Source organism: Cutaneotrichosporon oleaginosum (assembly GCF_008065305.1).
Source record: "Cutaneotrichosporon oleaginosum strain ATCC 20508 chromosome Unknown ATCC20508_contig07, whole genome shotgun sequence".
NCBI classification, from domain to species: Eukaryota; Fungi; Basidiomycota; class Tremellomycetes; order Trichosporonales; family Trichosporonaceae; genus Cutaneotrichosporon; species Cutaneotrichosporon oleaginosum.
Genome location: NW_027072176.1, coordinates 1 through 947,013, shown reverse-complemented (window position 1 = coordinate 947,013; position 947,013 = coordinate 1). Strand labels below are relative to the sequence as shown.

The following is a 947,013-nucleotide window of genomic DNA, read 5'->3' as shown; positions in this document are numbered from 1 at the left end:
CCGAGGATTGTTTTCATAAAGATAAAGAGAGCAACGAGTGCAGCAAGGAGAAGATGGATGAAGCCGGGAGGAGCGCCGCTATCAACACTGGGGAGGGAGAGCTGATGAAAAGACAAAGGTTGGTGTACTTGTGGCGGCTGTGAAGGAGTAGAAGAACCGATGACGTTAAAGTGGGGCAGGTCCCGACAAGGAGGGCAAGTAACGGTTATCTGGTGCTGACAGCGTGGGGCAGCTTTACTTTGAAGGGTTGAGAGTGTGAGACTTGCCGGCTGAATGAGTGTGTGATGGTCGATGGGCACGCGATGGGACACACTGACATGGGCCAGATTAACAGAATCGTATGTTGCTCCCATCTTTTGCATCTTTTGAGTGTCTGCTAGCTGCGGACATATAGTGAATAGCAGAATAGCCAACGCCCGAGCCCAGAAGGCCAGAAGGCCAGAAGGCAAGTAAAGAAGCAGCAGCAGGAGCTATTTATGGTCGGCGGATGCCCCTCCCCCCTCGCATGCGCTCGCAATGGATGGGGCCGATCGGGACGGCATTTGACAGATGAGGGCGCATGGCGTGACGATCACTCCCCCTGCCCCACGCTGCGCACTTACCCTTGGAAGCAAGTGCCTGGGCCGGACGGCTGGACGCGTCATAATGGCACTTGGGTATGCCAGGGAATGGGAGACGCGCCGGGGCCAGGGTGTCTCAGGGGCCGGATGAAGCTAAGACCGCCGAGGAGCCCTATTTAGAACTGACCAAACTGGGGTGCGAGCGGCATGGCTGGGCGTCTGCGCGCGTCCACGGAAGGGGGCAGCTCGCGTCAACTCGGACGCCTCAGGGGCATAAGGGAGATGCCGGGCCGAGAGAGTTTGGATCTGATACAAACAGGCAATACAAGTTGGATGGACGAGCGAGATTTGGGGTGGGGGGCAAAGGAAGGGTGGTGTTTGTACACAGACACTAATCGTCGCTCTCTCTCCCCCCCCCTTGATCCTCGTCCTTGTTGTCTTCTCGCTTTGCTTTCATCCACAACACTCTCTCTCTCTCTCTCTCTCTCTCTCGCATCTCGCACCTCTCACAGATCACCAGATCACAGACTCCCTCCACCCTCCTTTCCACTCACCCTCCTTGACTCTCTACTCTTCGCCTTCTCCTCTATTCCATCTCTTTCATCTCGTTCATCTCTTGTCATCCTCCGTCCTCGTCTCCCTTTTGTCTGTGCGTGTGCCATTCTTTCATGCTGCTCCGACTTGCACTGCCCCGCCCTCTCGGACTATGCTAACCTCCAGTCATCACTCAAACTCACAAACATCACCATGCTCTTCTCCCTCACCCCCTTCCTTCTCCTCGCCGCGGCGTCGCAGGTCGTCGCCGCCCCTCACATTCACAAACGCGACCATTCCCGCCTTGCCAAGCGCAACTTTGGCCGCGTCACCTTTTTCCGTTCCACCGACTCTGACCCAAACCTCGCCTGCCAAGGATACTACTACTCGTGAGTGCCCACACGTTGCTATCCCCATCCGGGGAGGCTAGCGCTGGCTGGTTGAGGCGCCAGAGCCCAAACTCACACCCAGCGACGAATCCTTCCCCCTTGTCGCCCTTTCCACCTCTGGCGACTTCTCAAACGACAAGTGTGGTCAGTGGATCACCGTGACCTACAACGGCCGCACCGTCTCTGCCCAGGTTCAGGACGCATGCGCCACCTGCTCAAACGGTCAGATCGACCTGTCGCCTGGCGCAATGCGCCAGCTCGACCCAGACTATGAGCGCACGGGCCAGTTCAATGCCGAGTGGAGCTTTGGTGGAGGCGGCGGCGGCGGCAACAACGAAGAGCCCAAGACGACAACCAAGGAGGAACCCAAGACCACTTGGACCCCCCCTCCCCCCGAGCCCACCACTACCACGCCGTCGCCCAAGCCGACCCCAACTCCCACGCCAACCCCCACCCCGGACACTTCCTCCACCTCGAGCCTCACCTCGGGCACACCCAGCTCGCTCTCTCCCAGCTCGTCGCTCCTCTCGTCGGCCTCGCTCAACTCGACTACTTCGCTCAACGCGACCTCGTCCCTCAACGCTACCTCGAGCCTCAACCAGACCTCGTCCGCGCTCCCCTCGGCCTCGCGCAACGCTACCGCCTCCATCGCTGCAGGCAGCGACCACGTTGTCGCTGGTCAGGGCGACGTCGAGGACGGCGCTCTCTCGGGCGTCGGCAACCTCGTCGTCAGCATTGGCCGCCTTATTGTCCTCGCCGTCGGCGGCAACTAGTCTTTCGTTTTTATATTTCATGCAGGTGTAATGGGTTTGGTGGTTTGAGGGTGTGAGCGGCAGGCTCGAGAGCCGGACAGGCTCAAGGATCCAGAGCCATCAGCGGTCGCGCTATAGCGCGGGTATGGTCAGGGCTGAGCCGGTCTGTTCTAATCACGGCCCACCCCAAACCGGCCCTGGCGCGCCTGGCGGCTGGTCCTCCCGCGATCCACCATGGCCACCATCAGGATGATGCGTGGCTCGAGAAAGGGGCTTCTCGCCTTGCTTCTACCGAATCTGCTCTCTTCACCGTCTACTTAGCTACTTCGCTTCTTTCTCCTGTCCGACTCGTGTCATGTCCGACGCCCTGTCTGCTTTGGCCGCAAGCATCAACAATCGCTCCCCGCCTCCCATCCCCACTGACATCCACTCCTCGAATTAAAAACAGTACTTGAAAGTGATGGTTACTCAATGGCTTGATGAGAAGGAGGGAGACTTCATCCCCTTGCATCCCAGGCTCCACAAGGATGCCGTCAACTCCCTATTGTCGCTCCTGGCCGCCGACACCGACACCAACCGGATTGTTTGTCTTGTCAGACCTGAGGTGTGCTTCAGTCTCGTCGCGACTGATGACATGCGAAGGGGTCATCGCTCATGTTTTGGGTGGACACTTGCAATGAAATGATCCACGTGGGGCAGATCACCGTTGAACATTCGACCTGGTCCACGTGGGGCAGCCATCATGCACCCTCACCGGCCTCACCATGCTCACCACAGAGCATGAACAAATACATGTGTCGTTATACTGGACAACTTCTGACTCTCTGTCTCTATGCTCGGCCCCCGTTCTAGAGCTCCCCCGACGCCTTGACGGTGCGCAAGAACCACCACGTCAGGCCCGCGATGCCGCCGAGCGTCGCGAGTCCGCGGATGATGATGGCCACCACAAGCGCATGCCGCACCGCCTGATAGAATGTGCTCAGCGCCGCGCCCGACCAATTGGTACGCCGATCCGCCGCCCGGTCCGGCCCGTGCACGCTCTCCTCCCAGCTCCGCACGACTTGGCGGTAGCGCCGGCCAAAGACCCAGATCCAGAAGTTGACGTCCGGGTATGAGAAGCGTGGGAAAACGGCGCTGGGGTTAGCGTCGGTCTGGGGGCAGGGTGGGGGTGGGGGCGTGGGGTGAGGCAATGGAGTTAGGGAGGACGTTGACTAGGCGCAGCAGCTCGCCCGATCGCCCATCCCTTCAATTACACGGCTACTCACGTTACTCCGGGGCCGACGCCGCGGCGTCGCTTCTCGATAATCTGCACGCTCAGCTTGCTCTTGGGCTTGCTGTGAGAGTCCGCCATGGCCGTCGTGGTGCGCGCGCCAGGCGTGCTCGCGTCGCTGCTGAACCACTGCTGGTCGAATGTCGAGTTGACTGTCACGGGTGTGCGTGGGCCAAAAATGGTCGAGCGCGTCGGTGAGCTGCTGGTCGAGTTTGAGCGGAAGCGACTCGATGTCGGCGTCCCGGGCGTAAGGAGGCGCGCATTGCTTTCCTGGTTGGGGCAATGGGCGACGAGATCAAGGCTCATGCCGAGACTGAGGCCCCAGAGGCGCAGGAGGCGCTTCCCGCTCGAAGCGTCATACCATGTCCCGCTCCCGCCCTCAGGCGGCTCCTCGAACTCCATGCTCATATCGAAGCCTTCGGCAACAAAGTCGGGCTCGTCCGGCAGCAGAATACATCCGAACTGCATCTTGCCGACCAGCCCGCGCAGCGCCCACCGCACAAGCTGGTTCCGGGGAGACAGGCGCGTGCTGATGTCGATGTCGATGTAAGACCACTGCCCTGCGTCGAATGGTGGGGTGAGAGATGACATGGGGATCCAGTGCACTGTCGAGACCTCGGACGCTTGAAGTTCGGGCGTGGGCGAGAATGGCGAGGTTTGGAGGAACACTGGGGGTTAGCTGAATGCCAAGAAATGGGGTGCCTTTGTTGACAAGAAGACAACTCGAATAACAGCCTGCACCATGACGCCAGAGAGCGCCTTGTAGCCACTTGACGACAATCGGCTGCCACGGCACGATGTATAGGCGCCAGGGGCGGCACAACCGGGGGGGAATCAAGCTGCAAATCACACTCACCGAATGGAGACAGAATCATGAGAAGACGTTTGCCGAGCGACGTCGTGATTTCGCGCTCGTCAAGCCGCCCAACCTGAACAAAGTTGGACTCTGCGAGGTCGATGCCGATCTCCTCCCACGTTTCACGGAGAGCGGTGTAGACCGCGCTGTCATCGGAGGGCTCCTGCCGCCCACCGGGGAAAGCGATATGGCTACTCCATCGACTGCCGCCACCGCCCGCGGGTGCGCGCCGGATAAAAAGAAGCTCCGGCACCGTGTCGGGGTGGTTGACCCAATCTGGCGTCAGGGGACGGCGGGCGTGGGTACAACGGTGGTGCGGTTGACTCACCCAGCCGCAAGAAATCGTCAAACTGCATGCCGACGCCAAACTCCTCCTGCGGCACGACGGGTCCCGCATACCCATTGGGCACAGCGCCCTCGAAGACGAGGCCGGGCGCCGGCTTCATCCGAATGATGAGAGCGACGGAGGCGCGACGGGGCTGCGTGGGCGGCGAGAGGATGAGGCGCGGCGGTGTCAGCCGCAGGCTCTGAATGAGCGCGAGCACGTTTTGTGCTGGCACTGTGTCTGGTGTGAGTGGGCTGCCAGGGAGGAGGGTGAGGCGACGGAGCAGGGTGCGAGCGGCGAGGACGGGGGTAGGGGTGAGCCCGAAGGTCGGAGTGGGGGTTGGGGCCGACTTGGAGGTGGGAAGGGAGCGATCCAGGCCGTACGGCGTGGTAGGAGGAGCGGGCGCGAGAGTCATGGTGAATGGAGTTGGGGGCGACGTACCGGACATGGTGGCGGGTGGAGTGTTATCAGCGTGCCTTGATGTTTGGGTGATGGGTGATGGGTGAAAGGCGCGCGCTGTTGGGGGCAGGAGAAGCCAGTCTCGAGAAGCAAGGACGAATGATTGTGCGAGGCAAGGACGAGTGCAGATGGGGAGTCGAGAGGACCGAGTGGCGAGGGGAGGAGGGCGACGACGACGATGACGAGTGAATGAGTAACGAGATGAGAAAGAGAAGAGCACTGAGCGCGTTGCGATTTCTTTGGGGATGCAGGAATGTCGGCAACACTGGCCCGGACCTTGCCCACGTGGTATTTACATAATCCCGTCCTAGACGCAGGCTCGGTGACAAACCCCTCGGTCCCACCCGCCTCCTCCTCTCTCCCACTCGCATAAGCTCAGAGTGCCCACCGCGTCAGTTTCTGCACCTAGTCACATGCGTATGTGTTCGGTCGTCCGCGAAGCGATTCTGTGGATCCGTGGCCACTCGCTGCGTTGGGGACGTGGGGCCCTCGGGCTCGCGTGACATGACCAAGTTTCATGCTTCCACCCTCACGAGCTCCAGCTCCAGTGATCGGGGCCTGTGACGTCGTGGCGTGGGGCGGTGTAAGCGAGGCGCCACCCATATTGTGATAACGTCCTCGAGTCATCTATATGTGTCTGCATACGGTATGTACAACTTATGCTAGCCCCCGATTCCGAACATGCGCGAGCGGCGGCGCGTCCCCGGCGGGTCGCGCACGCGGACATGCCACCCGGGCTCGGAGACGGTGGTCATCTTGGGGAGGGAGTCCTGGGCGACAGGCTGGGGCTTGGTCTCCGCGCTGTCTTCGCCAACGGCGCGGAGCACAACAGCGGTCGCGCGGTGCACGGGCACAATTTCGGCCGTGTGGATCTCCCGTATGTGCTCTGCCATGGCGCTCGCGACGTGCCTCTCGTCGGCCGGGAGGAGCGTGACAGGCGCGCGCCCGACGCCCACGCCCGTCCCGCTCTCAGCGGGCGTCTCGCGCACCTGCTGCTGCTGCACGGCGGCCGCGATCGCGTGCTGGATCTCCCCATCGCGCTCGAGCACGGGCGGAATCGCGCTGCCCCGCCACGCACTCGCGCTCGCGCTCGTCCGCGCTGGCGTACTCGGCAGCGGAGACGCGGGGGATGCAGGCGGCGTCGTCGGCTCGGTCCAACCGCGATCCGTGTCGTTCAGCTCCTCTAGGTCGAGCGCGGAAAGGCGGCCCTCTACTTCCAGCACTGTCGCGAGCTGCGACGCGTGCCGCATGCGTCCTGCCTGCCCTCCCTGGCCTGCCTGTACTGTCGGGGACATGGGCGTGGCGGGTGGTGTGGGTGGTTCCGCGACCTACGAGAATGATACAGCGCCGCGGTGGTATGCGAAGTCGCGCTGGATCGGGGCCTGGGGCATGGGCGTGGCGGGCGGCGTGGCGGGTTCGGCGCGCGAGGGGGCTGCTGGCGTGGAGGAAGAGGTTGGGTCCGAGGCCTCCGTGGCAGGGTTGGCGGACTCGGACGGATCGGATGGCTCAGAGGACGGCGTGAAGACGGCTTGAGATAGCGCAAGCGCGTGGTCCATCTCTAGGATGGGAGTGAGCTGGTCCACCGCCCGCCGCGGCTCAGTCTCGGGTGCGAACGGCGTCGCGGGCGGCGTGGAGGGCAGGCGCTCGGGCGTGCTCGTGCCGGTCAGAGCGCGCTCGGGGTCCGCCTCTGCGAGACCCGCAGTCGCGGGCGCCGGATGCGCGGGCCCCGGGGCGTCACGTACTATCCTGGTCGGCGGCGTCTCAGCGAGGATCTCAGCCAGGTCCATCAGTCCGCGCTGCGAGATCGGCGAGGGCGGCTCGCTCTCCTCGTGCAGTGCTGGCAGGGCCTTGGCGGCCTCGGCGAGCGTCGTGAGCTCTTTCTCCTTCTTCTTCTTCTTGGGCGGCGCGAGGAGCTGGATTTTATAGTGGGGTCCGTGTCGACCGCTTTCAGCCTGACCCCCCGTCCCCGCCCCCGCCCCTGCTCGACCGCGCGCAGGCTCGGCGTACGCGGGGTGCCCGGCGTAAGTGCTCGAACTCGGGTCTTGAATGTGCACGTGTTCGTGATGCGAGTGCTCCCACAGCCGGCCAAAGAGGGAGCGCCGCTTGTCCTTGGTGGTGTCTGTGATCAGCCCAGTGTCCTTGGCCCGACGGGACCCACCCGACGCCGTGTGCGACTTGGCGCGCCCCTCGCCACCACCCTCCTGCTCCTTCCGCTCGCCTCGAGCCGACACTGCGTCAGCCTCGCCGCACGCATCAGAACGTACGTGTCCCATCGCTGGCTGAGCGTCGCGGTCGCTCCGCCGAGTCTACGCCCTTTCCTTTGCGGTTCTTGCGTGGGATGAGCCCGAAGAGCATAGTGGTGAATGGGCGCTGTGAAGAGACGTGGATCGTGATGCTGTGATGGCGACCTGGGCCATGCGGCCGCGTGGCGGGCATGGTCTGGTCAGTGCGCGGCCGTTCTCTTCTCATCGGCTCATGCAGCGTGTGGTTACGAGCCGTGCACCGACTGTTGCTGGGCAAATGTTTGCACAGTAGTATCTACTTGGGAATGCTGGTGGTCTCGATGGCGCTACGCCACAATCGGGGGCTGACTACGACCAGGCTCGTCTTAAGGTCGGATCAAGGCGACTCAGACGATCCAAGTAGAAGCGACGTAGTGGCCACAGGCAAAGAGATCGCCAGGAGTCTCTTCAGAGATAGTACACGATACTGCTGCCGTGAGTTTGTCCAGCACCGTGAAACCGTTAGTGGCACATTATCAGTGCCAAGGCTGCGCCGACTCGTGTGAGTAGACCCGCCTGGGCTTTATCGGCATTGTTACAACTTCTGCATTCCAACCAGCCACCTAGGACTTTGCAGCCGCCGACGCCATAAGTACCTGTCTCACAATTTCGCCCCAGTCGCCGTCCAGTTGCATGTCCACACCCGTGCTGTCTGTCCGCGCGCACTGTGCGTTGCCGCACTCGCACTCGGTAGGGCGAACAAGCGCCTTCTCCGCTGGGCCCTCGAGCGGGGTGCCAAAGGTTTCGAGTGCATACTGCTTGGCGCCGACCTCGGCGCGGTACTGAGCCTTAGTGAGGAGGCGGATGCGACCGGCGACCTGCTCGACCGTGCGCTCGTCTACGCCCGGCGCTGTGACGTTCCAGCAAGTGCAGATGGCCGCGACGAGAAGGTGGTGCAGGCTCGCCAGGCGTTTCGCGGGGCACGGCTCCTTGGCTGGGTCGCGCGTCGTCCGCATCAGCCGGCGGGGGAGGTCTTCCAGGCCCACGATGGTGTATTTCGCCCGGTTGAGGGACGCGATCATGAGGCACATGGGCACCAGGAAGGGCTGGGTGCTGTCGTCGGGCGAGGGCGTGCTGGCCGAGCTGGAGGCTGGCGTGGATTCGCTGATCTTGCCGCTGTCCGGACGGAATATGATCACGCACTCGCCCCCACGTTGGATCGAGGCAAAAGTGAGGTCGTCCAGATCAAGGCAACGTGGGCGAGAGTACGGGGTCTCGCTTACGCAGGCCTCACTCCATGGAATTACCATGACTTGTCGTTTGGTCGCGCCCCGCATGGATACTAGTGCCTCGGGCAGCGACTTGCTAATCGGGGCGGGACACACGTCGACCTGCGTCTCGGCCGCGAGTGCACCGTAGTTCCACCCGTAGCGGCGCGTCATCTTGACGCTGGAGACGAGCTGCCGTGTGATGGTAGGAGGCAGTACGACTGTGTTGCTCGGATAGTCGACCGTGCGGATATGCTTGAAAGCGCGGGACATGCGAGGGCGAGGCGCGCTGGGCGAGTAGTCCATCGGAAGAACGGGGAGGCGGTGGCCTTGAGGGGAGACGAGGACGGCGAGGTCGAGCCCATGGGCGTCCTTTCCGGGACACTTGCGTCTGACCTCGACGTGAGAGAAAAGGATTTTGTCGGCGGCGTCGCGCGTGTCACGGCTTACGAGACGCAGGCGAAGGAGAGTGCCACGGGACGCATGGGAGGCAATCATGCCAAACACTCCGGGGTACCATCGAGGATCAAGAGAGGGCCTGGTGATGGCGACGGGGGATGCGGAGGGTTCTGGCTCAGCGGGGTGGAGTCTGGTATCGGGAGGCAGGCGTCGGCGCTTCGGTGCGACCGAGGGTAGGCGCTCGCCGGGGGGAGGGTGATACCATGGGCAACCTGGGCAAGTGGCGGAGTGTTCAGTGGGCTTGTAGAAGTAGGGGAAGGGGTAGGGAAACGGGTAGGAGTCGTCGGGGGGAGGCGAGTGAGGACCACGGCGGCGTACGCGGCGTTTCTCGACGATCTTGACGGGGTTGGGGGTGTGAATCATGACGGAGCCGGTGGTGGGTGGGAGTTGACGTTGGAGTAGGCCCTTCAGCGGCGACAGTGAGCGCTGGCGATGAGGTCGTGTGTTTTGTCGTTGCCGGCGTGCCCGACAAGAGTGAAAGAGCTGAGAGAGACAGAGAGACAGAGAAAGAGATGAGCAAGAGTAAGAGAAAAGTGGGCAGTTTGGGGAAGACGAGTGCCGAGGGAGAGATGTGAAGAAGATGTGTCGGTTGATTTATGAATGGCGCTTTACGTGGACAACCTCCACGTCTGGTGAGATCCCCAACGTCTCTTGGCGTCACTCGAGTTGCTTAGCTTGCCTCCTCAAGCTCCTCGGCTCCTCGCCCGCAGCCACCCACAGCCACAGCCACAACCCAGATCACGCGCGCACTCATGTGCTTCTGGACGGATCTATGGGGCTATCCATCTGGATCTACTCTTCGTGCGCGGCCGGTTCAACCGTGTTCCGGCGGCCTCTCGGTGCCACAGGTCGCGACTTTTGTAGATTGGCGAGACTCATTTAGGGGCTCCGAGGCATGCTCGTGCATGCTACATGATGCCGGGCGCCAGCTGGCAGCTTGGCATTGGTCGATTGAGCCGCGGCATAACGTCTTTGTGTGATGGGGGACGCTGCAGCCATTGTGGGCAAGACGACCCCGAGGCATGCTTTTGAAACCCCGCGGGGCCGCTGCCAATCACAACCAGGGTGAGGGGCGAGAGGCTGCGCGCGTCAAGGTTCATCAACAGAGAAAGCTTGGGCAGCGTGCCTTGGGAAGCTGGGAGGCATGGGGAGCTGGGGCGATGGTGATGACGGAGTTTGCGATAACGCGGATGTTGGAAACGGGGGCCGGATGTGGTAGAGCGCGTAAGATGTCGATTGTCATCGGAACGAGCAGAGACGAGGTGGGACCTGCCGCGCCTCGATCCGGTACCCCGGGCAACGGCTATCAGCCCTCTTCTGCCCTCTCACATCACTGATCACTGCCCATCACCTGACTCATTCTGCTCGCCATGCATGGAACCAAGGACGTCAGTACATACCGCAAGCACGAGCTTTCAGTCTCTGCGGCGTGTGGGTGGGCTAGCCCACGTTTCTGTGTGGCCCCGGAGTCTCGGCGTTCAAACATCCGACGTCACTACTTGAATAGCCGTACACTGTCCGTGCGCCCTCCCCGGCATGCCCGGCCCACTCTCTCCACTCCCGATCACCCATGGCCGTGTTGAGTCCCACGCCTTGCTGGCTGCTCACTGGCAATCTGGCTTTGCTCACGCATCTAAACACTCACACCCACTACAATGCCAGACGGAGCCAGCGGCACGAGCCCGCGCCTTCCGCCGTTCGCGGCCGCGCAGTCACTCAACACCAAGTTCATCCCGTCCGTGCTCATCGTCGGCGCGGGAATCGGCGGGATCACGCTTGCGCTTGATCTTGATGAGGCTGGTCTGACTAACTGGATCGTGAGCGATTCCAAGCTGCCCAGGCTCACGGCAGATGGTCGACCGAGAAGATGATATGGGTGGGACATGGCTCGTCAACCGCTACCCTGGGTGCCGGTGCGATGTCGCCGCCGTCGCGTATAGCCACTCGCGCTTCCAGAACAGCCAGTGGACTGAGACGCATCCGGACCACCGCGAGATCCAGCGTTGTGAGTGAGACCTTGTTGCTTCTCCTATGTCCCTCCACAGCCCACGCTGACACCAGACTGGGCAGACATTGTACGCACACAAGGCCTGACGAACCGGCTGCGCCTGCAGCACAACTACGTCAAGGCCGAGTGGGACGCAGATGCAAACGTATACCACGTCACACTGCGCGACCTCGTGAACGACACCGACGTAGTGTACACATGCAACGTGCTGGTGTGCGCGACCGGCGCATTCAGCGAGCCGAACCGCATCGCGTTGCCCGGAGAGGACGAGTTCACAGGTGAGGTCGTACACGCTGCACGCTGGCCGCGGGACATGACCCCTGCAAGCTTGCGGGGCAAAAACGTCGTCGTCGTCGGCAACGGATGCTCGGGCGTCCAAATTGTCGGCACGCTCGGCCTCGACCCCGACATCAAGCTCACGGCGCTCGCGCGCGGCCAGCAGTGGTTCATGCCGTCGTCAACCGGCGGCATCGCCGCCGCACGTAACAGTGCGCCGAACAGCGAGCGCCTGCGTGCCATTCGTGCACGCTGGCCCCTTCTCCAGCGACTGCACCGCTGGATATTCCTCGCCCTCGCCGACCGCCGTTTCTACTACCAGTGGACGCGCGAAGGTGCGAGTGCCCGTAAGCAGCTGGAGCGCGATCTCGGTGCGTGGATGGTCGCTCGCGCCCCAGAGAACCTCAAGGACAAGATCGTCCCAGACTTCCCGTTCCAGGCCAAGCGGTACATCTTTGAAGACGGCTACTTTGCCGCTATCAACCAGCCCCAGAACCGTGCCGTTTACGGCCGCATCGCGGGCCTCACGCACAACGCCGTGCGAACCGACGACGGCGAGGAAATCCCCGCTGACGTCGTCGTCCTCTCTACCGGATACGCGGCCGACCACATCGACATGCAGGTCGATGGCGAGAGCGATAGCACGCGCAACTATGCCGGCAAGGGTGATTTGGTGTATTATCATGGGGTGAGTACTTGGACAAGGTGGCACGTGCGCCGAGATAAGTATACGGCTACGCAGTGGCCCCGCAGCGGTGTACGAGTTCAATCACTTGTACGATGCCTCGAGAAGACTTCGACCATGAGGACCCCCGCTCACACCAGATCGCCCTCCCAGGCATGCCAAACTACTACACGATGATGGGCAACAACTTCCTCGTCAACCACTCGTCCGTGACCGAAGTGCTCGAGATTCAGGCTGCGTACATCACGCAGGTCGTGCAGGCGATGCGAGACAACGGCATCGCCAAGCTCGAGGTGAAAAAGGCGGCCGCGCAGGCCTACGACGACCGTATCGCCGCGCGCCTCGAGCAGACGACCTGGCCGCGCGTAAACAATTACTGGCGCAAGGGGGGCACGGGGCGCATCTTCACGCACTACCCTGGCCCCATTGCCCGGCAGTGGTGGGATAACGCGTGGCCTGTGTGGGCCGATTATGTGGGTGGGGAGAAGCTCGCGCGTCGCCAGAAGATCCGCAAACTGATATTCCTTCTGGTACTGCTCGTCGGGGGCGGCATGGCGGCGGTAAAGGCCTGGGCGTCGGGGGTGCCGCGGCGCATCATGCAGAACGCGTTTGCGCGTGGTGACGCCTTCTCCCAGAGGCTGATTGCGCTCGTAGAGTCGATCCCGCAGCGGCTTCGTATCCAGTAGAGTCATTTTGTACGTTGTATTGTAGAAATGAAGTTAGCTGTTCTTGTTTGGAGGTCTAACCAGGGTGCGTGTGAATCCGAACAAAGGCTGGTGGTACAACAGAGACTGTCATGACAATACTACGACAAACCAGGCGCTTCAATCACCAGGGGTACTTGGAAGAGCCGTGGGTGGGGAATAGGTGCTGCGGAGATCACGCGTCTGCAGAAGGCTATGCGGTCCGCTTGCTTCCGGCCACGCGGCACGAGTCCTCTAATGGCATGCGAGGCCGCGCGCGCCTGTGCTCGAGACGAACGCACTGCTGTCAGCTCTATACGTGACACCTTGTGGCTTCACAGGCGGCAGGGGAGCGGGCGCGACGCTACCATCCCCATCCCGTGTTCTCCATCTTGTCCTCGACAGCAGTCTCGCATCAGGACTTACCTGATATCCATCTCGTCCTCATACACATAGTGCCCGAGGAACGCTCCGACAACAATCGCCGTGCAGAGGTAGACGTTATACGTCATAGCGACAAGCATGAGCTGGCGTTAGATACGACTGCACCGCAGCGGGCGACTCACGAAGTACGCGATGGCGACCGACACCGCATACATTCCCGCGCGCGACGCGCGCACCGAGGATGGGAGACGGACGCTGGCGTCAGTCATGCCATTCGATGCTTCTTGATCTGTGTGTCAGAAGAACGACTCACATGCCAACCTTGGCCGCGCTCTGCTCGTCCACAGCCGCGTAGCCCGTCATGGGCGTCGCGGCAAGCGTGCTCGCCACGGCGCGCTCGTAGCGCCTGCTGCGAGCGAGGAGGGCCGCGTATGCCACTGAGATGCCGACGATGATCGCGCTGGGGTCAGCGGGGAGGTTGGAGCAGGAGTAGGGAGGGTGGGAAGGGGGAAGGGACGAGAGAGGACGCAACGTCGAGGACTGGGATCTGGGACGGGAAGTGTTGAGGAAGAGAGACGAAAAAGAGAGTGCGAGACTCACCACGACGCAAGCATGGTCATCCATCCACTGACGTGCCAGGAGCGGAAGACGACACAAGTGTCGGCAACCTGGGCATTCCAGAGCATGTTCATCTGGTATCAGCGGGGTTGCGGCCGCATTTCACCGAGCACTTGGGCATGTCCATGTCGGGCATGTGACCGCCGTGGCCGTGGTCGCCGTGATCCATAATGCGCGGGGGGTTAGGAAAGAGAGTGAGAGAGGAGAGTAGAGATCGTGAGTGAGGGGACGGGAGGATGCAAGATGAGACACGGACATTCCCGCCTCTCCTGAGCCTGATGCAGATCGCCCAATCCTGAGGGTCGTCCCCGGTGAAACGATCAACGATTGACCAAAAGTTGCGTCTCAGGACACCCCCATAGCTTCGATATCCAACCCTTTCGTGCTACGGCTTCATCGGCGCCGCAGCTTGAAGCAAATGACCGTATATCCACTGACGACCTCTAGGTTACATGGGGCTCTATCACAACTACAATTGGGCTGCAATGCTACTCCGCTCCACGGTCAAACGCCTACCGCGGAGGGGCGATGAAGTCCTCCGCGAATTCCTTCTCGCCAACCTCCGCGCGGTACTCTGCAAGCGAGATAAACCTCACCCGCTTCTTGAGGCGCTGGTACTGCTCAAACGTGTGGTCGCGCGGTAGGATGCGCTGGTACAGCTCGTACTCGAGCTGGGGCCGGGGAATGGGATCGCGTGTCTCAAAGCCGAGCACAGTGGCCGGCACGGTATCGGTGCCGACAATGGTGTAGTGCACGCGGCTGGATGTGATGATCTCCTCTGCTACAAGGTTGAGCACGCCGACAGACTCGGCAAGCGCGAGGTCATGGAAGCTCGAAGCAGTGACGACCGATGGGAAGTGCAGGATGATGACAGCACGGCGCACGCTGTCGGATAGACATAGGGAGCGGAACACGCTGCGGTAGCGTAGGTGCGAGTTTCGCGGGCACGAGATGTTGAAAACACGATCGCGCACGCCATCGGGAGTCTGGGGGACTCCGGTCAACACTTGAGTGTTGATAAGTGTAAGCGTCACGTACTTTATGCACGATATTGGGTGGCGCCACTGGCTGCCTGGATACGTGTCGCGCACCGTGTGCACTTGCAGGTACGGAGCGAGGAGACCGATGTTGACACTGCCCAACTCCTCAGTACCGATGGTGATGTCGCCCAAGTTGCTCGCAAACGTCAGTGTGCGCGTGTGCCGCAGGATTGCTGGGTTGACGTAGGCGCGCCCAGTGTCCCATGCGTCCCACGCGTCGTAGCTCTGCGGTGGAAGACCAGGAATACGTCGCTTGCCCTCCGCGGACAGATGAAGGCACAACTTTTCCTCTATAGCTATGCTGGTCAGCACAATCGACAACGCCATCTCGCGGTCTAGTCGCGCCTTGATCTGCCGGCAGAGGAGGCGACACATGATGCGCGTTTCGTGATTCGCAAAGTGGAAAATGCGGTGAATGATGTCTGAGTTGGCAGGATACGATACTGGCGACGGAATGATAAGGAGGTCCGCGTCGATGGCTGCTTTGGCCGCATGACACAATGTCCTGCACACTCGGCGGGTTCCGCGGTCCGCCATGCAGAGTATGCGATTTATAACCTTCTTGTGGGCGTGGTAGGCAAGGGCTGTGGGAGATGGGAGGCCGGTGGGAGGTGCGAAACACTGGCCGTACTCGAACTGGAAGCGCGACGGAGCCCACTCCACCTCCAGCTGCACACCGCCTGCCCAGCAGGTTTCCACAGGAATGTAATCCTCATCTTCGTCCGAGCTCGACAAACTGCCGAGCCCCGCGGTGGGTGTCGTGTCGCGCGAGCTCTCAGCGCTCTCGACCTCGGAACGCAAGACGGAGACCGTAGACCCTACCCTGCCAAACCTGGAGAGTGGATGACAGGGGGCCTTCGATTGCGCGACGGCCGTGTAAGACATGGCTGCAGGTGGGAGGTGATGACAGCGACAGAGAAGGTGGGTCGACAAGATTTGTGACAACGGTGGTAACAGCGCGGGGGACCACGAAGGCGAGGGACGGCGACGCAAGCGCTGGCCTTGAAGGGGCTGCGGAGGGCAAAGCAGCTGGGAATGGTGGGCTGCAGCGGGCAAAAGAGCAGGCAGGGAGGTCAATCGCTCGTGGGTTCGTGGGAGGGAGGATGACGACTGACGAAATGTCGGGACGGAAGATGAAGTGGGGGGAGGGAAGGGGGTTCTCGACTGACGAAGCTTGTCGGCGATCACCACTGCGTTATGTGCTGAAGCGGCGGTGAAGGACTGTCACGAGCAAGTCAAGATCGGAGGAGAGTAGGTGAACACAAGAAGTGACGGCTTGACTGTATATGAGACAAAGCAGAATGATCGGGTGGCGTTGTTTGCCGCAGTGTGGCCAAACGCCGCACTGATGGGCAAAGATCTCATGTTGTGATTGTGATTCAGTCGTGTTGCACGCTGCACGTTGGTGCACAGACTAGGAGGCTGCGCCCCATCACTCCCCTCCCCCACCCACTGCGATCGCCATCTTCGACTCCATCGTACGAGTCAGACTGATGGGCTGCTCGATATCGAGGCCCAGTCGCCAGCGGAGCCTTGATCGACATTCCTTCCGCCCTATCCTTCCTCCCCAGCGGCCGATGCCAGATACTCGTTTGAGGCGGAGCCGGTCCGCCGCAATCATCACGCGCCGTAGCGGAGGATGTCATCGCGAGTATACCTGCTGTCAGCGCATACACTGGGGTCCTTACGTGGAGTCGGGGCGGGGTATCAATCACCCATCTCTTTTGCCCATTGCCCCTCGCCAATAGACTTGCGGTACGCGTCGAGTGCGACAAATTGCACGGCGTCGACGGCGGCGTGTGCGTCCGTCATGCTCCAGTTAGGGAACGCTGCGTCGATCTTGGCGTTTCGATCCGCGTTGTCGACGAGGCGATGGAGCTCAGCGCGGGCTTGTCGCTCTCCAGTTTTGGCGTCTATGCTGCCCGGATATGCGTGGGCGACGTCCACGAACGTGATCTGGAGGTGCGGAAGGTGGTGGACGAGTACCTCGCCCATGTCGGTCAGGAGGCCGAGTGGCCCCACCTCTTCTTCGTCGACATGCCCGCCGGCACCTGTACGGGCACAGATAATCACTAGGACGCGTGTTCCAAGTGGGATGCCAAGCAGCGCACTGACGCCCAGGCGCCAACACGCGCGCGGTGTGCAGTCAACCAGGAGCACCAGCCTAACAGGGCAGTCGGAGTCATCCCCGACTTCAGGCAAAGGCAGCGACGGGTGACTCCCACAGTCCACGGCGGATCTCACAACAGTAGTAGGGGCCGATGCGTAGACGAACGGCGCAATGTCCGCTGCGTCTTCTTCCCCGGCTGCTGTAAATACGATCACCTCGAGACAGGAGAGGAGAGAGGTGAACTCGCCCACGCCGTCCGGCACGACTGTGCCCACGAGTTCCAGCACACGAACCGCGCGCAGTGCCTCTTCCCAGCTACCATACCGTTCTGCAGTCATGGTCCGCTCGGCCGCGCGGTTGGCGGCACGCTCTACCCAAAGGCCGAGATGTGCGACATAGCGTCCCATGTCATCGTGCCAAGTGCGGAGGAGGGGTGGGCGGCCGAGAGGGGAGGAAAGAGCATACTCCCAGAACTCGGGGTCAGACCATGGGTTTGTGGCGGACGTCACCCGGATGTGGTACATGAGACGGGCATCGGCGCGCGTGCAGAAGTCGCGACTGCAGCGTCGGAGAGTGAGGAGTGCGGCACTCTCAGCATGGGCAAAGACGAGGTCGACAAGATGTGGGAAGTGGGCGGCATCGAGCATCTTGTTTCTTTGAAACGGCCTGTCGAGCAAGTGGAGTGACGAATACGAGAGAATGGTTTGGTAGATGTCAGTGGAGGCGGCGCGGCGCTGCGGTAGGAGGGCGAGCTGCGGTTGAAACCACGCCGCAGCTGATAGTGCCCAAGATGATGGTGATGTTATTGATGTTGTCGGTGCGGCATCCGGCGCATTGCTTCCCTGTGCGTGACCATGAAGAGACGGGCGACGGAGTGCAATGCAATGGCGAGGTCTTGATCGAGAGGCCTTGTGGGGCTGCGTCTCCAGTTGTCGGAGAAATATCGGATCTTTCTCACGTGTCTCGGTAATTTGATTCCGCCTCGATCAGTGCGCGCGCCATGACATGTCGAGCCGACAATCCATGCTGCAGTCCATCAACCATCATCTATCGCGTCGACACCGCATCTTCAGTCTCCGCCTCAGGTCGTTCCACCATGGCGTCAAAGGCTGGAAAGGCTCAGATGGAGCTCAATCCCCGCGGCATCCCTCGCGCGCCCTTCGTCGTGCGTCGTTGGACAGTTCCCGCCTTCCTCTCGTTGCATTGCTGAACCCAGGACAATGTCGAGGAATATGTCGGCGGCAAGGATGCGGAGATCGACGGCGTGATCAAGAAGTTCCAAGAGACATCGGCGTAAGCGCTCCGAACAACGTAGGCTAACGACAGGAAGTACCGCTACATGGAGCTGAATCTGCAGCAGCGGCGCAAAGCGTTGCTGGCGAAGATTCCCGATATGGAGCAGACGCTGTCGGTTGTCAACTTCCTGGCGGCGCGGCGACGAAAGGCGCTCGGGGAGGAGGAGGAGGAGGAGAAGGGCGATGGTAGCGATCTGGAGGACGACGACATCGACGCGCTGCTCGATGGCGAGGACGAGGATGACAAGGAGAAGCCCCTGACGACACTGTTCGAGCTCAACGACACGCTGTACGCCGAGGCGCAGGTGCAGGAGACGGGCGAGGTTGGGTTGTGGCTGGGAGTGAGTAGTCTCGGTGTCTGGGAAGGTTGAGTGGTAGAACAGGTGGCGCGGCGGCGAGACAGTGCATCAATCGTGGCTAACTGCAGGCAAACACTATGCTCATGTACCCCCTTGGGGAGGCGGCCGAGCTGCTGAGTAGCAAGCTGTCAGGCGCGAAGAAGAACCTTGCCGAGGTTGTCGAGGACCTCGAGTGGATTCGCGAACAAGTCACCGTCATGGAGGTCAACTTTGCGCGTGTGCACAATGTGAGTCTGCAATCACGGGGGCAAGCGCGATGTGGGCCAAGTGCTGCGTTTCTGGAGCGAAACGCGCATTAAGAATGGCAGTGACACAGCATTCGACTTTACCATGCCGGAGAGCACAGCGACTTGGTTCGAGGGTGCTTCGGTTGGCAGGGGCGGACACGGAAGTTGCGCGCTAACACACAGTGGGACGTCAAGCGCCGCCGCGACCGCAAGACGACGGAGTCGCACCTGAGGACGAAGGGAGACGATAGCGATGACGAAAAGTAAAGCATAGACTTGCATGCGATACCCAACATTCTAGCTCTAAGTCAAACGTGCCTAGTATAGACTGTGCAGCCCGGGGGAGGGGGGGGGGGGATGTCCTAATTGGCGCGGGATGCGCACACATGAGTCTCCGCCCATGCCGCTCAACAGCCCTTGCCTTGTCGCGCAGATCCCTTGAGTCGTCGGTCCCGCACCTACATCCATGTGCACCCAGCTGACCCGCTCACCTGGCCAGCTGGCCTCCTGGCCTTTGTTAAACTGGGTGCCGTACGTACTGTGCTGACGACTGTCGCTGCCAGCAACTCTACTGCACATGCTACACATACATCTGCTCGAAGAAGATGCTCCTCCCCGGATCCCTGGGCTGCTTTTTCCACATCTACTGCCGTCTACGGCGCTTGTGCTGTGCTTTACGAGAACTTACTTCAGTTAGGGTTCGTTACCACCTCGTAGCGGGTCTGGACAGCCTTGATTCCTTTTGAAGGCTCGACCAATGGAGCCCGAGCTGTTTGTCAGCCTAGCACTGCCGGCATAGGACTCACACGAAAGGCGACGGCCTGGTTCTCCTTTGCCTTCTTAAGAGCAGCGGAAAAGTACCTGCTCATAACAGCGGGGCTGATTGTCGTGGCGAGAGACTCATCCAGCGGGGTGAGGTACTCGAGTCCGGCAGCCGTCGACAAAACCGTCGACGAGGGCGAGTCTAAGAGACTGGAAGATACATACGTTGGTCGTTACTGAATGACGACGGCGCTATATATACTATGAGCCGTAAGGATGTATCGTATCGTGCGGAAGTACTGACACTGAGTCACATGATGGGCTGGTTCTGCATGCACGTGACGTTGGGCGTAGACCATGTGTGGGTCACGTGGTCGATGTTGCTGGCGCCGAAGGTGGCGCCACGACATAACCTCGCTGTCCAGCATATCCAGCATGTTCAGCATGACAGAAGTGACGAGCCTAACAATCGCTGACGATCTGACAAAACTGACACCTCACTTTCTGATGGCACTGCTGCGACCATCTGGTGTATTCAATCGACGCCTGTATGTCCATCAGCCATCACTGCTTACGAACGGATGAACACTAAAGCAACTGGGCTGATACCAACATAATTAGGACGCCCTGCAGCCTACATATTATAAACATGCGTGTGCTCCGCACTTCGCACTTTGGAAGCCGTCCTTTTGGTGTCGTTTAGCCGAGCAGGGTTGGTCGGTGGCCGGTGCCTTGCCGTTTTGCGTACTTTTCTTATGAACCCTCCAGGCAATGACCACATCCCGGAAATCCCCCACATCGGCGTACTTAATCATTGCTCCTTGATTCGCTCCTCTTTGGAGCCCGGGATGTCTGCGGCGGGATCGAAGGCACGGCGCAACCGACCGCGCCTTCATACCGACCGGGGTTGCCACCCAGGAGGTATTCAATGTGATGGTACTTGTTCCCATTACGCACGGCACTAGCCAAATCCGATTGGCCGAGGTTGATGAGCTCTTGAGCAAGATATTCCTCTCGCGGAGAGAGTTCGTTGCACCGACTGTCGCGAGCCCTCGGCTGATGGATGTTGTCGCCGTCATAGATCCAGGTCGGGATGTTAAAGGTCTCAGCAAAAGGTAGCGTCCTCGCGCTTCACTGTCAGTGTGTGGCGAGCACAGAGAAAGTTCTACGAACTGCCCAGCAATTCTACCATCCTTCTTGATGGAATTTGCCCGTAATGGTCATCCCCGTGACGAAGAAAGGTTGGCTGCTCGGCATTCATATCCTTGTCCCCTTTAATGATGTCTCGGGCTTCCAGGTACATGATGTATGCCCAGACGGGATCGGCCTCTTCACGAATGCGATTGTATGACCAGCGCGCGTCCCAGCGGTGCTTTTTCTGGTGGACGAGTCACATGAGATGATCCAGCCGAGCCAGCTTGCTCTCGCCCGAGGTGCGATACGTTTGAAGCTGAGCAGTGCGATAGTGGAAGAAGTAGCGAGTTTCCAAGGACCCGACGACGATGTCCTGGTTTGCGTCTAAGTGCAGACTGCCGATGCGTCCGAAGGACCTTGCCGATAGCTCAACCATCATCTTTGCGACGTCCTGGAAAGACTTTTGGCAAGTCGTGTCTTCCAGGAGGGAATCTGGGACGAAGCCTTGAATGCGTTCAACGAAAAAATGGTAAGCATTTGTGGCTGCAAGGTGTAAGTGACAGCCGATGTTCCAACTTACGATTGACATCCGGCCCAATGAACACGCGTGGCACAAAGGTGGGCGCAAGCTGATTCGCTACGATGCTCGTAGCGAGATCAGTCGAGGTGAGATCGTGATGTGCGGACCCCGAGGGTGAAAAGGTCTCACAACAGAATTCGAACAAGCCACTGGACGCCGTCCTCGAAGGTGAGAGGGGCGTTGAGACGGTATGAGCCACACCACTGTCGCAGTCGTCGCAAATGCCACAGTCCAGCCATCGGCTACATTTTGCGGGGCTGTAGTTGAGCATTAGGGCGCAGATGCAGGGAGAAAGCTAGGTACTCCATTAATATAACATGGAAATAAAACATGTACGCAGGGCAGAATCGCGGCGACTACAACGGTTCGATGCGGCGAGACGTCCACGCCTCTCCCAACAAACGCTCCAGCCACATTTCCTCACTCTCGAGTGCGCGGTCATAATCCGGCTCCCCCCGGCACACTGAAACTCGAAATTATAGAGGGTGAGCTGAGGGCGGTCCGAGGGTAGCGGCTCGACCTCGTCATTCTCGTACATCTCCGGCTGTCGCAGGCACCGGGTTGCTATGCTCCATGTATCGCGATACATATGCACACCACCCCAGCTGCGTGCAGTTTCGCGTACGAACAGGCCATCTCGGAACTGAAGATCAGTTTGATCGACAATACAGCGGTTCACAAAAAGTCAGTGAAGCTCTCCCAATGGTTTGGGTTCTCTTTGGTCGCATCGGCTAGTGTACGACCAACATTCTCAAGAACGAGGGCGTAGATGACGTATGTGTCGTATCGCCGCTTATGCTCCCTCTGTAGATGTTGAAACAGTGAGGGACTGTCGTTGCGCCACCGTCGGCGCCAGCAACATCGACCATGTGACCCACATGCGGTCCATGCCGAAAGTCACCTGCATGCGGAACCACTTCATCATGTGACTCATCCTTGGTACTTTTGAAAGATGATACATCCATATGGCACATAGTATATATATCGCCATTGTTACTCAGTAACGACCAATGTATGTATCTTCCAGTCTTCTAGACTTGCCCTGTCAGCAGGATAATTGACGTCTGCTGGACTTCAGTACTCACCCCACTGGGTGTAGTCTCTCCCCACAACAGGGACGAGGGTACCTTGCACAGGCGCGAGTTGAGCGTATACACGTGCTTCCTGGAGGATAACTGTCAGGCCCTGCGCCGTTTGGAAAGGCAGAGGCTGGGGAGTGGTTGAGCACAAAGGTGTCTGTACACCGGATGTTGCTGCACCACCCCGATGACTCGAAGTTGACAACTGTGATAGACGTGCAATAAGACTATGATACTATGAGGGGGTAAGAATACGACAAGTATCAAGAGTTGGGGGAAAAGATCCTAGACGTCACCGTATGTGTGACAATGCGATGTGAGCGGTACCGACATGGGTATCGATCGGTACCCACGCCGTTATGCATTGGGGAGCGTCTTGCGATTGGGATGCATGGTTATCGTGTGGTGGATGCCACGTGGTCAACACATGTAGTCGGCGCTCAGTGATCATTGTCGTTCAGATCGTCACATGTCCATACTCTCAAGATCCCACAATGGGGGACGCTAGCACCATCTGTGACGCTTTCGCGACCATCCGCAATGGTTTTGACGCTCTCAGCAAATGTACTCCCAACCCTGCCATCCTCGACATGCCAGTGCCACCTGATGACACCTCCACCTGGGGTCGCGCCCTCTTTGGCGGCATATTCACCATCAACGACACCTGTCATAGTCTCAAGACAGACATTGCGGCCCTCAAGACAGATGTCACGGGCTTGAAGGCTCAAGTCGCTCAGGTCGAGCTGCAGACCATGCAACAACTGATCGATACCTTCTACAAGTGAGTATCCATAGATAGACTTAGCAGCTGTCATGGCCCGGTCCACCGACCCATGACCTCCAGCGGAGATCCCTGTATGTCCGTCACCGTACACACGGAGATCACCCATATCTCCTTTACCTCCACTCCCCCGCTCGACCGATACTCGCCCGACCACCCCGCTCGGAAGCGGGTCGACCTACGTCGACCCTCGTCGGACATATGGTCCACCTCGTCTGTCGACCAACCGGCTGACCGCCTCGGTCGACTCCTCGACCTTGCGACAACCGCCGGTCGACCTACTCGGCCGACCAATCGGGCCCCCTCCTATAGTTGCCTATATAAGACTTGTAGCCCGACCGGTCGCCCGTGTCGATTCTGTTATCCTTGTGATTCCACTGTTCTTCCGAGGGTTGTCCGAATAGCAGCATCGGTCAACCCCCGTGCGTTCTCCCCCTAACTCCGCCTCCGCTTCCCGTTCGGACTTCGTACTTCGCCGGTCCCGTCACCCCGTACGACGGGCCCTTACAGCAGCTGACTCTCAGGCGTGAGCTGATTACTGCGCGGATTTACAATGCGTCAGGTAAAGTTGTCATGGCCCGGACCTGAGATCTAGCTTAGGTAGAACTGCTGTTAGGGCTGATAGCCCTAATATTGTACCTTTTAGTGATACGGTCTAAAGCGTTCAATTCCGTTTCTCACAAGAGTCAGTGATTCCCCTCTGACTCCTATCCCAACTCCTTGTCAGGCCCTGCGCCGTTCAGAAAGGCAGAGGCTGGGGAGTGGTTGAGCACAAAGGTGTCTGCACACCGGATGCTGCTCCACCACCCCAATGACTCGAAGTTGACAACTGTGATAAGCTTGCAATAAAACTATGATACTATGAAGGGGTGAGAATATGACAAGTATCAAGAGTTGAGGGAAAAGATCCTAGACGTTGCCGTATATGTGACGATGCGATGTGAGTGGTACTGACATAGGTACTGATCGGTACTGACACCATTATGAGTTGTGGAGTGTTCTGCGATCGGGGTGCGTGGTTATCGCGTGGTGGTTGCCACGTGGTTGACACGTGTAATCGGTGCTCAGTAGTCGTTGTCGTTCGGATCGTCACACTTGAGGTGGACGGACGACATGTCTGGGTGAGCGAACTGCAGCGAAGTGGCTACTACGTCGTTGTCCGCATTCGTCAAGGAGATGAGGAGAAGAAGAGGAAGGTCAAGTGCAAGACACAGCGGAGGTTGTGTTGTTGAGTCATTTCTACCACACGTGATCCACCCCGTGCCATTCACTCTCTACCATTCAGCCACTGCGGACTCCCAGATCTCTTGGTACACCCTGTTCACCCCGTAAACACATGATAGACTCGCCGAGTAGCAAACTTGACGAGCTGGTCTCAGTTCAGCCTCGGTGTACAGTACAACATGTACCATGCATCTCTCTAGACACATGTCGATCTAGTTGGTCTCCCACACGTTCTCGAGGAACGTGACAAAGTTGGCCGCTACCTCCGGTTCCGTCCAGCTACCTGCGGCTCCGCCGCCGGAGCGCTGTGCGCCTGTCTGCGTCGCCTCGAACTGGCGCTTGAGCCGCTGCATCTCACTTAGAGTCGGCTTGTGACCCGGCAAGTGGAGGACGAGGCCCTGCCGCGCCGGAGGCGACGGAATGGGAAATGTCGGCGTCTGCCCACCCGCGAGGTGCGCAAGAAGAGCGCTTACTATTGTGCTCGTAGTTCTCGTCAACGTCTGGAGCGTCCCCGGTGGCGGTGCGCTGCGCTGATTGACGGCCTGGTTCGGCGGGCGCTTCTCACCAGTCCGGATAGCGCGCCATATGTCCTCGGCGGGCAGCTCCTCGTCCCATGAGACAGTGAAAAGCGGCGAGTCCCATCGCACCATCGAGTTGGGCTCCTCATACCGCTGGATCAGGTTGTCAAATCTGCTCGTCAGCGCTGTTCCCCTTTGATGCTGTGCCGGAGATCCGCCTCGACACCTCTCCTTCTTACCGGCATTCGAGCTAGATGGCATCACTTCGCCACTGTAAGGGGCAACGCGGGCACAGCGCATGTGGCACAGCTCATTGTTCCTCGACATTTTGTCAGGCAGCGGCCCATTATGCAGAGTCCAACGCGATGTCGGGTCACCCGTGGGTGCGGCCGCCACCGCATTGTCAGAGCCGCGCGAGCAAACACAGTGACTGAGAAAAAGGGGCAGAACGTCGATGCCTGCTTACTTCGTGCTCACAGCAGCCAAACTCACGTTGAGTCCGTGTAGCGCTCTCCCTCTGGGCGTGCGGCATGCCATTCAGCGCATTTGTTGGGCGGTGCAGCTACCCGAATCGTGGCAACGCGGACTCCGGCCTCCCGTGCCGCGCAATAGAGCTGATACCTAAACCCTTTGATGTAGTTTGCGCTATCGAGGATCGTAATGCTATCAGGGCGAAGGGCACGGGTTGCGGCTGTGAAGAGGGCCGCGCGGGCTGGCTTCTCGGTCTTGCTGTCTGCGATGCGGGAGGCATGGAGGATTTGAGGTGGAGGGCAGGTGGAGGTCACAAAAGTGGAGGTAGGCGGTGGTGGGGGAGGGACGAGCGTCCAGCGGCCAACAGTTGAGCAATGCGGTGAGGAAATCGCGCGGCGAGTGTTATGATATGTAGATGGAGAGCATGAAGAGCGCGTCAGCATACAGAGAACCATAGTTGTGAAGTGACTCACCATCGTACGCGCTCCTAGACACGTGACACGCAGCGTCGTCAACGAGGACAACATCAAACTTCGGCCCTTGGTAGTCCGGAGCGTCTATGCGCTCCTGGAGGTAGTCGCGGAGCTGTTGGGCGCGCGTCGACTTGCCCGAGCAGGGAAACCCCGAGACGGTGATGAGAGCCATGAATGCGGTGAGGAGATTGCGGAGAAGAGTGGACTGTGGACGGTGGTTGGTTGGAGTGATGACGCTCACTTTGCCACAGGGCCGCGTCTCGTCTCTTTTCGGCCTTCCCGCGCTTGCTCCCTCCACATCCACCCCCCCGTCACCCCTTCAACTCGTTGCCTCCATCACCATCCACCATCACACTTCATCCGTGCAGCCGCTCACCTCGCCCAGGCCTACTCTGGGTCCACCTCTGTCCTCCCCCCATCTCCTTCGCGCCGCGCGCGTGCGCTGATACTCTCCGCGCGCGCGCCGAAGACTTCCCTGTTCCACGCCCCACACCCCCGCCCACCCCGGCTCATTCCATCCAAGCCATCTCCACCGCTCCCCACCCCCAATCCGACTATCCTCGCCATGTCGCGGAAGCGCGACTCGACCTTAGGGAGCCTATCCTCGGCGGCTACCGACTCTCTGGCAATTGCCAAAGAAGTCGTCCTGACACCTTTTGCGTCTGAGCACCGCCGCACCGAGAGCACCCGCATACTTGCCGACCGTGAGCACTTCCGGCACGCATGAGCTTCTTTCCAATCGATTTCTGACTACAGTTGCTCCGTCGCTCATGCACCCCAAGTTCACGAGCAGAGCCGGCACCCCGGTCGGCATCAGTCGCCCACATCGCCCCTCCCTCCTGAGACTTCCGACCACTGTCCCCGGCGTCGGCAGATTAGGGCAGGACCCGCCCTCCGCGACTTCCCTTGCGATCCTCGAGAACGCTGAGGTGCTCGCTCAGCTGTCATTGGATAGAGGCGAATCTGCGAGCGAGGTCTCCCTTATTCGCGGCTTCCGGGCAACGATCCCGTCCTCTGAGTTGAGCAAGCAACGCCGTCGGACGCAACGCGGTGAGCTCGTCGACACGGACCTTGGCGGCGACCGACTGGGTCTTCGTCGGCTGGGTGAGCGGGCGCGCGGCCTTCTTACAGAGGGTGAGCATAGCGATGGTGAGCGCGAGGACAAGCCTGGGCGCAAGACACGCCGCAGGCGCAAGCAAAGCCGAGCCTCGCGCGAGGCACTCCTCGCGTCCAATCTCCATCTCGAGGACCTACTCAAGCACGCCGACGAGATCGCGCAGGACAAGGACAATCTACGTGTGCGGCAGAGCCTTGTCAATGCCGAGATTGCCCAGGTCACTGCCAAAATCGGCACGCTCGAGGAGATTCGCCGCCGCCTGCAGAAGAGCTTGCTCAAGCTACAGGAGGAGAGCCTCGAGCTCGACGACGAGCTCGAGGGCGTGCAGGAAATGATGGCGTCGCCGAGCGTCACTTCTGCAGCTGGTACCAAGGCGCTGCCTCCTACGACGGCTCCGCCCGTCAAGAGCTCGCGGCGGCGAAAGGGGCCCGCATTCTTGCCCTCTGAGCATGACGAGCTGCCATCGGGAGTCGCATTCATGGTGAGTGCGCCGAAAGAGCCGGCTAGGAAAGAGTTAGCGTGGCTCCGCCCACCTCTTTCACGGAAAGAGAGCTGCTGCCCACTCCGTCGTCGAGAGGGCGTCTCAGACGCCCGAGCCACCTGCAATGTTGCTCGAGCTAAGAGCTGTGTGTGGCTTGGCTTGGGGGTCATTGCCTTGTGATTTTGAGGGCGGTAGGACACATCAGGCGCCTTTTCGGCTGCTGTTCTCCCTTTGCCTTGCTTCTCCCGACAGCGCCCTCAGTCGGCCTCGTCCACGCATCATCGGCCCTTCATCGTGCAACGCTAACTCCAGTCACTCCAAGGTCACACTGGCCCCATCACCGCTCTCGATTTCAACGAGCCCTACGGCATGCTTGTGACAGCAGGACAGGACGACATCGTCAAGGTCTGGGACTTGTGCGACGGCGAGACAGTCGGCGAGTTGCGAGGACACAAGGGCTGCGTTAAGACGGTGCAAGTGGAGGATACACTCTGCCTCACTGGAGGAGCGGATGGGAACGTCAAGATGTGGGACTTGCGCCTCGTCGAAGACTACGAAGACAAGCTGCGCGAACAGTCGGAGAAGGCGCGGCGTGATCCGCTGTCGAGCATTGCCGAGCAGAACGAAGGCGGCGGCGAGGACGAGGAAGAGCCACCGAAGGAGGATCCAGGGCCGTGCGTCCGCACTCTCGAGGGGCATAGCAAGGCGATTACGGCCATGTACTACGAGGCGGGGACTCTCGTGACCGGCTCGTCGGACAAGACCTTGCGACAGTGGGACGTATCGACCGGGCAGTGCGTCCAGACGATGGACATCCTTTGGGCTATCAGCAACCCGCCAGTAGTGCCGCTGTCGCCGCGCAAGAAGGCCAGACCGGGCTTGTCGCACCGATCGTCTACATCTTTCGGCTCGGTGCAGTACGACGACATACTCCCCTCCCCCGGAGGCGTGCCCAACCCGAACGCAGCGCAGCAGCAGCTCCTAGCCGCCGTCACGGGGCAGTTTGCCGTCCCCACCCCGCCGTTCGCGGACGGCACCTGGGACATGTACCAGGACTTTGTTGGAGGCGTACAGTTCTGGGGTTACGCTCTGGCGAGCGGGTCTGGGGACGGTGCCGTGCGCATGTGGGACATGCGGACAGGCCAGGCCCACAGGACACTCACCGGTCACACCGCGCCTGTGACGTGCATCCAATTCGACGAGCACAACATCGTTTCAGGCTCGCTCGACAAGACCGTCCGCGTAAGTTACGACCCTCGATTGTGCTGACAGGCAGATATGGGACATGCGGATGGGTGCCGTGTCCGAGCTACACAAGTACGAGTACCCCGTCACGGCGGTGCAGTTCGACAGCCGCAAGGTGGTTGCGGCCGTGGGCGAGAACGGCGTTGAGGTGTACAACCGCACCACCGCCGAGCATTCACGTCTCGTTGTTAACGGGCACACCAAACCAGCTGAACGCCTGCGCTTCATGGACAAGTACCTCGTATCCGGTGGACGCGACGGTTGTGCGAAGGTATGGGCCATGTAGCGCCACTTGCATGCACATCATTCAACGGCGGTGGCGACAATTCGCTTTCACTGAACGGATGGCTGCCGGGGTCAAGAATATCAGTGTGTGACTGGACAGCAGAGGAATGAGCTGTCTTCGGCGTAGATCTCATCATACGTGACTCAGGCCTCGGCCTCTCATACATTGCCAGTCTCACCCTCTCCAGCTGACGCATGTCGCACCGAACTTGTCACACACGCTTGGCGAATTCCTCCAGTTGAGCGCGCAGCGAGCGGCCCTTGCCGAGGTGATTCTGGATCTGCTTGGCCGTAAGCCCAGTCTGAGGTGAGCGCTAGCAGGTCGGCCTGACCACAACCCACCTCAGCCTGCGTCGCCGCAATGTTGCTCCCCATGACAGAGGCGATGCCGCGCTCAATGACCATCTCGACGAGGCGCTGCCGCCCTTCACCATTCGCCGCGGGCTTGGGGGCGCGGGGCCTGCGGTTGGGTTTGGCCTCCACGGCGGGCTCCGCTCAGGACTGGGGCGCGTGTAGGGCGTCGAGGTCGTCGGCTCGCGCTTGATTGCTGGCATGGTGAAGTGGGAGGTGGTGAGATGAGCGGGTGAAGAAGGGAACGAGAGGAAGAGCGGCATCACGATGAGGGTGTGAGCGATGAGGGCGAGAGTGCAGACCGAGGTTGGGGCGCAAGAGGTGGGCGCCCTTCTGAGTTGGCTCGCCCCGCGCATGTCAGGTCTTCACAAATCAGTTTCGCCCGTCGCTGCCCCCATGCTTCTTTCGCTCTCATCAGCATCCAATGCACCTGGTCCCCACCACTACCCTGGCGCCTGGTACAAGCTTCACTCCCAGCAAGCCGCGTCAGTAAAAGTCAACTGCACCGCGCCTTGGCGCGACGTCCCAAGGTCACTTGTCTCCAGGGACCCAACCTCTCGATATTGGAAAGCTAGTCTGCTCAAGTTCAACTTGCAATCAACATGTTGAGGTTCCTTCGCTGTCAGCTGGGTTGAAGCCTCGCAGGCACAATGGTCGAGGCCGTGGTCCACGCCGAGTGAGCGATCTATACCGGTGTATGACCTCCGGAGCTCGCCTCCACCTTGGCCTGGGACTCGACGACTGCGGCCTCGAGCGGATCGCGTTTCAAAAAGGCAGGCGTCAAGGACGATGATGATTTACGTGAGGCCTTGTGGTGCTTCCGACTTCACCCCTCTGGACCAGCACACCGGAAGGTCGGCTCAGTCAATCTGCTCAGACCGCAGCCCATAGTGAAGCTGGAAGCTGCGCCCAGCGAGCGCTAATGGTCAGTGTAAGGGAGACGAGGGACGGAATCGTTGCCGAAAGTCTTGGTGCCGCCGGTTTCAGACCGCAAGTCCGGGGAGTCCATTCCCTGTTCGCCCATTCGTCACTCCTCACAGATCTCATGCCACGACGCAGCATTCCTCGTCTTTCACACGCGGCACTCCTCGGATTCACTCGGCTTGCAAAGCATCATAAAGGCACAGTAGGGAAGCCTGCTGGTTCCACGCTCAACGATCTGCGATTATGTCAAGGGCGTCTGCCCGTCAATGTGGCGCATGTCAATGTGGCGCAGATCAATGTGGCACACACGGGACCAAAATGATGAGATCCTCCATTCCAAGGTCATTACAACGCCATGATTAGTGGGAGTGTCAAGCTGTTGCAGTAACAAAAAAGGTAGTAGATAAGCTAGGCGTGAGTACGACTCATGCTTCCTCATGCCTCGATCGTCCTGTCGTAACCCAAAGCAGTTAGCGATGGGGGAGTTATGATGCCTGCATGTCGTCATCATTTGGGCGTTGTGCCAGTGGCTCACGGGTGTCGGATACTCACTCGTTCATCTTGTCTCGCTTCACACTCCTCACTGATCCATCTCTCTCTCCAACTTGACCGATGGCACCTTGGTCCAGCAAGAAGCCGGCCGAAGCAAAGAAGGACCCTTCCCTGGGTGCTCCGCACCCCAACTTACCCCCGAGTCATGCCCAATCCGGCTGGGCGGCCAAAGCACTCCATTTGAGTGATGAGCTCGGCGGCAAGCTCAACGAGTTCACTGCGAATAAGTGGGGCATTGAGTCGTTCTGGCCTACGAGCGGCGACTTTCCCCGCGAGCTGGAGAAAGCCGCGCGCATCTTGAAGGCCTTTACCCGTATGTGGCGCCCGATGGAGACCAAGGCCCCTTCATGAAGACTAACACTAGTCCCCGACGCAGACCCCGCCGGGCCTTCTCCCGAGGCGAAAGGGTCCACCGCAGCCCTCCGCATCCCGCCTTCGCTCATCGCCCACGCCCGCGGCCTCGCCATCTACTCGTGCTTCCGCACAGGCTGGGCTCCTGTAGGCGGCGGCATGGGATCGGGAGTGGTGGTCGCGCGCCTGGCGGACGGCTCATGGTCGGCACCCGCGGCGATCTGCCCGACGGCCGTGGGCGCGGGGGTGAGAAGCGACCGGTAATCGGCTAACGACAGATGCAGATCGGACTGGACGTGTACAACGCCGTCTTAGTCATTCGGAGCGAGAAGGCCCTCGCCCAATTTGGCGGACACCGCGTGGCGCTCGGTGGCGAAATCTCGGTCGCTGCTGGCCCCTATGGTGGGGGAAAGGGCGTAGACAAGGGCCTCAGCCTTGACACAGGCCCCGAGGTGTACGCGTACATGCACAGCCGCGGGGCGTATTTCGGCCTCGAAGTGGTCGGCACTGTCTTCGTGAGCCGCGCCGACGAGAACGCCGCCATGTACCACTGGCCTGGAATCAAGGCGAGCGACATTGTGGGTGACATCGTTAACGAGGGCACACTTACAGCAGCTCGGGGGCAAGGTCCCTGTGCCCGCAGAGGCCTCAAGCTTGATGCAAACCCTCCGCGCGGCCGAGACGGGCGTGGCGCAGTGTCCCAACGTGGCTGTATATGGCCCAGGTTTCGGTGGCGAAGGGGCCCATGGGAGCCAGCACTCCCCCAGCGCATACGATTACGACACTAAGCTGGTACCACGCACCCTAGTTGGCTGGGATGCATCCCGAGAGAATGCCGTTGGCAGTTCCAGCACCGTTCGACCAGCCCTCTCGCATCTGGATGTCCATTCTCCCGTACCCCGCGGGAAGGGAGGCTCTCCATCGCGCACTTCGCCGGGGGGAACGCGTTTCGTGCCGCCTCTCCCGCAACGCGGCCAGTCGCCTCTTCAGGCTGATACCAAAACCGACGCTCCTCCCCCGTACTCGCCGTCGGGCTGAGTTGTCACCACCACCTACGAGTCTGATATGGCATCGAGATTATCCAGTGGCTAGAAGCAGAATGTCTGTCGTGAGATGAAATGTTCAGTATTGATCTCCGCGCCAGTGTGTCGGTCATGAGAGCCGCCAGCGCTAGACCGCCCTCGTGATTCTTAACAGAACCCTTTCAAGATCAGCGCTAGGCGTGAACTGATAATCCTACAACTGCTTGCGCTCGCCGAGTTCGCAATATCAGTTGCGTCCCTGCGACGTCTAAAGCGGTAAGTCGTGACCCGTGACTGATAAGTTGGAGGTGAGCTGAATACATGCTACTCATTCGTGCCTCAGCTCCTTGTAGCAAATCCTCTCGTGCCGGCGCTGCGCGGTAAACAGACATGCTGAATGCTCGTCGCCTCAGAGCTTAGCTGCGGTGTCCCGTTGGCGGCGGGTGGCAAGACGCCGACCCGATGTCGCGCGGGCAACATCGCGCGCTCGCTAACCCATTGAGCAATCCTTTGCCGAGGGTGTCGAACGCCAGTGCTTGCGCCAGCGACGCCTCAGTCCGGAATCCTCGCGGACATTGACGGCCTGCCTTGAGGACAGCACATCTGAAGTCCGAGGGAGTTCTGTCACCGACATTGTGCTTGGAATGTCGTGGGCCAATGCTGCCGTTGTACTACGCAATGTAGGCGTAGCAGATCCCTTTGCCGGGCAAACGTCCTTTGGCTCCGCGCCGTCGCCTTACCATCACTATTTCCGGGTGTCCCTCAGTATGGCCACCGACGGCGAGCATTGTGTGCTGCAAGAGAGGCGTCTGCGAATCGCAATGATTTGAACACGTAGGCCACAGCACTGGCCGACGGCTTTAGGTGTGCATGAGTTTGACCTGGAGTGACGCTGATGAGGGGGTGGGATGAGTGACCCGAGGTTGATGAAGGGAGCCGGGCTGGCAAATCGTCCGGTATTCTGGTAGCTGTGTTATCCACGTCCATTTGCTGGGATGGGCTGTTGTCGTTCACCACTGTGGCTGGAACTACGTCCAAGCTGTCAGGATCTGGCATAGCCGTGTCGATGTCCATCCTAATGTCGCCATTGTAGTCGACCGTCTCGTTTGCCTGGGAGTGTAACCCCTCTTGTGTCCCAAACTCGAACTGCACACCCTGGTGGGAATACATCGAGTGCGTATTGGAGGCGACTGCTACATGGTCAGAGTGATACTTGCTCGGACTCACTGTGCTGCGACTCTGGCGGAGCCTTGCTCACGATGCGTGACCTGACCATCGAGTCTCGTCCCACATGTTCCATCGGGTGTACGTCCTCTGTGCGACCCCGAGTGGTATAGCAGTCATTGCTGTCGTGATGGTGCTGATAATGACGATAGTAATCGGGGTCGCGAGTGCCGTGGCCAAGCAGATTGGCATTGCTGTCGGCGACTTGATTGTTGTTGACGCGGCGGCCTCCCAATACCTCGTTCGCGTTCGGGACCGAGAGGCAGGTCGCGATGTGCGCCAGCTGGTCGAGAGACGTATTCATCGATGGAGATGCGTTCGTCGGAGTGGGGAAGTGATGCGACGATATGAGGTCGCGATGATGGGAAGAGGAGGCGACAAAGCAAGACAGATGAGCATCGTGATTGTGAACTGGGACCACCTCAACACCGACGGAATCAAATGTGTCCCCTTTCAAAAAGGCTGGACAGTGCTTGTTGAGACGCAATGTCACTATCGCTGCTCTCGTCCGCGTCCTCGGCCGGTGTACGGGGCAGCGCTGCCTTCGTAGCGGCACGTACATCGCTATAGTCCTTAATTGATTGCATGCATGCATGCTGTACAGAGAAAGGATACTGGTGTATTGACTGAGCTTTGAAGAAGTGATCTCATGCAATCTTCATGGACTGTACCGCAATGTGGGATCGAATTTCACTGCTGTTAGCTTCGCCACAGCGCAGTGCCTCACAAGCATCACTGGCGATAGCGTGCAGCATGTCCACAATGTTCCTCGCGGAGGACACGTCGTCTTCACGTCCCGTCTTGCCACTCTCGTCGCCGCCCTTGCTGCCGCTCTTGTCCCCGCCCCCTTCGCTACTCTCATCGCTACTCTCGTCGCCGCCCTCATCACCGCCCTCGCCATCCCTCTCCGATCGAAGTTTTTGGGCTGCCGCGACCAGTGTCTTGAGATGCTCATGGACAGCCTCCACCAAGACCTTCTCCCGTTCCGCGGACCCAGATGGGGCTTTGCGAAGGGAAAACGACGCAGCTCGTTTTCCGTTCTCAAAGCCGAGTTGAGCGAGGTGGGCGTCGGCCCCGTAGCCTGCAAACGGCATCCATTCGGGAAAGCCCAGCGTGTCAGATGAAGGGTTCACTTGCAGTTTCTCGAGGTCGCGCAAGAGCGAGGTGGTGCGCGTGATGTCCCTCTCGAGAGTTTGGGCCAAGGCGCGAGGGGCACACTTGTGGTGTGCCAGCGGACTGAGCAAGTGGGCCGAGAGGGGTATTTCACGCGGGGTCGAGCCTGCGGAGTCGGCATGCGGGGCGGGAGGGTTCACGAAGTCGGCACGCGAGGTGAGCCAGGTCGGCTATGTGCGCTCCCCATCAAACGCAAATCCAATGTTAAGAGGGGGGATGGCGGGGCCATCGTCTGTCTCCTGCAGACGTAACGAGTTCAAGTACACGTTCTGAGAGGTGGCTGCCGGGCTGCTCGAGGACGAGCCGGCCACCCATCGCGAGTTTGTCTTGAGCTGGCGGTTCTGAGTACTGCTGCGCTGGAGGCCCATGTCAGACCCGCGGCTTTTGCGGCGCTGTTCCTGCTTTGCTCGCGCAGCCCGGGCCTTGTGCACACGCTTCAGAGCGATGTCCGTAGACTGGGCACCGGACCATTGTGTGCCATTGAAGATCCCAGTCCCTTCGAGGTCGGCGATAAATCTCTCTTGCTCTCAGCTGATTCACACGTCCTTCTTCAACTCACGCTTTACCTCGCATACCTCGGCGTCCTCGCCCAGCCGCCGTGCAACAGTCAACACGCGCTCCAGAGAGGCGATATGTTGCATTTGCAAGTCAATGAGCTCTTCGACCGTCTCTCCATCGGGAATTTCAAGGCTGTGTCCAAGCACAAGTGGCAGCGGCCAGTCTCTGCGATGTTGGGCGAGGGCGGTCGCCAACGACGTGATGTGGTAGCGCAGGTGGCCGAGGAGGGTATACAGCGACTTCGCCTCGCCCTTCGCAGCTTCGGTGCGCACTTGTTTTAACGACGGAAAGGGCTGCGGCGAGCTCGTAGTCTGCCTCCTTGATCGTGTAGGCTCGCTTTGGCTTTGGTCAATCGCCACCAAGCGGTGCTGTAGACAGTCGTCTACCAAAGCAGCGAGAGGCAGGATTGTCCGCTCCAGATGGCCAATGGCTGTGTGTAGCCTTGCTGCAGTGTCATTGGGGTAGAGGATATACAGCCTCGGCGGGTAAATTGGGCTGACGGACGCGAGGCCCGCGAAGACATGGAAGATGGCACCCAAGTGCAGGGCGTACTGAGCACCGTTAGCGCGCCGCCGGAGCGAGGCTGCCTGAAGGTGAAGACGATTGCACAAGCGCAAGTGAAGTAGTGAGACTCACGTAGCGACCGAATTGCGCGTAGGCTTTGCATGTGCGAGCCGCCTTTGTTTCGTGCAACACTTTGCGAACGAGGGCTGCTGTTGGGTCTGCTTGGTGTGTCAAGTCTGTTGCGTCGGACGGACATGGCGAGCCCGTGGTGCTGGAAGATGTAGAGGGCGACAGGGTGCCCAGGTTGTCATGCCTGATACGATTGCTGGACGATGGAGTCATGTAGTAGTCGTGGGATGTTGCAACAGCTGCCCAACCTCAACGACTGCTGAGAGCATTTGGTCGCGGCGTCTCGGCTCAACAACCAACCTTGGTTGCGTCATTGGCCCAATCAGCGTCCGCCCACCACAACACATTATTCGTTCGGTCTCCACTTTCCACCCACCTGCCTATCTCTCTCGCCGTTCATTATGTCTACTCAAGACCATGCGCCAAATGTCAAGCCCGACACAGTAGCCCTTGGGGAGGCCGTATGTAAACAGGACAGCGAGCGACGATCTCTCACACATAGTATTACACGCTGTTGCGCAATGTCTCGCGCATCTCCGACGAACTTGCTAGCGCGGCTGGTGTCACCTCGACCACTTCGACGGTGCAGCGTGGCATCAAACGCGCACGGAGTGCCGACAGTCAGAAGCGCAGCGTGACGCCGGCCAGCTCGACTCCCAACAATGTGGCTCCCGTGCAGCATTGGCGGCGTGACCTCCCACTGGGAGCACAGGACGCACTGGAGGCAGCATTGGAGAGGGCGCAGACAAGCCTTGCCGGCGATTTGCGGCTGGACAACCTCCTGCCAGCCATGCTGGCCCTCGAAGCAGCATTGGATCGTGCACAAGGAAGTCCTCGTGCAATTCGGAGAGCCCAGGACAAGCTTGGTGCAGCGGTTGATGAGCTCGAGCGTATGAGGGCTGGTGGCAGTTGAGAAGATCCATCAGCCCTTTGGAGGGCAGGCGAGTGCGATAGCAGTCCAGCCGGTGTCAGGCTGGGCGTCGCTGCAGAAGGTTGAGAGAAGTATGCCGCTGCGCACCTAGACACTTGGCTCGGTGTATATTATAAGCTGGTTGTATATGCAACAAAGGTTATCGCCGCGGGGGAGTCTACTACAGCTACATGTAGCGCACAGCCGAGATGCAGCGCTTCTCCCTACACGACTAGCGGATCGCTTTAGACACCGGGACGACGAGGATAAGACGAGTGGGCTGAACAGAGCGCGGCATATCATCGCACGGCCTTACGTGGATGACAGCCGCGGGAGCTTACTCAACTTGGCGGCGACTGCGGGGTTCCAACCAGCTGGCCGGGGGCGAGTGTCGTTCTCTGCAGGGTCTGGGCTGGAAGGTACAGCAAAGGTAACTTTGTGTTTGTTCGGCCTGGTCGGCTTCATCAGTAGAGATGACGGCACCGTGGTAGAGGCAGGGGCTGAGGCTGCGGTTGCGGTAGGGGGAGATATTGGGGTCGGGGTGGTGGTTGCGGCAGAGACGGAGGAGGCTGTGACAGTGGGTGTGGCAAAGATTCGGTTAGGGGTCCTGGTTGTCGTAGAGACGGGAGCTGTATCCGGGACTGCAGGAGGCGGCGTGGGTGTGGGCTCTGGACTTGGGGACAGCGGCGGCAATGTGCTCAACATGGCAGCAATTGTAGAGTTCCATCCTGCCGGCCGCGCGGGAGATCTTGGCCTTAGGTTGGCAGGCAGGGCACCACCATATTTCGCGGCCTCGCCGTTGGGTTCAGTCGTCGACATGCTCGCTGGCACCAATGCGACTGAGGAACCCTGGATTGACCACTGCTCCGTTGAGCTGTCAGGCCCATGGCGTTCCGTGTCGCTCATCGCTGGGGTTGTGGGCAGGTCGGGTGAGAGGCAGTCAGTATCGCTCATCGCTGGGATATCGAAAAATTCTGACGAAGGGGATTCGATGCCGGTTGTCGTTGGGAAGCAGGGCGAAGGGCATTCCGTGCCCATCCTTGAGGTCGCCGGGAGGCCAGGCGATGGGCGCTCTGAGCTCGTTGACATGTTAGCATGTGAGGTCTCCGTGACTCTCGTCGCTTGTGCTGTCGCATCGCCCGAGGGCTGTTGTTCCGTGGCGCTCATCGCTGAAGCCGGTGGGACGCCCTCATGAGAGGGTCCTGCGACACTCGTCACTGGCGCCGTAGGGATGCCAATCGCTGATGGAGGAAGACTGTCTGCGACGGCACCGGTTTGCATCGCAGCTCCGTTTGGCTGAGGTGTGATGGGGGATGCCCACGTTGGCGGGGGCGGCGGAGTGTCTCTCCTCTCCGTGGGCATCTGGCCTCCTTGGCGCTGAAATAGGATGCCGCAGAGAGCGTAGAGGGCGGGCGGCAAGTCTTCAAGCCAATATTCAAACTGGCTTGCCCCACTGAGCATGTTGCTCATGTAGGTGACTGTCCACATGGACACACAGTTCTTGAGCGTGCGCCAGACTTTGTCACGAGCGCAATCGGCACAAGTCTCGTCGGCACAAGTCTCGTCGCAATCAAGATCGGCGCTGAGGAAGACGGCATCAAAGTGTCGCATCATCCACGTCAATGTGAGGAGCATGCTGCCAGCCTAAGAGAGGTCAGCGATCAGCAAGGAAGGCTGGCTTGGGACTTGCCAGATCGCGTGAACGACGCAGCTGCTTGATAGCGTGGTGTCCTGCGTCGCGGCCTGGTGTGGTATCGAAAGTGACCCGGGTGTCGGCAAGAGGAGAGTGGACAGCGTCGGCCCATTTTGAGTAAGACTGCTCGAAAAGAGCGAGATAGTAGTTGGCTTCGTTGAAAGGGACATTGGAATCTTGTGAGGCTAGAGGGTGATCGCGATGAGGTGTGTGGTAGGAGGGAGCGGTGTATTGGAACATGGCGATTGGTGATCTCAGTGTCTCAGTCGGAGACAGCGGATGACTAGCATGCGACGACGACGCGACGACCTTGAGGCGGCGAGGGGGATGACGGAATGGACGCAGCGAGCACAGTGGATGATCAGCCTCCACTTGCATTTCAGAATGAGGTGTAGTTTCAAAAAGAGGGGTAATCACTTGGAATGGAGTTTGTGTCAATGTCCGGGATTGGCTCTGATTGATGGATGAATCAAGAGAAGAGAACGCCCGTATGCCGGAACGCCGATGAAAAAGGGTTTGGATGGAATATAACCGTATAGCCCGCTATAGGGCGATACGGGGGTGACATGACAAGGCAAAGACGATTAGGATAGCTAGGCTAATGGACAAGTAGCTACCGCTATTGCTCCATGCTCTATGCACACGGCGACGGAAACAACACACCCATCTGATGACCACCCACGCACCACCTTTTTGAGTTGGCTTATTGGGATTGTCGTGACCAACGCGGCCCTCGCCTTTCCCCTTCAATCCTGCAATGGCGCAGCTTCCGAGCATCCAACCATGCCAGCTATGCCAGCCAGTCTCCACCCGATCAGTTCAATCCCACAAATGCATCTCCTCTCGTCGTTCATTCTCTCATCACCACCACCACCACCACCCCTCCTCGCCACCACTCCACCTCTCCACGCTGCATCATCATCACTATCCATCCATCCATCTCACCACCCCTAATATCCCACTCTACCGCGTCGCACTTCACATACCCACCTTTGCTTGTGCTGTATTAGACGCGCCTCCTACCTTCTCTCACTCTCACACGCTCAGATAGTCACAATCGCACTCCAACTTGCTCTTGCTCTCGCCCTCGCTCTCGTCTTCTCGCCCTCATCCTCTCTCACTTGCGCCAGGCCTAGCCGGCTAGCTGGCAGGCTGGCCTCACCACTACCACCACCACCACCTTGCTCTCTTCAATTCGACCCTTTGTCTTGTATCACTCTCTTCCTTTCCTTTCAATCGTACCTCAACGTCCCCCCACCCCGCCAGGCGACGAGCTATCATGGTCGACTATGAGCGCGTGCAGACACGCAGAGCTCACCCCTCTACAAGCACCAGCCCAAGTCGTTCATCTCTTCGCATCAGAAACGACATGGACCGCAGCGTACGTCACCCCGCAACAATGTCACTGACCTCGCCGCAGCTTTCTCCCCCGCCCCATCCGGCACCTTCCTCGCGCATGGCATTGTCTGCCCTCGTCAACTCTCCTCCACCAAACTCACCTCCACGCCCCGCCCCTCCACCTAGACAACAACAGCATGAGCCTGTGAGATCCTCGTCAGCACAGTACGCCTACAACTCGTTGTCGTCCTACGATGCCCCTTATGGGTCTCATTCGAGGTCGGATTACTTTGTTCCCCCCGACGTCGGACGTAGCTATCTCCGCCCTGAAGTCAAGGCTCATGGCCGCGCGACTTTCGAGCGCTCTGCCTCTTACGACCGTCGCCCATCTTATGAACAAGCCATCCCCATCGATCGCGGCGGCTATGACGACGACTACGACGACCGCGGGCTGCACTCTCGCCATTCACACGACAGTCGCGCTGGGCCATCGGGTTACGGTTATCGCTCGCCCTCCCCTATTCTACACGCTGCCCCTGCCTTCCAGCCGTACGAGCCCACTTTCCGCTCCGCGCACGACTCACGCGTCGCGTCCCCTGGCGCAAGCTCCAGTATCGGCTCGGAGAGAGGTATGTCTGCAGAGCCGCCCCACATCTTGCAGGATATGGAGCCTCCACCTGTGACGCGCAAGGGCGCTTGGCGGCCAGACGACAGCCTAAACGCCAACGAAGAGGTTTGGCAAGAGCACCTTCGCCAGTTCCAGCAGCGACGCGAGTACGAGGCGGCCACCATCCTCACCTGGACTCCAGAGATGGGCACTGGCAAGCCTGAGCCACCTGTCAAGGTGCCCGTCAAGCGTCGCGGCTGGCCCAAGGATCATCCTACCCGCATCGCTCAACGCGAGGCGAAGGAACGAGCCATAGCCGCTGGAATACCGCTGCCGAAGAAGAAGTACAATCGCAAGCCGAAGCCCTCTGTGGCAGCTAGCGCCGCGATTGACGATGAACTCCTCGGCCTCGCGGAGGGCGACGACGCAAAGCCGAGCAGTCCGATGCCTGCCTCATCTGTCGTCGATGATGATGGCGAGATGACGATCTCGGACCCCACAGGCATCATTCTGCCATGCGGTTTGACGCGCGCCGAAGTCATGACCAAGGTCGAAGCCGGCGACATGCGCGGTCTAACCGAGGACGACGTCAAACAGGTCCAGGACGAGATGTGGCTCAGAAAGAGCGGCCCGCCCCAGCTGCGCAAGGATGGAACGTTGCGCAAGAAGCCAGGCCCCGCAAAGGGCTGGAAAGCGATGCGCAAGATGAGGGAGCAAGCCGCACGTGGGGACGATGACGACAGCGACGCGGCGTCTGTGCTAAACGGCGAAGCCGAAGCCGACATTGCCGCGCTCCTCGACGACGATGGCCCGAAGCGCAAACCTACCAAACGGCGGAAGAAGGACGCCGACGTCAAGCCCGAATTGGACGACGACGTGCGCTCGCGCCTTGGCGAGGAGGAGGATGAGTTGCTCCCATCAGACGCCGAGAACGGTGACTCTCACGCGGCCGCTAAGCCCAAGAAGAGGTCTGGCAAAACCAAGGAGCCAGGCGTCGGCAAGGGCAATTGGACCCGTCCTAACAAGGAGAACAAGCAACACAGCAAGAAAGGCGAGAGCGCCGCATTGCAAACGGCGCTGGAGGCCGTCGTTGACACTGACGCCGAGGCTGCGGAGGTCATCGAAGCTTCACCACAGCGCCCCTCCCAGCACCAGCCCAACACCTATGATCCGCGCGGCGTCTCCGAATCCGAGGCCCGCGTCCGTCTAGAGCTTGTCAATGAGCTACAGCGGCAAGCGTGGACCTCCATCTGCCGTGACGTCCCCAAGGTAGTCACCTTCATGACGCCAATGCTGACTGTTTAGGTCTATCGGGTCAACCAGGCTTACGACAACGTCGTGAAGCAGAACATGCTGCGGACTGCGCAGGCTTGTCAGCGTAACGCGTTCGGTCAGCGCAACCTCAAGACGCATCGCACCAAGATGAACAAGGAGGCGACCGCCAAGGCCAAGAAGGTTATGCGCGAGATGCTCGTGTATTGGAAGAAGAATGAAAAGGACGAGCTGGCCGCGCGGAAGCGCGCCGAGAAGGAACAGCTGGAGAAGGCCAAGGCCGAGGAGGAGGCGCGCGAGGCCAAGCGCCAATCTCGCAAGCTCAACTTCCTACTCACACAGACCGAGCTCTACTCCCACTTTATCGGCAAGAAGATCAAGACTCACGAGGCCGAAGACATGGGCGACGGCGGCGAGAAGCCTGTTGCGCCTGTCGCCCCTCAGGGTGCCGAATTAGAGTTGGACGAGAGCGGCGAGCCGCTCCGGGAGCTCAACTACGATGAAGACGACGACGAAAACATGCGCCGGCACGCCGCTCGCAGCGCGCAGGAGCACATCAAGGCAGCCAAGGACAAGGCAGCAGCGTTCGACCAGAGCCGTGGCCCGGCAAACGGTCAGCTGGCTGACCTGGACATGGACGGCGACGAGCTCAACTTCCAGAACCCGACCATGGGCGAAGATCAAATCACGATCACGCAACCCAAAATGCTCATGGCGCAGCTCAAGGAGTATCAGCTCAAGGGTCTTACCTGGCTTGGAAACCTTTACGAGCAGGGCATCAACGGCATCCTCGCCGATGAGATGGGTCTCGGCAAGACAATCCAATCCATTTCGCTGCTGGCCTATCTCGCCGAGGTGCATGGGATCTGGGGGCCCTTCCTCGTTATCGCTCCCGCGTCTACGCTCCATAACTGGCAACAGGAACTAGCCCGCTTTGTGCCACGTCTCAAGACCATCCCGTACTGGGGAGCCCCAAAGGACCGTGAGACCCTCCGCCGCATCTGGAACCGCAAGAACCAGACGTTTACAGAGGATTCGCCGTTCCACATTGTTGTGACCAGTTACCAGCTGGCCGTGCAGGACGAGAAGTATTTCCACATGATGCGCTGGCAATACATGATTCTCGACGAGGCACAGGCAATCAAAAGCTCGTCGTCCGCGCGGTGGAAGTCGCTTTTGTCGTTCAATTGCCGCAATCGTTTGCTTCTGACTGGTACCCCCCATCCAGAACTCGATGCACGGTGAGTGTGACATTGATCGACCGCCAAACTGACCTCAGAATTATGGGCTCTGCTCCACTTCATCATGCCTTCTCTATTCGACTCGCACGACGAATTCTCCTCTTGGTTCAGCCGAGATATCGAGTCTGCCGCGAGCGGTGACAATGCATCTCTCAAGCCGGAGCAGCTCAAGCGTCTCCACATGATCCTCAAGCCGTTTATGCTGCGCCGGGTCAAGAAACACGTGCAGAAGGAGCTTGGAGACAAGATTGAGATCGACGTCCTCGTCGACTTGAGCCAGCGGCAGCGGGAACTGTATCGCGCGCTGCGCAAGCGCGTGCCTATCGGCGAGCTCATCGCACAGGCCAATAACTCGAACGATTCGGCAAGCACCAAGCACCTCATGAACCTGGTAATGCAATTCCGCAAAGTGTGCAGCCATCCCGACTTGTTCGAGCGCCAGGACGTCATGTCGCCTGTCGCGTTCGGTACATTCAGTCACAGCGGCAACCTGGCACGCGAGGTCGATCTCTACTGCCCGCACTCTATCCGCAACCCGATCGAGGTCGAGCTGCCCCGCTTGATTTGGGACGAAGGCAAGCTCGATGTGCCAAGTGAGGCTAGCAAGGCTGGCAACGAGTCACACGTGCTGCACAACCTGATGAACATCTGGAAGACCGACTGGATCAACGAATCGTTGAAGGGGAACGATTCAGAATTTGCGTTCCTCCGCGTGGCGGGAGTGTCTCCTGCCGAGGCAAGTCGACAAGCGAGAAGTCATCCGCTCGTGATGATGCTCGACGGCGTTTCAGCTTCTCGCGGGGTCATTGTTCGTGGTCCTTTTGCGTCTGATCGTGACTTCGCAGCCTCCTCGGACAAGCGGTTCATGTCGATGGCGCCGAGGATACCGAACGCCGCCCTCGACGATTCACAACTGCCCGCTCTCCGAGACATCTCCCGCCAAGTCTGGAATCAGTCGTTCCTCTCTCGTGCCGAAGCACGGTTGCCTTCAGACCGCGTCGTTGCGCCGGCTATCGTGCCCACTGTATCGAACCGTCGCTCGTATGTCAACATGCAGGAACGGCTCGCCGAGGACCCCATCGCCCGTGCAGCACTTTACGGCGTCGCCGACAGCGAGCGCGATAACGCACAAGCTGTGCGCGACCTGCACGCGATTGTTCCCGGCGTGCCACCCCAGGGTCTCCTCGGCGCGGCCTATGCCGATCAGCGTCCCGTCTCGACACTCCGTTTCCCATCAATGAAGCGATTTATTGTCGACTCGGCTAAACTTGCCCGCCTTGATGACCTTCTTCGAGAGCTCAAGGAGGGTGGCCACCGCGTCCTCCTCTACTTCCAGATGACGAGGACACTTGACTTGGTCCAGGAGTTCCTCATCTCAAGGCGACACAAGTACCTGAGGCTGGATGGTTCGACACCCATCGGCGAGCGCCGCGACATGGTCACGGCATGGCAGACTAACCCTGACATCTTTGTCTTTTGCCTGAGCACACGCGCCGGCGGTCTGGGTATCAATCTGACAGCCGCAGACACGTGTATCTTGTAAGACTGATTGAAATGACCCTGCTGACGCCAGCTTTGAGCATGACTGGAACCCCAGTAACGATGCCCAGGCGATGGACCGAGCCCATCGTGTTGGTCAGACTAAACAAGTCACGGTGTACCGCCTCATTGCGCGCGGCACGATTGACGAGCGCATCGTGCAGCTGTCGCGGGCGAAGAAGGATGTTCAGGACATTGTTGTGGGCAACAAGGGCATTGCGGATATGGCCAAGCCGACCGAAATCGCCTCGCTGTTCATGGACGACGAGGAGCTCGCCGAGTCGGTGGCCAAGCGCAAGCAAGCAGAGGCGCACGGATATACGGCGCCTGCGTTTGGACAGGAGCGCAAGAGTGCATTTGGCGACAATCTGCGCATCGACGAGGATGAAGGCGACGACTTTTTCTCGGCCAAGCGCCAGGTGGCCAACGACGATGACGACGAGGCGCCGAGTGGCGCGCGCACGCCAGTGCCGACCAAGAAGCGCAAGAAGGACGCGGCCAAGCCGCGCGCAAAGAAGGTCAAGATTGCTCTGGGACCGGACGGTCTCCCCATTTAGCCTCCGCCCCCTGCTTGTTCTGCGTATCACACATGTTGTTATACCCCGCATATGATCCTGTAGATGCATGTCACGTCATGGGGACCAGTCGCAGTCTGACGTTGGCGCCTTATCTGAGTGTTTTCCGGGGTCGCGGCTGCGGGTCGCGGTCGCGGTCGCAGTGAAGCGGCGCTGCCTCATAACCACACATCTCGAACGAACGTGTCGAACCAGAGATGCAGCACATCACCCGGCGTCGAAGATCCGACTGCCGGCGTAGCCAATGGCAGTCTGAGCAAGCGCCTTATCTGAACCACCCATGCAAGACTGGGTCCGGCAACTATGTCGGCGACCGGCTTATTAGCCTCTGGCTGAAACAGGCCATGCTGAGAGTGACAATGCGGGCGACGCGCGCCCCTTCTGTACGCATCGCCAGCTCGCCAGATCGCCAGATCACGAGAGCACAACCGATGAATGCCAGGGCACAGGGCTGGATGCCTGGTCGGTTCCCGCGGCGCCGCCAGCCAGCGGCCATTGCAGTGGCGTACTGAATTGTGAATGGGTTGTGTTGTGTGTCTGCGGGAGGCTCACGAGCCATAACTCGACCTGGATCTTGTGAGGACTCGACGGGCACCGCGTGCGTACGGTCAGACATGCCGCGTCCTCCTCACTTCTTCCCTCGGCTCTTCCAAACGAGGCTCATCAGCGTCCTCGCGCCCGCATGCAAGTTGTCTCGGCTATGGTGACATTTGTATGGTGACATAGCACCTCTGTGAATACTACAATGGGACTCTATGTAATCGCCAGTCTTTGACGGGAAGCGTCTCTTGGACAGGTCGACCTGCCAGCTTGCATGCCCTCGGCCTGCTTTGACTGTGGTCGTGCAACATTTCACGCCAGACACTGCCCCGACCAACACCTTCGTCACTAGGACTCTTTTGCTCCACGTGATCCCGAGATCCTCCTTGGCCATCACGCACAGTTGGTCGCTCATGACCCCGCTCACGCGGCGCGCGGCTCAAGCCCAGAGGGCGAGCGGGCGCGCGGCGGAGGCTGGGGGCCGGCTCTACCATGTACAGTGAGGTTCCAGAGGCCGCGAGGGCACGCCAAAGCTCCAAAGCCAGCTCAGAGAGGCATGGGCCGCGACAGAGTCACAGCACTCATATCACACTCGCAACAAGTCTCAACAGAACCAAAAGGGACTCACAAAAGGCCAGGGCCGGCGCGCGGCGCCGCACGAGGTCGGACCCTATACACACACGATCAACGAGGTCGATCGGATTGGAGGTTGTGGGTTGTCCAAGGTTGGGTGAAGAGTGGTTGGATGTACGGGTGTCTTTTGATTGTTTTCGTCTACTTCTGATCGTCTCATCATCGTCTAGCTGCCTCGATTGCACACTAGATGTCGACCGCCGCCTCACGCGTCGCCCACGCCCACTCATTGGCGCCCAATCCCGACCCGTTGAGAGCCGAGATTGAAGGGCCTCCGGCCTGCTCGGGCTGCTTGGCCTCGAGCTCGGCAAGGAGGTCATCGAGACCCCTCATTTCCGAGTCGTCGAATGCGGCCGCCTCAGTAACCTCGAACCAAGCGCCCGGCGCCGAGCCGCCCACTTGGAGCGAGAGGTTGGATGCGCCATTGGCCTCGAAGAGGGACGCGCCCGCGGGGAGGCCGAGGTCCAGCCCCGAAGCCGAGCCAGCTCGACGATCACCCGCGCCACGACTGACAGACGCCGCTGGGTGGCCGGCGAGTCCAAGTTGATTGTCACAAAGTCCCTCGCCCGCTGCAGGGCCACGCTGCGCCTCTGTGAAGAGACATCAGACGGGGTCGCCACCGCTGCTGGGTGGCGAGCGAGGGGAGTAGACAGGTCAACATAGGACTGGCTGGCGTCGCCATTGGCGGTCGCCGGAGTGTGGGTGGACGAGTAGTGGTGAGTAGCGTCGAGGTGGCTTTCGAGGTGAAGGGGCGAGGCGACCTGGTGGTGGGGCTCAGAGGCGTAAAGGGGCGGCGAGAGCGTGGCCTCCATGCCGGGATGGGACGGAGGCTGGTGCAGAGCAAAGGCCGGGGGAAGGAAGGGCGCGGGGGTGGCATTGCCGGTGGGGCAGGACGAAAAGATGCTTGAAGCCTGGCGGACAAGGTTCTCGAGCATGTTGACGCGCCAACGCAGCTGCTCGTTCTGAAGGTAGAGCTGTGCGGGGTTGCTGGGAGCCATGGTCATGGGCGACTGCATGAGGTCCTGTGGCGGGGCGGGAGCCGGGGTGGCAGGCGCGGGAGCCTCAATGTTGGGGATGTCGGTAAGGACATCGGCAGGAGGAGGCAGGACGGTTGCGAGGGAAACACCACAGCCTGCTTTGACAATCTCGGACGGGATGCCAAGGTCGCTGGCAAGGGATAGGACGCTGTGCGCAGGTGAAGACTCGCGCGTCTTGCTGGGCGTTGAAGGGGCGCTACCTGATCGAAGGGCTCGGTTTTCGGCCTCGAGCTCGACGACACGAGCCTCGAGCCAAGCCAGGTGAGCCTTGCGCTGGTTACGACTGCGCTGGGCCGACTCGCGATTCCGAAGAGTCTGGGTATGTAAGCTTCGGCCGAAAGGATATGGGAGAGTAGTGGACCAGAGGTTAAAACTCACCCTGGCTTCGCGGCGCGCCTTCTTTGCAAGCTCTGCCTCGGTCATCTCATGGTCTGCAGGGTCAAGCTCCTTGAGCTCTTCGTCCTCCTCGTGGTCATCGTCGGCTGGGATGGAGCGAGCGCGCTTTGATGGTGGTGGGGATGAAGCGGAAGCGGAAGCAGAACGCTTTGACGATGACGCGGCGTTTGATGCGCCTTGGGTGGTGGTGGTGGCGGCGGTCATTGAGGTGGAGCAGTGGGGGGAGATGGGGTATGTGATGATGATGGAAGAGGGTATCTTAATGGAGATGGGAAGATGGAGATGGTGCAGACGATGGAGTGACGATGGTGACGATGGGGACGATGTCGACGTGGCAGTGTCAAATGGAGAGGACGAGTGTTGGAGGGGTATAACAAGAAAGAGAAAGAGAAGGAGAAAGAGAGATGAGGAAGGAGGCAGTGCAATGGGGGGGGGGGGGCGGGCGATCGAGTGGGATGTGCGTGTGCGTGGGAGACGAGTGAGCGAGCGCGAGGAAGGTGGGTTAAGTAGTATGTCGACGTGGAACCAGTCCATGCAGTCCAAAGAGCGGTGTGAATGAACCGCTCTGGCCGCCGCCTCAGCCGCCTCCCTCTCTCGATCTCCCCTTCCCTTTCTTTTACCCCTGCGCCACATGTCCCCTCCTCATGCCTCCCTCCCCATAGCACACATATTCTCAGGGTCACAAGTCCAGACAAGACCGTTTTCACTCCTCCCTCAACCCTGTTGTACCCTGAGTGCTGTGACGTTCCGTTGCAAGGTCGAGTTTGAGATCCGACCGCATCCCACCTTGGCCCTTGGGCGATATTATTTAGCAATTAGCACTGCAATACTACTGCGATATGCAGTGCTATTACTGCGATTACTGCTGAGCATGCTGAGCCGTTTGCTCATGACCACCTCTTGTGCTCTAGTCGTAAAGTCGAGGCTCTCCTCCGCCTCCGCCTCGGCGCCTACACACCGCTATTGGTACCATGCACCACGCGTCTATGTATGTACAATTGCACTCCCTCTTTAGTGACACTCGTATCATAGGCCCAAGCTTAGGTAAGATTGCATTCACTTTCCTCCTCCCACAACCAACTGATCGCTCGGCGCCCTCCTCCATCCCCCAGCCAGCGCCACTCGCAGCGAGCAGCTAGCTGGGCGGAGCTGGGCGCAGCTGGGCGGGCTGGGGCGTCGAGGGCGTGCGTGTAATGATGATGACATCTTGCCAGTGACCCTAGACCACAAGCACGCCCATGCTCCAACGCTCCGGCGCATCCAGCACCCAAGACACGAAACTGACCTATGATACAGCCTACTCATAGTCCCTCGCCAGGACAAAAGTTAATCAGATAATGACCCATGGCCGAAGCCGCGAGACCCAAGACATCCGTGAATCGCCCATGCATTGACCAGTCTCTTTGGAGCACCAAGCTTTTGGCGGTGGCGCGAGCCCGAGCTTTTACCCGGCCGGGCCCGATACAATAGGCGGCGCGATTTGATTCGACAAGTTGGTGGTGCGAGTCCGTGACAATCGACAATTGATCGCGGGGGCGTGGTGGGCGGGAGACTATGGGTGGGGTGGGCGATACATCTCCCCGTTCCCGGTTGCGATGGATGAGGCAGGATCCGTGCGGGTGTGTGGTCGAATAGGCGCACAGGTACATGGCGCTGTACTGCGATGTGAGGCTGTTGCGAGATACCTCGCTGCTCGCTGGATCGCTGAATCGCTGCATCGTTGGATCGCTGGATCACCGGCCGCCAGTACCGCCAGGCGCCAGGCCAACAGGCCATGCATCCAGCATCCAGGCCGGACGAGCTGGGGCGCTTTGGGCACGTATGCACAGATATACAGATATACAGATATACAGATATACAGATACAGCTCACAGATATAGATGCGCCATCGCGACACCGCCACAACATTCTCGCGATCTTGCAATCTTGCATGTTGCAATCACCCGTTGATGCGCGTACGCGCGTCGCTGCGCCGCAGTCTCCGCGCGGTCCCCGCCCAATGGCCGATTACCGATTAGAATGGCATGGTCGTGCAGCTTGCAGCTAGCCAGCGCGTTCCAGCACCGGGCGGAACAGGCATGCACGGATCGCACGGAGGCCTCATGGCCGCATACCGTCTCTCCAGCTCTCCAACCTCCAAACCCACACGATCGGCGGACGGAGACGAGGGATCAAAGGCTCTTGCGTTCAGAGATCAGAGATCAGCTAGATCAGAGACACGCGAAACGACCTCGTGCGGTATCCCATAATCCATCGCATTCCATCACTTTCCGACGGCCCACGGCCGATCGCCATGTCCGATGAGCCAACCGCGCAGCTGCGGCCTGTCCCTCGTCCCTCGTCGCGCCGTCGCACCTCTCTCGATCCGACGATCACTCCGGCATGTGCAGCATGTGCATGCGTCACCCTCACATCACTTGCATTCGCACCACTCTCGCCCCTCTTGGCCTCTCGACGGTGTCATTGCTGCCGGCAACGCTGAAACGAGGGGATTTGCGGGAACCCCATGGCCGGCCGAAGCCCGAGCTAGCCAGCTGTCACCGAAGCGAAGGCACCCCGCGTACCCACGTCAAGCGGGTGAAAGGGCAGGAATCAGAGTTTGGCATAGCGATGATGCATGAACGGCCGAGGGGTGGTGACGCAGCCAAGCGTACTCGTAATGGGGCGGTCGGGGCGCGGGGCGCGGGGCGGCCGATGCGCGATGCGGGCCTGCGGGCCGGCTCCCGATCTCCCGACGCCCCCGAACCCCTTTCGTAGCTCGTTGCTATGATTGCGGATCGTGCGGATCAGGTCCATCCGCCAATCCGTCACCCGAGGCTGGCACCCGTCACCCGTGACGGATCACCAGCTCGCACTAGCGTGCGAGGTAATTATAGGTGTCTATTGTACAGCATGTACAGAGCACACGCCACCGCCCGCGCCGCCCGCGCCGCGCCGCTCGTGTCGCTCGACGCTCGCGTACGCTCGCTTTGGCTTCTGCCTCGCACGTGGCCCGGGAAACGAGAGGACGCGATGTACGCGACCGAAACTGCGGCCTGCGCAGATCCCGGAACTAACTGGCCGCCCTAGCCGCCCTGTCGCCCCGTTTCACACAACATGCTAGACATGAGCAGCTGGCGCCAGCAGCACGCAGGCTCTGAATCCACTCGAGATACTCGGTATGATCCCACCACATACATATGCTTCCGTTCGTTGTGTAACAGCGCACGCCCTCGCGCCCTCACAGCGCACAAAGTTGGGGGGAGACACGCCGGCTGCGCAGAGGTAGGCAGTATCCAGACCCCATCTGATCATTCCGTGATAATCGTTTCGCGCGATCGCGCCTCCCACAGGCGACAAGGCCACAAGGCCACAAGGCCACCAGTACGCAAGTGAACAGAGTGATCAGCGCCGCGGTATAGGGCTGTGGGCGCTCGACCGGCGCGAAGGCCGCACCTCTCGCATTTCGCAGGCTAATCGCGGATCGCGGATCAATCGCTGGCCGTGGATCAGCGCACAACTTCGACGAGTGTCGCGATTGGTGCATTTGATGTCGCGAGGGGGATCACGTGGGCCACGTGCTTCACGTGGAGTTACGATTGTTGACTCATCTTGCGTCACATCGTTATGGCTCTATGGCTGCCATCGCTCGTTGCGCTCATTGCTAGCACTGCTGCAACCCGTAGGCTGCCGCACATGTCGCACATTTCTTCACTGGCTTGTCCATCCTTCCTCTCCTCTCCCAATCTTTCGATCTCTCAACTAATCAACTACTCAAAAATCGCAACCCCCTGCTCCACTGAGTACATTATACAGCATGGCCGATAGAGCGACAATCCCAGCCTCTCGACCTCCCCCCGATCCCGCCTCGAGGCTTCAAGAATTCTTCGACATCCTTAACGCCCATCGCCTTCCTCCTGTAATTTTCAGTACCGCAACCAGCCCGCCACGATGAGCATATCCGGTGAGTAATGTGCACGCGGTTCCGCTGAAGACGCCAGCAAGAAAATCGCGGCCGCGTATGATGCGGTTCTCGCCGCGGGCGTGGACCAGGGTGACCATGAGTGGCGGCATATCCTCTCCGCCAGGAGCTTGCTTCGGGCAACCTGAAGATCGTCCTCCTCGACCTCGACCGCTCAAGCCCTTTCGACGGCACGGCCGCAGAGCGCGTCTCATTCCGAGAGTCTCTGCTCGCACAGCTTTTCGATGAGCCTCTCGAGTAACCCCATGACTGCCCCCTCGCCGCCTTGCCATCATGGCAGTGTGTGCACTCATCCACAGTAATGTGTTGTATTCTCGCCGCCGCGCAACCTCCACGCATAACAATGCGGAAGCCTGTATGAAACGAGTATTGTGTACCGCAACTGTGCGATGTCTATCAAGGTTCGGATCAGAAAGGGAGGTGTTGAAGTGTCCCGAGTCAGATTGACCACCTGCGTTCCCTTTGTGGCGGATTCACTGCAAGCCTACTGCAGTTGTTCAATCAGACTCAGCAACGTTATTTCCAAGCCGGGTGAATCGACCCTCACTAATGAGCGCCGCGCATGATCATGCGGTATTGAGGGGGAGGAGTGGCGGAAGGCACCCAAGGCTGTTTCCTATGTCAACGAGTGCGCGGTGAACGTTCGACTGCTGCCACTTATGCCACTACAACTTCCCAACGGCACGTTTCGGGCCAAAATGCCATCGTGCGGGGTGTAAAGCGTGATCTCCCTTTTGGCTGGGGCGCAGCGACCTGGGCACCGCCCTCACTGTCTTGGTCAGAATCTCAGAGGTGACGCATGGAGGTGGCACATGGAGTGGTGGAGGGGAGTAGCAGCGCCGAGCCCGCGAGCTGCAAGGCGGTGACTCCCCACCACGGCGGCAAACGTCCGCGGGGAAGGATACCCCATGAATGGGTCTTCATGAGCATTCCACGAGCATGCACGCCTATGCTCGCTGGAGCGCCGACCAGGGCGGCCACTGTCGGGACGACCGCGTTCGTGTCAGCGCCGTCACGCTTGTCAGGGAATCACCGATAGGTGCGGGCAGGCGGGCAAAACAGGGGTACGCTATTGGATACTCGGATCAATGTCGGCAATCATGCCCGTTATCAACTCCACGCCACCTCGAAAGCATTGGCAAGCTGCTGGTTACATGTGCCAGGACCGAGGAGATGGAGGGGAGGCGGTCCCCACAAGAACATACGGAGATTAGCGTCGTCGATCCTTCGCTCGTCCCCGTGCATTCCGAGCTGGCGTGTTCGCCTGCGCCTCGCCTTGGCATAGTAGGAGGGAGTTTAGGGAAGATGATTTCACGCGCGCGTCCGCTCGCAGAGCGTGCTGGCAATCTGGCCTCCGAGACATCCCTTGTCAAGAGCTTGGTGGCTCTCTGTTTAGTTGAGTACGATTGCATGTAGTGAATACGAGTGTATGACATCAAGTTCGTGCAGGTCGGTTTTGCGCCGTGCAGTCCGTGCGCATGCGCACAGCCTGAGTGCTCAAGCTCGCGCAAGCTACAGTGCTTCTCTGTGCTCGGAACCAGTCAAACATCACACTTCCTGCAGCGTATACACTGGCTCGGCTGTAGGTGGTTTAGATACAAATGGCATGTACAGTATTCGGCCTCTCACTGCGGAAGGTGACACGCTGTCACCCACGCCACGACCACTTTGGCCACAGTGGCTCTTCCTTCTTATGGTCGAGATTCGGTTCAATAGCACTCCATGGGAGCACTCCTAGAGGCGGCGCATGCGGGGCGGTAGGCTGAGGCGGCCGCACAGGCGGTGGCGTAGGCCGGGGGGCCGGGACAAGTGAGGGGAAACTCGCGAGGGGGAATCTCTGGCCTGCTGCAAGCGGATGCTGAGGAGGAGGTCGCAAGTGTGAAGGAGCCACAGGCAAGTGGGGATGAGCTGGAAAGCCAGCTCTGCGCATCATGGGCGTCACGTCGAAACCCTGACTCAGCGCTGTCGTTGCTGCGGGCTCACATGCTCCAACAGCTCGATGTGGGCGGCTGCGAGCGAGAACGCGTCCTCGAGAACGGTGCGGGCAGAGCTGTGTGCAGTCTGAAGAAAGATGACAGTGCCTGCGTCGGTGCGCAGAGGAGGATAGAGGGCGAGGAGGGTGTGCAACGCGGCGGCTTTGACGGTGCGCACAACGAGTGGGTCGCCACCATTGTGCACCTGAGGGGAGAGGCCTTGGGACGCTAGTTCAGCAAAGAGGGCGGACTGGAAGTGGTTGAGCGACATTTTGGAGGATGGGAGAATGTAAGGGGAGAGCGCGTGGTAGGGCGAAATCGGGATGGGTGATACCAGAGGTCCCAGCGCAAAGGCTCAAGCGTGTGGAGGTGGTGGAGGTGGATCAGCACTCAAAGCTGGCGTCCAGGCTAGCTTGCAAGGACAGCCTATCCTTGTCTCATTCTCACCACTGCCCACTGGGTTCCTGCCATATACCTATAAGGGGAACCAGACACACATGAACGAAAACGGCTGCTGTTCGGCCCAGCCCTTGCCCTCACAGCAATTTGGGGCTGCTGACAAGGTCGACAGTGGCTTTGAGTCACTGTACTCGTGTTCGCACCTGCGTACATGTTAACTTGGCGCAGATGAGCGTCAACCACCCCTACCCAAAGAGCAGAAGGGAGCCTCGCTCCTTGTGCCACGCAGCTTTGCTGTTCGCTCTGCGCATCCTGATCACCCACCGGTTTCGAGACACCGCTAGCTCCCCTCTGTGACAGCAAGGGAAAAAAAGATTGACATGTGAAGTGCTATGATCAGGATGCTGATTGAGCTGCTGTCACGCCTCCTATATTATTATGAGCGGCCCAGGATTGGGGGCTCGATGTCATGCCGAGGAGAGGCCCAAGGTCAGGGGCTCAAGTCCAGCAGGGCAAGCTCTGAGTTATGCTATTGGTAGAAAAGGTTGACAGATGAACCAATCATCATGGTACACCTATGAGGACAAGAACTTGTATACATGATGGTATGTCTGGATACATGCGGGACTGAAGCAGGGCGAGGAAGATCAGTGTCACAATAACGGAATGTCTGTAGATGACATATTTTGCAGTACGTTGTGAAAATTGCTCATTGCCTGCCAATTGACAGCCTTTCTGCAACTTACTCACCATAGTACTCACGCTCCCCGCTTTGCAAGCCCCATCGTGACCCCTCTCCCCTCCTGGGCTTCCCCCAGCCTCCCCACAGAGGAGACAATTTTACTTTCGGGACTGACAGCCTGTTCTCAAGATATCATCTCGCAACTCCAACAATCCACGACGCCGAGGCTGCCCACGGCGCCACCAACCCGCCGAGGACATCGACTGCCGCCACAATGCTGACGCTGGCGATAAGGATTTGGTGTTCACTCCAGAGGCATGGATGACCTTGGAAGGCGGATTCGGCCTCTTGAGGGTGGCACACGAAGACCCTAGTGACTTCCACATCGTCATCCCGGTCTTACATGTGCAGCTCGCCGATGCAATGAGCAAGGCAAAGGGGAGCAGCACACAGAGCACCATGGCAACAAGGACCATGGGGCAACGTATGCTGCGGACCATCCGGTACTTGCTACAAGGCATCCCCGGCGACGGCCACTTCGCAGAGGAAGGTGCTCGACTCACTGGGGATCACTTGCTGCAAGCATATCCGTCGCTGATGGACGAGGTCGAGCTTCTTTCAACAGGCCTAATTGATCATAATTGAGGCGCTCGACCGGCAGTCGACGTTGGAATTGGCGCGGCATGTGGCAACCGCGGGCAACTCTTCGCGGGCTATGTCCGTCATCGTGAAAGATATATCAGCGTGGAAGGACGAACCGATCCATGTGCATGAAGCGGTGTCCATGTAGTGGCTTTTCCAGCTGTCGAAACTTGCAGCTGAATCGCCATTTCGCCAGGTCAATCCCAAGCGTCCGCGCCAGCTTGCTATGTGGGACGACTTGCAGATCTCTCCGGCTCCAACGCAAAGATTAGGGCCGGCACAGGAAAAGGCAAAGGAGCACGAGGAGGCGAAAGCGCAGGAACAAGCGCAGGGGCAAGTGGTGGGACAGGCGCAGGTGCAGTCGCAGCAGGCGGCGATCGAAGGGCCCATCGCTTTTTGATCGAGACCAATGTGTACCATCACGCTGTTCCCAAGAAGGGCTCGCCGACAATGACTTTGACCTCGTGAGCTACCTCCGCGAGGAGGCGACAAAGCGCCCCCTAAAATTCTTCGTCCCTCATGAAGTGAAAGTAGACGCTGCCAAAAGCAACATTACGAAGTCGCTCACCTAAACAGCTATCCTGGACTTCTACTAGTGCACAATTTGTGCTGTGTGGACTGCCAGCGAAATTATGAAGCCACATGCGAGCTCAACATTGAGGCAATAGGTCTCGGGAGGCCGGTTGTCACAACATAACAACTCATACAACATATACATACAAGTCATTATCATGACACTGATTCTCCTCGCCCCCCTACAGTTCCGCACCATATCCAGATGGACCACTTTGTATCTATAACCTCTACTTCACAGACATACTGTAACGATTGTTTCGTCTGTATGTAAATCCTACTGATAGCATGACTCGGAGCTTGCCCCACCAGACTTGAGCCCCCAATATTGGGCCTCTTTTGAGGTGTGACACTAGTCATGGAGGCTGCTGGCCTTGGTCTAGAATCCTTTCAAGCCATGCAGCAGCGACTGAATGCCACTTCAACTCACCTGCACAGCTACGACCAGTGGGGATTACCTATCCCGGACCTTGTCACAGCTCAGGAGCTTGAAGCAAAGTGGCACTCACCTGCCTTGATCATAAATTACTACAAGTTGAGCATTATGCTCCTTAACAGTGTGGTATACGTCTTCAACGACAAGGCAAAGGCGACAGAACTCATCGCTGAAGCAGTTCGACACCACTCGGGGTCAAACTGGACCCCAACTACCTCACAGTACCTGTTGTTCAATCAGCAGTATGGATGGACCCCATCTAGGTGAGGAGAAGCCAGTGACGTAGTTGACAGTCTGTGAGAGCATGATTTATGCCTCTTCTCAAGGCGCTCGTGGTGGACTGTGCAATGCTTGTTTCATCATTCACCAGAATGTCTATCGCCATCTCGACAAGCCTGGTCTCGAGTGTGGTGACGGAGGCGGGCCGCCGGCGACCACGCGCCCCCTAAAATTCTTCGTCCGTCATGAAGTCTCACGAGAGTGAGGCCGTGGTACCTTTCCCTGCAGCTTGGGAAGTTTGTGGACAGCGAGTGTGAGTCCCAGGGTATCCAGCGTCAACCGGACGGCATTGATGACGTGGCCAACGTGAAGGGGAGTACCGACAGCTCCGTAGGCGGTGCCACCCGTGCTGGCGATACCAACATTCGTCAGGAGCTCAGCCAATGCGACTTACCCGTCGCGATTCTCACTGGAGACATGTATGTGGCAAAGATATGGGGTGGAGAGAACGCTACGGCTCGCTACACCCCCCATCCCCCTTCCCGTGGGGTAGGCGACCCACGCAGGGAGGAAGATGGACTCTTCAAGATGTCCCGAAGTTGCTCAACTATCGTCAACTCCTTCGGGTCAATGAACTCGACATAATGGAGGAGCCACACTCGGAGATATCGGCGTCACCCCGTGTTGCCTCTTCGTTCTCCTTCTGCTTCCTCACATCCTTCATCTCATCACGTACGCGACCATTGCCACAGCACCTAGCGTGCTTAAGATTATGCCGGTTCCAGTCACAACGTCCTCGATCCCCTTCAACCACGGTGTTCACTCGACGACATACCTACCCGCATCTCCAGCCGTCTCCCACGACACTGCTGAGCTGGTCTCCTCTGGTCATCTCTTCAGCCTCGACGCTGTGCCGGAACAGTGAGTACCCAACCCATCAATCCCTCTATCCTCCCCCTGCCATGTCCATTTTTGATACGTACAGCCTCCCTCAATCCGTCCAAGTATACCTGGCGCTCGTTGGCTGTTCCGAGGTCACAATCCCCCCTGGGCTCTCTCCCTCCCCTTACCGCCCGCCTGCAGCCTCTGTCTTGTCCAGAGCCTCGTTATGCACCTCTGAGCGCATGTGCCATGGCCTCGCTATCCTGCGTGAACAGCGCCGACTTGGTCATGGGTGAGTCGAGTGGCTTAAGCCGCGCCGTTAATCCCAGCCTTTTTTACGACGCGTTCTCGGCAAGCGACCTCTTGAAACGACCTCTGTATCCTTTTGTTCCCTGCGGCCTCCTGGACGACGACATCTCGGGAACGGTTGACGAAGTCACGCGTGTTTGGATGGTTGCTCCCCTTGGCAGCTCCATGGTCGCCGTGAGTCAGCAGCACCTGGTACCCAGCCAGCTTACACCAGACGAACCTCATTCTCCCTGTTCCTCCCGGGTGGGACCGCGCGCCGCCTTCCTTGTACCCTGCCGTCATCTCGTGGCTCTACTCTCGCTGCTTCCCGATTTGCACATTTATGAACGAACCGCGCTACGAGTCAGATGAGGAGGGCTACTTCCTCTTCGACAAGCCAGTCGACATCGACCAGTTTACTGATGACTGGATCCTTTGCGAGAGTGCCCACCAGCTTCATGATCTGGTTTTCAGGGGTAGGGTGAGGACCTTGTGGCGCCCGCACACCGTAACTTGCAAGGCAGACGACCAGTGGGCTCTGGACTCGCCCGACGCGCCAAGAGGAGGAGCGGGCGCGCGAGAGACGGATGTATTCATGCTCTCACTCAAGGCCGACATGAGGCGCGTTTGGTGGCCCGCACATCCTTACGATCCTCCGCCAACCCTCCAGTACATAAACAATTCCGACTCCCTCTAACGTGTCGCGCCACCCCCAAATAGACATGATCATTGTCCACCTACTTCTCAACTTGGTCAAAATTGAGCCCGATGACCTGGCCCCTCCACCGTACGCTTCCTAGCTTTCGTTGTTCATTTTGTACGTCACTGTATGTAGAGCCAGAAGATGTAATATTACATCGGCTTGGGTGGCTCTGTCGTCTTGATCGTCCACCGCACCGCTTCATTCGCCATAGGTGGCCTGCCGTGAGCTGTGGTCAGCTCACATAGTTCCTGTATCTGTTCATGTGGCCTACTCCGACTTTTGTATGGCCTAATACATGGCGCTAATCACTCACTCGTCGCATCCAACCACCCATTCCATTCTCATCACGATCTATGCTCTCCTCGCATTCCCATATGCTTTCGTGCTGTACTCTTTCCCCGGCATGGCCATTAACCAATGCCAATCTGACAGCTCCGACGAATCCGCTGACACGGGAAGAAACCCCACTGACAGCAGTACGAGTTCGCCACCCACTTCCCGTTTCCTCGCCCCTCGTCCAGCTCCCCTCGTCTAATGGCCGCGAGGATGGAGCCATGGCGGCCACTCGTCACGGAGACTGAGTACTCGCGATCCTCACCAACGGGCTCTGTTATCCTCCGGCACTTCATTCCCCCGTGTGTAGATCTTGCTGGCCGGCAGATCCGCTGGTCCGGCATGCCTGGCACGAAATGATCCGCAGATCACCTCTCTCGATCACGCCGACGCACGCCGACGCGCGCCAACGCCCTGTCTCGATCGTCTCTTACACAATACGCACGACTCCGCCTCCTCCGTGCCATCCAGCCCAAAGGCAAACAAGGTTGCGGCGGCGTCCTGTCCACTAACAGCACTAACAGCCCCTCTCATGACTGACAGTCTCCATTCGCCATCATATACGCCCTCCGCCTTCGGCCTCAGCTTATGACCTGCCTCGCCCGATCCCATGATCGGGTGACTCACGTCCAAGCGGTGGCTGCGTCGATCCTCTCACGTCCCTCGATCCCTCGCGGTCCGATAAGTGCGGCCGTCGTCGCCGTCTATCATTTGCGCAACCTCCTCGCCTCTTCCTCGTCATCACTCGTCACTCCCACCTCACCACCTACCTCGACCCACCGCCATGCTCCCTCCACGCCCCCTCGCCCGCCTTTGGCGTCGCCTCCTGGCCTGGGTCCGCGACGCGCCAGGTGAGTCATCACGTCCCACGCACGCCTACTCACCCAGTGCCGTCGCGCGAGGGCGAGCCCAAGCGGGAGGACGGGCCTATCCCCATCCCGCCCACACTGCTCATTGAGCACATCGCGACGCCGGCCGAACTAGCTGCGTACGCCAATGAAGTCCGCAACCGTGGTCGTGAGGATGAGGAAGACGAAGACGAGGACGAAGAACACGGCCTCACCAATCGCGCCATGCACGAACGCACCGAGAAGGAGGCACGGCCGTCCGAGTCGCTCGAGCATGCGCGTGGACCGCGCCCGCCACCGAGAAACAAGTCGTCGCGTGCACTGCGTGTGTCGCTGTAGCTGAGGGTAGGTCCGGGCGGCGGTCCGTGCGCCGCCGAAAGTGATTTGGTAATCCGGGAGATGTGTTGTAGGCGTTGAGAGTGGAGGTTGATGAAAGCTGTGACAACTTTCCCGCCAGCAGGCGAGGCAAGGCAAGGCAGTGAGTGGCTGGGCTCACCATTCGGTCCCAGAGTACCTTTGGACGCTCGCATTGTGGTGTTGGGCATAGGTCTCTCTCCGGATAATGGACCCCGGAAGGAGCTTGGATCGCGCGGTTGTCTTCTCGTAGGGTGGCTTTAGGAGACTGGACGACTCACGTCCTTGCCACTTCAATAATCCGCCAGTCCATCAACCGCCTGGCCAACGTGCCAATACAACGAAGCTCATGATATGACAGCCGAGTCCAATGCGCCTGCGGCCTGTTGTACACCCCCATACACTGGAGGTCGCACAAATTCGAGCCGGTAGCCTGCTGCTCCGCTATCATCGGCGGGCCAGGACCACGCCACTAGCGCGACGCCGCTTGCGCAGGCACGGCACTGCTGCCAGCGAGGCTGCAGCGGCTGCACACGCCGTCATGAGACGGCTTAGCGCTGGCCGACGGCCGTCGATCTACAATGATACCACTCTCTGCGACCATCTGGCGCCTCTCCCTACCACCTAGCCCCCGCCATGCTGCTCGACACCATCTCCGCTTCCATCTCGTTATTCTATCCAAACCCCCCGCCGGCCTCCGCGCCCCCCACGCTCTCCCTCGACTTTCACGCCTACCCGCACCTCCTGGACGCGATCATCGCACACGCAGACAAGCCGACCCGCCTTGCCCTCCGCGCGACCTCACACGATATCTGCGACCGCATCGACGCCCTGCTCTTCCGGCATGTTGCCTACCGCATCCGGCGGCCGGACCCGCCAGTGCTCGCCTCACCAACATCCGGCAAACCGTGGTTCTCGCTGGACCGCGTAACCTCGGGGATCTTGCGCGCCCGCGACATCCGCGGGGCGCCCATCCTCGCGCCCGAACGCGCCCTCCGCCTCACCCGTACGCTGGACCTTTACGCGCCCGCGCTGCGCCCGCTCGCCGCGCGCGTACGCCATCTGCGCCGCTTCAGCGCCGAGTTCGACCCGCCAGTCGGCGCAGACGTTCTTGTCGACCACATCCACCTGCCCCCGCTGCGGATGTACGGCGTCTACCTCCCCGTTGGGAGCGAGGGGCACGCGCACGTCGGCGCGCGCCGCCACGTCCTGCTCGTCGAGTATGCGGCCCAATACGGGTCTGAGCGGCTGCACGACGGCACGCTCGTGCTGCCCCACCTTGCCGATCTGACCGTCTTCATCCTCCGCCCCGTGCGCGAGTGGGCCGGCGGCCCCCCCGCCGCCTCGCCGGATGCGTCGTTTTTCGGAACTCTCGTGCGCTCCGCGGCGAGGCATCGCGCGCTCGCTATCGTCGGCGTTGAGGAGACGGCCGGGGAGATCCTCGGCCTCGGCGGCGTGGGCAACGAGGTGCTGCCATTCGAAATCGCTGTGCACGCACTGTATGCCGCTGCAAAGCGCATCGTCAGGGAAACGCCGGGGGCGACACTTAGGAGCTGCGTGTTCCTCACGCACGCGCAATACCGCTCCAAAGTGGGGCGAGAGGCATATGAGCTCGAGACAGAACGCTGGTGGGTGTCGTCCGAGGACATCCAAGAGGCGGAGGCGGAGCACGACCCCTTTCTCCTCCATCCCTCCCTCTTTGCTGTTTCATAGTCTGCACGGAGCAGCGCAATACTGCTGCGGTAGTCAGCCCCGTCTATCAGCGGGATGGACATGCATCTGCACTAGCGCTGTGCGGCAGAAGCGGATGGTGATGGCGGACGTGCAACAGATGACCCAATGGAGGTTGTTGCCACAACATGGCGCGTCGTGCCTTGCTGGACGACAAGGCCGCCATGGCATACAAGTTTACCGTCACCGCAGGCCTCATATCTGCCTCGCATGACCTGTAGCGCATCTGTAGGACCTACTCTTGGCGCACACAAGCGATGTCTACATATATGGTAGTATCTAATCTTGCGGACGTGCGGCGATTTGGGTGAGTGCCGGGGCGGAGAGCGCCGATGTCCGAGTTCCCGGGGATAGCCCGGCTATCCTGCCCCACGCCCACCAGATGTCGACGGCCGTGCGGTGTGTCGCCGCGTCGGGATCTCGGCCGGGACTGGGTGGGGAGCCGGTTATCCCTTCACAGCTGGACCGTCGGCGCCGAGATTTCCGCGAGCTGCATGACATCGAGTTCCGCACTGCGGCTCCTCTCCTCGCTCTCGGTTACTCTAAAAGGCTCACCTCCGTTCTCCTCCTCAACTGCACACCCTACATACTCTCATCTCGTACACAACCTCGATAATGGCGAACCGCATCAACACCATCGGCGGCCACCTCGGTCCCTCGACCGGCAACTCGCGCGTCGACCGCCTCACTGCCAAGCACGCCGATGACATCGTCGTGACATGCGCGAAGCGTACTGCCCTCGGCAAGGCGCGCAAGGGCGGCTTCTCAAAGTGCTCTTCCGACGAGCTCCTCATCGCGACTCTCAAGGCCGCGAAGAAGGACATTGGCATCGACCCCGCCCTCGTCGAGGACATTGTCATCGGCACTGTGCTGACCCCTGGCGCACCATACGCAGGGCGTGCGGCGTCGCTCACTGCTGGGTTCCGTGAGTCGTCCGACAAGCTCGTCCCCTACCCCCCCCTCCCTTTTCACTGCGCAGCCCTAACATGCAGCCGAGACCACTCCCGTGCAGATCATCAACCGCTTTTGCTCATCCGGCCTGATGGCGGTACAGGCGATCGCGAACGAGATCCGGAACGGGGAGATTGACATCGGCCTCGCAGTCGGGTTTGAGCACATGACCTCGAACCCGGACGACGGTGCGCCCAAGCTCGCGGCCGAGACGATGGCGCTGCCGATGGGCCAGGACTGTGCCAAGCCCATGGGTTGGACGTCTGAGCAGGTGGCTGGCGAGTTCAACATCTCGCGCGAGGACATGGACGCGTGGGCCGCGCAGTCGCACAACCGCGCCGAGGCGGCGCAGAAGGCGGGCGTGTTCGCCGACGAGATCGCTCCCGTAACCATCAATGGTGCGGTTGTCGACACGGATGACGGGATCCGGCCGGGCACGACGCCCGAGAAGCTCGCCAAGCTGCGCGGCGCGTTCGCTCAGTGGCCTCCATCGCAGACCACAGGCGGCAACGCGTCTCAGATCACCGACGGTGGCGCCTACGTCCTCCTCATGACCCGGCGGCGGGCTGAGGAGCTCGGCTTGCCGATTCTGGCCAAGCACGTCGCAACGACCTCGATCGGCCTCGCGCCTCGCATCATGGGCATTGGGCCCTCCATCGCCATCCCTGCCATCCTCAAGCGCACAGGGCTGACGGTCGACGACGTCGACATGTTCGAGATCAATGAAGCCTTCTCCTCCATGATGGTTTACTGTGTTAAGAAGCTTGGCCTTGACCCTGCCAAGGTCAACGTCAACGGCGGCGCCATCGCGTTCGGGCATCCCCTCGGGTGCACGGGTGCGCGCCAAGTCGCGACGGGTCTCAACGCCATCAAGCGCACACACGGCAAGATCCTCGTTACTTCCATGTGCATCGGTCTCGGCATGGGCGCCGCCGCCGTGTGGGTCAACGAGCAGGAGTAGATGTATGTAAGCAGTCGGCGATGAATTGCATGGGTTGTAACGGTGATAGTGGTTCGCTGACGGTCTAACTCCTCACGTGACGCCAGCAAGCTGAGAGAAACATCTTTCTGTTGCACTTTCACTTCAATCTGGTGCTAACACCCACCGTTGTTCTGACCACATCATGTGCCAATTCGAACTGAAACACTATGTACAACCGAAGCGCCGGCTTCACACGCCATCCAGCGGCGACCTGCAAGACGCCGCCGTCGTATTTGTATTTCTTGTCGTCCTTGATCCGGCAAGTCGCTGGAATGCTTCTTGGCAGGCTGGCAGCCTGCCAGCCGTCGCGATCCCCTCTGCCTCTTCGGACGGCATTGAGCGCCACCGACGCCATACTGCCAAACACGCCATCTCCTCGCGGACAGCCGCGCCAGCAGTCCAGGCTTGACTTGCGACTCGCCCGCTCGCACCGATCGCCGCCCACATAAGCGCAACCGCTTCTCACCTCTTTTGATCATCCGCTACTCACTCATGACGATCGTGCAGCCTCACCCGCCCACCACATCTCCTGCGCCCAAAGGCGCGTGCAGGCCCGCCCTCGACCCGGCGGTGTGCACGCTCGACACGAAGGCGCACCCGGCGATCCTCAAGCGCCTGATCGCGCTCTCTCCGCACGCGGGTAAGCTCGCGTTCCGCGCCGCGTCGCGCACCTCACGCGACCTCGCGGACGCGGCGCTCTTCGCGCACGCCGTCATAGTCCAGTGGGGCAGTGCGGGGTGCTACGCGAAGCCGCCGACATCGCTATTCGCGCTCCTCTCCCCCGCCGGCGATGTGCTGCCCGGCAAGCCGCTGGCGGCAAACAATGCGGCGTGGGCACGCCGCCTCGCCCACACCCGCGTGCTGGACAGCACGGTCCGCCTTCCGAGCTTCCAGTGGGAGACGGTCGTGCACGCCTGGCCGCAGGACTTGGGCCGGCCGCGCGTGCTGCGCCGCCTCGTCGCCGGCGGCCTGTGGCGCGGCGCGCCACCCACCGTCGTCGACCTTGTCGTCCTCTCGCCCCTCTCCCTCGCATCGTCTCTCGGCCAAGACATGCTCACCGCTGCACTCACCGCCTCGCCCCGCAAGCACGTCATCAACGTCCTCGTCGACGCGAGCTACCGCGGCGCATTCTTCCCCACCGGCTCGGCCGGCGAGGCATGCCGTAACACCGCCGTCCTCATCTTTGCTCCCCTGCCGCACGGCGCCCTCCGCCGGCATCTCACCTACCCCGGCGACGACACGCCGGTGCCCTCGCGCATTATGAACCTCACAAGCGCGACTGAGGACATCTTCGACTCGCTCGCCGCCATCGTTTCTTCCGGCGTATACACCTCGTATCTGTTTGTGGGGCTGCACGAGCTCGACCCACAGCTTCTCGGGCTCGGCGGGGGCGGGGGCGGGGGCGACGGAGGCCTCGAGCTTTTTGCTGGCGTACTCAAGTCCCGCATCCTCGACGTTGTGCGCGAACGACATAGCCGCTCGTCTGCGCTTGGACTCGCGCATGTCTCTGCGGCCTCACTCGAGAACTCGCTCGCCCTGCTCTCACACGCCGAGTATCGCGCCGCTGTCGGCGATGGGACTTACACGATTGAGACGTGGCCCCAGGCCCCGGCGCCCTGGTGGGTAGCGTGAGCGGCGTAGGTTGTGAGTTCCGCCGGGGAGTCAAAAGGTGTGTACGGTCGAGGTCCATCTGAGGCTCGTATGTCGGTAGTCGGAAGTTCGCGGGAAGTGCAGTCAAAGAGGAAGAGGAAGAAATGTACTGTATGGTGCGATGGTGAGCGTTAGCTGCAGAAGTGGACCGGGGAGTCGACTGATAATCTGCTTTGGTCTGTCCAGCTTAAGAGGATACGCCTGGAGCTAATCCGGAGCGCGTGCCACTCGCTGTCGTCAGAAAGTCGTCTTGCATCACTTTGACGAAACTGGAAACTCGCGAGGCAGGCCTATGCATGTGTCGCCCTCCCCGACTATCAAGTGCTACAGCTAAAAGCACAACAGGAGTAAACATTTACTGCACGACGCACTCGCCCTTCTTGTCTCCGCGCACCGAGCGGCGCTTGCCCGGGTTCTCTACCGGTGGCGGCATCTTGCGCTCACGGTCGTCAGGCTCATCCACGCGGATCACCGGGCGATCATACGTCGCGTCTTCGTCGATCCGCAGCAGCGATGTCGACGGGTTCGGATGGCGCGGGCCCGTGCCCGTGCCCGTCTCGTCCGAATGATCGCTCACGCGCGACCGTAGCGACGCCGGCTCCTGACCTGGCGAGAGGTGGCCCGGCGTGCTTCCCCCACTGGAGTAGCGGTTGCGCGACTCTGAGAGCGACGTGTTGGAGGGGACGGCGAGCGAGCTCTTGCTCTTGTTTCGTGAAAAGAGGCGCGCCGGGAGTGAGGAGATGCCCAGTCCCTTGGGCTCATAGGGCGAGTTGGTGCCCGACGAGGGTACACTCCAGTCCTGGTGGTGCGCAAGAAGGGCAAGCTGCTCACGCACATCACACTTCGGGTGCGCGCGTTCTGAGCACTTTGCATGCGTGATGAGACCGCAAGTCTGACACAGAAGTGCTTGCTTCTTGAGCGCCTGAAGGCAGACGTGGCAGGTGATGGGCTTGGCGAACGATGTCTTGACCAGCGCATGCGCCTTGCCGCCCGACACAGACACCTCCGGGCTACTCTCCCGCTCGTCCTTGTGATGTACGACGTGCGAGTGAAGGCTGATCATGCTCATCTGTGCCAAGTGTGCCGTGTCGCCGAGGTCGATCATCGAAGCGGAGGCTGACCTCGCTCCGGCCTGCGATGCCTGCGAAAACACACGCTGCGCCTCGATCCGGTGATGCGCAGGCTCTTGGCTCAATCTGCGCAAGAATGGCAGCGAGTCCTGTGGTCGGGCGAGCAGGTCGCCTCGCCCAGCGCGAACCCATTCGTGCTCAAACAGCATCGCGGCTGTTGGTCGCAGCGCAGGCTCTTTGACAAAGCAGAGCTTGAGGAAATCCTGCAATTCGGAGGACGTCTCAGGCATCGGCGGCATTGGGTCCTCGACGATGCGGAACAGCACGGTCATACTGTTGGGCACGTCCGAGTACGGTGGCTTGCCAGTGATGAGCTCGATGATTGTGCAACCCAGGGACCAAATGTCCGACGCGGGCGATGCGCCCGAGAGCTTGATAACTTCAGGCGCCATCCAGTTCGGTGTACCGGCAATCTCGTTCTTGAGAACCGTCCGCCCGATGCTGGCACGTTCTGCAAAGTTCTCCACCGCGCGCATGTTAAGCGACACTCCAAAGTCAGACAATTTGATGTTGCCATTCTTCGTCGAGAGGATGTTTGCCGCCTTGAGGTCGCAGTGCACGACGCCCTGCGAGTGTAGATAATGTAGACCCTCGAGGATCTTGGCGACGTACGACGCAACGAGGCGCTCGTTGAACTTGCCGAAAGCCTTGAGGGTCTGGCCAAGGGAGCCATTCTCCACAAACTCGAGCACAATGTTGAGGAACTGGTCGTCGCGCGACATGCCCTCGTACTTGACAATGCCGGGGTGCGAAAGGCGCTGAAGTACTTCGACCTCTCGCATAACGTCGCGCACCTCCTTCTCCTTCACGCCCGAGAGACGAATTCTCTTGATGGCGACCATCTGGCCCGTTGAGAGGTTCAGTGAACGGTACACCGATCCAAACTGACCGCGCCCGATGCAGTTGCCAAGCTGGTATCGCACGCTCTCATGACCCTCCGAGTTGGTGAACTCTAGGATCTGGAGCGAGCCATGCACCATGCTGTCGCGTTCGCGATCGCGGCTAAGTGTCGACGTGCGCCGGCTAGGGAGATTCACCATCGACTGGTTGCGCATATTCATGATGCGGCCAGCGGGCGGCCCTTGGCCAACGCAGTCGGCAGAGCGTCGACGCTCCTCCTTGGTCATGATGCGCGACACGCCAAACTCAGACCCAGCGTCCATGAGAGCTTGGGGCGACTGAACGATCCCGCCATTCATCGAAAGGCTGGGGGAAGCGGGAGACTGCGGGCGCTTTGGCACATAGATTTTGCCAGTGACACTGGACCGACGAATGCGGGGCCGAGGAGGTAGCTCGCTCATCGGTCGCAGCGGCATTTGCGCGCTCTCCTCGTCCATGCGCTGCTCCAGCTCGATGCTTTGGGCGCGCGCGCCACGCGATACGGGGCGCAACCGCGGGCTGTCGGACCGTCGTGGGTTGAGAGGGGGGCGAGAAGAACCCTCGAGAGCAGCCAGTGACTGCGACAACGCAAAGCCGCGAGCGTCGTCCTGAATATGATTTGAGAGGGACAGGTCTTCTGTACTGGAGAGAAGGGTGCCAATGATCTTGCGTCTCGCCTCCTGCAGAGTGTGCTCAGATAGGTTACGCGCCTCGGGCGAGTTGCACGACGGCGACGACTCGGGTGGGGACGACGCATCGATGATAGTTGGCTCGTCCAAAGGATGGTGGAAGTCTTCGCCAATGATAGTTGGCACAGGCCCGTTAAAGCCATTCGCGCTCATACTGGAGCGCGAGTATGATGAGGGGACGTGGGAACTGGCACTGACGAGGCTGGGTGTGCGCTCACGCTCTTGCAACTGGCCACGCTCGTGTGACGAACGCTCATGCGGCATGCGCTCGCTGACGCCGTGAGGCGGGCTTCTTTCCTGCAACGGCGTGAGGTACGACGACGAATGCGCGGACGAGATACTGCTGTTCCACTCGTGCCCAGAGACACGTGGGGAGCTCGAGTCCGATGCGAACGAGACCTGCGCGCGGTTAGCTGCGCGCATCAGCTGGGGCCGCGCTGTCGACGCCACAGCCACGGGTGCCGGCATAGGGGTGGTAATAGTGGGGATGGGTTGCCCATTGGAAGATAGGCCGGTGGCACTGTTTGAGAACGTGGGCACCGGCGGAGCGCCAGCAGAGGTAACGCGGACTGGCGACAAGGGAGGGGTGACCGTCGAGGAGACCTTTCGCACGATACTGGGAGCTCGCGCGGCCTCTTTGTGGACGGTTGAGGTGGACGAGGTAGCGGCGCTGCTAATGCTGTTCTCCCTCTGGAGTCGAGCTAGCAGGTCACTCGAGCTGCTGCGAAGCGGGCGGTCTCCCAGCGTCCGCGGCGCGACCATTGTAACGCCAGACGATCTCTGCGAAGGCGACGTGGAGGATGCTCCCGAGAGACTTGGTGACTTTGGCATTGGGGTGGATAGCGACGTCTCCGACTGAGTCGACGTCCGGAGCCCAATACGCACGCGCGGGACGTTTGTGGGAGCTGCCATCTGCGCCAGAACGAGGACAGTACGAGCTACCAAGGCCAGGCCCTCGGACGAGTTCTCGTCGAGATCGCTGATCTCAAACATCTCGCTCTCGGGCACGCCGACTTCGCGGCACGCCGTGAGGAAACGGTTCAGGTTGGCCTTGATGCGCGTCTCGTCTTTGGGGACCTTGACGCGCTGAATGCGCGACGGCTGCGACGAGAAAAGTCTGTTGAAGAGGAAGCAAAAGACAATGCCGTCGGCAAGGGCGCTTACAAACACCTTGCGCTCGCGCGCCTTTGCGGTGGCAGTAATGTTGCAGGCCCTCAGCTTGGCTTCCTGCACCTCGAGGGGTACGTCGGATGCGGTATCGTTCAGCAGATCGGCTGCAGCCTCCGACCATGAACTGCCCCATGTTCTCTCCATCCGCTGTAACATGGTAAGGCGATCTTCGGTGATCCGTCTGATCTCCAAATTACGCTCCGACTTTTGGAAATTGGCGTTCCGCAAGGCCGGCACAATGAGGTTGATAATGTAGGTTGCGGCAAACCGCAGGTGATAGTGATCCTTGGAAAGCAGCTGGTTACGACCATTATCTGGAAGCACGAGCGATGTCTGCGACAGGCTCAGGCTGGCTTTCGAGGCGTTGTAGGGGTGAGTGCTCGCGTAGCCCAGACCAAGATTTGTACGCGAAGCGTTGTGGTGTAGACTCGTCCTTGAGCTATTGTGCAAGCTGGTTCGTGAGAGGTTGTGGAGACTGCTGCGCGAGCGGATCAGACTTGTTTGTGACAAACTCATCCCGAGAGGGGGTGGCGCACAGTGCATGTTACTCATGCTCGCGGAATGCCCGTACCTGTACACGCTATTGTAGAGCGCGTTGGGAGGACCGCGCGCCGGCAGTGTGTCACTGATGCGGGTAGCCGAGTGTGACGGTGCGCGTGACAGTTGGCGTCCGTGTCCGGCACCATGTGATGGCAAACGCGGGACTGCACGAGGGGTTGTAATGTCAAGCGCCTCGCAGCTTGGGCATGCAAACGTGGGCGTGGCGGGGGATGTTGGTGCAGACTTGGCCGCCGCTGTTGCGGCAGCCGCGATTGAGGGAGGTTGCGGTAGTTGCTCATCTTCCTCCTCATCCTGCGGCTTGACAACTGGAGCGGTGACGGAGCGATGTCTGGACTGAAAGAGCATGCCAAGCGAAACTCTCCCGCGCTTTTTGCCAGTCGTCTCAGCTCCGGTCTCCTCGACTGCTGCAGCTTTACTGCGCTGCTGCTGTGCGCGCTTTGCGGCACCCAGATCTGGTGTGCTGCGCGAGCCGAGGTGCAAGTTTCCGAGGTGCCCCAGGTGCTTGCGTGTTCGCGGGAGCGGGGGCGGAGACTCGGGCACGTCGAGGCGAACACGTGATGAAGATGCGAAAGCCTTGAATGAACCGCGACGAGAGTTTGGGCGCGACCCTGGGCGCGAGGATTGCCGTTCGATTTCGATGGGGGGGTTGGGAGATACAGGTGACTCGGGCCCCGCAGATCGCAAGGCGGATGGCAGGCCTTGCCCGAGCGCGCGCACGGCCTCTGTTGGAGACTTGGAGTCGTGATTAAAGAGATTCCTGAATCTTGACCGAGCCGACTGGTGGTGTTGCTGCTGCTGCTGCTGCTGCTGCTGCTGCTGCTGCTGCTGCTGCTGCTGCTGCTGCTGCTGCTGCGGCGGCGGCGGCGGCGGCAATTCAGATGGGGACAGCTGGGGTGGCAGAGGTGATGGTTCTGCGGAGAAAGGAGGAGAAGAGAGTTGAAGGGGTGCTGGTTCCGGTGTGCGGTCTCGTCGCTGAAAGAGCTTCCGACGACGTGGGGGCACAGGCGGTGGCTGGGTGGGCACTTGCGCGGACGCCTGTGCCCCTTGTGGAGCCGCCGCCGCCGGCTGTGGCACAGCCGCCCGGTCGGCTGGCGACATGGGGAACCGTGGTCCCCGCGGTGGGTCTGGCGTATAGACGCTGTGAGAGGACAGAAGATATGAGGTGCGTCGAGTGGTTGTTGGCGACTAGATGCAAGCCTCAAATATTGGTAATGATGTGACGGCAGAGGAGGAACGGGCTGGCATCGAGCGTCGGAATGAGCGATCGGTAACAGCCATCTACGTAGCTCGGTGTCTGTGCGCGATCAGTGTGCGTCGGGACTCGACGCCGCGTGAGGCGACTCACTTGATGCGCGTGGTTGTCTTATCTATGCGACAGTAAGTCGAGGGCGCGTGGTATGCGAAAAGGGGCTACTGCTATGTCAACGTCAGGCGGGGAGGAGCCCGGTCTGCGGGAAAGTGGAATGACGGCGACGACGGCGTGTGCGACCGACACGAGAGCATGCGCAGAGAGCGGAGAGTCGCGAAGAGAGGAGGCTACTCGTGCTTGTCAACGCCCCCAGTGGCCGGTGACTGATTGAGCCAGCAGTGTGGCAAGGTGGAGTTTGGGCGCGCAAACAGTGTAACCGACCCCTGGCGGGCCTGCCGGGACCTCGTTGAGCTGGTGCAGGATACAGAGCAGCGGAGAGGCTTGCAGGAGGGATTGTTGATGCGGGAGCGCGCTAGCCAAATTGACTGTGTGTGTGTGCGCGGGCGCGCGCGCGCGCGCTCCCCTGCGGTCCGAAGGACATGTGACTGGGTGACTGATTTGGGGAATGAGGAGCAAGACTTACTGCTTGTATTTGAAGGTTGTGGTTGGGGACGGGGGGGTGCGCCGAGGGTGAGGTGGGAGGTGGGAGGTGGAAGAGGTGAGAGGTGAGGGGACAGGAGACCGAGATGGCGAGTGAGTGTTGTGGGCTGCAGAAAGTTGAAGCGGCGGTGAGTCGAAGAAGGTGAGGGAGGTGGGAGTGACAGGAAAGTGAGAGTGGATGGGGTGATTGGGAGCGATGAGGAGGAGGAGGAGGAGGAGGAGGAGGAGATGAGTGATGAGGAGAGGGGGAGGAGATGGAGATGGAGATGGAGATGAGAAGAGAGAGAGAAAGAGAGAAAGATGATGATGGAGAGATGAGTGGATGAAGAGAGAGTGAGAGAGAGAGAGATCGAGTGGAGGAAGGAGGAAGGAGGAGGGAGGAGGGAGCCGAGGGGAGGCCAGGCGGAAGAAGGGAGGCCTAAGGGAGGGAGGGAGGGAGGGAGGGAGGGGAGGGGTGTGTCGGTCGGGGCCTGGCTGCGTCTGTTAATACACAGTCTGCACAAATGTATTACACAAAGTCTAGTCTGTTCTTCGTCGTCTTGTCCTTGTTCTTCTTTTGGCTACTGTACAATTCGCGCTACAATCTGCATGCATGTGGGAGTGGCTGTGGCAGAAGAGACACAGAAGAATAGACGAGCACAAAGCATTTGTGGGTGACTTTGGAAGACGGGAACGGCCCAAAAGGGTAACCAACCAAGGGACAAATGGAGCAGGGTCAAGTCAAGTCGTCGTCGTCAAGGAGTGTCGTTCTGTTCATCTGAAACATTCCTCTTCTTCTTCTTCTTCAGTAGTAGTAGTAGTAGTAATGGAGCATCTGTACAGGTTATCGATGTACAGTACAGTACATACACTTGCACTCGCTGTCTCACTGGTGTCTCTCCGACATGCCGAGCAGGCAGCAGGCATCAGGCATCAGGCAGAAGACAGCGATCTTTGCCAGGAACGACAAGGCACATTTCAGTTGATGGCCCCTAAAGTCTGCTGGAGGCGAGTCTCATCCAATTCAATCATTAGGCATTCATTAGAACTTGATTAGGTCTGGTCTGCCACTGAATTATGCAGCTGTCCATCCACTCACTGTCTACTTTGAGCAGGTCCGCCTCCTCCCTCTTCCAGATGTCTTGCGACTCTGCACCTCTACTACGCGTCCAGCGGCTCCATCTCCCGCAGCCCCGCAGCCCCGAGCCGAGCAATGAACGCCGCCCCCGCGGACGATCCCGCGCCTGTCCATCGAAATGGTGGCGTCCGGGGAGGTGGTTCCGCACTCGGCACGCGTGAATTGGGTCTTTGTCAGGGGCCACCACTTGCTCACCTCATCATCACCTGCACCAACAAAAGCGTGGCGCGTGGCGTCCGCCGTCTCCGATCTGCCGAGAGTCCACAAGGCCCTCCTCATTCATACTCATCGTAGGCTGCAGCGACAGCTAATAAAGCCATCATCGACGTATCCTCGATCGCTATCGCTATCGCTATCACTATCACTATCACTATCACTATCACTAGGCGTCACGCATCACGCTCTTCTTTTCGTTCGACGTCTTCTGCCATCTGCTGTCACGCCGTGCGTACGTCTTGTCACGAGCAGTCAAAAGTGAAATCTTATCTCGTGCACGTGGAATCATAGATAAGATCGGGGCGGCGGTGGTAAAAGGCCGGAGAGGAGAGTGCTCCAGGCGCATGGTGGCGCATGGCATGGCATGCATAGCTTGTGCAAGTTGCGAATCACATTACGCATCACTCTTCTCACACCTCCGCACATTGCACACACGTCTCAACACCCAAAGTCATCATTAAGCGTCCCCTTTCCCATCAGATACGCCCTCCCAACCAGCTGCGCGCGCCCATCCACCAGCGAACAACGCATGCTCCCACCCCGCGCGCTGAGCTGCACTGCGTCCAGCACCACCGTGCTGGGCTTGACGCTCGCCGGCCGCTCGTCGTCGGGATCACGCACCAGCCGCTCGATCGTCGACCGGCCCCCGCCATTCGCCGACAGGTAGTACCCCCGTCAGCACGGCGTGGGCTGACCCCGTCTGCCGTTAGCAGCCAGCAACGTGACACACACACTCACAATCGTGTCTTCGTCCAGACCCATCGACGGGATAAAGACCCGGCTCCGGATCTCCACCATGCCCTCTTTGACGCGCACAGCTTGTGTCAGGATTGTGACCGTGTAGTGGGCGCCCTGGAGTCAGTCATTCGTTCACACCTCCTCCCCTCCATCTCCTCTCCTTTACCTGCCCTCGCCTCCTCAACCGTGTCCTCCTCCCCCCCCCCCCCCCCCCTTTCGCCACTCACCAATGCCTTGGGATCCACCCGCAACCCCGCCAAATCCGTCTCCGGATCAAGTTGCACGACCGCACTCTTCCCTCCCCAATCATACTTGGCCACGCGCACCACATCCGACGCCTCGAGCCCCGTCGCCACCGTGAGGTCCTTGCGCAGATCCTGCCTTTCGTCCGGGGACACTGTCGCCGGCGTGATCGGCATCGAGATCCCGATCCGCCCGCCCTCCTCCTTGGTAGCCACAATCTCCCCGCTCCCCGCATGCTCGAACGCGATCCGCTCAGCTCCATGCAGCGGCAAAAGCACGTGTGCGGCCGCACACGTCCCGTGTCCGCACAGCGGCAGTTCCTATCGTCAGCGCGCGCGGCTCCATCGACCACGCACCCCCGCTTTGGTGAACCATCGGATGGCGTATTTCGGCGTTTTGGGCTTACCCCCGCTCGAGCTTTCGCCCTCGTTCTTCATAGGGGATACGAAGACCGTCGCGGGCCACGCAAAGTCGCCAGCGACAGCTTGGAGGTAGGTCTCGTCCGTCCAGCGCGCGTCGTCGTGGGGCACAACGACCACGGCGGCCTGCGAGCCCGAGTGCGGCGAGTTGGCGAACGCGTTTACGGCGTAGAATTCGAGGCCCATTGTGGAGGGAGAGGGGAGGCTGGGAATGGTAGAAGGAGTGAGAATGGAGATACGAGGATGGAGCGACTAGTTGATGTATGTCATGTATGTCGTCATTGCCCTCCACCCCCAGATGGCCCGTGGTCCAGCATCTCGTGGCTCTGCTTCCGCGACAGTCGGAGATTGGGACGTCTCCGCTGGCTGCTCAATGAACGCCGTTCTCTGATCGGAAACGCCGTGGTCAGGCGCTCTCCCGCTTCCAGCCTCGGTCTCGTCCCGCCCACGGGGTCCACACCGACTCACGGCCGCCGGTTGCACGCCGACGGCCATTTCACCCCGGTCGGTGTCGACGCGGAACCAAACTTGCTGCGAGCCGACGCGACTCACGTCTCCGACGGGACCCCCACGTGGCACGCGTGGCATCACCAGTTTCCGACGGAAGATCGACGTCCGTTGGTAATCTCCCTCCGGCTGATCCGCGGCTGACGAGAGATTTGACCCCCGAGACCAATGACGGTCCGCAGCATCCCGCAGCTTCACGCATTGCCGGCGGGCGACAGTCGCTCCATGCATGCATATAAACCGACGCTGTCTCACTGACACACACTCTCCCACAACACAGAACATGACCGTCGAAGCGCTCCAGAACATTGTCGTCATCGGCGGTGAGTCGTTGCTGTGTGTGGGCACAGCTGATCCCAGCGTCCGGCGCCGGCCACAGCCTCGTCAACGAGCTTGCCGGGAAGCTGCCGGAGACGCACCGCATCCTCCTCATCGAGCGCAACGAGTTCGTCGTCCACATGCCGACGATTGTCCGTGCCGCCGTCGTCCCAGGTGAGTTAACCCGCGGGTGTGGATTGTGGAGCGATTTTCCGTCCATCCCTCCCTTTAATCTGGTGGCGAGCGCTCGCATCCTCGCGCGCGGGCATGCGCATACTGCCCGCCTCTATGCTTAGTGCTCCGTGCTGCGTGCTCAATGCTTTGGGCGCAAGTGGGCGAGGATACTGACACCAGGCTGGGAGGACAAGAACCTCCTCGCGCGTATCACGCAGGACACAATCTTCCCCGCGGGCTCGCGCCACCGCGTGCTGACGAACACGGTGACGGCGCTCTCGCCGTCCTCGCGCACGCTCACGCTCGCGCACCCCTTCGAAGGCTCGACCGAGCTGAGCTACGACCGCGTAGTCGTCGCCACGGGTGCGGCGCAGGCGCTGCCTATGCGCCCCGCCCCCGGCTCCTCGCTGGACGAGTACAAGGCCGTGCTGCGGCGCATGCAGGCCGACATCAAAGCCGCGACATCGGTGCTCATCGTCGGCGGGGGCACGGTCGGCGTCGAAGTCGCGGGCGAGATCACGGCCGCTTACCCCGGGAAAAAGGTGACGATCGTGCATGGCGAACCGGCGCTCCTGCACGCCGGCGAGCGGCGCAAGGAGCAGCCCGACCCGAAAGAATACGTCGCCCCGCCGACGGCGCCGCGCCTCAGCGCCAGCCTCGAGGACCAGCTGAAGAAGCGCGGCGTCGAGCTCGTGTACGAGGACCGCGTCGACGCCGGTGCGGACGGCAAGGAGCTGCACACCGGCCCGCTGGGCCAGCTCACGCGCCTGCCCCTCGCGTCCGGCGGCTCCGTCGAGGCCGACTACGTGTTCCTCTCGATCGGGAACGCGCCGAACTCGTCCCTCGTCGCCGACGTCGACCCTAGCGCCGTCACGCGCTCGGGCCACATCGCCGTCGACGCCCACTTCCACATCCTCTCGTCCAAGCTCGAGAACGCGTACGCGCTCGGCGACGTCGCGAGCGTGCCGGGGTGGAAGACACTCGTGAACGCCATCGCCGAGGGCCCGGCCCTCGCCAAAATCATCGACGCCGAGATCCGCGGCAAAACGCCTGCAGCATACTCGGTCCCAGCCAGCAGCTATAGCTCGCTCGTCACGCTGGGGCCCGGCGGCGGCGCGGGCGTCATCGCCCTCCCCTTCATCGGCGAGGTGGGCGCACCAGGCTTCGTGTCGTCGATGAAGAACGCAGACTTCTTCGCCAGCAGGGCTTTCTACTCGCGCTTCCGCGGCGCCGAGTCGGTGCCCACTACCCTCTAGGCAGTCGGCCGAACCCACCTGTTATCGCCTCCCGCTTGTCTCGTCTCTAGATTTCCTTTCTTCCCGTAATTGGTGTGATATCACACCCGGAAATGCCAGTTGTCATTTGTTTGTGCCGCAGCACGGGGATGACGCCTGTTGGCTGAGGTGAATCTGGGCCAGACCCGCGCTATCGTCCATTCCTGCCAAGCTTTGTTCTGGAGATTACACCCTACGATTCCTCCGCTCCGTTCCTTCCGCGCCAGTCTCTGGCAAGTCTCCAGCGACGGGGCCGCACCCAGCTCGAGCACGGCTGGACTAAATGACGTCCGCACGATCTCCGCCGATAAGCCACCGTCCGAGCCGGAATCCCACCGTGCGCGAGTGCCGAGACTTCGGCAGCGCAACTCGCACGGGCCGGGGCCCACGGTGCCTGACGTTACTCTGGATCAGCGTGGGTGTGGGGGTCAGCTGATCTCACTGCCCACTGCACTCTGCATTCCATCGCGTCCGCCCGATGCTGCCCACTTCCCACCTCTCTTGCATGCCTGCGCGCTGGAGGCTCGACGCCTCGGCGCTCCGCTCATCATCCTGTTCCTCACGTCTCCTGCTATCCGTTGACGGCCGTTGAGAACCGATCCCACTGCTCCACCTTGCCATCTCCCACCCTCGCTGGCAATCTCCCACTATCGCCCGCCCCCGCCGTCCTCCGCTACGGCACACGTCGGCGAGCGTCGGAAACGGCGACTAGCTGGGGTATAAGAGCGCGCGCGCTCCCACCCCACTCCCCACAGCGCCTCGGTGCACCACACCTCTCCTCTCACTTGCACACCATGCCCGAATACGACGTCATCATCGTGGGAGCCGGCATCGCCGGCTCGACCCTCGCGGCCATGCTGGCGCCGCACGCCTCTTTGGCGCTCATCGACCGCGACATCGCCGCGATCCCCGGCTCGACGGGACACGCGCCGGGCGTCGTCGCGCAGATCAACAGCATCCCCGCGCTGGCGGAGCTCGCGCGCCGCTCCGTCGCATACTACTCGCGCATCCCCGGCGGCTTTGACGCGGTCGGCGGGCTCGAAGTCGCGCTCGGCGCCGGCGAGACGCCACAGACGCTCGAGGCGCGCGCGGCGCTCGCGCACTCGCTCGGCCTCGCGGCCGAAGTGTTGTCGCAGGAACAGGCGGCGTCGCTCGCGCCCGCCTTCGTGCGCGACGACGCCGCCGGCGCCGTCCACTTCCCCAACGACGGGCTGTGCAACGCCAAAGGCGTGACGCGCGCCAACGTCCTCAAAGCCAAGACGCACGGCGCGACCCTCCTCGACGGCAACGTCACGACAATCGCCAACGCCTCCGGGTGGCAGGTGAGCGTGGAGGCCGCGCTGGCGGACGGCGCCCCGCCGCCCGCGTGCAGCGAAAGCGGGTGGCGCGTAACCGTCATGACGGCCGCGGGCACGCGCACGCTCACCGCCGCCCACGTCGTCGTGTGTACTGGCGCATGGGCAGGGCAGCTGCTGCCCAGCCTCGATGCGGCGGCAGTCGCCGTCGCCCACCCGTACGCGTTTAGCGAGCGGCGCGCGCGCCGCCCCCCGCCCCCGCGCAGCGACCTCCTCCGCAAGCCCGGCTCGCTCGCCCCCTTCGTCCGCTTCCCCGGCCAGACGGTGTATGCGCGCGACCACGGCGAGCGCGACGGGCTCGGCTCGTACGCCCACCCGCCGGTGCACGTCAAGGCGTCGGCGCTGCGGTCGCAGGGCTCGGGCGTCGCGGCGTGGGAGACGCGCTTCGACGGGTGGATGGACAACAGCGCCAGCGTCCTCCCCGACGAGACGGCGCGGACGTTCCACGGCCCACGCGTCGTCATCCCACGCTCGACGAAGGGCGACGGGTGGAGCGTCCTCGAGAGCCACGATGTGCCGCACGCCTTCGCGGGCCTCATGACTATGACGCCCGACGGCATGCCCTTGTGCGGGCGCATGCGCGACGGCGCCGGCGGCACGCTTTGGGCCCTCGTAGGGACGTGGGTTACGCATGCGGCGGGAAGCGCCGGCGTGCTCGCACCACAGATCCTCGCCGCGCTCGGAAAGAAGACACTTAGGGCCGACGACGCGTGGCTCCGCGCCGCCCTTGACCCACACCGCTTCGACGGGATGGCCGACGCAGAGCGCGAGAAGCACTGTCTCGACAAGTATGCCGATATTTGGAACCGCAAGGAGCAGTGCATTGTCGTTGCGAGCCGGCCGCGCACCACCGCAAAGATGTAGAGTTGTTTTCGTTTTGCATAGCACAGTTGTAGGGGTAGTCGGGTTTGTAGGGGTTACGGATATTGCAGGGATGTTATGTGGTACTGGCTTGATGATCAATGGGCGAACGGGGCTGAGATGGCCAACCAAAGATGAGTAGCGATGGAGTCGCCACGGCCAGCATACGCCGCAAGAAAGCTACACGTCGCATCTCATTACACAGATCCAACTTCGTTCGCGGTCGGTCGTTTCCTCACCTCTCATGGCCGATCTCCCTCCTTCTGACGCCCACAATCAGGCGCTTGCCCACTCGACGGCATCGTTCCGATGCTTGTGCTTGTTTCCCCGGCTGTTGCGATACGCGTCCTCTACTCCGCCACCTACAATCGCACTGATATCAGCCTCTCTCGATTCTCTGGCGCCGCCTCGCCGCCACCCACATCCACTACAGCCCAACAGGCAGAAGTAATACCCACACTGCAACGAGGTATATAAGGAACGCCCAGAACAGGGTTCCCCAGAAGCGGCGGCGCGTGCGGCTCAGCGCGGCATAGTACTCGGGCGAATGGGCGACAAGGATGAGCACACCTTCCTCAGTCTGCCGCGGCGTGCGTTGCGGGTGGTGGTGCGGCCCGGCGTGGTGAGGATGCGGGTGCTTAGCACTCGATGGCATGGGGGGCTGTGTGGAGGGACCGGAGGGGCCAGCGGATGGCCCGGGCTGGGCGGTGTCTGGCATGAGTCAAGGCCGGAGATGAGTGGTGGGTGAGTGACCTCGCCTGCACGGAGGAAGAACTCGTAACTCACACGGTGGTGGCTGCGAGTCTGCGTTGACGAGCGTACCCTCCGGCTGGTTATCAGCCGTGCTCCTCGCTGCAGCGGCGTATGATCCCTTGTTGTTCTTGCTGTCGGCCATGGCGGTTGAGAGGTAGATAGTAACGATGACGAGTTGATCTTTCTCGGTGTACAGATCAGGCTGTGCATGCCGAGGTGGGTGGCAAATTGGTTCCGCAACATACGTCATGGGGCGGATGCATATGCGGGACTTTGGTCGCCACAAAACGAAGATGACTCTTGAAAGATGCTCCAGATCAAACACCATCTTCTCGGCGCGAACTAGAGGCGAGCGATATAGCGATGGCGGACGAGGCCAACATGTCGACATCATGTTGATTCCGACGCGGCGTTGTCTGACCACATGCTATCACACGTTTGCCAAGAATGCCAACACGCTGCAATCGACGCTCGACATTGAGCACATGGGTGAGGTACTCTGACCGCTCGACAGCTCCGCCGTTTGCCCGGGAGGCCCGGCAGGCCCGCAAGCATGCCAAGCAATCTGCAGCCTGATCATCGTGGTGACATCAGGGCTCTTTCAGTTGCACGTCCCCGTGACGCGAGCTATTGAATGCAAGTCCGACACGAAGCTCACCAAGTGACATTCATCACTCATTCCGGTGATGACGTTCGCCAACTCGACCTCCCTGCCAGGCTTGACTTTTCCGAGACATCGGCATTACCATCATTAGCTCACTTGAAACGCATTACAACTGGATTGATCAATTCACTTCGATCGCCGCAAGTTAATCAACTTCTATTGAACCAGCGGCTTGGCTCATTGTACAATTTGTTGCCGGACTCACCACAATTCACCGCTCAAGGGTGGTTTCGCCGCGCAGAAATCACCGCACCTCACCCCAGCGCACGAAGCCAACAAGTCGCCGCAAGTCAGCTTACACTAGCAGGATGCCGCAGACACCGCAGAGGCCAGCCAGATTGTTTGTGGCGGCAGAACTGGCGGGGAATGTGGTGAGCACTCTGTCCGGCCAGGCCAGCTACGCGGAGATTGCGAAGATCTGCAAACATGAATTATGGGATGCGTTGGCCTCGGATGGTAGATAAGAAGGCGCCCGCAGCATCACATCAGCCATTCTCGCACTCCCACTTACACACACAACACGTACACCCACACATTGCGCGCATCAGTCACCTCAACTTTGTCAATCACCTCTGCATCCGTCGCCCCGTCTCATCTCTCAACCACACCGCCACACTCAACACCCATGGCCGCGCCACACTCATCACCCACGGCAGCCATGTCGTCACCAACAAACATCAAGGCCGAGCTTGACGTCGAGGCCGTGCAGCCTGGCCCCTCCCGCCCTTCCCACACCACTTCCACTTCCACCACGCCTACCCTCTTCCGCTCCCCTTCCACCCTCTATCGTGAGCGTGGAACCGTTCCTGTCGAGCTCGTCAACGCGGTGCTAGAGAAGGGCGACGCATTCGAGATTGTCTTTGACGGCCCCAATGATCCTCGAAACGCACAGAACTGGAGGTGAGAGACCCACGCAACCTCGCACCTTCCCTCCTCCGTCCCAGCTAACTCCAGCTTTGGCAAGAAGATCTTCCAGACCTCCCTCATGACCGCTGCCACTCTATGGGCCGGCATTGGCTCTGCGGTCATCTCTGGTGCGGCCACCTCGTTCCGAGCACACTTCGGCGTATCCGCAGTCGTCGCCGAGCTTGCAAATGGCATGTTTATCCTCGGCTTCGCACTCGGCCCCCAGGTCTTCGGCCCCCTCTCCGAGGTCCTCGGCCGCAAGTGGCCCCTTACTCTCGGACTTTTCCTCGGCACCATGTTCAGCATCATGACCGCCGGCGCCGGCAACCTCGGCACTGTTATCGTCGGCCGCTTCCTCGGTGGCTTGTTTGGCGCCTCACCGTACGCTATCGGCGGCGGCTGGTTCCACGACGTCTACGACCCCATCCACGTGCAGGCGGGCGTGGCCTTCTTCGCTGCCGCCACCGCGGGAGGACCCGCCCTCGGCCCCATCATTGGCGCCGGGCTCGCCTCCACCAGCGCGAATTACGGCTGGCGTTGGGCCGAATGGTTCATGGCTGCTTTCGGACTGCTCGTCACCTTCCTCCTCGCCGTCTTTATGGAAGAGGCGTACGCTCCCTCCATCCTCAAACAAGAGGCCATGCGGCGCCGCCGTGAGACCAAGGTCTGGGCGTACCACTCTGAGCTCGACACAGTCAACATCACACCCAGTGACATCCTCCTCCGCTACGTCCTCCGCCCCGTCCGCATGCTCTTTACTGAACCCCTTCTCTTCGTCATCAGCATGTACATGAGCTTTGTCTACGCCCTGCTTTACATGCTCATGGCGGCCCTCCCAGTTATCTTTGGCGAGTACCGTGGCATGGGTCCTTTCGTCGAGAACACTCCCCTCTTCTCCGTCTTCGTTGGTATCGTGTGCGGCGGCGCGCTTATCATCCTCGACATGCAGCGCTACAAGGGCCGCCTGGCCGCCACAGGCGCCGAGGCCCTGCCCGAGGAGCGCTTCGTGCCCATGGGTCTCGGCGCACTCTTGCTCCCCATCGGCCTGTTCTGGTTCGCCTTCACCGGTCCCGCACAGGTGTCTTCCCCCTGGCCCTCGATCATCGCCCTCGGCTTCAGCATGTGCGGCATGGTGCTCATCTTCGAGTGCGGCATCATTGTCATCATCGACAACTACGGCTCGTTTGCCAACTCCGCCATCGCCGCCAACACACTCACCCGGAGTATCTTTGGCGGCTCGTTCCCCCTTTTCACTGCTGGAATGGTCCACAACCTCGGACTTGAGGGGACGTGGAGCATGGCCCTGCTTGCGTTCATCGCGGTGGCATTGGCGCCGATTCCCCTCATTTTCTACCACATCGCGCCCAGGCTTCGCGCCATGAGCAAGTTCAACCCCGGCCTCTAGACCTTATAATTGACAGTGCTACAGTGACCTTTCATATATTAGCTCACAATGTTCGAGCGCGAGATGCGACTTCATGTCCTGCAAATAGTCTTCGTGCCTTCTGAACCTTTTGCTAGAGGCGACGGTCTACATGCTTTCAGACGCCTACATACATGTAAGAAATTAAGGAGCCAGAAATGACCCCGCTTCCATTGAGACGCCGTCTTAGGACTCCTTTACCCTGTAGTCAGCGCGACCAAGCAAGTCATTCACCATCGTCACTTTCATTACGTGCGTCGTTTTTGCCGTACTGGGGGTTGCTCGTATCGTCTCTTTTGTAATCACACAAGTCGTGTTCAACCATCTCATAGTCGTCATCTGAAGGCGTATGGTGCGCCCGCGAAGGGTCGCCCTCGAACTCGAGAGCAGGGCTCTCAGCGTTACCTTTGTAAGCGCCGCTGCCCTTGTCCATCTTCACGCCGTCGTCTTCTTCTTCGAACTCCGAGTCGGAGATGACGATGACTTCGCGAGAGACAGAAACCACGACCACATCATCCTCTGTATCTGACACCTCAATGACTTCGTGTGCGGGGTTAGGGACCCACATAACGAAATCGTCCTCGTCGTCATCGTCATCGTCGTCGTCTCCCTCATCATCGTCGTCAGAGTCCTCGTCTTCAGACAGTTCCTGAACATGCACGCCGCGTGCTGCCGCCTTCGCGAAGTGCTGAGAATTAGCCCGCTGAACTTTTCCCTTCCTTCGCGTCATCCTTGAACGCCACCAACCACTCAATAAACTCACATCGGCGCGCTCGTTCCGCACGTCTCCAGAGTGCCCCTTGACGTGCACTACGGTGATTTGACACTTCAGATGCTTTCGGGCTGTTGCGAGCCGTCTGAGAAGGCCGACAGTGGTCGGGTCAACGGACCCCTTGCGCTTCTTCCACTTGCGTCTGTGATACTCGCCACACTGTCTGAAGTCTGGGATGAGCGAGAGACGCGGCCGTAGGGCTTACAGTGGATCGCGGATTTCGAGTCTGTCCGAACTTCGAGGCCAACACGAGGCTCTGGATGGAGTTCGATTGCGCGGATCACCGCCTATCGTCAGCGTGCGCCTCAAGCTGTGACGAAAAGGAAGTAAGTGTCGTTGTGTCCCAAATCGAAAAATGTCATTCGGAAATGGACAAATTTGAACCCGCGCCCTGGCACGGCCAGAGGTCACTCACATAGAACTCAGCCTGATGCACTTGAACGACGTTTGGCGGTGGACGCTCTCCGCAGAGCATGTTGCTCGCGCGCGAGTTTTCCTTGTCTCCCCAGAAGAGGCCGATGCCCACCTTGCGGCCTGGACGATGATGGAGCTGCGACGCGTCGGTGTACACGACGACGCCTTTCCCGTTGACGAGGAATCCCTCGCGTTTGAGGCTTGCGAGGCGCTCGTTAAGGCGCGAGCGCTCAGCCGAGGTCGGCATAAAGAATGGAGGAGTAGGTGAAGGAGAGAAGGATGATGATGAGACAGTCGTCTCGCCGGAAGTGCTGCAGTGTTGTTGTGCGAGTGAAAGTGGAGGTGGAGGTAGTGGCGGTCTGTGTGGCACTCAGTGGGTGACTCAACCTCAACGCCCTGCACCTGAGGAAATTACTGTAGCAGTCACACGGTCCCACACCGTGGTGGAAAGGAGCAGAGCTCCAATTCTGCAAGTAGCAGATGCATCCGGCAGAGCACGCTACCTTCTGCCGCGATCCGTGTCGACCAATGTCGTCCCCGCCCCCTCTAATTGTCTATGTACATGGAGCGCTCCGCGTCGCTCCCAAACGGCCCGTACCGGCCGAAGGCATCGGCGATGCGCCCGACGACGCGCATCTCGTAGTCGGCCGAGATCTCCTCCACGCCGTCCACAGGCACGGTCGTTTGCGTCCTGACGTGGACAGGACACGCCCCAAAGCGGAGCAGAGCGCGCGCAAGCTGCGCGGGATGCGGCACCGACGCGCGCACATAACCCCAGTCGTCGCCGCCGGCCTCGTACGCTGCCCATTCGGGCAGGTGGATTGCCAGCGTGAGGCGGAGGTCGGCGAGCGCGAGCTCGGGCGGCGCGACCTTGGGCGGTGCGGCGCTCGGCTCAGCGGGCCACACGCCAAAGTCGGGGTCGAGGATCGAGGGCGGGCGGCACTCGCTCATCGGTCTCGCAGGGGGGCGAACAGTTTCAGTGTCGCGCCTCGCTGGTTCCGAGTCTACGCGCGGCCGCGGATCTTTGTCGAGTTTCTTGAACCCCTTGGCCAACGCGCCGAGGCCTTTGAAAAGGCCGCTGACGGGACGCGAAACGCGCTCGCGCACTCTCAGAGGTTCTTTGGCCTCCTCAATGGTCGGCGACGGCGGCTCTTCCGACACGATGGGAACGGTGACGGCGGGAGTAGTCGTGGCAGGGGTCATCGCCATGGCCGCGTTATCGAGGCGGACACGAGTCGAGAAATGCTCTTCGGCTCTGGGCGGAGCGGGCACGAAGAGCGCGAGGTGGAGCGTCTTGAGTGCGCCAAACGCACTCCAGTCGACGGTGTCGAAGAACTCGACAGGTGTAATAGCGGGGTCCGTGAGGTCGACCGCGAGACGCAGCGCCTCGATCGCCCCCGCGCCGGACGCAAAGGCCGCGAATTCACCCAGCGAGATCGGCGAGGTCTGCGAAAGAAGGAGACGGGGCGGATAGGGGTATCCGTCCTGCGCGCGGCGCGCGAGAATGCTGAGCCACGCGCGCGCGCTGTGGCTCTCGTCAGTTGCAAGGCTGTGGATAGCACGGCAGAGCACAGGGGGCACCGATGCGTTCTTCTGGCCCTCGGCGAAGCGCTGTGCGCCGGCACGTGGCATGCCCCCGAATTCGAGGGCGTAGCTGACCCGCGCGTCTTGGCTGCGTGGGAGGCACGGCTCGAACGGATTTATGGTGTAGAAAATCCCGTCGCCACGCATGGGGAGGCGGCGTGTAACACGGATGTTGAGCGGGCCGCAGTCGGTCGGGCGTGCCATCTCAACTTTTCCGCAGGCAATGGTGTCCAGATTCGGGAATGTCTCGAAATGCTCGAAAAAGCCTGGTCCGCGGCACGCGACAACGCAGCCGGTGAGGTCTAACTTGTGCACGGATGCGCGGTACACGCTCATGCGGTGCTAAAATAAGCGAGGAATAGCGAGAAACTCACAGTTGGAACCGGCAAATTGAGTGGGAGACGGCAGTACAAGGCGTCGGCGTAAAGAACCTCAACGACGGCGCAGAATGCCGCCCGGTTCACGCACATGAGGCGCGAGAGCACCGGTGGCGAATGCGGCTCGTGCCGCCGATCTTTGACGAGAATGTCAACGACGCGCTTACGGACATGCTCAAGACGCCACACGCGCGAACCCAGCGAGAAAACAGAGAGGGGCGTGCGGGTCCGCGGCGGCGTCTCCGGCGGCGTGAGTGGGGCGTTGGGCTCGGACGCGTTAGCGCTCGACTCTGAGTTTTGTTGCGGAGAGGTCGAGGCGGACACGGAGCGTGCCGAGGGAGCAATCTTTGACGAGGGTGCGCGAAGGGATGTGCTCGAGTTCTGGGCGCGTGGGCGGGGCGAAGGCGGAGCAGCGTTGTGCCGGAGCGAGGCAGTGGATGGCTGCTTGCTGACGGCTGGGGTGAGGGGCGAATCCGTCCGCGGAAGACGGAGTGACGTCGCCGATGCCTGCTTGAGAGGTTTTGGGGACTCGGTGCGCGGAATGCGCAGTGACGCGGTAGAGGGCTGCTTGCTGGGCGCGGGTGTAGGGATGGGAGGCTCGGGGACGCGCAACGATGCTGTCGATCCCTGCTTGCCCAGACCACTCTGATTCGGTGCGAGCGACGATCGGGAAGTCTGGTTCACAAGAGGCGCCGGAGGGAGTCTCTGCTTCAAAGTCGGAGAGGGACTGATAGGTTGAACTTCGCTGACAGGCACCCGGCCGGTGGTCGGAGCGAGTGCGCTGGGGGCAGAAGAGCTCTTGGAGGGTAGTGGAGGGAGAGGGGGGTGGGCTGCATTGCGCAGAGATGTGGCCGAAGGCGGAGCACGGACAGTCCGGAGGGGCGAGGACTCGGCAGTAGCGCTGCGAAGAGATGTAGCGGACGCCTTCTGCTGGACTGCGGAGGGAGATGGGGCCTGCGGGAGATGGTCAGGCGTTGGAGCTGCCTCTCCGCGTTTCTCGTGAGACGCTGTGCCCACGCGCTTGCTAGCAACGACCGGCTTGGGTGGGCTTTGCGGCGGCGAGGGTAGCCCCGGGGCAGAGGTGGCACCTACCGTATCCCGCGATGGGGAGCGCCGCGGTCGTGGAGGTGTCGTCGGCGCTACCTCTTCCAGTCCCCGCGCAACCGGGGGCGTAGATACGGGGGTCGCGTACGCGGACGGCTGGTGCGGAATCGGGATCGGCTCCTCGCCAAACTGGTGCGCTCTCCCCGCTCTGGGCTGCACGGCATCGCTATGCGGCTGCGGCGTCACGGGCACTCCAGCGCCGGGAGGCAGGCCCGGCGCCTCGTGTCCCGCGTCGCTTCTAACGACTCTTCCCGGCTGTGGCCCGAATGCTGCCGCGGGGTTGTACCGCACCGAAGCGGCGCGCGCCGGCGCCGCCTTGCTCGGCCCAAATGCCGCCGCGAGGTTGTATCGCGCCGGGCGGTCGGCTGTCGCTGACGTGCGCTGCCCGAAAGCTGCGGAGCGGTCGTACGTCTGCGGCGGGGGTTGGCGGGGCGCGAAGCCCGAGCGGTCGTATAGCGAGGCCGGAGTGGCTGGGCTGGGCATGGACGGGAGGGAGAGCGTCGCGGGCTCGGCGCCGGGCGGGAGTGTCTTGCTTGTCGTCGACACTGTGCGGGGTGGCGGTGAGACGGGTGCGGATGGCACGACCATTCCGGGCTGAGGACGAGGGGCGCGCGGGGTTGAGTGCGGCTCGAGGGCGACAGTTTGGAGGGGCGGTCGGCGATCCGGGGGCGGGTGATGGAGCTCGCGTTGCGGGGCTGCGGGAGCGCCGAGCGGAGCTTGCAGCGGAGCGTCGTGGCGCTGTTGCGACGGCGGATGTGATGGCGATGGGTGTGGGGGGAGTCCGTGGAGCACGGGCTCACGACCGGGCGGGGGCGTTAGGACCCCGGCGTTGACTGGCGAAATCTGCCGCCGGAGCGTGTGCCGCGCTTGCGACGCAGGCGATGGCGACTCGGGGTAGCGATACGGCGGCGGAAGCTGTGCGGCGTGTTGCGGCTCTGGCTGCCACACAGGCTGGGTGTGGTCGGCGTGAGGTGGCCGCGGAGGCCGGGGTTGGTATAGGGCCTGTGTGGTCGACTGTGCGCCGGGAGGCAGCCCCGCGCGCGGCTGTGGCTGTGGCGGACTACTATGCGGGTGAGGCTGGCACTGCGGCTGCGGCTGCTGGGGAAGAGACTGGAACTGCTGGGGAGGAGCAGGGTAGAAGTGCGGCTGCTGGACGTCTCGAGTCGCGTTTTGAGAAACTGAGTGGGCCGAGAAGGCAGGATGCGGTGGAGAGATAGAGGGAGAGATGTCTCGGCGCAAGATCGAGATGGGTTTGCTGCTGCTCCGCGGGGGCAGAGGGCTGTGGGGGCCGTGATGCTGTACAGACATTGGATGACGAGCGGACGACCAGCGCCAAGAGGAGATCGAGGAGATTTGCAGAGAGGGAGATGAGGAGGAATGGCAGCCTGAGAAAAGAGGGTGGGGCGGGCCGGGGCGAGTGGCGCGCGGCGTATGCACGGACCAGCGTGACGTGACATGAGGGGCTGGCGGCCTGTGCAGGTGGGGGACGCGCGCCGAGATGCGGGAGCGCGTCAGAGAGCGGAGTGCTGAAGTCAGTGGTAAGCCTCCAGTCAGGTGAAGTGGCAGACGTCAGTGGGATGTGGCGATACGCGTGATATTGAGGAATGTGGGATAGGAATGCTGTTCGCTGATGCGAGATCTCCGTTGGCTGCGAGTTTAGCAGGAGCGGATTTCGATGATGGGCCGCGAAATATTTCGGGCGCACTGGTTCGTGCCGAGCCGGCGAGCCGGCGATGCCCGCCCATCACTGCGTCGCGCTCCAAGCTCGATCTGATCAGGCGGGTCTTTACGAATTGGCGGGGATCGAGATCAGGTTGTCAGCATTGAGATCAGATGGTCAGTGCGGTGAGTGTAGATCTGAATCAGACCAGTGAGGTCAGATGTTACACTGTCTAGATAATACAACATCGTCGTCCACATCGTCGTCACCAGCCTTACGATGCTGATCCCGGCGCCTTGGCCGGGGGCGAGTTGGAGCGAGAGTCGAGCGGCGCGTCCGCCGGCACCGGCATCTGCACGAACGTGATCGTCGAGAACTGATGTCAGGTTTGCACACCGCTCAGGCTCACCATATCGCACCAGTCGCGCACGAGGTCCGAGTCCGTCCCCGGCGTGCTGGCCTGCCCGCAGAGTGCGCACGCAATGTGGAACACCTTCGCGCGCACGCTCTCGCCGTTGCTCGCGAGGTCCTCGACGGGGATGCTCATGAGGAGGTTGTGGATCTCGCGGGCGATCGCTTCGCGCTCGCGTGCCAGTTGGTCCTCATTCACGTTGAGGGCCGAGCGCAGGTCGTACAGCGCGAATTTGACGATCGCGACCGTGATGAGGATGTTGGCGCGCTGCGTCGCAAACACTTGCCGGTTCGCCTCGAGGGGCACGCTAGGCGGATCCTGGATGGCCAGTGGCAGGTCGCCGAGGAGCGCATGCACTCTTTCCTCCGCCGCGACAGTCCAGTCAGTCGAGATAGTCTGGAGGTCACTCAGGATGCAGCGGTGATGGAAGAAGCACTCGGAGAGGATGCGGAAGAGCTTGGAGACGGCGACGAAGCCCGCCAGCAGCGAAGTCTTGCTTGCCGGCTGAGGGAACATGCCTTGTGAGGTGATGAACTCGTCGTCGATAGCCTCCGGGTATGAACACAGGCCCTGGAAGTCGTTGATAAGCATAGGATTTCCGGGTATCGCGCGGGTCCTTATGTCAGCTGCGTTGCGGACACGTGCAAACTCACTTATCACTCGCGTAGAGTTGCCAGAAGACGCGGCGGCGGAGCTGAACCTCGATGTGGTCCAGGCCAAGGGCAGCGGTCTTGGCGTCGGAGTGGAGGCCGAGACAAAAAGCGAGCTGCACGGCCAGGCCAAGTCGCGCAGCCGCCGTATGTGTGAGTCCGATGGAGAGGAGGTAGAAGTTGTCAAAGATGATGATGCAGATCTGAGTGAGGGTTACCTGGCCGGTGTAGGTGCGTTGCAGGAGCTGGGAGGTGCGGTGGCAGCGTCTCTGGAGGCGCTTGAGGCCCTCGACGTCGAACTGCTCCGTCGTGAGGCGCGACGTGGGCAGCTGCGAAATGGTGAACGCAACAATGGAGAGGAGGAGTGCGCGGAAATCTGTATCGCGCAGGTCGAGGCGCGTCGCGAGATTCTCGCTGAACGTAGGCCGATGCACGAGCGGAAGCAGCGGCCACTGGTGCTGCAGGTAGAGGGAGATGTAGTGCGAGATGTTCGCCCACGAGGTAACGTCTTCGAGCTGCGGCTCGCGCGGTCGTTGCGTGTGGTGGGCGACGACCTCGGGGCTCTCGAGCGAGAGCAGATGTGCCTGCTCCGAGGGGAACTGGGCCGTGCCGGGCCCCGAAAAGGTGTCGAAGCCGAAGTCGAGGGACCCGAAGACGCTCAGTCCGTCCACGGCCATGCTGTCGAGCCAGGACAGCCCGCCGTGGTCGTGGTTACTTCTCACGCCGGACGGCGCAAGGGACGAGAATGGGCTCCGGGACGCACTGCCGCTCGAGGTGTAGTCGTCGATCGGTGGGCCTGTTCTGGAGGGATATGGCGAGTAGGAGGGCCGGGAGGAGGACTCGGCGGGGGATGCCGGCTTCACGCTCTCCTGCATTGCCTTGATCTGCATCGCAAAGCTGGGTGAGCTGCGTCGTTGGGTGGGCTCACGCATTCTTCCTCCCTGGTTTTTTCTTGACGTAGTCGTAAGTGCATGCTATCTGGAGGTTGCTGCAGCCGACGCATTGACCATTACCTTCGACGCATTTGATCTGACATCAGCAAAAGCTGGGGAAACATGGAGCTGGGCGCAGTGGTGACATTGCAGGAGCGAGCGGGTGACTTACTTTGCGCTTCCGGCAGTTGTCGCAGGTGCGCGATGCCCTGGGCTGGCTCGTGGACGATGCACTTGACATGTTCGTGCCACGACCCGCGCCGCAAGGCGATGCTTGTGGATGAGAGATGGAAGTGGTGAGATGAAAGTGGGAGTTACCAAGTGGAGGTGGGAACGGGGGATACGCGGGGGATTATACCGGAACTGGCCGGTGCGGCCGGTCGTCCGCGCTGTTTGATGGCGCTCACGCGAGACCAAGGTATAACCTAGGTAGAAAGCTCGGCCGGCTCTGCAGACAAGAGGAGATGCACATGATGCGCGCGCAACAGAGTGTAGGCTGACCATGCGGTGCGCATGTTTGCACATCGTGGTGACTTGATGAGTGGGAGCTCCATTACTGCGCCATGACATGCCTACGCCAGACCGTCAGTGGCTGTCGAGGTCCTGACCGTGCGGCGGTATGTCCGTCTGTGTCGCTGAACGGTGGGGCTGTTCTCTGGGCGAGAGGAGGAGGTGCGGAAGGGAATAAGAGTGGGGGAGCGCACAGTACAGAGCAGGATTCTACAAGAGCGGAGGGCCGCCAGCAGTGATGTCAGCAGTTGCATTGCACCAGGCAACAGCATACCAGGCGGGCGGGAATGAGATCGCGCAAATCGACCTCGATCACATTCGACATCGAAATGCACTCTCCGCCGCCGTACTCTCCACGGGCAACGCATCGAGCAGCAAAAGCGTACGATCGCCGGGAATCGAACCCGAGGCAGGGGTAGGTTCCAGACCTGGATGAGCAGGAGGCTGGGAAACCCCTATGTTACCATTACACCACAATCGTTGCTGATTGCGCTGTTTCCTGCCCGTCCGGCCCGCCCTTGTCTGCCAGCGCGCGTCTGCGGTTGGTCGATGCACCAGGATCACACCGAACCGCGATGCGTCAGGAGGCCAGGAGGTGGGCAGGGTCGACGTGGGACAGGGCTGGGTGTCGGTGGAGGTTCAGCGATCGGGAATAGGAAGAGCCGGTGGTCGGCGTCGGAAGCATTTTGTGAGAGGTTAATATCCCGATTAAAGCGCCGAGCGCCGGCGAGCTGACATTCTGTGGCATCATAACAAGACATCTCTACCATAGACAAACTGACTCCATCTGTCCGCTCAGTACCCGTCGGTGGTGAGGTGGCGGACGGCTCCCAAGGGAGACTGGTTGAGGTCGCCCTTGCCGCTCAAGTCCTCCGCCTCGATATCCTCTGCGCGGTGGATGGTCGGGTTCTTCTGGAAGCCATAGCGGTGTGGGCCGTCGAAGAGGGCGGCGATCTCCTCGAGCGAGAGCGGGCCGTCGGGGCCGCGCGTCTCGATGACGAAAAGGTAGCAGTACACGACCGTGAAAGCGAGGAACACGCAGAACACGATGTAGTACTTCCAGTCGAGGGCGTCCATGGCGATCGGGTTGACGTACTGGTTGAAGACGAGAGATGCATTGACACACATCTGCATGGCCATGAGGCCCTTGGCGCGCACGCGGAACGGGAGGACCTCGACGGTGTACGAGACGAGGAGCGGGCTCATGGCGATGTCGTAGAATGCGTAGAAGATGAAGATGAAGGCGATGACGCCGTTACCTGCGCTCTTGTTCGCGTTGAGCGCGACGCACTCGCGCGAGTCGCCGTTGTGCTCCATCAGACAGACGGGGTCGAAGGCCGTCGCGCTCTGACGGTACACGGCAGAGCAGATCGTCCATGCGATAAAGGAGAACATCATACCGATAGTCGAGGTGAGGAAGAGGAAGCGGCGGCCGAGCCGGTCGACAGTCATGGCACCGACGATGGCCCAGAAAAAGTTGTAGACCTGGAGCACGCCGTTGATGAGCGTCTGGTGGCCGGAAGACGTGATGCCGATGCCCTTGAGCACGATCGTGAGGTAGTACGACACGAGGCCGTTGCCCGACCACTGGGAGAAGAAGGCGATGGCGAGGACGATGCGCATGCGGCGCAGGTTGCCGGGGGTGGTGAAGAGCTCCTTCCACGATGAGGATCTAGCGGCTTCCTGCTCGATGCGGATCATCTCGCGGATCTCTTCGACCTCGTAGTCGATGAGGGGGTCGTTGACATCGCCGCCGCAGTGGACTTTGGTAATGATGTCGCGCGCCGGCTCAACCTTGCCCTTGGAGATGAGCCAGCGCGGGGACTCGGGGATGCAGAAGATGAAGAAGAGCTGGAGCACAGACGGCAGGCCCTGGAGCACGGAGGGGATGCGCCACGACCACGTGTTGTCGATGCGGAATGTGCCACTGGGTGTTAGCGCGGGTGGGTGGCGAGGGATGTGGCGGAAAGGGATCTCACAATGTCGTCCACGCGGCAATGATCGAACCGAGGTACCATGTCGCGTTGTACAGCGACGTAATGGGGGCGCGGTGGGTGGGGAATGCAAGCTCTGTGATGAGGAGAGGCGAGGCGAGGCCGGCCCAGGAGAGACCGAAACCGATGAGGCCGCGCGAGAAGATGAACATGCCGACGTTTTGCGACGCGGTCTGGATCGCCGTCGCGAGCACCATAAGTGCTGCGCCGAGGAAAATGGTCCAGCGCCGGCCGAGGTGGTCGGCGAGGTACGGGGCGAAGGGGAGACCGACGATGCCGCCGATTGACTGGATGGCGTTGTACACGCCAAAGAGGGTGGGGTTGCGCTCCGGGTGGTTGAAGTACGATTTCCACGTGTCGAGGGCTTGCAACCCGTTCATCATACTGCCGTCGTACCCGTTAGTCATGGAGGTGATGAGCACGAGAGACTGTCGTGAGCGAAGCTCGGGGTTGGTGAAGGGTGAGGAACGCACCAGCATAATGTTGAGCTTGAGGTAGAAACCGCGGTACCAGCGAGTGTCGCGGCCCGCGAGCAGGCCCGCGAGCTCGTTGGAGACGCCTCCTCCGCCAGCAGCAGCGACGACGCCCATGATGAGGTAGTGAAATGAGGTGAGGTGGTAGTGGTGAGGTAGTGGAGGGAGTGGAGGTGATCGGCGGTGGCAGTGTTGGGGTGACTTATATTCTCTCGCTCGGCCGATCAGCCTCAACAGCCTCAACAGCCAGCTTCCCCACATGCCGCGCGGGGCCAAGGTAGCGAACGGGGGCGCCGTCGGCCCCTCGTGCGCCGCGCTAAGCCGTGCCCGGTGCCCTCGTGCCCGCGTGCCCCCGCCCTCGTGTGGTCGTCTGCGCCGAAATTCGCCCGCGCTAGCCTCCGTGCACCGCCCTGGGAACTGACCGGCGCGATCACGGGTGTTCGCGGGGGTTTCCGATCTATATGCGGAGAAAGATGGGGCATGGTTTGTAGCTTGCGGCGTGTGGCTTGTGGGAGCGTGGGACTGGGCCGAGGGTGGGCCGTAGATTGAGAACCGTGGCGGGACAACGGACGAGCGCGACGTCACGGAGGCCGGGGATGCGCCCGGGATGGCTCGGAGGAACGCGTCACGAGCTGTTTCGTCTAGCGAGCATGCGGCATGGCTTTGGCCAGATAGCGCCCTGCGCATGTTCATCCGGGCTCACTGGAGCAGCTCGAGCTCAAGCTGGAACGGCTGGAACGGCTGGAACAATGCCAAAGCTAATAACACAGGCACCGAGAATGCCCCGATTGCCGCGAGAACTCGCCGCGTATCCACCATCGTGTCTTCGGCGATGGCCATTCCACTCGGCGCTGCTCACCTGAGCGTGCAGCTCATCAGAGTGTTCGAACTCGCCTGGCGGTGATCTCACCGATTGTGCGAGCTCAAAGTGATCGTGAGCAGGAGCGCCTGAGACGGCGGCATTCCGGAGTACTCCCTCCTGGAGGGGACAACGCCCAGCAACTCTCCGACTACTCCCCGCACTCCTGCTTCCATGCTCGGAGGGCGCTGGAGTGGAGCGCGTGCTCCGCGTCGGGACATTGCATATGGACTCAGAGAGACTCGGGCCATTCTCCGGCCCATTTCTGTGCCCGTGCGCTTGGTTAGCGAGAGGGCGCGTGACGTAGCGGGGTCGCGGAGCTGGCGTCGTCAATATCTGATCCGTAGGTGCTGGCTATAAACCGGAGGACGTGACTTCGAGCTCGGTCGAAACTTGCCTGGAGGCCCACTCGATCTGGGCAAAGGCCCCCGTCTCACGCGGGCATCCTCGTGTACATGCTTCTGATCTAGCTATGAGCCCGGGAGGTAGAGAGCTTGACAGCATAAACACAGGCCATTCGCAGCCTGAATTTGTCTTCATAGGCCTCGGGCGAGCGGCGCCGCCGCCGCCGCACCGCTCGCGGCGCTCGGCAGCTCCTCGCTGACCAACACGCCTCCGGTGCGCATCCCCCGCCTCGCATTGAGCGAGTACAGCAGCCCGAGGGCGTACAGCTTGCTCTGGAAATACACGACGGCGATCGTGACCGGCGAGGTGGTTTTCACGACTGCGCGTCAGCCTCAGCCTCAGCGGTACGGGACACACGGAACGCAGCGAGGTACACCACCGCGCTGAGCGTCGCGGGGATTTGCGCTTCGAGCGTGAGGCGGACAAGGCGGGAGATGAGCTGGTGTGAGCGGTGGCGAGGGGATGGCGTACGCGGTTGGTGGTGCGCCATGCTGTGCGCGAGGCCAGGAGGCCGCGGAGGATCGCGGCGGTGAGGAGCGCGTCGGTCGCGGTGGAGAAGGAGAGCCAGGCGGCGGTTGCTGGTGTGAGCTGGTGGTGTCAAGTCGCACACTCGCACGCGGAGCTATCGCTGAGTCTTATGTGCGCATGCAATCGTACTCTGCCCTACAATCATGGGCGGGACTCACGGATGTAGACGAATTTCGCGTCGCGCGCCGACGAGAGGGACGCGAAGATGATCTTGATCGCGAGGGCGCAAGCTAGCCTAGATAAGCAGATGGCGGGGGTACGCACGAGCCACACATCAGGAGCTGGGATCAGTTCGGCCCGGAGAGCGGACGTACCACGGAGGTAACAACCAAAAGCCAGCTTCGCCCGTTGAGCAAAAACGCGCGGTGCGTGAAGAACGACTGCGTGAAGAGCGCGGTCGCGCCTGCATCAGCCGCGCCGCGGGGCACATACAATCGAGGAGGGGAAACCAGGACCTGCATCAGCCATGCCGTGCGCGCACACACCCCGGCGTCGCCTCAAAGAAGGGCTGGTACGTCCCGTACCCGTATGCAAACTGCGTCAGTCTTGACGTGGGGGCAGCGCACGCGATGGCTCGCCAGCCACCACTGGTATCCTGCGTCAGCGCAGCTGGGAAGAGGGGAACGTACCACTCGCAGCGAAAGTGCCGGCACACGCGCCGGCGACGCACACGCGCGCCCACGGCGTGTCGGGGTGCTGGATGTAGGCGAGGAGGAGCATGAGGAGCACACCGCTGCGTAAGCGCCACGAGGGGGGCGTACAGAAGGTATGTGTCCATCAGGAGGCCGGTGAGCATGCATGCGAGCGAAAAGGTCTGGGGTCAGCGCCGCCGGGAAGGCGGCGGGAGCCCGAGGTCACTTTGTGCGGAGCGAAGATGGCGGTTGCTTCGGCTTCGGAGGGGAAAGGGAGGACGCCGGCGCGCATGGTGGCGGATTGGGAGAGTAGCGGGGTGAAGGGGGGGGGGGGGGGGGGAAGGGGGGAGGGAGGGAGAGGGATAGGTAAGTCCGGTGAGATAGGCGATGATATTGTACGTACTCTGCATGCTCCAGAAGTCTGGAGCTAGGCGTTGCCAAGCGGCTGTTATCATGGGCGAGCTCGCCCGCTGAGTGGCATGATACGATCGCGGAGCGCCGCATTCACACTGGGCGCCGTGTGTTGGGCGCAAAAATCAGGTGATTCTGTGGTATTTGTGTGAGTTTTGGGAGTTTTCGTTGAATAAATCGAGGGCTCGGGTTGGTGCGAGGGTGCGGAACAGAAAATGCTCCTTCGCCCTCGCTTAAGCCCTCTGATTCTCTCACAGGCCGCAGGGGACGCCTGAGTTACAGCTCGCCCACCGCCTTGACGGCCGAGTTGAGGGGCAGGTGGCGGAGCTCGGGCGGAGATGCCGTTGTCGCCTGAATCTTTGGAAGTGGTCATGTGCACGGCTCACGGCATTCCCGTCACTGCCCGATAAGTGTTGGTTGGTTAAGTGACCGTGGAGCGTGGAGAACAAATATGCTGAGGGCGGAGCGAACCGTGCTAAGCGACAAGTCGAATGGTGCTGTCGAGCTGCTTCATCGAGTTTGCCAGAAACCCTTTGCTGACACACTCCCCCGTTCGAACACCGAACAACACTCGCAGAATCTTGGCATTACAATGTCTACCAAAAGGCCAAGAATGGGATATATGCAATGTCAGTCGTATAAAATGAAGGCAGATGGGAAGACGCCAACGGAAGATGGTAATCGATCGACGGGTAGTGTTCTTGCCACATGGGTATGAGTGTGGGTGAAAAATCGGTCGGGCGCAGCTCAAGTAGACATCGACTTGTGCGACTGGAACAGCTGAGGCGGGGTGGGCGACGGCGCAGGGGTGGTCTGATAATAGGAAGGGGCCGACTCGCGGCGAGGGGGTGCGACAATGCCCATGTTCATGGCGGGCGTGGTGCCGCTTGCGCCGGCACCGGCATTGGTGTTGGCGTTGACGCCCGAACCGACAACAGCGTAGTCACGCAGGCCGGCAGAGGGCATGGCGTAGTCGAGCTGGGGCTGTATGTAGTAGTTGTAGTAGCCTCCGAAACCCGGATTGGGCGTAGGACGGACGGGCGTCGCGGTCTTGGGGCGGGCGCGGGCGTCGTGGGTCTGGTAAGGCGTTAGATAATGATTGTTCGAGAGAAGAGACCGAGGTGGGGGAATGGGGGAGGTGCGGAAGGCCAAAAACTAAGACGAAATTACTTACACGCTCGTGACGACGGAGGTTGGAGCTGACCGAAAAGCGGCGGCCACATCCCTCGCGGAGACACTGATAGGCTAGGGTAAGCGCCGCGGGGGCGATGCTCACGTTTGGCACCGGTGTGCACCGACATGTGCGTGTTGAGCGAGCTGGGGCGATTGAAGCGCTTGTCACACACGGGGCTGTGTATCAGCTTGTTCGGTCGAGTCACGAGAAGGAGGGCGATCCGTGCGCATGGGGTGCACATCACTCATGCGAAGTTGCAGTGTCCACGACAGTCAGCAACGAGAAGAATTCAGCTGGCTCCTCCCACATTGAGTGGCCTAAGTAAAACTGCAAATGTACGCAATGGTGCACGATTCTGTCACCGAGGACTTACCAGACGTGGCGGCGCTGCTTTTGAATCTCAGCCTGGCGGCGCTTCTCCTCGTTCTGCAGATGCTGCTGAGGCATGGTTGGGTACGAGGGCGTGCTCCAGTACTGGTACTGGGGGGTGGAGTGGGCGGCGTGAGCGGAATGGCTGAAATGAGGCTGATACTGCTGTCCGGTGGCCGAGGAATGCTGCTGGTGCTGATGCTGGGGCTGATGCTGGGGCTGATGTTGGGCCTGCTGGTGTTGCTGGTGCTGCTGGTGTTGCTGATGCTGCTGCTGGTGGGCTACGTGCGTCGTGTGTGTGGCGTGCCACTCTTCAGAATTACGATAAGGCACGTAGAAAACGTCGCGAGCCTGGCGAGGCTCTGACCAAGCCGAGGGAGAATTATGCTCGACCTTGATGTGCGGCACGTTTGTCTCGTTGTTGAAGGGAAACGAGGACGCGTAAGCGGGTGCGCTGTTCGGAAGGGGGATCTCCCAGGCTGTGGTGCTCGGAGTAGGGGGCGGGGCGGGGGTGGTGGGAGAGCGGTGGCTTGTAGGTGAGCGACCGTCGTGTGACTCGCTGTGAAGAGGGGAGGGGGGATGGGGGAAACGGGCGTCGAGGGAGACGGTGGTCATCCTTTTGAGAGGGAGGGGAGGGGAATGGGAGGATGGGAGATGTGAGGATGGGATGATGGGTCAGTGTGATGTGCGGTTGTGGAGAGCGACGGGATGTGAGATTTGCGGGTCTGGGGGTGTTGGGAGCGTCGGAGTGGGAGAGAATTGCGAGATGGGGAGAGTTGAGGATGGAAGCTGCGCTGGGTTATAAGAACGAGGGGGGGGGGGGGGGGGGGGGGGGGCGATGAAGGGGGGGGGGGAGGAGGGGCTGTTGAAGAGAGAGAGAGAGAGATTGTTGTGCTCGATGAGAGAAAACAGAGATCGAGAGGGTAAGTGAGAGCGCCAGAGTAGGAGAGGAGAGTGAGCCGAGAAAGAAGCGCGGTAGAGAAAGGAGGGAGAGGGAGGGGGGATGAGTGATGTGTGATGAGAGGAGGAGGAGAGTAGATAGAAGCAAGGCGTTGACGACGACGACGACGACGACGACCAAGACGACGAGGAGAGAGAGAGAGAGAGAGAGAGAGAGAAAGCGACGATACGAGTCGAGGAGAGTAAGAGAGGGGCGCAGGTTTGGCTCTTGTGCGCCTTCCCCCCCCCCCTCCTTTCCCTCCTTTCTTTCTTCTCCACTCTCTCTTCTCTACTCGTCCTCTGCTCAACGCCCGCCTCGCCTTTCAAGGTGGTCAACAACAACAAACAGAAGCGCGAAGCTTATCCTGGTGGTTCTTCTTCTCGCTCCACGCCACGGTCTATCTCTCTGTTGTTTTCGAGCTGCACCTGCCACCACCCAGGCCGCCAGAGGCCCCGAGGGCGTCTCGAGTCTCGACATGTGCGAGCAGAGGAAAAAAGAAGATCACAAGATCTATTTGAAGATCACAAGATTTGCAGTCAGCCTTCTTTCTCCTACTGCTCCTCTCGGCGACGAGGCGCGAGGGGGGGCATGGCCGGCATGCCAAAAACAAAGGCATGGGGCAATCGCCGGCGTGTCCCCGGGCGCAATGACGACGTCGTCACGGCAAACAACGCTGCGCAGATCAGTCTGCTCTCTTCGCACTCCCCCTTCTCACTTCGCACTTGCTCTTCTTTTCTCCTCAGACAGACACGCCTTCTGCCACCGAATCTACCGTCGGCGTCGGCCAAGCCTGCACGCTTCAGTCGACAACCCGACAACACGACGGGCATCACTTCCGTAGGCTAGAAATTCCACAACTCTCCTTGCACTGCCGCGTGTCGCACCCCCGACCGACGATCCGACCAGCACGGCGTGACACCGATCCCCTCGGCGCCTCGGCCGCTCGCGCTCGATCTGCTCGTGTCAGGAATGCCGCGCGCCGCACGTGGACCCGCGGATCCCGATGGCGATGTCGGGTTTCGACTCCGAGGGGACGCGCGCGGCGCCACAGACCGAAGACCGAGGTGTGGAGTGCTCGTGGTATTGTGGCGATTTTGCAGGGGCGGGGTAGGTCATGGGCCAATTTGTCGTGCTGGCAGCTGACGGCTACAGTGTCGTCCTTTAATGCTACAATTTCCGGCAGCACACCCCTCGATCTCTGATCGCTTTGATCGATGCATTTCCCCCGCTGAGCCGAGCTGCGCGACGCGGCTTGATCGAGCTGTTGCAGACGTGCTGCGGCAGTATTTGAGGCACGCGTCGCACGCGCTCAGCTGCAATCTAGCCCATCCCCGCCATCCGGCCATCCGGGCCCATCTTTAATTTCGGTGAGCGCAGCAACAGTCTCCGCGCTCCTCTCAATTGGTGGTCACGTCGAGCTCAAGCCAGCCTTTGCGGTTCCAAGTCGGCATGCTGGCCTAGAATGCTCAGTATTAGGCCACTGAACAGCAGAAGGGACCAATGAGTAGTTCCACATATCCCATTGCCTCCAGCCGTGCCAATGCAGCAGTAATCATGTGGGTGACATGCCACTGGAATCTACCACGTGGACAAGTGGACACAGTGATACCGATATACCGGGATGCGGAAAGCGGGAATGCGGGAATGCGGGAATGCCCCCCTTCCACACATTCCAGAGCTTGATGCACTCGTGTCGTGTCCCCGTGCTCCCGCGTCCTCGCGCTATTGTCTACTTGTGTCATTTTGTGTGGTCGAGTGGCAAGTGGGGTATACAGAGGATGCGAGGCCCGACACGGCGTTGGAAAGCTGCACCGCGCCACGCTGGCTATCTGTCGCAGCACGCATAGAGGCACATGATCCACACATGGTTTACGCCGAATGATCATGTGCATGCAGAACCAGTTCATCTCGTGATTCATCGTACTTCCGCATGTTACAATACATGCACACTGCCCATAGTATATACAGCACTGTTGTTACCCAGCAACGATCAACATATCTTCCAGTCTCGTAGACTCACCTGTCCTCCACAATGACAACGACTGCTGGACGCAATGTGAGCGTGTGTACTGACAAAGGAGGGTACATGAGGTCGGACTGCTTGAGCGAGCATGGACGAGTCTTGACGAGCCGTATGTGAGAGTGCGGCCATGATCTGGAAGAAATGACAGTGGATATGTACAAGGAAGATGTACGTGCAGTACAATGCAGATCAAGAGATTGCTACTGAGTACAGAGGGAGGAGCTCCCCTTATAAGGCTCCGGACAATCCTCGTGTCTCACGTCCGGTGCGAGCTGTACGGGAACAAGCTACAGCAGAAACGCCCACACGTCCGAGCCCGCATCGGGGGGCTGCAAGGGTGTCCCGGCGCTAAGGGATGGGAGAGGGGGGTGGGCAGAGTGGAGTGGAGTGGAGTCGCGGAAGGGTGCCACCGGTGGCGCCAAAGAGTAAGACGGCGCATGTGAGTGATCGTGATCGCAGACTGCTGACAGCAGTCTGTCACGCCTAGGAGAGGCCCAAGATTGGGGGCTCGAGTCTGGCGGGGCAAGGTCTGAGTCATGTTATCAGCAGGATAGGTATACAGACGAAACAATTGTCATTGTGACGATCCGACCAACAACGACCACAGAGCACCGACTACACGTGTTGACCATGTGGCATCCACCAAGCGATAACTATGCATCACGATCACAGGACACTCCACAGTTCATTACAGGTCTGTACTGATCAGTACCTATGTCGATACCGTTCACATCGCATCGTCACATACTTAGCGTTGCCTAGGATCTTTTCCCCCTAACTCTTGATGCTATGTCGTATTCTCACCCTGTCATAGTATTATAGTCCTTATTGCACGTCTATCACAGTTATTGACTTCAAGTCAACAGGGTGGTGGAGCGGCATCCGGTGTACGGACACCTTTGTGCTCAACCACTCCCTAGCCTCCGCCTTTCCGAACGGCACAGGGCCTGACAGTTATGGTATGTCTATGAAGTAGAGGTATTATATATGGGTTGGTTCGTCTGAATAATATGCGGAACCGTCGTACGGCGAGGAGGAGGCTCAGTATCACGACAATGACATGTATTTAGATGTGACGTATTGGTGACATGTCGTGACACAGTCACATATCCTGTTCATAATTCCGCGGCGGCTGAGAAATGAAAACCGTCCATGCAGCAACTCGATGCAAAGATTTGATCCAAATTGCGCTGGCGGGCGTGCGTCTCAGCTCTCATGCAGGACCAGCTTTGTGCATTACGGGTGTCTATTTGAAGGAGATATTCAGTCGACAATCAGATTGAAATTGAGCGAAGTGGAGGTGCAGCCTGCTGGACGCGGGAGGGCATCAAATGGGGGGACCATTTATTCTGCATTGGGTCGAGAAACACAAACACTACACAGCAACACGATGTTCTGTACTCGTACGACTCTGCTCTCTTTCTACCATCACCAAACGTTCCAATGGCGACATCCTCAGCATCAGCACCATCCCGTCCAGTCCTGTCACAAAAGCTGCAGACCATGTTCGATGAGGCGGTCTGTGAAGACGACGGATTGCTTTTCCCAGAGTATATGTCTTCCTTCCCACGTGCGGAGTGGACCGGTTCAAGCTTGCCTGGGCCCTTCTTTGAACCGACAGGAGAAGAAGATCGCAAAGTCGTCTATGCCGCTCGCAAGTGCAGCAAGAAATGGTCTCAAGCTTTGGACACTGGAGAACTCGGTGATCTGAGCCTGGGCGACTTTGCGCTCGCCGTGTTCGACAAGGTAGACCAATTGTAAGTGTCCATATCTCGGTCAGCACTGCAGCTGACAATGCTGCAGGAATAGTCATCTTCGCGCCGACCGTTCAGATACGGGTCTAGTCTACGTCACGCCCGAGGTATGGCTGGAGACGATCAATCTTCTTATCGACTACGCTCTCAGCTTGGTAAGTGACATCGCCCTGTCTGTCGTCTTCCAGCTTTTCATTTCGCCCTCCTGCCAGCTCCTTGAGCTCTAACACCAGTGCTTTTACATTTTGGAGGACGCGTTTCCCGACTCGCCGCTCGTCGACGCCTGCGACGACCCCGACACCATTGTCCCCTTCGTATACAGCGCCATGGCCCTGCAGTGGGAATGGGATTTCGACAGCTGGGGCGAGGATCCGCCCAAGGCTGACCCATACAACACCGCATTCGTCGACAAATATATTCCCGACCCCGCGAGTCTTCCACCATGTCCGAGCACCAAGGCGAATCTCCTGAACCCAGACGCACCGCCCCACATCATTTGGAGGCGTTGGGATGGTGAGGAGGTCCCGTGGCCCAAGGATGTGGCTATCCACTTCCGCGGCGACCCCGAGTCTTACACCGAGGCCCAATGCAACGCCAAGTTTCACAACGCTTGCGACCCTGTGTCATCGTGCTCCCCGTTGCACTCGTCGCCGTCAATCACCTCATCCGTTGGAGAGACCTCGGCGTCTCCATCCACCGATCGCCCTCCGCCGCCGGCAAATACGCCTATCAAGCCTCGTTATGAATTGTGATCGATAAACCCGACCTTGACGGAAGGAATTCTCAACCTTCCTCTGTCTTTCCGGACATACCTCACGCCAACTCAAAACTCATTCACGGGATCCTGTTATCACCGACGCCCCCGTGCTCGAGAGGAGCTCCGTTGCCGCGCATCTGTCGAATCCACCATCCTGGGGCTCCACGCCCTGAGTAGACCTCGCGCGTCTTTCGACAAAGACATCTTCCAAACTCTGGCGATGCTGCATTGTTACTCCACCGGCGAAAGCAAGGCCTTTGTTGATACATTCGATCGATTGCATATCCGCGCGAGCACACGGGAACGGCATCACGTAGGGAGAGTTGCATGATCATCGTCCGGCCCGTGTAAATCCCCCTAGCTTGGGGCACACGAAAATAACCAACTCCAGTACCAACTTGATTGTGGCCAAGATGCCATCATGTGCTGCCGCCGGCATCCTACACCTCATAACCCACACTTCAAAACATGTGCACGTGACGCATGTGCCACTTCCACAAGCTGCCACAACCACTCATGACCCTAAGCCCCTGAGGCCCTAAGGTCCGGGCCTGCCGAAAGAATTGACGTCACAACACGTGTCCTCCGCAGCCCCTCCACTCTCCCACGCGTCTCTCCGCAGTCCCGGCCTCCAGCCTCTAACAGACGCGCAAGATGTCATCTGCGTCCAAACTCTTGACACCGCCCATATCCAGCATGTTCATACCCCTCCGCGGTTGGCGTGCCGTGCGTGCGCTCCCATGCGCCTCACGAGCATATCTCGCTCGCGGCCTCGCGACGGTCCGCGACACCCCGCCGGCCGAGACCAAGCCGTGAGTCACCCCGCTGCCCCGCTGACCTCAGGCCGACGGGTACGTCGCCCTCCCGCGCAAACTAACCCCAGCCGTCGTGATGATGAACATGGGCGGCCCCTCGACGCTAGACGAGGTCCACTCGTTCCTCTCGAACCTCTTTCACGACAGCGACCTGATCCCGCTCCCGATGCAGAAGCTGCTGGCGCCGCTAATCGCCAAGCGGCGCACGCCCAAGATCGAAGAGCAGTACCGGGAGATTGGAGGCGGCTCGCCCATTCTCCGCTGGACGCGCGCGCAAGGCGAGGGCATGGCTGCGCTCCTCGACGAGCTGAACCCCGAGAGCGCGCCGCACAAAGCCTACGTCGCGTTCCGGTATGCGGCGCCGCTGACGGGCGACGCGATCGCGGAGATGCGCGCGGACGGCGTCACCCGCGCCATTGCGTTTACACAGTACCCGCAGTACTCGTGCTCGACCACCGGGTCGAGCCTTAACGAGCTGTACCGCGTCGCGAAGCAGGAGGGGTGGGGCGCAAACGGCGAGGTCACGTGGAGCGTGATTGACCGCTGGCCGGCGCACCCGGGGCTCGTCAAGGCGTTCGCGGCGAATATCCGCCAGGCGCTCGACAAGTATCCCGCGGAAAGACGAGATGGGGTTGTGCTGTTGTTTTCGGCACACTCGCTGCCTCTGGAGATTGTCAAGTGAGTGATATTTTTGCTCGTGGTAGCGCCGCACCTGGTTGGCGGCGCTCCGCTCTGTCGCAGCTCACCCCACGGCTTAACCACTAACGCCAGCCGTGGCGACACATACACCCCCGAAGTCGCCGCGACAGTACACGCCGTAATGCAGGAGCTGAACTTTTCGAACCCGTGAGTCTCCATTCCATCTCTCCTCCCTGTCCCCCCCCCCCCCCCCCCCCTCCTCCACCTTCCCCCTCTATATCCTCCTCCCTGTCCGCCCTCCCTCTCCCTCCCTCCTGCCCCTCTAATATCCCCCCCCTCACACCAGCTACCGCCTGACCTGGCAATCCAAAGTCGGCCCGAAGGCATGGCAAGGCCCGCAAACCGCGGCCATGGTGGAGGGCCTCGCGAAACGCGGCCGCACCGACATCTGCCTCGTACCGATCGCATTCACGAGCGACCACATCGAGACGCTGTTCGAGCTCGACCTCGAGCTGGGCGAGGAGGCCGCCGCGCTCGGCGTGACGCTCACGCGCGCGCCGAGCCTCAACGACTCGCCGATCTTCATCCGCGCGCTCGCGGACATCGTGAGCGCGCACATGCGCGACTTTGACGCCGGCAAGGTCGGCAGCGCGAGCACCCAGCTCATGCTCCGCTGTCCAGAGTGTACGTCGCCCAAGTGCGCGCGGACGAAGCGGTGGGTCGCGCAAGGCGGGCGCGAGGCCGAGGCGTAGTAATAGAGATGCATCACTGCACGGTGCGAGTGTTGGTGGTTGATTTGCGCATGGCATGTGGTAGCGCAGCGCGCTGTCCGCCACCTGTCTCCACCATCTGACCTTGCCGCCCACCCCACATATCACCTCACTCCTTATCAACTTATCAACGGAGACATCCCTCCGATCAGCTTATCTCGGTCAGTCACCGAGAACCCCAACTCATGGAGGCGTCACTCGCGCCACCGCCCCACCAAGAGGCTGCCACGCACCTTCCCACGCCGACAGGCCCGTAAAACAACACCATTGACACTGAAAACAGTCACAAACGTCATAATCCCCTCCACCTCCCCCCTCAAGCATGCGATGATGATGCAGAAACAGAGTAATTACACTTTGTAGATTTTGTGGTACATGTTGGCAGTTGCTTGGACTTGGATGGCAGCAGGGACAGACTCGCGTGACTGAGGATGAGATGATGACTCGTGACTTGGACGAGAGATGGATCAAGGGCGTGGACAGATGTGGGCATGGGCGGGGACGCGGGGCGGTGTGGGCATAGAAAGGTATTGTAAGAACTGCGACTGGGCCGATGCCCATCCACAGCCACCCCTCACCTCACTTAACCCAACGACGCGCCACGACGGTGCTGCCGCGCGGGAGGGCGTGGGCGCGCCGCTTCGTCTTGCGACCCATACCACAACGCGCCAAGCAGATCCTTCGCCGTGTTGGCAATATTGGTCGCGCGACCGATGAGCGTCGACCCATCGTCTTCGTCGACGCCGTCAGACGGCTGCGACAACTCGCCGCGCGCATCGCCCAGGGTCGCCTGGGGAGAAGCGGAGGCGGGCGAGTCGACGAGATTCGGGCGCTCGCCGCTAGGGCCAGCAACAACGCCGACGCCAGCGCCGCCAACAGGCTCAGGTCCTAATCCAGTCGGTCGAGTCGAGGTGTGGGGGAGGGATGCGGGCGAGGTGTCCTTTAACGGCCGAAACACAATCTACTACTGTCAGTCAGTCCAATCGCCTGTCCGGGTCTTGCTTACCTGCGGCGACGAATGCGGGGTGGGAGTCGAGGAGCGGTCCGGAGACGCGTCCACGTCCATAGGCTCGTGCTGAACCTTGTCGACCTGCTGCGAGCGCGGCGCAGTCGTCTTCGAGTTGCCAGCGTCGACAGGGGAGCGAGACACGGAGCCCACAGACGATGCCGACGAGGTTGACGAGCCGCGAGGCACGGGATACCTGTCCCACTGAGACGAGCCACCCTGCCCCCGCGAGGTTGAGCGCCCGCGCCGACCGCCATCTTCAGAAGTCGTCGTCGTCGTAGTCGGGGCTGCGGGCGATCCTATAGCCAGCTGAGCGTTTTCGTATGTGCCGTACATGCCGCCAATACCCGTGGCAACCGAGGGGTTGTAGTTGAAGTGGGCCGGGGGCGAGACGGGCTCGGGTGCTTGCTGCGACGTGACCGGAGCGGCACGAACCTTGAGAATACCCCTGCTGGGCGGCTGGGGCGACGAGGCGCCGATGGGAATAGCAGCGTTGAGCGACGAGGAAGACGACGAAGTGGAAACGCTGCTGGGAGGAACGTCAACCGTCTGGGCCTGGCGCCACCTGGGCTGAGCAGGTGGGGTCTGAACAGCCGGAGCGCGGCCGTATGAGCCGGTACGAGGGCTCGAGCCAAGGAGGTCGGGAGGACCGCCAAAGTAGTCAGAGCCAGAGCTGTCATAGTGGTCATCGTCAAAGGCAGAGTGCCATGGGCGGCTGCCGACCTGGCCGAGAGGCGACTGGGCGCCAAAGGACGAGGGGGCGATGACTGGGGCAATGTCCTCTTCCTGAGGCATGTACTCGACGGGGGGGCGGTGTACAGTCTGGGGCACGGATGGGTTGTTGGCATAAGAGCCAGCCGTCTTGAGCACAGTCGGGGCTATCTTCTTGATGGTCATCGAGCTGTGGCTTTGAGTCGATGAGATCGACGAAGAGCGGCGCCCGCTGGAATATCGCGAGTTGCTGGGGCGCATCTTGATCGCATCGTCGTCTTTCAAGTCTTCGTCCATCATGGCAGAGGATTGCTGGTGCCCAAGGCCCATAGAAGACGGCTGGCCAATGACAATAAAAGGAGGCTGGCTGAGGTTGGGCTCGTCGAGAGCGATGCACTGCTCAACAAAGGTGTTGAAGGTGATCTTTCGACGGTTATTATTCTCCGGCGATGCCTCCTTTGAGCGATTGTTGATGCTCGAGCCGGCACGGACAGAACCGGTGCGCCCCAGAGCACCACCGCGTCTGCGAGCGGGCATCGAGTTGCTGCGATGAAGGTTGCTCTCTGACTTTGTGTGGATGAGGCCAATGCGTGTGGGGACAGTGGGCTCATCCTCGTCAATGGCGTCCGAGTCGTCGAGATCGGGAGAAGTGGGGCCTGGGAGGGAGAGAAGCTCGCTCAATGTCCTGTGCTTGAGAATACCAGGTTTGCCGTGGTTGTTTGGCAGGTCGATGCCAACGCGGTCCTCGGTGGAGGAGATTCGGAGGGGACGAACGGGCTCGACCTTTGCGGTATGCAATGGACCATAAAGCCAGGTGACGTCCGAGTCCTTGAGCCTGTTACGAGTTAGTCATCGTACGTGCGTGGCATGGGATGCGTGTTGATGAGTGGAGTGACAGTGGCTGAGAGATGATGATCGGGGATGGACGGGCGGAAGAGGGCGGAGGTGGCAACGGCTATTCCTCCGGCGCGCTGTGTAACGCACGTTTTCCGGTCCAGCGTTGACGCCATCCACCAACCATCCATCAAAAGCAATGCAACGATGCAGTAATGTAGCACGCAGCAAGCGTTCATGCACCATTCACCACCATGCGCACCACGGGCGGGAGGGGGTGGGAGGATGGATCAACTCACCAATTGAGTGTCTCTGGGGAAATTGTGCGCAGCTTGTTACGCTGCTTGTTCCATGTCCTCCAGCTTGCATTCTCGAGACGGACACCGTTTGCAATTTCGTGCTTGTGGCGGGTCATGTTGCGCCAAGAGGCCCAAACATCTTCCTCTGTCCAGTTATGGGAGAGGTAGTCGACGCAAATGGAAGGGAGACGGTCTTGAATGTCCTCTACCGAGGGAGCGGCACCCGAGTCGCTTGGAAGGGATGTCTGGGGGATGTGTCAGCACGAGGTCAGGTGGTTATGAGAGACGCTTGGTCGGAATGGAGGGCATGGACGGGGCATGGTGGCCAAAACGGGGTGTATTGATGACTCACAATTGAGGGGATTATCTGAGCCATGGTGGACTGTTATGGCGTGGGGGGGTATGAGGGGGGGGGGGTGGATGTTGATGATGGATGATGTTGGTAGAAGTTACAAGGAGTGGGTGAGTGACCTCGGGGTAGTTGGATGGTGGGGGAGGAGTGAGGAGTGAGGAGGTTGATGGAAACGGATCTCTCGAGGTGGTTGGTGGTGGTTGGTGGTGGATGGGTGGATGTGCGGGGCAAGGGTGTGGAGTCGGGGGTGGGGCGGTCCTAGTGCAAGGGGGGGGGCAAGGGGTTGGTGGAGGAGGGAGGGGGAGGGGATGGTTGTTGAAGTGATGCTAGTAGATGACGAAGAGAGGGGTATTGATGATGAGGAGAGGTTAGAGTAAGAGGATGATTGAGAGAGAGAGAGAGAGACGACGATGAGGACGACGAGGACGAGGACGAGGAGATGGATGTTGTTGGAGGAAGGTGCGAGGGGGGGAGGATGACTGAGGAGAGTGACCCCTCTCTCAGGTCAGGGCTTCTCCACCCAGTGAATAAATGGAGGGGGCCGAATAATTATAAGCTCTACGGTGGCAGGGTGGCAGGGGGGGGGGGCCTAAAGAGGGCCACAGAGCGGCCTTGATGAGTCCGACCTCCTTCTCCAACACAACTTGACTGATCCCTCCACTTGGCCTCCTCATTCTTCTGTCTACGCATCCCCTCGCCCCTGCTCCGAGCTCTCCGCATCTCCGCATCTCCCCTCTCTCTCTCTGTCTCTCTCTCTCTCTCTCTATCGCTATCGCTGTCGTCCTGTTTGGCATTTTGGGCAATGGGCGCGCGCCATATACCCCACACGATATGGGCGCACATTCACGACGGGTATCACCCCGGTATTCCGACTGATCTCCGCAGGCGGCGACCACACCACTAACTACTACTGCTCCAATCTCCCTGTGCCCGCTGCCCACAACTCACGTCGCCATCTCCGACACCCCAGCTCAAGCTTGGCATTCACAAGCTCTGACCGGACCATCGGCATTGTCGGTGCCCTTTCTCTCCTAGCCCCTGATCCATAGATCGGATCGCAGCAACGCGATATTTTCCGATGGCCGGGTAGACACGGGTGTATATCCGGCTGTCCACGCCCACGTGCTTTGTGCAATGTTTGTACTGCGCCTCGAACAAAATGGTTGAATTGCTGCTACAGTAGTTCTTGCCGTGCGGCTCTCGCGCTCTCACGGCTTGCCCAACTTTCGCATGCGCATCGTTCAATTGTGGGACTTGTATTACATTCACGCGTGGTCAAAGGGCTAGCATGGCCGGCTTGTTCGCAGCCCGGAAAAGCCTCGGACGGGCAGAAAGCTAATCTTGCCGCCGGTATCGATGGCCAATGGCGCCGCATGCGCCGCGTGGCATGTATTCATGCGAGTGTTACGACCAGCAGCATTTGTGGCGCACCAGCATGCAAGCACGCTTGTGCCGCTTGCTGCCTGCCTGCACACCATGCAGACCAGCCATCTCAGCCCGCATCACCTCCGCTCCATCCACGCCACTCTCGCCGCCTGCTACTCTGCTCTGCCACTCTGCCCCCGCTGCCCCGTTGCCACTCCGCCACCCAGCCCAAAAGCCAAAAGTACATCATTAGGCAGCACCCTACATAATCACACAGTCGTCCTTGTCCCCGCCCATGCGGTCCACGAGGCCGCCGGCGTCGCGCGTGCGCCCCCCCATCTGCCGCCCCTGCAGGTCGACAACCAGCACGCCCGAATTATGCGGGTCGATCTCGGCAGAGAGGTTGTATCTGGCGTGAGCGTGCCCCGCCCGCCACTCACTTGTCCATCATCTCGGCGACAGCAGGCTTGATCTTGGCCTGCCGGTTCACAGAGTGGTTCCCCTTGCCCGTGATGATGCGCAGCTCGTCGAGCCCCGCGCGCTGCCCGCCGGATATGGCCTTCTCGACCTGCTCCAGCGCTTCGCGGACGTACAGGCCGTGCAGGTCGATCGTGCCGCGCGGCTGGTCTTTGTTGTTTTCTGGCGTCAGGGGGGGTGGGGGGGGGGGGGGGGGGTGAAGTGGGGCGCAGAGTCTGCCATCTGCCCTTTGCCAATGCCGAGCGGCAGGCCCTACCAAACTGCAGACCCACGCATCGATGCGACGATGTGACGATGGCTGCGCCCCCGGCCTCGTTGCACTCACCCCGGAAAATCCACTCGGCCGCCTGGTCGTCCAGCTGGTCCTGCTTGGCTTGGTGCCGCTTGCCCTCTTGGCTCAGGTCGTGCGCGCGCCCCCCGTCGCCGGATCTGTACGCGGCTTGGGAATCGGCGAAGCATCTGTGTGAGCGCTGATCCGATTTCCGTGCATCTCTCCGATCTCGTCCTCTCCGCGCCTCGTCATGTTCTCTCTTTTCCGTTCTTCCTCTTTTCTCATCTCGGCACTCTCCCCCTCTCCCACTCTCCCCCTCTCCCCCTCTCCCCCTCTCCCCCTCTCCCCCTCTCCCCCTCTCCCCCTCTCCCCCTCTCCCCCTCTCCCCCTCTCCCCCTCTCCCCCTCTCCCCCTCTCCCCCTCTCCCCCTCTCCCCCTCTCCCCCTCTCCCCCTCTCCCCCTCTCCCCCTCTCCCCCTCTCCCCCTCTCCGTCGCACTCCCGCCAACTCACTTGTGCGCCAAATCACCCTCGCGCCGCGCCTCATTCCGCCACGATCGGTACTGCTGGTCGCTCCCGGCCCCCTCCCCGCTCGTCCACCCCTGCTGCTGTTGTTGCTGTTGCTGGTGGCTCTGCGGGGGATACTGGTGTCCTTGGCCTCCTTGCTGCCCCCACGCGCCCTGGCCTTGGCCGGGATATCCCTGCTGCCCATGCTGCTGTTGCTGCTGCTGCCCATGCTGCTGGTGGCCTTGCTGCTTGCCGCCGCAGAACACCTGCAGCAGCTGCAGGAAGAGGTTGAGGATTGCGCCCATCGAGGTGGAGAGTGTCGAGTTTACGTTCTTGTTGACAAAGTGGCCCGGTTCCTGAGACGGTTCGATGGGTGATCGGCCCTGGTCTGGTCCACGTCATTTTCGTGTTGCTGTGCAGGAGAATGAGGAGCGAGCGTGATCTCGTCAATGCATGAACAACGCCGGCCAGCGGAGTGGCGGTCACCACAAGGTCGTGGGTGATCGTCGAGTTCGGACTGAGCATCGAAAGATGGCGCAGGCGATCTGGTGAGTCACCGTCAGCCTCATCTGTATCGCCAGAGTGGGGCAGCGGGCAGGTGGGATGGCGAAATGGACGACTTGGTCTCTCGATCTCCTCTCCATCTGGGTCGCGCCAAAGACGGCCCGTGACGGCCTCAGTCATCAGTGTCCGATAACCCATACAGATGCTAGTATGTACAACGCTACAATCAAGCCTATGATCCCCCACCCTACCTCCCCAACAACGCGCGCCACGTACTCCGCGTGCGCTCCGCATGCGGCGCCTTGCTCAGCCGCACCTCGGCGCCCGCATACGCGGCCAACAACGCCGCCCACGCCTCCTCCCCTACCTCCGGCGTTCCCGCACATATCTGGCGTCAGCTCTCTCCTCCTTGCCCTGCTCACATCATACCACACATCCAGCAGCGGCAGGCCCGGACACGAGGTGACGAGCGCCCACCCCCGCTCGAGCGGGGACAGGGGCACGCCCTCGGCCTCGAGGCGCGACACGAGCTTCTCGAAGAGCGCGAGGTGGCGCGCGAGCGCCGCCGGCTTGTGCTGCCCCGGCGGGAGGCGGAGGAGGCGGAGCGCGCTGCGGATGTTCTGTGCGCGGCGGGGGAGCGGGCACGCGCCCCGCGGCGTGTAGGCTGGTAGCGAGGCGGGCGGCTCGTCGTATGCCGGGGGCAGGCCGAGGTCGAGGTGAGCGTCGAGGTCGGGGTCGAGCAGACTCCGCCTCGGACTTGGACTCGGGCTCGGGGTCGGGCTCCGAGTCACGCTTGGACTCGGACTCGAGCTAGCGCTCAATAGTGGTAGTGGTAGGCTCTGTGGTCGTGACATGGTGGCGAGACGTCGCTCGCGCGCCACCTATATGCTCGCTCGCTGGGCTGCGATCGCACGTGATGCGTGTGGGGGAATGGCTTGGCTCGGCGATGGCTTGGCCGTGGTCAGGTGTTCTCTTCGGCGTCCGGAGCGGGGTGCGTGCGTGTACTTGTGCGTGTACTTGTGCGTGTACTTGTGCGTGTGTTTGTGCGTGTGCGTGCAGAGCAGAGGACATGCAAACCAGCGGCTGGGAATATATGGCTGGCGCAGTGGACGACCCGGTCCGCCGCGCCGAAAAGACCGCACCGTGCGGAACGCAGGTACGCGGAGGACGGAGGACACCGGTTCCTCGGGTGAACCGACGTGGGCAGCGCACGCCACCGCGATTCGCAATTGTATGTCAGTGAGCGTTCGATTCGAGCGGCCCACCGCCGACGCCTGGCCTGCGGCCTGCGGCCCGCGACCTGGCCTGCGCCGCCAAGGCAGGGCTCCAATGTCGGGTCCGAGCGCCCCAGATTGCTGGTGAATTCGCATCAGCAAGATCTGGTGTATGGGTGTATTGTAATATTGTGATACAATTGCATCCGGGTACGTCAGCCGGTACCGCGGAGGGTGGGGGAGGGCGGGCAATGCGCGTGCCCGCCGTCTTGCAGCTTGCTTGTTGTCGAGGCCAGACGGCGCGGCCAAGCTGACAAGCAACAAGCTGACAAAGTGACGAAATGGTCAGCTGATAAGCACTGCGCTTTGTTCAAGCCTCTGGGAATCTCGTTGCGGAATGCGCAGGAATGTGGAAGACACTCGAGCCCTTCCACCCACTCCCCGCAATGCATATGCACATACAGCTACAGCTACATCTAATCGGCGAGCACGCCCGCGAGCTGGTTGCGCGCCTGCGGCTTGTTCGCGACAAAGGTCTTGAGTGGCGCCTTGAGGGCGGGCTTGCGCTCGACGACGTCGCGGATCTGCTCGAGTGGCATTTGGAGCAGTGTGCCGAACGACGCCTGCCCCAACATGCCGACCAGGAGCACGAAGCCGTCCCACAGCTTGGGCATCTCCCAGATACGCTTCGCGACGAGCTTGGCGAGCACGTTGTTCGCGATGAACGGCACGAGCGACTTGTACGTCCGCATGGCTTGGATGACGGTGCGCACGAAACACACCGGCAGCGGCGCCGTTTGGTCCACGATGCGCTGCATCGCGTTTGCGAGCACGTCGGAGCGGAACACCGTCGTCATGCTGAAGCAGATGCCGATCGCGTCCATCGTCGGCTTGACCCCCGCCTTTTCGCCGTACAGCGTCACGAGGAGGTCGGCGGGCGTCATCTTCTGCAGCGCGCTCGCAAAGGCCGTGCGCACGACGTCGCGCGAGTCGGGCTGCGCGAGGAGAGAGACGATGCGCGGAATTTGCGCATCGATCTCTGCCTTGTCCAGCTCCCCGATGACGGGGATCACGAAGCGCGGGTCGAGCTCGCGCTCGCCCAGCAGGCTGCGGATGACCGAGACGAGCACGCCCGAGGAACCCTCCGCACTGAGCGTCTTGACGACGCGCAGCGCGAGCGGCTCGGCGCCAGGCGGGAACGCCTTGAGGATCTCGAGCAGCTTCTTGCTCGGGCCCAGCGACTTGATGAGCGGCGCAAGGAGCTCCTCGACCTTGGTCTGGATAGGTGGTGGGATCTTGGGGTAGATGGAGAAGATGGCGTCCAGGAGCTCCGGGTCGCGACGTGAAAGCGCAAATGCCAACTCGACGTGTTGTGAAACAGTGTCCTCGTCCACCGGCCCAAGGTACTTGGTGTCGATCGTCTCGCCAATGTCCCCATCTTCCATTGACTGGTCGCCATCCGCATCCACGGCTGGCTGTTCTGCATCGTCTCCATTCGCGGGCTTTTCCCCACCCGCGGGCTCGCCCTCCTCCACAGCCGCATTCAACTCCGCCGCCTCCTTCTTGACAGCAAGGTGGGCGCGTACCGCTAGCCTTCGCAGCACGCCGAGCGCAAAAGAAATGACACTGGGCGACATGGGCGAGTTCGGCACCCACCGCCGCACCGTCGTAATGGCCATGACGCGCACCTTGCGCTCGGGATGCGTGCACAGCTGCAGCAGCGTCTGCAGTGCGCGCGGGCGCACTGGGGGCCGGTGCTCGGCGAGCTCGCGCAGCGACAAAAAGCCCACGATCATGCGGTCCGGGTCCTCGCACAGCGGCTCGAGCATGTCGATAGCTGCCTCGGGCAGCTCGGGCAGGCCGACGAGGAAGCGCGCGAGGCTTTGGTCCTTGGCGTCCAGTGTGGGGATGTAGGCCGTGAGGATGGCCAGCAGGCCCGCTTCGTACTGGTTCTTCTCGGAGCGCCGCTTTGCAAGCCACTCTTCGTTGAGCCACACCGTCGCGAACTTTGCGCGCGCGCCAAAGTCCCGGGCGACGAACTCGCCGATCAGCCGCCGCTTGTCATCGCCGCCACGCGACGATATCCGTGCCAACAACAGCATCCACATCTCCTTCGGCTGCACGGCGGTGCGCGGCGCGTCGCTGATCTTGAGGTCGGCCAGGTGCGACAGGTCAGACCCTGTATCCCAGATACGTTGTACTGCCGAGTCTGCGATTTCGGTCTTTTCATCCAATGGCAAGGGTTCGGGTGGTGGCAGGCGGAAGTCGGTGATTGTCACTTGCTCTTCGAGCTCGCCTTCCAATGGCTCCATCAGCAGCTCGTCGTCATCCAAGTCCATGTCGAGCGGGTTGAGCACGAGGTCTTCCTCCACCTTGACCTCCTCGCCCAACAGACACGGCGCGAGCACGGGCACGGCGTCTGGGTCGTTTTCCTGTATCGCTTGCCGAGCATTGTCGAATGCGCGCGCCAACATCTCGTCCGAGATCATCTCGAGCCCGCGCATCACGACCTCAATCACAGGCTCGAGCGCAAACTGCGACACGTCGACCATGACGCGGCCCTTGCCGTCGCCGGAGCCCGGGCGGACGTCGTGGCGCGCGCGTTTGGCCGTGCTCGACTCGGCGTCGGCTTCGAGCGGGTGCTTGCCTGTTGCGAGATTGGCGCGCCGTTGCCGCCGCTCCTCCATGTCCGCGGCATACGCGAGCTCCATCCGCTGCTTCTGCCGTATGAGAGCATCGTGAAGCTGCGCGGAGAATCCCACAAGGGGTGGATGCCTGCTGTCAGCACGTAATTGTTGCGCATATCAAGGCCGTACTTTGCGATATGGGCCATTACCGCGCGCAGGGTCTTCTCGACCGCACGGATCTGCATGGGAGGCCGCCGCGCGGCCTCCATCGCGCTGGGTGTCCACGACGCCATAGACTGGATGATTAAGGGTGCGAGAGCTGGCCGCGTTTTAGCCAGTGGTGGGAATGTATTAATGATGGGGTGGAGGATCGCGGGATCGTCAGTCGAATACAGCTGTGTCATAAGCTGCGTGCGGAGCATCGTTGTCTCCTGCTCGAGCTGCTGCGCATTGAGCGCCGAGCCGGGCTGGACGAGGGCCACGCTAACGTCGACTGTAGTCGCACGCAACTGCCGTCAACTTTGGGGCGCGGCTGCGACATACCCGTGGATCAGAGCTCGGCGCCCGCGTGCCGACAAGCAACACCTTTTGCACAAACTTCCACGCCGCAGCCTTGACGCCCGCGCTCTGCGGCTGCGCACCAGTGTCGAGGACGAGGGAGATAATGCGCGCCTTGGACGCCTCGAACACGCCGTGCAGCTGGCGACCCGCCGTGCCCGCCGTCGCAATGTACCTGAACACCATGGGATACACGGTCGCGAAGATGGGAATGGTCGCGCGTATCGTCGCCACCGAGCCCGTGTTGAGCAGGCGGTTAAGGTATTCGAGTGACTCGCGCGCAACGTCCATCTTGATCTCGGCGCGCAGGCCGGCGCGGCCAACAGTCAGCGCTAGCATGTCGAGCGTCCATGCGCGCAGGAGGGAGTCGGGGCCGTCAACGACCATCGGCAGCAGCTTGGTGCAGAGGTCGGGCAGCTTCTCGGGATGTTCCTCGAAGCGGCTGCCAGCGGCGAGGAGCTTGTTCGCCTGGTCGGGTGTCTCGGACTCGGCCGTCAACGCCTCGGCGAGCGCCTGTAGGGGATCCGTCGGGGCGGTGGGCCCGACGGACGCGGACGGGTAGAGCTCTGGCTCCTCGTCGGCGTAGAGCGACATGGGTGTATTGGGCGGAGTGTGATGTGGACGGCTGAGCGGGATGTTGGACTTCTTGTCTCTTGTGCATCATTCAACATCGCGTGCAGGCCTAAGTGGAGGTGGAAGATTTAGGCTTGTTGGTATTTAAGGCGCCTATTCCACAGAGTATTTCCGTGGCTCCATGTTCGTATATCCGAAGTGCGGAGGTGGTGGTATGTAGAATAACTCGGATGGCGTAAGCGTCCTCATGTCGAGTAGCGTGCAAAGCGTAATATCATCGGGGTGACCACCTGCAGGACACTCGCAGCCAGCACTCCCAGCTGACACCAACATCCAGCACGCAGTCCCAATCATGTGTATCTGTGAGCACGTAACATCGTACCCCACGGTTGGATTCATCCATCCTCTACAGCACATGAACTGCGTGAATTACTATTTGGCAAAGCATGAAGCCATACTTTACAAACATCTCATAGCAGCCCCTACTTCATGGCAGACTTTCCGACGTTCCAAATCCCCTTGGCGGTGTACTTGACGGCGGTCCCTGCGGCCTTGGCGGCACCGTTGCCCACACTAGTCAGCGCCTGCGGTCAGCCCGACCTCTTTCAACCCCACCTTATCGCGCTTTCCGGCGTCGTTAACGCTATCCCACCCCTCATTGAGCTTCTCGCTGGCAGTCTGCATCATAGCATTCGCGGCCTTGGTCTGGCGGGCCGCCCACGCGCCCCAGCTGTTGTCGTCCGGGTCGGGCTCGTCGTCTTCGGGGTCCGAGGTGCGCGGCCCACGGCGCGGCGGAGGCGCAACAGGCTCGAACATCGGATCGCCGGGCTTGCGCTCCGACGGCGGGATGTAGCGTCCTCGCCGGGGCCGCTCAGGCAACCTGTCGTCGTCGTGTGATCCCCTGGGCTTGTCTGGCGTGGGCGAGTTCGAGCTCGAAGTACGGGAGTGCGCTGGCTCAGTCTTCTCTTTACCCCCGAGCCACGAGCTCCAGCTATTCCCGCGCTTCGGCTGGTCCGCTACTGCGGCAACAGGGTCTGCGCTGTAGCTCCGCTGCCCAGCATACCGCTCCGCGAAGCGAGAGCTGGCGTCGCGCGTGCGTGAGTGGCCTGCGTCGGTTGCCCCTGAGGCCACATTCTGCTGGTGCAATGCGGAAGCGTACGGCCCGCTTGAAGCGTACGGGTTTGCGCTTGTTGATCCGGATGGGCTTGCGGGGGGGGGCGGGTCGACGTAGGAGGTCGAGTTCTCGCGTGCGCCCGACCACTTGGTGCGTGGGCCTTGCCAGCCTTGGCTGGGTGCAGAGTTCTTTGCGCGGCGCAAATCGCGCAAGGAGTTTGAGTCGGGCATGCTGGAAGGGGGTGATGAGAGAAAGAGGCGGTGACAAAGACCGGTGTGAGAGTCGAGTTTCGGGTGGTGGAGGTTGGAGCAATGACGCAGTCGATCGGCGGTCGGCGGGTGTACTCAGTGCGCTCTGTCTAGGGCTTGTCGGCGATGGCAATGGGAGAGTGACAGAGGTGAGCAGACGAGAGGAGTCGACTGAGGATGCAAAGTAGCGACGGGAAAGAGCAGTGTGATGGATGGATGGATATACAGTACTCACTCGGTCGCCAAGCATCCCCCCCCCGCCTTCGCCGCCCAACCTCCACCCGCCGTGCCTGTCTCCCCCGCGCCGGCTGCCGGCGTGTGCCGCCAATTACCCTCCCAGCCAAGCCAAGCATCGACCTCCATCTCTGTCTCCATCTCTTTCACTCACTCTCTTTCAACCATGTCGCGAGAAGACGACGAGGCGACAGTCGACACGCTCCTGCGACACACATCCCCTCCGGCCCCTGCGACCACCCCTGGGCCGTCGGAACCAGCGGGGCGTGCTGCCCAAGCGCCGCAGTCACGGACAGGCTTGGCTGAGGGCGCCGAGGTGCCCCCGTCGGCGCGGGAAGGGAGCCGTCTAGCGCCACCGTCACTATTGCAACCGGCCTCTCTCCCCGAACCTTCTACTATGCCCGGCGAGCCCGATGATTTGGCTGGCCGCGATCTGAACTCGAACCTCGAGGAGCAACGTCGCGAACGGGCGGAGCGGCTTCGTGCCGCCGAGGAAGCGCAGGACGTGCTTGCGCCTGAGGCTGTACAATCTGACAGCGTGGAAGCGAGCTCTGCGTCCGCTTTGCAGAGTGACATGGAAACAAACGCGGTAGAGGAAGGGCGCGCCTCATCGGCACGGGCGGAGAACAAGCCCGAGATGGCCGACGGCCTTGAGGGCTTGCGTCGGCGACGCCCCGAGGGCGCAGAAGCTCGGCCGCCGGAAAGTACAACGACGGCCACCGATTTTCCCCATCCCGCAGTGGAGAGCGTCAAGCGAGAAGCAGCTCGGTCTGCGTCGGGCACCACTACACCCGCCGGAGACGAGCAGCAGTGCCGCATCTGCTTTGGAGGACGGGAGGAGGAAATGGAGCTGGGCCGCTTGATATCCCCATGTCTATGCGCCGGGAGCATGCGGGTGAGTGCTGCCATCGTGCGGGCTGACTCCAGTATGTTCACGTCAAGTGCATCAACCAGTGGCGCGGGACGGGCGCGAATGCCAAGACGTTCATGGGTGAGTGACCGCCTCGTCGGCTGCACTGTGCTGGAGCTTAGCTTGCTAAGACCAGAATGCCCGCAGTGTCATCACCAGTATTCTATCCGGCGCACGCTCGTGTCAGGACTCGCCACGTCCAAGCCGATCTTGCTCCTCGTCACCACCATCCTCTTCCTCTTCATCACCTTCATTAGTGGACATGTGTTGCTACGCTACCTCGTCGTGGCGGCTGAGGTCGCCGCCGAAGCTGAAAAAGCAAGCACTGCTGTTCGTGAAGCAGACACGAAAGTGGGCGGCATGACGCGGCACGGCGATGTGTGGGAGAGCGAGGACGGGAGCGTGATCATCGCGGCGCCGGGCCTGACGCTGATCTACGACGTGATCGTGGAAGCCGTCGACATCTTCCTCGATCTAGCGGCCGCCGCGTACGACATGTGGCCGCGCTCCGGCCGGAGCTTCCACACGCGCGCGTCGCGCCTCGCGCTCTCTGCGGTGATCCGTCTCATCCTCGGCCTGAGCGTGTTGGGCTCGCTCTCCTTCCTGTCCCTCCTGGCCTCGCTGTCGCTCTTCGCCCCCCTCCAGCTCGCATACACCATCTTCGGGACCGGCGTCTTCCGCGGGCCGCTGGACAACCTCCGGCGGCGCGCGCCAAACGCCGACGGCATCCTCGTCATCATCGCCGTCGCGATCGGCGTCGCCAACTCCGTCGTGAGCGTGTACGACGTCGTCCGCGCCGTCGCGCGCAAGCTGCTTTCGTATGTCGAGACGCAGATCCTCGAGGTGAATCCTGAACAGGCGCGCCTCGCGCGCGAAGCCGCCGCGCGCCAGCCGCACTGGTTCGACGAGTGGGTCGCCCAGCGCCGCTGGCGCCGCCTCGCGGGCTGGTACGAGGTGTTTGTGCGGTTGTGGGAGTGGGTCAAGGACCGGTGGCGTGCGGGCGTGGCGGCCGTCAAGGCGAGCGTTGAGGCGCGGGTGCATGCTGCTGAGCGTGCGAGAGGGGGCGCCGAGGACGTGCTTGTGGGGTAGTTCATACGAGTTCGCGGAACATGCATGGGCATAGGACGTAGTGGTCGAGCGTTTGATGGCAGCCTAATTTCCAGTGCTCAATTCGGTCTCGATCACACGCCATCTGGATCAACAACTGACCCATGCTGCCAACACACTTGCCAACATGTCAAGACACCATCTCATCCATCTCATCACGTGCACCCACCACATGACCATCTCGTAATGTGGCGCATTTCGCCGTGCGCGATTCGCCGCCAGCCGCCACGGCACCAAAACACCATTCATGTCCAGGGCGGGAGCGCGACTGTCTTTCTGCCATCTCCGGCTCATGGGCGTGGGGAGGATAAAAACATGCAGCGCATCTCTCTCTCTCCCATCTCCTTTCTCATCTGCGTCTTCGTGCGTCCCCCTTGCACTCTCTACTCTCCCCACTCTCCATGCTGACCCCCAGCTCGGCCTAGCCCTCCTAGCCCTCCTCCTACCGTTCCAACCCAACCTCTTCGCCTCTTCGCCTCGTCTCCACACCACAATGGCACCAGCAGCAACCACCTCCGCCGCCGCGGACCCCTACGCCTGCGCGTCCTACCCGTCGCTGGACGGCGCGACGTCGGCGCCGCCCGCATACTGGCCTGCAGACCGCAACGCGACCGCCGGCCAGCGCGCATGCACCGCCTTCCCAAACTACTACATGGTGCAGTGCTGCGGCTCGGCTTCGGCCGGCGCGGGCAGCGCAAGCGCCGTGGTGCGCGAGCCCAAGTGTGGTTGGGAAGTGTGTATTTCCTCCACGACGGACGCGCAGTGGGAGGCGTGCTTTAAGGCGCTCGATGCGCAGCGGGGCAACGTCTCGGATAAGGGGTATACGTACAAGTGTGCGAGTGGGGAGAAGAAGAAGGAGGAGGAGAAGATGAGCGGCGCGCGCCGCGCCGTCGTCGGCGCCGCGGTTGTTGTTGCGGCCTGTATGGCGCTCGCGCTTTAGTTTAAACTCGACGGGTTCTTGTTGTTATGGTTATTTGTTTGTTGGATCCAGACGTGGGGCGCATTGATCTCGTCGAGTGGCAGGCGCACCGACCCGCTGCTTGTTCTCGTCAACACTTCCATATCATGGCACTACTAATACACGCAGTACACGGGAGATATCTGTACAACGCTCGACAGTCCCTGACAAATTAGGCCATCGCACTGGGCTGCTCAAGACTCTCGCGCCGGTGCTCCTCGGCAGCGCTCACAAGCGCCTCAATCCCCAGGAGCTGGCTACCAGAAGGTCCCGCCCAACGCTTGCTCGGAGGCGCAAGCGGACGCGGCTCCCGCGATCCTTCACGCGACGACCGGAACGACGACAGCGGCGGCAGGTTGAAGCCGTCGCGCTTGTGGTGCTCTTCCCGCTCCCGTTCCATCGACCCCGCGCTGCCGATCGACCCAAGCGCGCGATGGCCACGCCTAGGCGACTGCGACCGGCCCCGGCGCGGCGACTCGTTCCGGTCCCGAGGGCGCAACGGCGGCAGCACCGGGAACCGGCTGAACATGGGCTCCGAGGGCGTCACGACAGCCTGCGAGGCAGCCGACGACGCCGAGCTCTCGGGCTGATGCGGCGACGACGCATGCTGCGGACCCTCCGCGACTGTGCGGCCGCGGTTGACCGGCTGCGGCGAGGCCGACTTGGGGCTCCGGTCCTCGAGGTTGGGGAAGATGCCACGCTTGAGCGTCTCGCGTCTCTCCCAGCCCCACTCGCGGTAAAGCTCGTTCCACCAGAGGTTGAGACGCTCCTCCAGGATCTGCTGCGACGACGTGGGCGAGGTCGCGTGCAGGTGGTCCATCCAGCACGTCACGATCATGATCGGGAAGAACACTGGGGTTAGTGGGGTGCGAGGGAACGGGTGGCAGAGAGTCCACTTACTGAGAGGACCCTCGCGGCCACGCTCGCCAAGAGCGTCGATCAGAACGGTGAGGTTGTCGACCGCCGAACCCTGCCGCTGGACGGCAGTAGGAGAGCCGCCCTGCTTGGACTGCAGATAAAACATGCCGCACTCGGCGACCGCGTGCATGTACGCAAACGCCCACCCGCTGAACGCGACGGCCGCGACGGGGCTTTTGATCTTGGGCATCATGAGCGGCAGGTTGACCTCGTCAAAGCGAAGGTTGCGAGGAAGGTCCGTCGCCCAAGCCTTGAGAGCCGTCTCAAAGCTGTGTCCAAACATGGGGTTCGCACCGCCCGAGTTGACAAATGTCATAATGTTTGCAAAGATGATGAGGATGCGCACAATGTGGCCAAGCTCGCCGACCTGCCCCTCCTCGCTGTGCCAGTTGCCGCTGCCCACAGTGATGGTATCACGGCGTCCAGGCTCGCGACCATTTGCGGCCATGCCACCAAAGCGCTGCCAGTACATCTCTGCGCCAGGCAGCGGGATATGCGCAATCTCCGGGTCCGACAGCCGTCGGGGATGACCCGAGGCCACCGCGCAGATATCTTGCAGGACAATAAGCCACAGAGTGCGGTTACGAATCTCGGCCATGGTGAAAAACTCGGACGTGTTCAGATTGAGGCGGGGCGACGGCGGGTGAAGTTGACCATTCGTACCGGGGCGCATGACGGCAACGGCAACATCGAGGTAGTAGAAGCCCAAGCGAGCCTCGCGGTTCGAGTTGTAGAGCATGCTAAGCAAGACGCAAGACTGCACAAACTCCGTCTCTTCCCAGGTACCCTGATCCATCTTGCGCTCCTCGTCAGACCACCGCTGGCGGACCTCAATGACATGGTCAAGGTTGGCGCGGCAACGGTCGGCGAAAACAAGACCGCGCTTGTGGGTAGGGGTGTCTGGTGGGTACGCCTTGACGAACGCGGGGTTGTCGCACAGTCTTGCGCCCAGGGCGTACAACGCGTCGAGGAGGAAAGGCTGGACGCGATTGAGGTACCAGCGATGGTGGAAAGTTGGGGCATGGAACATGCACGCATACGCCGGAGTGCGCCGAAAGGCAATGTCAAGCAACTCGGTCTGCAGAGCCGGATCACGTTCGACAACCTCAATTGGACCAAAGGGTGCGGAACGATGCTCACCTGACGTGCGCCACTCGCGCATGTCGGTGCCCGCCGCCGCGGCTTCGTGGTAGTCACGACGCCATCCTTCAGGGCTTCCGCCATTGGTTGCGGCACTGGGCCGGTCCAGGTACGCGGCGGCGGCGGCGGCGGCGGCGGGTTTGCCGTTGTCTTCACTTGAACGCTTGTTTAGGGGTGTAGCCGACGAGTCACGAGTGCGGGGTGGCGGAATCTGCTCACCCTGCGCATTGAGGTAGATGCACGGGCGGGCCGAGAACTCGCAGTTTGAGCAGGGGGCAAAGCCATCGCAGCGACGCTTGTTCTTGTGGCAAGCGCTGCACGCCTTTGCGAGACGTTTCCTCTTTCTGCCCTTGGTAGTGAGCTCTTCCTTGTCGAGATCGGGCTTGGGACGAGGGGCGGAGAGAGGAGCAACATCGCCTACGACGCCGACGCCATACATTGTCTGCCCGTAGGCAATCGAGCTTGGGTTGCGGACGATAGCGGGTCGAACAGGAGTGTGAGAAAGTGGGCTAGGCTGCCTGACAGCGGCGTCTGCCTTGGCTGCGTCGAGGGCTTTAGGATTGGGCGAGCGAGTACGGGGTTGAAGGGGAGGTGGCGGCCTCAGACCGCCGCCATCCCGCTGTTCACCACGCGCCGTGGTGAGATCCTCGTTGGCCATGAGGGGGGGGTGGTGGATCGAAAGCTGATGGCCAAGCTATTAACGCGCTATGCGGGTGGCAATCTGTAGTCGCGTGTGGTGGGTGTGTTCGAATAAAACGGGGGGCGAAGAGTGGGAAAAGCGGGAGCGGGGGGTGGATCGTTGAATGGAGGTGATAAGGGATTGGGATGAATGAGACGAGTCCGAGAGCGAGGGAGAGGGGGGAGAGAGTGCGGGGGATGTGGGGGCCGTAGCCGAGAAGGAGGGATTGAGCGCAGGGGGAGGGGGATGGCGAGGATGAGGACGATGAGAGTCGTGTTGTCGGGGGAAATGAGACGGCGACGCCGGAGTGAGGAATGACAAGCAGGGGACGTGCCCACAATGGGGTGGGATGTGGATGTGGCCGATGAGTGCCGATTTCCACACAGAGAGTCCGAGTGCGGGGGCGGGGCGGGCGGCGAGGAGGAGAGGACGAGCGTGCGTGCGTGCGTGCAACAGAGAGAGAGAGGAGGACCGAGAGCGTAGGAGTCAGTGTTTTGGGACACAATAAAAGCGTTGCGGTGGTGGCGCGTGCGGCAGTGGGTTAAGGGCAGGTGATATCGGGCCCAGTTGTATCCGAAAGGTATCGAGTGCCGACCGGGAGAGGGTGCGGAGGGGTGCAAGGGGGAGGTAACAACGTCGATGGCGGTGATGGCGGCGATGGCGGCAATGGGGAGTAGAGGAGCAGAGAGAGTCAAGTGTCAGCGTAGATGCAGCGCAAGATGAGGGAGAGATAAAAGACGCACCTATTGTTATTGAACTGGGGTGAGTCGCGAGTACGCTGGCAGCGGTCGCGTGATGAGAGGGCAAGTGGAGAGAGCGAGGACCGCGACAAGCGTGAGGAGCGTGAGGACGACGACGAGAGCGTCACGAGGAGAGAGAGGGAGCGGGGAGAAAGGACAAGCGCAGCGCTTCAGGTGGCTTCAGATGGCGACAGTGCACTGCGCGGCGCACGGGTGGCGTTTGAAGAGGGAATGTCGAGATTGTGGTGGTGTCGGGCCTTGCCTGCCGGGGGGCCAGTGTGGGAATGGGCGACGTCGGAGTCAACCACAGCGAGGGGGATGGAAGAGATGGTGGCAAGAGAGCAAGAGATGGCGAGGAGAGAGGAGAGGAGCAACGAGCAAGAAGGGAGATGAAGAGAAGAGACGAGACAAGACGCGAAGGCAACGACCAAGACGCGGAGAGCGATCGCCTGAGTGGCGTAGACCATTAGGAAATTGCTATTAGAACATTACAATCCATTACAAATCGGCTACACAGTGGGGCCCTCGTTGCCGGCGGTTCCCCATTCAGAATTCTTCCATCCTTGGCTCTCTCCCTCCGGCCGGTCTATCTCCTCACGTCTCTCCGACATCCCATGTGCTCTCTGTTGTTTCTCGTCGCCGGGGCTCGGCGGGGCGACTTGGAGCACTCGCAGAAGCACAGACATGCAAAAGCATGTAACAAATTTATTCTGGCGTATTATGCTGGGGTGTGGGGCGGCGGGATCGAGGCCGAACGCCGGTCACTCGCTCCAATATTGGCTTGAGCGAGATCGCATCCCAGCTGGCAGCTGGCCACCTGGCAGCTGGCCACGGCCTCGCCATCCAGGCTGACTGCCGCCGGGCAGAGGTGGCACGGGAGAGGAACGACTAGGCCAATAAGAAGACACGTCGAGATCCTGGCCACCACTGCCGCCGGCCGATGGTCGGGCGGAATGAAGGGGTTGTGATTGCTTTCCGAACCGCGAGCCGGTCCATGCCCGCGGCTATGTTGGGTTGGCCATGTTCTGGCCACGCCTGCTGCGACGCCGGTGGGCAGCGGAATTGCAGTCGACTGAGGTCAGCGGGTCAGCCAACGGGCGACCCGACATGACTCGGCTCCAGCGTGCCGGCTTTTCTTACGCCTCAGCCTCAGCCTCAGCTTCAGCCTCCGAGCATGGTCATGGGCTGGCGACTACCGCCGGCGCCGCGGTCTCCGTGCTTTGGCCTGCTGCATGCCCCCCCATCTCGCCTGCATCTCGGCTCGAGGAGCAGGTCCAAGCGTACGAGTCACCGTCCGGCCTCGAGCCAGATCTCTCTTCTCCAACGATGCCATCTCGACGCCTCGACGCCTCGCTGCCTCGTTGCCTCGCTGCCTCTGCCACTCGCACAGACCCGCTCGCCCGCCATCGCTCGGGTTTTGCCGTGTCTTGTTTTACGCGAAGCCGCCGGGCACTGACCCACCTGAAGTGCCTGAGGCCCGGCCCTGAGCTCCCCCGCCGGCAGTGTCCAGGAATCCAGGGTGCCTCGGGGGACGCCGACGTGCCTCGATCACGGGGGCAGCTTTGCGCTGCTCTTGGTGGTGGGCGGGGGTTGAAGAGGGGTGGGCGGCGGCGGAGGGTGGGCGACGGGGCAGAGGGCCGAGGGCCGAGGGCGGAGGGCGGAGGGCCTTTTCGTTCTTCTCGGTCTGTCGCGCGTCGATGCATGTGTCCAAGGCCGCGGAGACCCCACACTCCGCCACTGCCGCCCGCATTAATCCGACACCCCTGAGCGTGCCTCTCGATTTCGCCGAGCCGACCATGCCGCCGGCTGAGGCTGCCGCCGAGCGGCGATCGCACGCAAGTGGCGAGGCGAGACGAGGCGGAGGTGGCTAGGTCGCGAGGTCGCGAGGTCGCGAGGTGGTTAGGTGGCGAGAGCGCGCAAGTGAGCGCTGGCACTGCCGCATCGGCACGGCGCCACACGATCAAGCTCCACACCTCCAGCCCGCAACGGATCCACCGTCAGCTGCCCACGTCACCGGCGGCCACGGCCGCAGCACGTACGATGTAGGTCCTTCATCGCGTGGTGGGTGCGTGGCGTGGTGGCAAATGCCAGCGTCGGTGGCGGTCATCGGTGTGGTGATGGAGCGCAAGTCGTTTTGGCATTGTGGCATCGTCACCGCGGAGTGTCACTGAAGCAGGCTGTGCACGCCATGTGCCTCCAGTGCGGCAGGTCATGGGCCATGCAGGCGTGCATGCAATCTGTTCCGGCCTCTCTTCCCTGCCGATGGGGTAGGTTCGGAGCGTATTGTTAAGGACCATAGAAGTCGATCCCGGGTGCCAGATCTGTAGCTTAGACTGCAGGCTCGGATGGGGTTGCTGGTGAGCTGATCATGTGCGATCCGTGTGCAGGTGTGCAGGTGAACAGCGTGGCTAGCTCACCACGGCCGCCAGGAAGGGGTGTGCACCAAACCACGTAGCTGTCTGGCAAACTGGTGGCGAAACCACGGCGCGGATTAGAGGCTTGGCTCGTGGAGCACCAGGCGGGACCTCTTGATCACCAGGCGGTGTCAGGCAATCCAGTAGCGAGTGGACCGCAGAAGGTCGGTGGGCGGAGCACCGCCTGGCCGCTCTCAGCACCAAGCCGTGTCTGGAAACTCGGTGCGGATCGATAGCGTCCGTACGGGTCAGCGGGCTGTATGGCGGTGTCAGCAGTTCGCTCACGTGTACCGCAGCATGTGTCACTGCTCTGCGCGTCTGTTACATGGAGGATTAGCTCGTGGGTGGGTTAGTGGGCCAGCGTAGGCAAGCGCTACCGAAACGCTCGCACTCGATCAACTTCCATCGCCGGTGTGCTGGTGACAACTCTGTTCAAATCAATATGTCTCTGCGACCACTGCCTGTGGCCAAGCCACCACTCCGTATTGGGCGCGAACACGTGCCATTGCCTGGCCGGGTGGCATCAGCACATCAGTCTGCGTCAGCTGAATCCCCCTGGCCCTCCCCCTCGGCCCCACTCGGCCAGTCCCGTCAGCCACCCGCCACCACCACCCGCGGCGACAAATCCTACATTCTACATTACTACTACGCCTCGACCTTCTTGAGGTTGGGGTGCAGCTTGGGCTCGACGGAGAGGACGCGGTCCACGACCTTCTGGAGTGCCGCCCCGCGGTTCTTCTTCATCGAGTCCTCGACCTCGGCGAGCTGCTTCTTCGTCGACTCGTCGATTGTCGACTGCGACGTCGACTTGTGCGATGTGTGCTGTGGTCCGAAGTAAGAGAGGGTGATTCGGGACGCGGGGAAGAATGGTCATACGATGTTCGTCGAGTAGAGCGTCAGCATCGAGCCACCGCCTCACCACGCCACCCACCTCCGACTCAAACTTGTTGAACTCGGCCTCCTTCTGCGCCTTGTACTCTTCGATCTCCTTGGCCGCCTCCGTCCGCGCGTCCTTGAGCTTCTGCACGCGGTCTGGGGTTAGCGGGAGTGTGGGGGACGGGGAGGATAGCGTGGGTGGGCCAGCGCATGGACACCGCCCGGCGTCCTAGCTCCAGCACAATCTGGGCCGACCGCCTCGCACATGTCCGCGACCCGCACCGCGAACGCGAACCGCCAGCCCCCCTCCCTCACCAATACCCACACTGGCGCGCCTTGGTCACGACCTTGCTGGCCTCCTTCTCGGCCTCGAGCAGCGTCTGGATTCCCTGCGAGTTGGCGGCCTGGCGTCAGCTACCTCACGGCGTGGGCGGGGCGGCAGCGGGCAGCTCACCATGGTGGATGGGGAGATGTCAACAGCGGTGTGGTGACGAGTGACGCACCGTCAGGGTGTGGAACGGCGGAAGAAATGACACGTCATAGTGTCGCCCCCCGCATGCCCCCACTCGTCCACTCCCGCTGCCCACAACCATGCATCAACGTCGTCAACGTCGTGCATCGGATCGTGTACTGTACGCTAACATGGAGGGAGTAGGGCGACATATGTGCCATGACTGTCTACTGGAACAACACAGCTCCCCTCAAGTCCGACAACCTTGCCATGGCATCTTCCAAATCGACATACATGCCGCCTTCTACTACTCTGACGGCACGGTGGTGGGCCGCGGCGCCCAGTCGCCGAAGATGAGGGCGGCAAACGCCTCAAACTCGGGCAGGGCGAGGAGGGCCTCGACCCCGCCGTCGGGGATGCCCTCCCACACGCCGCGCGACCAGCGGTTGAGCTCGGGCAGGATGTCCGCGAGGCGGCGGCGGCCGCTGCCGTCCGGGTTGCGGAGCGCGTCGGTGAGCGACGCGAGCATGGCGCTCACGCCCGTGTCGAGGAGGGCGCGCGCGTCGGGCGACGACACGTGCTCGCGCGTCTGCGCCAGTAGGGACGCGAGGTGCACCGCGCCGCTGGGGATGTCGGCCGGCGTGGCCGGCAGCGGGCAGTCGTGCAGCGGCGGCAGCGGCGTGGGCGGCATCAGCACGGGCGTGAAGTCGAAGAGGGCGCGCTTGCCGTGCGCGTGGCCCGCTGCGTCCAGGTGCTCGGCGGCGTCCGTCTCCACTTGCGCACGGACTTCTTTTACGAGCGCGGGCCACGTTTCGGCCGTCAGCTCGCGCTTCAAGCCCAGCCCGCCAAAGACGCGGTCTACGGCGCCCTCGACGCGGTCAGAGACCGTGCGCCAGCCCTCGTTCAGCAGCCACCACGAGTACGTCAGGAAGAGGCGTTCGGCGTCCGAGTTGCCCGCGTCCCGCTCGGCCTCGAGGGACAGCGCGAGGTCGTCTTGCAGCGGCAGTGCCGGCGTCGACCACGGGAGGTAAGAGCGGAGCGCACTGGTGTCAGGCTTGAGAGTACGAGGTACGTACTCAGGCACATAGTTGTCAGGCGACAGATACGACAACCACGACTTGGGCGTGTACATGGCCTTGAGCGCGGCCTTCTCGGCCGCCTCGCGCTCGCGCGCGCGGTGCGCAGCCTGCACATCCTGGAGGTACCGCGTGCGGGAGAGGATGGTGAGCTGGGACGAGGTCAGGAGGTAGATGAGCGGGACGAGGTATGCAGTGGCGAAGGCACGGGTGAGGCCTGGATGTCAGCGGCGTTGCTGCCTCAACCTACTTTGAACCTTTAGGTCGCGCCACAGCTGCTTCTTGCTCCGCGGGTCCTGGGGCGGCGATGGCTCGGGCTCGTTGAGGCGCTGGGGCGGGCTAGCTTCGAGCGTGGACAGCTGGCTCTGGGGCGAGGGCACAACGGAGGACGTGTCGGTGGGCGGCAGCGAGATGGCCTGCGAGATGGTCGAGGAAGTGAGCTGGTGTGAGCTTCGGGCCTGGACAACTTAGGATGGCGTTTGCCACGGGACGCAGCGACTTTGACCACGCCTCTGCTTACTCACCAGCTCGTCATCGCTGCCGCGCGTAAACTCGCTCGCCCAACTCTCGGCAGTCATAGCGACCTCGGTCGCGTCCGTGGCGTCCGTCGCATCCGTGCTCTCGCTGACGACACTCGCGAGGCTCTCGGCAAGCGTACCCGGCGCGGGCGCGCGGCGGGCGGATCTCTCCGCAGTGCCCCCGTCCGTCGAGTATCCGGTCGCCTCGTCATGCTCGTGCTCGCGCGCCGCGCCGAGGAGGAGCGAGTCGGCCGGCGTGCTCGCGGGCGTGGGCTCGGTCGTGCCCGTGTCCGCCGGCGAGCCGAGCGCGCCCACGCCGCCGTCGCTGTCGTCCTGCGTGACTGGGAACGACGCCGCCGCGGGCGCGGATTTCGCCTGCAGCGCCTGGCTCGTCGTCTCGACGGGGTAGGCGGCGAAGAGCGCCGGCTCGAGGTTCGGGAGGAGCGCGTAGAGCGTGAAGCTGATGGTTGAGAGGAGCGAGGTGAAGTGGGCTTTGAGGCTGGGGTTAGGGGGAAGTTGCGGGGTGGGGGAGAAAGGGGGGAGGGGGAATCTCATCGCCCTCTCGCAACTTCTCGCTCGTCTCTGTATTCTGCTCTCTCATTCCCCTCTGTCGCGCTCATCTCTGTACCCTCTCGTCCCTCCTCTCGTGTCCACCTCTGTGCCCTCTCGCTGAAGCAACTCGCAACTCACGTCTCGCGCTCCCGCCGCTCCCGCATAGCGCGTACGCGGGCATCGCGCATCCGCGCGCCGAGGTATCCGAAGAGGAAGTAGAGCGTGCCGACCGCGCCGCTCATGAAGAGCATGCGGCGCACGCGGCGCTGCCAGGGGTTCGCTGGCATGGTGGTGAACGAGTGTTGGATGAGATGTGGAGTGGGTGAAAGTAGGTCGAATGCGACAGAGGACCGGCTAGGTATCGCCGCTTGCCGGCCGGCTTGCGATGAATTAGCGGGGCTATTTCTACCGCCGTCGTCATCGGCCCAGACACGACTAGCAGAATACTCGGACATGCATGGGCCGAGCCCGACTAACATAGGTATAGAGGCATACATGCCGATGCCGACGGCCCCAGCGGCCATTAGATACTCGTACACTCTTCTAGTCCTCCCCCTCGTGGAAAGGCCAGGCGACAGCAAGGCGCGGCGGTGCGCCGTCCACCTTGCCGATACCGCCCTCGGACCACCACTCGTCGTACTCCTTCTGCGCATCCTCCAGTTCCGCAAGCATCCTAATCGCGTAGGCATGCAGGCGCACCGGATATCCCGGGTCGCGGTCGCGCGCCGTCATCTTGGGCGTCGAGTGCCCGTACGCCTCGAGCGCCTTCTCCGTGCTTGGCGGGAGCAGGGAGGAGCGCTTCGAGAACGAATGGCTCATGTGCGGACTGGTCGCGCCACGCGGGCTGGGCGGCTGCGAGTTGCGCCGCGGCGACGTCGGGTTGCTCGCCTCGAAAGTGTCACTCAGTGGTGACGCCGTAGGCAGCTCAAACTCAAAGGCGAACTGTGCCTTGGCGTCCTGGATCGCCCGCAGGTGTGGCTTCGGCCCACCCTCAGTCGAGATGTTGGGGGGTGGCGACTTGCGCGCGCCCCGAACGATAAAGTTTGATGGAGACGAAGGAGAGGTCGGTGAGTTCGCACCTCCCCCTCCCATGCCCACCTCGGGTGGCATCAAGCTCGGACCTAGCGTAGATCGCGGCGAGCTCCCCGCATCCGCCTTCCGCACACCTGGCGGCGCAGGGATGTTCTTCTGCGCCGGAAGCGAGCTGCTGGACGCAGTGTGGGGCGAGCCGCTCCCGTTGGATCCGGTGGACGCTGTGGAAAGTCTCGGCGACCTGACCACAGGCGAGGTGTCGGGCATGCTCGGCGAAGAAGGCGGCTTGGGCGAAGGGACCTTTGGCTTCTTCTGGATTCCGAGAGTCCGCTTCCACCACTTGCTCTTCGACTTGCCCTCGTCCTCCTCCTTGGCCAAGAGTCTTTCGGCACGAGTCGGCGCCTGCGGCGAGTCAGTCACCATTGTTATAGTGGAACGACTGCGCGGCAGGCCCGGTGTCGTCGGGGTTCTAGGCGGCAAGGACGCGTTGTCGAGGATCTCGGGCGACTGCTGTGGCTCGAGCTCGTCGTAGCGCTTCTTGATACGATCGAGGCGCTGCTGGAGGAGGCGGACCGACTGGATCTCCACCTCGTACGAGGCGGGGTCGTCCTTCGTCGAATGCAAGTGACCGAGTCGGAATACTACCAAGCGCAACACGTAGCTGCGCACCGACTGCGACCAGAAGAGGAGCAGGCGCTCAAACAACTTCTTGTCGAGCAGGATGTCCATGCACAGCTCGCGCCGGTCTTCTGGCCGCGCGGTGAGGATCTCCCAGTGAGTGAACACGAAGGCGATAACCTTGACAAGCGTGAGCGCGTGCTCGGCCTCGTTGAGAGCGAGGCGGAACAGGCCGATAAGGTACGGCACGTCCAGCGGCGAGTGGACGTCGCCCCACTGAATTGGGTCGACGAGGCCGTCGAGCAGATCGAAGAGGCAGAACACACCCTTGGGCGCGTACAAACTTGTTTTGGAAATGAGGTTCTTGGTCCACAGGTCGACCATTTCGCCCCACAGCTGCGAGCCCTCGCACTGTATGACCATGTTATCGCGGGTTGGCACATTGATCGGCGCGGATGCGAACATCCACAATGTCTCAACGAGGCGGCGATTGGCCGTCTCCAGCACCGCGGGCTTCTGGCTACCTCGGAAGCCCGCAGACTCGGTCGCGTCAAAGTGCTGCGTCGACGACGACGTAGTGACCGCGTTAACGGAGCCGAGGATGTACGAGTGGCACTTGATCGAGAAGATGGTCGCGAGGTGGGCGTAACCGGGTGCGCGGAGTAGCACACTGGCCGGGATCGGCCGCCGCTGTTGTTGGTAGTACAGTATGGCTGGCGCGAGGTACAGCGCGAGTTGCTTGTGGTACGCTCTGTAGAACGCGGGGAAGAGTTCGGAGTCGTCCGACTGCCATCGACGCAGCCAGTTTCCGGGTTGGAAGTGAAACGCCTCCTTCTCAGCTGCCGAGTCAAAGTCTGGGTCGAGCGTGAGCAGGCGGCGAGTGTACGACTGCGAGTCGTCAAAACAAAGACCCTGCAGGTGTGCCGGGTAGACGGGCTGCGCCTCCGGCGGGACCTTTCGCCCAAGCAGGACGGGACGCGTGAAGCGCATGAGCGCGCCTCGCGGCGGCTGCAACACGCCCACTAGCTGCCCACCCACGTGCGGGATGCGGAAGAACGCGAATGCCTGGGGTTAGGTCTGAGCGAGAGAATACAACTCACCAAGAAACGGCCGCTGAACAGCAACGTGTTATGGAATACGCCCTTGGCGCCGAGCTTGTCCATGACAAAGTTCATGACGCGCATCATGAGGTGGAGGAACGCATCCTGGTGCGAAGGCGAGGATTCGAGCGCCTCCGCGGCGAGGCACTGGCTCTCAAGCACGGCCGCGAGGCCCTCCAAGCAAGCGCCGCGCTCGTTGGCCGGCTGCTCAACACGTAGCTCGAACAGGAGCGAGTCAGCCCAGTCGAAACACACCTCGCGAAGGTCGCGATACGCTGCCTCCTCATGACGGGAATAGCAGCGCCGGTCGACTTCCTGGACAAGCATCAAGAGCTTGTTGCGAATGATGCCAGAGCGTTCAGGCCCGCTGCCGGTCTGCGTCGGGTAGCGGAAGTTGTCGAGGGCACGGATGAGGTCTTGGGTCAGGTCGCGAATCGACAGCTTGGGGTCAGGCAGGACAGGCTTTGCGTCCGCGAGCAGTGTTCTATGCGTTGGGCGGCAGCGGAATGGCGCCTTGGACGGCGGGATCTGCTCCGGCTCCTTGGGCTCCTCGAGCTCGCGCGGTGGCCTGGCGGGGTTGTCGTGGATGAGACGAGCCCTCGACTTCTTAGGCGCCGCCTCCGGCTCGGGCGCGCGCACAGGCGCTCGCTCCGGCGTGCGGGGTTCCGCCTTGGGCAGTGCCTTCTCCACCAGCATTAGGGCAGACGTGCTTGGCGTTGGAGTCGGCGTGGGCGTCTCAGCCTTGGGTGTGGGTACTTCGGAGGGCGAGACTGCAGACCCGGTCTCAGCTCGTGGCGTCTCCAAGTCCACCATCCTGGTCGGGGTAGCTTGGGAGGAAGATGATGGAGTCGCATTCACTTCAGTCGAGTATGGGCGATCGTACGCCAGCAGGCTCTTGCCCAAGCTCGTTTCCGGTACTTCGAGCGAGATTGGCGGGTCGAGGGAAGTCCGCTGCACCTTGCCGTCGCCGCCCGTCGCGAGGAACGCCGAATGCGCATCCTCTGGCGTCCGAGGCGGCGAGGGCGAGCTCGTCTCGTTCGTGCTGCTCCCGCCGGACGGCGTGCGTGAGTGGTCAAACGACGAGCCGTGAGTTGAGAGCGAGTCGGTATCCTGCGATGTGCCTGTCCCGGTCGTGCCGGCCGACTTGCCAGACAGCCCCGAGTGGGTCGTGCCTCTGCTCGTGGTATTGGCGTCCGGCGATGCCCTAGTGGTCGTCAATTTGGGTGCCGAAGCAGAGCTCGTGGAGGTTGCGAATAGTTTGTTGCCCGTCCACGGCTTGTCAAAGTCGAGCGGCTGCCACACATCGTCGCCACCGGCCGCAGCTGCGTCAAACGACTTGGATCTGCGTCTCTCGGCACGGGCAGTCTTCGACGCCGGCGATGCTAAGAGCGTGCCGCTCGCGGAGCGCGAGCGAGACCCAGGTGTGCCGGGCTGGCTGCCACGGGGCGATGAGCCCTTCGGAGATGACGAGCTTGCCCCGAAGCCATCAAAGGAGAAGTCGAGCGCGAGGTCGAGCTCGGGTAGTTGCAACAGATGCAGCGAACTCGAGGACTTGAGCGCGGGTTTCCACTCCTGAGCGTCCTCCGCCAAGCTGTCGTAAGACGACCGCCCCTCCTCGTCCGCGAGTTGGCGCACTGTGGACGTAGATCCAGTGTCCGAGCCTGCAGGGCTGGTGGCGCTGTTGGCGGCGTCAGAGATCGTGTCCTTGGACGCGCCCCGCGGTGGTAGCTTCGAATACCGCAATGGGTCAATCTGTGAGGCAGACAGGCCCCCACCCGACTTTGCAGATGGAGGCGAAAGCGTTGCCCCTGCCGCGGCAGGCAGTCGTGCGCCTTTGGCCTCAGTCGGTGAAGGCGGCGCAACGCGTCTAGCAGCCTTGGGCGATGGCAGCTTAGGCGAGAACTTGGACAACACGGGCGATGACGGCTTCTTTGCATTCCCTGCTGGCTTCGATGATGGGCCCGAATCCGACGGCGGCAATTGCGGGAGGTCGCGGTCGCTCGTTGTGGACTTCTTCTTCCCTCTAATCGAAGAGTCGCCAGAGCTCGAGGTTATTGACGGCGCCTGGCGCTCGTGAAGCGACGAACGCTGGCCGTCTGGCTGATATGGCGCCGAGACAGATATCGGTGTCGATGTGCCGCTCGAGACATTTGGCTTTGGTCGCACCAAGTCGCCAAGCGCGAAGCTCGTCCTGGGCAAATTGGGCGTTTCGGGCGGTGGTTCCTTTGGCTTGCTGCGGAACAGATTGCGGAGAGCACCAGAGCTCTTCTTGAGCGTGATTGCTGGCCCCTTCCGGTTGTCGCTGTCGACGCCTAATGCTCTCTGGGCTGCGGCTTTTGCGTCTTTAGCATCTCTTTCCCGCGACGCTCTTTCGGAATCAGGCCGGAACATGCCCAACAGTTCGGCTGATGGGCGCCGAAGCAGATCCGACGACTTGCGCGTCTTGATGGTGGGCTGGGTAGGCGCTGTGACGTTGCGTGGGCGAGGATTGTCATCGCCTCCCGCTCTTCGCGCAGCATTCTCAGAGTTCGGCGTCCTCCTTCCGTCGCTCATGCCCGAGGCCGTCCTCCGTTGTTCTGGAACTGTTCGCAGATAGTCTACCGACTGTATGGAGCTGGGCGGCTGCATGGGGTCAGTAACAGAGCGCTGGTGGTGGTAGTGTGGGATGGAGGGTTGTTTCGAAGTCTCGCCCGTCTCGACGCGTGAGGGCACCTTCTTCTTGGTAGGAGGATCGCGACTTGTGGTCTGTGATTGGGACGGGGGAGGGGGAGCGTTACGTCGTGGTTGAAAGTTGCTGACAATGTCTCCAAAGTCATCGTACCGTCCCCCCTTGCCGCTGTTGCTCGGACCGGCGTTGCTACGATCCGTGCGTATGGGCGCAGGGACGTTGCCGTTCTTGCCCTTCTTTGCGGCTTTCAACGACGACGACTCGGATCCCGAGGCCAGCACGCCTGGCGGCGCTGGTAACGCGCCCTGGGCCATCGCGGGTAATGGTTTGGGTGGGTCGGCGCGTACTTTGTCCGTAGAGTCGTCCGAGGAGCCGTCGTCGACGCGTCGGGCGTTGTTGCCAGAGGATGTAGCGGGGCCGCGGCGCGATGTGGATGCAGAGGACGACGTGGACGCGAGGCTCGAGATGGTGCCAGTGTTGGACGCGTTCTCTGTGCGCGTAGTAGCACCAGACGCCGACGGGCCAACGCTCCACGTGCCAAAACTGGGGAGGGGCGAGACGGGCGAGCTGGAGAGAGTAGGGGAGGATGCTGACGCTGAAGCAGTGGATGCAGTTGATGGGGTGGGGTTGTGCACTGGACCTGCTCGTGATTGCGAGGTCACTTGACGCGTCGAAGAGCCTGAGCCTGCCGAGGACGCGATGGGCAAGTTTGCGTAAAGATTATACGAGTATTGCGGCGTCGCGTTTGTGGGCGAAGGTGGTTGCTGTGTGTTAGTCTTTGCGTGTGGAGTGGGGAGAGGTGCGTGATGCGGGGAAAGCTGCGCGCCATCTGGTGACCCAACCGTGCACGACGGAGAGACGGGGTGGGAGCAGGGGCTGGAGCATGTTTGGGAGAGAGGCGCGACAGCGACAGCGGCGAGACCGGAGAGGATGAGGTGACGCGCGGTTGGACAATGTTGGTCTCGGTGTCCTGACCTCGACGCGTGACCTACTTCGTCGTTCATGAGACCGAGGATGCCTACGCCGCCGCCTAGCTCTACGGGTGCGCCGCCGCTAAGAATGCGGCGTGAAGAGCGGGAGCCTGGACGCGCGGCGGTGCTGCCGCTTGGATTGCGGCGGCGTGGCGCGTCCATGGCAAGGCGGAGGAGGTGTGGAGAGTGGAGGGGGAGGGTGGGAGGAGGAGGAGGGGAAGAGTCGCACGGGCCACGCGAGCGGATCGCGTCGCGAGGAAGCTTGGCGCGAGGAGGGGGGGAGGGAGGCGACAGCGATGGCGACGGCGATGGCGAGGGGGAGACGGAGGGGGACAAGGATAAGAGGATTGATGATGAGGACGAGAGAGAAAGAGAGAGGAGAGTGGAAAGAGTAGCGTGGAGGAGAGAGCCAGGGAAGGTGACAAGTCTAAGGGATCCTCGCCCCTTCACTGTACGTGACTCTTTTCCCTCACCCCACGCGCCGCCGACTTGTACGGTGGAGGTTGAGACTCTTCACAACAACAACAATCACTTGCAGCGGCGTCTACTCGCTCTCGCACTCGACAGCCAACAGCCATGCAAGAGCCACAGAGAAAACAACAATGCAGAGGCAGTAGCAGCCAGCCAGCCAGCCATCTGCACTGCCTCAGCAACTGTGTCGCTGTTGGCTGCGCTTGTTTTTGGCCCACCCCAATTGCCCAGCGACCAGATCCCAGAAGATGCCAGTTCACAGATCAACACCCAGCACCCAACTGACCGTATGTGTTCCGTCTCGAGTCGTGCTGGTCGTGATGGCGAGGATGGCTGATACGGGGATGCGGGGATGCGGGGATGCGGGGCCAAGGACGAGGGAGGAGGGAGCGGGTTTGGCGGGAGGAATAGACTTGGGATCTGGCGGGCACGGGATGGAGCTGGTAACCGGAGGAGTACAGCCGGTGGAGTCGGACGAGTCGGACGAGTCGGAGGATGGGTGATGGAGAGTAAGTAGTGCGCGTACCAGTGCGCGTGCGAGTTGCGCGATCGCAAGATTAGGAGGCGTCGGCTAGCGTGGATGGATGGACGCGAGAGGGGCGCGTGTATCGGAGAGCGGGCTTGAGCGCGGTGTCGAGTGGCGTGTGCGAGTGAGCGAGTGAGCTGCAGTAGTGGGAGTGGGGGAGAGGGAGAGGGGGAGAGAGAGAGAGCAAGGCGAGTACGACGTCGAGAGCAAGTAGCTTGGCTGCATTGGCTGGAAACGAAACCTTGTCCTTGTTTCCCGTTCCTCGTTGACAGCTCTTCTCAGCTCCTCAGCGTCATCACTGTGGGAAGACGGCGCCATGCTCCCTCTCGACTCTCGAGAGCAGCATGCATTGCAGCAGAGGCGTCGGACCGCATGGACCGAATGCATTCACAGCGGGAGGCACAGATTACAGCATCGGGTCGCCATGAAACGCCGCGGGCCGCGAGCCTCCCTGGCGTCTACATAAGTCTATGTACAGTACGACCCTCGGTTTCTGGCAAAGTCGCCGCCTCATGGTCTTGCAGTGATCTTGTCGAGTTGTCGAGTGCTCGACGCTTGTCCCAAGTCTTTGAGATGAGGCTTCGAGAGGTGAGATACGATGACGCTGACGTTTATGACAAGACATGGCAGGTCGCGCGCGCTCTGTACGACTTACCCTGTACACTCTGAATTGGTGGCGTTGGTCGCGATGCGATGCGATGCTCCCCTCCGAGCCTCAGTCAACCTCAAAAGGCCTCGAGAGATCTCGAGAGCCTCGACGCCCTCAGCTCGATGCCAAGCCGGATGCATCAACTCATCCATGCTCAAACTTGACACACGCAAACAAACAGAGAATCAGGAACACACTGCAGGGGATCCTCCGAGGGATCAACGCACGTCATGACGATCCCCTCTCATCCCATCCGTGCATCAAAACATCCTCTCGGCGCTGACAACTCTCAGCTCAATCAATACCCATAGCCCTCCTCTGATCCCACAGATCAGATACTGCTGTACTGTAGGAGAATTAGGCCGGCACAACAGGCACAACAGAGCAGAGATGCATCCCCCTCGTCCCCTAGTGTCTAGACGCGTCTCCTGCGCGCCCTCTACAGTGGTGTCATGTCGCAGATTCTACTGAACCAAACCGCCTACATGAACTTGGCGAAGAGCCCGTCCTTCTTCCGCCGCGCGTCCCGCGGCGCGTGGTCGGCCTGCAAATTGACGAGCGACTGCAGCGACCGGAGCACCTGGCGTCAGCAATTGCCCAAGGTTGATTCCAGCTGTGCGTCTCGGACGCGCCATTACGTTGCGCACGTAACGACCTCGTATCATGACATGTTCGAAGACTTTAGGCCGACGCATTCTCTTGCCCCCCCCCCCCCCCCCCCTACCCTCAACTCACCTGCTCAAGCTTGTCCCGCCGCTCCTGCAGCTCGAGGTGCTGCCGGATCTTGGGGTTTTCCAGCGCAAACTTCTTGATCTCGTCCCGGTCCAGGTCGTACAGGATCCGCGAGTCGATCTCGCGCGGGAACTGATAGAAGAACTGCTCGAGAAGCTCAATATTGATAAACATCGTTGACGTGTACGCCAGCTTCTCGGCCACGACGGCCAAGAACGTCTCGGGGCAGAACGCCGCCTGCTCGGGCCCCCCGCGGCACCGCTTGCTCCGGATCGCCTGCTGGCGGAGCTGGGGTTAGCTGGCTCCCGGCTCCACCAAAAACTTACCTTCAGCAGCGCAAGGCGGTTCTGGAGCAGCAGGGCATTTCGCCCGTCGATGAGCTGTGCTGGCGAGTACTTGTACGCGTCGACTTGCGGCGCGCTGTCGTCCTCCCCCTCGCCCTCGCTGCCAGCGCTGCGCAGCCTATTCTTCGCCGTCCACTTCTCCAGCTCGTCCACGTGCTTGACGAGCGCGTTGAGACGGCGCGAGCCGCCCAGCCGCGAGCGGATCTCGTTCAACTTGGCGTCGCACAGCACCATCTCCTCCTGGAACTTGCGGTCGGCCCGCGCCCGCCCGTTCTCCCACTCGCGCTCGTCCACCTCCACCTCGTACTTGTACGGCTTGATGCAGTTCTCGACCTGGTCGGCCGTGATGCCCATGCGGTCGCGGAGGAGGGCATGTGAAAAGTCGACGATGCGCTCGCTCGCCGACGGGTGGAAAGAGAACGGCTCGCCCGTCGCAATGCTGTCTATGAGGCCCCGCAGGCCATCGGCAACGAGTCCTGTCGAGTCACGCCCCACACCGCTCTTGGTCAACAGGCTCGACGCCGTGTCCAGCTTGTACTTCCAGTACTGCTCGAGATCGTCCTGGTTGGCGAGGCGGCGGTCGTCGCCAAGGCGCGTCAACTCAGTCGCACGCGCCTCGTCGTTGAAGTACAGCTGCTCAAGGATGTCCATGACCTTCTCGTCCAACATCGCCGTGAGCTTTGCTCGCACAGCCGGCTTGTTGAATTGCTTCGTGTACTCCTTGAAGCGCGCCTTGAGTGCGTCAGTCGTTTCAGCGACATATGACTCGGCCGTGATCCGCTGGTCGTTGTACTGGACCTGGCTGTTAGCTCGACAGACTCTCCTCGACTCACCTTGAACTGGTAGTTCGCCTCCTCAAGCTCAAGCTGCACCGCGTTCGTGATCCCGTGCAGACTGCCTGCCATGCTTGTCTCGAGAACGTCCATGAGTTGCCTCCTCAGTGTGTCGGTACCAGTGAGGAGTTTGCCCTCGCCACGTCCTCGTACATTGTAATACCGCGCGTTTTCACCGCCAAACACCTCCTCCTCCCGCTTCAGCACGGCGTTCGTGACACGCGGCTGCGAGCGTAGGGAAGAGAAGACACCAGATGTTGGTGGAGCCTTACATACGACGCCCACGTATCCCAGGTGGAGGGGATACTTGTCGCCGCGGATGATGGACGCGCCCTGCTGCGGCGTCACGAGATCCATCTTCGTGACAACGCCAATGGTACGGTTGCCCAAGGGGTCCACGCGACGCGAGGCGCGAAGTGCAGGTGAGTTGGCCAAGTCGACGTCCGCGGCACACACCGCGAGGATGATATTCGGCTCGCGGATGTACTTGTCGCACAGCTCCGAGATGCTCTCCTTCAGCGAGTCAGGCTGGTCCAGGCTCGAAATCTGCACGTAGCCCGGCAGGTCGATGAGCGTGAGGTCTGGAACGTGCGGCGAGTGGATATTCAGGTGGATCGGCTTGTCGGACACGCACTCCTCGGCAGGAACGGCCAGGTTGAGGTCGGTGAGAGTTTTCTGGATCGTCGAGAAATTTGTCACCTTTCCGAGGTGCGGCATGTCTGGGAACTCGCCGTACTCGGCAGGCTGATTCGAGCCAGGCTTGGCAGGCGTGTGGATAAGAGTGAGCTCGATGGGCCGGCGAGTCACCATGTTGTCACCTCTGGATGTCAGCACGATGGCACGCAGGTGGTCGATTGCGACCTGCACTCACTTCGGCAGGAACTCGTGGCCGACAATAGCTTCGAGCACGGAACTCTTTCCAGAGCTTTGTGAACCAATTACGACAATAGAAGGCAGCTTGAGCGCGTCACTCTGGTCAACGCTCAGGAGAACCTGCCTGATCTCGATAAGCTTGCGGGTCAGCTGAAGGAGCTGGTGCTCCTTCGCTGTCCCTTCCGGCTCCTCATCGCCTTCGTGTGCGACTGCCGCCGCTGCAAGCGCAGCTGCTGCTTCAGCACCTCCTCCACTACCACCTCCGCCGCTGCCGCCTCCTTCAGGCTCCTCCTTCGCAGCCGAAGTCGTAACCGTTGCTGTCTTGTCTTCCTCCTTGCTCTTGAATTGGGAGGAGAAGGCATCCCACCACTCCCCTGCCCCACGCTGGAAGGCCTCTATCCGCCCTGTCGCCTCCTCCACTGCCCCCCGCGCGCCGCTCCCTACTCCCTCTCCAAGCGCGCCAAGCGCGCCGCTGCCTACTTCGTAGGCGGCGCCGAGTGCGCCCGCCGTCGTGCCGTAAGCGTTCGACAGGGTGTCCTTGACATTGCCCAGCACCTCGTTGGTCGCATTCCGCACGCCTGGGGTCAGGTCTATCTACATCGCGGCGCACCTTCGAGCTTGTAGTTTGCGTACCCGAATCCGCCGGCACCAACGGCCATTCCGTACAGCGGCACACGGAATGCGCGGGCCATCAGGCGCGGAATCGTGCCGAAGGAGATTGCCCGGACGTGCATCGAGCGGGAGGGAATCGTTACCCTTCCTGCTGAGGTGACGAACGGAGAGGGTGCAGACGGGTGGTAGCGCAACGCCAGAGGCCGCGGAGTGCCGAGCGCCCGCGGGCGGAGGGCGGGGACTCGGCGAAGCATCGTGTGGAGCCGGTTATCGGATATGTACAATTGCAGCCGGCTTTTCTATTGTGGTGATCTCTACGGAGGAGCCGTGAGAGCGTTGTCGCCGTTGAAAAGGAGATGTTGAGATGGATGAGAGATGAGAAAGCGGAGCGAGTTGAACGTCATGGCCCGCCGATCTGCCGGAGGCTGGTAAGCGGGTGGCAACTTCGGCACGGGACTAATGCCACGTGGGAGATCGTCATCCATCCCAAAAGTCTGAATACGTTCTTCTTGTCAATCGTCTATTGCCCTCCATCAATGAGTCGCCTCCAGTCTCTATCCACGCCGTCGCGGCGGTCTCGGGTGTCGCCGTCTCCCTCGCCCGCGCCCTCTTCTCCTCGCCCCCCAACGGAGACTACCAATCACCGATACCTTCGCCTCGTCCTTTCAGAGGTTAAGACAGTCCTCGCAACATGGGACGACATCATCCTCCAAGACGGCTTGAGGGCTGGCAAGGCGTGCATTGATGAGGCCACGGAGATGGAGTAAGCAAAGTGACACAGGTGCGAGCGACGGCTGACAAAAGTAACATCCTCACAATGCCCGATGGGCCCGAGCGCCCGCGTGTTGCACCGCATCTGGTCGCACTCGGTGATGCGCGTGCCGCCCTCCGTGCAAGCCTCTCCAAGCTCGTAAGCGGCCATGAAGCTGCAGCAGCTGACAACAGGATAAGCTACTGATGAAGCTCTCCAAGCTCATCGAACAGGCCGAGACGCTCTTCCTTGATGCGTACGCGAAACAGCAGGCCTCCGGGCCCATGTGGCTGTCCTGGACGCTGGAAGACTTTGTCGACTCCATCCCTCCTCTCCTTTCTTCCCATCACAGCGAGCTGCTGGAGCTTACCGCGCTCGCCAATACCCTCCTGGACCCCAGCACGAAGTTCGGGGCGGCGCGAGCCGCTCTCGAGAGGTGGCGTGATCTCGGACGTGGCGGGGAGCGCTGGTGCGAGGCGCGAGAGTGGGAGGAGATGGTGGACCTCGAAATCGGCAATGGGGATGGAGAGGAAGGGAAGGAGGACAGGCGGCGCAAGAAGCGCTGATGTGGAACGCCTCACCACGTGCCGCCGTCATGCCAAGGCGGCCAGTTGGAGTGATGGGATGATGCGCGTCGTTGACCGTGCGCGGTATGCACGGCAATGCGATGCGGAATAGCGGTGACGGCCAACGACAGCAAACGCTTGCGCCGTTGTTGTGCCCTCTTCTCAGCCGCTGTGCGCATTCAACAGTGGTGAACGGGTGTCTGTCCATCTGTGTCGCTAGTGACATGCCTCGCGCCACAGGCCTTCATGTTGGACTCAGATCCACACTATTCAATCCTCCGCCTACAAAAGCTCGCAACTCTGCATCTGTGTTTGTCTTGCTGCTCTGACTTCAACTACTCATCGCCACTATGGGTGCCAAACAGTCCGTCCCAGTCGAGGACGAGTCGTATGGCATCGCCGAGATGTTTGATGCTCCCGTGAGTCCCCAGCTCTTTCATCAAGTCACCTTTTGACGGCAGAACAAGCGCAGTACCCCGTTCTTGGGTCGGATTGCCGACAAGCTTCCCTTAACGCGCCGTTTCGCAACTCGTCGTTATCCCACCACCACACGGCACGCTGGCCTTGATTCGCTCGACAGCATCGGTGAGATGCGCTCTGCCTTGTCAGCCATGGGCGGATGGAACGAGCACCATGAGCGCGAAGTGATCCGTCCTACCGGGAGAGCGAGGCAGCTACAGCGCCAGCGACAACGTCGCCAACAACGGAAGGCAGGCGAGTGCAGCGAAGAGCGCAAGCGGGCGGACAGCCGCAGGCGACGCCGGCTTACAATGTCTACGCTAGAGGAGACGAGTGACGAGGGACTGCAGGGATTCGAATCCTCGTCGGATTCTTGCAGCTCCCCGGTCTCTTCCTCATCTCATGCGTGTGTCCACGTGCCTCTGCCATCGTCGTCCATGGCCCCACTCCCCGACTCTGCCCTCAAGGCAGCCTTTCCGACTTTTGTGATCGAGGTCGCCCGATCTCACGTCGTAGTTTCCTCGTCCCCCGACCAGCATACTCCACTGCGCTGGATGCCGCGCACAAGCATCTAGGACCGAAGGCGGCTTCTTACTGCTCGAGAGCTCGAGTATGTCGATGCGATTGTGGCACACATGAACAGCATGAGCTCTGAAGACTACCGACCTGAGTGGGATCTAGGTGGCGACACCGGGCAGAATATCGGAGGGCAGGTGGCATTCCATGAACAACACTTCTCCCGCCGCAACCACGCTGCCAGTGTTTCTTGCCCTAACATCATCATATAGAGCATTTCAACCCCGACATAATTTTCCGTGTAAATCACTCGAAGCTGTAGCGCGATGCACCCGATGCGAGAAGTATGCCATGCAGTTGTGCTCTATCATCTAATCTGTCCCCATCCATCGGCGGAACCACCACCGCGGCCCGCCACCCAAGATATCGTGCCAGAGGGTATTGGTCAGCGCGCCACGCAAGAAGTCGAGCCGCACGTCTGGATCCTCGCCCCTCCCAATACGCGCCATCTGCCACTCATGCCACACGGTAGACACGCCAGCGCCGACGAGCTTGATCCCATCATCTCGCCGCGCCACGACGCCATTCCGTTCCCTCCCTGGCCTCGAACTCTTGCCGCCTCCCAAAAGGCGGCGATAGAACTCGCTGCCCGGAATACTGTATGGTGCGACGCGCGCCTTCTCGGGCCCCAGCGCGCGGTTGAGGAGCACGCGCACCGGTAATTCGGGGAAGAGTGCAGCCGGGCGGCCGATGCCCGCGAGATCTGCCGCGCGCGAGCGGATGCAGCGCGCAATCAAGCTGCGGTCGTGCAGGCCGCCCGTGAGCATAATTGCCGGGCCCTCGGGCGCGGGCGGGAGGGTAGGGAGGAGGGCGCGGGTGAAGTGGGCGAAGAGGGCTTCGCGGCCCATTTCCGCGAAGGCCGGGTTGCCGTACGTGCCGCCCGAGACCTCGAAGATGTCGACGAGGCGCCAGGATACGATTTCGCGAATGACCGCGGCCGCGGCGTCTTCGTCCAGGCCGCCAGAGACGAAGTCGGAGCAGTTGATCTTGAGGGCCTTGACAAAGCGGCGCTCCGTGGCGGCGTGGATGCCCGTCAAGATCAGCCAGAGGAGGTGTAGGCGCACGGGGATGCGCTCGGGCACGCCGGGAAGCGGGCGCGGATGGGGGTTGGTCTGCGTCAGTACACGGCAAAGATCGGCTTACTAGTGGAGAGAGGTACTCGGCAAGGAGGTACCCGTGCGCGGCGTGTACTTGTACACCGCCCCAGCCGGCGTCTTCTACGGCGGTGGCGGCATCGACGAACTTGCCGGCAATCTCACACCACTCGGCCGGGTTGGTGACAGCGCGTGCTGCGACAGGCCACAGCGTCCGCTCGATCACCCACGCCATCAGCCCGCGCCCTACGGATGGGCGGCCGGAGGTCGGTCCGACCGAGGGCACCCACGGCGCACGCGTGAGGCTGTACGTCGCGGAAGACTGCATCCCGGCGTGGTTTAGCTGCACTAATGTCAAGGGTTTTGGCTCGGGCGCGTCGGCGAGCAGGCTCTCATGCAACTCGTGGAAGAGGGGCACCGTATGCGGCGAGTCGTATATCCGCAGGTCGTGCGGGGTCGCGGGCTGCGCGGCGTCCACTTGGACGTTGCCTGCGGTCAGCGGTGTCCTCCGGCTGAAATACGGTGCACGGACGGTCATGACCGGGGAACATGACGGCGCGGCCAACGTTGCCCGGCTCCACAATTTCGGCTGGACATACCCGTCAACACCACACCCCATCCGCCGCGTCCCCATCGCCGATACAGACGCCGATGTCGCCGCCCGGGCAGACCGCCGGCGAGTCCCTCCTCCATCGCCGCCTGTGGTCAGCTCCTCCAGGCAAACCGCGTACCTTCACAAGACGGTTGTGGATGACGACACCATTGGGGAGGGTGACGGGGGAGGAGAGGAGGTCGATATCGTCTGTGGGATATTCGTCGTTCATGAGCGCAGTCCGAGAGAGTGTAGAGGAGATGGTCAAGAGCAAGATGTAGAACCTGTAGAGATGCGCGAGAGGAGAAGTAATATACTGACCGCCTTGCACGCGCCGTGCCCGACGATCAAGGCACCCACAACAAATACCCACGTGGCGCATATCACATCCCCCCGCTTTAGGCTCTGTTGACCTGATCACTGCTCGTTAATCCACCTCGCTCTCATTCACTCTTCCCCACCATCTGGCCGGCACCATGGACGTCGACGAAGACGACACGCTCGGCTCGGCGTTTGGCCTGGGCTCCGTCCTCGCCGAGGCCGGTGTCGATGAGGCTGCCCTCAACGCCTTCCTCGAGCGCACGGAGGGCAAGAACTCGCGTGCCCTCGAGACGGCCATTCAGCAGGGCGACGAGAAGTACATGGACGACGTGAGCGATGATGAGCTCCCCGATGAGAGCGCAGAAGATCGCGCCGCGCGCGCGCGCGAGCAGGCTGCGATCAGGGCGAACGAGGAGCGATGGGCGCGACGTGCCGCTGCAGAGCTGGCGGGGGTCGGGGCGGGACCGAGCGACAAGGAGAAGCGAAGGAAACGGCAGGCCGAGCGTGCGGCTGCTGAGAAAGACGTTGTGCGCGCAGTTTGGCCCGACTTCAGGCAGGGGACGGTGCTCAAGATGTCCGAGGTGTTCTATGAGACACCGGCGGCGCGAGGGGCGATGGCAGCGGCTCTCAAGAAGAAGAAGCGACGGTTGCTGGATGGGTTGCCTCACGAGACTTGTGAGCCTCCTCGCCAAGGTCAAGCTGACGCCAGTTATGGTCACGGTTGAGCCTCAGAAGGAGCGCCCGCCCACCATGAGCTTCCTTCTGCCAAACCTCCCACCATTGCCGGTGCACAACCCGTCAGAAGCCAGCTACCTTACGCCTGTAGGACAGTTGTTTGACCAGCAATGGGTCAAAGAGGCGCGCGAAAGGAGACGGAAAGATATGACACGCCCTCCACGAGGTGTGCGTTTCGACGACAACGTTGAAATTCTGGAGGAAAAGCCGCTTGACCTCGCCGACTGGGAGAGGGATATTGTCATGTGTGGCCTGTGAGCGGCCTTCATTTGACGCTCGCTGACATCAGTGACCTTGCTATGACGGCGCACGATCCGCTGCAGCTCCGCAACGAGCACCTTGAGAAGAGTGATTGGATTGCAGATGTCATCTGGGATGCCCGCCGCGCATCACCTGACCTCATCGACGTGCACAGCGACGACGAGGAGACGGTGGCGATTAGGGAAAAGGAGACACCCATGACCGCCGCTCAGAGCAAGCTTGACCCGTTCAATCTGTCCAACGACCATCTGTATGAGCACAACCGCGCCTCGCGATTCCGTATTCGCCAGACTTTCGGCGCCATCGAGGTATTCCACAGCCAACCGGCCAAGATCTTGCAGATGCCGTATTACAAGACGACTCTGGACAAGAACGAGGCGCGCATGTGGCACCGCACACCGCTTCAGTTCCCGACCGGGGTGTGGAACTCGTTCTCTAAGCTTAAGGCGAACCATAATACCCAGCGTAAAAGTCGCTTGATGGCTGATCCGAGCGAGCGGTTCAAAACGACCAAGGACCTCAGCCTGACAGAGAAGGGTCCATTTGTACTCCTCGAGTTCTCCGAGGAGTATCCTCCTATAATGAGCGGGTACGGAATGGGCACGACCATCGTCAATTACTACCGCAAGAAGGATGACAAGGATGACACCGTGCCCAAGCTCGACCTGGGGCAACCGAGCATCCTGAACGTCGGCGACACGGAGCCATTCCTCCTCAGCTACGTCGACCCCGGGAAGGTCACGCAGATCATCCACAACAATCTCATCCGCGCCCCCATCTGGAAGCACACCCACGAGTCTACCGACTTCCTCGTCATCCGGTGAGCTTGTCAGAGCATATCGAGATCTAACGCTAGGCAAACGATAAACAATCACACGACGTACCATATTCGCGAGATCAAGGACCTCTTCGTCGTCGGACAGACAGTGCCGCACGAATCCGAGGTGCCCGGTCCACACGCGCGGAAGAATACCAACACCGCCAAGCTGCGACTGATGATATTCGCCTGGATCTTGATCAAGAAGAACAAGGAGCCCCAGCATCAAAGGGTCAAGCTCTCGCGGCTGCAGAAATATTTCCCGGACCAAACCGAGCTGCAGATGCGCCAGCGCCTCAAGATCAAGGGTAACGAGTTCCTCGAGTACGACAAGGAGGCGGGCTTCCACTCGGGCTTCTGGAAGCTGAACCCGAACTACGACTTCCCCACCGAGCGCAAGGAAGTCGAGGCACTCGTCACACCCGAGATGGCGTCGCTTTACGAGGCAATGCAGGTCGGCGCGCAGCACCTCCGTGATGCTGGCTACACTAAGACGGCAGAGGGAAACGCAGACGACGAGTTTGGCGATGGCACTGAAGCGGGTCTGGATGTGGAGCAGCGTCTTGCGGTCTGGAGCACGACGCTCAACTACAAGAAGGCCGAGGCGCAGAAGGCGTGGCTGCAGGTGCACGGTGATGGCGACCCGACAGGCCGAGGTGAGGGCTTCTCGTTCCTCAAGACGAACATGAAGAACTACTTCTTGCGCAAGGGCGAGACCGAGGAGGGTCGCCGCCTCGAGGCAGAGGCCAAGGCCGGCGGCGGGCCGGTCAAGATCTCCAATGCGGAGCAGAATCGCATCTACGAGGAAGAGAAACGCAAGGTCTGGGATTTGCAGTGGAAGGCGCTCAGCAATCCCGTCCCGCCCGCGCTCGACCTGGATTTGACAGCGGAGACGGTTGAGCCGAACCAGGCAATGGGCCCGCGCTTCCCCAAGGCCGAGCGCGCATTTTCGCGCAGCGGCAGCACGTTCGAATCGCCAATGGACGACCCGCGGTCCCCGTCCGCGTTCTCCTTCGACGGCGAGAGTCAGTTCACAGGCAACGACCGGGGCGCACACAAGGTGCTGCGGATCAAGCGCATCGTGCGAGGCAAGCAAACGGTGGAGATTGTGCGCGACCAAGCCGTCATCCAGTCGTACCTCCGTCGCGTAGAGGAGCGCAAGCTCGCACAATACACCGACGAGCTGGAGCACCTCGCGCCGACAGGCAATGCGGAGGAGGACGAGCTCAAGATCCAGGCGATCCGGGCCGAGGTGCTGCGCCTCAAGAAGAACCAGGTGCGGCGACAGCAGCGCAAGAAGTACCAGGGCAAGGGCGAGCTGCCCGAGGTCGCGGAGGGCGAGGGCAAGCGCCGCTGCGGCGCGTGCGGCGCGTACGGGCACACCAAGGCGAACCGGAACTGTCCCAAGTTCAACGCTAAGCAGGCCGACTCGTCGGGGACGACGCCTGTCGCGGGCCCCACGCCGTACGGGTACGGGGCGCAGATGGATGCGTATGCCCCTGCGACACCGGACGCGCCCAGCCCCGCGCCGATGAAGATCAAGTTGGCGCTGGGTGGGCCGCGCTGAGCCGAGCGCGAGCGCGCGCGAGAGAGAGCGGGCGGGAGGACATGCGTAGAGAAGTACAAACACCACATTATTGTATAACACCAACAGTCACACATTCCACGAGCGGGATGATGAAAGATGTAGCCATGTACAGCAAGTCAGCCGCGTGTGTACAGGTCGTTTCGCACCTCGTTCGGCATACGCTGATCTGTCTGTGATGTAGTCTAACCTCCCGATCGGGGCGAGACGACAGCAGGAGGGGGGCCGCTACCAGTCTCCAAAGCATGTGGCGTGTGGCCAGATCTGCAAAGCTCGCCGTCAGCAGTTGCCGTCGACCGCTGATGAAGGCTGTCTCCTCTCCACCACTCCGTGTCTTGACCACCTGACCAGGAGTCTAGCAACAGACGCGTACAAGTGTGACAATTAAGATGCATGCTCGCGCCCTCGTGCCGAGGAGGGCGCGTGCGACCTAGAGGAACATTAGACAGTGTCTGCACATGACGGGTAGTATGACTGGAGACAAGACGCTTAGAAAGCGGCGACGGCGGCGGCGGCGAGGAGGAGGCCAGCGGCGCTGAACGAGGCTGAGATCCCGGCACCCGAGCCGGCGGTGGGGACGGCGCTGGCAGGCGTCGAAGCGTTAGCGGCGGCGGCTGAGCCCGAGCCGGAGGCGGAGGCGTTTGCCGAGCCCGTCTGAGGTCAGCGACAGTGCTTGCTCAGCGCAGTGAGGTTCACTTACGGGTGCAGGGGCCGAGGTGAGGGGACCCGAGGGGGCAAAGGTCGCGTTGAGGACGCCAGAGGGATAGGCGACGGTGGTGGGGACAGGGAACTCGCCCGAGAACGACTTGGGGAACTGGTCCTCGACACACTCCTGGGCGAGCGACTGCTGCGCCTTGTTGAGGAGGTCGATTTCGAACTGGATCACGCCGGCGCCGGGGCCCTCGACGAGCGTGCAGTTGATACAGACCTGGAGGTCGGTGAGGAGGGTGCCCTGGGCGTCAGTGGGGGGTTACAGAGTTGCCAGAACGAGGGAGCGAGGGAAGGGCTCTTAGCGAAAGGCCAGGGCGTAAGTAGTCGCCGTCAGTGGTCTTTGGCGACCCAACTGGATGCTCCAGTAGGCTGGCTATATACGCCCGTTTGATCTCGTCTCGCTGTTTAGCAGGTAACTCACGTTGCACGCGCCGGCGCAGATCTCAGCGCCGGGGTTGCCGGGGCAGGTGGTGAACAGGTCCTTGTAGTATTTGCAAGGGGCGTCGCACGCGGGGGGGATCAGGTGCATGGGAAGAGCCTCGGTGTGGTGCTGGCGCTTGGCAAGAGCAGCGACAGCGCGCTCCGAGGGGGAGGCGAAGACGACTGGGGTGAGCGGGGGGTGGGGGGGAGGAAGTGGGGGGAAGGGGAAGAAGCAGGAGGCAAGATATCTGGCAGTGAACGAGAGGGAAAGTCGAGGTCGGGTCTGAAGCCAGTGGAGACAATGACGGGGACGGTATGGACAGACGTGTTGGACGCGTCTGCCGTCCTAACTCTCCAATCTACTGATCGACAAAGCCGTCGGAAGGATGTGACGCACGCAGCCGCGACATTGGCGAGGACGGCGCGCCCGCGAGGGCGGAGGACGCACCAGAAGCAGCGAATAGGGCGGCGAAGAGACGCATAGTGAGTGTGGGACGGAGGCGGCAGAGAGGATGAGAGAAAGCAAGAAGAGATAGAGATGGGAGAACGGAGAAGGGTGCTGCATGAGAAGTAAGTGGGAGCTAGTGAGTGGGGTGAGTTGGGTGCGAGGAGCGGGCGTGTGCGAGGGAGAATTGACGCGTTGCTTGGCAGGGAGGAGACGCGCTCGGACGCGTCGAGTTGTGTCAGTCGACCGAGGAGCGGAGGAGGAGAGCAGCAGCTTCTGTAATAGATCAGATGCCAAGGCCGCTCGGGCGCCACCAGGAGAGAGTTGGACGCCACAGGGTCGAGAGAATGGACGATGGTGAGCACGGTGGATTGGACGGCGAGCGACGGAATAGCCTCGGCAATTTGATTCCGTTGGTCGGTCATGCCCGGTCATGCCTCGACTGTTTCAGAGCTTGCCAATGCCACAACATACATCCAGGATATACAAAAGATACACGCAAGTCACGAGCAGATGTCTTGTCAGTCACAGTCTACTCGGCGTCGCCTCGGCGCTGCGCTGCTACATGCGCCGCCCGCTCCGGCTGCTGCGGTCAGTGTACCCTTGTCCGCATGCGCCTACGCACGTCGCAGCCACGGCCGTAGCCGCGGAAGCCGCACTGTAGGCGCTGATTCGGGTCTGTCTTCTTCCCCTTGTAACTCCAGCGCCGGCGCTTCTTGCCCTCCCTCTCCTTGCACCCCCCCGTCTTCTTCTCCCCCTTGGAGGTCTTGGAGGAACAGCGCTTGCCCGCGCTGCGGGCTCCGGCGACAGCACCGCCGAGTAGCTCGGTGCTGACAGCTCTGGCCTTGTCGACGGCGAGTTGCCCGCGAGTCAATGCGACATCGAGGCCACGGCGCGCTTGCATGATGCCGCGCCATCCGCGGGCCTGGAGCTGGCGCACTCTGTCCGCAGCCTGTACGCAGCGTCTGTCCGAGCACACACGCTCACGGGTGGCCCTGTAAAGATCGGACATTGTATGCGACGTCTCTATCGCGCTCTCAACGACAGCGCGGACCGCGGGTGACTTGACAAGCGCTTTGAGTAATTCGCGCTGATACTTGACTTCTAGCTCGATTTCACTGCGAAGCCACTGGCCGGCGTGATTCGTCATGTCTACAACCAGTTTCGCCATCCAACGGGTGTAGACGTCAATGGCGATGAGACCGTCGACGACATAGGCGGTCAAGGAGGCGGCCCGTGGGCAAATGCACTGCGCTGGAGGGCACTGACACGTCTTGCGTCTGAACTGGGGCACGACCGACAAGGAGTTGGCCACAGTCGTCGCAATGAGATCAGTTGAGCTCTCACCGCTCTTGCGCAACTTGCTCCAGACGTAGGAGTACTCGGAGGGCGCTGTGGGCGCCTCGGTGGGGATTTCCTTCGGCGCGACTGCGCTCGATGTCGTGAGAGCCGCAAGAGTGTCCTTGACGATCTGCAGATCTGCAGTACCGAGCGCCCAATGACTGCCAGAGGCTGGGGGAGGGGGGGGAGGCTGCGATGTTGGGGTTGAGCTCGTTCCCCACTTATGTGACAGCATCGTAATGACATCAAAGGGCGAAAGTTCGAAGTGCGTCAGTATAAGCAGCAGCATCCCGATTAGGACGGGTAGGACAGGCCTGGTGTTAACCAATGCTCTGAGAAGGGTCCACCTACCATCGCTTTCCCTCAGCACCGGGAGGGTGAGCAAGAAAGGGATTGCCCGGTGCTGTCTTCTTCTTAGCGTCAGGTGGGGGCATTGCGAGCGCAATTGGTGCTGCGGCCTCTGTCTCAACAAGCGGGGATTCATCTTGCTCGATGAATGAATCAGCGGTGCGGCGAGGGATTGCGCGAATGTTTGGGAAGCTATGAACAGGTGTGTTGTTCGTAATGGTCCCAGTGGTTGTTAGGCTTGCATTCGAGCTGGTGGGATCGGGGAAGATCCACGAGTTCTTAAACTCGAAGGCATTCGAGGCCGCAGGAGTGTCGTCATCGGCGTACAGCGAGTCCTCGATGTCGAGCTCAGTCCTGGTCTTTTGAAACTCGGGCCAAGCTGGCTCCTCGTCGTCCTCATCCTCGTCCTCGCTAGCGCTCACATCGCTCGGCTCGCGGCTGGACACAGCCAGGTCCGAGAGTATGCTTGACCCGAGTGCCGAGGCGGTAGAAGCAGCAGCGCTTGCGGCATCGGCATTGTCAACATTGAGCCACCCCTCGTCGTCCAAGTCGGACGAGTTGATAGAGAGGTCGTCATCGTGGTCCTCCTCCTCGATGGGCGCAGCGGTAAGATCGGGCGAGGGAGGCTCGTCAATCTCTACGGTTGGGAGGCGCGTCATTGAGCTTGGCCGGTCAGCGACCCATTCGCGACAGTACTCCGACATGAGGGGGGCGGTGTTGGGTGAGGCTTCGGAACAGGGCGAGGGTGGCGTTCAGGTAGGGCAGAGAAGTACGCCCGGGATATGTTCAGAAGGGGCAAGCTAATGGCTGACGAGGGGTAGAGGAGCGATGCGGTGGGGTGGAAGGGGGGAGAGTGGGTATATACTGAAGACTGGGGATGCGTGGAAGTGGTGCAGAAGAGGAGCTGATGGGAGTTGGAGACGACAGGGACGAGGATGGAGTGCTCGCTAGTCAAGCCCCGGTGCGGAATGGGGCGGGGTGTGAGAGCAGTGGCCGTGGCCTCCAGTGTAATGTGCAAGCTTGGGAGGACTGGAAGCTTGAGAAGGAGGTAGTTGGTAGAGGATAGACAGAAAGAGAGAGAGAGAGAGAGAGAGAGAGAGAGAGAGAGAGAGAAGAGAAAGAGATTGAATGGAGAGGGGGGGTAGGTGGCGGAGGGGGAGCGGAGGCAACGTACCTGTCTGTGTAGGATGTCTATGACCGCACTGCAGCTGCGGCGGCGGCGGAGGCAACTGTGGCAGTCGAGAGTCTAGTCAACCGATCGGATTCAGGTGCAGGAGACAGAAGCCAGAAGCGTGCAGACAATGTAGTGCGCCGAGGCTGATGGTTCGCGGGTGAGTGAATCTAGCGCGCAGGGTGGTGGCGAATAGTGTCCGGGGTGAGGTGACAGCTCTACCTTCTGGTCGTTACGTGGAGCACCGAGGGATGAGGGAGGGGGGGGGGGTAGGTAGGGAGAAGTAGGTGCGAGTGAGAAGAGATGAGGAGCAGGAGACGTGGAGAGGAGGGGAGGAGGGGAGGAGGGGAGGAGAGACGTGGACGAGACGGGGTGGGTGTCAGCACATGATGAGAGCAGAGATGGTCATGCGGGGGCGTACCTGGGGTGTGAGGGAGAGATGTGTTCTTTTGATTCTGACAGGGCTAGAAATGTGGTGGAAGATGTGGATGATGTTGAAGAGATGATGATGAGGAGCGAGCAAGAGAGAGAAAGAGTAGATGAGTAAGAGACGAAGACGCAAGCGTGGAGGAGATGGAGCGAGCAAGGCGAGGAAGGCAGCAGCTGCTCGAGGCAGACGAGGTCACCTGGGGCTGTCGGTGGCAAATGCGTGCCTCCTCCTCCTGGGCGGAATGTATCCGGATCCCTTATCTCTCTTTCCAGCAGTCTCCCCCACTCCCACCTCTTCAAGCTCTTCTACTGTACTCTTTCCATCTCCATTATTATATTCATCTACTCGCCCATCAACCGTCTACCACCTCCACCTCCTCTCCATCTTACACCACCTCCATCCTCTTCCAATCAATCGCCTCTCCCTTCTCCTCCATGGCGACATTGGCCATATCGTCAGGGCCGGCAGTCACGATCCGGGGCCCAAACTAGCCCCTGATCATGTGCGCCGGGACCGCAGCGGCGCAATCGCAGGCTCAAGCGTCTCCTTCAGCCCTCCCATCGCAGGCCGCCCAGTGTCTCCGCCTGCAGAGCGATACAGCGTCCGCTCGTCCTCTTCTGGCGGCGGCGCCACGTCAAACAGAGAAATGCCATCCTGCTGTTAGCGACCAAATCAACTTGACGTCCGATGGGGCACTCGTACTCACGGTCTCCACAACGCCCCATACTCCCGATGGCTGCGTAAGCTTACTCAAAGCATGTCACTCACTGAAGAACGGCTCTTCAGCACCTCCACGAGAACTCGCAGACCTGGTCCAGATGTTGCGCGCTCGCGCTCCCCCTCGTCAGCGAACCCAAAGACACGACCCGTATCTTGCAGGAGCAGCTCGGTATCGACGGTGAAGGTTAACGTGACACCTAAAGCGGGCTTGACGGTAGTTGTGGAGAACGTGGAGCGAGGGTTTGAGGGAATGCTCGATGAGGCCGAGTTGACGACCTGTGAGTGTCAGGCAAGGACATGGTGGCACACACGATAGTCATCATTCCCTTCGAGTGAGTCAGTTCCGCCACCTCCTCCATCCCGACGACCATAGCTGCATGTCCTTGTGTCAGTTTCCGATGCAGTCTAGGACTCACCTTGCGCGGTAGTACTCATCAGCGCGTCCCGGAGCAGACTCGCGACGTTGTCGATGACAAGCACGCGCACCGCGGGGTCATCCCTCACGCGCGCCAGCTCATCGAAGAGGTCGGGTTCAAGTCGAAACACTCTAGACACCGTGAGACGCTCGAGCACCGATCCCTGCCGTTAGCGAGTTCGCCCAGCATCCCACCTCTGCGCCGAGAGCTGTCGCAACAGCCTTGGCGCGCGCGGCATTGAACGCGCCTTCCGTGTCGACCCAGTGCGCCGTTGCATCCGGCTCGGCGATAAGCGTGCGCAGTGCAGCATGCAGTGCGAACAGCTGGTGTCAGTCCTGCGGTATTCGCAGCTCACGCTCTTGCCCACGCCCTTCCCGCCTGCAATTTCCATGACTCCGCTGGCTGAAGGAAGGACGCCAGCTAACACGCCGATTCCGTGCCACGATCTCTGGCGCATCCCAGCGCCAGAAGCCACGGGCACGCGCTCGAGACAGTGTTGGAGAAGCATGTCGAGTGCTGCATCGATGCGCGCGTCGCGACGCGCGGCGGCAAAGCTGCCCTCTGCTTGCTCGCCCAAGGCTGCGACCAGTATCGAGTGGAGCGTGGCGCGTGGGGTCAGGATCACGGCCTCGGTCGTGCGAACCTGTGGGTCTGAGGTCAGATTGTAGATTGTCGAGCGTCGGCGCGTAAGTCGTCGTGTGCGAACCTAGCAAGGGTACTAGAGCTGCTGCTTCTGGTGAAAGAGAGGAGGCAAGCCGTTTGAGGAGCATAGTGCAGTTGATGGATTGATAGAGTTAGAGTGGGTAACGAGGTAAGGCCGAGCGTTGGGTGATTGGCGAAGAGCGTCAACAAAAGTGGACGACCTCCACTCAAACTCACATCGCCCGTTGTCCATCGCATCCCGCGACTGATCTCATCTCCTCCTCCTCGTGACATTTCCATCCATAGCCCACTCCATTCAACTACTCATTACCAAAACAACCTCCTCTGCGAGCACTCCTACGCGACCTCGGAGTTTGACTCTCGACCTCATCACCACCTCCGTCGCCTTCCCGCCTCAGCGCCTCCTCCCTCCTCTTCGTCCATATCCTCCCCCCTCACACTTCCCGCCATGAACCGCAAATACGACACGTTTGTCCCCTCAGCCCTCCCCTCCGCCTCCCTCGGCCGCCGCCGCCCACCAATCGGCGAGCGCACCTTCGGGCACGAGGAGGGCGACGACCTCGACAAAGCGTACCACGAATGGAACGTCCGCATCGACAAGGAGGTCAAGGCTGTCGTCGACGGTCTGGGGGACCTGGTGCGCCTCGCCGATGTGAGTGACTTTTGGTATTGATTCTTGGGGTGGCCCTCCTCCCCATGATGTAGACACTGACGCCAGCTCGGCACCCCCGCGCAGGGAGCACACACGCTCACAGCACTCCATCTCAAGCTGAAGACAGCCTCGCTTATCCGCGCCTCGCAGCAGCTGCGGGATACGGCGCACGAGCTCAGCCTCGCGCTCGCGCTCGGCGACGACGTGGGCGCCGCGGTGCGGCGCGACGAAGAGGTGGGCGCGCTGCGCGCCGAGGTCGAGCGGCTGCGCGGGGAGATCGCGCGCGAGGTCGGCCAGCGCGCTGGCGGCGACGGGCTGGACGAGGCGGACGAGGCGGAAGATGCGTTGGAAGTAGGGAACGGAGAAGGAATGGGCAAGGACGGCGAGAAGGAAGAGAAGCCCGGCGCAGCGATGGAAGTCGACGAGGACGACGAGGACGAGTTCGAGGAGGTCTAGTGCTCGGCCTGCCGTCTCTCCGCATCATGTACAAGTAATACCCCGCATCTCCAGTACCATGCATATCTGAGTCGACGCATGGTTGAGTGCATCGAGTGGTCGGGTATGCGGCTCAGGAGAGAGAACAAAAGAAATCTGACGTAGCCTGGCGTCTCCGATTCGACAGCGACTTTGACCCCACACCACTCGTGCACTGTCTCCTCTGCACCAGCGCGCATGCTGCACGCTGCCTGCTGCGCGCTACTCGTGCCCACACTCCTCCCCTCTGCCCGCTCGCTGATTCCATGCATATTTCCTTGAATCCCTTACTCCTTGGGGCCAGCGGGGACGTTGACCTCGGGGTTGAAGAAGAGCGCCTGCATGCCCCAGGGGAAGGGCTTGTTGCTGCTGTCAGCGGTGTTCTCTCGATGGTCTTGCAGAGGGAGGGGGGTGGAGCGAGGAGCGCGAGGCGCGAGGCGCTGGCAGGCATGGGCCTTGCGCAGGACATGGCGCGCTCGGTCCGCCCACTCGGGACGGGCCGGTCTCATTGATGGCTGTGACGGCGGCAGACGCCCCGCATGGCTGACTCGTCGCGGCGTTGGAGGAGACGGGACGGAGAGGAGAGAACATCGTCCTTCCTCCGGCCCATTGACTGGGCCTCTCCGTCGCTCGCCTCGTCATCTGCACCACTCCGCCGTGCTGGCCCCGCGCCCTGCTCTATCCACTCCCCTCCTCCGCAAAGCGCTCAGGCGCATGCCGCGCATGCTCACCGGATGTTGAGGTACTCGTAGTCGGGGCGGACGGGGAGCTCGCCGCCGTTCTCGTGCTTCAGGTGCTCGATGTGGTCGTGGTGCTCCTTCTCGAGCTTCCAGGTCCAGGCAGAGCCGAGGATGGTCACGGGGATGCAGACGAAGAACGAGACGTTGCGCCAGAGCTTGGTGGTGCCTGCGGTCAGCGGTTTGTGAGGTGTCGGGGTGGGGCAGGGGAGCTCGGCGGATATGGCGAGCGCGGGCTCTGCGAGCGCGGGCTCTGCGCCCCTCGCGATCGGCCGTGTGCTCGCTCGCGGCGCAAGCGGAGCACCTGGCGCGCGGTGGCAGACGCTAGACGCTACACGAGCGACTAGCCGAGCCCCCCAACCCCGGAGCGTACACACCCTTGGCGTGCTCCTTGACGGCGGCGCGCTGAGCAAGGAACTCGTTGCCGGCCTCGGCGGAGGCAGTGGAGTAGTAACGGCCGGCGCGGGCGAGGGTGGTGGCGGAGCGGCGGGCGAGCATGGTTGGTTCTTTGGAGAGTGGTGAGGTAGCGAGATCCGACGACGAGCACGATCCAACGAGTGGCCTCCTACTGGCCTGGCGTATCTCCCACGCCCAGGGCGAGAGCTCACCGTACGCTACCCTCACCGGAGGGACTCGGCCACCCAAGAGCCGCGGGGTTTAGTGTCAGTGGCACATGCCACGTGGATAATGAGCGACTCTTTATCAGGTACCTCACTTAAACGCCGCCACGTCCCAGGCAGAGAGTTCCACGCCGTCGCGGCGAGGGAAGGTCGCGTTTCAAGACGATTACTACCCCCAATTACTCTCCTCACTCAACTCGTTCACCTCGTCGTCGTAGTCGTCGTCGTCGTCGTCTCACTGCCGTCACCCTCCCTTCTTACCTCTCCCTTGCTCTCTCTCCCCTCCGTCGTCCCCCACCCGCCCGCCTGGAACCATGGCGCCAGGCATCTCCTACGATGACTCGGGGTCGCTCGCCTCCTACTTCGGCGTCACCTGCCTCGCCATGATCCTTATCCCTGTGACATTCACCACACTGAGACCAGCGCCCAAAGGTATGTCCACAGCGAGCTGGCCCGCTAGAATACATGAGATGCTGACGCCGCCCGTTCCATCTTCAATGTGCACTTCTGCCTGCATCTCTCGCATTCCTCCAGACCCCCACAAGTCATTGTGCGACTGCAATGAATGTCGTGCAAACAACAAGCGCAAGGCCGCGCTCAAGTCGGCGAGCCGCGGCCGCAAGCTTGCCCGCTATATGGTTCCCCTCGTCCTTGGCTGGGCGGCGCTCTTGTATCTCGCATACGGGATATACAAGGCCCCTCCACTCGAAACCACCATCTACGACCCCTTTGAGATCCTGGGCATCCGCACATCAGCAAGCGACAAGGAGATCAAGAAGCACTACAAGAAGCTGTCACTGCAATAGTATGTCCAAAGAGATTGACTGTGCTCACTCAAGCCACCCGGACAAGGTCAAACTTGGCCCCAACCAGACGTATGACGAGATCGAGAACAAGTTCGTAGACCTCACCAAGGCCTACAAGGCCCTCACCGACGAGGCGACTGTCGAAAACCTCCGCAAGTACGGCAACCCAGATGGGCCGCAGCAGCGCGAGGACAAGATTGCCATCCCCAAGTGGGTGGTCGAGGGCAAGAGCTCAATTTGGGTTTTGCTTGCGTATGGCGTTGTTCTCGGTGGTGGCATTCCATTCGTCGTCGGCCGCTGGTGGTTCCGCCAGCGCAAGTTGACGCGCGACGGCGTCCTCAACTCGACTGCCGAGAACATCTTCCACAAGCTGCGCTCTGACACGGATTTCCTCTCCCTCATCGCTCTCCTGTCTTCCTCGGACGAGTTCCAGACAATCCTGGCCCCTCGCCGCAAGCTGAGCAAGAAGGACCGCAAGGAGCGGCAGGCACGCGTTGAGGCACTGGAGCAGGAGCTTGACGCAAAGCGTGCTGACCTTCTCATCAATGAAAATCCCATGATGAAGAAGGACTCGCGCGTTATTGTCACGACTGCCACCGCGCGACGCGCCCGTGCGCTCCTCTGGGCCCATCTCCTCCGCCACGACCTTCCCAAGGATCTCGCTGCGGAGCAGCTCGAGGTTCTCCGCGCCCTCCCTCCGCTTCTGCAGGCTATTGCCAACATCGCCCTTGGCCACAACTGGCTCAAGACCTCGCTGCTGTGCCAGCAGCTCCAGTCTGCGCTTGTCCAGGCAATTCCCATCGGCGGCTCCCCGCTTGCCCAGCTTCCCGGGATCTCGCTCCAGAGCGGGCTCGAGCTTGAGATTACCACTGGCGCCGAGGGCCGCAAGTGGCTGGAGAAGTGGGTCGCCATCAACGATGAGAAGTACCCGGAAGCCAACGCGGTTGCCCGCAACTTTCCCCGTTTGGAGGTGACCGACGTGGAGTTCAAGGGTGAGCTTAATTTGGGTCCAAAGCTGACATTAGTGACTGGCGAAAAGGTCGTTACGCCCAGTTCCATTGTGCAGCTTGCGTTCAAGGCGCGTTGGGTGCACCCCAAGGATCCCAAGGAGGTGTCGAACGGGAGTGCGCGCGCCGACTCGGTCGAAGCGGTTGAGAAGGAGGTGTTGAAGGAGACCAAGGAGGAGAAGAAGGACTACCCTCCAACAGGGTATGCGCACGCGCCACGCTGGCCCGCAAACCGGTCCCCGGCGTTCTTTGCGCTAATGGGTGACTCGAAGCTGGACAAGGTGATTGTGCAGCCTTCGCGTGTCGCAGATATCCCCTTCGACCAGGCGCGCGAGTACTCGCTGCAGTTCCAGGCGCCCCCACAGCCGAATCTGTACAGCTTTGTGCTGCACTTGACCTCGGACACGTATGTCGGCGCCGACATCGCACGCCCAATCATGCTCAAGGTTGAGCCTGCGCCGCCTGAGAGCGATGGAGATGACGACATTAGCGAGCCAGAGGAGGACAGCATCGCGGGCCAGATGGCCATGATGTGTGGTGAAAAGGTCAAGCCGTCTGCGGTGCACGAGGAGAGCGAGTACGAGACGGACACCAGCAGCGATGAGGAAGGGCCACGCCGTGGGCGGGCCATCAACGAGGACACGGATAGCGATAGCGACTAGTAGATGTGCATTTGCATCGTTACCCGCGCGATGATACCATTGCATTGTGAGGGGGAGATGAGCTAGCGAGGGAGTAGCTGAAGAGCTTTGGTCGCCTAACGAGGCATACGTACGGGTCGCCAGTTAGCCAGCGGTGGCCATTCTGTGGCTGCGGCACGCACACTGCGTTATTCAGTCTCCGCAGTGAACAGCATGCGCAAGCAAGCGCGGCGCACATGCTCGTGATGATGACGCTTGTCAATTGTCAGCTTGTCAGTCAACGTGTTGCATGCATAGCTTATCGCAGCGACCCGCAGCGCATGCATCTGCCTGCGACGACGTCGTCTGGCAAAAGGCAATGAGTATTAAGGGTGTTGATGCGGTGCGCGCTGCGTCCCTGTCGATCGGATCGACAAGCGTCATCACTCAACTCTACATAAACACTCCCATCTCCATCTCCATCTCCATCGCTCTCATGTCAACTCACCTCAACCACCCCCACACCCTCTCCCTCGACCTCGCCATGGCCGAGCCCGTCCTCACCGTCCGCAACCCCGACCCCTCCCCGCCTCCCAGTCCTCCACACCACCCTGGCGTCATCCGCGCCCACTCCATCGAACCCGAACTCGCATCCACGCCGCCTCCAGCCTCCCCGCCCCTCCCCCTCTCGCCTGCTCCTCATACTCTTCCACCACCATCGCACCCCGGCCGCCGCGCCCCCCGTTCCCCCGCCTCGGCAGAACATCCCCGCCGCCTCCCCCCTCCAGCCGACCCATCAAAGCCCGCGCCGCCCCTACCCTCTCCCCGCCCGCGCCTCCTCACCCCAGACCCCTCTACGCTTCCACCCTCCCCCTCCCCCTCCGTCTCGACGCCCGCCTCCCTCCAACCCCCCTCAGAGGATAGCTACCTCCGCGATCCCCACCGCTTGATCGCGTACATCGTCCCCTTCCCGGCGCCGGCCGACGGCCCGCCCCCGCCCACCCGCTTTCTGGTGTATACACCCCCGCCGCCCCCGCTCCTCGCCGTCGCGGACGGCAAGGAGAGCAAGGCGCACAAGGTCCAGCGCAAGTGGCAGGAGGAGGTGCGCGCCGCCCACGAGAGTAACCACAAAGTGCTGAGTTGGGGCGGTATCCGCGCCAAGGTTACGCGCGGCGTGGACTGGGCTGTGGGGCAGGTCACGACGGCGGACCTCGACTTTCTCGTGCGCGTGCCCAAGGACGGGGAGGTGCACCATGTGCGCGGGCGGGCGGCGAGCTCGGTGGAGGCGGGTAGAGGCGCGGCGAAGGAGGCCGTGGTCCCGGCGGCTGAAGCCGGCGTGAATGTCCAGGCGAGCGCGAGCCCGCCTGACGACACGGCGGAATGTACGACGGCGGCAACGCCGGAAACTGCCACTGCGCACACAACAGAAGCCGAGGCAGCGCAGGACCGCCAGGGCGAAGCAGACGTGGCGCCCCCTGTCTACACTCCAGTCGACGAACCCGGCCCCGAATCCGCCTCAGGCTGTAGGCAACCCACCCCCCCAGCCCTCCCAGCCCGCCGCTCAGGCGACGCAGCTCGCCCCCCTCCCCGCCGGCAAGACACGCTCACCATACCGCTCCCGCACGACGAAGACCCCGCGGCGCCCGAGTCGGCCGCCCCGACCCAAGCTACGGTCAAGCTCAACGAAATGGTGCTCATCTACCCGCCCTCTCTCGGCCTGACGGAAGAAGAGCTCAAGACCGAGTTCGTCAACAGCCTGCTGCGGACCAAGTCCAAGGCGCAACGCGACACGGTCATCGCGACCGGCCTGCTGCCCATCACCTTCGCGATCGACTGGGCGCTCATGTTCGTGGGCTGGGTGTTTGGTGGCGCGCTCGAAGTCGACGCGGTGTGGCTCGCCTCGTCCTTCCGCGGCGCCAAAACCGCGCGGTCCGTCACCAAACGCCTCACGAGCTCAGACGCCGACCTCAAGCTGACGTTCAAGCCGAGCCACCGCGCGGATCTGCTGCAAGCGTATCTGCAGCAGCGGTGCGCGGAGGCCGACCCCCGCTTCCCAAGCGTCAAGATGGCGCCGAGCAGTTACGACGTGCTCGACTCGATCGGGTGGGAGGCCGCGGGCAAGTATGACGCGCACAATTGGGAGGATGAGAGATGGGAGCGGCGGCAGGTCGAGACGGACCTCGCGACGACGATGGGCAAGGCCGCGGGCGCATGGAGAAAGTGGTGCGACCGGTACGAGAAGAACCCGGAGAAAGCGATGAAGCGGTAACTGTCCCGCGAGACTCAGCGACACGTTCATGATGCACGAAAAAGCCACGATCAATAGATGTAGATGTGATGGATGACATGCATTTCAGCCTCGGCCATGACGTCGCAGACGCGACGGAGGGAATCGACATGCATTTTTCAGGCACGCCCTCAAAAGTCGGCCATCATCTTACTCGACCTCCTTCTGCTCGCTCACTCCTCGTCCACAATGTCCCGCCCCGGCATCGCGCGCCTGCGCACCCTTGCACGGCGGTGCTACGCGACGCCCGCAGCCGCGGTCACGCAGCCCACATTTCCAGGGATCACGAATCCGAAGCCGCCGACGACGGGGCAGCCGCTGGCGCGCAGCCACGCGCACCTCGTGCGCGCCGGCGAGCTCACCCCTGGCATCAGCGCGGCCGAGTACGAGAGCCGGCGGCGGCGGCTCATGGAGTCGCTGCCGGCCGGGAGCGTGGTCGTGTGCATGGGCGGGACGGTGCGGCTGGTGTCGCAGCGTAAGTGAAAACAGAAGGGGGGGCTGACGGCAGAGATCTTGTGAGCCGTGCGCGAATATAGCTGACCCGCAGCTACAGGTTCAGGCAAGGTGAGATGCGCGTCGGCGGCGCTGATCCCAGCGACGGACTTTTGGTACCTCACTGGCTTTGACGAGCCGGACGCGGTCGCCGTGTTGGGTACGTTGGCCGGCATGCTCACTCGGCGCGTGCTCTGGGCTCGCCATGCGCTGGCGCTCACTCCGCGCGCCCCGCAGCCCCGCTCACCCCAGTCTCCAAACCCTCCTCGCCCCGGGGATACGAGTACGTGCTCTTCGTGCCCCCGCGCACGCCGCACGCGCTGCAATGGGAAGGCGACTGCGCGGGGGTTGACGGCGCCGTGTCCGTCTTTGGCGCCGACGAAGCCTTCGCGAACACGGAGCTCCCCTCGCGCCTGCCGGCGCTCCTCTCGCACGCGGCGGAAGTATACGCGTCCCTCCCGCCGTCGCCGTCGCCATCCGCGTCGTCGCAGCCGCACCCGCCCCCCTCCCGCCGCCGATCCTCCCTCCTCAAGCTGTTCCACCGGGACGCGCCCGCCGGCGCATTCAACTGGAAGAGCTTCGACAACGACCCGCCGCACCTCGTGCTGAGCGCGGCGCTGGCCAGCGACGCCGCCAAGCCGCTCGCCCGCGTCGTGGAGCATCTGCGGATACGCAAGAGCCCCGCCGAGCTCGCGCTCATGGCGCGCGCGGGCGAGATCTCGGCGCGCGCACACTGCCAAGTCATGCGCTTCGCGCGTGCCGGCGGCACCGAAGCAAACCTCCAAGCCACGTTCGAGTACCATTGCGCGCTGGGCGGGAGCGAGCGCCCCGCTTACGTGCCGGTCGTGGCGAGCGGGGCGAATGCCCTCGTCATCCACTATACGCGGAACGACTGCGTGCTGGGCCAAGACGACGTATGTTGTGCCGCGACCGCGCTGACTCCAGATGGTGCTGATCGACGCGGGCGGCGAGTACCACATGTACGCGAGCGACATCACGCGCACGTTTCCCGTCGCGGGGCGCTTCTCGCCCGCCCAGCGCGACTTGTACACCGCCGTGCTGAACGTGCAAAAGGATCTCGTGGCGCGCTGCAAGCCCGGCGAGGCGAATCTCAACGAGCTGCATCGCGAGAGTGAGTCCCGTCCCCCGGCATCGCTGACGCAGGCTGCGTGGCGCTCGGCCGCGAACTGAAGCAGATCGGGTTCAACCTCTCACCCGGGGACGTCGAGCGCACGCTCTACCCCCACTTCCTCAGCCACCACGTCGGCTCGGACCTGCACGACTGCCCCAGCGCCGAGCGCGGCGTCATCCTCTCCGAGGGGCATGTGGTGACCATCGAGCCGGGGGTGTATGTCCCCCGCGACCCGCGCTTCCCGAAGGCGTTCCACGGCCTCGGCGTGCGCATAGAAGACGAGGTGGCCGTGACGAAGGACGGGCCGTGGGTGCTCACGCCCGCGCCGAAGGAGGTCGCCGAGGTCGAGGCCGCGTGTCAGGCATAGACATGTATTGCATTGCATAAGTGTTGGGCGTGCCGCGCCGAAGAGACGAGGACGTAGGTGTTACTATCCCATGCGGTCGCGCGATCGCGGTCGATCGCTATGTGAGGTACACCGCGCGCCGTCCGTCTCGGATTGTGTAGAATCGAGGAGCGACGGTGATCCGGACTTGCGGGGTGTATGGGCCCATGTGAGCATCCACAAGATTAGACCTGGACCACCGAGGTGTACACGTCTCCCCATCGCGACACGTACGCAGTTCGCGAGGTACTATCTTGCCGCTTGGTGCTATCTCCAGACACATCTCCTAGCGATCGCCCCGCTCCAGACTGACATCTACCAGCGGCCTTGTCCACCACCGTCTGCATCCGACAATCTCCACCCACTCACAGCGAGCGATGCATACGCAGCGGCATCCGCAATTCGGGTCGGGATGTGCACCTGTATCTGTGCATCTGGTGGCGCAGTAGCGGGGTTGAGTTCCCGTTACCCCGAAGACCGGCAGGCCATGTCGAGTGCTGGGTGGGCGGTCCAAGTTATATAATCATTGATGCTGTGATGATGGAGCGCCACTCTCTCCTCAGCGATGATCGCCAAATACAGTACCACCGAAACGATCCGCGGCAGGGCGCAGGGCGCAGGGCCTGGGGCGCAGGGGATAAGCGGGGCGCAAGAGCCACAGTGCGAATCCACGCGGAATTGCCCGGCACTGATCCGACCCGATCACCGAGATCTCCTAGCACTCCTCTCATCTGCCTCCCGCCCAGCCTGGTCTTTCTGGATGGCTTGGCAAGCTGACCGAGGTCATTTGGGCATTTGGGCCCAGAACTACTCTGGAGCATAAGGCAGGTAACCTGGGCTGCACGGTATGCGCCAAGCTCGGCCGGTGCATCCGGTGACCGCGGGATGTTGTCTGCCCCGCGCACCCCGGACCACCCCACACTGCTCCTCCCGCATGCATGTGTTCATCTTGTCGTTCGCTACGACTCCCTTGCGACGGGATTCGGTCAGCGGGGTTGCGGGGCCCGGCGCGGGGGCGAATCAGCGCGAGCTCAATGCCTCGACACGATCGTGGCGTCACGCGGACGCATGCATGAGCGAGCCTGGGCGAGAGCGAGAAAGTACTAAAGCACTAAAGCCTGCCTTATGAGGTTCCAGACACCCGCATCACAACACAACAATGGCCGACGTCGAGAAGCAGATGCCCGTGCCCAGCCTCGAGAAGGGCGAGGTCGACCACCGCGAGTTCGACGAGTCGCGCGACGACTGGCACGGCGATATCGACCATGGTTTCGACCCGGCATTCGTCAAGCACACGCGCAGGAAGATTGACTGGCGGGTGAGTTGGCTGCTGGCACATGACTGGACGCAGCAGCTAACGCCTAGCTCATTCCTGTCCTCGGTGCAGTCTACTCCATCTCACTCATCGACCGCAACAACCTCTCGTTTGCTCGCGCGGCCAACAACCTCCAGATGATGAAGGACCTTCAAATGACCACAGCCAACAACGGCTACGGTGAGTTTTCCATTTCCGGTGATGGTGGGCGGCCAGGCGGGCGCCGTGGGTGCGGCGTGGCGTGGCGTGGCGGGTTGCCAGTGGCCTGGTGGTGGCGGGTGGTTGGTGGCGGGTGGCAGGTGATGTGGCGGCGAGGTGGCGAAAGCGGCGGGGCCCGCCCTGGATGTTGAGGTGTTCCTGGCTTATGTCACAAAATCCAACTTTATTCCTGAGACACCGACATGCTAACTAGCAGGTATCGCGTCCCTCGTCTTCTTCATCCCCTACATTCTGCTCGAGGTGCCCTCGCAGATGGGTCTGCGCAAGTACGGCGTGCGGCACTGGCTCGGTGCCGCCGTTGTTGCGTGGGGCATCGTAACGATCGGCATGGGCTTTGTCAAGAACCGCCACGGCCTCGCGGGCCTGCGCGCCCTCCTCGGTGTTTTCGAGGCCGTCCTCTTCCCCGGTGGCTCGTTCCTCATTTCCTGCTGGTACCCGCGCCACGAGATGGCGCAGCGCATGTCATGGTTCTACTCGACCTCGATCGCCGTCACGGGCTTTGCCGCCATCCTCTCGTGGTGCATGTCCCACCTCGACCTCAAGGGCGGGCTGCGCGGCTGGTCGTGGATCTTTGTCATCTGGGGTCTCGTCACCGTCGTCGTCGGCGCCGTCGCATGGGTCTTCCTCGTCGACTTCCCCGACAAGGCAACATTTATCACCGAGGAGCAGCGCCACTGGGTCAAGACCCGCATCAACCGCGACCGTGGCGACGCCGTCGCCGACAAGATCACCTGGCCCAAGTTCTTCCGCTATGCCGGCGACCTCAAGATCTGGCTCTTCGCCTACATCTTCATGGGCACGACCCTCGGCGCGTACCAGATCGCCTTCTTCCTCCCCGCCATCCTCGCCAGCATGGGCTTCACCAACATGGAGATCCAGCTCCTCGTGTGTCCCGTGTACGTGTGGGCCGTCGTGCCGGCCATGATTTCGGCGCGCCTCTCCGACCGCTTCCGCGTCCGCGGGCCCGTCCTGCTCGCCAACAACGTGTGTCTCGTCATCGGCGCCACGATCTTCTGGAAGCTCCCCCTCACGCAGAAGGGTGCGCGCCTCTTCGGCGTCTTCCTCGCGTTCGGCGGCATCACCGCCCTCATCCCCATGATCGTGTCGTGGAGCCAGACGAGCGTGCGCCGCCAGTCCAAGCGTGGCTTCTCGTCGGCCCTCGTCGTCGCGTTTGGCGGCGTTGGCGGCATTCTCGCGTCCGTCGCGTTCATGGAGCGCGAGGCCAAGGCCGGATACCCTACGGGCATGACGCTCTCCATCGCCCTCCAGTCGTCCAACGTCGTCGGCATCCTCGGCCTCATGGCCTGGTTCAAGTACCAGAACGGCCGCGCCGACCGTGGTGTCGTTGTGCTCGAGGAGTCGGAGAGCTTCCGTTACCAGCTCTAAGGCCCCGTTTTGGGCGGAGTGTACGCTGAGGGGACGAAGTTGGGTCGTCGATTGTAGAGCAGGCGGATGTGTAGGCGCTCAGGGTGTGGCAGAGTATAGCCTCGGGTAATGGGTTGTCTTGGTGTGGCGGTGGCACATTATTGTGGGATAGTTGTTGATAGCATCGTCTGAAGCATGAATGATACTGGGATAAATGCGAGGTGGAGCACACCATGATGTTGACCCATTACTGGCCACGCCAACACTAGCACTCCAAAAAGCGGACTGTCACCGCGCACTGGACGCATAACAATCCCGCAGTCCACCTCCGCACATTCTGCATCCACCTACGCTCCTATCCTCCTCCTCCTCAGCCCAATGGCTACTTGAACTCAATCTCCCACTCTACCGGCATGTCCTTAGGGCACCCATCCGTAGGGATCTTGAACTTGAAACCACCGCGTCCACTGAGCCCCGCAAGCTCACCAGTCCCCGTACCCTCGACGATGGTGTTCTCCGCCTCGCTCCATCCATCGAGCACCTTGCCAATGCACTGCACGGCAAACGTCCCCTTCTTGCCGAGCACGGTGCCCTCGAAGGTCGCGACGCCGGCTGGGGTCAGCGAGTCGGGTGATTAGTGCGCACCAAACGTCCAGTCCTCGGGCTGCTTGCCCTCCGCGACGGGGGTGTTGTAGGCCGCCCTGGGGTCAGTTGGGCTCCATGTGAAGAGCAGTGGCGGGGAAAAGAGGAGATGAAAACAGTAGGAGAGAAGGAGCATGGGATGGAAGCCGCTCACATCACATAGCACCCCACGCTCACACCCTCCATGTCGCCCTTGTACGTCGACTCCATCGTCATGGTCGTGAGCTGCGGCGTCTTGAAGTTGGGCGCCTCGACCTTGGCGTCCTGGAACCACGTGTCGTTCGTGATCGTCGTGACCTTCTGCATGATGTGGAGTAGTAGTGTTTGGGGGGTGGGTAAGTGGTAGCTGGGTGGGCGGAGAGAGGGGGTGAGCTCGCGCATTCATATAGCGCGTGCACTCCGCACCTCGCTCCGCGCAACGCACAGCGCCAAGCGCTTCCACGTCCACTCACCCGGTGTCAGCGCGTGCCTGCTTGTTTGCGTGAGGTTGACGGTGCTAACGAGGCGAGCGGAACCGAGGAATGTGGATCTGCTCCGTTCCTCATCTGGGTCAGTCACTTTTGGTTATCTGATCCGCCGGCCATATTTCGCAATTATTGACAGTCGATGCATGCGACTACCCTACGCTCTAAAGACGCGCGTTCGTTCGCTACCGACCCAGGGAGTCGATTATCTGCCTCTCAGAATGTACAGACACGAAGTCATACAGGAGTTACAGGCAGCTGCAATGATGTGACAGGGGAGCACCCCACCCTCCTACCATCCTTTGTTGCGTGAGGTGCGCGGTGCGAGCGCGCGCGGCGTCGAAGTGGCGTCTGGGTCAAACGAGCCTTCTGATATGGTCGGCAGCTCTGTCATCTCCGTGATTGCTGTCAGCCCCTCCAAGTCTGAGCCAGAGTGCTCGTCCGCATCCGTGTGCGACTCAGTGTCCTCCAACAGCTGTGCGTGGCTGGGAAGCTCGGGCACATGCGGCTCTTCTGGTGCGAAAGGTGAGGTAAGATGTCCGTTTAGATCTGTGGCATGGTCCGTAGTGAGCACAAAGGGGGATGAAGACGCGCGAGAATGACTCTCATTAGGTTCTGGCGGAGGAGTCAGGTGTGATGTGTTCTGCCGAGGAACGACATCTTTGGGATTGCTGTCACAAGAGCGTTGGTCATGTCTCGCTTGCGGATCAGGACGGTGGTGAAAGAGGTTGATGTCCGGGCCTTGAGGCACAGCACAAGGGGGCGCATGTGTGTCTTGGGTAGGTTTCTTGGTAATCTTCACGAGGCCAGGTGCAATACGCTGGCTCAATCTCTCGAGGCTGACGTCGATGCGCTCCATGCGGCGCTCGAAGCGAGCAATCCACCTTTTTTTGGGTTCAGTTGGGTGTAGTGGCATCTGCTCGTCCGTCGCACGGTCAGCTGCAACATTTGGGCTTGGATTGTGTGCGTGTGTTGTAGGCTGGTGAGAAGTACTAGCCAGTGAGCTCGACTGCGTGCCGCAGAGCGGAGCGGAGTCAAGCGGGCCAGAGCGAATTGTCGCAGCGTCTCCCCACCCGATGGCGAGAGATGGGCCAGGGCTGGTGTCATCCTTGAATAAGCCGCGGACAGACGCGCGGAAACTGCCCTTCCTTTTAGCCTGGTGCGTGTCGTCCAATATCGCCGCCGGCGTGTAGATGGCCGCTGCGGCAGGTGCGACATGTCGTTGCGCGGCTTGCTCGTCGGCTGCTGCCATCCACTCCCTCGGCACCAGGGAGCGATGTTTGTGCTTCGCGCCTGTCCAGTTCTCCAAGTCTTGTGTGTTGTTCGGCATCCTTTCCGCCGACACGCTGGCGCGTGTCTCACTGGGATGTGCTTCTCCTACAACCCTCTCAGCCTGGGCGTGCCCTGTCTCAGCAAGGATATTCTGCCATGCCGCTCGGAGAGGGGTAGGAATACGCCTGCCTTGTGTGCTCTTGGCGGGCACGGGAGTTGCCGTCATTTCGGAAGGGATGGAGATTTCCGGGGCGGGGGGCGAGGGTGGGAGGGGCATGTGGGCCGGTTCGCTCACCATGCGCGCCGTGGTCGACTGCTGGTGGCTAGGCGGGTCGCTCACGACACGGGGCGCCGGCAGCGGCGCAGCGCGCGAACGGAGGACGCCACGCACGAGATACTCCTGCGCCGAGGTGGTCGGGGTCGTGGGTGAGGCGAGGCCCAGGGCTGTGAGGTTCATGTCCTCCGACTCCAACGAAGTGGAGACGTCTGGCTGAAACAGTTGCGTCATGAGGTAGGCGGTGGGTTGCGTGTCGACCGTTAGCGTGGTGTGGTATGCTCCACGCAGGACTCCGCGCGGCAACGGGGTATCGTGCTCGTGCTCCCTAGAGGCCTCCCGAGAGTTCGTCGCTCTGGGCATCACCTCAGACGTCGAGGAGCCGGGAGGCGTCGGTGGTGGGGCCTCAGACTGGTGAGCCCGCGCATTACCCGCAGCCTGTTGGCGCGCCTGAAAGGCCAAGCTATTACCATACGTGACGTCTCGAAGATCCAGCTCACTGCCTAGCACGCCGCCTCCGGAGGCTTCGGTTTTGGTGGGCCAGGTCGGCTTGTCCTTCGGTGACTTCCCTGAGCTGTAGACACGCCAAGGAAGCTTCTCAGAGAAGTCGATACCCTCCACACCGAAAATCGATGCCCGGAACTTGTTGCGCTCCCAGAACGCCATCTCCTCGTTGCTCATCGCAGTTCCAGCGCTCACGAGCTCGCTAACTCGTCTGCGGAAAGTCATAGGCCGGGTGGCTCCCCAGTCTAGGTCGATGGAAACAGTGTCGAGGTCCACGCCGTCGGCTGCGGCGCGAGCTTCAACCTTAGCGACGACAGCAGCGAGCTGCTCTGGCGGCCAGGTATCGTCGAGTGACGTGTTGGCTTCAGCCCCGAGACTGACCGCTGTTATAGTTGAGAAGGCGGTTTGGGCGCACCTCGACTCGCAATCTGTGAGTGAATCGTTGAGGGACTCCTTAGCCTTGATCAGGTTCTCCGCCGTGGATGCGGAGTCCTGTGGGACGATATCAGCATCCTGGGGGGCCACATGGGTCAAGGTCGACGTGGGGTCGCACTTGGCGGTATTCTTGACGTTACTGGTGGCGCCTACATTCTCAGTGCTATCCTCCTCAAGTCTGATGGCAGGCTCCTGTCTCGCCAGACTCTTTCTCAGCGTCCGGCTGATCGCGCGGGTAGTGCCCGAGCCTTTGGAAACGATAGAGGAGAAGGAAATCTTGCGTTCGCGGACAGCAGGCTGAGCTCTCTGGTCTGTTTGTGTGCCGCGAATGAATGATTTGCGGAAGGGCTGCCATTTCCCCGCTTGGCCGTCCAGGACGGTTTCGTTTGCCTCCTGATTACTGGTTGGCTGAGTTGCGCCTGGTTGGAGGGCTACATTCTGAAGGTTCTCGCCATTGTGGTGCTCGTGATTTCCGCAGTCTTTGGACTGGCCGTTCTCATTGTCAACGGCGTCTTCCTGCGAAATGGCCTTCGGCGTCTGTAGCTCAGGGAATGGCAGGGCTCCGGAGCGCGACACTCCAGAGCCATGCGATATGGCGTTGCGACGCTGGCGTGGTACAATGTGGTTGGGCTCGTGAGCTGTATCACTGGTTGACTGGACCACAGCCGCGATGTGAAGGTTGCGGGTGGGTTGGCACGTCAGCGCGTCCGCGGCGTCCCTCGCGAGAGCTTGAGGTGGATTTTGATCGCGGTATGTCAGGCCGATGCTAAGCTTCTTGACAAGCCCGCGGCGCGAGGAGCGGCGTGGGCGGGGAGGAGGGGATGTTGTTACTTTATCAGCTGGCACGACCCTCTGGGAGAAGGTATGTCCCCGCTCTTCAGCAGAGCTGCCGGTGCCAGGCTTGAGAGAACTGGAGGCAGTCTTGGACTGATGTCAGCGGGATCCTAGACCTTGGGGCTCACGGGAATGAGCGACTTGAGTGAGGGTACACGTCCTCCCTCACGCTGAGCTGGCTCGAGCTTGGGTGTTGTTGCCGTGGCGTGATCTTTCGCAGGGTCGTGTTGCTCAGGCTCGGGGCCCGTCTGCTTGAACTGGCGTTGCTGGGCTCCCTGCCCTTCCGAGTGCGAGGACGGCTGGATGTGCTGTCTATTGCGAACGTAACCCTCAGCAAGGTCAAACATCAGGTCAACGCTGCCTCGGGTTTTGGGGGGACGCGGTGGCGGCGCTTGTTCAGCAAAGCTGACCTGCGGCGAGCGCTGGATCAAGTTGCGCATGCCAGATACGCGGCGCACGCGGTTCATGGGTGGCATGTTGTTGGGGGCAGGAAGATTCGACCTGCTTGTGGTGCCAGCGGACGGCGTGCTGTCGCGAGTGGTTGCCGAGGAGTTGTTGGGATACATGACTTTGAAGGGGGCTGGAGGTCCCCTGCTATTTGGGATCACTGGTGTCAGTTGATGGGTGCGAGGAGCAGGGGGCGAGAGTGAGCAGTGGAGGAGGAGGGGATGGGCGACCGAGCGAGTATTGCGACGGTGAGGTGCTAAGATAGGGTGACTGGCAGATTGCTCGAGAAGAGCGCAGTGAGTAAGGAGTAGGTTGTCAGTAGGTGAGATGCAAGTTGCACAGTGATTGTGGAAGGGTGAGAGATGCGAGTGACAAGGAAGGTGCGAGGTGTGGTGGAGAGACGAGGGGCAGAGCGGGGCGACGAAAGAACTTACTGGTTTGGCGCGCTATCGGTGAGAGCCAGTGCGGTAGGGGAGGAGTGGAGGAAGAGGCGGCGGTAAAAGGGAGCGACGAGGACGGTTGCAAAGTTGGTGGGGATGGTGGAAGACATGGATCAGGCCGAGGCGCATTTTATAACGCAATGTAGGGGGTGCCGGGGCGCGGACAAGTGAGCAGTGAGAAGGGTGCGCTGAGAGCAAAGTGGTGCAGTGAGGCCGCGTGTGATGGTGCGAGGCCAGTCCAGTTTGCCGACATCGTGAGCGGGCAGTGTGTAACGGCTCGAATGAGGCTAACCCAACAACAAAGGATGAGTTCGGGTTAGCTTTGTTCATGATGCCCGGCGTGCACGGGCGGGGTACTGATGTGATTAATCGTATCGCCTCCGTGCGGGGCATTTACTGGCCCGGCGAGCTATGCATTGTGATTGTCTAGGCGAGTCGTGTCGGGCTTAGCTGTTTCGATGGCTCTAGGTAAGATGCGATGCAGAGTCGTGCCATTACACCTTCAGCGCCTCCATTTCGGCGCGCTCGCGCCTGTCTGCGCGGTCGAAGTAAATGTTCTGCAGGAATGTGAAGGTCATGCTGCACGTCCAGTACCAGACGACGGCCTGAGGTCAGCGGATCACGGATCGCGGCCTTGCAATGCAAAGTGGGCTCTGAGACACTGATGGGTACGTCGCGGCGGTCCAACTCAGACAAAGACCATCAGAGGTGAATGGTACAGCCCGTCATCAACAAGTCTCGCCAGTTCCTCCGAGCTCATCGGCACTCGCGCGTATCACTCGCTCTCACAGGCCCAGCTTAAACTTACCGCAGGCATCTGAAGCCCCACAACAATGACGAGGAAGCTCGCGCCGCGCAATGTTGTCGTGAGTGCCTTCTGAACCCACTCGCGGTTTTGTGGCAGCAGTCGTGCGGCCCAGTGCGTCTCTTCAACCATGTCGCTTGCCTTGGGTCCCTTGACCTTCGTCGCACGCATTGGCTGGAGGGTTGGCTTCGGCGCGCCTGGAATCTGCGCCACCGCACGGGGCTTGGCCGCTACTCGTCGCTTGCCAAAGTGCTGGGGGCCAGTATGCTTGTCCTCTTGGGCAGGCGTGGTAGAGAACTTTCGTGTTTGCTTCCAGGGGGGTGTCGTGGACGGTGGAGGAGAGGGACGAGTGGAGGGAGAAGAGGAGGGAGTGGAGGGTGGAGGGGTGGAGGAAGGTGGTGATGAAGATGGGGCCTCAGCAGCCGCCGCTGCCTCCTTACGCGCATCGTAGCGCACGCTGGCGTTCTCCGCGTTTCCGAATCCCAGTAGACCCGCAACCATCGGCAGGATCCACTGCTTGTCCGGGAGACCCATGTGCTCGACCCAAAGGAAGGACTGGGCAGCGAGCTCCGGATATGTTGTGACAGCTTGCCGGATCGTCATACTCATCACTATGAACAAGGGGACGGAGACGGCGAGTGGAACGAGCATGGTGGTCGTGGGGTGCGTACCGTGCTTCTTGTGAAGGGCGGCTTGGCGAGTAGCGAGCTGATATCAGTAAATGCGAGCGGAAGGTGGCAGAAGATGAAGGCCGCCCGTCAATGCTTCCCCGCGCGCGCACTCACCTCGGCCTTGAGTCGTTCCCGGTACTTTTCATATGTGAGCCCCTCGCGTTTGCTCTGTACTGCCATCTGCACAGCCAGCTCGTCGTTGATCCGCTTCATCTCGGGCACGACGAACTTGCGTGCACGCCACACGCGCCGCCGCTGCCACAGCTGCAGGGGGAAAGTGATGCCGAGGCGTACTGTCAGGGCGAGGCCGACAATGGAGGCCCAAAGCGGCACGGGAGATGCGGCGAGGAGGCCTGGTAAAGGCGTCGACCCGACGGCTTCGGAGAGGGCGGTGAGTGTCGAGGTGAAGAAGGTGCGGTGGGTGGTGGAGGGGCGGGATGGGAGAGAGCGGACAACGTGAGACGGATGTGGTCTCCTAGCAAAGGTTGATAAACCGCGCAAGCCTAGACCGCCTGGAGTGGCGAGCAGAGGCCGCAGCGACATTGTTGTTAACAGATGAGTAGACACGAGCAGAGATGGATGGATGAAGGAGGTGGTGTACTTTGGCTGAATTTCCATTTCCGACCTCCACTGTCATCTCCAGCTGGGCCAGCTCTTCCTGCCCCACTTTGGATTCCAGCCCACTTGGATTGAGTGATCGGCAAATACCACGTGCCGGACCTCCACCGACCTCCACTCTTCGGACCGAGCGAGATTGGGAGAGCGGGCAGGTGATCAACCCTTCGGTGAATCGGTTTCCGCCCCTCCCTCGTCGTCCCCATCTCAATCGTCATCCTCCTCCTCGACTCTCTCCCAGGTCCCCCGTGCCGAACTCTACTGCCGAGCTCCCCCCCCTCGCCACCACTTCCTCATTTATCATGTACGCCATTCGCGCGGCATCCAGCCCACTCCGACGCGTCATGACTCCCCACTCGCCCATCGCACGCGCCCTGGCCACCAGCGCCAGTCAATCAAACCTCGCCCCTCCAAATGGTTCTACAGACGGAGCTGCCACACCCCGCGCTGCTGCCCGCAAGCAGCTCCTCACCCTCGGCGAGATCGACCGTCTTCTCACCCATGTCTCCCGTGAGTTGCTCCATCATCACAGAGCATGTACAGCCTGCATCGCACCAATTGCAATTCTCCGCCCGGCCGTGCACCATCCGTGCGGAATGCGACTACCCTCTGAGACTCGTCCATCCACACCGCACGCCCTCCCAGCCACTGATGTCCAGAGCACTCGCCCAAGACCCAGAGTGACACCCCGATGGTCATGCGCGCGCACCCTGTGCCGTGGATGAACGCGGGGTGCGGTGCACCAGAACTCGAGCCTCCCGCACAGGAACGCGCGAAGAAGTACCCACCTCTCACTGAGGAGCAGAAGGAGGCCCTCGTCAAGCCCAAGCCTATGAGCGCGAGCTTCACCTCGTTTGACCTCCCCCTCGCCTCTGACCCCCGCCTGTACGACCTCTACGTCAACTTCTCCGGTGGCTTCCGTGAGTTGATGCCAACGAGATCAGAGATGGGAATGGTTTGTCACCCCGTCATTTGCCGATCGCCGATTGGTCAGGGCTCACATCTCGTACAGGTATGGGCAAGTTGCTCGAGAACCTCGACTCGCTCGCTGGCGCCGTAGCATACCGGCACTGTCTGCCCGTCGTAATCGCGGCCGATGGGCGTGCGACCGAGAACTTCCACACCGAGGCCGCCAAGGCCGGCCTGTACATTGCCACGGCGAGCGCGGACCGTCTTGACATGTTCGGCGTCCTGAACCATGAGAATGTTCGGTGAGACACGACTAGATCACCGCCGTCATAGCTCACACGCAGTGACCTCCGCTTCTCAGGCTTTGTCACCTGGACGGGTAACTCGTCGATGGAGGTGTTCGTCAAGATGGAGGGCACGCGCCCCGGCTCTGACGAGAGCGACACGCTCATGCTTGGCCGTTTCGCCATGGTCGCGCGCGACGCCCACACAGGCAAGGCGCGCAAGGTGCCGCAGCTGGTCATCGAGACGCCTGAGGAACAGACGCTGTGGAACTTTGGGCAGGAGCACAAGGACCACCGCGTTGCGCTGGCCAAGCGCACGCTGGACAAGGCGCCGCCCGACGCGCGCGAGTCGGCCGAGCTGCACGAGCTGATGCGCTCCATCCGTGACTCGAAGGACAACACGCTCGACGGCGAGATCATGGTCCCGATGGCCAAGACGGTCAACGAGAGCGTGCAGCTCATGTTCCCGCAGGAGCGCAACCTGCACGGCAAGGTGTTTGGTGGCTTCCTCATGCGCCAGGCGTATGAGCTGTGCTTTACGACGGCCGCGACGTTCGCGCACACCCCGCTCCGCTTCCAGTCGCTTGACCAGATTGTGTTCCGTCTCCCCGTGCCTATCGGCGCCATTGTCCGCCTCACGTCCAAGGTGCTCAAGACGACCAAGCCGACTGAGGAGCAGGACGGCGAAGCCAAGGCCCACATCATGGTCAAGGCCGAGGTGCAAGATGTCAAGACTGGCGTACGTTAGAATGTGGGACTTTAGCTGACGCGCAGGAGCGCCAAGAGACCAACACGTTCTACTTCACAATGAAGAAACCCGACGGCAAGCCGATCGGACGCGCCGTCGTGCCCTCGACGTACTACGAAACGATGCAATACCTCGAGGGCAGCCGTCGCCTCGAAGTCGGCGACGAAGTGCGTAAGCTTTACATGGCGCGTACGCCCAAGCACGAGTAGGCGTGACCCGGACGGACGCGGTGCCTGTGCCGGTCTCGCGAGTGAACTTGGAGGGAGGGCTGCAGGACATGAGCTGTACCAGTACGCAGAAGCAATTTAGAGCATGTGTCGAGGCAGTGGCAAGCAATGCATGGATCTTTGTCTGGGGGCTGAGTAGGCCGTCGAGGAGCGCACGAGTGATAGACAAGGAGTGGATGGATTGTGCGAGGTGGCGGACGAGGTGCGAGAGGAGAGGAGAGTCGTGCCTGGACCGATGGATGGCGCCTCTCAATCTCCCGCCAGCACTGCCTCGTGCTCGACTCTCCATGCCTTTGACCTCGTCTCTCATCTCTCATCTTATCGTCTTGTTCATCCTCTCCCTCCTCCTCCTCGTCATCCTCCTCCCCGCTCCGACATCGCCTTACACAGGCATACGCACCCGCACACACCCTCACCCCGCGCTCTCCGCGGCGCGCCCCAGCTCTCCGGTCCGCCGCACCTCCACTCCACCCCGCGCCACCCAACAATCTCCACCTCCTTTCAACCACTCCCCCCTCCCTCACGCCTCCCCTCTCTCCTCTCCTCTACCATCTTGGCCTCGGGCTGCTCACCACGTTCTGTTGAACGATGACGGCCGTGTCGCCCAAGCCGTCGTCCCCCGGCACACCGATCGTAGACTGGGATGAGGCCCAGGTCAACGCGTACTTTGTCAGCTTGGGACTCAAGCAGTATGAGAGTGTAATTTACGGTGAGTTGGCCCTGCGCGAGCGACGGGCTGGCCAAGCACATCTAGACACCGACGCGCCATTGAGAACTGCAGCAGGGAGCATGATGCGCCGGGTCGCACCCATGCGTCATCGCCGCCCCGAACGAACACCTTCACTCAAATGTCACCCCCGCACCTCTGCCTCACTTAGCTCGCGCGAACATTGCTAACCCCAGAACATGGTATCACTGGCGAGGTGCTGTGCGCTCTCGATAACGAAACGCTCGTCGACCTTGGTATGATGTCACTTGGGCACCGGCTCAACGTCTTGCGCGCTGTCTTTGAGCTCAAGAAGGAGCAAGGCGTAGAGATAGGCGAAGACGACTGGCGGCCACAAGGTGTGTTCGCGGAGAACCACGCTGACGGGCAGAAGAAGTAGCGCTTGAGGCGATGGAGACGGCTGCTACGATCGACCGGATGTGGAGCCTTGTGTTGGATCAACGTGAGTCGCGTCGGGCCCGCGCACCCCACCCGCCTCTCGCGCATTCTCCCGCATTCTGGCACCCATATCGTGCGCGGCGCTTCTTGTTGTGCACATCTACACTCGAACTGCCACTCACACCCAGAGGAACGCCTGCAGTCTCTGGAGAAGGAGCAGATACGATTAATGCGCGCCCTGACAGAAAATGGCATACAACTCCCTCCACCCCCACCAACTCTTGTCGAAGTGTCCGGCACACCAACAGCCGGTATGGGCGCCTACTTTGGCTCGCCACCACCAACGTCACACGGCAAGCTTCAGACAAGTAAGCCGCCTCTCGCCAGACTCGCAAGCGGGACAGTCGTGCGGTCTGGGTCTAGATCACAGCGCAATGACGGCGCGTCAACAGCACCATTACCCTCCAGCCCTACACCTCCGGTGGAACCAGCACCTGCGCCCTCGGGCGGATCATCGCACGGCGCGCGCGACGCGGCCCACTCGGCAGCCAGGAGTTTCCGCGTTACAATGGAGGATCCGTGCTGGAAGGTGCTTCCTGCAGCGCTCAAGAAGTACAAGATCAACGATGACTGGAAGATGTACGCGCTCTTCATCTGCTATGGCAACACGGGTGAGTGCAGCTGTCAGATGCTTAGCTGACCCGCAGAGAGATGTCTGAGTTATGACGAGAAGCCGTTGTTGCTGTTCCAAAAGCTCAAGGAGGGCGGGCAGCGACCAGTGTTCATGCTGCGGCACATTGTAAGTGCGTCCTGAGTCGGCGCTGATGGATCAGCGCGACATCAAGTCGCCTATCGCTGTCGCACAGCAGAAGCAGGCGATCAAGCTCGGACTCCCGGCCAACTCGACTGCAAATCTCTTGCCCCAGCTTGACGCACCATCACCGTCACCCACGAAGGCGACCAGATCTCCAGGAGCCGCAAAGAGCGAATCTGGGGGGCGGACGCCGGGGGATGGGACATTCCCAGAATTGCCATCACCTGGTATGCGCGACCCCGACGCTGCGACCATTGCATCCAAGGATTTCAAGGAGAATAGCTCTGCTAGCTCCAGTATACAACCGCGCACACCAGTCACTGGTACGCTCATGGACAAGGACGGCAAGGTGCACAAGGTCACATACGCGATCAGCATCTATCCGTATATCGCAGACCGACAGGACGAGTTCGATGTCGCTGTCGGCGCTGCCTTCGTGGTCATGTCCAAGGCCAAGGGGTGGTGGTTCGTTCTCAAGGACACGGAGGGGAGAGGCAACATCAGTTCGGAGACGACCAAAAGCGCCTGGGTCCCCGCCGGCTGCCTACTAGAACTCACAGCGCCGATCGCGAGCATTTCACCACAATCGCCAGGCAGCATTCCAGGGCGTGCACCCATCCCGCCTGCCAACATTATGAGCTCGAGCTATCCGGGCGTGGTGCTTATGAACCACACGAGCAAAGACACGCACGAGCTCACGATCAAGGAGGGCGAGAAGGTGCGCGTGTACAAGAAGTACTGCCACTGGAGTTATTCGTAAGTGTGTACAGCAAGTCAATGCTGACGACAGAATCAAGGAGGACACGGGCGAGCGTGGCTGGGTGCCCGCATGGTTTGTTGGCAAGCTCACGGGCGCGGGCGAGCGAGAGGCGGCCGCGCCCTCGGCGAGTGGGAGCGCCCCCGTCGCCGGTGCAGGCGCAGGCGGAAGTGGCGAGGCACCGCCGCCATACCAAAAGAGCAAGGAGGAGGGCGAGAAGAAGGACAAGGACGAGCAGCAGGGCGGCGTTTAATTCATGTATGTGACGTGCGCGCAGTACGGGGAGTGGCACCGCTCTTGGTCCCACGCTTGTTATTATATGTCTAGGTGCTGTGAAAAAAAGAAGCAAGCCCTCCACAAGCCTCCATCACCGTCGGCATCGCGCCCGCGCACGCATGCGCCAGCGCAACCGCCACGTCCCCGCAGCAGGGCAGCATGGCGCCCATGGCTTCGCACCAGCAATAGGGGTCGTACACCGTCGGATAGCAGATAATGGGGTCGCAGACGGCGGGGGAGGGGGATGTGTGGGTGACGGGAGCGGGGAGGAGAGGGCGCGTGTCGTCAGAAGAGGGGGGAGGAGAGGGGGTCATGCGGTATTGTGGAGGCTGCGGTGAGCGAGGAGCGCCAAAAGCAGGGCATATAACTTGTCATGAGATGATGCTCACCGGCTCCTCCGTGATTGGGAAAGCATCGTCGCCGGATAGTCGCGGCATTGCGATGTGATGTGTGGTGGCAAGCCGGTCTTCAATTTACATTATGAAGTGAGGAGGTGTCTGTGATACGAGTGGGTTGACCTGGCCGGTGTCGCTGTGCAAAGGTCTTTGCAGTGACAGTCAGGCCGTCCGCTGCCGTCTCAACAGCGTCCCAATCTTATCGTTTTGTCGACACAGCGATTCCTGTCAGATGCTGACGGGAGATGGGGATGTGGCGGTTTCAGCCCGGAACGAGCGCCCACAACCCGTTGATCGGCGGTCTGGAGGTAGTCACATGACATCATCGGCGCAGTCATGTCGATCTTTCGAACGCCCATCTCATCACCTCATCCACTATGTCGCTCAAGCTCTCCGCGCACGGCGTGACTGTCTCCGGCGCCGTCTTCCACGCCGTCGGCGAGCCGACGCAGCAGCCGCAAGACGGCGCGGCTCCGGCGCCGGCGCCATCCTCCCTCCCGCTGCCCGTCGCCAACGGTGCTGTCGACCTCTCGCAGCTCGGCCCGCGCGGCGGCGAGCCGCAGCTCGAGCTCGCCCTCTCCGGCCCGGCGGGGCACGGGACCGCGACCGTGCCCCTCTCCGCACCGCCGGGCGACCGCAGCCGCGGGTGGGCGCAGCTCGTGTGCTCCGCGCCCAATGTGCTCGCGTACGTCCTCTTCGGCGAGCGCGAAGACACCGCCGTGCTCATCGCCTATCCCGGCCCACAGGACTTTATGGGTGCCTTGCCGGACGAGTGGAGCTTCGGAGACGTTACCATGTGCGGGACGCACGAGAGCTCGGCCCAGACGGGCATGTTCATTTCCAAGTGCCAAGACCGCGATATTGCTACGCAACTGGCTGAGGGCGTGCGCGTGCTGGATGTCCGTATGCGCTTGAACGCCAACACGGGCGAGCTTGAGAGTGAGTGCTCCTTCGTAATTACCCTGCCCTTTCGAGCCTTCACCTCCTACGGCGGCTCACGTCATCCACCCCTCGTCATTAACCCCAGCCTACCACGGCATCCGCCCACAATACTCGACGCTCAAAGTATACCTCGACGCGATCGATGCGTTCCTCGCCGCGCACCCGCGCGAGGCGATCATGATCTCGCTCAAGGAAGAGACGCCGCCGGACCACCCCGACTTCTCCAAGGCCGTGTACGACCTGCTGCAGACGTACGGCCCGCGCTTCGTGTACACCGAGCACGTGGCGACGCTGGGCGAGCTGCGCGGCAAAGCGCAGCTCATGACGCGCTTCGGGCGCAAAGACAATGCGCCGTGGGCCGAGGGCCTGGGCTTCCACCCCTCCCGGTGGCCCGACAGCGCGCGTGACGGCTTCGAGTGCGACTGCCACGGCACGCCCATCCGCATTTCGGACTGGTACGGGCTCGACAGCGCGCTCGATATCCCGCTAAAGGCACAGGCGGTGTGCGAGTTCCTCGCGCACACGACGGCGTGTGCGCCCGGCAGCCAGATTTCGCTCGCGTTCACGAGCGCAGCGCGCTTCCCCACCGCCACGCCGCAGTGGGTCGCCAAGGGCGTGGGCGCGCCCACGTTCGGCCTCGGCATACATGGCGTCAATGCGCGCGTCGTGCACTGGCTCCTCCAGCAGGCTGTGATGGGCAAGCGGCCGCGCGCAATCGTTATGGCTGACTTCTACGAGTATACCGGCTCGGGAGAGGCGGGGCTCGGGTCCCTCCTCGGCGCCATGAACTATGTCAAGTAGGCGCTTGCGGCGTGTGGCATCGTAAAGTGTAGCAGGAATGAAACATGAAGGAAGAGTGGATGTGGAGGGTGTGATTGAGGGTTACTCTGGCGCATCAACAACATATTAGTGATGGGGCATGTACACCGAGCAAAGGGGCATCTCCTTTCTCCAGCAACATGCCCAGCCTTGACCACATCACCTGAGAACCCGGAAGTGCGCACACCGCGCCGTCTAGCCACCCCCCACGCCCCCGCCCCATCTCGCTCATCCCAGCGCGCTTCTATTCATGCATGTCTTACGACACAACGACTAGCTTAGTGCGCCTTGGCAGCAAGGAGCTTCTCGGCGTACGGGTTCTTGGGGTCCTTGAGGGCCTCGGGGCCTGGTGTTAGCGTGTGTGGGTCGCGAAGCGATCGCGCGGAAGTGGGGCAAGCGGTGCGCCCAAGCCTGAGCCCGAGCTCGAGTGCGAGTCCGCGCCCGAGCCGAGCGCACCGCACTCATCACACCGCATTACGCACTGGCGACAGCCATGTCCTGGAGCTTCCAGACGCCGGCGATGGTCACGACCGACGCGAACATGAAGGGCGCGAGGGGCTTGAGGATCTGTTGGGCGAAGAGAGGGCAACAGGATTCGCGATGATCGAGCGGCGCGGATACGTCGAGCGAACGGGCGGACGAGGGAGCGGGAGACGAACGAGCGTAGAGTCGAGGGAGAGAAGGGAGAGCCGAAGGGGCGGAGGGATGGAGGATGCAGACAACAGCGCGATCCACAAAGGAAGATGGTTAGCACATGTAGATTACTCGCGCGCGCGACATACGGGAGTGGGCCAAGCGCGGAGACCGAACATTCTGTCGTCAGCGTTGCGCATGGCTTTGCGTGGCGTGGCGCGGCCATACTCACTTTGATGAATAGACGGTGGGATGGACGATGAGCAGCGTGTATCGGACAGCGAGCAAGGCCACCCATCGGCTGGCGGCCCCAGAGCCCCAGCCAGCGAGTACCGGAGGAGGACGGAACCCGGGGTTAAAACTCCGGAGGGTGAGTGTGGCACTCGTGGCAAGCACGTGGGGCCTCCACCCAACAGGTCCACTGATCCACTGGTACAGGTACATGTCTGTGCTACTCTATCAACTGCGGTCCGTGTGCTCGCGACCGCGTCGGCCATACGCATATAGCGCTCACGCTGCCGTTCCTCTCCGTGTTTTGCTGCTCACGCCATACACTGTCACAACAACCTCCCCCACCCCCAGTTTGCCGTGTACCAGCTCGCGACGCGGCTGCGCCGGCGCGAGCGCTTGGATGACACGAGCGGCGTATATGTCCCCCAGAGCTCGGGGTAGGCTGCAGGCACGCCGGTGGAGAGGATGATCTCGCGTGGGTAGTGGAGGAGGCCGGTGGACTCGTAGGATGTTGGTCTGCGGTGAGTGGGGAGGTGAGGATGGTGTGGCAGCGCCGATTGAGAGCAACCTGCCGAGTCGGGAGTCGGGAGGAGGAGAAAGGAAGGAAGGACGGACAATGCAACTCACTCCGGCGCGTGCTCTTCAAAGACTGACGCGAGACTGGAGCGGCTCGAGGCGAGGGAGGCGATGTTATGTTTCCGGCTGTGGGAGAGAGGGGGCATGATGGGAAGTGGGGGTGGCCGATTCGGCGCGCTCGGCGAGGTGGAGAGGTCGATGGCGAGTGATGATGCGTTGGCTGATGAGGGATGTCGCCTAGGAGGAAGGGTTCTGAAGGAGGTTGAGCGGGTAGATGATGGGCGAGAAGGGGCGTCACGGGTAGAAATGCGAGGGAGGCTGAGGCGACGACGACGACGACGACGACGGTGACGATGAGAGGGCGATGAGTAATGCGGCGATGCGGCGATGCGCGATGCGCAACGCTCGACGCCGCGGTGATCGAGAGCCAAGACACAAGACGGCGTTGCGTTTATCGCGTCTGTGCGCTCCTCTGCATGCTGTCTCCCCCATGCTACGCACTCGATCCATGACTAATCACCCAATGCTACACTGAATATACAACTCGACTAGACTTTGCGCACACGCAGCACCAGGATATTCATCTCTCCCGTGCCCAGGCGGCGCGGTGGCACCCCCAGGTTCTTGTACACGGCCCGCAGCACGCCGCTGTGTGCCGTCATCGAGATGTCTGCTGTCAGCTCTCCAGCCGTCACTGCTGATGACTCCGCCTCTCGCTCGACTCACAGACATCATCTCCCGCGCTGTCCATGATGATCCGCAGACCCTCGCACGCGCGCGCGACCATCTCCTCCTCCGTCTCCCGCCCTGTCGGGTGCCACACCGTGTCCTTGTCCGGCATGGTGTCAGGCCACACGAACGATGGGAACAGCTTCATCAACTCGCTCTTGCTCAGCCGTTCGTCGCAGCGGTGCACATGGAGGTGCTCGCGGATTTCCTGCCGTCAGCCGTCCGCCACACTCATTACCTTCGGGATTCGCTCACCTCAACCACTTCAGCGCGCACACCGTGACCCAGGTCCTTGCTGCGAATCAGGATGCCCTGCGCATGTAGATCATTCTCGCCCTTCCCGTAGAGCCATCCCCATGTCAAGCCGACCGTCTCCCCCGGCCGCCGCATTGGCGACGTGTACCAGCGCGTGGGGAGGGGCATGCCCGCCGCGCTCTCCCGCCGCAGCGCGTGCGCGAGGTTGGTCGCCTGCTCGCGCCCCACGCCCGTGAGCTCGGGGTCCGTGATCGGGTGCCGCAAGTGGACCTGGCATTAGCGAGGCTCGAGACCCCGGAGCCCCGAACCAGGTGCGGAACTCACCTCATCCGTGTCGGGCATGCCGAACCGGCGCCAGAGGATGTTGTGTTCCGCTGCGATCAGTAAGTACCGTAAGCGGCTCACCTTCCCCGTGCCGCGCCGTGTACATGACCTTGATGCGCTCGCCGGGCCCACACGATCGTTGCAGCTCTGGCGTCAGTGCAGTCATGTAGAATAGACGGGGCTGGCGCCGGTACGCGACCCCGCTATCCACTCACCATCGACACGTTGGCGGAACTCGTGCCATCCTGAACAGGCTAGTCCGAAGCGCGCCTCGATCTGCTGTCAGCTCACGCGATCGCGGAATGCGGCATGCCACGCTACCGAACAATCTCGGCGCGCGCTCCGGCGCTCTCGTAGCAGCTCTCGGGCGCTCATTCAACACCTCAGCAGTGTGAGGTGATCGGATGGGAAGCGGAGATGTCTGGTGGCCTTGGCGAACGTTCCTTGCCGTCACATCCCCCGCCCCCTTCGCCCCGCCCTTCCTTCGCCCAGCGGACCGCAGGGAGAGCCGCGGCAGCTACCACTCACATCTGCGTCCCATGTTGTGAGATTGAAGAGGTCGGGAATGTACTCGTACGCATAGGACATGGCGACGAGTGAGCTGGGGAGGGGGGGAGAGAGGAAAGAGGAGGAGGGAGGAGAGATTGTGTGAAGAGTGCGGGAGAGTACCGGAAGGCGCGGAAGGGCTCATCTGCATTGCCCGGTGGGCGGACATTGTGGAGGGCTGTGCCTGGCATCATGCCGAGTATCAGAGCGTCCACCGTCGGCCTTGCTCGGATATCCTTGCTTTACTGCAAACTCGCGCCGCTCGTGCTTCTCTGCACGCGCCTCGATGCATTCTACTATACAACATCTCCGATGGATAGGCGATCACATTGGGCTTGGGACGCCTTCGCTCCCTCTGCGTGGGCAGAAAGAACAATGATCCCTTCCCTTCTCCCTGCCTCTCTCTCCGCTACACTCAGATGACAGTTCGCACTCTGCACTCCAGCTCGCAGCGCCTGCGCTCACTCAACGACTAGACTTCTGGCCCTTTAGCTGGCGCGCAAAGCGGTTAAACTTCTTATTGTCTTGCTGGATCCGCGCAATGTACCCCGTCTCGCCCGAGCGGTGCGTGAGCCGGCTCTCGGGCGCGACCGTGTACTGCACATCACGGACGTTGGGCAAGCGCGCGCCCTTGCGATCCCGGTTCTCGACGAGTGCCTCAGCGACGTTGAAGCGCTGTACCTTGGACTTGGTCTTCGACTTAAGCCGGGGGCGGCTCTCGCGCGGCTCCCCGTCCTCGTCGTAGTCATCGTACTCGGGCACCTCGATGTCCTCGGCGGTCTGGATGTAGCGGCTGCGGAAGTCGGCGGGGCGCTTGATGATTGGGCGCGACCAGGTCTGCACCAGAGCCTCGGCCGCACGGTTGATGGATGGCGTCACGCGCTTCGTCTTAGTGTAGAAGAGCACGACGGGGCCGAGACCGGCCTCGCGAATCGTCGCCGTGTCCAAGTCCATCTTAGGAAGAACCTCGAAGACAGCCTTCTGGATGCCCACGGCGGGAAGCGACTTGTCGGGCAGTGGCTCGAGCCACATCTTGACAGCCTTGAGAACCTCGTTGTCAATAATCGACGACCACAGCGTTGTGCTGATATCAGTGCCATGCACGGGGTAAGGCGACTCACTTCTGCAGTGCACCCACGACCTCGTCCAACATTGCCAACTTGCTCGTGGCTGGCATCTTCTTCATGTTGGCTTTCTGGTCCGCCTCGGCAGCCGTGTACATGCGGTCGCGCAAACGGATGCAAACGTCATCGTGGTAACCCTCGACAATCTGTCATTAGTTTCCCTATTTGACAAGTTGGACTCACGTCGATATCATCCCCCTTCTTCTTGCGGCGCGGTGCGCGATTCGTTTTACCCACGGCATCAATTCGCTCCTCAAGCGCCTGACGCCGGCGCGTTGCCTCATCCAGCTGAGGCTCCTCCTGCTGCTCCTCCTCCTCTTCCTCGGCGGCTGCACGCGCGCGGCGCTCCGCTCGGGCGTCCTTCTTCTGCTTCTTCCTTCGCTGTCGCTCCTCGTCGCCACCGCCCTCGTCATCCCCGCTCCCGCGGCGCTTCTTGAAGGACGGAATACGGGCCGCGCTGCTCTCGGTTGCAGGGACATAGTCGCCTCCACCCTCGCCTTCGCCTTCCCCCTCGCCCTCGCCTTCACCCTCGTCCGCGCCTCCTTCTGCGACCTCGCTGCCTTGCGCCGTATTGACGTTGCTGTTGGCCGCGGTTACATCATCATCTGAGCCAAACATGTTGTCCATGTTCGGCACAGGCTCGCCTTCCTCTGGGCCTGGCGACTGAGCACCGATGGACGGAGCACCAGGGGATGGGGCGGCGGCCATGGCTGGAGAAGGAGCGCCTGGAGAAGGCGCTGCAGCAGGGCTCTTTGGAGCTGCAGTGGAGTCCTCTGGGGGTGGGGACGAGCTCATGATGGAGAGAAGAGGTGGATGGAGTGTTGTTGAGAGAGGATGAATTGGGAGTTCGAGTGCTTTGGTAGCCTATATTTGTCTCCGTCAGACCATGTGAGTGTCGTGTGGAAATTGATCCCGCCGGAACCGGGCCGTTGTGGGTGAGGCTGGCCCTGAACGCCGTCGTACGGTCCACCGCGATCCAACCGATCCACCGTGGCTCCTCCTCGTCTCCGCTCTGCTCTGAGACATCCCATTCTTTCTCATCTCTCTCCCATTCACGACCTCGTCTCCCTCCTCTCCCTTCGCATCCAGTTCCATTTTCTGTTCATTCTTGTCGCTTTCTCCCCCCCTCTCTCTCCCGCCCACCTCCTCCCACCTCCAAATTCAATCCCGCACCATGGGCGCTCTCCAGTTCCTCATCATGGGTAAGCGAGCATCTTGACGCGACGCACGCGTCAAGCACTCACACTTCAGGCGTAACTCACCCGGGTGAGCTTCGTTCCATGATCGGGTACAAGATCTGGCGCGACAACCGCGACATCACCGACCCCAAGGAGTTTGCCGACACGGGTTATGACCGCGAGTCAATGAAGCGCTGCTGGGACCTCCTCGACCAGACTTCGCGCTCCTTCTCTATGGTAATTAAGGAGCTCGAGGGCGAACTGGCACGCGTTGTCTGCCTCTTCTACCTCGTCCTCCGCGCGCTCGACACGGTCGAGGACGACATGACCGTGCCCAACTCGGTCAAGCTCCCCCTCCTCCGTGACTTCCACCTCAAGCTTCACGAGCCGGGTTGGACCTTTAACGGGTCCGGCCCGAATGAGAAGGACCGCGCCGTTCTCGTCGAGTTCGACGTGATCCAGAAGGAGTTTGCCCTCCTCGACCAGAAATACCAGCAGGTCATTGGCGATGTCGCGCGCAAAATGGGCAAGGGGATGGCCGACTTTGCCGCACTCGCAACCCCAGAACTGCCCGTCGCTGAGGTCAACTCCATCGCCGACTACGACCTCTACTGCCACTACGTCGCCGGCCTTGTCGGCGAGGGTCTGTCTGGTCTCTTCTCGAGCTCTGGCAAGGAGCGCTCTTTCCTCAAGGACCAGCTCACGCTGTCCAACTCGATGGGCCTGTTGCTCCAGAAGACGAACATTTACCGTGACATCAAGGAGGATGTCGACGAGGGCCGAGGATTCTGGCCCCGCGCCATCTGGGGCAAGTACGGCTTCAACTCCATGAAGGAGTTGACAGACGAGTCGCGCTACCGTGACGCGCAGTGGGCGGCCAACGAGATGGTGCTTGACGCCCTGCGCCACTCTTGCGACGCCCTCGACTATCTCACCCTTCTCAAGAACCAGAGCGTGTTCAACTTTGTGGCAATCCCCGCCGTCATGGCAATGGCGACTCTCGAGCGTTGCTTCATGAACCCATTGATTTTGAAGCAGAACGTCAAGATTCGCAAGGGTGAGGCTGTTCAGATCATTCTGCGCTCGACGAACCCCCGTGATGTCGCCTTCATGTTCCGTGACTACGCCCGCAAAATCCACGCCAAGGTTCCGAAGGATGAGCCCAACATGCTGCGCTTCTCGATTTCGTGCGCCCGAATCGAGCAGTGGTGCGAGCACCACTACCCGTCCTTCCTCACGATTCAGCAGGGCGCCGACGGCAAGGCGACAACTGGCATTGACCCGATGAGCACGGATGCGCGCGCGCCGCTCTACTTGGATCTCGTCAAGCAGGCGCGCGAGGCGGCCGAGGCGGAGAGGCGGGAAAAGTTCATGGACGACCTGCGTGCACGCGGCATCATCAAGCCTGCGGTGCCCGAGACTGAGGAGGAGAAGCGCGAGCGTGAGGAGCGCCGTCTCAAGATGGAGAACGAGCCATTCCCGTGGGTCATGGTGATCGGATGCGTTGGCGCCCTGCTGGCTGTCATGGTCGGCATGGGGTATGGCATCATCTACCTCGTCATGAAGTACGCGGACGTAGGTGTATTGCGAAGACGGAGCTGACGGCCGCAGTAAAATGGATCATACGGATCGCTTTGGGAAGGATCGGAGGCTCGGAGGGCGCAGAGGAGTAATATCACCACAGTATTCGATTGTCGGGTTGTCGGGCGGCGGTGGACTGGACGGTAGCCGCGCCGTTCTCGGTCGCCACAACATTATGTATGCTCATACCCAGCGCAGTCATCAGCGGCGAGCATGGCCGGGGTCATGGAGATGCCCTCCCGCGACACCTGGGAGCGCGGGTGACGATGCGGTTGACGTCAGTTAGGACGTCCGGACCGAGCAGAGAGTTGGTGAGACGGATGCTGTTGGTGGATCGGTGGAGGAGGGCGAGGGACATCCTTCTCTCAGCGACTCTCCAACATCTGACTAGTGATCTTCTTCATCTTACTCATCTTCTCGTTCTTCTCTTTCCTCACCCTCCCTCTCCCTCACCCTCTCCCTCCTCCTCACCATCTTCTCACCGTTGCTCATCGCATCTGCACACCCACGATCTCTTGACTCACTGATCCTCAGTCCCACTGCCCGTCTACACACCTTCCTTACCATGTCCGAGACGCGCCTCGGCCCCTTCTTCTTTACCTACCGTCCTGACGGCGAGGACGAAGCTGTCACTGTCCCAGGCTACTTCATCCCGATTCAATGGCCGCCGGACAATCCCTGGCGCGCAGCACCGCACTCGGCATTCGTGTACACCGAGTTTACACAGCCTATCCGTCCCCTGTGGAGCGTTCCCGCCGACACGCAGCCATGGAACGCGCCCTCGCCAACGTCTTCGTCGTCCTCTCTCTCTATGAGCCTGCCTTGGCCAGGCCAGCACTCACGCAGCTCTCTTTCCCCAACCCCATCCTCGTCAACTCCTCCCTCGCCAATCCCACCCTCGTCATCCTCATCCTCCTCAACCCAAGTCTCGCTAACCCGGCCCCAGTCGAGTCCAAGGGCGCCTTCCTCGGTATATACGACGGCGGTATCGTCACTGGACTCAGCGTCTTTCTTCGGGTCAGAGGGAGGTGAAGAGGCTTGGCTTCAGCCCACCCCGCGAGCATTGTCGCCCCATCAGGTTTCTTTCCCACCTGTGCCTCCAAGCTCGCGTCGACCATCGTCCCCTTACGATGATGTCTCCAGCGAATCTGGTCGGCAGGCTCCCTATCACGTTGTGCCGGAAATCGCCATCACTTCAGCTAGCAACTCGACCCATTCCCTCTCCACCTCTTCGCTGCGCCGACTACACCACCTCGGCAGTAGCTCTGGCCCAAATAGCCTTTTCGTGCATCATGTGGCGCCACCACGCCCTCCGCTTTCGACGCCACCCCCCGCTCCCACGATCTCCCCTGTCCAGGTCCCCGACAGAAAGCTCAGTGAGAGGCGGCGTGAGCACGTCAAGCCGCACGAGCGCAAGTCGATCCCAACTGAGTGGATCCTATCACCACGTCCAGTGTCGCCGCTATCGCCGATCCATTTAATGGATGTCGATGAGGCACCCGAGTCGCCTCCTTTTGTTCCAAGCCGCCCATCTAGCGCGGCGTCCTCGAGTGGCGAGTAAGTGCGAGTGAGCTTCCACTGCTGACGGAAGGTCTGCTGTTGGTCTTCGTCGCCGGCCTGTCCAGATCTTGCGGCCAGATCGGCCGGATACCTACCTTCCCTCCTCCCCGGGCAAGGAGCTCATATCCCCCGCGGTGACAAAGGCGAAGTCGATGAGCTCACTGCAGATTCAGACAAATGGGTGAGTTGAGCGGGGCGTGCAGCTCATACTCTGTACTTTGCTTATTCCAGCCAAAGCGGAGTCCACAACTTGCCCGCCCTAGGAAGCTATCAAGTTTCGGCACCTCATTCAAACACTCACCGCTCACAGAATCCAACCAGTAGGTCTTGCGCGCCGTGGCCAGAGCCAAGTAGGGAGCCCTTGCACTGTCGGCCACTCTCGCTGTGGGTCGCGAAGGTGGATTTGAACTCACACCAGCTTATCGGATGGCGGTGGGACCACCCCATCTTCCGGGCCTGTACGCTCGCGGCAACCCAAGAATCTTTGCAGAATGGTGGATCGTGTGCCGCTTACTTTGTTGCCAGAAAGCTCCGACCCACGCAAGCGCCGACTCAAATCGCTGGACGACATTGTCGCCGAGGGATGGAGCATGACATCTCCCTCCAACAGTGTGTCCACCGACCCGAGGTCGACGCACTCTATGAGCCAGTCAGGGTGTGTTGCAACCACTTTCAGACCTCACATCTAACACTAGCTCGAGCTCCGAAGTCGAGCTTGGAATTACAGCCAAAAGGAGATTGGCCAACTCAAATCCGCCTGGGTATAACATGATTCCGGCAATTCCGTCTCGGTGAGTTTTGTGTTGGCCGTCCTCATGTTGATCTTCAAGTCTTCTTGCGGAGCACGCTCGTCAGAGGCGCGCAGAGGCGCAGTCGGCGCAATCTATAGAAATGACGAGTTCCTCCAACCTCAACGTTTCCACCCTCGCAGAGATGTTGCAGAAATCGCTCACGATATCTGAACCAGAGGATGGGCACACTTTCCAATCAAACAGCAGCGAGCTGGAGTTTGACCTCGACTTTGAACTCGACGGCGACACTATGTGGTCGGACGAGGGCGTAATTGGAGACGGAAGCTTCCGTGACTACCGCGGCCACCAATGTACACTCGTGTGCCAGCGTCTCCTTGAGCCCAGTGGTTCGAAGGCCCGATGCACGGCTAGCGCGAACAGTGAGCCCGGGGACCAGAACGAGATGGGCGATGCACACTCGTCCCACATACTCGACATCGATCGTGCGTTCCGCCGCAGTCGTTCTTTCACCCTGGCCCCTCAAGGGTACGTTCACGTCGACGATGCGGCACGCATCAGCGACCAATCTTCGAGCAATTTTTCCACAGCCTCCTCCTCTGACTCCTGGTGCGTCTCCGGCCCGAGGGCGGACGGTGGAGGCGGTGGCAGTGATCACAACCACCACGAGGGCTCGATCAACCGGTTAATCGGGCCGGGTTGGAGTCCACATGCGTCGCCAGGCTCATGCAGCTCCAGCCCGCGCTGGGCCCCGGACCCATATGAGTGCGGTCTGCCATTGGCGACTATTACGGAGGCAAGCGAAGAGGACTCGCCCACGCCTCAGACGCGATTCTGGTCCACGCGCGAGTATCTGTCTTCGGTAGCATCGGCGCACAAAGACCAGCGCTGATCCGCAAGACGGCAACCGAGTGGGAGCCGAGTGTTGGTTCAGTACATACTTGTCAAGGTTTGCCTGTCATAACATTGTAGAGGCGCTGTTCCTGGGTATCTGTTGAATATCACAGTCGCGGCCGTGTCAATACCGTGGTCTGTAACGGTAAATCAATGACATTAGTGTTTGACTCTTGACGATCTCGCAACGCAACGCGTACACACAAAGATGAATCCATCCCAGAGCCCAACCATACAACAACTACTCGATCGTGAGGCGGTGCTGGAGCTTGAAGTTCTGCTCCGTCGTCTGCCCGAGACCCATCTCGTCGCTGGGCGTGTGTCTGTGGCCTTTGCGCCGCCATCCAGTCGCGCGCTTGAGACCCTTGCCAAAGTTGCGCCAGACAATGATGCCGAAGACGATGCAGAGCACAATCATGGCGAGCGCGAGGACGGAGAAAATCGTGAGCGACTTTTGCACGCCTTCGTACTCTATCGGTCTAGTCCAGATACGGACCATCTTGAAGATGAAGTACGCCATGCCACCGTGCATGCCGACGAGGAAGAGGGCCATGAGCCACGCGAGTTCCCAGCGGCCTGCGACGGCGCCGAGCGCGAGCCACACAAGCGAGAGCGGAAGCATGATGATCGTAATGTACTTTTCGGGGTCGTCGCCGCGGAGCACCATGAATATGAACTGGGGTTAGCCCGCGCAACCGGGAAAGACAAACTTGGACGCCGAAGCCGAGGAAGAAGAAGAACGTGAAGCAGAGAATACACTCGAAGATCTGGTACTGGCGGTAATAGCGCCGAATGCGGAGGTCTGCGCCGAGGAAGCGGTAGATGCGCCAGCCGAACTCCTTCCAGATGAACCAGGCGAGGATGACAATGGCGATTTCCGCGGCGGCGATAACGGCGATGACTAGGCCGGAGAGAATCTTGGTTGGCAGCGAGAAGATCTTGTTGTCCGTGTGTGCGTTGCCGTCCGTCTTCTCGCCCAGCACCTCGGCAATCTCACCGACCTGGATGGCGGCGTAGATGAGGAGCAGGCAGTTGAAGATGGCCAGGCCGACGATTTGGATCGTGTTGCGGTAGAACACGGCCCAGAGTGTGAGGGTCATTTGGATTATGCTGGCGGTCAGTAGGGGAATCGATGTGACCTTCAAACACCACTCCACTCACTGCGCAATGATGAACACGACGAGGAAGATACGCAGCCGGCGGCCGTTCGCCCACCCCGAGTCGTCCGAGATCTCCTGGTCATACCGCCACAGCAAGTTTGCTTGGATGGCGATGTCGATGACGGCCTCGAGGAATGTGACGATGATAAGCGCGCGGATAGCGGCGTTGTTGGGCCACAGTCTGTCGAGCCACTTGTTGGCGGGCTGTGGCGGCGCGTAAGTGTTCAGAGTGGGAGCGACGGCTTTCTCCTCCTTCTCGTCGGGCGGCTCTGAGACAATGCTCAAGCGCCCGTCCGGGGGCAGGGGAGATAACCCGTCGGAAGAGGGGATCCTCGGCTCCATCGGGTGTCGCGAGGGTTGCCTCGAGGGTCCGCTGGCGGCATTGGAGAAGCTGGCATTGGAGGGCTGACGCGAGGGGTAGCTCGGCGCCGACGAGGACGGCTGTCTTGATGGCTGATAGCCAGGCTGGTAGTGAACAGAACCGCTGGAGTCGTTGGTGTCAAATGGAGGTCGGCTCGAGCTCGGGGAGGTGGGTCCGTGCGCTGGTCGGGCGCCTGTGAATTGGCTCGTGTACGTTCTTGGAGGGTACGTGAGACCGACGCTTGTCGGAGAGGGCGACGAGGAGGAGGTACGGCTCGGCGGCTGCTCGGGAGATGCCTAGGGTTAGATGTATTTTGGGGTGTCGAGGAGGAGTGGGAACGGAGCAGGCGCGTGGAACGTGACAACAAAGGTGGGGGCGTAGTAGGAGAGGTGCCAAGACGGAGTGAGACATACCGGAATGGGCGCGGGGCCGGGGCCAAGAATGTTCTCCATGCCAGGCGCGCCCGGCGACGTGACGCGTGGTATGTTGGGCAGAGCTCGGAACGCGCGACCGGTTGAACTTGTCGGGGAGGTGGTGGGGCTTGTTGGGGAGCGCGCGTCGGGGGAGGTGGGGGAGGTGGACATGTTGTCCGGTTTCGAGGCGACGGCGTCGACAAGGTAGTCGTAGTCGGAGAGGGTGAAGCGATGTTCTTTGGAGGGGGAGGACATTTTGATGGCGGGGGAGGAGTGGGGGGAGGATGTGGTGATGGGGTGATGGTAGATTGAAGATGGAGAACTGGAGGGAGGAGGATGGTGCGAAGCGGTGGTGGGTGAGAGATCTGGATAAAGAGTGGTGCGCCGCTCGGGCCTTGGTAGGAGGAGGGATGGGGGAGTCTTGAGCGGCCAGCGCTGCAAAGAAAGCGAGTGTGAGAGTGTGAGAGTGCGAGAGGATGAGAGGATGAATAGATGTGATGATGATTAGAGTAGTAGTAAAGAGAAGTGGATGAAGACGAGACAAGTGGAGAGGATGTTGATTGTTGGGTGGCGGCGGTGGATGAGCGTGGCGGTGCACCACCATTCCTAGATCCCTCTTTTCTAAACTCGGCCAACACTCCACGCTCCACGCTTCCCGCTTCTGTAGCCACCTCTGATTACTGTGGTTCTCAGTTAGACTCTGATGCATCTCCAACGCGCAACCATCACGGCCCCAGGCACATGCATCACGGCATCCCCCATCCATGTGATTACTGTAAGCGCATGTGGGGTTGTTTACGCGCCCTCCCCCGCCGCGCCTACCGCCGCCCTCGTCTCTCCTGTATTCCCCACACGCCCCTCCAATATCGTCTTGGGCCATGCGTCTGGGTCGTGCATGTCGGCCCAAGAGTCATCGTACTCTTCTCCACTCGACTCAGTCCAGCCCCAACGCATCTCGGCTTCCGACCAGACTTCCACAACGCGTACTTTGCCAAAGCCCAGCCGCTCGAAGAGAGATATGCTAGCAGTGTTTGCGGTGCCGATGCGCGCAATGAAGTGCCGGGGGGAGAGGGGGAGGTGGTGGACTGCGTAGGTAATGCTGGAGTCAGCGCCGTAGCGAGCGGAGCCAAGCAGGGTTGCACATCGCAGGAAAAGTAGAGCGACCGCAGTCCTCGCCAAGCGCCGAGCCCAGCTTGGCCTTAAGACAAGACAGCACGAGTCCGACGTACAACAGACTCAGCGCCTCAACAGCGATCCCCTTACGCCTGAACTCGGGTTCTGGGGTAAGCGGGAGATCTGTGACTCTGCTCACCTGCTATCATGATCTCGCACTCGGCGTCGTCGCTGCCCTCAGGCTTGAAGAGGTTGACGTCGCCAACCATCTGACATCCCTGGACCTGCTCCCATGTAAGCAAAGGATGGGACGACGCTGGGAAGTCATCCGGGCGTGCGAGGACGATGAACGTGAGCTCTGGCGTGAGCGGAGCGACAGGCGAGCACCGAGGACGTTGGAGCGTCACACATCACATAGGGTGAGAATCGAAAAGCGGAGGGAAAGTGGGAGAGAGGAGCAAGCCATGGATACGCGTAGAAAGCGCAATCTGAACGCGACCTGGAATCCAGACTCACTGTCCTCGTCCACCTGCCACTTCTCTGCCGTCAGCAGGTGCTATAGTCCGAGCTCACGCTGCATTTCATATTCTTCCTCGAGCGAAAGCGGCTCGCTCGCCGTGAGCTCAAGAAGCTCCGGCGACTTCATCCACTCGTGGTATTTCTATCGTTAATCGCTTTACTTGCGCGTCTGCGCACTACGTTCCCGAAGGATGCAGCGAACAAGGGAGGAGGGGACGCACCGGCACATGCTCTTTTCTGACATTAGCCTCTGCAGCCTTGACCAGTCACACGCGCCCATCTGCTCTCTTGCTCACCGGTAGGGCACGAGGATGCAGCGGTCGCCGCAGATGTAGGTGTGCTCGTTGAGGCGCATGTTGTTGACGCCAAGTGATCGATGGGGCGGAACCGCAGAAATCGTTGTTTATCCGGCGATCAGCCGTCCAGCGTCATCAATTACATCAATTAGAATTCCTATTCCTAGCGTTCATTAGAAAAGTCCGGCATGCACTAAAAGTGGGGCAGATGGCGGGGGTGCGGGGGCGGGCGAGATAAACGACGGTCCAGTCCGGCACCTCCGGAGATTTAGCCGAGCCCCGTGGGCCCCACAGCGCCCATGCTCCGGGCCGAGCTACATACCACAGAGTGCCGAAGCCTCATCCTCATCCTCGTCCTCCTCGTCTGGACTTTCTCATCCTTACATCCCACAATGCTCCCCACCACCGCGCTCCTCTCCCGCGCCAACACGCTCGGCTGGATCGGCCTCGGCGCCATGGGCGGCCCCATGGCCACCAACCTTTACACGAAGGCGTGGGCGCTCGCCGGCACGCGCAAGTGCGAGGAGATGCCGGAGATGGTCATCTGCGAGCCGAACGATGCGAACGCGGCGGCCTTTGTCAACAACGTTAAAGAGCAGAGCGGAGAGGCGGCTGCGCAGCGTGTTCGCCGTGTGTCCAAGCCCAGCGAGTGAGTCGACATGTCATGCCGTGTCACGTGTGCGCGGCTGCTCATTAAACCGATGGTAAAAGCTCACACGCAGAGTTGCAAAGGAGGCCGCCCGCGTCTTCACCATGCTGCCCTCCACGCCCCAGGTCGAGGCCGTGTACCTCGGCGAGAGCGGTTTGCTCAAGGGCCTCGGGGACGCCCAGAGCTCCGGCTCGCTCAGCGACCACATCAAGGCCAACCCGTGGCTGCTGGGCGCATCTGCCGAGCCTGCGGGCACGACTACGGCGTCCACCCTGCTCGTGGACCACACTACGCTCGACCCCACCGCCGCGAAGCGCATCGCGGACGACGTGCACGCCCAGACGAACAACAGCGTGCACATGATTGACGGGCCGGTGTCTGGTGGTGAGTGAGGGGATCTAGAGCAGGGGCGAAGGGGTACCGTGGGCGGGGGACAGGGAGTCAATATGGTTGGAAAAGCTCACACCAGGTGTCGCCGGCGCCAAGGCCGGCACCCTCACCATCATGTTCGGCTCGGCGAACGAGACCGCGTCCGACCTCGCGCGCGGCCTTCTGCAGTTCATGTCTCGGGAGGGCGGCGTCGTCCCATGTGGTGGCAGTGGCGCCGGCGTCGGCGTCAAGGTCTGCAACAACCTCGTGCTGGCCATCAACCAGATCGGGCTGGCCGAGGGCCTCGCGCTCGGCCACGCGCTCAAGATCGACCCGCTGCTGCTGCACGACATCTTCAACACGTCGTCCGCGCAGAGCTGGAGCTCCAAGGTCAACTCGCCGCTGCCCGAGGTCGCGGGCTCGCCGGGCTCGCGCGGCTACAACGGCGGCTTCCTCAGCAAGCTGATGCTCAAGGACGTCGGGCTTGCGCTGAGCGCCGCGCACGCACACTCGCTGCCGACGCCCCTGACGTGGGCTGCGTCCAGCGTGTACGAGGCTGTCGGGAAGGAGGGCGACGGCGCCATGGCTAACCAGGACTTCTCGGTGGTCTACAAGTGGCTCTTGGACAAGCAGGCGCAGGGCGTCGAGGTTGGGTGGAAGAACGGCGGCCCCGGCGACAAGAAGTAGGCGCAAGATATAGATGTCACTGTGGATGATCAGGACGGGCGTCGTGGGGGTGTGGCTGAGCATCGTGGTGTCACACGTCAAGTGTGTGTTGACTCACCAACTGACCATGAATGACGGCCATCCGAGTGGATATCTGGCATGTAGCTCTCCTTGCAATGCTGCGCAAGCAGACCGGGGCCGATTCGAGCATTGAGCGGTTGCATCGTTGCGTCCTTCACTCAGCTACTCATGCTCTCATCCAGGCTACGTGCTACCACGTTTACCGACAAGCCAACTGCCAATTCTAGCACGACTGCTAGGACTGCTAGTAACTCTGTTGTTAAGCGCCCGATATATAGTGTCCAAGTGATCCCAGTGACCTGTGACGAATGCTAAGAGAAGTCAGGTGTGTTGTCTGCTTAGCTGCTTCCTTGGTCTATCGCGATCCCATTGCCCTCCCTTCACGCTCTTCACGCCATGCGCAAGTCCAATCTGTAACTTGCTGGCTCACTTTCCGGGTCGAACAGAGTGCGCTCACTGCATTACTGCCCCACTTTCTGAAAATGAACAGAGTGCGCTTCCCAAGTTGCTGCCCCACTTTCTCAAGGCTGCCAGGAGTCCGCGGAAGCAAATCTGTCCGAAACACGCTTTGCTGATCTTGACATGGGCACTTCGTTTGCCGCAATCATCACTTCCTCTCTCTCTCAGACATCTCGAGCCATCTCAATCCCGATCCTCGAGCGCGCGCGTGTCCCCCCTCCCCCGTCATCACTTGATCACCAGCCAAAGTCAAAGAATCACGAGTACGTTATCCGAGAGAGCAAGCGCAAGCAATCATTGGGAGCACCCCCACACACCTTCACCTCACACCTCCCCCTGTCACCATGCCACGCTCTCCATCACCCTACCGCCGCCGAAGATCTCCTTCCCCCCGGTATCGTGGTGGTGGCAGCGTGGGTGATCGATACCGCGGAGACGACTGGGATGACCGCGACCGCGACCGCGACCGAGATCGGGATCGGGATCGTGACCGTGACCACCACTACCGTCCCGACGGACCCCGGCGACGCAAGCGCGGCGGGCGCCGGGAAAAGGAGAGGCGCGCCGCAGCAGCCATTGAGGACGAGTGGGGGGCCTACAATCGCCGACGCCACGACCGGGAGCGCAGCAGCTCCGTCCCGACACCGAGCAGAGCCGGCAGTCCCGAGGAAGGGCAGATTACATCTCCTTCGCCTCGACGGGATCGCAGCCGCAGTCCGCGCCGTGAACGGGAGCGCACTCGCTCACCATCTCCCCGCCGTGACCGTGACCGTGGGTGGCGCGAGCGCGAACGCGACCGCTCGCCGCGGCGCGGATTCCAGGACAAGTTCGCCGACAGGTATCGGGGCGACGACGCAGAGGAAGACGATACCCGGGATCGTGAGCGTGATCGCGACCGCGGTGGAAGGAGGCGGTGGGGTCGCTCTCGCTCTGCAAGTCCGCGCCGACGGTCGCACAGTGTTTCATCCCACGACTCGCGTCGCTCCATGCCCAAATCCGGAGACAACTCACCGCGCCCGACCTCTTCCTCGGCGCCGCGGCGCCCACCGACCGGACCCCGCGCGTATGGACCCGGCGCTCGCGGCCCGCCAGCCGGGTACGGCGGGCCGATCGAGGCTGTTCGTCCACCATGGGCTGCACGCCCACCTGTGCCTCCCGGAGCGCCTACAGCCCCCGCGGCGCTCCTCGTTCCTCCTGCTCCGGTTCCGGCTCCCGTGCCTGTGCCCGTGCAGGAGGATCCCGAGGCGGCTGCGCGCGCCGAGCTCCCGGCACTCACCGTCTCGTTTGTCGGCGCATGGGAGGCCGAGCTAGCCGCGCACTACAAAACTATGGCTGCCGCGCAGGCTGCTACAAACCGTGCACTCGCTGCGCAGCGCGTCGCGGCGGCTGTTTTGGCGGACGCGGAGGCCGAGATGGCCGCCGCTGCGGAGCGACACAAGGTCTGTGAGGAGCAGTTGGGCGCGTCCATTAACGCCATCATCGGCGTGCAGTAGGTGTAGAGCAGAGCAGATCAGCCGGACAGATATATGTGCGGGGGATTGTAAATGTAGAGGTCCTCACCTATTATGGCGTCTCATCGCTGTATTTGTAATGTAACGTGTGCGTAAGTTTCATGGAGCGCTGATTGGACCGTGCGTCAACCTTCGACTCTTGCGCTATAGATACAGTGTAGCATTGCGTATGATGTATGCTCAGACTCTCGCTAAACCTGTGTCGACGTCGCCTCAAAGTACGCCTCGTACTCGTCAGGCGTCATGAGCTCCTCGTCGGCCTCCGTGACATCGCTTATCTTCATCGGCTTGCCTGCGACCATGATCATGACGTCGGCTGCGCCGCTGGGCGTAGCCACAGCGCTCGTGTCCGGCGCCGGCGTGCTTTCCGTAGTGTCAATCGTGTCGTCGAGCATGGCCTCCTCCTCATCCATGCGGTCATAGTACGCGCTGAGGTCGTCGACCTTGGGCCCATCCTCGCGCGGCCCCGCCGCCGCCTCTGCCGCTGCGGCAGCCTTGGCCTGCGCCGCCGCCTCTTTGTTGCCCTCGGCCGTCATCTCGCCCGTAACCGTACTTTGTGTGTGCCAGATTGCCAGCGCCTCGTGCGCCTTCTTCTTCTCCTCTTTGGGCGCGTTATCGACGCCAAACACGACATCGACGCGCCGGATCTCGGCACCCTCGGCCTCGGTCGGCGCAGCGTCCGACGCGACGTTCTGCGCGATCCACGCCAAAATGTTGACGGTAGGTAGCCGCGCGCCCTCGATACTTTTGAGCGCATCACGGATCGGCGCGGTCGCGACGTTGAACCGCTGCATCCGGTCCTGGCTCGCATTCTCGTCGCCGTGCATCGCAGGGTCGTCCTCGATGAGCTCGGCCCCGTCGGCTTCGCACAGGAAGGCATTGGCGCGCGAATCAAAGAGGTGCGCCAAGTCCAGCGGGTCGTACACTTTGTGGCACAATGGGCAGAGGTACCCGCGTTTGCCGACCTCGCTTGTCATCTTCGCGTCGATCGCCTTGCGCATCATCGCGATGCGATATTTCACCACGTCCGAGAACTCGCGGTAGTCCAGATACCAGTAGATGACGTCGCGCGTGCGGCTCATCATGCCTGGCGGCACGCCCGCAACGGTGCCGCCGTTCGCGATGGCGCGTTGTTGGAACGAGTTGAGCGCCGCTTTTTCTTTGTTCACATAGCTGGCGTAAGCGCGAGTGTGGGGAGCGAGGAGAGGGGATGATCGAGGCGAAATACGTTCGCCGATGACCAGAAGGCGTCGATGGAGGAAGGTGACGAGATGGAGACTCACCGCTTGACTAGTCGATGTGTGTAGAGCATACCGATGTACTTGCGCACATCGTTGACACCGACGCCGAGGATCTCGCTAAGTTTCTTCTCCGTAATCCTAGAGTCAGTCTACATCTAAACTAGTATGTCGCATCGCATCTCTCTCTGCCCCTCATCTAGGCGGGCCGATCCTCCATGGCACTCACACACTCTCCTCGACCAGAATCCACAGGAGGATACGGTAGGGCTCATCGTAGAAGCTGTAGCCGACTTTGAACACGAGGTCCTGGCAGCGGCGGGCGATCTCGTCCTGCGTGAGGTCCGCCATGCTGCTGGGCGTGAAATGGTGAAGGAGAGAGAGAGAGTATTGGGAGAGCGGAATCGTTCAGCGATGACAACTGGATGGGAGGTGAGACCGTTCGGAAACAGGAATCACGTGATATGAAAGTGGGGCAGGCGATATTGTCGCATGACGCAACTTGGTCCGTTGATGATCGTCACCACTCCATGTCTCTCACGCGACGCGTACTCCGCCTTCGTCCTCTTCACCATCACGTCCAACTCAGAACCATGTCGCACAAGCCCGAGATCATCTCCACCGAAACGTATGAGACGGACGCCAAATGGCTCCGCCTCCAGCGCATCAAGTATCGCGACCAGGAGGGCAAGGAAGTAGGCCACTGGATTCCAACGGAGAGGAAGGAGGGCTAACCCTAGCGCTTCTGGGAAGTCGCAAACCGGTCGACACGCAAAGGCGCCGTGGACAGCGTGCATATCCTCGCACTTATCAAGCAAGAGGGCGAGCGCGGGGTCGTTCTGATCGAGCAGTACCGCCCACCGGTAGAAGCGACAGTCGTCGGTGCGTATCTGTAGAAAGTGACGTAATTTCGTCAAACTCGATTGAAGACTCGAACACAGCTGACAGCAGAGTTCCCTGCCGGTCTTCTAGACGAGGGCGAGGATCCTGCCACCACCGCGCTGCGCGAGCTGCACGAGGAGACGGGGTATCAGGGCGACGGTGTGAGCGTTGTTTCTGTGTCGCCAGTGATGGTGAAGGACCCAGGGTATGTCTTCCCCTTCTTCATGAGAGTGACACTCGGCTGATCCCAGCATGACCGGCGCCAACATGCACCTTGTCACAGTGCAGATCGAGCTCCCGCCTGACGCGCCTCCTCCGCAACCCAAGCTGGACGATGGGGAGCACATCGTGAAGCGGACTGTGCCGCTCAAGGAGCTCAACGCCGTGCTGAAAGGTGAGTCTGACAGGTTGAAGCTACAGATTCTGTGGGGCAGTGCTAATGCAGACTACGAGAAGCGCGGTTTCGCGATCGACGCGCTCGTACAGAGTGTAGCGACGGGGTTGGGCTTGGCGGAGTGATGTCTCAGTCAGATTAGGAGGCGGTTATTGTGTTGGAGCGGAGTTGGGACTACGGAATGTGGACTTCACAGTATGGGAGAGTGAATTGCGCCGAGCTATCATGTTTCAGTCCAAACGCTCGGCGTGGGGGTTGTGTGCGCGTTGAACAAATCGAGGTCGCCCTCGCGAGGAGGGAGGATGAAGAAGAGCAGGCGGATGAACTGTTATGAATCTTGCGGGTATGAGTGAGACAGGTCAATGTGCAGGTGTTCAGAATGACATCGGCCCGGTACCGGACCGATATATAACGTCACAACAATCACAAGCCAGATATCACGCCGACCCCGTACGATCCTCGATCTCGAGCCTGTCCTCTCAATTGTCTCACTCCGCTTTCTCTGTCAACCATGTCCACCCTACGTGTCATCTCCCGCTCCCCCGTCGCCCGCCGTGCTTTGTCGGTCTCGGCGGCCTCGCGGAAGAGCAACACGCCCGGCGTCCCACCCCAGAAGATCCTGGACGAGTATGACGAGCACCGCGTTGAGAGGACGCCCGAGGCCGCGTCCATGGGAGACCACACGTTCAAGCAGCCCAAGGTAAGTTGTGCAGAGCATAATCCCGCGTGTGCAACGCCTATATGGCTGTGATGCCGCCACGGAGCTCTCTCACGGCACTCTGGCGTCCCGCGTCCGCTATTCGGTGTTGGGCGCGCCGCGAGCGGGGTGGGGGAGGCCCGAGGCGGAGAGTCTTATCTCGCTACGGCCGCGGGCACGTCACTGCGCATGGTCCGGACGAGCGAGAATGCCGAGTCGGAATTGGGGGCGCAGCGACGGGGGACACTATCTTGCGCCGCCCGCCATCACGCTCGAAGGCGTTGTGTGCCGTGCGCCTTGCTCACCGCTGTGCGGAACGCCTCGCACGCCTTCATGACTGGCTGTCATTGTCCGTCATCAACCCGCGCGTCGCACATGCGACACTCCTCCCCCTTCCCCCTAGTCCTGCGACGCTGCGCGGCATCCCCTGCCTTCCGCACCTCCCCCATTTGTCTTGTGTTCCACATCCCGATTCCGCACCACTCTCCCCACCCACCCCACTCCGCTCCCGCACCAAGCTGACGGCAGTCCCTACCGCCCGGCGACGTGGGGCACGACGTCCTCCGCGACGTCGGCCGTCACTCGAAGCGCACCCTCTCGTCATTTAGCGTCGAGGGCAAAGTCTGTGTTGTAACTGGTGCCGCGCGCGGCTTGGGCAACATGATGGCTCGCACTCTGGTAGAGTCGGGCGCAACTCAGCTCGCTATCCTGGATCTCAACGCGCAAGATGCGCAGAAGGCAGCGGACGAGCTCATCGCCTGGTTTGTGGCGGAAGGCGAGGCGGAGGATGGCGAGGTTGACGCTGTCGGTCTCGGCTGTGACGTCTCTGACGAGGCGAGCGTGCAAAGGGCGTTCCAGCAGCTGAAGGAGCGTTTCGGACGCGTAGACATCCTCGTTACGGCTGCAGACATCGTTGAGAACTTTCCCGCAGGCGAGTACCCCACCGAGCGTGTGAAGAAGCTGCTCGATATCAACGTCATGGGGACATGGTTCTGCGCACGAGAAGCCGCCAAGCTCATGCCTGACGGCGGCAGCCAGGTGCTCATTGGCAGCATGAGCGGGAGTATCGTCAACGTACCGCAGCCGCAGACGCCGTACAACTTTTCGAGTGAGTCTATCTAGCCGATAGACGATAGCGTGCTCGGCTTCAGCTCGGTCGCCGGACAACACCGAGCGACACGCGTCCGCTGTTTGGGCGCCGAGCACCCAAGAAGCACACTGACGTACAGAGGCCGCCGTTCGCCAGATGGCGCGCTCGCTAGCCGTCGAGTGGGCGCAGCAGCGCATTCGAGTCAACTGCATCTCGTACGTCCTGCTTCGGCGCCGCTAATCCCAGCCCCGGGTACATGCTTACGGCGCTCACCAAGGCAATCCTCGATAAAGACCCCGTATTGCGCGACACGTGGGTGAGCAAGATCCCGCAGGTGAGTTGCAAGGCATAAGGCATACAGGGGCGCGAACTCGATCGCCGAGGGCGTGGGGATGGGAGTCGTGTGTCGGAGCCAGTGCCGCCATCGGACACCACGGTGCCGCGACAAGCTGTCGACCATGGTGCTGCTTGCCAGTGACAAACGTGTCCACGGTTGGCGCACAAGCTGTGCCAGCCCATCCCCCACTTTCCCCAGCTTCCAGAGGCCCTTCCATGCTCGGCATTCGCAATTGAGGGGGGCGCGCCCCCGTCGTATTTCCGCTGTATGTTGGGAGCAGGCGCAGGGCAGACGTACAGCGGTTAGACGGGGGCGTAGCGCCGTAGACGAGCAGCTGACGGCAGGGTCGGATGGGCGACCCGTCTGATCTCAAGGGCGCGGTAGTCTACCTTGCCAGCGACGCCTCAAAGTATACGACGGGGTCGGAGCTTGTCGTCGATGGCGGCTACACCTGTTTGTAGACACCTATTCGCGGATCACGCTGTGCGCCCTCGTACATACGTACATACGTGCCCATCGCGCTGCGCAGCCGGCAGGCCGGCAGTGCCGTTGTATCTACGCATGGCATGGAGATGGACATTTGCCTTGTGCCGTTGCAGAAGGAATGAGATCGGGCCCGTCCGAAGAGCTCGCCCGCGGCCGGTACCCACCACACCTACATACCACTCCTCTGGAACCCGTACAGAGGAGTTCGCGGATTATGGTGCTGCGCGCTACGCTGCTGCGCTGCTGCGTGCTACAAGCATCACACGCCTCCGCTAAAGAAACGTGTGCACCGCGCACCCCGAGCCGCGATCATGAGATTGTCGCGTTGCTGCGTTTTGCAGTTTCGGGACGCTATGACTTGGAAGCTGGCAATCATCGGTAATAGGAGAGGATTAGCACTGCTGGGTGGCACGGATGGGTGGCGAGGGATACAGCCGTCTACGGAGGCTAGGAGGAGGAGGTGAGAGGACACACACGGGCGCAAGGATGGGGCTCGGTGCTAGCTTGGAGGGTGGGGGCGGCGATGATGGTGAGACGGAGAGATGGAGAGATGAACGTGTCGTCTCATCGAGGGCGAGGGGGTACGAGGGGATGATAATGCGACTGAGTGCCACTCAGGCACGGCGGTATGCCGATATACAGAGTACGCCACTCGACCCGTTTCGCCCACTTTGGAGACACGAAACACGCACTGCAACTCGATCTCTCAATCTTGCTATAACTCTTTCAACTCTTGACCATCTCTTGATCTCTTCGTCGCCCTCTCTCTCTCTCTCTCCTCTCTATCCTCCCCTCGCTTCTCACTCTCTTTCCCCCTCATCCACCTATCTCTCCCTCTGTCACCCTCACACCTCCCTTGCTCACCCCAACCTTCATCATGGCTCAGATTCACGCCAAGCCCTTTCGTCTAGCCCTGCTCCAGCTCGCAGGTCTCTCGGCCAACAAGGCGAGCAACATCGCCGTCGCGCGCAAGGCAGTCGCCGCTGCCGCTGCGAGCGTGCCCAAGCCCGACCTCATCGTACTGCCCGAGATTTGGAACAGCCCCTACGCCGTCACCGCCTTCCGCGAGTATTCTGAGCGTGTTCCCTCGGTCAATGACGGAAAAGAGGTCGCTGGCGCCGAGGGCGAGACTGTCGCCGCCATGCGCGAGATGGCACGCGCGGCCGGCACATACCTGATCGGCGGTGAGTTCATGGCGGAATTACGAGGAAGAAGAAGTGTCCAAGTCCCACAGGCCGCAGGCCGTCGCCCGTCGACCCGCGGCGCGCAGCGCTGATCGCAGGCTCTATTCCCGAGCACGAACCCGAAAGCGACGCCATCTACAACACGCTTACCGTGTACGACCCGCAGGGCCGCATGGTTGCCAAGCACCGCAAGGTGCACCTGTTCGACATTGACATCCCGGGCCGCCAGACATTCAAGGTGAGTCAGGCGTCGCCATCCTTTCCGGAATGCCGAAGAGGGGAACGCGGCTTGATCGTCGGATCTGACATGCAGGAGAGTGACACGCTCACAGGTGGCACCACGCTCAACTCTTTCGAGACGCCGTTTGGCAAGATTGGAGTTGGCATCTGTTACGACATTGTAAGCCGAGTGAAGGCGAGCAGACGGTTGACGCCAGCGTTTCCCCGAGATGGCAATGATCGCCGCCCGCCAAGGTACGCACACCCACTGCACAATCACACTGTTGGAGCTGACCACAGGCTGCGTGGCCATGATTTACCCCGCCGCGTTCAACACCACTACCGGGCCCATGCACTGGACCTTGCTCCAGAGGTCACGGCAAGTCGCTTGAGCGCCTCACACTAACCGCAGAGCCAACGACAACCAGATCTACGTCGCGATGTGCTCGCCCGCACGCCACCCGGACGCCGCTTATCAGGCTGTGAGTGTAGCCGGAGGAGGATCAGAGCGGTGCTGACAGCAGTACGGTCACTCATCGATTGTCGACCCCGTTGGCAACGTGATCGCCGAGGCGGACGAGCACGAGGCTATCGTGTACGCCGACATTGACACGGACATGCTGGCCACGACGCGCCGCAACCTTCCGGTGACGGTGCAGCGGCGGTTCGACGTGTACCCGGACGTTTCAAAGTAGGGCGCGGCGCTGCGCGGGCGCAGTGGCGTATAGCAATGTGCGCGTAGACGGGTGTGTCTGTCTGTGTTCTGTTTGTCTGTGGTCTGCATGAATACCAAGTACTTGCATTTTATTTAGGATGGGCTATTGATAAGAAGTATTTGAAGTTGAAGTTGAAATCTGAATCTGGTCCCGCACCCAGAAAATCGTGGCGAAAAAGTGGAGGTGGCCACGACCCCACCAGGAGCAGAGCAATCAATCTTGCCACCTTGGGCCGCCAACTAGCTCGCTCCCTTGTCTCCTCCAACTCTCCATCTCATCGTCATCAAAAGCCGCCACCTCGCGGCATCCCCCTCTCCACTCTCTCTCTTCCCCTCTCTCTCCCCCGCTCCCCCTCGTCCAGCATGTCGTCCCAGGAGGAGACCGATCACGCCATCGAGGTGCGTCTCCCCATCCCGCCTCCGCGCCTCCCCTCTCGGGCTGGAACAAGCTGACCTCAGATCTGGCGCTACCGCAAGTTGCTGCAGATGCTCGCGGCATCGCGCGGCGCCGGTACCTCGTGTATTACCCTCATTCTGCCGCCCCGCTCGCAGATCTCGCAGGCCGCAAACATGCTCACGACCGAGTACGGCACTGCGTCCAACATCAAGTCGCGCGTGAATCGGTGAGTCAAGTGGCGGAATCGAAGTGCATGAGATGCGTTAGAGGCGTAGCCGCGCGTCATCACCAGTCCTGGTGGTTGGTAAGGCGAAGTCTTCTCATCCAACTCAAACGACCGGATTCGGAGACTGGCAGTGGTTGCGTCAAGCCGTACCGAGTCTTGGTGGCGATTCGATGTCAGGCAGCCGCGCCCGCGGCGGGAGAGGACTTGTTCCTTCCTACTGCTCACACTCCACGACTTGCCTCACAACACTCTGCTGACACCAGGTTGTCCGTTCTCTCCGCCATCACCTCGACTCAGCAGAAGCTGAAGAACTACTCGCGCGTTCCCGACAACGGTCTCTGTGTCTTCGTCGGCACGGTTCTCAACGATGAGGGCAAGGAGAGGAAGATTTCGTTCGCGCTCGAGCCGTTCAAGCCCATCAACACGTCGCTGTACATGTGTGACTCGCGTTTCCACGTCGAAGCACTGGAGACGTTGCTCGAGACGGACTCGAAGTGGGGCTTTATCATTATGGACGGTAACGGGTCGCTCTTCGGCACCCTGTCGGGCAACACGCGTGAGATTCTCTACAAGTTCAGCGTCGACCTGCCCAAGAAGCACGGCCGTGGTGGTCAGTCCGCGCTGCGTTTCTCGCGTCTGCGTGAGGAAGCGCGTCGCAACTATGTGCGCAAGGTCGCCGAGTTGGCCGTCCAGCACTTCATCACCGCCGACAAGGTAAACGTCTCGGGCCTTGTGTTGGCAGGTTCGGCCGAGCTCAAGACCGACCTGTCCAGCTCGGACCTGTTTGACGGGCGTCTCCTCGCCAAGGTCGTCAAGGTTGTTGACGTGTCGTACGGTGGCGAGAACGGCTTCAACCAGGCCATCGAATTGGCTGCGGACTCGCTTGCCAATGTCAAGTTTGTGCAGGAGAAGAAGCTCATCCAGAAGTACTTTGACGAGATCGCCCTCGACACGGGCAAGTACTGCTTTGGCATCAGCGACACGCTCAAAGCGCTAGACATGGGTGCCGTCGAGACCTTGATCGTCTGGGAGGGTCTCGAAACTGTCCGCAACGTGCTCCGCAACGCGGCCGGCGAAGAGGTCATCGTCTTCTCCAACCCCAAGGACACGGACCGCGAACAGTTCATCGACAAAGCGACCGGCACGGAGATGGAGGTCGCGGCCGAGGCCAAGCCGCTCCTCGAGTGGTTCGCGGAGGAGTACAAGAACTTTGGTGCCACGCTCGAGTTCGTGACCAACAAGTCGCAGGAGGGCTCGCAGTTCGTCAAGGGCTTTGGCGGTATCGGTGGTCTGCTCCGCTACAAGGTCGCGTTTGAGGACCTGGGCGACTTTGACGACGACGACGACGAGTTCTACGGCTCGGACGAGGACTCGGACATCTAAACATGGCCCGATGGCGCGCCGCGTGCCGGCACGAGGCCGCCATCGGCCCCCCGGCACCGCGCGCGCGTGCGCGTGCGTGGTGAGCTACCCGCCGGCTAAATGTAGGCCGTGCACCATCTTTGGTCATGTTGTTCACTTCGTAAGCAATGCATAGATATCTGTAGTCTGTGGGGTTGCAGGGATGGCTCGCGGCATGCGTGGTAGTTTAAAGCATCGTCCACCCGAGTGACCAGCCGCTGCTTGCGTGCACTGGAAACCTGACGCATACAGGTAGAGAGTAGAGCAAGATCGTGCACCAGCACAGCACATGATGGATGATTACTATCAAAGCAAAAACACAAGCAAAAACAAAAGATATGATAGAGTACCCTGACATCTGAAGGCGGTAGTGTAGAGCCAGCGACATCGTGGTGCTCGTGTGCAAGCACAGAGGAGGCACCGGGCGAGGAAAAATTGCTAGAGAAGTAAGCCCCGTAGGGCTGTAATGCTTCTCACAGCATTAAGAACAGATACTACACATGATCTTAGCCAATATGGCCAGAGAGGATGCTTCCGGGTTGGGCTGCGATGTAGTCGTCCATACACTAATGTGGGTGGAGTTATCTTTGGGGGTTGTATTGCCGCACATGTGGCGACGGAGTTCTCTCTCACTCTCCGCTCAGCTCTCCTCTCCTTCTCGCCACCCAACGTCAGTTCACAACACTACTCTACCCACTCCGTCACCATGTCGGAACGCAAGGTGTTGAACGTGAGTAACTCTATCTCCAGCACAGCAATCAAACCGGAGACAGCGCTGATGCCGTCTCGCTCCTCGTTGCCATGCAATTCGTCCTTCCAACGCCTGCTTGATACACTCAGAAATAGTACGTTACTCACCACCTTCCCTCCCTCCAGCGCGTGCCCACCCAACTCACACCAGCTTCCCACCGGACTTTGATCCGTCCAAGATCAAGCGCCGCAAGGGCTTGAAGAAGCAAAATGGATCCCAGATGACTGTCCGTCTGATGTCGCCGTACTCGATGCGCTGCTCAAAGTGCGGCGAGTACATCTGTGAGTAGATATATCATGATGACGCAGTTGCGGATTCGAGCTGACCCCGCAGACAAGGGCAAGAAGTTCAACGCGCGCAAGGAGACCGCCGTTGGGGAGGAGTACCTGGGCATCAAGGTGTTCCGCTTCTACATTGTGAGTAGTGCCGCTATGAGACCATGCACTGACGATAGAAATGCCCAGTATGCTCCTCAGAGATCACCTTTAAGACCGATCCTAGGCAAGGCGACTTTGTGCCCGAGCATGGCGCCACTCGTAACTTTGAGAACTGGAAGGAGACAGACCCAAACAACCAGGCCGGTCTGTTGCCATCTGCTGAGGCCGATGAAGATTACGACAGCGATGGTAACCCAACAGCAGAGAAAGTTGAGCGCGATGCCATGGCAGACCTGGAGCGTAGCCAGGAGCAATCACGCCGCGAGATGGAGATCATGGACGAGCTCGCCGACTTGCGGCAACGAAACGCGCGTCTCGAGACCAGCGCCCGCGCCGACGACCCCGAGTCGCTCCTTGCGGCGCTTCACGCCGAGCGGGAGAACGCCGAAGAAGCAGCGCGAAGGCAAGCCGAGGAGGAGGAGGACAACGCCATGGTCGCCAAGTTCTTCACCAAGCTGCCGCCACCAGGCGCCAAGGTCGACGCGGTACCAGGAGCCGACGCGTCCGACGAGGAAGGGGAAGGCAGCGCGTCTCCCGCGCCCGCGCCCACCCCCGCACCGCTCATCATCAAGCGCACCGCCCCCGTCGTGAAGGGCGAGCCGACAGTCTCGTCCCTACTCGCTGCCAAGGGCAAGGTGCTCGACGGCGGCGTAGCACCACCCAAGCCCGCCGCAAAGCGGAAGCGCGGCGATCTGCAGAAGATGCTCGGAATCAAGGGCAAGAAGCCCAAGGCGTAGTGTGGTAGTCACGTGTATTCATAGGTCCCATCCCATAGCATGAACGTGTTGTTGGCATGATTTGAACTTCGTGGGGCGATACGGCCAGCCTCATTGTTGGCATTGAGGATTGTAGGTTGCATGTGCATCCGTCTGGCTGGTGTGGCTCTTGGATCTTGGCGAGTCTGTACGTCTGTACGTCCGTGCCCATGCGGTGGAGGTCGGCCACAATTGAATTGTCTTTCGAGTCACGTGATACTCTCCCACGGTGTAGTTCCGTTTGGCCTCAGCCTTGTTCGCGGGCCGGTCGTCACCCCCCCCCCCCCCCTTGCCCCTTCCTTCCCCAGTTCCCCGTCTCTTCGTCTCTTCTCTCCATCCACTATCCTCATCAGCTCACCTCCTCCTCCTCCTCCTCTCTATTCTCTTCATCCTCTCTCCCCGCTCTCCGTAACACACTCTTCAGTCACGCAGACCAACCTCTCTGCACTCTGCTCGCTCTGATAGCTCTCCTCAACACCATAGCACTGGGCTTGGCGCCTACAAACCTCCACCCCCCTCCACCCGATCCCCACCCATCCCCTCCCATCACCATCCACTGCTCTACCACCCCCAACCACCCTCGCCATGTCTAACCCGCCACCATCCGGGTCAGGCGCGTGGGCCAAGGCCGATCCGGCAGCGTATCGGCCGCTCAACGTGCGCGATGCGCTGAGCTATCTTGATCAAGTCAAGGTGAGTGGCTTGGCTTTTGACGGCGAAGGGCAGGGCGAGTTGGGAAGCATCCACCCGGGCTTTCACGACCTTCACATATTCGCGCCTCTGCGAAACAAGGCGAGCCATACGAGTAGCAGTGGACAGGCTTGTAATCATTGCCCGCTTGGGGAGCAAGATCACCCCTCGCATCACTCTTCACCGCCCCCGACGCGCCTCCACTCGCCCATAAAGCCTTGCCCCAGCTCCTCCCCACTAGCATGCTGACATCCACAGATCCAATTCGCAGACCAGCCAGAGGTTTACAACCGCTTTCTGGACGTGATGAAGGAGTTTAAAGGCCAGGTGTGAGTACCTGGATGCGTGTTGGCGGCTAGGCGCGGGCGGGTTTTGCCCGCTGAGCCGCCGACAAGTGTGTGGTGGAGGGTGGAGGCTGACTGCAGGATTGATACACCTGGCGTCATCGACCGGGTGTCAACGCTCTTCCGCGGGCATCCATCACTCATTCAAGGTTTCAACACCTTCCTGCCTCCCGGCTACAGAATCGAGTGCTTTGGCCCCGAGGGCGATGCCCACGGTGTCATCACCGTCACAACCCCCACCGGCACCGTCTCCCAGGTGCCGGGTGGCGGTGGCCTCGCCGCCGCCATGGAGCGCAACGAGCGCGAGCGCGAGATGGCCCACCTCGCTGCCCAGCAGTCCGAGCGCGAGATGCCTGGTCACCCTGGGTACAGTGGTGCTCCGCCTCCCCAGCCGCACCCGTACGGCCGCGAGGCCCCTCGCGCCGAGCCCCTCGTTTCGCGCGCTCAGCCTCCCCTGCCGCCCCAGCCTGCGGCGGCTCCGCGTCCACCTCCCCCATCTTCGGTGCCAATGCCCCCGCAGCACCCAATGCCTGCCTCCGGACCCTCCACCCCAGGCGCGGGTCCGTACCAGCCCGGCCAGCCGCAGCAGTCCGCCGCACAGCAGCAGCGCGGCACGCCCATGCTCGAGTTCAACCATGCCATCTCGTTCGTGAACAAGATCAAGAACCGCTTCAACTCTGAGCCTGAGACATACAAGAACTTCCTCGAGATCTTGCAGACGTATCACCGCGATCAGCGCATCGAGGAGGTGAGCAAGGGACGCCGAACCGGCGATAACAGCCAGGTGTACGAGCAGGTCATCGAGCTGTTCAAGAACGCCCCAGACCTGTTGGCCGAGTTCAAGCAGTTTCTTCCCGAGAGTGGCGGCGGGCTAGGCTTCGGCTCGTTCGTGCAGGCTGCGGCTGGCTCAACAGCTCCCACCGCTGGCCAGAAGCGTAAAGATACCAAAGACCCCGCGGCTACCAAGAAGCGCCGCCAGGACAAGGCAGCGGCTCAGAAGGTGTGTTAGACCCTAAGAAGACGCGGCTGACATGCAGAAGAAGAAGGAGGCGTCGCCGGAGGCCGACGAGCCCACCGTCGGCTCACAGGCGCTGCAGACCCTCGCGTCGCCGGAGGAGGTTGCCTTCTTCGACAAGGTGAAGAAGTATATCGACGACAAGGTTACGTACCACGAGTTCCTCAAGCTCCTGAACCTTTTCACGCAGGACATTGTCGACGCAAAGACACTGCTCGAGCGCGCCAAGCTCTTCATCGGCGACGCTGGTGACATCTGGACCTCCTTCAAGAAGATGGTTGGAGCCGACGACGTTGGAAACAGCAACATCAACCACGCGACTCAAGCCCAGGGAGGTTTCGGCTTTGGCGGCATGGTCAACATTGACAACCGCATGTCTGAGAACACGCCAATGCTTGAGCGCGTCAAGCCCGACTTTTCGACCTCACGTGCTAAAGCCTACGGTCCGAGCTATCGCAAGCTTCCCACGACTGAGATCAACCTGAATTGCACTGGCCGCGATGCCATGTGCTGGGAGGTGCTCAACGACGAGTGGGCGTCGCACCCGACGTGGGCGGCCGAAGATGCTGCGCCGTTCCTGGCGCACCGCAAGAACGCGTACGAGGAGGCTCTTCACAAGTCGGAGGAGGAGCGTCACGAGTACGACTTCCACATCGAGGCCAACCTGCGCACGATTGCGCTGCTTGAGCCTCTCTACAACAAGATTCAGAGCATGGACGAGGAGGAGCGTCGTCACTTCAACCTCAAGTCGGGCCTCGGCGGACACAGCAGATCAATCTACCAGCGTATCCTCAAGAAGGTCTACGGCAAGGAGCTTGGCCCGGACATTATCAAGGCGCTGCACGAAAACCCAGTTATAGCTCTTCCTATCGTGCTCGAGCGCCTCAAGGCTAAGGATGACGAGTGGAAGAAGGCTCAGCGCGAGTGGAATCGTGTCTGGCGTGAGCAGGACGCCAAGAACTTCTACAAGGCGCTTGATCACCAGGGCGTTACTTTCAAGTCGCAGGACAAGAAGACCATTGCGCCCAAGACGATCATTGCCGAGATCGAGGCACGCCGCCGCGAACAGGTCAACGCCCGCAACGCGATGGCGCAGCCCGGAGCGCAGCCGCGGCCACGCCACCAGTATGCGTTTGAGTTCAAGGACGTCGAAGTGCTCAAGGACGCACTCAAGCTTGTGTTCGGTTTCCTCGACCGCATGGCCACGATCAACCAGAATGACAAGGAGCGCATCGAGCAGCAGCTCCGTGACTTCATCCCAACCTTCTTCATGTTTGACAAGGAAGAGTTTGACGACTTTGGCGATGCCGCCGACTCGGACGAGAGCTCTGAATCCGACGGCGACCAGGGCATGGGCGAGGACAATGGGCGGACGAGGAAGGGCCAGCCTTCGTTGCGTCAGAAGCTGCTCAAGGAGGCTGCCGCCAAGAATCGCGAGGACACTGGCACGCCCGCTCCGGGCGACGCACAAAGCGACGGCACCGACAACGCCGACATGGCCGTTGACGACGAGGACAAGGTGTCTGAGGACCCGACATGGGCACCATTCCTCGAGTCGGAGGAGCAGGCTAACCTGGACGCGGGCCCGCAGCCTAAGCGCCAGCGCGCAGCGAACTTTTTCGCGAACAACCACTTCTTCATCCTCGTTCGGCTCATCCAGATTCTCTACTCGCGCCTTCTGCTGTGCAAGACGATTGCTGCCGATCTTGCTGCGCAGAAGAAGCAGCCCATCAACCCGGAGGCCATCAAGCTTGGCCTCGCCGAGCCTGAGACGCAGAACCTTGGTGTGGAGAACGGCGAGAACCCAGCTCGCCACTACTACGACCACCTGCTTGCTCTGTGCGAGCGGCTGTTCGACCAGGATATCGACCAGGCGACTTTCGAGGAGACATTGCGCCTCATGTTTAGCAACAAGGCGTACATCATGTTCACGGTCGACCGGCTAGTCAGTGCAATTGTCAAGCAGACGCAGCAGATTGTTGGCGACAACAAGAGCCAGGAGCTGCTCAAGCTTCTCGTTGCGGACAGGCGACACGAGCGCACCACTACTCGTCAGCAGGTGGCGTACCGGATGAAGGCTGAGAGCGTTCTCGGTCCTGAGGAGACCCGGGAGAACATGTACCGCATCGAGTATGTGCCGCGCACCGAAACGGTGGCGGTGCAGCTCATCAAGACCGAGGATCTGACGGTGGACGCCAAGAACGCCGTCGAGTCGTGGAACTTCTACATGTCGTCTTATCCCCTTATCTACCCGACCGAGGGACTTCCTCACCGCGTCGAGCAGCCGTTCCTCAAGCGTACGCTGCAGGATCTGCCAGCGGATGGGACGGTGTTCTCCGAAAGCTCTGGGCTCAAGTTCCGCGTCGCGCTTGGCAACTACCGCCTGTTCTATGTGCCCGGTACGGAAGACTACTTCCACCGTGCGAGCGGTGAGGAGGAGGAGCCGAACCATGATGCCGCCAAGAAGCGCCTCGACGAGTGGGTGCAGAGCAAGCTTGACGAGCCTGAGGACGAGGAGGAGGCTGAGCCGGCGGACGTTGCTGCTGCTGCTGCCGCCCCCGCTGCCCAGGTGACGGATGAGTAGACATGGATCCCCGCGCTGTTGTATTATGTCTCCTGTCATATCTTCTGTCATATACCCATATGTCCAGTTATGGTGCAAAGAGCGGAGGAGAGATGGGCGTTTATGAGTGGGAGAACCGAGAGGAGTGAGCTTGTGTTGTATCAGCTTGGGCGGTCGGTGACTGAGCAAGTAAGTGGCTGCGGACTGCGATGAGAGATTCGGCCACGTCGACGGCGGTGCGGCGGCGGCGGTGCCAAGGGAGATGGGCAGAAGCAGACTGCAAGCTGCATGCTGCATGCTTGGTGCGAGGTCGGGTTGTATCGCGCCATAACACGTGCAGAGTGATCGAGTGAGTCGGTACCTGGTGAATGGAGCGGAACAGTCGAGGGACTGTGAGATCCAGCGGAGGGCCGAGACCGCGGCGGAACCCAATTGCCCAGTCGCTCAGTGTTGACACCACGACTAATAACAGCTGCCGCCTCTTTGTCAGTCACCTCGGTCTCGCCACAATTCACAATTCATAACATCTTCCATCTTCTCATTGTCATCATCTTCTCTCCCCTTCAGCGATACACATCCACTCCCCTCTCCCTTCGGACTGCTTCTTGCCATCCGATCTCCAACTCCGCAGCGGCACTCCGTCTCCTCCCCTCCTGTCTTGGCACCAGATCGCCACCCTTCAACTCGAGCACGGTCCCATATCTAGGCCGCTCGCACCTTGCTCGCTTCCCCGGCTTTCTCCATCGCTCAACTTGTCATCCCGATCCCGCTTCCGCATCCCCCACTAGACCGCCTTTACTACATTCGACACTGCTTCCTTCCCCCCACTCTTCTCCACTTCACCCATCCCCCACTTATCAAGCCTCCCTGTCCTCTTACGTCCCCCCCCGCCATGCCCCTCGCGCTCAAGCTCGGCGGGCACAAGCGCACCAAGTCGTCCGCGCCCGACACGCCGACCTCGAACGGAAGCTCCACCCCCAATGGTGTCCATGTGCCATCTGACATGAACGGCGACGCGCCTCGCTCGCCGCGCATAGTCGTCACCGAGCAGCCGCCTTCGATCCTGAAGGCGCACACGCCATCCGTCTCCTCGGACTCGTCCGCCTCCATGTTCACCAAGAAGCGAATGAGCCTTAGCGATATGCGCGGCCTCAGCATAGGACGTACGGAGACCACCGATAGCCGGTGGAGCGCCGATGAGCGCGAGTCGTCCTCTCCCAGTAGCAGCGGATCAGGCATGTGCCCGCTCCCCGAGAGCAGCCAGAAGGCGCCTTTCCCCTTCTTCAGCATGACGCTCTCCGGTACGGCGACGCTCTCATTCATCGCGTTGCCTGTCCACCTCCGCCCCGCCGTTATCGCCGGCGTGCGGAAGGCCTGGAAGCACGGTATCCGCAGCATGGACAGTGTCGAGTACGCCCCAGAGCTCATGGAGTTCCACAAGAGGAAGGGGTGCGACGGCGGTGTCTGGGAGCTCACCTTGAAGGTGAGCCTGCACAACGGACACGCTGACTCCAGGGCGACGCATGGAATCCCCGCTCAGAGGACAAGGTGTCGTGAGTACGCCGATGCCGATCGCCGAGCTTGGCGCTTCCGTTTCTGGGCGCCAAGCCCAACGTGGCCCCGCTTCACCTCCCCACCACCCCCGCCTTCCTCCCTGTCACGCACGCCGCTGCATTCCCTGCGTTCCGCTGACACCAGTTCCAAGCGCATCATTCTCTACCTCCTCATCGAGTTTGCAAAGCATGGCTATCAGCTCTCGACGAGCTACCGCATGAGCGCCAAGGGTGAGTGTGATCTCGCGCTATCTGGTGTGTGCTGGGGCGCCCCTGGACATACTGTATCGCAGGCACTGCCCCTCTTTGTCGGTGTGTCGAGTCAATCGCCACGCATTGGGGCAATGGTGACGGGAGGTGGGGCGAACGCCGCCAAGTTCTTGGCACCCCGACAGGTGCCATTATCTCTACTACTCCTCCTTCCCTCAACACTTGGCGGATCGCGCGGCTAACCCCAGATTCGGGCAAAGACACACTCGTCTTCAGCTCATGTGACCCGGACCCGGACCCCGTCTTCTTCGCGGTGGCGTTCTACTCGCACGACCGCATCTGGATCATCGACGCCGAGGCCGACGTCGGCCAGGCTCTGGAGGAGGGCATCAAGGCGACGTGGGTGGACGGCGTCAAGGCTGCGCGCGTGCGCCAGCGCCATTGCCGCGAAATCAAGCTGGCCGGTACGCCCTGGGTCGCGCACAGCAAGAGCGCGCTGATCAGCGCCCGCGTCATCCACCTCACCATCATGAAGTACGTGACGCACAAGAGCATGGGGTACGAGCTGGCGGGCAACGTCAACATGGCCGACCTCGAGACGGGCGAGCTGCCCGTGTCGTTCTACCGCAAGACGGGCGCGGGCGAGTGGGGCACGTTTGACGCGCTCCCGGCGCCAACTCCGGTCAGTGAGGCGGCGCGGCGGAGCATGACGGTCGGTGTTTAGGGTGCGGATAGGTGTATGTACATTACCACGATAGACGGTGCATGACAGCGGGGTGTACGGCGACAAGGGGCTTTTCATATGTCTTGTCAAGAATCAGTGCGGGTTGCTTGGATGGCGCTGAGCAAAACTGTGAGGCAGCAGCGTTGTTCAAATTGAGATATGACCGGTCTCGCCTTTGAGGGATACGAGTTTACACGAACCTGCACAATTGTTTAACAATCGTACGGTCCCGTACTCTACCACAGAGCGGTTCACGATGTCATCTGCACAGTGCTGTGAGCGTCCCTCACATCGCCCCGGCAGTACCCTCATTGACATCACAGGTCGCCACAACAACATCCTTGTCACCGTGGGAAACTGAGCTGCCAACTCGGGCTCTTCCGTTCAAGCGGCTGGCCCGGGTCGAACCCAACACCAACAAAATGACATGTATCGTACAACTAAAAGAGTCTGGTCTACATCGTCCGTGATCATCGTCTCCCGCTCCCTACAGATCGTGACTGATACTCCCCACCACTACTGCCGCAGCGCTTCGGGATGACACCCGCATCTAACCTGACCCTCTAGCGCGCCCTCGAGCGTCTCGACTAGCCGGCCCACGACTTCGTCGCCGTACGCAGCCCGGCGCACCGCGTCGCCGTTCCGTTCGCGGAACCGCATCCAGCTGGGCAAGAGCTCATGCACGACGAACTGGAGAAAGCTGACGCTCGCGACATCAGCGGAGTGGCCTGGCGCAATGTGCGGCAGCACGTGGGCCGCGAGCATGTCGTCGAGGGCAGTGGAGAGGGCGTCGAGCGCCTGATGCTTCTTTTCCCCTTGTGCCCCGCTGCCACTTCCTGCGGCAGGGATGTGATTGGCGACCGGTTCGTCGGCGAGCGCGCGGAACCGCCGGTAGTTGGGCGTGACTTCGTTTACGAGGTACGCGTGCAGCGTATTGGGCTGGATCTCGCGGTCGCGCTCGGCATCGGCGAGCGTGAAGGGCGTCGCGTAGGGCGTCGCGATCCATGTGTCGAGGAGGCCGTCGAGCGTCGCCTCCTTGGGTCTCTCAAGCACGCGCACGGCCGCATCCAGCTCGCCGTGCCACTTCCTCACAGACGCCGCCCAGTCCGCGTACGCGGAGAGACTCGCCGCCATCGCTTCTGGCGTCCACCCTGCGTTGGTCGCGACCGGGAAGAGGGCGGGCAAGGATGCGACGAGGGAGGTGAGCTGCTTCTTAATGCGGGTGGGGGCGGGGAGGTGGCGCGGCTTTGGGCGGGGGAATGCGAGAGATGCAGAGGGAGGATGGGTCGGAAGGAAGGAATTGGGCGCGCGGTGAAGTCACAGGGGATGGCCAGATCCGGTCATGTAGATGCGTCAGCTCTAGCCCAAGCATGCGGCTTCAGCTTACCTGCTGCTTGCTTGGTAATGATGAGGGGCCCGCCATAGTCATTGCCTGGGGCGGGGCGGAAGGAGGTTGCGGTGGGACAACAGGTGCCGGTTGAGGCGGGGCTGGTGCCGGAGGTGGGGGAACGGGGAGGACAGGCGGAGCGGGGGGCACTTTTGAGCGCGGCTTCTTTGCCGGCTTTGGTTTGTCTGGTCCTTTGGTTGTTGCCTTGCGGCGTGGCATCATGGGGAGGGGTGGATGAGTAGGATGAGTAGAGATGAATGGGAGAATGGATAAGGAAGCGATGAGTTATGACAAGATGAGGGATGGAGAAAAGGGAGGAGAGAGAAAGAGAGAGAGCGAGGAAGGGATGGAGGGAGCGACGACGACGACGAGAGGATGAGTGACGACGACCAACCCTCCCTCGGGCCCCCCCAAATCTCCCACATCAGGCGTCCGTGCACACACCACACACACGACTCTCTCTCTCTCGCTCGCTCACTGTTCTTTTATTCTTGTTCCTCCGCTCCATCTTCACGACAACTTGGTAATCCCATGCATCCCCTCTCGCTCCGCAAGCAGTCTCAACCCATTTTGAACGCTATTTGCACAAATATAACACGTCAAGCCGCCACAGCCACGCTCAAATGTTGCGTGTGTCCCTCTCGTGCCCTCGTGCTCAACACGCGATTGCCGGATCTTTCTACAGCGAGTCCAGAGCTCTCCCCGCGCTCGCTTGTCCCCCGCCTAACACCTCGCTACCCCACGACCTCGGTCACGACGTCGACATACACGCTGACGCGGTTGTCCATGATGTCGCCGATTGTCTGTCCTCGCGTTGGTGGCAGTGCGGCAATGTCGAACTGCCCGAACGTCGCGGAACGAGGTGTAGACGGTCTACGCGGCTCAGAGGGACCGCTGATACGAGCTCCGGCTCTCGGGAGGGGCGGTAGTCTTGCACTGGCCGGGGTGCCGATGAACTTGGCTACAAGTGGGTTCACCCTGGTCTCAGCTTTCGGTTTTCTCGGCTCCTGCCTCCCATCCCCACTCACACATTCGGACTCGTGAGCGTCATAAAGTGCCCCACGTTATCGATCATGTGCACCTGTGCTCTCGTCGTGCGGTGTAAGGCGTTGAACTTGAAAGCCCACAGCTGTGCGTCCTCGGTGAATGTCGGCTCCTCCGTCGCCGCGGCCTGCAGTATCAAGACCGGCGCGCTAATGCGCGCCATCTCCTCCGTGCTCTGCGGTCGCCGCGTCGTCACAGGCTCCCAGACATAAAACGCTGCGTCCGCCGCCTCCTCAGCCGACGCTGCCAGCCGCTCCCGTGCTGCGAGCATGTATTCGTCCCTGATTTCGCGAATTGCTGGGGCGAGCGCCCCACTGCCGGCGTCATACGCGAACGTTGCCCGCGTGATGGCGTCGAGCGTGTCCGCGTCGCCGTACCGGGTGGCGGCGACGAGCGCCTGGGGTCAGCCCAAGCACAATACCGACGACATCTCGCCTACTCGCGAGCAATGACCGAAGCAGAATACCTGCGCCCAGCGCCCTCCCCCACCCACTCACCTCGCGGCACTCCGCATATCCCATCATCGTGTCCTCGTTGTCCTGGTTCGGCGGCAGTGAAATGAGTGTTAGTGTCTTGACCTTGTCGGCGTATGCGGAGGCGAGGTTGGCTGCGACAACGGCGCCGAATGCGACACCGACAACATGTGCCGTGCGGATGCCGAGGCGTTCCTGCCGTCAGCCCAAGTTCGCTTACTCGCAATGTTGCGTGACGGGAGGGGCGCGGGGAGAACTACAGCGAAGGTGACGCTTCTCCGGCTCGAGTCCGGCCTTCCCGGCCTTCACCGTCTTCTCCAACGCCCATCTCTCACGCCCGTCCACCATATCCGACACCCCCGTTGTCACGCACCATCCCCGCCGAAATGTCGTCGGCGACGCTCCACGCATCGTAGGACTTCGGTCTCTCGCCGACATGCGTGAGCCCATGTCCCCGCATGTCAAAGGCGACGAGGTTGTACCCTTCAGTGAAGAGCGGGTCCTCCATTTGGGGGTAACTGGTGTCAGCTAGATGTCCACTGTGCCGCCGCATGGGTCGCTTAGCTGTGGCCCCTGCACAACCCAATCTCGAAGTCGGCGTCGACTTCTGGGGACCGCCAGCCAGAGCCGGCCGCCCATTGAACACGCTCGGCGCACAGCAGGCGATGCAGGTTCACTCAGTTGCTCCAGTCTGCTGGCTGTCCGCGAGCGGCCGCGACATTCGGTTGGCTTACAAGAAGAAAGAGTCAAGCCAAGTTGGGTGGCAGAATACAATGCTTGGAAGGCCATAGTCGACCTTGTTCGCCATCGGGTTACTTGGTGTCGAGATGCGGGCGTGCAGTTCCACGCCGGAGGGGAGGGGGACAACGACCATGTCGGTGGGCGGCGGGCGGGGCATGCGACAGCTCATGGCGTTATAAGGCCGCTGGGTGTCAGAGAGGGGAAGAGGATCGTAGATGGGGGCCTGCTGATCGGCGGGGCGTCGTTCGTTCTCGATGTCCGGTGTCCGGGGTCTGGCGTATGGTGTGCGATGTGCGACGTCGTCAAGCGGGCGTTGAGAAGAAGATGGATGGGGAGAGAAAGGGAGGAGAGAGCGGGGGAGGGGGATGTTGGTGGTTCCGATAAGTCCACCTTGAATCTTGAATTCATCCTCGCCAAGACCTTCCCAGCGGCGGGCGAGCGAGACCTCCCATCCCCCCGCTGCATGGCTTGAGCACAGTCCGAGCGAGATGGCAAGAGCAATGTGCGGCGCCACGCCATGCACGCCATACACGCCACTGCCCCTGGCGCCACATCTCGTGCGCGGGCGGTGCGCACGAGGACCGAGCGCAGCGTACATTCCGCGCCGCCATGTCGTCCTCGCCCGACGCCCGTCCCTCGGCGGGCACGTGCCCGTCGTCCTCCCTGCAGTCTGACGGTGCCTGGATGAAGACAATGGAGCGGGGCAGGGCGGGCGAGGGCGGAGAAGGGAGAAAGAAGAAGAGGAGGAGGAGAGGGAGGGGCACCAATGAGGCTGCGCTGGTGGCGGTCGGAGGGCGGAGGGCCGGAAGAAAGGGCATGTCGAGCGGGGACAGGCGGGTGAGACAAGCGGAGACGGAGGGCCTAGGCGGCAGGCGATGAGACGACGAGGGTTCGTCTCCTGCCTCTCCCCGACGTCGACCCCGGTAAGAACAACGCGTCAGCCGGACTACGTGACGCTTTCCCCCTACCCCTTGGCCCTCGACCAACTCGCATGCACTCGGAGCTCGGAGCACAGTCTCCGAGCTCCCGGGGACGTAGCGTCGATCTATGTGATCTGCTTGCCGTCGATCTTGATGCTTGTCAGTGGCGTACGTACATGTGCAGTACGGGTGCCGGATGGCGCTGGGTGTGCTCGGCCGTCGTCCCTCGTCTCTCGTCCGCGATCATCCGTCATCGCCGCGCACGCACATCTGCCACCACGTCACTCTCGGCCGCCCCCACATCATGGCGTGTTCACCAGTTCCGCGGTGACGGTGCGGCCGAGCGCTTACGCTTGACGATCGTGGTGGCTGTGAGGGAAAAGTGGGGCACAATCTGGCATGTGAGCGCGGGCGCGGGCGCGGCATGTGGACTCGTGCGCGCCTCCGCATAATTGTCGCCAGTCAAGTGAGGGCGTGGGCTTTGAGTGGATAGCTTTGCTCGGACGCGCCATGGCCGGTTACGGTGTGCGCCTCGCGCGACAATACGGTGCTCGATCGCATTCTGTGTCAGTCACCTCGCCAAATCCTGCCCCCTCCCCGACCGACACGCCGACGACTGCTATCATATACATCACTCCGCCCTCTACCGCGCCGGGCCGCCGCCACGAGCGCCTCGTCCTGGCGCGCCGCGCCCGCGCTGGGGCATCCCGCGAGAAGCGCCGCCACCACGTCCTGTCGTCAGCGCATTTTCGGTTTTCGCTCCGCGACTCACCACCACCACCACCGCCGCGGCCTGGCATGCCACCACCGCGTCCTGACATTAGCGATGTTCGGGAGCAAAAGGCGAGAAACATTGGAGTAATATATCTCGATGCCTGGAAGTAATCAGGCCGAACTCACCGCCGCGACCGCCGCCACGTGCCTTCTGCGCTGCACGCTCGGCGCGCTGCTTCTCCTGCTCCTCGGCGGCCTGATCCAGCACAGCGTCGGCAATACGGAAGTACTTGATCTGGCATTAGTCCTCCGAGCACGAAGATTGGTACAGAGGAAAGGCAGACGAGGAAGGTGCGGCGTCGTTGCTGGATACCAGAGGCTGCTCGATGTTTCAGCGCAGCAGAGCGCATTCGAGCTTTCCCGCCTTTCATCCCGTCATCTGAGCGCACCCTTGCGGCGTAGGAGTCGCTTGCGCGCGCTGACCTGCTGCGCACCAAATCATCGTGCTCGCACTTACCACATTCCCCTTGATAAACATCTCCTTCATCTTCCAGAAGCGCTCGCCGTCTGCGCTCGTTTCGTACACATCGCGCAGGGTAACGTTCATGAAGTTGTCACAGTCGACGAGGTGCCCATTGAACGTCACGCCGTTCTTGAGCTCGACCAGCTGTTGTCAGCGCGTCAGCCGCAAAAGGGCGAGGTCAGATGTATGCTGGTCCCCGGAGAACGTGAAGCGGACGCACCATCGGCTTGCCTTGTGCGGCATTCAGCAGAGTAAGGGGAAGCTGGAGTTAGCTCGCCACACGACACGGTGCCTCACCATGGCCGTGAGGATGTTGTTGATGAAGCGAACGTTGAATGTGGTGACGGCGTTGTGGGTGAGACCACGTGACTACACCTGGCATTTTGTGATAAGGGTGGGCCCCGGATCATCCTGATGACTGAGCGCGCCGGCCACTTCCTCCCTTGCCTCCACCCATCTCACTTAGCATCGCGAGCATGAGCTGCGCAGACGACCTCACCGTCGACGACCTCAACACGTCTGTGACGACCGAAGTGCTCGAGCGCGTGAGCGCTGGTGAAGGAAGTAATGCCAATCTCTGGGGATGGATCGATCGCGATAAGTGCGCCACAGCATGTGCGGGCTGACGCCAGCGTTGTGGGATTGAACCTCGCAGAGCCGCAGACCGCACCGAAGGTCATCAAGCCATGGGACGAACGAGTGGACGAGGAGGAGTTTGTTGAGAGCGGAGTTGATGACGAGGTGGGTGGGTTGCTGACCCCGACGTACCTCGCTGCCCTTCCATCCCCCCCCCCCCCCCCCCCCCCCCCCGCCGATGCCCTCTTATCGAAGCCGCCACTAACCTGCAGCTTATCCTCCACATCCCCTTCACAACAAGTTTGCGCCTCCGCAACCTCTGCATGTACCTTCCCGCTCCAGGTCATCCGCATCGCCCTGGCCGATTGCGCATCTTTGCCAACAGCCCCCATCCACCAGACTTTGCAGAGCTTGAGTCCATGGATCCCATCATGGACCTGGACGTGAGCGAGCCTCCGACGCAACGACGAGATATCGGCGGGCGGCGTGATGTTGATGAATGGCCGCTCAAGGTTCAGCGCATGGCGAACGTCTTTGCCGTCACTCTACTCTTTGTGAGCCACAATCTGCAGTTGAAGCTGACGGCAGAGCGAAGCGGGCACAGGGCAGCGGTCAAAAGTGTTCTACATCGGCTTCAAAGGTGACGCGAAACAGCTGAAAATGGACATGTCCAAGCTCGGCCAAGTACCTGCCTCCCAGAGCGCCGACAAGAAGGTCGATGGCGTCGCTGAGAAGAAGGGGGCCGGCTATACCACGATCCGATAGTCCTGCATCATATAATATTCATCTTTACTTGTGCTTGAGCGCAGCGAGCTTCTTGATGGCCTCGGTGCCTTCGAGACGCTCGTCCTGCCACTCGACCTGCGGGGTGGCGCCGAGCTTCTTCTCGTAGAATTCGATGCTGGGGGTGTTCCACTTCAGCACGCACCACTCGACACGCCCGCAGTCACGCTCCAGGGCAATCTCGCCGACGTGCCCGAAGAGCGCCTTGCCGATGCCTGAGCCGCGGAGCTCAGGGATGACGAAGATGTCCTCTACCCAAAGTCCGGGCTTGCCGAGCCAAGTCGAGTAGGTGAAGAAGTACTGGCATGAGCGTGGCTGGGGAAGGCGGGAGGAGCAGGTGGTACATAGCTGAGGCGGCATTTCTGACCAGAGTCTTGTAACTGGAGATGCCAGGACAAAACACTCACGATGCACAGCGCGACGGCCTCTCCCGAGTCTAGCCGGACAATCAGAGCGTGCGCGTACTTGTCCTCGAAAATGGCCTTGCGCATCATCTCAGGCGTGCACGTGACGGCATCGGGCTCCTTCTCGTAGACGGCCTGTGGTTAGTTCGCAAGGATGGGTGATGGCCGGGTACAGCGACGAGGTGTTATGGCGTGATTCGGCGATCCGTGGCGGATTCCGCCGCGCAACTCACAAGGCCGACGACGAGCTTAAGCAGGTCGGGCTAGTGTCAGATTGTAGCGACATGGCGGCTCACAATGTCATCTGGCGTAGCCTCCTTGATGGACCAGTTCTGCGACATTCTGGTGGATGGAGAAGAGAGAGAAATCAAAAGTCGACAGGTGGAGGGATCGGCCATCAACATACCCCGACTCGACTCAGACGAATGCGGGTCGACCAGGATCAGTCAACCTTCAAGCGCTCATGAACCTCGTCACCCAATGCATAGTGTACAGCAACACCTGCATTATCTTCGGATAAAGAGATGCATGCATGGAAAGCGCCAGCGTCGTTGAGCGCTGACGCCGTTCCCGAGACGCCGGTCCCCTCTGGCGAAGGTCGGCAGATGCCGACCCCGCCTTCCCCACCTCCACCTGATTACTGCCCCACTTCAATCTGATTACTGGGACTGATGGTTAAATGAGCCGAAACGCGTCACGCGCCACCCAACTCATTTCCAAACAACATTCATCACCTGCTCGCCGTAGTCACAATCGCCGCCATCGTCAGCATTCTCGCCACCACCGCAACTGCACAATAGCTGTTGCGTCTTCTTCTTGTGTTGGCGTGTACGACGCGCGGCTGGTTCCTCCTCAGTCTCCTAACATCTGCCCTTTCATCCGTATAGCTTCTCTCCACCAAACCGCGCCATCGGATTTTGCGCGCCATGCCCGCACTCAGCCCTACGCGGCTGTGCGAACCGCCCAGCATGGCCGCCAACCCGTTTGCGCGTCCCTTACCTTCGCCCAGCAAGCGTAACCCCTTTGCGCGCGCGACCGAGGCCACGAGCTTCACGCGCAAGGGCCTGCTCCCTGCGGCGTCACCAAAGCAAACACAGACAAAGTCACAATGGCGCATGCTGTGGCGCGGGGGGTTCGAGATCGGTCCGGATGGATGGCGCCTAGATGGTTAGGCTTTGCGGACTGGCGGTGAAGCTAACAACAGGTGTGACATTCTTCGCCCTCCTTTCGTTCCCAACCAACCTCCCAACACCGAGCGACAATCCGTTCGCTCCGCCTACGCCGGGCCCTTCTGATCCTGCGCTGCCGAGCGACGCTGATCTTTGCCTTTCTCTCGAATCCTTGCGTGGGCGCAAATACCTCGCTGTCCGCGGAAGTACCGAGCTCACCGACGAAGAAGCGCTGGACGGCGAAGAGATTCAGATGTCAACCACCTCGCCTCTGTTGGCTGCCTTCCTGACCGGCATGCTTTGCCGCGAGCCCAGCCTCTCACTGAGCGGGCGTACACGTACTGCAATCATTGTGGGACTGGGCGACGGCGCGGACGAGAACGTGCTCATTTACGGGCAGCGGGTGGCAGAGACGCAGACGCTGAAGCTCTGCGTCGGCAGAAAGAAGCCTCCACCGCCGCCCGAGAAAGTCCGGCCAGGACAGCCACTCCCTCGCGGTAAGATCGTGTCTCCTGATCTACAGCTAACGTCAGCTCCCCCACTGCTCGAGGTGCGCCGTGGGCTGCCGTTCTCGAGGCGAGCGATCTCTCGCTCAAGTGTTCATGTACATGTCGCCGCGCCCCCACTCCGAGCAAGCTTACCGATATCTGGTCGGCTGGGCGAGAAGCGATCACGCGTTGAGGAAAACCCGCGACGTCGTGCTAGCCTTGTCGGGTCAGAGGCGGACAGCGACGTGTTTGGGAGCACCTTGCATTCCCGCGCACCCAGTGTGCGCCGAGAGACTAGCCGGGCTCCCTCTGCAGTACCGTCGACTTCCGCCTGTGACGATCGCCTCAATAAGCGCGCGCGTGTGCTCGACTCTCAGCAGGTGGTGGACAACAAGGGGGTGAGCGTTTTACTAAAAATGTGGTGTCGCTAACTCCAGTGTATTCGCAAGTTGACCATGCACATGCTGGAGGAACGAGGACATCCACGCGACGGAGACATCCACAAGGAAGTATGGCCTGTCGCATACAAGGGCGCGTACTTTGCTCTTGTGAGTCAAGTCTGATGCGCGGCTGACAGCAGCGGAGCAGGCTCGATAGCAGCCCCCTCGTCAAGGCCGAGGTCCGCGACATCGTCGGTCGGCACCTCGACATGTATCTCCCTGCGAGCGCACCCGCTCCTGGTTTGTCCCAGGAGCCGAGGGCATCTTCGCGCAGCGTCGGTCACAGTAGAAGCAGCTCCAGCGCGACAGACGCCAGCGACGGCGCTTCGCGTGTCCCGTCCATGCGCTCGCCATTCGCGCGCTAATCCCCTTCGCACATCGGTCTGGCACGATCATTTGTACTTTGTAACACTTTATCACCACACTTGCATCCTTGCATCGCAACCATTGTACACAACATACATGCAGCCCATGCTCAATGCTCCTTCAAATGCTATCATCATGCGGACTCCTCCCACCAGTTACCGCCTCCGCTTGAGCTCGGCGCTGGTCCTCTGCGGCGCGGCTGGTCCTCAACCTTCTTTCCAAACCGCTTGACCACTACGCTCAGTCCGCTCGAGATACCTTTCCGCCCGCCGCCAGGGAACTTGCTCTCCTCATCCTCGCCGTCCTCCCGCTTCCGCTTCCCCTTCTTGCCCGGCATCACTGTCCCCGTCTTTCTAGCATACGCGTCCATCACGCCGCGCATGCTTGCTTCCCACGCCTCCTTGTGGAGGCGGTACAGTGCCATCGTCGCACGCGCGTCCGTGATGGACGAGTGCGCGCCGCCCTGAATCTTCAACCCCAGCTGCGACTCGACGAGAGATTTAAGGCCGGGCCGCTTCGTGCGCGCCGCCTCGCGCAGAGGCTTTGACTTCTGCGTGTCGCGCACAAAGGGCGCCGGGTGCGAGAGCAGGAGGGCCTGGAGTCAGCTCAGCAGCGTGGCCGAGGCTCACCTTTGTGTCGTTCTCGATAGCATGGCCTACTAGCACCCGTCCCTCGACAAGCTCCGCCACCTGCTTCTGTACCTCCTCAAATGGAGGGGCACCCCGCAGATCTTCCTCGCGGATACCGCTCACCCACGTCCTGTAGTCGGTCACGCGCTCGCGCGGGGCCACGAAAGTGTCGAGTAAGACATGTCCGTGGTAGTTGACCAGCGAGACTCGCGCCAGCGCACTTTCGGCCCCGAGATGTCCCAGGCCCACCATTTCACAGTCTAGCGCGACATAATTTCCCGGACTGATGTCAGCCCTGCACGCTGAGAGACTCAGCCCTCCCAACGACGCCCCGGCCGACTCACGCCTTCTTCGCCTCCGACAACGCCGCGTGACCGAGGACCATCTGGCGTAATTCATGCAGGAGAGGACTGTCGCTCGGAGCGGGAAGAACGACGACCTCGGCATTCTTATCGGTCGTCGACGAAGTAGGCACTGGGTCCTTGCTGTCGTCAGCCAACTTCTGATTATCTGAGCTCACGTTTCCGCTGCACTCGTCCCGGCATCAGGTCCCGAGCTAGTGAACGACCCAATCCCTTTCATAGAGCGTTTCTTGGACGGTGGACCGCGGCGCGCGTCACTGGGCAGCGTCTGTCGTCAGCATATCTCTGCAGATGATCTGAGCTGACCATCTTCAGCGCCTCCCAGTTGCTGCTCGGCGCTCCGTTCCCACTTGACTCCTTGCGTGCTGCACGCGCGGCAGCCAGCTTCCTCTGACGTCCTGAACCGGGAGTGGGGGCTTTATCGCCCTCTTTCTGCTTCGGCTTCGGGTCGCTCATGATTGTTGACAAGTTGACAGCCGGGGCTGGAGGCCAAAGATTCATATGACAGAGCGGACACATTCGGATCTCCGCTTGCCACTCGTGAGCATCCATTTCCTGTGCCGGCCTATTGAATGTGGATATTATTACTAGTAATATTATCCCACACAGTAATCGATAGCGTGGGGCAGCAGCGGCGATGTCCGATCCGCCTGGTCATCGTCATCGTCCCTGCCCACCATCGAGATAGCAACATCACTCTCTTTCAGCGCGATGTCGGAAAACGCGCCTCTTCTGCCAGCCACCGCTCCGCCCGCCGAGCGCCGTCGTGCGCGGGGGTCAATCACTCTCCTTGTACCGGTCGTGCTCGTTCTCGCGACGCTCGGCGTTCTCATTTTCGGCAAACGCGAGCCATCTGATCCGCTTAGCCTGGCGCGATACTGGCTAGACCAGTGTGTTTCGCGATGGACCAGCTGACCTCAGCACTCCCATCATCGATGGACACATCGACCTCCCCATATACGTGCGCGAGATGTACGGGAACGACGTGACCAAGTTTGACCTGCGCAAGAAGATGGTGCGTCCCGTGACCTTCCTTGTCTTTCGAGGTCCCCCAGCCTCCTCGAGCTCGCCACGGCTGACCGCAGTCCGGACATGTAGACATCCCGCGCATTCGCGAGGGTCGGCTCGGCGGGTTCTTCTGGAGCGTCTATGCCGACTGCCACGAGAAAATTGACGGGCCCGACTTCCTTAACCCCTCCCATCACGTCCGGGGTGAGTCGTTTGGGTGTGTCCGAAGGCCACAGGCTGACCGCAGACACGCTCGAACAGATTGACGTCGCACGCAACCTTATGGACCGGTACGCGGGCACATTCGAGTTTGTGACCACCGCTCAGGGCGCGCGTGACGCGATGGCGCGTGGGCGCGTTGCGAGCTTCATGGGTATTGAGGGAGCGCATCAGCTGGGGAACTCTCTGGGTGGTGAGTGTCGGATTCAGTGGGCTGGCCAGTTCAGTCATAGAAGACATCGCATCAGACGTCGTTTCGTGCTGACCGCAGTGCTTCGCCAGTACTACAACCTCGGCGTGCGCTACGCGACTCTCACCCACAGCTGCAACAACGCGTTCGCCGACTCCGGTGGTTACGTGCAGCCGAACGCGACTTGGGGTGGCCTTTCGCCCTTCGGCTATGAGCTCGTCAAGGAGATGAACCGGCTGGGCATGCTCATTGACCTGTCGCATGTTTCGGACGACACAGCTCGCCAGGCTATCAAGGCGTCCAAGGCCCCGATCATGCTCAGCCACAGCGCTGCGCGTCACTTCAACAACTTCTCTCGTAACGTGCCGGACGACGTGCTAGGGATGATCGGCCGTGGCAAGGGGCAGACGGACGGAGTGGTCATGGTCAAGTGCGTACGACTCGTGTCCATGATGCAGATGCTCTCAAGCGTTGGCAGAGCTGACCGCAGCTTTTTCCCTTTCTTCGCCAGCAAGGATCCTGACTCTGTCGACGCCGCATCCATCGCCGACCAGATTGACTACATTGCCTCTAAGACTGGCCACCATCAGTGAGCACCGGAGATCTCATATGCTAACAACAGCGTGGGCATCGGCAGTGACTTTGATGGGATTGATCGCGTACCGAAGGGCCTCGAGGATGTATCAAAGTATCCTCATCTCGTGCGTACGCCACGACACCCCTCCCTTCCTCCTCCGCTCCTGCTCGGAAGATGCGAAGAGCGGAGGGAGTGCATCCGTCCTCGCTAACACCAGATTGCCGAGCTTATCCGCCGGGGCTGGACGCGGTACCAGGTAGCGCAACTCGCGGGCGGCAACATCCTGCGTGTCCTCGAGGGAGCTGAGGCTGTTGCGGCGCGACTGCAGCGAGTCAACGGACCTAGCATGGCCAAGTACAGCAAGCGACACGACCTCGATGGCGGATGGGGCGGATTTGAGCTTTAGAGCTATAATGAATAGGCGGAATAGATGTGGAGCGATTATTGGAAGAGATGTCAAAAGATAGGGTGGCCGGGGCGACCCGTGCGGTCATGGAACTGGGTACTAAAGTCGCGCGACTCGCTGAGCTGAGCTGTTCTTCCACATTCTCTCGATGTCTTGTTATTTCTTGTCACCAACGCCGGGTCCGCTCGCTGGCCAGCAAGCCCTACGCTCCACCCTCCCTTTTTCTATGAAGACGTCAATGGCGCACATGCTGAGGCGACACATCACTAAAACCTGAAGGAGTTCCAAAACACAAAGCGTCACCTCCAGCCAAGCCAGCCGAGACGATCGGGAGTGGATACGTCTCTAGTCGTCATTGTCAGCACCAGTGCACAACTTCCCAGCTCGCTAGGACTTGGCGCGTCTGGCCTTCAGGCCATACGAGTCCAACGACGACAACGCGTCAGTACAATCACGTCACCTCCTACGACTTGGAACGCCGAGCGGCTGAGCGGCGCGAGCGGCATCATGTCCGACTGACCACGTGCCGCGAAATTTCAATGACGTTTGGGGTCGTCCGGGCCGGGCGGGCCGTGGGTGATGCCCCCAACAGCCAACAGCCAGCTATCCCGCTGACCGCTAGATCCCGGGGACCGATACAGCTGCACGTCACCAGATACCGCCTACCTTATAAGATCTCGTTCTTCCATCTCCTTCTCCGGCTCTTCCCCATCTCCCCACTCTCTTCCAGTCTCTCCACTCACTTCCTCCAAACTTAATCCTCATCATGGCTGCTCCGACTAGCAACAAGGCGCGCGGGTACGCGATTACAGACCCCAAGAACTACCTCGACTTCCAGGTGAAGGAGTACGAGCTCGAGCCGCTTGCCGACGACCGCGTGACGGTCGCCGTCGAATGCTGTGGCGTGTGCGGAAGTGACCACCACACCATCTCAGGCGGCTGGGGCCCATGGGAGACCAAGTTTGTCGTCACGGGTCACGAGGTTGTTGGCAAGGTTGTGGAGGTCGGCAAGGGTGTCAAGAGCGTCAAAGTAGGCGACCGTGTCGGCGTTGGTGCACAGGTCGGATCATGCGGTGACTGCAAGTGGTGCAAAAACGACAACGGTGAGTCCGCAAATTGCCAGGGATGCGGCGACGCATCTCATCACACCTGCACTAGACCTCGCTGACACGCAGAAAACTACTGCCCGACCCCGGTCCACGGCTACAACACGACCTGGCCTGGTGGCGCCGAGCACCAGGGCGGCTACAGCACGCACATCCGCGCGCAGGAGCTCTTCGTCTTCCCCATCCCCGACTCGCTCGCGTCTGTTGAAGCGGCTTCGATGCTGTGTGGCGGCCTGACAGTGTTCTCGCCTCTCGTGCGTAACGGCGTGAAGAAGGGCTCCAAGGTCGGTGTCGTCGGCCTCGGTGGACTGGGACACTACGCTGTTCTGTTCGGTGTGGCCCTCGGTGCCGAGGTGACTGTCTTCTCGCACTCAGAGGCAAAGAAGGCAGACGCGCTTAAGATGGGCGCGAAGGCGTTTGTCCCTACCACTCCTGGCTTCGAGAAGGACCACTTCCGCGAGTTTGACCTCATCGTCTGCTGTGCCAGCAGCAGCAAGCTTCCCATCGACGAGTTCCTCACTTGCCTCGATGTCGGCTGCAAGCTTGTGTTCGTCGGCATGCCTGAGGAGGGCCTCAAAAACATCACGTCCCAGAGCATGGCGGGCAGCGGCGTGAGCCTCGGCTCAGGCCACATCGGGTGTCGCACCGAGGCGTTGCGCATGCTAAAAATTGCCGCGGAGCAAAAGGTTAAGCCTTGGATCCAGGTTATGCCGATGAAGTATGCTGCCAAGGCTATCAAGCAAATCGAGGATGGGTCTGTGCGCTACCGCTCCATCCTCACGCAGGACCTGGTTTGATAATGTAGTATAGCATATGAACTTGTGTAGCGAACTGCGGCTGAGGAGCATGGCCGGCACAGAGGCAGCAGGGGAATCGGGCTCAAGGCTGCCAGGACAGTGTGGAAGACAATCTCTAGAGTAGGGAACCGCAAAAGATCAGGTCCGACTGGGAATCGAACCCAGGCTACAAGAACGAGGTGTGTTGAAGCAACTCAGAATCTTGTGTACTAACCACTATACGATCAGACCCCTAATTATCACGTGATGGAAGAATCACACCCTCCATTAATACACACACGAAGCACCACAAGAGGCCATTGTCCGCAACCAAATGTAACTTACTCGGTAGTCCGTCTTCCTTGCAGCCGTTGTGTAAAGCATGTAATACGTTGTGATCCTTTGGGCGGCTGAGGGTGTATTGGCAGACTGGCATGAAAGTGCCCCCCTTGCTACTGGCGCGGATCGAACGTTCGCCACACGGAACCAAATTGTACCCCACCTTCCTCGCCGTGTTTCGTTTCTGCACTCCCACTCTCGCCCCTCGCACTACCTCACCAACCACAAACCACAACCACCTCCCTCGCGCTCCCGTCTTCTGCCGGATTGCCTTCTCAGAGCGAGTGGCGGCATGAGGATTCACGAGCTCCTCGAGGCCGTCATCGACTACGTCGTCGTTGAAGGTGTGCTAGGTGAGTTCGTCGAGTCCAACGCGTCGCAAAAGTCCACAGCTTGTGGCATGGAGGGTGGTTCGAACGCCAGCGTCACAAGCCGGGGTGGAGGCAGGCCGGCGTCAACAATCTTGAGCGGAGCAGGCACGCGGATAATGGATGAGCAGGATGGATGGAGAGAGGAGAGTGGGGCGGTTCGGGGACGGCCTGAGCGGTAGATACAGAGTACTGACACCCAGGCGCTGACCCCCTCGTTGTCCAGCGGCATCTTGCTACTCTCGACCCCAAGGTCGACGACGCGTACTTCGCTCACCTCTGGCCACACATTTCGAAGCACAAGCTTGTGCAAGTGATTGTCGCTGCAGATGCGCTCTCCGACCCCAACCCACCGAATCCGTCTGTTGACGGCGCCGAGCTCTTCACCTTCCTCAACGAGGACGATGGCGGTGACCCACCCGTCAAGACCACTGATCTGCGCGCGCTCATGGAGAGATATCCTGATCGATTGAGGATCCGTTGCGTTGACGACGAAGTGTACTATCGTCTCACTGGATCTCGCCAGCGTATTCCTCGAATCACACCTATGATCTTCACCTACCTGCAACTCTCGGCGCGGTCGCGCGAGAAAGGCATTTCCGCACTCGAACTTGGCCCCCTAACTCAGACCAACCAGAAGAGTGTCTTCCACTACATCCGGGTCCTCGTGCAACTTGGTCTCTGCGCCAAGATCCCCGCGTCTCTCCATGGAGCCAACACCTCCATCTTAGTCTTCCGCAAGTTCCTCGAGCAGAACCCCAACTACAAGGCGCACATGCGCAAGAGCAGTCAAGAGCCCGAGGTCAAGGATGAGCCCAAGGAGGAGGACGGAGAGGTTGAGCCAGAGGAGGATGGTGAGGTCGAGAACCTTGGATTCAACTTCACCCCTTTCTCGGAGATGGAGCTTGTGGCCGGGCACATCCCCCGCGAGCGTCTTATTCGCGTTCTCGACCATCCCGGCCTCAAGAACCATCTTTTGGGCAACCACCACCTCCTTCAAGTTCTCGGCTGGCCTACGCAGGGCTACAAAAATCGCCACCGCCGCCAATTGCAGCGCCATATCGCTCAGATGGTTGACGAGGGCGTCGTTGAATACGTTGATATTGGGAGCGCTCTGCGAGCGTGTCTCCGGCTCACCAAGTACAACCCCGACTACGTGGCGCCAGCGAAGGCCGACGATGTCCAGGTGATTGAGGAGGTGCCCATGAACGGTAATCACATGTCGATTCTAATGGCTAATCGTAGCTGCTGAGTACACCGAGCCGTTCCGCTTCCACGGGGGGGCCCTCGCAACGGCTTCTCTTGAGTCACAGGTTATCAATTCGATTCATCGCTCGGGGCCGCAGGGCCGTACATTGCAGGACCTCTACGTTGCATTGAGCGGCATCTTCCGCCGCACCCTTGAGCACATTATCAATCGCATCGACCTCGTCTTCCTCGCCCCCCATCTCAAGCACAAAGCGATCCGCTGCGTTATAGAGTCCGTCCAGCGTGAGCGCCGTCTGCGTCTCTTCTCCATTGACAACTACGTCCAGTACATGGCGCACCTGGGTATTGTCGTAACGCCTCCCCCTACACCTGCCGCAGCGGGTCACTGGGCGGATATTTCCTTCCGCAAGTTCATCGAGAACGGCACTCAGCTCAATAAAGCTATGGCCACCCTGTCGAGCGGAATTATACCTGTGGGCTCAGCATACTCCGGTGGAGCTGGGCGCAAGCGTGCCCCGCGAAAATCAGCTACCGCGTCAGAGTCGCCGGCCCCCACTCTGGGTAAGCGGAAGCCAAGAGTGTCTGCTCGGGCCCGTGCCACCACAGAGGGCGGGGAGGAGATCGTTAGCGATGACGCGGGCTCGCCCGCCCCAGGTCTGAAGAAGAAGCCGAAACGTGTCGCAGCAACCCGCCAGCCTAAATACGAGAATGAGGTACAGGAGCGTGGGCGGCCTCGCAAGTACGTCTATGTCGTCAATCAGGACGGTACGCGCAACCGCATGATCCTTGGCGACCTGAAGTTGACACCGAACCTACCCCCACTTCTCGTTTACGTCAAGGACGCTGGCGTGCTCTGCCTTCCTCCCAAAGGTTACACTGGTGTCGGCGAGCCCCCAGCTCTTACGGACGAGATGATTGCGGCCGGTCTCCCCCCCGAGCACTACGGCCCTGCGAAGCGCGGCAAGGTAAAAGGCGGAGCTACAGCAAAGGCGCCCGCCAAGAGCCGAAAGCGCAAGGCGGAAGAGGCTCAGGGCGATGGCGTGCCAGCATCTGAGGCGGCCGATGGCACCTCTGCTCCGACAGCTGAATTGGAAGAGGCGGGGCCCTCCAAGCGCCCCCGCCGCAAGGCTGCAATGCGGAAGCTGGTCGCCCACCTACCTCCCGACCTGGAACCGGAAGAGGGCGCTGAGCTGGACGAGCTAGCTGAAGCGGACCCAGACGCCGCGGAGATCGGTGCTGGTCCAAGTCTGGAGGTGGACCTTCCGTCCGCCGAGGAGCTGATGGTGGTCGAGAACGCCGTACCTGCTCCTGAGGCAGTTATTGACGCGGTAATGGCCTCCGCAGAGGCTGTAATCACAGCGCCTGGTACGGTCGCGCCGCCCGAGTTCATCATCGACACAACTGCGATCACTCACGCCTCCCCCCCCGCCGCTGCCGAGATTTCAACACCACCCGAGTTCACAGTCACCGATGTCGCTGCTGTTGCCGAAGTCACTTCTATCCCTGACTTGACTGCTGCGCCTGTCGTAACACCCCCTGACCTCAACGCGAAGCCTCCACCGAAGTCTCGTCGTGGGAAGAAGGCGCTCATCGATGCCGCCGATCAGAGCACGAGACGATCTACTCGTGCTCGCCGTAGTGGCGCTTCGGCGATCAACCCGGATGTCTCGCCTGCTGACGGCCACTTAGGCCGCACAGACGAAGCACCGGCACTCGGCGCCGCTGCGTTACTCGACGGAGATGCTCCTGCTGCCGGGTCAATGGAGGCTCCAGCTCTGGAGTCAATGGAAGCTACCGCTGCTGCTGCCGATTCATCGGAACTTCCGAATGATGCCGTCCTGTCGACTCCGGTCGGGCAAGTGGCCGAGAGCGCCATGCATCCCGATCATGCGGAGGCCACGGCCGACACCATGGGTGTTGATGATTCCAAGCCTGAGCCGAAGCTGCCTGCGGCACGTCTTACCCGTGTTGACGTTGCTACTTTGCGCAGGATACAAGAGCTCCTTCAATGCTTGATCGACAGCGGCGGCGTTATGACGGACAATAAGCTGTACCACGAGCACAAGGACTGGGTAAACAAGTGGGCCGGCACCGACCACCCGTTTGCTCCGGCCGTTCCCGCTGGTATGGACCGCAAGGTCTTTAAGCGTGTCCTCGCCATCTTGGTCAACGATGGTCGCATCAAGGAGCGCATCTCCAACATGCCCACCACAACGGGCCGTTGGGTGAAGCAAACGATTGTTTTTGCGGAGGGCACGCCCGAGGTCGCCGTCAGCACTTACATCCACTCGCTGGCCAATACAGTCGGATCGCAGCCATCAACGCCTCAACCTCTTGCACGCTCCAGGGTCGCCTTGCAATACTCAATGTACAAGAAGCCAAGTCGTGCAAGTATATTAGTCCCCGATGACGACAAGGATGAGTCACCGAGCAAATCCCCCCTCACTCAACGCGAGGCATTTCTCAGCGAGCCTGGCATGGGCGCACACCTCTACGGGTACCTTACGGGTCGCAACCTGCGCACCAAGGCGCTTCACCAAGCGATTCTCAAGGTCATCTCCTCCGAAGAGGCGCAGGCGGATGCGCCGAGCTTAGTATCCACGACGCCCCGTCTTTTTGCGATGCCTCTTGTTTTCGAGGAGCTCCACATACGCGATTGGCTTCGCATCGTGCGCGTCGAGAAGTGGGACGAGGAGCTTTACCAATGGACGCAAATCCCGGGGAATCTTGACATCCGGCTGAAGAATCTACCTCAGGACATCGCCGAGCGTGCCAACATGAGCGGGCGGTCGTGGCACAACGCCAAAGTGAACAGTGTTCGCACGCTGTTCTCGATGCTTTCATTCCTGCAAATTCTGACGCCGCTTCAGCCATGTGACGTTTCCATCGCCACGGTGAAGTTGTCTGAGACGAAGGGTGACCACCCCATGATGTACGAGCGCGCCCCAGACGCTACGGCTGCGCCGTACTTCATTCTCCATGATGTTGCCCCGGTATACCACGTCGCCGATCCCTCACTCCCTCTCCTCGGCTTCATGCCGGCCAGAAACGAGGAGGAGGCCGAGCGACTGTGGGCGATGATCAAGGATGGTGCACACCAGCCCAGTCGGCCACAAGTCGCGCGTATGGACGTGCCAGCATTTCCGTTCGCACCTGTGGTCACCGGTGTTCTCGACACCACCGTCAACCTTACTACTGCGCTGTTGTCTAAGCGTAGATGGAAGGACGAGCTCAAGCTTTTGGATGGCCAGCGTCGAGCCCTCAATGCGGCCATCGATAGCCGTGGTGCGCGGACAGTGAAGACCAAGGAGGAAGTGGCCAAGCTTGCCCACGACCTAGCAATCACGCCTGGAGATGTCGAGACGTACTTGGCCCGCCGTGACAGACTCAGGACGTCCATCAGCGAGCGAACCATTCGACCAGCTCCCACCACGGGTGCCGCGACATACACACGCTCAGAACGGCACAACGAAAAGGCCGCCATCCGCGAAGAGCTCGCCAATCGCATTCGTGCCGCTCGGCAAGTCTACGAACAGCGTGTGCAGACTGCTGCAGCCAAGGTCGGCGTTGAGGTGACGCAGGAGCTCCTTGACTACATTGTTCGGAACCGCCCCATGACACGGCTTGGTGAGATCACCAGCGATGCTGAGCTCGTTACGATCATGGAGTCTTTCGTGCGCGTCAAAAACGGCTTCCAGCTCCCTCCACGCCGCAACCCAGGTCTCACCCGCGCCAGTACCAGTCACATCAAACCCAGCCGCAACCGCGGGCGGCCGCCCAAGCCCAAGGACTATAAGCCAGCGGTTCTGCCCAAGGTTGAAAAAGAGAAGGGCCGCCGTTACCGACACGCGTGGACCAAGGAAGAAGAGGATCTCATCCTTGACTGTGAAGCTGTCATTCGCGCGCGTGCTCGTGGCTCGCAGCAACGGGGTCGTTCAGCGATGAAGGACATTTTCCCAATGATCGGTGATCAGGTCCTTCGCGCCAAGGTCAAGAAGCTCCTGGAGCCTCCTGGCAAGGCAGCGTATTATCAACGTTTGGAGGATGCCGTGGCCAATATCCTCGAGGAGTTCCAAGGTACCGACGACCTACCAGACCCCAATCCAGGCAACATCACCCACTTCAACCTCCGGTTATATGTCGACTTCGTCCGCACCAAGATCAACAAGGCGCTATTACGTCTTCCCGTCTCGTCCGCTCCACCGCCTGGCAAAGGGAAAGCACCAGAGCTTCCTCACGATCCCAAGGAGCTCATCAAGCGATACGAATGGGAGTATCTCAAGGCCACAAATACGTCCTTTGATCAAATCCTCGACATTCCTGGAAGTGAAGAGAGCAAACTGCACAATATTAGCCTTGCCAGTGTAGTGGAAGAGGAACCACGCGCGTGCCAGGCCCCAGACGAGCCTATTGACCGCACCACCTCAATCATCCGCGCGGCGATCAAGGTGAACTCACTCTTGAGGCGATGCTAACAACTACAGATGGTTGTGTCAACTCCCAACCCTGTGTACAACATGCAGGCGGCGTCCCAGCTGCTGAGTAATTACTACAAAGACGAGTATGAGCCGCAGATCGCCGCCCTTGTCAACGAGGGCATGCTCAACAAGAACATCAACTCGATGAAAACGCCTGGTCGTATGTACGGCTACGCAAACGGCTGGCTGTATGCCGCAGAGGGCTTTGTGCCGCCCGAGGTCCCCAAACAGGTCCGCGACATGCAGGCCAAGCTGTCTCAAGAAGGCGAGATGACGTGGCCACTGGTGGGCCAACCAGGCGACCTTGCCACATTCATGCAAATGGTGTCCAACCATGATGTGAGCTGTTCTCTGACGGCGTTGACTGACACTAGCTCGACATTGAGATCAACGCCGATGAGGTGCCTGCGCTCGGCATGGAGCGTCTGGCGTACAACACGCGTTCACTTAGTAAGTCTCACAATGAGGATTCTGTCTGACCGCAGCCGATGCCTCGTTCGAGTGGGACATGCGTGTTAAGCGCCTCACGAAGCCCGTCCCCACTTTCCCAGCTGCCCCGCCATCTCTTGAGATCCCGCCTCTCGTGCCGTGGTCAGTTGCGCCAGGTCCTACTGCGCACGTTGAGCACATCATGGACGCAGTTGCCGCTGCTGGTGCGGATGGCATCACTGCCGGCGAGTTGAAGGTCGTAACGGGCTTGTCGGTGAGTGCCATCGACGGAGCTTTCGCGGCGCTCGCGCTGGAGACAAACCCACGCATCTTCTGGGCGGGATACGACAACGCGCACGTGGTTGCCAGTCAGTTCTGGGGCGGCTGGACAACGCGGATCAAGCCGCGCGACAAGTTCTTCGGACCTGACCCCTGCCCGCGGGTTGAGTGCGCTGCACGCCGTTGGGTCGACATCTGGGGCGAGCTCATACCTTCCGAATGGGACCGAGCAATGAAGGCCATCATCGGGCAGTTGATAGTGCGCCCCGGCATGACCGAGCATGACCTTCGCCAGCGTCTGAGTGCCGTCCTGGACCGGATGGAGATTTCGGACGTCCTCCAGGCTCTTGTTAGTGCTGGGTGGGTTACGCGCCGCACCGGGCTTCCCTCGGACCGGCCAGTGCCACCCGTGCACGCTACTGATGCGTGGGAGGCACGCGGCATTGTGCTCATCACGAGTGAGAACATGTGGGTATAGCAAAGTAGAGGAAGCGCGTGCGCGATGGCGGTCGCACGCCATCTGAGAAAGGAAAGGCAGCTCAGACGGGTGAGATAATATCGCAGCATACGGGTTGCATGTGTGTATGATGATGAATATGTACTTGTGCGTGCAAAGGCGCAGCAGGCAGCAGGAGGGAGGGCTGGTAGAATTGCGCCATTTGCAGTGCTGCGACCAGCTCCACAGCTGACGACGGAGCACGCTATTCACCAGCACTTGTTTCGGCCTCCCGTGACAGAAGCACTGAAAACAGAAACACTTATAACGCGCATTCCGAAGGACGGGGCAGCTGCGGTCTTGGCTATCTAATCGTGCTGCAACGGGGTGACTAACGGCCGCCCACTCGGAGACAACCCTCGGACATCGGACATCTCCAGCTCCGCACTTCCTCCGCTCGAACTCCTGAATCGGCAACGTCGACTCGCCACCCAACGCATCCCCTCTCTTGACATCTCTTCATCTCCCTCGTCTGCCCTCTCTTGCATATCTTGATTGCATTTGGCAGCTCCCGCCGCTTCTTTTCACTCTCCTTCCCGCTGATTCGGATTCTGCACCGCACTGCGTCTCGTGATCGGGTGACCGACGCGACTGTCACACCTTCGACGCGACACAAGGGCTTCCCGCCGATTGAGTACACATCCCTCTTCAACTTGCCACGTCGCCACTCATCTCTTTGCTCTATTTCCTTTTTCCTATCCGCATCGCCAACGCTCTCACTACCTCTCGCCTCCAGGCTTCTATAACCACGCTCACCCACTCCACTTTGCCCTTCTCGCTCCGCACCATGACCTGGATCTTTGGCTACGGCTCCATCATCTGGCGCCCCGACTTCCCTTACGCCGAGCGCACACTCGCCTTCGTGGCAAACCACACGCGCCGCTTTTGGCAGGGCTCGCCCGACCACCGTGGCACTCCCACCTCCCTCGGCCGAGTAGTGACCCTCGTTCCCGAAGAAGGCGCCGTCTGCTGGGGCTTCGCGTACCGCGTCCCGCCCGAGCGCGTCGACGAGGTCATGGCCTACCTCGACCACCGCGAGCGCGGCGGTTACGTGCGCATCACTGTTCCGTTCCATCGCGCCCACGCCGTCTGCGCCAACCCCCTTCATAACATCAAGCCCGAGGACGCTGTTGAGTCGATCACATATATCGCCGCGCCGGATAACGAGCATTATCTCGGCCCGGACGCACTCCCCCGCATGGTGAAGCAGATCGCCGGGGCGGCCGGCGAGTCCGGGAGGAACGCCGACTATGTCATCAATCTTGCTACCCATTTGAAAGAGATGGGCCTTGATGACCCTCACGTCTTTACGCTTGCCCAGGCTGTGCGCGAGGCGGTGGCCGCGTCCAGCGCCTCGCCGATCGTCAAGATCAAGGCTCTTGGCGCACTCGAGGACGCCCTGGAAGAGGCGAGCAAGGCCGAGCACGCTGTCGCGAGCAGCGCCACCGTAAGCGCTCGCGCCTAGTCCGTGCGGTAAACCTCGTAGCTGGGCACTCGCCACATCCATACAGCCCATGGCACTCATTGTATACTAGTATGCATCGCATCAGTTTCGCGTATCTCTAGACGCCTCCGTGCAGTAAGTGAGTGGTAAACGGAGCCACGATATATGGTCGTGAGCCGTATGCGATGATGAGGGTGGATGACGTTTGCTTGCTTGCCCAGTACAATCTGAGGCGGTTGGTTGAATTTTGAGCATCAGCACAGCACCATGCGTATCCTACATGCAGTCTTAGTCGCATTTACTTCATCTATCGCGTATTGATCTCGCTTCCCGTCATTTTTCCACCGCGCGCCCCCTCAACCATGATGCGCATGCTGTCCCGTCACGAACGGGTGCAGCAGCGCCTCGCGCGGCGAGATGCGCCGCACCGGATCCAGCATCAAACACTTGTCGAGCAGATCAACGAACTGCTGCAGCTGCTTGAGCTCGTCGACGCCCATCTTGGCTTGTACACTCGAGCTGGGCATGAGACGCGAGCGAAGGTCCTTTGTCGCTTTGCTGATCACGACGGTTTTGACGACATCCGCGCCGGTAATGCGGTCCTTCTCGGCGGAGAGGAAGTTGTTATTCTCGTCGAAGTGCATAGCGCCCAGCTGCGCCTTCTTAATCATCCGGTGAGGCAGCTTGCCCTTCGTCTCCTGCTGAAGCAAAAGCATGTGGTTGTTGCTCCGGCCTGGGAAGAGGATCTTGCCTGTGTACAGCTCAAAGAGCGTGCAGCCGATGGCCCAGATGTCGATGGCGGTGTCGTAGGGCAGGCCGAGAATGATCTCCGGCGCACGGTAGAAGCGTGAGACAAGATACGGCGTGATCTCGCCCTCGGACACCTCGGCAGCTGTGCCAAGATCACACACCTTGAGCACGGCCTTGTTCTCGCTTACTAGGACGTTGTCGGGCTTGATATCCGCGTGAACAATAGAGCACTTGCGCATAAGAGAGAGTGCGAGCAGCATTTGATGAGCGTACGCGCGGACGGCACGCATGTTGAGCCCCACGTCTTTGCCGAAGCGCTTGATCACATCACGAAGGTTCATGCTGAGACTCTCAGTGACGATCGCCAAGTGACCCTTGTGTTCAAAAGTGCGCTCCATGCGAACAATGTGCTTCTTGTCCTCCGGGTCGGCATCGTTGAGAAGCTTAAGGATCTGAGCCTCCTTCTTGCCAGCGACGTACATGCTCTCCTGCGAGCGCATGAGCTTGATGGCCACCTCGCGGCCAACAACATCCGCAGCGCGTTCCCCTCCAACCGCCTTGAGAACCTTGGCCTTAACGACGGCCGAGAACATGCCCTTGCCCAGCGTAACAGTAACCTGGTATCGTCCGTCGTCAAGGATCTCGCCCGGGGTGATACGATAGTAACCCTCCGTGTCGTCAACGTTGTCCACCACATCCAAGGCAGCCTGCACCTGGGGTGCCTCGACCGTCGTGCCGTCCTTGCGCCGACGCACTGTGATCTTGCGCTTCTTCTTCGCGGGCTCTTCGTCGCCGAATGCCGCGAACATGTCCATGTCGTCCTCCTCGTCATCGATCTCGACCTCGACCTCCTCCCATTCATCATCGGCAGGCGGAGCCTTGATGTTCGGGTCGACCCGCGCTCCTCGCTCTGCCTTGTCGCTCGCGTCGTCATATTCCGCGGCCGATACACCCTCACCTGACTCGTGTTTCTCACCATGCTTTTCGAGATCAAAGTCCTTGCCCATGGGCGTGGATGGGAGCGATGGTTCCGAACCGAGAGGCGTGGCAGCGCCGCTCCCACTGGGGAGGATGGCGCCGATGGGTGCTCCAGTAAGGGATCGGGTCCCAAGCGCTTTGAGAAGTGGAGTTGCGCCTGCCGTCAGCTGTGTCTGGTTTAGGTCAGTTGACTTACCAGACTCTGTGTTGATGCCATTGCTAGTAACGCTCTCCGCCCCAGAAGGTAGCGGCTGCGCGGGCGTACTCGGTGAGCCCGCGGCGCTGTCAACAGCGCTAAGTGACGGCTTTGCGCCCTCACCTGCGCGGAATTTCGCCAAGATGGCCTCACGCCGCCGACGTTTCTCCTCGAGCTTCTTCTCGATATCCTCTTCCTCTGCAGGCAGCTCCGGTTCCGGTTCCGGTTCAGGCTCGGGCTCAGCCAACCTCACCTTCTTTGACGGCGGGGCACGGCTCTCGTGACGTTCTGGCTCCCGACTGGCATGACGGTCGCGGCTAAAGCTCCCGCGCCGCTCTGGCTCACGGATGCTGCGGCGATCCGGTTCACGGCTGAGGTTGCGGTCGTGGCGTCCGAAGCTACCACGCCTCTCTGGTTCACGGCTATACGCGCGCTCACGATCAGCACGCGGCGAACGAGTATCACGACGAGGAGAAATTGGTGGAGGGCGGCGCTGATTACTGCGCGGGCTTGGGCGGTTTGGACTGGCCCTTCGGGGTGGAGAGGTTATCCTGTTGTCAGCACGGCCAAAAGTGTGAACGTACTCGCCCTCCTCGGCGTCGTCACGCTGTCGCTTGTCTTGGTCGTGCCGTCGCCAATCGCGTTCGTTTACTCGATCGTTGTCCCGATAGCTGCGGTCATGAAGATCATGTGTCCTCCTCTCCTTCTCCCTGTCTCGCTCGCGTTCCCGGTCGCGATCGCTCCAATGCCGCTCGCGCTCGCCGCGCTCGAGATACGCATCGCGCCAGTTTCCGCGCTTCCCTGTCGACATGGTGAGACTCAATCACGAGGGGAGTTTACTGTACTCGGCGTGTGTGGCTGGGTGGGGGGATGATGGGGAATGCGGAGAACGACTGGCCTCAATGTCAGAGCGTTGGGTGGCGAATCGAGGCGGAGCCCGGGAAATTGCTACCGCCGCGTGTGGCGCGTCACGTCGGGCGCGTCATGCAGAAGTCAATAACAACCTCCACTCGAACAATCTCATCACATCCCAATCCACCACAATGCCGCCATTGACACTGGAAGAGAAGACGCACATTGCCCAAGAGTTGCGTAGCACTACGCAGGAGCTCAAGGACCGCGGCTTGCTGGTCGCCGCTAAATGGTGCGAACTATGTGGGTGGGTCTGACAGCAGGGCATGCGAGCTGCTGTCCGCCCTTCCCAAGGAGGCGCGGACGCGCCCGTACCTTCACTTCTCGCCACCAGCACGTCAAGCTGGTCTTCCACCATTGCGTGGGCGACCTTCTATCATGACCGAGATGAGCTTCGAGAGCGATGGCTTTCCCGAGGCCGACGAAGACGACATGCTGGATGAGGACACATTCCAGCTCGCGAAGAGCTACTTTGACATCAAAGAGCACGATCGCGTGGTCGCGGTGCTTAAAGGGGCGAAGAGCGTGCGGGCGCGCTTCCTGAGGACGTATAGCGCATATCTCAGCGCGGACCGGAAGGCGCAGGAGAGCCTAGGTCACTTCCTGGACACCAAGCAGGAGCGGCACGCCTTGTTCCCTCCCCTCAACAAGCTTCTGAGCGAGATCGAGGGCGACTTGGACCCCTATCTCCTGTATCTGCAAGGGTTACTCCACATGCGTCTGGAGCAGAAGGACTCCGCCATCGACTGCTTTATCGAGAGCGTCCGGGGCCGACCGTACAACTGGAGTGCATGGACACAGCTTGCGCAGCTTATCGACTCGGCCGACAAAGTATGTTGCTCGCGGTGCGGAGCTAACATCAGTTCATCGAGATAAAGGAACGCCTTCCATCAGGCCCCATGCGGACCTTTTTCGCCATCAACGTGATGCTTGACCTCCACACAGCCACCGACCTTGTCATGACGATGATCACTGAGCTTCTCGACACATTCCCCGGCAGTGTGCACCTAATAGCCCAGAAGGGTATGGTGTACTACCACATGAGGGGTGAGTCACACTGCTTCTGAGCTAATCCAGACTTCCAGCGGGCCGAGATTCAGTTCGACCACGTCCAGTCTGTTGACCCTTTCCGCATGGAGGAGGTTGACATCTACAGCAACATGCTGTACGTGGTGAACAAGAAGACCAAACTCGCCCAGCTCGCGCACCAGTACGCTGAGATTGACCGCAATCGACCTGAGGTGTGCACCTTGATTGGTGAGTGTCTTCTCTCTTATTGCCGGACAGACTCTGACCCAAAGGGAACTACTACTCTTCACGAGGGGACCACACACGCGCAATCCAATATTTCAAGCGTGCTCTCATGTTCAACCGCGACTACTTGCCGGCGTGGACACTGATGGGACACGAGTTTGTTGAGCTGAAGAACACGCATGCGGCCATCGAAGCGTATCGCAAGGCGATTGACGTCAACGCCAAAGACTACCGTGCGTGGTACGGTTTGGGGCAGGCCTACGAGTTGCTGGACATGGCGCACTACGCCGTCGAGTACTACAACCAGGCGACTACGCTGCGGCCCTACGACTGCCGCATGTGGACGGCCCTGGCCTTGGTGTACGAGCAGCTTGGCCGGGTCCCGGACGCTATTTCGGCACATACACGCGCCCTGCTCGGCGCGGACCACAAGCAAACCCCCGACATCTTGGGCAAGCTCGCGACGCTGTACGCCGCCGAGGGACAGCCGAGCAAAGCTGTTGAGTATCATCGCAAAATCCTTGCGCTGGGAATGCGGGACGAGGCCCCTCTCGGCGCCATGGCTGGATCCTACTTGGCAGTCGCGGCGTGGGAGAGTCGGGAGGGCGGAGAATGGGCACTCGCCGCGCAATACCTTCAGAAGATTGCGGAGAGTAATCTGCCTGAGCGTGATGCCGCTGCTGACTTGCTCCGCGAGCTGCGTATTCGCGAGGCGCGTGCCGCGGCGTCGTAGCTCGCGCATAAGCTCATTAGCGGCAAGGGGTCAACAGAGGGTCGGAGGATGATCTGAGGCATCGATTGAAACGATCTTTGGCGCTGGAGCGGACTAGCATGTGTAGAATCATTCGGAGCCGTACCTCCACACACACACTGTAAACTATACAAGATACTTGTGCATTATTCCACATTTTGATTCTACGACTCGGAAGGAGCAATAGGGGTAAAGTTGCGGGAGAAGCTGAGGTTAGCGGGATCCTTGAAATTGGGAGAAACTCACTCTCGCAGCAGCTCCTCGCTTTCCTGCGCATCTTTGGGTGCCTCTTCAGATGGCAGCCTGGAGTCAGCCCTTGTTCTTGCGGATTAACGCCCTAACGCCCCATGCCTCGCACTGCACGTCGAGCGTAGAGGGGAGCCTGGGCTTTTGCACTCACATTTTACGCAGCCGCTGCATCGACTGATACCGCGCGCGCCAGTCGGTAATGTACTCGGCCGATTCGGCATCCACCGCGCCCTGCACGTGCTGGAAGCGGACCGCCATCGAGTTGCCCTGGTGCGCAATCTGGCGCACCAGGGTGGGCAGATTACGGCGCGAGACCAGCTTGTATTCGCCGATGGGCGAGAAGTCGGGGATGCCGGGGCGCACCTGAAGTACGACCTTGAAGAAGTCCTCGCTGTCGCCGCCCCATTCATCACGCCGAGGCCCGAACGTTTCCTGCTGCCCGCTCGATGCGCCAGCCCCAGACGAAAGCAGTGATCCGGCGTCCGCCGCATCCCGCGTAGCGTAAGGGGAGATAACGATGTTCACAAAGTTGAAGCTCGTCTTGATGGTGTCGAAGGCGAAGTCAGCACCAGACTCGTTGTAGATGATCTTGACGTAGTCGTTACCGACGAGACGCTTCTTGTTGGTAAACTCCGGGAAGTGAGGCAGATTGGGCATGAGCGTAGGCGCGTGGAAGATCATTTGCGCAAGGTCGTCCCACCATGCGTACGCATACAGCCCATCGGTGTCGTTCTCGCGGTCCATGCCACCCGTGAACACGTCGACCTGGCCCTTGAGGCGGATAATGCGGCCCAGGCCAGCGAGGAAGTCGAGGAACAGGGGCGATCCGTCCACGTTTCCCAAGATTTCGGTCTCGTTTGTCTGCCCTGGTCCTACGTAGAGCACAGCGATCTTGAACGTGTTAATCACGGAGGTGTTGATGATTCCCCTCAGTGCGCGCTCGTGCTTCGGCGTCGGCGGAATGAGGATTCCACGAGGGACGCGGAGATCGTTGTTGGGGTAGCTCGACAAGAGTTGAAGGGCGAGGTAGCTTGGGTCCACCGTCACATCCTTGCGCCGCTGGGAGGGCGTGGCTCCGCTCCACACGAAGTTTGCGCGCGCTTCTTCCTTCGGCGGCGGTGGCTTGACCGTAACGATGTCCACGGCAGCAGGGTCAAAGTTCTCCTTGGCGGTGGCGGTGTCGTATTTGTTCTCGTCATCGACCTCATCCTTCTTCTCCCTCTTGCTCTCCTCCTTCTTCTCGGCGTTCCCCTCGACGTCCTTGTCGCGCTCCTCCTCAATGGTCTGCACTGTGGTGTGAATGTCGTTAATGTCACGCCGAAGCTCGCGGTTGGCCATCAGGAACGCGGGCAGAGTTGACAAGTCGGCATTGTCTTCGCCCAGCTCCAGGAGTGGTACATTCTCGAGCTTAGCGATGACGCTGGTCTGTCCTGTGGGCCGCGTAGTTGTGATTGTTGCCCAGCCACTCCTCTGGTGGGAGGTGACGGTCACGATCGCACCCCCGAGCATCCACGAGATGCTCTTGGGCGCGGTCTCCTGATTGTTGGTCTTGAGCATGACGGCCTCGGAAAGGAAGCTTTGGGCTGGCTTCGGATCGGCATTGCCGTACGTGTATCGGGCGAGCCAGTCGAAGCACACTTCAGTGCGCTCATCAATGGAACCACGCTGGCTCTTGGCGTGCAAGAGACCCTTGATCAAGTAAGACACATGTCGTGTGCGTTGCGAGACACGAATGTTGAGGAACCACAAGTAGATGGCGTGGTACGCGAGACCAATCACGTGTTGACTGAGGGTGAAGCTTTCGCGATTGGCGGCTGCGAAGTCCTTGTCAGACGTGTCAGAGCGCGCATTGTGCTCGGCGATGTAGCCCACCGCCGCCGCAAAGACCTGGCGGTACTGCTCATCCGTGAAGTTCCGGTACAGCGGGCTGTTTCCTAGCGCCACCAGGAACTCGAGGATGTGCACGGCGACGTTCGGGATGGAGAGAATCTGCTGCACTCGCTGCAGAATCTGCAGTAGCGCCTTGGCGACGTATCCCTCAAGCTCGTAGATGCAGATTGTGAGGGCCTGGATGCACGGTTTCGCGAGGAGGGCGTTGGCCTCCAGGCCATTGACAAATGCAGCAATGAGACGCTCGCTTTCCGTGCGATTCAAAACGCTCCTGTACGACACCAGAATCGAAAGACCCTGGTACGCCATGTTGTTGATGTGGGGTCGACGGATGAAGGACGGGATGTTATAGCGCCGCTCCCACCGGCTGTCCGACTCAAGAATGCCGTCGCACAGCACGCGAAGCAAGCCTTTAATCTCTCTGACAGCGCGTGTGCCGTGGAAGAAGTGCTTGTTGCCCAGCTGCTGGGGCAAGTAGCAGAGCACATAGCTGACCAATTCCCAGTCCTGCTCCCATCGCAGAATGCCGTTGAGTACCCGAACGTACTCGGACACAGGAAGCCACGCACCCTCAACGAGCGGCGCGTCCTTGACCCTTAGACTCGGGTGGTTGGGATCGTATGTGAGCAGCCCTTCTGACGGGTGGTTATCGGGTGGCGTCTCGAAGTCAACGTGCTCCGGCAACACCCAAAGAGGGTTGTACGACTCCTGCCGCTCGGGACCGGGAGCGCGGAGCAGCCCAGCAGCTGCCTTCGAGCGGGAGCGGGAACGGGCGCCGGCCGAGAGCTCGGAGCCACGTGAGCGGCCGCGTTCGTCGTCCCGCTGCTGCTGGCTTGCCGAAGAGCGCTCAGCCCGAGCGCGCTTTCTCGCCTCTTCAGCCTCGAGCTGCGTCCTAATAGCCTCCTCCGTCTCCTTGGTGCGGAAAAGCGTCTCGGCAAACGGCATGACGAAGCGGTTTAGGTCGGCCCGGAAGAGGATGCGGTGTTTCCGGTCTGCACGGAGGCGCATCGCCCACTGTAACACAACCAGACGCCCGCGCGGACACTTGGCAGGAAGGCGACCAGCGCCATCATTGATGCTGTACAGGAGATGCAGGAGGTCACGGTAGATCTCAAGGCAGCGCGCGCTTGCGGGCGTGCGGACAGGCCGCAGAGATGACTGTGAGCCGGCGAGAGGTGTCGTGAAGGCCAGTCGGGTAAAGATGGCGATAAGCGCCTTAACAGCGTGCAAGCTCTTGCAGCTCAGGTGCTGCGGTCGCCCCGGGTTGGCGGCAAAGTAATCGTCACCCTGAGCGAATAGCGCGCCAACATTCTGCTGCGGCGGTGAAGTGCGCTCAGAAGACCCCGCGCCGGTGGGCGACAGTGTGCGCATAAGGGAGCGCAAGCCTCCAGGCTCTCTGGACCGTCCTTCACGACTTCCTCGGCCCTCCTTTGTCAAGCCCTCTGTTGATGTCGGCGAGACGACGCCGCTTCCAGCGGTTCCGACGGAGACGTGTGAAGCGAGGTGGCTTGCGCCTTCCTTGCATGGACTCGTCATGGCTAGCTTGGTGAGTAGCGAGCGGATGGCGTCAAAGCTGCCGCCCGATATCGACTCGACCATCTCCTGCGAAGGGAGAGCGCTCGCGTCCTCGGCGTCCAGTTCAGCCTCTCGCTTGAGAGCGCGTGCGCGCCGTCGGTCCTCGTCCTTCTCCTGCGTCTCAGCGACCGCCGCTTTAACGAGTACGTCCAGCGCTTCGCACAGCAGCTGATTGTCGGTCTCATCCGGCAGCCACTTGGAAAGGTACGGCACGAGCACCTGCTCAACCAGAATCGCACGGTGCTCCGGTAGATCCTGCACGTATCCGTAAATGTCGTGGTATAGGAGGAGCGAAACGCGGACTCTTGCGATCGGCAGGTCGTAGTGCAGCCCGAAAGCCTCAAGGAGCTGCCAGATATTCTGAATCCAACCGCTTGTGAACGGCAGGCACAGGCACTCGCGGGTATAGTAGTCGAGAACTACGCCAGCCGTGTCCTCGTCCAGGTGGGGCCCGAGGTCGAGCAGGAGTGAGATGTACTTGGGGTGGTAGAAGGGAGCGGGCGTAGATGGACTTTCGGCGGACGACGGGGAGGATGAGTGCAGGAGCGAGTTGAGGCGGCCCATGGCGGCGGGGATGCGGTGAGCAAGACTCGAGAAGTGCGCCGCGAAGGGGGTGCCTTCGCCAGTGAGTAGGGTACGAGGGATGCTGCCAGCACCAGCCTCTGCGACCGGGCGGAGAGCGTCAAGCACCTCACTGGCAGCCTCGCCCTCTGTCCAAGCATCGTTGACAGCAAGCTCATTGGCGCCAGTTGCGACCTCCAGGGCGGAGAGATGCGCATCGAGGAAGTTGAGGATCTCACTGTCCACCGGAGCCCACTTGGCCCACTCCACGGCACGTACATCATTCTTGCCGGGGTAGCGAGCGGGGCTTTCGGCCGCGATAAGCGAGGGGCACAGGCTAGAGAAGCTGAGCCCACACTGGGCGCGGAAGTCACGATCTTCCACGGCCATACGCGCAATGATAACCGCACCACGTGTGACCTTACGTTCGATGTCAGGTGTGCGGCGCCCGTCAGCCTGTGTGAGTACGAGCTTGCCCTCAAGTGCCTTGCGAAGTGCCAGCTCGCCACGGCGCCCTGAGCTGGTGTTCAGCATGGTTCGAACCAGGTCGTTGGCGCCGAGCTGCATGTCCGCGTCCATCATCGCGTCAGCCTCGTCCTGGCCGAACACGAAGGACAAAAGCTCAAACATTTCGTCGAAGAGGTCGTCGTTGATAGTCGTGTTCTCTAGAAGCATGAAGACCAGCGCGCAGAGACTCTTGAATGGTCGGCTCCATTTAACCTGACGAGAGGCGGCTGCGCGTACAGGCGACTTTGGGGGTTTTACGCCAGGGCTGCCCGGTGGGAAGGGCTCGACCCGGCCGACCGTCAAACTGGTGGTGCGACGCACTTCCATCCGATTGCGGGTTGACTGAGGCACGGCGCTCGACGTTACTGTCGCGGGGTGTGTGGGACGGTGTCCGACGGTTGGTGATGAGAGGGGCACACCAGGGGACGTAGCGGTGGGAGGAGCGACAAGGATGCCCTTCCAGACGAACTCGATAAGGGGACGGACGATCTGCGAGAGCTCGGCAGGCGCAAAGAGTGCGATACGGTTTTGTACAATGCTGCCCATGAGGTCGATCATTGCCGCTGCGGCCACGGCGGGCGATGCGCTCTTTATGGGTCCGAAAGGGGTGTCCTTACCCTCCGTCTCAGGGGCGTCGGCAGTCGACGAGCACCACTGGACCCAGTAGGGCATGAGGTTGGTAAACGTCCTAAGCATCCAGCCAAGGATCCCCTCCATGCCATCCACAATCGTTCCCTCACGTGTCAGAGCCTTCAGCGCGCCGACCTCGACGTAGATCTGATTCGTCGCCGCGTGCCCAGGTGTTCCGCCCGAGAACGACGTGATAAGCCGATAGATTGCGCGGCGGGACACAGAGGTTGGCAGGTCGTAGATGTTCTCATCGAGGACGGAGTCCCGTGGCGGCGCGGCCCCGAGGAGGACAGCGAGGAGACGGATGGCCGCGGTGCGTAGACTGTAGTCCTGCTTTGGGTCCGAAAGCTCCATTGCGCGTGCGTATAGCGTGGGCATATCACCAGGGTTAAGCCCGAGTTCTGTTAAGCCGGGTGCGGTGGCGTCGGAAGGCGAGTGATCGAGCAAGGCGTTGGCCAGGTACACACTGGTCGCCTTGACGATCTCGACTAGTTCAGCGGTACTCTTGGTGGCTCCTGGGGCGAGGAGTGCGAGGGCAGTGTCGAGATGGAAGACGCCACCGCTGGCGAGAGCGTTGACAGCTGCATTGTTGGAAGCAGACCCAGAGCCTGATGCGGCGGAGACGGAAGGAAGGGCGACGTTCCCCGCTGGAGGTGAGCCCAACGGATTCCCCTCATCGATGCTCGTGCGTGTGACGCCCGGCGCAACAGCCCTTGTCTTATGGCTTGTGCTCCGCCTTCCAAAGAGATTGGGCAGGAACGCAAGAGGATGGACGCTGGCCGCGGAGGCGGACGTGGGAGACTCTCTGGCCGCCGATGGCGTATGGTCGCGCGGGTCGCGGTCACCGCGGTGCCCGCGCTCGGCCATGACGGCGGCCGTACGGACTGCCGGAGGGGGCGGGATGGTGGACGGGTAGTGGGGAGCTAGGTATGAAGAGAGACGGTCAGGCGCAGCGCGCGCGCATGATATGTCGGCGGGGAGAGGAGGGGAGGAGGATGGAAGATTGGACGAAGAGTGGGATGGAGTGAAGATCGGAGTGATGGCGACGAGGAAGAGCGTCACTGCGAATTCAGGCACGGCCCCCGCCACCCACCTCATCTCTCGGCACACCCGACTTTCTCACTTTCACGCTTCATCCACCTCCAACATGCGGCTCACACTCCTTCTCGTCGCCTTCGCGACGCTGCTACAAGTGCAGGCGGGATTTTTTAGCGTCACTAGCTACTGCAAGTGTAAGTCGCATGGACTCTTGACGCGGTTGAAGCCGCGCGCTAACGACAGGCATTTGCTTCTCCAACTCGACGATCGTCGCGCTGGACCGGCCAAACGTGGACCTCTCGAAGCCATGTCTCAGCTGCACGCGGCAATTCTGTCTTGATCAGAAGCTGGCTATTTGCAAGGGTGGGTTGAACGCAGGCAACAGAGAGCTGGATTGTGCGCGCCGAGGCGCGGGAATCGAGAGCTAGCGACGAGGGATGCGCGCTCTGGGTCACGGCGGCGTGAGATGACTGGGTCAGCGTGCACGCTGTCTTGAGCGGGCGAGAATGAGCCGCATGGCAGAGCCGGCTGGTATCTCACGCGTCCATCTTACTTCATCTGCTTGCCTCCCCTCCCCTCCCCGGTTCAGCAAGCGGCGCTAACACCAGGCGCCACTGTCCCGGAACTCGACACAGACACGGGCACGGGGACAGAAGGCGATGTGGAGGCGCGGTGCTTCAGTGAGTTGGAGATGCTAGATAACAGCGGGGTTGCTGGGGACACGGGGCGCATGCTGACAACAGAACGCGACTCGCCGCGAGACCAGATCATCGTAACATCTTTCCTGTTCGTTGTCGTGGGCATGCTGCTATTTGCTGGAGTGCGCGCTCGGTGAGTGTAAATGTGATTGCAGGCGGAGGTGGAGCACTTGCGACTGGAGGCGGAGATGCGCGGAGGGGAAGGGGTGGGGAGGGTGGGGGAGGAACAGGACGGAGGAGGGGCGCTGCGTCGTCAGCCAGCCCGGGGTGTGGCCAACTAAAGGCAGAGAGGGGGATGGTGAGGATTGCTTGCTGACCTCAGACTCCGCCGCGCTATTGAGACGCGCGGACAGCCGACCGACCTGCGCGAGTGGGGCGAGGCGCTGCTGCCTGACGCATTGCAGGAGCGGATCCTCGGGTACCAGCGGCAGCGCGAGATGGCCTCCCATGGGAGCTATGCGCCTGTGAGTGTCGGGAGCTAGCCCCCAAATCCCCATATTCTTTTATAGCTGTGTGTAAATGTATCGTGCGACCATGCCTGGAGACTCCCGGCGCGGCGCCTGTTCCGCAATCACTTGCCGCTTGACCGCTACAAACCTCATCGCTTCTGTCGGGGCTCAAGAGGACACTTCATGGACACGTGTATACGCCCCGTACGCCAGGGTGCCCGGTTGCTGGAGCCATGCCCCCGCCTTCGCTTTCTGACCTCGTCTGCCTGGCCGCTAGCTACAGATGTGGACGTGCCATGCATTGCAGTGACTAGTATACAAGGCCCCCGCGCGCCTGCAGATGTATGCAGCCGTACGAGGTTATTACAGTGGCCCAAATGGGCCAGGGTATAGTCTTCACGGAACCCCTTCTCTCTCTCTATTGCCGCACCGGCGGCCGAGGCGGCGCCGCGTCGGGTGGAGTCCGACGCGCTGCCGAGGGGTGTGAGTTGCGGCCCGCAAGAAGAGGGGGACGAGGGGATGCTACTGTCACAAACATAATGAAAAGCCGAGGGGAACCCTGGAGAGGAGAGGTTAAAGCGGCTGCGTTCCAAAGCCCTCACGGGCACGGCGGAACATGAGATAGATCTCGTCGTCGGCGCGCACGAACTGCTGATCCCAGAAGCCGTAGGCGGGGTTCTCGAGCAGCTCGACGAAGGAGACGATGAGACCCCAAGGGTGGGGGCGTGCGACGATGACGCGCTCGAGGAGCACGCGCGCGATGCGCTCAGGAACCGCCGAGTCGGTTGACACCTTGAACAGATAAAGGATGAGGTGGGCGAAGAACAAGGTGTGCGCCGAGGGGAAGCGCAGCTGGTCCGCAATCACAGAGAGCATCAGGTACTGGCCCTCAGCGTCGAATGAGTGCACAAGGCCCAGCAGAAGCGAGACCGCGGGGTCCTTAGGGTCAAAGTCGGCGACACCCGTGAGCATGTAGTGGCGGTGGACAGCCATGGTGCCGAGGTAGAAGACAGTGGCGTGGAGCAGGGTGTGGTTCCAAACCGTCGTCGACGTGTTGTCGGGGTGCATCTTCTGCACCGCGATCCGGTTCTTGAGCTCGGTCACAATGAGTGCACCGTTGGGTGAAGTGTTGTGCACGTAGCTGTCGATGGCGTTCTTGACGTTGCCCGTATTGAGCGCGTTAACGTGGTCCGAGCGAACGCGAGGGAACGTCTGCATCTCGGGAACGAGCTCCTCAAGACGCTTGTACACGTCAGGAAGAGGCCCCTCCGAGGCGGGGAACGCCGCGAGGATGATGTTGCGGAGCTGGACACAGTGCGCCGGAATGGCCATCGAGAGTGTGTGGTAGCACTCCACGAGGAAGCCAGGGAAGTCGTGCATGAGTACCAGGAGGATACGCAGCGTAGCCTTGTAGAGACTGCGCGCCGCTGGGCCCATGTTGTTGTTGCTGTCGACGTCCACATTGATAAAGGGCGACATGAAGCGGAGCAGCCACATAAGCGTGCGGTGGTAGTCAGCCCAGCCCTCCTGGCGTTGGGCTATGAGCAGCTTGGCCATAAAAAGGCGATGCGAGACGATCGTGAACCAGCCGAATGCAAATCTTGGCGCATAGGTAGGCTGGATGATGCCCAGCACGTTGGCCACGCTCTTGAGGCAGCCGAGAGCTGTCTCGGGAAGAGATGCCTCAATGGACGCAATCTCTGCAAGCATGCTCGTGAAGAAGCGCGTCCACGGACGCTGGTCAAAGTGCTCATCGGGGTTGAGTTGAGCGCGCACGAGGCTGTACGACATGATCGTGACGATCTTGTTGAAGTAGTAGACGGTGCGAGTGACGCTGCCAGGGCCGCTCTTGTCGCCATAGTTTTTGACAATGAGAATGATGAGCTTGGCGAGCGAGTCGGTGCCGTACCATTGCCCATTCTCCGACTTCAAGTCGCATTCAACTGCGGCCTTGATCGCCGATGTGTAGAACGCAGTGGAAACATCCTCACCGCTGAGGATGTTGTCGTTCTGGAGCCACGTGATGTAGGGCACGAACGAGACCTCTGGCGAGTTGGGATTCTCAGTGAACAGGCGCACCCACTCGAAGAAGTAGTGCTGAAGGCGCTCCTGGACACTGGGGTCGACGGTCGTGGCTTTGCTGTCGTGAATCGACTCGCCGCGGAGATCGTCGAGAAGCTGGTCGGCGGATGGGGTCGACTGCCCGTGATCCTGCGCCTTAAGCAGCTGCGTGACGCACATGGCAAATGCGTTGCGTGCAACAACAGCATGTTGGCCGAGCGAACACTCGCGGATGAGCTGGGCAACAAAGTTGACGAGGTCGGGCGAGTAGCCGCGGGACATCTGCTTAGCGAGCTGAGCGTCGAGCTCGGGCACGCGAATAAATGTCGCACGAATGAGCACCGCCGTGACGGCGACGTTGAACTTGCGCTAAAGAGTTAGCTGCGAAGAAGGGAGGGAAACTCACAGGATCCTCGGCGTAAACAAGCCACTGCTTCACTTCGCGGTCGACCTTGGGCTGGAACATGCAGAGCTGCTGCAACAGAACCGTGTACACCTCGCGACCAAGTGGGGAATCGGTCTTGTAAAGTAGCTGCACTATCTTCTGCGCGATGTTGAGGGTGCTAGACTCGCGCGACGACTGGCCAATGGCCATGACGGTCCGCATGAGATTGCGCAGCTCATGGTCGTCGTCGAGCTGGCTCAGACCTTGCGCCTGAGTGTGCGGGATGACCTTCTCGATCTCGGCAATGACCTCGTGGAACTTCTCAGCCGAGTTCTGAGGCGCCAGGGCCACGATAGCCTCTGGCGGCTGAACGAGGTCGTCGAAGCGGGGCGAGGGGCCGCGCTTGGCTTCCGCAGAAGCAACGCCGCCCTCAGCAATGCCAAACTCGCGGTAGCTAGGGAGGTAACCCTCGCCACCGTTAATGTGCGCGCCAGGCTGCTGCGGCTGAAGGTCAGGGCGAGCCGACTCTGCAAAGTCCTCGTAGACTCGCTGCTGAAGTGCCGTAAGGCCACCCGGGCGCAAACGCAGGGGGTCAGGAAGCTGGGTGTGCGAGATGGCTACGCCGAATGATGCCCCGTCGTAGAACGGCTGCGTGCTACGCGAGTCGCGGTGAGCCTTTCGGGCAGCGAACTGCGGCTGCAGGTTGACGTCTATGTCGCGGGTGGCCTTCTCCATCGCAGCACGACGGATAACGTTGCAGGCAATGTCGAGGTTCTCGTTGACCACACCACCAATAACCGCCTCGGGTACATTCTCTTCAGTGAAGCCATTCTGGCTTACCAAGGCGCGAATGTGCGACATGAGGCTAGTGCGGAGCGGCTCCTTGCAAGTGACAAGGGCCAAGTTACCAGCCAGATTCTGGACCATCAAATGAGCAGCCTTGCGCATCTTGGTTGAGTCGCCCTCGGTGCCAAAGTCCTTCTGGACGAGGTCGCGCGATGAGATGCCCGCGATGGTGACCGAGCGTTCCACCACAGGCGCAACGATCTCGCGAATGGCACGTTCAATCGAGTGGAAGACTATGCGCTTGAAAGTCGGCGCCTGCACGACACCGAGGTCCGAGTTAAAGCGTAATTGCTGCGGCAGATCGCGGATAAGCTGCTCCACGTGCGCCATGAATTGCTCGTGCGCCTGTTGCACGGCCTGCTCGTTCTGCAGCGCTTGGAATCGAGTGTACTGCTCGTCCATGTGGGGATCGTTGAAGCGCTGACTGCCGTTCGTGGCTTCGTTCGTGTTGAGGTGACGCTGGAGCTCCAGCTCGAGACGGTTCGGCACGTTCTGCTGCGGCTGAGGCGGCGGGACATGAGTACGAAGCACCTCGGAGGGTTCGACAGACTCGAGTTGAATGCCAAGCTTGGTGAAGAGCACCTCGATCTCAAACTTCATGTTCAGTTTGATGTCGCCGAAATGGTACATTTCGACGAGGACGCGGATGATGGCGACGAACCACGGGTTGGGCATGCGGAAGACGACAGAGTCGACGCAAGACAAGAGGACGCCACAAACGAACGGGATGACGACAATAAGACGCTTGTTGTCATAGCCCTGGATGAGCAAATCCTTGAGCGACAGTTCGCGGTGTTTGATGGGAAGTTGACGACCAAGCGTGATACGACCCAGCCATAGGGCGACCGTCTTGAGATGTTGACGGTCGGCCGATACAGTGACTGTCTTCTCGTCATTGAGCAAGTCACGAGCCTTGCGGTACGTCTCCCAAAGGACATGGCGTTCCAGCAGCGGGTTGTCGAGGAGTTCCAGAATCTGATAGTACAGGTCGTGGCGGTTGACCTCCATGCTTACACGAACGTCAATAAAGTACTGGGCGAACCAGCGAGACCACTCGTTCTTGAAGAGCGTAACCAGCTCGGCAGACTTGGCCTCGTAGTTGCTGGGAGCAATGTTGTTGACGATGAACATGATCTTGTCTCTCGTAGTGGGGTCAGGCTCGCGGAACTGGTCGTCGCCCTCTTCGAGGAGAATGGGAAGTTTGAGGGCAGGGAAGGCAAGCTTAACGCCGCCTTGCTGGTCAAGCTCCTCGCGCTCCTGGAGCGCGGCTTGAATGTCCTGAATATAGGCGGGGTGCGACTCATGCAGGGCCGGGATCTCGAGGAGCGACCTGCAGAGGCCGGGAAAGTCGACAAGAGATGCGCGAAGGACACCGAGCGCACTGACGCCGAACTGGTAAGGCGGCTCGTGAGGCGCGGTCTTGCAGGCGTCGGCGACGTAGCGTGTGGCCACGAACGCCGGCGTATCCTTGACGAGGCGACAGTCGATAATGGCACCAAAGAGGATACCCGTCATGGTGAGCTCACGGTGAGGGTAGGTCTTGATAAACTTGTACTCGTCAAAGAGCGAGTGGAGCGCAGCGGCGAACGTCTCTTGCTCGGTTCTATCGCTCGACTTGGAGAAGCGCGTGAGCTTGTCGATGACATCGTCGAGCGTGAGCTCGTCTTCCTCCGAGTACATGCGGCGGTACATGTCATCGACTTCCGTACTGATCGCCCGGCTGTAAGTTGCGACAGTAAAGCCCTGCTCCTCCTTGGACCCCGGGCGCAGGTTGAGAAGGCGCGGGTGCAGGATGAGAACATCGGTGCGAAGAATCTTAAAGCGGCGCACGTCTTCGGGCGTAAGGTTCTCCGCGTTACGGAGCACACGGATGAAAATGGAGTACGCCTCGTCCGAAAGCGTGAACATGAGGTTGGGGACCGACTCGGGCTGGTGCTGGTGGTCAATCTCGAGGCGCACTTTGTGCTCGACAAAGTCAAACATGGCCAAGAGGAAGTCGTGATCCTTGACGGCCACGGTGTCGGCAAGCCAGTCACCGAGGTTGAAATAGTCCTTGCTAGCTGCGAGAGTCGCAACGTCGAGTGCAAAGTGCACGTTGTCGCTCTCGAGGAGCTTGTCGAGAATGTTGAGATCCCATGCGATCTCTACGATTTTGCCGAGATTGTTCTCGTCCTCGCTGTAGAACTCGCCCAGGTCATTGAGAAGGCCGGAAGGATTAGTGTCCCAGAGCTGCTGGAACACGAGCGGCGCGGAGGCAAGCTCCTCGGGCGGGTTGACGAGGTATATCTCCAATATCTTCTGGTGCATGGCCTGGATTGGCGCTGGAAGCGGCTTGGGCAGCTTCTCGAGGGCGATCAGGACGAGTTCGGGAGCAAGGGACGCCGCACGGTCCAGAAGCTCGGTGGCGCGGCGTCCTACCTCGATGCGGTCGTCGTGTTCAGCGCCCTCCTCCGAGTCGGCCATTGTGCACGCTTGAGTGAGGACCTGGATCAGACCAAGGGTGTTCCACAGGCCCGCGGCCTGGACGTCCTTCGCCTGCTGGCGGACCGTCTTGTTAACCTTGGTCTCGGCTGGGTAGGGCTCAACGATGCGCGCCATGGCCTCGGGCGGAGGCGAGTTGGGCGCCGTGAAAAGGTTCAACGCGTCGGGAGGTAACGTCGCCAGGTTTCTGAGGACGTAGAGGAGGGAAGACATGTTGGTCCAGGTTCCCTCGGAAGGCGAGGCTGGAAGAAGCGCGGCAATGGGGGGCCTGGGCGTCTGGGGAGGAACAAGGAGGAGGTTGGCGGCCAGCATGAGGGCGTTAGGATACGCCAGCGGGGTGGCTGGCGTGTCAAACGACTTGACAACATCGACCCATTGAATTTGAGCGGGTTTGGTTGCCTCGACCAAGCCCTTCATGACACCCGCGGGCTTGATAGTCCTCCCATCGTTCAAGCCACGGCAAAGACCGTGAAGGGTGTTGACGAGTTCCTCGTAAATGGCCTGTGGGTTGGGCTCATCGAGGATGTATGGGCCCCACCAGCGCTGAACAACAGCAGCAACTGAGCCTTCGGCCTGGGTGATAGCGTCGCCAAGCTCAAAGAGGACATCCTCGAGTGGAATCGAGCCAACTGTGCGTGGTGGACCGCCTGGTTGGAGCGCCGACAGCGTGTTGAGCAGGACTGCCGGTCCATTAAACTTGTGAACGAGAACCTGTAGCAAGTAGCCACGCTGGAGCGAGTTAAGAATTGTCTGGTGAGGAGTTGTTGGGTTGTTGTTAGGCGTAGGGGGGCGCGACGACTTGTCGTCGGGGGAAGGCGATGAATGGGGGTACAACGCGAGTATGAGGGTGCGGGCCTCCTGCATCGACAGGTCGTCCTGCGACTGATTGGGGATGTTGCTGGCCCAGAACGGCATGGCCGAGCTGAGGATATCCATGGCGCTCTGGAATGTCTGGTGCAGGTCGGCCTTGATATTCTCGTACGCTGGATGCGTGCTGGGCAACACCTGGGGGTTGGCGAGTGCGAGCGCCGAGAGCGAGAACAGGACAGCGGGCGAGAGGTTCAAAAGACGCAGATCCGGGAGCAGGGGCGGCGTGCCGTGCGATGGCGAAAGCAAGGCCGAAAGGTAGTGCGGGGCAAGCGACACGTCGCGGGCGGCGCGAACTGCCTCGGATGCGAGGAGGCGCCAGGCCAGCGCGGCCTGACTGTTTGTGGGGATCTGCGGGGGCGGCGCCGAGGGGTCGTCCTTGTATTGCTGGGTGTGTTGCACAAGCGTCTGAATGACGGGCGCAGCGACGACGGCGGTGCGTCGTACAAAGTTTTGGTACATCTCTGGGCCGTGGTTGCCGGCGGCCTGGTAAAAGTCAGCTTTGATCACATCACGCGAGCAATCGAGTGACGAGTAGAAAAGAGTACGCACGATGCGGAGTTCGTTGACAGAGGTCTCATAAGTGTCTTCGGCTAGGGAGCCCAGGAGGTAGACTATCTTGGTGCGGGCAATGGCAGCAGGGCCGCTGTTGGAGTGACTGCTGCCGCCGCCGCCACCACCGCCGGCTGAGTTGGCAGTGCTGCCCTGTGCACTGTTACCAAAGCCAGGCGGAGGGCCGGTCCTGGCGACCCCGCCTCCCAGTCCGGGAGGAGGGTGGGACATGGACGGGTAAGGATAAGAGGGGGGTGAAGGGGGAATGCGTGTTGAGTGGAGAGAGTAGTTCTTAAGAACGATGCATCCCCAAATAGCGGGGGGGGGGAGGATGGGGTGGGGCTGATTGATTCAAGCTGGTGAGGAGATTTGTGAGAAGGGAGAGGTCGCGAGATGGACAAGAGGGAGGGAGGGTTGAGGGGGCTGCGGGCGGAGTGCTGGGGAGATGCGATGATGAGGTGAAAGGGATTAGATGGACAAGGGGGAGGGGGAGGAGAGAGATGAGTAGATGAGAAGAGTTGGAAAGAGGGGGAGGTGGATGATGGGAGGAATGAAGAGGATGGGTGGTGATGGTGATGGTGATGGTGAGGAGGAAGGTGGTGAGCGGTGGTGAGCAAGGGCCGAAGGGAGAGAGCTGGTGGCTGGCGGCCAACACAGCGACTGCAGCGCTGCTGCCTCAGCCAGCTTCACGCGTGGCCTCCATTTCGGCGTTTTACTCAAAACGCCGTATCACCCTGCCCTCCACCACTGTGTGTGGCACCCACTCCCGTGATGACGCAAGGATCACTCGCTGGCTCAGCATTCATGCATGCAGGCAGCCTCATCAACCTGGTAATTCGGTAGATGGTATTAGCCTCACAACAACCACCACTCTGGCTCTTCTCAGTATAGGCCCAACATGCCCATCATCTGGTCTCAGCGCGCACCTTAGGGCACTCTCGCGCACTCTATAGACATGCATGCAAAATATAACAACTTACGCCAACCCCCTCTTCCCCAGGCAGGCAGCCTACTTACTCCTTGACTGCCTCCGAGTAGACCTCGTCCCACTCGCCACTCTCAATCATCTCCTTCAGAATGTCCAGCCCACCCACAAGCTCCCCATTCAGAATAATCTGCGGGAACGTTGGCCAGTCATTCACGCGCTTCAGGCCCTGTCGCACCTCCTCGTCGCTCAGAATGTCAAACCAGGCAAACTCGACCCCCTTCTCCCGCAGAAGCCCAACCGTCTGGCGACTGAACCCGCACTTGGGAGCTGATGGGTTGCCCTTCATAAAGAGCACAACCTTGTGCCGGTTCATGATCTCGTGGCACCGGGCAGTGATCTCCTCTTCAGTCCGGGGGCGGGTCGGCTCGGAAGCGGCAGCAGCGGAGCTTGCGACATTGGCTGGCACCGGCTGGCCAGAGTGCTGGGAGAGCATGGATCGAAGAAGCGCCGGGTCGGCGCCAGAGTGGCGGGCAAGAAGGGAGTGGCCCTGTTTGAGTGTAAATCAGAGCAGAGCGTGTCGCAAGATCACGGGTGAGGAAGGTGAAGAGAATTCGTAGATGGGGCGGAATGAAGGCAACGTCGAAGATTTAGAGATCGTGGCGGGTTAGAAAAGGCGTCAGCATGGTCAACATGCAAAAGTGGGGTCGCAGATCGCGGAGGGGCATGGGACAGTGGGGCGACGCGTCCGTCGCCATCGTCGTGACGCCATCCAGCTTTACCCCGGAGCCAAACAAACTCACGCGCAGAATGAGGAAGGATGGCACGGCCTCAATGTCAAAGCTCTCCGAGATGTCAGCAAGGGACTCGGCCTCAATCTGCGGTCAGCTCATATACACAATTCAGGAGCTGCCGCCACTGTGGCAGCTCGTAGTTGATCGTCGACAGCTGTAACCCGCAAGGCGCACAACCAGCAACTCCGCGACTCACGTTGAGGAAGAGCACGCTCGGGAAGCGCGCTGCCTCAGCAGCCACCGCCTCATTAAAAGCCTTGCACGGCTCGGCCCACGGAGCCCAGAAGTTGAGAACCGAGACGCGGTTCAAGTCCTTGCTAAGCTCGGTCTTGAAGTGCTCGGGAGAGGTGACCTCGATGAGGTTGGACATGGCGCTGAAGTTTGGATAACGAGAGAGGGTGGGGGGGAATGAGCTGGGACTGTGGGGGCCGTTGGGGAGGGATTTTGAGTGATGCTTGTTGCGTAATGTAAGCAAAGAAAGCTCGGCGTCGGAGTTGTGAAGAGTTGAATGAATAAAGCAGAAGGAGTGGAGGATCGGGAGGCGAGCTGACCAAGGAGAGCTGGGACGATGGTGTGCTTGATCGTACATGGCCGATATACGTAATCCCACGTGCCGGCAGGGAAAGTCGACGAAACGCGCAACGACCTCATTCTCTCCATCAAGTCGAATTGTTGACACTTTCAGCAATCCCCTCTTCACTCGCCACTCCTCGTCGCCCGCTCAACACTCGCCCGTTCTACAGGGAGAGTGCATACTGAAACTCCAAAGCCGCCTTTCAGACCGACTGCAGTATCGGCTCATCCCATTCTTCCCCTCAACTCGTAACAAGATGGCGGACGTTGACATGGCCGCAGATGGTGAGGCCGCTTTACCGTTACCGTAGCTAACAGCAGCGCGGAGGGATGGTACGCGAACAACGCTCTGTGTTTAGATGCTGACGCCTCTCGTCATAATGGTACTTACATCTCGTTGGCATTTCACCTTCCTCACCCTTCGGTGTTGCTCCCTCGCCGTCACCTCTCATTGCACTCGTCCCGTCTATTGATCCCACCACAGCCAACGGCAAGTCAGACTGGGCCGCACGTTGTAAGTTTGCTCCCAGCGTCCACCGGAGTAACGTTATCTAACCCAAGCCGTCGAAGGGTGGATCATCATCGTCACAGGTCTTCACGAGGAGGCAACCGAGGAAGACCTGCAGGACCTGTTTGGCGAATTCGGAGACGTGCGCAACCTTTCCATGGCTCTGAACCGGCGAACGGGTTATGTGATGGTGAGTGCGCAGGTGGGCGAGTGTCTTACGGGCGCGTGCGCAGCGCAGTGCAAGGGCATTGGCAGGAGCAGGAATGGAGCTGCCCAGAGGAATGAAGACAGGATTACCACTGGCTGGCGTGATCAAGCACCCCATCGCTGCGACGCGGTCCAGTTCAGCTCCGTAATGGACACTAACCCCAGGGCTACGCGCTCGTCGAATATTCGCGCAAGGAGGAGGCTGAGGCTGCGATTAAGGAGACAGATGGGACCGAGTTCCTCGAGAAGAAGATCCACACGTGAGTTCTTGCAGAGCTTGCATTGCATTACGAGGTGGAAGCGGCGCCACTACTGTGCTGTCCGGCATAGATGGCGAGCTAGTCACCGCCGCGCTCGAGTGCGGTGAGATTGCGCCCCATCGCCCAACGACCCAGGCCAGCACGGGCAGGAACGCTGCTGTGCCCATTTACCTTGACAAAGCTGACAACAGCGACTTTGCTTTCGCCAAGGCGCCGGCTGGAGCTCGTCGTGGTGGAGGTCGCCGGCGTGAACGCTCGGTGAGCCCCGCGCGCCGGTAGTGTACATTTAGGTATATGTGATGTCAGACTGTGTTCCCGCGCGCTCAGCTGTGACGGCGCCGTAAGCACCGGCGCACTGAGAGTTCGTGGTGTGCATGATGATATACAGAGAGCAGTTGCAGTCGTAGGCCACCCTTTCCACCTTCCTAAGCCACCTCTTCCACCTTCTTCTCGATGTCGTCCTCCATGATGACGATCTTCTCCCGCTCCCGCTTCTCCTCCTCGGCCTGCCCCGCCCGCACCTCGACCCCACGCAGCATATCGTTGGCGACGAGGAACCTAATGGTCTGACTCAACTGCGACAGCGTGTTCTCAATGGGGCTAGCGAGAATCTGCTGTCAGACCTGAGCACTCGAGTGGGCATCATGAGGGGGACTCACAGCACCGAGCATGGATGGGCGAGCGAACGGGTTGGGCGGCGGGCCACGGGGCACGCGCGGAGCTCGGGGCTTGGGTGGACCCTCCGGCTCGTCTTTGGCGGGAGGCTGGACCGGCGCGGCCTTGGGATCGCGCGTGTGCGCCATATTGCACCGGCTGCCGTAGCGACACTTGCCGCGCGCGAAGAAGCGGCACAAAGGCTTAGCCGCCGCCGCCGGCTTCGCATCCTCCTCGCCCTTATCCTCGTCCTCGGCGTCCTCGTCCTCCTCCTCGTCCTTGTCCTCAGTCCCCTCGTCCATGACCTCGGCTTCGTCTTCATCTTTCTCCTCCCCGTCGCTCGTGGAGAGGCCGCTGTCGTCCGACTCCGACTCCGACTCCGAGGTATCACTGTCGTCCGAGTCCGAGCTCTCGACCGTCGCCTTCGGCCGCGTCTGTCCCGCATGTCCTCCCCGTCCCCGTCCCCGTCCCCGCCCTCGCCCTCGCCCGCGCACGCCCCCCTCTCGCACGGACAGAACCTCTTCGCGCCCCCACTCCTCCGCCGCTCGCGCCGGGTCGAGCTTGCGCTTGCGCGGATTCTCGCCGCGCGCGATCGCCGCCGCCTCCTCCGCTTTCTGGTGTCAGTCGGCATCTTCCCGCCCCCGCCGTCCCACGCGCAGTCCACTCACGACCTCGGCCACACGCGCAGCCGTCGGGAACTTGCGCTTGCGCTCCGCAATCCACGCCGCGATCTCCTCGGGCGTGTCGAGCTTCAACCCCGTGCCCTGTATATACGCCGCGTTTCCCGTCTGCGCCCACCGCTCCTCTTCTTCGCTGCGCTGGCTCTTCGCGCCGTGGCTCTGCCCGCCGCGTCCGCCGCCGCCGCGTCCGCGCCCGCCCCGCCCGCCTCGTGCAGGCGCAGGCGCCGACGCCTGTGGCGGGGCAGAGGGGCCAGACGACGCATACGGATGCGCAGCGTACGCCGGCGCGTACCCGTACCCCGGGTATCCCCCGCTCGCGTTGAACGCGGGGTTGTAGTGTCCGCCCCAGCCCGGGTATCCGCCCGACGCATTGTATCCCCCCGACGCATAACCCGGCGCGTATGTCGCGTTGGGGTAGCCACCCGTGCCGCCCGTCGGATATCCGCCCGAAGCGTTGTGGCCGCCCGGCGTCGGTCGTCCGCCCGCAGGTCTCTGGGGAAGCGGGTGCGGCATGTTGAGGTTGCGATGGTGAGGTTGGCAGGTGGCAACTTTTTCGGCAACTTTGACCTAAGATGACGACGTGAGATGTATGGCGGCGGGCGCCGGCGATCTCCGACCCCAAGGGCAGATGTTCGAGTGGTTAAGAAGTCAGACTCAAGCGTATACGCTTATTCCGAACAGGAATTTCTGATGTGCTGACGCGCGCCAGGGTTCGAATCCCTGTCTGCTCAAAATCTTTTGGCGAGCGGGAGGTGCTCTGCGTTTGCCAGCGCGGATCGGCGGGGACGCCGATGCAGCGTCTCGCCTGAGGTGAGAGACGAAGAACGTGGCGACAAGATCGCTCGCATCTAACAGTCACATCCACTGCGGAAGGGTCAGAACTATTTGGGAGCGGAAGCGAGAACGGCGTACACCCGCATCGTACATCAGACAGCGTCTAACTAAGCGTGTGAGCTACATCTAGACGAAACCGCCTCTCGCCGCCCCGCGCGCGACCTTCGCAGCGCCACGGCCGCGCTTACTGGCGTTCCGTCGCTGCGGGCGCTTGGGCACGTGTGCCGCCTTCTCCTCCTTGTCCTCCCTGTCCGTCTTCTCCTCCTCGTCCGCCAGCTCCTCTTGCTGGTCGTCCGCCTCGGGGTTGGGCGAGGGGGGGACGGAGCTGCGGCTGAGCGCCGGCGAAACGGGAGACGATGTGGGTGAGTTGCGACGCGCCCGGGCCACGGGGGAGCGCGGGGCGTCGTGTGGCGAGCGTGGCGCGTCGAGCGAGGGTGAGCGGCGCGCGTCGAAGCCGAAAGCGGGAGAGGAGGCGGGTGGGGAGAGAGCCGAGGCCGCCGCCGCGGCGGTCGCGACGGAGAGGGCGGGCTTGGTGGGCGAGGCCGGCGTCGGCTCCTCGGCGAGGTAGGCCAGCCCCTCTTCCTCATCCTCCGCCTTCTCCTCCGTCTGCAAAGGTTCCGCCTTGATCTCAGGCTTAGCGTCGGCCTTAGCCTTGTCCTCCTTCTCCTCCTGAGCCTTGAGGATCTGGTCGGCCGTCATGGCGCCAGGAAGCCTCTCGGCCGCGCGAGCACGTCGCTTCTCGGCGCGTTCGGCCGCAAGCATCTCAGCCTTCGCCTTAGCCGCCGCGACTCTGCTTGCCGTGTCGTCGTCGCCCGAGATACGCTCCGCGCGCGCCGCGAGCGAGTGGATGCTCCCCTCGCTCTCGCTCGGCGGCAGTTTGAACCCGAACTCGGACGTCTCGGCGGCTGCGGCGGCCGCGACCGCGCTCGAGAGCGGCGCGTCCTCCTCCCTCTCCTTGCTGTATGCGTCGGCGTCTGCCTTGTCCGCTTCGGCCTTGGCGGCCGCGAGGGAGGCGGCGCGAGCGCGGCGCCCGAAGAATGAGGTGAGCGAGCGGCCGAGGTTAGCGCCCTGCTCGGGCGGCGAGGGCTCGGGCGCTGGAGGCGGGGCGGGGGTCGAGTTAGTGCGCCAACCCCCGAGCCATCCCTTCGTCTCCTTCGCCTCCTTCGTCTCATCCTTCTTCGGCTCGTCCTTCGGCGGAGGGGGCGGCTTGTCGAGCGCCATGGCGTCCTCTGCCACGGTGGCCTCGTTCTCAAACACAGGCGGCAGAGCCTCAACTGTTGGGGCGGGACTCGTCACGCTGGTGGTGGACGGAGCAATGGACGGCGCGGACGATGACCCTCGGCGCTTTGGAGCCTCAGAACCCTGCCACAGCCCAAAGCCCCACCCCTTCTTCTCCTGCTTTGGTGCGGGCTCCTCCTCTTCATCGTCGATCTCGTGCGGTAAGGGCGGGAGGGAGACGCTCCCACCTCCGGCTTCGGGGTCGGCCGCGAGGAACTCGCGGAGCGCACGCAGACAATCTTCTGATGCGGCGCGTGCCTCGTCCGCCTCGGCGAGCTTCATCTCGAGCGCTTCGATATGCGCGCGAAGCGCAGCAGTCTCCACACGTGCAGACTTGAGCTGCTCGATGTGCTCGTTGGATACTGGAGGTACCGTGGGCGACGTAGCGAGGGCGGAGGAGGTGGAGGCCACAGAGAGGGCCGAAGTGCGCCTCTCCGCCTTGGGGATGGCCAGGGGAGACACAGGTAGTGGCGGAGCAGAGGTTCTGACTGGCGACTTTGGTGGTGACCACGAGGCGGAGGCGGGCGGAGAGAGTGAAGGGGGTGAATGGCGTGGAGATCGAGGGGAAAGGCCCGCTCTCCTAGGCGACGGCGGGAGGTTGTCGACGTTGAGTGGGGGTGGGGCGCGGAGGTTCGTGCTCTTCTCTCTTGCGTGCCCAGCTCCGGCGCCGAGGCGGAGCTCGCGCAAGCCGCCGGGCTTCTCCTCCTTCTTCTCTTCCGGAGCACCCTGGCTCACGGGCCGCCTGCTGCCCAAATAGAGTGACTGTCTCTTCTTGGCAGTGGTTGTCTCCTCCTCAAAGAATCCGCTCTGGCGGCGGGCGGCCCGGTCGCTCTCCTGCTTCTGGAGCTGCATGACGCCTCGACGTGCGGCCTCGACCGCTCCACGCAAGTTCTCCACCTGCTCCTCGGCCTTCTCGCGGCGTGCGGTTTCCTCGCGCAGCTGCGCTTCCAGCGCTTCCTTCGCGGCGTGCGCGAATGTGAACTGGTCCTTGAAGCGGGCCAGCTCGGCTTCCAGCACCGAGGCACGTGTCTCAGCCGCCGCCTTGGCCGCGAGCGCCGCTTTCAGGTCGGCCCTTAGGTCAGCCGTCGAACGGGGCGAGGTGGGAGGCGAAGTGCCGGCCGTGGAGGCGGCAGTTTTGCTGCTCATCACGGAAGGGGCAGCAATCGATGCTACGTCGTCCGCCGTGGACATGATGGGTGTGCTGAAGGCAAGAGTTAAAGGACAGATAAGGGGCCGGCGTGCTTGATACCTCGAATACCGGGTACCGGCGTGCACGCAGGAATGGGGAGTAGATCTGGAGTCAGTGGCGAGGCGAGACATAGCCACAGCACCTGGGCGCACCTCTGTTGGGCGCACCTCTGGATCGGCTTTCAGACAGGATCGATAGGGGGCGGTGAAGCGATCAAGAGCGATGAAGCGACGTGCAGACGTGGCGGCACGCGACCCCGCGTCTTGAACTCCAATGCCGGCGGCGGGACAGGTGGAACGGACGGGGCGCGGGGAGCCTAACGTGCTATCCGCTGATAGTACACAAGTGATGGGGATAGTAGTATCGGTGTGACAATGGACGACGATGACAAGACAAAGAGTAGAACAGAGAGGGGCGATGGATATGCTTTCCACGCCGACGTGACCGTTGCGAGGCGAGCGCGCGCGAGGCACAGCTCGAGAAGGAAAGCGAATAACAGGCTTTGATGGAGCCGTCGAGCGGTCCGAGAAGGACGGCATGAACGGGGAGGCAGGCGGGCGGCGGGAACATTGACTTTGACGCGGTCGTGCCTGACACTAATCGGGGGGTGCTCTTCTCAGCAGCCCGAACGCGTCCCGCCCAGCAAAGCCCTGTCATATGGAAACAGGGCGGTCGCGAGACCCCCCAAGCCATTGCAAGCCATGCGATCATGCGAGCCGGTTTCATGCCCTCATGCACATCAAGTCGTGAATGGGCAGCAGGGAGGTGGCGCCTTTCCGTAATGTCGGATCCTACTCTCAGGATGCTGGCCCGCGGTGCGCAGACCCGCTCATACCGCTCAGGCGGCTCAGCGCCCTCCTGGCTTTTGCATCAGCTTCAGGCTTCAGGCTCCAGGCGCATCGGCGGCCAGCTGGCGAGGCCGTGCACCCTGTCGGTCGCAGCTCCGCGCCGTGCGCCGGTGCCACGGAATGTCATCACCAGCTTCGAAAACGGCAGGGAGTCGGATTCCCGGAACAATGCGAACATCATAACAATGTCATGCGTGCTCTCTATGTTGGCTCGTGTCGTCCCAAGCCAGGTAGGCTTGGAAGCGTCAAGCCGAGTCGCGCGCTGTTGCGCGGTGCGGGTGGCCCACTGGGCCCGCCAAGAACCCATTGCGAAAGAACGCCATTCCCTTGCCCCATTTCGGGGTGAAGGGCGACGGTGCGAAGAAAGCGCTGCAGGCGAGGACGGCGTTCTTCGAGGAACTCGGGAGAGAACTTGTCTGTGTGTGAGCGAGCGCGGCTTTTGCTGTGGATGCAATCGCTGGATGCTCTGGTCAACTAGGCGAGGCAGTGACATGCCGAAGTGCGCTTCTCCATACTCACGCATGTGATTCTTGCCAGGCAGTGCAGGGATTGTGCGTCGCAGATGCTGGGGTCAGCTGAGCGCTCAAGATCAGCGAACAGCGCAGACTGCAACACCGCGTGCACAGCCGATGCAACTCACAGGATATGCCCTCCGCAATGTGTCGCGCAAGCGCACAAACTCAGTGTATCGCCGCGTGATGGACAGGGTGGTCCCGTTGCGGAGCGCAATCTCTATGTCGTAGACTGGAGTGAGTCCGATGCCAGCTTCTTGGGCTCGCTGCACGAGAGATCATTCAGCCATACTCACCAACATACGCCCCGACTTTGGCGCTGTCGTCCCAGCTCTTTCCGCCCACGACCTGCCACCCCTTAATGGCGACCTCGGCGGCGAAGGGCGCCGGTCTCTCCCCTTCCTCCAAGCTACTCGAGGCGGCAGACCATGGCCATCGAAACCCGGATTGCCCTTCTTGAATCGCGGCCGGGGAGCTCGACATAACTGAGGTACTCGGAGTCGCGCTAGCCTCACTGCCATCGACAGTGTATCCCTCTACGCTGCCCTCAACGCTCTCTTCGACAAACGACGGCCTCCGCTCCTCCATCCACTCCCGCCCGTCCATACTAGACCTTTCGAAGCTCACCCTCTCCTCCATGCTCGGCCGCCACTCGCCGCTAGGTCGGCTCCCGTAGCTCAGCGCCGGCGACACGCGCCCGCCCACGAGCACTTGGACGGTATGACCTTCCTCGGCAGGCCGCGCACTCCGCCAGCCGGCGGTATCTCGTCCCCTGCTCCCGCCCAAGTCGCCATCGACATCCGGGTCGCCATCCAACCTCCTCCGTCGCCTGGCAGCCGCATAGGCCACGGCGCCGCCGCCGGCGCACACCCTCGCTAAGGCCCGCAAGCCTCGCACCGGCGCGAGCAGCGCGCTGGGCCGTGGATCCGGCACATCTTCGAGCGTGGTAATGAATGCTGGAGAGGCGGGCGATTCAGGTCGTGAGGGGGCAAAGCTCTCGTCTGATGGGGAGTAGAGCGGGGAGAGAGATGGTGTTGGGGAAGGAGAGGAGGCGAGGAGGACGAGCGCGGGCTTTTTGGGCGTCGACTCAGAAGTGGAGGGTCCGGGGAGAGGTGGAGTGGAAGACAAGCGGCGCGGGCGGGGGGAGGAGCTGGAAGGGAGTGGATCGCGCCATGGTTGTGTTGACGGCGTGGTCATCGCTGTGCCGCTGTGGCAGCGATGGGGTTGGTGATGTGTGCTTGGACGTTGTTGAAGCCGGCGACGGGTTGGGTGGCGGTCCGAGTGACGTCGCCAGCCAACTTTGGTTCCTCGCTGCCCCACTCCTAGACTTCCACCGAGCGATTCCTAATCCGTCAACTGACCATTTGAGAAGCATTATTAACCTCAATGTAATTGGTTCCGTGCCTCCACTCCGTCATCGCTCGGCATCGGCCGTTTTGCGCTTCTCCTCTGTCGCTGTCGAATATAACATCTCGAACTCGTCTTCATCCCATCCTCAGCTGAGGCAAGCAATCGGCCTTCGGTTTTATTGACCTATCCTATCATCTACATCCACCTCGCCAACCCCGCCCTTACTCCTTGCCCGACTTCGCGCCATGTTTGGCTTCGGATCCTCCTCTTCATCCGCCATCGAACCCGGCAAGGCGCCATCCCGTGAGCAGCGGCAGAAGTGCTGGGCTGCGCGTGACGCGTTCTTTGCATGCCTGGACTCGCACAGTGTCCTGCAGCCCCCCGAGGCAGGGAAGGGCGCCGGGACGCCCTGCGAGGCCGCGCAGAAGGAATATGAGACGGCTTGTGGAAAGAGCTGGGTGAGTGCGCGCACCTTGGAGGCTGGAGACATGGTGGAAGATGCGGGAGGAGAGCAGAAGGAAGAGGTGGATGGAGGCGGGCATGGAAGAGACGAGGAGAGGAAATGGAGCCTGTCTCGGAGGCCGGATCGGAGGGCCAAGCGAGGATCGAGGAGCAGGGGGCCAACCTTAGCGGTGAATACCCGCAAAGGTGGGACCGTGATCGGAACTCTGGACATTGAAGCGAGGAGGCGCAGAAGAATGTGTCAGTGGTCACGTTCACGACGCCCAACCGACCGATCCGGCCTCATACTCCCATCATTCTCTTTTATACTGCAGCGACCTCTCATCCCATTCGCCTCGTGACACTGCGCTGACTCAAGATCGACTACTTCAACAAACGCCGCGTTCTCGAGTTCCGCCAGGCTGCGACACTCGCCGAGGCCGCGCGACAGCGGGAAGAGGCTGCCAAGCGGTAACAGCAGCTCCGACTCCCCTCGCATCATTGTATTATGACAGACACTACTCCATCTCCAACACATGCGCTACTCCGCCGGGGGACCCGGATGCAATGCTACTTGAGAAGCGCCTCGACGACCTTGGGTTAGCCGCTATCGCGGCAGTTGGCGCAGCGCAGATGGTAGTGGGAGGTGCTAGGTGCTGCGAGTGTTCACGCCACCTCGGTCGACACGGCCAACCGCAGGGAGAAGGATCAGACTCACCGTGTTCTCGTTGATGTTCGTGATGTTGTTGCCGCGATAATTCAAGCGCTTGAGGGTGGCAATCACAGTTGTGCGGTCAAAGCCCATGTCGGTAAACTTGCGCACGCTCGCCTCGCTAAGCCCGGCCAGCTCGGCGTCGGAGGCGGTTCCGGAAGGGCGGTTTGGGGCCTGAGCGTACGTCTGCGCCCAGTACCGTGCGGTTGCGTTGAAGCTCTCACGTGAGGAGAGGAAGTGCTTGGCCACTGGGTGTAAGCGACAATGCTTAGAGCGGAAAGAAAGAGAGGCGCGATGGCACAAAAGCGCAGCGTACCTTCGGCATCTTGGGGGTCATTGGGTTCAGGCGAGCAAAGGAGGGATTGGAGTGAGATGAGGGTCGACTTGAGCGTGAGGACCTGATGTCAACAATGTTCGGGGCAGATCAGTTAATGAAACTGACTGGAGACCACTTGTCCTTCAAAATGTCGAGGCAGATCGCGCCCTGTTGTCAGCTGCGGTGACGATCGGAAATCTTACGCTCGCCGAGGACACATTTGGGTCTTGAGTTAGCTGGCTCATGGGACATGGTACAGAACGTACGGTACACCTTGGTGATGAACTTCATCTTGACAGCCTCGAATGGGTAGCCGTCGGGAATGACGATGTCAATCTCATAGTATCCGCCCTCGTACGGCGTGTCGGCCTGTGGTCAGTAAGCACCGAGCGATGAACGCACTGGTCCTGGGAAAGCACCGATGAGGTGGAACGGGTTGTCGTCCACCACTGCGGTCAGTGCGCTGCTGCAGCGGGGACGCACTCTCAATCGAAATCTGACTGTGCTTGTCGACCTGGCACGCTGGGGTTAGAAGATCAATTGAGGCAGGATGAGAGGAAGGGCGATGGAGATGGCGATGGACAATGAGCATGATTGACACACCCTTGATCTCCTTCTGGACGCGGCGGAGGCGCGCGTCAGCCATGTTGGGTATGTGTCGTGTTGGGGGTACTGGATGAAGAGAAGCTAGCGTGGATAGATGGGGCAAGTAGAAATGCTGAAAGATGAAGAAGTGTTGGATGTAGAAATGGATGACTGTGGATGCACTGTGATGAGTGATCATTACCGCGCACCGCGCAGCTTGGCCGAGCCAGGCACGGCGAGGGTCGGGCGATCATTCCATCGCTCGCCGCCATTAATAAGAGTCGTACTAATGTGCCTGGGGTACTGTATTAGGGCAAGCCGCCAGACACAAACAGCGAGTTCTAATCGAAAAGTTGAACTTTGAACATTCCTCCACTTGCACTTGCCATGGCCGCCAACGACGCCGCCGTTCCGCCTCCCGAGCTCTCTCAGCCCGAGGCTGGGCCATCTACGTCCTCGACTTCTGCGGCACCTGTGAACGCCGATGGCGAGGCGCCCACCCTCTCGAAGAACCAGCAGAAAAAGGCAGCGAAGCGGGTGCGTACTCTATCATGGAGAATGAGCTGAGCTGACCGCAGGCGCGCGCGCAGGAGCACAAGCTAGAAAAGCGCGCGCAGGAGCGCGCCCGCCGCCGTGAACGCCAAGCCGAGCTCTCCAAGGGCTTGCGAGAGGGCACGCTCACGACTGCCGAGCTCGAGCAGGTCGAGAAGTCGCGGGAGCTGAAGCGTGCACGCAAGGCTGCAAGCAAGGGCAAGGAAGAGAATGTTTGGCCTGGCGCAATCGTCATCGATCTAGGCTTTGACAGCCTTATGTTGGACGGCGAGATCACCTCCATGGTATCTCAGCTGACATACGTGTACGCAGCCAACCGCACGGCCAAGTTCCCTGTATCCAGTGTGCTGCACACATCCTTCTCGCCAGAGAGCAGTCCACGGTTGTGGGAGAAGCTGGGGCGGGCGCAGTGGCACCGCTGGAACCGCATGCACTTCTGGGCCGGGGGCGTCGACACTCTATCGGCAACTATGAAAGAGCATGTGGAGAAGGAACAAGACCCCGCGCCGCAGAAGAAGCCTGGCGAAGTGGCTTCGGTCGAGGACCTCTCCGATCCCCACCTCCCGTTCCCCGCCTCCCGGCAGCTCGTCTACCTCTCCGCCGATGCGGAGGAGGAGCTTACTACCCTCTCCGAAGACGAGGTGTACATCATTGGCGGGATCGTCGACCGCAACCGGCATAAGAATCTGTGCCAGGGCAAGGCCGAGGGGCTAGGTATCCGCACAGCGCGCCTGCCCATTGGGAGCTTTATTGAGAACCTCCCGACCCGCAAAGTGTTGACTGTGAACCAGGTGGGTTACGGCTTGCGCGTCGTTGCAGTACTCACCGCAGGTATATGAGATCCTGCTGAACTACCTCGCACTCCAGGACTGGAAGGCGGCGTTCGAGGCGGTCATCCCACAACGCAAGTACTTCCACGGCAGGGACGAGAAGAAGGCTGCCAATTCGGCCAGGCGGGTGGGGGATGGCACAAGCGAGGCGGGGACGAGTGCGGCGGGGACGAGTGTTGCGGGTGAGGGCGAGGGTGTCGAGACAGAAGAGTGCAAGGTGGACGATATGTTAGTGGACGAGGAGGCCGCCATGAACGCATAGGTCTTAGAGAGGTATGCCATGCAGTATCGGTACACTTGTACTTCAATTCACCTAGTCTACACCTGCCGTTCGCCGCCGGGGAAGTTGGGGTTGTTCTCCTTGCGTCCGGACATGCGCAACAGCTTCTCCTGGCGCTCTCTGTAGAGTTTCTCGACAGCCTCGCGCCCGCGTTCAGAGCGATTGGAGATGTAGTCGAGCTTCGCGGCGTCAAGGCGCTCCTCTGTCATGCTGGGGTCAGCGGCAGGACAAAGGGCAAGGGGGCGCGGAAGAGGTCGACGGCATAGTGAGGGGACACGACACGCTGGTTCCGGCGTGGCCGCACGCTGTGGCCTCCATGATGCGCTGCTATCTAACCGGCACCCTCTCTTCCCCGTCTCTTCTGCTCTGCTCCTCTCCGGTCGCCGGCGCCTAGCCACGCAACCTCTCACACGTCGACTCACTGCACCTTGATACACGCGTTCATCGCCTTATGCGGCGCACCGCACATGAACGGGATAGTGACTGTCCGTCCCCGCGCGCAGTCAGCAAATTCTGGGATCAGCTGGGCTCTTCATGTCTTCTCCGCGCATCCCTCGCTCCCACGCCGCCAGGTGAACTGCTCCAGCCGGTGCTCATGCACCGCGCGATGGGGCTCTGCCTGGCGCTGCCGCGTAGTACTCACCCCGAACCAGCTCGTCGCATGCCTTGAGCGCCTCGGTCTTGACCTTGGCCTCGACCTCTTCTTCTTCGCGTCGTGAGAGAGCTTCCATGGTGAGTTGTGGGTGATGTCAGGTTGTCAACATTGCTCGCTCGTTCTCGGACTTCTGTAGCGTTTACGTAAGCCTCCTCCACCACGCTCCGCCTAGCTCCTCGTTCTCTGCGTCCCACAACCATCAAACATATACATGTACCACATGCTTGCGTGTTGCACGATTGATGGTTGTGTTACTGTGCTCTCCATTAACTCTGGTATGTGAGCATACAGTCCCGCTGGAGTTGGAAACCCGGGCACTATCATATCTCCGTATGGACGTCCTTTCAGCGCGTGGAGAGCTTCATACACAGACAGATGCACACATTCAACATGCGGAGTGTGTTCGCCATGCAGATCGAAAAAGGGATCCCAGTGCATGCAGCACTCAGTCATGCTGAACAGAGGACGGCAAGCATAGACATCTCGACTTGCGCATCACAAGCGCCCCCGCAAAAGACGATAACTGTGTCTGAGCTGGGGTTCGAACCCAGGAAAGCTTACGCTACCGCAAAATCCTAAAGGACTTAAGTGCGGCCCGATTGACCAACTACGGGACTCAGACTTGAACCAAACTCGTCACCGCTCCCGGGCAGGGATCGAATATAAACCCCGGCAAGGATTAACACGTCATTTGATAAGCATCGGAACGCGATCAGCAATGTGGCACAGCGCCCTTGCTCGGGTGTGGCGATCACTTCATGTACATCACTTTGCGCTCTGCCGGGAGGCGGTGGATTCATCCCTGCAAAAATCAGTTTGTTATTGTAAGGATGTGTTGAGGCGGTTATGAGAGCCCAATCCACACAATCTGCAATGCACAACCTCTCCTCGCATCACATCACACCTGTCCCCTTTGTGGCACCTGAGAAACACCAACAGTTCACTCGTCCCACCAGCCAACACGATGGACGATCTAACGCTCTAAAGGCTATAAAACCTTCTCTGATTTTCCAGGTTAGCTCCTCAGACCACCTTTCACTCCTCTCACCTCTCCACAGCTTTCGCCATGGACCGGCGCTACTACCGGTCCGTCCCCGACTATACTGAGCGCGAGCACGACAGGCATGGCGCGCCCGCCCGCGACACCAGCGACGAGCTCGAGCAAGTGATTGCGTCTCTCCGAGCTTCTCTTCTCCCTCCCGAGCCAGAACCGGACGACCATGACGGTGACCACGCCGCGCCCGAGGACGACGGCGATGATTTTCCTCGCACTCACGCCGAGCTCTACGAAGAGATCGAAGCTTACCTCGCCCCTCGCCGCGCGTTAGTCGACCGGCTTAACCGCAGTATTGCCGACATGCAGCCGGAGGTCGTGGCCATCCAAACCGCTTTCGGCCCCCGCGAGAACATCAACCTGCCCCTCGACCAATACATCGCCATGCACGGGACCTCGCGCCAACCTCTCCATGATAACCAGGCAAACCGCCCCGCCCAGCACCAGCCTTTTAACTTCCGGTCTACCGTCGCCATCCGCCACGTCACGGAGCGACCGTCGCGGCACCACTATCCGACGGGAGGCCTACGCGGCCGCTACTTGCGCGACGGGCAGCGCCTCAACGAGCGTGCCCAAGAGAACGAGCGCGACAGTGAGTGGATGCACGACTCTTACGACATGCCCCACCAAAACAGCCGCGACATTCCTCCGCCCTACACGAGCACCCACTCTGTCCCTCCTGCCCCATCTCCCACCCCCTCTCCCGAGCCCGAGGCCGCCGACCCTGAGCCCGAGCAGGAGCTTGCCCCCGTGGTCGACCAGGTTGAGTGGATGCGCAACCTTCTCCGTCACTGCCGTGAGGAGCTAGACGACCTCCGGGAGCTCAATGCCCAAACGGAGGAGGCCCATGCCGACGCCGTCGAGCGATACCGTCGAGCGGAGGAGCGGACGCGTCGCGCTGAAGACCGAACCCGCCGACTGGAGGAGCGCTACCGTCTTCTCGAGGAGCACTACGACCAGGCCGTGGACCGCTACGAAGCTGCGGCGAAGAGCAACAGTCAAAACCTTCTCTTGGCCCAACGCTCAGCAGAGTCTGCTCTCCGGCTTCAAAACATCCTCGAGGAGCTCCTCTCTGCTGGAGGCATTAACACCGAGGACAGCGATGATGACGAGGCCAAGTCGGCTGGAGATGCTTAGTGCGTCTTTGCGACATGAACTCTGCGACTGTTTTTTTTTTTGACTCCAACCTCCTGACACCAACTAGCTACGAATGGCATTCATGCGCTTATGTATACAACCTTGTTACGATGAGTTGCCGACTTCAGTGTCTGTCCGTGTGTACTATGATTGTCCAGATCAGCGTCGGTTCGCTTGTGATGATTTGAATCGTGGCGTTCAGCGGCGGTTCGATCCGGTGGCGCTGAGATCACGGAGACGGGCGAGGAGAGCGGCCTCGCGCTCCTCGGCCTCGCGACGAAGAATGCTTTCCTTGGCGAGCGCCACCTGTGCGTTCCAAGCGTCGCTTTCGGCGACGTCACGGCTCGTCTTCTGGTGGTGGTAGGCGTTGTACCAGGTCCAGGCCGTGTCGAGGGCACGATGCTGCCGCAGTGTGGCCTCCTGGACGGCCGTCGTAGCCTGCTCGAGCGCAGCCTGCTCGCGCGCAGCGGTGTTCTTCGTGATCTCCTCGTGATGCTTGCGGGCATGCGCCAGCTCCTTCTCCAGCCTCTGACAGTTCGCCAGGGCCTCAGCGGTACGAACCTCGGCGTGTTGGGCGCGCGCATTGGCTACAGCGCGGGCAGTCGCAAGCATCTCTGCGTCCCCGTGGTCGTGCTTGTCCTGGCCGTCGCGAACCTCCTGGTCACCCTTGGCGCTCTGGGAAGCATTGTCACACCCTAGCTCATGAATGGAGCGCTCAGGGAACCCGAAATAGTCGATTTTGTAGTTCGAGTCGTAAATACCATGAATGAAGTCACCCGGGATGGGCGACATTTGAGCGCTTGTGGGGGGGAAGCGGTTAGAGAAACCGGGAGCAGGACCACTGGCGGACTGAAGCCAGTCCTTCACAAGGTCAATAGGGGCCGAGATGGCGTACTCAAGCTCCGGTGTCAGGAGGTGGTGGGAGTCGGTTGGAGTGTCGGGGGGCGTCGGCATGCAGGAGGGCCCAGGAATAAACGGAGTAGCGAAGAAGGAAAGAGGCTTACTAGCCACCTCGGGAAGGTGCTGGGCAGTGGTCTGGGGAGTGTCCTTCGGTACGAAGGGCACCGCCGAGGGCGAGAGAGGGGTAAACTGGCCGGTAGACATGGCTGTTAGGAGGGGTTGGTGGGTAGAAATTCTGAGAAGATGGGTGGCGAGGGCCAAGGTGTGAGGTAAGAGAGAAGAGCGGTGGTGAGAAGAGATGTGCATCCCGAGGATACTTATATCCTTGTGTGCCCGCGGGCTTGAGGAGCGAACGGGGTTGACGACAATACAGTGTTGTGTCGGTGGCGAGATTCCCTTGCGTGCATGTGAATATGTGAATGTCCAGTGTCCCCGGCCGTGTCAATTCAATTGAGTAGCAACGTCAAACAATTCGGACCGTTGTTTTCACAGGTTCGCACGGCCGCACGGGTTGAGTTGGGCGTGTATCCAGTGTTCGAATTGGATGTCTTGAATGCCAACGTAACCCATAACTACCTCTGCAGGGGAGCTCCAAATTTACCACAACATCCACAGCTAGCCGTGTTGCCTGCCCAAGGCTCTGCATATCAATCGACTCATGCTGGGACCCTTCCAAGAACATGGGAGTTTGCTCGCTTGCTGCTGGGGAGGCATACCCAACGCCATTGACGCAAACTGTACCCGCCGAAGACAATGTGCGGACACCATGAACAGCATTCTCCCGTGACTGATTTGTATCTGCTCCTGCAACATCTTACAGACATTCTTTGTGTACAGCTGAATCAAACGGGACCTGTGTGTTATTGCATCCGTTACCATCGAGGCGGCCCTTCTAGTCATGGCGTGGGTCCACGAGATCACGAACTATATCCTGCTCTGTCCATCATTCAATTACAGTACCAGCTGTCAACGTTCGCTTTGAGTTTCTGGTCACGGTCACCTTGGCTGTTTCCTCCAGATTCACCGTCATTGCGAACACTTGGTCTCCGTTTCCGTCTCCGTTTCCATCTCCGTTTCCGTTTCCCTCCCCAGGACCGTGGCCATCCCCGTCGCCACCGTCGCCACCGTCGTCGTCTCCCCCAGCTTAACCTCACCCACTCTGAAACGCCCCCTCCCCCATTGACTCACCTGCCCAACTACCCTCCACATCATGTCATTCCCTCCTCGTGCCCCCGACTAGCCCGACCCTTCCAAACAGAAGATCGACAGGCCCAAACACCATCGGCGACATCGGATCCCTGCGTGCGCAGCTTGCGGAGAAGTCGCCATCCTGAAGAGGACGCTCAAGAAGACGGAGAAAAAGCTCGAGTTCACCGCCTACGTCAACGCGAAGCTACTGAGGAAGGTACAGGTTCTGGAGATGGAGCCTATGGACGACCATGAAAAGCTCGAAAGCGTTGCCGCCGAGCTCAATGCCGAAAGCGCAGCGCACTAGGCGTCACGCACCCGAAAGGAGGCAGACGTTGCCAGGCTGGTCCGTGAGCACTTGAAAAACGGCCTTGACAGCCGCAGCACCTCATTCAGATTCGGCTTAGTGGATTCGAGTCCCCGCCCAATAACTGTTCGCACTGTGCCACAGACACCACGAGCACTCTTGCCGATAGCCCCAGAGCCTCCTCCGTCCGCGTCCACCCTTCGAAAACACACGCCCTCCTTTACTGAGGCCGCGCCTCCCCCAACATCGTGTTTCCCGGCCCAACGAATCTCGGTTGCACGAGGGCAGAAATAGCCCAGGAGCTATGCAAGCATCACCGCGCTCTTGCGCTTCACAACCAAGCTATTCCTCTGTGCTGCAGCGGTCGCACTCATTCACATCTTGTGCCAGCAGGAGCAGTACGTTTGAGCGCCACAGCTCCTGGCGTCTTTCGTGTACATAGTGCTACTGCTGCGTGTGGTGTTATGCGTATCACTTTGTTTCATGTGAGCGCTGTTTCATGTGAATGTGTAAAATGAGGGGGAAGATGCCGGTTTAGGGGCGGGTAGCTGATTAGATGACGACGCAACGGGCAACCCGGCCGCGGAATGCTGATCAGTGGCGCTAACGAATTGTGGCAGACTGGTGCAATCGCCGGTTGACATGGCTCTTATGGACAGAGAGACATGGCTGCATAGACTGAAGGCACCGCCGATTTGATTCTTCTCCATATTTCATTGACATGCCGTCCGCCCTATCTCTCATCAACATGCTTAGGGTCATTTCGAAACCATTGTCAACGAGTTACATTTCACTCAGCTGGGCTGAATGGACAGAGTGACGTATCGCGGATCTGAATGTCAGAGTTATCCACCCCACTCTCCAAAGGCCACAGGTGTTTGGCTCCCGGGGCAAATAATCAACCGCACTTATCTGATTGTCTACCCGCTCTCTCTCTCACCACTTTGCCGCTCGGCGCGCTCGGGGTGATCAGTAAACAGTGGGCCGAGCTAAATGGCGTTACCCGCTGGGCTTTTTAGGCACTGAGATTGGCTTGCGCCGTGCTCGGGGCTGCGCAGCCGAGGTAAGTGGCGAAATGACGGCGACGGGGTGGCGGTTCATCGCCTCTTACCCCCTCTATGCGCTGCTGCATACAGGATCGGACGACCGGTGGACGGTGACAAACCGTTCTGATAATTATGCGGAGGATCGTCACAGGAATATTTTTGAGAGTGTTGAGACTATTGATGCATACTGGACGCAGGAATTTCTGGTCGGGGCGCGATCAGCGGGTGATGGTGACGGGCTGTGGTTTGCGTAAGCTACTATGCACATAATACCTGATGGGCCGCTCACATTGAAGGTGGTAGATTACGCGGTTCAGGCAAGGCCGCAGATAGCGGATCAGCGGGATGTGGCAAAAGTCGCATCACGGCAGCGATGACAGGAACGAGAGCGCCTAGGTATGGGTTAATCAAGTCTAATGGAACGCGCCGCTCATACGACCTATGGGCAGTATTGCATTGCCTACTTGAGGGGATCAAAGTCGCCCCAATCCGTCTTGGCTGCCTGCGCCGCGTTCCAAGTAGGCTTGGCAACGTTCGGCTGCATGACCCCTGATGACCAGCCAGGTGGTGGCCGTGGCTGTGCCGGCTGCATCGGCGGTGATGTGATGGGCGGGGAGGCCATGCCCATGCTTCCGCTCATTCCTCCCATACCGCCGCCCATACCCATGCTCATTCCACTGCTCATCCCTCCCGTTCCTCCCATCCCTCCGATTCCTCCCATCCCCATCCCCATCCCCATCCCGCTGCCACTGCTCATCCCTCCCATCCCTTTCAGCCCTGACTGTGGTTGCAGAGGAGGGAAGCCCGAGTTTTGTGCAGAGATCGGACTCCTCAGCGGAGGCTGGATTGGAGGGAATTTGGGGCTTGTGACCTTCGGCGCCTGCGGCTCGAGACTGAGGTTGTAGTTTGGTCCTGACGAATCACGTGAGGCGCGGGGTGGAGAAGCTGGTGTCGCCCGCAGCGGCTGCAGGGGTGGAGACGCAAGGTGCGGCGAGAAGGCCGGCGTGGCTGGCGGGAAGGCGGAGGCGTTGAACGAACCTGACGGAAGGCGGGTTGCGCCCAGCCGCGAAGATGACGCGCGGGGCGGGGAGGTAGGTGCGGGGTCTGTGACGCTGAGGCTGGCAAATGATGTCTGCTGTTAGCAGACGAGAAGCAGACGAGAACAGTAGCTAGCTCAACCATTGCCCGCTCCAGTGTAGCCTGTACAGGAGGCAGGACTCGAGTCTACTCACCAGGTTGTCATCATCCCAACCATCCATGCTCCATGGGTCGATAGTGGCCGGTGCCGAGGTCGTCGCCCCCGTATTGCTCGCGCTGCCGCCACCCTTGACGAGTGTCTCAAAGTCGACCTCTCCCGACGGCGCAGCAAAGTCGCCGGGCGCGCCGTTTGTCGCGAAACTTGTCGTCTGCTCCTCCATCTTCCGCACTTCGCGGAGGTGCTGGGAGTGCTCTTTCTCCACTCGTGAGCCTAGGCCCTGGATGACACGCATAAAACGGGCAAATTGGTCCGCGTTGAGGAGTGGTCCCATTGACATCGCCCATAACTGAGGAAGGACGAGTGTCGCGATCGCCTCCAGTGAGACCTTCTGCCCCATCGCCTCATGCACACTCAGGGTGGCCATCATGACTGCTGGCTCCTTTGTCTTGATCTTTGCAAGCAGGGGAACCAGTTTTGTCGTGAGAGTCGTCGTGTCCAGTGTGGAAACCATTGCCGTGAAGCAGTCAAGTGTCTGGACCTTGACGCTCAAGATGCGGGTGCGGGTGAACAAAATCTGGTGTAAGCCCACAGCAGATTGATCAAATCAGGAGCCGCGGCAAAGACACATACAGCAATCTTTGTCAGAAGGATGTTTTGCACCGTCCCATAGTCAAGTATTTCGCAGAGCTGCGGTACCAGCCTGAGGACGCGCTCCTGCACCGGCAAGTGCTCGCTCTCGAGCGAGTTGTAGATGAGGGGCATGACGTCTGCGTGAGCTGAGTTCAGAGCTAGCAAAACCTACTCTCGCGGAACTGGGCCGGCGACGTCTTTTCCTCAAACATAGTAAGGTTGTCGAGGAGGGCTGAGGTCAGCTTTGCACAACGCGAACGCAGCGGCGACGCACTCAACATGTTTTGCGGTGGGTCCTTGAGCGCAAATAGCGGCTGAAGCTTGGGGAGGACAACGGCAAACTCAGTCTTGTCGAGACTCTTGGAGATCTCAAACACGTTGGGCAGCAGAAACGGGAGGAGGTATGGGTCCTTCATCTCCTCGAGGAGCGATAGCAGGATCTTGCCCTTCTTCAGCCGCTCCGAGAAGTTGGGAAGGACGCGGACCAAACCGCGCAAGAACGTCGCCTTCTCTTCACGCGGCTTAGATGCGAACGTCGTAGGGTCGAGGAAATTGAGCGTTGAAATGGCAAGAGACGAGAAGAAGGGGTGCGACGGGAGGGATTGCAGCGTTATGCGCCCGCTGGGTGTTCGCGTAAGCAGTCGCGGAAGGAGGTCTGGCGTCAGTGAGAGGTGAGTGAAGGCGAGATGGGGGCCTACCTCGGAGCTCGTTACTTGCGCGGTCCCACTTCGCGCCCCGCGCGTAATCTCGCCTGCCCAGCCCTTCGGCGTTCTCCCGGAGCGCCTGGATCGACCCCCTAGTCGCAAAAGGCGGTCGCCCTATGTGAAGCGCATACAGCACGCAGCCGAGAGAATAGAGGTCATTGGCAGGCGCGAGCGTGTTGTCGAGCGCGTACTCAGGCGCTGATGTCAGCGATGACTCGTGCAGAGCACACCCAAATAGTCGAGCTTCCACTGCACCTGAGGAGGAAGACGCGTGTCGACCTCTGGGTAGACATATTTAGTCGGACTCCCGTCCGGCTGCTGAAGCGGCAGCACGAGGTTGAGACCTGAAAGCTTCCAGTCGCCCTGCGATCAGCATGACAGATCCGGTATCGCGGAGCAATGACGCTGGAATCGACCAGGGAGGTATTCACCTTGGCGTTGACGAGAATCGCATCTGGCGACAAATTCAAGTGCACACTCTTCGCCTGGGTGTGCAGAAACCCCAACGCTCGTGCGACCTGCAGCGTGCCCTTCTGTATCTCGACCTCGTCGAGATCGACCTCGCCGTTCTTCTTCGCGGAAGCCAAAACGTTTCCCAAACTCCCCGAGACCGTCTCCGTGACGAAGGTGAGCTCGGTGCGGCTCTCCTCCAACGGCTCGACCATGTGCAGCACGTCGGGGTGCCGCAGGCGCGAAAGCGCCGTAGCCTCCTTCTTGAGCTGCTCGAGCACCCAGTCGCGGCCATTGCGCACGCCGTCAAGCACGCGCTTCTCAAACACCCATACGGACACGTCCTTGCCTGTCGTCTTGTGCGTCGCGCCCACGACCTTCCACAGGCCGACGTTGAACGAGCGGGAGGGGCGTGGTGAGGAGCGGCCGGCCGCGGGGAGGTTGGTGCTGGACGAGGAGGGGGAGGGGCCCGCCGAGTGCAGCGTGTACGCGCCGAGCGTCGAGGTCTTGCCGAAGAGGCTCGATGCCACGGAGAGCATCTTGTCTCTGGTGGGTGTGGATGTGTGCGATGTCAAGTGGAGGTGGACGGCAACACGACATCGACATGACCAAGGGCCACGTGAAGATCGTATTCAGAATAAGGTGAGATTACAAGCTGAATTGTATCAGGCCTTACCTCCACCTCCACCCCTATCAGGTCCCCCCAGTAAAGAAAGTTGAATCTGCGCTCACCATCAACAATCTCGGGCCAGCGATTCCTCCATCGACCATGAATGGATCAAAACGCGAACTAAAGACAAGGTGAGGCAGTCGATGGCGCATCTGACAGCAGCTTTCGCGCGTCGCCCAACTCTATCCGGCCGCTGTACACCGGCGGACCCGTGGCGCTCACCCGCGACGGGCAATGGCTCGTCACGACGATGAGCGAGGAGGTGCTGATTACCGAGGTATCGACTGGGCGTGGGGTAGCACGAGTGAAGGGAGTAAGTCATTCCACCCTCCTCGTCTCAGACGCGGGGCATAGGACGTGTGCTGACTGCAGGATACGACGGACATCACGGCCCTCGCGTTGAGCTACCACACCTCACCACCGACGCTCATCACCGCGCACGCGTCGCTCAGCGTGCGATACTATCCCCTACCCTCCTCGCTCCCCGACGGCAAACCGCCCACGCTGCAGTTCACCAAAGTGCTGTCTCGCGCGGCCGGCGCGCAGATCCTGCTCATGGCTGTGTCGCCTGACTCCACCCTACTCGCGACGGGTTCAAGCGACGGCATCGTCAAAGTGTGGGACATGGCGGGCGGATACGTGACCCACCTCTTCCGGGGGCACGGCGGGCCTGTGTCTGCACTCCACTTCTCTTTCCTTTCCTCGGAGGGGCGGCAGCGCATGGAGCTGTGGACGGGCTCGACGGACACGCGCGTGCGGGTGTACGACTTGCGGGACGCAAGCGCGCGCGTCGTCGTGGGCGGGAAGGGGGGGAAGACGAAGGCCAAGGCCGTGCTTGAGGGCCATGTGAGCGTCGTCCGCGGCATCGCGGTGAGCGAAGATGGGAAGTTCGCGATCTCCGGCGGACGTGACAAGGTTGTGCTCGTGTGGAGCGGGGACAAGGTCGTCCAGACGCTGTTGGCGAACGAGCAAGTCGAGGCCTGTGGTCTGCTACCCCTTGGTACTGCTGTGGAGGGCGAGCGGACCGACCGCCTGCTGGCTTACACTGCTGGCGAGACGGGTCGTGTGCGTATTTGGGACGTGCTCAAGGGCTCAGAGGTAGCGGAGATGGAGGGCGTCGCCGGCGTCGACGAGGAGGAGGCCGAGGAGGACGAGCAGCAGGGCGTGCTCCAGGTTCTGTGAGTTACGTCCACCCGCAAAGCTGACGCTAGGTACGATGCACCATCCTCGTCGCTGGTAAGCGTGCACGCGGACCAGAACATTCTCTTCCACTCGCTGCACTCGCTCGCGTGCCAGCGCCAGATTGTGGGCTTCAACGACGACATCGTGGACGCCGCCTGGCTCTGCCCTTCTGGGGAAGCCACGCACGTCGCGCTGGCCACCAACTCGAACCTGGTGCGCGTGTACGACGTCGGCAGCTTGAACGCACGCCTCCTCCCCGGACACCGGGACATGGTGCTGGCCCTCGCGCGGAGCGTGGACGGCAAGCTGCTGGTCACGGGCTCGAAGGACCGGACGGCACGTATCTGGGCGCCGCGGGCGGACGGGTGGGCGTGCGTCGCGATCGCGGAGGGACACGCGGAAGCGGTCGGCGCCGTGGCGGTGGCGAATAAGGGCGGGTTCATGTTCACGGCCTCGCAGGACCGGACGATCAAGATGTGGGACCTGTCGTCGCTCGACGTGGCCGCCGACGCGCCTGTGCAGCTCACGTCGCTCGCGACGCTGCATATCGCCGACAAAGACATCAATGCGCTGGACATTGCGCCGAACGACCAGTTCCTCGTCTCGGGATCGCAGGACAAGCTCGTCAAGGTGTTTGAGATCAAGCACTCGGCGGCGTCCGGCAGCGTCGCGCACGTCGGCACGTGCAAAGGCCACCGGCGGGGCGTGTGGAGCGTGCGCTTCTCGCGCACCGACCGGATCATCGCGAGCGGCGCCGCCGACCGCACCATCAAGCTGTGGAGCTTGACGGACTTTTCGTGTCTCAAAACCCTGGAGGGACACACGAACAGCGTCCTCCGCGTCGACTTTATGACGGCGGGCATGCAGCTGGTGTCGGCGGGCGGGGACGGGCTCGTCAAGGTCTGGAATATCCGCGACCGGGACGAGGCGTGCGTCGCCACGCTCGACGGGCACGAGGACAAGGTGTGGGCGCTCGCCGTGTCGCCGGACGAGAGCACGCTGCTGTCTGCCGGCGCGGACTCTGTCGCAACGTTTTGGGAGGACTCGTCTGCCGTCGAGCAGGAGGAGGCGAACGCCGCGCTCGTCGCGAAAGTCCAAGCCGAACAGGACTTTACGAACTACGTCGCTGTCGGCGACTACCGGCGTGCCATCAAGCTCGCGCTCGCGATGGGCCACCCCGGCCGCCTGTTGAACCTGTTCCGCACGGTGTTGCTTGCCGCCAAGCCGTTCGCGTACGCCGAAGAGGACGAGGACCAGGAAGAGGAGCGCGGGCGCGTGGCCGAGATCGACGCGGTCATTGCCAGCCTCGGCCCGCTCGACCTCGTGCGCCTCCTCAAATGCGTGCGGGATTGGAACGCGAATGCCAAGACCAGCGCCGTCGCGCAGGCCGTGCTTAATGCCGTGGTGCGGCTCAAGAGCCCGGACGAGATCATGGCGGCGTTCGAGAAGGTGGCGCGGAAGCCCGAGGTGGAGGAAGAGGAGGACGAGGATGAGGATGCGGAGGAGAAGGCGAAGAAGACGGCGAAGAAGGCTGTCGCGCCGACCATCTCCATGCGTGAGCTGTTGGATGGCCTCCTGCCCTATTCTGAACGGCATATGGCGCGTGTCGACCGTCTTGTGCAGGAAAGCTACATGCTCGACTACACAATCTCGGAGATGGACGGGGGCATGTTTGGAGCCGAGGTGATGGAGGTGGATGCATAGATGGGCCAGGCTAGCGCCGAGGTGAGGGAGATGGACGCGTAGATCTGCATGCATGCTGTATACTCGGACTTGTCTCCGCGCTGACCCACTCACACCCTCCGCAGGGATAACAAACGTGCATGACCCGGTACAATGAGGCTACATGTATCTACACAAATCTGAATGGGGTGTACACTGATGATGATACGCAGATGGTGTTAAACCGACACGGCGCGGATGGGATTAGCGGTGCGGCGCACCGTCTCGAAGATGCGGAAGAGGGAGAGGACCATATTTCCGCAGTAGAGGAGGAGGGCAGCGAGGGAGACGACAAAACACCCGATCTGGCGTCTGCAGACGGACGCGGCCAGCGGCGACGTCTTGAGCGCCTCGGGCACGGGGGTGGTCTGGATGAACGCGCGCGGCGTCGCCGCATACTCGATGCCGTTGGACCACCACGGCGTGAGCGGCGTGCAGTCGAGCGGTGTGTCGATGTAGTCGTTGATAGCCAGCGTCGCGGCCGAGCTCCACAGCGCGATGAAAAGCAGGTCGAGACACACCCAGAGCATCTTGGAGCGCAGCCCCCACAAGCCTATGGGCCGCCCGAAGTATTCGCGGTATATGGCGGTGAGGACGTGCACGACCGTGAGGCACGAGTAGGCGATGATGAGCGTCGTCGAGGGCCCGATGATGCCGCGCAGGGCGAGCCGGCCCACGCGCTGCCGCACGTCGATGCTTAGCCCCATCAGCGTCGCGGCGATCGCGAGGTTCACGAGACGGATGTAGATCGTCACGCGCGCATCGAGGAACAGCATGCGGCGCACTTTCTTGCGCCAGTCCAGCCCGTCCAGCGGCCGCGGTGTGCGCTTGCGCCCAAACATGCCGACTTTCTCGGACCGCGCGTCGTCCGAGAACGGATACTCCTCGTCGATTCGGTCGAAGGGATTAACCCGGTCGAAGGGGTTCGTATCTGGATCGGGAGTCGGGCGAACATTGTCACCCCAAACATCCGCCCCGATCACGGTGCGTTCGGGATTGAACGCGACCGAGTGCGCTCCGGGAGTAGGCGGGACCATGGCGGGCCGGTACCGGCGGGTGCGACGATTACGTGTCTTGCGCTTCGCGCGCGGCGGGGACTCGATTGTGCTCAGGTCCAGGTGGAGCTTGGCATGTTTCTGCTGCCCAGTAGAAGTGTCTGTGTCGTTTATGGAGGTGCGGTAGCCATGCCCTTGCGCGCTGCTCGCATGGCCTTGGGCACTTCCATTCCCGTGGCCATGCATGCTTCCATTCCCGACGGACATGTTGTCAGGCTCATCGACGAGCACATTGTGCCCTTGATCAGAGTGGCGGCGCATCTGGTCCGTCGAGTGGCGGCGCGGCTTCTCGTCCTCGTCCATCAGGCCGTAGTGCAGTGCGTGTTGCCATGAGCCTGCATGCGGCCAGCCTCCAGCGAAGTGTTCTGACACGTTCGCGGGAATACGCAGGCGCAGATTCTGCGTGTTCAGGCGACGGTGCCGAGGGCGCGCTGCTGCCTCAGCCCCCGTGTCAGACTCGGCTGCGGCCTCGTTTCCGTCCTCCTCTGCCAGAGGGCCATGTAGTGCCGGCCAAAGACGCTGTTTTGCGCGCACACGCGGCGACGTGGCGCCAACGGCTTCCGAGTCAGTGAGCGCGGTGTCGTCGTGGCTCCGACGCTGGGGCATCGACAAGAATCGCTTCGCAATGGGCCGCTTCGTCGGCGACGCAAGCGGTGTATCTGTGTCGTGCCCAGTGTCGTGATGGCTTATGTCGGGGGAGTTGAGTGTGACGTCCGCTTTCAGCTGATCTTCGGCAGGGGCAGACGTTGGGCGCGGGAGTTCTGGTGCGTTGACTGACGCCGGCGTCTCCACGACGTCGGTTGATGATCCGCGGATCCAAGATGCTCGCAGAGGACGCGGGTGGAAGATGCGAGCTGCGGCGTCGCGGGCCCGCGGTGTTGTGGAGCCTCCAGAGTTTTGTCTCGGCGGAGTCGAGGAAAATGGAAGGCGACGGCGAGTAAACCTCGCGCGAATCGATTCGCGCCCCGACTCTGCGTCAGAGCCACCACTGTCATGGTGAGCCTCCGAGATCGATCCTCTTTGGCCGGGGGGCGGGGGCGTGGGGCGCTCGTTCCACCGTGATCTGAGCTTGGCCACTCCGGTCTGAGTGAAAGTCCACCAAGCCGGCTCGTCGTCGGTATCCTCGTCGTCATCGTCAGAGTCAGAGGACTCCTCGCTGGATGTCCAATGACGGAAGCGCCGCTTGCGACGCTTTGGATGCTCGATGCGCGCAGTGTCAAAGGTGGGATTGCTCTCGCCCGTGGGTGTGGGAGGGTCGAGCATGGCGGAGGCTAGAGTTAGGGGGGCGGAGGTGAGCTGGATACATACGAGGTACGGTGCGGACCTTGCGGTTGCCTGAGGCATTGCTCATCGTGGTAACGGCGGTCGGGGTCGGGCTGGCTATCTGAGTCGCCTGTGTCGATGTGGTGGTTGCGCGCGGTCGGCCGGGTTTGAGGCGCGGGGACGAGCCCCCCGCGCCGCTGGGGGCCGTGATGTCCATGTGCACGCGTAGGGGATGGAATGGAGTGCGTTGGGATGGAAGGAGGATGGGATTGCGCAAGAAAGATGGGTGAGCGAGGCGATGGCGAGGCTGTGTAGAGTGCGCCAGTGCGAGATCGCGCGATCTCTAGGGAAGTGGTGGGTTCAAGGGGGTACGGCCTTGTTTTAGAGTGGCGACATGGAAGCGAGAGTTGCGAGAAAGAGAAAAGCGACTCTGGCGATGAGAATAGGGGTAAGGAGCGTGAGGGGGGTGGGAGGGGGGTATGAGGAGATGGGAGATATGCGATGAGTCGAGTTTGAATGAATAGAACGACGACAACAATGAAGATGGTAGCGAGGAGGGGGGCGGGGAGCGTGTGGTGCGTGACTTGTCGTACGGTGCCCGAGCACCCGCAGCCGGTGCCGCAGTTGTAATAATCCTAATGAGTTGTAATGAATTTAAATGACGCGCCGATTAGACATTGTCGTTTCAATCCATTGTCCCACGCGTCGTTATATTCAGGGTAAAACGCCCTCCCGCCCATGTGCCCAAGCCTCTCTCGCCCGATGCTCCACCTGCATCACGTGATAATCGACGGAGTGCGTTTGAGCTCCGCAATGGAGTCCCCAGTTGCGTCATCGTCGGCGAGGAGTGTTTTCCTCAATTCGATCGTGACTACCTGTGAATCGTGGTGAGTCGCACGACTTGGCTAGCAGAGCGCTCGAGCGTGAGCGCTCGAAGCACGGCAATGTCTAGCACAATTTTACGGCCATGAATGACACGTGCATCGCCTTAGCTGACCTATGCAAAGCTACTCGCTTGCCTCCTGTAGCACAAATTGCTTCTAGCCTCGCAACGCCGTTTCATGAAGTGACGACTTTGTGCCATTTCGCCACAAGGTGCACAATGTCTCACACAATTCTGTCATGATTTTCAAGTCACTCTGGACCTACTGGGAAGGCCAAAAGTTGGCGGGGGGACGGGGGAATAGGGAAGAACATCGGCTTGTGGTGCGTCAAGAGAACGACGTGTAGGCCTGAGTCAGTACGGACCAAGCGGCGTCTCGGCAATGCATTGCATCCGAACTCGTGGGGACATTGGGTGCCCTCACTTGATGAGGCAATCGCGCCGGTGTGACGAGCAGTGTTGGTTCGGTTCTCGGCATCACTGGGCGCATGAGCACACAACAGGAAGGATGCGCGCTTTTCCAGCCTCAACGTCCTCGACTCGACACCACTTCTTCCGCGCGACTTTACCTCGATTGTCTCGTATGGTTCCACGTTGGAAGCGCTCGCTCCACTTCATCCGCCTCGCCTGACCTGGTTATGACATCGTTTTGCTGGATGCGCGGCAGTACGCACTCTCTCTTCTCCGGTATCCCGGGACCTGAAGCACCTAGCACCTGGGCTCCTGGATTCACACCTCGCGACTGCAGGGGATAAACCGGGAGACCGCTCCACCCCATGCGCCCTGCTCTCGGCCACACCGCACACCTCCCGCGGTCATTCAGCATGCGCGCCATCTCGCGGCGGCGGTCTGGAACGTCCAGATCGTCCAGACGAGATCGACAGCCCTGATGATCAGCCCGCGTGCACATTCTTGGCTTTCCGAACGGCCGAAGCCGTCCCGCCGAGCCGCCGATCCCACTAAAGTTTGAATGTGCACTCATACCCGCGCCGCGCTGTCCCGCCCACTCTTGCTCCGCACGCAAACGAACGCCGTGAGCTCGTCTACAGTGCCGTCATGCTGCCAGTTGCACAGCTGTCAGCCCCATCGAGTTGTACATGTGCTGGTGGTCATGTCCGACGACGCCAGCATGACCAATGATGCGCATTGAGACTGCCAAGATGACCGATTGTCGTTGGGCACTGTGCGGAATTGTGTGAGCCCAGGATCAATCAACCTCTGTCCCCAGGACCCGGGGGGATGCACGCGTACCTGCTGCTAGCTAGCTGTGCAGGAGTGCCGGTAATAAGGCAGGTTATGCCGTCGGGCCGTGGACGGTGGATGGGATCGATGAGTGTGTGCGTGTGCGTCCGGCAAGAGCGGCGGGACGGCAATCAGCGGGTTCTGCAGAGTTGATCGTGGGGTCTGGAAAATTGTATCGTGGCCAGACGTGATTGCATCAAGTGTGATGTAGAGAGTAGCTCAAGCAGCTCAGGCATCACCAGTTGAGCGAGCAGCGGGTGGCAGCTGGGCTTCGTGTGGTCCTGCAGCCTGCAGTCGTGTGTTTGGAGTTTGGAGCAGGTGGTTCATGCGTTCAAGCAGCATCATTCCTGGAGCATTCCTGGAAGCCGCTGCGTCTACAGTATTCAGCGTGAGCCTGACCTAATAATAATCATAGTCATGGTCATAGTCATTGTCAGTATCCACATACAAGTCAGGGAGATTAGAGGAATGCTATTAACGCTATTAATGAATTAGAAGAGATTTGTCGGGGGCTGGGGGCATGACTCCACCTGGCATCTAGGATTTGCTTCCTTTCCTTTGACCATGGAGGCCATTCAACCCCCGTCCTCGTCCTCGGCTCCCCCTCCTCCATTAATCAACACGCGCTTGTCACTCGCTCCCTCCTCTTCATCGACATCCCCGCCCTCGTCAACAACACTCCCCTCCGTCTTCAGCACTCACCCGCTGCATTCACTCTCTTTCCAAACGTCCAATTCTCATTTTCCGCCCTCGCCCTCGGCCTCGGCGTCATAATCGCCCTCGAAGCAATCGTCATAACACGACTCCATCGCCCCTTTGCCCCCGCCTTCGCCCTTTGCGCGCCGCCCTCCCTTCTTCATCCACCATCCCCACCCCCTTCCCCAACGTTAACTCTGCCCCGTCGCCGCTCCTTCCGCACATTCAATCCCCCTTCGTGGCCGGCCCCACTGCACGCTCTTGGTCCCACTAGCATCCTCCCCCGCTCCGCTCTTGTGACCTCTTTGACTGTCTCGGTCATTGCTCAGCCAGCCTTTCACTCCAGCTGCCCGCGATCTCGAGGCCCCTTCCCCTGGCGCCATCATCTGAATGCTCCAATACTCGCTGTGAACTCGTCGTCGACCGCCATTGTAGCAGTCGTCGTTGTCACCGTCCCGCCCCTGCCACCATGGCTTCAAGGGAAGATGCGGATGATCCGCTAGACCGCGGGCCACGCCCAACTGCGGCCTCGCCACCTCCTTCCTCGCGACCCCGTCCTCCCATGCTCGAGACGACACAGCGAAGACCGTCTCGCACCTCAGCAACTCCCACACCGGATCAGACGCGCGGCCACCATCGCCGACATTCATCACTAACCAGCCCCCCACCCCCTCCCGAAGACTTCAATCCCCCGGCGGACTTTACCCCGACAGACTGTGCTCTGCAGGGCATTCAATCCCCGTCTACTCCCACCGTCATACAGCCTGCGACTTCCTCGCCTTCTCAATCGCTTGGGTCGTCCGCCAGATCGGCAGACGACACGGCCGTGCCACCACTTTCCGCCGGCAGCAGACAGTCTGCGCCAACTGCTGTGGAGACGTTCCTCCAGCGACCTCAAATTCGGGTCATCCAGCGGCTGTCTCAAGAGTCCGTACACAAGTCAAGTCACAGCTCGCGCTCGTCGAGCAACGATGGCTCGGACAGCAGTGAAGTTTTGGCTGCGCGCCGCGACGAGCTCATGTCGCAACTGCTCACAGGCGAGCACGAGGCAGATCACATCAGACGGCTATCAGGAGAGTCCTTGACGCCTACCAGGCGAGGATCCACTCCGCCGCCCATCGACTGTCCAGTTGAGGTCAACATCATCAGCTCGACTCCTTCTCATTCCTCCCCCCGCCTTATGGGCGACGCTCTGCATCAGCCGCCCACTGAGGAATTCAACCGCCGTCCATCTATCGAATCCTCATCAGCCGACAATGGCGACGATGATGGGGTCCATGCATGGGACAGTGTGGTGAGTAATTAGCTGCAATTCTTTGTTTGTGTGTCGCTCATTGTTCCAGTGGCCGGCGCCAAATGCCCAGTCTGTGGTCAACTTCCCACCCCAGCCACCCGTGGTATCGAGGTTCCCATCAGCCCCCGTCTCGCCGTACGTTACGCCGTCCTTCTCGCCGGCGGTAGTCCAGACAACGCGCCGCTTGTCGTCATCGCCTCCCCACTCGCCGATGCCACGAATGTTCGGTGAATCGCCCGTTTGTGCTGTGGACCGCTCAAGCTCGGGTTCCAACCAGCGCGTGCCCCAGGCACCGCGCCCTGGCCCCACTGCATCATCGCAACATTCATCTCGTTCCGATAGATCATCGTCGCGGAGCCCAACGACCAGCCCACGTCTTGCGCCCTCGACATCGCACACGCCGCCCGACTCTGGCAACGAGGGGCAGCTGCCGGCTGCACCGGGGAGCCCAGGTGGAGGGAGCCGAAGTCGATCTCGGGTGGCGGCTTCAGGATCTCCAGGTCCGGCCCGGCCACAGACGTCACCTTCCCTGCCACCCACCACGAACAATGGGAGGAGATCGCGGGGGGGTGAGAGATCTTGTTCGTTCATCAACCAGTTCCCAGAGCTGGCTCCCCCATTCATTTCTGGCAAGGAACTCTCCTCAACATCACATCTCCCTCGCCGGCTCTCTGAGACCGCCATCATCCGCCGGCCCGATGCCTCGCTCACGCTCGACAGCGACCTTGCCATGTCGGCTGTGCACCCCTCCATCGTGTTGCCAGGCCAAGATACTCAAGGGGCGTTGAGTGCTGCTGCAGCTTTTCGGTCACCGACCGCCATCCGCCCCAATGGTCCTCGGCGCGCGCGGTCTGCTCAGGAGGCCCTTGATACGCGCGCCCGTCTCTCCTCCGGTTTGGCCATCACTGTCGCCGCGTCTGAAGAGAAGAACGAAGCTGGCGACGAGGCCTCAGAATCGCTGCCGCAAGAGCAAAACTCGCCGGCTATCTCCTCTCCACCTCCCCCAGAGCGCATATCATTCGATTCCCCGGCCTATGCGGCATATGAGAACGCGATCGAGGACGATGCTGACGACGAGGGGCCTGTCGAGTTATCCAAGCTAGAATATGGACGCTCAAGCCACAGGGCTTGCCTTTTGGATGACACGCCACTCCCTGTACCGACAGAAGATCCCCCCACTCAGCATCTCCCCCTCCCAGGCGGACTCGTTGACGAGGGAGACCTTCTCCCTAGAGATGTGGCCCCACAGATCGAAGCGGACGTCACCTTTGACGACGATGGTCTGTCGACGCTGGAGCGCATTTTCCTTCTTTGTCGAAGCGAGTACTCCTTTCATCGGGCGTATGCGGCGCGCGTGCTCGGAGACCTTCTCGGCGACGTGGACCCTTGCGAGTCGGTCGAGTATGTCCTGCCGCTCGTCACCGGCTTTTCACTTGACGAGGACGAGTCCGTCAAGGAGGCCTTTGCTGCCGACCTCCACCGCATCCTGTGGTATTTCTTCACAGTGAGTGTCTAGCTTGAGTTATGTGCGCTGAACGGCCAAGACTTGCCAGGTGGTGGCTAATGCGGAGCAACCTGTTAACTATGAGCCACCCGTGGTGACTCAAAAAGATGAAGATCCGGAAAACATGCCAGAAAGCGTGTTCCAGCTCGATCACGTTATTAAGACGCCTGGAAGCGAAATGCCCCGCGACAAGTTCGAGGCCATGTTCGCGACGGCGGCTGCAGCTCAATCGGAATCCGTGTACGGACCGCAGGCCACTGAAACGCATCAAGCGACGGATGGAGGCTCGACTCCCGAAGAGGATCCCGATCCCGTACGGCCTTCAGAAGGTGCAAGCAGGACGCAGAGCACCGACACAGCTCATTCCGCCAGCCACATGACCGACACTGAGACGACCGCTCCTACCAGTGTCTCTATGGCGCATCTCGATGACGACGATGTGCCCAAGCGACCCATCCTGACTAATGAGAGCGACAAGCTCTGGCACAGCGAGTATGAGGTGGTGGAAGCGCCTGCGATCACCGTTGACTTCTTCCGCCCTATGCTTGGTACACTTCTTCTAAGCCACAACCCCGCTGTGGCTGACCCTGTGCGAGCGGGTATCGTCGCCATCATCTCCCGCCTGCGCGGCCACGGTCCTGTGACACCAGAGACATGGGGCTCCATGTCCGAGTCTGAGTCTGAGGACAGACTTCAGACCTTCCTGTCTCAGACTGGGCCTCACTCACACGTTATCCGGACCTTTGGCAGCACTGTCAAGGATATGATCGAGCAGGAGTTGTTGCATGGCCTCGTATTAGGCATGGGCATGCTGTCAACCGAAGTTCCCGAGTCGCTATTCGACAACTCTGTCGAGGTCGTTGGCGACGACGACGAAGAGTATACAATCGACCGCGTTCGCGACGAAGCACTGTTCCGGCAGCAGATGATTCACGAGGCAGCCCTCGGAAGGGCTCTCTCGCTGTCCCTCATTGGATCTGTCTCGGAGATGTACTCGCCGTGCGAAGTCGAAACATACGGCTTCGTCGACGAGGTCATTCGTGGTTTGGATGGTGATGTCAACACTCGAGCGGAGGCAGCTGTCGCCATGGCCGCTGTCATCAAAGCTGCGCCTGACGAATCCATTGAACGCCTCCTTCCCGTTTTCGAACTCTACGCTAACGACGAGGATGACCAAGTTCGCCAGGCCGCGTGCGTTTGTCTGGCGCCTCTGTGCAAGCGCATTCCGCTGGACGCCGCCCGCCGTCACTTTGCTGTCCAAGCTATGAAAACTTTTATGGCGAGTGGCGACAACGTGCGATACGCGGCCCTAGAGGTCCTGGGAGAGGTCATCTTCACTTTCGACGCCGATCCGGAGGGCCCGCCAACCGAGCTTATCACCATTTACTGCGATGATCGCGAGAGCGAGGGAAAGGATAGTGACTGGGACGTCGTGGCCAGCTACAACGTGAGTTTCAAACACCCGACCCGTCTGACAATAGTTCCCCGGTGTCTGTCTGACTCTGGGCTCCACCCGGTGGCACGAGCTGCGAGGCTTGTTCAAGCGTATCATCGAGCGTGGGGGTGAGCGGGTGTTCCGCACCGTGGCCGCCTTCCTCCACGAACTGGCACACATTCTCAACCCCGATCAGGTGGCTGAGGACATTCTGCCCGTCTATCGTCTATGCCTCAAGCAGGACGATGATGTGCGCGAACGGATTTTTGAACACATCGATGTGCTCATATGCCGGCTGCCCCCCGCACTTGGTTGGCAGTCGTTCCTTCGCCTGTCCGATTCGTGGAAAGAGGACCAGCTTGGCGGCTGGCGTGCGCGCGAGCAGCTGGCACTCCACATCCCGTCTTTCCTGGAGACATTCCGCGAGCATGACGAAGTGGCCCTAGTCTTGCACATGATGCGCTCGGCGCTCCTCGACAAGTTTGCTGCTGTACGTGACGCAGCAACATATGCCATCCCGAAGACGTACGACATCGTGCAGCGCAGCCACTGTTCCGCTTCCACCTTCTACGAGATGCTGCTAGAGCTGTCTCATTCTCCGAGATACAGGCAACGCTTGACGTAAGTCGCATTGGGTGATTGAGTTGCACATGGCTGACAGGTGCAGGTTTGTCCGTTGTCTCCGCGAGTTCATGCGGCCACCGCCCAACAAACGCGCTTTCGAAGAGTTTTTCATGCCAGCGCTGATGCGACTTGCAAGCGACATTATCGACGTCCGTCTGGGTCTCGCGCAGGCCATTGCCGACCTGTTTATTCTCGGCGCATTCTATGGCGACAAGACGTTGCCCGTGCCCGCCATGATCCAGCGCATCGTCAACATTCTGGTCGAAGATGAATCTAGCGATGTGCGCGACGCGCTCAAGGAGGTTGGCGCCGACAGGTGGGCGCAAACCGACGCGTCAGTCACCGCCGAGGACGCGTTCGGGTCGGCGGCAAGGAACACGGACGACGTGGAGCACTTGACCAACCGAGTTGTTGATGCGCTCACTGTCGACACGCTAGACGCTGAGTCGCGCATGGCCGCCCCGCACAATAGAGCCGCGATTGCGTCGCCAATGATCTCGGACAACCACTCTGAGGCGTTTACGAGCTCGTCGTCCGACCCGTTCGAGGCGAGCTTTGCGCGCGCACAGGCCAGCGGGCGGACCAGCAAACGCTCGTCAGCAGACGAGATCCTCGCCGCCGCCCAGCGCGCCGTCACTCTGCCAGAGGGGCTTGAGGGCAGCCCGCCTTTGAGCCCCGGTCTGCCGATCTCGATTCCGCCACCATTTGGCTTGACCTCAAGCGTCGAGAACTCGCCTCCACGCATGAACTCGGCATCACCGCTCTAATCGTTTCGCGGCATCTCACCATCTTTGTGCTTGTCGCACCTTCATCTGCTTTCCGCAACTCACACCCTACATCGCCCCCCCCTACGCCCTAGAGGCCACTGTATCTCCGTTACCTGTCACCATATAGCCTACGTTATGCACTGCATGCCAACTCGGAATGCCTAGGATATCTCAACAGCAACTGTACTGACGCTCTACGATACACTACACTTGGACCCAGAACCGCCCCTCGGACCCAGGCGTGCTCACTTGCCCGTTATCCAGCCCGCCCGTGACGCCGCCCCCGCCCACAGCCTTGCCCACACGCTCCATGACGGCGAGCCCGAGCCCGTCGTCACTGCATCCCTCGACGAGGATGGCATCGACGCCGGCGCTCTCGAGGTCAAGTAAGGCATCAAAGAGGTGCTGTGCGGCGCTGGTGGCGTCCAGCCCGAGACTGCGGCGCTCGAGCGGAACACCCTCGAGAGCCTTCGTCAACGGGCTGCCCTCGTAATGCAGCAGCCCGACGCGCTTGTCACCCACGAGCGCGCGCACGACGCCCGCCGCGTCCGTCGTGGCACCTACGACCGGCGGCCGCGGGAACACGTTGGACGGCAGCAGCAGCTGCACGGGCACGGTCGGCGAGTAGTGCCGGTACTTCATGCCGGGCGTGGAGGGGGGCAAGCTGTCGTCTGTGGGCTTCGGCACGCCCCCGCCCGCCTGCCCCTTGACCCACGGCCGGCCTTGGAGCTGGATGGCGGTAGCGTCCGGCCGGCCGTCGACTTGCGCGACCACGCGCGCAATGTCCTCGACGCCGAGGCCGCCGGGGCGGAGGACGTTGACGACGCCGCCCCCGCCCTTCTGCCACCCCAAACCGTCTACGACCGTGCTCTCCACACCGACGCCGCAGGGGCCGCCGTCGAGGATGCAGCCGAGGCCCTCGCGCCCGTCGAGGTCGTGCACGACGTGCTGGGCGCGCGTGGGCGATGGGCGGCCGGAGGAGTTGGCGCTCGGCGCCGATACGGGGAGGTCGGCTGCGGCGATGAGCGCCAGCGCAAGGGGATGGTTCGGCATGCGGATCGCGTTCGTTTGTGGTGCGGGTGGAGGTGGGGGCGTGGCGGAGGGGAAGAGGAGAGTGAGTGGTCCGGGCCAGTAGGCTGCGATGAGGGCGTGGTACAGCTCGCTGAGCTGATAAGATGGTGGGAGGAGGCGCTGGAGCATGTCCAGCGAGGACACGTGCATGATCAATGGATTGTCGGAGGGGCGATTCTTGATCGCGTAGATCTTGGCTGTTGCACTCGGGTCGAGGGAGTGCGCGCCAAGCCCATACACCGTCTCAGTTGGGAACGCGACGGTCCGCCCGGCTTTCAGGTGAGAGGCAGCAATGTCCAGTGCAGGCCTGAGGTTTGGCCCAGCCGAAATTGTTGGAGACTGCAGCCTGTTGCCGAGGGAAGGGGTGATCGTGACGTCGACGACGTTGCACTGGAATACGGGTGTCTTGCTCGAGCCGTGTGATGACGAACCGTTAGAGAGAGCCCCATTTGGCGGATTAACAGGCGTGGACGGATACTTGAGCGCTTTCGCCAGGAGCTTGCCGTAGTGCTCGCGGGTTGAGCGCTCGACATCTGCTGTCGCCTCACGGACCATGACGTAAAGGTCCCCCTTCCACACGGAGCACTCGCAAGGGCGCGAGGCCGGTCGCAACCCAATGATCTCCAGGATGCCGTCGCTGGCCGGCACTCGCCCGTTTCGCTCACTCTCTGGCACGTTGGGGTCGTAGAACCACGCCGAGTTCTTCTCCATGAGGTCGGGGTAGGCTCGTCCGGCGACGTCAAAGAGGTCAACTGAGACCTCAAACCCGTCCTTGTTCAAACGGCGGTAGTGCAACCCCTTTGGGGCTGGCCAGTTTGGTGGCGCACCCGGGGCATAAGCGTTCGCTAGCTCGTAGATGTCACCATAGATCACGCAGCGCCACACAGTTGTACTTGCGTCTGCTGCCGTCTGGCTCTCTAGCGCGATAATTCTGCGTAAGCTTCATCCCCTACCGTCCTTACCTTATGCGGAGAAAGACGCCGCGGTCCTCGGCGCCCGGACTTGGAGGGAGGAGCACGTCGACGGGCAGATCTTTGCGGTTCTTGCGAAGGCGCACGACGTCATCCATCCACAGCCGCTCGCCCTGGTACCAAGCGCCCTGGTATAGGTTCTTCTTGCGGTTCTGGATGTCGTTCAGCTCGGCCTGTGTGAGTGCAGTGCCGCGAGGCAGCGTCTCAAACATGTCCGTGTGGGCCCAGCAGGAGGCAATATTCCGAGCCATTCTAAGGGCAACACCAAGACGTAGCACTGCGCGGTCCCAGCTGTTGGGCATGTCGGAGAACTTGATGCGCTCGCCCCATCGCCGCTTCCACCGCTCCTCGAGCTTGGTGCCCTCGATCTCAGTTTGGTGGGAAGGAATGTCGATCTGAGCTTCGCGCTCGATGCCCTCACGGAGAACTCGAGAACTCTCACGCCCGATCTTCGTCCATCCCTGCGCCCCGCCCAGCAATTGCACGCTGGTGGAGAAGGGCAGCAACTCTGATGTGTACTTGACAACCTCGTTCATGTTGGCGTTGGAGAACATGCCGAGCGGGCGAATGCTGTGCTTGAACGTGGTCACGGGCTTGCCGTTCTCGTCAACCTTGGACGCCTGTGTAATCGTCGCAATGAGCCCTGGCCAGTGGGTGACTTCGGGCAGGTCACTGCCCTTGGGGGGTGAGATAGTGTGAATGCGGAAGAAGACGAGTTCGCCCTTGCCTGCCGTCAGCGATGAAGGGCGCACACGCACGATATCGTCTTTTAGTGAGCTGGTCAATAGTCCGCTCGGGAACGACGACAGCGTCGTGCACCTCGTCTTCCTCGACGCGGCTCTTCTTGGAGCCGGGCGTCGAACCATCGTTCGCGCGCTTCGCGGGCGTCGATGCCTTCTTCTCCTGCGCGATCGCCGACTTGGAGTTGTACTTGCACTCACACTGAGATCAGCGTCGTACGACACCCCACTCACAGTGCTGTGGTCCTTGAGGCTCTTGCTGGTATCGAAGAGCCAGACGGCATGCTCGATGAACTCGTTGGGCGAGCGGAACTTGGACACAGGCGAGCCCTGGAGTCAGCGGGGGACGTCACGACGACTCAACGTAGAGGTAGACGTCCTCGCGGATGCTCTTGTCCGGCTGCGGTTTCTTGTGCCGGAACAGCGCGTATCCTGGGGGCATGTCGATCCTGGGCTTGTCTGACTATGAGCAATCGGTACCGATTGCGGGCTATTCGACACTCACGAAGGCCCTGTAGCCCCAGCACGTTCTCCGCAATGTGCTTGCCGACCTTCTCGCCGTACAGCGTGTACTTGGAGTCCTCACTTGCGTCAGCTTGGGCGACGCGGCGGCGACTTACGGGCTCAGCTTCTCGAACCAGCCCGAGTTCTGGGGCTGGGTGGAGTGGGGCCAGCGGTCCTCGCGACCGTCTGACCGCGGCCAAACGAGTTTTGGGTGAGAGGGCGCCATGGCCGTGCGTATGGCTCGAAGGAGACGGATGATGGCGAGAGTGGATTAAATATGACAGTCTTCTCTGGAGGGGGCGTCATGAACGCGTCCGAGATTGTTGCTTTCGATATACATGGGGGGGTGGAATAACGCGATCTGTCCAGAGATCGTCAGAACGGTGCGCCACGCGAGTTTGATCCCGCCGCCTGTGGTGGTTGTGAGCAAAAGTCGGATCGCGATCACCCGCGCAACTCGTACACTCCGTTCACCGACGCCGACGCCGAGCACAGCGCGCTCCCCCTCGACCCTCCCTTCCTCTGGCTCCAGCTTTAGCCATGTTTCCTTCTGCTGCGCTGCGCATGATCGGCCTCAAGGGCCGCATGACGGTCATCGACAACTCGGGCGCGACCCTCGCCGAGTGTGTCAACGTCCTCAAGGTCAAGACGAGGCACAAGTCGACTGGGTTCGGGACTGTTGGTGCGTAGCGTTTGCAGAGAGTCGATGGAAAAGAGGTAGAGGGCGGTGAATGGAGCCGAGCTGGGCCTTCCACCTTCCTCGGCCTGTGGCCTTCCGCATTCAGTCCGCGACACAGCCGGGTTGGAGAATTGGAGACAGAGACACTATCTGAAGCTCTTCCGCTTTGCGGAAACGCTTATTCGGCTCTTTTTACTCTGCCCAGAGAAATGGTGCTGCTCGAGCCACGCTGACACCAGGTGACGAGATCGTCTGCGTCGTGAACAAGGCGCGCCCAGTGCCGCAGCTCACGCCCGGCGCGCCTGCGCTGCAGAAGGTGCGCAAGGGAGACGTGCGCCGGGCAGTGATCGTGCGTACGAAGAAGGAGGTTACGCGGCCGGACGGGAGGGTGATCCGGTGAGTGTGGCGGAGCGGCGAAGCACACCAAACACGGGTCGCATCAAAGACAAGCGCGGACCATGCCAAAGCTAACTCTAGTTTTGACGACAACGCATGTGTGCTGCTCAACAGCAAGGGCGAGATGCTCGGCACACGTATCAACGGTGTGGTGTCGGCCGAGCTGAGCAACGAGCCCAACAACCGGTGGGCCAAGATTCTGGGTCTCGCGACGAAGGTATGTGTGATGAAGGAGGGAGGAGCTGACGGCAGATTGTGTAACGCATTGCATGTATGGCATCCTCTCAGCGGGAGGGCGAGATGGAGAGGAGAGGAGCCGGGAGGATTCGAACAGCGTGAGCAGAGAACCGAGATAGCGGAGTTGAGGAGAGGACTTCTTCTGCGGGCGCTGCCGGGGACTCTCTGGCAGGTCTCGGAAATCTGACGTCCAAGAGCCCACGCTGGTGATAAGCGTGCGGCGCGCGCCAATGTCTGCAGGGAGGGGTGAGAACATGAGGCCTGCACGCTCCCTCCTCGCTCCCCGCATCATCGCTGAAGCTTGTTGACCCGTGCGCGTGCAAGCGTGTATGATGGCTTGAGCGTCTTTTGTGGTGATCGTGGTGATAGCTACCTTCGGTGGAGTATCATGGCGAGTCGCAGAGTGTCGCTGCCGATCATGGTGCGGATTTGGCCAAGCACATGGGTCCAAGCGGGGGTGGCGCAGAATAGTGGCGGTCCGTGCCACACTAGTGCCCTTCAACAGCCCCTGTCGCGTCTCGTCCATCGCCGTTCCACGCCGCGCCACGCCCCGCGCAAGTCTCTGTCGGCGATGCCACCCCGGCCTCGGTGAGCAGGAGCGCCGATGGCGAGGCCGGTGGTGGTGGACGCGAGGGTGGATGACGACTCGCGAGGGCGAGCTGAAGGAGAGAGTGATGGTGTGTTGTAAAGGAAAGTGGCGAACCGTGAGGCCATGCTGCTGCTGTGGAGACAATCTCCATCTGGTCACCTTCCCTCGTTCATCATCCACCATCATTTCTCTCTCGATCTCTCTTCAACTCATCGTCACTCTCTCTCTCTTTCTCATCTTTCTCTTTCTCTCTCCTCGTCGATAGTCGACTCTTCATCTCACTTGCTCACCACCACTCCCCCACTCCTCCCTGTCGCCGCCGTTCTTCACTCGATCGTGCATCGCAACAATGTCTTTTGCCGGCCCTGCGCAGGGTATGTTTCACCAATTCATCACTCCCTAGCCATTTGATTCAGCTACTCGGTCGTTATCACTTCTCTCTTCTTCTTCATCATCATCACCTCTCTCTCTCTCTCTCCCTCTCTCCATGTTCCATGTGCTGCTTCCATGGTTGTCTTGTGCTCACTTCAGCCAGCCAACCCATCCGCCCAACACGCTCCTCCTTCCGTGTCCCAGGCCGCCCCGCTCCCACTCCCCCGGCAGGCGTCGAGCCCGCATCTTTGCGCATCACCCACCTTCCTCTCCAACTCGGCCCTCTCCCCCAGCCTCCTCCTCTTCAGCGACATCCTACCGTCCCCGCCCGCAACCCTCGGCCCGGGCATGTCTCGCGCTCGTCACTCTCTCACCCCTCGCAGATTCCGCCCAACCCCACAGCCCAGCAGCACACGCGCACCCTCTCTGCGTCCCGCTCGGCCGGTCAGCTCAACAACATGGCGTCACAGCCACTCTCCCAGAACTCGGGACAGCAACAACAAACGCTCCGCGCTCCAATCAACCCGCCCCACCGCAGCCGCTCCCTCAGACAGCAGACGTATCACGCGCTCATGCCCGAGCACGCGACAGTCTCGGACCTCGCGGTGCCGGAGGAAGATGACTCCAACCTTCCCTCCGGTAAAGCGAGTGGCGAGCTCGCAGTCCTGACCGACCACACCGGACGCCGATGCAGCATTATCGCGATCAAGCCGAGCGTCGGCCGCAAGGCCAAGTGTCACTACGACCCGTTTGTGCGCCGCCGCACGATGATGGCGTTTCCTGACGTCAACAACGACTCGGTCCGTTCAGCTTTATCGGTCGGCGGGGCTAGTGGCATCTTTGTGCGCTCCGAGGGCACGTCTCGTACCGCCTTTGAGGACAGAGTCTCGCGCCCTTTCGAGAGTAGAGTCGGGCAGTTTGTGTAAGACGCGTGCAGTACATGGATGTAGAGAGGGCGAAAGGCCATACGGCCGTGTATACAGCTAGTCCTATAGTCAGCACCACATGTGCTAGTGCCCTGTATGTTGGTGGTCGTTGCGAAGAACTGGTGCAGTGGACGCGCTCAGTACAGCAACTCACGACGCTGTTGTATATGAGCCTGTCGCACATGTTCGTCAGCGTTCCTCAGCGCCACCCACACAGTCAGTACACAATTCATCTGTACAACCTCTACACACTCCGCCGCCCCACTAAACCCGCAGCCCCTGCTGGCGCTTGACGCCATGCAGCTCCTCGAGACGCGCGCGAAGCTTGGGCACCTCGACGAGGCGCTGCTCGAGCTCCTGCTTCTCCTCCTGCAGCGCAAGACGCCGCTCCGCATCCAACTCAGTGAAGATGTATCCGCCCATGCCGTCGTACTGGAGCACCATGGAGTGGTACTTCCACAGGGACGGGCGGTGGCTCACAGTCATCATCGTGACGCCGAGCGCGGTCGCGTGCTCGTACATCCGCTTCTCGACTTCGAGCGTGACGGCGGACGTGCACTCGTCGAGGATGGCGTACTGCGGTCAGCGCTTGCCGTTCTCCCTTCCCCTGAACACTCACTTTCGGCTTATGGTAGAACAACCGTGCCATCGCAATGCGCTGCTTGTCCCCTCCGCTCAGCGCGTCGCGCCACTCGCGCACAGCATCCCACCCGCCTTCGCGCTCCACCATCCCCCCGAGCTCGACGACATCAAGCAGCCGCTTGAGGTCGGCGTCGCTCACGCCGCGGCGCGCCATGTCGTCCGCGCAGTCGGGGTAGATGATCTGGTCCCGCAGCGTGCCCGCGCACAAGTACGGCCGCTGCGGGATATACGTGAACTCGTGCTCGGGCGGCTTGTACACGACGCCGCCGTAGACGGGCCACAAGCCGCCGAGGATGCGGAAGAGCGACGACTTGCCGCACCCGTTCGGGCCGACGACGAGGAGGTGCTTGCCCGGCTCGACGTGGAAGCTCATGCTTTTGACGAGGACGTCGCCGTTGGGACTGATGAGGGGGACGCTGTCGAAGCGGATTTCGTCCGACTCGATGATCTTCCCGCGCCCGCGCAGCACTGGTATCAGTATCAGACAAAGGGGCGGACGTACTCTTCGCATTCTCTTCCACGCTCGCGCTCGACACAAGCTTCTTCTGGTACTTGCCCGCGCGCACGTCGTCCATCGCGTCCAGGAGGTCCGAGACGCGCGACGTGTATCCCGCGAGCTCCGCCAGCTCTTTGTACGAGTACATGACGCGGCCGAATGCGTCCGACGACGAGAGGAGGAGGCGGCGGTTCGTGACGAAGCCTGGCGTGAGCGCCGCAAGCGCAGGCCTTACCTTCCGTCCGGCTGCCGAGGCTGCCGGTGTCCAGGCCGAGCGCGCCGCCGAGGAACACGGGCAGCGCGCAGATGACGAGCCCGAAGCTGCCCCACGCCCACTTGATCACGCCCTCCTCGGCCATGCCGTGCCACACGCGCGTGCGGAGCACGCGGTTCGCGTGCTTCACGAGCGCAAAGTATCCGCGCTCGATGACGTTTTTCTCAAACTCTTCGCCGTGGTAGAACGCGACTTCTTCCGCGTTCTCCAGGAGGCGCGAGTGCGTGAAGCGCAGCTCGCCTTCGAGCGTCGCTTCGTGCGCCGCGTACTCGCCGAACGGGGGGGTGATGGCGCGCACTGGGTGAGCAATGTCAAATAGGAGACTCACGCGCTTGGGCGGAGAGCTGGACCAGCGCGGTCAAGAGGACGAGGCCTTCGGCGCCGACGTTCCGGCTTAGCTGGTAGTTGTAGAGGATGACGTCGAGCACCGGCTTGGCGATGTTGCTGTAGATCTCCGCGAGCTTGTTGCTGAACTGCTGCACGTCGACAGTGAGGTACTGGCGTCAGCGGATTCTGCAGCCGCACCAACCTGGTCCGCATTCTTGATTCTGTCGTCGAGGTTCGCGAGCTTGTAGTACATCTTGAAGTCGTCGCCGCCCGCCTCCTCCGAGTCGAGGTACTGTTCCAAGAGGTGGCGCGAGAGGCTGGGATCAGCGTATTCGCAGCTCAACTCACCGGGTGCGGTATGCCAAGCTCAGCTCGTTTTGGAGATACTGGATCATGCTGTTGGTGTAGGTAGCCGGGATGGCGATGAGGGCGAACCGCACGAGGTTCATGAGGAAGAGGCGCGGTTGCGCCGTCACGAGGCTGGACACAATGCGGCCGTCCAGCTCCGCAACGTACAGCGACAGACCTGTGCGCGCGAGCAAAAAACACGTGTGCAGCGCGAGCATGCCGGCCTCGCGCGAGCGGATGCCGGGGATCACGATGCGGAGGAGCTTCTTGAGGCGCGCGTGGAACTCGGGATCCGTAACGCTCGCCTTGCCCTTCTTCCCCCGTTTGCGGCCCTTTGAGCCCGACTGGCGCTCCGCCAGCCCCTTGGCACCCTTGCCTGTGAGGTTTGCGCCGGCCGCTACGAGGCAGTAGATCACGAAGCCGGCGGTGAGGGCGCGCTGCACGCCGGTACGGTGCGCGAGGTAGGTGTTGAGGGCGGATTTGAGGCGGACCTGCAGTGCCGCGCGCGTCTCGGGCGCTAGGACCTGCATCGCACCAGATGGAACGAGAGTGGTGGAAAGACTGATGAGCGTGAGAGAGATGGGGAGAGGTGAGATGAGATGAGGAGGGCGAGATTGGAGGATGCACGGCGTTGAGACCGCAGCACGCGGCCCGCGTCATAGCCGGAACCGGTGAGAAATCAACAGGTTTACCCGTCCACCAACGTCCACGTGGGAAACATAATAAGACTACATGAGACGACGACATGAGACTACAAGGACTTGAACTCTCGGACTGACCCACCAAAGCGCTTCTCGGGCCGGCAGGCGTACATAGCCCTGGCGCACCACAGTATAATACCGCAAGTCGTTCAAGCCCCCCAGCCTTTCCCGCCAGGCCGCTTCGGAGGGGGGTTGAACTGGTGGGCGGCCGCCAGGCGGCGACGAAGATCGTCCTCTGTGACCTGTCGTCGCACCAACTCCTCGCGTAGGCGTCCCTCGGCCATCTTGAGCTGGCTGATCAGCTGGGCGGTCTGCTGCCGCGTCGACGTGGCCCTGAGTTCTTCGTTCTGTACCCGAGCTTCGTACAGCTCGGAGCGGGTCTGTTCGTGCGCCGCGCGCTCCTTATGAAGGAGGTCGAGAGCCTCGCGCCCCCGGCGGCCCTCCACCTCGCTTTTAGTGTGTGCCGCCAACTCGTGCTTTAGTGCCGCCTGTGTGTGGGCGTGCGCTGCGACCTCGCGCTGCAACGCCTTTCTTGTCTCGGCGTGCGCGGCTTTCTCGTACTGCTCGCCGCGGGACCTCGAGCGATGTGTGCGGCGTTCGCAGGAGATATCGAGGCGTAAGGCGTCTACTTCATCACGGAGAGAATCGATTTCGCTTCGGAGCCCAGCAATTGTCTCCGCGCACTCGGTGCAATCATTGCTGTCAGGGACGCTCGAGGGTATCGCGGCGGTACTGGCGGACGGCCGTGTTGTCTGGCCGTTGCGAGTATTGGAGGAGGATAAGCTCTGGTAAGCCTGCGGGTAGCAATTCATCTGCAGGCCTAGGCCTTGAGTGTAGACTGCGCCGGAACCACTGGCGACATGATGAGGGTATGGCGCGGCCCAGTGCGAGTATTGCTGTCCATACCAGGGGTTGGCCAGGTTGAGGGGGCTTGGGCGCCACGCTCCCATCGTTGGCGCGACGAAGGCACCCGCTGCCATCGTTGGCGCAACGAACGCACCCCGCGCACCAAAAGGAGCGGCGAGTGTCAAGGCGGTCGACGAGGAAGGCGGCTGGGAAAGAGGAGTGGCGCATGATACAGTGCCGTGTGGACGAGCGGGGGGATCCAGAGCTGGGGGCGCGGATGTGATGGCCTTGTAAGGGCCGGCGTGGAAGGCCGGTGCCATCCGAGTGTCGTTCACAGGTAACGAGGTCGGGTGAGGTGTCTGCTGGGGATCGCTGGGCATGGGAGCTGCAGGCTCGGACGTAGCGAGATCGGCGGGCACAGGCTCAGAGACCTCGTCGGCAGGCTGAGTAGCGAGCTCGTGAGGGCCATCGGTTGCGCTGCACTTGGGCACGTCTCTGTCGTCGGTGGCATCGGACAAGTCGACGGTCATCGCTGTTGGTGTACTGGGTGAATGGGTGAAAGAGAAGTGGATGAGAGGGGGGCTTGAGAGAAGGAAGGTGAAGAGGTGGATGTGGGAGGGTGGGTCTTGATATTTATACAGGGGGGAGAAGGAGTGGGAGGCTGGGCGATGGGGTCAAGAAGGCACAATGGAGTCTATATCCATGCTTGAGGCTGATGTTCAGAGCAACTGTGTCCCGCACTAGCCTCAGGCTGGGGGCGCGAAGGAGCTTACGTGAACGACTGGCCTCGTGAGAGACAACTTCACGCGCCTCCATGGGTAGCTGGGTGTACATTGACAGAAATATTGTGATACTACGTTAAACAGACTCCCGACTCAACGCTGATGTCTGCAGCTCTCACAGCCCTACGCCTCCTCCCAGCATCTCCTTAGCCCATCATGGTGACGTTTCGCACATCAAACCCGCCACCAGGGACGACGCAGTGGGGGGGTGGCGTGAGGGCCCCATGTGTGCCCTCGATACTGCTGGCGTACGCAAGGTAGTCGAAGATGGGATCGGTGGGGTCGAGACGGCAGATGGGTGTCTCGCATGCATCGGAGAGGAGCTGGTTGCGCCGGTCTGAGAGACGAAGGCGGAGGGGTAGGGGGTGGGCGAAGAGCGTTGTCTGTGGAGCAGGGTGAGATGGGGGTGTTGCTGGCGCGGCCGGTCGTACGGGTGGAAGCCGAGGCCGACGGGGTGGAGGGGAGGGGTTTAGAGGTGGCGAGCATTGGCTTCTGCTGCCTTGTTGAAGGTGAGGAAGAAGGGCTGGGGAGCGGAGGGAGGGGCTTCCAGATGCGTGGAGCGATCTGAGGAAAGCTTGGACGAGGTGACGGGGCAAGAGTCGCTTGATTGGCACAGTCAGGACCGTCGGGAGGAGACGAGCTGGTGCTACGAGGGGTGCTAGTGGCGAGTGGCTTTCTCTGACGCTGCTTTGGTGGCTCGGGCTTGGTGGTAAGCTTGAAGGTAGGCGCCTTCCCGACGATGATGTGGTCGTGTGAGTCCTTGTTCGGGATAGGAGTGGGCCGGCTTGGAGTATTGAGGAGATGTGTGAAGTCGTAAAATACACCGTCGTCAGGCCGCCGCCGACGCGCCATCTCACTACATAGCTTACGAAAACTGTCGACCTCCTTCCGCAGGCGCGTCATTTCATTTCGCGCAGTCTCAAGCTCGGAGGTCTTGATCGCCATCGCGAAATCCATCTCCATCGCCCGCTGGTTAGCCTGGGCGAGAGCGTTGCGCATCTCCCGGACCTCCTCAATGACCGCCACGCCACCCAGGCTCTTGAGCTGTGCAGCGAGGGTGTCCCGCTCCTTCTCCAAGCGGAGGTTGGTGGCGACAAGGGAGTCGTTGGCCTCGCGAAACAATTTGAGTTCGCCACCCTCGAAGTCGGTGAAGACCGCGCGCTCGGCGTGCAGCCGCGCGTTCTCGGCCATGAGAGCATTGTTCTCCTTGCGGAGGAGTGCGGTGTGGCGCATCGTGGGGCGCAGGATAATGTTGGGCAAAAGGGGCATGTTGTTGGGAATAATGCTGAGGAAAGAGGCCTAATAGAAGGGATGTGGTGGGTGACTGGTGGGTTTAGTTAAATGCGTTTATTGATGAGGGCGGGTGGATGGCGGGACGTTTGCATCCAAGCGTAGCTGGCTGTCCCTCCTTGGTGATTAGATGCGGTGGGACCGGCTCTGTCATCCCAGACGTACGACCAATAGGTGAGCAGAACGCAACTGACTATACTGACGAGTAGCAATAACACACATATGCGTCGCACCTCGATGCGAAGTTGAGGGGATCACGATGTTGTCTCTGCTGGCCTGAACGGGACAGAATATTCACCAAACTTATAACGATTAACACGCTCTCACATCACCAATGACGAAGCAACAGGGGACAGACGGAGTGTACCCCTGCTCGCGCATCCGGAACCATACATCCGTTTGAGCCATCAACCGTCCCCTGCGAGCGTGATGCTCGCCACTCCAAATCGCCACCCAACCAGCGGCTGCCGTATTCCATAAAGTCTCGAGCAACGCAGACGTTTACTCACTACCCTTGGCTACTGCCTTTATCCTCGACCTCGGTTGCGCAATCGCATGCTCCTATATACACTTCCCGTTCGGCTGTTTTCAACTGTCGGCCCCTCAACCCCCACCACCTGCCATTATCCCACGGTCTACATTCTATACGCCGCCACCTCCCCTGCCATGCTCGCCTCTCCCCCACTCTCCTACGCTAGTGTCGTTGCCGGCCGTCCTCCCGGTATTTCCGCAGCTGCGTCTGCAAAGCCTACCACTGCTGCCGTAGCAAAATTCATCGCCGCGGCCGAGAACATTCGCACCACCCACCCGGCTGCAATCGTGATGTCAACCCCTCCCTCAACAGCTACGCCCACGCCCGCGAACAACACTCCGATCACGAACACTCCGATCACGACGCGTCCTCCATCGCCTGTAGCGGACAACTCAGCTCTCCCCCGTCCGCAGGATGGTTCGGCGGAGACAGAACCCCTCGAGCTATCGCCCCAGTCGGAGGCCAACACATCCGACCTCGCCACACTCGAGCTTACCACCCCTCCCGAGCTCGCCGCCACCCCCGACCCTCTCCCTCTCGACCTCTGCATGACTCCCTCACATACAGGCACGCCCTCGCTCCAATCAACCGCTCCCCTCACCTCAATCCCCGAGTTCCCCGCCCCCCCAAGTGCCATCACTCCCACTGACCCAGCAATCCCTTCCGAAATTCTGTCTGAAAATCCCACAACCCCCTCTGCCCCCACCCTCCCCGCCGAGACCCACAATGCTCCGCAAGTCCTGGCGGAGCACGACGAGCTCCAAACCCAGCTCTCACAACTAAAGCTGGGCTCGGCGACCCCGGTCTCCGCCAAATCCTCGCGCGACCTAATGCCGCTCGTGGCGAAACTGCACGCCTTCGCCGCGAAGGCAATGGACCACGTGAGCGCTGAACACGCCCGGGCCCAAGAGGCGCTCCGGCGCGCGGCGCTCTCCGAGGCGGCAACCGCAGCGGCGCGGGACGAAGTCGGGCGGCTGCAGGCTGTGATTGGCGGGCTTCGTGGCGACTTGATCGCGGCCAACCTTGAGGCGGACCACCAGGCGAGGCTGATTCGGGTTTTAGAGATCCGGCTCGCTGCTGTCGGCGCGCCGGAGCTTCCCCGGCTTTATGGTAGCGGGATATGGTGATGTGACACGGATGGAGATGTTGTGATCTGCGTTGTGAAACACGTGAAATGAGGCATGCAGCCAGATTATTTTGAATGCTTCGCTCGTACCGTTGCAGGGCCAGGTTATTCTGCGTCGTGCAACTTTGATGTGCATGACTCGGATGGGAAACAGACAGGACGTCTGCAAGGTCCGCACACCGCTTCCGTCAGTGAACACGTCATCCTGTCAGAACCAACGGATCCTCGCATCGCTGCACCGCACCCATCACCAAGGCCTGGGAACGAAAACCAACGTCAACAGGCTGACAGGTGTTCCCGCTGCATCGCTTTCACCACGTGAAGCTGCTCCAGTGTACTGGCATCACCTGTAGATGTCCTCACCGTTCTCATCCCATTCTGTGAATCCACCCTATGCATTGGAAGCTAAGCAACAACAATGGAGGATATGGGCGGGTCTATAAAGCAGTGGTGACGATGGCGGCCCTCACGAAGCTGGCGGCGAGGAAGGTCGGTGAGATAAGAGCCTAGGCATATCTCCTGATCGTTAGTAATCGTACAGTTGGGACTGGAGGCTCACAGCGGGCGGGGGCGCGAGGGCATGCTCTGGCGAGTTGCCGCCTCGGGGTAACGCTCCGCATCCCACTCCTCAGAAGGCGTGGGGCTTTCCGCAAGATGAACAGGAGGCATGTCCGCCCCGGAAGGCGCGGCCGCATCTACCCAGTCGACCGGGATGACATGGGTCGGCATAGGCAGTCCGACAGAGCAAGCGTAATCACAAGCGAACTTGCCAAGGTAGTATCCGTGCATGTCGGGAAGGAGCATGAGGTCGGCCGTGTCGGGATCAAAGTATCGCGGAGGCGGAGGATAGGGGTAAGGGCGGCCGGTGAGATGGGCAAAGCGCTCGAGGTAGTAGTTGTGCATCTCGGCGGCGTGGGTCTTGCGGCGCACCACCTCCTCCATCTCCACGCTTTCGTTCTTATTGAGCTTATGATACTCATCGTACCAGTGTTTGAGGTGCTGGAGGTACCACTCTGCCATGGTGGGCGGTGCGTGGAGCTTGGGTTGGATGAAGATGATGGGCGTCACCTGAACACCCTTCGGCTGGTCGGTGAATGGAGTGACGACGCTGCTGGAGGACGCGCTGCCGGAAGAAGAACAGTTGGCAGACTTGGTGCCGGAGCGTGTCTTAGCCTGGAAAGAATCTGATTTGGGCCTGGGGCAGACAGGGGCAGCCATGGCGAGGAGATGGAAGAGAGGGGGGCACAGCCGAGAACAGGAGGTCGGTTGGGGAACAGTTATAAGAGTCGGGTGGTTGACAGTCGACGATGAGAGCAGTGGGAGAGGCAACGAAGATGAAGGAGAGTGGGAGTGTGAGAAATGGAGAAGGAAGAGTGTGAAGACAAAAGCAGACTTTAATACAGGTCAGGTGACTCGGGTGGTCTCGAGCAGTGAAGGGAACGTGAGACATCTACACTCAGCCCTCGTAATGTGGTGTGTACGTGGCCAACATGGAGCGAGCAATGAATGTTCGAGTCATCGCCGACGTCAGGTGGCGTTTGCGCTTACGATGGTAGCATCATGTCCGGCGCTGGCAAGGGATCCCCCATCGGCGCGGTCCAGTCTACACATGCCGCGCCATACTTTTGGTGCAGGTCCGCGGCTGCATGCATCCGGCGTCTTCTTGCGGAACTCGGGGCGTGGGATATTTCCCTGTTCTGCGTTTTTTATCAGCTATCCATCAGAACTATCACCTGACTGTGTTGCACATGCGCTAGCAGGTTCATAGTTTATAGCTAAAGGAACTCGTAAGATATTGTGCTTAGTTTGGACGAGTCATCAAATGCATGCATAGTTTGTCTTCGTCATGAGGGGCACAGCCCATTTAGGCGCCTAACGCTTTTCGTGGACGCGGTGCTGCCTTACACAATCCGCCGAACTTGTCAACACATGGATCAGCAGCGTCACAAAGGCGATCTCATTAGAACAACCGACTCGCCACACCTGTCGGGACATCAGGGAACAAGTATGACATAGTCCGTCACTTATAAAAGCAATATACACATTCAAAACAGTACTATTAATATTGTCCTTGGCAATGTTCGGGTGAGTGACAGTTCAGTTGAACTGCTTGAACTCGTCGGCGCTGTAGCCGTTGAAGTCGAATCCCTCGGCTTTGAGGAATCCCGCAAACGCTTTCTTCATAAGGTCCTTGTTGCTGACCTTGCCGTTGATGCTGAACGTGTCGGGGTTGATACCGCACTTCTTCAGGCACTCTGCATGGCCGAGGTTCACCGCGCCTGGGATCTTGGCAGGGTCGAACACCGTGCCCTCGGCACCGAAGGCCGCGTTGATCGTCTGCTCGTCAAACGACGTGTACATCGAGCTGAGGAATCCCACGCCGGGTGTCTCGGAGCTGCTGTCAGCCGCGGTCAAAGTCAATCTCACTTGAAGCCCGCCGTGATGAAGACCGGGTCGCAGCCCGTGTTGGTGACGAAGTGCACGCTGCCCTGCGGGAGCACGATGACCTCGCCGGCGCTGACTTGGCCGTTGAAGATCGGGCTGCCGTTCTCGAGGAACGTAGTGGCCGCGAGCGGGGGGCCAGCGATGTTGAAGAGGTACTCTGACGCGCGCGGATGGTTGTGTGGCGCAACCATACCGCAGGGCTGGGGTGAGCTGAGAACGATAATAGACGTACGCCGAGGAAACCGACGAGCCATGAAAGGCCGTTCCCGACGACACCGGGGAACTGGGTGTTGTCGGCGAGGATCACGCCACCGTCGCGGCCGCCGCCGCCGAAGCTCTCGGCGGCAAGGAAATCAAAGGTGAAGCCGTCACCGAGAAGGTTGTTGCGATCGTTTGGGTTGACTTGGGCGTAGAGCTCGGCGATAAACTCCTTCAGGGGCTTGCCATTACCGCTCTGGCCGTTGTTGCGCTCCTCGATGTCGACGGGGATCGCCAGCGTGGAAGCCAAGAAGAGGGTGGTTAGAAGGGTGGAGAGCATTGTGAGTGTGGACAAGGCTAAGGGAGGGACAAGCAGAGCGCGCGAAGATGAAAGAGTGAGAGGGTAAGAAGGTGAGAGGGTGAGTGGTGATGAGAGGGCCCAGGCAAAGCAGGATTATATACCCCGTGAGAGTCAAATCGAACTGACGACTATTGCCAGCCCCAGTGAGACGATCCCGGGCCGTGTCTCGGCTGACATAGCGAACAGCAGGCTGACACTTCGGCTGGCGCTCCACACAAAATAATCGCGCCACCGTCTTCGGCACCGCAATACGAGGTGAACAGGAGTTGCGCGCACCGGGCGATCCCAGTGCTTCTGACTACCGCTGTGCGTGTGTAGCACCAGGTGCAGCATAGATGTTCGAGTCCCATGAGCGCATGAATGCCTCGCCAAGGCACAGCTCATTGTGCGCCCGGCACCAGCCATGCCTTCTCGGCTGTCGAGAATGCCAAGCTCGGAGAGCGGTGTGAAGCGGTGCCGAACTCAATCCGTTCCGCATCCTGGCGCAGCTCGCGCTCAGCCGTTTATGCTGTTCAGCAGGTGGGAGTTGATTGGGGTGGCATCAGAGGCGTCGGCAAGGCACAGCAGGTGTTGAGACGCGAGAGCGGTGCATATCCCGGCGCCATCGGATCTAGGTGATCGTGGTGGTCGTGGCTGGCGCCTACTCTGCTCTGTTCACGCTCCCACACTCCATGATCTGGCCACCCTGCACATATAATGTATTTATGGCAGTGGCGAGTGAATGAGGTACGCGGTAGTTGTGGTCTGCATGCATTCCGCTCGAAGATTCAGATTCCACGCCGCGGCACATGACGTTCTCGTGATGTCTGAGCGGCTCAAAATAGATAATCGGAGCCGAATAGAGACATGCATGTTGCGCCAAACTCAGATTGCCTATGTCAGGTGGCAAGAGGTGTCGGGGTCTCCGAGCTTCTCACGCTGCTGGCATTTCACCGTCACAACGATGGAGGCGTGGCTGCGGTGGCGAGAATCTAGACCTCTTCTAATGCTGCTGATAGTGATCCTGGCAGGCAATGTGGCTGGCATGTCAAGCAGCCGAAGAGGCAACCTAGGGGCGGTCGTACGTGGCACGACTATGCTGCACAACGGCTGAACGGACAGGTGTGCATGGGTTTTTCGTATCTGGCAAATGCTACCAACTACACTTCGTATAGTCCTCTGGCAGTGTCAATGTACAGGTACAAGCGATGATCAATGAGCTAGACGTGAGGAGCGGACTTGACCGTGTACAGGCGGTCTCCGCGCGTCGTCCGCATGGTCTTGGCGTAGGCCTCGCGAAATGCGGTCCACGGCTGCGAGCGGTAGTATCCCGCAAGGACCTCTTCGTCTGGGTTCTTGAGGAGCGCCGTGAGGTCGCGCACGAGCTTGGCCCACTGGGCCTCCATTTCGGGCTGGCGGGTCTTGAGGAGCACCTCACCGCGCAGCAGGCGGCGCGCGTTGCCGAGCATGGGGCTCTCACCGTCGTCCTCCATTGCGAGAATGTCGGCCAGGACGGGGTTGTTGAGGAAGCCCTCAATCGCGGGCTCGTCGACGTCGCGCAGCGCCTCGAAGAGGGGCGTGCGGAGCGCCTCCTCGTCTGCCGTGATGGAGCCCTCATAGAACATGCGCTGGGGTTAGCAAGAGCGGGGGACGATAGCTCACGTCAAGCCGGCAGAGGAGGTTGACGCCACGACCGCGGATGCTGTTAGCAGCCTGGTCGCGCTCGTGGTCAATCCGGTCGATAAACTCTTCCGTGTAGGGGCCGTGGTGGCCCGTGTTGGCGTCCATGTATCGGAGGATCTGGGCGCCGCCAATCCCGATACCGTCCACACCCGTGTAAACGGCGTCGGCGATGTGGACGAACTTGAACCCGGCGGACATGTAGGTGATGAGACCAGCCTGGTGGGCGAGGTGGACGAGCTCGAGGGCCTTGGCGACAGAGATCTGGAGGATCACGCACTTGGACGGGTAGCTGTCGCTCGCCCCGTCGAAGGTAACCTTGTCGAAGCCGCCAAGGGAGGCGAGTTCGATTCCGCGCTTGGCGATCTCAAAGTTGTCCGTAATAAGGGGGTAGACGCTCTCGCCGTCGCTGTTGAGAATAGGCGGGGAGAGGTCGTCGATCAGAGGCGCGTTCAGGTTGTAAGCAGCTGACAGCACCTGCTTGTAGTTGCGTAGGACGTGGCCGCTCATTGCGCGCATGTAGGCCACCTGCTCACTTGCCTTGAGCCCGTCCATCGCCACCTTGGCTTCGGCAGCACCTAGCTGGAACGCCGCGGAGCATGCCGCAGAAGTGAGATTGACGACTTTGATGAAGTCGTGGGCGAAGGTACCGGACGTCGAGTCCTTGACACGGCGGCCAACGAAGTACTGCCGTCAGAATTGAACGTATCGCGATCTACTCACCGTGTTGGGCGCTGACTTGCCGGTGTGGAGGCGCACACGAGCGAACTCGAAGATGGACGGGATGCTGCTGTCAGCTGCGAAAAAGGCAAAAGCTTACCGGTAAGACTCGATCTCCTCGCGAGGAAGGTTACCGGGCCGCTCGAGGTGCTCAACATGGCAGATGGCGCCCTTGAGCCAGCGAGCACGGCGGGTAGTGCCGAAGATGTGTCCCTCTCCGGGATCTGTGAGGGAGACAAAGGTCTGAGTGTCCTTGCGGAAACCGGGGGTGCCGAGCCATCGCGCGTCCTTGGTGTCCAGCTTGGCGCCGGCGCGAAGCAGCTCGTAGCCGATGTGGTATGCAACAAAGTCGACGAAACAGGGGTCGGTGTCGGCTTCACGAAGAGTCTCGGCGTTGGTCGTGAGTGCCGTCAGGAAGTCGGGGCCGAGGGAGCCCGGCCACTGGATGACGAGGCGGTCGGGGCGGTGCTTGACGGTGAGCTCGAAGACCGAGCGCTGGTCGGGGTGGATGGCGTTGAAGGTCGCGCCGCCGAAGCGCTCTATCGTTGCTGTACAGAGCTCAAAGGCCTTCTGCAGTGCGCCGAGCACCTCTCCGAGCGGGGTCGTTGGCGAAACGATGAGATCGGCGAGTGTGCGCGCCTTGTCGCTTTCAGCCGCGGAGCGGGGGTCGTCAGAGCTCCAGATCTCGGAGATGGTCTTCTCGAGTCCCTCGCGGACGAGCGACTCGTCCACGCGCCCGACTGATGTTAGCTGAGCTTTAGAGCCGATTTACAGTAAGGAAGCTGCTCGGAGCGGTTGAAAGGCTGGCCCTCGTGATACGCGACCTTCCACTTGGCAATGCGGGCGAGGAAAAGGAGATCCTCAAAGGCCGCGACGGCGACGGGGCGCACCTGCCCCTCGAAGAGGACCTTGTCGAATGCCTTCTCGGTGGCCATAGGGGCTGAGGTGCCGATGGCAATGGGGTGGCACACCAGAGGCGAGGTGGGACTTGTGAGGGGCGGCTCTGCGTTTTTGGCAAGCTTGGCCGCAGAGGTGAGGAGCGTGGCGCCGACAACGGGGGAGACGAGGAACGCGCTGCCCTTCGTGCTGGTCAGAGGGCCGGCCCGGTCGAGCTCGGTGAGCGAGTGCATCACCACATCGAGAGAGGGGAGGGGCGACTTGCGTCTGGCCTCCATTGAGGGAGCGGGGAGAGAGGCGAGGTTGATGGGCGCCATGGTGTGACTTGTCAGGAGAGATTGAGAAGAGGTTCTGTAGGCTGAGAGGCAGAGGAGAGTGTGAGGTTGGAAGCTGGGGAAAGGGAGCCGAGCTGATGAGGTTGGGCGTTAGATGCCTGCCAATTTATAGACGATGGCTTGCCCCGGTCCTCTCCTCGCCTCCGCAGAGTGGAAGACCAGGGGATCACATAGCTTGGGGCGTCGGTGTCCTCCTCGCTGATCGGAGTAAGCGGCGCTGCTGTCCTCCGTGTCCGCACTGCACCACCGCTCCTCCAGTGGAATGCGATTCGAGGCGCTGTGAAAAGAGCAGATTCCTCGGTGTGGACATGTGGAATCGCTTCGTTGCTCGCTGCCCCTTGGCGACGCTATATTCGGCTCCGCCAACCCCATCACCGCTTTCAAGCGTAACCATAATAAGACTTCTGTACCAGCGATGTACAGAGACGATCATGCTTCCCACCGCCCCAGGAATCTGAGGCTTGAGTTGACTGCACCGCATGCTGCAAGGACAGCTCGCGCGAGTGGAAGGACGAGTCGCGTGCGGAACGGAAGCGGAGGGCGAAAGAGCTGTGCGGAAAGAATAGAGATCAAAGTCCGCCACATTCTTGGAGGGTCAACACGTGATCCGATCGATCAGACATCAGATGTCATTCCCCAGCTCATCCAAGCCTCGAAGCCTCTCCTCGCCTCTCTTCGCCTCCCTCCAGCTCGTCAAGCTCCGTCATGCCTACGCTCCACAACTGCTGCACCGACTTGCGACGCATGCACAGTCATGCTTAAACGTACACACCCTGCGCTCGTGACCTGCTTGGGCGTGGGCCGGCGAGACGCGGACGTCCCGCCCATGCATCGCCTCGGATAGGCGAGCCGTACAGCAATACCGTCGCTCCCTCCTCGGCTCCGCAATGGATCCGCACAACGAGGCCGAGGACACGACTTGCGCATTGCACGGCGGGCGCTTCCATGGCGATCTGGGAACGGTGAGCTATGAGCTAACCAGCCAGTGTCAGCAATCCGGCTGGTGGCGGCCCAGTGTCGTAGGCTGTGCCTGCGTTAGCCCCCCACTCCGTTGCCTAGTTGCCCAGTCGCCCGAACTACTTTCTCGTCCTCACATGTTCTTTCGCACATCATGGCTCAGCTGTACGATTCGCCTTGGCCGCCCGCGACGGAGATCATCCCCTTCAGCCCCGACTCCGAGTACTCAATGTACTCGCCACGCTCGCCGCTCGCCTCGCGACCCATCGGCGCGCTTACACCCCTCCCAGAGCTCCCATACGGCGAGCACTACACCGAGCGGCAAGCCGAGGAGGGCATGGGTGAGGTGTACCGCCTGCTACCGCTCAATGTGCCCGAGGCGGACATCGGGAGCTTATACCGGTTCGAGCCAAGCTTCACAGAAGACTCGCGCCGGACATCACCCAACAACGGGCGCGAGAGCTACGAAGGCGACTTCTCGCATGGCTCGACGGCGGCTCTGATCCCTCGCCCGGCGTCGCGCGAACTCCCGTCCCCCCCGGAAGAGGCGTATCTTGTCTCGTTCGTCCTCAATGACCCAAGGCATCCGTACAATTGGTCGGCACTGAAGAAGTGGACGGTGCTCATTGTCGTGTGCTCTGCCGCCGTGTGCGTCACTGTCGCGTCATCGATTCAGGCCAGCACGTACCAGAACTTGGAGGACGAGTTTGACGTTCTGCGCATCGAGGCAGTCGCAGGCGTGAGCTTGTATGTCCTGGGGTTTGGAGTTGGCGCATGTAAGCTTGCCTTGCGGAAAAGGCTAACGCAGTGTTTCTCGGCCCCCTGAGCGAGTTTTACGGACGCTCTATTATCTACCTTGTATCTTGTGAGGAAAGCGCCCACCGTCTGTAAGCTCATGACAGTCGCCCTGTTCACAATCTTCAACATTCCGATCGCAACGGCTCAGAATATGGGCATTCTGTTATTCTTTCGCCTCATTACTGGTCTGTGCGGCGCCGGCTTCCTCTCCGTTGCCGGTGGCACTGTATCAGACATGTTCCGCCCCGGCACGACCGACCTCCCGACAGCAATCTACACGCTCGCGCCGCTCTCTGGACCGTGCCTGGGCCCAATCTTGGGCGGGTACATGAACCAAAATGTAACATGGCGCGCAACATTCTACCTCATCATCGCATGGGGCGGCGTCGAGTTCCTCCTCTTGTGGACGCTCGTGCCCGAAACATTCCTCCCAATCGTGCAGAAGCAGGAGGCGCGCCGCCTGCGTATCTCGACGGGCGAGGGCGCATGGACGTCGCCAAGCGAGAAGAGCGGGCGCACGGTGCGCGACGTCTTTCCCGCCGCCCTCTGGGTGCCCATCAAGCTCATGATGTCTGAGAAGATGGCGCTGGCGATGGACACGTGGACGTCGCTCATCCTCGGTATCATCTACCTCTTCTTCAACGCGATTCCCTACACTTTCAGGACCCTGTACAACTTGTGCGTTGACACGGGGCGACGCTAACAACAGCTCACTCGGCGAGAGCGGGTTGGCGTTCCTCGCACTGGGGCTAGGCATGGTGCTTGGCACAGCGACGCAGCCGCTCTTCATCGCGCGCATCAAGGACAAGGGGATCAGAGCCGGCACCAAGCCTGCCCCCGAGACGCGCCTGCCCGTCGGCATGGCGGGTGCGATCCTCGCCCCCGTAGGGCTGCTGTGGTTCGCGCTCAGCAGTTTCCGCAAGATGCCGTGGATTATGCCGATGCTTGGGACGCTGATCTTTGGCGTGGGCGTGAGTGGCTACGCAGGGCGGTCGCTGACGGCAGTCCGTGTACATCTTCACCTGTGTATTCGGGTTCCTCGTCTCCACGTACCCCAAGTACGCGGCGAGCGCCATGGCGGGCAACACGCTGCTCCGCTGCGTCTGGGCTGCTGGCTTCCCGCTCTTCGCCCTACCTGTGAGTTTACCGAGGTATACGGCTGACGGAAGATGTACCAGGGCCTCGGACCCGAAGGTGCCACCGGCTTGCTCGCGGGCTTGTGTGCGCTGCTCGCGCCCATTCCGTGAGTCACTCTGTAAGGGTTGCGTCTGACTCCAGCTTCGTTCTCGCGCGTGTCGGGCCCCGCTTGCGTGCCAAGTCCGAGTATGCGTCGTAGCGATACGCGATACGCCCTAGACAGCTAGATGAGCGGGACGGTGGTTGATCTTCCGATTACCCATTTATCCACATTTCCTCTTGCTTCAGTCGAGCAACACGAACTGATTGAAGTAGACTGCAGACTCACAAGGCCCAGATGTGGAAGTGCTTACGAGTGGGCGACGAGAAGCATTGCGCGAGTGCTTGCGAGATTGGAGTAGCCGACTTGTTCGCAACTGATCGGAGGTATCTCGGTTATCAGCGGATCAGTGGAGCTACCTCGGACGCGTCGCGACGTGCGTCTTCACCTTCGCCCCGTCCTCACACTTCCCCCGTCGCGGTGTACGCACATGCATACATACCTTCGCCTACAGACATGTCTCATCAGCCAAGCCTAACAAGCTCGATGGATCCACGGAACCGCGTCAGGTAATCAGCCAGAATAGATCTCGCGGTATCGGTATCTAGACCGCATGGCGGGCCGAGGTGGGCACGGATTGATAACTAGCGGGTGTTGGCGGATGCTCGCATCTTTTCCCCCTCAGCGACAGCATGACGAAGAACGCAGACACCATCACCGTCGCGGGCGTCCAGCTCAACACGGGCCTGTTCATCAATAACGAGTGGGTCGCGGGCCGCGGCGAGCCGTTGCAGTCCATCGACCCAGCGACGGAGGAGGTCATCGCGACGGTGAGTCTGGATTCCCTCCCCTCGTACTCCCCGTCTCCTTTAATGTGCTGACGGCAGATCCAAACCGCTACGCCTGAGGACGTGGACGATGCCGTGGCGGCGGCGCGCAACGCTTTCGAAAACACGTGGGGCACGAACGTGTCGGGGCAGGAGCGCGGACAGCTGCTCTTTGCGCTCGCGGACCAGGTCGAGCAGAACATTGAGCGTCTAGCCGCTCTTGAGGTGGTTGATGCCGGCAAGCCTTGCGCCTGTATGTGTCCAAGGCTACGGCTCCTCTTCCTGTTCTTCGCTGACCCCAGGGGCACGCGTCGACATGGAAGACACTGTCGCGTGCCTGCGCTACTACGCGGGGTGGGCGGACAAGATCCACGGCACGACGATTGAAATCGACGACAAAGAGAAACACGCCGTGGCGCGCAAAGAGCCGATCGGGGTCGTCGCGCAGATTGTGCCGTGGAACTACCCGATCCTCATGCTTGCGTGGAAGGTGGGGCCGGCGCTCGCGGCGGGCTGCAGCATCGTCTTCAAGGCGGCGGAGCAGACGCCGCTCTCGACGCTGCTGTTCGCCGAGCTCGTGCGCGCGGCGGGATACCCCGCCGGCGCGTTCAACCTCGTCAACGGCGTCGGCGCCGTGACGGGGGACGCGCTCGCGCGGCACATGGACGTGGACAAGATCGCGTTCACGGGCTCGACGGCGACGGGGCGCCGCATCGCCGTCGCGGCCGCGCAGAGTAATTTGAAAGCTGTGACGCTCGAGCTCGGCGGCAAGTCGCCGAACATTGTGTTCGAGGACGCGGACGTGGGCGAGGCGGCAAAGTGGGCCGCCTTCGGCGTGTTCGAGAACATGGGCCAGAGTTGCTCCGCCGGCTCGCGCGTCCTCGTGCAGGCCGGCGTGTATGATGCTTTCGTGGCTGAGTTCAAGCGCCAAGCTGAGGCCTTCGCTGTCGGCGACGTCAATGACCCCAAGACGTTCCAGGGCCCGCAGGTGTCCAAGCTCCAGTTCGACAAGATCATGGGATACATTGCGGAGGGGAAGAAGGGCGCGCGCCTCGTCACGGGCGGCGAGAGGCACGGGAGCAAGGGGTACTTTGTGCAGCCGACGGTGTTTGCCGACGTCGAGATGGGGACCAAGATCGCCGACGAGGAGATCTTTGGGCCCGTCGCGAGCGTCATCAAGTTCGGGAGCGAGGAGGAAGGGATCAAGATTGCGAATGATACGAGTTACGGCCTCGCCGCCGCCGTGCATTCGCAGAACTATGCGCGCGTGCAGCGCGTCACGCGGCGACTGAAGGCGGGCACGGTGTGGGTGAACCAGGTGAGTGGCGGTGGCAGTCGCGACCAAGAGTATCCCATCACGACTGACACCAGTACACACTTCTCTCGCACGCAATCCCCTTCGGCGGATACAAGCAGAGCGGATGGGGGCGGGAGCTGGGCGCTGCGGGCCTCGAGCCCTATCTGACGACCAAGAGCGTGCACCACTACTACGGCGGGCCGTTCGAGTGGCCGATTAATCTGTCCAAGTTGTAGTGGGTAGTCGGCTCCGGAGGAGGGGGTGGTGTAGGATCAGACTCCTGGTGTTTAGAGGGGGGGTCAACGTAGCGAGCATGATTAGGAGCGAAGCATGCGGCGGGGGCGAGGCCGTGGTCGGTAATCGTGATGTACCTCATGCGATGCATATAACGCCTGTCCACCTCTTGCGTGCGTTAGTCCATCGCCACACAACATGCCCCTCTCGAGCGGGACGCCGTCTAACACCAAGTCGACGCTCGCGCCCTCGACAACGACGCCTCCCCCAAAGCACCGCGGCAGCCCCTCTCCCGCTCTCACCCCAACTCGCACGCGCACGCCAACCCCCTCCCGCCTCCGCCCAAACGCCTTTACGCTCCGCGCCTCAAGCTCCTCGCTGGCGCGCACCCCCGCGCGCTCATCGCAGGTGCGCAACGTCTCGGGCTCGTCGAACGCGTCTATCCCCGCGACGCCTGGCACACCCCTAAATTCCACGCCACCCGGCAGCGCGCGCGCCGCATTGCCAATGATCCAGATGCAGCGCGAGCTCGCGGCCGCACACGCACGCGTCGCGGCGCTTGAGCAGATTGGGCGCGTGCAGGTGTGTCGGTGCATGCAAGCGGGGGGTGGGACCGAAGGACAGACGACGGATGAGAGAGGTACGGAGGGGCAGGAGAGGGTAGAGGATGGGGCAAGACGGGCGAGTCCTGGTGCCCGGGCGTTCACGGCGAAGGCAGAGGAACTGCAAACGGACATTGATGCGGCGTGGGACGAGCTCGTGCCCTCCACCCCGCGATCGCCCGCGTTCGCCGCGGAAGGGCAGCGACCCGCGACAGCAGGCGGTAGAGCACGATCGACATCAAGGCCAAAGACACCCGCGAGCCCGAGACCGCGACCTGGACTAAGCCGGGGATCCACCCCCAGTCCAGCAGCGGCGGAGACAGAGAAAGCGCTCCGCGCAGAGCTGGCTGACGTGCAAGCTACCAACCGCGTGCTGATGGCGGCTATCGAGCGTTTGACGGCGGAGAATGCTGAGCTTGTGGCTGCGTGGGGGCGGAGTGTGCGCGTGAGTGATTGTTAGTATACATGATGAGTGTTTCAGTTATTACTTCGAGAAAACGCGTAGTGCGATAGCACGGAGAGTGATGTGAACGAGATCACGAGAAGCGTTGCAGCTGAGGGCGTCTGACTTGCTGCTGCCCGATAGTCCAACCGAGCATGGAGAGCAGCGCTCGGATGCCACACCCAGCGCACCTAGGATGGTACACGATGCGCACGCACTCTCGACAACCTCTCCGCGCTCCCACCGCTTACCTCACCATCAACTCCACGCCAGTTGCGCGCTCCCTCGACTGCTTCGAGCCTTCAGAGGCCCCTACCAGCCTGCGCTACACCACCCCCACCCAACCGTTCCTTTCATCTTATTCCATCTCCACCAAAAACAGCGTGTCCGTATTCGTCTAGTGGTGCGCGTTCTTGTGGTGCTTGAGGTGCACTGTCCGTCAGCTCTCGCTCCTGTGGCGCTCTGCGGGCGAGATAAAGCGCTGTACTAACTCTGATAGTCGATAACGTATCCTACGGTGAAGAGGCTTCGGCGCCGTCAGCTCACGTAACGTGCGGGAGGGGGGGAGAGAGGTGGGAGGAGTGGGAATGAGATGAGTTGTTGGAGATGGGTAGGTGAAAATGGGTTGGTGGAGGGGGAGGTGGAGGTGTTGAAATGTGCGATGGGGAGGGAGGGGAAGGGGATGGGGTGGAGGAAGTTGAAATGCTCCCGTGTCCGGCGACTCACGTGAAGATGGCAGCGAGGAGAGGCTTGCTGTGAGTTAGCGGGGTTCGCTTAGTGTTGAGATCGCGGGGGACGCGCAAGGCGCAGAACGGAGAGTAGGAGAGACTGGAGGGTGGGATGCGACCGTGTAGTTGGACGTCTGACCGACGTCCAACTTGACGTCCAACTTCGCTACGCCCTCTCGACGCCCTCTCAGCTCGCGGCGCGCGATCTATCGCGCCGGTGCGCGCAATGGCTACGCAGTGGGCGCGCGATGGTACGCGCGCCGGGCGCCCATCGACCCGCGTATTGACCGCGCCCTGCACCTTCCCCCCACACATCGACTCACCCCGAGGCGTTGGCGCCCTCGAAGAACTTGCCGCGGAGGCCACCGGCACGCTCCGAGGCCGGGAGAGGGCCCTTGGGGAGCTTGGAGTAGAAGTCGATGACGGCCTGGGTGCGGGCCGAGGTCGTGCCCGACGACTGGGGTTAGTAGTGACTCGGGAGAAGGAAGGCGAGGGTAGGCGAGGCGAGGCGAGGTGGGGCGTGATGGGATGGGATGAGTTGGAAGAGAGGAAACGCACGACGGCGCCCGGGGTGGCGATCTTGGGGGGAACGAGGCCGGTGAGGGTGCGGCGCGCGGCGGTGGCGAACATCGTTTTGGAGTGGTGAGGGATGAGGATGGGAGAGTGATGAGCAGGGAGGTTGAGACGGCGAGCACGGAGGGGGAGGGGGGGCCAGGGCGAGCGGGCGGGGGCGGAGGGAGGTGCGCTGGGCCAGTAGGCTGGAGGAAGGGCGTAGGGCGGGCGGACTTTCGCCGGGTGTTTCCGCTGTGGCGCGCGGGGGCAAAGTCGCGTGGCGGTTACTAGTGGAGGATGCCATGCCCCACTCCGATTAGAATCATTAGAAAACTATTAAGCGAGCGTGCCTGGCGGGCGCAGGCGCTGGGCGACCTGGGCGGATGACTTTTTCCAGAGCTGTGGGTGGGAAGACGGGCTCCCCACAGTCGACAGAGGGAGGAACCGGAATCTCTCCTTCTCTTCGACCTCGCTACCTCCCATCTCCTCCTCCTCCTCCTCCTCCTCCTCCTCATTCAAAAGGCATCGCCAGCTATCAGCTAGCGAGCACAGCCAGCAGCAGTCTAGATACCCCACACGGAGCAACACCCACCGCAATGGCCCCCACTGACTCGTTCAAGCGCGAGAGCGGCACTGCCCGTATCCTCGGCTCTGGCACTTCGGGTGAGTAGGCGCGGCGACCTTGTACCAGCCACGGCGACGGCGCCAACTAACCCCCTCGTGACCCCCCGCTCATCATCTAACACCAGGTATCGCCGAGCTGATCGTCTTCCACCCCGTCGACACCGTGGCCAAGCGCCTCATGTCCAACCGCTCGCACCTCTCGCTCAGCAACCTCAACCAGGTCATCTTCCGCAACGCCGCCAACGCCTCCATCGGTGGCAAGTTTGTCTCCCTCTTCCCAGGTCTCGGCTACGCTGCGGGGTACAAGGTTGCGCAGCGTGTGTACAAGTTCGGCGGCCAGCCATACTTCCGTGACGTTATCGACAGCAAGTCTGGCGACTGGTTCCGCAGCACTTTCGGCAAGAAGACGGGCAGCATGCTCATGCACGCGACGGCTGGCTCGTGAGTGTCAGCAGTGAACGAGGACTTTGGTCGGGAGCAGGCGGCGAGTCGCGGGCTGCAGAGCATCAAGGGCGGAGTGTTATCGCCGTGGCGTACGTCACGCGCGATAAGCATGTAACTTGGCGCATGTGGCTTCAAACACAGAATGCGCGCGGACACATGAACACAGCGAAGCCGAGTGGCCCGAGTGGGACGGGCGATGTGCACCACACGCATCGTCGCACACACCCCGGCGCCTTTAATAAACGAGTCAATTTTCCGCAACAACAATCTTCCCCGCATGCCCGCACGGCCCTCCGCTCGGCGAACGGATCTCGCACCCGCACCGGATGGGCTGAAGCTAACTCCAGGCTGACTGGTATCGGTGAGGTCGTCCTCCTTCCCCTCGATGTCCTCAAGATCAAGATGCAGACCAACCCCGACGCGCTCAAGGGCCGTGGCATTGTCAAGCTCATCACTGAGGAGGGTCTTGGGTCGCTCTACCGCGGCTGGGGCTGGACCATGGCCCGTAACGCTCCTGGCTCGTTTGCTGTGAGTGTGGATGCGCGCGATGCTGCAAGCCGGCGCAGCGGGCGTCGAGCGTGCAGGCGATGATATATCATGTGCAAATGCTGACCTCAGCTCTTCGGTGGCTCGGCCGTCACCAAGGAGTACGTCTTCAAGCTCGAGGACTACTCCAAGGCCACCTGGACTCAGAGTGAGTGTGCTCTTTTGCTTACAGACATGAACTCTGGCTGATAATAGACTTTGTCGCTTCCGTCGCCGGTGCCGTTGCGTCCATCACTGTTGCCGCTCCTCTTGACGTTGTGAAGACGCGTATCCAGAACGCCAACTTCAACACCAACGTCTCGGGTGTCACTGTCATCAAGGAGATGCTCAAGACTGAGGGTGCGGGCGCGTTCTTCAAGGGTCTTACTCCCAAGGTGAGTGGAAATGACGGGTGGAGGTGGAGGTGGATTGTGATTGTGATAATCTATAATCTCGCGTTTCACCGAGATCTACTTGAGTGGCGTCGAGGAGCGGTCACATGATGATGGCTCCTCCGCTCTTGCCGCTCATCACGTACCATCACCGTGTTCTGCAGACTAACTCCAGATCCTCGTCGTCGGCCCCAAGCTCGTGTTCTCGTACACGCTTGCCCAGTCGCTCATCCCCTTCTTCGGCAAGTACGTCTAAGCCGTCGACTAGACGCCAATCCTCCACCACTCGTCGTATCTGGGCTTGTTGCTCCTGTTAGGTTCTGTTGCATACCCCCCCTCCCGTCTGTACTCTAGACAACTGCTGCTCCATCATGCATTGGATGTTGCGGTTATGTACAGGAGCGGGATCCAATGACGTGGGCGGATGCGGCTGGCCGTCTGGATGATATGAATGATGCAAGCCTCGGGCGAGGTCGGCTTTGATCCGCACCCTTAGGACCTTACCTCCCACCCAGGCTCCGAGCGCTTTAGGCGAGGTTGCCAGGTGACAATAGCCGGCTTCGGCGGCGGGTGCTCCGGCACGCCTCGGCGTCTCTTCGCTCCGGCGTGCATGCATGGATGGATGTCCCGTGCCGACTTTGTGGCCCCGTCTTGACTCGACATCTTGATAATCTCATCTCATCTGTCTCTCATCTATTCTCAATACTCTCCCCCAAAACAGGTCAATCCCCATCCCTGACCGTCCCCACTCGTACGATTTCTCAGCCACCGACCCAGCCTTCATGTTCGCCGCTCGCTCTACTCGCTCCATCTCCAACATCTCGCGCAGGAGCATGGTGAGTTTCGCTGTCGTGGTGGCGAGCACTGGGCCGCGAGTGGCGACGCGTCAGCATCGCGTGCATGGTGTATTCAGCGTCCTCCGTGCCCCATGCTGCGCTCGGCACGGATGACTCAGCTGGTCACCACCCATCTCTTTATCATCCTTCCTCCCTCGCTTCCCGCCCGCCCGCTTCGCGTCCTGCAGACGCTAGTTGTACTTGCGCTAACTCCAGTCCACCCAGTCCGTTTACATCCTCGGCGCGCAGCGCACCCCCATCGGCGCCAAGGACGGCGCGCTCGCCTCGGTCTCCGCCGCCGAGCTCGGCGTGACGGCTGTCAAGGCTGCTCTCGCCAAGGCTGGCGTCAAGCCCGAGCGCGTAGAGGAGATCTACATGGGCCACGTCGTGCAGGCCGGTACGGGCCAGTCGCCTGCTCGCCAGGTCGGCATCAAGGCTGGGTGAGTGGCGCGGTGCTCGGCAAGGAGTGCCGAGCGAGTGTCGAGCGAGGAGGAGAGCGCCGAGCGGGCGTCGAGGGAGGTGGGGTCGAGCCCGAGGACGAGGGGGGCGCGAGCCAGCGCGGAGCGAGGTGGCCCGCTGGAAGGCCGCACCGGATGGGATGGGGAGTGCGGAACTTGGTTTAGCCGAGTAAGCCACGCCAACCTCGCCTCTTTCACGGAGATTCCACCCCATTCAGTCGCCCGCTCGACTCCCGATAGCGAAGCGAGTGCCCACGTACATCACGCTGACCCCAGCCTCCCCCTCTCGGCGGACGCTACGACCATCAACAAGGTCTGCGCTTCGGGCCTCAAGTCGATCTCGCTGTCCGCCCAGGGCATCCAGCTCGGCCAGCGCGGCCTGACTGTCGCTGGTGGCATGGAGAGCATGTCGCAGGCTCCGTGAGTGATTTGGGCGTGGCGTTGTGTCATTAGCGGCTTCTTTGCTGTGCTGCCTCAGCCGCCCGTCCTCGGCCTTCGGCCTCGAGCGCGCTCCCTTGCTAACCCCCAGCTTCCTCACCCAGCGCCACCTCCCCGTTTTCGGCCACTACGAGGTCAAGGACTCGCTCGTCGTCGACGGTCTCTTTGACGTCTACAACAAGTTCCCCATGGGCAACTGCGCCGAGCACACTGCCAAGCAGCTCTCGATCTCGCGTGAGCAGCAGGACGACTTTGCCGAGTCGTCGTACACTCGCGCGCAGGAGGCGTGGGCCCAGGGCCTGTTCAACGAGGAGATCGCCCCTGTGACCGTCAAGACGCGCAAGGGTGAGGTCGTCGTCAAGGAGGACGAGGACTACAAGAAGCTGCTCAAGGACAAGTTCCGCAGCATCAAGTCTGTCTTTATCAAGGATGGCACTGTCACGGCCGCGAACGCGTCGACGCTCAACGACGGCGCGGCCGCCGTCGTCCTCGCGTCCGAGGAGGTCGTCCAGAAGGAGGGGTACAAGCCGATCGCCAAGATCCTGGGCTACGCCGACGCTGCGTGCGACCCCATCGACTTCCCGACTGCGCCGACGCTCGCCGTCCCCAAGGCGCTCGAGGCCGCCGGTGTGTCCAAGGATGACATTGCGCTGTGGGAGTTCAACGAGGCGTTCTCCGTCGTCGGCGTCGCGAGCGAGAAGGTCCTCGGCCTTGACCGCTCCATCGTCAACACGCGCGGCGGCGCCGTCGCCCTCGGCCACCCCATCGGGTGCTCGGGCACGCGCATCGTCGTCACCCTCATCCACGCGCTCAAGCCCGGGCAGAAGGGTGTCGCGGCCATCTGCAACGGCGGCGGCGCGGCCACTGCCATGGTCATCGAGCGCCTCTAGGGCGATGCGCCGCGCGCCGCGCTGTGACCCCGTGAGCATGGCCGGTGAGCGGCAGCATGTAGCGTGCGAAGCGCCGCGAAGCGCGAAGCGTCGACGTAGTATAGAGGTTATGCATGGATAGCAGACTACGACGTGACATATCCGTGGGCGAGGTCGACGACGCGCGCCCACGGGCTGTACTCCTCTGGCCCGTATCGCGCGCGCGTGTCGAACGGGGGCAAGCGTGGCTGCGCGTCCGGCCGCTCATACCACAACCCGGCGGCGACGAGGACGAACAAGACGCCTGGCATGCGCGCCCGCATGCCCGGCGCGCGCGCGACCCTCCAGGCCTGCAGACAGAGGCTGTACGCCGCGACGGCGAGCATGCTCCATGCCGGCAGGCGGGCGAGTGCGTGCCTGTACACGCTGGGGTGCGGGGGCGTGGTGTCGACCATGTGGAGGGCGGTGAGGATGGTGGCGGTGGCCGCTAGGAGGTTGCAGAGGGTGCTGAGGTCGACTTCTGGCGGGACGGGGCGGCGCGGGCGGACGCGCGGGGGGGACAGGTGGGAGGTTGGGGCCGGGGCTGGGGTGGAGGCGGCGGGGACGGGGACGGTAGGGCGGGAGGGAGAGGTGGAGGGGGTCACCGCCGCTGGAGCGGCGACGGGGGCCAGACTGGGGACAGGGGCGGAAGCAGCCGCGCGTGGGGCGGGAGCGGGGGAGATAGCCACTGGTGTGGCGGGAGCGGACGGGGCGGTAGCGGCGGCGTTGGCGACGGCGGAAGAAGCGACTGGAGTGGGAGGCACGGGGTCAGGCGCGACGGCGACCGGAGCGAGCGTGGGAGCGAGCGTGACCGGGGCGATGGGCGAACCTTGGGTTGCGGACTCGGGAACGTTGGGGGGTGGGGCGACGGACGCGTTCGTCGCCGGTGCGCGCGTCGGCGCAGGAACCGCTTCAGGCGTCTCGTCTTCGCTATCTGTGTCCTCGCGGTAAATCTTGTGCGTGTGGCAGCGCCTCACGCGGCCGAATGGCCTCACGTCCGCTCCACGCGTCGCCCTGCTCACCTCACCCTCGCCCGCGGCGACGGCACGCACGGCGGCCGCGAAGGCGTCGAGCAGCGTGGCGTCGAGCTGGACGTGCGCGAACGGGGTGTAGTCTGAGTCGGTGCCGGAGGCGTCGGAGTCGTCGGGGGTGTCGGCGGCGATGGGGATACTGGCGGCTCGGGTAGGAGATCCGGGCGTGCCGGCGCCCAAGCTGATCTCGGCGATGAGGGTTCGTAGATCGCGCGGCGGGAGCGCGGTGGATGGCATCGTATGGAGGGTTATGTGGCGGACACGGAGGTGGCGATAGAGTCTACAACGGCGATGGGGTGCACGCAGACATGCATAGATTGGGATGTATATATCCCTCCCGCGCGTGCCCCTTGATGGCGAGAACAATAGAGAGCGTTTCGGCGCCATCACTGACACCCCCGTCAAGTGATCGGATCATGCCCCGATCTCGCCGCGATCTCGGGGCTCGACTGCACTGCCACCTCGCGATCTCGCATCACTTGCGGGCAGCGACACGAGCCGCCGTCTCGGATGAATCTACGCACGCCGCGCCGTTCGTTTTAGCTGTGCTCATAGCCACGCCGCGTAGCTCCAATCTCAACCGTTGCATGCACCACCTGTCTGTATCACACTCCCTCGACCGTCTCGTGAAACTCGTCCTCGCTCACCTCACCCTTGCCTCCGCTCTCCCGCAACCGCGCCACTTCTCCCTTCAACCGCTCATTTTCGCGGGTCAGCCCCGCCGCCGCGCGCCGATACCCGGCATGCTTGCGCGTCTCAGTCTCCAACCGTGGCCGGAGCACACCGACGGCCTCATCATACTGCGCGAGCGCGGCGTCTCGCCGCTCCAAGCGTGCCCGAAGCCGCGCCTCCGTCGCGCACGCCTCGTCGAGTGCAGCACGCAGCCGCGCCTCCTCCGCCCGCGACTCGCCGAGGTCCGTGCGTAGGCGTGTCTGCTCCGCCTCGCTGGTCCGCAGGTATCCGGTCAAATTGTCGATTTTGGTTTGCACGGCATCGCGCTCGGCGCCGCACGCGTGCTCAAGCTGCGCGCGCAGCTGGTCCTCGCGGCGGCGCAGCGCCGCGCGCTCCTCCTCCCACCGCTTGCGGTCGGCCGCCCACCCCTCTCTTTCGGCCTCGACGTCGGCGTCCCACGCCTCGCGCCGCGCGGCGAGCGCGTCGCGCATCGCGTCTTCCGTGTCCTCGCGGAACCGGAGCCACGCCTCGAACTCTGCGCACCCGGCTTCCGTGTCCCCGTCCGCCACCTCGTCAAACACGCCCTGCGCGCGCAGCCGCCGCCGCCGCCAAAACGCCTCCCACGCGCCGTAATCCCCCACCTGCTGCCCTACGAAGCCCGAGTACGCCTCCCGGAACGCCGTGTGTTCCTTCAACCACCGCCATCTGTCGCGCACATCCCCCAGTTCGGCTTCGAGGCGAGCAATACGCGTCGCGCTCGCCTCGGCATCGCGCTCGCGCGCGGCGTCCGCATGGCGCGCGTTCTCGCGGGCACCCGCGGCGTCTTTTTGAGCCGCGAGCGCCGCGCGGCGCAGCTCTGCTACTTCGTCGCGCAGCGCGGCGTCCGACGCACGCAGCCGCGCTAGTTCGGTGTGTGCGCGCGCACTCTGGGTTTCGGCGCGGCCGAGGCGCTCTTCTGTGTGCGCGAGCGTGCGGAGGAAATTGTCGCTCTCCGCGCGCAGCTCAGCGATCACTTCGGCGTCCGGACGGGCGCGCGCGCTGCCTGGGCGCAGCGCCGCGAGCACGCCGTCGTCCCGGAAAAACGAGGATTTCTTCTTTGGTTTCCGAGAGCGTGAGCGAGCGCGGCCGCGTTCCGGCTCGGACTCGGCGCGGTCGAGCGACGGTGTGCTTGCTTCGCGCGAGGAGTGTGTGCACGACGGTGGTGAGGGCGGCCGATACCCGACGGGCAGGGAGGGACGGCGCCGGGCGGCGGGGGAGGGGCCGCGGTGCTTTGAGAGGATGGGCGGGGCGTAGTCGATGGGAGAGGCAGGGCGGGCGTCGCTTCGTCGTCCACTGTCGTCGCTGTGTCGTCCGCTTGCGCGGCTTTGCCTTCCGCTGTCTGGTCGTTGTGAGCTGGCTTGGCTTCGTCGTCCCATATCGTAGGTTGCCTGCTCAAGAGGAGCGTCGGGAGACGCGGCGCGCCCGCGAGACCGCTCGCGCCAGCGTGTCGGCGTGAGTCCACGGAGAGAGGGCATGGTGAAAGTTAATGCGATAAGTAAGGTGAGACGTGCAAGAGATGCGGGCGCAGTGTCTTATGGCTATGGAAGGTTGCGATGCGAGTGATTGACTGATGAGATCTGGCCGCGTTTCAGCAACCGAAACACAGCGTTGAGCTTCGTCACCATTTTGATTAGGGATGTGCTGCTGGAAATATGGAGGCATGGTGTAGAGACAAACCACAGCTGCAACACCACACTTGGGTTGTGTTGGCGGTGGCGGTGAGAAAGAATAACATCAATGCAGTCCATGTTGAACGCACTTGCGTCAAAGACGACAATCTATGCAGAGCCCGTAGATCTAGGCGAGATCTAGGCGTGTAACTGAGTGAGCGGCGTAAGGCCGGAACAAATTGAGGGTCAATATCTACATCAAACAACGGCGCTGTCGTCAAACGGGTCGCCATCGTCAAACGGGTCGCCGTCGTCACTCGGATCGCTGTTGTCGTCCTCGATGAGCACGTACTCGCACGCACGCCCGCGCCACTGGGCCGGCTTCCACAAGTGGCGCCTGCTCCGAATGCCGCTCATAACCTTGTCGACTCCGCGCATCGACTTCTGAGCGCCAGCGGCACTGCCATTGCCACTCTTCGACCCGTGACGGCCCAGAAGGGGCTGGGTGAAGTTTGGGTCGGGGAAGAAGCTGGGCAAGGCCTCACCGACGCGGGTCTCTTGTGAGCGGCGGCGGATGCTGAAGCGGAACGTGGCTGTGCGTGCGCCAGCCTGGATACCTCCTGCGGTGGTGTACGCGGGCACATCTTGCACGGGCGGGGTGAGCGGTGACGTGGAGACGCGGTATACCACGCGTTTCGAGGGGAGAATGGGAGAGGTGCCGCGGAACTTGGTGCTGCGGGTGATCGTCGGGACGAGAGTGGCGCTGGAGCCGCTGGAGAAGTTGGAGGAGGGCGAGGGACGCATGGTTTGAGTGAGTGTGTCGTTGGAGGATGCTGAGGACAGGTGGGATCGTGGGGTAGAGAGCGATGGCATTGTAGCGGGAGAGGGGTCACGGAGGAGAAAGAGATATAGCAGGAGAAATGAGGGGATCGGCAAACTGTGGAAAGGGATTGATGTAGTGCTGACCCGAGTGGCGGGACAGCCGGCCTGGGAGGAGAAGTAAGGCGCGCTCAACGTGCAGGTAGCACAACACAACCGCCACTGTCAGCCTGCTTCGCCACACGGGGCGTGCACAGCCAGCCATCGCGGCAAAGCACCACCTGGGAGAAGTGGTGGCTATCGCGTACAGCTCCGACTGCAGCGGAGAACAATGTGAGTATGCATGCTGCCAAACTCTATCGCCCCATCATGCTTGTCGCTGCACTGTTCATGCGCGAGGCCCTCCCTCACCCCCTCCTTCAATTGAGTGGTCCCGAAAACTCACAACTTTTTCCGAAAAACCTCCCATCCTTTTCGACCTCACATCCCACTCAACCCACTGCACCCGGCTGCGAGTACGAGAACAATGCATAACTATTTAGACACGACACCACGGCAAATGAGAGCGGAAACTTGGAAACTTAGTTGAGGGGCACGCGGGCAGGCACGTAGATGACGCGCTTGAGGCCCTTGGTGCAACGGCGGAGCGTGGACCACTTGCGCTTGTGGCAGCGAGCGTTGGGCTCGAGCGGCCAGTCGGGGTCAAGGAAGCCGAGGGGAGAGGGGGGCGGGGCAATAGAGCCAATGGTGACATCGTCGGTAGCGTATCCCTCCAGGGCAGTCATATACCCGTCCTCCGAGAAGTCGGTGCCGGAGTTGGAGAGGGTGATCGTGGCCGTGGTCGTGCTGGTGACCATGGTGGGGTAGGTGGGGAAGGTGGGCGCCGCTGGGACGGTCTCGGCGGCGACCTTGCGACGCTTGAAGAGCGCCACGATGGTGGCGTGTCGCTTGGGCTTGGCATCGCAGAGGGCGGTATACTTCTCCTCGAGCTTGGCGTGCTTGGCCTCGAGCTTGAGGAACATGGCCTCGAGCTCCAACTTCTTGGCCGTCATGGAGCGAAGAAGCTCGTCGCTCTTGATGACCTCCAGCTGGAGGATGCTCTCGTCACCCACGCTCTCGATGTATGCCTGCTGGAGGTTGGCGTTGCGCTTGCGGAGCGAGTCGCGCTCGGCCTCAGCCATGGCGATGCGGCTCTCGGCGGCCTGGAGGTGGGTGAGAGTGGCGAGGATGCTGCCCTCGGTCGCGCGCAGCGTCTCGATCGCGAGGCGGTCCTTCTCCTGCGAGGTGCTGGACGAGTCCACTGAGGCGAGGCTGGGCGCGAGGGTCTCGGGGGTGGAAGGGAGTGCGTCGAGGGCGACCCGGGGGCCGGCGATGGTCTGTGCCTGCTGGGCGAGCGTGTCCACACGGGAGCGGAAGGCCAGCTGCGCCTCAAGCGCGGCGATGTGGGCGTTCGCGGCGTCAAGCTCAGCGGCTGCGTTCTTGGTGGTGGTGGGCGACGAAGCGGCGCTCTCCTCCGTGCTGGACGACTTGTCGTTGGAGGAAAGACTGGTCTCAAGCGAGGCAATGTAGGCCTTGGCGACGAGGAGCTCGGCGGCGACGTTCTTGGTGGGGGATGAAGAGTGGATCTCCTCCTTGGTGGAGAGCGAAGAGTCGCTCTCATTCTTGGTGGTCGACGAGGCCTCGCTCTCGTTCTTGATGGTCGACGAGGAGTCACTGTCCTCCTTGGAAGTAAAGAACGACATGTCGTCGAAGGAGATGCTGGTGTCAAGCGTGGGGGGAGTCGACGAAAGGTCGAGAGTGGAGTTGGTGGGCGAGTAAGTCTTGATAGAGGTGGTGCTCATCGTGGGCAGGTTTGGAGTTGTTTGGGAGCGAAGAGTTGGGTGGTGAAGAGCTGAGTTCGGTGATGAGGTGTTGGTGGAGAGGTGGGAAGTGCTGGTGATGTGTGGATACAGGGTGTGTGTGGTGCGTGGTGTGGGTACAGATGGGGGGAATAGAAGTTAGAGATGAGTTGAGAGCGTGGCGGGGCTTATATGTCTGCTGTGCCAGTGTCGCCGTGTTTGCTCGACGTTGATTTAGCTGACTCGTCTCAGGGTGTCATAATTCAACTCCACAGAGTTGAGACATGCACTCACAAATACGTCAGGTCATCAATGGCTAGTGTACGCTTGTATGGGGTGGCTGAGCGGTGCGGCCTGAATTGAGCAGACGCCGGCCGGTCTGAATTGGGCAGTGAATTCTACTCTGCAGCATTCGAGATGTTTTCGTTGACAACGGTCGTAATGGGAGCTTAGCAAGCTTATGTCAGATTGGTGTGCGCCGTTCTCCTCGGCTGTTGCACCGGGACGACGCAAGTCGAGGGTTTGAACTTCAGGAAGGTCGTTGGATGGCCATCTGTCTCACGCTCCCGACTGGTGCTGAGTTGCCATAAGGCTTGTCCTCCTCATCAAGCTGCGCAGTGTGGCGCGTGGGTGTTACCATGGATGCCGTGTTAGCCCTGTTGCAGGAGAAAGGCGGGCCATTAAAGAAAGCCAAGTGAGTGGCATAGACCCGTTGGATGCAGCCATTAATCGAATTTGGCATTTGCTGACATATGTTATCGAGGTTGGGACCTGAATGATGAGGGGAGAGTCAACTGCGGGGGCCAGAAAATGGTTGCCCGGCTTCTTAATGGCATGAGGGGTGGCTGGTTGAAATCGAGTACCCTTGAGGGAGGAGGAAGCGGGGCAGGACATCGCGACAGGGAGCTGGAAAGGTTCGGTAGCGAGCGGTGCACCTGTTGTATGGGCGACAACGGAGGCCGAGGCCAAGCGTGTGCCTGCGTGGAAGATGAGCCCGAGGCCGAGGGCGACGTTCCCGTTTTCCGTGGAAGACTATTATGATGGGATGAGCAAGTCGACTATTTGTCGACCCGTGGGCGAGGGTGGCGGCGAGTGTGGTTTTGGAAGAGGCAGGAAGCTCCCTAAGAGGGAAGGGCGGCGGGAGCAGCGGAGCGGAGGACGGCGCTCTGGCGTTGCCGGCGACGGGTTGGCAGTGGAGCGGCATTTTAGGCGGGGGCGTTGAGAGCCAGGATGTGGGACAACGACATTCGTGAGGCGGGCTTGCTTGCACGATCGGAGTGTGAATTGATTTTGGGCAATGTGTCAGGGCTGAGACTTGGTGAGAGGGCGGGCATCGGCCTAAAGGTCGCGGCTTTGCGGCGTTGCGCAGTCGGCACGGGACACGGCAAATGACGAGGTAGCGGGGAGAGTGAGGATGAATGGGGTGGCCATGGGATGGTGAGAGCTGCGGGGAGGGGAATGAGAACAGCGAGGGGGAGTTTGGGGGAGAGTGGTGAGTGGGGTGGCGGTGAGGGGAGAGGATACGGTGAAGAGAGCGATAATCATGATGGAGAAAGGAATTAATGTTAAAGATAGGAGTGATGATGAACAAGTAGAACAATGCGAGCGGGAGTGATGGAGGATGAGGTGGTGATGAGAAGAACGAAATGTGGGTGGCGAAAGAGTCAGTGTCAGTGGAGGAAGGTGGCCTTCAGTGCGATGGTGAGAGTGATGGCTGACCCAAATGAACACTGCTCTAGTGCTCTCTCAATCTCTCACATCCCTCAAAGCAGTAGGCTCTGCAGACCTCGAACGCTCACGCGCCGTCGCCGCCGCCGCCGCCGCCGCCTCCGCCACAACAGGCACCTCGGCATCCGAACCACGCGCCTGATTTCAGTGCCTGCCCGACTAGCGGGACGAGCAGACTCTAACCCTCAAATAATGCCCAGCTGATCGAGAGGGCTTTTTGAACTGTGAGCTGTGAGTCTTCAACAATTAGTCATGCGTAAGTAGGCAACCGCGCTTATCTCGAGACGGCCCGCGGCCGACTATTCATATACTCTGTGGTTATGACTTGTGGCGGCAGGGATGGTTTCAGGCAGCGAGCCGGGTGCCTGTAGTCTGCCGAGGTTGCTGGCAGCCAGCAGCGAGGCGATGGCTGCGCTAACGCTGACGCCTCGGTCGGCGATCGGCACGGTGCATGGGGGCGAGGGAGCTCCGTCCTCACTCTACACTCACGCGCCTGATTTCGTAACGCCGCCACGGGTGTTGACTTCTCCTCGCGTGGACTCCTCGTGGCTACCACGTGTCTCCCGCGCGGCTTCACCCCACGGCCTCCAACCGCGCCCACCCAGGCCCCGCGACGACATCGAGCGCGGCAACATGCACCGCGACGACCTGGAGCACGACAGCGGCCGCGAAGAAACACAGCGGCGCGCCGACGCTGTCGACGCCCGCCCGCGCAAGCTTGTGCCGGAACCACACCGCGTTCGTGGTGGCCAGCATGATAGGGAGGAGGACGCCGAGCGCGAACCCGTCCGCCGACTCCTGCATGCGCAGCGCGCGCGCGAGCGCGAGATCTGGCGACCGCAGCGCGATGCGCCATGCACGCGTGCGCATGCTGCCCGACGCGAGCGCGGACGCGAGACGCACCGCGCCGGCCGCCGTCGTAAGTGCCTCCATACGGGGGCCGAAATTCGCGCTGTGCCGGGGCCCGGGACGGTCACTTTTTCGTCGCGGTGCCGGGTTCGGCGCAGCACGAACTCGGGACTCGGACTCGGACTCGGAAGTCGCAGCTCGGAGCAGAGCCGTGAGCGGAGTCGTGCTCGGAGACGGGGAGGCGGAGGCGGAGGCGGAGGCGGTGGATGGTGGCGCTCGGACGTGGTGGATGGGCGATGGGTCGATTGGTGTTTGGGAACAGGGAGATCGTCCGATGTCAATGGCACCACTCTCCAAGCTTCAAGCCTCCAACAACAACGTCAACGGCGACACGATGCATCTCTCTTTTCTTGTAACCATCTCCGTCTCTCTCTTTCTCTCCTTTGCACGCTCTACGCTCCACACTGCTCGCTACACCATGACAGTCAAGGGGTGGTTCACCCACCCCTCGACGCCCTCGACGCCCTCAATGCCCTCCGCAGCGCCTGCGGCGCGCCCCAACCGCCGCTGGAGCTGGCGCCACGCTCACCCACCCCCGCCCGACACGCCTCGGCGCTCCAAGTCGCATCTCGGCCTCTCGCTCCTTGGCCACGCCTCACCCTCACCCTCCTCCTCCCCCTCGCCATCGATCCACACATGGCACGCGCACACGCCCTCGCCTCCCTCGCCCCCGCCCTCCCTCTCTTCGCGCGCTCCCTCTCTCCCCTCTCTCCCCTCCCCCTCGCGCCGCGCCTCCATGTCGCGCCCCCACCCCACGGGCCAAACGCGGTTCAAGCCCACGCGCCCGACCTGGCGCTTCCTCAAGAGCCTGCGGCCAGCCAAGCCGAGGGCGACGGGCGCGGGCACAAACGCCAACGCGGAGCGCGAGATGGCGGACGAGGTCGCGAGCGAGTCTCCACACCCAAAGCGCGCGTTCTCCCTCCTGCGCTCGCCGCGCTCGCCGCGCTCGCCAGCACGCCCCGCACGCCCGCGCGCCCCGCGCTCGGCTTCGCTGCCGCCGCGCCCCGCCCCCGCGTCCGCGACCATGGTCTCCACCGCGTCGTCGCGGAGCGTGCCTGCACCTCCGCGATCCACCTCGGCCCCGTCACCCTCGGCCCCGTCACCCTCGGCCTCGTCCTCGGCCTCGGGCGCGAGCTTGGGCGTAGGCCAGAGCGCACTCGCCGCACGCGCCCCGCGCGCGCGCTCCGCCAGCACGGCGCACATCGCGCTCGGCGTGGTGTGCGGCACGGCTGTGGCCGTGTCGCCGTGGTCTGCGATTGCCGCCGCCGTGCTTTTCGCGGTCGTGCTGAGTGCCGCGTACTGTCCATCTACGCGCGCCGGCGCCGCGTGGCGCGCATGGCGCGTGCGAACACCGCTGGAAACGGAATAGATTGTAGGCAGTGTACCTGTACATATGTACCATCTAGTACAACAAGGAGTGTGGGGGCGTGGGATTAGGCTGGGGGGATTATAAGATGCGCGCCGCGCGGACTGTAGTAGCTGTGGTTGGCGGGCCAGCCGCCGAGTGTTCTGGGTGGGCGTGGAGGATTGTCGAGCAAGACATGGAGCAATGACAGGTAGCGGATATGTGGGAGAGCGGGCGGAGGCGTGAGTGTTCAGAACAAAGTCCGAGTCAGAGTCAAGCGAAATCACGGGTTCGGCGCGTAGATCTCGTCGTATGCAGGCGGGAGGTGCACCTCTCCTTCGTCGTCAGGAAGGGCGTCGTCGAACGCGCCAGCGTCCGCGTGCCGGATGATCGTGGGGCCTCGGCGCAGACCTGGAGCTGGCCCCGCTCCTGGGTCTTCTTTGCCCGAGCCACCCGCCGCGTATGGTAGGGCTGATGGCCGCTCGTCGTTCCGTGAGCCTTGGCGCGCGACGAGTGCGCGCGTTTGGCCGTAAGGGTAGGCGGCGCCGGGAGGTGCTGGGTAGGCTGTGGGGTAGGCCGAGGACGAGGGGTATGCGGAAGACGAGGGGTATGCGGAGGCTGTAGATGGCGACGGAGCAAAAGCCGCACCACGGCTGGTCGAGCGTGAGGGCGGGTGGAAGGCGTGTTCTGGCGACAGGGCGCGGTTGGCGACCGTCCTGTCCGGCGTGGGCTGACCCGAGGACCAGGCCAGCGCCGACATGGGCGTCGGCATGCCGGACCGCGGCGTGGCCATCGACGAGAGGGGGATGCCGTTGACGTCGAACGGCGCTTTCGTGTCCACCAAGAGCTTGGGGGCTGGGATGCGGCCGTCGGGCCGGCGCGAGGGGCCGGGGAGAGACATTTGGCTCGGCGCGGGAGCGACGGGCGCGACGATGCCGCCGATCGGCATGGTGTGCGGGTGGTGGGGGTGTGGTGGGGAGTAGGGGCCAGGGGTGGGGGAGGGCTCGCGTTCGCGCCAGCCTGGAGTGGGTGGGCCGAACGTGTTCGTCGGAGATGGGTGGAAGGCAGGAGGGTATGCGGGCGACGGCGTTTGGAGCGCGCGCTGCGACTGGTATGGTGGGAAAGCGGAGTACTCGTCCTCGTCCTCGAGGTCGTACTCCGAGTTTGGGCGCGACATGGTACTTAGGGTCCGGGCGTAGCTGCTTCCGTCGACGGCGAAGGCGTCCATCTCGCTGTTATCCGCCCATGCCGAGGAGAGTGTGGCTGCGTCGTTGAAGGTCGACGTAGGGGTGGGGTCGAAGACGTGTGGGGGATTGAGGCGCGCATGAGCCTGGGGTTGGGGGTGGGGTGGGAGGTGAGTGCGCGACTGGGAGTGCGCGTTCGAGAACACCTGGACGCTGGCGCGCGCCTCGGCGCGGCTGAGGCCGGCGCGAGTAAAGTGCTGCGATGGCGAGTGAGGTGAGTAGTGAGGCGAGTGGGGCAAGGGCGATGGCGCGCGAGATTTTGAAGAGTGGCCATGGCGCGCATAGCCGCCGCGGGGGGGTCTAGGTTTGGGGGGTGCCTTTTGGCGGCGGCTGCGGCAACAGTACCAGATACTGGCGATGGCAATGAGGAGTGCGGCGCCACCGACGGCGATACCGATGATGATGGGGGTTGTGAAGATGGAGGGCGGGGGGGAGGGTGATGGGAGGGAGTCGGGGAGGACAGCGGATGTGGTTGGTGGGAGGGGAGGGGTGGAAACGGAGTGGATGAGGAGGGTGGGTTCAGAGGTATCGGTGGAGGTGGTCGAGGTGGTCGAGATGGTCGAGGTGGTGGGCTCGAATGGGTCGGACTCGGTGGTTGATAAAGTAAAGTCTGGCGAGGTCGTGGCAACTGGGCCGTACGAGGAGACTGTTGTAGCTACAGGTGGGCCGACTGCGGCCATGCGCGGCTCGGAGGGGGTGGGAGGGAGTTGCGACATGGCGGGGGGGCGGGAGGCAGGGGGGGCCTGGGGGGTCGATGATGAGATGAAGGTCGATGGACGATGAGTGACAGACGACGGACGTGAAGAGAGAGTGAGATGAAGCGATGAGGAGATGGAAATGAACGATGAGAGAGAGGATGAGGATGAGGATGGAGAGGATGAGAGTATGAGAGGGGCCAAAACACGTTCCAGGGGGAGAAAACAGGGGGGGGGGGGGGGGTGTCAGGATTTGAATACTGCGCGACTTTAGAATTACGGCATTACAAGGATTAGGAAAGGATTACGACTACAAGGTTTGTTCCAGCGACGTTGAGCGAGTGCATGAGGTGAGCAGCGAGCTCTGATCCTCTGAACGTACGTACCCAAGCCTTCGTCCTCGTCCTCGTCCTCCTCATCTCTTCACAGTTTCCACTTGGACAGGCAAGAGGGCAGCCCAACACGCGTCACCCTCGTTATTCACTCCAACGGAGGTCGCCGTAGCTCGCAGCTCTCTCCCTCCGCTGCGCACTCTCTCTCTTAAACCCCCAAACCATGAATTGATAAAGACCCCGCTCTATATGACTATCCCGACTCGACACGAGCACAAGCACAATCACACCCCCTAACACATTGCAGGCCTGATGTCAGCATCCCGTTCCGCCTCCCTCCGCCTCCCTCCGCCTCCCTCCGCCTCCCTCCGCCTCCCTCCGTCACGCCCGCACCATCATCAACCATCGTTCCTGCCTGCCCAGTGCGCTATTCCACCCCCGCATCCGGTCCTTCGGCCGTTCCGGCTTGCCGGAGCACTTCAGGCACCCACCCAGTCCCAAGCCGGTAACGCGCCTGACCCTTATGTAGCGTCGTCCACAGCTCGCCACCAACCTCCTCCCAACCCACTTACCAGATCTTGTCCTTTTGAAACCCCTGGCTGATTTTGCGCAACTCGTTCACCTCAACTCGCGGCTTGGTCGGCTTGAAGCCTAACACTCGCTTCGCTCGCGATCCATCGAGGTGGATAGGCGTTTCTGGCGTCAGCGGGCGTCGTGCGCAGTGACAGTGAGACAAGGGCTGCGCCACCGCAGATTAGGGTCAACCCCCGGCGGGCAAATCTTGCAAACTCCATTCCTCCACATCCCCACACCCCACCCACTTACTTCTGAATGAATGCGCATCGAGGAACGGCGAGATCGGTGTCGAAGATATCGGCGGCGAAGACGATGCGAGCATCTGTGCCCACGCGTCGACATGCTTCAGGTCAGGATTGTGTGTCAACCTTATTATCGCCCCAGGCTGTAACCGAATAACCCGGGACCTGGCCTGGGCACAAAGTTCCATGCCCCTTGGGGCCTCCCTCACTGATCACGAACCTTCTCATTCACATCCTCAACCATCTCTTCAAAGTCGTTCTGGGGTTAGCACACGACTACTGTACATGCTTAGACAAAGCACTACTCACCTTGGCGAACTGCGCGACAAGTGACATGATCGTTGTACTCAGGAAGCCGTACTTGACATTCCACACCTCAGCCACGGCTTTTGCAAGGCTGTCCTGTGTAGAGTCGCCATCGTCTACCACGTTGAACAACGGAACGATAGGCGTCTCATCTTCTGGCACGACCGTTTTAATGTTGCGCCACTCAGCCTCGGCTGTCGACTTCTTGCCACGGAATAATATGGATTTCGACTTGTCCTTGTCAAAGGGAAAGTGCAGCTCAGTGCCGGCTTCTCTTAGCACTTGGTCGCGCGGGGTCTGCATGAGCCATAGGGCTGTTAGGTACATGGCGCGGCCGACATCTGTGGAGTGGACCGTGTTGATGCGAAGGTCGGAGCTGGTGTGAGCGAACCGAGCCGAGTGGCGTCCGGGCCCAGCCGAGATACAATCTCAGAGCAGCGTTGTTGTTGTTATTATTGTTGTTGTCCCATGTCAATGCAGGGGTGAGAAGATGGCAGCTGTGAGATCGGGCGCCATCGGAGGTGCAGGCTGAGAACAATGCCGACTCACTTGTATAGGAACTTCATCTCCTCGCCACTGTTGTTAGCCATTGACACGCCCTAGGACACTTACAGGTACGCGTACACATGCCCCACGACGAGCCGAGGGATAACCTCAGCGTCCCACCGTCCCGGGCCATACCACGCTGCACAGCGCACGACACCAAAGTTGAGATTAGGCAGCTTGGCGATACCGCGCAATGCCTCGTGCCACCAACGCCCGCGCACTCCGTCGGGTTTCAGCTTGTCGTTTTCAGTGTACCCCTTGGAGCTGCCGGATTTCATCTCGTAGAACGGCATCTGTAGACGGACGTATGCGAGGGGCCTGTGTGCTGTGTCTAGGCCGTTTGCGTACGTTGCGAGGCCGAGAGCGACAAAATATGTGTTGGCAATATGGATGACTTCGGGTTTGTCGTAGCTCATCTCGCCTGTGAGGTCAAAGGCGACGTCAAAGCGCTGCCATCCTGTGCCTTCGGCGGGTGGTTCAAAAAGACTGGGATACTTGTCGGTATTGGAGAGGTTGGACTGGCGGTACTCTACTCTGGGGTCGCGGAGGAGAACCTTGAAGATGGGGTCGATGTAGCTGGTGTGAGCCAGGGGTGTCGTCGCAACCAGATGGCTGAGGCCAAAACCAATACTCACCACGTAGGAGGATCGACGGAAAAGCGGTCGGCTTGGGTCAGCCAGTCCGACTACACCGTACGCACCAATACGGACGTAGACCGCGCCGAGCTTGAGCAAGCTGGCGGCGAGGGGGAGGGAGACGGTGGCAGTACCGCCTGGTGTCAGTCAGTCAGGCGGAGATACTTATCGACGGCAACAAGACAGGCACGCCAAGCCAGCAGCCAGGGGCGTTACCCAAATTTCGGACGCGCCGGGTCACGGCGGTCGCCTGGTACTCTCGGTGGGGTGGTGGCCAGCGCCGTCGCTGATTGTCACGTCAACACGCGCCGTACGTACCGAGGATGAGAGCTACGAGGGGCTTGGAGGGACGCTTTGGCGGCGGCATGGTGTGGGTGCCGAGGGGGAGAGGGGGGGTGATGGGAGGGTACAGGACGGGCTGCTGTGGGCGAGCTTATGTAGATGTAAAGAGAGTGACGGGTCGGAAGAGCGAGGAGGATGGGAGGAGGTGGCGAGAGAGAGGATGAAGAGGAGGGGAGAGAGAGAGAGAGAGAGGAGAGAATGGAGAGAATGGAGATGAAAGAGTAGAGACAAGAGACAAGACGATTGAGGAGGAGGAGAGAGAGAAGGAAGGAAGGTGTGCACGGGTGCAACGTTGGACGAGACCACTCTAATGATCCGTGCGTCTCTCCAATCTCCTCTTCAACTCTTTCTCGAACTCTCTCTTTCTCTTTCTCTCTCTCTACTTTACTCTCTCAATCTCCCTCCCCCTCCCCTCTCCCTCACCCCGCCTCGCCATCACAAAGAGTCCTTGCGGCCGGGCGCCGGAGAAGAAAGAGGAGTACGCAGAACGGGACAATAGACGGCTCCCACTCGCCTCGGGACGCTCCGGATCCATCGCCTCGAGGTTTCTTCATCGTTTCCTTGGAATCGCTCTCTACTCGGCGATGGGCCAGCTCTGCCAGCTCTCTCAGCGCTGCATTCGCTGCTCAGCTCCCGCATCACGCACGACGGATCATAGAAGACCGGGTCCGGGCGCTGGTATCGGCATGCTCTGACCCTGAGTGCGGCGGCGGCGTCGTATTTTCTTTTGTTCTCTGGTGCGAGCGATGTCGGGCGTCGGGCTTCGGGCGATGTGCTGCGTGCCCGCCCTAGCGGCCGCGTCGTACGGCCAGTACGTGTTCGCATGGTCTGCCGTGCCTCGCGGCGTCCCTTGAAGGTGTTCGGAACGTTCGCGACGTGTCCGGCGGGTGCATGCTTCCGGGGTTGGCGGAGGCGCGATCCCACGAGTGCGAGGACAGGGGCAGTGATTAGCAGCTCTGCAGCATCACAGGGAGCTGCAAGCGCAAGCATCGCTTGCTGAACAGGAGGGTTCACGTGCTCAGCGATTGTGACAGCAGACGGAGATGCCACACACGAAACTGTTCATGTCACAATTTACGAGTCCCAGTCCGACGGGGGTCACTCGACCACCCGGGCTACATGATCTACGGCGCGTACTGCTCTACGAGACTAAGCGGCCTCTTCCTCGTACTCACCAGTGTCCTCCTCCCAGGTGTTGTCCTCGTCGGCGGTATTGACTTTGTTATCGCTCTCGTACTCACCGCTGACCATGTCACTCGGGCCGTCGTCGCTCTCGCTCTCGATACTCTCCGCGCCACTCTCGCTCTCGAAGTTCGTACTCACCGCGCCGCCGCCACTCTCGTTCTCGGTGCTCATACTTATCGCGCCGCCGCCACTCTCGCTCTCGCTACTCACACCCACCGCACCGCCCGCACTCTGGCTCTCGGTACTCACACCCACCGCGCCGCGCCCACGAGCCTCAAGCTCGTCGCGCAGCGCCTCACGCTGGATCGTAAGCTTCGTGACCTGGTGGCAGAGGTAGTCGTTGTCGAGCTCGGAGCGGCGCACCGAGCCCAGCAGGTGCTGGACCTCGTGGAGCGCGTCCACGAGGCGGTGGCGCAGCTCGGTGATGTACGCGGGCGCGGTGGCGGGCGAGGGCATGGGCTCGGACAGGATGGGGTCGGGCGAAGGACTGGGGGTCGGGGAGTGAGCAGCGGCGAAGAAGTCGGCGAAGGGGTGGGGCGCGGGGAAGGGCGCAGGGGCAAGGATAGGGGGGAGGGGGTGCGTCAGCGACGAAAGCGAGGAGTGGCCGGAGGTCGAGGTAGAGGCAGAGGCAGAGGAGGCAGAGGCAGAGGCAGAGACAGAAGGAACAGTGGTCAGGATCGGGGGGGCGGAGAGCGAGGGCGAGCGGGAGCGCGCGAGGGGCGTGAGCTGCGTGAGCGTGGGCGGGCGGGTGGACGAGGGCGCGGTGCCGGCGCGAGGGCGGTTGACCATGATGGGATGGAGTGAAAGTTGTTGCGAGCGGGGGGTTTATAAGGCTTCTGGGAGTGAGTGTTGGGTGAGCGAGCGAGGGGTGAGTGTGAGTGCGAGAATGCGGTGAGAGTGTGCGTGAGTGTGAGAGTGTGAGAGTGTGGGAATGTGCTGCGGTGAGAGTGTGGCTCGCAGAGTGTGTACGAGTTCACACAGCGAGCTGAGCTCGCTCACGTCCGCAGGCGCCGCCCAAGACCGAGGGATGCTACACATATGAGAAGACGATGTGGGTACTTGCTCGAGCCCACCATCCACCCGTGTCAACCCATGCCATCTATGTCGTCCGCCCGTGTACGGTCTTGCCGCGGCGTGCCACATCGCCTAATCGAACGAGATGCATGCGGCGTCAAGCTCAGGCTAAAGTAGACTACGCGCACCAGCCTACAGCGGCCAAAATACCGCACGCTTCAATTCGCTCACCCTCAAAATACCCTCCATTCCGCAAAATCTCGCACCATGGAACCAAACATGTCGCTCATGTTCACCTCTTATGGCTCATGGCTCATGTCGCATGTCGCTCAGCTTCACATCCAGCGATAGCGTATAGCGAGCGAACGCTGGCGTCGAGCACATCGCACATGCACAGGCATGCAGGCAGCTTCATAACGCTTCATAAACCCCGTGCTGCCGTTCTCACCCCCCATCCACCATGCCCCGCATACCCGACCCCGAAGCCGGCGCCTGCGACTTCGCGTCCGTCTTCGACTCGTCTCCGCCCACCTCGGCGCCGAGCCGCGCCAGCTCGCCCACACCAAGCGACACATCCACTCTCTCACCGCTCACCGGCGCCGGGATCGTAGCCCGCGCGGCCTTCCACCTCCTCACATTCACCGCGGGGCTCTACCTCGCCTCGGGGGTATTCACGTCCCTCGCCCCCCTGCTGGACGACACCTGGCTGTGGGCACCCGCAGTCTTCACCGGCAGTGCGCTCGCGACGCTCCTCGCGCCCTTCTGGGGCCTGCTGCTCCTGCACCTCTTCTCCGCCCTCTCCGCCCTCTGCGCCCTCCCCTCCTTCCTCCTCTCCTCCTCTTTCCGCCCCTCCGCCTCCGCCTCTCGCTCCCATTCCTTTTCCGAAGACCCCGACGCCGCCCGCGCCAAAATGGACGCCCACACCCGCAAATGCCTCATCTCCATCGGCGTCGGCCTCGGCCTCGCCACCCTCCGCGTGCTGGTCGCCCTCGCAACCTTCGCCTCCACGCTCCCATGCACGCGCGCCACCCTCTCCTGCGCCGCAGACGCCGCCCTCGCCCTCGCCCGCGACATACAGAACGCATGGGAACCCCTCGCCCCCGGCGTAGCCGCCACACTCGTGCCCCTCGCCGCGGCGTGGTGGTACACGGCGCACAAGCGGGACGTGGGCGGATACGTGTTCACGGGGATGCAAGCGGCGTCGGTCGCGCTCGCCCTCGTGAATGTCTGGACGGTGCTGGCGCTCGGGCGGGTGGTGGGGGATGTGCGGGCCGAGTTGGAGACATGTCGTGGGCACTAGAGATGGTATTGGCAGGCAATGAGATACATTCGTTGACGTGGCCGGAGCTGAGCATGAGCTGGACGAGGTGCCGCCGACTATGCGCCGCCACCGCGGCGTACGTCCATGCCCGCGGGCTGGCGATCGCGCACGGGGCGGCGGATATTCCGCCCGGCCAATGATTATGGACGCGTTGGTCTGCCCACCACGGCGTCAGGTGACTGCAATCTCGGCAAGCACAATGAGGATCGGTCAACTCGACTTGCATGACTTGCCGCGGTCGTGTCCTGGTCGTGTGCTCGGCGTCTTCGTTAACGACGCCTCACAGGTTTAACCGCATCTCCTTGACGCGGCTGCGATGGACATAAGAGGCGAGAGGCTGCTGACGCTCATCCTGCTCACCCCGCTCCCGCTCACCACTCACCACCTTTACTGTAAACATCACCCTCACCTCCCAACTCTTAACGAACCTCCTCCCTAACCCCCCCCCCCCCCCCCCCCCCCCCCCCCCCCTTTCCACCATGCCCGACTCCGACGCCTCCCCGCGCAACGACTACGAACGCGAGTTTGTCGCAATGATGGCCGACGTCGACGTCCTAATTGAGAGCATCACGAACCCGCATCACCGCAAGAGTAAGCCCCCTCCTCCCCTTCCCCTCCCTCCTCCTCTCCATCCCTCCCTCTCTCGCCCACTCACTCCAGTTCTGGTAAACTACCGCCGCCACGGCCTACTCGAAGTCGCAGGCCGATACGCCGAGCTCCTCGCGCCCACCATGACCGTCGAAGAGCCGGCATACCGCATCGTCGAAGGCGGCAAAACCACGCTGCTCACGGGCATGGCGCAGGTCCGCGCGTTCTACGAAAGCCTGCATGCGCTCGACATGCTCGTCATGTGGACGGGGCGGCAGCGCATGGCCGTGCACGACTGGGGGTTTGCGGGCGAGGCGCAGTTCTCCCAGTTCGTCCCCGGGCGGATGATGGCGGACAACGTGTTTGCGGCGGTGGGCGGGGAGGCGCAGGCGCAGGCGCAGGCAGAGGGGGGAAATAAGGAGGGAGGGGTGGACCCCGACGCGTGGTATCTCGTCCGCCGCACGTTCGCTTTCGTGTGGCCGTACGCGGCGGACGGGCGCATGATTGGCGAGCATGTGTATGAGGACCCGGCGACCAAGACGGTCGAGAGGGTCGACAAGGACGTGGTTATTACGGGCGCGCGGGCGGCCGTGCTCCTCGCCCCGATTATCGACAAGTACGGCCGGTGTGAGGACTAGTCAGTAGAATGAATATGTCAGAAGGATCCGTACGCGATGCCTACGCAAGGCTGAGATAGCATGCATACTGATGGCTGACTAGGCGCCGAGACGCTCGCGCGCAACGGGAAGCAGGATTGCGAGGGCGCATAGCCCGACGGCGAGGGCGAGGACGTCGCGCATACCCGGGAGGGGCAGGAGGATGTATCCGCCACGGAGGCCACTGCAGCAGCAGGTGTGCGGGGCGGGCGGGGCGGGCGTGTCGGGGATCGTGGGGGTTGCTCCGTCCGTAGGCGGCATGGCGCGGGCGTATGGTCGAGGGAGTGTCGATTGTTGATGGAGAAGGAGAGTGGAGAAGCGAAGGAGGTCGGCGACGCAGAGCGAAGCAACGGCGCGTTACGCCGCCGAAGCGGATCCGACTTTCCCGCCGACGCGGTTTGCGGACTGACGTTCAACATACATCGTACCCACAACGACCGAGGCAAAGATGCTCGCCACCACCACCTTGCATACGGATAGAGTCGGGCTGATGCGTGAGAGAAGCTGGCTGGGCGAGCAATCGACTGATACCGCAGAGTAATGGATTTGGCGGGGACAGGCAATGCTAGTCGTGTGGCGCTGCTCGGCCCATGTCGGTCACAAGCTGCAGACGTCGGGGCACGGCACGAGACGGAGTGGTACGACTCGACTTTCGGTCTCTCGCGCTAGTTCGGGGTGAGACTCGGTCCGATCTCTCCCCCAAAGGCAGCAGCCGCTCACTAGTGATATATGGTCCATACTGGTGCCACCGCCGTCTGTCTTTTGCAGTCCCGCCTACCACCTGCCCACTAAACAGCCCGTGGTCGAGAGAGAGTCGGGGCGTCGGTGATTGGCGCATGGGAGAGGAGTGTGGCTATGCTGTCAAGTACTTGTCCGCTCGTTGGGTAGGAATCACTTTCGTGGTCGACACTGCGTCGTCACGTCGCATGGTGTGCGTCGCACACAGTATCCCGTCGAGTGCTGGCGCACACGCTGAAGGTACCCGGGGAGAGTGAGGCCTCCCCACCTGCTTTCTGCCTCTTGCCGCACGATTTCGTGTTCGCTGGTGGGAAGCTTTGTCTGGCGCTATGGCATGCGACGTGGGCGGACGAAATGTATTTGTATTGTGCCACAAGATCGTAGATTGTGGAGATGAGATTTGGCACTCATTCCGCACCTTACGGCATTCTGGCTTCACTGATTGTGCTAACAGTCGTGGTGGGCAGCACTCCAAATCCGTGCCCATCGGACACGGCAGTGGTCGACGTCGACGTCCACTCTGCTTTGGTACTGACTCACTGGAGGTGGAGTAGATTGCAAACGATGCTCCCACGTTCCCAACAAGACTCCCGCACCGGACGACGACCCATGCATCCCTAACTATTTACACTCCAGACCTTCTACAGACCGGACTAATGCCATGATATGCTAAGCGAAGCGGTGCTATCGCCATTCTATGAACTCTGGGGTCAGCGATGCCAGTCTGTGGTCGACTCACCATGTGAGGAAAATCACGCCTCGACGGCGACCTCAGCAACCTCAACAACCTCGACGACGACATCGTCAAGCTTAGCCTCCTTAGCGTCGGGGCTAGCAGGCAGTGACACGGTCTTGCTCGACGGCGTCCCCGCGCGCGGGCTCATAATCCCAGGGTGCGCCTTCATGAACGCGGCAAAATACTCGTACACGGGCCGCGCACGCGGCGTCGCAAGCGCGATGTACTCGCTCTCGATGTCGCGTGCGAGCGCGGCGATGCGCCCGTCCGTGTCGGCGATCTCGGTCTCGACAGCCGCGACTTCGCGCCGCGCGCCGTCGAGCTGCCGCTGTGCCGCGGCGAGGACGTGCACAGCCTCGATCTGCCGGCGCTTGGCGTCGGCGAGGCGCGTTTGCGCGTCGCGCCGCTCCGCGACGTGCCGCGCCTTCTCTTGCGCGACCGACGTCCACGTCGCGTTCACCTGCGCACGCTCTTCGAGGTGCAGCTCCTTCAGCTGCTCCGCGAACTCGTCGAGCGGGAGCACGTCCTCCTGCGCCTTGAGCGCCTCGAGGCGGTCGGTGATGGAAGTCATTGTGGTGGAGATGAGTAGGTCGAGGTGAGGAGGAGAGGTGGGTGAGACCTGGTGTGGCAGCGGAGGGCTGAGCGTTGGTGGAAGCGATAGCGATAGCAGACCGTCAACTTTTTATGCTGCACCACCCCGTCCTCCCCGCCTTCTTATGCGGCCCGTGCCGGGGCGAGTCGCCACTTGGATCGCAGACGAGATAAGAGACGAAGCAGGTGCCCCGGCGCGGCACGCGCTTGGGCCGCGCGCCGCTGCGGTCCAATCGCGGAGTCCCGCGGCTCGCAGTGCGCTGTCTGAGCGCGGCCCCGCATCTCGCGTCCCGCCCCGTGCCCGTTTCGTGCAGACGAGGGCACCAATGGTGAGCGCGCGCGAGATAACAGCAGGCCGAGGTGGAGCTGGTGGAGGCCGGAGGAGGCCTTCCACCACTGGTTGGGGCGAGGAGTCTGGGCCGAGGAGAGGCAGCGGCCCCAGATGCCGTCGCGTCCGAGTCAGCACGGCCCGAGTCATCTGCCTGAATCAGTGCAAGAGAGAGCACAAGTGATGTCAGACGTAGCGGGTATCCGGACAGTTCCGCATTGCATACCGCGAGCGGCGGGAGTGGAGGTGGGGTATCCGATCATCGCGGGTCGTCGGTCTTGTCCGAGAGACGGCGGTGGAGGCTGACCTGTGTCATGTCATCTGGAGTTCTCGACGGCCTTCGGGGAATAGAACAAGAGAGGTGGACCTGAGGTGGTTGGGAAAATTTGTGCGCACGACAGGCGGTCAATGGCGTCGGTCGAGATAAGAGATTGGGGCGTGCGACGGGCGGTGATGGTCACAGAGATCGCGAGGGCGACGTCCGGCCTGACTTGGGTTTCTCTACCCGCCATCATTGATTATGTGACAAGGAGCATGCTGCAATATCTGCAGAGTTGCTGTACATGGCAGTGTTTGGCAGTCATGTATACGTACGCGGAGACAGTTGAAGGCTTGAGAGCGTCGCAAGGTCACGTGATCTAGATCAATTCAAGATCGGAAATGCTCAAAATGCTCGCCTTTTCACAGTCTAGGGCATCGCGGCCATCTTCAAGATTGAAGGGAGACACTTTCAGTACTAACGGCAGGTTGCTTCGGACTGGGACGGGAGGCTGTGAGACGGTGTCCGGGTCAATGCTGACCCTTCAACGTCGGACAGAACGGCACGCCAAGGAAACTTCATCGTCCGAACAGCGATGCATGTGGCGTTGGGACGTGACGGGTGCTAACCAGCCTAGAACTCCCACTAGCTCGAGACTCATTTCATGTGCTAATGCGTCTACGTAGCGACGAATGCAGGCACGCCAGTGGATTGAGTCAGCCCTACTCCCACCGAGACAGGGAACTGAATACGTTCGCAGAGACACAGCAATGAGACAATGAACAAGAATGCCTGAGATTTTCGGATGGCGGGATGAATGCATAGAAGCTTGTTGACATGGACACGGTGGCAACAGATCAACAGCAACTATCGCATAAATTCTCCCACTTCCACCCTCCTTCTCGCCGTCAACATCCAAGTCAACACCCGAAGTCAAGCCCACCATGACCAACTCGCTGAAGTCCGTCGCGAGCTCCGAGAAGACCGACCTGCCCGCGCCACAGGCCGAGGACAGCGGCGTCTCCACCTCGCTCTTCTGCTTCCGGCGCAATACATGGTCCAACACCACCAAGCCCCACTCTCGCGGGAGCATCAACAAGATGACGATCATCGGCCCGATGAGCGACGGCTTTGCGGCCATCCAGCCCCAGGGCGCGGCCCCGCCGCGGCCGACGTCCATCCCCCCCTCCCTCTCAACCACCTTCACGCTGCTCAACACAGAGGACGAAGACGCCGTGGCGACACATGCGGACCTCCTCGCGCAGCTCGCGCGCGCGCATGCCGAGATTACCGCTTTGCGTAGGCGGTATACCATGGACCTCCGCGAGAGCAATGCTGTCAAATACGCGTTTCGGAGCCGCGTGCTCTACCTTGAGGACGAGGAGAAGAAGCTGCGGGCGACGATAGAAATCATGAAGGAGCAGGAGAAGATGATGCAGGCTCGCGTGGCGCAGCTCGAGCGGGAGCTGCGCGGAGGCAGGATATAGAGATATGACAAGCTTTCTGCGTCTTTTGCCATTTCGGATGAATATACACTTTTTCAACCCAAACCGAGTTAACACTGAGTATGCATTGTGGGTTGGCCATCCCTCGTCATTGCTCACATCGCTCTGGAATGAGGACGATGCAGTCGAGCATTTGATGCATCACGGATGCGAAACAGCGGCTCGCCGCGTTTCAGTGTCACGCCGCCATCACCGAGCGATGGATAAAGCGCCTGTCATCCTCTAGTTCAGGCATCAGCCGCAATGTTCAGCCCCAAGCGCGTGCGGTTTGCCGAGCCTGCTCCCCAGCCCATGCCCCTACAGTGCCGCCGCCCACACGTAGGGAGTACGGCAGCCGACACACCCGATACACCATGACACCGGCTCCGACACCTACGCCCAAGTTCGCGTCTCCACAGTCCGAGCCCGCCACGTCCGAACCCTCCAATTTCGAGCCGGCATCACCCCGCACGCTGCCCGCCCGCTTGGAAGAAAGAGACGTGGAGCTCCAGGCAGAGAAAGTGGCTTATGGAACGCTGCAGAAGCGCTACATCGCCCTTGTGCGTGCGAAGCAGGAGCTCGAGCAGGCAATGTTCGACTCGTCAGGCAGTGACGAGGAGAACGAGGAGGAGGCGGATGACGAGGGTGGATAAAAGGGGATTGTCGAGGCGAAAGATGGGAGAAAGATGCGGGAGGCAATGGAGGAGGAGGAGAACGAGGACGCCACACAGCCGGACGATGTCCGCTCGGAGGCCGCCACCGCCCTGCAGCTCTTACATACGTCGCACTTGCCTGCGTGGACGATCAACGCCGAGGCGGGTCCCTCGGCCCGCACCGCTCCATCGAATCAATCCGGCATTGATGTTCCATATGTCAGTCCAGTCACAGTCCCATCACCAACCTCCGTGTGTTTGATGAACAACAATGAAAACTCGATGTTGACACACATCAAGTCAGCGGCAGGGACTGTTTGGTTCGAAGGTGATTAGAATTGTGCTTTCATTCACCCCATCTACCTCTCTTCATCTTGTACTTACATCTTCTAACATCATCCTCACCGCTATTTGCGAGGCCATGCACCTCCGCGCCTTTCCCGCCCCTTTGCCGCCATTTGTGGCCCTCTTGGGGCCAGCCGCCTCAAAGCGCCGTCGGATCAAGCCTGTTCGTGTCGAACCCCTCGAAGTCCTCCACGCCGAGCAGCCCGCCTCCCCGACCTCCCCAACTCTTGACCCCAAGGCCTCCGCTCTTGAATGTCAACCTACTCGCATCGCTCTGCACAAGCCCGACACCCCACCCCCCAGTCTCGTCTCACCCCCCAACGCGGACATCACCGCTCACCACACCAATGTCGACCCCTTCATCACACCCCCGCAGCGCGCTCGTTTCCGCCCCCCACCCCCTCCATTCATGATCGAGCTTGCCCTGCGTGTCGCGACGTACTCCCTCCGCCCCCCCTCAGAGCCCGAGGAACGGGCGCGCACGCCGGCCGACCGCCGTAAACGCCGCATCATCAAGGACACGCTTAAGCTCAAAGAGGAAAAGACACGCATCCGCGACGCCTTGCGGCGCAGCAAATTCCAGAGGCCGAAGTATAGCCCACGCCTCCCCGCCCTGGGGGAGAGGTAGAAGCTCGACTAGACCCGTGCTTGCTTCGCACTGTTTCTGCACTGTACTTTGTTGTAGTGCTATGTATTACACATCACATCCTCGAGGCGCAGACACGCGCGTGGTCGCACAGACCCCGTGAAGATACAGAAGCTGTGGGCCTCATCCATCTCCACTCCGCACCATGCCCACCGTACCGATCCACACGATCCGGCCGCTGCTCGACCTCGTCGACTTCGCCGAGTTGGCGGAGTATGTGCGCGAGCGCGCGCGCAGTCCCCCGCTGTGCGGCACCCCGTCGGGGCCGACGACGCGGGCCCCGAGCGCCGACCACAGCCCGGAGCGGGGGTGTGCAGTGCTGCCTTCGTCTCCTCCGCTTCCTCAGCTCTCTCTCCCCACGGCAGCGAGTGCTAGTGGCCCAGCGAGCCACCCTACGAGTCCGCCACGAAGCGACGCGCCCCCGCCGCCGTCCACTCCAGGTGAGTCGGCTGCCCTTTCTCCGTGCCCTTTGCCTGACGCCAGGCAAACCCCTCCAACACGTTCTCCACGTCCTTGGCCCGCACTCGCCACACACGCCGATCCGCGACATGCCCCGCCTCAAGCTCCTGCGCGCGCTCCGCGCCGCACACCTCTGGCCCATGGCCGACCCCGAGCTCGCCCGCTTCGTCCACCTCCACCAAGACATGACGCTGGGTGACCTCGTCGCGGCCTTCCCACCCGGCCGCGTGCCGGTCCCGGAGCCCAGCAGCAAGTAGGCCATAGAATACATAGTCCGTTCTTCTTTCCCCGTCGCTATCGTCCGGCTATCGTGGCTCGTCGTCGCTTCGTTCACCCCCCGCCCCGCTCCGCCGCCATCCGACACTGCTCCCGCACCGTCTTGCCCACGAAGCGCGCGGCGCCCGCGCATTCGCGGTTCGCCTCGCGAATCTGCGCGCGGAGGACGGCGAGCTCGCGCCGTATCTCGCCCATGAGGCGGGCGTGCCGCGCCGCGTCCGCGGCCATGCGCGAGAGCGTCGCGTGGGCAAAGTACACCGCGGTGAGCAGGAGTACGAGCACGAGCGCGGCGAGTAAGAGCGGGCGGGGGGAGGCGGGCCACGCCGCGCCCACGGCCCGCCGCGCCGCGCCGCCCGCCGCGCAGAGCAGCGCGAACGCCACGAGGTGCGGGAGCACGAGCAGCGCGAACAGCGTGCCGGGCACCGAGCTGGGGTCAGTGCCGCGCAGGCGGACGTACCCTAGCGCGCGCGTAGTTTCGCGCGTGCGCTGCACGACGTCCCACGGCGTCGGCGGGGCAGCAGGCGTGGGCTCGTGCTCTGTTTGCTGCGCCGCGTCAGTTACTGGTGGCGGCGGGGGCGCGGGCGACGCTTTCGCCCGCACCGTCTCCCGCCGCCGCAGCTCGACGGGCGGCATGCGCCATGCGTGGACTTGCGCGTCGATGCTGGGCAGCGACAGTGCGCCGGACTGCGACGACGGAAGCGCGGACGGCTCCATGTCGTCCAGCGCTAGCGAGGGGAGCGGGGAGGGCGAGAGCGGCGGGCTGTCGCGCGAAAGGGGCGACCAGGACGTGTCCGAGTCCGAGGGCGGCCACGTATCGGATGTCATGTGTAACGCCCAGATGCACAATGACGTCCGAGGTGGCGATGTGATGTGGGAGTCAGGTGATGGGCGGAAGCATGCTCCCGCGGAGATTGGGATGTGGCATAGAATACAGAACTACAACAGCTTGACCCACTTGACGGCTGCGGCGGCGAGGTCGGCGATTTTGGCGACCGAGCACGCGTCCACGGCGTGCTGCAGCGACTGGGCGACCGAGCGGTTCTGCAGCGCCTCGAGCTCGTCCTGTGTCCGCTTTAGCTGGGCTTGTAGCTCCGCGAGCGCCTTGGCGTGTGCTTGGCTTTGGGCGACGAGCTCGCGGCGCACGTCGGCGAGATGGAGTTGCACGGTGGCGTGCACGTCGGCGTGTAGTTCGTATCGCAGGGTTGTGGGGTCGAAGTGGCGGGCGGGGACGAGGCCGAAGGGCGGGAGGAGGGGGTTGGGCGTGGTGAGGGCTGGAGGGGGCGGGGACTGCCAGAGGAGAAGGGTGGCGAGGAGGGCTACGGCGGCGAGGAGGGGGAGGGTGAGGTCGCGCGGGCGGCGGGGTGGGGGGAGGGGTTGGGAAGATGAGGCGGCCTGGGAGGGATAAGAGGGTTGGGTGGGTTGAGAGGGTGGGAACGCTTGGGTGTGGTGAGAGGAGAGAGGACGGGCCGGCTTGAGGCCGACAACGGAGCGGGAGAGGAGTGCAGCCCCCCGCCGTACCGCATACGAGGTTACGAGGCCGTAAAGCGGCACGGCGAGGACGAAGGGGATAGCCCCGACGGCCGAGAGGACGAGATACGCAAAGCGCTGGTCGGCGAGCGCGCGCGTGTGGTCAAAATACCACTTTGCGATGCGGAGGCCGAGGGCGACTGCTGCCGTGTGGTACACTATGCGGAAGAGGAGGTGGGCAGCGGACGCGAGGTGGTGTTCGAGGAACGCGTCGGCTGCTGCGTCGAAATAGTCTGACGGGTCGTCGGTCAGAGGTGGGGGCGGGGGCGGGGGTGGATGGGAAGCGCTGGCGTGTTCGGTGTGCTTGAGGTCGGCGTCGGCGTGGCTTGATGCCCGCGTTGTAGTGGACGACATGGTGTGGCCATGGAGGAGAGGTAGCGCGTAGAGATGGGAGACGAGCGTGGGCGACGACAATTCTTCGAGCGATGTCGTGGAAGCGGGCGGCGAGGACGTCGGCGCTCGGAATGTTCGGTGATCGACGTCATTCCCCGGGGCTGGGTGGCGATTATTCAGCCAGCACACGGCGAGGCCGAGGCCGTCGTCCGTTCGGCAGTCCGCAGTCGGCATTAGTTACTGGAAGGGCTGTTGGCGCGAGCCCTCCGTTGCGACGTTTGTTCATTGATGACCGACGGCGCGTTCGTGACTTTCGCCGTGACCATCATCCCTCTTGCTCACACCATCTGGCCATAAGCAGACCAGTTGCGAGGATGAGGCCATATGTGATGGGTGGTGGCTGGGCAACGATACTTGATCGCTCCATTCTCCATCCATATCTGTTCTTCACGCTGGCGGCCTCACGTGCGCCGCCCTCCTCTCTGGAAAGTCCCACGCCGTTATGCCCTTGCACGCGCGACGACTCGGCGCAGAACCGAGCGCGATGGCCAGGCCTTATGCATAACTACGAAAACCAGCGCTTCTCATGCGCCTGCGCATCGCGGAGCGCGACATACGCGATCTCGCGGCGCAACGTCGCCGTTTCAGCGCGCAACGAACGCACCGTAACCGCAAGCCACGCGACGGTTGCCCCCAAAAGCGCGAGGACGAAGACGAGGCCGCGCGCCGTGCCCTCTTCCTTCTCCCTCTTCTTGCCCCTCCTCCCCACCCTCTCTCCCTCTGTCTCTCCCATGTCATGCGAGCCGAGCGGAGACAGCAACCACACTCCCGCCGCGTCCGTCGCGCGCAGCACGAGCGTGCTCAGCCCATGCCCGATAACGGGGGAGAGCACCATGACCCCACGCCCGCGAGGAGGGGGGGCGCGTAGCGGTAGTCGCCGGCCTGGACGTGGGGAAAGGTGTGGGCGACGAGGGCGAAGCACGCGCCGAGCGAAGCGAAGGCCAGGATGAAGAAGGGGAACCACGCCGAGGTCTCGAGGCCGGAGAGGACCATGTCGTCGTGCGACGCGTGCGATGCGTGTGAGGCATGCGAGGTGTCGCTGCGCGCTGGGGAGGGAGAGCGTGCAGGCGATTTGGTGGAGCGTGGCATGGCGACGGATGAGATTTCGGAGCGAGTTGATGGATGGTCGTGTGTCGTGCTCTGGCACTCTGGTCGGCTCGCCTCTTCAAGCCTCAAGACCCGTCCTTGTCGCTTGGTCGCTTGGTCGACTTTTAACGCGTCGATGCGAGAGAAATGAACAATGATGGTACGATGAGACGATGAAACAAAGCACTCGGCAGTGAATCGACGCCGTCCAGGGTCATCGGGCCCGATTCTGACGCTCACTCTGGATCCCCCGTGGGTCATCTTGTCTCGAGCTCCACTCCGCCGTCGCTCCGCCCACTGCGTCCAGTCACGCCGCTAAACCCTCGCCCACTCGCCCACTCGCCCCAGCTCCCCGTACGCCTCCCGGTGCAAATATGCATGCTACACGGCCCTTTGCTACACGGCCTCTTGGCCTTTTAACGCTTAGTGGTGCGCGGGGGCAGTCGACTTGTAGCCGATCAGGTTGCGGCGGCCAATGATCTCGCCAATCTTGTAGATGCCGTATGCCTCGACGCCCTGGGGTTAGTGGGAGGGCGAGGGAGAGCAGGGAGCGGGGAGGTGGAGAGATGAGGGAGGGGGCAAGAGACTGGGCGGGGGGCTGCGAAAGCTGTGGACGCTGTTGCTCTTGCGTGCGTTGGCGTATCTTAGCTACTGCTGGAGTTGCTCTTGCGTGCGTAGCCACCACTCCTCCGCCCTCGACAACCCACACCGGCGCGCTTGAACAAGAACGCGAACGACGGAATGTCATTCACCCCAACGCGGATGTCGTCGGCACCTTACGTCCGCACTCCGCCCACCACTTGACAACAAAACTCACGGCAACAGCAATCTTGGCAGCCTGGCCGTTGGACATGGCCTTCTGCCAGAACGCGGGCGAGGTGGCGGCAGAGAAGATCTGCGAGTATGCCGAGGCCCACTGCGCGAGCTGGGTGGGGGGAGCGAGCTTCTCAGCCTGGTACACCTGGCGGCAGAGCGAGGTGAAGACGTTGAAGTTGTAGACGATGGGCTGCTTGTACGCTGAGGTTAGTGGGGGTTTAGAGGAGGGGACGAGAGAGAGAGAGGGAGAGAGAGAGAGGCGTGGAGGATGTGGAATGGGGGCTCGGTGAGAGGTCGGCTGTTTCGACGAGTGGAGGTGATGTGAAAGAAAGGTGCGATGCTCTCTCGAGCACGGCTGCAGCGTCCACGAGACCTGCGCGGGCTTGTCGATGGGCACGAGGACACTGGGAGGCGACAAGGTGGCTAAAGGAGACCACCTCACACCTCCGCTGTCCCTGTCCGCCAACAAAGGTCGGCGCTGGCTCAAGCAAACAACGAAGGGCTGCAAAGACCTCTCACGCGAGCTCCGAGCTCGACGACGCTCGCCCCAGCATCACACAGCGCTCCCCACCGCTAAGCCCCTTACCCTGCGCCGAGTGCTCGCCTCCCCCGTCCTCCCCACCTCCCTCCTTTGTCTAATACTCACAGCCAAGCATGCTCCCGACCTTGTCGCCGACGGGGCCAGTCACACGCGAAACAACAGCCGACGCCTGCGCGAGCGCGGCGTTGGCGCTGGCGACCGCCTTCTGAACCTGGGGGTGCTCTGCGACGTCCTGGGCCGCGCTCTTGGCCTTGCTGGCGGCGTCCTCGGCAACAACCTTGGCCTTGGTAGCGGCGTCCTCGGCGACAGCCTTGGCCTTGTCGGCCGTGTTCGAGTTGGCGCGGCGGCCAAGCGTGCGCACGGTGCGGGCGATCTGGGGGCGCATGCTTATGGTGGACGGACGGGACGGACGGAGCGGACGGAGCTGGGAGGGGAACGAGCGGACAAGACGAGACGGACAGCGAGCAGGAGGTTCGGAGTGACCTTCCCCCCAGCAGCAGGAGCTGTGGGCGGGCGAGTCGGAGGAGATCGCCCGGAGTTTGGGAAAGCCACGTGGTTGTGGCACCCTCACCCCCCCCCCTCCACGTCGGGCCGGTGGTGCCGTGCCTGAAATGCGAGCACATGCTCAGCTCTGTCTCTCTCTCGCATCTTTCTTCAATCAGCCCAGCATCGACAGCTAGTCACTCTCGCTCTCCCTCGCTCTCTTCTCCCCCGCTCGTCCTCGTGCACACGCTCCTTCGCCATGAACCCCGCCATCACCAACCTCGCCGTCTCCCTCGGCGCCATGCAGAGTGCGTCGTCTTCTGACTCTCTCTGACCACAGTCGCGCGCCGTCTCCCCACGGACGACCCCAAGGTCGTGTTCTACCTCCGCTGCATGTACCTTGCGGGCCAGGCTCTCTCGTTTGCCATCTACTACTACATCACCATGAAGGTGGGTTTCTGCGGCTGTGAAGCCAAATGGAGCAAGCAGCGGACGCAACGGGGCACGCCTTGGATCTGCGTCCGCGCGATGCTCAAAGACATAACAACAGAGCTCACACCAGATCCGCGCTAAGAACGACCTCACCGTCGTCAAGTACGTCCAGCCAAAGTCGCCGATGGTGAGTGCCAGGAACATGGGCTCGTGTGACGTCGACGCCGCGCGTCCTCGGTCATCTATTCAGAGGCTGACGGCAGAACCCCGACTCCAAGGACGAGTTGGTGACGACCACGGTCCGCGACTACGATCTCGCCGAGACCGGCAAGGCCATGAAGGGCCTCTTCACCGGCATCGCCTTCATGGCCCTCCTCCACCTCTACATGGGCTACATTCCTCCTGTAAGTGTCTTCCGCTCACGCAGCACGCAATCTTTGATGGTCGCCAATGTTGCACGATCAGCGTCCGTGCACGCGCCTCATCTCATCTCCTGTCCGGTACTAACCCCAGCTCTTCGTCCAGTCCATCACGACCGTCAAGGCCGTCCTCGAGTCCAACGAGGCCAAGCTCCACATCTGGGGCAAGGCGCCCGAGGGCCCCCTTGCGCGCCCCTTCAAGGCCGCCCCGGGTCTCATGGAGCAGCTCACCGGCGCCCAGGCCGGCCCGCAGACGGACCAGGCGTCCATCCGCGCCGCCGAGAAGGCTGGCGGCAAGTCGGAGTAATCTAGTCCTGTATTGTCATGGCCGGCAGGCTGTAGATGCATGTGGCGTTTGATGGGTGAGAGCGATGTTGAGTAGGAGTGAGGCGAATATCTGTAGAGTCGCTCAACGACTGCCGCCTCTGATACTCCATACATACACTATCCCTGCCGCAGCGCTTCGCTGAGCCCGAAACTCGTTTTCCTCCCCTTATCCCGCCCGTCCCTCCCATGCGCAACGATAGCGTCTAGCTCGCGCTGCTCCCGTCCCGGCTCGTATTGCTCGTCGAGCTCAGCGCCCGCGTCCGCTGATAGCTGTATCCGCGGGACAGTGGCGTCGTAGCCCCACTGGGAGTTGGCGACAGTGTCAGCGAGCTCGGCCCAGGCGAGAATGCCCCCGGCGACCGCGGTTTGGGCGACGGCGACGCCTCGCTGTCTCGTCCCTGGCTCGCTTCCTTGAGCAGAAACTCGACGAAGAGGTTTGAGAAGGACTGGTGTTAGGTTGGGACTTCCAGAGCGCGCTCGTAGCTGCAGAAAACTGGCAGCGCAGGCCACGCACCTCGCTCATGGCGTCTTCCTCGGCGGTCGGCGCCGCGCTCTGCCGCCGCTTGCCCTTCGGGGCGCGCTGCAAGCCGGCCTTTTCGCGCTCTTCGTCGTCCCAGCTCAAGATTGTGCTGAGCAAACTGAGCATCTCGAAGCGCTTGCTGTCCGCGCGCGCGGTCGTGAGGAACGAGAGGAGGATGTTAGTCACCAGCCGCCTGTCGACGTTGTTGTCGCTCTGGTTCTTGCGCAGCCGCCGCAACGCTTCGGTTAAATGCTCATTCGTGACCACCGCGTCGTGCCGCAGCTTTGCGATGACAGCCGCCTTGTCCCGCGCCTCCTTTTCCAGCTGGGCCACGCGCCCCGCGTCCGACGACAGCGTCGAGACCGACGACTCGGCATTCGCGCACCGCAACTTGTACTCTGACAACTGGACCGTGGCGCGCTTGAGCTGCGCCTCGAGCTCGGCGGTCGCTTGTCGCAGCTCGGCGTCTTTCGCTACCGTCAGCGCGCACACACACCACCGCACCGTTCTGGAACTCGCCCAGCACATCTTGCAAATTATCCGCGCGCTCGCGCTCGCGCTCAGCCTCGCGCACCGCGCGCTCGGCGTCGTCGCGCGCCGCGCGCTCGCGCCGCTCCGCGCCCCGCACCTCGTCTTCGAGCGCTTCGCGCCGCTCGCGCTCGCGCCCCGCCTCGCCCTCCCACTCTTCGCGCTCCGCGCGCAGCCGCTCCATCTCGCCGCGCAGCTCGCGCATCTCCCGCGTGAGCGAGAGCACGTCGCTGCTGCTCGAGTCGCTCTGCGAGCGGAGGTGCGCGAGCTGTGCGCTCAGCGCGGCCGACTCGGCCGAGGCGCCCTCGAGCTCGGCGCGCAGCGTCGCAATCGTCGCGTGCAAGCCCGCCGCTTCGTCCGTCAACGTGTGGATCTGCGCTTCGCGCCGGTCCAGCTCTTCCTGTCCGTCAGTCTGTCCAAGCCACAGCGGCGCGCTCGCTGCCCCGCCCTTTTACTACGCTCCGCGCTCCGCGCTGCACAACCCACCGCATCCTCCTTCAACTTCTCGCCGAGCGTGTTGCGCATCGCCGTCAGCTTGCCGAGCAAGCTGCGGTACTGGTGGCTGAGGTGGTCTTTCTCCGCGCGCACGCGCTCGAGCTCGTCCCCGCTCCCGCTGAAGCGGGGCATGTCGGCGGACGCGCGCGGCGACGTAGGCGACAGGGCGGACGGGCCCGCGTCGGCGCTGCTCATGGTGGATAGATGGGTGGAAGCAACGTGGAGATGTGGAGGCGGATTCGCCTCCTTCCACCCACCCTCCATGCCTCTCCTGCGCGCCGCGAGCGCCGCCGTCATCCGCTGCTTCCGCTGCGTCGAAGGCGTCGCGGACTATATCACGGGCGCGGCGGGCCCCGTGTTCGTCGTGCTTGCGTGGGTGTTGACTGGCGCCGGCGGATTCGTGTTCTGTGAGCACCGAGGGACGGACGGGCTGACGCCAGTCGATGTCGTTGCGGGCGCGCTGTCGTGGACCGCGACGCTCTTCTTGCTCCCAGTATACGTGCTGGTTCCGCTCAACATGTACGGGCAGTACTACCTCGTCACGCACGTCGCGCCGGGCTTCCCCGTCGCGCGCAGCGCAAAGGACACGCGCTTCTTCTACCCCGCGCGCGGCAGCGCGCTCACCCCCGAACGGTGGGGGTGGGAGAAGCGCGGGCCAGCGCCCATCCCCGCCGGCCCGCACCTCGGCATGCGCGTGCGGCGGTGCCGCAAGTGCGACGGGCCGAAGCCAGAGGTTAGTAGGAGACGGGAGAGAGCGGAAAGCTGATCATAGCGCACCCACCACTGCAGCGTGTGCAAGCGTTGCGTGCTGCAGATGGACCACCACTGTCCTTGTGAGTCGGCCTCGGATTGCGCTTACGCAGGGATCAACGCCTGCGTCGGCCTGCACAACCAGCGCCACTTTGTGCTCTTCATGGCCTGGATCAGCGCGGCGTGCTGGACCGTCGCGATCCTCGGCTACCCCCATTTCTGGACGAGCGTGGACTCGCGGCATCCCGTGAGTGGCGCGACCGGCTGGGAGAGCGCCTGTCGTCGCACACACGCTGCCAGCAGCCGGCGTCGCTGACACCAGTGGCCGGCATACACCCCCCGCATCGCGTTCACGCTCATCTGGGTGCTGTCCATCGCGATCGGGTTCGCGGTGCCGATCCTCGGCGGGTGGCACGTCTACATGGTCGCGCGCGGGGAGACGAGCATCGAGAGCCACGACAACGACTTCCTCGAGCGCAAAGCGAAGGAGGAGGGGCTGGTGAGTGGCGGCGAAGGAAACGCGAGGCTGGAAACGTTGCCGCTGACACAAGATATACCTCAACCCCTACGACCAGGGCAAGCGGCGCAACCTCGAGTTCTTCTTCAACCTCGGTCCGGAGGGATAGTGGGTGCTGTGCGGACGCGCTGACCCAGTCCCGCTGTAACGCTGCTCTTTCCCCTTCTCGTGCCGCCAGCCACGAACGGGTGGGTGTGGCCGCACCGCACGTTCCCGTCCCCCGCGCCGCGCGTCGCGGCGCTACATGCGCCCGAGCTTGCGCAGGGCCTTATCGATCCCAACGAGGGGCGCGGCGACGGCCCCGGCGGCCGATACGTCCTCGGCGGCGGGGACGAACTCACAGACGACGAGGGCGGCGGCGGCGGGTGGTGGGAGCCCGAGTAACGGGTATGGGAGATACATGCATAGTTAGCCGCCGGGGCTGATACAGTCTAGAGTCTAGGGAGTGTCATGGTGTAAGTTAGACGAGGGCATACACTGCCGCGCCGGCCAGCGCGAGGCCTGCCGCCGGCGCTGGCGAGAGCGCTCCGCCTGACTGCGGTGTCTGTGTGGCGAGCGAGGCTTGGAACGCCCCGAGGTCCATCCGCGTCCCGGAGGGGACTTGGACGGTTGCGCGCGTCACGGTGATATTCGCGCGGTTCGAGTTCGCGGGCGGCGCATACGAGCCGAGCGTGGCGATGCGCGTCGGCTTGGGCGCGTAGTATGTGTCGGTGGTGTCGATGGAGCTGGTGTGAGCGGTGAGGGGAGGTAAGAGACCCGCTCTCGCGCACTCACATCGTACCGGACGGGGTGAAGGCGGTCTGCGTCGCGGGGTTGACGGTCTCGGCGGCGTCAACGGTTTGGCTGCTGTCAGCGTGGCGTTAGCCAAGACGCACTAGATGCTGGTTGTGACGACACCGGCGGTGGTCCACACCGTGGCGAGGACGACCTCGCCGCCGACAGTCGTAGTGTATCGCCGCGCAAGAACGGGGGAAAGGACGAGCGAGGCGATGAGGGGGAGGGAGAAGCGCATGACAAACGAGTGTGACAGGAGAAACAAGACAGAGATACAAGATGACAAGAAGAGTTGAGAAAGACTAAGAAGCCAAGACGCGTCTGCCAAGAACATGCAGGTTCACCCCTGATCCCTCCCCGCAGCCAAGTCACGTGTTCCAGGCCCTCGTCCAAAAGTTGATCGTGAATTCGACATCCCTCCACACCACAAACAACATGGTCTCGACACGCTCCCGCACCGCCTCGGAAGCGCTGACGCCCACGCGCGCACTGCACGCCGCCGACGAGGTGCGCGACAGCCCGCGCGCGAGTCCCCGGCGCACCGCTGCTCCGCGCCAGCCCCGCGCGACGCGCGCCCGCGCCAGCAGGTTGCGGAACGTGCAGGAGATGGAGGGGGTGAGGGAGGAGAGGGAGGAGAGTGCGGCGAGCGAGGTGACCAACTTTACGGAGGCGTCTGAGACGAACGGGGTGAACGGGGAGGCACACGAGACGGAAAGTGTCGCTAGTGCGCCGAGCGAGGCCGCGAGCGAGGCGAGTGACGATACCGCCCGCCCGGAAGATGGCGAGGTCGAGGTTGAGTCGGCGAGCGAGGCTGCGAGCGAAGCTGGCGACTACACGGCAAGCGAGGCGGACGAGATGGACGAGGGCGACGGCGAGCTGGCAACGGACGCGGAGCAAGACCAGGCCGAGGATTCAGGCGACGAGACCGAGACCGCCGAGCGCGAGGAGACGCCCAAGCCTGCGGCGCCGACGCCGAAGAAGCGCAAGTCGCTCGTCGCCGACAGCTCCGCGAAGAAGGCGCGTGTGTCTGCAGTGCCGACGCCAGTGATGTCCACGCCAGCAAAGTCCACGCCAGCAAAGTCCACGCCAGCGAAGACCACGCCAGCGAAGACACCCAAGACGCCAAAGTCTGCACCGAACGCCCAGCCTGCCGCGCCCGCCACCGCAACAGGCAAGACGTCCCGCCGCCGCCGCCGCCAAAAGGCGCGGAGGGAGGCGATGCACGCGGCCCCCGCGATCGCGCTGTCCTCCGTACCGTCCGCCACGGCACAGCAGCTGCGGGACGCAGTAGACGCCGTGCTGGCCGACACAACGGGGAGCGTGTGTGCGTCGCGCTTCGCGCGCGCTGTCGCGGACGAGTGGGAGCCGCTTGTGCCGGCTACGCGGGCGGTTGTGCTCGATCTCGCGGAGCGGGGGCGGGTGCGGGTCGTCACGGGCGGCGAGAGCGGGCCGTTGCGCGTAGAGCGCGGCGCGGCGTTCTAGGCGCTTCCGGGGAGGAGGGGGTGCAAGGGCGCAAGAAGTGTCGGATATTCTGCATATGCATAACGAGTGGATACAAGTGTGGGAGGGAGGAGAGCGGGGCTCAATCCAGTGTCCATGGCAAGAAGGCGGGAAGAAGGCGGCTACGACTCGTGCATCAAGACATGGCGCGGCGCGATGCCCCCGGCTCTGAGGAAGCCAAAGCCGATGACAAAGACTGCGAGGGCGAAGACGGTGTGGAGGAGCGGCGCGAGGAGGCGGGCGATGGGGACGCGTGTAGCTGCGCAGAGGAGGGCGGTGACGCCTGGGGGCAGGGGGTCTTTAGCGAGGGCGATGGACATGGGGACTAGGGTGCGGAACGAGAGGGAGGGGGCAGCGGAACGATAGAGACGGCGAACGAGGAGACGATGAGACGAGGCGAGCGAGTGTGGGTCGGCGTCGGGCGAGACTGGGGCGTGGTGGACGAAACGGGGCTTGGAAGGCTAAAGTCGAATGGAGAGGCATGCAAAGCTACACAGAGGCATGAGGTGTCGGGCTGCTTACGCCGCTGTCTGTGCGCTGAGGCGCGTGCCCTCGTCGATGTATCTGACCAGTTCTCGATGTCCCAAGGCGCCCCGACGCGCCCGACGCCGCACCGACGCCGACACCCCGACGCCCCGACGCCCGGCATGCCGAGGATGCCCAGCTCTCCGGGATCCAGGGCGTGGCGCCACAGGATCAGTGATCGGCGTGGCGACTGCCACCGAGCGATCAGTGATCAGTGGATCAGCTTCAATGTTCGGCATCTATCATCAAGCTGGCAACCCACGCCGGCGGCCAGATATACATACACGTCTACATCCATACGACCAAAAGACGGGCAGAGTGTGGCGAGAGAGACAACTCGCTCAGCAGCAGTCGCGCTAGCCGGGGGCGCCGTGCCTGGGCCGGTTATGAGCCGAGCGCGTAGGGAATGCGTCTCCTCTTCCAACCAGTCCATCTAGAAACTAGGTCCGTCGGGGAGCCTGCAAAAGAAAGGACAAGAGGGGCAACAAGTCGTCTACGGCCAACGCGGCACGTCATGACGACGGAGGACAGGAGGGGTGGGGTGGACGACGAGGCAGTTCCCAGCCCTCCAGCCGAGGGTCCATCGACTGTGACTGCGTCTAGCTGCAAAATAGAGGTCGCAGGGGTCACGGCGCGGCGCTGGACAGCAGCCCCGAGGCCCGAGGATGAGGACGAGGAGAGGCCGGAAGAACAGAGTAAACTAAATGGTGAGGATGAAGTCTTGGAGATGAGAATAGCAACCCGACAAAGTGACGTCATGGTGGCTCTCATAGAGGGAGGCGGGATCAAATTACGTCCACCCGTCGTCGTCGCCATCCATCATCGCCTCGACATCCATCGCGCTCCACAACTCTCTACTGCTCTCTTCATCTCTCTCATCTCTATCTTGTCTCTCTCTCTCTCGCCCCCGTAATCAACTTGCACGCTGCTCAGTGGCACATCCACCACAATGTCCCACTTTGATACACTCTCCCGCACCACGTCGGGCGGACGTTCCTCCGTCTCCCGCTCTCAGTCTCTGGTACGTGCCCCTCTCCGGCCCTCCCCATCCAGACCCCGCTCACACCGCCAGATCAAGAAGAACACTGCCCCGTATGAGCTCAAGCCCAGCGACATCCTCATCGAGCGCTTCACCGCCTGGAAGCAGATCGTCAAGATGCTAATCTGTACGCACGCCCCCACCTCACGTCATAACAACAACACTGACCCACAGCCTATTTCGAGGGCATTGCCGACATCGAAGGAAACACATCCAAGGAGCTCACAAAGCTCGCAGCCGTCATCCAGGTCCCCTTCCGCCCCGGTAACCAGTTCCTGGGCGAGGGCGGTGTGCAGGACGTCTTCTACACCATCCGGGACAAGACACGCGTCATCGCGGATTCGCATGCCTCGCTTGCGCGCACCATCGACTCATCCATCGTCCAGCACCTCCAGAAGCTTCGTACCGAGATTAAGGCGCACATCAAGAACGTCCAGAATGACACTGGCAAGCTTGCTGCCAGCGTAGCGCGTGAGCGTGAGCTCTCGACCAAGGCCATTGCCGACCTGTCCCGCGCCATCTCGGCCTGCAACAACACGCCTATGCAGCTCAATGCCAAGGAAGACCCTTACGCTGTCAACATTGCCGTCATGAAGCAGCTCCAGAAGCAGGTCCAGGAGGAGAACGCCCTGCAAAAGTCAATCGTCATCATGCAGCAGAACTCGGCTCACTTTGAGGAGGGCATCGTGCGCTCGATCCAGAGCGCATGGGCGACCTTTGACGAGTGGCAGAGCCGCATGTCAGCCTCGGTCCAGGAGACTTGGCGCCAGCTTGGCGTCAACATGGGCCAGCTCATGCCCGACCGCGAGTGGATCGCCTTCGCCGCCCGCTCTGACCACCTGCTCGACCCCGAGACCCCTCTCCGCAACCCGGAGGCTATCGACTACCCCGGCCGCAATGATCCTGCTGTTGTCCCTGTCCACTGTGGCGCTCTCGAGCGCAAGAAGCGTTTCACCAAGTCGTACAAGGAGGGCTTTTACGTCCTTACCCCTGCCGGATTCCTCCACGAGTACACCAGCTCTGACCCGAACCTCGCCACCCACCCTGTTTGGTCTCTCTTCCTGCCGGCATGCACCCTTGGCCCGCCTTCGTCTGCTATGACCGCAAAGTCGCACAAGTTCCACATCGAGGCACGCAAGGACGGCACATCGGCGTTCGGCAAGACGCCCGGTGGCGGCCGCTTCTTCGGCAGCTCCGAGGCGTACACGTTCCGCGCACGCTCGCACGAAGAGATGATGGAGGTATGGAACGACCTGCGCATGCTGGTTGCGAGATACCTCGTTGCGTCGGAGCAGATGGAGCGGGACGGCCCAATCGCACAGGCCGTCCGCTCGGTCGGCTACCAGTCGGAGGGCGAAGACGAGGACGAGTACGACGAGGGCTCGTCCGTCGAGGCCGAGGACGACGAGTACGAGCACAACCTGCACGAGCACGAACACGAGCACGAGCACGAAGAGGAGATCCCGGCGTACGAGCGCGGCACGGCGCCCGTCGAGGTCGGCCCGAACGGCTATGCGGTAAGTCTGTGCCCTCTGACGACGCTGACGACAGCTCGAGAAGAAGCATGCTAGTGGACACGACGATGCGGGCGCGTCGTCGAGCCGCCGCGACGGCAAGGCCGCGGCCTCTAGCACTGGTGAGGATGCCGAGGAGCGCGAACGCGCGCAGGCCGAGGCCGCCAGCGCGAGCACGAGCGCGCACGAGACGGGCGCCGAGCCCGCCGCCGATTCGGCAGAGCAGGACGCACAGCCCGGCATGTTCTCGCGGCTCATGGGCACGGGCACGCCGTCTAAGAAGTAGACGGGGGCGGACCGCGACATAGATTTTTGATATCCTCCTGCTAACGAAAGCTTAATTGGAGGGCTGTAGCGACGAGAAACAAGCAAGATATACGATAGTACTAGTATGGATGTGTGCTTTGACGGCGGGAGCGTCGTGTTTAGTGTGGGCGGAGCGAAGTGTAGTTGTTGCCGTTGCAGATGTGGAGGGTGGAGAAAAGTCGGCGCCGGTCGGGCGGAATCAAAATGTTATCGTCCTTCTCTCATCCATCTCTGCACTACTCCACTACACACACCATGCTCCGCGCCTCGACATCCCGCCTGCCCCTCCTCGCGCGCGGCTTCGCGCAGGCCGCCGCCGCTGCCCCCGCCGCGGAACACGCCGCCCCCGCCACCCGCCCACGGACACTGGGATATCTCGTTGAGAGGAGCACACAGGGCAACCTGCCCGTGTATTCCGAGTACCGCAATGCGCGGAGCAACCGGCTCACGGTTGTGCGCAAGGTTTCGGGGGATGTTGGGGTGAGTTTGCGCGAAGGGGAAGGGAGGGAGGAGGGGGGTGGGGGGTTGGGGGCAGCGAGGAAAGAGGAGAGGAAAGTCGAGGGCGCGGAAGGGATCATCGAAGTCGAGGCAGGATCGGAGTGAAGGCGATGAGCAGAGGGCGGAGGGTGTTCGGACACGATGGGGGACGGAACGACGAGAGGCGCAGAGAAAGAGGGACGAGACGAGACGAGAGGAGTCGAGATGAGGAGAAACCGCCACCGTCAACAGCCCTAATCCCAGGCCCTCCGCAACGACATCGCGCAGTACCTTGCCGACGGGCACATTGACCCCCTCCGGGCGCCGCCCAAGGTCTACATCCGCCCCACGTCGGGGCACGTCGAGATCAAGGGCCACTGGGTCGAGGAGATCAAGGAGTGGCTCGCCATGCGCGGCTTTTAGAGATGGCATTGTATACGTTTGCGGGGTGATGGGGGAAACTGTGCTCACGCTGTCGTCGTTGCGGACGCAACGGGGAGGAGGGCGCTCGAGGCGCCGCATGTCGTCTTGGCTCACACATCTCATACATCTCAACTCATCTCACTCACTGCGCCGGCTATCCAACACTGCGTGACGTACAGCGGCTTCTCGAGACCATGTCGTCGCACCTCACCTCAGCGCCCTAGGCATCGTCATCCCAGCCCTCCTCCCCTCATCATACATTCCCACTACCTCAACTTTCCCACCTCATCTTTCTTTTCCCTCGCACCATGTCCCGCCGCAGCTCAGTCGCAGAAAGCACGCTCAGCAGAATTAACTGGGGCTCCGTCCCGCCGCCGCTGATGCCGCCCTCCGCCAAGACGCCCGAGAACCCTCTGCGCCGCCTCTCCATGGCGGCCTCCGAGCTCCCAGCGCGCGCCCCGGACTCGCCGGAGCGGCGGCAGCGCCGCGAAAGCCTGGCGGCGCTGTACCCGCCTACGCCGGAAGGCGTGATCGCGCTCGCGCGCGACGCAGCGTCGAACCACTCGTGCGCGCCCCCGCCGCCCCGCTAACCCAGCTCGTACTGGACGAACGTGTACCTCCTCCTCATCCTGCCGCCGGTGCTGGCGTTCGCGCTTGCGCGCCGCGCCGGCGCGGCCGCCGCCGCCCACGCGGCGTCGACGTACGCCCTCCTCACCCAAGACCCCAGCGACCCCGAGTACACGCAAGCCGGGGCGGTGCAGATCGCCGCGCATCTCCTCCTCGTCCCTGTGCTCATCGCGACGCTGTATCTCGCCCGCGACCACCCGCTCGTCGAGTACGCGGCCAGCGCTTTGCTCGGGATCACGGTCGTCGCGCTCCTGCCGATGCGCCCGCTCGCCGGCGTCATCCGCACGATGGGGCGCGCGCGCGCCCGCACTGCCGCACACGTCGGCGCACACGTCGAAATCTACGTCCTCCTGGCTACCGTTCTCGGCATCGCGCTCGGCTTGTATGCGCTCATCGACTACATCAACGATGAGATACAGTACGAGCACTTTGCGCGCGAGGGCGCCGGACAGATCCAGAGCGAGCTCGCGCAGCAGGTCGTGGCGCTCCGCGCTGAGCTGGCTGCACTCAAGGCGGCGGCGAAGGCGACGGCGAACGCCGCGTAACGGTGCGAGTCGAAGGTACCCGTTCTCCCCCATCGCCCTTCCCAGCTCCGGCCCTCAGTCAAATGCCTGTAGGCGGGATGTACAGCCTCACCACGCACTCCTAGGCGACTGAATTGGGCACGCACGCCTTATCTGACTTAGAGATAAAGGCGGCCGTATCTAACAGCCGCGCGGCTCTGCGGGAGCGCGATGTCTTACCCGACCCGCTCATATGCGTTGATTAATCGTGTGGCTCTCACAGCACTGACCTGCTGAGCATATCGTGTACACTGCTCCGATCGAGTGGAACCGGCCGCGAAGAGGTTGATGAGATGGGGCCGAGTGAAAGAGATGATGCAACCCAGCTATCTGCTGCGCTCTTTTAACGCCCGAAGAGGGGTCAGAATGACATGGGACGACGCGCCCGGTGGGGTGTGAGAAGTGGAGAAGTGCCAAAGTCAAGGAAGGGAGAGCCTGAGAGCCTGACAGACTGTACTCGTAAGCTCAGCAGACGAGAAGTTCTCAGAACTCTTCAGTCACACCTGCGCGGAGAACTCATATCCCCTAGCCAGTCCACTGTGAGACACGACATCGGCATCGGCATCGACAGCGGTCGAGAAAATACCATCCCGCTGTAGGTAAGCTTCTGTTCTGCCCCTTACTATGGCTGTTGGGCGGCCAAGAATGCCGGATCCGAGGCTGTGTGGCGCGAAGGCGCCTTTCAAGTGGTTCCGCACCGGCAGGGAATCATCCCAGGAGGGTATCAGCATGGAGTTCTCAGGACTGTGGGATCCATACGCATAAGGCCGGAATTCGACATTCGGTCAGTAGCCCTAAGATGGGACTATCCCCCAAGAGCAACTCTCCTGTTCGCTCTCGTAGCGTCTGTCCCTCTCGCCCTATACGAAATTTACTCAACCCTGTTCCGCACGCGGGTACGCAATCAGCTAACACGCTCTTATATACGGTATGTGTCTGCTCGTTGAGCGGGTGGGTCCCTTGTACAATTCAGAGCCTCCTTACTTTACGTGGTGGCTGCTCGCACTGGCAAGTAATAGATTGACACCCTTAGGGCAGCACGGAAACTTCTCAGTGCTGTAGCAGGTTGACGAGGATACACGCTCCAAACCGTCTGAAGAGATGACTGGACTACACCACGTCAGAGCCCGGACAAAGCCGACTACAATAAAGGTACTGACCGCTCTGAAGGAACAGCGATACGCATGTATGTTATCATGCGTGTTGCGCAGCGTGCATCCAAAATCGCCAACGCCTTCATACAGCGAGAGCAATGAACCGTCGCCTTTGGGTGACACTCTTGGGGTCAGGCACCTACTGTACATCGTCGCACCCATCGCTCGCTCACCACCCATGCGCCTCAGCTCGCCAAGCGGCTGATATCGATTGAACAGTACAGGTACCTTTATGCCATATGCCAATGTTGGCAGCCCAGAAGGTCGCGTGGGCATTGAGTTCCAACACCTCCGATCCACCGTGATGGTCGTTCCAGTGGTGAAACAAGGTTCCTGTACGTGTACCTTCGACGCGTCAGACTCGACCTCCACATCTGAGAGGAGACGCGTGCAGTTGGTGTTAGCTGACGGATGCATGAGTATTGGTGCAGCAGTCTAACACTACAGTATCACATGCTTCATTTGTCACCCAGGCAACGGCTTCAGTGCCTGCGTTGACATTGTACAGGAAGATCAGACCTCGCGAATGGGGCGGACACGAAAGGGGGGCGCCGTTCGATGCTCCATGAGGACATTCCTGCCAGCCGAACGCATAGAGCGCAGGCCACTACCTGCCGTACTTGGGCATGTCAGCTTGAGCAACAGCGCGAGCTCTCGCGGATGTCGTAGTAGACAGAGGAGTAGATTGCCTCGTAGAGAAGAACCCCGAAGGCCAAGCTTGCCACGCGAAGGCCCACCCGTATTCACCTGATGATCCGAGTTGTGAAGCGGACGGAGGGTCATGCGCAACAAGGCGATAAAGAAGAGTGAATGGAAGATCGCATTGGTGAGGATGCTAGAAACGTCGTGTATGGGCGTTTCTGGAAGCCAGCGAGGCTAACGTCCAGCAGGGTGTCTGGACACTTATTACTCACATTGTCGTGTCGAAAGTGAACCGGAAAGAAGGCAAGTGTAACGTGACTCGGTCATGCGATGCTGTTGAAGCCGCTACCCCGTGTGAGACCCGGGTCATTCATCGCCCTAAAGCCATCCGTAACACGTTGTTCTCAACCAGCCTCGGCTACACTGAGAGGACCACTTTGAGAGTCGAGAGCAGAAGACACAAGTCGCTGATCAAGCGGAAAGGAAGGATAATCAAAGATCGAGCTACTTGAACAATTCTGGACGTTTGAAACACCTTCGCGCGTGAATGCGTTCTCTCCGAAGGCCTTACTCCGTAGTTTTCGACCTCGTTGAATGCAAACCCCAGTGAGACCCCAGTGAGACACCGTTGAGCAGCACAATCATACCAAGACGCGTCTCTCGGCGATTATCCCTCCGCGAAGTTGGGCTACTGTGACCTCAGACCTCAAGGTGCTTGATGGTAGAACGAGGAGCTGTGCGCTTGCCGTAAACTGATCTCGACGCCTGTGTGGCACTTGCGCTCGCCTCCTTCTCATTCCTTCACCCGCAGACCTCCCATTCCTTTAAGCGCCTTCATGGTACCACAGATTCCGTTGGAGGATTACGATGAGCTCGAAGTGCTCGACACCCTTGATGGCCCTTTCGGCACCTCGGGAAGAGCGTCAAAGCCCGACTTGCTCAGGAAAGTGCACCTAAGGTACAAGCATGACCGCCAGAACCGAGGTGCGCCAAGACTCGAGACCGAAGTGATCGACTGGGTGAATGTGAGGTAACTCGAGAATTTGCCATACTTAGCTAGTGTCACCGCATCAAGGGAGCTGAAAGTGAGGGCTGAGACCGCAAAGATACCCGGGGAGTGTCCAGACGAAGCTGGTACAACTGGAATGCGAAGTACACTCAACCGACGTGAGCTCCGGAATGCGCGGAGATGGCTCGGAGCTCAGTTCCTCCCGAAAGTCGCATCGCGGAACACGAGAAGCAGTCGGCACAGATAGCACACCCGAACGCGGATTTATGCTGCGACAACGTCAAGCAGCATTCAGGATGTGACCGCCAGAGTACCGTGTATTGTCACTCTGCTGACAACCATTAGGTGCAGTCATATGACCTGTTCTCGCCGCACATGCATCTGGACCAGCTGCTGCAAGGGAGTCACCTGAACGGACTGATGCCAGCGGTGCACCTATAGTATAGCGCCTTCGCTTTAGCAGCTCAAAGAGTTGGAGTGTCATGCTCAATAACAGGCATTTGTGGAGTGGCACGTTGTCACAACCAAACGTAAGCAACTAAGGAAATTAACTCAGGCATCATGTGACCCTCTTCCCGGATGTTTCACATGTCCGAGCCGCAATGACATGCCTCGATGGACTCGCACAGCTCGGTTTGGCTGAGCTGATTGTTTGTCTAAACTTCGCATACATAGGCAAGGCGCACACCGCTCCAGCGTCAGGCTGTTGCCAAGTCGAGAGTAGGGGCAATCTCCTTCGCAACAGCCGATAACAGTGCATTTAAAGTCCTATGGTCTTTGCCCTGAGCCTTGTTCTAGCGAAGGCCGCAGGTCTTTGGAAGGATATGAAGCTTACGGCCTCTGGGGCCCGCTTGGCGGGCTGGGCAGCGTGCCGTGCATGCTCATAGGCCTGGGCTGCCCCTCAGGAACGAACACCCACTGGCCGGACTGGTGCCCGGACGCAGGCGCGGATCCAGGCTGAGGCGCATATCCAGGCTGGGGGGCGTATCCGGGCTGAGTTGGGAAGCTGGGCTGAGTCGGATAGCCGGGCTGGGGTGCGTACGCAGATTGAGCGAATCCACCTGGCGGAGGAGGAGCATATCCGCCTGGAGGAGGGGTCGCATACCCGGCCTGGGCGGGATACCCAGGCTGCGTGACGTCTGGCTGGGGGTATGCAGGATACACGGCGTTCGGCTGGGCGGGCATCTGGGTGGTGGGAGCGCTGTATGGCAGCACAGTGGGTGTGGAAACCCCGGTGGTGAGGCCAGGGGTAGAGGCCGTGTCGGTCCACTTGGGCGGTGGGGGCGGTGGGATGGTGCCTTGCATGGCAGATTCCGGCATGGCGAAGCGGCTTCGCCATCCCGCAGGAGTGTTGTGGTGCACTTTGGTATAGATGGCCTCAAAGAGCATAATCACAATTGCGAGGCAAGCCACGGACAAAGGAATTATCGCGAAGTACATCATCCTGATCGGACCCCTCACCTTAACCACGGCCAATGTTGATAATGAGACTGCGGACAGGAGGAGGGCGGAGACAGACAACGTGATAACGGTCGTGCGGACAGCGATAGCCCGCAATGCCGGGTTGAGATGGGATCCAAGGAGACTGGGTCAGGCGGCACACAGGATAGACTTACTAAGCTAAGACGAAACCGTAGATGAGAAACTGGACAAGTGTAAGGATCAAGCCGATGATGCCAAGGTTGAGTAAAAGGGTTAATCCTCTATTGTGCCAATTGAACATCGCATCTTGGAATGAGCGGGATCCACAAGGAAACTCACATAGGCAGTCGGAAAAGCCGTAGAAGCTTCCTCCAAGAGTTAACAGGCCCAAAAGGACGTACAGGACAACCTGGGCTGTGCGGGCAGGCGGTCGGGGCGCGACAATCGGACCAGGAGCTGCTGCAGGGTTGTCCTCGGGAAACGTAGTCTTCCACCCCAAACCGTAGGAGACAGTATACACCACGAGGAAAATGACCACGGAGAATATCTGAAGTGAGATGTGGTGCTAGTCGCCTGCTTACGAGGACAGCCTTTGCATAGCTGACGTTTGCTGCAAGCCTGCTGTCAGTCGATTTGGGAGGTGGAGGTGACATACTCCCATACCGTAACGTAGTTTATGGCAGCCTCTACCAACGATGCCACGACAGCGGTTGCGAGGCCCAGAGCTTCCACTCTCGTGGTAATGGATTTCTGTCGGTGCTTGCGGAGCAGGAGGGCGCCAACGAAAAGGAGGATGAGGATGTCGATGGCGAGGCCCACAGGCGCTGGCCATTTTACCTCAATCAAGAAGACATCATCCCCAATGAGTTGTCCGCGTGCGAGCACCTTTCGTCCCCGACGTCCGCCGCCGCCACCGCCGCCGCCACCGAAGCTAAAGGATGGGGATGTGCTCCTTATGTTCTGAATGTTGATGCCGAAGGTCACAAGGTTGAAAACGAAAATGGCCCACAGCAGGAGAATTTCGGCTAGGCGTGCCCGGCGATGGGGGCCGGCTTGAGACATGCTGGTTGAACAAGTGGGAGGAGGAGTGGCCGCTCAGTTCAACCGAAGCACTCCCTTTAATATGCTTCAGCGCATCCCGCTCCCTCCCCACAACAACAGGACGAATGCTGTGTCCTACGTCTCGTGTCGCCCACTCGAGGCCAGCATGCTTGATTTCAGGTACAGTAAAGCTTGTGAAGGCCGCGATCCGTCTAAAACGCATTAACCCTCCTGTCGTCAGGAAACCCGGGAAACTAAACTCGTGACGTTACGAAACACCGCCACATTCGCCGAGGGGAGCAGGGACAGCCTGGGTTGTCGTGCCTTGGACCTCAAAGCGTGGGAGCGTCAAGCGTGCCGGTAGTGGTTATGGACAGGGGCCTCATGCCAAGCATCAGTATGGTTACGGCGTAAAACGGTTAGGTTGGTCATGCACTGGCGGCGGTGCATTGTCCTTGCGCACATGACGGGCGAGGGGTATCATTCACCGATCCATTACATGCATGTTAGGCTGGACACCGCCTTCGGCCTTCGCAGACGCTTTCCGATCGGCCGACCAGTCTGCTGGAGTATCACTACATCGGCCGACCAGTTCGCTGGATATCACCACGGCTGGCACGCTGGCAGCGTCGACTTCACGCCTCGTTATATCAGTCGGTAGATTAAATGACTCTTAATGCGGCATTAGCTGGTTGATCATTCGGTCGTGGGTTCGAGCCCCACACGAGGCTAGTTTTTGGTTAGGACTGTCTCGGATGTGAATTGCACATCTTCAGCCCTGCAGCCTGCGCCCGTGGCTTTGAACTTGTCCTGCGTTGGCGAAAGAGCGACAGACCCGTGGAGGATGTTAGTGGCAGGATATGCGGCGGAATGGGCCTTATGTTGCACTGTCTTTGATGTATCCGGCCCGATGGAACGTCCTTCATCAGAACGAGGACGCAACCCGATGTCAACTCCAACTTACCATATTTCCCATTAGTGGGCGCCCCATTGTGCGGCGTCCGCTCACATCTGTGTCGTCTGTCCTCGATACCCCGAGGCCGTGAACGTCACCTTCGCCATGCTATCGGCGCCCACACTGGTGCCATAGCCGCCTTCTCCGAGTTCTGTGCGTCACTGTCCTCACCTATCTGCGCCTTACCCCCCCCCCCCCCCCCCCCCCCCCCCTCTGGTACTTCGCCTCTACGTGCGTGAGCGCCACCTGCCTCCGCGAGAAGATAGCACACACTCCGCAGCGACGCGCGCCGACGTCAGGCCTCCAACGCTGCAGGGCGCGCTCGTCACCGCAACTGCGACGTTACATCTCGCCTCTCCATCGCACCATTCATGTTCTCTCTCACCTTCAGCATGGTCCTCAACTCGCGCACGCCCACCACACCAATGCCCGCACGCACCCCGCCTCCTGCCAACGCAAGCGACGCCGACACGGACGTCACCGACGCCGCCACCGTCGTGCCAGTCTTTGCGCGCGGCAGCGTCTCGACGCAGCTGCAAGACTGGCTTGCGGCGCGCTCGCTCGCCATCTCCCTGCCGCACCGCACGCCCGTCGACCCCAAGACAGTGGAACAGCCCGCGCGCCGCAAGACCAAGCCCAAGCCCAAGCCCAAGACGACGTACGACCCCGCGTCCCCGTCCGACGTCATCAACTTCAGCCTGGACGCGACGGAGCGTCTCTCGTGCGTCCCCCGCGTCACGCTAACGCCAGCTGGACGTCGCTCCTCGTCGTGCTCCTCATCCTCCCCTCGGCGCTGGTGTACGCCGTCTTCCTCCGCCTCATCAGCACCGCCGCGTGGCTCACCGCGGCGCTGTGGACGCCCCTCTCCGAGTTCTGGTACGCCCTTCTCTCCTATCCGTCCGACACGGCGCAGCGGCGCGCATACCTCCTCCGCGCGGCTGCGCGCACCACCCTCATCCTGCGCGCGTGGCTCTTCCTCGCCTCCCGCTTCGGCTTCGGCTTCGGCTTCGGCTTTCTCCCCGTCCCCGCCTGGCGCCTCACCCCGACGTTTACGTGGGCATCGCTCGCCCTCGCGCTCGCCCTCGCGATCTGCCCCATTGCCGCCCTCGCGGCGCTCGTCGCCGCAATCCTCGCCCCGATAAAAGTCATTGGGCACCACCTGTGGCGGTACGGCCCTGCGTACGTCTTCCTCGTGATGGTCGCCGCGAACGGGTACGGCGTATATCTCCTCGTGCGGTACGTCAATGCACACGAGGCGCCGCGCGGCCCCAAGCAGGTCATGCGCGAACTGGAGGGGCTGCGGGCCGAGCTCGAGGGGCTGCGCAAGGCGGGGAATGCGTGAGGTAGCGTGTATGAAAACCCGATATGTTATTTTCCGGGCAAGTCAGTGCCGAAGTCAGGTCTGGACGAGAGCGTCAGCGTCGTTTAGCTGACCTTGGATGTTGGTCGCTGAGGCCGTGACGCTGGGGCGCATGACGGCTTGGAGGTCGTTGATTAGTGCCACATGGTGTCGTCGCTCGTGCCATCACGACGCCTCGATGTCAAACTTGTACAAACGACGTCGGCTTTGTCGATGGCGCTGAGAAAGCCAGGGTGAGTCTGCGCTGTACGCAAACTGTGTCCGCCGTACGCGGCCGCCATTCGATGACGTACATTTCGCATTAATCGCCCTTGGTCATCCCAGATCCGATCACCCCACTATGACCCTCCCAAAACCTACTCCTCGTCGCTGGCCTGCACACGGCGCGCTCTGGTGCGCGACGCCGGCTTGTCCTTTGACGCCGGCTTGTCCTTGGACGCTGGCGCCTTTCTCGAACTCGGCTTGTCCTTGGACGCGGGCTCCTTCTTCTCCTTGGACACAGGCGCCTTCTTCTCCTTGGGCGCCGGCGCCTTATCCTTGGGCGCCGGCGCCTTGTCCTTGGACGCAGGTGCCTTCTTGCTCGCCGGCTTGTCCTTGGACGCGGCCTTCTTCACTGCGGGCTTCCTCTTCGCCTGCGCGTTAGACACTCGCGTGCTTGTCGCCATCTCACCTTGGGCTTCTCGTCCTCGCTCTCCTCGTCCTCGTCTTCAGACTCCTGCTTGCGCTTGCGCCCCTTTGGCTTCGGCTTTTCCTCCTCGCTGAGCGAGAGCTCGGCTTCGCTCTCCTCCTCCGTCATCTCCGGCTCGGACTCGGACGGCGTGTCCGCCTTCTTCTGTTATTAGCTAGTCCCGCCCAGGTCTCACTTTAGACTTCTTGGCTGGCGCCTTCTTCGCAGCGGCCTTCTTCGCCGGCTTCTTGGGCGAGTCCCCGTCGCTGTCCGCCGCCTTCTTCGCCGGCGCCTTCTTCTTAGCGGCGGCTTTCTTGAGCGCGGCCTTCTTCGGCGACCCGTCCTCGTCGTCCTCGCCATCGTCTTCCCCCTTCTTCGCCGACTCGGGTATGTCGCTCGGGTCTACGTGACCCGTCTTCCATGCCTCGATGATCTTCTCTTGGAATGCCTCGCTGAGGTCAGCGCCGGTGGGGGAAGGTGACGCACGGGAGCTCGTCAAAGCCGTCCAGCTCGGATGCCTCGTCGTAGTCCTCCTTCAGGTGGTTGATGACCTTCTCCGAGGTGCCTATGGTTAGCAGTGGCGGAGGTTGGGTCGGAGTAGTCGTCGCGCGATGGTGGAGCTGCGAGCGACTGCGCACAACATGTTCTCATAAGCAGTCTCTCCTTCCCTTATGCCTCCATTAGATTTGCCAGCCTCGCCAAGCCCCATTTGAACAACCTTGACTCCTCACCCACCCACCGTGGCCTCATCACCTCAAAACCCGATGAGCACACTCACATCCCCAGTGGCGCCACTTGAAGGACCCGCGGTCTTGGAACGCGACCCACACGCCGAGGCGCAGTTCGCCCTTGGCAATCTTGGTACCATGACACGGCTTGGGGCCGTTGCATCCTGCGCGGGCGGAGGGAGCAACCTCTACGCGGTATCCGGACATGATTGCGAGGTGAGTAGTGAGTAGTAGTAGTGGTTTGTTGTTGGGAGAGTGAGTGGCGTCGAGGCGGCGGTGGGGAATTAGGGATGGAATGGATGATTGGATTGTCTCGGCTGGGACGCAGGGCATCACGTCAATAATGACGTCGAATTTGGTGGAATTCAATCTCACTGCGGGGCAACGCTTTTGATAAGCCACTTCGAAACGGAAGGCACGCTCGCTGTCTATTATTGGGGGAGCTCTCCACTTACGCAGTCCCCGACGCCGGCGACAACCGACCCGACTCCCAACCAGTGAGGGATATCGTCGTCCGCGTGCCCGTCGGCGGGTGCGTCGTGCAAAACTTGTCACGCAGCTCGTCGAGGTCGTTCAGCAGCGGCCACTCGTTCGGCGTGATGCATGATGCATGAGGACGCTGGGACGCTGCGAGGCCGAGACTGAGTTGTGTCTCGAGGCCGATCGGAGGCGTCGCGAGGGAAATCAAAGAGACGCGTCGCATCACTGACTCGTCGCCGCCACCCACTAGCCTTTGTCTCACACATGCTCTCTTGATCTCTTGCCCATCACCCACCGTCTTTCCGTCGTCTCATAAACCGTTGTCACTGCCAGCTGCCACCGTCGCCCCGACTGTCACCGACAACAGCCCACCTCTATCGGCATTGAGAAAGGGGTAAAATATATAGCGGAGCGCGGAGGGAGCGCTGCGCCATCCAGGGTCATTGCTGCGGTCGATCTCGGTACCTCCCCTGTAACAGCCCGTCCAATCCTTGAGTAACCTGACAGTCCACGTGCGGCAAGTGGTGAATCCCACCAACACACAGCTGCTCATCATCATCATCGTCTTGCTCGCACATAACAACAACGTCTTCCTCTCTCTCTTTCTCTCGCCACACTCGTCACTCCCTCGCCGTTATCCCCCGACCTCAACTGGCACCTTGACATTCGTTGCGAGGTCTTGTACGCACACTCTCCCTACCCCCTAACCCCCCCCTCCATTGGCTTGTGACCATGCCAGACAAGGACAAGGAGTCAACAGGCACCTCGCCCCCGCCGGCCCCGCCGCCGCCCTCTTCAAGTCTGACCGCTAGTGGACGACTCGGACAACAAGCGCAGGGCAGCGCCCAGTCTTCTGCTGCCGCTGCTGGTCCTGCATCATCCCCCACTCCCACGATCCGCCCTCCCGCAAGAGTCCAGCCACCTTCCCCCTTGGGTCTCTCCGGCATGCCTCCTCACACTTTCTCTGCTACCACTCCGCAGAGATCTTTGGGTCGAGGACGGCCTAGACCACCTACAAACTTTGTGAGCTCTTCATCTTCTGCGCTGTGACTCCGTATTCTAACCAGCAGGGAATCGGTGGCATCAGCACGCCCCAGACTCCCCTCTCCCCCTCTCCAGATCCTCCGGGTATGCCCATCCCCCGTCGCCACCGTGGCTCAAACGCTTCCAGTGTGACCGATGAAGAGGACCACGCCACCCCGCGCAACACCGGTTACTTCCCGCAGATGCCAGAGTCACGCCGCGTGAGCGAGGTGCGTGGGCTTCCCTCGGGCGCCCAGTCACCCCTTCCTCCGACCGCTGGCTCCATAGGCCAGGGACGTGCACCGCGTCCCAAACTCACCACAACCGCACCTGCTTCGGCAGCTCCTTCTCGCTCGGCGTCTCGCGTGCGTCTCCCCCAACTCAAGGACATGGACGATGACGAGGACGACGAACTGAACGTCACTGATCGCGGCGAAGAACTCATCCGCCGTCGTCAGAAGGAACGCAAGCGCGCCAAGCGCGAGCGCGAGCGTCGCGCCCTTGCCGAGATGGAGGTCGGCGAGGAGGATGAGGCCGGCGACAACCTCCCCGCTTCGGCGATGAGCGAGGGCAGCGTTCTCATGTCCCAGCCCGGCCAGAGCCCCGTGCGCGGGTACAACCAGAGCTCGAGCTCTTCGCGTCACCGGGCGGCGGGCGGCAGTCGGCTTGTTTCAGGGAGCGCCCTACTGTCTCCTCGTCCTGCTTCCGAAAGCGTCGAGCGCGAGCCCTCGTCGGCTGGCCGCCCACGTGCCGAGTCGGTACAGTCTCGCGCAGTCGATGACGATGAGAGTCGGGAGCGCCTTGCTGTGCCCCCCGTGGAGGTTGATGCCACGACAGACGGGTATCATTCCGATAGCGAGGGATCTGCTATGGACGACGACGAGGACTCGGACGACGCCAGCCCAGACGACGGTGAGGGCGTCACCGTCAAAGATCGCCAAGACGTGAGTGACCGTGCGAGGAAGGTGCTGATCCTTCTAGGCTATCAACATTGAGCACCCCTTCGGCCTGCCTATCTGGAAGCCCGCGCTGTACCGCAAGTCGCGCTCGGTGACTCGCAATGCCGAGGCGGCTTTGCACTCGGCACCAACGAGTGACAGCCACAATCTCCTTCTCGGGAACATCTTCTGGCTCGTTGCTTTCGGATGGTGGCTTGCACTCGTATGTCTCTTCGCTGCCATGCTTGTGAGCGGTGCGGAGGTGCTTGCGGGCGGCCGCGGCGGTTACGGTCGTTTGACTCGCGGCTTGGCCTGGTACATCTGGTGGCCCTTCGGCAAGTATGTCGAGGGAGAAGGAGCTCCACACGAGGACTCGAGCAGCAGCGACGAAGAGGTACACCACGATGAGGAGAACAACACAAGCAGCTACGGTGCGACGTCGTCGAGCAACACTCCCCGCCGTGCTCTCTCTGCCTCGACTTCCTCGTCTACTACAGTGCGCCAGACTGCGGCTTCGGCACTCGACATGCTTCCGGACGAGCCTCACACACCTCAAAACCAGGCTTCAATCTCAGCGCAGCAAGCAGGCCGCAAGCATGGCGTGTCTTTTGCGCCTGGCTGCAAGATTGGCACTCCTGACCTCGAGAACGTCCCGCTACTCGGCAAACCTCCCGCCACCGCGTGCTTCCGCAAGCATGTCAACAAGCGTGCAAAGTTCGCTGGCTCGCTTGTTTACTGGCCCGTGTTCTTCCTCATCATCGCTCCCACCATGCTCACTATCTGCATCATCTGCTGGTTCCTCGTCGTCACGATCCCCATGGCCAAGCTCAACTGGGAGCTTCTCGAGCTTCTATGGAATCGCCCGCTCGAGATCGGCTTCCGTCCGGCTCCTACAGTGCCGGTGTATGACCTGCCTCCTGCCTCCGACAACAGCGAGAACGGCAACGGCGATGTCTCGGACTCGCCCATTGGGTACACGCTCCGCCGTGTCCGCATCAACGCAGGCCAGGTCGCTCCTACTCCGGGCCCGGCGTCGACAGTCCTCCTGTGCGTTTACCGCGCTGTTGGTATCCAGTACTGCAAGTACACGGTCGGCGGTGTGAACATTATGTTCATCAACCTCATGCCGATCGTGTTCTTCGCGATTATTGATGGGCTGATCATCTTGCCGGCGGTGGAGCATCGCCACGAACATCACCAGAGCGTACCCAAATGGCTCGACTTCATTGCCAACCCTGCACTCGTCTTCCTCCTGGGTCTTGCCTCTGTTATCCCACTATCGTACTTCATTGGTATGGCTGTCGCTTCGATTTCCGCGCAGTCCTCAATCGGCATGGGCGCGGTCATCAATGCGACATTCGGCTCCATCATCGAGATCGTGCTGTACGGCATTGCTCTCACGCAGGGCAAAGGAAGATTGGTAGAGGGCTCAATCGTCGGGTCCATTCTCGCCGGTGTGCTTCTCATGCCTGGCATGTCGATGTGCTCTGGCGCCTTGAAGCGCAAGGAGCAGAAGTTCAACGCCAAGTCAGCTGGTGTCACGTCGACCATGCTTATCATGGCGATCATTGGCGTGTTGACGCCCACGATGTTCTATCAGTCGTATGGCAACTTCCAGCTCCGCTGCGAAGGTTGCCCTCAGCCTGACGATGGTGGCGTGCTGAACCCCGGCGACTCGTGGCGCTGCGATCGCTGCTGGTACCAGCACCCCGCGCCGGAGTCGGACCCATTCTACCAGAGCAACGTCAAGATTCTCATGTACATTTGCGCGGGCATCCTTTTGCTCGTACGTTTCAGACATGAGTAGGAGCGACGCTAACGTCAGTCATACTTGATCGGCCTATGGTTCTCCTTGCGCACACACGCGTCCCAGATCTGGCAGAACCCACAGCAGCTGATGCAGAAGGAGGCTGAGCAGCTGCAAATCCCTCGCGCGCACCTTGCGCGTATCACGCCGGCTAACCTCAACAACCCGATCCTGCCAGTTCACAGCAAGCCCGAGTCTATCCGCGACGGCGTATCGCCCATGAGGCCGATGACTATGTCGATTGCGCAGTCATCATCCCACGCGAAGAACGCAGCGCCTCATCGCCCCGACGCCTCGCCGCGCCCTGGAACCTCTCCGGTGAAGTACGGGGCGCAAGCGTCGCCGCGCCAACCTCTGCGCCCGGAGTTGGGCGAGCAGGCCGGTGGACAAGCACAGACCGTGCACACCGGGTACACGCCTTATCTGCAGGCGCTAGAGCAGAACCGCAACATGGACCCGATGGCGCTCGGCCCCCAGTTGACGTCCGAGGATTTCCGTCGCGCGGTGCGCACGCTTGCAGCCGTTACCGAACTACAGCGGAAGGGAGAGGCCCACCCGCACATGGAGGAGGCAGGCGGGCACGAAGCACCGTCATGGACTCGTGGGATGTCCGCTGCTGTTCTGCTGGGCTGTACGCTGCTGTACGCTGCGATTGCCGAGGTGCTCGTAGACGTGGTTGACGTCGTGCTGGCCGGCTCGGGTGTGGACGAGAAGTTCCTCGGCCTCACGCTCTTTGCCCTCGTGCCCAACACGACCGAGTTCATGAACGCGATGTCGTTCGCGATGAACGGCAACATTGCGCTGTCGATGGAGATTGGCTCGGCCTACGCGCTCCAGGTCTGTCTTCTGCAAATTCCCGCCATGGTCGCGTTCTCGGCGTGGTACTCTCCAAAGGAGTTCGGCGATGTCGTGGACACGTTTACGTGAGTTGATCGCGGCGAAGCACGCTATGCAATCTAGCTGACCCCAGTCTCATCTTCCCGCGCTGGGACGTCATCGCCATCATCCTCGGCATCTTCCTGCTCACGTACACGTACATCGAAGCACGGTCCAACTACCACCGCGGCTCAATTTTGGTGCTTTCGTGAGTGCTGTTTGTTGACACCCACTGATACCAGGTACTGCGTCCTCATGCTCGGCTTCTACTTTGCTCCTGTGCGGGACAACGAGGACGAGGGCATTATTGTGGGCGGGCCGTGGGCTACGGCCGCCGGCAGCGTGGCCGACACCATGGCGGTGGCCATCACCAAGTTGTGGGCATAGGAGGGGGCGGAGCGTCCCAAGACGCACAGACTCGGCGACTTTAGTCGATTGTGCATCCTGCCTAATAGCACTCATTCTGTCATCATTCTAGTCTTGTTATGAACTTGTATGTCGCGTCGGAGTATGGAGAGGGTTGAAGTGTCTTCTGGGATGGGGTTCGCGAGAGGTGGTCTGACAAGAGGTTGGGAGGTAATAACCGACAGCGGGACGTGCGAGGGCATGCATGGTATGTATCGGAGTCACCTAACAGTACCACATACCACAGAGTTCTCACTCGCTCGTGCTCAACATGTCAGTGGGTGGTGACAGCGACGACACACAATGCCGTGCAACTCTCCGCCAACATTCCGCGATCTGCGAGACAAACTCGCCAAACACCGACGTCATCTTGACCCGATCACCCGCCCAAGTTCCGGCCGGTACTATCTATGCACATGCATGTCTATACAAATCTGGGCGCGCCAGCGTTCGAGAACGGCTTATGCCATGTCGCCCGCTCGCGCGCCCCACCGCCTGCTTCCACATGCACTTGACTTCCGCAACTGGTCGCGATGTAGCGCGCCAGCTGGCTCCCTGTCTCCCGACGTCTTCCGAGTACCACTGTACCCCTCCCTCATGCTATGCCTTCCGCCTCGCTTCGCTCGCCTCACTTGGCCTCCCGCTCGCCCAGGCTGGCCGTAGGCCGGCCAAGGCTCGCTGATCCCTCGCCCCGCTCCGACTCACAGAGCCCTCGCTTCGCACGGGGCGCAAGACGCGCTCACTCGGTAAGGTTGTATATCTTCTGGATGTCCTTGAGGATCGCGGCAAAGTCGATCTTGAGGTCCTTGAGGTGGCCCGTGCGGAAGTCGAACACCCAGCCGTGCACAATAGGGTATCCGTTCTCGGCGTAGTTCTGCTGGAGGGCAGCGGTCTTGATGACGTTTCTGCACTGCTCAAGGACATTGAGCTCGACGAGGCGGTCGTAGCGCGCCGCGCTGTCGGTGATGCTGTCCAGCTCGGCCTCGTGGATGCGGTACACGTCGCGGATGTTACGCAGCCACGGGTTGAGGATGCCCAGGTCCTTGGCCGTCATGGCGGCCTGGACGCCGCCGCACCCGTAGTGGCCGCACACGATGACGTGCTTGACGTGGAGGTGGCGCACGGCGTAGTTGATCACGGACATGACGTTGAGATCGATGTTGTTGACGAGGTTGGCGATGTTGCGGTGGATGAACGCCTCGCCGGGCTGCATGCCCGTGATCGTCTCGGCGGGCATGCGCGAGTCGCTGCACCCGATCCAGAGGTACTCGGGGGTCTGGCCCGCCGAGAGCTTGGAGAAGAAGTGCGGGTCGCGCGCGATCTGCTCCTCGGCCCACTGGCGGTTCGCCGCGAAGATCCGGTCGTGGCTCTGCTCGAGGTAGTCGGCCATGGCGGGGGACGTGATGTCGCGTTTGAGAGAGGGCGTGGGGCTCTTGGGCTTGGGCGTGGTGCAGGACGAGTGCTGCCTGGCGAGGAGGGGAGAGCGGAGAGAGCGGAGAGAGCGGAGAGAGCGGAGAGAGCGAGGAGCCAGACGGAGCATTGGACGTGGGAGTTTTATCTCGACGGAGCAGAGCTGTGGGTGGTGGACCTGGTTGTTGGGGCGGGAGTCTGGACGCTGCAAGCGTGGGGGGGATAAGAAAGAGTGGAGCGACAATTGGCCAAATTCCGCATTGGGCCCGAATGTCATTCGCTCCTCAAATCTGGTGACTACCCGACTCGCTGCGCTCGGCAGATCGGCACATCCCCGGCGTGGGGCGGCGTCGCCAGGGGCTCTCGGGAATGCTCGCTCCGTGCGCTCCGTGCGCTCCGTGCGCTCCGTGCGCTCCGTGCGCTCCGTGATCCGTCGACGTCAGCAGGAAATATTACAAGTTGAATACATGTAGATTGCGTATTATATGCGGTTATTATACCATCCGGAAATGCCCATGCTCAGCCTGAGCCTGCTACGCCCTACGCGCCCAGCTTGTCCCGCGTCGCGGCAGCGATCTGGGGTCAGCACAGACGATCGACAACGTACCATGTCGCGCACGGCCGGCGCGGCCTCGGCGTCGATCTCGAAGCTGCTCGCCTCGCTCCCGCTGCCGATTGTGTATGACGCGGAGCTCGGGAAGCGGAGGGAGGGCGATGGCGTGGAGAAGACCGGGGAAAGCTCTACGGTCGGCGGGGGCGGGGGAGGGGGCAGCATTGGGGTGTGCGCGAGGTCGGTGAGGACGTTCTGGATTTTCCAGAGGAGAGATGGCATGGTGGCGGGGTGGGGCGTGGTGGGTTGTGGGTTCGATAGATTGGCGGGAAGATGCGCGAGACGCTATTATAAAGAAACAGACAAGTATGTGTAAGAAGCAGATGTGAGAGATGCAGAGGTGACAAAGCTCCATCTCAGAGCACGACACGATCAAGTCCGGCGGCGACGATTATTGATTGACTCGGGCTCGGCGTCGCGGAGCAACCTCGGCCGCCGTCACACCTTTCGACGTCATGTGCCTGGCCCGACGGGACTTATCCGCTCCCCTCGTTGTTGAGGGGCGGATAGCCACGTGGCAGCCTTCACGTGGCAATACTCCCGCCGCGGAGTGTACTGCCCCACTCCTCCTTGGAACGTTCCTGGCCCGATTCCGGCGCGTGATCGACGGCCAAGTCGCGCTGGAACCTCCTCCTACAGCCTCCGATCCTCAACAACAACATCTGACTCTCCCTGCATTGCCTGCTCTGCTCCTGCTTCCCGACGCTCCTTGACCGACCCCAGCAACATGTCCCGCCTCGCCGTGATCCTCGCCGGCGCGGCCCTCCTCGTCGCCGTGCGCGCTGGTGCTGTAAGTCTGTGATGGTGGTGACGTACATCGAGGTGACGGGTCTGTTGTGAATAATGCGCGTTCGTGGTCAAGGATGGGCAAGGAAAACGCCGCATCCAGGACGGTCCGAGCAGCAGCTTGGCCCAAGCCCTCACCGCCGCCTACCCCGGAGTTGGAACTCACAAGCCATTGACTGACCCCAGGCACACGAGCACCACTCGGGCATGCAGCAGTTCTTCGACAAGCTCTTCCCCTTCGAGAGCCCGGCGTATAATTCGAGTGAGTCGGCATTGGCGCGGATGCCTCCAAGGTCGGGGAGGTTGAGGGTTGTTATGGGTGCCGCTGCGACAAGTTACCTCCGGCGGGGTAGTTCGACTGGGATGTGTCTCCATGCCGTCTATTGTTCGCGCAATGCGTCCTTCACACCTTTGCTCGCGCGCCCTGCCATCTGGGCACTCCGCTCGCAGACTTCGCCTTCCAAACTCTCTGCTTGCGCGCGCTCGTGCTCGCGCCTGCTTTTCCTCTATAGTGCCCTGCTTTGGGATTATCTTTGTCACCACGCCCTCCTTGACTGTCTTGTATCCATTTCAGCTGGCCCACTCGCATGCCGCCCCTCTCCTCATCCCTCCCTCCTGTCATATTCGCCGCCTTCACACCATTAATTCACTCACACCAGTCCTCGCAACCTTCTACATCTCCTCCGTCCCCAACTTCATCCTCCTCGCCGTACCCGCCGACCTCGAGCCCAGCAGCCTCAACACCATGATCGCCTTTGCGACAGGTGGACTGCTGGGCGACGTCTTCCTCCACCTCGTCCCCCACGCATTCTTCGGCGAGCACTCATCCGGGGCTGTTGTCGTCGACGAACGACGGAATATCGTGATCGGAGGCGCCATCTTCCTCGGCTTCGCCGCCTTTTTCGTCCTTGACAAGACTATGCGCGTGCTGAGCCACGTCTCTGGCGGCGACGGCGGCGGCCACTCGCACAGCCACGGGCACGGCCACAGCCACGGCGGCCACAACCACAGCCACGGCACCTCGAGCGCGATCGCCAAGTCGGGAGGCGAGTTGCGCAAGCGCAAGAATGGCGATACCGCCGAGATCACCGACGAGATTGAGGTGAAGGAGGAGAAGAAGCAGCCAAATGCCTCCCTCCGCCTGTCCGCCTACCTCAACCTCTTCGGCGACTTCACCCACAACATTACGGATGGTCTCGCTATGGCCGCCTCGTTCTACTCGTCTCCCGCTCTCGGCGCGGTCACGACGATCGCTACCTTCTGCCACGAGATCCCGCACGAAGTTGCTGACTACTCGATTCTCATCAAGTCTGGCTTCACTAAGTCACAGGCGATGGGGTCGCAGTTCTTCACGGCCGTCGGCGCGTTCGTCGGCACCTTCCTGGGCATCTGGATTGCCGAATCGGCGGGTGTCAGCGATGCCCACATCGTCAAGCCTGGCGAGGGGTTGTTCGGCACCACGGCAACTGGCGCCGAGCTCGTCATTCCCATGACAGCTGGCGGTGAGCTGCTGCGTTTATGATATGCTGACCACAGGCTTCCTCTACATCGCAAGTGTCAGCGTTATTCCCGAGCTGCTGGAAGAGTCGCGCAGCGCTAAGCAGGCACTGAAAGAATACGCTGCAATGGCATTCGGCGTGTTCTGCATGGTGAGTTTTGAGCATGAAACTGGCGGCTGACGTCACAGGCTGTGATCGCGTGGAACGAGTGACGCTGTGCCATAGATGATGAGATGATCTAGTCCAAAATTCGGTGATCGGGGTCTCTGATAGAATTGACCCGTTGTCTCACCTGCCTCACTTGTCTCATCCGAGCATGCGGCAGCTGGCAGAAATGGCAACGCTTACTGGCCAGCACATGACCATGACCAGCTATTTGTTGACCCCACCCCACCCAACCTTGTCGGCCTACAGCGGAAGAGGCGCGGCACTGGCTCTCAATGAAAAAAGCGGCAGGGGCCCGGGCCCGCCGGCAAACAGAGCCAGGGTAGACGTCATAGGCCCGCTCCCCCGAAACTGCCCAACTCGGCAGCCATGAGCATAACCAGCCTGCAAGCGTCTTGGCCACTGGCCGGCCTCGCTCACTGCCCCACCATATGCTCTCGCTCTGGCTCTTGCATCTCTAGTTCTCACTATCTCTCTGCCACATCCATCACCATGGCAGAACACCAAGCCCTATTCACATGGGGCGCAGGTCCAAACTCGGTGAGTCGTTGCTGTTCGTGGATGGATTATTTGGACGACGGCGCACGGATGGGACACGGATGGACGCCGCGATGCGTTGCGCTACGTCTTGCCGTTCCCCATATTCTCCCCCTCCGTGCACCTCCATTCTCTTAACTAGCTCCCCTCCCCCCCCCGCGTTCGCGCTTACCCCAGGTCTCCATCGCAGGAGGCTTCAACGACTGGAGCGCGACCGCGACTCCCCTCATCAAGCAGCCTGACGGGAGCTTCAAGGCAACTGTCTCGGTGCCGTGGGGCTCGACGCAGGCGTACAAGTACATCGTAGACGGCGAATGGATGGTTCGCGAAGACGAGGAGAAGGATTACGATGCCGCGGGCAACCACAACAACGTGAGTGTTTGTACGAGGGGGCCCGAGCGGTCAGCGGCGGGCGGTGAGCAGAGAGCGAGGTAGACGAGCATGAGGCAGGAGCCGCATTGCGCGGCCGAATGAGGGAGACTGGTGGAGCATTGGATGGGGCTTAGGGCGTGTGGGCCAGGTGGAGCGTGCAGCGCGTCGCAGTTTGCGAGCCTTTAACGCGGCGTACATCCGCGAGCTCGACGATATCCCCCGACGGGGATGCGCCGAGTGGTTGGGTGATCGAGTGATGGCGCCGAAACATGCTCGATCCGAGACAATTTCCATTTGAACACATTTTCCGTGGCACTGTTTACATCCCCGAGTGACTACCCCTCCCTTTCCCCGCCGGTGCGGCTGACGCAAGATCTACACTGCCCCAGCGGGCCCGAACGAGCCTACGACGGGCACGGTCCCGACTGGAACCCAGCACTTCGCTGGCGCGAAGGGCACTGACGGCGCCGAGTTCGCTTCTGCGCCTGGCGCAGCAGCTGGCGCCGCGGCGTCCGACCAGCACGTCAAGGACGGCTCGAACACGGGCATCCTCGCCGGTGCCGGCGCCGCTGTAGCGGGCGCAGGCGCGGCCGCGGCCGCTGCGCTCGGCCTCGGCAGCGACAAGGACAAGAACAAGGACGGCATCCCCGACAAGGATCAGACGTCCGTTGGCACGAGCCAGTCCTTCGCTACCCACACCACCGGGACGACCGGCGGTGTCGCGGGTACCGAGCCCGCCGTGAGCGGCACGGGCGTCGGTGCGCGTGACCTCCCCACTACAACCACGGGCGCGACGGGCGCCGAGCTCGAGAAGACAACCTCGGGCGGCTCGAACACCGGCATCCTTGCCGGGGCGGGCGCTGCTGTCGCTGGCGCCGGCGCCGCTGCCGCTGGCATGCTCGGCCTTGGCGGCAAGAAGGAGGAGGAGAAGAAGGAGCCCGTCTCGGGCTTCGTCGGTGGCTCGGGCGTCCCGACCCGCTCGTTCGCTGCTACTGGCGCTGCGGGCCCCGGCGCCGCTGGCCTCAGCTCCTCTGATATGGCCGCCGTTCCCGGCGCCACTGGCACAACCACTACTGCTGCGAGCGGTGCGCCCGGCACGACTTCGACTGGCGCCACGCGCGGCGTCCCAGCGACGTCGGAGCTCGAGAAGACCACCTCGGGCGGCTCGAACACTGGCATTCTCGCCGGTGCCGGCGCTGCCGTTGCGGGCGCCGGTGCGGCAGCAGCTGCGGTCCTCGGCTTCGGCGGTGACAAGGACAAGGACAAGGACGGCGTACCCGACAAGCAACAGCTCTCCGGCACGGCGCCTGGCACCACGCCCTCTGGCACTGCCCCGGCTGCTGGTGCGGCCGGCGCTGTGCCCCCCGGCACGACGCCGCCCGCCATCCCTGAGGCTAAGGCGAGCCAGCTGCTCGCCGCCTCCGCACCTGGCATTGTGACGGAGGAGACCGCCTCCGCCACGTCCACGGACAACGAGAGCGACGGCAAGACGAAGACTGACGCGCAGAGGGCCCGCGAGAAGGCCAAGAAGGTGAGTACTTATCGTTTCCGTGCGAGCTCACACCAGGCGCGCCAGAAGGCCAAGAAGCGCGCAGCGGCCGCCGGCGTGCCCTACGATGAGGACGAGACCACCACCGCCTCCAACTCGGGTTACGTCACGCCCGCCGGGGTGGGCGACGACGACGCGACCCCCCGCCAGAGCGGCAACTACGGCACGGCCGCTGCCGCCACCGCTGCCGGCCTTGGCGCCGGCGCGCTGGGTGCTGCCGCACTCCACAACGAGCGCCACGGTTCGACCGTAGCGCAAGCCGGCTCGTTCGCCGAGCCCTCCTCCCCTTCGCGTGCGAGCACCCGCGCCATTGCCCCCGACACGCCGATGGGCGAGGCGGGCGTTCCCGCTAGCAAGGCGCCTGTTGACGCCACGAGCTTCGACGCCAGCGTCGACGACCGCGGCGTCGCTGCGACCACCTCTGCCGCTCAGGTCGAGCGCGAGTACCTCGCGGCCCAGGGGCACCCGGACGCACGTGCGCGCGAGCTCGCTGGTGCGGGTCTTAGCGGTGACAGCATCGACAACAAGGACCGCCTCCAGTCCTCCCACTCCGGCGCTACTACCGCTGGGGCTGCGCTCGCTGGCGCAGGTGTTGGTGCCGCCGGCGCCTCGCTGCTCAGCAACAAGGACGCCCAGGCGCGTGGGCTCCCCACTGACTCTACTGGCGCTGTGTCCGCCGTGTTGGGCGCTGACCCGACCACCGGAGCCCCGAGCCACCCCAGCACGGCGAACTTCGCCCGCCAGTCCGGCACCACGCCGAAGGAGGGCGAGGTCGCGAAGGAGGGCGAAGGGATCTCAGGCAAGGCCCTGGCTCTCGGCGCCGGCGCCGCCGGCGTCGTGGGCGGAGCCGTGCTCGGCGCCGAGCGCTGGTTCAAGTCCGCCTCGGGCGAGCAGCTTACCCTCGAGGAGGCGCGTGCCCGCGGCATCGACGTCGACCGTCTCCCCGTCCACAATGTGCCTGCGCAGGGCGCTCCGCCCGAGGCCGCTGTCGCGGACCTCCAGGAGATTGTTGACGGTCTGAAAACCGACGAGCGCGGCGTGGCTGGCCAGTCGTTCGCTGCTCAGCCCGCCTCAACAGCGAAGGACGGCAGCAACGCCGGCCTTCTCGCGGGAGCTGGTGCCGGTCTCGCCGGCGCTGGCGCCGCTGCCGCTGCGGCCATTGGCCTGAACAAGGGCCAGACCGAGCCGATCCCTAAGGCCGCCTCGCCCCAGGACGTGCAGATCCACAAGGCTGTGAGCGACGAAGTCGCCGCCGCGGTCCCCACCGCCCCGGCCACGACACAGGGCTGGGGTTCGGCGCAGCCCGAGCAGAAGGGCGGCATCCTCGCCGCCGTCGGGCTCGGCGGCAAACAGCCCGAATACGAGACCGAACCTATCCCTGCCGCCGCATCGCCGCAGGATGTGCGGGCGCACAAGGCGCTTTCTGATGAAGTCGCCGCTGCCGTGCCCACCGCCCCCGCGACCAAGAGCGGCTTCGGCCTCGCCGAGAACAAGGGCCTGCTTGCTGGCGCGGGCGCTGGCCTCGCCGGTGTTGCCGCCGCTGGCGCAGCCGCGATCGGCCTGAGCGGGCGCGACAAGCCCGAGACCGAGCCCATCCCGGCCGCCGCGACGACGCAGGACGTTCGCGCACACAAGGCTGTGTCGGACGAAGTCGCCGCTTCCGTCCCCACCGCGCCCGCTGCCGCCTCAGGCGTCGGCGTCGGGAACACCGAGCGTGGCGTGGGCCAGTCGTTCGCGGCCCAGCCCAAGACCGACACCGACAGGAACAACACCGGCATCCTCGCGGGCGCCGGTGCGGCCGTCGCTGGCGCTGGCGCCGCCGCGGCCGCAGCTATCGGTCTCGGCGGTGCCAAGCACGAGACCGAGCCCATCCCCCGGGACGCTACCACGCAGGACGTGCGCGCACACAAGGCCGTGTCCGACGAGGTCGCGTCCGCCGTGCCGACTGCGCCCGCCACCGCTTCGGGCGTCGGTGCCGGCCCCGCCCCCGAGACCGCTGTCGGGCCATCGCGGTCGTTTGCTCGCGACACCGACGCTTCGGGGAACACCGGCCTTCTCGCTGGCGCCGGCGCCGCCGTCGCTGGTGCGGGTGCGGCAGCTGCCGCAGCCGTGGGCCTCAGCAAGTCGCAGCACGAGACGGAGCCGATCCCCGCCGGCGCGACCACGCGCGACGTGAGGGCGCACAAGTCCGTGTCGGACGACATCGCGGCCTCCGTGCCCACGCAGCCGGCCACGACGGCTGGCTGGGGCTCGGGCTCTGAGCCGCAGAAGGGCGTGCTTGCGGGCGCCGCGTCCGCCCTCGGCTTCAACAAGGCCGAGATGGAGCCCATTCCCGCCGGCGCCACGACGCAGGACGTGCGTGCACACAAGGCCGTCACGGACGAGGTGGCGGGCACTGTCCCCACGAAGGACGCTACGGCTTCCGGCGTCGGCACCAACACCACGAGCAGGAACACCGGCCTCCTTGCCGGCGCTGGCGCTGCTGTTGCTGGTGCCGGCGCGGCCGCTGCCGCTGCTATCGGGCTGAGCAAGGACAAGGACACTACTACTGCCCCTGGCACCGCTGCTGGCACAGGGACCGCTGGCTCCACTGGCACCTCCGGGTACAGTGGTACTACCAGCACCACCGGCGCTACCGATGCCACGGGCACTACCGGCACCGCCGGTGCTACTGGCGTTACTGGTGCTCCGGGCACTACCAGCACTCGAAGCACGACCAGTACCGCCAACATCCCGCCTCTCACCAAGGACACTGACTTTGTCGGCCTCCTCACCGGCCGCAAGTCTGGTCTGCCCTCGACCTCCAGCTTTGCCGCTGCCCCTAGCGGTGCTGCTGGTGCCACTCCTGGCGTTGCCGGCACGCGCGACATCAAGGACCCAGCGCTTGCGCCCGACTCGGAGCGTGGTGCTTCCTACGGTGTCGGCCCGCACGATCCGGCCAAGCACTCGTCCGTTACCCCTGCAGCTGCGGGCGCCGCCCTCGCCGCAGCTGGTGGCGCAGGGTATGCGGCCCACCGCGCCTCGCAGGGTACTGACGCGAACCGTGAGGGCCACGCGGGCCAGTTCGGCTCCGCCTCCGGCCCCACTAGCTCTGCGCGCGGTGCCACCGCGCCAGAGGAGGAGGGGGCCGCAGACGGCACCCTCCCCATTCCGAAGGAGGTGGGCAGCCCGCCCACTGAGTTCCCGACCGCTACGCGGGAGGATCCCCTCGCTGACTTCGCGAGCGGTGGCAAGCCCGACGGCACGGAGAGCAAGCCCGGCGAAGTCGTTGAGACCGCTCCTCTCTCTGAGAAGGACCACGTTGCTGCACGCAGCTCCTCCACTTCAGGTGCGGGTGCCGCTGCTACTGGTGCTGGTATTGGCGCCGCCACTGGCGCCGCTGCCAGCGGTCTCTCGCGTGACCGCGACACGGAGCGCTCCGGTGTGCGCACCGATACGCAGACCTCACCTATCACGACTGGCGCAATTGGCCAGTCCTTCGCTGCGGAGCGTGACCCCACCAACCGTCAGGTCTCATCCGGTGCTCTGAGCACTGATACCTTTGGCGAGACTCCGGAGAAGCAGGACCGCGGCCTCAGCGGCGGTGCCATGGCCGGCCTCGGTGCCGGCGCTGCTGCTCTCGGTGCCGGCGCGTACGCCGCCTCGCGCCGTGACGACAAGAACGATGACTCTCGCGACGCTCGCGGCATCGACAGCGGCCGTGTGGACAACCGAGCGCTCGACAACTCCCAGTCGTTCGCTGCTGGCACCTCGCCGACGCAGCACACCGGTCTCGCTGGCCACACGCACCACCCCGGCTCGGGTGAAAGCTACGTTGCGCCCCGCCAGCGCGCGGGCTCGCACGGCCACAGCCCGACCAGCCGCACTGCTGCCCTCCCAAGCCATACCGACACTCGTTCGTCCCAGCCCCAGACTCAGACGGGCGACTTCACCCGTCCTGAGAAGAGCGAGCTTCGCGAGCGCGAGAAGGACCAGTACCGCGATGCGCCTAAGGATCGCTCCAGTCTCGGTGCCGCCGCCCTCGGTGCCGGTGCCGGTGCTGCCGCTCTTGGCGCTGGTGCTTACGCCGCCTCGCGCCGCGACGACAAGGACGAGCCAGTGGACGTGAACGTACCCCGCACTGGGCCGGTCACGGACTCCTCCGGCTCTCCTCTGACCGACACGCGCGCGCTCGCCGCCGCTACCGGCCACCCCGGCTCTTCGCCCACCCGCAGCACCGCCGCTCTCGGATCCGGTGGCCCGCAGGCGCAGCGCGTCCCCTCGGAAGTGCGCGACACCTTCAACGTCACCGACTCGGCCGGTACCGGCCACGCGTATGGCACCGGTGTCGGTGGATCGACGCACAAGGACCTCCCCGACGACGAGCGCAGCGGCCGCGGTGCCGCTCTCGGTGCCGGTGCTCTTGGCGCTGGCGCTGGCGCGCTCGGCGCCTCAGCTCTCGCGGGTCGCGAGCGCGAGCGCGACGCCGCCTCGGGTCTCGGCCCACAGGGCCAGGACAAGGACCGCTCGCAGACCGGCTACTCCGAGAAGGTGGAGGAGTACCTCGCTAATGCGCCGGGTGGCGCGCAACGCCAGGCCCAGCAGCAGGGCGGGCAGTTCTCCGATAACGTGCAGAGCTACGTCGGCCAGACGGGCCAGCACACGCACGGCGATGCGCGGAACGCCCCTGCCACCGCGGGCCAGTTCGCCTCCCCCCCAATGCTGCTAAGGAGCGCGACGGGCTCGGTGCCGGCGCCGTTGCGGGCGCTGCAGGCGCTGCGGGCGCTGCCGCGCTCGGCGCGGGCGCTTACGCCGCTTCGCGTCGCGATGATGACAAGTCGCGTTCTCTCGACACGACCGCTCGCGACACCTCGACGGGCGTGACTGGCTCCAGCGTCTCGCAGCCCTCGAGCAGCCCCACGCACCCCACCGGTCCGCGCGCAATGGGCGAGAGCCCGTACTCGGAGCAGCACACCTCGAGTGCGTCTGGAACTTACCAGGGCGACGGCAAGGACGCGCTTTCGGGCGCGCGCAGCTACGCTGCCGACCAGCCTCGCGCTTCTGAGCGCCACACTGGCTCGGGTGTCGCGCCGGCTCTCGGTGCTGGCGCCCTCGGTGCTGGTGCCGGCTACGCCGCCGGCCAGCACCTCAACAAGGACAAGGAGGGCGCCCCCGCCATCACGGGCGACCCGACCTCAGGTTTCGGCGCCACGGACGTCGACGCCCGCCCCGGTCAGCCCGGTCAGACGGGCACTGGCTACTCCTCGACGAGCCCGTCCGACTACTCCTCTGGCGCCTTCTCCAGCCAGACCGGCCAGCGCGATGGCAAGGACGCCCTCGCTGGCGCGCGCAACTACTCTGCCCAGGAGCAGGAGCGCTCGGGCGACCGTTCGAATCTCGGCGCCGCCCTTGGCGCCGGCGCGCTCGGCGCGGGTGCCGGCGCTCTTGGCGCGCACGCCTACAGCTCGCACAAGGACAAGGACTCGACCGCCGGAACCACGACAGGGGCGACTGGCCCATACTCTGACAAGGTCGAGAGCTACCTCTCGAACGCCCCTGGTGGCCAACAGCTCCGCGCGCGTGAGCAGAGCGGGCAGTACTCCGACAAGGTCGAGAGCTACCTCTCAAACGCGCCCGGCGGCGAGCAGCACCGCGCGCGCGAGCAGGGTGGCCAGTACTCCGACAAAGTTGAGAGTTACCTTGACAACACTGGCACCTCCGCTCGTCAGCAGAGCGGACAATACTCGGACAACGTCCAGAGCTACCTCCAGTCAGGCCAGCAGCCACATGGCGTGAGCCCCACCGCTGCTGGCGCCGTTGGCGCCGGTGCAGGTGCCCTTGGTGGTACCGCCTTCGGCCAGCGCCAGGCTCAGGACAGCCAGCGCGACCGCGACTCGGGCGCTTACTCGACCGGAGCCTCTGGTACCCAGATCCCCAGCCAGGGACGCCAAACGCAGCAGTTCGCAACCGACAAGGACGCACGGGACGCCCAAGACAACCGTGACGACCGTGGACCCAGCGCGGGCGCCCTCGCGGGTGTTGGTGCCGGTGTCGCGGCTCTTGGTGCTGGCGCGTACGCCGCTTCGCGCCGCGACAATGACAAGGACGTGCCCAGCCAGCAGCAGTACCAGCAGGGCACTCAGCTTGGCTCGCAGTCTGACGCCCAGCGCACTTCGCAGCAGTTCGGTGCTCAGCAGCCGTCGTCCACCACCTCGCAGGGCCAGCGCGGCACCGACGCCATCTCAGGCGCCCGCAACCTGGCCACCGACTCCAGTGCTACTGGCACGCAGGCGCACGGCCCAGGCGCCGGCACCGCCGCCCTCGGTGGCGCAGGCCTCGGCGCCGGCGCCGTCGCGGCAAAGGACTCCCTCTCAGGCTCAGGCAACCTCGGCCCGCACGCCAAGAAGGTCGAGGAGTACCTCGTCAACGCCCCCGGCACGGAGCAGCGCCGCGCGGACCAGACAAGCGGAAAGTACTCGGACAATGTGCAGAGCTACCTCGCGGGTGCGCCCGGTGGCGAGCAGCACCGCGCCGAGCAGACGAGCGGCAAGTACTCGGACAACGTGCAAAGCTACCTCACCTCTGCGCCGGGCACCGAGCAGCGCCGTGCGGACCAGACCAGCGGCAAGTACAGCGACAACGTGCAGCAGTACCTCGGCGGCGACCGCGATGTAGCCGACCGTAACAAGGATGAGCGCTCCGGCCCCGGTGCAGGCACCTTCGCAGCTGTTGGGGCTGGTGCCGCTGCCCTCGGCGCAGGCGCGTATGCCGCATCGCGCGACAAGGACCAGCAGGTTCCCGGCCAGCACCTGCAGGACACCCAGCAGTTCTCGAGCCAGCCGGCCGTCGGCACCACCGGCGCCCTCGGCGACGCCTCGCGCGACGCCACGGCTGCACGCGACATGCCCTCGCCCGCCACCCCAGGTCTCGCGGGCGTCGGCGCTCACGGAATCAACACCCACCCTGAGGCCACAGGCGCGCGTGAGGCCATCCCAGGCACCCAGCACGCCTCTCAGAGCCACCCTGGTGCTTCTACCGCCGCTGGCGGGATTGGAGGTGCCGCGCTCGGCGCTGGTGCCGCCTACGCCGCTGGCCAGCACAATCAGCAAGGTCTGCAGCAGCAGCGCATCCCGTCGGGTGCACAGGATGCTGCCCGTGACGCCGCTGCCTATGGCACCCCTGGTGCCCAGGGCTCAACCATTCTACCTGGCACTACTGGCGCCGCGGTCGCGGGCATTCCCACATCAAGCACGGACTTCGCTCGTACCGCTTCCCCCGGTAGCCGAACTGCCCCGCAGTACCCCGTCGACAAGAATGCTGAGCGCGCCACTGACTCCTCGACGTCGAGCTACCTCAAGCCCGCCCTTGCAGCGGGCGCCGGCGCTGCTGCTGTTGCTGGCGGTGTCATGGCTGGGCGCGAGCTCGGCCGCGACAAGAATGTGCAGGAGTTCGAGGCGACCGACGCGCAGGGCCGCCCGATCTACGCCGCCCTCGCGGAGGAGCGCCACGGTGCCACCACGGCGATCGCCGGCGCCGCCCGCGGCCAGGACTACGAGGAGCGCATGGCGCTCGAGAGCACCCAGCAGCGCGGAGGCACCCAGACGTTCATGGCGGACGAGGTGCGCACGTCTGCTGGCGTGACCACTACTGCGATGGAACAGATCGAGCGCCCGGGAGGCGTGCAGACCATGATCGCGCAGCAGGACCCGCGCGGCGAGATCACTACCACCCTTGTCCAGACCGGCCCTGAGGGCACACGCGTGCAGACTCTCGACGACCCCACCTTCCCACCTCGCGAGGGACAGATGGCTGGCACCCCCAACCGCTCCATCAGCGGGAGCGTGGACAGCTACAAGACCGCCCTGTCGGGCGACCTCCTCGACGACCCCAAGTGGCACACCTCGGCCCAGAGCTCGGGCGTCTCCCCGGCCGCCCTTGCTGCGGGCGCTGGCGCTGCTGGCCTCGCGGCCGCGGGCGCTGGTGCTTACGCTCACTCGCGTAACCAGCAGCAGCCCGGCCAGGCGCAGGGTCAGTTCACCCAGCCCGGGCAGACTGGTCAGCAGCAGTTCATGCAGCCTGGCCAACAGCAGCAACAACAGTTCATGCAGCCCGGGCAGTACCAGCAGCAGGCTGTCGACCACGCCCACGGACAGGGAGCTGGGGGCAGCGCGTTCATTGAGTCGCCCTCTTCGCAGCGCCAGACCCATTCCGACGCGAAGACGGCTGGCGCCGCCGTTCTCGGCGGTGCTGCCGGCACCGGCCTCGCTCACGGGTCGGAGCGCACCCAGCCTTCCGCTACAGGTGCCTCTGTCCCCTCGACTCAGGCTCTCCACAGCGACAACCGCACCGGCACCGACCGCAGCCAGATCTCATCGCAGGGTGGTCTGACCGCAGCCGAGCTGCGCGAGGGTGTGCAGCTTGGTCCGGAGTCTACTCAGCAGGCTCAGCAGGAGAGTGGCTGGGGCAAGACGGCCGGATACGGCGCCGTTGGTGTTGCAGCCGGTGCCGCTGCCGCAGGGCTGTACGGTGCCACGCGTGACGGCGACGACAAGTCGGGCCGCCGCGCGAGCAACCGCGAAGCGTTCGTCTCGGGTGTGCCTACTGCCGCCAAGAGCGGTAACTTCCTCCAGGGCACACCGGAGCGTCTCAGCCAGCCCAGTGCCGGCCAGCAGGCTCCCGTTGTCCACACCGGCTCTAGTGTCGCAGGCGGAACGGGCCAGTTCCAGGGCCAGTCCAGCCAGACGCAGCTCGACAAGCCTCATCCGCCCCACCCCGAGCACAAGGACAAGGACCACTCGGCCCTCGCGGCCGGCGCCGGTGCTGGCGCCGGTGCGGCGGGCCTCGCTGCGCACCACCACCAGAAGGAGACGTCGGCGACTAGCGCCGGCTCAACCGAGCCCAAGACGCCGACCAAGGAACGCCGCCGCTCGTCCCTCTTCGGCAACATGTTCAAGAAGAAGGACCGTGAGCGCCTGCAGTCGCTGGAGACGGACTCGATGCCAGCCGATGCGGCGGGAGCGCAGGCCGCTGCGCGCGCCAAGCTCGACTCGGGCGTGCCCTCCTCGGGGACCGCAGGCCAGCCGCCCGCGCAGGGCTCCGGCCTCCCCGGCGCCGCCGTCGCTGGTGGCGCGCTCGCGGGAGCTGCTGCTGCTGGCGCTGCTGGTCTTGCGGCCAGCCAGCATGCAGGTACTGGTGCGCTCGACTCAGCGCGCACCACCGGGACTGGCGCGCTTGACCAGGGCCGCAGCACCGGCACCGGTGCACTCGACTCGAGCCGCAACATGGTGACTGGTGCGCTCGACTCTGGCCGCACTGGCCTGACCGGTGCGCTTGACCAGGGCCACACTGGCGTCACGGGCGCGCTTGGGAGCGCTCGCGACAGCGCGACGGGCGCCGTCTCGGGCGCCACCGGGCATCATGCGCATGGGCCGTACTCGGCCAAGGTGGAGCAGTACCTCGCTACGCACCCGCCATCGGAGTTGGCGAGCAGCACGCTCAACCAGGGCCAGACGGCCGCCACTGGCGCTTTCAACCAGGGCCAGACTGCGGCTACTGGCGCGTTCGACCAGGGCCGCTCTGGAGTCACTGGCGCGCTCGACTCTGGTCGTACGGCGGCAACAGGCGCGGTCGGCACAGGCGCAGCAGGCGTGACCGGCGCCCTCGGTGCCGGCCGCTCTGGCGCTACTGGCGCTGTAGACGGTGGCCGCACGGCAGGTGCGGACGCGACGTCGTTCGCGCAGAAGACGATGGACTCGGCGACGGGCCTCGGATCGACGCTCACGGCCGGTACTGCCGGCACTGTCGGGTCATCCACGCTGCGCGACAGGCCGACGACGCCGTCCCGCATGACGGGCACGACGGCCCCCGCCACCCCCGCCAAGTCATCACAGGTGGTCGAGCACAGCACGCCGGGCGGGCACAGCACGGCGCACTCAACCGGGTCGCGTAAGAAGAAGGGATTCTTTGCCAGGGTGAGTTTGATGAGATGGGCACGCGCTAACGACCAGCTCAAGGCTGCGTTGACGGGAAAGAAGCACGAGTAGTAGGAGAGACGGTTAACTAATCAGTAGAAGGAATCTTGATAGCTTCGTTTCAATGCTAATGCATTCTGCTTTCGAACAGTCCGCTTTGTGAGGAGGGAGTTGAAAGTCTGTCTACTGCAACTTGATAGACTGTATGTATACTGGCTGCATCGCCCCGCTGTTGCGAGTGACACTATCTGCGGGACCAATCATGGAGAAAACGAGAGCGCCACCGCCGTCAGTACAGCTCCTCCGTTTCTCGCATGAGCAAGCATGGCTGCCCATGGATCAATGCACCAGGTGGCGAGAAATTCCGATGAGAACCAAGTTCTGTTTCTTAGGTTACGATTAGGAGAACCGCTCACTCGCGACGCGTGTGATTTGTTTTGAGGATGACACATGGCCGAATATCCCTGACTCAGTCATGATACCCTGCACTGGAGCGAATTGCCCCCGTTTCCCCTGGCAACAACACAACACCCGGCACCTTCCTCCGTTCCCATCCCTCAGCTGCCTCCTTCGAGCTCATCGTCCATCGCTCCATCGCTCCATCGCCCCATCGCCCTCCGCCACTTGTCTTTGTCTCTCCTCGTCTCATCTGGCGCCGGCGCCATCCATTCATCATGCGCTCGACAAATCTCTCCTCGTCCCAGTATCCCACAACATCCCCGCAGCCCTCGCCTCGACCGCACTCGATCTTGGGCTCGTTCAGTGGCATTGGCCCGCAGTCGCCGACTCCGACCACGCCCACGCACAGCGCCTTCAACTTTGGTGCCAACCCGCTCGAGCGCTCCCGCTCCCTCGGGCCAGGAACACCCACCCACTCCAGAACTCAGAGCACAGTCACAATCGTTGACAAGCTCGGCCGTGGCGGACACGCCAGAGGCGAGAGCTTCTCCGTCGCCGTGCCTACACCTGGCGGGGGCGAGCTCGCGTGGACTGAGGTCCAGAGCAGGTGAGTGGTGGCAAGGGCGCGCTGACCGAAGGACATTTTGCAAGTGGTACGTCTTGAAGCAGGAGTGACATGCAGCCGGAGGGGCCATTACGCGGCGTGACTCATACCAGGCTCAACACCAAGCTTGAGGCGCGCGGACTTGAGCCCATGACGTCGCTCGACAAGGACTTCAGTGACGGCGTCAAGCTTATCCAAGTGGGTGCGACAAGGAGACTATGCTGACACAAGCTGCTCGTAGGTATCGCGTCTTGGCTCGGCGCGCGTGGTGGCGACTAACGGCAGGAAATAATGTCAGAGACCAGCCTTGGCCGATACACTCGCAAGCCCGTTATGCGGGTGCAGAAGGCGGAGGTGAGCTGGCGAGACGGCCGCAATTGACAACAGAACGCGTCGAAGGCACTTCAGTTCATCCGCGACCGCGGCGTCAAGCTCACGAACATTGGTAAGAGCTTTGGCTGGAGAGTTCCGCTGACACTAGGCCCCGAGGATATCGTCGATGGCAATCTCAAGCTCATCCTGGGCATGGTATGTGTATTATAGCTGCAACTTCAGCCGTAAATGACCGCCCAAGTTGACCACAGATCTGGACACTCATCTTGCGATTCACCATCTCTGGGATCACTGAAGAAGGTCTCTCAGCCAAGGACGGCCTGTTGCTATGGTGCCAGCGGAAGACAACGCCTTATGCCGAGGTGAACGTTCAGAACTTCCGTCAGAGCTGGACAGACGGTCTCGCCTTGTACGTTGCCCTAGTGTCATCAGGCTTACATTCCCCAGCTGCGCCCTCATCCACCGGCATAGACCTGAGCTGCTTAACTGGGACCACCTCGACAAACACGACCGCCGTGGCAACACTGAACTCGCCTTCAAGATTGCAGAGGAGAGCTTAGGCATTCCGGTCAGTCCGAACCTTGTGATTCGCTAACCCACAGCGGCTGCTTGAGGTATCCGACATATGCGACGTTGACGTTCCCGACGAGCGCTCTGTTATGACCTATGTTGCCGAGTTCTTCCACAAATTCTCCTCTGAGGGTGAGGTTGGGATTACCCCACCGCTGACAACTAGACAAAGCATCCACCGGGGCGCGCCGCGTTGAGAAATTCGCCGAGGTCATGAACAGCATCAGCACCGCTCGTAACGACTTCGAACGCCGCATGACCGCCCTACTGCGCGCCCTGGACAAGACGCGCAGAGCATGGTCGGCCGCGGAGGCTCCTGCCTCATATCCAGACGCCATGGCCCAGAAGACTGAATTCATGGAGTATAAGAAGACCAGCAAGCGGTCATGGGTTCGTGAACGTCAGGAGTTGGCGCAGCTGTACAGCAACATCCAAACCAAGCTACGGACGTACTCTCTGCGGTCATGGGAGCCCCGTGAGGGCTTGAGGCTAGAGGACCTGGAAGCGAGCTGGGCCGACCTCATGGCTGCTGAAGTGGCACACAGTCGAACCATCAACGCCAGGATCCGAGAGTGAGCTCAGGATGCCTTGCGGATTGCTAATGTGCAGCATTAAAGAGGCTCTCCGCAAAGAATTTGCGAAGGTCGCTGAAAGCTTCATTGAGCGAGTACGCAAGGTGGAGCAGTCCATCGGCTCACTAAGCGGCGCGCTACAGGTGTGTCAAACTCGTCGTCTTATCGTCGCTGATATCAGGACCAGAAGAAACAGCTATTGCTCCTATCCGAACATCTGCCAGCTCTACGTACATTCTTGGTCAACGACATCGACGAGGTGAACCAGCGATGCGTCGAAGCCAAGGTCGACGAGAACGACTACACAGCATCGACATACGAGGATCTTGAGTTCGAGTTGGAGATTGCCGAGGAGGGCCTGCGCAAGAAGATTGCGTTCGTGGAGAATCAGGTATGCCAGAGGCTGCTCATCACGTCACCCTGCGTCACCCTGCTTACAAGTAGATGATCTCGGCATCACACACCAACATCACTCCGGCCAAGCTGGAAGAGTTCGAGGCGACATTCAAGCATTTCGACAAGGACGGCACCAACGTGAGATTGTCGTCTGCGTCCTCAGCTGACTCTAGACTCTGACGGTGTACGAAATGCACTCGGCCCTCGCCAGTCTGGGCATTGTGTACCCAGATGAGGAGGTCGAGGCCATCTACGCGCAGCTGGAGAGGCAATTCGGCGCGATGACATATGAGGCATGGCTTACGCTTTTGGTACGTAGAGGAGGGGCCGCGTACGCAGCTAACCGCAGGTCGAGATCACAAAAGACGATGCCTCGTCTGCGGACCAGCTGCGTGAGGCGTTCCGCGATGTTGCCGGAGACAAGGGCTACGTGACCGAGTCAGACCTAAAGTTTGCCAACCTCTCGGCAGAGTCCGTCCGTTACCTCGCAGAAGCAATGCCTGGCGTGCCATCTGAGGCAGTTGGCGGAGGTGTACCAGGCTTTGACTGTAAGCTGCTTGCAGGTGCAGCTGCTGACTGCAGACTACGGGTTCCTGGACCAGTCATTTGCGAGGACTTCGGGTTAGATGGTCTGCATTGTGTAGGCATAGATGGTATGCGGACATTTGGACCTCAATTTGCATACACGTGAGCAGTGGACAGTGCGTATGACAAACGCCCAAGGGGACTGACTGCCTGGGGGATGAGGCACGGACGGGATCGTCTCACTGCCGAGTCACCAGTGGCTCGCGATGCGCAAATGGGCGAACTGAGTGCTCGGAGCCACTGACGTACTGACGACTCTCGGTGAGAAGAGCGGACGGAGATCACTAAGATGAGCTTGAGATACAGTGGCATTGTGGGGTGTATTCTGAAACTCGGGATACATATGCTACCTCTGGGACTTGGACCTTGCAATCATGACTGGCCTCACCGACAACCGCTGGTTTGTCGATGACGCTTGAAGGGTTTGGTATGCACCAGCCACAGGCAGCGCCTTTGCAATCTCAAGCGCGCGGCTTGCTCCACAGCCCTTTACACGATGACCACTTTGCACTGGTGGCGGTCTGCATATGCCAATGCCTGGCGATAGTCATCGCCTTCGAAGAAGACCGCTTTGATATGCTCGCGCCGCTCGCCCACCCGCGAGAACGCCAGCAGGCGGCCGGCATGATTATCATGGCAGAGATACACCCGTTTCTGGAACCACGACATGTACGTGCCCGCGACAGCCTGATGCGGTGCAGCCTTTAGCCATGAGCCATGCTCGCCCGTCTCGTGAAACGCGCGCAGCCTGCGTACTCTGAGCACGCCGTTGATCGCTGCGTTGAGCGGCATAGGATACCCCGCCGCAAGGACGCGGAGGGCGTACCCCCGCTCGGCCTCGGCATAGTGGTACTGGAAGTCGGCGGAGGCGCTGGCGTCCGCGGGCGGCTCCACGTCGCGGAGGTCCGACAGCTCGAGGCCAGACGCCTCCTCCGCCTCCACGTCTTCTGGGAAAAAGCCGTCGACGGCCACGCCGTCGAGACGGAACACGCCGGGGAGCATGAGGAGGAGGCTGTCGTCGGGCGCGCCGACGCTCTCCTCGGCCAAGAAGCGGGGGAGGAGGACGTACGCGCCGGCCTGGACGGCCGCGGCTGCGCGCGTGCGTCCCTGCACGCCGGCCTCGACGCCGTCGTACGCCGGCACCACCTCGAGCACGGAGAGGATGCTGTTGACGCCGGAGGGGATCTTCCACCGCTCGACGGCGCGCGCGCGCACTTCGAGCCCCGACGCGGGGCTCCCGTACACCGCGGAGAGGAGGGAGGTGAGCCACAGCTCGCGCAGCGCATCGGGCACGCCCGGTTCGTCCCACAGCGCCTGCGCTTGGGCGCCGACGGGGCCGAGCTTCGCGACGTAGGTCTTGAGCGCGACCTTGCTTTCCGCTGCGGCGTTGATGAAGAAATGGATGGAGGGTGGCGGGGCGGACGCGTCGTCCCCGCCGCCCTCGACTGCCGGGCTCTGCGAGAGGGGCGGGATGTCGATTGCGCGCGCGAACTCGGCGACCCAGTCGCGCGCGATCATCTCCAACTTGCTGCTCGCCTGGCGTCAGCGGCGCACCGCAGACGGACTCACCTCGTTCGCAGCGAGGATCTCTGCGCGGACAGCCAAGTCCGGGGCGACGGCGCGCGCAGCGTACGCGCCCGCACCCGCGAGCACCGCCCATGGCACGGCCGCACGGGCGAGGCGGGCGCGCGCGCGCGCGCGCACCTGTCCGACCGAGAGGGTGGGGCGCGGCGCCTCGCCGGCGCTCACGTACTCGAGCGGCGGCGCGCCGGCGCGCACGACGGCGACGGACGGCGGGCCGTCGCCGAACTCGCACACGATGCGGGTGGGCCCCGCGCCGCGCGGCATGTATGCGCCGACGCGCACTTGGGCGCCGAAGAGCGCGGTGAGCGCCGCGAGCAGCGCCTCCAGGCCCGTGAGGTTGCGGATGCGCACGTATGTGTGTGCGTGCGCTTGCGCGCGGCCAAAGGCGATGAGCGCCGCCGCGAGGTCGCGCGCGCTCGCGCGCCGCGCGCCACCGCCGCCGCCGCTGCATTCCAGCACGGCCGTGTACCAGTCCACGTGGCAGGCGACGTCGTCTTCGACCAGACACATGGTGGGCGCGTGCGCGCACGCGTGCAGATATGCCTCGGGGAGGTCGGCGACGCGCTTGAGCGCGTGCGTGAGCGCGATGAGCTCGCGCAGGAGCGAGAGCACGTGCTTTGGCGGCGCGGCGCATGCGAGCGCGCTTACGAGGAGGAGCAGGGCGCGGCCGCGCTCGCTCTCGGCGAGCTTGAGCTGCGGTGAGCGCGAGGTAGGGGAGACATACCTGAATCGTCGGCACGGACTCGGGGAGAATTTGGGCGAGGAAGCTCGACGCGAAGCGCCCGTGCAGCGGCGCGGCGTGGGTTAGTGCGTCGGCGAACGGCTCGCGGGGGCGGAGGGAGAGGGCGCCCACCAGGCGCCCGAGGACGTCGATGTCGAGGCCTTGCTGTGCGAGCGCGATGCCCATGATGCCCGTCTTGCTGACCGCCGTGCCGAAGTCGGTGGCGACGCGCGCGACCTGCGAGATTATCGCCGCGGAGATCAGTTCACCCATGGTGACGAGGCGAGCGGGCGAGCGGTCGCGAACCGTGATGTCGGATGTCGGAAAGAACGGCGGGTGCTAGGCACGGCATAATTACGTTGGGACTCGAGTCAGAGTCTGCAGTGACCGCAGCGTGGCGGCTGGCGAGTACTGGAAATTGTATCATCACGCGCTTGCGAGATGCTCATCTCCTGCGATGTCCATGTTGATGTGTACGATGGAAGGAATAGAACTGGGGCACTGACCCCGGACCGACGATCAGTTAAGCATGACCCGTGGCGCCACTTACGCTTACAGTACCTAGCACTCAGCCGACATGCCGATATGCCCACGCTTCGACTCTCAGATGTATCGTTGCATGACCAGTAGCCCCCGGCACGTGAAAGCGATTCTCCCAGTCATTCGATCGGTGACAGCGGGAGGGACGTAATCACTGCCCGGTGATCTCTCGTCGTAGAGCAAAAATCACAAAGCTTCTCAGCCAAAATGAGAACTCATTGACTCAGGCAGTGTCCATTATGAGGTAGCTTGAACGCCGAGTCCTGCGATGCTTTACGTGTCGCCGACTCTGGCCATGTAATGCACCCATGGTTGCAGCCGCAACATGGCCACTGTGGCAGTGCCCCCATGACCCCTATGCCCCCCCCCCCCCCTCTCTGTCATAAGCCCAAGGTTACCAGAGGTCGGTCACCGACGATGGATCATGCGCCGACCTCCATTGCGACGCCGAGGCCCGAGTGCCAGTCCCGCCGTGCACGACGGACCGCGTTCACAAGTTGCACTCTCCGCCCCTCACCACCCCCAACCCCCATCCTTCTCCGCCATCAATGCATACGACAAGAGGCATGGGCCAGACAGAGCCCAGAGCCCAGAGCCCAGCCCCAGGCGGCACCCAAAGTGTGGTGGGTGTGGAGACACAAAACCCAGAAAGTAATACACACATGATACACGCTAGATGAGAAACAGATAGTGCAGGCCGCGGCCTAGTTCTTCCACGTGTCGGGCCCGAAGTAGGTCTTGCCCTCCGGGAGCGAGTCGCGCGCCTCGCCCTGCCAGTCCATCGTCTTTTCGTACACCGTATTGCCCCACCAGTTGAGGTCGGCCTTGGGCAAGCGGAGACAGAGGAAGATGACGAGCAGGCCGGCGACGGTGCCGATGTCGAGCGACGCGCTCAAGACATAGTTGTACCGTGCCCACCAGGCGAAGTAGTAGCGGCGGATCCAGAACTGGAAGACAAAGCCGACGACGAGGAAGGATGCAATGTTGATGCCGGACGCGGGCGGGATCGAGAGGCACACGGCGAAGACGATCGAGGGGTTGATGTGCCGCACGATCGACTGCGGGTAGCGCCGGCAGTAGAGCCAGAACGGGAAGGGGACGATGGCGCCAACGAGCATCATCCACAACTGTGGGTTGTAGATGCCGCCCTTGGAGAAGAGGCGGGCTGGTCCGATAAGGCCCCTGGCTGTCAGCTGAGGCTCCGTGTGAAAAGGGGAAAAAAGAAGGAAAAGCTAACCAAATAATGCTGGCAGTGAAGCTGGTGTACGCGTTCTGGCAGATGAGCTGGGCACGCTGGTCCGGCTGGCAGAGGTCGGGGATGGTGTTGAACATCCACTCCTTGACGCCGACCTGCACGAGACACGAAAGCGAACACGCAGTCATCTGGCAGATGAACATTGAACGCGGCGGGATTTTCATGTAGTGGCCCAGCTTCATGTCGCGCGTAAAGTAGAGCGCTTCCGCGAGCGTCTGGACAGCGAACGTCTTGAAGACCTGATGTTAGTAATTGTGCGAAGGGGAAGAACGCACCATGCCAGGGATAGGCTGGCCAGGGAAGGCGTAGCCGGGGATAAGCTCGGCAATGAGGTTGAATGTTGGCTCGAGGTTGGACATGGCAAAGATGATTGCGACGGGCACGATGTAGGTCCAGGCCATGCCGATGGCGACAAAATAGCCCCATACTGGCAGACCTGTCTTGAACACATTGACGCTGACAACGCCCATGGCAAGACAGGCGCCGAAGATGGAAGCGTACCACCAGTCGGGGACCTCGCGGTACTTCTTCATGAGCTTCATGTGGATGTCCTCGGGCTCAGTCGACATCTTCCACATGATGCGCCAGAGACGGGGACCATGCACAAGTGCGGTGTACACGATGAGCGAGGTGGTGAGGGCAAAGGCGAGCATGTATGTGACGTTGAAAGCAGCCGTAAGGTAGACCTGCGAGTACGCGGCGTATGCCGTGACATTGAGCTTGTTGTCCGTGCCGAGAACGCGCTCGACCTCGTACACGTTCTGGAAGCGATCGGCGGGCTGGATTGCCGAGATAGGGAGGTACCGGGTGTACCAAGTCTGAGATGGTCAGCGTAAACTATCAAGGGGTTCTCACGTTGCTGTAGTACAGGAGTGGCGTGATGAGCCAGTAGAAGAGGAGGAACCCAATACCAATGTTGACCTGCGCCCACCACGGCGCTGCGAGAGGAGAGCCGACCCATGCAATCTGGGCCCAGTCAAACGAAAGAATGCCCATGCCCATACCCGTGCGGACACCCATGAGCTGGTTGACCACGTGGTTGCGTGGCGCCATCCAAGTGGCGTACGAGAAGTATGAGAGGGCGGTGAACAGGTATCCCGGGAGGAAGTAGTAGAGGAAGGCCGCGACGGACATGACGAGGAAGAAGCGCTGGCGGCTCATACCGCCAGTGCCAATGTCCGACTCGGCGTGCAGAGTGTTGAGAATGGTGGTGGTGACGAGTACACCGGGCCACAGCATGGAGGCGGGCCACACGACAAAGCGGCGCGCGATGCCAGCAATGGTGAGACCGGTCATCTGGGTCGCGAGAATGTAGGTGAAATTGAAGCCCAAGCCGAGTGGCGTTTTGTAAAACAAGTCGAGCGATGTGATGGAGAACAGGCCGTAGGCGGGGAGAATGGCGACAGTGGCCATCATGACGATGACGGTGTGCTCCTTGACATTGAACGGGCATGGGTTGAGGCTGAAGCCAAACCCGCCGAGCCAGGGTGGCAGGCGATAGTCTCGGAGTGGAAGAGACCAGGCGAGGAACTTGCCGAGCGGGTACGCAATGATCTGGACGATGAGAAGCGGGAACTGGGGAGATGGATTGCGGAAGCTGAGGAACGTGTTGCCGGCCGCGCAGATCATGCAGAGTATCATGCCCAGGAGGTATGCGCGGAGAGTCATGGCCGGCATTTCGGGGTCATCAATGTTGGAGACGGACGCGCGCACTTCGGCGTATGGGCTGTCCTCCTCCCAGTCCTCGGTGCCGGTGACGCCGTCGCTGTCGGTCGAGCCCTTGAGTGCGCCACCAACACCGTCGCCCCAGGTCGTCTTGCCGTCTGGCACTGTCATGTCTCCACTAAACTCGGTCATGGGCATGCTTGACCGACGCGTGAGGCGCGGCATATCGGTACCCTCAGATACGGAAGATGAGATGACACTTGCCGTGTCGGCTGTGACTGGACGCATACGCATTCCGCGCGTCGCGGTCTGGACAACGGCCTCGCTGTCAGCGGTTTGAGGTGGCGCAGATGACACGGTGCTCATTGCAGTCATCTGTGTGTCTGGCCTTGTGCCCATGGGAGGTGCTCCCTCGGCCAATGCATTCTGCTCGTCGCGCCATTGACGGAATCTGGTGAATGGGGCATTGTTGAGGTTGAAGCGACCACTGAAAATTGGAGGGTGGGTGGGGTCGTAATCAATGTCCTGCATGTGACCGGCCATGTCGATGCCTCCATATGGGGCAGTGCCAGGAGTCGTGTTGAGTCTCTTGCGCTTTTTGCCCGTGACGCGAGGAGGCGCGGCCGGGGTGCGGGCGGTGGTGGGACGGTTGAAGGCGAAAACATCGTCCTCAGCCTCGGAGCTCTTGCCCGAGTCGGACAGCACCTCGGCATCAAACTCGCGAGTGGGGTGGTATTCAGCATCGTCGTCGGCGTTTGCCGTGTCGAGACGGAGTTGGGATGCGGGTACGCGCCAGCCACCAGCCGAGTCAGGAGGATTGTTGTTGTTGTTGTTGTTGTTCGGGAGGAGAATCGAGGTGGATGACCCAGCGTGGTTTGTCGAGGACGAGGTGGGATCGAGAGTGGCGGGGGAGTGGAGAGGAGGCTCGACGAGAGGGTGGTTCATGGGCGGCTCTGGCCTGTCGCTCTGGAATGAGACGGACCGAGCGTGGTCGAGTGCGAGGGGGGGCGGGGGTCTGGGCGAAGCTTCTGCGAGCGAGATCTGCGGCACAGACCAAGCGTCCTCTTCTGGAACTATTGCGTGACTGTAACTCGGGCCTTGGTGCGGCGTGTTCAAGGTATCGGGAGGAGGCTGAGCGGGAGCTGCACCGGGGGGCAGCGCATGCGGTTCAGCAGCTCCAGGAGGTAGACGATGCCCTGCGGCGCCGGGAGGGAGGGACTGTCCTTCGGTAGCGGGTGGAAGCACATGCTGTTCGGCTCCGGGCGGCAGAACGTGCCCTTCGGCGCCGGGAGGCAAGATATGTCCATAGCTTGGGGGGTAGCCTGTGGAGTCGGGGGTGAGGGGGCTGGTGGGTGTGCGGGGACGTGTAAAGTCGATGGGAGCGTCCTCGGCGTCGGCCTCGCTTGGGCGCCGCTGCTCTGACTGCGACATGATGCGAGGTGGACTGGGTGTGAGCGGCATGAACAGACGAGGACAGGAAAAAGTGAGGAATGTGTCATGTGCCGAGGCGCGCGGCGAGGAGCAAGGGAGGAGGGTTGTGGGGGTCAATGTTTGTGTGTACGTGAATGTCGCGAGTGACTGCCTCGGTGTCGTGCGCGAGATGTGAGACACGCGTGCGCGCGCGCGCGCGCGTGAATGCTGGAGAACGCAACGGGTGGGTGGGGACTGTTGGGCAGCAGCATCTGATGCCAGCGCAGCAAGGCGCCAGGTCGAGGTCGAGGTCGCGCGAATGCGCAAGCACACGACTTGTCGGCCTCTGTCCCCTCGTCGCGCTCGCGAGCGTAGCTGGCAGCTGCTCGGTATCGCGCGCCAATACTCCTCTGCGGCTCGCCAAAGAAGTCTTTCCTCCTCACCACCTGCTGTGCGCGCGCCGAAGTATAGTCGTGGAGACTCACTGGAGAGTAGGTGAAAGCTAGTGGCTGCGCCAGATGGGCTCTGGTACGCAGTGCGCACGGCGGTGCGCTTGCGCTAGCGGCGAGTGGGTAGCGGTGTGAGGGAGATGAAGAGAGAGGTAGGTGGAAAAGGTTGATGGAGGGAGGCAGGTACAGGCCCGCAAGAGGGGGGGAGGGGGGGGGGAGAGGAGGATGAGACTGGCGAGAGAGATGGGAGAGATGGCGATGGGTCGAGTATAAGTAGGAGATGAGAAAGAGATGTGAGAGGAATGCGGCGAGGAGGATGAAAGAGATGGAGAGAGAGATGGAGAGAGAGAGAGAGAGATCAAGACGATGAGGACGAGGACGATGAGGACGACGAGGACGAGTGGAGAGGAAGGAAGGAAGATTGGCGTCGGCCCTCTGCTCTGATAGGGGGGGGGCCATGATCCAGGGTCCATCGTCCAAGTGGCCAGGCGCAGCGGCATGGGAGCAGAGCAAAGTGCCCAGACCCCGCACCCTGATACCCTGGAATATTGCCTACTCGCTCTTGGCCATCCTCTGCTCTGAAGCCTGGGTATTCAGGGTTTTGGAAGAAAATAGGGTTTGGCGGAAGGAGGCGTTGTGTCTCCCCTCCCTCTGGTGGTACACACACACACTCAGGGTCAAGAGGTCGACATTAAGGGCTTATCTACCACTTGTCCTCCTCCCTCGGGTCTCCCGCCCTTGATGCCCTGGATGCCCTGCCCTTCCCTCCCTCCACGGGCCAACCTTGTCTCTCTTCTCTTCTCTTCTCCATCTCTCTCTTTCTTGATTTCCATCCACTCGCTCTTGTTCCAGACGCTTGTTCCACATCACCACATCAATAGATCCAGCATGCCGAATCGTCCGCATCGCCTCTCCCAGCTCTTCCGTGCTCCCTAGCAACCCCCCAATCTCCTCGATCTCCGCCGAGCCCCGGCAGCCACGCAGATCACCTGTCTCCCCGAGCTCAGCACGAGGATTGGATCTCGCCTTGTATCACGCCGCCGCAGCACGCCGTATGTACTGTAGGTAGACTAGCCTGTAGAGTACTATAGCTGCATGCGCCGTGCCGGAGCCACAGACGGTCCGTGGAATATGAATGGCGTCGCGGGCAGGCGAGACCGATGCCAAGCCAACGTGGCGCTGCAGAGCGTCGGCAGCTTCGAGGCTCAGCCTCAGCCTCAGCCTCAGCCTCAGCCTCAGCCTCAGCCGCGAGGTGAGTCGTGATCGTGATCGGCTGCTGCAGGAGTGCGGCCGTGCGGCGTCGTGCGACGTAGGATCTCGCATTGTCACCCAGGACATCCGCGACGCCACTGACGGCCGGCGGCAGGTGCGGGGGGGCACGCGGGCGGCAGGCAGGCGGCAGGCAGACGGGGGGCAGCGTTCGGCTCCGCTTGGTCTTTCTTGTATCTTGGATCTAGATCGCCATGCCTGCTTCCATGTCTATGATATGTTGAGCGTGGCAGCGGCAGCGGCTGCGACCAGCGTCCAGCGTCCAGCGTCCAGCGTCCAGCGTCCAGCGTCCATGGTTTCATGCCTCACGCCTCCCGGCTTGCTCACAGACGACAAAACAGAGATCAAGGGACGCCGCTCAGCCTTTCAAGCGCAGACTAGACAGCGAGCTCTCGAGCTCTCGAGTTCAAGAGCTCAAGAGCTCAAGAGCTCAAATTACTTGGGTCGCATTTCTTCCGCGGTTCTGCCCGATCTCCCTGTGGCGTGCGCCCTGTTCATTGCTGCTTGCGCGTCCTCTCTCTCTACCTCGCCGACTGCAGCTTGCTTGCCATTCATTGCCTGTGGCAGAAGCGTGAGATGAGCAGCAACTGCGTGCATGATAGATAAAGATATGTTGATGGTTTGGAAGACCGTGCCTGAGGCCGTGGCTGTACCTGCCGACGGAATCGACGTTTCCACTCGTTCCAGCGTTTCCACTGCTTCGATGCCATGCATCGCCACACTTTCCGACATCCGACACCGTTCTCATCTCATCCAACTCCCAACTCCCCAGCGCTCGCACAGCCACGCCGCACGCACAACTCCACGCCACTCACGCGCGCCCCCTTCCATTCCCCTAAACAACCATCTAACTTGATACATGCCACATGCCACATGCCACTAGTGCCCCTCAAACTCGTACTCGATACCAGCAGCTTTGATGCGCTCGCGCCGCGCCTCTTGCCGCGCACGCACCCCCGCGTCTGCCTTGGCCTGTTGCGCCTTTGTCCGCGCCTGGCGTCAGATGCCGGAATGGGCAGGGGAATGGAAGCACAAGCCTGGCCGCGCAGGAAAGCCTGGCCGGGAGGGCCAGGTGGCCAACTCTGGATGCCAGGTGGTCCAGGTGACAGGTGGTCCAGCGCCAGCGTTCCAGATACCGAGATGAAACGTCCGAATCTGTAACGGTATGCCGTGGAGGCGGCATGGAAGCGCGGCCACAGCTGCCCGCCGCACAGGCTCAGAACTTCCAATGATCCTAGATCGAGCCTTGATATTGCAGCTCGTAGCTCGCAGATCGCAGATCCGTCGAGACGAGAGACGAGACGAGGGAGACGAGACACGCTCGGTCGCGCGCGCTTCCGTCTCATACCAGTCTCCTCCGATCCTCCTCCTTTCGCACTCTTATGGACTCACCTTGTCATTCCGGACCTTCTCCAGCCGCGCGCGCGGCACCTTGCGGAACTTTTTGTTCGCGCCCACCCACAGCTCGGGGTGCACCGCGTCCTTGGGCACCACGGCGCACTGCAGCAGGTGGCCCATCAGGAGGTAGTTGTGCATCGTGTCTGCGACGATCTCGGCCACCGGCTCGGATGAGAACTCGATGTATGCGTAGTGGCGCGACGCGCCGGTCTGGGGTTAGGTGAGGATGCGTCGGATGGGGCCAGACTCATCGGCAAGGGCGATGAGACAAAGCCAAAGGCAGTCCATGCCACTCACCTTCGGGTTCCGCGCAAGCCGGAGCCGCGTCACATCCCCAAACTGCCCAAAGTACTCCTTCATCTCGTCCTCGTAAAACCCGTGCGGGATGCGACCGAGGTACACCGTCGCGCGGGGCACGTTCTGCCGTCAGTCCCACGCTGGAGCGCCCTTACCTTGCGCTTCGCGGCGCGCTTCAGGCGGTCCGCGACGCTCGCGTCGTCACGCGCATGCGGGAGCTTGGAGACCTCCACGCGCTGCCCGGCAGCCTTGACGGCCGCGTCTTCCGCGTCCGACTCGTCGTCGCTCGAGTCTGCGCCGTCAGAGTCCGACGGCGCGCCGATGAACGACTCGTCGTCGGACTCGGCTTCGGCTTCGGCTTCGGCCTCGGCTTCGGGTGTAGGCTCTTTGGCGGCGGGCTTGGCCGCCTTGTTCGATGCAGGCTTGTCCTCCTTCGCTGGCTTGGTCTCCTTCTTCGATACAGGCTTCTCCGTCTTGGCAGGAGTCGCCTTAGGCGTCTCTTTCTTAGACACAGGCTTCTCCTTGGCGGGAGTCGCCTTCGGCGTCTCCTTCGACGCAGGCTTCTCAGCAAGTGTAGCCTTAGAAGTCTCCTTCTTCGACGCGGGCTTCTTGGCCGGCGTAGCCTTCGCCGGCGTAACCTCAACCTTCTTGGACGCAGCCTTCGCCGGAGTCTCCTTGGGCGCCTCCTTGAGCGCCTCCTTGGACGTCTCCTGCTTCTTCGACGCTGGCTTGGCCGCCTTCACAGGCGTCTCCACCTTGGCCTTCTTCGCCGTCTCCTTCGGCGCATCCATCATCTCCTCAGCCGTCTTGCGCTTACTCCTCGTAACCCGAGGGGACGGGGCAGGCGCATCCGCGGCAGCGGCCTTCTTGGCACGGGGAGGCATGGTGGTAGGTGAGTTGGAGTGGGTGTAGCACGTCGAGATGGCCCACGCCTCACGACATTGTTGACCTGGGAGCCTGGCGGCTCAGAAATTCTCGAATGTGGAGGTGTTAGGTAACTCCACGTGGGCTTGATTCCGCAGAATGCCGGTCCGAGCGAGGATTACTAAGCCATTAGCCCAAATAGTACTACAGGTAATCGCCAAAGCTAACCCTGTGCCTGGAAATTACTCCACTCGGTGAATGCGGGCCGGGATTCCGCTGTCCGTCGGCCGACTCACTTTCAGCTCGTTCTCTCTCGATCTCTCAACTTGTCAACTTTGCCCACTCCAGCGCAGACGACGACAGTTGACGGCGCGGCGACCCTCCTTCTTTTTCGAGTGACCATGCCCAAGCAGTGGTTCCTCGCCGCGTCCGCCGCGCACGGCGCGACGGCCCACCCCGCCTCCCCCACCCCGGGCGAGCCAAAGTGCTCGTGGCCCCCCGTCGTCCTCGACCCCTCGCGTGACTTTGACTTCTCCGAGTGCTTCGAGCTCGCTGTTCTCCTCCCAGCCCCGCTGATCTTGACCTCGCTCGTCGCAGGCTTCCAGATCATCCGGCGCCGCCAGAGGCTGCGCCGCACCGGCGAGGGCAGCCTTGACTGGGTCACGCGCGGCTCGCGCAACGAGCGTGTCGCGCGCACCAAGACCTTCCTCCTCGCCTTTTCTGCCGTCCTCGCCGCCGCTGCTGCCGGACTAGCTGCCGTCCATCTTACAGCTAGCCCCTACGCATTCGTCCATTTCTCTCTCCTCGCACTTACGTACGCACTCCTCTCCTCCCTCGTCTGGCTCAACCACCACACCTCCCGCACCTCCAGCACTCTTACGCTTCTCTTCTTCCCTCTCTATGCCCTCGTTACAGCTGTTTGCGTACGCACCGCCGTGCTTACTGGCGCATTGAGCGGCGAGCACACCCTCGGCGGGCGCTTGCTAATCGCACGCGAAAGCCTGTGGTTTGCTTCCATCGGAATCGGCGCCATCGCCTTCGTCTTAGAGCTCTACTCCCCCGAGACGCACTGGAGCGGGTGGCGCACGCTCCTTGGTAACGGCAAGATTCGCCTCGAGGACGAGGAGGACGAGGCCGCGCCTCTCATCAAGGACGACTATGAGGCCGAGAGCCCAGTCGCTACCGCCAACATCTACGAGCGGCTCACCTTCTCCTGGCTTACGCCGCTTCTCAGTCTTGGCACACGCAAGTTCCTCGGTGAAGAAGACATGTGGGTTCTCCCGAGCGACGACAGCGCCGAGGCGCTCAGTGAGCGGCTCCAGCGCGCATGGGACCAGGAGCTCGAGCTCGTCAAGGCTGGCAAGAAGAGCGAGCCGAGCCTCAAGCGGGCCATCTTCAAGGCTTATGGCGGACCGTACGTTATCGCCGGCGTGATGAAGGTCATATACGACCTCCTGTCCTTCTCGCAGCCCCAGCTCCTCCGCCTTCTCCTGCTGTTCGTCGGCAGCTACGGCACCGACCACCCGCTCCCGCCAACCGCCGGCTTCGGCGTCGCTATTTCCATGTTCATCGTCGCGAACGTTGCAACTGCGTTGCTTCACCAGTACTTTGACAGGTGTTTCCAGACCACGATGCGCGTAAAGACGGGTCTCATTACTCTCATTTACCGCAAGAGTCTCAAGCTGAGCCAGGGCGAACGCTCCGGCCGCACGTCGGGCGACATCGTCAACCTCCAGTCTGTCGACGCTGTGCGCATCGGCGACATCGCGCAGTATGGTCACATCGCTTGGTCCGGCCCGTTCCAGATTATCCTCGCCTTCGTCCTTCTCTACCGCCTTGTGGGGTGGCAGGCCTTCGTCGGCGTCGGCGTCATGGTGTTCTCCCTCCCTCTCAACACGTACCTCTCGCGCGTAAACAAGCGCCTCCAGCGCCAGCTCATGAGCATCAAGGACGTGCGCACGCGTCTGATGAGCGAGATCCTGAACAACATCAAGAGCATCAAGCTCTACGGCTGGGAGAAGGCGTTTGCCGACAAGGTCTTTGACGCACGCAACAACATGGAGCTCACCATGCTCAAGCGCATCGGCATCGTGCAGTCGTGCTCCAACTTCTTCTGGTCGACCACGCCGTTTTTCGTCGCCTTCGCGACCTTCTCGAGCTACGTCTTCACCTCGGACCGCCCCCTCACGCCCGACATCATATTCCCTGCCCTGTCGCTGTTCACCCTCCTCGCCTTCCCGATGAGCGTGTTCTCCAACATCATCAACAGCATAATCGAAGCGCTCGTCTCGGTCAACCGTATTGAGAGCTTCCTGAGCGCGCCCGAGATTGACCCCGCCGCCCGCAAGCTGATCGAGGGCGAGCCCAAGGTCGGCGACGAGGTGGTGACCATCAAGAACGGCGAGTTCCGCTGGGTTCACGACTCCCTCGAGCCCACGCTGCAGGACATCGACGTTGGCGTCAAGAAGGGCGAGCTGCTCGCCGTCATCGGGCGCGTGGGAGACGGCAAGTCTTCGCTCCTCGGCGCGATGCTCGGCGAGATGACCCGCTCCGAAGGCAGCGTCACTCTGAAGGGCGAGGTCGCGTACTTCTCGCAGAACTCATGGATTCTTAGCGCAACGGTCAAGGATAATATTGTGTTTGGGCATCGCTTCGACCCCGTCTTCTACGACAAGGTGTTGGACGCCTGCGCCTTGCGGTCTGACCTCGCCATCCTTCCCGACGGACACATGACGGAAGTGGGCGAGAAGGGTGTGTCCCTCTCGGGTGGGCAGAAGGCACGTATTTGCCTTGCCCGCGCATGTTACGCCCGCGCCGACATCTACCTGCTTGACGACCCGCTCTCGGCGGTTGATGCGCATGTCGGACGGCACATTTTCGACGCGGTGATCGGTCCCAATGGCCTGCTCAAGAACAAGGCCAGAATCCTTTGCACCAACGCTGTCAATGTCCTCCCTCAGGCCGACCAGATCATCATGCTCCGCCGCGGTATCATTCTCGAGCGCAACAACTATGCGAATGCCATGGCAGACCCATCCAGCGAGCTGTACAAGCTTATCACTGGCCTGGGGAAGCAGACTGCGCGCGGGGAGGAGAGCGGTGCGGCGACGCCGACTATCGTTGCATCCTCGGAAGAGGAGGACAGTGACGAGGCAGTCGACGCCGACGAGACGGACAGCATCCGAAAGCGCCGCGCAGACCGGCGGGCCAGCACGGCTACGCGGCGCGCGTCGATCCTCTCCCTGCGCCAGGCCAAGCGCGAGGCGCTCCGCGACCTCCGCGAGAGCGCCAAGCCCAAGGAGCACAGCGAAAAGGGCCAGGTTAAGCGCCAAATCTACCGTCAGTACCTCAACGCGGCTTCGTGGTGGGGCGTGATCATCTTCGTCGGCTGCATGGCCTCGTCGCAGGGCATGGGCATCCTGTCCACCTACATCCTCAAGCTGTGGGGTGCCCTCAACGCTGCCGCCAAGGCCAATGTCCAGGTCGCCAAGTACCTCCTCGCGTACGCGATCACCGGCTTCTTGCAGGGCGCCCTGTCCGTGCTTGCCGTGGGCACGCTGCGCATTTACTCGGGTCTGCGTGCGGCTAAGATCATGCACGACCTCAGTTTCGGGAGTCTCATGCGCGCCCCGCTTTCCTTCTTCGAGCTCACTCCCACCGGCCGCATCCTGAACTTGTTCACGCGCGACATCTTCGTCATCGACGAAGTCCTCGTCATGGGTCTTGGCCAGTTCTGCCGCACTGTCACCCAGGTATTCTCTGTCATTGTCGTTATCGGCTTCGGCGCGCCGCGCGTCCTCGTAGTTTTCATCCCGCTCGGCTATGTTTACCGCATGGTGATGAGGTGAGTCAATCGCTGCGAGCGCACACCACAACCCCAGTATCATCCTGCTGACATCAGGTACTACCTCGCAACGTCGCGCGAGCTGAAGCGTCTTGACGCAATCTCACGCTCGCCCATCTTCTCCTTCTTCGGCGAGACCCTCGCTGGCCTCCCAGTCATCCGCGCGTACAACCAGCGCCCCCGGTTCATCGCGAACAACGAGGCGCGCGTCGACCGCAACCAGGCATGCTACCAGCCCGCGATGTGCATCAATCGCTGGCTGGCCGTGCGCCTCGAGTTCCTCGGGTCGTGCCTGATGTTCTCGTCGGCCCTTGCGTCCGTCGCGATGACAGTCTACGCGACCGGCTCGATCGACTCGGGCCTTGTCGGCTGGCTCATGACGTACACCATTTCCGTCACTGGGTCGCTCAACTGGCTCGTGCGCACTGCATCCGAGGTCGAGCAGAACATTGTCTCCGTGGAGCGCGTCCTTGGCTACGCGAGCCTTGTCGCCGAGGCCGCCGAGGAGGTACCGGAGAACAAGCCGCCTGCATCCTGGCCGCAGCGTGGTGAGATCGAGTTCGACGCCTTCTCTATGCGCTACCGCCCCGAGCTTCCGCTCTGCCTCAACAAGGTGTGCGTGAAGATTAGCGGCGGTGAGCGTGTCGGCATCGTCGGCCGCACGGGTGCAGGCAAGTCGTCCCTCACGCTCGGCCTCTTCCGTATCCTCGAGGCAGCTGGCGGGCGTATTCTGATCGACGGAATCGACATTGCCACCATTGGCCTCCGTGATCTCCGCTCGGTGGTCTCCATCATCCCGCAGGACCCGCAGCTTTTCGAGGGCAGCCTGCGTAACAACATCGACCCAACGAACAAGGCAAGCGACGCGGCGATCTGGCAGGCCCTCGAGCAGGCCCACCTGAAGGACCATGTCATGGCGAACATGGGCGGCAGTCTCGACGCTGAGATCTCTGAGGGCGGGTCGAACCTGTCCGCTGGACAGCGGCAGCTCGTGTGCTTCGCCCGTGCTCTGCTTCGCAAGACCAAAATCCTCGTGCTGGACGAGGCCACGTCCAGCATCGACCTCGAGACGGACGAGGCTGTGCAGGACATTCTTCGCGGCCCCGACTTTGCGGGCGTGACCACGCTCACCATCGCGCACCGCATCAACACGATCATGGACTCTGACAAGGTGCTCGTCATGGACCAGGGCACTGTTGCAGAGTACGACAGCCCGGCCACCCTCCTCTCCAACCCCGACAGCATCTTCGCGGGCCTGGTCAACGAGGCCGGGTTGGGCAGCAGTGTACCCCCCTCGCGCGCCACCAGCAGGCCGGCGAGCGTTAAGGGCGGCGCGTAACGGCATTGCACCATAGGTTAGAGATCGTATTCCAAGCACATGCATTAGGTTCCAGTTTCTATTATCAGATTAAGGCGGCAATCAATGGATGAGCGGAACCAAAGTCGCCGAAAAAGTGGCATCCCCCACACTCAGGGGCGCTGTCGATGCAGCGTGGCCACGCAAGCATCGGAAAGCAACAACACTCCATCTCCTCCAACTCGTCCTCGTCTCTCCCCATCTCCTCCCTCCCTCCCCTCCAACTCTCCACCCCCTCCAAATCCATCACAATGGTGCGCGCCGTCGTCGACACAACTAACAACAGTCGTCTGGTGTCCAGCCGGTATGCCCCTGCGCGCGCCGTGAAGAAGACAATGCTGACGCGGTACCCCCCGACTGATCTGCTCGACGCGTCTCGGCACGGCCCGCTCTTCTTCTACCTCTGCTCACTCGCTTCCCGCGCCGCTGTTCGCTGTTCGCTTGACGCTCGACGCACCACCCCGGTCCTCCGCTCATGGCCGCCCCCCGCCCCCCGCCCCATCCTACCCCGCCGCTCGGCCCCCCGCCACGACCTCTACGATGCCCCGTGCGCCGTCCACTTGCCCACGCCCCATCATCCTCACCACATCGCCCACTCACGCCCTCCCACCCGTCAACCGCCCTCCTCCTTCCCCCTACTCCGCCTCTACGGCCTGCCGATGCCTCCCCTCCTCCCCTACCCCCTCCGCCTGCGCCCCCACCCGACCCGCCCGCGACCCCGCTCCGCCCACAACACAATGCCGTCTCTCAACATGCAGGTTGCCGAGTGCCTCGAGAAGTACCAGGAGCTCAAGACGGGTAAGAAGCTCGCATACATCATCTACGGCATCAGCGACGACAAGAAGTCGATCATTGTGCTCAAGACGAGCGAGAGCCGCGACTTTGAGGACTTTGTCGCCGACCTCCCCGAGACCGAGTGCCGCTGGGCCGTGTACGACTTCGAGTTCGAGCTGCCCGGCGAGGGCAAGCGCAACAAGCTCGTCTTCGTGCAGTGGTGAGTTGCGGAACGCGCCACCGCCCGGGGTGCGGGGATGCTGCCGGATGCTGTTCATCCTACAGGCCGCCCGTGCCCTTGCGCTCGCGCCTCCGCTCGCGCTCGCGCTTGCGCTTCGCTCACCCCAGGTCGCCCGATGACGCCAACGTCCGCAACAAGATGATCTACGCGTCGTCCAAGGACGCGATCCACCGCCGCCTCGAGGGCATCCACATCGACCTCCAGGCCACCGACTACTCTGAGATCACCAAGGAGACGAGTGAGTCCCCAGACACGCAGCGCTCACACCAGTCCTCGTCAAGGCCACCCGCCGTTAAGTTAGCCCGACGCTATTCTAGACATGTCTTTACCCATGCGACGAGATGTTCTGGGCCGCGAGATGGCCGTGGGAGCTGGAATGGAGGTGGAGGTGGAGGTGGCGGCGGCGGCGGCGTCCGTGGATCTGACTCGGAGCGAGCGTCGGTGGCCGGCGCAGTATGAACGTCGTCGGTCTGTCGTGACCTGCTCTGCGAGTCTTGTTCCGATAACTGACTGCGTCCACTTCGTCTGTTTCCGCTGACGCGTCTCACACCGTTGGGGGACGAGATCCCTCCCGCGCAGGAATGCGCTGTCTGCCCGCCTCTCCTCCCCTATCTGCATACCCACCGAGGTACCGCGCGCCTGCATCAGCCGTCGGACAGTCGCCGATACAGCGTATGCCATGGACGCGCCTGCTCCTCCACCAGCTGGTCACGTGGCGTGACCGAGGCTGTGCGATGTGCTGCGCGATGAGGTGCAGACTGCGGCATGCCGCGGTGAGGTTGGATCGCGCTGTGCTGGGTCAGCGCGGGGGGAGATATGCCTGGCAGGCGGATTTCGCGTGGATGTTTGCTTTGGCGGCACCAGCGCTGTGCAGTATCAGATCTGGATGCCGCTGTGAGATATTCGGCCCGATGCGGGCCTGCAGCTGTGTTGTCAAGCCCGCCCCCAGAATCTGTACACATTGCTGCGGCCAATCTCCTCAGTCTTGCCTGGCCGAAGTACTGGCTGAGATCCCGATGCACACACTTCTCTTATGTCAGCTGCCCCGCTCACCCGTCTCGTCGACAACAACCACTCCCAGCCCCTGCACCACACCCTTCATATCAAGCCATGCATATGGTAGTGTACAGCGCGCGCCGTGTCGCCGACTGGCAGTGAAAGCCGCGGATGGATCTAAGAGATGAGACTATGCTATGCGCTGGTGCAAGATGTAGTGCGTCGAGTGTTCGTGGAGTGCTCGTAGAGTGCTCGTGGAGTGATCGTGATGATGACGTGGTAGTATGTCGTGGTCTATGATGAGGGGGGTGTTGATCGTGAGGTGAAATGGAGCTGTCGCATGCACTCGGCGTCGTACAGTGGAGTGTAGTTGCTTACACAGCCATAGAGAGGAAATCGAAGCCTTCGGAGCCAAACTCAAAGGGCAGGTCGAGGAACAGGTCGTTGGGAAGCTGCACCTGCGTGTCTGGCGCCATGGGGCCCAGGTTGAACTCGAACATATCGGACGACATAGGCGCGTACATGAGGTTCTTAGAGTTGCTGAAGCTCAGCGAGGTGTTGTTCCTCGATGCGGTATCCTCCGGCGACAGCGATGATGAGACCGACATACCCTGTGGGCTCTCGGTACGCATGTTGCTGCTGGGCATCTGCTGCATGTGGTTCGGGTTGTTGCCAGTACCCCAAGCGGCAGACGGAAGCGCGTTGTGGTACACGTGTGAGCGTCGCTGGTGGTCCATCGCTGCCGACGTCATGTACTGGTCAATGCGGAAGATGTGGTCGCGCAGCTTGTTTGCGATGCCTTGGATGTTGGAGAGTGACGACTCCAGGCCGCCAACCAGATCCGCCATGGCTAGCAGGACATTGCGCACCTGCAAGTACGACCAGGGAGACAGCGGAGACTGGATCACGCTGCCCAGCAGATGTCCTACTCCCGCGAGGTGGTGCATCTGCCCGTCAACATACCTCAGTGGCTCCACTTACGATCGGAGAGCTGATGGCCTGGATGTAAGCCGTCGGCACATTGGCAAGGGCGTCCAGAAGCTCGCCAGCAACGGCGCAGCGCCGCTCCACGGTCGCCTCCTCGAGACCGAGCATGACCATCTTGACCGTCTGCATTGTGACCATGATGTCGGCGGCTGCGGTCAGCCAGCCACCCTCAGTGACGTCAACGTACCCTGGAATCCATAGCGATCTTCTTTCATGTCGCCAGTCATAGCCTTGGCGCCCTTGAAGTCGTCTGGCAGTTCGGAATAGAGCTGCGCCACGAGATCCAGGCCCTCTTGTGGCGTAGGGCCTGAGCGCGTTGAATAAAAGTTGGTGATGTGGGATGTGTTGTCTGCGTTGAGGCGCTTGATGCGCAGTTGGTCCAGGGAATGCTCAAGAATCCGGTACAGATCCGTCGTAAAGTTCCAGCCCACGAGGTATGAAGGGCGGTTGGTACCATTGATGCGGGGCACAATGCCTCTCTCTGTGATCTCGTCGTCGTCATGTACGAGCGCCGGGTAAAGCACTGTGCTCTGCGCCTCGCGATGGCGCACCACACCTCCGAAGGTGGTGGCGGCGTAGACGTCGACTGTGTACGCCCCCCAGAACTGTGGCGTCAGTGTGTGCATGACGCGGTAGAGTCAACTCCGCGGGAGAGCTTCCAAAGGAGAGGAACTTACCAGTCGCCGGCGCTCCTGGACTTCGGTTTCGGGAAGATTAGATGGCCACCGAGCCTCCAAATGGAAATTGTCGTTGCTACACAACGTCATGTAGTCGCCGAGGTGCGTCGTGAGCTGACGCACGTTGCCGAATTGGATGCAGAGCATGGCGAGAATAACCTTGGCGCGCTTGTAGTCAAATTCAGACGCCTGACTCAGGTCGGCGGGGAATGTACGGGTTGCGGCCTCATAGAACGCCTCGCTCGACGGTGTGTCGGCAGTGAGATGCGCCTTAACCCCGGCTTCCGCAAGATAGCTCGCGCCGTCACGCATGCGTGCGCTAGTGATGGCGCACATGGCCATGGTGACGGCATAGAAGGCCCGGTCGTGCATGTACCTGCGGACGCGGATATGGGCGTAAAAAGACGGCCAGTGGAAGTAGGGTAGTCTGTGCAGGTGGTTAGTAGCCGTTACAGGGTGGGCAATGGGGTGTCAAAAGGTGGCGTCTGCCACAAGAGCCATGGCGCTTCCGCAGGGTCCGACGCCTACCGAGCAAGTGGCTACGGCTGCCTTGCACGCCTCGCCCCCCTTGGCCGTCTTCAACTTCTCGGCCTCCACTCTTCAACAAACAGCCAAGAGTTTGTCCGAGTGACGCGTAGCGTGCGGAACCAGCGTGTATTGGCTGCGAGAAGCCTGACTTACATTGGGTAAATTATGCGATGATACGCGTCCACGAGTGTCTCGATCGCTTCGGGTGTGCCGACGGGTTCGTACTTCCAGGCCGCTGGAGACTGGGGCGCACCCATGTTGTTCTTGGCAGACAGAGCGCGAGGAACGGGCTGCGAGGAGTCAGTCAACATGTCCTTGGTATTGTCGTCGGCGCCCCCGCGCCCCACACGCCCCACACGCTGGTGGGCGCGCAGAGCTGTGCTGCTGGCACTCACCCCTCGACGCTTGACCGGCCGCTGGTACGTGCATTCTGAGCCGAAAGCCGCGCACGGGCCGCAAACTCCTGGAGTCGGGCTTCTCGAGCACTGTGTTGTCAGCCGACTGTGTGACGAGTGCAGACAGCAATCGTAGATGGACCGGCCAGCAAGGCCTGACGTCCGCATTCAGATTACAGATCCGCAGAGCCGGGGAGGCCGACAGCTGCTGGATTGTTCCAATGCTTGTAGTTGCTCCCCCAGGCCGAGGGAAGGTCGACTCACCTTGACACCACTGCGATGGCAACGATCGCAGGCGCGCTTGAGGTCAGCATATCCGACAAGTCTATGCTAGTATACTCACGGTAATTCTGCGTCGCTTAAGAGGTTCGGACTGCTGCGGTTGAGGTGGAGATTGACCGCTGCTACCACCCATGTTTGGAGCGTAATGAATCAGATGCGGCTGGCTCTGGAGCGAGTTGTGGCCAAGGTGGCTCTGGGGCGACTGGGCGGGATAGGTAAAAGTCGGGGAGGGGAGCTGGGCGAGCTGGGGAGTGAGGAGATGCTGATGGGAGGGAGTTGGGGGGTAAGTTGGGTGCGGCGGAGGACACGGTTGAGGGAGTTGGTGTGGGTGGTCCGAGAGGGAGTGAGAGGACGAGTGGTGGTGGTGAGAGGGATGGCTCGAGGCTGGGTGGGGGAAGGACGAGTGAGAGTGAGAGTGCGGGTGGGGAACAACAGGGATTACGTGTTGAGGTGGAGGTTGAACTTGTCCACTCCCGCCGTATCCTCCAACCGCGCCCCCATGTTGCTGGTGGTATAGGTATTGATCCTCGTCCATATCGTCACAGATTCACCGCGGCGTGCGTGCGGACACTCGACCAAGAATTCTGCGAGGAGGCGGAGAACGGCGTCCAGGTGGTCAAGGTAGGTGCGGGTGGTGGCGGGTGGTGAGGGGGTGATAATGAAGGCACGCCGGAGAGTTTGGCGACTTTGGGGGAGGATCGATCGGGTTGTGGCCACTACTCGCGCACTCGGAGATGATGTCGACGAAGGAGCTCGATGCAAGAGAGTAAAATGGAAGAGAGATGTTGAGATGTTGAGCACCAAATCGAGCTTTTGTCCAGCTGAATCAACAGTGTGTTTGTGTGTGTAAAGGGTGATTCGGCGTCTTTCCTATCGATATATTCAGGAAGGACGAGAGAGAGTGAGTTTGGGCCAAGAGGGCAAGAGGGAAGAGGGCGACTAATAATGGGTCGAGAACGGCTAAACACGGGGCGCTAACATGTAATGCACCGCGGAGGGGCGGTGTATGTGAAGTGACGACGAAGAATGGGCCGTGGATGGCGTCCGAGGTGTGTAGGCGGTCGAACGAGGTGTGCGCGTTGTCGCTATGGGCGTGCAGCGACCTCGAGAGGGTGGTGGAGGTGGGGCATGGGGGGAAGAGGGTGCGACATTCACATTCCACCATGCTCTTATCCACGTCTACGGGCTCGCCCAGTTCTCGCATCGTTCGCACGCATCATGGCTGATCCAATCTACGCCGTGCAGTTGCCCTCACCCTCTCACCCCCCTCGACGCAGGTTCTAACCATACTCTCTGACGCTGCGGCCCCCGTGCCATCCGAGCTGAAGGTAAACACCCCCTCCTCCCCCCCTCTTCTTTCCCCCATCACTCGTCCCCCCCCCCCTCCGTCCCCCCTCGTCCCTCCAACACCTCGTATTCCCTCCTCACCCCCTTGGCAGGTAGGCTCTGGCTGCAACCGCTCTCCTGGAATCGGCCCCACGAGATTGTGCCTCGTCGGCCTTGCCTGCTGCGCTTGCCACACCGATGGACAGACGCGCCAATGGCCCACTCGGACCGGTGCAGCGCGCCACTCACCCATCGTCGAGCGCCTCCGGCAATCCCTTGAACCTACACGCCATCCCTCTCGATTCTCGATCTCCCAAGGATCCCACGGCTTCCAACCCTGGGAACCATGAGGGGGCTCGCCGTTGGCGTCATGGCTGAAGCACCTGGAGGGCTAAAGACCCTGCGAGTGGCGAAGTCATCTCCTCACCCTCCTCACATGGCGGCGGACAAACATCAAGCCTCTGCCTGCGCCTGGGGGCTGGGGCAGGAGTAGCCCAGGACCAGGAACGAATGCAGGGTGGTAAGAAGTGCAGGAGCACAGGAGGCAGCAAGGATCATACAGGCCGTAGGACTCGAGCGCCGTGCCGGCGCGACGCAGCCTGGTGCAAATAGCGGTCGGTGAACAAGCCCCGAAAAAATAAGAAAAAAAGTGGCCCCGACGCATCCCCGAGACCCCGATGCCGGCGGGTCTGTGCATTCTCTCGGCGTCACATCATGCACCCAGACATCGCTCATCTCTGTCGCTCACATCCTCAACGCCACTGCCACTATTGGCGCACGGCCACGGGCATGTGTAGGCGGAGGGAGACAGCATGCCGCATCGTCGCAGCTCGTCTGCATCGCCTAGGGGCTTCCAATTTGCCTGCTCCGAAGAAGCCTCCAGGCATCCAGGTATGCCTCCTCGTCAGGTACAATCGGCCTGAGGTTCCACTGCCTTGGGTAGCATCCGAGAACCCGCGCGGTCGCACCACCACCCCCATACGTCACTCGCCCTCCCTTCAAGATCCTAGTCTACGTACAGCTCCACTCGCGGCGTCGGAGGAAAGGGCTTGCTGCGCGCTGCGCGTTCAAAGCTCAAGCATGGGTGTGGGAGCGTGAGAGAGGGTCGCCCGGGCCTTTGTTCGGGTTTCTGGGTCAGGCATCAGGACGCTCTCGGGTGCGTCACGGGAGGCGCAGGTCGATAGGGGCAACTTAGGCAACTGCTTGTTCACAGGGCGCGACGGGTGGCGTCGATTCATCTCTCACAGCCGTCCAAAAGCGCTTCGCATTCCTCGTCCTGACGCTGTCTATACCGCCACACGCGGTGCTCGATGTTCAGTGGCGCCAACTCTTGCTCCTGGCAGCCCAGAGCTACTGGATCGTCGAGAATTCGCCCAGCCCTGCCATTAGGCATGCCCTTGGTGAGCGACAAGGATCATGCGATCATGCGGGCGATCAGTGCCCGTGCAGACGGTCGGGTATGCCGTCCGAGAGAGATCGAGAGCGCGAGCTCGCGTTGCCTGATTCTTCTCGGGGCGTCCGACCTACTCCTGATTCCAGCAGAGCCGGGGTGGCGACACTTGCGCTCTCGACTCTCGGAACCAACCAAACTGCGGCACAGCCGCTTCATGCCAAGACCTGGGCGAGTGGAACGCATGCACGCAGCATGGTGGCTCCGTTTGACTGCTCCGCTCGACTGCTCGCGTGCGATACGTCGTATAGGGCCTTTGAAGGTGGCGGCCATGCATGCCGGAATTCAGGGCGGCAGCTGTGGAAAAGTTCGAGCGCGAGTCGGCGTGTAAGCTCGTCAACTCGTGCGGCCGGTCAGTGCTGTATTCCGAGCGCGAGCTCGGTGATGTCATGGTATGGATTCGGAGGTGCGAGCGACAGGTGGAGCAAGGCGCACCCCCAAGCCCAGGTCCACACGCAGCCGCTGCGCTGGCGTGACGGCCTCGGCTCGCACCTGTCCTTGGAGGACGCCACGCGTGGCTGCTGCCTGCTCGCTCATGCTCATTGATCAGCGCCCCTGGTTCCGCAGCGCATGCCCGACGGCGAGCTAGGTAAGCGCGGAATCGCTGGCAGTCTGGAACTGGAAAGATTGTGGATGGTTGACGCGCGCTCCGCAAGTCCGGAATTGCGTCTCGCAAAGACGTGAGGTGGCGCTCAGGAGTGTTGCACGGGGGCGAAGACAAAGAGCTCAGGTGCGGAGACAGTTGGATGGGGGTGGCGCTGCGCTGATGAGCCCCGCGATGGTTGGTACATGAACACTGGGCGATGGGTGGCAAACGGTGCAGAGAGCTCCTCTTATGTAGCTATGAGTCCGGGAGGAGCGATGATACACCTCCGACGCCGAGACCGAGGGTGGCGCTGGTGAACGCGCTCTCTGCTAAAGTCTTGATCCGCACCATTCATCGCTTCATCGTTGTACAACACGTCCCTCTCATCGTCGAAGACTCCAAGCGGAAACAATGTACCGTTCAACCTGATTCCAGGAGTGAAGTTTGGAACCATGCACAGACGACTCTGTCCGCCGTGCAGTTCTTTGTCCACACAATGTTGACGGGGTGGCGCCGCCTCATCCAGGGAGTTTGACCCTGACGACCGCCAAAATCTGGTCCACGGCCTACATTGGCCCGACAGCTGATTATGGGATTGGTGCTGGAACGACAGCAGACCTGGAATCGAGTGGAGCGCGGCTCGTGCTTCGGCGGGGCGGCGGGCGGCGGACGCTGACCGTGGAGCCATGGTACCGAGCTGGATCTATCCGTCTCCGCAGTCGCCCAGCGCCATAGGGCTTGCTCCAGGTCGATACACGACTGCCACGGACGCTCTATCTCCAACAAGTCACACGCCGGTTTACCCGTCGTCATCGCAGAGACGCACCCTGATCTACATCACTGTCAAGGGAGAAGGCCCGGTCACCTTATGGTAGAGCGGGCGGACTTTCGACGACGGCGACGGCGAAGCGGGCAACTTGAAACGCGTGGTTGCGAGCTTCGGAAATCGCCCTCCGTCACAGAAAGATAACCCGATCAACAAGCAGGGGGCCACATTGGAGTCCTATGACTGGTTACCTTAAGCTACTATCCCCTTGCACAATCCTGAATTTGTTGGCGACCCATGCCCTCACCCTTGCAAGTCTTGGGATTGCAACTGACGTCGGACTCGTTGCTGCCTCTTCTTGGCATTCCTCACAATCTTGGCACTCCGCACCTCGGCTTATTCGACGCCTCCAGCCTTATCTCCCTGCCTCGAGGTCCTCTGGAACTTGGGATCAGCGACTGCGAGGGTAACAAAGTGAGAGGGGAGTCACCAGCGCCACTGACGATCTCTGAAAAGTTGGGAGCTTAGCGAGCTGCATCGCGTTTGCTGGTCGTTATTCGACCCAACGAACCAAGTGGTAATAATTCTGCGACACAAAAATGCTGCGGAAAGTCCGCGCATCGTGGCCCTTGCGTCCGATCTGCAAATGCAGGAAGGCAGACACAACAGCCCCAATACTCCGACATTTCCTGGAGCCACGGAGCATTGAGCGGCGCTAAAAAAATCATGCAGGCAGACTGCCCTCGCGATGAAGCTGGTAGAAGCCGTCGACAGGGCAGGGCGCTTCGTCCCCAACCGATCTGACTACGCCGTCCAAAGGGCATCGAGAAGTGGGCATCAGCCGCTTGGCGATGAAAGGAACAGCCTGATATTCCGCTCCACGTTGCGCACATTGAGCTGGGACCGACGGCCATGCCTCGGAAGAAAAACGGCGATATCAGGTTGCCGAATCCCAAAGCAGAGAGTGGCATCGTCTCCCTCGTCCGCGTTGGGAAACAGCGTAATCTGCTAAAACGATCACGGCCACAGTGCGGCATGTGATTTTGACCAGTCCTGAACTCTGATTCCAGCATCATCAAAGGGCGACACGGCCATTTTACAGGCTAAAGGCTGGCCATAAGACCCCCGTAAGGCCAAGGCGGCAGGAAGACTCGTGGCGGCGCAGACAGTTGGAGGCATAGCCACTTTCACTCTTGATAGGCTTCAGTTTGTGGCTCGAGGGCTGTCGAGGGCGAAAGTCAGCTTGAACCTCAACCGCGTGGAGCGAACACGCCACTGCATATACAGGGCCGTGCCGTGGCACTGGATGTGGATCAAGAAGGGAGGGGTAGTCGGCGCGATCGTAACCAGACCGCCGGGCACTCTTCGCATTCCGTGTCCCATGTGCGCAACAAGCCCTCGGATGCGTTGAGGCTGTGTTGGCTGCGTTTACGGGTGTCGTGGGGACTCAGAAGGACAAGCCACAACGCTCGCGTCGTTCCCCTGCAACGTGTCCCGCCGGACAGTCTTCGGTACTTGGGTACAGTCAACCCGTCGACGGCCTTTGATCCACCCCCGGTTCTCTCGATGCTCAGGACAACGATCCGATCTGGTTCACGGTCAATGACAAAGTCCGGTCACCGGCAATCGGTGACACGGGGCCATGCTCGGATTCGGTGAGCTCGCGAGCTCGGTGTCTGCCATGACGCTGGCATGAGTGTGGCATGTGCAACCCCTCACCCCTCGTCCCACCAAAATACATCTTCGATTCAGTTTCGTTTCTCACCAAGCGCTTCCTATTTCCCCTTGTTGTTGAGCGCTCCGGAATGCACCAGCATCATTCTACCATACGTCTCGCCTAAATCCTCTATTGTTCGGCTTCCACACTGACTCTGTTGAACGGCAGAAAAACCCTGCCCTACTTCTCAGCTTCTCAGCATACCTGTTCTTTTTTCAACCAAAGTCCGTCATCCCATTTGAACTCCAGTCTCTCTACCAGGACTTACCCGTGAAGAAGTAAGTAAGGGGATGCGCCGACTGCACATCCGATCCGCCACAAACAGCGCGGAATGCAGAGGGTGCCACATTCCTCTTCGCCGGCCAACCAACCGCCACTGACACCACTTATGACCGCGTCCCCCACTCGCTACTTCTTTTTGATCTTCTCCTGACCCACAGGGCTACAACGAGAAATATGTCACACGTAGAAACCCCGATCTTCGTCTCGCAACCCGTGTCAACAGAGTGACGCGTCCCACCCCCTGCTTGCCGATATAGACATGGCCCTGGCCTTGCAGATCCCGCTGACCCCGCTTTGCACCCTGCCTGTCAACATTTCCCATGTCGTCACTTCCACTCATCTCAGATCGCCCTCGCCCCCGAAGAAGCCAAAGTGACGGCGCGGAAGTGGTGACAGCGCAGAAGTGGTTCTCGTCGCACAATGGTGATTGTGCTGACATCCCGTTGACCGCGCTCTTGCTGCCATGCTGGTAGCATGGGTTGAACGGAGCGAGTGGACGGCCCCGACAGGGTGTAAACTGATTGCTCACTCCGGACACGGACCTCCGGCCCCGGGCCAATCGCTCACTACGCTATTCCTGGCCTCCAGTCCCCGGTCACTGCAAAAAAAGGCAGTTGAGCATCGCTGCCTCTCGCCAAGACAGTGCTCGTAGCCAGGCCTAATTACGGCCCTCCGTGTGCGTCGGAAGCGGTGAGCGCATGAGCGCCGCAGGATGTCCCCGCATGTCGTGGCAGTGCCTCTCGATGCGGAAATGTGTAGAGTTCAAGTCCTGAGACAAGATTAAGGTTAACTCAAATGCAATGCTGTCGAGGCATGAAGGTGCCTTCACTGACTTTCTAAACATATAGTAGTTACGGCCTTGCCAACCATTCCGCAACTTGCTTGCGACGCTACAACGTCGCTACTCGAAGGCAGTGCAATCTACAATCCTCCGCAAATTTCGGTACTCTGAGACCGCTTCATCGTCGACGCTAGACTGCATTGCGCCCGCCGCTGGACCATAGGCCTGCCCCCGAAGTTCCAGCTTGATATGCATCGCCGCGATCCGCACCTGAAGTGAAGACATTGCCAGACCCAGAACTCCATGCGCTCATGCCCTCTCGCTCTGACAGTGTGCACGACAGGATACACGGCCCTCGCACAAGTCTCCGACTCTGCTCTGGCCAACGCAACACCGTAGGAAAGGTTATCGCAGATGTTTGATTCCCCGCACGATAAGCGTCATCTGCTTTCGTCCTTCCCAGCGACGTGGCAAATGAGGATGGCTGATGACATGGGGACGGATAAGAAAAGGCGGAAGGTAAACTAACATTACAGCTGATCAGTCACAAAAGATGAGGTCATGGATCGTGACAGTGGGTGACGAGAGTGTAACGCAAAGATGCTGGCCTGTAACTGTAACGGGTGAAGTGTACCAAGACCACGGAAGATGTGTTTTGGTGGACGGATTGGGAGATGAGTTCGGAAGCAGAGCTACTACTATCCGTGACTGCTGACAACGATCAAGGTGCCACACTTCCTCTCCACCCCTGCGCCTGGCGATCAGAGCTGCAGGGTGACAGAACCGAACGAAATGCTATCCTTGGCGCCGCCTGATATGGGTAATTGCGAGGAATGGATCGTCAGCGAGGTTACATTCCGTGGCTAGCACCTGGCACCACTCGTTCCTCTGAACAGGGCTCATTCCGTGCGGTCGCAGTCCAACCTAAAGAAGGCGCTGGGGGTGAGGACTCTCCACATCATCTCACGCTTCTGCCGTCTCGACAGTCCCTTCTGGAGCGGACGTCCGAATTGTGGACCGCTGATTACCCGCTAATCGTGGCCATCTTGCGGATGTGCGGCAAAGATCCCACGTGCAATGCATACATGATAGTACATCTAGACCTCAAGCCCGTCGTCCTCCTCTCCCTTGCCGCCGTGGTCGAACTTGCGCTTGCCGCCCACGCCGCCTCGTGCGTCGCGTGACACCTTTTCGCGAAGAGCGTCGACATCGACGCTGTCCCCCTCCTTCGCCCACTCGCACACCAAGTGTCGCCCAAGCAAATGTGTGTGCTTGAGCGCATCCATCGCCCTTTGCGCTTCGGCGTGCGTCGTGAACTCCAAGAACGCGAAACCACGCGAGCTGGCCGCTCCCGTGGCCGACAGCGTGCTCTTCTTCGGCACGCGCAGGCTCTTGAGTGTGCCGTAAGCACTGAAGAGAGCGCGCACGTCCTTCTTGCCCGCCTCGAAGGGCAAGTTCTTGACGAGCAGCTTGGTACTCTTCGTCCCGCCCATCTCCGCCTTCTTGTCCTTCTCGTCCTTGTCGTCTTCGACACCGCGCTGAGCGAACTTCGCCTCCAATGTGTGGCCGTCGACCTCGAAGCCCTGTAGACCGGCCAGAGCCTGCTGAGCCTCCTTCTTAGTCTTGAAGCCCACGAAGCCGTAGCCCATGCTTAACCGCTCTCCGGGCCGCTTGGGGTCCGGCTTGGTCTGAACGCGCGCAAAGCTGAAGCCAGGCAGCGTCGAGAGCACAGACGAGAGGCGCGTGGTCGTAGTCGCCCATGCGAGGTTCTTCAAGAACAGCGTCGACCCAGCTTCGTCCTCCGGCGCGGGCTGGTCGCGCAACTCCTCGGCTGCCGCCGCAACCTTTTCCACCAGCGCAGCGCGCTCCGCAGCCTCCTTGGAGGCGGGGGTATTCTTGGCCGTGGGGTCCTTGAACATGCCCTCTGGGCCCTTCTCAAGGTACAGCACGGCGTTGCCGAGGCGGCGGTATGCGAGGGCACGGAAGGCACGTCCGGCGTCCATGGCGTTCTCAAACTCGACAACGCCGATGGTCCCAGCAGGAGGAAGAAGCACGCGTTTGAGCTCGCCATGCGGCGCAAAGAGGTCCTGCAGCGCAGTAATAGACGTGCCGTAGGGGATGTTCTTGACGAGAATAACCGTCTTGGAGCGCGGCACGCGCGGTTGCAAGCTGTCGAGCACAATGCCCTCCTTCTCGAAATATGTCTTGGTCTCGGCGATCACGTGCGTCTCAGCGAGCGCAAGTTTGACAGCGGGCGAAATGTCGTCACTCCCACTCAGCAAGTCGGCCTTGCTCACGCCCATCCGATCGGCCACTGAGGCGGCAACAGCATCGCTCTGATGTCAGCGGTGTGATCGTTGTAGTGGCTCACGTTCATGTACAGCGTCGCCCAGTTAAGACCTTTAGCGCTCGCCTGTACACGCTTCTCATCCTGTCGCGCCTTGACCTCGCCGCGCGCCTCCGCCGCCTTGCCGAGCACCTTGCCGTCCGTTGTGCTCTTGCCGACTTCCACGACTGTCTCCTGCCCAGGCCGCGCCCGACCAGGCAACACGTGCAGCAGACGGCCCTTGAATGTCATCTTGTCCAGCTTCTGACGAGCACGAAGAGCGTCGGCCGGCTCGCGAAAGAGAATGAACGCTGTACCCAGAGGCTCGCCCGTCTTCTGTGACACCGGAAGATGAACGTCGACTACGGCGCCATACCTGCCAAATTCTTCCCGCAGGTCGTCGGCTGTCGTCACAAAGGCGAGGTTGCGCACGAACAGTCGACCTGTCGACATGATGAGCGCATCTTCGGGGTCGAGCTGAGGTTCTGTCGGCATCTCGTCCTCGTCAAGTCGTTGCTGGCGCTTGGCGAGCCATGCGGCATCATCCTCGTCGTCGTCCACAGCCTCCTGCTCTTCATCCTCCTCCGCCGCTGGCTCAGCCTTCTTGCGCTTGGAGTCGGCTACCCCTGCCCCGCCAGGCGGGGCTTCATGTGGCTTGGTCGGGTCCACGCCCTTCATGACCTCCATGAACTCCTTCAGCCCCTTCTTCTCCCTCTTCTCGTTCTTCTCGGGCACAGCCTCAGCATCGTTATCCAGACGTGCGCGCTTGGCCGGCTTCTCGGGCTTCGGGGCGAGCGGCTCATCACGCACAAAGTCGACCTTAACTTTGCCGCCGCCGAACGCGAAGCTGCCGTCGAACCACTTCTTGGCAGCCTTGGCGTCCTCTTCGGTTGCGTAGCCAACAAAAGCGAAGCGGCGCTTCGGCACGAGCTTGGAGTCCGTCACAGTAGCATCCTTAAGCGTCTTGGGCTCGGTGAGCTTGGCGCGGAAGCTTTCGGGCGTGAGGCCAGGCGGGAGGTTGAGGAAGATGAGGCGCGACCTTGCGATTAGCACTGGGGTAGTCCATGGTGAGCACACATAGCCAACTTACATGTCGATGCCGGTCTCAGAGTCGTAGTGTGAACTTGATCCGCAATTCTCAAGTCGGTGCGTCACAACAAATCTGGAGGTGGAGTTCGGTGGCAAATCCTCATCCAGGCACCGTGCCTCGGGGCTGCCACGCGCAAAAGATCGCAACAAAAAAGTGAATCGGCGGTAACCAAACTCCGACCGCGATCTTCTGGATTATTGTCAGAAATTGACGGCAGAATAATCGGGCACCGCTGCCCAGCGCCCGGTGGTGCGGGGGTGCCATCGAGTTGGGTGTTCGCATCTGCTTCGGTGACCACCAACCTAAAAATGCCTGGCGTCCGCGACATTTCGTGAGTGCCAGCGACGACAGCATCGACATCGACACGCGCGCGCGCTCAGACGCGAGAGAATCGACAGCGGAAGATGGGGAGCGGCGGACGGGGAGCTGTGGGGGCCAAATTTGCCGCCCATGAGCGTCTAATGGAGCTAGCGGGCAGGTGTCTGCTAGCTAGCAGAGAGTGTACCCGCACGGAGGTGGTGCGGACGGTCTCGTGGAGTTGGTGGCAGCGCGCGCGTTGTTATTCCGGTGCGAGCGAGCGGATTGATGCTGACCCAGCGCCTTTCATGACTTCGACTCTCGCGCGATACGAACTCGTTGATTCCCTCCTTCCCTCTTCCCCTCTCGCCGCCCGACCTCGCATCCTCGCAATTCCGCTGTCTTGCGCTTCCCATGCAGCGCTGAGCACTTCATCACGGCCTACTCGGCCCACCTCAAGCGCTCGGGCAAGCTTGAGATCCCCACCTGGGTTGACATTGTCAAGACCGGTCCCCAGAAGGAGCTCGCGCCCTACGACCCGGACTGGTTCTACGTCCGTGCCGGTGAGTTGCGCGCCGCATACTGCCCATGGGCAAGGCGTTCTTGTGGAAGTTGAACTTGTTGCAACTTGCCCAAATTCTCGTTGGGAACCGACTGACAATAGCCGCCGTCGCCCGTCACATCTACCTCCGCAAGCACGTCGGTGTCGGCGCGCTCGCCAAGCTCCACGGCACCAAGCACCGCCGCGGAGTCCGCCCCGGCCACCACCGCGACTCGGCCACCGGTGTCGAGCGCAGCGTTGTCCAGGCTCTTGAGAAGATCGGCGTTCTTGAGGCCCACCCCGACGGTGGCCGCAAGATCTCGCAGGACGGCATGCGTGACCTTGACCGCATTGCCACCGCCGTGCTTGAGACCCAGCGCGACGAGGAGGAGGACGCGGTGGAGTCGGAGAGCGAGTCGGACTCGGACTCGGACTCGGACGACAGCGACTAGGTGTCTCGCTGACAGCGGGTTCTAGGTGTATGCGATTCTATCACATTCCGGGTGGCTTCGCAAGGGAGGGGGAGGGGCTGGTGGACTATGCTGTGGGCGCTGAGAGCAGGGAGTACGAGTAGGAGTGCAGTGCGACAGGAAAGGATGTCGCGCGGGTGGGGGAACAGAGCTGTCACTGAATATTGAACACCCGTCAGCGCTGATGCGCTCCTGGGATAGCCTCGATCAAGCGATCGTCATTAGGGTCGCCACGGTCGTTTTTACTCCGGAAGCTCATCCTCGGGTCTGCGTTACACGCGTAACTGACGAGAGGCGTCGCACCACCTCCCGTTGTCCGTTGCCCACATGCATCGCCTGAGCGCTCTCCTGACCTGCTCACATCACAAAGTCACAAAGGACAAGCTATCTCATAGGTATCTTACGGGCTACATGCTGGGAATTACTGGGAGGGGGAACTACAACGGGTGTGTCATGAGAAGTGCGAAGGAATCATTGTCCTGGGAACGGGTGGCCAATGCAGCACACTTGGGTAGGACTGTACTGGATACTACCAGTCTAAAAGGCCCTCTTCAGTCCGTCGAACGAGTGGCGGAGACATGGGCGGCTTGGCCACAGCCATGACTGACGGCGAAGCGCCGCGGGACGAGTACGCGCTCCCGTCCCAGCTTCCCTCGCGGCTCATGGGAATACCACCGAGCGAGGGCACGGCGAGCGAGTCCCGGCGAGCGGGGCTGGCAGGGCTGAGGGAGCTCAGGCTGATGTTCGTGGAGCGGCGGCGGCGGGCAAGCTGTGCGGCCTGGATGGTTGCCTCGCCCTCATCCTCCTCATCCTCATCGTCGGACGAGTCTGACCAGGTCTCCGGTTCCCTGTACGAGCTCTGAGAAAGACTCGTGGTCGAGAGCGAGCCCAGCGATGACGCAGACGCAGATGCACTGAGCTTGCCCCTCTGCCACCAAAACAGCCACAGCGGGACTGGGATGAGGAGGAGGGCGAGGAGGCGTGTAATTTCGGCCATAGGCAAACCGGGGCAGCGGCGCCGTGGAGGCTTTACTTCAGGCTCTGGCTCCGCGGGTGCGGGAGTGAGCTCTGGGGTGGGAATACGGGGTGTCGGGGGCAGGTGAATCGGTGAGGCAAGCGTGAGGCCCTCGGATGCGGCAGGGGGCGGGGCAAACTTCAGCGGCCGAGGTGCGGGCTCACGAATGCGGATAGGTGATGCGAGGCTGCGAGGCGCGGCCGTGCTCACGAGCTGGCGCTCAGGCGTACTCTGCGTGGAGTGGGGCTGCGGCTTGCCAGGTTCGTAGTCGGGCAACGATAGGCGAGCGAGCGCCCGGTGGCCGGGCGACCGGGGAAGAATGGAGCGAGGGAGAGTGCTTGCGCGCCTGGACAGAGCAGGTGTGCGAGGCGGGAGGGGGAGTGATGCGCGGCGGAACAGCTGGGTGCCGTCGAGCTCCAGTTCTGCGGGCAGAGCCAAGGGGCTGAAAGTCGGGCGGGTAGGTGTGGGCTCGCGGATACTCATCCACTCCAGCTGTGCAGAGAGTGGGCGCCGCCGGGGCGGCGGCGTTAGGGGCGTCGGCGAAGTCGATGGGGGCGTGCTCCAGTGTGCCACGGGCGTGGTGGGCCAGTGTGACGGAGAGGGCGGCCAGCGGGCGTGCTCGACAATTTCTGGTACCGGAGTGGGGGGACTGGGCAGAGACGCTCTGTGTGGGTCGATAGCCATGGAAATGTCGAGGCCATTCCCTTCGTCGACGTGATCGCCGATGTGCTCACTCTCCGACTGCTCGAGCTGCTCGGGCACTCCTGCGAGTCCGAGACCCCGCATGTCGGTGCGCAACAACATTGTAATTTTCGGACGTCGTGATGCACGCCTGCATATTATATCAGTAGAGGGGCGGTACTGTCAGTGCGCATCAGTGCAGACATGAGCTGTGCAACCAGAGGACGATGGTTGAGGGGAAAGTGAGCGGAGAGATGAATGTGCATGGTTGAGTTGGTTCCTGTACCTATGCCAGCATTCCCGCACAGTGTTCCCGCCATGCTTGGCTCCAAGCTCTGCAACGGCAGCCCGGGTCCTAGCGGCCTGACCTAGCGGGCTCCCGAACCCGATTCCGTCATGTCGACAACCTTTGTAGCGTCAGCGTCTCTCCTCTCATCCTCCCTCTCGACCCCAACTTTTTCTCTCCCTTATCTCTCGCATGCTCTCCTGCTTCAAGGATCCCGAAGAGCCCTTGCTGTCCACTGCGGCCAAACCAGGGTGCATTTTTTGCGCCGTGACTCGCGAGCACTTCGATGTCGTGTACGAGGTGCGTACTCTCTCGACCAGGCGTGGGAGCGTACACAGCTGGGCGTAACTGGCGGGTAGACTTGTTCCTTCCCAGCGTGCCCGGGGCCTGGCGACCCCGCGGTCTGGCGGCAAACACACACATGCAGGCGGCAAAGAGTACACGAGTTGACGGCAGGATGCGGAGCTCATCGCGTTTCGCGATCGCTGGCCGCGCGCAGCCGGGCATCTGCTCGTCATCCCCAGGCAGCACATCGGGCCCGTGCTTGACTTGACCCGCGAGCATGTCGGGCTGAGTGAGTAGGCTTTTGGGTTTCCAGCGACCGAGAGTTTCGGAGAAGATGAGACGTTGCAAGCGAGTTTGCGGTGCCGCCAGCACAGCCGCACACGCTCATTAGAAGATTACAGAGAGGGAGTGGGCAGGCGGAGGCGCGAGTTTGTTGGCGTGATGGCGCGAGAAGGAGGACACCGAACGCGGGTCCCTCAGGGTGGCTCCGACACGTGAACATTACGGCGCCGCCGAGAGATCCCACTCCCGATCACACCCAGATCCCACTCCACTCCGCACTACTGAGTAGTGGTATCGCGCACCGGACTGCACATTGTTGGCTGCGGCGATTTAGCACGTGGACGCTAGTGTTCTTCGACGCTAGTACTTCTTGACCATCTCGGCATGCCGGATCGTTTTGGAGTCACAATCACACGATCGGGCTGCACTTCCCGGCCGGCCGGCCGGTCCGCATTTCCGCTCAGAACTACTGGAATCGCTTGCTGCGCTGGACCGTACAGGCGAGTGCTTGCTGGATTCGCAAGTGTGCAGCACCTCCGTGACTGGCCGTAAGCGAGGGCGGCCATACATAAGTCACTCTGTGCTTTCACATGACGTGCACCTGCAACTCCCCTCTGGGGCTCTGGCTTGTCCGATGGATGTGAACGTCGGCGCCTACCGACTCTCGGCGTCAGCCACAATCTGAAGGGGCTCGATGGGCTGCGCAAGCCTCGCAGACTTCATCCGCTTGACGTGCTGACCCAAGTCACGCGCATGAAGGAGCGTGGGCTTGCCCTCGCACCCGGCGCCACCAAACTGGGTTTCCACATCCCGCCGTTCTCCAGTGTCCACCACATTCACTTGCACGTCTTCACACCGCCCTTCACAACTCTAGGCAAGTTGATGTACCCAGTTCGCCAGCACGCCCACGGCAAGGGGTGGAGCTGGTTCGTATCCGTCGACCAGGCGATCACCGTTCTCGAACGTGGCGACCGTATTCGGCTGCGCCGCTGCTAGCGCCAACCGATGTTCCAATGTCGGACAACTCTCGCGTCACTGTGACCGTAAGCTTGTCTCGTGAGCTTCCATAGATCAATAGGCACTTCACTCTACTCCCCGTTCCGTACCCTCTCTAATCCCCACTCTCTTTCCATCCCGGACAGTCTCAGAGCGCGGCCGGCCACCTGCCATCGCCAACACCCTCCCGCTCCCTGTAAACAACCCAGATCTTCCAATGTACACTGTTATACATCCCTTTGAGTTGTAAGTGGAAGCGTCGCCATCTATCGGCATACGGTCATAGGAACAGGAGATAGAGAACTGGGGCTCACTCAATAACGTAACCGGGAACGGCTATCCCAGGACATGTAGTTTCTTCTTGGCCTTCTTAACCTTGCGCTCCGTCTCTTTGTGTATGTAATTGCGCCAATCGCCGACGCGTTCGTCACGACGCTCTGTTATGGCAAAAAGGAGGAGGACGGCGAAGGGATGGAGAGGTAGCGGTAAGTGGGGTTCGCATAATGGAAAATAGCGTCAGCATCAAGCCTCACGATGGTCATCTTCTCTCTTCTCCTTGCCAAACGTTTCAAGCAGCGCGAACTGCTCCATCGAATGCGGCCTGGTCTGGTAAGAATGGCCACGCCGTGGCGGGCACGGAGAACGAGCAACTCACCTTCCCACGCCTTCTGCTCTTCAGCCTTGCGCTTGCGACGCGCTTTCTCAGCCTCCATTGCAGCGCGCTCGTTCGCCTCGTTTACTGCCACCATGTTCGCGCGCCTGTCGTCAGCCTACTTCCAACAAGCATGACCCACTTCTTCTCGTCATCCGTCTCTGCCAATATCAAACGCTTGGCCTTGATACGCAGTTGCACCTGGAACGGAGGGCTCATGCCAGTAACACGCGGGTCGTCGTCCTCAACCTTGGTCGAGTACCCCGATCCTAACGCCCTGCTGTCAGCTCACCACTCTTCAAGCGAGGCCTACTCCTTTAGTACCAGGGTGCGCGCATATGTCAAGATGGAGTCAATCTTCTCGCGCTCTGCTGGATCCGACAACATGCCCTCCGCCTGTGGTCAGCGCGATAGAGTAAAAAGTAAGCTGACCTTTTTCAACAAGTCGAAGGCCTGTCCGTCAGCTAGCATTCCACCACGGAGAGCTCACCTCTGGGCCCTGCTCATGCTTGAACTTATCGGGGTGAATCAGCAGCGACTTCTTACGATAAGTCTTTTTGACTTCAGAGTCTGTTGCAAACGCATGGATGTCTAGGACCTCGTATGGACTGGTGTTAGCTGCGCCGATTGGGAGGTGGAGCGGCTCATGACCTACTTCTGCTTAAAAGCTTTGAGGATTCGCTCGACCTAGCCGTCAGCACGCTTCCCACCAAATAACGCGCGCGTGGGCACTCACCTCAGCGGCTTTCATTGCATCTGTAGTTCTGGACATGGTGGACGAGGGCAGCAATGGAGCAAGGAGTGGCGTGTGACTGAAGTGTGGGATGCGGAATCGTGGCGAGATTCAGCGAGTTGGGTGGCAAACCGCAGTCTCACCCTGGCGGGGAATGTCGGCATTATGACTGGTGTGGCTGTGAGTCATTGGGTGGCCAAGTGGGACAATGCCCTCGACTCAACTCAACTCATCACTTCACCTCTCCTCGTCCTTGTTCTTCATCGCTCTTTCATCTCCCTCGGCACATCTGTTCCCCCGCGACACCTCCCACCCCTCCCGAGAAACCTCCCCTTCTATACCCCGTGTCACCCCGCCCCACTTGTCGCCATGGACGCAGCCTTCTTCCTGAAGAAGAAGGCCAAGCCCAACGCGATACGCGGACGCGTTCCTCTCCCCCCCGCAAGCTCGACTGGTCGCCCTCCAGCAACAGTAGCGCGCCCCCCTCCCCGTCCTAAAGCTCCCCTCCCGCCCCGCAAAATTGGCTTGCAGGCCGAGCCGCCACGCGTACCTACCACCAATGGCGAGAACATTCTCAAGTTCGACATCGTGAGCGCGGCGCCGGGGCAGAAGCTGCGTTTCAATATCATGAAGCTCAACTCGACCAAGGAGGTCGACCCGGGCGCTCTTCCTGCCCCGATCATGATGAACCGCAAGCAACCAGGGCCTAAGAATCTGCCGCAGCTCGCGATCGACAATGAGGGCAAGGTTATCGGGCGCTATGTGTTCGACGACGAGGGAAACCCCGTGCTGGACGAGGAAGGGAAACCTACGATTGAGAAGAAGGTTGAGATGGACATGAGCCTCGTGGGGTCAGCTCCGGGCACAAACAACAAGCGCCGCGGCAAGCGCCAGACTAAAGAGGTGTTCCACCAAGACGTCGAGGTCATTAAGCTCCGTCGCGAGGAGGCCAACCCCTGGGTTCTCGAGAGCAAGAACAAGACCCCCGAGAGCGCTGAAACCGCCGCTCATATACCTGAACACTGGGTCGGCCGCATGGTCGAGCAGGCTGCGCTCCCTACCGTACTCCTCATCAACGATGGCACTGAGGCAAATTTCACTATGATCCCCCTCGGGCGCACGTACAAGTTTGAGCCAGAGCGCCCTTTCAAGGTTATGGATGCGGACCAGGCGCACAAATACGTCAGTTGAGATTGTGTCTGAGTTGTTGGCCGACGCTGACTATCCAGTTTGAGAAGCAGGCGAAAGGAGGAGGGCAGGACCGCTGGAGCCAGCGTCAGGAGGGTCCAGGCGGCGCGTACGTGGTCAAAACCGAACGGCACGCGCTTGAGGATCGTGCCAACCGCATGGAGTGGAAGATCATGCAGAAGAAGGGCAAGGCGCCTTCGGCGAATGTGAAGCGTGAACGTTTCGAGGATGACTACGTCCGCGAGGGCCGCAACCTCGGTCGCGGCCTCGAGGGCGGCGTTGATGAGGAGCTTGACTACAATGCCGACGAAGACTTCCAGGACGACGACGATGTCGACACCTTTTACAAAGACGGCGACGACGAGGAAAAACAGCTTCAGGAGGAGCGCCAGAAGAAGGAGTACCGCATGGCGAACTACACCTTCGGTGACCGGAAGGATGAGGACGACGACGATGACGATGATCTCTTTGGTGACAAACAGAAGCTGTCCAAAGACGGCAAACGTCTGCGTCGGTTGCAGCGCAAGCAGGCGCATGGCGAGGATGCTGACATGTACGAGAGTTCCGATGACGACACCGAGAGCAGCGACGAGGACGAGGATAAGGATAAGGACAAAGAGAAGGACAAGGAGCGCCGCCCGCCCGGCTCAGCAGAGAAGAGCCACCCCGGCTCGCGCTCCGGTTCGCGTCCCCCTGACGGTCGGTCTGGATCTCCCGCGCCCCGCCTCCACCCTCCCGGCCAACGTCCAGGAGCCGGCTCGGCGCTCCTCGCCAAGCGCGCGGCGAGCCGCGGTGTTTCCCCTCGCCCACCAGGTGCGCCGGGCAGCAGCCGCGCTGGCTCTCCTCTCGCCCGCGGCTCCTCTCCAGTGGCGCGCGAGGGAAGTCCGGCTGTTCGTGCTGGCTCGCCGGCAGTGCCGCGCGGCTCATCACCTCTTCCCGGTACTCGCGAGGGTACGCCCAACCATGTCAAGCCCGGCAAGCGCAAGGCTACAGCGTCGCCGCTCGACCCTAGCGCACCTGCGCGCCCTGCCTCGCGCCCGCCCAAACGCCGCAGCGAGGAGAGCGACGCGTCCCCGGCTGCAAAGAAGAAACACAAGAGCGGGAGCGCCACACCCATGATTGACCCCAATGAACGCTTCGAGGGCATGATCGAGCGCAAGCCCGTGCTCGAGTGGCTGCAGAGCCTGTCGGGCCCCATCACGATGAAGCAGGCCGCCGGGCAGTGGGGCAAGCACATGAAGAGCTACCCGGCGGAGAAGGCGCGTAATCAGAAGCGGCTGGCCGCTTTCATCAAGGAGTTCGCCGACACGGTGCCCACCGACCCACCTACATTCGATGCCGCTGGCAAGCCTGAGAGGATGATCATCATCAAGGACAAGTACCGCGCCTAGAGGAGGCGAACAGTTGTGCAAGGGCGCACGAGATACATTCTTACTGTAGCATTGATATGAAACTGTACATGTGTAAAGTCTTGACTTGAGCCGCCCAGGCCCAGGCGTAATGGACAGCGCGAATAGGCCAAAGTTAGAGAGATCCTGCATGCTGAATTGGGCTTCTGCAGTTGCTGCCAACACTCCTCGTGGGACCCAGCAGCCGTACGAAGTACGAAAGCGATGCATAATGATGCTTGGAAGTGCATATGTGAAGGGATACAATGTGGTGGCCGCAGCCAGTTCTAGTTTCGGTATTAATGCTACAACAGATGACTCTCTTGTGCAGCGCATGCTGCGTTGGTCAGGGAGCCACACGCAGCTCAGCGTCCGCGCCTTAGTCCTACTCTACTCCTGTATCGCCGCTGGGCTAGCGCTTGAATACACCGCGGACGCTCACATCGTTGCCCGCGCTGGACGCCGCGCCCATCGGACTGGCAGAGCGACTTCCCGTGCCGACGGCGCGCTTCTTCGTGGCCGCGGGATACGCGCCATCGCCCGGACGCTTGTTTCCGTTCGGCGTGCCAGGCGCCCGGCCAACTGGCCTGGGAGTGGGCGTGCCAGGTGTGCCGGGCCGGAACCCGCTCTGGCCCGGGGGCGCAGAGGCGCGAGGGAAGGGCGGCTTCTGCCCAGGTTTGCGGGGTACGCTGAACGGCGTGCGCGCCTTTGGCGGCGGGGGGTTCGGCACGCCAGGCCCAGGCGTGCCCGGCAGGTCGGGGAGGTCGGGCGCGACAGACTGGGACATACGCGCCTTCTTGCGCGCGCGCTTTTCCTCAGCCTCTTTCACGCCGAGCTTGACGCCTTGCGCGTAGCCCTCGACTTTGACGCCGACTTCAAGACGAGCGGAGGCGAAGGCCTCGGGTGGAAGAATCTGCAACGGACCCATCGCGTTCTCCTCGGGTTGCCAGGCGTGGTTGCCCGGATCGGTGAAGTCTTTCACGAGCGGGCCGAGAGAAGGTTGTGCGGAGGGGCCGAGAGGTACTGGGTCTGGGTGTGAGTCTGGGAGCGAGGATAGAGGCGCGACCGCAGGGGCTAGACGAGAGCACTGCTAGGAGCCAGTGCAAGCACATAAAGGTGAAGGCTGAGTAGCAAGCGTACGCACCGATGCAGTCCTCGAGTAAACCAACATAGCCCTTGCTGAGCCCCTGCTTCTTCCTTGGGCGCTTCAACGAGCCGCCTGGCGCCTCATCATCTGTTTCGGGCACGGGATCGAAGTATGGTCGGACATAGGAATTGTACAGCCCATCGAGGTGAAGAAGCGAGATGAGGTCGTGCGACGCGTGCAAGTGCTTTTCGGGAAGGGCTAGAGAGTTAGCGGGGGAGCACAACAAGCCCATGGTCAGAGCGAGGCCGAAGCTAAGTCAGATTCTCTCGGAAACGAAGAGGATAGCTTGAAGCCCGATGACTTCGCTCAGAGAGTTGGGCGTGGTGATAAGGGATCGGGGCAAAAGCACGACGACAAAAACGGAAAGGATTGCACTCACGGTCCCATTCGGGCAAGAGTAGTTTGGACGCATCACGCTTGGGCGTCGAAAGGTCCATTCTCGCGGGTAGTCTCGCTGGGTGCACAGAGTCTTGCCAGGTGCGTAACGAGATGGACGATAAGGTGGAGAAAGAGGGAAAGAGAGAAAACGAGATGTGATCGATGTGATGAATGACAAGAGTTGGCGAGTGATGGTGGGATAATGGAGGTGACGGAATCAAATTGGGTGGCGGTGGACGGGGCCTGGACTCGAGTCCGTTCCCCGCGTTCCGTGATCAGCTGTGCTGTTCCCCACGTCCCCTCGCCGCCACTTGGACCGTTAACGCCTCGTGCATTTCAACGCCACTCTCTCACTCGCACCGTTTCAACTGACGCTGATACCATTGCTCTTGCAGGACTTACAGGACGTGATCACGGGCTTCAGGAGGCAAAACTGCATCAAGGGAACCAATACAATTGTACTGCGTGTCGTGCGTGATAGAAGGAGGTACGTGGACTCGGCGTCGGGTCTAGTCTATGTAGTGTGAAGGCGATGGGCTAGGGATGGAGAAATAGTGAGTTAGGTGGAGCTGGATTAACCCCAATGTATTCTATACGTCAGCCACTGACGCGTAGCCACTGACGGCGTCGCTGTTCAACTCACGGTTTACCAGCAAGGAGTTCCGCGACCACCGCAGCCGCCCCACGACTGAGCCTCGGCGTCGGCCTCGGGCTCGGCGTCCTTCGCAACGACTGGGATCAGCTCCGCATTGGCATAACACTCACCCTCAACGACAACCGGCTCAGGCTCGGCATCCTTCTTCCAGCAAGGAGTGCCGCGGCCGCCACATCCACCCCACGACTGGGCCTCGGGCTCAGCCTCAGGCTCCGCCTCGCGGGCTGCCGTCAGCCAAAATAATCTTTTCAGTGCTCACCCTCAATGACCTCTGGCTCGGCGTCCTTCTTCCAGCAGGGAGTACCACGGCCGCCACAGCCGCCCCATGACTGAGCCTCGGGCTCAGCCTCAGGCTCCGCCTCGCGGGCGACAACCTCGGGCTCGGCGTCCTTCTTCCAGCAAGGAGTGCCGCGGCCACCGCAGCCGCCCCACGACTGAGCCTCGGGCTCAGCCTCAGGCTCCGCCTCGCGGGCGACAACCTCGGGCTCGGCGTCCTTCTTCCAGCAAGGAGTGCCGCGGCCACCGCAGCCACCCCATGACTGGGCCTCGGGCTCAGCCTCAGGCTCCGCCTCGCGGGCGACAACCTCGGGCTCGGCGTCCTTCTTCCAGCAGGGGGTACCGCGACCACCGCAGCCACCCCACGACTGGGCCTCGGGCTCCGCCTCAGGCTCGGCGTCACGCGCTGACGTCAGACGCAAATCTCGTCGCAACTCACCCTCCACGACCTCGGGCTCGGCGTCCTTCTTCCAGCACGGGGTGCCACGGCCGCCACAGCCGCCCCACGACTGCGCCTCCGCGTCGGCCTCGGGCTCGGCGTTCTTGGCAACGACTGTAAAATCAGTCGCGTAATCAGAAATGTTACTCACCCTCGACGATCACCGGCTCGGGCTCGGCATCCTTTTTCCAGCAGGGAGTGCCGCGGCCGCCGCAGCCACCCCACGACTGCGCCTCGGCGTCGGCCTCGGCGTTACGCTCGGCGACCTCATCGCGCTTGTCACAGCCCCAGGGGCCGCAACCGCCACCGAAGCCCTGGAAGCGGGCGTTGTTGGCTAGGATTAGCAAAGTCCGAGAAGGGTAGCGCTGGCCGTGATCGCAAGACTAAGTTTGAGACAGAGTGGAGGAGGCGCGGAGAGTAGTGTGGAAGATGTGTAGAAGACGGAATGGAAGCACTCAGAACTCACCGATGGGGGCGGCACTGGCCGTGGCAGCGAGGAGGAGGAGAAGGCGCATAGTGAATTGATCAAGATGGATGGGGGAGTGAATGGAAGCGAGAGCGCAGCTATATAGCTGCCATTCAGAGGCGACCTGTCTCACTTTCCCACCCTTCTTCCTCTCTCTCTCTCTCTCTTCGTCCTCCCCTCCGTCGCCTCCCGCTCTCGTTGTTCCTCCTCCGCCGCCTTCAACTCTTCTTCAGCTGCGCCTGCGAGACGGTCTTGCGCGCTGCCCGGCGGCCGGCCCCACCATCAAGGTTTGCGTTCCCTGCCTGGTGTCGAGCTCAACCTGTGCCGCAGCTGATGCTGGTGCTTGGGTAAGGTGATGGCGGCGGGGTGGGCGTTGGGCGACGCAAAGGCATCGTCGTGCCTGGCCCTAGACGTAGGGATGGGATGTGCCGAGACGCAAATGGGCGCGCGAGAGGTTTGTGACGGAGTGCTGGCTCGAGCGCTTTTCAAGAGGCGGGCAATATTGCAGACTTGTGCCTTTGGTCTGGCCATTTCAGTCTCAGCCGTCGTGAATGACGCTGTGGAATTGTGGCCTGTGGGGAGAGTGGGGATGGGGGGGGCAAGCGACGGCTGACTTGAAGCGAGCTGAGGTGATGAAGGGGGGGAGGGGAGGAGGCGGCGCCGAGGGGAGAAAAGAGTACGAGGTTAGGCGGCATTCCCCAGTCTAAAGTTAAGGTTTATGCCCAGGTTGCTATTCCCTGCCGACGCATCGCGGCGGATCGCGGGGCGGAAGTGATGCCGGCTGGTGTGGTCTCGGCGATGTGGTTCGGCTCGAGCGACCCTGTCTGGGCTCCAATTCACGCCTGGCACTGGGCGCTGGTTAAACAGCGCAGCCGTGCCGCCTCTGTCACATATTCATGTCGGAGACTGTCCATCGACCTCGGACCATGCTGACGCGCCAACGGCAACTTTGCATCTTTGGGCAGGGGTTACGCCACGGCACAGCGCCACAGGCAGAGCTACCATACATGTCATTGTCCCAGTCACTACACGAGGCGTGCGCACGAAGTCATTTGGCTGATGGTGGCGCCGGAGGCGCCGGGCTCCGCACGCTCCGCACGCACTGGAGTGGGAGGATTGAAGCGAGGGGAGGGGGGGGGGGGGGGGGGAGAGGGGTCGGAGGGGCAGAGGGGTGAAGGGGGAGAGGTCCGGGCAGGGTGGAGCTCGAACCTTGGCAGAGTCGTCTGCTCGGCGTTGGGTTCGCACTTTCGTAATAGAATTGTGCGGGAAAAGGTCACCGACGGGACGAGAATGCGCTCGAAGGAGCCAAAAGCCTATTTAATAGGATATGCTTGATGCAGTGTTCTACGATCGCCTTCATGATGCCGGCTTTGCCATCATGTAGTGCGACGCACAATCAACTCTGTCTCACGTCTCAACGTCTCAACTCTTCCCGCCAAGGCATGACATGCGTCTCAGTCTCATGGGGGATGCAGGGGTGTGCCGTGGCTGACGGTCAATGGTGCCTGGTGACCACCACCACCATGAGGGTCCATGGGCAGCGCGAGGGACATGAGGGAGGCAGGGGTGCATGTGCTCGGCGCAATTTGCGGCGTTGATGCCAATAGGGCCGCAGCGAGGCGAGTGGCCGTGGGGTCAGATGGGTGGGATTTTTATAGGGGAACGTCGTACTGCGATGGGCAGGACTCGGGGGTGCACTGGAGCACATGGACACGGGAGAGAGCGAGAAAGAGAGAGAGAGAGACGAGTCTCGGTTGACGACGGCAGGGAGATCGAGAATGAGGCCGGGGCGACGCGGCCCCGTGACGCTGACGCTCCCACCCGAAACCCGAGCGGCAGCTGACGTCTCTCGCCATTATAGCGCACATTGACGTCGCCGCAAGTGTAACGCCGATGCAGACAATAGTCTTCGGATCGTTGCGGCAACCTAAGAGTCAACTTGACGCTCGGGCAGGCCGATCCGAGCGTGAGGAGATCGTCCGATTGCAGGACGCGCGGATCCGCCGACTCGTGGCTCGTGGAAATCGTGGGATCTCGGACCGAGCGCGCGTGGCGCCGGTGTCAACGGGTGATCTGTCCCTCCAGGCCCAGCCCAGCTCGAAGCTTGTCCAGCCCGCTGGGCCCTCACGCCGAGTTGAATGTTCGGCTCATCATGTCCCGCGGATCCTTTAACTCTTGTCCTGGGACCCCCCGTCGGGCCCTTTGTGGCGGTGAGCTTCGTGGCATTGTGGCGGAGCTTCTTCGATCTTGGTCGTCGGCCGCCCACCTTTTTGTACACTTCGGCCTCCAGGCCGTCCAATGTCCTTGCCGTTAAATAATGGCGCTTGGAATGATCTTTGAGCTTCTCCCTGCTACGGGCGTGGGGTGATGATCACGCGTTCACGCGAAGCTTACGAGCGCCACTGGGCTTGTGGCTGATCATAGTTTACCGGAACGGACCAACATAGCGGAGCATTTTCCTCCGGCCTCGGACACTCCGGCGTCGAGTACGAGGAACGGGCACCCCTATGCAACGTCTAGTTATCTCCGTAGTCCTGGTCGCTGATCAGTCCCTTCCTCAATTCCTCACTCTACGGCCGCTCCAATAGTGTTTCCGGACATGATGCATCATACATGTCTCCAAAGATGACCCTACAGACCCCAGAGCGTATGAACTGCTTAGTGGTCGGCGTGGAACGCAGCGATCTTCTCCTCGATGCGGGCGCGCTTCTCCTCCTTGGTGAGGCGGACGTTCTTGCGCTTCTGCGACTCGGACTTCCACTTGGCCGTGTCCTTCTCGGTGGGGGTGAACGAGGGGTCCTCGCGGATCTTCTCGTAGGCCGAGGTGTAGAGCTCCTCGATGTCCTCCGAGCCAATGTCCTCGGCGAGGTAGGTCGAGAACTGCTTCTTGAAGCGCTCGTCGTCCTCCTCCTCAAGCGACTCCATGTACTCGGCAACGTGGCCACCGGTGATGTACTTCTGGAGAACCTCGGCGTCGATGGTCTTGGTCTCGGGGTCGTAGCCGGGGAAGCGCTTCTCGTTGTGGGGAACGAAGAGGCCGCCGTCCGAAGCACCCTTGGCGGCACCGAAGACACGGTTGCCGGTCGAGGTGCGGCGGAGACCGACGTCAAGGAAGACCTTGAAGGGGCGGGGCTCGTCCTCGCCGAGGGGCTCAACGAGCTCGAGCTCACCCGAGGGCTCGGCGAAGCCCTCGTACTTGTCGGCGAGGCCGACCTTGGTAAGGGCGCGGCGGGCGACAAGGAGGCCGGTGGCGTAGGCGGCGGTCCAGTTGGTAAGACCGTGGCTGATGCCGTACTTGCTGAGCTCCTTCGACGAAGCGTGGGCAAGAACGCAGTCACCCTGGATCTTGGCGTAGACGATCTGGCAGATCACCTGGCGGTTGGTGATGCTGAGCGTCAGCTTAATGCACTCCGCGTCGCAAGGATGCAGAGATAAAGCGGAAGCAAAATCCCTCCACCCCCGCACTTCAAAAATCTAGATCCAAGCACACCCCGTGGCACCGATCTCAGACGATACCAAAGAAGACAGCAGCGACGCTACCACACTCCGGAGACGCGAGGGACGGTGCCCGTGATCGCACTCTGACCAGACCAAGCCAAGCTGATACTCACCGGACGACAAGGCGGTAGCGGGGCGAGGCGTACTTGTTCTTCGCCTGCGAGACAAGCTTGCGACGAGCGTAGTAGTCGGTCTTGCCCTCACGACGACGACGGTTCTTCGTCTGGTACCGCGAGAAGTACGCGCTGTTCTTGACCACCTTGACGAACGGCATCTGGGGTTAGGAGTGCTCAAAAGTTGCGTTGCAAGAAAGCGACGGAGCAGCAGCGGAACGGCGTCGCAGGGGCCCGTCGGCGGTAGACACGCGCGCAGTCGAGCACTCCAGCGAGATTATGCCGACGCCGCTCATCCAGAGCTTGCTCGCCGCCCGCGAGTCGTCTGACCTGCGAGAGGTCTCGCACGGCTGCCTTTCAATCGACGCCGACCGCTCGTTGCAACATGCAGCGCGCGCTCCACCGCTGCAAAGCGGCCCGTGCCGCTGTCCATGTCGATGCTGTCCGCGCCGTTGCTGCTGCCGTCGCCGTCGCCGGACTCACTTTGGCTTTTGAGGGATAGAGGAGAACTTGGCCGTCTGCCTCGATCGCCTGTTACACCCAAACGCGAATTCTGCTACCGTTTCACCCTGGAGAATTTGTCGGCGTTTGGCAAAACGAATGTGGCACTGGTTGCATCCATTTGATCCCGCGTCTGTTTGGTTCCTGGGGATCGATGGGGAGGTGTCGCTGCCCGTGCATGAATACCCAGCGATGTCCTCCAAACGCTGATGCATGGCCTGCATTCAGCATGCGCTTCGCGCTCCCCCTAGCCAACTCCCGGTGTCTGAGCCCCAGCAAACCTGGTGCCCGAAGAGTGACCCGCAGTCTATCATAGTCTGGCGCACGTTGCAGCCACCCACGCCTGCTGCGCAACAGTCGCGCTGCAAGCTAACAAGAATAGACCACTGTCAGCCGTGGTGACTCCTTGGATCTGCTCGCCGCCAAGTATAGCCTCAGGCCTCAGGGTCGGATCAGCCGCTGTCAGCAAAGAACCTTGTTAATCCTCGCGTGCGGAGATCTCGGAGCTGAAGCTGAGCTAACGCAGACGTGTGGCGCCCTCCCGCGACAACGCACTGCCGATGTGGCGCTCTCAGCCATCCTCCGCAGCCAGCAGTCCATAGTTCACAGTCCACAGCCACAACAAAGCGAGCAATTGGCTTCCTACGACCCCTGCATGGAATTCTGGGCAGGCACTCGCTCCGCGATTGACGCTGCTCCGTCGTGAGTTCAAGCTTTCTGTGGTTTAACCTGACTCAACAGCAGGCGCCTTCTTCGGATATGTGGCCTCCCCCGTCCACTCTGATCTAGCTGCTGTGCGCTTAGCCTCGTACAGATTCCTCCGTCAGGTCATGTCGCCTGTCCCCTTCACTTGAACTAGCGTGCGACACCCATGCACGTCACTCTTGCGCTCCGGATTTGGCGGTGAGTCAAGCGCCACAAACCATCAGACGGCGCCTGTAGCATCGAGCTGTCGTATGCCCATCCAACGTCCTCGACAGCAGCCTTGCCCCCGCCGCTGCACTCTGTGCTCAGTAGCAGGAGAGACCTCACGGCACTCTGGCATGGCCATTCGAACCCCTCAGGAATCCTCAACACCCTCCAAGCGGCTTGCACCCGCCACAAAACCACATTCCAAAGACTTCCCGACGGACCACGCCAGCCCCGCTTTTTCCGGACTCGCTCTTGCCCGAAAGACTTCGCCCCGTTGTTTGGGTCGAGCGGGCGGCGGGCACCCAAATTGTATGCATACTCGCAGGTTCTGGTGGCACATAGGAAGGAGGCACGAGCACTGGTGTCAGACTTGTGCCAGATGACAACAACTCTGAGCCGAGATGCTGGCTCATGAGCAGGACCGTCAGAGTTCGAGGGGAGTGGCGAAGCTCATATGGCACATGTAACCCTATAATGTACAGAGAATCCGGACATTGTCTGTTGTCGTACATAGCAGCGCGTGGCGCACGAATAGCTAGAGTGCAGAGGGCGTCCCGTACAGTAGAGTGCGCATCATAGCGGGTGGCGTCGTGCAAGGTGCCAGCGTCAGGTGCCTCGCTGTCAGTGTGATAGGTTGTTCACTCACAACTAGACGAGCGACGGCACGCTCGGCGTCCGTACATGCCGGTGCACGAGGTCGGGGAGGCTGGTATACGACTCTTCTCGGCGCTCCCAGTCCCACTTCCTGCGAGACTGGATGTGGTCGTTCTCACCCGCACTGGCCGCGCTGAGTGTGTTGGAGCCGTTGGACGAGGAGCGGCGATGAAGCGTTTGTCGGCAGCTGCATCGGCGCTGGCGCTCCAGCTGTCGTCGGAGAAGTCTGATCGTTGTCCGCGCCTCCGCCGCTGCCGAGAGGAGCTGGGCGTTGTCGCTGTTTAAGCGCTCGATATCTTCCTTCATCTGGTGCACGTCCTGCGCGATGCAGGCGGGCGACTTGGTCGGTGGTACGGCTGCGTGTGGCGTTTGGAGGACGGGGGAGCGGGGCAACGGCGAGCGCTGCTCTACTTGGCAGAAGCTGAGGTCCAGCGACAGCGGGGCGGTGGCAGTGCTCCGTGCGCGCAGCGTGCTCAGTTGCCGCCGCAGCTCGACGTTCTCGACACACATGTCGTGCGTGCGCTCTTGGAGAGCGTGTACGCGGCGCCAGAGGCGCGCGTTTTCGTCGAGCACGTCGGCGTAGTCGCCCATCTGAGAGCGGCCGGAGAGAGTCGAAGGAGAGGACAGTGGAGATCGTGAAACGCCATGGCATGGCGGGCGATGCCAGCCGTTCATCATATGTATCTACGGCGGTGTTCTCCATCGCCGCGACCGAGCAGGAACGGACCCGACGCTACATCGCTCGTCGGTTGAAGGCCATCAGGCCCGATCACTTTCCGTCGCAGCTGCTCCGGAAATTACGGAGGGTCCCGCACATACGACGGCCCGGGCTTTGGCGCGTCGCCGCCGCAACATTATCTAATCACCACCAAGCGCCATGCGTGCATCTCGCGCGTGCCGCCGCCCTGCTGTTCTGGCCACGGCTCATGGATCGCGCCGACGTAGGTGAAGCCGAGGCCGGCGAGGACGCGGTTGGAGGGCGCGTTGACGACCTGCGCGTTCTGCAAGTCAGTGCCTCTGAATATGCATGGTGATCGAGGGAATCTCGATCGTGCGGGAAGGCAGGAACCCTGCGCCATGCAGCCGAAGCTGCTGCGATCGACGTACTGCAGTGAACTGGCTGCCCATGTGCTTGGCGGCCCACGCGATCATAGCGCCCACGGCGGCACGGCCGAGGCCGCGCCCATGCAGCGCGGGGTCGAGCGCGTAGCCTAATGACAGGACGCCGGAGTGCGCTTCCAAACCCACGTCGCCGACTAGGCGGCCGGCCGGGTCTCGGATGACCATCACGGGTGCATGGGTCACGAGGGCGGCGGGGTCGGAGCGCAGCGCCGCGGCCGAGGCTCGCTGTAGCGGAATGTGCATGCCGAACCACCAGAGCGAGTCGGCGCGGGTGTAGCTGGTGTCAGCGAGCTGTATGCCGCGAAGCCGAGGAGCGGATGTGGGGGCGGAGAGGGAGCGGCAGGCGTTTCGTGTTTGATGAAGACGTTGAAACTGTCCCCTCACATGCCCTCTCTGGAAAAGCCTCACGGATACGGCCGCATCTGCGACCACTGCGCAATGGAGGGGTGGTTGCTCATGCGTTCCTGCCGTCAGCGGCCATTGTTGGTCGTCCGCAACGGGAAGCCATGTCAGAGCTGCGTTTTCTGTCTTCGCCATGGCCGTCCCCTCATGCTGGAGACTTGTGGCCACAGTCCCCTTCCCCCTTGTCCAACTCACAACAGCTTCGTAGTCTGCCTCAGTCGCACGATACGGCGTAATACGATATCCATCATGAAGAGGGATGTACGGCTCCTCGTCGTCCCACATGAGTTCCGGGGCGGGCGGGAGGCCGCGGGCAACGTAGTTATCTGGCGGTGTCCATCTGGGCATGGAGGCTTGCGCCGCGATCAGTTCCTGGATGGATGGAAGGGGGCCACCGATGGGCGCCGGGCCGTCGTGTTGTTCTGCCATGCTGTGGAGATGTAGGAAGGAGGAAGCCTTGCTCGTGCTTGAGGACTGCTGCGGCAGAAATAGTGCGCTATTTCGGCGAGAGTTTGCAATCTTATAGCTCAGCTACTCTGTTCGGCGGACAGGGTCTAGTTGGTCGCGCGGAGTCGTTGCAGGGTGGCGGTGAGTTGATTTCGAGTCGGTGGCATGTTGATCAGTGCATTCCGCATGGTCGGCAGATAACGCGGGTGATCGGCATGATCCCCGGGTGGTCACTTTCACTTCTGCCGGTCTTCACTGCACAGCGCATGCTCTCGCAACAAGCCGCAAACCAATGTCGCGTACCCTGATAAGTCTGATCAAGCTCATCTGCGTATGGCTAGGTGCATGGCGGACAAGCACGTGAAGAGCTGACGGCCTTGCCCGAGCTGCTCAGCTTTGATCACGGCGACTGAATATCTGGCGAGCTCGAAGTAGAAGGGTCACAAACGCCGGGGGCCCGTCACCTTGCTGTACTGTACATCAGTCCAGCTCCGCCGCGCATCTGCTCATGACCATGCACGAGTCGCCGAGGAATTGCCAACGGCTACGAGTGGCTTGGCGCCGGCAAAGTCCCTATCTCCGCTTCCGCCACGTGTGCTGGCAGTCGTACTCTCCATGGCATGAACGGAATATAGCAAAAGTGCAGCGCGTGAGGCGAACACGCCCCGAACGTCGGCTTGGATGTGGACGGACGGACGCGTCTCGTTCGCACGCCACCACAGTCACAGCATTCACGAATGCCAGGCTGCTCGTGCTCGGTTCAGTTCCCATTCCACAACAATCAGCCATCGGCTCGGGCGTTGATTGTGCATGCTTTCCCGCGACCCAGGGGTCTCCACGCCATCCGCCGAGCTTGATTCGCTGGCGGAGATGCCCCGCCAACGGAAGTCTCGCTCACCCCACACGCCTCCCCTCCCGTCGCGACCTGGCAGCTGGCAGCTGGCAGCTGGCAGCATACCTCGTGCCCTCGTGAGCGCCCAAGGCGAGTTAATGAATGTACCTGGTTAATGGCTCGTGACTCATGCCTCAAGTGGTGGCGCTCGCCATCCACTTCCTGGTATGGCGTCAGCGCCACGCCTGTTGGCGCGATAGCGCACGGTCACGCGGTGCAGGCCCAGGCGCGACCATGCACGAGCCGTGAGCATGGGCACAAAACGAGGCTGCCGACCTCCAGCGATAGGATGGATAGGAGAACGGAAGAGGAGTAGAGCACGGGAGAGCGTGTCGTGCGGGGCGGCGGGGCAATCTCTCCGAGGGATAAGAGTGGGACCGTGAGGCATGGATGGCATCATCATCCAAATGTTCGGAATTCCATATTCGCCACCCAATTCGGGAGGAGGTGGATGCTGGCTGGATTATCAGGTGGCGATCTGCAACGCGCTGCCACGCGCAGGGCATGAATGCATGGCGGGTGGCGATTGAGAAAGGTGGTTTGCTGGAGGGGGATGCATAGGCTGCATGGGAGAACTGCAGAGCTGGGCGATGGATGGATAGCGCCATGCATTCGCCATGGCCCAAGAAACACTTGGCCTCAAATTCGCCATAGCCATTGGCTTAACGGGGTGGATTGAATAATGCGGTTAAATCACGCCAGCGATCACGTTAGTAGAGGGAGATTTGGGCTGTCGGAGTCCACCGTAGACAGCAGGCGAGTATCACCCCGCAAGCACCGTTGTCCGTCGAGCACGCACCGATCTCTCACTCTCATTCACATCTCCTCTTCATCTCTCTCTTCTTCATCTGCCTTGATCATCATCATCATCATCATCCACCCCGTCATCCTCGATTAATCCATCGCACACGGCCCACAAACGACACCTCGGCTAGTTCCGACGCCCTCGCTCGTCTTGTGACACTCGACTCTTTCGTGACTCTGCGGTGCCTCAACACCCCAACCTCTCTCTCGTCCCCAACCGTGACAAACCCTCCCACTTACGGCTTGGCCCACGCCTCCGCACCCCCCGCCGCCGCCGCCGCTCCCACCTTCCCGCCTTGTCCCCTCCCACATCGCTCGACCATTTAATCATACACTGCTCTTCTTGAGAGAGCCTCTCCGCTCTCCTCGCCCACCCTTCTCTTCCCCGGCTCCCCCGCCACTATGTGTCCCCTCGGCTCGGAAATCGAAAGCGTGCCGGCGGGCACCTCGACAATGGCAGACAGCGCGCTAAAGGAGGACAGCCGCAAGCTCTGCGTTCGCCACAAGCAGACTGCCAACCAGAACGTCAACGCAAAGCTGCAGAAGGTGCGCTGGCTCATAATCTCTGGCTAACACTACAGTCGCTCGACTCCCTCCCTGTCTCTGAGCGTGAGGAGATTACGCATCTGTGGTCGACCTTCTCCGCCGCTGCGCACCCCAAAAGAAAACTCATTCTCGAGGGTATCCTCACCATGTGCTGTTTGTGAGTACTCTACTTGCCGCTTCTCCTTGTGCTAACCCTCTAGCTCGCAACTCTCCCATCTCTCAGACTCGCTCAACAAGATAATCCGCATCGACCCCTTCTCCCTTCTCCCAAGAGAAGTCTCCCTTCGCATCCTAGGCTACCTCGACGCCATCTCGCTCGGGCGTGCGGCCCAGGTCTCGCGGTCGTGGAAGGCGCTTGCCGATGATGACCTCCTGTGGCGCCGCATGTGCGGCCAGCACATCGACCGCAAGTGCGAGAAGTGCGGGTGGGGCCTCCCGCTGCTCGAGCGCAAGCGTCTCAAGGTCGAGCTCAAGGACCGTAGCCCCGCGGCGGCCATGGGCATAGCTGGCCACAGCTCCCATGGACATGACGGCATTCAGCAGCTCATGACGCGGTCGCAAGCGCTTGGTGTCGACCACGTCCACGAACACGCCACTCCACGCTCGGTTGTGTGCGAGCCCTCCATCACCTCGAGCAGCTCGTTGAAGCGCTCCGCCGAAGCGAGTTTGGTACAGCCCCATCCAAAGAAGCGCGTGCGCACCAACGGCAGTGGCAGCGACTCGGAGAATGAGATCGCGCCGACGGCTGGTATGCTCACTAGAGAGGTGCGCCTCACGCGCCCTTGGAAGTCGGTGTACTGCGAGCGCCTTGTTGTGGAGCGCAACTGGCGCAAGGGAAGGTGTCAGCTCAAGACGCTCAAGGGCCACACCGACGGCGTCATGTGTCTCCAGTACCACACGACTCTCACCAACCCCCACTACCCCGTACTCATCACCGGCTCGTATGACCGCACGGTGCGCATCTGGAACCTCGACACGGGCGAGATCGTGCGTGTCCTCCGTGGTCACACCCGGGCTGTGCGCGCTCTTCAGTTTGACCAGATGGTCCTCTTCACGGGCTCGGCGGACGGTACGGTGCGCATGTGGAACTGGCGCAAGGGCGAGTGCATGCGTGTGTTTGAGGGTCACTCGGATGGTGTCCTTGCCCTCAACTACAACGGCTACCTTCTCGCCTCTGGCAGCAATGACAACACGGTCATCGTGCGCAACTTCCGCTCCAGCACTCAGTTCACCCTGCGCGGCCACGATGACTGCGTCAGCAGCGTCCTCATCTGGGATGGCAAGACCTCGCCCGGTGACTTGGACCCGACAACCACGACGACCATGTTCACGCAGGCGCTTAAGCCGCGGTCGCGCGCGTCTCCCGACCCCCAGCCCGAGATTGATGTCGGCACCATGCTCTTCTCTGCGTCCGACGACTGCACGATCAAACTGTGGGACTTGGCTACGCACGAGTGTGTGCGCACCTTCTCGGGCCACCGCGGCCAGGTGCAGAGCCTCCGTGTGCTCATGATCGACCAGCCGAAGGAGGGCGACGAGGAGCGCGACCGCGAGGTGACGCCGCCTGCTTCGGGCTGGGCGCCAGCATCGCTCACTCCGCCTCCGGCTCTTTCTGCTGTTGACAACTCACCCGCCGAGTTCGATGCCGCGGTGCACGCGCGCGCGCCGGACGTCGTCCCGCGCGTCTACGTGCACGAGGAGGACGACCGCAAGCGTCGCGAGCGCACGTCTGACGTGGAGGAGCGTCGCCCTGTGCTTGCGTCGGGCAGCTTGGACGGTACCATCAAGCTGTGGGATGTCGACTCGGGCCGCGAGCGCAACACGCTGTTCGGGCACATTGAGGGCGTGTGGGGCATCGACATGGATGCGCTCCGCCTCGCGTCGGCGTCGCACGACCGCACCGTCAAGGTGTGGGACCACCAGTCGGGCCACTGCGTGCAGACGCTCACTGGCCACCGCGGTGCAGTGACGAGTCTGCAGCTGTCGGACGACATGATTGTTTCGGGCAGCGAGGACGGCGAGGTCATGGTGTGGAACTTTGGCCCGCAGTCGGCGTCGGCGTCTGCCATCGCGCTGAACGGCACGCCGGCACTCTAATCATAGCCCTGGGTTTTAGCATTCTTGGGCCCTGCGTTGTAGCACTGTTTGTTGATAGCATTGTGTATAGTATGCATCGGGATATGGGGCGATCTTACTTGGGGCGGGGGTAGCTGTTGCAGACGACATGCCAAGCTGTGCGTCAGCTCTGTCGACGTGCGGAGCGGCTGGCTGCACACTTGAGGTAGGCTGGGTCTTCGCCCCGGCCTATCCCTGCTCGAGCCGGAGCCAGCCCGTGTCTTGCGTTGGTAGCACCAGCCAAAGAATTTGCTGGCAAGGAAGTGCATGTCGCCAGGTGACACGTCGCACAGCATATCGTTAGAAGCGTGAAGCGAGTCGAGCGCGAGCAGAGGCAGGGGCAAACCTGCGGCCTATTCATGAACCCTTCAGCGGCTCGTCGTGGGGCGATTGTAGACGACCACGATCTGTGATCATCTGCAGCCCATTCTCCACGCTGGTGGTCGTACTTCTACTCCTGCCTCTCGCTCGTTTTCTCCACGACGTCTCCACGAAGTCACGTCTATACATCACAAAGTTTTCCCTTCAACAAGTCGGAATCCCGCTCCTCAACCCCCCACCTCGAGCCTAAGCCGCGGCGGCAAACTCGTCAATGTACGCACAGAGCTTGTGCACGCTCTCGAGTGTGACGGCGTTGTAAATGCTGGCGCGGATGCCGCCGACGCTGCGGTGGCCCTTGAGCTGGCGGAATCCGCGCGCCTCGGCGCCCTTGAGGAACTCGGCTTCGCGCCCGTTCGTGATGTTGAACGGGACGTTCATCCAGCTGCGCGCGGCCTTCTGGCGCACGACGCACGTGACGGCGCCCGTGGCTTCGGCGGCGTCGAGGCTCGCGTACAGCGCGTCGGCTTTGGCCTTGTTCACCTCGGCGACCTTGTCGAGGCCGCCCTGCGCCACGAGGTGGCGCAGCACGAGGGCGGACACGTAGATCGGGAACACGGGCGGCGTGTTGTACAGGCTCCCGTTGTCGGCGAGGGTCTTGTACTCGCTCTGGATGGGGACGGCGGGGACGCCGCCGAGCTTCATCGCCGCGGTGGTGTCGACGAGCAGGTCGCGGCGGACGAGGACGACGGTGACGCCCGACGGGCCGAGGTTCTTCTGCGCGCCGGCGTAGATGATGCCGTGTTGCGCGATGTTCGGGATCGGGCGCGAGAGGAACGACGACGAGTAGTCGGCCACGAGCACCGTGTCCTTTGGCACCTTGTCGAAGGGGAAGGATGCATCCGTGCCGGCCACGCCGGCGAACTCGTCGCCGTTGATCGTCTCGTTTTCGCAGTAGAACGCGAGGGCGGCACCCGCGCTGAAGTCGTATGCGGAGGGGAGCGACGTGTACTTTGCCTCCTTGGAGGACGCGGCGAGGCGGGGCACGCAGAACGGCTTGCCGTCGCCGTTGAGCGCGAGGCGCTGCGCTTCGGCGTACGCCTTGGCCGACCACGAGCCCGAGACGACGTAGTCGAGCACAGGCGGCTCGTACTGCTCCGTAGGCGTGGACGCGTGCGCGAGACGGCGGGCAGCAAGGACGTTGAGCACGACGCTGGCAAACTGCGTCGTGCCGCCGCCCTGCATGAAGAGCACGGCGTGCGAGTCGGGGAGCTTGAGAAGCGAGCGGAGGTCGGCTGGGGGTTAGTATGGTAAGGCGCATTCGGAGAGAAAGGTCGCTGAAGGCCGTTGACGGACGGAGAAGGAGTCAAAGGACCCCGGCGAGTCGCATTCGTATCTGTTCCGCGGCCGCCGCCCCTTCGAAACCTCGCCTCGTGCATCCAGCTCTGCAACTCTTTCCCTCCAGCCGCTCGCTGCTCGCTCGCGGGCCGCTCCCCCCCCTCCCAAACTCACCCTCAGCCCCCTCAATGATCGCCTTAAACTCCTTCCCGCGGTGAGAGAGCTCGCACACGCCCATCCCCGTGCCATTGTAATTGAGCAGGCCGCGCGCCGCCTCCTCCAACACCGAGGTGGGCAGAGGCGAGGGGCCCGCGGCAAAGTTGTGGACGGCGGAGCGGTCGAGGGACATTGTATGTGCGGAAGAAGGAGTGGTGGGTGACAAGTTTGGGCCGACCTCCACCGATCCACCGATCGAGTCGGTTCAGTCGGGGTCGATGGTTCCGAATTGGCTAGCCGTCCGATGACTTGAGTCGGCCAGGCTGAGCAAGCTGAGCAGGCTGAGCGGAGCTGATCTGAGGCTGGAGGGGCACAAGGATTGACTATGTGAAGCAGCAAGCTAGCCGTGAGTTCCATCTTAATGCTTGTCTTGTGGGAGTGCAGTGGCAGTTGCTGCGCTACTTGATGTGGAGGATGTGCACACCATGTCTTTCGCCCAGCAAGGCAGTGTAACCGTGCCTGTGGTCTCTTTCGGCCTCTGCCTCGTCACCATACCCTCCCCCAAGGGTACATATGCATCAAAATCTACTTCATATCGCCGCCATGTGCGTGGACAAGTTGGAGTATAAATCAACACCCATCCCTCACCCAACTCAGCTGGGTCCATGGTTCGAATACGGTTGCTGGCAATCAGCAAAAAGGGTGCAAACCGCCGTATAACGACCTTGAAACACACATGGCTAATAACAACTTTTTGTCCTGAAGATCTCGTTGATCTTTTATCAGTAAGAAGCATTATGATGTTTGGAGGACTCGTCACTACCCCTCGCAAGCCCTACATCCCCACCAGCCCACACCCATCCATTCTTTCATTCCATCTACACGAACAACATACAAGTGCACTCTGCACGCCATACAACGCCTGCCACCTCGTTCAGGTTCCCCGCAACGCCTGTCACCTCGGTCAGGTTCTCTCTCAGAGTCAATGCGCCGTCGGCCAAACTAGAAGTGGCGCGCAAAGACCTCGACGCCGCCCGCTGCGGCGCATTTCTGGCTAGGGATATCAGCGCTCGCTCTTGCATGTTCTTCGTCGCCTCTTTCCACTCACCTGACCAGCTCAACCTCCTCATCGTCATCCTCGTCATTCTCGAAATCAGAGTTGACCTCCTCCTCCTCCTCGTCGTTGCTGCGGCGTCTGAAGCGCGCGCCCGGAATCTTGATCGTGTGGAGGTGGTGGCTCGAGTCGTGGTCGTCGGCCTGCGCGTCGGGCGCAACCTCGAGCGTCCCGCGCCGCTTGGGGGCGCTCGCACCGAATCCGCCAAAGTCGGCAAACGCGCCCGACAGCTCCGAGTGCGGGTCATGCGGGGTGAGGGGAAGCGTCGGCTTCTCTCTGATTGATCCGTTCGAAGAGACACTGCTGACGCTTTCGGGGCGGTGGCCGGGCGACATGCCGGGGTTACCCTCGACTTCCTCGCCGCCATCGCCGCCAGCGGCCTTGTTCGCCGCTGCGGCCGCAAGCGCAGCCTCACGCTCTTCGCGCGCCTTGCGCTCGCGCTCTTCACGGCGCTTGCGGACCCACGACATGCCACCGCCGTCGTCGTCGTCGAACGGCGACTTGGACCCAAGGCTACGCGACATGGTGTCGCCCGAGCTCGAGGCCGACGCCTTGTTGTTCTTGTTGGAGCCAACGCCACCGCCACCGCCCCACTCGACAAACTCGGGCTCATTCTGCTCGCGACGCATCTTCTGCTGCGCGGCGGCCTCGGACGCGCGGCGCGCACCATACACTCGCCCGTTGAGCATCTTGGCCGGCTGCTGCTGGCGGCTCTCGTTGGATGCTGTGCGGCGGTGACCAGTGCTGCTGCTGTTGTTGCTGCCAGTCGAAGCTGCCGAGCCGCGACGGCCAGGGCTCAGGAACGTCGGGTTCAGGAACGTTGGGTTGACTGGCGAGGTCGAGGCGGCTCCAAAGCTACCGCTGGGCTTGGTCTTTTTGGCGGGGGTGTCTTTGAGGCCGACGAGCTTCTTGGTGCCACTCCAAGCCGAGCCCATGCCCATCGAACTCATCGTGCCCATAGACATGGCTGCGGCCCACGACTTGCGACGGCTATCGCGCTCCCAGTCGTAATCCTCGTGGTCGGAATCCTCGTCACCCGAGAAGCTGTCGTCATCGAGGGCGTTGTCGTTGAGCACCTCGTCGTCCATGGTCATGTTGCGCAACTCGAGGGTGTACTCGCGCTCGCCATTGGGACCTTCAGAGACCTTGTGGCCGACGTTGTGACCGGTGGAATGAGAGCGAGGACGATTAGGGTCGGGGAGTGGAGCGAAACGGATACGCGGAGACTTGTCGCCGTCCGAGGTGCCCGACTGCGGATTGGGGGAAGGGGGGACTACGGTGGTTGTAATGGCGGGGGGCGCGACTTTTACAGCTGGGGGACGCCCTCTAGTGCTTCCCAAGCCCATGCTGCCCATTCCCATGCTACCCATGCCCATGCCCCATGCTGGCTTGTTCTCCTTCTCCTGGATGACGGGTCGTTCGTGGGGATTGAGGAGGATGGAGGAGCGGGGAGGCTCTTGGCCTGTCGGCTGCTGCTGCTGCTGCTGCTGCTGCTGCTGCTGCTGCTGCTGCTGGTGGGGGAAAGGGGTGAGAGCGACGCCTACAGAGGTCATGGGTGATGGGGTGTGGTGTGATGCGATGTTGGAGAGAGATGGAGGGGGAGGGTGATGGATTAGCGGCGAGTGTGGAGGGAGTGGAGGGGGGGTGTCTGTGAGCACGTGTAGGGTGCGTGCAGCGCGGGGGAGGAGGGGAGTGGAGGGAGAGGGGAGAGAGGAGCGCGCGATGCCGCCGGGATCCAAGGCGTGTGGATCGTGGATATGGATCAACTCGCGTTGTGATGAGCGATGAGCGATGGGCGATGGGCGATGAGTGTGGAAAACAGTGACTATTGATAGGGGGAGGGAGGGGTGGAAGGGGGCGATGCGGTGTGGGGAGTTGAGGTAGAGTAAAGTAAAAGAGGCGAGTAAAGTTGTCAAGAGGAGGAGAGGAGTAGAGATGGTGTTGAGCGATGAGAGAGTGATGGAGAGGATGAGAGAGAGTGAGGGAGAGAGAGTGAGGGGGAGGGGGGAGTAGTTGGGATCATGGGTGGTGGATAGCCGGGGTGAGGTGGGGGGGGGGAAGGGAAGGGGAGGGCGGTGGAGCCTGGGCCGGCCATACGCTCATTGAATCACAGGGAAGGAGGAGGCAGTTAAAGGCGCATCACCCGAGGGGGTTCATCGTCCACACACAGGGAAAGAGATCGCCACCGTCATTTTTCCCGCACTCACTCACTCTCTCCTCGGACAATGCTTGCTCGTCTCCTCCTCTCTCCTCCCCGCAACCCGCTCGCATCCTCCTCTAATTCCGCATCTCTTTCATGACCACTCTGTTCACTCTGCTCACTGACGAACAAACAAGAACAAGAAGAAGAAGAAGCCTAACATTGCGCACTGTCCGCGTCGTCTGATCGATAAAACAGATCCACGTCGATCGCAGTGGTGACACGCTCACGACCAACACGGCAGACGAACGCTTTCTGATCTCCTCCCATGTCACTCTGCACATTACACATTACACATTATTACACAGCGCTATTTGTCGCATTTGTCGCATCTATTGCATTTGTCGTAATTACCGCACTACTGTACTTTCTAGTAGTCGTAAAGACAGGGTCGATCGAAACTCTATGACACAGCGCGGCCTCGGGTCCTGTGCCGTGCTTCGGTTGGACACCATACAGGGAAACATATCCAGGGAATTGGTGGGCTTGGCACCCCCCCCCCCTCTGCCCTCTGTAATGCGGGGGTGGCTGGCTCCCGAAGGAGGCCCCGCACTCGTCCCCCCGCACGCACCCAGAGCGGAGATCTCCCTCCCTCCTCCCGCCCACATGCCGCATGTCCCTCATGGCCTCATGGCCCATGGCCCATGGCCCATGCTGTCATGCACAGCCGACATGAACTCGCAAAGTTCTCCATGTTTACCAGTCGCCAGTCGCGTTGGATGCAGACAGCAGACAGCGCATCATGATCATGCAATCACAAGCGTCCAAGCGATGCGGCCGCCAAGTGGCGTCGCACGTGTCCTCGCTTCGGTCCCTCAAAGCGGGACCTATCCTCGCCCTCGCCCTCGCCCTCGCCCTCGCCATCATGTCGCCAACCTCGCTTCACCCCCATTACGGGAGAACGTGGGCATCTCGGCGAGCGTGCGCGTGTCGCAGATCACAGAGCGGCAACCGACTACGAACCGCAGCGTCGGAACAGAGGTAGCAGCTAGCAAAGGGGCACGACACGCAGGAGCAGAGCTGATGCTAGCTGTAAGCAGCAAGCTAACTCAGGACACGCCGATCACCTCGTGGCTTGATTTGCCCTGTGTGAAGCTTGGCCGGGCGCCTCGTGCTTCCTATCCTCTCATCCTCTCATCCTCTCATCCTCTCATGTCGTCGTCGCGTTGTCGCTGCCGCATCATTGACGTGCCACGTATCAGACGCCAAGACTGCTCCTCCGCACCTTCTCAACATCCTCCCTCGCCCTTGGCGGCCCACCGGCTGATAGTGATAAGCCATGTCAGGCAGACTGCACCGCCTCTGCATAATCGCGCACGGGGCGTGGCATGCGTTTCCAAAATACCGCTTTTGAGGACCCAGGCGCGAGGCGTTCATCTGCACGAGCCCCGCCGCAATCGTTGCGTACTCAGAGGGAAGCGATCGCGGCCGCAGCGCGAGCGCGACGCCGGCCCGCCGGCGGCCGGGCTGTATCGCTCTTGTCCGTCTTGAGGTGCCGCCGGCTCGCCCGGCGCACGTGTGACTCGCAGTCGGCTTTGGGCTCCATGGGCTGGCGAGCTGGCGAGCTGGCGAGCTGGCGAGGCGCGTCAGTCTCCCCTATGTACTCCACGTCGATGCGTCCTCATACGTCGCGAGACGCGAGACGCGAGACACGCTACGCGCTATGTGATTTCCATGAGCAGATTCCTGCGCCACAGGTGTCGAGGTCGCCTACTACTAGCCATGGCATACCTGTGTACCAGGCATGGGCATACCTCGCTGTACAGCTGTGCGATTCAGGCTCCAGTCAGTATGCGGTTCCCGTGCATTGAGCCGTGCATTATCATTTCATATGACTCATGTGAGGGTATTGTATTCTTGTCCAAGAGATGTTGAGAGAGGCCATGAGAAGCCTCACAAGATCACACGATAGCAACATAGGGGAGGCCTGGTGCGAAGGAGGGGCAACTGTTAACGGGGACTTGGACAACTTCTGCCCCTATACCTCTGCCCCGCTCTATTCTATACCACGTGGCATATCCATGTCTGCCGCCCCACTCCAATTAGTAGTCTGACTTTTCCACCGAGAAACTACTCCCGCCGACGTCTCAGAGCACCACCCCATAGATCTCTCGCTGCCGCTGCCGCTCTGCCCCGCGATCCTGCAACTCAGAGCACCTAAAAAGCACCCCACCAACGACGCGTTGCGATATAGTACATGCGCACCTGCGCCTATAACCACGCGATAATGGTAGTCGACGGATTACTCCGAGGTGGTGGCCTTGGTCTTCTTGACCGCGGCACCGCCCTCACGGAAACCGTTCTTGAAGCGGCGGTGCACCGACTTGAGGTTGGCGCAGCGGCCAGTGCCGGTGGTCTTCCTGCGCTTGGCCTTGAGGCCCCAGTTGAAGGAGCGGAGCTTGGCCGCGGGGTAGCCACACTGAGCACAGGCTGGGGGTTAGCGGGTTCCTGGCAGCGCGCGGAAGGGCAATGTCGAAGCTGCCAGAAAGTGGGCGCTGCAAAGTGCGTGGGGCGCAGTGGATGCTGATCGAGCAGCTGGAGCAGGCGGGCGGCCGTATCGCGGCGCGGTCGCACCCCATCGCCGGAGTGCAAGTTTTCCAACCCAAGCCAATGCCCACGGTGAAGCGCGCGCTTCGACCAGCACAGCGCACTCCCCCGCGCTCGTTGACATCTGCACACTTCCCTCCCCACTCGAAATGCTTGTCGACATCTCCGTCACCTTCCCTCCTAACACTCACTGTGCTTCTGCTTGTGGAACGAGCGGTTGCCGCAGCGGCGGCAGAGCGTGTGGCTCTTCGAGTGGCGCTTACCGCTGCCCGTTAGCTGTATGCTCTCCCCATCACCATCGCGCGCAACTCACAAGGAAGGAGTACCCTAAACACATAATGAAGCGACCAGGTCAACCAGTCACGGGACCTTCCGTCAGCTTGTGTACGCCGCAGCGCGCCCCGTCGGGCTGAAAATACAGACCTTACCCTGTGCGTCAGCGTTGTGCTCTCTACTGTCCTCGCGACTGCTCCCCTCGCGATTGCTCGGGTGCTACTCACCATTTTTGATGCTCTTGATGTGGATGGAGGAAGTGACCGACATTCGCCGCCGAGTTCAACTTGGCCAGAAACAGTTTCGCTTCGGCGTTTTGGCGTGTGGCATAGCGGGAGTAATTTGTGTCACGGAGCCAATTTGAGTGGCGGGTTCAATTTGGTGGGCTTCGAATTCTTTCTTCCGCAGAACCATCATTTGGCTGCATTGTTCCGCATACCTCATACATGAATCTGCTCTTGCCTATCTATGGCTGTCACCTCAACACTTCCCAGAAGAACTCTCGTTGATCTTGTTCAGAGCCACTTTCGTCTACAGACGACAAGCGAACGATAGTCTCAGACCGCCCGATCGGTGCCGTTTGACTGAGTACCGAGTCCTCCTTCTCGCCGTTGTCCCTTCCGCTTTCCCACCCTCTTCCACCCGCCACCAGTCTCTTGAAGAATCTTGCCACCGAATATTCCAGGCGCACTCCGAGCAGCCTTGTCAAATACTATCAGCAGACGTCTGGCGGAGCATGACCGCATTATGTCCAAAGGACGGCGATGTGTCCTGCAGAGAAGCAGGCAGATCCTTTGCCATGATCCCAATCGAGTGCCTCACCGCCAGCTAATCTGAATTGCTAGAATATCCTCGATGAACTTTCGACATACACAAGCATACGCACCCAGACACGCAAACTCCGACAGGCCAGTTGCGCACAATACAACAGCAATTTTCGCCCGGGGCGGGGTCCGTCACTTTAAGTGGTCGGTTAGCGAACGGACTCGGCGGGGCACCATCTGTGTAAGGGTGCGGAACGATGGTCGAGCGACATGGTACTCAGCCCTGCTGCCACGTCATCTTCCGTGTGGTCACGGCATAGACGCGCCAACATCAATAACCGCTCTCGTACATGCGTCAAGCTCAGCACCGGCCAGTCGTCATGCAGTTCGGAGGCTGATGAGCTCCTCGGCAGCATATTGCACCCAACACCTCCGAGCCTTTCGCAACTCTCTCGCGGAATGTGATCACACCGCAATCCTTCCCATTGCCGCACCGCACCTCCTGAGCAAAGTGAAAGCAAGATGTGCGTGCATTCTACAAAGTTGTCTAGACTGTTAACTATAGCAACAAAAAGGGACCCTCGCAGAGGGCAACGAACTGTCTGGGACCGCTTTACGAGCTGACGTCAGCACACATGTCCATTTGAACGTATCGTATGCACTCACAAAACTGATTACCAGATAGGGGGGCCAGAGTTGCCGAAGTTGCCACGGCCGCCAGCCTCAGCCTCAGCCTCAGCCTCGCGCTTCCAGATGGGTGGGCCCGAGTTGCCAAAGTTGCCACGGCCACCGGCCTCGGCGTCACGCTTCCAGATGGGGGGGCCGGAGTTGCCAAAGTTTCCGCGGCCACCAGCCTCGGCCTCAGCTTCGGCCTCGCGCTTCCAGATGGGTGGGCCGGAGTTGCCAAAGTTTCCGCGGCCGCCAGCCTCGGCCTCAGCTTCGGCCTCGCGCTTCCAGATGGGAGGACCGGAGTTGCCGAAGTTGCCACGGCCACCGGCCTCGGCGTCACGCTTCCAGATGGGGGGGCCGGAGTTGCCAAAGTTTCCGCGGCCGCCAGCCTCGGCCTCAGCCTCAGCCTCGCGCTTCCAGATGGGAGGACCGGAGTTGCCGAAGTTGCCACGGCCACCGGCCTCAGCCTCGCGCTTCCAGATGGGTGGGCCAGAGTTACCGAAGTTACCACGGCCGCCGGCCTCGGCGTCGGCCTCACGCTTCCAAATGGGAGGGCCAGAGTTGCCGAAGTTGCCGCGGCCGCCGGCCTCGGCGACGGCCTCAGCCTCGGCGTCGCGCTTCCAAATGGGGGGGCCCGAGTTGCCGAAGTTGCCACGACCGCCAGCCTCGGCGTCCGCCTCACGCTTCCAAATGGGAGGGCCAGAGTTGCCGAAGTTGCCACGGCCGCCAGCCTCGGCGTCGGCCTCGCGCTTCCAGATGGGGGGACCAGAGTTGCCGAAGTTGCCGCGGCCGCCAGCCTCCGCCTCGGCGTCGCGCTTCCAGATGGGTGGGCCAGAGTTGCCGAAGTTGCCGCGGCCGCCGGCCTCCGCGACGGCCTCAGCCTCGGCGTCGCGCTTCCAAATGGGGGGGCCCGAGTTGCCGAAGTTGCCACGACCGCCGGCCTCGGCCTCGGGGGCAGCAACAGGCGCAGCGATGGCAGCGGTCGCCAGAACGAGGAGCGTGGCGAGAGTGAACTTCATGGTTGATTAAGTTGGGTGTGGCGTCACGGGAGATTGGCAAGGTATGTGGCGCAATTGGGTGCAGGCTCGAGCCAAATCCGAGAAGAGGTACGAGTCGAAGAACGGAGAAGAAGAGATGGCCTTGCTGATGCGACAGAAGAGTGCACTGAGGTTATATAGCTTTCTCAGTCGCGTTCTCGCTCGCGCAGCGCGCGGGTCGTCAAGGAAAGGGCCAAAGTTCGTCTGGGCGTGTCGGGTCGGGTGTGACGAGGACAGAGGGAAAGCCAATGCCGAGAGTGCGAGGGCAGATTAGAATTGAGAACGACAGGCGCTCGTGGTTCCTGCCCGGCGGGTCTGCACATCTGTACGGGATGGGCCAGGCCGCCGAGCTTAACCCGCTGAACGGCGCAACGACAGTGGGTGGCCCTCGCGCCGTTGCCGGATGTTCAGAGTTTAAATCGGCGCGGCACGTGCCTGTATCATGAATGGAATCCTCAGGGTACTCTTGTGGAGGGGCCGCACGGCCAGCAAACTGGTTGCAATGTGTCCCGCCGACGTTGAGCTGTTCGACCACGCTGCACCTCGCCGTCGTTGCTAGGCGGTCAGTCGCGGATGACGACGCCAGTAGGTCATTCGGACCCCCATACCGCACGGGGGAGACTGCCGTGTCGGAGACCGATATCGGAGGTCGGAGCATCTGGCGCTGGACTCTCTGGGGGGGAAATTGAGCAGCAGACAGCTTCTTCTTCTCTTGCATTGCAGACTTACCAGCCCCCTGCCGCGTTGATTTGACCCACAAAAAGTATTCCCGCCGCAGCGTCAATCACCCGAGGGTGAGGATGAGGCGAGAAAGGCACCCCGCGCTCGACTCGACACTCCGTGAGCTGCCTCCGCTTTGTGTGAAACGCCGCTGCGGGGGGGTCGCGGCGCAGCGTGTTCCGTCCTCTTGCACCGTGACAGCGGGAAAGGCACTAATAGAGGGACTGATGAGGGAGCTGGTGGTCCACGCCAACGAGATAAAAACGGCATCACGAAACAAATCATGGGCCAGGAACGCGCGGCTTCCTCCATCAAGGGTGCTGCGACGTTAAAGTTTGGACGCCTGACCCGCGTCTCCTTGAAGAGGACGATGGCGAACTCGGTAGCGCACGCCAGACTTTGAGCAAGTCTCGAGCCGACAGGCACATATTTCCTGGGTGCGCTTTTGGACACACGAGACGGGTCTGTGACAGTGTCGGCCGTCGGAATGCAAGTTTAGATGATGATCTTTAGATCGCGGGGGATCTACCTGCTGCCCCGAAGCCCTGCCATTGTCATGTATAGACCTCCTGCTTTTAATGAAGCAGGACGATCGGCCGATTAGTACACTGCGCCAGCTGTCGAGAACAGCTCGGCTCATCGGCGTCATTAACTGCGTCATGGCCCGCTTCGGACTGCAGCATCACAGGAGCGGGAGCTAGGATGGGGGAGAGGCGGCGCTCAGTTTGGGTTTAGTGCAGGAACTGACGAATCTGCGTGGAGCACACAGCGTGAGAGGGGTAGGGGAGCACGCGTTGGGTAGCAATGGCGAGTAGGAGGTAAACGGCCCCGAGCACATCGGCGCAAAGTCGGGCCACTTCCGCGCCACACTTCCACACGGCCCCCGCGAGGAACAAGCCAAGCAGCAGTCGCGGCATCCACGGCCGAGCGGCCAAGCACAATGGTGGACCCGAGGGTTCGGCGGCCCATGCCGTAACTCAAAGAGGAGTGGGGACCCAGTGGTGTGAGTCGCTCCGAAACCCCACAGGAGCTCAGGCGAACCGGCATCATCGTCCCACGTCGAGGGGCTGCACGGATCTGCAAACCGGGAGAACGGGCAGCTTTGATGGATAAGCTCGGCGCAAGGTTGCAGGTGGGCCGGGTCCGGGTTTGCGGGAGAGGCATGTCAGCCAGCCTCGCCTGCCGACGTTCCTGATGCGGCTGCTGGCCGCAGCTTGCGTCTTCAAGGGCCAATCTGGCGCGAGCCGGGCGTCGCCGTGTGTCGACACCGGAACCACCGCGTTCTTGGAGTGCCGCAGAGTAGCTCGGGTCGCCAATCTGCAATGGAAGTACGGCAGTGTGTCGTCCTCGGCGCCCTGTTCCGCCCATGTAAATGCCATCGGACGGTCAGTCACCTTCGTCTGATTCTAATGTGCCTTGCGACAGAGCTTATCTCCATCAGCCCGGCACAACCTTTAGTGTGAGCGATGTCGAAGGAGCATACGACGATGTCCCATTAGGTCCCTGGTGAGGCGCTCGCAGACCTCTCGACCGCTCAACCAACCTCGCTGTCCAATACCACGTGTTCGCTGTCAGTGCTCTTGGCTGGACCTGTACAGAGCTGAAACGCGCTCGAGCTGTTTCAGTAGGTTTGGGTTGCGGCCTGCCGGCAAGCGTTACAGCGGGTGGGCGGGCTGGGAATAACGACAGATTCAGAGAGATTGGGGTTCTATTCGCCACACTTTGCAATGAGCGCCGCGTGCCACATGGCAAGTGCCGTAAAATGTAACCTTGGGTCGCGCTGGTGGGGTGAGCCAAGGACCGGAGAGCGCTGATGCCGGGCCCCGCTGCAGATGTTGGCCAACCCGAATCTTATGCCTCCTTGATGAACTTGGCAATATTGCCCGTGCCAAGTGCGAAGGCTGGCTTGATGTTGCGATGGGATCGATATGAGGAGTCGAGGTTGGCAGGGCGAATTTGGCTGATCGCATCATGGGACGCTCGTTCCTAGTCCGCGGACAACGTGGAGCGGGCGGACCTGAAGTCCAACTCATGTCCGTCACGGCGACACGCGAGTGCGAAGCATGCTCGGTCTCACTTTGGAGTGCGTTGCCATCGATCTTTCTAGTGTGGAACGCGTCTCGGATCTCTTCCCATAGTGAGCTTCGACTGCCCCGGGTTTGAGGTCCGTCAGAGGTGTGCTGTGCCAATACTCAAAACTTTACCCGTTCCGATGAATCTCGCCGTGCGACACGCGAGGGCTGGCTCGTCCTGTCCATCTCGTTCAGTTACGTCTCCACAGAAACTAGTGCCATGTCTAGGGTGGATCTACAGGCATGTACCGGCAAACCTTCAGGCAGTGGCGACGGCTGTACCGAGTCGCCTTACGGCGAGCCGACTCTCCACAGATCCAACTGTTCAGTAGTGGCATAGTGTGCACGCCCCAGTCTATCGCGTTGTTCACAACCTTCAGGCCCTCCGTTCCACACCGACCAGGTCCGAGGCACCCGGCTGCGCAGGGGGAGGCACGGCCTGGGCCATCAGTGCCGAAGCAAGTGATGCCACCACGTGTGGCTCGTCAGTAGCGAGATATGCAGATGTGTTAGAGTCAGTGCACCACATGGCCGTCGTGTGACGGACTAGCTTGCTGCCAGCGTCGAGCTACCTCTCACGATCGGTTGCACGGTGTGCTCGCCCGTGGCAAGGTTCATGGGAGGGGAACTGTCGCGAGCCGCCATTCCCCGGTTCCTCGCGGGGGTTTCACGGTGAGCCTGTTTGAGGAACGGGCTGAGCGAGCTGATTGAACGTGGCGGGCGGTTCGCGCCGCCTCGTTGGGGGGTTTTCTTCGTACTCTAGTGGCGACTCTAGCCCACCGGTCGCATTGATGTGATGGAGACGAAGCGACATAGATAAGTTAGAGTCACCTGGAAAGAACAGCATAACGCGGAGCGTAAGTAGTTCATGTGACAGCAACGGCTGATAGGAGACCACTCGCTGTGTGACTTAGTCACTGGCTGGTGCACGTACTATAACGGAGGTCGATGTGAGGTCGGTGGGCACTCCGCTAGACACGAACTGGATCCTCATCGTCGAAAGTTGTCGACACAAGCCGAGAGGTCAGCAGTGGGTGGAGGCTGCTGAGGTTGCCGGTCCTACTTGTTGGAGCATTTAAGAAGGGGTTCTTGTCGACGGGTTCCAAGCACAGTTCGGAAATGGTCACAAATATATCAATGTCCCCGGCTAACGAGCTCGACGCTTTGAGTTATCACGATAGTAGGGGCCGCTCCTGCTTTTGCGGGCTCGCTCTGAACCTCTCACTGCAGTGGACGCGTTTGCCTTCCGTCGGAGGGAGACGGGCCCCGTGATTCTCGGAATCGAGAGGCAGCGGGGGTCCCAGTTCCCGCTCAGGTCCCACCGGCCGTCAGCCGTCCACAGTAGAGCGGCTTGTCGGCCTCCCAAGCCAGCTCCTCGCCGCTCTGAGGGCGATGTAAGCAGGCTCCACTGCAGACATGCGCGACCAGCCTCGTCGGGAGCTTCAGAGTTAAGTGCGTGCCGCGTCGAGTCTCCCCGGCCGTCCCACACCGTTCAGAGTGCGCGAGAGATTTCGCCACCAGCTTGTTCGGCGACAGCGCCGATTGCGATGGCGTTCCTCTCCTTTCCTCTCTTTGCAACTCTGTCTCGCAGTTCCGAGGATTCAGCGCTCGCCTGGGTGGCACGATGGAGGGAAGCAAGCCGAGACGGCATGGTTTGCGGGGAGGAGAAGTGTGTCAGTAGCTGACACAACGGCGCCGAGCACAGGACGGCTGCTCCGCTGATGTCCTGCGGCACTGCAGTTAAAATGGGATTAATGATAATCTTAGTATCTACGGCCATAGGACTGAGAAAATACCGCATCCCGTCCGATCTGCGAAGTCAAGCTCAGTACCGCTCGGTTAGTACCATGGTGGGGGACCACATGGGAATCCCGGGTGTCGTAGTTTTTCGTGCGTCGGGCATCTGAGCACTGCGAGCAGACAATGGCGCGTTTTTTGCCAGTGTATCATATTATTATCTGTTCCACATTTCGGAGGATTAGACATTTTGCTTCCGCAGGTGCCCCACTCTCGTTCTCTCGGTTCGGTGCTCACTTACAACGAGTGGGGCAGGGGTTCGTCTTCAACCGGCTCTGCCGACGCCGACATCCGAGTTCCGGCTGAGTCATGTCCACGGCTTCAACTTCCACCGCGCAGTCACTCCGCCTCTCCACGCCTCACCCAACAGCATGTTCACCGGCCTCGTACGCCCCCCCCCCCCCCGTCCGCGCTAACAGCAGGTCGAGCACCTCGCGACGATCACGCACGTCGAGCCCGCGACGGCGTCGACGGAACACATCCTCACGCTCGGCGACGCGGCGGCGATCCTCGACGACTGCCATGAAGGCGACTCGATTTGCGTGAACGGCGCGTGCCTCACCGTACTCTCGTTCGACGCCGACAGCTTCAAGGTCGGCATGGCGCCCGAGACGCTGACGCGCACCAACCTCGGCGCGCTGCGCGTCGGGGACAAGGTTAATTGCGAGCGCGCGATGGCCGCCAAGTCCCGCTTTGGCGGGCATGTCGTGCAGGGCCACGTGGATGCCGTCGCGACCATCAAGCAGGTCGTTCCGGATGGTGCGAGCTTGCGGTATACGTTTGTGTTTGGCGAGGACGACGCGCGGTTCATGCCGTATGTCGTCGAGAAGGGATTTGTTACCGTCGACGGCGCGAGCCTCACCCTCACCGGCGTGGATGACCAGGAGCTGTCGTTTGGCATCATGCTCATCGCCCACTCTCAGAGCAAGCTCACCCTCACCGGGAAGAAGGCTGGCGACAAGGTCAACATCGAGGTCGACTGCGTCGGCAAGTACATCCTTGGACACGAGAGCCGGATGGCAGGGCTCGTTGAGCGTGTGGTTGACCGCCGGCTGGCAGAGCTTGGTCTCCTTAAGCAGTAGAGGTCGTAGGTATGTGCGCATCATTGCATAGATATGAGATGGAGTTGGAGCTAGTGGGGGGTGCGGTAGTCACTGTCGCGCGTTGGCGATGACGTACACATTACACGCGACTACTTTGGCAGGAACGGCTTGAGCGCTGCTTTGAGCTTCTGTGCGTCGTCCTTATCCTCCGCCTCAGACTGCACGCACTCCTGCCAATTGCCACGGTCGTGGATGTTGAGCAGGCCGGCGAGCACCTTGCTGAAAGTCAGTTGTCTTCGTGCATGTCAAACTCACCGGCCGAATTGCAGATCAAAGTTGTTCCGCAGCAAGTGTACCATCTTGCGCCCGTCCGGACACTCGACCTTGAAATAACTGCCGGTCGGACCGACGCGCGCGAGCGCGCGTTCAGGCTCAGCCTCCCAGTTCAAACCGATCGAGTTGCCAGCGTTGGTGAAGGCATCGTGAACCTCGTCGCCCAGCTCGTTGGGCACTGGGATTACCTGCACGTGTGCGTGTCCTCCGCGACCGGCCAAGCGGCCCACCTCAAAGAAGACTGGGACCGCGTTGTACTGTGCAAAGCACTTGCGCAGCGCTGACTTGTACGACTCAATCTCCGTAATGATATCCAAAGCGTCGGCGGGAGGTATCGACATGAGTGTGGGGTGGTGCGCAATGGGGATAATCTTCCGTCAGTTCTCTGAAGCCGCCCTAGCTCACAAGAACGTGACCTCCTCCTGGGACCAGCGGCTCTTCTTTCCCGTGAGTAGGAATGAGCTGACCTTTTGGCAACGTCACGTAAGTTTCTGAACCAATGCCGACAATGAGGTGCTTGGTGACCTTGGGGTTACTCAAACAGAACCAGCCTGTTGTCAGATTCATCGTTCACCAACCACCTTCCTACTCACACTCAGCGGGTCCCAGATCCTTCTTGTTCCCTTTGCGGTTTGCCTCGCGGGCCGCATCGCGCTCCTTGACCACTGGGCAGTCCTTGATGTAGTGTTCCTCGGCCTTGCCGCACGCTTTGCAGACATACCCCGCAGGTGGCGGCCGCGGAGCTCGAGCGCGCTCTTCGCGTTGCGGACATTCACGGATGAAGTGCTCGGTCTAAAGTTAGGAGTGTTGAGCTGAAGACACCTACAGATTTGCAGATGTTGCAGACGTATCCGGGAGGCGGCTTGGATGGGTCCATGGCGGCCTTCTGAGGGCAGTCCTGGATCCAGTGCTGCTGTCAGCTCTAGCACCGCAACGTAACTCACGCCCTGTACACTGCAGATCTTGCAGGTGTAGTCTTCAGGCGGTGGGCCGGGCTCGGCCTTGACGCGCTTGGCACCCTCAGCGCCATTTGAGTCGTCCGCCTGGCGCTTGCTTGAGCCACCACCGGTCGGCATGGAGAAGGGGTTGGGCGACGCATTCCCAGGCCGCACAGGAGGCTTGGTAGAGGAAGACTGGGCGGGCAGACTCGTTGCGTAGAACCACTACAAGTCAGCTATGTGTATCGGTGATCAACGGTACACCACTTACACGAGCAGGCTTGCCAGTCCCCTTGCCAACAGCGCCCAGGGCGCCGAGCTTGACCGCGCGTGTCCAGCGCTCGTCGCCTTTGACACCAGCCCATCCAAACGGTTCGCGCTCCCAGAACCCCTCGCCATCGGCCCAGAAGAGGTAGCGTGGGCGCGAAAGCTTGATGAGCTCTGCGAGAGGCGGCGCAGCTGCAGCCAGCGAGATGCCCGACGAAGGGAAGGAGGGCGAGAGGAGGCTGAGGGAAGGTGGTGGCGAAGTGGTGATAAAAAGGTCGACGCCGTGGAACGCCGAAGGGAGGGCAAGCGCCTTCTCCTTCGCGGCTTCCAGCATCGAGTCGTGGGACGGCCCGAAGAGCTCCTTGTGAGAGAGAAGCTGCGCTATCGAGTTCTGCGTAATCACAGGGGTGTATGGGCCCGGGTTGTCTCCAGATTCGTAGACTGCCGCGTCGTACACGCCGCCTACGACCGCGATCTTGAGCCCTTGAGCAGTGACGAACACGCCGGACTTGCCTGTTGTCAGCGGAGAGACGCGTGAAGGACCACAGGAGGGATGATTCTCACGTACCAAGATACACGAGGTTGGGCGCGACTTCCGGTCCCTTGGCCAGAGTCTCGAGTACACGGGCTGGAAGAGCATTCTTCCCTACTGTCCAGTACGTTGGTACGGGCACTGGTGTGAGCTAAAACTGGTACGACCAACGTACATGCAACGCCGTCGAGCTCGCTCCCGTTGCTGCCTTCTCTGAAGAGGTCGCCAACAACGACGCAGGCGTCGAATGGTCCGTGTTTGCCATTGATGGCCGTCACCTTCTGCACGAGGAGGGAAAGCTCGGAGAGAGGAGAGCCGATCGCAAGGCTGCCGTCAGAGGAGTGATCGCGGACGACTAGCCGTCAGCCACGACAGGCGACGTACATCTTAAGCGGCTCAGTCTGTTGAGGAGACATGTCGCTGGGTGTGCGCTGTGCGCCAAGGTGACGGGAGATGAGTGATGAGGAAGATGGAATGTACGACCCACAAACAAACGATGGCTATGACGGAATTTTGGCATGCCCTCCACCACCAATACCGTCTTACTTCTTTCCACGCATACAGCTCTCTAGCTCTCCTCGCCCATACTTTAGGGCGTGGACTCGTTGCGATATAACTAGCACCTTTATACATCCATCCTCTGATGCATACAACATAAAAACAAGTGCTACGGATGTCACGGCTGCCAATCAGATCGTTTGGATGCCTGGGCTAACGACGGGGACTTGGGCTTCGCGAACGGCTGCCCATACCGACGCTCCGCCGACGCGGGCTGGGGCTGCGCGAGTACCTTGAACGCGACCGGCTGGGAGAGCGACGCGGGCTCCTGCTCCTGCTGCGGTTGACGGGGCGGCGGCGAACCGGGCTGCGGCTGCGGCTCCGGCTTAGAGGGCGGCGGCGGACGGGGCTACGGCTCCTGCTAAGCGGGCGACGCGGAGGCGAGCGACTCCGTCCGCCCCGCACATAGTCTGGGCTGGGGCGCCGGACGGGCGGTCCACGACGGAAGTGCGGGGGAGGCGAACGGGAGCGGAAGCGCCCTCCGCCGAAACCGCCTCCATAACCTGCTCCATTGCGGCCGCCACGGGCGTTGGGACCATAGGCGGGAGGGCGGCGGGGCGAGGGAGACCGACGGCGAGGAGGGGGCGACCGGCGGCGGGGAGATGGAGAGCGCCTGCGCGGCGAAGGAGATCGACGGCGGGGCGAAGGAGATCGACGGCGGGGCGACGGAGAGCGGCGGCGGTATGGCGAGCGCGCAGGTGCGCGCACAGGGGGCGAAATCGAGCGAGCTGCGCGGCGTGGAGAAGGCGAGCGCGAACGGCTGTATGACCGCCGCCGAGGAGAACGGGTAGGGCTTTCCTGAGGCGAAGGAAGAGGGTGAGAGGAGAGCTGGACCGTGAGAACGTTACCATCCAGCACGCCACCGTTCATGCACCGCACAGCGTCGTGTGCTGCCGCGGGGCGGTCAAACTCAATCGCCGCCTTGCCTTGATTGAGGCCGGCTGGCGTCAGCAATGCGTCTCACTTCGAGCTCCAGTCTTGGCAGGGCGTACTCACAAACTTTGAACAGAGGCAGATCAAGTCCCGTTACGCGCCCATACTCTCCAAAAATCTCCTGGAGATGTGCCCGGCCGACGTTCTTGCTCAGCCCCTCCACGACTACCACAGCGAGGGGGCGAGCGGGTGATGCGGCGCGGTTGGGGGAGGCGGAGGCGGGGTGTGGCGAGGCTGGGTGAGGTGACATGGACACATCCTTGCCCGGACGGCCAGGAGTAGGTGTCAGACGCTTCGGCGTGGGGGAGCGACCACGGCTTGACATGGCGTGGATGGCGGAGGCGGCGGTGTTGGTGGTGTGGAGAGGAAGGCGAGCTGGGAAACAGGGGTAGATGGAAATCAACAACTTGAGGTGGAGGTGCGGGGATTCGGTGATATGACGTCGTGGCTTATACTGTGGACGCAGAGGGCGACGCGGTTGGTCCGTGCGGCAACTGTCGCGTCTTCTGATGATGTGATGACCCTGCCGTGGGCTGTGGACGTGGCGAGCGATGCGTGATGAATTGGTGAATGTGCGAGCAACGACGCCACGCCCCGGCGCGCATTGCATGGGGATTCTCTGTTTTACATAGTCAATTGACTAGCTCTTAAAATGAGTCTGGCATGCGAGACCAGCATGGGACAAAGGTTATTAGCCGAGCACTCTTGCCGACGCGTCGCAGCAACGCTGTTCAGGTGCGATCAGGCTTCAACGGTTCTCAAGCCGAGTACCGACGACACCAAATGATATTCATCCTCCTGCTCATGTCAGCTCGCCGCGCCGCCGCAGCCCATCAGCCGTCAGCCGCCAAGGTCGTCAGCTACACAGTCAATGCACGCAACCCTCGTAGCTTCGCCTCGTGAACACTTAAGTACCTCTGCGTTTCCCGCATTTGCAACCACTCTGCATTCCCTTGTCCTGCTTCCGTCTCCCCGTAGTACAATAGTTTACGAGTTGAAGGTGAACGAGGCGCCGACCTTGTGGGCGGCGTTGCCGGCGGCAGTGTCGTTGAGCTTGGTGGTGTCGAGGGCAAGGCCAAACGAGGCCTTGACGCCGGGGCGGAGAGCCTGGGTGTAGCCGAGGACAAGGAGACCAGCGTTGTTGATCTTGGCCTTGACAAAGGCGGCGTTGTCGAGGTACGCCTTGGTGCCGACCTCGATCGAGACACCACCGGTGGTGGCCTTGGTGTCGTAGACGGCACGGGCACCAGCCTCAACGTCCTTCGAGACCTTGTGGTAGTACGAGGCCGAGTAGATGGAGAGGTTCTGGAGCGAGCGGATGGTAACGGCGTACTCGGGGGCCGAGTAGCCGATGGCGGCGGCGTAGCGGTTAAGCTTGCCAGCCTGGACGTCGTACGACGCCTCACCACCGACAAGGAAGCCATCGTGGCCGACAACGGCGTCAGCGGTGAAGGTGGGGCCCTAGAAAGTTAGCACGTGGAAACCGGAAATGTGTGCTGCAAGCTGGTTGGCTCAGCGGCTCAAGCCACTAACTAACCTTGAAGACGTCGGCGACGGCACGGGTGTGGACCGAGGGCTGCTTGTAGATGGCGGTGAGGATGGCGGCCTTCTGCGACTTGGCAGGGTTGAGGGTGGTGTTGAGGTCGAGCTTGAGGCCGTTGGCGAGCTGGTTCTCGAGCTCAACCTGGGTGCGGAGGAGGTTTGAGGTGGTCCAGGCCTGACACGTTAGCTGGTGTATCTAGCGGCTAGCGGGTTAGGTAGGAGATGGCAGTCAACGCCGAAACCCTTGGGCCTTTGCAGCGCCACTACTGGGTGGTCCAATGCCAGCACTGGAATTCCAGTAGGCCTGTGCGTCGACCGTTTCAACTATTACACAACGCAACGCTCACTCCCAACCGTCAGATGCGAGGCCAACCTACCTGGGTGACGGTCAAGCCGTTCTTGAAGTCAGTGTACTTGCCCTCAATGTCACCGGTGATGACGTTGGAGGCCGAGTCGCGGGTGCCGGCGACCTTGAAGGCGACGTTGGAGGGGGTGAGGGTCTTGACCTCGAGCGAGGTGCCGTGGATGGGGTAGTCCTTCTCGAGCAGGTCCGAGGCGGACTTGCCGAGGTCCTGACAAGTTAGCGAGTGCGAGAGAGTGCGAGCGCGTGCAAGTGCCACGGGAAGCTTGCAAATGCGCGAGGAGCCATGATGGCATGCTCAGTGGGCATCATTCCGGCGCGCGTAAGAGACGCGCCCCAGAGATGAGTGCCCGCGCCTGCAGCCAGGAGCGGTAGAGATGCGTACCTTCCAGGAGGGGGGAACGGGCTGGGGCATTGTGGCTAGAGATGTGAGCAGGTGTGATGACTGACGAGGAGGGAGAAACGTACATGATTGAGGGTGGGTTGCGTAGAAGTAAACAAGAAGATGGAGAAAGTGGAAAGTGGGCGGCAAAAGGAGAAGAGAAGAGAGGGAGGGGGGGGGAGGGGCGGTGGAGTTGTGGGGCTGGGGTGGATGTGGTTGGGCAGGAGCATGCCGGACGTGAGCACGGGGGGCACGGGCCTCGGAGGTACGTTGAGTGGCAGCCTGCAGCCGACCGAGGTGCGTATGCGCGTACAACCCCGAGAACCCCCTTGTTTGGCGCCGAGGAATGCTCAGGGCAGAGTGGGAGCAACAATGACGCCACCCCCTTCCACCGTATTCCACCTCCTCCACCTCCTCCACCTCCGCACATCCTTCGGATCTCCGTCCGATTCCAGCCGACTTATCCGGAGTGAACCACGTGCAGTTGATTCCGCGCTCGACACGCGACAAGACACGTGACGTCGAGGAGGCGGCGACATGTTTCAACGTTTCAACTCGTCCACGGATCCTCGGGCGCTGGGGTGATCTGGTGACGTCGCCGAGTGCCCGAGAAACAGCGCAGCAATTCAATAAACGTGTGACGCGGAAACTGCGAGGCTGCGAGCGAGTGATACCGTTGCATGCATGTATGTATACATGAGCGCATGAGTTTGCTCTTTCACATATTCCATTGGCTTTCACCAATTATCGAAACAAGCGGCACAGGAGACAAGTTGGCCTGACCGCGATGGCCTCCCCATAGTAAGTCGAGATGTGCAGGATGGTGGCGACCGAAACTGTTCTGCTTTACCGCTCTACTGGATGCGTGCTCCGTGCCTCAGCTGCAAGATCGCGCAGAATGCGCTGCATCGTCACTGCCGGCGAGGACCCGCAACACGGTACATACTGGAAACTTTAATGTTCTGCCCCAGTGCCTGCCCAGATTTGCCTCCACCCACCTCCACCATGACAACTCTGTCGATCGGCCATCTCGCGTTGAAATCCGCACCATCGCTCACACCAGCGACGCCGCGGCCATGCTCCGCAAGCAGGCCTCGAGCCCCCTCTCCCCAACCGAACCCCAATCACATCCCTTCGCGTCCAAGAAGCGCAGGCAGCCCGGCGGCGGCTACCTGCCGCTGCACCGACGGCGGCGCACCTCGTTTCTGGGCGTGAGCGTTGGCGTCCCGCGCTCGCCGCAAGCGCGCCGGCGGGCCCTCCTCGCCCTCGCCATCCTCCTTTCGCTATTGTGGGCGCTGTACTGGATTTTGACAACATACGAGTTCCAGTTTGAGATGAGCGTGTACTCGCGCCGGTGGGTGCGGCAGGAGTTTGACGAGATCCTCCCCCTCAAGGGATGTTTTGACAACCCCTCGCCATCATACAACATGACCCAGCCGTCGCACCTTCTCTCACCCGGGATCACACTGCGGAGGGGGATGTCATGCTACGACTTTGCTTCGACTGTCGCCCCAGCCGCAGCGCCAGAAGAATTGCTCTACCACACTTATTGGCGCACCGACCTGCGCTCGTTCGGACCCCGGCAGGCGGCGACTATCGAGGCGTTTCTTGCTTCACAGCCGCATGCGGCCTCCAAGCTTATTTTGTGGTCCAATGGCGCCGAGGCATTGCGCTCTAGCCCTCACGTCCGGCCGTTCCTCGACGAGTGGGCGAGCGTGTTCGAGGTCCGCCAGGCCGACCTCGCGCAACTCGCGGTGGGGACGGACTTGGATGGCATGGTTGGCTCCGTGTACGATTCCAAGGGGTGGGTCGATGGCGATGCGCTACGCCTGCTGCTGTTGTGGCACTACGGTGGCGTCTGGATGGACATGGATATGCTTCTCGTCCGCGATCTGCACACACTCGCTGAGACCGAGTTCGTCGGCCAGTGGGACTGTTATGGTGCGTCGTTGTCTCCAGACTCCTCATTGCCGCTTCTGTCCCTCCTTCTCTTGATACCTTTCCGCTCACCCCAGACAAACCCTACTTCCAGATGAACGGCGCCATCATGCACTTCCGCCGCCACTCGCCATATCTCTGCGAAGCATTCCACATCATGGCGACCTCGGCCCCCCCTGAACCGGGCACATTCGCGTGGGGCAGCCATCTGTACGCGAAGCTGCACCGTGCGCTTCTCGCGGGGGGAATTCAACCCTTCGGCGTTCTCCCGTGGTGCTTCACAGATCCGCGCAACTGCCGCGCCGACATCCGCTTCCCGGACCCGTTCGCGCCCGACCCAAGTATCTGGGGCGGGCTGCCGTGGACTACGAAGGAGGGACTGAGTGGGCGTGAGGTGCTGGAGGACAAGATCAGGAGCGTGTTCGCGATCCACCTCCATAATCAGTGGGAGAAGAGTTTCGCGCCTGGGGGATACATCGAGCGGCTGCTCGAGTCGTGTCGTGAGCGTTTGCGGGCCCAGATTAGAGCATAGACTGTACATTACATGTAAGCATAGGCTGGTGAGGTGAACGATGTGGATGGGAGGTGCCATTCCGCTGAACGAAAGTCGGTGGCCAAGCGGGGCTCCGACCATATTTTGGCCAACTCGGAAGTTCGTTCGACTCGCCACCAACACATCCTCCATCCACAGTATCATGAGCATCCCCGCCTCGGTGCCACCCCCCGTCCCCCGCGGCTTCCAAGGCAAAGGCGGGCGCAGCAAGCGCGACGCCAACCTGCTGAAGTACGGCACGCCTTTGCCCATCCTCCTCCCGTCGTCGCCCTTACACCCCGACACGACGTCGCGCGTCGGCCACATCGTCGACCCGGCGCAGCAGAAAGAGCCGGCCGGCCCCATCTTTGCGGGGCTCGGCGTGCGGCGGCGCGCCGTCGTGCCCGCCATCGTGGGCGTGCTCGACGCCGACACGGGCAGCGTCTGGGTCGACGGCGAGGGCATGGAAGTGCTCTTCAACCGCGGCTTTTTCGGCAAGGGCACGCTGAGCCGCAGCGATCCGAGTTGGCGCAAGCGGCGCGTCGAACTAGTCCGGGGGGGAGACGGTGAGCTACGCGCTCCGGAAGTTTCGCGAGCGGACGAAGGCATGCTGACACCAGCTGTTGTGGCCGAACAGATCCGCGAGAAGCGCCGCCTCGAGCGGAAACAGTTCAAGATCGACCGCGCGGCCGCGATGCTCGACGCAGCGAAGAAGGCGGAGGCGGTGCTCACGACGGGCCAGCTGCCGGGCGCGGACGCCGGCGCGGGCGCCGAAGCAGCGGAGGACAGCGAGGACGACGACGACGACGACGGCGAAAAGGACCGCCCCGCCTCCCCCGCTGCATCTGCCATCTCCCTCGCGACGACCGCCAGCGTCTTGCCAGACGGCACCAAGCTGAACGCGCAGACGTTTCTCGTGCGCCCCCAACGCCCCGAGAGCGCAGGCAACAACCGCAACCGGGGCAAGTTTAAGCGTCGGCCGCCAGGCAAGCCCGCCGCCCCCGGCCCCGGCCCCGGCGCTGGCGGCGCCTCTGCTTCCCCTGCGGAGAAGGAGAAGCTTGAGCTCGAAGTAGCCGCTAAACCCACAGTCCCGACCGAAGCGTGGGAGGAGGACGCGGACGCGCTCGCCCTCGTCCCAGACCACGAGCATCTGCAGCTGTGTCTCGAAGAAGCATGGTTCCTCTCCGCCCTCGGCGTGCTCAGCATCGAGTCAGAGTCGGGCACGCTAATTCCCGCCTCGGCGGTCCTCACGCGCCTTTTGACCCCCCTCCCTCCCTCTCCGCTCTCCGACTCCCTCTCCTCGCCCTCCCCCGCTGCGCGCGCGCAGCACACCCCGCTGTATCCCGACGACCCCTTCCTCGTCTCGTACGCCGCGTACCACCACTACCGCTCGCTCGGGTGGTGTGTGCGCCACGGCATCAAGTTTGCCGTTGACTGGCTGCTGTACCGCCGCGGGCCCGTGTTCAGCCATTCCGCGTTCAGTGTGCTTCTCGTGCCGGTGTATATGGACGAAGGGGATCGCGCGGGGCCACATGGCCAGACGGACTGGTACGCCGAGAAGACGAGTTGGAAGTGGATCAACACCGTCATGCGCGTCAACAGCTTGGTGCAGAAGGTGAGTTGATAGATGATCCGTCGAGAGCGAGGTCTGAGCTCTGAGTTTGCCAAAGTGACTCACACCAGACCGTCATCCTCGCATACGTGACTATCCCGGCACTCAGCTCGTTCCCCGACTCCGCCCGTCTTCCAGGCGGCGGTCTCGACCCGCGCAAATTCGACATGCGCTCACTCATGTCGCGCTACACCGTGCGCGAAGTCAGTCTTACGCGCTTCAGTGCGGCCCGGCGGCGCGACTAGTACATAGTAGGCATCTATGCATAACGCTGTGATGACTGTAATCGCCGAGCTCTCCATCTGCTCATCCAGACCATGCTCATTCCCTGGCCTCTCTCAGAGCCTCTTCTACGCCCCAGACCGTGATGGTGTCGAGTCTAGCGACTTGACCACCAGCATCTGCTTCGCGACCTCGACGAACAGAGGCCGCAGCTCGGCGAGGTGTGGCGTCTCGGGCGGCGCGAGGACTTCTGTCCGCCGGCCCTTCGTCCTCTTGCGACGCGGACCGGCCTTTCTCTTCTCCTTTGGAGGTGGAGGAGGGGGCGGCCGGTCGCTCGAGCGCGACGATGACCGCGAGTGCACCTTGTCCCGGACGACATCGAGCGAGTTGCGCAGCGAGCGCCGGCCCTCGTCGAGTGCACGCGCGTCTTCCGGCGGTACCAGGGACGAGTGGCCGTGGTTGGGACGCCGCTGTGGCGCCCACGCCGCTGCAACTCCAGGTGGCGCCAAAAGAGGCATCGAGCGCACCGAGCTCGAGTCGGACCGCTCGTCCGTGTCATCCTCGCCTTCCGATTCCTCGCTCTCCTCCACGGCAATCTCGCCCGCGCTCCCCATGATCGTGTCACCTATACTCAAGGACTGCAGCACAGAGTCGACCAGCGCTGCCTCCTCCATCGTCTGCTGGTCTGCGCCTGCGCCGCCCGCAAAACGCTTGCGCACTTTCTCCTCGTGCGCGACTTTGAGCCGGTAATGGTACTGCGCAAGCTCGTCGACTTCGCGCATGATCGCCACACGCTCCGGGCCGCCGTGCGGCAACAGGATCTCAAGATCGAAAGGTTGGGGGAGGCCGTCCCGCGCATAGCTGAGGAACAGCTCGATCCAGCCCATGAGACTCTCGAATAGCCCCTGGCCCTTGGAGTGCACGTTGTGAACAAACGTGTAGAACGCTTGCTCATGGCGCTGCACCAGGTCTATGAAGGTCTGGACTGTGCGCTGGGGGTCTTCCTGAGAGACTGGCGTGAGTTTATGCACTAGTCAAGGAACTCACGCTCCTCTACCTGCTCGACGGTGCGGATCATGTCATTGATAAAAGCCTGAAGATCGCCGAGCGAATCGGCGATGCTCGCAGCCTTGTAAACCTGCGCAAGCGGAGAGTAGAAGATCGTGATGATGTCCTTGAGGAGCTCGGCGGTGACGCCCTGAAATCAGTATGTCTTCTCGCAGCGGAGCGCTCACCTCAAAGATCAGCGAGATCATGGCCTCCTTTTCCTTCTTTCTCATCATGAGCTTCATAAGGATGTTGAGATCCTCAAACAGCCATGCGTCGTCATTGTCGGGTCCGTCATCATCGTCCGAGTCCGACAGATCGGCCTGCCACGTCTTGTATTCCCGGTACGCCCTTGATGCGCGGAACACGCGCTGCATCTGCGGGCGTGAGAGCGCGGGCATGTCGGGCGATCTGAGAATGACGACAAGCAAGTCGAGATTCTCGGCGACCGCGTCGGAGCGGAAGATCTCTTGAATGTCAAACGGCGCCATGACATACTGCTCGATCTTCTGGCAAAGCACGGGGTCGTCAATCTTGTCCTGCACTGCCTGAATGTCCTCAGCGAGATAGCGCACGTCTTCAGTGAGTGACTGGGAGAACATGCGCTGCAAAAGACTTTGCCCGCCGAAGGGACGCGCGAGGAAGAGATCCAGTACGCCTGTGATTAGTTGGTTCACGCTCGGGCGACTCACCGCGGATCATCGCTATGGGATTCGAGATCTTGAGGATACCCTTGAGCATGAAGTACGGCATGATGCCGTGCATGCGCTTGAGGCCTGCAAACGCTTCGGACGCCGTGTCCGAAGCCACGTAAAGTTGAAAGATGGTGGCCGCGAGGCTGCCGTTAGCCATGCCACACTCAGCTCAGCTAGGACTTACGAGATGCGTCCCCACTCGAGCACGGCGCGCTCCGCTGGCGGGAGGTCCTCGACGAACTCGACCTTGCGCACCACCTCGAACACACTCTTAAGCCCACCCTCGCGCGTAAGGATGTCGCCCTTGAACTGCGCCAGACCTTCGCGGAGCTTCTCAACGCGGCGCTCGGCCTCCTCCCTGAAGCGGCGGCGACCCTCCTCACGCACAGCGTCGGCCTCCATGCGACGCTGAACGTCGCTCGATTCGCCCGGAGTGAGGGCGATGGGCGAGGAAAGGAGGAAGGAGCGCATGACGGGCGAGTTGGCGACCTCGGGCATGGACAGGATGTTCTGGAGATAAGCGCGGAGAGTGAGTCGGTTCTTCTCGCGCGAAAGTGGGACGGGGATGCTGGCTCTCGGTTCGTCAAGCGAGGGGCGCGGCGACGATGTGCCGCTCTTCGGCGGATCGGTCGGCGTCGCTGTCCCGCTCCCGTAGATTATGCGCAAGGGATTGTAGTAGCTGTATCCAGCTTGCTGGACTGGTGCGGAAGTCGTCACGCTCTTGTCCTTTGCCGGCGGATTGGACAGCAGGAGATCTGGGAAATGGATGCGGAGCTCCTCGGCCAGTCTGCGGAAGTCGCCGTATCTGCGAGAAACGTAGATGTCACTGACGCCGGTCCGCTGTGTGCGAATGATAAACTCCTGGTGGTCAGCCGGCCCGCCCTCACGTGGAGTGACTAACTTCATGGTGCTTGCTACGCATATGCCCGCGCTCCTTGACGGTGCGAACGCCGACGACGTTGACATCGAATGTGAACATCTCGACGGGCGCGCCCGCCTTCTCGGCCATCTTGCGTCTGCGCGCCTCCTGCGCCTCCTCTATGCGGCGCAGCTCGCTCTGGCCTATACGCACGACCTCTTCGCCGCTTGTGAGCTTGATGCCTACACTGATCATTAGGCCCAGATGCTTCTCCACCTTGGTCCAGAGTTTGCGGCGTTGCTCGGCCTCCTTTTTCTCCTCCTTGGTCATGAGGCTCTCGCTAACCTCCTTCTCCTGCGGCGTTGTCGTGGCATGCTGGCTCGCGCCCGTCGTCGCGAGGAAGGAGGAGAGGAACGGCTGGACCTTGTGGCTCCAGAACGTAGGTGGCGCGGCGGCGAGGAAGGGGAACGGAAGAAGGAACTGGTGGAACATGAAGCGGATAAAGGGGAGGTCACCAATCTCAGCGTCCGCGACCTCGCGCGCGCTCTCGGGCAGCACGAACGGTTGACCAAGGAGCCCGAGCGCGTTCGCGCCGAGCCGCGGGTCCGTAATCACGTCCAGTTCATAGTGGATCTGCTGGTTCACTAGCGCTTTCTTGAGGTAGTGCGCGCGCAGAGGGGTGAGGATGGTGGGTGGTGTGAACTCGGTGCTCGGCAGCGTCGAGTGGAACGGATTGAGGTGTTGTGCCGCCTTCTGCGCGCCCGAGCTTTGGTGAGGACCCGGAGGCGGAGGCGGGGCGCCGTCGATATTTAGATGCCCGACGCGCTCACTCAACTCTTCGTCATCGTGCAGCCGCCTCGCTGATTGCTTCGGTGGGCTCGGTGGCGATGTGAACCCCTGCACGATCTCAAAAGCGTTCTGCGCCGGGACGTCTTCTTCGGGAGGAGGCGCGGGGAGCGGACGCTCAGGCTTGCGGCGCGGCTCGTAGGGCAGCGAGCTGGTACGGGCGGGATGGCTCATGTCGCTGCTGCGTTCAGTTGTGTAGGGGGGGGGGGGGACGGGGGAAGGGGAGGAAAGGGGAGAAAGGGGAAGGGGACGATCGCGCTTGGCGCGCGTCGTTGGGTTCAGATGGTCGCAGCGAGCGGAGCGGCAGTCAGGAGATGTCGTGGAGACGGTGTATGACGAGAAGGAGGGGTTGATGACGGAGAGATGGACGAGTGGTGACGAGGGAAGTGAATGAGATGACAGATGACAGAATGGCGTCTGGCGTCTCTGCACGTTCCAAATGGCAGTCCGAGGGCCGAGGGGCTGGCTACCTACCAACTGCGAAAGAGGAAAGACGTCATTCCCTGGCGCGCTCCTCGGCGGACGCAGACACGACCCCATCCGTCGCCCGCTCGTTCGTCCCGCTTGCATCGCCCTGCCGCGCTTTGCCGCAGCAAGTCCTTGACTACTCCAACACTCCAACGATCTCGATCTCACTAGACCACCGCGAGCAGAAGGTGTGAGGAGGGGGAAGCATGCACTGAATGAAGCTTGAGAATTGTATCATAGAGATCTCTTCGGGCGGGATCCACAACAGTCACGGCGTCATCGTCGGCTTAGGTGGCGTCGTCGTCGTCGTTCCCTCTTGATCATCGCGCCCTTTCCATGCATTATGGCCACTCTCCACCACAGCTCGTCGTCGAGGTTGAAATGTAGCTGCCAATCAGCCTGCCACCTGCTGCGAGCCCACTCTCCCCCATATCGGAATTGACACAGTTCATTCATCTACGTTCTACATTAAATTGGAATAGATTGCGTACAACGAGACAACACATGTGCAGGGTTGCAGCGGGAGAGTGGGATATGACACGAGATGCTGCGCCTCTGGGCGCCAACAACCATCTATATCGAATGTCCCTCACAAGCGGGGCGGCCAACCAGAGAGACCACGCGACCACGACAGACGTATTAAGCCTGCGCAATCTTCTGGGCGACAGTCCGTTCGCGCTCCAGGCGCTCCTTGTTGGCTTGGAACGCGGCGTCGCGGCAGGCCTGCATGCCAGTGCTGGAGCGTCAGCGATCTGTCTGTGCGAGGGGCGGAGCGGCGTGGGTGCGTGCGGCAGAATGTGTCATGAGGAGGCGGGGGGAAGGGATTGACGGGAGGAAGTCGGGTGCTGTAAACGAGATGATCGCGCGATCACCCTCGTCACAACGCCGCGCCGCCCCCTTCTCCTCAAGATCCTCCTTCTTTGCACACAAATGACCCATAAACTCACCAGTTATGTGACTCGGGTGTTCGGTGGACGCTGCAGAACACCTTGCCACAGTGTTGACAGTCTCCAGCAATCTTGAGAGCGGCAGATGGACACTGTGTTGGGTTCGCGGTCATTGTAGGCTTGGCCTCGGGCGTCCCGTCCGCAGGTGGCGCAACGGGGATGTTGTAAATGACTCGGAACTGACAGCGCTTCTTGGCGGGCCTAAAGGTTAGCGCAAGTAGTAATAGAGTGGGGCACGACGCTTGCGTGTGCGGGGTTGCGGTGGGGGTTGCGGTGGGGGTTGCGGAGGCAGACATGATGCAAACGAGGGGTGATCGTGTCTCGCTGACACATCGGGAGGACACACGACTCGGCGGCGATAGCACACGATGGCACACGACGGCTCACGTCTCGCCACCGCGAGTTGAAGGGGCGCGGTGGACCGTGACGAGCGTGACGGTCGAGGTGGCGTGCGCGGACGAGCGGTGCAAGCGTGCACTTGCCCAGCACCTCGAGTGTCATGCTCGCCCCCCAAGCCCCTCGGATGGCTTCAACACCACAAGGAGTTGTGTCGAGAGCGGCGACGAGGCCGATTGAAAGAGGCGGGTTTGGCCGTCGGATCCCGACACGCAAGCGTCAGACGATACTTACATTGTTGATGATGTAGACGGGGGTTGGGGTGTGAGACGGATTGATGCGTGAGGTGAAGACAGCCAAGGGGGGGTGATTGAGGAGCGATGGATTGAGAGACGAGGTTGGGTGTGGTGTATGATTGAGACCAGGAAGACGTGCTCTTGGGGGGTGGGGAGTTGAGTGATAAGAGTGGCGTGTGCCTGCGAGGTGGTGGTGGGGTGAGGTGGAGTGGAGTTGGGTGCAAGGTGTGAGTGGATGAGAGAGAGAGAGAAAGAGAGAGCTGTCTCCTGGCGTAGAGTTATATAGGAGGAGGAGGAGGAGGAGGGGGGAGAGAGGGGGGGACAAGAGACGAGATGTAAGAGAAGAGAGAGAGAGAGATTGTGTAAGATTGAGAGAGTAGTGCGAGCGAGATGTGTTGAATGCTGAGTCAATAGAGTGATGTGTGAGGTGGAGAATAGGAAGGGGGGACGACCGAACGATTGCCCATAATTGCCCAATTACCCAATTGCCCAATGGCCCCAGTGTCCTTGTAGAACGGCTAGGACGGATGCACAGACACACACGATCAATCCTAATGATTAATCCATCCAGCCATGACACCACCGGCCACTGGCTGCCCGATGTGCCAGCGAGTGCTAGATGGCGGTAGTGTCAGATGGTTGATAGCAAATATGAAGAGGTGGGGGGGTGGCCGAGAGCGGAGGTGCGACTAGTGCGGCGGTGCGAGTGGGAGAGGTGAGAGGAGGTCATCACCCGGCCACCCGAGACCTCGCCCCCGCGCTCCGCACTTGCACCGCTGCGACGGACGGCCGGGAAATATGCGCCCATGCGTCCAATGAGGGGTCAATCGGTCGTCGTAATCTCCACCACCCGCCCCCTTTCCGCCACTCGTGCACTCCTGGGAGGTGCAGCGTCACTTGGCTCTTCCTCCTAGCTCGTGTCGTGACTTGTCGCACCCTGAGTAGAACCCTACCCTACCCAACATCCCCTTTCTCCCTGGCCCCTGGGCCGCGTAGGCCGCCTGCCCGCTTGCAGTCTGGCCAGCTGCCACATGCCACACATGCCATCAGAATTCGGAACCTTTGATCCTCCTCCGACCCTGAAGAAACGCTTGCGTGTCGAGTCAACTTTTGATTCCGGCTCACTCCAGTGGCCCATGGCCCTTCCATCCAACTCGATCAGTCGCCCGCGCAGATCTGTACAGTAAGCGGACAGCGCCTGGCCGAGCGCGAGCGCGCGATGAGATTATGCCTGATGCCCCGTGGGTCGATGAGACGTTGAGACACGAGCCAATCGCCACAAGATGCAATGCGGACGAAAGAGAGAGGCCGATGGCCGGTGGCTGGTGGCACGCATGGGCATGGCACGGGTGGAGTGGAGGAGATGGCATGATCGACCTGATCAATCACACCGCCACCTCAGGCACCAGCCTCCAGTCGCCACCCAACTCGGACCCCCAGGCACGCCTTCGTCAGCGATCGCCACTCGCTGTGCCGCGTGTCATTGTACATGTACGGGGAATAGGCGTAGGCGCCCGCTGACGCGCCGTGCACGCGCCTATATTCGTCGGCTTGATGCGATCCGTCTGAATGCTTGGTGCTTCAGAGTGATCAGAGTAGGTGATCAGTGATTCAGTGATCAGTGATGAAGCGATCTCGCACACGATGGATATCGCTATGCCACAAAAGTGCCGACGCCCTATGCGCCTCAAAGATCAGCGAAGAGCGAGCTCACGTACTCGTTTCGCGTTCCGATCCCGAGGCGTCGTTGCTTGGGTCTTTTGCTGGTGAGGGTTACGGTGCTTTCCTTGCCTCCTTCCGTGACGTGCGACATCTTGCTCGGCTTCGTCCGCAACGCAGTATTAGCGCCTCAGCATACCTCACCGCCTCAAAAGCACGTGGCGCTTGTACGGACACGGCAAGGACAAGGACAGGACGCCATCTGGCCAGATGGAGAGGGTTAGTGAGAATGAAGCAGGCGTAGAAACAATGTCAGTTATGGTCAAGTAGTGGGGAGACGGAAAGTCTCAGGTGGAGGTGTGTTGTGGACTCATTGGCAGTTTGGCACAACGCCCTGTCCTGCCACGTGGTGGCTCACCGGTCACTCCTAATGCATTAATGCAGCATTACAACACTCACCCAACTCTTATGCTTCCGCCGTCGCCTCCACCTCCACCCGCCACAGTGACGCCATCTCCGCTGATGGCCACCGTGGCACCCTCTCCTTCTCACAAACCATCATGCACGTCTCCACCGTAGCAGCGCTGCTGCTCGTCGCCCCGCTGGCTCTGGCGGGCATGTACGCCAAGCCTGTCATCAACATCGACGCTAAAGAGTTCAAGAAGGTCATGGGCAAGGAGCATGCCGCGGTGAGTCAGCTCGGCTGGGTTCAGTTTGCTGACTGTAGTAGATGGTAGCGTTTGTTGCGCCTTGGTGAGTTTGGGGCGCGGGAGGGTTACGGGCCGGGTCAGATCAGGCGTGTGTGAATGTACCAGCCGCTACCCGAAGCCAACTCACTCATCTCCGCTGCACTCTCATGTGACGCCTCAGGGCGCACGCTGACTCTAGGTGCGGGCACTGTAAGAACATGGCGCCCGAGTACGCTGCCGCTGCCTCATCTCTCGACCCCCTCATTCCATTCTACGCCGTCGACTGCGACGCATCCCAGAACAAGGCGCTGTGCGCCGAATACGGCATCAAGGGCTTCCCCACCATCAAGGCCTTCCCCAAAGCCGGCAAAGGCGCTGCGCGCGACTACGACGGCGAGCGCAAGCGCAACGCAATGGTGGATTACGCCAAGGCCATGGTGCCGGACCGCGTGAAGAAGCTCCGCGTCGGCGATGGCATCTCTGCCTTCCTCGCGGACAAGAAAAACCTGCCCCATGCCCTTTTGGTGCACCCCTCCACGCCGTCGATCCCATTCCTGTGGAAAGTGCTTGGGCACCGTCTTACGGGCAAGGTACGTACCTATTGCTGGCACGCAGATATTGTTTCGCATACCTAGTGGCGACTGACACCAGGCCCACCTCGGCTACGTTAAGGACCCGAAGGGGGTCATTGTGGCCGATCTCGGTCTCGCGAGCGTCGACGGCCCGCGTCTCCTGTTCTGGGGCGAGGGCGATTCTGTGTCCGAGTACGACGGTGCGCTCAAGTTCAACGCGCTGTTTGACTGGCTCGAGGCTGCGATTGCAGGTGACATTCGAGAGGCGACGGAGAAGCGCGAGGAGCCTTCCTCCTCCACCACCACTGCCGCAACGTCTGTCAAGGCCCCGCCCAAGGCGGCCGACACGGAGGATGCGGCGGCACGTCGTGCACGTCTTCAGGCCAAGATGGACGAGATCGAGCGCCGCGACCGTCTCCGTCGTGAGCGTGAGGCCGCGAAGAAGGCTGCCGCAGACGAGCAAGCCGGCGGTACACCTGTCGAGGACGCTCCCGCGGCTGAACCTGAATATGCGGACCCGCCACCCGCGGAGCCGGAGGAGGCAGCAGAGGAGGAGCTGGCTACCCCAGGTGTTACTCACACGCAGCCTGTGGCGCCAGAGTCTCCGGAGCCGACGGACGACGGCACCCCCGTGGACGCCGCACCAGCTGAGCCCGCCGAGGCCGTTGAGGACGAAGCGACCGAGGCGTCGGACTGGGATGCGTGGCCCGAGTCGAGCACCGATCATGCTCGCGATGAGCTCTAGTATTTATGCATGAAGGCGTATCGGCATGTGAACGGTTGGAGTCCAGAGTGTGAATGTCTGCTGAAGTGGAGGGATCGCCGGTGGACTCGAAATTCCATCTGGCCACGTGGTTGCAATTCGAGTTGAGGAGTCGATTCAAAGTCGGTCCATCCACCATCTCGTCTACTTTCATTGTTGATCAACACTAAAACGGCTGTACCGGCAGCACTCCTCTCTCGACTTCGCACGCAGACGTGATCCGCAACTATGGTGCGTTCTGCGCGCCATTTTCTTGCACTCTGCTGACGCGCAGCCGACCATCTCTGTCGACAAGGCCGACTTCTACCGCCGCCTCGGCAGCGAGTACAGTGAGCTCCTCCGTGTAATCCAGTTGACAACAGCCACCGAGGCGTTTGACGAGCTGTGCTTCGACTTTGGCATCGAGTTGGACGAGGACGTGGGTGTCCGTCCGTGTGTGCGCACTGACCTCAGACGACCGCCGACGTCGAGGCAGCGCGCAAGGCCGGCCTGCCGACCGAGGCGCCGCAGCTCAAGATCGAGATCCCCGCGAACCGCTACGACCTCCTGTGCTCAGAGGGTCTCGCGCGCTCCCTCCGCGTCTTCCTCGGCCGTGAGGCGCCCACCTCGTACACCCTTGCACCCCCCACGCAGGAGGCCTTCATCGAGCCATCCACCTCCCCGCTCCGCCCGTACTTTGCCGCTGCTGTGCTCCGCCTCGCGCGCCCCATGACCGAGCTCGAGTACAACTCGTTCATCGACCTCCAGGACAAGCTGCACCACAACCTGTGCCGGCAGCGCAAGTTTGTAGCCATCGGCACCCACGACCTCGACACCATCGAGGGCCCCTTCCGCTACATGTGCCGCGACCCGCACCAGATCAAGTTCGCACCCTTGAATAAGGACACCGAGTACACTGCTGCCGAGCTCATGAACATCTACGACAGCGACAGGCATCTGTCCAAGTACCTCCCGATCATCCGTGACGCGCCCGCCTACCCTATCATCTATGACAAGCACGACCGCGTGCTGTCGATGCCGCCCATCATTAACTCGCAGCGTGAGTGCGGCGCGCCGGCACCAGATGGCTTGCAGGGCTCAAAACTAACTCACAGACTCCAAGATCGTCGCTGGAAAGACAACCAACATCTTCGTCGACGTGACGGCCACCGACAAGACCAAGCTTGACATCGTCGTCATGCTTATGGCCACCATGTTCGCTGAGTACTGCAACGTGCCGTTCCAGGTCGAGCCCGTCAAGATCCACCACCCTGACGGCACCACTGTTCTTACCCCGAACGTGGCACCACGCCAGACCACCGCGTCGCACGCGTACATCAACGCCGCTACCGGCCTCAACCTCTCGCGTGAGGAGTGGGCTGGTCTCCTGACCAAGATGTCGCTGGCCGCCACCCCGTCCAAGTCGAACCCCGATATTCTCGACGTGTCCGTGCCATGCACGCGTCCCGATATCCTGCACGAGTGCGACATCATGGAGGATGCCGCGATCGCGTACGGGTACAACAACTTGCCTACTTCGATGGCTGGCTCTGCGACAGTTGCCAAGCCCACACCGATCAACAAGCTCGGCGACATTCTGCGCAAGGAGTGCGCCATGGCCGGTTGGACCGAGTGCCTCCCGTACATTCTGTGCAGCCACGACGAGAACTACGCCTGGCTTTTGCGCAAGGACCCCGGCGGCGAGTGCATCCGCCTGGCGAACCCGAAGACGGCCGAGTTCCAGGTCGTGCGCACATCCCTCATTCCCGGTCTTCTCAAGACTGCGCGCGAGAACAAGGCTGTGCCCCTCCCGCTCAAGGTGTTTGAGGTGTCCGACGTCGCCTTCCAGCGCCTGGAGCTCGACCGGCGCTCGCAGAACGAGCGCCACCTCGGCGCCCTCTACATCTCGCACAAGGCCGGCTTCGAGGTCGTCCACGGCCTCCTCGACCGCATCATGCAGGTCCTCGGCGTCCCCTACATCGCCACGGCCGACTCCCAGGCCGAGTACGGATACTACATCGCGGAAGCCAAGGACGAGCCGAGCTTCCTGCCGGGCCGCGCGGCACACGTCTTCCTCCGCCCCAAGCAGAAGAAGGAGCAGAAGAAGGAGGGTGGTGTCCTCGAGACTGTTGCGGGCGCGCTCAAGGCCGCACTCCCTGGTCAGGACATCAAGCTCGGCCAGCTCGGCATCCTCCACCCCGAGGTGCTCGCCAACTTTGACCTTACGCGTCCCGCGTCCACGCTCGAGATCAACATCGAGCCCCTGTTGTAGTTTAGCCTGGGGATGGGATGCATGCGCATTAGTCTGCGTGGGGTTTGTGCGCGATGGATATGCGGAACCAGTGGTCGCAATGTTGTAATGTTGGAAGTGGGGCAGATCTCACGTGGGTGAGTGATTTGGCCCCGCTCGACCACAGGGTGACACTCTTTGGTTCAACAAGCAGTCAATCGCGTCTGTCGTCAACTGCCATCCATCAACATTCATCCATCCACATCACTTTCTGTCATCATCCTTACTCTCATCACCGCCCCGACAGGCCTCATTAGATCTCCTTTCACCCCCTCATCGCTCAACCCGTCCACCACTTCACCCCCGCGCCATGGCATACCCTCAGCGGCAGCCAACGCGTGGCGCGTACATGCCGACACAACAACAGCAATATAAGCGTTAGTCTCCCATTCCCCAACGCCTCGCTTCCAACTTTCCCTCTTTCCTCCCCTTTCCAGCTCCCACGCTTCGCTCTTCGTCCTCACCTGGACTGCTTTTTGCTCTCCCTCTCGCACTGCCTGCTCACACCCCAGCACAAGCGTATCAACCAGCAATGCGCGCACAAGTCCATCCGCAGATGCAGGCACAGATGCAGGCGCAGATGGCCGCGCAGTACCGCCAAGGCCAGCCTCAGGCATTCTACACGCCAATGTACCCACCAGGGCCCCTTGGTTTCTTCCTGCCGCCCCCAGGACAAGTGGTTAAAGACCCCGCGACTACAACCAGGCTTGCCGAGTACTCGACGTACCCGTCGCGCTTGCGGACAGGTGCAACGTCGCTCGTCCAGCCCGAGCGCGTGATGGGTGGGCCGCGCGAGCGCGAAGCGCATCTCGCGCAGCTCGACGCGGAATTCGCCCTCGCGCGCTCTTCCGGTGCATCCACACCACGCGTCGACAGCCCTGCACCGGGCCGCATAAGCCGGACTACGACCACGACCATGTCTGGGCGGCGCGCCGGGCGCGTCAATTACGCCGAGGCTGACGAGAGTGACGACGACGAGGAGAGCGAAGAGAGCGATATAGAGGAGGCAGCGAGCGACCCCGACGACGACAACTACGGCGAGCGCCGGAGAAAGCGGGACCGCGAAGCGGAGAAGCTTGCGCACTCTTTCCGTGCGAAGAAAAAGGCCGCCGAGGCCGAACCGGGGTGGTCATGGCTCGGGGACCGCGTGCCGGGCGACCGCGTCAAGAGTGTCGAGGTGCGCGGGTTGACCGCACACAGGTTTGTGTAAGTGGCTGCAGGCAGGTGTGGCGGAGCTAATGGCAGGCCAGAAGACGCGCTGGCCGCCGAGGCAGAACGTCCCGAGCTGCTCGTGCCCATCAACTTGGACATTGAAGTGCCGGCGACGGACCACGACGAGGGGATCAAGATCAAGGACCGGTTCATGTGGAATGCGAACGAGCCGTTCGTCAAACCCGGCGAATTCGCCAAGATCTTCTGCCGCGACGTTGGGATTTCTGAGGCGCACGCGTCGACCATCGCGGACTTGATCGCCAGCCAAGTCGAGGAAGCGCAGTCCACGGTCGTGATCGACCTCGCGACGCCCGACGCGACGGAAGACGATGTGTCGTGGTCCGACGACGACGCGATGGACGAAGACGAGCTCCCCGAACCCGACTGCCGGATCATCATCAACCTCGACGTGCAGATCTTCGCGCACGTCCTGCGCGACCGCATCGAGTGGGACCTGTCCTCTCCGCTCCCGCCCAGCGAGTTTGCGCGGCACTACTGCGCCGAGCTGGGGCTGACGGGCGAAGCCGTGCCGCTGATCACGCACGCAATCCACGAAGAGCTGCTGAAGCACAAGCGCGACGCGCTCGAGCTCGAGCTCTTTGCGCGCACACATCCCCTCGAGCAGGCCAAGTGGGAGAAGAGCGCGAACCACCCCAAAACAAACTTCCGGCACGGGGCGCGCGGCCTCGTCGGCGTCTGGCGCGACTGGTGGGAGCGCGACGAGTTCAGCCCGATCCTCATCGAGCTCACGGCTGAGGACATGGCGCAGCGCGAGAGCGAGCGCTCGCGCGACGCGCGCAGCCGCATGCGTGCGCTCACGTCCAAGCGCGGCGCAGCCCGCCTGCGGTATTATTAGATGTATGCATTATTGTGCTACATACCTGGACCACAGTACTGAATGGTGCCTGAAATGCCGACGTCATGTTCTCGCGACCCACATCCATCCACCTGCATCCACAACCTCATCATGCCCAACGAGGTGGGTACATCGACGAACGGACTGACACAGTCGCGCCACCAGCCCATTGCGGTCCTCTCGGTCCTCTCGTTCGTAGGCGGCGCCATGGGCTTCGCCAAGGCCGGCAGCGTGCCCTCCCTCGCGGCGGGCGTGGGCATTGGCGCGGCGATGGCCGTAAGCGCTATGCGGATCCATGACTCCTTGCCTGGCGGGCTGGAGATGGCGGCCGGCAGCAGCGCGGTCATGTTTGTGCCTATGCTGAGGTGAGTGGGGTGGGGAACGGAAGGGGCGAGGAATGAGACGGCGGCGGCGGCGGCGAACGCAGGAACGGCGGGAACGGCGGGAACGGAGGGACGGAGGGATGGAGCGACGGAAGGAGAACGCGAAGGGAACGGAGGCAGGAGAGCGAAGTGGAGGGGACAGCAAGGCCGAGGTGTGATAGGGGGGATCGGAAGGCCGAGGATGAGCCCCGTTGACTCCAGACGCGCACTGCGGACGCGCTCGCCCATCCCCATCACCATGTCTATCCTCGCAGGCGTCAGCGCAGGATTCTACGGTCACGAGGCGTATGACGAGTATGAACACAGGCTGAAGTAGGAGCTCTAGCAGGTCTGTCGCTTTGACAAGTCTCGTCGCGGAGCCTCAAACGGAGGAGTAACAACGTATGCTATGCAATCTACAACTGTGCCGGGCGTGCTGGCGCGTCCTGCTGTCAGATCTCCTCGGCGCCTCACTCACCCGGACCATAAAGCTGACGCGATGCCCCCGGGGCAACGGCACGCCCTCCCACCGGCTCTCGGTGAAGCCCAGCACTGCGTGCGTGTAGTCGTACCGCACCCGCCCCTTTTGCATGTACACACTGCCGGAGGGGAGGAGCACGTCCCATCCCTCCCCGTCCTTGTCTAGTCTGAGGATGCGGGCGGCGCCGAGGCTGGCGCCGACAATCGTCTGCCCCGACGCCTCGAGGTTGTCGACGTGCGCGAGGATCGCGCCCTCCGGCGCCAGGTGCAGTGCATGCGTGCTGCTCCCCTCTGGCGGCAGGTCGGCGGGGGTGGGCGAAGCCGGAAGCTTGAGGCCGGGGACGAGGCGATACAGTCTTCCCAGAACGCTGGCGAGCTCGGCGCTCGCGTCGGGCGGGAGGCTAGTCACGAGCGACTCGCGGTAGTTGTGGATGACAGAGTCAAAGTGGCCCTGGGGTCAGCGGAACGCGGATGGGGGACACGCGGTCTAGCGATCGCGTGCTCACCTCTTCGAACCCATAGGGCCCCATGAACATGTCCTGCAATGGTGCGCCTCTGGCCTCCTCCTTCTTCTCCTCCCCTCCTCTTCGCCTACGCCGGCGCTTCGAGTCCGCGCGATCGAGCTTCCACAGCGCCAGGCCGAGGAGCGCGCGGCTCTCCGCCGGACTGAAGAAGTCGGGGTAGATGGCAAAGTCGTCGTCGAGCGCGGGGTTGAATGCGCCGCCGCGCGCGCGCACGAGCGCCGAGGGCGCTGCGAGGGTATACCGCTGAATCTGGGCGAGGCGGAGGGACGCACGCATCTCGCGGTGGTCGTCTGAGGGATCTTGGAGCAGAGAGCAGAGTGGGCGGAGAGCCTCCACCATGCTCGCCGCGATTTCGGCCTGCTCCGTTTGGCGCCATGGCCGGAGGCAATCCCTCGGCTTCTACCCCACTCCATCCAGGGCCCCAGTGCCAAGGGCGAGACCGGACCGGCATCCCTCCGGCCGGTGACATGCTGACGGAGCCGTCACTCACCTCGCACACCGTCATCCGACTCCGACATCTTCATCTCTCCATCACCAACTCACTCTCTCACATCCCCCATCCGCTCATCGCGCGCACACGAGACATGGCTGAAAACCCTCCCGTTGCGCCCATGGCGCCCACCTCGCGCGAGAACCGCCCCGAGATCGTCGGCGGGGATGCGCCCGAAGCCCCCTATCCCATCGAGCTCTTCGGCGCCGTCACCAAAGGCTTCGGGCGCGGCGCACGCTTCTTGGGCATCCCGACCGGTGAGTTGAGCTCTCCATTCCTCCCCTCCACCCGACCAAGTGTCTTTCTTCCGCGCCTCACCTCATTTATCTCACCTTCCATCGCCTTCGGTCGCTCGTCTGACCTCACTAACCCCAGCTAACCTCCCGGACTCGTCCCTCGGACCCCTCAACGCCCTCTCCCTCACGGGCATTTACTACGGCTTCGCCCGCGTGCACCCCACCATGTCCACCCCGCTCCCCACCGCCGCCCCCACTCCCGCCCTCACCCCCTCCGGGAGCACGACGTACCTCCCCGACCTTGCCGCCGCCAGATCCAACACGTCATACCACCCCGCCGCGCCAAAGGACATGGGCAAGCACCCGCTTACCGCCGACGAGATCGCCTCCATGCCCGCCCACACGGCGCCGTACCCGCCCGAAAGCGCGCCGGCGACACCAGGTGGCGCACACACCAAGATGAGGAGGCTCGCCGAGGAGGACGGCAAGGTGTGGCCCATGGTCATGAGTGTGGGCTGGAACCCGTACTTTAAGAACGAGAAGATCACTGCTGTGAGTTTGGGCTGATGGGTTGGTTGGAGCAGGGCTGGCGGGCGAGAAAGCGGCGAGGGCCTGGGGCGAGTTATGGGAGGGTACGGAGGAACGGCGGTACGGAAGGCGAGCGCAAGGCCGAGAAGATGAAGCAGGGCCAGAAGCGCGGGCAGGAGTGGAAAGGGAGGAGCTTGAAGGAGCTCAGCGATGGGACACGACCCAGCGAGAGGAGGATTCGACAAGGTGGATTCGAGAAGCCGAGGCAGAAGATTAAACATGTCACTTACACCCAGGAGGTCCACATCATGCACCCCTTCAAGCACGACTTCTACGGGCATGAAATGAGCGTCCTCGTCCTCGGCTACATCCGCCCCGAGCTCGACTACATCTCGAAAGGTGCATAGGCCCCACCCATCACCCGCTGACCCACAGAGGCGCTTATCGCCGACATTCAGTTCGACGTCAAGGTCGCACTCAACGGTCTCGCGCGCCCCGCGTACGCAGCCTACGCGTCCTCGCCCTTCCTCACCGGCCCGCCGCAGCCACCTGCAGACGAAAACGCCGGCTCGGCCGCCATCGAGGCATAGATAGCATATACCCATGACCATGTATTCCCTTGCTACAGCTGTGCGCTACAATTGTGTTCTGTTACACTACTCCCAATCCATCCCTTCCGAGCCGTACCGGTCGTACAGCGCAAACTCATCGTACTCGTCCTCGACCTCGCCCATCTGCGCCGCCATGCCGAGTGCGCTCTTCAGCGCAATTCTCTCGCCGAGCCCCTCGTACTCGTCGTCGCCCTTGCCTTCCTCGTCGCCCTTGTCTTCTTCGTCGCCTTTGTCCTCGTCGTCCGAGTCCCCATCCTCTCTTCCCATTGCTGTTAGGCGCGCCAGCGCAATGTAGTCGATTCGTCCGCTGAGCCCCCGGCCTGCCGGGACATCGATTCGTGGCTGGCTGCGCCGCGCGTTCGAACGCCTCTGACGTGTCTCGAGCACGTCCGGATCTTCATCGAGACGATTGTTCTTGCCCTCGGGAATAGTGCGATCATACTCCCACGCACCGGCCCCCATGTAGGCCTTCTCGCGGGCGTCCGCTTCGGCATCCGAGAGAATGAGCTGGCGCCACGACTCGCCGCCGAGGTGGAAGAGCGCGTCGAGCTCGAGCTCGAGCTGCTCCTCGTCGATATCGTCGCCCATCGGGGCCAGAACAGCTTCCAGCTTAGCCGGGTCCAGCTCAGTCTGTAGGCCGAGGAGCGAGTGGACCAGCAAGTGGAGGGGAAATTCGCGCGGCTTGATGCCCAGGCGAAGGAGGCACTCGGTTGGCGACCACTGCGGGTTGGCGGAGATGAAACCGCGAAGATCCTGCTTCCTGGGATCGCCGTGGATCTCCAGCGAGGCGAGATACTCCTTCGTGAATATTGCCGGCAGGCGGCCATCCTCGCGGGCGTCGGCGACCCACTTGTTCATCTGCTCCTCGACGTCCTTGGGCATCGCGCGGCCGCTTCGCCGCTCGTCGTTGATGTTGAAGTGCACGTAGTTCTCCCGCTCGCGGTAGAGGAGACCAACATATCTCGCAACTTCCTGATTGATCGGGAGTGCTTTGGGCAATGGGATGGGGGTGACAAGCGGCGATATGCTGCTGGAACTTGGAGATGGCGATGGACCGATCTCGCGCAATGGTGTCGTAGACAGATCACTCGCCGGCCCTGGGAATGTGAGCGCCGGAGAAGGGGAGCGACCCGCTGTGGACGCTGTAAAAGGCGGCGTCGGGATACCGGCCGATTTGCGGGGGTGCTTCAGCGGCCTCGATGGTTTGTTGGCAGACGGGCGGCAAACTGGTACGAGGGGCGCGGAGTTCGGCTCATCCCTTGCGATTGAGAACGCTCCGTCAGCACTAAGATGGAACGCGAAAGGCTGGCTATCCCGCGCGTCTTGCGCAGATGTAACGGAGCGGGGCGGGCGCTTGGGAGCAGAGTTTTTACCTGGGTCGAAAAGGCCGTACCATTCCTCCTCTGATTCCCCGTCGGGATCCTGTTCGCTCTCCTCATCGGCGGATGAGTCGTCCCGCCTCGCCAATAGCTCCGCAATAGATGGCTCGGGCGCTGGGGACGAGGAACTTGGCTTCGGCGCCAGCATGCGGCGCACCATTTCTTCCTTGGATAAGGAGTGACGCGACACGGAGGGAATCGATGTCGCGATGCGTTCGGCCAGAGAGGAGATTGAGCCTGAGGATGAGGTCTGCGAGCGTGACATGCCGACAGAGCTCAAGCCAGAGCTCGTTTGGCTTGATGACGGCACCAACGAAGTGGCGCGGCTTGACGCTGCCGTCGAGGAAGCAGAGGCCCTGGCTCGGATTCTTGCGCGCGATTTTTTGGCTTTCCTGTCCGCCTCCGAGAGCTTACGCTTTTTCAACGGGGGACCAGGCGCCCAAGGCGTCTTGGACCGCCTCGGAGGGTACTCTTGCGCCCAGCGCTTCGCGAACATGCTCGATGCTGTGCCATACTCTTCGTCCAGCGGCACGACGGTGGGGCGTGCCGCGCGCGATATTGCGATTTCACGCCAGTGGTTGGCTATTATCGGTGCCGCGGCCGCCGCCATCTGGCACTCCGGGATGCCGCGCATCCGGTCGCCGCCGAAACCGCGCAAGCCGTCGCCCACGGCTAATCCTCGCTTGGGGCCAGCGATGAGGGGGACCTCCTTGCCAATGGCTGGGATAGACGTCGACCAAGCGACGAGCATGTCCCTCAATTCGGCCCGGCGAGCCATCGCATTCTGCTCGTTGCCGCCGTATGCCCGGGCAATTTCGGACACCCACGCAGTGATGTGCTCCGGCATCTTGCCGTCCATGGCTACGGTGATGGCCCAGAAGAGGAGCGCCGAGGCGACGTCAGTCGAGGATTGTGCTCCCCACATTCCTATAGTGGTCGTTGCACAGTACAATTTGTACGCGACCTCGAGCGTCTTCTGCCAATTGACGGACTGCATGTACTTCCACGCGTGGTCGTCGAGGCAGAAATCGTTTGGACCCGCGGTCTTGAGGGTCTTGCCCTGGCGAATCTTCGCAGGGAGGAGCTCGTGATAACTCATCAACGTCAAGCGCTCGGCCCAGTCCATCCTGGCGAGGCGCTCAATGTGATGACACATAACGAGAACCTGGGTAAGGAGCAAGTCCACAGAAGCGACGCGGCGACGAAAAGCCTTCCCAAGATATTTGTGGGCTGAGCGTAGCGCCATTTTGCTGTCGATGTGCCCTGGGTGCCCGGGACGCGAGGTGCGCTGGTATATGCTGTCAATTGTTGGAGCCATGATGCTCCCGTCGCCGCGGATGTTGGGAGTCACCGGAGCCGGCTCCTTGAGGTGCTTCAGGCGCTCGTTCAGCAGGGTGAGATTGCTATCCTGGATGGTGTACATGACAGCGAGGGCAACACGAATTGGCACCTTCTTTGCGCGATTACTGGTCGTCATTCCTCCACTGAAGCCGTTGTCGGATTTCTCCAGTGCCCGGATGCGATTGTACCACGAACGCGCACCAGCAGTGAAGTGCTTTGCGTCAAAGTTGGTGAGGCGAGTCCTTCCGTCGACAAGGTACGCATGGAGAAGGGACTCGACGTGTGCCTCGTGGAGGCGCTCGCGGTAATCCTTTTCGAACGATCGGCGCTCCTCGCCGTGCAGCAGTGTCCCATAGATGGCAGAAACGTTGGCGGTGTTACAGATGCTAGTGGCGCGCTCATCGATGATACCGCACCCCGAGCAGGCCATAAGATGGTCGTCGGTGAGCTGCAGCGCGCTGTGACAGTGTGTACATCGCGACATTGCGGCGGCGTGAGTGTGTTGGGAGAAAGATGGTGGGGGATATGGTATCTCTCGCTGTGGTGGTATTCAGCGATGGTGGTGGAGTCGAGGAGGAGGGGGAGCGCTGAGATGTTGGAGGTGAGCAAGAATACCAGCAGGTGCTCGTCTTGCTTCGCATGAAGCTTAACGGGCACCTCGGGTAGGGAGGTCGAAGTTGGACGGCCTACAGAGTGAATGTGCAAGCAAGCAAGATTCTGAAGATGATGAAAGATCGAGAGATGAGGAAGTTGAGCGAGTTGGGTGGCCATTTCTGATCACGAGAGGAGGAGCGGAAGCATATCCACGTGGGGGTTGTTGACATTGACATGCCTACCAGGTGACTCAACCTCGTTGACCCCAAATGACCCACTTGATCCATTCTCCACTGTCGATTCTCACCAGCACAATGCTCGCCCCACTCCGCGCCGTAGCCTCTAAACCATTCCGCGTACGAGAATCGCCCTAGTCTATCATCTGACATCAGAACGCTCGCGCGTACCATGACCTGGCCCGTGTTACGCTGATTGGGCGGCTCGGCGCCGACCCAATTCTGCGCGAGGTGGGTCTTACCTCGTCTGACAGCTGACCCCAGACCTCGTCAGGCAAGCCCTACTACACGTACAGCGTTGCGACGACCGTGGGGCCGCGCACGACTGACGAGGCGGGTAACCGTGTCGAACCTCCGACCTCGTGGCACACTATTTTCGCGTTCTCCGAGGCCAGCCACAAGCTCCTGCCCTTCGTCACCAAGGGGAGCACGGTGTATGTCGAGGCCGAATTGGAGATGCGGTCCGGGGGTAACGCGAGCGACGGAACGCCGCTGCCTGACCGACCGCTGCTGCGTCACCGTAAGTGCTTCAAGGCGTGCCCAAAGATGGAAGATGGGAGGGAGGGTGGAACACAGTCTGATGGACAGAGAAGATGAACGTCATCAACCGCGTAAAGCCTGCAGACGAGGAGGGAGAGTTGGAGGATCTGGAACAGTAGATAGGAGATCGCAGCGCCACGTTTATAACCACTCATGCATACCTGTAACTTCCGGATTTGTTGTTCAGGCAACGGACGGCTCATCGGAGCGCCGCCTAGACATGGCGTAGTGATACATAGCGATGCGTACAACGAAGTAGGCTGGCTGTTGGAGATCTCTGCGGCCTCAGCGTTTCGACCGGTAACGTGCGGGAGTGTCTGTAATCGCTGGCATCCTCGCTGTGAAAGCCGTTTGTTGAGCGCTCCATGGGATCCGCTCCCCGAATGATTGATGTGCCCCGTCATCCTCAAGGAGACGCTCCGTCTTTCTCCGCGATCACTGAGGAAGCCTCGGCGAACTGTCTCAACACCGCGCTATCGTCAGATCATTCTCCATCGACATGCCGCCGTCCTGATTGCTCACCGCTTTGATTCTGCTTGCTCTTCCAGAATACGCGTGAGCTCTCGCACAGCGTCCGTGCCGAGATGCCCGCCTGGCAGATTCGAGGCTGCTGCCTTCATGCTTGCGATTTGAGCAGCAATGACCTTCACCTGCTGTTAGAGAATGAACTGTGACGAACTGGAGAGGGAGGGGCTGCGGGGGCCAGACGATGAACATGCCTTTTGCACTATCTCGTCGTTTGCTCCTTCACCCTCCGAAAGCCTATACACCAGGCCTAGTATTTCTTCTACCGATGGGAGGATGGAGGAGAATGTACATGGTGCGAGAGCTGGTGGGAGGGGAGCGCGGTCCATGGTTGGTGGGAGCTTGGTAGTGATGGTGGTTGGAGTGTTGTTGAGATGTTCGTCGTTCCGACCTCCACAATCCCAGATCTCAGGCACATCCATCCGTGAATCCATCCCACATAGCGGATATGAACTACCAAAGTACCTTCTGTGTCCCAACAATAATACAACTGTCTAAACTTCCATCAAAATGCGGCGCACACCTTGCCGCAGGAACGTCAAGTTGTACTCGATCATGCCCCGGCGCGCCTGCCATGTGTCTGTGTGAAGCAGCACGACGAGAGCAAGGTGCCTGCTGTTAGCGCGACCTCAGAGAGTACATACGGCGTAAATTGCCACAGCGCAATAGTGGACTTGGGCATGAGTCTCGTCGCTTGCGTCATCCATGGTGCTTCGGGGTCCTCGTCGTCCCACCAGTCTCGCCCAGTCTTTCCCAATGCGCCATCGTCGCTCCGGTCATCTGGGGGTGCGTTGGGCGTCCGCAACTTCTTATAAATGTCTCGGAACTGCAGGAACTTTGTGAGGTATTCTGTCACCTGCTCCATTGTCGCGTCGTTGCGGTGTCGGTTATCAGTCGCCAGAACGACGCCCGAGTCAATGTCGAAAAGGTAGGAATTGTCCATCCCCGACGTCTGCTGTCAGCCCCAACCCTGCGCTTGACAAATCACTTCTGTAAAGTTGAGGAGCAGCGCTTCCACGGCTGGCAGCATCTCCATCACACCCTGGATAACCTTACTCCAACCGTCGCGGAGGGACACGTCGTGCACACTAGTCATATCGAACTTGATCTCTGCAATCATATGGTTGAAGATGTTGTTGCAAACGCTGGGATCGCCCAAGTCGAGATTGGGTGCGTATGACTGCAGGCTCGAGTAGTGATAGTCCTCGAGCTCCTCTGTCATGCTTCTCTGAATCTCGGAGTAGTTTTCGCCGCGGTAGTCTTCGGACAACGCTTCCGCCTTGTGAATGAAGACGGAAAACTTCATCTGAGGGTTTGCGAGGTATCCCCGCAGAATCATGGTGATCGCCTGTCGCACAGCCTCATGGTACGAGTCGTCTTGCTGCCTGTCAGCTGAGTTAAACCCCGGGGAGGAACGTTGGTGGGACAAGTGAGGGCTGGGCTAATCCAAAGAAGGAAGATAGGGAGGACTCACTTGCATGTCGATGACATACACCAATGTTGAGAATGAGGCAAGAGGCACGTCGAGCTGATCAAGGTCAAAGTTGGCCGGCGTGTCCCAGATCTGCAGCGGTACAATGGTGCTGCTGTGAGCAGGGTGATTTCGCGGAGTCTAGGATATAAACGCACTCATAGTCAACCTTCTCGATCTTCTGCGTGATGCCGATGTACGGCACGTCCTTGACGGGAAGGTGCTGAAACACAGTCTTGATGCAAGACGATTTCCCCGCCCTGTGCGTCAGCGGCCGAGCCATTGAAGCACGCACTTGCGCCATCCTGTCACTAGGACCTTTATCCTGTGGTCGTCGGTTGCGGTAGAGGGCTCGCCGTTGCTCATGACGATGGTTGTGCGCGAAGTGGGAATGAAGGAGGGTGAGGGAGCTGCTGTTGAATGGTGCCGCCAAGTGTTGCAGTCGGGGTGCAGATGAGTAGTGAGTGGAAAGACGACGGAGTAGAGAGTAGCTGAGAGATTGACTGATGCCAATTGCCAAGTGACGTCGATGTCAATCATCATCACCGCCTTGGGCCGAGGCATGTGCTCGCTCAACAGCCTATTTTGCTTCCGTCCCACGTGGATTACATTGTTTATCCTTAGAATTACCTCCGCTATTCGACGCGTTTGCCCTTCCCTCCCTGCACGCGTCTTCATGACCTCCACTACGCGTCACTCTCTCCCTCCGACTTATTCTGCCCGCGCGAGTTTCTTGTCTCTCTACATCCTCCCATCCCAATATGAGCGCTTCACCTGAAGGCTCACGCCCTCCAAAGCGCACTTATGGGCGGCGGGCCCAGGTCGCTACGACCGATGACACGCCGAGCATGCTGTTCGCTCCCCCGACTGAATCCCCTTCCAAGACTCTCCTCAACCGCTTTGCCACCACGAGCTCGAAATGGCGGGAATCTCTCAATGGCATTGAAGCAGAAGAGACAGAGGATGAGGTGAAGGCTGCGCGTGAGCGATTCCGCAAGGCCAAAGAAGCGTTGCCATCACGTGCGCTTGCCGCATTCTCATCGTCAACTCTCACGGATCCACCGAGTTCGACGCCGCCGCCAGTCACAGCGCATGAAGTTGAGGAGACGAGAACCGCCTCGCCTCCGCCTCCCTCCTCTCCCATAGCCGCCGCCTCGCCATCCAGCTCTTCATCTCCTTCACCACCCGTGTCGCCCGCCCATTCACTCTCTGCTGCATTGGAAGAGAACGAAGATCAGGAGACTGTCACACCACGCGCGGCGCGCCGCTCCACGACGTCCCGCACATCAGTCACCCCTGTTCGTGATTCACGGTCCCACTCTGTCACGGGCCTCTTTGAAGACGATGACGAGGAAGAGAGTGGCTCGCCACTGGATACACGTGGTTCTCGATCTCCCCGTCGACGCGTAAAGGTCGGTCATTCAGAGGAGCTCGCTGACTGACCAGGGCCCTACCAAGGCGGAACTGGATGAGGCGAAGCGCGATGCCGCACGCGCATTGCGAGGTAGCTCGCTTCGTGGCCAGAGCTGACCCCAGAACGCGCGCCCGAGTTGTCCAAGCCCGAGCCGACGCGGCGGCCAATTTCAGCGTGGGCTGAGAAGGCTCAGTCAGCTGTGTCTCAACCCGCCAGGTCAAGGAACCGCCTGGCTCCGAGCACATATCGGCCAGCGTAAGTCTGAGGCCTGAACCAGCTGACGGCTAGAACGCAGCCTGACACGTCGCCGGCAGAAGAGATTCGCCAATTCACAAGCCAGGCGACACCCAACTCACGCGCTGTTGATCGCACTCGTCGCTCCAGTGACCAACGCGTGGTCGCGCCTTCCACTTCTTCACCCACGCCAGCTGTGGTGGTTCTAGATGACGAAGACTTGTCACTGGACGAAAGTCTCGAACGTGAGAGATTGAAGGAGCAAGTTCGTAAGACCTGGGCACGGGCGAGGCAGAGCGCACTGAGCGGGCGGCCCCAACACGCTGCTCGTGACAGTGATGACGAGGACCTTGTCATCGAGCGAGACGTGAAGCCGCGGAGTGGGCCCAGCCGACCATCGGCTCCGTCAAGGCAATTACCTCTATTTGGCCACGCAAGCAATCGGGGACCCCCCAAGCGCCCCGGTGCTGGACACAAGGGTCGTGACATTCCACTGACGCATGCGCGAATGACGACGGATCTCGTTGGACGGCACTACGAACAGGCCCACAAGGTGCAGCGAGAGCGTGAGGAGAAATACGGCGGTGTCCGTCGGCTGCCGGAAAAGCAGGAGCTAGAGCTCGGCACGATCATTCCCGCGAGCGCAAGCGCCGAGGCCGACGATGAGGACAGCGACGGCGACGACTCTGACTTCGCACCCGATGAGGAGGCTGAGGTCGAGAGGTGGAGTGGGTCCGAGGATGAAGCCGCGCCCACGCCGACGGGCGAGGGGGGCTCAGACGACGGGGACGAAAGTGGCGAGGATGAGGACAAGGAAAACCAGCCCCTCGTTGGTGCAAGCGTCTCGGAAGACGAGGATGAGGTCTTCCTTCCTAAAAGGCGAGCCAATAAATCTCGCGTTGCCTTCTTGTCCGACGACGAGGGCCAGCCACCGAAGGAGACGCGGCAACCGCTCGCGCCCACCCAGGGGGCATCAAGCGGCGGGTTTGGCACTGACTTTGCGGGATTCGGAGACGAGGGCGACGGCGGCTTTTCCCAGCTCTTTGCTGAGACGCAAGGCGGCTACAGCGAGGTAAGCCTGCGTCTTTGATCGACGGCTAACGACAGGGTGACGCTTTCGAGCTAATCAAGAAGCAGGAGGAGGCGGCACATCGTCTTGTCCCGACGGCTGCGCTCCTCCCCTCTGTCCACATCTCTGAGTCGCAAAAGAGGCGTGACAATGCGCTCATCGCAGGCGAGGGTGAGGGTGAGGTCACGCCGAGGCCGGAGGAGAAGAAGCAATACTTGAATTCCCAAGGGTGAGCTCTTCTGCGTCAATCATAGCTGACCACAGATTCTTTACGCAAACACGGCCAAAGGGCCTCTCGACGCAGCCGTTCTCGCAATTCGCGACGGCGACGCAGCCGGCGTCCAACGAGCCCTCATCCACGCTTATCAACTCGAGCGACCGCCCGTCAGACCCTACAAGCCCGACAACTGCCGAGCCCGAGCCCGAGCTCGACGACGAGGTAACGCTGACACGTATTAGACGACGCCGGTCTTCCGCCCAGCTGTCGTCAGGCCCCTCGTCGCCAGAGATACCTACGCCGCGCCCGCGCAACGCTTTCGACCTTCTAAATGCGGGCGCTGCACGCCAGAAAGCGCGGGACAGCAAGACGCGCGACAACGCCCTCATCGATGCGCAAGCGGAGGAGAGCGACGACGACGCAGGCTGGGGCTTCGTCACGAAAGAGGCGGAAGAAGACGACGAAGAGGACGGCTACGTCCCCGAGCTCGTGGACGACGAGGTGGTCGCCGACGAGATCCGGGAGGCGCAGGACGCGCTGGCGACGGAGAAGGCGCGCGCCATGGCCGCCGAGGACGACGCGCGGCGCGAAGCCGAGGCGAAAAAGGTCGTCGAGGGGCACTACCGCGTCAAGCGGCGCGGGAACGAGTTCCTGAGCGACGAAGAGGACGAAGCAGGGCCGCGGATGAGCAAGAAGGCGCGCCGGCAACGGCGGCTCGACCACAAAGACGGGCTGTTCACGCTCGAGGGCGAGGCGAACGTCTTCCTCCAGGCATACGAAGAGGATCTCGAGTCAGACCACGAGGTCGAGGAGGCGCCGCCGTCGCCAGGCCTCATGCTCTCGCCCGTGCAGGATCTGTCTGCGCGCGAACGGGACGCACTGCTCCGCCAGCGCGCGCGGATGAACACGGACACCGAGGGCGCCGCGTTCCGCATGGACGAGGACGACGAGGTCAGCGGCTTCGCGATCTCACGCGCCAGCCGCACCGTCGTGCAGGCTGAGGAGGACGGAATACATGTCTTTGCTGCGTCTCGGACGGTCGAAAGCTACACCAAGTTCGTGAGCGAGCAGGCGTCCAATCCCCGCCGCAACGGGGGCGGAGGTGTGTCCGTTGTCGGGCACGGATCCAAGCCCACATCCAAGCGCACGGCAAGGACGGCCAGCGCTGGGCCAAGCACCAGCCGCAGCCTCGGTGGCAGTTCGAGTGCCGCGCTCATCGATCGCAAGAATCGCTTTGCGTAGCGCGTTGAGTAAGGCGTATACCGCGGTGGCGGCGTGGCTGCAGTAGGGGCTTACGTAATGCAAAGATAGCAACATCTGTACAACTGATGCAATAGGCGTACAATTATCAAAGAGCTCAGGCAGGGGTGTGGACGGGTGTGTCGCCAAGGGTTGCACAACTCAGTGTGAATCCTGCCTTGGCGAGGCAACGGAGGAGGTCGACCTTCTGGAAAGGCTTTGCGAGCACGGCGCTAAACAACGTGCCCTCCTCCGTAACAGACTGGTCGTATGATGTGGCGGCGATGACTGGCGTTAGCTTTGATAAGAGCAGGATACTCACTCGGCGTGTCCTGGTTCGGGTTCGCAGTGGACCTAAGCATGCGCGCAACCTGCTCGCCGGTAACGAACGGCATGTGTATATCGCAAATGATGACGTCGTACTTGATCGATCCCATGGCAGCCGCGAGAGCCTCCGGTCCATCTTGGACGCACACGCACTCGCAGCCCATGCGGACAAGGAGTGTCTCGAGGATCTTCTGCGAGATCGGGTTGTCCTCGGCGATCAGAACAGATAAGGGTCGGTCTGTACGCGTGGGGTCGGCAGCTGGGAGAAGCTTTGCTTCCTTCTCCGCCAGAAGGGCACGCTTCTGCGCCTTCCATGGGTCAGTGACACTGCGGTCTGAGGCGGACGAAATGCTGCCCGCGCGGAATCGGTTGGTGCGCCGACGGTCGTCTTCTGTCGACTTCACGCGCTCGAGAGCAGACACCTCGCTGGGCCGTCGAGCGTGGGGTATGGTTGCGGTCGCTGGTGTGGTGGGGGATAGAGCCAGCCTAGACGGCGTTGAGCCGGCAGAAGAGGTCGAGGTGGATGGGCTAGGCGGCCCTTGGACTCGCGATATGCTGCGCGCGTGCTTACGGCGGAACTCCTTCGGTTGGTGCTCTGGGCTGAGCGCGCCAGCAGCCATGCTGTCGCTCCTGATGCGTTTGATCACGTCATCGTTGGCTTGCTTCAATACCGGGAGGTTCTTGAAGTTGAAGGTGCCAAAATCGTCCGAGTCGCCGCTCGGTTGCTGATGGTGCTCCGGTGCGTGCTTGAACGTTTTGGGCGGGGAGCCTTCCTCATCAAACTGCCCGGTCGTGGCGCCGCGCGGATCGAAGTAGTCGGTTGATTCCGGGTCGGTGGCGTCGGGGACGAAGAGCGCTGGGCCCGTGGTGAGCGTCGCCCAGTTAATGCCTGCAAAGAAGGCGTGTTGCTTCACCTCTTCAGCGCCGTGAGCACCCAGCCGCAAGGCAGGGTTGGTGCACATCAGGCGGTCCATGAGGTCGCGAGCCTCCGCAGGGAGTTCCATCTCGTCCTCGTGCCACTCGATACGACGGGAGATGATGTTGTCAAACACCTTCTCGGGCGTCTCCGCGTGGAATGGTGGGAAGCCGTAAATGAACTCGTAGAGAACCACGCCGACTGCCCACCAGTCCGCCATGCGGTCATCCGTGCTGCCACCGAGGATAGACTCAGGCGCCAGATAGTCTGGTGTGCCAACGAAGCGTGGTGGCTCGGTGCCTGTTCCGGGGTTGGACGCGCCGGCGATGTCGGCCGACATCTTCGGGATACCGGCCAGGTGCCGGAGATGCTTGGGCGCTAGACCGGCTGATTCGGAACCACTTGACTCGTCAGCGGATCCCGCATCATGCGAGAAGAAGCCCTGGTGCAGCGTGCTTGTCGGCATAAGCTCGGGCGACATGAATGGCGAGTCGGTGATGCTCGAGATGGTCGAACCTCTGCGAGCAGACGCCGTGGCACGCAGACTCGTCCCCTTGAGATATGGGGGGCGCGGGCCACCGATCTGGCGGTTGAGCAGACCAATTTTAGACAATCCGAAGTCGGTGAGCTTGAGATGCCCTTGGGAGTCGATGAGGAGGTTGTCTGGCTTGATGTCGCGGTGTGCTACATTGCGCGCATGCAGATACTCGAGGCCGAGGATGAGCTCGCCGATGTAGTTGCGAGCCCAGTCAATGGGCAGCCCCTGGAGCATCTTCACGAGCGTAGCGCAGTCGCCTCCATTGAGGTACTCCATTACGAGGTAAAGATACTCCTTGCTCTGGAAAGAGAAGTAGAGCTTGGCGACGTACGGCGAGCTCGCCTGGTTCATGAGAATGGTGCGCTCTGCCTTGACGTTGGTGACCTGGTTCTTGGCGATCATGTCAGCCTTCTTCAGCGCCTTAATCGCATAGTAGTCGCCCGTCGTCACCTTCTTGGCGAGATACACAGACCCAAACGCACCCCGGCTGATCGGCTTAATGATCTCGAAGTCCTTGATCGACGGCTGTGCAACGCGGGAGGCGGCAACGGCGGGTGACATAGGACCCTCGCGTATCGCCTTGGTCGATGACACCTTGCGAGAGTGTCCCGACTTGCTGCGGTCCAAACCCTTCAGCTGCGGTGATGCGGACGCCGTTGCCGGCGATAACAGCAGAGGCGATCCGTGCAGACCAAGTGCGCCCATTCTTGCCGACATTGCTTCCACCTCATTCTGGGCACCCGATATCTGCGTGAGTGGAGTGGACGGGGCGTTCGGCATGGGTGTTGTGACATCGGGTGCTTCGGGGGTAGCAACGGGTCTCTCGATAGCCGTTGGGCTGGACGTGGGCTCCGGCTCTTCCTCAGTCGGAGGCAAGGTGATGGGCGGCGACGGCTTGGCGGCGGCAGCTGCCTCTTCAAGCATTTGCGGCCATCTCGCCGGGTGGCCCTGAGTGATAGGCAAACGGGCGAGGGGTGCAATCTTGCGCGGCCCCGGTGGCGAGTTCTCCGCTGGTTCGGCCTGCGCCACGCTCCCGTCTGAACCGCTTTCGGATGCGCTGTCGCTGTCGGCGAGCATCTGGTTGACCTTGTCCTCCCATTCATGTCGCGTCTTCTCAGAGTACCGAATGGTGCTCTGCATCCGCGCGGTAGCCATCTGCTTGCAGCGGAGTTGCTCCTCCACGAGAGTGAGAAGGACACCGAGGGCACGATCCGCCGTGTGGGGCTTCTGCCATCGCGTGATGGCTGCCAGCTTCTCCTCTGATGCGGGCGAGAGGTAGCGCTGGAAATTGAACGGCAGGTCGGCCTCGTCTTCCTGCACACTTGGGGTCTCGATTTGGCGCGCCAGGGTGAGAATGCTGATCGCATCTTCGAGATGATACATGTCGAATTTGCGGATCTCGACGCCCATGGGATCGGTAGTGAACGATGAACTGTTCGACAAGCAGTCTGGCATGGTGTAGAAGATGACCATCTGTCCCTGCACATCCATGGAGGCAGTTAGCTCGATCTCGACGAGCAATTTGTTGCACGTCTGGATCAACTCCCCGATGCAGTCGTCCGTTTGCGAGATTTCGGCCTCAAGGCGATGCACGGCGTCGCAGGTTTCGTTGTGCTTCTCGAAGAACCAGACCACAATTTCGCGTTCGCAGATGCGACACAGGACGCCCTCCGTCGAGATGACCCCATCGCGTGGGAATAGCGCCTCAGTCAAGCCCTCGACCTTGGTCGCGGTGACGGGCTTCATAACCCACATGGTGTGGGATGGTTCATCATTTTCGCGAATGAGCATCCCCACGCCTTCGAGCTCGATGTACACTGGACCGGGTTGGCGGTCTTCGGTGGCCTCGTCCTCGACGCTGTCGTGGACCTCGAGGCGGAAGCGCAGCTCGACCGTGTTGCTGTCATCTTCTAGCAACCTCTTCGTGGCCTCAGTGAAGTGCGCACAGTCAGCGGGGGCGGTGATGTCAGAGATAGGTCGATCGAGCACATCGTCTGGCTCGCGTCTATCGTCAGCTTTACCTCACTCAGTTCCTGGCTTGCTCACCCAAGGACCTCGTAAATCGCGTCGTTGACGTAAAGGATTTCCTCGCCTTGGAGGGACAGCTCCATAACAATGTTGATGCTCTTAACCTGCTCGGCGCGCGTGCGCAGGTCCTGGATGGCCTGCGAAGCCTGGATCATCGCAGCCTCCTCCTGCGGAATAGAGGCATGATCGTCCAGTGGCGGGAGTGTGATCGTCGCTGTCGACATCGTAGGGTCGTGCAGTCCGGGATCCTGAGCGGGCAGCGTGATGGGCGAGACGGCTGCCGAACTGAGCGGTCGTGCCGACCCCGGTTCAAGGTCAAAGTGGGGGGTCTCCTTTGCGGGACGGAGGACATAGCTGAGCGGCTCGTTTGCGTCGTCGTCTTCAAAGTTCCAAAAGCCCTTTTCGGCCTGCCACCAGTCCAGCACGCGGCCAAGCGCTGCAACGGCCATCAGGATGTCGACGTACCATTCGCGTCCGGGCCACTCCTCATGCTCATCCCAGGCCTGGCCGGTCTTTTGCAGCTGGCGGATGATGTCCACACAGGCTGTCGGACGTGAGAGAAGGCTGTCCACAGAGAGATCCAGGATATCCGTCGCACGCACGATCAAATCCTGGAGCGTATGTAAGAACTGGCGATCAGCCTCCATACCATCGTCAAGGAGAGAGCCGGAAGCGGTCGTTCGCACATGAGGCATAGGTGAGCGCGATCTCGAGGTCGAGCGTGAGCTAGAGGCAGAGGGGTTAGGGTCAACTCCGAGGCCGCGAGGTGCAATGTCGCGAGGCATGACGCGAGGAGCAATGCTGGGACGACGCCGGCTCATCGACCGGCGCGGGCTCGAAGGTACGCTGGACAACAGGACCATGCGCCTTGATGGACTAGACATGACTGCCGAAGATGACATCGAGATCGAGCCTCGTCTTGAAGGGCCGCGAGATGACACTGGCGAGTCAGCGTGGGTAGATTTGGCATACCCACGGCTGAAGGGCGGTACTGCCGAGTCGTCCTCCGTATCTGTTGCGTCAAGGACAGGCGAATCGCTGAACGTGTCAAAGTAGTCCTGCCGAGTCTCCTCGACGTACTCGGACGCGGCGTTGATCCGTTGATCCTCATACACTGTCATTTCGCCGATGATCCTCTTCAGGGTCTGATCGCACTGCTCCTTTGCGGCGTTGAGGCGTTGCTTGACGTGCTGGCGGACTGACGCGACAGTGAGATCTGCGCCTGGTGCGACGGGTTTGTTCTCCTTTAACGACTCTGGTTCGGCCAGCATCGTCGGCGACGGCATGAGCTGCCCGTCCCATCGCGTTGGACCAGGTGTGAACCCCATGCCGAAGCCGTAGGACGTGGTTCTTGAGTCCTGGGGTGCATGGTGCGAGCCTGAGCCCGAGTGCGAGCCGAAGCCACTGGACCCCGTGGCGTGGGAGCTTGTGGTCTGGGCTGTTGGTTGAGACGGGCGCGGGAGCAGAATGTTCGAGTCCAGATCCAGTCGAAGTGAAGGCTGGTTGCGGCGCGCTTCCAATCGAGGTCGCGCCGGCGAGTGCCGCTCCAGATGCCCGATGTCGCCTTCCTTGGAAAGCGCGGGTGGAGGCTGTTTCACGGCAGCTGAGAGAGTCGGGAGTCGACTGGGCTCAGCGACCACAGGGACTTCAGCTTGCTGGTGCTGAGGCGAGCGTAGTTCGACATGCGACGTCGCGCCACGTATTGACCGCCCAGATGAGGATGACGCACGTCTGGCTGGCGCAGGTGGCATGAGACTCTGGCCCAACGTTGTTTGCGACTTGTCACTGCCGCGTCTGCTTTGTGGAGCCGATGGCGCTCGAGGCTGGGAGTAGCTGGGGTGGCGCTCTGTGGGATGCTGCTCGTTGCTGAAGTTGCTTTTTACTGCGTTCCACCAGCCCTCCATCTTCGTGACGAGATTCTTCTTCCGGCGCATATGTGGGTCGGTGATGGACCTCGTAGAGCCTCCTGAGGACTGCCGCGTCGCCCTTTCGTGCCCAACGTGAGTTGCTGTCCGCTCGTGGCCAAGCGCCCGGCGCTGCGAGGCCTTGCCGTCCACAGCCGAAGTGCTTGATCGAACGGACAAACTCCGACGTGCTCCGCCGAATGTAAGCGAATTGGAGTGCGAGAGCGACGACGTCGATTGCGAGAGTGAAGACGCGTCGTCGCGAGGCACGCTCATTGTAGCGGCATGTCCGCCGTCGCTGGCGGTCGTTGCCACTCGGGGATAGCCGTCCATTCTTGCGACCTCGCGATTCGTTGCCGGCGATTGCAAAGTGCTGACCGGCGCAGACTGCGCTATATGCTTCGTAGAGGCGGCCTTCTTCTCCGCCCTGATCTTCTCCGCCTTGTATGCCTTGTAGCAGTCATACCAGTCAACCCACTCGATACCCGCAATGGCGCCCGTTGCCGAGACCTGCTTCTCCATCCCAACGCCCCCTATCTGCGGGCGCGTCGGACTCTGCATGGGCTCAAGCGATCCCGGATGGCGAGGCCTATCGGAATGCGGGCTAGATCCAGCTGTCGCAGGCGCGTGCGCGCGCTCCCACGCCGAGAAATGGGATGGTCTGTCGACGTAAGAAGCACTGAAGCGGGACGACGCCGTGTCTGCTGCAGAACGCAATGGCGGTACCTGCCCGGAAGCCATCTGGAAGGTCAGCCTACTAGTTCATACACGCAGACTCACATGGCCGCCAAGAGTGTCCGGACGCCATCGCTGAACCTTGGCTTGTCGGCTCTGGATGATCATGTTGGCATGACTAGCCGCATCTCCGATAGATGTGATCCCTGCGAGATCCATGGCCAGGCCACCCCTTTGCGACACTGAGCGCATCCGGCTTCGAACTGGTATTCCTTGAATGCCGGCGGGACTGCCGCTGTCGCCCGAGCCCTCTGTCACGTTGGACATAGCACCAATCGACCCTGGCGAAGCAGCACTTGCCGGAGGAGACGACATCACCAGGCTTGCTGGCGAGCGAAGCGCGTCTTGCAGCGATGATCTGGCGCGGCTATGCCCTTGCGGAACCGATATTGGGATTGTCGAGCCACTCCGCGTGTCAGACGAGATGGACACGGACGGGGAAAGGCCGGGAGGCTGAGATTCGTCGGGTAGTGACGAGGGGCTCGTTCCCAAGGAATGGTCGTAGTCTCTCGAGGTCATCCGACTGTTTACAGCCGCGGAGAGCGCACCGGGCGGCAACGTTGCCGATGGCCCGAGCGCATATTTGCGTGTTGCGCTCAGGCCTGATAAACGTTCCGAGTCAGCGGGGGAAGGGTTGGGGGTGACGAGGGAAGCCGTTGAGCTTGGAGTGTCCGCAAAAGGAAGTGGCGGCGTTTGTGACGACTTGATAAGATCAGCTGCTAATCGCACGCTCGTTGGCACTCGGTTGAGACGCAGAGCCGACGGCGCAGCTGAAACTGGCTCAGTCGCCGTGCCATCTTTGCCTCCGGGAGACTCATTCCACGGAGAGGGCAGTGGGTTGAGCGGCGAAATCATGGAAGCCGAGGTGGAGAGGGACGGCGTAGTGCCAGCTAAGCTTCGGGCAAGGGGCAAAGATGGGGGCGGCATCTTGCGCATGTCCATGGACGAAGGTCGCAGAAACTCGGAGGCACGCCTTGGGCGAGTGGATCTGGGAGGTCAGTATCTGTGCGGGAGGACGACTGACGGAATGGGCGATGGCATCTCCTTGCGAGGACTCGGAGAGCGAAGCTGGCTCCCCTTTGCCTTCTCCTTCTCCCTACTGGCGGCTCCCGCAGGCGCGGAATCTGCCCAGCTGGGTGTCCATCCTAAACCGAGAATGTTGCTGTCACGGTCTCGTGGCGCGAGTTGCGCCACGACAGGGCGCGGCGAGGCGATGGGTTCGCTGGCGTCGAGATCGGGGCTGCCGAAGGCGAGCGGGCTGGAGCCGCCCGTGTGTGCAGGTTCCAGTCCGCGGCCACTCGACCCGCTTGCACTGTGTCGAGAGTCGCTGGGAGATGATGATCTTGGCCTGCTCTGGGGCGGCGGGGCATCTTCTCGCTGACCCGGAGATATGCGCGGTGGCGAGCTCCTAACAGGTCCCCCTATCGGAGCTACGGCAGAGCCGCTTCCTGAACGTTTGACGCGATTCATGAGGAGTGCGCCAGGCGTGAGGATCTGTTGACGCGGCTGGGCCGGGCTCGGAGGCCGCGACGATCTGCGGGAGGATGAGGCTGTGGTAGACTCGCTTGGGGAGGAACTCGATCGGTTCTTGGAAGCGGCCGATGTCTCACGCCTCCGAGGCGTAGCCGAATCAGGCGCCCCGGTGGCGGAGGCGAGGAATTCGGCGTCGTCGTCCTCATTATCGGAATGGTTTGGCGATGAATGGGACGAGGCCGATGAGCTGTCCGAGTGGGAGGGAACTGTGATTGCTTGGGCGAGGGGTGAAGGGAAGGAGGGTGTAGCTGCGAACACTCCAGACTTGCGACCGAAGGCTGGAGACTGGGAGAATGCGGATTGTTGTGGAAGCTGGAGGGTGGTCGTGGTGGACGAGGCGGCGATGGGCGTAGGCTGTGTCTGTGTCTGGGAAGTTGGAACAAGTGGGGCTGGAGCTAGAGCTGTAGCCGGAGCTGGAGCTGGAGTTGAGGCGCCAGATGTTTGCGGACTGGGAGACTCTCGCGGAGACTCGCGCGACTCTGTGGGGGAAGGATCCCTGTCGCGGTCCTCGTCGAGATAGAAGACGCCGCCGCCCGACATGATTGATGGGTCCAGAACCCCAAGAACGAGCAGGCAACACCGGGAGTGATAAGGCTTGGTTGGATCAGAATCGAGATGGATGGATGCAAAGATTGTTGGGAGAGAAACTTACGTCTACGGTCCCACCACACCCTAGTGCTGCATTCCGACGTTCTTGGGATTGGAACTAGGGACGAAGGTTGACGAGGTGTTGGGTGGTTGGTCGGTTGCAAGGAGCGAGCAGAAGACGGTGGGCACTCGGATTGAGATTACGAGCGGCAAGAGTAGTGAGTGGCAGGCCTAGTGGGGGATGTAGGTGAGTGTGATGTAGAGGAACGAGGAGGCGAGGTGAGGATGGTGGATGGAGGATGGGAGTGGATGGGTTATTGATGGGTGGGAATGGGAGATGGATGCTGCTCCCCACCAGTCGGCGAGTCGCCGTCGTCGGCTCGCGCCTCGCCGCCTTGTGCATGGGCTGCATATGCCTGGCTGCCTGGCTGCCTGGCTGCATGCCTGATTACCTGATTGCCTCCAATTACCTGAGCGCCTCGAGAGCCGCCACTCGTCCAAAGGGCCAGCCTGGCCAGGCCCCCACCCCCACACGCACTAATGGGCTCTTGCGTCATATATTTGTCCCAGGCAGGCACCCAATACCACAATACAATTTCAATACAAAGTTTGGATATTATAATGTTAGGCTTGCAGAGGCACCAAGCTAGATCAACTTGGTATAGCCGTATTAAGATATTTGTATATCCAGGCCTGGTGCGGGAAGCGAACATTAACCCTGCCCCTGAGCACCCTATTGACCAATTAGGCCCCCCCCCCCCCCCCCGCCCCTGCCGGAAATCCCCGTCATTCCCCCGCATGCTCGCGCGGTCATACCGTGTCATTTCGTAAAGTGATTACGTTTGCAAGCAGAGCTTATCAAATGATGTGTAAACCCCATCCTAGGGGCATTTGTTTGTGCCCGAGAGTGTTGTTTTGATCCACTCGATCCACTAATCACCCTCAATCCCATCAATCGCCACCATCTCTTTCTCTCTTCATCACACTCCTCTTCTGATCACACCCTCGCCGCCTCTCTCGGTTCTTGTCTTCCTGCCGCCCTGGCAGTACTGTTGCTTACTACTGCACCGCTAGGCAACCATGCCCAAGACACGTGCATACACCCGCGATGAGCTCCAAGGCTTGCGACGAGCCGATCTCCAGCGCCTCTGCAAGGTGAGTCGAGCCTATCTTCATCTCTGACAGCAGACATATAACATCAAAGGCGCCAATGCCAAGTCGGACGTACTGATTACAACCCTCGCCGACTACTTTACCTCGCCCGAGTATCTCGAGTCGCCGACAAAGACAGACGCCAACCGACCGCGCCCCCCACCTCCGCGTCGACCTACACGGCCGCTGCACGGCCCGGCCAGTCGTGCGCCCTCGAGGGCGCAGCCTTCCCACTCGCGCCCCTCTTCAGTGCAAACTGTGCCCTCCTTTCCGCCACAGTCGTCTCGTTCTACCCGCCCCATATCTGTCACGTCTGCTGCTTCCACCGCTGGGCCCACCGCCCGGCCGCAATCTTCAATTGCGACTGGTACCTCACAGCCACGCGCCGCTTCGACAGCCACCAAGCGACCTCCAGCACGTCCACACGCGCAGCCTTCTCTGCCGCCAAGACATGCCACACAGCCCACGCAGCCGGTGCGGCCTAGCGTGCAGATCGAGCCGGCGACACCGTCCAGTTCACATTCAGATCCTCAGCAGCCCTTGACCAAGCCTCCGCCCCAGCACCTCCCAACCTCCCCACCTACAGATGGCTGCTCACAAACACTGCCTAGCAATAGCACCTCAACCGCGCCCGTCAACGAAATCGCCTCTCTGCGTGCAGAGGTTTTGCATCTGCGTGATATCATTGCCAAGCTGGACGGCGAAGCCTTGCTTCGGCAGCTAGAGCAGCGAATCGAAGATCGGATAAGCGCCGCAGTTGCAGAGCAACTGGCAATTATCAAGCAACGCGAAGAGGTGGTGGCGGCGCAGGAGATTTTACTCGCCGACACCATGGCGAGAATCGAAGCGTTTCAGCAGAAAATGCTGGACAGCGCCATCATCCAAGGGCAGGAGTAAGTCGTGCTGGATAAAACATGAACTGACATCAGGCCATTAGTGCTACCGCCACAGGAGAGCGCGCATAAGCGGAAGGACCCTCAGTCCGATGTGCCAGAACCCACCCCCAAGCGCATGTGCCTGCCATCAGGTGTGCAGACGCCGCCACCGTTGCTTTCCGCCAAGGCGTCAGAGGCACCATCTACGCCAGACTCCTCGCGCTATCGTGTGGCACCGCGCACTCCGCCACTCCAGCGGGGCCCGTCCGCAGACTATGCACCAACCCCCGGGCGAGACTTGAGTCCGCGCGGCCTCCTTCCATTCCCCGGAGGTGGCACGAGCCCAACCGTAGACCGATCAGAACGCATCCCCTCTCGTCAACCATCACGCACCAAACCCTCGCAGGCGCACATAGATCTCTCGGCCATCACGGAGAGCGATGATGTGGACATCGCGCCCGGACCCAGTCGTCATCCTTTCCGTGGCTCCATAGCGATTGATCGCCTAACCGTGACGCCACCCGCCCTCAGCCCATCGCCGCAGATTGGCGGCGACAACTACACGCACACGCCTCTGCCACCGCCTTTCGCTCGCGCAGCCCGCTCTTCCTCGTCCGCACCCTCGCCCCAAATCTCCAAGCCCCGCTTTGACCCGCAAAGAACGTACATGGACGTTGCGTTGAATGGCTTCCCCGAGGATTATTCACCGAGTGGGCAAGCCACGCCCAGCTCGCGCACGATGCTAGGTACCGAGCGCTTTCGCGACAACCGCTTCGGGGACGAGCCGATGATCTCGTGGCCGAGCCCGCGACTCGACTATGGCCCTGATACGCCCTCCAATCCCACCACTAGATACTTTGAGTAGCCATGTTGTTTTTTGTTGTACTACCTGCTGTCATGAATAAGCCTGGATCTTCTGCCCACGCAGTTGCATTGAGATGTCCAAGTTCCGAATTGGGCGGCCTGCTGATCTGCTGACGAACAGATGATGTGTTTTTACGTAAAACGATGCCCGCTGACCGGAATAGGAAAGCCGAGCACCACAAGTCAAGCAGAACGCACTTTCCGGTTCGGAGCTTCATCCTCTCCATCATGGTGCGCCTGCTCCTCTTTGCCGGCACGCAGTCGCCGCTGCCCGTGCGCTACCCGCACCCGGACAAGCCGCGGCTCGCGCTCCCGCCGCTGGTGCACCGCTCGCTGCACACGGCGCTGGACGCGGCGCCGCCGTCCGCGCTCTTCGCCGACGGCCTCCTCTCCATCCCCCAGCCGGGGAGTCTGCACAAGCACGCGCGCGACGCCGACCACGACGCGACCGTCAAGGTCCAGGTGTATGCGGGGGGCGAGTATCTCCCCGCCATCGAGGAGGCGCTCGGCACGCTCGCGCGCGTCAAAGGGCTGAGCGAGGTCGAGACGGGGTTGGTGGGCCTGCCGGCCGGCACAGGGGGTGAGATAGAGCTGCGACGCTGCGACAGACACTGATGCTAGCGGAGGAGTGGAATGCGGTGTGGGAGTCTTTGGGCGGCATTCGTGGCGCGACCGTCGCGAAGTGGGGCACGATCGGGCTCGACGCCGACCAGCTGTCCAAGTTGAGCAGCACGCCAGCGGTCAACGAGCTGAATGTTACCGACTGCGCGACGCTGCCGAAGGAGTACACGGCGTTCGCGAAGGAGAAGGGCATCCAGCTGTGGGCGAGCGGGGGCGGCGCAGGACCTGGTGAGTGCATGCGCGGGCGGGTTGAGAGGGCAGGATCGGCGGCCGCAGGCAAAGAGCGGGTCCGAAGCTGGCGAAGAAGGAGGGACAGATGTGATGGACCTGGGGTACGAGTTGGAGCGCGAGGGAGGAGCGGAGTTGCGAGTTGAAGAGCGGAGTTGCGAGGTTGAAGGATGCGTTTCGAGACAGGGAGGGAGACGATGCCCAGAGGAAATGCTCACGACAGAACCACTGCCCTCCGCAGACCTGCACAACCTCCTCTCCGAATTCCAGCCCAAGCTGGCCGCCCTGGCGCCCGGCGCGCGCACGGCACCACTGGCCCAGCTCGTCGCCGTTACCCCGGAGGGCACATACGAGGCCGCGGCGCCGGGCGTGCGTGTGCGCTGGGTTGTGTCGTACACCCTCGTCTCGCGCTCGCGGAACATCGTCAAGGACAAGGGATACATTGTCGCGGCCGACTTTGCGTAGAGAGGTGCATGTGTGCTATATGCGTGTAGTGAGCGGAGTACTGACTGTTGATAATGAGACTGATGGCTTACGAGACTGCGGCGCTGTAGTTGCCGTAGTCAGTAACGGTGAGACTCTGCGTCTTGGCCCTCTTATGGGTCTATCCTACCCGCTCAAAGTCGCCTGCATCCATCCTTTGGTCTCCTGCTTCCGCTCGTTCCTCTGTCGACACAAAGCGATGATTGAGGCTTTGAATGCCGCTCCGGCATCCGCATCATTGACGCTGGGTCAATCTATCGCACCGCACCCCCAGCCGAGTCAATTAGGCCATCAAACTCCTCCCGCCTGTCCTGCGCGAATTCTCAACGACGACAAGCGTGATCTCTTGCGGCACAGCATATCGTATCACAGATATCACATCAAAGGCTCATCCTGTGGGGACTGGAGCTCTTACATTTGATGACGCGATGCTCAAGCATGGCGCGGGTCTCCCGGCTGTACGCGAGACATATGCGGCGTGGGCAACCCATGCCGTGGGGCGAGTCCTAGCCGTCCGCGGGCAGGTTGGCATCTCTCTCGCACTGTAGTGCGGAAGTGACTTTAAATTAAGCACCGCACTGTGTACATTTCTTGAGGACCAGGGAGGCTTCGTGTTGCGCGGAGAAGAGCGTGGCTAGGCATTAGCGCGAGAAAGTCTGCCGGCGAAGTGAAGGATTATATTGCGTTGCACGCAGTCGCGCTCGACGAGCAGCCTAGATCGCACCATTTACGGGCGAGGGGAGGATGTGCGTGTTTGCCTCGAAGCCGAGCGCGAAATCTGCCGTATGAAGCTTGGCCTGCCCGTCTGGCGCCAACACGATCTCGCAAATTCGGGCAGCCTGCTTTGACAAGAGACGATGAGCGGACTACTCGGCTCCGTCATTCACAGGTGGAGGAGCGCGTCGACGCGAGCGCGAAGTTGGGGGTGGCTGGAAATGACGGACGTGGCGCGTACCCTTGCACTTGGACGCGTATATGCGGGTAGGAGGGTTGCGTCGAGCAGGGCAGGCCTATGATGTAATCCCTCAATATGTGTTGTTCTGGTCGCCTGAAGCGCGACGGCGACCATCTTGCGAACGCGACCCAGAACTATTGGCACGCTGCCCGAGATCTCGAGAAGCGGGAAATAGCGTACCTCTTCCCAGTAACAGCAATCTGTCAGCCTCAACATAATTGAGAGACCAGCGAAACGAGCCATAGCAGTGGTTGTACATATGGGCTTAACGTCAATGCTACCATGGCATGCTCTGGTCACGATGTGTTCTCCGAGCTTCTCGAAACACTCTGCTGAAGCTAATGATAGAATAGGGTTATGCTGATCTGAGCGATCGGCGCCCGTCGTGCCACTCTGCCTTGACGCGACTCCACCAATTTCCATGCCGACTGGATAAGAAGGCCGCGGAGTGGATGCGGAGAGCGGCGGTGACGTCAGGCTCTTCCAAAGTGCGAGAAGCAGCCCGTCGGACAGGTGGACAATGCCGAGACGTGTCAACGGGATGGCATTGACGTCATACATCCACGGCGGCGTCCACCCTCGCCACCACTTCGCGGCTCTTCGCGTCCCGCAACGGTCGTCTTGGGCTGCCAGCGCGGTGCGGGAAGCGCTCGCGCATGGGATATAAAGGCTGTCTGTTCGCTGCCGTCTCTTTATTCTCATCCTCTCATCACTTCACTCTCCACCACTTCACCAACAGTGAGTCGGAATGGACGCGCTCATTGCTGACCTCTAGCCACCACTACCACTACTCAATCACAATGGCTGAACCCTCCAAGGCTTCTGGACAGTACAACTCGGTCATGGGCTCCGCTAAGGAGGCCGTCGGCGGCGCCATCGAGACCGTCACTGGCTCTACCCAGCCCTCGTCGTGGACCACTGCCGGTGAGTCATCTCCGCACATTTGCGGATTGAGAGCCACGCTAACAGCCAGGAAAGGAGCAGCACGCCAAGGGCGAGACCGAGATCAAGGCTGCTGAGGCGAAGGCGTATGCCGAGGGCCTCGGCGACCGCGTGCAGGGCAAGATCGACTCGGTTGTCGGCGCTGCCACTGGCGACCGGACCAAGCAGGCCCAGGGCAACATCCAGCACGACAAGGGCCAGGCCCAGATGAACATCAACGCGTAATCATGCTCGTGACGTGTCCGTTGTCTGTAGTATATATAGGAGTAATGGTATGATGATGCACTAGTGCAGTCGATAAGACTGGGGGTCGGGAGGCGGGGGGGGGACGGTGCAGCGGGGGGTTTATCAGAGTGGATGACTCCTGCTATCCGTGCAGTTCGTTGGGCATCGTGGTATGATGATGCAGTAGTCATGATGCGCAAGATACCGGGTGTCACCGTCATACCGTTAAACATAGCAGGCTGAGGCCATGAATGCAATAAAATCAAAGTGAAGTCAGGTTTGAGCCGTTTACGCTGGAGGAGTGTGCAGCAGTGACGAAGATGGGAGAGTGGGAGCGGTGGCAGCGGTGGCGAGGCTTCGCCGGATGATGAGATAGAAGAGGGAGCTAACTATTTGTGAAGAGCGGAAGTGGGCCAGGCGGACCAGCCGGCCCGGACGGTTCCGGTCAGCGGCTTGGAGGGCCGGGCAGCCGGTGTCCAGAATTGCCGTTTAGGGCAGTTCCCCGCCTTTCCCCCCCGACATTGAACTGCATCAACTGCTCGCTGCTTCCCATCTTGCAATTCAAGTCATCGCTCACGATCAACACGAACTCGGCCATGCTCTCGCCCGTCTTTGGCATTTCTCTGTCGCTCATCTAACTCTCTCCGTTGAAAGGCTATATACATAGTAAGGACGGCCCATCACGTACCCATACCCATACTGACAGTAGTGAATCCTCACGCCTTCACACGAGGCTACGTACCGAACCAGAATCGCGACCGCGTCGCTCACCAGGGGTTCCGTCGCTCCAGTCTTTCATACGGCAACGGTGGCACCAAGGATCGCGACGTCTACGAGGGCTCGACTTTAGCACGTCCCCCTCTACCGTTGGGGATGACGGTTAAGCGCGGTTCACGAGCGTGCGTGGCATGTAGGAAGGGCAAGAACCGCTGCGAACCCGACCCCGGTGATGCCAGCTCATGTCGTCGCTGTCTTCTCAGCGGCATTCCCTGTGTTTTCGAGAAGGCGGAGCGGCGCGAGGCGCGCTCCCGCGACACCGAGTCATGGCCTGGCGAGGCGGAAGCGCGGGTCAACACGCTCGAGAAGAGCGTCGAGGCCCTCGCAAATGGGCAGCACCAAATTCAGAGCATGGTAAGCGGAGTCGCAACGGCGCTGACAGCAGCTCCAGCAGATCCTCGCGATGCTCCCTGCATCCACTCCAGGGGCGTCGGGCGAAGGCAGCTCACTCCCGCCAATTCTGTTACATCAGTCGTCGGCGACACCGCCATCTGTGCGCTCGGGGACGTCTCCGGTGCAACAATCGCATGCTGGGCAGGCATACGGCGCAAGAGACCATCCACGGTCGCCGCAGAACATTGCGAGCGGCCGTCTGTCGGGGCAAGAGTCGGCACAGTCCGGTAAAGCATGGCCTAAGCTGCCCGGCTATGCGCCACCCGTGAGCATCATCCAGAACCGTGCAACTGACATGTAGGACCATCGCTTTGGAACGTACGGGATCATCCCCCTCGAGTCAGCGGCGCCTTCGACAAACCACTCGAGACGTTCGTCGCGGTCACCCTCCGCCCATTCTGTTTCGTCTGACACTGGCGTGCCCGTCGCTCCAATTCAGGCTCTGCAAACTTTGGCAAATGCAGCCGACCGTGCCGCAGCTGTTGCTGAAGGTAGGGTGCATCATGAAGAAGTGCAAATGGACGACTCCGAGCGCGAATCTGAGGGTCGCGAGCGACAAGGTCGCAAGCGCAGGCGAGTGACCGAAGGGAGCGGCAAGGAAATTCACCTGCGTGTACGCCGCCAGACCAAACCGGACCCCACGCCGCGCAACCCTTTCCCAGACGTCGTGACCAAAGGTCTCGTGTCTGAAGCCGAGGCCCGCGACCTCTGGGACATCTTTTTCACAGGGTGTCACTACTTCGTGCCACTGTGGGACAAACAGTACGACGTGTATGAGAGCTTCGTGGAACGCACGCCGTTTTCGACAAATGGCATCCTCGCCGTGGCCGCGAAGATCAGAGCTGGGAACGGGGTGCTGGGGCCCACATTCCATCGGTGTCTCGAGGAGGGCCAAGGGATTGCCCGCTCGACGCTATTCGGCCCGATTGTCCGCAAAGAGGCCGTCATGGCCATGCTGATTCTCAGCGTGTGGAGCCAATACGGGTGGCTGCCTGTAGGTCATGCGCTGCGTATGGGTCTCGACATCAACCTTCACAGAGCACTCGATAAACTCGCCGACACATCTGAGCAACGGACAGAAGCCGAGGAGCGCGATCTTGTGGTATCGGCACGCATCTGGCTCAATTGCTACCTGCACGAACATCTGTGAGCTGAATCATGGATGCTGTCAAACTAACATTAGGCTGGCCCTTGGAACAGGCAAACCGCTTCTACTGCGAGATGAGTCATCGGTGCGAGCTGCACGTGTGCTCCTGTGGGTACGCATCTGTTCCACGCTAACCGCTACCAGGGACCATCCCATGACCTCTGAGACCGATGCCAGTCTGGTTGCGCGAGTAGAGATGGTTAACATTCGAAGTATGTTGTCGTTAAAAGTTAATGGGCAGGTGACATTGTGACTGACCCTTAGTCTACGTCTCAGAACAACTCAATCAGCTTCACGGTAAAGCCGACGCTTCTACGATAGCATTCGTGCGCAGGACGTTCGATGAGATGGAGGATTGGTTCTTCGAGTGGCGGGGCATTCATCGCTCCCGACACGACGAGGATAGCGTCCTAATGCGACTCCTGGAGGTGGAATTGCATTACGGCCAACTGTGGACGGTATGCGTGGCATTCCGTGGGTGCCAGTGGGACAAGGTGAGGCAGCGCGAGCCCGTCGTAACTGACGCCAGCTCAACAACGACCAGCGCGATCTTGCATTTCACGCAAAGGACGCGGCGATGAGTTGTCTACAGATCTATCTGCACTCGCACACATTCCGTCGGCACCTCAAGTACGCAACGCACGACCAGCTCGCAACGGTGGCATTTGCCGCTGTCTTCCTACTCAAGATTGCGATGTTGTACCCCCTCGGCGTCAGCCTCCCAACGTTGAGCTCCTGCGTTTCCGATGTTGTGCACGTACTCTCATCCGAGTGCTACGCTGAGCGGTACGCTCTCACTCTCAAGCTCATGCTCTCCAGCTTCCGGCGCAAGACTGGCACGATGTCTACAGTCCCTGGGTCCCCGCGGTCTCGGGATGTCGATAACTCCGAGCAACCCAACGGCGATCGCCTGCAGGGCGGGCTGCAGAGCCTCCTGACAATGCCACTGGGCGAGGCCGACTACTCCCTTCTCTGTGATGATCTCGACAACTTCTCATGGCCGACGGAATTTAGCCCGTCCGACCTCCCAACCTGGCTCCAGGATGGCAGTTTCGCTGATCTCGGTCTACCAGTCGACGGATCCGACGCGCTTTTTCTGCCGCTCGAGCTGGCCAACATGTTCCTCCCTTCTGGTACAGCGCCGAGCGACAACCCCTATCTTTTTGGCTTGCCCGGTTCTGGCGATGTCGGTGCGGAAGCGTGGTAGAGGAGTCTCAGGGGAGATGTTATTTTCCCACGGTGGTGTATTGATAGTGAACCTCCACCTCGGACGGTTGCATGAAACATGCATTGCATCAACAACATGAAACCTACACTGGGCGGCCACGATGTCCAAAACGTGGCCGGCCTCACGCTTCTAACCTCGCTGGGGTATTATGCCGTTCAAGAAGTGCTAGCGCGCGTGGTTGAGCCGTTCGACAGCTCCCACCTCCTGGCCAGCACAGCGCCAGGCCTGCGCTGGGACGCGCTACACTTCCTCGGCATCGCCACAAAAGGATACATGTACGAGCAGCATCTGGCGTTCCAGCCCGGCTGGCAGGCACTGCTAAATGTTCTGGGTGACGACGCCAATGCGATCCTCCTCCGCGCCGCCATTGTCAACATAATCCTAAGAGTGGGCGCAGCAGTGCTGTTGTACAAGTGCGTTGTGCGCCGCCTTCTGCCTCTTCCTCCTGTTCCTGCTCCGCCCCCGCATTTCATCTCCTCTTGGTCTTTATGGCTCCTTGACGCCGTCCTCCGTATCGCTCCTTCGCCTTCCCGCTTCGCAGCGGCTTACACATTTCCTCCCATTGCTAACCTCAGACTCACCCGCACCCTCTTCAACCGGCGCATAGCCCTCCTGACGGGCGTACTCTACGCGTTCCCGCCGGCCCCAGCACCGCTTTCCGCACCCTACACTGAGACAACCTACTCCCTTGCCACATTGGCCGGGTTCTATGCGATGGCCACCCAACGGTGGTTTGTCGCAGCGGCCGCGTTCGCAGCAGCCACAAGCGTGCGCGCCACGGGCGTCTTTACGACCATTCCGCTCGCGTACGCCATGCTCGTTCCAGCGCTCAGGCGCGGCCTGACACTCGTACGCCCTCTTGCCCACTGGGGCGCTGATGTCAGTCGGCACTACCACGCGTCGTCTTCACAGGTATCCTGTGTGTCATCGTAGTCGCACCTTTCGTCACGTTTCAGGCGTGGACGTGGGCGCAGTTCTGCTACCCAGAAGCAACCAGGCCCTGGTGTTCCAAGCTTCTACCCTCCAGCTATAGTTTTGTGCAGGGAGAGTACTGGTGGGTGCAACAGCGGGCCGGCTGACGGCAGGAACATCGGTCTGTTCAAGTACTGGCGATTGCAACAGGCACCCAACTTCTTGCTTGCGGCCCCCGTCCTAACGGTGTCGCTGATAGGGGTGTGTCGACACTTGAGCATGGGCGACAGCGTCTCGAGCGCCAGCACAAGCCCTGATCGCATCTCCGGTGGCGGGAGCGACGTGCAGACAGCCATCGTGGTGTACATCGCGCTCATGGATGTGCTGCTCATCTTCGCGTCGCACACGCAAATCGCCCTCCGGTTGGCGCCTACCGACCCAGTCGTATGGTGGACGCTGGCGAAGAGCTTTGACAGCGCTGGGAGCAGGAAGTTGACTCTACTGGAGAAGGGATGGGGTTGGTGGGTATTGGTGTGGGGAGCGGCGTCGTTGGTGCTCTGGAGCGGGCACTACCCCCCGGCATAGTATCTTGGATGCACCGCGACTACCTTCATCACAGATCTAGGTGAGCAGATGAGCTGTCTGCGTGAAGTGACATCCCCAATCAAATGGGTCGGGATTGGAAGTTCGCCTGTGCCGAACCTCGCACTCAACCGAGATCCAAGAATGGAATGCACAGCCAATGCGGACCCCCAGAGTGGCCTGATGAGCGCCAAACCTACAGCGCACATGTGGTCTAAAAACGTAACCGCATTGAGGCTGAATCCCGCACCCTGTTCCTGCACGCGACCTCGAGATCTGAAGATGAGATGGAGAACGGAATCTAGGGCCCGTGCACCGGTGTCTTCGGAAGCCGGTGGGATGCCCCGCGGGGATACATCCTCGGCGATATCACATCACTACTAACCCGTGTCTCACTATCAAGAACAAAACATAACCGCGGCCGTGCGTATCAGTCTACAACTTAACTCATCTCCTCTCCTCTCACTCCTCCGCAAATGCAACGCACTCAGATCTCCACTGGCGATAACGAGGGCGGTGACCCATGCACCCGAAGCTCCCGATTGTGCCTGTATCGAACATACCGATATAGGTCGTTTAGTGCTTTAGCCTTGGTTTTCCCGTGGTAGTGCCGTTGCGCACGATGAGCGAGGGCTCATCGACAGCTGCGGCACGTCTAGCGCTGCGTGGCGTCATGCCGCTAGGTCCGCGCGAGAGAGCGTAAGCGGTGGGCAAGTAACAGTAAAGTACATAATAACATGGATGCAATGTGCATACTGGTTGTCTTCATGTCTGACTCGCCACCGCCTGTCCTACCTCCTCCATCACTGAATCATCAGACCGTGGACGCTAGGTCTCGCCAGTCCGCTTTCCTCTCCACCCTCCCTTTCCGTTCGTCCGAACGCCCTCCCCCGCCGGCCATGACGGACGTAGAGGTTACGGCCGTGCACTCGCGCGAGTCCAAGCGCGGCGAGAATGCGTATGTTGCGGACGCAAGGAGCTCGTCGAGCGACATCGAGTTGCATCGCCGGTTCTCGTTCTTCGCATGTCTCGGCCTCGCTTTCAGCCTCCTTAACTCATGGACTGCCATGTACGAACCCCTCACCTCCAATCTGACATCAGGGCCGCATCACTGTCCGTTGTCCTTGGTTCGGGCGGGCAGGTCGCGATGGTGTGGGGCCTGGTTGTGTCCGCAATTGGCACCATGTTCATGGTAGTTTCGCTTGCCGAGATCTGTCACGTTTTCCCCCTCTCGGGCGGACAGTATGACTGGACGTGTAAGTCCATTCCACCAAAGCCATTGCCATCAAAGCTTCTTATTCACCCACACCTCTGCCACGTCCAAGCGAACGCGCCGCTGACATAAGATTGCGTCGCTTCCCCGCGTTGGCGCAACGGCCTCTCCTTCACAGTGGGGTGGGCCGCCTGTGCTGGGTGGATCTCTCTCCTTGCCGGTGGCTCCAGCCTGTGCATGCAGTTCGTCCTGGGCATTGTGGCAATCTTTCATCCCGACTTTGAGACCACCAACTGGCAGAATTTTTTGCTCTTTTTGCTCTTCCCGCTGGTCGCCGGCCTTCTCAACCTCTTCGGCGTCAAGATACTCCCAGCCGTGGACAAAATCGCGTACTTCCTCGGTATCATCGGTATCGTTGTCGTCTCCATCGTGCTCCTCGTCTGCTCAAGGGGAAGATACCAGAGCGCTAAAGATGTGTTCGCCACCTTTTCCAACGCTACCGGCTGGCCTGATGGAATGGCGTTCATTATCGGCCTGCTGCAAAGCACGCTGGGCTTGACAGCATTTGACGCCGCCAGCCATATGGTCGAGGAAATTCCGAAGCCGGCCAAGAACGCACCGTAGGTCTCGAGTGACTGGGCTAGGAGCTCACAGCAGTCGCATCATGATTATTGCCGTCGCACTCGGTTCGGTGACCGCCTGGATCTTCATGGTGGTCATTCTATTCGCACTCTCGGACTTTGAGGCCGTCGCGGCAGCACCCACCGGCCCGCTCCTCCAGATCTATTACCAGAGCACAAACTCACTCGCTGGCGTGAGCGCTCCTTAAATCCAAGCTGATCACAGGCCACTTGCCTTGTCATGTTCAACCTCGTGTCCATGTTCATGGCCGTGCAGGCGGTGACCACCGTGTCCTCGCGCATGGTTATGAGCTTTGCGCGCGACCGCGGCCTCGGCCCTCTCTCGCCCTACCTCTCGCCCATTCACCACAAGCTGATGGTCCCCGCATGGTCCATTGTCTTCGTCACCCTATGGGTGTTTGTCTTCGGGTTGATCTACCTTGGGTCAAGCATTGCGCTCAATGCTATCCTTTCGGCAGCAGTGGTTCTCCTGCAAATCTCGTATATGGTCCCGATTGTGGTCGTGCTTGTCCGCGGCGGCAAGACTGCCTACGCAGGCCACTCCAAGACCTGGGGTCTTGGGCGGTGGCGGGTCCCAATTAACGTCGGCGCCATCAGTTTCGGCCTGCTGACGAGCGTGTGCTTCCTCTTCCCGCCCATGCTGCCCGTTGCTGGCCCGACGATGAACTATGCGGTCGTGGTACTTGCTGTTGTCTTCATGTTCTGTGGACTGGTCTACGCATTCGACGGGCGCAAGAAGTTCCACGGCCCAGTGGATCTGGAGGAACGCCTTATGACCAACAAGATGGAGTGAGATGCGTCAGCAGTTGGATAGTTGTTATGTGAATAAGTAGTCCAGGCTTTAGTCAATTTGGGAGCGCGGATGTTGTGATGAATCGTCTACTGTAAAGCAGGTGATACATACAACGAGAACGCGATGCGGCGTCATGGGCTCTGATCAGGATATGGGCCGACTGTGTCGATGACGGGAGTAACCTTGATCGCGGTCGCGAGAGCGATCTTCTTCGCGGTGTTGATCTCTGCGTGCGCGGTCCCGTCGTCCGGAGGTTCGTTCATGATCGCGATCACGACGACTTTTCTGCTCCCCACGATCCCGATGGCTTTCACGTCGGGGAGACATGCTGCGCTTCCTCCCCCGCTCCCGCTCTTCCTCTGGTTTCCAGGTGAGCTTCTTTGCGCACTTGGTGCAGAGGCGAACTTTGACGAGCGCCTCCTTTCGCTCCCCATCCTCCACGTAGACGAACGGAAGCTCGAAGGCCTTGAGGTCTACTGCTTCACTGCCTGAGGGATGGTGTGCGCATCGCAAAGATCCGCAGGTCTCTTCCCCAAGGCCTTCGACGACCTCAGTCGCTGTGCGCCACCGAAGCGCGAAACGTTTGCTCTTAAAGTGTTTCAGGTCAATCTCGCGTTAGTTGACACGCGCATTTTGGGTTTGTTGATTCAAGGTGAGACTCACAAGCGCATACTCCTTGAATAGCTTGCTCTCATATGCACGCGCCAAACGTTCCTCCCAGCTAACATCTGCTGCTTCCTCGTCCTCTCGCACGAATCTGATATTGGCTGTTTCACAGTCCCAGCTTACCGGTGGTGCTGCTTTAGCACATCCCATTCAGATCGTTGGCTCATGCTAGGCTGTTGTGGAACCAGCTCCAAGAGGCTGTTGACGGCTGCGGAATTCGGGAGTCGACATTAACGAGCAGATGATCAAACTGCCTCCACCTCGGGCATAAATGGGGGTGCACATAAGGACGCGCATGACGCGTCCACCGCACCTCTCCACCGAGATAGCGGAAGCTTCGTCTTCGACTGCCATACACAACCGTCATGTCGGGAAAGTACTCCGGCCTCCCCGACATCGTGCGTTCTACTTCGGCGGCACTGACGACAGGATTCTGCACCGGACATCTACGAAACGGTAGACGAGCCAGTCGTCGGCGCGCACCGCGTAAGTTTACCGCTCCCAATTCCAATCTGATGTCAGGATGATGATGAGGACCCCAAGAAGATCGTGAGCCGGAGCGAGGACATCGATGTGGGCGACCTTCCATCTCGCCGCCGCGCGCTCAAGGTGTTCACCGAACCGAGTGCGCATGCTTTCCTTGCAATTTTCGCTGAATGCAGGTGATCACTCTGATCCTCCACGAGAGACGCAGCTGTCACGCCTGCGGCGCCTGCAGGCCGAGGTCGCGCAACTGGAGCGCGAGCTTCAGACTTCTCCCGCTCCTGTTACTATTCGCTCCGACTCAGCGAAGCGCAAGTCCGTCCTGCCGCCGCGTCAGGCGGTCGATGTGGTCTCCGAGCTTTCAGCATTGCGCGAGCGGCTGAACGCTGCCAGCGAAGGCGCGACGATCTCCGAGCGGAAGGACTTTGCGGGTCGCCTAGCGCGCTTGGAGGCTGCGCCTGAGCGGAAGGAGGGCGTTTCTTCCCCATCGCCTGTCAATTTACGTGTCGGTGATGTCGACAAGCGGCTTGCGGTGCTTGAGCGCGCCGTTGGCGTTGCAGACACAGAGGCGGACAGTGTGAGTTCGTCTACTGGGTTTGACTAACACCCAGAGCCAGGTCTCGCTCTCGGACACACTTGCCCGCTTGGACCACTTCATGAACCTCCTTACTCAACCTCGTCATCTCGATTCGGTTGCGCGACGCGTGAAACTTCTACTGGCCGATCTCGACCGGGCTGCCGCGTCCCGGCGGCCAGGAGCACCTGCTTCCGCACCTGGCGCAGCCACGCTTTCTCCTTCTGACCTTGAGCGCTTGCAGTCAATTTTCAGCCTCCTTCCCCGTCTGGACCCTCTGCTTCCCATCATCCCTCCGCTCCTCACCCGCCTTCGCAGCTTGTCTACGCTCCATGCCGAGAGCATTGCCATCGCCGACGATCTGCGAGAGTTGCAGTCATCGGACAGGGCTATGGCCGAGGAGGAGCGTGAGCTGCGTGCTGTCGTTGCGGGTGTGCAGCAAGGCATGGTTGACGCGAGCGTGTCGATCAGCAAGAACTGGGAAAGCGTGCAGGCGCGCTTGACCGCGCTCGACGACAAGCTCACTAGACTAAATTTGTAGATTTTGTATAATGCATGTGTTATAGCTTACAGTTTATGACTGTGCCTCCGGTTTCGGGGAGTCGGGGTCCTTTGGTGTCTTGTCGAAGGGATACACGTCGTCCTCGCTGGCAGGCCCCTTGACTACCGCCATGACCTGGTATTGCGTCCCCATGCCTGTCTTGTCGACGAGGCGCTTCGCACCGTCTTGAATTCGCTTACGCTTCTCCTGGTCTGCCGCAGAGGCAAGCAGTTTGTCGAGACGTGGCTCAAGACCAAGCGAGAGCAGGAACTGCGCTTGCGAGATAGGACCAGCGGTTTCGGCGACGCCTTCAAGAGACTCTTTGAGGTATGCAAAGTCAACATTCGCCGTGAGGTCAGCAGTACCGGGCTCCTCAAACAGGTCAACAACCTTGTGCTTCCGGAACCCGCGGACGGAGTCGCTGAAGCTCCTGTCGGCGCCGTAGTCGACGATGAGACCTGCGCCCCCTCCGTCCGCCATCACTTCACCAACGCGGCGCACAATTCGAGACGAGTCGGGGCAGATCTCGACACGGCTGCCAATGGGCAAACGTCCAAAGCGCGCGGATGATGCGGGGAGAAGTTGGGAGAGCAGGGACGACTCTCGGTCCACTCCAAGCCGAAAGCGAGCGTTGTGCGCAGCCGGCAAGCTTTTGTCAGCTTACGGGTGAAACATAGACTTACTGCGAGGGGTTGCGATCCACACGAACCTCGCGGAAGCCGGCCTCGTCACGTTGGAAAACATGTACAGGCAACGCGTCAAAAAACTCATGAGCGATAAACATAGTAAACAGCGGTGCAGGAGTAAGTTACTGCGACGCTCAGCGCCACTCACACTTCTGGACGCCAGAAATCTCCTCCTCGAAGATCAATTTTGCGCCAAGCGCCTCGCATCGCGGACCGAGCTTCGCACGCTGGATGCCTCGCATCTTCTCACTGTACTCGACGAGCGTCACCGAATCCACTTTGAACTTTGCTAACGCCTGGAATGTCTGTCGTCAGCCTTGTACTATGTAGACGTACCCTCAGCACATCGTCCATGAGAGTCCCTCGTCCGGGTCCTAATTCAAGGAGGCGCACGCGCTCCGGCGAGCCAGCAGCCATCCACCGTGTCAGCAGCCAGATTGCCACGAGCTCGCCAAACACTTGGCTTATCTCGGGGGACGTAATGAAGTCGCCCTCGCGCCCAAACACGTCACCCTGACTGTAGTATCCCCATTCCGGATGGGTGAGACACAGCTGCATGTAGCGAGCAACGGACATTGGCCCGGTTGCTTTGATGGAGTCTTCAATGACCTGAGCGAGGGATTGTGGTTCCTTCGAGCTGGAGACTAGCCCCTTCTCGGGGAGCTGGGACAACGCGCGTGATGCTGGCCGGTGTCTACACCTTCGCGCAAGTGTCAGCCGAAGCGAACGCAGCAGTGCTGTTGATGTGGACATGGTAGTGGGCGGGTGGTGAATGTGCACGAAGTCATATCTTGGATTTCGGAGGACTTCAGACCCAGCAACAACATGACGGAAGCAAATTTCCCACTAGAACATCATGTCTCGAGATCAGCACACATCCGCGTCTTACCCAAAACACCATGTCCAACGGTCCTCGTGAGTCCATCCCTCGCATGCGCTGATGCCAGCTCCGCGTCCGCCTCCAGGCATGGGGCTTCCGCCCTTCCGGCCTAAGTTTGCGCCAGGCTCGGCGCCCATGCCGCCGTTCCCTCCTCCTGGCTTCTCGCCCAACGGACCTGGTGGGAGCGCGTCGCCGGCTGGATACGGCCCCAATGCTCGGGGAGGACGAGGGTATCCTCCACCAAGTGCCGGGCTGCCACCCATGCCCTCTGGCTTTCCGACGCCGCCGCACCAGGCGCACGCTCGCCCGCCAAACAATAGTGGCCCAAAGAAGGACGTAAAGACGACCAAGATCTTCATCGGCAGTATAGCGCCGGGCATCAGTGACAACGTCTTGCGGGAGCTGCTGAACGTGAGAGACTTTCTCTGATCTTTTGACTGACGCCAGGCGTGTGGGCAGCTGCATGAGCTGAAGCGCGTTGAGGGCGCTAACGGGAAACCGCAGGCATTCGGTTTCGCCATGTTCGAGAGTCCTGAGGTCGTCCTCCGCTGCATCAGGTGTTTGCATGGCGTGGAGCTTCCAGATATGACGAGTGAGGGGCGACACAACAATGTCACGAAGGCACTCGTGGTCAAGGCGGATCAGAAGACTGCTGAGTTCCTCAAGGAGTTCGAGGACACCCTGGGCCGCTCTGAGGTGAGCTGAGAGGCTGGGAGAGCTGACGATTAGGCAGACGAAAGGGCGGACGAGGCTGCGCGCAACACGATTGGGCATATTGTTGCCCGTCTGACCGACCCTAACAGTTCGTTCTCGGAAGCACGCCGTCGCGGCGGCCGGCACTCGCCCATCGATGTTCACGTCCCAGCCCACCTTCGCGATTTGAAGGAAGGAGACTTGCCTGAGACGCAGCGCGTTGCTGTGCTCGATCAGATCGCCATTTTCCGCGAGAACGCGGCTCGACGCGAGCGTGACAAGAAGAGTCTGGAGGAGGAACGCGAACGATTCAAATCAATGCAAGCACGGGGGCAGCCGATCGGGTATGGCTACGGCACACGCGCGTTTCCAAAGACCGAAGTGCCCAAGGGCGAGGCCTCGCGATCCCGTGAAAAGGACCCGCAGGGCTACGATAAGCCTGTTTCTTTCGTGCGGCCAGAAACAGCCGAGGGCAAGGCCGAGAGCGAGCGGACGGACGAGGACGAGGAGGCCCTGCGGCAGCAGAAGCGGGAACGTGAGCGCGCTTCGACCCTGCGAGAGGTGAGGTCTTTTGCTGTGATTGAGCTGACCCAAGCGCGAGCATCGCGTGGAAAAACACGAGAGGCAGCGCATTGACGCCGTGATGCGTGAGGAGTCGGTGCGGAGACAGCGTGCCGAGAACGAGACGCGCAACAGGCGACTCGTATCTGATGACCTGCAACATTGGGACGACGACGAGCTTGAGGAGCGGGGCAAGGAGCTCTTCTACGCAGACAGGGCAGAATGGCGCCGGCAACGTCAGCAGCAGCGTGCGCGCGAAGAGGAGGATGACATTGAAGACAGAAGGATGGAGGACGCTGAGATCAAGGCGCTTGAGGCTGAGTCCGAGGACTTTCTCAAGCAGCAAGCTGCCGAGATGGCCGCTATGGAGGAGAAGCAGCGCAAGAAGGGTCTGCTCACCGAGGATGCTGCGCCAGTCAAGCTCAACATCTCTGCGGCCAAGATCCCAGTCCCGGAGCCTAAGGAGGAGAAGAAGCCTGCGCCTGTCGCTAAGCCGGGGGTCACATTTGGCGACGATGAGGATGAAGAGGCGAGCGCGGCGAAGAAGAAGCGCACCTTTGTGAAGCTCGACTACGACCAGATCGTTGCCGAGGCAGGCATTCCGGATGAGGCGGAGGTCGCCAAATCCAAGGCGCGTCTGCTCGAAATTACAAAGCAGCTGCCAACATCGACGCGCTCCATTTTCCGCGGCGACGTGGACTGGACAGCCGTGCGCCAGGTGATGCCGAAGATTCGGCGGGTGGTCGCCGACGGAATCAAGGACGCGCTCGGTGAGGTGGACGAAGACCTTGCGGCGTTCGCCATGGACGGCATTAGCGAGCAGAAGGGGCCACAGGACCTTGTTGACGACCTAAGTCCAGTGAGTTGTGTTGCACATCTGCCTTTTTCTGCGCTGACTCCAGGTTCTGGCAGATGAGGCCGAGATATTCGTCACCAAGCTGTGGAAACAGCTTATTTTTGAGTCCAAGGCGGCATCGCAGGCAGTAGACACTGGTAGCATGACTGTGTGATGATAGTCCAGTGGTGGAGAGACCAGCATTTACATGAGAGAGAAGCCTCCACTATTTTCACGTGACCTGGACCTGACGTCGTTGGACATTTCGCCAGGCGGCCAGACGGCGATCTTGTCAACACATAACTCCCTCCCCAACGCATCACCAACCCGTTCATCAACCATGAGCAATTCAGCCCCACCGCGACAACCTCCAAAGCAGAAACTTGTCTCACTCTCGCGCGAAGTGGTCGAGGCTTTCAGACCAGCACGCGTGTTCAAAAACACGTCACAAACGCCAGAGGAGGGTGCCGAACCCTCTTCCTTGCAGATCAGCAGTATCGCTTTCGATGACTCCGGAGAGCGCGCCGTGACCGCTGGCGATGATGATGTCTTCATCCTATTTGACGCACGCAAGGGCAAGTACGTGTAACATCCTCTCTCCTAAGCCCAACCTCGTCGAGTTATTTCACTACCTTCTTCGCCTTGCAGGTCCGCCTCTCCGCTGTTCCGTTCAGCAATCGGGCTTCACCACCAAGCGTCCTCTCTCTTTCGAATCGCTGCTTGCCCTCCTCTCTCCTTAATCCACCTCTCGTTGATACGCTGACGGCAGGAAACTGAAAACACTATATTCAAAGAAGTATGGCATCAGCCATGCGCGTTTTACGCACAAGAGCACCAACATTATCCACGCGAGTACGAAGAATGATCATGCGCTGCGCTATCACTCCATGCATGACAACAAGTACCTCGCGTACTTTCAGGGACACACCGCAACGTGAATGGTGCTGAATGGAGACGAGCTGACCTCAGCGTACGCTCATTGCACATGAATCCTGTGGACGACACATTCGTCTCTGCCGGAGACGATGGCACTGTGCGGCTGTGGGACTTGCGAATGCAGGCGTGTAAGGTGTGTCTACCAGATGGGAGCGCAGGAACGACCTTTTAACGTCAGGGGCTTGTCAACGACATTGGCGGATCGACGATCGCTGCCTTCGATTCCAGTGGTTGTGTCTTTGCAGTCGCGTGTACCCAAAACCAGACCGTGTTTCTCTTTGATGCGTCGACGTCGGACGACGTGAGTGTGCTTACTTGCGTAGTAGCTCACCCCAGGCGCCGTTCGCGCATCAGCCGCTGATTGACCATGAGCTTGCCAAAATCTCTGCTCCACCTCCAAGACCGCACTTCACCTCAATCGCCTTCAGCAACAACGGACACTACTTGCTGGTTGGGACGGATCGCGGCACACACTACATTCTCGATGCGTTTGAGCTTAACATTGTGCGGCGGCTGGAGGGGCACGTTGGTCTTGGCCGTATGAGTGGCGAGGAGGTTAGCTGGAGCGCCGATTCGAACTACGTTTTCAGCGGGTCTGGAGACGGGAGCGTCCTCGTGTGGGACATGACGCCGCCAAAGGGTGAAACCAAGCTCGAGGCTCCGCGTGGTAGCCCGCCGCCCACATTGACCCCCTCCATTACTCTCCGACCTCCTGGTGAAGGCGACATCTCCCCGGCGCGTGCTGTCGCATTCAATCCTCGCTACAGTCTTCTTGGTGTGGGTGGACAGGAGTTCTCGCTGTGGCTCTCGCAGAGCGCGACACAGGTTGAGGAGGGCTGGTGATACTGTATTCCATGCATAGTGTACATGTACAGTATGTGGTGTTACTGACCATCCTTCTTGGCATTGAGAAAGTGGTTGATGAAAATGGTTCCGTTGGTCGCGACGCGTCGATCGTCGAGTTGTGCGTCATGGCCAGCGGCCAGCGGTTGTCCTTGTGTTCCTCTGCACCTTCCACCCCGCGCCCGCGCTCCGTTCAGTTCAACTTGCCATTCTCTTCGTCCTCGCTGCGACAATCGCATTCAAATCTCGTCCCCGTCGCAGCATCATCTCCCGGTCGCCACATCATTCCCCCTCTCGGCCGTAAGCTACGACCATGGCCGTCAAAACAGTTACGGAAGACGAGATCGGAGCCTTCCTCTCAGACCTCCGTGCGGGAGGTAGGTGACCGCCCCCCAACACCCCAGAACACGCCGCTGATTCCCAGATGCAGACAAGAGAGTCAATCTTATCACGCATTGGGGCCTGAAGCTGGAGGGCATAACAGAGCTCCCCGAACGGGGTGTAGACGCGATCACAATGCTCGTGGGGCCCTTTGTACGCTCCCCCAACCATCTCCTGGTCACCTCGACTCTCAATAATTTCCTTCTCACCTTCCTACCCCTCATCCCCACGTCACCACCATCGCATCTCAAGCTTGCATTGTCGTGCATACTTCCCGGTCTCATTGAGAAGCTCAACGACCCAAAGGAGCGACTCTCTGCTCCTGCGCGAGAATGCCTCGGGTTACTGGGCAGCAAAGCCTACAGTAGCGAGTCGCTCACCGTTTCTCAAGGCCCACGCGCGAAGGAGAAGGACGGTGTGGTGTCCCAGTGGGAAGCGGCGGTCAAGGATGCGCTCTCTGGGCGTGCTCCGCGAGCGAAGATTGAGATTCTCAAGCTTCTGCTTACGATGCGGAGCGATCCGAATATCAAGTTGCCGCTCAAACCGTGGCTTGCAAGCCTTGTCAATCTGCTCGAAGACAGCGATGGTGTCGTGCGCGACCAGGCGCGCGAGGTGAGTCAACCCTGGTGTAGGGCCTGACGCCTGGCTGTCGTTGCATTGTTGTCTCCTCCCACGACCCCGCCCGCGGCGCGGACTGAGTTTAAGAAACTGCTGCTCGCCCGCAATGTTCGCAAGTCCATTGCCGACGCCATTCTTACGCGCATCCTTGGAGGGGCTAGTGTACCGTCCACACCAATGCCGCAACAAGCATCCGCAGAGACATCTGACACAACCCGAGCTCCAACTCCTGCAAGTGAGGATGTTGAGGTAGTATATGTTGCCGGCGCACGCGACCTTGAGCTCGAGTTCAAGGCCATGATCCCCCACTTTGAGGTGAACGCGCCCCACTTCGGAGCTCAGAACTGACATGCAGGGCAAGGAGACTGAACATAACTGGGGACCTCGAGAACGCTCCCTTTTGCGTATCCGCGGGATGCTGCGCGGCAAAGTCTTCGCTAAGCAACCGGAAGCATTCCTCGCAGGCCTGAAGGGAGGCATCGTCGATGGCATCTCCAGAACTCTCATGAGTCTGCGGACAACGCTAGCTCAGCAATCCTGTGCTCTCGTCCAAGAACTGGCGGAAACGCTGGGGCCATCCTTCGACCCCTCGGCGGAGGCCTTGCTGCCTACGTTAGGGAAAATGGCGTACGTGAGATCTGTTGCGCAGCGCTTACAACCAGGGGTTTGACGAAGCGAATGATCGCAGAGCGTTCCCAGAAGGGCGTTGACGCCATCATCAAGCACTCGAACGTTCACCAGCGCATCCTCCTCTCACACATTAACGCTGCTATGACAGATAAGAGTGCCCAGGCACGGCAATATGGTGCAACCCATCTGAGAACCTTACTCGACAGCCCCAACGCGAAGAGCATTCTTCATGATGGGCTGTTGGACCAGGTGGAGCAGATGGTGAAGCGGGGTCTAGCCGACGTCAATCCTGCTGTCCGCGAGCAGGGCCGAACTACTTTCTGGATCTTTGAGCGTTACTTCTCCCAACCGGCGGCCAAAATTCTAGCAGGACTAGATGCCACGGCCAGAAAGCAACTCGAGCGAGCCATTCAGCAGAGGCCCGGTACCGGTGAGGACGTGACGCCCGCTGTGAGACCCTCACCGAAGCCTCGAGCGAGCTCGGCGATGAGTGCAATGATCGCTGCCAAGCGAGCTCAGGTTGCTGCTGAGAAAGCTACTGCGACTGCAACGCAGATGTCAGCGGAGGTGGCTCCTCAAACCTCTTCGCGGCAGCCCGCAGCCCGCGACATTGGAAATCCGCCATCAGCCTCACCTCCGCCTGTGCCGGCCATGAGTACCCTAAGCTTGTCTCGGGGACCAGAACCTGTGACTGAAGTTGCTTTGGGTGACACTGAAGCCGCCACGCCCGCCCGCTCCCCAATTGCTTTGATGGCCCGTCGAACCGCCAGCAGCCCTGCAACCCCCACTCGCCTGCCGAGACCAGGCTCGTCCAGGACACCGCAGTCTGCTTCTCCGCCACCTCCTATCTCACCTGCGTCATCGGCACACACGGTTTCAAATCGAGCGTCGAGTCAGAAGCGGGTCGCTCGATTGTCAAGAGAAGTCCGGCCACCTTCCCTTGACAGAAGGCAGTCTGACGCAGGCAGGTCGCCGCCCAACCACAACGCCCACAATGGCCAACCGTCCAGCTCGCCCGTGTCTAGGCTGTCGGTGCTTCCTCGGCCTATCGGCACCGTGATGTCGGGCGCTTCGTCAGACGTGTCAGGTAGATCGAGGTCTTCTAGTCTTGCGAGGACGCTGTCGCGGAGCCCGCCTGGGCCTACCGACTCACCGCTCCAGGCTTTCCGCGCACCGGGGAGTGCGGCTCCTGCTCCCCGCAGAGTCGCTTCCGCGCCTTTGAGTGCCACTCGGCCATCAATCACTCCACGGTCTACATCCAGTTCGAACCGCCCGCGAACTACTCAACCGCCCCTCATTCCAGAGGCCCACACATACTTCGCCTATCGGGACCCTGCAGAGGAGGCTCGGCACGCCCAAGCTCAACAAGGTCTGTCAGCAGCCAAGCAGCTCCTCGAGTTCGACGATGATGATGACGAGGTCATCCAAACCGCGCCCATGACCCCGGTTCGCGGTTTACGGGGAAGCAACATGGCTACCATGGCAATGGGGCGTGGTCCTTTGAATGAGCTCAAACGCAGGGAGTGGGAAGACTCACCCCTGCCCATGACCCCTAAACTTATTAAGAAGTTGGAAAACAGCGGGTATGAACGTAGCTGGTGGACCACGCGGCGGAAGTGTGAGTGCTGACCTGGTGCGTTTCGACTGCTAATCTTGTAGTACTCGACGAGGCTACGACCCTCAGCTCGACGAAGAGCGAGGAAATTGAAGCCGAGGTCGCTGCGCTGGTCGACCAGCCGTCGGTGAAAAGCCTCAAGCGCATCGCCCGTTTCTCCGCCGAGTGCTCTATTTCGGAGGCCTCCGACCAGAACAACAATTGTAACCGTGAGCTCTGGGTGGAGAATCGGTTGTTTGATCGAATTTTGGATGGCCTCCTAGCCTGCCTTGACCCACAGCAGGTGAGCTCAGCCGAACTTCGGCGCTGACCACAGCCTCCCGCCATCTTGGAGCAGGCGCTGGTGACACTATGGGAGCTGGTGCAGAATCAATGGGCATTGTTTGAGGCACAGTCGCGTGAGGACGCTCTGCTCGACCGTCTCTTCGACCTTCGGACTAGCGGCGATCACACGGTTAGGGCAAACTTGAGCTGTACTGACTTCAAACAGGTTCTCGAATCCACGAATGCGATGGTCTCGCTGCTTGTGGAGGTTTGTAACCCGCCCTTCCTTCTCTCGCAACTGGAGGCCGCGCTCAGGCGGTTCCTGGTTGCGCACGAAGGAGAGGCGGTTTCGCGGGAGGGGGCACGAGTGCGGACTGCAGGGTACACCTACGCACTGAACGCCATGGGCATGTGCATACTGAAGCTGCCCCGGGAGGCAGTAGAGGGCGAGGCAAAGCGGCGCAGCCATATCGTGGTGGAAGTGAGTCACAGCCATCAGGGGAGGGATGTTGATGGCAGTCGCTCAATCCGGACCTCGCAGTGTCCTCGCGCCAGGCAGGCAACCGTGTCATCCTGGCCGTGCAGTGCATGCTCCAGGACGACACCCGCACACTCGACATATTCCCTGGCCTTACCTCAACGCAGCGTGACTTCGCAACTTACCAGATGTCCCAGTCTGGTCTGCTGATCAAGGTCACCGAGGAGGAGGAGGCCGTTGTGCGCCGCCAGTCGCTCCACTATCAGCTTGTAGACGGGCTGGCCAAGGGCTCGCGACTTCGATAGGACCTCGCTATGCACATGTTCGAGGAGTACAGTAACTTGTGTTCTTGAAGAGCTAGGCTGTGTGCGGCGATCGCGGCGAAATGTGCCAAGAGAATGCCATCAATTGGCCGCAGAATCCCGCACCAACTTATCAGATAAAACACCGCGTTCCGGGCCGGCCAAGCGCAGCTATTCATCTCAGGCTCGGGCCCGAGGTTTCCGATGGCGACAGATATTACAGGGAGGCTGAGCTTCCTGCCCCATAGACTATTTAATGAACGACATGCCTCGACGTATCGATCGATTCCCCATCGACCATGGTCACAGCATTCAAGAACATCATCGTGGTGGGTGGATCTTATGTCGGCACCGTAAGTTGGACCGTGGCAATTCTGACGGCGGCAGAGCACCGCACAGCAGCTGGCGTCCGTCCTCCCGAATACTCACCGAATCCTCCTTGTTGAGCCTCACACTCACTTCCACCATCTCTTCGCATTCGTGAGTCGAAAGGACAGCGCCATGTTCCTGAGCTTCCCCGCGTCAGACCAATTGATATACAGCCCCGGTACGCTATTCTCCCCTCTCACGAGCATAAGGCATTCATTCCGTACCGCCTCTTCGACCGAGACCCCACATCTTCCCGTCAACGCCAGGACACGGTTGTGCGTGCCAAAGTTCTCGCAGTACACCCAGATCGCGTTGTCCTCGACCGGCCATGGCAAGGCTCCGGCGAGCTCCAGTTCGATTATCTGGTGATTGCGACGGGCACGCGTCTTTCGGCACCTGGGACGATGGAGGTAGAGGAGAAGGGCCCATCGGTCGAGTACCTCAAACGCTTTCAGTCACAGGTGCAGGCGGCGTCGTCAGTTCTGATCATTGGCGGCGGGGCGGTAGGCGTTCAGATGGCGACGGACGTTAAAGAGCTGTACCCAGCCAAGAAAGTAACGGTGGTGCAGTCACGGGACCGCGTGATGCCCAAATTTCACCCTCAGTTCCATGCCCTTATCGCTGAGCGCTTCGCCGAGCTCGGAGTAGAACTCATCACCGGCTCGCGAGTGGTCTTGCCCAAGGATGGCTTCCCCTCTGACGGATCGACATTCGGCGTCAAGCTGCAGGACGGACGTGAACTGCAAACACAGCTTGTGATTCTCGCGACCGGCCAGACGCCAAACAATGAGCTCGTTGCTACACTTCCCGGCGAACTAATCAACCCCGACAATGGCTTCATCCGCGTCAACCCTACTTTGCAGCTTCCTGGCTACCCTCACATCTTCGCCGTCGGTGACATCGCTGATACTGGCGCACATAAAGCTGCGCGTCCCGGCGCCGCGCAGGCGGCGGTACTCACCAAGAATGTTGTTTCCATGCTGGAAGGGAGGGAGCCAAGTGACAAGATCACGATCACACCGCCAGCGCTGCATATCACGCTCGGGCTGCAGAAGAACATTGTGTTCAGGAATCCCCCCCCAGGAGCGTGTGAGCCGTCGGTGACTTGGCGAGAGGAGTGAGTTCCAGGAGTGCCCCTGCTGACCGCAGTGGCAAAGCGGATATGAATATTGATGCGGTATGGGCACGGCGCGGCGTGCGCGTCAACTGCGTTGACGACTATCATCTGTAGCCTCCCCCGCTTGCACCCCGACTTCATAGCAGCCGCATGTGGCCGTTTGTTCGCAACGTTCCCTTGCTGGTAGACTGCACCGCTGAGCCTCTGAGGTAGACAAGTCCAGGTAGCGTCAGGATGAAGATTGCGCGTTGGAGGGGCATCAGAATCGGCAGGAGGATAACAGGCTGCCCACGCCGCATCGCATTTACGCATTTATGGAGCGGTGGCTTGCGTATCATGGCTCCGAGCTCTCGTGGACGGCGTCCTTGGACATGCGCGCCCATCCGTAGGCCGATGTGTTCGGAGGAGGTGAGCCGACCGAAGCCCACGCCAAGCATCACTGTGCACGGTTGGCGGACATTAGTTTCTCATGGCAGGGGTGAGTCTGAATGGGATCGACCGATCAGGCGATCAATTCAATGGATCAGAGCATACCACATTCGCCTGTCAAAGAAAATCAGTTCGGCTGTCATGATAGAGAGGTTGGCAGCTGTCGACGGACTCTCTTTGGTTGAGGATCGAGGGATTGAGGTGAAGTCAGCGTCATAAAGGTGGTGAAGAGCAAAGATCAGGGTGGTTTGATTTTGGCGCCACACACGTGGCCGCATGGGGGCCCAGGCCTTGTGGTGGTCTGATTGATCCCGTTTCATTGGATCATGGTCATGGGCTACAGATGAAACCGGCCTCCACCCCCTCCACACTCGTGACCTTCCCTCTCCTCCCATGCCCCCTCTCTCCTCTCACACATGACCTGTCCACCCAGCCCAGGGGGAGGACATACAACCCAACAAGCCCATCTCGACCTTCTTGCTCTTTCTCCATTCGCCTGCTTCAAAGACTCACTCATCCTCTTGCATACGAGCAAGACGGCCAAGACGCTCACGGCGTGAATCCACAGCCGGTAGCGACGAGGCGTCTCTCACTCCCTCCCTGCCATTCACAATGGCAGCCACAGCTACCTCCCCTGCTGGCACCCCTCCGACGCCGCCCACTGGACTTCCCGCCTTTGCGCGCGTGACCTCGGCATCGCTTCTTCAGCGTAATGCCTCGACGTCGTCGTCCATCTCGACCACGACATCGGAGTCCTCTTCATCGCTTGTGGCTGTCCCTATTCGTCCCCCGCCAATTCAGACTCGCACGGCCGCCACCCCCGAAGCACAGCTTCCCAGCGATGTTGCTGCCGACTACCGCGAACCGGAGCTCGCCGGTATGTATGGCGGCAGAGGCTTCGCGCGTAACGGTCCCCGCATGGCCCGGCAAGCAACCGAGCCCCCGCGAACCATCGGAGCGGGTGGGCGACACACCCCATCTATTGTCACCACCGACACTGGCCGCTCCCCATCGCTTCCCCCGAATCTCAGTCCCACCACCCCTCGGGCGAAGCGTCTGCCCCTCCCCGAATCTATGATGGGCCCCCATTCGCCGCAGGCGCTGCGCGTCACTGTTGGAGATGACGACGGTCCCGGGACGCCCGCGCGTGCACACCACACGGGTTCAGCTCCGGGCACGCCAACAACTCTTCGCGGTGTCCCCAAATCCCGCAACCAAAGTATGGATAGCAGCCATGTCGCGCTGTCGGAGCGCGAGAGGCGCCAGAGTCAACTCTCGACTCAGTCCAACGGCTCGGCCGCCTCAAAGAGACCTTCCTTGAGAGATTACATCCTCGGCGAGGAGCTTGGGCGTGGAAGCTACAGCACGGTGTGTTTTGACGTGGCTGTCGTCCATATGTCTGACAGTAGGTTGTCCTCGCCACTGCAGCACCAAGTGGGGCGCTCTCCGCGAATCCGCGTGGCCCCGCCCAGCAATTCGCTATCAAAATCATGAACCAGGCGCATCTCATCCAGGAGAAGAAGGCAAAGTACGCCCACATCGAACGAGATGCTCTAATCCGGCTCTCTCTGCCCAGGACGTCAATCTCGTCCTCAGTCCGCGCGGGGCACCGCCGCGGCCTGTCCAACTCCTCTGCGGGTGGTGGACCGAACGTGGGCCCCAACCGCCGAAGTGGCCCTCACCATCTTCGCGCTGACAGCGGTGGCGCGTCTTCTGCTGTGACACTCATGGCATCACCGTCGGGTGGGGTCCGCGATCGGCCCATCACCAGCGCTGACTCGCCGAACATTGGCACAATACCTCTATCGCCATTAATGTCGAGTGGTCGGCTCGGGGCGCGTACGACAGAGCCGCAAGAGATCCTCGAGGATACGCCCCGCAGCCGGCCCCCATCCCCTGTCAAGGAGGAATCCAGTGATGGCCACTCGGACGGGGGCACCACATCAGAGCCGGTTCAGCTCCACCCAAGAAGGGAAGGCTCGACCGACCCCGACTCGATGCGCATGCGCACTCCGCGCAAACGCCGGCAGTCTCTCGCTCCGTCCGAGCGTAGCGCGCGCAGTTCCAAGTCGGTCACGGGTGGCTCGCAGGTGTTTGGTCACCCGGGCATCATCAGGTTATACTGCACATTTGCCGACAAGACCAGTGTCTGTGAGTGCATCGAGCCATGTCCACGCACTGACATCAGACTATGTCCTCGAGCTCGCCAGCAATGGTGAACTTGCCGCTGTAATTCGCAAGTATGGCTCGCTGGACTTGGCTTCAACTCGGTATTATGCGGCGCAGCTTATCGACACCCTCGAGTTCATTCACGAGCGCGACATTATCCATCGTGATGTCAAGCCAGAGAACATTTTGCTGGATAACTCAATGCGTCTCAAAGTCACAGACTTCGGGAGCGCAAAGATCCTCGGTCGGAAGGAGGAGCCTAGCGAGACAAGCAAGAGGTCATTCGTGGGTTCTGCAGACTATGTCAGCCCGGAGGTTCTGCGGAGTGAGCCCGCTACATTTGCGTGAGTTGTCCGTGAGACACCCCTGCTGATCATAGCTCTGACATCTGGGCGTTTGGAGTGGTTCTTTTCGACTTCATCACTGGCAAATCGCCTTTCCGAAGCGCCACAGAGTTCCTCACCTTCCAAAAGGTATTGAAGCGGGAGCTGGAGTTCCCTGAGGGATTTGACTCCGCCGCCCGCTCGCTCGTCGAGCATTGTCTCGATCTGGAGCCGAAGGGACGGCCCTCTCCGCAGGAGATCAAGGCCCATCCCTTCTTTGCCGGCATTGATTGGAACAACATCTGGTCTGCACCTGCGCCCAAGATTAGGACTGGCATGTCTCCGCCCCAGAAAACGCTCGCACAGGTCGCACTAGATTCAGATGTGTGGGCTGCGTTTGAGGATGACGAATCGGACGACGAGTTTGGCGACCACAGCCAGGAGCCTCAGTATGATCGCTTTGCTGCTGCTTCGGCTGTCAAAGCAGTAGACTACCCCGAGGACGAGTTCGACCCTCCGCGTCCTGCTTGGCTCGTAGAGGAAGTTGGTCCGCGCCCTCCTCGTGAGCCCAAACCTCGCGGGTGGTCAACGAGTTCGAGCTCGAGCGGTGGGAGGCTGAGCGGTCTGCTTGATACAATGGGCATTAACCCCACGTTCGCCAATCGTGCTGGATCGGGACGCGTAAGCCGCACCAGCGACCGCGGATCGTATGATGATCGCAGCCCGTCGCGGTCCCGTACAAGCTCCCCCGAGGCCAGGTATCGGGGCGTAGCTCACACGGATAACAGTCGGTGGTACGTCGATAGCTTTGCGACGCGGGCAACCGCTGACAATCAGGATGCCCCTTCTCGTTGCCAACGAGAGAATCGTCCTTTCCACGGCCATGTCCGTGAAGCCAACGAATGCCGTCCCTCTGCCTTCGTTCCTGCTACCGTCGGCCAAGCGACGCCAGCTCATCATGACCGATCTTCCTCGCCTCCTCGCTGTCAAGGACGATCCCGAAACCGGGGAACCCAGGGTCAAAACTGAGTTCCAGTTCGTTTCTCACCCTATATCGAGTCACATGAAGGCCGCCGTGTATAATCACGGCGGCAGAGATCGAGACGAATCAGCCATTCAGTATATTCTCGAGGTTCAAGAAAAGGGCAGCAAGCTGTTTATCCTCCAGACGGTGAGTCAACATTCACCACAAATACTAACTCTGTCAGGCCACTCAAGCTTTCACATGCATTGCGGACACCCCTGACATACGGGCTGCGTGGATGCACACCCTACGCAGGGTGGTGTAACTCTGTTGTACAATTCTCAGCCTTCATACATCTACGGCACGTGATAATGCATGAATCATAATTGCGGTTCCCGCGTTTCAGGTCGCAGAAGGCATGCTTCCAGCGTCCCGGCGTTCGCCGCACTTTCAGTCGATGGAATGGTCATCCGATCGAAGTCACATATCTCCACCTAACACCTCATCATGTCCACATCTGGCCAGATATCACCAACCACGGTCCACAGAATGGGCACTGTGAATGGGGAACCTTACCTTCCGCTTCCCACCCATGCCCATGTCGTCTTAACACCCTTCCGCTCGGCAGACCAGAATGCCATGGTGAGTCAAGCTAGGCATGACTACCATCTCATTCCAGGTGGGGCTGTGCAACATCCCGTCAGTCGGAATGTGGTTTTACCACCGTGCTTATCCATATGCGGCCTCCGACTTCCAATTAGAACTGGCCAAGACTCTTCCGGAGCAAGAGCAGGCGATTGCGGCCATCAAAGCCAACGAGCGCCCCTCTACATTCCCTTTCAAGGTCATCCGGGATGTCAGAACCAACAACTTGATCGGCGAGGTCGGCATCTTTCCTTCGCCTGAGCACCCTCCCAGCGAGGAAGTATGGGAGCTGAGCTACACCCTGCATCCCGATTACCAAGGGCAGGGCATTGCCCGGGCAGCAGTCCGCGAGTCAGTAGAATGGGCGCGTACTGTTTTGGGCGTGAAGAAGCTGGAGGCCGTGAGTTAACTGAAGTTTGTGGCGCGTTGACTAAGACAGTATGCCCAACCCCGGAACTCGCCGTCGACCAAGCTGCTGGACAAGCTCAACTTCAAGGTACTGGATGTTAAGACGTATCCTTGGCCAGAGGAGAAAGGAGGCGGTGAAGCGACGGCTGCGCGGTATATGAAAGTGTTGTAGAGTTGTATTGCGGCCAAATGATCTGTACACTTCCTTATCTCGGCTATCATCATATAACTGCTGCGCCTATTGAGCCTGACAGGTGCTGACTCAGTCTGTCTGCTGCCGATTGCTGCTGGTTGCTGCCTGTCGCTGCAGATTACCACACAGTGCTGCAAAACGCTGCGGCTGGTGCAGACCGCTGCTGACTGCCTTCGTCTGCTCTTTCATGCTAGGTCCGAGCCACTCCGCCAAACCCATCAACGGGGCCACAGACCAAGTCCAACTGACTGTCCACACACACTGAATTCTTACGACGCCAACGTAATCACCTCTCAGGCATTGCAGCGCCCCACTGGCCTTCTCCAGCGGATTACGGAGGGACTCCGGCTCAGTGCCATGTCTGTCTCGCACTGCAAAATCGCCAGGGCAAATTCGTCAAGTCCCAGATTGCTCCAAACCGCAGATTGATCTACAGAGACCAAAAGTAACAATGACGGCCCGTGGGATTGGAGGGCCCGCAGTACACCAGGTGCCCCATAAGACGGCCGCAGTTCTGGGCAGCCGAGGTTGAAACAGAGCCTGAGGATCAACACGTTTGTCTTTCAACTTGGAAAGGTGTAGTGCATGACAGCAACGTGGTTGCGTTGCGCAGTACCCATTACCGGTTACTGCAGTCCGGGAGAGTGTGATTATCACGAAGAACATTGCGTTGTTGTTGGAGCTGCGAGTACGCTGAGGTTTCCTTTGTGACGAATTACCATATAGGACTGCATCGCCGCTGAAGCCTCTTCAGCAACAGAATGGTATGTGCTCATATATTTCACCAATCGCTCGTTCGTTTGGCCAAGCTTTAGTGCCTGTGGGCTCTATGCCGCCGCGTGTTGTCAACGAACAAGATGTTACTGGTATGGATACCCGTACACAACCGTGGGTTAAGTTCCTGTGTCATCTACGTAGGTTCCGCATGAGTGCAAGCGGAAGAGCATACTCGCTTGATCAGACGCTGCCCTTACCCAATCATATGCAGGGCAGTTCCCGCAAGTAGTGCCTCACTGACAGCTGTTCAATTTCACCGTAGTTGCGTTCTGAAGTGTTACCCAACATACCCACAGCCCCGCCCATCTCCTACAAGTAGGAAGGGCTTGTCGACAAGATTCAACAGGCACTTCATCACAAGCAGCATTATGCCGTTGCGTGCTTCCTGAGGAGCGTGTAGGTAGAAGAAGAAGAAGAAGCTCCATGTGATGTGTGCGAAGAATGTTTAAACACAAGGCCAGCTTCTTGCGCTTGCTATTATACTCAGCTACGGTTTAACACGGGTCGGCCGGCTTCTTGAAAGGCGTGCCACCCTCCGTGACGTCAGGGCATTGCCTGTCAACATGATTGCGTGCATGCACGGTCTATCACGGAAGCTTCCATCCTCAGCGGTCACCCTTCAACAACATTGGGACGTGCCTGCTGTCGGTGTTTTGCAATGTTACAGCATATGTATGGCAGGGTCCTACGACAACCAGGTTCTCCGGCCCGTGACGTCTTTTCCTGCTTATCTTGTGGGAGATTCAGAGGGGTAGCTTAGAGAACATGAGGGACAGGTTTTGTGGCCTGAGGAAGGGCCGCAAATGGAAGGTTTGGCATAGAAATGCGTACTGACTCTCAACTTGATCGTGGAAATGTCTGAAAGGCCGCTCATCGTGCACGACGGCAAAGCACACCAAAGGCGCGACTGACGTAAAGCTCTCGTGAAGTATTCAGCTTGCCTCGTGTCAATGGGAGAATGTATAAAGTTGTCGCTGTTGTGATGGGAGTGATGCTCGGAGGCTCGCTTAGCCGTTATCCCGTCGACAGAGGGAGGAAAGTCCTGTGAACGTGGACGTCCGAACCCCAAAGCGAACTCATGTAATGGTGGGGGCCTCGTTGTGAAGGAACAACCTAGAAAAGTTTGACAAATTGAGTGAACATGGTGAGAACACTAGCAGCACTCGAGAACGTTTTTCGCTGCCTAATTCGCTACACACCTTACTACTACCATGTCGATCCAGGCCTGATTGGGCGGAGATCCTGCGACATTTACTCTCCGGTGCTGCCTATTCCACAAGGGTGGGTGGACCTTTAGGTCCAAGCGGAGAAATTGACCACAATGCAAGAGGTTCCAGGGCTCGTGACAAGTCCCGAACAGAGACAACAAGGTCGTTCTATGGCCGAGGATGTATTCAACACTCAATGGGTTATGACATGCCTCAGCCACTCTCCGTACTCTCGATGATAGGCACACAGCTTGTTGTTCTCCACTCTCGACAACAGTGGCAAGGTGTGTATAAGAACTGCACTGTCTCAGAGCTTCAGCGCCTCATCGAATGACACGGCCGTAATGCACCAGCCAAACCCATACCGTATGTACGTCGCCGCGCTCCTCCTATCAAGGCATCATCAGGCGTCGGCTGTATTTATAGTTGGCACAGTTTGTGTTGGTCGCGGCAGTATGTATGTTTGGTAAATCGCGTATTGTGTTGGTGTTGGGCTGGCAAGTTAGCATTACAGGCACCGCGACGCCTAAGAGCGACGGTGAGCTTCACATGTATAATAGATCGAAGGAGATTCTGGGGCACTGGTCATAGTGGGAGTCGAGATGCAGCACTTTACATTTCAATCACATGAGTCAGAGAAGAATTTGAAGGGAATTGGTGCTTCGTGTCTTGGGGGGCCATACGAATCTTCCTGTGGGCTAAAAAGGCCACTGATTGATTCTGGTGATTGCACAGGAGTCCAGTCGCCTCTGGCGCCACTACCGCAATGTACTTGCATAATGGATTGACACTGCATAATCATAGGGGTTAGTGAGACAGGTGCTTGGCGGATGTATTACAGTGGCGCTGGTGAAACGTCGTGATTGAAAGACTGTCACAACTCTGCACGATATCCCAAATGGCTAGACAGCTTTGCATGTCACCGAGCGATGACATATTAGACGTGATCTAGAATCGTGTGCTGACGCGGCATTAGGCGCAAGGTGTGAACGGACAATTCGAGGAGTCTTGATGTTCACTAATGATATACTTGATTAGTGTATCAATCTACCGCTCGATCCTAAGCCAATATTGACTCGGTGGGAGTCACGCGCACGAAAGAGAAGGCATACTATCTCAGCTGTGACCAGTCTGTAGACTCGAGATTGCTGTGCGCTATGCTCTTATGGTAGCTGCTAATGCGTGATGTCGACATCATAGACGCAGGTGTTGCTCAAGCTGTGCAAATGCATGAGTTCGCCGGCAGGCTCCCTCCAAAGATACTCGAAGGAGCCTTAGGTAGGTACTACCAGGCGATAAGGGGAAAATCTGAAGGCGTTCATTTGCCGAGGTGAAAAGTTGAATGACCACGGCATATCAACGACCTTCGGTAGCTAAGTGTTCGGGAAGCTTTTGGGTGTTGCGATTAGCCTTTCCAAGATCCACTGGTGTCATGCATTGATTGGGACTGGCTTCTAATGCTATCCTCATACCCATCATCTGAACGAGTTGCAAACCAGCTCACAGGAGCACCGTAGGGTGAAGATGCCGTGTGGATGTTTGGTCGGAGTACCTATCTATACTGGTCGGATGCAGTCTCATAAAATGGGAGCTTTCAGGGGCTTCATCAGCGGCCAACACATAATGTGCACGACTGCTGGATTCCTCTGAGTTCAATTCTGGTTGGGTTCAATGTTAATAGCAGTAGGTCACCTGTGCGTGTCTGCCCAACGGCATGGTGTAAATCACGGAGGTCAGCAGAAATCCGTCTGCGGCATGTTTGAGAGCCGAACATGCCGCTGACCTTCTTCGGAAGGTCTGTCACTCTTGCTCGGTGTGGTCTTTCCTTCAAACGGAACACTGTCAGTGGGGTCCAGCACTGTTAGAACTCTCTGCCTGTCCACTGTTGAGAACTCAAAACCGCACTCTGTGGAGGATGGCGAGCTGCATGGAATGTTGTGAATCTGGCGTTATTCAGTATGCATCTTGAGCCGAGACTATGCACCCGAGGAACGATTTCGGACCATGCTAGTCCGCAGGATAAAGCTACGCTGGTCGCCTCGTTTAATACACAACGCTGGTCCCGTTGCCTATGACATCGGATGCCTTTGAACTCCGACACGAAGTTCATTTGCAGTTGACTTCATGTTGCGGACCGTTTTAGTAAGAGAACGACCACTGGAAATGCTGATTCTTTGGACGGCATTGCCGCAGACCAGCTCACGCCTGCCGCCTGTCGGCGGCCTTGGAATGGTGTATGTCCACATGATATCGGCTACAAATGTGCACCAATGGTCGAAAGCGGTGAGAGTGCCGATTCACGTTGTAACCCGCACGGGAAGCAATGCACCGTAGTTCTCCCAGGACATGCGCTCAGCTTGACCTCATGGTCCATTTTGTGCTTGTGTGACACAAAAATACCAACTTCGGTAATATTTGGGGGACCTGAACAAGATTACCGGTTTGGGGAATAGTCGGCAAGGCATCAGAACTCCTCGCTCCACTCAACACTCAAGGATGGCATGTTCAGAATTGTCGCGGGCTTTGGCCAAACATTTCAGCGGGACCAGAGGTGATGCATCTGTTGATGTGAATGCCTCCACTTGGGAGGTGCAGTCTCATAAGGATGGACGGCATGAGAATAATCTCCCTTCAAGACTGAGTTAATGCCCAAAGATCAACCATGAAGGCTGAGTCTAAACGACATACAGCTAAACGACATACAGCCTTCACATCGGCCTTGCCGGCTCTTTGTTATAATACCTATGTTGCCACTTGGGATGAGCCATGAGAGGGTTCTCTGTTCTTGCACCTGCGTCGTGTGTTCTATCAGAGTGCTCGGACTCTGGTCGCATTTGATGGCCTTGCCAAGGATTATTGGAACATTTCCCAGACAATAGTCTCGCTGAGAGCATCGAGACGCGATTGACCACAATAACCCTCTTCGCGCAGACTCTTCCTCAATGCGTATATACACGCCCCAACAACGTGGGGTCTAGCGCAAATCAGTTGACCCTGTTCTTAGTTTCCATTGCGGGGGGAGCCAAACTTCATCGGTACATAAACATCAACGTGCTCTGCGCACTTAAAAGCATGAATGGACATGTTTGAACACAGCACACCACGTTCAGACAGCGTGCAAAGATTACCAATCTACAACTCCATTACGAACTGTTGCACCATTTGGAGCCACTGTTGTCGTCAACCATTAAGCAATCCTGTGATCAACCAAACGTCGATTGTTACCCCCCAAACGTCCTTCCCTCCGCTGCCGTAGAGTACTTCTAGAAATTCACTAAGCACACAAGTGATACCATTGGCTTCAATACTGCACGATCCAACCTGAGCTGGTCGCATCTCGAAAGTCTTCCCTCTGGCTCGATGAACTTCGTAGAATGCTACGAGATCAACTACATGCGCAGCGATTTTGCAACACGCCTTTTTACACCTGTGAGTGTTGTGGCTGTTAAGATATACCCATGACTAATATCAGGTCTGTTTCAGCTTGGCAAACAGTTCTCTGCATGCATTAATCACTTTTCCACCAGCGCAACTCAACGCGAGCACAAATGTCCTTGAACCTACTGAGGCGGTATGGATCGAGACGTGTTGTGGGGCCTGGGCACATTCATTTCTCCCCTTCATTCGGCTTTGTGCAGCACTTTTGTCGTGGGCACCATGGATATCATTCGCGACTGTAACAACCAAGGTCAAGGTTTGCTTCCACATTCACAGCACCAACATGTCGAAATAGCATCTGGCATCAAGATCAGGCTCCCATTCTTCTCTCCATCTTCAATGCGGTTCAAAAAAGCAGGTGAAAAGTTCTGGGGCAGACCACAGTTGTAGATTACAGTCGGCGCAGCGCCGCGGATTGAGAAACATCAGACGATGCCGTTTTTCTCGCGCGATAGCTCCATAACTTCTGACCCCACATCCTGTCAATTCTTGCAGCAAACGCCATAGGCGGTGTTATCACTGAGACAACGATTGCGCTGCTTCCGGGCTTGATGCTCCTTGAAGGGTACCTTGCCCTATATTCCTGGGGTTCGATGGGCGATTGAAGGGGTGGCAAGATTGGTATGATGATGATATAACACTCGTTCACGAGTTCCCTACTCGGTGACGGGGGGTAGCAAAAATAGGGTACGCACGTCTGCATGCTCGTTTGCAATCGCAGGCAGTTGATTGTGTCAGCCGCCAGCTCATGGCCTGCCTTGCGCTACCTCCAATCGGCCTTCATAGGCGTGCTAACTCATCCACTAAATGCACGTACTTGATGATGGTAGCCAGCTCGAGTGCTTCTGCTGCCTCCTGGACATCATTTCTGTCATGAGATTCAGAGCCTTACTCCGCTGTGGCAACATCAACATCTTTGGTTTTGACAAACACGTCACGGAAACGTAAATCTGCCTCTGACGGCTATCTCGCAGAGATTCATCGGTTGACTGGTCAAGGGATAGGTACTGGGCGGATGTGCACTTGGCTGCGTAGATGCAAACATCAGGCGCTATTGATCGCACTGAGGCCGTGAAACTAGCATATAGAAGTTGCCCAGCTGTTCTACCACATGCCCTTCTGCTCGGACACTACGTTGGCGAGATAGCCAGTCTCCAACCCTGCTATCAAATTACGGATGCAGAAGGCTTCCATTTCCTTTTGGGTCTCGAATGAAAGAGTGCCAATGTGTGGTAGGCAAACAGCGGTTGGGTGTTGCAGCAATCGGGCAGGGATAACAGGCTCGTTCTCGTACACGTCCAGCCCGGCGCCAGCGATTTCACCTGCCTCAAGAGCCTCGATGAGAGCAGGCTCATCCACGACTGCGCCGCGAGCAGTGTTGATGAGGATTGCCGACTTCTTCATCGCCTTGAGCTCTGGAGCCGAAATCGTGTGCCTAGTGTGCGCGTTGAGAGGGAGGTTTAACGAGACAACGTCCGAAGTTGCCAGGAGCTCGTCCCGCGAGACATACTTGGCCCCCTGTTCGAGGTCCTCCGGCAATCGGTTGCGATTGTGATACTGGACCGTCATGCCGAGAGCCCTAGCACGCTTTGCAAATGCTCGCCCGATTCCTCCCATGCCCAGAATGCCGAGAACCTTGCCATGAGGATCGTTAGACAGGGGGAGATTCTTGTGAAAGGAACCGGCCTGGGCTTCCGACAATGCCTTCGGGAACTGGCGCAGAACAGACAAGAGCAGAAAGGTGGCAGTGTCTGCAGTTGGGTTGTCTGTAACGAATGGGACATTGGACACTTGGATGTTACGGGCGGAGCAAGGTTCCACCGAAACTGCGGTCAATGGCCTGCCGTGGGGTTCAGAACAAACTTTGATCGTAACCGGCTCCGTTCGACGTGATGAAGCGGAGGGTAGGCGGGAGCGCAGACACTAGTTCCTCGTCGAAGCGTCCAGTGACCTGGGTCTCAGTATGGTTTCTCCATGAAGCTGAAGGATCGCCAAAACTCACATTGATCGAGCCCGTGCCCTTGAAGTGGCGGTAGATGCCGGTGATGCCATCATACTCGCCCCTCAAGTCGTTGATGAACGAGGAGCGATCAGAGCTCTTGAGAGGCTACCATGGTCAGCGGTTGGCAACGGTTGGTAACTTCCTCAACTTACAATCAAGGTCGCCTCCTGCTCCAGCTTTGCAAGCTCAGCCTTAGCGAGGTTGATGGGATCGAGCATTAGCACACGCGGCTTGGCCGCTGTGCTGGACCACCGAGCGAGTGCGAGCACACCATGTGTCCTAATCGTCGTCGTACGGGCACGCAGGACGCCAGCAAGCATCGTGCAGATTGTGCAGGTGATGAGGGAAAGCTTCGGACAACAAGTCACCTCTGTCAAGGTGCCGAGGTGCGGCACACCTCCACCTCGTCCCGGAGATGGCGTGCGGAGACGGCCGGGATGTGCGGCCGGGATGCGGGGCGACTCGGAACTCCCGAGGCCCACGGACAACGATCGACAAGAGAATCTACACGTGTGCATTTAGTGATACCGCACCGGCATTGTTGTTGTTGTTGACCACCTCTCATCCACTACTACCACGTCTTCGGGCTTGCAACTCGACGCCGACATCATCAATACATGGAGCTGTTTCCGACAGATTTCTCACAAGGGGGTGAGAGCGTTCAGCCTAACGAGGTAGAGGCGGTTCCCACCCCAGTCCACGACTCGCCCCAGCTGGAGCATCCCGTTGCGAGCGCTTCAGCCGCGAGTATCCCGCCCGAGTCTGGCACAGGCACTCCGGAGCAAGATCATTCACTACGTGGAAAGGCTGCCACCCACGGATTGACCGCGGAGGAGAAGAAGGAGCGGCAGAAGCAGCAGAATCGCCGTGCTGCGGAGCGCAGTCGCAACAAGAAACGCGAGGAAGTGTACGTAACCACACGCTGACCAGATTGGATGTTGACCTGCATCAGTACTGCATTGGAGATGACCGTCAACAACATTCAAGAGGAGAACAACCGCCTCCGCTCGCGTCTTGCGGCCTTGGTCGCTGTCAAGCCCGACACGCAACCTGATCAGGAAACCGCTGGCAGCGCTTCGTTCAACATCGATGTCACGGCCGTGTCGAGACTTCAAGGAGAGCTTGCCGCTGCCAAGGCTACACTCCTGGAACGGGAACTTGAGCTGGGGCGTGTGAGTAGCCCTACAACGCAAGCCTCAACGGGCTCTGACGAAACGCGTCGGGTGCTCGCATCCCGCACCGCCGCCCTTCAAGAAGCACAAGCTGAGGTTCGCGCTTTGAACGCGGTCATCAATGAGCTTCGGACAGAGCATGAGTCGTTGATCCGTCGGCGGGATGTGGTTACCCGCGAACTGGAACTGCGCCGATCCTTGCAAGATACCCCCGGCGAGTCTGCCGCGCTTTCCCCCTCACGCGCAAGTGGCGTCGAGCGAACCCTCCTCGAACTTCGGGGCCTGGTGGATGGCGTCATCAAGACTTGGGAGCAGGTGAGTTCGTTTCCGGAAGTTACTAACGGCTCCTTAGACTTCGATGATACCCGCTCGCCCAGATGATCCCCACTCTAAAGTGGTTGATGCGGCCGACGGTGAAAGGTAGTCTGAGGGGTCATGTATTGCTGTCTGTACGATGCATATGTCGTCTAATGTTGTGTCAAATAGTGCTACATATCCAACAACCGCTTCAAGAATTGCCAAGTGGTGAAGGATATGCTAGAGATGTAAGCGGGATCCAGAGGCACAACGATGACGCTACTCACCTTGTCATCGGGATGACCTTCACGTAGCCAATGCTCAAGCCCACAAAGAATCCTCGCCATCCCGACTGCGAGTAGATCGCCCCTACCGCCTGCTTCCAGTTGATACCCGGCCCACCCTTAGCGCCGCCGACCTGCATGCGCCTGCGAATCACTTCGAAGGGGTAGCTGGCGGTCTGACTGATGAGCCCCGCCACTGCGCCGCACAAAAGGTCTCGTTGTGTTGGCCTCTGTTTCAAGTAGGGCATGTACTCTGGAAGGTGCTTCTTGAGCATGTTGTAGGTGAGGAACGACACTCCTGCGTAGGGCACCATGCCCATCAGAGTTACCGAGAATCCTCGATAGAACGGGTAGAAGGGCAACGAGCGCGTGAAAGCCGACACACCGCTCTGCGCCCCAGGCTGGTTGAGTTGCGCGCGTTCCGCGGCAATCATCTTGATGGCCTGCCGCAAAGTTGTCCGCTCGGATGGAGACGTCTGGTACGCCATGCGGACGCGGATGAGCTCCATCGGGTAGGTCAACATAACGGAAGCCACCCCTGCTGTTAGTCGAGAGAGCCGAATCGAGAGACGCAGGCTCACCTGATGAGGAGCCTGCCAGGAAGAACCGTCCCGGTGTCGCATATTCTGGAGTGGGAACAAGGATCTGACCCGTAAGCTTTATCCCGAGTAACGCAGCACACCTTCTCAATCCAGTCATAGAACATGAACTTGATTCCAGCGTAGGGGAAGACGCGCAACAATGTGGCTGAGTGGCCCTGCAACAAGCCGCGCACACCGTTGGTCCGGTAGATTTTGCCCATCGCGTGGAGCAATCCCATGGTTGTCCCTACGAACGTCAGCGCGTGTTTCGGCCAAGCGTAAAGCCGCACCAGCATACTGCCTGAACTCGGCGTTCGACGTTTGGAAGAGAATCTTTACGCGATCGAGTGGTGCAATCGCAGTCTTGGCCTGTGCACGCGTTCAGTACTCAGTCAGACGGAGCGCATTTGAGACTCACCACACAGCCTGCAATGCCGCCGACAACGCCACTGGTGATCACTGGAAGAGGTAAGTACTGGCGGGCCGCGGGTGTGAGCGCATAACGACAAACATACCGTAGTCCCAACTCTTCTTGTCGGTTTTTGCGCGGTGCCGGCTCTCCAGCCACAACCTTTTGACGGTCCGAGGCCCGGTCCCCCACGCTGGGGACGCTGCGTCCCCTGCGGCGTGACTGGCCATGGTCTCAGTCGTCGACGCTGTCGATTGAAAGAAAGTAGAAGAGTCGACGGGTGGAGGCGAAGGGCGAAGAGGATGATGCAAAGCTGGATTCTTGAGTGGTCGGGGTCTCGTGGGCACGCGAACTCGGCATTGAAGTTTACTTTACCCGACGCCGGCCGTGCAGTGCAGCCAAAGAAGCTGTCCAGGGCCAGATATCGCACAGTGCGGGGCAAGGGGTAATACGAGTTGGCAGAGGATCTCACCAGGGAGCGGGGCGGAGAGGCTCAGTCTGGATGCCCGAGGGTCGTCGGAGGGTCGGAACTTGGCGTCCAACTGCGGAGACAGAGCGGTGACATTTAATCCAGGATAATCATGTTCCAAAATGGCGTGTCAAATATCAAAAGCACAACCACGTGAATTACACGTGGTCATTAAGGCGACGCGTCGTTGCGTCAGTCCTCCCGTCATGTTCAAGTGAACAAGGAAAGGGCTCGCTCAACAACAACACCTCCCTCATCAACCACCTCTCAGCCATGGCCGATGACAGTGTGCCCCAACCCTTTCCCAACCTTCAGGTTTCCCAGTGGCACTACCAGGTTGCCAATGTCGAGCGCTTGAGGGATGAGGCGAGCTCGTCACTGTGGAAGGCAATCGAGCAGGATGGTGAGTGTGTTCACTTATGCCTGGGTGCTCAATTGACACCAGAAATGGCGCCCTACGTGCGGGCCAACAACCTGAAGCCTCCCAGCGAGGACCTTCTCCCCAAACTGGAGAAGCGTAACGCTGAAGAGCTTGAGTCACTCGACACAAAGCTGAAAGATGCGGAAGAGAATCTCGGCGAGAGTGAGATTTCAGAACTGTTGCGATCCAAGGCCATGTACCTGTGTCGTATCGGTAACAAGGTAGGTCCTGCTTGTATACACCCAGAGTCAGAACTGACTTGTCCTAGGAGGCTGCGATCCCCGCACTTGAGACAGCTCTGGAGAAGACGACCGGCCTCGGAGCTCGCATCGACCTCGTTCTTGCCATGGTCCGGATGGGGTTGTTCAGTGCCGACACCCAGCTCGTAGTCAGCAACATTGCTCGGGCCTCCGAGTACGTTCTGATTTAAGTCCGGTGTGCTGACTATCAGCCTGATCGACTCTGGGGGCGACTGGGACCGTCGCAATCGCCTCAAGGTCTACCGCGCTATCCACTGCATGTCCATCCGTGACTTCAAGGAAGCAGCCGAGCTGCTCATCGACTCCCTGTCGACTTTTACTGCCACCGAGCTCATGACTTACGAGGACTTTGTCGCCCTCGCCGTGCTTGCCGCTGCGGTGGGATGCGACCGCAAGACCCTCAAAGCCAAGGTGAGCGCAATATACAGCCACTACTGACCGTGACCAGATTCTTTCGAGCTCAGAAGTGACGGGGTGTCTCTCATCCATTACTGAACTGCACGCCCTAGTCGAGTCGCTTTACAAGTCGAGTTACGCGGCGTTTTTCGTTGCCCTCGCCAACGTGGAGCAACGCTATCTTTTCACCAACCCAATTCTTGCACCCCACGCTCGCTACTACATCCGCGAAATGCGCATCAAGGCGTACCAGCAGCTTTTGGAGAGCTATCGTAGCTTGACTCTGGAGCGAATGAGCCGCTCCTTTGGCGTTAGCGAGGCTTTCATTGACCGGTGCGCCTACCCACTTCTGTCTATGCTGACGCTCAGCGACCTGTCACGCTTCATTGCCAGCGGGCGTATTGCCTGTACGATTGACAAGGTCAGCGGTGTCATCACCACGGACAAGCTGTCGTCGCAGAACAAGACCGCACTCTACGAGCAGTTTCTGAAGCAGGGAGACCTCCTGTTGAGTGGTAAGCAAACAAGTGCTTCGGCGTTGCTGACTTACAGACATGCACAAGCTTCACCGCGTTGTTGGCTAGATGATATAGGCATCGGCAGTAAGATGTTGCATAGGCAGATGCATCCGTAGGCAGCATTGGAGGAAGAACCATGTTGTGGACTCATACACTTGAAGGATCACGTGATGATATACCTCCACTTCGCTCTCAGTCTGAACGAATGTTGTTGCACTCTTGAACAGTTCTTCTCCTCGCTCCCCGCTCCCATTCCACTCTCCGTTCACTCTTACATCTAATGACATCGTCGTCATCACTAAGTCTCGCGAAGAAACTGTGTCGCCCGCCCTTTCCCGGAGGCTGGTCGTCAATCCCCATGAGCCCGAGCAATCTCACCCTGGCCAACACTCTGCCAGTGGGCCAATCCTTCCTTTGGCACCGACATCAGCTGCCCGATCAGACGGAAGAGTACTCGCGAGCGGTGGACAACCCTCCACGCGTCGTTTGTCTTAGGCAATCACTTAACGCACTGTACTTCACAGCTGTGCATCCGACTGTCGAAGCATCCGAGGCGGACCGTGCTGCTGGGTTAACTCGCTCATGGCTCGAAGACTATTTCCAACTCACACGCTATCCAGACCTCGAGGCACTGTACGCGGACTGGCGCATACGCGATCCCAACTTCTTTGGCAAAGTGGATTTGGGCGAGCGGGCTGTCGGCGTTCGCGTCCTGCGACAAGATCCTTGGGAGACACTCATCGCGTGGGTCACTACTTCGGCACAACTAACTCAGATTCATCACCTCGACAAACAACCACATTCCGCGCATCACTTCACTCATGCACCGTTTGTGTGAGCGATTCTCCCCCCCTCTTCTCGCGCTCGACAGCCCAGCCGGGGAGGAAAAGGTCGTCTATCGTCTCTTTCCCCAGCCCTCCGCATTCCCGGAGGAGGGCTTGGAATTGATCCTGCGTGAGCTGGGGTTCGGGTACCGTGCAGGCTTTTTGGACGCCACACTGGCCGTTTTGCGTGCAGAGGGACCCGTAATCGAGACGCTCGAAGCTTTGCGTGGCGGTGACCTCGCCACGACGAGGGAACGGCTTGTTCGCCTCAAGGGAATTGGGAAGAAGGTCGCTGACTGCATAGGCCTCATGTGCATGGATCAGGTTGGTAGATGTCGGGGTATAATTATCTCTGACGGTAGCCCTCCCTCATTCCGGTCGACACGCACATCTATGCGATCGCGGCGCGGCATCCGTCCTTCCCTTCTCATCTGCGAAAAAAGACTATGAGCCCAGTGCTGTACGATGACATCCAGTCCTTTTTGGCTGAGCAGTGGGGACCACTAGGTGGTTGGTGCCAGGCCGTGGTGTTCGCAGCGGACCTCAAGCCTGCAGCGCCGAAGGTCTCTCGCTCCGCGACGCCCATTAAGTCTTCGGCGACGCCGACGCCAAAGAAGAGGAGATCGCCGTCAGAAGACAAGCCATCGCTTCTTGCGGCGTCGCAGCTGGTAAAACTTGAGACCAGCATCGATGTCTCAGAAAGCGATAAACGCACGGTTGCCGAGTTGGAAGAGAAGCTTGAAGTGGTGACGCAGCCGGAGCGGAAGAGGCCGAGGAGAAAGGTTGCGGCTGTATCATACAAAGTCAAGTAGAGAAGCATTGTAGCATACATGTTGTCTGTTGTGGAAGTCATTGAGGACAATAGTGTTTCGATCTGGCCCCGTTTTATCGAGCAATCCTATGTTGTCAAGGTCAGGGGTTTCGTCTCACCAAAGACGATCTCGTGAGGCAGTCCAGTTCACCTTGCAGAGTGCAAAGACGGCTCAAGGTGTATTCAGGCATACAAGCCCCGAGAATACGCATCTCTCTAGCACATCCCATCAGTTCTGGCGGCAGACCTGTTGGACATCGGAAAAACAGAAGAGGCTGAGATGCAACGGTGTCTGAGGCATGCGAGGGTGCGTCGTTGCGGACTGCGACAGCGCTGAACTGTCCCGCCTTACTTCCCCTCACTTTCCTTACGACGCCTTCTTCGCCACATATCACGAAAGTCTGCGCGGCCTTCGTTGGCAAAGGGCATATGAGTGTTGCTGGACCGTAGACGAGTCCAGTGTTGCTTGACGGTAGCATCCTGCGACGGTCTCGCCGGTTACTGTCACAAAATCTGGCTAGGACTCACAAATGACTGGCCGATTTGATGACGTGAAATATGGATGCGACGAGACTTGATCCCGAGGACGGGGGCTGATTTGAGCGACAGCATTAACAATTGCACGCGATGCTTAACGAGACTCAGACGTCACGGTGGGTTCCCATTCTCTCTGTAACTCGTTACCAGGATCATCTAGTGCTGATTGGGATGGCATTGAGCGGCCTTGCCGAGATCGCCTTCATCGAGGCCGCGGAGACGGTCGTCGGTCAGAATGGTGAATGTTTGCCCGTCGGGTGCGTGGTAATGATGCTGCTGTGGGGAGCGTTGGAAGCCATGGCAGAGATAATGCGATTGCACCAATCGGCTGTGATGGGAAGATGGCTGCAGCCACAAAGCATTTAGTAAAGGTGTGGCACCAGTGCTGAGGGTGGGAGCATGCGGGCTTGTCGTTGACGGGATTGGTGTGTGGTTATGGAACGTATTCCTTTTGCTGCTTGTGGCAGGACAAGCTCTAAGATGGTGGTTGCTGCGGTAGCGTCCGCTGTTGCAATACTACATCTGGGAGTGGCGGAAGCATGGAGGAGCCTCGAAGTTAGGTCTCGGGGTACGGCGAACCTTTTTCGCAAGACAGCAGCTCCCCCAATGTCGTTCCTCACAGCGTTATCGTCGTATTGTGGTAGCTTGGCTACGCTTGTATGAGAAGGGAGCTCATAACCTGTCGGACGTCAGAAGCTTTTGCACCGATACACCGCGGCCGTGGTCGAGCGCGATGGTGGGTGGGGTCAAGGCGATGACAGGTCAGCCTCATTATGAGAGAGCCTTCAGCTCGCGATCAGGACCAGTCAACATCGCAAAGACAGGAATAATGCATTTCAGTACCAATCTCTTTCGTGCTTGAGAGGGTATTTAGAAGGCGGAAGGTGAAGGGAGCATTAGAGCACAATGTGGCTTTGATACACCGGCGGGTGGAGAGTATCCTGCGACAGTACAGTCATTTAACTTGGGCACGCGAAAGTTGTTCAGGCAACGATGTAGCTGAGGGCGATGACCGCGTAGAGGATTATGACTTTTGTCAGCGTTACGTCCGTCACTTTACTCACGCATCAGCCCCTCGAGCCAGTTGGTGCGGCCGTCCTGGAGGAGGAGGTTGACAAGCAACACAGAGACAAACATGATGATGGTGTCAAAGTTGTGGAAGAAGAGGGTGAGGTCACGGTGGAAGGGCCAAGCGATGATCACGAGAAGGGGGATCATGCCAGCTGCAATCTGGATGGACGAGCCAACGGCCACACCAATGGTGAGCTCCATCTTGCCCTTGCAGGCCATCCAGACGGAGGTGACGTGCTCAGCAGCGTTACCGACGAGGGGAAGAAGAATGATACCAATGAAGCTGAGTGTCGTCAGCCACAGTTGTCTCAGTGTCACGGCGCCTAAACGTACCGAGGAGGAAGGTGCCACTGCTCAGCAGTCTCGTCAATGCTGCCAACAAGAGTGTCGGCGGCGAAGGCGGTGATGACGGTAACGATGAGAAGCCAAACGCCGGCGCTGTACTTGTCCATGTCTGGAATCTCCTCCTCCTCCTCCTCAGCCTCGAAGAGACCCGAGTGCGTGCGCAGCTGGAAGATGAGGTAGGCAATGTAGGTGCCAAGAAGCATGAGGGCGGTGCCGCGAGAGAGGATGAGAAGGTTAGACGACGGGGCTGGCTCGGGGTCGGTGCCAGGGCTGAAGGACCAGGTCTTGCCATCGGCCTCCGAGGCGTGGTACGCAGCGGGGATGATGAGGGTGATGCACGACAGAGTGAGGAGCGACGAGCTGGCCTGCGCAGCAGTGACCTGGAAAGTAGACTCGTAGAAGTAGAAGCCAGATCTGGACAGTTAGTCTGGATTGAGAAGTGGGTCATTCAATCGACGCACGCGAAGAAGCTCATCCCGAGCACCAGGAGGAGGTTGGACAGGACCGAACCGAGGAGAGAGGTCTTAACAAGGTCAAGCTGGTTCTGAAGAAGAGCAGCGATGGCTACAATGAGCTCCACGGCGTTGCCAAAGCTGAAGGTCAGTTCAGTGTGGAAGGGTGTTTGCTCACGTAGCGTTAAGAAGACCACCAGTGGTCTGACCCATCTTCATGGAAAGTTGCTCGGTGGCATCGCCAAGAAGCTGGGCGAGTTAGTGACCGTCTATTCTTAGTTGCAAGAGAATACAACTGACCTTGGCAAGGGGGATGATGGCGATGAACGAGGTAACGAATCTAGCGACGGCACTCCAGTGGAGAGCCTCTGCGACGAGACAAACTGGGACCGCGATGAGGAAAACATTGAGCCATGAGTTGAAGAGAAGCCAGCGGGTGGATTTGACAATGTTAAACTTGTCACTGTCATCGGTGTGGTGGTCTCCGAGGAGGGGCGTAGACTCATGGGGCGGCATGGCGTGTACTTTGATGCACGTTGATGTGTGCTTGAGTGGATCGAGTGGAGGGGGTGGGGAGATTGAAAGAAAGGAGAAGATGAGGGGCCGTGCGGACGAATGAGAGAATGAAGGGAGGGTTAGTGTTTGATTGACAGGCGGACGCTATGTGCTGCGCAGTGCTGCGCGAGCGGGAAGGGGGAGGGGATTAGAGGAACGGGAGGACGTGGGGGCGGCGGCGTCGGAAGACGGGAAGTCGGAAGACGGGGCGACGAAGTTCGGAGCGGAGATGAGGAGAGAGAGAGAGTGGATGTGATGAGCGGGTGGCTTGAGTGAGGCTTGGACGCCAAGAAGCGAAGCGGGAGGGGGGGGGGGGGGAAGAGAAGGGTGCATGTTTGCCCACCCACCCGCATGCGGCGACCTGGAGCTGGATCACATGACGTATGACCAAATTGAGCTGCCTCCACCTTTCCACCCCATCGCATACATTCCCGCTTGCAGCGTCCAGCGTCGATGGACACAGGTGCAGCGTAGCAGCAGCTGACGTCGATCGACTTGCTGTGCCTGTCCCTGATCTAGACTCACCCAAGTCTGTCACCATGCCATCGGCCGCGGACATCTCCTCATTCTCCTTCGTCTCAAGTGCAGCGGATCAGCGGAGATCACGGCAAACCCGCACGTGCAACCCATCTGTCATCTTTCGATATGATCGATAGCTTGATAGCTCGATTGATTGATTGATTAGCGCTCAATCTATTGTTTTGAACTCGAACCGTCATCGTTCTGATTAACGCAACGCAACCGTAATACGCAACCGTGATGGAGAAGCATCTGGAGCACAAGTCTTCTGCACATTATTATCGTTCTCCTACAGCTTGCGGAACCACGGCAGCCATGATTATCCCGCGGCCAGAGCAGTGCCCAGAGGAGCGTCGGTCATGTCCGTTGACGATACAACTTGAATGACGGAGAAAGCGCCGCGTAGTCTCGGGGCGTCGGCTCGTAGCCGGCGAGAGCCGGAACACGACGTCATGCAGTTTGCCACCCTGCGCTGACCTCCATAGCTTGTTAGCTTGAACGATCTCGAACTAATGCGAGGGGTTGATGTTTGGACGCCATGATGTACGCCACCGACGCATGACGCAGGCGTGTGGCCGTGTGGCGCAGACGCAGGCGTTGGGTGGGTTGGGGCCATTCATGGCCATGTAGCCAGCAGGCAGCTGGCGGCTGGTTGAGCAAGTCGCCACCCAATGCGTTGAGGGCGGGCGCGTGGGGAGACATTACACCGTGCACCAGGCACACATCATCGCCTCGACCCTTTGCTCACTCATCCTGCTCTCTCGCTCACTCTCTTCTTCTCTTCTCCTCCTCCGCTCCTCTTCTTCTTCTTTCCTCCGGCCCCTCGGCCCTCGGCCCTCGGCCTCCTCTCTCCGGTTCACAGCCGTGCCACGCGCGGTCGCTGCTGGTCTTACGCCTTTCATCATCCGAGACAAGGAACATACGAGGGTTCGGAGATCGGAGACAGGACTCACTCTCCATTACAAGTTACCCTTCGCACCGACTCCCCATTTCGTCCAACCCGCGACCCGCCCTGTGCACTCGCCCACTTTGTCATTTCAATCCTCGACAACATGTTATAACTACTCGGCATCGCCCCGTCAGGCCGTCACCTCCATCCCGTCCCCGCGCCCCGCATTCCCATCTGACCACATTCCCATCCATCACACCTTTTGGTGGCGACTTGGTGACATCTCGACCCCTTGCCTCCGCCGTCCATCAGCGCCGACCGACCCTTGGCGTCCTTGGTGCCCTTCGTTGGTGACCTCGTCTCTCTTAAATCTCTAAACCCTCGCGTGCTCACCACTCGGACCACCGCCCAGGATTCTTGCACCGTGGTACTGCCGACAGGTGGCCAGGTGGGACGTGAAACCCCCAAACCACTTGAAACCCCACGCGCTCGCTCGCTCGCACGCACGCACACACACATCCAATCCACCTCACCCCACCTTCCTTCTCTCCCCACTAGCCCCACCAGCAGCCCCACTGCACCCACCCACCCCACGCCCATACTCGCACATACTCGGTACACCTCGTACACCTCACCGCTTGTACCGCTTCCAGCTTGCAGCTGTTTGTTGAGACATCGAGTCATACAGACAGTCGACCACGCACGCGCTCTTCTCTCCTGTCCCACTCATAACCCCTCGCTCGACTTCCTCATCACTCATCAACCCATCCACTCCCAACATCCCCCCTTCTCACAATGTCCACCGCCGTTGAATTCCGCAAACATCCCGTCTCTCCCGCCCCGGGCTCTGACAGCGAGTTTATGAGCAGCGATGGCCAAGAGCACCCCAAGCCCGTCTCTCTCCTCAGCTCAATGATGGCTGGGCAGACATCGCCACGGCGCAAGCTTCCCTTCAGTGGCTACACGTCCGGTCCATCGGCGCCGTCAACCGCGCCATCGACCGCGGTCTCAAGCCCACGGCCACAGGAAGAACCCGTCTCAATTCTCCGACGAAGCAGTGTGGGTTCGGACGGCGAGCCGTTCTTTCTCCCCTTGGCCCGTGTGTTGCCCACCTCACCCGAGAAGCCAGAACTTGTGAGTTCAAGCGACAGTGCGAGACGGCCCCCCACTGCCTTTCTCTTCTATTCCTCCCGACGCACACACATGATTGACTAGCTAGAAACAACCTCGTCCCAGCGCCCTCAAGTTCGCGGTAACCAGTCGCCCAACTGAGTTCGAGCGCCAACCCGTGGCCACAGTGCCGCAGCACGACGATGAGGAAGATCGAGGGACAGCCACAGACAAGGGCTATGAGGAAGACTCGGAAGACGGCTTCTCGTCGGACGACGAACCTTCCTTCATGATGCAGGCACACCACAAGATGGCACTTGCACGCGCTCGGGAAGCACAGCTCGCCGCAGCACGACCGTCTTCGACCTCCCCGCCTCCCCGTTCCGCCGCTCTTCCTCCACGTCGCGGACGTGGACATGTACGCGTTGATCCGGCCGTCACTGCAGATGACAGCGGACGCTGCAGCCGTCATTACAGCCCGCCTCCAGACACTCGGACGCGCTCTGCACCCCCTGGCCCGCGTGACGGGAGGGCGGGGAGCCCAGTGCCAGAACGCATGGACGTTGACGACGATGATGATGACGATGATGATGATGATGATGGTGATGATGATGACGAGGAAGAGCAAGAGGAGAACGTGAAGAACGATAGCCGCAACAGTGGTGATGTTGCCCTCGGGAACGATGTTGTCGCCGACCATGCCTCAAGTCCTATCTTTTCAACATCAACTGAGCCATCGGCGGCCATGGCTTCATCAATTGGCTCAGGCATGCGCAACATGCTGCGCCGCGCGTCTGAACACCTACCGTCGTTCCGTCGCCCATCATTCACCGCCCCCATCCTGGAAGAGTCAGTCGCGCTCGACGATGACGATGTGTCCACCGACAATGGCCGCGTGTTGCTGTCAAGGGCACATTCACTGGGGGCGAGAACGAAGCCGGCCGCCATGAGCGTGTCACAGGACAATGTCACCAGCATCCCTAGCCGTCCGATTGCTTGCCCTACCACGCCCCGCACTACGCCACGTACATGACTTGTTCCGGACACGAAGAACCGCGGCGACCCCGCGTTTGTAGCGATATAGTTGGTAGTTGCGAAAGACGACCACATCGAGTTGAGTGTACATACGAATCCAATACCACCCATGTGGTCGTGCTGCATCGATATGCGGGTAAAGCGTCGAATCCACACGGCATTATCACCGCAGGATCAAGGTTGACAAGTGAGCATGTGACCGATAGCTTGGAATGCAGGGCCAGTTGCTCGGGCTGTCATTGGCGGATCACAAGAGCAGCCCGGGCCAGACGTTCGGCCCCGGTGACGCATTATACTATTAAGCCTGGATTGTGGGTGCCCCGCCTTGGCCCTATTCAGTTGGCCTTTGTTCATGTCTACGTGGGAGTAGGTTGGGAACGGAGCAGCAGCTGCGAGGACAGGACACAAAGCGGCAGAGGAGGGGAGGCATCGGAGTCAATCGCCAGACGGGGCTGTCCGGAACATCGCGAGAAAGCAGAGCAGTTGGTGGTCCGAGTGACGACAATGATGGGAATGTGGCCAGCGCGGGGATCTTGAGAGTCCCAACGGCAGCGGCAGTTGAGCCCGCCGTCGAGTGCCGAGAGCCGTTCCTGCGGGCGGCCGCACCACACCCTATCACGACTCACCCTCGCACACCATTCGATCACTGTCCACTGCATCACACCTCGAGATCGTAATACACAACTCCACTTTCTCACTAAGTCTCTCTACACTTGACCCATTCCATTACTGTCTCACATTGGTCGCTCGCTCCTCATTCCATGATGGAGCCATCGCCGTCGAACCCGACCCACACACAGTCGCACCGCCGGCGTCCCTCCCTCCAGCTCCCTCCCGCCGCCTCTCCGCGCTCCCTCCCCCTCCCCTCCCCGCGTGCCATTCCCAACTCCTCACCCCGCCCGATACCCATCACTTCGCCGCGTGCTGTCCCCCTCCCCGTACCCCAGCGCCATGGCAGCATCGTCGGCTCGTATGGCTCCATGACAGACTTCACGGCGATGTCGCCCCGCCAGCGCCGCCGGGGGAGCATGAGCGGCAGCTTCAGCGGCTCCGCATCGCTTGGCAACTCGTTTGTCCTCGGTCCCGCTGTGACAGACGAATTTGACAGCTGGCTAGATGTGACGGCCGAGGATGTGCTCAAGGCTGTTGAGACGGAGACACCACGGGTAACTGGTGACACTGGTCTCGAGAAGGCCACGGAGATCCTCATCAAAAGCGGTGCGAGTTGCCTACTTGTTGAGACGGGCGGAGGGTTCGGCCTCTTTGACGTGCGTGATTATTATTGCAGAGCTGACGCCAGTTCTCGGATCTCAACACTGTTCTTCTGCTGGTCTTGCTCTCCGCATCGCAGGATGCGACCGAGGAAATCTTTGACGATCGTTCCCGCGAGCTCATCAACTACTTCAAGCGCGGCATTCGCTTCGGTGTCGGCGCCGTCTGTGGTGCGTAGAAGTCTCTGGAACCGTCGCTCTCCGCGTCCTCGGCTAACAGCAGACATCTCGCAGAAGAATCCCTGCCACCCGTTCCCACCCAGCACACCTCTGCGCCGCCTGTTGCCACTCTTCGCATCGGGCATTCACCGTGTCGTCATCAGCGGCGACACGCCGCACATCCTCTCGGCGACCGCACTTCTCGCGCACCTCACGCGCAAGCCCCCTCCCATCTTCCGCATGCCGCTCTCCGAGGTCGACCTCCCCCTGCACCAGCTCGTCTCACTGCCTCAGACAGCAACTGTGCTGGACGCGATGCAGGTCATGAGCCTGAATGGTCTCAGCGCGCTCGGTGTGACTACCGGCGACCCAGACCGCGAGGGCGAGCTCTCATCCCTCATCGGCGTCGTCACGACCACCGATTGCGCCAAGGTCGTAGTCCCCAGTGAGGGCAAGCAAGCGCTCGAGATGAGTCTGGCAGACATGTGCAAGGGCGTCCTGTCCGAATACCCCGGTAGCGACCTCGGGGAGGAGCGCGTCCCTGGTGAGTTGACCGACCGTGTCCAGCTGACGCCAGTGCACACCATCACACCAGCGACGACGGTGCTGCATGCCGCGAGCCTCATCCTCGCGACGCGAAACGAGCGCGTCTTCATGCGCACGCTTCCCGCTGCGTCCCCGCCTCTGTCCCCCGTCTCATCGCTGGACAAGTTCACGCCCCCGGCCTCGCCAGCCCTCGAGGGTGTGAACGTCGGCCTGCCCGCGCCGCCACCGACCGTCCTCTCGTCGCAGTACGTCATCTCAATCCTGGATATCCTGGCATGCCTTGCACGTTCGTGCCATGGCAAACTCTCGCCCTTTGAGCCCACCGCTGGCTCCGAGTCGTGGGACATGCTGCCTGACAGCGTCAGCCGGCGGCGCCGACGTGCTAGTAGCTCTATCTCGGGCTTTGCGACGTGGCGCTGGGCTGGTGAACTCCCGCCGTTTTAATCTACTCGTCAACACTTCCCCCTCTCCCCCTCCCCCACTCCCCCACTCCACTTCTATTCCCTCGTGTCCCGCTCTAGCTCTCATCCATCCCATCATCCGGGCCACTGTTGCAATCATCGAAACACAACATCATGCAGTCATAAAGTTACGTCGACAGTGTAGTATGCAAAAGATAACTGTTACGGGGTGGTAGCTAGCTGTGGGATACAAGGGCGGGGGGTACCGCTGGTATTGTTCGGGACGCAGTTCAAGCTCAAGGAGTGTGAGGTTACAAGAAGTAGTGAATCGCTCCGGCTACGGCAGCGACTGTCATCATCCCGCCCGCGCCAAAAGTGGCGATCCAGTCGTGAGTAGAACTGTAAGTCAGAGTTATCTTTGACCCAACTCACCGTTGCTCGATGGGCACCACGATACTGGGCATCTTCTCGTCAATGTCGTCGGCGAGCATGCGCTCCAACCGCGCCTCCTTCTCCGTCCACACGTTACGCAACCAGAGCTCGAACTCGCGCCCCTCCTCCGCCGTAGCGAGTGGCGTGATCTCCGCGCTGTTATACGGAGGCTTCGGAAGCGACGGGATCTCGTCTACCGAGTAGAGGTGCAGGTGCAGCCGCACCGTTGGGGGCGGCACGCCGTGGAGGTACACCGAGCCCAAGCCGTACCACTCTTGTGGATACTTGCCGAACGGCACGCCGGGGTACGCGACAGTCACGTCAAGGAGTTGGATGTCCGGGATAGAGGGAACGAGGGTGCGGAGAGCGAACAGCAGTCCAGTCGAGCGCGGGTGGAGCACGCCGTTGAGGTCCCGGATGTTCTCGCGCGCGGCGTACTTTGCACTCTTTGCGCGCTGGGGTTAACACGAACAGAGAGTCAAGTCACCTCATTGTCAGACACAATCGTGCCTTCGGGGAAGATGAGCAGCCACAGCGGGTTCCCAGCGGCGGACTGCTTCCCCAGTCTTGTGAGCGAGCGCGTGAGATGGTCCCGGTCGGCGGCCCATGAGCGGTGCATGAAGATGAAGCGGAAGAACTGCATGCCCCACCCGACGAAGGGGATGTGCTTAAGGCTGGCTTTGAGGAGGATCGTGAGACCGCGCGCATGGCCAGCATAGCATGCCAGGATCCAGAGATACATCCAGTCCGTGTACGCCTGGTGGTTGGCCATGAGCACCAGGCGCGGTGGGAGGTTGATTGTGCCGTCGGGCCCGACCAGACCCGACAGCTCGGGCGGCGCGTTCGTCGTGATGGTGAGCGAGGTGGGCGCGCACAGCACCGTGATTGCGATGACTACATCAGCTGGGACCGGTGCGGGACGTACGCAAGCGGCCAAAGCCGTCCTTGGTCCAGTCGATCGCGCGCTCATAGTACCGCCGTCCGCCAGGGAGCAAGAGGAGGAGTGCGAAGAGGAACTGGGCGCTGTTGATGCCCAGAATGCCGAGGTCGAAGATGAGGGGGAAGACAATCTTGTTGAACCAGCTCCCATGCCCGGATGGCCGGTCCGCGATGGGGATGGTATAGAGCGGTTGCATCGCGGTGGGCTGAGACAGTCGTGCGGAAAGCGGGAGTGAGCGTGACGGTGACGATGCGGAGGGGGAGGGGGCGCGCGGCGCAAGCTTATAAGACCCTCTATCTGATGCTCGTTGCGAGTGATGGGGCGGCGACGCAAGATGAGATAGCGACGAGCGGCCTGCGTATGCAATGAGGCGATGTCGCGTCCGCATGATACAGCTTCGGGCCAGAGTGGCCGAGTGGCGGTGGCGACTAACGGCTAATATGGGCTCAATTGAGGGGTGTGACGTCGTCGATCGATTTGCCACCCATTCTAATGAACTCTTAATGCCTTGGTGCCTCAAATTGTCGGTGTGCCTCGATTCCCAGAGAATCCAAGGACGCGTCTATACAGTGGCAGCAGGAATTGAATCGGCGGTATACATGCAACATGGCAGAATGAACAAGATGGAACGAGGAGAACGCTTCGGCGGAAATATCTGTTGCTCGAACTTGGCGAATCCCCATCTTTTGGCGGTCGAGGATCAAGAACATGCTTCGCAAGAAGTAACCGCTGCTCTTGAACTTCAGAACCGAGCAGTGGGAAGACGACGGAGACGAGCCGTCGGTCCGTCGGCCAGCTCAGCCAGCTACCGAGGGCACGGTCTCGCAGCATGGGCACGGGCCATGCTGCACGTCCTGTCACCTCTTTATGACATTCTGTTAATCTTCTGTTGGAGCAGTTCACTCCCCTTCGTCCTCTACACGTCCAGCTCCTACGACTATGCCCATACTCACCATGCATCTGCCCCAGCTGTCGTACAGGCGGCACGTCGCTCTTTTGGTGGCCCTTGTCCTCTCCTCCCTCATTCTAGTGTACGTCCTCTCGCGGAACTGCTCACTCAGCACGCTCATCACCTTCTCGTCGCCCTTCATTCCAAGCATCTCGTTCCTTCGCGGCCCCGCCTCGTTCGGCGTGTTTGGCTACTGCGAGGACGGCTGCATGCGTGGGGCTCCTTACGAGTGTGTGTCGACCGGGTCGTTGTTGACGGAAGGTGGAGCCCGGCGATCAACGCCTCGCTCACGGGCGTAATGCTTCTCTGGCCTATCTGTGCGTTCGTGGGTGAGGAGCAGTCTAACGCAGGTATGGCAAGCAATTTCCTTGCGCTCGTCGTGATCGGTTTCTCCTGCGTGCCTGGGAGCCAAGTCCCGTTCTATCTCGCCATGGTACGTTGCGTATTCGGAGATACTCAGAGCGGAAGCCGCAGAAGCGCCCGGCGGAAGCGCCGCTTGACCGGACAAGAGCCTGAGAACTGATACCAGGGCGTCAGCACCACTACCATGTACCTTGCTTGGCTCCTTGGCATCTTCGGCTGGAGTATGGCGCGGCGCGGTCTCGCGATCGGCGAAACCAAGTCAGAACTGGGGTGAGCTTTCCGCGGATGTAGCTAATGTAGCGCGGCGCACTGGGTGGGTCTTGTGGCCATGATGTGCTTGGGATGGTGAGTTTGGCGTGAGTGTCAGCTTACCCCAGTTCGTGGGTCGTCGGCTGGCCAGAGCCGCCTGTTGGCGTGACGGAGCGCAAGACTCGAAGGAAAACCGTGCGCCATAGAGGACACGGGCCTGCGCAACAGACGGACGAGTATTACCATTATAGACGCACGACGCGCGAGTTCACGCCTGCGACGCGCGTGTGATTGGTATAAGCAATGCAGTAAAACTTGTAGGAAAAGATCGACGAACGTATAGATGAGACTAGCAAGACAGTATGAAAGCATGCCTCGCTGATCACGCCGCACTGACGTCAGACGGACGAGTGACCCCTTTCAGGCCGCGGCCTAATATGAGGCGCGGGGCAGATACCGAGCTCAAAACACGGCCGGTAGATCGGCGGAGGAGACATTCCATGCGGCCGTGAATAACTACGTGCTCTTAGGCCAACGACGTCACCCCTCCAGCCTCCCCGTGATAAGTAAAAAGAGCGTGCTCGCTGCTCGACGTGTTCTACATATCTTGCGTTCTGTTTGTTTGGCTTGAACACTTGGTGGACACTCATACGATCACATCTCAAACCGGGCCGTCAACGACTCCATCAACATGTCGATTAAAACCGCCGATAAGGCGGCTGTTGCTCCCCTCACTCCCACATTCACCGCGACCGACTATGCCAAGTTCTTTGTGAGCTCTAAAGCCTTTGTGAGCTGACGGCAGACTGCTGGCGCTTTGTGCTGCACTCTGTGAGTAGCGGAATACCCGTGCTGGGGGGCCGGGACGTGCCCCCGCCGGTCGGCGCATCTGCCTCGGAGATGCGGAGGCCGGTGGGAGGCCTTGTCGGCCCATTACCGTGTACCGTCCATCCAGTCTGTTCAGCGCTGACCTGCAGCTCCCATGGATTCATGACACGTGAATACCTCAGTTGGCTCCTCGACGCCCGCTAACCCCAGCCATTGATGTCGTCAAGACCCGTATTCAGATTGACCCCGGCCTTAAGGGCTACGGTCTCGTCTCCGGAGCACGCAAGATTGTCGCTGCCGAAGGACCTAGAGGTCTCATCGTGGGAGCAGGTCCTACGTTTGTAGGGTACTTGTGAGTAGGAAGGAGTTGTGGAACAGCAAGGTGGTCTTCCTGTTTGATGAGGGACTCATCGAGTGCACCCCAGTCCGTAACCCACGTCTTTTGGGTGGGGAGTTCTCCGGGGCCACTATGAGCTAGCTTGCGCAACCGTTGAGAAGTATGTCCACTGACGCCAGCCTCCAAGGTGGTGCCAAGTTTGCCGGCTACGAGGCGGCGAAGAAGTACCTTGTCGACCTCTCCGGCTCGCGCGAGGCCGCGATCCAGAACCGTACAGCCATCTACCTGGGCGGCGCTGCGATTGCCGAGTTCTTTGCAGACATTCTGCTCACGCCCGCCGAGGCTACGCGCATTCGCCTCGTCTCCAACCCAAAGTTCGCCTCGGGAATGGTCCCAGCCTTCACCAAGATCCTGAAGACAGAAGGCATCGGCTCGTTGTATGCCGGCTTCATCCCCATCCTGTGCAAACAGATCCCCTACGCTATCGGACAGTTCACGGTCAACGAGCGTTGCATCGAGTACATTTACGGGCGAATGACCCCGTACCAGCGCGCCCACCTTACCAACACCCAGCACTTTGGCATCACTCTCACCAGTGGTATCATCGCCGGTTTCGCCGCTGCCATCCTCTCGCATCCGGCTGACACGCTGCTGTCCCAGATCAACAAGGGACATGGGCCGGAGGGATCGCAAGTGTCACGTCTCGTCTCACTGGCAAAGCAGGCGGGCTTCAAGGGCCTGTTCGCCGGCCTTGGGCCACGTATGAGTAAGTACTGGATGGCGCGAAGTGGATGAGCACAGCGCTGACAACCAGTCATGACTGCTGGCCTCGTGTCTTCCCAGTTCATCATGTACGGCTGGATCAAGAAGGCACTTGGAGCGCCCCCGGGCATCGAGATCCACAAGGAGACCAAGGCGCCCAAGTAGGACATTATAGAGTAGAGAGTGTGATTAGTTTGTCATATAGCCGGTTCTGTATTGGAACGGTGAGGAGAGATTCTTGGCTTGGCGCCGCTGATCTGATCTGATGATCATCAGATAAACCGATGATCACACGTGCGACGCCAATCGTTGCTCGGCACGATAGGTTCATGAAGCTCCATCCGGTATCGGGGCATTTGAGAGTAATAGGGCTGAGGAGAATGATGCTTGGACGGTACTCGTAGTGGTGCGCTTGGTATAGTAAAGGCCAAGTCGGATGTGAACGTATGCATTGTGGGCAGAGGCAGGGGAATCAACTCCAGAATGCCCGTCGAGTCGGCCAGTTTACGCACAAATGCTTATCAAGTGCCCGCAAGTGTCCGTGTGTGGAGGCTGAGTGGCAAATGGCACGATCTAATCGCGGCCGATCTCGCAACCATGCTCACGTCAGAATATCACAGACGGGCACCCAAGCTGTCAGTTCCCAGTTCCCACTTCCCCAGTTCCAGCATACGAGAATTCCCAGCCACACAGCCACAAGAGCCACGAGCGCAGCGCGTCGCGTCGCGTCCGCCTCAGTCGAAAGGTACCCTGAGGCCCGCCATGGGCCGTGGGGTGGGGTGGGGGAGAGGCGGCGGCCCCCTGTGCCTTGCCCGGCAGGAAAAAATAAAAGCGGCGGCGCTATGCCCGTTTGGGGCCGCCCCGCGCGCCCAGATTGTTCGTACGATGCAGACGCTCGCCTTGCCGCCTTGGCCCACTTTGGCCTCTTTGGCGTCAGGCCCCAGACATGCAGAGCTCGCAGCATGATTGCAGAGGCTACAATGGCTCCCTCCCCCTGGGTGGCAATGGTAGACCTTGTAGACAGGCGGTCAGGGCCGGCACATGGCACGATCACAAAGAGAGTACCCGGTCCCTGCCCTCTCGCTCAATGGTCCGCTGCAAAAAGTGCCAGCAAGACGCGCGCGCCCAGCATTGACCACGATCCCGGTGACTTGCTCTCGAATCTCTCTTTCATCTCTTATTTATATCTTGTACATCTTCGACTTTTTCCACTTTGACCTTTTAATCATCTATCACCGCCGTCATGCCCGCTCCCGACGCTCGTTCCGAGGCCCGTGTCTCCAACTACACCAAGTTCTGGAAGAAGGACTCTGCGCAGGACGGCGTCGACGACCGCTCCAACCGTCTCGAGAAGTACACCGACCTCGTCAACGGCTACTATGACGGCGCAACTGAGCTGTACGAGTACGGCTGGGGTGAGTGATCTCCTGTCGCTTAGCAGAAGCGGGGGGACGGGCGTTTCTCGTGTAAGCGTGCAAGGTGCTAACGCCCAGGCCAGTCGTTCCACTTCTGCCGCTTCTACAAGGGCGAGCCGTTCATGCAGGCGATCGCGCGCCACGAGCACTACCTCGCCTCGATGATGGGCCTCAAGCCCGGCATGCGCGTCCTCGACATTGGGTGCGGTATCGGCGGCCCCGCGCGCGAGATTGCGCGTTTCGCCGACGTCGAGATTGTTGGTATCAACAACAATGAGTTCCAGGTCGGCCGCGCACGCAACAAAACCGCCCGCGCCGGCCTCCAGGACCAGATCAAGTTCGTCAAGGGCAACTTCATGGCTCTCGAGGAGCAGTTCGGCCCCAACAGCTTCGACGCCGTCTACGCCATCGAGGCGACATGCCACGCCCCCACGTTCGAGGGCGTCTACGGCGAGGTCATGAAGGTCCTCAAGCCCGGAGGCATCTTCGGCGTGTACGAGTGGTGCATGACCGACGAGTGGGACGAGTCCAAGCCCGAGCACAAGAAGATTGCGCACGGCATCGAGGTCGGCGACGGCATTGCCGAGATGCGCACCCTTCACGACGCGCGCAAGGCGCTCAAGAGCGTCGGCTTTGAGATCCTTCACGAGGAGGACCTCGCTGCCCGCGACGACGTCGTTCCTTGGTACTACCCTCTCGAGGGTGACATTTTCAAGGCGCAGACTGCCTGGGACAGTGAGTTTTGGGTTGGAGAATTGGCTGTAGTGCACTGCGGTGTACCGTCTTGTCTTTCTGAGCTGTGCGAGACAGCTAGGCCGACGGATCGCACGCAGCTCGTAGCGAAGTGGCGAGCAGCGAAGCTTTGCGATCCGCACAACCCGAGCCATTTTTGGATCCCACTAACGCCAGTGCTCACCTGCTTCCGCACAAGCCGTCTCGGCAAGATGATCACGCAGAACTCGGTGTGGGGCCTCGAGAAGATTGGCCTGGTTCCTAAGGGCACGTACGATGTCGGAGAGAGCCTGATCACCGCCGCCAACGCCCTCATTGCGGGCGGCAAGACCAAGCTCTTCACCCCCATGGCGCTCTGGGTGTGCCGCAAGCCTAACTAGATGGTGTTTTCGGGTTCCGGATTTTGTTGTTGGCTGTCATGTCCACATGCATCGTGTCTTCTTAGTGAGGTGTTGTGCAGTGAGCGGAAGTGGGTGCAGAGTCCGCCGCGTCGTATCTATCTTCATCGGATAGCGAGATCTGGTGTCATAAGCCATCAGCCATCAGCCATCAGCCACCAGGCTGCCATCAAATCCATCAGGCCAACTTCAATATCCTCGATTAGCCAGGACACACGGATTTGCCACGGACCCCCAAATCCCGAATCTCCACCACGTGGGCCATGCCGCCCGACCTTGAACCGCCGCTCAACAACATCTTTCGTCACCCATCCCAAAACAACCATGAGGTGAGCCCCGCCGCGCCGCCGCACAGCAGCAACAGCGCTGACGATCAGTCAGTACGCGTCGGTCCCCAAGTCGGAGCTCGACGAGAGCCAGATCCGCGAGCTCGAGGAGTACGAGATCTCGCAGGGCCCTCTGAGCGTGCTGCAGCAGGCGGTGCGCAACAACTCGCAGGTGCTCATCTCGCTGCGGAACAACAAGAAGCTGCTGGCGCGCGTCAAGGCGTTTGACCGCCACGCGAACATGGTCCTGGAGAACGTCAAGGAGGTGAGTGTGATGCGCCGACGAGCGTTGCCTCCCGAGACAAAGGCGTCATGTCACTACCGTCCGCGCATGCGAAGCAGAGGTGCGACCGACGGCAGGCTGACTCCAGATGTGGGTCGAGACGCCAAAGGGCAAGAATGCCAAGCCAGTCAACAAAGACCGCTTCATCTCGTGAGTGTGCCAGCCTACATATTTGTAATCTCGCTGACAGGCAGCAAGATGTTCCTGCGAGGCGACTCGGTCATCCTCGGTACGTCTCTCGCGCGCTCTGGCGTCATCTCGATCACCTCGCGCCTCTGCTGACGCCAGTTCTCCGCAACGCGGCATAGAGTGTGATAGTAGTGTAGCGGCACGCGATACCCATGGATCCCTGTACTATTCTTTTGCGGCACTGGCGGCACTGGCGGCACATTAGGATTCGCTCCAGCAACGTAATACTGATACATAATCTAGCGGACTGCTCTGTTCTATGTCTAACCCTGTAGCGGGGCTAGCTGGTGTTGAGGACGCCGGCACCGACAGATGAGTGCCCGAACTCGACGACGGCGTTGACTGCCTTCATGTCGATTGGGCTGCTGAGGGCAAAGGACGTGAGAGCGCGCACCGTGAGGTCGTCCTTGACACTGCCGATGATCTCAAAGTACGCGCCCTCGGTAAGGTGCATGTCCTGGGGTCAGCGGGGTCCGCGGGGACGGCAAGGGCGCGCGAGCAAGGCGCGGAAGGCCTCATATAGTCAATTGATTACGCACGCGGGAGAGGTTCACAGCGACCTGCCGTCAGCATGAGTGCAACGCGCTAAACACAACCCACCTCGCCGCCGTCAGATGCCTCGACTGTCGCAGTGTCGCCGACGAGGTTGACGACCTTGGCAACCAGGCGGACCGTCTGCCCGCGGTGTTCGGAGAGGTAGCGCGCGTTGACGCGGGCTGGTGTAAGCGCAATGCGCGAGAGATGCAGTCGGACAAGGGCAGCCCACTACCGGGAGGCTCAAGTGTGCGGTAGGAGGACGCGCGGGAGCACGGCACGAGTAGTGGAAGCCTGTGACGTGATGCAACAATAGCGACGGCGGGTGCAACGGCTCGCACTCCATGAGACACGCATATGCGGAGCTTGAGAGAGCCAGATCATGGGTGCCGCATGGGATTCAAGACTCACGCTCTGGACCAAGACGACCAGACATTGTGCAAGGATGGAGGATGGAGATCGAGAAGTCTGAGATGAAGCCAAAGTCAGTCATGTCAACAGGTCCAGTCACCCGCGACGCGTCGTCCATTTGCTTCCGGGTGGAAGGACGCGCCGTTCTCATATCACCAGAGGAACAAATCCTCCATCGCAGCTCTGGCGTAATGCCAACTGCGAGTATATATGCGCGATCCGACTACCACCACCCCGATATCAGCGCAAAACCCGTCCATCAGCGGCCATCCCTCTGATCGCCGATCGCCGAGCTAGCTGTCGACGGCGCCGAAGCGCAGCCGGCCGACGGTGGCTGAGCCGCCATTTGGCCCCGCTATCAGTGCCTGAGCGGCTGGGCGGCAAATCTGCCTCCACCCCGCTTCTCCACACGTGACAAAATGTGAAAGTCTGAAATGGGAGGCCCACTCACCATCACCCATCACAACATGGTCTCATTCCAGTGAGGCGCCTCCCCCAATCCCGCTGACGCAAGGTGCGACGGATGCGCGGACACGGTCAAGAAGCCGCAGCTTGACAAGCACCGGCAGCGGTGCTGGGCGAGCTTTACGTGTCTGGGTGAGTGCTTCCGCACGTCTACGGTGTCGCCGGCCTTGGTGGTTGGCCATTGACTTGCTGGTATACAGACGCTGACCCCAGACTGCTCGACCACCTTCCAGAACCAGGAGTACAAGAGCCACACGTCCTGCATCTCCGAGGCGGAGAAGTACCAGGGCAAGCTGTATCGCGGGCCGAAGGGGTCGACGCAGGCGTCGACGCAGACGTCGGCCGCTGCGTCGCCCGCGCCAGCCTCCGCCCCCGCCGCGTCAGAAGGCGCATCGATCCACCCCTCGCGCCTGCGGCAGGTGGAGGCGGACAACTCGGGCTTCGACGCCGAAGGCGGCGGCTACGGGCGCGGCGGGTACGGCGGGCGCGGGCGCGGCTTCCAGCGCGGCCGGGGGCGCGGGGGCTTCACGGCGCCGCGCGCGTTCAAGCCCACAGGCGAGAACCTCGCGCAGCCCGAGACGGGGATGCGGTCGTGGGGGTCGACGCCGGTGCCGGAGCCGTCGGCGCCCGCCGAGGAGGGGAAGAAGAAGAAGCGTAAGGGCGACAAGGGCGGGACGGGCAGCAAGGCGAACAGTAGTTCGAAACATGTCGAGGAGCCGGCGAGCAAGAAGCGGAAGCGTGACGGCTCGGCCGCGCCGGAAGTGGCGCCGGCTGCCACGGCAGCGGGTGCGCCGTCAGACAAGGCGCTCAAGAGGATTCGCAAGCACATGGGCAAGCTCGAGAAGGAGGAGAGTATGGCCCTGTCGCAATGGATCGACAAGATTGCGGCGGCCAAGGAGAAGAGTGTGGACCGCGCCGACGTCCTGGCCGGTCTCAAGGTGTCTTTCGTGGACGGCAAGTGGCAGCTGAGCGCATAGATAGACAGAGACCCCGATGCATGCAATAGAACTACAGTGTGGCAACAGTTACTCGGACGGCAGCGCGGGCAGGGGCTTCTCCCTGCTCCGGTCTTTGTTCTCCTCATCCTTGAGTCTGACGGTGTCCAGCGGCGCTGGCTTGCTCGCGGGCGACTTCACCCCCGGCGATTTGGCGGGCTCAGGCGACTTGGCCTTGCCCTCGGGCTTCGGCTTCGGGTTCTCGGCATCCTTGATGGCCTTGGCGCCAGCGCGCGTCCGGCTCGGGTCCAAGCGCAGACGGTTTGCGACGGTGCGCGCGGCAGCCTGAGGACCGGTTTGGAATGCGCGCTTCGTCTCAGACGGCTCTGAGCTCTTCCACCTTCGCCAGCCGTCGAAGTCTATAAGAGCCTGATGTCAGCGCAATCGCAACAGAGCGGCTCACCTGCATACAGCCCCACTCGACCGTCTTCTTCTCGAGCCATTTGAGCGACACAGGCTTGGTCAGGAAGTCGTTGCATCCGGCTGCAAGCGCAGCCACTCGGTCAGTCTGCAGCGACGAGGCGGTGAGCGCGACGATGATGACAGACGAGCGGAAGGGCGAGGGTGGCGGCACGCCAATGTCGACTGGATCATCTGGGCGCGAGCTGTCACCCATCGGCGTACTAGGAAACACGCCAATGTTGTTGCTCTTCTCCAGCTTGCGGATCCGCTTAGTCGCCTCAATGCCGTCCATCACGGGCAGCTGAATGTCCATCTGTAGTCAGCTTGGAAGCGGGTCCAGCAACTCACCAAGATAAGATGGAACCCCCCGGTGCGCCACTTTTCGACCGCCTCCTGGCCATCCTTGGCCGTCTGGTGCTTGATCTTCTTACGCTTGAAGAACATGGACAGAATGTTCTGGTTGATAGGGTTGTCCTCGACGATGAGGACATTGATGGGAGGTATGACAACGTCCGAGCTCTTGGCCAACTTTGATGTCGACTTGGCTGCCTCCGCGATGCCTGCGAGCGGTCTAACGGGTGGCGGCTCGCTCGCCGCCGTATGGCGTCGCGTTATGGTGGACGACCGATTCCTACCCTGCACAATCATAGGCTTTATATCCGGCGGGGTCGGCAGTGTTTTGCGTCTCTGCGGCACCGGCGGTGGCGGCATGTTGCTCGGTGGCGTCACGTGCTCGGGCTGCTCAACAACGTCGCTGACGGCAGAGACTGCTGACAACCTCCTGCTACTTGGCGACTCACTTGGCGGGGTCATGCTGACGGGGTCGGTTTCGCCCGTCGCTTGTCGGCTGGACGCTGGGCGCCGTGGTAGACTGTCCGATCGATTTCCCAGTATCGCCAGGTTCAGGCTGGATGGCGGTTCGAAGTACATCCCAATGGGGTAGCCCTCAGGGCTCTGAAGAACGACTCCAGACGCCCCCGAACGATTCACGGACGGCCGCGAGAAATACTCTGAGGCTGGAGTGGTAACCAGGTCATCATTGTTGCTGGTCGACAATCGCATCGGATCGCTCGAGATGGCTCGCGGCTGCGCGGGTGGGAACTCGCCCAACGGGGACCGTGCCTTCAGGATGCTCGGCTCACTGTGCATCAAGGTCGTGTCGACCGCGTCGAAGAACCCCTCTTGCATAACGCCCGTTGGCGTACGATTACCAGAGGTAATCTGAGGCGACCGTGGGCTGGTGGCGATGGGCGAGAACGAGGGGTCTACCGCAGGCTGTCGCACAGCCGTGTAGAGTGCGGTGAGGAAGCGGCGCGGCCCAACGGGCTTCGGCACAACAATCACCTCGAGGTTGCTCAGGCTGCCCAACGATGCTACCACATCGCGCACCTGGTGGTACTTGTCCAGGCCGGTAAAATGAATCACGACCGTGTTGGGCGACTGTCGCACCAGCATGGCTGAGCGTGAACTGCGTATGAGGTTCGGCCGCCTAGTCGACTTGTTCCGGAGCAGCGATGGTGTGCTCTCCGGCCTCAACTTGCCCAGCTCGCGCTTGAGCACAGACACGTCCTCGTCGATGATGACAAAGCGTGAGCTTGGAGACGATATCTCGGTCGGTGGTGGGACATGAGGAGGCTCCTCCTCAATGGGTATGTGCGAGACATCGAGGCCCCAGGCGGTAAGGTAGCTGGTAAGATGTCTGGCGAACACGCTTGCCAAGCTCGCGTGGAGGTTGACCTTCTTCCCACGGAGCGTGTCAGCGAACTCTGCCAGCTCGCCCAGCGTTGGCTCTGGAGGCAGTGTGAGGTTAGGGAACGGCTGACGACCGCCCTCCTCCTCAGCGGTGAGTTGTGGTGGCTCTTCAATCGGCACACCCTTGTTGAGCACAGCGTAGAGCTCGTACGCGTGCCGAGGCTGGCCAAAGCTGCTGGGCGACGAAGGCACCGCATCGGTCTTGAGCCACGCGTTCACCTGCCGCAGCAAGCGGTGTGTCAACTGCGTGTCCAAGTTGGGTGTCGCGGCCTCCTTCTGCTCGGCTAAACGTGTGAAGGGGTTTAGTTCTGCCTTGGGTGTCGCGGCGTTCGAGTCCATGTGCTGCGCCACGTTGTGCACAATCTCAAAGACACACATGAATGGTCCGTGCTGGTCGTCGAGGGACGTCAGGCTCGAATTTCGTCTTTTGTACCGTTCCAAGTCCCGGTGAATGTTCGGAACGGAGCCGCGCGGCGCCACGCCGGACTGTGGTATTATCTGAAGGCCCAGCTCAAGCGTGTCACCTTTCCCGCAAACGCTGAGGATCTGGCGAAGGACCTGAGACGTCAGACAACCCCTCGGAGCGACTCACATGTCCGTACACGAAGGCGATGCCACTGCGATCGCCGTGCATATTAACATGCTTCATGCCCACGTCGCCATGGAAGAGGACGAGATCGACCTCAGCCTGGGCCGCCTCGCTGCTCAGCTGGTCGGCGACGTTCTGCAGCAGCTCGCCAATGTCAAAATCTTCCATGAATCGTACAGGCCCTCCCTGTCCCCCGCAGATGGGTACGAGGTTGGCCGACAAGTAGTTGAGCCCGCGCAGCGATGTCAGAAGCGCCGATACAGAGGTAGCTGGGACCTGGATTGCGCAGCCCGAATACTGCTCCTTGGCGCTGTCGAGAAGGTGTGGAGGAGAGACATATATCAGTGTCTGGATGGCGGTTTGCAATGAGTCAACGAGCTCTGACGAGATTGAGCTGTATGGGTCCGGGTTGCGGGCAGCTCGAGGCTGTAACAAGCCGCTCACTCCTTTGGACGATGAGAAACTGCGATTGATGGCTAGTGTGAGCGTGCGCTTCTCGCGACATGGAACACGCACATCCGAGGGGAGGTGGCTTATCTGGGACAGGCCAGTTGAGTGGTGTTGGTTGTGGTCGCATCACAGGTACTCGGGGATCACAGTCGTCGCCAGAGCTGCTCGAACTTGACCGACCGAACGGATCTTCCGCGAAGCTCGTAGCTGTGTAGAAGGGATCTGGCCTGGGCGCAGCGGTGGACTCGGGTGGCCATCCAAAGCCCCTCGATTCGGACGATGAAGAAGTTGCAGACAGTTGTGAGTGTGCTCTGCGGGTATCACATACGAGTAGTGGTGGTTCGGGTTGAGGGAGGGGAATGTCAAGGGGTGCTCTCAGTGAGGACGAGGACATGTTTTTGGGGGACAGCTCGAGTGAATCAGAATCTCTTCGCAGTTCCATGGAGGGACATGACTGCGAGTCGGACGAGTCCCAGGATGTTGGGACTTGGATTATGGCTGAGGGATGGGAGGGATGGCGAGACACATTGGTGTCGACTGTGAGGGGCGGGGTTGAGGTAGACATGTCGCGTCTCCTCGGGTCACCAGGACTCCGGGTTGAGCGCGTAGAGGGAGGGGACGGGGGGAGGGGGAGGGCGGGGCTGAAGGGGATTGGAAGAGGATGAACGGGAGGACGAGCGGGAGGAGTAAGTGGGAGATGGTGATGTTGATGAAAGCAACGTTGTGGATGAGATAGCTCGACCGTCATTCACTCCGCCAGTGACCTAACTCGCCCTGACACCGAGAAGTGACCGGGCCGAACCTCCAACGGCGACCTCCACACGACGGACTCAATTTCCTTCCACCCTCGTAGTCCATAACAATCCATTGCAAGCGCTCGGTTGACATGTGCAAGTTGGCCAGAAGACAGACAATACATATGCAATGCGAGTACGTATACGATAGTATTTTCTTGCCATTGACCGCTCAGTGGCTCACGGCTCTTGGCTCTTGAGACTTGGCACTTGAGGCTTGACACTTTACCCCCAATGCCACCCAACGCCGCCTGATGACGTGTGATGCTGCTTATAGACTAGGGACGCTGAAACGACACAATCTCGTCGTACAGCATCCTCCGCAGCTGTTCCCGCGAGATCTCGTCCTTGTACAAGTCAAAGTCGAAAAAGTGCTGATCCAAAGGCTTGGCCGTCGGCTCATCCTCGGGGTCGTGGTATGCGTCGAGGTACGGGTGCTCGAGGCACTGCTCAACGGTGTACCGCTTGCGTGGGTCGACTGGGGTTAGCTAACACAACACTGATGCAGATGTAGTGACGCACAGGTGAGTGTTTTGGTGAGGAAGTCGATGGCGAGCGGGTTGGCCTTCGGGTACAAGGTCTCAAATGCTCTCTTCTTACGGAATGACATGGTGCGGATGTACTCCTTGGAGCGGCGGGAGGTGATGGCGTAAAACTCGTCGATCGTTGGCGTGCCGAGTACGTCAAGGATGAGGGATAGCTGGTGGTGACTAATGTTAGATTTAAAAAGCAGCACAGCTCACTAGTCCTTGCCCGGGAAGATGGGCTTACCGCTGAGCATTTCGGCGAGGATGCACCCAATGGACCACACGTCGATGGACTGGCGTCAGCTCATCCGTCGCGCCATGACCCCTACCTTGGTATACATTCTAAAGGACAGCATGACTTCTGGTGCACGGTACCACCGGGTCGCCACATCTGTCATAAGCGAACCGCCACGCCAGATCTCGGTATGTCACGCTCACACTCGGTCATGAAGCCTTGCTCCTTGTTGGGAAAAGCGGTCTGGGTGCTGCGTGCAAGACCAAAGTCGCACACCTTTAGATCACAGTTGGCGTTGAGCAGAAGGTTGGATGGCTTGAGGTCGCGGTGAATGACTTCTGTCAAAATCATTCTAACCCAGACTCACTCTCCGCCGAGTGGAGTGCTTTCAGCGCTCGGCACGTCTGATAGATGAAGTATTGGCAGTGGTCATCGCTGAGGTCTTGTGTGCGAATGACGCGGTGCAGGTCAGTCTCTAGGAGCTCCTGCACCAAATAAACTGAATCAGCGTGAACAAGGGTAGTGGGGTACCTTCTTTGAAGTGTTCAAAGCTAGGTGGTGGGATGATGTCCAGGATGGTGATGATCTGGGTCAGCGCTATCAGCCAGGACGGGTACATTTTCGCTAACGCCCTCTTCGGCAAAGTACTTGAGCAGCTTGAGTTCCCGAAGAGTGCGGAGAGCGAACATGGAGTGGTCGAACGGTGCAATCTTCTTAATAGCGACGCGTGTGTTGCTGGGTCGGTGTATGGCGCTCACCACGACACCGTAAGCACCCTCCCCGATCACGTCCACAATCTGGTACTCGCTCCCTGTTGTCAGCTTGCGGTTGATGTTGCGAGGTGCATCGTTCAACATACCGACATTGAAGCGGACTTTACGGGGCGCAGCCGCACTAGACCCACGTGTCGTCTTCTCTTGGACCGACATGCGTGTACGGTTTGCAGATCGCCGTGTGGTGGTGAGGCGGGGGAGGTATGCGGGAGAGGAGCAGAAAGTACGTCGCCACTGGCTGGAACGGGGTTGGGGCCTGTACGCCGGAGCTGAGTCAGACAGAAGGTTGATGAGGGCGATGATGCGGTCTCGGGAGATCCTTCTGGTAGCGGTGATGCGGGGTGCGAGCGATGGGGTACAGGCAGAAGGTGTGCGATGGCAATAAAGGCCAGGAGAGGTCAATCAGAGTTGGAAGCAGTGGTGGAGATGGCGAGGCGTGTCGTTGACGTCAAGTTTTCTGCAAGATGAACTGCTGTGATGTTTAAGAGTAGAGATGCGCTGGAAGCTGTAAGTCGAGGACGATGTCTGTTGGGAGATGGGAGAAAGCACCGCGTTGGATGTTGCACAAAAGGTCATGCATGTGGTGGACTGTGCGTACATGTGCGTTTTGCCTCCCATTCGCAGTGGGTGGGGCTCGGATCGCTCGGACCTCGTCGACCAAGGAGAGTGATGCGCCACCTCCTTCATTGCTTGACGGAGGGGTTGGCGACAGTTGGCATCCCATGAGGGAGCGTGCGGAGGGACTGATTAGGACGAGGTGGAACGTAACGCATGCAATAACGGTGAAGACAGAGGCGGCGGTTGTCTTGACTTGACAAGAGAGGAGAGAGGAGATGAGGAATGAGTAGAGGCAGTGGAGTGGTGCACGGCGTTAGAGAGAGCAAGGCGACGAGCGAGAGAGCGACGAGCACAATGATGGCAAAGGGACGCACAGACGCCAAGGGGTTGGTCGCGGCGTGTGGCGCACCATGTATGCGCCTCGCTGCTGTCCACGCTGTCCACGCCTGTCGCATGTCCGCTCGGCGCGATCACTTTGCTTGGCGTCACCCCCTGGGCGTTTGGGCGTCCTGCACACGCCCCCCTCGCCATCCATGCCTCAAAGGTCGGCTGACGCGCGGCGTCATGGTGAATCGAACTCACAACATTCTGTTTTTGCCACATGGAGGCAAAGTGACACCGCTTAAAGTGGAAGATTTATCGGATATGGCCGACGGTCTCAGATTACTTGATTACCTTATCATTCCAGATTCCGAGCCGAAGTGGAGTGGTGGCTGGACTCGACGTACTCGGCCTCCCCGACTCCACGCAATCGAGTCCAGCTTGTCATCTTCTCTCTATCTCGCTCTCTATCACCATCTCCTCCGCACCGCATTGTGAATCACAGCCATGAACATCGACACCATCCCCTTTGTCGCCGCCCCGCCGGCGCCCCGCGCCGGCCTCCCCAATGCCCGCGACATGTCCCACCACCTGAACAGCATCACCAAGAGACGCCAGGCCAACAAGCTCAAGGCAGGTTGAACGCACCGCCATCACTGACATGTAGGAGCTGTACAAGTACGCGGCGCTTCCAGGAATGGTGCCGATGGCCGGAGGGGTGCCTTCCCCGACGATATTCCCCTTCGAAACGCTCAGCGCCGACATCCTGCCCTACAACCATTTGCCGCTGGACCCGCCGCGCGTGCCGAAGAAGCAGGGGCTGCTCGAGTGGCTATTCTCTTCATCGGCGCCCACGACTGAGAAGATAAGCATTCCAAAGTACGCTGCCGACCCGAAGGACCCGATGGCGATCCAGCTGTCCACCTCGCTCCAGTATGCTGCGGCGACGGGCCCGCCCGCCTTTCCCATCTGGTTGCGCAAATACGTCGAGACTGTCTTCAAGCCGGCCTTTGCCGACTGGGACGTCCTCCTCGACGTAGGCGCGACCGACGCCATGACAAAAGTCTGCAACATGCTGCTCGTGGAGGGCGACAGCGTGATGGTCGAAGAATGGACATACCCTGGCGCAATGAACGCGTACCTCCCGTACGACGTGAATGTTGTTGGCCTGCCAATGGACAACGAAGGCATCATCCCCGCGGACATGGACAAGGTCCTGTCATCGTGGAATGAGGAGAAGCAAGGTCCTCGCCCACGCCTCCTGTACACTGTGCCCACGGGCCAGAACCCGACGGGCGCGACCATGCTCGCGGAGCGCCGCAAGGCCGTGTACGACATTTGCAGCAAGTACGACGTCGTGATCGTCGAAGACGAGCCGTACTACTGCCTTTTCATGGACGCGTACGTCCCGCGCGATGCCAAGTTGTCTCCGATGGACAAGGCGCAGCGTGACGCCGAGAAGCTGGAGGGCAAGAAGGGCAACGAGGCGTTCCTCAAGTCCCTCCCGCCCAGCTTCTTGCACTTTGACACGGACGGACGTGTGATCCGGTTCGACGTGAGTATGACCCCCAGTGCGAGAATACGAGGATGAGCTGACACCAGACATTCAGCAAGACGTCGTGCCCCGGCTCGCGGCTGGGATGGATCACGTCGTCGCCCATCTTTATCGAGCGCCTCACGCGCATCGCCGAGTGCGGGACGCAAGCGCCGTCGGGCTTCGCGACGGCGCTCACGCTTACGATGCTCAACCACTGGGGGTGGGACGGGTACGTGCGCTGGCTGCGCGGCATCAAAGCGAACTACCGTATGAAGCGCGACTGGATGCTGGACGCACTCGCCGACTCGTTCCACCTCGAGTCGGACGGGTCGTCCATCAACCCCCTCGTCCTCTCCACGCCCCTCGGGCGGGGCTACACGGCCTATGCGCGCCCCGACCCCGCGTCCCCCGAACGGCGGTGGGACGAGAAGCGCGGCGTGCAGAGCGCGCATGGCGCCCCGCTCATCAGCTTCATCCCCCCGTCCGCCGGCATGTTCATCTTCCTCGGCGTCCACCTCAACACGCATCCCGAGTACCGCGGCCCCGACGATACGCGGACGCTCATGGACAAGCTGTGGCGCACACTCGCGAAGCACCACGTGCTCTTCGCGCCCGGGTGGGCGTTCGACGCCAACGGGCCACACAACATTGGCGGCGACGGGGTGGGGTACTTCCGCCTCTCGTTCAGCATCGTGACGTACGAGCAGACGCGCGAGTCGATGGAGGTGTTTGCCAAGGTGCTGAAGCAGTTCCTGCGGGCGTAGGTGTCGGAAGCAGTGAAATACGATATATGCATGATCTAGATTTGGTGTGCGGCGTATGGCGTACGGCGTATGGCGTGCGGCGTGCGGTGTGTGGCGTACGGTGTGCCGCGGGGCGTGGACAGTCTACAACTCGCGCCCGAAAATGTAGTCCAACTGACACTCGTTCCCCAACCAAAACTCGTGCTCGCCCACACGCGCAAACCCGAACTTTTCGTAAAACTTGGTCGCGCGCACATTGTTCTCCCACACGCCGAGCCAGGCGTACGTGTATCCCTGTGCGCGCACCATCTCCATCGCGGCGCCCATGAGCGCCTTGGCGACTCCGCGGCCCTGCACGTCCGGATCGGCGTAGACGCGCTGTACTTCGATGCGGTGGGGTGCGGGGATATGCTCGACGCATGGTTCAGACGATGCCGTGTTGAGGACGAGGAATGCGGCGACGCGGGAGGCGGGGGCGGGGGCGGAGGCCGAGGCCGAGGCCGAGGCCGAGGCCGAGGCGTCCACGGCCGAGGCGTTAGAGGTGGAGGCGTCCGAGGTGGGTGCGGAGGGCGTGGGGATTGGGGAAGAAGGCGACGACGCCGGGACACACGCAACATGCACGCTCTTCGCCGCGTCCTTGAGCTCCTGCAGAATCACGGCCTCGGTAAAGTTCTCGCCGAGGTACTCGTCCATGTCTTCCTGGGAACACGTGTGCGCAAAGGTCGCGTGGAAGACGCGCGCGCCGATGTCCGCGATAGCGGCGGCGTCGGCGGGGGTCGCGCGCCGTATCACCACGCCTGGGGGGGAGGGGGCGCGCGAGGGCGCCTCGGACGGGCCGAGGTTGGACTGGGCGGCGGAGGTCTGTTGGAGGGCTGGGTTAGGGCGGCCAGGCGGGGGGGCTTACTGGTCATTCGGGAGATGGAGCGAGAGAGACAGAGGGAGACAGTGGGAGACAGTAGGAGAAACGGAAAGACAAAGAGAGACAGAGAAGAGACGTAGCTGTAGCAGGAGCTGGACCAAGTGTGGCGCCGAAAGTCGAGTCAGTCACTGCGGCTTATGGCGGCTCGCGGCCTGGCCCGGTCGGAAAAGGCCGAGGATTGCCATCGTGATCGACGAGTCCAGAACTTCGGCATCGCTTCGAGTCGATATCGCATCAGCAGTCACCTCCCTCCCCCTCAAGCCCTCAAAAGCTACACGATGCATTGTCCATGGGCATCAACACCGCCCACCCCCACCCTCCACCTAGCTACTCTGCAGATACCTCGCGCCCAAACGAGTACAGCTCCTCGATAATGCACAGCACCGAGAGGAACTGCATGAGCAGGGTTTGCCTGATGTCAGCCCGTCCACAGCGCAACTCACGCTCGCTGCGCTTGCGGCGACGCCTGCGTCCATCCCTCCATGAGCTGGATCGCGACGTAGCGGACTGCTGTCAGCAACGGATACTCACCCACTCACCCTTCTGCACCAAACTCGGGCCATTCACAGCCACGCACTCGTGCGGAAGATTGTTCAGCCCGTCGAGCAGGTCGAACGCAATGTCCAGCGGCGTCTCGGCGCTCTGCATCCCCGCCAGCCCCGGTACCGCCTCTGGGGGCATGTTCGTCAGAGTACCAAGTTGGGCGAGAAGCGCCGTGCGCGTCTGCAGCAGAACAAGGCGCACGACCTGGCGCGTGACGAGGATGTTGCCCTGCATCACCTTGAAGCTGTTCACATGGTCCTGTGCCGTCACGTCCGCGAAAAAGTCGCGGATGCGCGCCGTCATATCCGCTTCCCACCCCTGCGCCGGGGAGGCCGCGCGTGAGTCGTGGTCCAGCGAGAAGCGGATACGTAGCGGGCTTGCAACCTTGTTCGTGAAGTCCGAGATGTCATGACTCAAGCGCGCAATCGTGTGCAGGTCGGCGATGATGCCTTCCACCGTGGGCGGCGTGCGTCTCCGCTGGAGCAGCAACGCGTCGTTTAGCACGCGGAAGAGATTGGTGACAATATTAAAACCCGCGATCGTGGGTGTGCGCGTTGGTGGCTGTGGCAGAATACCATTGGCTGTGATCTGCTCGTCGTCGACCTCGGTGGGAAGCCGCAGACCCGGGGCGTCGTCGAGCCGCAGATTGATGGCACGGTTGCGGTTGCATGCCGTGCTCTTGTCGGCCTGGAAGAGGAGCCAGTAAATGCGCCGTCTGATCTCCGACTCGATCGGATTCAAGTCCTCATAACTAGACTCCTCGTTCAGCCTCAGGGCGAGAGCGCACTGGTTCGCCTGCGCCGTCACAATCACGTGTGCAGTGTTGTTTCCCAGAATCAGGTGCACGATGCCCTCAAAGTAGAAGATGACGATGAACTCGGAGCGCATAGGTGATGGCTCGTCCCAGATATATGAGATCTTGTGCCGGGCAACCCGCACACAACGGCGCGCGAGACTTTCCACTTCGTCCTTCTGCAGGTTTACGAGTTTGCGCGGCACCTGCACGAGAGTGGAAGCGAGAACGCAGAGCACTAGTGCAAAGAAAATGGGATCGGTCTTGTCCTTGCGCGCTGCGAGGTCCGCGAGGAACGTCGGCCGGTGTAGACACGGCGTGAGAGGGTAGACGTAGTTGAAGAACAAGTCGATGATATTGTCCACGACCGTTTTGGACGCTACATCGTCGAGATTGTTCGTCGCAAGCATGTCGACGTTGGGGGACGCACCGGCAAGCAGGGGGAATGACGGGGACGGGAGTGGCAGGGGAGGTTGGCTGCTGTCGTGGCTGATCATTGGCTTGACCTCTTCACCTTGGCCGCCGTAGCCGTGCTGCGCATCCGAGATGGCACTTAGGTCCCTAGTTGTTAGTTGCTAGACAACGCGCGTAAACTCACACTGGGGCCGGTCCCTTGCGCCGGGTCACACGCAGGCGGATGCACTCGAGCGCGAAGCGCCGGCATCGGGCGCAGGGGAGCTTGGCAGCGTCGGGGTGGTCGGGAGGTACGAGCGGCGACGGCTCACAGCGGCGCCTGGAGTTAGTCTCTGGGGTTCTTTGCGCCTTTCCTCCTTCATCTGCTCGCCTCCCACCCCGGCCAGCCTTTGTCATCCCTCATTCACGCCGTTCACCCCCAATCCGCCCGAGATACCCACTTGCCCTTCCGACATGTCTCGCAGCCTGGGGTCAGCCTCATACGCTCCCGATCAGTCAGCGACTTGGGCCTACAACTCACTCGTCAACGACCCAGACCTGCGCCCCTCCTCGTCCGGGCTTTGCACGCTTTGGTTCGAGTTGCTGCGCCCAGGCTTGGGGTACGGCCCCGAGCGACGGCGCTCCTCGCCATTGATGGAGGACTCGCCGAGGGCGCCGTTCATGGGAGTGGGATGGAGTAGTCGAACCGAGTTGTGGGGTGGCCTGGCCGGTGAGGCGCGGGCAATAGGGTGGAGGGGGGTGGAGGGGGATGTTGAGGTAAATGCGATTTGAAGCCAGCAAGTGATGGATGGGATGACAAGAAGAGCAGACCAAGACGAGAAGAGGATGAGTAGGAGACGGGAGATGGCGAGCAGACAGTAAATGGAGAGAGAGAGAGAGATTGAAAGGTGAGTGGGATGTCACGAGTCGGATGCGCTCGAGGGGAAGGGGCGGGGGACATTCCGCGTCTGTGCCTTCCCCCCCCCCCCACCCCCCCCCCTGCCCTCGCACCCCTCGATTCCTCATCCTCCCATGCCCCTCCCAATTTCCCAACCTCCGTATCCCTTCTTTCCGCAACTTCCCGCTCATCCATCAATCTTCTTTCAAAGAGAATTGCGATGCACTCCTAGGTACAAGATTGTCGATCATTTGAACCCACTCTCTCTCCCATTCTAGCTTAATAAAGCATATCGAACACGTATGGATCTTGGACCGATCTCGGACCCGGGGCGATGCCGCCCACAGAAAGGGCATCACGTGGTCAGGGGAGCCCAGAGCCGTTTACCCTCCACATTCCGCACCTCCCGAGGACAAAGTGAACGCCAAAATAGACCCGTCCTGACCCACCACTCTGAACGCTGACAGACTTCTTGTTGGGGTCATGTACAAGCATCATCGAGCCGAGATGCAAACTCAACTTGCACTACTCTCGCTGCCAAATAACGTCTAATCTCGCAAGTACTGTGCCCTGGGGTTAGCATGCCCTCTTCCACACAACGAACCAATCGTGAATTCGGTCGAACATCGTAGTCAAATACGACGTCTCACTCAGAAGCGCCTCGAACTGCTTGATCGCATCCTCTTCAGGAAGGTCGAGCATAAACTTCTCCTGCACTTTCCACACGGCCTTGTCCGGCTCTAGTTGGATGTCCTGAATCCCAGCGTCGACCATGAGCGCCACGAGATTCAAAATGAGGTTGGCGTTCTTTCGAAGATTCACAAACGCCGTGTAACATAGGCTTTGAAACCGTGCGTAGTGTGCGCTTGCCTGCCCACCCATCGCGTCGACCATCTCCTTGCACACCTTCACGGGCGGTGGGTACGGCTTTGGGTCGCGGCCGAGGATGTAGCCAAAGTCAACATGGAAAAAGTGCCCGTCAGGAGCCAGCATCAGGTTGTCGAGATGGCGGTCACCAACTCCAAGGATGTACGTCAGCACTGAGTAACCGGCTGACGTTAGCTTCAGGATGAGACCCATCAACTCACCACAACTCCTGATGAAGGTGTCCATGACGCCGCCCTCGATGCCATATGACCCTAATGCACCCACGTCCGGATGGTGCTCCCGCAAGTAGTTTTGCAGGCTACCATGCTCGGCCATGATCGCCGCCAGACTTTTGCTGGGCACAAATTGAATCATTCCCTCCGTCGTCGAAGTGGCTAGGACCGCATAGGGACTCAGGCGCAGGTCGAGATTCTCCTTGCGCAGCAGCCGGTCCATCAGGTTGAACAGTTGGATTACGAGCTGATCTTGCCGCAGATCGTCACCGTTCTTAAAGATAATGGGGTAGTCAGGCGATACAGTTTCGGCATCCGGTTCTTCATCCTGCCCCACAGTCTCGAACCATAGCAGTAGTGGCAGGAGGTTCGACTTGAACACGGACGACTGCTCTGCATTGATCGACGACGCAGTCACGCGCGGATCTAGGGGGAGTGGAAGTGGTGACGGCAAAGGGCAGAGGTTGTGCCGGCTATCGCCAATGTAGGACTTGAGCTTCTCAATCTTGCGCGAGCGTGAATCCTTGGAGCTGCGGATCTCCTTCGCCCGCGCAGAGAGCGCTTCAACCAGGGCTGCTTGTCGTGTAAGCACGTTTTGCAGCGCCAGACCCTCTTCCGTCTGTTGTTAGAACCACGTATGCCTCAAGGCCTACCTCGCCCAACTTCGTTTGTAGTCGGAAGCCGACTTTTGTGAACATCTTTCCGAAGGGAGTGTGGAAGTTGCACTCGATTCCGAGATACCAATGAAACTTGGTGGCAAAGATGGGGTTGGCCACAGCACGATCAATGAGGAACTGCGCAAGTCCGCTGTCGCCGACATCAGTGGCTGATGGCTCATCTCGTCGGCGGGAGCGCTTAGTTGGCACCGGCTCATGCTCAAACTTGAGCGCTTGGACGAGCTGCAGGAGGTAGAGCATGATTTCCTGCATATTAGCGGGCTCAGCATGCGAGCCAAAGCTCACCTCGTCGTCCGCTCGTTTCAACCGCTCGACAGCGAAGGCGCGAACCCTTCGATCTGTGAACCCAGGACCCAGCAGTTCTAGTGCGTCGTCCATGCCCACCTCTTGGCCCCACAATGGCAACAGCTTCTCCGTCGCCTGCTTCGCTTCTACAGGATCCGACCAAGTAACGCATTTAAGGAACTTGGTAAGTGACCGTGGCGAGCGGAACAGGGAGAAACGGAACTTCCACAACAGGTCCTTGTCGTTGGCCGACAATTGCGCGGTAGGGGGCATGCTGAATATTTCCTGGTGTCAGCTGCCATCTTCGTCCTCGTACGCACGTTTAATCGGTCGCGATCGGCAGGTCCGGGTTTGAGGTCTCTCCCCTCGTCGCCCAGGCGTTGCGAACGTAACAGCTTGCGATGCTTGATCTCGACAGGGTTCTCGCGCCAGGCGTCCGGATCGTATAGCCGCCAGAGATGTTTGTCGTTGCTCAGCGAGTCGGGAGGGAGCGCGGGCGTGTGCTGATTTGCCTGTGGTTCGCGAGGCACGGGAGCTGGAGGATAGGGAATAGGACTTTCGTGCTCGCTGTAGACGATGGGGAAGTCGAAACGAGGCAAGTCGATGTAGAGGTATAGATTGTCAGATTGCTTTGCCTCGGCAGCATGTGCGCGCTCGATTTGCCGAAACGCGATGCGGTCAAGCCAGTCAATCTTGGGCACATCACCCCGCTCGTAGTCTTTGACGAGCCGCTCTAAGCGGCCCATCTCATCCTCGGCCGACGAGATTTCACTCGAGGTTGTGGTTTCTGGTGAAGGATCGGCTTCCACACCGCGGTGCACGTAAAGGCGCTGCTGACCACGGCGGAGCGTTCTTACGTTAGCGTGCAAGACCCGTCAGCCCACCTGTCTGGGCGGAACAGCCGCATCGTTGTTCCACCAACCGGCACGGCCTTCCCCGCTCCCTGCACGTCCCAAATCGTGAACGCCAGCTGCGACGTTGGTTGCAAGCTGGGATACGTAATGGGAAGCACAATGCTCTGATTCCAACTATCATCAGCAACTCAAGGCCTAATACGCAACAGCCGCACCTGTACGAGCGCGCAAAGTCCTTCCATGTCGTGCGGAAGGGAAGGCAGTTCGCTTTGCCATCTGTCCACAGTTGTACCGTCACGTAGAGGTCTGTGAGGCCACTGGCGTCAGCGCGCAACAACGGCTTTCTCACTCCTGGTCCGTTCCAGAGTGCCGCAGGTCCTCGTCTTCCAAGATGTCGGTGAACGAGTGCTTCTGTACCCTTCCCTCGAGGGAGACACTGCTGTAAGCTCCTTCAACGCAGTAGCTACATTTTGATGGCAATATGCAAGCTGAGGTCGCTTAGTTTAGCAAATGAGAGATCCTTGTCCCTCGACGGATCTTGCATGATGGTCATGCCATGGGTGAGTGATGAGGAGTGATGGAGTGAGCGGTGAATGTTGACGCTGACGTCGGAGTGGAGGTTGGGTGGCAACTCGCGGCTCGGTGATCTGTATCATAATTCTGACGTGGCTTTCTGCCGGCGTGTGGACCTCCACTCAAAAGTTGAAGACGTCGTATTTGGCTCTGGTCAGATCACATACACCCACACCATGGCCCCCTCCCAACTCGCGCAGCTTAAGGCTGCGCTCTCAACGAGCGGGCTCAACCGCAAGACCCAGTCGAAGAAATCCAAGAAGTCTGGCGGCAAGAAGGGCGGCGCGCAGGATGTCGACCGCGCGAAGAAGATGGCCAAGCTTGATGAAATCCGCGCGCGGTTCAACAAGTTTGACGAGCGTGAGACGCGCACCAAGCACGATGTTGGTGGGCGTAATCTCAAGGGTGTGACTGGGCGACCCACTGCTGCTCGCTCTGCGGGCCTGGAACAGGTGAGCTCAAGCGAGTCATACACAACTGACGGTAGCGCCGTCAGACCCTGCTTGGCGAGCACCACCTCCGCGATCACCGCGGCTCGTTCCGCGACCGCCGGTTCGGTGAGAATGACCCAAGCATGTCACTTGAGGACCGGATGCTCGAGCGATACACGCGCGAGCGTCAGCGCGGACAGGGCAAGAAGGGCATGTTCAACCTCGAGGACGACGAGGGCTTTGACGACGAGGATGGGTTCGCCTTGGGCCTGACACACGGCGGGCGTAGCGTCATGGACCTCCCAGGCGACGACTTTGAAATGATGGGTATGGGAGAGGAGGACGAGTTCAGCGGTGCGATCAGCAGGCAACGGGTGGCAAGGGAACACTTTGGCGGGTTCCGCGACGAGGACGAGGAGGAAGGAGAGGTGAGTCGCCGCATAGTCGTTGAGAACCATGTTTGGGTGACGGGACTAGTGCAGGATAGAGCTAATCTCTCCAGGAGCGCAAGAAGACGAAGCATGAGGTCATGTCCGAGATTATCGCCAAGAGCAAGGAATACAAGATTGAACGGCAGAAGATGCGTGATGAGGACGAGGAAATTCGGGCTGAGCTCGACGACGGGCTTGACGAGCTGCGCGAGCTGCTGGCTGGCAGTGTTCCCACCAAGCCGGCAGTACAGTTGCCCGGTGTGGAGCGCGCTGCCCCGATTCCCGACCAGAATGACGACAAGGACTACGACCAGTTTGTTCGCTCCCTTGCATTCGAGGCACGCGCGAAGCCGAAGGACCGCACGAAGACAGAGGAAGAGGAGGCAGCAGACGAGGTCGCACGCCTACAGGAGGCTGAAGCGAAGCGGCTGCGCCGGATGCGTGGGGAGGATTCCGATGACGACGAGGAGGGCGGAGGCGGGAAGCGGCGCAAGAAGGACCGTGCGCCGGACGCCGACGACCTCGGTGACGACTTCATGGGCGAGGTCGACGAGGAGGGGAATCTTCTGCTGGGCGAGGGTCTCACGCGAAAGGCGATGGAGGAGATGGCCCCAAAGGACGAGAGCGGGGAGGAGGACGGAAGTGAAGGGGAGAGCGACGAGGGCGAGTCCGGCGAGGACGAGGACGTGGACGGCGATGACGACGACGACGACGACGACGACGACGAAGATGACGACGAAGATGACGAGCTCGAGGACCTGGAAAGCGACGACGCCTCATCGGACGACGAGGTGCCGCAGCTCGTGCCCGTCAAGAAGAAGCGCAAGGCCGTCACCTCCGAGATTCCTTTCACCTTTCCGTGTCCGGCGACACTCCAGGAGTTTGAGGAGATCGTGGAGCCGCTGGCGGAGTCGGCGCTCCCCACAGTGGTTCAGCGCATCAGGGCGCTGCACCACCCCTCCCTTGCGCAGGGAAACAAGGAGAAGCTACAGGCTTTTCTCGGCGTCCTGCTGGACTTTATGCTCGTTCTTGCGTCCGAAGACCGCTTCGAGTCCATTACAGCGCTGGGACCACACTTCGCGGCTCTAGTCAAGCTGAACCCTCTCACCGCCTCCTCGCATTTCATCGCCAAGCTGGCGCTCATGCAGAAGAACCTCACACGTGGGTTGGCGCGCGGCGCGTCCAACCCGACTTCGAAGACCATGCCCGGCGCGCCAGAGCTGACGCTCCTCCGTCTTGTCGGGGCCACATGGTCCACCTCCGACTTCTCCCACCCGGTCGTACAGCCCGCCATGCTCCTCATGGGCCAGTACCTCTCGCAGAGCCGGATCCGCTCCACAGCGGACCTTGCGTCGGGGCTCTTCCTCGTCTCCCTCATTGCGCAGTACGAAGGCGAGAGCCGGCGCCTCGTGCCCGAAGCCGTCAACTTCCTCGCCTCGACGATCCTGGCCCTGCTGAAGCGGAAGAAGGATGCACGCACCGTGCGCGCATTCCCGAACCTCGTCGCCGCTGAGCTGCACCTCGGTGCAGGCGTTGCACCGCACCACCCCGTCAACCTCCTCTCGGCGCGTACAGACGGGGAGCAGGCGCGCTCCAACCTCCTCGCCGTGTCGCTGCGATTAATCCAGTCGTACGGGACGCTCTACGCGTCTCTCGACGCCTTTGCCGAGCTCTTCTCTCCGCTCGCCTCGGTCCTCTCCTCCTCGCGCATCAAGCTGTGTCCCGAGCTCAAGGCGCTCTTCACCCAGACCTCGGCGCAGCTCGAGAACCAGCTGCGCCTGGCCATGTCCTCGCGCGCACCCCTCGCTCTGCAGGACCACAAGCCGATCCCGATCGCGTCGTACGCGCCCAAGTTCGAGTCCGACTTTGCGCCAGGGCGGCACTACGACCCGGACGTGGAGCGGAATGCGGCGGCCAAGCTGCGCGCAGAGTACAAGAAGGAGCGCAAGGGCGCGATCCGCGAGCTGCGCAAGGACAACCGCTTCCTTGCGGCGGAGCGGGCGCGCGAGCAGGCCAAGAAGGACGACGAGTACAATGCCAAGATGCGCAAGGCGCACGGAAGCCTCAATGCCGAGCGCGCGGAGGAGAAGGAGATGGAGCGGGAGAAGCGGCGCGAAAAGCGCCGCAGGGGCAACTAGACGGCCACATAGACATCGCTGTACATGCATATTTTCACGAGGCGAGGTGTGGGATGATGGGATGACAGGCGCACATCTCTCACTCCTACCATGACCAAATCGAGGCAGAGACAGCATGGGCCCCTCCCTGTCGGTGTCGGTGCCAGTCTGGGGTGGCTCGTGAAGGTCATTCTGAGACCACAGTGATGGCGCTCACAGAGCTGCCCTTGGCATTCACCACATAGAATGCAAAACTTCTGACCAACATTTCGCTTCAGTCGCTCCTTTGCTTGCCCCTCCGGCCCCTTCAGCACCGCTCCTCATGTCTCTCCGTAGTCCACCAGCGACGGGCGGCTGTGGGAAGGAGTACCACCCTCGCTCCCCGATGTCCCACCACGCGCGACACCTCCTGTGGCCTTTGCACCCAAGGAACGAACAGTCCTCGAGAGTGACTGACTGCGTTCCCCTCGCACTATCCAGCTACACGTCATCCACTCAGGAGTACATCAGCTGTTCCGCCGGACATTGTCGCCGCGCACGCCGCTGCCGCGCGACCCCGATCCGAAGGGGGACCGCGGCTCTGGCGGGCTGGCCGGGTCGTGCGCGAACCGCTCGAGATCCTCGATGCTGACGTCGCGCAGCGTGTCGAGCGCCGTGGCCGCGAGGTCGACGCTGGTGTGAGTGGCCGCGACGCGGATAGATGGCCCGAGCGGGGGATGCAAAAGATGGAGGAGTGGAGGATTGAACTCCAGGCCTTCTCAAGTTCGGTGCAAATGAGACGCTCTGCCACTGAGCTACACCCCCGCGGCGACGGCAGGGGCGTGCTCAGCAAGGCGTAGCAGACGGAAGGAGCAGATGGGACTGGGCGATGAGAGCTGGAAGAACGTACCGCGGGACAACATGTCCTCCGAGCGTTTCGGACGCGACCAACGCCTCTTTCCATCTTCATCAGCGTGTTCGGAGACGACGCACCGCTCAACACAGAGACACCACTTGCATCCCTCCGAGAGCCCGCGGAACCCGGGGCGGCGGGACGAGAGGTCGTTGCCTGGCGTCAGACTCGGCACTGCGCCTCGCCGGCCACCGTCGTCGCTCGTCGTCGCTCGTCATCGCCGTCGCCCATTGCCCCCGGGCCCGTCGCCATCCCCGTCGCCATCCTGGCCGCCGCCCCCCCTCGGCCTTCACCCACTCACCCCGGCTCTTGCTGAACTCCAAAAACGCCTTGGACACCACCGCGCCGACGTAGTGCCGCCCCGGATCGTCGGGCGAGCCCCAGCAGTATCCGTCGCGGAAGAAGCCTGTGGGGTGGGACGCATCCCCGGGGCGCGTGAGGGGTTGGAGCGGGCCGTGGAGGACTGGTATGAGGCGTGTCGTGGGCGGGACTCACCACTCATCCGCGCCGTTTCGAGGACCATCGTGCTGGCGTTGCGTGTGAGGAGGCGGGACATGGCGAGTGTGAGAATGGTGGGTTGCTGTGATGGTCAGGTGTGGATGACGTCGGCACCTTATTTGGTTCCCAACTTGTATCAAGTTGGCCGCGTACTTTGCTCGCTCAAGCCGCTCATGATGCATGCACCCCTCAACTACGATACCCTACGTAATGCGCCTCGCCTATGCAGTCTTCACAATCGCAGCCTCAGCCGCCGCACACGCATCCACCAGCCTACCCAGCACCATCTCCGCGTCGCCCTCGGCCTCTGCTGCCCAGCTCTTCGCTTTGGCCGCCACCGGCGCCAGCCACAGGTTCCGGAGGCCGGTCAGGCGCGTCAGGTCCCCGAACCCGCTCTTGTTCTCCCCGTCCACCTTGAGTATGAACCACACGAGGTTGGCGCTCTCAGCGAGCCAGACCGGCCAGAACGTTTCCAGTACTTTCGGCAGACTCAGCTCCAGCGGCGAATCCACTTGTGGGAGGCGGTAGAGGAGGGGCGTGAGGGTCTGGGTGAGGGCCGGGCAGAGGAGAGATGGGGTGGTGGCGAGCGATTCGCGCAGTAGAGAGAGCGCGAGTACTCGGATGTTGTCGAAGGGGTTGATGGGCTCGAGAATCTGTCGTTAGCTTGCCCACAAACATCTGAGAGAAGTGAAGGGTTGAACACACCTGTTCGTACAGCTTGATTTGATGCAGTGGCGACTTGACGGCGGCAATCAGTGCGCCTAGTAATTTGCTGAGAGCCAGCCGCGTGTTCGGGCTCTGGTGGAGCTGGATTAGAGGCATGATGTGCTGAGGTTAGCTCAAACTGGGTTCGAGTCGGACTACTCACCTCGAGCAAGAATGTGACCTGGTCATACTCGACAACGACGCCAGCGCGCACAAGCGCCCACAACAACGCTGTTCCAGCATCAACAGCACTCCCATTCAAGCAGATGTTGATGACGGGCATGGCGTCCTCCAGTGTGCTCGCGGGGAACGCGGTGCCGGGATTGGAGGCGAGGAGGAGGAGGGACGCGATGGAGGACTGTGGGCGCACAGCCGAGCTACTCCTGATCCGCTCGACGAGTCCCGCACGGTCGATGCCAAGCGCGGCGCACGACGACGCAGCCGCGTCCAGCGCGGCTTGGCCGCCCTCCCACCCCTCCTCTTCGTGCAGCGCAAACCTTGGGTTCGCCACGAGGAACTGGCGCGGCGTGAGTTCCGCGCACACGTTGGGCCCAAACACCATGACGGCGTGGTGCAGGATGTCGGTTAGCACGGCATTCTGCTCGCCGCCCTTGTCCTCTGTCCCAGCTTGCCACTTCCACGCCGCGTCGACGAGCGTGGACGAGCGCAGAAGAATGGAGCGGGACAAGTCGACGGCAATGCTCGGCGGCGCACTGCCCGGAACAGCTTTGATGAGGGGCACAAGCACGTCCTGCATAGCCAAGAGGGTCGGCGTGCTCCGCTTCACCGTGAGGCGCGGGACGGCGGCGGCGTACATGTCCAGCATGGCTTCGAGCTGTGGCTGCGCCGACGCCCAGTTGATTTCGTCGTCGTCGTCGCTCTCCCCATCACTAACGGCGTAGGGATCGGCCAGCTCCGTGATTTCGGCCAGCGCCAAATTCAGGGCGAGCACGACTTCGCGCGCGTCGCCGTGCTGGGCTAGGAGGTTGAGGAACTCTCGCGCCAACGGCTGCTCAGGAATGAGGGGGAGGAAGGGGGGGATGGTGGTCAGCGAGGCGTCGTGCAGCACTGCCAAGCGCCCTTTGTCCGCTGCGTCGCCGACGGGCTTGAGGACATCGAGCACGGCTTCGAGGAAGGCCTCGCGCATCACGGGGTCGCGCGAAGTCAGGAGGGCGGCGGAGAAGCTATCCAGCACAGCGGAGAGCTGCACCGGTTCTGTGATCAGCGGCCGGCGTCTAGCAGCGTACGAACCGTCGCCTTCGCCCGCCGTAAGGACTATGTCTCCGAGCGACTTTGTTACGTGCGCGAGGTCGGCCATGCTGGGGGCCTGGAGGAGTGAACGGAGCGTCAGAAGCCTCGACGTGTCTCGCGTTTCGGGACCACCTCCACCGCCGTAACGGCGGGCCGAATAATTCACTCGATCACAACAACAACTGTGCTGTCGTCCTCCCTTCGTCTTTGCTTGCGGCCCACCATGACCCATCCCCTCCGGCGCATCTCCACCGGCTCGCTCTCCTCTCTCGCGCGGTCGCAGTCCCAAGCCTCCCCGTCGGGGCTGGACTGGCTCGAGCCGGCTCTCACCGACCTGGCCGACGAAGCGTCTACCCTCGCAGCGAACATCGCGCGCATGAACGAGATGCACGACGCGCTCGAACACTTCAACGAGGGCTTTGCGGCGTACTTGTACGCGCTGAAGATTAACGCGTTCTGCGTCGAGTGGAATGAGGCGCCAGATGCGAACAGCTGGAGAAGGCTAGAGGAGCTGAGCGGTGAGCGTTGCGATGAAGGTCGCGGACGAGCAGTGGCTGACGCTAGTCCCCGAACCTCCACCTGCACCCAGGCCAGAACCGAGTAGAGAGCTCGCGTCCAGCACCCGCTCGCACCCCACTTCGCCGAATGGCGGGGATACGACGTACGCGACGATATATGCGCACTCGCCGGAACCGCGCGCTCCCGCCCGAGGCGGGTTGCGTGGGCGGGGCAGCGCTAGGGGGCGGGGCACGCGAGGGGCGGCGCCAACAGCGGCGGAGCGCCGGGCCGCGATGGGCGCGAAGAAGCGGCGCGAGGTCGAGATCTCTAAAATTATCGACACACAGCTGCCGCTCGAGTACCGCGGAGGCGATGCGGTGCGTCCATGTCGAAGATATGGTAGCGTGCTGACGTCAGGATTTGCGGCTGGTGATGGAGCAGGTTATTGACAAGCTTATGGAGGCGGAGGTGGGGTTGGCTAGTGAGTTTGGGCGGCCACAGCTGGGTCTGCGTGGAGGAGAGAATGACGGGGATAGGCCAGGAGGTGGCTCACGGCAGTCGGCGCAATTGTTGGGCAACCCCCACTTCTGCACTCTCGCGTAAACAAGGCGCTCATTGCGCTCGTGGCGAAGAAGCTTGTGACCAAGACGAGCGACAAGGTATGTACGCAGTGAGGCGCGGCTGACGGCAGGGCAAGACGATATACGCTTGGGAAGGGTAGAGCGAGATGTGGCACAGCATGCACGGCGCGGAATGCGGGTCAGCGTCTGCTGCCTCTACGTGGGCTAGGTGACTTGGCATCAGAGTCTAGGAATGCTAGAGCTAGAGGCAGTGGTTGTGGGGCCGAAGACTGACCGGCTCCGCTCGCAGCCACTCGGTCCTAAGGCGATGTTGAGCGCTCACGCTGCTCGGACGAAGAACGGCAAACGTGGCTTGGCGCGCAATGTTGTGATGTGCGCCAAGCCAGGCAGAATCGGCGCCTCTTCTGCACGTCGTTGCACTGAATATGCAGCAGTAATGTTGGAAAGTCGAGCAGAGACATGGTGAAGAAGATGTAAACGAGCAGACTCAATACGCGTCGCGTGCTGCATCGACGACTACTGTAGAGGTAGAGTGCATGTGCGGCATGAGCGGCAACAGCGGCAAGCAGCAGCAGCCAAGCGTCGAGCGTCGAGCGTCGAGCGGAAGCAGAGAGGGGGGGCGCGCGTCACCAGCGCGTCTTGATTGGTCCCTGGTGCGTGCGACGCCCTGGCGATCGAGGTGGAGGTGGCACCCAAAAGATTAAAGGGGAGGGTGGAATAAGCAACGTGCGTCACCCACCGACCGTGTGTCTGCTGGCCCTCTTTGAGCCGCGAGCCGCGATCACCGTCAGGGTCAAGGCCGAGTTGGGAGCGCGGCTCTTGAGCTCGTCGCAGTCGGCCACAACGCCGACAACAACTTTGATCCTCCTCTCTACTCTTTCAACATCTGCATCTCTACTCCATTCCACATCTCATCTATAGCTACATAGACACTCTACACGCCCACACACACACGACTCTCACGCCCATCACGTCGTTACTTTGGCTCGAGGTCTCGCATCCCTCCACCGCCTTCGTGACACCCATTCAGATCCATATCGCGCGTCGCTGCCCTCTCCTCACACAGCTCAGCTCACCGAGCTCACGCATCTTCACCACGTTGCACGCCCTCCCCCCAACTCCTCCTCCTTGACCCACTTTCGCCCCTCCCCTCAGCTCCTGCACTTGCCTTCTCGCGGCTAGCTCCCTCGCTCCGCTCGCCCCGACCACCCCCATCCCCCGTACCCCCCACACCACACCCCCCGCCATGCCCTCAGGCTCTTTCTCGACAAAAGACTACGCGCCCCTCGCGGACGAGGTCAATCCTCCGTTTGGAAGAGTCGCGCCCGCCCCAATCTCGCGCAACGGTACGATCGTGTACTCGAAACGGTCCAGCGCATCTGGCTCTGACACCTCGTTCAGCAGCTACGACAGAAAGGGCAAGGGGCGCGCATACGATGACGACGGCGATATCGGGAGCCGCAGCGCACACCATGCTGCGGGATCCAGCAACTCTTGGCAAGGCGGGGGGCCATACTCTCAAGGACGGTATGACGCTGCAGAAGAGCCAAGCTACCCTCCACTCAACGAGACGGAAGAAGAGGAGAAGCGAATCCAAGCTGTGCGTTGCCGCCAACATTTTCATGCCGGCCTGCCGGAAGGCATGCATGCTCACGCCAGAACCTCGCCAAGTTTGCTGCGCGAGACAGTGCGCGCCGCAAAGCCGCACGCGTGAGCAGGATCGGTAGCTCGCCGTCCAACTCTCGCCCAAACTCGATCACGAGCACCTCGTCGTCGTCGCATCGCAGCCAGCCCATGAGTCCGATGAGTCCGCTCTCGCCCATCTCAGAAGGCAAACGCACCAGTCTCCTTGGCCTGAGCCGCAGCAGCAGCAGCAACAAAGGCAAGGAGCGCGAAGCCGAGGTGAGTAGCCCCGCACCCACACACTTGCACGCGCACCTGAATCTGACGCCACAGCCGCTCGCACAGACGGACGCCCAGCGCACCCATGCCCACGCGGACGCCAACGTGAACCCGTACGCACCGTCGATGCATAGTTCGAGCCCGTTCGCCGACCCTGTCGACCTGCCGCCGACACCGACGGATGCGGACGGATATGTCGGGCCGCGATGGCGCGGCGGGGCGGCCGCGACAGAGGCGCCGGCGCCGCGCAAGGAGCGTTGGTGGCACAGCTTGTGCGCGTGGGGCGCTGACCTTGATGGAGGGGACAGCAACCAGGCAGGCCGGACGAACCCGATGGAGTAGGGGTGGGGTAGCATGGGCATGGGTAGGTAGAGATAGAGTTGATGTTGATTTGTACACGCATGGCTAGATGTGGATCATGTCCAGATGACAACTGGAGAGACAAGAGTCGTCGAGGAGCATCATGGACCACGGAGCGTACGGAGGGATCAGTAGATCGGATGAGATAGCGGCTAAACGGTCTCTGGCATTACGGCTCAATTGGCGTCGAGTGGTGGAGAGCGCATGCATCAAGGAGCAAGGAGACTGGCGTGCAAGCGACGACAGGGGCAGGACGGAGCTCCATGGCGCAACGCAACGCCTCGACGCACCCTCACCAGCAACCACCGCCACGACGTAGATGCATGCATTCAAGTAAGAAGAATGCATGCATGCAGCATGTACAGGATGGGCGATGAAGCGAAAGCACAGATTAAACGTAGGGTGGTGAGTGTGCCACGGGAGGAAACGCCGTATAGGCCCGAGGGGTTGGCCACCGTACAGCATTCCCACTCACCCAACTCTCGCCCCTTCCTTCCCCGCTCCTCCCCCCTCGTCCCCCCTCGTGCCGTGCCACCCACCCTCAAGAGTCCTCGGCGCGTCTCCTCCGTCCCGCCTCATCATCCACACGTCCAACAACAACAACAACAACAACAATACCTTTCTCCTCATCATCCCCAGTCTCCTCAACGGTAATCAGTATCCATCGCCATCTCCTCCTCCCCCGTCTCCTCGCGCATCCCTCGCCCACGCCACCGTTATCACCCGCGGCCTTCTCCTTCAACTCGCCTCCCAACAATCAACAATCAAAACCCCCAAGCGCATCCACCTCGACGAGCCACCAGCAGTCATCAAACTCCAACGCCTAGCGGCAGTCGCGTCAATCCGCGTCCATCCACAAACATCGCCAGCAACAGCGATACTCCATTCATCCTTGATCACCCCGCGGACAATCATCATTCGCAAGCACCAAGCACCCACCCCCAGCTGCTTCACCAAGCATCCATCCCGTCCCATCCCCTCAATTCACCTAACCATACCTACTCGCACGCGACCTTCATAGCCTCATCAGGCCCCGCCTCATCATGGTCCGCGAGACACGAGGCTCGGCTGCGCGTGAGGCTGCGTCGCGTGAGTCCCCGCCACTCATCCATCCACTCACACCAGACCCCAACCCTTCCCCCGACTCTGGGAGCAAGCGCAAACGGCGCAGCTCTGAGGCGTCATCATCTGCAGTTCCCAACGGCGAAACGCCAGAAAACAAGCGCGTGCGCACAAATGGCAAGGCCGAGACAATCAAGGAGGAGTCCGAATCCGCGTCCTCTGGCCGGCTGTTGACAAAAGACATCCGCGAGGCCGTCGCGTTGATCCTCTCCCAGTATGTCTACAACGCATCCTCGCCCTGACGCGCGCAGAATGGCCTCGGGCCTCCCATTTCCCATCAATGGCATCCTCTCTTTGGCCCTGCCTCCCGACTTCTCGAATGCAGAGGAGAACACGCTCGGATGGCTTCTCCGCCAGGAGTCGCTTACGTGGGAGAAGCTGGTGGTGAGTGGCGCCGTTTCTTTCCTCAACTCACAACAGTCCATATTCCATCTCTTCGCCGGCCACCTCCTTATGCCAGCTTCCTACCCCAACCCCATCCCCTCGCTTGATCGATTCCACCTCCCTGTTCCCCCTCTACCCTCCCACTTCGCGCCCATGAACGTGTACACATTTTGCCGCGGGCTGTACGCCCTCCTCCTCCAGGTCGAGGAGCAGATTGGCGGGACACCTCCCGACGTCAAGCCCACCGAGCGCTGGGCGCTCATGCAAAAGACACCAGGTCACGGGCTTGGAACATCCGGAGGCGACTGGTTTACCGCTGCCGCGGACCTACGCGAGGTCGAGGCCGCACGCAAGCGTATGGGCGTCAAGAACGGTGAGACATTACTGTCAAAACTCGCCGCTGGCGAGAAGAAGTTCGGCGCCGCCCAGCCGCTCGTCGTTCAGGCAACCGAGCCGCTCGGAAAAGGCAAGGGCAAGGTGCCGACTCTGTCCGAGTCCCTTATACGTCGCGCAAGTCTCAAGGCGCAGCGGTGGAAGGAGAGTTACGCCGCGAGGCGGAGGAGCGGGTTTGGCAGCATTCTTCATGAAGTGACGGCCATCCCGCAGAGCACTGGATGGACGCCGACATTTGGCCCAAGCTACGAATCGACCAACGCCCAGGGCCTCGGTTACTTCTCGACCCTCAGCCTCATGCACGAGCGCCGCCGGAAACACCTCCACCAGGAAGTCACCGCCAAGGTACTTTCTGTCGCCGAGGATGACGGGTGGTACGGCACTCTGCCGGCGGAGGAGAAGGAGAGCAAGTCTGCAGACGTCGAGATGAAGGAAAACATCAACGGCGACGGCGACAAGGAGGTTGCTGCCAAGACGGATGTTGACGCCATCCTTGCCACAAACGCCAAGTGTATCGAGGAACTGCAAGAGTGGCAACAGGTGCGCGTGGCTCGTGGTGATCCCGAATGGGTGTCGGAGCGTGAGGGCGCCATCGCCGATGTGGTGTTTGGATCGCTTGTCAAGTTGGTCGAGGACGCGTCTCTTCCTCCATCGGCCCTACTCCCCGACTGGAAGGTGGACGCGGATCAGACCGACGCCGAGAAGAAGGAGTCGGACAAGAAGTCATTGGGGCTCGCGCACAAGCTCGCTCGCCGGCTGATCGCCAACCGTGCTCCCATCATGCGCGGTACACTCGACCCCCGCCGTCCCCAGGCGCTACACGACAACGTCACGCTTCGTCTTCGCGCGCAGGCCCAGGCGGCCATCACTGCTCCCGCGTCACATGGAGTTAACGGCGCGCCTCACGCCCCACCACCAAAGGCGTCTCCGGGCACACCAGGCTTCATGCCACCTCCATCGTCGACTATCCGCGAACCGCCGCCCCACACAATGCCAAACAACATCAACATGCGCTACTACCCGCAGCAGCAGGGCCGCGCACCTTATCCCTCTCCCCAGCAGCAGGTGCAAAAGTCGCCGCACCAACCGCACCAGCCGCTCACGCCACAACAGCACCACCAGGCGCTTCCTCAGCACCAGGGAATGCAGCATCCTGGCATGCAGCAGCACCACGCGATGCAGCAGCAGATGCAGGCTCAGCAGGCGATGCAGATGGGGCTACAGCACGGACAACACCAGATGCCGATGGTACCCGGCGGCTCGCCCGCGCACCCTCATGTGCGCCAAATGATGGGCATGATGCCACAGGGCGTCCCGCAAGGTGTCCCTCAAGGCGGCATGCCGGGTGGTATGCAGATGCCGCAGCAGTTTGCGCACGGATCGCCCCAGCAGCAGATGTTCCGACCACAGGGCGGCATGATGCACCCACAGCAGCAGCAGATGCAGCAACAGCACATGCAGCAACAGCAACAGCAACAGCAAATGCAGCAACAGCAACAGCAAATGCAGCAACAGCAACAGCAGCAGATGCAACAGCAACAGCAAATGCAGCAGCAGCAGCAGCAGCAGCAGCAGCAGCAACAGTTCCGGCCCATGCCTGGGATGAACTCGCCGTCTCCGGGCGGCATGGGATACCCACAGCAGCGCATGATGTCGGTTCCTTCGAGTCTGCGGCAGCCATACGGCATGCCTGGAACGCCAGGTCCGGGCACGCCTGGCACGCCCGGCAGCATGGGCACGCCAGGCGGCATGGGCACCGCGGGCATGCCCATGCAGATGTACCAGCCAGGGTACGGGAGTCCGATGCCCGTGCGCGTCGGCATGCCTGGGGTGAACAATGCCGTGCCCATGATGGGGCAGATGCAGGTCATGCCTGGGCAGCAGGTGATGCACCGGTAACAGGTTAGAGGAGGGCGAGTCGGCAGTGTCCCCCCACGCATGTGGGCATGTGGCGACTTGGGGGGAGACGTCTATCGAGCGAGCAGCATGGCCGCGCCCGCCACCAGGCCAAGAAGGGCAGCATCCGCAGATATGACCGCGCCGCGATCCCCCCGCAGCAAATGGCGACGATGAGACTAGCAGTTATGTTATATTGGGTATATGCAGCGACTGAGAGCGCATGGGGGTGGGTGCAGTAAACGGTCAAGTTGATGCGGCAGGAAGACGCCACGTGAATTGTCACGTGACATACACGTGGGCGATGATGCGTTGCGCTTGCGCGTACCGCACAACGTCAACTTGAACACTCGTCGCGTCTGACATCGTATCCTATACCTCAAACATCATGGACGGCATCACCAACGTCCCCATTGCACACCTCAAGAAGGGCGAGGTTAACCTCGGTGTGAGTTGAGTTGGTGCAGCGACAGGCAGCGACGGAACTCGGCGGGTGAAGAACTCGCTAATTCCAGACCTCGATCATGGCAGTGCAGTTCGACGGCGGCGTGGTTATTGGCGCCGACACGCGGACGACGACGGGGTCGTATATTGTGAGTTGGCCAGACCTCCATCATCGGCATAAACTCTTCCCAGTAGAATGTCTCGGGCGCCGTTTTCATCCCCACTCGTCTCCCCCTCTACCCCGCCATTCTCCTTCCCCTCCTCCCTCCCTCCCCCTCCTCTTGACCCAGCACCTCCCCAGTACACCCCCCTGACCCCAGGCAAACCGCGTCACAGACAAACTCACGCACATCCACGACCGGATCTACTGCTGCCGCTCGGGCAGTGCGGCGGACACGCAGGCCGTCGCGGACATTGTGCACCACCACGCACAAGTCTACACGTCGGTGTACGGCGGCGCGCCGAGCGTTGCGACCGTCGCTGCGCTCTTCGAGAAGCTTTGCTACGAGAACAAGGACCAGCTGAGCGCCGGCATCATCGTCGCGGGCTGGGACGAGGAGAAGGGCGGGAGCGTGTACAATATTCCCCTTGGCGGCGGGATCTTCCAACAGCCGTGGGCTATTGGTGGTGAGTTTGGATGGGGATGGTTGGCGTTGAGTGGAGGCCAAGGAGTTGGGTCGCGGAAAGCAGGCCAGTGGGCGGTAGATCTCCTGTTGGCAGCTCGGCATAGGTAGTCGAGCCTCACCCGCAACCCTTGTCCAGCCCTCGCTTTCACATCCCCTCGCACCCAACGCATCGTGCTCACCCCAGGCTCCGGCTCCACCTACGTTTACGGCTACTGCGACGCGACCTACCGCGAGGGCTGGGGGGAAGAGGAGACTGTCAACTTTGTCAAGAACACTCTCGCCCTCGCCATGTCGCGTGACGGCTCGTCTGGCGGCTGCATCCGCATGTGCGTGATCAAAGACTCTGGCGTTCGTCGCATCTTCGTGCCCGGGAACGAGCTGCCACGCTTCTGGGAGGGCAAGGAGGTCCTGGGCTCGAGTGCTGGCGCGACGGCGTCGGTGCCAGGCGTTGTTGCGGCGTAACGAGCGCCGCAAGCGAGCATACAGATGAGCCCAGGGCATAGAAGTGTAATGATAGATGCAGACGCTATTTTCAGACCGGGTTGGTGCTGAGACATGGTGGGGTCCTACTGTCTCCCGACCATGGCTGATCGCGCTGAAGTGGGCTCGAGGAGGCCGAGAATGTTTGATGCATGGTTGATGACATGAACGAGGTGTGGGGTCGAAAAGAGGGAGACGTGGGGGGAGTAGAGGGGGGCTACGGTGACTGTCCTGGTTGCCCGGTGCCTTCTCTACCTCCACCCTGCGATTCATTCATCCCGTACGCCATCGCCCATCCTTGCTCGGCGTCGTCCATCTTCCATCTCTCTTTCTCTCCATTCTCCTCCATCCTCGTCTCCATCCTCCTCCTTCCATTGCCTACGACCTCGTCGTCATTCTCTTTCTCTCGGCGTCGAGCGCACACACCCGCCACCCCCTCGCGCCGCTCTCTCCACTCCCATCCAGACCCTGACTTGGCAACAACACGACTACTGACAACTTGCCGTCGCATCGCAGTCGCCCAGCTGCCAGCTCGTGCAAGGCGTCGCCCATCGGTCACTTAATCAACGTCCAGCACCCCGTCGACGGTGTGAGTCATACATCCCGAGGTCCGCCGGAAGACACCGCGGAGATACGCGAGATAACAACGCTCTCGGCATCGCGTACCTCTTCCCTTCCATCGGCCCCGTCTCCACCTCCATCCTCCTCCACCTTTGAGCATCACTCATCAGCAGCCCTCATCCGTTGCCTCGAATTCTACATCACACCGCGCCTCCTCACACCTCTGCCCCCTCTAGTCGCCCCCCTTTCGCACGCCAGGAGAACGCCCACCCCTTCCCCTTCCCCGCCTACGCCCCCACCCCCGTTCCCGCCTCGCCCGGGTGTGCCGGCGTTCCTCGCGTCCGCCACCGCCACTTCTAACACGACAAGTCTTGCTTCTGCAGCGGCGAGCACGGACAAAAGCTACTGGCTGGCTGCACTCTATCACTATCACTCATCATCTCCGCACCTACACTGTGCGGAGTTTGTTGTTCGATCCACTGTTCGACATCCCCGACAACATTTTACTGCCGCCATGGGCGCGGGGTGTTGCAAGCCCGAGGTGAGTGCGGTCCATCGTCGGCGGACCGAAGCGCGTAAGAGGGATGCAGATCACTCTTTTGCGTGTTAGCTGGCCGGCTGAACATCCACCACGGAGTCGGTGACTGCCCCGGTCGCATGACGGCTACATGCGGCGCTCATACGCGCGCTAACGCCAGGCAATCGACTTCGATGCAGAGGTCAATCTCTTCCACTTCTACCTGCTCCGCAGTGTCGGAAAAGGCGCCTTTGGCAAGGTGGGTTGCATCACTCCTTTCTCACCTCCTTCAGCTTCGTCCCTCGCCTCCCTCTGCGCCCTCGCCCTCCGCCCCTCCTCCTCTTGCATCTCCCGGTTTGCTACATATTCGCCCCAATCTCGCTTGCATTGCCTCGGCTTGCTCACACCCAGGTCCGCGTCGTCCAGCACAAGCAGAGCAAAACACTCTACGCCCTCAAGTACATTAACAAGGCAAAATGCGTCAAGATGAAAGCCGTGGCCAATATTGTCCAAGAACGGCGACTGCTTGAAGAGGTGGGACGCCAATCGACCACAACTGACGCCAGATTGACCATCCTTTTGTGGTCAACCTCCGCTACGCATTCCAGGATGACGAAAACTGCTTTTTTGTCCTCGACTTGATGTTGGGAGGCGACCTGCGCTTCCACCTTGACCGCGCCGGACATATGGCAGAGGACGTCGTGCGCTTCTTTGTTGCTGAGATCGCAATGGCGGTCGACTACCTGCACTCGAAGCGCATCGTACATCGGGATTTGAAACCGGACAATATCCTACTTGACGAACGCGGCCACGCGCACATCACAGACTTCAACATCGCAGTACACTTCTCCGAGCCCAAGCCGCTCACTGGCGTCGCAGGATCTATGGCATACATGGCGCCTGAGGTGCTTACGAAACGCGGCTACTCAGCCCAGGTGGATTTCTGGTCATTGGGTATCCTCGCGTTCGAGTTGCTCTTCGTCAAGCGCCCATTCCGCGGCAAGACAAATAGCGCGCTAACCAACTCGATCCTCCACGAGGCGCTGCACTGGCCGGACGACGCGACGGAGCGCTGCTCCACAGAAGGCATGCAGGCCATTCGTGGCTTCCTGGAACGCGATCCCAACAAGCGCCTCGGGTATCGGCCGGGCGGCGGTGGCTTTGAGGACATCAAGGCGCATCCCTGGTTTGCGGGGATTGACTGGGATGCGCTGTACAACAAGCAGGTTGTGCCTCCATTCGAACCAGATGTGAGTGTGCTCGGGATGGGGGGGCGTGCGTGTTCGCGGGGACATGAAGTGCGACGTCCAGTGTCTGTGAACACTCTTGGTGGAGCGTGACACCGGGAATCCCCCCACCGACCCCGCTGCGTCGTAATCTCCTCCCCCACTTTTCGACTTTACTGACGCCAGTCCAAACGCGCCAACTTTGACGCGACGCACGAGCTCGAGGAGCTGCTGCTGGAGGAGAACCCGCTCAAGGCGCGCAAGCGCAAGGATAATGCGGACACGGAGTCGATGAGCCCGGAGATGAGGATGATGGAGGAGCAGTGAGTACCGATGAAGCGAAGCTGGGGGTCGCGAGAGATTGGTCTGTTGCGCCCCACGCCTTCTCTCGAGTATTGCCTGCGCCCGCTCACACCAGCTTCACGGTATTCGACTACCAGCGCTCCCAGCGCCGGAGCTACTACCGCCAGCCGTCGTATACGACCATGTCGGGCTCGACCGCGGCGACGGGGACGGGACATGTGTTCACCCCCAGCCGGCCATATACGCCTAGCAGCGATGTAGGGCGGCGCTCTCTCGAAGCGCAGATCATGGAGGGCGGCGGGATGGCGCACCTCGGAAGTCGGGGCATGGGGCGGCAGCTCGACGGGGAGAGTCCGATCGAGCTCACGCCGCAGCTCACGCCACAAGGTAGCCGGAGGTAGTTGTTATGGGCGGCGCAGCCGCCAAATTGCGCCGCCACATGCAGTGACGACTGATAGCACGATAGTAATCTAAGTCTGGATGATGCATGCCACATGCTTACGAGCGGCACCATATAGTCTATCTTGCCTATTCTTGCCGACTCCGCTTAGCCCCCTCTTCCGTCTCGCTCCCGCCTTGCTCGGCGCCGAATGAGAAGCCTTCCCGCACAGCACGCTCCACGACGGCGCGCAGCGCCGCGTCCGGATCGCTCCCGTCGCGCTCGGCCTGCGCCATGATCTCCTGCGCTTGTGCGAGCAAGTCGTTGGTCTGGCGCGACGCGTACGCGTCCATCGCGTGTTGCGAGACGGCGTCTTCGGGCGCCGAGGGTGCCGCGTCGCCCGTCAGCGAGCGCAGGTAGGCTGCGACGGCGGGGTGGTCTTCTGCGAGGGATTCCGCGGCCTGGGTCAGTGGGCTCTTTCGGGTTTCCCGCCTCTGGACTCTCCCATCTCCACATGTGCCGTTCCATCCTCCATTCTCCATGCTCCAGTCTCCATCTTCCATTTCCGTCTGCCGCCCTCCCCTCTCCACCATCTCCACCCACCTCCCACCACCCTCACCCACCCATCCCAACCCCGCCCGCCTTCGTCCCGCGCCTCCCCTCCCCTCCCTTGACGCCTCCGCCCCGACCGCCAGCACTCACCGTCACGCCCTCTTCGTTCCGGTGCCCCACCTCCGCCCCATGCTCCACCAACCACCGCGCAGCCTCCACGCTCTCGCAGGTATACAGGGGCGTGTCCCCGTCGTCGTCGGGGAGGTTGACGTCCCCGCCGACCGAGACGAGGTACTCGAGCAACGCGAGGTGGGCGTACGACGCGGCGGCGTGCATCGGCGTGTACGAGTGCGCGTCGCGGTCGTTCGGGGACGCGCCGGCGTCGATGAGTGTCTGGGGTTAGTCGCGGGGCAGGAGTGGCGAGGGTGGAGAGGGGGCGAGTGGAGGACGCGACGTGCCTTGACGCGCTCGAGGTCGCCGTCGGAGGCGGCGACCCAGAGGTTCTTTTGGGAGGCTTGGACCATGGTGAGTTGAGAAGGAGAGAGAAATGAGAGTGGTGGAACAGAGTGAGGACAGAGGTAAGTGGGTGCGGAGCTCAAAATCCCAATGCGGAGCACGTGACGTGGTTGGGCTCATGCATGTGTCCAGCCAGGCTCAGCGGTGTCAATGTGACCACAGACTGCAGCGAGTGGACGCAGATGCATGGATTACGTCAGGTTGGTCATGTTTGGCATTTCAACTGCTTGAAGATGCATGCATGCATGGAAATCATGTTGATGCTGCGACGAGTGCACAGCGGGTGGCGACGGCTGCACCAAAAGGGGTGTACCCACAGCCGGCCGCTGCTGAGGTATCCTATCAGGAGCAATCTGACGACTGGGCCTGGAGGCTTCGCTCAGCCGTTTCCAGCGGACACTTGACAAATTCGTTTCCTGGGTGACGCGATGCAACCTTCAAGATTCGAACCCGTGGGCTCACGGGCAAGGCCACAGACTGCAAGATCAAGGATAGCTTGAAGCTTACAGCCGCTGTGCTATGACCCATCACCGGCTGGGGCACGGTGGAAGAGGAAACCGGCCCATATATAGTCGAAAGCAGGACAGATATTTCAAGCTGTGTGGGGTCAGCCCTGCCCCACGTCCTCTTCTGGCAACGCCGTGTTATCACTGGCGCGCAATCTAGTCCACGTCACAACTTGCTCAAATGCCCTGGGTCAAACAGCCGGCCAAGTACGGTGTGGAAGGATAGCCTGCGCACCGACATACCCGCCGTGCTTGCATAAAGGCCCTCGTCTGGCGGGCGATGGCAGGCTCGAGACCTGCAGAGGAGCATCTCCAGCTGCCCGTGATGTGGTTTCACTCCCTCTCTGTTGGGAGGGAAAATGGATCCCGTACTCTGCCAGTCCCCTGTGTAAATGGCGCAGCCGTGGTGCTCGTGGACGCAACATTGCCAGGGACGCACGGTCGCAACTGCCAACCGGTCTGTACGCGACGTCGTGGCGTCCAAATGGCTTTGTGATTGTGACGATACGATGCGAAGGCGGGTGATAAGCGTGGCTACGCCACGGCGGTGGAGGAGTGGACAATAACACCGGCCCGGTTGGCTCCTTGGTTGACTTGAAACTCCCAACACGTTCCAGATAGATCACAGATCCACAAATGCATTGGACTGCGCAGGATGTGCCCTCGCATCTGGTACCCGATATCAGCCCGCGTTTGACGCGGCGGCCGCCCACACGCAGCCACGCACCAGCCGGGCCTCAGGTAGACATAGCAGCGATGAATGCAACGCACGCAGACGCTTGGCGCCCTAGCATCATCTACGGCTGCACCAACACGCCGCTCGGCGCGGCGACGCGCACCTCGCGTCTATCCGCCCCTTCACCAAGCCACACCGCGACGTGCGGCAGCGCCTGCCACCCGCTCGCGCCGACAGGCACGGCGCCGAGGTCGACAACAACACTCTCTCCAGCGGGGACGGGGACGCGCGCGCCGCGCGGGCCGGCCCACACGAACGCGTCCGCCGTCTCGCCGTGCACGGTGAGCCACGCGTCCGCGTCGGGATGCGCGTTGGCGAGCGTGAGCGCGAGCGCGAAGGGCGCGTGTGCGCGCACCGTCGCCGGCGACGCGAGGGCGGCCGTCACGAACGCCTCGGGCGGCGGCGCGAGCAGCGCCCCGAGGGGCAGTGTTGCCGTGAGGAGCTGGGAGGGCGCGGGCCGCCATTGCACACGCAAGACGGCGGAGGCGGGCGGCGCACGCGCCGGAAGCGTGAACTTGGCCGCGAGAGAGAATGACGAGTTGCGGTCCCATGCTGCGGTCAGCTGCTTCCTCACCGTTCTTCGCTCCCCGCTCGACTCACTCTGTGGCCACGCCACGCTCCCAAGACTCGAGCTCGCGACCTCCGCGCCCTCCGCGACCAGCTCCATGCCCTCGACAACCACGCCGCGCGGCCCCCGCACAGACAAGGTGGCAGCGAGCAGCGCACCAGCCTTGACCGGTTGCGTGCTGATGCTGAGGGAAAACGGCTCGATGACCGACACGACGGCGGTATGCGTCATCTCCTGTTCCACCCCGTTCGCCGTGGAAATGAGCGACACGTCGAGCATTTTATTCTCCGCAGCCGGCGAGACGAGATGCACGACCGCCTCGGCCGCGCCGTCAACAAGCGCCAGGGGGATGTCTTTGAGGAGCGCCCCGCGCTCCTCGCCGTACGCGAGCGTGCTGCCTGCCGTCAGCGGGTTCGGTGCACGCTCACCGTCTGACTCCTCGCCCGGCTGCAGGAGCACGCTGAGGCTGAGCTGCAGCGCGCGCGCGTCCGTACTCGCCACCCGGATCGTGACGGGCACAGATTCGCCGACGAAGCCCACGGACGGGGGCTGGACTTCCAGCGAGATGGCGTGTGGCGGCGGCGCGAATGTGACGGACGGGAAGACGCCAGAGGAGGGCAGGAATGATCTGCCTCCCGCGCGCCACGATACGAGCGGAGACGGCTCAAGACGCCAGAGCAGCGTCCAGCCGTCCTGCGCGAGCGTGAGGTCCGCCCCAAGGACTTCGAGCTCGCCGTCCGACGACACCGTGCCTGTCAGCACGAGGGGCTCGGCGGAGGGGAAGGCGAGCGGCGCCGCGACCTCAGCAGTTCCGGAAATAGCGCCCAGCGAAAGATCCCGCCCGCTCCCGCCGTGGGTGACGACGATCTCTGTGCCGTCCGAGAGCGAGACACGGAGGCGACTGAACGTCAAGTTTGAGATGTACGCGCTGGGCGCCAGCACGAGCTGGAACGGCACAGTGCTGCCCGTCGCGGCCTTGGAGGCGCGGAATCCCGCGGTGAGAGCCACGACCTGGGCGCTGGAGACTATGGGGTCGCTCGACGCAGGCTTTGTCGTCGCCAGCAGGCCAAGGAGGTCGTCCTCGGCCTCCTGCGACGGGAGGGACGCGAGGAGGCGCACGGCTGTGTCGACATCACCCGTCGCGCGCGCACACTCGAGCCACAGCGCGCGGCGCTGCGCCGCGAGCTCCGCCCACTGCCTGTCCTCGTCCATCTCCGCCAACGCCGCGAGCGTCTTGCCCGCGGCCGCGAACAGCCCCGCCTCGGCCTGCACCTGCGCCATGCGGAGGGCGGCGTACATCGCGAGGCCGGGGTCGCCTGCCGCGCTCGCCTTGCCGAGGAGCTCGACCGCGAGGGCCGCGTGGTCCACGCTCTTTTCGTTCGCGAACCCAGGCGTCGCGGCGAGTGAGGAGCCCGCGGCGCGCTCCGCCGCCGCCGCGGCCGCGTACCGCGCCTTGCGCTCCAGCGTACACGTCGCCGCGGTGTAGAAGTAGAATGCGGGCGGCTGGAGGACGTGGAGCGCGTTCGCGCTCGACGTCGGCGTGTTCATCTCCTCCGCGGACGGCGGGAGCACGTTGCCCGTCGGCGGGGACGGGTACCCCGGCGCCGGGAGGGGCGGGAGGACGAAGCCGTGCGCGAGCGCGAGCTCCAGCACCTCGCCGAAGATGCGGTACTGCCGCGCGAGCCAGGACCAGAACTCGAACGTGTCTTCGCCGATACCCCAGCCGCGGCTGAGGTCCGCAAACCGCCGCACATGCACGTAGAAGGGCACGAGGACGCGCGCGCCCTCGTACAGCTGCAGCTTGCAGATGCGGACGGCCAGGCAGTCGGCGAGGACCTTGGCCTCGGCCCACCGCTTCGTGCGCGGCGGCAGCGCGCTCGTGCTCGCGAACATGCGCGCGAGCTCGTTCCAGCAGTCTTCGTAGTGCCGGCGCGCGAGGTCCAGCTCGCCGCGCACCTCTGCGAACCACCCGGCCTTGAAGTCGTACCGGATCGTCCAGCCCTGCTGGGAGAGGGGGGCGCTCGAGCGCCCCGCCACTGAGTTTGATCTCGGGCGCGCCCCGCGCCCCCGCTTGCGCCGCACCCGCTTGCCGTGCGCCGCGTAGTATTCGAGCGCGGGCTCGCGCAGCGCGTCGAACAGATTCCGCACGAAATCGGGCAACTCGCTCGCGCGCACGGGCGTAAGCACGAACAGCGAGGCTTTTGCGGACAGCTGCGAAGCGCGGCGGATCGCGGACAGACGCGCGTCGAGGCCCTCGGCCTCGAGCGTCGCTGCCGACGCCAAGAGGACGACAGTGAGGCGGATGCCGCGCTCGCCGAGCCGGCGCCGCCGGTCCGCGATCTCGCGCACAGTCGCTTCGTCCGCCTCGCGCTGCCGCTCCACGTCTTCCCCAGGCCCGGGCTCGTACAGGCGCAGAAAGAGGACGAAGACGGACGGCAGCAGTTCGGTGTGTTTCCGCACCCACACGGGCGCGATCAGCCCGTCGGGATGCAGCGGCGACGCGGGAGTGAGGGGGGAGAGCGGGGAGTGGCCTTCCGGCGCCTTGCGCAGCGGAAGCTTCACGGCCTTGTCGACGAGGACGACGCGGAAATCAGTGTTGTCCGCGCCCCAGACCCGAGGGGACGCAGTGTACGGCGCCAGCGCGGATCGGAGGTCCGTCGCGAGCTGTGCAAATTCGTCTTGTGGGAGAGGCGTGAGCTCGGGTTCTGGCGATGTCAGGGGGACCTCGGAGTTGGACGGCTTGCGCGTCGCGTTGGGAGGAGGAGGGGACGTCCCCAGCCCGCCCACGAACATGAGCGGCTGGGGGTGGGAGAGGAACTGATGTCAGCTGGGCGCGTCACGGATGGGTGGATGCGAGTAAGAAAGCGAACGAGACGATACTAGGCGAACCCAGTCATCATAAAGTGCGAGGGGACTAACCTCTGGTGGGTACGAGTTCATGAACGATACGGCGGCGCGAGGCGAGAGATGTTGAACGGCAAGCGCGAGATTGCAACAAGTCTCGGGCCGTGACGTCGGGGTCCGTGCCTAGATGGAGTCACTCTACCATCCACCTATCCACAGAAATCAGTCAGGCATTCATGTCGACATCCAACAACAGTCATGACGACCTCTGGGGCAGTGATCTCCTAAAGCACGACAACCTCACTATCCGTACCCGTACATGCAATACCCCGCTACAGGAAAAGCTCTATACACGCCCCAGTTTGCACACGCCGAGATCACGCCAGCAACGCCTCGACACTCTCGACGACCTCCTCCGGCGTCGTGACGTGCCATCCTGCGAGCGTCTTCTTGGCGCTTGGGCCGACCGTGATGCTGAACACGCCCGGCGGCCGGATCTGGAGGTTGACCTCGCTGAGCTCCTCGGCCTCTTCCGGCTCGAGCGCGGCCGTGACGCCAACAGGCGGCTTCATCGGCACAGGCTCGCCCTCGCGCGGCCCGCCCGGCGGGAAGATGGTGCGCAGCGAGCGGAACATGTCCTCGTCCGTCTTGTCGTCGCCCGCGCACATGATAAAGTCGGCGTCGGGGTTTTCGTACACGAGCCGGCGCACGATCTCGCCCTTGTTCACGGCCAGAGGGCGCACTTCGAGATTCTTCTTGCCCACCAACACCTCGATCGGCCGTCTCGGCGCAAGCGAAGACTCGAGCAGGTCCAGCGCCTGCTTGCACTGGAACTCTCCATAGTCGGGGTCGGCATTGCGGTAGTGCCACGTGATGCTCGCCTTCTTGAGCTCGATCGTCGAGCCAGTCGTACGCTCAGTGTAGTACCGGAAGATGTCCTCGACCTCGCTCATCCAGCTCATGTCGAGCGCCTCGGTCATGTTGACCCACTCGCCCTCCTCGGGCGTCTTGACGAACGAGCCATGCTCAGCCGAGAAGCCAAGGTTGTCCACCATTCCCCAGTGCTCCTCAAGGAAGTCGCCGTCGCGACCCGAGATGAGGTACACGACGTTCTTGGGGTCGGCGGCGAGTGCGCGTATGGCTGCACGCGTGCGCTCCGTGGGAATGGCATGCGACGGAACCTTAACAATTGGCGTAAGCGTGCCGTCATAGTCGAACAGCATCAGACGCTTCTTCGCGCCTTTGTACTTCTGGACCATGTCCTGAAGGTCAAGGACGGGCGTCTGATGCGCGGTGTGTTCGCTTCCGACGTTCTCAAGGAGGAGCTTAAGTACAGTCGCGGCCCACGTGTGCGATGTGTGCGCGAGCACGCTCTTGTACATGGCCTCACAGCGGCGCTCCTTCTCCTCCTCTGGCATGCAGAGACCCTTGTTGATGGCATCCGCCACCCCCAGAAGATCGTGGGGGTTGATGGTAAGCGCGTCGCTGAACGCAGTGCTAGTCCCCATGAACTCGGAGAGCACCAAAGGAGACTTGTTCGTCTTCTGCTGGCAAAGGATAAACTCCATGGAAGTCGTGTTCATGCCGTCGCGGAGCGAGGTAATGAGCGCGAGGTCGGCGACGGAGAGCAAGGCAAAGTACTCGTCACGCTCAATGGCTTGGTGGCTGCGGTCAGCATTTTCCGGGTCTGCGAAGACTTACTAGTGGTGGACAGGGGTGAAGTTGAGGCTGCCGTACGCGCCGTTTATGTGGCTGACAAGCTCGGCGACCTTGCGCTCAAGGGTCGGGGACTCGGACAAGGCCGGGGTAGTCACCTGGATGAGAACAACCTTGTTGCGCCATTCCGGGTAGACCTGCAGGAATTTCTCGAACGCCTGGAGCTTGTTGTACACACCCTTGGGCGCATCGAGCTTCTCGCGACCGACGATGATCTTCTTGTCGTGGTACAACTCGCGGAGCGCCTTGACCTTGGGCATGACTGCAGGTGACTCGCAGTCTCTGGCGACTCTCTTGATGTCGATACCGATGGGGCAGTAGCTGACCGCAACAGTCTGGCCATTGACGTCGACGCCATCGGACGTAGACTCGAAACCGCACACACGAATGCAGCTAGAGACAAAGTGGCGCGAGTACGAGTACGTCTGGAACAGTACAGCGTTGGCACCGAGCATTCCCTCGAGGATCTCGCGGCGTTCTGTAGTGAGCATTAATCACAGGAGAGGGGGCGCATGCTGGTGGCGTCCAGAAGAGCAGGTGAGATCATCTCTCACACATGCTCCAATGACGCCGTTGCGCAGCTCTCGGCTCGGACTCACTTGGCAAACACCGGAAGATCTCTGATGATGGCCACGGCGTGTGGATGAAGAGGCCGATCATCACCTCATTATGGGGCTCAGAGTGACTGTATCCATTGCTGCTGCCGTTCGCTGGCGTAGGCTTGAGGTTGTCAATCTGCTTCGGTACGCCCTTGACAGCTGCTTTGAGCGCGGCACCAACGAGGCCCTGCACGCCCCAATCCATTCCCCTCTGCTGCTGGGCCTGAAGGGAAGCGCCAATGGCGGGCGAAGGTGCCGCCGACGAAAGATGCCCGCTAATGCCGAGAGCAAGGTGGAGCTTGTCGCGGATGAGCTTGGGCGTCAGAAGGAGATGATAGTCGTGAACGATGATAAGGTCGCCGGGCCGGTAGACCTGAGCAACGCGGCGGGCAAACAACTCGTTGGCCTTCTGGTACGCGATCCAGCTCGGGTCGGGAGAAGGCACAGTCGCCGTTGAGTCGAGCCATAGGAGGTAGTGGAAAAGAGGCCACAAGGCTGGAAATGTCAGTGACATCTTGATTGGGGGTGAGGACGTACTTGTCTTGCAGTAGCCCTCGTAGTGGCCCTTGCTGACATCTGGGGGCAAAAAGACAGGAATGTAGGTGAGCTTGCCCTCTGGTTCCTGCTCCGACTCGAGCTCGGAGAAGTGGTGGAGCTCGTTCTCGATCTCCTGCTGCTCGGCACTCGAAAACTCGCCGTTGAAGACCATGAGTGGCGGGTCCTCTGCTCTGGCATGCAATTCGACCGTGTCCTCCAGCAAAAGCTTCGGCCCGCTGTCTTGGCGCGACGGCGGGGTGGGCGTTGGCTCCGCAGGCTGGAGAAGTACGTCACCGCTCCAAGCAACGACTAGCTGCTCATGACTCGAGCTCAGACTTCTAATGCCCGAGACCATGGCAGTGTGTCCGCGACGGCTGTGAATCTTCCACTTGGCGTTCTTGCTCTCAAAGGTGGTAGTGTCCTCGGGCTTAAACTCTGGTGTGATGGGAGAGCTGAGGCCACCGAGGCCGTCGAGCGCGTTCTGCCCATCGTGCGCAGGCTGGATGACGCGCACGATCTCTACGGGCAGGTTGTGACACACGTGGATAATGCGACCTGAGAGGTTGAGGCCTCGCTCACGGTGAGTTGCTTCGAGGCGGGCAACCTGCTCGCGCAGGTCGGCGAGAGATGGCAGGGGCGCCGGGTCGGGGTCGGGGTGCATTGCGTCCATCGCGCCGTAGTGGTGGAGGGCGCCTCGAGACTGAGCGTGCCAAACGTAGGCGTTGGGGGGAGACGAGGACATGAGCGAGGCGAAGCAATGATCGACGAACGCATTTTGCGGCGAGGAGCGGGAGTCAGTATCCAGTGCGTAGTTGTTGGGGAAGAGATGGCTGTTGGTGGTGTGGGAGCCGCCGGTGTTGGAGGGGAAGTGAGGTTCGGGGACTGTGAGGAGAGCGGACGAAGCGGGCCGCAGTGGAGCGGGCCGCTGTGTGCGCCCAGGGATGAACATGGGACGGTTGTCGGGATGGGGGAGAGCAGGATACGGATGGAGAGATGGATAAAAGGAGGACGAGATGGAGATGGAAATGGAGATGGAGGACGTACCGATTAGATTGAGAGGAAGATTGAAAAGAGGGGGTCTGAGAGTTGATTGCAGCCAAGAGGGTGACTGTGCGCAAGGGTTAGGTCGAGTTTGGCTAGTGCGTGATGGGGGGCGGGTGGTTAGGATGTAGAGCACGCAGAAGAGGAGTAGCGTTGAGATGACAAGTGATGATGAGATGAGAAGAGAAAGAGATGAGAAAGAGATGAGAAAGAGAAAGCTGGGACGAGTTTTGATTCAAGAGCGTGGGAGGGAGTAGAGCGATGAGGGAAGGTCATGCTCGCGTCAACCTCTTTCCGCCTCAACGTCATCATTTCCCCCACATCCAATCATCTCTTGCCCTTGTTCTCAACTCTTTTCCCACCCATTCCACTCTTGTTGCTCCGTGTCATCCGTGTCATCCGTGTCATCCGTGTCGTCCGTGTCAGCAAGCTCAGAGACAGACGCGTGCAGTTCCGCGTGCCCCCCCCCACTCGGAATGCTCGTCAGCTGTCGCGTCACGCCTGGCGTCTGTCACCTGCCACCTGTCACCTGTCACCCGGCACAACCGTTCCGTGTTTCGGGCATGCAACAGAATCATGGGCCATGTCGATCTTATTCACCACTCGACACATCAACCTCGGCAAGTGGCAAGTGGCAAGCGAGCACGGCAGCGGCAAGAATGCGATGGAAGCAGGGCAGTTGGAAGCAGGGAGAAAAGATTGAGAGAGTTACGTCTGTGGCTTGAGATTGAGCTCGAGAGCGAGAGAGCATTACGTACCGGATATTCGGACGAAGGGTACGAAAGTGTGTATATCCATTCTTGCCACGCGACGCCTGAAGACATCGAGGAGATCGAGGAGAGAGCCGTCTACATGAGGCTCCAGAGACCATATGATCGCTGGGCGTGAGAATGCGTACGCTGGTTGATGCTACACTCCCGTGCATGAGGACGAGCGTCTCGTCGCGTCTCGCGTCTACATCTATGCCGTACAATGCTACACATCAAAGCGTCCTCGCCTCCGATCTCCATACGTCTCATCATACACCGTCCGATCGCTGTCGCTCTCGTCGCCGATCGTCCATTCCCCGCCCGTATACAATTCGGGCTCTGGCTCGGGCTCATCACCACCCTCGCCCAATCCAACCCGCATTTCTCGCGTGAGAGCTCGAAGGCGCTCAAGTGTCGCCGAGTCATGCGGGAAGAAGTGCCCAGGCCCATGTCGCTTCCTCCTCGGCGGTGCGAGAGGATTGGCACCTCTCACAATGTTGTCGGCCAACTCACGCCATGACGTAGCGGCGCGAACGCCATCCCCCACCATCACGGAACGTACATTCTTCCGCCACCCAACATTGTAGACATTGATGGAGCGAGCCTCGTCGCGCAGCTTGTTCCGTTCATTCCGCGTCAGGATGTGGTCAGGCCGCCAGGCGCCGGGTGTGCGATGTCTGGAGCCACGTTCGCCGAGGGCTTCAAGGCGCGCGCGCGTGTCGGGGTCGAGTAGGGCAGCGGGAGGGAGTCGGTTCATGTCCTCCAATGTGGTCCGATTATTCCTGCTGTCAGCAACCAGGCTTAAAGTAAAGAGGTCACACTCACAGCACCAAGTACCAGTGATACCCGGCCAGCCCGCCCACCGCCAGTCCAAATGCCACGCCCATGATCGCAATCAATAGCAGTGCGACCGGCTTGAATGCCACGTGTATTTCCTCCCACTCGTCCCATTGCTGAGCGGCGTCTGGCCCAGGCGTGAAGTCAGGCGGTGGGTCATTGAAGAACCGGAAAGTCTCATGGGCCGCCTCCAGCCCACCATACAGTGCCAAGAGGCAGGTGTAGGTTGTGAAGAGGACGAAGGACTTCTCTGGGCGTAAGCGGGGTCGGATGAGCTGAGAAGCGCTGCCCAAGCCAACAGAACTTGTCCTTGCGTCTTAACAGCAGCACACTCACGGTTGTGGTAGCCAACACAATTGTCAAGCCAGGGGCAGTGGTGGTCCACTAAATGTTAGCGGGTAGATCTCGAAATGACAAGCAAGCATCAATGACGTTTAGGAGCCGACAGCGCATGCGGCAAAGCAATCGCCTAACTGCTACACTGAGGCCCTCGTCGCCCCAACCCACTCGCCCAGCTCCCACCCCCCCCCCCATGCACTCCATTTCCATCGCACATATGCGTGCCCAGGGGCGCAGGGGCGGGCGCCATGGCCTATGCAACGTCCCTCGGTGTGGCGTAGCGCACGTCTCCTCTCCATTTCCCCAGCTTTCCCTCCCTTCTCGCCGGCTTCGGCCTGCCCAGCAGGCGGCAGGCTCGGCCCCCAACCCGGATCCACCTTCCTCGCCCGCTTCCCACATCATGTCTCACTGCGCCCCTCAGCCCAACTCACTTTTGAGCACACACTGCCGACAACTCCGACAGTGGTGACACCGGTCCGGCTTCCACGCATCGCACTTTCTGCACCATCGCGGGCCGCCCGTGCCGCTCTTCGCCATGAGAGGGGCGTGGGTCTCCTCGTCGTCCTTGGGCAACAGACTCTGATCCTCCTCGCCGTCTCCCTCACCCGCGGCTTCTTGAGCACGAGCAATGCGGTGACTCGACTCAGCCTGCTCCTGTAAACGCGGCGAGTCGCGCAGGATGCGAAGAGGGATGTCATCGTCGTCGATATGCGTGCCGAGGGTGCGCGGCGGGTCATCGGGCCTGAGCGGCCGCGCATCGGGAGGCGCGAGAGTCGCATCTGGGCGAAGAGGGCGGCGGGCCGTGGCACCAACGTAGGCAATACCGGAGAGGAGGAGGAGGGTGTGAAATATCACGATTCTGAGGTCAGACGAGGGCGGGGGGAAGGAGGACAGCGCGTGAGGTCTAGCCGGAGCTCCACCGAAGGGCGCGAGTCCGCGGATGGGATGAAGTAGAAGACGCACTGAATAATGAAATGTAGCACGTCACCACGCGCTAGGATGCGGTCGATGCTGATAAAGTAGAGAAACATGAGCCATGGCCCGGCGAGGAGGAACCACACGACTGCGGTCAGGTCGCCTGTCTCGCCAGGCTGAGTAGGGACATACAGTACACGGGAAAGCGCTTGGCCACACGCTGGCTGCACTCGCGTACCGCGTCGGGCGAGAACATGGCCGGCCCCGAATGAGAGTATGTAGTGATAAATGAAGTGAACAGAGAAGCGAAGAGTGGATGAGGCTGCGCGACGTCGCGGGTGGCTGTACGGTGGCAGTGCCCATCAGGGGCACCGGGTTGCGCACGCTACGTAATGCCACGTGCATATCACGCGACGCGGAAGGAAAAGCAGGCGCCCTGTCCTGTCAACAACAACAACAATCGTTCCGCCATGCATGCATCGCATCACCACATCACCCATGCCTACACCAACATCACCCGCGACCCCGCGGCGCAAGAAGGCCTCGTTTGACACGCAAGACTCACCTCTGCGCCCGAGTCTGAAGATGAACCGCAATGACGATGCGGCGGAGCGCGCCGCGCGGCGCAAGTCGGCGCATTTCGCGGCCGACGTCTCCGCCGCAAACAAGGAGAACGCGGCATCGCCGCGCGCGCGCCAGGTGTCGGGCCCTCTGGCTGGCGCCCGTCGCAAGCGTCTTTCAGCTGTCGCCCCCCTTGCCCCTGTGTCTATGGAGGTCATGAACACGAACTTCGAGGAGTGGATGAAGCTCGCGACGGACAACAAGATCACGGCGACGAATACATGGAACTTTGCGCTCATCGACTACTTCCACGACCTGACGTTGCTGAGGAACACGGACGACCAGAGCATCAACTTCCAGAAGGCGAGCTGCACTCTCGACGGGTGCGTCAAGATCTGGACGAGCCGTGTCGACTCCGTTGCGACGGAGACGGGCAAGCTGCTCTCGGGTCTTGCGGGCGGCGGAGGCGAGGAGGAGGGGGAGGGGGAGGAAGACGAGGAAGGCGGTGCACCGAAGGTGACTCGCAAGGTGAGTCACTGCAAACGCCTAGTCTCTAATTACAGACTGCGCGGTCTGAAGCAACGCTGGCCAAGTCCTTTGCCGCACTACAGGTCAAGAAGTTTGACCTCGAGTTTACCGTCGACCCGCTGTTCAAGAAGACGAAGGAGGACTTCGACGAGGGCGGTGCTGGCGGCCTGCTGATGAACCATCTGGGCATCGACGGCACTGGCCGAGTAGTATTCGACGCGGGCGACGCCGTCGTGGATGATGACGAAGACGAGGAGGAAGACGACACAATGGTGGACGTGTCTGCGCTGCGCGAGTTCATTCCAACGCCCGAGCGCGCCGCCGATCTCACAATTTCGGAAACGCTCGGCGCATTCCGCTTCGCTTCCAACGCGGAGGACATCGATTTGGCGGCGATCACCGGCCTAAATTCGTTCGCGGATGAGCCCGAGCGCGAGGAGACGCCCGTGGCAACTGGGGAGGCGCACGATTTCTTCGGCGATGAAGACTACGACGCGCCGGCCGCATTTGATGGCGATGACGACGAGGGCGAGGGGATCGGCCTCGTGGATGATGTGTTTGGCTCGGCGCCGGCGCCCGCCGCCCCTGGCGCTGGGGGTGCCCCACGGCAAGACCTCTTCATGGCGTTCGTGGACGGCGACGACGGCGGCGGCATGTTTGACTACTTTGACCGGGGGATGGCCAAGGGTTGGGCGGGCGCCGAGCACTGGAAGCTGCGCAAGGTGGCGCGGAAAGGTGCGTGGCTGTCAAGTCGATATCACGCTAATGCCAGACCCTATTCCCGTTGCCGCAGCCAGGGAGAAGAAGGCGGCCAAGGAACCGTTTGCGATCGACTTCGGGGCGGATGGCGAAAAGAGTACGAAGGAGCTCTTTGCGCGCGGGACGCGTGCGGCCATCTCCCTTCCACGTACGAAGCGAAAGCGCGTGCGCGACGAGTTCCTCCTTCCCGAGGACATGCACTTCAGTTCGCGGCAACTGCTGCGACTCTTCCTCAAGCCGAAGTTTGCTGTGCGGCGGCGACCGGGCGTCGCTCAAAGCGGCGATGGGGAGATCGACGAGACGTTTTGGGCGGCCGCGGCGGAGGCGCCGGCCGACGAGGGCGAGGGCTTTGACGCGCCGGCGCCGTTCGAGAGCCAGTTCTTCCATGACGACGGGGACGACGAGTTCGTGGATGCGGCTCTGGAGCCGGCGTTCGGCGACGATGAGGACCAGGACCAGGACCTGCAGCTTGGCGGGGAAACGTTACGGCGCGCACGGCCGGAGAACGTCCATTATGCCAAGAAGGCTAAGCGCGTCGACGTCAAGCGCCTCAAGGACGACATCTGGGACGGCCTCAAGTCTCTTGTGGATCCCAATATGCCACCGCTCATCCCCGATGATGGGCCAAGCGAGAGCGAGGCCGAGGCGACTCCGGCGACGCCCGTCAAGACTTTCGACACCGTCATCCAGAGCCTCCGTGGCGCATATCCCAAGGACAAGATGAGCGAGATTTCGACCAGCTTCTGCTTCATCTGTCTCCTTCACTTGGCAAACGAGGAAGGGTTGCGAATCGAGAGCGCGCGCACGGATGGGAACGAGGGTCTCGACGTGGGGCTGCGCGGCTACGCCGATGAGGAAGGTTTGCCGGCGGGCATCCCCGAGATGGAGAAGAGCGAGCGGGTGGTTGGCGAGCTGCAGGCTCTCAAGGTGTTTAAGGTGAGCCGCCTCATGATCTCAGCTGACAGCAGGACCCGACAGCAGGTCGGGCGGCGTAATGTTATTCTGGACAGTCCAGCTGCTACTATACATAACTTGCTATTGCTATCGGAAGACATTCTGCACACGGCGGTGCAGCTCGTCTGGCGTTTGGCGGAGGTACTTGTCGTACCCCTTCGAGTGCGCCTTTGTCCAGAACGATGCGTATCCTTGACGCACAAAGTCGCTGACTTCGGCGCCGATGCGCTCGCGCAACTCGGGGTCCTGCCGCGAGAAGGGATGCTGCCGGCACACCATTTCCAGCTCGGTAAGGCGGTCGAAGAAGGATGCCGCGGCCTCCTTCGTGCTCTGCTTGTCGGCGCTACCCACGTTGAAGCGCTTTTCTGCGGTGTGGGACAGCAGTTGGACGAGGAGGGCCCATTCGGAGAGATATGAGCTGGGGTCAGATAGAGCGCAAACTGTGGCAAGCAGCGGAGCAAGGGAGCAGTAGGTCACTCACTTCTTCGCCTCGCGGAAGTGCTTGTTGAGCAAATCTTCTGCGCCCGGCCCAATGATGTCGGCGCTGAACGATGCGGTGGTGTTTCTGATATGTGACACTGGAATCAGGAGCTGTCTTTCGGTGGCGCCGAGCCCACGACAGCAGGCGGTCGGACTTACAGTTGTTGAGGAGGTATGCCGCGCCCACTGGCTTGCGCATGCCCTTTGCACGAGCCTCAAGCGCTCCGATGAGGGTACCCAGCACGTCGGCAGCATAGAGGTTGACGATGCCTCCCTCCTCCTGCGCATTGGTGGCTCCGCTGGGCGCAGCGCCGCCCATTAGCCACGCGCGCTCGCCGTGCCCGGTGGAGCGGAGGAGCGTTTCAGCAAGACTGCCGAACACGGGCAGCTGTTCGAGATACGTGAGCGTCGCGTGGGTCGTGTCGTCGATCTGCGTGCTGGAGGGTGGGGAGCGGGGTGGTGCGCGGATGTCGGCGAGTCGTTCGGGGAAAGAGCGGAGTGCAAGGGCGCGCATTGCGGATAGCTGAGAGGACAGCGCGGTGCGCACCTCCGGCACGTCCTCGGAGAGGACTCTGGATATGGCTGCGTCATACCGCAGCGCAATGGAGGTGAGGGCGCTGTAAAGGTTGAGAAGGACCATGGTGCTGTCGCCAAGGTTGCGCTTGAACCCAGCAATGACGTTGCCCATTGTCGAGGATAGAAGGGTGGCGCCGTGCGGGATCGTGACGTCTACTAGGCGTTCGCCTGCCGCGCCAGGAAGCATGATGCCTGCGACCTCGACCTCGGCCTGCTATCAGCGCAAAACAAGGGGTTGAGTGGGGTGTTTGACGCGAGCCAGACGCGGTGGCAGTACTCACATCACACGCGACGAGGTAAGCATCCCAAAGACGCACAGCCAATCGGACCTTGTCGCCGTCAAGACCATTCCATGCACTGGGTGCCTCCTCGACTTGCCGCGCAACGCCGGCTAGGGAACGCCGCAGCCAGTCTCCGCGAATCGCACCCAGCGCGTTTATCGCCCTTCCTAGTATTGGAGTGAGAAGCTCGCTCGTGCGCGGTGTCGGCTGCGCGGGCTCTACCAGCGCCACAAGGCCGGTAGAAAGCGCTTTGACGCTCGACAGGCCGCTGTAGTACGTCGTGACGGGCTGCGGCGCAGATGCAATCAGATGCTCCGGGTCAAAGGGGCGCGGCATTGTTTCCTTCGTTCGCGAGATCAGCAGCTCGACGAGGCGGTTGAAGCCATCTTCGAGTAGAGAGGACTGGGGTCAGCACCTTCAGAGCGCAGAGTGCCGTGCCCGTTCTCAACCGGAACGAGGGTCATTCGCCTACAAGGCGTCGCCCTACGCTGGCTCACACGCATGCCTCATACTGCAGTCTTTCACCGCCTGTCACCCCTGCCCTCGCCAACTCACCAGCTCAGCAACCTTCTGTTCTCTTGTCCCTCCTCGTCCTTCCTGCAGCCCCTGGTACAGTGGCTCAAGATCACCCACGACGACCTTGAGGGCGCCGAAGTACTCCTTCAGGCTCATAATATCTGGCCCGCGCTCGATGACAGCGCGCTCGTTCCCACTAGCAAGCGGATCTTCGCGCGCGGCAGGTGGCGGCGTCGTATCCTGCCATCTGGGGAGGACATCGGTGCGGGGCACGGCGCGGGCACGGTCCATGACAGATCCGGCGGAGAGGGAGGGGGAGAGGGTGGGGCGAGATGCGGTTGCCAGTGAGGGGGAGGCGGGGGAGGTGGATGCGGGCTTGGATGGTGGGAGCATGATACGCTCACTGTTGACGGTGTTGGAAGACTCGCCGCGCTCGGCGGAGGGACGTGGCGCAGACACGGATATAGAAGGGCTAAGAGTGGGGGCGGAGGAGGGAGCAGCGGCTGAGGAGCCGGGAGAGATGGCTTCGAGAACCGCATTGAGATGTTCCTGTTGGCGGGTGAGATTACGGATGCCGAGGGGCGCGATACTCTTGTCGAGGCGAGAGAGGCGACCGTCGAGCTGGAACAGGATACCGGTCATGCGCTGGCTCAAGCTGTTTGTCTTGACAAGGTGCTGCGTCTGGCATTAGCTGCGAACACAACGTAACGCACGAGCAGCGCCAGGTCTGTCTCCTCATCGACGGCGAGGGAGCCGTCTGCGGGCATGGTGATTGTTGTTGATTTAGAATCGCATTGCAGCGATGCGGCCAGCTGCGTCACATGTCACGTGGGCGGAACATGTCATAAAGCGAAACCCAAGTCGTTCTCCAATGAAACCCCAATCTTTGCAAAATCAGTATTCATCCGTGCATCCCCAGAGCAGTTGAACCTCCTGTCCCGTCATTGTGCAGTTACATTCGCTCACACGGCACAAGTTGGGTCTGCGAATGGTAGGACGTCTATCACAGTTATCGACTTCGAGTCATCGGGGTGGTGGAGCGGCATCCGGTGTACACCTTTGTGCTCAACCACTCCCCAGCCTCCGCCTTTCCGTACGGCGCAGGGCCTAACATCGAAGAAGGTGGAGCAGCAGCTGGACATGAGGGTGAGAGGTGTTCAGAGAGATCCGCTGCTTTCAGTGGTGCTGTAGGTGGCGCCAGCAGGTTCGACCGCTGGACTGTCAGACCTATTATCAGGAATGCTCCAGACCAAACAAAATGTAGAAGACTATCTCAGATCCCTTTTACTCAATGTAATGTCTAAGATAAAGAGAACACCGCCTCGCCAACGAGTAGTCCACCGGTCGTCGGGGCTTTGGAGCTAGTTCCGATGTGTGGGTGTCGCGTGGTTTGGTCGTGTGAATGGTTGGGTGGTGATAAGTGCTGCTCCATTGACTGATCCAGCACGAAGGCGAGGGTTCTTTGAGTGTTCTCGTGTGAGTGCGACGCTTTCTGGCCTCCCTTGTCTGAACCCCAGAGGTGCAAGGCGCTCAGCCTGTACTCTTCCATGGCCCAGCTCTTGGCGCTCAAGCCTTGAATCCATGCCACACTCACTGGTTGCCAGTCACCTCCCCTTGCATGGATTCCGACGTCACAAATTGACAAATTGACGTGCAAAAAACCTTGCTGCTTACTATGACCGCCTGCCTGACCGTTTGGATCCTTCTACGCTCACTAGACGAACTGATCTTCATCGTCGAACAAGCAAGAGCGCTCCTCCTTCTCAAAGTATTGAGGGGTCAACGGGGCTGGAGGATCGGGTCTAGGGAATGGACACCGGAGAATGAATAGTGAGAAGTCCAGGGAAAAGAAGAAAGGTGAGAGGATGAGGGATTAGGCAGGCTTGTACGTAGCGCGAGTCAGCCGATGGGAGGCCGTGGAGGATGGTACGTGCTTCGGCGCCCCGACGACCGACACAGCGACTTCTCTCTGGGTTTGTGGCCTTTCCGCCACTCCCCTCAAGACACCCGCCACACAGCGTGGACAGCACAGATATACTCTGTGAACCGCAGATTAGCTTCCGCGCTTCGGGTCCAGTAATTGCCTCTACGATTCTACCGTCATGAGTCCGAGGAGCCAAGAAGCTGATGTGGTACGGGGGCAATGTTGCTCATTCTTTCAGAAACTCGCCCTAAGCCCAACGGCAGATTTGTACGATCCAAGAGATGTTCCAGCAGCCTCGGGATGGCAGACTTGCCCAAGATGGACATCTGGCACGACGCTAGTCTCACGGATCGGCCAAATATCCGTAAACCTCCCAAAAACTTCTGATGCATACACTGCCCATCTCACTCCGAACACAGGGTCTACAGCTTGCCCTCGGGCCCAGGATGCTTGGGAATACTCTGTCGTGTGACCTCGGATCCCGCGCCAAGCTGCCACTTATCCTTATCGTATCCGCGGGGCCAGACGCCATTCTTGCCCGGCGCGAGAATCCCATTCGGGTCGAGGGTATCCTTGATGCGCTCCGAAAGCCGCATGAGCGCACCGTCGTTGAACGAGTACGTGCCAGCAATTTGGTCCATGAGGGCGAGGTGTGTACGGTACTCGCCCCACCCGTTGGCGGCGCATTCGTCGATCAGCTGGCGCACGACGGTGAGCGCGCGCGCCCGCTCCTCCGGCCGCGTGCGGTCGTACACCACACACACGATGTGGTGCATCTCGCGCATCCCGATGATAAAGTCGACGATGACGTCGAAGCCGTGCTCGAGTAGGCGCTTTTTCGTGATCTGGAACTGCCGTGTGGCGGCTTCGCCGCGCACCTCGGCGATGGGCGAGAAGAAGAAGTGCGCACCGTTCGGCACCCAGTCGACCCACTTGAGCTCGTCGAACGTCGGCACGCCGCGCATCGTCTTCGCCCGGATATCAAGCACGCCGGGGGAGCGCTTGTCGTCTTCGTGAAGGAAGAACTTGGCGCCGGGGATCTGGGAGAAGGCGCCGTGGATCGCACCCCACAGAGCGTCGCGCACAGGCTGCGGGCCGTAGAGCGCGCCGTAGAAAATCCAGCGGCCGAGCCCAAGCTTGGATTGAATCTCGTCGAGCTCGGTGTCGTTCAGTGGGCGCGTTACGCCCGGAAAGAAGGACTGCTTGTCTCCCAGCACCGCGGCGTCGAGAAGCAGAGAACGGATCGTCGCGACGTTCTGGATGACCATAGTTATGCGGAGCTGGCGGATCGTCTCGACGATCGCTGGCAGGTCCTGCTCGCGCTCAAACGTGATCGAGTACGCCTGGTATCCGCCAGGGTTGGGCATGAGCCAGAGCCCCACTGCCGTCAGCGAGGCCAACTGGCGGCGCACTCTTTGTCACAATTCCGTAGTTGCTCTGCGAGAAGATGCCGTCGTGGTATGGCCCAAAACCGTAATTGAACAGCTGCCAGCATCTATTGGGCTGCTGCTGGTCGGGCGCGCCTGTTGCCCCCGGCTCTGGGAGCGCACCCATGCCGGTACGCACGAGCTCGCCGTTGGGGAGCACGATCTCCATGCCGCAGTGCATCATGAAGTGGTCGCCGTACGGGGAGTACCCGACTCCGCGCTCGATAGTGTTCCCGATGACACTGCCGCCTGCCATCAGCCCCGCTCGCGCATGCACGCACCGCCGAGGTCCGGCACGTCGATCCAAAGCTTGTCCTCGAGGCCGTTGGCGACGAGGTGGTCGTACAGCCCCTGGAAAGTTACGCCGGGCTCGAGGAGGCAGTATGCGTCGGCCTCGTTGACTTCGAGGACGCGGTTCATGTGGCGCCCCATGTCGATGCCGACCGAGCCGGGGACACGCGGCGCCGCCCCGCCATAACCAATGTTGCGGCCGATCGAGAACGGCCACACCGGGACCTTGTGCTCGTTGCTGATGCGCATGAGCGCCTGCACCTCCTGCACATTGCGCGGGCACACGACGGCCGAGGAGACGAAGTAGTCCTTGTCGAAGACGGGATACATGTCGTGCTCCTTCGCAGGGTCCATATAGTCATCTTTGGTGAACTGGTGAGGGCCCGTGATGACCTCGACGTTGTCGGCGCCAACCGCGGCGCGCGCCGCGTCGAGGTAGGCTGCGAACTTGTCCTTGCTGATGCCAGGTGGGAGGATGAGGGGGGTGGACATGGCGGCTGGGTGAGGTCGCACGGCCCCTCGGCCACCTTGATATACTGGAGAACATCGACTTGAAGCTGAGCTTCACGTGAACACAGATGCCCACCAAGTTCGGCCGCCGTTATTACACCTGGGGACCACTCCCATTCCTTCTGACCATGGCTGAGGCAGCTCTGTGTGCATACGATGACGGCGACGCCCCGCCATGAGAACATACCTTGGGGGGGGGGGTTTTGGACGAACGGCGGAGCAACACCGCCGCGTCTTATAGTGCTCCTGAACGGGCGCGGAGAAGCTCTAGGGGAAGAGGGGAAGCGGAGTGGCCCCGCAGTTGATAACGGCGGCCGCCGATCAAAAAGAGGCATGATTGGCTTCTTTGGTTACTCCGAGAATCTTGTCTCTAGTCGGTTTGGAGAACATTGTGGTCGTCGTGCGGGCATCTCTGGTGCCCGCGGGGACTCCATGGGACAGCTTTGTCAGACGTCGGGCCCCCCCGAGACCCCGCAACGCCGCTGCAAAGGTCACGAGGTGGGACGCAATCTCATTGAGCCTCACAGGTCATTTGTTCTGAGGCCGAGCATCGGCAACTACTGAATAGCTGCGCCCAAGGAGCGCCCGATAATGGACGCCGCACTCGGCTTCATAAGCCTTGCCCACCGTCATGCCCGCCCATGAATCATGTCTACTTCTCTCGCTGGCAAAATTGCCATTGTGACGGTATGTCTTGTACGGCGGCGCCGCTGACGACAGGGGGGCGCATCGGGCATCGGGCTGGGAATCGTGCGCGCGTTCCTTGAGGCGGGCGTCGAAGGCCTCACAGTTGTGGACCGGACACAGACGGCGCTGGACGCTCTCAAAAACGACCTTGGCGTTGGGGAGCGCCTGCTTACTGTTTGCGGGGACGTGGTAGAGGAGGCGACTGCACAGGCGTACACGGCGGCGACAGTGCAGAAGTGGGGTCGCGTCGATGTCGTCGTACTCAACGCGGGAGTTGAGGGTACGTGGCACATGCTGCACGAGACGCCGCTGGAAGAGTATGACCGGGTGATGGACGTGAATGCGCGTGGAGGTGGGTTTTTGAGAGATGCGCGCTCACGCAGTCTTCATCGGGCTCAAGCACGGCCTCAAAGCATTCCTGGACTCACCGTCCAAGGGCAAGGGGTGCTCAGTCATCATCATCTCTTCTGTCGCGGGTTTGCAGGGTGTGCCGCTTATCAGCCCATACACCGCGTCCAAGTTTGCCGTGCGTGGCCTCGCGGCCATCGCGTCGCAGGAGTATGGCAAGTTTGGGATCCGCGTCAATGCCATATGTCCGGGATTTATCGAAACGCCATTTTCCATGCAGCACCCGGAGCTCCTCGATGCCATGAAGGAGAAGGCGAGCTTGCAGCGACTCGGGAGCCCGAAGCACATTGCCAACGCGGCGCTGTTCTTGGCGAGCGATGCTGGTGACTTTTGCACCGGCACGACGCTCAAGGTGGACGGCGGGATCTCGAATTGGTACTGAGTTAGAGACAGATGATGCACTCAGCGTGCCATGGCATGGTAGCTGTGGGGGGAAGGATGCTGGTGCTGGTCGGAGGCGGTGTAAGGGCCCGTCGAGGGGAAGTGATGCGGATTAGCAAGTTCGAACGGGAAGTGGTGAGGCTACAACTCCACATAGGTGGACTACGTAACTGAATGTCGGGCAACACGGTTGACCAACAGGCAGTTGCGAGATTGCTGGTCGCCAGAAGCAGGTGCCCCAGTTGAGCATTCTCATGTTGGCCAGGATCAATTGAAGTTTGAGCCGGAGGCTGATTGTGATGAAGTGGACTGAGAGGACCGCCTGTGATGCGAGAGCGAGGACCGCTGTGTGGCTTGAGAGCCACAATTGGCTCGCAGGGTCAAGTTGTGGAATCTCGCCTGAAATATTAACTGCCCCACTGCGTCCTTGCTCGGGGTTCATCTTGACCCGCTCGAGTTCTGCTAGCTCAAAAAGAGATATGGCCATAACAGCTTTTCGAAAGCCATTGAAGACCAGGCATCCCCGACCAGAAGCCAAATGGAGTGTCGCCTCTTGTACCCCGGCATTGGGCGCTTGTTCCAGAGTTTTAGAGTGGGGCGGGCTACAACCCATAAGATGCCAAGTAGTAAATTGCCCTCTTTCACCTCTGACCCTAAAAGTGAGGCGGACTGCCCAGGAGAGACTAGCGTATGTCGCACTTATGTTGCTACTGCAATTTTGAGCGCATTAGATCCAAGTGAGCAGGGGCGGGTTAGAGACGAGATCAGACGTGGTATATCGAGAAAGTCGCGTCGGGCACTCACCAGCGGTGAGGGGGATAGAGCGCGTCGCCGGCGTCCCATCTGGTTTTGCCGATCTGTATCTCGGAAGTTGACCGATCAAGGCACACCGAACGGGCGGCACTGACCGATCAAGACGCCGCATCGGCGCGGAGTTCGGAGGAGATGCGATTGGCCGTTGGCGCGTAGTGAGATTCTCGATATACCCAGACATGATGGGGTTCTTCCCAACCAACTCTCCACAACAGTCTTGATGTGTGTCAAAGTCATGCCTATTTGTTGCCCGAAATAATGCAGCTTCTCGATGCGTAGGGACAAGCCGCAATTGAAGCACTGCATCGTTGACTGGTGCCCACCGCCTGCAACGGTACAGAATGATCTTGAGGAGCACTTCCTCACAGAGCACTCTCCACCATATACGCACAACGCCATACGCACAATGCCATGCCCATGTCTGCATACAATGACCTTCTGATGATGACTACTGGTATCCACTCCCCTGCCTCCCTGTCCGCTCCCCCCGTCTCATGCATGCCCCTCTCCGCCCACTCTATGCCTCCCCTCCGTATTTGCTCCTACACTGCCGCAGCCACAGCAATGTTCTCGACATGCGCAAAGCCGCTCTTGGCGTCGACCTTTGCGACCGGCACGTGGCCGAGTGCGCGCTTCCTGCGCTCGGCCTTGGCCTTGGCGGTGAACGTCCAGTCCTTCTCGGCCTGTGCGCCGAGCGGCTTGGCCGGCACGGCCATGAACGCGGAGAAGTAAGCCTCGAGATCGGCCGTGTCCTCGATGTCGCACACGAGCGCGACATACCCGTCAGGGCGGACGACGACGACAGCGCCGCGCTCCGCGTCGATGCCGTAGGCCTCGTACGCGTGCCCGTGCCCGCGGTGGTACGTCTCGCAGTCGGCGAAGATCTTGTCGTAGTCGAACGGCGGGTAGAGTGCGGGTGCGGGGAAGTCCTGCATGTCGATCTCGTCGCGCGAGTTCGAGTGGATCGTGAGCACCTCGAACAGCGCGTCGCGCTTGCAGTCCGCCGGCGTGAAGCGGGAGACGAACGACTCGGGCGAGTCGAGGTACGCTGCGAAGCGCTCGATGCGGTCCATCTGCGCTGGCGCCGCAGCGTTGCCCGCGAACAGCAGGACGCGGTACGCGCCGTTCATGTACAGCAGGTCGCCGAGGTGCATCGCCAGACCCTCCGAGTGCCGGCACACCTGCTCGGATTTGAGGCGCGTGCCGACGGTGATGTTGCGGGCGAGCGCGGGCTTGGACGCAACGGCGCTCCCGTTCTTGCCGGTCTTGGCGACGATCGCGCTCTCGTCGTAGTCGACGGCGGTGCCCGACGTGAAGAGGGCATTCTTCATGAACGCCTCCTTGAATGCATCCATCGACACGCCCGAGCCGTCGAGCACATCCTTGGCCGGCTTGCCGGAGAAGAGGCGCGAGAACTTGTGGTCAAAGTCGATGAGGGCCTGTGCGAACGGCTGCCGCTCCGACTCGTACGTCTTGAGCAGCGAGCGCTGCGCGCGCCGCGTGAGCACCATCCCCAGCTTCCAGCCCAGGTTCCACGTGTCCATCATGGACGCGTTCATGCCCTGGCCGGCCTTGGGCGAGTGGGTGTGGCACGCGTCGCCGGCGATAAACGCGCGCTCCGCGACGCTGTACTTGTCCGCGACGCGCTGGCCGATGTGGTACGCGGTGAACCAGTCCATGCGCGAGTAGTTGAGGTAGTAGGGCGCCATGATCTTGCGCGCCGAGTCGACAATCTTCTCGGGCGTGAACTGCGACCGGTCGACGCGCCCGCCCTGCTCCGCCCGCTCCTGCATCTGGATGTAGAAGCGCACGAGCTTGTCCTCGCGCGGGATGATCATCACGGACCCGCTCTCGGCCGAGTGGATGGCGCAGCGCGCACGCACGTCCGGGAAATCGGTCTCGGGCACAATGTCCACCACGCCCCAGATGTAGTCGGTCTGCTCGCCGACCATGTTGAGGCCGAGGCTGCGGCGCACCCACGACCGGCCACCGTCGCACCCGATCACGTACTTGGCGTGCACCTTTTCGCGGAGGCCCGCCTCCTTGCCCTCGGGCAGGCGGTACTCTGCGTCGTCCTCCTCGGCGGTGGTGAGCGTGGTGCGGAACAGCCCGTTCGACACCTTGTGCCCGAACTGCACGGGGTCGGCCTCGTCCTCGGCGAGGTAGCGCAGCGTGACCGTGATGGGGTAGGCGTCGGGGTCGTCGGCCTTGCTCTCGTCGACCTCGATCGACTCGGGGAGCAGCGGGCGCTCGACAGCTACGCGCCCCTCAGACACCTCGTGGATCGAGTCGAGGAAGTGCCGCTCGATCAGGCCCTGGTGCAGCACACACTGGTTGTAGCGCGACACGCCCGGAACCGTGTCCGGGAACCGGTCGGTGCGGCGGATCATGCCGCTGTCGTCCGGGTTGTACAGGTTGATGGTCGTCATGTCATTGGCGGCCTCGTAGATCTGCGGCATGCCCAGGTTCTTGAGACACTCGAGCGTACGCGGCTGCAGGCCGTCGGCCTGGCCCGTGAAGATCTTGGTCGAGCGCTTGTCGACGATACGGACTTTGAGAGAGGGGTCCTGGCGGACGAACTCGGAGAGCGTGCGCGCGGCCATAAGGCCCGCTGGGCCGGCGCCGATGATGAGGACCTGAGGTATGAGCGAGGGTGGCGGAGGTGGGGGGGTTGCTCAAGGAAGCATCGGCGAGCGAGGCGCAAAGTCCTCAACGAAGCGTCCTCGGTGTGGCTCACTCACGTCGCAGTAGGTCTCAATCTCCTTGGTCATGGTGGTCTTGGAGAGTTGCTGAGAAGAACAAGTTGCCTTCGACCCGTTTTAAGCTTACACTGATGCCACAACTCGCTGAGGCACCATTCCGCCGCAAGCAACAAACTTCGCTGCGATCACATGGACTTCGGTGCTCCAGAAACCGAGGCGGTGTGAAGGTAATTCGAGGGCGAGGGGGAAGTGTGATGTGGGCCAAGGAGCGCAAGGCGCCGGAGTGGACGAGCTCGGCTGTTCCGAGTGGACGGCGTTGGGCTCCGGACCAGACGCCGTGGGGCCTCGTGACGGTTTTCGGTATGTGTTTCGATCGGGCTGTGCTGCGGAGGCGGGGCAGGGCATAGACATGGAAACGCGTTGCGGACACGAGCACTGGCGGTGGTCGTGTCGAATGGCGCCGGAAATCGCGGCGTGCAGTCCATTAGTGCCACAAATCCATCGGATCGGAGGCGATGCGGGGGAGCAGGCACGGGGCCCGGTTGATCGGCCCTGGGATGGAGTTGGACACCACTTTGCCGGCGGCATTGCAGGAGCCAGGACACGCAAGATGAACAGATCACATTGGTGGAGCGAGATCAAGGTCGCAAGGAGACCAAGGTCGCCGTTCGCTGTGGTGGAAGAGCCGGGTATACCGTGCAGGGCAATAGGCCGGGAATAGACACTAACTCCACATACCGAACGCCGTCGTCGCCGCCTCCGATCAGTGGCGGATGTACGGAAGTGTTGTGGGGCTTGGCTGATGAAGCGGGGAGGGGCATTGGGGGAGTTGAGGAGATGAGGAGATGAGGAGAGCGCTCGGGGGCCCCGAATGGGATGGAAATATCTTGTGGACGGTGTGTGGGACGTGTGCCGAGTGGCAACGCAGTAGCGGACTGGATTCCGAGGCACTCCACACCCCCGTCCCCCGTCCCCCGCCCCCGCATCTCGGCGACCACGGCAAGTGTCGGTGTTTGGCGCTCTGGAGAGTTGGATACATATTAGAGCGCGTACCTTGGATTAAGCTCACCATCCGCCATGACTGACTACACCGCCTACACACAGACAGTGTGAGTAGAGTGGCGGTGTCTGCGCGACCGCGTCGCGGTCTCGCTCCACCTAGCTCCACCTCGCTTGCGCTTGCCATCTCGCGACCGCTCGCAGCGCCTCGGCGGCAGTGCTGATGCCAGAATCGACTCGATCGGGCCCAAGGCGAGCCCGCGCGTGCGCGCCGTCTTCCCGATCCTCATCAAGCACCTGCACGCGTTCATGGTCGAGGCGGACATTTCGACCGAGGAGCTGCTCGCCGCGTGCGACATGCTCGTGGGCGCGGGCAAGGTGTCCGACGAGCGCCGCAACGAGGTGCTCCTCATGTCCGACACGTTCGGGTGCGAGTCGCTGTGCGACATGTTGGACGCGGAGCGCGCGGACCGCGCGAACAAGGCGGCCAAGAGCACGGGTGCTGCGGCGGGCGCCATCGCCGCGTCCGCCATCATCGGCCCGTTCTACCGCACCGGCGTGCCGGAGCAGCCGAACGGGACGTCGATCGTGCGCCACCCCGAGCCCAATGCGCCGTACACGTACATGCACGGCACGATCTATGGCGCGGACGGCGCGCCGCTCCCCGATGCGCTGGTGGATATTTGGCACGACGCGCCGGACGGGCTGTACGACGCGCAGACGCCACACAAGCCCGAGTACCACTGCCGCGGGCGGTTCCGGACGGACGCGCAGGGCCGCTGGGCCGCGGTGATCCTCAAGCCGACGCCGTACCCCATCCCATACGACCACCAGGCGGGCGCGATCCTGCAGATGATGGACCGGCACCCGAACCGGCCGGCGCACGTGCACTTGTGGATCCACCATCCCGAGCACAGGAGCTTTGTCACGCAGATCTTCAATGCCGACTCGGAGTATCTCAAGGACGACGCAGTGTTCGCCGTCAAGGACGAGCTGGTGGTCGAGTACAAGCCGATCTCGAAGGACTACAAGCAGCCAGAGGGGCTCGATGGCGAGGTCGTGTGGGAGCTCCAGCAGGACTTCCGGCTGCCGGCGGCGGCTTAGGGAGCAGGCGGCGGAGGCGGCGCGCGGCTCTGGAGCGGCGGGGCGTGGGTGGCGGAGGCGAGAATGCGGAGTGAGGGAGAGGTGGCGGAGAGCATTGTGGAAGGAATCACGGGGAGAGAGCGGAGGTGTGAGGGTGCGGGAGAGGGGGGGAGGGGAGTGCGCTAGGGGTGGCAAGGAAAAGCATAGATTGTCGCAAGAAGTATAGGATGCAGTAGTAGTTCGGACGATGAAAAGCCAGAAGGACGTACAGTTGCAAAACAACGCTGTACTCACCTCCGATGATAAGGGGATCGTATCTTGGATGCCGGACTTCAAATGCCTCTCCGTCGCGACTGCGTAAAGTGAGGCTGTGCTGCTTTGGTCGCACGCGCAGCCTATCAGCCTATGTCAAGTGGTGCAACGCGGTTGCGGCTGCATGCACTCTCAGAATCTGTCAGAGTCAGTTTGGTAGATCAATAATCCTAATAAAAGCCATAAATACTGTCACTACTCAGTATGGGTTGAAGAATGTCGAGGAAACATCGTAATATTGGGTGGACATGTACTTATAACATGGGTACTGATACAATGCAAGTAACTCTACACGCGACACGGCCGCGCCCCTCACCCTTTCCGCTCACTGTGTGATCAGCCGCCACGCCTTGCCGTACCACGTCTTTGGTTCGGGTTCCTCGGTAATATCCCACGGGTTGATAATATTCGACGTGAGGTCGGCCTCCGCGGGCTTAACCATCTTGCTGCGCTTCAAAATCTTGTAGCCGAGATACGGCACGAGGTAGAGCACAAACGAGATGTACGAGGCCACAAAGTCGGCGCCGTCAAACTTGCGGCCGCCGTAGGTGATGAACACGGGGAAGCCTTTGAAGAGGCACACGACCGACGAGAAGATGACGGCAAACCATGCTGCGTACGGCTGGAAGCGGCCGTACCAGACCAGCGTGCGGCGGCTGATGTCCTGCGCTTTCATGGCTTTGTGGAAGCGCACGTAGGTGAATGCCAGGAGGCCCCAGTTGATGATGTTGTTGAGCGAGATCAGGGACACGAGCCAGTCAAACGCCTGCGGCGCGCCGCCCGACCCGACGGAGAGGAATCCGAAGAGGCCCAAAGGCGCCGAGGCCAGGACGGCGTAGATGGGTACGCCCCTCTTCGAGGTCCTCGCGAGGATGCGCGGTGCCTGCCCGTTGAGCGCGATGCCGCGGAGAGTGCGCGCTGCAATGTACAGGTACGTGTTGCCGGCCGACCAGGCCGAGGTAATGATGGCCGCGTTGACAATGGACGGGAGGGCTTTGATGCCGGCGGTCTTGATGGCGATGACCCATGGAGACGATGTAGCGTTGGCCGCCTTGTTGACGAGGTTGGGGTGGTTGGAAGGAACACTGGGGTCAGTGCCAAGTTTGTCGCTGCAAATCGAGGCCACCCACATCATGCCAATCATGAGCGAACCGCCGACGTAGAAGAAAAGCTGGCGATAAACAAAAAGGCGCACGTTTCTTGGGATCTGCTTGGACGGGTTCTTGGCTTCGGCGCCGGCCAGAACAATGACCTCCGTACCACCATAGGCAAATGCGGCATTTGTGAGAGTGCTGCGGTTAGTCATGGAGGGGGAACACGACCTACTAGAAGAAGCCGAGGAAGCGCCCAAGGCTGCCTGGGATGCCGAGATACTGGACGAACGGACCGGGGTTTCTCCAGTATTCGAACCCACGGCGGTGCCGGTCGGGGGCGCCGCCGAGGGTAATGACCAATGAGCAAAGCATGAGTCCGATAAGCGTTATCACCTTGATGCAGGCGGTGGCGACCTCTGCTTCACCATACCATCGCACGGGGAGCATGTTGAAGCAGTAAATGGCAACGAGGGAAATGGCAATCCACACCGCTGCATTGATACTCGTGATCCAGTACTCGACGAGGATGCCAATCGCTGTGACCTCGACTGCGACCGAAATGGCCATGTTCAGCCAGTCTGAAGCGTCAGCACACGCACATTAGTGTGCAACCGTACATGTGTACCCAATCGTGAATCCGACGGCTGGATCGACGAAACGACTGCCGATGCCTGGGAATGTCGCATCGACAGGATACTGGGGCGTCAGTCGCGCAGAGCAGTAGAGCGCACCTTTGTGATAATCTCGCCGATTGATTGGATCTGCTGTAAGCGCCGAAGATGGCCGTGCAACTCACGACACACCAAACGAGGGTACCGGTGATGGAGAATGAGAGGAGAATGCCGAGAGGTCCAGCGGCGGCGAGCGACTGTCCTATACCGACGAAAAGGCCTACTCCGATTCCCCCACCAAACCCAATGAACGAGATGTGCCTGCTGGTCAATGCGCGCTGGAGACCGCCCTCCTCTTCTGAGTGTTAGTGATTGACAGCGGTGTGAGAAATGTCGGACGGCGAGAGACGCACGTGGATCGTTGAACGCGGTGTGGCCGTTGGCGTCTCCGTGGAACTCGGAGTGACCCGCGATGCTGTCTCGCTTTGCTGGGTTCATGAACTCTTCCGTGTTCATGTCGCCGAGGTTGATGTCGCCAAAGTCGTCTTTGGCATCGCTGCCTGCCGAGTCATGACCGTTGGGGTAGTTCATTTTCGCTGGAGGGAGTATGCGGGGAAGGGGGGAGGGGGGATGAAGAGGGAGGGGTGAGTGCGGGATGGGGGTCGTAGAGTAGAGCGCAAGTGAAACGTCGACAAGGAGGAGTGAACAGATGGCGAGGAGGAGAACAGGAGAGCAGTGGATGAGAGAGAGAGAGAGAGAGCGAGGAGAATGTGGGATTGGCGGTTGGCAGGAGGAGCGGCGGCGAGGTGTGGGCTGGCTGGGCAGGGGGTCAGCTGACTGACTGACTGATACAAACACCACCCACCCACTCTCACTCACCCCCCCTCCAGGCGCCCCCGCCCCCCCCTCACCCCACAGGGCACAGCGGAATGCATCATCCCCCTCTCTCTCTCTCGTTGCTATTCGCTCTCTGCGTCAATTCCATCCTCCCCGCCTGGCGCAGTGTAGAGTACTGTAGATCATCACCATTACAGCCACCGCCTGATCAACGGAATCAACACCGCTGCTGTAGATCACACTTGATTCCATTTCATTCATTCATCATCCATCATCCATCAAATCATCCCACCTCCTCGTCCATGCATCATCCCATCCACCCTCCCCACCTCACCATCATGTCATTGCCCACTTACTCCTCCTCCTCCCACTTCCCCCTCCCCCTCGCTTCGCGTGCCTTGGCGTCACTCTCGTGCCCTGTCCACCAGGCAGAGAGCAGTCAAGCGGGCGGGCACGGCACCCCAACCGCGCGGGTCGGGACCCGCCGTCACGACCCGTGCGAGAAAAAACGACGCTTGTTCCTGACTCGGACATTTGGTGAGCGGCTCACCCGCCGTCATCCATGATGCATGCGTGCATGCATGCATGGTGCAGACGGCGACCGAGGTGACGAGCGCACTCTGTTTTGGGACGAGGTCGGCGCTCGACACCCGCCTGCCGCCTGCCGCCTGCCGCCTCATTGTCCGACCTTCCTCCATGCATGACTCAACCACCGTCAACTTTCCTCCGGTTCCCCACCTTCCCCACCTCTCTGCGTACATGTCCATTACGACTACATACTCACTCAACTACTCAACTACAACATCTCCCAGCGCTGGTTGCCCATCGCGACGAGGCGGTTGAACAGCGCCTCGCGCTCCTTGACGCCCTTGAACACGAGCGTCTCGCGCGCGCGCTGCGCAGCCGCCAGCTGCTCCTCCTCGCTCATCTCAGAAAGACTGACATCGTCGGCCGTCTTCGCAAAGCGAAGCGAGAGGCCAAGCGACGCAATCTCGGCGCCGCTAACAGCGGCCAGCGCGAGCCGGCCGGCGCCGACGCCGTCCTTCTTCATCTCAACAAGGTCGTCGACATACCACACACGCTCGGGCGTCTTGCTGAGCAGCGGGACCCACGAGAGACAACCTTCCTCGTCGTCGAGGAACAGGTGGCCGCTCGTGCCGTCCAGCTTGGCGCTGTACCCGCCAGGCGCGTCGTCTCCCCACTTGGCCTTGAGGACAAGACTGTCGATCTTGCCGCGCAGCTTCTTCTCCTTACCAACGACGGTGACGTCCGAGCCCATGCCGGCGATCTTGCGCGCGATGCGCTTGAACGCCCCCTTTGTCTTGCGCTTCGTTGTCGCCGTGACCTTCTTGACGCCCTGCGGGGGCGGCTCAGCGCCCTCGGCGCTCGTTGGCGCGCCGACGGCGGCTTCGCCACCCACAATGTCGCCTGCGTTGTCTCCGGTCTTTTCTCTGATCACATCCTTTGTATCCTCCAGCGTCGGGTAGATGGGCGGGGCGGGCAGCGGATCCTTCTCAGCCTCTGACACGCGCAGGAGGTGCAGCACAAGCTGCGCATCCGTCGGCACGCCCGAGAGGATCGAGTTGCGTGGGTCCACGTACATCTTCCAGTTGGGGTAACGGCGGATGAGCTCACGCGCGCCGCGCTCGAGCCACTTGTGGCCCCAGAAGACTGCCCCAAAGATAAACGTCGCGCCGCGCCCAAACATGCGTGCCGGCACAAAGTGCAGGGCAAGCGCGGGCACGACGAGCAGGCCAGCGATCTTGAAGCGCGCATAGTAGTCGGGGTAAATGGGCGGCGGAGAGAGCGCCCTGGGGTCAGTGCCGGCGGCGGCCGTCGTTGCTCACTTCTGCATGATCTCGATGAAGTCGGCGCCCTTACCAAGCCCCGTCTCGGTCGACTTTGCCATCCATGTGACGAGCTCGTCGCGCTTCTCCTCGGCCTCGGTTTGTGCGTCTACCCGGTCCCGGCGCACACGCACGCGCTTGCCATTCACCTCAACAATCTCGGCCTTGCGGTCGTAACGCGTCGTGCGGAAGCCGATCAGGCGACCCTTCTCGTCGTGGATCTCCATTGCGGGATCCTCCCAGTCGTCGATAAACTCCTTGGGCCCGACGGTCGCATTACCCTCGTCCGACGTGCCAAAGAGCAGCGCGCTCGCAAAGCCCGTCATGACGGCGGAGACTTCGACGGGGACTTCGTCGCGTTCCTGGTCCGCGGTGCGGTTGCGTGAAGGGTGGTCGGGGTCGGGGGTGGGCGGTCGCTGTCTGTCAGCGGAGCGAGCGAGCACGAGAGCGAGCTCCGGACTTACGTAGGGAAACAGGATCCTGCGGGTGGGCGGGAAGCAGATTAGCACGCAGAAAAACATCGTCGCAGCAAGCACCACCACCCCGAACCCCCACGCGATGAAGTATGCGGCACAGTACGCTGCCGTGCGCTTGAACTCGTGATCCCAGTCCGTGAGGCGCGCGACCTCGCGCATGCCGCGGGACGCGGGCGGCCCGAGGCCGCGCACGAGGCGCTCGAGATTCGCCTTGAGCGTGTCGCTGCGGTACGGGACGTTCTGGAGATCCGTGTGCCGCAAATCCGGCTCGCGCGGGGGCAGCGAGACGGCGGGGTGCAGCACGTGGTTGACCTGCTTGTTGAACGCGCGGAGCATGAGGTACAGCGTGCCGTCGTCGATGCCTTCGACGAGCGTGTCTTCCGTCAGAGAGGGGTCGGCGGAGACGGTCGCGGCGATCGCTTTCTCGGAGGGCACGGCGGCGGTGGGGGGGCCGCCGGAGGCGGGAAGCGCCGCGCCGGCCGTGGCCGGCCGGCCTGCTGCGGTCGGCGAGGAGGGCGTTGGCACGCCCGCGCCGAGGCCGCCGGGGGCGCCGGGGGCGCCCAGGCCAGGCGCTCCTGGCGCGGGAGGGGTGATCATCGTCGGCTGGGCGGAAATCACGGTCGCAGGCTCGTCGGCGCGCTGCGGCACATCGCGCGCCTCTCCTACATGGGCTGGGTCGGACATTGCGCAGCTGGCGTTGTGTGCGGTGCGTGGGGTACATCCCTTTTATGTAGCTAGCTGGACGGTCGCTGCCAAACTTGGATGAGGATGGTGGGTGAAGTCGTGTGAGGTATGACGTAGTAGGCCCGGCCCGCATGACGTCGGTGTCAGTCCAGACCAGCCAGCGGGCAGCTGTCAACGGACACCAGCCACAAGCATCCAGACGATGCATGACGAGTGTGGAGCGGGCGGGAGCGTCTCGGTGCGATCGGGAGCACATGGTGCATGGGACATGGAACATGGTGCATGGAACACGGATGAAACGTTCTACTATAGTACGCCTACGCATCATCCGGCATGCCCTGGGCACCGGCGAGCACCCACATGCCCTTGGCGCCGATATCCGGGACGCCGTTATCCCCTGGCGTGGCGATGCTGGGCGTCGCGACGCAGTTGTGTCGCAGACCCAGCGTGACCTTGATCTTGGCCTCTTCCGGCACATACTTCTCCAGCTCGGCCGTGGCCTCCTTCCCCTTCGCAGCGATGAGGCGCACGATATTGCGCGCAGCGACGCTGCCCATCGCGAACGACATGTGTCCGGCGCGGATCGCTGTCGTGTCCGCACAATCGCCGATAGCGAAGAACGTGTCCCACCGCCCGTCGTCCGACGCGACCTGCAGCGTGTCTTTGACGCGGATACACCCGTTCGGCGCGACGGCGTCGGCGTCCAGCGCGCGCATGAAGCCCGAGTGCGGCTTGGTGCCCGTGCACACGAGCACGAGGTCGGCGGACAGCGACGTGCCCTTGTCCGTCGTGACCGTCTTGGGCGTGCCGTCGAGCACGCCGGGGTTTGTGGGCCACGACATCACGCGCTCCCCCAGCACGAGGTTGACGCCGAGCTCGCCGCACCGCCGCACGACTTCGTCGTGCAGCCCCTCGCTGTAGATCGGCATGAGGCGCGGGCGTGAGTGCAGCAGCGTCACCTCTTTGGAGGGGTGCACGTCCTTGATGTCGGTAGCGAATTCTGGTGTCAGCGCACCCACCTCGCTGACGTACGAATACCCAGCGCGCCGCCGCCCACGACGATGATGCTCTGCGCCTGCTCGACCACCTTGCCCTGGCGTGCGAGGAACGCGACGCCGCCGGCCTTGGTTCCCCGCCCGCCGCCGGGATACTCGGCCCACGCGTCGCTGGGCGCGCTGAGCGCCCCGCCGAGCGCGTAGACGCAGTAGTCGAAGGCGAGGGTCTCGACGCGCTCGGCCGGCGGGTTCTGCAAGTCGATGTCGTCGTACGCCCCGTCCTTGGCGAGGACGTAGGTCACGCTGTTGGGCGACAGCGCCGTGATCACACCCTGGATTTGCTGGTGCGCATGCGACGCCGGCAGCTCGGGCGCCGGCGGGAGCGGCGAGCCCGTGCGCTCGGACTCGGGCACGTTGCCCTGCACCTCGGTCAGGCGCGCGTTCGCGAAGACGCGCGAGAGCGGCAGGAAGGCCTTGGGCGCGTGTTCGGGGAGCACGGTGAAGCGGGGGAAGGGGTAGACGTCTGGTGTGAGCGAGCAGTGCGTGGCAGCACTGGAGCCGCGGACGACATAGTCCGAGGAGATGGATATGGCACTCACGGTTCGCGTGCGTGTTGCGGTCAATCAAGACGACGCGCCAGTCCGAAGGCAGGCGGCGCGCGAGCGACGCCGCAGCGCCGATCCCGCCGTATGCGGAACCAAGGACGGCGACGGTCTTTGTAGGAGCTGTGATGGTCATGGTGGATGGTCGAGAGATGAGTTGTCTCGCGGCGCCCAAGTTCGAAAAGTGGGGGGACAGGTGACACAGCCAAGACGACACCGGAGCTCGCCGCTTTCGCAATCCGCGAGTCACGTTATAATCTGATAAGATTCGGCCGAAAGTCGCGTCCCGCGCGGCTATGGCGCATGCCCGCCACCATGCACGTGAAGCGCCACCCTCACGCCCCGTGTACCCCGCACCGGTCCCGAGTCACATTGTGCATTGCCATAGTTGAATATGTCTAGCTTCTACTTCTACTGTCTCGATCTGGTTGGACTTCCTGGCCAGCATGCATGCGCCTTCTCGCCAGCCACGCGCGCTCGGGCGCTTACTCCTCGCTCACACCGCCCTCGACGTCGCCCGCCGCCATGCGGCGCCGGAACAACACCCGCTTGCCCCACTTGTACGCCTCGGACGCGGCGACGTACACGAAGATCTGCGCAAACACGATCCCCCACTCCCACTTCATGGGGCCGATGAGGAAGACGCGGTTGTTGATGACCGGGATGTACATGATGGGGAACGTGGACGCGACGAGGGCGAGCACGCACCAGAGGAGCATCTTGTTCGCGCGCAAGTCGAGCTTGAACACTGAGATCGTCGCGTGCTTGCACTGGAAGGCGTGGAGGAGCATGCAGATCTGCAGGGTCGCCATGCACGTCGCGCGGGCGCGGAAGACGGGCGCGCACACCGCCAAATCACGCTCGTTGCAGTCGTGTCCCAGGTCGCCGGGGAAATAGCCGTACATGACGATGACGAAGTTGACGAGCGACTGGGCGCCGAGAAGGAGGCCGTAGAAGAAGAGGTCGATGATGAACTCGGGCGTAAAGATCGTCGCGTAAGCCTCGGGCGGGCGCGTCATGGCGTCCGGCGACGGCGGCTCCACGCCGAGCGCCATCGCCGGCGGGCCCGCGGTGAGCGTGTTCACCCAGAGCGCCGAGACCGGCGAGAGCGGGAACACCGAGAACCCGTCCTGGTCTTGGAACGCGAGCCCGATGAGCATGACCGTCAGCTGCCCGACGTTGCCGGAGAGCAGGTAGAGGAGGAACTTGGAGAGGTTCATGAACACGTTGCGGCCCTTGGAGATCGCGCCGATGATGCTCGCAAAGTTGTCGTCCGTGAGCACGATGCGCGCGCTTTGCTTCGCGACGTCGGAGCCCGTGCCCATCGCGACGCCCACGTCGGCGCGCTTGAGCGCCGGCGAGTCGTTGACGCCGTCGCCTGTCATGGCCGTGCTCTGCCCGCGCCGGTGCAGCGCGTCCACCATACGCACTTTCGTCTCGGGCGCGCAGCGCGCGACTACGAGAGGTAGATCGGGTAGGGCGTCCACCTCGGCGTTGCTCAGGGCATCGAACTGCTGTCCCGTCATGACCGCCGCGGCGGGGTACGTGCGCGGAAGAATACCGATGGTGAGCGCTATCGCTCTGGCCGTCGCGGGGTGGTCGCCCGTGAGCATGCGCGGCGTAATGCTGGCGGCATGGCACGCCTCCACGGCGCCGGCAGACTCCTCGCGCGGCGGGTCGTAGATCCCCGCCAATCCGAGGAATGTCCATCCTGTAGCCTCGAACGCCTCGCGCGGGAGCGAAGCGACGTCCACCGTCTCCGGCTCGTTCTTGCTCGCGAAGCCCAGCACACGCAGGCCCTGCGACGCGAGGTGCTCGACCGTGCGCATGAGGTCGTCGCGCGCCCCGGGCGTCATCTTCTCTGTACCCATAGTCGTGCAGCAGTCGAGGATGCGCTCGACTGCGCCCTTGAGGAAACAAGTGTAGCCGCCGGCACCGACATACGCGATCGACATGCGCTTAACGCCCGAATCGAACGCGTGCTCGACTACCTGTTGGTACGGCCGGGGAACGGAAATGGCGGGGATGTCCTCCGGCAGCGCAGCGCCCGTGAGCGACGGCTTGGCGTAGCCGAGCTTGTACGATGCAACCTGGAGAGCGGTCTCGGTCGGGTCGCCATTCGCCTGCCACCCCTCGTCGCTGTCGCGCGGTGGCGAAAGTACGACTTGGTTGCACAGCGCAGTACACATCGCGAGGGCGTGCAGCTCGGGCGCAGCCTCCTGGATCTTGGCCGGCGACAGCGGCTCGCCGCCGCCCTCACCTTCAACCGTCACCTCGCCGTACGGGCTGAACGGATCCGAACCGGATCTAAACGCATACGTCGTGCCACTCCCGCCCTTCTCGCCAGCCTTGGGAACCCACATCTTGCGCACGACCATGCGCCCTACGGTAAGCGTGCCGGTCTTATCGGAACAGACGTTGTCGACGCCCGCAAGGGCCTCGATCGCGTCCATGCGGCGCACGAGGACGTGTTCCTTCGCGAGCGCGGCCGACGCCTGCGCGAGCGTGAGCGACACAACTGCGACCATGGAAACAGGAAGCATCGACACGGCCGCCGCGACGGTATACGTCGCCATGCTGCGCGGAATGTCTCTAAATCCCGTGGATGCGAGCACGACGACGGCTGTGACAATCGCCGCGAGAAGGAGCGAAAAGGCGAGCTTGTTCAACTTGTACTGCAGCGGCGAGGTCTCGCGGAGACCCAGCTTGACGAGACACCAATACCATGCGGCGGCGAGGCCGGTTTCCGTGCGCTCGCCCTTGCTCTGCAGCGCGCGGGCGATCGCGCCGATCTCCGTCGCCATGCCTGTACCGGTGACGACGATAGACGCGCGTCCCTTCGTGATCATAGCGCCAGAGAATACCATGCTCAACCGATCGCCAACGGGGCAGTCGGTCTCGTCGACCGGCTCAGCCTGCTTCGAAACTGGCAACGACTCGCCAGTCAGGAAGGCTTCGTCGGCCTCGAGATTGCTCAGGCCCTCGAGAACGCGGCCGTCGGCGGGTACAATGTCGCCGTGCTTCAGCAGTACGATGTCGCCAGGGACGACGTCTTCGATGGCGATTTCGAGCGGCTGAGCCGTCGCCGGAGAGTCCGCGTGCCGCAGCACGACGGCCGTCGGCGCACCGACTACCGCGAGATTCGCGACAATCTTCTCCGCCTCCCATTCCGTCCATGCGCCTACGCTGATGTTCAGAAGGATGAGGCCGGCAATGACGCCGCCCGCAATCCAGTCCATAACGCCAAAGGACACTGCCATGGCGCCGACTGCGCGTCAACCTGAGTTGTATTGTGGTGACTCACTCAAAATTACCGTCATCGCATTTGCGACCTGTCTAAATAAAATCTTGCCGAGGTTGGCCTTGGGCGGCGGCTTGATGCGGTTCGGGCCGTACGTTCCAAGCCGGGCGGCGGCCTCGGACGCCGACAGGCCCTGCGAGGGGTCGACGCCGAGCGCCTCGAGGACCTTGGCGGCCTCGGCTGTATGAGCCGGGAACGGCAGGGCCGGTGGGGGCGAGACCTCAGATTTAGTCATTGGGGTCGCAAGTGTAGCCGACGCGGAGGGACCAGTACGGCATGAAGCGGCGGTGCGGTGGGGGCGAGGGGGGAAGAGGTAGGGTGGAGAGGGGGCGGTGAGCTGGGTGTCGGCGAGAGTCGCCGTGGATACGCTGAATTCGGGATGCGCTGTCGGAAATGCGTGCGCTTGTGAGAGACGAAGAGTCGGCGAAAGTTATATAAGCAAGGAGGGGGCGGCGTCGGCTCGGAGCACGGTGTGGGCAGGCCGAGCCGAAGGGCGGCGCCGCATGCTGGATGAGCGCTGGCGCGGGTGGGGCTGAGATAATCCGGACCCTCTATGATAGGTGGGAGTTTATCCAGGTAGAGTGGGGCGGAATGCCAAGACAAGAAGGGCGGAGATGGAATGGCGGAGATGGAATGACACGTCCGAAATACCCATGTCCGCCAGATACCGCTTGCGCCGCTGACATCCCATGTCGCTTCGGCAATGTCGTTTCAACTCTGCGCTGTGCGCCATGCGTCGTCACAGTCGTCACTGCCGTCATGCATTCCGGCGATCTCGCGCCACCTCAAATCGCGCCTGCAGAGGTGTGCTATGAGGCGCAACGTTGGATCGAATCTCGCTTGCGGCTGCGGAGGAGCACTGTCGCTCGCCGTTTGCCAATCCCGAAGCAATGCACTTGCTATGGATAATGTTTGGCAAGTCAACACCTCACGGCATGACAGAGGAAAGCTCACAAGTTTGGCCAAAGTGCGCTGCCTGGGTCAGCTCACGTAGCTGTCGCTCTCTCACTGCATTTTACTGCTCATACAACTTTCGTACATCTCCAAACATTGACTCTGTCATCCATTTTGGATCATCGCCGTACTCTCGCATACGATACGTCAAGACTCGTGCGTGTACGCTCGAGCGGTTCGACCTCGTGTACCGTCCTTTGTAGGTACACTTGCTCACACTCCTCTCTATCCCGCCTCTCTCAGACCTGGCCCTCGAGAGACGGTTCGTTGGTCAGACACTGTAGCCACATACCTGTTCCGCCCATACAACGCCCATACAACGCCTTGACACTTCCCTGCTCCGTGCATGTCAAATCCACTCCCCCCCCGCGTGGCAACAACATGGTAAGCCGCAGAGCACTGTCAATCCTGATAGTCATTTCTCCGCCTCTGTTTCGATCCTGCTACCCAGGTGTCAGAAACTCCCCCAAGTATACCCACAGCAAGGCAGTTGGGGAGCACCGTCGGTACTAGCAGCCACTCCTCCGCCAATCGCCGCTATCTCAACCCTCCTCTCCCGGTGCCATTACTCACCCCGAGTGGACTGAGTATGTGGCTGCGTGAGCAGCGTCAGCTGTGAGGCCATCAGTTAGAACTGGAACGCTTTAGGCACTTTGAGCAATCCACATCGAATCTCAAATGTATACATTGACAACCTAGCTGGGCAAAGCCGCAGCCCGCCCGGAAACCCTCAGATGCATGTCGCCTACGCCTGGGAAGGCTTGCGGACGAGCTTCGCCTCGGACGCGAGGCGGATGGCCCACGTCAGCTCGTACGACTTGGCGGCGTCCTCGAACGTCGAGAGGATGTTGGGCTCGGGCCCGTCCTCGATCGTGTCGATGAAGCCCGAGATCTCCGAGAAGAACGGGTCGTCCTCATTGTACTGGATGCGCTCCTCGTCGTTGGAGCCGGGGCGGCGCACGAACAGCGTCGGGTTCTGGTACGGGTCTGTGAGGCGGAGGAGGTAGCCGTCGGCCCAGACCTCAAGCTCACAGAAGTACTGGTCGCCCTGGAGGGCAACCGAGTGCTGGAAGGTGCCGACGGCGCCGTTCGTGTACTTCCACACAGCCGAGGTGATGCGCGGGATGCGGTCGTCGGCCGGAATCTTCTCCTCGTCCACGGGGATCTTGGAGAGCTTGCCCGGCGCCTCGTACCATTCAACAGCGTGGGCGTTCACCGAGTCCATGTCGACGTCGCCGCCGAAGTAGCGCGACAGGTCGCAGAAGTGGGTTCCCTGCTCGATGACGGGGCCCATGTCGATCGACTTCGTCCACCACGCGGGCTTCGCGATCGCCTCGTAGGCGCAGGACTGGGGTTAGCCGCGAGTCGCGCAGGGGCGCGTGTGGAGAGGATTGTGGGTGGTGGGAAGAGCGAGGGGCGTTGAAGGTGGTGGGGAGGGGCCACTGTGAACTCACGTAACGCGCGTTGGTCGCCATCACAGTAAGGTTGTTCTCGTGCAGAATCTGCTTCATCTTCTGCACGCAGCGGAGGTAGCGGAGCATGTAGCCGACCGACACGATGTTGCCGTTGGTGAGCAGGCTCTTAGCAACCATCTTGGCGCTCTCGACCGGACACGTGCCGACAGGCTTCTCAATGAAGTAGGGCACGCGTGGGAAGTACTTGATGAGGGTGAGCTCGAGATCGGAGCCCTTGGTCGTGCCGCCGCGGTAGGCGGGAGGGCAGCCGACGATGATGGCGTGTGGCTTAGGGAGCTTGTCGGCCGCAAGGGCAGTGTTGTAGTCCTCGACCGTCTTGAAGAACTTGCAGTTCTCGTACGCCATGCGCACGAAGCTCTTGCACTTCTCCTCGACGACCTGGCGCGCGCGATCCAGGTTCGGGTCGATCAGCGCCGTCACCTTGAGACGCGGGCCGAGCTTGTGCTCGAGGCGGAACGAGTGGTTCCACGGGCCCTCAGCCGAGCCGAACATAATGTTCTGGTGTGAGTGGGATGCTGGCGGTGGCGGCAATGAATGCGGGGCCAAGGGGGCGATGCCGGAGTCACATATGAACTCTTCGCCCTCGCCAGCAGCTCCTCTTGCTGCCCCCCCTCGCCCCACACACAGCGTGACTCACCCCTGCGCCGATCATAACAATGTTGAAGTCAGCTCCAGGCTCAGGTGGAGGGTATCTATCGTCAGCACTGCGACCACCCTAGAGACTCACGAGCTCATGTCACGAGGCGTCTCCGGGTCGAAGGCCGGCTCATCGTCGACCGCATTCTCGACAGACACAGCAGAGGAGTCGCCAAGCTGCATGGAGGTCATGGCCAGCACCTCGGTCCAAGGGGTGGACGAGCGGCGGCGGCGGCTGGTAGACTTGGGGGCGTCCTCGGCCATTGTTGCGGTGGTTTTGTATGGATGTGGTGGGGGAAGAGGAGGCGAGAGGAGACGAGAGGATGCGAGAGGATGAGAGCAGATGAGAGAGGGGGCCGAGACTGGAGAGGTTTATATGCAGCGCAAAGTTGTCAGGCTGCGCGCTGTCCAGTGGAGAAGCAATTGAGTCAAGATTGCGTAGATTGCCAGATCTGCGAACCCCCATTTTGTTGTTGCTGGAATGGCTCGCTGTGGCTAGAATTGGATCCTGTACACGTGTTTCTCCCCCGACTCGCTTGCAATGCGCGCTCGCAATCCACAGCCGCAGTCGGAGTCGCTAGCGCGTCCTGATGCTATGCACGGCACACGGCCCAAGGCTCAAGGCTAACGACGGGGTAGAGGGCAGAGGCACCCCGCCAGGCCCGAAGCCAGCGCGGAGATGGCGGGGCAGGATTGGGGGGCTGATGTCATACATCCATTCGTCCCGACTCGCCAATCTCGCGTCTGAATTGGGCTAGCGTGCGCGAATGCGACAGTGACCTCGCGATCCTCAGTTCTTCGGACACTTGAAATTGTTTGCTTACGAGCCAACTTGTTCGCGTCCCTCTCGAGGTAGGGCATGCGTACACTGCGTGACGTGCACCAACCTTGGTCGATGGCGGAGGCGAAGAAAGCAGAGTACCCGCCCCACGGTTCAATCTGCCAGCCATCGTCCATTGGGCGGCGGGCTCGCGCGCTGAATGACTGAATACTGAATACTCAATGACCACTGCCGCCGGCACACGAGCATGTGTGCCAAGCCAGGCATGCTGGCTGTCTCTGAGACATGCGTGCCAGGATCCAGGTGCACGCGATTCAGAGTCGAGCTCAGGTAAGCAGGCCACAGGCTACTGGCCCGACCAAAACATTACCCCACCGCTGCAAGCGAGCGGCAGACCGAGGGCCTCTGGCATTTGGCATGCTAATTTGGCATGCTTCCCCACAATCCAGGTGATGCGGAATCCAGGTGAATGGCTTGTCTCCTCTCTTCGATACCAATCGTCTCGTCCGGGAGTACCCCGCAGATCGCCGGATCATCAACCCCCACACAAACATAAGCGTGCAAGGCACAGTGCATTTACATTCCTTCCAGCATTCTGAATAGAAAATGGAATGCATTCATGTCCTCTCACTCGCACACCATTCCATCTCTTTCAATCTCATCACTCATCAAGTCGTTCAGTGTCCAGTGTCCAGTGTCCATGGAAGCGCACGGGCCTCCGTCCAATACGTCTACGCGGGGTACACGCTGGCGTCAGCTCCCGCGCGGCCCCTCGCCGCTCCTGCGTCCTGACACCGGACGCTGCTGCTCTCCTGATGTTCGCCCAGCAACCCAGCCGTTGTAGCCACTCACAGATCCCACTGCTGGTTCGTGTTGCCGGGGAAACACTCCCACATCTGCACAGGCTTGGTTGGGTCGCCGTCCGTCACGTCCAGGCAGAGGTTGTGGCCGTCGAGCCGGATCGTCCCGTCCGCATGGTACCGCCACTGCTGCTGCCACACACCGTTGTAGCACTGCCACATGTGTGGCTTGACTCCGTTACCGGGATCTGTGTGTGAGCGGATAAGCACGAGAAGCGAGTGGGCGAGCAGAGTCGCGTTGGTGGGCGCCGAGAGGCGCGCAGTCGAGTGAGCGAGGAGTGGGGTAGGTCGGTGGGGTGAGTGGTAGGCCAAACACACTCACAGAGTGTCGCGTCCATGCACCGCGTCGGGCCCTGGTTGATATTGCCCGTGACGCTCCACGAGGGGTTGCAGTAGCGGAAGTAGCTCATGCCGCTGGCGATCAGCGTGAATCGTGTCGCACTCACATCTGGATCAGGTCGCCATTGCGTGTACCCGTCGGCCCGCCGCCGGCACACGCCATGAGCGTGCGCCGGTCCGTACCGTGCCGCCAGTAGATGAAGGGCGAGACCTGGCGCGAGAGAAGGATGCCCTCCTCCGGGATCGGGTCTGGGAGGGGCGCCGGGGCGGCGGCGACAAGGGCGGCGAGGGCGATGAGGGGAGCGAGGAGCATGTCAGTAGGAAGCGGAGTGGGGTGAGAGTAAGGGAGAGTGAGACGACCGAAGGCTTATATGCTACTGGGGCGTCAGCTGACGCTCGCCAAGACCGCCCACTCTTCTCCCCGCGGAATATCGCTCGGACCGTATGTAAGAAGGAGCGGAATGCGGAGGGACCCTGCGCCGACGCCACTGCACAGCTTCCGCTCGTCAGCGGACACATACCTTCGATGTCCTCGAAAGTCGCCCATCTCCGCGGGCTCGTGCAGGATCTGTCCTCCTACGCTTCGGGTCGATTCCACTGGCTGAATCATGTTGAGCCACTGTGTCTGCTGATGATCCAGCGAGATGACGAGTGGGTTCTTGGACGCGCAAGGAGTCGCGGGATCAGCTGAATGGGCAACCTCCTGCAACTCCTGAGAGGTGATGGGGTATGATTGGGTATGGCACGGACCACGGAGGACCATGCTGTGGGTCTTGTCACAGCTTATGCGGGAGGTCGGCGACAATGGAAACATGTGCGCTCGTGCGGAGAATCGGTGGGTGTTACGGGAAAGCCAAGATTTCGCAATGGTCCTCTTCTCGCAATGTAGCCCTCTCGACCGCAACATATCGATGAGCGCGGTGCTGGTGACAATTAAACACGTTTAGAGAGCGAGGTGCGCAACTCTGTCCTGTGCATGGGCTTGCCTTGATAACTAAGTCAGTACGTGCAATTACGGCTTGATTGCGGCGTGTTACCTTAGCGAGAGAGAAGCGAATCTGTTGTTCCCAACAACTATCGATTCTCCTCATATGAGCCTATTAGAGAGATGCGCAACCACTTGCGTGACCGACACATGAAGCCTTGCCTGATCGCTCAACATGTTGAGCGATCAGGCATCCGTCCATCTTGCCGCCGAGCACTCTCGCGATTATTTGTGCAAGCGCCATCATTCCACCCGAACGACCATCTCTGGCACCCCATGTACCCCCTGCAACAACACCAAGTGCATATGGAGAAGGAAGAAAAAAAAAAGAACAAAGCCCGTCAGCCCGGATCGAGAGGCCGTTCCCTAGATAACCTCGCGTCCAAACTCCTGGAATGAAGGCGGAGAACTACAACGGAAGAGAGGAAGTGGTGATGCAATTCACGATATGGGCCTCCAGATTGCGCGGAGCCGCAAGGGGTCAAAGGAGAAGCCGAGGGGGTTGGGCAGAAGAGGCCCTCATGAGCAGCAAGGCGAACGAATGTCACGGAATAGAGGGCGTCTGAGTGCTCTTGGACGGGCAATTCGGCGCATGAAGGGTATGGGTGTGTGATTCCGTTGAACCCGCGTACACTGGGCGCGAGTCGTTGTGATAGTGCACGGGAACGGAGACGGCGTTGAGTACGCGGCGGTCGCTCTGGGGAATGAAATTATCGTGTCGGGGCCCGAAGTGAACCTGGCCTGGCCCGGTGTCCGAGCTTAACCAAGACAGGAGGCGTCGCCTATCTAAGGACACGGCCGAGGCTGACAGGAATGGGCCGTAGAGGCCCAGCATGCAAATCACCAGGATCAGAGGGCGGAAGGATTTGACAGCGTAGAAAGGGCTGAGGACGACAGCACAGAGTCAGAAACGCGATCCAGACGGAGGCGCCTGCAGGCAAAGCGCATTGGGAAAGTGACGGAGAGACACACAGCGAGGAAAAGGGGTGGCGCTGGACCCAAAAATGTCGTCGTCAAGCTGATATGGTGTCCAAACCAGTGGGCGTTTGACTTCTGGGGGTTCCGTGGATCGATCCGTATTTCGCTATGTAGAACGAAATGCTCTGGAAAGTCTTGCAATGGCCGGAGCGTCATATCTCGTCCGTCACAATTAATTTCCCCGAGTGGGCGGACCCTTGCGCGTATCGCCTCAGTACGTTCCCCGGTCATCGGTCGCACGGTTCAGCACGTGTCTACCTTGTTGGCATTCCTTGCAAGACCGCGTTCAACCATGCAGCTTTGCTGGGGCATGAAGAACCCCAGGTTGATTTCTAGGGTCGACCTGACCTGTCGATGTCGGGGGTTTCGACGCGGGAAGTCTGAGTCGTGATGACGGCGTAGGTTGAAAGGACGCTCCGCTGTCATACACCGCCAAAGCTCCTGTCACCGTACCGCCTGCAGCAACGGCCTGGCTTACGGGAGACACGTCGACAGCCCGTCGATATTTCAGCGCGTAGCTGTGGAAATGGATGGACATAAGTTTGTGTTTGGCCAAAAAACATCCCGAACGAGGTTCCGAGTGCGATCTCGCATGCGACCATAAAGTGCCTTGCGAGTAATGCCTGGACAAGAGGTACAGCAGGGCCGCGAAAAGACAGAATAATTCTGTAAAGGGCTGAAATTGACGTCCTCCGGTGTGGCCTTTAGGTGCAATGCGTTTGAGCCCCGTCCTAGCCTTCTCAGCCAAGATGTCGTTCTGCCCACAGATCTAGCCGCATAGCCAATGTCGCATTCGAGATCGCATACGAGATCGCACCCGGAACCTCGTTCGGGATGTTTTTCCTCTGGTGTTAGCTGAAGACCGAAGAAACAAGGAGTTGAGGGTGTCAAGGTGTGATTATACGAAGGGCCAGGCGTTGGCGTGTGGGCGAGAAGGAGATGGCTAACTGTGGGTGATGAGGGAGTGAGAGTGGTGGTAGGCGCGATTTATATCTGCCTTCTGGGTCTACCGTTCGATTTGCCTCTCGGGCGGCTGGACAGAAGCCCACACGGCACATCGCGTGGGAATGCGCTGAGGCGCTGAGGAGGGTGACTCTGCGTTCGTGTGAATGGCTGCTTCGCTCGCTGTGGATGCGAAACCGATGTGTGGGATGCATGTGGTAGTTCGCGCCGGAACTTGGCCACTGACGGTGGCACTGCACTTCGACGCTGGTGGGTGGGATGTTTGGAACAGAAGAGGGCAGCATTCGGCACTGGGAGTCGTGTGAATTGTGACATCGCCGCAGACACGTTCACTCCCCAGACTGGCCAACCGGAACAAGTTTTGTTGACTAGCTGCTTCCCCATCGCACCTGATGAGCGTTTTCTGTCTCTAGTGTGTCCGCTCGCTCTCCATGCTGTTCAGTCGAGCACCCTGCGTGCCGAGGGACGCCATCTTAGGTGAGTGACTCGCACCAGATCTCCTACTGGGACGGGGCGGGCGTTGCACCTCGCAGCAGATGCACCCCGTTCTCCCCCTACTCTTTTTCGGGGTACTCTTAGCATGCATACTGCACACACGGCATCATCGCTCGCTGATACTCAACCTTCGCAATCACATCCGAGTTGTCCGAACATCTCACATACGCTCTTTCCGTGCTGCTCATGCCGCCATGCTACAGTTAGCCTACTCTTCCTCGACGTACATGTCAAATTGCTGGTTCCTGTTACCACTGTAGCACTGCCACAGCTGGAGACTCTTGTCCATGTCGCCGTCCGTGACATCGAGGCAAAGACCTGGCGTAAGCCACTCGCCGCCCCTTCCCACAGCTCCCCTACCTCCCTCGCCTTCGCAACTCCCCTCGCCCCTCCCCCTCCCCTTCCCCCTCTCGCCCTCTCGCCCCCGGTCCCCTAGAATGCTCACCCGTTCCAGCCAGCTCGATCCTCCCGTCCCCATACGTCACCCAGTTCTGCTGCCAAGCGCCCGCATAGCAGTCCCAGATATGCGGCTTCACGCCATTGCCCGGATTCAGAGTGCTGTCGAGGCACGCGGGCACGCGCCCCGAATAGTGTTAGTGTTGCGGATCGCGCCGTTCTCGATGTACCACCGGCCATGGCAGTAGCCGCTGCCCTCGAACCTTGGCTCAGTCACGAAGCAAGCAGATGGGCGAAGCTCACAGTCGGATCTGCGCACCGTTGTGGATCGGAACGTAAGGATTGTTGGCGCAAACTAGCACCTCTCGGCTGGGGGGGCCGTGCCGCCATGTGATGCGGAAGACCGCGGCGCGCGCGTAGAGGTCGACCGGGGTGGCGGTGGCTGTGGCGAGGAGGGTTGAGAGGGCGAGAGTGAGCATCGTGAGTGAGTGTCGCTCGGGGAGGCAATGCATTGGCCGACCACAATTATGGCCAACTCTAGTGCTGGTTGTAGGCAGTCATCTGACGATGCTGTGGATGGCAAACGGACCGGGCGCAGAGACGAGATCAACCCGCCAAATAAGGTTATGAGCCTTAGAGGAGTGTCACAGATCCTTATCCGCGGAATGCATGTGCTGTGGCTGCCTCCCCCATGACTGGATGCGCGGGTGGAGCGTGTTCATTGAGACTACTGGCCACTCCGATCGTTCAACTCTGCCGTGCTTCTAAGACTGCACCCGCGGTATTTCACCTAGTAAACTCTGAACTGGTTTCCAGTGGAATCGCAGTTTCGGAATGTTGCGCAAAGAACGCCGCTTCCGACACTGATGCACGAGCAGTGTAGTTTCGTTTCTCCTTCGTGGACCTCTTGCAAAGAGCAAGCCCTTCAGATGCGGATGGATGCTTTGGATGCAGCTTCCGAAGCAGACCACTGTTCATTGTCCTACGCATTCTCCCTTTCTCGACCACTATCCATGGTCCTGCTCAATGACCGACATCGAGCCCCTAAGGCGGAGTCCACGCGACGCTGCCATCAGCCGTCTCCATATGCACCCCACATGTCAAACTGCTGGTTGATGTTGCCGTCGACACACTCCCACAGCTGGAGGCCGTTGCTCGCCACGCCGTCCCTGACGTCAAGGCAGTACCCTGGTGTGAGCGCGCCGGCGCTGACGCTTACCGCGGCCCGTCAGCTCGATCTGGCCGTTGGCATGGTGCGTCCAGCTCTGCTGCCACGCGCCGGCGTAGCAGTCCCACATGTGCGGCTGCACGCCGTTCCCGGGGTCTAGTCAGCGCCGCCGCGTGCGTTCTCACAGAGCGTCGAGTCGATGCAGCGGCCCGTGAACGGCGCACCGGGCCACGCCGTCCCGATTGCGCCGTCGTTCAGGTACCACGATGTCCCGCAGTAGCGCATCGGCTGCGGGATGCTGGGGTCAGTGCTGCCGGGCACGGCGTACAGGTCAAGTCTGTCGCCGTTGCGCGAGCCCTCGGGCCCGGCGGAGGCGCAGCTCGTCAGCTGGTTCCGCGTCGCGTCGCCGCGCCAGCGGATGGTGTTGACTACGGTGCGGGGGAGGAGCGAGCCCTCGGGCACGGGGGAGGCGGACGCGAGAGCAATGAAGAGCAGAAGAGTGGTGGGCATAGCGGCAGTGCACGTCAGTGTGACAAGGAGGAGTGCACGTCCCGTTTATATGCCTACCACGACCGAGCGGAGTGCCTGGAGAAGCGGAGCTTGTGTGATGACGCCGAGCGGGGCAGTGCATACGTGCTTCAAATTGGTCGGTGTGGGCATGTGACGAACAACGAGCGCTGACGTACACGTAGACAATTAGACAAGGTTAACTGTGTTGTGTGTGACTTGCAGGCGGGCTATCACATGGCACACGGGCGACTGATCCAGCGGAATGCTTAGAGACTGACATGCTCAATCGGCCGAATTAATTCAGTTGCGATGAGCGCAGCGGCGGCCGACGTCGAGTGGAAGTGCTGCCCAAGAGCTCTACGAGCAGCGATCGACTGTCTTCTCTTGGCTGCCAGCCATGCCGTGGCGGACGGCCTCTTCAAACCACATCCCGACAGCATCTCGCCGCGACAGCCGACGGACTGCAGATGATGTTGTGTTTGTGGGCCCTATTTATGCCGACATCACTATCATGGCCACCACTTCAGGAACACATTCACATAGGCAGGATTCATTCACTCAGTTGAGAAGTTGCCCGGGGTACGGACCGCTGCCGTCAGCTCAGCTGCCTTGCACGCCCAAGGACTTACATGTCGAACTGCTGGTTGGTGTTGCCTGCGATGCACTCCCACAGCTGGACATCGGTGCCGCCGTCGCGCACGTCGAGGCACAGGCCACGGCCTGCAAGCTCGATGCGCCCATCCCGGTGGATCACCCAGTTCTGCTGCCATGCCCCGTCGATGCACTCCCACGCGTGCGGAAGGACGCCGTTGCCCGGGTCTGCTATCAGACGGGTTGCGTAGCACTTACTCAGTGTAGCGTCGATGCAGTACTTCCTCATCTTTGCCGTGGTCTCGGTCCGCAGTGTTCGCGGGGTTCAAGCTAGCGTGCCCATCATGCCCGAAATCAAGCCTAAGGACCGAGCCAAGCAGAACCGGACGCGTTACGCGTTGCTGATACGGAGGCTAGGGCAGGAACACCGGAGGAAAGAGTATGTACAGTGCGCGTGTCAAAGCCCGAACGCGCTGCGTCCGTGATGCCGTGATGCCGGCCGCATGTTGGGCTAAGAGGGAGGAAGGGTGAGAGATGGCGCACGTCCCAGCACTGACGCCAGATTCTACAGCAGGCCGTCACCATGCTTTCGACGACGATGATCACGACAACAACAACAACAACAAGGTCCCGTCCACCTACAGTCATCCTTTGCGCCGAATCTCAACAATGCACAACAATGCCTATCGTAAGACATGTCTTCGACGACGCTAATGTCTACCTTGAGACTCCTGTCTGCAAGCCAACCACATGGTCGTCGAGGTCGTGGTCACATAGCCAATGGCAAGGAGACAGCGACGCGCGCCCCAGCACTGTCGAGGCGACCCAGTATTTAGAACAACAACTGAATCTAGGCAGAGGTCACTGAGTGGGAAGGTGGCACGGTTGTAAGGTTAACTGTGGGTCTAGTGTACAAGAGTGCAAGTCCCCGCCTCGCGCGGACGATCATCTGCAGAGACGATTGATGGATCCGACGTAGCAACCCCGGCGTGGCAGCCCTGGCCCAGCCGCATTCGCTCGCATGAACACTCTCGCCCAACTCTCACCTAGTCTCGAGAAACCGATGTCAACACGCGTGCCAGCAACCACCACCGCAGCGTCACTCGATTCACTGACCCCTCGATCTCCAGATAAGGAGGCAGGCACGGCAGACCCAGTTCGAAGCTTTCCCCTTCACGTTCCTGCACCAATTGTTATGCCGGCACCTCCGAAACGTGCACCTTGCTGACGTGCAGTGCGGCTGGGCTGGCTTCGGGGGAGAGCGGGTGCTTTCGGGCATACGGAGATCTCTCCACAGCCATATGCCCAGCCGAATTGACGGCCGCCCGGGGCCCGCGCCGCTGGCTACGATCAGCTCGATCAGCGCCTGGATGGCCAGACGGCGCGGGACGGGAAACTGAGTACTGGGGAATGTTGGGCAGGATGGGTTTCGGATGTGGACACGCTTGTTCATGGATCTGATTAGAGGTCGAGTTCGCGGTCCCGCCGGACGCTGGGCGACTGCTTGACGGTCTAAAAGGGAGCGGGGCGCATGAGAACCGCAGCTGAGTCGTGCTTCGTGGCCCGTTGGCGCCCACGCCTCGGACTGCAAGTCGGGCAGCACGTTTCCGAGAGCCTTCGCTCAGCGTATTATTGACGCGCAGCCAAGAACATGTGAGATGCGATAGGGCGGAGAGGCCTTCCGCCGGAGTAGGTCCTCCGAGCCCGATCGACTACTTGAGACTTTTGCCGATGGAACTGTAGGTTGGCAGATTAGGAGATAGATCATAGATCATGGATCGATGAGATTGAGGTTGATAAGCGCACTACTACCTGAGTAGAACGACCATGGCTGTTCTTTGACATGTGTGCCGTGATCAGGATACAGTCCATGTGCAGCAGCGTGAATAGGCTCGATCTAAGACAGGTCCCTTGTACAACTGAAGGCGCCCGACTTCCGGTGAGTGTTGTGTTGCTGTGCACGATTGAGAATGGTGGAGACATGGAGACAATGAATGATCGTGAATGATGGATGATCGAATGTCCAGTGTGTCGATGGAGAGTCAGAAGGATCATGGGATCATGGGGGGACAAAGAAACAACAGGTGGAGGGAAGGTGAAGGTGACGAAGCTTGAGAGTGTTGATAGTCGCGGTTCGTCAGTAGTGAGTGCGATCAGCGGTCCGTTCTTGGCGTGCACGAGCCTGCGGTCATCCGGCGTCTGACCCGGCATTTGCTTCCAAGTGATGGGGGTGATGGTGTGATGGGGTGAGTCAACTTGATTCACCTCGCGCCTCGTCATCCCCACAGCTCCACAGCTCACGCAGCTGCGCAGCAACCACATATCGTGATACGCGACACGTGATTTTTTGATCAACAGGTCGCGCATGCGAGATGATCGAGACGAGCCAACGGACTCTGGTTGGACACCGGTGGGAAGGGACATCGGTCAAGCGTCCATGTATACATGTACACATGTTTAAATGTATTCAGTCTTGGTCAACTGGTCAGTCACCAGCCATAGTCGTGCTAGTTGTGGACATGAACGGAGAGATACGCGCGATATGCAGATGCAATGCATGTCACGTGCTCCTGAGCTAACGGCGCACGCCAACACGACGCCCAATGCAGCTTGATAAGAGGTACACGTCATTGTATTTTGGCGCCATCACCCAACCACGGTGAGACCGCATGGAGGCATGTCACCCATCTCCCTTCTGGCCTTCTGCCCAGCATGCCCAGCTTCCTTCCGCGGGTTCCCTTTGCTCAGTGGCGTGCGTGGCGTTGTCATTTACCCTGTGGCGGAAGCGATCCGCATCCTTGGTCAGGATGGTCAGGAGTTTCAGGAGGAATGCACGTACTCCAGTATTGCCATGCACACCCCACACGCGAGCGCTGGCTTGCATACGTCCGGTCGTCGGAGCACCCGCCGAGCGCATGTCCGACAACATGATGGAAACGTCGCACTCCGGTCGTCGCGCTGGTTGCCAAGCATGCAAGCAGGCGGATGAGTGATCAGTGAGGGCGAGGGCGCATGCCAGCGATCGCCAGTTCCGGACTTCAGGGCGGCTTCCGAGGGCACCAGGACGTATCCGGCAAACTGGGCAGAGGTTGATTAGGTTGATTATAATCAGCCTGGATTAAGCCGAGGGCATATTATCACACACAACTAGTGCATGAGTGCAGTCGATCGCCCCCTCGAGCCTCGAGCCTACAAGATCGCACCCTCGCAAGCTCGCAATCTGCTGCGGACTGCGTCGCAACGTCGCCGCGCTCGTCGCCATGCATTGTAATCAGCTGATCAGCTGACGCCGGCAGTAGACCGTTTGTCACGATAGTTCAATCTGTGTCTCGACGCCATAGATCTAATAAAGCGACGGCTTCGCACATGCTCATCACGCTCATGGCTTATCGCGGGTTTGCTTGGCCGCCGCAACACGCCGCACGGCCGCACGCCGAAGGGCTCACCGCGCGGACTCATCCTGCCTGCCGTCATTGCGCACATGGCCGCCGCTTTGGGGTCCCAAGATTTACCATGCCGTAGGGCGTGATAGGGCGCTGGATGTAAGCTCTGAGCATATTGTTTGCCTGGTGTTGGTCAGAGACTCGGCAGCTCTCGGCAGAGGGGGGGGGAAAGAGAGAGAGAGAGAGAGAGAGAGAATGGCCCGACAGGCCGACAAACCGGAGCCGAGTGGGAGGCATGGGAGGGAGGCGCCGCGGGAAGGTGAGGCTTGCCATCCCAGTGAGCTAGCCAAACTAGCCAGGGTGAGGCCGGTGCTTCCCCCCCCCCCGTTGCTTCACCCGACCCGCAATCGATCACGTCCTGGATTTCGTTAGTCGTCGCTCTCTCTTCTCTCTCTCTCTCACTCCCTCGCCCTCGTCGTCGCTTTACATCATGCCTGTCGTGAGTCTCCGGCCTCGGATGAGGGTCTATCGTTCCCGCCCAGGCATGCGGCGCCATCCGGCCACCCGCTCAACTCAACACACTACTCATCCAAACCCAACCCCCACTCTCATCCATCCCAAGGGTCACGCTGACGGCAGTACATGGGTTCTTCTGGACAAGCCGCCCATGTCCCCCAGGGGGGCTCTGCCTCGCTCGCGTCCGAGGCCTACGACGCTAACGACGCCCGAGACGCCCACGACACCCGCCATACCCGCGACACCGACGACACCACGCGCCCTGTCTCAAGAGCCAGCAGCAGATTAAGTACCAACACGTTTGGCTTTACCTGTCCCACTTCGCCCAACATGAACTCTGAAGCTGAATCATGGCGTACTGCCCTTCAGTCTTCCTCACAAATCACCATCACGACCGCCGGTACCCACGGCGACTACGACGAGCAAGACTTTGACACCGAGTTCGACGAGTCTGAGCGCGACCTCGAGACTCAGGCCGCGCCGATCACCCCACCTTCCCCTGGCCCAGTCATGTCGCCAACTACCACCACTACACACACCTCCACATCCACACCCACATCCTCTTCCACCTTCACATCCACTCCGCCCGCCTCGCCGCCCATGTATGGGGCCAGCACGCGGGTGGCCAGCCTGCCCGAGCTGAGCCGCTCAACGTCAACGGTGAATCCCGCAACCCCCTCCACTATCCATTTCCCTCGCATGGATCAACCGCATGGCCCGCACGTCTTATCTAGCGGATCCAGACGATCCGTTTCGCTCTCCTCACTCAAGGAGACGCTTGCAGACGACGAAAAAGTGGTCGTCGACGACGTTGACGACAAGTGGCGACACGGCCGTTTCGTGTATCATGGCGACGGTTACCTTCCTCGGTCAAATCGCGAAATTGTCGTGTATGACGAAGGGCATGGTCACGGTCACGATCACGATCACGACCATGGTCACGGTCACGCCAACGGGCACGCGCACGGGCACGTTCACGGGCCGGGGCCTCGCAGCCAACATCACAACTATTCCACCTCCACCGCGGACGCTGGCGAATGGGAGGACATTGAAACAGATGGAAAGGAGCTTGTCTCAAAGTCGGAAGCGGAAGCGGAACCCAACGCGCCGCCCGCATGGACGACTGAGATTCCGACACCAGAGCAAGTGCGCGATGCAGCAGGATGTCACCTGCTTGACGAGTGGGGCAACACGGTGCGATTTGGCGACATGCTTCCTGGCGGACCCGCGTGGCGCTCGGCATCTCTTGCGGGCAAGCCGGTGAAAAAGGTGCTCACCCTGTTTGTGGGGCACTGGTGGTGCGGCCTGTGCCACGACTATGCGATCGTCTCCGTCGCAAAGCTCTCGCCTGCCGCGCTCATCCGCGAGGGTGTGCGCGTAGTCATCATCTCGAGTGGCAGCTGGAAAGTGATCGCAAAGTACAGAGCGACATTCGACGTCAAATTCCCCGTGTTCGTCGACAACGGCACGCGGTTGTACCGCGCACTGGGTCTCCCGAAGAGCACACCGAACCCCTTCGCCGAGGCCATGGTCAAGGACCGTCCGGCATACCACCAGCACCCATTCGCGCGGCAAATGGCAACGGGCATGGTCGTGAGTTTTCCTTTGGGGTTGTATCTGACACAAAGCGCGGCATCTTCCAGTTTGGCGGCATTCGGTTCCGGAACCCGGGAAACTTCATGCAGCTCGGCGGCGAGTTTGTCTTTGGTCTCGACTACTCGTGCGACTATGCGCACCGGATGCAGGGGCGCGGCGACCACTGCGAGGCGCCGGACGTGCTGAGCGCCGTGGGGGTGCAGAGCACGCTGGGCGCGCCGATGAGCAATACATTCGAGGAGGAGCGCGCGCAGGTCCGCCGCCGCATCCGGGCCGGGTCGCATATGTAATGTTGTAGCTTGATTCTGGGTATTTAGGGGCGCAGCAATAGATGCGATGATGCTGGGTTATCTCGTGAGCATGACACGTAAGCGGGGGTTATCGGGCGCCGGTGGATGGCAGGGTGCTTCAAGCATAGCGGGACGCGGGTCAGGTTGAGGGGCGGCGTGCGGCGGGAGCGGCGTGTCAGGGGGGAAGATGGATGGGACGGCAGACGCCGCGTCGCGTCAATCGTGAGCGCCGGCAGCGTTGGCCAGTGGCAGTGGCGATGTGGCAAGGCAAATCAAACGCCGCGGCCTGTCGATCCATTCTGATGCATGTAGACAACATTGCAACAATATGGCGTCCCGGACCGGACGCCACAGCGGTACAGCGACCTGGCGACCTGGCGGGGTAATGTCGGGCGTCCCTCTTTCCTCATTCTTTTCTCTTCTTCGTCCGATCGTCCACCTCCACCTCCACCTCCACCATCGTGTCCACCCAGTCCTTGATATTCTTCGTTTCTTCGCCTCACACCCCTCTCCTCCCTCCTCCGTCGTCCTCTGCCTCCTCCCCGAACGCATCACCGCAGCTTCTTCTTCTCGTCCGCATACTGTCGTCAGCCCTCCCCCCTCACCACTCACATCGTAAAACCCCCGCCCGCTCTTGCGCCCCAACCGGCCCTGCGCAACCATATCCTCTATCAGTCTCGACTTGGGCTCGACGAACGCGCGCGGAATCCACCCCTGGTCGGCCCGCCGCTCCCACCCCTTCCCCACCGCCGCGGCCGTATCGAGCCCGACGTAATCATACAGCTTGAACGGGCCCATGGCTGTCTCAGCTCTGCCGGCGCGTCCGCGGTGCGACTCACGATATCCCGCGCCCAGCTCCATCGCCTTGTCGATGTCGGCGACGGTCGCGTCGCCCCGCTCGACCATGCGCACCGCTTCGCGGTTGTACGCGAGCAGCAGGCGGTTGAGGATGAAGCCGGGCGTGTCTCGGCACGTTACGGGGTCTTTGCCCAGCCGGCGGGCGAAGGACAGGAGCGCGGCGTGCGTGGCGGGGCTGGTGGCGGGGGTGTGGATGACCTCGCAGAACTTCATGACGGGGACGGCTGGGGTTAGGGGCTACGAGGGAGGGAGGAGAGCAAGAGGCGTGGCGCGACGGCGGGCGAGAGAGGGAGGGATAGGAGGGGAGGAAGGAGATAGAGAGGGAGGGAACGCACGGTTCGAAAAGTGCAGTCCGCCGAACAAGGCTTTGCGCGCGTCGGAGACGTCCGCCGCAATCTCGGCGATGAGCAGCGCCGACGTGTTCGACGCGAAGAGCGTATGCGGCGCCGCGACGCGGTCCAGCGCGGCAAATAGGGCTTGCTTGAGTGCGAGGTCTTCCACGATGCTCTCGATGACGAGGTCGACGCCGGCGACGGCAGCCGCGCTGGGTGAGCACACCGCGGGACCGCAGACGCGGTCGGTGGGAGGACTCACGGATCAGTGTACGTCTGAATGCGCCCCAACACTTGCGCGACGTATGCTTGCGGCTCTTCGCCCGCCTTCTTCCCCACGCGCGCGGCGGACGCGCGGATGATGCCCAACCCGTTTCTGCGTAAGCGCGGCATGCGCACGCGACTCACGATATCGCGGCGTCGCTCACGTCGACGAGGTGCACGCGCACGCCGGCTTGCGCGCACACCTGCGCGATGCCGGCGCCCATGAGGCCGGCGCCGTACACGGCAACAGTAGAGATTTGCGTGGACATGGTGCGTAGGTGGTGCGTAGGGATGAGAGAGCGACGGCGCTGGTTATGAAGCATTGCGGGCCGGTGTAGCCGGCAGCCGGTCGCTCATGTCCGACGCATGTGATGTGGCGATCGGCGCGCGGTGGGCATGTCATGCATGTTGGCTCGGAGCAGGCAGTTGTGCCATACTGCTCGGCGCTGCATCGCTGTGCGAGCGCAACGAGCTCGCAGCAAGCGCTGAGGACCACCTGCTGCGCTCCTCCCTTGCATCACATTCCGTATCGGCTCGGCCTCGGAGTGCGCGGAGTTACGGTTTTCCGCCCAAGGCGTTTGTGCGGCGCGGAACCCCTGAGCGCACAGCGGTCCGTGCCAGACCACTCTATCGTCATCGAAGGTTTCCAGGTAACACCCCAATCAGATGCGGAACGATTCAATGCTCGCTCGACTATCGTCCGCCGACTGTTAGCGGTGCAGCACCCAAATTGGACAACCCGGGAAATCCAATAGGATTAGGCGAGAATCCAAGCCTTGCATAGTAACTCCAATTGAACTGGGCCTGAATCTTCCATGTCTGAGTCGTTTACGTAAGCGTGCGGACAGGCATGTCCTCCCTCGGCGGCCGAGCGTCGCGGCCTGCGTCGCGGCCTGCGTCGACGTCGACGTCTGCATCATGCATCGCGAGCTCCACTTCTCCTCTCCACTCGTGAGGTGGGAGCTTGAATGAATCATGAGGCGTGGAGCGTGGAGCATGGAGCATGAAGCGTAGAGCACGGACATGGCTGGCGGCGATCATTGTTTGGTTCTCGGATTGCGGAATGCATCCATTCATAAGCATTATACGACTCTAACTATCTATCTCCCGCCTACTGGCGCTGGCGTGCCCACTCGCGCTCGACGTCTGCGCGGCGCCGCTCGCTCAGGTCCCACCTCGTGCGGAGTAGCGTGTCGAGGATACCTGGCGATCCGAAGCCGTCCGAGAAACTGACGTATCCGCGGGTATGGTGCTCGAGATGCGCACGGTTGTCGAGGAAGTCGGCGAGCCACGCCGTGACGAACTTGCGGATCGGCCCGCGCTCCTCCTCCTCGATCTGCTTGTACGCGGCCTCCTTCTCCGCCGGCGAGAGCGGCTTCTCGCCGACATTCTCAAACGCCGGGCGGAAGAGCGTGGCAAAGTCGTACCCCGAGTGCTCGTACAGTCCGCCGACGGCGCCCGCGCCCGCGACCAGGAAGTGGAACGCGGCGCCGCCGCCACCGCCGCCCACTGCGGCCAAGGGCAGGAGGTAGGGACACACGATCTCGATGAAAAAGTCCACTGCGGACATGTAGCATGCCGAGATGGCCGAGGACGCGCGCGTGCTGTGGTGCACCGAGTGGCGGAGCAGCTGCATCAGCCACACCGACGGCGCGTGCAGGAGGTACCGGTGCCCGCAGTACTGCACGATCTCGTGCCCGAGCGCCATGAGAGGCAGGTTGGCGAGGAAGCGCAGCGGGTGCAGGCTGCCGCCGACGAAGGCTAGCCCGGCGAGCTCGCACGCATACATGCTCGGAAGGAGGAGGAGGATCTGGTTGCGCAGCACGGTCGGGAGGAGGTGTGTATATTGGCTTTTGCGGGTGCGGCGGACTTTTGTGGAGGGGAAGAGGTGGAGGCGGTCCATCAGTTCAAAGAGGAGGCCGACGGCGTGGAAGACGACCATTTGCACCGCCCATGTTTGGACCGAGAGGGGGAGGGAGGCGAAAGTGGGTTTGAAGGAGGGGGTTGCGGTGGCGGCGGCGGGAGAGGTGTGGTTCTGAACACCGAGATCTGGTGGCAAGGCGCCGCGCAGTGGCAACGAGGCAAAGGTGGCCATGGTGAGGAAGGAGGAGCGCGCAGAGGTGGAGGGGAGAGAGCTGGTCGGTGAGGAGGGAGGGGAGAGGTGGTGAGGAAACAGCCAGTGGCAGCGGTCACAACAGAGGACGTGTTTGTAAACTTGAAATGAGAATGGGGGGCCTCCGTCGCCATCGTCTCGCATGTAAATATCCTTCTGGACGTGTCGGCCGCCGTGGCCGCCAGCAGTCAGCCACCAGCCACAGCTGCGAGATAGGCATTCTTCGCCACCAACTTTTGTTCTGCGGCCGAGCTACGTCATTTTCCGGCCCAGTGGCGGGGGGTGATGTATCCCGTCCCTGTGATTCCTCCATTCCGTCCACGTCCACGGCCCAGAGCCTCGAGCCAAATGCTCTCTGTCCTCTGTCCCAGCCATCAGTCAGCAGCCCAGCGGCTTCGCGGGCGCAGGGCACGGCACGGACACGGGCATGAGCACGAGTCATTCGGGTCGGCTCGGGCGCGGAGGCCGAGGCTGCCGTGTCCCCAGCGTGCAAGTATGCGCGCACGAAGCCTGACCAAGCGGACTTGCCGGCCGAGGAGTCACGAGAGCGCAAGCGCGATGACGAGCACGAGGACACGCGCGAGCGAGCACTACAGCGCATGCTCCCAAGCCTGGTAGTGAAACCTCGCATGCCTCCCCTCTCCCAGTCTCTACCTGTGCGCAGCCAGACATACTTGCAACATGCATCGCATCCATGTCTCAACATCGCCTTGCACCGTGCACGGAAGCGACACAGATAGCGAGCGGAGAGATCTGACGGAGAAGCATGAAGATTGTGGAGATCAAGAGAATTTTGACTCCGGCCGCGGATCCGGTATCGTGCCTAGCACGTGTTGACCTCCTGGACAGAACGGGTGGCGCTGGTGGTGTTGTCAGCGGCGAGCGAGCGAGCGAGCAGGTAAAACTAAGCCAAGCGTGCCAAGGCCGGTCGCGCCTCTGCGCGCTCGGGGGGCACGAGCGCTCGTCGCCGCGGCCATGCTTAAGTGGGCCTAGCATCCGTCCACCGCGAATACCCCGCACCGTCCCTCGGTGAGCGAAATTCGCGGTGCGTGCATTTCGCCACTCTTTCGTCTCCAACATAGCTCGGCCATACTTTGCATCCACAATGCACATGATGCTCCATGCACGACCCCGCGCCATAAAAGAACTGACACACGGATCCGCTACCGCAGCTTGCTTCCCCCGCACAGCTCCTCCACCGCTCTCACAGCTCGCACAGCCTGCAAAGTATGCGTCTGCACGCGCTCCGAGCCACCCGACTTGGCCCCGCGCTCCGGGGCCTCGCCAGCGCATCGGCCGCCGGCCGGCGCCCCGGGCCCGATCCAGGCCTCCTCGACCCAGCCTTTTGGCGCTGCTCGCACACCTGGCGGCGCGCGGGCGTCAACACGCTCCGCTGCCTCGTGGGCTGCAGCATCGGGGACTTGGGGAGCATGGCCTACCTCCTCGCCTACCACCCGCACATGGCGATGGGCGCGACAATGGCGATCTCCAGTGCGCACCCGCACGATAAGGCTAACACAGTGTCCGCGGGCATCGCGTCCTCTGTCCTCCTCGAAACCACTATGCTGCGCTTCGGGCGCGACCGCCTGCCGTGGGTCGCGGCAGCGCGCACCGCCACGGGCATGAGCCTTGTCTCGATGCTCGCGATGGAGGGGACCGAGAACGCAGTAACGCTCGCCCTAACGGACGCGGGGACGTCGCTCGCGTCCCCCGCGTTCTGGGGAATCACGGCCCTCAGCATGGCCGCCGGCTTCGTCGCCCCGCTTCCATACAACTACATCCGCCTCAAAAAGTGGGGCCGCGCCTGCCACTAAGCACTCTATGCTACACCATACCCATGCCGAGCATGATCGCCTCCCAGCTCCTGCGGTCAGCGTAGTCAACGGCGGACGCACTCAAAGGCATACTCCGTGTCCAGCTGCGCCTGTTCCGGCATCAGCTGCGCAACCGTCCACTGGTCCAGCTGCAGCGGGACGTTGTCGACACACGACACGCCTGGAAGGAACTGCGGATTCGGGACCGCGCCCTGCCGTGCGACTTTCGCGCGCGGGCTCACCGCCGCGTCGTTGAGCGCCGCTTTGTCCGCCACTTCTTGTAGCACCCTATCGAGGTCGTCCGAGTCCACGGCCTCGGAAAGGCGCAGCGACTGCCGTCAGTGACCAAGCACACCATACACAGCACAGATACGCACGTCGATCATAGCCTCCACCGAGTGTAGCACCTTGTCCCCCACCATACCGTACATGTCGCCTTTGCCCGCGCCGAGCTCCTGTAGTGCCGCATACGCCTGCACAATCTCTGGTTGCAGGTGTGCTTTCGACGACGGGTCAAGTTTGCACTGGATGAAGACAACAAGAATCGCCGACAGCTGGTGCACGATCAGGAATTTGTTGTGCCGCAGCGCGACTGGGGTCAGATCTGCCGCACGGCCACTCACTCCGCGATGGGTTTTTCCGAACCTGACCCCGGAAATTGGACAGCATAGTTCGTGCGGCGTTCACAACCGTCGCCTGGGAGTAGTGGTAGCGCTCGTCCTTGAAGCTCAAGATGAAGAAAGGGCGGTGCAATCGCAGCACACGCTGATTGTACGAACTGCGGTCAGCTGCGCCGTTCGCCTCAGCTCACCTCTGCGTGATGCACCACGCCAGCATCTCCTCCTCGTTCAGGTTTCCGTTTAGCCGCAGTTCCATGAGCTCCTGCATGTCTTTCTGGATGTCGCGGTCGTACTCCAGCGCAGTTTCGTAAGCCAGCGTGGAAGCGTGTCGCAACGCCGCAGTAATCTTGCGCGAGTGGTCCGCCATCCTGACCTGGAATAAGGTCCAAATGATCTCGGTTCTAGCGTCAGCGCGGCCTCGCCGCAAGCTCACTTGACGCTGAGCGGCGCCGGCGTTAGCCGCTCGGGCAGCGTCAGGTCGTTCTCAAAGTAGTTTGACGGCATCGTATTGTCGTAGCTGCCTGACAGCGTCAGCGCGCCCTCCGCCGCCTCACCTATCGGGAACACGGTCGGCGGGATCGTCTGCATGTCGGAGAAGCCACAGCTGCTGAACGCGTCGGCGTACAGCGTCGCCTGGAAGATGCGCAGGGCGATTTGCCGCGCGAGATCGTTATGACCCGGCGGGAGCATCGGATCGTCGGGGAGCACGGCCGGCTTGGAGTCTGGGCCCAGACGATCGAGTTGTAATGCCTTTGCGATGCTGCCGTCAGCAGAGGTCCCCGCCAGCTCTTACCCCGCCGCGACGTCCATCCACATCCATGCGCTCGTCAGCTTGCAATATCCCGGGATGAACGCAGGGTGGCACCCGATGCCGCTGGCATTAGCACGCAGCTACTCTCCACTCACCCCGCCGGCATTCCGACGATGAGCGCCGCTAGCACCCTCATCTGCGGGAGGTACATCCACGACGCGCATGCCAGACTTGTCTCGAGCGCCTCAAACATGGATGAGGAGAGCTGGATGAGCGCCGGGGCGTCCACACGTATGCCCGGAAGCAAAGTGCGGGCCAAGGCTAGTGAATGAGATGCGGTCCTGCAATTCAGTCACGGAATGTAGTAGATCTCACCATATCATAGAGCACAGCAGGGCGAGCCACGCCGGGTCGATACCTCGCCACATGTTTGACGCACGCAGCGCTTCAAACTGCTCCACCTCGCGGCGGAAGACCCCCTCATGGATGAACGTCCCTACACGTCAGCACTGGGCAGCAGGTCGCACTCACGGCTCTGCTTTAGTTCCTTGAAGTAGTGGTCCACATTGAGCATGAGCACGTGATGGCCAGGGATGGCCTTGACGATCTCGTCCATGTCGCGCACCCAGCGGGCACTGCGCTGTTCAATGGGCACGGCACACGCCGTGATGTCCGGCCACTTGGTGCGCCGTGAGTGTGGAACCTGCCCAACCCGCACGGGACGGCGGTAAGTCGCGGCGTCCTGCGGCACCGACGCCGGGGTGACCATCTGCGGTGTGCCGTGGATCTCGTAGGGATCAACAAGATCCTCGAGATTTGAGACGGCGACTTCGAGCTCCTCGGCGCGCGTGTTCGACACCTTATCGTACGCGCGCACATCGGAGAAGCGGGGCCGCGCGAGCTCGCTGTGCGGCGACACCCCGTTCGAGTGCGGGCCGCGGCAGAAGCCCATGCGCGCCATCTCATCCACGCGCGCCTTGAGCGCCTGAAACTCGTCCTGCGTGACGAAAGTCTGTGTCGGCGGCGGCGTCGAGCCGTCGTCGTAATGGCACGCCTCGGCCTCCTTGCGCAGCACGCAGGTCGAGCATGGCTGCGCCTTGTCGCACTTGGTCTTGCGGTGTTTGCTAGTGTCAGCTTGGCACAGCGCGGACCGCACCATGGCAGACAAGAGAGGGTGGGACGCTTCCTCTTCTTGATGGGCTTGTGGTCCGGAGACGGCTTCGCGGGCGAGCTCGCCGCGGACATTGAGACGGAGTGCGCAGTCCGCAGTTTGGAAGAAATGGTGAAGGATACGCCGATTTATGATTCGAAAAGCAATGGAGCGCCGTATACGAGCGTGAAGAAGGACACGAAGACGTCAAGAGAGCAGGAGAGGGAGAAAGAAATGATGAGCAATTATGAGATGGATGAGCTTGACACATGTCCATGCCGGTCATGAAGATTAGCAGGTTCAAGCGGCTACCGAGCCGATCGGCGGGCGGAACCAAACACGCCCTGGTCAAGCCCGCTTGACCCTGGCTCACGTGACTCTAATAGGCCGGGTGCATGCTCCCGCTCACGGCAGTGACTTTGGGCGAAATCGCTACTCCGTGGATGTTGTGCCACAAGTCGACGAGCAAGTCCTCTGTACGTGGGACTCCTCACCGAACCGCTGCAACGTTGCGCCCTTCCCTGCGTGGATGACGCTGCTTGAAAGGCCGCCTTCTCGCGTCAGACTCGGTGCAGTGAAAAATGGAGAGTGGGGCAGACACGCATATTGTCAGCCCGTAATTTCTGCTGCTGCCCATGGGAGAGCCTGACGCGAGCCCTGCGCTGACCACGGTTAGCTTTCGACCGGGACCAGCGGCAGGCAATGCTCACGACTTCACATATCATCCACAGTGCTTGCCACACACACACAGGTAATGCAATTGTTGTACAACTCCTGTTACGCCTAGATGAGGCCCCGGGTTAGGGACTCTAGTCCGCGGGGCAATCTGGGCCGCCGTCCTATTGGTGAATGGGTAGACACACGAAACAATTACAATGGGGCACGTCTTCAAAGTCGAGGGAGGACATGTATATGACAGAGTATACTTGGATACAATCGGGGACAGTAGCCGAGCGAGGAGAATCAGCGTGAATGACGTACCCGGTGGTATGTTGTGACAATCGATGCCCAGTGACGCCGATGGCCATGTGGCGACGTGGTGACGGACGATCATCGCCTCACATCTGTCGCTTCACCTCTCGGCGGGAAGCGGAGGTCAAGCATGTCCCTGCCGACAGCCGTCGCCTTCCGCTCTTCTGCTCGTTGTGTGTCGTGGAGATCCTCGCTGAGACAGCTTGCAGAGCTCAGGTTTCTGATTCAATGTGTGTGCTTGAGGCGTGACTGCTCGGGAACTTGGTTTGAACAGAGATGGGAACGATACACTCAAGGGGTGGATGTCAGCTTTGGAAGCGGGCCACTTGGTTGTTCACTAGGCACTCGGCTTAAGCCTCGAGCTGGTCACGATCGTACCCGTCAGTGTCTCCGTTATTTCGTGAACTAGTACATTACTGTTGAGGTTGAACCAACCACGACGAGGGCCCCACGGAGGCCTGGCTCTCCTCATCGGATGAGTCCGACACAATATGGTAGCGCGGCAGCCACTCGGCGAGTCAGTGAAGGGGAAGTGCGGCTGTACATATTGCAGTTGTTGACCTCTGTAAGCCATAAAGACGCTCCCGTCCGATCTGTGAGCTATGAAGACGGGGCGCGTCTGAGCTAAAGCGAGGCACCTCCTCTCCCACGACTGCCATCGCACAGTCCGAGTGCAGACGAGAGAAGCGCGAACTTACCACTGTGGGTGCAGGCTCTCACCGATCCTATTCTCATTAGATCATTAGACTGTTCAGAGCCGCCAGACTTCTCCCTCGGAGGATAGTGCGGTAGGGCCTTCCGGACGCTCAGTATTATGCTTACACGTGTGGGATTGCCATAATTATCGTATTGAGACATGAATTCGGCTGTGGCCGATCCGGGCCGTCATCCGGCAACTTGGCGCACACGAGCCGGGCCTTCATTACTTAGGTGCCCACCTCCTTCACACCAACTCTGCGAACGCTACACTCTGCTCACAGCTCACGACACACCTTCCACTGCTCATCTCATCATGGCACTACCAGTACGCGACGGCACGGCGTACGGCGAGGTCCGCGCGCCGCTTGACAAGTCCAAGCTCGTTCCCTACCTCGAGGCGAATGTCAAGGGCTTCAAGGGCCCGCTGGACATCAAGCAGTTCGGGGTGCGCGAGGATGTGGGACGCGCTAACGCCAGTTCGGGCAGAGCAACCCCACCTACCTCCTCGAGACGCCCTCTAAGAGCTATGTGCTCCGCCGCGCGCCGTCGGGCAAGCTCCTGAGCTCGACAGCGCATCGCGTTGACCGAGAGTACCTCATCCTCGAGCGGATCGGCACCTGGAACGCCAAGCTGCCCGCGAGCAAGGCTGCGCTCCGCGTCCCTGTGCCCGAGGTGTACTGCCTGTGCGAAGACCGCGACATCGCCGGCGCCCCCTTCTACGTCATGGAGTACCTCAAGGGCCGCATCTTCACGGACGTGACGCTGCCATCGCTGCCGCGCGCCGAGCGCGACGCCATCTGGCAGGGGTGCGTACATGCCCTCACGCTCCTGCACGCCGTGCCGGTGGAGCAGCTTGAGATGCCGGCCTCCTTCGCACCCGACATCAATGCAAAGCCCTACTTCCCGCGCCAGGTCAAGAGCATGCTCAAGGTGAGCGCGTCCCAGGGCGCTGCGCCCGTGCCAGAGTATCCCGGGGGCGTGCTGGGCGACATCTGGGGCTCGGGCGAGCTCGTGCCGTACTACGAGAGCGGGGCCGGGCGGGTGGCCGCGGCGGACGCCGCACACGGTCCCAGCATTGTGCACGGCGACTACAAGCTCGACAACATGATATTCCACCCTACCGAGCCGCGGGTTATCGGCATCCTCGACTGGGAGCTCTGCACAGTCGGTTCGCCTCTCGCCGACCTGGGCAATATGACCATTCCGTTCAACTACCCCCCGCTGAGCGAGGAGGAGAAGGCCACGATCAGCAAGAGCGGCAGTCAACAGCTCGGCCTCGGCGGGTTGCCGTCCAGCGAGACGGGCATCCCTACCCGGGAGGACCTCGAGGCGTGGTGGGTCAAGGGCATCAACGCGGGATACACAGCCCACGGGCGGACCGGGGCGCAGTGGCAATACCCCATCCCCAACATGCCGTGGGTGCGGTCGTGGATGCTCTTCCGCCTTGCGATCATTATGCAGGGCATTGCGGCGCGCGCGGCTCTCGGCCAGGCTTCCAGCGCGTCCGCAACCGTGACGCGCGGCGGCATGGACTTCTTTGGCAAGGTCGCAATGGGCGCAAAGAATGAGAAACAGGACAGCGCACGGCTGTGATTGTAGTTGATATTTGCATGACAAGATTTTGAGATGGGCGTTTGAGGCCCGACGAAGCAGTTCTATCTCGAGGTCCTGGAACTGCACTGCCACACATCGTGTGATAGATTGGTTGGCATGCCTCAAAAGCACGCCTCGCTCTCGTGCTCGTCGCGTGCGTGACTCGCGGCGTTCGGCGGGACATTCTCGGAGGTCAGAAATATCGAGCCCTCGCTGACGAGAGTGGCGGCGATTGCCGGTGCGTCGCCGGGTTACAACCTCGGTAACCGGTTACTCCAATCTCCGCACGGCCCAAAGTTCGCTGCCGCGGCGGTTCTTGTCTCCACCTCATCACCCACAATGGCAACTGAAACTGAGCAGCGGCAACAGCAGGACACGGCGACGGACAGCCGCACGCGCACCATGGTGCCGGCAGTGGAGGAGGACACGGTGCTACTTGCGCGCTGGCTGCGCCGCATGCCGTTCGCTGGCGACACGTTCGCGTCGTCGTGCCGCGCGATCGAAGCCGAGCCGCTCCCGCCCATCAACGCCAAGGGCGGGCGCGACGCCGAGGGTTGGACCGCGGTGTACGAGGTCACCGTCAAGCCCGAGTGGGTGAACGGCATGGGGGGCCTGCACGGTGCGGCCGCTGCATGGATCGTCGACATGTTCACAAACACGTCGATCAACCGCCTCGCAACGGATACATGGAACCCGTGGGGGCCCAGCATCAACATCGAGATGAACTACTATGCGCCGGCTATGATGTACGTGGCGTACACTTACGCGCTGACAGCAGCGGGACACGGCTGCGCGTCGAGACCGTCATCGAGCGCATGGGCGCCAGTATTAGCACCTGTCGTTGTCTTGTACGTTGTTTCGTGGGCGAGCTGACGCAGATTTCGGATGCCACCACCGGCCGACGCGTTGCGGGTGGCATGCACACCACCATGCGGCCCGCAGGACGCAAGCACAATCCGAATATCCTCCTGCTCCCGGAGCGGAAGAAGCCGTTCGCCAAGCTGTAACATGACTGAGAACACGATATTGGATACATCTGGATACAATCATGGCCTTGCGTGCGCGGACGACTGACTTAGCTGATCTTATTCGGGGACTGGAGGGGTGCGACATCTGCGTCGCGCTCCTCAGCCGCCGCGGCACGCTCACGCCTTAGCTGACGCGGAAGCAGTGCGAGGCCAGCGGCGTACAACAGGATCCAAAGACCCATAACGACGCCCCAGCCGACCCTCCATCCGAACGCGGGCTTGCCGTGCCCGCGATACTGCCACTCGGTGGTAAGGCCAAGCCACGCCACAGTCCATCCGACGGCGACGACGGCGAGCCCCAGGCCCCAGTGGGCGTAGTTGCCAGGCCCACGGCGGCCGCGTTTGCGGAACAGGTGCACACACAGCCCTAGGAGGGCTTGGGCGAACACAAGAGCGAAGAACGCGACGGCCGCTTTCTGGCGTTAGCGCTGACACTACCGAGCTTACGCGGTGCGGCGTGTTGACAGGGTGCAGCGTGAAGCGCGCCCACGCAATCCCGAAGGCGGCGAGCACAAACGTGGCGGCGAGCGCCTGAACGCCCGCGTGCAGCGGGAACCACCAGCGCTTGCCGGTGAAGGCGCGGGGGGCTCGCGCGGCCATAACGCCCACGGGAAGAAGCAGCATGGTGGCGAGGGCGCCGCAGACGGCATGCGCGACGACCGCGGACCGCGGCGAGATCTTGATGCCGTAGCTCGCGTCGTCGTCTCCGGCGGCAGCAGCCGCCGCCGTAGGCTTCGGGGACGCTGCAGTGGTTGCAGGCGCGTCGTACGGCCCGTACCCGTACTGCGCGCTCGCAGCATGCAGAAGCAGAAGAAGGAGGGCAGCGCGGCGCATGGTTGTTGAGGAGGGCAGGTAGGGGTTAATGGCGAGGACGGTGAGAACGACGTTCATTATATCCTGTGGCGGAGAGCACGTCTTGCTTCTCGGGCTTCTATATGCTATCGAACGACTGCTGCGCACGCGCAACACTCCATTCCTTCTATGCTGCATCTATTAAGCTGTGGTGGGCCTTGCCCACTCCACCACTGCCGTGCGACCACTGCCTCGTAACCACTTGGAGGATCGCCGAGGCGAGATCCATATCTCGGGCAAATCTCGGACCCGCGGGGTGCAGGCACATGTGCTCTGCTAGGTGGCGAGAGCCTCCCTCGAGGGTAATGATCTCATGGCACAGGCTTGAAATAACTAGATGCCCGGCGGGCAGCGGCGCTGCGGAGTGCACAGCATTGCTATCACGGGTCAGAATCTTGCTGGTCGCGGGATGGCGTCTCGTAGCAGGGGTGGCGAGAGGAATATATCCGTGCCCACCGGCGTGCTCCGAAGGCGATGTGGCGAGCCGAACGAGTGCGGTGAACATCGCCAGATCCCCATCAGCACCCGAGCACGAGCAGTGCATGAACGCGTGCAGACTGCCTACGTTGGCCGCCGCGACGCGTGCCGAGTAGCAGGTCATCTGTCCCACATGGTCCGCGCGGTTGGCAACGAGCCAGACCCAAGTATTGCGAGCGCTTCTGGACACACCCGATACAGTGTAGTAAATTGAGCGGTGAGCGCGTCTCGTGTCACGCCTCCTCGAGGAACGTGGTTGTGCCTCGCGAGGGTCGAGATCAGGTTGTCCAGACTTATTACTGACTCTCCCGAAAGCTCAGCTTGGGAATCAAACCGCAGATCTGGGAGAGTTGCTAAGCGTCCCTCCTGCTTTAATGACGGCATGCGCCTGTCAGCACGCTACCGGTCTGCTCTCCTTGGGAACTTGCGTGACAAGTGGACAACACCTGCCTCCTGCAGCCCCTCTCAACGCTTTACAAGGCACTGATTATCCCTTATCACCTCGCCCCCTCTTATAGTCATCCCCCTGTCACCTCAGTCACGAAACGCGCCTTCGCCCTTCACCAACAACCACCCCACCACCACCCATGCCGTTAGATCTACTGATTATACTCTTCATTGCCTCATCACTCGGCCCGACGTTGCATGCAAGCTGCGTACGAGTTTTGTTTGTTGCGCGGCCAGGTCCAGCTCCACTTCGCCACTGGGCCGAAGTATCTGGTTCGCGAGACGCGTGCCTCCGATGACTACTGATGTTCATCCGACGCGAGTGGTGTTGTTGACATGATCGCGGTGCGCATCGGCGCGTCGAGACCGCGAAGGTTATAAGCAGCGTGTGTCCGACATACCGGGCCATTCCATATCTCCTCTCATCATGATCGCGCTTTGTAAGTTTCTTCTCGGCAGCACTCACCCCAGCCCTCCTTGCGCTCATCACCACTGCGGTCGCCGCACCAGCCGTTTTGAACCGCTTCGCGGCCGATGCAGTCCTCGATTCGCCAGGCTACACCAAGTGGATTGAGTCCGCAAAGCCTGGCGATATCTACCAGTACGACGGCGGCGCGATCATGTTGGAGGCCGAGGAACGCTTGCCCGGCACGACCGACAGCAAGGGCGCCAAAGACAACAAGGACAGCAAGGGGAACAGCACAATTGAGGCGCGCCGCGACTGCATCACCCGCCGGCAGCTGCAATCCAACGTGGACCGCACCGGCCTGTGGTGGAGCGCGTGGGCGCCCATCGCCGACTGCCAGACGTGCCAGGGCGGGCCATGCGACCTCGCCTTCCCGTGGCAGTGGACGGGGACGTGGCGGGTGTCAGGAGATTGGCGTGACGACGGGTGGGACGCGGTGCGAGAGGCGATCAACAACGACGGCGGCAAGAACTTCGGTTACCGTTGGGAGAAGAGTTCGTCGACGGGCGGCGAGGGGCGGTGCCAGGCTGCTGGGAGTCAGACGGTGCGTCTGTGGCACCAGGTGCGCGTGGGATGGGCCGACATTGCGCAGCGCACCATCGTCTCTAGCTCCAACTGCCCGTGGCAGCGCCAGAATGGAGATTGGCAGTTCTCGCACCTCGACCTCCTCCTCGAGGGGGGCGAGGCGCACCATGTCGGGTGCAGCTACGACGACCGAGCCGAATGCTCGCGCCCGAGGGATTAGTAGGTGGCCCACTCTCGCTGGCGAGGGCTGTTCCATGTTATGTACATGTGCAATAAACGCACTTCGTTCTTGTGTCGCGGACCTCTGTGAAGTGTCAATGCCATTATCACCAGCGCGACGCAACGTCCAGTTGCAAGGCACAGCTGCTCCATTCCACCGTATGAGCCCTCACGTCAGCAGCCATAAGCGCGTGGCGCAGATCTGCCGTGCCTGCCGAAAGTGGGGCAGGCGCGGGCTGCTGATTTCATCATTTTCGCCCACGGCCGCGACCCACGTCGGCTTTGATGTTGGCGCTGGAATGGAGAAAGGGGCTCTGGCCCACATGCACGCATGTCAGGGCATTCCCACTCACGTGTTAGGATAGCCGGCGGAGTTCTGACAAACCTGCTCGCTCGCTCGCTGGATCTCGGTCTCGGTCGGGACCTGCGCGTTCGATGGTGTGATTTCGTAGATGTGTCAGGGGGCACAGACGACGGCGACGAGCATAGAATAACACCAGAAACGGGCAGCTTGGAAACACACTCATCATGTCGTGGCTGCACAGACCGTTTGCCATCACACGCAACCCCGGAAAGAAGGAGAAAGATGCCCCAGAAAAGAGGCCGGAAGACGGCGCCATCCATGACGCCGTGTTTGGCGAGATCGACGTCGAAGCGCACGGGCCCAACTTCCGCGGCGTCGGCGCTGGCGGCGCGTTCGTCCTCATGACCAAGGCCAACTTCGGGCTGGGCGTACTTGCGATCCCCACTGTCTTCTCCATCATGGGCATCGTTCCCGGAATCCTCCTCATTGTCGGCATCGAGATCTTGCTGGCATACTGCGCCTCCTTCTTGGGTCCCTTCAAGATCCGGCATCCCGAGGTCTACGGGCTCGCGGACGCTGGCTATGTCTTCGGCGGTGCTGTCGGCCGCGAGCTACTCTACGTCATCTTTTCCATCTGTGAGTCGTACTCCAGCATCGCTGACGCTAGTCATGGTATTCTGCACGGCATCCGCCATCGTCGGCGTCTCGACCTCGCTCAACGCCATGTCGCTGCACGGCGCATGTACGGCCGTCTTCGTCGTTGTGTCCGCCGTCATGGGCTTCCTGTTCTCGTCTATCCGCACCCTATCCAAGGTCTCCTGGGTCGGCTGGGCCGGCATCGCGTCGATCGTTGCATCGGTGATCACTCTTACCGTCGCCGTCGGCGTGCAGGACCGCCCGGCGGAGGCGCCCCCCACTGGCCCTTGGGACAAGGGTTTTATGGTTGTTGCGCACCCGACGTTTGCACAGGCCATGGGCGCCATCAACATCATCCTCTTCTCGTCCTCGGCTACGCCCATGTACTTTGGCGTGCTGAGCGAAATGCGCAACCCCGCTCAGTACACGCGTGCCATGGGGTACTCGCTCACCTTCTTGACGGTTTTCTACATCGTCATCGGGAGCGTCGTGTACCACTTCTGCGGACAGTGGGTTGCGAGCCCCGCACTCGGCAGCGCCGGCCTCCTCATGAAGCGCATCTGCTACGGCATCGCATTCCCCGGCCTTCTCGCCTCCCTCACTATTTTCAACCACATTTCGGCCAAGCATCTCTTCGTCCGTCTCCTCCGCGGCTCCCATCACCTCGCTAGCAACTCCTGGACCCACTGGCTCACCTGGCTCGGTTGCACCGCGACGTCCGTCATCGTTGCATACATTATCGCTTCGGCCATCCCCATCTTTGGCTCGCTCATCGGCTTCATCGGCGCCCTTATGTGCCCCCTGGTTGCCATCATCCCCGAGCTGTGCATGTGGTTCTGCGACAACTGGGAGTGGAACGGGTGGCGCCCCGGCCCGCTCTCGCCTGCCAAGGCTGCACAAGCCGCGCTCAACTGTTTCCTCCTGCTCGTCGCCGCCCTCTTCTGCGTGGGTGGGACATACTCGGCCGTGCTGGATCTCATCAACACGACTATGGAGAACGGACCGTGGACGTGTGCCAACAACGCCGGGTCACTCATATGAGCCACAACTGACGCTCTCTTGCCCCATAGAGACGGGTCGCATAAACATAGACTTAGCATAGACCGCATTGCATTGCATCACTGTACCAAATTCGCGCTTCAGCGAGGTTTTCATCAGAACGGTTTCCTTCGTCGTGGTATCTCAGCCCGGATAGTATGCACCATCTATATCACAATTGACGCAAATTGGCTCACAATGCAAGCTTCATTTAACTACAATGTCTTTTGGACAGATTTCTAAAGGAGCATAGCAACGGCAGCACCGAGAACCAGGGTGCCCGCGGAAGCCGCCACAACACGTGAAGCCGACGACGCCGTAGTGGACGCTGGCGCAGCGGCGGCCGAGCTTGACGCGGCACTGGCTCCACCGCCGCCGCCGCCACCACCACGGCTGCCGGTCGCGCCGGGGCGGGAGTAGTTGCCAGTGGCCGAGGCGATCGCGACTCCCGCGCTCTCACAAGCACGCCGCGCCTTCTCAAACCAACTGGGCACATCCGTGTTGCACCCGGAGCGGTACAGGCACACCTTGACGCTCTGTTGGAAGTCGCCATTGCAGAGGCAGCTAGTGTCGTTCCAGTTGGCGTTCTGGCACACGGACGTGGCGTTGGCCGCCGCACACGTCAGGTGGCACGACGTGTACGTCTCGGGCTCTTGGCTGGAGTCAGCGGGGCCGGTCGGGGGGGAACGTACGCGGAGACGGCAGCGGCAAGGAGGAGGGCTGGAACGAGGAGCTTCATTGTTGTTTGGGGATGCTTGAGCTGCCAAAGCCCATTTAAACTGTCCCAGTCGGCGGCCAATATTGAGCTTGTCACGTAGATCGTGTGGTCTGTCTTGGAGGAGTCCGCCACAACACCGCTTCCACCTCGTCATATCGGCCGATATGGCATTCGTTCCGGACATCATGGTCTTGGCGTGCGTTATGGAGCCGGCTGAAACGGCGCATTATTCGATGCACGAGCACTGCCGGCACTGGCACATGCCCAGACTTGTGTGCCTGTAATAGACTAGCGTCGGGGCCGATGCTTGGCATCAGGCACGTGGGCACAAGTTATCAGATAACCTAATGTCTCGGATGACTCGCCTGCGTCGGCTCGAGCATCGGCCGGCGTGCTCTCCGCGGCGCAGCGGGCAGCGTGCTCCGAGGGCGCCAATCAAGTGTGCTCGGGGACGGGCAGATGGAGCTGCCAAGACATGCAAGACACCGACCGCATGGCTGCAAAGACAGCGGCGGCTAGCCAGGGCACGGCCGACGGGGGGTAATGTTCGTGAGCCAATCTCATGTCAAGCTTGCTCGGCGTCTCTACTATCAATGGCGTTTGCTGCGGCCGAGAAGGACGGCGAAGGCACTTGGTGCGCGAGGTTACAGACGCCTTTGGTGGAGCGGCCGAACGACGCGCCGCCATGACCCGACCAGTTGTTACAGAGCCTTCGCTCCATCTGTCATAAAACTCCTCTCGTAGGTGTCTCGCAAATCCACACACAATGCTCGCCCCTCTTTTTCTCGCACTCAGCGTCGCCGCAAACCCCGTGGCTCGGCAGAACGCCGCCACGAGCCCCATCGCAGGCTTTGTCGTAAGTCATAACCCTCCTCAGACCTGACAGAAGGTGCCCCCGCCCCGAGGCTGGAACTATGAGCAGGCGTCCGTGGGTCCATGCGGCGGCTTTGCGCCCACAAACAACCACACATACTGGGGAATGCGCGCCGACTTCCTCCTAACGGTTGCGAACGACATTTCGGACGTCCGGCTCTCGTTCTCCAAGTCCGGGGACATGAGCGACTCCGTCCTCTTCGGGCGCATCGCCAAGGCGACGGCCGGCCAGATCTGCCTCGACGACCCTGTCGACTTCGCGGCCCTAGGACTCACGCGCAGCGACGAGATTACCGTCCAGCTTGCGTACCACGACGACGTTACCGGCTCGGAGATGTACAACTGCGCGGACATCGCGTTGACTTCCGACCACGCCGATCGCGAGTGGAACATCCAGTGCCGGAACACATCGTATATCCACGTTGAGCAGGGTGAAAGCGGAAGTGGCAGCGGAAGCGTGAGTAAGCAGAAAGTAAGCCCGCTTGCCGCGGGATGGATCGGCGCGTGCGTTACTCTCGCCGTCGTCGGCCTATTGGCGCTCGCGCTCAAGTTCGGCGGGTGCCTCTTCTTCAACAGGAGTAGCTATAACCGCGCCAAGCGCCGCTCGCAGAGCCGCCAATTTGACGACAATTCGAGCGACATCAGTCTCAACACACGCCCGTCGATGCAGAAGCAGCCCGTGGGCATCTAAATAGAGGTGGCAGATGTATAGTTTTGCAGAATTGAGGGACTTTCTGGAGTTTGTCAACTCTCATTGGGTTATTAACTGGAGCAGAACATCCTTCTTGAATAACGCAGCGAAAGAAATAGGGAACATGAACGAGTTGATGGCAAAATATTGATGCACTAGTCAGTCGAGAAGCCTTCGGCGGAATGGAAGGGTGGCAGGTAGTCGGTGTCAGTGGTTAAGTCAAATATCCCCATTAATCCTACGTGCAATGTTGGAGCATCACAAGAGGCTGCCTCCTAGAGCTGTGAGGCACCGCGTGGCCTTCTCATGCTGATGCAGAGCGGTTGTGCGCACAGCTGACTGGTAAACTTTGTATTCTAACTTATTAGCGGCGCCACCAAAAGCGTCCGCTGACGTCATAGCGCCAGTTGGGATGTCCCATCCCTCGCTACTCAGCATCGTTCGATCCCAACATCCACCTCAAACGCCGGCACCCTCATCGCATTGGCCATGCCTTCAAGAGCATTGAATCAACGCGCAGAGGAAGAGTCTCTTCGCTTGACGTCGAGAACGGCCACGACAGCAACACGGCGACGGTCATTGGAATGCAAGCGGTCCTATCCCCCAACCTCAGAAGTGGACGTTTGGAGCCGATCAGCCGTATAGCTCGACGACCGGTAGCTCTGGCCTACAGGGAATGGGCCACACCTTACTGATCCGCTCTCCCTCAGACTCCCATACTGAAAATTATCATCCTAGCGTCCTTATGTGCTCTATGGGCTACTAACTGCTCCAGCTCGACCGAGTGTGCTCGGCTACTCGACAATCGGACGGACCATGAGGGGCATCTGGCTGCCGACATTCTCCTCGCCCACGACCCAAGGAAGCATGATGATGAAGTTTTTGGCTGTGATGGTTGGGGAGCTGGGCAGCATCTCGAACTGGAAGTGGCGGAGCAGTACGAACAAGATGGCCTTGATCTCCGCCAGCGCAAAACGGTACCCGATGCAGTTGCGGTTGCCGCCGTTGAAGCTCGTAATGTTGCCCCATGTGCCGGGCGCCTTGCGTGCCGGAATGCCCGGACGGTCGAAGCGGTCGGGGTTGAAGCGGTCGGCGTCGGCTCCCCAGATCTCCTTGTTGTGGTTGACTTGCATGTATCCCGTGATGATCATGTCGCCCTTCTTCATGGGGACAGAGTCGATCATTGTGCCGTCGCGCCCCTTGACAGGTGTGTGGAGCGGAAGCATGACGTCTTGCGTGACCATGCGCATCGACTCGGGAACCGGAGGGTCGAGGCGCAGCGACTCGTGGATCACGTTCTCGAGGTAGGGCAGCGTGTTGAGCTGCTCGAGGCTCGGCTCGTCGGACGCGAGCGTGTCCAGCTCCTCGCGCAGGCGCTGCTGCACGTCGGGGTTCATTGCGAGGCGGTACAGCGTCCACGTGAGGCTGTTGGACGTGGTCTCAGAGCCTGCGAGGATGAAAGTCGAGACCTGGTACGCCATCTCGGTATCGTCGAGGCGGTCGCGCGGAAGCAGGTCCTTGGCCATGTTGGCCTTGAGCATGAGGCTCAACAGGTCCTTGCCCACGAAGGTGCCCTTGTTCAAGTCGTCCTGGTGCATGGCCTCCATCTCGCGGCGCTTGCGCGCAATACACTCGCGGCCCACGCCTGACGTGCCGATGCGCGCCTGATCCGCAAGCTTGTTCCGCTTGGATGGCTGCGCGTTAGCAATGATCCATGTCGTTTATACTCACAATCACATCCAGAGCCGGGATCATCTGCTGCAGCACGCCGAACAGCGTGAGCCGCTGCAGCTCAGACATGGCGTTCCGGAACGTTGTGACGATGTGGTTGCCCGTTCGAAGGCAGCCGAACTCGTAGTCGAAGCCTGCAAGCCCAATCACGTCAAAAGTGGTGTTGATGAGGTACTTGTTCATGTTGACCTTGCGAGCGCCGGGCACGACGTCCTCGGGGCGCGGCGCGGCCGTCTCGGGGTCGTAGTACTCGGGGTCGGCGCACGCCTCCATAAGCTTGTCGCGCAGCTCGTACGCCTTGGTGAACATATGGGGGACCATGTCGCGGATCGCATCGGGGTGGAAGGCCGGGTTGAGGACGCGGCGCTGCCGCCGGTGCGTGTCGAAGTTAACGTTGAGCAAGCCGTGGCCGAGGAGGCGCGTGATCATGCGCGTCTGCGCAGGCGGCTTGATGAAGTGATCGGCGTGCTGCATGATGAAGGCCATGGCGGTCGTGTCGCTCGTCACGATCAGATTGTCACCAAGGAGAAGCTTGGCACGGACTGTTGGGCCGTACTCGTCGAACCAGGCCTGCATTACACGCCCGGTCGGGTGCGACTGCACCTTGGGGAAGTCGCCGAAGAGGAAGTGCGATGAGGGCGGGCCGGGCAGGTTGCGGTAGTGCAGCACGCGCTCACGGTAGGGGTAGCGGTAGATCATGAAGGCTGTGAAGAGGATTGTTGCGGCCACAGAGTAGAGAGCCCAGCGCGGCGCGTCGGCGAGGCCAGCCAGCATCGACGAGGAGACCGCGCCCAGAGTCACTGGGCGCAGTGGAGGAGCGTATGTGTCGGACATTGTGGCGGGGATGGGAGTATGGGCGGACGGAGGGGAAGAGACGCCCAGGCAGGCTTTTATGTGCGGGACTGACTCTCTGGCACCTGCCTCGTTCACTCCAACGATCTCTGGCGATTGCGCGACTCTCCTCTCCCTCTCTCCCTCGCTCCCTCGCTGCCGCTCTCCCTCTCGCCGTTCTGGCGTCTTGCTGAACGTCTGACGATGGCTAGCCAGACCCTCCTCTCCCCGCCGCCCTCGCAACGCCTTCAACTTGCAAACTCACACTGCTCAACCCGGCATCTGTCGTCTGCATCTGGCTTCTGGCATCTGGCATCACGGCGAATGCGCCATCCACCAGTAGCTTCTAACTCCCAGGTGTACGCCACGGCCACACCTGCCACATCGTATGCCACATCGCACGACTCGGGCCGTGCCTCCGTGACTTCAATCCTCACCCAGGACGCCAGTTGCGCAATCTTGCGTTCCGCAAACGCCGCATCGCAAACTCGTAATGGCAGTCGCAGATAGTGCCCGGCGACTGGGATCACCAGGGCGGACAGGGCATCAAGCATATTTCCGGATGCTCCGCTCGTACGAGGCGGGGCAGCTGTAGCGGATTCACGCAGTGTATTTGCGAGCCTGTTCGCCGCGATGCAGGGGCAGGCGTGGACGGAGGGCTGGGGAGTGGGGCTGGACGGATGCGGGATACGGACGAAACGCGAGACAAGGGACGCAAGAGGAACGTAGTGGATGCAGGCGTTTGGCGTCGCTATGACAACGCGTGCCGCGCGGCATGGGTGCGAGGGTGATTGATGCGTGGCTCCGACAGTGGATGCATGCTGATTGCAAGCGTGGACGCCCGGTCGCGTCAGTAGTACAGCAGGCCTGAAAGCTCGCCATCAACACCATCGTCGCCATCAACGCCAGCGGTGCCCTCGACGCCGTAGTGTCTCGGAACACCGCCCGCGTAGAACAGAACCTTCCATGCATCTGGCCCCTCGTTCCCGGCCTGGCACACACCGCACGCTCCCCTTGGCTGTGATAAAAATGCGAGATATGGCGAAATGCTCACATCATGATATGATGTCAGCCGTGCCTGGCCAGCCGGTTCCCGCATTCCATCGACCCATGTTCCATCGACCCATCGGCGGATCGGCGGGTGGCAGCGGGCTGTGGCAATGAGCTGGTTGCGACCGAGTAAAGGTCACTCACTGTGCAATGCTCTGTACAAATGAAGGATGTTGCGCGGGCAGTCGCAAGGCACCACGGCCCGCATTATTGAGCGGATATTTGCGGCATCCCACGTGCGCAGCCACTCACCATGCCACTATCCGGCACGGTGCTACGCGTCTGTCTTTTCAATGTACTGAAAGACTTTGGTCGGCACCGGGATGGCTGGTGGATCGTGACTGGGGCCTGTTCCGGATATCCCGAGGGGCGCGAAGGGGCGCTTCGACGCAGTGAACCCGTCCGCGCCATGCCGGCCAGCATGCCATCCGGAATGGCGCGTCGGGAAAATATGTTCTCTGCATACGTGTACAACCGTCTCTGCCGCTCGGCGACAAGACATCACTACCGCCGCCACTGGCCGACCTGGTACTGGCCCGACCATGCGCTGCGCTTTTGCTTGGACTCGACGGCCGCGCCCGCCGCCGCCGTGAATGTCAGATCGCCTTGCGCGTCCGGCTCGCGCAGCCGCTTGCCCATATACGTGACCTTGCAGGAAGAGAAAGCGCGCTCGTGCGCCAGCGCCGCGTGCGCGAGCATTGCCGAGTGTTCCTTCGCGGCCTCGGCGCATGCGGCATGGTATCGCTCCTCGGCGGCGCGCAGCTGGCCGCGCTTCGTCGCGTACACTTGCGCCCTGTCCCCATTCCCAGCGCCCTCTCGAGCCGCCTCCACTGCGCCGCCGGCGCCTCCCGCCCCCGCGCCGCTACGCTCGCCCCCAGCCTCATGGTGCCCGTGCCCATGCCCATGCCCGTGCCCGTGCTCGTGGATCGCGTCGTGCGCCCGCTCAAGCTGTAACTTGGCATCCTCTTCCGCGCCGGCGCGCTGATCCCCTGCCGCCGCTTCCATCTGCACGCGGCGCGCGGTCGCCGCGTCCTCCGCAACAACGCGCTCCTCGCCGGCAGTTGAGAGACGCAGCTCGACCCTCTTCGGCGCGCCCAGACTCGCGCGCCGCCCCTTCGCGCGCTTGGTGCGCGCGGCGGCCTCGCTCCGCACCCAGCGGGCGCGCCGCGCCCCGTCCGCTGCAAGCCACTCGAGCTGCGCGAGCGCGACGTCCCGCCGCCAACCCTTCGCGTTCCCGTTCAACACGTCCATCGCCGCGTCGACAGCTGCCGAAACGACAGAGCTGCCCGCCACATAAGCCTGCAGCGGGTCCGCGGTAAGCGTTGCGTCCGTGAAGGCCGTCATGATGGAGGCTGAGTCGCAGAGCGTGTCGGTGTCGTCGTCCGGCGCCGAGTGCCGCCTCAGCGGGCGGCGCGTCGAGAACGTCGGCACGTCGAACGTCTCGTCAAAGTCATCGTGCTCCTCGTCTTGAGGTGGGCGGACTGGGAGCTGCTCGTCTACTACGCCGGTGGAGGAGGCGCCGGTCGAGGAGACGGAGGCGCGCGAGAGGCGCCGCAGTGGCTTCGAGGTCGAGGTCGTGTTCCCCATTGCTCACCCTAAGGATATGGGGATGGGGGAGAGGCTAGCGGAGCGTCGCTGAGCGTGGGAGTTGCCGGATGTTGATAGCCGACGGATATGATGACCGAGGTGATTGCGCCGGTCGCTGTGACCGATGCCGCACTCAACACCAAGGTGGGGAACTGCAGGAAAGTGTAAGCAGTGCGGACCGTCGTCGAGAGCGACGACAGTGAGAGAAAGTGAGTAAGCGATGAGTGAGATGCAAGTAAATGCGTGGCGGTGCCGACTGAGCTGGATAAACTGAGGTACCTGCTGCGCGCTGTTGCTGAGGTCATCTCGCCGATCTACCTCCACCTCCACCTCCACCTCCACCCTCGCTTCTCGAGTGAGATTAGAACGCGTGCTAATGGAAATGCTAATGACTCATTTGGAGCCAAATACCTCCGCGCCGCTATGACGCAAGCCTCGCACTCCTTCTGCTCTTCCAAACATCCTCTTCCACCTCGCCGCAATGTCTAACGAAACAAACCTCCCTCTACCGCAGTTCTATGCGCGCACACTGCACAGTATTCTCCCGGTTCTCGATGGCTCCCTCCCCCCGATGGAGGAGAGCACGCAGACGCAGCTTCAGCGGGGCATCGACGACCTGTACCTCGTCGGGCGCATGCTCTCCTCTCTCGGCGTGTTCAGCGACAATGAGCGCCTGGACGAGGTGGGCGACAAGCAACTCGTCTTCATGACCGTGGGCTGGGTGCTCGGCGAAGCCGAGACACGGCAAGGTTTCAGCGGGCCTGACAAGCGCAAGGCGGCGCTCGAGCGCTCCGACACGGCGTTCAACGCATTCCTCGGCGTGCTCGACACATACAAGGTCGTGCCGGAAGGCGAGACGTCCCGCGGGCTGCCCGCTGATGCCGGGCGGCGGCGTGAAGCCAAGATTGCCGCACACCGCCGTTCGAAAGAGCTGCGCGAGAAATTGCGCGTGAGTCCCCTCGCCGGCGTCGCTCACCCCAGTCCTCCCTCCCCGGACCTGTGGACGCGAGCGACCACCCCATCGCGTTCATCCTCGCCCTCCTCCCCTCCGCCAAGCTGTCGAGCACATCGGTGAACGACGAGGAGGCCGAGACGCGCGCCCCCACCCTCCTCCTCCTGCGTCTGCTGGCCGACTTGGCCGTGAGCAGCCTCGGCAACAACGCGATGGAGCTGGAGATTCTGGCGCAAGCACCGGCAGACCCGACCGAGGGCCCGCTGGCGGACCCGCGCCGCCGCCGCACCGAAGAGGAGGACAGCACATGGCGCCTGGACCGTGCGCCAGGGCAGTATAAGCCGCGCGAGCTGATTTCGGGCGGCGGCCGCGTGCTGCGCCCATTCACGATTTTGCCGAGCACAAGCGCGATGAGCGACCGCGAGCGCCTGCGCGCCGACGTGTTCCGCTCCGGCCATAGGCTGCCGACGATGACGATCGACGAGTATCTCGAGGAAGAGGACCGGCGGGGTAACATTATCCGCGGGGGAGGGTGAGCTTAGTATGCGCGACACGGCTGACGGCAGACAGGCGAGTTATGATGCGCCGACCGAGTCGGAGCTGCTCGAGCTCGAGACGGAGAACGACGGGACGATGGCTGCTGAAGAGGCGGCGGAGAAGAAGCGCGCAAAGGACGAGAACTGGGCTCGGTTCACGGACGATAACAAGAAGGGCGAGGGGAACAGGATGAACAAGGGCTAGGAGGATGCATTGTCTCAGCGTGCGGTGCTGCGTAGTGAGGACCGCGGTCCAATGTAGAATGCGCGACATGGCGGATGGGGTTGATTGCCATTTAGGCTTGCCCACTTGAGCGCTCATCTCCCGCGACGCCCAAGACTCCCCTAGAAAGATCTTGTGCCAAGTACAAAGTAGCCAAGTAGAGCGGGATCTAGTGCAAATTGCAGTCTCCGGATCTGCGGCCATCTTAAATGCGCTGGTGCCAGATACCAGGAGCCAGGACCATCGTGCCATGTCTCCGTTGCCATGCTCCCTGCCGCTGGCCACTGCTGCAGCTCATCGATGACTACTGCCCTGCCCACATCATCAGCTAAACGAGCCGAAGCAGGAGCTAATATGCCAGGGCGAGACAGGCACTTGCTCAATGACGCGCGGCGTCCAGCCTCCAGCCTCCAGCCTCCAACGCTCCGGTGAAGCCAAAGAGCCGACGTGGAATAGTGGATGGAGATGCATTGATTGTATGGGGATGGAGGATGGGGATGGAGGACGGAGATGGAGACGGAGATGGTGAGTAATGAGTGGTGGACGGAGGAGAGAGCGAATGCTCGGGGGCCGAGGAAAGGCGGAGAGTGGGGAGGAAGGTGGGTGTAGAGTGGGGGCCTGACTGATCTTTAATCCTCCTCTCAAGCTCCCACGCCTTCCTCCGCGACGTCTTCATTCTCATTCTCCATTCATTCTCTCCATCGACCATCTCTCATCCGTCCTCCTCGTCACTCTCGTTCTCTTTCTCCTGCTCACTCGCTCTCTCTCTCTCTCACCCCCTGCTGGCACTTGCAGAGAACTCGGCTTCATCTATATCTTGCCACAGCTTGACTCTCCACACCCCAAATCTCCCTCCACCCCGATCTCTATCCCAGCTCCCACCCACTCCGCCCCGATGGATCCAAACTACTCCCACACGGGCAAGTGGCCCAAGGACAAGGATCATGTCGTCGGCCCCGTCAAGGCGGCGTGTCTCAGCTGTCGACAGAAGAAGGCTAAATGCGACGGCCTCAAGCCTGTCTGCGGACAGGTGAGTGGAGCCTCTTTGAGGCGTGATGTGGAGCATGGCAGGGGCAACATGAGGACACGAGGTGGTGGGAGGCGACGTTATGCGTGATGAAGGAGGAGGCAGAGGAAGAGGGAGTATGGGAATGGGGAGGTCGAGGCTGCAGTCGAGGAACAGAACAAATATCGAGAACGGTGACGAGGAGAGACGTCACCGCCTCTCCTCTCATCATCATCCGAGGCTCATCCCACCTTGCCCTGCCAAGATACCTTGCATCGTGCCTCCTGCAGCTGGCAACGAGGCCCACGCTAACCCCCACAGTGCCAGCGCAAGCAGCTCGAATGCATCTACATCAAGTCGAAGCGCGGCGGCGCGCGCAAGAAGCGTAATCGTATGTACATTCCATCTTCCTATCCCTGTGGCATGCATGCTAACATCAGCCGCGGCGCCGTCTGCCCTCTCCGAGTTCTTAAAAAAGCTCGATAGCCTCATGGGAGTACCCCAGTTCGACCTCCGACACGCCGAGCCGCAGCCTGGCGATGACCCGACCAACGTCGTGCGCACCTTCTCCAGCCGCGAGGAGGTGTTCCGCTGCTACTACAACGAAGTACACCCCTTCCTCGCCGTCATGCCGCCGCGGCACTACCTCGTAGACGTGCTCCCGACGCTGCTGCCTGACTCGCCTTTCCTGCTTGCGGCGCAGACTGTCATGACCCTCGCGCCTCACCCTCTAGACTCGAACCCGCGCTCGCCTCGCTCGAAACGCCTGCGCTCGTCTGCGTCCGCCGCACTCGGTCGCAAGGCGATGGACGCGGTACAGCGCACCATGGCTACGGGACCTTCCATCGAGGCCATCCAGGCGCTCACGATTCTTGCTGTGTGGGAGTGGGGGAGTACCAACAACGCCTCGGCGGCCATGGAACTGTTCGGTCAAGGCGTGCAGATTGCCATCTCGATGGGCATGCACGACATGGACGCTGGCGGCACCGGATTCGCCCTTGAAGGTATAGACTGGCACCGCGACATGATGCGCCGCACCTGGTGGATCCTCTACGTCTATCAGCTCACGTCGGCGCTCGTCTCCGGCCTGCAGCCGCCTCTCGGTGCCGATGACCCAAGCATCAAGGTCGACTTCCCTATCTGCTCTGACAAGGACCGCACCTGGAGCACCTGGATCAACTGCATTCGCCAGTGCTTCCGTGTTGTCAACATGATCAACGTCCTCGCCATGGACGGGCAGCAGGGCGATGGCGGCATGAAGACGTGGGGCACGGCCAGCGAGGCGCCCGAGCTCACCCCCGAGCAGCGGGAGGTGAAGCGGCGCCAGATGGTGGCCATCGATCGCCAAATCATGGAACTCATGAAGCAGACGGAGAAGATGTCTGTTGTGGAGCAGGTCCCTGGTGGCGAGGAAGATGTCGTGCGGAACCAGCAGATCGCGACGCGGTTTGGGCTTGCAGGTAGGCTCGCTCGTTCGAGCTCGAGCTGACATTAGTTATTCACATCCACCAGCACCGCATGACGGCCTTCCCGGAAGTGTCGCTGTTCTCGAAGCGCATCTGCGGTCTGAAGGGGACAAGCGAAGATGAGGAGAGTGAGGAGGAGTCGTACATGGGAACGTCGACGCCGCAGAGCGTACCTCCAAGCACGGCGTTCTCGCAGCCGTCGTCCACCCCGGCGCTGCCGACGCAGCAGCCAATGTCTTCTGTACCTACGATGCCGGGCGGCTGGCCTATGACGGACTTTGGGATGGGTTCGCTCGGGTACGATAACTTGAGCAACGCCGACGTTCTCCAGGTGAATCAAATGATGGCCAGCCTGGGGACAACCGGCCAGCAGCAGCAGCAGCAGCAGCAGTTCAGCCAGCAGGCGTACCCGACGCCTGTGTCACAGTTGCAGTCGAACGGCAACGGGACCACCAACGCGACCAACTCGCCTGGTGACTTCCAGAAGAGCAACGCGGCAATCAACGCGTTGAATACGAGTATCTCGTCGCCGGGTGTTAGCGGAGTCGACACGTCGCCCAGCTACAACCAGTCGCCGCAGATGCCGAATGCGAACGCGCCCGTGGCGCCGTTAAACCCCGACTTGGCTAACAACTGGCACTACGACCTCCAGAATGACTCCATTATGGGAGACATGTGGCAGCCGGATTCGTTCCCGAGCTATCTGCCCACGCCGTGGTTCGCCCAGCAGGGTGGCGCGCAGACACTCTTCAACGCCATCAGCCCCGACACGGACCCGCAGCACTACCCGGCATTGGACGGAAGCGACAACGCGGGTCTGCACGACCTTACGCAGCTCAATGTTCGTGGGTCGTACCAGAGCAACCTGCCGCCGGCCGCAGCGCCTGCTCCTCCACAGCCACAGCCCGCCGCGGCGCCTGCGGCACAAGCCCACCCACCGAGCGTGAACGGAAGCACGCTGAGCTCGTCGAGCAAGAAGCACAAGGCGTGGGGCGTGGACGAGAACGGCGACCTGGCGCCGACGGACGACGTCAAGGCCGCCGAGGCGCTCGAGACCTTTCCGCCCGGGATCAGCCTGGCGCGCTGCGCCACGGCAGCGCACACGATCGTGCGGCTTGAAGTACTGCACCGTTCTGCGGCGCTCGCGCTCGACGGCTCGCCCAAGTGGATCCCATTCTGCAGCTGCGGCCTCGTGAGCGGCGCGTACGCCTTCCTCCTCCTCGTGCTTGCGGTACAGGCCGAAAACACCTTCGGAACCTACTCGGAGGCTCGGTCGGAGGAGGTCGAGGCACTCCTGACGAACGTCAAGATCATCCTCGGCGGCCTCGAGGCTTACGGCACCATGTGGGAGGGCATCGACATGATGGCGCGCGAGGTGCGTGCGGCCGTCGAGGCCGCGACGCAGCTGCCGCTCGAAGTCCAGAGCCAGATGAGCGGCCGGAGCAGTATGAGCCCGAGTGTTTAGGGGGGCGAGGGGCGGGGGGGGGAGTTGTAGATTTTCATGACTTTTATGTATCGCATGTGTGTGATGACCGGTGGTTCATGGACAGCTCCTGCCGCGATGTAGCATGTAGCCCGCTCTGTGACGCAGCTCATACGATGCATTACAACGGACAGTCTATGGATACTATTACGACGGGGAATCACGAACAGCGCTACGCCGTGAGGGCGAACAAGCGCTCCTTGGCGCTGACTTGGATGGGGCCATACGCCCTCTCCTGCTCGAGCACGACGGCGTCGCGCGTCCCCAACACAAGCAGCTCGAAGAACATGGCGCTGGCGGCACGCTTACTCGCGCCGCGCGCGAGCCGCTTGAACTCGACCTTGCTTTCTTCTCCCTCTCCCCCTCGGGCCTGCAACTCGCGGCGGAGCACGCCCATCGCGAGCGCCGTGTTGCGGCTGAACCCGCCCGTTCCGGCGCTGGACACGGACTCGTCGTCCTGGCTTGAGAGGGTGCGCGTGTCGAACGCCGCGAGGGGGTGCGTGCCGTCCGCGAGCGGCGGGGACGCGGGGCGCGGCAGCAGCAGCGGCGCGGACGGCTCGCGTGTGGCTTCGCGCTCCATCTCGATGTCCATCGCGGGCTCGAGGGTGTCGGGCTCGAAGCTCAGCCCAAAGTCGTGGCTGGGGTGGCGCGAGCCGCGGCGCGCAACTTCGACGTCGGCCTCGGACGCGGCTTCAGAGGTAGCTGCCCTCGCCCTGGCTTCCGCTTCAGCTTCAGCCTCAGCTTCAGCCTCAGCCTCGGCCACAGCCTCGGGGGCCACGGACGTCGCCTGGCGCGGCGGAGTGCGATGCCGGCGCAGCACGTGTGCGGGGAAGGTGAAAAGTTCCGCGAGTTCAGGCGCGAGGCCCGGCGGGCCCGCGAAGAGGCGCGCGTCGAGCGTCGGCAAGAAGTGCGCGGCGGGATCGTCGAGGATGTCGCGGAGACGCAGGGCCGCCGGGTTGGCCGGGATGAAGTTCTCCGTACCGAGAATTGGGGAGTCGTCGGTGGGCGGCGCAAAGTCTTCGTCTGGGAGCTCGAGCTCGTCGTCGGCGCGCACGATGCGCACGCGTTTCGGGCGCGGCGCGGCCTTGGCGTCCGCGACACGCTTGGCGACGCGCGGGGTCAGGTCGAGCGTCTCGAGCGTCTCGGGGGGCGGGGTGGAGAGCTCGCTTGACGAGCGGCGTGCGCGGTCGTCCGGCGCCGGCGTTGACGCTTCGAGCGCGGGCACGGGCTCGTCCTCCAGCTCTGGGAGGTCACCGAGATCTAAGCCCAAGTCGAGGGGCTCAAAGGTGTCACCCCCCTCGAAGGGGGCGTCGAGGTCCATTTGCTCGTGGATCACCGATGGGGTGTTAAGCAAACTCTTCGACCGCGAGCGCTCCGAAAGCGCGTCACGCCCAATTTCCATGCTGAAGTCGTCGAGGCCAAGGTCCAAGTCAATGGGCTGGAAGTCCTGGCTGTCGAGGTGGTTGGTAGAGTCGTCAACGCTTCCAGCGCGCGACGAGTCGCCGTAGATGGACGCAGCCTTCGGCCGGCCAAAGTTGAACGCGCCGTACTCGCGTCCGCGGAGGTTGGTCTGGGTGAGCGGTGCCGTGTGCAGCCCCCTCCCCTCGGGAGCGGGCACGTCGAACGTGCCCCAGTCGAACATGTCGAGCGCGTCGAAGCCTGCGGGCTCGAACGTGATGGCGCCGCGGGACGCGCGGACCTGGTCCTGCGGCAGGTCGACGGCGCCAGGACGGAATGTCATCGAGATGCGCTCGCGTGTCTCGCGGCAGTCGTCCATTAGGTACTGCACTTTGCGGCCGTAGATGCGCACGACGCCGAGCATGAGCTGGCCGGAGACGCGAAGAGCCATAGGGCGCGACTCTGTTAGGATTGCATCGACACTCTCGCCCACGTCGACGTTGAGCGCCTGCGCCTTGCTGAGTTTGCGCTCGTGGTGCGCCGACAGCCAGACCTTGGCGAGCGAGCCGCGTTTGTCGAGGATGAGGTCGGAGAGGAGCATGGTGGGGGTGGGGGTGGGGGTGGGGTGGGCGGGGACAGAGGGGGTTAGGCGCGCCAAGCGCAAAGAGACCGAAGACGGGGGCGACTCGGACGGAGTAGTAAAGCAGAAAGAAAACGAAGAGTGTTGTAGTTGATGGAGGACGGAGGATGAATGGATGATGGATGGAGCAGTGGATGAAGAGCGCGCGACTCGAGATGGGATGTGAAGGGAAGGCGAGGAGGATGAAGGGAGATGGCTGGTCGCGCTGGTGGCGATTCAGGTTGACTGGACCGCGCCTGACTTTGAAGGCTGCGGGCCTATTGCGTGCGCTGTGCCTATTTATTGGACATCCTGCGTGCCTAACTTCCGATCTGCCCTGTTCGATATCTCTTCAGTCCTCGTCCGGAGATCCATTGATCCACGTGTATAATCCGATTAGAGGAGAGCATACGTTGATCGAGGAGAGACAGATATGAGATGCTTAATCTTTGGGGTGGGACGCGCAGCAGACAGTCCGCGCCCAGATCACAGGAGGCACCATTCGGTCTCGCCCTTGGCCGCCATCGGGACATCGGCCCACAATGTGCGTCAACTGGCCATGCCCAGCACCACTCAACGGAATTTCGCAATGATTGTCACTTTCATGCCGAGAGCTGCTCTCATCTTCGTCTCCAGTCTGCGACAGCTTAAAACGGCTGTCACACACAACCACTCGCGCGCCAATCAGTGAGGGACGAGTACACCACCCCGCTACCCCCGAACTGCTACCTCGATGCATTCAATGCACGCCTACCGTGTCCTATGCTGCGACACTTTTACTTGCCGCCGAGCTCCTTAACGAGCTCGGGCACGGCGTCGAAGAGGTCGGCAACGAGACCGACGTCGGCGACCTGGGGTTAGTGTGTGCAGCGATAGGACTGTGTGCAGGCAGGGCGATCTGCCAGCCGACAGGCCACTCACCTGGAAAATAGGAGCGTCGGCGTCCTTGTTGATGGCAACAATGAGCTTCGAGTCCTTCATGCCGGCAAGGTGCTGGATGGCACCCGAGATACCGATGGCAATGTAGAGCTCGGGGGCGACGACCTTGCCGGTCTGGCCGACCTGGAGCGAGTTGTCGGCGTAGCCGGCGTCGACGGCGGCACGCGAGGCACCGACAGCGGCGCCGAGCGCGTCGGCCAGAGGGTCAAGGACCTTCTCAAAGTTCTCCTGCGACTTGAGGGCACGGCCACCGGAGACGACCTTGGCGGCCGAGGCGAGGTCGGGGCGGGACGAGACGACAATCTCCTCGCTGACGAACTTGGTCGGCGCTGGTGTTAGTGGTTGTGCGGAACTGACGCGAGTCCACCACGCCCAGGCCCGGCCTGAGCCCAAACCGGGCCAAGCTCCCCTCCCCCCCCCCTCCATTGCCACTCACACGAAGCGTCGGTGGCAGCGACCTCCTCAACGGCAGCCGAGCCACCCTCCTTCTTGGCCTTGTCAAAGGCGGTGCCGCGAACAGTGATGATCTTGTACTTGTCCTTGTCCGACGACTTGAGGGTGAGGATGGCGTTACCAGCGTAGATGGGGCGCTGGAAGGTGTCCTCGCCCTTGACGGCGGTGATGTCCGAGATCTGGGAGACCTCAAGGAGACCGGCAAGACGGGGGAAGATGTTCTTGGCGGCCGCGGTGTGGGCGCCGAAGAGGTGCGAGATCAACTTGTCGGGGATCACCTTGGCAAGGAGGGGAGCGACGTCTGTTGAGGGGGTCAGCTATGCATTGACGAGACAGAACAAGTACGCACTCTCGGCGACGTTGTTGGCGTAGGCGTCCGAGGCCGACGAGTAGATCTTGGAGAGACCCTCGATGCTGGGACGTCAGCGCGCGATTCTCTCGGATCTCATCTCCGAGCTTTTGCCGAAGCTCCGAGCTGCGAGCTCCCCGAATTTGAACTCACCCCTTGGCCTCCTCGACGGCCTTGGCGACGTCGGCGGACGAGCCGATGACGATGCCGGCGATCTGTTGTGAGTGGGAGAGCGCCGAGGGGAGGGACTTACGTCGCCACCGACGGCCTTGGCGGCAGTGACGGCGGTGAGGGCCTGGTCGTTGAGCTTGCCGCCCTTCTGCTCCAGGAAGACGAGGGAGGAGGCGAAGCGGCCGGGGGCGGTGGAGAAGCGGGAGGCGCGGGCGGTGCGGAGGACGTTGCGGGCGAGCATGGTGGCGAGGAGAGGAGAGGAGAGGAGAGGAGAGGGAGAGGCAGACGCGGAAGAGACAAGAAAGAGAGAGAGAGAGCTCTGAAAGAGACGAGTTGGAAGATGAGGGGAACACGCGATGCCTCCGAGGGCTCGGCTTTCGGTTGGCAACAAGCTGGCGCTGGCGATCTGGCGAGATTAATCCCCAGTCAATCCCCCGGCTCTAAGCCACTTTACCGGTATCGGCCGGCTCATTCATCATTTGATCCCGCTCTCTCTCTCTCGCCTCGCCTAAAACCCCAACCCCGCCCGCCCGCCCAGGTCACCTCGGCAACATTCGCTCCGCAATCTCCGCTCTCCGCTCCCCTCCGCACCTCCACCCTCTCACCCTGGCGTGAAGCGGCATTACCTCAAGTCCACGTGCTGTGGCATTCAGCCATTCTCTTACTGCCCCACTCTGAAACCTGAGGACGACACGGCGCAGCTTCACGTCTCAGACGCTTGCACAGTCGCCATTCTTGATGATCTGATGAGTATCCTCCTCCTGTTGTTGTAGTTGCGGCGTGTGGCTCAGCGATCAGCGAGGCAGAGCTGTCGCATGTCATGTCATGTATAGCGTCCTCCAGTCCTCTCTCCTCCATCTGCAACCACTCAATTGTCACCACTGATATATCCCGCCGCCACCAATCTGCGTCCCGTCATCCGTGGCGGCGCCAAACTGCGTAGACATGCAACATTATTATTACCCATCTCGCTCCCACCATCTTTCGTCCACTCGCCAACTCCATCAGCCCGGGCAAGAGTTCACATCCCACCGTCATCAGGACGGCCCAACTCGTCCTATCCTCTAATTTCAGATCCGCTCCAAGCCTTGTCACCATCCACCATCCGCGCCATGCCCTCGCGCGCCTCCGCCTCCGACATGGCCCAGCAGGGCTTCACCGTGCTGTCGGCCAAGGCGGCCAACGGCGAGGTGGTGCACATCAACGGTGCGCTCTCACCCGCTCCCGCTGACCCCCAGATCACGTCTACGTCTCGATGCCATGGTCGGACCGCGACGGTGCGTATCTCCGCCTCCGCCTCCGCCTCCACCACTGACCCCAGGCTCGCCGTACATCATCGCGCGCATCCTCGAGTTCGTGAGCGCGGGTAACGCGCACAAGAAGGGCACGAATTCGCGCCACGTCGCCAAGAACGAGCTGCATGTCCGCCTGTCGCTCTACTACCGTCCGAGCGATGTAAGCCATCGCCCTCCCGCCGCCGGGCGCTGACCCAGATCTCGGGGCGGCCCGTCAGCGACTTCCGGCAGCTGCTGGCTGCGATCCACACGCTCGTCGAGCCCGTCTCCGTCATCCGCGGCAAGTGCTATGTGCGGCACAAAGACAAGATCGAGAACCTCATCGCGTACAAGCAGACACCGGACCACTTCTACTTTTCCAAGTTTTACGACCCCTACATCAAGCGCGAGTACGAGGTGCTGCGCACCGCGAGCGTCAACAACATCCCGCCGGACGTCAAAGCCGTCCTCCTCCGCCGGTACGAGTACCTGCTCACGGAGAAGGAGATGGTCGCGGACCTGCTGGACGACTACCACAGCTGCGCGGTGTGCGCGCGCTGGGCCGCCGCGCAGGACACGGTGCGCTGCGAGCTGTGCCGCGGCTTCTTCCACATGGCGTGCCTCACGCCGCCGCTCAGCGCCAAGCCCGCAAAGGGATACTCGTGGGCGTGTCTCGGCTGCACGATCCAGCGGCGCCGCGACGTCGAGAGCGAAAAGTACCGCTTCGTCAGCAATGGCGGGAGCGCGCCGCCGCGCGTCAAGGCCGGCAAGAAGGAGCGCGCCGCCATCAGCGACACGCCCGACGTCCAGTTCCGCGGCTGGCCGTGGCGCTACTTTGGGCTGCATACGCGCGCCGAGGACACGTTGAGTGAGGAAGACCTCATTTTCCCACGCGCCGTCACCAGAGTCGGGCCAAAGTACACCGCCAACGTCCTTACGTGGGAAGAGCAGCAGGCGGCCGAAGCTGCCAAGCAAGACGCGCTGCGGGCGCATGGCCCGCCGGCCGACCTGCGTACGTGGTGTGTGCTAGACACACGCTGACGCCAGCCGAGCGGGGCTTTGACCCCGACGAAAACGGGTACGCGACGACGCTCACCGTGCTCTCGAAGCCTGACCCGGGGCGTGAGTCCCCTTTTGTTCGTGTTCGCCACTGACGCCAGTCGGGCCATTTATGGATGCCGTCGCCCGCCTCGCCCTCCCCGTCCCGCCGTACGACATCAGCCGCCTCGACAAAGGCGTGCACGCGTACATGACACTCGGCGCGACCGCGGGCATGAAGCGAATCAAGGCGCTCAAGCCCGCCGACTTTGACAGCTTGAGCTGGAGCGCGGCGGAAGACGCGACGCTCGAAGCCGAGCTGACCAAATACGGCGGGCTGGACGCGCACGCCATCTCGAAAGCGGTGGGCAAGCGGCCGGCCGAGGTCGTGCGCTACACCTTCAAGTGGCGCAACCTGCGGCTCAAGACGGAAAACGACCTTATCCGGCAACACCGCAAAGTGCACGGCGCGCACCGGCACAACGGCAAGACGCTCGGTCCGCCTGCGCTCGGCAAGATGCGCAGCCGGGCGGACAGCGAAGCGAGCGACGAAGGCTCGCTGTACGGCGCGGCGCACGCTGCCGCGCAGCGCCTGTCGTGCGCGGCGTGCGGCACGCGCGCCAGCGCCGTGTGGTGGAAGTGTCCGCGCAGCGTGCAGGGCGCCGCGATGTGCGAGCCCTGCGGCAGCAACTACCGCAAGTACGGGGTGATCAGCTTTGTGAAGAGCGACGATGCCAAGCAGAAGAAGGACGTGCGGCGGCGCAAAGACACGAGCGGCGCGTCCACGCCCGTGCCGGTGCCGCGGGCGGCGTGCGCCCTCTGCCGCCGCGCCGACAAGGGCTTGGCGCGCTGCAAGACATGCACGTTTAGCGTGCACGCCGCGTGCTACGGCATTGTCGGCGGCACGGCGGAGTGGGAGTGCGAGCTGTGCGCGAACGCGCGCGCAGAAGAAGTCAACCTCGACCCGCGCTGCGTCCTCTGCCCCGCGGACATGAGCGTGCCGCTTGCGCTCGCGCGCAAGAAGAAGCCCGCGGACTTTGACGCGCTCGCGGCGATGAAGCGCACCGAAGGATGCCGGTGGGCGCATGTCCTCTGCGCGGCCGTGCACGACGTCGCGTACGCGCACCCTGCCGCGCTCGGCCCCGTCGAGGGCATCGGGAGCTTGCCGGCGCACACGTGGCGCGGCGCGTGCGACGTGTGCGCGCGCGCCGACGGCGCCAAGGTCGACTGCGCCGACTGCGGCGCACGGTACCACGTCGCGTGTGCGTGGGCGGCCGGACACCGCGTCGGGCTCCACATGGCCGCGCGGCGCGGGCACAGCGTCCGCTTCCGCGACGAGGGCGGCGTGATGGCCCCCGCCGTGTGGTGCCGCTCCCACGGGCTCGAGGGGCGCGTCGTGTTCGAGCTCTTTGACGAGGCCGACGGCCAGACCGCGCTCGGCGTGTATGCGCAGGCGTACAAGGGCGTGCAGGGCGGGTTTGCGCTGCTCCGCAAGGCGCAGCGCCTCGACCGCATCCACGCGGAGGATAGGGAGGGGTGGGAGGAAGAGAGAGAGGTCGTCGAGAGGGCGTGTACGGCCTGTGGCGTGGACGTCAGTCCGCGCTGGCATCAGGGTCTTTGTCACCAGTGTTGGTTTGCGGCGGGCAAGCCTGCCCCGCCTAGCGTGCCGGCCAAGCGCAAGGCTGAGGCGATGGACGACGTCGAGACAAAGCCCGTCGTCAATGGCCGCGCAGTACTTGTCTAGTTTCTCCAACCCAACAGCGCACCTCTTCACACCTGTTGTATGCATTGTATCGTAGACATGTCATGGCGTATATATACTACAAAAACCCGCCTTTTATTCTATCGCCCCTCGTCTGCACGTCTTGTCTTGTTGCGTGCCACATGCGGTAGCGGCTGCGTGTATGAGCCGGCTCAACTTGGCGTCTACTCCTTGACGGCGCGCGGGATGCGCGTGAAGCCACTCGCGGAGAAGACGTCGTCCTGGGGCGACGGGCTCTGGGGAAGCGGCACGCCGGCAGCCCGCGTGGGCGAGACCGGGCTGAGCGGGCCACGGTCGTCCAGACCGTTGGGCGAGCCGGGCCACGTCGGCGACATGGGCGAGAGCGGCGACGGCGACATGGGCGGCGTCTTGATCTTGCGGCTGAAGAGGATGTTGTAGACCTTGATGGCGCCCTGGAGTGAGATGTGCTTGGCGGCGCACTCACGTTAGTGCGCGGGTGAGCAAGGTAAATCATGAACGCGAGCTTGACGGTGTAGTAGCGGGCTTGAGTAAGTGGAATACGTTATTGGGCACGCACGGATCTGGGAAACGAGAATGGGAAGGAGCAGGCTCTCAAGGACCTGGAAGTAGCCCAGCACGACAAAGTAAGCCAGGAGGTTTTCGGTCGGCCCGCCACGCTCCAGGATCAGCAGCGCCTTGTACGCCGGCAGGATGAGGGTGAGCGCCGACGTCGTGGCCTGCGCCATGCCGAACGTGTTGAGGGGCACGAGGAGGATGAAACTGGTGTGAGTCATGCAGTGGCGGCGTGGAGGCATCTCAACTGTGAGTGTGGCGTGTGAAGCGTGGAGCGTGGAGGTGAAGGGGCGTTGCGTCCCACGCCCCTCGGCGATCCCATGCCTGCCTCGCCTCCTACACCATCACAACCACTCGCGCCACTCAGTCGCTCAGTGCCAACGGCTCTATACTTACGCAGCGAGGGCGCCCGCGACAAGACGGACGCGGTCGATGCCCGTGGCCTTCTCAGCGGCCACAACGCTCTCCGAGCCACCGAGGGCGCGGCGGAGTGCGCGCACCTGCTCGTCGGCAATGGCGTAGGCGCGCTGGGCGTGCGGGTGCGCGGCGGCCTGGTCGAACTTGGTGCGAGCGGCGGTGAGGGCGTCCGTGGCACGGGCGGCGTGCACGGCGCCGGCGGCGCGGGCGCGCTGCAGGGGCGACTGCGGCGAGGTCGAGCCTGGAGTGGACATGGCGTTTGAGGATGCGAGAGGAGGGAAAGGAAAGTGGAAGGCTTTAAGAGAGAAAAAGGGGATGGGTGGGATAGACGGGGGAAGCAGGAGGAGGTGGGTGGGAGAAGTGACGTGGAGATTGGTGTGGGTCGTGTGTGCTGTGTTGCGCCCGCGATGTGATCCAACGAGGTCTGGAGGCTGTCGAGTCGCCGAGGCCAGACACCAGAGCTCAGAGAAAGGCCAGAGAAAGATCAGAGAAAAGATCAGAGGGGAGAGTCAGAAGAGCAGAAGAGAAAAGATCAGAGATGACACTCGAGGCATCGACGACGCAAACGACCGCTGTCGGGGCGGGGGCGAGTGGCGCACTGATGCTTCTGACGGGTGGCATCGCCCTCCACAGGCGGTCATAGCGCATCGACATCATCCCTCTCTCTCCACCGAGCGCCATCCTGCGGCTGCGGTATGCCGCAATGCATGGGTATCCTAAATAAGTCATGGTATCTGCTCTCCGGCACGCTTCTATGCCGCCGCGGCCGTCGCCGTCTTCTGCTCACTAGCGTTCGCCGTCGCGTCCTTGTGGGGTGTGGCCTCGGGCTCTGCCCTGGCGGGTGTCGCTGTCCCGCTCCGACTCGGCGTCTGCGCCCCGGGGCCCAGTGGAGAAAACTTGTCGTCGCTGACGTCCTCGAGCGGCTCGCCTGCGTCACGCTTACGCACCAGCTCGTTGACCTCCAAGAGATAGGCATTCAGATCCTTCTCGTCAGGCTCGAATTGGAGACCGTCGATGATGGCGTCCTGCGCGTCTTCGAAACGGCCCATTCCCACCAAGGCGCGCGCGCGACGGAAATGCCCCTTCGTCCAGGGCCGCTTGAGCGCGATGACCGTCTCCGCATCCGCCAGAGCGTTGATCCACGCGCCCGCCGCCGCGAACGCCGCCGAGCGATTGCACAGCGCAATCGCAGTTTCGTCCCGCGAAAGCGCGGCCACCTCCCACGGCGGACGCGAGAGCGCCATGTCCGCACTCTTCGAGTAGTTGTTGATTGCGGCGGGGATGTTGCCGGCCTTGAATGCGGTCTGGTGTTAGCGGGGTCGGATTGGTAGCGGCGAGGAGATGGATTTCGACCGGCCTGGCGCCGCACCGAACGCAGGCATCAAGTAGTGGAGCATCTTGCGCCGCCAGCCTGTCTCGGTTGCCCAAAGGGGACACTCCACCCCACCGGCACTCGTTGCCCAGCGACCACGAGCCACCTTCCTTCCTCCAGAGCTCGCTGCTGGATCACCTCCGACACCCTCTGCTCGCTTCAACGCAACTCACATTACCAGCCTCCTTCACCTGCTTGATCTGCTCAGCGCGCGCCGGAGGCGGGGCGACATTAGGCGGTGGCGGCACGGCCTCGGGCGGCGCGTTCTTCATAAACTGCTGCATGTAGTTGAGCGGGGTGAAGTTGACGTCGCAAACGTCGCAAACGGGCTGCTTGTGCTCTGCGCACACGGCCATGTTCTGAACCTGTGGCGGCTGCGTGTTGGGAATCGCAACGTCGACGAACGCGATCGGCATGGTGCGCGAGGGAAGGCTGTCGAGGAGAGCCTGCATCGCCGGGTCGACCTGGACCTGCATGGGCTGGGGGCTGCCCATTGGGCCGTGAGAGTGGCCGCCGTGGCCTTGGCTGTGGCCGTGGTCGTGACCATGGGAGCAGTTGGGACCGTGAACGTGGTCTGCCATGGTTGAGGAGTTGAATAGATGGAGTTGCAACAAGAGGAGTCGGAGTAGACGTCTCTTCTTGTCGGTGGAAGAGTGAGGTGGAGGGGTACGTGGAAGTCACGTGCTTCCCGCGTGGTCATCGCGTGGAAGTGGGGCGGACGGGACACGACCGAGGCGATTGGGGCCAAAAGGTGTAAACAAACAACTCGACCTCCACATTCTTCCACATCCCCCTCGTCTTCTTGTTTACATTCATCAACCGCATCCGGTCTCATCCGGTCCTAGTTTACCGCCCTTCAACTCTGGTTGCTTCCACGCACTCGTGCCATGTCGTGAGCCGACCGCTTACCCGCTTCTCCGCCCTCCTGATTCCAGCACCTTTTCAGGCTCCCTCATCGGGAAGCGCAAGGCCGATCTCGTCGAGATCGCCGAAGCCCTAGGCGTTGACGACGCGTCCTCCAAGAACATGGCAACTCTTCGCGAGGATATCCAAGGCCGCCTCGACTCGGAGGCTGACAAGTACCGCACCGACCCCAAGTTCGAGGGACTGTACCGCCGCACCCGCCGCAGCCAGTACGCAGCATCAACGCTTCAAAGTCTGACAGCAGGGCCGATGCCAGCGATGACAGCGACAGCCCCGCCCGCGAGAAGACGCCTCGCGCCCGTCGCTCCCTGGCCAAGGCCACGGATCGGCTCACAGAGGCTGCCAACGTACCGCTCCCGGATTCGCCTGCGTGAGCCTCACCGGCGCTGTCAGCGAAACACTCACCGCTGATCCCAGCTCCGTCAAGCTCCTTCGCGCCGCGGCCCAGGATGCTGCCGAGGCGGCTCTTGAGGTCTCGGACGATGTCCTTGCTCTCGTTGAGACGGACACGCGCACCGTCATCCGCCGCCTCCGCGACACGGCTGACAAGGTCGGCCGCGTCCTTGGCCCCGCTCTCCACAGCACCGAAGGCCACTGGCGCAACGCGCGCGACGCAAGTTCTCTCTCAAGGATACTCTGACTTCAGATCCTCTCCGAGCCCGGCAATCTTCTGATCGCGGCCATCGCGCTCGAGGGTGCCGTCATGTACTACCGCATCGCGCCGTTCCACCATGTTACGCTGAGTTTCCCGCCGAGATACTCGCGCCCCGGCTCGTTCAGTGCCTTCTTCGAGAACGCGTTCTCGTGGTCGCCGACTCTAGCGTGGACCTTTGCCCTCCCACGCTTTTCGCACCTCTGGCCCAGCTCGGACATCTGGCCCGCCTTCACTTGGTGGTGAGCATCTCCGCATATCCAACACCTAACATTAGGATCGGTGCGACGATTATCCCCCCGCTCGCGCTCAGCACGCTCGTATCCTTCGTTCCACAGAAGGGTATCAACCACCGCCGCGGCGCCACTACGCGGTACCAGAGTGCGTTGCTCAGTACTCTCGGCCAGAATGGACTAACTCCAGGCGCACACCCGCCGACGCCGACCGTCGACGCACTCACTTTCGCCATCTTCCGCCTGGCGATCTACCTCGCTGCGCTCTGCGACGCTACCCCCTTCAACCTTACGCACGCGCTCAGCCTCAGCGGCGACGCAACACTGCGCGCCCTTGGCGCCGGCCTCCTGGTCGCTCTTGTGCTCGCGCAGCGCCTCAGTGCCTAATCGTACACGCGAAATCTTAATACCCCGTCCTAAATCTTCGTTTCTCGTGTGTCTATTCGTTTTGGATATGCAAACAAAGCCGTTTTGTTCGATCTACTTGTTGCTTGAAGACTCTGAGGCGCTCTGAGGGTGGATGACATGACCAGGGAGAGTGTGAATGATTTGTTTGTTGAAAGACATGGATGGGATGGGAGCCACGCGAGTGGCTTATGGCGGGGGGGCCCTGACCCCACGCGTCCCAGGAACGACTGCATGAGCAGTGTACCACCGTGCGTGCCAGCGATCCAGCCCTAACACTCGGCCCCCTCCTTCCCTCCCTCCTCCTCTCTTCATCACAATCCTCTTGCTCTCCATCTGCTTGCCTCGCTCTCGCCATCACTCCCCCCCACCCACTCCTCCCACCCGTGGCGGTCCCATGACACGCTCACAGGTGGGCCCGCCCACCCCCTTTCCAGACGTCGACGCGCGCGTCCACCAGAGCATCGCCCTCTGGGCAAGCGACCTCCGCCAGCTCTTCGACGACGCAAGGGACCGCTTCCCCGACGTGTCTTGGGAAACCGATGCCGGCGACCGTGTATGGGCACACAAGGGTGCGTTAACCACCTCCGTTTGGTCGCGCTCACTCTAGCTATCGTCTACGTCCGCGCTCCTAGTAGGTTTAACTCGCTAGAGCTCGAGCCCTGTTCTGCGTACTTGCCATCGCGCGCGCTCCTTGCCACCGGGCTCGCGTTACTGTCAACTCTCTCACTAATTTCCTAACCCCCTTTCTCCACATTTTTCTACTCCGCAGCGCACGCTACTTGCGTCGCATCTCTTGCGCGCGAGGCTCAAGTCGCGAAGCTCGAGGGGTTGAGCGCGTCTCCGGGGCATTTGCCCCAAGTGGAGGCGCTGCGGCAGAGGACGTAGGGGGGTGACGCGGTTGTGATGGTCACGACCGCGGTCTCCTCGTCACCCGTCTCAGCTGCCTCACAGCCCATCTCACTTCGCCGTCTGTTCTGTGCAACGCTTCGTGTTGCCCCGCTCATCACGCGCTGACATACGCAGAAGCCTTCAAGGATCGCTACTTCATCACAGGGGCCAAAAGCATCACACTCGCCCGCTCGCCCACGAGCCTCAGCGGGCCCTCCTCCACACCCTACCTCCTATCCGCCAGCTCAGCGCGCGGCTCCCCCTCACCACATATATGGCGCGGAGCGGCCTCGTCGCTCTCCGTCGATACTGCAGCCAGCGATGGCACGCTCCGCGCACCAACAGTCAGCATCGCGGGCTCGAGCGCGGACGGTGTACTGCGCTTGCGGCACGAGGATGCGCCCGAGCTTTTCCGAGCCCAGCTCGAGTGGCTGTACACGGGCGAGGGCTTTGGCGATGTTGTCGAGTGGATCTCGGGCGAGCGCGACGGCAACTCGAGCACGAGCTTGCGCGATAGCTTGGGGCGCCGCGGCGACGCGTCAGAGCGCCGTGACAAGCTCGGCCAGGACCTCACGTACATGTGGACCAGCAAGCTGTACTGCGACGTGCGTATCCACCTCGCTGCACCAGACGGCGAGGGGTACGACTCGGACAGCTCGGGGGCTTCAGATGACAGCCTTGCTGCTACGGTTATTTTCACCGCCCACCGTTTCATGCTTGTCAGCCGGTCACGCTACTTCGCTTCGCTGTTCCTCAACGAAGACTTCCGTCCATCCACAGCCGACGTCCACCTGCCAACACCACCCTTCACCCCTGCCGCACTCCACTTCTGCCTCGGGTGGATGTATGCGGGTCATCTCGACTTCTCGAACCGCTCGTACGACCTCCTCACCGCCTTCCAAATATACCGCGCCGCAGAATACCTCCAGCTCGACTGCCTTGTTCAGGAGATCGAGTCACGCATCGTTCACGACTTCTGTCACGGCCTCGATTACGACCGGTGTCACTGCCGACGCTGCCTCAGCCGCGTCCCACGAGTATGGCGTTTCGCTGGCGCCAGCGACATAGGCGCTCTCGAGCTGCAGCGCCGCGCTCGCCGCTTTGTTCTCCGCGGGTGGGGCGAGACGTGGGGCCGCGAGATCGCGATGGCTGACAAGGCCGAGCGCGATGATCTCGTGCGGGACGTGGTCGCCAGCATGACGCCGTCGAGCGTGGTTGGCGCTTTCCGCGGCATCGCTCAAATCCGGCGCCGCATCGACCACTCCACATCAACACGGGGGAAAGACACGAGCGGCTGGGTCGACGCAGTCCACGAGATGATTGAGCCGATCCAGCAGCGTGCGAGAGATCTCCTCCTGTCCAACTTTCCGCAGGTGTGCGAGTCCAAGGAGCTCTGGGCACTGTTTTCCGGCAAGGGCTTCAGTGACGAGGTGCTCGACTCGTTCCTGCGCGAGGTTGTCGAGATGACGGGCCGGTCGCCAACATACGTGTCTGCGCCAGCCGTTTATGAGACGATCATGACAGCGCTTTTGCGCAAGGTCGACCCGACATCGCTAGAGGCTGTACTGCCGACGCGTTCCGCTAATCGGCACAAGGTCGAGGTGGCCAGGGACACAACTCTCAAGCACATCAAGAAGCGCTGGATGGCGATCCAGAGCGAGGGGGGCTTCAGTACGCTCAAACCCCGCACTCTTCAGGAGATTGCTGAAGGTATGTTCGCCTGGAGACGTCGCTGACCCAAGCTATCGATGTGCCAGCCAAGGAGTTGGCCGCGACCCCGCAGGTGCCGTTCCCTCGCGCGCGCGAGAACGGGTTTCCGCGCACTCAGTCACGGGCTCATGGCCTCGGCGAGCGAGCACGACAGACATCTGCGCGCAACTCTGTCCTGTCCGACACGGCCACAGAACCGAACGGGCTCAGACGGCTTCGTCTTTCTTCCTCGGCATCCGTGAGCAGTTCGACCTCGACGTCGGCGCGGGCACCAACCTTGCAGAGACCGGCACCGACTGGTCCCCAAGCTCGCTCCCCGACGGCAGCCGAGAAAACGCCCATCGTGACAGTTGGGTCCAAGCGCGGCGTGCGCTCGGGCCAGAACTCCCCCACTCCCAGTCGACAGGGGCAGGTGATGAGCGGCCCTCCCCGCCCGCTTCTAACGGGCGTTGGGCGCGTCACGCGGCCAGGCAGTGGGAGCACGCCGTCCTCGCCAGCCATCTCATCCCCCCTTTCACCCACTCCGAGAGCCGAGTCGCCGGCGCCTCTCCGTCTTCCCACATCACACTCTCGCACCCCATCCTCGTCCCAACCCATCCACACGCGCACCCCATCATCACAACCCTCACACTCACGCAACCCCTCCACCACATCCCAACCATCCACCCCCACATCCCCTACCCACAGTATACGCACCCAGCCCTCGATCGCGTCAGTACGTTCGGCCACGTCACGCACATCGCGAGCAGCAGCAGCGACAACGTCCAAAGCGCGCATGCCCACTGCCACGACCAGTTCAGCCACCAAGGCAGCTCCAAAACCGAGCGGAACCAAACCGGTGCGCAGCGAGAACAGCGCCGCTAAGTCGGCAGCCGTTTCTACGCTGCGTGCAAGGACGGCTTCGACCGCAAGCAAGGCTGAAGCGAAGCCTTCGAGCCGCGTGAGCGACGCGGCCAAGCCGGCGCGCCCACTAGCAGCGACGAGCCGGTTGAGTGACGCGACGGCCGCAGCGCGCCAAAGGACCCTCTCCAGTGCTTCCAAAGCGCCAGACCTGAAGCCTGCGACTGCTGCAACACGGACACGTACTGTTTCCTCCGCGCGGCCGTCGGAAACGGACAAGCTTGCCACCGCCACTGCATCCCCCACCACCCGCCCTCGGACTGAGTCGAGCGCGAGCCGCGTGCCGCCAACCGAGACGAAGCCGATTTCGACAGCACGGACACGGACCGTCTCCACAGCGAGTCGGGCCCCTGCTGAGCCGAAAACTACGCCGACGACCCGCACGCGGACGCTGTCTACAGCAAGCCGCACCACCTCAGCGGGGCCAAGTAACGGACCTGGAACGACTGCGGCGGGCACGGCTGCGTCACGGCAACGCACAATGTCGACGACGAGTACGCGTTCCCGCGCGCCGAGCATGTCCTCGCTCGCGCCGAGTGTCGGGACCGTTACGAGCCGCGCCTCTGCGGCGTCAGTTGCGAGCGCCACACCCAAGCCTCGCGCATCTACAAGCTCGATACGGACGACGCCGAGCTCCACAAAAATGCCACCAGTGCCCAAGGTGACGAGTAAGGCTGCGGTGACGGGGGCGACGAAAGCTGCTACACCAGTGTCTAAGGCTGCAACACCTGCAAGGGCGACACCAACTCCCAGGACGGCGCCGAGCACTGCCGAAGCTAAGGCGTCCACGAGCACGACCAAGTCTGCGTCGACATTGGCGGCCAAAACCCCATCCACCTCTTCGTCAGCGACTGCGGCGACAGCCAGCTCATCGAGACCTCCCGCCCTCAAGACGTCGGCGTCGACTAGGTCTCTCGCGTCGCGCTCGTCTGCAGGCGCACGCTCCTCGCCCGTGCCCAGGACGCCTACGACAGCGGGCAAGACTGTCACGCCAAGCGCCTCCTCTTCGCGGCTCACTGCCACTCCGCGCAGTCGCGCAACCTCTCTCAATGCGCAGGCCACGCCTCCACCGCGCCAGCGAACCTCCTCCACGCATACGCCGTGGAAGCGCGCCACGCCCCTCCCTCCCTCTGTCGCTGGTGTCGCGGGCCAGCGTGCCCCGCGCCAGCGCCCCTCCATGCGCTCCCTTTCGGGCAGCACCGAAGGCCCACCAGAAGCCGTCACACCGCGTGTGAGCGATGCGACAGAGCCCATCCTGGTGCTGGACGAGGACGCCGAGCTGGCCTTTGAGCGGCGTGAACTGCGCGAGCGCACGCCCTCAGGTTCGGAGGACAAGATCCCTCCCGTGCCGCCTGTCCCGGAGAGCCTGCGGCGGCGGTCTATGGCCGAGGTCGTGGTCGAGGTCAGCGTGCCTGAAGAGGACGAGGAGGAGGAAGGCGTCGCCATCCTTAAGGTCATGGAGGAGGCGCCGAGCGATTCCGAGGGCGAACGGGCGAGCAACTACCAGCCGAGCGAGCGGAGCTACGAGGAGTCGGCGCGGGATAGCTTGTACGAGGACTCTGTGTCCGCTGCGCCATCCGTGGTGTCGAGGAACTCTGTTGTGGACACGGCTATCTCTGAGCACTCGGACCAGTCTGAGGAGTGCCTCGATGACGGTGATGACCGCTCCGTTGACGAGTATGTCGCCGAGCAACCAGTTGCAGATGGCCAGGACGCCACGGACTCGATTACAGGCGACATCTCTGTGGATGAAGTTGACGCCTCGGGCCTCTCTACGGAAACAGACAGCCAGTGCGCGGAGACTCCTCTGCGTCCGCAAACGCCCTTGGTCCGCGCTCTCTCGCCACTTGACAGCACACCCACGGCTAGAGAGAGAGGTAGAGAGACCACTGTAACAGAGCCGCCGCTCATGTTGCGAAGAGACTCGGAAGAGCGCACGGCCAAGACGCCTACACCAGCTTCGCCCTTCCCGTCAACACGCACAGCCACACCGACAGCCTCGGCGCCTCAGCCCCTTGCGTCGCACGTCGTCCACCCGCCTCCGTCCTCCTTTGCTCCAGCGCCGGTGCTCCGCTCCCCCGTGTCAGCCGATGCGCTGCGGCCTGCATCGGGGCACTTGCGCTCACCCGCGTCGACGGACCAGCTCCGTCCCGCGCTCCGTTCCTCTCCCGCCAGCGCGCGCTCCCCCCTCCCAATTCCGGGAGCGCGCCCGCCAGCATCTTCGCCCGGCGGCAGTGCAACCTCGCCGCCGTCACCGCCGCGCTACCTTTCTGCAAACGCGCGCTCCCCGCGCTCCTCGTACTCATCAAGCCCGATGAGCGTCATTTCCCGCGTTGCCAGCGAGAGTGGCTCGCTCCGCTCGCTCAACAGTGGCTGGCACCCCGCGCACGCCTTCGACCCGCCAAAGAAGGCTGCGCCCGCCCCGCTCCCGCCGCCTCCACTCCCAGAGCCCGAGGACGACGGATCCGAGCCGTACACTGGCCCCGGCGTGGCGCTGCACGTCGGCATCCCCGCGCTCGTGACGCGCGGCCGCCGCCGCTTCTTCGCCAACGTAAAGTACTTGGGCACACTAGCATCCAAACCTGGCGCATGGGTCGGCGTCGAGCTCGAGGATCGCGAGAAGGGCTTTGACACGCTTCCCGCGCCCGTAATCGACGGCCTCCGCTATTTCCACTTCACACCGCCGCTCGTTGAGGACAAGGCCGAGAAGGCGGAACGCGCGCGGCGCATCGCGCTGATAGCCGACGAGCTGGCGCGGCGCTCTGCGGGCGAGTCGCCGCGCGCCCGTCCCCGCGCGCCCAACCAGCTCGGGCTCGGCGGGCTGGGTCTCGGCATCGGCGGCGTTGCGCGCGCCGCGAGCCCGTTTGCCATGCCGAACGGTGCGGGGCCGGAACACCCGCGCGCCATGTTTGTGCGTCCGGCGCAGGTGCTGTTCGTGATGGGGAGCGAGTAGTGTATGCATCTGGTTTTGTGACGGAGCGTGGGCGCCGTGGGGGTGTATGTAGAGGATGTGTTGGAACGATGACTGGTGGCGTGTCCTGGTGGATTGAGCAGACGAGCAGTGGCCATACCCCACATCTCCACTCTCCACGTCACGTCGAAAGTGCCTGTGCCGCCGGCTCGGCAAAGCGCGGAGACCTTCTCCAAACAGGATCATTCAGCCAGCTCAGCCTCCGCCTCGACGCAGCCACGCCACGAAGAGTGCTTCCACGGTGTAACGCGTATACGCCGTGGGATTCTGACACCGATCTCAGCATCGGCCAGCTCCAGCTGGGCCAGGATCGCCAGCCTCGCCCAGCGCGCGTAGGCAGGCTCGCCCATCGCCCACAATGCTGGCCCAGCGCGGCTGATCCTGACCGGCTCGGCTTCAGAGCTGGGGTTTAGGCCGAACCTTGCCACCCCAGGACTGCCGGCCGCCCGCGCCCGGATCAGCGGGATCAGATACGGAAGGCCGTAACGAGCGCCGTGGGCCGTGGGCCGATTTCGAATGGGAATTTCGAGTAGCGGAGGGATGATTGTTGGCCCTTGGTCTTGGTCTTGGGCTGGATGCATGGTGCATGATTACGAGGTGAGATGTGGCGGTGGCGCGGGATGGCAAGCTGGACGAGGAGGGCTTCTGCTGCTTACGGTCGACAGCACCAGCAGCGGAGGCCAGCGGAGGCCAGCAGCAGCGGCAGCGGCAAACAGCAGCGACCAACACTCACCACCCAAGCACCCAGCACCCAGCTAAATCTGGACGAGGCTGGCACGCAGACCGCTGATCCTAACATGCCAACATCGGTCGACAGGATCGGTCACTTAGCTCGAACCCTCGGCCGGAGCCTCGGGAGACGGAGCATGTTTCTCATGCCTTGCACGAGGAGTGACGCAACGCGATCTGGCATGCTTGGCCTGCGTAGGCTGGTAGGCTGCGGCTGCAGAGCTGCAGCGCAGAGGGCCCCTGATCCTGGCCCGCATGACACGGGAGCCCCGCGGCTGTCATGCTCGCCTCCGCGTGTTCCTGCCGTAGCAGCAGAGACAGAGGAGTGACCAGACCCGCGCGCGCATGCACGCATCTGGGGTATGTATTTCGAATGGGCAAGCCTCAGCTGCCCCAGCACAGCCAGCCCCCGGCACCCAGCCCCAGCCCTGGCTCTGCCGCACGCCTCGGGGCATGCCGAAGATTCGACAATTCGACAAGCGATGAATGCCATTTCGAAGTACGCAGATCAGCGCTTACCTCGCCCTCCTCGCCTCCTCGCCTGCGCTGTGCAGGTGTGGGTTTATTATCGTCCACGTCTCGTCTCGTCCTCTTCTTGTCTTGTCTCCTCCATCTTCTCCTTCTCCGTCCCATCTCCCCACCTCCTCCCTCTGGCTCGAAAGGTATGTTCGGTCTTCTCTGGGTTGCCGATCGGCATCGGGTCGGCTTGCCCTTTCTCCTCGAGCTCGCTTCTGTTCGCGTAGCAAGCGCGTCCGCTGTGTGCGTTGCGCGTGCACCGAGCAGTTGGAGCATAGAGCACGATTCTGGTAGTTTGAAGCGTTGGAGCGCTGGAGCGTTGATCCGCTGCCCGCCCCCGCCCCGCCCCGCCGCACGGCCACACGGATCATGCGGCAGCGGAACAGCGGAACGGATTCCGCGACACTACGGACCGCCGAGGGCCTGAGCGGTGGCGGCGTCATGCCCGGGCCTTGGTGGTTGCGGGGCGTGGGGCGAGTAGAGGAGTACATTCGAGTAGGAGAGCAGGAGAGGAGGAGGAGGCTCGAGACTCACAGTGGCTTGCGTCAATTTACCATGCTCGATTCTGTTGAATGGGGATGAGAGAGAGAAAGGAAGAACAATAGCCGCCGGCGACAAGCACTAGACGCGTCATCCGCTCTCTCTCTTGACCTTGCTTCTCTTCCCATCCATCCTCTTCTCTTCTTCTCACCCTCTCATCGTCCCAGCTCGTCAGCTCACATCTAGCTTGCCATCGCCGTCTCTCTTCTCCACGTCGACATCCCCGTCTCTCTCTCCTCTCCCGTCTCTTCTTTCGGCAGATGTGAGTTGTCACGGCCCCAAGCCTTGTCTTGCCTTGCCTCAGGCGACAACTAACGGCTTGAACGGCTGGGCTGTGCTGTCTGTCACGCTTCGTCCCCTCTCTCTCCCCGTGAAACATCACTGATACCAGCCCGAGTGTAGTGTCCCCCCACACCTCCTCTTATCCTAGCCAACATGGCGACCCCCACCGGCTCCACCCCCTCGGTGAGTACCACAGCGGCTGTCACCGCAGCGCTCGAGCCACTCCGATGCCTATCAGCGTGCTAACCCCCCAGGGCGGCCTCGCGCTCCCTACCCAGGTCGACGCCCTCAAGTTCGCTCCCCGCCAGCGCCTTGACAGCGTGTGAGTAGCCCCTACAGCCACCAAGATCGCTGACAGCAGCGGCTACATCTCTTCGCCATTCCCCGCAAAGGCCACCCAGCAGGCCCAGGTCGCCCAGACTCTCACCGAGTCGGGCTTCATGCCTGCCGAGCTCGTCAACGGCGAGGTCGACTGGTTCTACAACAGCCTCGGCATTGACAACGCCTACTTCTCCAATGAGACGCCTCAGAACATCTCTGACAGCATTTTGGGTCTCTACTCGGCCAAGGTGAGTTACCTCCTCCGTCATCGTCACCTCTCTGAGCCTGCCCTCGATCGCCAGAGAGATCCGTAGCGGATTGTGGACTCCGCGGATCGCGGATTCCGTGCAGCCACAGACATCATTTCCCAGCCCCCTTTTGACGTTCCTGCTAACCTCAGCTCCTGGCCTTCACCAAGCACGACCCTGCCGCTCTCAAGATCGAGCTTGAGAAGGTGACTACCGAGGAGGACTGCAAGGCTGGCGTCAAGGAGGGTGCCGTCTTCATCCACTCGTCCGCCGCCGGTGTCTCGGCAAAGGACGGCCCGGGCGCTACCGTCGAGAAGCGCATCGATGACATGTTCATTGACAAGAGCACCGCCGAGAAGGCCTACCGTCTCGAGTCGTACCGCTCGGCTGGCTCTATCTCGTCCAACGTCTCCCAGCAGCTCCGCTGCTACTTCGTGACGGCCTGCGAGTTCCCCGCTGGTGGCGCCACCAAGACTGCATCGGGTACCACCGACATCAAGTCGGTGTCGGACAAGGCCTTCCTCGAGAAGGCTACCCCGACCACGATCGACCTCTACCAGGGCATTATGGACGAGGTCTCGCGTCGCTCCGGCCCCGTTATCGAGAGCTTCCAGATCGAGGACACCCGCGAGTACCGCATCATCATCGGTTACAAGCAGGGTGGCACTCGTCGCTACTTCTCGGCCCTCTCGGACCTGTACCACTTTTACGGTCTCTACAGCACCCGCAAGTTCGTCGAGCAGTTCGCCAACGGCACGACCATCATCTCCCTCTACCTCGGCCCTGTCCCCAACTCCAAGGCGCCCCCTATCGAGCACTCGGTCCAGCAGGTCGTCCGCGAGGCATCGCTCCTCTACTGCCTGCCCGACAACCCGTTCTTCTCGGTCGCCGAGGGCGAGTCGCCCCACGCTGTCCAGGAGGCCACCTACGCCTACGTCTGCTGGATCTTTGCCCAGCACTTCTGCAACCGTCTTGGTCCCGCGTACGCCGCGCTCAAGGACGTCCTCGACGACAACAACCCGGACCACGCCGACGTTCTTGCCAAGATCAAGACTCGCTTCCGCGAGGAAACCTTCACCCGCGAGCTCATCCGTGATGTCATCCAGACCCACCCCGAGCTCGTCCGTCTCCTCTACATCAACTTTGCGATGGTCCACTACCCCGCGGCCGACGAGGCATCGCAGCTCACCCCCACCCTCTCGTTCCAGCGCATTAAGACGGTTCAGCCCCTCTCGGACCAGGACCTCTACGCCAAGATCAAGCGCGAGGCCACCAACAGCCGCGCCGCCCAGGTCCTCGAGGCGTGCTTGATCTTCAACAAGCACGTCCTCAAGTGCAACTTCTACCAGCCTACCAAGGTCGCGCTGTCCTTCCGTCTGGACCCCAACTTCCTCCCGGACATTGAGTACCCCAAGAAGCCCTTCGGCATCTTCTTCTTCGTCTCGAGCGACATGCGTGGCTTCCACGTCCGCTTCCGTGACGTCGCTCGTGGCGGTATCCGTCTCGTCCGCTCGCGCAACCAGGAAAACTGGGCCGCCAATGTCCGCAACCTCTTCGACGAGAACTACAACCTTGCCTACACTCAGACCCTTAAGAACAAGGACATTCCCGAGGGTGGCTCCAAGGGCACCATCCTGCCATCTCTCGGTGCCGACTACGAGGTCTGCTTTGAGAAGTACATTGACTCGCTCATCGACCTTCTCATCCCTGGCCAGTCCCCCGGCATCAAGGGCCCCATTGTTGATGTCTCGGGCCGTGACTCGCCGGAGGTCCTCTTCCTTGGCCCCGATGAGGGCACTGCTGAGATGATGGACTGGGCTGCCCTCCACGCCAAGAAGCGCGGCGCTCCTTGGTGGCGCGGCTTCACCACCGGCAAGAGCAACCTCCTTGGCGGTGAGTTATTGCTGTCAGACTGTCGCTAACGTGCAAGGTGTCCCCCACGACCGTTACGGCATGACCTCGCTCTCCGTCCGCCAGTACGTGCTCGGCGTGCTCAAGACGTACTGCGCCAACGACAAGGTCGTCACCAAGCTCCAGTCTGGTGCGTAGCCTTTATATCCACTTGAGTGCTCAGCTGACAAACAGGTGGCCCTGACGGTGACCTCGGTTCGAACGAGATTCTTCTCTCCAGCGAGAAGGAGAGGACTGTCGGTATCATCGACGGCTCGGGTGTCATCTACGACCCCAAGGGTCTTGACCGGGCTGAGCTTGTCCGCCTCGCCCGCGCTCGCAAGATGATCATCCACTTTGACGAGTCAAAGCTTGGTCCCGAGGGCTACAAGGTTCTCGTCGACCAGTCCAGCGTCAAGCTGCCATCAGGCGAGGTCGTCGACGGTCTTGACTTCCGCAACACCTTCCACCTCCGCGTCAAGTGTGACCTCTTTGTGCCCTGCGGTGGTCGCCCTGAGGCTGTCAACATCACCAATGTCAACCGCCTCGTTGACGCCGACGGCAAGCCCAACTTCAAGTACATTGTTGAGGGCGCCAACCTGTTCTTCTCGCAGCAGGCTCGCTTCTTCATGGAGAAGAAGGGCGTGGTGCACTTCAAGGACTCGTCGACCAACAAGGGTGGTGTCACCTCGTCGTCGCTTGAGGTTCTCACCGGTCTCGCCCTCAACGATGCCGAGTACGCCGAGAACATGAGCTACACCGACAAGCCATCGCCGTTCTACCAGGCCTACGTCAAGGAGGTGCAGCAGAAGATCTGCGAGAACGCAGCTGCCGAGTTCAACTGCATCCAAAAGACGTGGAACTCTGCCAAGGGCACTAAGAGCCGCACCGCCATCTCGGACGAGCTCTCGCAGACGCTCAACAAGCTCCAGGACTCGCTTGGTGAGCAGATCACGCCAGACACCGCTGACATTCGCAGAGCACTCTGACCTGTACGACAACGAGATTGCCCGCCGCAACGTCCTCAAGCGGGCCTTCCCCTCAACGCTGCAGGAGAAGCTCGGCGGCATCGACAACATGATGGCGCGCCTTGAGCCTGCGTACCTCAAGGCGGCGTGGTCGGCCTACGTGTCGTCGCACTTTGTCTACGAGAGCGGCCTCGACGACGCGGGCAACGTCGCCTTCTTCAAGTTCTTCACCAAGTTTGGGGCGCAGTAATCGCGTGGCTCCCATCAGCATCGTGTTCGGTATCAATGTAATAGCTGTGTGTCATGCATATGAACAATTCGGAAGTGGTTGGGAGTGAGGGGTCGTGAGTGCGTCTTGATGTTGAGCAAGGGAGCAAACGTCTCCGTGAATGCCTTCAGAGGGCGGAGTTGACACGCCGAGGTTGGACACATGCGCGTACTTGCTGCATGCCGAGGCAGTCGATGAGCCGAGTCGCGTCTGTGCACCCATGAGGTGGCGGAGGCGTCAGTCAGTGAGTCTGACGAGCTGATGATCAGAAGGGACTCTCTGCACGTGTCAGCATTATGCATGCTGACGACTCCTCGTTGCGTTAGACTGAAGTATGAATCAACACGACTCGCAAGGCGTGGACGGCCCCCTGTTCTACAGCGCTGCCTTTCGCTGATTCCCACCCACGTATCTAACATATCGTGCCACACACACCCGTCCACACCACCGTCCACACGCCCACCCCGCCTTCACACAAGTACATACACCCCACTATCGGATATGCGCCGTCTTGTCGCCGACATGCACCTCGGTGGTATCGCGCATATCGTCTGCTTCCTCACGCACATGCGCGTCCTCCTCTGCCGCATACGCGTCCGCGCGTTCGTGCAGCGGCGCCACGACCGCCATGAGCTGCGGCCAGATCTCGTCCGACGTGTTGCCCGTCAGCGAGTGCAGGCAGTCGGGGTACTCTGCGGCATACATCTGGCGTCAGAGAGGTCTTTAAGAGGCCCGCCGTGGCTCGCAGGCTGCAGAGCCCGCCTCGCTCCGCTCGCCGGCCACTCACCTCGAGCAGCGGCGCCGTCGCTTCGTAGTACGACCGCAGGCGCTTGATGAAGACCTCGGGCGTGTCGTCCGGCCGCTTGGAGAGTGGCTCGCCCGTCTCGTCGTCGACGCCGGGCGTCTTCGGCGGATTAAAGTCGTCGTTGTACACCCGCCCCGAGGGGAGGTGGACCCACCGCGCTGGTGTGAGCCAGAGCGGCGAGCGGGAAGCTGGGTTCGAGAGGGTACTCACCCTGGATACGCGAGAGAATTACAGAGTCCGGCACGTTGAGGTTCACGATCAGGTTGAGCGGCCGGCCTTCAGACGTCAAGACCTCGTTTAGCATCCGCCCCTGGCTCAGCGTGCGTGGGAACCCGTCGAGTATCCAGCTCGCATCCACGTGTCGGTCGAGCTCTTTGCGCACGAGCTCGACCATGAGCTCGTCGGGAACCAGGCCTGGGGTCAGCGAGGAGGGGAGGAGCGGGAGCGAGCCCGGACTGGTGTCTCCGTACGCAACGACGCGCCGCGGTGAGCATGAGGGAGCGAAGAGCGCCATTCACGACAGCCCACCGATCATCAGCCTCAAAGAGCACAAAAGCACGCCACGGCTGGAAGCACGCCGCTACTATCGGCCACACCGCACACAGCAACCACACACATCGCCGCCCATCTTCCGCCAGGCCCTACTCACCGCCCTCGGCCACAATCTTCTCCACCTGCTTCCCCAGCTCGCTGCCGGCGCCGATCTCGTGTCGCAGCACATCGCCCGTCGAGATGAAGTTGAGGTTGTACTTCTTAACGAGGCTGGGGTCAGTCCTGTGCTGTAGCGGACCGGGCCGCACGACGCGACGCACCGCGAGCTCAGTGTACCCTTCCCCGCTGCCGTCAGCCACATCACCGGGGAACGCACCGCCAGGCTTGGCGACCATGATGAGGCGGAGGCGCGGGTCGTCTCCTTCGGGCGCGCGCACGCCTGCTTCAACGTTTCGCGCCGCCTTGTCCAGCACGCCGCGCAGCTGCGCCTCGTAGTCGCGGACCGGCGTCGCGGTCGAGTAGAGCCGCAGGACCGAGGCTAGCCTGTGCGCCGCGGCGGACTGGGACGGGCGCGCGGCGCGCGTGGCGTAGAAGACGGAGCGGGGGACGCGCATGGCGGTGGGGACTGTGGGGCAAGGAGAGTGTGCGAGTGTGCGAAACCAAGCGAGGTACAGCTCACGACGGAGAGCTCGGTTGGAGACGGGAGACTTAGCCGCTGGCCGGGCCGAGCGACCGTCACCCAAAGGGCCCCATTGTTTTCGCATCAGATAACTCTAATCAGCCAATACAATTTGGATTAATCAATTGCTTGATAGCCCATTACAATCTCACGTGGAGCGTGCCTGGCGTTTCGACTGCACAATGTCGCCAACCAGCTCGTCCTCGTCTTGCTTGGCCTTGTCTTGTTCTGAATCATCTCAAACCTCATCGCATTCAACATGGCCGCCATAGCAAAGCTCGACAAGAGCGAGAAGGACAAGCAAGACTCCAAGAAGTTGGCAGGCTTCTTGCGTTACGATGTCTTCCCCTCGCGCTCATGGAAGAGCCGCGGACTCACAGTGCGTACATGTCTCCTCCTACAAGTGACACCCTCTATTTTGCCTGCAAGACTATCCGCTGACATTAGACACCTCAGGTGTCCAGGCCCACTGAGATCCGCACCGGCGGCCAGCATTTTGCCCGCGCGCTCGCCTTCAATATGGATGGCACACATCTCGCCGTCGGCCACGAGTCGCGCACGCTGCGCCTCCACCCCGCTACCGACGGACACGTCTCAGAGCGGGCGAGCACGCTTCCGTCTACGGGTGACAGTCCGCACCGCGGCAACGTGGCCAGCCTGGCGTGGTCGCCACGCGACCCAAGCATCCTCGTGTCGGGATGCAAGGGTGTGCGCGGCGACTCAGTTGTCGCCGTGTGGGACGTGCGCGCGCCAGCAGCGCCACTCGCGACGTTCACAGTGCCCGGAGACGTGTTGCACGTCGCCTTCCATCCGAACGGCAAGCACTTTGCCGCCGTGTGCCCGAGATCGGAGCGCGACGTCGTGTTCTTCTACCACCTCAAGGACGGGGCGTGGGTCAAGCGCGAGGATGTGCAAATCAACGGGGCAGGAGTCGGCGGCGGCGAGGAGGTGAGACGGCAGTGAAAAGAGAGGCTGATGGCAGCAAGTCAACTCGCTCCGTTTCGGGAACGGGGGTAGCTCGGCCCTAGCGGTAAACCAGGACGGGTCGCTCAATACCTGGCGATACCCCGTCGATGAGATTGTGCGCGAGCAGCCGGTCGACAGGCCAGCGAAGCGCGCGCGCTCACATGAGCCAGAGCCTGAGGAGGAGAAGGAGGTTGTTGAGCGCGAGCCGACACCAGATCCGGAGCCAGAACCTGCGCCGGATCGCGAGGCGCCCGAGTCCGTCGAGGGAGAGGGCGAGGGTGAAGGCGAGGGCGAGGGCGAGGGCGGGGGTAAGGGCGATGATGAGAATGGGGAAAACAAGGGCGAGGAGGAAGGAAGAGGGCCCCAGATGGACGTGGACGCAGACAAGGCTGAGCCTGGGCAAGAAGGCGAGGACCTTGAGGACAGGCCCGTGGATGGCGAGCCAACCACCAACGACGAGTCAGCGGACGCAGTGGCCGAGACCAATGCCGATGCCGCCGCCAATACCGGCTCAGAAACAGACGGTGACGCAGTAATGGCAGAGGCCGAGCCCGGCGAGGGCGCGCTTCCTACGCCCGCGCTCACACCTGCGCCCGGAACCCCTGCGCCCGGAACGCCGGCGCCTGGTACGCCGGCGCCTGCGTCCGCCGTTCCGTCGCGCGCGCCCTCGCCAACGAAGCATGAGAAGACGCAGGCAGAGGTGGACGCCGCCGAGGCCGCGGCGAAGGCAGCGGTGCGTGCTGAGGGCGAAGCGCACGTCCGCCTCATCCAGCTCGAGCGGGGGCCGCGCAAGGTCGTGAGCGTAGGCCTGTCGCTAGCGCTGGCCGTGGATCCACAGGGACGGTGAGTTGCCCTCGGCATCCGCATCTAACACCAGATACTACGCTGTTGGGGGCCACGATGCGCGCCTCTCACTGCTCAGCACGACGACGCTGATTGTCGCGCGCACGTGGGACGAGTGCTCTGCGCCGATCCGGCACGCCGCTTTCAGTGCAGACGGCGAGTATCTGGCCACGGGCGGAGACGAGGCTGCCATCATGGTGTTTGGCGTCGCGAGCGGCGAGCTCGTCGCGCGCGTGCCCACCCTCGGGCATGTGAGCGGGCTCAGCTGGCACCCGACGAAGAACCTTCTTGCCTACGTCACCAACGCCAAGAACCGCGCTGTCGGGTGGTGGCTGCTCACTGTCGAGTAGAGGTAGGGTTAGAAGTTACATGGGATAGCTTATGCTCATGCACTGGTGCAGATCAGCAACATGGCGCAGGCGTGGTCGCTCGTCGGTCACGGCCATACCGTACTCGATGGTACGAATTGGGTGAAGTAACATCTAAAATCATGCAGTAACCGGGTTGGGCTGTATCGTATCGAGACGGAGGGCCAGCTCTGACAGAGCTCTGACGGAAAACTGCCCTATGAACTGCCCAGTGGTGCTCCCCATGGCGGTCTGGTCAATTACAGACCACAAAGATTTGCCTCGAAGGGATTGGACTTTGAGCGACAATGTGGGCGATGGCCGCACGACTGCCAAGACGGAATCTTGTGTGGAAGCGCAGGTATTCTGTGGCAATTCATATTGCCCATACATCACCGGCTACAAATTGCGGAAACTCACAGTTGATGCGGCGGTAGCCCACCGGGCGCAGTGGAATAATCTGTCAATCGGGGAGGAGCCTCCGGGCCCCGGCAGCAAGATTGCCTCATGTTGGGCGCGTGCTGATCATACGTGAAAGCTCGAGCAAGACTGACCCGGTAGAAGAGCCCAACCCCGGTGGAGGAGAACCCAGACCATACGAGAAGAGCAGGCCGGCCTTCGAGGCTTTGATGTGCGCCCGACGAATGCGAACTTGTTGAGGCATTGTGCAAATGGTACGGAATGTGATCTCGCACTCACGAACGCCCGACCACCCGACCAGCGTCACTCACGACTACTGAACGCTCAGTGATTGCCCTCGACTGCGATCCTTGTGATCCGGCAATGCGAGTAACACCAGTCAATTCGGGCCACCTCGCCCCATGTCCACAAGACGAAGCGGTCTCAATGACCCAAGCCGAGCAAGACCGCCGAAGCGGCATGCTGAGCGGCGCCAAAACTGGCCGCAGAGACGCCCCGGATCGACCCCCACACCCCTAGGCGCACTGGGCGTTGACTGTGACGAAATGCTCCAGTTCCATTGCCCCAGTGCCCGGCTCATCGTCGACATTGGGGGTGGGCAGTGCTACCGTACATGTTGATGCCCTCTCCTCGCTTCCCACTGCTATAAGACGCTGTTTATGTCACGAAGCGACTTCGGCATTTCTCCCCTCACTCTTCTCTCATCTTGTATTCACCATGACAGCCGGCACTGAGCCCGTCCAGCACGGCATTGCTCATCTCAAGAACAACACGGACCCGAAATGGTGGAAGGACAAGGGCATGCGCAAGCTATGCCTTGCCATTTTCGTCGGGTTCTGTTGCTCGATCCAGACCGGTAACGTTTCTTCTCAGGCACACTGCTCACCTAACAGGCTATGATGGTGCGCTTATTGCATCGCTGCTCGCCAACCCCCGATTCTTCGCCGCCCTCGGCAATCCAACTGCGAGCAAACTTGGCCTTATCGTCGCCTCACAGTCGATGGGCACCATCCCGGGCCTCATCCCCTCCGCAATTCTCTCAGACAAGTTCGGACGCCGGGTGGGGCAGATGTGCGGATACCTCATCCTCATGGCTGGTGCCAACACGCTTGCCTTTGCCAGTCCGCTCAGCCCCAACTACATGATTGCCGGACGCGTCATCATCGGCTTCGGATCGGGAATGACCACCATCGCGGGCGCACCATACACGGCTGAGATCGCTCACCCTCGCAACCGTCCTCAGGCCACTGCCCTCGTTCAGACCTGCTTCTTCGTCGGCAGTGTTGCCTCGGCCTTCATCGCCCTCGGCACATTCAAGGGCATCGACAACGACTGGAGCTGGCGCCTGCCTCTACTCCTGCACAACGTCGTGCCAGTGATCGTGCTTTCGCTCATCTGGTTCGTACCCGAGAGTCCACGTTGGCTCGTCAACAAGGGCCGTGTGGAGGAGGCCCACCAGATTCTCGCCAAGTACCACGCCAACGGCAAGATGGACGACGAGCTCGTACTGTGGGAGCTGCGTGAAATCGAGCAAAGCATCAAGATCGAGCAGGCGGCCAAGTCGACCACGTTCTCCACGTTCTTCAAGACCAAGGGCAACCGCTGGCGCCTAGGCATCATCGTGACTACTGGCCTTGCCGCGCAGTGGGTCGGTAATGGCATTATCACCTTCTACGTCGTCGCCATCCTCAACACGGTCGGCATCACCGACCCCGTCTACCAGACCATCTACAACGGCTGCCTGCAGATTTGGAACGGTATTTCGGCCATGACTGGCGCGCTCGTCTGTGAAAAATTCGGCCGGCGGAAGATCTGGCTCACAAGCATTATGGGGCAGTTCATCTCGTACGCCATCATCACCCTCGGTTCAGCGCTCTTCGCCAACGGCAATTCTGCGGCGGCGTACCCAGTCCTAGCCTTCCTATTCATCTATGTGCGTCAGCTTGTCTGCCAACGTGCCCGCTAATCCCAGTTCAGCTTCTACGCCATCGCCGTACGGAACCCCGCTGACATCGCTGACTGTAGTTCACCCCGCTCCTCCTCGCGTACCCGATTGAGATCCTGCCTTTCTCGCTCCGGTCCAAGGGCGTGTCCCTCCTCCTCATCTGCTCGCTTAGCGCCACGCTCATCAACACATTCATCAACCCCATCGCTCTCGAGGCCCTCGAGTGGAAGTTTTACTTCCTCTTCCTCGGTGTCCAGGTCATCGTCGGTAGTAAGCAGGCTGCACGTTCACGCTGACACGCTGTCCTCATCTTCATCTACTTCCCCGAGACCCAGGGCCACTCGCTCGAGGAGATTGCCGTCATCTTCGACGGCCCCGCCGCCAAGGCTACGCCGGACGATGCCGACGACTTCGCCGCCCCCGCCGAGCGCCGCCCTACTCTGGACCCTCCTTCGCAGTAGTGGTGCTGTACATCCACACTATCGCCTCTTGTGGGGGCTGTATGAAAGAATTTGTGTCCGGCTTGCATTAATGAGCCAGGTGGCTGCTTCTTAGTAGTGTTTCGACGAACAGAGCATGCGAGGGGCTCTCATATCCCAACGGTATTAGTTTTAGGAGGCAGGGTGCTCTACATCGTGGGAAACGCGCCACATTCCACAATCATACCACATTCCCGCCACATTACTCTTCTCTGCCACAGTCCAGCGCCATCATGGGAATTGGAATCCCTCGTAATGACCATGAGGGTGACGAGAACGAAAGCGAAGACGACGAGGGTAGAGAGAGACTCATGCAGGTAAGGATACGGGTGATTCCGCCCTATGCGGTTTGACTGCACCTAGCTGGCCAGCGCCCTGTAAGTTGAACGCAATGACCCCTGGAAAGTCACTTGGTCCGCGACGACTTCGGCAAGTAGATCTTCGGCGTATGACCTCGAAGGATGACGCTCTCTATGCGCCCGCTTGAACACAATGTCAAGAGAGGACCACAGTCGTGGCGGTGACCTCAGGACATGTATTCTTTGCCACTGTGCAGTTGCAATTCACGTCGTCTCCATGTACGTGTGTAGCACTCCTCTACAAGTTCGGTGTACATTAGCCCAGTCGTTACGCTACCCTAGACGCTGGTGGCTCGGCCATCGGACCTCCGAGGGGGTAGTGTCACCAGCACCATGGGGGCGGGGGCGGTCATGGCGGCTTCGTCTGGCTCGTACGGCTCCTTCTTCCACGCGAGTTCGCCAGGGAACCAAACATTCAAGTTGACGGCGAGAATGGCGGCGAGACATGCCCAGTCGGTAGCTCCTTCTAGGACGTAGAATGCGATTCGGCTGCGCACGGGCGCGTCGGGGTCCTCGGTGTGCAGCTGAATGACGCGGTACAGCGCTGTGATGAAGCACAGGAGGAGGAGACACGTGAGGTAGATCGTGCCGCGCCGGCCGAGGTGCATCATAAAGTGGCAGAGCGGGACGTAGATGAGACCCATGATGACGGTGGCGAGGGAGAGCGCGTAGTTGGTGCGCCAAAGGGTGCGGACTAGCGGGGTCTTCGGCTGCGTCGGGTCCACTTCGGTCGCGGTTACAATGCTGATGATAATGGATGTGAGGAGAGTCATGTAGGGAATGATTGGCCGCACCCACCACGGCCGGTCTTTGCGCTGGACGGTAGTGAGGATATGGCGCCGCCACAGGTCCAGCACGGGAAAGAGGAGGATGAGGAAACTAATGTTGATGAGAGCAGCTTCTCCGGCTTGGGGTAAGCGAAGTCTGACATCCACGCACCGAGATACTCGATATCGTATGTGTTAACGCTCATAATCGCGCGGAGGATGTACATGCCGAGGCGGAGGAGCAGGAAGGTTGTGGGGCGCACGTACAGCCATGTACGTGACGCTCGGACACTGATGCGCCAGATGAGAACTGGGAGAGTGAGACCATACTGCGTTCAGCATGCCACTTTGTCAGGTTCCAACTCGGGCCTCACAAGGATCGCGAAGACGATGCTCGGCGCCAGGTCGGGCGGCCTGGGCATGCCGCCCGTGAAGTTGAAGACCTCGAGATGTAGTCCCGTTAGGCTCATGAGTGAGGTGAAGTCAGTGAGAATGAGAGTGCGGGCGAGACGCTGAGGCATTGTGGGGTTAAGACTTCTCCCAAAGGGCGCCAGTACCGGGCAGCTGGAGTCGTAGTATGTCATCGCTGTTGTCCGGGGGCCGGGCATGCGGGCGTCGGGGCGCTCGGTGCAAGCGACCGCTTGGAACATGATGTGGGGGTCAAGATCAGTGGAGGCTTTCGGAAGCCATGGGAAACGGGCCCAGGCAAAAGGCAGGCGTGTAACAACTTCAACGGCGCAGTGTATCGCAAGCTGGAACGAGGCTGCCGCTGACGCTCGGTCCTATTCTGGCTGTTGTAAATACGCGGCGACTGCCCGACAACCATGCACAGGAGTTGCATCATCCGATGTGGTCTGTCGCGGATGCATGCAGACTGCCCAGTCCACACCAGCAGGTGTCTCATATGGTGAGGATCCGAGTGTGATAGGAGAATGATTGATGACAGACCTCGAAACACTTCAGTGAAGATGGCGGTTTCACGGCCCGAGGCGTTGGAGGCAGTTGCGCCTGGGCGCTTGTGTTCTCGACAGTCCAAAACAGGTCAGCATATGTTTCCGCTCGCTAGCGTAGTAGGCCGGATTTTGCGTATGGGGGGTGACCCGTCAGCAAAGCTCGCTATAACGAGTCGGGTCAAATCTGTTATAGTTGAGTTTAGAGTGGGGAGGGGGGTGGGATGCGTGATTACAGAATGTCTGCGGGAAGAGTGATGTTTTAAGAATTAGCTTCGACTTCCCACCCAAAACTGAAACTATCTCGTAATACTCCGTCAGCGCCCAACCGCGACTCTGCGCCTCATGCCCCGCCCATCGCCTCATGCCCGCCTACTCACGCCTTCTGCACTGACCTCGGGCCATGGGCCAGAAGCCCGCCGAGACGGGAGCGTGGCGAGCGCCGGACTCGCGGTACCGAGGTACATGTTGCATATACTCATGTATCGACCACTAATGAGGCCGGAGTGAGGCACGTCCGAACAAGGTTACAGCATCGCACCAGCGTGCCCTCGGCGCGACCGCCCCCAATGTGACGCCTTCGCACTCCTTCTGCCCCTCTTTCTGATCACACGCTAGAAGCACCTCGCCCCAGCAACCGCTTGACCTGGTTGCCCAGCGGAAAGATGCAGTTGTGACGAGGACGTCGTTTGTGCTAACCACTTGCCACTCAACACGATTCTTCTCTGACATGACACCGCACAGCGAGGACACGGGGCCGCTACTGGGCGCCGATGCCGAGCACGAAGGTGTGCGTACACGCATCCCAGCCTGGCGCCGCGTGCGATTCAGATATTGGTATGTCCGTCGCGGGAAACACATTGACATGTAGCAATGGACGTTGGCCTCTAGTCCTCGTCTGCCTTGGACTGATTGCATTGCTGGGTCATGCCACATACGACCCCGACACTCGCGCGCGAGTCGCCAGCGCAGCCTTCAAGCCGAGCTGGTCGGGCCCTTCAGTGGACGATCTCGACCGTGCGGCGCGGGCGCGCCAGCTCATGCGCGATATGAAAGAGCGCTACCTCGAGGAGTGGGTGCATGGTGGTCCACACTGACAGGCAGGGATGGCCACAAGTTGCCACGCCTGGACAACTATGTCGCGCTTGAGCGCCTCGCAACATGTCTCACCGCGGGCACCTGTACGGACAGCGAGCGCAAGATCATTCTGCTCGCCAGCTTTCACTTTGGGCACTCGGAGCTCGGATGGAACGGCGGCGAGCAGGTATGGGCGCGCTCGATGCTAAGCGCGTTCCGTGAGCTCAACCACACAGTGCTGTTCTCCTGGGGACACATGGACACGCTACTCAACTATCAGGCGCTACCCGAGCTCGTTACGCACGTCCTGTGGGAGCGCAAAGAGTTCCTCGTCTGCCAGGAGCGCAACGACACGAACTACCGTGAAATGGACAAGGAAGACTTTGCGACCAAACCTTGGCATGACTGGCAGACGGGCCCCAAGCGCTGCATGCAGGCCGATGACTACCCGCAAGGCATCCCATACTGGAAGAGCTTCCACTTCTGGTTCTTCGTTGAGACGGACCATCCGCTTGGTGGTCACTGGATTCTTTCGCCCGAAGACTACGACCTGTGGTATGGCAAGAAGCCAAACCACACATACCTGGTAAGTGAGACGGTGGAAGCGAGCTGACCTCGCAGGGATATTCTATCGAGCACCGCTGTAATCAGTTTCCCACTTTCGATCACCGCGAGCATCGTGGCCTAATCCTCGCCAAAACGTTAAACTACTTTGAGCAGAAAATCAACGGCTTCTACAACATCATAGGCAAGGCTCGCGACGGAGTCCAGCCCATCTCTGAGAACGGGAAGGAAGTCAAGTTTGAGCTTGTCACGACTGTTGGCGAGAAAGGCACTCACATTGAGGACCCCGATATTGAGTCGCTCGGCCGCATGGACCAGAAGGCGTGGACCGAGGTCCTGGCGCGTAGCAAGCTGCTGCTCGGCATTGGGCGCCCAATTGTATCTCCATCACGTGAGTTCGATCTTGTCCGCGCGCTGACCCCAGCATATTACGCACTGTGCATGGGCGTGCCATTCATTCAACCGGTTGGGTGGTGGAACAAGCACAGACCCGACGACCGCAGCGCCTGGCAGACGCAGCAGATGGGCATGCGCATGTTGGAGGAGCCGTACGTGTACCATGTCAAGGCGGGGGACGAGGAGGGCCTGCGAGCGGCCATGCAGCGCGCTGTCGACAACCCCATCCCGCGCTACATCCGTGAGTTGCATCCCGCAACCGTGCTTACAGAAAGCGCCACACATGACATGGGACGCGTTTATGGGACGCGTGCGCTCTTTCCTTGCGCGCGACTGGCAGGCAGAGGCCAAGCAGCACATCGTGCAGACATACGCGGACGCGCCCAAGTGGCAGTACCTCGCCATGGACTCGCCATACAAGGGGTGAGTCGCGCCAGCATCGTATAGAGTAGAGCATTCCTAGTACATCGATGACTTTGACATTCCCACCAGATCGCATGTGGCTCATGGTCTTGGTCCGTGCGTCTCACCAGCTACTCACCAAGCTAGACGAGGTAGTGCCCACAACAACATTTCATCTCTCCAGTCGATCGGAGGCGAGCGGAAGGGAAAGGCGGAAGCCGGCTGATATCGGCGATTCGGCAAATTCCAACCCCGTTCCACGACTTCTCCACAGATGCCCTCACTCCAGCAGCGTTCTTCGCCAACCGCCAAGCGAGGCACCCATCGCACCGGACAGACGCACCGTGTGCAGAGAGTGCTTCATGCAGTGCATCGGCGTTGCGGGTGGAGTAGGACCCGGACGGTGGGGCGGCGAGGAACGGGATCCGACACGTGTCGGCGTCGGCCAATAACCCGACGGAGGGCGTGGGAGCGGAACGTGGAGGGACAATGGTGAGCGGAACGAGGACAATGGAACAAAGAAGTCACCTACACCGCCGGGGTGCCGAATAGAATGCGCGGGCGGCGCCCAGCGGCGCCCAGCCATATCGTGGCGTCGCTCTCAGACACTGATATACTCACTCACTGACTTCTGACATCCCCGCACTTCCCACTCATCAATCACCATGTCTGCTCCCCAGTCCAACCAGTCCGTCGACCCATACCAGGCCAAGCTCGAGCGCATGCGCGCCAACGCGACCGACGACTCGATCCGGCCGTTTATGGACGACACACACATCCAGCACGAGAACCTCACGCCGGAGCAGGCCAGAGCCTATGCGCTCTGGGGCAACCCCGACGCCACGGGTCCCAAGGATATCACGATCATTGCCGACAAGGTCGAGATCGCGCCCGCGCGCCAGACCACCCTCCCCCACCAGACCAAGCTCGAGCACGTTCGGGCGAACATCGCTGACGACTCGACGCGCCCCTTCATGGACGACACACATGTCCAGCACGAGAACCTCACGCCCGAGCAGGCTAGAGCCTTCGCGCTTTGGGGTAACCCAGACGCGACCGGTCCCCAGGACAACATTACGATCATCGCCGACAAGGTCGAGGTCGCGCCCCCGCGCCAGACCACCCTCCCGCACCAAACCAAGCTCGAGCATGTGCGCGAAAACATCGCCGACGACTCGACGCGGCCTTTCATGGACGACTCGCACGTTCCGCACGAGAACCTCACGCCCGAGCAGGCTAGAGCCTTCGCGCTCTGGGGCAGTCCCGACGCCACGGGCCCCACAGAGATTAAGATCACAGCCTCCAACATCCAGATCAAGTCAACCGGGTCGCAGGCCGCCCCGCAGAGCTCCACGCAGGCATAGATTCCTCCCGGCCGTTGTAGCTAGACAGTGACCCGAAAGATTGCTGGCAGTAAACCACAGTCACTGTATGTATCTTGTCAACCTTACGTGCGTGGGCCAAGTGGTAAGGTGGGCGTGGGGCCTGTCCACCGCCGGACGCGATGCAGCCCACTTACTTGTATTTGACGAGTCAGATTGGCACTACACTCCTGAGGCACGAAGACAACCCCGCGTCTCGCGAGTCTAAGATGAGCCGATAATTGAACAATGACACAGGTGGCGCGCCTCTTGGCGCTCATGAAGCCTCCGTCAATTGCGACTTGCTTCAGCCGTCCATGGATGTCTGTGCCGTGCCGCTATCTCTCTCGTCCTCCTCCCCATTCTCGGCGGTTGTGTGCGGTGTAGCCCACCAGTGGATGCCCATTGACGGCCAAAACCGGCATGAGATACCGTGCCTCACCGATCACGTGATATATGCTCCAATCTGAACGCCGACCTCTTTGCTCTGATGCCCACTTACCCTCCCGCTCATCGCGCTCACATGCTCCAACTCATCCATCAGCCCGGCCTGCCGCGTCTCGGCACGCCAGCCACTGCAAGGTCACATGCTCATTGCTAAACCATAACAAGTCTCGGCCGGGCTGACGCGCAAGGAAGGTCCTGCTGTGGGCTGCAATTTGCCGTTCGTGTACTAGCCTCTTCCCATGCTCGAGGCATGATTGCAACACTCCCATTCATCTCTTCATCCTCGCAGTTGTCCGAGACAATGAGGCACCGCCGAGGTCCATCGCAGCTGCCCGAGCCCACTTAATCGCGGCTACACCGGGTGTCGGGGTCATCTGACGAGCGAGTACGGCCTTCTTGGCGCAGTCTCAAGTACTGACAGAGGAGATCGTGCGCTTGGCGCGACATCTTAAGCAGCAAGCACGAGACCTGCATCACCCAGCTCCGCCATGACAACGGCCACGAACCACCTCCTCTCCGTTCCCAGTGAGTTGGGCGCATGGCTCCGCTGAAACCAGACAATACACACCGAAACTGGTGGAAAGACAAGTCACTGCGCCAGAACTTGCTCCACTGCGCCGGCTGCTGTCTTTGTGTCTTTTACCTTGGCTTCGACCAGGCGCTCCTTGCTTCTCTCCAAGCTCTTCCGATTTTCAATGTCTATTTCAACACGCCGACGGGAACGACGCTCGGCCTCATCGCGTCCTCGCTCTACTTCCCCGGCCTTTTTGCCTCATTTTTCGGCAGCTGGGTGTCAATGAAATATGGCCGCAAGCCTACTGTCTGGATTGGCTCTGGTCTCATTATTGTTGGCACGTTCGTCAATGCATTGGCGACAAACACGGGAATTTTCTGCGGTGGCCGCGTTTTGGTGAGTGTTGACCCCCCCCTCCCCAGAACTGACGCACCAGATTGGCGCCGGTGGGGCCATTACGAAAGTGGCAGCGCCTGCATTGCTCAACGAGATTGCTCACCCGCGCATTCGCTCCGTCATCGCAGCCAGCTACTATGGGTGGTTCTTCCTCGGCTCGGCGCTCTCGTCGTGGCTGTGCCTTGCCGGCCTCTACATCCCGAACGACTGGAGCTGGCGCATGCCGTGCATGTTCCAGCTCTTCGCGCCCACCCTTGTCATCATTATAACTGCCACGGGTCCTGAGTCGCCCCGCTTCCTCATCAACAAGGGACGCAATGAAGAGGCACTCAACATGCTGGCCAAGTACCATGCCAATGGCAAGGTCGATGACGAGCTCGTCCAGCTTGAATACGGAGAGATCTGCGCGGCCCTCGAGTCTGAGGGCGAGGAGCACAAGTCGTCGTGGCTGGACCTTATCCGCACCAAAGGCAACCGCAGGCGCATTGCCATGTCTATTCTTATGGCTTGTGGCACTAACTGGACGGGATCCGGCTTGCTCGGATACTACCTCACGCCGATCCTCGCGAGTGTCGGCATCACGGACCCCAAGCAGACGACTTCGCTCAACGGCGGCCTTGCCCTTTTCAACCTTCTTGCGTGCCAGCTGGCGGCAACGCAAGCCGACCGCATCTCGCGCCGCGTTTCATTCTTTACCTCTGGGGTCGGCATGATCTCGTCCATCGCCATCGTCACAGGCTTGTCCGCCACTTTCGCCTCGGGCAAGAAAGAATTCGGCATCCCCACGGTTCCGATAATTTTTGCGTACTTTGCCTTCTACGACATAGCGTGGATGGCGCTCCCCTTCCACTACTGCACGGAAATCATGCCTTTCCATCTCCGCACCAAGGGCCTTGCGGTCTTCACTGCCGTGCAGACATTCGCCAACGGCTTCAATCAGTTTGTCAACCCTATCGCGTTCAAGGCCATCGCATGGCGCTTCTACATCGTCTACATCGCAATCAACGCAGGATACATGGTCTATTTCTACTTCTATCTCATCGACTCGCGTGGCATGTCCCTCGAGTCGACGACGCTGCTGTTCGACTTCCCGCGCCGTGAGGCTCGCCAGCGCGCCGATGAGGGCATGCAGGCCCGTGTGGCTGCTCGTGCCGAGGCGAGGGCTGCCGCTCTCGAAAAGGAGAAGGGTGAAATCGACATGGTCGAGGATGTCGCCGCCCTGGACAAGACGGCCCCAAAGAGTATGGTGTAGAAATTCATGCGAAATACGGGAGGGAAAGGGTGCGAGTGGCATTGTACAGTGTTTAAATATAAGGGGACGGAGTATGCAGGCGATCTGAAGATTCATCGGCTGGCCGTTAACAGCACCGGCATGCTCAGGGCAATGACGGCTGTAGAGTCCGAGAGATTGTACAGCCTGCCATACAATCCGCAGGCCTCTTTGCGCCCACTGATTGGGACGCATTCCAAGTATGTTATGGGGAGCAGTTCGGGTGGAGTCAGCGCTTCGGCGGAGCGAGCTATGGCGTGGGCCGTTCAATGCTGGAACAAGTCTGCGAGATGTTGAGCGGGGCTGGTCTCAGCAAGATCACTCGGTAACCTCCAGATTCTGACCGCGCTGACTGACCGCCGCATTCAACGTCATCGACTCTGCCGAAACTCATATGCATACACGAGATTCCCTGCCACGTCTAAGCCTCCTTGACCTCATCCTGGCCCTCCTCTGCGCCTGTAATCTCAGTCCGGAGCTTGGACTCGATGCCAGGGGTGTTGAGGGTGGCCTCCTCGTCGCCAGTGGCGGGCGTGGCAGTCCCGCTCGCGGCTGTCGAGCTCGCCTCAGTGCCGGCGTTGGAGCGCTTGACAAAAGGCACTGGGTTGCAGATGTCACGCCCAAACACGCGGTTGGAGAGCACGCTCTTCTCGCGCTTGTCGATCAGCAGCGACATGCTCTGCTTAGCCTTCCACACAGGCATGTCAAGGGGGAGGGCGAGCCTGCCGCCGCTCGCCTCGTCCTCGCCCGCGGCGAAGCGCACGAGCATGTTACCGAGCTGTGCCTCTTCGAGGTGCGTCTTAAACGGCGGCGCAAAACTGTCGATCGGCGGGTACATGTTCTCAAGGAACGTGAATAGCTCTGCGACTGTCGCCGGCACGACACGCTCGTCGGGCACATACTTGAGCACCTCGTCGATGCCATCGCCGCTCACGCGCCACTTGCACGGGATGTCGACCCGCGCTTGCGAGTCCTGGCGGATGAATGACTTGATGCCGGCCGAGATCATGCGCAACCGCGTGTAATCGTTGTTCTCCACGATAGCCTTGACGAGGTCCGAGGCAATGTACAGCGTCCGATGCGGGGAACCGTCCGCGTTCCGCACAAGAAGGTTGTTGCGGGGGAACGACTCAGACAGCCCGAACCAGTCGATGATGATGCCGACCTCCTCGTGCGCCGGGTCAACAAAAGAGAACGGATCCTCGCGGAAAGCGAGGTCCGGGCGCTCCTTCTTCTTCGGCGCCTGACCCGGAGCCTTTGGCTTCTTGGCCTGAGGCTCAGTCCCGTCGGCGCCCTCAGCAGAGGGGCTGAGCGCGCGCTTAAGGCTTAGCGACCCCTTCTCGTCGGTTGCCTCAACGTCGTCCATCTCAGGCAAGGCGTCGATGTCTACCTTGGGGGCAGACGACGTGACGGGTGTGCCGGCCTTCTCGAGGACGCACACGAAGAATCCGCCCGTGTTCTGGTCGTGCGGGAGAAGACGGAGGGCGCGTTCCAAGCCGAGCTCTCCAGCGTTCTCCGGAGCCCACAAAGTCGACGCGAGCTCCTTCTTCTGCCGCTTGTCCTCCTCGGTCAACGACGCATCCCGGTCCGCCTTGTAGGCCTCGTATGTCTCGTGATAGACCGTCCCCTCGGGCCCGTTGGTGCCCACCTTCCACGACGAAATTCCCGGCCGGCGCTTGAGACCAGGGAGCTTGTCCGAAACGTCAACGATCGAGAACTCGCCGGGGTGTGCGTTGAGCGCTGCCGCGACGACCGCCTCGTTCTCGGATGGGTTGAAAGAGCAGGTCGAGTAGACGAGGCGGCCTCCAGGCTTGAGCATGTTCATGGCGCGGTGCAGGATACGCAGCTGGATGATATGCAGACTGTTACCGTCGCTGGGCATCCACTTGTTCCAGATCTCCATGTTCTTGCGCATCGTGCCGTCGCCGCTGCACGGCACATCGGCGAGAATGCGATCAAACTTGAGCGTCTCGTTGTTGCCGAGCGAGATGTTGGGGAACATGCTCGCGTCGCAGTTGGTCACGAGTAAGCCCTTTGAAGGCATGCGCCCCGTCTGGTGCACGAGCATGTGTGTGCGCTTGTAATCGGCATCGTTGGCGATGAGGAGGCCAGTCGATTCAGTGTGGTACGGGTTGAGCGCCTCGATGATCTGCGCAGTCTTGGATCCCGGCGCAGCGCACATGTCGAGACACTGGGGTCAACTCAGCGCCTCACATCCGTGACTCACGCGGTGGTGAGGTTCAACGTCCATCAGCAGGGGCGGAATCATGCTCACGGCCTCTTGGCGGCTGAGGTTCCCCTGGAGTTAGCGAGCGTGCGTGCACGGTGACATCCTCGCGCCAGTTCCAATACTCGTTCGTTACTCACCACATCCGTCTCGCCAACCAGGAACTTCTGGAACTTCTTGAATGCCTCGTTCTTGCGCACAACGCGCTTCGGCGCGGCAATCTCCCATGCCAGCCCGCCGGGGTACCACACGATCGGCTTGGGGGGGTCGTACGTGATGCCGTCAAGCTCGACCTCGTGCATAGTAGGGACATAGACGTCCTTGATGAGGTTATTGATGGTGTCGGCGTGTCTACCATGAGCATGTGCGGAAAGGAACGAGTAGCGGATGAGCGGGCAAATCCGACCGGCTGGCTCCATATCGGACTCCAAGCCCACCACGGCTCGTTATTTGAACACTCACGCGCGGCTCCCAGTGACGCGGAACGTTGTCGGGAGCTCGGTCTTGAGCGAACTGAGGAAGTCCTCCCACTCGGCCTCCGGCACGATGCCCTGCGTCTTGTAGTACTCCTCAAACGTGAGGTTCTTAAGGTCCGTGGTGTTCATGGTCTTCCACTCGCCCGCACCGTTCGGACGCCCGCGCGGAGCTGGTCCACCACGACGTCCCTAGAGCGTCAGCGTGCTTTAGCTCTAAACATTGTGAATTGAACCGGACTGCCCAGCAAGCTCAGGAGCATACACCTGCAGAAGGAGCAATCCAGCCTCATCCATCCGGCGCAAGCTCCCTAAAAACTTACTCCTCTGCCACCGCCGCGTTTTCCGTGCTTGCCCATGTTGTTAGTGGTGGTTGTTGTTGATTGTGGTGCACGCCAAAAGTTCAGCTTGTCGAGAGAGAGCGTCTGAATGAATTCCTGACACGTGACACGGACATTGACCATTCCTCCGCGCCGCTCATGTTGCCACTCGGGAATGGGTGGGGCTGCGGTTAGCGCCATCTCCAGTCTCCACCGACTGTTCCAACCGTTGCTCGTCATTCTTCTCCTCCGACTCCTCGGGCTCATCGCGCACATCGTCGACATATCGACATCTCTCTTACTGTTATCGTCGCTCTTTCTCTTGTGCCTCGCCAAAGACTGCTCCACATCCTTACTCATCCCGCATCGCATCACTTCGCTCTCACCTTGCGCCTTCTCCCGTCGCTCAACCGGCACACATGCTCTCCGCCAGGATGGATGACATGACATGGTGAGCTGCTTTAGCTGCTATCAGACTGACAGCAGGGACTAGTGAGTTGTAGCGGCAGCTATCGAGCGGTGGGAACTGGCGATCGGTATCTCTCCCATCGTCGTGCGCCGCCTGGCATCGGCCTTTCCCGCCTTCCCTTGTCCGCCATTCTCTGGCTCGCCGCTAACCACAGCATTCTAAAGTTTGTGATTGTGGGCGATGCAGCAGTCGGCAAGTCCTGTCTGTTGATTCGACTCACGGACGACCGGTTCGCAGCCAGCGAACCCACGCTTGGTGTCGAGTTTGGGTCAAGGCTAGTCTCCACGACTGTCGGCGGCCAGGCCAAGCGGGTCAAGGTGCAGTGTGAGTGTGATGGTGGCGGTCGCTGGGTGGGATAGGACAGGCCGTCGAGTGCTGGCACCAGTGGCCGGGGTTGAGCAGAGGTGGCTGCCCATTGTATTGACCGCTTCTGTGGGACAAGCTGACACCAGGCTGGGATACCGCGGGTACAGAATCCTTTCGCAGTATCACACGGAGCTACTTCCGTGGCGCAGCGGGCGCATTGCTGGTGTACGATGTGACGCGGCGAGAAAGTACGTCGGGCTGTCGCGCAAGGCTTTCCGAAATCAGAGAGCTGACGACAGCGTTCGAGCACGCCACTTCATGGCTGAGCGACCTGCGCACGCATGCAGACGAGAATGTGTCTATCATCCGTATGAGACGCATCGTTATTGCAGCTGACGTCAGTCGTGGCAAACAAGACTGATTTGTGCGCGACGGAGCCAACAGTGCTGCCACAAATACAGTTCGGCGAAGCGGTGTACGTGATGCCCGAGCCAGCTCCGGAGGCAGGGACACCAGCGCCTGAGCAGGATGCCACCGATTCTTCAGCCGAATCTGGGTCGAAGTCCACCGCCACACCTTCTGGCAACATCTCTCCGCCTGCTAAGAACGATTCTGCCGCTCCTGGACGAAAACTTGTCCCGCGCGCCGTCTCGACACTCGAAGGAGCCCTCTTTGCGAAGCAGCATAACTTGCTGTACGTCGAGACCTCGGCAAAGGAAGGGTGGGGAGTCATCGACGCATTTGAGCAGACGGCACGGCAAATTCTGGAGCGAGTGGAGCGGGGCGAGTTTGAGCGTCGCAAGCCCGCCGGTGTGAACCTCGCCGAGAACAAGACCAAAGGCGGGTGTTGTTAGTTGTGTGCATTACATGTCTAGGGATACAGTTACTCGGCCTCTTCCGCGTGATAGATGATGGCGAAGCTGAGGAGCTTGACGCCGGCGACGATGAGCGCAGCCGCCCAAGCCCCGAGATGCTGTTCAAAGAAGAGGCCCAGGATACACCCCAGCCAGAAGGTTACGAGGTAAACGACACGGCGATCGCGGCCTTGTTGCGGGGTAGTGGAGAAGAGAAGCGGATCAGCCACCAAGCTCGCATAGGACGCCGTGACGGTTGCGGCGTTGATTTCGCGCACTCCGACGCCGGTGGCCATGACGAACTGGATGCCACTCTGGAACGCGCACGTCGCCATGGACACCCACTCGTATCGTCCGTCGAGGTCGAAGACGGAGGGTGCGTAGGGCGAGATAAGCCAGACGTAGAGGAGAAGTACGGCCATCTGCGCACCGGAAGTGACGAACAGCCACCCGCGCGAGTTCCGGCCTGTCGTCAGTGCCGGGCAAGGAGAGCGCGTGCCGGCTGGTGAAACGAGAAGCGAGCTGGCGAGGGCGCCGAGTGCGCCGAGGGCGCCCGAGCTGTGCCACCGACGTCTGCTCGCCGCTCGGAGCCAACTCACGACTTCTGCGCGCCTGCCCGAACAAGAATGCGCCAGTGAGCCACGCGACCAGACTCGTCGTCGCGAGGATACACTTGCGCGGGCTTGTGCGGAGGTGGAGACTCGCGGTGGCGAGCATGACCGTGTTGCCGGTCTGGTTCGAGCTGAACGTGCTGTATTTCGCATAGCACACGACGTCGAGCATGCTGGTGTCAGCTACGCCGGGTCACGCGCAACGCACCTCGTAGCGAGCGTCAAGATGAGGTTGCTCACAACCATCGCGCGCCCGCCGAGGCGGTGCCGCGTCCATCGGTCCTTGTCTGACGGGAGGAGGGGGGCGATCTCGCGCGTGTCGGGTGGTGTAGGGGAGGCGGAGGCCAGCGAGGCGGGGGGGCCGGTCGCGCCGTACGACATGGGTTAGGCCGGCGGTTGAGAGGTGCCAAGATGAGACTCTGCCAAGTTGGAGAGATATTTGTCGCGTGCCGCTGGCCGGGCGCCGGAGGACAGGGCCGTCGAGGAGTGCGTGGTGCGGTGCGGGGTGCGGAGTGCGGAGTGGGGTCGCGAGAACACCACATGCATGTTTCAGATAGATATCACTGAGTGATGAAGGGGCCGAGATGAGCGGTCGCCGATTAGAGTAACGCGTCATGAGCACGCCAGTGGTGGTGATCATGACGACAGATCCCGGCCGCGATGGGCATTGTGAATCTTGCGGCGCGCGTTTCGTCGCCATCGCCGTTCTCACGCCCTCTCACTCGCCCTCACCTCCGTCCGATGGCGGAGTCGTGGTGATGGATGATGCATAAGACGAAGTGCGCTCGCCGATCTGTCGATCTGTCGATCCACAATGGCGCCGCAGCGATCCACGGATCCCACGGACACGGAGATAAGGCGTGCCCAAGTCTAGCGACCGAAGTGCATACATACATGTCTAAGTCTAGATCTAGCCGTTCCTCTGCCGCTTTTCCTCATCTACGGACTATACCGCACATCAAACAGGAAGCGGGTGTACAGCGTCTGCTCAAAGTGCGCGAGGTGCTCGTCGTCGGCCCATTGCACGACCTCGAACGGCTCCGACCAGTCCGGCTTCACCGTGTGCGGCATCTCAAGCGGCGGGGGGACGGGTGTGCCTGCGCGCTCGGCGGCCGCGGCCGCTGCATTCCACTTTGCGTGCGCCGCCGCGCTCTGTGCGTCCTCGGCGCGCTGCGCGGCCTCTTCCTCGTCTTTGCGCCACTGCGGGCGGATGTCGGCATAATCGAGACCAACACAGAACGGGGACGCGAGGCCGCCATGAAAGAACCTGGGGTCAGCCCTGCATGGTCAAACGCACATGTTGACGCCCTGCTCGCGCGCCGCGCGCCGCATGACCATCTCTTGCGCGGGCGCGCGCGCGTACCCCGCCTCGTCGGCGTCGGCGAGCATGTCGCAGTCGATGTCGCCGAGGCCGCGCCGGTCCGCGTCGTCCGGCCGCTTCGCGGGCTCGTGCAGGCGCGCGGTGGCCGGCGTCGCGGGCCACGTATCGAAGAGCGGCAGGCGCTTCGAGCGGCCCCACGTGGAGCCCAGGCCGACGGACGGCGCGTAGTGCTCCTTCAACAGGTTCCAGTGGACGGTGAGGGGGCGGCCCCACGCGTCGTGCTGGATCATCGAGTGGGCGCAGAACCCGGTCGCCGTGTCCGCGGGGTAGGCGCCGGCGGCGACGTAGCGGCCCGGCACGCCCCAGCGCTTGCGGAGCATGAGGAGCGCCCAGCGCAGGAGGATGTCTTTGTCCCCGTCAGAGTATTTGAAGAACTGGGCGTGGCGCTCGAGCATGTAGCGCGCGAGCAGCAGGGCGTCCATGTGTCGCGCTTTGTCGACCCACAGCTGCCCCGCTTCGTTCTCCCACTCGTTGCGGCACTTGACGCCGGCCACCGCCCACAGCGGATTCGCCGCCGGCGTCTTCCAGTAGTCGGGCGTCATGTATACGCCGAGGCGCACATAGTTGGGCGCCTCAAACATGTATCCGGGGTCGCGGACGGGGATCGAGTCCGAGTCGAGATACAGGACGTGGCGGAACGGGCTGAGGATCATAGCATGCGCTTTGAGGTGGTACGACTTGTGCCCCACAGCCTTCTGCGCCCCCTCAACGGCGACAAGCACGACATTGTGCGCCTCGAGCCTGAGCCGCACCGGGTCGTCCACTGCCGGCCGCTCTTCCTCGTAGTGATACCTGGCGTCAGCCATCCGCAGCCGCAGGCACCATACATACACGTAGATGGGGAGGTTGCAGCGATACATCCGCAGCATGCTGACGCTCCAATATGCGCGCATGAGGCTGGCGCCGTCGCCCGCGAGCATGACGATCCCGCGTCCCGTGAGGTTGTGCGCGGCGCGCATCTCCTCGCTGTCTTGCACGCTGCGCATGTGTGAAATCAGCTCAAACCGCATCCGCAGCACCGTCGTCACGTCGTGCTGCGCCCACGCGGGGCCGTACGTCCCCGTCATATGCCAGCTCTGCTGGTTGTGGATGTTGGCGGCGCACTGCTCGCCATTCCAGCGCGCGAAGTCGTCGAGCGAGGCGGGCGCGGCCTCCCACGCGTCCAGCCGCTCCGCGAGCGTTGCGGTCTGCGGGAGCGGGTCGGACGCGAGGTCGATCGCCCGCGTGCTCCCCCCGCCGTAGAAGGGCGAGTACGACGCCGAGCCGGCGAAGGGCGAATGCGACGAGAGGTCGGAGGGCCGGGGCGCGGATGCGGGCGCGGGCGCGGGCTGCGGTCAGCTCCGCCAAGTAGGAAGTAGGAAGTAAGGGCGATCACACCTCTGGTTTCGTGTGCCAGTGCCACAAGTACAGCGTGCAGACGAGAGTGCAGAGCACGAAGAGGAGGAGCCGCCGCCCCGCTCGCGCCGTGACGCGCGGCCGCGGCGGCAGGTCCATGACGGGTGAGAAGCGCCCAGCGTTGGGCGAAGCGTCGGGTGCGGCGTCGCGGAACGGGCCTGTGATAGGAGGAGGACGTGTCATTGCGCACGGCTCGACGCCGTGGCAAGACTTTAGCTACGAGTGAGTGGGTGAGTGAGTGAGTGAGTGAGTGTGCGAGAGACGCCAGAATTCTCGGACAGCTTGATGTGACCAACTAGTCATCACCCTGTCGACTGTTCTGAGCGGCTATTGCAGATCCCCTCCTGTTCCTATGCGGCCGTACCTGGCAGCTCTGGCCTGGATACAGCATAGCGCAGAGCGCAGAGTGCTTTCGCAGGCGCAGTGGGTCAGGCCAGCGGGAAGAAACATACCGCGCTCGCTTGGAGGTGACAAGAGCGTGCGAGTTGACGCTGCGGCATGACGGCTGGGCGAACGCAACGGGGTACGGCAGATCGGTTGATCGGTAAAGGTATGAAAATATCGAAAACGGCCTGAAACGGCTCACACACGTGTCTGCCGCGACCTGCCACTGCGCCGCAAGTACTATGCGAGTGGCAGTGCGCACCAGCCAAGGGCGAATTCTCAATGCATGCGACTCTCCTCTCATACGATCTTTGCTTACTGCCACTCCTGTGGCATGTTGGCCTGATGGCTGCGGCGCACTGTACAAACAGGGCATCACAGTCACCCCCTGGTGCGAAGGCGCAAGCTGAGACACTCTCCTAAGACCTGCACTGCTGGTGCACGATCCACAAGATGATTGCGCATTGCGCATGCGCATGGAGCGCAGTGCTCGCTGCGATGCCACATGCACATGGTGCCGTGTGTCACCAGCTGGTATGAGCCACCTCAAATATGCCACAGTCCCACGCCCACCCCCCAGCGTCCACCAATCTTGCATACTGCCCATCCGGGGCAAGGCAGCTACAAAGTAGGACCAAAGCACAGTGTTTCTTCTTCAGTTTAAGATGCGATGATGGCAGTGTTGAAAGCCAGATGATACAAATGAGGGGATATTCGATGTCGGGTAGGTCACTGCCGCTTTGGAGCGGTTGGATTGATGGGGTATTGGAATTACACGATCATGGCGAACAGCCCGTTGAGGGCCAACGAGCGCCGTCGCTTAGTAGCGGTAGTGGTCGGGCTTGTAGGGGCCGTCGACCGGGAGGCCGAGGTAGTCGGCCTGGGTCTCGGAAAGCTTGGTGAGCTTGACGTTGAGCTGGCCGAGGTGGGCGCGCGCAACCTCCTCGTCGAGGTGCTTGGGGAGCATGTGCACGCCAAGGGGGTACGAGGCGGTGTCGGTCCAGAGGGCGATCTGGGCGAGGACCTGGTTGGCGAATGAGCACGACATGACGAACGAGGGGTGGCCGGTAGCGCAGCCGAGGTTGACAAGACGGCCCTCGGCGAGGAGGATGACGTGGCGGCCGTTGGCCATGGTGTACCGGTCAACCTGGGGCTTAATGTTGACGTGCTCCTTGGCGTTGGCCTTGAGCCAAGCAACGTCAATCTCAATGTCAAAGTGGCCGATGTTGCAGACAATGGCGTCCTCGGGCATGTTGGAGAAGTGCTCGCCAGTGATAATGTCACGGTTACCGGTGGTGGTGACGAAGATGTTGGAGCGGGGAGCGGCGTCCTCCATGGTGGTGACCTCGTAGCCGCTCATCGACGCCTGGAGGGCGTTGATGGGGTCAATCTCGGTGACGAGGACGCGGCAGCCGTACGAGCGGAGCGACTCGGCGCAGCCCTTGCCGACGTCACCGAAGCCGGCGACAACAGCGGTCTTGCCGGCAAGCATGACGTCGGTGGCACGCTTGATGCCGTCGACGAGCGACTCGCGGCAGCCGTAGTAGTTGTCAAACTTGGACTTGGTGACCGAGTCGTTGACGTTGATGGCGGGGATCTTGAGCTTGCCCTCGGCGTGCATCTTGTACAGGTGGTGGACACCGGTGGTGGTCTCCTCCGAGACACCCTTGATGTCCTTGAGGTGCTGGGGGAACTCGTCGTGGACGAGCTTGGTGAGGTCACCTCCGTCGTCGAGGATCATGTTGAGGGGCTTGCCGCCCTCGAAGCCCTCAATGGTCTGACGGATGCACCAGACGTACTCCTCCTCGGTCTCGCCCTTCCAGGCGAAGACGGGGACGCCGATCGAGGCGATGTAGGCAGCGGCGTGGTCCTGGGTGGAGAAGATGTTGCACGACGACCAGGTGACCTCGGCACCGAGGATGACAAGGGTCTCGATGAGGACGGCGGTCTGGATGGTCATGTGGAGGCAGCCGGCGATGCTGTCGAGGTCAGCACAATACGTGCGAACAACAGCAGAAGCGCTGATAGACTCACCGGGCACCCTGGAGAGGCTTAGTCTTGCCGTGCTTCTCACGGAGAGCGATGAGACCGGGCATCTCGCGCTCGGCGAGCTCGACCTCCTTCTTGCCGAAGGCGGCGAGGGAGATGTCGGCGACTGTATGTGTGAGTGCGAGATCAAAGAGAGAGTGTGTCGCATAGAGCTACTCACCCTTGTACTTCTGCTGGGCCATTTTGGTGATGTTTTGAAGGGATGGGAGGATGGAGGATGAGGAGGAGGATGGAAGAGGACGCAGCAAGAGACGTTTAATAAACGTGCAAACGTGTTCGTACGTTGTAGGACGGCTGTATCCCGTCGTGTCATGCCTTCCCCCAAGTCCTCAAGTCTCTCCCTTGATCTTCCAAAAATCATTTGCTTCCGCTAACGACCTCCCCCCAAACAACGCGCGGCGCGCGCGGGCGTGCCCGGGCCAGCACCCTCGAAATACACAACGCCGAGCGCCGAACAAGTGGCACGCCTCAGAGCGCGGCGGACCTTGCCGTGTCCGTTGGCAAATTCCCATCAGGAGGCGCGTGTCTGCCCTTATCGTCGCGTGAGGTTGCACGTGGAGATCACGTGCCACTTTCCGAAGGGAATCTCCACAATTCCATTCCTAACGTCATAAGGAGAGAGTACATATGCAGTAAAATCTACTTCATATCGCCGCCATGTGCGTGGACAAGTTGGAGTATAAATCAACACCCATCCCTCACCCAACTCAGCTGGGTCCATGGTTCGAATACGGTTGCTGGCAATCGGCAAAAAGGGTGCAAACCGCCGTATAACTACCTTGACACACATGACTAGGAACAACTTTTGTCCTGTGGATCATGTGTGTGGATCATGTGGGACAACTTGAAGCATCCCTTGTTTGGACGTGTGGTGCCAGTGTTGTAGCTAACAGCTCTCTTTCCCACTTTCAGTCCCCACCAACACTGAGGACCCCATTTAGCCCGTTCCCGCAACCACTGCTACCCGTTCGGTTCAAAGACTGACATCTGATATCTCCTCTATGGCCACTGCGGGGTACCCACCCCGCGGCCAATACATGCGACCTCGGTCGCTTCTCGTCGTCTACGCGTCTCTGTTGCAATGCTAAGTAGGCGATTGATGGGGGCGGCGGTGATCGTCCTTGGACGAACAGGGCGCGGCCGTGATGTGATGCAATGTTGCGGAAGGGAATGGTGGCAAGGCTTGTGTGGCCGCGTCGAATGGTCGAGGCCGGGTATCTTGATAGCGAAGGGCGATTACTTGGAGAGCTCCTTGATGATCTGAGGTCAGCCAAGTTTTCCGGCACGCCTCTGCCACTGCGCGTTTTCCCCCTCCTTCGTCACACAATATGCTGGCAATGAGGGCCCACAGCGTTACTTTGCAACGCCTCCAAGCCCGCGGAGGGGCTCAGCCCTCGTCGGCGCCGCACACACATCGCCAGCCTCCATTACAAACTCGCCTTTTGCGCGTACGCGGCATTGGTGCGCGACTGCTTGCTTGCACCGCGCTGGCGGCCGATCGCGATGGCGTTCTGGACCCACTCGGTGCAGATCTGGTCCCGGACCGTGGCACCGTAAGTGTCACCAAAGTCGCCAATAAGGCCCAGCGTGTTCGTGATGAACTCCTCCGTTCTGTCATCCTCCTTCATGCAGGTGTGAAGGAAAGCCATGATGCCCGGAACGTAGGTGAGCATCGGTGCGGGGTCACCCGCCTTGAGACCGTTCATGATACCGATGAAGGCGTCGACGATTGCCTCACGCATAGTCCAGACAAACTCAGTGAGGGCAAGGTCGGTGCTAGACGCGGTAGTCGCGCCGGCCTGGCTGAGAATGCCCATAGTGGTCTCGAGGTACGGGGTGAACGCGGGACCAATGGCAAGAGCAACCTCGCCAATGGCAGTGATTGCGGTAGGCTTGACCTGCCTGTGGATGACAGGGCTGCGGAGGATAGCAATCAGCTGGACCATGATGGGCTCAGCGTAGTTGGCGAGCTGCTCCTGGATGGCGCGAGAGACGTCCGACACACAGTAAACGGCGGCCTGGACGACCTGGTAGTCCTCGACGGCCTGAAGAGCGGCGAGAAGGAAGCTCGAGAACGCCTCCATGTACTTGATGAAGCCGCCCTCCAGAGCACCAGCGAGAGCGCCTATGGTGGCCAAAAGGTCCTCAAGGACAGCGCCGTGCTTGGCTGACGAGCTGAGGATAGTGAGGAGGTTGGTCATGATCTGGTCCGCATAAGGCTGGACGAGGGCAGGAGACTTCTGGATGAACGCCTGAATGACAACGCAGATGTTGATCTGCATGTCGTTCCAGTTGTTGCGGTCGTCCATGCCAACGAGCTGGTTCTGCATACCGATAAGAGCCTCCTGGCGGCGGAGCATCTCCACTGTGGCCTGCTCAGCCAATGTGAGGGTGTCAAGGGCCGAGTTCGCGACAAACGTGGCCATGGTCTGGTACGCGGCGGTGCGGCAGTTGCCATCGTTGTTAGGCTTCTCCGTGACGGGCATAAGCGCGGTAAAGATGGGCCGGAAGAAGGGCGACATAGGAGAAGTGGCTGGGTCCTCTACCATCATCTCAGAGGGGAAGAGCTGAATAACGAGGTTGTTGAGTGCCGAGCAGCACGAGTTGATTATACGAGGCGTCCCGCTCTGGACACCGAGTACAAGGGCCTGCACCAAGCTCTGAAGGTGACTGCCAGTGTCGACAACATCGAGCATAAGCTCAGTGATCTTGGACAGGGTCCATGCGACCGAGTCACGCACGTGAACATCTGGGTCGGACTGGAGCATGTTGATGAGCGTGCCGAGGGCTTGCGCAACAAGCGTCGAAAGGGTGGACGACTCTGGTCCGTCGAGAATGCAGCCAAAGGTCATGACGGCGGCCTCGCGGTGGCGCCACTCGGTGCTGCGTATACCCTGCTCGACGAAGGGGACGACGGGCTGCACAATGGCATCGCCAACGTCACGGGCAAGGAGCTCGAGACAGGACGCAGCGGCCATCGACTTGGTCCACTCGTCCTCGTCGGCGTCCTCCTCCTGCTGTGTGAGAAGTTCGAGAAGAACAGGCAGGATCTCGTTGAGGGCCATCTTGGCAAAGTGCTTGGATACGATTGCGGGCTCTTCGCCGTACGCCAATGCCTCCTGAGACTCGATGCCAATCTCAATCTCTTCCTCGCAGACGGTTGACCAGAACTCAATGGCCTGAAGGGCGACTGGCTCCTCTGGGTGCTTCATGCCCATAATGGTGAGCTGATATTAGCATGACTCAGGGGGGGACCGTCGGCGTTCAGACTCACTCCGAAAAGAGCACGCTCCATGTACAGCTCCATGAACTCGTAGTACAAGCTCATGATGCGAACAAGACACTCGAAAGCGCCGACCTGCACGGGGACAGCCGAGCTCTGCGTCGCCTCACACACGACCTGCATGATGTAGTTGCGCTCACCCTGGAATGTCAGCAGTAGCTCAAAAGATCTTGTAATGACGCACCTCGCGCTCAAAGTTGTCGCGAATGAACTCGAGTGAGTTGTAGAGAGCGTTGATTGCTGCGGTCTGCACATCGGTGCTAGGCTCTTCCTTGCGTGCACCCTGGACAACGGCAGTGAGGATCTCGTTGGAGCGTGCGGACAAGACCTCGGGGTGGACCACCTCGCAAATGTAACCAATGGTCTGGAGGGTGGCAACACGGAGACCTGTGTTCTCCTCGTTCTGGACAAACTGGAGCAACTGGCCGATGAGCTCGGACCAGCTCCCACGAGGAAGTTCAACAGCTGCGACGGCAGCGACGGCCTGCGCGGCAACACCGGCCGCACGCTTGTCTGACGAGGCCAGCGAGGTGAGCAAAGAGTGCTTGAGGGTATTGCGAATGTCGTCACCCAAGTTCATCCACGCCTCGGACAGTGCTGGTTGGTTGACAGCATCCTGAAGGGTTAGTTCATGGGTGCCCCTTAACGGTTCGTAAACAAATGTTTGCACTTACACGAGCGGAGATGGCGTTCTTGAATGCGATACCGGCGGCGTTGCGGATGTGGGAGGGAGCCGACTCGTTGGCAATCTCCTGTGCGAGAGTGTGGAGGTACCCTGCCTAAAAATGGTCAGTAAATGTTGGGTTGTTGTGTGTGAGATCTAATGGCGCTGGGCGGCGGCCTAGCCGCTGCAGCTTCTCCCCGTGCCAGCAGCAAGGACCCACGAGATTGTCACGGCGAGCAGCCTCGAGCTGTTCAGTCGCGCTCTGGCGAGTGGCAGCGTCTGGGGTCAGCTATGGTGCAATAAAAAGGGACTGACTCTCAGAGAGCGAGTTGGCGAGAAGGGTGGCGGCGTCCATGTTCAGTTGACAGATGGTGTGGACGGGGGATTATAACGGACGAAGGGAAGGGGGAGGGGTGAGACAATAAAAGGAGGAAGAGTTTTAATCGCTGGGGATGTGGACTTGGGATAGGGGAGGAGGAGGGATGAAGGATGAATGGAGGTCGTTGATGATGGCGACGACGACGAGGATGATGATGGGATGAGGAGGGGGATGGGATGAGGAGGAGACGAGGTGGATGGAAATGAAACGCGATCAAGTTGTTGGTGGCTTTGGTGGATTGGAGGGAGGGAAGGGAGGGAAGGGTGGGTGGCCCGGGGGGGGGGGTGTGGGCGGGGCGCAGCCGTGGGACAGTGGCCAAAGGGCCTAGGCGCCAGGCACTAAATCGCGCTGGCTGGTTGGAATGCTGCCCTAGACGCCCTTTGCTGCGCCCTTGCGCTGGAGACACTACGTATGCATCCGTCCACGATCCACCGCTCGTCCTCGCTCCTACCACGTGGCATCACCCTTTCCAAACGATCCAAACCCTCACGACGTTGCACTCCATTAAACTGTTGGCCATTTTAATGTTTATTATCCCAAAGCTCTAGTTCTGATTACATCACACCACGTTGACAACACATGGTACTCGCCGCGTCATCATCCACGTCATGGAGGTCACGTCATTTGGCATTCCCACGCGATCCACGCGAGCAGCACGAGCCATTCACCGGCTATCTTTTATTTGCACCCCCTCTGTTACACCGGGAACCTCGGCTTCGGCGCTTCGGGTTGTGGAAAAGATCGGAGGGTTACATAACACTACTCGACTGACTGCCTGTTGATTGGCTGATGACTTGAGTGACGAGTGGGCGGATTATCGAATTTCTAATCGACACGGCGCCGTCTTTTAGCCTTGGCTCTGTGACTCCGAGTCGATTAGGTCGCCTGAACGTGGTTGGACGGAAATTGGAAACGCGGGCTGCGGTGCTGATGCAAAAGTGGTGCTGCGGGCAATACTCGCAACCTCCCGGCCTCTTAGCTTGCCCGGCATGCCCGGGGCGCCTGCCTGGGAGAGAGCGGAGGTGGAGGGCGGCTTGGGCGCGCTGGGCGGACTGGAAAGTTTCATTCCGGTCGAGTCAGTTAGCAGCAGGCGAATACAGCCATACAACCAGCCATACACCCAAACGTTTTCCACTCAAAGCCCCTGTCTTCCTCCGCCCCCCTCCCCCCCCCCCCCCCCCCTAAGCCCCAACCAAGCCATTCATCACCACAACTCGAGTCGACAACCTCTTTCTCCTCATCCTCTCACTCTCAAAAAAGCTGTCTCACAGCCATCACAACACGCATCTCGCACAACCCCTAAACATCGCCCAATCTTATCTACCCTCAACGTCAAAGCCCACAATGTGCCCTCCACCAGACCCGGTTTCGAATGGCAACGGCACCTCCGAGGAAATGGTTCCCGTGGACCTCGGCACTGCCGTCCGTGACAACAACTCGATGGCCCTCAAGCATGGCACCAAGAAGGGCTTTTATGCTCGTCCTTCCGACTTCCTGAGCAACGTCAGCAACTGGAAGGTGAGTCATTGGCATGCGGGGCACTGGTGGTGGCGTTGCGGGGCGGGCGAGCTGGTGGAGTCGAGAGTCCTGGTGGTCGCGCGAGGTCGATGTTGGATGGAGAGGCATGGACGGGGTGGAGAGTCATAGCTGTTATGACTTCGGCAGGCTGCGTGAAAAGTCGGCTCTGGGGCACAGGGTGGGAGCATGGACAGAGACGACAGCAACCGACAGCGTCTATGGCGTCGTTGACGTCGCCGTCACCTCCGATCCCGGCGTCATTGGCCCCTACTCTCCTTCATCACTATACATGCTTGTCTCATGCCGTGCATCCCTCCGCTTCACTCCACCCCAGCTTGTCAGGCGCCGGGTGGGAGGCAAAGTAATCTCGAAGCTTTTGCCGCCAACGACGCATCCCTTGATGTCACTGCGACACCTTCCGCCACCACCTCCACTTCGTCGTCATTCCCAGAACCTTGAAACTTTGACCGGCTTTCCAAGCTCCAAGCTTACACTAGATTATCGAGTCTACTCTGCGTGAAGGAGAACAGTTCATCAATGCGTGGTACGGTGAGTACACGAGCACTGCAGCTTTTCTCGCGGGCCGATCAGTTTTGCCGCGGGGCAGTAAGCAGCCCGAGTGCACTGGCCCAAGTGCACTGGCGAGGTAGCCGGCGGGGCTTGTGGCTGTTTGGTCACTCTGGGGACCCGTGCGACCGTGCACGTTACAAGGCTTAGATCTCGCCCGCCCAGCGCTTCCTCCATGGAGGGATGTCCTCGACAACAGGTTGCGGAGGGAGCCGGAGCGTGGCCTAAATGTGGCGGAGGCGTGTGGCGGAGTGGCACGCCCGCTCCAGCAACGATAAGCCGGGACGCCCTCTCCTTGGCTTCCGCCTCCATGGGCCCCCTGCTTTCCATGCCCAGATGCAGCCTGGGCGTCATTGAGACTCGTTATCGCGGCGGAGGGCGTCTTGCCTCGAGCAGTTAAAGCGGCGGTGGAGCCGGTATACCTGGGAGCGAGGCCGGCCATTCACCTCTTGCCAGCTCGTGCGGCGCCGTCATGAGCTAAAAGACCGCAACAGTTGCCTCTGCGTGACTCGTCCATGGCTTGCACTCCTGTTTTGTTTCCTTGTCTAACACCAGACCTTGAGACCAAGATCAAGATCGCCAAGGCGCTCGATGACTTTGGTGTCGACTACATCGAGCTGACGTCGCCTGCGGCGTCGCCCGAGTCGCGCGCCCACTGCGAGGCGATCTGCAAGCTCGGCCTTAAGCGCTCCAAGATTCTCACCCACATTCGCTGCCACATGGACGATGCACGCATTGCCGTCGAGACTGGTGTTGACGGCGTTGACGTCGTCATCGGCACCTCGTCGTTCCTCCGCGAGCACTCGCACGGCAAGGACATGACCTGGATCACCAAGACCGCCATTGAGGTCATTGAGTTTGTTAAGAGCAAGGGCATTGAGATCCGCTTCTCGTCCGAGGACTCGTTCCGCTCCGACCTCGTCGACCTCCTGTCCATCTACCAGGCCGTCGACAAGGTTGGCGTCAACCGTGTCGGTGTCGCCGACACTGTGGGCTGCGCCGACCCCCGCCAGGTGTACGAGCTCGTGCGCACCCTGCGTGGTGTTGTTCACTGTGACATCGAATGCCACTTCCACAACGACACTGGCTGTGCTATCGCCAACGCGTACGCCGCCCTCGAGGCCGGCGCCACTCACATCGACACTTCAGTGCTCGGCATCGGCGAGCGTAACGGTATTACGCCTCTTGGTGGCCTCATCGCCCGCATGATGGTGGCCGATCCCGACTACGTCAAGTCGAAGTACAACCTGTCGATGCTGCGTGAGGTGGAGAACCTGGTGGCTGAGGCCGTCGAGATCCAGGTCCCATTCAACAACTACATTACCGGCTTCTGCGCCTTCACCCACAAGGCCGGCATCCACGCCAAGGCCATCCTCGCCAACCCGGCAACGTACGAGATCCTGAACCCTGCCGACTTTGGCATGAGCCGCTACGTGTCCATCGGTCACCGCCTGACGGGATGGAACGCCGTCAAGAGCCGTGCCGAGCAGCTCAACCTCGACATGACCGACGACCAGATCAAGGACGCCACGGCCAAGATCAAGGAGCTCGCCGACGTCCGCACCCAGTCGATGGAGGACGTCGACATCATCCTCCGCGTCTACCACTCGGCCTTCCAGGAGGGCAAGCTCAAGATCGGGCAACCAGAGGTCCTTGACAGACTCCTCGAGGAGCACCACGAGAGCCGTGGCACCAGCCCCACCCGCGTCCCCGACGCCAAGCGCCAGCGCGTCGAGTAGGCGGCAACAAAAGCGCCCATAACCGAAGCGTCGCCTTAGAAGGATTGTATGGATATGCATGTCGAAGTGGTTGGCTACGAGGGATGTGGGTGTGATGTTGCGAGCTTTGCCCGGTGATATCGCAGACGCAAGCCCCCGGGAAATAAAGGGGCATCGTCCACGCTGGGGATCGCCGTCACCACTCATTCTGTTGCCAGTTCAGTGTCCGAGCCCTCATCCGCGGTAGTGGCTGGTGCACCTCACGTTCGGTCTCTGTTGCTGACGAGCTGGTGCCTTATCCCCGCCGAAGGGCTCCTCATAACAATTCTAGTGCCAAAGGCTGCACTCAAAATAGCAATGTGCTGTTAATCAATTATGAGGTTGCGCGGTGGCATTGCGGATGTGCGACTCTCCGTGCGCGTCTCGCGTCTCAAGCGCATGGTCTGCCGGCAGAGATGATGTGAAGCCGTCGAAAAGCGTGTCACCGCGATGCGCGAGATCCGATTAAGGCCAAGCAAAGCTGCATCCGCACCCGATCCAGTTAACTACCGCACGGGCCAGTGCTTTTCGGCTCTACCGTTTGAGGTGGTGCTCCATGCTCTTCCAGTGCGCGATGTGGCCCTCGGCAGCCGCGAGCATCTCGCGCGCAAACTCGGCGACCTGGCTCCCCTTGGGGTTGTACACGGCCGCATTGGCGAACATGAGACGGATGTCGCGCTCAAACTCGTCGATCGTGCTCACGCTCCCGTCCTTGATGCGCGCCCGGATCTTCTTGAGGTCCATCGGGCGCTTGATGACGTCGTAGTAGTCGGGCGCGACGGACTGGCGTCAGCGGCGTCGCGTCCCACGCAGACTCACCTTCTTGACCGGGTTCTGGAACACGGGCCCGTACTTGTGTTCCTGGATCGTGTCGAGGAGGCTGAGGATGAGCTTTTGCGTGTTCTTCTGCCCCCGCGTCGCGCCGCTGGGCGGCACGCTCGGGCTCGCGCTCTCGCTCTCCTCAGCGCCGGCTGAGTCGCGTGCGGGCGGCCGGGGGGCTACCTGTCAGCCGTGTCAATGCCGTACTTTATACACATGGAGGGGATGGGGAGACTTACTGCGCCGCTTGCGGGGCTCGACTTTGCGGCGCGTCGACGCGCGCGTCGGCTTGGCTTCGGGCTCCTCCTCGGGCTCCTCCTCCTCCTCTTCTTTGTCCTCCTCTTTCTCCTCCTCCGCCTCGCTCTCCTCCTTCACCGAGACTTCAGAGGCACCGCGCTTCGCGCGGCGCCCGCCGCGCCGCGGCCGCTCTGACGGCGTCGCACTGCTAGCACTCGCGCCGCGCTTGGGCGGCGAGCTCGGAGGCGCCTTGCGGCGCGACGAGCGGCGTCCCCGCGGCTCCTCCTCTTCTTCCTTCACCTTCTCCTCCTCCTTCTCCTCCTTCTCCTTCTCCTCCTCGGCTTCAGACTCGGCAGCGACAGGGGTGGTGGCAGCTTTGCGGCCCCGCCCGCGCTTCGGGGGAGGACCACGCTGTATCGTCGCCTTGCGCTTGCGCCCCCGCGTCGCTGCTGGGGTTGGCGAAGACGGCGACGCATCGCCTGGCCCTGCTTCGGCAGGCAGCGGCGATAAGTCGGATGCAGGTGACAGCTCCGACGTCTCGCTTACGGGAGACGTGGCCTTGGGAGTCGCGGGCTTGGACGCTTCGGCCTCGTCTTTGGCTGCCTCCTCTTCCTCGGCTTCCGGGGTGGGCTCCTTCTCTTCTGCCTTGGCTTTTTTCCCTTTCTTGCCCTTGGACTTGGGCTTCTTTGGCTGAGGCTCCGGCTCCGGTTCGGGTTCGGCCTCAACCTCAGCCTCGGCCTCTGCCTCGGCCTCAGCCTCAGCATCCGCCTCAGCATCCGCCTCGACTTCCGGCTCCTCAGAGGGCTTGTCCTCGGCGGGAGGTTCGGACGACGCCTTCTCGGTGGGTACATCCTCGGGGGCCTCCTCCTCGGCAGATCCTTGAGCAGCTGTTGGCTCCGCCTCCTCTGGGGCCTTCGTCACGTCCTCCTCGTCATTGTCAACATCCATGGCTTGTGCTTCTTCCTTCGTCAACTTTTCAGCTGCCGCCGCCTTGCCCTTCCTGCCCTTCTTCGAACGGGGGGCCTTTTGTGGCGATACGGTGGTCCTCTTAGGAGAAACAGCGACCTTGCGCGGCTCAGGCTCTGCCTCGGGTTCCGCAGTGGTCTCCTTGACCTCGGACTCTGGCTCCGCGGGGGTCACCTTGGCCTCGGGCTCTGGTTCTTCGTCGACGTCCATCGCGTCCTCAGCCTTGGGCGTGTCATCGAGCGTCTCCTCGGCCTCGGCCTCAGGCTCCTCAGACTCCTCCGGCTTATCCTGTTCGGCGTCAGCCTCCAGGACCTCAGGCTCCTCCTCGACGGTAGGCGTGTCGGCGGCAGAACCCTCGGCGGCAGGCTCTCCAACAGCAGGTTCCTCGACGGCAGGATCCTCAGTAGCGGGCTCCTCGTCGGCGGGCTCCTCAGCGGAGCCTTCAGCGGGCTCTCCAGGTCGGTTAGGAGAAGTCTCCACCGTTTGCGCCTCCACAGCGACAGGCTTCTCGGTGCTTTCTGCGTCCGCTGACTCGTCTGCGTGCGACTCCTTCTGTTCGGCAGGCTGCTCAGCCGCATGCTCCAGCGAAGTCTCGGCAGGCTCGGGTGTGGGCTCAGGTTGTTTGGCGCCGTCGGGTCCAGCCTCCACAGCCGCGACGACGTCCTCAGGCAGTGGTGCCCAGCTGTCGACCATTTTGCGACCATAACGTTTGACAAGAGCTGCGCGGATCTCTCCGTGGATCTTGTCGTCCAGCTTGCCGGCCTTGATTGCGTTGACCTCGTGCATCAATTCGCTTCTGTCAGCGCCTCCAATTGATGACGTACGTGAATCGCTGCTCGTATGTCGTGATCTGGTCCTTGAGCTCCTGCATGCGCGCATAGTAGAACGTCTGCGCGAGCTGAAGGTGGACCTTTGCTGCGCGTCAGCCGTGCCACCCGGCCCATCCGGAGTCTTGAGCGAGGCCCACTCACCCTGCGGTCTCGCAGCATCTGGAGCGGGTACATTGATCTCTATGCCCGTCATGAGCGCGACATAGCTCGCTTCGCATGCCTCGGGGGTGAAGAGTTCGGGAGGGCGGCCGATGTGGCATGGGTGCTCTGTTAGAAGCTTTGAGACGGTCGGCCAGTCGGCCGCGCCGACCTTGTACACCGCCTGTGCAAGAAGGAGCTTCTCCTGCACTGTGAGTTGCTCGACGGCGGCCATGGGTGGTGGTGGAGAGTGTGTTGTGAATCGAGATGGGTGCGCGTCGCATCTCAAACATCATGCATTCACTCTGGGCATTAGCGGTTCAGTGATAGCGGGAGCAGATTCTGCTTAACGGATTATTAGACTGGGGCAGTGGAGGCGGAATAGGAACACCACGTGGTTTGCGATTGCATGACGCGAGTCGAGACGGGGGTGTTCACCTCATCCACAAGCTGGCTGCCTTCCTTCCCCTCGTCGCTTCACCATCCATCACTCCACACTTACACCGTCGCCGCCATGGCCGAGCACGTCCTCGAGCCCTTTCTCATTCTCGCTCGCGGAACAAAGGGGGCAGGCGCGGCCAAAGTCATCCTCGACGCTACAGCTGCGGTACGTTATCCGAGAGCTGCTCGGAAATGGAGCTGACCACAGCCCCGCGTGTACACCTTCGGCGAGCTACTCGATGTCCCGAGCATCAAGGAGGTGAGCGCTCTCGCCGAGCTGTGAACTGACACCAGTTAGAGCACGACCCAACGCACGCTAAGAGCTATCGCCTCCTCCAGCTCTTCGCTTATGGCACCCTCGCCGACTACAATGCATGTGAGTCCTTTATCACATCATCTCCGCTGACTCCAGCGCCCGACACCTTCCCACCACTCTCTCCCTCTCACATTGTCAAGCTCAAGCACCTCTCTCTCTTGTCTCTTGCGCTTCAGATCCGTGTACGTTGGTCCTCCTCACCCTAACCTCGACCCGAGCTGTCAGACCTCCTTCCAACTCTCCCCAGTCAATCGCGAGCTAACGCTCAGTCCCTCCCCTATGCCGAGCTCACGCCCGCCCTCCAGACAGAGAATACACCCGAGCTGGAGGCGCTGATCATTGACACCATCTACGCCGGACTTCTAGCCGGCAAGATTCATCACCACGAGCAGGTCTTGCACGTCGACTCGGTCACAGGGCGGGACCTGCGTCCCGAGCAGCTAGCCAGCGTTAAGGCTGGTCTCGAGACGTGGTGTGGGAATGTGGAATCGCTTCTCTCCGCGCTGGACGAGCAGATTGCGGCAGCGCGTAAGCGCGCCGAAGACGACAAAGAGCGCGACGGGCTGTTCCAGGCATCTCTAGACAAAACGTACGCTGAAGTGCGCAAGGAGGCTATCAAGCGTGGCAAGGCGTTTGGGCGGTTCGCAGAAGAGCGTGCAGACGCCATAGATGTCGACGAGGAGTTTGGCGACGAGACAGCGCGGCGGTAAGTGCGTGAGCCTGTCAGCGACGCTAATGGCAGTTCACGAAGCGTTGCGCAGCGCAGTGTCGAGTCTTTCGATGAGCGGGCCAAGAAGCGCGTGCGGGATTAGAGATGATGTGTGTATAACAGATGTACAGCTGTCATGTGCGGCGGCGACTGCGAAGACGGCAGTGACCAAGTCAATTGATGACCCGTACCGATGACGTTGGCATTCCGGTGGAGGTTGCCATCGCTAAACCTCGATAACACTATCTCAGACCACCAGCCTCTCGTCTTCCTGGCTTCTCTCTCACATCTCCACTCACCACGCGCCGCCATGCCAATGCTCCTTGAAGGCTCCTGCCACTGCCGCAAGGTCAAGTACACGCTCGAGTCGCACACGCCGGTGCCGTACCAGCTGTGCCAGTGCTCGATCTGCCGCAAAGTCGGCGGCTACATGGGCAGCGTAAACATCATGGGCAACGCCGCAAGCCTCAAGTTTGTGCGCGGCGAAGAGCTACTAGTGTGCGTAGCGGTTGCGTTTCCCTCCTCTCACCCCGCCCGACCTCCCCTGACGACAGCAAATACAAGCCCGTGCTCGAGTTCGGCGCCGACGACACGCCGCAGAAGACGGCGACGAGCGAGCGCGTCTTCTGCTCCGTGTGCAGCGCCGCGCTGTGGAACTACCACCCGGAGTATCCTGAGGTGCGTAGCTTGGGGGAGGGTGGATGAGCTCTGAGATGAGGTCTGCGGTGCGGGTCGATGCCTGGCGTGACGGAGCACAGCGAGCGAGGCGGGAGACGAACGCCCCCACTCACCCTCCAGTGGATCTACCCGTTCGCATCGACGATCGACACGCAGCTCCCCAAGCCCGCCGCGCAGCACTTTGTCATCCTCCGCTCGTCGTGCCCGGCTTACGTGCCCACGCCGGAGGGGTTCGACGTGTACGACGACTACGGGCCGGCGGCGAGCGGGAGCATCGAGAGCTGGCACAAGAAGAACGGGTGCTGGGTTGAGTGAGTGGAGCGGGGCGGAGCGGGGCGGAGCGGGGTTTGGAGAGCGTAGGCAAAGTGGACTGTAGGTAGGAGATGCATTGATGTATTGTACTAGACCTTCTCCGCAACCGCGATGCCGACGCGGCACGCGGCACCAACTACCGCGCTCAGCAGGCTGTGCCCCGGCGCCTTGAGGGCGCCCTCCTCCACCGCCGTGTCGAGGTGCTCGAGCTCGTCGTCCCGGAACTCCTCGAGCACCTTCGCGAGGAGGGGGAGGGAGGGGTGTGCGCCGGGCTTCTGCAGGAGGGGGCGGAGCGCGCGCAACTGGCTGGGAGTTAGCGACGCCGTGTCTCTACTCACTCATCATAGTGCTCCCCAATCACCGTCTCGACCGCCTCGGTGCACGCCATCGCGGCCTCTTTGCCCATGAGCGCCGTCGCCGCGCCGAGGCCCCACGCGAGCCCCTGCCAGACGGGATACAGCGCGGTGGGGCGCACGCGGTGCTGGTCCGCCACACGCGTCAGGACGTTGAGGTGGTGGCGCTCGTTGTCCCACATTCCCTGGTGTCAGATGCAATCCCCCACGGCAGGCGGAGCGGAGCGGGTGCGGCTGCACGACGCAACATCGCCACTTCACTAGAGTGGCGAGAGACGAGGGAAGAGTTGAGAGATGATGACTTACCTCCACTTGCGCGGCGGTCGCGCGGTCACCCCGGATCTGGCACGCCCACTTCTGGCCGCGGTAGATCCAGTTCGCGCCGAGTTCGCCGGCATGGTCGACGCGCACGATTTCCTCGATGAGGCGGCGCTCGGCGGGCGTGAGGTCGGGGGATTCCGTCGTTGCGCTGCGGGGCGCGGCGGCGGCGGCGGAGGCGGAGGCGGCGGCGGCGGAGGCGGAGGCGAAGGCGGCGGAGGCTGGGGAGGGGGAGGGGGGAGAGGAAGAGGAAGAGGGAGAGGGAGAGGAGGATGGAGAGGGGGAGGAGGGGGAGGATGAGGGCGAAGAAGAGGTACCAGCGGGGGGAGCGGCGACAGACGTGTGGGGGATGCCGGCGGGTGCGTTGGGCGGCGCGCTCGCGTTCGGGCCCGCCCCCGCCGTTGGTGCTGGCCCTGAGAAGGCGCCGGGTTTCGGGCCTGGCGGGAGGTAGGCGTGGGAGGCGAGGGTGAAGGTTCGCGCGCCGATGGGGCGGAGCAGAGATGTTGGTCGTAGCATCGTGGTGGACTTGTCAGTGACGAGTCGGGATGTTGGAGTAGACGGGTGGAGGTGCAGTGCAGATTCCAGGGTGGAGGTCGGACATTGGTCGCATCGGATCCGCACGGAGGACACGGAGATGACGATCGCCATCTGCTCACTGCCGCCACCCGTCCTTGTACACATGCATATGATAACACGCCACGATATGCAGCAACTAACCACCATGCTAGACACTTGCCACGGCCCGGCCGCGCGTACAACACTTGCCCGCATCAAGCGGTCTACTCGCGCTCCTCGAGGAACACGGACGGGGCGTTTTCGACCATCCACTGCACGCTCAGTGCTTTGCCCGCCATGTCGCCAAACTCGCGGTTCGGGTCGGAAGAGCGGAGGAGAGTGGCTGGGGTCAGCTTTTGCCAGTGGCATGCAACTTACGCCCAAACACAACACCAATGTTCTGGCTCGTCATCAGGTTGACTTCGTTCTTGGCCGTCACGCGGTTGAGGTGCAGCATTAGCACCTTGAGCGTGTCGTAGTGCGCCTTGGGAAGCTCCTGCAGCAGCGCGCACAGTGCCTGCTTCTTGTTGTCGGCGCCGCGGATGTTGGCTGCCGCAATGAAGCTCTCATGCAGCTTGTGGGTGAACACGGGGTCAGGCAGATTGCGGAAGTAGTTTTTGAGCACTGAAGTGATCGCGCTAATGTCGTTAAAGTCGTCGGCGTTGGTCAGGTCGAACGTCTCGTACTTGCCGCGCTCGAAGAGCTGCGTGATCTGCTTGCACTGCGCGTTGCCGCCCGTCTTTCGGTAGATGCCCTCGTACTCCATACCGTTGGCCTCAACTGCGCGGATGCACTTGGTGACGATCACAGGCACTGCAGCGTTGTCCGCGGCGGCCTGCTCGCTGAGGTCCCGGCCGAACATGCTCGGAGCTAACGTCAGCGGTGTCCAAAGCTGTGACTCACGCAGCGGGCCTTCGTCCTCGACCTTGGCACCCTTGCCTGTGCACGACTTGGGAAGCTTCTCAGCACACTTCTGGTGGCAAACGATACCGCACGCAGAGCACTTGACCTCCTGAAGGCCCCACATCTTGTCCTGACACAGGTCACAACGACCCAGGCGCATGGTGCTGTGCTGTGTGAAGTGGTGCTCCCGCGTGCCGACCTCGGTGGCGGGACGCAGCTTTCGCTTGTCTCCGCCGCTGCCACCGCTGACAGTAAGCTTGTCAGTGTCCACCGCCTTGGCCGCCTTGCCGATCCACTTGAAGCGGCGCGCTGGCGTGACCTCGATCGGCTCCGGCTTTGACACCTTGATGACTCGGGCAGTCTCCTTTGATTCCTCTGGGACACCCTCGAGTGCTGTCGCCAACGATGACATGGACGGAGACCCTGATGGGTGTCCGCGGGCCTTGGCGATTGCCGGGAAGGCCGCTGGCGACCGACGGTCGGAGAGTGCCTCGTTCTGGCGCATGAGCTGCTGGTTGAGCTCGCTGATCTCATCGTTCTTAGCCTGCAGCGACGCGGCCTCCTCGATGTACTGCTCCTTGGTGGCCTCGAGGTCGGCAATTTCCCGCTGGAGAGCCTCCCTCTGCGCAGACAGGGGGGCCAACTCATCTCTGTACTCCTCCTTGATCTTGTCAAGGCGGCGCGAGAGCGAGCGGCTGACCTTGGACGTAGCCTCCTCAGAGTCGATCTCGCCGCGCTTAGACTGCAGCTCTTCGATCTCGGCGAGCGAAATGTCGCGCTGAGCACGCAGTCTGGAAATGTCACGCTCGAGGCCAGTCAGATTGCTCGCAAGGTCTTGAGACCGGCGGTTCAGCCTCTCCTGGCGGCGCTCATCGCTGGAGATAAGGGACAGGCGCGCGCTCTGGCCGTGCAATTGTGACCGCAGACGAGCAATCTCCGTTTCGAGCTCGCGGCGGCGCTGGCTCTCCTTGTCGTACTCCTCTCCGGCGATGACGAGACCGTCGCTGTACTGCTGGCTGGAACGCTGGCGGGTCAGCACTCCTGATGGTATCCAAACTTACCTTTGCACCCGTGTACTTTGCCTTGAGTGTGTCAGCCGCCTCCTTGAGCGCATTGTGCTCGCGGACAGCCTCTGTGAGCAGCGAGTAATTGACAGACACCTTGTTGTCATCGTCAGGCTTGAGGCCAGCGAGGAGCTCGGCGAGCGCCTGGAACGATGAGTCGGGCTCCATGCGCACCGACATGATAGACTCCTTGGAGCCGCGGCGCCGGAGAGTGCTGATTGGCGATGGCTGATCGTTGGGCGAGAGCAATGTCCTTGAGACCGAGGGTGTAATGGCCTCGCCGTTGGCAGAGCTCGCTTGCGGATTCATATTCGCGCCGCGCGACGTGACACCGCCGCCGGCATCCTCGGCATCCGACGTAGCCTCGGGCGCGCGCGACTTCTGAGGCGAGCTCTTTGATCCCTCTGCAGTTTCCATCTCGTTGAGCAGTACCGCAAAGTCGGGGTCAGACAAGGAGAACGACATTGTTGGCAAAAGATTCGGCGCATCAATGCGTGGAAGTGACGCGTCCCCGTTGGTGCTGACATGTGAATCTTTGCGTTCTGGTGGCAAGATGGGGGGCTTGATCGCTGATGGTGACCTGTGTCCATCGTGCGATGGCTCCGACGACTTGGGGGTGGTTTCTGCCGTTGTCACCTGCGCCCTTGTGCCCGACGTGGCCTCAGATTTGGGCGAAGACTTGTCTGACAAGTCGGGCGACTTCTCGACGGGAGTCGCTGCAACCGCAGGGGATTGAGGCAGCAGCTTGGGCGTCGCCACCAGCGTAGGCGAGGTCCCTGGTGACTGCATTCTGGCCTGGGAGGTTGGAGTTGGCGTTGGTGGCCCGGTTGTGGGAGCGTTGGAATCTTGTGACAATGCCGAGTCCTCCGGGTGCGGCTCACCAAACGATGCACGTAGAGGGGATGGTGCCCGAGGTTCGAGTGAGAACGCAGAGGCGGCCTGGTCCATGTTGAAAGACAATCCGGGGTTGATTGACCGGCGCTTCTCGGCCCTAGAAGTGGGCACACTGAGACCGCTAACGCCCAGCCCCACACTGCTCGAGGAGCGCGCGCCATTAGGGCTGCGAGATGTTGATTGTGACAAGATATTGCCAGCAGATTGAGACTGCGACAAGGCCATCGGCGACGTCTTGTTGGACGAGGATCCGGGCGTGGGGCTGGCATTGCCAGAACGCGGTGTTCTGCTATCCTGCGAGCCAGCCCGCGCCATGGGCGCCTCGCGCGGTGCTCTGGGGCCTGCTGGAGACGCTGGCACACTGTGATTGCGGAGGGCGCCACCGGGAGCCGGCGACGGGGCGCGCGGCAGCGGGCTCGTACCAGCCTGGTTGCCATCGATGTGGGATGCGATACTTCGCGGGGACGTGGCATCCGGATAACGCGGGGAAGAAGGTGAAACCGTGCCGCTCGCGCCACTGACATTTGACGCGACCGTTGTGAGAAGGTTGAGCGATGTTGATGTCGTGCTCGAACGCATTCCGCTGCTCTCGCGCTCACGACGACGCGCCTCAGCCTCTTCTTTTTCGCGCTCCTTTCGGGCCGCGCGTTGGCGCTTGGCCTCGGCATGGCGACGGCTGCGAGCGACACGCTCGTTGTGACAGTTCTGGGGGTGTCAGAGCGAATCTGGGGGCAACGATCCTAGCTCACCATGCAGTAGATTCCCTGCGTCGTCTTTGCAAACACGAGCTCTTCTATTCTTTGCTTGCAAGTGCGACACGTAAAGCAATGGGCATGATATGACTCGTCACCGGTCATAATGGCCTCCTCTGTGATGGCCTGCTTGCACACAAAACACTGCAGGAAAACGTGAGCACACGTGTCTGCCGACGCCAGGCCAACAGCGACAACCCGTCCTCACTCACCTGGTAGGAGCACTTGCCACACACGGGGCTGCCGTCTGACAGAAGGAGGAGATTGGTGTCGGCCGAGACCTTTTCCTGGCACTTGGCGCACTTGAAGCAGTCGACATGCCATAGCGACGCCCTTGATGTCAGCCTCCTGTCGCGTCGCTGTGCCTTCTACATTCGACGCCTTGAACCTTTGGCGCTTTGCACCGACTCACCCAAAAGCCACTACGACCCCGCCATTCTCCTGGTCAATGGTCTTTTTACAACCACCGCATTTGGGCTCAAGGTCGTTCATTGATGGCATGGAAGACAGGCCATCGGCGCCCTCTCTTCCCGGGCTGGAAGGGTTGCTGCCATTGACAGACCCGGGGTCAGGGCGCAAATGGGCCTCGCCGTGTGGCGTGGTAAGACCACCGAGATGCGCTTCGACAGCCGTCATGGCGGACTAACGCGTGGGAGGGGGTAAAGAATTCGATGAGTGAGTGGGTTGGAAGCCGGACGTGAGATGTCGAAAGATGAGAGTTGTGGAGGTGAGCCGGAATCCAGCCGACAGACGACAGACGCGGTAAGGCCGGGGAGGAAGAGATGATGGAGGAGGGGTGCTAGCGTCGAACACGCGGTGCGGGGGCCGGTGAGTGGAAGGGCAATGGGGAGAGGGGAGGTTGATGAGGATGATAGAGGAGAAGTAGAGTAATGGGAGAGTTATGAGCGAGGAGGTGCGTGCGTCGTGGGCGGGAGGGGGGCTTGGGAGGGTGGAATTCGAGTGGAGTGGACGGTGAGTAAGGAGATGATCGGGGCGGGGGGTGCACGCGTGTTCCGATCAGCTGGGGGCTGCTGGATACTTGAGCACGGTGTGCGCGCGCGCGCGTGTTGCGTTGCGGCTGCTGAGCTAGATTGGAGCTGGATGCGTGGAGCCAAGAGGTTGATGCTTGGTGCAAGATGGCGGCACTCGGGATGAACGCTCAGGCCTCCTGGCCGACTGGGGGTGGGGCTTTAAGAGGGAGGGGCTGGGACGTGTGATGGCGCACTTGCGCAGGCCAGCTGGAGGAAAGTTGAAACCGCAGAGTCGGGATGAGGGGGGTAGACGAAATGGGGAGATGGCGTGAGAGGTGGGGGAGGGAGTGATGTTGATGAGTAGTGATGAAGAGAGATGAGAGAGAGATGAGCTGAACAATGTCAAGGAGAAGTGGATCCAGTTGAGAGGGTTGCGACAACGCGTGCAGAGGAGAGAGAGCCTGACACCTGACACCTCCCACCCCCGTGCGGTGAGAGCCTTACACATCTCTTCACCGTACTAGGGTTGTCAGGGAATGTGAAAGGGTAGACCTAGCTCGCGTTGCATCCACACCCAAAAACCACTCCTCCCCCTCAGGCCTCAGGGACAAGTTGCATCTCCTTTCTCTCCCAGTTGCCCACTCCATCCGCCCTCTTGCGTTGATGCCGCTCAGGACACCAGGGGTGCTGGCCCTACCATTCAAGGGGCTGATACTCAGAAGGTGCTGGATTAGTATGACAAGTTGCTTAAGGCGAGTCAGGGATGCAGGAGATTTCTGTGTGGACATGGCGTGTCCCATCTCCTTTCCCCTGCGCCCCTCCTGTGCCTCGAATCCTGTCTCAAAGGCATGGAAGCAGAAGATCAGCAGCTGGGGGCGTACGAAAGCGCGAGAGCGGAGGGAAAGACAGGGGCGCTAGAAATGACGCGCCCTGTATCCCTCCGAAATGTTGACATCACGCTCACATCCATGCATCGTGGACTGTTGTCTTTCATGGTGGACACAACACTGGCCGATGTGCTTACAAAAGCATTCAAATGGGGATGAAGATGAGTGCGCGTATGTATGTGGAGTGAGTTTGCAGAGGAGGAAGCGCAGGGGCAGCGGAGGGAGGAACGAGGTGGAACATGAAACGCACACTGCATAAGCTCTGCCCGTCTGGTTCCGGAATTGTCAGCCCATGAGCGCAGCATTGTTAATAATAGGGGAGGATGTATTAAAACAGGTGGAGGGCATGCGCGCGACGCGTCTCACGCGTTTCCATGTTTAATAGCTGCCCCACTACCTTGGAAAGGGGCAGGACCACTCACCGCAAGGTCTGCAATCCAAATGCGCATGGGTGGCAGGGGTGTATATGGGTGGCTGCAGGCGGAATTGGACGCATAGGAGTATCGGTACTTGCGTTGGAAACATCATAAGCGTCGTGAATTATAAGTCACAGACTGGGGCAGCAAATCTAGAGAGAGACTGGGGCAGTCAGTCTACAAGTGCTCCCATCCACCACTCACACTATCCGCCGATGCGTTGCACCATTCATGATACGAAAACGACCGACAGCAGTCCCAATGTGTGGCCGCCTTAATCTACAGCTAGCATGCTTCGGCGTCCCACAAAACCCCATTGATGTGCAGAGCCTTCGCCTCGAACGTGTAGCACGTCGGTTAGTACTCCCACTAATTGATGTGCTGCAGGACCATGCTCCAGCGTTCGATCCCATCTTGGTACTCTGCATCCTGGGGAGTGGAGGGCACACTCCTAAAGGAGGGGAGAACACCGCGCCTTGGGAGCAGCGTATCAAGATTGGGAGATAAAGCCGTACGGGCTCGCTCCTTGGGTAACATCCGGTGGACCAAGAGTCCTCAGCCATGGTATGTTACCTGGAGAAGACCTCAAACGCTTTTTGCTGTTAGGACGTCGTCGACTAGTTTCATGATCTGGCGTTCGATCCGCGGGGGTTGCGTGCACGCCAGGGGTGTTGTGGTCCTCAATCGCCTAACACATGTGCTCAAGGATGGACCTCAGCTGGTCCGCGTGCCACATCGCCGCTTTTGCTGTTCTCAGTTGTCTTATATCAAAGCATATCCCTCCAGTATGTCTCCTGATAAGTTATCAGATCACGCACTGCCGGACCATTCGACAACGGGCTAGGCAGTGTCGCCATTCATAAACATCCCATCGCATCCTACTTGGCAGCGTCCTCATGCAGAAGCACGTATTCACGCGCCGACGTCCCGAACTTCAACACTGCGGTCAGCACCAAGCCCTCGCGCTTTACTGATGATGCGCAAGGGTAGCTGCCGGCGCGATCGCAAGCGCCGTTGCACGACCTCGGAGGTGTCACAAGTCCACCGCGCGATGCAAAAGCACACCTCACGCGCCTGTCTGCTTGCTCTGCGTCCTCCACTCACCGTCGTTCACCCGGAGCTCATAGTATCGTGACTTGGGCACCTCCTCCCCGTTCACATACGTGCCGTTGGTGCTGTCGAGGTCTATGATGAACGGCTTGACCTCGCTCGTGACGTCGCCGTACTTGTTGCGCCGCGACACGCCGCGGAACTGCAACACCGCGTGCTGCTTGCTGCAGCTCGGGTGCTGCACGTGGACATCAGCGACGAGCGCATCGCGCCCGACAAGAAAGCAGCTTTGGCGATACACGTGGATGAGGTCTGGGTCAGCGCTCCCCCCGCAGCTCGTGTACACGCATAGCGCAACTCACCGACCTGCTCGTCCCCCTTGAACACGTACAGCCGCCAGTTCTGTGTCGGCTTCCGCGCCTCCGGCGGCTCGTGGTACTTGAGCGCGACGCCTTTGACCTGGTTGCTCTCTTTGGCCAGCAGCCCCGAGTTGCCGAAATTCGGCTTTGGTGGACTCTTGTCTCCCTGCCGTCAGGCCGCCGCATACAAGTACCTACCGCGTCGTCGTCGTAGCGCTTCCGATCTGCCGAGCGCTCCTTTTCCCGTTCGCGCACCCCGTACCCCTCATCCGGTTCGCGCTTCACTGCAGCATACCCCCTGTCCGGAGCGCGCCGCTCCTCGCGCTTGTCCCGCCGCGGCGAGCGGCTGCGCGCGCGATCACGCTCGCGATTCCGAAAGTGTGGAGGCTCGTCTCGGGCCGACATGGTGGATCCGATGGTGGACAAAGTAAAGAGCGGCAATGTTGTGAATTGCGTTTCGAGCGAATGTGTGCCTGAAAGAAGTGGAGGTGCCCGACTTCGCGTCATTTGGTCATGTACTTTCGACTGTTACTCTTACTGTCTTACCATCCACCACAACAGCTCACTCCTTCCACTCGCCTGGACCGCAAAGCACACTCTGCGAGGTACTGCGGCACACGCAGATTGACTTCCCAGCGCCGGTCTTCAGTTCCTCCGCTACGGGAGACGCGACAACTGGCATCACAGCGACGGAGTGTGGCGCGACCCGAGACGCCTTCCCTGCAATCTTGCAACGCGTCGCTGTGGTAATTAAGACGGCCTGGGATAATTACATCGCTCTCCACATAGCGCCCCGCGTCCCTTGCCATCTCCTCATCACCATCACCCGCCATTCGCCGCGCGATGGACCGCGCCGCCGCAGCGACAATCTCCAAGCTCCAGAAGGAACTCGAGCTCTCCGGGTTTTTGAACAAGGGCGTGCTGAGCACGAACAAGGAGCAGAAGGCGCGCATCGCCGAGCTGGAGGACGAAAACGCCGTCCTGCGGACGACGGAGAGCAAGCTCGCCGAGCTCGAGGACAAGTACGAGGCGCAAGAGAAGAGGCTGCAGAACGCGAGACACGCGCTGGCGGGCGCGACGCGGCGCGCGGCTCAGCTCGAGAAGACGCTCAAAGGCACAGAACACAGGCTTGGGTGCGCACAGGCCGAGGCCGCGCGATGTAGAGGCAAGTACGAGCGCCTGGCGGCCGCCGTCGCGCAAGCCACCAGCTTGTTCGAGGACGCTGAAGCCGAGGCTGAAGCCGAAGCTGAGGCCGCCGAGCCCGCGCCGCGCGGCCGCTTCACCCTCGCCCTGCCGGGAAGTAGCGTGAGTCCTCCGCATTCGGGGCTGACTGCAGCGCGTGCCGACCGTTCCACCAACCGCGCCAGCTGCCTCCGACGAAGCCGTGGCCGCCAGCTCGCGCGCGTCCCTCGCCTCGCCGTCGTCCTCGCCGCGCGCCATGCCGGCGCGCAAGCGCGTCCGCGTGACCGACGAGGACGACGCGGCCCCGCCGACCGCGCGGCTCTTGTTCCCAAGAGCCAACGGTGGGCGAGGAATACCACAGCGGTCGTCGGGGACGACGACGTTCAGACAGAAGAAGGTGGTTGATGGCAACTTTACGCCCAAGGAGACGGGAGCGCGCGCCGCTGCAAGTGAGAGCACGGCGCGTGTCCTGCGCAGTCGCGGGCGTCATTCGTCGCCCCTCCCGCGTCGCGCGGAGGTCACGTCCGCTTTGGCGCGGCCCGCGACGGCTCCGCGTCCACGGCGACATCCGGCCGCGCTGGAGCCCGAAGTCGAGATCGAGATTGACGTCAAGAGCGAGGTCGAGAGCGATGTTGGTGAGTGCCTGTAATTCAAGTGTCCGCGAGCGAATCGTCCGGGGGGAGCCCTGCTTTCGGTGCCCGCGGAGGATATGGCTTGTCGTTTGATGCTCAGTTGCTGACCCCTGATCCACTCAACTGCTGGGACGATTGAGTAGGCCTTCTACGTCGCCTCGATCGACCCACATCACGGCATGGACGCTCCAAGCGTCTTTCAGATGACACCTATGGCTTATGAAAAGTCGCCACAGCCGTGCCTGGTCACGGGGGCGCGACATCTGCCATACCTCCACACTTACAGCCTTCGACAAGGGGGCTTCAGTAGCAAGGGCCAGCCTCACGGCAGTACGACTGTTGGATACATGTTTCACTGGTAACGGTACAGACTATGCAACATGAGACGTACACACTTTACATGGACTCCGGCGTGACTGTGCCCGACAAAAGACGTTCTCCATCCTTGAGCGTGCGCTCCACAAAGCGGGGAAAGGAGTAGTCGCCCGCGGCGAACTTGACACGCTTCGCCTCCCCGAGCGAGCGGAACGGCAGGAGCCAGACGACGGCGTTGACGGGGTGCGGAGTCTCGAGCGCGCTGGGCGCGAGCTCCTTCTCCCGCTCCAGCTCGTAGTTGCCCTGCGCCCAGCCTCTGACGCGCCAACGCCGCTGGGCGAACAAGTCGCGGAACACGACGTGGCTCATGCTGAGCGTCGTCATGCCCTCGGCGGCACCTCGCGCGAGAGAATGCAGCGCAACAACAGTGAAAGGCGTCGATAGCTGCGCGACGCGGGGCGATGGGATGCGGCGGGGATTGAGGGCGCTGGGGAGCGCCGGCGCCGCGCTGATCCCGCCCGCGAGGACGGCGAGGTACTCCGCCACGAAGGTGGTGCATATCGCGGCCGTCGAGAGGTGGGTGGACGTCATGCCGTTGGCGCAGAGCGCTTCCTTCGCCAGGGACGCGCGGCCTTCAAGGCGGCGCGCAACGCCGCGTAGGCCGACTTCCTCGACTTCCTTGGCCAGAGCATTCATGCCCCCGTCCTCGCTGAAAATGTTCAGGCTCATGTGCGTGAGACAGCCCGCTTTGCCCGCATACCTGCTTCTTTCCCAAAAGTCGCCCTCCTCGAGGCCCGTGAGGCGGCGCATGCGACGCTGTTCGAGCCCTTCCCCAATAACTTCGCCGCAGCTAATCGTTTCCTGCAGATATTGAACGGCCTCACGCGTCGCCCAAAGCCCGACCTGCTCACCGGTTCCCGCAGAGTCGAGCGTGTCGCGGATCGTCTCGACTAGCGGCGCCTCCATCTCCTCCAGCAGAGCGCGCACTAGCTCCCGCGAATTCTGGCTCTGCGCCGCATCATCTTCGTCGGCGCCCGCCCAATTGCCGCGCCCGCCTCCCGCGTGTCCCGCGCTCTTGACGACGGCTGGGGGCCGGTAAAAGCGCGCCCGTGCCTCGTCTGGTGAGGAAGGAAGGGGGTGGTGTAGAAGGTCAGAGCAGAGGCCCATGAGCGCGGTCGGGTCGAGGTTAAGCCGCCTGGACGGCGCCACTCTTTCTGGTGCAGACAGGGCCGTGGGGAGGCGCGCAAAAGGGATATCGGAGAAGTCGCCATAGACGAGGTTAACGCCGCGCTTGCGGATCACGTCAAGTGTCTGCCCGACGCGCGGGTCGGGGTGGCCCCCCTCGGGGTTCTCCTCGATTCGTGAGAGTCGGAGCGTGATCTGCGGCGGCCGCGCGCCTGGTATACGCTCTACGCATTCTGCCAGCGCAAGAAGGTCGTCCGCAATCCGTGTAAGGCTGTTCGGCTGTAATGGCGGCTCGCTGGGGGAAGAGTCGCCCTCGTCGTCCGAGTCGGTCAGGTAAGAATCTTGCTCCCGGAACTCGGCGAGGAGCGCCGACACTTTCTTGCTGTAGATGCGGATCCACTCTGCGCCGCCGCGGGCGACAACGTCGATGAACCCTTCACGTACTGGAACCGTGGCGGGAAGCTTGATGGACATGCGTACGACTGGGACGGGGCCTTCGGCGAGGACAACACATTTCCACAGCGTCGCGAGGCTTTGAACGACGGGGAAGGGATCGAGGTGGACTGGCAGACCCGAGGCCAGTAGCTATCATTAGCCAAAGGTAATGAGTTTCCTCCAGGCTAGCGGTACGCCCAAGGCGCAGACAGAGCAGCGGATGATGGAGGAAGGCAACCTGCGCGAGTGCTACACATTAGTGGCCGACGCCGGCCCGCCGACGGCGGCCTCTCACCTTCCAGGCAGAAAAAGAAGAAGATCGGGACTCACCGCCTCCAGTTGCGCATGCTGCTGCTCGATAATGTCGAGAAACTTCTTCAACCCTTGTGTATCGTCGCCGTGCCACAGTGTACCAGTCGAGTTGTCAAGAACAGGCGGATGAAAGACCAGACGGGCGGGGTCGAAGGCGTTCACGTGCTGGCGGAGCTCCTCCATGAGCTTGCGTGCGGCGTGAAGCTCTGTCGTGTGGTCCCGCATCGCTCGCTATGAGGTTGCGTGATCAACAGGAAGGCAGATGAGAAATGTTGAACGTCTGGCCGTAAAAGTGGAGGTAATGGAGGGTTGGTGGAGGCTGATGTCAGATATTATCCGGAATGCCAGTCGCGTCTGGTCGCCTGATCTGCATCTGAAACAAAACGTGGGTAGAGGCTTGGTGGGGCTTGGTGGATCTTCCGTAGCCTGCAGCACCCTGACGCAGACAGCTAGCGCTGCTATGCAATGGTGAGCTACATATTGCGCCATGGGCCAAATTTGGCGCGATAGCAATGGTTGTCTCTAGTACAATCAATCTAGATATCAATGGTGAACTGCCACCGCTGCTCTAGATACCCTTTGAGCGTGTCATCCAGCAAAATGTCGTGGCGCTTCTGGACGTACGCGGCTTGGTTGGTGATCTTGAAACGGATCTTGCCAATGTCCTGTTCGGCAATATTGCTCTCAAGGAGGTGAGAGAGATTCTCAACTGCGCGCTCGAGATCGCGCTGGTTATCCTCGAACAACTCTGTCATGTTGTTGCGCTTCAGGTAGTAGGCCATTGCGTAGGACCACTTCAGCAATATGCGCGATTTGACAACCGTTCCAACAGCCTCTTTGGCAAACTGGACTTCGATCCACGAAAGATTGCCGTTGTTCTGCATGATTTCCATCTTCTTCTCTGTGTTCTTGTAGAAGTCGGCGTCCAGCTTAGCAGACTGGTCGTGATTCGCGAAACGATTAAAGTACTGTAGTCAGCTTGAGGCTACCCTGATCCAAGCTCACGTGAAGGTATCGCTCGAGACTGGCGCGGCTCTTGGCCTGTGCATCGCGAGCGTCGGCCCCAGACTTCTCGTCGAAGCGGTTGCACTGATACCAACTAGTGCCGTGTTCCGACCATGGGCCCATGCACACCCAGCAGAATTCGCCGCGGCACTTCTTGCAGGTCATATGACTGGTGTCAGTCAATACGGGGCGGAACAAACTCACTTGCAGCCACCGTTCTTCTCAATAGTCGACTGGCATTTTGGACACTCCTTGGTGTTGGCGTTGAGCCAGTTGGCCGTCTCCGAGTCGTCGGCACACTTCTTCTCCCATGCCTTGACGATCTTGCAGAGAACTGGGCGGTGATCGGCTTGATACCCGCATCCGAAGCAGAGGTCATTACCACACTTGCAGGTGACGGTAGGGACTATTTGATTCAGCATGCGTGGAGGAGCCTGCGAGCACTCGATAGCGAACTGGCACCCAGGATGAGGGCACCAGCGCAGATTCGGGGAATCCTGGACGTATGCCGACTGAACTAGCTCGCGATACCTGCTATTAGCGAGGGGCGCTAATCAACTAGCCTACCTTTGGACCACTGCTGGCTCCACCAGTTCCTCGACCGCCTCCTGCACCACAACACGATTGCAACCGCTCTCCATGCACTGCACGCGAGCACTCTCGCCCTCGGTCTTGATCTTTCCGGTGAGGTACTCCTTCCAGCAGTCACGGCAGAAGCGATGCTTGCAGCCTAATGCGAACGTTTGTGTGTCAAACTCTTCAGCGGGATAGTCGTTGCAGCAGATAGGACAGTCGAAGGGCAAAGCCTTCTTGCTCTTTGGCCGGAAGGGGTTACGACTCTTGAGTGGAGATGTCATGGGGAGGGAGGCGGTCGAAGTGGTTGGGGAGGAAGGCGGTGAGAGTCCGGCGGCGGCAAATGATGCAGCGGGGTCGCTCCAGAACTCCTCTTGCAGTCTCTCCGAGTTCCATGCATAGTGTCTGAGGAGGATGGCCGCTGATGAAGCCTATCGTCAGCTAGATCTTTGTGGGTATGGAGGACTCACGGGCACTTCAAGCAAAGTCTGCACCTTCTTGACCTGCTTGTTCTGCATCGCAGTGATCTCCTCCGGGGAGAGCACCTTGTACGCGACGTCGTATGGTTTCCGTGACGACCCATCTATCGTAAGCGTAGATGCCTCGCTTCCAGCTCACCCTCAGTCGATGGGCTCACGGCATCGAACACGTCCGGCTCAGACTCAGAGTCCATTTCTGTGTGTCAGTTCCGTCGATGGAGATGTGAGTTGACATCACCTCCACCGCCCCCGCTTTCGCGGTGCGGCACTGGTCACCACCGGGGCCAGCTCGTCCGTTCAAGATGAGAAGGACTCACCGTGGTCCTCAAACTCGTCAAACTCGTCGGCATCGTCATACATGTAGTCATCACCGTCAGAAGACATGGTTGCCGGAGTGTTTGCGGCGGCGGCAGCGACGTGTGTGTCTTCAGGGAGCGCAGTGCGTACGCGCTTGGACCCAGTCAAGTCTTGCGATGAATAGCGCGCGCGTTTGAGCTGGGGAGGCGGTGTGGCAGTGGGAGAAGGGGTTGAAAGGGGCACTTTGGCGACCTCGCTCACGCGAGTGCGAGTGGCAAAGATGAGTCAGGTGAGAGGAGTGTGTGTGGCTGCCAAGACGCAATTGAAGCGGAAGGGAGGGAATATCTGAGTGTTGGGATAGTACAAGCAGGAGTATTGGGAAGGAGAGATGAGAATGAAGAGCTCGAGGAATCTCCAGAGAACAGACTGATGGCGTGGAGGGATGAAAGAGTGACGACGGGATCTAGATTGCGCGCGAGAGAGCAGAGCACGAGCGATGCAAGCGCCGAAGTGAGGGCGGCCTTCGGATCCGATGTGGTTTCAGTGCGTCACTGCACCCAGCTGACTGTGCGCAGGCAGGCTGAATAAATACACGTCATGGTCACGTGGAATCTTATCAACAGTGATCGCATTCACTCGTATTTCGAGCAGCAACAGCAACAACGCCCTCCACAATTCCAACTAGCTTGCACTGCTCGTGACCTTCCCTCTATCCCTCTCCTCACAACATCATGACGGCGGCACAGCCCTCGCCGTATGTCGCATTCGAGGACATTCTCAAGCGCTACCACGCCGCTGCGGGACCATCTCAGCTCGACGGGCCCCTTGATGCCGAGGCCGTTTTGGACGATGAGAGCGGGTTGCTCGTACAGCTCCAGCGCAGTCTGGAGAATTAGTACGCCCAGTGAAGTGGCGCCCTGTTGCTGACATTAGTATGCGCGCGAACGGCGCATCGGCGGCTGGGCCCGGCACTCTTGGTGCGGATGAGTTCCAGTGGCTCCTCCTCGAGCACCGGACATGGGGCCTCATCCGCGCTGTCTACAACAACCGTCTGTCCCCACCACCATCCACATCTGCTGCCTCCGTCCTGGCTGAAGATCCATACATAACGCCAATGGACTTGACGCAGCATATCATAGACGACGATGCGGACCTTTCTCTATGGGCGATGTTGATCGACCACCTCCAAACACGCCCCCTCTTCTCCGCGCCCCCACCACTCGAAGCGCGCCACGGATATCTACCGACTACTGTGCGGAAGACCAAGACCGCTAAGCTCACCGGCTCCAGCAATGGGTCGCTCGACCCAGACTTTTCGCTCCGCGGAAGCGGCACGGTCGCAGGCGAGGACGCAACATATCAGACCCCACTGCTGGAAACCCTGTTCGACCTGGTGCGGCATGGGGAGCTGGATCACGCTGTGCGTGTGTGTGAAGAGGGCGGTGAACCATGGCGCGCTGCGTCGATCATGGGCGGAAGGCGCTGGGACATGGGCGGGTTGAGTGAGTCTCGCGCCCTCGCAAGCTAACGTTAGCAATCGAGCGCCCCGAGTTGTCACCGATGACAGGCAACCGCGCCCGCGCGCTATGGAAACAGTCATGTCGTGCCATCGCGAAGAATGTACGTTGAAGACCTTCGGGGACAAGGCTGATCTTAGGCGACTCTCAGCTCTGCAGAGCGAGCATTGTACGCGGCTCTCGTTTCCGACCTGCCATCTCTCCTCCCTGCCTGCGCAGGATGGGAAGACCAGTTGTGGGCACACGTTGCAGCCCGCCTCGAAGGGCGCATTGACGAGCGGAGGAAAGAGCTGGGCGGGTTCTGGGAGTCTGAAGACCCGACGATCGATGATGAGCGGGCGGCCCACGGTGGCCTCGCAGAGGTCTTCGCGTCCATCGGCTCCCAGTCTGGTCCCATCGCCGAGGCCAGCCGCAACCCCCTTTACGTGACGCAGAAGCAAGTGCTCCTCGGCCAGTCCGCAGAGCACCTGGACGCCTTTGCCGACCGCCTTCCCTCCTTACCGCAGAGCGTACCGGACGCGCTCATTGGCCCCCTCCTCCGCTTTTTCGCGCACTTCGTACTTGTCCTCCGCACGCTGGGTCAGGAGGTACCCGAATCCGCCGCCAACGCCATCCTGGAGGCGTATCTCCGCGTGCTTGAGCGCGATGACCTTTCCGCCCTCGTGGCGCCTTACGCGGCATGTCTCCGCGAAGGCAACGGCGAGGAAAGTTACGCCCGTTTCCTCCGCTCCATGCCATCCTCAGCGTCTCTGGATGAGAAGCGCACTGCTCTCCTCCGCGCCCGCGACTACGGACTGGACGTCGCCACGATCGCAACGTACACCGTGCGCATGGTGTTACATGCTGCGTTCGAGGCCGCGCCCTCGCTCGCGCCCGGACAGCCGGATATCACGGACATGCGCGTGAGCATCAGCGCTGACGACGAGGCGCTTATTCGCGCCCTCGAATGGCTCACCATCATACCTGAGACTCTGCCTGAGGCGCTGGCGCGCGCGAACGAAGTTGCGCGCTACTTCCTCGCCACTGGACAGGCTCATGCAGCCGGCGCCCTCCTCCACTCGCTCCCCGACGAGGTCGGAGTTGGCGAGCCTAACGATGAGATGGAATTCGCCGATTACGCTCGACTCTTCGCCGTGTTTGACGCGCACGACGCCGCTCATGAGGTCGCAGCGCAGAAGCCCAAAGAGACAGCGTCTAAGATCGAGCAGCACGCGTGGGCTAAGCGCCTGCTCGCGAGTATCCAACACGTCGCGGATCTCACGCGCGATCTGCTCACGTCGCACTGGCTGGCATTCACCGTCATGGACACGGGCAAGCGGGGTAGCGCGAGGCGCCGCGAGCTTCGCCGCATCCGACAGATCTTTGTTGCGGACCTCGTCATGCGCCTTCATGTGCTGCTGATGGAGCATCACCGACGCTTCCCTCAACTCCTTCAGGACGCGCTTGACCTCACCGTTCTCGTGGCTGATCAGGAGCATGCGGTGTACGAGGAGTTCATTGGGCGGGACGCCGACGCATCCCGTCTCATCGCCTACCTCGAACATGTGCGCGAGGCGAGCATGTCGGCGCTGGCGGCGGGCAGCTCCAACCCATTCCGCGCACCGTAGATAGGTACTAATGTAATACAGGCGAGACAATGCATGATTTGATGCTACACATGTGACACTCGGTCGTTAATTCATCGTGATAAACATCCAGTACTGCTGTCAGCGTACTCTCTCCCAGTCAGCAATCTCACCTTCTCCGTTCCAGGGGTGCGCGCGCTGATGGCCTTTAGCTGGAACATACGATCAAACACTGCGGTCAGCTTGGAGACACAGACAACGTACAGCTGGCGACCCAGCTCTTAGCGCTACTTTGGCACAGCGGGTGCTGCATGATGAGGGCTGGATTGGTCGGAAAGCCCTCAAGTTGGCGCAGGCAACGGAATGCGACCGATGGTTGTGGTGGGCCATACCGCGACACAGCGGTGTGCGCCTGCCGCCACTTCTCGTCGAGCTGCGCCTGGCAGCGCGACTGGTCCGGGCAGTCGGGACGCTAGTGTGAGCGCAGGAACAGCGGAAAGCGTATTAAGCGAGATCACTTACACAGACGTATTCCTTCTTCACGTCAATCGTGCCCAGTTTGAGTAGACGTTCGAGGAACCACATGCGGCTGGTGTCAGCGCTACCATTTCCGCGCATATACCGTCTGGATAGCTTTATCTGCGTCTGCTCTGAGAGACTTTCGAACTCGTCCGGGTCCCAAGAAGCTGTGGTTAGCCCAAAGTTCAAAGTTCACACTGTCGGAGGACCGGTACGCAACTCACCTTGATCCAGCACGAAGCGGCTAGCCTCACGATACAACTCGCTGTTCTCGTGCTTCTCGGCTAGGGCTAGAGCCTCTATCGGTCGCCCGGATGCATGAGTAAGAAGGAAGCGCTCGCATTGCGCCTGGAGGGCGGGAACGATGAGCTTGGATGAGAGAGCAAGAAGCTGTCGTCAGTTTAAAGTTTCCTCCTTCGAAGACTCACACGCGCCACGTTGGTCCATGTCACTTTACACTCGAGGTGGGGATAGGCCCAGAATAAGAAGTCCTTGTGGTAAGGGTGATCAACGTGGACGGCTCACCTGGAATGCCGCAGGGCTATCCTCTGGCAACTCGATGAGAGCGTCGTGTCTCTCATGCCGCCGTCTCTCGCGGCCTGCACTGTGTGTCCGCCGGCGCGCGAGGTTGAGGCTCGACGCCGACGTCCGCTTGGCATGACGTGCAAGGTCGAGCTCCAGCTTTGTTGGGCTTTCCTTGGACCGCCGCTTGTGCTCCACCGGCGTCTTAGCAGTCTCTTGTGTTGCCTCTTCCTTCTCGCCCTCTGCAGGCACGGCCAGCTCCTTCTCATCCTTGGCCGGCGCCTTCACCTCCTCCCCGGCCTCGCTTGCGCGCTCCGCACGTCGCAGACTCTCCCCTTCAACCAGTGTCTCCAACGCGTCGCCCCGCGGGTCGGGCAGCTCGCGCAGCTCGCGCATGATATCCGCGACGCCGTGATCGACCGCATCAAGGTAGACGCTGGTCTTCCCTTCCGTCTCGCCCTCGTGTCCGGCCTCCTCCCTCTCCTCCGGTGGATCCATTTGCATGGAATCTGGCCGCCCGTCATCCGCGGACGCAGCGGGGAAGCGCGGCTCGGCAACCTCGGTCTCGGCCCAACTAATATGTCAGCCCGCCCCTCCAAGCACCAAGTTATCAACACACCTCCCTTGCAAGCATGCGCTGAAGAATGGACTTGCAAACCAAAGTACCTCCTTGTGACACCAGAACTCGTGCCGCCCGACGACCACCTTGACGCGCCCAGGGAATGTTGCGTCGCTCCAGAACGTGGGGTGGACGACAACGTCATCGTCCCCGCATTCGCTGCCGGTGTCGGGGAAGGAAAGGGCGGGCGTACTCTGACTCCGTGCGTGATGGATCTCCGAAGGAGGCGGAGACCCATAGGAGAAGAGGTGCGCTGCTGGTCCAGGAGTAGGCGAGGGAGCATAGAGGGCAGTCTGGACTAGTTGTGGGTGGGCGGGCGAGCGAGGGTTGCGGTTCAGTAGGAGATGAGAGGGGTTGGAGGTCGTCATGGCGCCAGCCGCGAGAGTAAGAGCCGCCCAGAGACTGAAGGAGGCGCTCTGGGATGATAATTGAGGAGAAGAGGAGAGGTGGAATGGAGATAGTGCGTCAGCGGCGGGGCCAAGAGATCAAGACGGTCGTTGTAGTGATAGTCAACCTAATGCGATCAACTCGAATCAATAATTGGCACGACGGGTGGCAACTCGGCAACTCCGGCTCGTGCACCACTTCACGCTCCTCAGACGCGCGCGCCGTGCACTCTTGCCTCCACGACATTGCCACGCATTAAAGAACTTAGTGCATACATGCTCTCTTTAATTTAACAAAGTCTGATGCTATGCATGCTCTACAAATACAGCCCAATGCTCGATAGCCCAATGCGCCCTCATAACCTCTTGGCCCTTGGCGCACCATGCCTCCGCCAATCCCCCACCATCGCTCATCACACCGAGGGGACGGGAACAAGGACCCGCCTTCGCCTCGAAGATAGCACGATGCACAGCGACGCCCTAAGAACTTGGAGGCTCGGTGCCCAAGGGGGCCGCTCCGATCTCCTCTACGTGGTCGCCTTGCTTTACCGACGACCACCTCTCTTAGCCCCCATCTTGCTCTTCTTCCTTGCAGGGAGGCCGCCCTGCACCACGTCGTCGTCACGATCGCGGTCGTCGTGTCCTCCACGGTGTCCCTTGTCGCGTCCGCGTTTTCCGCCGGCGCCACCTGTGCCCTGCTCGCGCATCTCGATGACGGCCGCGCGAGCGGCCTCCGACACTCGGTCCTTGAGGATTTTGACAGCTGCCTTGTCGACATCAAAGGCAGTAAGATCGCGACCAATCGCCGCCTCAATCGCCTTGTGCATGACGATGTCGTACTGGGTCGTGAACGTAATGGACTTGCCCGAGCGGCCTGCACGCGCCGTACGGCCGACGCGGTGGACATAGTCCTTTGAGTTCGATGGGATGTCGTAGTTCTGCTATCAGTTTCAGTTTCACGGACGTTGCTTACAATGACGAGGTCGACCAGCGGAATGTCGAGACCACGCGACGCAACGTCGGTCGCGACAAGGATCTTGCGACCACCGCTCTTGAACTTGTTGAGCGAGCCGAGACGGGCGCTCTGGCTCATCTGTCCGTGCAGCGGGATGGCCGGGAAGCCGAGGCGGTTGAGCATGATGCTCAGGCGCTGGGCGCGGTCAACGGTGCCCGTGAAAATAATCATCGAACTCGACGCCAGCTCGTTGACGACGTAGAAGAGATAAGCGTCCTTGTCGACCTCAGGGACGAGAATGTAGTACTGCAGGAGCGTCGAAACGGTGGAGTACTTAGACGACACCTTGACTTGGACGGGCTTCGACAGCGACGCGCGCTTCAATTGCTCAACTTTCGTAGAGAGGGTAGCGGAGAAGAGGAACGTGTTGCGCTCCTTAGGGATGACCTTTAGGAGCTTGTTGATGCTTGTCTGAAAATCAAAGTCGAGGAGACGGTCTGCCTCGTCAAACACGAGGTACTTGAGTGACTTGAGCGAGAAGCCCTTGGTGTTCTCGAGGTGGTCCATCAAACGACCCGGGGTTGCCACTACGACATGAGGCCGCTTAGCAAGGGCAAGGCTCTGCGCCATCATATCCATGCCGCCGACAATAGTGGCAACTCGAACACCGATGTTAGCACCAAGAGCCTGCACCTGCTTGGCGATTTGGTCCGCCAGTTCACTGCTGTCAGCGGTATTGTGACGGTTCAACTCACCGAGTGGGAGCCAGCATAAGGGCATAGAATGGTTGAGGATTATCCCACAGTGTTTGGAGGATAGGAAGAGAGAACGCGGCCGTCTTTCCGCTACCTGTCTGCGCAATGCCGATAATGTCGCGGCCCGTAAGTGCCGGCGGGATGGCGGCAACTTGGATGTCGGTAGGCGTCTTGAAGCCGAGTGCCTCACATGCCGCGCACAGTTCTTCGCTGACACCAAGCTCGGCGAAAGTCTTTGGCTTCTCAACAGCAGCATCGCTTTTACCGTTGTCTGCTGGAGAGGGGGAACGGGAAGGACCTGCTGAGCTCGAGGCGGACGACATATTGCGGTGGTGAAGCTGGTGGTGGCCATCAGAATTCACAACACTTCAACTTTTGCCACCTAGCGGAAACAAATGAGATATCATGACGTGTCAATTTGGGAGGCTCACCATGTTTGTGCGCGCCTGATTTTGATAGTGACCGTGCCTGGAATGTTCACGGCATTCATTGATGTTGCCCAATCTAGTGGTTGCTTGTTCATGACAACATTGCCCCAGCGGACCCATCCCAACCTGGCCAGCCACCTAACATTGCTTCATCCCGCTTTCAGCTGCCCTCCGTTCCCATCCATATCACAGCAAGAACACGTCTACATACGCGTCTCGTCTCTATCCTACTCCTCTCAACCCACTCTCTCACGCACACGCAACCGCTATTGCATAGACGGCTTTCCAAACACCGCCGACCGTGGCCCGTTCATTCTCAGCCGCATTCTCCTCACCCTTCGTCGCTTGCATCCCGCCCCACCATGGCGTCGTCGCGGCGCTCATCGGCGTCGCCTCCGTCTGCGCCGTTCGCTGAGCCAAGTGAGATGGACAAGTACCGTCTCGTCAGCAATATCGGCAAGGGCAGCTTTGGCGTCATCTCAAAGATCCAGCGGATTGAAGATGGCAAGGTGAGTTGCATCTCTCGGTCGTCTGGTTGCTGGAATGCAGAGCGTGCAAATGTAGGTCAACTTTGCTGACTCCAGGAATTCGCTCTGAAGGAGCTCGACTACGGCAAGATGAACGAGAAGGACCGCCGACAAATAATGGCGGAGGTCGCCATTCTCGAGTCCCTCAAGCACCGCAACATTGTCCAGCTTGTCCAGAAGATCCGCGATCCCAAGAACGAGCGCATTTACATCATCATGGAGTACTGCACATCCGGCGATCTCGGCTCGCTCATCCGAAAGGCGCAGCGCAGCGGCGCCCCTTTACATGAGGATCGCATCTGGAATATCTTCCTCCAGATTGTCCTCGCGCTTCACCACTGTCACTGGCCTGAGCAGCGCCGGGCGGCTATTCGTCCAAGCGGGGATGCGGGGCGGACTCAGGTGTTGCATCGCGATCTAAAGCCTGAAAACGGTGAGTCTTAGTGCGACGAAGAGGGTGAGAACAGTATCTGTGTTGGCATTCTACCCTCGCAATGTGCGAGACTGTCCAGGTTACGATAGTATGCCAGGGCGACTCTATGACCCAACTAAACTGGAATAGAACGGGGTGGTCCTGGGGTTTCAGGCCGCGTTCTCCGCTCCTGTGCCGTCCTCCACTGATTACGCTGACATTCAGTGTTCTTGTCCGGGGACTTCGTCAAACTGGGTGACTTTGGTCTGAGCAAGGACATGGCCGGACATGTCTTCACGCAGACCTACGTTGGCACGCCGCTATACATGCCTCCAGAGATCCTAGCTGAAAACCGATACGACACAAAGTCAGACATCTGGTCACTGGGGTGTCTTGTATACGAGATGTGTGCTTTGCAGTGGGTCACACACGCGCTCAACGGCTCACTCTAGCTCTCCGTTTCACACAGCTCGTACGCAAGAGGAGCTGATAACCATGGTCAAGAGTGGCAAGCTGCCACCATTGCCGAGCAATATCTCGCCGGCGCTTAAGCTTGTCATCAAGGCCATGCTTAACCTCAATGTGCGTTACATGGCTGAGTTTTGCTCACGTTAGCCCGTGCGGCGACCATCGACCCGTGACTTGTTGGAGATGGACGAAATGAAGCTGCACCGCAAGTTGTTTACCGTTCAGAACCAGTGAGTGTCGTGCCTTGTTGATTGAGGTGTCATTACATAGGTCTGGTTGGAGGATTGCGACCTAGCATTACATCGTGCGCTACACTGCAGCGCCCCGCTCGCTCCGTCCGAACCCTTGATGCGGCCCCTAACGCCAGAACCTCGGTTCTCACTGCCCGCAAGCAAGAGCTGGAGCAATGGGAGATTGCCGCTAAGAGACGTGAAGAACGCATCAAGCAGAAAATCGCCGAGCTCGAGGCGCGCGAGCTGGCTTTGAGCGAACGCGAAAACGCTATCAACCAGCGCGAGGCTGATTTCAACATGCACTGGCAGCAGCTTGAGCAGCGCGAGGAGATTGTTCGCGAGAATCAACGACGCTTGGCGGTCTCTCACGAGTCACTGCAAGCCCAGTGGGCCGCGCTGCGAGAAGAGCGCGCCAACCCACCCGCTGTCGCGCCGGCTTCGTCTGAAGCATCGCAGGAGAACACGGACTTTGGCCCTGCTCCGCAGAGACCACCGCTAGAGGAGCGTAAGACTATGCCAATCCCCTCCACGACGGTGCGACATGCCGCGTACATCGATACGCCGAGCAAAATACCTGGTGCAGTGGCATACGACAGCCCTGCGCCACTCGACTCCAAAATTGCCTCCAAGATTTCAAGGCTAAACGGGCGGCGTGCGAGCGGTGGCTCGTCCCTCCCGCGCCTGGCGTCCAAATCCATGACCAACCTCAATGCTCGTGCGCGTCTCGACGGGGAGCTCGCTACCCCCGTGAAGAGCGACACGTGCCGCCACATGCCTGGCCGCACGTCGATAGGATCACCCGGCGAGCTGGGTCGCGATTTCCTCGACGACGTGTCGATGCGTACGGCGACATCGTTCGGGTCTCCTGCCGGCATGAGCCCGTTCATTACGCGTGCGCGAAGTGACGACGAGGTTGACGGCCCCCCCACGCTCATTCCGCAACCCAACTACGTGTACCGTCCCGATGCGACACCGGCCAAGTGGAACCCCGAGGACCCCGACGCGCCCTCCCCCTTCCTGCGTCGCACGGCTACCTCGGCACCCCCCGTACCGCAGCCTGCTTTTACATCGGGCAACGGGAGCTCTCGTCCCTGCGCGCAGCCGCGTGATGTTCCAGCGCGGCCGCCACTGTCGGCGATCCAGCCGCAACCTGCTACCGCGCCGGTCGCTGTGCAGCGCAAGCTTCCACGATCACGCTCTGGGACGCTTAGCCTGCATCACACTGCAGTTGTGCGCAACGCCGTGCGTACCGAGGGGCTGGTTGGCGCACCAGTGCGGACACGGGTTGCCGGGCGCGACCTGGCACGGTGATAGACTTAGCTTGGGCAAACACTTGGATTCCTTGCTAGAGGGCGCAGCGCATGCACGGGTAGCTTGTTCAAGAGTGTAGTAGCAACAACTGGGCGAGATGCCACTGCTGCGCGTGCCGTACGCTTACTCTCCCGGACTCACCGAGGCAGCACACTACTAACACTGGTCACTAATACTGGTATGAGATCAGTCGCGTCAAGTAGTTATTCACAAACCACAAGCCCCTCGCACCGCGGGGCTAAAAAGTCTTTTCCTGTATCCCAGGAGTGGCTTGTACACTAGGAGGGAGTCGAACCCCCGCCGCGTCGATGGCAACGACGCATGATACCGTTTCACCACTAGTGTTGACGAAGATCCATTTACAGTGTGGCATTTGCGTGGTCGGGACTCTTCGCATGCCAAAGAAATGAGGTAAAGCGCTGGGCAACTTCGACTTCACGCTTTTAGCTTCCAAAACCACATCTTGGACGCCTAACCTGCCCCTTATGTCCATACGTGTGAGCTAATCCTAGACCTATCTCAACCCCCATGTTCAACCGTCACTCGTGGTAGTTAGAACTTGGAGCCAATATGTCGGCTCGTCATCTCGTGCAATCCTCTACAGAAGCGATTCTATTTTACGCGGGGCTCACACCTCCCTCCTCACGCTTTAGCCCTCCTTCTTGGACATCCACACGCCCCCCTCACCTCGTCCTTCGTAAAGATAGAGGTCGCGGTATTTCTGTCGTCAGCTCACCCTCACCTTTGCACTCACCCCAAAGAGGCCCGCCGTCGCACACCGCCCACCGACCTGCACGGCCTCGACGACCATGACGAAGTCTTCGTAGCCAACCTGCACGCCCGTGTTCTCCAGCACCCACGTCCATGCCACCTGCGGCGGATTGTCGGTTGTCAGATGCACAACTCCGCAGACAAAGTGCTCGCCAACGAGGCTTTCGCCTCTCGAGTCGTGCGGCAGCCCACTGCCCTCGCCTATAAAGTACACGGCCGGCATGTCAGTTGACGTATTACAGTCCAAATACTTCCAATGTGCAGCGGCGCGCTGCGAGCGGGCGGCGTATGTCTTCTGCAGCTCATCGAAAGAGACAGGCACGACGTCATACTCGCCTACACTCCAAACGCCGACCCGTGACGCGTCAAAGCGATACGCATCACAACGCCATCGCCCTGCCACGCCGGGCCAGTCGCCTTCCGGCTTGACGCCTAGGAGACCTGGCCCCCCAATGTGTGGGAGCAAGCGTGGCAGCCGTGTGAACCTCGATCTGCGGAGGCTACAGAGTACTTGGATCAGTATGATCGAAGCGAGCGAGTGGGAGACGCATACCGAACTCGGAGGCAACTGCGTCCACAAAGCCCCAGGCAACACTACCATCGGCCCGAAGCGGTGCCTCGTCACCTGCGGCAGCGGCCGCCGCCCACGCTCTGGACACATGGGCAACCAGCCGTTCCTGCCGCTTAACAGGCACTTCGCACATCGTGAGCCGGAGGACGTGCAGCTCACTCATGCCCATACTCTCGCCAGTCCGCGGGTCGAGCTGCGCCACAAATGCAAACTCTGGAGAGCGGAGGTGCTTGAGGAGGAGGCCATTGAGCGATGTCCACACTCCCCCGAAGTCACGGTACAGGCCGAGGAGAACACGGGCGTAGCGTACTCTCTGGTGGACCTGGGGTGAGTGGGTATGCGGAAAGGATTGAGGGTTTCTCACCACTGGCTGTCGTGCGGGCAGAGTTGAGCGGCGCGTGCGTGCGGCGAGGGCGGCGGCGCGCGTGACCCAATCGCGGTCAATTACGGCTGAGCGCCAGTCGTAGGGTTCTCGTTGGTGGATGAACGCGCGCGCTCGCCGCGGGTCGTCGTATCGCTGCGCGTGGAGGTGGCGCCAGAGCACCACGTCCCTGCCCTGATATCAGCTTGCTCTCAAAAGACTGACATAGACAAAATCGGCCAGGCGCCGGCAAGTGGCTGCTACGTGCGCCAGGTCTTGCAACGTCGAGTTCCCGACGTACACGAGCACAAGGAGAAGCACCTCGTTTGGGAGGTCGAGCAGACTCATGGAGTGAACGATGGTGTGTCTCACTTATCGCACATCTACTTCTCAAGATCAGGACAAAATGGTTGGTCTGATTCCTTTCTCGCTCTCTGTCTCTCTTCTCGACCAACCTGGCCATCCCTTCCGTTCTCGGGTAGGTGTTACGGAAGCCGCCATTCTGAAGAGTCTGCAACGGCACCGCTGGATGTCTGGTGTGGCAGGCAGCTCAGAGGCACGGGGCGTGCCTCGTGCCTGCTCCAAACAGATCGGCGGCCATCAGTCGCACCAACATGGAACATGCACCGGCTGCCATGAGCCCATGGCAGACTGAATCCCCACCTCAAACTGTACATCACGGGCGGCTTGCCGACATAAGACGCAGCAACTGTTTGTCCGCTCGGCTAGCTCACAAGAAGGAATTCTGATGCGCTGTGTTTCACATCAGGATCTCCATCGGCGGACCTCAGGCCGGTCCGCCGGCTGCAAACGGCACTGAATGCCAAGAACATGTGTCTAGAAAAAGGCTCAACCAGGATTGTGACAACCAAGAGACTTCATATGTACGTACAAACTTCGGTTTGCGGCATACCATGAATATATGCTCGGCGGATACCGCTGGTTCCCGCGGCTCAACGGTTCGCGGCGGGCTTGGCGGCCAGTGCGACGCCTGCCTCGCTTCGACTCCGAGATGCCTCGGAGACCAGTCACATGGACTCGGATGTAAATCCTAGCAGTGGAAGTGGTTGGTCGCAAGATATAACGTACATCGCTTAGTACAAGAAGCCTGGGAAGATGGAGGACGTACTTATGAAAGAATGGAGAAAGCCGTGAGGATCCAGGCCTGCATTTTACAAGCTCCCGACCTAGACAAGCGACGTCGTCCCTTCTCACACCGGCGTATTGACGCATTGCTGAATGTAGTGCGAACATTACAGTAGGATACGTTGGGCTCTAGCCGAGGAATGCCGTTGCGTGCTGCCACTTAGTGTCGCAATGTATTACCAACAGGTCGACGGCTTTACAGAATGCCAATCTCTCGTGCACCACAGCACTACACTTGGCAAACTACACATGTATTCTCCTTTCCCGGTGCTTGGAAAAGCCATCTTCTTTCGCGTTCTAGCCCCATCTTTCTATAAGGTAGGAGCGAAGCGAAGTCCCTCTTGACCAAAGGTCTCATCAGCCGGGCGCATTACACTTTCCCTACATCGAGAGCGATGTTCTTGGTACATTGCCTTTATTACATGGCGCAGATTGGAGCAATTTCCGGAGGGTCGAGCTTGAGTATCGGGATACCATGAGTTGACGAAATCTACGCGCCTTCTTCGCCCCACCACTTTCCAGTCTTCCCCCTGCCTCCTTGAATTACATCATTTGCATGAGGTGTTTACATGGGCTGCACTCGCACTGGCTGCGCCGTGTCGCTTGCGCGCATCGTGTTCCACAGCACAATGACCACAAGTGCGTGGAGGCTTGCGGCATACATGATGAACAATGAGCGAGCGCGCTTGTTTCCGATGATTGCGCGTGTCAATGCAAACACACCGCGCTCCAGTGGGTTCAGTGCTTGAATCGCGCGCAGACTCTCGCGTCCCTTGAACGCCTCGAAAGGATTTAGGCTCTCGTCGTACTTGTCCTTGTATCGCCCAATTTCGTCCTCGCGGCTTCTCAATGCGCCGTTCAACATTCCTGCCGTCCCGCTGGGCGTGCTGGTCCCAGGTGTGTTGTCACGATAGCTCTGCATGTACCGCACCTTCTCGTAAAGCTTGAGGTTGTCGGCCTGCAGGCCCTTGATCTCAACACGCAGATCTGAGATCGCCTCGAACTGCTTGCGCAGCTCCTCCTCGAGCTCGGCATTGCGTTGCCGGAACCGGTCGCGCTGACTTGTGACGATCGGCAAAATTGACGCGTCGTTTGCACCTGATGGTGTTGATGTTCCATCCTTCCCGCCAATGTCAAGGCCGGCGAGGCCTGGCCCACTCCGATCTTTGCCTTCGCCGTTGTTCATTTGCATGAGGTCGTTTTCGAGCTTTTGGTTCAGCGAGCGCAGGCGCGCCAATTCTGCCTCGGTTTGACTCGAGCTGTTCTCTGCCTTGGCGTACAGGCTAACCAACTCCTCGTGCGCGACGCGAAGCTTGGTCAGATCCTCGAGAAGACGACGATTCTTCGACACCAGGAGGTTCTCCAGCGATTTTCCGAGTTGCTTGTTCGCGACGTCCGCATTGGGGTCCGGCATGTGCACGTCCTCGTCGTTATCCAGATCGGCATTGGAGAACTCAACGTACTGATGTCAGCTGGAGCACAGAACGGACAAGCACCTTCATGATTTCGAGCTCGCGCTTAATCTCATCGTAGTCAGAGTACTGCTTTGCCTTGGTCCTCAGGTTCTCGATCTCGGCCGCCTGGTTGGCGATCTCGCGAGCGGCATCGTCTGCGCGCTTCTTCTCTGCACGCTCAACCTCTGCCTTCTGGTCTTTGACCATGTCAAGCGCGCGAAGGAGGCGCGACGCCTCAGCCTCAAGCTCAGCAATGTGATCTTCCTGCTCCTTGACCCTAACGACGTCAGTAAAGTTCGATGGCTGCGCTTACCTGTCAGCCTGCTGTGACCCGCTACGAGCAGTCTCGATCTCAGCGCGCAACAGCTCCTGAGAGGGTTAGCCGTTGGTCTCATCGCAACTCACATTACGGCGCTCCACCGTCGCGACGCGCTCGTTGGCACGGTTCAGGTCGGCAACTACAAGGTCGAGCTCAGCGAGCTTGGCGGCAACATCTTGTTCTGCAAGTCAGCCAAGCCTCTCACAACTCCTCACCCTGCCTCTGACTTGCGTCCATCAACTTGGCCGTCGTGTTCTCGTTGGACATGGCGAGGTCGCGTAGCTGGCGCTTGTGCGTTTCTACCTGGCGCTGGAGATCCTTTTCGCGCTCCTCGTAGTTGCGAATCCGCTCGTCATACTCCGCGTTCAACTCATTCTCCTTTTGAGTCACGCGTTCCTGAATCAAGTCGTCCATCTTCGCCTCGAGCTGCTCTACCCGCGCTTCCGCTTTCTTGCGCTTGTCGTCGGCGCTACTGCCATTGGCAACCTGCTTCTTGAGCTCCGAGTTCTCCTCTCTCAATCGCGAGAGCTCGGCCTCAAGCATCCTCGCCTCGGCAACCTTGACGGTCTGATCCACGGCCGCGTCCAGAAGCGGGTACGGGTCGGGTGCGTCTGAGAGCAGCTTGTACACATTGAGGAACGACGTTTCGCTCGTTTTGGACCGTCTTGTTAGGCTGTCAATCTCGCCTTGGTACGCTTTCAAGAGCACCTTCATGGCGCCGAACTTGTCCTGGTTGTCTGGCTGCTTCTTGAACTCTGACGCGTGAGCGTGATCAGGCTATTGGGACAACCGTACCCCTGGTCTGCTCGGCAAGCCTTTTGCGCCCAACCATGTTCTCCTTCTGGTTCTCAACGACCTCGAGTGCCGTCTTGTCGAGCGACTTCTGGAGCTCGGAGAGGTTGATCTCTGCCTGTTAGCTAAGAATTGACACATTAGTAGGTTCCCGAAAGGTGGAGGCGTACCCTTCCAGGTCGCCAGAGCGGCGGAGAAGTTGGCCTCGGCCATGATTGTGAGAGTCGAACGGAGATAAGTGTGCGTTGGGCCTGGAATCGAAACAGATTGAAGAGACACAGCGGCGACAATGCGATGGGGATGGAGTACGAGTCGATGTGGACGTGTCTGGAGGTGATGCCGAGGGCGTCATGGTGGCGATCCCGATCTGAAGTGCGGCAACACTCACGTGAAGGACACGCGGTATGAACGTGGTTCACACGTGACCGACACGTCGTCGAGATGAGGCCCCGACGCGTCCAAACACCTCGCTGCTCGTCGCTATGCTGCTCATCACCACTTGGCGACACCATACCACCAATACTTCTCTCCGCCGACGCGGACAGCCCAAGGGTGTTCATGTTCACCCAAAATGCTGCACACCACCAGGACGCTACGATCTCCACCTCTCTGACTGTCTCCGTGTCCGATAGTGTCGACCTGGACATTGTTGACGAAATTGTCTCGAGAGCCCGCGACGCAACGTCGTTCGCGCAAGTCCATGATGCTTACACCCTCGTCCTAGAATCCAAGTGAGCAAACCCCCTCGTGTGGAGCTGACCACAGCGGGATCCGCCCATCTAGCGACAAGTCGTATTATCAGTTCCTGCTTAAGCTGGGCATGATCCGAGCGCGAACATGGGGCGAGCGATGGGATGTGTGGCGCGCCAACAACGGGATCGACCTTGCCCCGCCTCCCTTAAGCCCGAAGCCGCATCCGCTGCGCGCTCGTGTCCCGTTCCTCGCGAGCGCGAGCTCCGACTTGGACGAAGGCTTCGGCGCAGAGTCGGAGCAGGGAAGCGAAGTCGCTGCGACGGGTCGCGAGAGCCCAAGGAAGGTGATGCACCGCTCACTTGTCGGGTTCTTGCCCTCTGAAGCGGGAAGCGACGTGATGCCACCGCCGAGAACGTCTACGCCGGTCGCTGCGCAGTTTAGCGCGTATCATGAGCGCACCAATGGTCTAAGCACTCCACCGCCCCCAATATACGGTGAGAGCGAGACATCGCAGATGACACCCCGCTCGCCAATGGGCGGGCTGACGCCGCGCGCTCGCAACCGCTTCATGCCCCACAAGCAGATCATTTACGACGTGCCGGACATCGATCCCACTGTCGTGCGGCAGATGGAGGCACAAGCAGACGCGTGGTACCGCATCACGCTGCTAGGGCGGTGCTACGAATGGTGGTTCAAAGCTGCCGAGCGCATTTTCCGCATTAATGTGCAGATCGACAGCGTCCGCGCCACCATCGATCTTCGTAAGGCGCTGCAGAAGTGGCAAGCCGCGACACAAGTCCGACTGGAACAGCCCGGCACTGCTGACGCACACTACGCCGCCCACCTACAGGGCCAGGTGGTTGCGCAATGGCTGGCCCGGCTTAAAGAGCGCCGCGTTGAGTCGAGGGGTGCTTATCTGGCACAGTCGAAGGAGCGCAAGTTGTTGCACGTTTCATGGATCTCATGGCGAACACGCCTGGTCACGCGCACCACGAAGCGATGGGAGAAGGACATTCGCGAGCGAGAAAGGACATTTGTCCAGCTTCGTGAATCGCGCCTTGCCGCTCAAATGTTCGATGTGAGTTACATCATTGTCGCTCTTTCTACTCGCTAACTTCAGACATGGCGTGACGCGACGCGGGAACACATTGCGGACCGGCGCGCTGTCCAGATGGCCCTGGCGCGTACTATGCGCAAATGGCACACGCAGACTGTCAAGTTGCGTAGCTTGGATCGCAGGGTGACGGACTGGGAGCGCCAGCACGGCACTGCCACTTTGGCCAACTCTTTCCGGTTGTGGAGGAAGAAGTCCGTTTTAGGTCCTGCAGAGGACCAGATCACCACGCACCGAAACGGTGTCGTCCTGGCACGGGCATGGTCGCAGTGGCAGCAGAAAGCGTGAGAATCATTCTCATCATTACTGACTTTGACAGGACACGTCAACGTCTAGCGCAAGCTTTGGATGAGAGCCGCCTCATCAAACTGACCATGTCTCGGATGAAGAAGTCATGCCGCAAAGCGCGTTTGCGCAACCGCAAGGCTCTAATGTTCGCTGATCGCCGTGATGACGAGTTGATGCGCTCGATGTTGACGTCGTGGGTGCGTGAGGAGCGCAGCAATCTACTCCAGCGCGTCACTGAGAGTCGTCGCGTTCGTTCATCCCTCAATACGTGGAAAGCAAAGCTGCACAAAGTGCACAAGCTTGACGGTGAGCCCGCTTGAGATGAAGCTGACAGTAGAACTTCTGCCCCTGTTCGCAACAACGTCGAACGTCCGTGTCCTCCACACAGCACTGAGCCGATGGCGTGATGTAACCGGCCAAAGGCGCAACGCTGCTCTTAAGGCCGACCTCATGTTTGAGGCACGTACCAAGGCCGCCTCGCTGATTAAATGGACGACTGCGACAGTACAATCTGCGGAGAAGGTTGCGACGGCGGACAAAGCGCACGCATTCTTTATGCTTCGCTCTGTGTTCAAACAGTGGAATGCGAAGCGATCCCAAGCCGTCATAAAGCGCAGAGTCATGGAGATGGACGACCGCCGGCGAAAGAGAACCCTAAAGGGAGCTCTCACAGCTTGGCACAATGCCACTGTGCAGAGCATTGGGGACCGCGCGACGGTTGCCCAATTCCAAGCCAAGCAGGAGAGGACCGTCCTCGAACGCTCCTTGAACCTCTGGACCATGCGCGTAGTAGAGATCAAGGCGCGCGAGCTTGAGATAGCCGACCAGCGGGACATCAACATCCTCAAGAGCACGTTCAAGCGCTGGAGGGCGGCAAGGAAACGCCAGACTGATCTTGAGGCTCTGATGGAGAGTGTCATTGACGTGAAGCGCGAGCGTGAGCAATGACTATGGTCGGTCAAGCTAACTTCAGAAACTCTTCGGCGATCCATGGCGCGCTGGTCCTTCCGCACGCACCGGGCCCAGGACTTGCGCCATCGCGCTGATATTTTACAGGCCGAGCATAACCAAAGACTGCTTCTCGAGGCCTTCGGGGCGTGGTACGACAAGCGCCGTGAGCGCGAGCTTCGGCCAGCCGAAGAGGAGGCGCAGCTTCGGCACGAGGACACATTGATGTTCTCAGTTTTCGATAAGTGGACGGCCAAGTCACGCAATCTGGTCGCGGTGCAGTTCGACCAGCGACGGGTGCGGGCTGCTGTCATCCCTCGTTGGCAGCGGGCGCTGGATAGACATCGCCAGCTCAAGCGTGTCGGAGAGGAGCACGACCGGCGGCTTTTGGTCGATGCGCTGACAGTGTGGAAGTCTGCGTATCGTGCTAAGATGGCCAAAAAGCCGTACCGCGCTCGCCGGCGCCTCCAAGGGTCTTCATACGACGAGTCACAACTCTACGGTCGGCGCTCGGGGCGAGACGAGCCGGGACGGCATGGCTCACGGTCGCCAGGATTACCAGATGTCGAGCGCGTACGTGAGCGGAGCAAGGCCAAAGGGCGCCCATCTTTGCCCAATCTCACACGCGCCCCAGCTCCCCGTCGCTCTATGGCCCGTGAGGCCTCACCTGCCCGAGCCCCGGCCTCCGTCTCTAGCGAGCCGACGTACAGTCGATTGAGGAGTGAACTTCACCCTCGGTCAGAAAGAGAACCTGGGGCAGATGTGGCCAGTGAAGGCCGAAGGCCGAGTGCGTCGTCGCGCATCACCAGTAGCTCGTCGCGTGCCTCATTGGAGAAAGGAGAGAAAGAGAACAGCCCAGGCATGTCGGAGCTGGTGCGTGCACTGCGTGGCCGAGTGTAGCCCGAGGTGTTTTCTGAAGGACCTGCATGCATGGTGCGGAAAGGATGAATGCCGAGGGCCGAGGCCGAGGGCCGAGTATCTTAAGAGCCCAACAATCTCCGGCAAATCTGAGCTCCTCTATCCCGGCCACAAGCTGAGCAAAGGGCGGCGCACTGTCAACGTCTGTAGAGTTCCGCACCACTGCGCACCGCACAGGGTGCTCACAAGATGAGCATGCATAGTGTGATTGCCGTGAATGAATGCGATGATTTAAGACATGAGGCGCGCGGGGGTGGCCGGATGTGTCACTGGCGGCCGTGTCCGTTTCGGGTATGCGCCCAGCCGACATTCCCCACTTGCGCGGCCACCATGGCAGAAGCAGCCGGCACCACCAACGTATATCTCATCTCGCTTCATCTCTTCTCGTCTCCTTGCTACCCCACACTCTCTTTGCTTACTCTTTCTCCCTAACTTTCAACCCCCAACTCTATCTCAACATGGCCTCCATCTTCCAGCCAGGCATCTACAAGGGCAAGGTCCTCTTCATCACCGGCGGTAAGTAATGCTGGTGCGCCCACCGACAGATGTGCCCACATGGCCCGATGCTCGCCCTCCGCCTCCCCACTGCGCCCACGCTTCCCTCTCGAGCACGGAGGGCATATCTGTCACTAGCGGCGCCCCTCCCCGCATGCCGGGCAAGCACTAATTTCAGGCCGCTCCGGAATCGGATACTCGATCGCCGAGGAAATGATGCGCTTCGGTGCGAGCGCGTGCATCCTCGGCCGCGACGCCAAGGGGCTCCAGGAGTCGGCGGCCGCGCTCGAGAAGTCGACTGGCAGCAAGTGTCTTGCGGCGCCTGCTGATGTGCGTTCCAAGGAGGACCTCGCCAAGGCTGTCAAGGCGTGTCTCGACAAGTTTGGCCGTATCGACTTTGTTGTTTGCGGTGAGTGTCGTGGGAGTGACGGAGGCAGGTTGGGATGAGGAGTATGAGTGGCAGCGCGGAAAGCTGGCAGGAAGTGCTGTCGGCGAACTGGCATTGTGTCAGACTACTCCCCTCCCACGTCACGCTACGGCATGTTACTCAACACCTACTAACAACCAGCTGCCGCCGGCAACTTCCTCGCGCCCATCTCTGGCATGTCTGAGAACGCGTTCCGCACCGTCATCGAGATCGACACGATTGGCACCTACAACACGCTGAAGGCGACGCTCCCCGCCGTCCGCGAGACCAAGGGCGCCTACCTCCACATCTCAGCCACCCTCCACTACGCTGGCACGCCGTACCAGGCGCACGTGAGCGCTGCCAAGGCGGCGATCGATGCGCTCTCCAACGTCATCGCCGTCGAGGAGGGCCCGCGCGGCGTGCGCTCCAACGTCTGTGCACCTGGGTAAGTCCAGGCGGGCGCCGTCCGCGACCGCCAACCGCCATCCGCCCACTGCCTCCAGTCCACTGACGCCAGCCCCATCGCCAACACCGAGGGCATGAAGCGCCTGGGCACGAAGGGCCGTGAGATCGAGCGCGGTATTCCTCTCGGCAAGCAGGGTGACACGACCGACATCGCGTACTATGCCCTCTGGCTCTTCTCGCCCGCCGCCGCCTGGGTCACTGGCTCGACCATGGTTATCGACGGCGGTCAGATGCACATCCGCGGCACCAGCCTGCCGTACCCCGAGAGCGTGCTCGACCCCGAGAGCGTCAAGGAGCTGTACAAGGGGAAGCTTTGAGGGGAGCGCAGCGCGAGATGCGGCGGCAGTCGTTACTTTCTGAGAGGTCGACTGGGCTTGGTCTGAAGATATGAATGCAGGATGTTGAACATGCTGGATCGAGGACTGCACTAGATCTTTACATCTTTCGTGACACTACTGCGTGGCACAAGTCAACTGCGCCTCCGGCAAAGACCTAGCCAGGCCACTGTCACGGCTGCCGCGACCATTCACGTGACGGCCACCCGTGCCTGCGTCAACCATCACGGCATCCTCGTCGACTCACCACTTTCCCACGGATGGCGGGCTAAGCGCTGGCACGAGGATATAAAGGCTCGAGCAATGTCTCGTGTTTCTTCACCTGACAATTCCTGTGACGAACATCCAAACATTAGTCTTCTTTCCTCCGAACCAGGATGCGGACACACGAGCAGTTTCTGAGGATCCGTCGGGTCGCCGCGAGCGCTTGATCATCATCTCTATCTCCATCCCAGTACCGTACCCAGCAGCCGTACCATTGCCATGTACCATCCCACTTTGATCACCATCGCCCTCCCTCGACCCATCCAACTTCCTTTGACACCAGAATCCCTGCCCTTCTGATCTCCATCTTCTGGGCCGCCTGGCGTTGAGTCGTATGCAAGATCGACCTCCGCTGCCAACCACTTGATCCGGAGCGCTGGGCGCTTACCGATAACAGAATGGAGACGGGCGGCCCCTCGGGCCACAACCCGTGTCGATTCTGTTAGTTTGTGAGCGCCTGCCAATCCTGTATACGGTGGTAGGTGTTGGAGAGTTCGAGCGTGCAGACGATCCCTCATCATTCCCTCATGTACTTCAAGTAGAGCATTACATGTTAATACATCTAGGATACACTAGCCACGAAGACGCCACCACGAGGTACTTGCTTCGCGGCGGGGTTCTGCGGGATCGATGTTGATGGTGCCATACCCCTGCGCCCCGCGCAGAGGCTTGAAGAAGCCCTTCTTCGCGGGCGCAGGCGCAGGCGTAGAATCCGGGATGCCGAGCTCGTACGCGCTGCCTCCCGGATCGTCGTCGACGACATCGATGAGGATTGCGCGCCCCTTGCCCTTGCCTGTGCCTTCGCCCTTGCCCTTGCCCCGTGTTCCAGGCATGGGCGGGAGGATGCTGCGTCGTCCGCTGGCGACGCTGTCCTCGCGCTCTGGCTCGCCCTGCGATGGGCCAGCGAGAGTGACACCCGCGTCTGTCGCCGTCCGCTTGGGCAGGCCGTGTTCGTCAAACTCGACGGCCTGGGCGTCGGCCGTGTCGAGGGCGGCTGCCTCGGGCTGGTCCGACAAATCACCAAAGTCGGTTCTGAATACGCGCTTCAAGCCCACGGGGATGAGCACGGCGACAATGACTGCCGCCATGCCAATGATGTTGCGCGGCGAAAGGATCTTGAAGTCCTCAGCACTCGTCATCTGGTCCAGACTGCTCCCGATCATGACGTGGATGACAGAGACGGGGCAGATACCAAGGAAACACGTAAGCCAGAACGTGCCCATTCCTATGCCCAGGTGCGGGGCGACAAAGTTGGCGACCCAGTGCGGTGGGAGGGGCAAGATGCGGAGGACAAGGAGAAACGCAAAGACACTGTCTTTGCCAGCCTCGGTGCCTTTTTCCGGGTCGCCCATAATCTTCTTGCGCCACTTCTCCAGCATGCGCCGGTAATAGGGGAGCTCGAGGAGCGGCGGTGCAAGGAATGATGAGAGAGTGTAGCAGAGGATGGAGCCCGACGAGTCGCAGAGGCAGGAGAGGAGGAGACCAGGAAGAATGCCGTACGCCGCGCCAAAGAGGATCGAAATGTACATGGAGCCAGGCAGTGTGAATGCTTGAACACTGGGGTGAGCGGTATGCGACTTGATCAACGTACTAGAGATACGCTACGACGCCGCAGAGCATGATTCGCCATGGGTATAGGTCCTTGTACTTCTTAAGCAGCGCGTTGAGACCCTGCAGATCGGCAAAGGAGCGTGGAAGCTTGAGTGCTGGTCGGTCTTCTGGCTCGACCTTGGGCATGCCGAACCAAAACGTGCCCAGCACAAGGGCGGAGAACACAGCGAAGAGAACGCTAAGCTTGACTCCAGTCATGAACAGCGGGCCCCGATACCATTTGCCCGAGTCCGGCCCATTGCGAGAAAGGAGGGGTACGGACTCTCCCGCGTCCTCGGCCATGACTGGTGCCGGCTCCGAGGTGGAGGGTGAGCGCGACATCGCGTAGTACCGGGGAAGCACGCCGGAAGAGGAGGGCTCGACCTCGCAGGGATGCACGCCGATGGGCATAAGGGAGTGGACGGAGCGGGCGGGGCTGGGGCTGCGCGGCGCCTCGTACATGTCGGTGAGGGTGGAGGCGCCAGAGAAGGTGGTGAATGGGGAGAATGGAGGAGGGATGGAGACGACGGTAGACGAGGGGCGACTGGAGCGCCCCCTTGATGATCGTGGAGATTGTATTGCCATGAGAGACGGAGCGGGGTGATGGAGTTCAAGTTACGAGTAGTGATCGGAGTAGAAGAGATGGATGTCGACGTCGCCCGCGTTGACAGAGCGTGTGCGACCCGCCACCCAAGCCCAACGCCCAGCCAGGCGCACGGACTGTGTACGGCCGAAAGAATTGACTCCGCTATTGGCTAGCAACTAATAACAGACATTATGAGCTCAGGGATGACTATTTTGGCGTTGGGTGGTGACGTCGCTGACCATGTTGCATCTTGCTGCATCCTCTCTCGACCGTTAAGCGATACCCGTCTGTCAACATGACTGCTATTATAGTCAAGAGTTCAACGTCTATCACTACTGACCAAACTGAACATTCGTGAGCGATTCGCAATATCGCGGCCTCCTTACTCCTCTTCCCATCGCCGCAGTAGCCCTCGCCGTTCTCGCATATTGCATCCCGGGGGGGGGGGGAATCGAGCGACATTGGCAGCCCTCACGGGTGCCCACCCACCTAACGCGATATCAGCGCTCACGATGACTCAAAACATGCAGACCAATGCATCTTCGAACACACCCGCGCTTAACACTGGGCCCCTCAAGTTCGCGGGACACGCAAACTGGATCTTCCGCGACGATGTAACGGCCGCTCAGATCGTCATCAGCGAGTGCGTCAACATTCTCTACCCATCGCGTTACTAATGACAGTACGGCATCTCCTAACCCTGTCCGCTTTATTAATGCCTTTCCAGAAGGCAACACTGGCGTTCTGGCATTCTTTCACCCGCTTTCGGACGTTTTGGGCGTCACTCTTCACAATGCATCTAGCATATTACACGACGACGGGCAGCGCGGGTTAGCAGGAACGCTGAACTTCGATGGGGACGCACGATTGGGACAGACCATCCGTGAGGTCACCGCCGCTTTCTCACCTGATCACAGTCGGTTCGGTGCGCACGATCCGCGAGGTCGTCGAGGACGGCAAAAGCACCAATCTTGTGACCCGCCTGGGCGGATACTCCCCCGACAGCGTGTGGCTCACCCGCACATGGTTGGATGGGACAGTGCAGTATCTCGGCCTGTTTGCAGGTAACAACACCGATCTGGCTGTCCAGCCATCCGACGAGCCCACCGGATTCCCGAGCGTCAACATCTCGCGCATCGATCCCGGCAGGAACGCTACGGTCAAGTTTGAGAGCACGTTCAATATGTCCTCCTCCCTCCGCGGGCTCGGGATGGATGACCTTTTCTCCTCTGACGGCGACCCAGATATCATTTCCGCCATCCGCGCCGCGCCACAGATCGTGGATCAGCTCGCATTCCTTGCGTACGAGTCGCAGTTTCTGGCCGGCGGCTGGCGCTTCTTGACTTGTGAGTGATCCGTCGGCCGGGCTATGCTGATCCAGACTTCGGTCGCGACACACTACTCGCGATGCAGGTTCTCCTCCCTGTACTCTCGCCACAGGCGTGCGAGGGCATCTTGGCGGGCGTGATACAGCGTACGGGCCCCGACGGCGAGCTGTGTCACGAGGAGACGGTGAGCCTTGTCGCTGTGCAGCAGCTCATGCTAGATTGGAGACTACGCGAGCATCCTCAACACACGGGAAGGACGGCCAGAGCGAGGCTCCGCACCAGTGTACGACTACAAGATGGTCGACACAGACTTTCTCCTCCTTCCAGCCCTTGCGGCGTATGCCGAGCGATACCCTGTCCGAGCCAAGGACCTCATGGCCCGCAACTCTACACTCGTCCCGGGCACATTTGGAGAGCTGGTCGCGCGCAACGCTGACCGTGTGCTGCGTCTTGCGCGTCCCTTCGCCGAGTCAGCAGTAAAGGAACACTTGATCGACCTCAAGGCGTGGCCGTTCGGTAATTGGCGCGACTCGGCGGCTGGCAACGGGTGGGGTCATTACTCTTTTGACGTGAACTGTTGGTGTGCATGTGCCCCAGAAAGCTAACGAAAGGTGCCATGGTGCCCGCGGCGCTGCGTGCAATATCTGATTTGGCGGGCACCCTCCTCCCTGCTGCAGGATATGATGCACGAGCCTGGGCCGACATCTGGGAGACCGAAGCATGCAAGCTCTTCGCCCTCCCCATCTCGTCTGCTGATGCCGAGTCACGTGTGCACACCTATGTCCGGGCCGCTAATCTCACTACGGGCCTCCTCTCCGGTGCAGGCAGCCTCAACGGCTCGACTTCGAGCGGATGGAATGACCCGCCGCACGTCGTGGGTGCCGGCTCGCCTCTCTACGCTCTCGCGCTCTCCGACTCTGCCCCGCCCGTGATGGTGCAGCACTCAGATCTGGCATTTGCTCTCCTCTACTCCCCCTCCGTACCCGAGGGCATCATTCGAGCGACGATCGAAGCACTCCAGCCTTACCCGCGCGGCCTCCTCACGAACGTGGGCATGGTCGTCGCCAACGCCGCGTACGACCCCAACGCGGCCCCCACCACCTTCGCCAACACGGCATATCACGGCGCCGTGGTGTGGAGCTGGCAACAAGCTTGGATGGCGGCGGGGATTGAGCGGCAGCTCCGTATCTGCGAGACGACCAAACCCCCCTGGTGTGCCCTCGCGCCCGCGCTGCGGCAGGCGCAGATGCGGCTGTGGGACGCCATCGCAGGCGCCGAGTCCGTGCTCTGGACCGAGGTGTGGTCGCCTGTCCTCCAAGGAGATCGCTTCGCGATCGGCGACCTCGGGGCCATATCGACGGACGGGAGCGAAGGCGACGCGGTGCAGCTCTGGAGTTATACGTTCCTCGCGCTGCGGGATGCGCGGACGGGGCGTCCGGTTGCGGCGGGGTTCGAGGGGGTCTGAAGCGGAGAGCATGGGCCGACGAACCTATCAAGGCTCGATATGCTTCCATCACCGCTCCTGCTCAAATCTAGGCTGACCGCTTCCCCACGATCTCATTCAACTCCTAGCTGACCCCGCAACAGGCTTCGCGAAGGCTTCTATCATCCCGATGTGATGGTGACAGTAGTCGATTATGAACAGAAGGGTGTGAAACAGGTGGAAAGAAGCTAATTTATCAGTAGACGCTATGTGTGAGGTGCTTGCATGTCAGCTAGTTTCAAGGATGTGGCAATTACCACGAAGATGTTGCCAGCCAGATGCCAGCGGTTATGCACAGCGGCATCTACCCCGCCCAGCGTCGAGTTTCAAGGGCATCCTCGCCTGGAGCACTACGGCAATCACACGGTTCTGTCAGTCATCTTGGTGCACGACCTTACATTGATTCTTCCCTGCACTCCGCTAGCAGACTAACAAGCATCGGAGACGGCTCACGCACTGGCGGCATGCATACACTACGCCCTATATCCTCGCCTAGAACTTGAACTTCTCGGCCTTCTCCTTGCCGCGCTTCTCTTCCTTGCGCGCACGCTTCTTGGTCTCGCTAGACACAATGTCGTCAAACTCTGACCTGTCGATATGCGAGCCCGGCACATGCACACGCGAAGTTTCGGCGCGCGCGGCATCATACTTGGCCTTGAGCTGGGTGGGGGTTAGATCCTCGTCGCCGTCGATCGACACATCCACGTCCCCGCTCTTGCGCTTCGTCCCGCGGTCTTCGCCCAAGACCGGCGCCGCCGCCGCGAGGTCGTACGCCGTGCTCGAGCCCATGAAGCCACGCACTGCGGCCTCGCGTTCGGGAATGACTGTGTACAGCTCGCGTGGGCCCGAGCTCGACGCTGTCGCCGACGCTTCTCCAGAGGGCTTGGGGGGCTCGCGCCGCTTGCGCAAGTCAACGAAATCAGGCGTCTCAAGACCGCCGGGGACGGTCGACGTTACAGAGTTGTAACCGCTCGGCGTCGCAAGGCCGGAGGGCGTCTCGAGTCCGCCGGCAGGCTCGCCATCTTCGTCGTCCTCCGCCTCGCTCTCCTCTTCCTCCTCTTCTTCCTCCTCCTCCTCGTCACTCTCTTCGGCCTCGACGTGCTCAATCTCACCCCACCGCTCGCGGTTCACCGCATTCTGCTGCTCAATCTCGGCGCCTTGCACGACGCCGAAGACGTCGCCGTACAATGGGCGGTTGTACTCGTCCATCGGCGGTTTGCCCCATCCTCCGGGGTGGAAGCCCCACTGCGCACCGGCGGGAATCGGCGCATTGAGACCACGGATGCGCAAGTTTGGGTAGGAGGGCGGGGGACCAAAACGCTGCATGGCAATTAGCCAGGGTGGAGGCGCGTTTGGCGGGATGCTCAGCGCTTCGATCAACTCGTCGCTCAGGTCGCCAGGCTTCTTAGTTCGCAGGTCGGACGTCATCTCCTTGCCCTCGTAGTACGCCTCGCCGAACTTGGACATGGCCGGCTTGCCCTGGTACTTGAAGAAGGCGTCGTGCAGTTTCTGATAGTCTATGTCGATCTTGCCCATCTTGGGCTGGACGCGCTCGCGCGTCTTTTGCGACAGGCTCTGCGCGCTTTCCTTGGCTTTGACGGCGTCGCGCTGCTCACCAATACCCGTATCGGCAATCCACGGCGGGAGGGTGAAGGGTACCTTCTCCATCCCGCGCCGTCCGGCCAGGTAGTCGCGCTTGGCGTTCCAGTGGCTCGGGACTGGCACGCTGTTGCGGTAGCTTTTGAGCGTGACGAGGAGACGTGGGTCACGTGCGTCGCGGTCGAACCACTCCACGACCTCCGGTCGGTCGACGAGCTGCTTGAGCTCAGCGACCGAGAGCTTGGATGCATTTCGCCGCTCTCGCCGCGTCATACCCGCGTCCTTCATTGCGCGGTCCTTGGCGCGCGCGACGGCCTCCTCATCATCCTCCTCTTCATCCGACCAATACACCTCGCCTTTTTGTGGCCCTGCATCCACGGGCATCCCGTCCTCGCCCTCGGTGAAGTGTTTGAACACGGTTGCGAACTGAGAATAGTTTGGGTCCGCCTCAGGCGTCGCATCGAGGAATGCTTCCACGGTGAATGTTGACGAGGGAGTCACTGGTGTGGACGAGGACTGAGCGATCAGCGTGTATTCTTCACAAAGGCCCACCTCAGCATCGCTGGCTGATGGCGTCTCGCTGGGCGTCTCGGACGCGGCGCGCTTCTGTTTGGCCTTGAGACGCTTGAGAGCGCCGCGCGACTTTGCAGCCGAGCTCTTGACACCGCCTGTGCGCCCGTGGCCGTTTGGTGCTACCCCGTTTGCAACTGTTGGGGCAGGCATTGTTTTGGGATTGATGTGGATTGAAGGGAGAGAGGGAGAGAATGGTGACTTGAACGCAGTCACCATGTCCGGGTCGAGATTGAGTGGCAATCTCTGGAGTGGAGGGATTTGATTGGTAGGAATTCACGTGAAATTATGTAACACCATGCAGATTTACTCCCGTTGACTTGTTTGCCACCCAATGTCTCATTCAACTGCCTGCATCTCCCAGGCCATCAATGGAGAGCGAGCACAACACCCTCTTCTTTCGCTCTCTACTCAACTCGACTCCTCTCGCCTCTTTTTTCCTCTCCTTGCTCGCCAACAGTCCCTCCATATCCACCTTTGCGGCTCATCAACGCGCCCGCCTGCAGGAGCGAAGTAATACACGCATCCGTCGGTCCGCGCGCTCCGACCTCCACTTTACTTTACAACTGATCCGCGCCATTCCAAATGGACAACTCTCCGTCGGGCAGTGGCGGCGTGCGCGGTGCGTCGAGGCACCTGCGTAGTGCTCTTCGCGGTATTACTGGGGGACGGCCAGAGGGCATGGAGGTAGATGTGGATGGAGCGCGCGCGCGTGGTGGCCACAGACGCAACGCAGCTCGATCGGGGGGACCTCTTGACCAAGTAAGTCGATGAACCTCTCCACTGGATGGACGGCTATGTTTGTGGTCCTGGCACGGACTGCAGGACAAGTGCCGTGCGGAGTGTTGGGTGGGCGATGACAGGACAATGTCAACATTGACGTTGAGAGGAATGAGTACAAGACCAGAATGGCTGTGTGAGAGATGAGGAGGGGGAGGATGACGATGGACGATGACTGGGGCGGCGTAGGGGGAAGGAACGATTGCTTCCACACCAACTGGAGTTCGATGCGCTCCTCCGTCGCTCTTCATCTTGCTATTCCTTACTCCTCCTCACTCCGCATCGACAGCCTCACATCGCCATCTTGTACTCCTCGAGGTCCTCTCTTCCCGCGTCTACAACACACCCGTGACAGCTCACGTCCTGTTCCGACTTGGAACATCGCTCGTCACGTTGCTGTCCAACTGCGCTTCCTTCTGTGTGAACCACTGCTGACCGCGCAATCATCTCTGTAAACCCGCCTACGGCATGGATCCCTATTACGGCTTCTCCGCCTCCACCCCTTCCCCTTCTCCCTCAACCCCGTCCTCCACGCGCACGCCATCGTCAACCCCACGGCCATCGTTTGTACACCCCTCTCGACTCGCCCTTATTCAGGCTGGACGCCGCTCCAAGGAAACTCCTTACACCAAGCCAACCTCGACGAAGTCGTTGTCAAGCCGCATAACCGGCATCAACCCCAATGCCTCTTCTAGCTCGGCCAACAAAGGCAAGCCGAAAGGCAAACGCGACACACGCGATGACATGCTGCGCGACAACCGCAGGTCGGATCGCCTCATGCAGGAGCAGCATACGAAACTTGGTGACCTTCTCAAAGGGGATGAGCTCAAAGCCTGGCTTCAGTCGAAGCTCATAGCTCCTGGCGTCGTGGACATGTCCGTAAGTTTCACCACCGCTCTCCTTCCAGAATCAGTTGACAGTCAGAACCTCCCAGGAGATCCCTGGCTTATCGAGAAGGGGCTCTTGCCTCCGGGCCACAAGGATGCGCCTCTTAACGCCGGCGCAGTTTTCTGGAAGCTCATCGCAAACAACCTCGAAACGGTACGCTTTACTCTAGACGAACAGCTAACTAACCTCTAGCCTCACCAGAGGATTCACACCCTGGCACTCGCCAACAATAACCTCAGCAACCTTGCCCAACTCTCCAAGTTGCCTGGTATCCTTCCTTACATCCGTGCTCTGGATCTCAGCGGCAATCCCATTCACAAGGCCGATGAGCTCAAACATCTGCAGTCCGTCGGAGAGGCGAAGGGCAAGGCGAGCTTTGGAGCCGGTAGCCTGAAGAACTTGGTCGAGCTCAAGCTCGTCGATGTTAGATTCCGCACCGAGCTCATCGCCCAGCCAGGCGGTATGGAGAAGTATCAACAGTGAGCTGTTCCTCCAGTTCCATCCGCTGACAGCCAGTGATGTTCTTCGTCGCTTCCCGGGCCTCCTCGTTCTTGACGGCGTACCGCTCAACCGCATCGTCTTCCCGCTCGAGCGCAAGCCTATAGTCTGGCGAACAGCCGAGGACCGCAAGCCTTTCGCAGCTCGTCCATTCACGTTCCCCTTCGACGTGAAGCCTAGCTTTGAAGAGAACGAGGCCGTGCACGCAGTCGTGATGGCTTTCTGCCAGAAGTAAGTCACACACGCCCTTCCTCCCTTCCTCCTGCAGTGCGGGCTAATCGCAGATTTTACACTCTGTTCGACGCCAACCGTGCTGAGTTGTTCTACGGGTACCGCGAGGACGCTACGATTTCCATTTCACCCAACACCCTTCCCTCGCGCTCGTGGCAGGCGGCCGAGGTCACGGCCACGCGCAACATGCGTCCGGCTCCCGTTTCGTTCGAGCCATGGACATCGCTGCCGGGCCGCAATTTCTTCCGTTCATGCACCACAATTGAACAGAGGACGGCCACTCTCAAGTCGCCCATGGATAAGGACGAGCTCCTCCGCTGGTGGAACACGCGTGTTCCCCGCACTGAGCATCCTCTTACCGACGCGTCCAAGTGGTGCATCGACGCCTGGTACTTTGACGACAACCAGGATCGCATTTCTGCTATTATCCAGGGCGAGTTCAAAGAGCGTGAGTAGCTGAGTCGACTGACGCCGTTTCCAGACTGACGTTTAGTCCCATCGTCGACCTGGCGCTCCTTTACGCGTACCTTTATTCTGGGCGCGCCTTCCCCTGACTCACCGTAAGTGTCGTATCGTCTGTGGAACACCAGCTGACATCAGTGCTGCCGCCCACAACTGGCCGTGTGTGATTCTGTCGGATATGATGGTCGTGCACTCGTATCTCGGCACCCGGTCGTGGGACGAAAAGTCGAGTCTGGCTAGTGGCGATGTCGCTATTGTGCCTCCTTCAGTCCCTTCTGCTTCCGGAGCTTTCCCTCCCATGGTGGCTGGCGACGAGGCGCAGCGGGCGCCCCTCATTGAAGCAGTGCGTCAGCGCACTGGGATGAACTTGAGCTACTCAAGGCTCTGTCTCGAGGAGAACGGTTGGGACGTCGATCGCGCTGTAGCCAACTTCGAGGAGATCCGTGGTAACATTCCGCCTGATGCCTTCAACTAGACACCTCGAGCGATTAGCGGTCGCCTCAGTACAAGCATCCCATATCACCGTATCGACCTTACAGACATTGCCTAGCTCGGCTCGTAAGCGCTACCTCGTCCACGGCCAGCAGCTTGGACGATGGTCTCGCACCGCCGCCTTTTGGCATTGCACTCATAGCACACACCAACATTAGCTCGATCCGAATGCATAGCTGTATTACCCCGTAGCTGTATCAGCCCGTCAGACAGTCAAGAAATCGGGACTCGTCGGCTGATAGTTGTTGTGGAAGATGAGCGCGAGGTTCCCACTGTATCGTTTGTGTCTGGTGGTGCTGACCATTGAGGGACCCATCCACTCTCCGCTCTGACACACTACCCAGTGTCAGACCTTTCTCGCACGATTGGCCATACAACATGACATGCCCCGATATCCTACAGCTCCTCGACAGCGTCACGTGGACGATACAGTCCACCGCGCGCCTCAATCGCCTCAATCACATCCTGTGGTGGGCGGCCAGTAACACGAACGGCGTACAATCCGCGGCGCTTCTTGTCTGATGTCAACAGGATGTCGGTGGTACGATGTAGGGAAGATCCGCCAGGCCTGCCGGAGCTGGCACTGCGCTGCAGATGCGAACACTGCGGTGCGCTGACACTTACTAATACGCTGCCAGCGCGCGACCCAGCTCTCTTCAGGCTCCATCATGGCGATCATTCCGTCATAGATTGTCGAGGTGCACTCGACGACACGCTCCATCGAGCCGCGCATCTGTTGTCAGCTCAATACTCCCCATGAAACCGAGACATGGATTAGAAGGATTAAGAGTGATCAAGCCGCTCACCTCGCACACGTCTTCGCAGTTGGGGCAGCCCATATCGACAAAGTCCTTGGGTGTCTGGAGGAGGGAGCAGATGAGGCATGCGCGCAGGTTGGCCTGGCGGGTGCCTTTAGGTGGCATGGTGGATAGAGCTGGGGGGGGGGAGTAGAGACGAGAGGACGAAGTGCAACAGGGAGGGACGGCGAGCGATTGAACGAGTGAGGTGAGCGAGACGAAGGTGAAGAGTGCGAAGTTCGAAGTTATTGGGTTCGAATTAGTTGCTGCTTGGTGGCAAACGCGCGCCTAGTCAAGAGATTGGGTAGGCACGTGGAGCCGAATTGTTGTAACGACGATAGGCCCCTCAAAAGTTGCCACCCAACTCGACTTATCGAGAACAACAGATTGACTGGGCTGTCATCATCTCCAAAATGGCGGACATATCGACGAACCAGGACTCGCTGACACTCGAGGAGACCAACAAGGTCCGAATCAGTCTTGGCCTCAAGCCTATTGGCGCCGCCGACGATGCAGGCTCGGACGGCGAGCCAGTCGAGGACCGCGATGCAATCGCCGAGGAGAACTTTGCGCAGCGGCGCGCCGACATGAAGCGCGAGCGCGCTGAGCGCGAGATGAAGGAGAAGATTGAGCGGTATGTCCTCCATTGCTTGGCCGATCTAACGCCAGTGCAAAGAACCAGCGAGCATTGCATGCCAAGCTCGCTGGCTCGACACTCGGCGATGCTGGGCGCGACGATACGCTCGACGCCAAGAGCTGGGCCCGCAAGCTCGGCAAGCGGAATAAGCGGCACGAGGCGGAGCTTGCAGCGCGGCGACAGCGCGAGATGGACGAGGCGGACCGGGTCGCGTATGGCGAGGAAGACCTGATGGGTCTCAAGGTAGCGCACGACACGGACGCGTTTGCCGAAGGCGAGACGATCCTCACGCTGAAAGACTCGAGGGTTCTGGAAGGGGGCGAGGACGAGCTACAGAACGTCAACCTTGCCGATGAGGAGCGGCACGAGGCCGCGCGTGAGCGCAAGCGCAAGGCTGGGCAGGGGTATACGGGCTACGACGACGAGGAGTTCGAGGAGGGGCGGATCGGAAAGAAGGCCGGCGTGCTGAGCAAATACGACGGCGAGTTTGCGGGTGCCGAGGTGGCGACTGAGGGGTTCCGCCTGGGTGCGCCTGTCAAGCGCGAGGAGACGCCCGAGATGGAGGTGGACATGGGCCGCGAGGCACAGGTCAAGGTCAAGCTCAACCTCGACTTTGCGCGGGATTGGGAAGTGTCTGACTATGCGAAAGAGGGCGATCCGGGGTTTAAGAAACCCAAGGTGAGCAAGCGGTGGGTCGGAGCTAAGGAACAGAAGAAGAGGGCTAAGAAGTCGACACGCAGAGCCGAGGTCGAGGAGGACGATGGAATGGACGTCGAGCCGACGTTTACAAAGCGTGTGGTGGGTGACACGCCCGACAATCTCGTCGACGACGACGATCTGCAAGCCGCTCTTGCCCGAAGCCGACGACAAATCACCAAAAAGAAGCCACGAGCCAAGCCAGAGGATCTGGCTGCACAGAGTACGTGGGGACCCTGGCTCCGTTTCTAACATCACAGTCAAGCAAGAGCGCGAGGTCGACCCTGCACCTCAGGAGGATGATGGCGATGACGACGGGCGCATCACCTTTGACGAGACAAGCGAGTTTGTCCGTAATGTTACGGCTGAGAGCCGCGCTGCGCCAGTTAAGAAGGAGAGGTCACGCTCCGCGAGCGCGACACCAGCACGCACCCTCGCGCCTCCCGCAGCCAATGGCGGAACCGTTGTTGTCAAGGTCGAGCGAGTGGATGAGGACATTGAGATGAGCGACGACGAGGACGAGGATGAGATGCTCGCGGAAATGGCCGCGCGTGAGGGCATGTCTCTGGCCGAGTACCGGCTCAAGATCGACAGCCAGATGGCTGAGCTAGGTGACATGGCGAAGGCGCAAGAAGAGCCCGAAGCCGTTGTGGGCAACGGTCTCGCAGGCGTGCTCAATCTCTTGCGCAACCAGGGCTCGTTGGAGAAGCGCTCTGAGGCCGATGCTGAGCGCGAGCGTTTGCAGAAGCAGCACGACCTGTGGCTCGCCGACCACCGGCGACGGCAGGCGCAGCGCGAGCTGGAGCGCATCGCGGCGCGCGGCGGCAACAAGGACCAGGCACAGCGCGAGTACGAGAACCGGCAGCGCGAGGCGGCGGAGGCGCGCGACGCACTCGAGGCGTTCAAGCACTACAAGCCCGATGTGTCGATCAAGTATCACGACGAGTTGGGGCGCGAGATGAGCGTCAAGGAGGCGTGGAAGAGTCTGTCACACAAGTTCCACGGCAAGACGAGCGGACGCATGAAGACAGAAAAGCGGCTACGCAAGATTGCCGAGGAGCAGGCGGCGCAGCGCATGGCGGCCGGCGACACACCGCTCGGCATGAGCAACGCGTTCGCGCGCCGCCAGGCGAAGACGGGCGAAGCACACATGGTGCTTTCGGTAGGGAACAAGGGCAGTGCGGCTGGGCTTGCGAAGAAGCGTTGAGCCGTGTTGATGGACCTGCGATGTATTTTGTGTGAGAACACAAGGTCGAAACACTCTTGTTTGCTGACAATGACTGAAAATCCTTTTGCTCACGATCACAGCTCGCCATCAAGCAACGCCGCCGTCGTCCAAACACACAATCGGCAAGTGATGGCCAGCTCCATTGTACGCGGCTGCCATAGCTGGCCATCCAGGCTCTTTGGTACTCGCACAGAAAGACCACTTGGCTCTTGTCTGTAAGGTATAAATAATGTCAAGCTCCTTTTCCAACTGGCACTCGCAGATCCTTCCTCACCTCAACACCGCACTTTAACCACCATGCTCTTCAGCCTTATCCTCGCCAGCCTCCCCACTGGTGTCTCCGTGAGCTTCCTTCTTCCAGCCGCTCACTCCAGGCCACCACTATGCAGTGGACGAACGCCACCCTCGGACACAAGTGGACGGCCGCGCAGCTCGCCAACTCCTCCTTCCCAAAGCAGGAGCTGCTAGCGCGCGTGCACTGGCACCCGGCTCCTGAAGCCTCGGGCGTGGCAACACTTTCCATCTCCACTATGTCTGCCACCATCTCAACCGTCAAGCGTTCGTCCTTCACTACTGTACCTGCGTCCAAGCCCACTACGCGGTCGGCACAGTCCTCCGCCGTCTTGAAACACTCCAGCTCCGCCTCGGCATCCTCCAACTCTTCTGTAAAGCCCTCCACCTCGGCGCATCCTGCTTCCGCCTCGAACGCCACACCCCTCCTCTGCGTAGGCGCGCGCAACGCCACGGCGGTCCTCGTGCCGTGCCACGACGCGGCGTCCGCCCTGGTCTTCGGGACGCACAACCACATTGGTGCGGGGCGGGGCTGCCTCGCCGCCCTTTCGACCGCGCCAAGCAACGGCACACGCGTCGTGGTGGAGGAGTGCGATCCCGCCTCAGACGCCCAAATCTGGAAGTGGCACTCCGGAAGCGCGTGGACGTTCAGCCACGCCGGCCTGTGCCTCGACGTCACGGACGGCGTGTACGCCGTCGGCACGCCGCTGCAGCTGTGGAGCTGCGAGGGCGCCAGCCATGCCAACCAGGCGTTCGCGTGGCATAAGCTTCTCCGCCTCGACTACGGCGCCGACCCGGTCGACATCGACGCCATCACACTCTCGTGGTAGTCCTAATAATATACATACTGTCTCATGCAAATGCAATTTCCGAAACGGGCCGTAGCGTCACATGTACATCCCGCCTTCTGGGCGCGAGCTCTCGCGCATCCGCGCCCCCATTCCGGGACCGGCGAAGCGTTCGTCGTCGTCCTCGTCCCAGTGAGCTTGCCGTCCCAGCGCCTTGGAGAGAGAGGGGGGGAGCGCGTCCAGAGCCGGCTTGAGGGCCGAGTTTGGGAGCTGCGACAGCGGGAGCGGAAGGAGGTACAGGGTCGCGCTGGAGATGGCGCCGGCAGGGTGTGCGGCCTGATGTCAATGACGCAGAAGGCAGCTGCCAGCGGTGATGATCACTGCGGGAGCACTCACCTGAGATAAGAAGGCGCCCGCAAGCCCCGTCACGTAGTTGGGTGCATCGTAGCCTACTCCCGTGACGTCCATGGAGGAGAGTACGCGCACTGGTGGGTCGGCGGGCACTTCTTCACCCGGCTGCGGGATGTACATGCTCGGCACATAGGAGGAGAACAGGGTCCTGGCGTCAGAGCGTTATCGCTACGCCCAAATATTACCAGGACGACGCCTTCAGAGTCGTAGCAACCTCCGTGACGATGTTCGCCGCCGCCTCCGCTGGTCCATCTTGTAGCGCGACGACCACGCCGCCGTCCACCGCGATGCCCATGCCGGCCGGCCGATTCCCCACTTCCACCCGAAAGATGGGACGCCCCGAAACGAGGCGAAGAAGGAACTTGCCTGCCTGCCCAATCCCGATGACGGCCGCGCCGGTCGCGGACAGAGGATTGGGATTCGCGGGGTCGATGGGGAGGAGGACGATTTGGACCGCCGCAGAAGGCGAGGGGCGCGAGGGGCGCGTGGAGGACGGGTAGGCACCCTCTCCCTCCTCATCGGACGAGTCGGACTCGATACGGTAGCGCGACGGAGGAGCTGTGAGGGGCGAGGTCGGATCGTACATGTTGTTATTGAGGAACAACGGGTCCGCTCATTCGATGACGAAGTAGAACACGAGATCTCAATGGAATTTTGATTCCGTGATGGAAGGCCAAGTGGCATCTTCATGCGTTCCGACCGCCACTCTTCTAACACGGTTCAGACGCTTTGCACCAAACGTTTCTATTTCCATTGTTCTCACCGCTCAGGACACGCATCTGCTGCGTTTGAGGATCATATCATGGCCCACAAGCTCTCTTCCTTCTGGTAGCATCCATGTTGTGGGCGGATACACATGCAGCGCAAAAGGCAGCCCTGCAAAGGGGGGAACATGTGTGGTGAACGTTGGGCTGAGCTGCTGCAATGTCCTTCACATGCATGGGTTGAGTCCCTCCCGTAATGTCCTGCAGGTGAGCGGCAGATTTATATCCCCATCGTGAGCTATCGGACTCTGGTGGATTCTGATAGCTTTCAGACTGGGCAGACTGCCTCGACGACTGGGCCTTGACTATTGATGTGGCGGCCGATGCACCACAGCGCACATCGTCTGCAATCACTCCCTCAAGGAGAGCGGAAAGTACAGGGACGGAGCACTCGACTCGACCGTGCTGCCACGTCTTGCGGCAATACTGCAGTCAGCGCTGGTTTGGGGTGGAGGAGTTCAAGGAGAGCGGCATGTGCAGGAGCGAAAGGGGAGAAGAGTGATCCATTTGCTCGGGCGAGCTCGAAGGGTGTGCCACCTCCTGTTAGTAGGCCTTAACTGTGATCAATGCTAACGGTACATGAACTATGTACAGCACGTCGCCTAACTCCGCTCCGCCCTCATCACTCCTCTTCCTCCTCCTCGTCACTCGTGAAGCACACCGTGACTTTGCGTTTTTCAAACTGCTGTCTGTGGCTTGGTGGCAGGAGGCGCCTTCCCCCGTGTCACCCCTTAGTTCTTCGTCTTCTCCGCTTGCGCACCTCTTAGCTGTCCGCTGTTCACCTGTCAGGCCCTGCGCCGTTCGGAAAGGCGGAGGCTGGGGACTGGTTGAGCACAAAGGTGTCCATACACTAGATGCTGCTCCACCACCCTGATGACTCGAAGTTGACAACTGTGATATGTGTGCAATAAGACTATGATACTATGGCGGGGTGAGAATACAACGAGTATCAAGAGTTGGGGGGAAAGATCCTAGACGTCGCCGCATATGTGACGATAGGAGGTGAGCAGTGCCGATGTGGGTACCGATCGGTACCGACGCCGTTATGAATTGCAGAGCGCCTTGCGATCGGGATGCGTGGTTATCGTGTGGTGGCTGCCATGTGGTCGGCACGTGTAGTCATTGCTCGGTAGTCGTTGTCATTCGGATCGTCACAACGATGGGGTTGTCAGCTGCTTGGCCTTCCCTGCCGCCAACAAGCCTGAGGCCGACATCCGCTTGTTGGCGGCAGGGAGGTTGTCGGCGGCCTCAGGCTCGTCCGCGGCAGCGATTTCGTCGGCAGCCTCGGCGACGTTGGCGTTGGAGAGGTTTTGTGACGGAACGGGTGGAGAAGGCGAAGAGGACATGTACGGTCTGTCGCAATGCAAATGACACGATTGGATACAGTACTTCCCAGGAACTGTCCGCTGACATATGAGGGCAGTTGCGCAATAACAAGGCACCTGTTGGTCGTACAGGCTTCACGACTGCAACGGGGGAGTTCCACACCGTTGCTGTCGGGGGGGAAATCTGGAGTCTGACATGTGTACTCGTGACGCTCGAGGAGGACTTCACTTGATCTGCGGACCTCACTTGATCACTTACATGTAATGGCGATCGTGACATCGTCCCTCTGCAACCCCTCAAGCAGGGCATCGTGAGCGGGTTTGTCGCGATCACTCGCGACGCCGAGCTCACGGGTCTGATAGCGTCAGTGTAGAACAGGATAGAACAGACACCAGGGGAAGGTCACTTACCCAGAGTGGTGGTCGCCCTCGACCGGTACATGATTTGGTCCTGATGCTGACCGGGCATCGGGAACACGCGTGTTGTGGGCGGCATGCTGATGGATGTGGAGCGAGAACAGGATGGGTAGGAAGGGGATGCCAGGCCCTGCGCCATATGGAAAGGCAGAGGCTGGGGAGTGGTTGAGCACAAAGGTGTCCATACACCAGATGCCACTCCACCACCCTGATGACTTGAAGTCGATAACTGTGATAAACATGCAATAGGACTATGATACTATGATAGGGTATATGATGCATATCAAGAGTTAGGGAAAAAAATATTAAACATTACTGAATATGTGATGATGCGATGTGAGTGGTACCGACATAGGTACTGATTGGTACTGACACTGTTATGAGTTGTGGAGTGTCCTGTGATCATGATGCATGGTTATCGTGTGGTGGATACCATGTGGTCGACACGTGTAGTCAGTGCTCGGTGGTCATTGTCGTTCAGATTGTTACAGTGGTCTACACATGTAGTCGGTACTCAGTAGTCGTTGTCAGTCGGATCGTCACAGGGGACAAGTGAGAGACAATAAGTAAATGAAGGATATATAGAGACTGCATGTGAGGAGTGAGCGCAACCTTCCTTCCCTCGTATTGGTGATGCGATGGTGGTAGAGTCCACCCAAATGCACCCTCTCGAGTCTCTCATAGTACTGCTACGTGCGTACACTGTACCGCCGTCCTTCAAGCGCCTTCCGCCTGGCCGTCTCAACCTCTCCCGCTCTGCCGAGCCCTCGTTCACTGCAGCGACGCCCGAATGAATCCTTCCAAGCCGCCATTCACCCAGAGCTCCTGCACCGACCGCCCAACACGCGCAGACGGGTAATGCTTCTCCCCCTCAGCCCCCATCGACAGAGTCACCCCGCCGTTGCGCGTGTCGATCTTGACGCGCCAGTCCTGGGGAATGACGGTCAGCTGCCCGTCCTTGCCACCCGCGCCGCGCGCGCCATCCTTGGCGAACCACGTCGTCAGGTCCTCGATGAGCTCGGGCGCCTCCACCAGAATCAGGCCGTTGTTGATCGAGTTGCGCTTGAAAATGTCACCAAAGCTCCCGCAGATGACGAGAGGGATGCCGGCGTGCTTGATGGCCGTCGCGGCCTGCTCACGCGATGAGCCCGTCCCAAAGTTGTACCCAGAGAAGAGAATTGGAGTGGCGTTGGCGCTCGCCTTGGCGCGCAACTCCTTGATCGTCGAGGCGAACACGGGGTCGTAGTTCTCCATCACGACTTCGGCCTGACGCTCAGGCGTAATGTCGTCTTGGTAGGTGTACTTGCCGGGGTACATGCCGTCGGTCGTCAGGTTGTCCTGCGGCGCGAAGACTAGTGGCCCCTCGAAATACTCGGGGAAGCCTGGGAGAAGAGGTTCAGCGTCGCCAGACGCGGCGGGTGGCGCCGCCTGTGAGGCCTCAATGCTGAACTTGGGCACCTCGTACTGCGGAAGCGACGCGAGGTCCATCGAGTCGGGACCACAGATCTCGCCCTTGGCTGCGGAGGCGGCGACGACAGCGGGCGAGGCAAGGTACGCCACAGCTTCTGGCGAACCCATCCGTCCCTTGTAGTTACGGTTGGTTGCAGAGATGCCAACCTCACCCTTCTCCAAGAGACCGACACCAAGGCCGATACACGGTCCACATCCTGCCGGAAGCGTCTTGGCACCGGCATCGATCAGTGCCTGCCAATCGCCGGCGGCTTCGGCGTCCTCCTGCACACGGCTCGACGCAGCGGCAATGTAGAACTCTACCCCTGGCGCAATCTTCTTGCCGCGCAGCACGTCGGCAGCCGCCTTGATGTCGCTCGCACGCGAGTTGGTGCACGACACAAGGTACGCCTTGTTAATCTTAATCGCCTTCTCCATGAGCTTGGGGAGTGCCGTTGCGACCTTGACCGAGTTGGGGCCCGAGACGTGCGGCACAAGCGTCGACAGGTCGAGACGAAGGCGGGATGCGTAGTGGGCTCCTGGGTCTGCGGCGACACGCTCGGCCAGCGACTGCTCAAGACGCTCCTCGTTGAGGCGTGGGTGCCCTCCCTCCGAGGACACGGTCGAGGATGGCGAGATAAACTTGCGCAGCTCGGCCTTGCGGATAAGCCCGCGGTACCACTCGGCGAGCTTGTCGTCGACGGGGAACACACCGGCGACAGCGCCCCATTCCGTGGTCATGTTGGCAACGGTAAGGCGCTCATCGATCGACAGGTGCTCGACACCAGAGCCGGTGAATTCGATCGCGGCGTTCAGCACCTGGTCCTCATTGAAGAGACCGGCGAGGGCGACAATCACGTCCTTGCCCGTGACACCGGGTGCCAGCTTGCCGTCAAGCGAGACCTGGACAACGCGAGGGATCTGCCACCAGAACTTTCCGGTGGCCCAAATGCCGCTGGAGGTCAGCATTATCCCGGGTGTGTTAGGTGCGGCGACAAAGACAAAGGACTCACGCGGCGTCTGTGCGCACAATCGCAGTGCCGAGACACCCAACTCCGCCGTAGTGGTTCGAGTGCGAGTCAGAGGCGACGACCATCTTGCCGGGCCACGCATAACCTTCTTCGACGACAATCTGGTGACCAATACCACGGCCAGCGGGGTAAAAGTCAACGCCGTGCTGCTTGGCAAATGCCTCGATGCGCTGGTACTTCTTGACGTTGGTCTCGGACTTGTTCTGCACATCGTGGTCAAGTGTGAAGATGGGCTGGCGAGGGTTGTCGAGCTTGGAGCAATCGAGGGAGAGGAACTTGGAGATTACGGGGCCGGTGTTGTCGTGGGTCATGCTGAGGTTAGCTGCTGTTTGCGAAAGGCTCCAGCGAGCTGGAAGATGACATGCTCGTCTTGCTAAGCAGAGCGGGTATGATCGTTTCCGCTCCGTCAACTCCTTGACAAACTCACACATGCTCCGGCCTGATCATGACATAGTCGCCTGAGCGCACTTTCGCTGTGGGAGGGAGGTCGACGGCATACTTCTGGACGATCTTCTCGACGAGAGTCTGGGGCGTGGAGACGGTGGCGTATGTGCGCAGGCTCGGCAGGAGAGAGCGCGAGCCAGCGGGGAAGACGCGGTGCCGCGCGAGCACGACGAGAGGCATGGTGTGGTGTCTTGGAGCGACTGCAGGAAGTACGGTAGTCGAGTCGCTTTTTTGTTGTCAGAGATGATCGAGAGGAGTGACTGCCGAGTCGGACGGTTGGAGGTTGGCGCTGGAATCGGGCAAAGTTGGTTGGTGGATTTTGTGGAGTCGGGCAGGATTCGTGCAATCGGACATGTTCGGCGGGTGAGGAGTGATCACGTGATGGAGCGGACTGGTCTCACCGCTGACCGTCACCATCTCTGTTGTTGTAGTCGACGGTCAGCGATTACCCACGAGCATGGCGACGATGTCGAGGTAACGAGAAGCGCTAGGATAAACACTGAAGATATCAGCGGAAAGATCAAAGATTAGATAGTGCGGCGTGACTCTGTGTGAGGAACTGGAAGTAAGCCGAGATCGCGCGGAAAATGAATCCACGGGCGGGACATGCCTTGCCCAACACATGGTGCGCTGCCAACCACCTGACGCGCTCGATTAGCAGCATCAAGAATGCCGTACATCGTGACAGTACATGATCGCTTACCACACAGAGAACAAGCTCAGACTGGCCCATGGAGCGCATTGTAAGACCGTACAGTGATGGGGAGATGGCGTGGACTTTTGCCGAACTCGAGGTCAAGGTCAAACGGGGCGGATGAATGGTCGATGTATTTGGCTCTCCCCGGATCTCCCCGTCAAAATTCCTGTGGTCAACTCCGACGCCGAAGATGTTGGCATGGCGGCGGGCCGTAGCCTCCGCCGTAGCCTCCGCTCCGTGGAGCAAATGAGGATGAAAATACACCCACTGAGGGGCGTCGGGTGCGGCGACTTCTTGAATGCGGGGCTTGCGGGGAAGTGGGGTCAGGCGGTGATGTCACCGCATGTTGCCGCTGCCGTCACGCCGCATCGGAAGGTACAAGGCCGGGTGTCCGGCATGAACCAAGGTCGCATTTGTCGGCGGCCCCGATGTATCATTAATCGGGTTGCTTGCTCATCCTTCCCACTTGCATCGCACTCTTGTGTCTCTCCCGCTCGTCAAAAGGCCTTGCATCGCTAGCATACTTGCACTCGTTCAAGCACTCGCGCCAGCTTGACACGCTATCAACTCGGCTCCTCCCTTCTCCAACCCTCTTCACCATCTTTCGTACATTCTCCAAGATGCGCCCGTGGACGTTCGAGGCGCACATCCCTCGCACTGTGTTTGGGCAAGGCACCCTGTCCAAGATCCCCGAGGAGGTCGAGAGGCTCGGTGCTAAGAGCGTCCTCGTCGTGACCGAGGATACCGACCGACAGATTGCCCTCGCCGAGCGCATCAGCAAGGATCTCGGCAAGGACCGCGTTGCCGGCGTGTGAGTACAGTTGGACTTTGGGCGGAGAGGTTGGCGTAGATGCTGACTGCAGGTGCACCGACGCTGTCATGCACACTCCGGAGGATGTGACCAACAAGGCCCTCGAGCAGCTTAAGGCATCCAAGGCTGACTGCCTCGTGAGTCTCTTGGCGGATGAGCAGGCGCGCCTACATCCATTTATCTCGAGCGTTCTTGATTCATCCCCTCCAACTTCAGCGCGCTGTCACGCCTTGTCTCTTCAACTCCCGCTAATCCCAGGTCTCTGTTGGAGGCGGATCTACTGTCGGCCTCGGCAAGGCCCTTGCGATCCGCACCGGCATTCCCCACATCGCCGTGCCGACGACCTACGCCGGCTCTGAAGCGACGCCCATTCTCGGCGAGACTGTCAACAAGCTGAAGACGACACGTTCGGACCCCAAGATCTTGCCCAACACCATTGTTTACGACGTTGACCTGACGCTTTCGCTCCCCGCCCAGCTGACGTACACTTCGGGGATGAACGCCATCGCCCACTGCGTCGAGGCGCTCTACTCGCCCACAATCAACCCCATTATCGAAGGTGTCGCCATCTCGGGCATCACAAACCTCTACAACGCGCTGTTGGCACTCAAGGATTCGCCAAACGACATCGACGCGCGCGCGCAGGCGCAGCAGGGCGCGTACGCTGCAGGCGTGTGTCTCGGCCACGTCGGCATGGCGATCCACCACAAGCTGTGCCACACCCTTGGCGGCACATTCAACCTCCCGCACGCTCAGACGCACACTGTCGTGCTTCCCCACGCCATGGCGTACAACATGGAGGCAGCCCCAGAGGCCATGGGCAAGATCGCCAAAGCTATCGGCGTCGAAGGCTCGCCCGCCAAGGCGCTGTGGGAGCTCGAGAAGACGCTCGGCACCGTCCAGAGCCTCGAATCACTCGGGCTCAAGAAGGAGGACCTCGAGACGGCTGCCGATCTTGCCGCCAAGGCGCAGTACCCCAATCCCGCGCCACTCGAGCGCCCCAAACTTCTGGCTCTCCTCGAGAACGCCTTCTACGGCCGCCCGCCGTCTGCGTAGGTCTCCCGTGCGCATACGCAACTGTGGTAACCGTAGGAGCGGAATGAGGTTGAAGATCTGACGAGAGCTGTAGTTCAAATGTATGTATCTGGTGGCGGGGGGAGTGTAAGCATCTTGCAAAGCGCTCGCCACGGATATCTCGATGACGAGCTGCAGAAACTTACATGATACGAATGGCAAAAGCCGTGTTGGGCCCTTCGTCTTCCCAGCTGCGATGGAGGGGCCTCTTCAGCTGCGGTAGAGGGGCTCTTCACCAAGGATGAAGGATGTCTCTACAGGGCTGAAGAATTTCTCCACAGGGCTGACGAATTTCTCCACAGGGATGGTACTAATGAGGGACCCGTACGGCTTTTTCCCGCTCGTTCCAAGCTGGGATCGAACGCTGGACTTTGGCAAGCCATGCTCCTGCAGCAACGTGTTAGTTGGATACTAACCAACATGCTACACGTTCGAGGCGAAAGCTAAGCACATCAATGGGGTTTTATGGGACGCTGGAGCCTTCCAGTTGTTGGGTGGTGTAAATCAGGCAACATGAACGGGATCGACTTCGGTGCTGGCCGTCACGTGATAGCAAATAACTTTACTCCACCGAATCTCGACTGCCCCACTCGGCTGACATCTGATCGGCGATTCAACAATATGCCGTCCTGTCCGGCTCCGGCCATTGCAGCTATCGCAACCATGCAGCCATCAAGTCTGAAATAGGGTTAGCAACGTCCATGTAGAGTATCGGAGGACCCGCAAAGCACTTGAGTATGTCTAGTCGTTCCTAACAAGGCCCCCAACTCTTAGCGTCCGGTTGCCCAGCTCTCCCACACGGATCGTAAACTCGTGCCACTCGGTAACTAATCGGCATTGCATGCTGGCGATGAAGCCGAGCCGTGACTGGTGCGTGGTATCAGCGTCGCTTGGAACGGAGAACGCCGAGGTGTCGAGGTCATGTGCTCCTCTCGCCCATTATCGCGCCGGCTGTGATCATGGCCGTACGGCAACAGCAAGTGGGCGGCGTCGCGTCATGCCGCGCGACACATCAAACCATATAGATGGGGTCTCGCAGTCGCGCGAGAGCGCAAGACCGACCCACCCACCGCATCCATCACCATGGCCGCCCCCCGCATACTGTCGTACGCTGAGAGTGTGTGATCCGCCGGCAACGCTGACCCAGTCGATGCGCGGCTCACGGCCAAAGGCTCGCCGTTTGAGACGGCCGAGCTCGAGATGAACGGCGTAAAGCAGATCATCTGGAAGAATGTGAGCCCCGCTCTGCCAGCTCTGACGCCAGCAAATCCCGACTTATGGCCATCTTTACGCGACTACCATCGAGAAGTGGGCCGACCGCGTGTGCATCTCCGCCCCGGTCGGCGACCCACACAAGGCGATCGCCGGCGAGCGCGAGTACGTGACCTACCGCGAGGTCGGGGAGCGCGCATATGCACTCGCCGGCTGGATGCTCGAGCAGGGCGTGGGCGCTGGCGACGCCGTCGCTGTCGGCGGTCTCAACACGGCCAAGCTCATCATCACCATTGTCGCTATCCATCTCCTAGGCGGCGTGCCACTCGTCCTGAACGCCACACTGTAGGTTGCAGAAAACCTTGGCGGGCAAGCTAATAGCAGCACCGGCGACGCACAGGTTCACTGCGCAACCCTCACTCGATGCAAGCTCATCCTGGTCGACGTCAAGACGGCCGAGGCGGTCGGGCCTGTGCGAGACCAGCTCGATGCCCGGGGCGCAGGACCGGTGGGCTTGATGAGTCCTACCTGAGCTAACCCCAGACGTACTGCTGGGAAAGCCTCGACCTCCTTCCACCCGCCGCGCGCGCTGGGTGCAAGGTATGCTCGTGGTGAGCATCTGCTGACAATAGGAACTCGTCGTTAACCCTTCCCCGAAATCGATTGCCGAGGTGAAGAGCGGCCGTACCCGTGCAAGCGTGACACCTGACAGCGACGCAAACATCTTCCTCACTTCTGGGTGCGTTGTTTGGCCCCGAGGCGGTTGGCTCACACCAGAACGACGAGCATGCCCAAGGGCGTGCTGCTCACGCATCGTATCTCGATGCACTCAAACACATCCGCAGAGTTTCGTAAGTTGCACGGAAGCTCGAAGAGCTCACGCAGTACTCGCGCGACACGCCATGCGTCTCGGTGCACCGTACGAGATGGCCGTTGCGGCTGCGACGACGCCGCCGCCAGAGCAGGGCGTGCTCCTGCTCCCTGTCCCTCTCTTCCACGTCACCGGCTTCATCGGCATGAACCGCAACTTTGTCAGCGGCGGCAAGATTGTTCTCATGCGCCGCTGGGACCCGGACGCGGCCATCGAACTCATGCTCAAGGAGAAAGTCACGTCGAGTACTGGTGTCCCGGCCATCTTCCAGGGTATTCTGCAGGCGCGCGGCCTCACGGACAAACTCCAGCTGCAGGGGATGAGCATTGGTGGCTCCCTCCCTCCCGCTCGGCTGGCAGGCGACATCCACAAGACATGGCCCGACATCTACATGTGCGCCTTGTGAGATCGCTGCTGACATTAGGATCGCCGCGTTTGGAATGACAGAAACAATCGGCGCGCACGTCACGCTTTCCGGCCCAGACCTCCGGCGCAAGGTATGCTTTGAGATTTGAGACGGAAACGCTGACCCAGCCCCACGCCGCGGGCATTACTATGCCGACGGGCCAGCTCAAGATCGTAGATGCGGAGACGCGCCAGGAGTGCCCGACCAACGTGCCGGGCGTCATCATGATGAAGGGCTCGAACGTGTGCAAGGGCTACATCAACAACCCGGAGGCGACGGCGGCCGCGCTGTCCAAGGACGGTTGGCTGGACAGCGGCGACATCGGGTTCCTGGACGACGAGGGGTTCCTCGTCGTCTGCGACCGCCAGAAGGACATCATCATCCGCGGCGGCGAGAACATTGCCAGCGCTGAAGTCGAGCACGTCATCTACGCCGACGACCGCGTGGCCGAGGCCGCCGCCGTCGCGGTGCCGCACGACCTGTGGGGCGAGCTCGTGGGCGTCGCTGTCACGCTTGCGCCCGGCGCGACGGCCACGCCCGAGAGCATCCTCGAGCTCGCAAAGCCCCGTATCCGCACGCCCGCACACCCCGCAATCGTGGTCATTCTCGACGAGCCGCTCGGTGAGTTGGGCATGGGTCTGCTGACATTAGCGCGGAACGCCAACGGCAAAATTCTCAAGAACGAGGTCAAGAAGGAGGTTGTTGCGCGTTGGGAGGCGCAGGGCCGCGACGGCGGTGTTGTTAGAGCCAAGCTGTGAGAGTGTAGGGTTAGCAGAGGCATCGTACAGACAAGAATGAACACCGTAGTGAGCACCGGGATTGAGTGGAGAGGAAAAGGGGGATGTATACTGGACATTGCAGGGCATCCGTTGAGGGATGCACAGCGTGAGGCTGCGAGGTGTGACAAAGGATGGGGTTGGGAACTGCGTTGGGAACTGCTTGATCCTCAGCAAAGGCGGGACCGTAGGTGACATCGGATAGTGGTTATTCCGCGGCCTTGCTATAGACTTGATCTTGAGGCCGTGCCTTCGGGCTCGAGAGTTCGAATCTCTCTGTCATCGGAGCATTTAATGTTTTTGCACGTTCACCACTTGTGCGTTGGGGTGAACGTGCGGTGCCAGGGAGCTACAGTAATCAGCATGCGTTGAACCACGCTGGCTCCACCCTCATCAAGAAAACAACAGTAGTGCATGTATTGAGGTGCATAAGGGGTGAGGAGAGCCCTCGTCGCCAGCTGTAGGAGTTTGCGGATCGGGGGCGGGGAGACCTCCACCAGCCGGAGACGCGACTTCGCGACTTTTTCCCTGGCCTGGTACTTACTTACCTCCTGCTGGCCTCCAGTCCCATCTCTTCCGCACCCATCTTTCATTCACTCATTCTCGTCGCTCCTTCCGCTCTCCACATCTATCAACGGTCGCCACTCCCACGCTTCACGCTAGCTGCGCCACCAAAATGCCCAAGAACCTCGTCGTCTTCGACTTTGACTGGTCCTTTGTGGACCAGGACACGGATCGCTGGGTCTTCGAGGTCCTCAGCACCAAGCTCCGCCGCACGCTGCAGGACCGCAAGAGCGCCGGAAGCCAGTGCATGCCTGATGTTGTGTGAGTGTAGTTTCCGAGGCGTTCGTATGAGGCTCCTTCCTTCCGCTCTGGTCCTGCCTCTCCCTGCGAGACCTAACGGCGACGGCGTTTGCGCACGTTCGTGGCGCGGTTGGTTATCAGAGCTCCCGCGCAGCTTGCTGACGCCAGCGACCAGACGATGGAGGACCTCTTCAACGCCGGCTACAAGAAGGAGCAGGTGCTCGATGCGCTCCGCCAGCTCCCTGTGGTGCGTAGAGCTGTGCGGTGAACAAGGCCAGCGCTGTGCCACGCTGCCCGCCTTCCCTCCCCGGTTCATGAGGGGAAGTTATCACTGACGACCAGCACCCGGCGATGAAGCGCGCCGTTACGGGGCTCAAGAACCGCGGCGACACCACGTTCCTCTGCCTGTCCAACTCGAACGAGGTGTACATTGGGACGATCCTCGAGGTAAGTGCGGCTCTGCAGCGCCTGACACCAGCACCACGGCCTCACGCACCTCTTCGACAAGGTGATTACGAACCCGGCGCGGTGGGACGGCGACCGGCTGCACATCGGGCGGCGCTTGCCCGCCGACGGCCCGCAGCACGGGTGCACGGTCGGCTGCCTGCCGAACATGTGCAAGGGGGACGAGCTGGACGCGTGGCTTGTCGCGCACGGCGGCAAGGAGTCGTGGGACAAGATCGTGTATGTCGGCGACGGCGGGAACGACTACTGCCCCCTGCTGCGCATGCGGAAGGGCGACCTCGCGTGTGTGCGCAAGGGATACGAGCTGGGCGGGCGCATCGAGCGCGAAGGCGAGAAGGACGGGTTTGCGCTCGACGTCGAGATGTGGGACCAGGCGTGGATTATCGATGAGTGAGTGTTGGCGAGGAGCACGGAGGGCTGACGATCAGGATTTTCTCCAAGCTCTAGAGAGCTGGGTATGCATAGATGAGAAGGGTATGCGTTTACAGGGGTGCAGCCCGGGGTGCAGTTGGCAACTGATCAACTGACATGCTGACGGCGAGTGCGCTTCGCAAGGACATGGATGGCGATGGGGCGTGCATCTGCAAATCGCAACGCGAGGTTTGCTCGACCTCACTCGAGTCCGCTCCAGCGCGCATCTCAACCCGCACTGCTACTTTCCCGCACTTGAGTGGAAATGCCGCTTGGGCCAGGCACATCCGTCTGGGCTGGTACGACTTGTTGAGAAGGCTGGCGTTCCCACTCCACTCCACTCCACTCCACTGCAGTTAGTGCCTCGTTGGACGAGGTTCCTGCTAGACGATGAGCGGGAGCGAGCTGGAATCGGGAGCGCCGGGAAGTCGGGAGATGCCAGCTTGACTTGTTGATCAGACCAGTGCCGTGGCCGCATGTTCTGTTGATGCGTACGGGACGCACCATCGTTGGCAGCATCCGCGGCGTCATTGGTTCCACCACCCCACCACACCACCACACCACCACACCACCGCCGCGTCGCCAGCCTCCCTCCCTTAGAAGCTTGCTCTTCCTCCCACTCCCACCTCAACCTCCCCCGTCACCCGCAGTGACGCGTCACAGCGCCACCGACCGCGGAATGCTTCGCGGGTGTGCAGTGACGCGTGACGCGCGGCGCAAGCAAAGAGTATAAAGGAGTACCAGCTGCGCCGGCAGCGTACTTGTGAGGTCTGCAGCTGGCAGACGCGTCTGTCACATTACAGTGTGATGAGGCTTGTTGCGATGCATTCCGCGTAATGTGCGACTGCTGAGTGCATCACTGTATCACTGCACCACGCACACCACGCACACCTCACCCACAGCAGTTCGCACCCACCCACACCCCCACACCCACCCACACCCCCCCACACACAAGAACACACCCCGACACACACGAGCTGCACTCGCCGAACACGGTGCGGCTCACGTAATCCCCAGCGGCGGTTACGAGAGATGTCGAAATGCGCCGTGGGAAGAAGAGTACCGGATCGGGTAGAGAGATGGAAAATTCTGCCGGGTCAGATCGGCGAAGCGTGTCAGAGGACAAGGGGGTGTAAGGGGAAGGAGGGCTAGAGAAAAAACACTCGAGGTTGCATGTTTGGAGGTATCTCGTCATCTTGATCTTTGAGGTATTGGGGATCGTCGGGCTATGAGTGGATCGTGGCAGTTTCCGTGCTCGTCTGCCGCCGCTGCCCAGCTGGCCAGCTGCAAGCTGCAAGCTGCTGCATGCCCACTTCGACCACCAACTAACAGATGCCAGAACGCGTCGTGTCCTCTTTTGGAAGGTGACCGCGAGGCGCGAGGCGCGAGGCGCGTGGCGCGCTCACGTTCTGTATTCTCCGCCCTGTGACCTTCCACCAACACCGCCAGCCGCCATGCATACATCCACCCTTTGCACTCAATATCTCGGCCGCGCCGCGCCACGCCGCCATGCCCGCCACCGTCATAGACGCCGAGTATTGATATGGGCTGGAAGCAATGACCAGGCGGTACCGTCCCGAGGCCCGATGGCTGCTGGCTAATGGCTGTTTGTGTGGGTGGTCTGGATCCCACCATGCCCTGAAAGATCTGCCCCACTTCCTCCAAACTCTGGATGGCCGAAATTCCTCCACAATTCAGCAAAGCTAGTTTTCGAGAAGTGATTGTTCTAATGAGACTATACCGCTGTATTATATCCAGGGCATGAGCAGGCCCCCTTTCAAACCCTTGACCGGCCCTGAGGACATCCCCCTTGCGACGAGCAAATCGAGGGCACTATACCGAAGGAATCAAGCGTTCCCTCCCTACAACCCTGGCCGGGTTGGCAGCTCCGGCGCACCAGTTGAGGGATCGTGTAGCGCAACCCTTAGCTCATCCCTAGACCCGACCCCTGGAAGCAGCAGAGTGCGCACATGAACGGCGGCTCTCTCGTCATCCCGCCCTTGGTCACTGTCACCTTCCCTCTCCCCCTCCGGTTGACCAAACTCAATCGTCGCCGCTCAAGAGTCAAACTCTTTGTTGCTCATCGCTCTCCACTCCTCGCTCTCACTCGTCTCTTCATCACCATCTCTCCCCCTCTCCTCGACATCACTCTCCCCCTCCTCGCCACTCCCAACCTCCCCCTCCCTTCTTCTCCACCTCCTCTACCTCCTCCACCTCCCCTTTACCCTCCCCTCTACCCTCCCATCCTCTCATCCCTAAACAAAGCCCATCCCTCATCGGCATTCTCCGCCGCCCCCGCCCCCCCACCCCCCACCGCCAGCCGCCTCGTCCTCGCTCTCCCCCTCACTCCGTCCCTTTCTGGCGCGGCGCCGACTAGCCTCTTTGGGAACCCCGGCCTTGCGGAATAGAGCAATCTACGCGCCGACACTCGCATCCCCCTCGCATCACTCCTCACATCCCTCTTTCTCCACTCGCCCAAACGCGCCAAACGCCATCCACCAACGCGCTTGTGGCGCCGCACAGACCTTTGGTGTCGCCGATTGCTCCCTCTCCATATCTTGATATCTTTCATCGGCCCCCTCACCGCGCGTCACCCATCACTCTCATCACTTGCACGATCGCACACCCCCCTCCCACGCCCGCTCGGACGCACATCTCGGGCCCGCATTCCATCCATTCCATTCCCCTCCCTCCGCCATCACAACTTGACGACTTGATTCCACCCCCACTCACTCGCCACCTCCCACCTCCCTCCTCCTTCCTCTCTCTTCGGCACTCCCGCCGCACTCCACACTACCCTCCAAAAACCTCCTCGAGCGTGTCAGTCTGCTGCCCCACCCCGCCGCGCGTGGCTGCACAACTAGTCTTGGTACCTGGCAATTCAACATCGTCAATGGGCCAGGCTGTCATTATCCATTCTGGTCTATAGCCGCCTTATCAACATCTCTCATCCAAGTCCCATCCATCCTCCCCTCTCCTTCACCCCTCCCCCCCCCCCCCCTCCCAAAATCCATTAGACTGACCATCTGAGACATTTCTTGCCTCATCGCCACAAACCACACTCTCTTGGGGTACAGCCTATTGCACTTTCCCACCGTTGTCTGTCGTAGTCTCAACACTCGACTCGCGTGCTCGCGCGCGCTGTTGTCGCTAGTTGTTGCCTCTGGATCCCGCCACTGCTACTGCTACGGAAGCTTCGCCCTCGCAAGCTCGCAACGATCGCAACAGGAACCCATTGTTCTCCGCACTGGGCTTGACATTTGCATCCTTGCATCCTGCATCCTAACATCCTTGCATCGTCTATCCTTTACGCTTGGACAATCACACCGCGCTCTCTCTCCCCTCTTCTCCATTCTCCAGGCAAAAGAGCGCATCTCTGTGGACACTCGAGCCGCCCCCCCCCCGCCCCGCAAAGGTCGATTTTGGTGAGTCGTTTCCCTCGCACCCTCACTCTCCCCGCGTGCCATCCCGCGATCCACCCGTCTTTCATTTCGGCTCCATCATTGCATTCCAACTGCCCTCCCGCATTGCACGCTCTCTCCGTCTGCTCGCCGAGGCGCATTCTCGTCTCTTGGCCGGACGCAGCCCCTGGTTCCTGCATCATCCGTCCACTACCAAGTTTGCGGCATGTTGGTTTCCCCCTCCATGATCAAGCATCTCTCTAAAACTTGTCAACATCTACTCTTTAACCATCCTTGTCCTCCTTCTCGACACACGCTACGCCCAAGCGTGTCGTATTTCACTCCACTCTTGGCATTGAACACACTTGAATGTGGATGCTGACCAAGTGACCATTGCTCTCTACTCCTCGTTGCCCTCTGATCCTACCGTCCCCCCACTCGGCACAAAACGCGTCTGTGCGAGCATATCCCTCGTCGACCTGCACCTCGTGCCCACGACCCACGATTGTTCGCCCGCGCTTTCCCCGGACCCGTCGCCCTGCACTCGTGCACCCCCGCATTCTCTCAACCCTTCTCTGGTTGCATTGTCCTTTTCTTTATCCTCGTCCATTCGACTGTCACCCTCCATCCAATCCACCCAAAAGTCGCTCGCAGATAGCAAGCACGCTCCCACAACGCACTGCACGACGACACGCCGTTCACACGCTCTCTCTCGAGATCTCTCTCTCTCTTTGGCCTCTGGACGTTGTTACACTCCGTGAGTCGCTCTTACTCCTCTAAAAGCAATCGCATCGCATGCTGACCTGGCCTTGCCTCCTTCTCCCCTTTCATCCTTGCAAATGCCGCTTCACCCCGCGCATACCACCCACCCATCTCGCCCATTCATCCATCCACCCCTTTGCGAACGGACCCCCCCCCCCCCTATCCACGCTCGGACTTGATCGCTCTGCCCACTCGACCACCACGGCCACCACCATGCATCCCTCCCCTCCCCTCCCCTCCCCCCGTCGCCGTCTCTCTTCCATCGCAATCATTCTATCTCTCTCTCATCCTCATCCTCATCCCTCCTGTTGCCACCACCCATCCCCAAACTCATCGCACTCATCCACACACGCACGCCCACGTACACAACACACCCCCGCCCACCCGTGTCCACATACACTCACACAACCGCTCTCCCTCTCTGTTGCCTGCCCTCCTGGCCTCGGCCTCCGTCGATCTCCTATCTACGCTGGCTTCTTTCACCGCACCTCGGCATTGACGAACAATAGCCTGTCTCGTCTGCCCCCATCACTCACTCTCGGTCTAGCTTGCTTCACCGCCACACAAGCAGCAGGCCTCCTTTCCGTTCGCCTCCAAGGCGGACAATCATCGCGATCAGATTCTCTGATTCGCAACATTCACCACCCTTTGCCCCAGCCTCGCTATGTCCATTTCCCGCAAGCGCGTAGGCTCCTTTAGTCAACGCAACGACTCTCCTCTGCCACCATTGGATATACAGTCAATCCACATGCCGTCCAACCCGTAAGTCCCGGTCCCACAATCACTGGCACCTGCGCCCGCACGCGCCTCCTTGACTCCTTCCCCCTCCTTCTTCCTTGGCCCCCCTTTTTATCACGCCTTGTTATCACACCCCGCATTGCCACTATCGATGCTTACACTTCACAGGCAGAACTCCCTCGCCCTCAAGACGGCGGCATTGTCATCGACAAAGACGTTGTTCCAGATGGCCTCGAGCCTTAGGAAGCGTCTGCGTAACCTCGATGACTTTGCTCCCTTTCTCGGTGAGCATCGGACGCGCTTGCTCGCTGACTCCAGAACAACCCGAAGGCCAGTCACTCGACGTTGTCGCACACATGCTGCACGTCTTGCGTCTCGGATCATCACTCTGCCACGTCTACAATGCCCTCATTCCAGCCTTCACATCACCATCATCACCCCTCTATGCCGACGGGCCCGCCCCAACACCACTCGAGTACGAGTTCCCCAACTTTATGGAATCACCCCACGGCGTTCGCAACTGGGCCAAGAAGCCAGAAAACGCAAAGGTGTGCCAGCGATACATCTACGCATTCTGCACTCAGATGAAGCTTCGCAAGGACGAGGGGCGATGGTACGGCGACGCTTGGGCCATCCATGAGCTGTGGGGACGAACAAAGGGCGACGAAAGCGAGTGCGAAAACTACGACACGACCGGTCTAATGAAGGTCTTCCAGACCGTCGAGGCTATTCTCGACCACCTCCCAGACTCGGCCATGTCCCCAATCTCCCCAACCCTTCCTACGCCTTTCGCCTCCTCACAGTCCATTTCTGCGGCCATTGCTCCGATGACAAGTATAAACGGCCACCAGACCCGCCTCTCCTACCAGGACGGCAACTATGCCTCGCTCAACAGCAGCACTACCTTGGTGAATCTTAGCCAAAACGGTTCAGGCAGCGGAGACGACCCATTGTCCAAGTCTGTGTCCATCGAGCAGCTGCACGCTGCTGCAGGTGACTCTGGCTCGGACAAGGCGTTCAAGACCGTCCAGGAGCTCGTGAATTCCGAACGGTCATACGTCCAGGAGATTGAGATTCTTGAGCGTTTCTCTGTCGAGATCCTCAACGCCGACCTGGCGTCCCCAGAAACAGTCTACTCCATTTTCTCAAACTTGCGCCAGATTCTCGACTTCCAGCGCAAATTCCTCATCAAGTTGGAGACCGAGTTTGAACCAATCGACGAGATGGGCCCCGAGGCCTGGACTGAGGGGCGATGGGGAAGGCCGTTTGTCGACATGGAGAAGGAGTTTGCAGTGTATGGCCCCTATTGTGCCAACTTTATGGACGCCCAGAAGGTGGTGCAGGGAGTTCATGCTCATCTTATGATGGGCATGGATCTTCCAGAAGACCGTCGCCCATGCCTAAACCCCGCAACCGAGCTCCAGGCATTCATGATCAAGCCGATCCAGCGTATCACCAAGTATGGCTTGCTTCTCGACGCCATCCAGCGCGAGGCCGTCAAGCATGACTACCGCTTCCTCGCCGAGCTTCAGGACGGCATTGACGCGGTGAAGCGCGTCACTCTTGACATTGACGAGACCACCGCGTACAAGACCAAGCAGGCCACAGTGCGCGACCTCGTTGCCCGCGTCGACGACTGGAAGGGTCACGACTATGAGCGGTTTGGCGATCTTCATCTGGACGACCAGTTCACTGTCACCAAGAACGACACTCCAAGAGACTACCACGTCTTCCTCTTTGAGAAGATGATGCTGTGCTGCAAGGAGGTCTTGCCGGACAAAAAGACCAAGGGCGGCAAGAACAACAACATGCTCCGCAAGGACAAGACGGCCAGCAAGGGGCAGGCACCACCCAAGCCGAAGCTCTCGTTGAAGGGCAGGATCTTCGTGTCCAACATTACGGACGCGAGGTTGATACCTGCATCGGTTGATGAGCCCTTCGCGCCTCCCAAGGTGCGCATCATGTGGTCGGTCCCGACAACGCGCAACAACAACGAGGAGTATGTCATTGAGGACGCCTTTATCATGACCGGCCGTAACGAAGACCAGGTCAAGAAGTGGGCAGACAAGATCATGGAGCTCGCGATAAAGGCCCGCCAGGACCAGTCGGCACAAGATTACATGCGCGCGCATCGGAGCCACATGCGGACCGACTCGCACTCGCGGATATCGGACCCGCAGCGGATGTATTGGTCGTCTGGGTTTGCACCACAAACGCCAGGCCCTGAGCACACGACGTTCTTCGCGCCTCAGACCCCGGGCCACCCAGGCAACAACATGCTCCATGACGAGGACGATGAGATTGACGAGCACCGTTCTTCGCAGCAGGATTCGCTTACCGGTCTCGCGATCTACGGCGTTCCTGGCGTGCCCTTCCCCTCGGCAAACAGGAGGGCGCAGAGCCAGCAGTCGATCCCTCCGGCAGCACAAGCCGAGCTGCGCACGCGGGCGATGACCGAGGACCAGAACGGGCCAAGTATGACCCAGTGGAGGCAACATGCCCCCCCTCTGCCTCATCTTCCCCGCGCCAATACCGCCGGCTCGGTGGTGGCGAGCGATGCGTCGTGGGGTCACAGCGCAGGTCAGTCGTATCGCCGACAGCCGAGTCAGTCTGGAGGAGACGATGTGTACGGCGCGCCTACCGCCTACGGCCGCTACGACCAGCTTCCAGGGCGAGGGCAACGGCCACCACTTCCCGGTATGCCACCGCACCCCATGCGCAGCCGCAGTACCTCATCACCCAACGCATACCAGCCCACCGAGTCACCTCTGCCACCACTCCCCAACAGCGCTGCCGTTAATGGCCACTGGGCAGGAGCCAACGGCATCCCCTATCCCACAGGCTCATCATCCTCTTCTTCGACCGGGCTTGCTTCCGCTGCTCCTGGCGGCACGACCTTTTTCAACCGCCGCATGTCGGTTGGTAAGAGGTCAAGCCAGGAGTCGGAGACTACCGAGACCTCTGAGACGTCGAGCGGATCCCCGCGGACACCCTACACCAACGAGCGATCCGGTGATCCACGGGGTGCGACCCCCGTTTCGCGCCAGAACAGCCAGGACGCGCCGTCGCTGGTGTACATCAAGGTGCGCTCTGGCGACGCCAACTTTGTCATCAGCATGCCGTCGGATGTGTCGTACAGCACGCTGCACGAGAAAGTCGTCAAGAAGCTGCGCCTGTGCAGCGGGCGGCACAGCTCCGAGATCCTCGACAAGCTGATCAAGATCAAGTGGCTCGACTCTGACGGCGACGAGATTGCCATCAAGACCGACTCGGACGTGCAAGTCATGCTTATGGAGTGCACCGAGGGCCAGATCCAACTCATCGCCAGCTAGAATATTCGTCTCCACCCGCATTCCCATCGTTTTGTTTAGAGGCCCACTCTACCCCGCATACATCCTCCACACTCTCTTTGTGACGACTTCGTACTCTCGGCTCGGCTCGTCTTGTCTGGTGATATTTCTGTTGTGTTGGCTAGTAGTGGAAGGTGGTCGTTCTCTAGTATTATAGAGGGCTAAGAATGTACGTTTTAGTGAGTGCGTGGCTCGATTGGGGTGAAGGATGAGGATGGTTGACGCGACTGGTGGTGGCACGTGGGAATGCTCCCGTTGCCACCAATGTGCAGCTTTCGCGCATGACTGATATGGGTATTTGTGAGTCGTGCTGCACATTTCACGCGCCATCCACTCATCCATGATCCGCATAGCCCGACTTTCAACCTCGGCCCGCGCATCAGCCGCAGCAGCAGCGGTAGCGACGTCTCCGCGTGCAGCGCTCGCCGCGGCCCGGCGCGCACCTCGGGCGAGTGCCTCAACTTCAGCTCCCACGACCCCAGCCGCGCCCGTCGCTGCCGCCTCCGCCTCCACCTCTCCCGCCGTCGCAACGAGCGCAGCCAAGCGGGTTAGAACGACACGTCGCGCCGCTCCTGCCTCTGCCTCTGCTCCCGCCCCCGCCCCCGCCCCCGCCTCCGCCTCCGCCCCTCCCCCTCCCGAGTTCGAGCCGTTCGAACCCGAACCTCTTGACTTTTTCCCCACCGAGATCCAAGACTACGCGGCACTCCAGCCCGCACGGCGCAGCCCCGCAGCAACCCCAACTCCCAGCCCACCGCTCACCGCCCTCCCTGGGGCCGGCTACGAACCCCTGCCCGAGCTCTCCGCCTCCGCGTCCGCCAGCGCGCCCGTCGCGCCCGGCAGCGCGCCATGGTCGCCCTCGCATCCCGGCGAGCTGGGCGCGAAGACCCTCGAAGACGGATACGCGTTCGCGCGCATGCCGGGCGAAGCGCACGACTGGACCACAAGCTTCCGGGGCTTGAGCGCCGCGCCGTTCGACAAGGACGTCGCGAACGCGCTGCTCAAACCTTTGTCGCCGGAGGATGTGGAGATGAAGCCTGGTGCGTGGACACATGGGCGGTGCTGATGATAGATGGGCTCCTCTACCTCCCGGAAATCAAGTATAGGCGGACACTTAATGCCGCGTTCGGGCCCGGCGGGTGGGGCATGGCGCCGCGCGGCGAGACGCATATTGGCCCGCGGATCGTTAGTCGTGAATGGGGGCTTGTGTGCTTGGGCCGGTGAGTTTCTGTTTGGGTATTGCGTTTGGTAATTGTGCCCGCTTACACCAGCCTCGTCGCCATCGCGCGCGGAGAACAGGAGTACTTTGACCCCTCGGGGATCCCGACCGCCACGGAGGCGTGCAAGTCGAACGCGTTGATGCGGTGCTGCAAGGATCTCGGGATTGCGTCCGAGCTGTGGTGAGTAAGACATAAGGCGCGAGATGGCCTTGGACTGCGAGGTGTGCTCCATGTGCAGCGCGAACATGGGCGAGGCCGCACGGGCCCACGTGTACTGCGCGCTCGACTTCACCCCTGCTCTCTTCGCTCTTCGCTCACACCAGGGACCCGCGCTTCATCCGCGAGTTCAAGGCCAAGCACTGCGTCGAGGCCATGGTCGAGCACGTGACGCAGAAGAAAAAGCGCAAGCTCTGGCGCCGCAAGGACCAGAAGTTTGAGTATCCCTACAAGGAGATTGGCGTTGTGCCGAAGTAGCTCCGTGATTCGGCGCGTCGAGCCGCAGGAAGCGAGCAGCGAAGACGAGTCTTGTCGAAACGAAGGCACGACAGACGGCAGCCAACACCGCCCTGCATGACCCATATATATACAGCGTAGATGTTGTAGAATACAGACACAACTCTGATCTAGACGAAAGGCGCGGAATGTGGCTGTGCAGATAACCGGTTCCGACGAAGGCACACGGCACACGCGGGCTCCCGTCGCACGTTGGGTACGACGTGCCTCTGCCGGCCGTCAGTCGATTAGAAGGGGAGAGATAAGAGGAGAGAGTGCAATCGACTCGCGGTGAGGAGCGTTGGAAGCCTAGGAGCGAGGAGCGAGATCGCAACGAGCGGGGAGAGAGATCGCGAGGATTAGAGTAGGACGAATGGAATAAGGGAACCAACTTGCGGGATCAAAATGTCCGTCATGGACGGCACAGGGGAGTTGAGGGAGGAGGGATTGTCAGGGGCGTGGCTGAGGAGCCAGGGAGAGCCCGCCCTCCACCGAACCAGTCCCATCATCGTCGTCGTCCCTCCTCCGAACATCCTCCGTCCTCACCACCACTCTCCTCTCTCTCGCTGTCTCTCTCTCTCTCGCTCGCTACCTCTTCTCATCTAGCCCTCTCTCTCTTCCACAGCATCCTCCTCCTCCCCCTCTCCTCCCCCCCCCCCCCCCCCTCCCCTTCCCCTCCCCCAACCACTCCCGCACTCATTACCGAGTCCGCTTCCGCTCATCCTTAGCTTCAGCGACAAACACTCCTCGCCTATCCAACTCTCTCTCTCTCTCATCCCCTGCGCATCTCCCGGCGCGACGCACACCGCGATCAACGCGAGACTCTGGACAACGCAAGAGTCAGCATCTGTTTGCTAATCTCGTTTCGAGAGAGCCACATATCTTACTCCCCACATCCCATTCCCTCCCTTTCCCCTCCCACCTCCCTCCACCTCCCTGCTGTCACCTGGCCCATTCATCCCTCGGCCACGCTCGCACTTCGCTCGTGCATCCTCACATTTCACCACGCCTTCGTCGCTCATCGCTCGTCGCTCGTCGCCCATCGCCTCGTCGTCCTGTAGCGTCTCGCTGCGCCTCGCATCACGTTTACGTGCCCATCTCATCCCCCCCCCCCTCCCCCGTTATTCCCGCGCCTCGCACAGCTGCGTCCGCTGCAACGGCTTCCCCCCACTACACCTGCCGACGGAGCATCGCTCCAGGGCTATACTACCCCGCACATTCACAGTCACACACCTTGCGCCTGTGCCGCTGCAACATCTACTTCTGCGTCTGCGACTGTGACCGCGACTGCGTCTGCGTCTGCGACTGGACGCCCGCTCTTGGTCGTCACACCCGCGGGATACCCCCCACACCGCCCTCCACCTGCTCAAACACCCCATTTGAGCCGGCCTCCTCTTTGGCACTGCACGTTTGCTAGGTCATGTCGCGGCCGTCGTCGTACCACGCAGCGTCATCTCACACTGCCGAGGACGACTTTGCCCTCCCCCTTTACCAACAGCCAGCCCAGCAGTCCTCTCTCTACCAGCCCACTCAATACCAGGCGCCTCCTCTCAACCCAAACGCTCCCCCGCCGCGTTCTCCGAGATCAAACGCGCTGCATCCCCCTCCACCTTCGTCAGGACCCGCGCAGCACGCCAACGCCGCCCAACAGCGTCACTCGGTGCACACTCACCTCACTCCCTCCCGCGCATCCGGCACACCCTACTCGACCGGACAACAGTACTCGTCCACACCCGCAACCGCCAACGGTTCCGCTGCTGGCTCCCAGCGCCAATCAATGCAGTTCCCATCTTACGGCGGCTCGTACGGCGGCAGCGGCGGCGGCGGCGGCGGCGATCACGCATCTGGGGGGAGTGGCGCCGGTGGAGCAAGTGGGGGCGCGCTAGGATCGCTTGCGCGCAGTGCTTCCCTCTCAACTGCTCGCCGAAAGGACCCTTTCTCATACCCTTCCGACGACGTCGAGAGCGGAATGGCAGGCGGCGATATGGGTTCTGGCACCGCGTACGGCCCTCCTGCAGGCACAGCACAGATGGGATCCAGCGGAGGGCCAGCCGGCGCAGCCAACCAGATGCCCATGCCGTACATCAATACCAATCTGCGTAGTGACACCGACGTCGTCATGTCCCCGCCAGGCAGCTCGGGAGCCGCCGCGGGGCGATACAGCTCGATGCCCCCGCCCCCTATGCGCCTGCAGGCCGGCAACTCTCCTTCGTCATCCTCCCAGCCTCTTTCAAACCCATACGCACCCCGTGAAGGTCCACCTTCCGATACTTGGCTACACTACCGCCGCAGCAGCGCGCGGCAGTCGCATTCGCCCCAGTCCGGTTCGGTGAGCCCCGCTCTTGTCGCTAGCCCTCATTCGCCCTCCATGTCGTCCATGGTCCACGACACGTCGTCCCCGCATCTCCTTACGCCTCAGGGCACCATGTCCAACCTGCCTTCCTCCCCTCGCACTGGTTCGCGTGATGGCGGGTTCTACCATCCTCCCAACCACCGTTCGCACTCGCAGAGCTTCATCATGCCCCCTGGGCCGCGATACGAGTCCTCGCGCAGCTCATCGCGCGAGACGCCGAGCCGCCAGGGCTTCCGAACGGTGCGCGGCTGGGATGACCTCAAACCTCGCATTAACGCGCACCCACAGGGCCGCCGCGCCGACCCCGACGTGCCCGGCGCATACCTTTCTGTGAGCACCCCCTTGTCGAGTTGACTAATCCAAGCCCCTCAAGTGTCTCACCGCTGCACTTCCCCAGACCTACTCCCTCTGCAACCCAACGTTCAAGTACGAGAGCTCGGACAACCCACGCCGTGTCCTCACGAAGCCGAGCAAGCCCGTGTACAACGACGGCGCGGACAACGAGGACTGGGACTACATTCTCTACGTCAACGACGTGCTGGGCGGCGAGCACGGGGGCGATCGGTGAGTGAACCTCGGTAGACAGATAGCTGTCGTGCTTCTCTTCATCGCCTATCACTCCATTCCTTTTGTGTTACATCACTTCGCCCTTATCTTCCACGTTGGCGTGTCTGACACTAGATACCTCATCCTCGATGTCCTCGGGCAGGGCACGTTCGGCCAGGTGGTCAAGTGCCAGAACATGAGGACGCATGCCATCTGTGCTGTCAAGGTCGTCAAGAACAAGCCGGCCTACTTGAACCAGAGCAAGATGGAGGTTGCAATCTTGAACTTGGTGAGTTTACCCCCCCCCCCGGGCCAACCGCTGATACCAGCTCAACCGTGACCACGACCCACATGACGAGCACCACATCTTGCGGCTGCTCGATTCCTTCACGCACAAGAACCATTTGTGCCTCGTGTTCGAATGCCTGTCGTCCAATCTCTACGAGCTCATCAAGCAGAACCAGTTTAAGGGGTTGAGCTTGCAGCTCGTGCGCGTCTTCACGCAGCAGCTCCTCGACTGTCTTGCCGTGCTCAAGGATGCGCGATTAATCCACTGCGATCTCAAGCCGGAGAACATTTTGCTGAAATCGTAAGTCTTGTTACCATACTACCACTAACAATAGCTTGCAATCACCCCAAATCAAGGTCATTGACTTTGGCTCGGCGTGTCATGAGCTGCAGACGGTGTACACGTACATTCAGTCTCGCTTCTACCGATCGCCCGAAGTGCTACTTGGCCTTCCTTACTCCACTTCGATCGACATGTGGTCGCTCGGCTGCATCGTAGTCGAACTCTTCCTCGGCTTGCCCATCTTCCCGGGTACTAGCGAGTACAACCAGGTCTCACGCATCGTGGACATGCTCGGCCTGCCGCCGCAGCACCAGCTCGAGATGGGCAAGCAGACAAACGACTTCTTCAACTGTGTCAGCGTCGATGCGCACGGCCGCAAGCAGTACAAGCTCAAGCCGATGGAGCAGTACGCCTCTGAGCACCGGACCAAGGAGCAAGCGAGCAAACAGTATTTCAAGCAGACGCAGCTGCGCGACATCATCATGGAGTATCCGTATACGAAGAAGAACGCCAAGCAGTCGGACATTGACAAGGGTGAGCGTGGATGCAAAACAGGGCTGACCGCAGAAATGGGGCAGCGGCGCGCATTCATCAACTTTGTCGAGGGACTGCTCAATCTCGACCCCATCAAGCGGTGGTCGCCGCAGCAAGCGGCCAAACACCCGTTCATTACTGGCGAGAAGTACACGGGGCCATTTGAGGTGTGTGCTATGAGCGATCTGCTCCCGAGCTCGACTGACAGCAGCCCCCAACTGCGCCGGCCAAGCGCTCGACGCCGAGTACCGCGGCTCCCTCCACATCCACGGCCAACGCAAGCGCGGCACCGACAACCCCGAGCTCGAAGAAGTACGGAGGTCTGGTACAAAGCCCAGCGTCTGGACGTGGCCAGCGCGTCTACTCTGATGCCGCGGCATACAACCACCAGCTGGCGCAGCATCAATACCAGACAGCTCAGGCTCAGGCTCAGGCGCAGGCTGCCCAAACCGCGGCACGGCAGGGGCCGTTTGGGCCAAGCACTACTTATGACTCGGCACAAGCGCAACAGCAGGCGCAGCAGCAAGCGCAACAGCAGGCGCAGGCACAGCAACAGGCACAGCAGCAGCAGCAGCAGCAACAACAACAACAACAGCAACAGCAGCAGTATGCCGGCAAGCCTCGTGTGTCAAGCCAGCACAACCCGCCGACGACATGGCAGCACCAGGGCCAGCCGCAGCCGCCACAGCCATACCACCCCAGAGTCCCCAGCGGAACGTCAAGCAACCAGCACGCGCGTCCAAGCATTCCCACCATCAACGCTCCGACCAACCCGCCTCCCAACTCGTACTTCCCCGGTTCGCGCAACCGGGCAAACACGATAAACCAGATGGACACGATTCCACCTGCCCTGGCGCGCCTCACAAATCTGGGCGCGCCCGACCCGAGCAACCGCTCGTCGCTGACGCCCGTACTCCATCGCGAAGACATGGCCGAGGCCTGGGAGCGGAGGCAGCAGGGCGGACACAAGCCGAGCAACCTGCAGCACCAGACGTACGCGCAGCTCGAGTACCTGCAGGAGCAGGCCGAACTCGTCAACATGTCGCAGCAGGGTTACGTGATGCCTGGGCAGTATCAGGGGCACCACGCCCATCATCCGAGCGCTTCAGCCGGCACTACGGCCGGCGGACTCGCGTCCCTCGGCGGGCATCATAGAGGCACACAGTCCTTCTCTGGCACGCAGGCGTACCAGATGCAGCCGCCGATCGGCACACACGATTACCGCGGCCGTGTCCCGCCCCTCCAGCTGCACGCGACGAACGAGTACGACCCCGCGCACAGCGGCGCGTCATCAGCTGCCGGCGGCGCATATCTGCCCACATACCCGCCCCCCGCGGCCACGAGCCAGCCCAACTCGGCGACGTTTGACGCGTTTGACACGCGCGACACAATGAGCGGGCTCATGTACACGCCCCTCCAGCCGACGCAGGCGCAGGGCGCCTACGGCCCCTTCACGCCCGGCCATGCCGCGCGGTCGTCCTTCTCCGGGCCGTACAATTCGTCCGCGACGGCGCAGCGCAGCAATCCCTTCGCACCGCCGCAGGGCGGCGCATCGCCCAGACGAGGAGGGTACGGGTATGGCGCGTAGCGCGAGGAGCATGAGCGTGCCCGAGAGCACCGCAGCGAGTCGTGAAAAGGTCGCCCTACCACGGGCGAAGTGCAGTATGTAGACGGTAGACGCACAAGTGTAGTGTCCATGAGATTTTCGTGAGCGATGGTGTGAACGAGGAGCTTGTGGAGATTGAGGGGAGGCCAGCGGGGCGGAGGGTGGGACCATGGGACTAAACACCGCCACATTGAGAGGGCGCCTTTCGAATCTGTGTGAAAGTGACTTGCCTTCTTCAAGAGGACATCACGACCCGAGAGCTCCAAAACGCTGCCTATCCCGCGGCTTCCAAAAGAGATTGCTCGACAACGTGTACACCAGGAGGGAGTCGAACCCCCGCCGCGTCGATGGCAACGACGCATGATACCGTTTCACCACTGGTGTGGATGAGGAGGGGGTTGCCGGCCTCGAGCGGTACCTGTTACTGGCGAGGCAATCTGGCTTCGAGGTAACTGCTGGTGGCGCCCCATCTTATCCAGGTATGCTGAGCGTTTCCCGAGTCTAGTGTGAGCAAAGTCAATTGTGTACCTCGCTGCGCCGCATTGCCCTTCACCCCTCGCCCCTGTCCAGCAGCTCCGCCACTTCAGCCCGCAGCCCGATCAAAATACAAAGCGGACTGTCGCGCTGCCGCACGCAAAAGACAAATGTAGCAGAGGTCAAAAGCAAGTGGGTGTACCGAGGTACTTTGGGAGGCCGCTTGCCAGGCGGCCCCTTTATCTACTGCAGACAGGCTGGCGACCTGTCCGAAGTACCCACCAGGCTTTTCACCCTGGGAGCAGGCTCCCCCAAGGGATCGAACGCCGCCCCCCGCGACCTGCTACGGGGACGGGCACCGGGAACATTACGGGGATCCTCGTTGGCTCTACCCTACCGCTATCCTACGGCGTTCATTGGCGACAATATGGCATGTCCGACTCCTTTTGAGGGGCGTCCAAGGTATTTGTGGACGAGTCGAAATTGTGGTCCATCCAGGCTGGACGTGCCTTCATGTACAGACCCTGTGTGATGATCCGACTGACAATGACCTCCAAACACCGACTACACTTGTCCAACCATGCATCCACCATGTGATAACCACACATTATGATCACAGGATGCTCCACAGTTCATAATGTCATCGGTACTGAGCAGTACCTATGTCGGTACCGCTCACATCACATCGTCACATATACGGCGACGTCTAGGATCATTTCCCCCAACTCTTGATACTTGTCATATTCTCATCCCATCATAGTATCATAGTCCTATTGCACACATATCACAGTTATCGACTTCAAGTCATCGGGATGGTGGAGTGGCATCTGGTGTACGGACACCTTTGTGCTCAACCACTCCCCAGCCTCCACCTTTCCAAACAGCACAGGGCATGACACAACTTACTGATCGACCATCACAGCCCTTCTGAACAATCTTGACCTCTACCTCACCCTCACGAGGCACACTCCACTCGAGTAGGTAGTTGGCGGGTAGGTGCAAGGCAGGGTCAGCATGATACTTCGCCTTCTTGTGCTTGGGCTCAACCGTCTCTTCGTTGTCTGTGAGGACGATGGGGTTGTTGGCTGCTTGACCCAGGAGCCCAGCAGGAGGGATATCGGCCTCAGGCTCGTCCGCGGCAGCAATGTCGTCGGCAGCCTCGGCAACGTTGACGTTGGAGAAGTTGTGAGAGGGAAGGGGTGGGACGACGTGAAGTGGACAACTACGGTTCGTGTCATGGCCCGGTCTACCGACCCATGACCTTTAGCGGAGATCCCTGTATGTCCATAACCGCACACACGGAGATCACCCGTATCTCCTCTACCTCCACTCTCCCGCTCGACCAATACTCGTCCGACCACCCCGCTCGGAAGCCGGGTCGACCTACGTCGACCCTCGTCGGACATACAGTCCACCTCGTCTGTCGACCAACGGGCTGACCGCCTCGGTCGACTCCTCGACCTTGCGACAACCGTCGGTCGACCTACTCGTCCAACACTCGGCCGACCAATCGGGCCCCCACCTATAGTTGCCTATATAAGACTTGTAGCCGGACCAGTCACCTGTGTCGATTCTGTTATCCTTGTGATTCCACTGTTCCTCCAAGGGTTGCCTGAACACCAGTACCGGTCAACCCCCCTATGACCTCCCTTCCCTGTCTCCGCTTCCTGTTCAGACCTCGTACTCCGCCGGTCCCGTCAACCCGCACGACGGGCCCTGACAGTCGGTCGGATCGTCACATCCGGGGTCTGTATTGAACGAGTTTGATAGTGTGCCCCGTGCATGCCCTCAACTCAGCATGCATCGTTCAATGCTCGGCTCCCTTCTTCGCGCCGGCCCACGTCCTCAAGTTCAGAGTAGCGTCTAGGTCATGCATATCGAAGGTCACACTTCCCCGAGGCAGCTGGAGAATTACCAGTTTACGGCTAAGCGACCGTTGAGCAGGGAGCTCATTCCGCCAACTTCGCTCGTGGGCATGGGCGAAGATCGTGAAGAATCGAGAGATGCCTCATTCAAAGCAGTCGGTGTAATGTACTTGGCTATTTGGCTATGGCTGCTCGGTAGCAGCTACCGCTTCGCATCATCCCAGAGGTGGCTCACTTGAAATCTCCCGCGGCTACTAGCTGGACTTGGCATTCTGCGCCCGCCTCGCTCGTTTAAAAAAACGGGTATTAGGAGAAGCAGGAGGACGAGCCGCCAGTCCGCTGAGACACGTCGTAACAGTGATCTTCCCTCTGATCAACTCTTGGCGTGGTAAGCACATGGATAATCTGCCGCGCAATAAACCCCACGCTCTTACACTCCCAGCGACCTAGACCAATGTACAGAGTAGGAGTTTTGCAGTACACATGTTTTAGTGACCTTATGAAGCGAGGTAGGTGACCGTGGGCAGGACGTTGGCAGCTGGCTCTACGACCGGTCCACGTTCTAAGTGTCTCGCGGGCATTGGAATTCGGGGCTTGCACTGAGTACCTTCCGTCAGTCACATCTTTCGCACCGACGTACATCACGGACACCCTTTCCCGCGGTATAGAGAGCATTGCTGGCGTAGGGGTGAAGCTCGATCATGTTGCGCGCGCGCGTAAGCAGACTATCGTACACGGTGAGGCTGTCCTCGAGATTGACGTGAGCTTGGAGGCCCCGGAGGGCTTCAGCGGCCGTGTACACCACCTCACTAGCCTCCCACAGGCGATGGTCAGGCTGATCCAGCATGCGACGCGCATCCGCTAGCAGTCGGTCGTGGAGGGTCAGGATAGTCTTGCGCGAAACGCCGCGGGCGCTAGCCTGCCGGTTGTTTGCGTCGGCAGGGTCCTATGGTTAGAGACGCTAGTGACAAAGTGATAAGACTCACTATCCTTGGGACGGCGCCAGTAGCCTCGAGCGAGTTTCTCTGAACGGGACTGTCGTCCTTTTCGCAGCCCCCCCTCTTAGAGACATCCCGTGTGTGCGAGTCGGCCCCCTTGCGGGAGTCGTCGGTCTTGCTCGCGTCAATCGCTGCGTCACTGCCATTCTCCTCATCACTGTCATACTCCTCATCACTAGTGTCATCCTCCTCGTCACAGTCGCACTTCTCGTCACAGTCGTTCTCCTCGCCATAGTTGCTCTGCGCTGTAGTATTGGACACTGTCACGGTGCCATCCGTCCTCTCATTGTGCCGGTCGTACTCCATGTCTGTCTCGCTTTTCTCTGTCTCTTCGTCCTCCTTGATCTCGCGTTTGCGTTTGGCTAGAACCGGGTCAAGAAGCCGCAGAGGACAGCGGTTACCGTTGGTCATACAACGAAAGCAGCTGTGATGTCAGTCGTCCGCCTTGCAGCATGCTTGTTCCCGCCCTCACTCTGAGACGATGCCACCCCGATAACTTCTCTCACTGTGCGGCGTCGCAGCGCTGGGACTGAAAAGGACCCAACAGCCTACGCCCTCACACTTCCCAAGGAAACAGCTTTGACGAGTGGCCAAGCGTTCTGCCATGAGCCCTACAGACAATGGTTCTTACTGGAAGCGTTCGTTTCACCGATAAGCAAAGTCTTGTTTTCGATCTGCTTGTGTACCTTGCTGTACAGACTGGGGTGCTTCACACAAATTTCGGCCCACATGCGGCTCTACTACATTAGCGGAGGCCTCCTTGGCAACAGCGGTAATGGTAATCCGAACTTACTCCCCGACGGTAGCCTGTTGCGACGCTTACATCGATTTTCCAATAAGCACCAGGGGTATCGTTGTACATGATCCAGGCGTTGAGAGTTGATGTAGAAAGTGAAGATCAGAAGCAGGATAGTACGATGAGGTGGAGTAATTTATAGGAGATAGGAGAGGGGCGCGACGCGTGTGGGTGCCCGTGTAGGCGCACTCGACTGCGGCTCGCACGTCGCACGGCCCCAATTCGGAAGTGACGCGTGCGGTGCGGATCAATGAGTTACCTGTGGGAATATTGTGCATGCTGGGTATCGCTCGATTGCGAGGTGTGAATGACAGTTACTCTGCTCCCGTTTGCCCCTCGAGTGGCGGTATGTATTGCTGCGTCCTCTCTTCTCCTCTCTCCTAGTTCTTCTCCGCCGCACGTACAACTTCCCGGATCTTAGATGCCATAGCAGCACTCGTCTGCTGTCAGCTACGCCGCTTCAGCATCGTGTGACTCACCTTGCTGTAATCCGCAAGCAATACATCCACTGCGTCCGCCTTCTTCGCAATCTCGCGGCGCGAGCGGACGAGCTCGTCGCGCTGCGCCGTGAGCTCGGCGATCCTCTTCTCCTGTGCCTGAACAAATCCGAGCTCAGCCTCAAGGCGCGCGAGCAGAATACCGTACTTGCGCGCCATGGGGTCGTCATCAGAGGCTGTGGTCAGCTACACTCTGGGTCACCCGCTCGTACGAAGATTGGCGAGAGAATCGACACTGGCCGACGCGATGAAATCGGTCTCGGACTGCATCGGAATCGTCTCGTACATCGGCCTGCTGTTAGCTCTACGTGTCCACGGCGCTTGCTTGTAGACTCACTCGTAGGCGCGACACACTGCCATCTCCTCCCGCACGCGGGCAAGTTCATACTCGGCAGTCTGGAGGCCCACATCCGCCTCGTTGAGCTGCACGCGCGCCTGTGCAGCACCGAGTCGTGACGCGTTCTGCATAGACTGTGCGTTGCGCTGCGCCGTGCGCATACTCCCCGTAATTGGGACAAGTGGAGGGGCGTCGTTACCAGAAAGGTGTTCTTCCAGTGCACTTGCGAGGGCGCTCACCTGCGCGGCAGGGGATGCAGGAAGCGGATCCGAAACAGGAAGGAGCACGAGGGCGTCATGCTCGTACGGTTCGGCAATCGTCTTTGGAAGAGGCATTGTGAGTGGATGAAGTGTGGAGGAGAGAGATCATGAGCAACAACAGACGATGGAGACTCCAGCTCCAGAGGAGTGGAGGAGCGGAAGCAATTTCGAAATCTCGGCGCGCGACTTTTCCCCCGGCGACGATCACTTTGATAGCAACGACGACCTCTCTCTCATTCCCATCGCCGAACACCATGGTCCACAAGGCCGCTCTTGAGCCCCTCCGCAAGGGCTTTCCCCGCTCCCTCCCCGTCACCGGCTACCAGCACTTCCTTACGCCCCTCCGCAAGCTCATCTTCGACTACGATGCGGAGTCTCCCGCACAGGCCGGCATGAGGTAGGTGTTACGCGCAGATCACGATGGGCAGCGAGCCTGCCCAGCGGGAGATGCTCGGCGTTTTACATGCGTCTTGGACGTAGCTAACGCCCAGGACATATCTCCAGAAGCCGCTAGTTGAGCTGGCGCGCGAGAACCCCGATGTCGAGGTCGTTGTGCGCAAGCAGAAGCGCGGGACGGCCGCCGTCATCCGCGGACACTATGGTAAGTGCGCATGCATGGAGGAAGGAAACACGGGCAGCTGCTGTCGCCTTCTCTTCTGCCGCACGCCATGTCCCTCGCGGGGCCGTCGTCTATGTGGTGGTTCGCTGACTCTAGTCAACGGTCGTGACAAGGTCATTTGCGTCAACAAGCTCGAGGCGAACCAGGTGGCCAAGAAGGTGGAGCTGCTGCTCAACGCATCGGGCGCCAAGCTCAAGCCACTGAAGAACGCGACGCTGGAGGCAGGCCCCGGCAACGAAGCAGCGCGTGGCATCTGGAGCGCACTGCACGACGCGGCCAAGCCCGCCGGCGGGTACAGGATATAAGCGGCCGAGCGCATTCGGGCGCGTAGAGGAGACATTGCATGCACCACTTGATACTGCAGGTGTGAGGAGGGCGCTGGAGCGCTGTGACTCCCTGATTCAAATGTTGCAAAGCAAGATGGCGGAAGGAGGGTGGGGTTTCGACTGTCAAGCACTGTAGGCTGCTTTGCTCTGTGAATGGTCGTACTGCAGCTTACTTCTACTCTATGCATTGGTACAACAGCGATCTGCCTCCTCACATCTTTGTGCGCCTATAGTATCCCTCTGGAGCTCTTCAACTCCTCTTTGAGTTTGGCGAGCTCCTTCTCTTGGGCGATCAACTTTTCTCGCCATCTGTCCATCTCGCGCACGATCTTCACACGCGTCTCGGTGAGACGGTTGAGCTCCGCCTTCTCCATGTCAGTCGAGAACTCAAGGGGCACATCTGCACTGCCCAGCTCTCCCGCCACGCCTATGACCGGCGGCTGTCCTGGAGTGGGAGTAGCGACAGACGCCGGCGTTCCCGCGCGAGTTGTCACGCCGTCGGGGGCTTCAGTTCCTGCGCGCGACGTGTTTCCCGTCCGCGCTGCAGAGGGCTTGACACGCTTCTTGCCGGTTTTGAGCTCATGCTCCTCACGCTGATCGCGCGGGCGACGGGGTCGGGATGGTAGCGGTGTTGGCGTGTGCTGCTCCAACAGTGCGAGGAAGTTGGCCGGCGGATCCGAGAAGACAATCTCATCGTACTGCCAAGCGTGGACAGGGTAGTTGCCCACAGACGTAGCGTATGGGTTGATGATAACTGGCTCGGCGGGGGTCGCAACGCCGGTTGTTGCCTCAGCTGGGGTGGCATCTTCAGTCACTGATGCCTCAGTCGGGGCGAGAGAGTCGTCTGCCTCGGCTTCAGGCTTGGGCGACTGGACCTCAGCCTTTGTGCTGGCACCTTCTTTCGGCGTCTGCAAGGACGTCGCCTCGGCTTGTGGCGCTTGCGGCTCGATGGGCTCTCCCCAGTGATGCAATTTGATCGGGTGTTGCAGTGAGAGCGCCTTCTCCGACGCCTCTGGCACGAATGTCACCTTGATGTTGACGGTGAACTCGCCCCACCCAGTCTCAGTAACCTTGTACGGCGGCTTCTCGCACACTGTGGACGTCAGCGCGTAGATCCGACGCGGTTACTCACTCCTATTGGGATTTGGATATGTTTCATGAAGGCGAAAAACGACACGCTTGATCATATACGTCATGTCGTCTGCGCCGCCCGGAAGGTAGTCCTTGTCCATCTCCACTGGCGCGACATCGGTGGACGACTGGCCCGTCTTGGTCGGAACAGGGGTCGCCGCGGAAGTAAGGAAGACGGTCCAGCGATGTGTGTCTGTGGTAAGCGCCAAATCACTGTAGGTAGTCCGATGGCTCTGCTGCAGCGGTAATGGCAGTCCTCGCGGAGCTCGCAGAGCAGGCGGCAGTGTTAGACATCCAGCGCCATATATCTCCTTCAAAGCGACAAGTGCCAGCGCCTGGCCCTAACATCTGGCTACTCACGTCCAGGGGGTGCCAACGCGCGCTCCTCGTCGGTCAACAGCCTCGCCTGCGACCCATAAATGATCGGCCGGTGCACCTGGATACCCTGCGATTAGAGAGGTGGGACTAAAGCTTGTGATGTATCTCACTCGTACACGCTCGTTTCCCGACATGTTGGGAGAAATGAGGGACGTGGAGAAACGTCGAGCTGGAGACGATGGAGGAGTTGGAGAGTATTGTCAACAAACCCAGGCGAAGTCCAAGTGTAGGTGGGGGTATCCTCATCGGAATGAGGGTTTGGGGCGCCTATTCAACCTGACACGCGCCTGTCTTATGGACACGTGGTCGTACTCACGTGACACATGTGGAGGTTGTTTCATACGGTGGAGTCCGACTTCTCCCATAATTCTCGAACACATCTCAACTCGACCACCTCTACCTCACTTGCATCATGCGCTCAGCAATTTCCTTGAGGCATGCAGCCAGGTCCGCGCGGTTCGTTGCAGCCTTTCGCCCGGCCGTTGTGATGGGGCGCTTGGCCAAGCGTGTGGCTGTGGCTCCTTCTTCCGCACCATTCTCCTCTCCCACGCGCTCTCACTCGACGCAGCCTGTTCCCCCGCCAGCGCCTATCCCGGAGATCTCGCCAGACAACACGTACGATATTGTGATCATTGGTGGTGGTCCGGCGGGTCTCGCGCTAGCGACTGCGATGGGTGAGGCATGATTATGCGATAGAACTGACAACAGTGTCGCACGGCGCACTGCAAGACGCTCGCATCCTCCTGCTGGAGGGAGGCAGCCTTGCACCGGTACGCAACTGGGACGACGGTGGGCCGTGGTCGAACCGCGTGTCCTCCCTCACTGCCGAAAACATCGAGTGGCTGCAGGAGATCGGGGCTTGGAAGCACATCGCACTTCCGCGCTCGCGGGCTGTTGACGACATCATCGTCTTCGCCAACCCCGACCCCGACTCACACCCCATGCTCCACTTCCCACCACAGGATGCCCCGCTTGCCCGGATGACCGAGAACGTCAACACGCAGCGCGCACTCCTTCGCCGCCTCGAAGAGGTCGGCGCCAACGTAACGGTGCGGGAGGGCGCGCGCGTCGGCGAGATGCGCTATGGCGAGGGAAGGGGATGGGTCGGGCTGCGGATGGGTGACGAGTGGGTGCGGGGAAGTCTGGTGGTGAGTAGCATTAAACCTCTACTGTTCAGAGGTCAACGAAGCTCTTCTTGATCGCAGAGCTAACAGCAGGTCGGTGCCGACGGGCCCAACTCGCCCGTTCGCCAGTTTGCCGAGATCGACACGTTTGGGCATGCGTACAATGCCCATGGTGTGGTTGCAACGATGTCGCACCTTCCCCCAGCGGTGTGGCCGAACCACACGGCATTCCAGCGTTTCCTCCCGACTGGACCGCTCGCTTTCCTCCCGCTCGCCGACGACGCGAGTACCATGGTGTGGAGCACGACTCCAGAGCTCGCCGCAGCATTGAAGCGTCTTGCGCCGGACGCCCTAACGCTCATGATCAACGCAGGGTGGAACCTCCCCGAGGCGGATCTTGCGGTCGTCAACGAGGCACTGCTGGCCGCCGACGGCGCAGGTACCCCGCTCACGCGCGACGCGATCGCGGGGCTCCTGGGCGCGTGTGAGGGCGCCATGCCGAGCGAAGCACCGCTGCCGCCTACCATCACGTCCGTGGACCCCAAATCAGTCGCCTCCTTCCCTCTCCGCCTGGCTCATGCCGACGCGTACACGGCCCACCGCCTCGCGCTCGTCGGCGACGCCGCGCACACCACCCACCCACTCGCAGGCCAGGGCTTGAATGCCGGCTTGGCCGACGCCCGAGTCCTGGCGTCGACGCTGGCCGACGCCCGCCGCGTCGGTGCCGACCTCGGATCCATCACCGCACTCGCGCCATACCCCCGCGGCCGGTACCTCCCAAACCACGTGATGCTCGCCGCGGTCGACAAGCTCAACTGGATCTTCGGCAGTCGCTCGCCCCTCATCAACTGGGCGCGCGGGACCGGCCTTGAGGTCTTCAACGAGCTGGGACCTATCAAGGATTTCTTCATGGCCAACGCAGGCAGCGGAAACAGCCGCGCGCGCACTGAGAAAGACCGCGTGTTTGGGCGGTCGCATGCTTCTGACCGTCTCACTGGTGGCGCCGGTGGTCTTCCAGGTTTCCTTGCCGATGCGACGGACGCGCTCGGCATAGTGCGGAGCATTGGCCGGGCGGCGGGTGATGCCGTTGCAGAGGGCGTGAAAGTTGCCCTCCGCCGTGGGGCCGATGCGCTCGAGAGCCGGCAATCACCACCCAAGCATTAGAAGCTCCATAGCTCGGCCACTTACACGTGGCGAGATCATCACTGCATCTGTATTCTGTACTGCTCTCTGCAACCGCACGATACCTAGAAAATTAATGACTGCAACCAGTGGGTATAGGGCGTGAACGTCGTAGCACGGGACTAGTGTTTAGATCGCGGTCCCTGTCATCAGCGGCTGCCGCCAGAAACCGAGCTGTTGCTCCCTGCTACTCACACTCCATGCGCTGCTTCTCATTCCTCGGCGTCGTAGCCTGGTCGTCACCGAACGGGTCCCCGAATGGGTCTTCAAGCAGGCGGTCCTTGCCTCCCTCATCCTCCAGCGCCGCGTAGCCACCGTCGTCAGACGGCGCGTATGGGTCGAAGCTGTCGCCGCGGTAGATCTGGCCGCGATTGCCACGGCTGGGTCCAGCCTCCTGGCGGCTACTCTGGCGCGAGTGACTTGCGCGCCAGTCCTCGTCACTGGAATCGTAGTCCGAGAAGTCAGAAAGCGAACTTGCTGTCAGCTGAGAAGTGCACGTAAAACTCACCCCCGCCCCATGCTCGAGCGCTCCGGGTCGGGCTGGATCGGACGCGGAAGGTTGGGATTCCGCGCGCTAAGATCCAGGCCGGCGAGGTCGTCAATGGCGCTGCGTCCAGACCGGTCCGCCTCCGTGCCAGAGTTGCCGCGGCGAGCGGCGCGGGCCTGGCGCCGCTGGCTCTCGGCCTTCTGCGCTTCCTGCATGCTCTCGATCTCGCCGGTACGCTGGCTCTCGAGTTTCTGAGCCTGGAGGCGCTGCCGGATGCGCTCGACTTGCGCCGACTCGTCGCCATACCGCTTTGACTCCTCGTCGTCCGAGTCCGAGTCGAGCGCCGCGGGTTTGCTCATCTTGTCGTAGAGCTGGATGGCCGTGACAATTCTCTCGTTTGCTTCAAGCAACGTGCCGAGGAACTCTTCATCCGTCACAACTTGGATGTACTTGACCACGGCGCGGCGCGCGGCCTTGGCCTTGTCGAGGCAGTCCTGGACGCGTGGGCTCTCGGTCACGTTCTCAACCTCACGATTGAGTAGGCGGATCGAGTTGACAAGATTGGACGCCGCGAGGTTGGCGTTGGCGACCGACGACAGCACCTGAGGCTTCTCCTTCTCAAAGTTGAACTTGGGTCTCTTGGGCGCGTGCTTGGCGGACTTGCGCTCTTCCTTGGCCTTGCGCCGCCGCTCGGCTTCTTGCTCTGCCTCAGCCCGACGACGGGCCTCAACCTGCGCCATCTGCCATTAGCCGAGCTCGATGCCCGCCACCGCCCACCAGCCCCCCACCGGGTTCGGATATGGATGATTGAGGATGTAGAGAAGGGAAACAACGGAGGAGCTTGACTCATGTTGATACTTGGAACGTGGGGTCGGAAGTGGAGGAGGACTTGCACGCCAGTCAGTACTCACCTCCTGCTTGCGTTTCACTTCGCGCTCGCGGCGCTCGATCTCCGCCTCGCGGCGCTCCAGCGCCATGCGCTGCTCGCGCTCGCGCTTGCGCTCTTCGGCGTCGGCCCGCGCGCTGTCCAAGTCCGCATATGTGTCCTTGCCACGCTGACCTGCCGCTGGCTCCCACGAGTGATCGTAGAACGGATCAGACGACGAGAATCCTTTGCCAGCGTTTGCCTGGGGTGGGCTCGACGACACGCCTCCACCTGTTGGGCGTGCGGGCGGTGCTCGGCGAGCCCCAGCTGCAACGCCTGCGTACTGCTTCCAAAGGCCGGCTACAGCTGACATTCGCGGCTCATCGGCGTACTGGATCGACCAGGCGTGGAAGACGAGGATGAGTCTCTTCTTGACTTTTGGGTCGAGGAGGCTCTGGCGTTAGCGATTGTTTCACTGGCTGAAGAGGTCGCAGAGCAGAAGGTTCGTAAACTTGTTGTGGCTAATGCGCCCTTTGCACGCCTGCACAGTACTGCAGTTTGTGACGCTCTCCTTTGGTACGTCTTCCTCGAGCCTGCCGAAGACGACCCCCGACCCGGAAAGATGCCTGCGCGCTCAGAGGGCAGGCCCGAGGCCTCCCAGCCGCCCCGCCTGGAGCAGTACTTCCGCCTGTTCGCATAGCCTCTCTCTATCCCGAAGCGACGAGCGTCTTCTCTGTGTTGATAGATAGCCACGGTCAACATGCTCAAGCATGTGGCGTCAGAGGCACCAGCTGCGGAATGCGATGTGTGCAGGCAGCTGGCCTGCGCACAGGGCGCACGCATCGGATGGCTGTTGCATCCCCCCCTCAAGTCCCTCGTCTCGGTCTGTAGGCTCATAGCTGCTAGACTCACGTCAGTGGCCATGTCGCGAAGTCGCTCCATGATCTGCTGGTTGGCCCAGTTGAGTTTGAAGCCTGGCCCCGCGTTCTCGGTGAGGGCGCGCAGGATGACGAGTGCGCGGACCTGTCGGTGCGTGTTGCCGTACTTGAGCTTCTTGCGGATGGCGCGGGCCGCCTCGGTCGTTCCTTGAGGCCCTTGGAGGTTGACGCTGTCGACAAGCTCGGGAATGCCGTCGAGGGAGCCCTCGTCATACCGGTCAGAGGAGAGGACCTCGATCCAGTCGGTGATGGACGAGTGAGGCTTCTCGCCAGATAAGGCACTCATGAGGCCTTGCGCTGTGCGCATGTAGCCTCCATACTTGGACATGACTCAAGAAGACAGGAGGGAGGTGAGGGAGGTGAGAGAGGTGAGGAGATCGAGGAGAGTCGAGGCGGACGGATGAGGAGGGGAAGATGGACGATGAGGGTGGCGCGGGGTCAAACTACGGTGGAACGTGCGGGCGTGCCTCGGCCTACGTCATTCTTAAGCCGACATGTGCTCCTCCGATCCTCCATTCTTCCATTCTTCGGCGTTCGGAGGCATGGGCATATGGGCAGCCACGACTCATGCTTTGCTACTCACAAAATACACTCGAGGCCTTTCGTTGTTGCGGCGCTTTCTGCAGCCTTGCACTACTCGGGCGTGGCCATGAATGCTTGGCACAGTCCTTAACGAACCTCCAATAGCAACAAGCGAGGGCGGGCGGCAAACCGATCGATGGAGAAGCCCGTCCATGCATTCGAAGCCTCATCTACGCGTGGACCTCAGGCCCCCTTTCATTTCCGCTGACTTGAGATGGATAGAGGTCCGTACTCTCATGCTTGATGTACGTGTGAAGTGACAACGAGATACTTGTACAAATGCAGGTAGACGTCTTGCAACTCATACGCCTGGATCGTTCGTGCCACCTGCGCTGATGCTGCTACCCCCTCCCAGTCGCCGGGGCACTTCCCGCTGCGAATTCGCAGAGTCCCATAGGAAGCTGGGGTAAGCAGTCGAACAAACTGCTGGCTTACAAGTTGCACCGATACCGGGGATCCACGTCCTCACGTGGCCGTTTCGACCGGCCCATGTCGTATCCCGGGCCCACCGGTCTAAGGTCAGCAAGAAGAGGGCGGTTAACGTTCTGGGCTCACTTCGAACACAGCCAGAAACGCTTCCCCTTATTGGGGCCCTGAACCTTTACAACTGCTGTCAGCAATGCGTGGTCTCCCGTCACCCCTCACTGAAGTCCTTGCAAGGATGTTGATGAACAGTGCACAATGGAGCCTTCTTCGGGGCGAACATGCTCGCCCACTGGGACCCTGCTGCTTGATTGCGCGCCTCCCGTTCTCGTGCTCGCTCAGCCTCCACTTCTGCATCTTCCTCCGCCAATGCCTGAGCAAACAGCTCGTCTTGGACTGTATCTGGAGGTTCGTCCATCTCACCGAGAAGCGAGCCGACCTGTGAAGCCTGCTTTGGGGTGCTGGGGAGGGAGGTCTGCGGAAAGCGAGGCGGGCTGGGCTCTTTCGCTTTTGGCTTAGCCTTGGGAACCGACCAAAATGCAGCCAACTTTGCTTGTCCGTTGGTTGAGGCCTTCTTCTGTTTGCCTTTCGGAACCGGTGTGCTTCTCGTCCGTCCCAAGGACATCTTCTTGGCAGGCGGTGAGTCCTGAGTAAGGTCAACTGTGGAGGGCTCAGTGCGCTTGACCGGAGTAGGCCGTGCAGAGCTAGTGCCTGAAGCTGCCTCTTGCGTAGCCTGCGTAGTCTGCGTCGCCGTGGCGGATGTTGACGCTTGCGCTGAAGGAGACTCATCAATGAATGCTGGCCGTGCAACGCTCGGGGACGCATCGAGCGCAACAAATGCGGCGCGAGCGATTCCCATAGTAGTGGATGGCTCCAGGGGTATTTCCTCTCTGTCTGGGTCCGACTCCGCCTTCGTCTCCTGTGTCTTCGTCTGCACTGGCTTCACTTTCGGTTTGGTATTTGCCCACAGGCTTTTCAGAGTACGTTGTTTCGCGCTGAACTCCTCCATAAACTTAGTAGCAAAACGCGGAGGTTGCGGGGCACTCCTTGGCTCGTCCCATGGAAAGACCGTGCCGGTACTTGGTGGTCTGTTGACCGGGTTCAACAAATCACGGATGAATATCGTCTGGCCGTCGCGATCGATAGAATCATGCAGATCGATGTACACCGGACAGTGGTCCGATCCGTACACCTTATTCTGAATGTCGCCACCATTGATCCAAGGGCGCAGGCCCGGGGTGCAGAGAATGAGGTCAATGCGAGAGCCATAATTAGCTGGCCTGCTGTCAGCTGCCACATCTAAGCAGCGTAAGTCACCTTGCGTCAATCTTTTGGTTCCAACAGGTGAACATGCCCTCGCGGTTGGGCCACGACTCGCGAACAACATCCACCATTGGGCCCTTTGGCGCACACCAGCTGTCGAGCCAAACTCGCGCAGGGTGCTCGTAGTGTTGCTCCGCCGTTGTCTTCACCCCACCTTCCCCGGAATCCAGCGGAGCGCGCATGACATTGATGTCACCCGCGATGATAACTTCGCGCCCAGCAGCTACAAGCGCATCCACACGCGCTTGTAATGTGCGAAGGAAGTTCATCTTGTATGGTCGCCGCTGTTCGTTGGTCTCGTTGGGACAATAGAGGTTGAACAGCACAAACAGTCTGCGGAGGGTCAGCGTACGTAGGTAATCGCCGCTCACCCGAAATCTAGCACGACGGCACGCCCCTCAACGTCCAGCGAGCGGGGGTCGAATGGTGTGCCGTCAAATTCGTCGTCAAGTTGCACGTCATCCATGTCGGGATAGCAGCCGATCTTCTCCTCCGCTGTCCATGGGGGCTTCATGGTGCCGCCGGGCTCGGAGAGAAGAAGCCCGGTGATGCCCTCCTCAGCGCGTAATGGGACGCACACGCGTGAGTCGACGTATGTACACACGCCAGAGTATCCCAGTTTGCTTCGAGGAAAAGTCCAGAACGCGTCAAACGGACCGGGACACGCCATGCTTCGGTCGAGTTGCTGGCGGCGAGTCTTGTGCTCTTATGTTAGCGTAAGAGGTAGGCAGCATGATACCTTGGAAGCAGATAATGTCAGCCTTGAGCTCTTCAAGTAGTCCTTCGACGTTCTTATTAGGCAGACTCGAGAACCTATCGTTAATGGGCGTCGTGAGGGGAGCTCAACGAACGGATGATAATCGAGCACCGTCCGGAGGACGTTCTACTTGTCAGTGTTTCCGCTAGTCGCCGAGAGGAGAACCCACGACGTTCCACGTCAAAATCCTCATCATGAACGGTGCCCCTTGCTGGAGATGCTGAGCAGGAGGTTGATCGAGGTCAATGAGAGGAAGACAACGAGGGAAGTCTCGAAATCAAAACAAATCGGGTGCGACGCCCCACTCACCTCCACACGTCAACTCTCCCACGGTGGCAGTATGACGGCGGTAACGCTCGGATCGTCATCGGCGACTTCATCAACACCCACCATCATCTCCTCCGCGACACATCAACAACATCACCACTCCGTCCCCACCCATGCCGCCTCGAAGGTTTGGCGGTGCTGCGGAGCCGCCACAGTCCCTAGATGCGGAGTCCTCACGTTCGCCCTCTCCTGCACACGATCCCTCTCGCACTTCCCAAACCTCTGAGGGGGAAACAGAGTCTGAGGTGGACGGCGACACCTTCCGCCCTGAACTTCCCCGTAGCGAATCTCCGGGTGCCACCTCCAGTACTGGGGTAAATCGAGCAGAAGCTCGCGCCGACGAGGAGGGCGACCACATTGCAGAAGACTCCAGCGGGAATTCGGATCAGGACCTAACGAGTTCGAACGGTCTTGACGATGGCGGAAGCGAAGCTGGGGAGCCAGATTCGCACCCTGCTGAGAACGGAGACGTAGCTTTGGCCGGTATCAGTGACGTGGGAGATATAGAGGAACCGCAGGGCTCCTCGATTGCCTCCGATGGCGAGGACGAGGGCCGCGACGGAGAATCAATGGAGGAGGAGGACTCGGAGGAAGGCGATGATGAAGAGGAAGAGGAACCGTATGTTGAGTGTGGACGACAGCACTAACTTGCAGAGTGCTCAAGTACACGCGCGTCAAGAACCGAATACCCGAGATCTTGGGCAAGGATAGCGCAACGACTATTGACGTCTCTCCTCGTGTTGTGGTGAGCATGGAAGACGCAGCATGATGCTCATCCCAGGCGATCGGCACCATGATGGGCATGGTGCATGTTCTCAGCTATGAGGGCGCCAAGATCAACTCGTTTCGTCCTCACGCCGCCAACGTGACGTCCATTTGCCTTGACGAAGAGAACGACTTCGTGGCCACAGCGAGCATGGAAGGTTGATCGATTTACTGGTCCAAGCTGACTTACCAGGGCGTGTCGTCATTCACTCGCTAACAAGCACCGAGTCGTACGCATTCGATTACAAGCGCCCCATGAACGCCATTGCGCTTGAGCCCAACTTCGCTAAGAAGAGCGGGCGCGCGTTTGTCTGTGGGGGCATGTTGGGGAACCTCATCTGGCAGGAGAAGGGCTGGCTGGGGTATCGCGAGCAAGTTTTGCACTCGGGCGAGGGGCCGATCTGGGCGATCGCATGGCGTGGCGACCTCATTGCATGGGCGAACGACCTCGGCGTTAAGATCTATGATCGCGCATCGGGCCAACGTATCGGCTTTGTTGACCGCGGTGCCAACGCGCCGCGACCAGAGCTGTTCAAATGCCGCCTCCTGTGGAAGGATGACCGAACACTAATCATCGGCTGGGCCAACTATGTCAAGGTCGTTCGCGTACGCACGCGGGCCCGAGGGGGCCAATCTGGTCTTCCAACACTTAGCATTGAGGTATCGGCCGTGTGGGAGATGGACTGCATGGTCGCAGGCATCGAGCAGTATCAGGATTCGGGCTATGTGGTTCTCGCCTATATCCCACCAGATACTTATTCGAACGAGGCGACCGAGGATCGCGCCCAGCAACGACGCAAGGCCGCCAACCCTCCGGAACTACGCATCATCGACCGCGGTGACGAGATCGCAGCGGACGAACTTGTTGTTGCAAACTTCGAGCGTTATAGCTGCAGTGACTACAAGATCGTGAGATCGAAGCGGCCTGACGACGCGGACGTCTTCTTGGTACTTACTCCGTCGGATCTTGTCGTAGTCAGACAGCGGGACGAGGCGGACCACATTGACTGGCTTGTTGAGCGTGAACGTTACGAAGAGGCCCTCGCCGCTGCGGAAGCACTGGCGGCGAAGCACGGAGGTGCGCTCGACGTACAAGCCATCGGCCTCAAGTACATGCAACACCTTGTTAAACAAGGTGACTTGGTTTGTCTATTTGGGTGCTGATGTATCAGGCGACTTCGAACGGGCTGCGCACCTCGCCCCTAAAGTGCTAGAGACGGACGGAGCACTGTGGGAGCGGTGGATCTACTCCTTCGTTCAGAAGCAGAAGCTACCGGTGAGCAGAACCGGATTATCAACAACAGCTGACTTTAAGGCCATCATTCCCTACATCCCGACCAAGGATCCTCAGCTGCGAAGCGGGGTGTACGAGATGGTCCTTGGCCACCTGCTCGTAGAGGACAAGCCTGTGCGTGCACTACTACCGTTCATTCTGACACCAGACTCTGTTGGAGATGGTTAAGACGTGGCACGTTGACGTTTTCGATAGTGCGAACGTCATCTCGGCCGTTCAGAGCGAGCTCAATGCGTCGAAGGATGATCCCATCCTGCTCGAAGTGTTGGCCGAGCTACATCTTCGACGAGGACAGCCGGCGCGCGCGCTTCCTTACTTTCTGCGCCTGCGCAAGCCAGGCGTGTTCGATCTTATCCGTGAACACAATTTGTTCGACGCAGTGCAGGAACAAGCCTTGCTTCTTGTGGAGTTCGATCATGAGCGTCTCAGGGAGGGAGATGTGGACAAGGAGGGCAAGCACGGCGCTGCCATCCAGCTGCTCGTGGACCACACGCTTGCGATCCCAGTTGAGCGTGTAGTGCAGCAACTTGATGCCAAGCCACAGTATCTCTACATGTATCTGGACGCGCTTTTCGACAAAGACCCACAGTCTTGTCAGCAATACGCGGACCGCATGGTGAGTTAAGGAACAAGGAGTGAACTCACGGCAGGTTGAGCTTTACGCCACATATGACCACACCCGTCTCATGCCCTTCCTCCGTGCAAGCAACTTTTACGACCTTGAGCGAGCTCTCCGTATCACCGAGAAGCACGATTACGTGCGCGAGACAGTGTTCCTCCTTGGCCGAATGGGGGATAACCTCAAGGCTCTCAAACTGATCATTGAGCGACTTGGGGACGTTCAGCTCGCTATCGACTTTGCTGAGGAGCAGCGTGATGATGACTTGTGGGAAGCGCTCATCACGCACTCAAAGACGCGGCCAGATTTCATCCGCGCGCTGCTTGAGCATGGCGGCAGCGAGATCAAGCCCGTCCGTTTGATTCAGCGCATTCAAGAGGGTCTGGAGATTCCAGGCCTCAAGCCGGCCCTTGTGAAGGTTCTCCAAGCGTCTAACCTGCAGATCTCGCTGCTGAAGGGCTGCCAGAGAATCCTCAACCGCGACTGCTCAGCGCTGGCTCTGGAGCTGCAGGCGGCCCAGACCGGCGGCGCCCACGCAAGCGGTATGTTCCACATCTGGAATGATAGCTGACAACAGCGACCACGAATTGTCTGGTGTGCGGGAAGTTGCTCTTCCCGCATGTTGACTCGGCACTGCAGCCCTTCGTGCTCCTCTACTTGTGCCACCATTTTGTTCACGCGACGTGCGCCGTGCTCGCCGAGGACATTGAGCTCCCCGAGCGCCCTGAGAACGCAGCTGTCACCCATCTCCTTATGGCCGACAAGTACGTGGCCGGAAGCAAGGCCGGGCTCTCGCGGGCGCTCGGTGCCAAACTTTCATTCGCTGCAATGGTTCGGGTGCGGGTCGGCTCGTGTCCTGTGTGCAAGTTGCATAAGGGTGATGGCACGGCTGTCGCGGCCGGCCGCGAACGTTTTGCAGCAATTGCTCTCACTGCGTAGTCGGCGCAGTCCTATTTTTGTCGTGTTCCTCGTGCCTCCTCGCAAATGGGAATCGGAGGTGTATTGCTACACATGCCACGGCAACGGACACGGTTTGCTATGCTTGCACGCTGACGAGAAGGCTGAGGACTGAGCAGCCTAGCTGCGAGAGCCTCAAGTGAATGCTGTGTTTGTACATGTGTGCAGCCCTGACATAATCATGTAGCATCAACGTATATCGTATCGGCGATCATGATCGACATGATATACATATTGCGCCGTACATCCTGCGGCGATTGCTCAGCCAAAGTGGCCGCCAAGTGGCCGCCAAGATTAACGGACAAACCTGTCTGCACCATAGCAGCTATCAGTCCTCTGATACTGACGAGATCAAATGCCCTGAAGAGTTGCAAGCGACACCTGAGATGTGGGATACCGGTAAGGCGACCGTGTGCAACTGACTGTGGCCCACTCATTACTCCGATGTGTCTCAGACACTCAATAGCGCCGCCCCCACCCTGTCATCTCAACCAGATCTTGTAAAGGTCGGGGCGTCATCGTGCATGCCTCCCCTCCGTATGTACTCCATCCCATCTGGTCCAGATGTTGGCCGTGATGCACACTGCGTAGCCAAGTACGCAAGCCGCAGCTACACAGCATCGCCGATTAAGCCGCGATGGACAATCGCCATCGGTGTGCTGACGGAGTGTGGCTTTACTACGGGCTGCTTTACCTGACCGGATAAGAACGGAGGCGCCATGACTGGCCCACGCAGAGCGAGCGAACAGCTGGTCCGTGGCGCCGGCCGCGATGTGGGAGCCGAGGGATCTGCACAAGCTTCAATGCATGTGTGGCAGAAGCCTAGGCCGTCTTCAACCAAGACTTTGAATGTGAATAGACAACGGCATCATGAGATGCTTATGGCTGCTGGAACCGCTGACAAGCGTCCAATGTCTCACCCAGCTTCTGGGCTTGACCTCATCCCTTCAGGGAGTAAACTGCCCGCTCGGAGATGTCGCCGACCAAAGCACCAGTCCGCAGTAGGATCCAACGTCCGAAAGTCCTGGTCTGGCCATTTTGGCCTAATAATGCACCCATTTCCCACCGCACACTATCCATGCACACCATGCACCATGCACCGTCTGGACAGCCCGCGCCGCGGCACAGATGACGTTGGACAGTTGCAAGCTCAAGCTCTCTGCCACGACAATGACCCTGATGAATTATGGATGGCGTCTTACTATTCAGTCTCAATGGTGCCGAATGAATCGGCAGTTGGGGAGTGAATTGAACGGCTGCTTTTGGGTGTACAAGACTCCACACGACCACTACTAGGCCGCTATATTGCCAGCATGCTCAGGGCGCTTGTGCAATGAGCCGTCGCGACCTGTTGCGCTACGGTGCACTTCTGCAGGTGGAGCCTGGAAATCAGCAGAGCTGCGCGTGGTTGGAGCAAGTGGCACCGGTTGTGGCAATGTTGCAATGTGCAGCAGCCAGACTGGTATGCTCTGACTTCGGCCACCTCATTTACATTCAGCATTTGTTACATTGAACGAACTCGGCGCCGTCAGCCATGAGTCGGCGCAGCTTCAGATCTTCTTCTGTCGACGCCGAGTTCAGAAACTAGTATGAATCACCACCTCTCTTATGGATCACTACTCCTCAAAGAAGAGAAGAAGGCCGTGGTCGGGGAAAGCTCGGAGGCACCGGCTTGCTAGCTTGCCCAACGGAAGCCACGCCGCGAACTGGCCCTATGATGGCCTTGGCCCTATGCCGGACTCCGAGACTTAGATATCAGGCTTGCCAGATCCAAGACATGCAACACGCGCGAGACAGCGGTCGAGACGTAGAGTGTCAGGAGCGGCGTTTGCCTCGGGCGTACTGGCGCAGAGGCCTTGAGCGGTCAGGATCGACCGGGCATAGTATCCATGGAGCTCAGGACGCGACAAAGTTTGCAGCTTTGGGCAAGATACCGACCGGCTCTCAGGCACTCGGCGCAATCGACGCCACAGAATTGTTCACTCCCTGTAACCTGGGCTGCTGTTCGGTTGCACCTCCGGAGATCATGCGCTCCGTGCAAGTAGCTTGGACAGCACGGGCGTGTGGCGTATAGGTCGCGCACAGTAGGCAGCACTGGCGTGAGAGGAGCCCGGAGAGATACAAGCATGTCATCGTGACTGCGGTTCTCTTCATATGGCCGCCATCAGACTCGTCCCCCTCGCTCCATCTACATATCTAAGCGCTCTGCGCGACCGTTCTCTCGACATCTAACCCCTCCTCGGCACTCTCCTTGGTCTTCTTTGCGGCTTATCGCCCGTATTATTCCAGTGTCTCACCACATACCCCGGTTCCCCTCCGTGTTCTCGAGCAAGAGCACACGCCCAACAACCGTTGATCGACCACCGATAATATAGCTTCCAACCGCAACCTCTGTTTACGACCACGCTCTTTGAAGTTGCCATGTTTCCTCATCGCGGGCCACGCCCGGAGCTCCTCCCTCATCCCATCCCGCTGCTCTACGTCTCTCCCCCAGACGATGATTCCCCACCCACGTACCTACTTGAGCGCGCGCGTCGTGGCACACGTCTTCCATCGCGCCGACCACCGTCTCCCAACTTCCTTCACGTCGCCTGGGCGCCACGCCCACCTCCCGCCCTCCTCCCACCCAAGCGCGACCCGTACGCGCCGTACATCCCCGAACAGACGGCTCCCAGCACAAGTGCGATCCTCGTCGCGGTCCTCCTCCCCTGGCTCGGCGCAGCGCTCGCCTTTATGCGGGCTGACGAGCCACTCCTCCCCTCCCTGCGAATGAAGCGCAGGAGGGGACGCCAGTCCCCGCTCGCTTTCCTGGTCCTATTGTTTGGCGGAACACTCGTCGTCTCAGCAACGCTGCATGCATGCGCGTACAACGCCGAATCAGACTTTGAGATCGTCGACCCCCTCCTCCTCAACGAGCCGACTATCGACGCCGGCCTCCGACCGCCCAAGATGGGATGGGTGCGCCACATGCATCCCCGAGAGGCGTCCGCCGTCGCGAGTCCTCGCGACCGAGGAACCGCCCTTGAACTGCACGTGTGGGACCTGCTCTAATGGACGATTGCATAGTAGACTTTCACTTTAGGTTGGGTTCGGCCCCTGGGCCTCTTGGTACTTTGTTGTATTTCATGGACTCTGCATTACATTATCTTGACCATGTCTTTTTGATTTTAGTATCGGCCGAGGAGCATCGGGGGGCGCACTCTCGCCGGAGCTCTCGTCACCGCGGCACGGGAAATGCAGAAGCCACCTAGCAGCGCGTCAAGGTATACTACGAGAGACACACCGGGCAACGTCTATGCCCAGCTTTTCGGTTCCCGCCTCATCCGCTGTCGCGGCCGTGAGAATGGATGCAGAAGGCTTCTGCGTTCGGTTCCACTTCGGCCCGGACGACTACTGGGCGCATCTGCACTCATCCAGAAGCCGTGCACGCTTCTGCGACGCCACAAATGCGGGCAGCGATAGGCATGTGCCAAGCTCAAGGCACCTGGATGTAGGGCTGGCTGGCTGTGTGCTTGCGCGCGGCGTTTCGCACTGATCCAGCGTCTGAGTAACACCTTCTCCGCGCGGCCTCGCTGTTGCTCGCTTCCGTCTCTCAGGTGCATGTAATGAGCCGTACATACGGAGGACAATGGCAAGCTCGTGCAAGCCGCAGACGTCCAGCGACGGCGAGGCCCAGAAAATTGCGGAGGAGCGGAGGACGGCGGCGCGCAAAGCGGAGGCGGCGGGCGTTCAAGTGCGGCCGGCGTTGTCAATGTTGCGGGCGTCGCTGTTTCGGGTTAGGCTTAGGAGGTCAACTTTAGTCAATGAATGCTCGCAACGCACACGCCCGCACTGAGTCATGGTGGCTGGGCGCCACCCGCCACGGTCACACGCCAAGGTCGGTTCAGGGCGCGGTGTGTTGCACACTCAGGTGCTGATCTTTCACGCGCCTTGTTTGTCAAGGCGGCACGATAGGAATATCGGTGGCGATAAGCCCATGGCCGCCGCCACACTTGGCGATCTTTGCGCCTCAAAGACGGACAGTGGGTGATCAGGAAGCGGTGCGAAAGGTGGCGATGGCGCGAGATGCTGATAGGGTGAGTCATAGCTGCAAACTGAACAGGCTCATGTGTACCCAGATTTCCGCTGGGATCACCATATCCGCGCTTTTTTAGATCACCTACATGAGGCAGATTCATGTAGATCAGTCATGCTCATGATCAGCAACAGTCTCACTCTACGCCACCATTCACCCATGCATTGTTCGCATTAATCGTTAACCCTAGCTATTTACTGTACTTTGTGTGCTACATGGATGTCTCGGTGTCCGTCGGTGCTGCAAGGTCCGCGCTGAGGTTGAGAGGGGTATGGGTATTTCCACAGCGGCGCCTGGTTCACGGCAACGCTTAGATTCCCATACCCGAGCGCACGGCGTCGGTGAGCGGCCACGAGCCGTCGATGAAGTCGCCGTCGACCGACCACATGCTGCAGCCACGGATGCCTGCCTGCGCAGCAAACTGGCCCTTCATGTTGAGCGACTGGGGGTCGTCGTACGTAACGATCTGGCCTGCACTCGACGACTTGAGCCAAGGCGTTGACGAGCACTCGTCCCAGTTGCGCGTAAAGCCGCCGGCACCGACATAGTTGCCGCCGCTGTTGACGAGAGCACCCTGCTGAATGAGGCCGCGGAAGGTGACCTGCCCGTCCGCGGTGCCGCCGTCGCCGTTGACGAGAGTGACGCTCTGCCGCTTGAGCGGAGGCGGGTACGAACGGCGGTGCTTGAGCTGGTTGGCGTCCGAGCGCTGGACGTAGCCGTACGCGGCAACGCCGAGCGTAATCTTGTCGGCAGGGAAACCTGCGGCTACCCACGAGGCGACGGCGGCGTATGCGTTGGCAGTAGGCTGGCTCGAGTCCCTGCAGCCGTCCGAGAGCGGAGCGTTCGGGCCGGGGGAGCTCGACGAGCCCCAGATGTCGTAGTTCATGAGCAGGATCCAGTCAAAGACCTCAGCGAACGCGGAAACGTCGCTCATAGGCCGGCCGTCAGTGCCAGCGAAGGGCCACACCTGCGTGGCGGCGGTGATGAGCGAGCCCTGTGGGACGGCCTGGCGAAGCTTGCGGAGGAATACGATGTAGTTGTCGCTGTCGTCGGGCGAGATACTGTTCCCCGGGGCACCAGCGACGCCGGGGTATTCCCAGTCGAGGTCGATGCCGTCAAGCTGGTACTCGTTGATGGCGCCGACAATGCTGTTGATGAGAGCCTGCGAGCGGTCGTCGGCAGCGACGATGCTGCTGAAGTGCGCCGAGCCCGTCCAACCGCCGACTGAGAGGACGACTTTCTTGCCCTTGCTGTGCGCGGATGTCACCAGGCGGCGGAGGAGCGAAGCGCTGTTGGCTTGCGTGAACTCCAAACGGCCGTCGTAGGTAGGGATGGCGAAGGCAAAGTTCATGACGTCGAAGCGGTTCCAATCGATCGACTCTGGCGGAACAACGTTGGCCGTCCAATCGGCCCAGTAGCCGTTCATGAGGCGCCTGTTGAGTCCCTCGTTGCCAGCGGGGGCGGAGGTAGAAGGGGACGGCGTAGCTGACGAGGGGGCGGCGGAGGAGGGCGAAGCAGTGGTCGGGGTGGCGGAAGTCTCGGACGGCGACGGGGAAACGGTCGAGAGGGACGACGACGGGGATGCGGTCGAGAGGGTCGATGACGATGCGGACGACATCGATGAGGCGGACGAAGGCGACACCGACGACGACTCCGACACCGACGACGATGAAGGCGTCACCGAAGACGACTCCTGCGATGGCGAGGGGGAGGACGAAATCGAGGGGGGAGCGGAGGGGGAGAGGGACGGGGAGGCTGACGACGACCCGGGGACGACAGCAGAGGAAGAGGGCGAGCCTGTTGGAGACTCAGTGGCAGAAGGCGAAGGTGTACCAGACACCGACGCGGACTGGGATGGCTCGGGGGGAATCACGATGTGGGTGCCAGCGTCGAAAGTGGGGGAGAAGCTAGCAGACGTGGCAGACGCCGACGACTCGCTGACGGCGGACGAGGGGGTCTGGGTAGCTGGGTCGACCCAGACCACGGTCGTAGTCGTCATGGGCACGACTACGGTTGTGGTCGCGGTGATGGGCAGCCCGCGCTCATCGTACATGACATTACCGGCGGCATCGCGCTCGTAGTTGTCTCGGCCGACAACGTAGGCGTGTCCGCCCGCTACCTTGTTCTGGGACTGGGCGTAGTGCGCACCGCCGATGCCTGCGGGGTCGGGGAAAGCGGAGCGGGGGGAAAAGTCGGGGAGGACGGGGTAGCGGGCGTCGCGGCGGAGGACGCGGGAGAGGTGGGCGACGTAGTGGTCTCCGCCCTGGCCTTGGGCGCTGACTCCCACGCTGGCCAGCAGCGTGGTGAGGGCGAAGGTGGCGAGCATCGTGTTTGGGATGGGACGGGGGGTGATTAGGGGATGGGGGTATGAAGACCAGCTTCTGACAGCACAGCTGTATGGCTCGCCCGCGAGCCTGGGTGTAGTGTATGGGATGGAGATGAGGGGGAGTGGGTGAAGAGACGGGCGGTGTTGTGCTCTGCTGTCTTTAGTAGGTTTGCCCCCTGCCGCGGCAGTGGGGATGTCGCAGGCATGCGTAGGGTTCAATGAGAGTCGATCGAGGCGCTACACCACTGTAGCCAGCAAACCGCAGTGAGACACCATCCCTGCTCTGTGAGAAAGAAGTCAGGCGCGTCGAGTGCAGAGCCCATGTTGGCTTTTAGAACGGCCCAGCGACCCAGTTCCTGTGTTTGTGTCAATGGACAGGCATGGCGTCGTGGACGCCGACCGGCCGAGTACCCCGGTCGCATTAAGCTTTGGCGAGCCAGCAAGCTCGGCGCTAGTGTGTCAGCGTCATGTACTGTTGCAGAACAACAGTGAGGGCAGCACAGCAGGCGCAGCCGTCCCTGCACCAGCCCACTCTGTCAATTCAGTGGCGCGGCTGCTCCGGGCAAGTCCGCTTTGCTCCTCCTCCTGGCCGCCATCTTGGTTCCTGGCAGCTAGGCGTGATCCCCAGCTGTCCACGGGCGAGGGTAGGCCGAGGCAGCTGGCCGACAGGCAGACAGGCCGACTGACAGCTGATGGGTATGACGGCAGCAGGGCGGTGGCTGGTCGGTGTAATGTGGCGGTATGAGTTGGATTCAGTTTTCGCCCGATGCGGAAAGAAAACAAGCGCGCAATGGCCAATCAGCGGCGATTCCAGAATTGGGTAAGCAACAACCACTCCTGCTCGCCTCAGCGATCCAGCGTCCCCTGGAATCATCATCTCCACGGCCGCTCGCCCATCCTGCAATGCGTCGGCATCGGCTCGACCCAAAGTAACGCGCGGATGCGGATGGAAGAAACGTGACAGCGGGAACGTTGCGGGTGCACGCTTCCAGGAGGGCACAGGAGCGCATTCAAGACCCTCGCGACCAAGCGAACTTGTGAGCGTGTGAGCGTGAGCTTGTGAGCTGGCTAAATGCAGCCACGAAGCGCCTATTGCGGGGCTGCGGCGTGGAAGTCACCCTGTGTTCCACGCGAACGTGGGGCTCGCTAATAATAATGCACGATGCGGCGCGCATGCCGGCGGCCGTCCTCAGTTCATCCAATTTAACGTGACAGCCGTCACGGTGTTCTTGGCTGACGACGCTCTGGCGACGCTGGAGGTCCACGGCACCGCCAGCGCTGCGGAAGCCTGGCGGTGCGCATGGACTTACCTCTGCATCCATCGAGACTGCAAGCGCGTATGTTCGCAGCATGGCAGAGTGATCCCAAGAGCTTCAACCTCTGCACACTAGGTCTTCACCTTATAGCAAGCAGTGATGCTTCAACCCCGCTTCTCTGCCATATGGCGCTGCCCCATCACAGCTTTGCCCACTCTGGCCCACATCGACAGCACGCTCCTGGTCAACCGCAGAACGTCACGCCCGACATGGATGACCTCACGCGTGTGCTTGCTGACCAGAGTATCAAAACTCTGGAATTCAACAACTCGAGTGACTTCATCCCCACTCGGTTATCCGCAAAATCTCACCCCACTTCAATGTTTGTGTTGGCCCGGGCCGAGAACTACAGTAGTTTCAACAGAACTGCTATTAGGCTATTCATCTAAATAGCTCCAATATTGTACATTTAGGTGTACGGCTAAACGGAGTCCAGATCACCATCGCAATGCCGGACGACGCCATCAACACGAATCATCTTCGGCAGGCGTGACGCAATGTCCGTGCGCCATGACGCTCCTCACCGTGCTCCCGCACACCTCAACACACGTCTATGACACCACTACATCCCAACCTACTCATCCACGACCTCGCGCACGGGCGGGCGCGGCGTGCGCTCCGCGAGGTCGAGCTCGTGCGTGCGCGCGGCCAGTGCGCCGAGGTCCGTCGTGCTCCGCGCACTCTCGAGGCGCTCGCTGTCGACATACGACGGCAGCGCCGGGTCGAGGGGCACGACGAACTGCGTCCCGCTCTCGTCAGTGTAGCTCGGGACGCGGGAGAGCGCCGCCGCCGTCTCGTCCAGCAGCGAGTCGTCGTCGTCGTCGTACACGTGGAATCTGCCGCCTCTGCGCGATCCGGGTTCCTGCCGCTCGCTCAACGCCGGCGCGGGCAGGTCCGCAAAGCTCACGCCGTTGCGCGTCAGCCCGGCTGGCAGGACCGGCGAGCTCGACCCGCTATACGCCGCATGCCCGTTGCGCAGGATCGGGCTTTTCGTGCCTAGCGCGCTGAGGGGCTTCAGGTGCAGCAGGCCAGATAGGCCGCGCCGCTCCGTATGTGTGTCGTCGCTGCTGGCGTGGCTGCGGTCGGGCGAAGACGCGCGCGAGCCAGGCCGCGAACCCGCCCGACTTCCTTGGCGACTGCTGGGCCGGCTGCCGGTTCGCGACCCCATCATGCTTGCGAAGCGGCTGCCGCTCGCGCTGTGCTCCTGCGGCGACTCGGAGGACGCGCTCATCGGCCCGCTGCCCAGCCCCGCCGCTTGGAGCATGGCGTGCTCTGCGTCCGTGAGCTGCCGCCGCGGCGGGAGGTCGTATGCATCGCTGTTCCCGCGCGAGCGGTTGCTGCTGCGCCCGTGCGCAGGCGAGCCGGGTCTAGAGTGCGGCGGCGTCACATTGGGCGTGCTGCGCAGCGAGATCCCCGAGCTGCCTGCTCCTGCGAAACCTGAGCTGCCGGGGTCAGGAACAGCCACGCGGTCGTAGACGTGGTTGCTGTAGCTCGGGAGGTCGACCTGCTGCGCGGATGCCTCGGCATCGATGCCGAGGAGCAGGTTGCGTGCAGGTGCACCGTTCATTCTAGCCTCCATAAGCAGCGAGTTGTCCAGGATGCAAATGGGAAGTGCACAACGCAGCTCCGAGATGTGCCCGTCGGCATTGGCGATCGAGCACGACCACTTGACCTTGTGCGTCACGTACACTGGCTTGATCGTATGCGTCGGAGTCGTCCACGGCGGAAGTGGTATCATGACCTTTAGGCTCAGCTCATCGTCACCGCGCGTGAGGCTCTCGAGCACCTCTTCGGTCGTCTCCTCGTGCCGATTTGATCCTTCGCCGGAGCTCCTTGTCGTTGATGCCCCCGACAGCGCCTCGCCAGGAACGACCTCGAGAATTTCGGGGCGCCACTCGGACGCAGCCATCCCACTCCAGTGGTACGGTGGACGCATGATCTCGCGTTCGACAATCTTTGGTCGCCCGTCAACAATGTCGTGTTTGACCGTGATGACGGCTCGTGTTTCTGGATGCGTCGACCCGCGCGTGTTGACCAAGGAATATTCCTTGACCACCGATGTGATGTTGATTACTCGCACGCCCTTGGCAATAGGCATGAACTTTAAGATGACCGGGATCGAGTCGCCAGCCGCGTACGCCTTGAACGGCAGCGTGATCGAGTACATGATTTTGCCAGGCCACGTATTCTCGATCTCGAGCGTCTGGTTGAACTCGAGGGCTTCGGGCGTGTATGTCCTCACAACGGTAAATGTGCGGTATGCGCTCAGGTTGAACGCGAGGCCGGAGCGGATCACCTGAGCCCGCAGTCGATATGTAATGTCGCCATCACCGGGAAAGGTCGTCACTGAGGACGGGAGATTGCCATCGATGGTGAAGGAAAATGGGAAGGTGTGCAGGCCGGCTTTCAATGTATGCGTATGCCTCTTGTTGCCCTGGAGGAACGACCAGTCGTGCGCAATGATGTTGTGCGTGTAGTTGTGACTAGGGTCAGCGCGGAGACCTAGGAGGAGTGGACGTCACGGGCAGTCGGCAAGACGGGACGAGTCCGCCCGACGTCAGCCGCCAAGGAGCGGGGCAGAGTGTGCCCCACACGGCCCCGGGCGCCGGGGAGGAATCGGCCTCGGTCTCGGCCAAGCATACAAGGTCCGCCCCGCCGCGACCATTGTCTGTGCACCTTATCTGGAGCACAGAGTCGGCAGTGACCAGTGAGCAGCTGGCTTGGAGTGACGCCGAGTGGAGAAACCCTGTGTGGGGTCAGAGTAGGGCCTCGGCCGGCGATCGCCGACAGGCCAAGAACAAGTTTTGGGCATGTTTGTGCCGTTTGGCCGCTGGAAAGGGGATCCAAGACGCGAAAAGATATCATGCAATGTAACGGGAATTGGGAGCGGGGCGGTGTGTGAAGCTCTGCGTGAAGCGCCTGCGTATGGCAGAGGATGCGCGGAGACGTCCTTGGGGCACACGAGCATCGGCCGAAGGGAAACGCTTCGCCGACACACGTCCTCGTACGAGAGAGGAGAATGGAGAATGAAGTGGAAGAAGGGGAGGGAAAGATTGATGTAGGTGACGACAGCTGTGCGCCCGAGACTGCGTACGTGCGCCATCTCTGCTGGCTGGACTCACCTGGAAGAATCAGAGAACTGGACCTTGGCCTTGCCGGTGAGGCTCATCGTAATGTCCTTGATGTTGGTGCTCTCCGCGAGCCACAAGCTCACGTAGCCGGAGAGGTACGCTGGGGCCATGTCGCTGCCCTGGCCTCGGAGGACGAGGTGGTCCGAGTCGAGCTTGATCTCGAGAGGGTTGGCGCTGGAATGCGGGTGAACATGAGACCCATGCCCGGCAGATGAAACGCCCAACGTGGATCCAGCGGGCGTGGAGGCCGCGCTCATGGTGGAGTGCGAGCGGCTCATGGCCGCTGACGACGAGACGCTGGAGACACTGGGGATGCTGGAGTAGCTATCGGCGGTGCGGAGGGCCGGGTTGCGCTCCGCCAAGCGGCTGGCGGCGGACCCCATGCGGCTCGGCCCCGCGGCTTCGTTTGGGAAAACGCCGTGGGCTGCAGCGTATGCGAGCGCCTGGGGAGTCGTGTTGGGCGGCAACCCACTCACAGTAGGCGGAGGAAGGACGCCGTGCGCCGCGGCGTACGCGAGGTGATTGTTCGCGTCGGAAGAGAGGCTGGGGCGTGTGAGGTAATCGAGACTTGGGTCAGGTGGGGGTCCGGCTGGCGCTGGCGAGACTGGGCGCGATGGACGCGCCGAGCTCGAGTTGGAGGTGGGATACCGCAACATTGGCATGGTGGGTAAGTTGCGCGAGAGGGAAGCCCGGAGAGGGTCGTGTGGGAGAGCGTGGGGGGGACGGTGCGGGGAGGCCGGAAGGGGCCGCGGATGGAGTGTGTGGACGATGGGGAGTCGAAGTGATCGCGGGGGGACCTCTGGACGTGCGGGTGAGATCGGTGCAAGACTCGGGCGTATGGGACGTGCGTGCTAGAGCGCGGTGAGCGATGTGCGCCTGTGGATCCTTGTCGTGACGATAAGTGTCGGCCGCTCTCAGGAATGAAGAGCGACGTTCAATGTAGTGCGCGTGGAGCGAGGATTGGATGGTGATGATGATTCCAAGCTGGGCGGTGCATGCGATGTGTAGATGATTGATGAGTGATGCAAATGTTGATGAATGGAGGATGAGTGGTGGTGGAGAACCAAAGTCAAGTGCGGAGTGCTGGGCCGATCGCCGAAGGAGGCGTAGAGTGGCGCGGGGGGCGCGGGGTGCGCGGCCGAGAGATGACGCGCAGGGGGGGTGTTAGAGGGGGGGTATTGATTCTTTGACCTGATGAAATTCTGGGTGACTCGACAGATACCGGTACGAAATCGACGTCGACGTAGACGTTGAGCTCAGCGCTCGACCCGTGTACGGTACGAGTAGTGGATGACAGTGTGGCGGGGAGCGCGGTGTACAGTAGGTGCAAGAGTGCAGAGACGGCAGAAGAGGTCTTTGATGGACGATGAGGACGACGAGGAGGAGGATGACGGAGTGAAATAGGGCCGGCGGGTGGTTGTTGCGCACAGACACAGTCGGCCCGATCGGCTCGTGCAAGGGATCTCTGCAATGGTGGTGGCGCACTGGGAGACAAACTCGAGATAAGGCGCAGAACCGGCAGAATTCAGCTCTACCACTGGTCGTGCAGTCTGCCTGCCCCTAGCTATCCCTCTGAGTGTCTCGCTTGGATCGTGCGTTGTGCTTGTTGGAAGAGTAGAGGCAGTCGGCACTTGGCTTTCGGTAGTCGGCAAGGTATGAATGAACACAAGGCGCAGATATGTCGGGTGGGTGGAAATGATGGCCGATGGGGGGGAGAGGCGCAACCGGCACAATCAATAGCGCCGCCGTACTGCGTGAGAGCAGGAGCTAGTGTGTAGGATGGTAAATTATACAGACGCTGAAGAGAAAGAGAAAGAGAAAGAAGAGAAAAGGCGTCTCGAACGCGTTATTGCGCATGTATCTATCGCGACAAGGGTGCGAGCTGAGTCGGTGCGAGGTAGCACGCAGGGGCAGTCAGTTGCCTATTTGCCTATCGCACAGACGCAAGACCCAGCTGCCAGTTGCCAGTTGCCAGTTGCTTCCATCCAGCCTGCAGCCTGGACTCTCGCTTCAGGTTTTTCGACAGCACAGCAACCTCAGCAATACCGCAGTGACGTTATTAGCAGCTGGTGCATGGACAGGTGGCAAGTCGACAGGATCGGAGACTTGACACCGACCGACACAAAGATATCGCCGGTGTCTACTGTACTGTACTGTACGCCTCTGTTGTGATAGACTGTGTGATAGAGATCTGTGATTACCTGATTGCCTGCTGCTGCCTGATGGGCGGCGGTGGCGGCGGCGGCGGCATGGACGGCTCTCACTTCGGATGCCGTTCGGCCCGTGTCCGGTCTCATCCCCTCGCAGCCTCGCGCCCTTGCTCTTATCCATGCATCGCCAAGCGCCAGGGGGCCATGGGTTGCGGGGCCGGCAGAGCTGTGGCAAATTGCCTGCCTGCATCCATCCAGGGTCAGAGGGCGAGTCAACAAGGTCAAAAGATATCGCAATCTCATCAACAAATGAGCATCTCCTCTCTTGACGCAACTCCACGACTCCACTACTATCCATTTCCCTCCATTGAATGCTCTCGCACATAGTACACGGTACTACTGTTCATGATAACAGACGGTGTGGATGCTACTAGTACAAACATATACGGTGGTAGGTGGTCCCGCTTTGCTGGCTTACTCCTCTACACGAATACGCCTCTCATTACCCAACCGTGGACACCACGGCAACCCACATCGCCAACAACGGTGGCAACGGTGGCAACGGCGGCAACGGCGACTAATAAACACACCGCCGCGGACAGACACAATGCGGTGCTCCCCGTGTCGGACGCGCGACTCCGATTCTTGGCCTGCGTGGGTCCTTCCGAGATTGGCGAGCAAACGGCGACCCTGCGACCCGGCTGCCCGGCTGCCCAGACCCGCCTATTGCCAGTAGAGCGTCTTGCAATCCTCCTTGGAAAAGACCGAAGCGCATGCAGGGCACTTGCGCTGGCGTGTTTCAATTCGCTTGTCGAGACATCTGGGCACGTGTCAGGGACAGATTTTCACACTTGCCGCCGGCAGTTGCCGATACGAAACAACCCTCGGCCCCTGACGCCGAGTGGTCGTCCGAGGCCGCGGTTTGACTCATGAAGAAACTCACTCCTTGCAGAACGTGTGCATACACTTGACAATGACTTGCTGTTTGAAGTTGATGTCGCAACATGAACACCGAAGAAGTTTCTGCCATCAGCCTACGGTCCGAGCGCAGATCACTGCTCGCGACCAAGCGAGAATGAGCACATAGCGTGGCAGTGCGTGAACAAAGCTGAGATCGCAATCGGCCAAACTTCTCGAGAGCTTGGCCGACAGGATTGCAACCGCACTGGTCACTGCAGTGCTACTCGTGCACCAAGCCACGCCCTCTTGAGCACCCGTTCTTCACTCACAAGTAGCTTCGCTCGCTCCTCCCGAATGGCGACATCCGCCGCAGACCCGCCCTGTGCGTTGGCGGTGGAAGTGAGTTGCTCGTGCACCTCCTTGAGCTTCTGAAGGCTCGATTTCACTTGCTGCAGCTCATCCACAGCCTTAGCACGCATACCCTTGTCCGCCGCCGCCTCGGCAACACGTGTTTGGGCGATTTGCTGCGCCTCGGCAAGCGTTGCGTTGATCGCCTGGAGTCGCAGCTCGAGTTGCTTCTTATCTGAAGCCGCCGTTGCCAGCTGTGTTGTGATATCGAGCAGCGAGTTCTTCAGCGAGGTGAGTGTCTTCTCCTGCTGAGCCTGGACGTTAGCTACCGCAGCCGCATCTTTCTTACAATCTGTGTGCTGTGGTTCTTCTCCACTTCTTTGGCCTTCTCGATCAGCTTGAGCTGCTTGGCAACGGTGCGTTGAGCAGCTCTGAGCTCCGCCTCGACGCCTTCCTTGCTACGCATAGCCGTGAAGTATTTGTTGTCCGCCTTTGCTTTCTCGGTGCTGAGACGCTGCATGCGGAGTTCGCTGTCCTTGAGCTCAAAAATCTTGGTCTTGAGCGTCTGGTCGAGCTCCTCCCACAGCTTGTTGACGCCCTCAAGCTCCTGGTACAGCGCATTCGTGGCCTCCTCGGCCTCAGCGAGCTCCAGCTCCAGCTTCTTGCGTGCTTCAGCTTGCTGTTCCAGCCTCTCGGCCAATTCCTTGACGTCGGGCGAGGCATTGGGGCCAAGGATTCGCTCGTACTCGGCAAGGCGCCGACGCGCAGATTCGAGCTCCGTACGGATAGCGGTGTCCGACGCCGCGGCGGCCGCCTCGCCCTCCGATGCGTTTTTGAGCTGTTCAGTGAGACTCGACACCTGATCCCTAGTGGTTTGGAGCTGCTCTTCCAGAGCCTTGACGTAGTCCCCGTCAACAGGGCCGTCCTTGAGGAAGGCGAGATATCCCTCGGCGCCGTCTTTGGCTGCGAGCTTGCTCTTCAGCCTTCGCACCTCAGAGCAGAGGAAACTGATGCGCTCCTCGCGCTTTGCGCACAGCTGCTCCATCTCGTCGGCAAATCGCATCTTGTCCGTGTCGCGAACTCTCCGCTCAGTCAACTCGGCGTTGAGTTCATCGCGCTGCCCGCGCAAGCGAGCGAGATCGACATCCTTCTGGCCAAGCTTCTCACGCAGGGCATCGACCTCGGTGCGCGCCTCGGCGATAACGGCTTCGCGGAACTCGAGATTGCTGTCTCGCAAAAGATCAAGCTTTTGCTCAGCCTGCTCGAACCGTTGTTGCAATGCCTCTGCACCAGCAGCCGAGGATGCCAATCGTTGCAAGTAGACTTGGAAGAAGGGTGATTGGCGCAAAGCCTCCTCAGAGGGGTTATGTGCCTGCTGTCAGTCGAAACGTACACGTCTCCGGGAACCCACCTGAAGTCGTAACTTGTCCACCTGTTGAGTCAGGGATGTATGCTCTGCCCTCAAGGCCTCGAGTTGTTGCAGGCGAGACTTGGCAAGCAACTCCAGCTCGGCGCATCGCTGTTCGGTCTCATCGGAAGTGGCCACGCCCCCGACAGGTAGAGGCTTCGCTTCTGGTACCTCTGATGCGCGAGCGTTGGGTGTAGAATGTCCCGAGCCATTGGCAATAGGCTTGGCGGGGGCAGCTGCGGAAGATGACTCGCGCTGAGCGTTCCATGCGAGGCGTTCCTTGTCCATGTCCATCTTGAGCTTGTCCAAACGTTTCTCGGCTCTTTGCAAGTCTCGCAAGTGTGTGTCTCGCGACTCTCGAACGTCTTCCAACTGTGACCTCGCTTGAGACAAGTCTGCTCGGAGCTTGCTCGACTGCATGGTCAGCGCATGCCCATTGCTTGGTGGTGAACTCACTTCCAGTTGCAACGTGTCTGCCCGCTGTCGCAGATCTCCACCAAAGTCGGACGAATGCTTGCCCGCGGCTGCATCTGCGAAACCTGCCACAAGACGAAGAGTCGCTTCCAACCGTGACTGGACCACTTTGTCGACCTGCTCTTGATCCAAGGTTGTGTCGATGGAGCCTGAGCTGGGTCAGCAAACGTTTGCCTGTGAGGTTAGAAGCACTTACTGTCTATCAAGGACCCATCTAGTCCTGGGAGGTTCCCTGCGCGATCTCGCACTGAGGATACGAGCTGCGCCCTGTCAGCACACACGCTTCTGGTTCGCGCGCCGTCACCCAACGGCAGAGCGGACGAGTACGCACCTGTGCCCAGCAGGCCTCTACAGAGCGAAAGCAGGCCTGGAGGTTGCGCTTTTGGGACTCGAGTGCTGATGCGCGGGCAGCTTCTCGTTGAGATGCGCGACGGTATTCGAGCATCTGGCGAAAGAGGGCTTCCTTGCGATGTGACTCAACGACGCGCATCCAGTCCTCGATATCTTCGTCTTCTTCATTCTCGTGATCCTTTGGTTGATGTGGAGATGAAGGAGAGTGACCTGGACTAGAGCCGGAGCCGATTGCTCGTCGTTTTGAGGAGGAGGAGGGAGCGTCGAGAGAGCTGTCGCGCACCCTCTTGAGGTCTGCGTTCATGCTCGGGAGGAAGGGAGTTTTGGTCAAGGAAAGGTGTGACTCTAAATGATTCCGGGGGGGCCGGGAGAGGGAGGGGGCCGCGGGGGATGGGGGATGGGGGATGGGGGATGGGGGATGGGAGATGGAGGATGACGAGAAGAGGAGAGGAGATGGAGGATGAGAGAGGATGGAGGATGTGGAAAGGAGATGGATGAGTAAACGATCAAACGAGAAGAGAGCGAGAGAGAGGGAGGGAGAGAGAGAGAGTTGTTCACCCAACTCGACCCGCCCAGGCCAACTCGGCCCACCCACCACCCCACCACCTTCCCTCCTCTCCGCAAACGTCTAAGTTCCCCCTCTGCCCCTGCTGGGTGAGCTCCCCCTTCCAATTCGCCGCGGCGTTTACACCGGTGGCGTCCACCACCTTTGGCTTATTTGCCACCCAACCGTGGTGCGATTTTACCCTGAATCAGGTCAACGCGGCGCCGCGCGCGTCAACAAAGCGGCAGCGCGCGACGGCGGCCTCATCGCTGCTGCTCGGTCTCTCAGCTTGCCTCGTCATCGTCATCACATCACTCCTCCTCCTCATCTCTTTCTCTCTCTCCCCCCTCCCCTCCCCTCCCCTCCTCAACCCGGCAGAGGGCCATGTCGGCCTTGTACGGCACCCCTCCACCCTCCGCCACATCAAACGGCTTCAATCACCACCACCACCACCACTCCTCCTCACCATCTCCCTTCCGAGTAGACGACGACGATGACTTGGCGTGCGTTTCACCTCCTTCCCTCCTCTCTCTCGACCACCCAAGCACTCCTCAACCCACTTGACACTACACTGACTTGAACAGCTTTGACTCCCCCAAGGACGAGGCCTCGTACTACCGCGACAAGTATCGTGTCGCCGTCGAATTACTCAACGAAACGCGCGCCGAGCTCGGTATGTCCTTGTCTCTTGCTCTCGGGCACTCCAAATACGCGTGTGATCCCATTTAGCCTGACGCCACAAAAGACGAGTTCCAGGTCTCTTCACGCGAGCTAGAGCAAGAACTAGAGCAAGAGTTGGAGGCGACAGAGGCAAAGCATGCAGACCTCCAGGAACGCATTACACGTCTCGAGGCCGACAAGGAAGAGTGGAAGGTGAGCGCGCGCCCACCGCCAGGCTCTGTGCTCACTGCCCCAGAACAAGTTCATTGCTCTCCAAAAGCAGCACTCTTCAACTGTCAGCGCCATGCAGCTCGAGATGGACAATTTGCGCTCGGAGCGTGACAACACCCTCATTGCCATCCGCGATTTAGAAATGGGCAACGACGAGCTGGAAAGCAAGCACCGGTGAGTCTGACCCAGAGGTACATTCCCCACCAGCTGACAAGCAGCGTGACTCACTCGTCCCTGCTCGACATGGAGATCAAGTATAACCGCACGATCGAGGAGAAGACCTTACTCGAGCAGGAAGTCATTGCCAAGCAGGAGCTCGACGAGGAGTGCCAGCGTCTCAAGGACGATGTTCGCGGTAGGTCCCACTGTCACAGAGCTCTCGGCTGACTCGCACAGATGCCAATAATGAAATCGCCATCCTTCGCGACCGCCTGGCCAAAGCAGTGGTTCCCACCCCGCCGTCGTCGGACGCCCCAATGTCTCCGATGACGGACCTGCACGCGCGCTCTGACGCTCCTTCTCCGACCCTCACTGACGCATCGGGCACCACTCACAGGTCGTCACACTCTGTGGCAGCGACTAGCCGCACCGATCGCAGCCCGACCGTCACACCACGGACCGTTAGACAGTCACCTCGCATCCCGCGCAGCACGACTACGCCTGCTCTGGCATCCCCGAATGTGAGAAAGGCCTTGTCGGCACCTTCCCCGTCTGGGATTCCCTCTCTCACAAGGAGCACCACCTCTCGGATACTCGCGTCGAGCGAGACTGGCCCCATGCGTCGGACTTCGACCATGGCAAATCTTAGTGGACAACCACCAAAGACCAACAAGGGTCTGCGCCTCCTCCAAGACATTCAAACGAGGCTCAAAGCAACGGACGACCGTCTGGGTGCCCGCATGCCGAAGCGAAGCGTCGCACCCCAGCGCAAGAGTACGCTCCCAAGCGCAACCGTGGTCCCATCCGGTCATCATGCGAACGCACAGCACACCAGGGTGGCAGCCTTGTCAAAGCCACCACCTGGTGCCGCGATCACGGCCTCGGCCACGGTCACACCGACGGCCAGCAGCTCCAACATTCTCTCCCCCACTGCATGGGTAATGCTATCAGATCCGGAGGACACACCGCCGGCCCGCCCAGGCCAGCTCCGCAAGCGTGACCCGTCTTCTCCTCTGGAGACGTCACGGGGTGTGGGGGGCAACATGCTTCCCAAACGACCAGGAATACCATCCCCTCTTGCTCCCCACCTCGCGCGAAGCCATCGCGGTTCTCCGGGTCACACGCCCAACGCCACAACGCGCGCCTTGCACAAGACTGTTCGCTCTTCAGGCAGACCGCCCCTGTCTGTCTCGACGGGCATAAGCGGGTCGTCGACCGGTCGGAGCTCGCTTTCTCAGTCAGTGCATGGTGGTGTGTCCAGGCCACCGTCACGGACGCAAACCCACACGAGATCGTCGAGCCGAAGTGGTGCCATGAGCCCAAGCTTCATCCCGGGGCCGTCACGGAGGGCTTCGGTGGGATCGCAGATATTGAGCCCCACAGATTCGATGGTGTCCTTCGGCCAGTCGGTTTCCGGCCGCTCGTCGCGCGCGGATCATTCGCGGACTGTGTCGGTGGACCTCCGCACGCTCTCGCGATCCAGCATGCGTCCACCATCGCGCTCTGAGGCACGTCCTTCCTCCAGGTCTGACATGCGTCCACCCTCACGCTCGGACGCGATGCGTCCACACTCGCGGATAGGCAGCGTTGACGAGCGCGGAGAGCGTAGCGAGCGCACCGTCGCCCGGGGCCCCCAGAGTTCTGGGCCACGTACGCTTGGTCGTGGCCCAGCCCCAGGCATGGGTGGACTGCACATGGCGCAGTCAGCGTCGGCATCTTCCGTTGCGAGTGCTGTCAGTGCTGCTAGTGGGGTGAGCGGGGTGAGCGCGATCAGCACGCAATCGAGCATTAGCGCCGTTTCGAGTCGTAGCAACGCCAGCAACCTAAGCAACAGCGTGAGAGGCACGTCCATGCCGGCTTCGGGAAACAAGGGGCTGAGACGCTTGCCTCGGCGCTCGAGTGTCGGGGTCAACGAGATCGGTGCGGCGCCCTCCAGTATCCCTGCGCCGAAGACGCCGCACGCAAGACCCAATTCGGTTCCGATGTTCTTGGAAACACCGCCGCCTGTACCGCGAATTCCGAGCAACCACCTGCGCCGGAACCCTTAGAGTGGCTGATGCGCTGTCGTTCTCCTGCAGACTCCGCGTCTGACCTCGAAGCGCTCTGACGCCGCGGCCACCACCTCGCCTGTACGAGCCACACCGTACCCCGGTCGGAGAGGAGACCGGATGCTGTGATGCGCAGTATGCGCGAAGATCGTAGCCATCGTTGTACTTTCACTGCAAGGCATGGGACTGCACAACTGTACTAGTACAACAACATTCTATGGGGAACTACACCCGCTTGCGCCATTTACTGTCCTTGTGCCTAATGTCAGCCAACCCTTCGGGACACTCACGCAGCTTCGCGGCGGACCTCGGCCTCGCGCGCCGCCGTCATCTCATCCGCGCGACGGTTGACGTCCTCGACCTCCTGGGTGGTAGGAAACGCGATCTTCCAAAAATCCGGGGGTGTTGGGGGACGCCGCCAAACCTCACGGTGTCGGGACACGCGCTTCTGATGGTCCTCGATTCCTACGCCTGCTGGTGTATCCCCTGCGCCCGCGCCCCCTGCATCTCCGTCTGGCTCGTCGCGCCACGCCGGCGCCGAGTGGAAGCGCGGAATGTCGCCCACGGCCGCATAATACTGCAAACATCAGCCTGGCACAGGCGTCACTCACGTCGCGACAGCACTCGCAGTCGCCGCCATGCATGCGCCTGCGCGCCGCGCGGTCCCGTACGACCGCGTCGAACTGGTACCCCACGCCGTCGTTGCGCGCCGGGTCGATCTCGTACTCGTCCGCAAACGTCGTGCTGCCGTCAGCTGCGCACGCCCACGACTCACGTGTCGGAGGGCGCCACATACCGCCCCTTGCCTTTATACGCGGCATACACCTTTCTGCGCTCGGCGGCGGGCAGGGCCGCGAGGCGCTTGCGCTCGGCCGCGCGCTCGGCGGGCGTCAAGCCCTCAAAGTCGAGCCGCGTCGCGGAGCGCGGCGCGTCCTCCAGCAGCGACGTCGTGCCCGTGCGGTCGCGCACGAGCCGGCGCGTCGGTGCTGGGCTCGGCGCGTCGTCGCTCCCGAACGAGTCGCGGGGCTTGCGCGACGACGACGGCGCCCGCGTCGTCCCCCCCAGCCAGGGGGTTACGCGTGACGCGAGGCGGGTTAGTGGCGTCGGCGTGCGCGTGATGGGGGTTGACACGGACGCGGCGAGCTTGGCTGCTGTTATGCTGCGTTTGGAGAGGGCCGGTGTGGTGGATTGGGCGGAAGTCGATGGGAGGGGCTTGGGGCCGGTGAGGTCCGCTGCGGCCGCTGGACGGGGAGAATCGACCGGGCGAGGCGATGGAGACTTCGGAGGGCATGGGTGCCCAACGGGCTCTGGTGATGGTGCGGCGGAGAGGTCGGCCGCAGGCGAGAGCGGCTTAGATGGCCCCGCAGACGGCCCTGCTTTATGCACGTCCTCGGAGGCATGTGAGACATTATTGGTTGCGGACTTGGGCGACGGTAGCGGCCCGGCGTTCTCGACCTCACGCAGCTGGCTAGAACGCATACGCTTCGCCGGCGGCTCTTCATCCCTACTCTCCCTACGAGCCGCCTGCGGCGAGCTTGGGCCTAGCACCGAGCTGGGATGCGATGACGGTCCGGGAGGCGTCGCCGCTGAAGGCTCCGGCATGCCTGATGCAGCATCGAGCTGCCGACGCTTGCGCTTGGCATCTTTGCGCGCCACGTATACGGCGTGGAACTCCTTGAAGTGTTGTCGCTCCTTCTCGCGCTTGGCAGACAGGCGGACGTACTTGTCACGGAGCTCGTCGTGTGCCGCCTTCAACGCCGCGTGTTGGGTCCGGACGTGCGCCAGTTCTCGGTGCAATCGGGAGACCATCTTGGACGGCGACACCGCATTATCGGGGTTGAGGTCCTGCTTTGGCGTGTTGGGAGACACGGGCTGTAGTGCGCGCGGACTGGTGTAAGCTCTCGACATTGCGCCAACTCACGTCGTGTTACCCCCGCCCGCCTCAAGCTCCGCCAGCCGCCGACGTAGCGCGTCCCGCTCACTCGCAGCCTCACGGTAATGCCGCGCCTCCTCGCGTGCCTCCCGCAGTGCGTCCTCCGCCTCCTCGGCACGGCGCTGCTGGCGCGCGCTCGTCTTGATCTCATTTGTGAGAGCTTCTCGGGCATCTCGAAACTCGCACTGAACGCACTCAAGCTGCTCCCGCGCAACAGCGAGCTCGTGCTCGGCCTCAGCAGACTCGGAGCGCGCACGCTCCTCGCTGCTCTTGTCTCGAAGGCGGCGCTCGAGGCGCCCGATCCGCTCTCGCAGACCCGCAGCAACAACCTGCTCCATCTCGATGCCGGCCGCCGCCCAGTCGTTGGCAGCGCGCACCTCCTCCTCAAGCTCGCGGATACGCTCGTCCTTGAAGCACAATGCGCGCCGGAGGGGGCCAAGCTGTTGCGCCTCGTCCGCCGCCATCGCCTCGCCCGCTTGAAAGTGCTCCCGGTCATCGTCGGCGGCAATGTACGCGACCCGCAGCGCCTCGAGGTCAGCTTGCACGCGAGCGATTGCCGCGAGGTGGCGCTGGTGCTCTTCCAGTGCAGCTGCGTTGGATGCACGCATCTCGAAGGCCTCGCGCTTCAGCGCCGCGCACTCGGCGTGCAGGCGTTCTTTGTCCGCCTCGAGGCCTGACAGCTGCTCATGATGGCGATCTGATATCAGCACGACCCCACAGAAACTCACCTCTAGCCTGCTCGACCTGCCGTCTCAATCCTGAGAAGAGGCTCTCCTCGTTCGTGAGCGACATTACAACGGCTGATGATCCAGTGCAATGTTAAGATGGTATATGCGGAGAGCAATTGTTGACAAGATCAAGCGCGTCGCGTCCAAACCGAAAGGGGTGCTTCGTGTGTTGACGTCACCCGTGGGAGAATGGATTAGGTGTTGGCCAAGTCACGTGGCTCCACCTCCACATTACAGACGCGTCGCGTCCAAAATCAACAACATCCATCCCCACTCAGCCTCGTCATCAGCAGCAAGCTCTCACCTCCAATCATGACACATGTAGACCCCGTCAACCTTGACCCGATTCCGCCGCTTCTGGACTCTTACACCTTCCACTCGGTGCTGCCGGACGACTTCGACCCAACGTCCGACGAGAACAAGGAAGGATGGATCATGGGCATCGACGAGGCCGGGCGCGGACGTGAGTTGCAAGGCCTGTATCAAGCTGACAGCAGCGGTCCTAGGGCCCATGGTATACGCAGCAGCTTACTGCCCCATGTCTTTCAAATCAACACTGGAGGGTATCGGGTTCGATGGTGGGTATTCTAGCTCACAGCGGCACAGCTCACACCAGACTCCAAGGCTCTGAAACCCGAGGTTCGGCAGGCGCTTTGGGAGTCGTTCGACGTCAACGCGCCCTTGTGTTATTCTTCATGCACCCTGTCCCCACAGGCTATCTCAGCGGGCATGCTGCGCCGCGTGCCGATCAATTTAAACCAGCAGGCGCAGGACGCGACCATGGGTTTGATCCGCGACGCATTGGACCGCGGGTTAAACATCCGCGAGGTGACTACCCTCGTCTTCTGTGCTGATTGCAGTGCTTCGTCGACGCGCTCGGTCCGAGCCAGGTGTGGCAAGATCGGCTGAGTGCGGCCTTCCCTACTATCAAGTTTCTTGTGTGCCCCAAGGCCGATAGCTTGTTCAAGATTGTCGGAGCAGCGTCTATCATCGCCAAAGTCACGCGCGACCGGTATATCGAACACTGGACAGACCCAGAAGGTCCACTGCCAGGTCAGGACGCGGCGGAAGTGATCCACGGGAGCGGATATCCATCGGGTGAGTACTGCGGGGGAGGTTGATGCCGGGCTTGGTGGGCATTTGATGGATACGACATACGACAACCCGCCTATCAGCCCGAGTCATCCTTGCCAGGACTGTGGCTAACTGCAGACCCAAGGACGCAGGCCTTCCTACGCGAACACGTCGACCCTGTGTTCGGGTACCGCGGAATGGTGCGCTTTTCGTGGGCGACAGTGCGCGTGCTGCTGGAGAAACAAGGCGCGACATGTGTGTGGGCCGACGACGACCAGCAGCCATCGGCCAAGGCCTACTTCGCGGATACGGATAAAGGACGGCCCAAAATGTGGCGTGACCTGGGCATCTCGGCTGTAGGCGAGCTGTGAGCGAGCGCTGCTGCTCGCAGGATAACGCGATAACTGAACGGCAACGGGTAGTCCGACATCTGTGGAGTCCAGGGTGTGCACGTGTAGAGAACATGCGGACGTATGGCATGTCGTGTCGAGGCGGTCGAGGGCTGATGAGGCTGGACCAGGCGCTCAGACATGTCCAGTCCTAGGTGCGGGGCATATGCGGCGATGGTGGGCAAAGACTTTGCGAGCGCGTAGCGCCAGGGAGCCGGCTCGGGGCTTGCAAGGTTGTCCGGCCCCAGAGAGGACTGTGGGGGCTGGGGGCGGAATGCAAAACCTAATGGCCATTAGGAATGTGGCATAACAATGATGATGTGATGGTAATTATCTGGGGGTCGATAATATCAACTTTGCCGAGATTTCGCCAGTCGTCTCGGCTAATGCTCCGAGCCGAAGGCACGCCCACTGTACGGTCCACCGGCACTACCGCCGCGCGCCGCGAGCACCGACCTGCCTTAAGTTGTCTTTCCGTCGCCATCGCCTCCCCCTCTCTCTCTTTCTCATCTCCCCCCTCTTCTCCAAAAAGCACAGCATGCTTCGCTCCGCCCGTCTCTCCTCCACCACCCTCCGCGCCGCTCGCGGCTACGCCTCGACCGCCGCCCACCCCGTGACCGGCGGTGCGTCGCAGCTCTCGCCCCTCGCCGCCAAGGCTGCCGAGGAGGTCTCGTCCAAGTGGAAGGGTACCTCGGCCCTCGGCGGTAACACCAAGAACTACATTGGTGGCGAGTTCGTCGAGTCGTCGTGCAGCAAGTGGGTGGACGTCCACGACCCCGTGAGTTTGATTTCGGTGTGGTGATATCGACACACACACTGTACGCGCGAGACAGCCGATTCTCAATGCCGAGCTCCGAGAGCCGAGAGGCCCAAGTGGGGCTGCGGCGGTATGCGGCCGGAGCTCTTGGCTTGGGCTCCATCATCCCGTGCTCCATGATCTGTGCTCAGTTCTTGCTTTGCATCTCGCGCCGGGGCCGAGGCAGCTCCGCTCCGGCGGCTTCGCCTCCTCGCCACGCCTCGGACTTCTCCGCGCCTCTCTCTTGAGTGAGCACCGCTGACCCTCAGTCCTCGCAGACGCTCCTTACCCGTGTTCCTGAGACCACCGAGGCCGAGTTCAACGCCGCCGTCGGCGCCGCGTCCGAGGCCTTCAAGACCTGGTCGCAGACCTCGATCATGCGCCGCCAGCGCGTCATGTTCGAGCTCATGAACCTCATCCGCCAGCACACCCCCGAGATCGCCCAGTCGATTGTCCTCGAGCAGGGCAAGACCTTCGCCGACGCCCAGGGCGACGTTGGCCGTGGTCTCCAGGTCGTTGAGGCCGCCACCGCTGTCACCTCGGGCCTCCTCGGCGACAAGCTCGAGGTCACCACTGACATGGACACCTACTCGCGCCGCCACCCCCTCGGTGTCACCGCCGCCATCACCCCCTTCAACTTCCCCGCCATGATCGTCCTCTGGTCGGCTGCCCTCGCCACCGTCACCGGCAACACCCTCGTTGTCAAGCCCTCGGAGCGTGACCCCGGAGCCACCATGATCATTGCCGAGCTCGCCGCCAAGGCCGGCCTCCCCGCCGGTGTCCTCAACGTCGTCCACGGCACTGCCCCCACCGTCAACCGTGTCTGCGACCACCCCGACATCAAGGCCATCTCGTTCGTTGGTGGTGACGCTGCCGGCAAGCACATCTACGACCGCGCCATCGTCCAGGGCAAGCGTGTCCAGGCCAACCTCGGTGCCAAGAACCACTGTGTCGTCATGCCCGACGCCAACAAGAACCTCACCCTCAACGCCATTGCGGGTGCTGCGTTCGGCGCCGCCGGCCAGCGCTGCATGGCCCTCTCGGTCGCCATCTTCGTCGGCGAGTCGCGTGCTTGGATCCCCGAGCTCATCGAGCGTGCCAAGGGCCTCAAGGTCTCGGGCGGCTTCGAGCAGGGTGCCGACCTCGGCCCCGTCATCTCGCCCGCCGCCAAGGAGCGCATTGAGGGGCTCATCGCCTCGGTCGAGACCGAGGGCGGCAAGATCCTCCTTGACGGCCGTGGTGTCCAGGTTCCCGGCTACCCCGCCGGCAACTTCGTCGGCCCCACCGTCGTCGAGGTCGACACCAACATGAGCGCGTACAAGAACGAGATCTTCGGCCCCGTGCTCAACATCATCTCGGCCGAGACCCTTGACGAGGCTGTTGCCATCATCAACCGCAACAAGTACGGCAACGGTGCCGCCATCTTCACCACCAACGGTGCCACTGGCCGCAAGTTCGAGATCGAGGCCGAGCCCGGACAGATCGGCATCAACGTCGCCATCCCCGTCCCCCTCCCCATGTTCAACTGGTCGGGCTCCAAGGGCTCGTTCATGGGCGACATCCCCTTCTACGGCAAGACTGGTCTCGAGTTCTACACCCAGCGCAAGACCACCACTGCCCTCTGGCCCCACGAGGACGCCTCGCACGCCCAGGCCGCCGTCTCCATGCCCCAGATCAACTAATCGCACAAGGAAGAGTAGTTGTTGTTCCCGGTCGCACTATGCATGCTGTGTATTCGTATTAGAACAGTGCCGTGAGCATCTTTTTGGAAGAGGGAGCTCTGTTCATCTGCCTGCAGTCAGCACCTCGTCAGCCTCGGTGACAGTCGGAGCGACCTCACCGCTCCCGATATCCTGTTTCGCTCGACCGCAGCATCGGCTAAGTCGACCGCCGACACAGGGAATGGGTGCTATCTCGGGCAGCGCCACAAAATCCGGCTGCTGTCACGGAGATGACTGGCAAATCGGAGTCTAGCAAATGACCGAGGAGGTCACGTTTACATGCACCTCTACAAGACACTCGGAATCCACTGCCATATGTGTGCTACAATAGTTGTCGCTGCTCTACATGCTTCCACCTCTATCCCATAGCCGCCTCGTACAGCTCATCGTCCAGGGTCACCGGCTCGTGCTTGGGGCCACGGTGTCCGCTCGCTCGTCTGTTGGGCTCAGGCGACGCGTTTCCTCGGCTACGACGCGAATGTGGCGGGCGGCGGGCAGCGGGCTGGCGTTCGGCGCGGGGTTCTGAGTGGCGTGGCTCAGACTCAGCCGAATTGGGAACGTCGACGGGACGCGGAGGGCCGCTGAGACCCAACAGGGCCATTGTGCGAGCCTCTTCAGCCTCCCAGAAGGCCAGCTCGTCGCGGCGCATCTTGTTCTCCTCGTCAACAAGCATGAGCTTGGCCTTGGCCATGACGTATTTTGCTTGCCATCGCGAACGGCTCATCATAGGCACCTCGTTGTCGCCCTGGTCAATGAGGTACCCTTCGACCTTGCGCTTGTTGGGATACTTCTTGCCGGCGCCTTCGTCGAACTCATCGCTGTCTGACACCGCATTCTTGCGTCCACGGCGGTTGCGCGCCGGCGCCCCGCCCGGCCGCGTTTCGCGCATGTACCGCATTGCAGCCTCCTCCTCCGCATTCGCAGGCTTGAAGTGCACGCGATCGCGGGAGCGCAGACGCACGATTACCTCGGCCAAGTCGTCATCCTTGGCCAGGTCACGGTCCGCATTGGTCGGCTCCTCGGCATCGATCACCACCTCTTCGCGCCTTCTTGGGCGCGCGCCAGGCGCGTGGATCGACTTGACGTGCTTGTTCATCGCATCAGAGCGGGTAAACGTACGCCCACAGCCTGTTGTCAGTAAAGCCGCGCGTCATTGGGCAAGGCTCACCAGGCTCGGGACATGCGTATGGCTTCTCGCCAGTGTGTGAGCGCATGTGTGTCAGCAGCGCGTGTCGGCTTGCCTGTCGCTGTCCGACTCGAGAACACGTCGTCCAGAGACACGCGTACGGCTGTCGCCCTGTGCCGATATGCGCTGGCGTCAGAAGGTAAACCTCAGACTGATGTGCCCACCATCTTGCACGTGCTTGACTAGTTCAGCCTGGTCCTCAAGGACCTCGCCGCAGCCTTCCCATAAACAATTGCGCTGCCCATCGGCTTTGCCGGCTTCACCGCCGTCGTCTTCTTCCTCATCGTCACCGCGATCTTCGCCCCCCCGCGCATCGTCCGAGAGGAGCTCGTCGATCTCGTCATCCACATCCATGTCACCGCGCTCGCTAGCGACATCCGAGTAGGCGTAGCGAGGACTTGAAGAGCGCTGAGGAGGCGAGCTGGGGTGGCTATTCTTCGCGCGCTGGCTCTTGCTGTGTCGCGGATGCCGGAGTGCGTCCTGGCCGGCATGTGGGGATTCCATGTCGTAGTCTTCCATCGTGGCGCTTACGCGGGGAGGAGATGATAGCAGCCTTACAGGCCGGTCAGAGACAATTCTATGAGATGCAGTGGATCGGACGAAGTGAGGGGGGGCGGATTGAGGTATGGGTGGATGGAAGGAGGAGAAGAGTTGGGCGATAGAGAGCGAAGAGCGAGGCGTTTCATTCCTCACCCTCCACTCCACTTCTCATTACAGTCCCCATTAGCCTACAACCTAAATAGAAATAGTTCCGTGCTAATATCATGGCCCTCCACTTGCGCATCACCAAAGTCAACAACAACTTCGACCATCGCCATCAGGCATCCTCGCCGCCTTGCTCCCCCCCGCCTTCCAGTCGCTCCTTCCCATTTCACTACGCTGCTCTGTTTCAAAGCTTAAACGCCTGCTGCCTCCTCCGCTCTTGTCATGATCGGAGCTGCGGCGTCGCCTCCGGCCGCCGGGACCACCTCCTTGACCACCTTCGACAACTCCTCCCCAAGCAGGTCGCAACACGACATGCTCCACAATGACGCGCGTTCCTTCACTGTTGCCTCTACTTCGAATCTCAAGTACCCACACATACTGCACCCGCGAGCTGCTAATCCCGTGATGGATCTCGCAGCCCTCGTCCGCGAGCCAGATGACGATCACCCAGGCGTGCGTAGCCTCGTGTCATTGTGGCGCTTAAGCGGTGCGACCGTGTGGGAAGTATGTGTGACTGGGCGTGTGCTCGGCCTTTCTTGGAGCTCCGATGGTGGGTCTCCTGTGTGAGGATATCATGCTGACACTAAGGGCTCTTTCTCTCGCTGCTTGTGCTCAGGCTGCCAAGCTGGCCTCCACGCGCTCCGGTTAACGCGTCCAAGAGCACGATCGAGCATCTTTCCGTTCACACCGGTGAGGTGGTAAAGGCTGTATACGTGCCTCCCACGCTCTTAGAGCACCTCACTGAGGCCGACTGGGAACAAGGACACGAGCGGGATAGGCGCACGGCGTGGTGGCCTATGGAGTGGAAGGGCGGCAATTCGGTCTGGCTTCCTCACAAGGTACGAAGAAACTCTGCTTATTAGCGCTAAAAGCAGCCTGGTGCTCCCCTTATGATCATTGACTCGCTGCCCGATGTCGAGCCTGTCGAGCCGCCGAAACCTGCGATGTAAGTGCTGCCACAAACCCGCTAACCACAGCATAAATCCCTTTGCGCCTCCACCACCAGCTGCCGCCAATAAGGGGCTGCACGCGAAACTCGAGGCAGCTTCCACCCTCCTTCCTGCTGACCCACGTCCTCCACCATCAGTGCTCCATGTGGCAGTCCCTGCGCAACGGCCGCGCGCCTCTGCTCGTTTGCTCACCGGCACATATCTTCTTCCGCCAGGGACGCCGGAAGATGTACCCTCGGCCATCCTTGAGGTTGCTGTGCGAGCAGACAAGATTGCGCATCTGCTCGACCCCGTGTTCCGCGGCCTGGAGAGCTGTGCTGCCGCCTACAGGGACGCCGAAAAACAAACTATGGTGTGGAGAGAGGAGCTTGAAGCATGTGGCGAGCAGCAGGGCATGAGCGTGCGAGTTGTGCACGCAGATCTTTTCCGTTTTCTCATGTGCCGCCGCTCCAGCCCCCCAATCACTGAATGGCTGGGAAACCGCCTCACGAACAGGGTGAGTGTCGGGGCTGTCCCTGCTCATGCTAGCCCGTAGCCAAGTGGGAGGCGACCGTTCAGGAGGGATTCATCACTGTTATGAAGGTGCTCGCGCAGAGCGTCATCCCTGCGCTCGAGCGTATGCTACTCGTTCTTGAGGAGATGAACGGCTGGGCACGAGGCCACCACGCGGACCAGGCAGCCTCTACCTTGTTAGTCTGCCTCTACTACAGTGGTACACACTGACGCCAGATGCCGGTTCCACTTCGATGTTATTCTCGATCGCCGGGAGCTTGAGCGCGCCCTGTCACTCGTCCGTGGCCTTCTTGCGCTCTGCGAAGAGATGCGACAGGCCGCAGCGTTGGAATGGGAAAGTGCAGTGCAGTGGTTCAAGTGGCTGCGGTATGGTGCGTATTGCATTTGCATTGGCCGAGCCTGCTGACATGCAGAAATGGCTCGCGCTGTCGCGAGTGAAGAAGCAGGTGCCCCTAGTTACGACGTAAAGCTTGTTTGGTCGTACATGGTCAACGGCTTCGTCAATTCACACTTCAAACAACATTTTCCTCACGTTATAGGTGCATCTGACGCCGTCCTCACGGAAGTACCCCTCCCACGTCAGCCTAAGAGACCTCCTCTCTGCGCGGTCATGTCGTCCACGCTGGCTAGGCTACGCCAGCCCCCGAAGAACTCGTCGCTCCCGCAGACCTCCGACATTTCGCTTGCCTCGCTTCCCGACCGCTCGACCAGCACGGGCCTTGAGATCGAATCCGACGAGTCCGACGTGGAGCCCGACGATTCATTTGACACAGTCGGCGAAAATGACCAGGCCGACGCCTCATTACCTGCAGGAACGACGAAACGCGAGCCCACCTTGGAGCCCTGGGCGTGGGCCAACACTCTTCTGGCCAGTATCTGCGCAGTGGGAGCGTCAGCTCGCGTGCGTGACCCTTCCCATGTTGCCCCTGCAGTAGAATTCCCTCTACCCGTCATCGACGAGCGTAGGATCGGAGACGAGGATTGGGCTCTGGCACTCGTCGACAAGACACTGCATGTCTTTGCGCGCACCAACAGCCTCGGTCATGCGCGCTTTAGCGGGGAGGTAGTACAGGCTGCCTTCTACGGCGATGAGGAGATCGCTCTGGTGTTCGCGCGTGGCCCCCGCCGATGGCTTGCGCTCGCGTCGGTGGAGGATATGCGCGCCGCTATGGTGCCTGTGGGGAGCGAAGAGCTGTCCAGTTCTGCAGGAGGCCCAGACCACCACCTTCCGATTTCACGCGCTCGGGCGCTGGGCACGGTGCGGCGGGATCCGATCTGGAGCTTAGCCCTCAACCCGGCCGAAGGACGCCGAAGCGCATGGATCCTTACGGCTAGCGGGGAGGAGTTGTCCGTCTTTGATCTCGAGGCGAACGAGGACGAAGAGTCGGACGAGGCGTCGGACGAGGAGTCGGACGAGGAGGAGGGCATGGACGAGGAGGAGTAGACGCAGCTTCTGTAGTCGATCTAGCGGGCATTTATCAGGGTTTTACTGCTAGTTCGAGCACCATGTCGGCCCGCTCTTGTTCTGTAGGCCGTCTACAGCTACATAGCACCTTCCGCGCGGCGCCCATGGCGCTACCAATGAGTAGGGAATTTTGGCTTGCTAACGATCACCACTGAGGGCAAGCTAGGCTTGCGAGTGGCATCTGTGCCGCATCCGCAGGACATGTTATCTGCTATGCTTTCGAAGGTCTTAAGCTTCTTGAGCTTCTTAGGTATTGTCTCACGATCGTCAGCGTGTTCTCTTTCGGTTGTCACACTGCACTGGAACTCGATGCAGACAACTGCCACCGTGTTTCCAGGTCGCAGCTACGGCGTCAGGTGCTTCATTGGCATGGTGGACGAGCGCAGCTCACCTAATCAGCGGCGCGGGGGCCCAGTTACTGCGGCTGAGACTACGCTAGCGTTACTTCATACTGCTCTCATGCTCAATCACCGAGGTTCGGACTGTCCACCGACTGCCTCGAGGACAATAAATCTAGCAGAAACAAGCATGACTCAAATTGCCCCGCCGGCCTCGAACCTTCAACTTGAGCCTTTTTGTGGGCGTGACAGCGAACCCGCCCGTCAAGGCAGCGGCTGCTAAGTCCGCACACACCCACACCGAGTCCCCGTAGGTCTAGTTCGCGCAGGCCGAGTCAGTGCGGACCGCCGAGGAGGGAGATTTTGCCCACGCGCAGGCCAACGCATCCGCATCGATGAGACCTTTCCACGACGCGACTTCTTCCGAATTACAACTGGCCTGGCTGACTAGGCTGTGGTATTGCCATCATCCGCTGCGTGCCCACCTCTGACTACACATTCTCCACAATCACCACATCAACAGGCTTCATTAAAATGGACAACTGATCGCCATTTGAACTCTCTGAATCAACCTGAAGGAGGCTGAGGTGGCAATGGGCGAGGTTGACGGCACAGTTCACATTTCCACACCCGCCACACTCACCTTCTCGACTAGCCCAAGAATGCAGTGCACATGAAGCTGACTGTAGCGGCTCGTACACCATGCCTCCTCCGCCTCCATATCCTCGACGCTGATATCATACGCCAGCTTGACACCCCCGACCCTGCCATCCATGCAACACCCTTTCCAAAGACGACGACGATGATATCCAACCAGTTTAAGTGGGTCGTTGTCATGTCAAGGAGAGGTCCAAAGTATCGGGGTCAAGTCTGGTGGGGAATCTGAGTCATGCTATCGAAGGTTAGATGTGCAGACGAAACACTTGATGTGACATGTCTACGAAGTAGCGGACCTATGTTTAGCAGTGGCATGCATATGAATGACATGCATGGCAGTCTGTTATGACAGGAGGGGACACGGAGGGGGTGATAGGGTGGCAGATGTAAAGTGCATGGCGAACGTTGAGCAGGAGTGGAGGAGCTGTAGGTGAATGTCATGCCTGCTGTGGTGTTTTTTGGCGCCGTGGCAGCATCACTGGTGAGTATTTGCGCTCGAGCAAGCCGGCCGCTAGATGGAAAATGCCCGCGAGAATGTCTCATCATCCATACTACTATGCATCTACGTGCACTTAGCTCATAAGCTTGCACCACTGTCCTCAACCGAGTACGAGGTAATCGAAAAAAAACAAACAAGCAAGACGGAGGCTATAAGGTCTCTGCTATTCGACCACCGCACACATAACGCCTCGCAGGACTGTCGCACGCGCCCCTCCCCTCAGCAAAACCCAGTCTACCCTCCCAAAAGCAATGCCTGCTCCCCACCAGGGAGTTGAACCCTGCTCTTTCGCGGTATCGCTGTGCTTCCGCAACAGCGGCTCTCGACTGAGAGGCGAATATACTAACCGATATACTAGTGAGGAGACGTGATTTTGGATAACTTCAAGTGACGTTGGGAGCGCGCCGTGTATTGTAAACGGTTGGAAAAATGCGGAATAGGTTGTAGTGGGACTCTTGGGCGGATAGGACATGCATGGGTGGTAAAGAAGGAAGTGCTTGGTTTTGCTGGGGGTTTGAAGAGTAGGAACGTTGTGTGCGGTGGACGGAACGGCGGTTACGGAGCACTCAGTGGTTCGCACGGCGGTTCGCTGATATGCGGACCCAACATTACGGTGGAAAACAGCGGCATGGTTCTAAACTGCACGGGCTGTTCGAACGGCGTGCGCGGAAGCCGTGGTAGTCATGAGAGGGCTGGTTGCTGGGGCGCAGTGGTCGTGCACGAGGAAGCTCGAAGACATTCATTCCATGGATTTCATGAGCGGGGCTGGGGAACGGCGGGGTCCAAGTTGTGACGGTATGAGGTAGCAGTCTGGTACGGTGGACCGTGAACATGAGAAAAGTAGCGGGGAACATGGGGAACATGGGGAACATGGGGCTGAGGGCGGGGAACCCCCGTGACTGGGGCACTCCGGAGTGACCCGCTGCTGGTGCCCACAAAGGCGTCGAAATGACGAAAAATTCCTAGATCATCGGATCAGTGGATCAGAAGATCAGAAGATCACTGATCAGTGATCACGCAGGAATTTCAGAAACCACAACCAGATCTCAACGGGCTATAGGGCAAACTTGGTACTTCAGAGTCGCCTTTATTCGGGTATCTGTCATTGGGGCCCTGCGACTCGCGACTCGCTAACGAAACCAGCTGGTCGGTGGAGCTTCCAAAAAGTCTTGGGGCGCATGCGTGCGGAGTGCGAGCGGAGGAGAATGGCCGCAGTGGCCCAAGCGGGGGCGAGAAAGTGTATGTGGCGGCTCTAGCGAAATGAAGGAATGTCGAGCGTGTCATTTGTTGAATTGCTCGTAATGTCACATCCCTGCAGCTCACCCTCGATCCCTCGATCCGCCATATTTCCACCCCGGCCGACGCGTTGGACTGCTGATTTATCCCGGGGACGTCTTATAAAGGTGGCCTTTTCTTTTTACACTCCTCTCGTCTCACACTCTCCTCGGCTCTCCACCCATCCCACGACCCCCACGCCGCGCCAACGACCAACGTCCAACTCTCAACACTCAACGCCCAACGCCAACGCCAACGCCAACGCCCAGCGCCGACGCCCGACGCCGACGCCCACGCCCAACGCCAACACCCAACGCAACACTCAACACTTAACGCCCTACGCAACACTCCACACATCTCCAATGAACGACTGTAAGCCTCCTCACACCCCAGTGTATCCCCGCCCACCCATACCCCGTCCACTGCTGACACCAGTCCTCCGCGACTGGGACGGCAACATCCAAGGCTGCGCCTACTTTGTCGTCGACAGCCGCGCTGTCGAGTGTTACCGCTTCTACATTGTCACGGACGGGTGGGAGGGCGGGTGTGTCGCCACGCAGCTCGAGTCGTTCGGGTTCAACTGGAAGAAGTTTGTGCGCGAGAACGAAGACCTGCTCAAGTACGACGTGTCGCTGCCAAACCGCACGCCGCGGAGCCTGTGGATCGGGCCCCTCGTCTCCGCCTTCCCGCGCTTCGACAAAGCGTCGCCGCTGTACCGGCGCCCGAAGCATGCGCGCAAGCGCTCGCCGCCGTACCGCTCGCGCCGGCGTGTCCCGCGCTCCCGCGTCCCGGTGCAGCGCTACCACAACCTCGACATCCACAACCCAGACCACTGGGCCAAGTGCTGGTCGCTCAAGTACGGACCGTATGGCCATCTGCACGCAGACGAGACTGACGAGTCCGACGAGTCCGACGCGGACGTGTCCGACGACGACGCGGACGTGTCCGACGAGACGCCCAACGACCGCTGGGACGGTGCCCTCGGCGAGGCGGTCCGCATTCGGGAGCCGAATGCGAGAAATCACCGGGAGACGTACGGGGACAACGGTCGGGACGAGTTCGACTCGGACTCGGAGTCCGAGGCCATCGAGACCGAGTCCGAGTGCGAGTCCGATGCCAACGCCGACTCGGATTACGAGGACGACTACGCCGCCCGCGGCGCCCGGGGCCGCGGCCGCGGGCACGGCGGTGGGCAGGGCAAGCGCAAGCGCGCGGCCAGCCCCCCGCCGCACGCGCGGTCCGGCGACACGACGCGCCGCCGCGCGGCCGACCGCCCGAAGGACGTCGGCCCTCCCGTGCGCCCCAACAAGCGGCGCCAGTCCGCGAACCGGCGGGAGGCTCGTGAGACGGCTCCCGCGCCCGCCCCCGCGCCTGCCCCGCAGCGCCGGGTGCGCAAGCGTGCGGGCGGCCCCGCCCCCGCCCCCGCCCCCGCCGCTGCGCGCGCGCAGTCGCGTGCTGTGATCGTGTACATCCGCGCGCCGCCCGGCGGGGTGCCGACGTTCACTGTCCCCGAGTTCGAGGCGGGCAAGGAGTACCACTTCGTGTACGAGACGGTGGGGTCGCGGACCGGCACGCGCACGCGCGCCGCCGACGCGGACGCGGGCGAGGACGACGACGCCGACTTTCTCGAGACGATGATCAAGCAAATCGGCCGCCGCCTCGAGCGCGGCCCCAAGGTCAAGCTCCTGTTCGTGGGGTGCGAGAAGTGGCATGCGGCGCGGTCGGCGCGCGCCGTGCGCGCTCGCAAGGGCCGGCGCGCGGTCGAGGCATACTGCCGCGTCCTGTTCCGGCATGCGGCGGACATGGTCGAGCTGCGCGGCGGCGCGGGCCGCCTCCCCCACGGCGTCGAGGAGATTGTCGACCTGCTCGCGTTCCAGTCCCAGGACGAGTATGACGAGAACTGGGCCGTGTGCATTCCGAAATAAGATGGAGGCAGTCCAAGGTGGCCTTCCTTGCCGGCAATCAAACCCGTTTGCAGTTGCCCCACATTAAGAATCAAAGAATAGAATCAAAGAATGAATGAATGAATCGTTGGATGGGTCCGGAGGGACCCATGGGCGTGGACTGGCGAGCGTCAGAGATGGGCTGAAGTTAGCTGATCAGGCGGCACAGAATGCAGCGAGTAGGCCTGGCAGTTTCGTGCGGGTGTTGTGAGTGTGCAGCATCATCGAGAGCGAACGGCGTGGGTCAGGCTGTGATGAGAATGTTGGATACATGGCAATCATGGCAGGCGGGGGCGAATGTACAACGAGGTGATTAGAAACTGCTGTGCGATGAAATGCAGGGCGTCACTGAAAGTCAGCGGCGGCGAATGTGGTGGCAAAAACTCACAAGGACAATGCTGTCGTTACTTTTAGTTTGACTTTGGGTCTTGTCTGAATATTTTGTAGGCGTTGGAGTGTCTAGGCGTTTGGGCGATGGGCATGGCGTCGAGTCATCAGGCATTGTGTGTGGGTGTGTGTTCTAAGCCGCCTTCTTGGAGAAAAAGCCCCGCTTGACCGGACCTACGACCAAGCCAGTGACGGGGTCGACGTCGGTGAAGGGTGCGATGGGGGTAGGGGTGTGGATACCGAGGTCGGCGGGGGTGAGGTCGGTGTTGTTGCGGAGGCGGCGGAGCTCGGCGAGGGCGGCCTCGGGGGTGATGCCATCGGCAGCGGAGACGTCTGGGGTGGACTTTACGTCGAAGGCTTCCTGGTCGGTGGGGAGGGGGTCGTCGGAGGCCTCGAGGGTGCCGCGGAAGGGGGGCATGCAGAGGGTGCGGCGGTGGTAGATGGCAGAGCAGGAAGGGCGAGGGAAGTTGCTCGCGCGGGCACAGAAAGCGGCAGCGCGGAGGGGGTGCATTTTGTTTTGTGGTGGTGTGTGGTTTGTGGTTTGTGGATCGGTGTTGAGGGGGGCGCGCTGAAGGAATGCGGGTGATGCGGATGCGATGCGATGCGGGGAGGGGAGAGTGGAGAGTAGTGAGGAGGTCGTCGCGATGTCAAGTGAACGGAGAGGAGAAGAGTATCGAGAGGATGTGTGGAGAGAGAGAGAGACGAGACGAGTCGAGTCGAGTGGAGCTGTCAAAGAGCGAGCAGAGGCAAGGTGGGCTCGTGTGACGGAGCTGGCAAAATGTGTTTTATCCACTCGACCAATCCGATGCAAGTCAAAATGTGCCTCTCCTCGGGCCCCACATGCCTCCACCCCCAAGGCTACCCCGCAACCCCACACTCCGATCCCCCGCTGTACTCGGTCTCCTCGGATGCTCGGCGCCAAGCGTGCCTGAATTGTTTGAGCTGTCCCGCGTGCCTGCGTACATACCTCTCGGATCTGCATCAGGCGTCAGGCTCCGGCGTCCAGAGTGCAGCGTCAGGCGTCATCGGATCATCGGCCAAGACCGGCGTTTTCCCACGGTGTCACATGCCACAAGGCCTGGACTGTTCGGCGTCGGTGTGTATTCGGAGCGACGCAAGGGGGGGGGGGGGGGCACTGATGCGTTCAAGCAGTCAACCTTGTAAGCATAATGTTGCTAGTCAAACAGAAGCGCGCCAGTGTCGTCTTTGCTTCGGCCTGTAGTCTTAGTGGAAACTCCTCAATTCCTCAAGTCTAGCCGATCGCTGATTGTTAATAATTGATCGCTGCTGATCACTACTCGCTGATCACTACTCGCTGATCGCTGATCTTTGAAACGCGAGCGGGCTGCCACATCCGTCGATCCGTCGACCCACCTTTCGGCACCCCCTGCGCCCCCGGTGATCAAACCATGACTGGAGGGACAGATTGTCAGGTCCTGTTTGCATGTTGCGCTTAAGCATCCAGTTCTCCACAACACACCACCCTGAAGCCCTCCACCTCTTGACGCCTGAGGCCTGAGGCATGAGGCATGAGGCGGGAGGGGTAGAAGCTTGGAAAGGCATCCTCAAGCCACATGCCACATGCCAGCCAACACAACTCTTTGCTACCGTAGAGTACAATTCATTAATGGCGGCTGTGCACTAACTCTTCCAAACACAATCCAAGGCGGTGTTCGGTGTTCCGTTCGTCCCGCGGAAGGCGGCCATGTCCCAACGGCCAACGGCCCAACGACCACCACGATCCTACTAATCCAACGGGGCTTGCGTGAGGGCACAGCTTTATGCAGTTTGCCTTCCCGACTACCCCTGTTCCCTCGCCATCCCTTGACTCCTACATAGAGGCTTGGAGGCATGAAGGCATGAAGGGAAGCCGGTGTACCCGCTGTGCATTCTCTGTGCCCTCCTCACAGACATTGTGTTCCAGTACACCAGTAGATTCGTAATGCATACAGTAACTCGTCGAGTCTTAGGCCAAGGCGACTACTGTAAAAGCTGCTTGGTCGACCTCGGCTGCCTCGGATACCAGGATAGCGCGTGGCGGCTCGTGCGACGAGGGGCGCTGAGGATTGTTCACCAAAATAGAGCAATTGAGCAAAACCCTTGGGCGAGAGAACATACTCCGAGCTGACGAGGGCCAGTGCATAGATGCGTGCTTTGATGCAAGGCAAGGCGTCAACTCGAGTAACATCCTCATGATGGATGTCTATTTATCATGTATCAATATGTATTGATAGTTGGTAGTGCGTGCATATGTAGCAATTCGCATTATGCATTAGGAAAGGGCTGCTTTCGGAGAGGCACGACAAGGGGGGCGAGTAAGCTTGTTGAGCAGAACACCATCTTCGGCAACGGACAGCCCCTGACCCCTGGCTCGTGTGGGCGATACTCGGCGTCCGACCCTCCCTTGCTTCCGCCGGCCCCTGGTGCGCAGCCCTGGTTCCTCATACCTCCCAAGCTCCCTCTTCCCACCTCCTCCTCCCATTGTCTCAAGTAGGAAGACATGTTGTATTCGCCATTACAGCAGGATTACTAATCACATGGATTATTACAATGCACATCCTTATACTGTACTCCTGCCTCGAGACCAAGTCGCACGGGTTCCGGAACGGAAGGAAGAAGCAAGCTGTGTGCAGCCCGCTCAGTCTCATGCGCCTAGTCCCTGGGAGCGACCCTACCGCGCTCTGACCCTTTCCTCGTCGCTCAACGTCGTTCACTCTCTCGCTCTCACTGCTCTTTCACTCTCTCTCACTCTCTCTCCATCTCTCATCAACATCTCATCATCTCCTCTCCTCCTCCTCCTCCTCCTCCTCCTTTTCTTCTCTCACTCGACCCCAACACCAAGGCAGAGCCCCCCGCGCCACCCCCCTCCCTCCACTTGCCCTTCCCCGCACAACCCACTCCATCCACTCCGCCTCCACACACCACACCATCATCCAGCTATCGTCATCTGATCAACTCACACTCTCCATCATCACCCTCCCACACGCGCACGCGCACTTCGCACGCGCCCCCCCCCCTCCCCCCCGCCTCTCTTCATCTGCGCGCACACGCGCGCGCGCGCCCCCCCCTCAACGATCATCGACGCAGTTGTCTGGCCATCTCCTCACGCCAACTCTTTCACACCACGCTTTGACGCAACACGCACACACACTCCCTCCCTCTCGGCTTTGCTGTACGCGACATCTAAACGTTCTCTTCACACTCCTGTCTCACGTATGTTCCATTTCCTCCACCAACCTCCATCGATTAACAAACAGATCAGGCCACCCACTTCCGCGGTATTCTCGCGTCGTCTTTTTGCCCGCGCGCCTGGTGCTCGGACTCTGGTGCCGGTGCCACCGCCCTTTTACTGCTGCTGCCCGCCGCCGACAGCAGTTACCTCACTCACAAAGGCTGTGCATGCAAGATCCCACACCCCGCGTCCGTTCACTCCCCTGAGCCTGCCCAAAAGCATCGCGCCGCCGCCAAGGCATGCTGCTGCGACATTCGCACCAACCCCGGTCCGCTGCCGAACCGAGCAACTCACCGTCACAGCTCTCAGCAGCTTCCCAGTCGGCTGCTTCGAATCTCCATCACGACCGTCCCAATCCCATCACAGTCATGATCCAAATACCATGGCAACCCCAACAGGCAGAGGCCGCCCACTTCCCCGCTCCATCTTCCTCTTCACTCTCGTCGCCTTCCTCCCTTGCACAGTCTCATCTCGATCCGCCATCTCCCCCATCCCTCAACCCACCACCACCACCATCACCGCCATTGCATCGCCTTCGTCCCAGGCAAGAACAGCCACCACCAGCGCCCTCTGAGCCTTCCGCTAGCCCGACTCCTGTCAGCCCGGGCTTTGCCCCGCCCTGGGCACCTGGCTCGGCGCTCTCATCACCCTCGCCTTCCTTGACGCTCTCAGGCAGCGGCCCCGGTGGTCCGCCACTATCCTCCCCTTCTCCAAGTAGCTCGAACAGTGGAAGCGCCGGGCCATCGGGCGTATCCTCTGGGGCTTGGAACGGCACAGGGCCCAGCTCTGCTATGCCCACGTCTTCCGGCAAGGGTCGGCCATGGTCCTTTACTCTTACCCCCTCGGCATCCAAAACTACGACAACTTCTGGTACCTACGCCGCACAAGTGTCTTTTGTTCCCGGCGTCGTATTCAACTTGACGCTGGCAGGCGGCAACGATGACACTGCCGTCTACTCGCTCCCTATGACCTTTGGTCACGACTTGGCAGACGGTGTCGATGCTCGGAAGCGAGCGCCTACCACGCCCACATCTGCCCAAACGGTCAACATGCTCGTGGACTTGGGATCATCAGACATGGTGAGTAAGCGATGATGTTGTGAGGGTGTCGATGACGGTGGGTGGTTGGGCGGACGGGCGTGCCGGGCGTCGAGCCATTGCTTGAGGCGACCAGCGCCGTGTCTTGGCAGTGCGCGGGAAGACTCTGGACATGGCGGCTCTGTTTAATGCGTCTGAAGACAACCCACATTGCGTGGCATCCACTGAAAGAGTCTCAAAGTGTGGCGAAACTAAGCGTGTATCACAGGACTAACGCCCAGTGGATCGCATCGATGAACTGCACGTCCAAAGACTGCATGGATGCACCTGCCCTTTTCAATGACACGCACTCGCTTGACAGTGACACCCCACTCGGTATCGACTACCATTCCGGCAGCATTAGAGGCAACATCATGTGGGAACAAGTGACTGTCGGCCAATTCGGAATAGGGTATCAGGCCATGGTCTCGGCCGAAGATGTGCGAAACGAGAATCTCGGCGACGGCAACTTTACAGGCCTTTTGGGTCTCGCCCGTGAGTAGAAAACACGACTGTGCGGGGCAGATGGGCAGAGGGACGACGGTGGGAGCGTACAAAAGACAATAGTTTTTTCCTGCGAGCAAGCGGAGTCTATGACTGCGCGGCCTGGTCTCTTGCTGAGGAATACAGCGCCGTCGGGGCTGTTGCCGAGATAAGACATAGCGTGCCCACAGATCGTGCCCCAGCGTACTGCGAAGCGGCGATCCTTCTGAGGGAGTGCGCTTCGTGTTCGCCAGGAATTCCCGACGAGCATGAAAAGCTGTGGGCTCTAGAATCTCACTGACCCCAGTGCCCGCCAACTCACTCATCACTGAAACCATACCGGGCACTACCGGCTCGTCACCTGACGGCGCGACCTTCCTGGACAATCTCTTTGGTGCTGGTGCCTCGGCGCCTACAAATAGGTACTTCTCGCTCTCACTCGAGCGGAGCGAGGACGTTCGAACGGTGTCAAGCTTCGGGATCGGCGAAGTCGACTCGCGCGTCTGTCCATCCCCCTGCGCGCCCAAGTGGCTGCCTATCCTTCCCCACCCCCGGTTTGGTCGGACAGGCTATCTGCACTGGCGGGTGCCACTTGACGGTGTCTACGCCACCTTCTTCAACGACCCGAAGAATGGTGTCGGGCCAACGACTAGGTCAATCCCATTGGGGTCGACTCGGACGGACGCCAACAGCACGTCGCCAGTTGCCGTGCTGGATTCAGGTGGCGTAGGCATCCTTGTCAACGATCGCAATATGCTGGCGGCGATCTACGGGCCGTTCGGCGTTGAGCCTGACGCAGATGGGAAGTGTGAGTACCATGATGTGAACACGGCTGAGACTTCGCAGACCGTTTGCCGTGCAATGTTCCTCTCACCTTGACCTTCACTTTCGGTGGCATTGACTACCCTGTGCATCCGTTGGATATGAGCTACATCGACACGGAGGACGCCAGCTTCTCGCGATGCCTTGGCGTTCTGCAGTATGCCGACCTGAACAACCGTGGTGACTTGTGAGTTTACCATTGACCATAGGTGGCTGACACCAGTGTCCTCGGATCCTCATTCTTGAAGAATGTTTACTCGATCTATCAGTATCCCGATCAGCGATTGAGTCCAACGACTTGGCAGCCAACTGTCGGCATGATTCCGCTCACCGACCCCGCTCTCGCCGCCCGCGACTTCTGGCAAGTGCGTCGGGAGCGTCAGCCCCTCAGCGGCGTTTCGTCGGGCACTGCTGGAGGGCCCGGCAATGCTCAGCAGAGCGCCGCGGCAAACGCTGGGCAGAAGCGAGTCGCGACCTCTACCATTATCGCAGTTTGCTCCGTGATCGGCTTCCTAGCCATTGCGGCTGGCGCGTACTTTGCTTGGTGGTTCTGGAACCGTCGGCGTCACGGCAAGAGTGGTGTTGTCGAGTACAAGATGGCTCAGATGGAGCCGGGCAGCAGTAGCCCAACACTTCGCACCCGCAAGCACGTCGAAACGATGCGGCAGAAGAGTATGGTCGAGGGCTACTCGGACTTTGACATCGACAGCTACAACTCAACGACGGCGGGGACGTCGGTGAATGGCATGCAGCAGACCACCGAGGAGGACGACATCCGGCAGCTGGGCGAAACAATCTCGAGGCACACGCGCGGGTCCAGCATCCACCAAGGCTTGCTCACGGCCGGCTCTAGCTCGCCTCCGATCCTCGCCTCCGGGGACTTTATGCCTGGCGTCCCACGCACTGTCTCTGAGCCACTCGATCTCCGGAGAGAGCGCACTCGAAGCAGCGGTCTTCTTCTCTCTCCACCAGCGACAACTGGGCGCCTGGTCGATGTCGGACCCCCTCCCTCCTCACCACCAACGGCTCGGTACAGTCTGACGCCAAGCGTGTCAACACCAGGCTCAATGACGATGATGGGCGCTTACCCGTCGCACAACAGGGCGATGAGCTCGGCGAGCGGCGTCACCAGCGGGACGCGTACGAGCGAGTACGACTACTTCCCCGTCTTCTCTGAAGCGACACTTGCCGCGGGCAGTGGCGCCGAACAACGTCGTGGGTCGCATCACAGTGGGAGGCGTTCGTCGCGCGGCAGTGTCTCCAACCGGACGCCTTGAAGTTCTCCAGACGTCGTAATGCCCCTGCACTAGGTTGGCCTCTACTTCAATGTTTATCACCACCCGTTGTCTCCTCTCCGATCATGTGACATGCTCGTCACGGCTGTCTCCTGCATCCCCACCACTCAAAACATGGCGTACTTCAAGGGGACTGCCCCATTGCCTTATAGTAGTACTCTCTCACCCCTGTAAATACCAACTGTACTTCTAGCGGACACTGCTTCTTTGTAACACTATGTGAGCGCTCATGGGCAACGGGATGGGGGGGAGGTGCTGGAATCCGCGTCATCCGCGGTCATCCAGCCACCCATCCAGGTTTACGAGATGCTCCTCATGAGGGCGATTCAGGATAGAGAGTCTCCCATGCCCCACTCTCAGCACGCCCCACTTGTTAGCGTACCCCCACTTGCGAAATGCCCCACGCCCTATGGTCTACGTTCACTAGAGTGGGTCGTGACTGAATGCAGAGTGGGGCATCCCTCAAAAGACACTGAAATCGGGCTCGAATAAATTCTGATCCCTCTGCTGTTGAATCTCGACGTCACGTGCTCACGGTCGGAGCCGCCCCACTCTGACACTACAAAGAAACTTTGTCCTTCGCAGCCAACCAAAACCCAGCGACACAACTGACTCTGGTGCACAGCCACCAGGCTCTATGTTTTGCTTAGCCGAGCAGTCCAAGAGGGCTGACCAAGAGGGCTGACAGGAACGCATGCAGTGATGCCTGATTAATTAGACTCGGACGCGCCGTGCGCAGATGACTACAACCAAGATCTACTACTGAGCATGTTTTTTCCGCCTCTACACGCCTGCGTGCGCGCGCGCGGCCGCAGATCCGCAGATCGGCATAGTTTCTGTCTAGCACCTGGGCAGTCCGCCGACGCCACGACATCGCACCAGTGGCCCACCACCCGGACGCCGAAGCACGCAAGCACGACTCGGTCCACGCACGTACACCAGCAAGACGACAGAACGCTCGCGGCCCTTCTCCAGATGCATGCGCCAGCCGCCAAGCAACAAGGCACGCCCTCTACCTGCCACCTCGCGACCGTCGCCCCCCCCCCCCCCCCCCCCCCCCCCCCCCCCCCTCCCCCCCCTTCCCTCTGCTTCGTTCCTTTCTCGTTACTGCTTCGCAAGCCCACCTCGCTCCCAGCCTCCGCCCCCCGCCCCCCGCCCCCCGCCCCTCCAGCGCATGCAGGCAGCCGCTCCAGCCGCGCGCAACGTTCGCGTAGACCAGCGGTTGCGCGGGGCATGTATTGATGCGAACCACTTAGAGACCTCATGAACACTGCCGTGTCGTGACTCACAAGATGCAAGGCCTAGCTGAGCATGCCCTACTTTTGGCAGCTGAGTGCTGCACGCCTGCACGCCTGCACGCTATGCCGTGGTGCACGCCATGTGTCACCACGCGCAAGCCTGCACTCGCTGATCGCTGCGGTAGAGCGAGTCTGAGAGTCATGGTTGATCTGGGCGGGCCTCGGAGAACGTGAGGGGCCGCAATTCGAGACATGGCCAACGCCAATACTTTTGCTTTCCACGTGTCGATACAGCGGAGCATTACGCCTACGCCTACACGCCAACTACCTTTGTGAGTATCACCGCTCACCTGATGTAGCCATACATAGACATCATGTCAGCCTGAAGCCGCTCGTCTTACTCGCGATCGCTCACACAGACGGCGCTGGCGACGACTTGACCAGAAGATTCAACACCACGACTAGACCACAATGTAATGACGGTAATGCTCTTGGGCGTCAATTCGTGCACCGATCGCGCCCAACATTGGATGATACCAATATCATCACATGGACATAACAAGTCCAATAACTGCTACAATGACTACTACCTAACACTCAAACAAGACCCGTCTACTGCCCGCCACGGAGACGGAGCACGAGGTGCAACGTCGACTCCTTCTGAATGTTGTAGTCCGACAGCGTACGCCCGTCCTCCAGCTGCTTGCCGGCGAAAATAAGGCGCTGCTGGTCGGGAGGGATGCCCTCCTTGTCCTGGATCTTGCTCTTGACGTTGTCAATCGTGTCAGAGGACTCGACCTCGAGCGTAATGGTCTTGCCAGTCAGACTGCAGTCAGCATTGGGCGCCAAGGCAATAATATGCAAGCCTGCACTCACGTCTTCACAAAGATCTGCATGCCGCCGCGGAGACGCAGAACGAGGTGGAGGGTAGACTCCTTCTGAATGTTGTAGTCGGAGAGAGTGCGCCCGTCCTCAAGCTGCTTGCCAGCAAAGATGAGACGCTGCTGGTCAGGTGGAATGCCCTCCTTGTCCTGGATCTTGCTCTTGACGTTGTCGATCGTGTCTGACGACTCGACCTCAAGGGTGATCGTCTTGCCGGTCAGAGTCTTGACGAAGATCTGCATGCCGCCACGAAGACGAAGGACAAGGTGGAGAGTGGACTCCTTCTGAATGTTGTAGTCGGAGAGAGTGCGCCCGTCCTCGAGCTGCTTGCCGGCGAAGATAAGACGCTGCTGGTCGGGAGGGATGCCCTCCTTGTCCTGAATCTTGGACTTGACGTTGTCGATAGTGTCCGAGGACTCGACCTCAAGGGTGATGGTCTTGCCGGTGAGGCTGTCCACGTCAGCATTTCGCCATAACACCGATGTCGACAAGTGCTCGACTTACGTCTTGACAAAGATCTGCATGTTGGTGGGCAACTGTTGCGTGGAAGCTGGTAGAGGACTGGAGGGGAGTAGGTGCGTGAGATAAAGTAGTTGTCGGGTAAGAAGAGTAATGTGTCAGCACTGGTTGATAAGAACGGGAGGGGGTGGTGGCTGGGCTGCTGGAGCTTGTGACTTTAAGCGATGTGGCCACGAGGTGGGCTAGACCTGCCATGGGTGCACGATCACCAAAGCACAGTATGTGAAGGTGAAGCGCGAGAATCAGGTAGAATGAGGAGGAGGAGGAGGAGGAGCAAGGAGGAAGGAAGGAAGCCCAGACGATGGCGCGGCGTTGCGCGTTGATTTGGGTGGCGATAACGAGGGAAATGAGTAGAATGTGAGGGGAGGGAGTGGTGGCGAGGGAGGTGGGACTCACGTTGCTAGGTGCGGAGTGGGACAGAACGCAAGTAGCGAGTGCGAGGGATGGAGAGAGTGAAGAAAGAAGAGTGAATTGACAAGATGCAAGTTGCGATGAACGGCGTTTAAAGAGGATGAAGGGGGGGGGGGGGTTTGTGCACAGCATGGCCGCGGATGGCCGAGGGATGGATGGACTGTGGGCTGTGGACTGTGGGCTGTGGGCTGTGGGGTGGCCCTTGTGGGGTGCTCGCTGGCAGGGTCTCGGCCTTGCAACAGTGGTGGCTGACTCATGACTCAGATGCTCATGCCCGCAGATAGACACGCCCAGGGCGGCGAGTTCCGAGCATTCCAGCGGGCCTGCGGACGCTGCACCCAATAGATGTTCCGGGCCCCACTCAAATGCCGCCTCCCCCCTGCCGCACATCCAGTCATGCCAGTCAGCGCTGACGTCAACCTCCGCTTGCCACCCCCTTACCGCCAGGCCGCCAGCTCCCAGGAGACATATGACGTCGTTTGCCACCCGGGAATTCGGAAATTATTTTGGTCGCGTGGCTGTGGCAGTCTCCGCTCAGACCCAGATGTGGAGGTTTGGGATCGTGACCCTGAGAGGGATCACTGGACCACGTCCAGCGCGAGCCACCAACCGAGCACCTCCATCCAACGGGGCCTGCTGGCCACCACTCTCCATCCGTCGTCCACCATCCACCACCCATTCACCATCACCATCACTCTCATCCTCATCCTCATCCTCATCCTCATCCTCTCTTCTCCCTCATCTTCCCTCACCATCATCAACATCGCCGGGACCATCCGGCTCACACCATCCCACATCTCAATTCCTACCAAACGCATTCCCGCAATCACTTTGACAACATCGTCGTTCTTTCACATCTACCGATAGCATTCTCTCCCGCTTCGCTCGACGCCCCTTCGCACCTAGCACCTAGCACTTCGCATTTCTCTCCAACTTCATCATCCCCCGCGCCCTCAAACGAGCATCATTATACTTGCACTTTACCTTGGAAACGACCTCTGATTTTCCACACACACGTCAACACACCAATCTAGTAGTTTGAACAAGCATCTCAACTCAACAATGTCCATCTCACTACCCAACGGCACCATTCTCGCAGCTCCCTCCTCGTCTCAGCCCCCTGTCTCCGCTGCTGTCACCCGCATCGTACATCTCGCCAACTTCTCTCCAGAGTAAGTTGTCCAGCTCCAACAATCGCTCAAACCACAGGATCAAGACGCGTGACATTCAGAACATCTTCAAGGAGTGGGAGGCACACAAGGGCGGCTTCCGCATCAAGTGGCTGGATGATGTGAACGCGATGGTCGTCTTTGCCGACGCTGGCGTCGGTGAGTGAAGCCTTCCTCCCTGACACGACGCGCCGTGCGCCGTGCATGCCAACGATCTTTCACACTAACGTTCTCAGCCAAGAAGGCGTATTTGAGCCTGATTCTCAACCCCTCCCCGTCCCTTCCTCCGCCGGCCACTATCCGCCCCTACGACCGACCCGACGCGGGCCAGATTATTGCATCGCTCCAGGCCCGCGCCATGGGCCACCGTGCGTCTATGTCGTCGGCAATGCAGAGTGGCAACTTTGCCGGGCTCGTGCGCGACGACGGCGGTCGTAACTCTGCCGGTGGTGGCATGAACGGCTTCAAGATGCCTCTCAACCCTTCATTCTCTTTTGGGGGCTCGACCCAGCCTGGAAGCAACGGTCGCAACAGCGGTCATGGCCGCATGAGCTCGTTTTCCAACCATCAGCGCGCCGGGTCAGCTTCTTCCAACTGGAACCGTCAGTCGCTCAACGGCGCTCTTGGCTTTGGCAATGGTAACAACCCTCCTTCGCTCGGGGCCGCGCGCCTCCCTACGCACTCGGAAGCGTCGTCCAACATCGCCTCGCGCTCAACGTCATCGGCTGATTCCAATGACCCAATTGTCGTAGTGGACGGCAGCACCCAGCTCAAGAGCACGAGCGCGTCCCTCAGCGGCCATCGCTCGGGGCACAAGGCGCGGCGGGAGAGTGTCAGTGCGGAGAAGGCACTTCGCGAGGTGGAGAAGGCGCTGCAGAGTGTTGAGGCGCAATGAAGAACATGCGCCTTGCGCCCAGTATCGATGATCGGCGAGGCTCTGCACTCCTTCCAAGGTTCACATTCTGCTTGCACGAATGTACCCCTCTCCTTGGCTCCCCAGCACATCGTCGCCCAACCAAGTCCTAAACCCCATTCAACATATCGCATCCTCCAATCTCTGTTGTTATCATGTGTCTAGCCGTTGTCGAGGCAGTCTTTACGACCATCTCTCTTTTCTCTTTATAGTTCCCCAACCACGTTTCCTCCACCTCTCCTCTCCTCAATCTCTCTTCTTCTTCTCTCGGCGAATCTCTGTGGCATCTGTAGTTGATGAAGAAACAGTGAGTGGGGGTGAAGCGCGATACTGGAGGCGCAGGAGGGCAGGAGCGCACGACTCTGTCATTATCGCATACTGAGCATTTCCTGGTGAAGGGTCGTACATGCGGTGCATGATTATTGAGTGTTGAACTGAACTACATGGAAATACAAGTCCGCATCTTCGATCGCAGACATACCTGGAGGCAGGAGGGTGACGGCATGTCACGTGACAGACGCGTGGCGGACCGCAGCGGTCCGAGATCGATTGAGCATTCCACCTCTGCATGCACCGACCGCACCGACCGCATCGCCCTCATCACCCTCATCGCCCTCGTCGCCCTCATCCCTTCCATCACTCTCATCCCCCTCAACATCCTCCTCCTCCCGATTCCCTTCGACTCTTCTCGTCTAGGTCTCACTTCTTTCATCCCGTTCCAGCTTTCCCGGCACCCTCCGCTCTCTCAACGCTTATCACAACCATCTCCGTCTGGCCCCATCCTTTCTGTCCCTCTCCTCTCCCTCCCCCTCACCCCCCTTCCCCCCGACGTCCACCTCCTCTACTCAGCCGTCTTGGGCTCCTCATCCCTACCGTCCCCCATGTCCCGCCCCGCTATCTCCTATCCGATCCCAACGGACGAGCCACCACCACTGTCCACTCCCTCGGGCTACTACGCGCCGCCGTCTCCGCGCGGCTCACCGGCCTCCTTCCGCGACTTGTCCAGCTCCACGCCTGGATCGATGCCAGTCGGCTCCCAACCGGCGGGCGGCTCACACCACGCCGGCGGATCACATACAGGCTCAAGCTCGCATCCACACACCTCGCATACGGGGCACGGCGGTGGTTTGGGTTCGGGCGGGTCGGGGTTCAGTGGAACTGGAGGGGCTGGAAGCTACGATGGCGGCAGAAACTCGCGACAGGTCTCGGGACCCCGCGCACCGGTATGCACTGTGGTCTGACGTCGCTGACCGCAGTCCTCCACCTCCACATTGGATTCGTACATCACACGTTTGCTGGTGGTCACCAAGCAGCTCCTCCAAGGTCTCGAGCAGTGGGCGAAACATGAGCTGAGCGAGGAGGCGGTATGTCGTGCTGCGGATTCGGCTAACGGCAGGTCAGCGATATCTATGTCCGGCTCGGAAATGGTTTCGAGCTGTGCGTCAGCACGTTTCGGCGCGCAGGCATCTCTACCACGTGAGTGCCAATCCCGTCTGCACTGAGCGGACGCGTCGCGAGTGCTCAGGCGTGAAGCGTGTCTGAAGCGGCGAACCTCTGGCCTTGGAGACGATGGACGAGGACGACGTCTTCCTCCGATTCGGCCTCGGCATGCCTAACGACATGACGGCGACCCACGATGCGCTCTTCGTTTCGCGAATCACCTGGGTTACGCGCTGACCATACCTCGTCTGCGTAACTCGACGCTGACCCCAGTGACCTCGACTCTGTACCGTCTGATCTTCGCGAGATTCTCGAGCGCGCCCTAGCGGAAGAACCCACGCAGGACACTTTGAACCTGTACCTGCCCGACATTCGCGCTATCATTTTCAACCTTCTCAATGGACTGAAGAACAAGCAGATGGCATACAAGCGGCACCTTGCGGAGCGCGCACCGCATCCTGACCCGGTTACGCCCCAACGACCACAGCCGCGGCAAGCAGCGCCTCCGGCCGAAATGGAAGCGCGCTCTGTGCGCTCAATGGCATCGACTGATGGGCCTACAAGCCCAGCAAGCTTGACAGGCAATCTCCCAGGAGCGAGCGCCCGCCCTCCGTTGGCCGAGCGCGCCCAGCATCGCGAGCGTGCACCCAGGCCCGCACCGCCAGACGCCTTCCGACCGTCGCGTTCGCGTCCTGCTCCCGATGGAAGCGTGCGCACCCTCTCGTCTGGTAGTATTGAGAGGCCGGTGCCCCGGGCTACCTCGCCCATCCCTTCCGTGCACTCCGGCTTCGGGACACCTCCCACCGGCCCCGTCGGCCCAGCGACAATGGTGTCCGCCCCACCACCGGCTCGCCACCCAAGGCGACCAGAGCGCACATCGCGCGATAGCGCAAACCCAACCTCGCGATTCAGCGCAGATTCAGATGTGTCGGCCATCTCGTCGCAGCGCCCGCCTTCGGATGGTGCGAGCGTGGCTCCAATGACCACCATGACCATGCCTATACCGATCCCGCACTCGCACTCGCGTGAGTTGCCATTACCGCCTGGCGCTGGGCCATCTCACATCCAACTATCTCCGCCGCCAGTTGCTCAAGCTGCTACGACCCCTCCTGTTCCTCCGCTTCCAGCGCCGTCAACCGAGGCTCCGCCCAAGACGCCTCCGCCCCCTTCCCCTGGTATGCCGGGGCTGCCGATGCTCAACCTCCCAGATCAGAATGAGGAACCAACGGAGACGCTGAATGGCGTCACCACGCCGCTTGTGAGCGATGATGTGCATCCCGCCGCGCGCTCGAGCTTTGCGCTCCTGCAAAGATCTGATGCGCTGGAGCGCCGCGCATCAAAACGTTTCTCGAGTTACACGTTCAATAAGATGGTGGGCACTAGCCCGGGCAAGAAGACGTCGAGTGGGACCGGCTCACCTCCGCGCCCAGCGCGGCGCTCAAATGTCCACGCTATCCCGCCAATGCCTGCGCTCGCCGAGGCTCACACAAGTCTAGTGGTAGCGACGACACCACCCGTGAGCGAGCCCGCTCACAGTCCGGCCGAGAGCGCCGAGCTTGATTCAACTCCCAGCACGAGCGTGCCCGTGCCGCCCACCGAGCCGACGCCCGGCCGTGTAAACGTCTTCCTTCAACTTGGACGGCATGTCAAGAAGACCGCCGTCGAGCTTCCGCTCACCATGAGTTCACTCCGTCTCCTATTCATGGAGCGGTTCGAGTACGACCCGGGCATGGAGGATTTTCCCGACGTGTGCATCAAGGATCCAAGAACAACTGTTCAGTACGAGCTTGAGGACATGGACGACGTCCGGGAAGGGTGTCTGCTCGTTCTGGACATTGAGCGTGAGTTGCACGAGGCGCGGACAGCTTCGGCCCGTGACTCCCGCATGCCGCGACATGCAATGCCACACAACTTACTGTACATACACTAACCCCAGCTCTCGATCAGGTGAAGCAACATTTCGACCTCAACTTCGCGTCACTCGCGCAGGACATCAAAGAGCTGAAGACGTCACTCGCCCAGTCGAAGCGGATGAGCACAACAGTACCGTCAGCGAGTTTCTTGGCCGTGTCGCCGGTGCTCACCGCCGCTCCGCAGCTGATTGACACACCACGCTCGCCGGTGCGGACTGGAAGCGGGCCTCCACCCGTTGCCGAGCTGCGGGCGCACTACGAAGAGGTGCAGAGTCTGCGCCGCGATCTGGCCATCATGCGCCAGCTTCACGTGGACTTCCTTGCGCAGACCAAAGAAAGCTTCACGGCGCTGCGCGCGCAGAACACGGCAATGCGCGAGGTCGTTAAGACAAAGATGGGCGGGAACCGCGCACTTCTGGACAACTCCAAGGCCAAGCTCGAAGGTCAATGCCAGGATACCATTCAGGCCGTGGAGGAGGTCAGCGACACGATCGATGGGGCACGCGAGGACGCGCTTCGGCGCGGTGTGACCCCACCGCGCGGCCACCTGGACAAGATCAAGGCCGATTTGGAGCGCGCGACAAGCCTCGTTGACCAGTTTGCGCGCGACGTCACGCTCGCCGAGCCAACGTGGCGCGCAACCTGGCTCGCCGAGCTGCAGCGCGTCACGGACGAGCAGCGCCTGCTGGCCTACCAGAACAAGTTGGCCACCGACCTCAAGAACGACATCAAGGACGCGACGGAGATGCTGGACAATGTGCGCGCGTTCGTTACGCAGCGCGCAGCACGCCCGCGCTTCCAGCCGCCACCGGCCGAGACGGGGAGCGTGCGCAATCTGCTCCTCGAGATCCGCACGAAAGAGAGCGACCCCTCGGCACGCCTGCGCGCCATCGAAGAGCAGGCGAAGGTGCGCGAGCGGCAGCTGGCGTCGCGCACCGACGAGTTCCAGGACGAGTTGGGCGCGTTTGTGCAAGGTAAGAAACTGCGCAAAACGGGCGGGACGGACGAGGCCGAGCGCGTGCGCCAGAGACGCCAGGACCAGGTCATCCGGCGTATGCTGAGTGGTGATGGGCCGAATGCGGGCGAGCCGCTCAGTCCGCAGATCACGGGGAGCAGGAGCGCGAGCGCATCGGGCGGCGCGGCTCCTGCAGGGGGGGCGGGGTGAGGTGTTCAAGCCTAGAGATGCAACTGCATTTGTGCATTACGCTGTCGTGACAATGTGATGTTGAGGAGAAAGGGGGTTACCACGGCGTCATACGTACGCTCGATAGGAATCTGTCGACGCCCCACGGATCAGCGTTGCTTCCAGCTCGTCAGTGTCTCCATGGTCTCCATCCTCCCATTACATGTCACAATGTTATATGGATACAAACGGCGTTCCGCTACGCCAACTCGGTCGTTTCACATGCCCGCGATGCAGGTATCTCATGGCTGTCGCTGAGTGCCGCCGACCTTCTTCTTCCGTCCCCCGCGCCTCCCATTCTTGCGATCTGCGGCGCCGGCGCCAACCTTTCCGCGTGCCTCCGCGGCAACGCCGCCCTTCGCCGAGTCGCACTTGACCGACGCCGCTTCCTCCGCCTCCAGCCCCATGGCGCGCCGCACATACTGCAGGGGGTTCAACACCTCGCGCAGAACCAGCTGGACTGGGCGCACCGTGACGGGGGACCCTGCGCAGCCGCGCGTGACCCTCGGCGACGGCGACGGCAACGGCACGGGCACCGCGACGTGCCGCGTCAGCGTGATCATGCCCTTCTTCTCGATGCCGACGGGCGGCAGCATCGCAGCACTTCGGGGGGTTTGTGATGCCCCAGGCGTTGCGTGGGTTTGTGATGCCGCAGGCGATGCGTGAGTGTGTGGTGCGACAGGCACAGGCGTTGATGCGAGGGGAGAGAAGCGGACGGACGGCGACCGCGGCCGTTCGGATACGACGCTCATCGAGCGTCTGTCGCGCACCGTGCCCATCATGCCCGTGCCCGACTCGGCGTCCGATGCGGCGTATGCGTGCACGGGCGCGTCGTCCTCCTCGTCCGTGTCGACTTGGTCGATCGGGCGGAAGAAGTCAGACGACCAGTACATGGTCATAGCCCGCTCGTCGGGGATCCCCATCCCGTTCGCGACCATCAGGGGGTCGCCTTTACGCCCGCGGCTGTCCGCGGGGGCGATGGGGAACGTGGGCTCCGGCGCGAGCTTTCGGGGGCCGCGGAAGGGCTGGATCTCGTGGCAGGTGAACAGGTACGGCAGCAGCGGGGCGGGGAGGGGAGGTATTGGCGCTGGGTCTAGCGTGATGGGACGAGGGGGGGCTGGGCGGCGCAGGCGCTTCTCGAGGCCGCGTTGTGGTCGGCCAGCTTTCGGAGTAGCGGGCGCTGGTAAAGGCTGAAGAGACTTGGTCGTGCGGAGGGGAGGGCGGTCGACGGGGCTGCCCGAACGTGAAGATGCGGCGTGGTCTGGTTCGTGTCCTCGGCCTCGTTTGCGACGGTCTTGATCGGGGCCGATGCCGGGGTCCAAGGCCATGGCGTCGAGGGGAGTGGCTGGACCAATGTAGATGGAGATGAGCGGAGATGAGTGGAGATGAAGATGAACCTGGAGATACTGTAGATTATCGATGGTTGAAGACCATATGTGGAGGTCGGTTACGCACCCATTCCGCCATCATTATCAAGAGCGGGATATAGCTAAGATCAAGCGATCGCAGCATTTCGCAACCACCGCAATCATCGCATCACCGCTCTGCTCACTGCACACTGCGCAACTGCCGCCCTCTCCGCTTGCACTCTATCCCCGTCACGGCCAGAGTATGGGACCAGATGTGCCGGTCACACGTGTGCTGGCCGCAACGTTCAAAGGTCAACTCCATAGGATATATGCTCAGATGAAATGCTCGGATACAGCCGCAACAGACAACTCCAGAAGCACCATGCTGCATCTAGTCGTCATAGACATTCAGTACACTGCACGACCGCCAAACACGTCCTCCGCCGCCCTGTCGAAAGATACCTGGTCAGAGGGTCGAAACACCACGCACCGCTCACACCAGCAGCACGTCCTCCTCCACCTCGAGCTCCTCCTCCGGGTTCATAGCTCCCACGCGCTGCAGCACACGCTCCACAACAATGGGCAAGATGCGCTCGCGCTCCCTCCGTTCACGCTCCTGGCGGCGCTTTGCCTCGGCACGCAGCCTTGCGAGCTGGCTTTCAAGCTGCTGGATTCGCTCGGCGCTCTCAACGAGTGCGCGGTTATTGCTCAAGTGCGTGCGGAGCAAGGAGAGCGAGAGAAAGATTGCGGTCGCGAGAAGGAAGATTGGAACCATGGCTCCTGAAGTCAGCACGTGAGGAGATGAAGTTGGGTGCGGGTCGGCTCTGCTGTGTACATGAGGGCAAGCCTGCTGGAAACAAGCTTCCCCGACTCGGCGCTCGCACATGACTTTCGAAGGCCCCGCGCCTGAGACAACGATAGACATTCAAGGACGCTGCACTCACCAGGAAACAACTCGCCGTACCATAGCCCGTACTGCGTGTTCTTCTTCTTGCCATCCGTGCCACTCCCACCATTTGGCTGCGGCCCAGCCCCACGACCGGGGACGAGCGGGGAATGAGGGTTGGGGACGGGCGCGCGGGCGGTTGGTGCGGAGTTGTGCAGCTGACGAAGGGCAGCATATGTTCTAGACGGTCCTGTCGAATAGGCTGCACCGAGGGGGTGGGGGGAGAAGGGCGCGCGAGGAGCCGCTCGGGGAGGGGTGAGAAGGGAAGTGGTGATGGAGCGGGTTGCCAGGAAGGGGCGACGGGATGCTCGTGCGAGCACGAGGGAGGGGAGTGACATGATGAGGGCGGCGCAAAGACTGGCGAGTCGGACGTGCAGCAATGAGGAATCAAGCGGTCGAGAACAGGGGTCGATTGAAGCGAGGGAGTGAGGATTCACGAAATGACGATGTGACTGACGACTTCTCAGAAGACGACAGCGGCGTTGCGACGGAACCAAAATTCGATTGCTCGCGGCATGAGCGACACGTGGGGAGGTACGACATCTCGAGTTCACTTCACAGCTTGCCCACGATTCCCCACCACCAACTTCGTCGTCGCTCTTCTGCTGCTGTACATGATCACCCGTATCATCACCACCGCTTCTCGTCGCACCCTCCTCAACCCCGCCTCATACTCTTCCCTCCCCCTCACTCGCACTCTGCACGCTTCGTCCACAATGGCCGCCCCCTACACTGTCGTCAACACCGAGAGTGAGGTTTCCCTCTGGTCTTCGGCCTATTCCCTCCATACTGACTGGCAGATGCCCCAGCTGCTATCGGCCCCTATGTCCAGGTGAGTAAACTCCCCAAGTATCGTGCAGCAGCTGCTGACTTCAAGGCCGTCAAGCACAACGGCGTGAGTGATTAGAGTCAGGCCGGGTGTGTCGTCAATCGGCCATGCCCACCTTGACTAACTGATTGTCCGATCGCCAACGCTGACTTCAGATGATCTTCGCGTCGGGCGCTATTCCCCTCGACCCCAAGTCGATGCAGGTTGTTTCTGGCGGAATCAAGGAGCAGACCGTGAGTTGTCTCGCCAACCGTCAGCGACAGTCAGCAGGTGGCAGTGAGCGTTGAGTAGATGAGCTCCAAGTGAGGCATCGGTCGGCCGCGGAGTGCTGCTGGCCGCACACTCGTCTGCCCCACGTTCGCGAATCAGCCCAGCACAGCGCACCGCATTCTGTGAATATGACTTGACGACGGCAACGCCCACCATTTGTCTGGTGGTGGAAATGGCATATGGAATGCCGTTGGAAATCGGAGCGGAATGCACACCTCCACTTTCGTGTCCTGAAGTGGGCATCATGTGCTGCCACTGACGACCAGGCCCAGGTCCTCAAGAACGTCTCGGCCGTCCTCGCCGCGTCTGGCACCGACAAGGCGCATGTCCTCAAGACGACGTGCTTCCTCAAGGACATGAACGACTTCGCCGACTTTAACACGCTTTACGCCGAGTTCTTTGGCGAGACCAAGCCCGCTCGCTCGTGCGTCGAGGTCGCGCGCCTCCCCAAGGACGTGCTCGTCGAGGTCGAGTTTATTGCCACTGAGAAGAAGTAGACTGTTCAAAAGTGTGCATGCAAAGACATGGTTAGTGGATGGTGCGGTTGAATAGTGGTTTCGACAGGCGACTGAATGTCGCGCAGTGGCTGCAAGGAGCCAGCCTCATCGCCCTATTACGTAACTGATCGGCCAATTCCACGTGCGTCACTCCTGCCGCGTGCCTCGCGCCTCTCATCCCCTCAGCACTTGCCTCCTAATTCAGAATCCCGGGTATCGACAACACCTTGACTCTGCAACACCACCTCGTCACCATGGACAAATGGGCTCCCATCGCCCCTTCCAAGCCTGCTGCTCTTTCAGGCTCGGGGCACGGCATGTTCTCGGGGTTTGGCTCGGTCCTCAAACCCCACAAGCCGGGCCCCTCCACGAGCGCAGCTGCTCTCGCGCGTGCGGGGCGACTTGGCCCCCGCGTCGGCCGGTGGCCCGAGGACATTCTTGTGCGCGTCGCCGGATTTCTCCCCGTGCACGACGTTCCTGCGTTCGCTCGGGCCAACCGTGCCTTGGCGCGCATCGCGCGCGACGAGACCAACTGGAAGGCGCGATGCCTCGTTCTGGGTGTCCAGCCTTCGACTAGTGAGATATCTCGAGACTCTTGCCTCGCGTTACGGCCGAGCTGACCAGCAGATCAGCCAGATCAACCAGACAAGGCGCCGCCGATACATATGAGCCGACCACAACAAGGCGCTAGCAAACCTCGGGCGAGCAGCACCTCCCGCCCGCGCGCCGTGTCCAACAATGACGACGACTTTGGAGACTTTGGCGAGGCTGGGGACGGCTTTGAAGACGTCGACTTTGGAGATTTCAGTTCAGCCACCAAGCCTGCTTCTCAAGAGAAGAACTTGATGAACTTGGACTCCATGCCTCTTCCATCGCACCCCAGCGCCGGGCGCGCAACCGGCTTCTTCGCGATCGCCCCACCATCACCGGCTCCGGCGCAGACCTCTGGTCCAGGCCAGTACTATCAGGCCTATAAGCGGCGGCATGTCGAACTTGCGCCGCTGTGCCACCATCTGCGCACATCGAGTGCGCCCAGTAGCACACTGTCTCTCCTCTTCCCGCCCAACGCAACCACTGGTCTGCCGCCAAGCCTTGAGGAGCAGAGCAAGGTGCTGCTCGACCTTCTTCACTTCCTCTCCCCGCAAGTGCAACCGCTGCACGATTGGGGATTTTTGCGGCAAGCTCTTCTTGCCGCCGCTGACCGCTTCGACTCTTCGTGTCTGGTCGCTTTCGAGATGGCCGACAGTCGCAAGGACGAGCTGGGGATGCGCACCGCTGCCAACGCAAGTTGGAAGGTGTGGGAAGCTGGGGACGGCCGCCGTGAAGAGTGGGAGTGTGGTCGCGTGTGGATTGAGAAGCGCGAGGTCTTCTACGAGGCGGGAAAATGGGATGCCGCGGAAAACATCATGTGAGCGCTCCTCTGTGGACGACACTGACGATGCCAGCAAGGTTCCGGACGTCACTGGCACAACAATTGTTCGCCAGCTAGACTTCACGCCGATGGACGCGTTCATGTCGCATGTGCTCGAGTCTTTCCGCATCGACGCTGAGCTTGCCGCGCGTGTGTTCCCGCCAGACGCCAAGGTCGTGTACTCGTTCAGCGACCGCGTTGCCATGGACGTGTTAGGCGAGTACATCAACACGCTGCTCGGCCAAACGAGAGTCATGTCCCCCGAGCTGTCCCTCCGCGCATCGGCTGCGTCGTTCGTGCAGGCGTGGAAGCTCGTCGACGTCTCCATGGAGGTACTCGGGGAAAAACAAACGGAGATCTCGCGTTCGTTGATCGAGAAGACCATTTTTTCAATGTTTGAACCAAACATGGACGAGTACCTGGAGGACGAGACCGAGTGGATCAAGACGGCCCTTGACGGAATATGCAACGACTGGGACAAACAGCTCGGCACCAGCACGCGCGCGGCGGGCAAGAAGCGACGTCCATCAAACAACCAGCCGCAGTTCCTCACGTCGCAGAACCCGGATCAGGTGAAGCGCAATGTGCTCGCCAGTTTCAAGGATGTCTTGCTGCTTCCGGTCACCATCGTTCCACGGACAGTCACATTTGGTGTCAACGCCATTGTCACTGGCGGCTCGCATGCCGTCCAAGGCCTCTCCATGCTCAACCCACAAAAGTGGGCGGCCTCGACGACGAATACCTCCAAGGGCATGCAGGGCAAGATGATCAACGGCGAAGTCGTCTTCGATGGACCAGTTCCCGAGGATGTGATCGTTGACGAGAAGCAGGCGGAGACAATGGAGACAACCAAGGCCGAAAGGGACGAGGTCGATATGCTGGCAGCGTCCAATGGCGACACCAACCTCACAGTTCCCCGAACCGACACGGCGCTATCATCACGAGGGCCGACGCCGCAGCAGTCGGGCGCAACCACGCCAAACCCAACGGGGAGGGACGACGAGTTTGAGCGCCTCCAGCTGCTCGTTTCCATCGACACGGCTCTCGAGCTCATCCATGCTGATCGCGAGTCCCTCAAACGTACAGAGACGTTTGTCAAATACCCTGGCAAGACGGGTTCCAAAGTGGTTGAAGCAATTGAGGAGGTGTTCATCCTCCTCCTCAAGGCTGTCGGCGACAGACACATTGCACCAGGTTTCAGGATGTGAGCTCTTACTTGACGGGGTGGAGAGCTGACTCCAGCGCCACACAACAGATGCTCACGTATCAGCCCGCCCAGCACGCGGAAACCACTAGCGTCGCGCCGCTGCTCCAGTTCTTCGAGCTTGTCCATGTCGGCGACACGATACAAAGCATGGTGCAGGTGTACTTTGACAAGGAGATTGCTCCGTACGTCGACAAGACCGATTTCCTGAATGCTGTCATGCGCGAAAAGAAGCGCTTTGAAAGCGTCCTTGACGACGCTGTTGCGTCCGGCCTCAACGCCGGCATCGAAGTTCTCATGAACCAGGTCGAGCACATCATCCAAGTCAAGACCGGGCCGCGCGAGTACTACCCCGAACCCGGGGTGCCGCAGGAGCTTGGCCCGACCGTCGGCTGTCGCGAAGCAATCGCATGTCTCGAAATGCACTGCAATCTGCTGAAGGGCAGCACAAGCAAGGAGGTTCTCGAGGTGTTCTACCAGGAAGTCGGCATCCGACTGCAGTCGTAAGTGTTGATTGCAGCGCTGGTGGCGGAGCAGGTGCAGGTCTGGTCCCTGCCGTCCTCTTACCGCCGCCATCGCGTCAGTTCCATCGGCAGTGCTCACTCCCTGCAGCATTCTCCAGCGACATCTGAAGCGGCAGATTATCTCACTTGAAGGCGGGTTCCAAGTGATCGCGGACCTCAACACGTACCACGCGTTTGTGGCATCACTCAAGCAACAGCGTATCACTGAGGACTTTGCCAACCTCAAGATGTTGGGGCATGTCTACATCGTCTCGGACGCAAAGGACCTGGCCCAAATCGTCCGCGACGTCACACGATATGGCGGCACGTTCAGGCCCGAGGAGTGAGTGGTGGTGCGGCACTCGCCGCCCGGGTGAAGATGGTGGTGATGTATGCTAACTAATCTCAGCATCTACGAGTTCATTCAGCGGCGCAGCGATTGGAAGAAGATCGAGAAGACTGTGGACAAGGCAATGTACGCACTGTCAGTCAAGGAGGATTGTGTCATCATGTAGTCTCTTCTATTCTTCTGTATGCATGCCATATGTGTCACCCAGAGACTCAGGATGTGCACCGCAGATGTAATGCAATCGATGATTACTAATGCGTTGTCTGGTTCGATCAAATGCCATAAGGCTCCAAATGATCGGGTCAAAGGCGGGCGGCAACGGCAGACCCCGCGGGGTTTGCCGGCGGAACAGAGGCGGGGAGATGCACACATTCCCCTCGCTTCATCTATCACTCGTCACATCTCCTACACCATCCTCCCCCACTTCGAGTTGCTGCAGCTGCTCCAGGTGTCCACCATCCACCATGAACGACGCAGACACTGCACCACTAAGCCACCAGCAACAACTCGACCAGGACGCCGCCCACAAGGAGAAGCAGAAGCGTGGGTATCGCGCATGGTAAGTCCACCCGCGTCGGCTTGCGACGAGCATCTTCATTGCTCCCACTGTGCACTTCATATCCTGACGGAGAAGCCTTCATTGCCGCGGGCGCAAAGCCAAGTGCGATCTGGTGAGTGGAGCCGTGAGGGGGTTGCTGGCGTGAGAGAATGACTGCTTCACCTGGGCCGCAGGTTGGGTGGGAGGGGGCTCCCATGAATGCTTGGAGGATCAGATCGACGTGGAGTAGAAGAGATGGGGAGCTTGATGCAACCACGAGACCGCCATCCCCCTTAGCCGGACGGATGGTATCATGCGGGACCTCTGAAGTTGCACTCGTTCTTCCACTCCTTGAGAGTGCCGCGCCTCGCACTATTGATGACACAGACTAACCTTAAGGGAGACATCGACGCGCCTTCGGATCCCCCATGCTCGCGCTGCCGCCGTGAAAAGCGCGAGTGCATCTTTGCGCCCTCTCGACGTGGCGGCAACAATGCCAAACGGAGGCGTGAGACGGACGATGCGGGGCCTGAGATCGGCGGAAGTGGAGCCCGCTTCGACCAGCAACCCATGCAGCAGCAGCAGCCCTCATACCCACCGCCACCACACGTCGATGTGCTGAATCCTTCTCCCAAGACGGATACATACCTGTTTAATCATCCGTCTGCGTCGAGCAACGACCTGTCGCCCGCGACAACCGGGGCCAGCCCGCGAATGCCCCAGGCGCATATCCAGTCCGCAAGTGTCGGCAGCTCTATTGGAGGTGGCGGCAGTAAAGCTGCGCCGGGTGACACGAAGCGCCGACGCTTGCATCTCAACCCTCCCCTTCACACGTCAGACCCGAGTAGTATCGTCGTTGCCGACGTCCAGAACGAGAGTGATGCGCTCCACATCCTTGCTCTGGCGAGCGCTCACCGACCGCCGTCATCTGGAGCCAAAAGCCCAAGGCATCGACCTCAACGTACCGGGACACTTACGCCGGAGCAGCGCGTGCCTTTAGCTGCTGCTCGCATCGAAGACTTCGCGCTGGTGCGCCTCGGGATCGTCGATGAGAGTCAGGTGTCGCGGTTGACGTCGGCGTTTTTCCTCTACTACCATCATCTCTTCGTGAGTGAATCAGGCCCCGGCAGAGCTAATGTAAGCCTATGGTACCGGCCGACCGAATACCGAGGACGCCTGAGCGTCTCGCCGAGTTTGCGCGCAGCGAGCGCTATCTCGTGACCGCCATGATCATCATTGCGAGCAAACATGATCGGACGGAGGGGATGCGTGAAGTCCATGAGCGTAGCTGGTCACTTATGCGGGGGTGGATTTCAGAAATTGTCTGTCTGGGCGCACCGCCAACTGTCGGTCTGGTTGAGGCCCTCCTGCTCCTTGCAGAGAACCTACCACGCGACCCACCGGTCGAGGCGCCCGATCCTGTCCACGCGCAAGGTTTTGGTGAAGAGGTGCACACCTCTGAAAACCGGCAGGCTTGGATGCTCATCGGAATGGCCATTCGTTGCGCGTACGGGCTTGGTATTGACAAAGTGAGTTGAAATGGCTGAGCTTCCACTGATACCCTGCTCGCGCTCAAGCTCATTCCGGAGGTCGACCGCACATACGACGTGGAGCGGGCCCGATTAGTCTGGACTTGTGAGCCACTCCCGGGGCAGCATCTGACGCATAGATTGCTACCTCTTTGACCGCCATGTCTCGCTACGATTGGGCAAGGCGTTCTGGTCGCGCGGACCAAATGTCTGCTTCCAAGGCTTCTCGGCCTCATCGCAGACGGGGCCGGCTGCCGCGCCGGGCAACTTTCCTTTCTTGCGTGAAATCACACCGTCGCCTGGCGCGCCAACAGACGCACCATCACAGGAGGATTTTGCCTCGCTAGTCCAGACGTACCTGGAGCTCACACAACTGATGAGCAATGCGCACGACATTCTGTACCCCAACGCGGCTCGCACGCGGTCACTCGTGATCTACGGCGAGTACTTCAAGTATATCGATGAGCTTGCGCGATCGCTGGACGGCTTCCGCATTCTCTGGAACGAGAAGAAATGGAGCTTATTTCCGCTTAACGACGCGGTGCAAGCCATGTTCTACTACACACAGCTCTACATTTGCGCCTTCAGCTTCGTGAGTTTGTCTTGAATACGTCCAACACCCCCGCTGACGGAGAGCAAGCACATGTTGAGCGTGCCGCCATGCGCGCGGAAGAGGAGTACAAACTGCACGAGGGTGGGCGTCGGCCGCCACTGTCGCTGTTTCCACGCGGCTCGGCCGCATCGCCAGACGCGCGCTACATCAACGTCACGATCATGTCGGCTGAGGAACTGCTGCGCATTTGCATCGACCGCATGTACAAGGGTGGTGCCTTACCGTACCTCCCGAACCGCTTCCTGCTGTGGTTCACATACGCGGCGATCGTGCTTCTCAAGGCCATGTACTCTGGGGCAATGAGCCGTACCGAGCTACCGGAGGCGGCGAAGCTGATCGACCAGCTGTGCGAGTGCCTCATCGACGCATCTCCTGATGGCGACCACCCTGCTGTGCGCTATGGACTCCAGCTGAAGTCGCTCAAGAAGAGCATGGAGGGCCTGGGGACTAGCGCGAGTTCCCCGGCGGGCGGCGGCACGGTACCTCTTCCCCCCGCGGTTGGCGATCTGGTTCAAGACCATCGCGACATTCGCGAACCCAGCCGTGCCGCAAACGTGCGCGACTCTCGCGACGTACCAGATCTCGAGACCGCTGCTCAGCAAGGTGTCCCATGGCTCAACGAAGAGCAGTGGTTCCCCACGCAGAGCGCGCCACCTCACAATCCCATCAGCTTCACGTACTCGACACCTGTCGGGGTCGGACGGCCTCACGAACAGCCCGTGAGCGAGGTTATCAATCTCCAGCCCCGGGGCAGCATCGGAATGGGGGTTGATGAGAACCTCGGCTTCCCAAGCTTCGACTGGCTCGGGCTCGATCAAGGGAATGGAGGGGTGGGCGCGGCACCGCAAGCCAATCCATTCGACGGGGTGGGGTTCACACCAGACTTCTGGATGAAAGTCACGCCGGGGGAAGGGCAAGGCGGGTTCCCCTTCCGTTAAGACTGGGGGAACCTGTGGCACCTCGCAATGGGGCGACGGTAAGGAGGATCAGGTCAGCGCGCCAGTGGAAGCGGCGCTGGGCAAGCGGCGCTGGGCAGATGGCCCAGAGGAAGTGAGGTTAAGGTTGGCTGCATGGGAGTGTCTCTTTTGTACGTGCCGCTATCATTGTGCCAATCGCGTTTGGTTGTACTCATGCATCTTGTTGTTTGCCCAATGACGTGAGACCTCCATCATGAAAGGTGGCGTTTTTTTAAGGTAATGGACCCGAGAGACTTACAATGTGGTACTGGGGACCCCTCATAGCCCGTCGGGTCCAACTGTTTACGCTCCCCGTCTCGTTGACTCGGTGGCGTCCCCATACACGTCGTGTAATCGTGTGGACTGAACTCCATTCTCCCCTAATACTTCTATCTGCCCCAACCCAGCGGAGGGTCTTGGTTCCGCGGACTTTTCCTCCGGGTCGCAGGAATCCCATCCCCGCCTGCCCGAGCTGTATCGCTGGACTGTATTGCCCTACACCGGCTCGCCACTCTCGCTGCGGGCTTTGTGCGCCTACTTCGACTCCTTCTTTGGGCGTGCGCCAAAGATGCGAGTGCCGACGCGTACCGAGCTGCTGCCCTCACGAACGGCTTCGGCAAAGTCGGCACTCATCCCCATGCTGAGGTCGAGGTTCCCCTCATCGATGCCGAGGATGCGGGCGAGATGCTTGCGACTCTCGCGCAAACGCTGGAAGTCGGGGTTCTCGCCCTCGGCATGCGATGCTTCCCAAGATCCGATGGTCATAAGGCCGATGACTTTCAGCTGCGGGCAAGAGTCACGGATATGGATAGCGAGGTCCGCGAGCTCAGCGTCGGGCCCAGAGTCGGCTGTGAGAGGCTCAAGGCCGCTCTTGGCATCTTCCCCAGACGTGTTCACTTGCAGGTAGACACTAAGAACACGAGACGGGTCCGTCTTCGCCAAGGCGTTTTGCAACTTGTCCGCCAATTTACGGCTCGCCAGAGTCTCGAGAACGAAAACGTTGGGAATCGACGCCAACAAGTTTGCTTTGTTCGATTGCAGCGTCCCGACGAAGTGCCAGCAAATGTCGCGAGGGAGCTTGAGTCAGTCAAGCCGCCATGCAAGTAGCGGAGGTAGTGGTCTTGCCCTCCTCAGTCCCGCCGCACCACGCCCGTCTCACATCTCGTGCCCGCGCTCCCAACCCGGACATCTCGAGCCAGATTTTCGCGACATTGGGCTGCTGGAGGACCACATGCCTGGAGCTGGCCCCCATAAAGCTAAGGTGTGGGCGACAGTTTCACCGCGCTTTGAGCAGGAGGCCTCGCTGAGCTGAACCCCTTGCAACCATCAACTCGCTCTTAAGTGTCCCAGACATTTAAAGCGACCCGCTGTCTGTCTCTTCGCTTCGAGTACCGCCCCACCTGCCCATGTCGCGGCAGATGCGAGGCCCCACCGTACATTTCAGATTAGTTGCCGCGGTAACCTGAGCTGAGCCGTTTTAAGGAGTTGAGGCCCAAGTGGGGCCTCACGCCGATCAACAAGCTCACTCTCCCCTGTTCCATCTACCACCTTGCAACTCCTGTGCGGATCCCACGACCGGTGCTCGAGGCAGGACTCACCAGCTGAGCCTTCTCCGCCATCTCCTGGATGTAGTTCTCGCCGAAGTGCCGATGTCCTGCGTCATATAGCGCCTGAATGTCCGATGGCGGCTTGATCTTCGAGATGGCAACGAGGCGGGGCTGGGGTCAGCGCGGAAATTAGACTCATGTCGCGGAGATGTTGCCAGCTGGGCATTGCTCGACTTGTCCTGCAACCCCTGGGATTCGATGGCGGAGCTCATCGACAGCATCGAGGATGCGCCGTCTCATCTCCTCGCCCTAGGCGGTGACGCCTTTCCATGCCTTTCTCGAACCGCGGACGTTTACTTGGAAGGGGACGTGCCCACCATGACACGGCACTTTCGAAGCCGAGAGGCTTGACCTCATGCTCCTCCCGGCCCGCAGACCTGGCATCCTCCTCCGATAGAAACCCTTGGCTTACTCCTTTCCAAGGTGATCAAGTCCAGAGTTACTCACAGACGAACCGGCCGGTCTGGCAGCAGCGATTTCCTTCAGCACGTCCTTGACGTTTTCAGCGAGCTCTGCGCCGCGCTGGGGGTCGTATGCGAGGGATGTGTCCATGGCGGGGCGTGTACGGGGGTGGGTGTCGGAAGCGAGGCGAACGTGTTTGAGTGAGTGACTGGGGAGCTGCCGGAGAAGTGAAGAACGCAACAAGACGGAGCGCATGACCAAATGTCAAGAGGTGAGACGACATTGGAGTCGAGCGCGGAGGCATTCCTCACATGCACCGGAGAAGTGGGGCAGCAACAGTTGTTGCGAGGGAAGGCCACGTGTCATTCCGCCAGGTTGCGTCACGTCGATCGGTCGATCACCATCGTGTTGATGCCTCCCTGCCACTTGTCACTGCATTCTTCATCATGTCGCACGTCCTACCTCCATTCTATTTCTACTTCTTCTGGCTTGTCGAGCCGGTAAGATGCCACGCTCAAGCTTGTTGACTGACAACAGGGCCTGTCCGTGGCGGGCGCGCTGTACGCCATCTTCCGGCCAGAGACGTATGCGGCCGATCTTCTGCCGGTGGGCCTCGAGCGTATTACGCAGGTCGTGGGAAACACCTTGCGCGGTCGGATGCTCTGCGGCCAGCTCGGCAGCTGTGAGTCTGCTTTGTCGTTGATCTGTCCCCTCGCTGGCTGTCTTAGGCCTGGGACTGCTGTCCTTGCATAGAGTTTGTACCTAGTGCTTCCTGAGGCAGCGTCCGCAGTGTCTGCCACAGCGTCTTCGGGTCTGCCACAGCATCTTGGGGCTTCCCACAGCGTCTTTGGCCCTGAGGTCTCGGGAAAGGCATCCACCCGAGATACGCGCTCTAGGGAGAGGCTTTGGCATAACCACGCGTTTTGCAGTTGCTGACAACAGGCTTCCTCGTCCTCGCGATGAACTCCTTCTCGCTCTTCCCGGTATTTAGACGCCAAACACCGGTACTTTGCGAGCAGCTCACACGGGCGCTGTTGGTCCCACTCCTCATCGGCGATTTCACCCAGTGCGCTGTCATTTCAGCAGAACTGATCCCAGCATCGCACTCACACTGGCCGCACTGCCGTACGAGCTCGTCTTGGAGCCATGGAACTGGACGCAGCTCATCCATGGCAACGTCAACATTACC

The 947,013-nt window shown here is 60.9% G+C and overlaps 375 protein-coding genes across 375 annotated transcripts; 181 read left to right on the top strand and 194 right to left on the bottom strand.

Annotated features, from left to right (window-relative positions):
• Nucleotides 1–1,307: 1,307 nt before the first annotated feature.
• COLE_07594 (uncharacterized protein) lies at nucleotides 1,308–2,256 on the top strand (the record flags this gene model as incomplete). The annotated part of the gene is made up of 2 exons (XM_018426904.2): nucleotides 1,308–1,483; nucleotides 1,566–2,256. The coding sequence occupies 2 exons, from the start codon at nucleotides 1,308–1,310 to the stop codon at nucleotides 2,254–2,256; spliced, it is 867 nt and encodes a 288-aa protein (XP_018276628.1).
• An 827-nt stretch (nucleotides 2,257–3,083) lies between these two features.
• Nucleotides 3,084–5,101, bottom strand: COLE_07593 (uncharacterized protein; the record flags this gene model as incomplete). Its single annotated transcript, XM_018424038.2, has 4 exons — nucleotides 3,084–3,369; nucleotides 3,501–4,173; nucleotides 4,362–4,637; nucleotides 4,690–5,101. 4 exons carry the CDS (start codon nucleotides 5,099–5,101, stop codon nucleotides 3,084–3,086), a joined length of 1,647 nt encoding a protein of 548 aa, XP_018276627.2.
• Nucleotides 5,102–6,473: 1,372 nt separating this feature from the next.
• Nucleotides 6,474–7,418, bottom strand: COLE_07592 (uncharacterized protein; the record flags this gene model as incomplete). Its single annotated transcript, XM_018419672.2, has 2 exons — nucleotides 6,474–7,264; nucleotides 7,304–7,418. The coding sequence occupies 2 exons, from the start codon at nucleotides 7,416–7,418 to the stop codon at nucleotides 6,474–6,476; spliced, it is 906 nt and encodes a 301-aa protein (XP_018276626.1).
• Nucleotides 7,419–10,749: 3,331 nt separating this feature from the next.
• COLE_07591 (uncharacterized protein) lies at nucleotides 10,750–12,749 on the top strand (the record flags this gene model as incomplete). The annotated part of the gene is made up of 4 exons (XM_018421506.2): nucleotides 10,750–10,911; nucleotides 10,946–11,099; nucleotides 11,156–12,066; nucleotides 12,204–12,749. 4 exons carry the CDS (start codon nucleotides 10,750–10,752, stop codon nucleotides 12,747–12,749), a joined length of 1,773 nt encoding a protein of 590 aa, XP_018276625.1.
• A 419-nt stretch (nucleotides 12,750–13,168) lies between these two features.
• Nucleotides 13,169–13,822, bottom strand: COLE_07590 (uncharacterized protein; the record flags this gene model as incomplete). The annotated part of the gene is made up of 4 exons (XM_018424037.2): nucleotides 13,169–13,273; nucleotides 13,313–13,385; nucleotides 13,444–13,590; nucleotides 13,731–13,822. 4 exons carry the CDS (start codon nucleotides 13,820–13,822, stop codon nucleotides 13,169–13,171), a joined length of 417 nt encoding a protein of 138 aa, XP_018276624.1.
• Nucleotides 13,823–14,260: 438 nt separating this feature from the next.
• COLE_07589 (uncharacterized protein) lies at nucleotides 14,261–15,673 on the bottom strand (the record flags this gene model as incomplete). Its single annotated transcript, XM_018425537.1, has 1 exon — nucleotides 14,261–15,673. One exon carries the CDS (start codon nucleotides 15,671–15,673, stop codon nucleotides 14,261–14,263), a length of 1,413 nt encoding a protein of 470 aa, XP_018276623.1.
• Nucleotides 15,674–16,495: 822 nt separating this feature from the next.
• COLE_07588 (uncharacterized protein) lies at nucleotides 16,496–17,545 on the bottom strand (the record flags this gene model as incomplete). The annotated part of the gene is made up of 1 exon (XM_018419671.2): nucleotides 16,496–17,545. One exon carries the CDS (start codon nucleotides 17,543–17,545, stop codon nucleotides 16,496–16,498), a length of 1,050 nt encoding a protein of 349 aa, XP_018276622.1.
• A 449-nt stretch (nucleotides 17,546–17,994) lies between these two features.
• On the top strand, nucleotides 17,995–19,046 carry COLE_07587 (uncharacterized protein; the record flags this gene model as incomplete). Its single annotated transcript, XM_018424036.2, has 5 exons — nucleotides 17,995–18,063; nucleotides 18,115–18,191; nucleotides 18,225–18,534; nucleotides 18,621–18,779; nucleotides 18,963–19,046. The coding sequence occupies 5 exons, from the start codon at nucleotides 17,995–17,997 to the stop codon at nucleotides 19,044–19,046; spliced, it is 699 nt and encodes a 232-aa protein (XP_018276621.1).
• A 3,782-nt stretch (nucleotides 19,047–22,828) lies between these two features.
• COLE_07586 (uncharacterized protein) lies at nucleotides 22,829–23,119 on the top strand (the record flags this gene model as incomplete). The annotated part of the gene is made up of 1 exon (XM_018424035.2): nucleotides 22,829–23,119. The coding sequence occupies one exon, from the start codon at nucleotides 22,829–22,831 to the stop codon at nucleotides 23,117–23,119; it is 291 nt and encodes a 96-aa protein (XP_018276620.1).
• Nucleotides 23,120–23,167: 48 nt separating this feature from the next.
• On the top strand, nucleotides 23,168–23,554 carry COLE_07585 (uncharacterized protein; the record flags this gene model as incomplete). The annotated part of the gene is made up of 1 exon (XM_065626558.1): nucleotides 23,168–23,554. The coding sequence occupies one exon, from the start codon at nucleotides 23,168–23,170 to the stop codon at nucleotides 23,552–23,554; it is 387 nt and encodes a 128-aa protein (XP_065482175.1).
• Nucleotides 23,555–24,551: 997 nt separating this feature from the next.
• On the bottom strand, nucleotides 24,552–25,973 carry COLE_07584 (uncharacterized protein; the record flags this gene model as incomplete). The annotated part of the gene is made up of 3 exons (XM_018424034.2): nucleotides 24,552–25,029; nucleotides 25,350–25,590; nucleotides 25,802–25,973. 3 exons carry the CDS (start codon nucleotides 25,971–25,973, stop codon nucleotides 24,552–24,554), a joined length of 891 nt encoding a protein of 296 aa, XP_018276619.1.
• A 393-nt stretch (nucleotides 25,974–26,366) lies between these two features.
• On the top strand, nucleotides 26,367–28,930 carry COLE_07583 (uncharacterized protein; the record flags this gene model as incomplete). The annotated part of the gene is made up of 4 exons (XM_018419670.2): nucleotides 26,367–26,505; nucleotides 26,558–27,399; nucleotides 27,712–28,641; nucleotides 28,676–28,930. 4 exons carry the CDS (start codon nucleotides 26,367–26,369, stop codon nucleotides 28,928–28,930), a joined length of 2,166 nt encoding a protein of 721 aa, XP_018276618.1.
• Nucleotides 28,931–30,816: 1,886 nt separating this feature from the next.
• COLE_07582 (uncharacterized protein) lies at nucleotides 30,817–32,145 on the top strand (the record flags this gene model as incomplete). The annotated part of the gene is made up of 4 exons (XM_018420046.2): nucleotides 30,817–31,073; nucleotides 31,110–31,353; nucleotides 31,386–31,685; nucleotides 31,723–32,145. The coding sequence occupies 4 exons, from the start codon at nucleotides 30,817–30,819 to the stop codon at nucleotides 32,143–32,145; spliced, it is 1,224 nt and encodes a 407-aa protein (XP_018276617.2).
• Nucleotides 32,146–32,891: 746 nt separating this feature from the next.
• COLE_07581 (uncharacterized protein) lies at nucleotides 32,892–33,657 on the bottom strand (the record flags this gene model as incomplete). Its single annotated transcript, XM_018419669.2, has 2 exons — nucleotides 32,892–33,322; nucleotides 33,357–33,657. The coding sequence occupies 2 exons, from the start codon at nucleotides 33,655–33,657 to the stop codon at nucleotides 32,892–32,894; spliced, it is 732 nt and encodes a 243-aa protein (XP_018276616.1).
• Nucleotides 33,658–34,011: 354 nt separating this feature from the next.
• On the bottom strand, nucleotides 34,012–34,447 carry COLE_07580 (uncharacterized protein; the record flags this gene model as incomplete). Its single annotated transcript, XM_018419667.2, has 2 exons — nucleotides 34,012–34,046; nucleotides 34,081–34,447. The coding sequence occupies 2 exons, from the start codon at nucleotides 34,445–34,447 to the stop codon at nucleotides 34,012–34,014; spliced, it is 402 nt and encodes a 133-aa protein (XP_018276615.1).
• A 445-nt stretch (nucleotides 34,448–34,892) lies between these two features.
• COLE_07579 (uncharacterized protein) lies at nucleotides 34,893–35,294 on the top strand (the record flags this gene model as incomplete). The annotated part of the gene is made up of 1 exon (XM_018419663.2): nucleotides 34,893–35,294. One exon carries the CDS (start codon nucleotides 34,893–34,895, stop codon nucleotides 35,292–35,294), a length of 402 nt encoding a protein of 133 aa, XP_018276614.1.
• Nucleotides 35,295–36,338: 1,044 nt separating this feature from the next.
• COLE_07578 (uncharacterized protein) lies at nucleotides 36,339–36,509 on the bottom strand (the record flags this gene model as incomplete). The annotated part of the gene is made up of 1 exon (XM_065626557.1): nucleotides 36,339–36,509. One exon carries the CDS (start codon nucleotides 36,507–36,509, stop codon nucleotides 36,339–36,341), a length of 171 nt encoding a protein of 56 aa, XP_065482174.1.
• Nucleotides 36,510–36,939: 430 nt separating this feature from the next.
• Nucleotides 36,940–38,262, bottom strand: COLE_07577 (uncharacterized protein; the record flags this gene model as incomplete). Its single annotated transcript, XM_018419666.2, has 1 exon — nucleotides 36,940–38,262. One exon carries the CDS (start codon nucleotides 38,260–38,262, stop codon nucleotides 36,940–36,942), a length of 1,323 nt encoding a protein of 440 aa, XP_018276612.1.
• An 8,132-nt stretch (nucleotides 38,263–46,394) lies between these two features.
• Nucleotides 46,395–47,702, bottom strand: COLE_07576 (uncharacterized protein; the record flags this gene model as incomplete). The annotated part of the gene is made up of 2 exons (XM_065626556.1): nucleotides 46,395–47,417; nucleotides 47,481–47,702. The coding sequence occupies 2 exons, from the start codon at nucleotides 47,700–47,702 to the stop codon at nucleotides 46,395–46,397; spliced, it is 1,245 nt and encodes a 414-aa protein (XP_065482173.1).
• Nucleotides 47,703–50,594: 2,892 nt separating this feature from the next.
• COLE_07575 (uncharacterized protein) lies at nucleotides 50,595–50,873 on the top strand (the record flags this gene model as incomplete). Its single annotated transcript, XM_018419664.2, has 1 exon — nucleotides 50,595–50,873. One exon carries the CDS (start codon nucleotides 50,595–50,597, stop codon nucleotides 50,871–50,873), a length of 279 nt encoding a protein of 92 aa, XP_018276609.1.
• A 6,634-nt stretch (nucleotides 50,874–57,507) lies between these two features.
• On the top strand, nucleotides 57,508–58,250 carry COLE_07574 (uncharacterized protein; the record flags this gene model as incomplete). Its single annotated transcript, XM_018426069.2, has 3 exons — nucleotides 57,508–57,557; nucleotides 57,595–57,748; nucleotides 57,789–58,250. The coding sequence occupies 3 exons, from the start codon at nucleotides 57,508–57,510 to the stop codon at nucleotides 58,248–58,250; spliced, it is 666 nt and encodes a 221-aa protein (XP_018276608.1).
• A 2,177-nt stretch (nucleotides 58,251–60,427) lies between these two features.
• Nucleotides 60,428–61,504, top strand: COLE_07573 (uncharacterized protein; the record flags this gene model as incomplete). The annotated part of the gene is made up of 1 exon (XM_018425536.1): nucleotides 60,428–61,504. One exon carries the CDS (start codon nucleotides 60,428–60,430, stop codon nucleotides 61,502–61,504), a length of 1,077 nt encoding a protein of 358 aa, XP_018276607.1.
• Nucleotides 61,505–62,137: 633 nt separating this feature from the next.
• COLE_07572 (uncharacterized protein) lies at nucleotides 62,138–63,434 on the top strand (the record flags this gene model as incomplete). The annotated part of the gene is made up of 2 exons (XM_018420955.2): nucleotides 62,138–62,447; nucleotides 62,515–63,434. 2 exons carry the CDS (start codon nucleotides 62,138–62,140, stop codon nucleotides 63,432–63,434), a joined length of 1,230 nt encoding a protein of 409 aa, XP_018276606.1.
• A 513-nt stretch (nucleotides 63,435–63,947) lies between these two features.
• On the top strand, nucleotides 63,948–65,087 carry COLE_07571 (uncharacterized protein; the record flags this gene model as incomplete). The annotated part of the gene is made up of 1 exon (XM_018424032.2): nucleotides 63,948–65,087. The coding sequence occupies one exon, from the start codon at nucleotides 63,948–63,950 to the stop codon at nucleotides 65,085–65,087; it is 1,140 nt and encodes a 379-aa protein (XP_018276605.2).
• Nucleotides 65,088–65,460: 373 nt separating this feature from the next.
• Nucleotides 65,461–67,077, bottom strand: COLE_07570 (uncharacterized protein; the record flags this gene model as incomplete). Its single annotated transcript, XM_065626555.1, has 2 exons — nucleotides 65,461–66,676; nucleotides 66,710–67,077. The coding sequence occupies 2 exons, from the start codon at nucleotides 67,075–67,077 to the stop codon at nucleotides 65,461–65,463; spliced, it is 1,584 nt and encodes a 527-aa protein (XP_065482172.1).
• A 7,829-nt stretch (nucleotides 67,078–74,906) lies between these two features.
• On the top strand, nucleotides 74,907–76,371 carry COLE_07569 (uncharacterized protein; the record flags this gene model as incomplete). The annotated part of the gene is made up of 3 exons (XM_018424031.2): nucleotides 74,907–74,946; nucleotides 74,984–75,115; nucleotides 75,296–76,371. The coding sequence occupies 3 exons, from the start codon at nucleotides 74,907–74,909 to the stop codon at nucleotides 76,369–76,371; spliced, it is 1,248 nt and encodes a 415-aa protein (XP_018276602.1).
• Nucleotides 76,372–77,183: 812 nt separating this feature from the next.
• On the top strand, nucleotides 77,184–78,608 carry COLE_07568 (uncharacterized protein; the record flags this gene model as incomplete). Its single annotated transcript, XM_018420495.2, has 3 exons — nucleotides 77,184–77,704; nucleotides 77,768–78,200; nucleotides 78,249–78,608. The coding sequence occupies 3 exons, from the start codon at nucleotides 77,184–77,186 to the stop codon at nucleotides 78,606–78,608; spliced, it is 1,314 nt and encodes a 437-aa protein (XP_018276601.2).
• Nucleotides 78,609–79,032: 424 nt separating this feature from the next.
• COLE_07567 (uncharacterized protein) lies at nucleotides 79,033–79,323 on the bottom strand (the record flags this gene model as incomplete). The annotated part of the gene is made up of 1 exon (XM_018424030.2): nucleotides 79,033–79,323. The coding sequence occupies one exon, from the start codon at nucleotides 79,321–79,323 to the stop codon at nucleotides 79,033–79,035; it is 291 nt and encodes a 96-aa protein (XP_018276600.1).
• A 1,357-nt stretch (nucleotides 79,324–80,680) lies between these two features.
• On the top strand, nucleotides 80,681–82,333 carry COLE_07566 (uncharacterized protein; the record flags this gene model as incomplete). Its single annotated transcript, XM_018425020.1, has 2 exons — nucleotides 80,681–80,922; nucleotides 80,977–82,333. 2 exons carry the CDS (start codon nucleotides 80,681–80,683, stop codon nucleotides 82,331–82,333), a joined length of 1,599 nt encoding a protein of 532 aa, XP_018276599.1.
• A 244-nt stretch (nucleotides 82,334–82,577) lies between these two features.
• COLE_07565 (uncharacterized protein) lies at nucleotides 82,578–83,784 on the bottom strand (the record flags this gene model as incomplete). The annotated part of the gene is made up of 4 exons (XM_018419662.2): nucleotides 82,578–83,039; nucleotides 83,115–83,293; nucleotides 83,329–83,410; nucleotides 83,539–83,784. The coding sequence occupies 4 exons, from the start codon at nucleotides 83,782–83,784 to the stop codon at nucleotides 82,578–82,580; spliced, it is 969 nt and encodes a 322-aa protein (XP_018276598.2).
• A 4,752-nt stretch (nucleotides 83,785–88,536) lies between these two features.
• On the bottom strand, nucleotides 88,537–90,327 carry COLE_07564 (uncharacterized protein; the record flags this gene model as incomplete). The annotated part of the gene is made up of 4 exons (XM_018419660.2): nucleotides 88,537–88,638; nucleotides 88,672–89,290; nucleotides 89,328–90,208; nucleotides 90,253–90,327. 4 exons carry the CDS (start codon nucleotides 90,325–90,327, stop codon nucleotides 88,537–88,539), a joined length of 1,677 nt encoding a protein of 558 aa, XP_018276597.1.
• Nucleotides 90,328–91,561: 1,234 nt separating this feature from the next.
• COLE_07563 (uncharacterized protein) lies at nucleotides 91,562–93,350 on the bottom strand (the record flags this gene model as incomplete). The annotated part of the gene is made up of 3 exons (XM_018425019.1): nucleotides 91,562–92,693; nucleotides 92,746–93,188; nucleotides 93,234–93,350. The coding sequence occupies 3 exons, from the start codon at nucleotides 93,348–93,350 to the stop codon at nucleotides 91,562–91,564; spliced, it is 1,692 nt and encodes a 563-aa protein (XP_018276596.1).
• Nucleotides 93,351–94,628: 1,278 nt separating this feature from the next.
• On the bottom strand, nucleotides 94,629–95,949 carry COLE_07562 (uncharacterized protein; the record flags this gene model as incomplete). Its single annotated transcript, XM_065626554.1, has 10 exons — nucleotides 94,629–94,816; nucleotides 94,855–94,936; nucleotides 94,969–95,075; nucleotides 95,184–95,277; nucleotides 95,340–95,405; nucleotides 95,507–95,560; nucleotides 95,592–95,620; nucleotides 95,655–95,755; nucleotides 95,787–95,839; nucleotides 95,884–95,949. 10 exons carry the CDS (start codon nucleotides 95,947–95,949, stop codon nucleotides 94,629–94,631), a joined length of 840 nt encoding a protein of 279 aa, XP_065482171.1.
• An 866-nt stretch (nucleotides 95,950–96,815) lies between these two features.
• Nucleotides 96,816–97,689, bottom strand: COLE_07561 (uncharacterized protein; the record flags this gene model as incomplete). The annotated part of the gene is made up of 4 exons (XM_018426214.2): nucleotides 96,816–97,052; nucleotides 97,243–97,313; nucleotides 97,345–97,418; nucleotides 97,616–97,689. The coding sequence occupies 4 exons, from the start codon at nucleotides 97,687–97,689 to the stop codon at nucleotides 96,816–96,818; spliced, it is 456 nt and encodes a 151-aa protein (XP_018276594.1).
• Nucleotides 97,690–100,583: 2,894 nt separating this feature from the next.
• Nucleotides 100,584–103,080, top strand: COLE_07560 (uncharacterized protein; the record flags this gene model as incomplete). Its single annotated transcript, XM_018426213.2, has 8 exons — nucleotides 100,584–100,607; nucleotides 100,723–100,742; nucleotides 100,871–100,999; nucleotides 101,048–101,268; nucleotides 101,420–101,533; nucleotides 101,842–102,331; nucleotides 102,384–102,483; nucleotides 102,562–103,080. The coding sequence occupies 8 exons, from the start codon at nucleotides 100,584–100,586 to the stop codon at nucleotides 103,078–103,080; spliced, it is 1,617 nt and encodes a 538-aa protein (XP_018276593.1).
• Nucleotides 103,081–103,781: 701 nt separating this feature from the next.
• On the top strand, nucleotides 103,782–105,291 carry COLE_07559 (uncharacterized protein; the record flags this gene model as incomplete). The annotated part of the gene is made up of 4 exons (XM_065626553.1): nucleotides 103,782–103,897; nucleotides 103,958–104,578; nucleotides 104,672–104,746; nucleotides 104,886–105,291. The coding sequence occupies 4 exons, from the start codon at nucleotides 103,782–103,784 to the stop codon at nucleotides 105,289–105,291; spliced, it is 1,218 nt and encodes a 405-aa protein (XP_065482170.1).
• Nucleotides 105,292–105,892: 601 nt separating this feature from the next.
• COLE_07558 (uncharacterized protein) lies at nucleotides 105,893–108,535 on the bottom strand (the record flags this gene model as incomplete). The annotated part of the gene is made up of 4 exons (XM_018425830.2): nucleotides 105,893–106,270; nucleotides 106,316–107,861; nucleotides 108,160–108,404; nucleotides 108,512–108,535. The coding sequence occupies 4 exons, from the start codon at nucleotides 108,533–108,535 to the stop codon at nucleotides 105,893–105,895; spliced, it is 2,193 nt and encodes a 730-aa protein (XP_018276591.1).
• Nucleotides 108,536–110,252: 1,717 nt separating this feature from the next.
• COLE_07557 (uncharacterized protein) lies at nucleotides 110,253–110,812 on the bottom strand (the record flags this gene model as incomplete). Its single annotated transcript, XM_018420493.2, has 3 exons — nucleotides 110,253–110,285; nucleotides 110,317–110,515; nucleotides 110,679–110,812. 3 exons carry the CDS (start codon nucleotides 110,810–110,812, stop codon nucleotides 110,253–110,255), a joined length of 366 nt encoding a protein of 121 aa, XP_018276590.2.
• Nucleotides 110,813–111,880: 1,068 nt separating this feature from the next.
• On the bottom strand, nucleotides 111,881–112,487 carry COLE_07556 (uncharacterized protein; the record flags this gene model as incomplete). Its single annotated transcript, XM_018424521.2, has 2 exons — nucleotides 111,881–112,021; nucleotides 112,056–112,487. The coding sequence occupies 2 exons, from the start codon at nucleotides 112,485–112,487 to the stop codon at nucleotides 111,881–111,883; spliced, it is 573 nt and encodes a 190-aa protein (XP_018275309.1).
• An 836-nt stretch (nucleotides 112,488–113,323) lies between these two features.
• COLE_07555 (uncharacterized protein) lies at nucleotides 113,324–116,626 on the bottom strand (the record flags this gene model as incomplete). The annotated part of the gene is made up of 3 exons (XM_018421029.2): nucleotides 113,324–115,622; nucleotides 115,664–115,983; nucleotides 116,018–116,626. 3 exons carry the CDS (start codon nucleotides 116,624–116,626, stop codon nucleotides 113,324–113,326), a joined length of 3,228 nt encoding a protein of 1,075 aa, XP_018275310.1.
• A 461-nt stretch (nucleotides 116,627–117,087) lies between these two features.
• Nucleotides 117,088–117,949, bottom strand: COLE_07554 (uncharacterized protein; the record flags this gene model as incomplete). The annotated part of the gene is made up of 2 exons (XM_018427029.2): nucleotides 117,088–117,189; nucleotides 117,221–117,949. 2 exons carry the CDS (start codon nucleotides 117,947–117,949, stop codon nucleotides 117,088–117,090), a joined length of 831 nt encoding a protein of 276 aa, XP_018275311.1.
• Nucleotides 117,950–118,367: 418 nt separating this feature from the next.
• On the top strand, nucleotides 118,368–120,200 carry COLE_07553 (uncharacterized protein; the record flags this gene model as incomplete). Its single annotated transcript, XM_018426107.2, has 3 exons — nucleotides 118,368–119,096; nucleotides 119,129–119,192; nucleotides 119,248–120,200. The coding sequence occupies 3 exons, from the start codon at nucleotides 118,368–118,370 to the stop codon at nucleotides 120,198–120,200; spliced, it is 1,746 nt and encodes a 581-aa protein (XP_018275312.1).
• A 511-nt stretch (nucleotides 120,201–120,711) lies between these two features.
• Nucleotides 120,712–121,158, top strand: COLE_07552 (uncharacterized protein; the record flags this gene model as incomplete). Its single annotated transcript, XM_018427030.2, has 1 exon — nucleotides 120,712–121,158. The coding sequence occupies one exon, from the start codon at nucleotides 120,712–120,714 to the stop codon at nucleotides 121,156–121,158; it is 447 nt and encodes a 148-aa protein (XP_018275313.1).
• Nucleotides 121,159–121,348: 190 nt separating this feature from the next.
• On the bottom strand, nucleotides 121,349–123,892 carry COLE_07551 (uncharacterized protein; the record flags this gene model as incomplete). Its single annotated transcript, XM_018425626.1, has 2 exons — nucleotides 121,349–122,028; nucleotides 122,077–123,892. 2 exons carry the CDS (start codon nucleotides 123,890–123,892, stop codon nucleotides 121,349–121,351), a joined length of 2,496 nt encoding a protein of 831 aa, XP_018275314.1.
• Nucleotides 123,893–128,701: 4,809 nt separating this feature from the next.
• On the bottom strand, nucleotides 128,702–130,827 carry COLE_07550 (uncharacterized protein; the record flags this gene model as incomplete). The annotated part of the gene is made up of 5 exons (XM_018425858.2): nucleotides 128,702–129,437; nucleotides 129,471–129,687; nucleotides 129,721–129,910; nucleotides 129,995–130,487; nucleotides 130,679–130,827. 5 exons carry the CDS (start codon nucleotides 130,825–130,827, stop codon nucleotides 128,702–128,704), a joined length of 1,785 nt encoding a protein of 594 aa, XP_018275316.1.
• Nucleotides 130,828–131,083: 256 nt separating this feature from the next.
• COLE_07549 (uncharacterized protein) lies at nucleotides 131,084–137,091 on the bottom strand (the record flags this gene model as incomplete). Its single annotated transcript, XM_018427031.2, has 3 exons — nucleotides 131,084–133,255; nucleotides 133,291–136,722; nucleotides 136,951–137,091. 3 exons carry the CDS (start codon nucleotides 137,089–137,091, stop codon nucleotides 131,084–131,086), a joined length of 5,745 nt encoding a protein of 1,914 aa, XP_018275317.1.
• Nucleotides 137,092–139,056: 1,965 nt separating this feature from the next.
• Nucleotides 139,057–142,223, bottom strand: COLE_07548 (uncharacterized protein; the record flags this gene model as incomplete). The annotated part of the gene is made up of 6 exons (XM_018427032.2): nucleotides 139,057–139,155; nucleotides 139,311–139,595; nucleotides 139,634–140,449; nucleotides 140,485–141,304; nucleotides 141,356–141,935; nucleotides 141,968–142,223. 6 exons carry the CDS (start codon nucleotides 142,221–142,223, stop codon nucleotides 139,057–139,059), a joined length of 2,856 nt encoding a protein of 951 aa, XP_018275318.1.
• Nucleotides 142,224–142,505: 282 nt separating this feature from the next.
• On the top strand, nucleotides 142,506–143,286 carry COLE_07547 (uncharacterized protein; the record flags this gene model as incomplete). Its single annotated transcript, XM_018419484.2, has 3 exons — nucleotides 142,506–142,732; nucleotides 142,774–142,879; nucleotides 142,915–143,286. The coding sequence occupies 3 exons, from the start codon at nucleotides 142,506–142,508 to the stop codon at nucleotides 143,284–143,286; spliced, it is 705 nt and encodes a 234-aa protein (XP_018275319.1).
• Nucleotides 143,287–143,636: 350 nt separating this feature from the next.
• COLE_07546 (uncharacterized protein) lies at nucleotides 143,637–144,320 on the top strand (the record flags this gene model as incomplete). Its single annotated transcript, XM_018419483.2, has 2 exons — nucleotides 143,637–143,705; nucleotides 143,748–144,320. The coding sequence occupies 2 exons, from the start codon at nucleotides 143,637–143,639 to the stop codon at nucleotides 144,318–144,320; spliced, it is 642 nt and encodes a 213-aa protein (XP_018275320.1).
• Nucleotides 144,321–144,632: 312 nt separating this feature from the next.
• On the bottom strand, nucleotides 144,633–146,239 carry COLE_07545 (uncharacterized protein; the record flags this gene model as incomplete). The annotated part of the gene is made up of 4 exons (XM_018424522.2): nucleotides 144,633–145,433; nucleotides 145,465–145,904; nucleotides 146,015–146,114; nucleotides 146,147–146,239. The coding sequence occupies 4 exons, from the start codon at nucleotides 146,237–146,239 to the stop codon at nucleotides 144,633–144,635; spliced, it is 1,434 nt and encodes a 477-aa protein (XP_018275321.1).
• Nucleotides 146,240–146,483: 244 nt separating this feature from the next.
• On the top strand, nucleotides 146,484–149,708 carry COLE_07544 (uncharacterized protein; the record flags this gene model as incomplete). Its single annotated transcript, XM_018424523.2, has 4 exons — nucleotides 146,484–147,003; nucleotides 147,038–147,317; nucleotides 147,353–148,144; nucleotides 148,181–149,708. 4 exons carry the CDS (start codon nucleotides 146,484–146,486, stop codon nucleotides 149,706–149,708), a joined length of 3,120 nt encoding a protein of 1,039 aa, XP_018275322.1.
• A 507-nt stretch (nucleotides 149,709–150,215) lies between these two features.
• On the bottom strand, nucleotides 150,216–151,339 carry COLE_07543 (uncharacterized protein; the record flags this gene model as incomplete). Its single annotated transcript, XM_018427033.2, has 4 exons — nucleotides 150,216–150,380; nucleotides 150,427–150,678; nucleotides 150,859–151,040; nucleotides 151,255–151,339. The coding sequence occupies 4 exons, from the start codon at nucleotides 151,337–151,339 to the stop codon at nucleotides 150,216–150,218; spliced, it is 684 nt and encodes a 227-aa protein (XP_018275323.1).
• A 495-nt stretch (nucleotides 151,340–151,834) lies between these two features.
• Nucleotides 151,835–153,650, bottom strand: COLE_07542 (uncharacterized protein; the record flags this gene model as incomplete). Its single annotated transcript, XM_018425627.1, has 3 exons — nucleotides 151,835–151,888; nucleotides 151,928–152,957; nucleotides 152,995–153,650. The coding sequence occupies 3 exons, from the start codon at nucleotides 153,648–153,650 to the stop codon at nucleotides 151,835–151,837; spliced, it is 1,740 nt and encodes a 579-aa protein (XP_018275324.1).
• Nucleotides 153,651–155,090: 1,440 nt separating this feature from the next.
• On the bottom strand, nucleotides 155,091–156,498 carry COLE_07541 (uncharacterized protein; the record flags this gene model as incomplete). Its single annotated transcript, XM_018424524.2, has 8 exons — nucleotides 155,091–155,246; nucleotides 155,299–155,328; nucleotides 155,361–155,588; nucleotides 155,624–155,694; nucleotides 155,729–155,891; nucleotides 155,923–156,051; nucleotides 156,084–156,379; nucleotides 156,435–156,498. 8 exons carry the CDS (start codon nucleotides 156,496–156,498, stop codon nucleotides 155,091–155,093), a joined length of 1,137 nt encoding a protein of 378 aa, XP_018275325.2.
• A 341-nt stretch (nucleotides 156,499–156,839) lies between these two features.
• COLE_07540 (uncharacterized protein) lies at nucleotides 156,840–157,499 on the top strand (the record flags this gene model as incomplete). Its single annotated transcript, XM_018424525.2, has 2 exons — nucleotides 156,840–157,043; nucleotides 157,110–157,499. 2 exons carry the CDS (start codon nucleotides 156,840–156,842, stop codon nucleotides 157,497–157,499), a joined length of 594 nt encoding a protein of 197 aa, XP_018275326.1.
• Nucleotides 157,500–157,804: 305 nt separating this feature from the next.
• COLE_07539 (uncharacterized protein) lies at nucleotides 157,805–158,752 on the bottom strand (the record flags this gene model as incomplete). Its single annotated transcript, XM_018420019.2, has 3 exons — nucleotides 157,805–157,883; nucleotides 158,249–158,423; nucleotides 158,632–158,752. 3 exons carry the CDS (start codon nucleotides 158,750–158,752, stop codon nucleotides 157,805–157,807), a joined length of 375 nt encoding a protein of 124 aa, XP_018275327.2.
• Nucleotides 158,753–159,188: 436 nt separating this feature from the next.
• COLE_07538 (uncharacterized protein) lies at nucleotides 159,189–161,349 on the top strand (the record flags this gene model as incomplete). Its single annotated transcript, XM_018424526.2, has 4 exons — nucleotides 159,189–159,306; nucleotides 159,409–159,679; nucleotides 159,714–160,672; nucleotides 160,706–161,349. 4 exons carry the CDS (start codon nucleotides 159,189–159,191, stop codon nucleotides 161,347–161,349), a joined length of 1,992 nt encoding a protein of 663 aa, XP_018275328.1.
• A 502-nt stretch (nucleotides 161,350–161,851) lies between these two features.
• COLE_07537 (uncharacterized protein) lies at nucleotides 161,852–163,576 on the top strand (the record flags this gene model as incomplete). The annotated part of the gene is made up of 1 exon (XM_018427564.2): nucleotides 161,852–163,576. One exon carries the CDS (start codon nucleotides 161,852–161,854, stop codon nucleotides 163,574–163,576), a length of 1,725 nt encoding a protein of 574 aa, XP_018278534.2.
• Nucleotides 163,577–164,784: 1,208 nt separating this feature from the next.
• Nucleotides 164,785–165,585, top strand: COLE_07536 (uncharacterized protein; the record flags this gene model as incomplete). Its single annotated transcript, XM_018420849.2, has 3 exons — nucleotides 164,785–165,000; nucleotides 165,032–165,218; nucleotides 165,251–165,585. The coding sequence occupies 3 exons, from the start codon at nucleotides 164,785–164,787 to the stop codon at nucleotides 165,583–165,585; spliced, it is 738 nt and encodes a 245-aa protein (XP_018278535.2).
• A 1,198-nt stretch (nucleotides 165,586–166,783) lies between these two features.
• Nucleotides 166,784–168,523, top strand: COLE_07535 (uncharacterized protein; the record flags this gene model as incomplete). Its single annotated transcript, XM_065626552.1, has 3 exons — nucleotides 166,784–166,921; nucleotides 166,969–167,116; nucleotides 167,334–168,523. 3 exons carry the CDS (start codon nucleotides 166,784–166,786, stop codon nucleotides 168,521–168,523), a joined length of 1,476 nt encoding a protein of 491 aa, XP_065482169.1.
• Nucleotides 168,524–168,884: 361 nt separating this feature from the next.
• On the bottom strand, nucleotides 168,885–169,450 carry COLE_07534 (uncharacterized protein; the record flags this gene model as incomplete). Its single annotated transcript, XM_018425399.1, has 3 exons — nucleotides 168,885–169,114; nucleotides 169,148–169,203; nucleotides 169,299–169,450. 3 exons carry the CDS (start codon nucleotides 169,448–169,450, stop codon nucleotides 168,885–168,887), a joined length of 438 nt encoding a protein of 145 aa, XP_018278537.1.
• Nucleotides 169,451–169,900: 450 nt separating this feature from the next.
• COLE_07533 (uncharacterized protein) lies at nucleotides 169,901–170,938 on the bottom strand (the record flags this gene model as incomplete). The annotated part of the gene is made up of 1 exon (XM_018423262.2): nucleotides 169,901–170,938. The coding sequence occupies one exon, from the start codon at nucleotides 170,936–170,938 to the stop codon at nucleotides 169,901–169,903; it is 1,038 nt and encodes a 345-aa protein (XP_018278538.1).
• A 47-nt stretch (nucleotides 170,939–170,985) lies between these two features.
• On the bottom strand, nucleotides 170,986–173,403 carry COLE_07532 (uncharacterized protein; the record flags this gene model as incomplete). The annotated part of the gene is made up of 3 exons (XM_018424807.1): nucleotides 170,986–171,069; nucleotides 171,176–173,020; nucleotides 173,056–173,403. The coding sequence occupies 3 exons, from the start codon at nucleotides 173,401–173,403 to the stop codon at nucleotides 170,986–170,988; spliced, it is 2,277 nt and encodes a 758-aa protein (XP_018278539.1).
• Nucleotides 173,404–174,589: 1,186 nt separating this feature from the next.
• On the bottom strand, nucleotides 174,590–175,833 carry COLE_07531 (uncharacterized protein; the record flags this gene model as incomplete). The annotated part of the gene is made up of 2 exons (XM_018423263.2): nucleotides 174,590–175,327; nucleotides 175,405–175,833. 2 exons carry the CDS (start codon nucleotides 175,831–175,833, stop codon nucleotides 174,590–174,592), a joined length of 1,167 nt encoding a protein of 388 aa, XP_018278540.1.
• A 374-nt stretch (nucleotides 175,834–176,207) lies between these two features.
• Nucleotides 176,208–178,055, top strand: COLE_07530 (uncharacterized protein; the record flags this gene model as incomplete). The annotated part of the gene is made up of 5 exons (XM_018423264.2): nucleotides 176,208–176,415; nucleotides 176,565–176,825; nucleotides 176,918–177,116; nucleotides 177,159–177,837; nucleotides 177,873–178,055. 5 exons carry the CDS (start codon nucleotides 176,208–176,210, stop codon nucleotides 178,053–178,055), a joined length of 1,530 nt encoding a protein of 509 aa, XP_018278541.1.
• A 606-nt stretch (nucleotides 178,056–178,661) lies between these two features.
• COLE_07529 (uncharacterized protein) lies at nucleotides 178,662–181,002 on the top strand (the record flags this gene model as incomplete). The annotated part of the gene is made up of 7 exons (XM_018425779.2): nucleotides 178,662–178,782; nucleotides 178,977–179,138; nucleotides 179,171–179,242; nucleotides 179,367–179,849; nucleotides 179,886–179,977; nucleotides 180,012–180,748; nucleotides 180,783–181,002. The coding sequence occupies 7 exons, from the start codon at nucleotides 178,662–178,664 to the stop codon at nucleotides 181,000–181,002; spliced, it is 1,887 nt and encodes a 628-aa protein (XP_018278542.1).
• Nucleotides 181,003–181,072: 70 nt separating this feature from the next.
• Nucleotides 181,073–181,462, bottom strand: COLE_07528 (uncharacterized protein; the record flags this gene model as incomplete). The annotated part of the gene is made up of 2 exons (XM_018423265.2): nucleotides 181,073–181,354; nucleotides 181,415–181,462. The coding sequence occupies 2 exons, from the start codon at nucleotides 181,460–181,462 to the stop codon at nucleotides 181,073–181,075; spliced, it is 330 nt and encodes a 109-aa protein (XP_018278543.1).
• Nucleotides 181,463–181,797: 335 nt separating this feature from the next.
• Nucleotides 181,798–183,163, top strand: COLE_07527 (uncharacterized protein; the record flags this gene model as incomplete). Its single annotated transcript, XM_018423266.2, has 2 exons — nucleotides 181,798–182,359; nucleotides 182,448–183,163. 2 exons carry the CDS (start codon nucleotides 181,798–181,800, stop codon nucleotides 183,161–183,163), a joined length of 1,278 nt encoding a protein of 425 aa, XP_018278544.1.
• A 296-nt stretch (nucleotides 183,164–183,459) lies between these two features.
• On the bottom strand, nucleotides 183,460–183,993 carry COLE_07526 (uncharacterized protein; the record flags this gene model as incomplete). Its single annotated transcript, XM_018427565.2, has 3 exons — nucleotides 183,460–183,527; nucleotides 183,664–183,748; nucleotides 183,964–183,993. The coding sequence occupies 3 exons, from the start codon at nucleotides 183,991–183,993 to the stop codon at nucleotides 183,460–183,462; spliced, it is 183 nt and encodes a 60-aa protein (XP_018278545.1).
• A 1,176-nt stretch (nucleotides 183,994–185,169) lies between these two features.
• On the bottom strand, nucleotides 185,170–186,517 carry COLE_07525 (uncharacterized protein; the record flags this gene model as incomplete). The annotated part of the gene is made up of 7 exons (XM_018420850.2): nucleotides 185,170–185,291; nucleotides 185,348–185,558; nucleotides 185,606–185,875; nucleotides 185,930–185,979; nucleotides 186,011–186,076; nucleotides 186,145–186,205; nucleotides 186,458–186,517. The coding sequence occupies 7 exons, from the start codon at nucleotides 186,515–186,517 to the stop codon at nucleotides 185,170–185,172; spliced, it is 840 nt and encodes a 279-aa protein (XP_018278546.1).
• Nucleotides 186,518–186,940: 423 nt separating this feature from the next.
• COLE_07524 (uncharacterized protein) lies at nucleotides 186,941–188,217 on the bottom strand (the record flags this gene model as incomplete). The annotated part of the gene is made up of 3 exons (XM_018420377.1): nucleotides 186,941–187,559; nucleotides 187,597–187,745; nucleotides 187,783–188,217. The coding sequence occupies 3 exons, from the start codon at nucleotides 188,215–188,217 to the stop codon at nucleotides 186,941–186,943; spliced, it is 1,203 nt and encodes a 400-aa protein (XP_018278547.1).
• A 556-nt stretch (nucleotides 188,218–188,773) lies between these two features.
• COLE_07523 (uncharacterized protein) lies at nucleotides 188,774–190,379 on the top strand (the record flags this gene model as incomplete). Its single annotated transcript, XM_018427566.2, has 2 exons — nucleotides 188,774–188,801; nucleotides 188,851–190,379. 2 exons carry the CDS (start codon nucleotides 188,774–188,776, stop codon nucleotides 190,377–190,379), a joined length of 1,557 nt encoding a protein of 518 aa, XP_018278548.2.
• Nucleotides 190,380–192,409: 2,030 nt separating this feature from the next.
• COLE_07522 (uncharacterized protein) lies at nucleotides 192,410–193,559 on the top strand (the record flags this gene model as incomplete). The annotated part of the gene is made up of 3 exons (XM_018423267.2): nucleotides 192,410–192,573; nucleotides 192,614–192,709; nucleotides 192,749–193,559. 3 exons carry the CDS (start codon nucleotides 192,410–192,412, stop codon nucleotides 193,557–193,559), a joined length of 1,071 nt encoding a protein of 356 aa, XP_018278549.1.
• Nucleotides 193,560–193,802: 243 nt separating this feature from the next.
• On the bottom strand, nucleotides 193,803–195,750 carry COLE_07521 (uncharacterized protein; the record flags this gene model as incomplete). Its single annotated transcript, XM_018423268.2, has 4 exons — nucleotides 193,803–194,237; nucleotides 194,272–194,671; nucleotides 194,723–195,378; nucleotides 195,496–195,750. The coding sequence occupies 4 exons, from the start codon at nucleotides 195,748–195,750 to the stop codon at nucleotides 193,803–193,805; spliced, it is 1,746 nt and encodes a 581-aa protein (XP_018278550.1).
• A 540-nt stretch (nucleotides 195,751–196,290) lies between these two features.
• On the bottom strand, nucleotides 196,291–197,482 carry COLE_07520 (uncharacterized protein; the record flags this gene model as incomplete). The annotated part of the gene is made up of 7 exons (XM_018423269.2): nucleotides 196,291–196,594; nucleotides 196,725–196,773; nucleotides 196,808–196,966; nucleotides 197,125–197,148; nucleotides 197,182–197,269; nucleotides 197,349–197,364; nucleotides 197,424–197,482. 7 exons carry the CDS (start codon nucleotides 197,480–197,482, stop codon nucleotides 196,291–196,293), a joined length of 699 nt encoding a protein of 232 aa, XP_018278551.1.
• Nucleotides 197,483–197,815: 333 nt separating this feature from the next.
• On the top strand, nucleotides 197,816–199,128 carry COLE_07519 (uncharacterized protein; the record flags this gene model as incomplete). Its single annotated transcript, XM_018420851.2, has 3 exons — nucleotides 197,816–198,072; nucleotides 198,146–198,456; nucleotides 198,542–199,128. The coding sequence occupies 3 exons, from the start codon at nucleotides 197,816–197,818 to the stop codon at nucleotides 199,126–199,128; spliced, it is 1,155 nt and encodes a 384-aa protein (XP_018278552.1).
• Nucleotides 199,129–199,991: 863 nt separating this feature from the next.
• On the top strand, nucleotides 199,992–201,140 carry COLE_07518 (uncharacterized protein; the record flags this gene model as incomplete). The annotated part of the gene is made up of 1 exon (XM_018423270.2): nucleotides 199,992–201,140. The coding sequence occupies one exon, from the start codon at nucleotides 199,992–199,994 to the stop codon at nucleotides 201,138–201,140; it is 1,149 nt and encodes a 382-aa protein (XP_018278553.1).
• A 209-nt stretch (nucleotides 201,141–201,349) lies between these two features.
• Nucleotides 201,350–202,747, bottom strand: COLE_07517 (uncharacterized protein; the record flags this gene model as incomplete). The annotated part of the gene is made up of 3 exons (XM_018423271.2): nucleotides 201,350–202,331; nucleotides 202,442–202,537; nucleotides 202,626–202,747. The coding sequence occupies 3 exons, from the start codon at nucleotides 202,745–202,747 to the stop codon at nucleotides 201,350–201,352; spliced, it is 1,200 nt and encodes a 399-aa protein (XP_018278554.1).
• A 242-nt stretch (nucleotides 202,748–202,989) lies between these two features.
• COLE_07516 (uncharacterized protein) lies at nucleotides 202,990–203,797 on the top strand (the record flags this gene model as incomplete). The annotated part of the gene is made up of 5 exons (XM_018423272.2): nucleotides 202,990–203,091; nucleotides 203,137–203,278; nucleotides 203,348–203,483; nucleotides 203,530–203,672; nucleotides 203,724–203,797. The coding sequence occupies 5 exons, from the start codon at nucleotides 202,990–202,992 to the stop codon at nucleotides 203,795–203,797; spliced, it is 597 nt and encodes a 198-aa protein (XP_018278555.1).
• Nucleotides 203,798–204,183: 386 nt separating this feature from the next.
• COLE_07515 (uncharacterized protein) lies at nucleotides 204,184–206,257 on the top strand (the record flags this gene model as incomplete). The annotated part of the gene is made up of 5 exons (XM_018423273.2): nucleotides 204,184–204,372; nucleotides 204,898–205,477; nucleotides 205,599–205,674; nucleotides 205,706–205,793; nucleotides 206,141–206,257. 5 exons carry the CDS (start codon nucleotides 204,184–204,186, stop codon nucleotides 206,255–206,257), a joined length of 1,050 nt encoding a protein of 349 aa, XP_018278556.1.
• Nucleotides 206,258–207,159: 902 nt separating this feature from the next.
• COLE_07514 (uncharacterized protein) lies at nucleotides 207,160–208,380 on the top strand (the record flags this gene model as incomplete). The annotated part of the gene is made up of 7 exons (XM_018421389.2): nucleotides 207,160–207,466; nucleotides 207,565–207,704; nucleotides 207,780–207,866; nucleotides 207,904–207,940; nucleotides 207,986–208,058; nucleotides 208,098–208,167; nucleotides 208,210–208,380. 7 exons carry the CDS (start codon nucleotides 207,160–207,162, stop codon nucleotides 208,378–208,380), a joined length of 885 nt encoding a protein of 294 aa, XP_018278557.1.
• Nucleotides 208,381–208,763: 383 nt separating this feature from the next.
• Nucleotides 208,764–210,406, top strand: COLE_07513 (uncharacterized protein; the record flags this gene model as incomplete). Its single annotated transcript, XM_018423274.2, has 3 exons — nucleotides 208,764–208,799; nucleotides 208,860–209,023; nucleotides 209,287–210,406. 3 exons carry the CDS (start codon nucleotides 208,764–208,766, stop codon nucleotides 210,404–210,406), a joined length of 1,320 nt encoding a protein of 439 aa, XP_018278558.1.
• Nucleotides 210,407–211,130: 724 nt separating this feature from the next.
• Nucleotides 211,131–212,349, top strand: COLE_07512 (uncharacterized protein; the record flags this gene model as incomplete). Its single annotated transcript, XM_065626551.1, has 4 exons — nucleotides 211,131–211,154; nucleotides 211,321–211,456; nucleotides 211,509–211,591; nucleotides 211,630–212,349. 4 exons carry the CDS (start codon nucleotides 211,131–211,133, stop codon nucleotides 212,347–212,349), a joined length of 963 nt encoding a protein of 320 aa, XP_065482168.1.
• A 603-nt stretch (nucleotides 212,350–212,952) lies between these two features.
• COLE_07511 (uncharacterized protein) lies at nucleotides 212,953–217,000 on the top strand (the record flags this gene model as incomplete). The annotated part of the gene is made up of 5 exons (XM_018423275.2): nucleotides 212,953–213,060; nucleotides 213,316–213,386; nucleotides 213,483–214,149; nucleotides 214,186–214,401; nucleotides 214,439–217,000. 5 exons carry the CDS (start codon nucleotides 212,953–212,955, stop codon nucleotides 216,998–217,000), a joined length of 3,624 nt encoding a protein of 1,207 aa, XP_018278560.1.
• Nucleotides 217,001–217,140: 140 nt separating this feature from the next.
• COLE_07510 (uncharacterized protein) lies at nucleotides 217,141–217,308 on the bottom strand (the record flags this gene model as incomplete). Its single annotated transcript, XM_018427567.2, has 1 exon — nucleotides 217,141–217,308. One exon carries the CDS (start codon nucleotides 217,306–217,308, stop codon nucleotides 217,141–217,143), a length of 168 nt encoding a protein of 55 aa, XP_018278561.1.
• A 563-nt stretch (nucleotides 217,309–217,871) lies between these two features.
• Nucleotides 217,872–219,466, top strand: COLE_07509 (uncharacterized protein; the record flags this gene model as incomplete). Its single annotated transcript, XM_018423276.2, has 4 exons — nucleotides 217,872–218,462; nucleotides 218,495–218,532; nucleotides 218,678–218,763; nucleotides 218,991–219,466. 4 exons carry the CDS (start codon nucleotides 217,872–217,874, stop codon nucleotides 219,464–219,466), a joined length of 1,191 nt encoding a protein of 396 aa, XP_018278562.1.
• A 516-nt stretch (nucleotides 219,467–219,982) lies between these two features.
• Nucleotides 219,983–220,895, bottom strand: COLE_07508 (uncharacterized protein; the record flags this gene model as incomplete). The annotated part of the gene is made up of 2 exons (XM_018427568.2): nucleotides 219,983–220,672; nucleotides 220,854–220,895. 2 exons carry the CDS (start codon nucleotides 220,893–220,895, stop codon nucleotides 219,983–219,985), a joined length of 732 nt encoding a protein of 243 aa, XP_018278563.1.
• Nucleotides 220,896–221,587: 692 nt separating this feature from the next.
• Nucleotides 221,588–223,244, bottom strand: COLE_07507 (uncharacterized protein; the record flags this gene model as incomplete). Its single annotated transcript, XM_018424808.1, has 5 exons — nucleotides 221,588–221,747; nucleotides 221,882–222,294; nucleotides 222,395–222,565; nucleotides 222,744–222,888; nucleotides 223,105–223,244. The coding sequence occupies 5 exons, from the start codon at nucleotides 223,242–223,244 to the stop codon at nucleotides 221,588–221,590; spliced, it is 1,029 nt and encodes a 342-aa protein (XP_018278564.1).
• Nucleotides 223,245–224,674: 1,430 nt separating this feature from the next.
• Nucleotides 224,675–225,491, bottom strand: COLE_07506 (uncharacterized protein; the record flags this gene model as incomplete). Its single annotated transcript, XM_018426698.2, has 5 exons — nucleotides 224,675–224,763; nucleotides 224,804–224,845; nucleotides 224,932–225,040; nucleotides 225,263–225,412; nucleotides 225,489–225,491. The coding sequence occupies 5 exons, from the start codon at nucleotides 225,489–225,491 to the stop codon at nucleotides 224,675–224,677; spliced, it is 393 nt and encodes a 130-aa protein (XP_018278565.2).
• A 253-nt stretch (nucleotides 225,492–225,744) lies between these two features.
• Nucleotides 225,745–226,609, top strand: COLE_07505 (uncharacterized protein; the record flags this gene model as incomplete). The annotated part of the gene is made up of 4 exons (XM_018420852.2): nucleotides 225,745–225,869; nucleotides 225,901–226,009; nucleotides 226,117–226,398; nucleotides 226,433–226,609. The coding sequence occupies 4 exons, from the start codon at nucleotides 225,745–225,747 to the stop codon at nucleotides 226,607–226,609; spliced, it is 693 nt and encodes a 230-aa protein (XP_018278566.1).
• A 24-nt stretch (nucleotides 226,610–226,633) lies between these two features.
• On the bottom strand, nucleotides 226,634–227,372 carry COLE_07504 (uncharacterized protein; the record flags this gene model as incomplete). Its single annotated transcript, XM_018423277.2, has 4 exons — nucleotides 226,634–226,927; nucleotides 227,035–227,166; nucleotides 227,265–227,294; nucleotides 227,328–227,372. The coding sequence occupies 4 exons, from the start codon at nucleotides 227,370–227,372 to the stop codon at nucleotides 226,634–226,636; spliced, it is 501 nt and encodes a 166-aa protein (XP_018278567.1).
• Nucleotides 227,373–227,957: 585 nt separating this feature from the next.
• On the top strand, nucleotides 227,958–229,251 carry COLE_07503 (uncharacterized protein; the record flags this gene model as incomplete). The annotated part of the gene is made up of 4 exons (XM_018423278.2): nucleotides 227,958–228,198; nucleotides 228,236–228,697; nucleotides 228,734–229,086; nucleotides 229,126–229,251. The coding sequence occupies 4 exons, from the start codon at nucleotides 227,958–227,960 to the stop codon at nucleotides 229,249–229,251; spliced, it is 1,182 nt and encodes a 393-aa protein (XP_018278568.1).
• Nucleotides 229,252–229,627: 376 nt separating this feature from the next.
• Nucleotides 229,628–230,941, bottom strand: COLE_07502 (uncharacterized protein; the record flags this gene model as incomplete). Its single annotated transcript, XM_018421391.2, has 5 exons — nucleotides 229,628–230,089; nucleotides 230,124–230,406; nucleotides 230,468–230,608; nucleotides 230,644–230,753; nucleotides 230,792–230,941. The coding sequence occupies 5 exons, from the start codon at nucleotides 230,939–230,941 to the stop codon at nucleotides 229,628–229,630; spliced, it is 1,146 nt and encodes a 381-aa protein (XP_018278569.1).
• Nucleotides 230,942–231,196: 255 nt separating this feature from the next.
• COLE_07501 (uncharacterized protein) lies at nucleotides 231,197–232,885 on the top strand (the record flags this gene model as incomplete). Its single annotated transcript, XM_018423279.2, has 8 exons — nucleotides 231,197–231,375; nucleotides 231,407–231,500; nucleotides 231,571–231,697; nucleotides 231,741–231,905; nucleotides 231,984–232,332; nucleotides 232,393–232,491; nucleotides 232,525–232,603; nucleotides 232,697–232,885. 8 exons carry the CDS (start codon nucleotides 231,197–231,199, stop codon nucleotides 232,883–232,885), a joined length of 1,281 nt encoding a protein of 426 aa, XP_018278570.1.
• A 766-nt stretch (nucleotides 232,886–233,651) lies between these two features.
• On the top strand, nucleotides 233,652–234,788 carry COLE_07500 (uncharacterized protein; the record flags this gene model as incomplete). The annotated part of the gene is made up of 2 exons (XM_018423280.2): nucleotides 233,652–233,988; nucleotides 234,061–234,788. The coding sequence occupies 2 exons, from the start codon at nucleotides 233,652–233,654 to the stop codon at nucleotides 234,786–234,788; spliced, it is 1,065 nt and encodes a 354-aa protein (XP_018278571.1).
• Nucleotides 234,789–235,398: 610 nt separating this feature from the next.
• On the top strand, nucleotides 235,399–242,347 carry COLE_07499 (uncharacterized protein; the record flags this gene model as incomplete). Its single annotated transcript, XM_018426699.2, has 6 exons — nucleotides 235,399–235,459; nucleotides 235,678–236,685; nucleotides 236,720–241,131; nucleotides 241,168–241,500; nucleotides 241,536–241,611; nucleotides 241,647–242,347. 6 exons carry the CDS (start codon nucleotides 235,399–235,401, stop codon nucleotides 242,345–242,347), a joined length of 6,591 nt encoding a protein of 2,196 aa, XP_018278572.1.
• Nucleotides 242,348–243,152: 805 nt separating this feature from the next.
• On the top strand, nucleotides 243,153–243,830 carry COLE_07498 (uncharacterized protein; the record flags this gene model as incomplete). Its single annotated transcript, XM_018423281.2, has 1 exon — nucleotides 243,153–243,830. One exon carries the CDS (start codon nucleotides 243,153–243,155, stop codon nucleotides 243,828–243,830), a length of 678 nt encoding a protein of 225 aa, XP_018278573.1.
• Nucleotides 243,831–244,165: 335 nt separating this feature from the next.
• Nucleotides 244,166–246,544, bottom strand: COLE_07497 (uncharacterized protein; the record flags this gene model as incomplete). Its single annotated transcript, XM_018421392.2, has 3 exons — nucleotides 244,166–245,694; nucleotides 245,734–246,284; nucleotides 246,318–246,544. 3 exons carry the CDS (start codon nucleotides 246,542–246,544, stop codon nucleotides 244,166–244,168), a joined length of 2,307 nt encoding a protein of 768 aa, XP_018278574.1.
• Nucleotides 246,545–246,776: 232 nt separating this feature from the next.
• On the top strand, nucleotides 246,777–248,632 carry COLE_07496 (uncharacterized protein; the record flags this gene model as incomplete). Its single annotated transcript, XM_018423282.2, has 5 exons — nucleotides 246,777–246,877; nucleotides 246,909–247,476; nucleotides 247,509–247,692; nucleotides 247,723–247,902; nucleotides 247,947–248,632. The coding sequence occupies 5 exons, from the start codon at nucleotides 246,777–246,779 to the stop codon at nucleotides 248,630–248,632; spliced, it is 1,719 nt and encodes a 572-aa protein (XP_018278575.1).
• Nucleotides 248,633–248,814: 182 nt separating this feature from the next.
• COLE_07495 (uncharacterized protein) lies at nucleotides 248,815–254,929 on the bottom strand (the record flags this gene model as incomplete). The annotated part of the gene is made up of 3 exons (XM_018423283.2): nucleotides 248,815–248,857; nucleotides 248,897–248,953; nucleotides 249,051–254,929. The coding sequence occupies 3 exons, from the start codon at nucleotides 254,927–254,929 to the stop codon at nucleotides 248,815–248,817; spliced, it is 5,979 nt and encodes a 1,992-aa protein (XP_018278576.1).
• A 280-nt stretch (nucleotides 254,930–255,209) lies between these two features.
• On the top strand, nucleotides 255,210–256,280 carry COLE_07494 (uncharacterized protein; the record flags this gene model as incomplete). The annotated part of the gene is made up of 5 exons (XM_018423284.2): nucleotides 255,210–255,294; nucleotides 255,344–255,463; nucleotides 255,709–255,780; nucleotides 255,844–255,931; nucleotides 256,121–256,280. The coding sequence occupies 5 exons, from the start codon at nucleotides 255,210–255,212 to the stop codon at nucleotides 256,278–256,280; spliced, it is 525 nt and encodes a 174-aa protein (XP_018278577.1).
• A 540-nt stretch (nucleotides 256,281–256,820) lies between these two features.
• On the bottom strand, nucleotides 256,821–263,670 carry COLE_07493 (uncharacterized protein; the record flags this gene model as incomplete). Its single annotated transcript, XM_018426700.2, has 3 exons — nucleotides 256,821–258,677; nucleotides 258,715–263,373; nucleotides 263,440–263,670. 3 exons carry the CDS (start codon nucleotides 263,668–263,670, stop codon nucleotides 256,821–256,823), a joined length of 6,747 nt encoding a protein of 2,248 aa, XP_018278578.1.
• A 782-nt stretch (nucleotides 263,671–264,452) lies between these two features.
• Nucleotides 264,453–265,528, bottom strand: COLE_07492 (uncharacterized protein; the record flags this gene model as incomplete). The annotated part of the gene is made up of 3 exons (XM_018423285.2): nucleotides 264,453–264,914; nucleotides 265,168–265,242; nucleotides 265,355–265,528. 3 exons carry the CDS (start codon nucleotides 265,526–265,528, stop codon nucleotides 264,453–264,455), a joined length of 711 nt encoding a protein of 236 aa, XP_018278579.1.
• Nucleotides 265,529–265,988: 460 nt separating this feature from the next.
• On the top strand, nucleotides 265,989–266,985 carry COLE_07491 (uncharacterized protein; the record flags this gene model as incomplete). Its single annotated transcript, XM_065626550.1, has 5 exons — nucleotides 265,989–266,016; nucleotides 266,204–266,245; nucleotides 266,293–266,429; nucleotides 266,612–266,706; nucleotides 266,898–266,985. 5 exons carry the CDS (start codon nucleotides 265,989–265,991, stop codon nucleotides 266,983–266,985), a joined length of 390 nt encoding a protein of 129 aa, XP_065482167.1.
• Nucleotides 266,986–267,131: 146 nt separating this feature from the next.
• COLE_07490 (uncharacterized protein) lies at nucleotides 267,132–268,553 on the bottom strand (the record flags this gene model as incomplete). The annotated part of the gene is made up of 3 exons (XM_018426702.2): nucleotides 267,132–267,317; nucleotides 267,366–267,974; nucleotides 268,029–268,553. 3 exons carry the CDS (start codon nucleotides 268,551–268,553, stop codon nucleotides 267,132–267,134), a joined length of 1,320 nt encoding a protein of 439 aa, XP_018278581.1.
• A 447-nt stretch (nucleotides 268,554–269,000) lies between these two features.
• Nucleotides 269,001–271,343, bottom strand: COLE_07489 (uncharacterized protein; the record flags this gene model as incomplete). Its single annotated transcript, XM_018427570.2, has 1 exon — nucleotides 269,001–271,343. The coding sequence occupies one exon, from the start codon at nucleotides 271,341–271,343 to the stop codon at nucleotides 269,001–269,003; it is 2,343 nt and encodes a 780-aa protein (XP_018278582.1).
• A 322-nt stretch (nucleotides 271,344–271,665) lies between these two features.
• On the bottom strand, nucleotides 271,666–272,067 carry COLE_07488 (uncharacterized protein; the record flags this gene model as incomplete). The annotated part of the gene is made up of 1 exon (XM_018427569.2): nucleotides 271,666–272,067. One exon carries the CDS (start codon nucleotides 272,065–272,067, stop codon nucleotides 271,666–271,668), a length of 402 nt encoding a protein of 133 aa, XP_018278583.1.
• Nucleotides 272,068–272,390: 323 nt separating this feature from the next.
• On the bottom strand, nucleotides 272,391–273,898 carry COLE_07487 (uncharacterized protein; the record flags this gene model as incomplete). The annotated part of the gene is made up of 4 exons (XM_018423286.2): nucleotides 272,391–272,605; nucleotides 272,709–272,754; nucleotides 272,830–272,933; nucleotides 272,998–273,898. The coding sequence occupies 4 exons, from the start codon at nucleotides 273,896–273,898 to the stop codon at nucleotides 272,391–272,393; spliced, it is 1,266 nt and encodes a 421-aa protein (XP_018278584.1).
• A 398-nt stretch (nucleotides 273,899–274,296) lies between these two features.
• Nucleotides 274,297–274,967, top strand: COLE_07486 (uncharacterized protein; the record flags this gene model as incomplete). Its single annotated transcript, XM_018423287.2, has 2 exons — nucleotides 274,297–274,509; nucleotides 274,872–274,967. The coding sequence occupies 2 exons, from the start codon at nucleotides 274,297–274,299 to the stop codon at nucleotides 274,965–274,967; spliced, it is 309 nt and encodes a 102-aa protein (XP_018278585.1).
• A 174-nt stretch (nucleotides 274,968–275,141) lies between these two features.
• On the bottom strand, nucleotides 275,142–276,166 carry COLE_07485 (uncharacterized protein; the record flags this gene model as incomplete). The annotated part of the gene is made up of 8 exons (XM_018420376.1): nucleotides 275,142–275,452; nucleotides 275,521–275,602; nucleotides 275,647–275,688; nucleotides 275,724–275,746; nucleotides 275,787–275,889; nucleotides 275,923–275,969; nucleotides 276,004–276,042; nucleotides 276,124–276,166. 8 exons carry the CDS (start codon nucleotides 276,164–276,166, stop codon nucleotides 275,142–275,144), a joined length of 690 nt encoding a protein of 229 aa, XP_018278586.1.
• A 326-nt stretch (nucleotides 276,167–276,492) lies between these two features.
• COLE_07484 (uncharacterized protein) lies at nucleotides 276,493–277,749 on the top strand (the record flags this gene model as incomplete). Its single annotated transcript, XM_018426013.2, has 3 exons — nucleotides 276,493–276,642; nucleotides 276,684–277,448; nucleotides 277,489–277,749. The coding sequence occupies 3 exons, from the start codon at nucleotides 276,493–276,495 to the stop codon at nucleotides 277,747–277,749; spliced, it is 1,176 nt and encodes a 391-aa protein (XP_018278587.1).
• A 56-nt stretch (nucleotides 277,750–277,805) lies between these two features.
• COLE_07483 (uncharacterized protein) lies at nucleotides 277,806–278,498 on the bottom strand (the record flags this gene model as incomplete). The annotated part of the gene is made up of 3 exons (XM_018423288.2): nucleotides 277,806–277,977; nucleotides 278,190–278,280; nucleotides 278,411–278,498. 3 exons carry the CDS (start codon nucleotides 278,496–278,498, stop codon nucleotides 277,806–277,808), a joined length of 351 nt encoding a protein of 116 aa, XP_018278588.1.
• Nucleotides 278,499–279,779: 1,281 nt separating this feature from the next.
• Nucleotides 279,780–280,801, top strand: COLE_07482 (uncharacterized protein; the record flags this gene model as incomplete). Its single annotated transcript, XM_018424809.2, has 2 exons — nucleotides 279,780–280,612; nucleotides 280,681–280,801. The coding sequence occupies 2 exons, from the start codon at nucleotides 279,780–279,782 to the stop codon at nucleotides 280,799–280,801; spliced, it is 954 nt and encodes a 317-aa protein (XP_018278589.2).
• Nucleotides 280,802–280,811: 10 nt separating this feature from the next.
• COLE_07481 (uncharacterized protein) lies at nucleotides 280,812–281,717 on the bottom strand (the record flags this gene model as incomplete). Its single annotated transcript, XM_018425400.1, has 1 exon — nucleotides 280,812–281,717. The coding sequence occupies one exon, from the start codon at nucleotides 281,715–281,717 to the stop codon at nucleotides 280,812–280,814; it is 906 nt and encodes a 301-aa protein (XP_018278590.1).
• A 2,797-nt stretch (nucleotides 281,718–284,514) lies between these two features.
• Nucleotides 284,515–287,575, bottom strand: COLE_07480 (uncharacterized protein; the record flags this gene model as incomplete). The annotated part of the gene is made up of 9 exons (XM_065626549.1): nucleotides 284,515–284,717; nucleotides 284,790–285,186; nucleotides 285,287–285,826; nucleotides 285,883–286,019; nucleotides 286,055–286,114; nucleotides 286,157–286,537; nucleotides 286,581–286,784; nucleotides 286,817–286,949; nucleotides 287,018–287,575. 9 exons carry the CDS (start codon nucleotides 287,573–287,575, stop codon nucleotides 284,515–284,517), a joined length of 2,613 nt encoding a protein of 870 aa, XP_065482166.1.
• A 230-nt stretch (nucleotides 287,576–287,805) lies between these two features.
• COLE_07479 (uncharacterized protein) lies at nucleotides 287,806–290,592 on the top strand (the record flags this gene model as incomplete). The annotated part of the gene is made up of 4 exons (XM_018420853.2): nucleotides 287,806–287,837; nucleotides 287,869–288,019; nucleotides 288,079–288,884; nucleotides 288,918–290,592. 4 exons carry the CDS (start codon nucleotides 287,806–287,808, stop codon nucleotides 290,590–290,592), a joined length of 2,664 nt encoding a protein of 887 aa, XP_018278592.1.
• A 197-nt stretch (nucleotides 290,593–290,789) lies between these two features.
• Nucleotides 290,790–293,145, bottom strand: COLE_07478 (uncharacterized protein; the record flags this gene model as incomplete). Its single annotated transcript, XM_018423290.2, has 2 exons — nucleotides 290,790–292,936; nucleotides 292,974–293,145. 2 exons carry the CDS (start codon nucleotides 293,143–293,145, stop codon nucleotides 290,790–290,792), a joined length of 2,319 nt encoding a protein of 772 aa, XP_018278593.1.
• A 3,073-nt stretch (nucleotides 293,146–296,218) lies between these two features.
• COLE_07477 (uncharacterized protein) lies at nucleotides 296,219–301,373 on the top strand (the record flags this gene model as incomplete). The annotated part of the gene is made up of 5 exons (XM_018427571.2): nucleotides 296,219–297,043; nucleotides 297,093–298,547; nucleotides 298,588–299,994; nucleotides 300,029–300,603; nucleotides 300,650–301,373. 5 exons carry the CDS (start codon nucleotides 296,219–296,221, stop codon nucleotides 301,371–301,373), a joined length of 4,986 nt encoding a protein of 1,661 aa, XP_018278594.1.
• Nucleotides 301,374–301,577: 204 nt separating this feature from the next.
• On the bottom strand, nucleotides 301,578–304,885 carry COLE_07476 (uncharacterized protein; the record flags this gene model as incomplete). Its single annotated transcript, XM_018420854.2, has 7 exons — nucleotides 301,578–303,375; nucleotides 303,407–304,142; nucleotides 304,174–304,357; nucleotides 304,390–304,485; nucleotides 304,520–304,614; nucleotides 304,661–304,740; nucleotides 304,776–304,885. The coding sequence occupies 7 exons, from the start codon at nucleotides 304,883–304,885 to the stop codon at nucleotides 301,578–301,580; spliced, it is 3,099 nt and encodes a 1,032-aa protein (XP_018278595.1).
• A 314-nt stretch (nucleotides 304,886–305,199) lies between these two features.
• COLE_07475 (uncharacterized protein) lies at nucleotides 305,200–306,158 on the top strand (the record flags this gene model as incomplete). The annotated part of the gene is made up of 3 exons (XM_065626548.1): nucleotides 305,200–305,341; nucleotides 305,578–305,734; nucleotides 305,816–306,158. 3 exons carry the CDS (start codon nucleotides 305,200–305,202, stop codon nucleotides 306,156–306,158), a joined length of 642 nt encoding a protein of 213 aa, XP_065482165.1.
• A 311-nt stretch (nucleotides 306,159–306,469) lies between these two features.
• Nucleotides 306,470–306,685, bottom strand: COLE_07474 (uncharacterized protein; the record flags this gene model as incomplete). Its single annotated transcript, XM_018423292.2, has 1 exon — nucleotides 306,470–306,685. The coding sequence occupies one exon, from the start codon at nucleotides 306,683–306,685 to the stop codon at nucleotides 306,470–306,472; it is 216 nt and encodes a 71-aa protein (XP_018278597.1).
• A 369-nt stretch (nucleotides 306,686–307,054) lies between these two features.
• COLE_07473 (uncharacterized protein) lies at nucleotides 307,055–307,858 on the top strand (the record flags this gene model as incomplete). Its single annotated transcript, XM_018427572.2, has 1 exon — nucleotides 307,055–307,858. The coding sequence occupies one exon, from the start codon at nucleotides 307,055–307,057 to the stop codon at nucleotides 307,856–307,858; it is 804 nt and encodes a 267-aa protein (XP_018278598.1).
• A 264-nt stretch (nucleotides 307,859–308,122) lies between these two features.
• COLE_07472 (uncharacterized protein) lies at nucleotides 308,123–310,475 on the bottom strand (the record flags this gene model as incomplete). The annotated part of the gene is made up of 7 exons (XM_018420855.2): nucleotides 308,123–308,434; nucleotides 308,478–308,968; nucleotides 309,003–309,200; nucleotides 309,232–309,567; nucleotides 309,599–309,767; nucleotides 309,800–309,914; nucleotides 309,946–310,475. 7 exons carry the CDS (start codon nucleotides 310,473–310,475, stop codon nucleotides 308,123–308,125), a joined length of 2,151 nt encoding a protein of 716 aa, XP_018278599.1.
• Nucleotides 310,476–310,795: 320 nt separating this feature from the next.
• On the bottom strand, nucleotides 310,796–312,022 carry COLE_07471 (uncharacterized protein; the record flags this gene model as incomplete). Its single annotated transcript, XM_018427573.2, has 1 exon — nucleotides 310,796–312,022. The coding sequence occupies one exon, from the start codon at nucleotides 312,020–312,022 to the stop codon at nucleotides 310,796–310,798; it is 1,227 nt and encodes a 408-aa protein (XP_018278600.1).
• A 721-nt stretch (nucleotides 312,023–312,743) lies between these two features.
• COLE_07470 (uncharacterized protein) lies at nucleotides 312,744–313,543 on the bottom strand (the record flags this gene model as incomplete). Its single annotated transcript, XM_018425401.1, has 2 exons — nucleotides 312,744–312,838; nucleotides 312,889–313,543. The coding sequence occupies 2 exons, from the start codon at nucleotides 313,541–313,543 to the stop codon at nucleotides 312,744–312,746; spliced, it is 750 nt and encodes a 249-aa protein (XP_018278601.1).
• Nucleotides 313,544–315,777: 2,234 nt separating this feature from the next.
• Nucleotides 315,778–316,440, bottom strand: COLE_07469 (uncharacterized protein; the record flags this gene model as incomplete). The annotated part of the gene is made up of 1 exon (XM_018426703.2): nucleotides 315,778–316,440. The coding sequence occupies one exon, from the start codon at nucleotides 316,438–316,440 to the stop codon at nucleotides 315,778–315,780; it is 663 nt and encodes a 220-aa protein (XP_018278602.2).
• Nucleotides 316,441–317,319: 879 nt separating this feature from the next.
• COLE_07468 (uncharacterized protein) lies at nucleotides 317,320–318,205 on the bottom strand (the record flags this gene model as incomplete). Its single annotated transcript, XM_018423293.2, has 3 exons — nucleotides 317,320–317,617; nucleotides 317,650–317,867; nucleotides 317,900–318,205. 3 exons carry the CDS (start codon nucleotides 318,203–318,205, stop codon nucleotides 317,320–317,322), a joined length of 822 nt encoding a protein of 273 aa, XP_018278603.1.
• A 1,220-nt stretch (nucleotides 318,206–319,425) lies between these two features.
• COLE_07467 (uncharacterized protein) lies at nucleotides 319,426–321,819 on the bottom strand (the record flags this gene model as incomplete). The annotated part of the gene is made up of 5 exons (XM_018423294.2): nucleotides 319,426–319,833; nucleotides 319,868–320,572; nucleotides 320,609–320,672; nucleotides 320,706–321,345; nucleotides 321,378–321,819. 5 exons carry the CDS (start codon nucleotides 321,817–321,819, stop codon nucleotides 319,426–319,428), a joined length of 2,259 nt encoding a protein of 752 aa, XP_018278604.1.
• A 1,312-nt stretch (nucleotides 321,820–323,131) lies between these two features.
• COLE_07466 (uncharacterized protein) lies at nucleotides 323,132–324,928 on the top strand (the record flags this gene model as incomplete). Its single annotated transcript, XM_018420375.1, has 7 exons — nucleotides 323,132–323,570; nucleotides 323,603–323,659; nucleotides 323,697–324,270; nucleotides 324,302–324,563; nucleotides 324,598–324,729; nucleotides 324,762–324,835; nucleotides 324,871–324,928. 7 exons carry the CDS (start codon nucleotides 323,132–323,134, stop codon nucleotides 324,926–324,928), a joined length of 1,596 nt encoding a protein of 531 aa, XP_018278605.1.
• A 533-nt stretch (nucleotides 324,929–325,461) lies between these two features.
• Nucleotides 325,462–327,129, top strand: COLE_07465 (uncharacterized protein; the record flags this gene model as incomplete). Its single annotated transcript, XM_018425402.1, has 4 exons — nucleotides 325,462–325,599; nucleotides 325,657–325,849; nucleotides 325,899–326,914; nucleotides 326,968–327,129. 4 exons carry the CDS (start codon nucleotides 325,462–325,464, stop codon nucleotides 327,127–327,129), a joined length of 1,509 nt encoding a protein of 502 aa, XP_018278606.1.
• A 1,764-nt stretch (nucleotides 327,130–328,893) lies between these two features.
• COLE_07464 (uncharacterized protein) lies at nucleotides 328,894–329,529 on the bottom strand (the record flags this gene model as incomplete). The annotated part of the gene is made up of 3 exons (XM_018423295.2): nucleotides 328,894–328,924; nucleotides 329,223–329,356; nucleotides 329,458–329,529. The coding sequence occupies 3 exons, from the start codon at nucleotides 329,527–329,529 to the stop codon at nucleotides 328,894–328,896; spliced, it is 237 nt and encodes a 78-aa protein (XP_018278607.2).
• Nucleotides 329,530–330,047: 518 nt separating this feature from the next.
• On the top strand, nucleotides 330,048–331,692 carry COLE_07463 (uncharacterized protein; the record flags this gene model as incomplete). The annotated part of the gene is made up of 6 exons (XM_018423296.2): nucleotides 330,048–330,114; nucleotides 330,201–330,516; nucleotides 330,867–331,047; nucleotides 331,138–331,213; nucleotides 331,261–331,439; nucleotides 331,612–331,692. 6 exons carry the CDS (start codon nucleotides 330,048–330,050, stop codon nucleotides 331,690–331,692), a joined length of 900 nt encoding a protein of 299 aa, XP_018278608.1.
• A 526-nt stretch (nucleotides 331,693–332,218) lies between these two features.
• On the top strand, nucleotides 332,219–334,058 carry COLE_07462 (uncharacterized protein; the record flags this gene model as incomplete). Its single annotated transcript, XM_018423297.2, has 4 exons — nucleotides 332,219–332,272; nucleotides 332,489–332,712; nucleotides 333,007–333,150; nucleotides 333,260–334,058. 4 exons carry the CDS (start codon nucleotides 332,219–332,221, stop codon nucleotides 334,056–334,058), a joined length of 1,221 nt encoding a protein of 406 aa, XP_018278609.1.
• Nucleotides 334,059–334,183: 125 nt separating this feature from the next.
• COLE_07461 (uncharacterized protein) lies at nucleotides 334,184–335,344 on the bottom strand (the record flags this gene model as incomplete). Its single annotated transcript, XM_018425403.1, has 1 exon — nucleotides 334,184–335,344. The coding sequence occupies one exon, from the start codon at nucleotides 335,342–335,344 to the stop codon at nucleotides 334,184–334,186; it is 1,161 nt and encodes a 386-aa protein (XP_018278610.1).
• A 368-nt stretch (nucleotides 335,345–335,712) lies between these two features.
• On the bottom strand, nucleotides 335,713–337,293 carry COLE_07460 (uncharacterized protein; the record flags this gene model as incomplete). The annotated part of the gene is made up of 1 exon (XM_018425404.1): nucleotides 335,713–337,293. The coding sequence occupies one exon, from the start codon at nucleotides 337,291–337,293 to the stop codon at nucleotides 335,713–335,715; it is 1,581 nt and encodes a 526-aa protein (XP_018278611.1).
• A 393-nt stretch (nucleotides 337,294–337,686) lies between these two features.
• Nucleotides 337,687–338,232, bottom strand: COLE_07459 (uncharacterized protein; the record flags this gene model as incomplete). The annotated part of the gene is made up of 1 exon (XM_018425405.1): nucleotides 337,687–338,232. One exon carries the CDS (start codon nucleotides 338,230–338,232, stop codon nucleotides 337,687–337,689), a length of 546 nt encoding a protein of 181 aa, XP_018278612.1.
• Nucleotides 338,233–338,828: 596 nt separating this feature from the next.
• COLE_07458 (uncharacterized protein) lies at nucleotides 338,829–340,088 on the bottom strand (the record flags this gene model as incomplete). The annotated part of the gene is made up of 1 exon (XM_018423298.2): nucleotides 338,829–340,088. One exon carries the CDS (start codon nucleotides 340,086–340,088, stop codon nucleotides 338,829–338,831), a length of 1,260 nt encoding a protein of 419 aa, XP_018278613.1.
• A 1,999-nt stretch (nucleotides 340,089–342,087) lies between these two features.
• Nucleotides 342,088–342,669, bottom strand: COLE_07457 (uncharacterized protein; the record flags this gene model as incomplete). Its single annotated transcript, XM_018426704.2, has 1 exon — nucleotides 342,088–342,669. One exon carries the CDS (start codon nucleotides 342,667–342,669, stop codon nucleotides 342,088–342,090), a length of 582 nt encoding a protein of 193 aa, XP_018278614.2.
• A 471-nt stretch (nucleotides 342,670–343,140) lies between these two features.
• COLE_07456 (uncharacterized protein) lies at nucleotides 343,141–344,091 on the top strand (the record flags this gene model as incomplete). Its single annotated transcript, XM_018425406.1, has 1 exon — nucleotides 343,141–344,091. The coding sequence occupies one exon, from the start codon at nucleotides 343,141–343,143 to the stop codon at nucleotides 344,089–344,091; it is 951 nt and encodes a 316-aa protein (XP_018278615.1).
• A 259-nt stretch (nucleotides 344,092–344,350) lies between these two features.
• Nucleotides 344,351–346,027, bottom strand: COLE_07455 (uncharacterized protein; the record flags this gene model as incomplete). Its single annotated transcript, XM_018423299.2, has 1 exon — nucleotides 344,351–346,027. The coding sequence occupies one exon, from the start codon at nucleotides 346,025–346,027 to the stop codon at nucleotides 344,351–344,353; it is 1,677 nt and encodes a 558-aa protein (XP_018278616.1).
• Nucleotides 346,028–346,906: 879 nt separating this feature from the next.
• On the bottom strand, nucleotides 346,907–347,236 carry COLE_07454 (uncharacterized protein; the record flags this gene model as incomplete). The annotated part of the gene is made up of 2 exons (XM_018423300.2): nucleotides 346,907–347,034; nucleotides 347,164–347,236. 2 exons carry the CDS (start codon nucleotides 347,234–347,236, stop codon nucleotides 346,907–346,909), a joined length of 201 nt encoding a protein of 66 aa, XP_018278617.1.
• Nucleotides 347,237–347,721: 485 nt separating this feature from the next.
• On the bottom strand, nucleotides 347,722–349,010 carry COLE_07453 (uncharacterized protein; the record flags this gene model as incomplete). Its single annotated transcript, XM_018423301.2, has 6 exons — nucleotides 347,722–347,956; nucleotides 348,012–348,038; nucleotides 348,075–348,584; nucleotides 348,644–348,674; nucleotides 348,709–348,780; nucleotides 348,962–349,010. The coding sequence occupies 6 exons, from the start codon at nucleotides 349,008–349,010 to the stop codon at nucleotides 347,722–347,724; spliced, it is 924 nt and encodes a 307-aa protein (XP_018278618.1).
• A 410-nt stretch (nucleotides 349,011–349,420) lies between these two features.
• COLE_07452 (uncharacterized protein) lies at nucleotides 349,421–349,975 on the bottom strand (the record flags this gene model as incomplete). The annotated part of the gene is made up of 2 exons (XM_018427574.2): nucleotides 349,421–349,580; nucleotides 349,632–349,975. The coding sequence occupies 2 exons, from the start codon at nucleotides 349,973–349,975 to the stop codon at nucleotides 349,421–349,423; spliced, it is 504 nt and encodes a 167-aa protein (XP_018278619.1).
• Nucleotides 349,976–350,134: 159 nt separating this feature from the next.
• On the bottom strand, nucleotides 350,135–350,959 carry COLE_07451 (uncharacterized protein; the record flags this gene model as incomplete). Its single annotated transcript, XM_065626547.1, has 1 exon — nucleotides 350,135–350,959. The coding sequence occupies one exon, from the start codon at nucleotides 350,957–350,959 to the stop codon at nucleotides 350,135–350,137; it is 825 nt and encodes a 274-aa protein (XP_065482164.1).
• Nucleotides 350,960–351,644: 685 nt separating this feature from the next.
• COLE_07450 (uncharacterized protein) lies at nucleotides 351,645–352,484 on the top strand (the record flags this gene model as incomplete). Its single annotated transcript, XM_018423303.2, has 1 exon — nucleotides 351,645–352,484. One exon carries the CDS (start codon nucleotides 351,645–351,647, stop codon nucleotides 352,482–352,484), a length of 840 nt encoding a protein of 279 aa, XP_018278621.1.
• A 500-nt stretch (nucleotides 352,485–352,984) lies between these two features.
• Nucleotides 352,985–353,731, top strand: COLE_07449 (uncharacterized protein; the record flags this gene model as incomplete). The annotated part of the gene is made up of 2 exons (XM_018425897.2): nucleotides 352,985–353,096; nucleotides 353,166–353,731. 2 exons carry the CDS (start codon nucleotides 352,985–352,987, stop codon nucleotides 353,729–353,731), a joined length of 678 nt encoding a protein of 225 aa, XP_018282064.1.
• Nucleotides 353,732–353,809: 78 nt separating this feature from the next.
• COLE_07448 (uncharacterized protein) lies at nucleotides 353,810–354,010 on the bottom strand (the record flags this gene model as incomplete). Its single annotated transcript, XM_018425094.2, has 1 exon — nucleotides 353,810–354,010. One exon carries the CDS (start codon nucleotides 354,008–354,010, stop codon nucleotides 353,810–353,812), a length of 201 nt encoding a protein of 66 aa, XP_018282065.2.
• A 1,229-nt stretch (nucleotides 354,011–355,239) lies between these two features.
• Nucleotides 355,240–355,794, bottom strand: COLE_07447 (uncharacterized protein; the record flags this gene model as incomplete). Its single annotated transcript, XM_018419315.2, has 1 exon — nucleotides 355,240–355,794. One exon carries the CDS (start codon nucleotides 355,792–355,794, stop codon nucleotides 355,240–355,242), a length of 555 nt encoding a protein of 184 aa, XP_018282066.1.
• Nucleotides 355,795–356,945: 1,151 nt separating this feature from the next.
• Nucleotides 356,946–357,224, bottom strand: COLE_07446 (uncharacterized protein; the record flags this gene model as incomplete). The annotated part of the gene is made up of 1 exon (XM_018419316.2): nucleotides 356,946–357,224. One exon carries the CDS (start codon nucleotides 357,222–357,224, stop codon nucleotides 356,946–356,948), a length of 279 nt encoding a protein of 92 aa, XP_018282067.1.
• Nucleotides 357,225–357,345: 121 nt separating this feature from the next.
• COLE_07445 (uncharacterized protein) lies at nucleotides 357,346–357,888 on the top strand (the record flags this gene model as incomplete). Its single annotated transcript, XM_018421897.2, has 1 exon — nucleotides 357,346–357,888. One exon carries the CDS (start codon nucleotides 357,346–357,348, stop codon nucleotides 357,886–357,888), a length of 543 nt encoding a protein of 180 aa, XP_018282068.1.
• Nucleotides 357,889–358,259: 371 nt separating this feature from the next.
• COLE_07444 (uncharacterized protein) lies at nucleotides 358,260–359,511 on the top strand (the record flags this gene model as incomplete). Its single annotated transcript, XM_018425095.1, has 2 exons — nucleotides 358,260–358,530; nucleotides 359,018–359,511. 2 exons carry the CDS (start codon nucleotides 358,260–358,262, stop codon nucleotides 359,509–359,511), a joined length of 765 nt encoding a protein of 254 aa, XP_018282069.1.
• A 163-nt stretch (nucleotides 359,512–359,674) lies between these two features.
• Nucleotides 359,675–360,245, top strand: COLE_07443 (uncharacterized protein; the record flags this gene model as incomplete). Its single annotated transcript, XM_018425096.1, has 2 exons — nucleotides 359,675–359,969; nucleotides 360,013–360,245. 2 exons carry the CDS (start codon nucleotides 359,675–359,677, stop codon nucleotides 360,243–360,245), a joined length of 528 nt encoding a protein of 175 aa, XP_018282070.1.
• Nucleotides 360,246–360,318: 73 nt separating this feature from the next.
• COLE_07442 (uncharacterized protein) lies at nucleotides 360,319–361,089 on the bottom strand (the record flags this gene model as incomplete). Its single annotated transcript, XM_018426324.2, has 2 exons — nucleotides 360,319–360,691; nucleotides 360,722–361,089. The coding sequence occupies 2 exons, from the start codon at nucleotides 361,087–361,089 to the stop codon at nucleotides 360,319–360,321; spliced, it is 741 nt and encodes a 246-aa protein (XP_018282071.1).
• Nucleotides 361,090–361,200: 111 nt separating this feature from the next.
• On the bottom strand, nucleotides 361,201–362,145 carry COLE_07441 (uncharacterized protein; the record flags this gene model as incomplete). Its single annotated transcript, XM_018425097.1, has 1 exon — nucleotides 361,201–362,145. One exon carries the CDS (start codon nucleotides 362,143–362,145, stop codon nucleotides 361,201–361,203), a length of 945 nt encoding a protein of 314 aa, XP_018282072.1.
• A 71-nt stretch (nucleotides 362,146–362,216) lies between these two features.
• COLE_07440 (uncharacterized protein) lies at nucleotides 362,217–363,421 on the top strand (the record flags this gene model as incomplete). Its single annotated transcript, XM_018419317.2, has 2 exons — nucleotides 362,217–363,008; nucleotides 363,083–363,421. The coding sequence occupies 2 exons, from the start codon at nucleotides 362,217–362,219 to the stop codon at nucleotides 363,419–363,421; spliced, it is 1,131 nt and encodes a 376-aa protein (XP_018282073.1).
• Nucleotides 363,422–363,693: 272 nt separating this feature from the next.
• Nucleotides 363,694–365,012, bottom strand: COLE_07439 (uncharacterized protein; the record flags this gene model as incomplete). Its single annotated transcript, XM_018421898.2, has 3 exons — nucleotides 363,694–363,786; nucleotides 364,088–364,287; nucleotides 364,733–365,012. 3 exons carry the CDS (start codon nucleotides 365,010–365,012, stop codon nucleotides 363,694–363,696), a joined length of 573 nt encoding a protein of 190 aa, XP_018282074.1.
• Nucleotides 365,013–365,369: 357 nt separating this feature from the next.
• On the top strand, nucleotides 365,370–366,268 carry COLE_07438 (uncharacterized protein; the record flags this gene model as incomplete). The annotated part of the gene is made up of 5 exons (XM_018421899.2): nucleotides 365,370–365,418; nucleotides 365,451–365,560; nucleotides 365,673–365,729; nucleotides 365,806–365,946; nucleotides 366,056–366,268. The coding sequence occupies 5 exons, from the start codon at nucleotides 365,370–365,372 to the stop codon at nucleotides 366,266–366,268; spliced, it is 570 nt and encodes a 189-aa protein (XP_018282075.1).
• Nucleotides 366,269–366,491: 223 nt separating this feature from the next.
• Nucleotides 366,492–368,026, bottom strand: COLE_07437 (uncharacterized protein; the record flags this gene model as incomplete). The annotated part of the gene is made up of 4 exons (XM_018426325.2): nucleotides 366,492–366,734; nucleotides 366,803–367,281; nucleotides 367,313–367,736; nucleotides 367,823–368,026. 4 exons carry the CDS (start codon nucleotides 368,024–368,026, stop codon nucleotides 366,492–366,494), a joined length of 1,350 nt encoding a protein of 449 aa, XP_018282076.1.
• Nucleotides 368,027–368,093: 67 nt separating this feature from the next.
• COLE_07436 (uncharacterized protein) lies at nucleotides 368,094–369,482 on the top strand (the record flags this gene model as incomplete). The annotated part of the gene is made up of 7 exons (XM_065626546.1): nucleotides 368,094–368,238; nucleotides 368,272–368,564; nucleotides 368,604–368,664; nucleotides 368,695–368,828; nucleotides 368,904–369,080; nucleotides 369,133–369,203; nucleotides 369,236–369,482. 7 exons carry the CDS (start codon nucleotides 368,094–368,096, stop codon nucleotides 369,480–369,482), a joined length of 1,128 nt encoding a protein of 375 aa, XP_065482163.1.
• Nucleotides 369,483–369,558: 76 nt separating this feature from the next.
• On the bottom strand, nucleotides 369,559–370,110 carry COLE_07435 (uncharacterized protein; the record flags this gene model as incomplete). Its single annotated transcript, XM_018426326.2, has 3 exons — nucleotides 369,559–369,823; nucleotides 369,873–369,941; nucleotides 369,974–370,110. The coding sequence occupies 3 exons, from the start codon at nucleotides 370,108–370,110 to the stop codon at nucleotides 369,559–369,561; spliced, it is 471 nt and encodes a 156-aa protein (XP_018282078.1).
• A 197-nt stretch (nucleotides 370,111–370,307) lies between these two features.
• COLE_07434 (uncharacterized protein) lies at nucleotides 370,308–371,354 on the top strand (the record flags this gene model as incomplete). The annotated part of the gene is made up of 1 exon (XM_018419318.2): nucleotides 370,308–371,354. One exon carries the CDS (start codon nucleotides 370,308–370,310, stop codon nucleotides 371,352–371,354), a length of 1,047 nt encoding a protein of 348 aa, XP_018282079.1.
• Nucleotides 371,355–371,494: 140 nt separating this feature from the next.
• Nucleotides 371,495–371,692, bottom strand: COLE_07433 (uncharacterized protein; the record flags this gene model as incomplete). The annotated part of the gene is made up of 1 exon (XM_065626545.1): nucleotides 371,495–371,692. The coding sequence occupies one exon, from the start codon at nucleotides 371,690–371,692 to the stop codon at nucleotides 371,495–371,497; it is 198 nt and encodes a 65-aa protein (XP_065482162.1).
• Nucleotides 371,693–372,846: 1,154 nt separating this feature from the next.
• COLE_07432 (uncharacterized protein) lies at nucleotides 372,847–374,736 on the top strand (the record flags this gene model as incomplete). The annotated part of the gene is made up of 4 exons (XM_018421902.2): nucleotides 372,847–372,918; nucleotides 372,970–373,063; nucleotides 373,111–374,453; nucleotides 374,488–374,736. 4 exons carry the CDS (start codon nucleotides 372,847–372,849, stop codon nucleotides 374,734–374,736), a joined length of 1,758 nt encoding a protein of 585 aa, XP_018282081.1.
• Nucleotides 374,737–375,011: 275 nt separating this feature from the next.
• COLE_07431 (mitochondrial 54S ribosomal protein mL49) lies at nucleotides 375,012–375,656 on the top strand (the record flags this gene model as incomplete). The annotated part of the gene is made up of 2 exons (XM_018421903.2): nucleotides 375,012–375,236; nucleotides 375,498–375,656. 2 exons carry the CDS (start codon nucleotides 375,012–375,014, stop codon nucleotides 375,654–375,656), a joined length of 384 nt encoding a protein of 127 aa, XP_018282082.1.
• A 308-nt stretch (nucleotides 375,657–375,964) lies between these two features.
• On the top strand, nucleotides 375,965–376,828 carry COLE_07430 (uncharacterized protein; the record flags this gene model as incomplete). Its single annotated transcript, XM_018425098.1, has 2 exons — nucleotides 375,965–376,221; nucleotides 376,252–376,828. 2 exons carry the CDS (start codon nucleotides 375,965–375,967, stop codon nucleotides 376,826–376,828), a joined length of 834 nt encoding a protein of 277 aa, XP_018282083.1.
• Nucleotides 376,829–380,482: 3,654 nt separating this feature from the next.
• COLE_07429 (uncharacterized protein) lies at nucleotides 380,483–381,726 on the bottom strand (the record flags this gene model as incomplete). The annotated part of the gene is made up of 4 exons (XM_018419319.2): nucleotides 380,483–381,236; nucleotides 381,268–381,379; nucleotides 381,413–381,620; nucleotides 381,655–381,726. 4 exons carry the CDS (start codon nucleotides 381,724–381,726, stop codon nucleotides 380,483–380,485), a joined length of 1,146 nt encoding a protein of 381 aa, XP_018282084.1.
• Nucleotides 381,727–384,785: 3,059 nt separating this feature from the next.
• COLE_07428 (uncharacterized protein) lies at nucleotides 384,786–385,225 on the bottom strand (the record flags this gene model as incomplete). The annotated part of the gene is made up of 3 exons (XM_065626544.1): nucleotides 384,786–384,920; nucleotides 384,966–385,061; nucleotides 385,100–385,225. The coding sequence occupies 3 exons, from the start codon at nucleotides 385,223–385,225 to the stop codon at nucleotides 384,786–384,788; spliced, it is 357 nt and encodes a 118-aa protein (XP_065482161.1).
• Nucleotides 385,226–385,271: 46 nt separating this feature from the next.
• Nucleotides 385,272–386,031, bottom strand: COLE_07427 (uncharacterized protein; the record flags this gene model as incomplete). Its single annotated transcript, XM_018420162.1, has 3 exons — nucleotides 385,272–385,548; nucleotides 385,583–385,661; nucleotides 385,869–386,031. 3 exons carry the CDS (start codon nucleotides 386,029–386,031, stop codon nucleotides 385,272–385,274), a joined length of 519 nt encoding a protein of 172 aa, XP_018282086.1.
• Nucleotides 386,032–387,036: 1,005 nt separating this feature from the next.
• On the top strand, nucleotides 387,037–391,335 carry COLE_07426 (uncharacterized protein; the record flags this gene model as incomplete). Its single annotated transcript, XM_018421904.2, has 6 exons — nucleotides 387,037–387,327; nucleotides 387,375–388,271; nucleotides 388,309–390,051; nucleotides 390,091–390,995; nucleotides 391,043–391,156; nucleotides 391,191–391,335. The coding sequence occupies 6 exons, from the start codon at nucleotides 387,037–387,039 to the stop codon at nucleotides 391,333–391,335; spliced, it is 4,095 nt and encodes a 1,364-aa protein (XP_018282087.1).
• Nucleotides 391,336–392,092: 757 nt separating this feature from the next.
• On the bottom strand, nucleotides 392,093–392,893 carry COLE_07425 (uncharacterized protein; the record flags this gene model as incomplete). The annotated part of the gene is made up of 1 exon (XM_018421905.2): nucleotides 392,093–392,893. One exon carries the CDS (start codon nucleotides 392,891–392,893, stop codon nucleotides 392,093–392,095), a length of 801 nt encoding a protein of 266 aa, XP_018282088.1.
• A 351-nt stretch (nucleotides 392,894–393,244) lies between these two features.
• On the bottom strand, nucleotides 393,245–393,595 carry COLE_07424 (uncharacterized protein; the record flags this gene model as incomplete). The annotated part of the gene is made up of 1 exon (XM_018421906.2): nucleotides 393,245–393,595. The coding sequence occupies one exon, from the start codon at nucleotides 393,593–393,595 to the stop codon at nucleotides 393,245–393,247; it is 351 nt and encodes a 116-aa protein (XP_018282089.1).
• Nucleotides 393,596–394,100: 505 nt separating this feature from the next.
• COLE_07423 (uncharacterized protein) lies at nucleotides 394,101–395,870 on the top strand (the record flags this gene model as incomplete). The annotated part of the gene is made up of 5 exons (XM_018421907.2): nucleotides 394,101–394,163; nucleotides 394,346–394,421; nucleotides 394,819–395,661; nucleotides 395,696–395,808; nucleotides 395,847–395,870. 5 exons carry the CDS (start codon nucleotides 394,101–394,103, stop codon nucleotides 395,868–395,870), a joined length of 1,119 nt encoding a protein of 372 aa, XP_018282090.1.
• A 445-nt stretch (nucleotides 395,871–396,315) lies between these two features.
• Nucleotides 396,316–396,795, top strand: COLE_07422 (uncharacterized protein; the record flags this gene model as incomplete). Its single annotated transcript, XM_018421908.2, has 2 exons — nucleotides 396,316–396,363; nucleotides 396,538–396,795. 2 exons carry the CDS (start codon nucleotides 396,316–396,318, stop codon nucleotides 396,793–396,795), a joined length of 306 nt encoding a protein of 101 aa, XP_018282091.1.
• A 12,110-nt stretch (nucleotides 396,796–408,905) lies between these two features.
• Nucleotides 408,906–411,731, top strand: COLE_07421 (uncharacterized protein; the record flags this gene model as incomplete). Its single annotated transcript, XM_065626543.1, has 16 exons — nucleotides 408,906–409,237; nucleotides 409,269–409,283; nucleotides 409,348–409,432; nucleotides 409,514–409,588; nucleotides 409,622–409,679; nucleotides 409,716–409,762; nucleotides 409,819–409,976; nucleotides 410,015–410,135; nucleotides 410,170–410,269; nucleotides 410,304–410,709; nucleotides 410,747–410,852; nucleotides 410,891–411,100; nucleotides 411,154–411,243; nucleotides 411,279–411,416; nucleotides 411,455–411,653; nucleotides 411,688–411,731. The coding sequence occupies 16 exons, from the start codon at nucleotides 408,906–408,908 to the stop codon at nucleotides 411,729–411,731; spliced, it is 2,184 nt and encodes a 727-aa protein (XP_065482160.1).
• A 448-nt stretch (nucleotides 411,732–412,179) lies between these two features.
• Nucleotides 412,180–414,268, bottom strand: COLE_07420 (uncharacterized protein; the record flags this gene model as incomplete). Its single annotated transcript, XM_018426327.2, has 3 exons — nucleotides 412,180–413,226; nucleotides 413,260–413,967; nucleotides 413,999–414,268. The coding sequence occupies 3 exons, from the start codon at nucleotides 414,266–414,268 to the stop codon at nucleotides 412,180–412,182; spliced, it is 2,025 nt and encodes a 674-aa protein (XP_018282093.1).
• A 971-nt stretch (nucleotides 414,269–415,239) lies between these two features.
• Nucleotides 415,240–417,680, bottom strand: COLE_07419 (uncharacterized protein; the record flags this gene model as incomplete). Its single annotated transcript, XM_018420161.1, has 4 exons — nucleotides 415,240–415,717; nucleotides 415,773–416,029; nucleotides 416,066–416,608; nucleotides 416,646–417,680. The coding sequence occupies 4 exons, from the start codon at nucleotides 417,678–417,680 to the stop codon at nucleotides 415,240–415,242; spliced, it is 2,313 nt and encodes a 770-aa protein (XP_018282094.1).
• A 3,782-nt stretch (nucleotides 417,681–421,462) lies between these two features.
• On the bottom strand, nucleotides 421,463–423,162 carry COLE_07418 (uncharacterized protein; the record flags this gene model as incomplete). The annotated part of the gene is made up of 4 exons (XM_018421910.2): nucleotides 421,463–421,576; nucleotides 421,976–422,191; nucleotides 422,279–422,401; nucleotides 422,434–423,162. 4 exons carry the CDS (start codon nucleotides 423,160–423,162, stop codon nucleotides 421,463–421,465), a joined length of 1,182 nt encoding a protein of 393 aa, XP_018282095.1.
• A 381-nt stretch (nucleotides 423,163–423,543) lies between these two features.
• Nucleotides 423,544–428,325, top strand: COLE_07417 (uncharacterized protein; the record flags this gene model as incomplete). Its single annotated transcript, XM_018426328.2, has 2 exons — nucleotides 423,544–426,986; nucleotides 427,044–428,325. The coding sequence occupies 2 exons, from the start codon at nucleotides 423,544–423,546 to the stop codon at nucleotides 428,323–428,325; spliced, it is 4,725 nt and encodes a 1,574-aa protein (XP_018282096.1).
• Nucleotides 428,326–429,080: 755 nt separating this feature from the next.
• Nucleotides 429,081–429,654, top strand: COLE_07416 (uncharacterized protein; the record flags this gene model as incomplete). The annotated part of the gene is made up of 3 exons (XM_018425099.1): nucleotides 429,081–429,337; nucleotides 429,466–429,596; nucleotides 429,629–429,654. 3 exons carry the CDS (start codon nucleotides 429,081–429,083, stop codon nucleotides 429,652–429,654), a joined length of 414 nt encoding a protein of 137 aa, XP_018282097.1.
• Nucleotides 429,655–430,728: 1,074 nt separating this feature from the next.
• Nucleotides 430,729–433,356, bottom strand: COLE_07415 (uncharacterized protein; the record flags this gene model as incomplete). Its single annotated transcript, XM_018420171.1, has 8 exons — nucleotides 430,729–431,301; nucleotides 431,336–431,490; nucleotides 431,529–431,946; nucleotides 432,019–432,445; nucleotides 432,700–432,809; nucleotides 432,894–433,031; nucleotides 433,206–433,241; nucleotides 433,285–433,356. 8 exons carry the CDS (start codon nucleotides 433,354–433,356, stop codon nucleotides 430,729–430,731), a joined length of 1,929 nt encoding a protein of 642 aa, XP_018282098.1.
• A 2,503-nt stretch (nucleotides 433,357–435,859) lies between these two features.
• Nucleotides 435,860–436,545, top strand: COLE_07414 (uncharacterized protein; the record flags this gene model as incomplete). Its single annotated transcript, XM_018419321.2, has 2 exons — nucleotides 435,860–435,975; nucleotides 436,077–436,545. 2 exons carry the CDS (start codon nucleotides 435,860–435,862, stop codon nucleotides 436,543–436,545), a joined length of 585 nt encoding a protein of 194 aa, XP_018282099.1.
• Nucleotides 436,546–441,228: 4,683 nt separating this feature from the next.
• Nucleotides 441,229–443,875, bottom strand: COLE_07413 (uncharacterized protein; the record flags this gene model as incomplete). Its single annotated transcript, XM_018425695.2, has 3 exons — nucleotides 441,229–442,467; nucleotides 442,503–443,496; nucleotides 443,850–443,875. The coding sequence occupies 3 exons, from the start codon at nucleotides 443,873–443,875 to the stop codon at nucleotides 441,229–441,231; spliced, it is 2,259 nt and encodes a 752-aa protein (XP_018282100.1).
• A 4,965-nt stretch (nucleotides 443,876–448,840) lies between these two features.
• COLE_07412 (uncharacterized protein) lies at nucleotides 448,841–449,824 on the bottom strand (the record flags this gene model as incomplete). The annotated part of the gene is made up of 7 exons (XM_018419322.2): nucleotides 448,841–449,159; nucleotides 449,195–449,329; nucleotides 449,366–449,448; nucleotides 449,485–449,505; nucleotides 449,543–449,660; nucleotides 449,708–449,739; nucleotides 449,789–449,824. 7 exons carry the CDS (start codon nucleotides 449,822–449,824, stop codon nucleotides 448,841–448,843), a joined length of 744 nt encoding a protein of 247 aa, XP_018282102.1.
• A 330-nt stretch (nucleotides 449,825–450,154) lies between these two features.
• COLE_07411 (uncharacterized protein) lies at nucleotides 450,155–452,364 on the top strand (the record flags this gene model as incomplete). Its single annotated transcript, XM_018426329.2, has 2 exons — nucleotides 450,155–450,967; nucleotides 451,015–452,364. The coding sequence occupies 2 exons, from the start codon at nucleotides 450,155–450,157 to the stop codon at nucleotides 452,362–452,364; spliced, it is 2,163 nt and encodes a 720-aa protein (XP_018282103.1).
• A 409-nt stretch (nucleotides 452,365–452,773) lies between these two features.
• On the bottom strand, nucleotides 452,774–453,740 carry COLE_07410 (uncharacterized protein; the record flags this gene model as incomplete). The annotated part of the gene is made up of 2 exons (XM_018421911.2): nucleotides 452,774–453,390; nucleotides 453,506–453,740. 2 exons carry the CDS (start codon nucleotides 453,738–453,740, stop codon nucleotides 452,774–452,776), a joined length of 852 nt encoding a protein of 283 aa, XP_018282104.1.
• Nucleotides 453,741–454,532: 792 nt separating this feature from the next.
• On the bottom strand, nucleotides 454,533–455,771 carry COLE_07409 (uncharacterized protein; the record flags this gene model as incomplete). Its single annotated transcript, XM_065626542.1, has 6 exons — nucleotides 454,533–454,618; nucleotides 454,652–454,765; nucleotides 454,801–455,118; nucleotides 455,257–455,370; nucleotides 455,408–455,590; nucleotides 455,723–455,771. 6 exons carry the CDS (start codon nucleotides 455,769–455,771, stop codon nucleotides 454,533–454,535), a joined length of 864 nt encoding a protein of 287 aa, XP_065482159.1.
• Nucleotides 455,772–456,004: 233 nt separating this feature from the next.
• COLE_07408 (uncharacterized protein) lies at nucleotides 456,005–456,253 on the bottom strand (the record flags this gene model as incomplete). Its single annotated transcript, XM_018421912.2, has 1 exon — nucleotides 456,005–456,253. The coding sequence occupies one exon, from the start codon at nucleotides 456,251–456,253 to the stop codon at nucleotides 456,005–456,007; it is 249 nt and encodes an 82-aa protein (XP_018282106.1).
• A 964-nt stretch (nucleotides 456,254–457,217) lies between these two features.
• Nucleotides 457,218–457,430, bottom strand: COLE_07407 (uncharacterized protein; the record flags this gene model as incomplete). Its single annotated transcript, XM_018419324.2, has 1 exon — nucleotides 457,218–457,430. One exon carries the CDS (start codon nucleotides 457,428–457,430, stop codon nucleotides 457,218–457,220), a length of 213 nt encoding a protein of 70 aa, XP_018282107.1.
• Nucleotides 457,431–458,380: 950 nt separating this feature from the next.
• Nucleotides 458,381–459,494, bottom strand: COLE_07406 (60S ribosomal protein uL18; the record flags this gene model as incomplete). The annotated part of the gene is made up of 2 exons (XM_018421913.2): nucleotides 458,381–459,110; nucleotides 459,334–459,494. 2 exons carry the CDS (start codon nucleotides 459,492–459,494, stop codon nucleotides 458,381–458,383), a joined length of 891 nt encoding a protein of 296 aa, XP_018282108.1.
• A 2,760-nt stretch (nucleotides 459,495–462,254) lies between these two features.
• On the bottom strand, nucleotides 462,255–463,353 carry COLE_07405 (uncharacterized protein; the record flags this gene model as incomplete). The annotated part of the gene is made up of 4 exons (XM_018419325.2): nucleotides 462,255–462,401; nucleotides 462,508–462,799; nucleotides 462,931–462,986; nucleotides 463,120–463,353. The coding sequence occupies 4 exons, from the start codon at nucleotides 463,351–463,353 to the stop codon at nucleotides 462,255–462,257; spliced, it is 729 nt and encodes a 242-aa protein (XP_018282109.1).
• Nucleotides 463,354–463,879: 526 nt separating this feature from the next.
• On the top strand, nucleotides 463,880–464,344 carry COLE_07404 (uncharacterized protein; the record flags this gene model as incomplete). Its single annotated transcript, XM_018419323.2, has 1 exon — nucleotides 463,880–464,344. The coding sequence occupies one exon, from the start codon at nucleotides 463,880–463,882 to the stop codon at nucleotides 464,342–464,344; it is 465 nt and encodes a 154-aa protein (XP_018282110.1).
• Nucleotides 464,345–465,469: 1,125 nt separating this feature from the next.
• On the top strand, nucleotides 465,470–467,710 carry COLE_07403 (uncharacterized protein; the record flags this gene model as incomplete). Its single annotated transcript, XM_018420653.2, has 3 exons — nucleotides 465,470–465,613; nucleotides 465,649–465,770; nucleotides 465,814–467,710. 3 exons carry the CDS (start codon nucleotides 465,470–465,472, stop codon nucleotides 467,708–467,710), a joined length of 2,163 nt encoding a protein of 720 aa, XP_018282111.1.
• Nucleotides 467,711–468,295: 585 nt separating this feature from the next.
• COLE_07402 (uncharacterized protein) lies at nucleotides 468,296–469,733 on the bottom strand (the record flags this gene model as incomplete). The annotated part of the gene is made up of 2 exons (XM_018421914.2): nucleotides 468,296–469,341; nucleotides 469,559–469,733. 2 exons carry the CDS (start codon nucleotides 469,731–469,733, stop codon nucleotides 468,296–468,298), a joined length of 1,221 nt encoding a protein of 406 aa, XP_018282112.1.
• Nucleotides 469,734–470,542: 809 nt separating this feature from the next.
• COLE_07401 (uncharacterized protein) lies at nucleotides 470,543–472,207 on the bottom strand (the record flags this gene model as incomplete). Its single annotated transcript, XM_018426330.2, has 2 exons — nucleotides 470,543–470,594; nucleotides 470,649–472,207. The coding sequence occupies 2 exons, from the start codon at nucleotides 472,205–472,207 to the stop codon at nucleotides 470,543–470,545; spliced, it is 1,611 nt and encodes a 536-aa protein (XP_018282114.1).
• Nucleotides 472,208–473,625: 1,418 nt separating this feature from the next.
• On the top strand, nucleotides 473,626–474,345 carry COLE_07400 (uncharacterized protein; the record flags this gene model as incomplete). The annotated part of the gene is made up of 1 exon (XM_018419326.2): nucleotides 473,626–474,345. One exon carries the CDS (start codon nucleotides 473,626–473,628, stop codon nucleotides 474,343–474,345), a length of 720 nt encoding a protein of 239 aa, XP_018282115.1.
• Nucleotides 474,346–475,096: 751 nt separating this feature from the next.
• On the bottom strand, nucleotides 475,097–475,944 carry COLE_07399 (uncharacterized protein; the record flags this gene model as incomplete). The annotated part of the gene is made up of 3 exons (XM_065626541.1): nucleotides 475,097–475,284; nucleotides 475,593–475,670; nucleotides 475,902–475,944. 3 exons carry the CDS (start codon nucleotides 475,942–475,944, stop codon nucleotides 475,097–475,099), a joined length of 309 nt encoding a protein of 102 aa, XP_065482158.1.
• A 1,168-nt stretch (nucleotides 475,945–477,112) lies between these two features.
• COLE_07398 (uncharacterized protein) lies at nucleotides 477,113–478,126 on the bottom strand (the record flags this gene model as incomplete). The annotated part of the gene is made up of 2 exons (XM_065626540.1): nucleotides 477,113–477,524; nucleotides 477,861–478,126. 2 exons carry the CDS (start codon nucleotides 478,124–478,126, stop codon nucleotides 477,113–477,115), a joined length of 678 nt encoding a protein of 225 aa, XP_065482157.1.
• Nucleotides 478,127–483,925: 5,799 nt separating this feature from the next.
• Nucleotides 483,926–486,262, bottom strand: COLE_07397 (uncharacterized protein; the record flags this gene model as incomplete). Its single annotated transcript, XM_018419328.2, has 10 exons — nucleotides 483,926–484,055; nucleotides 484,092–484,480; nucleotides 484,515–484,660; nucleotides 484,703–484,901; nucleotides 484,936–485,019; nucleotides 485,054–485,272; nucleotides 485,319–485,827; nucleotides 485,883–485,987; nucleotides 486,022–486,173; nucleotides 486,231–486,262. 10 exons carry the CDS (start codon nucleotides 486,260–486,262, stop codon nucleotides 483,926–483,928), a joined length of 1,965 nt encoding a protein of 654 aa, XP_018282119.1.
• Nucleotides 486,263–486,557: 295 nt separating this feature from the next.
• COLE_07396 (uncharacterized protein) lies at nucleotides 486,558–487,662 on the bottom strand (the record flags this gene model as incomplete). Its single annotated transcript, XM_018421915.2, has 2 exons — nucleotides 486,558–487,345; nucleotides 487,401–487,662. 2 exons carry the CDS (start codon nucleotides 487,660–487,662, stop codon nucleotides 486,558–486,560), a joined length of 1,050 nt encoding a protein of 349 aa, XP_018282120.1.
• A 662-nt stretch (nucleotides 487,663–488,324) lies between these two features.
• On the bottom strand, nucleotides 488,325–489,655 carry COLE_07395 (uncharacterized protein; the record flags this gene model as incomplete). The annotated part of the gene is made up of 4 exons (XM_018425696.2): nucleotides 488,325–488,798; nucleotides 488,875–489,054; nucleotides 489,257–489,451; nucleotides 489,626–489,655. The coding sequence occupies 4 exons, from the start codon at nucleotides 489,653–489,655 to the stop codon at nucleotides 488,325–488,327; spliced, it is 879 nt and encodes a 292-aa protein (XP_018282121.1).
• Nucleotides 489,656–490,698: 1,043 nt separating this feature from the next.
• COLE_07394 (uncharacterized protein) lies at nucleotides 490,699–492,092 on the top strand (the record flags this gene model as incomplete). The annotated part of the gene is made up of 2 exons (XM_018421916.2): nucleotides 490,699–491,563; nucleotides 491,638–492,092. 2 exons carry the CDS (start codon nucleotides 490,699–490,701, stop codon nucleotides 492,090–492,092), a joined length of 1,320 nt encoding a protein of 439 aa, XP_018282122.2.
• A 40-nt stretch (nucleotides 492,093–492,132) lies between these two features.
• On the top strand, nucleotides 492,133–493,949 carry COLE_07393 (uncharacterized protein; the record flags this gene model as incomplete). Its single annotated transcript, XM_018419329.2, has 3 exons — nucleotides 492,133–492,658; nucleotides 492,713–493,707; nucleotides 493,776–493,949. The coding sequence occupies 3 exons, from the start codon at nucleotides 492,133–492,135 to the stop codon at nucleotides 493,947–493,949; spliced, it is 1,695 nt and encodes a 564-aa protein (XP_018282123.1).
• A 105-nt stretch (nucleotides 493,950–494,054) lies between these two features.
• Nucleotides 494,055–497,547, bottom strand: COLE_07392 (uncharacterized protein; the record flags this gene model as incomplete). Its single annotated transcript, XM_018421917.2, has 6 exons — nucleotides 494,055–494,938; nucleotides 494,974–495,124; nucleotides 495,162–495,631; nucleotides 495,666–495,811; nucleotides 495,853–496,529; nucleotides 496,570–497,547. 6 exons carry the CDS (start codon nucleotides 497,545–497,547, stop codon nucleotides 494,055–494,057), a joined length of 3,306 nt encoding a protein of 1,101 aa, XP_018282124.1.
• Nucleotides 497,548–498,784: 1,237 nt separating this feature from the next.
• Nucleotides 498,785–499,084, bottom strand: COLE_07391 (uncharacterized protein; the record flags this gene model as incomplete). Its single annotated transcript, XM_065626539.1, has 1 exon — nucleotides 498,785–499,084. One exon carries the CDS (start codon nucleotides 499,082–499,084, stop codon nucleotides 498,785–498,787), a length of 300 nt encoding a protein of 99 aa, XP_065482156.1.
• A 2,555-nt stretch (nucleotides 499,085–501,639) lies between these two features.
• COLE_07390 (uncharacterized protein) lies at nucleotides 501,640–501,816 on the top strand (the record flags this gene model as incomplete). The annotated part of the gene is made up of 1 exon (XM_018419330.2): nucleotides 501,640–501,816. The coding sequence occupies one exon, from the start codon at nucleotides 501,640–501,642 to the stop codon at nucleotides 501,814–501,816; it is 177 nt and encodes a 58-aa protein (XP_018282126.1).
• Nucleotides 501,817–501,986: 170 nt separating this feature from the next.
• On the top strand, nucleotides 501,987–503,085 carry COLE_07389 (uncharacterized protein; the record flags this gene model as incomplete). Its single annotated transcript, XM_018419331.2, has 2 exons — nucleotides 501,987–502,358; nucleotides 502,420–503,085. The coding sequence occupies 2 exons, from the start codon at nucleotides 501,987–501,989 to the stop codon at nucleotides 503,083–503,085; spliced, it is 1,038 nt and encodes a 345-aa protein (XP_018282127.1).
• A 2,915-nt stretch (nucleotides 503,086–506,000) lies between these two features.
• On the top strand, nucleotides 506,001–507,440 carry COLE_07388 (uncharacterized protein; the record flags this gene model as incomplete). The annotated part of the gene is made up of 2 exons (XM_018424913.1): nucleotides 506,001–506,578; nucleotides 506,618–507,440. 2 exons carry the CDS (start codon nucleotides 506,001–506,003, stop codon nucleotides 507,438–507,440), a joined length of 1,401 nt encoding a protein of 466 aa, XP_018282129.1.
• A 111-nt stretch (nucleotides 507,441–507,551) lies between these two features.
• On the top strand, nucleotides 507,552–508,139 carry COLE_07387 (uncharacterized protein; the record flags this gene model as incomplete). Its single annotated transcript, XM_018420174.1, has 2 exons — nucleotides 507,552–507,805; nucleotides 508,025–508,139. The coding sequence occupies 2 exons, from the start codon at nucleotides 507,552–507,554 to the stop codon at nucleotides 508,137–508,139; spliced, it is 369 nt and encodes a 122-aa protein (XP_018282130.1).
• A 79-nt stretch (nucleotides 508,140–508,218) lies between these two features.
• Nucleotides 508,219–509,082, bottom strand: COLE_07386 (uncharacterized protein; the record flags this gene model as incomplete). The annotated part of the gene is made up of 3 exons (XM_018419332.2): nucleotides 508,219–508,248; nucleotides 508,281–508,733; nucleotides 508,789–509,082. The coding sequence occupies 3 exons, from the start codon at nucleotides 509,080–509,082 to the stop codon at nucleotides 508,219–508,221; spliced, it is 777 nt and encodes a 258-aa protein (XP_018282131.1).
• Nucleotides 509,083–509,390: 308 nt separating this feature from the next.
• On the top strand, nucleotides 509,391–510,650 carry COLE_07385 (uncharacterized protein; the record flags this gene model as incomplete). The annotated part of the gene is made up of 4 exons (XM_018420654.2): nucleotides 509,391–509,553; nucleotides 509,672–510,084; nucleotides 510,357–510,459; nucleotides 510,496–510,650. 4 exons carry the CDS (start codon nucleotides 509,391–509,393, stop codon nucleotides 510,648–510,650), a joined length of 834 nt encoding a protein of 277 aa, XP_018282132.1.
• Nucleotides 510,651–510,716: 66 nt separating this feature from the next.
• Nucleotides 510,717–513,875, bottom strand: COLE_07384 (uncharacterized protein; the record flags this gene model as incomplete). Its single annotated transcript, XM_018421920.2, has 1 exon — nucleotides 510,717–513,875. One exon carries the CDS (start codon nucleotides 513,873–513,875, stop codon nucleotides 510,717–510,719), a length of 3,159 nt encoding a protein of 1,052 aa, XP_018282133.1.
• A 424-nt stretch (nucleotides 513,876–514,299) lies between these two features.
• On the top strand, nucleotides 514,300–514,880 carry COLE_07383 (uncharacterized protein; the record flags this gene model as incomplete). The annotated part of the gene is made up of 4 exons (XM_018421117.2): nucleotides 514,300–514,341; nucleotides 514,378–514,452; nucleotides 514,486–514,741; nucleotides 514,810–514,880. The coding sequence occupies 4 exons, from the start codon at nucleotides 514,300–514,302 to the stop codon at nucleotides 514,878–514,880; spliced, it is 444 nt and encodes a 147-aa protein (XP_018282134.1).
• Nucleotides 514,881–515,167: 287 nt separating this feature from the next.
• Nucleotides 515,168–515,615, bottom strand: COLE_07382 (uncharacterized protein; the record flags this gene model as incomplete). Its single annotated transcript, XM_018421921.2, has 3 exons — nucleotides 515,168–515,234; nucleotides 515,284–515,411; nucleotides 515,481–515,615. The coding sequence occupies 3 exons, from the start codon at nucleotides 515,613–515,615 to the stop codon at nucleotides 515,168–515,170; spliced, it is 330 nt and encodes a 109-aa protein (XP_018282135.1).
• A 165-nt stretch (nucleotides 515,616–515,780) lies between these two features.
• Nucleotides 515,781–517,123, bottom strand: COLE_07381 (uncharacterized protein; the record flags this gene model as incomplete). The annotated part of the gene is made up of 6 exons (XM_018424914.1): nucleotides 515,781–515,898; nucleotides 515,931–516,238; nucleotides 516,275–516,667; nucleotides 516,761–516,869; nucleotides 516,916–517,017; nucleotides 517,053–517,123. 6 exons carry the CDS (start codon nucleotides 517,121–517,123, stop codon nucleotides 515,781–515,783), a joined length of 1,101 nt encoding a protein of 366 aa, XP_018282136.1.
• A 395-nt stretch (nucleotides 517,124–517,518) lies between these two features.
• COLE_07380 (uncharacterized protein) lies at nucleotides 517,519–520,933 on the top strand (the record flags this gene model as incomplete). Its single annotated transcript, XM_018426331.2, has 6 exons — nucleotides 517,519–518,169; nucleotides 518,204–518,261; nucleotides 518,294–518,426; nucleotides 518,460–519,477; nucleotides 519,513–519,703; nucleotides 519,739–520,933. 6 exons carry the CDS (start codon nucleotides 517,519–517,521, stop codon nucleotides 520,931–520,933), a joined length of 3,246 nt encoding a protein of 1,081 aa, XP_018282137.1.
• Nucleotides 520,934–521,048: 115 nt separating this feature from the next.
• COLE_07379 (uncharacterized protein) lies at nucleotides 521,049–526,919 on the bottom strand (the record flags this gene model as incomplete). Its single annotated transcript, XM_018420169.1, has 3 exons — nucleotides 521,049–521,218; nucleotides 521,253–524,716; nucleotides 524,758–526,919. The coding sequence occupies 3 exons, from the start codon at nucleotides 526,917–526,919 to the stop codon at nucleotides 521,049–521,051; spliced, it is 5,796 nt and encodes a 1,931-aa protein (XP_018282138.1).
• A 3,660-nt stretch (nucleotides 526,920–530,579) lies between these two features.
• Nucleotides 530,580–532,391, top strand: COLE_07378 (uncharacterized protein; the record flags this gene model as incomplete). The annotated part of the gene is made up of 3 exons (XM_018426332.2): nucleotides 530,580–530,654; nucleotides 530,688–531,544; nucleotides 531,581–532,391. The coding sequence occupies 3 exons, from the start codon at nucleotides 530,580–530,582 to the stop codon at nucleotides 532,389–532,391; spliced, it is 1,743 nt and encodes a 580-aa protein (XP_018282139.1).
• Nucleotides 532,392–532,618: 227 nt separating this feature from the next.
• COLE_07377 (uncharacterized protein) lies at nucleotides 532,619–533,704 on the top strand (the record flags this gene model as incomplete). Its single annotated transcript, XM_018426333.2, has 3 exons — nucleotides 532,619–532,970; nucleotides 533,012–533,239; nucleotides 533,463–533,704. The coding sequence occupies 3 exons, from the start codon at nucleotides 532,619–532,621 to the stop codon at nucleotides 533,702–533,704; spliced, it is 822 nt and encodes a 273-aa protein (XP_018282140.1).
• A 1,773-nt stretch (nucleotides 533,705–535,477) lies between these two features.
• COLE_07376 (uncharacterized protein) lies at nucleotides 535,478–535,844 on the top strand (the record flags this gene model as incomplete). The annotated part of the gene is made up of 2 exons (XM_018420164.1): nucleotides 535,478–535,601; nucleotides 535,651–535,844. The coding sequence occupies 2 exons, from the start codon at nucleotides 535,478–535,480 to the stop codon at nucleotides 535,842–535,844; spliced, it is 318 nt and encodes a 105-aa protein (XP_018282141.1).
• Nucleotides 535,845–539,464: 3,620 nt separating this feature from the next.
• COLE_07375 (uncharacterized protein) lies at nucleotides 539,465–540,886 on the top strand (the record flags this gene model as incomplete). The annotated part of the gene is made up of 4 exons (XM_018421923.2): nucleotides 539,465–539,802; nucleotides 539,965–540,238; nucleotides 540,274–540,443; nucleotides 540,475–540,886. 4 exons carry the CDS (start codon nucleotides 539,465–539,467, stop codon nucleotides 540,884–540,886), a joined length of 1,194 nt encoding a protein of 397 aa, XP_018282143.1.
• A 1,064-nt stretch (nucleotides 540,887–541,950) lies between these two features.
• On the top strand, nucleotides 541,951–543,530 carry COLE_07374 (uncharacterized protein; the record flags this gene model as incomplete). Its single annotated transcript, XM_018426190.2, has 5 exons — nucleotides 541,951–541,952; nucleotides 541,985–542,139; nucleotides 542,230–542,716; nucleotides 542,754–542,910; nucleotides 542,943–543,530. Coding segments are annotated over 5 exons (1,389 nt in total).
• A 144-nt stretch (nucleotides 543,531–543,674) lies between these two features.
• Nucleotides 543,675–544,363, bottom strand: COLE_07373 (uncharacterized protein; the record flags this gene model as incomplete). The annotated part of the gene is made up of 3 exons (XM_018420073.2): nucleotides 543,675–544,139; nucleotides 544,194–544,287; nucleotides 544,320–544,363. The coding sequence occupies 3 exons, from the start codon at nucleotides 544,361–544,363 to the stop codon at nucleotides 543,675–543,677; spliced, it is 603 nt and encodes a 200-aa protein (XP_018282145.2).
• Nucleotides 544,364–544,561: 198 nt separating this feature from the next.
• COLE_07372 (uncharacterized protein) lies at nucleotides 544,562–545,794 on the top strand (the record flags this gene model as incomplete). The annotated part of the gene is made up of 5 exons (XM_018425697.2): nucleotides 544,562–544,594; nucleotides 544,626–544,682; nucleotides 544,719–544,821; nucleotides 544,859–545,256; nucleotides 545,291–545,794. 5 exons carry the CDS (start codon nucleotides 544,562–544,564, stop codon nucleotides 545,792–545,794), a joined length of 1,095 nt encoding a protein of 364 aa, XP_018282146.1.
• Nucleotides 545,795–545,827: 33 nt separating this feature from the next.
• On the bottom strand, nucleotides 545,828–547,233 carry COLE_07371 (uncharacterized protein; the record flags this gene model as incomplete). Its single annotated transcript, XM_018421924.2, has 4 exons — nucleotides 545,828–546,443; nucleotides 546,478–546,592; nucleotides 546,629–546,785; nucleotides 546,817–547,233. The coding sequence occupies 4 exons, from the start codon at nucleotides 547,231–547,233 to the stop codon at nucleotides 545,828–545,830; spliced, it is 1,305 nt and encodes a 434-aa protein (XP_018282147.1).
• Nucleotides 547,234–547,621: 388 nt separating this feature from the next.
• On the top strand, nucleotides 547,622–549,624 carry COLE_07370 (uncharacterized protein; the record flags this gene model as incomplete). The annotated part of the gene is made up of 5 exons (XM_018420165.1): nucleotides 547,622–547,771; nucleotides 547,808–548,056; nucleotides 548,090–548,614; nucleotides 548,649–549,473; nucleotides 549,517–549,624. 5 exons carry the CDS (start codon nucleotides 547,622–547,624, stop codon nucleotides 549,622–549,624), a joined length of 1,857 nt encoding a protein of 618 aa, XP_018282148.1.
• A 165-nt stretch (nucleotides 549,625–549,789) lies between these two features.
• COLE_07369 (uncharacterized protein) lies at nucleotides 549,790–551,228 on the top strand (the record flags this gene model as incomplete). The annotated part of the gene is made up of 5 exons (XM_018421925.2): nucleotides 549,790–550,028; nucleotides 550,219–550,383; nucleotides 550,419–550,518; nucleotides 550,564–550,686; nucleotides 550,722–551,228. The coding sequence occupies 5 exons, from the start codon at nucleotides 549,790–549,792 to the stop codon at nucleotides 551,226–551,228; spliced, it is 1,134 nt and encodes a 377-aa protein (XP_018282149.1).
• A 313-nt stretch (nucleotides 551,229–551,541) lies between these two features.
• Nucleotides 551,542–555,424, top strand: COLE_07368 (uncharacterized protein; the record flags this gene model as incomplete). Its single annotated transcript, XM_018421926.2, has 9 exons — nucleotides 551,542–551,605; nucleotides 551,653–552,221; nucleotides 552,255–552,542; nucleotides 552,583–552,854; nucleotides 552,890–554,475; nucleotides 554,517–554,755; nucleotides 554,789–554,926; nucleotides 554,963–555,217; nucleotides 555,257–555,424. 9 exons carry the CDS (start codon nucleotides 551,542–551,544, stop codon nucleotides 555,422–555,424), a joined length of 3,579 nt encoding a protein of 1,192 aa, XP_018282150.2.
• A 391-nt stretch (nucleotides 555,425–555,815) lies between these two features.
• Nucleotides 555,816–557,116, top strand: COLE_07367 (uncharacterized protein; the record flags this gene model as incomplete). The annotated part of the gene is made up of 4 exons (XM_018421118.2): nucleotides 555,816–555,869; nucleotides 555,904–555,996; nucleotides 556,059–557,002; nucleotides 557,035–557,116. 4 exons carry the CDS (start codon nucleotides 555,816–555,818, stop codon nucleotides 557,114–557,116), a joined length of 1,173 nt encoding a protein of 390 aa, XP_018282151.1.
• Nucleotides 557,117–558,043: 927 nt separating this feature from the next.
• On the top strand, nucleotides 558,044–561,256 carry COLE_07366 (uncharacterized protein; the record flags this gene model as incomplete). Its single annotated transcript, XM_018421927.2, has 6 exons — nucleotides 558,044–558,799; nucleotides 558,841–559,582; nucleotides 559,620–559,944; nucleotides 559,980–560,717; nucleotides 560,761–561,094; nucleotides 561,203–561,256. The coding sequence occupies 6 exons, from the start codon at nucleotides 558,044–558,046 to the stop codon at nucleotides 561,254–561,256; spliced, it is 2,949 nt and encodes a 982-aa protein (XP_018282152.1).
• Nucleotides 561,257–561,436: 180 nt separating this feature from the next.
• COLE_07365 (uncharacterized protein) lies at nucleotides 561,437–562,112 on the top strand (the record flags this gene model as incomplete). Its single annotated transcript, XM_018421928.2, has 3 exons — nucleotides 561,437–561,529; nucleotides 561,567–561,932; nucleotides 561,972–562,112. The coding sequence occupies 3 exons, from the start codon at nucleotides 561,437–561,439 to the stop codon at nucleotides 562,110–562,112; spliced, it is 600 nt and encodes a 199-aa protein (XP_018282153.1).
• A 6,548-nt stretch (nucleotides 562,113–568,660) lies between these two features.
• On the bottom strand, nucleotides 568,661–569,878 carry COLE_07364 (uncharacterized protein; the record flags this gene model as incomplete). Its single annotated transcript, XM_018420655.2, has 4 exons — nucleotides 568,661–569,382; nucleotides 569,420–569,507; nucleotides 569,559–569,663; nucleotides 569,711–569,878. The coding sequence occupies 4 exons, from the start codon at nucleotides 569,876–569,878 to the stop codon at nucleotides 568,661–568,663; spliced, it is 1,083 nt and encodes a 360-aa protein (XP_018282154.2).
• A 297-nt stretch (nucleotides 569,879–570,175) lies between these two features.
• Nucleotides 570,176–571,154, top strand: COLE_07363 (uncharacterized protein; the record flags this gene model as incomplete). Its single annotated transcript, XM_018421929.2, has 3 exons — nucleotides 570,176–570,465; nucleotides 570,511–571,045; nucleotides 571,083–571,154. 3 exons carry the CDS (start codon nucleotides 570,176–570,178, stop codon nucleotides 571,152–571,154), a joined length of 897 nt encoding a protein of 298 aa, XP_018282155.1.
• Nucleotides 571,155–571,218: 64 nt separating this feature from the next.
• On the bottom strand, nucleotides 571,219–572,531 carry COLE_07362 (uncharacterized protein; the record flags this gene model as incomplete). The annotated part of the gene is made up of 7 exons (XM_018421930.2): nucleotides 571,219–571,267; nucleotides 571,315–571,849; nucleotides 571,893–571,956; nucleotides 571,994–572,139; nucleotides 572,183–572,261; nucleotides 572,311–572,351; nucleotides 572,408–572,531. 7 exons carry the CDS (start codon nucleotides 572,529–572,531, stop codon nucleotides 571,219–571,221), a joined length of 1,038 nt encoding a protein of 345 aa, XP_018282156.1.
• Nucleotides 572,532–573,043: 512 nt separating this feature from the next.
• COLE_07361 (uncharacterized protein) lies at nucleotides 573,044–574,431 on the top strand (the record flags this gene model as incomplete). The annotated part of the gene is made up of 7 exons (XM_018421931.2): nucleotides 573,044–573,173; nucleotides 573,216–573,412; nucleotides 573,460–573,605; nucleotides 573,643–573,862; nucleotides 573,900–574,180; nucleotides 574,217–574,362; nucleotides 574,400–574,431. The coding sequence occupies 7 exons, from the start codon at nucleotides 573,044–573,046 to the stop codon at nucleotides 574,429–574,431; spliced, it is 1,152 nt and encodes a 383-aa protein (XP_018282157.1).
• Nucleotides 574,432–574,723: 292 nt separating this feature from the next.
• COLE_07360 (uncharacterized protein) lies at nucleotides 574,724–576,001 on the top strand (the record flags this gene model as incomplete). Its single annotated transcript, XM_018421932.2, has 3 exons — nucleotides 574,724–575,109; nucleotides 575,141–575,513; nucleotides 575,552–576,001. The coding sequence occupies 3 exons, from the start codon at nucleotides 574,724–574,726 to the stop codon at nucleotides 575,999–576,001; spliced, it is 1,209 nt and encodes a 402-aa protein (XP_018282158.1).
• Nucleotides 576,002–577,520: 1,519 nt separating this feature from the next.
• Nucleotides 577,521–578,921, bottom strand: COLE_07359 (uncharacterized protein; the record flags this gene model as incomplete). The annotated part of the gene is made up of 6 exons (XM_018421933.2): nucleotides 577,521–577,567; nucleotides 577,602–577,891; nucleotides 577,942–578,367; nucleotides 578,415–578,546; nucleotides 578,584–578,654; nucleotides 578,706–578,921. The coding sequence occupies 6 exons, from the start codon at nucleotides 578,919–578,921 to the stop codon at nucleotides 577,521–577,523; spliced, it is 1,182 nt and encodes a 393-aa protein (XP_018282159.1).
• A 2,242-nt stretch (nucleotides 578,922–581,163) lies between these two features.
• On the top strand, nucleotides 581,164–582,511 carry COLE_07358 (uncharacterized protein; the record flags this gene model as incomplete). The annotated part of the gene is made up of 2 exons (XM_018425102.1): nucleotides 581,164–581,502; nucleotides 581,588–582,511. The coding sequence occupies 2 exons, from the start codon at nucleotides 581,164–581,166 to the stop codon at nucleotides 582,509–582,511; spliced, it is 1,263 nt and encodes a 420-aa protein (XP_018282160.1).
• A 763-nt stretch (nucleotides 582,512–583,274) lies between these two features.
• On the top strand, nucleotides 583,275–584,933 carry COLE_07357 (uncharacterized protein; the record flags this gene model as incomplete). The annotated part of the gene is made up of 4 exons (XM_018419333.2): nucleotides 583,275–583,781; nucleotides 583,814–583,955; nucleotides 584,008–584,487; nucleotides 584,521–584,933. The coding sequence occupies 4 exons, from the start codon at nucleotides 583,275–583,277 to the stop codon at nucleotides 584,931–584,933; spliced, it is 1,542 nt and encodes a 513-aa protein (XP_018282161.1).
• Nucleotides 584,934–585,201: 268 nt separating this feature from the next.
• On the bottom strand, nucleotides 585,202–586,650 carry COLE_07356 (uncharacterized protein; the record flags this gene model as incomplete). Its single annotated transcript, XM_018421119.2, has 4 exons — nucleotides 585,202–585,289; nucleotides 585,323–585,777; nucleotides 585,810–586,216; nucleotides 586,248–586,650. The coding sequence occupies 4 exons, from the start codon at nucleotides 586,648–586,650 to the stop codon at nucleotides 585,202–585,204; spliced, it is 1,353 nt and encodes a 450-aa protein (XP_018282162.1).
• A 551-nt stretch (nucleotides 586,651–587,201) lies between these two features.
• On the top strand, nucleotides 587,202–588,114 carry COLE_07355 (uncharacterized protein; the record flags this gene model as incomplete). Its single annotated transcript, XM_018426334.2, has 4 exons — nucleotides 587,202–587,440; nucleotides 587,473–587,644; nucleotides 587,741–587,844; nucleotides 587,952–588,114. 4 exons carry the CDS (start codon nucleotides 587,202–587,204, stop codon nucleotides 588,112–588,114), a joined length of 678 nt encoding a protein of 225 aa, XP_018282163.1.
• A 400-nt stretch (nucleotides 588,115–588,514) lies between these two features.
• COLE_07354 (uncharacterized protein) lies at nucleotides 588,515–589,915 on the top strand (the record flags this gene model as incomplete). Its single annotated transcript, XM_018421934.2, has 6 exons — nucleotides 588,515–588,595; nucleotides 588,629–588,654; nucleotides 588,801–588,820; nucleotides 588,862–589,003; nucleotides 589,168–589,754; nucleotides 589,803–589,915. The coding sequence occupies 6 exons, from the start codon at nucleotides 588,515–588,517 to the stop codon at nucleotides 589,913–589,915; spliced, it is 969 nt and encodes a 322-aa protein (XP_018282164.1).
• Nucleotides 589,916–590,993: 1,078 nt separating this feature from the next.
• Nucleotides 590,994–592,277, top strand: COLE_07353 (uncharacterized protein; the record flags this gene model as incomplete). Its single annotated transcript, XM_018420656.2, has 3 exons — nucleotides 590,994–591,165; nucleotides 591,244–591,900; nucleotides 592,075–592,277. The coding sequence occupies 3 exons, from the start codon at nucleotides 590,994–590,996 to the stop codon at nucleotides 592,275–592,277; spliced, it is 1,032 nt and encodes a 343-aa protein (XP_018282165.1).
• Nucleotides 592,278–593,373: 1,096 nt separating this feature from the next.
• COLE_07352 (uncharacterized protein) lies at nucleotides 593,374–594,063 on the bottom strand (the record flags this gene model as incomplete). The annotated part of the gene is made up of 4 exons (XM_018425103.1): nucleotides 593,374–593,550; nucleotides 593,633–593,653; nucleotides 593,694–593,809; nucleotides 594,039–594,063. The coding sequence occupies 4 exons, from the start codon at nucleotides 594,061–594,063 to the stop codon at nucleotides 593,374–593,376; spliced, it is 339 nt and encodes a 112-aa protein (XP_018282167.1).
• Nucleotides 594,064–595,528: 1,465 nt separating this feature from the next.
• Nucleotides 595,529–599,085, bottom strand: COLE_07351 (uncharacterized protein; the record flags this gene model as incomplete). Its single annotated transcript, XM_018421935.2, has 6 exons — nucleotides 595,529–595,867; nucleotides 595,902–596,213; nucleotides 596,249–598,210; nucleotides 598,245–598,717; nucleotides 598,758–598,986; nucleotides 599,020–599,085. 6 exons carry the CDS (start codon nucleotides 599,083–599,085, stop codon nucleotides 595,529–595,531), a joined length of 3,381 nt encoding a protein of 1,126 aa, XP_018282169.1.
• A 678-nt stretch (nucleotides 599,086–599,763) lies between these two features.
• Nucleotides 599,764–601,176, bottom strand: COLE_07350 (uncharacterized protein; the record flags this gene model as incomplete). The annotated part of the gene is made up of 9 exons (XM_018424915.1): nucleotides 599,764–599,963; nucleotides 600,008–600,195; nucleotides 600,229–600,305; nucleotides 600,342–600,403; nucleotides 600,451–600,582; nucleotides 600,615–600,746; nucleotides 600,779–600,833; nucleotides 600,865–601,058; nucleotides 601,107–601,176. 9 exons carry the CDS (start codon nucleotides 601,174–601,176, stop codon nucleotides 599,764–599,766), a joined length of 1,110 nt encoding a protein of 369 aa, XP_018282170.1.
• Nucleotides 601,177–602,406: 1,230 nt separating this feature from the next.
• Nucleotides 602,407–604,200, top strand: COLE_07349 (uncharacterized protein; the record flags this gene model as incomplete). Its single annotated transcript, XM_018421936.2, has 3 exons — nucleotides 602,407–602,532; nucleotides 602,567–603,454; nucleotides 603,502–604,200. The coding sequence occupies 3 exons, from the start codon at nucleotides 602,407–602,409 to the stop codon at nucleotides 604,198–604,200; spliced, it is 1,713 nt and encodes a 570-aa protein (XP_018282171.1).
• A 1,225-nt stretch (nucleotides 604,201–605,425) lies between these two features.
• Nucleotides 605,426–607,510, bottom strand: COLE_07348 (uncharacterized protein; the record flags this gene model as incomplete). The annotated part of the gene is made up of 6 exons (XM_018421120.2): nucleotides 605,426–605,510; nucleotides 605,542–605,605; nucleotides 605,638–606,995; nucleotides 607,033–607,167; nucleotides 607,289–607,313; nucleotides 607,369–607,510. 6 exons carry the CDS (start codon nucleotides 607,508–607,510, stop codon nucleotides 605,426–605,428), a joined length of 1,809 nt encoding a protein of 602 aa, XP_018282173.1.
• A 791-nt stretch (nucleotides 607,511–608,301) lies between these two features.
• On the bottom strand, nucleotides 608,302–611,185 carry COLE_07347 (uncharacterized protein; the record flags this gene model as incomplete). Its single annotated transcript, XM_018421121.2, has 9 exons — nucleotides 608,302–608,777; nucleotides 608,814–609,444; nucleotides 609,479–609,748; nucleotides 609,788–610,072; nucleotides 610,108–610,639; nucleotides 610,672–610,815; nucleotides 610,857–610,958; nucleotides 610,991–611,077; nucleotides 611,109–611,185. 9 exons carry the CDS (start codon nucleotides 611,183–611,185, stop codon nucleotides 608,302–608,304), a joined length of 2,604 nt encoding a protein of 867 aa, XP_018282174.1.
• A 205-nt stretch (nucleotides 611,186–611,390) lies between these two features.
• COLE_07346 (uncharacterized protein) lies at nucleotides 611,391–614,214 on the top strand (the record flags this gene model as incomplete). The annotated part of the gene is made up of 3 exons (XM_018420658.2): nucleotides 611,391–611,666; nucleotides 611,702–612,073; nucleotides 612,148–614,214. 3 exons carry the CDS (start codon nucleotides 611,391–611,393, stop codon nucleotides 614,212–614,214), a joined length of 2,715 nt encoding a protein of 904 aa, XP_018282175.1.
• A 466-nt stretch (nucleotides 614,215–614,680) lies between these two features.
• On the bottom strand, nucleotides 614,681–615,509 carry COLE_07345 (uncharacterized protein; the record flags this gene model as incomplete). Its single annotated transcript, XM_065626538.1, has 3 exons — nucleotides 614,681–614,919; nucleotides 615,166–615,241; nucleotides 615,387–615,509. The coding sequence occupies 3 exons, from the start codon at nucleotides 615,507–615,509 to the stop codon at nucleotides 614,681–614,683; spliced, it is 438 nt and encodes a 145-aa protein (XP_065482155.1).
• A 295-nt stretch (nucleotides 615,510–615,804) lies between these two features.
• COLE_07344 (uncharacterized protein) lies at nucleotides 615,805–617,606 on the bottom strand (the record flags this gene model as incomplete). The annotated part of the gene is made up of 4 exons (XM_018425899.2): nucleotides 615,805–616,236; nucleotides 616,289–616,411; nucleotides 616,452–617,503; nucleotides 617,540–617,606. The coding sequence occupies 4 exons, from the start codon at nucleotides 617,604–617,606 to the stop codon at nucleotides 615,805–615,807; spliced, it is 1,674 nt and encodes a 557-aa protein (XP_018282177.1).
• A 156-nt stretch (nucleotides 617,607–617,762) lies between these two features.
• COLE_07343 (uncharacterized protein) lies at nucleotides 617,763–618,758 on the top strand (the record flags this gene model as incomplete). The annotated part of the gene is made up of 5 exons (XM_018421123.2): nucleotides 617,763–618,057; nucleotides 618,104–618,414; nucleotides 618,455–618,518; nucleotides 618,596–618,696; nucleotides 618,729–618,758. The coding sequence occupies 5 exons, from the start codon at nucleotides 617,763–617,765 to the stop codon at nucleotides 618,756–618,758; spliced, it is 801 nt and encodes a 266-aa protein (XP_018282178.1).
• A 1,106-nt stretch (nucleotides 618,759–619,864) lies between these two features.
• COLE_07342 (uncharacterized protein) lies at nucleotides 619,865–620,862 on the top strand (the record flags this gene model as incomplete). Its single annotated transcript, XM_018421937.2, has 3 exons — nucleotides 619,865–620,218; nucleotides 620,278–620,520; nucleotides 620,575–620,862. 3 exons carry the CDS (start codon nucleotides 619,865–619,867, stop codon nucleotides 620,860–620,862), a joined length of 885 nt encoding a protein of 294 aa, XP_018282179.1.
• Nucleotides 620,863–622,218: 1,356 nt separating this feature from the next.
• COLE_07341 (uncharacterized protein) lies at nucleotides 622,219–624,678 on the top strand (the record flags this gene model as incomplete). Its single annotated transcript, XM_018419335.2, has 2 exons — nucleotides 622,219–622,386; nucleotides 622,423–624,678. 2 exons carry the CDS (start codon nucleotides 622,219–622,221, stop codon nucleotides 624,676–624,678), a joined length of 2,424 nt encoding a protein of 807 aa, XP_018282180.1.
• A 385-nt stretch (nucleotides 624,679–625,063) lies between these two features.
• On the top strand, nucleotides 625,064–626,207 carry COLE_07340 (uncharacterized protein; the record flags this gene model as incomplete). Its single annotated transcript, XM_018421938.2, has 4 exons — nucleotides 625,064–625,123; nucleotides 625,191–625,268; nucleotides 625,440–625,746; nucleotides 625,930–626,207. The coding sequence occupies 4 exons, from the start codon at nucleotides 625,064–625,066 to the stop codon at nucleotides 626,205–626,207; spliced, it is 723 nt and encodes a 240-aa protein (XP_018282181.1).
• A 1,093-nt stretch (nucleotides 626,208–627,300) lies between these two features.
• COLE_07339 (uncharacterized protein) lies at nucleotides 627,301–629,233 on the top strand (the record flags this gene model as incomplete). Its single annotated transcript, XM_018419336.2, has 6 exons — nucleotides 627,301–627,327; nucleotides 627,485–627,562; nucleotides 627,715–627,837; nucleotides 627,870–628,553; nucleotides 628,716–628,852; nucleotides 628,948–629,233. 6 exons carry the CDS (start codon nucleotides 627,301–627,303, stop codon nucleotides 629,231–629,233), a joined length of 1,335 nt encoding a protein of 444 aa, XP_018282182.1.
• A 127-nt stretch (nucleotides 629,234–629,360) lies between these two features.
• COLE_07338 (uncharacterized protein) lies at nucleotides 629,361–630,287 on the bottom strand (the record flags this gene model as incomplete). The annotated part of the gene is made up of 3 exons (XM_018421939.2): nucleotides 629,361–629,672; nucleotides 629,914–630,156; nucleotides 630,222–630,287. The coding sequence occupies 3 exons, from the start codon at nucleotides 630,285–630,287 to the stop codon at nucleotides 629,361–629,363; spliced, it is 621 nt and encodes a 206-aa protein (XP_018282183.1).
• A 1,295-nt stretch (nucleotides 630,288–631,582) lies between these two features.
• On the bottom strand, nucleotides 631,583–635,029 carry COLE_07337 (uncharacterized protein; the record flags this gene model as incomplete). Its single annotated transcript, XM_018419337.2, has 4 exons — nucleotides 631,583–632,073; nucleotides 632,122–632,487; nucleotides 632,518–634,906; nucleotides 635,009–635,029. The coding sequence occupies 4 exons, from the start codon at nucleotides 635,027–635,029 to the stop codon at nucleotides 631,583–631,585; spliced, it is 3,267 nt and encodes a 1,088-aa protein (XP_018282184.1).
• A 281-nt stretch (nucleotides 635,030–635,310) lies between these two features.
• On the bottom strand, nucleotides 635,311–638,455 carry COLE_07336 (uncharacterized protein; the record flags this gene model as incomplete). Its single annotated transcript, XM_018424916.1, has 4 exons — nucleotides 635,311–636,598; nucleotides 636,635–637,127; nucleotides 637,249–637,743; nucleotides 637,786–638,455. 4 exons carry the CDS (start codon nucleotides 638,453–638,455, stop codon nucleotides 635,311–635,313), a joined length of 2,946 nt encoding a protein of 981 aa, XP_018282185.1.
• A 1,346-nt stretch (nucleotides 638,456–639,801) lies between these two features.
• Nucleotides 639,802–641,922, bottom strand: COLE_07335 (uncharacterized protein; the record flags this gene model as incomplete). Its single annotated transcript, XM_018421947.2, has 6 exons — nucleotides 639,802–640,357; nucleotides 640,401–640,662; nucleotides 640,749–640,796; nucleotides 641,183–641,610; nucleotides 641,715–641,814; nucleotides 641,859–641,922. 6 exons carry the CDS (start codon nucleotides 641,920–641,922, stop codon nucleotides 639,802–639,804), a joined length of 1,458 nt encoding a protein of 485 aa, XP_018282206.2.
• A 242-nt stretch (nucleotides 641,923–642,164) lies between these two features.
• On the top strand, nucleotides 642,165–644,509 carry COLE_07334 (uncharacterized protein; the record flags this gene model as incomplete). Its single annotated transcript, XM_018419343.2, has 4 exons — nucleotides 642,165–642,755; nucleotides 642,791–643,490; nucleotides 643,528–644,450; nucleotides 644,483–644,509. 4 exons carry the CDS (start codon nucleotides 642,165–642,167, stop codon nucleotides 644,507–644,509), a joined length of 2,241 nt encoding a protein of 746 aa, XP_018282207.1.
• A 46-nt stretch (nucleotides 644,510–644,555) lies between these two features.
• COLE_07333 (uncharacterized protein) lies at nucleotides 644,556–647,088 on the bottom strand (the record flags this gene model as incomplete). The annotated part of the gene is made up of 6 exons (XM_018426338.2): nucleotides 644,556–644,886; nucleotides 644,950–645,046; nucleotides 645,108–645,735; nucleotides 645,806–646,207; nucleotides 646,361–647,002; nucleotides 647,035–647,088. 6 exons carry the CDS (start codon nucleotides 647,086–647,088, stop codon nucleotides 644,556–644,558), a joined length of 2,154 nt encoding a protein of 717 aa, XP_018282208.1.
• A 1,579-nt stretch (nucleotides 647,089–648,667) lies between these two features.
• COLE_07332 (uncharacterized protein) lies at nucleotides 648,668–650,455 on the bottom strand (the record flags this gene model as incomplete). Its single annotated transcript, XM_018420660.2, has 3 exons — nucleotides 648,668–649,626; nucleotides 649,658–649,921; nucleotides 649,954–650,455. 3 exons carry the CDS (start codon nucleotides 650,453–650,455, stop codon nucleotides 648,668–648,670), a joined length of 1,725 nt encoding a protein of 574 aa, XP_018282209.1.
• Nucleotides 650,456–651,527: 1,072 nt separating this feature from the next.
• COLE_07331 (uncharacterized protein) lies at nucleotides 651,528–651,950 on the top strand (the record flags this gene model as incomplete). The annotated part of the gene is made up of 1 exon (XM_018421948.2): nucleotides 651,528–651,950. The coding sequence occupies one exon, from the start codon at nucleotides 651,528–651,530 to the stop codon at nucleotides 651,948–651,950; it is 423 nt and encodes a 140-aa protein (XP_018282210.1).
• A 1,354-nt stretch (nucleotides 651,951–653,304) lies between these two features.
• On the bottom strand, nucleotides 653,305–655,533 carry COLE_07330 (uncharacterized protein; the record flags this gene model as incomplete). The annotated part of the gene is made up of 2 exons (XM_018420163.1): nucleotides 653,305–655,398; nucleotides 655,504–655,533. The coding sequence occupies 2 exons, from the start codon at nucleotides 655,531–655,533 to the stop codon at nucleotides 653,305–653,307; spliced, it is 2,124 nt and encodes a 707-aa protein (XP_018282211.1).
• Nucleotides 655,534–656,910: 1,377 nt separating this feature from the next.
• COLE_07329 (uncharacterized protein) lies at nucleotides 656,911–657,567 on the top strand (the record flags this gene model as incomplete). Its single annotated transcript, XM_018421949.2, has 1 exon — nucleotides 656,911–657,567. The coding sequence occupies one exon, from the start codon at nucleotides 656,911–656,913 to the stop codon at nucleotides 657,565–657,567; it is 657 nt and encodes a 218-aa protein (XP_018282212.2).
• Nucleotides 657,568–658,183: 616 nt separating this feature from the next.
• Nucleotides 658,184–660,154, bottom strand: COLE_07328 (uncharacterized protein; the record flags this gene model as incomplete). The annotated part of the gene is made up of 7 exons (XM_018421950.2): nucleotides 658,184–658,943; nucleotides 658,989–659,150; nucleotides 659,185–659,530; nucleotides 659,570–659,648; nucleotides 659,684–659,713; nucleotides 659,749–659,921; nucleotides 659,977–660,154. The coding sequence occupies 7 exons, from the start codon at nucleotides 660,152–660,154 to the stop codon at nucleotides 658,184–658,186; spliced, it is 1,728 nt and encodes a 575-aa protein (XP_018282213.1).
• Nucleotides 660,155–661,196: 1,042 nt separating this feature from the next.
• COLE_07327 (uncharacterized protein) lies at nucleotides 661,197–663,407 on the bottom strand (the record flags this gene model as incomplete). Its single annotated transcript, XM_018420661.2, has 3 exons — nucleotides 661,197–662,211; nucleotides 662,248–662,663; nucleotides 662,712–663,407. The coding sequence occupies 3 exons, from the start codon at nucleotides 663,405–663,407 to the stop codon at nucleotides 661,197–661,199; spliced, it is 2,127 nt and encodes a 708-aa protein (XP_018282214.1).
• A 317-nt stretch (nucleotides 663,408–663,724) lies between these two features.
• COLE_07326 (uncharacterized protein) lies at nucleotides 663,725–665,140 on the bottom strand (the record flags this gene model as incomplete). The annotated part of the gene is made up of 3 exons (XM_018421951.2): nucleotides 663,725–664,407; nucleotides 664,440–664,925; nucleotides 665,002–665,140. 3 exons carry the CDS (start codon nucleotides 665,138–665,140, stop codon nucleotides 663,725–663,727), a joined length of 1,308 nt encoding a protein of 435 aa, XP_018282215.1.
• A 349-nt stretch (nucleotides 665,141–665,489) lies between these two features.
• COLE_07325 (uncharacterized protein) lies at nucleotides 665,490–668,540 on the bottom strand (the record flags this gene model as incomplete). The annotated part of the gene is made up of 2 exons (XM_018421952.2): nucleotides 665,490–668,272; nucleotides 668,309–668,540. 2 exons carry the CDS (start codon nucleotides 668,538–668,540, stop codon nucleotides 665,490–665,492), a joined length of 3,015 nt encoding a protein of 1,004 aa, XP_018282216.1.
• A 1,464-nt stretch (nucleotides 668,541–670,004) lies between these two features.
• On the bottom strand, nucleotides 670,005–671,634 carry COLE_07324 (uncharacterized protein; the record flags this gene model as incomplete). Its single annotated transcript, XM_018421953.2, has 4 exons — nucleotides 670,005–670,607; nucleotides 670,714–671,232; nucleotides 671,372–671,426; nucleotides 671,462–671,634. 4 exons carry the CDS (start codon nucleotides 671,632–671,634, stop codon nucleotides 670,005–670,007), a joined length of 1,350 nt encoding a protein of 449 aa, XP_018282217.1.
• A 1,365-nt stretch (nucleotides 671,635–672,999) lies between these two features.
• Nucleotides 673,000–678,845, bottom strand: COLE_07323 (uncharacterized protein; the record flags this gene model as incomplete). Its single annotated transcript, XM_065626537.1, has 3 exons — nucleotides 673,000–673,199; nucleotides 678,521–678,633; nucleotides 678,664–678,845. The coding sequence occupies 3 exons, from the start codon at nucleotides 678,843–678,845 to the stop codon at nucleotides 673,000–673,002; spliced, it is 495 nt and encodes a 164-aa protein (XP_065482154.1).
• Nucleotides 678,846–679,395: 550 nt separating this feature from the next.
• COLE_07322 (uncharacterized protein) lies at nucleotides 679,396–679,615 on the bottom strand (the record flags this gene model as incomplete). The annotated part of the gene is made up of 2 exons (XM_018426339.2): nucleotides 679,396–679,434; nucleotides 679,475–679,615. 2 exons carry the CDS (start codon nucleotides 679,613–679,615, stop codon nucleotides 679,396–679,398), a joined length of 180 nt encoding a protein of 59 aa, XP_018282221.2.
• A 4,419-nt stretch (nucleotides 679,616–684,034) lies between these two features.
• On the top strand, nucleotides 684,035–685,221 carry COLE_07321 (uncharacterized protein; the record flags this gene model as incomplete). Its single annotated transcript, XM_018420167.1, has 2 exons — nucleotides 684,035–684,925; nucleotides 684,964–685,221. 2 exons carry the CDS (start codon nucleotides 684,035–684,037, stop codon nucleotides 685,219–685,221), a joined length of 1,149 nt encoding a protein of 382 aa, XP_018282222.1.
• Nucleotides 685,222–685,772: 551 nt separating this feature from the next.
• On the bottom strand, nucleotides 685,773–686,944 carry COLE_07320 (uncharacterized protein; the record flags this gene model as incomplete). The annotated part of the gene is made up of 6 exons (XM_018421125.2): nucleotides 685,773–685,802; nucleotides 685,834–686,021; nucleotides 686,061–686,303; nucleotides 686,415–686,623; nucleotides 686,674–686,787; nucleotides 686,820–686,944. 6 exons carry the CDS (start codon nucleotides 686,942–686,944, stop codon nucleotides 685,773–685,775), a joined length of 909 nt encoding a protein of 302 aa, XP_018282223.1.
• Nucleotides 686,945–687,786: 842 nt separating this feature from the next.
• COLE_07319 (uncharacterized protein) lies at nucleotides 687,787–688,770 on the bottom strand (the record flags this gene model as incomplete). The annotated part of the gene is made up of 1 exon (XM_018421956.2): nucleotides 687,787–688,770. The coding sequence occupies one exon, from the start codon at nucleotides 688,768–688,770 to the stop codon at nucleotides 687,787–687,789; it is 984 nt and encodes a 327-aa protein (XP_018282224.1).
• Nucleotides 688,771–690,017: 1,247 nt separating this feature from the next.
• On the top strand, nucleotides 690,018–690,602 carry COLE_07318 (uncharacterized protein; the record flags this gene model as incomplete). The annotated part of the gene is made up of 2 exons (XM_018421957.2): nucleotides 690,018–690,279; nucleotides 690,310–690,602. The coding sequence occupies 2 exons, from the start codon at nucleotides 690,018–690,020 to the stop codon at nucleotides 690,600–690,602; spliced, it is 555 nt and encodes a 184-aa protein (XP_018282225.1).
• A 10-nt stretch (nucleotides 690,603–690,612) lies between these two features.
• Nucleotides 690,613–693,218, bottom strand: COLE_07317 (uncharacterized protein; the record flags this gene model as incomplete). The annotated part of the gene is made up of 12 exons (XM_018421958.2): nucleotides 690,613–690,652; nucleotides 690,684–690,934; nucleotides 690,980–691,194; nucleotides 691,226–691,380; nucleotides 691,414–691,623; nucleotides 691,656–691,743; nucleotides 691,777–691,982; nucleotides 692,016–692,096; nucleotides 692,129–692,314; nucleotides 692,349–692,469; nucleotides 692,505–693,097; nucleotides 693,130–693,218. The coding sequence occupies 12 exons, from the start codon at nucleotides 693,216–693,218 to the stop codon at nucleotides 690,613–690,615; spliced, it is 2,235 nt and encodes a 744-aa protein (XP_018282226.1).
• A 1,889-nt stretch (nucleotides 693,219–695,107) lies between these two features.
• Nucleotides 695,108–696,387, top strand: COLE_07316 (uncharacterized protein; the record flags this gene model as incomplete). Its single annotated transcript, XM_018421126.2, has 2 exons — nucleotides 695,108–695,239; nucleotides 695,272–696,387. The coding sequence occupies 2 exons, from the start codon at nucleotides 695,108–695,110 to the stop codon at nucleotides 696,385–696,387; spliced, it is 1,248 nt and encodes a 415-aa protein (XP_018282227.1).
• A 402-nt stretch (nucleotides 696,388–696,789) lies between these two features.
• COLE_07315 (uncharacterized protein) lies at nucleotides 696,790–697,394 on the top strand (the record flags this gene model as incomplete). Its single annotated transcript, XM_018421959.2, has 3 exons — nucleotides 696,790–697,133; nucleotides 697,166–697,235; nucleotides 697,266–697,394. The coding sequence occupies 3 exons, from the start codon at nucleotides 696,790–696,792 to the stop codon at nucleotides 697,392–697,394; spliced, it is 543 nt and encodes a 180-aa protein (XP_018282228.2).
• Nucleotides 697,395–697,462: 68 nt separating this feature from the next.
• Nucleotides 697,463–698,249, bottom strand: COLE_07314 (uncharacterized protein; the record flags this gene model as incomplete). The annotated part of the gene is made up of 2 exons (XM_018425108.1): nucleotides 697,463–697,831; nucleotides 697,863–698,249. The coding sequence occupies 2 exons, from the start codon at nucleotides 698,247–698,249 to the stop codon at nucleotides 697,463–697,465; spliced, it is 756 nt and encodes a 251-aa protein (XP_018282229.1).
• A 1,562-nt stretch (nucleotides 698,250–699,811) lies between these two features.
• COLE_07313 (uncharacterized protein) lies at nucleotides 699,812–700,402 on the top strand (the record flags this gene model as incomplete). The annotated part of the gene is made up of 1 exon (XM_018421960.2): nucleotides 699,812–700,402. The coding sequence occupies one exon, from the start codon at nucleotides 699,812–699,814 to the stop codon at nucleotides 700,400–700,402; it is 591 nt and encodes a 196-aa protein (XP_018282230.1).
• Nucleotides 700,403–700,929: 527 nt separating this feature from the next.
• Nucleotides 700,930–702,382, top strand: COLE_07312 (uncharacterized protein; the record flags this gene model as incomplete). Its single annotated transcript, XM_018420111.2, has 2 exons — nucleotides 700,930–701,341; nucleotides 701,373–702,382. 2 exons carry the CDS (start codon nucleotides 700,930–700,932, stop codon nucleotides 702,380–702,382), a joined length of 1,422 nt encoding a protein of 473 aa, XP_018282231.2.
• A 236-nt stretch (nucleotides 702,383–702,618) lies between these two features.
• COLE_07311 (uncharacterized protein) lies at nucleotides 702,619–703,118 on the bottom strand (the record flags this gene model as incomplete). The annotated part of the gene is made up of 2 exons (XM_018425902.2): nucleotides 702,619–703,036; nucleotides 703,072–703,118. 2 exons carry the CDS (start codon nucleotides 703,116–703,118, stop codon nucleotides 702,619–702,621), a joined length of 465 nt encoding a protein of 154 aa, XP_018282232.1.
• A 745-nt stretch (nucleotides 703,119–703,863) lies between these two features.
• On the top strand, nucleotides 703,864–704,661 carry COLE_07310 (uncharacterized protein; the record flags this gene model as incomplete). Its single annotated transcript, XM_018421961.2, has 2 exons — nucleotides 703,864–703,953; nucleotides 703,987–704,661. The coding sequence occupies 2 exons, from the start codon at nucleotides 703,864–703,866 to the stop codon at nucleotides 704,659–704,661; spliced, it is 765 nt and encodes a 254-aa protein (XP_018282233.1).
• A 794-nt stretch (nucleotides 704,662–705,455) lies between these two features.
• On the bottom strand, nucleotides 705,456–707,091 carry COLE_07309 (uncharacterized protein; the record flags this gene model as incomplete). The annotated part of the gene is made up of 3 exons (XM_065626536.1): nucleotides 705,456–705,687; nucleotides 705,793–706,355; nucleotides 706,393–707,091. The coding sequence occupies 3 exons, from the start codon at nucleotides 707,089–707,091 to the stop codon at nucleotides 705,456–705,458; spliced, it is 1,494 nt and encodes a 497-aa protein (XP_065482153.1).
• Nucleotides 707,092–708,777: 1,686 nt separating this feature from the next.
• COLE_07308 (uncharacterized protein) lies at nucleotides 708,778–709,860 on the bottom strand (the record flags this gene model as incomplete). Its single annotated transcript, XM_018419344.2, has 1 exon — nucleotides 708,778–709,860. The coding sequence occupies one exon, from the start codon at nucleotides 709,858–709,860 to the stop codon at nucleotides 708,778–708,780; it is 1,083 nt and encodes a 360-aa protein (XP_018282235.1).
• Nucleotides 709,861–710,341: 481 nt separating this feature from the next.
• Nucleotides 710,342–711,553, top strand: COLE_07307 (uncharacterized protein; the record flags this gene model as incomplete). Its single annotated transcript, XM_018425698.2, has 3 exons — nucleotides 710,342–710,809; nucleotides 710,842–711,344; nucleotides 711,379–711,553. The coding sequence occupies 3 exons, from the start codon at nucleotides 710,342–710,344 to the stop codon at nucleotides 711,551–711,553; spliced, it is 1,146 nt and encodes a 381-aa protein (XP_018282236.1).
• Nucleotides 711,554–712,466: 913 nt separating this feature from the next.
• COLE_07306 (uncharacterized protein) lies at nucleotides 712,467–715,508 on the top strand (the record flags this gene model as incomplete). Its single annotated transcript, XM_018421962.2, has 4 exons — nucleotides 712,467–712,601; nucleotides 712,899–712,968; nucleotides 713,018–714,037; nucleotides 714,073–715,508. 4 exons carry the CDS (start codon nucleotides 712,467–712,469, stop codon nucleotides 715,506–715,508), a joined length of 2,661 nt encoding a protein of 886 aa, XP_018282237.1.
• A 190-nt stretch (nucleotides 715,509–715,698) lies between these two features.
• COLE_07305 (uncharacterized protein) lies at nucleotides 715,699–717,525 on the bottom strand (the record flags this gene model as incomplete). Its single annotated transcript, XM_018421963.2, has 1 exon — nucleotides 715,699–717,525. The coding sequence occupies one exon, from the start codon at nucleotides 717,523–717,525 to the stop codon at nucleotides 715,699–715,701; it is 1,827 nt and encodes a 608-aa protein (XP_018282238.1).
• A 794-nt stretch (nucleotides 717,526–718,319) lies between these two features.
• COLE_07304 (uncharacterized protein) lies at nucleotides 718,320–719,696 on the bottom strand (the record flags this gene model as incomplete). The annotated part of the gene is made up of 6 exons (XM_018421964.2): nucleotides 718,320–718,394; nucleotides 718,465–718,811; nucleotides 718,919–719,236; nucleotides 719,285–719,349; nucleotides 719,438–719,499; nucleotides 719,538–719,696. The coding sequence occupies 6 exons, from the start codon at nucleotides 719,694–719,696 to the stop codon at nucleotides 718,320–718,322; spliced, it is 1,026 nt and encodes a 341-aa protein (XP_018282239.1).
• An 871-nt stretch (nucleotides 719,697–720,567) lies between these two features.
• COLE_07303 (uncharacterized protein) lies at nucleotides 720,568–723,511 on the top strand (the record flags this gene model as incomplete). The annotated part of the gene is made up of 6 exons (XM_018421965.2): nucleotides 720,568–720,661; nucleotides 720,694–720,732; nucleotides 720,777–720,910; nucleotides 720,949–721,741; nucleotides 721,777–721,851; nucleotides 721,890–723,511. The coding sequence occupies 6 exons, from the start codon at nucleotides 720,568–720,570 to the stop codon at nucleotides 723,509–723,511; spliced, it is 2,757 nt and encodes a 918-aa protein (XP_018282240.1).
• Nucleotides 723,512–723,693: 182 nt separating this feature from the next.
• Nucleotides 723,694–724,734, bottom strand: COLE_07302 (uncharacterized protein; the record flags this gene model as incomplete). The annotated part of the gene is made up of 4 exons (XM_018425109.1): nucleotides 723,694–723,942; nucleotides 723,975–724,033; nucleotides 724,068–724,270; nucleotides 724,460–724,734. 4 exons carry the CDS (start codon nucleotides 724,732–724,734, stop codon nucleotides 723,694–723,696), a joined length of 786 nt encoding a protein of 261 aa, XP_018282241.1.
• Nucleotides 724,735–725,232: 498 nt separating this feature from the next.
• COLE_07301 (uncharacterized protein) lies at nucleotides 725,233–726,433 on the bottom strand (the record flags this gene model as incomplete). The annotated part of the gene is made up of 2 exons (XM_018421966.2): nucleotides 725,233–725,784; nucleotides 726,026–726,433. 2 exons carry the CDS (start codon nucleotides 726,431–726,433, stop codon nucleotides 725,233–725,235), a joined length of 960 nt encoding a protein of 319 aa, XP_018282242.1.
• A 2,030-nt stretch (nucleotides 726,434–728,463) lies between these two features.
• Nucleotides 728,464–734,520, top strand: COLE_07300 (uncharacterized protein; the record flags this gene model as incomplete). Its single annotated transcript, XM_018421127.2, has 4 exons — nucleotides 728,464–728,638; nucleotides 728,677–728,700; nucleotides 729,093–730,667; nucleotides 730,700–734,520. The coding sequence occupies 4 exons, from the start codon at nucleotides 728,464–728,466 to the stop codon at nucleotides 734,518–734,520; spliced, it is 5,595 nt and encodes a 1,864-aa protein (XP_018282244.1).
• Nucleotides 734,521–735,931: 1,411 nt separating this feature from the next.
• COLE_07299 (uncharacterized protein) lies at nucleotides 735,932–736,210 on the top strand (the record flags this gene model as incomplete). Its single annotated transcript, XM_018421968.2, has 1 exon — nucleotides 735,932–736,210. The coding sequence occupies one exon, from the start codon at nucleotides 735,932–735,934 to the stop codon at nucleotides 736,208–736,210; it is 279 nt and encodes a 92-aa protein (XP_018282245.1).
• Nucleotides 736,211–736,758: 548 nt separating this feature from the next.
• COLE_07298 (uncharacterized protein) lies at nucleotides 736,759–740,282 on the top strand (the record flags this gene model as incomplete). The annotated part of the gene is made up of 7 exons (XM_018425110.1): nucleotides 736,759–736,788; nucleotides 736,860–736,927; nucleotides 736,967–737,174; nucleotides 737,327–739,067; nucleotides 739,105–739,215; nucleotides 739,260–740,006; nucleotides 740,044–740,282. The coding sequence occupies 7 exons, from the start codon at nucleotides 736,759–736,761 to the stop codon at nucleotides 740,280–740,282; spliced, it is 3,144 nt and encodes a 1,047-aa protein (XP_018282246.1).
• Nucleotides 740,283–740,792: 510 nt separating this feature from the next.
• On the bottom strand, nucleotides 740,793–742,211 carry COLE_07297 (uncharacterized protein; the record flags this gene model as incomplete). The annotated part of the gene is made up of 6 exons (XM_018421969.2): nucleotides 740,793–741,005; nucleotides 741,088–741,263; nucleotides 741,316–741,519; nucleotides 741,755–741,867; nucleotides 741,918–741,942; nucleotides 741,974–742,211. 6 exons carry the CDS (start codon nucleotides 742,209–742,211, stop codon nucleotides 740,793–740,795), a joined length of 969 nt encoding a protein of 322 aa, XP_018282247.1.
• Nucleotides 742,212–742,535: 324 nt separating this feature from the next.
• COLE_07296 (uncharacterized protein) lies at nucleotides 742,536–744,435 on the top strand (the record flags this gene model as incomplete). Its single annotated transcript, XM_018425111.1, has 4 exons — nucleotides 742,536–742,655; nucleotides 742,724–743,224; nucleotides 743,259–744,085; nucleotides 744,120–744,435. The coding sequence occupies 4 exons, from the start codon at nucleotides 742,536–742,538 to the stop codon at nucleotides 744,433–744,435; spliced, it is 1,764 nt and encodes a 587-aa protein (XP_018282248.1).
• Nucleotides 744,436–745,569: 1,134 nt separating this feature from the next.
• Nucleotides 745,570–747,258, top strand: COLE_07295 (uncharacterized protein; the record flags this gene model as incomplete). The annotated part of the gene is made up of 5 exons (XM_018421128.2): nucleotides 745,570–745,708; nucleotides 745,746–746,785; nucleotides 746,825–746,845; nucleotides 746,878–747,067; nucleotides 747,101–747,258. The coding sequence occupies 5 exons, from the start codon at nucleotides 745,570–745,572 to the stop codon at nucleotides 747,256–747,258; spliced, it is 1,548 nt and encodes a 515-aa protein (XP_018282249.1).
• A 2,824-nt stretch (nucleotides 747,259–750,082) lies between these two features.
• COLE_07294 (uncharacterized protein) lies at nucleotides 750,083–752,017 on the top strand (the record flags this gene model as incomplete). Its single annotated transcript, XM_065626535.1, has 6 exons — nucleotides 750,083–750,189; nucleotides 750,457–751,015; nucleotides 751,051–751,384; nucleotides 751,418–751,630; nucleotides 751,665–751,812; nucleotides 751,882–752,017. The coding sequence occupies 6 exons, from the start codon at nucleotides 750,083–750,085 to the stop codon at nucleotides 752,015–752,017; spliced, it is 1,497 nt and encodes a 498-aa protein (XP_065482152.1).
• A 439-nt stretch (nucleotides 752,018–752,456) lies between these two features.
• COLE_07293 (uncharacterized protein) lies at nucleotides 752,457–753,155 on the top strand (the record flags this gene model as incomplete). The annotated part of the gene is made up of 1 exon (XM_018421970.2): nucleotides 752,457–753,155. One exon carries the CDS (start codon nucleotides 752,457–752,459, stop codon nucleotides 753,153–753,155), a length of 699 nt encoding a protein of 232 aa, XP_018282252.1.
• Nucleotides 753,156–754,087: 932 nt separating this feature from the next.
• On the top strand, nucleotides 754,088–755,761 carry COLE_07292 (uncharacterized protein; the record flags this gene model as incomplete). The annotated part of the gene is made up of 4 exons (XM_065626534.1): nucleotides 754,088–754,124; nucleotides 754,157–754,509; nucleotides 754,550–755,226; nucleotides 755,260–755,761. The coding sequence occupies 4 exons, from the start codon at nucleotides 754,088–754,090 to the stop codon at nucleotides 755,759–755,761; spliced, it is 1,569 nt and encodes a 522-aa protein (XP_065482151.1).
• Nucleotides 755,762–756,200: 439 nt separating this feature from the next.
• On the bottom strand, nucleotides 756,201–758,838 carry COLE_07291 (uncharacterized protein; the record flags this gene model as incomplete). Its single annotated transcript, XM_018425699.2, has 5 exons — nucleotides 756,201–757,970; nucleotides 758,007–758,078; nucleotides 758,147–758,357; nucleotides 758,469–758,671; nucleotides 758,803–758,838. 5 exons carry the CDS (start codon nucleotides 758,836–758,838, stop codon nucleotides 756,201–756,203), a joined length of 2,292 nt encoding a protein of 763 aa, XP_018282254.1.
• A 1,619-nt stretch (nucleotides 758,839–760,457) lies between these two features.
• COLE_07290 (uncharacterized protein) lies at nucleotides 760,458–761,420 on the bottom strand (the record flags this gene model as incomplete). Its single annotated transcript, XM_018421973.2, has 3 exons — nucleotides 760,458–760,894; nucleotides 761,028–761,212; nucleotides 761,248–761,420. The coding sequence occupies 3 exons, from the start codon at nucleotides 761,418–761,420 to the stop codon at nucleotides 760,458–760,460; spliced, it is 795 nt and encodes a 264-aa protein (XP_018282256.1).
• A 558-nt stretch (nucleotides 761,421–761,978) lies between these two features.
• On the bottom strand, nucleotides 761,979–763,914 carry COLE_07289 (uncharacterized protein; the record flags this gene model as incomplete). Its single annotated transcript, XM_018424918.1, has 4 exons — nucleotides 761,979–762,306; nucleotides 762,337–763,212; nucleotides 763,252–763,748; nucleotides 763,798–763,914. The coding sequence occupies 4 exons, from the start codon at nucleotides 763,912–763,914 to the stop codon at nucleotides 761,979–761,981; spliced, it is 1,818 nt and encodes a 605-aa protein (XP_018282257.1).
• Nucleotides 763,915–765,019: 1,105 nt separating this feature from the next.
• On the bottom strand, nucleotides 765,020–766,430 carry COLE_07288 (uncharacterized protein; the record flags this gene model as incomplete). The annotated part of the gene is made up of 3 exons (XM_018424919.1): nucleotides 765,020–766,178; nucleotides 766,234–766,354; nucleotides 766,409–766,430. The coding sequence occupies 3 exons, from the start codon at nucleotides 766,428–766,430 to the stop codon at nucleotides 765,020–765,022; spliced, it is 1,302 nt and encodes a 433-aa protein (XP_018282258.1).
• Nucleotides 766,431–767,675: 1,245 nt separating this feature from the next.
• COLE_07287 (uncharacterized protein) lies at nucleotides 767,676–770,550 on the bottom strand (the record flags this gene model as incomplete). The annotated part of the gene is made up of 6 exons (XM_018424738.1): nucleotides 767,676–769,475; nucleotides 769,523–769,672; nucleotides 769,716–770,147; nucleotides 770,206–770,310; nucleotides 770,416–770,474; nucleotides 770,511–770,550. 6 exons carry the CDS (start codon nucleotides 770,548–770,550, stop codon nucleotides 767,676–767,678), a joined length of 2,586 nt encoding a protein of 861 aa, XP_018282113.1.
• Nucleotides 770,551–771,918: 1,368 nt separating this feature from the next.
• On the top strand, nucleotides 771,919–774,398 carry COLE_07286 (uncharacterized protein; the record flags this gene model as incomplete). The annotated part of the gene is made up of 3 exons (XM_018425904.1): nucleotides 771,919–772,092; nucleotides 772,590–772,641; nucleotides 773,215–774,398. The coding sequence occupies 3 exons, from the start codon at nucleotides 771,919–771,921 to the stop codon at nucleotides 774,396–774,398; spliced, it is 1,410 nt and encodes a 469-aa protein (XP_018282260.1).
• Nucleotides 774,399–775,430: 1,032 nt separating this feature from the next.
• COLE_07285 (uncharacterized protein) lies at nucleotides 775,431–777,641 on the bottom strand (the record flags this gene model as incomplete). Its single annotated transcript, XM_018419345.2, has 3 exons — nucleotides 775,431–777,231; nucleotides 777,263–777,353; nucleotides 777,410–777,641. 3 exons carry the CDS (start codon nucleotides 777,639–777,641, stop codon nucleotides 775,431–775,433), a joined length of 2,124 nt encoding a protein of 707 aa, XP_018282261.2.
• Nucleotides 777,642–777,920: 279 nt separating this feature from the next.
• Nucleotides 777,921–778,873, top strand: COLE_07284 (uncharacterized protein; the record flags this gene model as incomplete). The annotated part of the gene is made up of 5 exons (XM_018421129.2): nucleotides 777,921–778,013; nucleotides 778,056–778,106; nucleotides 778,142–778,223; nucleotides 778,260–778,345; nucleotides 778,433–778,873. 5 exons carry the CDS (start codon nucleotides 777,921–777,923, stop codon nucleotides 778,871–778,873), a joined length of 753 nt encoding a protein of 250 aa, XP_018282262.1.
• A 309-nt stretch (nucleotides 778,874–779,182) lies between these two features.
• COLE_07283 (uncharacterized protein) lies at nucleotides 779,183–779,865 on the top strand (the record flags this gene model as incomplete). The annotated part of the gene is made up of 3 exons (XM_018421974.2): nucleotides 779,183–779,370; nucleotides 779,427–779,550; nucleotides 779,671–779,865. 3 exons carry the CDS (start codon nucleotides 779,183–779,185, stop codon nucleotides 779,863–779,865), a joined length of 507 nt encoding a protein of 168 aa, XP_018282263.1.
• Nucleotides 779,866–779,951: 86 nt separating this feature from the next.
• COLE_07282 (uncharacterized protein) lies at nucleotides 779,952–781,049 on the bottom strand (the record flags this gene model as incomplete). The annotated part of the gene is made up of 3 exons (XM_018420091.3): nucleotides 779,952–780,168; nucleotides 780,201–780,400; nucleotides 780,522–781,049. The coding sequence occupies 3 exons, from the start codon at nucleotides 781,047–781,049 to the stop codon at nucleotides 779,952–779,954; spliced, it is 945 nt and encodes a 314-aa protein (XP_018282264.2).
• Nucleotides 781,050–781,312: 263 nt separating this feature from the next.
• Nucleotides 781,313–783,520, bottom strand: COLE_07281 (uncharacterized protein; the record flags this gene model as incomplete). Its single annotated transcript, XM_018420172.1, has 4 exons — nucleotides 781,313–781,431; nucleotides 781,467–781,958; nucleotides 781,992–783,015; nucleotides 783,053–783,520. The coding sequence occupies 4 exons, from the start codon at nucleotides 783,518–783,520 to the stop codon at nucleotides 781,313–781,315; spliced, it is 2,103 nt and encodes a 700-aa protein (XP_018282265.1).
• A 3,831-nt stretch (nucleotides 783,521–787,351) lies between these two features.
• On the top strand, nucleotides 787,352–787,819 carry COLE_07280 (uncharacterized protein; the record flags this gene model as incomplete). Its single annotated transcript, XM_018419347.2, has 1 exon — nucleotides 787,352–787,819. The coding sequence occupies one exon, from the start codon at nucleotides 787,352–787,354 to the stop codon at nucleotides 787,817–787,819; it is 468 nt and encodes a 155-aa protein (XP_018282266.1).
• A 1,408-nt stretch (nucleotides 787,820–789,227) lies between these two features.
• On the top strand, nucleotides 789,228–790,337 carry COLE_07279 (uncharacterized protein; the record flags this gene model as incomplete). The annotated part of the gene is made up of 3 exons (XM_018421975.2): nucleotides 789,228–789,689; nucleotides 789,721–790,201; nucleotides 790,312–790,337. The coding sequence occupies 3 exons, from the start codon at nucleotides 789,228–789,230 to the stop codon at nucleotides 790,335–790,337; spliced, it is 969 nt and encodes a 322-aa protein (XP_018282268.1).
• Nucleotides 790,338–790,594: 257 nt separating this feature from the next.
• COLE_07278 (uncharacterized protein) lies at nucleotides 790,595–792,670 on the bottom strand (the record flags this gene model as incomplete). The annotated part of the gene is made up of 2 exons (XM_018421976.2): nucleotides 790,595–792,283; nucleotides 792,464–792,670. The coding sequence occupies 2 exons, from the start codon at nucleotides 792,668–792,670 to the stop codon at nucleotides 790,595–790,597; spliced, it is 1,896 nt and encodes a 631-aa protein (XP_018282269.1).
• A 311-nt stretch (nucleotides 792,671–792,981) lies between these two features.
• On the bottom strand, nucleotides 792,982–794,696 carry COLE_07277 (uncharacterized protein; the record flags this gene model as incomplete). Its single annotated transcript, XM_018421977.2, has 6 exons — nucleotides 792,982–793,413; nucleotides 793,451–793,619; nucleotides 793,655–793,981; nucleotides 794,018–794,454; nucleotides 794,494–794,606; nucleotides 794,642–794,696. The coding sequence occupies 6 exons, from the start codon at nucleotides 794,694–794,696 to the stop codon at nucleotides 792,982–792,984; spliced, it is 1,533 nt and encodes a 510-aa protein (XP_018282270.1).
• An 834-nt stretch (nucleotides 794,697–795,530) lies between these two features.
• Nucleotides 795,531–797,923, top strand: COLE_07276 (uncharacterized protein; the record flags this gene model as incomplete). Its single annotated transcript, XM_018421978.2, has 4 exons — nucleotides 795,531–795,694; nucleotides 795,733–796,301; nucleotides 796,334–796,419; nucleotides 796,457–797,923. The coding sequence occupies 4 exons, from the start codon at nucleotides 795,531–795,533 to the stop codon at nucleotides 797,921–797,923; spliced, it is 2,286 nt and encodes a 761-aa protein (XP_018282271.1).
• A 66-nt stretch (nucleotides 797,924–797,989) lies between these two features.
• On the bottom strand, nucleotides 797,990–799,909 carry COLE_07275 (uncharacterized protein; the record flags this gene model as incomplete). The annotated part of the gene is made up of 9 exons (XM_018419349.2): nucleotides 797,990–798,016; nucleotides 798,055–798,113; nucleotides 798,146–798,353; nucleotides 798,404–798,470; nucleotides 798,504–798,567; nucleotides 798,625–798,790; nucleotides 798,829–798,891; nucleotides 798,926–799,496; nucleotides 799,542–799,909. 9 exons carry the CDS (start codon nucleotides 799,907–799,909, stop codon nucleotides 797,990–797,992), a joined length of 1,593 nt encoding a protein of 530 aa, XP_018282272.1.
• Nucleotides 799,910–800,472: 563 nt separating this feature from the next.
• Nucleotides 800,473–801,960, bottom strand: COLE_07274 (uncharacterized protein; the record flags this gene model as incomplete). The annotated part of the gene is made up of 3 exons (XM_018420103.2): nucleotides 800,473–800,865; nucleotides 800,901–801,603; nucleotides 801,638–801,960. 3 exons carry the CDS (start codon nucleotides 801,958–801,960, stop codon nucleotides 800,473–800,475), a joined length of 1,419 nt encoding a protein of 472 aa, XP_018282273.2.
• Nucleotides 801,961–802,427: 467 nt separating this feature from the next.
• COLE_07273 (uncharacterized protein) lies at nucleotides 802,428–805,016 on the top strand (the record flags this gene model as incomplete). Its single annotated transcript, XM_018425905.2, has 6 exons — nucleotides 802,428–802,574; nucleotides 802,650–803,025; nucleotides 803,230–803,422; nucleotides 803,457–803,586; nucleotides 803,620–803,702; nucleotides 803,840–805,016. 6 exons carry the CDS (start codon nucleotides 802,428–802,430, stop codon nucleotides 805,014–805,016), a joined length of 2,106 nt encoding a protein of 701 aa, XP_018282274.1.
• Nucleotides 805,017–805,665: 649 nt separating this feature from the next.
• Nucleotides 805,666–807,067, bottom strand: COLE_07272 (uncharacterized protein; the record flags this gene model as incomplete). The annotated part of the gene is made up of 5 exons (XM_018425906.1): nucleotides 805,666–805,737; nucleotides 805,771–806,297; nucleotides 806,518–806,680; nucleotides 806,723–806,914; nucleotides 806,945–807,067. 5 exons carry the CDS (start codon nucleotides 807,065–807,067, stop codon nucleotides 805,666–805,668), a joined length of 1,077 nt encoding a protein of 358 aa, XP_018282275.1.
• Nucleotides 807,068–808,430: 1,363 nt separating this feature from the next.
• Nucleotides 808,431–810,352, bottom strand: COLE_07271 (uncharacterized protein; the record flags this gene model as incomplete). Its single annotated transcript, XM_018421979.2, has 5 exons — nucleotides 808,431–809,327; nucleotides 809,362–809,596; nucleotides 809,633–809,688; nucleotides 809,725–809,819; nucleotides 809,854–810,352. The coding sequence occupies 5 exons, from the start codon at nucleotides 810,350–810,352 to the stop codon at nucleotides 808,431–808,433; spliced, it is 1,782 nt and encodes a 593-aa protein (XP_018282276.1).
• Nucleotides 810,353–810,988: 636 nt separating this feature from the next.
• Nucleotides 810,989–814,373, top strand: COLE_07270 (uncharacterized protein; the record flags this gene model as incomplete). The annotated part of the gene is made up of 6 exons (XM_018421980.2): nucleotides 810,989–811,161; nucleotides 811,196–812,201; nucleotides 812,244–812,521; nucleotides 812,557–812,831; nucleotides 812,863–813,462; nucleotides 813,499–814,373. The coding sequence occupies 6 exons, from the start codon at nucleotides 810,989–810,991 to the stop codon at nucleotides 814,371–814,373; spliced, it is 3,207 nt and encodes a 1,068-aa protein (XP_018282277.1).
• A 476-nt stretch (nucleotides 814,374–814,849) lies between these two features.
• On the top strand, nucleotides 814,850–816,077 carry COLE_07269 (uncharacterized protein; the record flags this gene model as incomplete). Its single annotated transcript, XM_018421981.2, has 4 exons — nucleotides 814,850–814,907; nucleotides 815,065–815,295; nucleotides 815,455–815,740; nucleotides 815,813–816,077. The coding sequence occupies 4 exons, from the start codon at nucleotides 814,850–814,852 to the stop codon at nucleotides 816,075–816,077; spliced, it is 840 nt and encodes a 279-aa protein (XP_018282278.1).
• An 854-nt stretch (nucleotides 816,078–816,931) lies between these two features.
• Nucleotides 816,932–818,534, bottom strand: COLE_07268 (uncharacterized protein; the record flags this gene model as incomplete). Its single annotated transcript, XM_018421982.2, has 2 exons — nucleotides 816,932–817,916; nucleotides 817,951–818,534. The coding sequence occupies 2 exons, from the start codon at nucleotides 818,532–818,534 to the stop codon at nucleotides 816,932–816,934; spliced, it is 1,569 nt and encodes a 522-aa protein (XP_018282279.1).
• A 513-nt stretch (nucleotides 818,535–819,047) lies between these two features.
• Nucleotides 819,048–821,328, top strand: COLE_07267 (uncharacterized protein; the record flags this gene model as incomplete). Its single annotated transcript, XM_018425907.2, has 6 exons — nucleotides 819,048–819,178; nucleotides 819,219–819,418; nucleotides 819,453–819,881; nucleotides 819,917–820,047; nucleotides 820,082–820,439; nucleotides 820,475–821,328. The coding sequence occupies 6 exons, from the start codon at nucleotides 819,048–819,050 to the stop codon at nucleotides 821,326–821,328; spliced, it is 2,103 nt and encodes a 700-aa protein (XP_018282280.1).
• Nucleotides 821,329–821,838: 510 nt separating this feature from the next.
• On the bottom strand, nucleotides 821,839–823,668 carry COLE_07266 (uncharacterized protein; the record flags this gene model as incomplete). Its single annotated transcript, XM_018421983.2, has 2 exons — nucleotides 821,839–823,461; nucleotides 823,498–823,668. The coding sequence occupies 2 exons, from the start codon at nucleotides 823,666–823,668 to the stop codon at nucleotides 821,839–821,841; spliced, it is 1,794 nt and encodes a 597-aa protein (XP_018282281.1).
• A 432-nt stretch (nucleotides 823,669–824,100) lies between these two features.
• On the top strand, nucleotides 824,101–826,849 carry COLE_07265 (uncharacterized protein; the record flags this gene model as incomplete). The annotated part of the gene is made up of 8 exons (XM_018421984.2): nucleotides 824,101–824,277; nucleotides 824,893–825,174; nucleotides 825,220–825,336; nucleotides 825,376–825,662; nucleotides 825,700–825,912; nucleotides 825,966–826,360; nucleotides 826,406–826,472; nucleotides 826,513–826,849. 8 exons carry the CDS (start codon nucleotides 824,101–824,103, stop codon nucleotides 826,847–826,849), a joined length of 1,875 nt encoding a protein of 624 aa, XP_018282282.1.
• A 413-nt stretch (nucleotides 826,850–827,262) lies between these two features.
• Nucleotides 827,263–827,789, bottom strand: COLE_07264 (uncharacterized protein; the record flags this gene model as incomplete). The annotated part of the gene is made up of 3 exons (XM_018421985.2): nucleotides 827,263–827,384; nucleotides 827,491–827,599; nucleotides 827,673–827,789. The coding sequence occupies 3 exons, from the start codon at nucleotides 827,787–827,789 to the stop codon at nucleotides 827,263–827,265; spliced, it is 348 nt and encodes a 115-aa protein (XP_018282283.1).
• Nucleotides 827,790–828,076: 287 nt separating this feature from the next.
• Nucleotides 828,077–830,203, top strand: COLE_07263 (uncharacterized protein; the record flags this gene model as incomplete). The annotated part of the gene is made up of 4 exons (XM_018420662.2): nucleotides 828,077–828,297; nucleotides 828,333–828,978; nucleotides 829,012–829,219; nucleotides 829,257–830,203. The coding sequence occupies 4 exons, from the start codon at nucleotides 828,077–828,079 to the stop codon at nucleotides 830,201–830,203; spliced, it is 2,022 nt and encodes a 673-aa protein (XP_018282284.1).
• Nucleotides 830,204–830,521: 318 nt separating this feature from the next.
• COLE_07262 (uncharacterized protein) lies at nucleotides 830,522–831,345 on the top strand (the record flags this gene model as incomplete). The annotated part of the gene is made up of 2 exons (XM_018426340.1): nucleotides 830,522–830,566; nucleotides 830,599–831,345. The coding sequence occupies 2 exons, from the start codon at nucleotides 830,522–830,524 to the stop codon at nucleotides 831,343–831,345; spliced, it is 792 nt and encodes a 263-aa protein (XP_018282285.1).
• A 300-nt stretch (nucleotides 831,346–831,645) lies between these two features.
• On the bottom strand, nucleotides 831,646–832,300 carry COLE_07261 (uncharacterized protein; the record flags this gene model as incomplete). Its single annotated transcript, XM_018421986.2, has 2 exons — nucleotides 831,646–831,862; nucleotides 831,900–832,300. 2 exons carry the CDS (start codon nucleotides 832,298–832,300, stop codon nucleotides 831,646–831,648), a joined length of 618 nt encoding a protein of 205 aa, XP_018282286.1.
• A 764-nt stretch (nucleotides 832,301–833,064) lies between these two features.
• Nucleotides 833,065–833,352, top strand: COLE_07260 (uncharacterized protein; the record flags this gene model as incomplete). Its single annotated transcript, XM_018421987.2, has 1 exon — nucleotides 833,065–833,352. The coding sequence occupies one exon, from the start codon at nucleotides 833,065–833,067 to the stop codon at nucleotides 833,350–833,352; it is 288 nt and encodes a 95-aa protein (XP_018282287.1).
• Nucleotides 833,353–833,493: 141 nt separating this feature from the next.
• COLE_07259 (uncharacterized protein) lies at nucleotides 833,494–833,895 on the top strand (the record flags this gene model as incomplete). The annotated part of the gene is made up of 1 exon (XM_018419350.2): nucleotides 833,494–833,895. One exon carries the CDS (start codon nucleotides 833,494–833,496, stop codon nucleotides 833,893–833,895), a length of 402 nt encoding a protein of 133 aa, XP_018282288.1.
• Nucleotides 833,896–834,624: 729 nt separating this feature from the next.
• COLE_07258 (uncharacterized protein) lies at nucleotides 834,625–834,741 on the top strand (the record flags this gene model as incomplete). Its single annotated transcript, XM_065626533.1, has 1 exon — nucleotides 834,625–834,741. The coding sequence occupies one exon, from the start codon at nucleotides 834,625–834,627 to the stop codon at nucleotides 834,739–834,741; it is 117 nt and encodes a 38-aa protein (XP_065482150.1).
• A 250-nt stretch (nucleotides 834,742–834,991) lies between these two features.
• On the bottom strand, nucleotides 834,992–837,324 carry COLE_07257 (uncharacterized protein; the record flags this gene model as incomplete). Its single annotated transcript, XM_018419351.2, has 3 exons — nucleotides 834,992–836,624; nucleotides 836,683–837,012; nucleotides 837,128–837,324. The coding sequence occupies 3 exons, from the start codon at nucleotides 837,322–837,324 to the stop codon at nucleotides 834,992–834,994; spliced, it is 2,160 nt and encodes a 719-aa protein (XP_018282289.1).
• Nucleotides 837,325–838,461: 1,137 nt separating this feature from the next.
• COLE_07256 (uncharacterized protein) lies at nucleotides 838,462–839,708 on the top strand (the record flags this gene model as incomplete). The annotated part of the gene is made up of 3 exons (XM_018421988.2): nucleotides 838,462–838,652; nucleotides 838,705–838,789; nucleotides 838,911–839,708. 3 exons carry the CDS (start codon nucleotides 838,462–838,464, stop codon nucleotides 839,706–839,708), a joined length of 1,074 nt encoding a protein of 357 aa, XP_018282290.1.
• Nucleotides 839,709–840,809: 1,101 nt separating this feature from the next.
• COLE_07255 (uncharacterized protein) lies at nucleotides 840,810–842,973 on the top strand (the record flags this gene model as incomplete). Its single annotated transcript, XM_018426341.2, has 11 exons — nucleotides 840,810–840,843; nucleotides 840,874–840,959; nucleotides 840,991–841,283; nucleotides 841,323–841,446; nucleotides 841,482–841,538; nucleotides 841,571–841,677; nucleotides 841,716–841,789; nucleotides 841,824–842,202; nucleotides 842,234–842,306; nucleotides 842,344–842,836; nucleotides 842,867–842,973. 11 exons carry the CDS (start codon nucleotides 840,810–840,812, stop codon nucleotides 842,971–842,973), a joined length of 1,827 nt encoding a protein of 608 aa, XP_018282291.1.
• Nucleotides 842,974–843,667: 694 nt separating this feature from the next.
• On the top strand, nucleotides 843,668–844,654 carry COLE_07254 (uncharacterized protein; the record flags this gene model as incomplete). Its single annotated transcript, XM_018421989.2, has 4 exons — nucleotides 843,668–843,816; nucleotides 843,964–844,042; nucleotides 844,138–844,242; nucleotides 844,274–844,654. 4 exons carry the CDS (start codon nucleotides 843,668–843,670, stop codon nucleotides 844,652–844,654), a joined length of 714 nt encoding a protein of 237 aa, XP_018282292.2.
• Nucleotides 844,655–845,158: 504 nt separating this feature from the next.
• Nucleotides 845,159–845,404, top strand: COLE_07253 (uncharacterized protein; the record flags this gene model as incomplete). The annotated part of the gene is made up of 1 exon (XM_018419352.2): nucleotides 845,159–845,404. The coding sequence occupies one exon, from the start codon at nucleotides 845,159–845,161 to the stop codon at nucleotides 845,402–845,404; it is 246 nt and encodes an 81-aa protein (XP_018282293.1).
• Nucleotides 845,405–849,498: 4,094 nt separating this feature from the next.
• Nucleotides 849,499–852,904, top strand: COLE_07252 (uncharacterized protein; the record flags this gene model as incomplete). Its single annotated transcript, XM_018420663.2, has 3 exons — nucleotides 849,499–849,596; nucleotides 849,741–849,856; nucleotides 849,891–852,904. The coding sequence occupies 3 exons, from the start codon at nucleotides 849,499–849,501 to the stop codon at nucleotides 852,902–852,904; spliced, it is 3,228 nt and encodes a 1,075-aa protein (XP_018282294.1).
• A 931-nt stretch (nucleotides 852,905–853,835) lies between these two features.
• On the top strand, nucleotides 853,836–854,613 carry COLE_07251 (uncharacterized protein; the record flags this gene model as incomplete). The annotated part of the gene is made up of 4 exons (XM_018421130.2): nucleotides 853,836–853,959; nucleotides 853,992–854,139; nucleotides 854,191–854,319; nucleotides 854,463–854,613. 4 exons carry the CDS (start codon nucleotides 853,836–853,838, stop codon nucleotides 854,611–854,613), a joined length of 552 nt encoding a protein of 183 aa, XP_018282295.1.
• A 2,536-nt stretch (nucleotides 854,614–857,149) lies between these two features.
• COLE_07250 (uncharacterized protein) lies at nucleotides 857,150–860,223 on the top strand (the record flags this gene model as incomplete). The annotated part of the gene is made up of 6 exons (XM_018420536.1): nucleotides 857,150–857,314; nucleotides 857,349–857,548; nucleotides 857,666–857,819; nucleotides 857,860–858,119; nucleotides 858,154–858,802; nucleotides 858,868–860,223. The coding sequence occupies 6 exons, from the start codon at nucleotides 857,150–857,152 to the stop codon at nucleotides 860,221–860,223; spliced, it is 2,784 nt and encodes a 927-aa protein (XP_018275670.1).
• A 1,748-nt stretch (nucleotides 860,224–861,971) lies between these two features.
• COLE_07249 (uncharacterized protein) lies at nucleotides 861,972–862,154 on the top strand (the record flags this gene model as incomplete). The annotated part of the gene is made up of 1 exon (XM_065626532.1): nucleotides 861,972–862,154. One exon carries the CDS (start codon nucleotides 861,972–861,974, stop codon nucleotides 862,152–862,154), a length of 183 nt encoding a protein of 60 aa, XP_065482149.1.
• A 988-nt stretch (nucleotides 862,155–863,142) lies between these two features.
• On the bottom strand, nucleotides 863,143–863,989 carry COLE_07248 (uncharacterized protein; the record flags this gene model as incomplete). The annotated part of the gene is made up of 3 exons (XM_018425591.1): nucleotides 863,143–863,187; nucleotides 863,221–863,526; nucleotides 863,567–863,989. The coding sequence occupies 3 exons, from the start codon at nucleotides 863,987–863,989 to the stop codon at nucleotides 863,143–863,145; spliced, it is 774 nt and encodes a 257-aa protein (XP_018275671.1).
• An 831-nt stretch (nucleotides 863,990–864,820) lies between these two features.
• Nucleotides 864,821–865,543, bottom strand: COLE_07247 (uncharacterized protein; the record flags this gene model as incomplete). Its single annotated transcript, XM_018420537.1, has 3 exons — nucleotides 864,821–865,057; nucleotides 865,106–865,163; nucleotides 865,209–865,543. The coding sequence occupies 3 exons, from the start codon at nucleotides 865,541–865,543 to the stop codon at nucleotides 864,821–864,823; spliced, it is 630 nt and encodes a 209-aa protein (XP_018275672.1).
• A 179-nt stretch (nucleotides 865,544–865,722) lies between these two features.
• Nucleotides 865,723–866,392, top strand: COLE_07246 (mitochondrial 54S ribosomal protein mL43; the record flags this gene model as incomplete). Its single annotated transcript, XM_018424386.2, has 3 exons — nucleotides 865,723–865,865; nucleotides 865,960–866,069; nucleotides 866,184–866,392. The coding sequence occupies 3 exons, from the start codon at nucleotides 865,723–865,725 to the stop codon at nucleotides 866,390–866,392; spliced, it is 462 nt and encodes a 153-aa protein (XP_018275673.1).
• A 248-nt stretch (nucleotides 866,393–866,640) lies between these two features.
• On the bottom strand, nucleotides 866,641–868,056 carry COLE_07245 (uncharacterized protein; the record flags this gene model as incomplete). The annotated part of the gene is made up of 4 exons (XM_018421567.2): nucleotides 866,641–867,506; nucleotides 867,546–867,737; nucleotides 867,905–867,989; nucleotides 868,033–868,056. The coding sequence occupies 4 exons, from the start codon at nucleotides 868,054–868,056 to the stop codon at nucleotides 866,641–866,643; spliced, it is 1,167 nt and encodes a 388-aa protein (XP_018275674.1).
• A 2,359-nt stretch (nucleotides 868,057–870,415) lies between these two features.
• Nucleotides 870,416–872,846, bottom strand: COLE_07244 (uncharacterized protein; the record flags this gene model as incomplete). The annotated part of the gene is made up of 4 exons (XM_018424387.2): nucleotides 870,416–870,701; nucleotides 870,737–871,455; nucleotides 871,627–872,034; nucleotides 872,493–872,846. The coding sequence occupies 4 exons, from the start codon at nucleotides 872,844–872,846 to the stop codon at nucleotides 870,416–870,418; spliced, it is 1,767 nt and encodes a 588-aa protein (XP_018275676.2).
• Nucleotides 872,847–873,401: 555 nt separating this feature from the next.
• Nucleotides 873,402–875,799, bottom strand: COLE_07243 (uncharacterized protein; the record flags this gene model as incomplete). The annotated part of the gene is made up of 9 exons (XM_018421004.2): nucleotides 873,402–873,501; nucleotides 873,536–873,613; nucleotides 873,656–873,707; nucleotides 873,746–874,803; nucleotides 874,841–875,179; nucleotides 875,218–875,551; nucleotides 875,586–875,659; nucleotides 875,698–875,729; nucleotides 875,773–875,799. 9 exons carry the CDS (start codon nucleotides 875,797–875,799, stop codon nucleotides 873,402–873,404), a joined length of 2,094 nt encoding a protein of 697 aa, XP_018275677.1.
• A 700-nt stretch (nucleotides 875,800–876,499) lies between these two features.
• Nucleotides 876,500–879,547, top strand: COLE_07242 (uncharacterized protein; the record flags this gene model as incomplete). The annotated part of the gene is made up of 9 exons (XM_018420538.1): nucleotides 876,500–876,549; nucleotides 876,585–876,675; nucleotides 876,712–876,853; nucleotides 876,889–877,830; nucleotides 877,868–877,971; nucleotides 878,011–878,103; nucleotides 878,138–878,605; nucleotides 878,640–879,150; nucleotides 879,186–879,547. The coding sequence occupies 9 exons, from the start codon at nucleotides 876,500–876,502 to the stop codon at nucleotides 879,545–879,547; spliced, it is 2,763 nt and encodes a 920-aa protein (XP_018275678.1).
• A 2,439-nt stretch (nucleotides 879,548–881,986) lies between these two features.
• COLE_07241 (uncharacterized protein) lies at nucleotides 881,987–882,616 on the top strand (the record flags this gene model as incomplete). The annotated part of the gene is made up of 1 exon (XM_018424388.2): nucleotides 881,987–882,616. One exon carries the CDS (start codon nucleotides 881,987–881,989, stop codon nucleotides 882,614–882,616), a length of 630 nt encoding a protein of 209 aa, XP_018275679.1.
• Nucleotides 882,617–883,950: 1,334 nt separating this feature from the next.
• On the bottom strand, nucleotides 883,951–885,966 carry COLE_07240 (uncharacterized protein; the record flags this gene model as incomplete). The annotated part of the gene is made up of 1 exon (XM_018424389.2): nucleotides 883,951–885,966. The coding sequence occupies one exon, from the start codon at nucleotides 885,964–885,966 to the stop codon at nucleotides 883,951–883,953; it is 2,016 nt and encodes a 671-aa protein (XP_018275680.1).
• A 1,300-nt stretch (nucleotides 885,967–887,266) lies between these two features.
• On the top strand, nucleotides 887,267–887,671 carry COLE_07239 (uncharacterized protein; the record flags this gene model as incomplete). The annotated part of the gene is made up of 1 exon (XM_018419925.2): nucleotides 887,267–887,671. One exon carries the CDS (start codon nucleotides 887,267–887,269, stop codon nucleotides 887,669–887,671), a length of 405 nt encoding a protein of 134 aa, XP_018275681.1.
• A 185-nt stretch (nucleotides 887,672–887,856) lies between these two features.
• On the bottom strand, nucleotides 887,857–890,670 carry COLE_07238 (uncharacterized protein; the record flags this gene model as incomplete). Its single annotated transcript, XM_018420539.2, has 3 exons — nucleotides 887,857–889,765; nucleotides 889,877–889,903; nucleotides 890,423–890,670. 3 exons carry the CDS (start codon nucleotides 890,668–890,670, stop codon nucleotides 887,857–887,859), a joined length of 2,184 nt encoding a protein of 727 aa, XP_018275682.2.
• A 2,616-nt stretch (nucleotides 890,671–893,286) lies between these two features.
• On the bottom strand, nucleotides 893,287–896,348 carry COLE_07237 (uncharacterized protein; the record flags this gene model as incomplete). Its single annotated transcript, XM_018424390.2, has 8 exons — nucleotides 893,287–893,383; nucleotides 893,507–893,586; nucleotides 893,793–894,125; nucleotides 894,161–895,183; nucleotides 895,223–895,633; nucleotides 895,676–895,842; nucleotides 895,890–895,953; nucleotides 896,025–896,348. 8 exons carry the CDS (start codon nucleotides 896,346–896,348, stop codon nucleotides 893,287–893,289), a joined length of 2,499 nt encoding a protein of 832 aa, XP_018275683.1.
• Nucleotides 896,349–899,972: 3,624 nt separating this feature from the next.
• On the bottom strand, nucleotides 899,973–901,165 carry COLE_07236 (uncharacterized protein; the record flags this gene model as incomplete). Its single annotated transcript, XM_018420040.2, has 3 exons — nucleotides 899,973–900,263; nucleotides 900,298–900,430; nucleotides 900,462–901,165. The coding sequence occupies 3 exons, from the start codon at nucleotides 901,163–901,165 to the stop codon at nucleotides 899,973–899,975; spliced, it is 1,128 nt and encodes a 375-aa protein (XP_018275685.2).
• A 1,494-nt stretch (nucleotides 901,166–902,659) lies between these two features.
• On the top strand, nucleotides 902,660–903,792 carry COLE_07235 (uncharacterized protein; the record flags this gene model as incomplete). The annotated part of the gene is made up of 5 exons (XM_018424391.2): nucleotides 902,660–902,810; nucleotides 902,845–902,925; nucleotides 902,964–903,175; nucleotides 903,208–903,445; nucleotides 903,560–903,792. 5 exons carry the CDS (start codon nucleotides 902,660–902,662, stop codon nucleotides 903,790–903,792), a joined length of 915 nt encoding a protein of 304 aa, XP_018275686.1.
• Nucleotides 903,793–904,348: 556 nt separating this feature from the next.
• COLE_07234 (uncharacterized protein) lies at nucleotides 904,349–906,288 on the top strand (the record flags this gene model as incomplete). Its single annotated transcript, XM_018426994.2, has 2 exons — nucleotides 904,349–904,588; nucleotides 904,876–906,288. 2 exons carry the CDS (start codon nucleotides 904,349–904,351, stop codon nucleotides 906,286–906,288), a joined length of 1,653 nt encoding a protein of 550 aa, XP_018275687.1.
• A 397-nt stretch (nucleotides 906,289–906,685) lies between these two features.
• On the bottom strand, nucleotides 906,686–908,032 carry COLE_07233 (uncharacterized protein; the record flags this gene model as incomplete). Its single annotated transcript, XM_018421568.2, has 3 exons — nucleotides 906,686–907,455; nucleotides 907,496–907,639; nucleotides 907,678–908,032. 3 exons carry the CDS (start codon nucleotides 908,030–908,032, stop codon nucleotides 906,686–906,688), a joined length of 1,269 nt encoding a protein of 422 aa, XP_018275688.1.
• Nucleotides 908,033–908,440: 408 nt separating this feature from the next.
• Nucleotides 908,441–911,125, top strand: COLE_07232 (uncharacterized protein; the record flags this gene model as incomplete). The annotated part of the gene is made up of 7 exons (XM_018426093.2): nucleotides 908,441–908,768; nucleotides 908,807–909,057; nucleotides 909,094–909,164; nucleotides 909,196–909,664; nucleotides 909,697–909,857; nucleotides 909,898–910,052; nucleotides 910,095–911,125. The coding sequence occupies 7 exons, from the start codon at nucleotides 908,441–908,443 to the stop codon at nucleotides 911,123–911,125; spliced, it is 2,466 nt and encodes an 821-aa protein (XP_018275689.1).
• Nucleotides 911,126–913,908: 2,783 nt separating this feature from the next.
• COLE_07231 (uncharacterized protein) lies at nucleotides 913,909–915,840 on the top strand (the record flags this gene model as incomplete). The annotated part of the gene is made up of 2 exons (XM_018426243.2): nucleotides 913,909–914,287; nucleotides 914,351–915,840. The coding sequence occupies 2 exons, from the start codon at nucleotides 913,909–913,911 to the stop codon at nucleotides 915,838–915,840; spliced, it is 1,869 nt and encodes a 622-aa protein (XP_018275690.1).
• A 538-nt stretch (nucleotides 915,841–916,378) lies between these two features.
• COLE_07230 (uncharacterized protein) lies at nucleotides 916,379–917,227 on the bottom strand (the record flags this gene model as incomplete). The annotated part of the gene is made up of 1 exon (XM_018426094.2): nucleotides 916,379–917,227. One exon carries the CDS (start codon nucleotides 917,225–917,227, stop codon nucleotides 916,379–916,381), a length of 849 nt encoding a protein of 282 aa, XP_018275692.2.
• Nucleotides 917,228–919,716: 2,489 nt separating this feature from the next.
• COLE_07229 (uncharacterized protein) lies at nucleotides 919,717–923,135 on the top strand (the record flags this gene model as incomplete). Its single annotated transcript, XM_018424392.2, has 5 exons — nucleotides 919,717–920,556; nucleotides 920,796–921,048; nucleotides 921,344–921,844; nucleotides 921,883–922,045; nucleotides 922,082–923,135. 5 exons carry the CDS (start codon nucleotides 919,717–919,719, stop codon nucleotides 923,133–923,135), a joined length of 2,811 nt encoding a protein of 936 aa, XP_018275691.1.
• Nucleotides 923,136–925,003: 1,868 nt separating this feature from the next.
• COLE_07228 (uncharacterized protein) lies at nucleotides 925,004–925,797 on the bottom strand (the record flags this gene model as incomplete). Its single annotated transcript, XM_018424609.2, has 3 exons — nucleotides 925,004–925,217; nucleotides 925,268–925,723; nucleotides 925,778–925,797. 3 exons carry the CDS (start codon nucleotides 925,795–925,797, stop codon nucleotides 925,004–925,006), a joined length of 690 nt encoding a protein of 229 aa, XP_018275077.1.
• Nucleotides 925,798–927,265: 1,468 nt separating this feature from the next.
• COLE_07227 (uncharacterized protein) lies at nucleotides 927,266–928,267 on the top strand (the record flags this gene model as incomplete). Its single annotated transcript, XM_018420085.2, has 3 exons — nucleotides 927,266–927,375; nucleotides 927,413–927,531; nucleotides 927,609–928,267. 3 exons carry the CDS (start codon nucleotides 927,266–927,268, stop codon nucleotides 928,265–928,267), a joined length of 888 nt encoding a protein of 295 aa, XP_018275078.2.
• Nucleotides 928,268–929,166: 899 nt separating this feature from the next.
• On the top strand, nucleotides 929,167–932,803 carry COLE_07226 (uncharacterized protein; the record flags this gene model as incomplete). The annotated part of the gene is made up of 5 exons (XM_018421601.2): nucleotides 929,167–929,508; nucleotides 929,542–929,649; nucleotides 929,682–929,761; nucleotides 929,999–931,566; nucleotides 931,662–932,803. 5 exons carry the CDS (start codon nucleotides 929,167–929,169, stop codon nucleotides 932,801–932,803), a joined length of 3,240 nt encoding a protein of 1,079 aa, XP_018275080.1.
• A 260-nt stretch (nucleotides 932,804–933,063) lies between these two features.
• On the bottom strand, nucleotides 933,064–934,149 carry COLE_07225 (uncharacterized protein; the record flags this gene model as incomplete). The annotated part of the gene is made up of 1 exon (XM_018424610.2): nucleotides 933,064–934,149. One exon carries the CDS (start codon nucleotides 934,147–934,149, stop codon nucleotides 933,064–933,066), a length of 1,086 nt encoding a protein of 361 aa, XP_018275081.1.
• A 514-nt stretch (nucleotides 934,150–934,663) lies between these two features.
• COLE_07224 (uncharacterized protein) lies at nucleotides 934,664–935,454 on the bottom strand (the record flags this gene model as incomplete). The annotated part of the gene is made up of 2 exons (XM_018424611.2): nucleotides 934,664–934,950; nucleotides 935,115–935,454. 2 exons carry the CDS (start codon nucleotides 935,452–935,454, stop codon nucleotides 934,664–934,666), a joined length of 627 nt encoding a protein of 208 aa, XP_018275082.1.
• A 378-nt stretch (nucleotides 935,455–935,832) lies between these two features.
• COLE_07223 (uncharacterized protein) lies at nucleotides 935,833–936,712 on the top strand (the record flags this gene model as incomplete). The annotated part of the gene is made up of 5 exons (XM_018427059.2): nucleotides 935,833–935,866; nucleotides 935,917–935,948; nucleotides 935,994–936,011; nucleotides 936,101–936,178; nucleotides 936,482–936,712. The coding sequence occupies 5 exons, from the start codon at nucleotides 935,833–935,835 to the stop codon at nucleotides 936,710–936,712; spliced, it is 393 nt and encodes a 130-aa protein (XP_018275083.1).
• Nucleotides 936,713–936,966: 254 nt separating this feature from the next.
• COLE_07222 (uncharacterized protein) lies at nucleotides 936,967–940,345 on the top strand (the record flags this gene model as incomplete). Its single annotated transcript, XM_018424612.2, has 6 exons — nucleotides 936,967–937,288; nucleotides 937,340–938,120; nucleotides 938,158–939,327; nucleotides 939,366–939,830; nucleotides 939,940–940,173; nucleotides 940,240–940,345. The coding sequence occupies 6 exons, from the start codon at nucleotides 936,967–936,969 to the stop codon at nucleotides 940,343–940,345; spliced, it is 3,078 nt and encodes a 1,025-aa protein (XP_018275084.1).
• A 298-nt stretch (nucleotides 940,346–940,643) lies between these two features.
• Nucleotides 940,644–943,797, top strand: COLE_07221 (uncharacterized protein; the record flags this gene model as incomplete). Its single annotated transcript, XM_018424613.2, has 7 exons — nucleotides 940,644–940,738; nucleotides 940,814–940,850; nucleotides 941,117–941,824; nucleotides 941,860–942,246; nucleotides 942,283–942,352; nucleotides 942,387–942,838; nucleotides 942,883–943,797. 7 exons carry the CDS (start codon nucleotides 940,644–940,646, stop codon nucleotides 943,795–943,797), a joined length of 2,664 nt encoding a protein of 887 aa, XP_018275085.1.
• A 552-nt stretch (nucleotides 943,798–944,349) lies between these two features.
• On the bottom strand, nucleotides 944,350–945,974 carry COLE_07220 (uncharacterized protein; the record flags this gene model as incomplete). Its single annotated transcript, XM_018420574.1, has 3 exons — nucleotides 944,350–944,892; nucleotides 945,414–945,533; nucleotides 945,870–945,974. 3 exons carry the CDS (start codon nucleotides 945,972–945,974, stop codon nucleotides 944,350–944,352), a joined length of 768 nt encoding a protein of 255 aa, XP_018275086.1.
• Between the last annotated feature and the right edge of the window lie 1,039 nt (nucleotides 945,975–947,013).